Raw genomic sequence first — 938,079 nt, forward strand, 5'->3', positions numbered from 1 at the left:
CTTACTGCTAGAGGAAAATTTTGGGATTGGGGCGGGGGGGGGAGGGAGTCAGTCAAAGTTTGCAATAGGATAGTATCTCCTCACAAAATATAGGTTTCAGAGTAGCAGCCGTGTTAGTTTGTATCCTCAAAAAGAAAAGGAGGACTTGTGGCACCTTAGAGACTAACCAATTTATTTGAGCATAAGCTTCATCAGATGCATCTGATGAAGTGCGCTGTAGCTCACAAAAGCTTATGCTCAAATAAATTGGTTAGTCTCTAAGGTGCCACAAGTCCTCCTTTTCTTTTCACAAAATATAGTCACTATTTCAGATACTTATATGGCCCCATTACCACAGTATCTACACACCTTACGAACTTTAATGTATTTATCTTCACAACACCCCTGTGAGGTAGGACTGTATTAGTATCCCCATTTTACAGATGGAGAGCTGAGCCACTTAGTGTATACCTACATAACAAGCAGACGCCCATGACAGCAGGTGTCAGAGCCAGTTCAACAGTGCTAAAAATAGCTGTGTAGAGCATCAGGCTTGGGATAGAGCTCAGGATCTGAAGCCTACTCTCTTTCCTAGGCTTCAGACCCTGAGCTCCAGCCCAAGTCTGAATGTCTACACAGCTATTTTTAGAGCCATAGCCTGAGCCTGAGTAAATAGACCCAGGCTCATGAGGGGGAAGGGTCCCTGAGCCCAAATGTCTATACTGCAGTGTTACAGCCCTGCAGCCTGAGCCCAAGTCAGCTGACACAGGTCAGCTACTGGTGTTTTATTAGGTTGTGAAAATTGATCTACATCACACGTTCTCAAGATAGGGCTCACGACCAATTTCAGGGTAGTGTGCTCACCTTCCTTTTCTTTATGGCTAAATGTCAGGAAGCCTCCAAATTATTTACTTTTGTAACAGTAGGAGGAAGTCAAGACCCATTAGTTAACCCAAAACAGATAAACTCATCCATATTAACTGAGCAACAGAGTTCATACTTACTGGGAGTTTGGGGTAATTGGATTAAATGTGGACACAAACATGTCCATAATTACATCACATTAAAGCAAGTTTCTGTAGTACAGTAATGAAATCTTGACCACAAACACTGCAGTCAACCTAAATACCTTTGAGAATCTGGGCAAAAGTGACTCGCTAAAGGTCGCAGTGATGCAGGAATTCTATCACAGAGCAGGGGACTGAACCTGGGACACTCAAACCCCAGGCTAGCACCCTTACTATACGATAACCCATCCTCCCCATAACCAGGTCACAGTTTTTCTTGAAAGATGATTCATATTTCATAACTAGTTGCCAGCAAGTCTTAGACTCAGTTGACAATAAGTTATACAACAATGGAAAGACAAGGGGAACAGTTGAAAAAATAAAGTTTCACAAGTCTGTGGTATTTTACCTACGGCTATAACTTACTGAAAGAAACGTCTGGTTGTTGATTTTTGCTGCATTGCAATATGCTGACCAAGTCATAACCAAGAGGTCAAAACAATAACACCTACCTGAAAGCACCATAACTGCTTCATTGTACAAGATAGGGTTATCACATTGCGGATGTCTAAAGCTGCTTAACCCCAGTTCACTCAAAATGGCAGTGGTAGTATATAGGCATCATCCTTCTTGGAATGTTTTTACTTCTTCTTGAATGATTTCTCTCTCTCATAAGCAGTGATGGTCAAACCTCAAGCAGTCTCATAAACCTCCAGAGATTCTGGAGAAGCTGGAGCTAAAACTGAGTTTCTTTTACACCATTTGAATAATATAAAGTCATGTAGGTCACTGATTTGTTTTAAAAGAACAAGATGAAATGGTTTGTTTTTTAACTATGTGTTTGTTATACACTAAAGAAATTAGAACTATTTCAATATTTGGTATTTGCCCCTGATTTATTTAAAAGGCCAGTCTTGCAGTGATTGAGTCAATGGGAATTTTGTCTGTAAAATTCAATGTATTTGCAACACGTCTGTATTTGCCTTTTGTGATTATTAATATTGTTATATATTCATATGCAATTGTTTATGCAAATTTTTATTTAAAAAGAATTGCAAGTCTCTAGCCAAAAAAAAAATTGTTTTTAGATAAAAAACAAGAAGGTGGAAGTATTATATCAGCTGCCTATAGACCCAGAAATTACACATAGAACTACCTAACAGCAAGGGCACCATATGTACAAGGTGTCAGAGGCCCTGATCACTAAATCACCTTTAGGCTTCTAATTCTGCCTGTAGCTTTGTTTCTAGTGCTGGCCTGGTCCCTCTGTTACTTCATTGAACTTTTCTGGGCTAAATTTTATCCATGGATTTCACCTGACACTATGCGCAGATTTTTAAAGGCATCTAGGCACTTAAAGATGCAAATAGGCACCTACTGGGATTTTTAAAAGCTCCTAGGTGCTTAAAACCAATGGAAATCCCACTAAGGGCCTATCTTTTGGCACCTAGATACCTTTAAAAATCTGGCCATTAGGGTCAATGAGTCTATTAACGTCATTAGAAAGCCTCCCATTGACTTTAAGAGACTTTGCCTCAGGTTCTTAAATATCAAGGTGATAAACACCTTAGAAATAGAACTGGGTGAAATTTTTTGTCTGAAACTCTTCCCTCCCGCTCCCCCATCAGAAAAGAAATCAGGTTGACCTAACCATTTATAACTTTGTATAAAATTCACTGAAGTGTTTTGATCAAAAAAATTCTGAAAAATCTTGATTTGATTTTTCAGTTCAAAGCAACTTTTCTTTTCAAAATTTGCTTCAATGTAATTCAAAATACAAATACATTTTTAAAAGCTCAAAAGCAAAACAAAAAAAGTTTCATTTTGGATTGAACAAAACTTTTCTTTTCCTCCAAATTTTCTGAACGACCAGTACAGCAAAAAAATCTGTTATTCACACAGCTCTACTTATAAATACCTTTCATAGAGTGATTCATCTGGACATAACTTAATCACCTGTGTCTCAATTTTCCCATCTCTAAAATGAGGCTAACACATATTTACCCATCTCTATAGAAGAGATAATAATACTTAAAGCAATTGCTGTGATGATTAATTAGCTCATGTTTGAATGGTGCTTTGAAAATTTAAAGCACTGCATAACCGCTAAGTATTATTACTAAATTAAGCCAACTGTCACTAATGGCAGATAGTCTGGTCTTTGCTGCTTGTTGACATTAGCCCAATTATAAATAATGGGTTCCATAAAGTCTAGAATATGTCATCTATGGAGAAATTAAAGTATATTAAGAGGAATAAAGTAATGTATTATCATGCATTATTGAATCTTTTTATTGGATTCTTTGAATCTTAAATTAATGGCCTCTAAACAATTTCCCTTTCTACATTCATCCCATTGGAAAGCAAATAAGCAACATGTGCTCATTTCACTCACCCCTCCCTCCACCAGCCACTACAGTTAGCATATTTCATCCTTTTCATTCTGCCTGACTCCATAAGGTATTCAGTGAATCCACATTTCTATTACTTTGATCCTATAACCATATAATATAGGGTCAATAGCAACTGAAGCCACCCCTATGGACTTTGGGTTTGAATAATTAGCTTGTTCACTAAACAGTGGGGAAAACAGAGAGAGCCAGGTTGTGGCTGGTATTTGTGCAGGGTGCAGAGAGGATAAGGAACCTTCCTTTGCCCTTGAGTGGCTCAGGTAAGGCTCAGCATAATTACAGTCTGCTTCTTGGTGGGGCACAAGGACAGCAGCACACCCCAAAATGGGTGAGGAGGAATGGAGATGGGGTAGACAGGGCCCCAACCCCCTCTGCATTGGCCCACATAGCAGGACCAGCATCCTATGAAGGGGTGTACCAGCAGGCATGCTCCCCTGGCGTGGAGGAATTTTACCCAAGGCTTCTTTGCAATTTAATCCAAGGTAACTGGTCTGTAGGTGTCAAAATGCATGTGACTTGACATACTATGATGTAAACAATATACTGATTATTATTGCTTAGGTCTTTTAATGTAATCCTATTACCTATTAACGATAAAACACCCTGCAGTCATCAAGGTGCCAGCTATGGACAGTGTCCCACTGACTGTGCTATTGCTAAAGTAGTCTAGTACATTTAATGAGATTGTTTAGATATAATCAGGCTGGATTAAACTGATACCTTTCTGTTTAATATAGAGTGCTGGTAACCAGCTCTATCCTTATGCAAAATGAGCACTCCATACTCCATTTCAAAACCATAGTGCTATGCGCAGGCCTCTGTAATCACATACACAAATCATTACCCTGTGACATTCTCAGTAACTGTACATTTTTGTTCCTTTCCAACTATCTAAACAATCACCAGTACTTACTAGTTCTATTTTGACAGAACTGGTTTAACACATTATCAAAGAAATACACAGCTTAATCTTTTTGACCATTATACAAGTGTCATCAGCATACCACAAATATTACAGTATGTACTTGTATCACCACAAAGAAACATGATCCCTTAAATATTGAATCAACATGTTTGCTAAGCAGGAGTGTAAAGTCAAATCATCAGAAGCCCTACCTCTGAAGATATAATAGATCCTCAAAGTAAAACACCATGTACTCTTAAGACTCAATTCTTCCAGGTAAGATGACTTCACAGGCCAAATTCTACCCCAGTGTACACTCCATTCAATCCCACTGGTTGTCTGCAAAGCCCAGGGGCGGTTCTAATAGATGGCCAGGTCAGCAAATGCCAATTGGGCTGCTCACCAGCGAACATGAACGAAGAGCTGCATTCAAGGCTGCAACCCTCCCAACAAAACTTGCCTTTATTCTGGATTCTGCTCCTTCCCTTTCTTTCCCATTGTCAGGCCTGTTTCCAACCCCCTTCCCTCTGTTCTGGACAACTCAATTACACCACATTGGCTTTTCCACATGCCCACCTCTAACAGGCCTCTCGCTCCTTTGATTTGGGGGTACGGGAAGAAAATTGCTCCCTCAGAAGAAATTCCCTCCCCTGGTGGGGGAGGAAAAAAAAAAGACACTTCTTGATGGAAAATATGCCCTTCCCCCCCCACACACACACATTTCATGGGTGGGAGAGGGGAAAATCAGCAACTCCTACTTTTATGGGTCTTGTTCGCCTCTCTGGGAAGAAATTTGGCCAAACAATCAGTTCCCGCTACCTTCTCCATCACTCATCCCTTCCTAGGGAGGAAAGGAAAGGCAACTTGTAACGGGGAATGAAAATATTCAAAGAAACAAATATAGCTTGAGAGAAGGAAATTGTAATCCTGATCTCCTGGCTTGGAGGGTGGAGGGGAAGAGTCAAGGAAACTCAAAGAGAAAGTATGTGAGTGTGTGTACACACACACAAATTTGGTGTTTTACTGAATTAGGATAAAGTAATGGGAATAAGAATCCCTATATTGAAATAATTTCTTTTCTACCTACAATATTATTGTGTTTGAGCGATTATTGCCTTATAGTACATAGTTTATGGTTATTAGCTTAAAGATATTGGATGAAAATACACATGAAACATGATATATATATGCACACAAATAATATATGGTCTGATCTTGCCATCTTTTTGTGTATGTAACTCCCACAGATCTTTGTGTGCAATTGCACTCCAGGCCATAAATCTGATTTCTGTTTGAGAAAAGAGAATAACTGGAAGAACAAGATGCATCTTTGCGCTCTGAGGGCAGAATCTGTTACACTAAGTACTGCTGTTACCGCAGATATTTGTGGGTGGGTTTTAATATCAGTGTTTGTGCCAAATATGACCCAGGCTTTATTCAAGCCCCAGTGTACACAATCATCAGTATATTGGTGTTAATTGTTAATAAGTAGTATTACCAGTATTAATATTTTATTTTTATGTACGGCTTACACAGTGCCCAAATGTTCCTGGGCACAGTATAGTGGAAGTCAGAGCTCCAACCCCACAGAATCTGCCGTCTAACTTATAGTATTGCCATTTCCAAACATTCAAAATTCATGAGTCAGGCTGCAAAAAGATTGTGAGATTGCCTTAAAAATCATGAAATTTTTAAAACTAATAATTTGGTGATTCTTTTTATTTGCTTTCTAGTTTTTGAGCTTTTAGGTTACACGTGGGTCACATTTTCAAGCTTTGCTCCACAGCAATAGTGGCTAGAAATAGAGTTGGTAGGAAAACATAATTTTCATTATCTGATTTGATGTTATGATGTTCCAAAATTTGTTTTTGTTCCAAATCTGAAGAAGAAAAAAAAAGTCAAAATTTCCCACAAAATGAAAATTCCTAAAACTTCTGATTTAGCACTATTGAAACATTTTGTTTTGGTGATGCTGAAACTATACAGAATACTGGTTCTATATTGACTACTTCATGGGTGGACACCAGAGCGCACACAGAGCCCTGATGAAGTCAATGGGGCTCCAAATAGGCACAGAGGTCTGCCCACATGATTCTCAATGCAGGATCTGGACCTAAGTTTCAATCTATCATCTTCCTCACTTCACCTGTCCACTGTGGAATACTTGATGGGGTCACTTTACCCGTGTTCTACCTGAATTGGTTCATCCAACCACTCTCAAGTTTCCATTTTAAATTTGGGTGCAAACCCAAAATCTTATTGTGAGATTCAGTCAGTAGTTTTGACTGAGTTTTATCTGGTTCTACTATACCATACCAATCAGAAAACTTCACATAATTCTGAAGCAAAATCTCAAATAGCCCAAATCTCAATTATAACTAAAAATTATGAACAATATTTTTGTGTACATTAAACTGAGCCTGAGTTCATGCGAAGAATTTGTAAGTATGGACAAATCATATAATGAACATGGTGCAGTTCAAATCTATATTGAAACCTGACAAACTCTGACTGGTTTCCAGTTTTATTGTAAACATTTCTCACAACTCTGCTCCCCACTTGTTTTGTTACTGGACACAACACAGAGCAGTATACAGACTTACCTCTATGGGCTCAATTCAGCAGTTTACTTAAGCATGTGCACAAATTAATGGAAGTATTCATCTATAATCTACTTTAAATTATTCACCTTAGGTATCTTGCTGAACTGGGTTTATGTGAGAAATAATTAATATGCAGGTGAAACTGCTGAGTCAAAGTAACATATCTAAAATATGAATGAGCAAAACATATAGTGCATATAAAATTTCCCCCAATTTCTTATATCTTATCTGTGACTGCTGCAATCACAAATTATATACAGCCCAGAAATAATGCATTCTTGGCTAATGTATCTTGTAACATATTGCTGCTAGAGTTACATGATCTTGTGCCATGTTTCACACACCTCTCAGTGAAGTGAAAACTACAGCACAAATAGAACTGAATAAACAGTGAGGGGAAAGCTCTCTGTATAGTCATTCAAATTTGAAAGACAATCTCACTTTGAAAGTATTGGTGACCCTCTCTTGTTTAATTTCTATAGACATTTGATCACTTGAGTTTTATTAAGTGTTAAGATTTACTAGTGCAAATACAGTGCAAAAGATAAGTGTTCAGATTTAACGGTCAAATATATACGTTGGAAACAAATTTATAATTGTACATTTAGTTGGTAAATTTGAAATTTATAATATGTGTTGGGTTGATTTGTTTCATAAATCATCCAATCAGAAAAGAGAAACAATACTACAGGGCTTAAGTAACTAACCAAACACAGAGCAAATTGCTAATTACAAATATTAGCAACAAATTGTTTGCAAATAATCTGCTCTGCAGAGTTATTTTTGGAAGAAGTTTGTGAATAATAGGTAAATCTGAAAATGTGAATGTTCACAAACAATTTGCAAAGAGGGAGAGAAATTAGCTGAAGAAATTATTCATTGTTAAGCATTCACTTAGCTCTAACCACAGGTTAGCTTTCCATCTGCGATACTTGTTTAGCATTCTTCAGTGAAAAGCCAGAGTGATCTGGCTTTCAATACAATAAAGGCCTGCCACATATAAAATACTGTGATCTTCATTTATAAATTAAATAATTACCAGTCGTATTTATACCAAAAGCTAAATATCTCAGTGTAATGAAAAGATACAAGTAACACTGCAACCACATATAGAGTCAGTTAATTTGGCCCAAAATGCTCTGAAATATGAAAAACTGCTAGATTATGGGCTGGGTCCTCTGCGGACATAACTCAGCATAGTGCCAATGAAATTAATGAAGCTATGCAAGTCTACACCAGCTGATGCTCTGGTCTTATATACCTTTCTTGACCTCTAGGTGCAAAATTAATAGAAAGAGCTAACCAATTCATCACAACGAATCAAAAGTTTTAGCGTATAAATGAGGATATGCTTAATTTAAGTCTATTGGCAATGTTGAAATCCCCAGTACTGGCAATGCTGGCAGCTCGAGGTGGTCTAATCTAGTTAACACTTTGGTCACATCTTCAATGGAAAACAAATATAACCTCATTATTATTTATTAGGCAGGGCAACTAGAAGTGTACACCTTTTCCAGGACAATGCACTGGAGTCCTTCCATTTCATTCCATGGAAGGATCTTGCAAAACCATCCAATATTAATAACCTCCTGTGTGAGCCACACAGTAAAAAAAAAAAATGAAGAAATACTTCTGAGTGACAGTCAAACAAGGAAAGAGAAAAGGAAGCAAAGAACAGCAATTGATGCTTGAATGCTAGAATGCAACTCCGTTGACTAAAATGAGACTGAAAGCCAATCCTCCATGCCTTTCCCAAGCAGTTTCCATTAGCCACTCTGAATAATTGAACCTGGGTTTCAAATTTTAGACTCAATACTACAATAATGGTTTTGCTTTCCATAAAAAATGACCTTAAATAAACAGAGAAACTACATAAATTAAGTCCAAATTTTCAAGACTATCCAATAATCTGGGGTGACTCAATTTCCAGTTGGCCAACCTGAAGACGCCTGTGCTGCATATCTGCAGCCCCCAGTCATTTCCATTGAAGTTGTGGTGTTAGACGCAGGGATTTTCAGGTGGAACCCACTATTAAATGGGAACCTCTAATAGAGATTTCAGATCTTTCATTTTATTTTCTTCTTGTACATGGAACTTTGTTTCCTATCCTTCACTCAGGTCAAGTCACTCGTTCGTTTTCTTTTGAGTGCCACAGCTTTCAAAGGGCTTTCCTTCTTTTAGTACACGTCCACTTCTGCAGTTCCCTCATCACAGCATGAAATGGCATTTTTAAAAGAGATCCTCAAGGTTGACACCTGACATTATTTCTGTACGTGAAGATTCACAATGAATTGAGGAAAAAGCTTCCTGTAAGTGCTCTTAGGCAAAGTTGTTCGAGATCCACTAGATCGCCAACAAAAAGCTCACCAAAACATCCCAAAGAATCTCTTCTCATTTGTCTCAAAATTTTTTTGATTGTATTCCAATTTCTTGCAAATTAAGGACTGCATAAGGAGAACATGTTTATCATATCAAGTTAATCAAGCTGTAATCTGAGTATGAACATTTGAATAAAGACTGTATGTTTTAAATAGAAAATGAAGATTATGTCTACATAGTACTGTGATCCTGCCCTTTCAAACACTTGCACAGGTAAATACATTTATGTACAAGAGTAATTCTATTGATTTCAGTGGGTTTATTTGCGCAAAAAGGTATGCATGTGTAAGTGTTTGCAGGAGTAAGTGTTTGCAGGAAGGGGCATTACAGTGTCAGTCAGCTTGTACCCAGCAATTAAATACAGTCTACTCATAAATGCTCTTACTTAAAAGGTTACACTAGCAATTAACATAAAATACATGTATTCTGAAGCTCATGACTCAAGAAGACCTTGCATGTCTATACATCAACCCATTACTTTTATGAAATGTAAACTTTCACTTTGTGAAAAGGATTCACATACCATTAACACACAGGGATCCTTCTCAGACTTAATCAGAATCTGTAACAAATAATTACTAAGATACTTTATTTATTTCAGATTACTCATTTAGCTGTGTCTTTAATGATATGCTCATGTATTATTTCTCTGGCAAAACAGCATCATTCTACAGTTTTTCCATACACTTAAATATGACATGTTTATCTAAGATTACCTGCTTGAAGATTGAACAGTAATTAGTCATGACCCTGATCAACGAAGAACCAAATTTAGACTTTCCTGAAGTTTTGGAGGTTTCAATTCGAGGCCAATATAGTGAAAGTCCCAACTGCAAAGTTTGGTTCTGAATCTGAGGGTTTCCTAACATGATTAGATTAGAGCATCTGGTTGCGGTCCACCTGTAGTTGTAATCTGTACAGTAGGCAAATTGTGGGGGGAAGAGTACCACCATTCCTTCCCTCTAAGCTGTGCCCACAAAATAAACTACATCCATTTGAGTCACCAAAACGAGATATCTTACAGGGGAGCAGATATTCAAAACGCCATGGTATGTGCTCACTGAGCTACCTGGGCTCCTTGAGGTTTGGCTTTCCCTTGGGAGCCTTCAATATGCACATGGACTCTGCTAAATGTCGTGTGCTTGACTTCTTCTTGGCCAGGGAGAACAATGAAGTGGGGCTTTCTTCCAAACTCACTTATGGCACCAAAACAAGATATCACTCTGTGACCTTCCCGCTCCTTTCTCAAATGAGAACAAAATAGCTAACAGTGCTGACTTTTAAAGGGTATGTCTACACCACAATAAGAAATCCATGGTTGGCCCATGTCAATTGACTCTAGCTCCCAGGGATCAGGCTCTGGGGCTGAAAAATTGCTGTGTAGCTCTTCATGCTTCATGCTTGGACTGAAGCCAGAGCTCACAAATGAGTTTGATTCCCCATAGTTTAAATTCCAGGGTAGCACTAATTAAGAGGTCTCTTGGTTTTTGGTACTGTTTCTCTCCCTCTATGCGTGAAACTTGCAAGCTGCTAATTGCGTTAGTACGTTCTAAGACGGAGTCTGTTCTCAAAGCAATTCACAGAGAGAGAGACTCAAAGCAATACTCTGTAACAACAGAAACAGCACCCAGAGACTCCCCGCCCTTTTGTTGTATTAACAATTGTGATTAAAATAGAGATAGAGGATGTATGTGGATGGATGCTTGGTGTGGATAATAACTGAATGATCAGGGAGGTGCCAGCCTAAGAATCCAGTGTCCATCGGCTGAAGAAGGCGTCAAGTGGAAATAACCAGAGCACCCCCCCAGAGGGCAGACTGGAATCCACCCAACAGCCTCAAGAATGGGAGAACCAAAGAACAAGATAACATCTAGCAGCACGGAGCCGTCAGGAATGTGCTATCTGCTGATTGATTCAGCAACAGCATGATGAAGCAATTCCCATAGACTGGCAAAGGAAAAAACTCGTATAAAAATGGACTCTAGAAAGTGAGAACTTTGGGGGTCTGATTCTGCAAACCAACTTCCAGGAGCATCAGATGAGCATCTGACAAGGCCCTGCTCCCTCCTCATGTCCAGGCCACCTGGCCAGTGGCTTGGCATGAGCAACTCTAAGGCTGGTAACTATGATAACAACCTTGCAGAACCTGTGTGTGTGTGTGTGTGTGTGTGTGTGTGTGTATATGAATGAACATGTGAATAAATATGAAATTGAATGGAATGTTATAGCTATAACTAACTGCTTACTGACAGGTTTCAGAGTAACAGCCGTGTTAGTCTGTATTCGCAAAAAGAAAAGGAGTACTTGTGGCACCTTAGAGACTAACCAATTTATTAGAGCAGCAGGCTTTATTCTCTGTGTATATATAAAGCCTGCTGCAGTTTCCATGATATGCATCTGAGGAAGTGAGCTGTAGCTCACGAAAGCTTATGCTCTAATAAATTGGTTAGTCTCTAAGGTGCCACAAGTACTCCTTTTCTAACTGCTTACTATGATTCTTTCTGTATTCACAATAAATGTGGTATTTTGCCTTTTTCCCTTTAATAAGATCCTGCTGGTTTTTATTTTATTGGTATAACAGCTGTTGCAGTAACAACACTTTCATAGGATGTTAGTGTGAGATTGGGCTTGTCTACACTGCGGGACCTTGGGGCCCAGGAGTAGCAATGCACAGTAAAGTGCTGCGCTGTAACTCCCCGTGTGAACCAAAAGGTTCCTGGTTCGCATTAGTGAAATCCTCTTCAAACAGGATTACACTAATGAAAACTAGGCATCTTTTAATTTGTGTCCCCAGCGTAGCACTTTGGTGCAAACTGCTATTCACACCCCATAGTCCAAACTGCAGGACAGTGTAGTTGCTGCTGTAGCACTGGTGACAGATTTATACTAAAGGTAATATTGGGTGTGCCAGGTCACAGGACCGTAAATTGACTTTGATCTATGCGTAATTTTTACTTTCCAGTCTTGGGCTAACATGCAAGACTTTCTTTCTCCTTAGCAAAAGCATGATGTAAGGCATATGGCAGTTCTCGATATTTTGTATAAGCCAGCATTGCCAGAAAAGCTCTAGGCAGGTGTGGTAATAGTTATTTAATGATTCTTCAGAATTGCATGTATCTGTCTGAACATAAATATAGTCTGATCGTAATCTTTTTTCACTCTGTGCATCATCCTAGCAGCAGCATTTCTAGTCCTATCCCACAGCGATGTTTTCAAATACCTAGTTGGTTCTGGTATAGAACTCAAATGGATTGTATCATTCAGACCAGCCAGAAGCACTTTGTTGCCCTGTTGACTTGCAGCTGTGAAGAAGCCACTCTAGAGCAATAAAACTATTTGTTTTCTCCTCACAGGTGCTGTGAGTGATACAAATGCACCAGCTTCTGTAGGTTCAAATTCTGTGTGTTCGGTGCATTGATGACTCACATGAGTCTCCTCCCTTCCACATGTTTACATAATGAAAAACAAATATTGTGAAGTTCCTATGAGTAAAATTATCAGTAAAGAGAACATTAGCTACTTACTGGAGCTGTTCTACTACTTGCCCCTCCCCAGTAATCATATGACTCCTTTTTATTCAAAATAATTATCAGTGTTATTCATTAATAAAAATAATTGTGAGTGACTGACAGGACAGGACAGGTTTTTTTTTTTTTTTGGTTGGTTGGTTTTTTTGCAGAGGGCAATAGTTTTCATAATTAGTCACTTGCTTTGATATGGTACTGACTTCTACTGTTATAAAATTAGCAAGAATTTATCTACCTGCCTCATTTAATCCAGAACACACCCTTCATGCAAATCTAATATGACTAAAACCCAAGACTAGTGTTCAATTTCAAAATGTCCCCACTAGAAGGTTAATTATTAAAGCATGCAGCTACATACAAAAGTATATTGAGTCAATAGGCTTAGTAGCTAGAGCAGTGGTCTAGTAGTCTGGTAACCTGGGTTCTGTTCCTAACTTTGCCACTGACTTGCTGTGTAAACTTGGGCAAAATGCTTAACTGCTGTAAGCCTTCATTTCTCCATTTGCAAAATAGAGCTAGTGCCACCACCTTTGTAAAGTGCCTTGTGATTCGTAGAAGAAAGAGGCCACAAAAATGTGTAGTTAATTCATTTATTTGTATATATCAGAGATTCAAATTCAGCCACTCAATGCCTTGAAAACTCATCAAAAAACTTGAGGCCAGATTCTCAGAGGATATAAATCCATGTAACTTCATTGACTCCATCAGAGCTGTTCTGATTTACACCAGCTGAGGATCTGGCCCTCCAAGCTTATAGTGTATTTTTCTTTGTCACCTCAAAACAGTTCAAAGTCACTTGATTTCGGAAGCCAATGTAAGGATTTTACCAGCATGAGTTTGGGATGACCCCAGTACTCATAAGTGATGATGAAGCCACAAGGGATTTGTACAGGTTGCAAGTATCAGCATGGAAGAGTTTTTCAAAGTTACTGATGATGCTCCAGAGCTGGCCAGAAGGAGGGAGGATTAGAACCTGGAACTTTTCCTTTCTTTCTCTATCTCTTTGTGTTGGACAAATGACTTCTAGAGATCAAGGTTAAAATCTCTGAAAAAATGAAAACCGGATAGTGAGTGATGGAGACAGGGCAATAACGAACCAGGACGGAAGAAGGAGAAAGAAAAAGTGAAGAGGTGGATGGAATGGAGGGGACAGAGTAAAAGGGGAAGGAGTGGGAATGGTTGCACTATGTCTCCTTAGTTTTTCACATAACTTCTCCTCTCTGGCACTTTCAAAACTGTTCAGGCTCCAAGGTCTCCACCAGTTTGCTGGAAGTGTTCAAAGTGAGAACTGCCACGGTTTTTTAATCCTATGTGAAGAACAGGAACCTTTGACATTTGATGTTGCTCTATTGTGCAGACTAATGACATGCAATCTTTGTGCAGTACTGCCACCCCCTACTTGAGCTTCAGAAGCCCCCCACACGTCCTCCAGCACAGCTCTACTACAGAAATTTAATGGTGCAGAATCTTGAGAGGGCCCCATCAAAATAAGTTTCCTCCTGCATGTTTAGAATTGCAACCTAAATACTTCATTAGATTACCTTTTTATTTAAAAAAAAAGTCCTTATTTTGCTTCTTTTCAGAAGAAAGAATCAGTCAAAACATCTTAACTGATGTCAGTATTTACTTCCATATTTGCATAGCCCCTAACTTACGCAATTTTGGAATTCTACTGTGAAATAACAGTCCAAGACCACACCTGAGTAAGTACTGTATGATGCATTTGTTATTCCAGTCCCAAAAACAGTACTGTAACTAAATTTAGTGGAAATGTATGTCATATTATGCATGGTTTTGCAAATGCTTATAAATCCATTCTTTTATTTTCAAATTGGCTTAGAAAGTATTCCACTGAAAGGACTAGGGCCAGAAAAGTTCAGTAGCTTTTAGCTATACCTCTAAAACCCCTTCACATGGCTGTCCTTTTCTACTTGTCTGCTCTTCTTTTACGTTGGCCTGTCTGCTCTGCCAATTCATAGACTTTAAGGACAGAAGAGACCGTTACGACCACCTAGTCTGTCCTCCTTCACAGCGCAGTCCATAGAATTTCACCAAGTAGTTCCTGTGTCTCAAGCCCATAACTGCTGATTGAGTTAGAGCATTCAGAAAGACACCCCATCCAGTTTCATCCCCCCCTTTTGTCACTTTCCCACAAAAACCCCCTCTTTGCCTTCCACTCTGCATTGAAATCCCTCCTCAAACTAATCCATAAAACCACTACCTCTCTCCCCATTTGGATTTTACCTCTGTTATGGTAGTATAAGAAATCATCTAATTAGTTATATGGTAGGGCATATGTGGACAATTATTAACACATAACACTTTGCAAAAATGCTTTGAGTGTACCCGTCCTGAATCTTCATGTCACTTTTCTTAAGCACTGAGCCTGCAAGATGCTCCACATAAGCTAACCTCTATTTCTGCCTGGAGCCCCATTCAAGTCCATGAGGCTCAGCATAGTTAGAGTTGCAGGTTTGGGCCACTAGGCTGTAAATTCTTTGGGCACAGAAGTCAGCATCTTACGATTGGACAGTCCTTTGTCCAGCGGGCACCACTGCTGACTGAGGCCTCTGTTGTGTGGCCCCAGCAGCTAAAGCACTAGACTGGGATTCAGGAAACCTGGATTCCAGTCCCAGCTCTGCCAGTGGCCTGCTGGGTGTATTTAGGAAAGACACTGCAGCTCTGTGCCTCAGTTTCTCTAAAATATGAATAATACTGCCCTCATTTGTAAAGTCTTTCAAGCTCTACTACTGAAAAGTGCTGTGTAAAAACTATGTATTATTATTGGATCGTAAGGGTTTATTAATAAGGAAGTCTTTTATTTTTCCACAACAAGAAGATATTTTTACCACTCTGTCACAAACCAATACATGGGAGAAGAGATTTTGCTCTGACTTTTTTTTTTTTTTTAAATATATAAAGGGCATGGAAAGTTTCAGCCCAAGAGAAACTCTTAAGAAACATATTCATGTGTGAAAACAGGTTTGAAATGAAAGTCCTGGCTTTACATTCAGTTTTTGGTACCTGCCAAAGCCAAACTAAAAACACTTCCTAAATAGAATGGGTATTTTAATTATTTTATTATAGAAAGCATCTGAATCCCTAGACTTCATGGTGTGAGGATTCAGATAGACACGTATTCTATTCAGCTGATCAAATTCCTCTTCATTTCTTGATTCATTTGTACCAGTCTGGGTTTCTATAGTTTAGGCTCCAGATGGGTTTCCTTAACTATTAAAAAAATTATACTGCTATTTGCTAACTTTCAAGCCTCTCTGGTTCACTTGTATACACTAGTTGTGTCTTGTATTGTGGGCAGCTCATCCAAAGATAGCTCTTTGAACTGGTCCATTGTTACCAGTGTATTGTGTTCTCCGATTTCATCATTCTTGGCAAGTCACGGAACACTTGAAGCTGTAGTGGTGGGGGCGGGGGATCAAGTGCTCTATCCGGCTGAAGTGCTAAACATCTCATGTCTAGAAATAAGCCTCTCTACTGCCAACCAGAGAGGTCATCACTGACACCTATGATACCATCAACAGGTCTTCTCTGTTCTGGTTAACTTTGTCTAGTGAACTGCCTGGGCATAACAGAAAGGAACTGCAGCATAACTGATGGCAGCTCAACAAGACTGGAGCAGAAAGGGGAGGCAAGGGTATTTGTTCTCTTACCATTGTTTTGTTTTAAAGAGTGGCACACTTCTTTTGTAAATTGCATTCTGATGTGTACAACCAATGTGTAACTAGTGTGGAGACAGCATGACTGGATAAAAGAATAAATAGAAAATGGAACCATTAATTCTAATAGCAATATTTTTTTTAAAAATCCTATTTATGACTTAATCAGCCCACGGGGGAAATATAGGCTCTGATTCTTCCAAACTTACTCGCAATAAATATTACTTTACTCCTTACTGGCTTCAGAGTAATTAGAGTAAAGTAGTAGTATTCCACAAGAATGAAGGTAGAAGAATCAGGACCATGATTTGCAGATAGTATGTCACTTCTCCTCCCTTCTTTTTGTGTAGGTGCTGCTTTTGGGGATTTCAACCTGTCAAAATAAATAAAAATCTGATACTCTTAAGACCTAGAGCAATTTTCATTTTAGAAAAAAGTAATATTTGCTTCTTCATTTATATTTGCTTTACAGGAGGGATTTTTGTTTTGTTTTTTTAAACTTGCTCTAATATAGCACATCAAAGTGCTTTTGATGTGAGTTTATTTAATGGAATCTGCTTTTTTCCCTGATGATTGTATTCATCTTCATAAATCTAAAGGCAGTATCGTACCTTTTTAAACTATAGCAGGAAGAGACTTGTGGCACTGACCTATGCAGGTTACATGCTCTCTATGGTGAGTTATAATACTTAGTCATATATTTTCCTGTTCATGGAACATTGGTTGCTGCTTCAACAGCAGCACAAGAGAGTGGGCTTAGTTATGCTCTCATTTACACCAGAAACTCTGGATTTAAACCCTATCCTGCAAACACTTACACATGTGCATAACTTTACTCAGGTAAGTAGCCCCATACACTTCAATGGCACTCCCCCATTCCAATCAAGTTACACATGTGCTTAAGTGTTCACAGCATGGGGACTTGGACCCCATGTCAAAGCAGAATCAGATGCAGATCACACTATCAATGTACCTTGATAACTGTGGAAAATTTATATCAACCTCTGAGCTGAAACTCAAACTCAGGGAAAACTCCAGCTTTGCCATTCATTCCTAGTCTTGGAACATGGCCGTGAAAAAGCCTCTGTTTTGTCTGACATGCTCACCTACAGCATTTGAATGACTTTTAAGTTCTTTGAATAAGGATAAGAGACAATGTGTACATTTTCCACACAAATGGTGGAAAGGTAATAAAATAAACATCAAAAGGTAGTTTACCAAATCATGGCTTCTCCATTGCCATTTACAACAAAGGCAGGAAGAGGAAGAAACCTACCCTCACCATTTCATGTTAGAAAAATACAAGTTCTGGAAGCAATAGGAGCTTTTTTCCCCCCATACCCTTAGAACAAACATTGACATTTCACTTTTTTATTAAGTCAACTATTCATTAAAATTTTTCATCTCATGTTATTTGAAGGGGAAAAAAAACTGAAAAAACCCCAAAGGTGGCTTCCCTCTTATTTTTTGGACTTTTTAAATTAAAGACGGGCCAAGTGGTAACTTGAGGTGGAAGACACCCACCCCTTTTTAAAATGAGGTAAATACAACAGGAAAGTACAGATGAAAGAATGAAGAGTCCCTTCATTGTTCAATGTTTACTATTCAAAATGTGCAAAATTAAAAATTGGCAAGTTTTCTGAGGCTTTCTGCAGGTGCATGGGTGAAAGCAATCCCATCAAAAGAGAAAGTGATGCTATTTGTGTTTCTTTCAATGCACTTTTAAATCTGCATTCTTCCATATTTCTCTCCACCACTCCTCAGCTGCAAAAAAGATAAAGGGCAATGCAAACCTCAAGGATAAATGGACAGTGGTTTTAGCCGAGCATCTAAAATAGAATTATGATGTAACTTTATAAACCTTACGCACTATCAGCACTCAGTCCAAAAAGTCTAGGCACTCAGAATATGTTTCTTTTATTATTATTAAGCAATTTGTTCACCCACCTAACAAGCTATTCAGGTCTTAGAACACAGAATTCAGGTATATTATCTATAAAGATGGAACATAATCTTTGTCCTGGTTTCTGGAAAGATTATATCCTAGAAAGTCTTCCACATGCTGACAAATGAGGTCTAGTGCAGAATTGTAATAGGTTAGATCTTACTCCCATTTTAAGTCAACTGATTTTTTGTAAAGTCCAGTATAGAAAGCAATTTTCAGAGAAATCACAGGTTCCACTGGCTATCAGTCCATGTCCTTGTTCCCTTTAGTAAACAGTCCTATTGAATACAGGCTACACTGAAGTGAATTGGACTATTCACCTCAATGAAGACCAGACCATAGCAATTGTGAAATACATATTAAAAATATTCCATGTTAGATTTTTCTGGAAAGAAACAGGTAAAACAAATGAACTCTAAGTCCTAATTCATTATATAAATTTTGGTCCTGTATTTGAATTCTAGTGTTATGGGGCATGCAAAAAAACACTGAAGTAAAGCAGCTTTTTAATGTTCAAAAAGGTTTTATTTACAAAGTAACGATCTAATAGAGAGTTATACAGAGGGAGATACAAAGACAGGTTCTGAAAGAAGTCAGCTATATTGTTTTGTTCAGTGTCTCTGTTCATTAGATGTATACATAAAATCAAGGTCAGAGTTTTGTTGAAGTATTTCCATCAGAGCATGTAGAAGTGCCGACCCATTCACTTTTCATTCTGGACTGGGAGGATAAGGGTGAGGATTAAATGACTATCAAGCTACATAAGTCATGAGGAATTCACAACGAAGTTTATACAGCTTCTCAGTGAAGCACTGTATTATTTTTAATAGGGTGTTGAGCTGTCATATTACACGTTGTTACCAAACACAGTATTATGTAAAAATAATAAATGTGTAGCTGGTGTTGCTCTGCCACCTACAAGTCATCCTGAACTTTACACCTGGCAGGAGGAACCTGCTAAGCAAACCTACAAACACGCGCACACACTGTCCCTGCTGGCTTCCTTCATTCAAAACACTCAGGGATGGGAGGGAGAGAAGGGGTGGAACCTGGCAGAGGAAAACACAAAAACAAAACAAACATGTTGCATGAAATAAACTTTCCAACAAGATCTGAGATGACAGGGAGATCATTATGACTCTGATCTTGCTTATTAGTGGATCCCTACCTTTGCTACCTTGCTTCCCCGCCCATCATCCTTTCAGATCCTGGTTCTAACTCCGCCTCTCCTGGGCTGCCTAAGTATTATAATAGGCTGGTCTGAAAGTGGTGTAGAGACACAGAGCCAACGGGGGAGAGAGAGAGAGATAATGACTTGACAGTACTACTAATAACAATAATAACTTGGCTGCTGCCACTGCTTCAGCAAGAAGTCAGCTCAGAATCTCAAGACTGAAGAAACCAGGTCCCTTGACACAGGAGCACCAGCAACTACAGACAGAGAGGAGTAACTGCCCATCCCTAGAGATAATGTATTCCATTTGAATTGCTCTGTGGACAGTAACATGAGGAACCTCTCCCGAAAAAGGGACAAGATCAAACTTTGAGGGGCTGGAGAGAGGACCTGACTTTGCAGAACTACCCATCCGAGACCGACTGACTTGGGGTTAGTTGGTTTTCTTCCCACCTGGAGCAACCAAAGTCAAGGTAGCAGGGAAGGACTGGGTGCCTCTCCCTAAGAGAAGGGGATCACAGAGGGGTGGAAGAAATAGAGAGACCTCCCTGCCCCCAAGTAACCTACGCTCCAGGAGGCTAGGAGGAGGGCACCCTGTTCTCCAGGGACCTGTCCAAGTGGGAAGAGCCCTCCCCAACTTCCAACCAACCCCCCCTCCCCGCCCCTGGTCTTTGCTACTTGCCAAGGGTGAAGGGGAGGCAACCCCCAGCCTGCGCTGCTCGCCAAGGAGGAAACCTTTGCCGCTCTCCAGGGGGAGAAACAAGAGCCCCCCCCCCCCCACACACACACACACTGTTCCCGACAGGGAAGGAGACCCCCAGTCGGCCAGCCACCTCCCCAGCCCAGCTCCGGGGGCTGCCCTAGAGCCGCCCCCCGCCCCAGCCTGGCGGCCAGGGGAGAAGAGGCCGGGGCCCGGTGAGGCAGCAGCTGCGCCATGAAGCTGGAGGTCTTCGCCCCGCGCTACGAGGACAAGCTGGGCGGCAGCGACCAGGAGGGCAGCGGGGCCCCGTCCCCCGCGCCGGGCGACAGCGAGCTGGGCTCGGACGGGGACTGCGCCGCCCACAGCCCGGGCGGCCAGGGGGCGGCGGGCGCGGGGCCGGCGGGCGCGGAGGGCGGGAAAGGGAACAAGCCCTACACGCGGCGGCCCAAGCCGCCCTACTCCTACATCGCGCTCATCGCCATGGCCATCCGGGACTCGGCCGGCGGCCGCCTCACGCTGGCCGAGATCAACGACTACCTGATGGGCCGCTTCCCCTTCTTCCGCGGCGCCTACACGGGCTGGCGCAACTCGGTGCGGCACAACCTGTCGCTCAACGACTGCTTCCTCAAGGTGCTGCGCGACCCGGCCCGGCCCTGGGGCAAGGACAACTACTGGATGCTCAACCCCAGCAGCGAGTACACCTTCGCCGACGGGGTCTTCCGCCGCCGCCGCAAGCGCCTCAGCCGCGCTCCGCCGCCGCCGCCGGCCGCCCGCCCGGCAGCCCCCGCCGCCGCCGGCTGCTGCTGCTGCTGCGGCTCCGCCGCCCCCTGCAGCTGCGGCGGGGGCGCCGCCGAGGAAGGGCGGGCGGGCGCCGCTGCCGCCGCCGCGGCCAGGCCGGGCTCCAAGTTCTCCAGCTCCTTCGCCATCGAGAGCATCCTGAGCCGGCCCTTCCAGCGCGCCCCCGCCCCGAGCCGGGCGCTCTGGGCCGCGCCGCCCGGCCCCCAGCTGCTGCCCGCCCCCTACCCGCTGGGCTCCTACCCGCCCCCGCCGGCCTCGCTCTACGCCGGTGGCGGCCTCCTGCCGCTCTACGCCTACGGGCCCCCGCCGCTGGAGCGCGGGAGGGAGGCGCTGGCGGCCAGCAGCGCCCGCCGCCCGCCGGAGCCTCCCCAGCTCCTCCCCTCCCCTTCCGAGGCGCTGCTCGGCGCCCCGCTCTATGGCCCCCTCCGGCTGCCCGGCCCCTTGCACACGGCCCCGGGGCTCCCTGCCTCGTACTCGCCCTACCCCCTCGAGCGCCTCCTGACTTAATACAGACCCCCTCCTCCCCACGGCGGGGGAGGCGGGGAACACGTGGATGGGGGAGCAAGGGAGGAGGAGGAGGACGAGGCTCTGGCGTCTGCACTTTCTATCCAGAGACAAGTGACTGTGCCTTAGATCTGGGGGAGCGGGGTTTGAACCAAACCAAAGTGGGGGCGCTTTGTATTTGGACTTCGCAATGGGTCAAAGTGCTTCTCAGTCATTGTTGAAACCAGTTGGCTTAAGGCAGGTGCCTGATCTGCTCTCGCGCTGGTTTCTCGCTGCGCAAAGCCATGTGTCATTGATCAGGGAACCAGTTCCGTCAGGCTTTGTCCCGACTACGGGTTTGGGGGTGCGCTGTGCACCCAAGGGTGAGGGCTGGGCGAGTGAAAAGGTGCCAGAGGTTGCTGGGTCATTTTCTCTACTCCAAACCAATGCATCACTGTGCCAAAATAACCCCCCTCCCCCCCCAGTGCAGCACCTAGCATTTCGCGGAGAGGGGGTGGATTTATTTATACATTGTAAAGTAAAAAATGTTTTAACACGGCAGGTTGCAGCTTTTTTAAAAATATATATCGTTAGGTTGGGTTCAATGAAATGTCAGCCGTGGTCTCTTTCTGTGCTCGATCTGTTTTCCGAGTTGTGTTTTTGGAGATAAGACCACTGGCAAGCCAGGAGTGATTTTTTTTCCCCTCTGTATATTTGTGCGTGACTATTTTATGAAAAAAAAAAACCTCAGGCTTCATGGTTATTTTCCAATAAAAGAACTCCACAAGGAATAGCGTGATGTCTCTGTGTAAGACAGGGGGGCGGGGAGGGGGTTGATACCGACTTCATGGAAACCATGTAAAATAGTGCTAGAGAAAGAAGCTTTGTGGGCGGAAAGAAAGGGACCAGGTTGCAGAGGTAGGTAAGCCCTCACGTTGAAGGAGAGCACTGGGCTCAACTGCATTTTTTGGGAGAGAGGTTGTCAGCCCCCCTCCCTAGTGCCCATTCGCGTTTAGATGTGCGATGTGCAGAGATTCAATAGCATTCCTGTTGACTGAGACTTGGGTCAGTAGGATTTCTCTTCCTTTTGAAAGAAGTGTGCTCCCCAGCCCGGAGAAAACATCTAGCTACAAAGTTGACATAACTGTTTAATTCCTCGTGTCAAAGAGTGTTCGAGTACTGGTGTTCATTCCTTCAGAAGGACTGGCCCTTGGAAGATAATCTTTGGGAAATGAGGGCCAGCTAAACATTTGCTTTGTAAAAAAGGTTCTCTGCAGTACCTTTTTCAAAAGAGGACAGAGACGAAACGTAATCCTATTGTCTCATCTCCTTACACAAACGAAAGTTGTTTCAGGAAGGTTGTTAGTACAACTTGATTCTAACTGCTTTTGGTAGAACAAAAGTCCCCCCTTCCCCCTTACATCTTTCTCCTGATGTGTTTTCGGTTACTAATAAAACCACACAAGGGTACACACACACACACACACACTTTAAATACAAGGCTTGTCAGGAAAGCCCTAAGAAAAGAAAAGCAAGAGGTGCAATCTTTACGGGTTTGGGGTTTTTTTAAATTAATTATGATCTTAACAACGTTGCGAAACTCAGTTTAAAAGTTCTCATTTGAATGCCTTAACAACTAAAGGGTTGCACTACTGGAAACTGGTATTCCCCCCATCCCTTTTATAACCTCTTATATTTACGGGAGAGGAATAAACTGAAATCTGGTGTATTTTATTTATATTTTGACTCTCTGGATTTTCTTATCTCCCTCACTCCATTTACCATTCGATATTTTTTTCTTCAGAACAATTTGCAGAATAGTTAAAAATGCCTGCAGAAAAGGAAGTCTTCTATTTACTTGCCTTAAACAATCCCAAAGCGAAAGCCCTTACTTATTTCAATAAAGTCCATGCAGATTTCATGTGTTTTAGCTCAAACCGTAACATCCATAAGAGCACCGCGAGAGATCAGTGTCTAGTGTATATAGTAATCAACCATTAAAGGAATTGGTTTCCATAAAATTATTTGCACTTAAATACCATTTTATCCCCAAGGCCCCATACAAATACTAATTTGCCTTTCCATAATCTACCTTTTGCTATAGCTTGTGTTTTTTGTTTCTCTTTAAAAATGGAGAATTTAGTTGTCTCTAGACCACGGCTAACATCTTGTTAACATCCTTAGGGATGATTTCACAGTGTACTAATTGTACTTTGATATGACAATATAGTATTTTTTGTTTAAATTTAACCAAAGTATTTTTAAAAATCAAACCCGGTGCAACACTTTTTAAAATCCTGTTTTGTAAAAGATCACAATTCTTTTAAAAAGAATGAAATATAAAAGGATATAAATTTAAAGACTTACAAAAATGCTTTCAAATATTTCAATCTTTTACATGAATACCAACTTTTCAGATTTGCATCTTTGTGCATTTCAGGATTGTGGATAATGGTTATTATATTTGATAACTGTATCCTCATCAGTCCTGGCAGGTTTAGTTTACTTTTCCTCATCAAATGCTCACCTGTTCAGATTTTTTTCCAGCAATACTAGGGTTCTGTCAGGTGTCCCAGGTAATTTTAGCTACAAATCCAGGTGGCAATTTGCAAGTGCCAAATTAGAGTGCATGAACAGCATGGGAGACTCAAAAGAGAATATACAATATAGGATTACATTCTGATATTTACTAATTTAAGAAGTCTCTGGGCCTGATCCCGCTCCCTGATAACAGTGGAAGTTTTGCTTTGTAAGGACTGCAGGATCGGGCCCTTTTCAAAGCAATGTCTCTCCCCATATTTACTTTCTTTCATCTTTCTGCTTCAGAAATGGAAAAAGCCACCTAGGAATTTTAGTTAGTTTCAGTTAAGTGGAAATGTTTTTCCCCACAATACAGACTTCTTAAAGGTTGTGTGTGTGGCTTGAGTAACTGATTAGTTTAATTGCTTACTAGTTACTAGAAGAAAGTGATTTTACAAGAGGATTTAGTGGTCTCAAGCAAACTAAACTGGACCTCAGATGTAGTGAGCCAAATCCTGCTCCATTTATTCATTGAAGTAATCCCCATTAAACTCAATGGGACTAACAAAACTACTACTAATGTGACTAGAATTTGACAAGGACACTCCAATACCCAGAACAGGAGGAGTCTTGTGTCCTCAAGGAGGAGCCTGTAGATCTTTTAAGACCCCTTTCTATTTCAATCCTCTGTGCTAGAATCTCATCCAGGTAGTGTAGCTACTCTTCAATCAAGATGCAGCCTTTTCTGGCTGCAGTGCACTACTAACATACCCTGGCAGACACAGCATTGGGACCAGAGCTGAGAACGGAAATCTATGGTCTACAACTGTAAATCAAGCCTGTCGGCTGTGAAAGATGACTACTGAAACACAGCACCTGTCCAAACAGTTTCTAGAAGCAGGTAATCAGAGAACCGACACTTTACATTTTTGTGTGGAACAAGCAAATTAACGTTTTCTGAGCCCTTCCCAAAACAGCAGGGTTTTTTATGTCTGTTCACTGTCATTCTGATCTCCTAATAAATCAGGATGACAGAACTGAGACAAATGCATTTTCCTTTTGATATTTGAAACACCAGCAGTGAGCCAATACTTTCCCCCCTCCCCTTTCTGTTTTTAGCCCTATAGGACAATGTGAACTCTTACCAAGATATCGGAGTGGTTCTGTTGAGTGTGGGTGGAGTTCAGGGCTCTTAGAAACCAGTTGTGCTCCATGCTCAGAGGAAACTCCCAATGACTTCAGCGGCAATGAGAATTTTGCTCCAGCATGGAGCATGCACACAAAAATCCTACACACCTTCCCCTTGGCACACAATGACCTGCAGGAATCTTAAATGCCTCCTCAGGCCTTTAGGTTTAAACTATAGCTTTCCAGTTCCATTGATCAATACAGTTGCACATCCTGCTTCACAGATTATTCTTTTTTGTGAGTTATGACTCGTTGGCCATGACTCGTTGGGTTAAGGGGAAAGCTATTTCAGGTATTAGATCACGTCTCAATCATGAGGAGGAAACACATACTACAAGTCTCAGAAGTGTCCATGGATGTCAGCAGCATATTGGTTTCTAGAACCTGAACAATATTGAGAAACCTGAGCCCTAACAGGGTACAATACAACTAGACTAAATACTCCTATTTTAAGTGGAGACAAATCACTTTGCTCATAACCTTTGTAGGCGGATCTCATCAGGCTAGTTTCTTGATAGTTTTCAGAGTAGCAGCCTTGTTCGTCTGCATCTGCAAAAAGAAAAGGAGTACTTGTGGCACCTTAGAGACCAACAAATTTAGTCTGTACGGTGCCACAAGTCCTCCTTTTCTTTTTTCTTGATAGTGTTATTTTCATCTAGTTATTTGATCCCATTTTACACAAGACATTTATTGATGGCATGATAAATTAAGCTGGTGGAAATTTTTCTTCATTGCACCTTATGCTGAGCTAAATAATCTTTGTACATTCAGGACCCTAGTCCACACCCCTTCCTCACTGCAGTATCCCTGTTGAAAGCCCCACTGAAGTCAATCACCCTATTCAAGGGCAAGACTGAGCTCAATGCAGAGTTTCTAACAAGGTCCAATTCAGCACATAAGGGTCAGTTAACCCCTAAGGTAAAATCCAGTCTTCCAGTCAGCAGCAATAGCTGGATTTCACATAAATATACTGGAGGGGAGGTAATTCTCCACCAGGCTGCTGAGTCATTCCAATAATGTTACTTCAGCTCACCTTATCTGGAGTCCTAAAGAGATCCCCTCTCTTTCTCCCTCTGCCCTGTCATTCCTGCTACTTCTTCTCCGTGTGCTGGTCTGAAAAAGGGGTGGTGTGGACCAAAGCTCTACACCATACCGAGAATCTTCATTCCTTATGCACCCTTCAATCACCCCATCTCTGCCCCCAGAAAAATGGAGCTTCACCAGTTCTTCCTCCAAGGAACTCCAAGTGCAGCTGGACTCAGTCCTTAATAGGAAGCTTAAGTGGCCGTACAGCTTTGTGTAGGGCTTCTGCACCAGGAGAAGTTTCCCGCCAGTAAGGAGAGAGACAAATCATATGCAATTGAACTCAATGGGAGTAACACAACAGGATATATTTTAAGGGTCAACTTTGTCCATTGAAGGTAAGGGTGGATAGCATTGGTGAGATTGCTGTTAAAGCCACCTAAAGCCCTATCCTGTTCACACAGTGACCATAAAAACCATTGCAAAAAGGATAAACCTTCTTGCCAATTCCATCAGGTATTCACAGCTTTTAGTTTAACAGGGTCAATTATAGCCCTGCTGCAACTTCATTGATTTCAACAGTTATACCCTTTTAAACCAGGGCTGAATTTGGATCCATCTCTCTCATGTTCTGAAGAAAAAGGGCCATTTTGGATACTATTCTCCAGTGTCCCAAACCATGCATTCCAGGGGCACCTACCCATGATTACTTTATTACCCTGACAACCCGAGCTCAGGACTTGGGGCATGTCAGATTAGTCTGGCATTCAGCTCATGAGCTGCTGCTGTGACCCCTCCCAAAAGAACTTCAGGTTGTGCTTCATTATGGAGTTTGCAGGTCTGCTTACTCCACAACATAGGCACAGTTTACATGGCATTCTGTTCCATTTTTCATTAGGTATTATTATTGATTTTATGATGCTCCACTTTAGTGTATCTGGATGTGGTGGACCTTTATTCTTCTTCTTCTAAGATAAAGTATGCCTAAAAATGAGGTTCATGAAAATGCACAGAGTCATGACTTTTGCACTGCAGCACCAAGATCGTGGTTTCTTGTGTGACATATACTGACCTCTCCATGCTCAAGACGACAAAGCATGCCTGGCCCCTACCAATAGCTTTTTTGGCACTAATGAGGAGCAGCGGGCTCTGGCCTACTGTAATCTATACACTCTGCACTTTGAACCAGATTTGTAAAGATATTTAGACTGCAAAAGACACAGATAGGTGCTTTAGACAATCCCATTATGTTGTATCATATTAAAGAAGTTCTGTATTAAAATCACAAATGAGTTTGATTCCCCATAGTTTAAATTCCAGGGTATTACCAATTAAGAGGTCTCTTGGGTTTTGGTACTGTTTCTCTCCCTCTATGTGTGAAACTTGCAAGCTGCTAATTGTGTTAGTACATTCTAAGACAGAGTCTGTTCTCAAAGCAATTCTTTGTAACAACTACTCACACAGAGAGAGACTCAAAGCAATACTCTGTAACAACAGAAACAGTACCCAGAGACTCCCCGCCCTTTTGTTGTATTCATCTCGCTTTGTTAACAATTGTGATTAAAATAGAGATAGAGAATGTATGTGGATGGATGCTTGGTGTGGATAATAACTGAATGATCAGGGAGGTGCCAGCCTAAGAATCCAGTGTCCATCGGCTGAAGAAGGCGTCAAGTGGAAATAACCAGAGGACCCCCGGAGGGCAGACTGGAATCCACCCAACAGCCTCAAGGATGGGAGAACCAAAGAACAAGATTACATCTGGCAGCGCGGAGCCGTCAGAAATGTGACATCTGCTGATTGATTCCTATATAATGATGATTCCTATAATGATTAATTCCTATAAAAATGGACTCTAGAAAGTGAGAACTTTGGGGTCTGATTCTGCAAACCAACTTCCAGGAGCATCAGATGTGCATCTGACGAGGCCCTGCTCCCTCCTCATGTCCAGGCCACCTGGCCAGTGGCTTGGCATGAGCAACTCTAAGGCTGGTAACTATGATAACAACCTTGCAGAACCTGTGTGTGTGTGTTTGTATGAATGAATGTGTGAATAAATGTGAGATTGAATGGAATGTTATAGCTATAACTAACTGCTTACTATGATTCTTTCTGTATTCACAATAAATGTGGTATTTTGCCTTTTCCCCTTTAATAAGATCCTGCTGGTTTTTATTTTATTGGTATAACAGTTGGGGCCTAACTCTCATGAGTGTTCCATGCGGGAGGTCTTAGGAGCTTTGGTGGATCCCACTACTTACCAATCTTAATCTTTATGCACCTACAAACTTCATTTGGGGAACAAAGGGTCAGATTTTCACCTCCCTCAATATATTATATCACAACCATTAGCATCAATGGGATGCACACGCATCTAGAAAAGCGCAATCCCTCATTCCACCCCTGTGATCTTATAGCAATTAGGTGCCTTTGAAAAGTTTTACTTGCATCTTTATTTTCTTGCTGTAGTAGAGCCTTTTCATATATTGTTTTAAACTACTCTTGTGCATTTTCTGTCATACCAATTTCTTACTCACACTTAATATAAAGTGTACATTTGAGTAGTTCATGAAGGGTTAATAAATGTTTCTAATAAATGTTGATTGATTATTTTAGAGTCTAACAAGTTGCTTTCAACTCCTACTAATGTACTTAACTAGCTATAATACCTACTAAGGTATGTTATATCTTTCAGTCATTTATTAATCCTTTATAAATTAAGTATACCCTTAACATAAGATATGATCAACTTCTTCATTTTTGTTTTAGCATTAGCTATCATACCAAATCCAAATCATATTGTCAATACAGTGCTGGAGCTCAAATCCCATTAATCAATCCTAAACTACATCACTAGATAGAAAAGTCTTAGATGTTTTAATTAGACAAAATCCTGTTGTGTAAAATGGTTTATAGTTATCTGTTTAAAGAGCCTAAGTTTCAGCCAAACACTGATTAATACATTATAATTTCCTTTGTATTTGTATCAATGTATATTATGATCTGTAAGATGCCAGTTATTATAAAAGAGAGTTAGAGATTTTTAACATGTGTTGTTGGAAAGGTAGTTTCACCATGATTTTCAAAAAGGTCTCAGATGTAACCTATGGCCTCTTGGAACAGGCCTTTGACAGGGAACTGTTTACTTTAATTCCTTCTACAGTATTTGCCGCTGAAGGTTGTGGTATCTCATGAAAGTAATTGCCTCTAGATTTTCAATAAAAGTCAGAAATTAGAGACAGGAAAGGCCTACCGAATCATCTAATCCATCCTCCTTCCAGTGCAGGATAGTAAATGACTGTAGAAACTATGCAAGACAGTATCTAGCTTAGTTTAAATATTCCAAACTATAGTTACCACACTACAGCCTTACAGAGTTCCTTTTCAAGAAATATTGCTTGAGATTCACCCTAAAATAAAATTCCTTCTTAGTTTTAAACAGTTACTATCTTTCTAGGTATGTATATAGCCACCATCACCTTACTAACGTGCACTTACAATAAAGTTATACCCCATTGTACCATACTAAAAAATTCTTCTTCTCTCTCCTTGGCATATATACCCAACAAATATTTGTACATTATCATCAGATTCTCCATTAGTCACCTAGCAAAACTGTACACATATACAGTAGCTCTTCCTCTTAAGTCAGTCCAAGAAGTCATTAGTGTTCTTCTCTGAACTCTCTCCAGTTTATGTATAACTATCTGGTAATAAGGCACGATAGATGCTTGGCATCTTATGAATAACCCACATCATCATACCAGTGTGCCTCCCTCTCTTCCCTACCACAGAAGAAGAAATAGGTTAAATGAGAACAGAGACGGAGAGGTTATGATCTGACAACAGATCACACAGACTCATACCCCAAAGTGCTCAGCAACATACATCCCCAGAGTCCCTTCAGAACAACACGTTAATAAAAGTCTTGATCAAGTAGAAGAAATAGCTCCAGGTCCTACCTGCATTTTTCAGAGGCCCTTTTTAACAGAGGCAGGACTATAGCCTTTCTTGATAGTGTCCTCCCAAACACTATCTGAGAGGGAGAAAAGCCTGCATTATATAAGCCTGAGACTCCTCTCCCTTCCCAGCATGATTTACCAAGAAGAAGGTAAAGACCTCCTTTCTCCAGCTCTGTTAAGAGTGTCTCAGACAGCTTCAGATATTTCAGCCTCTGAAATATGAGATAACAAAGATGCAAAAACATATACACCAAAGGTCTTTTCAGTTATAATCCTTATTTTAGCTTGATTCACAATCTCATTGATATAAAAGTCACTATTAAGGCTATGATCAAGCCAAGGCAAATGTCTGCCTCCATGTCATTACAACAACCCATGAGAACAGAGACAATCTCCAAATCTTTTGCAGCCAGGTAAATGGATGGGAGAGAAATATGACAGATGCTCCCCAGGAATTGTTAGATTTGAATCCTGCCAATTCCTGGAGATTGGATTGGATCCTCTGGGTGGAGCTGATTATTTACCTTCTTCTTTGGGAGTGACAAGTTTCTCAGTTTTGTACTTTTCAATGGACTGCGGGCAAGGCTCCCTCCAATCATCCTTCAGAGGTTATCTGTGGGGACAGAAACAATGGATTCAGGTTTATTGGAATGATTCAGATCTAGTGACCTTACATTGCTGGTTAAAAAATAAAGGTCAGATTTTGATCTCACAACCATTTTTATACCAGGGTAACTCCTGCAACATCAACTGGGTTACTCCTGATTACCACTTATGTTTCCTTCTTGTCCAGCTGGAATACTTAAGTTATTGTTCCTCGAAGACCCTTGAATTATAGGCTTAAAGTGAGAAATTAGGGATATAAACTTTTATGGTTTAATTTAAACATGGGGGAAATGACTTTGCACTCATGTACACATTTGGGATTCTCCTAATAATTGGGCCTGATTCTCCAAATGGGAACAGCAGACTGAGCAATTTGTGGGTCGATTTGCTCAGGATTCACTTGGCGCTCGTCTGGTGCCGATAGACATTTGGTCTGACTGAATCATATTGACCTACAAGGGACAAGGTTTGGGCTGGGTAACCATTGAGCTAATGTTTGTTCTGTGCTAATTAATACAAGTTTCAGCCAGTTGTTTTAAATACAAGATCACATGATGGCTTCAGTACTAGTTGGCTACATTTTACATTTTCTCATAATATGCTAATTTAAAAGAACATAAGGTTGCAAAGTTAAGCACTCAAAAATTAGAAAATGCTAGAATCAAGGTTTCTGTGAAATCTTAATTCAGCCCCCTTGAGCATATATATTATGATACAGTCATTAATTACATGATCACATTCTTTTTCCAAGGGCCCCTGGGTCATTCAGTGCATAGGATGGACCTGCTCAGAAATGAATTGGGATTCTGTAGTTAATGACACTGTTGTCTGTTAGGACCCCTGCTTCATCTGTTACAGAAGTTGCAATGTTCACAGTGCATGAGGCAGGGAATTGCAAGAGAAAGGATGATTTAGACAGTTGAATGCCACCTTAGATAGCTGGATTCTAACCTGTCCTAATAGCAACACGATTTAATGTTTAAAGTGTCTCTTCAGCAAATACGTCAAGAACAAATTAATTCTGGGTATTTAATTTGAACCATGAGTTTTATTTGAAGTCCTTTTTTTTTTTTAATAAAGTAAAGTAAACTCCACTGGGAGCCCTGTTCATGAATGATTAGTTACCAATATCTGTTCTAATCTCATGAACACTGAAATGAAGATTGAATTGTGATATCAAGTTAACCCATCCTGGTACCTTTTCAGAAATGAGGTTTAGGAGATTTAAAACCTACCAAGGCTTGATTCTGGCCCACTGATAACATTCTGTGCATTGGGAGCCATCTCTTTGACAAACTTTGCTTTGTCATAATTCTGCCAGCCTTCCAAAAGTATATCAGGATAGATACACATCTAACATGCTAGTGCTCAAAGATTCCAAAAAATGAAGCATGGTTTGACCAAAAGTTTACCCGTATCCTCCCTTCCATTCATATTTAATTGTCTGAAAGAAGTATATTATATAACATTTCTTGAGTTCATCTTATTCCAGATCCTCGCATAAATAAACTAAACACATAGCTCCTCAGAGTCAAGGTCGGATTGGAGCACCTCACCGTAAGAGATTTTATATGTACTTCAGCTGAAATGAGAGGTTATGCAAAATACCACATTTGGGACAGCATATGAATTTATGACACTCCCAGGAGAACTTTATATGCATAAACCAATTAATAGAGTCATTTTCTCCATAGTCTGTTTAGTATTTAATTGATGACTAATAAAGTGGCACATACTGGCTGCAGTCCACACACACAATTTCCATTGGCATCAATTAGATCAGAGTGGTATATGGCCCACAAAAAGCTGGATAAGTAATCCAAGAACCATTCAATACAATTACTATATTTAAATTAGACCATGTTTATTGTATAACTGCATGTGTGAAAATAACTAAATGTGTGTTGCCCATATACTCTATGAAAAGTATATTGATGGATTCTTAGTTACAGATACTGAGGTGTAGGTATTTTATCTTTTACTGTAGGCACAGTGAATCCTTTGAGTGCAATAGGTGATGAGATCCCTGAGCAATGTACAGGAAATTACTTGTGCCCCGCAAAGTCAAACTGGCCGCAGTACAACACACAATTTAAAACATGCGTATCTTTGAGACCCTGATCCTGCAAAGACTTAAGCACATGTTTATCTTTATGCATCATGAGTAATTTCACTGAAGTCAATGGGACTATTCATAGTGTGTAAAGTTAGGAATGTGCATAAATCTTTGCAGGATCGGGGCAACTATTCACTTGCTTGAAGTTACATGTGTGTTTAACTTTTTTCTACTTTGGGGCCATACTGTCAAGATTTAAAATCTAATATTAATAAAAATATGTTCATCATTGTATTTTATTAAAAGAAAACCATTTTTAATTTGCTTTTAAACATTCCACTGTAGTACTTGCAACCAAAACTTTGTCTCATTGCAAGAGAGCAATGTGAAACTGACTAGAGGGTGAAAAGCAAACTGTTCTATTTTTGTTGCACAAAGATGAGTGAAACACAAAACAAACAAAAATAACAAAAAGTACATTCAATCTGAAAAACATTCAGATTTAAATAACACTTTGAAGTACTATAACACAGGCAAGACTTTTTTTAAAAATACGGTTTCAACTTCACAGTGTTCCTTTGCAACTGTGAGGAAACTAGAAGCTAGCTGTGGAAGTGCATAAATTCAAGGTCTTCAAACCTTTTTTTGTGAAAAGTTATTAGAAATGCACTAGGGACTTTTCTTTGCAGGAAAACCTTAATTAGCATTTGTCCTTTTTTAAAAACTGCCTCATACTGTTTTTTAAAAAGTGAACCCCCGTGTCTATCCCATGTACAGCAAGAATAAATAGCCAAGAAAAATATTCACTAGGACTTCTCTCAAGAACATAAGGGTCAAATGCTCCCATCAATCTCTGTAAAGAATTCCCTTAGATGTCAATAAAAGTTCCACACCAGAAATAAAGTGAAAATATGGCCCATACTTAGTAAATAGGAGCCTCTTCGGAAATCTTTCTATTGCTATATTAAACTGGATAACATCTTCCCGCTTCAAAGGGCTGAATACTATAAGAATCTCTGATGCTGAGTGGTTAAGTTCTGCTCCTTTTATACGAGACTAGCCCTTGTGGGATTGATTGTCCTCTGCTTTGCACCTTATGGAGACATTGCCACCTGTGCTAAATGTGTGTAAAATGCTACTGGTGCAATTTGGTAGCATATTACACCCACTTTGTACTCCCTTTGCACAGGTTTAAATAGCTGCACAAGGTGAAAGGCAGTGGAGAATCAGGCCCATAGGCCTGGTCTGCCAGGTAGGATTTGGTTTTTTGCAATAGCAGAGGCTTATCATTATCCTGCATCAGAGAGGAAAGTCATCCCTCTCCTGTATGACAAATAGGGGAGTCCAGTGAGCCTAGCCAACACCCAAGTGTGTTCTTCCCCCTCTGACTGAATATCCGTCTCCAGTGAAAAGATTTAAAAGGGTCCAACTTAAACATTCTCATCATTGCACAAAACTTTGAAAATATAGCCCTAGGGGTTCAATTTCAACCTTCAATGAATGCACATGTATCATTTCCACTTATCAGGTAAGTCCTGCTACTGATCAGATTACACAGATAGCTACAACATGGTGATGGTCATTGGAGGACAGAGCGTTATGCATATACATTAACCAAAGAAGGTTGATTGGTAACCCTGTTTAAGAAGCCTCCTGTTGTGATTACTGGACTTGGACTACAGTTTGTACATACAGGAGATATTGGATTATATTTAAATAGTTGATGCTTGCCCTCATTTGAAAGTGCTTCCTTAAAATGAATGTTCTCATGTAAAGAGTACAAAAGGTGGTCCTAATAACAAATACTATTTTTTCATCTTATTTTTATTTGATTGAACATCTGTAATAATTTGATTTTGTTCTGCCCACCTATACAAAATATCAAAATCAAGACTATTATACAGTGCCATTGAATTCTTTGTGTTTTTGCTCTTGCATCCAATGATCGGTTTCCACTGCCGTTTCTATCTTCTTCCTGAAAAATAATAAAACAAATTTTAGGGAAATAAATATTTTATAAAGGGCATCCCGGTAGAAGTATTGTTAAAAAACAGTTGCAGTCTTTGAGCTATTTCATCTAATTACAAGCAACTAGACCAATACATTTATATTATTTTAGTTGCAAATGAAAATCCTGTGGCTCTTGGCTGGCATGTCCATCATACAGCATGTGCCAAAAAGTCTGAACTTACACTTTTCTTGACTATGTAAGTAATAGATGTCTTCAATAAAAAAAATAAACCTACTGTGGTAAGAAACTTTATATTATGATAACAAGGAAATCTAGGTTACACTGTTAACATGTTTGAACTGCAAACACAAGGCCCAATCCTGCAAAGTCTTACTTGTACAAGTATTTTTATTAACAGAAGGAGTACCCTTAAAGTCTATTATATTTGAATGAGGGCTACTGCATGAGAAGAGTTTGAAGAGCTGGATTTCTGGTCTTAAAGCAAAGAAAGGCACCAGTGGTTTTAAAATGGCAGGAAGTACTGTATATTGAAATAAGAGACCAAGTGAGAGATTCTCCTAATTTTGCTTTCTTGAGCAGTGGTGGGTGTGCAGAGGGTGAAATTGGCCATGTAACCACTCTGAACAACATGCATCTGCCCCTCCGGTCTTTCAGTAACCATTTTCTTTAGCCCTGATTCAGCAAAGCACATAAGCATATTGTGATGTTGCACTCCATATGTCTTATGGAAATATGTTTATAAGTGTGAATATGATGTAACTGGAATATACTTTATGCAAAAGGTCTCTTGTAAGGTATCATCACAAAACTTATAATCTACTGAGTATGTTTTCTTATTTGCTTGCATGTGTTATTTCTTTGTCTGGAGTTAGGAGAATAAGATATAAACTTGTATTACTGATGTAAACATATTAAGTGGAAGCCATTAAGGATGCTTCAGAATCAATGACCTATAAATGGCTCTGTTTACTTGCAAAACTTCGATGAAGTGAGCTGTAGCTCACGAAAGCTCATGCTCAAATAAATTGGTTAGTCTCTAAGGTGCCACAAGTACTCCTTTTCTTTTTGCGAATACAGACTAACACGGCTGTTACTCTGAAACCTGATTCCTGGGTACGTGCAGGCCACCCCTGGAAGAGTGGAGGCTGTGGTCTCACAGGACATGTGATCATGTCACCTGATACTAGAATCCATCTTAAACCTGGTGCTTTTCCATTTAGAAGGAGGGGTGGGGACCCAGAGAGACAAAGGATTCCCACCTTGTGCCAAAGCTATAAAAGGGGGTCGAGCAGGACAAAGGTGAGACAAAGTCATGAGAAAGCCCTTGTTTGCCACCTAAGATGTCTGCTGGGATTAACAAGGACTGTACCGGGGAAAGGATTGGGCCCAGACTAGGAAGGAGTCTAGTCTGTGAAAGAAGCTTCTTGGAACATCTCTTAGGGTGAGATATTACCTGTAAACAGTTTCTTAAAGTATTGGGCTTAGACTTGCATGTTTTGTTTTATTTTGCTTGGTAACTTACTGTGTTCTGTCTGTTATTACTTGAAACCACTTAAATCCTACTTTTTATACTTAAGAAAATCACTTTTGTTTATTAATAAACCCAGAGTAAGTGATTAATACCTGGGGGAGCAAACAGCTGTGCATATCTCTCTATCAGTGTTATAGAGGGTGGACAATTTATGAATTTACTCTGTATAAGCTTTATACAGAGTAAAATGGATTTATTTGGGGTTTGGATCCCATTGGGATCTGGGTGCTGGAGATAGGTAACCTGCTGAGCTGTTTTCAGTTAAGTCTGCAGCTTTGGGGGCATGGACCAGACCCTGGGTCTATGTTAGAGCAGGCTACCGAGTCTGGCTCAACAAGATGGGGTTCTGGAGTCCCAAGCTGGCAGGAAACACGGGCTCAGAGGTAATTCCAGCATGTCAGGTGACAGCCCCAAGGGGGTCCCTGTGACTGAACCAGTCACACATATGCTTAACTTACAGCTCTGAGTCTGGTATGTACATTCTGGTTCACCAAAGAATGTCTGAGTTCTCAAATGAAAGCCAGTGCCATGCTGGATATTAATATCATTGTAAAATGTAGTTACAGATACTAAGTAAGGAGTTATATACACATACTGAAAATATGTTCTTAGAATCTGTATCAAAGTATTAGTCACCAACAAAGGTGAAAAACAGGTTTTCTGTCAGATGTTTATTCACCTCTCTTTGTGTCAGGATGTAAATTAACATTTGTAAACCAACACAATGGATGCCCATTTACATATTAAGTCAAATTTTACCAAAGAGATGTGAAGTCAACAGGGAAGCTGCAAACGGGAAAAACAAGCCATGGGTTGATTACTCAGTCTAGGAGTAAACACAGTAAATTTTGGGGATATATGTCGAAGAAAAAGACAACATTCATTATCCTGCAACTAGGAAGTAAACAAACAGTATGTTTACATGCACAAAAATGAAATCACAACCGGCCTTGGTTGAAAAAGCTGCTGAAGACTTTGGGTGAGATAAAACTTCTTTATACAGGAGGTTAACCTGTCAGGTAAGTTTGCTTTCTAGAAAAGGGAGTTATGGTTTTATTTTATATGTAACCATTTGTTTCCAATATTCTTAATCACTGTCACTTTAATCTTTGATAATAAACTTATTCTTGTTTTCACTATAAATATACTTAAGTGCTATGATATTAAACAAAGCGCTGATCCTGAATTGAATCATACAAGATGGCTTGGTAATTCTGTGAGGATTGGTAATATCTTGGTAATATATTGGCAATATCTGACTTGGTAATTCTGTGAGGAGCCAGCAACAGGGGCTAGATATCACAGGGGAATGCATCAAAGGGATTTGGGAAGTGGGGTTCACCTATTATTAAATTGCAAGGAAAAGAAAGGGCTGACATAGCCCACAGGATAGTGCTTGAGTAGCTAACACTTTGATGGTGCCAGGGAGCTAACACCCAGCTAAGCACAAGCAAGACTGCCCAGTGATGGAAGCAAGCAAGGGGTATTGAAGTGACTTACAGTCCTGGGTAACCTTAGAACCATCGCAATTAATCATGAATCATCTCAAACTTCCACCTCTGCTAGTCTCACCTAGCTGTGCCCCTGATTTAAGATCTTTGCTACGCATTTCAAAAGCCAGGTACACCTGGGCTTTCATAGGATACCTGGAAGCTGTATGTGGCCATTAGATCTGGGGCATCTTCCCATTGCCTTCAATTAGGCATGTGTTGGAGTTGTCAGAAGCACTCAACAGTGCCTGAACTCCAGTCTCATTGAAGGTAATGGGAATTTTAGTCTAACTCTGCTTCCATTAAAATCAAGGGTATGTCAGGGACCACGTCATGGGCAATCTGTCCTAATGCCTGGAATAACATTCATACCTGTTAGAGCTGAATCCAAGCAGGGGCTCCTGGAGCAAAGCCAAAAGATCAGAACCAGGAGTCAGAAGCCAAAGCCACAGTCAGAAGGCATAGCCAAGCATCAGAGCCAAGAGTCAGAAGCCAGGACAGAGCTGGGGGCTGGGTCAGGAACAGGTACAGGATAGAACAGGGGCAGGAACAAGCACAGCCACAGGCAAGGAGCACAGTGAGCAGCCACTAGGCTGCTGACTCCTGCAGCCACTCAGGTGGCTCAGTCAATCGGACAGCTGTTATCAGGCCAGTTGTGCTCATTAGGTTACCAGGAGATCCGCTCTACTGCAGGCTGTCCCCTGAGAGGCTAACATTGAGTCATTTTGAAAGTCTCATCCATAGAGCCTTCCATGTGCCTTATCTGGGCCATCTTGAGTTCTGAGCACAGCAGCCTCCTAGCCTCGCCCACCAGAAGTGCCATGCTTGGGCAGTACCTTGGCTGCTCTGGAGATATGCAGAAGGGTTTTTAAATTATCATCAAGTTGGAGCTCTGATTGAGATACGCTAGGGGAGACAACACAGCTTTGTTTGTCCAGTCCTGAAGAGAGGTAACAGGCCCTCAGGAGTCCAAATGAAATAACTGAAAGATGTGTCTAGTAATTGGGCCAGGCAGAGTAAGAGATTCTAAGGTGTAACAGGACAGAGCAGAGGCACCAGAAGCAAGCGCAGTTTTAGCCACACTGGTCTCTAGCACAGATATTCTCTGCCTAAACAATTAGGACATTTTGGAACAAGTGGGAATGAGCCTCACAGGCCTGGCTGACAGACCCAGGCTAGTGGGGCTAGCAGGGCTCATGTTAGTGCTCTACAAAGAGCAGTGTAGACAGCACTTTGAAGTTGTGGCTGATGCTGGAGCTCGAGCTTTGAAGTCTAGGGAAGGGGGTGGGCTTCTGACCTGTAGCTTCAAAGTGCCGTCTAGACAGCTATTTTTAGAGTGCTAATGCAAGCCCCACTAGTCCAAGTCTGTCAACCAGACCTGGGGGGCTTGCTCCTGCTCAGTCCAAAATGCTGTGTAGACGTACTTTTAGGGCCTGAACCATTGCTGTCAGTGACTGTCTTTCCACTAACTTAGATGGGCTTTGGCTCAGGCTCTTAATACAGAGTTTTAATCAGTCAAGACTGGCATTTGAAAGTTGCCTATCTATATGTATGAAAAGTTTCAGTCAGGTAAACTATCTTCCTCTGTTGCTTAAGCTGCCTTATTAAAAAAGCTGGGTCTTTCTGAATGATTTATCATTTGCTTCCTTAAGAGGCTTTGGAAGACCTTTGTTTCACATTAAGAACATAAGAGCATAAGAACGGCCATACTAGGTCAGACCAAAGGTCCATCTAGCCCAGTATCCTGTCTTCTGACAGTGGCCAATGCCAGGTGCCCCAGAGGGAATTAACAGAACTGGTAATCATCAAGTGATCCATCCCTTGTCTCCCATTCCCAGCTCTTGGCAAACAGAGGCTAGGGACACCATCCCTGCCCATCCTAGCTAATAGCCATTGATTGACTTATCCTCCATGAATTTATCTAGTTCATATATCAGTGAAAAAGAATCAGAGCAGGAAAATATTCCATCAGAAGAACATAACATCTACTGCATTCTTTCTGCAACCCAGTAATCTTTGTTACTGAAGTGAAAATTAAAGAAAAAAATATCCTTATTATTTACCAAACTACAAGATAGCTTAAATATTAACAAGCATGCAGAGCTACTGGGGCTAAGAGCCTGAAGCCCTGTAATAATAAAGCAGGGCTCAGCAAGATTCCATAATTATTTGTTATACAACCCAAGAAACCAGCCAAATGTTCCTAAAATTATACACCTCTAGTAGGCCTAGTATACGATGTCTAACTATGCCAAAAGTTGCATAAGGCTTTTCATAACATAATCATTACTCATTAAAGGGCAGAACAAAGCCATTATCACCATAGGTGGCAATCCAGAATTTTGTTTATTTAGGGTCTGATCCAAAGCCTACTGAAGTTAATGGAAAGATCTTTCCATTGATTTCAATAGCCTTTAGATAGGGCCTTCATTTTTCTAAGATGAAAAATTTCTTACCAGATTTTCATGGAACAAAAGGACTAGAACTGGGTGAATAGTGCAAAAGGAAATAAATAAATAACTGCATGGCCTGACTTCCAGAGGTGTTGAGAACCCACAATTCCTGCGTTGAAGATGCTCAGCACCTTCTGAAAATCAGATGCTTGAAAATTTAGATGCCCAAATATAGGCACGGGTACTTTTCAGCACCCTAGTTATAAAATCTTGGCCTATTTCACCAGCTCTAGGAGGACTTCCAGGTAACATCTCAAAGCACTCAAAGGGAAATGGTGTCACAAGTCCTGTTGAACATCCCCTCTTGGCCAATCACCAGATTGTTGTGAGAGGGACCCAGCTTCTGGATCCCAGGTATTTTAAGCCTTCAAAGTCTGAAGGGAGCCCAGGCACTGTCCCTGTCTTGGGCAAACTCTTGGGGTATAAATATTCTGTCTAGTACTCCCTCCTGAGAGCTGCCCAGCCCCTGAACCAGTGCTGACTTCTCAGACTCTCCCCATAGCTTAAACACACCCTATCCCAGAACTCCACTCAAAGGTGTGAGCCATCTGGTTTACTTCAAGGGGCATGTGGTAGGTGTGACACATGAAAAGCACAGCTATTTTGCACAGGATTATAACACTCTATTGCTCTTTACTTAAGCATGAGAAATACACAGAGTACAGATCATGCAGAAAACAACAAACTTCCAGAACACAACGTCCCTCCCTCTAACTCACCCTTCCCTTGGAAGCCATCTGTGTACAGAAAGGAAGGAGCTCACCCCTACCTCATTAGGCTCCTATAGTAGCTTCCCTCTTCTAGAGCTGGTAAAAATGGCTAAAGATCCCAAATAGATCAGCTGCTGCCCACATTTTCTGAGTCTCTCCCCTATGAGCCCTTTTATAACCTCCTGGTTTAGTCACCTGTATCTTCATCCTGCTTGGAGAATTTCCACTCCCCAGGCCCCCTGTTGAAGGGATTTGGAGAGAATTTTGGTTTCCCCTAGGAGGTAGATTTTTCTTTTGTTCTCCCTAGGTGAGGCCCATTCAGGTGCTTACAGTCCTTAACAAGCAGCTATTGTCAGCCCTGTGTCACTACACCTTGGAATCTGAGGCCACATCAACACTACAGGTGCTACAGCAGCATAGCTATGTGGTCCATTCCCATGGAAGACCTCACTCTAGTAACACTGTAATGTAGATGCTTCCTACAGTGACAGAAGAAGATTTTCTGTCATGGTAGGTAGTCTGCCTCCCGGAGCGGCAGTAGCTAGGATGACAGAAACATTCTTCCATTGACCTGGAGTTAGGTTGCCATAGCGACATCACTCATCCTGAGCAATTTAGCTATGTCAAGCTAAATTTTCAGTGTAGACCTGGCCTCAGCCCAAGATGGGGGAAAAGAAACCACAGAAAAGGTAACTAGCTCCTACATTTAAAATGGAGATTGCAGCTGAGTGAAGGTACATACAGAGAGTTCAGAATCTCACACAGAATTCATAAGTGGTACTGGCGGATTCTCCAAATCATGATCAAAAGGTGAAGACATGTGTCCGTTAAAAGACTGGTTTTTCAAAAAACAGTTATTTCCAAAATTTTAGTTCAAGGTGGTGAACTCTGACATATGCAAATACTAATATCCTAATATCTCTGTGAGCCTGATCATCTCCCATCAGAAAAAAAAACTCCAAATAGTGTGGAGAGAGTTAAATAAATGAATAAGTGGGACAAATTTTGTGTGGCAGTTGAGGGCAAGGAACTTAGACAGCAGCAGCATCCTCTGATTCTAAAGTGTCCTTCGCACGTTTGGGGCTCTGAAATATAGCTGGGCAAGGAGGATGGGGTGTGGTTGAGGAATTGCCAATCTATGTGGTATCATCACCCTGCAAGCCTGTGAGAAAATCCAGCATCCTTCTTCTTGTGTCTTTGCCAACATGTAATGCCTCATCATGACATTCAGCTCCCCTCCACCCCAATGGGTGTCTTTGTAGCCAGATAAAGACCGGGTGGAGTCACACTGTCATGGGAGATCAGGAGACTCAAGAAGCAGCTTCCCATTTCTTTCCTTGCTCACCAACCATAGCAGATGGGTGGGCTTGCCCCTGGCTCCGCAGGAGCACTCTGTGTTCCTGGTAGTGTTACAAAGGTCTTTTCTGGGCATGCTCCCTGTTCACTCCACAGGATGGGGAGATAGTGTCTGCCCTTTCCCTCCTTTCGTCCCCTCCCCACTCCAGCAGGATGCATAGAAAATCGTGTGGTCCATTCCCATGTAAGACCTCATTTGGCCTTCCATCTCTTTCCTCATAAAATGTGTAGCAGAAAACAGCACATAGGTTTCTGAAATATTATAATCATCTTCTGAGATAATAATGGCCAAAGATTTTGGCATCAGTTCCTTGAATATCCTTGCCAGAAGGCGGATCTCTTTCTGTTTAGAAACACATAATTTGGGAACATTGTGCACACTTCCCCCGACAATAGCTACAAACTGGTGCATCATTTTCCTCCATTCTCTTGAATCACACTGTGTAAGCAAGCTCTGGCTTCTTTGCTTCCATCCTCAATTCAGTAATTTTCTTTTCCCACATCTGCCTTTTACAGTCTCTATGAGTGGTGTCGTAGCTATGTCCTTCCCAGGATATTAGAGAGACCAGGCAGGTGAGGTAATATCTCTTATTGGACCAACTTCTGTTAGTGAAAGATACAAACTTTCAAGCTCTTCTTCTGGTCTTGGAAACTCACAGAGACTGCCTTTATTGTCTCTTTTATGATTCTGTGCTCAGCACACCCAGAAAAATCAAGTAGATATTTTCTATAGGTGTGTAGATAATCAAGGCAACACTGCAGCCTTCAGGTGCTTTTTAAGATAACAGCAATACACCTGGATATCCTTGGACAGCCTTTATCCTGCTCTCAACCTTTAATAAAACACAATGGAAGTCATACAGTCATTTGAATAACCTGATAGTGTGGACAATTTTATCTCAGAGAAATGGCTGGATTTGTTGCTATGCATAAAATATTATACCATTTTTAATAATGAAAACTAACTAACAATTATTTGTTTCAGAGTAGCAGCCGTGTTAGTCTGTATCCGCAAAAAGAAAAGGAGGACTTGTGGCACCTTAGAGACAAACAAATTTATTTGAGCATAAGCTTTTGTGAGCTGCAGCTGTAGCCCATGAAAGCTGATGCTCAAATAAATTTGTTAGTCTCTAAGGTGCCACAAGTACTCCTTTTCTTTAAACAATTATTTGTTTCATTTTAATTTAGTTTTTACAATTTTTTTTTAAAATGTTATGAGAGGAATTTTAGCAGCAATGACTCAAACAGGCAAGTAATGAAATTTAAGATTATGTCTCTATGAACATCTGTACATACAATTAAGAGAGTTGGCAAGAAAAAAGACTCTCAGAAAAAAAAAAAAAAGACAGTGCCCGTGACAATAAGAGTAAATGTGAAGAACTGATATCTCTAACGAGAAGGCAATATTCTCTGCAATTAATAAACCACATTGGTCTAAGAAGGACAAGCAAAAATGAACACTTCTGCTTGGAGTAACTGAAGACTCTGAGCCAGATTTTCATGTGCACTATTGCTCTTTATGCCACTGAGGCAGTGCAGAGGGGCCTTAACATGTATGTAAATTTATTTACAGTAAATATAATTTACTTCCACTTGAAGGTCCCTTTACATTGTCAAAGTAACATAAACAGGACTTAGTATAAACAAGGATCAGGTCCCATTATCTCAGTTATCAGACAGACCCTTTGGATCTAATACCTCATTACCATTAGAGAATCAATTCTTGTTCTTTTATCCATCTGTCTATCTATTGGAACTGGTAGAAGCATTCTTGAAGGAACAGTTTACATTAGATAATGCAGTTTCATCAATATCTAAACCAGGGGTTCTCAAACTGGGCAGGGCGGGACCCCTCGGGGTCACGAGGTTGTTACATGGGGGGTCATGAGCTGTCAGCCTCCACCACAAACCCCACTTTGTCTCCAGCATTAATAGTGCTGTTAAATATGTAAAAAAGTGTTTTTAATTTTGGGGGTGGGGGTCGCACACAGAGGCTTGCTATGTGAAAGGGGTCACCAGTACAAAAGTTTCAGAACCACTCATCTAAACATTCTGTGGGAATGCGTCTACTTCAATGTTTTGATCATGTTGAAACGTTTTTGTTTCAATAAAGTAAATACATTTCATTTTTACTTTATCATTTGAAATATTTCATTCTGACTTTCATATTATGTTGAACTATTAATTTTAATATTAATACTGAATATCAATATTTTAGTTATCTATTATAGTTGTTTTAGCTATTATATTGTGTAAACATTATCAAAACTGAATTATGTACACTATCAAAATAAAATGTTTAGTTTTTATTGTAGAAATTTTCCAAACTTTACATTCAGAAGGAAATGTTGACATTTTTCCCGATTCTGAATGAATATCCCATTTTTGCATGCAATGAAATTCCATTTTCTGACTAGCTCTATTAGCTAGCTAGCTACGTGCCTTCTTCCCTCTCCCCACAGCGGTTTTATATAGGGGGGAGGAATGGGAAGGGAGTTTTGTGTTCTGCTGGCTATTTAGTTGTATCTGGTTTTGTAGTTTATGGTAGGGGTTCCTAGAGCCATGGCTGGGAGCCACTTTTTAGTTCTGTATCTATATCTACCCAAAGTAATAGTGATGAAGGGAATATAGTCCCAGCACACACTGTTGTTTATCAGAGTTATGTGATGTGCAGATATAGCATGATACTGTTCTTATGGATAGAAGTGGGAGGATTGAATCCTGTTGCACCGTTATGCTTCAGGAAGAACCTGTTTTAGGATTGAGGGCATAAAGGAGCTACGCAAACATCTTTGTTCCCCTCCCCTATTTTGGGCCCCTTACTGTGCACACTTTGGCAAAGCTTGCCAACTGACGCCACACTCTGGCATGTATCTCTGTGATTTCTCCCACTAACACCCGCCCCCAAAATAACCACACTAAAAACAGCACCTCTCCTCAGGAAGGACAACAAAATATATTTGGTGTTGGCAGCCCAGTTGGCAGGAGAATGATTTTTACAGAAATAGGGAAGTACTCAAAAGACAACGACTAAGAACTTCTTAAACACCACGAGTCTGATTCTCCACTGCCCTGCCCTTACCTGGGCAAAGTGAGACCAAAATGGTGCCCCGTGAAAACAGCGGCATGTTACCCGGCACAGGTATAAATGACTATAAAAGGTGTCAAGCAGTGGAAAATCTTCCCTTTTTTGCCCCTCCCCCCCCAAGATAATTTTTTCTGGGAAATCTGGGAAGGGTTGTAGCATGTGAAATTTCAGGGGAACTGGTGGGAATTGCAGGGGGAGGGAGATGCAAATTAGTCATTTGAGGATCCCCAATGCTAGGGTCAGTTCTATAACAGCTGGTTGGAAAACTGGGGAGGGAGTGGTTTCTGTGGGATATTTTGACTTGTTATAAAAAATAAATTAATTAAAAAGTTAACTTGTAAACTGCCAAATATAATAAATAAATAAATAATTGTGGCTGCCAGAAATTAGAGGGGGAAAAATTAGTTTGGGGACAAAATATGTTGGTGTTCAGGTTTTCGGTGTCCTGATGGAAAATCAAAATTTTCAAGGAAAGCAGACATATTCCACAAACATTTTTAATCAATCAAAACCCCAATTTTCCTTCAAAAAAAAGTTTTCAGGGAAAACTTTTAACTAACACTAGTTATATGCTCCAAACTACCCCAGCTGACCATAACCATAACGGACATTAGACTAGTTGGGGATTGGTGGAGCTCAGCAACGCTCTGGCCTAGCCCTCATTTGACCACACCCACTATGTGTCCCAACTGTGGAGCAAGCCTATTACTCAGAAAGCATCCTCTACAGTCTCCCCTCTAATGCTGTGTTCCAAAGACAGATCACAATTTTCCAACAGTCCGGGTCACTGAGGTGTTCTGTCCTCTTCTGGGTGGCAAGCAAATGATGGTTCCTGACGGGGTCTTCCATTTTTATACAGATTGTATAATTTGGAGATGAAAGTATGCACCTTATCTGGTGCAAATTCCATTCTTCAGTATAGCTCTTCTGCACTCTTCATGAGGCAGTCTGATAGAAGAGATGTGATTGTTTTCCAATGTCCAAATTCCTTTTGCATTTGTAATGGCTAAGTCTTTCTGGGTTCTTCCTACTACTTAATGATCACCAGGTAGCCCCTGAATAATTTCCTGCGTAATGTTTGAGATCCACCAAAGGAGAAAGGCACTGTGACAGTTGGTAAAAAAGTCCAGTTGCACCCGTCCTGTCCCAGGATCTCCTCTCTCTGGTTTACAGAGCTCCTTTGTTCTGACACTGTGATGACCACACCTCCTTCCAGGGAACAACAGTTCCTCACCCAGAGAGGCACACCCTTTCTGCAGGTGCCCAAACTGTATTCCTTCTGTCAGTGTCAACCTTACCGGTCTTGCAGTCTATGCCCCTCATGACAAGGCTCCTTGCACACTGCCCTTCAGGGTCCAGCTTCCTCTAATACAGCTTTCTCAGCAAACCCGCTTCCCCTCCCCACCCCAGGCAGTCCCTTTTCACCTCCTTCCTCTCTAACCATCTTTCAACTACCCCCTTTGGGCAGATTCCAAGATATCTCCTCAGCTTCAGCTACCCTCTCATGGCCTGTCTCTCTCCCCAGGACAGCATTCTATGCTGCTGCATCACAGTTGTAGCAGGTGCTAGTGACAAATGTGTTAGATGATGTATGAACATATAGTGAGAGACAGTCCCTGTCCGGAAAAACTTACCATCTAAATAGACAAGACAGACAAACAGCAGGAGAAAGGAAGTGCTATCATCCGTGGGAAACTGAGGCCCAGAGAGACTAAGTGACTCACCCAAGGTCATATAAGAAGTCAGTGTCGGAGGATGTAAACACAGCTCTGAGTCTCAGTCTAATTCCTTCACCACAATACCATGCCATTTTAAAGGCCACTTACAAACACCTAAGGGTATGACTACACTACGAAATTAGGTCGATTTTTAGAATTCGATTTTATACAGTCAATTGCGTATGTCCACACTAAACGCATTAAGTCGTGGAGTGGGTCCTCACTACCTTCGCTAGCATCGACTTACGGAGCAGTGCACTGTGGCTAGCTATCCCACAGTTCCCGCAGTCTCCCCCGCCCATTGGAATTCTGGGTTAAGCTCCCAATGCCTGAAGGGGCAAAAACATTGTCGCGGGTGGTTTTGGGTACATGTCATCTGTCGCCCTTCCCTCCTTGAAAGCAAGGGCAGACAACCGGTTCACGCCTTTTTTCCTGGGTTACCCATGCAGACGCCATACCACGGCAAGCATGGAGCCCACTCAGCTCACTGTCACCGCTGCTGTTGTGGGCAAGTCTACTGTGGGGCTGCTGTGATCCAAGTAGGCAGTGCAAACATTGATGTTCTGTTATCAAGAGTAGTGACTCTGGGAAATGTGCGGGCCTTTTTAGATTTTAGGTGCATCACATTCCTGTCCTTTCTCGCTGGTGAAGAAGTCTTGCAGCCATACGTTCCAGTCCGGTCGGCGCTGTAACACCCCTGTAAGGAAGTGGACTCACTCCTGCAGCGCCTCCTGCTGGTCTTCATCAGGAATTAGCTCACCAGGCTCCGGAGCGCCCTCTGCAGGTCGGTGATCCACCTTACTGCTGGCCCCGCGTCCTTCCAGGACCCAGTGCCCCTTGTCTTTTGGATGGCTGCCCCCTGGCAATACACCCACTGTCTCTCAGGGTTCCCCCACCCAGGGGAACCCCAACCCACTATCCCCACCTTGCCTCAGTGTAAGGCTACTGCCAGTCACCAACTAGCCCCTTGTATCGGGGGCAGACTGCAATGTAAAAGCCACTCATCACTGGCAAGGAGGGGTTTGGACCTGCTGCCTCAGCCGACCCGTGGGCTGCCCCCTGCACAACCTCAGTACCTGCCTGGCCTTCTACGAGGCTGAAGCCTGGAATTTTGCAGGATGGAGCTCCCCAGTTCCCTTGGCCTTTCTCCAGCCCTGCTTCAATCTAGGTACTCTCTGCTCCCTGCAGCCAGGTCCCTCCCTTTCCAAAGGCTAGAGAGAGAGTGAGTCAGCTCCTGGCTCACTGCCTACTTATAAGGCCAGCTGAGCCCTAATTGTGGCATGGCCCCAGCTGAGCCTACTTCCCTACTCACTCTGGGCTGCTTGCCACAGCCCTCTCCTGGGCTGTTCTAAGCCCCTCAGGGCAGGAGCTGGTGTCTACCCCGCTACAACCCCCTAGCACTTCTGCGGTTGACAAATGTAACAACTCCAGGTCTCTTGCCCTTTTGCCTTGGCCGAGGTACCTTGCCCTACCAGGACCTCTATACATTTGACAGAGAAGCACGTGCAGCAGCTGGCATTGCTACACAGCAGCAGGTCCTGGGTGCCTTCACAGCAGACGGTGTAGTAGGACTGCTAGCCGTCCTCATCCATGGTGTATGGCTCCACCGCAGCTCTGCTCTCCTGCAACTCTGCAGCAGACGGTGCAGTAGGACTGGTAGCTGTCCTTGTCAGACATGTAGCTTGGCCGGGAGTTCTGGGAATGTCTTCCCTGCCCAGCTTCTAGCAACCTCCAGGGCATGGTGTACGGCTCCACCACTTCCACTGCAACTCTGCTCTCCTGCGAGCTGGAGGCTTCTGCCTCAGGCTGCTCTCCCAACCGGCAGCACCGCACGGTCGCACCTACTCCACCCTACCCCTTGCTCCCATGGCTCATGAAGCCTGGACAGTAGTAAGGAGCAGTTCAACTATAGGCTAAGCAAGTGCAGAATGGTGGTAGAATGTGCCTTTGGATGTTTAAAAGCTCGCTGGCGCTGTTGGTCAGACCTCAGTACAACCAACATTCCCACTGTTATTGCTGCTTGCTGTGTGCTCCATAATATCTGTGAGAGTAAGGGGGAGAGGTTTATGTTGGGGTGGGAGGTTGAGGCAAATCGTCTGATGTCCGATTTTGAGCAGCCAGACACCAAGGCAATGAGAAGAGCACAGCAAGGCACGCTGTGCATCAGAGAGGCTTTGAAAACTAGTTTCATGACTGGCCAGGCTTCGGTGTGACAGTTGTGTGTGTTTCTCCTTGATGCAAACCCGCCCCCTTTGTTGAGTTTAATTACCTGTAAGCCAACCACCCTTCCCCCCTTCGAAATAAAGTATCTATTGTTTTGAAACCATGCATTCTTTCTTTGTTAATTACAAAAGAATGAGATAATGGACAAGGTAGTCTGGGTGAGGTGGGGGAGGAGGGAAGGACAAGGCCACATTGCTTATTGTAGCCACATTAAAAATCAAATGGAATGACAGCCTTCTGTTGCTTGTGCCATCCTCTGGAGTGGAGTAGCAGGGTGCCCGGAGCCTCCCCCCGCGTTCTTGGGCATCTGGGTGAGGAGGCTATGGAACATGGGGAGGAGGGTAGGTGGTTATACAATGGATGCAGCGGGGGTCTGTGCTCTTGTTGGCTTTCCTGCAGCTCCAACAGATGCTTCGTCATGTCCATTTGCTCCCCCATTAGCCTCAGCATCAGGTCCTGCTTCTGCTCTTTGTGCTCACTTAATTCTTTCCTGGCCTCTGCCACAGAATGCCTCCATGCATTAAGCTGTGCCCTATCAGTGCGGGAGGACTGCATAAGCTTGGAAAACATGTCATTGCAAGTGTGGTTTTTTTGCCTTCTAATCTGCAGTTACCTCAGGGACGGAGATGATAGGGGGAGTGTAGAAACATTCTACAGTCTACGATTCTGGGGGGACTGCATGGTCACCTGTGCTGCTGAGTTCGCCACGCTGACCAAACAGGAAATGAAATTCAAAAGTTCCAGGGGCTTTTCCTGTGTACTTGGCTAGTGCATTGGAGTTCAAAGTGCTGTCCAGAGCAGTCACAATGGAGCCCTCTGGGATAGCTCCTGGAGGCCAATACCGTCGATTTTTTGTCCGCACTACCCCAAATTCGATCCAGCAAGGTCGATTTTAGTGCTACTCCCCTCGTCGGGGAGGAGTACAGAAGTCGATTTTAAGAGCCCTTTAGGCCAACGGAATGGGGTTGGTTGTGTGGACGCAAGTCATTTTTAAATCGACCTAACACGGCTAAATTCGACCTAACCCCATAGTGTAGACCAGGGCTTAGTCTTTGTTTTAAGATCTCTCATTCTGCACTGCATTTCTTTACTGCAAATCTCATAAGGATGTACTGAGGAATCTGTAGAACTATGAGTTTCTGAAGTTTGTCTTCTGTTTTTTAAGAATCTTAATGAACCCCACGTAGTTATGAAATACCTAGGTTGACTGGGAGGGCGGGAAGGGGAAACCAAAAGAGCAGTAGCATTGTGTTCAATTTTTAGTGTGCAGTCCAGGTTCACAGAGCAGTCTGTAAACAATCTTTTTAGCCACGTTTAGGGAGGGGCACAATTTTAGGAAATCCAAACAACCAGTTAGCCCACTGACCTCCTGATAACCTATTCAATAACAATGAAACTTACAATATGCTGAGGGGAAAAAAACAAGCTAATAAGATGCTTCTCTCCCATAGGAACTGGGCCAAACAAAACTCTCTTGTCACTTTTCCTGTTCACTTGATGAGTTCATAAAAGGAAAAGAAAATCAGTTCTGGCTAGAGAGACCATTTAGGGTAGCTAAGATTTTCTCAAAGAGTCACAACTGGGCTTTGCTGCATCATAGGAGTCGAGATGCTGTCGAAACTTGGATATTGGCTATGTTAGTCTTAAAATTCTCATCTACATATTATGGTGTTTAAAAAAAAACCAGACAAAATCTAATTGAAAAAGAATGTAGCTTCACATCTGTTTAACTTGATTAAAAAGACATGGGCATGGAGTTTGTAAATCTAGAGCATACACAGAACGTGTGATTTCAGTGTTTCAGAAATCCAGTAACACAGGGGCATAAATGAAAGGTCCTTGAAAACAGAGAGATAATGAAATAAAAATAGTGGAAGGGATTATTTGAGTAGCTCCCAATGAGTTCTCTATCTAGTATTCAGCTCTTCATAAAAATATCCAAAAAGCTTGGGGAGTCAGCAGAAATAACACAGTTAATACCAGCAAGCTCTCTTATTTTGGTGCATAGTAAGCACTGCAGTGTTATACTATATATCAAGTCTTTTAGTATAGGACAAAAGGACAGATCGCACTTAGACAGCATTTTCAACTAGACATAGGCCTCTTTTTAGGAAAACACTTAAACAGGTGCTTAACTTAACTAGTCAATGAGACTAAAGCAAATGCCTTCTGAATAATAAAATAATAATAATAATACTTGGCTCTTATACAGAGCTTTTCTTCAATAGCTAAGTGACTTATCCAGCAATCTTGAGTCTGGAATAAAACCCAGGCCTCCTTGTTTTCCTGAATTGGGGCTATTTCTTACTTCCATGAGCAGTGTTATTGAACAAAATGGGTCAACTTAAAAAAGTAAGTGCTACACCTAGTTGTAAGTGTCAGGCAGGGCCGAATTTACACCTTACGTGCCCCTAGGCACAGCATCTTCAGCGCCCCCCGAGCCTGCAGCTGACCTTCGTGTTTCACACTGTTTTGGAGAGGTAAGGTGCCCCTAGAATGCCAGCAATCCTAGGCACATGCCTACTGTGCCTAACTGGAAATCCGGCACTGGTGTCAGGGTGTAGGTTTTCTGTAAGGCACTGTGTGGAAAATATACATGCTAACATGAAAAAAAAAAGTTTTATATTTGCATTAGTTTTTATTGTGTTTTATATAAGAACCTAGAACATCACTGATGGATCGGCGAATAAGAATATAGACCAGGTAGGAGAAATAATTTCATTACAAAATAATTCCACGAAAAAGTATATAATTTTCCCCCTGCATTCTCTTTTTTTCTTTTTTAATCTTTTCTGTCCACTCTTTTTCCCCATGTAGTAACATATTTAAGTTCCATTACACTCACCATTTGGATAAATAAAGGCAAGACATATACATCTTAGATCATATAGGAATTACTGTGATCACCAGTGCAGTATTATGAGAGTAAAAAAATATTGGTTTTATTCTTTGCCACCCTCTTCCATTGGCCCTGTAAGTCTAACCATGAAAGCCACCTTGTAACAATAGTTAATATCCAATACGTCTGCAACAAAACATATTTTCTGTGTAATCTGACTGTATCCTATACTCTGCAGAAAGAATTACTTGGAACGGGAAGAAAGAAGGAACATGGAACACAAGGAAAACTCAAAGGAACATTTTATTGCAACATTTATAATAGAAATTGGGGGGTTTTGTTTAGCCTCAAGGTATACTTGCTAATAAAAGTTCTGGCTAACCTGCTGTGTGTAAGTGGCCTGGCCTATGATGTCAGAATTCATTATGCACACAGGGGCTATTTACAGCCTTGTAAAGTTGTAGACAAGGAAATTGTTGCTGAAATATAGTTTCAAAAGTTTAAGTGCAATCATTCTACTCTCGTATTCATGTCAGCTATTGAACAGATCTTTTAAAGGGTTCTGCGCAAACTGAAAAATCATATTGCATAAGTAAACATCTTCCCACATTGCTTGTTTTATGTGTCTGTGTGTGTGTAAGTGTAAGTAACAGTATCATGTTAAATGACACCATGTTGTACTATTGTGCTATTACTTGAGAAAACCAGGCAGCAGTGATGTGCTCCAGCTCCTGTTGAAGTTTTTGCCATTGTCTGCAATGAGAGCGGGATCAGGAGATAGGTCACCACACTATAGAGCTGATCAGTCAATGCCATATTTTTTCCATACATTTTTATCCATTTGCATTTAGTTGGAATTTTTAAAGTTTTTTGAGTAAAGCAAAAACTGGAAAAAAAATGCTTTTCACATTTTCCCCCATTTGTTCCCCAGAAAAAGGAAGGAAAGAAAAAACAAAACAAAAATGTTTTCAACCACTGAAAATGTTTCATTGAAAAATTCAGTTAGAGTTCATATTTTCCACACCAAAAAAATCATTTGGGCCAAAATGCCATTTTTCACTGAAAAAATGTCAACCGGCTCTACTTCACATACTCAGACAGGTGAGGCCCCTTCCTGCTTCCACTGAACTCAGTGGCATGACTGTTGATTGGGATGAGTCACAACCAGGCCTATCAGGCTTTTAAAGAAAATCACCATTACAGCCCACACAAAGGATGTTTACACCAAATTACAGAAAAATGTAATAAAATAGAGCGTGTGCTGTTTCATTCAATGACTGTGTGATGTTTTGTGCGTCAGTCTTGAGCATTATAAACTCAGTAACTGTTCCATCCTTCAGGCAAGCCAGGTGTTATTTGTCATTTGTACCGCAGAAGTTATTTCCAACTACATCACATAAACGTACTCTTTGCAAAGTTGTTGGTATAACTAACCAATACCGACATCTCCTTCTGAATCACTTTGAAAAATATTCCTCCTTGCAGCAAGTCAAATTATGTTCCTGTTCTAACTGAGCTCATGTGTCAAGCATTCCATTTGTATTTATTTTCACTAATGTAAAAATATCAGTGTATGTATGTGTGTATGATATGCACATCAGCTACTCCAGATCTATCCAAAATCCTAACAGCATAGCCAGTCAAACTCCATCCCATTGTGGTTTCTTAGGTAACCAACTCATGGCCACAGAAATGGACTGCGCCCAATGGCAAGGGACCAAAAACAACTGCAGCGTTTCCACGTTTTCAATGTTTTTGTGCATTGTTAAAACATTACAGATATCACTTCTGATTAATACTGTCGTAAACAATGTACAAAATGGATGAGAGTCAAATGGTACTTTGAAGGCCAATCCTGCTTCAACTGATGTCAACAGAAAACCTTCCCCTGACTTCAAGAAGTGGAATTCTCCTCTCACATATCCCAGGCTTACACTAGTGTAACCCCTTTGACTTTAACTGAGTTATTACTTGTTTATACCAGTGTATGTGAGAAGAAAACCAAGGCCAAGTCCCTTTATCCCTACTAGCAGGTTTGCTTTATGCTTTAGGGGATTAAATTCCTCCTATTGCATCATTTTTTATTTCCTTATTTCCTTACTTATTTTTTATTCCTTTTTATGTTATAGCCCCTTCCCCCACAGACAACCACCTCCATCACTCCATTCTCTCCACAACCTCTTCATTCTCTCCTGCCTTCCTTTCTATCTATATGCTTCCTCTCCAGTTCCCAAATCTGGACACAGTTAGCAGGTTACTCATCAAGTGTTCAGAGTACTTAGTGATGCACTCAGACAACAACTTATCCCACATGCAACTGTCAACAAGCCAGGGATTGTTTTTCAAATTTGGGTATACCACTATACTATCATTATGCATTTTACAAGTCCCAAAGGTGCACTCTGCCCATTGGTGAGATGAGTGACCGCACAACTCCATCAATCTCTTCAGTCCCTCTAACCTCACAAGTCTCTAAGTTCTCTGGTTCACCAGTGTGGATAAAATTAGCATACCACATCCATCCCTGATGTATATTCCGTATATAACACAGTATTCAAATAAATCCATTCCATACCCTGTTATTTCCACCACTTATAATATAAATATAGTTAGAGCAAACTTTCCCCACATGTAACCACCATTTTCAAAACAGATGAGCTGAGGTTTCATCTCACAGCTCTTAGCCTGCCAAGACCCAAATGGCCTACAAGATGCACAGAATGCAGTGCAACTCCCAGTGATGTCAAAGCAAAGCCTCCCATGGACTTCAGTTGGCATTGGATCAGACCTTAAATGAGGTACATCAGGAAAATAACAGGCCAGGAAATGTCATTGTATGTGGAATTAATTTAACAAGTGTCTAACTATCCAATTATTCTATTTTCTATGTAATCATTTTCATGTTTTCCCATGTAGGATATCAGTTAATTACAATGGGCCTGATCCTGTGAGGTACTCATGAGTTCAAAAGAGGAACTCAACTCCTCACAGGACTGGGTGCAGTATTTAGTGAAAAATAACATAAGCATATGGAATAGAGATATATTTGGATCAAAAGTGAAAGACATTAATTGGAACATATGCTCAATAATTTCTATGTACAATTATTATTATTACTATACCCAGCTATCCCAATAAGATCAAGACCCCAATATATTGTGGGCTCTACTAACATAGAGAAGAAGACATTTTGCCCACCTAAGATCATACATTCATACATTCTTCATTTACGACAAGACAGATTTGTGTGTGTAGATTAGGGCATGAATATGCTCCTCTGAGCCAGCTTTTCTCTTGGATCCACACTGCTGATCTCAGGAGTTGGAATGAGTTATCCATCTGGGAATAAATCAGTTATTTTCAGGATAGCTTTGGCAGCAAGTCTCCTTTCCCAAACAATTGCTCCACCAGCATTCTGCTATCCTTCAGAAATGGACACATCCTCTTGTCTTCTGCATTTGTGACAGTGGGTTTATAAAAGAAGACATGATGGGTGGAGGGAAGGAAGTTGTTTTCTGTTAAATACACAAGTTATTTCTCTGTAAATGTCCAAGGTGCCTATACTCTCTATTCATGTGACCAGGAATATGGGATGGTGGGAGGAAGCTTAACTAAAATCACAGCAGATTTGTGACAACTGTATTTCTGACATAGTAAGTAAGTCCTCCACCAGATGAAGCCAACAGGGCAGTGTAGACAGAAGATGTGGCCTGATCACATAGTCAAAGTTGGGAATCTCTAGGGAACCCTGTCTTTAGCCATGCAGATCCCCAGAAAGTGATGTAGAAGGACTCTCTCTCACTCTCCATGTTCCTCTTAGGTGACCAGTTTCTATAGTTTTGTTGTCCTCTGGGCACATAAGCCTGGAAAAGGCAAACCTGAGGTCTCTTGGTGCTAAAGGGAGTAATTTATGCAACAGCCCAGCATTGCCCATGAGCAGGGATTGAGGCTGGCACCATCAGCTCTAAACTACAATTCACTATCACTTGTGCTACAAGAAATATTCCATTCCTAAGTAGCAGTGGTAATCTTTTATCCTGTGTCAGCCAAGAAATGGAGATGTGACACTTATTTTTTCCAGTGTCTTACCAGAGAGCAGCATATGGCCCTTAGTGAGTCTCAACCACTATGTATTTTAGAAGAAATAAGCTAGGCAATTTGAGCATCCCCAGCTGTGCAGCTGTTAAGAAGCTGCCTGGTTATAGGAGTATTTTCACATATCAGAGCTCCAAATGCAAAAGTGTTTTCTGTACTGGAGTAGTGTCCAGAGATCTCAGCCAAGGAGCCAAGGCCTCATTGTGCTAGGTTCTGTATACATTCATGATAAAAAATAATCCCTCCCCCCCAAAAAGTAATCCTGCCCCTATGAAGTCAAGTGAATTTGTGAATGTCTCCAGAGAGCTTTGTGTCCAAAACTCAAGGAGTTAGGTTGTTCCCATGTGTAAGGGTAACTTTTTGAACCTGTGACAGCCGTTGGTAATAGCCTGAATCATACCTCATTGTCTTAGAGCACTATGTTGGGGAGAAAACTGGCTAATGAAAATGAAGGCTATAAGTGATCATTCATTGGTTCCATCGGCTAGGTGCAGAATTTTGTATCCTATTCCATTCTTTTCAGCTCTCTGCTTCTGACCCTTTCCTATTTGTATTAAGTAGTATTAGCGTTGTTTACCGGGTCCAAAAAGTGCCTATTTTCCTCTATAGACTCCATACCAATGATATTACCTTCCGGATCATACTTTACCTTGATGCAGCTATTTTCACGTCATTCCATCAGAAGAGCAAGTCCTCAGCTGCAATCATGCCCCAATAATAAGAAAAAGAAAGAAAACTGGAGAAAGGAGCATGCCATATGATAGTATTCAAAAAGAAACTTTCCATAAGACCTTGAGCTTACCTCCCTAACTGACATATACACGATGCAGATAAAAATCATTCAAAAGTACGTACTCACTGGGAACATTGGGAACCTACTTCCGAATTATTTTTATCTGCATCGTGTATATGTCAGTTGTAAAGGAGTCGTGTTCACAAACGAGAATCGGTAAGTAGGTTCCCAATGTTCACCATATGGGGGAAATCACGCTGTATATTGGCTGGGTACTGAGATCGCTAGATAGTTATCAGGAATCTGCGACGTTAAAAGGAATAGTATAACTGAAAAGATCAAATGAGCACGGAGTGAAAGGCATGTGATTACAGTGAGTACGACTTCAATGGGAGCAGGATCGGGTCCCAGGAATTCTTCTCGCAGCCTACCTCATAAGTCATAAGCAATAATTAGCGTTGCTATTTATAGCAATAAAGAATAAGAATATCCCAACTAATCAATCGAAAGCTCCATAGGAAATAATTTACAATCCTACACATATAATATCCAGCAGGCATAAAGCTAACACGACGTAATCAAGATTCAGAGAATTATTCTTTACACAGCCAAAAGAGAAAGAAAGAAAACTGAATATAATTTAAAATTAAATGTATCTATTTTAACTACTATTTGTGTTGCTGTGAAAAAGCAAGAAAATGCAGCCATTGCGGAGACTTAAGTATACTTGTCCCTAACATATGAACAGCTTTATTATTGTTAATTTAAATTACAGTATTAAATGAGTCTTGTTCACAAACGAGGAAATGTAAACCGCTTTCCAGGGCGTCTTGTTTTATAGCTTCTTTGCCTTACTTTCCTGATAGCGCTTGAAAACTCGGCGTCTCTTGCCACTTGCAGCATCTTATGCGAATAGCGCTATGATGTCTGGTGCCTTTGTAAGGATTTCTCTTAATTTCCACCAGACACCAAATATACTAACAGCTTCCCTCCGACCCACCCCCAAATAGAGTATTGCAAGTCTGGGGAAGTAACCTGGACCCCCGTCTTGCTGCCAGATAAAAAAGAAAAACAGTTCGAGTCTCCTAAGCTTAGTATTTTGATGTATTTATTTACCCATCTCTCAGTTAATGACTTTCCCTAGGTATGGCGGTAGATAACAACACTGCTACTCTTTGCCTTCATTTACATAGGATGTATTGGATGATTCAACAAGAATTAGCCACGCCACAGAATGAGTCCTTTGTTTTTGTTTTCTCTCAGTCCGCAGAAGGCCATTCAAAAAGATCACACACTCTTTTCTCCGTTTCCCAGCCTCTTTGGATGTAATCAAACCTGGATCAATCAATATCCTGGTCCTTGCTTTGTAAGAGACTCCTCCTCAGGAGCTAACAAAAGCAAGAAAAGACTCAAAATTCCATGCTCCTGCGTATTTCCTCCAGGGATGTCTGCCTTCGATTATTTGCACCGAGATTTTCCCTTTCGGTTTGGGCACAAGCAGCCCCCTCTCTCACACAGACCCTGTTCATGCCAAGCACCATAACAACGTGACCTAAATCGCTTAACAGATCTCACCCTTCCTTTCCCTGCAATCCAAACAATAAAACAATCCTCGAAGTTCTCTAATCGATGTGAACACATAGCCGAAGTGTGTCAACCTTCTGTTTAAAATGGTCAACCTTTTGTTTAAAATGGTCTTTCTTACATTGCCTTGGGACAAATGTGATGCGAGAGCATTAGGAACTGGATAGGTGATGGCTGTTTAAACTAACCTGCCTTAGGAATTCAGGTTCAGAAACGTCTATTGATTTTCCTAGTGCACTCAAATGCACTGACATATTGCTAACTCCTTGCCAGCCACCGTTGTATTTTATTGTTCAACATACACAATGTGTTTAGCATCATCAGATGAACTGTAATCGCTTGTAAATTACCATGTAGTTTCTCACAGCTCTAACACACGGAGGTAAGAACGGACAATTCTGCCTGAGAAAGTCTGAGGGGGAATTTATGTTCGTAGTAAGAAACAGGGGTGAATGTTGTTATCAGCAAACGTGACATAAAAGCCAAACAAATGGGTTCTTTGAAAATGTCCTTTCCCCCCTTCAGTGACATAACTCATCTGGGGAAAACTCTCTTTAAAATTGGCCAGATCCTCGACGCTGTAAGCTGTTTTAAGATGTGTGTACATTTCAGCCTAACGAAAAATAGTTAGAACAGTTTGAATAAAAGATATGAGTTTGTCACGTCAGTCAAAGTATATCGATGTGTAAATCTTAAACCATTCCCCCGCTCCTCAAATGTAAAGGAAACTGGATTGTAGAGCTGGATTGATGAATTATTTCGTATGAACTGGGAGTCTCGGAAACAGCTTTCTCAAAACGCTCGGTTAGGGGGGAAAAACATACAATATGCTTACCAGACCGAATGAGGAAATTAGGTAACTAAAGTACAGAGCTTTTAACTCGATTTAAGACACTTATCTACGCACAAAGGAACCAACGTGGGAAAGTGTATCATAAATAAGAGTCCGATTTAAAACCACAAAAGCAAAGAAACACCGAGTTTAGGAGAAAACGTGCTGACACTCCAATCCCTTCTTCTCCCTCCACCCCCACCCCTAGTCAATAGACTACACTGAGGCTAGCATGTTTTCTAACAGCCTCGGACCAATAACCCTGAGTTTAGAGAGTTTGTATTTCTATAGCTATCCGTCTTTACACGAACTCAGCAGAGTGAAAAATGTCAAGCAATTAGAAAAACACACGCAGGGCTAGAAGTCATCCTACAACAACCTGTGTTCCAGGCCCCACCGGATCTTGCAAAGATTCTTTGGGAGCGATTCACGGAGGTGATTCGGAGCCATTGTTGCCCTGGCAAGTAGGTAACATTCCGTGCTCACGGGCTATCTTTCGCGGGTGGAAATGCAGATTTGCAGTGACCCGCTTTAAAAACACACCGGTCTGCCGTGGTAGTGCGAACACCAGAGACAAACTTTTGTTTGGATCTCGAGTAAAACAAATAGCAAATAATCACTTAAGTCACAGGGCTGGGAATAAACCTGTCCAAATACTTTCAGCACGTTCGGCATCCCTAGGTCCTACCCTTTTAAAAAGAAATGTAACAACTATCAACTACCATTGATTTCGCCTTGAAGCCTGGCTGCCAAGCTGAGCACAGGGAGCGGGCACGTGGCTCTAACAACAGAGACAGGCATGGCCCTCCGCATAACGTGATCCCAGTATGTGCAAGTGGAGCAAGCTATTTCCTCGCTCGTCAGTTTCAGGGGCAGACGCCTGCTGCCCTGCAGCGCTGCTATTCTGTGCCCCCGATCGGTCAGTGGGGAGCCGTCGGCGCTCTCCGGAGAGCAGCGGGCTTCCCGGGACACGCTCGCCCGGCAGGTGGTGAAAGTGCTGGGACTGCCGCCTGAGCCCTCATTCGCAAGAGCCTAGCGCCACCCAGCGGAAAGGACAAACCAGGAGAAAGGGGCGGGGGGCTACTTCTGGGGAGCCGGGAGAAAGGACGGGGGCGTGGGCCCTTTGTCAGGGGAGATAGCCGAGTTAATGGAAGCGGCTGGGGGAGATTGGTGACAGCAGCAGCCACCCCAGGTATCAAACAACAGCTGGAGTCTGTCCCACCCATAGGTGCTGGAACTAGGGATGGTGGCTCCCCTCCCTCCCTTGCAGTGGTTTCCATCAGATACAGGGTTTGCTGTTTGGTTCAGTGGCCCTCAGCACCCCCACTATACAAACCCCCCTGGCCCTGCCCCTCCACATCTCTCTCCCTTCCAGAGCAGCAGTTCCTTCTGCCAAGGGCATGGTGTTCAGGGCTCCTTTTTCCTTCCTGGGGGTGGGAGGGAGAAAGAGATGGACTCGCCATGGCCCCGAAGCCTAATGAGCTTAGGAGAAGGGCGGGCGCTTTAAGTGCGCAGCCCGTGGCAGCGAAAGCCAAAGAGGAGGCCAAGTAAATCCTTCGGCGATTCTGCTGACTCTAGGTTTCCGAGAGGTCAGCGTACCCTTTTGACCACGCTCATGGAGCTGTTCTCGTTCCAGGTAGGCTCCCTCCCCTCCCGCTCTGGAGTGGGGTGGGAAAGGAGGAAACGTCTCCCTAAAACAGTGGATGGCGAATGGTTTAAACCCGTCAGAGACGTTTCGTGCCAGCGGAACCACCCCGCCGCAGGGAGAGGTGAGCTCCGGGGAGCCCTTCCAGCGCAGGCGCTCAGAGAAGGCCACCTGCGGTAGGAGAGCGCACAGGGGCGCCGGGAGGGTTTGTGCAGTGGGGGTGCTGAGAGCCACTGAACCAAACTGCAGACCCTGGATGTGACGGAAAGCACTGCAAGCCAGGGGGTGGGGCAGCGCCCCCGGCACCCCTAGTCCCAGCACCTATGGGAGGGCATCATTTCTTCTTCCCTTTGGTCCATCTATTTCCCTGGGAGACGCTCCAGCGGCGGAGCTGCAGGGCACAACGCACCTTCTGCCGACACACAGCCCATTAAATGATGTAAAACGGGGTTTCTTGTTTCCTGCCCTAGTCAGCGCCGGGGTCTCCCTGAATGTCCGAGGAGGTGCACCGGGGAGCGCAAAGCTCGCTCAGGAATTGGCAGCCTCGCTCGTAGGTGCTCCTTGGATTATTACTTTTTTCCAAACTATGTTCGTAAATCATTTAATAATCCGGCACTCAGTCACTCGGCCCTACCTTTGAGTGGATCGTTATATTTTATGGCCGTTACTACGAAATTAATGAAAACCTCTCACGAACTGGGGCATGAAACCTGCTCCTGATTAGCACGTTCCCCAGACGTCCAGCTGGCCTCTCCGCAAAGGATGGGAGACGCGTAATGTTCTTTTCCTCTGAGCTCATTCCATACACGCGGCCTGGGCAGAAACGAATCTTTGAATCTCCATCTTCCCAACGTAAACAGCGTAGGTCAGATTCATATTACACTGCGGGTTATGTCACATCAATCCACAGCACTTTTCCCCCTCCCAGTTAACATCGCAAGGCTAAGGCGAGCTGCTCTCTGCTTTCCACACCAAACCAGGCAACCTTTAAAAAAAAAAAAACAGATCGAGTCTTTTCTCTCCACGGGATCCAACAATTTCTCCTTTCACAGCCCAAATTAGAGATCACAGCCTTGATCCTGCATCAGTGAAGATAAAGGGAGTTTTACCCGGACGTCACTGGCACCAGGATTATGCCCCGTGTCTTTAATATTTAGCTACAGACCCCACTCCCCATTGCAAAGTGAAACCCAAACTCGTACGTGTTTCTTTACAGAATTGACCCACTCTGGGCCAAAGTCTGACACCCACCTTCATGTTTAACAGCACCCTACTCTGTCAGTAGCCCCACAAGTCACTGGAGTAAGGTTCCACTTAATATAAATAAGAGTGTCGGAATCGAGCAGCCTTCAGTGAGAAGAGTATTTTTAAAACAACTAGACTAGAAGCAGATCTGACACTTCCCCTCACTCACCTACAGTTACAAAAGGCGTGGAAAATAATGAAGGTCGAAGCCCTGTATGAAAATCATTGACGATGTAGAAAAGCTATTTGAGCAGAAATCTCATTTGATTGGAATGTAAACCTGAGAGAGTTAAAAGCAAAACAAAAGAAGGTATTGCGTGTTTAGATCTGCGGGCAAATCTTGCTGGCCTTATTCATTGCTGTCACTGGCGAATGGGGAGCAGGATTCGGATTTTTATTTTAAATAGAAGTACTATGAAGCCAAAATAACTTCCATGATAAGGCTGTTGTTCAAATGTGCACTGGACAAACGCACTGGAGATTGAGATTGCCCTTTACTACCAAGAACCGCATTTCTCCCGTTCGGACAGATCTCGCTTCGCATCCTATGCTGGAAGATTCTGCCAAAGCAGAGTTTGTCACTTACCAGCGTGCTATATCGGAATCACAACAGATCCCTGCCTAAAAGGCTCACCCCTTTCTAAGCCAAGTGTGCTGCATGCTACTCCACTGTCCTAGCCTGAACTGTGACGGAAAACCAGACTAAACGTAGAATTTGTATTTTCTCTGCTTTTTAAAAATACATTATTAATTATTATTATTATTATTATTGTACTCAGCGCCTGTCACGTTTTATTTACCCGTACAAAGGATGCCCGGAGACAAAAGATTTTTTTTTATTTTTATTTTTTTTGCGTCAGAGATGTTATATATTTTTGGAAGGGTCGTGTTTCCTTTAAAGAGGTGACCTGTATCCTGTCCGCAGTAGGGGGGTTATTTTGATACTCCGGGAAGTTCATATAGAATTGTGCAGATCACAGGCTTGGGGGGGAAGGGGCGGGGCGGAATTCCTATACATTGTGCTCTGGTGGAGGAAAAGCAAGATCTCCCTAATACTACAGGCAAAAAGACATGTTCTAAATTACCGTAGGATGGCACTTACGAAGTAGACAAAGGACAATACAGAGTGAGTATTTTACACAGATTCCTGTCAGTGGGTGTGTGTAATATGCATGGAGTTCCTATGATAAATGCCTGGAGGTCAGATGACATGTTCATTAAATACACACATATTACCTTAGTGCGAGCTATTGAAACTAGAGGCTCATTCTGAGGCAGTAGATACTGCTGAGTCTCTGCCCACGTGCAGTGTGATCTACCACAATAACGAAGTGAAGGCTTCTGTAGGATTTCAGTGTTTAGCTCGCCAGCGGACAGCAAACGGGAAAAGTATAGGACCGTGGCGAAAGGCGCCTTCGCAACACAGCAGTTTGGATCAGCAAAACAATTAGCCCTAGCTGCCTCGCATACCTGAGCCGGGCTGCTGGACAGGAGGCTGCCTTGCAAAAGTCTGCGTCAGTCTTTCTGCAGCGAGCCTGTAGCCTGCCTGAGAGTCTGAGGGTGGTGTCCGGCAGCGGTCTCACATCTGGGAGAGCTAAAGGGGTCATCAGCCCACTGTCTCCCCCCTCCTTTTCTGTTGCTGCTTCACAGATTATCTACCAGCTAGAAAACGCGCATTGCTGCCTTCTAAGAGGAGACTTTCCAGGGACTTTAGCCGTGGCGTTCACTGGAGCCCTCCTTTCTCAAGCCGTGAAGAGGAAGAGAGGGGTATTTTAGGCTCACCCCGTTCAAACAATGCATGATATAGGCAGACTCCTGAACAGCGGCAACAAACCTTAGGTTATAGAATGGCTTTCCGGAAAGCTGAAAAACCCATCTCAGCGCGCTGAATAGACCGGTGCCTGGGAAACAGAAAGACTACAAGAGAAAATAGCAAAAGGCTGCAAGATCCGAGCAACTAACTTTCACACTTTCCATTGCACTGGTGTTAGCTGGCCCTGTAGGACATTCCTGCGCGTTAGTTTGCACTTGAAGAATTCCAAGCACACAGGTCCTGCACTTCCCCCTCAAGCAAAAATCCCACGGAAATCAAGGGTAAACTGAAATCGATGGGAGTTTTGCTTGAGTGAGACATAATGATGGGGAACCCTGATACATTGTTTTCGGGTGTTTCTTTTCTCTTACTCCCCATTCCCCCTCTCCTCAACTGATTTCATGTTAAGAATACTTTGCTATTGTGCATATAGTTTTTGTGTCTCTCTACCTTTGTACATAACCAAGGGACTCCTTTTCTCTCCTCTTAATGTCTTCAACCCCACGGTATTCCATAACATCGCCACTGATGGGAGAAGTTTAAAACTTCTCAGGCCAAGGAAACTTTCCTGCAGCAGAGAATAACGTCAAAGGGCTCGGCCTCGATAACCCAAAAAGACATGGGAAAACATTCCGTCCTAAAATGGAAAATGTATTTACTCCTGTCTGCTGTTTATTTCTCTCCAAATCTTGCGTGATTCAGCACACTTTGGAAAACTGTAGCAATCGTGTCATTTAAAACATCCTATTCTTATTGCAATTTAGGGTTCTCAGCTGGATTCAAAACAATCTATTCAAGGTACACTGCCTTTAAAAGTTAGTTGCCTAAAGCGCTTTTTTTTTTTTTTTTTTTACTGCAAGTAAGGTAGGCCTTTAAGTTTTGTAGAGTATTTCCTTGTCTATTCTTTAGACACAGGCTGATCCGACGAGAGCACCGATTGATTTATGGATACACAGTCCCTATCAGAAAAGCAGTTAGATGGTTAATCTGTTACAAAGATTGTCAAATGTCAGAATGTTCCCCCGTAGCCAAAAGAGGCATCAAATCATTTAAAAAGGACATAGGGGAGTATGCAGTTCTGAGGAAGATGGCTATAAAAAGCGTCCTCTCTGTGACATGTGCGTTTGCAAAAAGGAAAATCCATCCAAATAAACAGTCGGATTCCAGGCCTGGTGCCAAAGGTCCAATAGAAGCCAAGAGGTCTGAGGGCTCAGGACAAAGAAAGGGCAACAGAGTCTGGGATTGGTACTAAATCCTTCCCCTCCCCCCCCCCATCCCAGCTCTTCCCCTCCTTCCTTGCTTTGAAGGGACTTGTCTTCTCTTTGGATTTTTCTTTAGGTTTTGCCGAGAGAGTCTATTGGATGATCGTTTTGGTTGATCAGCATTTTCAACTAGCGCAAAATGCAGTCATATTCCCAATGCTGAAATGTATCTGCCTATCTCAGCCTCAGCCTATCGAGATCTATGTAGATCTTGATAAATTCAGACACCCTGAAACTGACAGTGGAGGGAAAATCCTCCAGGGCTTAAGGAAACGTACTTTTAGAATACTGAAGGGATTTGTTTAAGTTTCAGTCTCGGATTTAATTGAAAAAATGCTTCTCATATGCCGGACCTCAGAACAAGAAGAGAGGGAGGGGGAGAGAGCCTGCAGTTAAGAAGGGAAGTTTCTGAGATAGCAGTAAACATTTATCTTTCATATTTGTCTTCCATTTTCTTAACTGGTTTAGTCTAAGCTATTTCATTTATCCCAAGAAGCAGAGGGGCACGGACGTGAAACTGAAACCGCAATAATGAAGAGATTTCCTAGAATAAAAAGGATGATTATAGAACACCATCTGACCAACCCGTATCTGCCAAAAGTATAATGTCCATATACTCTGGCAAAGCAGAACTCCAAAGCTGGGTTAAGCACAGAAATCGATACACCAACCAAAATAAACATCTTCACCAACCAGCATATGTACTTTTGTTTAATCGGGGGAACCTCAAGCTGATACTAACAGCAAAAAGTCATGGAAACGTTCAGTACCTTGTCTCGGACGCAGGATTTGTGTGGCTAAAAATAAAGAAGACAGTAAAACTCAGAAGCAGCGACCACCACCGGTGCCGCTAGTGCTCGACGATCATTTGAATTCATTGTAAATAGCACGCCTGGCTTCTTAATGATTTGTTTAAAGTAATCGTCTGCTAGGCAGAGTAAATTCCTGTCAGGTATGAGGAATCTGACGCAATTTGTTACCCTCTTTTCCCTATAAACGGGAGATTACGGCAGAATACTGATGTAAATAAGAGGTGCTTCTCTGCCCAATTGGGGCTATTTTGGTTTACTTGTGAACTTTCTTTCTCAGGTGGTTTGTAATAAAGAGATGATGCAATTGCATTTTTTTACACCCTGAGCAGAGATTTCTCCTGAAAGTTACTTTGAGAGAATTCCCCCTTCCGACGTAATATTGTTTAAACCTAATGATCTGGTTGGAGTTATTTCACATAAAGTTACCCTCCTTATATTTAATAGAGAGAACTTATAGGAGTGTATTGAAATGAGCGTGAAGATTTTACAGTGTTCTCTGGTGGTGGAACGATCTGGACATTTAAACAGATGTCACAGAGCTTAGGAGAAAAAGAATTGCTCTCACTGATCAGGCTCAGGGAAGGATTTTAAATGCAAAAAAAGAGGATTTTTTTATTCTCTGAGGAGGTAATTCCAACAAGCTCAGAAATTGCGCCTCCAAATACAGTATGGGAACAACTTATACCAAAGTCTTACGAAAGGTAAACAATTCATATTGACAAAGCGATTGAGGGGGCGGGGGTTCCTATTAAAATGTGTGGTAAATAGTGTGGAGCTTCGTAGTGGTTTCTTAGCTGATTCTCAGGTACAATCAAGCCATTTTCGGACACATTCCCATGTATGTAGCAGTGGTGAGCTGGAGGAAGCTGTCGACGCCTGTTCAGTTAATTTAGGTTTTCTTTGTCTAATTACTGTGGAGCTTAGGGAAAAGGAGCCGGGCTCAGGGCAGTAAACTGACACTTGGGCTCTGTGTGTGGTATCCAGGCAGAGTTTGATGGAAAAAGCCTGCTTCCACTCAACTGCAGGTCACTGTCTGAGACCAGCCCCAACCCCAACCCCAACCCCCTCCTTGCGTATACCCACTGCAAGGAGCTGCACTGGAGACACACAGATACACAGTGCTTCAGGCATATTGATATGGCGTCCTGCTCGGCCGCAAACCTTTCCTTTCTCTTTGCTCCAGCATCCCTTTCTCTTCCACTTCCCGTGCTGCTTCCATCCATCCTCCCCCCTCCCCACGGTTTTAGAGATCTTCCACCACCCCCAGCCTTTGTCTCTCTCTCTCTCTCCTCCCTTCTCCCCTTAGTTCCTGGATCAGACCCTGTTTCCAAGCACGTGTAACCCTATAACGGAACGGGGGGTTTCACTGGAAATGATTTCACCGGGGGCACATCGTTTTTTGGCAATGTCTCGTGAGCTGTTTCTCGATATAAAACCCTGGCAGGCTGTCAGCGGCAATATTGCTGTCTCGGGTTCCATGCAGAAACCCAATCACTCACACTCACTCACACACTCACACTCACTCACACACACACACTGTGAGATCGGAATCGTTCCGCTCCTTGCTCAACATTCGTTTTGTTGCCTGGTGCGGGAAGTCAACCTGGGGCGGGTGCCGTGGCAAAGTCCACGCACAGGTACGTTCAGATTCTCTCTCGGTTTCTAATGCTCCCCCCACCCCCTCAGCTCCCCTGCGGTCTCCACGCTCTCCCCTGAGCTGCTGCTCTGTAGGGAACTCCCTCCATCCCAAGGGGCGGGGGGGGGCATTCCTTCAAGCGACAAGAGAGCATGCAATTGCCATGCCAGGAAAGCGAGAGCTCGGCACGTTACCTTTGGAGTCTGGCACACTGGCGTGTGGCTGTGGGGATTGAAATGTCTAAGTGAGGTTGATGAATGGTGTAATTGCGTGTGTTAGGGAGGGCAGCGAGACCGATCTGGTGCGGCAGCGCCTCCTGCCCAGATGACGAGTGGACAGGGGCCAGCTGGAAAGGGGGTGGTCTCTCTCTCTCTCGCTCGCTCGCTCGCTCGCTCGCTCGCTGCTGCTGGGCTGAGCTCTCGGAGGGATTCAGGGGGGTCTGAAGAACAAGAGCAAGATTTAAGGAACTGATAGGTGGCCGGGTGTTGTCTGGCTGCTCAGCCTCGACGCCAGACTCGAGGGGCTCTCGTGCTTCCTCCTCTCAAAGGCTCAGGCAGCGAGGGATGGCCGCCAGGTGGGGGGGCCACGCTGGAATGTCAGAAGCCCTGAGCCGAGCCCTCCCCAAGGCAGTGCAGTGAGGGGGCAGGGGGCGAGCCGGAGCGCAGCCTAATCCGCCCTGCCAAGTGCCTCGCTCGCCGCGGCGCAAAGGAGGGGAGCCATTGCGCAAGGGGCCTGGCGGGCGCTGCTGGGGGAGTGATGCACAGGGCGCTGCCTGCAGTCCGCCGCCGCCGCCTCCAGCAGCAGCACTAGGAGGTGCCCCCGGGAGCAGCAGCTCGCCCCCTCCCCGCAAGCCCACCCGGGCACCCGCCCGCCGCACCCCGCTCCAGCCTCACCCCACCCCTCCATTCCCTCCCTCCGCCAGATGACCACCGAGAGCGGCCAGCAGCAGCTGGAGCCCCCGGCCCCTCTCCGCTCCTGCAGCCCGGCTCCCGGAGCTCTCCAGTCCGCCTTGATGAGCCAGCCGCCCCCCTCCGCCCTGGAGACCTCCTCCTCCTCCTCCTCCTCCTCCTCCAGCAAGAACAAGAAGGCGAGCTCGGGGCTGCGGCGGCCCGAGAAGCCCCCTTACTCCTACATCGCCCTCATCGTGATGGCCATCCAGAGCTCGCCCACCAAGCGGCTGACCCTGAGCGAGATCTACCAGTTCCTGCAGAGCCGCTTCCCCTTCTTCCGCGGCTCCTACCAGGGCTGGAAGAACTCGGTGCGCCACAACCTCTCGCTCAACGAGTGCTTCATCAAGCTGCCCAAGGGGCTGGGCCGCCCCGGCAAAGGCCACTACTGGACCATCGACCCGGCCAGCGAGTTCATGTTCGAGGAAGGCTCCTTCCGCCGCCGGCCCCGGGGCTTCCGCAGAAAGTGCCAGGCGCTCAAGCCCATGTACCGCATGATGAACAGCATCGGCTTCAGCGCCTCCATCCTGCCCCAGGGCTTTGACTTCCAGGCGCCCTCCGCCTCCCTGGCCTGCCACGCCAACGGCTACAACCTAGACATGATGACTAACTCCATGGCCGGCGGCTACGACGCGCTGAGCGGGGGGCATCACGCCCCTCACATGTCCCCCAACCCGGGCTCTACCTACATGGCCAGCTGCCCGGTGACTTCCAACGGGGACTACGGCCCCGACAGCAGCAGCAGCCCCGTGCCATCTTCACCCGCCCTGGCTAGTGCAATTGAATGCCATTCCCCCTACACGAGCCCGTCAGCTCACTGGACAGCATCGGGGGCATCTCCGTATATAAAGCAGCAGGCCCTTCCACCCAGTAACCCAGCCTCCACGGGCATCCACTCCAGCATGCCCAGCTACTCTTTGGAGCAAAGCTATCTGCACCAAAACGCCAGGGAAGACCTGTCAGGTAATACCCCTTCCACTTTCATTCCTTTACGGCTGGGGCTGGGCTCTTGCTAGGATTAGAGGAGGCTCTCCAATCGCTGCCTAGTTTGGGCAATCTGGTGGTTGACTCTGGTTTACTGAAGCTGTCAGATAAGAGCCCAGGAACAAGGGCGAGGCGGGGGCTGCGTTGTGTTTTCTCTGAAAACAGAGCTTGACAAGAGAAAACAAAACCTGGTCCGAGAAGGACAAATAGAGCTATTGTTCGTGAACACATTTGCTCTGTTTCTGGCTAAGTATGGGGAGAACAAAAATTGCCATCCACTACTGCCTTGCTGTGGGTTTGGATCTCAATATGAACATGTCCGTTAGTGTTGTTATTTCTAGTTTAGAGGTTAAAACCCAGATCCTTATCTTTATGGTATTGTCAGTTTCAACCCATCTGGTATGTTTGTTTGATTTCTTAGACAGAAATACTAGGAAAACCATAAAGAATTACAAATCCGACATTAAATACAAAAACCCAAGGAGATTTATAGCAAGAGTGACAGAAAAAGGTGTTTAATATTACCTCCAAAGTCTTGCAGGCTGCGGCGGAGGGGGGGGGGGGACGGAAAACCCGATAATCTTTAAAAATGCAGAAGAGATTAAAGCAGATCTAATCTATTTCTACAACCGGAGGGGGAAATGTGCCTGGATTTCTCCCCTCCCTGCCTGCTCTAGTGATTATAGAAAATGTAGTCTTAGAAAAACTGCAAAGGGGACATTAGCGGAGAAAACAAGGCACAACAATGGGTAAAAGATGTTAAGTTGTTAGGGGGGAATTTTCCAAATAGCCTTTTTAAATGTGGGTCTTGGAGGTTAACCAAACAAAGACAGTCTGGGCTGGACCACACCGAAGAGGATTTTAGCCTGACTTAACCCATATGAGAGCAGGGTCTTGTTCAATTTTATGGGAATTTCAACAAGTAACAAATACAGAAGACCCTCTTCATTGGGTTCCCCCTCCTACCCCCCGCTACTTGAAGGGCTGTCAATCATTCCTCTGTTCATCTCAAAGAATTGCACTGTACCTTTCGATCTAAAATACCCAGCCTTCACTTTGGAAAGCAATGTTAAACCTTTGTTGTCTGCTTCGCTCGCAGAGAAGTAACTTCTTAACAGTGCAAACGGTTCTGGATGTCCTTTAGGAAAGGAAGGTTTAAAGTTTGCATTGGCTAAATTTGTCTCAGCAGTGAAGCTGACCAAACAGAACCGCAGCGTTAAAACCTTGAAAATAATCTCAGAGGCTGATCTGTAAAGCAGCAGCAGCTACAGGAATTCAGTGCTTTACGGCAGCTCCTGGGAAATGGACCTTGGTCCAGAAAACAGTAAGCGAACCCTACCTCCACAAAGAGTTTCCATCTGCCCAGGCGGAATCTGCACTTTCGAAATGCCAGATTAGAGCCTCCTTTAATTGTAAATCCCGTTCTACAGATTAGATTAATTCTTCACTTTGGTTTTATGATCAGAACAATAATCTTCCTTATCCTTTTTCTGAACAGACACGCGCGTTCGCAATTGCATATTCTCGCCAACCCCTCGAGGAACACTTTCATAACCTTTGGACAGCTTTTAGAAATACTTTGAGGTTTACAAATAAAAAATGTATCCCAAAAATGCAGTAAGCAACTTCAGTGGGCATGGAATCAACAGGATCTTAGAAGTGACCTTTGTTATCAGAGTGCAACATTTTAATTTTGAAAGGGACGTGGAGACAATCCAAGTACAGGTTGTTTTTTTTGTTTGTTTTGTTTTCAAGGGATTTTGTTCTACCGTTAAAACTCAAATATTTCCAATAATGTGATTATTTAAATCCAGTTTCATCCTTTTAAAACGTAAGAGAAGTACAGATCCCATAGCTAGCTCGCTGCTATAAATATAGATCCAGCCAGCTAGCTAGCTAAGATCATTTGTGCCAAAGGGACAAATTAATATTTATTTCAGATGTGCTCGATCAGAGGGCAAATCGTGCAGTCAGTTTTTGAACGGAATTTCCAATTGATTTCAATAAATGTGTTCTGTTTAAAACTAATGCCATGATTTGGGCCCAGGCCTTTAGTGAAAGCAGCTCAGATCATCATACCCTAGGTAGCTAAAAAGGTTTTGTTTGTGAATATATACACTTATGTATATGCGGCACTATATGGTAAAAATTAGTTCCTGGGTTTGTAAGAATTTTTAATAGTAAATGAATAAGAACAATTATTTCTCATTAATCTACAACGTACAAGCAATAACAAGTGCACATAATGTTTCTGTAGCTGCTTTTTTATTAGTTTAATGCGATGCAGATTTGGTTCCAAAATGTGTTTTTATCGGTCAATAAACCTATATCAAATCACTAGCCTTTTAAGTTAGTGATGGTGTAGAGTTTAAGCCTTGGACTTGCATCTGACCCAAGAATAAGAAAAGAAAAGATTGGAAACAGAGACTTGTTCTCCTGGAGGCTTGAGGGAGACATTTTTTCGCACACTATTAAACCATGCTCACTGATTGAATCAGGGTTGTAATAAAAAGTGCAATGGTTTATTGTGAGCATACCAGCAGGGTTATTAGAAAGACCAAGGAAATCCAGCGAAATAATCACCTTTCCACAGTGAGCACTGTGGGGTGAGGAAAGGGACAATGACAGCAGCTCAGGAAGAGATAGGCATGCTGCAATGAATACTGTATGTGCCTCACTGTACAAGAGGGCTGCCTAGCCTCCGGGCACAGAAGCTGGAGACCTATTTGCCTTGGAATCTACAAAGTTTTATCCAGATTACAAATGCAGACGCTGATGTTCTGTGCTGTCGGAGATTTGCTCCAGTCTCTGCGGGACTCTGATAAGCTACTGAAGAACCTCGAATAAGCTTCTTTTCCAATAAGATTTGAAAAGGTCCAATAGGCCAGAGGAAAAATCTGAACCCACTGAACATCCCCTTTCAGATATGAACAGATTGCTCTGGGAAGGGGGGGGGGGGGAAACACACCTGGGTTAGATCCTGCAGTCCTTTCTCAAGCAAAGCTCCCACCGGGAGAATAAAGTCTGAATAAAGGACCTCAGGATCAGCCCCACAGTTGTATAGAATTGCTCCCAAAAGAATACAGCACATCCGGAACCGGGCACACTGGCGTGTGGCTGTGGGGTTTGAAATATCTGAGTGAGGCTGATACCTGATTTATATACTCGTGATACTGTATGGGGGAGGTATTGTACTTTTTGGTTTAAGTGTAGGGCATCATTCCTCTGTATCTTAAGTATATGAATACACATGTCTAACTATAGCCAGATACAGTACACACACACACTCACATTCTATAATTAATCAAATTAATTCTCATTGATCCTCTGCCCACTGAAGTCAATAACAAACCTCCCATTCATTTTGATAGGGCAGGATCAGGATCATTATCTGCACTGAATTCAGAAAAAAAAAAGTGCAGGTGTGTTCGCATAGTTGCCCGCACACACACACACACACACACGAGGGGGTACAGAGATGTGTGTGTGCACAACTCCAGCAAACATACCTGCACACACATACACACACAAACACCGTATACACATAACATGTATATGAGGTTGTGCGTGTTGTGGGTATATGGGTATAGATTGTATGTATCTATATAATCCATATTATCTATATAATCTAGATCTCTACACCCACACTGACAAGCATATTCTTTGTGTTTATAATATTACACACATACACACACACAAATACACACAAACTATTTAAGTATGTATGTGTGCACAATAATTTTACACTTTTCTTTTTTCTTTTTTGAGAAATGGGACAAGACTACTTATCTTGTAAATTTCAATAGCCTTCAGACTGTCTTTTGAAAGTGTCTTCAAGGAAATTAACATTTCGTGGAGGCCTTCTTAAATGCTCCAGAAGGCTACATCACATCTGTAACGTTTAATTTCCCCACATATCTGAATTTATATTCGCCATAACTACGATGTATGTCAGACAGAGAACCACTCTTTCAGACAGAGTCGAGCTAATTTCTGAGAAGCTCTTGTTATTTTCTTCTCTTGCAGTGGGATTGCCTCGCTACCAGCATCACTCTTCCCCAGTGTGTGACAGGAAAGATTTTGTTCTCAATTTTAATGGCATTTCTTCTTTTCACCCTTCTGCTAGTGGATCTTACTATCATCACCATCACCATCAAAGCGTCTGTCAAGATATCAAACCCTGTGTGATGTGAACTTAGCACTATCAAATAAAGACAGTCAGGTGGCTGTTTAACAGATTTGAGGTATAGACGGACTCACGCAGATAAAATGTAATGTGCACTCCTGATAGCATTGAATAGTACACAAGTCACTTAGCAAAATTACATAAGGCAGCACTGTTTACCATTTTGTCCCCTGCCACACCTTGAAAGACAGAAAAAGTTGATGTAATGCTCCAAAGCTTTTTTGAAAGATTTTCTTTTGTGGGTGTGTATGTGCTTGGAAGGGCGGGGGAAGGGTATCTTTTATAGGAAGTCTATCCAAGTTAATAATAAAATGCATTTCTGTGATCTCCATTGTCCTAAAAATTAGGGTCTGCAAAAGTGCTCAGTTCTATCTTTTTTTTTTTTTTTTTTTAAGTAGAAACAAGTTTCCTTTGACTGGGAAAAATCTGCCTCAACCCAACACCAGCGACAAATTCCCTTTCTAAGTGGTTCGAGCGTTAATTAAAGTTTACTTTTTTTCGAAACACTTTCTATGGACGCCAGCACCAATCAATATTATTAAAAGTATATTGTTTAGACGTTTCGTGTATAGAGTTTAAGAAAGTTCATTTTTTCCAGTATTGCAACAATACAATGTTTTGTTTTTATTTTTACAAAGTTGTTTTCTACCACAGTATTTTTAAAAAGAAATATTTTAAATACATCTTGTGTATACTCGCACACTTAACTGCTTTAAAAGGAGAATATATTTGCACTTATGTATACTTTTTACAGTTTGCCAAAAATATTTTGATGTACAAATTCTTTTTCAATAAAATGTGTATAAACGAACATGCACTGGCCAGGCATTTAGTTTCACTCTAACCCTTCTTGTAATTGTCCCTTTCAACCCAAGTGTAGTAAGTATAATAAGACACCCTAGACCCTGCAGGTACTATTGAAGGGAGGGTGAGAGTAATTGACCTGCAGAGGGATCTGTGTCCTGAGCTAGCCTTAGGTTTGGAGTGTCTGTCTATCTGTCTCTCTCGTTTTCCCCGGCTACTTATGGAGGATTTGCAATAGTATGGGGGAAAGCGTTAACATAAAAACAAATAATCAAAATGTTAGAAATCCAAACCGTCTTTATATCTAACGCCTCCATTGCACTGAACAATGTTTAGAGCATCCAATTGACCATGATTGTGATTTCTTCTTCAGAATTGTTCCTGTTTTTGCTCTTTCCCTGTATTAATGCTTTGGGTCGGAGTTGGCCCAAATTCTGCTGTCCTTGTCCTTATCGAAACAATGAACTCAACAGGAGTTTGGGGTGCGCTAGGAATGCAGGATAAAGCTATAGATAAATAGTGCCTTGTCACTTCTGATTGTGGGGAAGGCTTTTTGTAACTCAGAAAAGCATCCTACTGTTCGTTAAGTAAAATCGTGGCTTCTTAATTACTCGTTCAGGTAGTCATGTAGCAGTTTTGATGTCAAGATACTGAAAACACATGTCTGAGTGTCAGTGGGGCAGCCGCAAGGAACCCCAGGGATAGATCTAAAATTACATGGAGCTGAACATTTACTCAATCTCAGTTCATAAAGTCAGTTCATCCCTTAAATCATTGGAGTTCAGGAGCGATACACCTTTCTGCTTAAAGGAGTAAAGCAGTGAAGTCACGTTTATAAACTACAACCCTTTGATCACACTGTGGGACCCCTGTATGGAGCCTTAAAAGAGACTTCCACACAGGGGGATCAGATGCACTAATGTCTCTTGAAGCCACTTCTCCTTACTGTATTGGCTGGATTTCTTAAGGGACCACCTCAAGCTTGTCAAGTTTTCATGTGCATCCGTCAATGAAAGCAAAATGAATCTGTACGTGCAAGGATGGTTGCCTCAGAAATTCACTCCCGCCCCCCAGGATGTTATTCCGTAGCCCATGTGGCGAATTAAATATGAAGGATGTTGTTGGTCTGCTTCCTCGGTAGGTTAGATAGAATCGAGCTGATGTATGTCTTCCCTCACATCACACTTTCTTACGGGAAAGAAACTGTGGCACCGGCTTGGCCAATTCAGTGCTAAAAGATCTGTTCTCCCTTAGACCGCAAGTTTGCCCCCTGATCGCATGCAGTCATATCCTCAGGCATCATACAATTCAGTGCAGCTCCAGTCCATATTAAAAGGAAGGAAACAAACTCCTGTTTAAACTGCAGCATCCATGCCCCCTGGCGCCTTTAAACTCCTAAGTAGGGAGTGAATTTGATCAGAATGATTTTTTTTTTAAATCTCCATTTTTATATTTATACTCAAACATGCCCTTTTTCCCCCTGAGCTTCTCAGGGGCCTGCAATAAATTATAAAGTCAGCTTCAGAGTTTGCTCCGACCACAGTGCTGTGTTTACATTCTTTCCGAGGCAAGCCTGCCTGGTCGTGATTTATATCCTAAACACTTGAACGTAACTTGTTTATACAGAGAATGACAGGACCTCAAAGACAAAAAAACTGAATTTGCCTAACAGATTGAATAGACCATGGTTCTAGTGCCCCCTACTGGACCCACCGTGTCATTGACCATGAAGACCGAAATACCAACGGCATTTGTGGTGCTTCAAATGTTCCTATTCGATATATTTTTGTTCTTTCTATTTCTGGAAGTGATTCCATTCCGGCAATATTCTCTCTCTCTCTCTCACACACACACCTTCATAACAAGAATGCCATACTAGGAAATATTGCAGTTTTGAGCTTGCCTTTGCTTCTGTATTTCTGGACGGTAAATGTACGTTTTCTTTTCCACGTTTTTTAGACGGACAGAGAATGCTTCAGAAACAGAGCGATTTAACTATCAACAGGAGCCGGGGAATGGCAGTGAAATGGATTCCTAATCTTCACCCAATAATTCTTTCCAATTTAAGTGACTTGCAAAGCGGCGGGGGGAGGGGGGGGATACAATGAAATAAAACCACATTAGCCCCATTTTAATGTTAGCGTTTGCTACTGTCGGCACTCCGAGCTGCTCTAGCCTGCAAGACTCCAGGAACCTCCAGGGCTAGTGACGCCACAAGGGTTAAAAGCCGGAAAGCTCTGCCCCTGCAGAAGGGACTTTTAATCAAACAGTTGAAAGCGCCCTAAGGTTCGGTTTGCTTTGCTTTGGGTATCGTCAGTGGTTACCGAGCAGTCTGGAGAAAGGAGGCCTTCGTTAAAGATCCAACTTCTCCAGCGTTTTAATTCACGGGTTAACTTTCACAGTACCTATATCGGAAGCACCCAGGAGGCTCCAGCAAAACGAGAGAAGACTAGAGTTCACATCTCGATATTTCTGAAGTTTAAAAAATAGAATTGTATTTATTTATTCTGAAAAATCCCTTTCCGGGCTTCCACTTACATCCTAACCAAGCAGAAAGGGCACGACCCCAATTAGGAAGGGGAAAAAAAACCAAAACCCTTTGCGGGTCACCCTTTTGGGAACCCTACAGTTGAGTCATGAAACGGACATCAGCTGGTTGAAAATGCTGCCGGGCATGTATCTCAGTCAGCCACCAGCTCAATTAGTACCGTGATTAATTATCTGAATTTTCAATGACCATGCTCTATTTCCTCGCTCTGCTTCTTCTATCCCCTTTGCACCCATTGACATGCTTCGTTCTGCCTTAGTTTCTGTCTATATCTCCCCATAGTATCGAGGCTCTAGCTTCCTTCCTTGGACGGTGGTTTAACCCGTCATACAGCTCTACCGACTGGGTGTGAAAATATGATCTACGTCATAGGTTTTCAAGCTACGATTCACAAACAGATTTCAGGATGGTGTGGTCACCAACCCTTTCTTTAGATAGGTCTTTATACCTTCTTTTCCAATATGGGGGGCACAGGAGGAGGAAGTCGAGACCCACTGATCTACACAATCACAGGTAAACTCATCCCTGTTAGCAGAGCAATAGAGTTCGCACTTGCTGGGAGAGTTTGTGGTAATTGGATTAAAGGTGGACTAAACACTAACATGTCCATAATTACATCACATTAAAGCGAGGTTCTGTGTAGCACAGGAATGAAATCTTGACCACGAACACTGCAGTCGACCAAATTGGAATGTATCGTATCTAATCTAATCTACATTTTTCTCTCCATCTGCTGATTTCCTCACAGCCTGAAGCACCAACATGGGGATTTTCCTTGGTAGTGTTTACACTACACCAGAAAAACCTCAGCCACTCAAAAGACAGGAGAGTTCTGGCAAAGCCGTTTAACGTTTACAAAATTAGCCAAGTGCGGATCTATCTTGTGTGAGATGTTGAAGCTGGAGCAGCTATTTGGTTAACATATTCCGGAAAACATCCAGTGTATTTATTTAACAAAATTCACTCACAGATTATTCTATCAAAATTGTCAGCGGATTGATTTCGTATTGTATTTTAATCCCGATTGACAATGCACTTCATTTTCTTGTTCATTGTCTACAGAATCCAGAGAAATATTAGCCAACTTTCATGGCGAAGGAAGGTTAAAGATTTTTGTTCAGTCGGAGTAAATCTGATTTTATTGAACGCTGAAAGATATATCCCCGACACATGAGCTGAGATTTAAATAATTGTGCTCAATAAAGAGCTGGCATTGTCAGGCAGGCCCTGATTCATCTTTCCATTCCAATTTTAAGCCTGTGAGGAGTCCCGTTAAAATTGATGGGATTAAGCGCCTTTTTAAAATTAAGTGCTTCGCTGAATAGATTGGCTTGCTGAATCGGGATTTTAACGCCCCATATAGACAATGCTCAGATGTGATACTTATGAGCATTGTGAAACAACAGGCATAGAATAGGGTCTACCTGATTCATACACATCAAGGAAATTAATTCAAAACATACTCTAACTTTAAAGAGAAATACATTTTACTAAATCTGCGGCATTAATCTGCATGAAATACTGCCTTAGCTAATAAGAACACCCGGACTTTATTTATACATTTAGCCATTTGATAGATACAAATGAGGAAAGAGGTAAATAGAAGCCAACATATTCTTGAATAAGAGCCCAGAGGTTCTTTTAGAGTGCAATGATCCTTGTGTCTAGATTATAAAGAATTCAGAGCAGCCTTGTGTGATTTGCCAACTACTGAATAGAACTCCAAAACATCTGTAATATTAAACAACTTCAAGCCTCCTTTTTATGCTTGGTTTTTAATCCAAAGATGATTTATGGAAATATTTATTTCTCCATTGGTCATTTATAAAAGAAATATTTTGCGGGGAGAGGGTCCTACAATGCAAAGAGACTTTTCATCACTATCAAACAACAACTGGAACTAGAGGTATTTTAAGGTTAGATTTAGATTTAAATTTTAATTGCATTACTAGTCTTTTAAATATAATATTGGAAAGAATTGCGCTTCCTATTAATTGTATCAGTTTACTTGAACTTTTACAAGAGGAGTTTACAATACCCTACTGAACACAGTTGGATTTGCCCATCACTGCATGTTCTGCCAGTTTTAGAAAGTTAAAAATAGGGTTGAAATTTTTAGACTGTCATTTTCTGAGTAATTACCAAGCACAGTTTCCTAGGACCAGATCCTCAGTAGGCATAGTTATGTGTTGCTTCACTGACTAACTGAGGATCTGACTCAAATACATAAATATGAATACCAAAATCAGTACAGTACAATTTTTAAAAAACAAGAAATCATGATATTTTCAGTCTCTAAACTTCAGAGGAGTTTGATCTGATTAACCTAAATGTTTCCAATAAATGTTAACCTCTATCAAGAGGATAAACATGAACTATTTTATGCAGAAAGCAGCTTTTTTAGAAAGAACTTATTTATGCAAGAAAGCTGCACCAGTTTATAAGTTTTTATACAGTAATACAGTTTTTAAGCTGATTTAGCCGAAATGGTGACAACCCTTGTGTAGATACTCTTTTCTCACTTTCAGAGGGGTTTGTTTTGGAATGGTTTAAACCTGCTCCTAATCAACGTAATCTAAAGTCAAAATAAGTTTAAGGTGAAATGAGGGTATCCACAGTCTTTTGCTGCTGATTTAACCAATCGCTCCCAAAGGCTGGTCTACAGTCAAAGCTGTACTTCTATAACTAAAGGTGTGATTTTATACCAATTTCATTAAACCAATGCAACTCTTGTGTGTTTATCAGTTTAAGCCTGGCTTGTATAGGTTAAGGTAGTGTCTGTACATTTACAGATGCCAGCTAAACAATATAATCATTTCTAAATTGATATAAAAAAGAGTGTTCACCCACCGAAGCGCCACAGTTGAACTAAACCAATTTAACTTAAAACAATGCAACCTCTCTGTCGAAACAAGCCTTAAATTAAACGGATGCAACTTTCTCATGTAGAGAGCCCAAAGCAGACTTAGCGCCAACGTGTATTCATACTGGAAACTCTTTTACAACTTTAATTGAGGAATCAAGGCAGTGACTTGACAATTAACCCATGTACTTTTTTTTTCTCATTTGCTTTTGTATAAAACAGAGGTTTCCCCAGCTGTGGTTTGTTGACCACTGGTGGCCTGCAGAGTATTTGTTGGTGGCCCAGAGAAAGCTATCTGGTTACATGATGCTGGCTCTCCTTCTTTCCAGCTGAGAGAATGAGAACAGATGGCAGGGGGAGATTCAACAAAGATCAGAATAGACAGTGCCGTGAACTCTTTTCCAACAGAAATACAAAACTTATCATGCTAAAGGCAGTTAAGTAGGTGACTATTTCCAGCAATTGCTGGACTGCACTAGGGATGTTATGTTATTGTCAATGGGATGAAAGACGGTTTGCACAGTTATGAATGGGGGAAAAGGTCTCCCCCAGACAGTGCAGTGTGAAAACATTTGAGAACACCTGGTTTAATATGAAGTGACTTTTCAGTGTCTTAATAAAAATAGATGGGACAGAAGAGGTGTAGATGGTCTGTAGCTGTATCAGAGGGCAGTTATTAAACACAATTGCAGATAAAAGTCCTTAGGGCTTAGATCCACACTCAGAAATGCAGGTGTAACTCATTGAAGACAATGGAAGTTACATCATGTAGCTGAAAAGCAGAATTAGGCTCCTATCCATAGGATCCCAGTTCTATTTCAAACCTAATAGACTAAACCCTGCTTTCACTTACTACAGAGCAGCTCCACTTCCAGCACAGATGTAAGTAGGGCAGCACCAGTGTAAGTTATTAATACCGTATGTTGACCTAGTTATTGGGATACTTACTGTATAAATATATGTTTAGTTTAATAGCAGGCTGTAATGAAAAGCAAGCTGGAAGGAAACAATGGATCAACATAAGCCACCTCAAAGTAAACAACTGAGGGTTGTTACGGGACAATGGCAGAACCCTTAGTTCTGAGAAATCTAGCTTGACCTGCTGCTGAGGCTACCAACTGGTTTGGACAAGCAGGGTCAAGCCCTGGAAATGGACAAAAATGAAGGAACCTTGTTATAAAGGATTATAAAGGATTCTCTCTGAAGAGAGGAGGTAATTGTTAGGGTGCTATTCCAGGAAACCAGACTGACTCAGGCTCCTGCTGGGATTTCTAAAGAAGTTAGGCCTACCTAGTTTACCATCAAGGGACGTTAAGCCATTAGGTAAGATAGATCTTAAAATAATAGACATGCATGTAGACTTTTTCCCCCCTCTACATGCTCTATTCCTGCTATTAAATTTAAACAATACTTTGGTTTTAAGAAAGCTGTTTTGCCGATGAATACCATTGGTTACAGACCCCTGAAAGGCAGAACCACAGCTTCAGAACCTAATCAGATCTGCAGGGTTGATACAGAGGCTACTGTAGCCCCAGGCCTGGTCTAAGATTGGAAGAATTGTGGAATTCTGTTCCAGAAGAGGGAACAGTACAAGGCCTGACACCTGAGGGAGTGCACACAGAAAGACCAAGAAATTACTCAAAGGTACAGCTATCTCTGTAACCCTGACATATTGGTGGCAGCGTATTTCGGATGGTTGAATTTCCCATTAGTGACAACAGCAGTAAAAAATGAGTATTTGGAAGGAAAAAGCATGAGAAAGGTGTCCTATGTTCTTTTTGGGAAGAGCACAAAAAAAAAAATGCAGCTAGGAAAAGTTAGCTATGAATAATCAAGATCAGCTAGTGGAGCTGTGCAAAGAAAGAAAGAAAGCTAAACTTTAAAGAGCTTAAAAAGTCAGAGCTGGTGTCTTTGCTGTATGAAGATGATCAGAAGCAGAATGGGGTGCCAGCCCCAGACCAGGGGCTAGAGAAGGTCCCAGTTCTCTTGCAGGGTGCATGGGTGCCCCAGGAGACAGACTCTAGGACAAACCAACAGGAAGGGAAGGCTGCAAGGATGACAAATTCCCAGAAGGCAGCATGGAGAACGACATCAGAGGCGTATGCAGCTAGCCCTGTAACTGCGACAACGTCAGTGGGGCTATACTGGTATAATTGAGAGCAGAATTTGCCCAGTATAAATTTGAAATTCCACCAAATCTATATCAAGTCTTTTACACACTCCCAAATCCCTGTCATGAAGACACCTCTATCTCCTTTCCGTCATTACGCTCATGACAAAGTGGCAGTGGTGGACCTCTGATACTTCCAACCCTGCCTTTGCATCCTTCCCTGCCTCTTGATTGGCCAATATTTCTTCCTCAGCAAACTTAGTTTCCTTTGTACTCAAGGACATGGGACTCGCTCCTGGCCCAATGTAGTCAATGAGAGTTTTGTCACTGAAATCAGTGGGAGCTAGACAGAGCCTGTAATCATTTACTGTCCAGTACTGACCCTGAGCAAATACAACACACACTTAGCCATGTAGCCCCTACTACATTTCATCTGTACTTCCCCTCACATCAACTTCTTCCTTTTCTGAAGAAGAACAGTAACTGTCACCACAGCCCGGTAGTACAACCTTGTCAATATTTAAAGGTGTTTATTAATTACCAGGTACTTGCTTATGTTCAAACCTTGTATTGTGGAGAAAGAAAAGTCAAGTTTATTGATCCCTTTCCTCCTATTGCTGTTTGCCTGTCTTCTCTTTTCCCACCTGTAGAAGGGAAGATCAGGAAATCCCCAGCTGTGTTCCTGAGGGAATGGGTCAAAAGGAAGCGCCTCTGGACGAGGCAGGGGCAGGTTCACAGTAACATAGCAACTCAGGGCCATAGGGGCAACTGGAAAGAGGAAAGGAAGCATGGGCAGGAGATGGGACTAATAACTACAGCACATTGTGGTAGGGCAGGGTATTTGATGCCTAGCAGCACACCTGATCCAGCTCCTTCGTAACTCTTTCCTTACACTGCAGGGGCTTGGAGGTTGTTAAAACATGTTCATATTACACTGTGCAGGGGCTAGCACTAGGAGGGCTCCCATCTTAAGAGAGGCCACATCACCCCCAGACATAGTGAATACACCTTGATTAGAAAACCACCTTAATCAAGTAACCAGTTTTTGTCAGTCCTCTGAGCGGTCACTTAAATCAGTAAGTGCAACTCTTTTAAGCTTATATAGTTACCTCACTGCATGCTGGCAGCTTCTTGAAAGAAGGTCATTGAATGTTCTGAACAGGCATTACATGCTATGAGGAATTTTTGCCTGTCTGTAGTTAGCTGTTTTGCTATTCTGGATTGAGGTCACCTCGGGGATTTTGAGGTAGAACATAGCAGGAACAAAACTCAACCAAAAAACCTCCAAGGCTGGAAGGCAGAAAACAGATGTGGAAATCAAACAGACACTGCTCAGGGGCATCTCTGGAGAAAGGGAAATTTGGAGTTTCTGGGAATTATTCAGACTGTTCACTCCTGCAGATTTCTGGTTTCCTACCCTATACTGGGGTGCAACTACACTGGTGGCTAAATAGGGGCCAAATCCAGAGTATAGACAAGGTCTTAGTTACACAGAAAAAGATGCAACTCTGTGCTCCCATCATGAGCAAGAAGGACACTAATGTAGATCACATGGCCTCCACTTTTTGTGTGTGCTCTGTAGAAAAGGTTGACAAGGAGAGACGATACAGAAGCCAGAGGCTTATTCACGATTCTTCTCTCTGAAAGCAGAGTGAAAAAGGACTACTCTGCACATGGATCAATGAAGGTACTGATCTCAGAACGGAGTCATTGCTCCTTGGGGATCTCAGGTACATGCGGGATAGACTGAGGAGCAATACAATATAGGACTTACTGTTTAGATGGTATATGCACTGTGTCGGTCCAGGATATTAGAGTGACAAGGTAGGTGAGGTAATATCTTGTACTGGACCAACTACTGTCGCTGAGAGAGACAAGCATTTGAGCTTACACAGAATTCTTCTTCAGGTGTTTAGATGGTGTGCCATAGTGATAACATGCATAGAATGGAGTCTGCACACACTGACATGAGTGCTAACTGGTGTGCAGGTATCAGGGGTTGACAGTAAGTTCCTGTGTCCCTCTTACATGGCTGTGCAGGGGCCACTCTCAATGTTAGTTCCTGTGATCCCTAGTACCCAATGCTTGCTCCCCCCCAAAAAAGATGGGGATCTCTCCCCGTTCGGTTTTCATTAGCTAATGTAGTAGGGCTGGCACACCAGAAGGAGCAACCTGCTCCATCCCAATGGGTATTTTTCCTTTTCCTGGGGAAGAATTCCACAGCGGTGACACCCAGAGGACTCTGTAGATATTATTCACTGACTCATCTGATCAAATCCAAGATAGTGATGCAGTGAAATGAGAGAGAGCTGGACTCTCTGCTCAGTTCAGTCTTCGCAACCAGAATGTACCCAAATTTCAATTTCCAGCAAAGGTTAAAACGTCTGTATACTTGATATTTATCTGGAATTGGAATTTAGTATTTACCTCAGCATTGCACCTATTTCCAATTCTGTTTGCCTGATGGGTCAGTCTGTGCATGGGAATACAATATATAATTTAGGAACATAGGACTTGCTATACTTTATCATATTAGAGGTCCATCTAGCCCAGTGGCCCACACTAGATGCTTCAGAAGACAGTGCAAAAAAACAAACAAACAAACAAAAAAAAACGCCTACAGTAGGCAGATGTGCACTCATCATCATCCCTAATACTTGGAATTGGTTTAAACCCTGAAACATTGGGTTTATCTCCCTCCAGTATGCTTTCTGTTAGCATTTAACTCTAGATATTCTTACTATCCATATAAATGTCCAAGTCCTCTTTGAATCTTGCTAAGTTTTTGGCCTTAATGACATCCTTTGCCAACAAACTCCACATTCTAATTACATGCTGTGTGAAAAACTATTTCCTTTTGTCAGTTGTTTCTGTTAATATCATTGAATGTCCCCTTGCTCTTGTATTACAAGGTAGGGAAACCAGAATCTACCTTCTCTATACCATTCATTATTTTATATACAGTTATGTCCCCTCTTATTCATCTCCACCCAAAAGTGAACAATCCCGTTCTTTTCAATCTCACTTCATAGAACAATTTTTCCCGGCTCTTGATCATTCTCACCACTCTTCTCTGAATCTCCTCTGGTTCCACAATATACTTTATGAGAGAGGGAGACCAGTACTCCACACAGTATTCCACATGAGACCATACCATTGATTTATACAAAGGCATTATAATATTTTGGGTATCGCTCTCTCTCTCTCATTCCTTATGCGTGCTAACATAGTGTGTTTAATGACCACAGTTGCACATTGAGCAGAGGTCTTCATTGAGCTGTCTACAGAAACTACCAGGTCCTTTTCCTGTCTTGATACAATTGATTTAGAACCCTTTAAGGTATATAAGCAATTTATTTTTTCCCCTTCCAGTTCCATTATTTTTCATTTATCAGTGTTGAACTTCATCTGCCTGCCATCATGTTACCCATTCATCTAGATTGGTTAAGTCCCTCTGAGGTCCCTCAGCCTTCTCTAGGATTGACTAACCCAAGCAATTTTGTGTTATCTACCTCACTGCTCAGCTCCCTTTCCAGGCTGTTAATAACTATATTTATGGAACGTTGTGGCATCCCCCTGGTAACCTTCTGTTATGATGAAAATAGGCCATTTATTCCTATTCTTTGACTCCTACCTCTCAGCCAGTTTTTCCTCCAAGACAACACTTGCTGCTCACCCCATGACCATTTAGTTTTTTTAGTAGCCTCTTGCAAAGCAGCGGGATCTTGTTAAAGGCCTTTAGAGGTGGGGTGAATCTGAAAAGGTTGGATGCTTAAGTTCAAATGATTATTTCATGCTCTTTGGTACAGAAATAAGGCTAGAAAATTTTAAATTAGATTAGTTCCCATCACACACATGGTACTTTCCAAACATAAAAAGACAATGGGCCAAATTCTGCTCTTAGTTATTCCAGTGAAAACCTGGAGCAATTCCATTAGTTTAGGCTGAGTTATCATTATTTTAATTTGGTATAATGGAAAAAACAGAAAATGGTACACTTGTTTTGTGAAGCATACAATCTAATCAGATAACTATGGTATAACAACAACAATAGATGATCAGTGATAATGATTTTATTTATAAAGCACACTCCTCCACTAAATGAGCTGAGGGCACTGTACAATATGTATTTATATATAAACCATATCATCATCATTAAATGAACCTGTTAAAAATCATGCAGTGAACAAGAGGGTCCAATACAAAAAGAGAGAGAAAAAAGCCACAAGAAGGAAAAACAATATATATAGGGCCTGTGGAAATCATGGGAGATTTTTGTATTATTTATTTATTTATTAATTATTTATTAATTATTTATTATTTATTATTTCTGGGAATATTATATTCATCTCAGTTTACCTGCTAGATATTATTATGCATCAGGTAAAACAAAGGAGGTAGTTAGGGAAAAACCAACAGGAACCAAGACAATAATGGAGTTAAGATACTTCCAGAGAAAATACCAAGCATCCTCAACAGAACAAAGGGGAAGTTATTAATTGGGAATTACCCACCAAACTGGCTAGCCCAGAAAGGAAGAAGAGTGATTAGCAGTGAGAGGTGTCTATGACAAAAAGATACTGAGAGCATATTGTCTGTCTCTCCCAGTCCAGGAGCAGGGGTATCTTGGCTGAATGGAACTCACCCAAAACTTGCAAGGAAAGAATGAAGTTTAAATAAGATTCACGCATGAAGGCCTACTTTGTTATTTTAACCCATTTCTCTGATTACCATATTCCTGTTGACTATTAAATACTTTGTTTTGAAAAGGCAGAACTGTGTCACTGCAGATATTTTCTGGCTACAAAACTTCCAAGAAAGAAGACTCCTGCAGGGAGCCAAGCTAAATTGGCCCTGCTAAAAGAGCCATGTTGGGAAACAGGGCTGCTGAAGCCGAGGGACCCAGTCTGAGAGTGGCTGCGCCATAGGACTCCCCCTTGAGTGAAGTGGAGGCCCTGGGCCTATGACTGGGAAGGGCACACTCACGAGAGACCGTGGACAGGTACAAGGCATAGCATGCTCTGATCCAAGACAGGGCCAACAAGGGCCATTCTAAAAAACATACTTCAAGAATAAAAAGACTGTAGGTTCTTTTTGTAAATGAGGGGAAAGGACTGAGATGGATTTTCAGGAGGGAAATCCTGTTCCACACTTTACAGCCCACTAGAGCAAAAGGACAATTGTCTGATGACATAAAGCATGACATTCGGATCCTTAAGTAATTGGTGAGTTTTGAACGCAAATAACCACCAAGATGAGGCTCAAAGAGGCCTCAGTTATGGAATGTCTAGGATAGCAGGTCAAATGCAAGAGGGCAGGAAGAAATTGTCAGACAGAAGCCAACCTATGAAGGCTTCATGCAAAAGAAGTAGGGTTTACGGAGGAACCCAAAGAAGAAAATAGAAGATTTTTGGCATATGGTAAGCGGGAGGCTGTTCCATGCATAGGGACATGGCACAGAATCAGGTGGGAAGCCAAGCATGAGAATAAGGTAAAAGAAGCAGTTAGGAGAGATGGTTTGGATGACTCACAGGAGCAAGGGGGAGAGTCTGAAGAAAGAACTTTGGGTGGGGTGCACTTGCAGCAAGCAAGAAGGTAAGGAAGAGGAGACTGAACTTGATAAAGAAAAAGAGGATGCCAGTTAAGGGATTTGTTGAGGCGGGGGAAGGAGGAACCGGTATCATTGTAAGATATATAGTTCTTCCTGCCTGTTACTGGGTAGGTCAGAAATATCACGAGAACAAGTCTTTTCCTGAGGTATTTGGTATGACCCCTTCCAGTCCCAGCCAAAACCAGGAAGTGCATGAAAGTGTAAGGTTGGCAGGGAGTGGAAGAACTAAGAAAGCTGAGCCTCAAAAATTGTTTTACGTTCTCATCTGAGTTTATTATGACGATTCAAGCTATTTCTTAATTTATCCAAGGCACTTTCTTTGCTCTTTATCTACCTGGTGCAACTTTTATCCTCCTTTTATGACCTTTATGGTTTTTTTGGTAAGTTAACTAAAAGTTACAACATAGCTTTAGGATTTCTACTGAAACTAGCAGGCATTCTGTGCAGATCTGGAAAGGAGAATAGACTCCTGAGTGCAAATATCAGCGCCTATGTTCAATGTAGTTTTAAGCTGCCATGTGAATAAAAGTTAAACTTTTATTCATGTGAAACCTTTAAAATATTCCTGCAAACGTGAACTGTAGGTTACATGAAACTTAGCCATTCCTGGTGCTTCAGTGTGTCCTGTTTCCCTTATATCTGGAATCTGCCTGAAAAGAAAGGGTCATCCGGAAGGAATAAAGATTCCCTCCTCTACAAAATGTTGTTTCTTTCTTATCACTTAAATAAGCACATCCTGTGTTCTGAGGTTAAAAAAAAAAAAATCAAAGACCTCTGGAACCTCACAAGTGGACTGGGTGGCCAAATTATTATAAAATAGCTGAAGTAAACAAATAACACTGCATTGTTCAAATGCTCCTTAGAGCAGTACTATTCATTTCTTGGAAAGCTTTGCATCCAAGCTCTTTATCAAGTAAAGTAACATGAGTGGCTTCCTGGATTTTTAAAAAACAAAGGTCTCAGTTGACCACTTTGGAGTAAAAAAAGCACCAGGGAAAAAGATTGTCCAAAAATTACTTGAAATCAGGAAAATCAGCAGCATAAATTATTATCCTAACAAATCCCCATGCAGGTTTACAACATGACCAGCAACTATTGGATTTATGATGGTGGCTGTCCTATGTAAGACAGAGGCAATGTTTAGCTGAATGCTGTAAAAGCTCCTCACTCACAGACCTAGAGATTCAGCAGCCAGTAGATTGCCCACAGCAACAGGAAGTGACTCAGGTGTGAAACATCACTATTATATACAGTAGGGTGGTCACAGTAGCTGATGGTATCAGCAGAAGCAGGTAGTTAGTCAGCGCCAACCATTATTAATCTCCCATAATGGAGAATCTCAGCTTTCTTTTAAAAAATGAGGAAGCCTTTGTCACTGCAGACATAACCTAACAATGTCAACTGATGTGTGTTCAGGCAAAACAATCAGTACGGTTGGAAGTTTATCATTCATTTTGCCTAAAACTTGCAGGTTATTTATCATCAGACACCCAGGTCCAGAATAACTATAGCTAGAGCACTCTTGATTTTTACAGACCCTAGCTCAGTTTTGGCTGCCTGTGGCTGAGCCAACCCTTGTGCAGAATAGCCAGGATGGCTTCCGGCTACAAGGGCGGGAGACAGTTCAAAAGTGGGAGGAGCATGGTTTAGAAGACTAAGCCAGGGGCTAGTCTCAGCTCTGATGCTGACTCCCTATGTGGTCTTTATCAATTCATGTAGGCCAGTATTTTCAGACTTGGGTTCAACTCCCCAGCACAGGCTAGGGCAGCCCTTGGGCCAGTAGTTGCCATCACCCATATGGGGCTTGTAGCAGTGGGCAATTGTTGGGGTGTAACACCATTCTCTCTGCACAATTCTCCAATGCACAGTCCTCCTCTGGTCTGCCTGGACAGGCCTTATGCTTACCTAGGAGTGTCCCCTGCTCTGGGGGCTTCTGCGGAGGCAGTCATCTCCACAACAGTGCTGTTCATTGCAGTGAGGGAGGCAATGCAGAATCTGGTCCTCGGGATTTTCAGTGGTCTCAACAGAACATGAGCTGTCAAACAGTCCAAATTTATGACAGCCCAGTACGTTATTCTGTACACAGAATGTATCATGAAGGTCCCCATGGAACTCTGAGCTACTTGAGTATGTGTTGTTGCAAATATTTACAAATCCACCAATGTACAAAAAAAAAATAATACATGAAGATCAAAAAAATCTCCAGTAGTGCGATAGGAGCATGAAGTGAAAAATATTGTGTCATGTCGTGACACGGTCACTCATAATGTGAACGTGTGTAAATGTGTAAACGTTAACGGTTATTAATTAATTAAATCAGGAATCACGATTACTTGTGTGTACTGTGCCGCCCTATCGGCGCCATTCATGCCAATTTCCGTGTCATGTAGGTGCCAGTGGTTATAGGGTTAAAATGCCGGGACAAAAACAAAAACGACTTTCCGGTGCTGCCTACAGGCAGCAAAGAGAGAAATAGCAAAAAGAATTAGAAAACCTATCTTGTACTTCAAATAAGTATTTTTAAAAAGTTGACAATCAAGGCGAAAGCTCTAAGCAATGCATTGAAAGTGATTATTCATCAACTGTTGAAGACCAATCAAACCAAAAATTATCTTTATGAACTGATAAAGATGAACAATCCAACCAAAGATGATCTTCACTAACTGATAAAGATGAACAATCACAATGCATCCAAAGATTTACTTCTTCAGCTGAAGAGTCCAGAAATGAAGAACTGTTATCCAAATCTAAAACTGAAGAACAATTATTGGAAGGTGGAGAGACTGACATAGGATCAGATCCAAGTACATGGCCGACAATAATTACTGATGCAATGCTAATGATTATTGTGAAAAAAGGTCTTTCAAAACTAGATCCTACATTTGAATATCCATTTAATGAGTCAAATCATCAATTTATGCCATCCAGTATGAAGAAAAAAAATGAAAAATGGGGAACAAATTAATAGATCGTGGTTAGTGTATTCAGAACACAGATGTAGTTTTTTGGTTTTGTTGCAAACTGTTCTGTATCTCGGACATTCTTCTGGCAACTGCAGGTTTTAATGACTAGCGAAATTTGCATCAGCATTTGAAAGAACATGAAACATCAAAAAATCATTTACACTCATTGACAAACTGGATTGAGCTGTCAAACAGATTACGTTCTGGTACAACAGTCGATGCGGTACAGCAACGTCTACTAAATTCAGAAATTCTACATTGGCAAGGAGTGTTGGAAAATTTACCGGTAATCATTAATTTCCTAACTGAACAGTGCCTCGCATTCCGCAGATCCTCGGATATTTTATATGAGAACAACAATTGAAATTTCTTGAAATTGGTTGAGTTATTGGCAAAATTTGATAGTGTTATGGCTGAGCATGTATGAGGAGTGAAAGATGGAGAGATTCACACCCATTATTTGGGTAAAAATACACAAAATGTGATCATAAAATTTAATTACACACTCCATTAGAAATTAATTGTATCGGATTTGAAACATGCCAAATATTACTCAATTAGAATTAATTGTACTCAAGATCTGAGCAAAACCAAGCAAATGTCAATAATTTTACGGTTTGTGAAAACTGATGAAAATGCAGAAGAAGTGAAAATTTGTGAACACTTTCTAGAATTTATACCAGTGAATGAAACTACTGGGAAAGCCCTCACAGATGTAATTCTACAGAGATCAGGGCTGGCTCTAGGCACCAGCAAAGGGCAGCACTTTTCAAGGGGCAGCATCCTGCCTCCTCCCTCCTGCCCCCGCCCCCTTTTTTTTTTTTTTGCACGTGGGGCAGGAAAAAACCTAGAGCCGGCTCTGACCGAGATTGGAACACTATGGAATACCTTTAAAAAATATGCATGGCCAAAGGTTCGATAACGGCTCAAACATGCAAGGATGACATGTAGGTGTACAGCAAAGAATACTGAATTTAAATAATCAAGCTTTTTTCGTTCCTTGCCATGTGCATTCGCTCAATCTGGTTGTCAGTGGATGCTGCCAAATCATCTAAAGATGCCATTTCATATTTTACCACAGTGCAAGCAATTTACAACCTTTTTAGTGCTTCCACACACTGTTGGGCAGTCTTGAAGAAGCATCTTAAACAAAAACTCACACTTAAACTTCTAAGTCAAACTAGATGGGAAAGCAGGATAGACACTATTAGACCATTCCGATATTCATCGGGAGAGATTTACGATGCACTGTTCAAAATAAGCCAGGACTTGTCGTATGATCCTTCATTTCTACATGAAGCTGAAACATTGGCTCAGAAAATGATCCAGTTTCAATTTTCATGTTGCACAATTATTTGGCATAATATTCTAAATCAAATTAAATTTGACCAGCAAAGTTATGCAGAACATAACCAGAGACATATCCCAGGCAAAGATGATTTTGAATAAAACGCTGGAATATTTAAAAAAATACCATTCACATGAAGGATTTGAAGAAACTGTCAAAGAAGCAACAACAATAGCAGAGGATCTTGATTTTGAACCAACATTTGTACCTCAACAATTCATTCGTCCTCAGAAAAAAAACAGGACAGTTTTGTTATGAGGCTCATGATGATCCTATTCTTGATCCACAAGAAAGGTTTAAAGTTGAATGTTTCTATTGTATTTTGGATGTAGCTATAACTTCCATTGAAGAAAGATTTTTATCAGTTGCATGGTCATTGTGAAACTTTTGAATTTTTATAAGATACTGGAAATATTAAAAATATTAAAAAAGAAGACTTCACGAAGCACTGCCAAGACCTACATTTAGCGCTCAGTACTGATAACGCTGCTGTCGTTGATGCAGGAGAATTGTATGATGAATTAATAGCTTTATCTGAGCTAATAAGTCCTAAAACTTCTCCTCTAAAAGTATTAGAATTTATAGCAAAAAATTATTTTTTCACTCCAAACACTGCTATAGCATTACGCATTCTTTTAACATTACCAGTATCAGTGGCTTCAGGTGAGCGCAGTTTCTCAAAACTGAAATTACTAAAAAATTATTTGAGGTCCACCATGTCTTAAAATCTTTTGTCAGTACTTGAATTAATTTCAATTGAAAGTACCATTGCAAAAAATTTAGATTTCACTGAATTATTAAAAGACTATGCAAGTATAAAAACCAGAAAAATTGAGTTCATATAAATTCTTTTATGAGAAACTGGGCGCACTGGAAGACACTAACATTTTTCATTACAGTGTATAGTTGAACCCAAATTGTTTGTAATTGTGATTTTGTTAAAATTAAATGAGTACATGCGTAGGAAATTGTTTTATTTCACGAACTACAAATTCTCTGTTTTCATTTTTTTTATTTTAAACAGTCAAAAAAATTGCAAAGTGCAAACGTGTAAAAGCCAAAAAAAAGAAAAAAAAAGGGGGGGGGGCAAACATTTTTTTGTTTGGGTGGCAACAAACCTAGAGCCGGCCCTGGATCACATCCACACTCTGTCCTGTGTCTTTCCTGTTTTGTTACCTGCCACAACGCAGCACTCCACTGTGGTACAAGGGAGGTGAGCAGAAACATGGACACTGCTCTATAAGCTCAGTCAGCAACCATCTGCATAGGGCAGTGGTCGTGCAGATGAGCCATCAGCCGGTTTGGCACACACAGCAGGGCCCAGACTCTGACTCCTCCTGGATCTGATGCTGTGAGCTAGACTGTGTCTTTGAAACCACAACCCTGAGCGGAGGAGTTGCAGCCACTCTCCCCTGGAGGGATACTAGAGATACATTGCATAAGCAAGGCACATTCTATCTGGGGCTGTTCCTATTTCTCAGGGAGAATGCAGTTTGCTCCACTCAGTAACATGGCCACATCATGTCACTGACTTTGAAGCCAAACTCCTTATGGATTTCATTTTTCCAAGAGTAAATGTTTGCAGGCAATTAGCCCACAATACTCAGTCACCATTGAAGTTCATTCTCTGTCTTTTTAAAACTGTTTGGGTTTTTAAAATGTTACCTGTGCATCTAGATATATTAACGAGACCACCAGATAGTGCAGGGCACAACCTTACATTTATTTGGTTTAAAGATGCCTGGGACTAAAGGAAGCCGCAGTGAGGGCTAGAGACAAGAACAGGGCACTGTAAGGGACATGAGGTAGGGAACACCCTTTGGAAGGTTCTCATCGGGTTTGGATAGGAATCGTATGTCATTTGGCACCTATTGAAAAAGGTCTTGTTTGAAACACTCTACTAGCCATGTCAACAATTTGCTCATCAAACTTGTATGCTTCTAGGTCTCTGTTATTTAGGTGGGGAGGGGAATCGATTCACAGAACATTCCTATTATAAAGCAAACTCAGAAGTCTGATTTTAGGGAGAACTTGTTCCCTAAATTCTAAAAAAGGATCAAATCTCCCCACCTCCTTTAGAGGAGTTCTGGCAGATCTCATAGTGCATTCAGAAGATGTATTTCCTTAGAAACTGGTGCATCTTAAAAGAATGATGCTTTATTTTTAGGATGTTTCCAGTTTTGAAAGATCATGCCTTTAACATGAGACTCCCAGATAAGGAGGGGGTCTGATCTTAAGGTGACAGTTACATTTATTTTTTTCATTCTTCCTTTGTATTTCTGCCTAAAGCTACCCTGCCTATTTCTGCACTTCTTTTGATATTTCAAAACACAGAAAGAAACAGATAATGAGACCACAGGAAGAGAATCCTTCAGGATGTCTTGTTTGGTTTGGAGATATTTAAATGTCTGCTGTATTTCCTTTGAGTGCAAAACTGGAGTCTGTGCACATGCACAGCTCTTTGTGCGGAGTGAAATACCGTGTGTGTACACACACACACACACACGTGTGTCTAGTCTTTTTATGGTGGCTATCTTCCCTGGAATTATGGGGAATCCTTGTCTAGTTCAAGTCTTCCCAAATTGATGCTTAACTCAGGAAAGTCAGATGGAACTTGTCATTCTTTCTAACCAATATGCCAATTTAGCTTGATTATAGAAAATTCCTAACTCCCTCAATAATCATAAACACATTCTTAGCTATGGGAGTTAGACACATGTTTTTGATAGTTTTAAATGTTAGTGACCACGATGAATGAACATAGTTTTTTAGGATTAAGAGCATATAATTAAGACATAATCTCAATTGCTTTGTAGTATATGAAGCAGTAAATAGCTACTGAGACTGATCAAATGCCAAAGCTGAGGAATTTAATCAATCACCAAATCCATTTATTGCAAGGACACTACAAAGCAATCCTGGCTGTTCTTGTACCACAACATGAAAGACGACATCTCTTGCTTATTCCCACGACATCTGAAAGCGCTGCATTGCCTGTTTTTCACTGAAATATACTTTTGTGGCATGGCTAGAATGAATGAATGAATGATTAGGTGCAGAGGTAAATAACTCTGATAAGAAAGCAAGTATCAGAAGAAATACCCTCTGGGAGACACATTCACACATAAGAACAGCAATTTCCATCACAAATAAACAACATTTACATTTTGGACCACAACATTTGGATCTTTGTAAGATGTAAAAAAAGTCAAAGACACAGGAGCCATGATTTATGGGCCTGAGCCAAACCCCATTAAAATCATTAGAAAGACTTCCATCGACTTCAGGAAAATATCAGTATTATTTGCCCAGTTCAGCTGAAACGGCTCCAATATCATTTTTACAATTTTTGGTCCTGATCCAGAACCCACTGAATATTCATTTAAATTATTTAATTAATCTTCTTGCGGCTGTTCTTGCAGTCACTTTCTGTGACTATTCAAACAATGGAGTTTTCCTGGCAAAAATGTTTGTGGAAAGTAAACAAAGTTGCAAGCACAAACATGTAAAGAAACTGAATTTTAAATTTGCATATGCCAATATTCATGCCAGAAATGCTTGTGCCATTAGGAAACAAATAAAATACCAAAATTATCTGACCACTCATAATGAATCAGTACAGCTCAAATTTAGAATATCCATAATTGATGCACAAGAGTAAAATATTATGTATAAAATGAATAAATTAGAGGAAATTACACTAAAATATTTCACATGCAGGAAAAGGTGCTAAATACGTTGAATTATGTGTTGAAAGAGATATGCCCACCTCTCATTTTCAGAAGCAAGCTTGTTTCAAAGAACAGTGAGTTACAAATGCTATTTCAAGGAGAATAAGGGCAGGTCTACACTTAAAAATGCTGTAGTGCTTCAGCACAGATGCTACCTAAGCCAACAAGAGTGCTTCTCCCATTGGCACAGGTAATCACCCCCCATCCCACCGAGACGCGGTAGCTATGTCAACAGGAGAATTCTCCCATCAACTTAACACTGTCTACACTGAGGAGGGTTAGGTCAATTTAACTGCATCACTCGGGTCTGTGGATTGTTCACACCCCTGAGCAACCTAGTTATGCCAACCTAATTTCCTAGCGTAGACCTAGGTCCAATTCTGCACTCACACATACTGTATCGATACAGTCCAGATAACTTAGATGAGACTTGTGCATGTAGACCTGAGGGCATTTGGCCTTTAGGGCTTTGTATGCTGTTCTCGCCACTGCACAAAGCCATAACCAGGTTTTTTTATGCATGTCAAGGATTTTTCATATCTTCCTTTTTAACAGTCTTTTCCAAATAAATTGATAAAAGGACAAAATGCCCTAGGTGCTCCAATTTACCTTGAGTGATTACAGGGTAATGAGCAGTTTTTGAACTTCAGTTCACTATAGTAATAGCTGAACTATGCGCCCACTGTGCGATTAACTGGAGTCCTAGTAATACATGCAGTTTAGCAATGTCTTTCCAGATCCTAAACAGAATACAAAGAAATGCACTCTACAACAACAAAAATTGCATTCACATTAAAGAAAAAAATACCAAAATACCAAAAAAGCAATGCATCATCCCTTTGGTAGGTATGTTTTCTGGGCTTGCCATATGTGCAAAATACTTTTCAAACACTAACTTGCTAAGGCAGAGAGGATGGACATTGGATATGAGCACAATGAATGAAAACACTTGAGAAAAAGAAAAGAAAGGTAAATATTTATCAAATGGACATTTCAGTGTCAATCGAGCTCTATGTACTAATACGGTCCAAGTCTACAAGCCACAGTTCAAAAACAAATCAGCCTATGAATGTCTTCTGTCCCATCCACTTGACTGGCAAACAGTGAGGAATTCTGCAATTCAGCTAATTTTCTTGTGTTTAACCCTATAAATGCCATTACCTGCTTCTCTGTGAACAGCTCAGAAAGCAGCTCAGCAATCATGGGGATGCAGGTGGTATATGCCCAGTTTAGTTTAGATTAGATCCCTGTGGCAGGGAGTGAAAAATATGATCAGACTGAAAAACTCCTCAAACAGTACATACGGCTTCCAAAAACAAAAGTGAGAAGAAAATCTCTGAAAATGACAAAGAGTCTTATATTAAAATTGCCCCTTCCCGGTTCTGTAGTTACACAATGAGCTCGAAATAGGAAAATGAGTGATTATTGTTACAGCTGGCAGGCACTCTGCATTTTGGCTGCATTTAAGATGCACAACATTTTTCCAGAGAAATACATCAGATAATTTGTCTTGTGTATTTTAAGTCTTTTTCGCATCTTCCAAAAGATAAATCTATAAGCAATAATATACCTTAAGCAATGTAGTTGCTGTACAGAGGAGATAGCGTGGGCTGAGTATCTGCAGACCTTAGCTCTATTTCGGGATGTGCCACTGTCACGCTGTATGACCTTAGACAAGTCACTTAGGTCAATATTTTCAACCTTGGCAAAAATCTTTACTCATTGTAATGATCCACTCGCCAGAAAGAACACGGTTTGACCTTCAGTCCCAGGCTCAGCCTGAAAGCTAGCAGCTAGATAAACCCTTTTTATAGTTGTACTGTGAGCAAGTACAATATGGGGGGTTGGAGGGTCACTGAAAAGAAATAAACGTTAAACACTGTGATGCCTTTTTAATAGAGCCACTTTTCATATTTATTCTTTCAGTAGCATCTAGAGGCTCCAGATGTGTCCCATTGTGTCAGACACTGTATGACCATGGCCGGTCTCATCCTGTACTCATTGAAGACGGCACCACTACCATTGACTTCAGTAAAAGACCGTCCCTGCCTCAGAGATTCTAATCCAAATAGAGAAGATTAAAAAAAAGAGTAGAAGGGGAAGCAGAGTCACCGAAAGGGAAAGTGACTTGCTCAAGGTCGGATGGCGGGACAGTAGAGCCAGGAATAGATGTAGGGTTCTGGAGTCCCAGTGCCATACTCTACCCACTGGAAAACACTGCCTTTTCGGCATAGAGATACACTGTAAGGATATATTAAAATATAACTTCATATTATTTAAAGGTATTGGGTGAATCCTCAGCTGTACCAAGTCTGTGTGTGGGGAGGGCAAGATGGACTAAATCACCTTTCCACTTCTCTCAATTAAGGGGATTAACCCTGGCATATGTTTAATAAAATAAAATAAAATCAGACCCACTGAATTTTTCCAAACAAATGACATTATCTGTGTATTTTGAAATGTGAACTGATGGATTTGATCATTTCCTAGAAAGTGTTAATTTAATTATATTTTAACCAACTCAACTTAAGAAATTATGAAGCAAGAACGTCTCTTTTCCTTACCGGGTGCAAACCAGAAAGTGCGGGGGAGAGTTGAGCTTGAAAAACCTGTATTCTTCTCACATTCAAAGCTGCACTACTCCATACCAAAATCCAGTTTAAAAGTTGCACGTTTATATTTGTAAAAGCAAACAATTTCCAGATGCAAGCAAACAAAGACAGAATGTGCCAGCGTTTTAGCTCCTGATGAAAAGGAATAAAGAAAATTCAAGGCTAAGAGGATGAACCCTCTAGTCTTGTGATAATAACTCTATCCAGCCTCACTCAGGGCAAAACCAGAAACTGTTCCTCAATTTTTACTCAGTCCTTACACAGGTGAAGCATCCATTAACGTCAAGCGCAAGGTTTGCCTGTGAAAAGGTATGAATTAAAACTGAGGAAAGACTGAAGGATTTGTTCCAAAGGAGGAGTTCTAGGAAGCTTATTTTTATGGACTATTTTCACATGGATTTACTTTAGAAGAAATGTCAGTGTGTTTAGTGCTGGTGCTAAATAGGGTCAATTGTGTTGGCATAAATTGTAGTGTGCGCACCAGTCCAACGAGAACTGGAACGAGATTCTCAAGGGCAGCAATCTATTCCCAAAGGCCAATGAACAGCTTCTCAGATGGTGAGGGCTACTACAGTCTGGGCTGAACTCAAACTAGTGCCACAGAGACAGATGGAAGGCTCTGTGTTTGATCCGGTTTCCACCACCTCTTTCCTGGATTTCTATGTATGTTAAGCCCTTTCTTTAAACTAGTAGAGTTGCATTACAAGGGTGGCAACTTATGAATTTATGTTCCAGAAGATGTGTTTGTAGTCGCAGGGCCTCAGTCTTGCCAGGTGCCATGCTGAACACTCTCAACCCCAGTTGGCTAAAACATCAGTGCCTGGACAGCAGCACTCAATACCTTGCCAGAGTAGGCCCACACATATGTTATAGATTATAGGAGATGAAAGGATTATATTAGTGATAGTCCAATTGGACATTTTTAATTTATTGATCATATTCAACAGTCACAAATGCTAGCAAAATAAATGTATGCTGATGTATTAGGGGGTCAGATCCTCAGCTGGTGCAACTCCACTGGCTGCAATTAACACTAGCTGAGGGTCTGGCTGTACAACTGTAAATGAAATAAGAAATATCCCATTGCTGTGACATTACCATTTGGAATTTACAGTGCAGAATTTTAACAACAAAATAGTTTGGCAAAAATCTATAAAACCATGGAAAACATTGAAGAGCCCCAATCCAGTGATGGTCTCTCAACACCCGCAGAAATCTACAGGAAGACTTCCCAAGACCAGGCCCTAAATGAGGGAATTTTAAAAGAGAAATAACTGAGCTCTCTGAGGTGGCCTGGCATAAATAAGCTGAAGTCAGCATCTGAGGAAACAGCTGACTAGACATATATAAAAACAAAGGAGGAACAGAAGAGTTGTTATCCCCCAGTGGAGATGAGTGCTGAAATGCTGGGGGTTTATCGTTCAGTTGGTTTGCCCTGCTGCAACTCTTTCAATTATTTTCTTTAATAAATATTACATTAAGTGTAAGATTTCTATTATGTTTTTTAAAATGCAAGTGGACCACCTCTAAATAATACATTGTATATACTCACATATGTACCAACCAGCGTATGTCACCCTGTTGACTTCCCTATCTTCTAACTTAAAAAACTGCCCCACATTTAGACTAACATCTCTTGATCTCCCTGCACCCAGTTCTGATCTCACTCATACCAGGTTTACATCTTTGTAACTCCACTGACTTCAGTAAATCCTGATTTAAGCCACAGTGAGATAGAATCATGTGCTCTGTCTGTCAACTGGGGGGGATAAAGTGGGTGAGGTAATGTCTTTTATTGGACCAAATTCTGTTGGTGCAAGAGACTTATCCAAAGAAAGATATTACCTCACCCATCTGGTCTCTCTAATATACTGGGACCAACACAGCTACAGCTGCACTACATGTCAACTAGGAGGTCGTACAAAGGGAAACCATTCCTGGGAATGAAAATACGAAAACAAGAGCAGTTAGTCCTGGGTCAGACTGCAGGTTCCTAAACTTTTACCGGGTTTAGGAAGTGACAGGTGCCCTGAAAACATCTCTTATAAGAACCACCAGTAAGCTTTTTATAACAGGAGGATGGGCTACCACAGGCCAAACCAGAAGTCTCTCTCTTTTTCTTCCCCAATGGTATAGTCCTCAAGTAGGGATGACACCAGTTCCCATAATTGACTTGTATATAAGCAGACACCCTGCATACATTGCCTTTAGGTGAGTCTATATACTTGAATACGTTTGATAAAGATTATTTATTATTTGTATCTTGTACTACCTACAATGCAAAAGGAATCTGTCCAATATCAGAGTGCCTCACAGACATTAGCAGATTTTGTCTTCACACCTCCCCAGGAGACAGGAAGGTATTTGCCCCATTTTACAGAGGGAGCGGAGGTAAAACATAGCTCAAACGACTGGCTCTACGTCACCAGGAGGCCTGTGCCTGAGCTGGGAATTGAATGTAGGTCTCCTGAGTCACAAGCTATAAAGGCCACTAACATTATCTAATATAATTTTACTATTAACTATATATGTAGCCCACTGGTGGGGGCAGGGGGGTGAGGGGGGGTGTTACAGTTCTCCCCAGTTCCAATCCACAAAAGATAAGAGTCTGGTAACAGCCATAGCTGAACACCCTTGACTTTTTCGTTCAAGTTGTAACAGCTCCTGCTTTTTAGCTCTGGAGGTCCCTCATTCACACGCCAGAGCATCTGACTAAATGGCAGCCACTCCAGACACAAATTAGAGTTTTGCTTCATAAAGGCAAATTCAGAAGTAAAATTAAGTAACTATTTGGAATGTTATTTATTTGATAGATTTAGGGGGTGGGGGAACCTTATTCCATTAATGAAGTAGGCCCAGGAACTACACCTGATCATTAAGACCAATGTATTCCTCTGTAAGACTTATGTAGCAAGGTGTGTGTCACAGCAGCTATTCTATTACTACTAGATAACTAGGTGAAGTAAGAGGGGGAAAAAAATTTGAAACCAGTTTATGTTTTTTAAAAAACCAAAACCATTGTGTGATAATTAATCATCACACTTTTTTCCCCAGAATGTTCAGTGCAGCCCTGCTGGCATTTCTAGTTATACTGAAAAGACAAAAATGCCTCAGAGGAAAAAAATCAAAAAAGAATCCTGGGAAAAATAATGTATTTAATTTAAAGATTTCAAATCACTCTCCTGAGAGAATTATATATGTCAACACTGATCTATATAGCCTTGATCCTGCCCCACTAAAATCAACAGGGGTTTTGTCTTTGACTTCTGTGAGACCAGGATTGGACCCTATGTTCCCCTACGTTAAAATGCTTATGTCTAAATATGCAAAGCACATAAGAGAAACTAAAAGGAGTTATCACTTCATTTGAGAATATTTTATATCCTTTTAGGAAAAAATTCTCTTCACTTGTCCAGCTGTTTTATTTGCCCTATGACTCACTACTGCTTTATACACATTTTTAACAATCAAATTCCAAATCTATAATTTATTTTATTGCAATAACTGTAGTTTTCCACTTATATTGTAAATCTAACTATTATTTATAATTGTGGTTCATACCATACTCTGTCATGAACTGCACACTTACTTTTTATTTGAATGAATTTATTATACTTGTATGATATGAATAATCAAGCTGTTGGGAAATTGCAATGTAATTAATAAATAGTAGGCATGTTTTGGAAAGCAGGGAGTTTGGGGATAACTGTGATTTGGATAATCAAGGCTGTATTGTTTGTCTGTGTAATCTACCTAATCCATAATTGATATCTAAATAGAATTTATTAGGCATCAGAAAGGTAGGTAAATTGATTATACTTTGAATATACTATGAAACATTTTATGGAATCTACTCTTTAAAGAAATAAAACAGTAGCTTTCATTTTCATGTTTGATAGTCATTTCTCAATTAGGATTTCATGGTTGTACAGCATATAGCAGTGGGGCCCAGCCAATTGGCCTCTAGCTGCTAGTGCAATAGAAATGTTAAATAATACTCATCGTCATTTGTTCAATGAAAAGCCACTTTGCAACCAAAGCAAGTGATGAGAAAGTACTCAGTAATTCCTTTCATAGCACAAGAGCTCCATCTTATGGACATAGCTTGCATAAGACCATGGTAAACCTCAGAGTATTTTCACAATAATATGCAATGAAAATTTTTGCATTGCAGGCAAAACCCAGCATACTATTTCATCTGAAACAGTGTTTTAAAGTCTTCAGTATTTTGGATAGGAACCAGGTTAACAAATTAATATTTTTGAGGATAGACAAGGTTTGAACTAATTTTCTTTTAAAAAACATCATCAGTAGTTTAAAATAAACAGGGAACTAATTTCCTCTTTATGCACATGGGACTTGCACAAAGAATTTCCATTAGTACTCAACTAACTATCCATCCAGGTTGTTGGAGTGGCAGCCCTCGCATCATTACCTGACTGTTTGATAGAGAGGGTTTTTCCAAGTATAATCCCATCAAAGTGAAGCAGACTGCACGGACCGAGAAATTAACTGTTTGCTCCAACCCCAACCCTGCCCCCATCACACCTCACAGTCTCTTCACCTCAGCCTCACTTAACTCCTCTCCTTATGTCTTCGTCCCCTCTCTCATCTCACCTTCTCTGTACCCCATCACAGCTCCTCCTCTCCCTTGTCTTTCCACTTAGCTAATGCCCTCCTAACTAAAATTCCCTCAAAATCATGGAACTAATATGACGTTTGCTGCTATCACATTGTTCACTTTGCTTATCTTAGACCCCTCTCCCCACCTTGTGTCTGGTCTATTTAGACTGTAAGCTTTTCAAGGCAGGGCCTGTCTACTTCTATGTTTGTACAGTGAGACCCCATTCATGGTTGGTCTCTAGGCAATACTTTTATAAATAATATCATATTATAAATCATATACATAGACAAAGTAAAAAAATCCAGAAAGTACATGGGGAAAAAAAAATCTATGGAAAAATTAGATATGGTCTAGTGCCAAAAACTGGGGGCTGGATTTGGTATCCTGCTAATATTCATGGGTGTTCAAATCTGAGGTTTCTGGTTTGGATCCTTCTAGGGGGAAAAAAAGTATATTCCCAATTCAGTTTGACCAGATTTCCAAATTTTAAAATGACGATGATATGAAATTACAACTATGTTTTCCTGAAATCTTCTGCTGTTTATATGGAATTCATTGAGAGAACATTTCACCCTCTGCATGCATTTGTCCAAATCTGGCTTGAAGAAAATTAGGAAAATTGTTTCACATGGATAAGATCATGTGAAAGTCTGCTCAGATTCTAGGCCATCTTTCAACTTACCACTGAGTTTCCCTGCTGCTTTTCGTTTTCCTGTTTTCTTGTAAGCTGTCCCTGCTATGTGTTGGCGTGTTTGTGGGGGAGGGGGAGTATTTTATTTTGTTTTTAAGTGAACAATGATGCTTTAGGAATTGTACAAATGCAACTTTAAACCCACAGCGTCTGTTTAGGCTGCGCATGAGCAACTATGGCAGTGTCTAGGCTGGTGGCAAAACAAAAAAACAGCCAAGAAAAACCCAGATGCCTTGCTCAAGTGGATGGATTGGGAGAGTTAGTTTTGTATATTAAGGCAGAAATAAAGAAACAAGGAATTTGGCAAATACTAGTGCAAATTAATCTTCAAAACATGGAAGAAATATTTTACTTATGCCATAGGCATCAGCATTTGATTAGTATCAAGGGCATCCCCACTAAAATAAAAAAAGGCGATAAGACTATAAAACAGAGGTGGCCAAACTGTGGCTCATGAACTGCATGTGGCTCTTTTACAGTTGAAGTGTGGCTCATGGAGACCCGCAGCTCCCCACCCCCATTTTCCTCCTAGCAGACCAGCATTGGGGGACAGAGAGCTCAGGGCTTCTTCTCTGTGGTGGGGTAGTGGGGCTAGGGGCTTCAGCTAGGCACAACTGGTACCTGCTGAGGGAGGGGGCACAATTTAAAAGTTTGTCCCCCAACAGCTTGAGTCATTCCCTCCCAGGCACTCCCCCTCCTGCCCTCAGGGGTCCCTCCCTGCAGCTCCCGGGTGTTAGCTGTTTGCAGCCATCTTTTCATGCAGAGCTAGGAAGAGCAGGGAGGGCCCGCAACTTTAGCTCCACAGGGAGAGGCAGCAGCAAAAGTAGCTGCTCTCCCTACAGCTCCCAGCTGTTTGCTGCTTCCTCTCCCCAGGGCCACAGCTCCCAGGCTCCAGCAGCTGCCGTTCAGGGAGGAGGCCTGGTGGCACCATATGACTGAGTGGGGCCAGCAAACCCTGGCAAAAATCTGCGGGGGCATGTAACGCCATGTGCCCCCCACACATTGCCTCTGGCTTCTGCCCACTGGGGAGGCGGGGAGGGTGTCTCACGGCTTCAGCCCTGCAAGGCACACCTGCTGGGGCTTGGCACTTCAGCAGGAGCAGGGCTGAAGCCCTGAGCCCGGACAGGCACCTTCCCTGGGGCTGAAGGTACTGAGACCCCCCTTCCTACAGGACTGAAGCCCTGAGTACTGGCAGGTGCAACCCGGGTCTTGAACTTCTGAAGATTGTGGTATGTGGCTCAGAGGGTCAGTAAGTTTGGCCATCCTTGCTATAAAAGCGGCTCTTCTAAAGGCATTAAATACCTTTACTGCGTACATGGTTACTAAAGAGTTTTGCAGAATCATTCTAATACATGGCTAGCTTGTTGCATTCACTATTATACCATATGCATTATACTACGTAACCTCAAGCACATCGCTGCACATAACAGACCCTGTAATAGGGTCAACTTGGAAATCATCCATGGGGCTATGTTTTTTTAATTTTGGCAATTCGTGCGGTGATATTCAGTTAGGGCCTGATCTATGTCCCTGGGAATCTTTTCACTGAAGTTGGATCAGGCATACAATGTCTTTGTTTCTGTTCCATGTAATCAGCTGAAGCCACTTTATTGCTTTCAGCTGCTTCTACATTAGATTATTGCACCATTGCAATTTATACCAGTGTAAACTGCGATGCTGCATAGCATCTACACTAGGGATCATGTGTGGGTTCACACAGGATACGTTTAGAGGCGCCACCCTGGCTGACCCTGGTCAGCTGACTCAGGCTCGGGCTCCGCGGTTGAAAAATTGCTGTGTAGACATTCAGACTCAGGCTCCAGCCCCAGTTCTGGGACCATGCAAGTTCCCTCCATTACTCTTCTCCTACCTACTCCAACTGAGTCTCCAGAAGCTGCATCACACCTCATGGAGGACTGAGGAGACTGAGTGGGTACTGGGGCACTTTGCAGAGGTTAGTGACTTTACTAGAGGCATGGGCAGCAAGGGGAGGAATAGTCTTGCTCTGTATCAGTTAACTAATAACCTGCTCTCAGGAGTGAGGGGGGCACTGCTAAAACAACACCCACACACCCATGTCAACCTCCAGAGTAGTGTACTGTGGGGGAGGGAGAGCCTGCCTGTGCATCTGCTAACTAAGCATTGATGTGTTATTTCTGATTTTTAAGACAAGGGACAAAAAAGAGAGAGAGAAAAATAACCACAATAAAAATAGTTCGGAGTAGTATTTTCCATTATGTTTTTGTGACATGGGTCTGAGGTCAAGGTTGCAGGGCCAAGCAGAAGCAAAATCAGCTAAGTACCATCTCAGCTGCTCTTGGGCCTGCAAAGAAAGGAGGGATCCAACAGAGTAGGCCCACGGCAGAGGCCTGTGGGCAGCCATCTTGACAGATGACAGTTGCTGTACAAGCTGCCTACATGGCCACTGTACTGGTGGAGACTGACACAGTGATAGGAGAGGACATAATATTACCTTTGCTTAGAACAAGTGCAGTCCAAATTGCGCTGCGATGGCCCATGCGTAAGGCTACGAGTTGGTCGCTGAGTCCGTGATGTTTTGTGATGTCCATGACTTCAGCCCTGGGCCATGAGGCTCAGGCTTCCATGATTTATTGTTTATTGCCCATGTCCTCCCTGTGGTCTTTACTAAAAGCTGTGCATGACAAAATCTTAGCCCTACCCATGCGTTATTGAGAGTACCTTTGTGTGCGATATGTGGTGTATTACACGAGGTGAAGGAGTGTAAGTGGTGGTTAGCACATCAAAAATTAGCCAGTGTAAACAAGGCCTGAATGTGCCAAGGACTCAAAACCACAGGGGAGTGATAAATCAGACATACTGGCCAGATTCCTCTCTCAGATACACCAATACAAATCTAGAGCAATTTCACTAAGGATCAAATAAATTGTGCCTCTTCTTCTGACAGTCCCATGCAGACATCGAATGGCAGCAGAATTCTGAGTTATTAGTGGTTTTCAAGTGGAATAGAGAAATCAGTAATGTGGAGTCTAGGTATAGTCTAAGGCTACACTACTTGGAGCAGTGTAAATGTATGAGTAGCCCAAGCCACTTCCCCATCTATTTTTATTGAAATAGATCAAGCACAGATAGCACAGGTACATCTACATGAGCAGACAATCACATAGCCTGAGTATAACTTGTTTTATTTACAAATATGTACACCAGTCCCAGAACAGAAGGGGTCAAACACCATGCAGGTAATCTCTTCTTTCAGGAATCTGAGCACAACACCAATTTCTGGTTCCAATGGGCACAACTATGGTTCAAGGATTAATTCTAAGCCAAGACCAAGGCACATAGCATACTCTCTTGCTGCTCGCCCAGCTCACTCTGGACCACTGGCTCTACAAAGAATTGTTCAGAGCAAAAGCGACAACACCACAGTATATCTTGCTAAGACTGAATATTTGCTCACACATAAAGAAAAAGAACTAGGAATGCTGGGTGTAAGAAAGCCACCTGGAGATGCCTTCTAATAATAATATATTCTGAAACACTTTGGAATTGCCCAAAAAAGAGTAAGTATTCACAGTATGACTAGTTCTTAATGACTAAATTAAATACTAGCTGGCACACTCCCTCATCTAGTTCACTTGACAGAGCTCTGCTATTTGGACTAGAAAGATCCTGTCATCAAGTATATTTACTGGTATGACTTCAAATAACATGTGACAGCTTTGATGCTTTCTTTATACACAGCTGTTGGATTTTGAAAGCAGTTCTTTAAAAAAAAAAAAAATCCAAGGTGCTGCAGTTCAATTTAATCTAAGGACCACTGGCAAAAGGTGTCCCAAATGAGATTACATCAAAATAAAACACACAGAAGCATGCTCTCACACAGAGACTTTGTGGCATCAGACATGGAAGAGGCTGGTGCATAACAGGACCTAAGTAACATGACTGTTTGTTGAGAGTAGCAATGTCCGCTGAAAATTTCAACAGTAACAAAGGCATACCCGTTCCCATATAGGCTCCAGAATGATCAGATCCCAGGCATAGATACCATGGCCTGATATGCCACAGCTAAAAGGTCAGAGTGCAGCATATAAATTACTTTATTGAGTAATAATCCACATGACACAAAGGGTTGCAATCCCACCTGTAAAATACAATACTGCTGCTGTGCCAGTTCTGTGACTAAGTGATCAGTACCAGGAAACAGAAATGGGGAGAAATTCTTATTGCATACTTTGTTGGGACCATGGGGTTTTTTTCAGCTAACTTAAACACAGTGACCCTACAGGTCTATACTGTGTCCAGAAACTATCAAGAAACCTGCCCCAGACTTGACTAATGTAACGAGGCTTACGATAGACACAATAATGTATAACTACAGACACATGGAGATGTATGGGTTTAGAACAATGAGCCAGATTGCCAAAAAACAAAAAAAGATATAGGAGGAAAAACACATCCTCCCCCCACTACACACACCCACTCCCCCAGGTAGACCGCTCAGCACAGATCCACAGACTTCTAAAACAAAATGCAGGAAGATTTCCCTGCCAGGATCCAAACAGGGATGTGCTTATATTTCACACACATACAAGAATCTTCCAAAGAGCAAGATTTCAGTGGAGTGACATAAACATGGCATAGATTTTCACAGCAATGTTACATCCTGGCTACAGTATGCAGTCATGCCTTTATTATATTTGGGATGAAATCCCCTTGCTATAAAAGTAAAGCTGGTGTGGTGGCTCAGAGGCAAGCTGTACCTGTGATCTTACCATGGGTACTGCCTCCAAGTGGGAGGCCTGCACTCTTTTCAGAGTAGAACTCTGCGGTTCACCCCACTTTAGACTGCATCACCAGGCTACACCCTCCTTCCCATTTCTAGCCACCTGCCACACTTAAAGGGCAAGCAGTGCCTTAGCCCCTCTTGCAGTCCCTCACGTTTTGCTACTTTCTCCTCACACTGGGTCCTACCAGTCATAGACTGGATCCCAAAGTGAATCATATTAACACAACTGCACTTGGTACCTGCAAGATGCTCCACGTCATATATCTGATACCAGCAGCTGATTCATAACAGCTCTTTCCAAACAGATGCATCATCCATTCACCCAAAGGTGCACAGCAAGCAGGGAGAAATGGTGATCTGCACACCTGAGTCTTTCCTGCAGCTCATCACCTCTCTCAAAGCTTAAATGAATCCAGCTGTGTCTTGCACTGCCTGCAGAGCCCCTGCCTTAGTCCCATAGCCCTGCTGCATTCTGCCTATCTCAGTGTCTCTCCCCAAGAAGTGGTCGCCTGCTTCCCCCTTCTTTTCCTCTGTGCTGGGGGTTTTAACTGCTTCATGATCTTTTGATTTTAGTGTCTGGCCTTTTGGTGATAGGCAGGTAAGGATTTTCCAATGACTAGCTCACCCATTTTTTCTCTTAAGGACCCTTGGCATCCTTCCTAGACATACCTTATCTCTGTCATTGTTTCATTTCCTACTTGCTTTCCCTAACAGCCTTCTTTAATTTAACACCATGCAGTCAGCCAGAATAGTATCAAGCAGGTAAAGCAAGGCACATATAATACTCATACAAAATAAAATGGTATCTCCCTCATTCTCCACAGTTGTAATCTTAGAACGAGGGCCATGAAACACCCACTGGCTTTCGTTTGCATGGTTTGGGGTTCCTTGAGTTTCCCTTTGAGTTTCGAGTTCAGAGTGCTAGAAAGCCTCCTCACCTCCCTATTGCAGGATTGAGCCCACTGCGTTACAATGCCAGTCACAGAACAACTAGAAACTCTGAGACAACTTTATCCATCTATTATAGAGGTTCATCTTATTAGTCACCAAGAAGACATTAACACCTTACTCTCAGTCTTACCAAACCCATGTGATGGTCCCCTGGACTTGCTCCCACCTTCAAATGTTGCCTGTTCTTTCTCATTCCCCCTAGCCTTCTCTCTATTTATTATTATTATTAAATATAAGTATTCTGTAGTGTCTAGAGGCTCCAGTCAGGATCAGTGCCCCATTTTGCTAAGCACCATACTAACAAAACTTATGGTCCCTGCTCCAAAAAGAATATCTGTTTCTCCCACTCTGAGCATTTTAGATCCATTGATACCTCATCTGAGTCTCTGCTGGCCACTCCTCATCATCCTCAGCCTGCATCTGGACCACGTACAAATTGCAAAGTCCCCATGGGAACTGTGCACACTTTGCAAAGAGAGCATCACACTGTACACAATGCATAAATCAAACATATGTGTGTGTTATCAGCTAGACACATTTTATTTATAGACTTTTTATGATGAACCTCATTGAGGTACCTGAGCACCTCACAAACATTAATGAATTTATCCTCACAATACCAGACATTTTAAAATCACTTAAAAAGATAGAAGTGTGTTTGTTAAAACATATGTTTGCCAGAGGGTCACTAGATGGCACTATTATAAAGATTCTCACAGATACTGTTTTACTGAATCTGTAGGTAGTTAGATCTTGGAGAATTGCAGTAGTATTATCATTGTTGGGAGACAGCTCTATAGAAACTGTTGCTTGTTCCCAGTAAAGTTTATTCACTGCCTGATTCTCTCTGACTAGAATAGCTCCTTGAGTTAGGATGACCAGATGTCCCAGTTTTATAGGGACAGTCCTGATTTTTGGATCTTTTACTTATATAGGCTCCTATTACCCCCACTCCCTGTCCCAATTTTTCACATTTGCTGTCTGGTCACCCTACCTTGAGTGCAGAGCTACTGCTTAAAGTGAAACCCACACAACATTACAGTGTATACACAACACACTTTAAAAGAGAGTATAAAACACTCCTAAATCCGTCAATATGCAGATGCACACATCAGAATCAGGCAATCAGTTGTGGCTAACTCCCCATAGGTCTTTCAGCACCATCATTCACAAAGGTGTCATGAGAAGTGGTCTCACTGAGGCCATAAAAGTGAAAGCCCCAGAGAAGCCTTTCTGAAGTTGTACCTGTCTGTATTTGTGAGTCATTATAACCCTCCTTGGATAAACACCTTGTCCACTTACTCATGTAACTGTTCCCATTGAAGTCCATGAGACATGTCCTTACTTGTGCAGCGGTGCACCGCTCCCTGCTCTGATCAATTCTGAAACCAGCACTGGCAGACCAATAGTGAGCACAGAGAAACTGCTCAGTCACTCTGTTGTCAGATCTTGGGGAGACCCAGAAGGAGGCAGTGAGCAACAGCTCTCCCAAAGTGACCTGTGGGAGCAAGAAGAGGAGCCCTAGGAAAGGGAGCTCAATCAGAGTTCCCATATATAAAGTGGGGTGCAGTTGTGACTCAGAGGGAATCATTGCTTTCCCCCCTTGGGCTGTGGGTGAAGGGAATCTTCCAGTCCAGGCGCCACTTAGTCTTACTGAGATGTAGGGCTGATCAGCCCCCTCAACCTTTTCTTGGCTGAGTCAGCTGGGGCGGGCTGCCCTCGTGCAGGGATCTCAGGGAAGGCATGGTCTCTCCTCCCCGCTCACTCCTCAGTCACTATCTCCATGCCATGTATGTGCGTCTGTATGGGGAATCTGGCCACAAAGTCAGATACTCAGGAGGAAGAGCTATTACCAGAAGAACTGCAATGATGAAACGGCAAAGAAACAGGTCTGGTTCAAGAGACGTGTGACTTTTTAAAAAATATAATTACATGTCGACTTTAAACCTTTTTAATGAGGCTTAATGCAACTGGCATTCCATTTTCATGCACCTAATATGAGTGTTTTGCATTAAGTATTAATCATGATCCCTGAATATTTAGGCACAAAGAATTCATGTGTTTTCTGACACACATGTTGATATTGGATTTATAGTTAAAATAGTCTAAAGATTAAGTGCTCCCCTTAGTGTTAGTAATTTAGAAGGCACATAGCTATTTCCTCTCATTTAAATCTGTGATGATACAACGGCCAAAATAAATAGACCCAAATGCAGCTAAGTTGAAACGCACGTAATATCAACGAGACACAGCTTTAATATAGGTGAAATATTGCATATGAGGGCTTGGCTAGACTAGAGAGAAAAAATAAGAATAGATCCATCATACACTCGTAATCTACTGCATAGGAAAGGGGATAATTACAATTTAATTTGAGGAAATTTGCAAAGATATCTTGAAATTAAAATTAAACACATGCAATATAATTACACTCATAAAAAAGGTCCATGCAGAAAGCACTATTATGACTGGATTACTAGAGTTATTATTACTTGGGAAGTACCAAACCTGTACATGGTGCTTTGTGACAAGTAAAATATACTGAACAAATACAAAAGCCCTGTCTCACAATATTCAGTCTAGAGACCCATATTGATAGAGCCAGATATGCCTCCAATAAGGTTGTTTTTCACTGTTCCAGGGCTGCCCTAACTTGACACCTGGAAATTCCTGCACACCACAGGAAATACCCAATTAGCATGGAGCCTGTTTAGATAGCAATACACCACCATCTAGAAGGAGCCATGGCTAGAGTGGAGGAGGACAAGAATGTGGCCAGAGAGTGAAACATTCCAGCAATCCGCTTGCAGGTGTAATGGCTTACAGGAGACTTTTACAAGTCAACATAGGTGAGAACAGAGGCTGCTCTAACTTGCAACAAGGGCCAGTCTGGTTGTTGGCAGAATTAGGGAAGCCCGAAGGTAACTGAGAGCCATCTTTTGTCCCCACAATCCTCAACTATTCTGAGGCTATCTCTGGCACAGCTGAGAATCAGAGCCACAGACTTTGTTTCTAAAGAGCGTGCTATATACTGTGCTCAGGTATAAAAGGACTACACAAAGTGCCAAGGAAATGGCTAGAATTCCATCTTTTGCTTAGATTGGTTTTGCACTGGTTTTAACTCGACTGAGTATGTTGGAGGTCCTCCTGATTTACACTTTTGTAAAGGAGATCAGAATCAGGGCCAAAAAGTAGCATGGAGACATTATCCTTGGTAAGCTTTATGGACTAGGTAGACTGTCAAGAAGTGATTTGGAGAAGGAAATAGAGGGCACTGACACACATTAATCAGATGGTAGCATAGAGCAGTGGGTCTCAACCAGGGGTACGTGTACCCTTGGGGGTACGCAGAGGTCTTCCAGGGGGTACATCAACTCATCAAGATATTTATCTAGTTTGACAACAGGCTACATAAAAAGCACTAGCAAAGTAAGTACAAACTAAAATTTTATGTAGACAATAACTTGTTTATGCTGCTCTATATACTATAAACATTGTACTTACATGTCAGTGTATATTCTAATTGATTTATTTTATAATTATATGGTAAAAATGATCACCTTTGTATTTTTATGTCTGATTTTGTAAGCAAGTCATTTTTAAGTGAGGTGAAACTTGGGGGTACCCAAGACAAATCAGATTCCTGAAAGAGGGACAGTAGTCTGGAAAGGTTGAGAGCCACCGGCATAGAGGGAGGCACAAAACTGGGAGTGGGAAAAAGAGACATAAGGGGGCAGTCACGGCAGATTAGCAGGAGCAGGACATAATATAAGACAAATAAGGTCACTATAGTAGGCAGAGAATGAAATGTGGAGTGTTTTTGAAGGAAGAGATTGAACTGCAGGCAAAAGAAGAGGGCAAGCCAGCACAGTTTCAAGGAGAATGGTATGAATGGCAGAAGAAAATGAGCTTGGCAGCGGCATTTTGGACAGACTGAAAGTTAGAAAGGTGACATAGGGGAAGGCCAGAGACCAGGATGTTACAGTAGTTGAGGCAAGAAATTGCTAGATGATGGATTAGAGTTTTGGTAGTGGGGATAGTGAGGAAATTGTTAATTCTGGTGATATTATAGAAGGAAAATTGCCTGATTTAGTGCCAGCTCGGATGTAAGAGGGGAGAGGGAGGGAACATTCCTGCTGAATAATGGCACTTCTGACATTTAAAGATATCTGCAAAGCCTTAAGTAGAAGCTTTAAGGAGAGTGGCAAAAATGGGAAGTATTAATGTGCAGAATAAGAGGGGTGGAAATTAGCAGGATTAGAAGGAATTTAGCAAAGGACAGAGAAGAGCTGGGGGAAGAAAAGATACATGCAAAATGAGAAAGTCAGCACAGGAACCTTCTCAAAACCTGGTCTGGAGCAGAAGCTGTGTCTGATGAGATGGCCAAGTTTACCCAGGCACCCTGTTAAGGGCTGGAAAAGCAAAACCATCAGAAAGAACAAAAACAAAATGGATGCTATCACCTCCCGTTTGACTGAGGAATATGGGCCAATAACTGGGCTAAATCGGCATAGCTCCACTGATTGGCGCTAATTTGATTTGCACCAGCTGAGGAGCTGACTCTACACTTCCTGACTTTGAGGGGAACGGTGCATACTTGTTTTCTGTGAGAAGAATCAACAACCGAGAGCCACACAGAGAAACAAACCAAATGCTGCGTTAGCAAAATGCTTCCCTCCCCTCCCCCAACAACCCAGTAATATAAATTCTAATTAGAAAATGTTATTTAAAGTAACTACTGGATGTGAGACTCTCCTCACATGCTGTTGTGTCTCCTGTCCGTCTCGTCCCACCCCCTCCCCCCCAAACACACAGTTCTTCCTGTTCTCCCTCCTTGATCTAACAGTTACAATGTTTCATTTTTCATTTTCAATTTTCTAATTTCTAGCATATGTTTTAAAAGTAACATTTTTGGCATCCCCCTTCAGTGAGCTTTAATGGTCTGTTTACATTTTCATTTAAAATGTTTCTGTATCTTAAACGAACAAGATAAATAGCTCTATCATACAATGACTTTCATTTTATGGTGGTTGTGTGTCACTTTATATTGGTGGAAATGCAGACATGGTCTTTCTTCGAGCATTTGAAACCAAATAGCTAGTACACATCTGTTTAAATTTAATTTGCACATAAGGGTTCCAAACCAAAAGCAAAATGGAAAAACTATTTTTTTTGTGGTTTTTAAAGCAAGTAGAATAGCAAAATTCACTTCTATTTCTTAATCTCTTCTATAACCACTAAATCCCCATACTTTCATGAAGGTCTTTCTGAAATCCTTTACTTTTGTACTGGCATTTCAGTTTCTTTTATCTTTCACTATAGCCCCTTATATTACTATTAAGTATATATTCTCCCCCACTGTGTATGTGTACTAATCCCACTGTCAAATGATCACATGAAAATTTTAATCTTAAAAATCAAACCTCTTAGGTGGTCTACAAGTCTGTGATTTAACAAATAACTGGCATTTTTCAATTTCCAATTCAGCAACTTAAAACAGTTTAATAATACTTGGGCTTCATAACATCACATCCAGTTCCTGAGAACCCAACAGACAACTGTGATTAGAGGCCAAATTGTGGCTTGGGCTATACAGCAGCCTAATAGAACACAAGAAGCTTCCTTGTGCTCCTGCGCCAGCTACCCACATCCCAGGTGTGGATACAGGCTCTGGGCACAAGCAGATGAGAAAGAGTGTGGAATGGGTGGAGCCACAGCTCCCACCCCTAACGGTCCCAGTGAGGTAGCTGTGCTGGTGCATCAGGGAAGCACGTACTATGCACGAATAGACTTGTCACAGTATACCCCTTCCCTGAAGCAGCAAGGAGGCCAGGAGGTCTGATCTTGGATTAGCTATTCTATATGTCCAGGGTATATTTGCTTTCTCTCCCATAACACCAGCTCAATGAGTGAGAGCAATTAGCCTCCAAGTGTGACTTCAAGGCCCACTCCTAACACCCTTTTGGTTCAACTCTAGTTGGCTCTAAACTCCCAACTAAAAAGTGAGAGCAACCACATACTCTTCTAGTGCAATTTGCATTTTCCAAGGTTGAATTTTGAAAGTGATGGGCTGTCAATATTTTCCTAGTCAGATTAACACACATTGTTCAGACTGTGTTTCATGGGAGCAGGGCAGGTGAGCTCACGGATGACACAAAACCCCAAAAGGGCTCAACAAGTTACAGTGATGAGCTGAAGAGGGCTCTTGCAAGCCTTTTTTAACATAACCAGCCTTTGACCCCTCAGGGAGAAAGCTCAGCTTTTTCATTAAAAAAAAAAAAGAGAGAGGAGAAGAAGAAGAACAAGAAGAGTTTCTAGCGCTTCTGAGAGGTGCACAGCACTGGAAGGTGCTTAGCAATAACCCACCCCAGGGAAAGTTGAAAGCATCCAGCACCTGACAGGGTCATACAACCTGATCTAAGTCCAGATGAAGTCCCTGTGTTTTTTCCATTGATTTCAGTAGGCTTTGGATCAGGCTGTCACTAAGGAAATGGAATTCAGCAGCCCCTTAGACTGTGAAGGTATATTCTTTGAATGATGGCTCATTTCTCATTGAATCTGATATCCCACTACACTTTCAAGTGAATAATTAAAGGACAATTTGTTGTCGTTGGTAATGCCGAATAGCATTAGCTCATTTCAGTGTAATTCTATACAATTTGTCTGTATTTTGTCTTTTTCTGTACTAATTCTTTGATTCTGCCTCACATTAAATTTATTAGTTTGATAACAGCCCAAAAGGCACAGGGTTGACTTTTTGAAATGACCTATTTTCCTGAGGTCCCTGGCAAAACAAACAATTTGCTTTAAAAAATAGCAAAGTGTCCTGGCTTTCTGTCTCGTAATTTCCCCAGGAACAGGCTATTCTTTTATGCGTACTTTGATGTTGAAATAAAAGGGTATTTAAATATTATTTTTGCTACTGTAATGGGTATAAAAAATGCCGTAATTTCCTTGTTATTTGTCTTGTTGGAAATAAGTCAGACACACACACGAGCACAAACAATATTACATGCACAGAACTTCCTGAATCCGCCGGACCTTTACCCACAATGCTCCGTTCTTTTGAAGGGCTCCAGGTGTAGTGTCTTTGAACAAAACTCCATCCTTATTGTCTGAGTGTTGTTTTGGCTTGTTTTTTGTTTGTTTTTGTTGTTTTTTTACTGGAATTCTGAGTACAGATATATATATGCCTATGCGTTAACTTAGTCGTGTAATATAGCATGCCCTCACCATGGAAAGCATAAAACCAATCTTGATATTTTCAGAGACAATATCCTGGTATGCTATATATGAAGAAGAGGGCAATGGGTGCACATGTGAACAATTACCAAGTTTTGCATGAAATCTCACTCGAGTGGGATTTGCACCAACCCACACACCAGCATAAGTTTGGCCCACCATGTATCTCCCGAATCATTAACTCAGTCTATGAAAATATAGGTAACATAATTATAATTAAAAATATCTTTGATGCAAAACAGAAAACAATGGTCTGATCTCACTGACACTCATGTAACTGTGTTGACTTCAACTGAATTATTCCTGATTTACACTGGTGCAAGTAAGAGGAGAATCAGGCCTTCACTTTTTAATCTTGGTTTCAGGGTTTTAAAATGACACGTTTAAACTTGATCCACATATAACAGACAGCTCTAGAGCAAGTTGTCCAATTAGCTCTATTACACAGTTTCCAAAATGTAAAATGTGTTTATACATCCAATGTTGAAAGACAAATGTACATTCCCACTGAGCCATGAAGTGCATGGCACTGTAGGAAGAAAAATCAAACTCTGATAGTTCTAAAAACAAGTTCTTACAATTGGCTAGAGCAAGAAAGAATTCATTGATCAAGAAGAATGTAGGCTGCTGACTAAAGAGGAAGATAATATATGGTCTTTTATTTTTCCCACTACCCCCAAAAGCACACTTCTACTACCCTGCTATTATTTGTAATGAACCGGAGGTGGGTTAACAACTGAGGCACTTGTCTAGTGCCAATGCAGGTGTTTGTCCAAAACCTGCTGACTTGACAGTCTGCAAAACAAGGTGGCTAATGGGAAATCTGTTTACGAAACACATATATAAATTAGAGTTAAAGAGGGATATTAGTCATAGCAAAAAAATGCTTTTAGTTGTTAAAAAAAAATCCTGGCAAAGAATATTTTAATCAGTATTAGCTGCAATAGCAAATTATGACAAAGTCAAATAATTCTCCTTTATTTTACAGTTCAAATGGTTTTAAAATCATCTGGTAATATTTCAATAATCATATAAAACCATTTCAACATCTCATACTCTACTACACTGGATATACATAAAGCTGTGGCATAGATATTCACGCTCAGTAGCAGATTGACCAGAGTGACAAAGACTAACTTCCAAGGAAAATTCCCTTTAAGTCACAGGGGTTTGCCTTGGAAGTCATGGCCATGACAAAGATACAGCCTAGTGCATGAACTTGCAGGCCACAAGGGGCTCAGGAGTAAACCGATGTACTAATTAATAAGGGCAGAGAACCTTTTTGTTGTCTGCATTTGCAATCAGCAGACTTTAGGTCAGTGTATGAAATAAAGAAGGAATTTTCATTTAGGATTTTATTCTTCAGCAGTTGAAAGTGCTCAAATGCCTATGAATCTATGATTGACTGATAAACATTTAGCCATTTAACAGCTCAATGGCCACTTCAGAGTAATTCACCTTTATTTTAAGTTAAAATTATTTTAAACATCTTCATAATAATTAACAATAGTATAAAAAACTTTTTAAAATCTCCTTTTTCATACCATGTGTGCAGTATGCAAGATACAGGTTGATAGGGACCACTTCAATGTGGGAACTAAATTTGACCCTACATGTAACTAACCTACAAAACAATTAGCAACATATATAATAGAGAATAATGCTGCACGGCAGGTATTAGATGTAATAGCTATCTTAGGTAGTTATATGGCCCCATCAGTGAAGTAGCTGAGCGTTTCACAGCTTTTTAAATATATTTACCCCACATAGCAGCCTGTGAGATAGGGAAGCAACTAAGGCACAAAGTAACTAAGGCCCAGATCCTCAAAGATATTCAGGTGACTAACACCCACTGATTTCAGTTAGAGAGAACTGCCTAAATACGTTGGATGATTTGGGTCTAAGTGACTCGCCTGAGGACACACAGAAAGACTGTGGCAGGACATGGACACTCTAGAGTAGTGGTTCTCAAATTGTGGGTCAGAACCCCAAAGTAGGTTGCGACCCTGTTTTAATGGAGTTACCTGGGCTGGTATTACACCATGCAGGGCTGAAGCTGAAGCCCGAGGGCTACAGCCCTGGGCAGCAAGGCTCAGACTTTGGCTATGGGTGGCAGGGCTCAGGTTACAGGACCTCTGTCCGGACTAAAGCCCTTGAGCTTGGGCTTTGCCCTTCCCACCCGGGGCAGCGGGGCTTGGGCAGGCTCAGGCTTTGGTCCCCCCCTCCTGGGGTCATGTAGTAATTTTTATTGACAGAAGGGGGTTGCGGTGCAAGGAAGTTTGAGAACCCTTGCTCTAGAGTCCCAGGCTAGCATCCTAACCACTGAGCCATCCTTCCTCCCCTAGATATCCATGCCAGTACTCTCTGCCCTGAGATGGAATCTCAAATTTGAGAGCAAAGGCAACTTGGCTGATCTTCAGCAAAGGGAGATGGAGAATCAGGCCCTGTCTCACACCTTGGGCAGTCATTTACATCTGTGCTACCAAATCAGAATTCTCCACTAAGAAACACTGGCAGTAAGGTTTTGCACCTACCTTGCCCAGACTGCAAGGCAGCAGAGAACCAGCCCCTATGATCCCGTGAAAAATATTTGAAGTGTGGAGTTTGCATTTCTCTTCTGTTTTCATCATTTTCTTGTCATTGGGAAGAGATCAAGTGTTCTGACTATGAGCTGTCATCTGGAGATATTGTAGACATTACCATTAAGAACACAAATTTGTTTTTAATGATGCATGGCATTTGTTAAACTGCAGCTGGGGTTAGAACTAAAACTCTGTTAAGTTGTCTTCAATTTGGTCATAAATTTCTCATTTGCTGGTTTTCATCTCAGTATTTCACTTACTGTTTTCTACATCATAAATGTCTAAAAACCTATTTTATAGGTAGTATTAATGTAGAAATAAATTGTGGCTCCCATAAATGTTCCCTTGGCGTGCTTAACTTATCTCCTGGTACCACTGCAAGCACAGATGAATTCTTCCAAAACTTGTAAAGGTTTCCAGGTGTCATGGCCTGGTCCACAAAAGCAATATATTTCCACTGAGAGGGAAAAAAAAACACCTCTTTTGTTACAAGTATTCTAGATTTGTATGCTTTGTTTGTTTAACTTCTGCCTTAAGTATATAATAGAACACATTTTTTTGCAGTCAATGCATCATAATAACCCCTGCCATTCCTGGCCTTCTCCATTTCTGTGCTCAGAAGTCACTGTTTTGTCATCCAAAAGGATGTTTTCAATCGTGTGTGTGTTGGGAATCATCTTTTGAAGACTAGAGAGATAAATGCATTTAGTTACATGACAGTCTCTTTGTCTCCATTAATAGGCAGCTTCATTTCCTAGACGCAAGAAGCTAGATTTCATTTTCAAGGAAATAGAGCTCTGAACTCTATCCCTTATTTCTACAGAAGGGCCTGATTCTCCACTGTCTTGCAAACTGTGTAGTCCTTTACATTTGTGCAAAATAAGAACAGAGTGAGTGATAAAACTGTGCCATTCATGTTAGCATTTTATACACACCTTGCCAAGGTGTATAGAACTTCGCATGGCACAAGGCAGCGGAAAATGAGGACTGTGAAGAAGTCACCTCTGGACACACAGTTATGTCTGTGTCACAACTTTCTACTAACTATAACAGTAGTAAAAAAACAACATGTCAGCTATGGAATCTCACGCGATGCATGAGCACAAAAGACTCACAATGGCTTTTCTTCTGCAAAGGTGCACCTTTATTTATAGCATCTCTGTGTGTCTATGTATAATAAGAGACAAGCTTATGCTTACATAGAGAAATGTATATTCAGTAGGGGGAAAAAAATCATCATTCAGAATGTCCTTACATTACTGCCATGCTGGAATCAATTTCCTGTTCTTCATTTAACAAGCACAGCCTGTAGACCTATCTGTCTTAAGGCAGACATGATTATTCACTGGAAAAAATGAGGGTTTTGTGTGTGTGTGTGTGTGTGTGTGTGTGTGTGTGTGTGTGTGTGTGTGTGTGTGTGTGTGTGTGTGTGTGTGTGTGTGTGTAAAGCGAAAACTAATGAAGTAGGAAAGTGTATTGAGAGATTTTTGGCTCCATGTTTTCAGAGTCACAGTGTGACTTTCAAATGTCAGCTACTTTACTGGGTATTGCCTCACTGATGGATTGTGGCATTGATCTATTGACATGTCCAAACTAGAAATTACTGTAGCCTCAGGAGAGGATATCAACCGAGCTGTAAATTGGAACATATGTTTTGGGGTTTGTTCAGGAAGGGGTCGGGTTTTTTTGTGTTACAAAACTTCTGCCACTGACATCTACATTTTCCATTTAGCAGAAAGCCTCCATGTTGCACATTTCAGATGTTTGGACCATATAGTAATTTAGGACCAATGGAGCTAGGCCAATTTACACCAGCTGAGGATTTAGTCCACAAATTTCTTTTCACTATGCAACCTTAAAAAGAACAGTTGCCTTCCTTTCATATAGTTTCTCCACAATTAAAAATTACTTTAGGGAACAATATATCCATCTGCGAAGCAACACTGAGCTTTAACATGGCTAATACGGAGTAGTTCAAGAACCATTCTGAGGAATATATTTGTCATAGCTTATATCTGACTGGATTCCCCAGGGGCCCAGTCCTGAAGTCCACCTACTCCAAATGCCCAATGAAGCCAGTCAAAATTTTGCTTGCCTCACTTGTACTTCCACTTCAGTGGGAGTGTCATGTGAGTGAGCAAGAAGGCCTCAGCCCAACTGAAGTTATTCCAAATAAAGAAGACTGTGGGATTTAGCACCAAGTGAGTATATACCAGAGGTGCTGTAAGCAATTTGAGGCAGGGATCATGTCTAGCTTTATGTTGGCTGAGAACCTAGCACAATGGGGCCTTGATTTTGCAGGTTGCCTCTAGGCACTACTGTAACAGAATCGCAAATGCTAACAAGTATTATCATCCCAGAACTCTTACAAATAATCTGCTATTCAATTTTCTATGTAGGAATGATGTTTTGAAGTAGCAGAATGCTTAAGGATGACTAGTCATTACAGTTCAGTCTTTTTCTCATTATTCAAACAGCTAACTTTCAGCAGACGGTCTAATACAGCAATTCTGTCTGTACATCATGACCCTCACAGGGTCACCAGTGCTTGTCTGGAGGAATCCAGTCAGCCCGCTCCCCTGTCCCGAGTCCAATAGTTTGTTGAGGCAAATTTGTTCATTTTCAGTTGTTCCCATTCAGATGCCATAGCTAGAGGTGGCCAAACTGTGGCTCACAAGCCACGTGTGGCTCTTTTACCATTAAAGTGCTGCTTGTGGAGCCCCCCACCCCCAACCTCCACCTTCCATACTTGGGAGCGAGGAAGCTTGGGACCTCTGCCTTGCAGCAGGGTGGTGTGGTAGGGGCTTCTGCCCAGCAGGGAGGGGGGGCTTGGGGCTTCTGCCCAGTGGGGAAGGGGCATCTCAGGGCTTTAGCCCTGCAGCACGCTCCTGCCAGGCCTCGGGGTTTCTGCAGGAGCAGGGCTGAAGCCCTGTACCCCAGCAGGCACACCCTGGCTCTCAAACTTCTGAAGATTGTCATATATGGCTTGGAGGGTCAGTAAGTGTGGCCACCCCTGCCATAGCCAGAAACCAGTGTTCTCAGCACTACTTCAGATCACCAAGGGAACCAGTACCTCCTTAGAAGCGTGGAGGAAATCAATGCAAAGGATTCTGGGACACAACTGAGAAGAATAAGTTTCAAGTGGCTGCATGTGGGATCATGATGTAAAAGTGTTGATGAGGATATTAATTTAAATAATTGTAATAATAAATACCTCACATGTATACAGTGTTTTTTATCATAGCCTCTGGTCTAAGCAAGCGTGCCATTTTGTGATAGTTATACTCAGAAGTATATTTAGGACAAAACCCCCTTTAAGTTTCTTTTTTCCTGTCTAGTGGAAAAATCAAAATCAAATCCTAACAAATATATCGCCCTTATGGCTTTTCAAAAAGACCCTGCATCCAGATTGTTGTATTACCCCACCTCCACTTTCAGTTAGATTACTCTCATTTTCATGCTCTGTCGCACATGACTATAGTAGTAAGAAGTATTTTGAAAACATGCTGTATCTGGTGTCAGATTACCATTTTGTTTGCTATGGTAACGTGGGGAGATTTGCTACTTTTTCTTACAGATCTCAAGAGAAAGAAATGGAGAAGACATGACAGAGCTAGCTTTCAGATGCACTGAGTTTTGCACTTTTTGTTGCAATACATGAGAGATGTGCATCACTTGGTGCAGTTTTTTCCATTAACCTTCCATGTTTTCTATCCTTAGGAGAAAAATCTTGCTAGCCTTGTTTTTCTCTCCTTGCTACAGAGATTTATAATGCATATATTAATGGAGATTGCAACAGATTTTCAGGGCAGATGGAAAAAAAATCACATTCTTTTTCATTCAGCTTTTCAAATGCTTACAACAGTCTCCATGTTGTATATTTTTTGTACTTCCACTGGTTTGATAAATGACAGTACTGAGCAGTGACAAGCATTGAACACAAACACTTTTGCGTATTCAGGAACTCCTGGTGTGTGTTGCAATGGGACAAGAGGGAAAGGAAACTAACTGCCCAACCCTGATCTTTCCTTCTGGCAGCATGAGCGGAAGGGGGAGGAAACCCATCACCTCACCTGACCCTGGATCTCAATACAAGGCAGAGGAAAATCATTGCTTTGTTTGGGGGGCTTACAGATTATAGGTCCGTCCCTAGTACTGAGGACTAAATACTTTTCATGCTGGGGACTTCAGGTCAATAGCCTATTATTACTTTTAATGCAAAATTGACATGGATTATAAGAGACTTTAGGGAATGGATAGAGTGTATGGAAAGAGGCAGGGTGTGAAATGATGGCAGGGCACAGTGCCATGTAACCTCTATTATAATATATCCAGGGCTTGCTGGGTCAGTATATGGAATTCTCCAACCTGTTTCAATTTGGATCTCCCAGCTGTCAACACCATCCATTCTTGCTATTCCCTAACGTAGGCAATGATAACTCACAGGCACCGCGAGGGGCACTATATAAATCCTCGGAATATATTATTATTTATTAAGTAGATAGAAGACATAAGGACTTGAAGAGAAGCCTGTAGTGCTTATCCAGTCATCGCCAAAGAAGACGCCATTTTGGCCGTTCAGATGCCTATTATTTGGATAATAACAATTCTTTTAATTGGAACAAATACCAGTCAATAATAAGACCATCTTAGACGTTAGAGCACAGTTTTGGAGTCAGGAGGCTGCGGGTCTATTTCTGCCTCCACCACTGACTTGCTGCACAACTGACAGTCACTTAACTTCCCCAACCGTCAGGTTCCCCATTTGTATAGAGGGGGTAATAATATTTACCCCTCTACTAGGAGCACTAGGAGGATCAATGCATTAATGTTTGTAAAGTTCTTGGACATCTTGGATTAAGAGGTGCCAAGAGTTATTAAATATTCATTATTATAATCTCTTGCTTATTCTTAGAGTGAGACAGCCTGAAGCAATGCATCGGGTAACCCTAAAAACCAGGACATGCTAACAATTCACAAATGTTCATACACTTCCTTCTAATTTGTTAGTTTATTTTTAAACTTTTCGGAATGGATGAGGTACTCATGTATATGAAAAAAAGAAAGCACTCCCCTCAGGCATAGAAAAGCTGCTCTCTGATTAAAAGAGTGGGGTTTAAAGTGATTTATAAATGTTTTCTGTTGTTCTAAAGGGATCTCTTTGTCAGCTCTGCTTAAATTACACACACACACTTCAGCAGTGCAAGGCCCTTTACTGTTCCTCATGGCATAAATACGACAGCAGTACATTTATGTGCTTAGTCCTTGGCCTTTGCTGCTGAGCAGAGACTGCCAATTGTACCGAACTGTACTTAATTAAGTAGTAGTTTTATGAGGTGAACTGCAATACATAGGGGACTGACATGAGACCACCAGATTTATGGCATTTCAGCTTCAAGCTGACAGTGTGGCAGTACTCACACAACAAAGACCGTATGACAAAAATGTTAACCCCACAAGAAACGAGCTAGGAAATTCACAGTTAGGCATTAAAAACTCCAGGACCCAGCATGGCAACATCAAGGCGCTGTCCCACTGGGTCTGGCTTCTGGAGTTTTTAATCCTCAGCTGTGGATTAAAAAGCCTTACTTTTATGACTTTGGAGGTGTGAGGCTCTACTACCTGCATGTGGAAAGACAATCCCCTGGCCTTACATCAGAAAGGTACCCTGCCAGTGACCACAGACTTGTCATGCTCACCCCTTTGCTGACGCCAAATGGGTAGCCCCCCTTAAGGGGGAACTGTGGTGACTGGTTCCGATGCATTTGGTATCTAAATAAACAGCTATTGAATAGGAATGATTAAAAAATGGAATCTGCAAAACACTTTTAAGAAACACTTGTCTCTGTTTCACAAGTGAATGGGTCTCTTCTCTCCCTCAGTCAGAACCACCATTTTAATTATACTTTCCAACAAGGCCCCAGTTTGATTATGCAAAGTAGGACTGAAACAATCAACTTTGCCATTAGGAGCAGTTAGGAATCAGAGCTCTGGCACAGGGTCAGATGTACTCCTTATGCCTCAATAGGTCCAGGTTCGAGTGCGTCTAAACTTCACTCACTCCAGCATCTCTAGGTCTGTTAGAAGACATCCCACCCGTCACCCCCCCCCCATTTCTGATTCATACTGGGTATTAGAGGCTGCTCCCACCTCCAGTTGTGCCCAGCCCTGCGAGGAATGCTGCTGCAGAAACTAGTGACTAAATGCTGACAGAAACTAAGAGCCAGATTCTCCAGTCCAGCCTTTGTGAATCCAATGCCCCCCTGGTGCCAGAGATGTGACTTTGTGATGGCTGCCAGACAAGTCGTCTGGTGTAATACAGGACAGCCTGCTGCCCCCAGCCTCAAAGGACTGTTCTGGCAGCTCCTGCCATACTCCCTTTCTCCCAGAAACACCCTCTACGCCATATGACAGAAAGGGGGGACATATGTGGTACTAGAGTGACCTGATCCCTCCAAAGGATTCACCTATACATGGGCAATCTTCTTATGAAATTCTGAGCATGGTTGTGCCAACGGGGTACAAAGCAGCCACAGTGGGGCCAAGGATCTAGCCCAAAATTAAAAAGACACTGGTGGCATCAGGTAGGAGATGTGCAGCTATTTTCTTGACCACCCACATTTCTGATGAGCAGGTGCTTCAGGGGCTTAGTGTCTGACTGGGGTCCATCAGGAGCTGACTTCAGAAGACCAGACGTCATCCCTGGTCACAGGTTGCTTATAGCATCTTTGCAAAGTCACCAGATTTATGGGCTTTGACCAAGTAACTATACAGTATGCATCTGTGACATAGACTATTGCAAAAAATCTTGTAGTAAGAGCTCAGAGGCAGATTCCCCATTTGCAGCTCAGAAAGAGCACAGTAGCTTCATTATTATTGGGAGGAGAGCAAAGTGATTCTGTCTCCATACTCCTTCCCACTCTATGACGGTAGCACATGATGTAACGGAGGGCGGAATTTTCCCTTAATGCTAAAACTTCCTTTTGGAAAAGAACCTGCATGTAGTCACTCTTTTTTCCTCTGAACTCTCCCTCTGAATTTCCCAGCCAACACAAGTTTGAAAAAGTAATTAAGAAGCTTATGAAACTGGGATAAAGAAAACAATCAAACTTCAAACAGTTATTAAACAAATCAACTTTTAAAACAAGAGCTAGTAGAAGAGTTTGTCTTCTAACTTTCCAGCTGTAAAAGTTTTGATGCAGAATTTAAGAGGATTTCATTAATTTGGACAGCTAAAGTCTCAGCTTTCAAAACCCGTTCCAAAAGGAGAACTATGGAGTGTGCATTCTCCATCCTCTTAGCCATCACTGTCAATACATCTGATCCCGATCCCAATGAAGTCAGTGGGAGTTTTGCAATTAGGGTAAAATTCTCTCTGTGGCAGAGGATTCTACCATTCTGTTATTCCACTAAGAGGACAGCTCTCCCTCTGAGCACATAGGCCCCGTGTGCAGTCATGCAGTTACAACACATAACGGCATGATACCACAGAAACAGCGCTGTACAAAAGCCTCAGTGTGAGTTTGCAGGACTTTATGCAAACCCTTTTTTCAGTTGCAATGGGTGTAGATTTGCACCACCTGAGACAGCCAAAGCCACCAACTTCTGCGTTCAAAATGTCAGTCCAAGTTCATTCACAATTCAGGGTAGGGGCCAGATCCTTGGTGCTGCTCTGTGCCATTCTGCTTGTGCAAAGCACACACAGAGCTGCTTTAACCAAGCCCATGAGCATTTCCCCTATGCTGAGGAATCATTCTGTGCCACAGAGCTGCCATAAGGGTTCCTATACTAACCACTGACCCATGGCAAAAGAAAGCAGGTCCAGGGGAAGAGGACCTGGTTAGGACATCTCTACATCTCATCAATCCCTGACTGCCAGACAGTCCCTCTACTGGCAAAAATTAGAGTCCCTCAAAACTATGCTGGGGACCATTCTCCACACCATTCTGGTTTCGCACCAAGCACAGCTTAGTTAGACCAAGGGCTATGGCCTCAGGTTCTTAGAAAGGTTCATGAAACAAGGCAAAACTTTGTTTCATGCTACTGTAATGATGACAATACAGCAATCCTCCAGAAGTGTGGTGAATACTGTGAGGTCAGTGAGACAAAGCCTGCCCTCACTTACACCTGTGCAAGCTCCTTGGACACAGGCAGAGTTTATTCCACTAAGTTGCATGGTTGTATGCCAGCCACTTAAAAAAAAATTCCCCAAAAGGACTTTGAAGTTTGCCTTATGGAAAAAACAGGTTATAAACTTTGGTTTCTTCTTTTTAAAAAAATCCCAGACCCTTTTTTGAAAAAGTTGAGAGATCCAAAACCTTGACCTCTATTTTGTTTTAAGAGAAAATACCCGATTCCCAAAATTTGGATCTGGCTCTGAATCCAGATCTTGGACTCCTCAGCATTCAGGGTGTTTTCCTCTAGGGTTTTGTTTCAGCCAAGACATAAATAGGGACCAGCCATGAAATTCAAATCTAGCTCCAAATTCAAATTCCAAAGGGAGGAACCAGGAGACCCGGGTGGTCCAGGAGACCTGACTTCAAGTGGTTCAGACTGAAAGTAAAGTGACCTGGGTTTTATTCCTATTTCAGCCATTCATTCATTGTGGCTTGGATAAGTCACTTAGTCTCTCTGGGTTACATTTTCCCCCATCTGTAAAATGGGGATAATAATACTTAGTTACCATCATACAGTGTTGGAACAGTTAAAGTAGAATGCTGGTCATATGACTAAGGAGCTCTGGGTTTTTTTTCTAGTGCAGCCACAAATTTCCTTGGTAAGTCATCCAATTTCTGTGGGCGAAACCCTCATCCGCTAAAGTCAATAGGAGTTTTACTGTTGACTTCAAAGGGGCCAGGATTTCCCCCTCCATGTCCTTAGTTCTTTATCTCTAAAAATATCGAAACCAGTACCTCCTTTGTCTATCTTGCCTAGTTAAATGTTAAAGCATCCCTTCCCAAAAAGCTTCTTACTAAGTGTATGTTAAGAGCTTAGCAAAATGGACCTTGATGTTGGCTGGCACTTCCAGATGCTAGCATATCAGTAAGGATAAAGGGTTACATTCATTGGGAACCCTCTGCACAGGAGTGAATCTGACCCCAAAAAGAGCTGTGAAGTTGCTAAAAATATATCAATACCAGTCAAAAAAGTGGGGACTGTTTGGATCTGGGCTTTGGTTTAGGCCATCTGATTTATTTTTCACATATGCAACTCAAAAGGGATATTTTATTTTTCAAAATGCAAATTAATTCCCTTCCTTCAGACATTTTGTGAGCAAAGCTTCACAGCCCAGACCGAACATTTACAGCCAGCCTGCATTTACTGCCAGGTAGAAAAGCTGACTGCAAGAACCTTCTAGTCACACTAGGGGGCACCGCTATGATATGACCAGTTCTCTAGCTGCAATATCCATCATTCTCAGTGACATTAACCATGAGCTAAAAGTCACTTAAAACACTTTCTAACAGTGATTAAGCAAAAAATATTATTATTTTTAAAAAGAGAGATTTGATCAATTACCAGAAGAACATATGCCCAGTGGAGAGCATTCACTACAGTACTTCTATTAAAGGCCAAAGCGTGTGGTAGGCATCTTACAGAGCTTACTATTTGCAGCTCCCAGATAGCCTGAAGGAGTTATAGGCATGAGACACTAAAGAATGAACACAGGACCTTTTGGACTACTTCATCCTTTTAAACAGACAGGATAGTCTAACAGTTTATTGAGCAGAGATGTTGAAGTAAATGTTTATAGAACACTGATTAGACGTCAGGGATAAGGGAGGAGGGAAATATTTATATAAATAGAAATAAATGGCAAAAACATGCTGCTTCTTTTGCCAGTTTGTGCCTTTCTTAAGGAGTAGATTCTATATTTATGGCAGGTGCTAGCTTGGCTGCCCTGGAGACCAAAGCCCGGTGTTTATACAAAGTGGCAGTGTAACTCAGCACTGACATGGAGGACCAATCACCTTTAGACATGTCAGGATAGTTCAGTCTTTACAGACACTCCACTGAGACCACCAGCCAAGGTGCCATTACACTGTGTCACTGAGAACCAAACTGAAACCAGCCAGTCACTCTGCGCTGGCCAACAAAAAGTGGACAGTCACAAGTTTTGGTGGTACTACCAACCTGTCTGAGATCAAAGCCAACCTCTCTATAAAGCCACTACCACTTCTTTTCAGGGGTCACCTGAGCAGTCCAGTCTGATCTTTCCTTTGTGCTCACCAAGAATGCTGGAACCCAAAGAAGTTCTCTCTTTACTCACAAGCAGGTAAAAGGATTGTACTGGCAACTGCCGCTCTCACTCCCCTGCTGAGCCCTCAACCTACAGGGACCAAGAGCAAGTTTATGTGTTCAGTCCTAGGCCTTTGCTGAGCAGAGACTGCCAATTGTATTGAACTGTACTTAATTATGTAGTAGTTTTATGAGGTGGACTGCAATACACCAGGGACTGACGTGAGACCACCAGATTTATTGCACTTTAACTCTGAGCTGACAGTATAACGGGCTCTAAGAGGTAAGTACTCAGTGCTTTATTCACTGATCTCTTGCCCTTTGCCTGCATTTTCATGTATGGCTTCAGAGCCTGTCTGGGACTATGGGAAGAAGCTGGAACAATGAATAAGGGGATTAAAAAGAGAGCAAGAGAGACACAGATGGAGAGAGAGAGACAGACAGACAGAGAGCGCACTGGGGAGGGAGATAAAGAAGGAAGGAGTGTGAAAGTTCTGGGATAAATTCACAACCAGGTGCTTCAAATCCCAGGACTCTTATTTTTCCATGTCATTTTATTCAGCACAAAATGAAACTATAAACTAGACCCTTGTCAGCAGACAGTAATTCAGTTTCAGATGCTAATGACTGTACCATTGCCGGAACCTTAGCTTAGCGCAGGTTTTACAGTAACAAGGGCAGTGTTCATGTTTTAATGGGATAACAAAAGTAATTCATTTTTTCTTGGAAGCAGCCAGCCATCATCCTACTGAAAAGTGACCAAAGGAGTCATTCCAATAGGAGGCCTTCACCCACATCCTTTGACAACATGGGCTGGACTTAGCCACATGCTCTCAGAGTTTGAGAAAGAAATATTACATGGTTTTGGAACATGGCTGGCCATATGCACCAGCAAGATGGAAAAACCACCACACTTTTTTTTTTATCTGCACTTGTGCGGTATTTAAAATATTGCTTTGAATGTATACAGATTTTCAGTTATTGGACCTCTTGGATTTTTAAACCTCGCTGACTCTCAGCCAGATTGCCTCTGTCTGTATTGAATGGCTCCTTTCTTTCTCTCTTTTTTTTTTCTTTCCTTGAGTGAAACTGGAGCTTTTTCCTTCCCGTAACTTTCAGCTGACTGAGCCATTCCTCTATCTCTGCATTTTTCACTTTGCAGGCTGACCCCCAGGACTTCAGGAGACCCATAAGGAAAATTATGTGACACACTGGCTGCAGTGCAAAGTTACATAGAAGAAGGATTAGCACTACACAAACCAAAGAATCTAGTTACAGAAACAAAAAGCAGGGTTCAAATGTCCTGTGAGCAACTTTGTCTGCTCAAAACTAGCAGTAAAAGATCAAAAATATAGCCAAGTTGTATACTGAAAATGACAACAAAATATATACTACACGTCATTATGTCATATGTCATTTTTCCAGAAATGTACAAGTAATGACATTTCTACTGCTTCAGCTCTTTCTCAGGTACAATTATCAAGGGATAACCAAATTATTATTGAGTCAGCTGATCAGAGTAAAGCAATTGTAGTTTTGAAGTAACTTGAATTAACAGATATAAATTGTTACAGATAGTTTATTATGACCCCCACATTTCACTAGGAAAAGCAAATGCATAACATTATTGAAATAGGGTTAAAATGATTGATATAGAAACTAACAAATAATACAGGATCATCCATTTCATCCTGTTTTTCCTGCTACATAATATTCACATATCTCTAACTTCCTGGATATCCAGAAGTTTTTGGTATTGGTTCATTGACAGAAGCATTCTCAAAATATAAAGATTTTTATTCACAGTCATTGGTTTCTGCATTGCCATTGTGTAAAAGACAACAGAATTCATTTCTGAACTCAGAACTTTGCGTATTAAAGATTAAGCTGGATCTATGCTCCGTTGATGCAGGGGGCTTATGTACATCTATATCCTATGGTGTAAATGCTCTCAGATATTGTTTGAATATTACTGTATATGGGATTTGGTAAATTAGCTATATCATATTATATTAGAATTATTTATTTCAGACACTTATTTACAATTAAGAGCTATTGCTACAAATAAGGCTCCAGTGTATGCAAAACTATAAGTCTATTCATGGGTTTATTTGAAGAAGGATCAGTATATACATTAAAGGAGATTAAGAAGAGATATTTTTATGATTGCAATATGCTAATGAGATTTATTGATGTGATATTTAAACTGTAAACTATTTAATCTGTGAGGCTTTCCCTCACCGTATGTTTGTATAATGCCTAGCACAATAGGATGCTCATCTCAGTTGGGGCTGTTAGCCACTACCAATAATGAATAGTAATGATATTTATTTGATCTGGAAAGGGGTTTCTAATTCATGGGCAAATTTTATTACACACTTGAATATCTTACATTCTACCATCAAATTTGAAAGATTTAGGGTAAAAAAAACATTAATTTAAATTTACAAAATATAAACAAGGCAGATAAATTATTTGCATCACATTTATAAGAAACTGACAGATACCTGCACATGTGCAACAGCTTCCTTACAAAGGGTGCCAGTGCAAAGCACAGGTGCTACCCCAATAGCCACCTGTATCTCCACCAGGAGCATGCTTTGAAGAGCAGCAGCTCTCCAACTCCATTCTTTTCCCGAATAAGAAGGGCTATATTTTTAAAAACACTTAAGCAATACTTCAAAACTCACCTCAGCTGCAATGTGCACAAACCACTCAACAATCACTAGGCAGTTGGCATACTGCAACCACTGCTTATTACACTAAACCTAATTATCCCATTGTTATCTTGTGCGCCTCCAGCTGTTTGTTACATCTGCCTGTTGGCTCTCATCTTCTATTTGGACCATACACTCCTTGGAGCATTTGTAAGCTCCTTGGGTCCCAGTCTCCAGTTGGAACCCTTTAAGTACTTCCACAACAGAAATACATAAATGTGTCAGGCCCATTTATGTGTTGAATTGTGCATACACATACTGCAATTTTTTTTTAAATATTCAAGTCTATATCTGTGTATGACAGCTGAAATGTAGTACATTCTGCCTCCTCTTCCCCCCAGGTGTGCATGAAAAGAACTAAAAAGGAGCACCACCGTCTGAGGGATTTATTTTCAGAATTAGCACCAGAAAAATGGCATGTGCCACTCAAGAGGATATGTTTAGAAGCACATTGCCCAAGTCAACTTGTAATAAGCAGTAATGAACTGTGCTCTTGAAAGACTTCTGACTTTTTTAGCATGGGCACAGGAACATGAGCGACACCATTACATTTTTCAGCACCACTGGTAGTCTACGTGGTTCAAAACTAGAAAACATACAAACGTCTGCTGCCAGAAAGGTCACTTGAAGGAGAGAACCAGTGTTTGTACAGCACCTAGCACAATGGGGTCCTGGTCCATGACTAGGACTTCTAGGTACTATGACAATAAAAATAATAGTAATAAAAGGAATCGAAATGCAAAATTTAGATCTAGATCTCCAAAGTGCAAGGCTGTTCAGATCTGGGAGGTTGGTTCAGGCCAATCTCTAATAAATTCAACAATTTACAATTCAAACATAGGCTGCCAAATTGACAATCCTTTAAAAAAAAAAAAAAACCAACAACAGAGTCTCAGGACAATTCTTCATTGGCAAGGAGATGGAAATGAGAACTGATGGGCCAGGTCTGGGGACTGGGGATGCAAAAATCCAGGCTCACATGATGTGGACACCTAGTTTCAGTGACTGCATACATAAATTGGGTATTTGGGTTTAAAGATGGCCACTTTCTCATCTAACTGGCCACTTATACGTGGAAGTCTGCAATTTTTTGTGTAATCATTACAAAAATGGGCAAATTAGCTGTGCAATTGTGTACATGTAATTCTAAAAATCTGGCCACAAAAGTCTTCTCTTTCGCTAACTTCAATGATTTTATAATCACACTGAAAGGGAAGACTTATTAAATGTATTAAAGGCATCCAAAACTGGTAAATGAATATGAAAATTGTTTACAAAACAAATCCATGTGCTACACACAACTCAGATACTTACAGTAATAACCATACTGTGCATACATGCAACATGAAGCATTGAATTCAGGTTCTTCTGCTCCAAACACACAAACCCTTAGTGCTTCAGCTACAGGAGACTGTCTACTAATTATAACACCATTAGTTCACCAGCTAAAAAGGGAGATGCACTCACATATACCTTTGAGTAGCTCCGACACTTTGCCTAAAAGACAGTGGTGACCCATATATCCTAATCAAGACCATTCGTAAGAAACTGCTAGTTACTTCTGCAAAAGCTGATTATTCCAATACTTTTTGTTGAGTCTAATGCAGACAACACTACCTGCTTCAAAATGAGGGAACTCAGTCAAAGGACTTACGCAATGAGCCCACAGCTGTCAAGCATGGTCAACAAAACTCCTCACTAGGCATGCATTCAGAGACAATGGATCCACAATGTAATTATAATTATATAATTATTCCAGTAAATTTCTCTCTGTAGACAAGCCCTTAGATTCTCAAGACCATACACAGGCAAGTCTCTCAGAGAGAGAAAAAATTACTCCTGGAATAGCACAAGTAACAGATTTTTCTTTAATTTTTAAGAGAAGTTTTTGCTCAGGGAAAAGGTATGTTTCCTTTCAAGGTTACCCTCTGGAAGAACTGTTGCTACTCGCGTTTTTAGAAAATCAGAAACCACAATCACAAAATCCTTCCAGTGGTTCATGGGCCTAGTTAAAGCCTCAGACAACTGCCAATGTAAGCTGTTAAAGTCACAAGAGTATAACATACATTGCAGTGGTTCTAGATAAAAAATTTAGGTGGGACACTGTAGCTCACTTTACTGAGCCCATATTTCCTAAGGCCCAGTTCAGTGCCCTAATCCCAAAATGATTATGATTGCTATTGTATTGTAGCTGTCTACATTTTCTGTTTGTGCAGGGTTTCATCTTTGTACAGTATACAGTTGTACTCACCTATATAAAAATCTTTGGATTCCTACATTTATATTCTATTTGTCAACCCTTGCCTACCTCACAGCAGAGGAATTAGGCTTTTTTCTCCTGCATTGCCAATGTAATTCTCAGAGGACCTTTCTCTCTGATCTAATCTTCTCACATTATGGACACTTTAAATCTCACATATAAATTTCGTGCACTCCAGAGAATCTCTCCTCTGTAAGATGCATCTCTTCATATCATTCAATTTTGATATTTTAAAAATCAGATTCAATCCACTTGGTTCCTCCACCTGCCATCTGCTGGAAACTGAGTTTCCAGTGAGAGGACGTTGCTCTTTGATTTATTAAATGATTATAATATTAATACCTAGCTTTTATAGTGCTTTTTAACATCCCCAGGAGCAAAATTAATTTGACTGGACTATTTTTGCTTTAGTTCCTTTTCCAGCTGTCTGACCCCAGATTCAAACCCCAAGATATAAATGTTCTATAGAATTCATTGAGACAGGCCATTGTCTATTTAATGTTGTTCTAGAGCACTGGTTTTCAACCTGGGGTCCATGGACCCCTGGGGTCCGCAGACTATGTCTCAAGGGCCCATGAAAGGTTGTTACCATAAAAGAGTGGTTTTCACCCTGTGGTCCATGGACTCCCTGAGGGTCTGCAAACTATGTCCAAGATTTCCAAAGGGGTCTGCACCTCCGTTCAAAATGTTTTAGGGATCTGCAAATGAAAAAAAGGTTGAAAACCACTGTTCTAGAATTTCCTGTATTTTTTCTTTGAGAAATTGATTTCAGTAGGAGATAGCGCAATGAGGCCAGAAATCATCAATACTTGGACCACTTACTGGTATCTTCACCAAACCCTGGAGTATTGTTGGATCATATTAAAGAATTTCTGTATTAAAATCACAAATGAGTTTGATTCCCCAGAGTTTAAATTCCAGGGTATTACCAATTAAGAGGTCTCTTCGCTTTTGGTACTGTTTCTCTCCCTCTATGTGTGAAACTTGCAAGCTGCTAATTGTGTTAGTACATTCTAAGGCAGAGTCTGTTCTCAAAGCAATTCTTTGTAACATCAACTACTCACACAGAGAGAGTCTCAAAGCAATACTCTGTGACAATAGAAACAGCACCCAGAGACTCCCCGCCCTTTCGTTGTATTCATCTCACTTTGTTAACAATTGTGATTAAAATAGAGATAGAGGATGTATGTGGATGGATGTTTGGTGTGGATAATAACTGAATGATCAGGGAGGTGCCAGCCTAAGAATCCAGTGTCCATCGGCTGAAGAAGGCGTCAAGTGGAAATAACCAGAGGACCCCCAGAGGGCACCCTGGAATCCACCCAACAGCCTCAAGAATGGGAGAACCAAAGAACAAGATAACATCTTGGAGCCGTCAGGAATGTGCTATCTGCTGATTGATTCAGCAACAACATGATGAAGCAATTCCCATAGACTGACATAGGTAGAAATTCCTATAAAAATGGACTCTGGAAAGTGAGAACTTTGGGGTCTGATTCTGCAAACCAACTTCCAGGAGCATCAGATGTGCATCTGATGAGGCCCTGCTCCCTCCTCATGTCCAGGCCACCTGGCCAGTGGCTTGGCATGAGCAACTCTAAGGCTGGTAACTATGACAACAACCTTGCAGAACCTGTGTGTGTGTGTGTGTGTGTGTGTGTGTATGAATGAACATGTGAATAAATATGAGATTGAATGGAATGTTATAGCTATAACTAACTGCTTACTATGATTCTTTCTGTAGCCACAATAAATGTGGTATTTTGCCTTTTCCCCTTTAATAAGATCCTGCCGGTTTTTATTTTATTGGTATAACAGTATGCTTGCTCTCTCTCATATATATATATATACACACACACATAGGCTTGCTTAAGGTCATTGTGGAAAACCCCTGTTCTGCTACAGCACAATGAGAACAGTATTTTCCACCAAGAACTGAAAGACAGGTGACCTGATGGTTAAGAGCTTTGATGAACATGCATGTGCACTGTCAACTGTTGTGGATTTGATGGGATTCAAGTGTCATCTTAAAGGCAATACCAACCTGGGCACTCTCCTCCTCTTTTTTCAATACCTGGGTAAAGCGAAATGGCTGATTGTCAGTTTGTACAATGCCATAATGGGTGAGGGACCTTTTTTAGTCACTCGGCCACAATGAGGAGTTAAAGCACTTAAACCATGGTGAATAATGGGTGTGGTAGCCTTGTGGCTCTGACATCTGTACGTTCAATGGCAAATCCAAGCATATAGACATGGATTTTTCTGAAGCTTTGCCATAAAGACACAGAAATGCTTACCCTTTCAAATTTGACATCTTTAGGGATATATTTTTGGACACGAGTGCCAAGACATCCTTTGACTAATGGGAGTCCCACCATACCACTTTTGCAATGCTTCAGAAACACAAGAGATCTCCTTAAAAAGTGATAGTTCAATAACAGAACACAATGTGCTCAAAAATTTGCCTCTCGGTTTCCTCAAGAATATTCCTAACAAAGGCTACCTCATCCCCGACTTAGTTTCTGAAGTGTCCAAATGAGTGACAAACAAATGTTTTTTTCTCCCCGCCAATCACCACCTTCAACATAATGGCTTGACTAGCAAGTCAGTGTGCATAGTACATAACTCCCGAATAGCTCTCAGTTGCTTCCACACCAGCAGCAAAAAAACTGGAAATTGCCTTCATCTTTTGGAACTTAAATAACAAACATCAAGAATGTCTTTCCCACTAAACTCACTTTTGAAGACAGGGATTGTCTTTTTCTGGGATCCAAAATGACAAGCTCAAGGTTGTGGTTGACCCAGTGTTCCACACCAACATCAGGAGTGTCTTGTCTCAACTTGCCCTGCCCATCGTTTAAACAGCACATATTCGCTGCTGGACCTTCTAAATTCAAGGCAACCAGTTTTGATTTTGCTCTTCTGCCTTGATCCCCAAAACACCTCAATTTTATTTATTCCTTCTGTGATATCATCAGCAGTCCCAGATTCCAAGGCAAGTACAAATTTTCCCAGAGCTGTACAAATTTATAGATTTATAGATATTAAGGCCAGAAGGGACCACTGTGATCATCTACTCTGATGTCCTGTATAACACAAGCCACAGAACTTTCCTGAATTAATTCCCACTTCAAGCTGTAATTCAACTAGAGCATATTTTTCAGAACACCACCCAATCTTGATTTAGAAATTCCCTGTGATGGAGAATACACCATAACCCTTGGTAAGTGTTTCAATGATTAATTACCCTCATTGTTAAAAATGTGTGCCTAATTTCTAGTCCGAATTTGTCTCACTTCAAATTCCAGCTGTTGGGTCTTCTTATACCTTTGTCTGCTAGATTGAAGAGCCCTCAATTATCAAATTTCTGTTCCCCCTGTAGGTACTTATAGACTGTGATCAAGTCACCCCTTAACCTTCTCTTTGATAAACTGATTAGATTGAGCTCCGTGAATCTATCACTGTAAGGCATGCTTTCTAATCTTTAATCTTTGTCATAGCTCTTCTCTGAGCCCTCTCCAATTTTTCAGCATCATTCTTGAAGAAGCTGGCATATTCAAACTCACTCAACTACAGACCTATCTGTGGTTCCATCAACAAGCACAGTAATAAACCTAGCTTTTTGTATGCATTTTTGACAGTTTCTCAAGAAAGTTTGCAGCTGCCTTTATAAAAATCTCTCGCTCAGTGGATGTTAATATAGTCTGATCACGGCCAGTTTTGGCCTCCAAATTGTAGTGTATCTAAAAATCTTTAAAATTGAAATCATGTTTAATGACTATGTAAGTGCAGTTAAACAAGATGGCAAATGCTTGGATCTCCTCATGGGGAATGTTAAGGAAGCTATCCAGAAATAAGAGCATCCAGCAGACAAAGCGATACATTTGTTATTTCTATGCCTTTCAGACAGTTGTAATGCATACGCAAGTCGTCAGTTCTAAATGGCTTATACCCATTTATTAGAGGCCTGTTCCTCACAGAGAACATCTCATGATTTCTGCAAGCCATTTCATTTCCCTGACATGGAACCCATGCATATTTATCTTCCAGTTAATGCTGGAAAATGTATTGCGACTTATGTTTCTCAAGATTCCTTAACATACTCTGTCGTGTGCTTTCCCCTTCTGTATAATTGTTTATTGATTGAAGTGGTTGTTTCCTGGGGGGGGTGGGAGGACATTTAAACTCACCTCACCCTACCAAAAAACAACAAAACCCAGGGTAGTTGTGTGTGTAGTTCTGGACATTTTCCTTTCTTTTTATAAAAATCAATAGCATCTGTATCCATGTAGCTTTCATAGAAATATGTTCAAAATAGTTAGCATCTAATTAAACTGCTCGGCTCTGGAAGTAGCAGCTAAATCTGCAATTACAAAAGGCTGTAATACACTATTAGAGAGAGGCCATCACTCTTCTAACACTCAAAACAAATTGTGTTTGCAGCTGAAGCAAATAATCAAATTGCAGTTTATCTTAATAGAAAACCTACACTGGCTTCCTTAGCAAATTAAACTATCACTTGCCTGTCTAGCAAAAATAACTGCCTTTCAATGATTTAACTGCAGCCTAGAGTTTGCAGCTTTTGTCTCCCTCTCACTCTGAAATCAAATTGTCTTGCAGCAGCTGCAACTCTTGCTAATTTTGCAAGGCTCTAGAATTTGCTATTCTGGCTTGGCTTGAACATTACATTGTTGTTTGCCTTTTTAGCAATGATCGTTACTTTGAACTACATGACTGCAGCTGAAAAACCCAAATCCAGTCTCTTCCCATCCAAATTCTCACAAACCTCTGCTCAGAGCATTTATAAACCACACTTTCAAACAGAGGCTTACCCTCAGGCATGCTCAGCAGTGCTCTTCTGCCTCAATCCCCCCACCCCAAGGCATTACTTGTGTGGAGGACATCAATGAGACTCATTCCCCCTCTCTTCTGACTGGCAGGTTCCACTCACTTGCCCTGTTCAGCCCTACCCCGCCATACCTCCTCACTGCTGACTGACAACCTAGTCAATGCTCCACTCAGCCCCTCCTCCTGCTGCTCCTCCCTTTTGACAGGCGGTTGAGCTTTATTGTTCAGCTCCATGCTCTCTTGAAGGCAGCTGAAATCTCTTTGCTCCATGCCCATTCAACCCCTCTGGCTTCACTCTCATCTGACTGGGAGCTCAAGGGTGGTGTTACTCAGTCCACCCACAGCTTCCTTTATTGCCTTTGTCTGGCAGGTAGAAAGTCTAATACTTTTACTTGCTAAAATAGCACATTTGCTTTTGTCTCATGTTCTGAGCAACAGGATTTTTCCTAGCCCAGTATCAGCTCACCTCTGCTAAATCCCTCTTCTACACATTCATGCCCTATGTATAGACCATGGCAGTCTTTGGCCACTCTTACACTTTACCCCTGCCTCCTTCTGGCAAGGGCATATTTTTTCCGTTCATATTAAGAGCTCTTCGGTCTCCCTCACTATTATCCCTCCATCATCTCCTTGGTCAACCAGGAGATCAGCCATCATAATGTCTTTATTATTTAACCTCCGCAAATAGATTTTAACCTGGTGATTTGAATAAAACAACAGCTGTCAAGATCAAATTAAAATGTAATATCACCATATTTTGTTATGAACTCCAATAGTTTTTCAGTCTATACAGTGCTTAGATACCAAGGTGACAGGCTCCTTAGAACGGTCTCAGAATTAGCGGTAGGAGACAATGTTTCCCTATTATCGCAGCTCTTGGAAATATTGGGAACATGGAACCCAAAAAATAATAATAAAAAAGATACAATCTACTTGGAGCTAAGTAGCTTCAGTTATGTAACTCAAGATACAAATCTTGAGAAGCAGACATTTTATTTTGATGTCTATATGACATCCTTTCAAAGGGTACACGTTCACTAAAGCCCACTAACTAGTCTTAAATGTGAGGGGAGGGATTCTTCTATTGCCAGTGATGCTGGAACTAGGGATGCTAGGGGTGCTGCAGTACCCCTGGCTTGAAATAGTAATAACAAAAACCAAATACATAGTTTCCATCATCAGCATCCCCACCATAAAAATTGCTCCAACACCCCTGTCTCTTACTGCATTACTAATGTCTTACTGCATTAACAGCTTTTTGGACATGAGGAAAGCATAGTACAAATTTTAGACACTATCAAGTCTATTCCTGTATGGAATAATGGGTAAAATTAAAAAAAATACCTAAATCACTGTCTCCTAAGGGTATGTCTACAGTGCAAAAAAAAGGACCCACCGCAGTAGAGCCTAGGTCAGCTGACTCAGGCTTGCACTATAGGGCTAAAAATAGTGCTGTAGACAGTCACGCTCAGGCTGGAACCAAGCTGTTAGACCCACTCCTCTTGCTGGGTTTCAGAGCCAGGGCTCCAGCCCAAGCCCAAATGTCTACACTACTAGTCTTAGCTCCATAGCACAAGCCCCACAAGCATGAATCAATTGACCTAGGCTCTGAGACTCGCTGCCACAGCTCTTTTTTTTGCACTGGAGACATAGCCAATGTCATTCTACACTGCACACTAAGCCTGGGTCTGTGGTCTCAGTATTTCCAACCCCTCACTTGAACAGCCACACTGGGATTACAATTGTTGGACCTGGGTCTCACAGCCATGCTAACACAGCCACACTGCACTATGCAGACCTTCTGACTCGGGTCTTCAGCTTGATCTGCGTCCATCCTGCAAAATTACAGGCTGAGAGCTGAGTCACAGCAGGAGCTGGGCTCCTACCTAACCACAAGCAGCATCCAAGAACCTGAGTTCTTGCTGACCCAAGTCAGGCTGATTTGCATGTGGACAGAAGGGGGATTTGGGCTCAAACCTGAGTCATAGTCCAGGCTTAGTGTGCATTGTAGACATATGCTTAAGTGCTTTCTAAAACTTTAGCTAATAACATAACAAAACGTGCTTATGTTGTGAAATACTGGCAACCCTCAGAGACCTAATCCTCCAATCTTTGCTTACTAGTAGTCAACTGACTTTCAAGTGAAAGGCAGTATGATCTAGTGGCTAGAGCAGTAGATGGTGACATAAGAGACCTAGGTTCCATTCCTGAGCTGCTGGGTGACCTTGGGCAAGTCACTGTGGGGTTAGAAGGGGGTCATTTTAAATTGTTGAACACCAAGTAATTGTGTTTTAAAAATTACCAAAAAAATTTAGTTTAGAGAAACAAGAAATGGTTGGCCAGCTTTTCCTAACAGTTTATTTTACTGCCATTCAGTCCATTTACATATCTTAGGGGACACCATGATCAAGACTAAGCAAAATAGTCACAATTATTAGTTATAGTTATTTTATCATTAAGGACAGAAAAAGAAAATATCGACCAACACAAATGACCAAACGCACTGGTTACAAACTCTTCTGTAATGCCTTTCTGTGGAGAGCTTTTAGTAAAGATTAGAACCCTGAGAGTGAACACCTCTGAGGTGTGATTTCCTTTTGATAAGCTAAGACCAAAGTTTCCCAAAATTAGTGTGAATCCATTTTTTAGTATAGCTATAGATAACGAAGAATGTTTACAGAGGAGAAAAATAACTTTGTTTCAGGGCAGGTGGATTTGCTGGTTATTAATAAATAACCAGCCAATTTATAGTTGGTTAAGTAAGCAATCTTAACTACAGCCTATGAAAGTGAAGAAAATATTTAAAACTATTGCTTAGAAGAAGCCATTTACAGAGCTGTCTTGAGACAAGCAAATTAACCAATATTAAGAATCTTAAATCTAGTTAAATCTCTGTTTGCACAGTCCCAGATAGCCATAACTATTCAATTAACTGAGCAGTAGAGGAAAAAAAGTAATAAAACTACCAGCAGAAAGCATGGTCCTGCCTCTTCAATATACCAAGCTAAGTTCTAAAAGACAGAGCCCTGATTGTATGACTGAGCTAAACAAGATGACTGTTTCTAAAACTGTTCTACCTTATGGAAACCATTAACTCCAACCTGACTTCCTATTACAACACACCACTGTGAACACCGATTAACAGCTAATAGAATCATCCAGAAATGATCAGAACCCAAAAGAATAATTTTATTTTTTTAAAAATGTGGTTTTTTGTGCATATTATGTAATACAACAGGGGAATATGCAAATTAGAGTGCTTAGAGACCTATTATTCTACACAACTTTAAACATAAGTATAATTGTTTGACAAAGGGGAGTAGAGCCATATTGTATTCTTGGTATTACCCATGAGACATGATAGGAGAAACCAATAACAAACTAATAAGGTTCAGTGTCTCTCAAACTTTTTCCTGCTGAGAACCACTTAAGAGCCAAAAGAAATTTCTGAGACACCACCACCCAACAAAAACACCCCAGATCACAATTTTGTGCAGTTTCTATTCAAATTTTTGACAATGTGTTGTATTTTTCCATCATCATTTTTTATTTAAAGAAATAAAAACAATTAATGTTAAACACCATCATTGGATGTTTTACATTCCATTATGTTCTGAAGCCTTCAGTTTTATTTTATTTTTGGGTTTTTTTTAAATTAGGGCATATTTGTATTAATTTTTAAACCTAACAAAACAAAAGGGAGAAAAGCACTTCTGGAGCAGCATCATTGATAGCTGTGTATGCATCTATTACATCTACATGAGAAAGTTGCACTGGTTTAAACTTAAGATGAGATTTTAGATTGATTTAGTTAAACCAGTGCAAAAGACTATGCAGATGCCCATATTTCAGATGAAATCAGCATTGTTTCAGTTTAGCTTAAATCAGTTAGGCATCAAATGAAGCTAAAACAAACTACACCACCCTTAAACCAAAATAAAGGAGTCCAGGCAAAGGACTTAAGTAAATATAAATTAATAACTGAGTTAGGCTAAACAGTGCAGCATTCTTGTACACACAGGGCCACAGTTAGTCAAGATTGGGAAATGTCAGTTCTATCTGCCACAGTTTTTGGCATTAGCTGGGATTTTCTAGTGGGTGACGTGCAGGCCCGCCGACAGCAATTCCGGGCCCCAGGGCAGAACAGTCAATGGGCCGCTACGCACGCACAAGCTGCACCCACGTGGATGCAGCCTGCCTGACATTTGGGCAGTGCTGTGCCTGCACTGGCTGGTGCCCAGCAAGCTGCCAGCTGCGCTGCTGGGTGCGCTCTTCCGGCACGGCCAGGGCTTCCTCATGCCCGCGCAGTAGGGTTGCCAACTGTCTAATCTCACAAACCCAAAATCCCTGCCCCTGCCCCCTGCCCCGCCCCTTCCATGAGGCCATACCCCTGTACTGCCCCTTCTCGGAGGCCCCGCCCCAGCTCACTCCATTCCCCCTCCCTCCATCGCTCGCTCTCCCCCACCCTCACTCACTTTCACGAGGCTGGGGCGGGGGCTGGGGAGCAGGAGGTGTGTGGGGTACAGGCTCTGGGAGGGAGTTTGGATGCAGGAAGGGGTGTGGGCTCTGAGATGGAATTTGGGTGTGTGGTGTGGGCTCTGGGAGGGAGTTTGGATGTGTGAGGGAGTGTGGGGTGCAGGCTCTAGGAGGGAGTTTGGGTGTGGGCTCTGGGCTGGGGCAGGAGGCTGGGGTGCAGGAGGGGGTCAACAAGTTGGCGCTTACCTCGGGTAGCTCCCAAAAGCTACCAGAACATCTCTCTGGCAGCAGCTCCTAGGCAGGGGAGTCCAGGGGTCTCCGCACATCTCTGCCCGCAGGCACCGCCCCTGCAGCTCCCATTGGCCACAACTCCCAGCCAATGGGAGCTGCACAGTCAGCGCTTGGGGCGGGGGCAGTGCGCAGAGACCCTCTCCCCAGGGGCCACAGGGGCATGCCAGCCACTTCTGGGAGCAGCATGGGGTGAGGGCAGGCAGGAAGTCTGCCTTAGCCCCACTGTGCTGCCGGCGGTGGCTGGGGGTCCCCAGGCCCTTTTAAATCACCCGGGTCCCTGGGCAATTGCCTCATTTGCCCAGCCCTGTCAGCGGTCCTAGTGTAGTTCTCAAACTACAGCTGAAATAACTAAGGCCCAGATCCATGAAGGGACTTATGCATCGTGTCGCAGCACCTAACTTTTAGGTGCCTAGAAAAATCACAGGAACAACACTGCGATCCACAAAGCCGAGTGAGGCACTTCAGCTTCTATACAACGAATGGGGAGAGGTAGGCTCCTGAGCTTGCGATTTGCAAAGTCAGGGAGCTGCCTAAGCTAGCCAATAACCAGAGGTCTATGTGCTTGTGCTAAGCCATGCCCTTCTCACAGGGGGAGGCACGTAAGTCATTCTAACTCTTTCAGTAGCTCTTTCAGCTGCATAATCACTGATTCAATTATTTAATTAAAGTGAAACAAAGTCAAAAGGAGAGACTGAGGGAGCCTCACGTCAGAATATTCCAGACCCTAGTGGTTAAGGCACTCACCTGAGAGATGGCAGATCCTTTTTCAAATGCCTTCTTCCCCTCAAGTGGAGGGGGACTTGAACTGGGGCGGGTCTCTCACATCCCAGGTGACTACCCTAACCACTGGGATAAAACTTATAGCAGGTGTGGTTGTCATCCTCTCCCCACCTGTTTTGGGTGAACTCACCTGAGAGCAATAATTCCTGAGCCAATATTTACCTAAGACAGTGAAAGAACTCCCACTGACTCCAGTGTGCATCAGATTGGATCCATAAAACAAAAAAGTGAAATCATCATCCCAGTCAGTCCATATCATTGTTCTACACAGTTGTTTTCTATAGTGTAGTTAATTGGTGGGGGGAGGGGAGAATGTTTGTGCTGTGGGGCAACAATTGACACAATGAGCTGTTTGGATCAGGTAATCAGTGGTTTTCAATTGGTATTAAACAAGATAGTGTTAAAATAAATCGATATTAAACAGGCAGGTACTGAATTGGTGCAAAATGGTTTGGTGAATGGAAAACAGTGTGGTTGTCTCTTGGGCAAATTGATATTAAGTGGGATAGACTGTATTTGGGAAATGGGAAATCTTAGCCATAGTACTCATGTCTAAATCCTTTCCCACCGATACACATACACAACCTCACTGGCTTTCCTGGAAGGTGCATGCATGTTTCTGAAGGGAGCATTTTTCCTTACGTTATTATTTTTAAAAAGAGCAAACAGCAGTATACTTTTTCTAAGCTCTAATCTCTGTGATGGACTTCTCCAGGGTGCCAGGTATAAGGCAATAAAAACAGATTAGGCAGCTTCAAAAACATTACCGGTGTTCAACCTCCAAAATCTTCACCTGAGTTGCCCTCATTTCAGAGATTCTACATAGTGACACTTTATTCAAAAACTCATGACTTTCTGGAACAATGTTCAGTCGCTTATGTAATGTAATTACTAGAACATGTGTGTCACTGCTACCCCCCTATGGGTCAAAGCTGCTCATGTGCATGAGAGAGACTGTCTCCCTTGAGCAAATGAGTGGCCCATAGAGCATATACCCCTTCTACAATTACTACCATAAGCTATCAGACATTCTCCATTAGCTCAGGTAGCAGAGTTGTTTGGTTTTGGAGCAGAAGGTCATGATGAGTGCTGTTCCACAGGTTGCACATCTGCATGAGATAGCTGATGTCTGTGTTGTAAGCAGTAGATGAATTTTTTAAACGTACCACTATTTAGCTGCTGGGGACGGAGACAGCAGCAGCCAGTGAATCCATGACAAGAATGAACTGCCTGTCATTTTATCCTGGAAACCGTGTCATCAGTAGGAATGTCCCCTCCCCATCCCACTCTACACAAGCAGTTTCCATTTCTGCACTGAGTACAAAATAACTCCTGGATGAAGATGGGAGAGGGGGAGTAGCCAGTAGCTTGCAGGATTATTGCATTTTCATTGATACATCAGCCCTGGAAAGAAAGGAAATTAAAACTTTTTTAAAATCCTCAGCCATGACCCTCTAAACTGGCAGGTCATGACCCCCAGTTTGGGAAAAGCTGCACTTTCTCCTCCTCTTCCTCCCCAGCACATGCACATGCCATGAAAATGTTGCCCTATTGACCACGTATAAAAATGTCCCTTAAAGAATGCATAGAAAAATAGCATCTAGGTAAATGAAGTCAATAAGACAGAGCAGGGAGTGAGGGGGGGCTTTTAATAATCTCGGCTTCTCATATAGATGAATACTGAAAAGCCCCAAATGGTCTAATGATAAACTTTAACTAGGAGGACTAGATCAGTTTTAACTAGAGATTAGACTTGTTGAATGTAGGAGCCTACTGGACGGACTATACTGCCCCCTGTTTAATTGGTCCTCTCGTGGAGAATTGCGCTTCTTTCTTCTCTGGAACTTAATTCTTTTTAATTCTCTTTGGATTTATCCTTGCACTTTTCGTCCCTCTCTTTGTCTTTAGACGTAACGCTTTTCCTTCTCCTTTTCTTCATTTGTTTGACTTTCTTTCCCTAGCTTTCCACATTCCCTAAGGTTCCCCCTATGAGGCTAATTCACAATTAAGGTTTTTTTTAGCTGGATTGATCATCCTCTTCTACATTATCAGCTATCTCAGTGCTATTTCTACAGCTTTCATTACACTCTGGGGCTCAGACCAGGTGAGCCCTGAGCCTAAGGAAAGGAAGTTCCTTCTTCCTGCCTTCCACAAAAGCAGTCTGAAAGATCTCCAGTTGAACTTTTTTAAAACCAGAATGGGACCAGAAACTTTGCTGGGAAACTCCAGTTTGGATCCAGCCCATAAGCTAACTTTTCTTTCATCAAAGTTTCATGCTCTTCAGAGTGGTCAGATTTCTCACGTTTGCTCCTGAACCCACCGTTGAGCTTATGGTTATTCTCTTAAATGAGCTGCTCTGACCTGGGAGATTGTGAGAAAGGAGGCGGCCCTATAGCCTCAGCACTGCCACACTCAGAAACTGGCCGTTCCGTAAGCACGCCTAGTGCGGAGATCCATCTCGCTGGCTTCTTTCCCCATTCTCTTTCTGTATCACCTTCACCTTCTTTGAAGAGCTGCAAAACGTTACAACTTTATTTGATGTTAATATCGTCTAAAAGTCTCACTGTGACCACCTCCTCTGTCTTCATGGGCTAATCCTCACATTTAACAGCCTTATTCAAATCTTTTGGATCTATATAAAATTATGGGGTCTTATAACAGTGGCCATAGTCTTTGCCCACTCACTCTGAATTCACTCAATAATGTTTCATTTTACTATCCAATAGAGTTCAGCTTTTAATTTGTCTCTTGTTGCTAATGGGACAGCGTTCTAATTTTTCACGGTTCACTTGAATCTGTACCACTGTTCTCTCTTCCTGCTTTGGGGATGCCTTTCTTTCCCTGCTTGCTCTCACTTTTATTTGGGAAGCACAATTTTTGCTAGCCCTGCAAATACCCAATTTTTCTGTGCAAGGTCAAGTCCACACAGTGTGCAGTCCAGTGTCATAGAATCATAGAATATCAGGGTTGGAAGGGACCTCAGGAGGTCATCTAGTCCAACCCCCTGCTTAAAGCAGGACCAATCCCCAATTTTTGCCCCAGATCCCTAAATGGCCCCCTCAAGGATTGAACTCACAACCCTGGGTTTAGCAGGTGAATGTTCAAACCACTGAGCTATCCCTCCCTCCTGCCCCAGTGTCAGTGCACTACTGCACACGTTCCAGCAGAGACTATGTGTGGGTGCAAGTAAAGACAAGCCCTAGATTTGATCCTTTGCACTAAGTGGTATTAAATCTCAATATCCCTGCTTGCTCACTCATGGTAGGTATGTTTGAAGAGACGGGGGTTAAAGTGTGAGTGCTGATGGGGCATTTAGCTTAGTGTTCCCCTTTGAGCCTCCCACCACTAGGCAAGACTATGCCCAAGGCTCATTCAGCTGCACTCTCCTTCATGCAGGGTCAGGTTCCTTTGCCCTCCCTGTCCCACTCAGCACTTTTGTTAGAGGACAGGACAGAAAGGCAAAGAAATATATGTGGGATAAGGCAAGAGATTCCTATGCTTCCTCTTTCCTTAGAGTTGACCCTCCCTATCCAGCATCTGTCATCTAGTAGGTTTGATCTTCCCATACAGGGTCCCTCCCACCTTGAATAATGAGGAGTTAGTCGTGATAAGGTGAAAAACAAATGGAGTGTATTGAGGGATTGGTGTATAATGAATGGATCAAAGAAAAGGAGGGGGTAAACAGTAAAATTATGCAATACATAATTTTCCCAAAATAAACCCTATAAACAGGTAAGTAAACCCCTTAACAGAAACCTCCTTCTATAGATCAAGTGTCGATTGTTGCCTGGGACCTCAATCCTCCGGCTAGTTGAAAGCCATTAGAGAGGAGCTCCAGGGAGTCCCTTGATGTTCCTCTGGTTCTGTAGAAGAGTAGATGGTACATTGGGGGACAGCAGCTGAAGGTGGATGATGGTAAGTGGAATGTGGCTGTCTGTCTTTCTCTTCTCCTTGCAGGTGATGACAAAGTAGAAGCAGAGATGTGGAAGGAAAACCCTAGCCCCCCTCTACTGGTAGGATGGGTAGGTGAGTGCAAGTCTGACCCTTACTGTCATGGACAGCAGCTGAGTAGTGCTCGGGGCAGACTTATATAATCTGGCCTGGGAAACCCCGTAGGAGGAGGAGAAGACCCCTTCTGGGAAAAGGCGGTAAAAACCAGTTCTATTCAGAAGTTGTTTACCACTTCTGAGGAGAAATAAAAGGCGGGGAAACTGTGATCAGCTGGATCACATGGGCACAAACTCCATTTTGATCATCAATATGGGATCCTGAAATTATACAAAACATACAAAATGGACATAACCCAACACTTTTTACTTTATGCCTGCAATGCTCCATGTCAGTGCATTAAGCTTGAAGAGAACATGCATCAGCCATTATGCAGCTCCCCACAGCATACTTGCCAGATCTTTCTCATGAAAGGGTCTGATCCAAAACCTATGGAAGGCAGTGGGAGTATTTCCATAGGCTTTAAAGGGCTCTGTATCAGGCCCAAAACAAGGGACAACATAAGAGAAGAATCAAGGAACAAAGCAAAGGAGCAAAATAAGGGAATTTGTCTGAAGCAGCCTGGAGGGAGACAGACCCACACAGAGAAGGCACGTAAGGCCCAGAGCTGCAGCGCTTGCAGAGACAAAGTTTTTCTGGATGGATTTCATTGCCAAATGATCTGCACTCACTGCGACTCTCAGTCTCAGCAGTACATTTGAACGTGGAGGTGAAGACAGCATGTAGGCAGTGCTTTATTTTGTTTAATATATTTTATTATCCTAACTATTGTCCTTGTTATTCCTTTTATTATCCTTATTATTTTAAAGCAGTGGAAAATATGCCTGTGGAAGATGTTTGGAAAAGCAAAGGAGAAATAAACTCAAAAACCACATTCAATTTTTCACTCCCTTTCTTCTTGTAAATGTACCTAACAACCTAACAAAGATGACAATTTGACAAAATATTTTCTAGCCTAACACCAATAAATGGGTAATAGCAAGAGAGTCTCCACAATTTTCCAGTACCTAAGGCCTATTACCCAATAATTTGTAAATAGATTTTAGCATGAAATAAATCCTGTTGTCAATGCAAATTGTCCATGACTCTTTCCATTTCTCATATGTCTCTTAGCATAGCATAGCTGTATTTAATAGTCTGTCCAAGTTAGACCACAGTGTTTTCTACACCATTAACATTGGTTACAATGAATACAAATGTATTGTCTCCTCCTACAGATCCTTGTATCATCTCTGTAGGATACGTTTGAATGAAGTGTCTAGCAGGGTCCTACCAGAGTCCTGTTTAGTTGAACACTTTCAGAAGTTATCTGGAAGCAGAAATGAAAAAAGAGTAACAATTATATTCACAGTTGATACCAAGCTGGGGAGGGGCGGGGGAGCAGAGGAGGTAAAGGGAAAAAGGAAGCTCAAAGTGAAAATGCAAATAAATTTAGAGGGTTTTGAGAATTGGACTGGAATTAACCAAATGGGATTCAATACAGGAAAATGTAACATTTATATTTGTGGGAAAACCAAAGCACAGAATATAATGGGAAAGTAAGATGCTTACAAAACAATAATGCCAAGAAAGGTAGGTATGGCAGTAGATAGCACAACAAATAGGATTTTACACAATCTGATATGGTAGCCAAATAACCTTGGATTTTTCTATATAGAAAGATCAAAATATCATGGACCAGCGAGTTAATCATTCCGACTTTATACAGAATGGTGTGACCACATTTGAAACAGTTCATACGGTTGTGGACAGAGACATCCCCGTAGAAGAAAAGTATGGACAGCAAAGATGATTGAGAGCCTGAAGGAAACGATCAGGGATTAAAGGCTAAAAGGATGAACTGTATGTGTAGTTTAGCTAGAAGAATGAAGCGAACATAATTAATATGTCATGAATCATTCTTACCACATGCAGTGCTTTACATGTTCAAAGTAATGTGTGAAAATTAAGATTTGGTGTAACCAACCAGCTCCAAAGATCTGAAGGGCCCAAGCATTAAAGGAAGGAATATGATTAAGGGAACCTAAAAATAATAATGAGACAACGTAATGAAATGGAAGAATGAAAATTGAGGCTGGACATAAAAAAATCACTACATTAATCATTTGGATTAATAAAAAATGAAACGTTCTTCCAAGACCCTGGTGGAATCATAGAGCCCACATTTACCTAATCAGAGAGAGAGGGGCTGAAGTGAAAGGCATGTATACATACTTACACACTCTGTGACTTTTTCTTCGGTATATTAAATGACTCCTTTGGCATCAGGATTGCAGCTGATGTGTATGGGTCGCTGATTAGCCTACCCCTTCAGAGTGTTCACCGACAAATAACTATCAAGACTCACAGTTGTTTTTACAATGTGATTTGGCAAATTACTCTCAAAAGCCACTTCATCCTTATCACACTCTAGCGGGGCATATTTAGTATGCAAGTTTAGACTAATGTTTTGAGAACAAAAGAGTTCATCTCAATCTTCACACAGAAGGCTCCATACATTATAAAAATGTATGGCAGGTAAAAATAGAGGGCCTGAGTTTCCTCTTGTGACACAGAAGCCCACTGGTGCCAGCTTGCAAAGGGTTCACTACTACTCTGTGTCAGCAACTCCTGAGAGGCCTTGACAAACTCACTACACCCAACACATTGCTGTCATAGTATTTATCCATAAATAGTGTCTTGTAAGGTATCGAATGTAAGCCAGTGACACGCTGGTCATCATAAACATTGCAAGATGTGTGTAAGGAGTTATGTGTACCTACTAAAAATATGTTTTAAACTATGTCACCAGGCAGAGTTGACAAACAGGTTTTTCTTCCAAACAAAGCATGTCTAGTCACCTATACCTGTCTCTGATTTAAATTAAGCCATGGAAGCAGAGGCGCCGGCTTCCTCTGGGCCCTGGGGGTTCTCAATCCCCCACTCTGCCCCCTGCTGACCCCTTCCCACAAGTCCCCACTGCTGCCCCGCCTCTTCCTGCCCAGGTCCACCCCTCCCACAAGTGCATCATGTCCTCGCTCATCCCCCTCCTTCCCAGTGCCTCCTGCATGCTGCAGAACAGCTGATCATGAAGGGTGGGAGGCACTGGGAGGGAAGGAGAGGAGTTGATTGGCAGGGCCGCTGGCAGATGGGAGATGTTGAGGGGGTTGGAGGAAGCTGGTTGCCAGTGAGTGCTGAGCATCCTCTAATTTTTTTCCGTGGGTACTCCAGACCTGGAGCACCTTGGAGTCAGCGCCTATGCTTGGAAGCCAAACACAATGGGACCTACATTTGCATTGCACATGAAAACAGTGATGTCAACATGGGAAGACTAAACCACAGAGGGATGTCCTGTCTGGGGTGCAAAGACAGTGAACTTTGGGGTATAAGAGGAAAGCAAGAGGACCCCATTTTATCCTGCCCTTAAAGAGTAACTGGTCAGTGCAATTAAATTTATGAAAATGGGATCTCAACCAGGGTTTGATTGAAAGCACTGTAAAGAGCACCTAAGTAAAATACACTTCTTTAGAGAAGGGCTTTTGCCTGTTAAAGTTAAGTTTAGACTGTAAGAAGCACGTTTTACCTTTTGTTGTGTCACCTGTTCTTTTTACCCTTGCTCACTAGCTCTTAAATCTTAACCTTTCTTAATAAACATATTTGTTTTCAACATAATGAGATTACAGTGCTGTGTTGTTATATTAGAGCTTATATTCAGTTGAATCAAACAAGCATGTGCGTGTATTGTCTCTTTAAGGACAGCTTACCCAATAATTTCTGTGAATGCCCAGTGCTGTAGGGGAACTTGAGGACTGGGGTGCACCTAGTGTTAACCTGAAAGGCAAACTCAGGGCTGGCATAAGCTTGAGTGGCTGAAGGGCTGGTAGCATCAGGCAGAGGTGGTGCTAGCCCACTGCAGGCCTTAAGCAGGAATATGTATACACACAGAGTGAATAGGGGGCCTCCTTGACCTGGTCAGGGCCCTAAACAACTGCTTAGTCTGCTTATGCCTACCGCCCACCCAGCTATCACAACAAAGACTTCCTCTCACTGCAAGCGGGTGTATAATATGGTGACTCACAGTCCTGGGCACCCAGAGAAAGTGTCACACCCCTCACTCCATAGTAAATTAGGAGTAACTCCAGCTACATCAACAGAGTTACAGCAGCCTAAAACCAGTGTAAATAAGAGGCAAATCAGGCCCAGAATTGTGTCTGCCTTAAGTAGTTCTTCTACAGCTGCCTGCAGATCACTGGCTTATGGACTCACGTACTGAGCATGTAATAAAATGTTCATGCCTTGTTTCAATTGCCAACGTGAAAATATAAAGCTTGACATATCAAATTTCTTCTCTGCATGTAAATCTTCAGAGCAAATGCACATTGGTCTGTGTTGATGCCAGATAGCAGGCCTGGATGTAACATTAGTACTTGCTTTTTAATAGACAAAGATTAAGTGAAAAGGAGATAACATTTAAATGCTATAGTAATCACTGCAGTGGCAGCCTACTGCAGTTAAATTGTGTTTCCTGGTGTTGGAAAAAGAACTAGATATTTGAATGAGAGGCATAGCCGAAAAAGGCCTATATTTGAAAGCCATGCTGTGGATGATTAACATCATGTCACAGTCATTGAAGTTACGGATCAGGTTGAAAGGATTTGATTTGGGGTTTTTTTTGTTATTGTTGGCAAGTGGATTGGTAAATAAGCACGTTTCAAAGGGCCGCGTCCTGCATTGTCGACTCAGGCTGAAGTGCTTAAGTGACTAAGGAGCACAAGTCCCAATTAGAACTGGTGCTCCTAAGTCACTTGGGCACAATTGAAAGTCCTATGGGCTTCAAGGGGACGTGGAGCAAAAGGATCAGGTCCTACATTTTTCACCACAGAAGAGGCACACACAATCTCTCTTTAGCTGAAGGCCAAATTCCCATAGAACTCACACTTTTAAAACTTTATTCATCTCTCTTTAAAACCACCTGTTCCAAGTGTAACTTTAGCACCCTTGTGGCCAAGATGGAGTCTAGTCTGCAGGCTGCCCTGGCCAAGAGAAGGCACGCGCAGGAATGCAGCCAGGCAAGTCCCTTCCACCCCAGGAGCACCTGTTCTAAACCCCCCAGTGTGAACACACACACACACACACAGAGGAAAAGTACAATTAATATAGGAAAGGGAAATTTTTATTTACAGAGGAATGAGAGGAGAAAAATGAACAGGAGAAAATATAGGGGGAAATGGCAAAACAGGGTTGTATTCAACACAAGACCTCACCAGCCCAATGGTACCACAGTCTGAAAGGGCAGACACTGAGCAAAGTGTCTGCACACAGAGTACAGGAGCCCTAGAGGCAAAGTTCCAGTCCAGTGCTGAGTCTTGGGTGCTCCTTGTTGTCTTCAGCACGAGTAAACTTTCCCCAACAAACTCTCCGGTGCCCTCTTCTGCTGCTCTCTGCAAAGCCACACAGAGTGATCACCTCCCCAGTTAACTAGGTACAGCCTCCCTCCTTGTTTCCAATGCAAAGTCACCAGTCCCAGGACTCACAGCCCCATGCAGCTCTGGGCAGCAGTGATACTGGTTCCAGCTCCCATTTGTCCTTCTCAGGCGATTGCTCTCTGGCCCGGTGTTCCTCCTGGCTCCTGTCCTGGGGTGTCCCCAGTTGGCCACTCTGTCCCTCCAAGACTTCAGGAAGGTTCTTGGCTCCTTCACTCTGTGAGGGCCTGCTTGCTGCAGCCCTTCTGTCTTGAGCTCCAGGCACACACCCTGTTGCTCTTCCCTCTGTCTCTGCCCTCTTCCCCCAACAGCTAGGGTTGCCAAGCATCTTGTTTTTGACCAGAACACGCAGTTGAAAAGGGACCATGGCACCTCCGGTCAGCACTACTGACCAGGCCATTAAAAGTCCAGTCGGTGGTACAGCGGGGCTAAGGCAGGCTCCCAGAAGTGGCTGTTATGTCTCTGTGGCCCCTAGGTGCGCACTGTCCCCATCCCCAGCACCGACTCCGCAGCTCCCATTGGCCGGGAACCACAGCCAATGGGAGGTGTGGGGGTGGCACCTGCTGGTGCATAGCACACACCACACAGAGCCACCTGGCCATGCCTCCGCCTAGGGGCCAGATATGCCGTCTGCTTCCAGGAGCAGCGCAGAGCCAGGGCAGGGAGCCTGCCTTAGCCTCACTACGCCACTGACCAGGAGCAGCCTGAGGTAAGCACTGCCCCATTGGAGCCTGAACCCCCTTCTGCACCCCTACCCCACCCCTAAGCCCCCTCCCTCACCCAAACTCCCTCCCAGAGCCCTCACCCTACACCTTGGGCGCCAACTGCTCCTAGCACCAGTGGGCGCTTGCATTCCCGGTACTGCCCCGACTCCACCCCGCCGCACCCCCATTCCAACCCTTTCCCCAAAGTCCCCACCCTGACTCCGCCCCCTTCCTGCCCCTATTGGACTCCTTCCCCAAATTCTCCCCTCTGCCCTGCCTTGTCCCCACCTCCTCCCCTGAGCATGCCATGTTCCCACTCCTCCCCCTCCCTCCCACAGCTTGTTATGCCACAAAACAGCTGTTTTGTGGCAGCAAGCACTGGGAGGAGAAGCAGGGAAGGCATGCTCAGGGGAGGAGGCAGAGGTGAGTTGGGGCAATTTTTCCCTGTGGGTGCTCTGGGGCTGGAGCACCCACAGAGTTGGTGCTTATGCCCTACACCCCCTCCTGTACTCCCCCTACCCCAGCCCTGAGCCCCCCTCCTGCATCCCAAGCCCCTCATCCCTAGCCCCACCCCAGAGCCTACACCCAACCCCCTGCCCCATCCCAGAGCCCCCTCCTGCACCCTTAACCCCTCATTTCTGGCCCCACCCCAGAGCCTGCACTCCCAGCTGGAGCCCTCACCCCCTCCTGCACTCCAACCCCCTGCCCCATCCCAATGAAAGTAGTGAGGGTGGGGGAGAAGGAGCAACTGAGAGGGGGGCTGGAGTGGCCTCAGAGAAGAGGCAGGGCAGAGGTGGGGTAAGGGAGTTTAGTTTTGCACAGTTAGAAAGTTGGCAACCCTACCAACAGCACTCCCCCCCCGGAAAAAGATTTAAAGGGGCCATGCTCTCTAAACCCCAGAGGGGTTACACAAAGCTTTAGGGACTGATGGAGAAACTGAAGGTGTATATTTTCATCACACCACTGACTTCAGTGGGGCGATGATACCCCACCAGCTGAGGACCCGCCCTGTGACTCTCAAAGCACTAAAAATCCAAAATAAGTTCATCAGCCTATGCTAAAAAATGCAGCCCATGAGCTAGAAATTAACCCACCCAATAGCAAACTCTGTCATCTTGCCACTCCAACCCAACACCTCCAGCAAACGCACAAGAAAATACATGAGCTTTGCAATGTGCCCTGACGACACACAGTTTTGGACTCCCTCTCTCTAGTTATTTATAGGAGGTCACTAGAATCTGAGAAACTCACAAACATGAATGGACTTTATCCTCACATCATCCATGTGAGATAGGGAAGTAGTATCCCCATTTTACACATGGGGAACTGAGGCACAGACAGAGCGTGCGACTTGCCTAAGGACATGCAGGAAGTCTGTTGCAGAGCGAGGTAGAGAATCCAGATCTGCTGATTCCCATCCTTCCTCTGGACTCTTTTGGACTTGGATGTATTTGGGGGCGGAGATTGTATTCAGAGTACAGCATGAATCAAGGAAGATGTCCTGTACCCAGACTGCTTTGTCACAACGGATGAGATGTGGTTCCTCAGGTAGTCAAATCCCAAACAATTCAGAGCATCAAAGTCAAAAATAAAACCTTATTGCCTGCCCAGAAAGAGAGGCAGGCCCATTGGGTGAGAACCTCAGCTGTGTAGATCAGCATAGCTCCATTGACCTCATTGAAGCTGTGCTGACTTACACTGGGTCAGGTCCTCCATTAGCGTGTTTAAAAGAATGATTTACAATGGTTATAAAGTTAGGGGGGGAAATCATTCCATTAGGCTTTAAAGCGTGAAGTTCAAATTACTTTTCTTTTTGTCCCAATGCAGATTTGATACATATTCAAACTGGCAGTCAGGTTAACTGTGGGTTAGAACATAACAAAAGATAGAGCAAACAGTGAATATGTTCAGCCATAAAATCCAGTCTCAAGGGTTTACTTCATTTTGGAAAAACGTTGGGCTAGATCTTAAGCTCCGTTTAAGCCACCTTATACCTGCTACGTATCTGGCCCAGCAACGTAGAGGATAGATGTTAGCTAAACTCATGCTGCCAGCCTACTTGCTACATATTGCATCACCCCCTTTCTTCTCTGCCCCCGAGGAGGGCTGAGAAGAGAATAAAACTGTAGTCCAGAGGGAGCCTCAGAGGGCCACAAAATAATTTGGCCTGGCATTGAATTGTAATGCTAACATCACAGCATTGCATGAATACATGATGAAACTGTGGGCAACAAGACACAGATATCACAATGCCATGGCAGCCTGTTACAGTGGAGATTATTTTGCAGCTCTGTACCTTTTGTCTGTGATGTCCAACTCTGCCTGGAAGAGTATCAGGGATATTTAGAACCAGATCCTCAGCTGGTGTAAATTGGCTCCACTCACTTCCATGGAGCTATGCGGATTTACAGCAGTTGAAGCTTTGGCCCAATATGCACAATGCTCAAAGCCCAAAGCAGAACATTTTCCTTTTATTGGACACAAAAGAACAGTCTTGGGACATTTTGAAAGCTGCCCTGTGTGTTTGTTAGGAGTTAAATGATTCACAAGATTTTCTGTGGGAATGGCACACACACACTTTACATAGTGAGCCTCATCAAAAACCCAGACACAAAATAAGCTCTTTGGGATACACGAGGCTGAAGAAGAGACTTTTCTAAATCACTTCATTTTACTGGAAACTCGGCACAACTACTCCCACACTGTAATGCACTGTGCACGCCTCGGAACCAGCATTGTCTCAACTTGTGGTATTTTAATGAATGTTCTGGCCAAGCCAAAGACGCTTTAGACCCCTCACCTTTGTCAAGAGGAGTATCCTAGGTGAACTGAAGTACAGAGTGTGTCCTCAGCTGAAAACCAACTTGCAGGTAAGTTAAATGAGTTCCTATTAAAAAAGAGTCACTGCTCTTGTGCATTTCCTGGAGTATCACAGGCACAGATTGTTTTCTGGAGGGTGACAGAAAAGCCATACACAAAATCTTTTTCACTGTATGTATAGAAAAATAAGAAGGGACAAATACATGGCTCTTTTATTTTGTATGGACTTTAAAAGCAGATTCTTGGGCTTGGGCTGCATGGAAAGGAAGATTTGAGAAAAAAAATAATCCTGATTCATCTTCATTATTCAGTCACTCAGGCATCCTTGGAAAATTATTATGCCATTCGGAGCTGAATTCAGCAGAAAAATGTACATATAATAACTAAATAAAATCAAACTGCTCTCCTTTCTGCAGCCCTAAAAAGAGAGACAGCCAGACAAAAGCATGAAAAAATTGACTGTCTGGCCAAGAATGAAATTGCTGGCAAGTCTGGTTTCAACCCTGCTATTAGCTTTCCTGCAGCTGCTTCCACTACCTAAGCAGCATTGGGATAGTGCATTCTCTGAAATCATTTTACTAACTGGGTTTCATATTTATTCAGATATTAGCCTGACTCATTAATATTTCATCCCAAACAATTTACAAGTTAATGATCTGTCAACTTGAAAACAAAGAGGAAAAGAGACTAGAAACGTTACTGCTTTTAGGGATGAAACCTGGCCTTCTTCTGTGGGCAGAGGGCTTGCCAGACACAGCAGATCTGGTGCAGATCTGCTGTGCAAAAAGGCACAGGAGTTAGGCAGGCTGCCTTGGGGTGAGGGTGTGCTGCCAGATGGTGCATCGTGCAGGCTCCCTGCCATGCTGGAAGGGTCTGGATATGCAGCAGAGCGGAGGAAGAGGTTGGAAGTGAAACTGGTGAATATGCATCTATGTGGATTCCACCTATCTTTGGACCCATGCAGAAGCCACAGAACCTATAGCAGCAGAGTTATTATGGCAATTGTAGAACACGCTGTAGCCACTTTGGGGGGAGAAGGGGATACGGAGTGTAAGATGGCTCCTCCCTGTCCCAGGGAGATCATCAGTGACTATCAGTGGCTTGAGCTGGGAGACGCCATGCTCCAGGATCTGGGCAGTAAGGTTGTATTCAGATGTTCTGCAATGATAACTGGTTACATTTTGTTAGCCATCAGTCTTGCTTACCACACTGGGATGTTGTGAGGCTTCGTCCATTAATATTTGTAAAGCACTTTGAGACACTGAAACGGAAGGTGCAGTCTAGGGACAGAATAATTTATTATTTCATTAAAAAATAATGATCAATAATTTCACAAAAGAAACAAGCTTAAAATATCTGAAAAATCAGAGATCATCACCAACAATTGTGTGTGTAGGTGTGTGTGTTCTCTCTCTTTCATGTATTATTTAGCTTTCCCAACACGGTATGTTAGTTGATATCCTGAACAGACAGCTTGATCTGGCTGAGTCACACAGGTGAGGAGGAACAATGATCTGTGTGTTCCTCAGCTACAAATTATTCACTTTTCCCTATTAATAAAAAGACGTTTTATATAATTGCATTCAGGCAGCCAATCCTGAGGGTGTGGCTATTGTGAGATCATCACACCCCTGGGGAATCAGATCCACTTGGATGTGTGTCAGAGCTTCATAATACCTGAGGCAACCCACAGCATCTTAAACTTAACTTAAACACACCTCATGTGATGCCTGGCTGTTTAATCAGCCCAGAAGTGTCAGTCATTTCCATTCACTGAAGAATCACCTCAGTTGCTCTCATTCTGATCCTGTAGCAAGAATTTCACTTTTGAACTCAGAACTTCCCTTAATAGAAACCAGGGTTGTGTGCATAACTGCCTCCCCGCCCCCCCACAATTCCCATCCCCTTTTGGAAGATGTGCTGTTCCATGCAGCCTATCTGCAGCATCTGGTTGTTTAAAGGAGGCAGCATAACCTGGATATTCGAGTGGGAGACTTGGAGAGAGCAAAGCCAGGACCAGTCTCCCTTGAAATTAATGGGCTTTTTGCCATTGACTAAATGGGAACAGGATTTGCCCCGAGTTCTATTCCCAGCTCTGCCTCAGGCAGAGGGACATTTAGGCTTAATATTTTCAAGTGTCTGCTTAATTGCAGGTGCCTCAGTTTTGGGTGCCCAACTAGAGAGACTTTGGACCCGTTATTATTTATTATAGATATAACCGTAACACTGAGGGGCCTGAGTCATGGAGCAGAACAAAGACACAGTCCGGGCTCCCAGGAGCTTACAATCTAAATTTGCTTTGTGCCATTTTGAGTTGACAGTTCTTACCATCTCTGAAAACCAGGCCCCACATGTCTCAGACTGAGTACCAAACAACAGAGGTGCTCAGAATTAGAGGCTATTTATCACAATTGTGGGCCTCTCCCTCTCTGTCCCACTTTTCCCACCAGCAAATTAAGAATGAAAATACCCACATTTGTAAAATGCTTTGAGAACCTTGGATTCGAGGCATTTTATAATTGCCTAGTCTTCTCACATTCAAATATACTAATTTCTTCCAGCTTTTGTTGGTTTTTGACCTTTTTATTTTCAGGAGCACAACATTTTGTTCTTTTACAGCTTTATTTTGCTAGCCACAGTCACATTTGTATTCCCTTTTTGGGCTCTCAAGTTGTATAGAATAATACTAAACTAAGTCAATTGACAAATGGACTACAAGCCCAAAATACTTTACCACTGCCTATTAGAGCAGAATGTAACCATTCCACAAAATGTCTTTGTGCTTTTGTTGTGTGGCTTTCAGGTGGCTCCGATTTCCCCAGCTCCAGCAAGCTGTCTTACTACCCTCTTACCACTAGGTGGAACTAGTGCTCCATCTCAGTCTTTTCAAGGGCCAGATCAATTAGGGAGAGTGGCCTGGACTTGAACATTGTAAATTCTTTTCATTTGGAGCTGAAAAATGATGAACCAGAAGCTCCAGTCCTGTTTTACAAAGCAACGATTCAGGTCTAGTGAATACAGTGTCACAGGAAACGTCTATCAATATCAATTTATAATTAAATCATAACAAGCTTGTGACAATGAGGCACAAAATCTGGAACATGCCTTTCGAAGGAGAGACAGATGATTTTGCCAAGCATGCCATAACACCAGCCCTTTATGAATAATTAGACTTTTATAATTAACTTTCTCGGGGGTGGGGAGAAGCTGAAGCAATAACAGGTTTTCTTAGCTTATCTTTACAATAACAAATGCTTTTTTGTTCTGTTTACTCTGACTCTTAGGTTCCATATTCTGGCATTAGCCCATTTAGCATGAGGTAATTCTAGACCTTCTTCTGTTGTTGCCCAAATGAAGTCTCTCCTATAGCAGCTCTTCACAGAAGAGTTTGCCACAAGGCAAGCTCAAGTGGCAAAGTCCCTCTATAGTTTGCAAGTCCAGCACCTTTTGTCCCACAGGCTCACACAGAATTGGCCCAGTAGAACCAGATGAACTACTCACATACAGTCACTGCCCTTCCCTACCTTCTCCTCCTTCATCCCTACTCTGGGTCTGCATGAGCTACTCAGAGTTCATTCAGTCTAATTCCAGGGACCTCCATGCACCTCAGCCTGCCATGCCAACATGTAGAGCACAACGTGGGGGTAGTCCTGAAGAGAGAGAGAGAGACAAGAGAAAGGATAACATAGGAGGGTTAAAGCCAGGCTGAACCTAGCTAATCTCGTCTAAACTCTCACCCTCATGATTAGCATGCCTGATAAAAGACTATTCAAATAAGATCTAAATAATGTAGCAGACAAATAGATTTAAAATAATCTATGTGAAATAACAGCCAGGGCCCAATCCTCCTTTGCAGCAGGGCTGCTTTGCACCACTCCACCAGTACCAGTAACCCAAAAGCCAGGATAGCTGACCAAGGAAAGATCCCCTCTATTAGCTTACAACCAACATAGCAGCTCCTAACACCTGCTCCTCACTCCCTACGGCCAGGCTAAGGGGCTGACCTGGGCAAAGGGGGCATTGCTGGAACATCCCTGTGCCCAGTGATTCCCAACTGCCACAATGGCCGCTTGGCACTATCAGCCGCCACAGTAATTAGGGCAGCTTTTAGCCAATATATGCTGGGGATCTAGCCTGGCGTACTGACAGCCCAGCATCGGGGAGGAGCAAACATGGCTTAAAGCCCCTGTATTATAGATCTGAGTAGTCTTTTGTCTCCCCCGCCCCCCCCCCCCGACTCCACCTCCACGCACAGTTATCATAGAAAGCAGAGGTGGAAATGACCCATTGGCTAATCTAGCCACTTCCTCTGTCAGAGCAAATTATTAGCCTGTTTTCCTGCATTTTGTCCAACCTAGTTTTAAATGTCATAGGTGGTTTGGTTTCCACCACTTCCCTTGGGAGACTATTACACTGCCAAAACAGATCTCACTGGGGGAAGATTTCCCTGGTTTTCAGACTCAGGGTTCGTCTCCACTAGAAAGTTTTGCCACTTTAACTATAGTGGTATAGTTAAAGCAGAAGACAAACACACTTTATATGGGTATAACTGCATCCACACTGAAAATGCTTACATTGGTATAGTTTATTCTGGTTTGGGAAGTGGAGTACGCTACACTGATATAAATTGCCTTCATACAGATAACTGCGTCTTCATTAGGGCTTGTACCAATAACAATTTCAGTAAAAACATTGCACCCCAACCAACAGTTATAAAGGTAAAATACTGAAGTACAGAACAGACTTAAACATCTCTAGAGTGAGGTAACTTCACCTCTCTGAAGTTTCCCCTCTGCTTTATGCACTATGGGCCACTATATTTGATGGGCCTGATTTTTCGTAAAGAAGGGAGATGTCCCATTGAAATTAACCTGTAAGTTAGGACTGCATTGTCAGGGCTTTTTAGCCTCACCACTCCCTGCAAATCTATTCTTCCCGCACCGGTCATGCTGAACTATTCCAGTCAGGCCTTTGTAGCTGCTCTGTGCCTGTTTGAGCTAATCTCTTCCACCATTCTGAACGTATCCAGTCTTCCTTCCAGACTCTTGCCACTGCTTCTATACTGGTATAACTATGTCAGTTAGGGGAGTGGTTTTTAAACTCAGTTATACTGATCCAACCCCAAATGTTAATACAGTCATACCAATACAAAGGTGCCTTATACCAATATAGCTTATTCCCCTGCCACATGTGAATACCAGTTCAGTTAAAGTGGTACAACTTTTGTATGTAGGCCTCTCTCACACCTTCACTACCACTCAGCAATACACATACAATTTAATACAACACCCATAAGCTTGCAGACCCTTTATTCTTCTCAAGAAGCGACACATTTATTCAAGCTTCTTCAGCTCCTCCTTCTACCCCACTAGGGTGACCAGACAGCAAATGTGAAAAATCAGGACAGAGGGTGGAGGGTAAGAGGAGCCTATATAAGAAAAAGCCCCAAAAATCAGGACTATCCCTATAAAATCAGGACATCTGGTCACGCTATACCCAACTGATTCTCAGGGTAAATAAGACAGCCATGCATTTCACCTCTCTTTTCAAATCTTTGTTTGAGTCAAATGGTCTGACTCAGCACTAATAATTGGGTGACCAAGTTTTGTTCCCCAATCCATTTTGGTTTGGTTTTGCTTTCAGATTAGGGTGTATATTCCATTTCAGTTGGAAACAGAAACATTGACTCCGCAAACACTTGTCGTAGGCGATCAGAATTTTGGAAGCGTGAAGGGGCATAATGTGATGACAGGCAGAAATCAACCAAAGGAGACACTTGGGGTATGTCTGCCCTGCAACTAGAAACAAGCCTCCCAGCTCAGGGAGACAGACTCCTGCTAGCTCGGCTCCAACTAGCACGCTAAAGATGGCCGGCTGGATGTTCTGGCTGAGGCTCGAGCATGAGCTCTCAAGTTTACGGGCTCGTTCCCAGCTGCAGCATAGGCATACCCCATTCTTCCTTCACAAAAGCTGGTTGCTGTGTTTGACTGAACAATCATCAAAAAGAGTTGGGGGTGCATTAGAAAGAAAAGATAACAAATGACTTTATTAAGAGCAAAAGGTTAATTGATTGAGCTTAATTGGAACTGTATGAGCAAGAGGGAGGGTTCCAATTTTTTCTGGTCCCACAGACACTCCATCCCCACAACCTCTGCAGCAAGACATTGTGTTACCAGGCTTAAATGCTCCAAAGAAACTCCTATTGGCTTCTTCACCTGCAGGATGACCCAGAGGGCAGGGCACACTGCCTTTTAGAAATTAACCCTTCACAGGATTGCTAACCCCAAGCATTCAAAAAGCACCAGGAGATAGGCCCCCCAAAGAGTAAGATCAGCTTCAAAAATCACAAGATTTTTAAAATAATAAACTTCAAATTCTTATTTGCCTCCCAGTTACTGAGCCATTAGAGCACAGTCGGGTTCACATTTTCAGGCAGCTTTTCTCTGCAACTGTGAGGGCTAGAAATATTTGGGTTTTTTTTAACTGAAAGCTGAGATTCTTACCTATTCAATGGATTTCAGGAGGTGAGGTTTTAAGAAAAGAAAAAAAAGTATAGTAAGATTAACTCTTGCCAGATCACTGACTTTTATTGTGACTCTCAGATGCCTCACTGATCACATGATCAGAGACAACACCATCATACTCCCTTATTTTATGAAGCCACATTTTCCTCAAGCCCTACAAATAGGATAAGCAACAAAATGGCAGTGCAGACAGACTGGCCATGCTTACCTCCCACTAGGACCGACACAACCCTCGTCTCCAAAAAAACCCCACACACTTTACCCTAAACTAAAAGCAAAGCTAAAACTAGTTTGTTTAGAAAAAATAGTAACTATGTGCATTGATCTATATACTACATTCCTTTTTCTCACAAACAGCAGCAACTACAAATATTCACAGAGAACAGAGTGTTTATCTAGGAAACAGAGGTTGCAGTGATAGGGTCTGGGGTTTTCTTTTAATGAAATTGTGATATGTATAAGCCTCCTGAAGTTACCTAAGCAGTCTGGGTCAAATGTTCAATACATAACCTTCACTTGTCACGTGTTACTTTGCACATGGAAACACTAATACATGCAGCTTTGTACACTATCACTTCTGCATTCAGAGGATAGATTTCACATGCACACAATAACACTGTTTATAAGTGTAAAGAGCAAACAGGTTTATACATGTGCAGTTGGATGCATTAGTGATAAAGAGGAGAAAAAGAAAAAAAGAGCTACTTTCCATGTGTTTAAGTGTCCATTGTTTAAACAAATGGAGACAAAGATGAGGCCCTTTGAAAATTTGACCCTCCAGTAAAATCATACTTTAGAATCCTTTTTTCCCCAAATTTACCATGACAGATGCTCCCTTCTGCAGCTTGGATGGCCAAAGAAGCAGAAAGAATAGCTATGACCAAGACTTCACCAAAGCAGGGAAGAAGTGGCAATGCTGTGTGCTCCCGTTTTCCCCACGAGTCTTGTATCATGGGCAAGACGTTAAGACTCTGCAGAAAACCTTGCAGTCATGCTCAGCTAGAAAGGGGTTGGAACTGAAGAACAGCTACCAACCCATATCACCTATGTAACCCAGATGGAAAATCCACTCAGAATAACATCAACTTCGGTTCTATGCCTTTCAACAGCCTCCTAGGGGTCAAGAACCAGACAGCACGGCTAACAGACCACTAGCAGAAAAAGTAATGGGCCAAATATGCCAGCAGTGCTGAAATACCAGCTTGCAAATTATACAGAGAAGCAGGCACTCCATGTAGATCCCCCTAGATCTGCAGGATGTGGGGACTGGTGCAGGCAGAGGCCCACACTCCCTGTGCCCTTCATGCATGAGTGCATTGGAGCACTCTTACATGACTCTCTGCCTACACAGGGTGCCACATTACCCATTATGATGCATCAGAGTAGTTAGTGCTCATTAAGTGCTTTGAAGATTAAAAACATTGATACAAGTGCTCAGGATTGCAGTTATTATGAATATGTAATACTATTGCAAAGGAGTAAGGAGGAGTGGCTTTTCCATATATAAAAATAAATAGGAAAAGCAGGTCATTTGCAAGAGAAATGGGTGCTTGGTCCTTTCTGTGAGTGAATAAATGTGCCAAAACATGTGCTAAATCAACCGGTGAACCGGAATGAAGCTTTTACCAAGCTAGGTCCTTCCAGCTTTTGAGCTTATTCCTGCAAGATGCTGGTTGCCCTCCGCTCCTTCTGCCTTCAACAGGAGCTAAAGCGGCTCAGCATCTTACAAGGCTGATCCCTTCAATAATTTATTTTTCCCCTCTGTACATTAACACAAACAGCAAAAGATCAATATTACAGCACCAAATCCTGAAGTTCCTACTCAGATTTCACTCAGCCCCTACCGAAGGTCTTCAGTAAGAGGTTCTTCTTGAATAAGGACAAAGTAAAAACAAAGAGCCATATCTTTGGCACTGTTAAGGCTGCTTTGTGCTGTTCCAGAAGTACAAACCAGCCTTAAAATCAGGCTTACCCAGCTAATGCATTGCAGTGCTCTCAGGCTGCCATAGGAGACCTGATCCCAGTTCCCCAGCCTAAGGAGTGTGGCCAAGGTAAAGAACACAGGGCACGAGTGTCCCTGCATTCCCTCGATTCCAGCATAGGCAATTGAAAGTTGGTGGCAGCAGGATATACCTGTCCAACTCTGGAGGCTGCTGCTCAGATTATGCCAATGCCCAGCTGGCTTAAAGTCTGCTTTGCTCCCCAACTCAGCTGTGTTGAACTTTGGCCTTGATTGAGGACATAGCCCTGAGCAATCACTTCAGAATTTGATCCACAGCAAAGCATTTAAACTCACTTCAGTGTACCCCTGGGCACCAATAACAGAACTAGTTCTTAATCATGCAAAACTCCCTGACATGTATTGGGATGTTTCCCAAAGAAAGAACTGGTTAAAAATTGAGGCCTCCCCTGCATTCGCTTGCTCCACAGCAGGCAGGAGCCTCAAACCCCCAGGGGCTCTGTGGTCCCCATTCCACATATGTAGAGTGGATAGGGCAGGAGGTAGGCTGGACATAGTGTGTTACCTGTATGCTTATGGGACAGAGTAAGTTTCAGCCTGCTTCATAGTGTTGGAGACCCCTTTCCTCACCTTAAGGGTGCTTCCTGGAATAGCCGCCAATTGGGGTAGCCGTGGCGGCAGGGCTTTTGCAGGGACTGATGAGCAGATGATCCTTGCCTTGGAGGATCCCCAGGAGGCAGGATGGAGGCATGTGGCCTGTTAAGCGTTTATTTAAAGCCTGCCTCTCTCTCACACCCTTCCAGAAAAATGTACATTAGGAGGGCTGCTCCCTACGGAAACAAATCAAATATATAATTACAATGAAATGGGATTAAATCAAACCAAATAGCTTAATTTTTTGCTGTTTGATTTATCTCTTAAGATGCATAGACAGTTGTTATGACTATTGTGACAAAGTTCCTCCTCTGCCTTGGTGGGTCCTGCGCTTATTGGCAGATTTGCTTGCCTCAGAGATTCACGGCAGCCCTCAGTTTGGCCACTCTTGCTAGTGGCTCAAACCTGCCGTTCACTCAGCTTCAGCTAACCTCATCACTGGCCAGCATGGGGAAAGGGAGGAGAACAATCCCCGCAGTGTCTGCTGATCCACCATGTGGGGCAAGGAACAGCCAAGAGACCTTCCCCTCTGGTAGAACCCACAGTCCAGGTCAACTCCTCCTGTGTCGGATCAGGAGTTGGGAGGTTTCGGGGGGAACCGAGGCCAGCCCTCTACTCCAGGTTCCAGCCCAGGGCCCTGTGGAATGCAGCTGTCTAGAGTGCCTCCTGGAACAGCTGTGCGACAGCTACAACTCCCTGGGCTACTTCCCCATGGCCTCCTCCCATCACCTTCTTTATCCTCACCACAGGATCTTCCTCCTGGTGTCTGATAATGCTTGTACTCCTCAGTCCTCCAGTAGCAAGCCTTCTCACTCTCAGCAACTAGTGCCTCTTTCTCCCAGCTCCTCACACACACACCACAAACTAAAGAGAAGTCCTTTTTAAACCCAGGTGCCCTGATTAGCCAGCCTGCCCTAATTGATTCTAGCAGCTTCTTAATTGGCTCTAGGTGTCCTAATTAGCCTGCCTGCCTCACTTTGTTCCAGTAAGGTTTTTGTTTGTTTGTTTTTGGAACTGCCCCTGTTACCTTACCCAGGGAAAATGAACCTGCTTAATCTGGGACTAATATATCTTTTGCTTCAAAAAAAAAAAAAAAAACAACACTTACCTGGCAGGGAAGATACCATGATCACAAAGGTGGTTTTCCCAGGGTGAAGCTCATCCGCTCAGAGCTCCGGTACGAAACTGCAGAAAAACCTGAGTGTCTCTGGATTAAGTTTAGAAGTGTGAGCAACAGGAGTGATGTAGTGGTGGGAGTCTGCTATAGACCACCGGACCAGGGGGATGAGGTGGATGAGGCTTTCTTCCGGCAGCTTGCGGAAGCTACTAGATCGCATGCCCTGGTTCTCATGGGTGACTTAAATTTTCCTGATATCTGCTGGGAGAGCAATACAGCGGTGCATAGACAATCCAGGAAGTTTTTGGAAAGCGTAGGGGACAATTTCCTGGTGCAAGTACTAGAGGAGCCAACTAGGGGGGGAGCTTTTCTTGACCTGCTGCTCACAAACCGGGAAGAATTAGTGGGGGAAGCAAAAGTGGATGGGAATCTGGGAGGCAGTGACCATGAGTTGGTTGAGTTCAGGATCCTGACACAGGGAAGAAAGGTAAGCAGCAGGATAAGGACCCTGGACTTCAGGAAAGCAGACTTCGACTCCCTCAGGGAACGGATGGGTAGGATCCCCTGGGAGACTAACATGAAGGGGAAAGGAGTCCAGGAGAGCTGGCTGTATTTCAAGGAATCCCTGTTGAGGTTACAGGGACAAACCATCCCGATGTGTCGAAAGAATAGTAAATATGGCAGGCGACCAGCTTGGCTTAACTGTGAAATCCTAGCGGATCTTAAGCATAAAAAAGAAGCTTACAAGAAGTGGAAGGTTGGACATATGACCAGGGAAGAGTATAAAAATATTGCTCGGGCATGTAGGAATGAAATTAGGAGGGCCAAATCGCACCTGGAGCTGCAGCTAGCAAGAGATGTTAAGAGTAACAAGAAGGGTTTCTTCAGGTATGTTGGCAACAAGAAGAAAGCCAAGGAAAGTGTGGGCCCCTTACTGAATGAGGAAGGCAACCTAGTGACAGAGGATGTGGAAAAAGCTAATGTACTCAATGCTTTTTTTGCCTCTGTCTTCACGAACAAGGTCAGCTCCCAGACTGCTGCGCTGGGCATCACAACATGGGGAGTAGAGAGCCAGCCCTCTGTGGAGAAAGAGGTGGTTAGGGACTATTTAGAAAAGCTGGACGTGCACAAGTCCATGGGGGGCCGGACGAGTTGCATCCGAGAGTGCTAAAGGAACTGGCGGCTGTGATTGCAGAGCCATTGGCCTTTATCTTTGAAAACTCGTGGTGAACGGGGGAAGTCCTGGATGACTGGAAAAAGGCTAATGTAGTGCCAATCTTTAAAAAAGGGAAGAAGGAGGATCCTGGGAACTACAGGCCAGTCAGCCTCACTTCAGTCCCCGGAAAAATCATGGAGCAGGTCCTCAAGGAATCAATCCTGAAGCACTTACATGAGAGGAAAGTGATCAGGAACAGTCAGCATGGATTCACCAAGGGAAGGTCATGCCTGACTAATCTAATCGCCTTCTATGATGAGATTACTGGTTCTGTGGATGAAGGGAAAGCAGTGGATGTATCGTATCTTGACTTTAGCAAAGCTTTTGACACGGTCTCCCACAGTATTCTTGTCAGCAAGTTAAAGAAGTATGGGCTGGATGAATGCACTATAAGGTGGGTAGAAAGTTGGCTAGATTGTCGGGCTCAACGGGTAGTGATCAATGGCTCCATGTCTAGCTGGCAGCCGGTGTCAAGTGGAGTGCCCCAGGGGTCGGTCCTGGGGCCGGTTTTGTTCAATATCTTCATAAATGATCTGGAGGATGGTGTGGATTGCACTCTCAGCAAATTTGCGGATGATACTAAACTGGGAGGAGTGGTAAACATGCTGGAGGGCAGGGATAGGATACAGAGGGACCTAGACAAATTGGAGGATTGGGCCAAAAGAAATCTGATGAGGTTCAATAAGGATAAGTGCAGGGTCCTGCACTTAGGATGGAAGAACCCAATGCACAGCTACAGACTAGGGACCGAATGGCTAGGCAGCAGTTCTGCGGAAAAGGACCTAGGGGTGACAGTGGACGAGAAGCTGGATATGAGTCAGCAGTGTGCCGTTGTTGCCAAGAAGGCCAATGGCATTTTGGGATGTATAAGTAGGGGCATAGCGAGCAGATCGAGGGATGTGATCGTCCCCCTCTATTCGACATTGGTGAGGCCTCATCTGGAGTACTGTGTCCAGTTTTGGGCCCCACACTACAAGAAGGATGTGGATAAATTGGAAAGAGTCCAGCGAAGGGCAACAAAAATGATTAGGGGTCTGGAACACATGACTTATGAGGAGAGGCTGAGGGAACTGGGATTGTTTAGTCTGCAGAAGAGAAGAATGAGGGGGGATTTGATAGCTGCTTTCAACTACCTGAGAGGTGGTTCCAGAGAGGATGGTTCTAGACTATTCTCCGTGGTGGAAGAGGACAGGACAAGGAGTAATGGTCTCAAGTTGCAGTGGGGGAGGTTTAGGTTGGATATTAGGAAAAACTTTTTCACTAGGAGGGTGGTGAAACACTGGAATGCGTTACCTAGGGAGGTGGTGGAATCTCCTTCCTTAGAAGTTTTTAAGGTCAGGCTTGACAAAGGCCTGGCTGGGATGATTTAATTGGGGATGGGTCCTGCTTTTGAGCAGGGGGTTGGACTAGATGACCTCCTGAGGTCCCTTCCAACCCGGATGTTCTATGATTCATTGCACTGTGGGTGTGCTGACCCCTGCAATTTCCCCAAATGCAGGAAACTCGACTGCATAATTTGTCGTAGTGGGAGACAGTGTTTGCGCTCTCTCCTGGGAAAGAAAACACTCTCCTGTAGCCATCTGGCCTGACACGCTGTGTATTTCTATAGCAGTACAGCACTCTGCAACAGGTAAAGTGCACCGACCAAGTCTGATTAAGAAATGTGTCTGCAGCTCTCCTTGACTTCAGTGGGATTTGTGGGTACTCAGCACTTCTTTAGAAATCAAGCCATTCTTATCTTTCCTGCCCCCAAGAACTCACAGTCTAAGGGTCTGATCCAAAGCCCACTGACATCAATCACACTGGAATGAAAATCATTCCCATAGGCCAAATTTGGCTCAGTGGAGCAATTCAGAATGAACACGGATTGTCTTGTGGCATCAATCCTTCAGAGGAGAGGCAAGTTTTCAAGAGTTCTTATGAAGGAGGTGCCAGGCAGAGAGAGCCTGGAAAATGTTAATTAGGATGTTGTTCTAAGTGTGTGCAGTGGCACAGAAGAAGGCACGATGGTGGTATTGGGCGAAAGAGACACAGGGAGTGGCAGGAAAGAAGCTTGGGTGGAGTGTAAGAAGAGGGAAGTGGTGTAGGAGGAAATGTGGGAAAAGATGCCAAGAAGCTTATCAAATTGCAATGCAAACTGTAAATTTTGTCCCCAAGCAAAACACCTCCATACTCCTGCGAGGTCAAGCTAATAAAGACAACTTAGTATTCCCTCTCTCATAAAAAATGAATAAAAAGCTTCTGTACAACAATTAAGCTAATATATTGTAGTTTGCGTCATCACATATGGAGATTGCAGCTATTCCAATAAAATATGCCTTATATTTTACAGGGATAGCTTCTTCGAACCCAGCCTGGTACATACCGCACGGTACAATATTGCATGTGGTACTTGGCAGGAATTGGGGATGGACATGTGTCAGTAAGGACAGTGAGTGTATTCTGGGATCTTGCACACATTTCTAAAGTCTCAGTGAGACTACTCATGTGCATAATATTAAGCATGTGCGTAAGTGTTTGCCGGATCATGGTATAATTGCAATTTTCAGTAAAATGTAACCAACAGATTAGATACATATACACAGCAAATGCAAAAATTACTACAATACTGTCCTTTTGTCTCAGTCCTTAAGGGCACTGGAAAATTAGACTAACTCGGAGCTAGTCTGACAAAGCAGTTTTTTTACTGTTGAATAAATGTTAGCAATTTGGTTTTGCAATATTTATATCAACTCTAGAGACAGTCAAAGAATAATTGGCAAAGAATTTATTCAATGATTTTTCTTTTCCATTGATTGTCAGAGAAATTATTTGCAGATACGTGCTTTCAGTATTCAGCCCACCCTAGACTAAACACTTTCTACTCAACTTAGTTTTCAGCATCATGTTTCAGTTTATAGTTCGATTTTTCCCTGGGCAAAGTGAGTTAGTAGTTAGGCAGCACTCACAGATTCCTACTGAAAACACTTGATAAAATGTTTTAAAAAGTGGAAATGATAAAGGATAATGCTTCACACAGGCCAGATTCAGCTCTCATTAAAGAGTCAGTGGGAGTCTTTCCATTGACTTCAACAGCAGCTGAATTCAGCCCTAGGATATTAACAGGTTTAAAGGATTATTTAGTAAACTTCTGTCCTGCAAAAAGCTATGACTGGCCCCTATTTCATTTTGCAATTACTAAAGGATGGTCTTTACCCTGTCGGTAGAGAGAGGTCCGTTCCTAACCCTGTGGCTGGGCAGCAGCCAATTTTTCCCTGTGGTGCTCAAAGGCAGCGAGCTGCAAAATACATATGTGTAGTATGGCAGGGTTGCCCATATTGTAAGTATGTTAATGTATGAGTGTCTTGACACCTGCATGATTAATTGCTCAGCCTCAGCGCTGAACTGGAACAGGTGTTTACACTGTAATTTCCCTCAGCCAGCTGATGTCATTCAGTTTAGTGATTTGAGGATCTGGCCCCATTTTTTTAAGGAAAAGTGAAAAGCAAACGGGAAAATAAAAAAAATTAAACTAAATCACAAATCTCAGTGCTGATTTAACTGTGCACTTCCCTAGCTGTGATGTGTTAGCTAGAAGGGCATGCAATCTATGGGTCTCTGCAGTGAAATAGCCACACAAAGGACCCAGTAAGGATCAGGACTCCATTGTACAAGGCACAGTACACATATAGAATCAGATACAACCCCTACCTGTAGAAATTACAAGCTAAAAAGACATGATATACAAATAGACTTGGCAAATGTTGGAAGCCATGGGTGTGGTGAAGTGTTTTCTTCATTCAGCACATGGATGAAGTGCAAACTCAACTCTGGGAGGGAAGATTGTGAATGGACAGACAGACAAAGCACTACCAATTGCCAAAGAAAACCTCCTCCTCCAATTCAGCCTAGAAAATTCTCCGGACTAGAAGATATAATTGCAGATACAATTATGTAGACAGCAAAGAGGGCAAGGTGATTAGGTGATTTCTATTAAAGAGGGCAAGGTGATTAGGTTTAGTCCTAGACCCTTCTCCCCGTCTTTGCAAACTCTTTTGGCAAACTCAGCTCAGGGCCACTGCAACAAGCCTACTTAGAAGGCCTTCTCCATAGCACTGTTAGTATTCTGTTTCTGCTGAACCCAGGCTTTAGACTTCAAGCTTAAACATAAACAACTAGGTAAAGAAGGAGGCACTGATGTAAGAAGCTATGTGCCTAACTTTTCACCTAAACATATGGCACATTACATCTTACAGAAATCTTTGCATCTGAAAACATCTCTGAGGCCTCTAAAACTATACTTTAGGACAGGGATCAGCAACCTTTGGCATACAGCCCACCAGGGTAAGCCTCCTGGCAGGCTGGGCCAGTTTGTTTACCTGTCACGTCCACAGGTTCCGCCGATCCCGAATCCCACTGGCTGTGGTTTGCCACTCCAGGCCAATGGGGGCTGCGGGAAGCAGCACGGGCCGAGGGATGTGCTGGTCGCTGCTTCCTGCGGCCCCCATTGGCCTGGAACAACAAACCCCAGCCACGGGGAGCCGTGATCAGCCAAAACTGCAGATGTGGCAGGTAAACAAACCGGCCTGGCCCGCCAGGGGACTTACCCTGGTGGGCCACGTGCTATAGGTTGCTGATCCCTGCTTTAGGAGATCCAAAGCACAGCTTATTTTCAAAGCATCCAAAGCTCTAGACATTAAGCATGTGTAAATTAAGTGGAGTGAACTGTGTGTGTACATACACACACACACGTTTTTCAAAAGTGGCTAGTGATTTTGAGTACCCAGTTTTGGGGTGCCCAACTTGAGGCACCTGAAAATGGATGGATTTTCAAACAGTGCTGAATGATCCTCGCAGAAAATACCCCATCGATCTTTAAGGTTTCTCAGTTTGGGCACCCAAACCTCACTAGTCACTTTTGAAAAAAAGTAGTCATTTACATAAACAAACACACACATCAACACAGGCAGTTCACCCTACTTAGGGTTTAAACATGCCTAGTCAGGAAATTTACCTAACTGGAATATCTGAACTGACGATCAATGACACTAGCAATCACTTCATCTTGATGGGAATGGTAATTCCACTTAATTGGGATCTTTCTATGTGATTTAGTGGTTCTTAATACTGCTTGGGGGTTTTTTGTGTCTCAATCTCAAAATGGCTTTGTCTGTCTGCTGCTCTTGAAACATTATCCGTTCTTCCTTAGTAATGACACAGGCAAAACTGAGAAGAGCTCTGTATTAGCTCTAAAGCTTGTCTCTCTCACCAACAGAAACTGGTCCAATAAAAGCTATTACCTCACCCACCTTGCCTCTCTAACAGGCAGAACTGGCTGTTAGTAGGTGTTCAAGGAGCAAACTACCTGCCCCTTGGAGAGTAGCAACAGATTCATTCTCTATCCCAGTACATATGGTACTGCCTACTACCTCTGTGAGCCTGTCCAGTATGTCAGAAACTCACTGTGGCCTACCAGAAAGCTTTGTTAATACTGAAATGGTGTTTTCTATTAACAATTCTATTTAATTAGGGCAAAAAGACATGCACCAGGATGTCCCAATTTAGCAATTTCTCATGTGTAACTTATGGCCATAAAATTTACCAGAAAACATATTTATTCATCGACCCACAGATACATCCCACGCTCATATGTATAAAACCTGATTTCAAATGTATGCATTAGCTGAGATGCTAAGAGTCTACTTAAAGGCTACCAAACTAGACACTTAAAAATAACTACTTTAAAAAAAAAACCTATCAGATTTTTTCCATATGATTCAGTAAAAGACAAAACCTGTGTTTGCAATTACAAAATGAAATGTTTCCAAGTTGATAATCTGATTATTAGAATTAGGTTTGCAACCTCTTCCTCTGTGCAAAGCAACAGAAGTAAGGCAACTCAGGCTCAAGTGCCTTCTCACCTTACTTGTACCTAAAGATAAGGCACCTTCCCCTACCACAGCTGGGCAACCATTCTCAATAGGACTTGAACTTAGCAGGTATAAGTGGAACAACAAATCAACGCTCCTGTCAACTGCTGGGTGAAAAAAAAAAGGAGCTAAAATAATTTGCCAATGGTAAAGAGTCACAGCAACAGTCACTCTCTCCTAAGACGGAACAAAAAGATCAGTTAGAAACAAGAGAACAGCAATATCTCTAAAGCTTCTCTCCCTCTGCTTTAATGCAAAACTTCTGTCTAGAACCATCCGGCCTGACTTCCTGCTACAGATTTAAAGAACTAGTACACATATCCTTAAGGATGCAGGGAGAGGAGAGTTGGAAAAAGTGGGGAGAAAGTGGCAAAGTACTGTGGGAGATGGATGATACCTTCTTCTTACCTTAATTGTTAATATGTTTAGGGCCTAAAAGTAAGAATCCAGATAGCTCTATAATTTAATCTTAGCCTATCATAACTACAGATGCTAGTCTTATCCTCCAGCAGAATGTTCCTTGCATTAATTATATGTTGCGCTTTAAAAATCCTCATATTTTCTGTGCTTGTTGCCTTTTAATTCAGTGTCCTCTTGCTCCAGCTTTATGGGAAACGGTCAATAGGAAGGTTCAATCAACTTTTGCAATACCATTCATTATTTTAAATTCTTCTATCTTGTCTTACTCTTTTCCTTTACAGATTAAACAGTCTTAGTGTAGCTAGCCATTTTTCTCTGTATAGACACCTATATGTGGATTCGGTCTACTTATGTGCAAATATAGCTATTTGTGTTTCTGTGTAGCTATGTGTGGGCAAAAATCTGCATGAATCTATGTCTGCGCATAAATGTTATTAAATCTCTGTGCTGGAAAATACGTGTACGTGTCTAAAGTGTGTGTACGTGTACGTGTCTAAAGTACGTGTCTAAAGTATAAATACGTATACGTGTACGTGTCTAAATACATAAAGGGTATGTATAAATGCCTCCCTATATGTAAATGTATGTGTCACCATCCCCTGTAGTTGCCAGAAGAATTTAGCTCTTCATTAGTGCTCAGTTTTCTGAAGCCTTTTTTTCTTTTCTTTTCTTTTTTTTTTTTTTTGAGGTTCAGTGTTTAGTCATTGGGAAGAAAAGGGGGAGGTCAAAACACAGAAGTACATTTTCCTGGAAACTGGCACGTTTCCTTTGCAACTTTTATTGGCTAACCTGTCCACCAAAGCATTCCTTGGCATTGCCTAGAAAATAATGGCCTTGCCTTCCTGTAGTGTTCACTTTTAATAACTAGAGTTGTTTCAGGAAGTCTGTGCCTTTTGGCTAAAATTCAAGGTTCTCAACAAAAAAAGAGACTGGCCTAAGGATTTTTTTTTCCTCTTTGGGGTAGGGAGAAGGATGTGGGTGTCATCGATGGGTGGATGTTGGAGGGCAAGTGCTGTAATGAATTAATGAGTGGAGAGGCTGGGTTGTCTGCTGTTTGCTGGGTTTGGGTATGCCTGGAGGATGTTGAAGTGGGGGAGCAATTGGTTGATGGGGTATTTGGTTGGTGTAAGACAGTTGGTCTGGGGAATTCCTTGCCAGTGTTGGAGGATGATAAGTGTGCAAGAGAATTTGGACATGGGTAGGCAGGATGGTGTGTTTTGGTTGAGGAGGCGATATATATTTTGTGTCAATATAGTTATGTTGGCTGGTGTGTGTTTATGGGGGCAGTGTCCAGGCTGGGAAGGAAGTGTAGGCTAGTGTGGGGTGTTGGGATGTTGGCAGGAGGTGAGTGTGCCTATGTGTTTGTTGCAGGGAGCGCTGAGAATCAAATAAATTGGTTAGTCTCTAAGGTGCCACAAGTCCTCCTGTTCTTTTTGCGGATACAGACTAACATGGCTGCTACTCTGAAACTAGGGAAGAATGAGAGAGAAGGTGCAGGAAGTAACATAGTTTATCCAACCGTTGGTGAGCGAGGCAAGTGTGTTGGATTTACACAGAGCTCGTCTTCAGCTCTGTGGAGCTCAAAGCTTCTCTCTCTCACCAACAGCAGTTGGTCCAATACAAGATATTACTTATTACCTCACTCACTTTGTCTTCCCTCATATCCTGGCACCGGCCCCCCTGCAAAAGAGTAGGGAGGAATGGCCAGCTACGAGCGCAGGGGGAGGCCAGTCATACGGAGCCTGGAGGGGTTGGAGATCTCATAGCTCACCGAGGCGCCTGCTCAGCGACATTGCTTAAATCCTGACTTTACTGCCACTTGCTGCTCCTCCGGGAGCGAGGAATCGCCGGCAAACACGGGAATGGGGGGACAGCGGATCCTGTAGGTGGAGCTGGAGGGAAGACGGCCGTGCTCATGCGTCTAACCGGGCCCATCAGGGGGCGCTCCAGCCACAAGAAGCGCCTGAACCAACCGCACAGGTGGTCGCCAGCTGGGGAAAAAAGAGCAGAGCGAGCGCCCTGGAGACCCAGAGGCTCCCAGCCCGCTGGGCGGCTGCATAGGCAGCAAGTCCAGCCCCAAGCCACGTGCAGGAAACGGGACATCATCGCCCGAGGGAGGTAACCGTAGCGACAGGATGTGTGCCCTGGACGCCTCTGGTGAAAGGCATAAAGAGATGGGACTGTAATCAGTTCAGAAATGGGAACTGGACTCGTGTAAAAAAGCAGATGGATTTGTAGGAGCTGCTTGAAGTAGCCACAGGAAAGGAACACCCAGCGTAGAGCCTCAGTGTATCTTTCTGCCAGGCGATAACATCTGAACTTACTGCTTCCATCTCGGTTTACTTTCCGAGACGCTGGTCTCAATGACTAATCCCCTAGGAGGGGCACTTGGCAGCATCCCTTCCGCAGGTTGTGAATTTGCAAATGCTTGTGAGGAGCGTCCAACTTCCCCAACAAATAACTCTAAGAGGGACCTGCCTGCTTTGGCTTGACTCACTGAAGCAGGGGTGCTTTAAAACAAATCAGTCAGTATTAGCTTCCCAACGTGTGTGTGTGTGTGTGTGTGTGTGTGTGTGTGTGTGTGTGTGTGTGTAAACTCACTGACTATTATAATCAGAGACTGACTGCAAGCTTTCTTTGGTAGCCTACCACTGAACTGCCTGCCTGTTATCCACTGACTTGCTAAACACCTATCACTCCCAGACTTCACCAGCGAGGAACTGTCGCTTCAGTCTCACGTAAATAAATCACTGGAAACAAATAAGTCTCTCCCTTCCCCATCCCCTTCCCGCAATACGGGGAGGAGAGCAGCAGTGTCCGCGTGTGTGTTCAGCTACGGGATGCTGGAGATCCCAATGGATTCAGCCCCCCCTCCACCTTTTCTGCCTCTCCCTAGAGCTTCTGAGAGACAGAGAAAGGAAGTTAGCAAGGAAGGAAAGGGAATACAAAAGAGACAGGGGATGGACCTTGAAGAAAAATAGGAGATAAATTCAGACCTGGATATTTCTCATCTTTTTAGGAGATCTTCCCGCAGATATTAGCACTTTGCAGATGCCAGGGTTAGAAAACGCACTGGGTTATTATTTCCCCTAGGAAGTTGCATTTTTGAAGTTATTAGACTTGCATTTTAATAGCTAAATAAATAATTAAATAAAAATCCTGGAACCCATAGGCATTGTATGTGTTTTAATGATCTATTCATGTCATCATTCAGTCGCAAACTATTCTTCAAAGAACAATATTTTTATAGAAAACCAAGTAATATTTTGCCAAGACAATTCTTGTGGAAAGATGGGAAGCACCGTTTGCAAAACAATGTAGGGTCTCGATTTTTCTTTGTAGATTGTTAATTGTATATACTTTGTAGACTTAAAATGCAAGTTATTCCGTTTGTGAAATAAATCACCAATTACTGTCTATCAAGCTAAAATGAAAATTCACTTTTTCTTCAACTGGAATAGAAAGCCAAATGATGCAAGAGGTTTTTCATTATTATTTAATTCAGATGATAAACTACAAAGTTTTCCCTGGATTCAAAAACTATCGAGCTACACAGTTACAACAGGCAATAAAAATGAGCATATTATCTCATTAAATTTGATTACTTTGCCATCAAAACAAACTTTTTCTGGAGTTCTCTTGCGTTAATTTTTTGCGCAAAGGTCAGAAATAATGTATTTGTAATAATCACAATATAGATAGGAAATTACCTATTCTTAGCTGCAACATAGATCGATTTGAGCAGGTTTAATTGGGACAATAGGTTTTCAGCTGCTGAGCCAGGGTATATTTTCACCTGAAAGCATATAGTTCAGTTCACTCCAAATGACCTGCACTTCGGTTTGGGAAACATGGAAATCCTTATCCTGAGATTCAAGGAGCCGGGATTGGGTAGGGACATAGAGGTGTGAATTGCAGGGATACTGCAGTGATGTTAAAACCGAGAGAGAGAGAGGTGAAGCTCTGAGTAGGTATAAACATAAATAGCCTCAGTCTGAAAAACGTTTCACCTCTAGGTCTTTGAGCGGAGAGGAAACCCTTCAGCAAATTGTTTGGATCCACCTGTTGGCTTTACCCACTTTAAATGTTACTCCTTCACCGTGTTGCTATTGATATTATCTTTCCATCATCTAAATAAATAAGGTTAAGAGTAAATGCAACAAACGCCCCCACAATGGCTTGACTGCCTTTCCACAGCTTTAAAAAGGACGCTGAATAGTTAATTCCAAGAGGGATTTTGGTTCCACAATATACACGATTGTTAACCTTACTCAGCCGATTTCGTTTCTGTCCCACACCAAAAAGTTACTCTTTCATCTAGAGGCCATGGTGGGTACGACAATAAATAACAAACAAACAAGACATCTGAAATTCATTCCTGTCCCGCACTTAAGTATGTAAAACACAAACACAAATTACTTTTCCTGGATTGTATCCAAAATTAAACCGGTCAGAAAACTGATCTTTCTGCTTCTATAAAACTTTGTTTTTCCTAAAACTGTTTGCGCGTGCCAGTTACTAGTTTCACAATGGCAGTTTTTGTACCTAAAGTAGAGAACCACAGTGCTGCTGCTGCTTTCAGATGTGTAATTTAACACACATTAGTTATTGCATCACTGCACAGTAATGTAAGAGCGTAGCTATTGCAAAATATATTAGATGCAATACAACTGGGATTAAATAATCCCAATAAAATAATAAAGAATAATTAATAATCTAACTTCAGAATCATGAGCATTAAACCTACACAGTATCCCGTTATATTTATAAGTCACCGAAAGATAGGCTTTTTGAACAGAACAGTACAATGATTAGTGGGAATGAATGTGAAATACGTGGAAATCGTTTTAACTGCAGGTAAGATCGTGGGAAACGCTGGGTGACCTGGGTTCTATCGATATGCGTTAAAATGCTGTTCTTTCTAGCAAAGCAAGTGAGAGATTTTGAAGACACAAAATGTCGAAACTACATCGAAACTAATGCCTAGGTCAGTGCCACTGAGACGATTAATTCGTCAGTATTTGGGGGAAATGTAGAATTGGACAGGAGCAGGTGAAAGGATTCCAGAAGATCAAACGCAACAGGTAAAACTGAATAATATAGTCACCATTGAAGGACTTATTTTTATTACAAAACTAGAACAGTTACATCTGAGTAGGAAATGGAGGAAAGGTTAGAACATATCAACTTTCTCGCCGTTTTCCATCACTTGTTTTAAATTGATTAATTATTCGAGGGAAAAGGCTTGACTTGAAATACTACCAAGCAAATCACGTTCCCTTAACACCGTCACGTCTCTTCTACCTGTTGTGGTTTGGAGCGCAATCAATCACTGTATAAATTGAGGAAAGGGGGTTTGAAATCAGTGGAGCCAAAAGGGTCTTGTGACTCATCTTCAGCGTGAGAGTTTGTCACAAACCCAGGGGAGTGTGAAACTCATCTCCCACAAACCACATGTACTCAAGACCATTTTTCCTTCACAAGTTCCCAAACGTCTGCACTTCAGCTTGTTCTATCAACTGACCCACTGTTAACTGCAATGGGAGTGCAGGGGTAGAAAGCAGCAGGCTAAAAAAAGGGGGAGAAGGGCTGGATTTCAGTCCAATCAGCATCTTTAACCGCTGTCACTGTTCAACCCGCAGACACTAGTCATTTCCATTAACGATGTTCAAAAGTAAGAAAAATGACCCTCCTTGTTTCCCGCAGCTCAGCCTTAAATCCACTTTAAAATGTCAATCCAAACATTTCTTTACAGCACAAGTGTTCTTTCAGCCATTTAAAGAGAGTCGGTCTTAGCAGAAATTAAGTCCTGATAGTCAAACCGTTAAACAATTTTGAACACACCTATTTTTCTCTTGTCAACAACGCACCTGTTATGCCACTGATTCCGCGGGCTGCAATGGCTTTCGCACAAAAGTATGCTCGTTCGAGCTCTCTCTCTCTCTCTCAGCAAAAGGGGGGCTTAGCCCATCAGACCCCAGCAGGTTACCTGAACAAGCCGGTTAAAGGCACGTACAAAGACATCTGTCTGTGTTTATAAACAGCACAGGCAGCCGGCGCTTGCTTTGCAGCCTGACAGAGGAAAGCCCTTCGTGGCCGATTAATAAAAAGGAGCTTTGCAGGACTCGTCAAAAGCTTGTCGAATGGAATCCCCTCAGAAACGCGTGCTCAGGCAGCTGCCTGTAAGGAGGCTGGTGCTGGTGGGGAGTGGGTCTCTCTCGCTTCCCCTTTCTCCCTCCCCTTTCTCCCATTTACCCTGCCTGGTGGGAAGATGGGGGTGGGCGGGTGACACCGACCTTCCTTCGCCCCGGGGAGCAGAAAGTGAGCTCTGAGCACGTGCACACGCGTGGAAGTTGCCTGTCTACAGATAGATCTGAAGAAGGTGAATGTGCGCGAAGGCGAGGAAGGGTGTTGGAGAGGCGAGGAACACAGAGCGGTGTCTATCGGAGCAGAGGCGGGTGAGCGGGCGTGCAGCGGAATCGTCTGTATTTAGGTGTATGTGAAAAGCTGCGTCCTCCGAGAGAGCGCATCTGCGTAGAGGACTAGGCAAATGTGTTGACAGAAATATATAGGTATGAACGCACGGCCTGTAACAGGAACGTGTGTATGGGCAGGCCGGTGTACGTGGACAGCCGATCTCTGCTCTGCGCATGGGAGAGGGAGAAAGGCTGTGGCAGGCGTGGAGAGCGATAGGTACTTGCGTGTGGGGGAGAGCGTGGGCCAGTGTGTGTGGCCAGTCCCAGAGCTGGAACTCTCGGTCGGGGCTGCTGCTGCTGCGGCTCCAGGGTCCCCCCCGCGCTTCCCCCCGTTCAGAGCCCGGCTCTCCCTTCCCATTGGCCGCCCGGCCTAGGCAGGGCGGAGCTCCGCCGCCGGAGGAGGAAAAAAAACAGTAAGTGCGTAAAAAAGTCCTCGCCTTGGTGACGGATGCTCAAAAGTTCAGAAGTTTTTCCAATGCTTCCCAAAGCTGCCCGCGACCGAAAAAGAGACTGAAAAAAAAAAAAAAAAGAAAAGAAAGAACCACCCCCCAAAAGAGTTGACATCGGGAGACCGGGAAGGTGGATATTTGTAAATTCCCCTTAGAAAGAAACCACCACTTTTGTCCCCTCCTGGGCAGAGACAACGTGTTGCCGATCCCGGTGGAGCCAGGCGCTGGGCGTGTGGGAGCCGCTCGGCCCAGGGCGTTTATTTTGGCATTGGAAGTGGCTTTCTCCGCGGCAAGCACTGGTGTGGAGTGCGGGGCTTTTGCGGGTGCCTTTTACAGGCCGAAGAAGAGGCGGCTTCCCCCCCCCTCCGCTTGTGTGCGAGGCCGGGGGGTGACTGATCGCCGGCAGGACCTCGGTCTGGAGGGGCCGGGGGGGGGGAGGGAGGGAGGGAAAGTTGTTTGGTCCGGCGGGGAGGGTGCGGGAACCTGACGGGAGGACATGCAGGCTCGCTACTCGGTGTCCAGTCCCAACTCCCTGGGAGTCGTGCCTTACCTCGGCGGGGAGCAGAGCTATTACCGGGCCGCTGCGGGAGGGGGCTACACCGCCATGCCGGCCCCGATGAGCATGTATTCGCACCCGGCCCACGAGCAGTACCCGGCCGGCATGGCCAGAGCCTACGGACCCTACACCCCGCAGCCGCAGCCCAAGGATATGGTGAAGCCCCCCTACAGCTACATCGCCCTCATCACCATGGCCATCCAGAACGCGCCGGACAAGAAGATCACCCTGAACGGGATCTACCAGTTCATCATGGAGCGCTTCCCCTTCTACCGGGACAACAAGCAGGGCTGGCAGAACAGCATCCGCCACAACCTCTCGCTCAACGAGTGCTTCGTCAAGGTGCCCCGGGACGACAAGAAGCCCGGCAAGGGCAGCTACTGGACGCTGGACCCGGACTCCTACAACATGTTCGAGAACGGCAGCTTCCTGCGGCGGAGGCGGCGCTTCAAGAAGAAAGACGCCGTCAAGGACAAGGAGGAGAAGGACCGGCTGCACCTCAAGGAGCAGCCCCAGCCCCGGCAGCACCCGCAGGCCGAGCAGGAGAGCGGCGGGGCCGGGGGCGCGGCGGGGAGCGGGGCCGGCTCGCAGCCGCCGCCGCCGGTCCGCATCCAGGACATTAAGACCGAGAACGGCACCGCCTCTCCCCCGCAGGCCGTCTCGCCTCCCGGCGGGGGAGCGGCGGCCCTCACCAGCGCCGTGCCCAAGATCGAGAGCCCGGACAGCAGCAGCAGCCTGTCCAGCGGCAGCAGCCCCCACAGCAGCCTCCCCTCCAGCCGCTCGCTCAGCCTGGAGGCGCCCGACCCCCAGCACCAGCCGCCGCAGCCGCACCACAGCCAAGGCTTCAGCGTGGACAACATCATGACCTCCCTGCGGGGCTCGCCCCAGGGCGCCACCGAGCTCAGCTCCAGCCTCCTCGCCGCCTCCTCCGCCTCCTCCGCCTCGGCCGCCTCGTCCCGGACCGGCATCCCCCCCTCGGTGGCCCTCGGCAGCTACTCCCCGGGCCAGAGCTCCCTCTACAGCTCGCCCTGCAGCCAGGGCGCCAACCCGGGCAGCGGGGCCGCGGGCGGGGGGACCTACCACTGCAACATGCAAGCCATGAGCCTGTACGCCGCGGCCGCCGCCGCTGGGGGAGGCGAGCGGGCCGGCCACCTGGCCAGCAGCGGGGCCAGCCCGGTGGAGGACCCCCTGCCCGACTACGCCATGCCCAGCAACAGCAGCGCCTCCTCGCTGGGCCACGGCAGCTTGAGCACGGCGGCCGGCCACCAGGAGGGGCACCACGCGCACCCCGCCGCGCACCAAGGGCGCCTGGCCTCCTGGTACCTAAACCAAGCCACGGCGGCGGGAGACCTGGGCCACTTGGCCAGCGCCGCCGGCTACCCCGCCCCGCAGCAGAACTTCCACGCGGTGCGGGAGATGTTCGAGTCCCAGCGGCTGGGCTTGAACAACTCGCCGGTGAACGGGAATAGCAGCAGCTGTCAGATGGCCTTTCCCTCCGGCCAGTCTCTCTACCGCACCTCAGGGGCTTTCGTGTATGACTGCAGCAAGTTCTGACCAAAACCAGGCCCGGCGGACAGCCTCCCCCCCCCCGAACAATACAGAGAAAAGGCCAAACTTCAAGCAAGGACTAGATCTTTTCTTTAACAAACCAAGCCGCCTCCTGCAAGCAGCGAGCACCCCAGTGAACTCTCACATAGTTTGTACAGAGACAGCCAAAAAAAAAAAAAATAAATAAAAATAAGTCATGCCTTGGTTTGTTAAAAGGACAGTGTTACTCCAAATAACACGTAAGTTTTTTTATTGCTTTTGAGAAATACTCCCTCCCCTCCCACTCCCCCATCTCATAAGGTATTATTATTATGCCCTGTGTTTAAAAGAGAACAAAATATGCAGTATAGATTACAAGCTTCCCCCGCCCCCCAAGGACTTGTTTTAAAATGTAAATTGCGATATAGTAATTTATTTTTAATGTGTAGGTGGATGTTGTGGACCAAACGCCAGAAAGTGTTTTCCCCCCGAAAACGGACATTAAAAGTGCCTGAAACGTTGATTTTTTTTTCATTATATATAAAAAGGGAAACTGTATTAATCTTATTCTATCGATTTTTTTCCTGAAAATATTCTGAGGTATTGCATTGTTTGTTTATTAATAAATTACCATTCAATTGGAATACCTTACACGTCTGGATACTTTCATACATTTTTTTTTTAAATGAAAAGACTTCATGGCTAACATTGGCGATGGAACAACTCGTTCCCCTCCGCACAAATCCCAACGACCGCTTAGAAACTGCCAGGTCGGCCTTTTTCGCTCTCTTCTGCAATATGTTCCACTTAGTCAGCTTGCTTTATTCGCTAGGAAAAGAAAATACTTTCCCAGGGCAGCTGTAACTTGGCAAATAAACCAACACATTTTCTTAGCATTGATTAGACAGGACCTGGGATATATTTGACCATACACAATAGTATTACAACGTTCCATATTTAATATATGCTTATATTGCTTTTAGGGATATCTTAAATACTGTCTCCTATATATGAGAGGTTTCAGATAGCAGCCCTGTTAGTCTGTATTCGTAAAAAGAAAAGGAGGACTTGTGGCACCTTAGAGACTACCAAATTTATTTGAGCATAAGCTTTCGTGAGCTACAGCTCACTTCATCGGATGAATGAATGCAGCCGATGAAGTGAGCTGAAGCCCAGGAAAGCTTATGCTCAAATAAATTTGGTAGTCTCTAAGGTGCCACAAGTCCTCCTTTTCTTTCTCCTAGATATGCAATTTTCCCTCTGGGTTCTGTGTGTGTGTATATATATATATATATATATATATATATATATATATGTGTGTGTGTGTGTGTGTGTGTGTAATATGTCTGTATATATCACTCACGTATCTAATCGACATAGTACAGATTTTATATAGGAGACATTCTATAATATATCTCTAAATGTAATGAAAGCATATAAAAGATCTGTGCTCTATAGAATTAATAATTATATATACACACATATTAAGCAAGTTATGTAATATACATTTTAAAAGTACAGTTTTTAATCCTTTGTCTTATAAAATGAACCAGTTATTTAAAAAACACCAACAACTCTTCCCTTCCCTGCCAACCTCAGCCCAAAGCTGTGACTTTTTTTTTTTTTTTTTTTTTTAAGAACGTTGCTGCTTTGTTGGAAATAACTAACTGCTCTTCTGAATAAAATCATTTTAGGAGGACTTTGTATGGGAGAGTTGTTCTTACGTATTTTTTTCTTTCCCACCCCCCATTTCTTTCTTTCTTAATTCAGAAGAAAATACCAGGGTAGATGACTGTTCCAGAGAGTGATGCCTTGTCAGATAAAGAATTTCGCCTTCTGGTCAATTTACAATTAGTTCGTAGGGGCAATCAGGATCACCTTCTCTCTTTGTAAATAACTAAGAAAATGTAATAAATTCATTAGCTTAGAATGAGCCGCCCTGTCAGTCAGATTTTGGAAGTCAATTATTTGATTACAGATATTTAGGGCCTAAAGTTTGCTTTAGATAATACAGTTTCCTATCAGCCGTTCTTATCAAAAGGCAACACTTAGCAGTAATTGCTGTTGCATTGTTAAGGATTACACTGTAAATAAATGCAAGGTAATTTCAGTAAAATCTTATGTGGCTTCTGGGTCGCCTCTCCAAAGCAATCACCTAAAATTTAGAACATTTTATGTTCAGCTCGAATAAACGGTTCGATTTTTTTTTCACAGAACAGGGGTTTGGAATATATTTAATATAACTTCCTACACGCTTTCTCCCCCCTCCCCCGCTCTAAATAGCTATTGTGTATATATTTACGCAATATAGTTTGCCGATAAAGATGAAATTGAGATATCAAGGTTTTGTTTATTGTAAAGCACAGCAACAACCAAGTATTTTTCCCCTCAGAAGTGATACAAAATGTTGCATAGCAAAATTCCTAGGCTTGTTAACTTTATTACTGAGAAAGTTACGTTTACTAATTTTTAGATAGGAATAGCTTGATTTTTAAGCACCCCCAGGCTTTAAACAGGTGCCGATTATTTCGTGACATAAATGTTTTTATATTTGTAGCCTAGGCTGACCAGAATGAGATCATTCCCTGGAGGAAAAGATTCTTTGACTTACTTAGAAACGGAGGGATATTTCCACTCTAGCTTTTCAGCTCTTTCTGTTTTAAAGGCAGATCAGAAGCATGGCAGCAGCAAAACTGTGTTTACCATGGAGCTGTCTGTATGGTAATTTCTTTTACTTTTTCCATTTAATTAACTTAATTATAGGCTGTACTGAGATAATTGCCTGTGCCATTTGTCTGTTAGACTCTGTTGCTTGTGATTGTTTTAGTTGGTTAAAACTAGGTTGCAAAATCTTCAGTTGTTGTCTCAGCGGTCTGCAAAAATAAAAAGGGGGGGGGTATAAATAGCACAGCAAACCACTGTTAGCTTTGACTGTTTAATTACCCATTGGATTGCGAGCGGGGTTAGTCGGAGGGGCAGTTTGAACAAGCGTAGGATAATTACTCCTACTGTCAAAGCAGCCCAGGGGCTCTAACAGAGACGACCCGCATGCCCCGAGAGTGGCTAAGCACCAACGCCTGGTGAACAGGGCTATGCTCTTTCTCTCACTGTCTCTCTGAAAATTGGCGTTGCTGGCTTCTGTGAGCTGGTCCAGGCTGTTGTTGTTAATTATTTACTCATCAATTGCCGCCTTCTTTTGTTGTGAAGACACACGTGGGCTGAGGAACCCAGCCACAGGTGGAAGGATCAGAGACATTTCGTTCTTCACGCCTCACAGATAGTTGGACTTTGCTTCGTTGTGTTCCTAGCAGCCCTTCTTCGCTTAAACAGGAAAAAACCAGGAGCTGATGTTTCAGACGTTTATTCGGTGCTGCTCCTTTGGGGCTGCGTGACGTGACTGTGCATTAGATGGTAGCAAATGAAAACATCTCAATCAGGTATTTCCATTGATTTGTGTGTGCACGCGCGCAGTTGTAATAAATACAAGGCGCTGGCAGTGTTACTACAACGTTAAGGCAAATGGCTCGCTCTCATGCCGTTTAGGAAGGAAGAGGTGCCTTTGCTAGCCACACTATGTTTAAAGGCGGAAAATGAGAATGTAAATAATATTAGTGGGTGCTTAGAGTCTCCCTGGTAGACAGTGACTCAGGGCAACTTGGCGAAGGTTACCTGGATAGGCAGCTATGTAATATAATTAGGTGCTCTCCTACTGTTGATCAGCTGTTCTGATACAACTTTCAACCTAACGTTCAGAATAACGATGGGAAGGAGGCAGAGAAGAAAAAGTTGCTTTTTGGCCTGTGATACGTTGCTGCTAGTAAAAGCTAAAAGGCTCAGAGACGATTGGGAGTCTTTGTTAGGAAAGCTTTTGGACTCTGGCAAATGTTGACGGGTTCTTCTGTTCAGTTTGCTGCGTTTCCCTCCTTGTAGGCAAACGTTTTGCCTTTAGGACATAAACTTCCAGCAGTTCAGAGATGGAGCCCAGCTCAGAACAAGCGATCACCCTTGACGTTTATTCAACCAATAATAGATTATTTCTTCTTCCCCCCCCCTCCGCCGCCCGTGAGAAATAGGAAAAGCAAACCATACATTATTATACACGATAACCACCCAGTAGCGATCGGTCTGACACAAGCTCAAGTAGAGTATCAAACCCTGTAATGAATTTGCAAGGAACTGGAGCCAGTGAAGCAGATGAAAGATGCATCTGTGAACCCCTTGCATCTGTGGTGTTATCCTTCAAACAGAGTGGGCCACATTCTGCTCTGCCATACATCCCGGGTATCTGCCTTAACTTCAGTGGGGTTGAGTAGGTAAATGGTTAGCTCAACGTTTGTGTCAGTATTTTTAAGTTAAAACTAAATTGGAAAAACACTGTTAACTACTTGCTTTTCTCTCGGGAAAAAATTGTGCTTGTTTTTGACCCTAGATAATATTGTATTTTAGCTGATTGAATATGATTATTTCCTAATTCAGCAGTTAAACTAAGCCAAAATTAATTTTAAATTGCATTAAATAGAAAGGGAAAATGCTCCTTTCCTAGATAATTTCCCTCTTACCTTTTTTTAAAAAAGTTTGTATATTTTTCACATAGAGAAATGGCGCATTTAAATAATTTAAAAACCTTGTTGAACATATTTACATTTATTTATCCTCACATGCCAGGTAAGAATAAAACTGAAGTGGACGGTAGATTTTTGTTCAGAATGCAATATATTTGTTAACATGATCTCAAGGCTTTACTGATTACTCGCGAAGTTCAGAAAAAATACATTTCAAAGGAAGCTTGAGAATATTTTTTTCCATATGTGGACTTCAACATCCTAATCTTCGCATGTTATTAGTAACCCTTGTGCTTTACATCTTATTCAAATCCTTTTTAGTTCCAACAACAATCTCTCTTTTCCTTTGTTCTCTCTTCCCTCCCCCGAAACGCTAACGCTGAATTAAGCGAAGGTTGTTTATGGAAAGCCACCCCAAGGCTTCAATTATTTTGTGTTTCCAGTTACACGTTCTAACACTGGCCCATATTTTGGGGCAAAGATTTTTAACGTAACCAGGCACTTAGTATTAGGATATGGGAGGGGGGAGGGTAGTGTTCCGAACTGGTGACTTATCACGTACACCTGAAGGCTAGTTATGCATTGAATAGGAATCAATATATGTGTCACAGGTATGTGTGAGTGTGTACACAGAGAGAGCGCTTACATGACTTTTAGAAATACTTGCTCCAATGACAGTGTGTTGAGTCATAGCGTGCCCTCCAAGTTTATCCAGATTTCACTGAATTTTAGAAGGAGGAACTTCTCGTTTAAAATGTCCCCATTATTTTAGCTGGTTCATTTTTGTTCTCTTTACTATTCAGTCCAGTTCTCTCTTTTAAAAAAAATTCTTATTTTTAAGACGAGTTCATTAATAAAATAAGTGGGTCAAATACATTTTGCGATTCTTGGTAGGTGCTTGAAGCATATATTTAAGTGTATGTGTGTGAGAGGGATGGATGGATGGTAGCAAGATATGGCTTTATCAGGGCGGGCGCGAGAAAGCTGCTAAACAAGATCTAGCTATATATTCAAAAGCATAATGCGACCGCTCACCTTTTTCCTGGATGGAGTAACAGATGTAGTGGAATAGGACCATTTTCTGTGCTATCCGAGAATCTTCCTCGATCATTTTTATCTCTTCCAAATGTCCTCGCCCTCTTGCAGTTTACACCAGCTCTGTGTGTGTTTGCAGAGGCTCGAGCTCAGGAGCGTTTTAATGTGCGGGCAACTGTGCACAAAGATAGCGCGGTGGTGGGATGAATTTTGTCCCTCCAGGTTTAATTATGATCAGACTCATAAAGCCATTCTCCTCTTTCCAAAGTCATAAACAAACGTCGCGTTAGGTCGCGATTGATGGTGTCTCGTACCATAAAAGCCGGCCAGGTCAGGAAGGAATAAAATTCAATCAGAGTTTGCGGCATCATTTTTCAGGGGGACGGAAAGGCAGAAAAGGAGACGGAGGTCAAGGGAGAGGATGTCACCATTTCACAACACACCGGAGGTGGAGGAGGAGGAGGGAAGAGCTAATGAGCGATTGTTTTTATCGAGTGGAGTCTAATTTAATCAAACAATCGCTAGATGGGTGGGGGAGGGGTGGACGACTAGGCCTGGGAGTTTTAAATCCCAGCTCTTTGGGTTTCAGCGCCTCTGAGCCCGCTCTTACCCATCTTTACTCGGGTGATTCCTTTATTCCGTGGGGGCCAAAAGGGTGAGGAAGTGTAGGAGCTTGCAATTCTCTAGTACAAGAAAGTCTGGCTGTGTTAAAAGTGTACTAATCGCGTGGGAAAATAAGTCCGAATGATCCAAACCGTGACAATTTGTGGGGACAGAAAACTGGATTGGGGTTTACCAGTGATCGGTGAAGAAGAGTTCAGTGATTGATACAAAGGAGAAAAACAGTCTTATAATGTATTTTTTTAAAATGGCTCACTGGACAAAACAAAACCCTACACAAATCATTATGTGAGTGTTAAGCTCTCTTGGCTTGCTAGTGGAGACACTGCTCGGTTTTTGTTTTGTTTAAAAAAAAAATCCAACCCTCCACGCCCTCCCACCATTGTTTTCCTTTAATCATGAACATAATTTTGTATGAGCTGTCCTGGTGTTAACACGGGCCAGTTGTGCTGGGTTCCGATTTAATAGTTGTCTGATCCATTTGACAAAGGCCGCTTCAGCTGCTGGGCCGAGTTTTCCTTCAGTGTCATGCCGGTGTAAACGGAAAGCAGAATTCGGCCCAACCGATTAGAAATAATTGGGGTGGGGGCGCTAGTGGAGGGAGAGGTTTAAGGGGGTATATTATTGCACAGCCCCGCAGCATAGGCTCACCGAGTTCAGCACTCCCAGTCCACGAAAAATCAGTGGAGCTGACGGTCCAGTTATGGGGTGTTGTTTTTTTGTTTTGTTTTTTGTTAAAGAAAGATTGAAACGACAAACACTAGAAAAAGAGATTAGGAGTGTAAAATTGAAGAAAATGGACCATATCCGCCTTACTGAAAACAAAAAGCCGGGCACGAAGCATTCTTTCTTTTGTTACATTTATTTCCAGACATTCTATTAGTTGCTGGGAGGAGACCTTCTGTTTTGTATTATATATTATATATAATTTGTTTACTTGACGTTTTCCCTGACTGACTTTAAATTTGCTGGCATATTGAGCATATTATGGGAGACTGAGGGCAGCTGGAATTCTAACTGTATGTATAACGTGCTGGGGTGAGTGATGCACAGATGCCCATACACATATGTCCAGGCTCTGGGGAGGTGTCTCCCACAGCTTCATCCCAGCGTTTTGGGAGTGAGACACTGCTATTCCAACCCAGGGAGGCTAGTTCCAATTCCTGCTTTAGTCACTGTAACAATGACTACAAACGTTAGTTTGTCCCTGCCAGGAAGGCGAGATCTCCTCCAGCTCATTTTCCTCTGGACTCAAAGCGGGTTAACTATGCCGAACACACTTACTGCTGCTGAGAAAACGAGACCCGAGTTCCGTGGGCGGCCCGCACGCCAGTTTAAAGTTTCCTAGGGCTGCAGCTCGTCTGCAATGTTGCAGAGAAAAAGCAGTCCAGGCAGGGCCCAGGCACACGCTCAATGCGTGTCCCTTTCTTTCAGCTCCTGCGCATCGCTGCAGGGAGCTCCTTGTGCAGCAGCCCTCTCTGGATTTTCCTACGGACTGAGGAGAGTTTTTCCCGGAGAGTAGTGGGGAGAGCAAGAAGAAAATGTAGCGTGTTTACGCTCTGGTCTTCTTCCCAAATCAGACATGTAGGGGGCTCTTTATTTTGCAACTTGTCTTCTTTAGTTTTGTGCAAAAGAACAAATGCATGTCTCAGCCACTTCTGCCTGCAAAGGCCAGAGCTTGTAGGTCACCGGCTGGATGGGAATTGGGTGGTCGGCAATTTTTTTGCCCCCTAAATAAACACAGCTTGAATCGACTTGGGTGGGCAGAAGGGAACAATTTGTGAGCCAGGGAGCGAGCTCTGGGCAGGCAGTTGGCCCGAGACTTACCTGCTGGAGACTTTCACCTGACCTTTAGCTGTCAAGGGGCTGCTCAATATATTACCCTGAGTTCAGCTCAACTTTCTTTAGACTGATTTCAGCAACAAATTTAAAAAAGACAGCATCCCTTCCCCCTTTACCTCTGGGAAAAGAAAGCAGGAAAACCAACACATATAGAGCCATTAACTGAAAATAGCTGCATTTCCTGGAGTATAAAAGATACTCAAATTATTGCGCTCATGATTGTATTCAGGATATTATTACACGTATTATATATGAATAGACAGGGCATATCACTAAAAATACATGTCTGTAAAAAAACAAGCATTCGATTTAAAACAAATACCAATGCAATTCCTCCCCACCCCCAAGCTTCTTGGAATTTATTTAGTTGCCAGAACATCTCTGACTTTTTTTAATAAATAGTTGAAATAAGGAAAACATTCTTTTTCATAGCACGATAATGTAAAAATACTGATATCGTCCGAAGCAGAAGAGAATTGTTTAAATAATGTCAGTGCGTGCAAGATTTCCTAGTGTAAATACGTTCACACTGAGTTTAGGTTTTGATGTAAGTTCTGCTAGCGTTTTTTCTGAGTACGTGAAACAGGGCTGCAGCTGCAGGATAGAGCAGGGACATTTCCCCTCTCCCCCCCCTTCTTCTGAATAATGTTTCAGAATAACTTCTGAATAGTGTTAGTTTATGAAATGGAAAAACTAGTAATACAGGGACTGTAGTACAGGATAACAGCCACCAGGACAGAAAAAAAGCAAGCGCCCTATTATTTTTCAGTAGAGCACTGACCACAGTTTCCCTCCTAATATGTAATGATTAAAATATTCACCACCAACAATTCTAAAACATTGTCCCTGAAATGGAAATGCTATTTTTTTAAAAATTGCAAAAATACACAACTTTCTCCCCAGGGCTGCCTACCTCCCAAGAAACCAGTGGAGGGAAGTGACACAATTTCATTAGAAAGCTTGCAAGCAGATTTTGCTCTTTAGGCTGCCTCTGTCCACGCTAGCTTTCTCCCCCCCCCTCCCGCCCCCCAGTACTTGCGAGGTGGCTGTTGGTGTTTTTCTTACACCCGACAAAACGTTGGAGCGTTGCCTGCTGTAATGAGCCTTTCTGGGTTTGTTGTGTCTGGAGAGGATGCTCCGCCAATGAAATGTCAGAGGTGAAGGGGGGTCACAGGGAGGCAGTAGGCTCAGGCCTGGACCAAGCGGTCCAGTAGCTCTGATGCTGCTGAAGGGCAGGAGTAAAAGTGCCGAGGGCCAAGGACTGTTGGAGATCTTTCCTTCAGTGCCTTAAGTCTATGGCACCCAAGCCTTTCCTCTTTCCCAGAGTGGCTGGTGGGGACTCCCCCCTTTTCTAGGCCCTGCAGAAGAAGTGACAAGCCAAAAGGATGAGCCAGAATCTGCTCCTGTCTCCACCAGAAAAGAGTCTTCTTTATTTTCACAGGAACATGAGGGAACTCCATTCTCTAAGGTTGATTATTTTTTTTTTTTTTTAAATCTCACACTTTAAAAAATCGATCTGTCTCACCCTTCAGTCATGGCTGCCTTCAGCATCGTTTCTAATCACCTATTAGTTTCGGGGGTGGGAGTTGTGTGTGTGCGCCCACCGGAGTGTCACATATCCTTTAGCTGATAGGGTAAATCCTGGACTGCAATGCGGGGAAGTTTTTTTGGTTTGTTTGTTTTTTTTTTTTTTTTAAGGAAAGATCAGCAGATCTCCCCACCCCATGGCTTTGGCTCCTCTAACCTTATAACACTAACTGTTTTCTGAACAGTAGTAGTAAGAAAAGGAAAGTTGAGAGAAGCTTGTGTGTGTATATATATGATCACTGCTGGGCCCAGATTCTGATGTTACACCAAGAGCTGGCAATCCGAGATCGGAACTAGGCCCTGGCCCTGTCCTTTTCCAGAGGGGAAAGGGGCTTGAGCCCTTGTGCTGAGCGCTCATGCTTTATCAGGTGCAAATGTTTACAAATTGCCCCAAATGGTCCAGCTGGGCATTGTTATAGTCTCATTTTCCTCTCTCAGTTAGGTCTTATTAGCTACTGTCTGTACCTTGTGCGTCTGTCTGTCTGTGTAGTGGTAGGAATCGCCCACAGAATAACGCTCTCTGAAAGATTTTGTTTTTGAATAGTGATAAAGAGACACTTGGAAGGAGAGGAGCTCAGTGAGTAGAGAGGAGTCGCAGCAGCAACTTTGAAAATGCACTTTCGTCCTTCTGGACAGTGCAACGCAGGGAGCCGGGAGTGAGGCTCACTAATTAAGACACAAGCATTTTCCGGCGTTCAGCTCGGGTTGGGCTGTTGCTGCAGGACTTCAACCCTCATCCGCAATCTCCGTGCGCTGGCAATTTATTAAAAGAGACCTTAGCTGGTATAACTCGTGTTTTTATTCACTAGACTTTAACAAGTACAACCGTAAACAACAGGGGAAAAGTGTCAGAGCCTTGTTACAGCCAATGCTTTCATGGGGGGGGGGGGGACGCCAGGAAGAGTGAGGCTTTTCTGACCCAAAATCGGTAACTTTTTTTTTTAAATGGCAACCCCATATGTTTGTAACGTTGCGCCCAAGGCTACTGGGGAAACCTAGGAAGCCTTGGTAGCCTACAGTTTGGTGTAGCAATGTAGTCGTTTATTTCCACCAACACACGGGGCCGAAGTTATCATGGAGCGAGGCGCAGACGCCCTAAGCTTTTGATTGCGCGAGGCCTCTGCATCCCTGAAAAGGGGAACTGGGCGCAATTTGTCCTCCTAGCACAATCCTGCGCTGAGATTTCGACCGATTCGCGGATCTCTTCGAAACCGAGCGGCTGGTCCTGGTTTAGGTTCAGTTCTTGCACCGCCTATTCAGGCAAGCCGCCCGTAGGCTCCACAGGGCCGGGCGTTGTAGCGGGGAATGCAGGCTCGGGCCCGCAGGGTGGGAAGAGCTCCCTTGGCCCTGCTCATTGGCTCGCAAAGGACAGAGGCTGGGATGAGGGTTTGGAGTCGCTTCCTTTTCTAAACGCCGTTTGCGTTTTATTCCCGGTACTCGTGGACACCCACTAATCGACGCAAATGGCAGTCTTGGATGAGCACAGACTGCGCGGGCAGGTTCATAAGTGTGATGAATTAACCTCAGCAATTACCCTTGCCCTTTTTATTAGCGAGGATTTTTTTTTTAATTTAGATCTAAAACGCCAATGGGACAAAACCATGCAGCTATAAATATACACATATTCTTACAGGGAAAAGGGTGTTTATACATCTGTGTAGGTAAGATGTACTGCGTGTCAAATCAGCGTACAAAACTTCATTGTATAACTGGCACCTGGATATTAGCGAGCTCTCTTAAACAGCTCTACAAAATGAGTGAGTCAGTAATATCGGTTAGTGAGCAGTAGATTAACAGGAGGACAATGTAGTAAATTACAATCACAGGCCATGTCTTCTCAAATTAACAACAAATTGAACCCTTGCAAAATTAAAAAGCACGGTTATAGACGCCTAGGGCTAGTTCTGAAATACAGATGGCGTTTTGTCGATTCCCCTCCCCTCCCCACCCCCCCAAAAAAGTAAAGGACGGGAACACTTCGGTTTCTCGGTTCAAGTTGCTGAAGAAAAATGAAGATGGGGGAGGGGGAAACAAACCTTCGCAGCTTGTGCAAAATAGTCCAGTGCGTCTTTATAGGTACGTTAACCACTATTCAAACGCAGCGTTTCTTTAGATGTATATCAAAGCATACCAGCATTACAGATTTTTCCCCGGAGCAAATTGTCTTTTGTGATACAAAAGCGCCTTGTTTCAAGGAACGCTCCTTGGTTTCGTGCCTTTAGTTACATGTGCCACCAACGAGCTGCAAAACGTTTAGCGATGTGGGTCAGAGCTCTTTAAAAGGGGAAAAGCCGGCAGTGTAGCCCGGCAGCTAGACGCCTTTCCGCCACAACTCCCATCGAGCTCCATGCAGGACCGGTCTCTTAGCCAGCAGGAGCCGCTGAAATTGAAGAATTGTACCTGTGGCGATTGCCCCATCCATGAAATACTCATGTCGTTTTCACCGGCGCACGTGCCACCCATTCTGAAACCACACGTTTGAAAGTTACAGCTTTTCTCAGGAGGAGGAAAGCTCGGGGCGGCTCGCCTGTTCGTTGGAATTACAATGCAAAACCAGGGGCTTTCGTCTACTGTGTATTTCATCTTATTGGTGTGTGTGTTTTGTCTGCAATTGTTTGTGTGCAGAGGGACCCATGAGAGTATAGGTACACACACCTCCATTCGCGTGCTAATTACACACAGTAACAATTAACCAGTGTGACATACCCTAACAAGCATTTTTCAGCCATGTTTAGCCATTGGTGCATAGGCCCTACATAGTTTGTAGAGACTAACTCACAGAGATTGGAGTTTTAAACTTAAAAAATCCCAGGTAGGAACAGCCAGAGCTGTTTAACAGCATTATTCCCCTTACAAGGAAAATTTATGAAAAATAATGGGGGGGGGGGCATCCTCGGGGATAACTCAGGGCAGGGTTTGAGGCTCTGAAGGCAGGGAAATAAAGAGACCCATAAGCTCACCACTATCTAGAAGCAGCACAGAAAGGGACAAAAGTACTTGTCGGACACTTTTTTTTCCTTTAACATATGCTCTTCCATCTTAAGAGCGATTGTATTTTTAAAAAGCCATTTCAAAGTATACGTGTATTAAATCTCCGCTCCTTATTTCTGCCTGTCCTAGAGAAGCCTCGAGCAGACATTGCTACCACTCTGGGATTGTTTCCAATAGCCCAACGACGTTGCCTGTTTCTCACGTCTCGGAATGAAAGCGGGCAGCTTTGCAGCTGAAAAGGCCCGGACGCGATTGTCTTTGCAAAGAAAACACCCTCTCGCTTTCAGCGTCTGAAGATGAAGTGGGCGCTCTGCACCTGTAGGGAGTAATGCAAGCCGATGGGGTGTGTGTATACGGACATCTATTGTGCTTAGACTCCGTCCTGCAGGGTCAGCCTTAAAGGAAGCATCTGTTTCCAATTAGCAGGCTCCGAGCTCCTGCTCGAGACGAACACTGTTCCCGGGCAAGGAGGTGCCCTTTGAGCACCCGCTCCGCGAGGAACAGCCCGGCCCCAAGTTTGCTCCGTATCCCACTGAAACCACCTCCTCACGCACCACACGCTTTTTCCATTACACCTCTGGCAACTGCCTGCCTTTCACACAGGCACACAAAGAGCCTCTCTCTCCGGCAGCCCAGTTACTCCCAAACGGTGACAAGCTCGCTCAAGTCCCCACACATACACGCCCGTCATGAAATGGCTCTTGAATACGTTCAGGACCGTTTCTGGGGCTAATACACACACGATCGCGTTCAGACAGTGGTGCTCGAATCTCCTTGTGCCCCAACCTTTCCTTTTATAGGCTTAGACTGTCCCCCCTTCTAATCCTTATAGAACATTTACTTTTTAAACACACACACAGACAGGACAGGGAGAGAGAACATCAGCGTTCCAGTTATTTGCCAGTGTGTTCTGTAGTTGTCTAAAGGATCTAATTTTTATGTTTCTAAATGTGCTGCCTAAGACAGAAGTCTGGCAAATTTTCGAGACAGACAGTTAAGAAAAGAGTTAATTGCTGGGTGGTAGATCTTCAACCAAAGGGAAATGTATGGGCTCCACGACCTCTGGATAACCTGGGTACCTTGGCACGACATCTTTCAACAATATTTACTTACCTTGATGTTGCTATTTTATTTATTTCTCAAGGCATCTTTCGAGACGGTTGGAGCTCCTGGGTGAGCTCTAATTATAGTCAGCAGAAATGTGAATGGCTCAGTTCTATAGGAATTGGATCATAAAGGTGCTGAATAGGGAAGCTTATTGTATTTCTTCTCTCTCATGCACACAGGAACCGGCGTTTTCAAAAAAACAACCCCCTCTGACTAGTTTGAAAGATATTTGAGCAATTAGAAATTAATTTGCCATGGACCAAAGGCAATTTCACTGTTAAGTTATATCAGTTCAAACTTGGAAGAGTTTAAGTGGTGGAAATGGTACATTGGGGTGGAGGTAAGCAGCAGGAAATCAAAACAAGGAGTGTACAGAAAAGGAAGACTAGGGGAAAAGAGCTGGAGTAATGTTAGTGGCAAATTTTTTTTTGTTTGTTTGTTTTTGATTTTCTTTCATTTTAGTTGGGGAGAGCACTAAAATGCACTTCAGGTCCTTTGTAGAAAGATGATTTTTAATATCAAAAGGAAATTAACTGGAAAACCCATCTGTCAGATCCCAGCCAATATATTTCAGGTACATGATGAGGGGAAACAACCCTGGAGATAAACCTCAAATTTAAGAAAGTTAAACAGGAGCAGTAGTAAAGGTGTTTGAGATCTTCTCTTACTTGCAAATTAAAGGTCTGGAAATTAAATGTATATTTTAGACAAGTACATAAAATAAAATTAACTAAAGCCCCCCTAGCATTTTACACCGATTATGATTCTCCTCCAATCGATTATGTCCAACTAAGATGCAGACGGCAGCCTCCACCAACCGTCAGGAGTGATTTCTCTAGGGGAGATGAAGACCATTTGGTGGCAAAGAGCAGGCTCAGGCATTGGGGTTATTCTTCATGAGTTCCACATCAGCTTCCACCATCTCTTTCACCAACTCCTGCAAGAAGGAACAGCATGTGGTGGTTATTCTGGTCTTTTGGAAGACTCAAATGCCTGGTTTTTTTGTTTTTAAGTTTAATTGCCAATCCATTGTGCAATACTCAATGCACTAAAAACAAAACACCCCACCCCTCCAACCCCTCATTTTATGTATTTTTTCAATTATTATTTAACTTGTAGGCAAAAGTTAACTTTGATGTTAACAGCAGCAAACAGAAGTTCAGGACAGAAAATTCCAGGGGGCTGTCAAATACAGAGACAACTGAGCAGTAATTTAAAAAATACCACAATTTATGAGAAAAATGCCCTCCTGAAGGATCCAATATTAAAATAGCAGTGATACGAAATGTAAATGCTTTATTAATAGAAACCTTAGTTTGTTTTATTTGTGCATTTCCATGCTTTAAGTGAGTGCTGTGCTTCTTTTATACTGTTGTTTTTTTCTGCCATGGCTTGGCTTTTAAGGCTGGGACTCTAATTAAAGCTATTTTCCAAAATGTTCAGCACCACAATATTCAGTCCAATGATTTTACAGCATTCAATCCTTCAATATGAGCAGCTGGATTTTTAAATAGCCTTCATTTAATCATTATTGAAACTGTAATTTCTCTTTTTGTTCACCAGTTAAGAGCTTCCCTCTTTCCACAACGCAACACAAACAGGAATAAAACAATCCAGTAAGAGAACTTACATCAAAAGTGACTCTGGGCTTCCAATTCAGTTTTTGTTCTGCTTTGGTACGATCTCCTTGAAGAAAATCCTGGGAAAAGGAAAAGAAAAGAAACATTGTAGGACCTCTTTATGTGTTCCTTGTTGCAGTGTGTAAGGTTTGCCATTGCACTGCGTGCTCCTTATCTAAAGCATCTTGAGGCCCCCAGCAGCTGTAATTTGTCTTTAAAAGAATGAAGCTAGACTAAAAACCTTCAGGCTAACGAAACCATCGGCCTGACTCCCTTAACAGGTTGCAGTTGAGGTGGAAAGGTAAGGCAAGGGCCACACAACTGCTGACAGCTATTGTCTAGCACCACTTATACAAGAGACTCCTCTGTCCACACACATTTCCTTGCAAGTCCTGGGCTAGATCAGTGTCATTACAGGCCACACTTAGAAACTCTGACAAAAATCATTTATTTGTGATTGTGCAATTTCAGTTAAAGCTCAGATGCCTATAAATCACCAGGATGCACATTTAAGAAACCTTGCACAGGCCACTTAAAACGTAAGGAGTAATTCTTCTTTACATCAAACCTTATTGACTCTTTAATGGTAAACCCTTTACATTACATTGCCATATGGCCTGATCATACTACTAAGAGAGCTGTTTCAAATTATTGCATTTTTTCCCCCTTTTGGTTAAACAGAAGTAAATCACAAAGCAAACATGACAACTGAAATGTTCTCTTTCAAATAAAAAACATGTGATCATGGAAGGACTGTGCTGAATGGCTTTTAGAACCCATGTTACTGCATTGTTATAGGGCGGCGATAGCAGGTCCAGCAGATACGTGGAGAGTGAAAGCTTTTGGCACACTATTTTTTACAAGAAGTAACTTGAACATCCACATAGAAACTCCCCTGAAATAGTACATTACAGGAACCCAGACACTGTTAGGCTTGGATCATAAAGATGTGGTTGACTATTTAAAGTGCCACAAACACAAACATGCTGCATCTCTAATGAAACGGAAAGATATTTTGTTATTGTTTCTAGATTAAACATTAGTTATACAAATATCCCTTTGCTTGAATTTATGTACACAGCTCACCAAAAACACAATTCAAAGCTTTCTGTATGTGAAAGGATGGGGTATAATTCCACAGCTAATTGTCTTCTGCATCTTTGAGGTGGGGAGAAAAAGGTTTGGGATAAATTCTGCCCTCATGTTTGACTTCCGTGATGTAACACAGCAGGATTTGGTGTCTCTAAAATTGGGAAAATGTGGGGTTTTCCCCTCCTTCCTCCATCCTTTCTGACCAGTGGTGGAGCCAATGAGCACTTTGTGGCATTAGCTCTCCAAAAGAAGTACCGCTGCACACAGATACCATCTTCTTGCGTGTCTGTGATCATGCTAACTTCCAAAAATAGCCTCGCCCTGTGCCAAAGGTAGGAAATTCTTCTTCATAAGTGTGCTACGTAAAACTAGAGTTCCCTTCCAGGAGTAGAGGGAAAATCACCTCAGGTACTGTACTGCAGACGAGGCTGCGGGACAAACAGGTCTGCTGAGAATGTTCCAGGCAGCATTTTTAATAATTCAGTCTGTATGCTAAAAATAACATTGGCTTCCTCCAGAAAAGACTAAACAGCCAGATCCAAAACAAAATAAAATGACAAGCAAAATCATTTTCTTTTCCTAAGTTATCCTAAACATTTCCTATTGCAATTCTATCATGGCGTTTGGAAATTGCAGTAGACCTTTGGGCCCAAATTCGGTAAAACCCTTACCAATTTGAGTAACCCCATTGGAGTAATCAGATTATTCCTCCAAGTAAGGAATGCCCAAGTGAGCATAGCATTGCAAAATCTGGCCCTGAAATAGGAAAAAAAGAAAAGGAGGACTTGTGGCACCTTAGAGACTAACCAATTTATCTGAGCATAAGCTTTCGTGAGCTTATGCTCAAATAAATTGGTTAGTCTCTAAGGTGCCACAAGTCCTCCTTTTCTTTTTGCGAATACAGACTAACACGGCTGTTACTCTGAAACGCGAAATAGGAAAGACTCCCATTGTCTCTGATGGACTTTGGATCAGGTTCTAAATCCAAATGGAAGTATTAAAATGTATGCCCTCTCTCTCGTTTTAGTTTAACATGCATTACATATGTCTAGAAGAAAGAAAAACCCTCTTAAAATACAAATTTCTGTACAAAACCAGTTTCCTTTCAATCAATACTAATGCAAGCTGTTTTAAACATTTAAACCATTAGCTAGTAACTTAGTATTTTTAATATAATCTAATTTTAAAAGTCATAATAAAAGGTATATAATAAAACCAGAGTTTCATTTTTATAAAACACTGTATAAAGTAATAATTTTACATCCACAATCTTTATTTCAAAAACAGATTCTTTCAAAACCCTGCCAAATCTAGGGTATTGATTTTTATTTTTTTTTTACTCATTGTGGAAAAAGGTCAAGAGACAAGGTATGTCATTGTCTCATTGCACAGCAAATAAGTTTACAGGAAAACTACATATATGCTGCTTTTAAAAGGTTTGGGAGCAGTCTTTAAACTTCCTAACACAAATGTTCTCCTTTAAAACCATTCATTTCCAAAACGTTTTTTTGTTTTCAATTCAAACCCTCCATTCACAAACATAAGCACTCAATTGCTGATAAGCAAAAAATAAGATTTGTTTTTCAAGTCAATAAAAGTTCTGAAGTTGCAGTGAGTACAGCTGGATGGTATACAAGATAACACAGAAGCTAGTATATGAAATCAACATAAGAATATAAGATAAAAAACAAACGAGAAACCTTAAAGTTCACATACTTTTAACAATAAAATAGTAAAAGTACTCTGGTGCTTAGTTTGTAAAAAGATTTACTATATACAATAATACAATTTTCCCCATTTGACTCAGGTTAAAACATTTTAAATGACTTTCCTAGAGAAGTTTATATACTTTCTTGAAACCCTATTTTACAATAAGATTTAATTACAAACAACATTATATAATCAGAATTTCTTTCTGTGGATGTTTTAAGCTGTTCAGCTATAAAAGTTAGTAGATAGAAGATAACATGGATACGAAAAACAGTATTATAGTTTAAACCAATCATCATAACATTACACCTAAATTTGAGGATTGAATGTATTGTTAGTGAAAGCTTGAAACACAGAATGGAAATGTTCTTAATGATGCCTGGAAAAAGCTATTACTGACTAAAGGATTGTATTGCAGTCACGTTTGCTGTATTTTTCTACAAGTAGCGCATAATATGAAAACAAAGTAATTACAATTAAATAAGAGTATTTGAAAAAAAACTCTTGGAACTGAATCACTGCTTGTTTATGTAATTAAAGTCTTTCATTGAAACTAGAGCTGCACCTATTTAACTTTCAGATTTAGTCCGGTAAAGCCCTACTTTACCACTCCAGGGGCTTACAGCTTTTCAGTCCCAGGGCTTTACTTTCTGGAGGCACAACCAGACCAAAAACGTTTATGAAGGAAGAGGATGAGGTGAGTCCCACAAGGGGAAATGGATCTTTGTCGTTCTTGAAAGACAGCTGCTGCTGAATACAGACCAGCCAATATTCCTGTTTCTGATACCATAGCTGGTAAAGTATAGTCACATAGTATTTCTACAGGATTTTTTTTATCGTTGTGTTTTACACACACAATGTATAAAAAGAAAGTTCCTTGACTTCATGTAGAATTCAAGGGAATAGATAGGCAAGTAAGAAGTTTTTTGTTTTGTTTTTACCAAAGCTGAAAATGATGTTAATTGTTTTGTGTTATTTTACAGTACTTGGACTTTGCAAATAAAGTAACAGTGAAATGTTTAAGTATCCATTTTAGGAGGAAGTGCCATCCGACTCTTATTTTCCATGAAAAAGAAAATGAAGCATACAAATGGCACGTTTTACATGTGAGTTACAACTTGTTCTTGAATATGGAAAGCTGAGCAGTCGGTGAAGTAGCTAAAGGGGTAAAAGGCAACAGCCAAATTGTCTGTTGCCATTTAACACTATTGTAGAAATCTCTGACAGATTTAACTTCACTTAGCTGTGATATGATCTTCTCTCTAGGCCAGGGAAAAGAATGCATCTATCTGATATGATCTTTTCTGTTTGTCTAGCCCTCTCCCACTCTGTTTATAATTATAGCTTAAAGCCTAAATGTGCAAAAAACCAAAAACCACACCCCCAAAACCACCTCTAAATTTTATTAAACCTGATTTTATGGAGATTCGGTTTTATAGTCCAAACCAAGCTAAAACAAACAAACAAAAAGGTACACACATGAGTACAGAGAAACTTGTTGTGTAGTGTGGCCTGGTATTTTTTAAAGAGTTATAAAACCCAGATAAAAAAATGTAAAATATTTCTGTGTAAAGATCACATTTCCTCAGCTCTGGTTCTGAGTGTCATCACTACTTTTATTTTGACTCATTAGGTGAATGATCTGGTTTCACTGTGCAATTTATTACTAATTCAATTAAATTTAACTGAAAATTTGAAAAGCCTCAAGACAACATGAGGGGAAAAAAAGGCATACAGATTGCTTAAAAGTACTGTAAGTTTTCTCCTAATACTACACTTGATCTGATAACATTTAGATTAATTCATTTAACTCAGCATCTAGGGTCAGATTCTGCCCCCAGTTACACCAGTGTAAATCCAGAGCAAATCTAATGAGATTATAGGTGCTATAAAAAACCTAGGAAGTCAATGGCAAAAACTCCCATTGACTTCAATGAAGATAGGATTTCATCCCTAAAATAGACAGAGTTGACCTAAATTGTAATAGTGCTGCAGTCAGAAAGTTGTGGTGGTCACATTCACAAGATGATGCGTAAGGCTTTCTCGAAGCTGACTTTTTATGTCACAGATCTTTTATAAACTGATAAAGGGGTTAGCCGAAGCTCTGAAAAGTCACCAAAGGAAGTGCCTGTCTTTGCCTGAGAAAGGTTGTCAGAATTGGGCTTCTAGGTCAGAAAGTTTTCAAGAATGTAGTAATTTGAATACAAGGTTTCCTTAAACCCCATTTTTCTCCTCTATCCTATGTATTTCCTCTTGAGACAGCCCTCTCATCTTTGACTCATGCTATGAAAAAAACAACCATTTAAGAAGTCTGCAATAGTGTACAATTTCTCCATTTCTGTAATTTTGGGGGGCACATGCGGAGGCCATTTGAGCTTCCCCTATAAGTATTTTATTACACAGAATATTATTCTCTCTTCAGGTACTTTTTGGAGCAGTTTTCATATGTATTTGTACTGAGAGACCATGTAACGCAGCTCATTGACAGGTCAGCCCCATAGCATGTTTGGGTGTCTGCTACACGTCACTGTTAAAACATAGCAGACTTTGTTAAATAGTTTCCTGAAATCAGTTAGTTAGGGAGGAGATTGATCAACCAGACAACCCATGATACTCAAGATGGATGCATCACTAACTGCATCAATTGCTGTCGCCCTTATCTTCTATTCCCCTAACACTCCCATTACTTGTCACCAGGCTGTGTTATACTGTGTGTCTTAACTAAGGCCCTGTTCCTGAAAAGACTTAAGCATGTGAACAGTCCCCTTGACTTAAATGGAAATACTCACTGTGTAAAGTTAATCATGTGTGTAAATCTGCAAGATTGGAGCCAAAGAGCCTCAAAGCACATATTACTAGGTATAGTACTACTGGGAATAGTACCACTGAGCTCAAATGAAGACCTACATGGAACTAATCACAATAGTTTGGCAGTAGGTGCTTGCAGCCCTTATACTTATGATTTTCAAGGCAAGGGACGCTGTCCTTAATTTGTCTGTAAAGTGCCATACACACTTATCATGCCATGGAAATAATAATATATAATAAAACAACTGGTTTCAGAATAACAGCTGTGTTAGTCTGTATCTGCAAAAAGAACAGGAGTACTTGTGGCACCTTAGAGACTATTCCTGTAAGCACTGTAAATAAGAAGGGAGTGTTAAGATGAAGTGTGTCAATGAGGAAAGCCCAAAATCTACACACACACACACAGAGAAAATATCTTGAATTTAAGAAGGGCAGTTATGGAGTGGCATTCAGTTTTCATTTTCCACCACTATTCTTAGAAAAGCAAAGTTGTGGAACAGTTAACGTATCAAGGGAATAAAAGAATGCCAGTGAATTTGGTTCCCTATCTAAATTTGTTTTAAAGTGGCATGAGCAGGCTAGCTTTCACTGTTGCGTCAGTGATTCCTCCCCCCCGAAATATAGTACTTTTCACAAAGAGCCCTAGAGAAAGACAAGGGCAAATGCCTATATGGTGGAAACCGCTCAGACTGACCTTGGATATTGTGAAACTCCATTTGCAATGAAATCCTGACCTTTTTCCTAAGTGTATTTTAATATGCAGAAATTGTTTGCTTAGGAAACTTCACGTATAATCCAACAGTTCTGTGGAATAGACGGACTTTAGCATGGGGCTGATTTTGAGAGGTGCTGAGCACTTGCATTTGTGATTGACTTTGGTGGGCTAGGGGTGCTCACTACCTTCAGGATAAGGCCCAATCAAAGAGTTCCATTGTATGAACTAATATAAACTAAACATAAATCGAATGAGATCAGCCTTTCCTCTTGTACCACAAACCAGACACATTACAGCAGTGTCTTTAATTGATCTGTTTGATAATCTTCAATTTGATCAGCCTCAAAAGAGGCAGGCATGAGAACTCACAGCAGTAATAAACAGAAGGGTGATAATTAGTCATGAATATTCTCTCTCCTCTCTTCCTCCCCTCCCCCACCACTTTCCCACTTCATTGCTGCGTATCAGCACAAATTGAAGCTGAAGCCAGACCTCTCTTTTAATGACAGGGGTGATAAGAGACACGAAGAAAACAGCAAACTGTCTGGTCTGCTCAGGAAGTTGGGAATCAGTGGCATTGTCCATCAGGGAGGCCAACAGAATGCCGTCAGTGCTAAAACAATGCTTCAGCTCAACTTCAGGGAAATTGAGTCAGTCAGCACTGGCTTGGACAAGCACACTGACATTGGAGATAAAATGGCAAATGGAGCAAAAGAGAGGGAGCTGACCCTCTGCGTGGTATGAGTCTCGTTGCCAGGGCTTTATCACTTTGATGGAGGCAGTGCACAAGTTAATCAACACGAGAGCATAATGCATATGTACCTCTTAGGAGAGCATATGCAGACGTTAGGTTACTACACTTATTATCTTTGTGCAAAAGTCAACTGAGTTACATGCCTAATATGGTCAAGTATTAGTCACTCTTTTAATTTCCCAGATGAAGCCTGAGAAAATGTCTTGGCAAAAATTAGTCTTTGGTCCAGATAAAATTCCTCCTGAGTTTGGGCTGGATGAGAAGACCACTGACTTTAAAGGGCTTTGAATCAGGCTTTCAGTTGCTCAACACAAGTGTTCTTTACTGGAGATTTTTATAGGCCAGCTACTGTTACAGTGTATCCAGTTTGAGCCCAGATACTCTTCAGGAACATGAGATTCATGTATGGACAGTGACGTATGTAAACATGTGGAATAGTCTCACAAGGAGAGTACAAGAAGCCGTACAACTCAGGACTTTTGAAAACTAGACTGGACACTAGAGATGGAATCCTGGCCCCACTGAAGGCAATGCAAAACTATAATTGACATCAGTGGGGCCAGGATTTCACCCTAGAAATGTACCATAGGGCACAATCCTGCATTTGCATGGAGATAAACTGGGTGAGCCAACTCCAGCTTCTATGATTCTATAAACACAATGATAATCCCAGTTTGGGACTCTGCAGACACCAATGAAGGCTTCCACTTAATGAGATCTTTTGAAGTGTAACAGGTGCCGATGATAAGAACGATGAGAATTCTAGGGAAGATGAATAAAATTAAATCAACTACACTTGCACGTACCATTTATTATGTAAATCCTGAGTATGGTGAAAAAAAGAAACTTAAAACATGGGACAATATACTATTTTGTAAAAAGAAAAAGAGTACTTGTGGCATCTTAAAGACTAACAAATTTATTTGAGCATGTGCATATATACAAATTTAAAACACACACACACACACATTGGTTAAATAAGTGGCCACATTGCAGCTGAAGGCTGAAATCTTAATTACAATGCATTGATTTTTGCTTCCCCCCACTGCAACATAGAAAACTTATTCAAGCAGGCTTTGTCTATATTAGAAAGTTGTACTGCTTTAACTACACTGGTCTAGTTAAAGTGATATAACTCCCCCGGTGTGGATGCAGTTATAGTGGTATAAAGATACTTTATACCGTATTCCCATATGGAAGGGGAATAATTACAAATCACCTTTATATCAATATACATTCATCCACACTAAAGCTTTCACCACTAATGAATTCAGTCCAAAAAAAAAAAAAAAATCACACGCCTAACTGAAATAGTTATACCAGTAAAACTTCTAATGGTAGACCAGACCTTAAAGATGCACATGTAAATACACATTCTTTCTCTCTGATATTGTGTATCCAGCCAGCCAGCTCCACACATGTGCACAGAAAAAAACCTTTGGGTTAACTTGCAAAAAAATCTGAAAAGTAAATAACTTGAAACCACATTTTATGACAAACAAAACTGAGTTGTTCAAATCTTCTAGAGAAATTTAGTGAGCTTTACTGATAGTGGGATCCTTTTAGAAGGCAGCAGAGAGGCAAAATGAGAAGAGGTCATTTCCAATTGTGACATAACAGAAGAATACCATTCTAGCTATCAGCCCATCTTTTCATTAATAAATCCATTTTTTTGTTGTTAATTACTGAACTGTATTATGTTGTAGCTTGTGTTCCATTATGCCCTGATCTTTTGAAAACTCTTGTGGAAGTGAATGGGACTTTTACTTGCGTAAGGAATAAAGAATTGGGTAAACACATTCTGATCCTACAAGCACTTGTTACCAGGCAGAGAGCTTATTATTGCGGGTGAGAGGCTCTTTAAATGTAATTGCCATAGATAATTTTTAATTATGTCTGAAGATTATTTTCCTCATCATTTCCTCTTCCTGTCATGTTTTTCATGTGTTTTTACTATATTGTTAAAGTTGTTTGATTTCACGGGGATTAATTATGTAGTAAGAAATGTGAACGAAGGTGGTGGAATCAGGTATTCAATGCTTATAAGGCAAGCTGCTGATGCATGCTTAAAAACCTTTGACACATTCACTGATCTGCTCAGCAAGGTGAAAATGAAAACTGGCCTACTGCTATATTGCTAAATTTTAACTCTGCCACAGAAATACAGTGCATCACTTTTAAAAACCATTTATTCATTTAAGAAGTGTTAGTAGGTTTGCCAGTCATTGCTACGTAAGTATCAGAAACGAAAATGATAATCACAACAGTGAGCTTGTTATTTACCATTGTGGACCGCATCCAATACTACCTTTATGACCCTGAGGATGTCATATGGGCCACAGCTGTGTGTTGATTGGGTCGCAAGTGGCCCACGGGCCACAGGTTGAGAACCACTGGTTTAGAGAAATGTTGTAAAGTAATAGAATAATCAAATCTCTATTTAACAGGGTATTACCATATTACAGAGTTAACCTCTTTACAACATCCAAGCCATGTGATTAATGGGGATTTCATTAATTTGAGTGAAACTACTGTCTCTACTCATATTTAGCAAGCCAGGCATTTCTATCAAAAATTATTTAAAAAAATTGGACAGGTGTGCTCTCTCCCCCCCATCCCCCCCGGGGGTGGATGCACAGTGTTAGATATTTGGTTACCATTTAATCAAAATTCAAAGAATCTATCTGTCCTCTGTCTATTTTTCTGGGTACATTATTGATGTATTAATTTTTCCATAACAACCTCCTAAATTTTTGGGAACCATTTCTCTAGTTCTGGGCTATTTTTCTTATTCCAATTAGAGGTTATCAGTAGGCTAGTGGCTGCTAACACATGAAAGATTAACTCTCATTTCTTTGAGCATGACCATTTCTGCTAAGAAATCTCCAGAGATTATTTTGATACAGACCTAGGGTTGAAGCATTTCACAGAAAAAGAATCCTCCTGTCCTCCACAATGGATAATAAAATCTGAGTTTCATTTTGTCTTTGGACATGTCACCTCCAATATTTCCCTTTACGGACTCACACTTATATCATGACTGCTTGACAAAAATACCCAAACTAGTATATTTTAATTCTATAATATGGATGTCTAAAGGTACATCCCTATCACTCTTCTACCATCACTACTTTGTGATGATGTAAATGTAATATCTGATGAAGGAGAATGTAATTCACTTTTTATTCAACAAAAACCTCTTTTTTTTAAATAAAAACATTCTCCCTCCCCCCAAATTTGAGTTTAATCAAAAAGCCATTTTCTGTCTAAAAACATTTTGATGGACACATTCCAACAGCTGTGATCATCATATATTATCTCCCTTTCTTGGATATATGTTTAGTTAATAACCTCAAACAGTTAAAGGCTAAGTTGTGACTTGGACTACAGGCCTGGGCTGAAAAGTAAAAACCCCTTTTACACTGCTACCGTGGCTCTTCGGACCTTGGATTCACTTACTTTCTACCCAGAAGCAGGTGGGCAGGAAGCCGGAGGAGAGGGAAGAGGTGGGGAATGAGTGGGTTCTTGTATCCACCCACTCATGTGGCGTCAGCATGAGAGGGGGGGTTAATAATTTGCTGTGTTACAGGCCAATATATATCCCGGAGCCACAATTCCTTTCCTTGCACAAAACAACTATATGCTGCCCCTTGTTATTGGTTGTGTCCTAGAGACACAATCTAGCCCTAAATGTCGTCATTACCAATCATACTTGATTAATTGTCTATAAGCACTCTTTCTATCTGCATCTCAATCAGTCACTGACAATTGTCAGAATCAGATATCAGTAGACGATAACTGGAGATAATGTAGGATTTTAATGTTTAAAAGAGACGCTCAAGAGTTATGTTTATCTTACGTGCCAAACAGCCACAAAAATTACCTGTATTTAAAGAAAGCCATTTAAATGTGCAAAGAGAAAAACAACCGGGGGGCGGGGGGGGAAAGGGGCGCTATGGGCCCCTCCATGAAGCTGGCACATAGGTTGCTTTATTTTCCCTCAAACACTTCTCATTACAAAACAAATGATCCATGAAAGGGTTAAAGTAAAGCACGGTAGGATAATTTTACATTCTGAACATGTCCTGAACGTATTCTTCAGCATGCTCGATAGAGAAGGAAATCCAAGCAGTGGCCTTTCACATGACATCATAAAAGCCTAATTTATCACCAGCCACCAAACATCTAGAAAATCATAACATCCTTTCAGGAAAACCATGTGCAAAATAATCAGATTTACTTTGATGAAAGCTTTAGAATACAAGTCCAAGTAGGACGCTACAAATAGTAACCCTTTGCAGGTACTTGCCACAGCTAACACCTCAGACTCATGTTTTGCCCAATAGGAGGCTGCTGTATTTCCTGCTCATAAATAAATTTATTTTTATATTGTATATGTATGCCACCAAATCAGACTGTTGAAGACAAAGGGTCAGATCCTGGCCAACGTGAAGTCTGCTGTGCACCACTCTGGTGACAGAAAGCAGCTTTAAGAATGGCCTAAGTGGCCAACTGAGGACCTCCTTTGCATAGGAAGATCCCTCCAGCAGTGCAGAGATGATTTAGATGGTCTTATGCTCCCCTAACCCTCACAGTCCTGGGGCAGGTGCCTCAGGGCTGTAGTCTGAGCACTGCTTTTATGATCCTTAGCTACTGGAATGGCCACTGGAGTGGAAATTTGGTATAAAGACACCATTGCCTCCCTCCCCTTTTGGTTTCTGAGCTGAGCATGCTCAAATAGCTCCAAGAGCTGGGCTCACAATTTAATCTAGGGATCTCAAACTCAAATCACCACAAGGGCCACATGAGGACTAGTTCATTGGCCCGAGGGCCACATCACTGACACCTTTTCATATAAAGATACAAAAGCCCCCCATGTCTTCCGCTTGCCCTGCCCCCACTCCACTCCTTCCATGAGGCCCCACCCCTTCCTTGCCCCCATTCCAACCCCTTCCCCAAAGTACCCACCCCAACTCCACCCCTCCCCGCTCCTATTCCAACCCCTTCCGCAAATCCCTGCCCCTTCTCCGCCGCCTCCCCTGAGCACGCGGCTCCCCGCTCCTCCCCCCTCCCTCCTGGAGAGCGCTAAGCGCCTGGAGGTAGGCAGACGAGCGGGGATGCGGGGCGCTGGGGGGTAGGGAGGGAGGCCAAGTGAGGGGAGCTTGGTGGCAGCAGGAAATAACTCTGGGAGGGGGCAGGGAGCTTGGTGGGCTGCAGCAAATAACTCCACCCGCTGTTTGAGACCCCTGATCTAATTCATCAAAAAAGGCTCACTTATACATTACATGGCCTGATTTTCAGCGCCAAGCACCTGCAGCTTGTTGAGTTCAGTCGGAGATGTGGGTGCTCAACACCTCTGAAAATCAGGCTGCACAGTCACATCAGCCTGTAGTTGGAGTACGAGGGAATATCTCTGAGTTAGTTGTGGATCATCCTCAAGGTTGGCTGAAGTGTTCTACCAACATCATTTGTTAAATGCAATGACAAAAATTTGAATCCTAATCTGGGCACAAGGAAGCCCTCCACACACCATTACCTACACACTGCATGTAAGTTGTACATTTCATCCGAGGATCCAAAAATACTTTACAAAGATGAGAGATAGTTCTGTCTGTCTATCCAGCACTCAAGGCATTCAGTGTATTCTAAATGGGTGGTTTTTTTGGCTCAGTGAAAATACACATGGACTTATCATAATGTTATTCTAAATCTCCAGTTAACATTAATTCAAGAAGTGAAACATGACTGCAAAATCAAATGATCTTGCATTTACAAAATAAAACAAATGAGTGCATTTCTTTGATTTAAAAATTAGGTATTCTAGAACATAAAATATGTGCATTGTCATATATTAAGTAAACAACATATTTAAAACTCTCATTGGCCTTTGAGCGAACTGGCCAGCATTTATGTAACATTCTTGGACTGTAACAGTAAATTCAGATAACTGAGCAAAGTGCCTTCGAATCTGGCCTTAGAACTCTTACTTACTGGTCAAAGCCCAAGTCTTGCTGATGTGACATGAAAAAATAAACTTACTTATTGTTTTATGTTTTCAGAGATTTGTAATAAAAGCAAATTCTTATGTTACTAGTCAACTTTTGAGAATGAAAACAGGAATACTATGCACAAAGGATGCTGGATCCAGGGAAGGACACAAGCTCCCTATGCAGGAAAGGTTAGGGAAATTTTTCAGAACACTTTTTTTCTTTCTCTCTCTCTCTCTCTTCTTTAAAAGGAACAAACAAAGACAACAACACAACAAATCACCATAAACCACAAATTCAATAAAGCTAATAAAATTATCTTTCGGTAAAATAAGACAAACATTTCTTCCATCTTCTCCTTTTTCTATTCCTCTTTCGCAACTTCATTTTCAGGCATTCTTTCTTCAGCGTTTGTACTTTCCCACAGACTACCTGGGCCAAATTAAGCATGGGGTAAGAGGTTTCATTCTCCACAGACTTCTGGGGAGTTGCACTTGCTTACATCAAGTCTGAATTTGGCCCATTTTCTCTATTTTTTTTCACTCTTCGGAAATGTTTTAGGTTTTTCCCACTTGTTAAACCTAGTTTCTCTCTTTTTCAAGACATTTTTTCATTTCTGATTTGATGTTTCTCTCCCTTTCTCTCTAACTCAATCTCTCTCACATTTCTCTGTTGAGCACTATTTCCTTCCCACATTTCCCATACCTTAGTTTCCCTCCATGCTCTCCAGTCACCTCGTAGTGAGATGCCCCTACTGGTCCTTTCCCCTCTTTTCTTCAACACTGATTTTTCATACTTCGTTCTCATGTTATTTTTCTCCATAGGTATTTTCCACCTCCAACTTCTTCTGCTCTGGTCTTCTCTCCCTATTCCCCGAACCTCATTTCCTTTTTACTTGTCCTCCCAGGGACTCTTGTGGTTCAATGATGTGTGGTAACTGCAAACCAAATTCCATCAGCCTCTGAATTTTGATGAATATTTTGCAGAGGGTGAGAGAAATTGCAGTGCCATCCACACAATGCAGATGAGCTGATACGGCTAAAACTACTATAGCATCTGGAAGCAAATGAAAAAAAAAGCACGCAAGATTCACTGAAGTCTAAGGGGCATCTTCTCACCTACAGTAACAAAAACAGACATTTACTACTATTACTGTTCACAGAAGTTGCCTACGAGTGAGGCTTCCATAAATTTGTCAATGCACTCATCATATATACATTAAACATATGCATAATATACTCCACTCCTTTTCACAGCATTGCTAAATGCAAAAAGCGCTTCTTTAAATTTGTTCTCTCTATGACCTTCTTCGCATAACTACCTTCAGTTAAATCAAGAAAGGACTTTTTGATCTGCTACCAAAAAAACCTTGATTATTTCACTCTGTAGCAGTCGAATAAGACAAGGCATTACAAAAAGGGGAAAATTAACATTTTCTAGTGATCCTTCCTTAATTACCAAACCTCTTTTAAGTCCAAGAGAAAAAGAAGTCCAGAGCAATTTTCTGTGGAGCTCTATATGCAACAGTGGGCATTGAGTTGGAATCTCCCTAAGGCATCACCTGTGTGATATTTGAAATGCAAGATGCATCCATTACTTAATTATCCTGTGATTAAACTGTCCCTTAGACATTCAAACAGTAACCTACTGCCAAGTTTCAGGCTGAATTATTCTTCAATCAGGCTATAGATGGCCTCATCCTCCCCTGATATTCAATTGTCCCCCCCATTCTTATTAGTTTTCATTTACATGGTGGTAGCACACAGAGGCCAGGCAGATGTTCCATTCTACATTTCCAATACATGTAATAAATGACAGTCCCTACTTCAAAAAGCTGTCAGAATCAAATGTACTCCTGAAAAATGCAAGCAGAATACTTCTAAATCTCATTTCTTCTCTCCTGGGTAGGTCACTTATAATTCCTACCATTCGGCTTATTTGATTTTATCTATTTCCAAAGTCAGGGGGCAATATTACCCAACACAGAGAACAAGGACTGACAGAACTGTCATGTATCTGTGGAGAAACTAAAAAGCAGCTGAAATAATGGGCTAGATAAATATCTCGGTAGTTTTATTCTGCTAGTAATGTGAGCAAGGCTCAAAGTAGAACTATTGCTGATAAATCAAAGTAGTTCTGGATTAAAATAGCAATCTAATGTGACTATAAGAGACCCCCAGAGAAGGAGGACATGTGAGACTAGGACAATGTACCTTAGGATCATATTTTGCTCTTTCTGTTAAATAGATTTGCACTCTAGGCGATGGGATTTCCAGATCCTCACTTCTACTAAATATGGTCAATGTTTAAATAAATACAGTCAATACAGAAATATCTGCTTTCCGATCTTTGCGTCTACTTATGTGTTTTGCTCTGTCTGACTAATCTGAGAATGACTTCTAACTCACCTCTCTGTTGGACATAATGTAAAACAGAATAGCAACAGTGATTGATATCTTGGGACAGATTTTCATAACAGTGTGTATGCATTGCTGACCTATTTGCTGGCCAACTGCATATTAAAATGACCAGTTAGATAACTAACTGGCCATTTGCACATGCAATTACTATTGTGTGTGATCTGTATGATCAATCATGGTTACTTGCATGCAAAAATTAGGCACATAGGTCCTGATTCTCCATTACCCTGTATCTTAGATAGTCGTTTATACTCCTGCATAAAGTTGGTATGAGATGCTACAAACCTGATTAAGTAAGTGTTTTACACTCATTTTGCACATGCTTTGCATAGGCGCGGACTAGACAAGGTACAATGCAGTGAAGATACATGTTCATAAATGCATGCACAGAATTAAGAAAATCTAGTCCCCTATTATGAGTATATGTTCATCAGAAATGACAATGTACAACATATTCAATAAACGTATGACAAGACAAAGCAGCATATATAAGGATTATCCAATTCACATAGACTAACATTTGAAAATTTGGGTGCCTAAAGCTAGGCACCAACATTCATATTTAGACACCTAATGAAAAGTTCAGGTATCTTCAGAGGTCTGCAGGAACTGTAGTTTTCAGCACCTTTGAAAATAAATCCCCTTTGCCCAGATGCCGAAATATAGATTTAGGCACCTAATTTTACATACCTAACGTTGAAAGTTTTGACCATATTGCGTACTCGTAACTGTTAGAATCACAAACTAAGTAAACCCCAGCAGTTCAATAAAACTCTCCAATATGTCTAGCAGCATATTGTGTATAAATAATTTCCATTCTTTTGTGTTCTCATATATATGACCACATCCTGATTTACTATGCAGGCAAACTCCCACCGAAATAAACAGGAATGTGGCCAAGTAAGAATAATAGAATCATAGAATATCAGGGTTGGAAGGGACCTCAGGAGGTCATCTAGTCCAACCCCCTGCTCAAAGCAGGACCGATCCCCAATTAAATCATCCCAGCCAGGGCTTTGTCAAGCCTGACCTTAAAAACTTCTAAGGAAGGAGATTCCACCACCTCTCTATGTAATGCATTCCAGTGTTTCACCACCCTCCTAGTGAAAAAGTTTTTCGTAATATCCAACCTAAATCTCCCCCACTGCAACTTGAGACCATTACTCAAGGACTGAGTAAACAAATGGCTAAGGACATAGCAGCTTTTGGATATTAAATAAACAGGAGCTTTTTAATATTCGTCCTTAACATTGTCCATTATTGTTAGCATCTCATCAGGCTAAACTCCTGAAATGTTACAACATAAATAAAGTATATATTTTTACCCTGTGCCTGTCTCATTTCCTGCTCTTTCTATTGCCTTTATTTATTCTTCCTTTATCTGAGCTTGATGCAAAGCTCATTCAAGTACATGGGAATTTTTTGACTGTCTTCAGTGGACTCTGGATGAGAGGTCCTCTTTTGTGGGTATCAACAGTTGACAAGAAGCTTCTTCCCAACCTTTTCCCCTCTTTACATTGGCTGCTCTTGTCCATTCCCCAAGGTATTCTGTTCATGACTTTCCTTCTTTCTACTGGTGATCCCTCGTGATCATTCTTTGTTGCATTTTTCCCTGAGTCCCAGAAGGATTTTGCTCCTCTCCTACTGCTACCTGACCTTCAATTTCCCAATCTATTCCAGTTTCTGATCCTACTTTTTCATGAATCCCTGAACATCTGCTAACCACGACACACTCAAATATCAATCCTGAATCCTTGGTCATTTATCTGTATGTGCAGCAGGTGTATAATTAACTTGGCCTCTTCTATTAATTAGCTTGCTAGTGGGAATAGCTCCTCACTTGCAAGGATTGGGGTAAATTATATTTGGATTTATTATTTAAGATTAGTAACTATTAAAATGAAGGCTACTGTATCTGCCACAGATGAAAAATCTATGTATATTATATTTATCAGTGTGAACCATACATTGTTTGATGGTTCCAAGTCCTTCTGGGAGTGTCACAAATCCACAAGATGTCTCTAAGTACTAGATTTTGCATTTGGATTTCTGATTTAGCTGAAGGATGTGTAAAAACACATGCAGCCAGACAGTTCCTTGGCTATACATCTGAGAAAGCTCTAGAGCAGAAGTTATTGCTTCCAAAGTCAATTGTAACTTATGCTCACTAAATTGGCTCCAGATCTGCCCTTTTCAGACAGTAGCAGAGGAATAATTTATTCTTTTTGTGAAAATCACCCATGTTTAGCTTAAACAGCCCCCCTTCCGATTCACTATCATTAATACCAAAGACATGTAGACCCAAAGATCCACAACCTTTGAAGGACAGTGGAAGAATGGTGAATCAAACATTATGGGTAGTGGTGTCTGTCAGCACTGCAAACTGTGCAACCTATTCCAAATACAAGAGATCTGCAGTGTGAATCTGAAAGCAGAATTTGTACTTTTGCTCCAATCATCAGGTTTCATGTTTAATTTCCTTTCCTATTTGCACCAAAGCAATTTATACCAAAAATCTTAAAGCTCATGAATGAGCGGTTCCAGTTTATAGTAACTTTGTGTTTTGATCCTAACACAACATGCATAGAGTTTTCTCACATGAAGGAAACTTGTATATAAATAGAATGCTATGAGTTCAGCTCAAACTGAGACACTTGCAGCTTGACAGGGGATCCTTTGATGGCACCAGCCACCTTATTCTATTTGATCCACCGTGGATGATACTTGGTGGACTTAACTCCCTGAAGAGAAACTGCTTCACGGAATACTGACAGAAATAATATCCTACCCCACTATTTTATAGAGACTTCTTCATGGGCAATCTTCAGCAGCACCAGCTACCCAGTGGGGACCTCTGATAACAGTTGCCTGAGGAAGGTAGGCTCCATTAAAACACTTGTTGCCAAAATGTGTAATGAATGGAGGGAGGGGAAGCAGAAGGGGAACTCACTCCTTCAACAGTGTTTATTAGTAGAATGAGCAACCGAGGCAGTGCTCAGTCTGGTGCTGAAATTAGATAGGGAGGTTTTATGATGGGAAATTTATTCTTTATATGACAGCTACACTTCTCATCATGGATCATAAAAATCAGATGATCCACCAGATTACTGCTCAATTGTAACTTGCGTCCACAATAAAAATGTTAATTTTCTCTATTGTTTTATGACACTGGCTGAGTTTGGAATGCTTTCAAGCAGGATACTGATGTTAGTTGTGGGTATAAACAGACCTGGAGTATTTATAAATAGTTATTTATGCAATAATTATTATTAGCAGTGGTAAGTGTGAGGAATGATACCAGGATCACTGATTCAATACTATCACCAGTCAGATTACTAAAAGATCACCACTGTAATGTAAACAAATAGTTCTATTTGTAATTGACATAAAAGGTATATGATAACCACTACATTTCTGACTCATTACCCTTTCCCCTTCAGACAAACATACTATCCTATTTCCTTTTATGATACAAAGCTCCTCCACAGCAATCAATTCAAGAATATAAAATTACAAGTTCTAACAATAAATAATAATATTAATAGTATAATTCCTTGCATTTACATAGTACCTTTTATCAGATAATTTCAAAGCAGCACAGACACAGAGAAAGGTCAATTGACTCTTCCGAATATGTATAGTAAGCCAGCGTCAGACCAGGGAGTAAAACTCAAGGTCTAGCCACTAGACTATGCAGCAGAAATAAGAGTTTTACAGCAGTGCAACATCACTGGAAGACATGCTACTGAAAGCAATTATTATAATAGATTCTCCTCAAAGGTTATCCTACATTTTGTTAAAACACTAATGTGGCAAAAATTCTGCGACACAGAAAGAAACCCCAACAGTGGAGACTAGAGGTAACAAATGTACCCAGCTTTGCCAGCAGAGCTTGTAATTTCTTTCACCTAACAAGTGTGTTCCTAACTAGGGGGATGATTAAAAGCCCGCTGAAATCAACAGACTCCCATTCCCATCAGTTGTGCACAGAGGTGCAGTGTTTGTGTGTTACAGTGAGCTGGGACCGAAGGCTATTTCTTTTTTTGTGTGATGAATTTCTTATTTATTTTAATAAAGAAACAGCCAGTGAAAAGTACACAACGGTAGCTAACTTACATCTTGTATATGTTTCCAAATACTGCACGTTTCACAGGATCATCAACAGAGTTATGCAACTGCGCAATTTTACAACTTGTCAAAGCTGCAAGACAAGTACTTACACAGACATAACATGTTTGGGTGGGGGTAACAGTAACGTAATAGGAGAAGACATACAAGAGCAGGCAAAAGAGGGGACAGTGGGGGGAGAGAGAGAGAAAAAGCGGAAAAGGTCAGGTGGAATGGAGGTCTGGCATTATTTGAGCCATCTCAACATTTTTTATCCAAATGTATCTAGAAACAGGGTCCAAATTTCTTCAAATTCATACAATTGCTCTCTACAGTGATAAGCTGCTAACTTAGACCTGCCCGCATACCACCGCTCCATTCTGGACATAAGCCTACTCTTCTATTTTTGTAAAATCATGCGCTCAGTGATCATTGTAGCCCAAAGTCTTCATGGAGGAGTTAAACCCAGCTCAGCAGGGATATCACCTAGGATATAATTTTTGGCTGAGGTTTGGTTGCTCAAGTCAAGCTCTATTTTCACCTCTTTCCACAGCTGCCTGACTGTGGGGCAGTCCCACAGCATATGCATTAGGGTTCCTTTTTCTTTGGAACTGCACCAACAAATATCTGAGGATACGGTCTTTAGCCTGTGAAACCTTGGTGGCATCCAATACATTTTCAATAAAATCTTTTCTATCAAGTGCAGCCTGAGATCAACAGAAGCATTTTTAACATTCCGTAATATGCTCTGCCACTGGGATTCTTTTAAGGGCTGTGATAAATCCCTTTCCCACGCTTTCACAAAGAACTCCAGAACAATGGAGTTTCTCTTCATTTGTAAAGTGTACACAGTGGACATGTTCATAGGCGTCGACTCCGTGAGTGCTCTGGGGCTGAAGCACACACAGAAAAAAGAAAATAAAAAAGGGGCGCTCAGCACCCACTGGCGGCCCCATGGATCAGCTCCTCCCCTCCCCCCAGCATCTCCTGCCTGCCTGTAGCCCCACTGATCAGCTCCTCGCCCTCCCTCCCAACGCCTCCCACCTGTCACAGATCAGCTGTTCTATGGCGTGCAGGAGGTGCTGGGAGGAGGGGGTGGAGTGAGAGTGGGGAGCGCCTCGGGGAGGGCAAGGGAAGAGGCTGGGGGGAAAAGGCAGGGCAGGGGCAGAAAGGGGGTTGGAAGAGGCAGGGTGGGAGACAGGGCAGGGTAGGGCCTTGGGGGAAGGGGTGGAGTGGGGGCGGGGCCTGGGGCAGAGCAGGGATCAAGCACCCCCGGGGAAATGAGGAAGCCGGCACCTAAGGACATTGGCCTGGGGAGTTCATGAAGCATTTCTAAGGTTCCCAATAGTTCTGGGGCTTCTGGCAGTCCTAGAGCATCTGGCCCAAACTGATAAATTAGCAGGTGTCTTAGTTGTAAGTACTGCCACTCCACTGCAGATGGCAGGTCATAATGTTCCTTTAGTATTAGAAAAGGGACAAAGTCCTCATGATGGACTAATTGAGAAATCCAGGATACCAGGCTCAGCCAGTTCCTCCAAATTATAGATTTGTTCTCAATTTGCAAATCTGCATTGTCCCAGATAAGGCTATTTCTACTACCCATGATCAAAATGTTCAAATGGTTCAAAACCAATTCCCCCTCCCCTCAAAACAAACCAAAGCCAGGCTTCAGTGAAGACTTATGTCCATACCAAGTTCCAAACTGTAGCCACTTTTTCCGGTATGCCCGAACTATTTTAAAATGGAAAAAAAGTCAACAACGGAAGGGATTCTGCTTCACCTTGGTAATCACATTTGTGTTTGGACAGAGACCAAGCACAGACAATTTCATCCCAAAAGACAAGTGTTACAGAAACTCCCAAGTGTGCAGATGTGCAAGATTTGGAGGGCGAAGGATGTAAATAAAACGGTTTTGCAGACTCAAATTCAGCAGGTGCTATCAAGCTCCCACAATGTCAGAACAGAGTAAGAACAGACTCCCAGTCTCTCAGTTTACAATGCAGTCCTCCACTACTGTCTACATGGATGCTTTGATGAACTCTTCACCCCAAACCTCACCCTTCCCCTAAGTGGCATCAGAGATGTGTTGTGCAACCTGTATCTCTAATCCTTTTTTCAAGGATGATGGGGTAATCCACGTTCTTTACATACAATGTCTTTCCATCATTCTAGTGAGCTAGTACACACCTTCTCAGCTGAATGCCAAACTCCCCAATGTTATATCATTATAATTAATTAAAAAAATGCCTCCAGAACACCTATGCCTGGTTGCCGGGGTGACTCCAACCCAGCATATACCCCTCTGAACTACAACTGTCTTCATTTACCTGGTAAAACATGGACTATTGAAGTACCGTACTGAGTGCCAAGGTACATTTGCACAAATACCAGATTTTGGCCACTGTGAGCCTTCTGAGAAGGTGGCCAAAAATGTAACCAAGTGACTGACCCAATCTTGTCCTCACCTTGTCTTTTAACGGGCCAGAAATCTCAGGGAGAAACCGAGAGGGAAAGAAACTGGAGAGGAGAAGAAGTGGACTGTACCTATGAAATGTAGAGTCGCTGTCTAAGCCACTGGACTGCCATAGTCATGGAAGATCCTATAGGCTTTAAAGCATTATAACTGTGATGTAGGGAGCTCTACCAGCCATGGTGACTGTGTACAGATGCATCACCTTTAAGATCTGGAACATTCTGGGTGTAATAGAGTTACTTGTCACTTGGAAGCCAGTATGGCCAGGGTTGAGGCTAGAGAATGAATTGAAGAATTAAATGGGGCTGGATATAGTTAATAAACATGACACCCTCTTCCTTCACTTATTATGTTACTTCAATTTTTTGACTGAACTAAAGTTGTTACAATTAAGTTAAAAGGCATAACTGGGAGATAGCAACAACAACTCATTCCCTAATTGTGTCCACAGAAAAAAGTAAAAATGTGTGCCTGTGCTGATACTCCATCCTTACAGTCCCCAGATTGCCTGCATTATTTTTATTTTATTATCTAGCTGTGGCACTGCTGTTTCCAGCCTGAAGAATTATTTAATTTCAAATTTCATATGCTGAACTGTATCAGAGGGGTAGCCGTGTCAGTCTGGATCTGTAAAAGCGGCAGAGTGTCCTCTGGCACCTTGTAGACTAACAGACGTATTGGAGCATGAGCTTTCGTGGGTGAATACCCACTTCGTCGGATGCATGTAGTGGAAATTTCCAGAGGCAGGTATAAATAAGCAAGCAAGAATCAGGCTAGGGATAACAAGGTTAGTTTAACCAGGGAGGAGGAGGCCCTCTTCTAGCAGTTGAGGTGTGAATACCAAGGGAGGAGAAACTGCTTTTGTAGTTGGCTGGCCATTCACAGTCTTTGTTTAATCCTGAGCTGATGGTGTCAAGTTTGCAAATGAACTGAAGCTCAGCAGTTTCTCTTTGAAGTCTGGTCCTGAAATTTTTTTGCTGTGGGATGGCTACCTTTAAATCTGCTATTGTGTGTCCAGTGAGGTTGAAGTGTTCTTCTATAGGTTTTTGTATATTGCCATTCCTAATATCTGATTTGTGTCCATTTATCCTTTTACGTAGTCCAGTTTGGCCGATGTACATGGCAGAGGGGCATTGCTGGCACATGATGGCGTATATTACATTGGTGGACGTGCAGGTGAATGAACCGGTAATGGTATGGCTGATCGTGAGGTCTACTTCCTAGACAACACGGTGCAAATAAGTGACGGTCAAGTTAACACCACCCTATACCAAAAACCCACCGACCGCTATGCCTACCTTCATGCCTCCAGCTTCCATCCTGGACACACCACACGATCCATTGTCTACAGCCAAGCGCTGAGGTACAACCACATTTGCTCCAACCCCTCAGACAGAGACCAACACCTACAAGATCTTCACCAAGTATTCTCAAAACTATGATACCCACATGAGGAAATAAGGAAACAGTTCAACAGAGCCAGACGTGTACCCAGAAGCCTCCTGCTGCAAGACAAGCCCAAGAAAGAAACCAACAGAACTCCACTGGCCATCACATACAGTCCTCAGCTAAAATCTCTCCAATTCATCCTCAGTGATCTACAACACATCCTGGACAATGATCCCTCACTTTCACAGGCCTTGGGAGGCAGGCCAGTCCTCGCCCACACACAACCTGAAGCATATTCTCACCAGCAACGACACACCGCACCATAGTAACTCTAACTCAGGAACCAATCCATGCAACAAACCTCGATGCCAACTCTGCCCACATATCTACACCAGGGACACCATCACAGGACTCTTTGCTGCATATGCTGAACTGTTATTTTTAACTTTAATCTATGAAAGCAGGCATATATTTACAAGAACAAGGAAAGAAAAACGTCCACTGGCTAATGATTTCAGATGTCTGACACTGAAGAATCAACCTTCAGTGAAACGATTTCCAGACAACTTAATTTTTCTTCACTATCATCATTATTCCAATAGCGCCCACAATATGGCTAGGCACTGTCCTTACAAACAGGAAGGTAGAGTCCTTGGCTCTGGAGAGCTTACAAACATGAGAACCTCTTATGCAAAGCCCTATCATGCTTTAAGAACATTTTAATTGGTATTTGGATGCCAAGTCTACAGCACACACAAGAATTCTTTGATAACCTCTTCCCCCGCCCCTTTGATCTGCTTATATCTTCAAGTGCAGTGATGGCAAAAGCTTCAGCAACAATCTGTTGTACCCCAAGAAAATTGTATATACAATGACACAAATCTGTATCTTGTTTTAATCAAGGCACTTCATGTTTTTACTTGTGTATGGGCAAATGGGGAGAGTTGCACCCCACTCTCTCCACACAGCACCTCCTGCTCCCACCCAGTGTCCAAAACTTTCTCCCTACCTTTGATTTACATTTTTAATTTAAATAACACAATAAACTAGCTATTGCACTTAGCTTGCTCCTACACCTTCCCCCTGGAGGCCTCTCTTCTTACCCAGAGAAGCCTCTGCCCAAACAAGCCCAATGTTCTCCTTATATCCTGCTTGGAGCTAACTGGACTCATCTGCCAGTATGACTCAGCAGTTACCCTGAATCTTAGAATCAATCCATTCCTATGGGTGGGAGGGTGGGGGTGGGGTCTTAGGCTACATCTGCAGTTTCTACACTACACACCAGTGGTTGTGGTTTGTAGAGTTTGTGTAGCTACACGCCACTGTGAAAAGCCTGCTGTGTCCACACTGTAGTGTGTAGCTACACGTGCCAGTGAAAGGCTCTGGCAGGGGGAAAGACAGCGGGGAAAAAAGCTTCAGCAGCTCCTTGATGAGGGAGCCTTTCATTGTGGTGAAGAAAGGCCGCAGGAGCAGGCGGGAGGCAGTGGGGAAAGGCTCTCCCGCCCAGCCTTTCCCTGCAAGGGGAGTCTTTTCCTTTGGAGGAGAAAGGCTCCAATAGGAGGGAGGCAGCTGGACATTGCACTGCTAAAAACAGCAGTATAGATGGGGAAGCACGGCTTGGGCAAGTAGAGAGCGTGTAGGGTACATACTCACACCCTTCAGGTGTGTCTTTACTTGCCTTAGCCGTGCCTCATTGGCTACACTGCTGTTTATATGGTTGGTCTCAACAGCTAGTTGGTCTCAACCGCATGTAGAGTACAGATCCACTTAAAGAAGTGTGCAGTGTAAATGTACCTTTAAGATTTCAACACGGTTATAGTTTAATTCTCTTTGTTGCTAAAAACTCATTTTATATAGATATAAAATATATTGTAATTTAGACTTCTACATAGTCATAAAAACATAGTGACATGACTGGTGACAGCTATGAAAGAGAGTTTGAAATTTTCCATAAATTCACTGCACATACTCATGCACTTGTTCTAGGCAGTGGTATCAGTAACTCCCAGTGTTTCAGAGGTCAGTCGGTCATTGCCATTGTTCATGATGCTAAAACACCAATACATATTTTGACAATTTAGCTAAACATCTTTTTAGGCCTTGACCTAAAAAATGTTTTTGGTGATATTGAGTCGGTTGTTGCCACTAATTACTGAGATGTTAGCATTCACAAATTTCTGTCAGCTGATATTCAAGGTGCTTAAAACACTTTCAGTGGTTCAAAAGAGAGATTTAAGGGAGTTAGGTAATTATGGCATTTCTCCACTTCTCATCGCTGCCAGCTCAAAAGATGGCAAAATCTGAAATGTGTGTGTGTGTGTGTGTGGGGCGGGGGGATTCAGAAAAAAATTCAAAAAAACTGGAGCATATCATCACTTTTTGTTGGTAATTGTGGGATCATCCTGTCACTCCCCCCTGCCCCTCCAATTTGACATGGCACAGCTACCAAATTGTATTATACCTTTAACTGCTATTCTAACTCTGCATATGTTATAGTTAATGGGAGAACTATAAATTAAGAACATAATAAAGGATCATACACACAGAGCAGTCCTTGAAAAAACAGAACATTACTCTCCAAATAACACAGAATAAAGACTCTTAAACAGGACTGGCAACTAGTGGAAATAATGAAATCACAGACATGTAGAGCTGGAAGGAACCTTGAGAGGTCATCTAATCTGTCCTCCCACACTCAGGCAGGACCAAATACAGTGGAGTCGCATCTTACGTGGGGGTTGGGTTCTAAAGTCAGCACTTAAAGCAAAGATCACATATAGTCAAAATTACCCTTGAAAATCCCTTAAATCGCCCATAAAGTACAGTATACTGTACATGGTTTTGTGTATACTGTACAACCCTGTACAGTAACATGTATACATGTATAATGTATACAGTAATGTACAGTATATAATAAAGCATACATATACAAAATATAATTTTACAGTACTGTATTTTTAATTACAGGGGGTAATTACAGGGGGTCGTCAATGCTTGATGTCGATCCAGGAGATGGAGGTGACAGAGAGCGAGTCATAGACAAAGTGGTTGGCTCTGGTTCAGCTTGTGAAGTTGATTGCGTAGGCTCATCTGCTGCTGGATGTCTTTCCTTGAAAAACATGGTGATTGGCAACTGTCGCTGTTGTCTCTTGAGCTGCTCAAACATTTCATGATACGATCTCAAATCGTCCATAATACTACGTGTGATTTTGAGGCTTTGTTCCATAGAGGGATCGTATTCAGAAATTAAATCATTCAAGTGTTTTGCTGCTTGGAACACTTCAGAAAATTTATGAAGATTCCAACTTGCTGGCTCTTCCTGTTCGTCGTCATCATCTTCATCTTTTGTAGACGATTTTATCAGTTCCTCTAAATCTTCATTAGTCAATGTTTCTCTATGGCTGTCAATTAATTCTTCAATTTCTTCCTCAAGGATGTCGACGAAGCCATCACCACCCACTTGCCTGGCCACCTGAACAATGTGTTTCACTTCTTTGTCAATGGTCGGGAAACCCTTAAAATCATTCAGACATTCTTTCCATAGGTTTCACCAGCTGCATTGACTGTTTAATATAAGTGACGCAATCAGCAATGTTGAAGGACTTCCAGCACTCCATCACCTGTATACCTACACCATCGCAGACAGGTGTTTGTCTAACCTGTTCTTAAAAATCTCCAATGATAGGGATTTCACAACCTCCCTTGGTAACCTATTCCAGAACTTAATTACCCCTATAATTACCAAGCTTTTCCTCATATCTAACCTAAATCTCCCATCCTGAAGGTTAAGTCGATTACTTCTTGTTCTGCTGACAGTGGACATGGAAAAAAAATTGATCACAAACCTTTATTATAGCCCTTAACATAGCTGAAGATTGTTCACAGCCCCACACCCCCACCTCCCTGGGTCTTCTTTTCTGAAGACTAAACGTATCCAGTTTTTTTAACCTTTCCTATAAAGTCAAGTTTCCTGAATCTTTTATAATTTTTATTGCTCTCCTCTGGACTCTCTCCAATTTGTCCACATCTTTTCTGTCTCGAAACTGGACACAGTATTGTAGCTGCGGCCTCACCAGTGCCAAGTGGCGCAGAACAATCACCGCTCATGTCTTACATACAACACTCCTATTAGTACACCCCAGAATATCAGCCTTTTTCACAATCACATCATATTGCTGATTCATGTTCAATTTGTGATCCCCTATAACACCCACATTCTTTTCAACAACACTACTGCCTAGCCCATTTTGTAGTTGTGGGTTTGATTTTTCCTACCGCATTTGTTGTTATTGAATTCCATCTTGTTGATTTCAGACCAATTCTCCAATTTAGCAAGGTCTTTTTGAATTCTAATCCAGTCCTCCAAAGTGCTTGCAACTCCTCCCATATTGGTGTCATCCCAAATTTTATAAGTGTACTCCTCACCCTCTTATCCAAGTCATTAATGAAAATACTGAATAGTTCTGGGCCCAGGACTGAGCCCTGTGGAACCCCACTACATACATCCTCCCAGTTTGGCAGCGAACCACTGATAACTACTCTTTGAGTATGTTCTTTCAACTAGTTGTGAACCCACCTTATAGTAAATCTCACCTAGACCACACTTCTCTAGTTTGCTTATGAGAATATCACATGGGACTGTGTTAAAAGCCTTACTAAGATCAAGATATATGACTTCTACTGCTTCCTCCTATCTATTATGCTAGTAAACTCCCTCCTTGTGACTTGAAGTGGTGCTGCAGGCATTCTCCACCTGAATTTCCCCAAGTGGAGCAGCAATAGATTCACTTTAACCACCCAGGGCAAGGAGAAGCTAGCATGCATTAGCTAAATAGCATGTCCCCTTTCAATAAGGTTTCAGGACAGGAATCATAAGACCATTTATCAGGACCTTGGTAAGAGCTCCCCAAAAGTCCACAAACTCAAGTCTGAGAGTCAGGTTAGGCTTGTCTCCTGGTGCCTGAGAGAGAAACCATACACCACTGCAGCCTGCCTGGTTTCTAACTCCCCTCAGCTGCCTCTTCCTTTGTTTAAATAGCTCAGACAGGGGCAGGGTCTCCTGGATTATCCCCAGGCTGTAGGCTCCAGCCTGGCCCTTAAAGGAGTACACTTTTCCCCCAATCTATTCTTTCACTCCCTGTGAAAGAAGAAAATGAGTTTGGTTTGGCAGGATTTCTTCTCAGCCAACCCACACTGGTCATTACTTATCTTATGATCATCCAGGTGCTTACAAATAGATTGTTTAATAACTTGTTCCCGTGTCTTTCCTGGTATCAAAGTTAGACTGACTGGTTTATAATTTCTTAGGTGCTCTTTGTTCCCCTTTTAAAGACGGGTATCATGTTTGTCCTTCTCCAGTCCTCTGAGACCTCACCCATCCTCCACGAGTTCCTGAAGATCTTTGCTAATGGTTCCAATATTGCTTCAGCTAGTTCCTTAAGTACCCTAGAGTGAATTTTGTCAGGCCCTGCCAACTTGAGCACATCCAACTTATCTAAATATCCTTAAACCTGTTCTGATCCTTCCTCCTTGTTGTTAATATCAATTGTGTTAAGCATCTGCTCACATTTAACCTTTTTAGTGAAGACTAGTGCATAACAGGCATTGAACACCTCAGCCTTCTTGGCGTTGTCTGTTATTAGCTCTCCTTCCCTGCTAAGTAGTTATGTCAAATAAGAAGACAGAAGTAATCAGATCTATCTTCCTACTTTGAGTGTTACCAACAGGAGGGGCCTGATTCTGGTTTGATGCAGGTATAATTCCATTTGCATCCCTGTTGGCATCCGTGTAAAGTCAGGATTATTCCCAATGTGTGCAGTTATGCCATTCTTCCTAAAACTTAGTTTGAACAAGGATTAATTTGAAGATATACAAATTATCTGAGGGAAATCAGGTCACAACATATTAACTTTCTTTTCTAAACACTTGTGAAATGTCAGTATATGTTGTTATATGGCTGCTGTGTTCCACCCCTGAGGTGTGATGAATTTCAGTGTGATGAATAAAGGATTTTTGGTTCCATTGGGATGTAAAGCTCTGTGTTATTCAGTTTAGCCCTAGCAATCTTTATTCTTATGTCTCAAAAGACTGACATGCATTGCCAAAGCATGATGCACATCTCAAAATATTTAAGCAATAAGGAACAGTAATATATGATGATACCACAAGATAGTGTTGCATGTAGGGCATGTTGCTGGCCTTGAAATAACCTCTCACAGTATAATCACACCTTAGGGTGTCTAATACCATTGCATCATTATAATACTGAACTGAACAAACAAAACAAAAACCCTCTAAAGAAACCTATTTTTAATGAGGAGTAAAGAGTGAGTCAGATGAACTGAAGTTGGTGGAGGGAGGTGTACATTAAGCCTCCCTATGCCAGCAAAGCCCTTTCAGGTATTCAACCTAAGGAAGGGCAGATGGTGTTAGCACTGTCACCTGACCTCAGAGTTCCTGCTGGGTGTGTGTATGGGAAAGCAGCTTCAATTCCCCAAAGAGATGCATGGGAGTTCTGAGGGCGGAAGCTTTTGAGGGAAGGCCAGAGCTAAATCTGTGCACTTCCCAGTCACTCGGGTGACGGTCATTTCCCCTTCCTAGTCAGCACTGCTCACTTATGGGCTATGTAGGAATTACACAGTCCCCCCCCCCCCCCCCGGATCCCCCACTCTTGCAAGGGAGATTGTGGCCACTTTCTTGTGCTGCAACTTCTTTCTCTGACAGATTTTCTGTAGCTATTACCCTTCGCCAGTATTTGCATCCTCTGAAACTGGCATAAACTGAGGGGTGAATCTAGCCAAGTATTTTAAATATCATGAGTCCGCTGAGCTAATGTTTTCAGATCTCATCCTAACTCAGAGTTTTCCATATCCAATTCCAAATGCTTCCCCGTCTCCAAACTTTTTAATAAATGGTTAAATTTGGCCATCTGCAGAATCAAGCCAATGGGCTTCAATCAACGTGGAATTTGGCCTACCAATTTAGAAACATATTTTACTTGCAAAGGTACCTATCAGTCAGTAGGTTGAGTTGAAATCCACAGGGTAGCCTGGGTTTGAACTTGAGCTGCTAACCTGAGCTAAAAGCTGAATTGCCATCTTCACTGCCAGTCTTCACTGCCATTTTAACCTGAGTTAGCCAATGTGGGTTAGCGAACCCAAGTTAAGAAAACACCTTTTTTGTTGTTGTTGCAGTGTGGATGTATCCTATGATGCCAATTGGCAGTAGTATACCTTCAATTGTTTTAGACAACTATAGCTAAAATACTATCAGATATATGTCTAAAATATAAGTTAAATTTGAAAGACAGCTATGGTATATCACTTAAATACAATTGCATTTATCTACTATCAAAATGTGGTTATATTCTGGTGCAAAAAGAATATACCGTCAGTTTGCCAGATTCATCTTACAGAGAACTACTACTGTAGTATGAATTATTATATATGAACAAGAAAATAAACATTTCCTTTTAAATTTTGGCAATTTTATTGTGTTAAACCCCAAATACTTTGAATGGCATGGTAATCTGACCCAGCAAGGTGTGACACAAGTCATTATGATATGGAATACATGTTTCATTTCATCACACACTGTAAGTACCCTAATAAAAATAACTGCTTGTATATTTGCTAAGGCAAGTTTTTTAAAATTGATTCGTTAAGAATGTAAGGACTTAATTTAGTTTACTAACATTTCTAACTTCCAAGTTAAAACAAATATGAAAGGCAGCAGGGGCTGGTCAGTGAGTTGAAATCTTTGTCCAATGAAAAGGGTGAATATGAATTTAGTGAATTTTGCCTTATCAGTGGATGTTTGTCACAATTACCAAACCATCCCACTATCGGGCATGTCTGACATCCTATGTTAAATTAAAGAATCAGAGTGAAGAAGTATGGTTTGATTAAAAGACACTGACTGAATTTTACAGAGAAGCATACAAGGGATAAGACTTCAAGATACCTTGATATATAGTAGCCAGTCTTATTAGTTCCATTGTTTCATAAGCTCTAAAAGCCACCCTTCTGTATCCTCTTCCCCCCAAAAAGTCATCTTAAAATTATATTGAAAGACGATTTGTGGAAAAGTTTGATTTTCATAAAGTTCTCTGTAAAAAGCAATGCTTACACTTATTCCATTATTGTTGTATTTAGAAAAGTTTACTGTAGCTTTTGTACTTCCACTGGAAAGAAAAATTCTAACCCGCCAACTGCATGTTCTACATTAAGAAGAAGAGTGAAGGCAAATTACATCCTCTGTTACGAGGGTACAATCATACCAATAAATGTAATCAAGGCAGTAAAATGATACAAGCATGTTTTAACATATTTCTATTTCACTTTTCAGGTTGGCTGAACATAAGCTGCGCATATAATGAAAATGAATAGCCTGTACTCAATATTCATTAGCTCGTGAATTATGCTGAAGTGATTTAAAGTACTTGTAAGTGTTAGATGTATATCCTTCTCACGGTATCAACAATTCAAAAGCCTTAGTATTACAATACTAAAAGATCTCAGGGAATATTTACACACAGTAATTTATACCAAGAGGAGATTCACGTTCGTGAGCTGAAATTCCAATAGTTGAGAACTACAAATACTGCTTTTTACAAGTAGCTCTATACAGAGTTGAAACATCATCTATGTATGATCAGCAGAGTGAAAAACAAGTGTATATGAAACAAAGACAATTTTCTCAAGAGTCATTCTTTTAAATTTGATTTCTTGAATACATCATAAATCAAACCTTGAAAATACAGCTGTACATACATATGCACAACTATCTGCTCATAAGGACAAACAGCTATATGCATGCATTTGTGTACACACACACACACACAACTAAATAACAGCGTCAAATTACTTGCTCATTTGGTACATGAAAAAGGATGCTATGAGTTTTTAACGTCTGTTTAATGATGATGGGTAGCAATTTCAACATCGTAGCACATAAAATAATCCCTAGAGGTCAATACCCTGCTGTGACAGTCATTTCCCCCTTTTATTTGCTATGCTAAATATCAGTGACGGAACTGGCCTAGAGCAGACAACTATGAAAGGAGAGTGACAATGAGAGGCTTCTCCTTTTGAACTGGTGTGAGATGAAAGTTAACTCTATTGGCTGCACATTTTTTGGAAGTCCTTGTTTCGTGGAGTACAACAGCAGTAGGCTTGCAGTCAGTCACATCTTTAACAGGGAGGTGCGGACTGCGAAGATTACACAGGTCCCGACCTCTCTGTTTGGATTAAACTAGATCACTGCATGTTGGCACCTGTAGTTTCTATGGGGCACACCTTTGTACTAAGAAGGAAGGGGGCTGCAATGTGTTCCATTTAATGCAAATTAGGTGCAGTTGCCCTTAGGCTCCTGTTAAGCTGTCAAAGCAATCCTCAACTCCCTTATTAAGATACTACGACAACAACAGTCTACAGTAATCACCCAAAATACTGCAGTTTCCCTAACGTAAGTTTCAGTGTTCTAAAGGACCACTGGTGTTTTTTTTATAATAAGGATTGAACAAATTTGGGGTGCTCCTGGCTCACGACATCAACATCTTTCCACAAGTATAAATAAATAATAAAAATAAAACGCAGTCTGGGGTTCAGCTTTTAGCATTTTGCATGACTGGTTAGAGAGACAGCTTCCACCATTGATAAATGGGCCCAACCCTGAAAAGAGGTATTGCTCAGTATTGGATTTCTTGCACTGAACTAGCCGGAGCACTTGTCTGATCTGGTGTGGCAATTCCTAGGTTCTTAAAAGTTCATCTCCTGTTGCTTATTTTACATGCCAAGTCATAACCCTCTGTGACATCACAACTAGTTGGCATGGAAATTAGTATGCTGCTAAATTGGTGTGATAAACAGCAGAATGGCCAGCAGAGGGGATCTGGCACATTGAGAAGCGTTCCCAGAACTCTCCTGCATTCCACCTGCCAACATGGCCCCTTGAGGCCCTTGGAAGCTGTAAATAAGTTACAGCAGCCTTCAGACACATAGCTCTCTCAGAGTCAGGGGAATGTAAAGATGGTTTAAATTCATCTTTGCACTCCTCCCTGCCATTTGTGGGGTACATTCCCACTCACAGCAGAGGATTTTGGCCATATAGGTCAATATAAGCTAGAATCCATACGGTAAACATCAAATTAAACCAGAACAAGTTATCTTCCATCTCTCATATGGTCTCCTATAGCCATCCCCCAAGTTGAGCCAGGTCTCCCAAACTCCATTTTGTTCTTTAGAATGATGCCCCCTAATTTACTGTATAAAAGCAAACATGCTGTGTGGCTTTTTTTTTTTTTTTTTTTTTAACATTTGATTACATTCCACTCCAGTACCAAACTTTTCACTAAACCCCACAAAATACTAAAACCTTAATTACTACTCCTTTCTTTTCTTAAGGCCTGATCTCTCCTTATCTTCATTCAGATTTTTTCTTTCCTTCTTTGCATACCTGGCGCTTTTCCTTCTGCCCCTTCCCCATCTAAATCTCTCCCTCTTGCCTTTTTTCCTACCTCTCTCCCTCTTTCCCACCCCTGGTGTTTGCTCTATTCACAATCTCTTGCTTCTCTATTCTCTTCCTCCCACTAGGGTGCACTGACTTTCTTTTCCCTTCAGAGTCACCTCCCTTTTTCATTCACTGGGGTGTTTTCCACCCTCCCTCTCACCTTGGAATTTCCCTTATTGTCATCTGCTATATGGTTTCTTTCCCTCCCCACTAGGACACCCTCTTCCCTCTAGGAGTCTCGTCACACCACCTCTACATACGAGGATCCAGTCAGGTTGACTACCTTCCCCCAACATACCAAAGTATTAAAGTCATGAGAATGGGGCAAAATATTGTTGGTGGCAGATCAGGTATGGAGGCTGTCTCCTCTTCTTGTTCCAATGTATGGCAAGAGACACTCAGAGTGCAGAGAGTAGTAAAGGAGCTAGCAGGGAGACCAGAGGACTAGGTTCTCATCTACAGAGTGCCAGCAGCCTGATGCACATTGTAAACTGTCTGCCACAAAGCAGCTAGCAACTCTGGCTGAGCAGTGCAGGTGAATGAAGAGCCAATAACATCCTTTGGTGATAGGTCTTTTCATATCTATCATGTCTAGTATGAATGGGTGGTGGCAGTGGGAGTTCCACTGAGTAAGTCACTCATTAAAATAAGCTCCCTACTCTTAAAGGCCGAGCCCCCCCCCCCAATTAATCTATGTTTTAAAGGTAAGGCGCACCTATTACCAGGAACACACTATCAGCCTACTTTAAAAAATATTTTTGTAATTACATTTAGAATTTTTAAGCCTTCTATTGTTGGTGATAATCTTACAAAAAGAAATGAAAATTATGTAATTTCTGACAATATCAGTGTGGCAACCAGCCACACTGGGAGATACTGTAAACCATTTCCCATTCTGCTTTAACACAGGCCTCGGAATTAAAAGGAAAACTTTAATGTTTAATGCTTAAACCAAATGTTTAATTTTGAACATCCCCACAGAGTTGCACTGTAGTGCAGAGGTTGCACTTAAGAGTCCAGGTTCCTTTATCTTGCCGACATCCAATCTACAGTATAACAAAAACATTTAGAAACTAATGTTAAAATAGTTCTAACTAGGGTATTAACATAATTTACTTCAGCAGTATTCATCGGGATCATTTATATCTTACACATGTGGTGTATAAATATACGCCCTCCATCTACATATACAGTTGGATTTTCATATATATATAAAACACTCCTGTGCAGAGTATGATTCATTGAATTAACAGTTGGTAGTTTAGCTTTTGCTAATATGTTCAAAGGCAGTTTATACTTCTAGCAGTATGATGTATACTCATTATTGCTTTAAAAGGGTTCCATCCCATCTGCAAGAGAAGGAACATAAATGGGCTAATCTCGGCACTGAAAAACAATTGAGGCAATCCAAAAGAAGTGGAAAAAATGTGAGCCAACCCTTGGCTGACTATTTACAGTGCAATTAGTAAGTATTTTATTAGAAGACCTGTAATTACAAACATAAACCCCATATATTTCAAGCTTACAAAAATAGCAGAGGTGGAAATCCTATCCCAGATCATGAATTATAGCTAGTCTTACACTAGGATGTAAATCACAAACAAGAAGTGGGGGAGAGTAGCCTAATGATTGGAGCACAGGAATAGGAGTCTGCTTCTACCACTGACTTGCATGTGACCGTGGGCAAGTTTCCGAACTTCTCTGACCCTTGCTTTTCCCTTCTGGAAAACAGTGATATAACTATACTGACATAACAGACATATTGTGAAGTTTACTTAATGAATGTTTGAAAAGCACACAGAGATCCTCAGATGAAAAGTCCCCAAAATTTGACTATTTTCATAGACAACTCCCCCGCCCACTCCATATATGCTGATTAATAAAATTGAAGTGGAAACATCCCATACTTAGCATCCTCAAACAAATATGAGAACAATCCACATGCAAAAGCTACCAGACAGACAGACAGAGGGCAAGACACACACAAATACACATACAAGGGTAAACCTTGTGTCACATAAGATTTCAAGAGCATCAAGGTTGAATGAAGGCAACTCAGTGCCCTAAGTATGTTCAATATGTGGCTACTTTCAGTTCCACCTCCTAATGTCCTTACCCACCTACACACACTTCGAGGGGTGATGTTCAGAGCCCTCATTTTAGATGATGGCAGTATGCGGCAGTGACAGCTGTGAGCCAGGATCCCTTCCTCCCTTTGGCCTGCAGGAACAACAGGAGTGGCACTGGGTCTGGGATGGTGCTCAGATCTCGGCTGTGGTGGGCAGGTGGTGCCAGTCCGATTCAGTAGCCCCTTGAGAACCAGACTGCCTCATTGGAGGCAATATATTTCTTGTGCTTTCTAGGCCCAAGGTGCATCTGACCCTAGAACCAGGAGTCCTAAACACTGACCTATTGTATCTAGTGGTTCATCCAGCCACAAAGAACAGCATGTCTTACCATCTACAGGAAGTTTGTGAAAATGGTTATAGAAGAGTAAATCCATACTTATCCCTGGAATCTCCTGATCATTTTTAAAAAGAGTTTAACAACACAATCCCAGTATAATATGTTAATGCTGACTTGATTTTAAATTTTAAAGTGAAAGAAACAAAAGTGTTCTGTAAGTGTTCTTTAAAATAGTCACATATGCAGCATATTAGATTTAAAAGACTTTTTATGGCCAGAAGGGACCATTATGATCCTATAGAGTAGACTGACCTCCAGCATAGACACTAGTTTCTAGTCCAGATTTCTCTCCACCCTCTCCAGTCCCACAGTTTCACCAAATTCCTTGTCCCAATCTATTCCTTTCACTCTCCCCAAGTGGCTGGATAAGAAATTGTCACCTACCTTATCACTACCCATATTTCAATGAAAATATACCAGTCAGCTAAAAATGCCTGTTTTATAGTCACCTTGGATGTTCAAGGTATAACCTGGAAGAGCCCTGAAATAAGCAGTTTCTTTTTTAGAATATATGATAAAGAGGAAACCCATATGCCCTGGACACTGTTACGCACAGAAAAGGATCTTAGATGGTAGATACAGATCTCTTTAACAGCCAAAACAAGCCCCTTCAATTTGTGGCAAAAATCTGTTGTATGTGAGAGAGTTGCACACACAGACTAAGGGGAGCATATGAATCTCCCCTTAGTGCTGAACTATGACTGAGAAGTTCAGAAAGACACTGCGCCTACATGTCAGTTTGTACCATCTTGAAAAGTGTGTGTGTACTACTCTTAACCACCCCCAAAACAAACCACTCGTATTTAAAAGAACATTAAGATTGCAAAGTCAAGTACTCACATGAGAGGAAATGTCAGAATTAAGTTTGCCTGAGTGACCTTAATAATATTCTTTTAAAGTAATTTTTTGGTATGTAATTTTCTATATTAAAAAAAGGACACTGAAAACAGAAATGCTATGATGTGTCGTCATACTGACACCCCAGTGCGTCAGTGGAAAGGCTGAAACCTTTAATCCACTGCAAAGTTCTCTGCCACTTGAATTAATGGAATAACTGATAGCAGTAATAGGCTGTCATCTCCTATGTGGAACATCATTAAAGAGAGGTGAGATTTGTTGATGGCAGAGGAATGGTGAGACTCAGGAATCTTGGGTTTCATTCCACGCTATGGAGGGGCGTGTTCTCTAGTGGACAGAGACTCTTCTGCCTGCTTCCCTGAAGCCTGACCCTTTCTGCCTCATTCCTAACATCCCATCCAGTCCCAGTCCTATTTTCTCCCCAACTCTGGCTCCTGGTCCCAGTACCATTCTCCTTTTCAACCCAGACCCAGTCTCCACTTCTCAGGTTTCTCATCCCAGTCCCAGTCTCCTTGCCCAGCCAGTCCTAGACTCATTGCCTGAGTCCCAATCATCCATCAGCTCCCAGACTCTTTCCTTTCCCACACCCAGTCTCCTTGCCCAGCCAGTCCCAGTTTTCTCCTCCAAGCACCTCATTTGATCTTTCCTTCTCTTCCTCCATCCCCTGGTTCCTAGCCCTAGTCTCTCTCCCTGGACTCCTCATCCAATCTCAGTCTCTTCCCACGCTCTCCCTGGCTTCTTGCCTCAGTCCTCCTGACCTGGCTCCTTGTCCCATGCTCTTTGCCCAGCTAGTTCCAGTTCTGCCCACACACCCAGCTCTTTGTCAGATCTGTGTCCCCTCTCCCTTCACCCTCATTTCTACCATGTTAGTTCCTAATCCCAGTCTTCTTATCCAGCCAGTCCCAGTTTCTCTGCACCCTCTCCAGTCCCACAGTTTCACCAAATTCCTTTTCCCAGTCTATTCCTTTCACTCTCCCCAATCCATTTTTGTCCTCAGATGGGGGTCATTGATAGCGCAGGAGCGACAGGCCCCCTGCTCTGAGTTCCAGTGTCTGACTCCATCCCAGCCTGCAGCATTAATTATAGGGAAAATCCAGCTTCATCCCTTTAGCTCTGGGCTAAAACACACTGAGGTCTTCTCTGGGGATGAGGCATGCACGCTCCACTCACAAGGAGGCACTGTGAGGGGATGGATCATGCTCAGTTGCTCTGTGGGGGTGGTGCATGAGCAATCTCTGTCCTGGGGTGTGCTGAAGAAAGGCTCTTTATCAAATGAATTGATAGCACGACCGAGATTTTGATCAAAGTCTGTCAGTCCTAGTTTATCTATCTGGAATCATAATTCAGCAATGAAGCTGCCCCTAAATTTGCTCCTCCCCACCATTAAATTACATTCAATCACAGCACACAAAATGCAGCCCATGCGCTAGCAGCCAGATGTTATCATTACAGGCCTTTACTTATAAACTGATGCTGAAACCTGAGTGGTTGATGAGACTAGCTAAGCAGTTGTACCTTTGACCTGATTGCATTAAACTTGCCCTATCAATTTAAGCTTAGTATAAACACCATTTCCTAGAGTCCCTCATGAGTTCAGTGGTGAGAAGAAGCTGACTAAGCCTAAACATTTTTTAACAGCAATCTTGTCTTACAACACCAAGGGGATTTGCCATGTATCTGGGGCTTTATAAAACCATATGAACATGCTGAAAGAATTAAAGTCCTTTAAAACAGAAAAATTGATGGTGACAGTCCTTTCTGAAAATCAGGTTGTAGAATGTCAGCACAAGAAGAGCTGGGAACTAGGCTAAAATAGTTTTTTTTTTTTTTTTAAATGTGACAGATTTGTGTTCATCTCAAATTGTTGCTCCTAAAGACTGATTGATTGAACACCCCCCCCCAAAAACAATAAAAAGTAATTTTTTTAAAAAACCAAAGCTATATATCCTAGATTAACCTGTATTCCCTCTAGAAACTCTATAGTCTCTTTATCATTCCAGTTTAGAGTAAGGGTAAGTTCTAATAAATCCTGAGCTCTTTCACCTTCAGGATATCTTGATTAACCCTAGCAAATGTTTCTCCATAGCAGCACGTGTACCCTACCACGTGGTTAACTATAAGAGATGCTAAACTGAACCCTCCACCCCCCATTATGCACTTATTCACAATAGTTCCAAAGAAGTAGGGAATGATCATGAAATAAACACAATCCAAGGACAGAATCGTAGAAACATCAGGCTGGAAGGGACCTCGTTACGTCATCTAGTCTAGTCCCCTGCACTGAGGCAGGACTAAGTATTATCTAGACCATCTAGATTTATTATCTTCTGTCCTTATGTACAGAATGATAAAATACCATTTCTGCACTGCGTAGACTGACAAAATACCAGTAATGAATGAGACAGGTGAACAGGATTTGGGTCTCAATCCTGCCAGCTGCTCAGTACTCTGGCCCCGATCCAGCAAAGTAAGTAAGTGAATAGTCCCAACGATTTTAGTGGGAGTGCTTTGCAGGAGCAAACCCTTGGTCTTTAATTAGAAAACACAGGAAAGAATAAATAAATAATAAAGAATAATAACAAGAATAAAGAACAACAATCAAACCTCCATTCTACTAATGGCCAGGCATTTTGAAGTGGAAGAATTGTGTTGTCTTTGGTTAATATATTATAGCAAATGAGTCATTCAAAACTACTGCCAGGATTGCAGCGAGGAAGTGAATTAAACAAGACTGAACAACTTCAGTTCACTGATATTTATGCAAACCATGTCTTAGTTCACTACATAAATTAAAAAGCTAACTTGCTTCACGCTTTACAAATCTGAAGCAGCAAGGAGATGCATGTACGTAACTGTATAAAACTAACCAACAACCAGAAACCTCCCACCAGTATTAAGTAATTAAAGAAAGAGAATATTGTGTAAGAGTTAAATTACCTGACACATTACCTCAGTTACTTCTAGCAGCAATGTCATCTGATTTTCATTAAACTAAACAAATGCGAGTATACCATGGCGGGAAGAAAATGTCAGGAAAGAAATATCTGGTGCATAACTGCACATAATCCAGAAGAAATGTGTACGCTAGGATTTGAAACTGAGTAGTGTTGTGATTCAAATCAAAGTGGAGTCATTTATGCTGGTTAGTGAAATACACATTAAAACGATGAAAACTAAAACCAACATTTAAAGAAGACTTGGTCAAATAGCCTGCCTGATTGAAAGCATCTCTGTTCGTTTTTCCCTACAGGAATGGGAGAGACAGAACAGACCCTTAGTCTATAAATATCTGTTCAGGGAAAGAAGGCTTTGGTGAGCTCTTTCTCAACCAATTTTTTGTGTGAGTTGAGTGATGCTCAATTGTACCATCCCCTGTTGCCCTCCGCCCCTCCACAGATAGCTAAGCATTAAGTCTCCCCATTTCACTTTGCTCTTACTGCCATTTATTAAGCAATCTATTGGAAGCTTAAGTCTGACAAGAGACACTGTCATTTTCTTTGTTAACGTGTCCTAGATTTAGATCTCAATGGTTTGTTCCTAATACTCCTCCCCTTTCCACCCTACCTCACTCAGCTCATTGTAATATACAGACAGTTTTCAGCATTATTTGAACTTTTAGGGCCTGATCCACAGACCACTGAAGTCAAAGAGAGTCTTTCTATTTGGATCGGGCCCTCTAAGATGTAGACTCAGGATAAAATTAAAAACATTACAGTTGCTTCTTGTGTGTGTTTTCTGTTTGCATTGATAGGAGTTGCATAAATACATCTTAAGCAGAACAGAATATATCCCTCTATGTCTATGAACACTATGGCAATAGGATCAGCGTTAGCATCTGGTAATGCTGCTGTTCTTAATGATACAATATCTTAAATTTATAGGGTTTTCATGCAGCAAATTCCAAATCACTTAAAAAAAAACTTAACTAGATATACTATGAAGAGATGGTTTCAACCAGTACAGAAATACAAATCCTCAGGTGAAAGGGAGCAGCTTTTTAAAGTGTAGTTATGCTCAAACTATAAAGAAATGTTTTCAAAGGGGAGAAGCAAAATTTGAGGAGAGACGTTTTAAGTGTTAAAAAATAAAGCCTCTGTATTTTCTAATTCTCTCTCATTTCCACGCAGTAGCTTTGATGTCATGGGAGGATCAAGGTGCAGCCGTTACAGTAGACTGTCCAATACAATCTGCTCCCTGTTGTTGCAACTGCTGCCCATAAAAGAAAATTTGGTGTGTGTGTGGAGGAATCTGTTAGCAACCTCTTGTTTAAGGGGCCCTCCTAACCCCAAGTGTGGCAGATCCAGACATGGGGACTCACTAGGATCAGATCACATGGGTCTCCCTAAGCCATCGTTCCTGTAGAGGTTCTTGGATATGGACAGTTGGGGACTCAACTTTCAACAAGATTTACTCCCTAAATGATACCACACCAAATATACAGGAGGCACGGGAAGTCTGGAGGCCATTCACATCTTAATTCAAGGGAATAGCTTGTGCAGAGGAAGGATTCATGAAGGGTAGCCACTCCATTGCCCCCGATAATGTTCATATTAGTAAAGGCAGATCACTGTTAAATTAAATCACACCTCAATTATAACAAGGAGTCCAGTGGCACCTTAAAGACTAACAGATTTATTTGGGCATAAGCTTTCGTGGGTAAAAAAAAAACTTCTTCAGATGCATGCAGTGAAAGTTACAGATGCAGGCATTATTATACTGACACATGAAGAGAAGGGAGTTACCTCACAAGTGGAGAACCCGTGTTGACAGGGCCAATTGGATCAGGGTGGATGTAGTCCACTCCCAATAAATAGATGAGGAGGTGTGAATTCCAGGAGAGGCAAAGCTGCTTTTGTAATGAGCCAGCCACTCCCAGTCCCTATTCAGGCCCAAATTAATGGTGTTAAATTTGCAAATGAATTTTAGTTCTGCTGTTTCTCTTTGAAGTCTGGTTCTGAAGTTTTTTTGTTCAAGTATAGCTACTTTTAAATCTGTTATAGAATGTCCAGGAAAGTTGAAGTGTTCTCCCCCTGGCTTTTGTATGTTACCATTCCTGATATCCAATTTGTGTCCATTTATTCTTTTACATAGGGACTGTCCGGTTTGGCCAATGTACATGACAGAGGGACATTGCCTGGAAAACGATCCCTCATTCTTACAGACCTTGGGAGGCAGGCCAATCCTCACTTACAGACAGCCCCCCAACCTGAAGCAAATACTCACCAGCAACTACACATCATACCACAGAAACACTAACCCAGGAACCAATCCCTGTAGCAAACCTCGTTGCCTACTCTGTCCCCATATCTACTCTAGTGACTCCATCAGAGGCCCCAACCACATCAGCCACACCATCAGAGGCTCGTTCACCTGCATGTCTACTAATATGATATATGCCATCATGTGCCAGCAATGTCCCTCTGCCATGTACATTGGCCAAACCGGACAGTCCCTACGTAAAAGAATAAATGGACACAAATCGGACATCAGGAATGGTAACATACAAAAGCCAGTAGGAGAACACGTCAATCTTCCTGGACATTCTATAACAGATTTAAAAGTAGCTATACTTGAACAAAAAAACGTCAGAACCAGACTGCAAAGAGAAACAGCAGAACTAAAATTCATTTGCAAATTTAACACCATTAATTTAGGCCTGAATAGGGACTGGGAGTGGCTGGCTCATTACAAAAGCAGCTTTGCCTCTCCTGGAATTAACACCTCCTCATCTATTATTGGGTGTGGACTATATCCACCCTGATCCAATTGGCCCTGTCAGCACGGGTTCTCCACTTGTGAGGTAACTCCCTTCTCTTCATGCGTCAGTATAATAATGCCTGCATCTGTATTTTCACTCCATGTATCTGAAGAAGTGGTTTTTTTACCTATGAAAGCTTATGCCCAAATAAATCTGTTAGTCTTTAAGGTGCCACCAGACTCCTTGTTGTTTTTGTGGATACAGATTAACACGGCTACCCCCTGATACTTGACACCTCAATTATGGTTCCTTACAGCTATAAAGCAACCATGAGGATTAGGAGGCTAAAAAGAAAGAGGTGGTTGCTATTACTCTCATTTAAAACAATGGGCTAATTAAGAATATCAGCTGATCTATGAAATTAGGAACATCAACTATATTTAATTATTATATGAAGAAAACATTTTTTGTATCAGAAAATTATGAAAAGTAACTCAGTGAAAATTGGCCCTGAGCTAAAACTCTGCTATACAAACTAGTATAAGCAGATCACATGGTGAAATCCTGGCCCCAGTAAAGGTAAGGAGAGTTTTGCCATTGACTTGAATGGGGCCAGGATGCCACCCATAGCACATTTGGACAGTCCAGTGATCACTAGTCTTTTCTTTTATTCATAGAGTTTAAGGCCAGACGAACCATTAGTTCACCAGGTCTGACTCCTGTTTATCACTGGCCCATAAAATCCACCCAGTTATCCCTACATTGAGTCCAGTAACTTGTGTTTAACTAAAGCATAACTTCATTTGTCTAAAGGATAAAGGCCAGAGAGGCATCCAGTTTTGACCTGAAGACCTCAAGAGATGGTCTCTTGGGTGTTTGTTCCAACTATTAATCACGATTCAAAAATTGTGCCTTAGTTCCAATTTGAATTTGTCTGGCTTTAGCTTCCAGCTGTTTGCACTTGCTATGTCTTTCTCCCCGAGAGTGAAGACCCCTTTAGCACCCAGTATTTTCTCCCTGGGATGGTATTTATACACTGCAATAAAAGTCACCTCTCAATCTTCTTTTTGATAAGCTAAACAGATTGAGCTCTTTAAGTCAATCAATGTAAGGTATTTCCCCCAACCTCAGATCATTTTTGTGGCTCTTTTCTGCACTCTCTCCAAATTTTCAACATCCATTTTTAAATTAGGACACTAGAACTGGACACAGTATTTTGCATTGGTCTCACCTGTATACAAGTAAAATCGCCATCCTATTTCTACCCACTACTCCCCTGTTTATAAAGTCAAGAATGGCATTATCCCTTCTTGCTACAGCATTGCACTGGGAGATCCTGTTGAGTTGTTTGTCTGCTATAATCCATAAAGCCTTTTAAGAGTCACTGCTTTCCAGGACACAGTCCCCCATGCTGTAGGTATGCCCTGCATTCCTGGTTCCTAGATGTACAAGTTTGAATTTGGCTGTACTAAAATGTATTTTGGGTGACTGGGCCCAGTTTACCAAATGATCCAGATCACTGTGACTGTCCTGTTTTCATCATTATTTACCACTCCACCAGTATTTGTTCATCTGCAACTTTAATCAGCATTACATTTACTTCCAGATCACTGATGAAAATGTTGAATAGTGTTGAGCCTAGTACCCATCTCTGCATAACCCCACCAGAAACACCCACTTTCAATGATGATTCCCGATTGATGAATACTTTTTGAGATGTCAGTAAGCCAGTTTTTAAACCATTTAACATGTGCCTTATTGATATTCATAGTGCTGATTTTTTAATCAAATGTCATGTAGTACTAAACCAAATGCCTTACAACATCCTAAGTGTATTACATCCATGCAGCTATCTTTATCAACCAAATGTATAATCTCCTCAGTGAATGAAATCAGGTTTGTTTGACAAGTCTAGCCATGTTGATTAACATTAATTAGATTCCTATTGCTATTAATGACTATAATTAATTATATTCCTATCCTTACATTCTTTTTTAATCGAATCCCATATTAGTTTTTCTTTTCTTTTGCTCAGGAGCTGTCAGGCTAACTGGCCTATGGTTACATGGTTCATCCCACTTGTCCTTTTTGAATACTGGCACAACAATAGAGCTCTTCAGTCTCCTGGAATTTCCATGGTATTCCAAGATTAACCACTAAAAATTAACATCAGCCGTCCAAATATCTCCACATCCAGTTCTTTTAGGATTCTTGTATGTAAGTTATCCAGGTCTGCTGATTTAAAAATGTTTTTCTGCAGTACATGTTGTTTAACATCCTCCTCAATCACTAATGGACTAGAAAGGTTTCATCATCCTCATGTGATACAAGCACATCATCCTGCTTCTTTCCAGATATAGAAAAAACGTATTTATTGAATACTTCTGCCTTTTCTGCATGATTAACAGTTTTATTGACACCATCTAATAATGGGTTTATACCATTGGGAGGATTTGTTTTGTTCCTAATTTACTTAAAAAAAACCCCCTCCTTATTGTCTTGCCTGTCATGAATTTTTTCTTGATTTCTTTAGCTTCCCTTATCAATTTTCTACACTTCACAACTTCTAATTTATATTGATTGCTAACTATAACCCCCTTTTCTATTTATTTTATTTATTTTTATTATATACTTTTTCTAATTGTGGGATATCTGAGCAGGGTTGTATAGCCTGGGACTCCAATTCTCTTATAATTAAAAAAGGGTCCTAGTTCTTTCCCACAAACTGTCTTTCCATCCCTCCAGTACGATGGATCATACCTGCTCGGTTTGAAGCCAAACTCATACCTAAGTTGGAACACCTTGTCAGCTCAGTGTCAGACTTGTTTTAGTAGTTGCTTCAGTGACTTAACCAAGTTTGCTAAAAATGATTTGCAAATTACAGAGATAACGACCAGTTATAATCAGCTTGCCAACATTCAGATGTACTCAGATCTCATATTTTGGCTTGAGCCCTTCTCTAGTTCTCTTTACTTGTCAGGGAAAAGGACAAGAATGAGATAAAATCTTTTCCTGTAAGGTAACATCATTAAGACAATTATCCATGCTGGGGACTCACTGCACTAGCAAGAGTTCCAGAAGGCACTCCATTAAACCGAGGGAAAGATGCATCACCCAGAAATGATGTTCTTGATCTGAGGTTGTACATACTCAGTGGATGTATTTTCATCTGGAGCACCTTCCTTTTCCAGGTGCAATTTTCACCCAGAACATTTGTGCACCTTCAATTGATTTGTGGCTAACTGGGCAACTGAAAAATTAACTACCCGATTTCAAGTTCAAATACTCAGAGGTGCAGATACCCAGATTTATTCCTGAAATTAATATCTGTAGGAGAAAATATGAGGGTGCAAATTGCAGCTGCAAAAGCAACTCCAGGGGTTGTGAATGTCAAGTGTATACCACTGAAACTGAAAGCCCAATCATATAGAACAATGGAGTGCCCCACAATGTTTTCCGGTGCAGAAACATGGGTGATAAAGAGCCGACAGTTTCAATGGCCTCAGGTGTTTGAGATGAGATGTTTTCACACTATAAGAGGAGTTACAAGAAGAAAAATATTTCAGAATGAAAGTATTAGGATGAAAGTCCAAGTCCAGGATGTGTCTGACAAAATTCAAGAAACATGGCTTTGCTGATTTGGACAGATGCAGATGGCGAATGAAGGGGATCTGGTGAAAATAGCATGGCAGGAGATGGTGGTAGGAAAGGGACCCCAAGGAAACGGGAGGAAGCGATGGATGGATTGCATCAAAGAAGATGGTAAGCAGAAGGACCTTAGTGCCATTTCAGACAGACACAGATGGCTGAGGTTTGCACAAGGACCCGACCCCAGTTGATTGTATAAGAGAAAAAAGAAGACGAAAAGCATCTCCCCTGAAAAACATGCCTCTAAATTATTACCATTATTAATATTTGTATTAGTAGTAGCCACCAGGCCCCATTAGGATCAGGGTCCTCTGTGCTGGGCGCTGTACAAACAAACAGTGAAAAGACAGTTTCTGCCCTGAAGAGCTTACAATCTAAATACACATGTTCACTATATATAAACATACTGGCATGGTGCTTCTAGACTGATTAGAAAAAAAGAAAGCCAACATCATATAAAAGTATCGAGACCTTTGTTTAAAATAAGCCAATATTTAGAGACAACAGACGTCCCCCTAAAAGATGGTTAAAGTAGTCAAAGATGATCATTTTACGATGTCTTTTTTCCCCTACTGCTACATTTCTTTGCTTTATTCTGCATTCCACCGTTGCAAAGGCAAAAGTCATCTGCAGGTCACGCTATGGCCGGAGGTGTTCCCTAAATTTTTTTTTTGAAAAAAAATGTGTTTTCACACTAACTATGCACAACCTAGGCAGGATGGATTTCCATGAATAGCCTTTATCTGAACTACGGCCCCCCCCTCCCCTGCCCCCACTTCCTGCTTCTCTTCTCTCCCACTCACCAAAATTGACTTTTGCTCAGAGCTTGACTGTCATTGCACAGCTGTAGGGCTTTTGGAAATTCTAGACAAGGAGGCTCATTTCCACATAGCTCACTCCCAACAAACATGCAGCCCTCAAAATGATTTCAGTCCACTGGTTCAGTCTGGGTAACTGACAACAGCTTCCTTGCAATACAAACCCCCACTTTCATGAGTCAATCAGCAGACCACAGCTTATCCTTCTAAACAACCTCTGACCTCTAGAAGTGTCAGCCTTTTCAGCTTGGTGGCAGGCTTATCTTCTTTTATAAATGTACAGACAAGACAGGCTCAGGGGTAAAAAATAAAGCAAGTGCCATCCTCCTCTTCCCCGCAAAATGAACTGCACAATATTAGTATATCACACAACTTTTCTCCTATATAAACAAATTCAATGTTACGAGTTATACTGTGCAGGGTGAACCCTTTTAAAAAAGTGTTTCTCCTTGGCCTGTGGGAGGCATTGTGCCTGACTGAGGCACAATAAGCCAGATTCATTCCTGTGTGGATGCAGTTTCTGGGACAGGGGGTGCTGGGGTCTCATTCAGCCTTCAGTGAACATCCAAAGGCTGTCCTAAGTAGTGCTCCTGTTGCAGTAGCCCCTACGGGTGTTGCAGGGATGAAGAATTGCCCAGGTCTAAGAATGCCACAGCCATGCCCTCTTCTGCTCCTTCCTTCCTCTGACCTGGAGAATGCTCTGTGGGGGCCTTATGCCTACCCGATGGCTCCTTTGTACCAGTCTAGTTGGCACCAAGGAATCATAAGGCATCAAAGAACGTGGCCCAATTCTTCCAAGAGCTCCCACTGGGACCATGTTTCTTCACACTCTCTTGCTGGCAGCCAGTGGCTGAAAAGAGAAGAATCTGGCACTAGCTTATTGAAAACTGCTGAATTTAGTGATGGAGGAGACATTTTTCTAACAGTAGGGCCTTCTTCTGAGAGGACCAGAGCTCTTGCTCTAAGGTATTGACTGTCCTCAATCGCTAGTGAAGTCAGTGGGGATTGAGGGCACTCAGCACCTCACAGAACTAGGTCTAGTGGTAGTACTGCAAATTTTCAAGCACAGCTACTACTCATGCAGAAGCAGGATTTTCATCATGGAAGTTTCATCATGGCTGTACCATGTACACAGCAAATGGAATGACCCTTTCACCAGACCATAAAGTAATACAAGTGTGTGCTTTTCTCTATATTGGAGACATATATACAGTAAATATAGGACAGTGTATATTCTGATATAGTTTATCTTTTGTCATCTTTCAATAACAGAATTTCTATTTATTCTCATTTTACATTAAAAAAATCCAAGTGCAAAGATTAAGTAGCAGCCAGTTTACTATATCTTGATTTTAGTAAGGCTTTCAACACAGTCCCACATGGTCTAGTGGTCTAGATGAAAGTACTCTAAGGTAGGTGCACAACTGGTCGCTGTCAAAATGCTTACCTAGTGGGGTCCTGTAGGGGTCAGTCTTGCTTCTGGTACTATCAAATATTTTCATTAATGTCTTGGATAATGGAGTGGAGAGTAGGCTTATAAAATTTGTGGATGACACCAAGCGGGGAGGGGTTGCAAGCACTTTGGACAACAGGATAAGAATTCAAAATGATCTTGACAAATTGGAGAACTGGTCTGAATTCAACAAGATGAAATTCCATAATGACAAGTGCAAAGTGCTTCAGTTAGGAAGGAAAAATCAAATGCACAACAACAAAATGGAGACTAACTGGTTAGGTAGTGGTACTGCTGAAAAGGATGTGAATATGAGTCAATGATGTGATGTATCTGAGAAAAAGGTAAGTATCATTCTGGGGTGTTTTAACAGGAGTGTCATATGCAAGACATGGAAAGTAATTGCCCCTCTCTACTCAGCACTGCTGAGGCCTCAGTTGGAGTAGTATTCAGTTCTGGGTACCACACTTCAGGAACGATGAGGACAAACTGGAGAGAGTGTCCAAAGGAGAGCAACAAAAATAACAAAAGGTTTAGAAAACGTGACCTGTGAAGAAAAGTTAAAAAAACCTGGACATGTTTATTCTTGAGAAAATGCGTACAGGGAGGAGGGAGAAGAGGACCTGATAACAGTCTTCAAATACATTAAAGGCTGTTATAAAGAGGACCGTGATCACCTATTCTCCATGTTCACTGAGGGTAGGACAAGAAGTAATTGACCTAATCTGCAGCAAGGGATATTTAGGTTAGATACTAGGAAAAACTTTCGAACTATAAGGGTAGTTAAGCTCCAAAATAGGCTTCCAAGGGAAGCTGTGGAATCCCCAGCATAGGAAGTTTTTAAAAACAGATTGGACAAACACCTCTCAGGGATGGTCTAGGTGTGTTTGGTCTTGCTGCAGTCCAGAGGGCTGAACTTGATGACTTCTCAAGATCCTTTCCAGTCCTGTGTTTCTATGATTCTAATTTAATTTGTCTATACATAATAAAGCTGACACATTGAGGTTGCAGCAGGAAGGTAGGGAACCTGTGATTTTTCCTAGGGAGGAGTCATAAGCAGAAAAGGAGGAGGAGAGTGTAAAAAATCAGGTTAAAATTCCTTTAAAATTTTAATTTTACAATTAAAAAAGATAATACAAAATCTCTAAGAAGCACTTTCTGAGGCAGATGTATATTGCTTAGAAATTTAATTTTTAAATTAAAAAGCAAAACAAAAATACATTTTGGTCCTAATTCTAAACAGGCTTTATGTGGTGTCACTCCATTGACTTCAATGGAATCACTTTCCAGTTAGAGGTTTGTTAACATGGATGTTACTGCTGGACTGGGGCCTTATGGTGGTGTAAAGAGGATGAGAATCAGGCCCATGGCATTCATTGAATGTAAAACATGGCAGATTGTGTGGTAATTTGTTAGAAGATGCTCTGCTTTGCCTTCTGCCTAAGTGTTAATTAGCACTACCACAAAGTCTGTCATCTCCTAATGCAAAACAAATGTATAATAGTAATAATAATAATAATTGTTATTACTGCACCCATTCATGAATGGTGGTTAAATAAAATAACTTTCATGTTAAAACAAGAATTTACCAAAAAAGAGTGAAAAATACAGAACTCCTGTTTGAGTTGGCGGTCCTTATGCCAAATGCAGATAGTGGTTATCAAATATTTTTGAGCTGGTGCACAAAGGTAGGGTTACATCTCAAAAAAGCAATAATAATCTTTTCTGAAGCTTAATTTTGGCCCTAGGTCAAAATTTATGTAAACAATCCAACACCCATCTTACATGCGGCATATTGATTGTTATAGCCAAGGGGAGTGGATGAAACAGTTTTTATATTTTGTTTTTACATACACAGAAAAGGACAATAATTAAATACACAGGCAATAAAGGTTTCAGAGTAGCAGCCATGTTAGTCTGCATCTGCAAAAAGAAAAGGAGGACTTGTGGCACCTTAGAGACTAACAAATTTATTTGAGCATAAGCTTTCGTGAGCTCACTTCATCGGTTGCATGCAATGGAAAATACAGTGGGGAGATTTATATACACAGAGAACATGAAACAGTGGGTGTTACCATACACACTGTAATGAGAGTGATCAGGTAAGGCGAGCTATTACCAGCAGGAGAGCCGGGGGCTGGGGGGACCTTTTGTAGTGATAATCAGGGTGGGCCATTTCCAGCAGTTGACAAGAACGTCTGAGGAAAAGCGGGGGGTGGGGGAGGGGGATAAACATGGGGAAATAGTTTTACTTTGTATAATGACCCATCCACTCCCAGTCTTTATTCAAGAGTAGGGAAGGAAATAGACTTCTAGGATGGAGGCTGGCACAACTGATTAAGAGAGCTTTAAATTAGGAATTTGGGGGAGATGGTTGGGAGATGTCCAGGTAATCTCCACGCCAGAATTTAGCATAGAGTGGAAAGAAAATGAAGTAAGAGTGGATACAGCTGTAGGTAGGAGGAAGGGCAGTGTAGATACAAGTCTAATAGGTTATACTGGTAGTAAAATAACCGTGCCTAATAGGGTACAGAATGTGAGTGAGGCCAAACAGCAAAAATTAAGATGTTTGTACACTAATGCAAGGAGCCTAGGTAACAAAATGGAGGAACTAGAGTTACTGGTGCAGGAAGTGAAACCAGATATTATAGGTATAACAGAGACCTGGTGGAATAGTAGTCATGACTGGGCTACAGGTATTGAAGGGTATGTGCTGTTTAGGAAAGACCGAAATAAAGGTAAAGGTGGTGGAGTAGCACTGTATATCAATGATGAGATAGAATGTAAAGAAATAAGAAGCGATGAAATGGATATGACTGAGTCTGTCTGGGCAATAATTAAATTGGGGAAGAAAACTATTAGAGCCTCCCCTGGGATAGTGCTTGGGGTGTGCTATAGACCGCCGGGATCTAATTTGGATATGGATAGAGCCCTTTTTAATGTTTTTAATAAAGTAAATACTAATGGAAACTGTGTGATCATGGGAGACTTTAACTTCCCAGATATAGACTGGAGGATGAGTGCTAGTAATAATAATAGGGCTCAGATTTTCCTAGATGCGATAGCTGATGGATTCCTTCAACAAGTAGTTGCTGAACCGACTAGAGGGGATGCCATTTTAGATTTGGTCTTGGCGAGTAATGAGGATCTCATAGAGGAAATGGTTGTAGGGGATAATCTTGGCTCAAGTGATCATGAGCTAATTCAGTTCAAACTGAATGGAAGGATTAACAAAAATAAATCTGCAACTAGGGTTTTTGATTTCAAAAGGGCTGACTTTCAAAAATTAAGGAAATTAGTTAGGGAAGTGGATTGGACTGAAGAATTTATGGGTTTAAAGGTAGAGGAGGCCTGGGATTATTTTAAATTAAAGCTGCAGAAGCTATCGGAAGCCTGCATCCCAAGAAAGGGGAAAAAATTCATAGGCAGGAGTTATAGACCAAGCTGGATGAGCAAGCATCTTAGAGAGGTAATTAAGAAAAAGCAGAAAGCATATAGGGAGTGGAAGAAGGGAGGGATCAGTAAGGAAAGCTACCTTATTGAGGTCAGAATATGTAGGGATAAAGTGAGACAGGCTAAAAGTCAAGTAGAGTTGGACCTTGCAAAGGGAATTAAAACCAATAGTAAAAGGTTCTATAGTCATATAAATAGGAAGAAAACAAAGAAAGAAGAAGTGGGACCGCTAAAAACTGAGGATGGAGTGGAGGTCAAGGATAATCTAGGCATGGCCCAATATCTAAACAAATACTTTGCCTCAGTCTTTAATAAGACTAAAGAGGATCTTAGGGATAATGGTAGCATGATAAATGGGAATGAGGATATGGAGGTAGACATCACCATATCTGAGGTAGAAGCGAAACTCAAACAGCTTAATGGGGCTAAATCGGGGGGCCCAGATAATCTTCATCCAAGAATATTAAAAGAATTGGCACAAGAAATTGCAAGCCCATTAGCAAGAATTTTTAATGAATCTGTAAATTCAGGGGTTGTACCATATGATTGGAGAATTGCTAACATAGTTCCTATTTTTAAGAAAGGGAAAAAAAGTGATCCAAGTAATTATAGGCCTGTTAGTTTGACATCTGTAGTATGCAAGGTCTTGGAAAAAATTTTGAAGGAGAAGGTAGTTAAGGACATTGAAGTCAATGGTAAATGGGACAAAATACAACATGGTTTTACAAAAGGTAGATCGTGCCAAACCAACCTGATTTCCTTCTTTGAGAGAGTAACAGATTTTTTAGATAAAGGAAACGCAGTGGATCTAATTTATTTAGATTTTAGTAAGGCGTTTGATACTGTGCCACATGGGGAATTATTAGTTAAATTGGATAAGATGGGTATCAATAGGAAAATTGAAAGGTGGATAGGGAATTGGTTAAAGGGGAGACTACAACGGGTCCTACTGAAAGGTGAACTGTCAAGTTGGAGGGAGGTTACCAGTGGAGTTCCTCAAGGATCAGTTTTGGGACCAATCTTATTTAATCTTTTTATTACTGACCTGGGCACAAAAAGTGGGAGTGTGCTAATAAAGTTTGCAGATGATACAAAGCTGGGAGGTATTGCTAATTTAGAGAAGGACAGGGATACCCTACAGGAGGATCTGGATGACCTTGTAAACTGGAGTAATAGGAATAGGATGAAATTTAATAGTGAGAAGTGTAAGGTCATGCATTTAGGGATTAATAACAAGAATTTTAGTTATAAGCTAGGGACGCATCAACTAGAAGTAACGGAGGAGGAAAAGGACCTTGGAGTATTGGTTGATCATAGGTTGACTATGAGCTGCCAATGTGATATGGCTGTGAAAAAAGCTAATGTCGTCTTGGGATGCATCAGGAGAGGTATTTCCAGTAGGGATAAGGAGGTTTTAGTACCGTTATATAAGGCACTGGTGAGACCTCACCTGGAATACTGTGTGCAGTTCTGGTCTCCCATGTTTAAGAAGGATGAATTCAAACTGGAACAGGTACAGAGAAGGGCTACTAGGATGATCCGAGGAATGGAAAACTTGTCTTATGAAAGGAGACTCAGGGAGCTTGGCTTGTTTAGCCTAACTAAAAGAAGGTTGAGGGGAGATATGATTGCTCTCTATAAATATATCAGAGGGATAAATACCAGAGAGGGAGAGGAATTATTTAAACTCAATACCAATGTGGACACAAGAACAAATGGATATAAACTGGCCACTAGGAAATTTAGATTAGAAATTAGACGAAGGTTTCTAACCATCAGAGGAGTGAAGTTTTGGAATAGCCTTCCGAGGGAAGTAGTGGGGGCAAAAGATCTATCTTGCTTTAAGATTAAACTCGATAAGTTTATGGAGGAGATGGTATGATGGGATAACATGGTTTTGGTAATTAAATATTCATGGTAAATAGGCCCAATGGCCTGTGATGGGTTTTTAGATGGGGTAAGATCCAAGTTACCCGGGAAAGAATTTTCTGTAGTATCTGGCTGATGAATCTTGCCCATATGCTCAGGGTTTAGCTGATCGCCATATTTGGGGTCGGGAAGGAATTTTCCTCCAGGGCAGATTGGAAGGCCCTGGAGGTTTTTCGCCTTCCTCTGTAGCATGGGGCACGGGTCACTTGCTGGAGGATTCTCTGCTCCTTGAGGTCTTCAAACTACAATTTGAGGACTTCAATAGCACAGATATAGGTGTGAGGTCTTTTTTAGGAGTGGTGGGTGAAATTCTGTGGCCTGCATTGTGCAGGAGGTCAGACTAGATGATCATAATGGTCCCTTCTGACCTAAATATCTATGAATCTATGAATAAGCCTAAGTTAATTATATCCAGTTTGCAAATTAATTCCAATTCAGCAGTCTCTCGTTGGAGTCTGTTTTTGAAGTTTTTTTTGTTGAAGAATTGCCACTTTTAGGTCTGTAATCGAGTGACCAAAGAGATTGAAGTGTTCTCCGACTGGTTTTTGAACGTTATAATTCTTGAGGTCTGATTTGTGTCCATTTATTCTTTTACGTAGAGACTGTCCAGTTTGGCCAATGTACATGGCAGAGGGGCATTGCTGGCACATGATGGCATATATCACATTGGTAGATGTGCAGGTGAACGAGCCTCTGATAGTGTGGCTGATGTGATTAGGCCCTATGATGGTGTCCGCTGAATAGATACGTGGACACAGTTGGCAATGGGCTTTGTTGCAAGGATAGGTTCCTGGGTTAGTGGTTCTGTTGTGTGGTGTGTGGTTGTTGGTGAGTATTTGCTTCAGGTTGGGGGCTGTCTGTAAGCAAGGACTGGCCTGTCTCTCAAGATCTGTGAGAGTGATGCGTGGTCCTTCAGGATAGGTTGTAGATCCTTGATGATGCATTGGAGAGGTTTTAGTTGGGGGCTGAAGGTGATGGCTAGTGGCATTCTGTTATTTTCTTTGTTGGGCCTGTCCTGTAGTAGGTAACTTCTGTTCCTCAGACGTTCTTGTCAACTGCTGGAAATTGCCCACCTTGATTATCACTACAAAAGGTTTTTTCCCCCTGCTTTCCTGCTGGTAATAGCTCACCTTACCTGATCACTCTCATTACAGTGTGTATGGTAACACCCATTGTTTCATGTTCTCTGTGTATATAAATCTCCCCACTGTATTTTCCACTGAATGCATCCGATGAAGTGAGCTGTAGCTCACGAAAGCTTATGCTCAAATAAATTTGTTAGTCTCTAAGGTGCCACAAGTACTCCTTTTCTTTTTACAGGCAATAAACTTTGTTTATAATTTAGGTCAGTTAATTTATATGGTCATTTACCGGTGGCAGAAGAGCTAGATCTTTTTTAAAACTAACATACTGGTTAGTTTAATTGAAATCAAATCAGGGATGTCACTACTGCTGGTCTCCTCTAACTTGCTAAGAGACTAGATCTTACCTGGAGTAAGGGGCAGCATGGAGTCACACCACCTCAGAAGAACCACTGGCAGGCAGAATAACTCCCGAAGTTTCCTGACATGCAGGGGTGACTTCCCAATTGCTAATCTCCTTCACAGGGATCCTCTTGCAGCCCCTGATCCATGAACTATGGTGGAGGACATGGGCCAGGACATGACACCAGTCTCTTTTGAGGCTCTATAAGCACCTGAGCAGTAGGGATGGAGTAGTCTCTGTGCCTGCTTCAGGACAGGGCTGCAAATCTGCCTGGTCCTTAGATGGGCCAGGCATGGGGCAAGACAGGTAATTACCTTTGCACCCACCCTCACACTGTAATTTCAGAATCTGACCCTAAATTGGTATTCAAACTTAGTTGTTTTCTCCATCCCTGCCCTCCGTGGCCCCATATATTTTGTAACACACAGCAAATAAGCCATATATACATGCAGGTGCAGTATAGACTGCACACTGGCTAAGACCAAATACAGTATCAGAGTAATGTCTGATTTGTCCTTGACCTAAGAACTATATTGTGCATGTAAAACGTGGGAGATGGATTTATAGGAAATATTTCCCATCTCTAGTTACTATGATCCTGTGTACATGTACACTTCATACCTGCAGAATAGTGTTTCTGGGGGTGCGGGGGGGTCCTCAGTTTGAAAGTGGCTACAGTTCAGCAAAGAACATAGGACTTAATCCTGCAATTCCTTACTCATATGGGTAATCTTTACACGCTGTGTGGCCTCCTTGACGCCAACAGGACAACTCCTGTGTTTGAACCTATGGGCTTGATTCACCACTGCATTGTTCCAGCTTTATGCCAGAGTAATTGAATCAATGGAATTACCTCAGTATAAAATTGGAGTTATGCAGTGGTGAATTAGGACCCATATTCTGACAATGTAAAAGGAGTGTTTTACAGTAGTCAGATGAGAGCCTGAGATCCCCTTATGGTAAAGCATAGCAGATTCGAAGGAATTTCAGCTTATTTTGGAATTGCCATAACAAAACAAACGTAAATTCTATTGTTAGCCAGACCATAATTGGGTAGAGAGTACATCAACGCAAACATTCTTAAAATACCCTTCAGATTTTACCTTTGAAGAATCAATTGGTCTTATAGGGGAAAAAAAAAGATTGACAATGGACTGTATTGTTCTTTGATGTTGCACAATGGACAAATCACAGTTGGTATTACGTAAATACCTGCCAAACTGATAATTAGTTTAAATTAGGATTTAATTTCACACATTGCATTGGGTGTAGTAAATTCAAAATTTATTTGGTGCTGACTGTAGATTTGTACCCTTTTATTAGAACTGAGGAGGAGGAAATTCTACTGTCTCAGAGTGAAAGTCACCCAGTGTGCAGAAGGTCAGCCCCAGGCCTTCTTATCAATTTTGAGAGCTTCAGTGGGATTTAAGCAGTCAGCAGGCCTTGTGCTGCTCCTGTGTACATCGGTGAATTTTACCCCTGGTGTGTTCAGGGCTGCATGATAGTCATCAGATTCTTCCTTATATAAAGAAAGATGTGTTCCCAATGCATAGATGGAACCATGGCAAATCTGAACTTCTGAAACATCCAGAAGTTATATTAAATCATGGCTATATTTAATCATGTTTTGTTCACTGGGGATACCTGGTTTTGGCTTTGAGACAGAGAACAGATCCCCAAAACACCTTACCTGAAAGTATACTGCTTATCTCTTAACAGAGCTAGGAATAACAAAAATCTGTCACAAGAATTAATCCAAAAAATCATTTTACACTGGATTATCCTGGACATTTTGTAAAAATATCAGATACCACAAATCGGCCAAAGATCAGGTAACTTCTAGCCTGGACACTCCACCAAGTCACTATTACTGCCATGAAGAAAAGAGATGGGGTTATAATATTTAGTGGCATGTAGCTAGCACAAGAGTAAAGTAAAAAGCATGCCACATATTTGTTTGTCATTTGCAGCATGCCATTTAGGCCATGCCATACTGCTTCTAGTGCTACAGTGCATGGCTTTCATTTAGTACCAGGCATATCACATACACTGCAATCTTTCCTACATTCTCTATCAACAAATTACATTCTATTCTACCCTCTCACACCTGGCACCAAAATAGGACATCAATTTAATTTTCACTGAAACATGAGAAAGCTGGTTGGAAGAAAATGCTTGCACAATTTGTCTTTAGTCATGAAACACGCAGAAACAGAATTCTACCCCATGCTAGATAACAAAATAATATTTTTAAATTAACTGAAATCCCACAGTGCATATTTCAAATCTAAACAATGTTCTTGCGTGTTAAAGTTTACAGTGGTACCTGTAAATCAGAACATATACTGTATGAACAGTAATTTCAAAAGCACCCCATGTTTCCATAATTCTGCTCCTATTGAAGTCAATTATAAAGCTCCCAATGACTTCAATGGGAGAAGACAGTTAGGCCAATGCTGAGCACTCTTGAATGTCCCATACAAACATATGCACCGATCTAATAATTTCACATCTAAGAGTTTGCTGCATGTCACTTATTGCATCTAGAATGACTTTATATCTTTGCTGCTTCCTAATGCTCTTGCTGATGGATTCCTACAGTCATTATGTATCTGGATTTCATCTTGATAAATGAGAAAAATGATGGGACATGGCTCTCCCAACTTAAATGATATGGTATAATTGGTAAGATACCTAGATTTTTGGATACATAAATGGAGTAAAATGTAAAGTCATGTGTGAACAAGAACACCACAGCGATTCACAATATGGCACTAGTGCTTTCACTTATACAGAAAGACCAAATCTGGTTACATTACGTGAGTAGTCCTTTTGACTGCAATGAACTTCTTGTGTGAGGAAGGTGAACAGGATTCAGCTGCAAAGTTGTCTCTAGACAGCTTTAACTTATGGTGTAGATAACCCTAGGAGTCACTGTCCTTGCGAACATCATGTAACTAATACCATGTCAAGGTTGAGCTTTTTCATGAATAATTGTTCCATCGTTATCAGGTACAGTTACTCTTTCCTTCAGCATCAGAAAATGTTATTTATTTATGTCACGTATCTTATATTATCTTAGAATCAATCTTTTAAAGAAAAGATTGTGAAAATGTAAGGAAAATCATTATCTTCATTTATGTTTCTACTTGCCATGCCTGGCTTTACTGCCACCTGTAAAAGAGGAAATGTGTTTACTGATTTTTCTGAAGCAGTAGTAGTTCCATATTTTGATATTGAAACAAAGTTTCCACCTTTTAACACTTGAAGCTCTGGAACAACTTTTCCAATTAACAAAAGATGATGTCTATACCTCTTTGAGGTCTGTGCCATACTGTGAAGCCACCCACATTTTGTATATTCACACAAGCACTGGAATAAGCTGCATCTTTGTTGCTTAATATTTTTATAAACTGTTCAAAGTTGGTGTTATGACTTGTCTGGTTCAAGAAGGGGGGAATCCTGCCAAATATCTATCCTGAAGCATGCAGGCACCAAACCACACCCAGATGGAAGTGCCTGTTTGCATATTTCAGGTGATCTTTTTATTGCCAACACCAGTAAACACATCCTGATATGCAGAAGAGCAATGTGAGGATGGGACAGAGAATCAGTGCATAATTATAAAAGCTCAGAAGAAGGGATTTAAACCGTAATTGTCAAGTCTTACAGTCTTTACTCAGGTGAAAATCCCATTAATATCAATGGTGAAGCCATGGAAATTTGCCTGAGAACAAGAAGATTATGCTCTAATTAATTCTTAAGGGCCCAGTTCTGCTCTTATTGAAGTTAATGGCAAAAGCATCATTAAGTCAAATAAGAGCAGGGCTTTATATTGTACTACTGGAACTTCTACTTTTCTCCTTCCATATCTTCATTTTTTTCTTCCTATACTCCATAGATTTTTTGCATTTCAACCTGTATAGGTTTCAAACTCCATACAGCAATCTCTTTCTCTATCCTATCTGCATCTTGTAACACTTTGGATGTTATGTGTTGATAAATTGTATAAGAACATAAGAATGGCCATACTGGGTCAGACCAAAGGTCCATCTAGTCCAGTATCCTGTCTTCTGACATTGGCCAATGCCAGGTACCCCAGAGGAAATGAACAGAATAGGTAATCATCAAGTGATCCATCCCATTGCCCATTCCCAGCTTTTGGCAAACCGTGGCTAGGGAAACCATCCCTGGCCATCCGGGCTCATAGCCATTGATAGACCTATCCTCCATGAACTTTTATCTAGTTCTTTTTTGAACCCTGTTACAGTCTTGGCCTTCACAACATCCTCTGGCAAAGAGTTCCACAGGTTGACTGTGAGTTGTGTGAAAAAATACTTCCTATTGTTTGTTTTAAACCTGCTGCCTATTAATTTCATTTGGTGACCCCTAGTTCTTGTGTTCTGAAAAGGAATAAACAACACTTCCTTATTTACTTTCTCCACATCAATCACGATTTTATAGACCTCTATCATATCCCTTTCAGTCGTCTCTTTTCCAAGCTGAAAAGTCCTAGTCTTATTAATCACTCCTCATATGCAAGCTGTTGCATACACCTAATCATTTTTATTGCCCTTTTCTGAACCTTTTCAATTCCAATATCTTTTTTGAGATGGGGCGACCACATCTTCATGCAGTATTCAAGATGCGGGCCTACCATGGATTTATATCAAGGCAATCTGATATTTTCTGTCTTATTATCTATCCCTTTCTTAATGATTCCCAACATTCTGTTCACTTTTTTGACTGCTGCTGCACATTGAGTGGATGTTTTCAGAGAACTATCCACAATGACTCCAAGAGCTCTTTCTTGAGTAGTAACAGCTAATTTAGACCCCATTAGTTTATATGTATAGTTGGGATTATGTTTTCCAATGTGCATTACTTTGCATTTATCAACATTGAATTTCATCTGCCATTTTGTTGCCCAGTCACCCAGTTTTGAGAGATCCTTTTGTAGTTCTTCAGTCTGCTTGGGACTTAACTATCTTGAGTAGTTTTGTATCATCTGCAAATTTTGCCACCTCACTGTTTACCCCTTTTTCCGGATCATTTATGAATATGTTGAATAGGACTGGTCCCAGTACCGACCCGAATGTAGCAACTTGATTATTTTATAGTTCTCTCTCTGTGACGTCGCTTGACAAACTCTTCTCCCCATTCCTGACTGCTTACAGCAACTCCAATCAAACTCATGGATTCCATTAGAGCTGTATATATTGTCCCAAACTTCTGCATACAGCCATAAAGCCGTAAATTGAGGATGACTACTGTTAGGTAGTCAGTGAATTCTTTTTATTAGACATATTGTTTGGAAATGACCAGCCTTCACTTTGATTCTTTTCTGTTTCTTCAACAACTGCAGCTAATGATGAATTATTACATTATTAGCAACGAATGCTAGTAATATGTATGCATTTTAGTGCTAAGCACTTAATTGTACCATCAACTGACTTCACACTTTTTGTGTGTTATAAAAAGAAACTTAAAAGAAACAAAATCTTAACAATACTATGTTATGGCCTCCTCTTTTAATTTTTAAATCCACTAATAATTATTCTTGAACACCTTCATTGGATGCCACCAGTTCAACCTATCACCTATGCTGTGGTTTTGCATACATCTCCAACATATTTCCAGAGCTAATAACTTTTTACTTGTTATTATTTCGGAGGAATGTGATACATAAATTTAAACATGTCAGATACAGTGTTCAACACTTCTAATGATGTATTATCCTCATATTATTGAAGTCCCTGAGGAAGTTTGGCAGACATCATTCAGTCGTCAAGGTATCATTACCATGCTTTTAACTTTAATCGTAAGTGCCTAAGAGCTTTGTGCTTCTTAATTCACATTCTATCATTCTTGGAGGGTGGAGATGGGGGAATAACTGGCTCACCTTAATTGGCTTATAGTTTATCATGTTTGGGTGGTCAATTTTTGTTTTCCAAGCTAGACTGCTTGTTTCTGTGATAGCATTTCTGTTTAGATAAACTTATACATATCTTACATCTTAAGTCCTAGTAATATCTCAATTAATGTATATACGGCTAGGCTATATAAAAAATTCTTCATAAACCAGGAAGTGTTAATTTGATTCTTCCCAAAACATGTGAAAGGCTAAGCAGCTTGTGAACATATGAATTGTACAAGTCTGCATGCCCATCACCAAATCATGAATATCTCTTCACATCCTCTGAATCAGATACAGGAATAGAACATCAGTTAAGTAACACTGTGGCATTAAGATCATCTTACTAATAGGATAAAATTGTATATGGATTTTATGAAATTCACCTCTATGCAAAGGGCTGGAACAATGCCTGTGAGCCAATTAAGTCCTGCTTAAGCCTTCAAATCACTCTTTTCAGCTTCTCACAAAACCCAATCCCTTTCTTTTCTTTTAAAAGACTAAAATACCATCTTAATATGACTGTGGAAGCTTTCATTAAGTTACTTCAGCAGAGCTGATTAACAATAGCACATACCCATGATTGTGGGCATGTAACATTCAAAAGTAACTCTTTGCCCTTGCTGGGAATCTTGTCTTCACCATCCAGACACAGCTGTTTAGGACCCAATTTAAAAATGGTATTTATGCATGTAGCAATGCAGATAGGAGCCTAGTGGGATTTTCAAAAGCCCCTAAGCAGGGTAGGTGCCTAACTCCCATTAATTTTAATAAGAGTTAGGTGCCTAATTTTTTCAGGCACTTTTGAAAAATCCCACTAGGCATCTCTCTGCATCTTTACATGCCTAAACATCTTTGGAAATCTGATCATTACAAACTATGTGATGGTCTATTGCAGGAGTGGCCAGCCTGAGCCTGAGAAGGAGCCAGAATTTACCAACATACATTGCCAAAGAGCCACAGTAATAAGTCAGCAGCCCCAACATCCGTTCCCCGCCCCCCACTCCCAGTGCCTCTGACCCACTGTAGCCCTGCCAATCAGTGCCCCCCCCTCCCTCCCTGCACCTCCTGATCAGCTGTTTCGTGGCATGCAGGAGGCAGGGGTGGGGGGAAAGGAGCGAGGGCATGGCAGGCTCAGGGAAGGGGGTGGAGTGGGGGCAGGGCCTGTGGCAGAGCCAGGGGTTGAGCAGTGAATGTCCCCTGACCTATTGGAAAGTTGGCACCTGCAGCTCCAGCCCCAGAGTCGGTGCCTGTACAAGGAGCCGCGTGTTCACTTCTGAAGAGCCGCATGTGGCTCCGGAGCCCCAGGCTGGCCACCCCAAGTCTATTGTCTGCCTTTGCTCATGTCAACATGTTTGCCTGACAGTGTGCTTCTTCATAAATAAGTCATAGATGCAAAGCAGTAGCTCAGATGGACAGCTTTCGTAATTTGGCGGATTCTGTTCCATTTAATTGCAAGCTCCTTGGGGCAGGAACATGTCTTATCTTTGTTTGGAAAGTGCAATGGAAATATACAGCACTACCTATATGTTTCAGCTCATAGATGGATTTTATGACAATATAATGTCTTCGGCAAACCTTCCCCCAACATTAAGCCTTACCTAGTCACAAATGAGCTATAACGCCAACTATTCAACCACAAGCTAGCTAATGGCAAAAAGACATATTTATTTATTCTGAATGGGGAACATTCCTATGCATGATGCAGGCAAAGTTAAGAATGATACAAAAGATAGAGCCAGCTGGCTCTTTCTGTCCCATAGATAGAAACAACTGACATCTGGGTGTGCCCATTGGGAGGCTTAACCTGCAATTGGCTGCTGGTCAAGTTTTAGCAGGCAAAAGCACCAGACATGCTTGTTCTTCTGAGAGAGGAATACAATGAGATTGTGTCTTGTAGAGCCTTTCTTAGCCCACCTCCTCCTCCACTTGGCAAACTTACTGCACTCTCATCACAGGTACAGTGAAACAGGTTAGGGTTAAATCTATTCTTCAGCAAGCAAACCATGCTCAAAAATAAAAATACCCATTCAATCAGGGCCTGATTCAATGGCCAATGAAGGCAATGGAAGGACTGCACGGACTTCAGTGGACATTTCATTTTGACTTCTAAACTCAACTCCAGGTTGAAAAATAAAACTGGCTGCTCCTAGAGGGGAGGTCTAACTCCACTTGCACCAATTTAAAAGATTAAGTTGGAAGAGACGGGGGGTAGGGGGGAAGCAAAATTCAAACTTATACTGTTGGCTCACTGCGAGCTGTGGGGACCTCAGGGACCTATGGTTTCCAGTGGTTTTTAAATTCATTTTAAATAAATGAAAATGAAAATCAATGAAGGCTTGTCATTCGATTGAAATCTAATAAGTGGGAAGGAAACCAACAACCCAAGAGCGGAACTTTTTTGTTGTTTGTGAGGACATGAGACAGAGTTCTCAAGGGTCTCCTTTCCATACTCCTGAGACAAGGTGGGTGAAGTAATATCTTTTGTTGGTGATATCTTCTGTTGGTGAAAGAGACAAGCTTTCTAGCTACACAGAGTTTTCTGACCTCTGAGTCCTCATCCTCAAAGAAAACCTGCACAATGCATTCAAAAGACAAGCCTGGGAGCTTAAATTCATAACTTTGCTAGCCACTAAAAATCATGGACTCAATAGAGGCACTGGATCTATGTCTTATTATTAAGGCTACATTTTAGTCATGGATATTTTTAGTAAAAGTCATGGACAGGTCACTGGGAATAAACAAAAATTCATGGCCCATGACCAGTCCCTGACTTTTACTATATACCCCTGACTAAAACCTGGGTGGGGGGCTGTGGGTGCTCTGGGGGATTGGTCCGGGGGCACCATGGGTGCTGGGGTGTGTGTGGCCGGGACCCTGCTGGTGCTGGGGGGAAAGGGATAGGCGGGCGGCATGTGGCCCAGGACCCCCGCTGGCGCTGGTGGGGGGAGGGTTGGCGGGGCTGGCAGGATCCCTACCTGGCTCTGCATGTCCCTGCAGCTCCTAGGCGGAAGGGTGGTCAGGGGCTCTCTGCGTGCTTCTCCCACCACAAGCGCTGGCTCCGCAGCCGCCACTGGTCGGGAATAGCAGCCAATGGCAGCTGTGGGGGCAGGGCCTGTAGGCGCAGGTAGCACACAGAGCCCCCTGGCCCCTCCACCTAGGAGCTGGGGAGCCCCCCACACAGAGGTAAGCACCGTCCTGCACCCCAACCCCATCCCAGCCCTGAGCCCCCTCCCACGCACCCAAACTGCTGCTGGAGGTCACGGAAAGTCACAGAATCCATGACTTCTGTGACTTTTATGACAGGCATGCAGCCTTACTTAATACAACAATCTATAGCCCACTAAAACTACTCCTCCTCCCTCAGCTGACTTCCCCCCCTTCCTTTTCCTCCTATGACTGGAGGGGTGCTAATGGGCCACCTTGAATGGTCCCATGAAATACCTGTTAATTTCTTTTGTTAAACAATCTGTTCCATCTTGTACTTAGCTGTGACACTCTGATACCTGAAGAAGAGCATTGTGTAAACTCAAAAGCTTGGCTCTCTCACGGATAGAAGTTGGTTTAATAAAAGACATTACCTCACCCACCTTGTGTCTCTGAAATCCTGGGACTGAGACAGCTACAACAACATTCCATACTCCTGACACCTCGCTCCATTCCAAGGCATTTTCTCTCCTTCAATATTGATTATGTATGTAAAAATAATTAGAATATATCATTACATTTGATTATTAAAATCTATTCTGAAGTTTATCCACCGGCCAAAGAGAATTTATTCATATAAGGTGTCATTTTACAATGAAGGGGAATAGTTTACGTTTGAATTGAGTACCTCCTCTAGATCTTTCAATGTGTCTTACCTTCTGTGTGTCTGTCTTTTATATCACAAGCACTATAGGATAAGGACAATTATTATTTGAGTCTGGTCAATGCTTATCCCTGGCCAGGACTTAAATAAACAGTGGTAATAAATCATAATCAACATGCAATTTCAAACTAACAATTTATGATTGATTTAGAGAAGCCAATTTTTCTGGTCCTATCTATGGTGGCCAGGGATACTGTGTTAGCACCTTCCATGTGTGTTAAAACAATTGTTGTTAGGAAGCACTCATGCGGGGCCTGATTCTAATTTCACTTACACTAGTGTAACTACACTGACATCAGTGGAGTCATTCCTGATCTATGACCTGATCCAACTCTCAGTGGCCCTTTCACTGGTATAAGAGCAGATTCAGATTCACTATTTTCCTGGTCAGTGTGAACAGAGCTTACATGATGTTTAATAAAGAATGTTCTCGCCATAGCAGATCCTACAAGATTTTGTGGCTATTTTCCAAACACAGGTTTCCCTGTTTTACTTGTACCCTGGAGGAATTGCCACTTTTTCATTAATCCACTTTGCACCCACAGCATTGATGGTTCAGCTGTTTTTGCCTCCAAAATATTTCATTTTAGCAGTCAGTGGAATCATCACCTTTCCAAACCCTTTTCATCAAGAAATCCGTAAGGTGGATCTATGCTGATTTATGCCTGCTGAGGATCTTCTCCATAACTTCCCTCCCTCCTTGGATTTTGAACACGACAGATATGTACAGTGCAGTGGGAACACTGCAGCTACAGACAGACAATATCAGTGGGTGGAGAATCTACAAGAACTCAGAAAAATTCTCCTATTCAAGCCACAGAAACAGGAATCTATGTGCTGCAGGGTCATGGGGCTCTAAGTGAAGATTAGATGTACTAAAAGCAGAAAAAAAAATACAGACATGCAAAGCATGAGGCTTTTTGTTGCATCAACTTTTGTTTTTAAGTTGTTGTTTTGTTTTTTGTTTTTTAACTCCTTGCATGGGAGAAAAAAGCATTCTGAAACATGGCAAGTTACCTTGCTGCATGACATTGCATTGCTTGCTGTTCCACAAAATGACAGAGGCTCTGAAGAGGCTACACACTCTTAAGAAAACTTCTTTTGGAGTCAGTTGCACACATGACATCATTCAAGGCCACATGTGAATTTTATTTATGTATGTATTTGGGGAAAAAAAAGGGAGTAGACAAAGAGATTCCTCCCACACCCTGCACGCCAGAATCTAGTTTCCTATCCTCAGCTGGTGCTCAAGAGTCTGACTCCAGTAAAAACAGTCTCCCACTGAGATTAAAGCATTGGCAAACACAGCTTATCTTGGGTAATGTATACTTTACTTTTGTGTGTATTATACATATATATATTTACATATATAAGCACACACATATATATATATATTTATAAATGTATCCACAGATATACACTGTGTTTATATATATGATATGTAAAGAAATATTCTTGGAGAAGAAGCTGTCCCTGGGTGGGAAAATCCTAGTTAGTTGGAGTCTATCTAGATTTTAAGTTTGACTTTGCACTAACTGCCCACCACTCCTCTATGGCAAGTTGTATGCAAGAAGTACATGTCTGAGAAATCTCCAGCATTCTCAGTCTGGCTATAACCCAACTCCTAACTGACTGCTCCTGACCATTCCTGATGGTTCAGTGGCTTCTTCTGCCTCATATCAGAAAGGAGATTACCAGAACTTTACCCAGGTTGGCCATAGTCCCAAAGCCAGGGAGTCAAAGTAACAGACCAATAGAATAGTGGGATCCAATGTACTCAATAGGATGGTCAGCATCAGCTGGATGGAGTGTGGTAGGCATGACAGACTATAAAGGTGTCCTTACCTAGCAATTGTTTTGTTCAGTATTTCTTCAGTCCTATGAAGTCTACAATGCTTGGGCTACATGTACAATTTTACCTTGTGGGATGGTCAAGCTGGTTGAATATGGATCACTCTAAAATGATCCACCTTTCAATTTTCTTTATTTTAGAAGTATGAATTTTAAACACATCACACAGGAATGGGAAATATTTTGCAGATTATACAACAAATATTTTTATGGTATGTGATCAACTGGATTTGCATTTACGGGGCCACAATAACCACTGTGTAAATTCAGAGTAGCCCTATTGATAGAAAGGAATACAATGTGCCAATTGATTAACATTGGCAAAGGAAACCTTATTAGGATGAAGACTGTATGTACTGTGCATATTTTTTATGTAGTTAAAAACTATAACTCACAATCACATAGTGACAAAAAGGACAACACTTCAGGTCTTTAATGTCCCAACAATAAACATAATTTCACCTTTAACTGCAAATAGGTTTTGTGGTGTTTACAGTATGTGTGTCTGTGCCTACAATATACTGTTTTAGAAACAAAACAACATCCAAAACCTGTCACACAGTGAAAAGCTAAAATCGTCAGTACTTACTATTCCAGATTCAGTTTTTGACAACAAAAAGACATAGAAGGCTGCATGCATGTAAGTGCTGTTAAAATCTAGAGGTACATAAATAAGTACATTTATGTAGCTCTAGATTTTGTACAAATAAAAATATAGCAATGAATGGGAAGGACTGAAGTGAAAGGAACAGAGAGAAGCAGACAACACAAGCCTTGCCATGGGCACGTATGGGGATGGAAACATGGAGGGAGGAACCACAGAGAACCCTGATTTTGAGAATTGGAAATAAAATAGCAGAGAAGTTTCCTGAGGAGGCAGGGCCAGGAGATAGCAGTGCTGAAAGTGGACCTTTATGGGATAGGATGAAGGGATTAACATGAAATGCTATGATACAATGGTGACGGGCATGGTGTAAGGACTAAACAGAATATAGAGAGAGGAAACCCTATACTGGACTCAGCTGTAGAAAAGATAGGGAAGGACACAAATGGGAAATACTGTGGAATGGAGCGGATAGGTAGGTGTGATGTCATATTAACCTGAGCTATTTCTACAGTCCTACATTGTTTGTTATGTCCTTCACACTTACGGCTTGAACCTTCTGCCCTCTCTGACGTAAGCAGATCCACTGAACTCAGTGAGACTACTCACCTGATCCAGGGTTACTCACTTGAAGAAGAGCTACAGGATTAGGCCTGTAGGCTTTAGCCAGCCTTGAAATTATCTCAGAGGAAAAGTTCTCATTGAATGAGCAACCTGAAGATTTTTAGGCCCCCAAGTCATTCAAATGACAAAGCAAGGTGAGAGGCTGCATCGGAGGGATACTGTATCATATTTAAAATTCCTACAAAAGACAGGAGAGATGAATTGCAGACATTAATAAGCCATTGACCGGCAAAAACAGCACTCAGAGGAGGAGGATGACCTGGGGCAAGTGTGTGCTTGTTGAGTACATGGAGGCCTTGTACTTCACACGGTGCACATTTAAGACAACCTGCCAGAAGAATGAACTGCCTAAATCAAATCCTAACTTATCAGCACATCATTGCACTAATACATACTTTATTTTCTCTGCAAATAGTAACTCAGGTACAAATTGTCCATTAGGAAGCACTTCCCTGCAATCTACTAATATGGGTATCCCCCAAGTAGCACCAATTCCCATAAACTGCTCCAGCTGACGTACTCTATTTGAGTCTCAGTACTGGGCATCCAAGAGTATTACTGGATTTAGGGACTTCTCTGGAAAAGGGCAGCATGGAATTAAAGAACCGGAGTGGGAATAATTTATCTTTTTCATAAATCTTGGTAACAATGCAGAAAACTTGAAAGGCAGTTTAGGTTGTCCTCTTAGTGTGTGCAACAAAAGAATCTGAAAGACAACTTTCTGTTTTAAAATGAGCTCTGTTCCCCCACAGATAGCAGGGAGAGAGTGGGAGCAAGGAATAGAGATTAGCTACACTAATGACTTGGGCTACCAGTTCTTTTTGGCTGAGAAAAATGGACAGTGCCTTGTGTGAACCCTTTAAAACCTTAACAAAGAAGAAAAAGAGAAGTCAATGGAGCTACACCAATTTACACCCAGGATCTGGCCCAGTTCTCTTCAAAACATTGCATTCACTTTTCAGGTATACCTGTTAACAAGCTGCCATTTAGTTATTGCTGTTCAATTTAATATCAATGGCTGACACGTAACAGCAGCCAACTCGATTTTTGAGACATCTGAAAAGAAAACCACACTGAAAAAAGACTAAAAGCCAATTCTGAAAACAACATTTTGCCTCTCAACAGCAGACACGATTTATAAATGTAAGCTTTCCAAGATTTGCGGGGTGTGAGGGATTCCTTAAAACTGACGCATCCCTTCCCTTGGGTATTGTAAGATCCTGAACTGGACTGGAAAACCAATACTGCTCCCTCCTAAACCAGATATCAAAAGGCAGAAGATTCTGCTAAAACCATCAATAAGTGACTTTGCCAAGAAAACCTGTTTTCTCAGCAAGAAATGACACTTTCAATTAGCTTTTGTCCAGATTAATAAGCAATTTTTACCTTGTACATGTTTTGTTTTGGATACATACTATCAATTAGAGATTTTTCTGCAGTAAGGGGACCTCTAACTTGAGGTGAGCTTGCAGTCTCAGTGAAATTGGTAGTAAAATACTGTGATAGACCCAGGCCAGTTGGGTACAGCAGAGTAGCAGAAGGCAGATATACTGGCCACTAGATTAACAGTTTTCTGTTCCCTGACTGAACAGAGCAGGGGCTGCTCCAGGCTAATGAGAACACCTGACTCCAATTAACCTGCAAAGAGGCAGGTGAGGCCATTAAGCTAACACCTGACTCTAATTAAGGCCCCTCTGATAATAGAGAAGGGCTCACTCTAGTCAGGCAGAGAGGAGCGGAAGTGCAGCTGAAGGGCTGGTTAATGAAGACACCCTCGAGTCATTGGTAAGGGAGTCCTAAGGTAAGGGTGAAGAAGGGAGAAGCAGGAGAGCTGTGGGGAAGTGGCCTAGGGAAATGTAGCAACTCTCGCAGTGAAAGGTTGGCTGCCAACAGCTGCTACCATTAGGGTCCCTGGGCCGGAACCCGGAGTAGAGGGTGGGCCTGGGTTCCCCCCAACCCACCACTACAGAAACACCTCTGGGAGGGGAAAACAGGCCTGTCAGATCAGGAGGCTAAACTGTTTTGGCATGAGGCTGCAGGAGCAACAGAGACTGTGGGCATTCTCTCATCAGCCTCCATTGCTCGCTTATGATGAAAAGAGCTCAGCAGACTGTATCCCTGGCCCTAGAGAGGGAAGGGCTACATGGAAGGTTGCAGTGAGCCTCTGAAAGTGGGATCGTGATTGTTCACAGAGTGGCGGAACAAAGAGGTTTAAAAAAAAAGTGCACTAGGTTTTTTGGTGTTGGGTTTTTGTTTGTACCACAATGGAGGAAGTGGTGAGGGTGGTGGTGCAAGCCACGGCAGCCAGCAGGAGGCAACCTGGGCTCAGGAGATGGCACAACGGGAGTGCATGAGGCTACAGCAGGAAACCAACCAATTAGTAATGAGCCAGGTGATCCAAGATCGAGCCCTCCTGCTCGGGGTAATGGACCACTGAAGATCCTCACCACCCAGGCCCGGGGGCCCGATGGGATCTGAATCATGAGGTCCTCTGGTTGTCTGCCAAAAATGACAGCAGAGGATGATGTAGAGGCATATCTCCTCTCATTTGAAAGGTCTGCTCAGCGTGAGGCATGGCCCCAGGAGCAGTGGGCCAGCATTCTCGTCCCTTTTTTGTGCGGAGAGGCCCAGAAGGCCTACTTTGATCTGCCCACCGAGGACGCCGCTGACTATTCCCGGATGAGGGAAGAGATCCTAGCACGATTGGGGTGATGGCAGCGGTACGGGCCCAGAGGTTCCAGGAGTGGAAATACAGGGAGAATAAACCTCTGAGGTCCCAACTATTCAACCTCCAACACTTCGCTCGGAAGTGGCTACAGCTCGAGGCATGCAGAGGAGATTTTGGAGACTTTGGTAATGGACCATTACATGCGGGGACTACCGACAGATCTCCGCAAATGGGTATGCCAGAATGATCCCTCCACCTACAATGAAATGATCACATTGGTGGAAAGATGGATGACAGACAGGGAATTGACCCAACTCCCCAAGGAAGGCTCCTCACAAAGCAAACACTCAACCCTGACCCTGGAGGGTTGGGCGGCCAAATCCGCAGGGCGTCCTAGATGGAAGAAGAGGGGAACTGAAAACCAGCAGGGAACCCAAAAGGAAGGAAAAGGCCTGAGTGGGGGGGACCCTGGGACTAAACCCCCTAACCCACGTGATAGGGGAGTGACTAGAAGTTATTATAAGTGTTATGGGTGCGGGGAGTTGGGGCACATAGCGGCCCAATGTCCCAATGTCGTAGAGCCCATGCAGTGTAACCTGGGGGACAGGGCAGACCCATGCAGCCTACTCAATATTGTAGGGGTTGCAGTCACCTCACATAAATATACAAGGCAGGTAAAGTTGAATGGGGTAGAAACCATGGCACTCGTAGACTTGGGGAGTGCTATCACCCTAATTTCGGGTAAATTAGTGAAGCGTAGCCAGTAAATGCAGGCTAAGCGTACGGGGGTAACCTGTGTCCATGGGACTGTTAGTTACTACCCCATCATACCAGTGAAAATTGAAATTCAGGGAAACGTCACCAGGGTGAAAGCAGGGGTAGTCCCAAACCTACCATACCCCGTGCTCATAGGTAGAGATTTCCCTGGGTTTGGAAACTTGCTCCCACCAGAGGAATTGGAGGGAGAGGAGCTCCCCGAACTTCAGGAGGCTTCTGCGGCAGAATGTCATCTCCCATTTTTCATGGAAATGTCCCAGGAGCTATTCCCTGTCCTGGGGAAAGGCAGGAAGACCAAGAGAGAAAGAAGGGTGGCCAAGGCCTTGGGTACCCGAATCCTGATACAAGGACAAAGGGCCGCCTGTGTAGGCAGACATACACGGGCAACTGAAGGGGAGAGCCCCGAGATGGAGGAGGGGTCAGAGACTGCTTCCATTCGAGCGGATCGCCATGGATCTTGTGGGGCCACTAGAGAAAAGGTCCCGAGGCCACCAGTATGTACTTGTCATCCTAGACTATGCAACCAGGTAGCCAGAAGCTGTTCCCTTACGAAACACAGCTTCCAAGAGCATTGCCAAAGAATTAGTGGCAATCTTTGCCCAGGTAGGGCTACCAAAAGAAATCCTCACAGACCAGGGAACACCATTCATGTCCAAGTTGATGAAGGACCTGTATTCCCTTCTCCATGTCCAGAACCTGCGGACCTTGGTTTACCATCCACAAACCGATGGTCTGGTGGAAAGATTTAACCGGACCCTCAAGGCCATGATAAGAAAGGTGGTAAGCAAGGATGGGAAAGATTGGGACAACCTCCTACTGTACCTCATGTTCGCCATCCGTTAGGTCCCCCAAGCTTCCACTGGATTCTCCCCCTTTGAGCTGTTGTATGGATGTAACCCCCAAGGCATCCTGGACATAGCCAAGGAAATTTGGGAGGAGGAACCCAGTGAGGGGAAGAATGTAATAGATAATGTGCTATGGATGAGGGACTGGATAGCCCGGGTCACTCCCATAGTGAGGGAGCACCTAGAGGAGGCCCAGAGAACCTACTACAACCGTCAAGCCAAGGTTAGTCAGTTTCAACCCGGTGACTGAGTAATGGTACTGGTACCCATAGCCGAAAGTAAGCTGTTGGCCCAGTGGCAAGGGCCCTACGAAACAGTCGAACCTGTAGGGGAACTAAATTACAAGGTGCGACAACTGGAATTTCAAAAACTAGAGCAGATATACCATGTCAACCTTCTGAAACCCTGGCATGCACGAGAGGCATGCATAGTGGTTTGAGAAGAGCTGCACCCAGGGAACAAAAATCCTGAACAGGTGAGGGTGTCTCCTGATCTAACGACAGCCCAGAAGAAAGAGGGAACTGAGATGATCGCCCAATATCAAGACGTATTCTTGACAAAGCTGGGTTGCACAACCAGGACATATCACCCCATCATCACGAACCCTGGGGCCAGAGTAACTGTGAGGCCCTACTGGGTGCCAGCAGCCAAAAGGGAGGAAATAAAAGCAGAAGTCAGGAAAATGCTGGAGATGGGGATCATTGAAGAATCCCACAGTCAGTGGCCCAGCCCAATAGTGTTGGTGCCCAAACCTGATGGCACCATGAGATTCTGCAATGACTTCCGTCGACTAAACGAGATATCCCAGTTTGACGCCAACCCTATACCCCGCATAGATGAACCAGTGGACCATCTGGGCAATGCCTGGTACTTGACAACCCTAGACTTGACAAAGGGGTACTGGCAGATTCCCCTAACCGAAGATGCAAAGGAAAAGATGGTGTTTTCTACACCAGAGGGTCTCTTCCAATATACAGTCCTCCCTTTTGGACTACGTGGACTACCTTTCAGCACCTCATGGACAAGTTGTTATGCCCCCATGCCAGTTGTGCTGCGGCCTACTTGGATGACGTGGTGATTCATACCCCAGACTAGGAGACCCACTTGGAAAAAGAGCGGGCGGTCCTTGATACCTTCAGGCGAACTGGCTTTATCGTGAACCCTGTTAAGTGCGCCGTAGGGTTCACGGAGGCCAAATATCTTGGCTACGTGGTAGGAAAAGGTCTGGTAAAACCCCAACTGAATAAGTTAGAGGCCATCCAAAATTGGCCACGGCCGAGTCGAAAGAAGCAGGTCCGACCATTCCTAGCGGTGGTGGGGTATTACTGGCGTTTCATGCCCTATTTTGCCACAAGGGCAAGTCCCCTAACGGACTTAGTGAAGGCCCATGGTCCTGATCCAGTCAGATGGTCCGATGCAGCAGAGAGGGCATTCACAGACCTATGGCCTGCCCTCTGCAGTAACCCCATATTTATAGCCCCGAATTTCACGAAGGAATTCATTCTACAGACAGATGCATCCGAGGTGGGGTTACGGGCCGTCCTGTCGCAGATGGTTGGGGAAGAGGAACACCCAATCTCTACCTCAGTAGGAAACTCCTTCCAAGGGAACGAAAATATGCAGTGGTAGAGAGAGAGTGCCTGGCCGTAAAACGGGCCACAGAAATGTCGCGTTATTACCTGCTGGGGCGCAGATTTATCCTTGTGACCGACCATGCCCTTCTTCAGTGGATGCAACGGAACAAGGAAAAGAACACAAGGCTAACCAGGTGGTTCTTATCCCTCCAACCTTTCCAGTTCCGCACAGAGCAGGGAGTCGCCATGGCAATGCTGATGGCTTACCGCACATACACCGTCTGGCGTCCCAAGCTGCTCAAACCCTTGGTATTGAGCAGGGGGGAGGGATATGTGATAGACCCAGGCCAGTTGGGTACAACAGAAGGCAGATATACTGGCCACTAGATTAACAGTTTTCTGTTCCCTGACTGAACAGAGCAGGGGCTGCTCCAGGCTAATGAACACCTGACTCCAATTAACCTGCAAAGAGTCAGGTGAGGCCATTAAGCTAACACCTGACTCTAATTAAGGCCCCTCTGATAATAGAGAAGAGCTCACTCTAGTCAGGCAGAGAGGAGCGGAAGTGCAGCTGAAGGGCTGGTTAATGAAGACACCCTCGAGTTATTGGTAAGGGAGTCCTAAGGTAAGGGTGAAGAAGGGAGAAGCAGGAGAGCTGTGGGGAAGTGGCCTAGGGAAATGTAGCAACTCTCGCAGTGAAAGATTGGCTGCCAACAGCTGCTACCATTAGGGTCCCTGGGCCGGAACCCGGAGTAGAGGGCGGGCCCGGGTTCCCCCCAACCCACCACTACAGAAACACCTCCTGAGAGGGGAAAACAAGTCACTGTCAGGTCAGGAGGCTAAACTGTTTTGGCATGAGGCTGCAGGAGCAACAGAGACTGTGGGCATTCTCTCACCAACCTCCATTTCTCGCTTATGATGAAAAGGGCTCAGTAGACTGTATCCCTGGCCCCAGAGAGAGAAGAGCTATGTGGAGGGTTGCAGTGAGCCTCTGAAGCTAGCATAAACCGCCTGGAAGCGCAGGACCCACGGGACAAGGTCGGAGCTCTGCCACAATACCCTCAAGGTGAAGAGGGAATTCCGTATGACATACTGAACAGTTGTTTTTTCCAACACCAAGTTACCTGGATTAAGGTTTGTAAATGATTTCTCTCCTACACAATCAACAAGTCTAAAAACAGTTCCCTGTTCTACTTTGCTCAGGGAGAGACACAGAGGGAAATCAAAGCTATTTGCTTCACAGAAATGGGAAAAAAAGGTAGCAAGAGGGGAAAAATGCTTTTGTTTGCAAGTCTAAACTAGTACTGTCTGGTGGCAAATGTGGTCGGTTGATAGACTAATGTTTCTGGATGTATGATTCTGCATGTGTTAAGGCTGACAGCACTAAAGCTGAACTCCTTTTTGAACAAGTAAAGTAGATTGCATATAACTGCATAGCCATGCTGCCCCACCAATGACCTTAACCTTGATCTGGAAGGAACCACCCTCTCAGTGAAAGACAGTTAATTTAGTCTCCATCATAATTTAGCCCCAAGACTGCTGTAACTAGAGACTATCAGTTGTGTTGAATTATGACTTTTGGTTTTTGTGTCCCAGCTTACTAGCCACTGAGGCTTTCCTAATGTTATTGGATTCTAGCCTATATATGCAAAAGACAGTTTGAAGTGTTAAATGAGATGCGTGTGCTGAATTGTAGCTCTTTCTATGTCCAGTACACATTTCCACTGAGGGAACCAACTCCTTTCTTAACTGGAGACACACTCATTGTATGTGTTTACTTTATCAACAGTATTTACATGCACACAGAGAGATCTGTGAAATCACAAATTTAAAGTAAGAATTAAAGCTTATGCTGCTGTAAAATGCACTGTAATGTAAAAAATAAACCTGTTTAAAAAGCAAAGCATAATATATATGGTACAGTATAAGTTCTGGTGCCACTGCTTTAAGTTTAGCAGCACTGCACACAGTTTTACTTTCTTTGATTTTGTGTCCGTTCATCCTGTAATAACAAACTCAGACCAGATCAGTGTCCAGATTGTTGCCGAACATTTGTGTGGTTTGGTGGTTGTACCTTTCCATCTTGAGGATGTAAGAATTGTTAGTCTCAGCTCACAGCCACTATCAGTAAAATTCCACTGTTTTACCAAAAAGAAGGAAACTGACTGAGGAACTCAACAGAACCCCCTACTTGGACGCCACATATGTTTGTGCTAAAGACATTCATGCTTATGCAACATTGCTTGTGGTAAACAAGCAGCCTTTCCATAAAATCTGTCTATGATGCCAGTTCGTTACCATTCAACTGATTTAATATGTGTAGATTATGAGCTTGTAACTGGGACATGGCACAACTGGACTGGTTCAGGAAGAAGGTTGTTTCCCAAAAGAGAATCAGAAGGATAAGATTTTGGAGTTAGACTGAACCTTTGCTCAATGCCTCTGCTCTTCCCTTGCTTTGGGTGAGGGGAGTAATTTGTTACAGCCCTTTTCCCCATTGACTCAGATCTGCTGGGGGGGGGGGGAGGAAGGGGGTGTGTGTCAAACCCAAGGCTCCAGGATTGTTTCCCTTGCCCACCTGCTCAAGGGGAGTGTGCAGCTACTACGTCGCCTCTTGCATCAGGACCCAACGTCCAGGAGCAGCTCTAATGCAGCTGTGAAGGTCTTACTCTGCTGAGTGGTGGCATCAGGTTCAGGCACAATCTGGTCTAATATTAGCATGATTATTAGACATTAGAGCATGACTGAGCTTTTTGGGGCTAAAATAGTTTTAGACGGTATGGAGCAGCACCTCTGAAAGCTGGCCTCAAATGTGGCTGAGGCGATTAGTAAAGTCACCGTAACGGCATCAGAGATTTGTTGCAACATTATGAACAATATTCTAGCCAAAAGGGGGGGAAGTTCTGTAAACTCATTCTTTAAATCACCTCTTCAGAGCAGCCAGTACCAGCTGTACATTAGTCCTTATAGGGATGTGTTGGACTTGTTCTGAAAGTAACATGCAAACATGATGCACTGCAGTTCCATTTCTCCACCCAGAGATGATGTGCTGCATTTCGATTCCTCTCCCTCACCCCTAACTCCACCCAACTGTATGTGGTCTATTAAGAGACCTTAATAATGATTAATGCTTATTACTGTGGGGAGTCCTTATCAGTGCTATCTAGTCCACTTCAATGGAAGTAAACACAAAGAAAGAGTGAAATATCCTGTCTTCCTAGAAGTCAATGGCAAAACTTCCATTTGAACTCAGTGGGGCCAAGATTTTACTCTATAACTGGTATTACTTGTTTGTAGGACTTGGCTCTTAGATTGCAAGATATTCTGGTCAGGAATATATGTCTATAAAGTATATCTCACATTTTGGGTGCTATGTAAACAATAATTACAATAATAAATACACCAATCTAAAGAACATGACTGCACAGATACATTTATTTTGTGCTATATACTCCAAGTATTAGCAGTTCTGTTTTACAAGTCCCAACCTACAACTAAATCAATTCAATATAATCTCCCAAAATGATGATTTATGCTATAAATAACTCCACACTTTCTCATGCTCATAACTGTTTGAGAGATTCCACCTTGATCAGCTTTTAACATGTGGACCTGACAAATGGCTACAAGCAGAAATGTGAAGTACAGGGATGTATTGAATTCCTGGAGGCTGAAGTCCAAAACATTCTCATATTCAGGTAGTAACTTGTAGTGTCATAAAACTCTTCCTATATCTGTACTACTACAAATCAGAGCAGCTACTTTGATACATTAGGTAAGTACACCAACTAAAGCATAACAAATAGGAACCACTGTCAGCCATAATAACAACAAAATACACACATGCAGTCATAATTTTAATAACAGGTTATCATTTACCATTTGTTTTGCTTAGGTTGTTGCTGTTTGGATCAGTAAGTAGAATATTTGACATTTGGTTAAAATATAGTCCTATAAAGAATGGTACTTAATGTTTTAAGAGTACTCACTATTAATATTAGAATTGAAAAGGGTAACAGAAATGATCAAGGGGATGGGACATCTTCCATATGAGGAGAGATTAAAAAGACTGGGACTTCTCAGCTTGGAAAAGAGAGGATTAAGGGGGGATATGAAAGAGGTCTATAAAATTATGACTGGTGCTGAGAAAGTGAATAAGGAAGTGTTCTTTACTTCTTCACATAACACAAGAACCAGGAGTCACCCAATGAAATTAATAGGCAGCAGGTTTAAACCAAACAAAAGGAAGTACTACTTCATGCAACACAGTCAATCTGTGGAACTTGTTGCCAGGGGATGTTGTGAAGGCCAAAACTGTAACTGGGTCCAAAAAAGAATTAGGTAAGTAAGTTCCTGGATAGGTCCATCAATGGCTATTAGCCGAGATGATCAGGGATGCAACCCCATGCTCTGGGTGTCCCTAGCCCCTGACTGTCAAAAGCTGGGAATGGACAACAGGGGATGGATTACTTGATGATTGCCCTTTTCTGTTCATACCCTCTGAAGCACCTGGAATTGGCCACTGTTGGAAGGCGGGATTCTGGCCTAGATGGACCATTGGTCTGACCCAGTATGACTGTTCTTCTGTTCTAAATCTCTAAATTTCCTTATTAAATTGTAGAGTATTCTATAGTAGTAGTCTCAAATATTTTGCTTTACAGTAGTGTTACCACAGTGCTTTGGGAAATTACTCTGTAGCATTGCAGTATAGGGGTTATTAAAGTATAGCTCAAACAATCTAACTGTAAATATACCTTAGCATATTACCTATTTTAATAAAATGAAGTACACATTTGATTAAAATAATTGTGCATGTGAAGATAAATTTCTGCAAATAAGCCCAAGGCAGGTAACTAAAGACCTATAAGCATGATCCTAGCAGTGGGAAAATTCCTGGAATCAGATGTAGACAGCTGTATAAAAATATTCACACTGTTGGTGTTCCTAGCAGAAAGAAAAAAAATCATGTTTATTCTAGTTTCACAAAAAAGTAAAAGACTTGTTACTTTCACCCACATTTTTGGTGTTTTTCTCCCCTATAGAGCAAAAGGCAGGTTTTTGCAGGTGCCTTAAATTTAATTTGAAGTTGTGTGAAATTCCTTGTCAAACTGAAATTGAAATAGGAACGGATGTGACGTTTCTGCCTTTTTCCACACCATAATACTATCCCTGGCTAAGTGTAGAAACTGCACCAGACAAAAACTTTGTAGGCCTCATAGGCTGTAAGAAAAATATTTTTCAGAAATCATTGCCTGGTTCTACTGAACTTTGTTTCCCTCATATAGCTCCTATCTCATCTCTTTTATGAGTCTCTAACTCCTTGACTGGTTGCAAAGTATTCTGAAGGTCTGTCTTGCTACCTGGTGGCTAGCCCATGATAGAATTGTGTATGGATTACAAGTTTCAACAGCCACCAGTATTGTTTAAAAAAGAGGAGCGAGCGAGTAGGCGAGAGAACAAGAGAGAGAAGTAGCAAGAGGAAGATTAATACTGAGTAAACTTCCATTCCCTTTAGTGATAATAGTAAATAAGATATTTAGTGATAATAGAAAACTGTGGGGAAGAAGGAGGGAAATAAAATTCAGAATATCTGAGGGAGTGAAGGAACACAGGTTATTAGCTGACTCACACAATTCATCTAAGCTCAAATCAAACAAAAGAAAATTTATCTCCGTAGTTAGATACAGTGACTCAGTGTACAAACACTCAATGAATAGGAAATGAATAGAAACTAGGAACAAGTAGCGGTCAATTAGGACCCACTCCTTCAAAAACTTATACACCTGCTTAATTTTACACACAAGAGTAGTCATGTTAAGTTTGTGCCTAAGTCTTTGTGAATTCCTTAAACTCTAAAGAGGTTGATTTTCATTTAAACTAAGGCCATTTTACATTGTGCGAGCAGCAGAAAGTAGCCTTCAAGTAAGTGTAAATATAATTTACTCCCATTTAAAAACCCCTTTAAAATACACACATCTTTCTGATGTTAAAATGATAAAATTAATCAAAAATGGTACTGTCAGGAAAATTTTTACAAGACTTGTTTGAAATTTGTTCTTTTCTTCTTACTGTTTGAAATGCTCCCTTAGAAGCCAATGATTTTTTTTCTTCTACCAATGTTTTCTTTTTTCACTTAGCAAACTTAATTGTTCCCTGTGTTTTAAATAGAGCTGGAATTAAATGGAGCTGCATTTAACAACTTCAGCCTTTCTCTTCTTTTCTAAGCAAACACAGTTGTGCACTACCAGATTAGTCTTGAATATCAACATTGTGATGGAAACAATGTTTGTTAGTCAGCTGATGCTAAGCAAGTCACTGAGTTGTTGTAGAGTCTACAAAACAAGTGGCATTTTGTTACTTTTAATTTCCTAGCGTGGTAGATTAAAAAAAAACCCACCTTCCTAAAATAAATAAAAAATAATACTTAGCACTTATGACACTTTACAAATTCAAACTGGAGTGAAGATATTATTTCTCACTACATCCCTGTGAAGCAGGTCTGATAAGTATTCTTATCCTAGCACAATTTCACGTGATTACAGATGGGGACATGGTCAGAAAGATGAAGTAACATGCCTAGGGTCACACAGTAAATCTGTGACAGCCACAGGATTAGAACTCACAACTGCCCAATTGTTAACCCTGTGCTCATTTTCCCAGAAGCCACTACCTCTCATAAGGCAAGATAATCAAAATCTAGAAGGTCTTTCCTTTCCTACTGTATAGTAGACCACATTGTGAGCCTATTACATAAGGACAGGATCCTTTTGAAACAGCTTGTACTATATTTCCCCAGCTTTTCTAAGTAAGGAATAAGATGAGACCACATTTACATCTTAAAATTCTTTGATTTCTATTTCTATAATATACATCCTTCAAAAATTATGCCAGCAGGAAGGTTTGTGAAGGTTCCTCACAGTTGTTAAAAATGTGTTGATTTCACATTTACACAAACACAGTATCTATCTAACACCTGTGTATTACAGTAACAACCCATTGTGTTGTAACATTGGCACTTCTTTTCTCCCTGTACATTAGAATAATGAAGTTTGGTTACTGAATTGTTAGCAGTGCTCACGGTCACATTGCAGATCTCCTCACTGCATGTGGATATTCCACCCTACTTTAGCTGCACAGATACATGAGTGGTTTATATGTTAAATATATATCAGTCACAGAGGATGTAAGTTTACAGTTTCGGACCATTAATTTGAAGCTTACACACCCTACTCATGCAAAGAAAGAAGGGTTTGGCTTTCAGAACAGGCTTCCTATTGATCCACGTAAGGCTGGAAACTATGTATAGAAATACAGTCAAACCTTTTAAAATGACATACAAAGTTTCCAGTAAGAGGATGAGATCCTTGAGACTGAAGGCACTGAAAAGCAGTCTTGTTGCCTAGCCAGTGAACTCAGGCTCCTATATTCCCTTTGATTTTGCATACAGATGGGAGCTTGCACTCATGGGTCAGGGTTTTTAAGAGATAAAGCCAACAGGGTTCCATAAAAGTTACTGTAAAAATCTACAGTTTTTAAGAGACAGTGATTTCCTTTCTATAGGTTTTTCTATCAATCCTACATAATTTTATATCCTTGCTACAGAATTCTAAGGTTAGAAAAACCCATAGAAAAGAAATCACTCCTTGCAATTTAATACGACTTTCTCAACGTGTGTTTGGATAGCCAGGACTCAAGGTCCCTTGGTGAGAGGTGTCTCCTGGAAGTCCAACATTTGGTTTTGGGTGGAGGTGCCTTTTAAACTTCTAGGACTTGGGTATGGGGTGTTATCTAGGGACCAAAGTCTGATGATTGGGGTGACAGGTCTAGATATCTAGGACAAGGGACTAGGATGAGGTTTGATACTAAAATAACAAAGAGTGGAGTGTGGAAGGAGGAATGCTGCCCAAGCAGCTAGGTCTGAGTTACTGGGTGAGGGAGATACCTGAATATTCGGGACTCTGATTTGGAGGAACAGGACCTAATTTTACTTATTTATTTTTATGCAGCATCAATGACCCCTAATGAGCCTTACAGAAAAAGTAGAAAAGCAAGGCTCCTGCCCTGAAGAGTTATTTGAAATGCAATATTTTCAGTCCAAGTTTATATGAGGTCCACCAGACTCAGGCCGTGTGTGTGTGTGTGTGTATTTTTCAAGCAGGCTAGACTTGCAGCTGAAACCTACTCAGTTTAACTGAAAACATAAATTTGGAACAATGTATCCAAAACTGAATACTAGCCTCTTCACAGCACTCGGCTTAACTGTACAAGTGTTTCTGGAAATGTTTAATAGAAAAAAAAATTATTAAGAAACACTACAGGCCCAGTTATGTACATATCTTTTCTTCTTCTTTTTTGATAATCACTTTTATATTGCCTAAATCCCTAAAATCAGTGTCTGGACTCTAGCTGGAGGCTTCCCAAGAATTACTGCTTGTCAGCACCCTTTCCACAGAAATGAGGTTATTTACCTCCACTGACGTAATGTTAACTCATCTTTGTCCACTCACACACTGGAACCCTCTTTACGGGAAAGGCAAAACCTCAGTTTTCCCTCTCTAACACACACATATATAATCCAGATTTAAAATAAACAATCTGTGTCAGTAAAATGGGTTACTGGCTGCCTTGAAACAGGCCTGAGATACAACCTATAGCTTCTCAATGTATAAACCTGTAGAGTTCACTTTAAATACCTGGATATGATAAATTGGGATGGCTGAGGTTACTAGTCGTTGACATCTTTTACACCTTGGTCACCAGTTCAAACCTCAGACATATTGTTAGTGATGAGCAAACCTGAATTTCTATTAATTTCGGATCTTTACTTAGTTTAACAAACTTTCTGAATTTTTCCCTGCTCTCTACCTTTGTTGTGTGAGAATGATAACAGTTTTCTTTCCTCTGCCTCAGTGATCCTCTTGTGGGTCTCTGGGTCTGGGAAGTATTAAAGGGAAGTAAGGGAAGTAAGTAAGACATTTCCCCCAGGCTCTCCACATCATCACATCAGGCTGTGGTACTGGGGTCTGCTGATGTCCTCTCTGAATAAGGTGTTTCTGAGGCTTCCTTGACAGAAATACTGTAAACTACACAGCGTTCCTCAGAAACCTTCAGTTCACTCAAGATTTGGGTCTTTTATGGAAGTGCTGTGCCCACTGAGGCTTCATCAGCAGGAAAGCCCAGACAGCAGCAGGCTGAATTTCGGTCATCTAACCATAAGATAGGAGGCATTTCTGGTGAACCCACCTTTCCCAAGATTCAGCAAAAGTTGGAGAGAAGTTGGTTGGAGAGAAGCAGGAAATTCTAGTGGACAGGGATGGGATGGATTGATTTTTAATTACATTAGTTTGTCCATCCCTAATAGTAACTAGTATTTGGTAGCCTACGTGAAATGAGTTGTTGATCACATTGCTTTGACTAGCAGACAGGTACCCACATAAAAAAACCCTATCACTGGTACATTTGTTGGCAGTCTCTGCAGAGACCTAGCTGATTTTCTTTCACCTCAAGGTGATCCCTCCAGATCATGATTGTGGTCAGCTGGTAAAATAGTGTGCAGAAACTTGCATCAGTACCAGCACTGTAGATAAACAGAGGATCTCAGTCAATGGGACACTTCAAAAACTCTACATTGGCCTACAAAAACCCATTCAGTTAAATTTGGCGTATGCATATCTTGGTAATTGTTCTACAATAACTATAGCACATGTGATGACAATCCTCTCCACTTTCTAGAAAAACTGCTACTCTCTTTCAGACACAAACTTCACCATAGTCAGCCATGCCTTTGTGACCTCTTGGTTAGACTATTATAATGTGCTGCCTAATTGGGCATACTCTGAAACTGATCATTGACTGAGGCAGTTGTAGGAGACAGCTGCTTGCTTCTTAAAATAGGGACAGGTTACTTGTAACTGTCACCAGCTACACTGTTACCAGGATGTCAAAGAATATAGTTCAAGGTGTTAGTATTAAATATGAACTCCTTCACAATATAGGATTTAGCTACCTGAGTGAGTGATCACATCTTGCTTTTTGAATCTGCCCAGCAACAACAGTCAGGACAGGGTAGATCTGCTTTTGGTCCTTAACACTGGAAGAAAAATGTAGGGCTTTTTCTGCCAAGTGTCTGAGGAGTGAAACTCCGTTCAGACCCATTTGTCACAAACCCCTACTGGCTGCATTTCGAAATGCATAAATCTTCTATGTTGGGATTAACCCTTCCCTGACCATTTTGCAGATTCCCTCCCTTGTTTGTTTCTTTTTGCTGTTGTGTTCATCTTTCCCCCCATCCTTTGCACTATGTGAATACTGACCTCTTTGTAGGTAGGTTGTTTACCTCTAGGGCTATTTGGTTTCCTCCTTTGCCTAATTCCTGAGTTCTGTCTCACTATATACAGTATATGAGCTAGTTGGTTCTTTTCGATTGATTGTAACACTCTGGGTTTTGACTTTTGTTGTTGTGCTCTTGCAATAGGCACCCGACAAAGATGTTACATACAAAGATAATAGCCATAAACCATTTCTTGGGGTGGGGGGAAGAGTGGAGTGGGGAGGGAGCCTGAATACAATTTAGGAAACTCTTCTGCAGCCTCTTTAACTATGTCCAGGATAAAAGGCTGTGTTAACCTTATGGGATTAGTAGTACAGAAGAACTGTTTGGAGTGAGGAGTAAATGTCACAACACACAGTCAGTGGTGACACAAAGTGATATAAAAAGAGGGTTTGCTAGGCTTTGTTGCTTAGTTACCAATACAGCACACAGAGCAAACCTGGTCATCTCGCTAACCTGAGCTTTTCCTAATACCTCACATTTCCTCTGTTTACAATTCCATCATCATAACCAACTTTCTAATCCCCCCAATGCATTGAAATAGAGCCTAGGATCAAGAGGGAAACTGTGCCAGAGATTAGAGGTATGGGGATTTACAACTGGTATCTAATGAGAAACTATAGTAGGAGCCAATCACTTTGGTCAGAGGACAGTCCTTGTTGTTTTAAAAAAGATTTTTTATATATATAGATATTTGCTTAAGGATCAGAATGTGGAAAATGTGTTTTGTGAGTTAATCAGATGAAACAAAACAAAAACAATTCCTTTTCCACTCACCCCACCCGGAAATCTGTTAAACTAAGCTCTGGAAAGCACTGACTCAGTAACAGATGTAGTGAATTACAAACATATATTTGTCACAGATTACTGTACAAGAAAATAGGCAGCTGTCCCACTTCAAAATACATTTTTTTGCTTTCATTATTATTAATCCATCTTTTCTGCATGTAGCTATTCAACATTAAGCATGACTGAAATGCAGTACAGTTCAGCACTCTGGCAAAAAGAGAGCCTGCAAAAAATACAAAAAGGTTGCAAAAAGGATACCTGATTTAAAAGATATTTTTGGTAGGCAATCAGATGGTTTGCTTTGAATTTCAATGACTGTCGACAGAACTGTAGTTTAAGTGTTACTGCATTTGCAGAAGGGCTGATGAGGAGTTTTAGTTTACTGCACTCTTAACCATAATACAATAGATAAAATTCTAAGTCACTACATCTGAGAGCTCTACCAAAGCTATAAAAATATACTGGCAAGGCTGGAAAGAAGACATTTAAATGAGGCCAGGCTAGGTGTTTCCAAGAGGTGAGTGACCCTGTTTTATGTTATGCCAGACAATGTTAACATCTTAAACACTATCTCTGTCAAGTGACAGATGTATTATTGTCTGTGAATTATTAAAACAACTTCACCTTGTCAGCCTTAATCCTTTCTCAATTGAAAAAAAAATCTGTCGAGGCAGGCATTCACTTTTAATCTATTACTAAATCTTTTTGACGCTTGGTAATATTTTTCATATAGTCTGCTTTGGTCAGCTTGTCAGATACTATGCCTGAACATTGGCCGTGACCACCAGCTAATCACAAGCATAATGCTCTTTGTTTGTTTGTGAGTTCCCCCTGCCTTGCTGAGAGCTACCGTGTCCCCTTTCACCTACCCAGTTGGGAGACCAGACAACTTGGGGACCATCCAAAACTGGCATTAAGATCCATTCCCTGGTTCAGGGAGAGTACTGTAGCTATTACAGCACACAAATCATTTCTGCGGATTTTAATCAATAAAAAATGTTTGGACAGCTAGATCTCTCATGCTTGCCTGCACACACATGTAAATACTCCTTGAACACTAGCAAACACTGGGAATGTGGCATGAGGCTAAAATCAATTAGCAATGTTGTTCAAAATTGCTCACGTTTTGTTACAGGCAGCCTCACTGTCACAGGCTATCCTGGTGTCATGCAGAGATGGGAAATAATGTGATCCAAAGATAACATCCATCCAGTGTATTGCTCAAGGAGCAATCTCTACTGTATCTGGGCAGCGCCATTGGAAACATGCCCTACATCCTCATGTCTCCCTCCCAATGTTGCCAGTTTGGTAAAGATGACAAAAAGGGGTGGATTTGTAAGTTTTTAAAACAAACATTTCAAATCCTCCACCCCCACCAACCATTTGCCCAAAGTGAAGCAAGAGAGACAAGTTAAAGGATGGAGATGCTGGGGGTAAAACAGAATGATCAAAAATTTTCTGTGGAAAATTCTAACAGAAAATTGGGGTTTTGACCAAGCAAAAGCTGTCATGAAAATGTCTGTTTTCCCCCAAAATTATTAATTTTTGTTAGAAAACTGAATATCTGGGGGGTCTTTTTTGGGTCAAATGTATTTCAGCGCTTGGTTTTTCCAATGAAAAGTCAACAGGAAAAAAAAAACACTCAGGTTATGATCAGCTCTAGGAAGAATAAACTTCCTCAGAACTGGATGCCCCTTTATGGATGTCTTTCAGGATGGACTGATTTAAATCAAAATTAATTTAAATCACCATTTTTAATCATTTGAAATCAGCAAGGAGGAAACTCTGATTTAAATTGATTTTAATCATGTTTTGCATTTATACCTTTTAGTTGTTTTACTACAGAAAGGTTGATTCTTATTGATTGTTAACCATTAAAGCATATTGATTTGCAACTAAATATAGCCTTTACACTAAATTTGGTGCTTCTTTTTGCTAACCAGGAGTATACACTATACCTATACACATTTAGTTAAGCAGTTATACAGCTAAACTTTTACTCTTATCCATATTCTTAATTTTTATTCTTTTATGTTAGAAAATGGTGAATGATGCATTTTTATTTACTAGATTGTTATTTGCAATTCAAATTCAACTGAAAATTCACAAAAATAGGAATTTATTTTTTATTATTAAATAAAACTCTTAAATGTGTTTCATGCAGAAGAAAAAAGTTTATCAAAACAATTTTTGCATTTAAAGATAAATGAATTATTAAAACAGTTTACCTATCTATCTAAACTATTTATCTGTAGTTAGTGAACTGAACTAATTGATTCTGGGCACTATGTCCTTCAAGATTTTAGAACTAGGAAAGCTAATCCTCTCACACCTAGTTTTTATTCATAGATTGGAAGAGGAACACAAGCCTTCCTGATTTTTCAGCTTCCAGTTGGTTTCTCAACTCTGAATGAAATAGTTATTGAACTAAACTAGTTGAATAAACTGAAATGATGAAAATTCTCTCTCTGTACCTGCCAAAGAGGTTACTGCTATCAAATGTTGGTTTAGCACTTTTCAGCAAACTCTGGGTCCCGGTGCTTAGTCAGTGGTTTGACTTTCTTTATAACCTGGCAGCACATATGTACTCTTATGTGTCTTTTTTTGGTATTTAATTTAAATTATTTGACTAGTTTATAAGTAGTTTAGGTCCCAACATAAGCTGTTAATTTCAAATTTAATTTTAAATATGTTTCTTTTTAAAAATATACCTGTATTTAATTTTAATTAAAAATTCAATGTATGTAAAATTCTATTTTTTAAATTAGATATCATTGAATTTTATGCACCCAGGTTTCTTTACAACTTTATCTACCTCTATGGTCTTCATAGCAGTAACCTATGCAAGGTACCTTGCAAACATTAATGAATTTACTCTCACTCTGAGGAAGAGCAGTATCCTCACTGTACAGATTTTACAAAACAAGACACAAGAGATCAAGATCCTGATTCAGCAAAGCACTTTAGTACCCCGCTTAAAAATAAGCATATGCTTAAGAGTTTTGCTGTGTCTTGGCCAAACAGATCTGCCCACACCACAAAGGGAGATAGTGGCAGACCCAGGAATCTCAGATCTTCTGAGTCCTAGACTAGCATTTTAACCACTCGAGTATCCTTTCTCGAACTTGTATATATATAAGCAAGTTAAATGTTTGTCTTACATTGGTCTTTGACCTATTTTCTTTCTTTGAGCTATTCCTTTGGTAACCAAATCTGGCATTTTCTTCTCTCCTTCATACCCTTCACATTAGTGGTCTGATTTTCAGAGATTTAAACAGGAATTGCAAGTGTCAAAATCAGTACGATTTAGTTGTCAGTTACATAGAGAAGAACCTTAGGCTAAACTGTGGCTTTTCCACAAGCCCCATGTTTATTATTGCAATGCTAGTTTCCCCTTGTTTTGAAACAGGTGCAGCTCTATACCTGGTACATCCCTCAGAGCATTAGCATAACTGCACTGTCTGGTGCATTGGGGGGCTCATTTGCCACCCACCAAAAGGGAAGGGGAGTAGCAGCTCTGCTGAGGCTGCTTTCCCCACTGTGATGTTATTTGCAATGTGGGCAGCCGGTACAGGGGGCTAAAAGATGTCTTGGGGACACTTGCTTGCCTGGGCAGGAGTGCCAGACAGGCCACAATCTGGCACTTACCCAACTTGTCTGACTATGTTCACCCTTTCAGGAAGTATGTTGCTATTGTAGGGTATCAGACTGCTGCATGCACCTGAGAGGATTGTTATGTGCACTTCAGAAAGCAGACACCTTCTGAGTCCATTATCAGAATAAAAAAGAATGGCTACCTTTATACGGCTCTTTAAAAAAGGCTGACAGGAAAGAAACAGAACAAAAAATCTTGGTAATTAAAAGGTCAAGTTATCTTCCTGATAGGGTGGACACAAACTGGTATTTCCCTAATATCACTGTAAAAGGTGATTGTTTGGAAACCAAGAGTACAGTCATCTGTCAGGAGTCCGAGCTGGCACACCAGCTTCTCTGCATGGTATCTCCACCCTTGAAAACTCTCCAAATCCACATCCTGTTGCAGAAACATTCACTGTTTTACTGGAAATCAATGTCTCGCTTTTATAGAGACTTGCTTTTTTATTTATTTTCAAATGTGTAATTTGTCAGATTTTTTTTACTGACTGAACGGGTAAACCAGAGAGATCAGGGGAAGCGATGAGAGAGATGGGGTTCTACATAAAAATGAATAATGTTCCTAAAACATGAAAAAACTGTGTGCTGTGGCATATACAGTTGAATAGCCCTGTTTGGAAGACTTAAATACTAAGTAGGCTAATTTTCAATGCAAATTTAGCAGAAGGTATTTTTAACATCAATATTACAGCATGAAGCTTCACACATCACATTCTAGTATTTTGTAATTGTCATTTCCCTCTCTACACCCACACACATGCAACAGAAGTAGACAGAGGAAAGTAGATGAAGTGCTAGCACTCCAGCGTTTTATTCCAGGATTGATGGAGGAAACCTGACCCCATACTCTTTCTCTCCCCTGAATCCAAAGCCCAGAAGAGGCGTTTTTCTTTTCCACTCAGTTCATGCCCTTAATGCATTCTAAATGCACAAAACACCCTGGGAGAATGCCATCTGGGTTGTGAGCAATGGGGGTAAATGTATACCTGAAAAATGTAGGGCTACAGTTGCGGAAAAATGGTGACTTTTTTTTTTATTATTTGCCCATTTTTCATAAAAAATTTTTTTTCTAACCTTTTTTGACAAGCTTCTACAAAGGGCCCTGATTTTCAAAAAGAGCTCAGCTCCCATTTAGGAACCAAACTGAGTGGCCAGACTTTTAAAAGAACCCAACAAACCAGATGCTGAGCTCTTCTGAAAATATGATAGTGTTACAATGGGTGCTGCTGGATGCTCAGCACTTGAAAATTTGGCCCTGGTCTCTTTTGAAAATCTCATCCCATGTGGGTGAATGGAAAAGGGACCGGGCTGCTGGGCAATACTCAGGCAGAAAAAGATCAGTGGGCAACAAACTAGATAGGTGGCAAGGATGCATTAGGGCTGGAGCTGTCTGAAGCAAGAGCTCTTATGTATTTTATATCCTCCAGTCTCTCCCCCTTCTCAGTTCCTTCTCTGGTGAGACTGTGCTTCTTCCAACACAGCTGGAGCCTGCGTATAGGCAGAGATAAGAAAACAAAAGCATGGGGGAAGAGGGTGAGAAAATAGATAGAGATCATGAAGGAGGGAAGAGAGTCAAAATGGGTGGGGGGAGAGCTGAGGGAAAGAGGAGACAAGGGGATAACTGGGGAACTAAGAAGAGATGTAAAATATAAATAAATACGTAGATGGGGGGAAAACCCAAAGAGGAGGCACAAAATCAAAAGAGAAGAAAGCAGGAGAGGAGTGATTGAAATATGCTAGCCTGATGGGGACAGCACTTCTTGTCAATCAGAGACAGGAAGCACAGCCTGGGGAACAGTTGATTAAAAATAAAAAGCTATGTAAACTTAATCCGATCCCTTCAGGTCTGCAAACCTGTGCTGGGAATCTGGGGAGAGCAGGCTGTCTTGGGATACTTCAGCCTGTCCACTCCTGAATAGAGAGGTATGGGGACATGGGGGGAAAAAAAAATCAATTGAAATATTTTGAATCTCCACAAATATTTGGATTGATTGGGTCAGTTCTTATTTGAGATGAAGGGCTTCACTTCATCTGAAGGTTTTGCACTTAAGAACATGCTTAACTTTAGGTGTGTGAGACATCCCATCAATGACTCACGTGAATAAAGTTAGGCACATGCTTAAATGCTTTGCAGGGTTGGGGCCTAATTAGGAAGCTAAATAACCTTTGATTCTCATTCTCCTCTCCCTCAGTTCCAATCCTCCATTCTCTCAGGCTTGATTTAAAACTGTTTCCAAGAGTTGGGTGTAGATCTCCTGCAATTCTGTAATTACCACTTGTCAGCCTCATTTAGAGGAATGATCAAATGGGGAAGGGTAGGGAGCAGCGGCCATTTGCCTGGGTGACAGCTCCGTCTCCAAACTAATCTTTCAAAGGATTTGACATCTCTTCACCCAGCCACAGCAGAAAATTTTTACCTAAAGTCAATTTTCTTCAGCCACTTTCACCCTTTGAAAAAAAAAAAAAAAAAGGCCATGAATCTTATAACAAGTACAGTGCAACATTCAGAGCGCAAAACAGTTGTAACTTAGATCAGAGGAGTTAAGGGAACACTTTCCTTTTGTTAAGGGTTGTCAGTTAGTTGCAGTACTAAGAGATCAAATGGCAGAATTAGAGAGATGTTCTCAGGAAGATCAATGAATACAGGAAGTTCACAGATGACACACAGCTCATTTTAAACCTCAGGAATGACAACAGGGCAGGAGGAGGAGCAGGGCCAGCTGTGAAAGTTGCCAGAGGAGTACATTGGAGGCACAGCAGAGGAGAAACGGATGACATAAAGGGCAGCAACTGGTTAACTGAGAAGCATAGCATGGGATGACTATAATGGTAGCATCCAGCAGGATTCCAGCATTGAATGTCACTGAGGTGGATTTAAAAGATGGGACTGTCAAGTATGATGTAATGAGCAAATTGTGAAACAACAACAAGCAGAAGAGTATCTGAAGCATGCATTGTGGATAGTGGCTCTATACAAAGGGATGAATGCCAGGGTAGTAGTTAGTCTTACAGCAGAAGGAAAGGACAAGGGTATTTATTAAGAGGATTAATAAGACAGCGAGCAGAATTTTGCATGAACTTGCTGAAGATAGGCAGGGTGGAAGATACCTTGCAAAAAGACAATCTAATAACAAAAATGATCTTCACATACTTCACCGAGGAACGCAGTGATATTCAAGGTAAAAAAAGAATTTAAAGGAATATAGGAGAAAGAAAAGCAAAGGAGGGATAAGAAAAGAAAGCAAAAACAACTTTGTATATACATAGACATATACATATGGAATGAGAGCAGGCTCTCTTGGAGTATTTCGGCATGTCTAGTCCTGACTAGAGAGGTGCATGGAAATGAAAAAAACAAACAAACAAAAAAAAAACAATTGACTTTTTTTTGAATCTCCACAAATATTTGGATCAATTGGATAAGTTGCCAGAAGCTGGGAATGGGCGATGGCTCACTTGACTATTACCTGTTCTGTTCATTCTCTCTGGGGCATCTGGCATTGGCCACTGTCAGAAGACAGGATACTGAGCTAGATGGACCTTTGGTCTGACCCAGTATGGCCGTTCTTCTGTTCTTAATTGGGTCAATTCTTATTTGAGCTGCACTGCTTCACTTCATATGAAGGTTTGGCAAAGCACTTAAGCACATGGTTAGAGCACATTGCAATTCAGGTCTATTCCTGGCATTACCACTGACTCATGACCATAGGCAAGTTGCTTAGCTTTTTTTGTCCTTCAATTTACTCACTAGTGAAACAGGGAGGCAGCAGCACCTCTGATCTATTTCACACGCTTGAGATGCTTAATTATTCAATGTTTGTCAAGGGCTGAGTTCCTTATGAAAGGCACAACAAAGGGACACATTATTATCCTTCTATAGCTAAATCAGAAATGTAAGTTTTCAATGGTAACTCTGAAGTATCTGACATAAGAGACACCTGTACTGAAATAGAAAAATGTCTGCAGGGTTTTAATACCAGAAGACAGAGTTTACCAGACAGAAAGGCAAAATGAAAAAGAGGGGTGGGTGGCAATGGAACTGACGGATAATACTGAGTCTGAGCTAAGTAAAGAAAATATATTGGCTGACACAGCAGCAGAGTCAGTTTGGAGAAGAGTTAAGGACAAGTAAGGTAATCGTATACTAAGGTATTATCGGATGAGACACAGACTTCCAGGACAAGAAAAGAAAGCAGATCAAGATTTTCTTTTAAAATAGATGAGAGGTCTGTTGTTCTTCCTTCAAAGCTAGCATCTAACTCTCATAATTGGTAATGCAAATTACATATGCATAATTACAAATTACTGGTGACAAAACAGACTCTTAAGGAAGGGAAGCATGGGTTTCCCTTATACAGACAATTCAACAGTGTACAGGGTCAGAGACAATTCTGGACCTGACAGTAGGAATTGGTCCAGTAGCACGTCTCATTCTGTGTTCAGTTTCATTAGATTTTAAATACTCTTTAGGGCAAGAACACAAAGCAGCATCGCCAACGTTTTTTAACTCTAGAAGAGCTGAATTTGGGGGAACGTGATATGCCCCAAGGAATTTTTACTGGAATGCTAGGAAGTATGGGAAACACAGAGCTGAATATTTGAAAAACATTTAAAGAGAGTGAAATTTAAAGCTATCCTGGTTAAGCAGGGATGTAAAGATTAGGGTAAGCAATAAGTAGAAGACTTTAAATATATATAGATATATAAACAAACAATCCTTTCACAATATAAACAAGTTGGTAAGGAGGACTGAGACATCTATTAAAAACAAGCAAGAACAGGTTAAACAGATAATTACAGGAAGACAAAGAATTACTGGACATTCTGCTGTCAAGACCATTCAAGCTAACAATTTTTGTCAAGTATAGCTACACTAGAAAGGCAAAAGAAAAAGAAATGGTCCTCCCCTAAATTGTTAAGAATTGGAAGTAGGGGATATAACAAAAGGAACAGGTTAGTGTGCCATTGTTCTTTACGGAAGAGGATGCACAACTGCTTCAAGGCCAATAGTGTGTCTTCTGGTAAGAGAGAAGTGTTAGGGTGTCTCTACATTAGGGAAATTTGCATTAAGGTAAGCAGTAGTTACAGCAGTGTAAACCCCTAATGTAGACACAGTGTATCAATGCAACTTAATCCAGAGTGTAAATTTTCCCATCTTAGACAAACCTTCAGATGCCAATGGAAAAGTGTGGAAAAAAGGATCCCACTTATGATATACAAAGTGCTAGATTTAGATTACATATAATGTTTCCACAAGGTGAAAGAGATTCTTTCCTTTCCTTGAAGAAATGAAGACTGAAATTAGTGAAATCCTAACTGGTATTTTTTTAAGTTCTCTGATGACAGATCAGATTCCTGAGGTCTGGGAAGTGTTAAACATCATTGTTGCAACAGAGGGCCATGGAAGGGAGGGAGCAATTATAGAACAGTTATCTTAACATCACTTGTGGAAAAATATTAGAAGCAGTTTTGCTAAATCACCTCAAGAAGCATAATTTGATTATAAGCAACCATTGTGTTAGTCTTGGAGGGAGGTCTCTGCTTAGAGCTAGCTTACTGAATTTCTTCAGATATTACTAGGACGTCTTTTAGTTTTGGGCCATTCCTTGCTTCTAATATATGTAAATTAGGCGCATGAGAAGATAGCAAATTAATGATAAACCACATTTGCTGAAAGATCAAAACATGGGAGATACTGCCAAATTTTTTTTAATGGGCACTGAAAGTTAGGTGGCTAAATTTGTATTTAAGTACCTCAATAAAAGGCATGTTTTTTCAGACATGTTGTGCTCTAGGTAACTCTATCCCTAATTTTGGTGCCTAAAAATGGATTAAAGCTGCCCTATTTCAAGTATACACATTTAAACATTTTGCCCATAGTAAAGAGTAAGAGCTAATGAGACCAAAATCACAGGGATTTGAATTCTGTAGGTAAATGAAACAGTAAGGGGAGGTTATTACTATATTGTCCAAGCTTTAGTTTTAGACATGCACCTCTTAGCAAAGGAGCCATGTGCTTAAAAAGCCCGCACACTGTTTGAAAACATAATCACAGAACACAAAAGGCAACAAACCCATAGAGAGTGTATTTGGGACTGTAACACAGCACTCATGAAACCTATTGACTGTGAGAAGGGTATAAAGGTTCTTGTAGCCATTAGCCTATACTGTCTATACATTTTTAAAAAATGTCAGACTGGATACAGAGAGGGATAGAATACAAATAGAAAGAAATGGTATTGTTAGGTCTGTGATCAGCAAGGGGAGGGAGAGGCAGGGGGAAGGGGAGGGTCAGAAGGGGAAAATTCCCAAGGCCACTGAGTACCAGGGGGCCCCAAAGCAGTCAAAGGTTTCAATATCCAAAGACAGCCAATAGATTTAGAGGCAAGGCATTCACAAAGTTTACTTAGTTCAACCAGAAGATAGTCTCACATTTCAAGGTTTCTTCTTCAGTGCTGGGTAGATGCTTAAAGCTGCTAAGCTTTTCAATTCAGTACTGAAGCAGAGGGAGAGCTAACTGACCGGAATAAATACATTTAAAAAATGAACTCATCCATGCAGTCAGAACTGTATGTAGTATGAGTGTCCATTTGTTTGTACATTTCAGAATATTATATTAACCTTAAAAAAGAAAAAGCTTCAGCAGCACAAGTTATACCACTTTTATTAAAATGCTGGAATTAAACCACTGTTCCGTGTCCACACTATGCTCCCTGTGATGCTGGAGTATATCCACATTAGCAGCTCTTGCAACGGCAAAGACAGCAGTCCATTGTGGTCGCTATCCCACTGCGCAACTGGCTGCAGGGTGCTTTGGGAAGGGTTTGCAATGCCTCATGGGGCAGGCACAGCATCACATGATGCAGGTTTCCCAATCCTATTGTTCCTTGGGCATCCTACTACATTGCCAGCTGCTTTTCAACTGAAGTGTGTATGTGTGTGGGGGGGGAGGGGAAGTGTGTGTAACAGGTAGTGTGTGTGTGTGGGAGTGGGGAAGAGAAAAAAAGTGTGGTTTTGGGGACAGAGTGTGTGTCAGCATGCTGTCTTGTAAGTTCAAACAGCGGCAGGAAGCAACCAGTCCTGAGGCAGGGGGAAACCCCGACCTCAGCCCTCCCCTCCCTGCACAGCAATCTCTCTCTCTCTCACACACACACACACACTCTCTCTCTCTCTCTCACACACACACACACCTGCCTCTGTGTTCAACAGCACAAGCATTCCACATTAATGGTTTGCTTTGTGTCCCAGAGCGATCAGCACAGCACGCAATGGCTGTCAGAAACCATGCTTTGAAAGGGGAGGAGAGCATGTCTCCAGGGCAGCGAGTTCAAAACAATGAGCAAAGCGGTCACTTGAGGCATTATGGGACAGCTCTGGAGGCCAATTACAGTGCAGAAAGCAATCAAGTGACTGCAACTGAGGAGTTTCTGCGCACAAAGTGGCTTGGCAGTGTGTACACGTCTGCAGTTTGAGCGCAGAAAGCTGCTTTACTGTGCAGAAACTTAGATTTTCGAAGTCAGCAGTGGGATGTAGTCACACAATTCCCATTAATTTCAATGGGAGCAGTGTGGCTAAATCCCCTAGCTGGCTTTCAAAATTTCAAGCTGGGGCTTTCTGCCCTTGAATGGAGATGGAGTGAAATAACTCCTTTTATTTTCCCGATTACATTTCCTTGCTTTTTGGCTTTGGATCAGATTTTGGTTTCACACCTTGTATACTACGTGTAATTCTGGGTGCTGCATCTCAAAAAGGATGGAGTAGAATTGGCACAGGGAAGGACAATAACAATGATTGGGGTATGGAACAGCTTCTATATGAGGAGAAATAAAAAGACTGGGGCTGTTCAGCTTAGAAGAGAGATGACTAAGGGGAGGTGTGATTGGTGTGGAGAGAGTGAATAAGGAAATGTTATTTACCCCATCATATAACAGAAAAGTCCGGGGTCACCCAATGAAATTACTAACCAGCAGGTTTAAAACAAATGTAAGGAAGTATTTTTTCACACAACGCACAGTCAACCTGTGGAACTCATTGCCAGGAGAGGTTGTGAAGGCCAAAAGTATAACTAGGTTTGGAAACTAATTAGTAAATTCATGGAGGATAGGTCCATCAATGACTATTAGTCAAGATGGTCAGGGACACAACCCCATGCTCTGGGTGTCCCTAAACCTCTGATTGCCAGAAGCTGGGGTTCTGGGACTGGACAACAGGGGATGGATCACTCAATAATTGCCCTGTTCTGTTCATTCCCTCTGAAGAACCTGGCACCAGCCACTATCAGAGACAGACACTGGGCTAGATGGACCATGGATCTGACCCTGCATGGCCATTCTGATGTTCTTACATACTGCTTTTACGTGGATGTGGTTCCACTGATTTAAATGGATTTACTTTTGATTTTCACTGGTGTGAGAGCAGGATTGAGCCCATTGGCCAAGATTTTCAAAAGTAAATAGCGATCCTGGTGTTCAATTTAAGGGACTTTAAAGGGGCTTGATATTCAGATGGTGGATGTTTAGCAAGTTGGGCACCCAAAATCACTCATCACTTTTGAAAGTCATGGTCAGTGTCACTGGTGTACATATATAAATGGAATCAAAGGATATTGAGATCAGAGAGCCAGTCTGAGAGGCTCTGAGAAATGCTGTGCATTTAAAGTTGTACTGACCCATGATTTTACAAATCACCCTGCAGAAGCCCTAAATGTTTTGCTGACTGCTCTGAATATTGTAAATATGGATGGATTAACTTGATTTGGGAGTAAAACAACAGCCAGCCAGCCACAAACCTCTGTCCTTTCCCAGGTTTGGATAAATCCTCTCCAGTCCCCTTACAACCTGCATCCACCATCAGGCCCATCGTGAAATTTAACAGCTTCTGCCACTTCACTATTAGGCTTAGGATTTAATGAAGAGTCATTCTGAGGTTTCCTTGGGACAGAGGTGCCTCAAAACACATGCCTCTGACCCAGAAAAGTCCTGGAGTGCTCCAGATCTTAATAGAGCAGCTCTGCAGCCCTCCTGGATCTTTTAATGGCAATATGAAAATAGGAAGCCTGCGTAGAAATGAGGTTGATGGAAGGAGAGAATGGAAACTAGAGAAGGGGAGAAGCAAAGAAATAAAAAGTTTCGGAGAAGTTCCAGTAACCTTCAGAACTTTTCAGGGCTTATGCACAATGAAACTTTTTTTTTTTTTTTGAGGTTCATCCACTGATATTTATTTTTGTACCATACCCTTGTGAGAGCTCCTCTGCAACAGTGAATTCTGTTCCAGTTTCATTAGTAAGGATACAGTGACCTCAGAGATACTATAGCTGTGGCAGTTCGGTGGGTTCCAAAATTCAAATTATTTACTGTTCTCAGGAAACACTAAAGATTTATTTTATTCTCATGGTTCAAGAGAAATCTTTATGTTAGCTAAATAGGACTGTATTTTCAAAAGTCTGCATCTGATGAAGTTGGTTCTAACTCACGAAAGCTTATGCCCAAATAAATTTGTTACTCTCTCAGGTGCCACAAGGACCCCACATTATTTTTCCTGATCCAGACTAACACGGCTACCATTGTGAAACCAACACCAAAGTGCACTTGCAAGCCTTTATTTGTAAGCACATATACCCATGCAGGTGCACAAATCAGTGGTTGCATGAGTAGTCCCAAGAAGAATCAATGCTTACCTGTTAGAGCAATAACACAGCCATAGAACAATCTATTCACAGTGCAGATGGTTTTGAAATCCAGAAATCGTGCTCTAAAAAAGGGGGACGGGTAAGGCAAAGAGGGGAGATCCTGGACAGAACTATTTCAAGCAGAAAGCAGCAAACAGATGGAGTAAAGTAGAACTAGAGTAAGGTCACTGAAGCAGATACCTAATTCCAATGAGTTAGGGGGAGTGAATATGCATTTGCAAGGTAAGAGAAAAGTATTGGGGGTATGATGACAAAGCAGGAAAGTGGTGTCTTATACAGCACAGACTTGTTGGGTGAAGTGTCCTTTTCCTGTTCAGCAAGTCCTTTTGTCTTTATGTCCCTCTTATCACTCCGACACCTTGCCCAAGTAAAGAATGACAGGCAATTCTTAACGACTTCTTAGCTTCTGAAATGGTTCTGGTATAAGAGTCCAGCCATTTTGAATAGTTATTAACAACAAAGTTTCTATTGCTCTTTAAATTTTCAGTTTGGAACGGTTGGTCACTCATAAACATGCCTCCCCTCCCACTCCCGCAATCTGTGTCAAGACAAACGTGCTCTTGTAGCACCTCACTCTTATCAGGAAGTTAATGCCAGCACTTCTGAATGGACCCATGGCCAGCTGATGCTGTGTCAGCAGCCAGCAGGGCTGTCGTGTCCTCCCCAGGAGACAGAACACATCCTTTCTCGGGCACATCCACTCTCCATTAACACAGTCAACAATTGCTCTCTGGGTGTAAAAACCTGGGCGGCGCTCCATGCCAGCACCATGTATTGTCATGACCCCACCTGGCTGCATACTAATCGTTCACTAATTTTTTGTCACGAGTTCTCTATTCAATTAGAACACACACATTATTGGCCCCATCTAGCAGACCACGCTTATGGTATCCTTGTCAACTTCAATGGGGTACTCATGTGAATAAAAGTTTGAGAGTATTATGAGAGGAAGAGTTTGCTAAGTGGGACCCTATAAACATTTTAAAAAAAAAAGAGTATTTCATAACTACTATGCTACCAAAGTTCACAAAAATGGAATTTTTACCCAGGCTATTCAATGGAGGGAGTTTATCGATTATGCTACAAACTATTTTTTATTTTATATATTGAGGAAATATTTTAAAATGCAAAATTTATCAATGCACCTCTCTTCATTTTTTCCTAACAGGAGGGAGATGATCAAATACCGCATTTTAAAGAGAGAACATTTTGATTTGACTTTTGTTTGTTTCCTGCATGGTGAAGTTTCATACATGCTCTTTCTGTCCTGTGTAAGGACAATAGTTTAAACACCGCAGCTGTGTCAATTATTGCCTTGCAAATGTGGCCCTCCAGATTTTTTCCAGAAACTGTTGTTTGTTTTTGGAGAACTTGTTACGGGCGGGGGGCGCTGATGAGGAACCTAATTTAGAGCATTTGAAAGCTGGCAGCAGGAGTGCAATTAGAACCATTTCCACAGACAGCTGGTCAAATGCAGCAATTTATTGGCTGAATGATTGGATTATTCATTTGCAAAGCTGAGAGAACGCATTTGCTTACCACTTCAGTTGGCCTGTAGTATTTGTGATCGACGGTCACATGAATCTTGCCAGTCTCCTTGCATCGGCCTACCTCATTTTCATTCTTTCCCTCCCACCTGTAAAGAAGATAAACATTTAATCAACCCATAATTACTTTAGTGCACTGATCTTAGTAGCATTTGGTTTGTTTTCATTTATTTGAGGCTGGTGTCAATTCTCTCTGCAGGACTGTATAAACTCATTAGCTCTAGGAACAAAGGCAGCACTTTGACAAGAATGGAGCAACAATGGCTTTTGAAGTCCATGGGCTTTGTAAGTCCTAAAACATGGGACTTCCAAGTCAAACACACACGGCTGAAAAAAAATTAAAATAAAATAAAATGAGCACCTTACTGGTATTTCCAATGTCGTCTTATCTTCTAAAGGATATGCCCACATGCTTTTTATTCATTGCTTAGTATGAAGTCGATAAAAATGTTATTTTAAAAAATATTTTTTGTTTTTACAGCTAAGGCAAAACTCACAGGAAAATTTATCTGCCTCTTAATTTACCAAAGCTGAGCTCTGTTCGAGAGCACTATTATTCCATCCCGCCATATTCTAATTCACGCTCAGTTTAAGGCCAGGTCTACACTAAAAGTTTAAATTGACCCATCTACGTTGCTCAGGGGTTTGAAAAATCCACACCCTGGAGCGATGTAGGGAAGCCAACCTAACCACTGGTGCAGACAGCGCTAGGTCAATAAAAGAATTCTCTGTCGATCTAGCTACAGCCTTCCAGGAAGGTGGATTAACTACGACAAGAGAATTCCTCTCATGGCTATAGTGAGTGGATACACGGAAGTGCTACAACAGTGCAGCTGCAGCACCGCAACTGTGCCACATTAGCTTTTTAAGTGTAGACATAGGCCAAGAAAAGGCTCTTCAGTTTTAAGCCCCAATTCATCCAGGTAATTAAGCACATGCCCAATGTGAATGGGACTACCCACATGCTTAAAAGTAGGCACATGTCTAACTGAACTGGGGCCGAAATTAGTTTCCTTCCTGCTTTGATACTCTAATATTAATGTAATTTGTAGGAGCTTGTTGGGTGTACCGAAACATTTTGTATCTGTGCTTCCCACTTTATCCTTCCAACATGATTTTCACATTCCAAACTGGCAAGATCTGAAGAATAATACAAATGGCTTGCTGGACCACTAGAGCCAACGTGTCCTTAACTTTGGGGAGTTTGAAAGTCCAGATCTGAAGTTTGCGGATTTGGCCTGTTTCAAAATAAATTATCAAAAAATATTAAGGTCTGACTCATGAAACCTACAAAATTCTGAGTTAAGACTGAAACTATCTTTATTCCTTTAAGCTTGTGCGTAAGCATGGGAGCTTTGAACAGTGGATGTGTTGCAATACTTCGGCACTAAAGGGTGGTGGTGGTCAAATTCCATGCTTTTGTGGGTTTCAGAGTAGCAGTCGTGTTAGTCTGTATCCGCAAAAAGAAAAGGAGTACGAAAGCTTATGCTCAAATAAATTTGTTAGTCTCTAAGGTGCCACAAGTACTCCTTTTCTTTATGCTTTTGTGGGGTTAAGCTAAAAAATCTCTGAAAAGCAGCACTTGTGATTTAGATTTAGATTATTCAGTTTCAATCATCTGCAACAGGAGAGAAGTGTCCTTTATCTGCCTTTACCAGTCGTTCCCTTTACCTGAAATATATTCAGTGTTGCTAACTCTTGTGATTTTATCATACAATATATGATATTTTTCCTGAAGCTTCAGCTCCTGGAAGCATTTAATTTCATAAGAATCTCAGCTTTCATTAACAAACAAAGAAGTAAATTTCTAGTCTACATGGTTCTGGAGAAAACCTGCAAATGTGACTTAAGTGCACTCTATAGGTTCAGAAACCATCAGGCAGATAAAAAAAATTTTTTTTTTAAATCTCATGATTTTTAAGCCAATCACATGATTTTTGTTTGCAGGGGGGGAGGGCGGACTCAAGGCTTTTGCATGTTTAGGGCTGAAAACACTTAATTTTTGTATACTGTAGACATTAACTGCACTAATGTTTGCGGCAGTGCTGTACTGCATTCAACATTGTAAAGAGTAACATTGGGATGCTAAATATGATTTGTGATTTAACTTTTGTTTTGGGTTTTTTTGCAGCTGTTCTGCTTGAAGCCTGGAAGAAACATTTTCATTCAGAAGCCAAAACTAACCTTAGCCCCTCCCTTTAAAGGGCAAAGGCTAAAACTAAGTAGGACTCAAATGAGCTTAATAGAAAACCAACGGTCACCAGGAAAACTACAGGAAGTGCTCGGACCAGGAGACGTCAGTTGCTGTTGGAGGTCACTGAGACCCATTTAATACCCAACAGTCTACAAAAGGATCTTCAGAGCCAACAGAAACTCACTCACTATTACCATCATCAAAGTTTTACAACAATAGAAATAACTTAAGGGAAAACTCCACCCACTTTGCTCAGTAATGTGAAAAGTTCATAAGGAAAGTTCATTTCTCAGTATGAACAAAGGGGAAATGCAACTGCAAACAGAATTTTTAATTATAATTGGCATCACTGACACTCGCATTACACCAGTAGAGACCACCTTGCTGAAAAGGGACATTACATCTGATACAGACTAGATATGAAGAGCACGTTAATCTAACCTGCTACATACATTTTTAAAATCACAAGAAAAATCTCTTTTAATACACAGTGATGTTCTGTTCAGAACAGTTAATAATCTAGAAAAGGTAAAGCCAAGTTAACCCAAGGTCTTGGGGTCAGAGAAAAGAGACATCAGAAACCTTCATACCACTGTGGTTTTAGATAGCTAAGTGCTTCAGTCCTAGTGAATCACAGAATCATAGAATATCAGGGTTGGAAGGGACCTCAAGAGGTCATCTAGTCCAACCCCCTGCTCAAAGCAGGACCGATCCCCGACTAAATCATCCCAGCCAGGGCTTTGTCAAGCCTGACCTTAAAAACTGCTAGGGAAGGAGATTCCACCACCTCCCTAGGTAACGCATTCCAGTGTTTCACCACCCTCCTAGTGAAAAAGTTTTTCCTAATATAGTGATCCCCTTCCTTAGTCGTGATCCCCTAAGGTTTTGCTTCACAAGGCTGAAGCCTGACAATGCAATAAAATGTACTCATGGAATTTGGGGAAGACTCTAGGTTAACCCAGAGTTTCATTTAATGAAAGTTGGGTTAAACAGGGTTTGCCTAAATTAAAGCAGGCTGGAAACTGAGCTCCCACAATGCTAGAGTCGAAACCATGACCTTACACTCTCTGGCCCTATGTGTTCATGACACACTTAGAGGCAGACACACACGTACACGCTTAGAGACCGTGACTATACCACCACAATGATTTGATCACCACATCCTCCAAACCAAGAGAAGGGTGTTTGGGGAAGGATCTGTGATGGTGGTTTGTCCTTCATAATAGATAATAGTTTTAGCTGTATTCCAGAACTCTACGCACCTCGAAAGAAGGATGTGGGATGATGATCTTTTTTCTGCACTTACTGATAACCTGGATTTGACAGCCCTTACTTCCAGGCTATCCCTACATGGCACCTAGTCACCTGTGGTGCGTGTCTTATAATACTTATATTACATGAAGTCACTTTTAAGCACAGTGGACACTACCTACAAAGAGGCCTCAGAAATTTCCATGTAAATAAAAAAAATTGATCAAGTTTCAAATGTGGGTTCAGAGTGTAAAAGGAGTCTCACCTCATGAACATTCATACTGTTGGACTCAGTAGAAGAGGTAAAAGTTTATTTTAAAAGGTTACTATTATTTTTGTTAGGATTATGCATATTACTGATTGTAAAACATTATTTTTCCTCTTTCGTCCTGAAGATTAGGATTTCCCCTGCATTTTTTTAACCACCATCCTAATCAGCAGCAAGATAATATGCAAATAAAACCATACAACCTTCCTTCTCTCCAAAACATGGAGTGCTAGTTCATCCCACATACAAGCCACGACATTGAAATGTACTGTGATTGCAATGGTACATGTGTTTTCTCCATTTATTTCTGGGGTGCCTGAGAAGTTGATTAAAAATAAAACCTCTCACAAGAACCTGGAAAAAACAAAACTTCAGGAAAATTCCACTCATCACTCACAGCTGTCAGGAGATATAACTTGCACGGACTTTTCAGATTATTGAGTTTACCACCAATATTCCTTTAGATTGCCCACTGATTTGGATCTGGTCTGGTGTATTATAAAACATAACCCAGTATGTGTAACACAGAATATTAATGCATGTCTGTGATAGAGTGCTGGGAAACAGCAGCTGGTGCAGCAATCCGGTCACTGCAACTACAAGTAGTGTGCCAGAGTAGCCCTGACTAGGAAGAGCTGTGCCTAATTGGTGAATTGGGATGGGTTGAGCAGAGCCCAAAGGCTAATTAGCCCATTATCCAAGAGGTAGGAAAGGCAAAAGGAGGGAGAGAGAGATCCATAGGCTATTCACAGTCAGAGCCAGGAGAGATCTTTCAGGGAGAAGAAACCTTCTGTCTCCCTACTCCACGGCTGATCAAACTAAGGACTGTATGACATTATAAATACAGAGCTGCATGAGTTTGCACAGGTGGTGGTGGGAACACGGCGAATTAACCCATGAGGTGGTTTGACCAGAAGATGGTCTCTGAGTGATTTGTTGCTTGAAAAGAGACAGGAGTGGGACCCCACCCTGTCATGTCACAAAATTATTGCATGTGATCAGATTTTAAATTTGACTCTACAAGCCCTAATTCAACTCAATCTAAATTGTTTAATTTAAATTGGGATGAACTTCAGTACATGCTTAAGTATTTTGTTGAACAGGGATGAACTTAAGCATGTATTCAAGTGGTTTGATTAACTGGACCCCCATATCTATAATTTGACTGACCACACTAGAGTAATGGAGTTGTACATTCCCAATATTGCCAACTGCAAGTGTTCAGAAATCATGAGATAGGTCCAAAAACTCATGGAATTGTCTTAAAAATGAGACTGTTAAATAATATATTTTTGGTAGCTTTTTATTTGCCTTCTGATTTTTCAACCTCTAGGGTTCACCTGCTCAAGCTTTTGTGAGGGCTAGAAATTTACTTAAAAAAATGAAACCTGAGATTCTCAAAAAAACCACCTGACAACAAGAGCTGGGGCTTTAAGAAAACAACCAATTATCATGAGACTCAGGATAAAATTGCAAGAGTTGGCAGGTCTGCATCCTATTAGGAACACTTGTGCTCAGGAGCAAATGTTTTCATTTAACAATTGTGAATCTCAAAAGGTCTGAAGGTTTAGATCAGATGATCACCCAAAATGTTTGGATGAATGACAGGGAGAATGGACATTGCCTGGTCACTGGTGAAAACACTTAACTTCAGCTCAGCTTTCCCTTCCATGAGCATCTGTACAATGGGAGGAGGAGAAAATCAACTGAAATTAACTCTTTGTTCATCAAGGATCAGATGGGGCTACTGCACCCTGCCAAAGTATGCTTCTCCCTGTTGACCAAGTTAAACAGATTTCTTGCAAGATTTCCAACCCCAAATTTTGCATCAGGTTCTGTTGAAAGTTCTTTCAGTACTTCCTGTTTCTGGCCAGGCTAGAAATATCACGTGAGTAGCCGCTCATAGTATTTCAGCACTTTTGGCATATGAAAATGAATAAATGTTAATAAAGTTTTCAAAACAGAATCAGTCTGAGGCAGATTGGGGCAGTTATTTCACCTGCCAGTTCCTAAAACTCATGTAATCAGAGAGTTCAGGGGAGGCAGAAATGCCTGTCGAGTTTATAAGGTGGAGACTTGAATGCCTGGCATGAAGTGTTTAAAGTGATATTACAATACCTAATGTAAAGAAAAAGCAACAAGAAAGAAATCAAAAGGAGGAAACAGTATGTATGAATTTATCTAAACAAATGCATTTTGCCCGGATGTTTTCGATCCTTCACTCTCACATTTTCTTCAGTTTGTGTGTGCTTCAGTTCCTTTCTTCCTGATCTGAAAGCTTCTGATTTTCTCATACTGCTAATTACAACACACAGTCACTGGCCAGACGGCCAGACAGCAAGACCTTGTGGTCAAAAGCCAGATGTGAAACCAGTGACTCTTCATGAAGTCTTTGGACGGCTCCCTTTCCCCTTCCCCACATCACTATCATTGTACCATCTGCTTGCATTCCTTCAGTAGTCCTTCCAATTTCTCACATGTTCCTACATCCTAATCCTAACCTTCCATTTTAAAATAAAAAAGCCCCCCTCTCTCAGTTCCACCTCCCATTTGCTGTTCCACATCACCGAGAGAGAAACACTCCTTGGTTTCCAGAGGCTCACCTCATCAGATCTTCTTCTTATTATAGGGAATCCCATTTGTGGGGTGATCATTACAGACTAGGTGGCAAGTTAACTATCACAAAGAATAAAACATGGAGCCACCATGAATGTGGTAAAATGTTCATCTTCCTGCATTAATTCTGGCCCTTGAAGCAATGCATATTTCTGTTGCAAATGTACATGCAGCTTTATATTAACAACATAAAAAAAAACACAATAAATCTTTCCATTCTCTGAATAGATTTTTTTTTTTTTTTTTGCCATTTGCAGACAGTAGTCTGCAAAGAATTCTAAGTGCTGTAGTGGTTTCAGGCTATCTTGCAATCCTGTTCTAATTTAATAAGATTAATGACAGAAAATTAGTCAAGACAAGCGTTTGCCTGTTTGGTTTAACCCTGCTGTAGTTCAAATTATAGGAGGGAAGTGTTTTCCCCTAGTATTACTTAATTAGTAATAAGTAGAAGGGAAAGTAAAAAGAAAAAAAAGTGTAATGCTTACAGGGGGAAAATATTTGTAGCTCGGAGGCTTTCCTGTCAGTGCAAAGGCTGAATTAGAATGAGTGTGAGCCATTCTATAAATATCATTTCAAATTTCTTTCTGGTAAAAAAAAGTGTTAAGAGAAAAATCCAAACAAACCAAACCTGTAAAAATAAATCTCTGTGTTCATTTTATACTACATTTCAGAGAAATAATATGCTAGTCTTGTTGCAGCTATATATCTAATTGTTTACATGATGTACTAACATTTTCCTTTTTTCATGTTTTAGACTAGATAATATGGTAAAATATAATGTTGTAATCTTTGACTAGGAGAGTATGATGTAACTTTATTGAAAGGTTTATTAGTCTGTACTGTATGTTTAACTGCACAAATTAATATGTACTAGAAAGAAAAATAACTGTACAAATGATGAGAGAAGTTTAAATGTGGTGATGGAGCATTCAAAACTGTTTTCCTGGATACCATATACTGCAATCTCAAGCAACCAAAAATATGATGGCTGTGTCTGCACTGGAGGACAGACACTTGTTACTACACTGACAAACACAAATTAGCCCAGCTGAAGGGGTTGAAGAACCATTGCAGGCTTGCCCTTTCATGAATTGTTTCAAGGCATTGCATTCTGGATACTTATCCTACAGTTTCAGGGCACAGCTTACAGAAGCTGTGGATTTCGAAAGACCACTGGTGCACTGTGGGGCAGTAGTGGGAAGATTTGCTGTCATTTTAAAAATGTAAAAGGCAGCCAGGAGCTTATTCCCAAGAGTGCCATTTGAGATCCTGAAATTTCATAACTCCTATGAAAAACTGATCTTGCAAGGAGGGAGAATGGGAGGAAGGAATCAGCTTTTCTTGTAGGAGTTGATTTAATGATCATAGTGCATTCTGGAGCATCACGTCTTTGGTGCGTCATTAATTTTAAAGTGGCAGATCAATATGACCTACTAGAGTGGAGAAGGGGACTGCATGGTTAATTCCCAAAGACAATACCCCACCTCTTCCAATTTCAAGATAACGGCCATCAGGGGTTCAGCAAAGAGGTGAAAGATTGCCAGCCATCCAGCCAAGAAGACAGTAGTTAGTAAGGAGAGAGAGAGAGAGAGAGAGAGAGAGAGAGTGTATGTTTTGGGAAGCCATACAGGCCACGTTGGGACCTAGAAAATCAGGGAGGTTCCAAAAAAAAAATCTTTCCCAAACCTCAAAAAAGTTTTAGATTTAGTTCAGTTTGAGAGATGAGCAATGGTTTTGGGATGGGGAGTAGGTGGGATTTTACATTAAACTAAGCAAGTTTGTCTATCCCTATTATCAACACCATTTAGCTGAGATTATTTGGGGAAACTACATTAAAATTATCACAACTGCGCTATTCTCAAAGCAAAAGTCATTAGCACCTAAATAATATACGTAGTTTTTAATGCACCCAAACAGCAAAAACTATATTAACACATTACCTTACTTGATCCATAAGTGAATATGTTTCAGAGTAACAGCCGTGTTAGTCTGTATTTGCAAAAAGAAAAGGAGTACTTGTGGCACCTTAGAGACTAACCAATTTATTTGAGCTACAGCTCACTTCATCGGATGCATACTGTGGAAAGTGTAGAAGATCTTTTTATACACACAAAGCATGAAAAAATATCTCCCCCCACCCCACTCTCCTGCTGGTAATAGCTTATCTAAAGTGACCACTCTCCTTACAATGTGTATGATAATCAAGGTGGGCCATTTCCAGCACAAATCCAGGGTTTAACAAGAATATATAACAAAAAAATACTCCGCCCCCCCCTTTAGACGTTCTTGTTAAACCCTGGATCTGTGCTGGAAATGGCCCACCTTGATTATCATACACATTGTAAGGAGAGTGGTCACTTTAGATAAGCTATTACCAACAGGAGAGTGGGTTGGGGGGGGGGGGGGGGAAGAGAAAACTTGGATTTGTGCTGGAAATGGCGCAACTTGATTATCATACACATTGTAAGGAGAGTGATCACTTTAGATAAGCTATTACCAGCAGGAGAGTGGGGTGGGGGGAGCATTTTTTCATGCGTTGTGTGTATAAAAAGATCTTCTACACTTTCCACAGTATGCATCCGATGAAGTGAGCTGTAGCTCACGAAAGCTTATGCTCAAATAAATTGGTTAGTCTCTAAGGTGCCAAAAGTACTCCTTTTCTATAAATGAATATATTAGTATTGCCAGATATTGCTTATGGGAGTAGTTGGTAAATTCTATGTAAAAGGGCAAAAATGTCAAAAGTGCCTAAGTGATTTAGGAGCCTAAAATCCCTACATCTCATTGACACTCAATGGAAGGTAGAGGCCTTAGTGACTAAGTGACTTTTGAAAATGGGGTTTTCCTCATTATTTATAATAGGAGCTATTTGCAAAATTCTTTCCCTTTTGCTCTCCACACAATCACCATTCCTTTCCTTTGCGGGGCAGATGAGTTCAGAGTTTATTTTTTCTTTTGCTTACAAGAATATATACATTTAGCTCTTGATCCTGGAAGTGCCGAGTACACCAGACCCGTCCAGCAAAACTCTAAAGTAGGGTGTTTAATTTTAAATAAGTGAGTAGACTTGAAGTAAGTGGGTGCCCAGCACTTCTAAACATGAATTTTGGTGCCTGACTTTAGAGATCCACGTTTAAAAATTTTGGCCACCAAGTCGCCTTCTTCTTAATGCAGAGCAACATACAGCAGGAGACAGAAGAAAGGGTTCTGGATATCATAAGATTATGCATCTGTACAGAACAACAATTTCCACAGTACACACTGCTTTCAATTTAAAAGAATGTTTACCAGTGAAAGTCAGTCATAAAAAAAGAAACTTAATAAAGACAGAAAAAAAAAAAAAAGAGAGGAAACATTTCCTAGTGGCCTTGAAAAATGTCACTGTTGTTAAAGTTCACACTGTTAACTGTGTAGTGGTAGAGAAGGTGGGTAAGCAAATCAAAAAAGATGATAAATATTTGAAGAAAAATATCCTAAAATCAAGGTTTCAGAGTAGCAGCCGTGTTAGTCTGTCTTCGCAAAAAGAAAAGGAGGACTTGTGGCACCTTAGAGACGAACCAATTTATTTGGGCTGGAAATTCATACCTATACTGCCCCTCTGAATTTTTCTGAAAGTAAATGCCAAAAATTGAAACCAGGCTAACACTCATTAAGGGAAAATGTTATTATCTATCCAACCACCCACTGACTGTTCAAATAATATTGTATATATCTGTGCACTTCTGCATATTTATTGAATGTGTCAAGTTTTTGCTCCCAAGTAAAACTTACTGGCCCTGTCAAAAGTTCACCAGCTGCACCAGTGTCTTTGATGGCCTGAGGAAGAGCCCTGGTGCTAGCGTCATGGAAGAGCCTGTGGCTTTCCTCTCCCTCTTCCAGCTGAGATTGGTATGTTGATGCATGGGGCCCAGAGAAGATAAAGAAGGAGGGAAATTGAAAAAATAACAAACAATAAAAATATAAATTACAGAAAGCATTCACAAAACCAGCCTGATTTCATTATCTGGCCTTGAGAAGGAATTTTGTATTTTCAGTCAAACTATGTAGAATATGCATTGTAAACATTCTGCACCCGCAGCTCAACATTTTTATGGCTCAGTAGGACAAGAACTAAGAAGAATGCAGAGCGATGGTGCTATATAGTCCCAGCAGCGAGGCCGACGTGCTGCCACACGGAAAGGAACCGCGTTTACAGGTGTCACATCTTAAACGGGCGGAGTCCGGGAAGGCAGGTTTTGTTTCGGGGCTGGTGATGAGGACAAAAGTGCACCAACAATAAAATGTGTCTCAAGCATCCCTTCTCTACGAGCCAGTACAGAATAGTATAGCACTGTAATCTCAGCCGCAGTGGTCAGCCCTCCCAGACTATGGAGGGCAACGGTGCTGGGGAGCTGAGGGCAGGGAGATGGGATTTACAATGGAAAACAATCAGCCTATAAGAATGCCGAGGTGAGATATCTACAACCTACCCCACCTGGAGTGGATGAAATTTTGCTAGATTTGTTTTTGGTGGAGGGGCGGGTGATGGAGCAATATCCTGCGGTTGGAGAGGGTGAGCGAGAGTCAGTGGTTCACATCCAGAGGCCTTATGTTACAAACACAGAAAGTGAAAAAGAATACAAAAGAAATATTACGATGTAATGGCAAAATGAAAGCCACATGTCAGTAGCTGATAGGGTTCTGAAACCCATTGCTGCTAGCTCCCATTCATACTTACACAATGGTTTTCCCAATGTGTTTAAATGACTTCTCCACAAATTCACGAACACTGTGGACCTCCCCAGTAGCTATGACAAAGTCCTCTGGCTCATCCGTTTGCAACATCAGCCACATAGCCTGCAGAAAGATAAACAAATCCAGATTAAGTGCACCTGTAAGTGGGCCCTTTTGTACATGATATTATATTACCACATTTTGATTTGCAGATAATCAGATATATGTATGGATGCAACTAGGGAAATTAGAACTTTTTAACACAAGGCTGTTAACTAGATCAGCGCAACTCTTACGAGTGACTAATTGGAATTATTTCACATTACAGAAAATTGCCTGTAATATACCTGATTTTCTCTTTGTTTCACACCAGGGATTTCTGTGGGGGATATTGTAAATCAAGACTCAGTGTTCAAAAGTAGACAGTACTGCTTAGGAGAAAGAACCCATTTATTATAAACCTTACATTTATTCACATGTAATGGAAAGCAAAATATTATATACCCCGCTCCAATTTAAGGAATGTTGTCAGTAGGGCAAAAATGTAGAACTACCTAACTGTGGTCAAATACACAGTTGACTATTTTAAACTAGATTTAACCCAAATAAATACAGGACAGAGAGGACTACAAAAAAATCAAGGACCAATATTTTCATAGTGCATTATTTCAAATTCAGCTATTCCTCCTGCACACACCTGGAGATGCATTTGAAGATACAGCAAGCAAGATTCCCTTTTTCAATGTATGGAAATACTAATTGTTAAGTGTTTGCCTAACTTCTCCTTCTCTTTCAAAGAGCGTAGGCTGTGCAAAGATCAGAATGGTGACCAAAATCAGAATTGTTTCTAAATCACAACTTCACAGATTTCTACTATTGTTATTTGTGTTACATTTGTGCCTACTGGCCCCAGAGGAGATTTTGTGGCTTTATTGTACTTAGCACTGTTCAAACACATAATGAGAGAGAACGCCTGCCCCGAACAGTTTCCAGTCTAAATAGAAAAGTCAGACATGGGGGGGGGGGAGGGGAAACAGAAGCACACTGAGGTAAAATAATTTGCCTAAAGGCACACAGTCAATCAATGTCAGTAATAGAAGCCAGGTCTTCTTACACCCAATCCAGTGCTCTATCCATGAGACCACACTGCCACCCAGAAACTATAGATGGAAAAAATAAAACTATCACTCTACGTCAAAGTGATGGAAACACTTTATTTCCTTAAGTTAGAAACAGGGAGCAATCTATACACATCACAGCCTTCTTTTAATAAATAATCAGTTCACAAAAGCAAAATAATTCATCTCTTTCTCCATATGGTAAAAGGAATTGTCATCTTCTTATAGTGTAATCCAAAATACTATTTGCATTGACCTCTTCACATCAGATTTAAAGAAAACTTTAGTAGGTCCCCAGATGCTAGCGGATACTCTGCAAATCAGATTAATAAAAGCTTTGGGACAGCTCCGTTTCTCTCAGTAAATACCACCTGAAAAGTTCAATTCTTCTCTCCCCCCACTCCCACTTTTAGTACATCAGTGTCAGGCAAAGCAAGAAGATATACTCCCTTGCAAGTATTCTATTTGCAAGTCATTTTGCTTCCTGTTGTTTTTTTGAATCTTTAATATTTTTGAGAGATTTTAGTAACATGCTCCTTTTGCCTCTTAAATGTGCACGGAAGGCGGGATTTTGGGAAACTCTTGTGTATGTCCTTGACATTAATTGTGCTTTAGGGATGTGGCATGCTGGGTGGGACAATGGCAGCAGCTTTATTTTTCCTCCCCAGGGTTGAGCTCTCTAGCCAATGACGCAGCAATATACGATTGACGGATGAAATTCCTTCTGCTGGCAAGAGAGGTCTTAATTGCTATCTTTAATACTATCTTTCTTGGAACATTTGGGTTTTTGTTTTATTCACAAGGTTACAGTAAATCACGGACACCCTTTCTTTCACATCTGACTAGACTTGTAGGGTTCACAGGCATATCAAGCTTCAACAGAGCAAAAATGAATACTTCAAACATGGGGCTAATCCTGAAGTCCTAACTCAATCCCTGATCCCACAAACCTTTAGTTACCTAAGTAGACCACCTGCAACCAATAGGATTGCTCAAAGGAGTAGGCACTATCTGAGTGAATAAGGGACTGTAGGATCAGACTCTCAGTCCTTATTCAATCTGTCAAAATTCATACAGACTCTCCTATTGCCATCAATGGGACTTTTACAGGAGTAATTAAATCAGGATACCACCTATGGTATTTGGAGATTTTAAAGCAATTTTCTATGATTTAATAACACAAATATTTTAATTGTTGCACATATTTAGCGTGATAGAGTATTCATGTTGCCAAATTAAAAACCAAAAAACCCAGTCAATATAGCATCAGGTATTTATGTAGTCACTGTTATTTTTGTGTGATGCTTAAACACATTTTAGCTTCACAGAGAGCTACAGAAATATATATATTTCACACACAAAAAAACCAGTAACCACATAAATATCTGATGCTACATTGACTGGGTTTTTTGGTTTTTAATTTGGCAACATGAATTCTCTCTCTCTCTCTCTCTCTCTATATATATATATTTTAAAACTTTCTACCAGCTTTTTTGGATTGGCCTTGTCATGCTTTTCTACCATTTCAAAGAGCAAGCAAATCTTGGAGCATACATTGTGATACATTTCTACAGGATCAGGCTTGTAATGATCAAACAACACAGATGCTGTTAAACTAAAAGTAACTTCTCCCTGAGTTTCTGCTAGGAAAAGTGGTGCTTGGAATAATGATTACTTGAAAATTTATCACGGTTTGTCCTTTTATTTTTCTTTTGGCATTCAGTCCATCTTATAATTAGCCCAGTCAAACCAGCGAAAAGTAACATTCTAATAATTATGAAAAAATCATTGACTGTTTTAACAAGGAGGTAAAGAGTTGTTCATTTGAACATGTGTGCATGCAGTTTTTGTAAAATAAAGACAAAGGCAAGTCAGTGGGCAGAAAATACTTCAACAAACTCAGCATTAAAAATGTTCATTTCTGCTGTTACATATTATGTAGCCAATCAGAAATCTATGTATAAGTAGTAGCTACACACTTTCCCTACAGAATGTGCCAGGAATGTGCTCTTTTTTCATCATACTATCAGAGGTCCTTGATCTATCAATTTCTAGACATTTCCCGTAAGAGATCATATTGTACTACACTCCAGGCTGAGAACAAGAATAAGGAGGGAGAGGGGATACACAGCTCCAGATTTAATTGTCATTACTGAATGGTTTACTGGTTTTAACAGAGAGGAACAGCTTTGTTTAAATTTCCACTGAGCATAATTAATGGTTATTGACTGGTAAATGAAGAACAGGTGACACTCTGAATTAGAAGATAAATGATCTTGTGTTCTAGCGTGATAATGGCTTCGTAATTGCTACAAAGCCGCAGCCTAGCGCACCCCATCATAATGCTAGATCATGTCCAGAACACAAAGGCCTCTGTGTGAAAAGTATTCAGCTGTTCACCTCCTTATACAGCTGCTCAGTGATTTGGTCCATTTATTCTCTGATGGACTGCACAACTGAGGCAAAAGTTCACCAATTCTCACCTTCCTGTTCACATGCTGAACCACATGACCCATGACATGGCTGGGCTGCAATCTGTGATAAAATCATTGCCCAGCTCTGGCTCTTGGCTATCTTTTAACCATCATGAGGTCACATATTTTAGGAATTTTTGTGAAGTGGAAAGAGGGGCATGGGTTTTCCTAATTTTCTCTGTAGTGTTTTTTTTTGTTTTTTTGTTTTGTTTTTGATATCCTTGATGGGCTGACAGAAAGCCACTTATCACAATACATATCTATAACTCTTTCCTTACTCTTTACATGGATTTAGTTACCAAAATGTGGTTAAGGCTGCATAGGAGGAGAAAACTATTACAGAAACTATCCAGGCTCTAGCTCTCTTCAAATTGCATTGTTCCTTTAATGGCAAATGTACAAAACATATTTTTCATATTTGAACTCATTTTGTCTCTGCTCCAGTGACTCACAAAGTCGAAAGGCAGTACTATGCCATTTACGTTTAAAGACAGAAAACTCCCAGTAGAAGAACAGATAGCACGTGTAACATCGGATGCACTTTTGTGATTACGTGAGCTGGATATCTGTTCTGCAAGTTTTAACTACAACTGCTGCTAAAAATTTTTTTTTTCTCTGAAGACAATAAAAAAAAATGTCCCTTCAAGTGAGGAACTCTAATTTCAGTCAACATTTCTAAACCTGAACCAGTTTTCTTCCAGGCCAACACCCATTCAGAAGTCTCTTGCTCACAGTGTTGTTCATGTTCACACCTGGATCAGTGAAGGGGAAAACCTGAACTGGACAAGCACAGCCAATACATACTAATTCCGTACATGCCTCTCAGTGCGATTGTGATGTGTGTGTTTGTCTTGAGAATCTGCAGTCTGTTGCACTTGTGCCTCACCACTAAATTCCAGTCCAGCATCCCAGCCAGAAAACACTTATTAACTGTGCTGTCATCCATGAATAACAAGTCTTGTTAATCAAAGTTATGTTTAACTATATTTATTTGATTCCTTTCTTTAAATCATCCACTCCTCTACTGGTGGCAGTGAACACAATATGTTGTTAGAAATCAGCTTAATTAGGGACCTGTCTATTTAAGAAGAAAAAACAAAGCTAAACCTCAAAGAGTGCCTATGATTTAAATGACAAATGATGATTTCTACTGCAGAAATAAAATGCTAATTGCTGATTTGTCCACAAAATGAACCAAACCTTTTTTGTGTCTCATGCGATGGCAAGTCCTAAATTCTAACAAGATGTTTAAACACAGTCAGACAGATAGATGTGTGTTACTTAGAAAATATAGCTACCAGCGATTCTGATAGATTTAATTTTTGTACTCCACCACTACAGAACATCTGCATCACATGAAGTCACATTTCTATGTACCATATACAGTCCTGCAACAAAATGAAAAACATGTTCCAACCACAAATCAAATGTACTTACTACAGGAGCCTTAACAGTTTAGCATGGGTCTGATGCAGAACGCATCACCCTAACGGTACAGAGACAGACACACTGACTGGTGGCTGTCTAGTTCTATTTATTTTTTGTGCATGGAGGGCACAGGTTACCTCAAGTCTGCCAAAAATTAGAGAGTAATTTGTGACTCAGGCAAAAAACATCACCAGTTAGAGAGATTCAAGAGTACACTGGTGTTATTTATAGGAATTCTGTTTTTATAATCTTTCAGACCTCCACTGTCTAGAAGTGGATAGAGGAATTCAGTGGGTTGAACAAGGCACTATCTGGTGATTCAAAGTCTAGCTACTTTGCTGGGGTCATCACTGAGCAGCATAACTGAACATTTTGGCCTCAAGTGTGAGAAGACGTTACAGAGGTCATATGGTGGGATGGGAAGTCAAATATCCTGTTTCCCCAATGAGGCCAGCCAAGGGTCTGGCACAATTACAGTTCCTGCACTCATAGTGAGGGACAATTTATTTTGTGCCACAATTGATCCACCTCCCTCTGTAGTCTGTACTGTCCCATGGAGCAGGTCAGGTGCCTTGGGGGGGAATAGCAGGCTTCCCTATCCCCTGCACCCTGGCTGCTTGGGAAGGTATTATGCCCTCCTCTGATTCAATCCCTGTCTGAGCTACCCATAATGTGAAGTAGCTCCTTACCACTGTCTTCTAAATCCAGTGCTAAATGGCATAATTGGGCCTTTTATGATGTAACCCACACTAGCTTTTATGAAGTAACCCACACAGAAACTTTGTGGTTTCTGAAACCTACTAGATAAATAGATATCAATGATTGCTTATTAGAAGGAAACTTAAAATGAGAAATTGGAAATGATGGCTAATATTTGCTTCTTGGGTTCTCTGACAGCTTCAGTTTTGGACCTAAATTGAAACAATAGCATCCCTTTAATTTATTTACTTCAAAGTGGGTAAAAGGAGGTATTACTGGTCTGAGTCACAGAAATTTGATTGACTGCTTACACCACACTGTGAAAAGTATAGGTATGTACTAAGTATACAAACAGTATGGATGAAAGCACACTGGATAAAGAAAGGCAGTGATACATACACAATCTGTATGCCACAGCGAATAGCTTAATATGCAGATACTGTACACAATACATACAGCCACACAAGGCTGAAAAACATTAATAAAGCTCAATTACAATAGAACATGCCTTCTGAGTCATATAAGCTGATTCCATCCTAATGCCAATATAAAATCACTGCAGTCCTTACCACAATGCGAGTTCTTACTAAGTAAGGATAGTAGCACTCGGCCTACTATTAATTCTGGTCACTGACAATGTTATATGGACAAGACTTATACAGCAGCAAGACCCCAAACTACAAGTGTATTCTGCCTACTATGTCTTATAAAAGAAAACAGCAGTGATGTATTGGCAGTATTTTGACAAGGGGCTCCGGCAAAAAAAAAAAAAAGTTCCCTGCTTTTTAGGCTGTGATATCAGGGCCATTTGAGTATGTGTAACTGATCTAGTCATTTGTTTTCCCATTGAAACAAAAATAGTTTTGTGTAATCATAATCAAAAAGGAAGGCAACACACCTAAATTAACCCGCAGTTTCCTAGAAATACTGATCGTTTGTTCTTGAAGGACATACTAACTATGCTTGAAGTACAGAACAATGTTCAATCTGTATAACACCAAAGGGGAGATACTCTACATCAGGACCAATGTATTTTGGATCCCTAACATGAGGCAACTAATTTTCAGAAATTAAGAACACTCTGAAGATCAAGTCCCTCTATGGTAGCTCAACCTGAGCACATAAAATCACCAGCAATTCCTGAAAATTTAGGCTATTCTGTAGACAAAGCAGTTCCCAGCTCTGTTAATGCAGCACTTTTCATGAGCACTAAATTCTCTATAAGTTTTCGTGAATTTTATTTAAGTCTCTACCAAACGTAAATAGTTGAAATATATTTAGCCCAGTCCGAACTATTGCTGTCTGTGTTTCTTTCCCACTAATTTAATGCTGAACATAAAGATACCCATGTTTGAATACAAGTTGCCCCCTTTTCACTGCATATTGTATTCAGTGGTTACCATTTAGTCCTTGTTAGTCTAGTCACAGTTACTTTCATTGCGCACAACAGTGATGTTACAAACAATGGACTGTGGTACCACTAACCAGAGACTTTTTTTAAAAAAGGAAACAGATTCAAGATAAGAAAAATTTCTTTGGAGAAAACACACAGTACTTGATAGAATAATGGACAATGAAATACAAAATAGCATCTAACATAATTTGAATAGGTTCTGACCAGATATTTAAGTCCCTCAGAGTGTACAAAGGAAGCTCTCTGTCACCTCTTGCCTTACAAGCTTTTTCAGAGGCTTACAATGTTACAACCAACAAATTGTCACAGAAGTAATTTAAAACATTTTTCAGTGCTGTACCCGAGCCATAAAGTTGGAATCCAGATGTGAACTTTCTCAAAGTTCAATGATGTTCAGATACACAATTTTGGTTCAGGCCCTTTTCTATTTTTTCAAAAGTTTCAAGAAGATAGGTGAGATATTTAGAGACAATAATCCAACAATTCTAAAGTCGCTAAAATAATAAAATATCTGATAATCTTTGTGGAACACCTTAAATGAAAACAATATCAATGTCTAATGAAACAAAAGCCCTCACACCAGTAGGAAATACTAGGAACACTGTATAACTCTTCTCTTGTAAGCAGATAGTCCAATTGTTTTACAATTCTCAGTAAAGACTCATGAGACATTAATATGGCAGCATTATTAATAAAAACCACAAGCAGCATAATCCAGATCAACTTTAAAGGTCAAGTTCTGAGTAACCTTCCTCGTCAGTGGAACACAACACTTTTCACGTTCATTTTAGATGAAGGCACAATGCTCTTATTGTGTTGTCAAGCACTAAATTAGCATGGTTGATTGGTGTTTGATTTTGTGTTGGATTTTTTTTTTGCTTGTGTCAATGAGTGTCAAAATATTGTTCTTTTAATACATAAAACTATTTGTATAAAGCTTTATTACTGATCTTTATATGACAGCCAGAGCCAAAATAAAGCAGTGAAGTTGCTTGTTGGGAAATGTCACTGACAATGAAAATTAAGAAACCATTTAATGTATTTAATTTTTTTCTGCCAAAAAAAATTGAACAGATTTTTTTGTAAAGTCCATAATCAATTATTTACCTTTCAAGTGGTGAAACTGAAAGTAATGTGTGTGACATGGAAAGTAATATCAATGAAAATGTACAGAGAAGATGCAAATAAGTTCAGTTTCTTTCATTTTTCTTTCTGAGATCATGAACATTAATTTAAAAGTGTTTTAAATCCTAGTATCTTTAAAAACTAAAATCCAAACTACCATACAGAAATTTCACGGAGTCCTGAGGCAGATGAGGGACCATCTATAGCGGATAAGCCCAAAGGTAATATTCCTTATTAAATTATTCCTTCATGCACCAATTACAGAAAGCATTCAATTATTTTCCATCACTCATGTTTATCTTAGCTATACAAAAACAAAGCACGTCTAAGTTTCCCAGGCTCCACCTAGAAGATAGTTCTAAAAGAAGGTATTTGACAGTTTCCCTTTTTTTCTTTCAGAATTAATTTTCCCTGCTATTTTTACATGAAAGACAAAATACCATTTCATAAAGAAGCAGACTCCATTTGACAGGATTACTCACCATAAAAGTAAAGGGTTGCACCTAGGTTGCGGTCAGGGTAGAGCAGTCTTAGGGATCAATGCCAAGAAAGGGCTAGTCAAGGCCATGATCTTACCACAAGAAACTAGACTAGACTTTCAAGTCAAGTGTTGGCTTGTTTCTATAACAACTTGATCAGCTCCAAAATAATAATCACAATGCAGGTATTGATTGCAAAAAGTTTATAATGCAACATTTGGCTGGAAAAAGATTCTGGTTTCCGTTTATAATGCTTCTGTGTTTCTGAAGTCAATGGGACTACTCACATGCTTAAAATTTATCACATGCTCTACTCAGGGCCAGAGAGGCAGCACAGTCCATGGGTCAAAATACCTAGGTTCTATTCACGGCTCTGCTACTGATCTGCTGCATGACCGTGGGCAAATCTCTTTTTCTTTCTGCATCTCTGTTTCCCTTCCCACCCTTTGTAATTGGGATTGTAACTCCCTCAAGCTAGGGACTGCCTCTTATTATGTGTTTTGTACAGTGCCCATCACAAAGGAGCCCTGATCTCAGATTGAGCCTCTATAAAGTAATAACACCACCACAGTGCTCAGCACCTTGCAAGATCAGGCTGTTAGAGCTCTAAGCACATACACATTGGTTAAGAGATAAGTAACTGAAGGAGGTGATAAAAGTTGACAGTATTTGAAGGGCATTCGTATCAAGGAGGGAGAAGAATTGCTATAGTAGGAGTAATGGGATAAAATTAAGAATGGGAAAATTTAGACTGAATATCAGGAACAACTTGGGGAAAGTGAGATCTATTAGGCTGTTGAGTAATCTAGGTCAAAGGCATTGGAGGATGTCAAAATACTTGGGCCATTTAAAACCATAAAGGACAAACTCCTAGAATGTAATGTACAAAACAATTTTGCACTGTCAGGGAGACAGAATGAATGAGCTAATAACTCTAAAACAGAATATCTGACTTCTGCATTTAAATTCACTTTTCCCTCAAGTACTAAAAATTCTCCCACTTCTAGCTTCGGTACACTGTATAACTTTCAGTTATTTTCAAAAGTGTTAAAGGCTTTCAATAATCTAATCAGCTGACAGAAAATGTTAATTTACTCATCCCGAGGAAGAGGTTTACTATGAGTTCCATTCTTACAAAAATAAACTGGTATGCATAATTAAGCTGTCTAAACCACAGTGTGCTCCATTTGACAATATCAGTGAAACTTTACCTTCTAATTTATTCCAGTTTTCAGTTCTCTGCATATAAAGATCAAAAGAGAAAAGGTATGTTTCCATCTCTTAGTCACTGGCTGTGAAGCACTGGGAACAAACACAGATCTAGCAGTGTTTTCAAACCAACAGCTAGAATTCAACAAAATTCACTTCCTTAGTTGGCAAGATGCAAAAGCAGCCTTATCTTCGGATCAGTGGAATTTTTAGTTTTTGTATACAAGATCATTTCAGGAGATAGGTTTGAAAAATAATTCCAAAATGTTATTTGCTGGGGAGCAGCCTGGATGGCTCTGGGAATTGGTAACGGGATACAGCATCTTTACCTTATGTCACAAATTCAAATCCAGGTCAACATAAACCAAAGTTGACATCATCTGATTCAGTGGCCTATGTAAAAGGGGTTTGGTGGTCTTAGTCCAGCTGCTAGGAGACAAGTGTCCACCTCACAAACTCACTGGTATTAAATGACACAACTGCTGCCAGTCTCAGAAGAGTAAAATTCAGCTCAGTGGAGAATACCAGCACAAAACCTATGGACTACTTAAGCCCTTAAAAAAGAGCTTGACACAGAGGTGAATTTCAGCCAGCAAAGGTCAAGCATTAAGTGATCATAGAAACGAAATTATGTATGTTAGCCTACAGAGTTCAAACATAAATGGATAACAGCTTATCAACAAACTAATATGCAGTTCTCTCCAGGCCATGTTTAACATGCCCTATCTAGGTTGCCCAAGGAAGCCTGCATTGCCACTCCTCTTGCTGTACTTATTCTGTGCATTCAATCTCTGTGGCGGTCACTCAGACATTTTTCAAAAACATTGAATGTACTTACAACTCTATTAGCATTAATAACAACAACTATTAATTACACCAGAGTCCGAAGCAGAGCTTTCGAATTGTGTCAATAAACTGGAGATACAGCTACTTTTCATCAGCTGCAGGCACAGTGGAATATAAAGTTTTATTCAGTTTGTTCCCAGCAATAAATACAGTACTGGCATTTCTGATAAACCCTTTATGAAACAGCATGTATTCTTTTATACACTATGGAAGCATTTCTATTTAAAGCTATGGACTTGTGGGTGTGAGATTGTAAACACATCCACTTACCCAAAACAAAATTAAAATGTGTATTCTATTAGAGTCAGGAGAGCTGCTACTAAAAATGCAAACCATATGAAGTTTAAGTGTATTCATTTTTGGTATCTATCTCTGTATAACACATACAATATATTTTCACATGCCTAGATGAAGTGGTGACAAGCGTTTTACCACGTTATCACAGAATAACCCAGAAACATTACCACACTACAACTTAACACTTGTAATAAATCTGCGTGCTGCATACACATGGAGAAGAATCATCAGCTCTACCACACAGACATCATCAGGGATAGAACTCTGAATTTCAGCACCTCAGACACAGGCCCTTACCACTCGATCTAAATGAGAAACTTTAGTAGCTATACAGGCAAATATTAAAGCTGGTCTCTTATGTAGGCCAGCCACTAGAGAGCGACATTCCCACATACATGCTTGGCTAGGTCTGACATTTTACCCGCTAGAGAACAATGGAGGCACGCCCAGGAATCATAAAAGGCCACAAGAGATTCATCACTACTGTGTAATTATCATCCTTTCAGTTATACGACTGCCCTCATTTCTGTAATGTCAATCCTCCAGAGTTTTATAACTCAATTGTTTACATATATTTGAGGCTGGAATTCAATTATAATATCTTAGCTCTGACATGAATATTGTCATCAATTTCATCTTCAACCAGACTCTGATTGTTGGGTTTTTATTAGCTTACTGATTCATTTCAGCTTGGTCTAAGCAAATGATGAAGAGCCAGAATCTCCAGGGTTCTAATTTCAGCTGTGACAATGACTCTCACTGTGGCCTTGAGCAAGACATTTATCCTCAGTTCTCCTGCTCCTCCATCTGTAAAATGGGAACTATGATATTTACATGACTGGAGTGTTGTCAGAATTTTAATGTCTGTAAAGGCATTTCAAGATGAAATGAACGATGTGAGATTTAAGTGTTATTAGGTGCTTTGATCTACACTCTTACAATGAAAAAAAATAGGTATTTTTAAAATTGGTATTATTCCATAATATTGACTAGGTTCTTTGGTATAATTAAACAAAATAAATAAAATAGCAAAGAAATCTAATCTTTAAAAAAAAGAATATAGCAGAACCTCAGAGTTATGAGCACCAGTCAACCACACACCTCATTTTGAACTGGAAGTACACAATCAGCAGCAGCAGACACACACACACAGAAAGTAAATACAATACAGTACTGTGTTCAAAATAAACTACTAAAAAAATAAAGGGAATTTTTCTTCTGAATAGTATAGTTTCAAAGCTGTATTAAGTCAAAGTTCAGTTGTAAACTTTTGAAAGAACAGCCATAACATTTTGTTCAGAGTTACAAACATTTCAGAGTTATTAAAAACATGCATTCCTGCGGTGTTTGTAACTCTGAGGCTCTATCGCACTGCACTTGCCCAATAACTATTTTTCAAAGGCATTTCCTAAAGGCTGTTGAATTACACATTTACCAGACATCGGATGTCTCACATGATGATCTGTGAGGCAGTGTTTGTGATCACATAGCTAGCTCCTCATCCCCCAAAAATATTAAAAAAAAAAATCAGAATATGGATGGTCTCTCTGTTACATACACATACATAGACTAAGGAAATTCCAGTTCTGCCTTTTGCTCAGAAATGTGGAGAGAAATCCAGAAAATGATTCCCAAAATCTGTTTTTTTAAAATGTATAAATAAAGAACTTCATCCTGCAGACAGGCATGGGGTCTGACTCTGACCTTGCTGAAATCAGTATAACTCCATTGACTTCAACTGCCTTACTCTAGGTTTACACTGGTGTAAGTGAGGAGAGCATAAGGCCCATAATGCGTACTACTATGAGTAGCTCCAATGAAGTCAGCATGGGGCCATTCAAGGTAGTAAGTGTTTGCAGGATCAGGCCCCATAATCATGCTTTTAAAGGCATTTGCGATAGAAGCCCAGTTACAACCAAAAATGTACATAAAATGGTCATACTGTTACTGAAAATATTGAAACTACATATTCAGTACCTCTAACAGAAAGTGGGCTTTTTCCCTCAGAAGAAGGCATTAGAGTGAGATTAGACATATGATTTTTTTTCTCCTGCTTTTTTTATTTATCTGTGTATCCCACAGAAACCTATGAAAGCTGAAAATAGAGTCAGACCTCCCTTGAATTCTGCTCTTTCGAGCTGCCACCTCTTCCCAGTCCCCACGCTGACCCCCTGAATCAAGCCAGATGGGATTGGTGGAGAGATGTCAAGGATGTGCTGAAAAGGTGACTTGGGTCTCTGGCAGCTAGTCTGGAGCTAGTTTCTATGCAAAATCTCTGGGGGCTGCTGCTTTGCAATTTCTCAGGAATGTTTAATTCTCCTCATCCCTTTGCTGAGTCTCTCTGGAGGGGTCATGGAGGCATGTGACATCCCTGGAGGGCACTGCCTAACTAAATTAGCATGAGATAACTTTGGACTCTCTTCCAAACAAGAAAATACAGGGGAGAGAATTTCATTAAAAGCAGAAGACTAGGTGATCCAAGTTAATCCCAGCCCTGAGCTGCTGCAGAAATGCTCTGTGTTTATATTTTGACTTTACTCTCTGTTACAGAGTTCACTGACTATAATGGAAGCTGTGTTAAGTGCACAACTTGACCTCAGTTGACCAAATCTTAGTTTCATAATAAAGACAAAAAGTGGGTTTGGCGGCTTTAAAGGATTTGATTAGTAGCTGCTCAGCCTGTTTATGTGTTACTATGTGGAGCACAGAGATCCAATAGCAAAAGATAAACACTGAAGTACTTCAGTCTTTATATGAGCTCTTTAATCAGGAAACATGAACTCTAATATGCAGGAATATTACACTTCATACATATACATGCACAGATTGAGTATTCATTAGGAACGCAAACACTGTAAACCTCCAAACACACACACACACAGAGTTTATACTAATGTATGCACACGTTTATGTCCTATCAATCAGTGGAGAATAAATCACATCTCATAACCTAGGAAAGAGAGCACTGATATCCATCTCAGCCCACTGTAATGGCGCAATTCTAAGAAGTCACATGTCCAGCGTGAGATGCAGTTTTATTCAAACAAGGATGTCTAAACAAAAGCCACTTATGCCCACACTTCAGTCTTCCACTAATGAGAAAATCATAACCGAAAATATTATGCTGACCACTTTCCAATACATGTTCTCTCTACATATAAACAGGATTAAAAATTAAGTAAAAACTTTTCACTGTGACAGAAGCTATGATTCCTTCAAGAGAAACAGAAGTGGCCTGAAAATGTATCCTTGAAGCCCTAGCTAATTCTTTTGCCCCGGTGGCAGAGCTGAGTTTTAAGACCCAGAAATTCACAGTTCAAGAGGTCCCAAATTTTTCCAGTAGTTGTAAATTTGGACTCCGTAGTATACTGTAATTTGAAGGCATTGAAACATGTACTAGCTTTGCTGATTGCTGTGGTCAAACTATATTATTTTAAACAAAATGATGTTTGTGGGCTCCTGAATGCATAATGTGGATGTAATGCCCCCTTTGGTATTATGGGACAAATGATTCCCTTCTGTGAAAAAGCATGTAGACAAGAAAATGTAAGTACAAAAGTTCATGCAGTTCACCACAGGGACAACCCAATACATTCGCTCCTCAGGAGAGAAGCATTAGTATGGCCTCCTAACTGCACAGAGGGTAAGCTTGGTTCCAAGACCACAGATCTAAGGGCATGGTATGCCACATGGTATGCCAGCCCCTCTGCATGTTGATGTAGACCCCCACCACCACACAGACGGCTGTTGTTGTCTTTGGCCCCATAGGGTTTGATCCTGCACAACTGAAGTCACTGGGAATTTTGACATGGACTTCAATAGGAGAAGGATCAGCTTCCTTGTATGAGATTTCCTACTCCATCCTATTTTGGAAGGGGACAGAGACAGCATATTATTGTGACATGGAGCAGTATTACATTTGCAGCAGCAGGGGGCAATGCATGGAAAACAACATATAGAGCTTCTGCACAGTGAGTGCTCACCAGTTCTCCCCTCTCCCTTAAACTGGCCTCAAACCCTGAAATCACACACAGCCTCAGACATCTGGGATGAAATCCTGGCCCCACTGAAGACAGTGGAAGCTCTGCTATTGACTTCACTGGGGAGAGAATTCCACCTACAGTGTCCATAAAGGGTGGCAGGTTTGTATAATTTTTGGTGGTGCCCAGAACGGGTCCAAGTCCTGCCCCCTCCACCCCGCCCCGCTGCCTTGTAAGCTGATATATATTTTTTAAAATAATGTAAAAATGTGACAGGGCTGGGGTGGGGCTGGGGATGAGGGGTTTGGAGTGTGGGAGGGGCTTGAGCATAGGGTTTGGATATGAGGGTGAGGGCTGCGGGGTGGGGCTGGGGATGCGGGGTTCACTGTACAGGAGGGGGCTCAGGGCTGGGACAGAGACTTGGAGCGTGGGGGGTGAGGGCTCTGGCCGGGGGTGCGGCCTCTGGGGTGTGGTGGGGCCTGGGATGAGGAGTTTGGGGTGCAGGCAGGCTGTCCCTGGCTAGGGCCAGACAGCAGGACTCCCCACAGTCCTCTCCCCACTGGCAACAGTGAGCTCCAGGGGAGGGGCCCCCATCTTTCCACCCGGCAGCACACTCACCTTGCTCCACTGTCACTGCACATGCTCCTAGGGCCTCTCTCAGGTCCAGGAAGCTCCCTTGCCTCCCCTATGGTGGGTGCCGGTTGGGGGGGTTGCCATCATGTGTGCACCTCCTTCCCTGCTGCTGCCCCTCACTGGGATGGGGCTGCCCCTTTCCCAGCGTGGGGCAGGAGAGGCAACTGTGGGTGGGGGACCCCCTGTGTTGGTGGAGGGTCCCATCTGTCCAAGGTGGAAGGGCAGGGTCAGGGTCAGGCTGGGTCAACCTGCCCTGGCACTAGTAGTTGGGGGGCTGTAGGACCCTGTGGCGGCAGTTGATGCTGGGAGCCAGCAGAGCGGAGTGCAGCACGGAGCTTGCGGGGGCAGCTGCCCGCTGCCCAGGGCGCAGCAGGGACGCTCGGGGGAGATGCGCGGGGGTGGCATGCGGGGCCGCAGGAGAGTCCTGGCCCTGAACACTGGTGAAGCTGGGCCCCTGTGCCTTGAATATTGCTGGAGCATGGCCCATATAACTTGCTGCTCCTGCATATGTAGGAGATGTCAGTGGTAAGGGGAGCTTTCCACATAGGCCCTGCTTCCTTACTCCCAGGACCCTGGGATAAACCGATATAATTAGCTCCCGGTGGAAGGGAGCATTTGGCACCGGGTGTGAGTTTGTATACTTTTGAAAACAGGAGGAAATTTAAAATATGAGTTTGTTACATTTAAAGTCAGGCATTTGAAAGAAAACAGTTCAGAGTTACTGTAATTTAGTAACTGAATGATTGGCATTAAAAAATAGTTTAAATGCCCAATAGACTAGCAGATATTACTGACTCAGACATTTCTATGCAAGGTTTCTTTCCTGTTTTTAATGCTAATACAGAAGAAAACAATACATATACTTTTAAAGCCAATGTAATTTTAAAGGTCTGAATTACAACAGCAAGCAAGAAAATCCAAAGTTATGCCTGAAGGCTTTGCCTTTAATTTATCTTAGTGTGCTGCTCTACCTAGGTACAGCAAAAGGAGAAGAAGATGGAATTTTAGCCTAGAGTTTTCAGCCTGAACACTGAATTTCCCTGGCTTTTTGTTTTTGATCTTAAGTCAGATCGTTAATGTTACTTTACATTCTGCCTACTTATAATTCCCCCTGTAATTACAAATGGACATAGTGGGCTGCACTTCCTGCCCTAAACTGTTCTGTAGCATTGCTTTGAAGCCAATGCTGTGTTTCATTCACTCATGCAAAAGCAGCGTTTCATGGTGAAGATATTCCTCTACATGCACTATTACTTACAGGGAGAAAAAGATATATGCACATGTCCATCTTTATATATCACACACACACGTATCTGTAAATCAGTTTATAATGTACTTTAGGCCATTTCTGGATAAAGGTGCAATATAAATGTAAATCATTCTGATCATTACCAGAACTTTTGTACCTTAACTATAACCAGAATAGACATACATAGTGAGTAAGGTTTTTGTTGCAGAACAAGAAAGGGAGGTGCCTTATTTCCAGCTCCTCCAGCAATTCAACGCCTGCAGGAGCAACAGGAAAGAAACTATGGTGACCTCTCTGAACCTACAGCAGCAGCTGCCAACTCAGCAGGAGGAACGTTACCGATGAATTGCAGTGTCTACCCTTGGAAGAAGCCCCTAAGACAGTTTTCTCCATCCTTTTCTTTCGACACCCTCTGCCCCAAAATTATACGCATGGAAGAGCAAGAGGGGCCTTTAAAAATATCAAAACTCAGTCTGACATTACAATGGATAGAAAACACCAGGCTAGTGTTTCCAATAATCCATATGAAAAGCCATATGAATAGTTGCTCTATCAAGCAAGTAAGGGCTGATCTGTGTATTATGTCAACCTGTAGAAATACTTATCCTTTTGGTATATTTATATTACTAGGTCTTTTAGACTTGTTTTGCAGTTTAATCGGCTTTAGTTTTGTTTCACGTTTGCTACGTTCAACAATAAAAACAAAAGTAAAATGTAGATTTTCTAATAACATTTCCACAGTAAATATAACAACAGACACCTTTGAAAGGTAGCAAGCCATGCAGCTCAGTGAAGTTCAATAATGGCTCATTCCATCTCTTTTTGGGAGAAGACAGGTATACAAAAAACAACAAAAAGCTGATCTCTTTTTTTCTCTCTTTCTTTTGGTAAGATCAAGGCTATGTGAATGTCAAGAAAAACAGAATAATTGATAACGCTCTGATCCTGCAAGCACTTACAGACGGATTTTACTTTAGGTACGAAAGTAGTCTCATACCTGTGCATAAAATTAATCATGAGTTTAAGTGTATGTGGGATCTGGGCCTAAGACTGAGTGGATCAAAGATAGATGCCTCAATTTGCTTTCTTACTCCTGGAAATCCATGATGCCAGGAGGGTCCCCCATAGTTCCAAAGACAGGCCCTGATTCTGCAAATACTTGCACACACAGTAGATAGCAGGTAGTCCAACCCACATTTAAAACTGTGTTTAATTTACTTACACAAGAAAACAAAACAACCCCCTCCCCCTTGGGGAATCCCCAGAACAAGACATTTGGTTTCAAAAAGCAATTGTTCGAGTGAAAACAATGTTGTTACCTACCCCATCATTTATAAAACCAAAGCATTTAGAAGCATGGAAACTAATAGTTAAGGCCACCATCAATCTAATGCCACTTATATAATATAATAAACACACATATTGGATCAAATTCTGCTCAATTACACTGTCAGCAACTGATGTCAATTATTTTACTCCAGGTTTACACTAGTGTAACAGACCAGAATCAGGACCATCATTCTTAGCAATGATAAGGAAACACAGCAAAACTCTGAACCATAATACATTCTTTTATCAGTAAAAGAAAATATAAATTTAACTCCAAACTCTTTTGAAAAAGTAACTTAAAAATTATGTACATACATATTAATGACACACATTGTTGTGTATAGATTTGCTTTGCTGCTGAACAGTTTTATAATAAGTCAATTTTATAATTCTTATTAAATTACATGTACAATATAAATCTCAACTGTTATAAATACTTTTTACCAAATGTTCTATTGCCAATTGGTAAATACACTAACAGACAGCATTTCTTAAAAACAAATACCGGATATAGCTACTGAAAACAATAAAAACATCACCTACCCTCCAAAACCAAACCAAAAACAATTCATGGGTCAGAGTTAAGGCTGCAATGGTAAAAACAATTTATTTAGTATTTGGTAAAAGTAATGTGTTTGTTTATTATGGGCAGCATAAGATTTATTAATTCTTTATTCATTTCATTACTTTTAAACATTTCAGTTTTCGAAGTGACAGGTAACTACAACGTATCTATGTACTCTGTTGTGAACTTTTTTTTAAAATGAGGTTTTTGGAATATTTTCACACGATGATTCTACTCCTTAGTCAAGTAATTCTTCAGTGGAAGATTGTTTTTCTCAAATTTCATGTGCATAATGGAAACATCTTACCAGATCTGGTCTTCATAAATTCTCACACTCCATAGCGAGACAGAGTGATATGATACATTGGGATTTTTAAGCATTGTTGGCACTTTAACTATTGGCTTGTAATAATTACAAAAGGATGAGATTGAGGCTCAGCCTACATGTCTGGGCAACCTTCCTGTGTGGGCTACCTATCTTAGGGAGCTGCTGCTTCTCCTCCCATATAGCTGGTTAGGGCCTAGACAGGCAAGGACAGGAAGTGGGGAGAGTCTTCAGCTTGCTACTTCCAGCACTGTCAGCCAGCACAGCTGACCCCAAAAAGGAAGCTGATCTGCTTACCCTGGAAGTCTCTACCAGTAGCAGACTACCTCTTCCTCGGAGCAAGGGAGAAATGAGGGAACCAACTTTGATTTCTTTTTTTAAAGTCAGTTTACTTCCTATTCCTCTCATGAGGAAGAGTGGCTGCATACTGCCTCTCACTCAAGGGAGATTGCAAACTTATATTTTGCATTAAATTGTAACTAAAATTAGTTTGATAATATTCACAAGAAAATGAAAAGCACAAATGTAGCCAATTTAATTGTTTTGCATTACTTTGTGCATTACCTATAGAACTCCATCTCTCTTCCATCCCTTTCCCTGTTTCCAAATGGAGTAGGTTCGGAGGAACAATGCTTCCTAGTTCATTCCCCATCTGGAGACAGCAAGAAGCCCTTGGTGACAAATAACATATTCTAGAGGTTCAAATTATGGCTCTGACTTCTACTATGTGGAGGGATAAAAAAAGTGTATCAAATTCTTCAGCAACTAGAAGAACATAAAAATCTGCCGAAGTCTTGAATACATTGTCATCAAAAGCTCATCTTTTGTCGGCTCTCATCTCACCAGCAGGCATCGCTATATGACTGGAATTCATATTAATTCTTTCTAGTACATATTCCAAGCTATGTAATCTCTTTGTTGAAGTAATAATGTTCGCATATGTAGGTCTCCTAGAGAAAGCATTCTTTCCCAAGTGTAATGTTAACATTCTCCTTCATAAATTCTTCTTCAGTCATGATGTGACATCGAAGAAGAAAGACAAAGCACAACAGACGTCCTTGCTTATCTAGTTAGATCACTATTGGCTACACTGCCAGAAATTATGGTACAGAAACATTTGATGATGTTTCCAGTGTCCTGGGGTGTGCTGTGAAGTTCAAATATCTTGCAAGCACCTTCATTGTGATTTGTCATACACCTTTACAATATCTCTAAAGCTGGCTATTGTAGTCTGTTCTACCATTCAATGCATACTACAGAAGGTCTCTGTGTGTAGCTGTATAGAAAAATAGATACAGTGGAATACTTGATAACTTTTCTATTTGATGAACAAATCAATATAAATTATATTGAGCCAATAAAAATATTACACCCTCATCCTTACATAGACACAGAACAGACTCTTCCAAAGTGTACAGCCTTCTTTGCCTCTTATTAAAAGTGTTTTTGTGTTTGTTCCATTTCTTATTTTAGTGAGTGGTGTAATAAAAACAAAACAATTAAGAAATACTTCTTACTGTATGAATTTTCAATACTAGGTAGGACTCTGCATCAGAGACTCAATTCAGCAAAGTACTCAGGCAAATGCTTAACTGTAAACACATGCTTACCTCCATGCCAATTCAGTAAAGCACTGACGCACATGTTTATCTTTAAGAAGAGTGCTTAAATATTATTGACTTTAATTGGATTTAAGCATATACTTAAGTGCTTCACTGATACAATTATTTGAAATAAGAGATTTAATGTGTGTTAAATCTCAATGGAATGAATGCCAAGGATTAATATTATTATAATAAACAAGAATACTTTCTATTTTCAAAGTGCTCTGCATACCTTAGCTATTTCATCCTCACAATACTGGTGTGAAGAAGAAAGTGGGTAAATGTTTCCCCATTTTACGTACAGGGAAACAGACAAATAAGTGAAGTCACTTGCTCAAGGTAGCACAGGCAGCAAATAGCAAAAACAGAATGAGAACTCAGAGCAGTTTCTGGCCCCCAATCCTGTTCATAATCCTGAATATTCCCTCTGACATCACCTCTGAGGGAAAAATAAAACACACAAACAATGGTTACTAGATTTTGTATTAAACTGATCTATAGCACCATGTCCACGTTCTAATCCTAAAGCCAAATATTATTCTTGAAGTGCTTAAATTATGCTGAAAGTCATCATTAGCTTCTTGTGGAGGTCTAACCTCTGGAGATTACTTGGAATGAACTGCTCCAACTTAATCCAAGCACTATTCTATGGTGGGTCCTTTAGTCTGCATGGGACACACCTCTATATTCAAGATGACAGAGACTGCAATCCAAGGCACATCGTGAAAATTAGGGGTGGCTCCTGGATTCCCAGCAAGATGCCCTTTCAGCTATATATTGTGGATCACTTGAACAACATACTGTACAGTTTTTACAGGCATACACAAATACCATAGATGTTTTATTGCTAGCTTTTCTTGTACACTGATAAATAATACCTATCATCTGTCTAAAGTTATTCTTTCAGTGATCTTAATTTCCTTTACTATTATATGAGAGAATGGCAATTACAAACGCTGATGAACTGATGAAATCACTCAATCAAGAAACTAAACCAAACAACAAAAATTAAGTAGCCTAAATATTGCTGAGTAGGAATGTGGCATCATCATTTATTGAAAGAAGACTTCAGTACCATAAAATAAATTGACTGAGTTTTCAGGTAGTACAAAAGATGTTAGTGGAGAATGAAAACAGACTCAACACAGTTTATTTTCCCCTAGCTTCTAACTTCATTTAGATTTTGTAGTTGGCAGTGTGTCAGGATCAACAGGCTTCCGGCAGGAGGTCATTATTTTAAAACATTAACTCCTGTGTTAATGTTTGATTTGCAAATGTTTAAATTGGGATATATTTCTGAGCAGGATGATGCAAGGGGAAAAAGAGATCACACATACCGCTTTCAGTCTTCACTATTAAAAGTAACCGGCCGGTTCAAAGAATGAAAAAAAATCTCATTTCTTCCTCTCTTTATGAGAGATGATATCTGCTCTAAATTAATTGCTGACATCACACCAAATGACACTATTAAAGCATACTTCTAAGATAAATTTGTATAAGTAGGCAATAGACAAAGTACAAGGCCTATAGGTAATTAATGAATCCAAAGTGCATGAAAAACATTGAAAATCTAAAGAATGAAATTACAAAGGGAAAAATATTGCATCAGCCGTAACACCTTTTGTAGTGATGTGCTGGTAGTTTTCCTGGAGACAGCTATTTGGATGGGAGACATGAAACATGGATGTTCCATGTAACATCTACTATTGGCACTTCAGGAAGTTGATTGGCGATTTACAGGTGACATTTGTCATCAACAGTCAGTATTGAAACCATGTCTTTTTAGGGATGCAGTGTTTTGGATGTGGCCTATACCTGATTATTTGTAGCCATCAAAGATCCCATGACACTTTTGACAAGAATAAGTACGTTAACTGTGTCCTGGTCAAGTTCCTCTTTGGGTAACATATTAGCATGATGACAGTGTAGGGTGCAAAGATTATGACTGAAGACTTATTGTACAAATAGAAATTCTCTGTTGTGCTTCTTCCTCACATTGAGCTCCATACGAATTTTTTGCTATAAACCGGGGATGTATCAGTTGGAAGCAACAGAGGAGGAGAAAGACCTGGGTATAGTGGCTAATCACAGGATGACTATGAGCTGCCAATGTGATGTGGCCGTGAAGAAGGCTAATGCCGTCCTGAGATACATCAGGCGAGGTATTTCCAGTAGAGACATGGAAGTGTTAGTACCATTATACAAGGCACTGGTGAGACCTCATCTGGAATACTGTGTGCAGTTCTGGTTTCCCATGTTTAAGAAAAATGAATTTAAATGGGAAGAGGTGCAGAGAAGGACTACTAGGATGATCTGAGAAATGGAAAACTTACCTTATGAAAGGAGACTCAAAGAGCATAGCTTGTTTAGCCTAACCAAAAGGAGGCTATGGGGAGATATGATAGCTCTCTATTAATACATCAGAGGGATAAATACCAGCAAGGGAGAGGAGTTTTTCAAGTAAGTGCCAATGTGGACACAAGAACAAATGGATATAAACTGGCCGTCAACAAATTTAGGCTTGAAATTAGATGAAGGTTTCTAATGATCAGAGTGAAATTCAGGAGCAGCCTTCCAAGGGGAGCGGTGGGGGCAAAAATCCTAACTGGCTTCAAGACTGCCCTTGATAAGTTTATGGAGAGGGTGGTTTGATGAGAATTCTTTTCCAGGGTCTGGTTGTTGGGTCTTGCTGACATGCTCAGGATCTAACTGATCACCATATTTGGTGTCAGGAAGGAATTTCCCCCCCAGGTCAGGCTGGCAGAGACCCAGGAAGTTTTTCACCTTCCTCTGCAACATAGGGCATGGGTCACTTGCAGGTTTAAACTAGTGCAAATGGTGGATTCTCTGTAACTTGAAGTCTTTAAATCATGATTTGAGGACTTCAGAAACTCAGCCAGAGGTTAGGGTCCATTACAGGAGAAGACGGGTGAAGTTCTGTGGCCTGAGATGTGCAGGAAGTCAGACTAGATGATCTTGATGGTTTCTTCTGGCCTTAAAGTCTATGAGTCTATAAGATAAGCTTTAGTCTGAACAAATGAAGGGGTGGAAAAGCTAAGCAGCAAACTAATGGGTACAACAATAATTGGTTATATAATCAAATGGAAGTGGAATCCCCAAAATACCGTTGTCTGTATTTTGTGATAAATTGAAGGATAACATTCTACAGCTGTCTGCTGGCTTCAGCTAGTAGAACTGCCCTGGTAGCTTGATTGCAAAGCATGCTTGGGGGGAGACTGTTCCCAGCAATCGGTTTTCCCCATACAATGATTTCAGCCATTGAAGTTGTGCTGCCATTGGGAAAACAGTGAAAACCTCCAGGCATCTATCTACAAAGAAAAATAAATTACTGTTGCTGCGCTCTTCCTTTAGCTCCCAGTTTATCTGTATAGCTCCAAGTCTGTTTGAAAGTGCTGACTGTCCCCCTTCTAACCAAATTGCAGAAGATGGTGTAGCAGTTACGGGGCTAGCTTGGGACTCAGGGACACCTCAGTTTAATGCCCTATTCCTCTACAAACTTCCTGTGTAAGTTTGGGCCTCTGTGTTCCCCATCTGTAAAATGGGAATAATCTCTACTTCAAAAGGGGATTGTGAAACCAAACACAAAGACTGTAAGGTACCCAGGTACTATGGTTATGGGGGCCATATAAATACAACAGATAGTTTTACCATTTGCACCTTTTTGTACACAACTCACATTCACAATTTATCAGTTTCTATGCACTTACTTCTGCAAGATGGGAATCATATTAATATGTATAAGAATAATTTTGTGTGTGTATCTGCAGGAATTATCCACATGAGTTGGTTAAATTTAAAAAAATTAATAATGTGGCATTTAGTGGCCACAAGTGGAGGGGGGAAGAGTGTGAAACAAGCTTAATCTGAATATTTTGGGATGAAATTCCCATTTGCAGAATGCTTTTTGAATGCAAAACTGTTTTTGCCTTTTATAAAACACAAACTCTGTTCACTCACCATGAATAATGAACTGGGGAATTAAAAGCTTTACCCCTGCTAAAGAAGTAATATTAACTTAGGTATAAATATAGCTGAAAAAATCTAGACAGTTTTATGACCTTACACTCCCAAATGAAGGTGAAATGCAGAATTCTTTCTCTAGAAATAGTGGTAAACACAGCTAACAGATGGAAGAGCTGAATGGAAATTTCAATAAAGTAGGCTACAAAGAAACATTTGTAAGCACAGGGGTGCTCACTTTAAAAAAAAAAAGGCTAAAAATGGGACTTTGTTTTATTTTGATAGAGTGCCAAAACAGTACTGCATTCCTTAAAGAGCTGAATAAAGGATCGAGTTAGACTGGCCTTCTCAACACCTCAGCAAAAGCCCCCATGGGTCTCATTTTGCTAGGATGACTATTTATATGACAGGTAAGGGAATAATTTTGTTGGATTCAGTTACACTAGGCCTCCATGACCTCTGGGTCAAAAGAGCAAATGCAAAAGTGACAATGTGGATAATTGCCTGTTTAGGATAATGGAATACTGATTGAGGGTCAATTATTATAACACCTGAAAGATAAATGAGCTGATGTGAAAGGTTCAGCAGAGATAGCAAATAAGGACAACTGTCTGTATGTACTGTGCCAGAGTGAATAATGCACAGTACAGACTGCTGCATTTGAGAGCAAAGAAGCGTATTTCCTGAGCTGAATTACTAAAGCCTAGAGGTTTCCAAGATTTAAAATACTTTAGTTTGTAAAACATGCCATAAAACAGAAATTCAGCTCAACTGCCCAAAGCTGCAGGATTAAAGTAATATTATTTAACATGCTACCCAATTAATTTCCATTATAGCCCAGGTCTGTGCCTCATGTCCCAGACTCATTCTTCTGTCTCTTGAGTGAAATTTCCTGCTTTACTACATGCAAAAAAGAAAGCACCATTGATGTTCACATTTCAAAACCCAGCCAGATTGCTTGGATCCACATTGAACCCCCTACACTTACAGCATATGTGCCCCATGATTGCTGGGAATTTACAAATCAGCTATTATTTTTCATTCTCTTTGTTAGCCCAGCTGTAACTGTCATCTTCCTTGGTGTGGTCACTAGCCTGGGAGAGAGATCTCTGAAATGCCTTTCCCTGTCACTGATTTGTGTTGGTTTTCTTCCCATGTCTTGTGCCCAGAAGGCACCCTCAACAGAGAGTCTCCTGCACCATGTGGGAGGTGTGGGAAAAAGAAAATGGTATTTTAAAGAGAAACACAGAACTGACCTCCCCTTATGTTTACAATCAGGCCAGGGATAGGTCGCCAGTCTCCGCATTCCTTTCTATGTAGGAAAACCTTCTCTTTGTGCTCTTTGCTAGGAGGACACACATTAATATCCACTAGTCCTTAAAAGAGCCACACACCTGGAGATTGTTTTCCCTCGAAGAGTATTACAGTACACAGCCAGCTAATATCCAGACGCTTGAGAAAATCAGCTCTTTAATGCAGAGCTTTCTCAAATACCATTTCAAAGATCTACTCTTCTTGTGGGGTCAAAGAACCAAAGGACACCAACCTTGAAACACAGCAGCATACTTCCTCTCAAGGTGGGCATTCTTGGGATGAATACTGACACTCATGAATGAATGTGCTGCAGTGTTATGGAGCAGAAAGCAGCAAGGGTTTGATTTGCAAAATCGTGCCCTGTGTTGTGCGGGTGCACCAGGGTGTGATGATGCGGATGCTGGGAGCCTTTTCCCACCCTAACGCAGATGATGCAGCTGCACAGGAATCTATGCCAGTGCTCTCTTGCAGAGTAACGTGCCTGCTGGTGTTCTACAGCCCCTAGGGAACATGGCGATTTTATTTATCCCGTCTACAGGTTACAGTATACTGTACCTACATTAAATCACCCAACATATATATTTAAATAGGGTTCCCCTCCATGTGACTTCTAACGCTGACTATTTTGGTCACTAGGGACATTGGACCATAATATCAATTTACCTAACACCTCCAACTCACAAGTCAGGCAAAGTCAATTTTGTGGTTTAACCCAGTAAAATTGCTAAATAGGCAGGTTGAAGGAACACCCTAAAATTCTCCCAGTGTAACACTTCTAAATAGAATACTTCAAAACTGTGAGTTTTTGGCCTACACAGAGCTATCATCACTCACAGATGTTATACAGACTCTCACAGATAGTTCCTGGTAGTTGGAAGTCTGCTGGCAGAATGTTGTGGTAGATCAGAAAGCCCACAACCTCCCCACTCAACGAGGGAATCGATAGGTACCACAAATGGGCAGGACTGCCAGGCTAGGAGGCATGCTCAAGGCAACCACGAGATCCAACTGTATTTTTGTGCAGTCCTCGCCACCAGAGATCATATCAAGCTTACAACAAAAATGAAAGCTGCCTTAGGACAAGTCTACACTTAAATTGCTGCAGCAGTTCAACTGCGCTACCATAGCGCTTCAGTGAAGATACTATGTACGCTGACGGGAGAGCTTCTTCCGCTAGTGTAGTTAATCCACCTCCAGGAGAGCCAGTAGCTGTGTCAACGAGAGAAGCCCTCCCACCAACAAAGCGCTGTCTACACCGGGGGCTAGGTCGGTATAACTGTGTTGCTCAGGGGATGGATTGTTCACACCTCTGAGCGACACAGTTATACCAATGTACGTTTATTATGTAGACTTAGCCTCCATACTGGCTGAACCTGGAGGCGGATGATGGTAGGTGAAAGGTGCTTGCAGGGGTGAATTTGGCCCATAGCTCACTGTAGTCAGATTGCTATCCCACTCCCCCAGAGATGTATTTTCCCCTCAGTGAAAATATGAATGTATGAAACTACAGTACCATTAATTCTTCATTAGTCAGTCATGACCATTGGAGGAACATACACCCAATACACTTTTCATATACTCTATCACACTCGCGCAGGCTCATCTGCCCATAATGCAATTTTCCACAGCAACACAAAGTTACAGAACTTTTTCAGAGCAAACAAATAGGACCACTCACCAGGGACAAAGCGACATGTGACACTCCAACCCTTATAAATGAATAATCAATATGGTATTTAACTTAGCTATTCCCTATAATTTTTTCATTGATACATCACAGCATTTCAGTTCCTTTTTATACCATATGGCTTGGGAAAAGAGATCTAATTAATGTCTTAATGGCTAGACCCAGTTCAGATGCTTTGGGTTGGTTTTCCTCTCTAGCTACTACAGTAGGAATGTAGCCCTGCTGTTCTGTGATATCAGTAGCCATATGAAAAGCCACTCTGGTACAGATCAGGAGTTTCAAATCCATAATGAGACCCACTTTAAGAGTAGAGATACAAGTTAACATTTTTTTTTAAAAAAAGAGAGACAGTCTGTCCCATCAGAAACAACAGCGGTCAGAACAGTAAGGGAGGAGAGTGAGTCACGACTTGCGTAAGAAAACAAAATGGAAATAACCTGGGGTACTGGTTGGACACTATCTCACAGTGACTCATTGCTGACTAGAACCCTACTGCTTTGGTTTTTCCTTTCTCTCAAACAAGATGAATCACTATGCAAACCAAGAAAAAGAGGGCTTCCTTTTCCTCACCTTCCCCCTCTTGGCTGCCAAAGCCCTCTTGATATTCGTGTGTGACAAGAATCCATCCTGCAAAGATGAGAGATTTCTAAAATTCACTTCAGTCTTTGATGCTTAAGGAATTTTCAGGTTTTCCTCCAGTTAAATAGCTCTTATTCAAAATGACAGGTATTTTCTCTGCTACTGCATCCAGTATCTGAGACATTTGAAAGACATGCTCCTTCACATTTCAAGAAGTATCTCTCATTTTAGTACCAGAGCTAATGATATTCCATATAAATTTGATGTTACCACACTTTTATTGTTAAAAATTACTTATACTGGAAACAAAGAATTGTTAGTCGGGTTATAAAGTTGTTTAATCTGAAGGCATCAATCCTGCAGCATTTTAAATTCTGCAATTTTTTTCCCCATCACTTGTGTTTGTCACGCACTGTGTCCCATATTTGGGCGTTGGCGGCTGGGAAGTATGTGTGAGAGAAAGCTTATTTAGGTATGCCACATATCAGATATTTCAATGTGAACATACTGTGCTAACAGTTTAATATTGGGGTAAATTCTTGTAAATGATAGGAATCAGTTAACACCATAAAACAGTGCAAGTTCTCAGGAAAGCACCACTTAGCTGAGTTCTACAGAACCATGTAAAATCTCATTAAGCGTTCTTGTTCTTAGGTTGATGGCACCATATAAATATGTATACAAGAACAACTCTTTTTTTTAAATGACTATTGGATAAAGCCAAATCTTAGAACATGGAGGAGTTATAATTAGTATTAGATGTGTACATTTAAATAAATGCCATGAGTAAACAAATATACAACACCGTGGAACTGATACACCACTGTAGATGCAAAGGATGCAAACTGGAGCTCTCTCCACAAATGAAGGCAGCTCCATTTGCCCCCAGAGGAGAACACCATTGGTGTCTCCACCCCAGGGATTTCTTCAAGGAGAGAAATTTTAAACTCCAGCAGAGGCTGCTTGGTGATGCTCTCAATCAATGCACCAAGAGAATGTGCTGATCACAACCCCTTCCCAACTGGTCCTATCCACCTTGTGGTCTCTTCTGAAAAGACCACTGCCTTGAAGAAATGAGGTTTGTGGGTGGCTTGAGAACCTGGGGGTGGGGAGAGACTCAGGGACAAGAGTAGCACCTGATACTACTTTTAACTCCCCTGAATTTGGCATTTTTATAAGTTTGGTGTCTAACTTTTTTCCTTTTTCAGGACTGCGGTGGACCCTAACCCTGGTTATGGTAGGTGCAGATAGTGTGAACTCTACACAAGCCAGCTGAACAACAGGAGGGATGGCTTGTTCCTTCTTGATTCTGGAACTGCTGGAGTCTGGCTTAGCTCCCAGTGCTGAGGTGAGGTGAGGGGACTACTGAGTGCGCCCTCTGTACTGAGGGCTTCTGCAAAAAGGGTGTCAGGGCCAGTTCCGAGCTCTGAGAGAGGCCCCATGTGGGAGGTATTCACTGCAAGGGCCGTAGGCCTGCTTTATGGTTCCTTTATGCCAGCAAAGATGATGTATGGGGGGAATAGAGTAATGCTGGGCCTCTTTGCCTGCCTGCTGATGACAGACCTATAAAAGAGTTGCCCCTCACCAATCTCAGGGACCCCTCAGCACATGGGTGAGAGGCTCTCCTTGGATCTCATGCACAGCAAAAAGCTTGATAGCTAAAAATGTCTGCAAATGATTTATTATTAAAATTACATAAGAAGAAAAAGTTTTGAAAGGAAAGTTTTGCAGATTGTGTGGCAAAGGCCCATGAGAGCATGGAAAGTAAATGGGAGATGATGGAGAACCAGGTGGAGACTAGAAACTAAGTTTTGCGGCACATGGATGGGTAAAGAAGCACTGATATCTTGGGGTTTTTATGGAGAAATATCTGCTATCAATTAGGGATAAAAGAGGAATCTGTTACATATAGAATAATATCAGAAAATTCCTCTCACGAGAGTGACTTGGGAAAGAGTCAAAGCAGGAGCCTCATCTGTGGTAATGGCCAGTATAACTGAGAAAGAGAAAGTGCTGAAAGCCAGCAGGAAAAAAAAATGAGACATTGTGCATAGCGGAAATAAATTGTTAATTTCCCCCCCCCCCACTTCAGCTCACTTAATGCAGCACAGGAGGAAGGAAATACATCAAATCAAACAGATCTTTATCCGTGAAGAAGTTGATGCTGCCACTCTGTACCTGGCAGAATTCTGAAGAACACTTGTAAGGAAGAAGCCCATTTAAGTTTCAACCTGAAATAGACCTTCCAGGCATACTGTAAAAGGGAAGGCTGAAGGTATGCTTCCCAGAATGAAGAAAGGGTGGAAAGGAGCTTTTTAGTCACTGGCAGACTCCCTTTACAATTATTTTAATGCTGCTGGGATTTAGTTAAACTCTTAATTATGATTCAGGGCACCTAGAGCTTTAGGCATCTTTTTATTATTAAATCTAAATAAATAAAAATAAAACGTAAAAATAGTTTGGGACACTAAGAGCCTGATTCTGAAAAGTACTTCATGCACCTGGAAAACTCAGAGTGAATTTACTGGAAGAAGTAAGAACAGGAGGAGGTAGGAACTGGTCAAAAGCTATAGAAACTGAGGGAAATAGATTAGTGAAAAATACAAGCATTTTTAGTAGAATTTGTTTTTAACTGATTTTCTCCTTAACAACATAACTTTCTAGTACTTGGTAGAATTATTGAGAAAGCCGCTGAAGCGCCACACCTTACATGGTTTGAAGGATATCTGCAGAAGACTGGGTTCTCAAAAACTTACAACCCAAATTCTAAAAAATCCCCAGATATTAGATTTGTTAAAAATGCAAAAGTGGTGAAGCAAAAATGTCATTCTGAGTGATTTTTGGGCATGTGGTCAGTGTTCTGAGATTTTTTTTTTTGTTCCTTTGTGATTTTTCGCCTGCAAAATATAATATTTTTAACAAAAAATAATGAACATAACCTTTGTAAAACCACAGAGAAAGATGCATAACTCAAAGGGCTAGCCAAGTCACACAAAAACACAATCAGCTTTATGCTGGGCTGGGGCCAAGCTCAAGAATGCTTGGACACTGTTTAATAGACAGTGTAAGATCTTAGATAGATAGCTCAAAGTTAACTTCTTGAGAAAAATATAAATGGCTGAAAAGAGGGGGTTAAAATGCCAACCCTATTTCCAACGAAACATTAACACTGCAGCTTACCATACCATTACAGGGCAGGCCCCTGACTTGTCTGATATGACACGTTCATCATCCCATTCAGCTCCTCGACCATGTTTTCCCACATCTATGTAGCCATTAAGCCTCTCCCACAATCTTTACCTTCTTGGCTATGACCCTACATGAACCAAGAATCTGGAGTGGATAAGAGTGGATAGGAAGGGAAAGGCTGAATTGTGAAGGGTCTTAAAGGTGAGGACAAGAAGCTTTCATGTGATGTGCCAGAGCAGGGAAGGCCTACAGTAAGAGAGATTTGTTAGTTTGTGCGTGTTTTAGGGGTTTGGGGGTTTTGTTTGTTTGTTTGGGAGAGGATGGGAAGAGGGAAGGGAAGGTTTAAGATATTAAGAGTAAAAATGAACTAAATCAGAAACTCCAACTATAGTCTGTCAAAGGGAGGCTTGGATGCAGAAACATTCATTTTCTCAGGACTTCACATATTATTAAAGTAAGCACTGGAGATGTAAAGCCTTTTAAATTCAGGTTATAATGAAGTCATCTTTCCCATATGAGAGCCTGCTTGAGCTATTCTCCATAAGTTTAGAATTTGTAACTGGATAAAAAGTAGTGACTGTTCTACTTCTTACAAACTAGGTAAGATGTGGAAAAAGAATCTAGGATTTGAAACAAATTAGCAGAATTTCAAGAGCACTAAGAGCAACAGAAAAGATTTCTGAAATGTGCACTTGGATTTTCAGGGAGAAACACTAACAGCTGTTGTTTTTTTACATCAGTAACAATAATGCTTTCTGAAATAAATAAAAGACGGTGGCACAAGAAGTAGTGGATATTGCCTGGTCCCTGCTGAAAAATCTGAAATAGACAGGAAATTTGAAAACAGAAGGTACAAGTTACTCGACAATGCAGCATACCATATTGATGACCCAGGCACATCAAGGCAGAACAAACCAGTGGTAGTTAGTGACATACTAACTCTTAAGAATTTGTGCAAAATGTAGTCTGCCAGACAACAAACTGATGTTCAATGGTTTTTCCCCTGAGGAAAATCTGACAGATTAATTTTCTTAGGAAAGAAAAAAAAATATTTTAACAATACTCATTTATTTCAGCAGGTCAATACGGATTTCTTTCCTTATTTACAAAGGAAATTTGTATTAAAAATTGCTATTTAGATAACATTCTCTTTGGGGGCAGGCTTTGCTTATCGTTGCTGCCTGCTGGTGACTTAGTCTAGGAAATAAAAAACACATTTGTACAAACCGGAAGGGCTAAAAATAAATAAATAAAAAATAATGCAGAGAACAACTTTTGTTTCTGAATTCTTCTCTCCCCTCTCTGCATCTGAGTCGGTGGAGACCTTGCCTAATCTCACATGAGCTGAATTAAAAAAGAGGGAGAGAAAAGACTATGAGGCTATCAATTGTCTTCTCTACAGTAAAATCTAGGCAGTGTGTAGAGCATCCTGTCTAGGAATTCATTAACCTTCTACTACAGTATGATATACATTTACAATGGACTTTTAATCAATTCCTGCACTAGTGTGTGTGTGCACGAGAATCTTACACTCAGATAAAACCAACCAAAACATAAAAATAAGGAACTAATATTTTCTGCTTTTATTCCTGCCAAATTTGTCATAAGCTCAGCGATAACCTATTTTTCCGCACTTCACGAGCTTCATCATGAGTAGTCCCACTGAATATATAAGCAGGTGAATCAGCTTTACTCAAATGCTTATGTATTTCCAAGTAGGTAAAACAAAAGCTGTTTTTCTTATTCATTCTTCTTAGCACATCTTCCCACTCTACCCACAGTCACAAATCTGTCCTGATGAGCTATTTATGGTATTGCATGTGTCTGCTAATTAGTGGTAACAAGAAAAATGTGGCAGATTGGCCTAGTGGTAGTGCCTTGCACTGCAATCAGGAAAGTAAATGTGTGGTAGGTAAGTTCCACACAAGCAAATGACATTATATGGACTCTTTATATGCTCATGTGACTTTTGATTCCATGCTGTTAAAATGTTAACTCTACCAACCAGTTTATTAACAATTGAGAGTTGGCCCTGAGAAATGAGCCTTGTGGTGTCACATCAGCAGGGCCGGATTAACTTTTTGTGGGCCTGGCGCCAAACATATTTGTGGGCCCCCATAAGGCAAGATGGTCAGTCTCCAGAGTGAAGGGCGGGTTGGGGGCAAGCAGCATGACAGGAGTAGCCCCGCTCTGCACAGCCCAGCAGGAGGGCAGTGTTTATGAACCTGCAGCTGCCAGCGCACACTGGCCTGCCCAGCCCTGTGCTGCCAGCAGACCCACACCACACCGCCCCGCTGCCCAGTGCCCCACCCTTATGCCAAGCGCCCCCTCGCCCAGAGACCTCCACCACAAATCTCTAAGCCCAGCCCCCACCCCTCCCCGAGACCTCCCTTCACAGCACAACTGCACAGCACCCTGCACACCACACCACTCGCCCAGCGTCCCCCGCCCATAGACCTCCCCACCACCTTCCTCACAGTCCCACCATCACAGCTGCACAGCACCCCATACTCCTGAGGCCCTGGGGCCCTGCCCCCGTGTGCCCCCCTGTGTGGGTGAGCAGGCCCGGCAGCAGGATCCAAGTGCAGAGGAACTTAGTATGTGGGGATTGAGGTGGGGGTAAGAGAGCTCTCTGTGGACAATCTGGACTGGGGTCTAGGTGCAGGTGGTTCGGGCTCAGTGGGGAGGGCTTATGGGGGCTCATCAGGGTAGTACAGATGCAGGGGAGGTGGGGCTTGTCACAGTGAGGGTTCGATGGGCCTGCTTAACAGGGGAGCCCCAGCTTCTGCCAAGGGGATGCCGCATGCTGGGCTCCAGCTTTCCCCCTGCCCCCTCTTCCCCCATCCCCTTCTCTTCCTTATCCCATGCCCCTTCCCCACCTCACACCCTTTGTCCCCACTGCCTCTTCCCCCCTGCCCCTGCTTCCCCTGGTCCCCAGTTCCCCTACCCATCCCATGCCCCTTCCCCACTGCTCTGTCTCTGCCGCACCCCACCCTCTTCGTCCCCACTGGCTCTTCCTCCCAACCCCTGCTTCCCCTGCCCCCCTCTCTTCCCCATCCCATGCCCCTTTCCCACTGCTGCATCTCCTCCCCAGGCTTGGGGGCCAGGAGGGAAACCGTCCCTCAGCACAAGCCAGCAGGGCGGAGTGGGTTGGGGCCGGGTCGCTCCACTTCCTGCCGCCTGGTGATTGCAGAGCGGGCCCGATCTTGCACTCACGGTGTGGCGGGAAGTGGAGTGACCCACCCCCAGCCCACTCTGCTCTGCTCCCTTGGCTCCTGGACTTGGGGAGCAAGGGGGAGCCGCCCCCAACACACACTGGTGGTGCGGAGTGGGCTGGAACCAGATCACTCCACTTCCCGCCACCCGATGAGTGCAGGGCGGGCCCGACCCCTGATGCAGTCCCTGGGATGTAGCTCAGGAGAAGGGGCTGAGTGGGAGAGGGGCTGGGGCGGAGCAGGGGTGGGAAGGGGCAGGGCAAGGGAGGAGCAGGGGCAGAGGCTTCGGGGAAGGGGTGGGGGCAGAGCAGTGGGCAGAGGCAGCTTTCCTGGCCGGCTCAACTGGCTGGGGATCGGGCTAGCCAGGCCCTTTCTGATTGTGGGCCCGGTGCCATGGTAAACACAGTACTGCACCTCAGTTCCCTCTGGAGCTATGTCCAGATCACAAAAAACACCTCTACAATTGGCACTCTTGTTAGGAGACCAGAAGAGAAGCTGACCATGTTGAAGCATTGGCAGGACAGTGTGGAAAAGCTTGCAGTACCACTGCCCATGCTGTACCTGTTCTCTGGACAAACCCAACTAAATCAAAGATGTCAATCCGGCATCTTTAAGACAAACTACACTTACAAAGACATTTTTTAAAAGACTGAAAATAAATCACGAATTTCTGTCTGAGATGTCTGGATTTAAAAATCCAGTGGCCGTGCAGCAAGATCCACTGCAACAAGGTTACTCAGTGTGCAACGTAAGCTATTCTATGGCGCTCTGTCCCCTACTTCTCTGTTGTGACAACAGCATAGACTTTGCACCTCCTCTTCAAGGCTAATAGAGCATATAAAATATCAAAATTACCATTACCAAGGGATACATTAATAATCTGTGGGTTTCTCCATTACCTATGCAGCAGCTCAGTGCACTGTGGTCCACTGCTCTCAAAATTATAATCTCTCCACCAAATGAGACACCATTAAAATAATATAATATTCAAAAGGAGTTAATGTTCCCATATGTTGAACTGTTCTTCAAATGTTGTAATTTACCAACTATATATATGGTGGGATTGTTGGAATAAAATACCCAGTGCTACTACGTAAGTACTGTATTGTTTCCCCACACACTCCTATTCTTCATAATTATTCCAGATGTTCCACCCACCATCTTGTGAATTTCTTTCAGCCAAAAAAGTTCACAACTTACTAAAATAAGAGCAAATGTTAAAGACATTTACATTTATTGCATGCACTCTGGTTATGTCTATCTTCTCTTTACTAACTTGTAATCATATAAATCAAACCCTACATTATCATGATCCTAAATTGTAATAAAAATAATAATAAAATTACTGAGGTCAAAAACTGTCAAGCACAAGCAAGACAAAATACAGAGATGCAAAAAGGAGTTGAAAAGGCCAAGTGCTTTTGGAAAAATTCAGGTACTGTACTTTCAAGTATATTGCAGCAGGAGGTGGCTGGCTACTGCTGTTTTATTTAATAAGACTCCACATAAATTCCAGCTGCTAACCATGTGATAAGTCCATCTCAGAAAACAAGGGCTTCTATTCTCCTGCCAGAACATGACCCTAATTTTCATTTACCTTACTGGGAATTATGTCGACATTGAGGGAAGAACAGACCCCAAGGTGCTTTTCCCTGTTTGTAGGTTTGATTCTGCATGTAAACTGCATGGCTAAGTCAGCATTAGGTTTAAAAAAAATCATTAGGAATCTGCAAGCAAACATATGATTAAGAGGTATACTGGACAGGGCTGGATTTACACCTTACATGCCCCTAGGCACAGCATCTTCAGGCCCCACCCCCCCGCCTCCTACAGCTGACCTTCGTGTTTCACACAGTTTTGGAGAGGTAAGGTGCCCCTAGAACTCCGGCACCCCTAAGCACGTGCCTACTGCACCTAATTGGAAATCCGGCCCTGATACTGGATCTTGACTACACAACAATCTTTAAGCTCAGATTTTAAATATGAAAAGATTAAATTCTCTGATTATCCTTCTCCTCTCTTCCTCTTCCCCCCATTTCTGGCTTTCCACAGGAGGAAAAAAGGGAGGAGGGAGTTAAAGAATATGAAGGCAAGTGGGATATTTCCCTACCATTTTGCCATGAAGATTTTTGGAAAAAAAAATATAAATTCTTTGTTCAAAAATGATGTTTCATTTAAAAAATTTCATTTAATTGAAAAATATTGATGAAAATGACCTTTTTGTGAAAAGTCTTCTTTTGGTCATAAGACCATTTTTTGACAAAAAATATCATGCAGATCTATATAGTATTTTTAAATCAGAAGAATGGCATAGAATAAAAAAACCTCACTTTGAGGAGAGATACAGATATGCAAACAGCATTGCATATTAAAGTGCTAAAATGTGTTTTTTCACTTTAAGATTTTTAATCGCTTTACAATGTCTCTCTTACACGAAAACTTAAATTTCTACTCTCATAGCTTATAATCTGTTCTCTGGAGACCTACAGACACACAAGTAGAAACTACACTCAACATCACCGTGCCAAAAATCACTCTCTAAAAAGCAAAAAGAAAAGGAGTACTTGTGGCACCTTAGAGACTGACCAATTTATTTGAGCATAAGCTTTCGTGAGCTACAGCTCACTTCATCGGATGCATACTGTGGAAAATACAGATGTTATTATACACACAGACCATGAAAAAATGGGTGTTTATCACTACAAAAGGTTTTCTTTCCCCCCCACCCCACTCTCCTACTGGTAATAGCTTATCTAAAGTGATCACTCTCCTTACAACATCCTTATCATACACATTGTAAGGAGAGTGATCACTTTAGATAAGCTATTACCAACAGAACAGTGGGTTTGTTTTTGGGGGTGGGGGGGAGAAAACCTGGATTTGTGCTGGAAATGGCCCACCTTGATTATCATACACATTGTAAGGAGAGTGATCACTTTAGATAAGCTATTACCAGCAGGAGAGTAGGGTGGGGGGAGAGAAAACCTTTTGTAGTGATAAACACCCATTTTTTCATGGTTTGTGTGTATAAAAACATCTTCTGTATTTTCCACAGTATGCATCTGATGAAGTGAGCTGTAGCTCACGAAAGCTTATGCTCAAATAAATTGGTTAGTCTCTAAGATGCCACAAGTACTCCTTTTCTTTTTGCGAATACAGATTAACACGGCTGTTACTCTGAAACCTCTCCTTACAACATTTATGATGATAGCTTATCTAAAGTGATCACTCTCTTTACAATGACAGGTTTCAGAGTAACAGCCGTGTTAGTCTGTATTCGCAAAAAGAAAAGGAGGACTTGTGGCACCTTAGAGACTAACCAATTTATTAGAGCATAAGCTTTCGTGAGCTACAGCTCACTTCCTCAGATGCATCTGAGGAAGTGAGCTGTAGCTCACGAAAGCTTATGCTCTAATAAATTGGTTAGTCTCTAAGGTGCCACAAGTCCTCCTTTTCTTCTCTTTACAATGTGTATGATAATCAAGGTGGGCCATTTCCAGCACAAATCCAGGGTTTAACAAGAACGTCTGAGGAACAGTGGGCGGGAGGGAGGGGGGGAGGAATAAACAAGGGGAAATAGGTTACTTTTTATAATGAATCAACCATTCCCAGTCTCTATTCAAGCCGAAGTTAACTGTATCCAATTTGCAAATTACTTCCAATTCAGCAGTCTCTCATGGGAGTCTGTTTTCGAAATTTTTTTGTTGAAGGATAGTCACTTTGAGATCAGAAATCGAGTGACCAGAGAGATTGAAGTGTTCTTCGCCTGGTTTATGAATGTTATAATTCTTGACATCTGATTTGTGTCCATTTATTCTTTTACGTAGAGACTGTCCAGTTTGCCCAATGTACATGGCAGAGGGGCATTGCTGGCACATGATGGCATGTATCACATTGGTAAATGTGCAGGTGAACGAGCCTCTGATAGTGTGGAAAGCAAAATCTTTAAAATCATTACAGTGTAAATGTTTAAAAATACGAATACAAATGGCAGACATTTCAAATGATAGGCCATTTTATATGTAACTAGTCAGGAGGGAATGGGGGAACTTGGTACAGTGGGTTGATACAATGGCCTTTCATCTCTGGAGACCTGCATTATGGTCACAAATGAAAATTTATCTGGTGGATTTATCATGACCCAAGCTGGCTACTGATATAATCGAAGAGGAAAGGGTGAAGCAATCAGTCAAAATAATGAGCCTTGGTCTTTTGTACAAGTCTGAACAAAAAATGGACACCACTCCGAGTTCACATTTCTCTAGATAAATCTGAACTACACCACCACTGCCCATCCATCTTGCCCTCAATTTCAATCCCCAATCCTTCTCTTCCTCCAAGGCCCCAGTACAGAACTGACTGCAGATCTGCTAGCTATCTGGATCTTGGCTGTTACTAGCATCCCTGATTACTTAGCGAGCTAGCAAATCAGCAATCAGTGCTGTACTGGGGCCTTGGAAAAAGACCACCAGAGCTTTAGGATCCGACAAAGGCACAGAAGAGGGAGCAGTATGGCATGTTGGATTGGGGATTGAAACGGAGGACAAGATGGGAGGGCAGGGCAGTGGTGGTGAAATTCAGATTTTATCTAGAGATCTATGAACTTGGAGGGGTGTCCAGTTTTTGTTCAGAGTTGCAGAAAAAGACCAAGAAGCCCTGGGAGCATGTGAGATTGCAGGTTTTGGAACTTTCCCCGCAGAGGGTGGAAACCAGGGCACTATAACAGGGATGAGCCAAAGACCTAGCAAATGTACAGTGAGTAAAGCACTGGGACACAGTAGGGATGCTAAAGTATGTCTATGCAGCTAGTGGCAGTGATTCCCAGCGTGGGTAGACAGACTCACACTAGCTCAGCTTGAGTTAGCATGCCAAAACGAGCAGTGTGGATGTTGCAGCATGGGTGGTGGTTTGGGCATAGCTGCCTGAGTCCAAGCCTACCCAACCCCCTGTATGCAAGCTCAGGCGGCTAGCCCAAGTCGCCACCAGTGCTGCACCGTCCACACTGTTATTTTCAGCATGCTAGCTCGGGCTGAGCTAGTGCAAGTCCGTTCACCCGCACTGGGAATCACAACTCCCAGACATATTCTTAGGCCCCCTGCTTGAAAAGTTTGGAATGAAGAAAATATAAGAATAAAGAAAGACTGAGAAAAAGGAAGAGGGTCCACTCAGTGAGTGACTCGGGGGTTAGGTGAAAATACCACATAGGTCTGGTAGGAGGAAGAGAGGTCATATAGGCTTAGTCGAAGATTGGAGAGACCACTATAGGTTTGCTGAGGTTTAAGCAAGCACCTGACATTCTGGATGCTTATCCAAACTGAGTTGAACTTTTTGAAATTTTCCCTTTGCTAATGACAAAACCCAAGGTCATGTGCTAGAATTCCTATAAAATACTCTGCTTTTCTTTTCCGCACAAAAAATGCATCACCATACCACAGTAATGAAGCCAAACTGAAGAAACATAACTAATAATCTATAGCATATTGAAAAATTATTATTTTGCAGTACCATATAGCACTTCTGGGACTTCTGAGACAAAATTCAATATTGACAATACAGGTTCAAATTTAGCTCGGGAACAACTCTAATAAATTCAAACCTTTCAAGGTAATAAGACAGTCCAAACCCTGATCGTGTTACTTCTGCAAATAATTCCATTATTATTATTTAAGCAACAGTATGCTAATATCTTACTAAATAATTATAAGAAATTAACTGTCTGTGTGTGTGTGTGATTATGATGAGCATGATTTGGCCTTCAGTGCAAAATTTATCACAGTAAGATGACAGTGTTGCAAGTCCTGAGTATTTCTTATTTATGCGTGGATAAGAGTTGCAGAATCAGGAGGGATGTTGTGTTATGAGTGGCAAACAGAAAACTATGAGAGACAGCAACTGTAAAATTTGGCTTATTCCACATATGTGATAAAAGGCTAGAGCATAGCAATATCACGGTATGCAATCTACATAAAACATTTTGAGGTAAAGTGTGTATTTTGTTTTAATGGATACTAATGTAAATAGATACGCTTATCATGACATTAGTTCACTCACATCAGCTTCAATAAAATATTTTTATTGCAAACACTGAGCCACATTCTGTTCTCACTTAAACTGATGTAAATCCAAAAAAACTCAATAGAAGTAAGTGGTTTACACTGGTGTAAATTTTAGGTTACTTTGGATTTTCACCAGTATGAGAGGAGAATCTGCCCCATGAACCTAAATAGCACTTTGATTTAAACATAACTTGAGCGGACTGTAATATGACCCTAAAGAATCTCTCTGCATAACAAAGAGTGTGGTAATAATTTAAACTCCTAAATAACAGAGAATCCTATTATTTAGGATAATAGTTTTTCATAGGTCAGCCTGATTCACCAACAAATATCTAAGAAAAAAACCTGCACATTATCTCAATATCAACCTGTAGCTTTTTGTTTCTTTTATTTATATTACCCTTGAAAATACATGATTGCCACAATCTCATTTGTCCTCCTCCACATTTTATAATAATTAAAATTTTGAGAATTTTCACCCCAAAGTGTTTTATAAACTGAAATACCTAGGAACCAACCCACACACTACAGAAATACAGCCACTTCTGGGGACAAAATGCAGCAAGAGTTTAATAGCACACCCCAGTACTGCACTACAGTTTATGGTAGGAACTGAAAAATGACAGATCCTTTGAAATTGCAGGAGAAATTTAGTTAGGTAGACAAAAAGAAAAGGAGGACTTGTGGCACCTTAGAGACTAACAAATTTATTTGAGCATAAGCTTTCGTGAGCTACAGCTCACTTCATCGGTAGACAGTGCATTGAAATCTGGTCAGGATACCCAGCCCAATACCCCAGACACTTAAAACATGCCAGGAGATCATGAGTGCTTCAGAAATGAGATTTAACATATTATCCAAACAATGGCACCTCTCAGAGCACTGTGCTCCCAACATAATGCTGGGTCTCTGATTTAGTACTGACTTAGGAAAAAAACAGTGCCACCTGCTTAACCATCAACACTACTTACTGCAGCATCCACTTATTCCATGGAGGTTTCCAACTACAGTCCCTGCCTACAGCAGCTAAACTTGAAAGATCTGGTGGGAGCACAGCACTAAGTGGTATGTTTCAGAGTATGGTAATACCATTTAAAAACCTAATTTTCTCCCTACCCCATCTCTCTCAACTTTTCTCCTTGCTTTGATGTCAAGCAAACCCAGAGTGTATGTTTTCCCCTTCATCATTTCCTTTGTGCCCTCCTCCAAACCCTCTCCCTCTCCTTCTGCTGTAGAGCTCAACCATTACCTAGAATTTATTGGTGGTGGTGGTGCGGGGGGGAGGTGTTAAGGTGAAAAGGCAATTAGATGCCCAATACGCACTGAATTTTAACGGGAGGTAGGTGTCTAACTGCCATTTGTGCTTTCGAAAATCTCCCCCTACTGGCTTAGAAAGCGTCTGTGCATAAGAGGCGAAACAGCAGAGCAATGCAGCTGGCACCTGCTGAAGCTAACATGCCTATACAGATGCAAGAAACTTTCGCAATGAAACCTAGAAGATTCACCTGATTTAAGCTTCACTACGTCGTCACCAAAAAGGCTCACTGAGGTTTGTGAACCTTTTTGCAAACCTAGGCCAAATTATGATGTCAGTTGAAAACCAGGAAAAACGTAATTGTTTCTTCTTGAAACAAGCAAACCTGGGCAGCTTTGGCATCAAACTCAAAAGGCCAACACAAAATGCATGACACAGCCAGAGAAACAGAAAAGAGGGATTCCTATGAACCTCTGTAGATCAAGACTGCAGAGCTTTGCATATTGCTACATGCCTATACTATTGAGTTGGAAGGCAGGGATATTAATGAACTACACAAATCACTCACTATGACAGTAAGCCAGAGTGCAAATATACCCCTTTACCAATTAATTTTTGAATCATTCTTACTTTCCATGTGTATAAGAACCAAATAGGGTCTTGCACAAATGCCTGCACAAACTGTGGAATGGGATCTGTTATACCGACTAAGGAAGAAATAAATGGAGTTACCTTGGTGTAAACTGGGAGCAGAATCTGGCCCTAGGTGCATAACCACACCTCATTCTTGATATAAATGAGACATGAACACAATCATTTCTAGCCATACATTTTAAAAAGTTTCACAACCCTAACAAAACAATTTAATGTGATTGAAAAGTTAACTCCCACCAGCCTCCCTCCAGTTTATTGTAGGGAGGTTCATTCCTAAAGGCTGCTGACATCAAATTTCAAATTGAAGAAACTGGATTGGATTCCAGCTCTTCTTCCCTCCTCCCTTTGAAGACAATAAAAGAACTTGGATAAACTTAGCGTCTGTTGCAAATCCTTCAAACAATGCTATGTTAGTGGCTTTGGAACTATGTCTGGGTTTTTCCCTATGGTTGGGCAGCTACTCTGCATCTTGTCGAGGTACCTGGATTCTCAGGTTCAGCACAAGGATTTACCATTCTGCCACAGTCAGGAATCCCTAACAGCCACAGAGAAAAAAAAAAATCACTCCACTCACCTGTCAACATGTGATGAATATGAGGGTTTTCCAAACAAATGTCGCCAGAGCCCACATGGGACAAACCACAGTAAGTCCTATTTTTAAAGTGTCTGCAGTTTTTCTTGCTTTTTCTATACAATCCAACCAGATACTTGCCTTTGGAACTACATATTGTCACAAACATGGAGATAGTTTGTTAGTTCTTTTGACACTTACTCTGATGGCATGAGTTACTGACTGTATTAACCAGAATATTACAATAGTGGCTAGACAAGCACATACTATATTTAGTATGATACCTAAATGTAGTTTATCACATGGCCACTTAACTCACTAAATTACTAACTATTGAACATAAGTGGTACAACTGCCAGATCAGAGGTCCTAAATTTTTTTCTTTTCTTCTCCACTATCACTCTCCTGGGTGTTAAGCAGGACACTGATGGCTGGTCTTCACTACGGAGCTAAATTGACGCTGCTGCAATCGATGAAGTAGCATTGATTTAGCGGGTCTAGTGAAGACATACTTAATTGATGGGGGAGCGCTCTCCCGTCGATTTCTGTACTCTACCTCAACGTGGGCGGAAGCAATGTGGGAGGGCGTCTCCCGTCGACCCCATGGTAAGCACATCTAAGCTACGTCGACTTGAGTTACTCTACTAATGTAACTCAAATTGTGTAGCTTAAATCGACCAGCAGCTGTAGTGTAGACAAGCCCTGAGATTTTTGCCAGGGATGCCTGTGAAATGGAGTATCCTCTTTCATATGGAGATCAGGGTCTAAGTCCCTAAGCACAACTCAGTTTCATTATTTTGAAGGTATGCTGAGAACTAAATTTGATCTTTATTTTTAAACTTACATAAACACAGTTTTCGCCACATTGCAAGAGTTTACTTGCAATATCAAGTGAAAAAACAGACTTTGTATAGAGTGTGCTTTAATAAAAAACCAAAACTTTCTAGAAATACACTTTACACTACCATAGTTCAGCCTACTTTTCCTGCTTAGAGTCAGCCACGAGTTCAGGCATTAAACTAGTTTTCTGTGACTCTTGTTTTAAAGATACTCTCGTTGTTTACATTTTTGAAGTATGCTCCTCCACCACATCAAGAGATCATTAAGGCACCCTCATAACACCAAGACTCTTTAACGAGATCATTTGTTTTCAGCCCCGATTTTATGTATAACTTTTGGATAGTCCAATTGCAAAAACACACAACCGGTGGTTCTAAAATTTCTAAATAAAAAAGGCTGGATCAGAAGCTGTAGAACACAAACTCCATAGATTACATGGATCAGTTGGTATACGTGTACATTATATAGAAATAAACAAGAGACATATACTATTGAGCCATATGAAAGTTTCCTGCCCCCACCCTCAAGTATTATAAAAATGAAAAATCATACACTCTCATGCTATCATGAAATAGAGTGTGCCTTTGTTATTCTTTCCCCATGGTTCACAAATAACTCAGATGCTTTGCTTTTCTACTATATTTGGTTAATACTTCCAGAATTTCTGGGATCAACTAGGAAGTACAGTATTGCATTCTAGCCACATTTGAAGTTGTATTCTACTTTGCTATTGTTCCGCTTCCTCCATGCTCACCGTGTGTATTAAAGAATTACAAAGTGCTCAGAATTACCATTTTCTTTACAAGATGGACAGGTTTCCCTCCCCCCCACACACACATCAAAAAGGTTTCCAAGGAGTGAGAGATCAACAATAGACCAAGAATCTCAGAGGACATAAAGACAGATATGAAACTTTGTGTATCAGCTTAAGTGCACATGCATTTATTGAAGTGAATGATCCCTCATTTTGGTTTCAGGGAATTTGAGTAGCATACTTAATTTACATTATTCCTCCACATCATGACCCGATTAGATGGACTAGGATTTTGGATGAGAAAGAGAATCGTTATACAAATCAGAAGGCACTATCCCACAGAAGCAAACTGATATGTAGAAATACACATAGTAAATTCATTGTGTTTCAATTTACAACAGATGAGGGTCCACCCAGGCTTTGCCTTCCACCACTTCAGTTTCCTCAGCATGGTTCCTGTGTGTGTTTTACTCTTTGTATCTTCAAAATAGCCCTTTCCTCATAGGTACCATATATCTAAAAGTTGTTCTTCCGTGAAGCCCAAAAAAGAACTACTGTATTTCTATGTATCCATTTGCCTCTATGGGATATTGCCTCCTAATCTGCGTAATAGTTCTCTTTCTAATTCAAAGCCCTGAGGGCATTTTAGAAGGTAAAAGAGTGATTAGAGACATTCCTGCTGTAATTTATACACTTTGTAAAGCCTAACTGTTCTGAGTCAAAGTTTTCATTTTTCTGAAGTGCCAAGTTTAGCAAGCTTGAAGGCTCACTGGAAGATGTATCGGATTGGTCAGACTGTTTAATGAACTACAGACCATTTTAGTGGTGTATACCACTAAAATGGTCTGTAGTTCATTAAACAGTCTGACCAATCAGATACATCTTTTTGTTTTAAAATAAAAGTGGAGGTTCCCAGCTGGATACAAAGCACTCACTTCTGGCCCTGGAAGGTCCCAAGACTATGGAAAAAGAGGTATGGAAAAGTGGTTTAAGTAGTTTTGATTTTTGTTGATATTTTTCTTCAAGTTTTTGGGGTTTCAGCCAAAAAAATGAAAATCATTTTTCAGCTGAATGTTTTTGGTCGCTGAAAACTGAAACAAACCAAACCAAACAGCTTTTCTAATGAAATACTGACAAATTTAATAAAAAAACAGACTTCTTCCACAGAAATTTTCATTTCAGTGAAAAAACTTTGAACACTCTACCAGTTCCAATTTTAAGTCATTTTTCAAGGTCTTTATAGCTCTCTCCAAGTTCTGAAACATTGGACCCATGGAATGAAAGCACCTGTTTCTACTGATGGATGGGTACAAATATAGTCTCAATAATTTGTTTTTAAAATCTTTAAAATATTTGAGAAATATTTTTTTCTGTAACACATGTGGCATACATAGAATACATGGAATCAGAAATGTAGGGCTGGAAGGGACCTCAAGAAGTCATCAAGTCCATTCCCCTGCACTGACACAGGATCAAGTAAACCTAGACCATCCCCAGTAGGTGTCTGTCTAATCTGTTCTTGAAAACCTCCAATGATGGGGATTTCACAAGCTCCCTTGCAATCCTATTCCAGAACTCACTTTTATTCTTATAGTTAGAAAGGTTTTCCTAATATCTAACTTAAATACCCATTGCTGCAAATTAAGCCCATGATTACGTACAGTGTGGTATAAAAGTTTTATCAGTACTTGCTTGGAATGACCTGCATAACTCTTACATGAATTTGCCACTCATAAGTAATGTGGCCATCTTAAATTCATGCCAATAAGAATCATATTACATCATGAGGTATTTAACATATATACACACACACACACACCCCAACCCACACAACGAAAGGGAAAACTTTGCAACCTCTCAGGTACTGCCAGTTTCCATAAAGCAAGCAGAAACTTGTCTGAATGAAAAAAATATTTACATTATATATGTATAAATACACAGAGAGAGGCAGGCATATCTCAAACTAACATGCAGGAAGTATATATATTTCATGTTTTTGCTTTAGGTATAATATATTTTTCTTTCTAACTATAGAACAGCTGAAATCTTGTATCCTTAGCCCAACATAATTTCATGCCTAATTTATGGAAAGAGAATACCAAAAGACCTTCTGGGGGTGGGGGCGGAAGGTAGCATAACATTAGCACAGGAACCTGCTACTCTGTTGTTTGGCAAGGAGAGCAGCCTGTGCAATTTCTACCCTACAGTGCATCACAGTGAGATTCCAGCAAAAACATGTGTTGGGGGGAGGGGGAGGGGAACGAGGGAGGAGAGGAGGGATGGGTGTTCAACTGAATGAACTTACTGTTACCTTTTTTTTTTGCTAACATAAGTCTTCTTTTTCCTGATACTGTCTGAATTTGAAACATCTAATTTAATCCATTGAAGGGCCCAGTCTTCCTTTTATTTCCTGTCTGTACTGGAGCAGTCGCCTGTTTCAATTATGACTTTCTCCAGCTCCTACATTTTTCGTGCTCCAGCTGGCTCAAAGAGCACTTCCTTGGAAGGTAAAATGCACTAACTGTGCTGATCGGAGACTGATAGCTGGAAAGCCACAATATTTAATAGCCAAGCTGATAGGAGGGGTTAAAAAAATCCCAACACTACTTTTGAGCCTAAACAAAAGGATATTATATAGCTGAGTGTTCAATTAAGGCCCCATTAAAATAATACATAGAACTGCAGACTGCTTACATACATTCATGGTAAATTTCATCTACTTCTATGTATGTTAAATGCTTCTTTCCTGCTTTTCAGTCAGTTACTGCTGATTTGGGACTAGCTCAGTGCAATTATCTCAAAGAACAGGATTGTGGGATTGATATGGCACTATTGCAAAACCCTGGCCTGCTAAAAATAAGACTGTTTTGTAGTCAAGACGGCAAAAAAGTCTTTGGGAGGTAAACACCAGTCAATGTGTTTTTTTTCTGCTTTATGAAAACCACAAATCTTTTTTTTTTCCCCTTCCTCCTTACTCACAGGGCAGTTTAATTACAGTTTAATCTCTTTCAGTAAGCACCCCTTGAGACCTTATTGTCCAAGCACTGTATTATCAAGGCTACAGCTACAATTTACTACAGTAGGCCGGGGCTCTCTTAAGGAAGGCCAGAAGGTACCCCCCCCACAAATGTTCAGTTGCTTTATTACCAACAGTGCAAAGCTTTACTAGACCCCAGAGATACCAGTTCAATAATTAGAGAAACACTACAGAGGTGTTGATCAACACTTGCCCTGTCTAACTCTGCTACGTCAGGAAATCTGAATGAAAATGTTAAGTTAACAAGGTTGCTCAGTACTCCAGTTGCAGCTAGTATTTGGTTATACTTTAGGGGAACTGGGGGTGGGGAGGAAGTTAATGAAGAAACAAACCAACCTGGTGCACAGGAAAAAAACCACCCTATAGATGCTCTGCATTGCAAGTCTGCACAAAAGATCTACATGTGCCAATACTTCAATCAAAGAAACACAAAAGGTTTGTAGCGTTTTTAAACCAATTTTAAAACGTTTCCCTGAGATGTATGGATAACTAAGGTGGTAGAGTATGAATTTGATTACTTCTGAACAACAACATGTAGGGTGTATATTAGATGGACTAAAATTCTTTCATTTACATTGGGGCAACTGCTCTAAAATCAATGGAACAGAGAGGAGAATGTGGCCCTAAATCTGAAATGACTCAAGCTACTGAAAAAACATGGCTACCTGATCTTTCAGGTATGGGTTTAACAATGTGTTTGTACAGATGATTAAATTATGTCCCAGATGTATTGTAGACAAAGTATAGTGAAATCTAAGTCATGTGTTACTAATATCCAGATACGATATTTTCCCAATTGTTTTAAGTTAAAAAAAACTCACCCCAAACCGAAATCCCCATCTGCTCATTCACAACTGTTTACTGAATGTTAATAAGAAGTTGTTGCCAACTGCACAGATATGATGTGGTATGCAGCCATTGACTTAACAGGAATATTTATGTCTTTGCTGCATAGTAGGTTATGGTTATGGCTATCAAACTGTTTTATTTACTGATTTATTTACCCAGAAGGATAGATATAATATTTTTCTAAATCTGTTTTCTATTAACCTTTTTCCCCCCATGGCCACCTCCTTTAGATTCTTAGAATGGATGGAGTCTCTTCTTTTCTTAGCTACAAACTAAAGGATACTGTACATTAAAAAAAACAAAAACAAAACAGTCCCTCATCCTCAAGGCAATGACCAAGGCACAGGATATCCTGGTTAATGCTAATGGGGAAAGGAGGTTTGCTGATTTTCACAAACATTTCATTCTACTGGTGCCATTTGAACTAATTTAAGACACAGCTTCCTTTTTCTCTGCAGCCAGAAAAAAATTAAAGAAGTCCTCTTGAGAGCAAAGCAATCAAACAGGGAGAATGCAACTAAAAGATGTACTCTCAACAATGAACTGTGCCGTGTCTATAACACACAGAGATCTGTAGGGGCTCAAGATAGACTGATGTTCTGAAATCTTAGTTTCCAAAATCCAGGTCTCTTCGATGGTCCCAGAGACTGTAGATTAAGCTAACTTCCAAGTGCCTGCTGAAGGAAATATGCTTGTAACTATTAAACCAATAAGACTAAGATTTTTAAAAGCACCTTGTGATTTTGGGTGCCGAAGATGAGACATCTTAAAGGGGTGTGATTGCAGAAGCTATTGACCACCCACCCTCTGAAAGTCAGATCTTTCTAAGGTGTCTTAAAATCAGGCACCGCAAAATTAAGGCATCCAAAGTAACTATCACGTCTGAAAATCTTGGCCTAAATCAGTACAGAATTTCTTTTAATTAAAAAAAAAAAATTAATTAAAAAACTGGTGACTACTCTCCTATATCATTTACAGTTCCTAAATATAGTATTAAAAAAACCCAAAAACCAAAACCATAACCTTTCCTCTACAAAACACAGGACAATTTCTAATAAATAAAAAACTAATGATACACTTTGGGTTGGTTTTGTATCTGCATATATTTAAATGCAGTGTTACATTTTTAACCCAGTTATTCTGAGTTCGCAATGATCTAATTCCACTCATTTTTGTTAAATTACTCTGGATTTACGCAGCTCTGAGATCAGATTTTGGCCCACTACATTCCCTCCCCCGCAAAAAACCCCTTTGTATTTCTTGCATATCACTATGTCCATTGATTGGCTGCAAGACCTAATACATAAATGGCAAGATTAAATCAGTGACAAACACAAGTGAGCTGGAAAACCGATTGGACAATCTTTGGTCTTTTCCAATGATGATCCTGTGGGCCTGGTTCTCCTCTTGTGTACAACTGTTTTACATTGGTATAATTCCACTGGTCTCACTAGTTTAAATGAGAAAATAATCACAGATTACAATTGTAAAAAAAATAAAATTTAAATTTAAAATATTTTTTCCTTAAGACAAATTCCTGTGGAAGAAGACGACACACATTTACATTTATACACACTTATACAATGACATCACATTCCTTCTCTTCGGTGTTCTAAGGCAAACCCTTCTAATAATGCATTCCATTAATTTAACACCACAAATGAGAAAGACAAAAAAAAATTAAAAATAAATGACTAGTTCAAGAATAAGATTTGATTCATGACATCTAATGTCAGGAAAACTGCACCTAGAGTAATTTTTTTGCCCTTTCCTTACCTTCTTCTATTTTATCGAGACTTTTTTTTTTTACCTGTGTAAGCCATTAACTTTTCTGCCATTTTCTCCACTGCCTAGCTTACTATATGCCATGCCTCATAAAACAAAGATTTAAATCTTCTCAGAATAAATGCATTTTATTTCTCTCGCTGCTCCACCCCCACCTAAGGTTTTCACTATAAATGGCTGGTTACAACCCAATCAAGAGCATAAAAGCAATTGAATAAATAAAACTATGAAGTAAGTGTAAAATATTAGTGTCCAGACATGCAAGATGTATGCAGTTACTATGAAACTTCCACAGCTGCATGGGCCTGGAACTCATGTGGTGCCCCAGGTTTAACAGGACCCATTACCAATAAGAGTTTTATTTGCTTAATAAATTACATTCAAAAGCACAATAGTCCGGGCTCTTAGCTGTAAAATTGCCAAACATTGTCAATGACCGCTCTCTGGTTATAAATAGTAAAATAATGTACAACTCATTAGATTTTTGATTCCCTGTGCAATTCTTTCTAGCCATTACTCAGAAACATAAAAAGTGACTCTACATGACATTTTATAGAGGTTATAAATTGCTATAAGGAGATGACATGGGATAAATTTGTAGGCAGGGTGAGGGGACCCAGCCAAGGCAAATGTGTAAATTAAGAGTTAGGGCAAAGTGTGGGACTATGTGAAACAATACTGAAATCATAAAGATATACAGATAAGGATTAACTGCAGCAAAAAGAGGTTTATAGTGATGGAAAAACCACTAATAGAAGTCTCTATTGAAGATAGATAAGTTAACGGTCACTTGTGGTACATTAAAATAACTGAAATTCTAATCCATTTCAACGGACTTTAATGTCTAAAAGTAAGATTGATTAACCCTGAAGAGCATTTTACAATATTCAACTCATTTGGATGAGCCAAAATCAAATGATTTTTTATTTACTTTTCTAGATGACTTCTGGCAACTCTACAGTGATTTTATTGGAGCACAGGGAAGAAAAGTTTCATTAGACAATGTTCCCAGAAAATTAAACAATTCTTTTCTTTTTTTAAAAAATGAAACCAAATAATTGTATAAATACATATGAATGCTTTATACCATAGGTTTAAATGCTAAATTAACATATAATACAGCACTGTATAAATGCCAAATACAAATGCAATACTAACTAATTGCAGTCCCATCCCCGAGCATGAGGAAATTAAAGAGAGGCGATATTTTTCCTTATCTGTATATTTAGTTCTCCTAGACGCACATCCCTGAATCAAAAAAAAAATACTCAGCTATATTCCACCACATAACAGAGGGCTTGGCCCTGCTAGATGCTACGTGCTTCATGGGAGCAGCAAAGAAACTTTAAATAAAAAGGGTGATATCATGACCCCATTAAACTCAATGGGAGTTTAGCCATTGACTTTAATGGGGCAAGGATTGCACCCCAATAGTGGAGGAGCTCAGATCCTTGCAAAAGCTGCTCAGCCACTTGCAGTAGAGAGCCAAACCTGCATTTGGTTCTCATTGGCCATTTCACAGTTTACCTAATGAATTGCAAGGCTCCCCATGATAGCAGTTAAATTGACTTCCCATGCCTCTCTTAAAAAGAAAGACTTTGTCTGCTCTACCGAGACAGTAACGAACACTCTTTGCTAGTGTTAAGGCTTGCCCTAGGGTGCCTCTAGCCATATACTTCCTCTTTCTCAACACTGTGCAATGTGCTTTGCAGTAATTGTCCACCTGAGCCACCCTCCACCCCATAAATAAGGTACCTACATTTCGTTGCAGAGGTGATATCTGGATGCATATAGCTAGTAAGAAATTTGCTGAATCAGTGAGACAAAAAGCACAGTATATAACTGTAAGATGTTTTCATACATATCATTCACAATGAGGTCTCAGTCTCCTCTGGGTCCTCGATGCTCAACCATAACGCTAATTATACAGTAAAAGCAAGATAAAGTCTCCTAAAAGATGATATCAGATATTAAACTGACTGTACAATAGGTCTTAGCTATTTCAAGATTCAAAAATAAGCTTTACAAAGGCATTTAGAATTAGGGTAGGATTCTGTTCCCCCACCCCATCCCAAAACCATGGAAGTGGTCAGTGTGTGTGAAATTTGCTTCTCAGGCTGATCAGTTTTGCTTCATTATTACCCTGCGCTCTCCCGTGGACTGTTGTATCCATCTTTTGCCTTGTCTTATACTTGATTTTAAGTTCCCCAGGGCAAAGACTATCATTTTATTATGTATTTGTACAGCACATAGCACAGGGGAGTCCTAATTTATGATTGGGGACCTCACACACAGCCACAATTTGAAAAAACTCAAAAAACAAACAAACAAAGCAGACATTGCCCTAAGAAATGAGAAGTATGTGGAATGGGAACTAAATTACCTATTTTCATCTGGAGTCATGCCCCTAGAGCAGAAATCTTAATTCTTAAAGAGCTAGTATAATTGGTCATCTTCTATATCCGGATACAAAGAAAAATGTCTTAACTAGTTGATGTAGGATCCAACAGACAATTTGCAGCATGAGATTTGTTCCACGAAAAGAAAAACAAAAAATTCCAAATGTCTTTGTACAACCTGGGCCATTTTTCTACCCTCACATACATGCCAGGATTCCGCTGAAATCCAAGGGAGAAGCATATGTGTGTTTGAGGACAACATCTGACTCCTATACATGCAGAATCTTTCCGAGATTTTAAAAGACTATTGATAAAATTCTGGTAGTATCTAGCAGATTGAAGATTTAACCATCTATTTTTTTCACATCTGGATAAATAAGCAGGGGTCTGTCACAATGAGTCCTGGAATATCGGTACCTTCTAGAGTTTGCTGATTGAAATCTCCTTCATTTGTGAAAAGCATGGTCTGTGGGGCCAGTAAGTAGCTATAAATATGATTTTTAACCTGTCTCTTTTTAATATTCCTGGCTCCTGGCCACCTGGATTTGAATAAATCAGTCACCGGAAGATTCCACATTTGCTATTTGACTAAACATCTGTTGGTTAAGTTTCCATTCTCCCGGTAGTAAGGTCTAGGTGCTCAACCAATCAATTTGGTGGAATGGATTCCCTTGTTTGCAAATGCAAATTGCATTTATTAGCTTGTTTCTCTCTCCCTAGCCGTGGTAGAATCCACCCTGCTCCCTGACATAAGTTGGAATGCTAGCTGTCCCTTTATTGCTGCATAACTGAAGTCATGTTACTCTCCAAGAGCATTGCTGGTTTACTGGGTCTACCAATGTCTTCCTGACAATTGTTTCTTCATCATCAAGTACTGTCTGCAGAGCTTTTGGTGGTAATCTCAGGAGAAAGTTTAGGCCAGAGACATAAGACTCATTCTGTGGACAAGACCATTCCATTTTTAATTACGTTGGTCAGAGTATAAGCTTACGACCATCTACCACTCTCAGTAAGCCTTTATGACCACTGCTGTGTCTACTCTTCCCCACTCTTCTTTCCCCATCTTCTTCCCCCACCACTTACTCCGTCCCATTTCTGTATCTCTCCTCTTTTCATCCTCTGCATTTCCCTCCTGCAGCAGTTCACAGTTTTTCTTCTCCCCTAGTCTGTACTTTTACCTTCCTCCCATCCCACTTGTTAAAAACAGTCAATAATGAAATAGTTAATATTGACATTTAATTTTTTGTTGTTAGACCTTGAGTTAACACAGCAAAAAAAGAGAAAACTGGGGCAGTGAGGAATTCACACAGTTTATTTCAGGCTGTCTGCAGACTCAGGAAGGCAGTGCGTTATTGGTTACACGTCATTCACATGTGAATCACAATACATCATATGCGTGTTTGACACCACTGGTCCAGACTTCCGTCATAACAATCTAGTTATCAAAAAGTGAAGTTATCCCCTGGCAGAATGCACTACACGGCCTATATACACCTCTAAAGTCTCACTTAAACCCTGTATTGAGGACATCAGATTTGCTGGCCCTCTGAGAAAAGCTTTAAGGGCCAGAATTGGCAAATTTGCTATTATACTCTTAGGAATGATATGGTCATACCTAGAGTCTGTACCTTGTGCCAAGTTGGCTGTCATGTAACTTGTAATATGTTTGCCAGTTTGAGAACTCTCTTGTGATGTACAGAAATAGGACTAAACCTTTGGATGTGAGAAATTCTTTTGCTGCAGACAGTGAAATCTCCTGATATCCTGGGACTCTTTTCCAGATTTATAATGATGCTGCAGTACTCATGTATCTGAACTGCCTTGGAAGTAACCAGAATGCCTTCTTAAATAAGTCTGCTTTGACTAGGACAATGTCTAAATAATGAAATGTGTGATTTTCCTCTCAAACAAGGCAATATTGATCATTGTAAGCTTGAAGAAAAACTTGTTTTATTCCTCCTTTTATGAGAAGCTTCTGTTAAAAAAAAAATTAACTAAGGGCCCAACCTTGCAATCGCATCTCCATGGGTGGAGTCCTCACAATGAGATTCTACATGAGCACAGGTGTCTGCCTGCATGGATGAAATTTCAGGATTTGGGCCAAAAGTCTACTATACAGAATTTGTGCCATCTATTTATTGAAACAATGAACTCTGATCTGAGCCTGAGGGGATAGAAGAGCACAAATCAACAAGTTGAAATTCAGTAAAGACAAGGGCCAAGTACTGCACTTAGGAAGGAAAAATCAAACACACAACTACAAAACAGAGAACAACTAGCTAGGTAGTACAATTGCTGAAAAGGATCTGGGGGTTATATGGCATCAAACGGAATATGAGTCAACAATATGATGCAATTGTGAAAAAGGGGTGTATTAACAGGAATGCTGTACATAAAGAACAGGAGGGAACTGTCCTGTTCTACTTGGCACTGGTGAGGCCTCAGCTGGAGTACTGTGTCCAGTTCTGAGTGCCACAGTTTAAGAAAGATGTGGACAAACTGGAGAGAGTCCAGAAGAGATCATTTAACAAAATGATAAAAGATGTAGAAAACCTGACCTTTGAGGAAAGGTTAGAAAAACTGGGCATGTTTAGTCTTAAGAAAAGAAGACCTGGGGGGGAGGGGGGAAGAGGAGAAACCCGAAAATAGACTTCATATATGTTAAGGGCTGTTATAAAGCGGACAGTGATCAATTGTTCTCCATATCCACTGAAGATAGGACAAGAAAGAGTTGGCTTAATCTGCAGCAAGGGAGATTCAGATTACGTATTAGGAAAAACTTTCTAATATAGGGATGCAGTAGAACCTTAGAGATACGAACACCAGAGTTACGGATTGACCGGTCTACCAGACACCCTGTGGAACTGTATGTAACCAATCTGGCAGCAGCGGAGACAAAAATAAGCAAATACTGTACTGTGCCCGTATTGCATCTTAAAGGTAGCCAGCTTTGGGCTGCCTTTCCGCACCTCTACCTCCACCCCTACCCACCCATGCACCAGGCACCCACTTATAGCTAGAAAGTGAAGATGCTGAGATTCGCAGGCAAAGCTGTGAGCCCCCGCTGCCAGCTCAAAGCAGCTGGAGCAGGAGCAGCACTGGGGTCTGCGCTGCTTTCCCGTAAGCCATGGATGCTGTTTTCACCCCTCCTTCCCCAGCCGGGGGGGGGGGGGGCAGGGACGGGGGACACTGTTTCTCTCTCACACACACACACACACACACCCCCCGCCAGGAGGGGGACACTCTGTTTTTATCCTCACTACCCCCCATACCCACCTTGTCCAGAAGGGGGAGAAGTTTGCCCAGGAAAGAAGCTGCCTCTGGAACCTGGCCTGGAGTGTCAACTGCTGGAGCTGCATTTTGTTCAGAGTTACGAACATTTCAAAGTTATGGACAACCTCCATTCCTGAGGTCTCTGTAACTATTGTAGTTAGGCACAGGAATAGGTTTTCAAGTGAGGTTGTGGAATCCTTGTCATTGGAGGGTTTTAAGAACAGATTCGACAGACATTTGTCATGGATGATATAGGGATACTTGGTCCTGCCGTAGCGCAAGATGCTGGACTAGATGACCTCTCGAGATCTTGTCCAACCTTACATTTCTCTGATTTTACCTCTTCTGAAGAAGAGCTATCATATTTTCATTTATATTTAAATGAATTTCTTCTTCTGTGATAAAGGAGGGACCGAGAACAAGCTACTCCTGTGTGTTCAGTCTCCCTCATTCCTTTTATAGTTAAAAATTTACTTTCTGGAGTTCCTGGGAGCAAGATCTGTATCTGAAAATATCTGCAAGAGTCAAATCAGAAGTTCACATTTCATTTTGATATTTGAATACATCTGGTCTGAGAAAGCAAGTAGTAGCCTGAAAAAAATGGGTAAGTGCATCTGTATGAAGATTGAAGCAAGCCCCTAAGGGACATTTGTGGCCTGTGGTTGAGAGGGATTCGTCTCCATCTGAGGTTCTTCAGATTCATGGCCTAATGTGCTTGTCTGCAGGAAGAGAGCTGGATCCAGCTTCAGCTAATGGCTGCTTGTCACAGTTTCAGAGATGCAGCCAACAACTTTGGCTTTCTAGATGGGCCACACATTTCCTGTCCTGCACATTAATTTTCTTTCTGGCAATTTCTGTTATGATAGAGAAAAGAACAGTTCAATAACCAGACAATTATCTGAATTGCGAAAGTGACTAACCAGACCAAAGCGAAATTAGAACGCCTTACCACCAGCAATGAATTTTGCAAGCCAAATTCTTCTTTAAGCACTATGGCCACATGGGCTAAACTGTAACTAAGGCTTACTGCCAGCTGGCCTTGTCATCACTTTCACTTAATGAGCCAGGGCCTGTGCAGTAGAGAAACAGACAGCTGATAAATAACAAAAAGAACGAGGGGACCTATTATTCCAGCAAATGAATTTTTTCAGACCAAAGAAATGGACATTTTTCCTCTGTGAAAGAAGCACCAGAGCACGTCTGCTTCAGGCGAGGGGACCGAGTAAATGGGGGAAATATCACAATGCAACTAAGTTTATCAGATGTGAAGAGCAGAGCCAAACAGTCAAACACCGCTGTCTCTGTGACGTGGCGTGATGCTGCCATAGATATCTTGAGGAAATCTTTTCTGACCATATACTAGCTCTTCAAATTAGCTCTACTTTAAACAAGGCCAGGAGGCTGGATGAGTTAAATAGGTTTAAAGATAGTAAACTGTGTGGCAAATTCTAACCTCATTTAGAGTCAGAGCCAGCCAAACACATGAGTAGGCCTGTTGCAGTCAACAGGTCTACTCATACATTCAAGCGCTTTGCTGGATCAAAGCTGGAGTCCTCAGCACTCTGCATGATGGATCCCTTACAGTGACGCCAGGTGTAACTGTACCGTGGCATACCGACACCATCATAAGACACATAAAAAGCAGTAAAGGAATTAGAAGGTCGGATTATGGTTTGGGAAGATGGTTAACTGTTTAATTGGTCACTGCCCTGTGCACAGCTATCAGACCTCTGTGTCCTTGTCCCGACTTCTTTCTCAAAAATGCTTTGACATGAGAGTTCACAGCATGGGAAGAAATAAAGAAGAAACCAAGCCGACTTCTACACCTAAAATCTTAAAAAGCGTGCTATGAAATGAAACTTTGACTCCAAAGTAGCCCTGTTCACTAGTTTTTCTACTTTCCTACAGCTTGAAGCAATGATGTGGGAATGTGTAGTGTTGTTCAAGCTGTTTGGATGTACATTTAGTGGAACATTAATATTCATCATTCATTAGAAATGGGGCCGCTGAGGAAATGTTTTAAAAGATGGATTGAACTAGAATCTGCTTTTATGTATTTAGCATTATTTAAAATGTGCTTGTTCACTGTGTACACACAGCAAGAAAATGAAGGGACAGGTGCAAAGTGGCCAGAGATAGCTAGTGGAGAATTCCTTGCTGGCAGAGGCATCTCTGGCTACTGCCCAATCATCCCCAGTGTGAGGGAAGGGTGCGGACCCGGTACACAGAGCTCCACTGTTGCCAGTGGTGAAAGTTGGGGAGGGTGCGTTGCTGCACTAACTTGTGGGGGAAGGCTGGGCAGCTGAGGATCAGAGAGTTGCAGAGAGGAGCCCCATCATTCTCACTCAAAGTGGAAAAATCAGAGCAAAAAACATAGACTCTTACTAAATTAAGGACCTGCTCATGCTCCCATCTAAGTATGATGAGAGTTTTGTGACTGACTTCAGCAGAAGCAGGATCAGGTACTCAGTCATAATTGTCCATTCAAAATTAAGAGAAGTCACCTCATAATTCCACTCATTCAATGGGCTGAATGTAGAATTGAGACATTAAAATGATATAATACCAGATTCCGATACTCTTACTCATGGTGATAGTACTTTACCGCACTGAACTCAGTGGGACCACTTATGGAGTAAGGTGCAACTCAGTATGAATAAGCTTATATCAGAATCCGTTGCTGGTATCTTTTTATAAACAGAGAAATTAAAAAGAAGAAATCATTGGTAGAATCATCAGATGTGGCTGCTTTTCATTACCTTTGATTCAAGTTTCCCCTTGAATCACAAAGATTTTCTCTGTTACAAGTTGATCATCCCTTGAATAATCAGTAAAATGGTTCAATACTTCAAACACATTACACTACTTTTGTAAGCGAGTAATTTTTCAAATGTGTATAATGTCATTCATTATGCAGGAGTCATCATACCTTCTGAACTCCATGTATAAAGGATCAGAGCCCCAAAGTGTCCTTTAATTGAACAGTTGTCATATTTACATTACTTACGTAAAATAATTTACCATCAGAATTCTTTTTTCTGTGGTTTATAAATTGAGTAGAAATAATAACTCTTATTAAATGTGGCATATTAGGTCTTAACTTAGAGTGGATTTTTATGTTTGAAAACATGGTTTTTCATTTCTTATTTGTATGGATAAAAGCTTGCCACAAATATTGCTAATTTTGAACACATAGCTTTTATTTTGCAATAGTGCAACTTGACTCAATACCCATGTATCAACAAAAACAATTTTTTTTAAAAGTAAAATTGGGCAAGCATTTAACTCCTAATGCGTTATAAGTCCTTTTGGCATTTCTGAAGGGAAAATGTTTAAATGATTATGATACAAAATGATGGAAACCTACCGCTGTGTAAGCTCAGTAACAAGTATTTTATTTATTTTTGTAATGGAAGAGTACACTTAAATAGAAAGTGGTGTGACAAACTGGAACAAAAATAAGTCTGTCTAGCCCAATGGGTAGATTATTTGCAATGAATTATGTCTGAGTAATATAATTCTGTTCAAATTTGGAATTGCTCTCTGCATTTCGAAAGCCTGATTCTGCAGCATTTACTCATGTGAGTAGCTCCCTTGACTTCAGTGCATTAGTGGGCATTTGAACTCAACCTCAATAGGACTACTGCTGAGAAAGTCCTCCCACATGACTATTTAAGGCTCTGACTCAGGAAAGCACTTAAGCACGTGTTTAAAGTTAAGTGCTTTCCTGAACAGAGATGCTTTCTGAATGGGAGCCTAAGCAGTTGGCCAGGTTTGAGTAGGTCAGATGAATGAGTTGATCCATAGACCATCATCAGAACTTAAAGGTTTATAAGTATGGTGCAATGGGTATAGATTGTATACTCTCTATAGTCCAAACAATTACTGCAGACATCACTTGCAAGAATTATTCTTGTTTTCCATGGGTCATGGGGTGCTCCACTCACTGCCGCCTTCTGTGATCACTCTGGAGATTAGCTCTTGAGGCCAACACCCCTGTCCGGGGTTTGCACACTGTCGCTCTAACTCCGGTCTGCAGCTCCTCTTGCTCCAGGACCCACAGCATCCTCTTCGTGACTTAGCCCCTCAGCCAGGTCACTCAGTGTTCCCCCTTCTGGGGTTTAATCCATCAACAGTCCTAGGCAGTCTTCCCATTCACAGCTCCGGAGCCACTCCCTCAGTGGCTGGTAGGGGAACTCAGGGCCGTCCTCTTCTCCTGGTTCCAGTCCAGGGACCCTCAGCAAAACAGTTCTTGATTTTCTTCTCTGCGCCCCCACTACTCCTTCCCTGGACTGCTTCCTACCACTCTGGTTCCCCTTCTCTCTCTCTGAGTGTACCAGCTCCAAGAACCCTCCTCCTCCCTCTTCCCAGGGAGTGATTCCTGCCTGCCTTCCTGCAGCCTTGCTCAGCTGCCCCAGTCTGTAGCCTGCTACCTGGCTTTTAGGTCCCACCTGATCCTGCACAGGTAGGCCTGCTTGCAATCACTTAGTTCTCTGCTCCCTGGCTCCTCCTCCTCTCCCTGGTCAGTCCTGTGTAGGCTGGACACCCCATCACATCATGTAACAATTATGATGTTCTCTTTAGGAAGACACGGCTTATGTGTCAGTACCCATTAGGAGTGTGAACATTCTCCTTTAATGTGTCCTTGACAAGAATTAACAGATGTAAATAAGTAAGCAACAGGGCATGGCACAGTCTGCTTCATGGATGATTGGGCTCAATAAATTTTTCTGCTCAATACAAATAGGTCCAAATTTATTTGGAGTTGACGGAGGTTCAAAACCAGATTCTTCATAATGTGTAATGTCTTGAACCAAAATAGCCTCTTAATGATTTGTTTTCTCCCATTTTACCACAAAATGCAACACAACTGACAAAAGAACTACTCTTCTCCCAACTATAATAACATGTTATTCAACAGTCATGTAAGCAGGGCAGCAAATGGACTTGCCAGAGATGGAAAAAAATGAATTCCTCAGTAAAATGTCCATGAAGCAATCATTTTTCTTGTTGCATTTCCAAGTAGCGAAATATTTCAAGAGGCCCAGAGTTTTGCCAGCCTCACTACAGTAACATGCCTATGAAAGGAGTTATGGTTTACTCTAACACGGGTAATTGAAAACATTATCCAGAAAAACATATGAAAATTACAAACGGAAGTTCACTGCAGGGCATTCACTTTTTAGCAGAACAAACAATTTAACGTTCTCTGCCCATTTGAGGATACATTCCTCATGATCCAATGCTTGTAAGTGGCACCAATGGCCCTGCTGGTAAATTCACTGAACATTAATATTCAGCTGTGTCTGTCAGCTTTGGGTTCTGAAGGGCATTACATTATAGTTCAGTGGATGACTTCAATCTTATATAACAGAATCGGGGCTGGATTCTGGCACAGAGTTATAACTAGACAACTGTATTACAACCATACACTGAAAGTATGTTATGATGAACACACTGGGAGGAAGACACATTAGCTTCTTATAGATGTATATGTAAGAAGGAAAAAAAAAAGTTTGAGGTGAGCCTGAAAGAAAACCAGAGATACCAACTCCCCCAGTCTTTCAGGAAGTACGCATCAGAATAAATTCCTAACTTTATGCTGGCTACTATTTCTATAATTGGCTGAATCAAAACCCTGGAACTGAACACTCCCCATCTTTGGCAAAGTTAATATCCAAGCTTTGTGATTCAAACCCAAATCTAATTTTTGTGTGGGAAGTTCTGGGAAAAAACAAAAAACCAATCTTATGGGCAACTCCACTTCTTTTCAAAGCCAAATTAGAGAGTTTTCAACAAAAAGAAATACAGGTACTAACTTGCTAGTAAAGTTCAATGATAAATCACAGCCACTCCCTGAAGAGGTAAGTGACAGCACATTTGCAAACAGCATAAATATTGTATCTAGATGGAACATTTTTGAATGCTTTCCATGCCAGCAAAGTGTTCTTTGTTCAGGGACTGTAACACAGGTTTGGTTATGTACTCTTCACTCATTTGAGTAAGGGTTTTTGGATAAGATCCCTATTTTGTAAGCAAACAAACAGTTGTGAAACAAGTTTTTGTTTTTAATGCTAACCACCACCGTTTGATTAAGCAACCACTTCTAGTCTCTCTCATTCCTCATCACAGCACAATGTAAAGCTGAACAAGGTGGCGATTTCATAGGGGAAGAGATTGAATTAACAGATATGTGAAAACAGCAGAACATGCTTCCATGGACTTTGGATCAGTCTCAAGAGGGACTCAACATTACAAGACACCTGTCGATTAACACCTATTATACCGCTTTGGACATTCATTTATGGGATACAAGTTTATTTTGGATAGCATGTACACTCTGTATCCAAGATGCTTTGCAGAATTAAATGCAGAACTAAATGGGACAGAAATTAAAATGCATCTCATCTATAAAATTAGCCTTTTAAAAAGGTCACTGGTAGAGCAGATTTTTCAAGCCCTGGTAATGCATGTGTGCAAGGTGTTAAAGTTGCATATTCAGCCTTAAATTTTAGATCTCTTGGCTTGTGAAAGCAACATTAACACTCCATTAATATAAATGTTTGCATTTAATTTCCTTTTTTTGTTTTAAAGACAAAGAGGGAGAATCAAAAAATATTTATTTGTATTTATCTGAACCTCATACTTTTATTCATTTAGGGTCACCTCCTCCCATCAGATCTTTTTGATGGGAGAGAGTAATGAAATTTCATTGGGCCAAAATTTGTCAGAAGAAAATAACCTTTGCTCAAAGCCCTAGAAAACCACCCATGAGACTGGAATTTCATGGCTGCTGGGGTAGTTGTTCTTGTTGTCATAAAGGAGACATAGATAAGAAAAGGGATGTGATGACAGTCCAGAAATACTTTCCAAAGCATCACTCACTGGAGTTTCCCTGAATAAATTAATGGTGATGCTACCACTCCCTCTTTGAAACTTCAAGGCCACTCTAAATGGAATGAACTTGGTTCAGGCATGAAGGGGAAGACTGCTGCAGGATGACTCGTGAGGGAGCCATTTATCTGTGGGTAACTGGAGAACATTTATCTGTGGATATTGCAAAGGATCTGAAATCCTTTGGGGATACTCCAGCCCTTCAAAATGCCCCAGGACATACTCATGGATCTTGCAACAGTATCACTACTAACTTACCTAAGAAACTACCACAGGGTACTTGTGTCTGTCAATGCCACAGAGGTGCCTATTCTCACCAGACCTGCCCACTGTCTCCCCTGAACTGCACAGACCCCTTAGAAGGGCTTAAATGAGGCGTTGGGGAATGCTACTGCAGAGGTGGCAGTCCCCATTCCCGTTTCCAGGGTTGGAATCTCCAGGATCACCACACCCTCTGTTTGCAGAAGCAGCAGGTATCCAATGTTGTAATATTAAATTATATTTAAAGCTCAACGAAGCATGATTGTCTCTTCAGACACAACTCATGTGTCTTCACGTGCATAGGTGCTCACAGTTTTGGGTCTCAGGTGAGAAGTTTGAAAGTACAGTCCCTTTTTGAGTTATCCCCAAAGGACAAAGAAAAAAAAAGTGGACAATTCTGTACAGTAGAAAAGTCACTGATTCACCCCCCTTTTAGAAATATTAAAAAACAGCAGCAGAGCTGTTTGTGTTAAAGTTGATTTTTTTTTTAATTTAACCCTAGGGAGAGCTGAAACATTGAACATATCAACCCTTTAAAAAATGTTACAAGCATGCAGAAAAAAATGGGAAAAAAGCTATTCCTCTTCTCGTAACTGTTGTCCTTTGAGGCATTACACATGTCCATTATATGGTAGGAGAGTGTGCATTCTGTGCACTGGTGCCAGAGCATTTTCCCTAGCGGTACCAGTTGGGGCGGCCCTGCCAGGGCAGCTCCTTGTGCTTTGAAACAAGGGTATAAAGGATAGAGAGTCACCCTGATCCTCCTTCAGTTCCTTCACCTTGCATTGGAGTCTACCACTGGCTTCCATCAGTGAAGGAGGATGGGTCTCGAAGAGCAACAATTATGAAAAGTTGAGTAACTTTTTCTTTTTTGAGCACTTGCATATGTCCATTATATTGTAGGTGACTCCCAGTGGAGGGTTTCAGGGTCTCACTGGAGGAGAAATTAGGACTGTTTTGTCTACATTTGCACCTTTCCTCAATGCAGCAGCGAGTGCATAATGTCTGGTGAATATATGAATGGAGGACATGTCACTGTCCTGCAGATGTCCACAGCTGAGATGTGTGAGACAAATGCTGCTGAGGTCGAATGTACTCTGGTTGAGTGGGCTGTGCATTTCTCAGGAGGTGCTACCCCTCTGGAAGCATAACACATTGTAATGCAGAATAATTCATTTTTAGAGTCTCCGAGTTGTGACTCGTTGACTTCTCATATGCTTTGCAAAGAGCTGTAAAGAAACATGAAGGGGGGCTTTGTCCTATCCAGGTATAAACCCAATACTTAAATGTTGAGGGTTTGGAGTCTTCACTTGTCCTTGTAAATATGCAGCTTTTGGAAGAAAACTGGCAGGTACATAGACTGATTTAGGTAGAAGTCAGACACCACCTTTGAGAGAAACTTAAGATGTGGTCTATGCTGAAACTTGTTCTTGTTGAAAACTGTGTAAGGTGGATCAATGACCAGTTCTCCCACCCTCCTAGCAAAGGTGATGGCCACTACGAAACCTACCTTCACTGACAGGTAGGGAATTGAGCACAAAGCTAAAGGCTTGAAAGGACAGTCTATAAGAGAAGACAAAACAAAATTCAAATCCCAAGAAGGTCCTTGATAGGTGGAAACAATCTATTAAGACCTCTCAGGAAAGTGATCATGATAGGGTGAGTGAAAACCGTTTTATTTTTTATGCAAGGGTGAAATGCCAAGGTGTCAGCCAGATTAGCCTTAATGGTGATGAGGGTTAGATCTGACTTCTTAAGGTGCAAGAGATAGTCCAGAATTGTTTGCATCTTAGTCTGAGTCAAGGACACATTATGGAAGGCCATCCAGATGGAGAAACACTTCCACTCAGGTAAGGTGCTCTTGTGGAAGGTTTCCTGCTGTTAAGGACAACATTCTCGACTGCCGCTGAGAAATGTTCCTCTTCTGCATTCAGCCACTGATGATCCATGCTGTGAGGTGCAGCACATAAGGATGTGGGTGCAGCACCAACCATGGCTCTGCTTTACAAGGCCTCTGGTTATCGTAATGACAAAGGTTCCTAAGTGGACAGTGTGTGGTCGTCTGAATATTGAGTCTGTCTTGGCCAGGCTGGAGCTATAAGGATTATTCTTCCATGATCTTGCTTGAGCTTGAAAATGACCCTGGGCATCAGGGGTACTGATAGGTATGCACAGAGCAGGTTCTTGTTCCACGAAAACAGGAAAGCATCTGATATTGATCCAGGGCTGTGATCGGCCCTGGAATAGACTCGTGGACCCTTTCTGTTCTGCCTACTCATGAACAGATCCACGGATGCAAAACTTCCTATGTGGCACACTCAAGAGAGAATGTTTTTACCGACAGACCATTCATGGTCTAAGCTGAAGGATCTGCCAAGACATTTTGAATCTCTGGTAAATAAGATGCATTGATAGTGACTGAGCTTCGAATGCACCAATTCCACAACTTGACTGTCTCCCTACAGAATTGTCTGACCTGGCTTGCTTGTTCACATAAAACACTGTACTGGTGTTGTCAGTGAGTATCTGGACAGTCTTGCCCTGAATGTGAGACAGACTGATGACATGCATAAAATATCATGCACAATTGAAGTATGTTTATGACACCTGGCCTCATGAGCAGTCCACAACTCTGAGCCTTAAGATCACCAAGAGGCACTCCCTACCCCATGGCTGAGGTGCCCAAGATGAGAGAGGGAGAAAAGGAAACTCCCCTGCCCACATTGTCCTGACTCATCCATCAGTCCAGCAAGGATGACAGGCTGTCTAGGAGGCATACCAGCTTGTCTAGATGGTGAAACTGAGGACAATAGACTGATCTGAGCCATGCTCACAGTGCTCTGAGGTGCAGCCTGACATGAGGGGTCACTATTGTGATGTTGACTCCCACCTCATATTGGCCCATGATGCCAACTTTCATTGCCCACTCGTGGCATTTTCAAACAAGTAATTTTGTGCTTTCCCCCAGGCTGCTCCTCATGCTTGCAAGTAGCTCCATATAAATATCTACAAAGCTACCTCCTTCATATCCATCTTTAAAACCCTCCTTTGCCATGATGCCTATGAAAAAAACTTAACAGTTAGGTAGCTGGCCTAACCGCTTTTCATGCTGACCAACATTGTCTCATTGTTTCCTTGTGCTCCCTGTCTGCCTGTATTCACTTGTTGCCTCTTGCCTTATACAGCAGAACCTCAGAATTACAAACACCTTGGGAATTGTTCGTAACTCTGAACAAAAGGTTATGGTTGTTCTTTCAAAAGTTTACAACTGAATATTGACTTAATACAGCTTTGAAACTTTAAAAGCAGCATTTTTCTTCTGCATAGTAACCATCTTAATTTAAATGAAACAAGCACAGAAACAGTTTCCTTACCTTGTCAAATCTTTTTAAAGCTCTTTTTTTATATTTTATCATCGTTCATAATAAGTTATTTCTCTGTTCCCTGAAAACATGGCTTAGACCTCATCAGTGTTTTACAAACTGTAACGACTCTCTAGGGTGCACAAGAGGAATCCATATTAAATACTTAGAAGCCTAAAAAGCTTTGCTCATTCCTTTCCAAACTGCACTCTAAGTGGGAGGGTCCATTCTGCACACAGCCCTACCTTTTAACAATGCACATTGTGAATAGACCACCAGTATTACATGGTCATTGGCATGGCCAAGCCTTCTATGTACTGTGACCTCAGAACCCCAGCAGGTCGGGGGGTGGGGTGGGGAAATGAAAGAGAATGTGGTGATGGGGCATGGGGAGGGGAGCATGAAGCGATGGAGAAGAGGCAGCACGGAGAGAACTACATACTTTTGGTAACACAAAAGCAGTTTATATAAACTATAGGAGACTTTGTGAGAAAGTAAAAGAGGTAATTGTTCACATTCCAAACATTTTGATATATAAACTGTGCAACCATCACCCATGAATAGCCCAGCTGTTAACAATTTTTTTTTCAAGATAATAATCAAGCTTCATGCCAAGTAATGTTTTTCTAAGCAAATGATATTTTGAAACGCTGGTCAAAACATAGCTGTGACATAATAAATTTTTAAAAAAGAGAGAGAGACTCCGTAAAGCTCAGAGTCTGATTTGAAAGAAGACCCAGTTTATACCCCAATTAGGAAGAAAGCTCTTTCAGGCTTTCACTGCTGCGGAATTCTCAGAGAGACTCCCAAAAAAGCCAGTTCAGCATGCACATCTGTTTCCAGTGTGGTGTTGGTATGCAAACTATTGTCTATTGGAAGTGTGTTGTGGTAACGTTTGCCAGGGTTAAAGACTGGGTCAATTTGATCAAGAAGCTAAAATTAGCTTCTGTGTGTTTTCCTGAAAAGAAAAAAAAAATACTGTAAAGCTCTTTGTTTTCTTTCAAGTTCTGTTCTCAGATTTCTGTTTCTGCTGTGTAAACTACCATGAAATACACAGCTCTGAAAACCTGCCGCTTGCTCACTCATTCTTCTTAATGAAGTGATACAGTAAGCAATGGGCATTAGACCTATGGAAAACCAAATATTCTAACTTAAAAGCCACATTATATTTATCAGAGAAGTATTTATTATCAGTGTAAAACGCCTTAAATCATTCATTTAAAATTCCCAGAGCAAGGAAGCTTTACAAGAGGATGGCTTGTGGAAACTGAAACAAAAACTAATTCTATCTTTATATTTATGGCAACCTTGAAATTGCCAAGGTTTGTGGAAGTGTTTCATAACCATGTGCACCTTTAACTATCAATAATTTATATTAGCATACAGGTATATATTCCTTTTGTACTTATTTTCGTAACTGATAAGAGTTTAAAGTTATTCTTTGAACTTTACTATTTTAAAGTTCATAAAGAGGAACATTTCAAAAATTAACTAAGGGAACATCTGATAACACTGCACTTACGTGATATTATGACATTTAAATTATTGGAAGACAGAAGTAAAATGTTAAAAATGAACAAAATCTTCAACTGGTGTAAACTGACATAGATCCATTGGCTTCAATTTACAAATAACATTGATTTACACAGGCTGAGAATTCAGCCCAATATGTGGAATTTGAAAAAAATACAGCACCAAATGAAAACACAAAGAACAAAAATCTTCACAGATTTTGCTTATACAAATCCTCTAAAGGAAACCTCTGCTATGAAAATAAAATACATTTTAAACACACTAATAGCAAAAATAAGTTTATAGGACAAAGATCCAATATAGAAGAGAACATTAAGACTGCACTGAATGTAAGCCTAGGCCCTGATCCTGCAAGCACTTATGTACATAAAGAACTTCCTGTGTATGAGTAGTCCCATCGACTTCAATGGGACTATTTACATAAGTGTTTGCAGGTTCAGGGCCTCAATGCACAGAGCATAAAAAGTACAGAAGTAAGTACTGTAGATGCTTATTTCCTTTGGTGGAAATTCTATAATTTACAGACAAAAACTTTATTCATCAAAATATGCAGTTCTAAAAATAATTGCTCATTAAACTGAATTTAATTTTGGTGATGCTGATGGCCACAAAGGCACAGTATAATCAGCCTTACATCATCAGAATCATTAACTCAGCTGGAAAATAAAGAAATATCTGGAAATGTCTTTCACTTTAGCTGCACTGATATAGAGCAGCCTCACCTCAGGTCTATTTCTCTTACATGGATTTTCTTCTATCCACAGAAGTCTTGCTCTTCTACCAATTGTTGTCTACTTTTTTTTTGTTTTTTAAATATTACAAATCAACAGGTTTTCATAGGACATTTTGAAATGATACATTTATTCTTGAACAAGCAACTATTTAAAAAAAACCCACCCTTTCTTTGTTTGAATTTACAAGCTTGACAACTAATACCTGCCAAGTATGGAGAAACTATCAGGGGATTTTGCCCAACATTCAATGCAAGCTATGGGACCCATTGTGTGTAATGGATGTTTTGTCATATATTTCAATTAAAGCAGGACTAGACTCATGAAGCAGAACAGAGGTCTTTTTGATTTCCAAAGTATGGATTCATCAGATTTTTGTCTGCCATTGTTTTTACACTAAATGTACATGTTGCCTAGGGTTTTCATTGGTATAAATGCAGACCTGTCGACACAAAAGATCTTTGCTAACGTACAATGTTTACACGACCCATGAAAATGTGTAGGAACCTTGTTTGAACATGTCATAGGAGGATAAAGAAAATTTATTAGCTGAGAAAGTCACATCTACATCTTCTAGCTTTTCAGACTGATACCTTACCAAGGTGTAAATCATGTCAAGGGGGGACATTTACCAGTTAGGTTACCTGCATCAGTCTTGGACAGATATACATGTAATATAGATTAGACATCTTTAAAAAAAAAGATTCACTAAGGACTCAGTTCTGCTCCTATTGAAGACAATGGAAAACTCTTAATGACAGCAATGAGGGCAGGACTAGACCCTAATACTGTTCCTCTTATTATTCAGGAAGAGCAAATTCTTTTTTATTTTAATAAACACACTTTTTATTCAGTTAAACTAGTTTTCCTAGAAACATTATTTCCTATCTAGAAAGGCAAGAAGAAACATAATAAATAGCAGCAGTGAATATTTTATAGCATAATTTCTTTTATTCCTTAAACAATTGTTACTCTTTGGGCCTGACAATGCAAACTGTTACTTACACAAGTAGTCACAGTGAAATTAAAAGGACTATTTGCTTGCTTAAGGGTTGCAGGATCTGGTTCTAAATAAATCACTTCTTCTATGCATGGATCTCTCTCTGACAACCTGCACCAGGGATTATAGATAGGACACGTATGTTCTTGGGAATCAGAAATACAGGGCAATTCTTTGCGTCCCTTGGAATATTCAGCATAATCATCATGTTTTAAAACAAGCACACAACATCTAGAAACATTTGGGGAATTCTGAACTTTATTTAAGTACTGAACCGAACATACCCATGAACGGTTTCAGAGTAACAGCCGTGTTAGTCTGTATTCGCAAAAAGAAAAGGAGTACTTGTGGCACCTTAGAGACTAACCAATTTATTTGAGCATGAGCTCAAATAAATTGGTTAGTCTCTAAGGTGCCACAAGTACTCCTTTTCTTTATACCCATGAACGAATATCTGGGAAAGCAGGAATACATTTCAACTAGGTCCTTCAATCAAGGTGTGTTTTAAGCAGTAACTGATCCTTATTTTGCCTTTCCATTCCTATCATCTAGGGGTCTGGATCCAGGGGAGAAAAAAAAAACATATTGGTAACCTCTGAAGCTGGATACTCCAGAGAAGTCCAATTTTATATAGGTAAGAGAAGGGTGCCACATGGATGGAAAACAGAAAATCTAGAGCTGTTCATCCAAAACAAGTTATGGAGTAACTCAGGAGTTTGGGGTAGTCATCTCATGAACTTTAAAGCTTTATGTGGTGACGGCACTGGGTGAAATCACACATGGGGAAGTAGGCAATAGATACCAGGTACTGACAGGGCACTTAGCGTGGGCATTCTGTGGCTGCTAGCAAGGTAGTAAATTTCCCCAGGATACATAACAATGTCTACAACTGTGCAGTCAAAGGAACTCAAGGAGTTTCCATGGGCCTAAAGTCAAGGAGTCAGCTTTCAAGTGCCTGCTGATTGTATGATATACCGCATATCTATATGAAGGAATATGCTGAGTCACACTTCATTCCAAAATTAATTAGCAATGATTTTTATTGTGGCTCTCTAAGGGCCAGATTTCCAGCACCAACCTTTAGACTTTCACCCACAAATCAGGTAGTTGGATATCCAAGGGTTACCATTTGCAACTGTAATTTTTGTACCAATAGAAATGGAAACTGGGGTGGGTGCCCCTAAGATGCACTTGTGTTATAACAACAAGCACTCTCCCCGCCCCTTCCGACGTTTTCAGCACATACCTGTGTCACTCAAACATTGGCCAGTTATTCCTATCCAGCTGCATGTGTAGATCATGGCACCATAATATGTTATTTTTACATTACCCAGTTATGAAAGTAACTTTAATAAACAATCTGCAAAAGTATCAAGTTAATGCACCTCTTTAAGACACCTAATCCTTATGGAAAATATTATGTCACTATTACTCAGATTTACTAGTACCTTATTCCAGAAACAGTCCCACTGAAATTAAGGAATTATTCATTGCAAGTAAGATTACCAGATTTTGGTCCTAAAATGATCAGATTATTAACGGTAGCATTTTAATGGTATTTATTGCCTCATGTGTATAGTAGTATGAGAAATTTTGTGTGTGTGCTAAGTTAGGTCTCTGTACTTAGGAAAACCCAAACACTTAAGGCCCTAAAGGCAAAGGTTAATGTTAGATTTACTAAGTGAGCTGCCTCTGCAATATATCTACTTGACAGGCCTCAGAGAAAAACTTTTATATTAAGAAAATATTACAGGTTAAAAAGAAAAAAAAGTTTTATCACTTTTAATCTTGATTGATACAATCCTACACATGGTGATCCAGTAACATGCTACAGCCAAACAAGGAAGGTTGTCTTCGGCTACTGAAGATCGTTAGTAGCCATGAGTGAGGCCAGTGTCTGCTCCTCTGGACTAGTCTCTCTGCATACTTGGTACAAAGGAAGGAAAATTGCCGGCGCCACTGGGCCTCTTCCCAGGTCATCCTACAGTTGAACATATGAAACATTATGGCATGAGAACGAACACATTGAAAGAAGGCATAGGGTGGCTTGAACCTACACATACATTAATCACCAGGGCAAGAGGACGAATGCAGCCTCATGCTGGATTTCACGGCCAATGCTGCTCGTGAGGTTGACTCCTCTGAGAAGGGGAGGTGTCAGAACAACATTGGAAGCATCAAATGTCCTCCCTTCCTCGGGTATGGAAAGCTCATCTAGGAGGTGTCAGGATAAAACATGAGAACTGCAGTTGTACTTAGAGACAACAAGGAGTGATTCACTATTTCATGGCACAAGTGGAGGAGGAGGCTGCAATAAAAACTTTTACAAGGTGAGATCTAAACCCTGAATGCAGCACAAGGTTACAAAGCCTTTTTTTGTCTTTTCTCCTTTTTTCTCCTGAGGGAGCAGAGCACGTTGTAATTAAACTGTAAATTACTTTAAAATAAAGAGAGACATATGCTTGTGTTCATGAAAAATAAAACACTTTATGAAACACACACACACTTTTGTTGACCTGTTTTCTTCAGCAAAGGTCTAAGACTAAAAAATGAAACGTGCTCCAAAAATATTACAGACACACAGACATTAAACATCTTAATTATTAAGGAACATACACATTTGTGGGAAGGAGATGAACTTATTACTAAAGTGAAGAAACGAAATATATTAAATAAGTAAATCAATGTGCTATCATCTGCTGGATATTTCCTGGAAAAATCTCTCTAAAATATGTTTTCCCATAAAAAATGTTTTATTAATTCCTAATACAACTAGGCTAATTTATTAACGCTTTAAAAATAAAATCTTTTAAAAAATCAATTTCACTGTATGATCTGGTGAAAAGTTTTGGAAGATAATGGTGAATGATGAAAAGATTCTTTACTCAAAGAATCACACAGAATTGAATTGATAAGAGCAGAAATATATGAAGGCTAATAATGTTTGATGAACCAATAACGATATTAAAGATTTAAATGACATCAGTAAATTGTAATTTCTCCAATAGAACTCTTGAATTGCTTTAGGAATAGTCTACCAGTTCTTTTCCTCCCCAATATTTCAAAGCTTTCACAGTCACAAAATAAAAGAAGTTACATTATTTAAGTCTTTTAATTCCATTCTGCAGGACAGAAACAGACACAGAGTGTAATATTCCCTTAGTAACTATGCTGAGAATTCCAGAGGGGAATGGCAGGGATAATATTTAATGTCAGAGGCACTATGATAGTCTCTTCAAATTGGGATCCCTCCCCCCACTTTAAAAAAAGTGTGTGACAAATACAGAGAGTGTCTTTAAATTACTGTCCTCTATTAATAAAGCTACCATGGTAACATTTCTAGTGATTCAGAAATTAAATAATGATCAATAATCAGTACAAAATGTCCAATTGTAAATATCATAAAACCACACACCACTTCAAGTGATAAAGTAAAACAGTTAATTTCTGCCCTCAGATAAACACAGGAAACAGAGAGAGTTAAAAAGTCTGTTGTAGCAGATGAGCTTGTCCACTCTTCTCTTTTCTAATGCAGGATTGTTCCCTATATTGTCCAGTGTAGTCTTGTGGTGGGATTTTCAAATGAGTCTGAGTGACTGTGCATCTAACTTGCTTATGAAAATCACAAGCTTAAAATGTTCCACGATTCTCTTTGGAAACCCTGTGGCAGCTAGAAACATCTCACTGACAGGAAGACTGTTCTGATTTTAAACCTGTTTTCTCCTAATTTCTCCTAACTATTCAGAAAAGCATCTAAATAGTCTCTCTTTTTCTTGGGGCAAAATTCTACCTTCCCAATTATAAGGCATACTGGAGGGAGCCGTGGTGGGAGGGTAGGGTGGAGTTGAGACATCATACTGTAGGATGAGACAGAATGGTTCAAGAGGGTGAGAAGTTAACATGTTCTACAGCAGTGTTTCTCAACCTTTTTGATACCAGGGACTGGCTTGCTGCCTTCCTAAATTGTGTCAGGGACTGGTCGTTGAGAGTCACTGTTTTACAGTGTTGTCTATGCCTCCAGGAAAATGTTCCACATCTCCTTAGGCTCATAGGCACATTAGCCAGACCCCCCTCAGAGCACTCAAAGGGTTAGTTACCATATCTGTTTTCTGCTCTACTGTTGTATGGGTGTAATAGATAACCCTCACACACTTTTCCCCCCAATCGCACATTCACATAAAAAAGGCAGAATCTTGCCTTCTGGGTTTGTGCTCTTCAGACATACCTCCTCTTTATCAATGCTTAACCAAGCTATAAATATTTAGGCCAAAATTTTCAGGTGTCTGAGTTAGGCATCTAAATCCATATTGGTACTAAAAAAAAAAAGTACTGATATTTGGGGGGCTCATCACCTCTATTTCTTTTTTTTTCCAAGCTAACGTTTAGCTCTTTAATACTAATTATTCTCATCTTTTTCAGGCAAGCTCCAAAATTCTGTTTATGCATCAGGATAACTTGCTTCTTCTTTATTTTTGGTAGGTTTCTTGCCTTCTGATCACTGGTCTCCTTGGGCTCCTCTACCCTGAACAGGGAAGAACAACTTTTGTGGGTTTTAAGGTTGAATGACTAGCTACACGTTTCCCTTCTACTCTTCCTACAGCTTCTACTTCTCCTTGATGTCACATTTCTCTTTCTTCATTTAACTCCTCTATCCCAGCTGAAATCTCAACCTATCATATGACCTGTCTCATGACCATTCCTTTGATATCTATTTAGTTTGGCTTCTTTTGTGGCCTTCACAGACAATTACTGTTCATGTCTCTATACTGTTTCGTGTGGAACACGACGCAGTTTGCACTGTGTACATTTGTGGCCCTTATGATCTTCACTCAAGTATGGGAATAGTACACATGTTCCCATAGAACTGCCTCAGTAACCATCTCTGAAAATGATAGTTGTTTCTTGTTCATTCCTCCCATTCAGATCAAACTTTGTTTAAATTAAATTTTTGTTCTCTTACCCCATTGCCAGCTCCATTCTCAGTTTCCCTCTCAGAGCTTGTTAGCTGCTGGCACAATTCAATGCTTTTAGTAAGAGCATTCTTACCTTTTCAAATTGACATTTTATGTGACCCTTGACCCAGTAGGGGAAGCAGGGTAAAATGTAAAGATTTGGCTTTTGATTTCAGGCTTATAAGTCTTAACAGTCTTGATTCAGCGGAGAATTCTGTACTTTCGGTAGTTTTGCCTCTGTTGTCTTAGAGCCCAAAATTGGTTGGGATGAGTTCCATACACCTGGATGCAACTCCTAGAGTCTTTACTCTATTTTTATTCAGGTCATTTTCAGGAAAACATTCTCACTGAAGCTAATGGGAGTTATGTTTGAGGAAGGCCTGAATTGAAACTAAATAAAGACTTCAAGATTTGGCTCCAATTGGCAGAAGGCAGTAGACAGTTTTATAACTATTTTTTAAATATATAAAACAAAACGTTCTTTTAAAAAACGTACAGTATATCTTCTTGATTCAGATTGTTCTTTTCTAACGTTCAGGATATTGTTCCTAAAGAAACTTAATAAAGATCTGAGAAGCACTCTCTAGCACAAGCCTGGGGTTTAAATGGCAGAACATTTTAAGTAGAGGGCTTTCACCTAATAACCCTTTTCTTTACAAAGTTTACTACAGCTTGAGTTTGGCAGCCACCAGTGGATAGTATACGGCACATCTGTTTAGACGAACCTTCGAATTTTAAAATGGTAGTGCAGAATGAACTCAGTTAGTGATCATCTGGCTTCTGTAAGATGATGATATCATGTATTTTAAGTTTATGAGCCTGGAAGTCAACACAGCAATGAAACAGCCCTGCAGTCAGAGTCCCACGAGCCTGCGTCGGCTGGCATTGCACCAGCCATGGGTATGTTCTTCGTTGTGTAGACATAACCCTAGAGGCTAAGTTATATCATGAGAGATGAGCAAAGGAGTGGCAATCTGACCATTCTGACATGTCCCCAAAAGTCTTTTGCACAGATCCACATCCTAAAGAGATACTGCAATGAGGTATGCAGAGTAGCAACTCTTTGTGGAAATTCTCTTCAAAGAAAAACAAACAAAGGAGAAACACCAAGAACAGTTTTCACTCGGCGTCCCTGATCTGCAAACAGAGCTGTAGGAAAACAGAAGGAAGTTTGAAGAGGTTCCTCTACAGATATATCCTTCCATTTAAAATGTTACTCTTTTTCCCATCTTTATAGATTATTGATCACCAACACTGTTTTCTGGCCAGTGGGTGCTCAACTGAGTCCATTTATTCTGTCAATGCCACTCCAAGAACTGGCAGGGGGTCACCAGAAAGTGCAATGCAAAGCAATGCCTCCTCCCTCAGGACCTATGCACAGTGGTTCCATAGTATTCGCATGCCTTGTATGGAAGCGGCAAAGGACAAGGCCCAAGACACTAACTTGATCCCTGTATGGTACAGTGCTGTACTAGTAAAGGACAGCTTAGCCACCTCTGAATTTGAATTACTATTTAAATATGAAAGAGATTTTTAAATAAACATCTAAAGTTAGAAATTAACCACTTATGCTAATCAGTTTATAAAGTAACAAACAAAAGAGAGTCCCTTTTCATTCTATCAGGAACAGATCTACTGGAGAGTTTAGATGCATACAGAAACTATAAACAAATTTGCCACCAAACCCCTTTTACCTTTTAAACACAAACAAAATACCTCACCCTGGTATTACATGACATGCCCATGAAGGAATATACACTTGGGGAAGAGGGAGACTTGATGAGGCAATCATTAAACTAGAGTTGTATAAACTCATGTTTTTTCACTGATCTTTGTAAATTTTACCTTTTTCTCTTATAAATTTCTATTGGCTCCACTTGTAAACCACTCATTCCCACTGCAGCCATGCATTAATTCAGAATGGAAGACACCTGAATTACATAAATCTCCAACACAAAGTAACATTTTCTGTGCAAAGTAAAAGCTGTCATGAACAAGGTAATGAAGAAGAATAGCTCACACAGAGGGCTCTAATGATATCCAGCTGCTACTATATGTTACTTGCTGATAAGACTTTGTTTTAACTTTACAATAGAGAAAGTTTGGGAAAGGTTAAAAATCCAAATACAGGAAGTAAAACTCTTTATACTTCATCTGTTATATTTCCTCTTGAATAGCATTTATTTTGTTACGTAATTGAGATTTTCTAAAAGAATGCTTATTTATGTATATTCTTTAAAAAACAAAAGGAGAGAACACTTTAAATTGTGTTTTTTAAAGAAGAGTTTTACGAAGACTTTTTTTACTGGGAGATTTAAAGGAAAGTATTATGGAAAATGAAGTAGCATTAGGACTCCATGAGAATTAAGAAATATTCATAGTACATGTCACATTCATAGTTGGATGATCTCAAAGAGCATATAAGCACTGAGCCTGAATCTGCAAGCCTTACTCATAAAACACTCATTTAATTCCTTGCGAGTCAGAATGACAGAACTGTGTAAATTAACTGTTGTTTATTATGATTATTATTTTTAACTCTTAATGAAACAGCCACTTAGAGTACATAGGCAATGACAATTTAAAATTATGCCACAGTAGATCCCAGTGGTTATGTAACTATAACATAATATTGTGTGTGTGTTTGTTGTAAACAGATCTGGGAAATGAGGCAGAGAAAGTTTAAAAGAGGACAAACCTTGCCCAGAATTTAGGTTTTAGCAGATTAAACATTTCTCTGCAATTTTTGCAGTGCAAACATGGCAACAGGGTCTCAGTGCCTAATAACTAATGTGATATTGATTAGAAACTGACCAGAAACAAAAGCGAAACTTACTCAACCACTTTCATTTCCAAGTGGAGAGAAGTTAAAAAAAAAAATGAACACAACAAACAGTGAAACTCCTTTAAAAAGGAATTTTGCTTTAATATTCCAGTGTCGTATTTTTGTTTGTAGCACAGATAATTAGTTTTTTCTAAGGTATATATACGCACATGTATATACATATTTTTAACCTGATACTGTTCCTTTCAGTACTTTGCCAAAATTTACAATGGTAAATAAACAGCACCAAAAAACATATAGTGGTAATTTCTTACTGAAGAAATGCAGGCCATAGAAGTATCTAGATAATGGGTTGTATGTCAGAAAAGATATGAGCTGATAGGTACTAAAATAACACAGCAAGAGTATTTCTTCTTCCCTTACCATGCACACATAATTTCTCATTAGGAGTTAACTAGGTACACTGAGGGGAGAGCAGACCCCAAAGGAACAAAAACAAGCCACAGTCTGAAGAAATTAAGCTTTATCCAGGATACAAACTACTTGATACATTGTGACCATTTACCAATAAGCCAAACTCTAACTTGCTGACACTAGTCTCTAAAGCATTTGTTAATGTTGATGATAGTCAGACATGTTCCAGATATTGAAGTCCACATCAATAATGCCTGAATCAGGCCCTATTAACTTCTCCCTAAGGGGTAGTGGGAAACCACAGTTATAAAAATTCTCAAAGGCAAAATTCTGTCTGTGATTGTGTCAAGAAAAAAACCCTGCATTTTGGAAAGGTAGACTGTTCAAGTGGCTTAGTGCTGTAGGAGCCAAAGAGTTAAAGCCAAGCAGCTAAGTTCTGCAGACTGCTGAAACCTTCCTGTCGGGAATTCCTTTCAGAGTGAGTGGGAAAGGAACAGTATTAATAGCTATTGCTTTGCTGCACTTTCCCACAGGTCTGGACAGGATCTCCCGATCAACTTTTGCCTCTTTGAAAGGAAGACCTGAATCTACTGCAGACACTGGAAACTACGGGCCTCAGGAGAAGGAAACAGGAGGACCTGGGAGACAAACCCAAAGCTGTGCCACACATTAGGAGTGCCCAGAGTGAGCTCTATAAGCCTTTATGGTGAGCAGGGAAGGAGGTAGCTAGAGCTACGCTGAGGTCAACAACTTGATGCTATTCATACAAAACTTCCCTCGTCCTTAATCTAAGGGAATGTTCTGTTCCAGCAGGAAGCCTACAGGTACAGGAAAGGAATAATAAATAAACAAACACAAATATATGATAATGATAATAAATAATAATAAGAAACAACCAGAAACTTCCCTCATGTATTTATGCACCATCTCATCTTACATATTTGAACCAAAGGAATTATTCTATGAGAGCTGTGCCTCAATTTATCTGTAAGTGAGAACCTGAAAATATAAGCCATCGCATTGAACACTCCAACCCATTATTACACCGTGTACAATATTTTAATAAACATTACAGCGATCTGTACCAAAGGAGGGTTTTGATCAAACACTGTAACCAGTACAATAGGCTTGTCTTCACTGCAAAATTAGCTCAAGTTAACTCCTCTCAAGTTAGTGCAGTCACAAACCAAAGCTCTTGAGCTGCACAGTGTCTGGATTAGCAGCACAGAGGAACGGCCTCTCTACTGCCTTACTAGCTTAAGCATCAACCACTCTCATCCCTGACAGCCCGGGCCTCCTAGCTTGCACTTCAGGTATCACTTAACTCTAGCTGGAAATTTTTGTGCATGGATGGGAGTTGGGTTAGGGGCAACACGCACGTCACACCTCCAGCTAATACTGCAGTGAAGACTAGCACAATGACAACTGTTGATGGCTTAGTCAATCAACTTCAGTGCCTCCCAAAACCAGAGTTTATTGTGGTAAGCTTTTGGTAAATGTAAGCTTAGGTATTCCATACAGAATGCCTTCCTACAATTATCATTATCTCATGTAAAGAAGCTTATTTCTGAAAAATCTTCAATGAACTAAAATACCACCTGAACTGAAGTCAGCTGGGCTTTGCAAGTGCAGAGGTCCAAAGTACTAAGCTCCCTGTATGGCTGGGCTGGAGCCTTAACATATGGCAGGTAGTTTGCTTTGATGACTGGGTGGCCCCCAGCTTTTTTGGGCTGGTGTACTACCAGACTAGCCTACGATCTTGCTTGTATCAGCCAGTGGCCAACACTGCCCATTTAGCTATGTATGTTCTAACTCAGTGGCTTTCAGCCTTCCAGACTATTGTACCCCTTTTCAGGAGTCTGATCTATCTTGCATACCCCCAAGTTTCCTCTCACTTAAAAACTACTTGCTTACAAAATCAGACATAAAAATAAAAGGTGTCACAGCACACTTTTATTTAAAAATAACTTTTTTTCATTGTTACCATGTAATTATAAAATAAATCAATTGAAATATAAATATTGTACTTACATTTCAGTGTATAGTATATAGAGCAGTATAAATAAGTCATTGTCTGTATGAACTTTTAGTTTGTACTGCCTTTGCCAGTGCTTTTTATGTAGCCTGCTGTAAAAGTAGGCAAATATCTGGATGAATTGATGTGCCCCCTGGAAGACCTCTGGTTGAGAATCACTGTTCTAATCTACATAATTTAAATGAGTCTGAGTTGGTAACTAACGTATCAAGGAGCTCAAAGGTGTCAAATGTATAAATTAAAGTAGTCCACACCTTGCCTTAACTTGCACCTTATTTCAGATATGCAGCATGTAAATGATATTAACTCAGATTACCTTACATATCAGTAAAGAAGGCATAAGTAGGGTAAGGAAGTCTCACCTGGACTAAGGAAGTCAACAGTTTGAGGGGGTGTAACTTACATAACCTACGAAGTCGGTATTCACCCATGAATGCTTATGCTCCAATACATCTTTTAGTCTATAAGGTGCCACAGGACTCTCTGCCACTTCAACTCTGAATTTGACCCCAGAGTCTGATTTTCAGAGTTGCTGAGTGCCCACAACTGCAAATGAAGCTAATGGGAGCTGCAAGTGCTCAGCACCTCTGGAGGGGCAGGGACAGCGCGAATCAGTCCCTTGGTGTCCAGAGTTGAGTACTGAAAATTGAGGCTCCCAAAATAAGAGGTCACAATTCTTTTTTGTTAATTTGGCTGTAAGATACTCAGTACTTTATTTTCTAGTCTGTAAAACAATGGTGATAATTCTGACTCATCTTTTGAAACACAGATTTTTAACTGAAATGTGCTCTATGAATGTATGTTATTAGCAGTATTCCAAGGGAAGCTTATTCAGTAACGCACTATACATTTGTAAAAGTCTCAGTATCACGTAAAAACAGCCACTAAAAAACTAGAAAATTTAGCAAAAGTCACTGGATATGGTAATATTCCTGTAACATATTTTATTGTTTCTATACATGACAAAAATAACAGTAGTACAAAGCCATTTTCATATCCTGACCTTAAAATTTTGTAACTGCAGTTTGTTGACATAGTCCTGAATCTTATTAAGCGTATTTCACAGTTGGTCATAATAGTGATAGTTATTAATCACAGTGAAAATAGTTAGCTCACAAAAAAAGTTGGACAATATCTCATGATTACATTTACTTAGGCGATTCAAGTAAGTACAGCCTACGGACGTTTATTTTAAACAGTAAAATGCTGAAAGATCTAAAATATATACATTGTGGCAATCAGTGTTCTGATGATTTTCCTTCTCTCTTTCTTTTCAACACACAGAATTTTTTTTTTTTGGGGGGGTAATTGTGATCTCTATGAGTGAGTAATCATTCTACCTATTACTATTATGTTAACAACTGTAAACCACCTACAATTACTAGCATGATCCCTAACCTCTGAAAGGTGGTAATCCAGTATTGGTTGTTAGCTGTCAAATTTATTTCCCTTTGGTGAAATATACCCTGGATTTAATTACCAGTCATTCTTGATACTTTATGGAGTTGAGCCCAAGTACTGTGGCTTTGACATTTAACCCCTGACCTTTAAATATTTACCAGCTTTTAAACTGGTTGTGTACAATTATCCCTTCAAGTATATCTCAGATCCATCATTCCACCCATGAGTTACTAGCCAGTCATTCCAAATCAGCCACATCCTTCCCTCCCCAATGAAATTACGCTTAATTTCCATTTTAAAAATAAAAAAAGCAAGTTTACTTAATTATGTGATATAGCAAGCATCTGTTAACAGCAACTGAAGCATGTTAGAAGATAACTTGTATCAAATGGATAATAAACGGGGTTGCGAGTAGTATTTATTAACAAGAGTACCAAATGAGATTTCTGTTACTGATTATGGGCCCAATGTTCCTCTCTAATAAGAAGCGTGAGAGAAGGGTGAGGAAGAACTCCTCTCTGGCAAGCTCAGCTCATGACATTGAGCCCACACAAGCCCCTCCATGAGGTCAGGTTTCCACTGGCAAGGAGTGGACAGAACCAGGAAGCTGCCACTTTTCAAAGTACATCAATAACGTCAAGGAAGTTAATGCTTCGCTATGCCGCATTAAACACCTTCAGAGTCCCCTTTGCAGCACGTAGGGAGGAGGCAGACAACGGCATCCCAGCTCCTTAGCAAACATCTTACAAAGTGAGGGAGTGTGAAGGGATTATGCAGATCATGCTAGAGAGGCAGGTTCCCCTTGCAGACACTGAGTTTGGGACCAGAGTTCCTAGCAGGTACCTAGAATTCTTCCATGGCCACAAATACTTGTCCACTGTTAAAGAGGAGCATGAGAAAAGCACTCCCTGGAGTAAATCTTGTGGAATTTCCTGGGCCTTCTGTCCTCCTTCCATGAGTTTTTCCATGGGAAAATGAAAGTCAGCAGAGCCTAATGAAATTCAGCCTAGCATGCTTACGGAACTAACTGAAGCAATCTCTGAACCATTACCAATTTCTCTTTGAGAATTTATGGAGGATGTGTGAGGTCCCAGAGGACTGGAGAAGGGCCAACATACTACCTATCTTTAAAAGGAGATAAAGAGGACCCTGGAAATTTTCAACCAGTCAGCCTAACTTCGATACCTGGAAAGAACAAATTATTAAACAATCAATTTGTAATCACCTAGAGGATAATGGTTGATAAATAATAGGCAGCATGGATTAATCAAGAACAAATCATTCCAAACCAACCTAATTTCCTTCTTTTATGGGATTACTGGCCTAGTGGATGAGGAAAGCAGTGGATGATATATATGTTGATATTAGTACAGCTTTTGATACAGTTCTACACAACATTCACATAAGCAAACAAGGAAAATGCGGAGTAGATGGAATTACTGTAAGATGGGTGCAACAACTGGCTGAATGACCTTACTCAGAGTGGTTATCAGTGGTTCATTGTCAAACTGGGTAGATATATCTAGCGGGTCCCACAGGGTTCTGTCTTTTATCCAGTACTATTCGATATTATCATTAACGAGTTGGATAATGGAGTGGAGTGTATGCTTATAACATTTGTGGATGACACCAAGGTGGGAGAGGTTGCAAGTATTTGGAGGACAGGATTAGAATTCAAAAAGACCTTGACAAATTGGAGAATTGCTCTGAAATCAACAAGATGGATTTCAATAACCACAAATGCAAAGTACCACACTTATGTAGGAAAAAATCAAATGCACAAGTACAGCTGAAAGGATCTGGGGAGTGACAGTGAATCACAAACTGAGTCAACAATGTAATGCAGCCACCAAAAAGAGTATTATTCTTGGTGTATTAACAGGTGTATCATATACGAGACATGGGAGGTAACTGTTCTTTTCTACCCAGCACGGGTGGAGGCCTCAGCTGGCTTATTATGTCCACTTTAAAGAAGACATGGACCATATGAAGACAGTCCAAAGGAGAATAACAAAAATGACAAAAGGTTTACAAAGTCTTACCTATGTGGAAAGGTTAAATAAACTGGGCATGTTTAGTTCTGAGAAAAGAATATTGAGGGAGGACCTGATAATCTTCAAATATGTTAAGGGCTGCTAGAAAGAGGACTGCGATCAATTGTTCTCCATGTCAACTGAAGGTAGGACAAGTAATTGGCTTAATCTACAGGAAGAGAGCTTGAAGAAAAAATCTTCTAATTATAAGAATAGTTGAGTACTGGAATAGGTTACCATAATTGGTTTTTAAAATGTATCAGTTTCAATTTTTGTCTTTCACAGAGTTCCAGTTGGAGGGGAAACCTCCCATAGACTTCACTGAGCCAGGATTTCCCTCTTGGTAATCATGGCACCTTACTTTATTCCCATTTGCATTTTTAAAAAACTTTCTAAAATGCAATTACTGGGGACTGGAGTGGTGCCTTCTGTGGAATATGTTGCACATCCATAGTAGGTGGCAGTGACGTGTGCACTAGTATTTTACCAGAGCTCATTTAGGATGACCTGAGTAGCTCACGCATGGTTTTGCTATTCATGCAAAATAAAGGATTTAATCAGGATTGTAGTTTGCTTCTTAGTAACAAACTGAGGCTTGTCTAAGAATTGAAATTTCCTTTTCAGTATAGAAAAATGGTTATATTTATTAATTTTAGTTATGCTTCTCAGTTCTCATGCTTCTTCTGCGGTAATCTCTATTACATTCATAGCTGGAAGCAATTCTGACATATAGTCTCTAGTATAAGCCTTTTTTTCCTTATCTTTTCCAAGGCTTTATAATTTGGCAATAAACATTTGATATGTATTGAAAACTGGCACACCCAATCTCAGCATGAATTGTTTTTAAAAATTTTTCTAGCTCATGCTAAAAATATATGTATATATAGGTCATGTTCTTGGTTTGAGTCACAGGAGTGTAAAAGGGAAATAAGTTTGCTGATCTTAGCTCACAATTAAATTTATTTAAGATGAAATATAAAAATAATTTCCTCAAATATATACAGTGACGTTCCCATATTGTGACTTTTCATACAGTGAAACTTTAGTGAAGTAGACTGAAAATAAATTAAAAAAAAAGGGCCAGTGTGTTCCAAAGAGCACAGTGCAGTTTTAGTTATTAGTAACCTTGTTTTACAACGAAGTTCTTCTGTGTTGGGGGTGGGTTCAGGTGGGAAAATGCCTTCACTCAAGGAAGGCTGCACTGCTTTAGCAGACCTCTGAAGTCAATGGGATTCTTTCCATTGATGTCAATAGGCTTTGGAGCAAATCATACACTCTTTGGATATAAAAAAAATTATAGTAGTCATTGTTTCACATTTTCTCACTCTACATGTACACCAACTTTCTCTCATTACTGTATTTACTAATGCTATGAATTAACAGATTTTTAGGGCTGAAGAGATCATTATCATCATCTAATCTGATCTTCTGCATAAAAGAGGCAACAATTTCACCCAGTAATTCACATCAAATCCAGCAACATCTGGTTGAACTAAAGGAATTATCTGAGGAATTTTAAAATATAGTAATTTTCTCAACCTTTGCAAGGGCTTGTCTAGGAATTGATCCTGGGCTCTCTTGTTCTCAAAATGAGACTCATTCTAGCATTTATATTAAGTCTGTGGGATAAATATAGGAATGGATCCTCTGAACACTTATGCATGTTCTTAACTTTATATATGAGCTCAATGGTGCATGTTTACTTAACTGTAAGTAAGTGTTTGCAGGATCAGGGTCCAACATGATACTTCAGGGTTGGCCAACCTGGGGCTCCGGAGCCACATGCGGCTCTTCAGAAGTGAACATGCGGCTCCTTGTTTTGGCACTGACCCCAGGGCTGGAGCTACAGGCGCCAACTTTCCAATGTGCTGGGGGGTGCTCACAGCTCAACCCCTGGCTCTGCCACAGGCCCTGCCCCTACTTCAGCCCTTTCCCCCAGGCCCCCCTCCTTCCTGCCCCCTTCCCTGAGCCTGCCACGCCGTCGCTCCTTCCCCTCCTCCCAGATGTAAATAGGTAATATCTGGCTCCTTCTCAGGCGCAGGTTGGCCACCCGTGATCCTTCATAACACCCTTGAAAGGATCCACATGCTGGTATAGTTTAACAGTGCAGAGTGCCAATGTCTCTGTTTTGTATGTGAAAACATGGTGTGGATTGAAGCTGGAGCTGACTGAAAACTGAAGAGGGCGGATGAGCTATTAAATCAGCATATCAATAATCTTGTTTTACAAACTGTATATATTATCTTTAAAAGGTACAATAGCCTAAGGGAAGAAAGAACAGTCATCCCTAATGCTGAATCTCCGGGATTTTGTCATTTTGCGTGCATCTTCAAATTATGTGAACTTAATTTGGTTTTCTTTGTGTGCTTACATATGAAAACTGTGGAACGTATTATTTACTGAATATCTTGATGAGTGTCATACATTTTAGGAGACAGATCAACAATGGAATAAAATGCTTTTGTAGTTAGTTTGCACATATCACTTTTTGAAATGTAATATCGAAACCATGTTATCTTTTTTTCAGTGCAGTATATCAAGTGATTGAGTCACTTCTGTGTTAATTACTTGCTGATTTCTATTCATGAAGTTGTCTAATTTAGATGCTTCATTCATGTATGCTTTGGGGGTTGTGGCTTGTTCTTGTTTTCTTGTTTTTTGATAACTTTTGTTAATTATATTCTATTTTGAGCCATCTTGTTGATTTAACAGCAATACTGAAGAATTGTTCTGAGGCTAATGTCTCTGCCAAATATGTATACGTAATCTTGTGTGTATGCCTATGGCTGTGATCCTGCTTCTAAATCTGATGCATGTGCTTAATTTATGCACTATGAGCACTTCCCTGAAGCGAAAAGTCAAGCATGAGTCTTTGCATCATGAAGTATTGTGTGTGCAGATACTCACAAACATGCACACGTGCAACATTTTTGAAATATCTGTTTACCATTGAGCAGCAGTTACATTTACTGTGGCATTTGCTGTCTTCCCTAAATGTAGAATGGGAAATACTTCATATTCTGTTGCATTCTGCTCTGCTGACTTTTAATTTATCTAACTAGTCTTTCACCTGTTCTTTCCCTATTCTGGCTGGCGTTCTTTCTCCCTAGTGTTAAGCATCTGGTCACAATTAACTTTTTTAGTGAAGACTAAATCAAAACAGACATTAAATATTTCAGCCTTCTTGGTGTTTTCTGTTGTTAGCTCTCCTTTCCCGCTAGGTAGTGGACCTATACTTTTCTTTGTCTCTCTCTTCCTCCTAATGTATTTATAGAAACCCCTCTCATGGGCTTTATTGTCCTTTTCTAGATCTAACTCATTTTGTGCCTTTCTGATTTTGTCCTTATACGTTCGAGCTATTCTTCTGTACCAATTCGTCAAGACTTCCACTTTTTGTAGGAGTTCTTTCTGAGAATCAGATAATTAAAGAGCTCCTGATGGAACCATATTGGCCTCCTTCTGTTCTTCCTATTTTTCCACTGCATTGTGATAGTTTGTTATTGTGCCTTAAATACGGTCTCTTTCAGAAACTTCCAGATCTTTTTCTATTAGAGGTTCTTCCCATGGGACCTTACCGACTAGTTCTCTGCATTTGTCAAAGTCTGCTTTTATAAAGGCCATTGTCCTTTTTTGCTGCTCTCACTCCTTCCTTTTCTTAGCATCTTAAATCCTATAATTTCATGACCACTTTTACCCAAGTTGCCCTCCTTGTCCTATTTACTTCTCTTCCTGCTACTACATGCTTTCATTATTTATTTGTGCTCTTGAATGCATGTCTGCTATAAGAATTTTCTGACTAGGTCTGTATTTCACACTTAAAAAGGAAAGTTTAAACTTTCATGATGGTTTTTGGAATTCTAAGAGGTGCTTCAGACAGTGGGTTCTGAAATATGGCTTCCAATGATTCATGGTCTATTTCTACCTCAATAGAGTCTTGCCCATAAACATATCACAATCAGAAACAATTTCCAGCACAACATGGTTTTGTCTGGTATTCTGCAAGTATAAGCCACTGATAATCATCTTGCTGAAGGGAAAGGTCCCAGCCCATTTGAACTTCCATTGACTGAGATGATAGGCTCTTTGTTAATCTTCAAAAATTTCAGTACTAGTGCTTCTGTGACTGTTTTATTCACAAAACCTTCTGCCTTGGTGCCATTCTGTATTGTCCTTAAGCTGCTATCTGAGAAGAGCATGTAAGTCTTGCAGATACTATGGATTTGTCCTGAATTCAGCCAACAGTGACCAGCCACTGGTGGAGCTACACCAGTGCAAACCCCTACACCAGGGGCGGGGAACCTACAGCCCGCTGCTTCATTTCATCCGGCTTGTGGCAAGTCTCTGCGCCATGGGCTGGAAGCCCTGAGCCTTAGCGCCCCCCTTGACCCACGGGGCTGGGGCTGGAGCTGCGAGTGCGGCTCACCGGGTTGCCAGAAGTCCGGTCGGCTCCGTGCAGCTCCTTTAAGTGACCAGCATGTCCCTGCAACCCCTAGGAGCAGGGGCAATCAGGGAAACTCCACGTGCTACCCTCACACCTAGCACTGGCTTCGCAGCTCCCATTGACCGGGAACCATGGACAATGGGAGCTGCAAGGGTGACGCCTGCGGGCGCAGACAGCACGCACCGCACAGAGCCCCCTCGTCCTCCGCCTAAGGGCTGTACATGGCAATTGCTTCTGGGAGCAGCAGGGAGCCTCTCTTAGCCCAGTTGTACCACCAACCAAGAGCTGCCTGAGGTAAGCACCATCCCGCTGCAACCTGGACCCAAACCCCTAGGTCGGAACCCCCTCCTGAACCCAAACTCCCTCCCAGAGTCTGCACCCCGAACCTCCTCCTGCACCAGCCCTGAGCCTGCTCCCGCACTCCAAACCCCTTGGTCTCAGCCCAGAGCCCCCTCCTGTACCCCAAAGCTCTAATCCCCAGCCCCACCCTCTCCCATATCCCAACCCCCTGCCCCAGCCTGAAGCCCACTCCTGCACCCTGAACTCCTCATTTCTGGCCCCACCCAGAGCCTAGGGGAAGCCCCAAGCCTCCGCCACCCTCCTCCTCCCCCCCCCCCGGGGCTGTGTGTGACCTGCAACTGATTCTTTCTGTGGGTCAGTGGCACCTGATAGAAAAAAGGTTCCCCACCCCTGCCCTACACTATAGGCAAGTCGCAAACTGCTAATGATTTGAACTGGTTCAGTCTACCCCAGTGTAAAACAGTGGTAAAATTCCCCAGTGCAACAAATCACTTTGCCTTTCTACAGTATGGGTTTTTACTAATGCAGCTGGCCACAGATAGATGTAAAAAAAGGGGGCAAATCCTCAGGGTAAATAAAAGCTTTTAATTTTGACAAATTAGGAGTCCATTTGCTCAGACACGTCAACATACCCATGAATTTCTGTAAGCAATATGCTCACACCCCCTGAGCTGCCACTGCCTGCTCCAAAATATAAGTTGTCATAAAAAAAAAAAAAATAAAGGCAGCAAACTAAGTCTCATGCTTGCAAAATTGTGAACCAATTTTAACCATAACAGCAATGTCTGAGTCTGGAGAGACCCTGAAACAATAACTCTGCAACTGAAACTGCTCATAGTTATTTTAGTGATGTTTGTGAATCAGATACCCCATTATGATAATTAGATACTTCATATTGTTCAAACACAACAAGGTGAGGGAATATCATGTGCGTGACAGTTCACTTCGACGCCTCGGATAGTGGTGATTGGAAGATACTGACACCTCCCCTTCCACCCCCCGAAAAAGTCAACCTTAAGGAGTCCAACAGAGTCCTGGCATCTCAGTCCCAGCAAAGGGAAGCCCTTGCTCAGTAATTCAGTAAAACTCACGGTTTATCCAAACCTCATTAAGAGGAACCCAAGACCTAGGAACCCAGTGAAACATGTATGAGCATATTTTGAACATCTGCAGACTACAGTGAGTGACATCTGAAGTTGGCAAAGTTAGGAGCATGGAGCCATCCTGCTCCCTACCTTGCCAATTTGAACCTGCCTGTGAAGGCACATTAGTTTGGGATCTTTCCATTTATGCAAATGCCTGCAGTCAAACTCCTTTGTCACTGAGAACGTAAACCTACATAACCAATCTCAACACACCCAAGCATTTCTTCCTGTTCAATTTAAGGTCCTCCCTTTTGGCATGTCGCAGAACATTACACAATCTCTCATTATATTACTGATCATTTTTACTCCCAAATCAACACATCAGCAGCAATTATTTCCATCCTACCCAAATCCACTGGCACCCTCAAGGTGCTGAGGCAATTCTGAAGGTAGGTCATTTAAGCCTCTGACCAAGTGACATTCTTCTAAGAATTAAAATACTTCTGAAAATTCCAAAAGACTTTCTAGCAGTTTTCAGCCCCCTTCAGGCTTCTAATGGAACATACTGTATATCTCCTATGCCCATGGGCCTGCCACACACAGGAGTGTGAGGGATTTCACCTGTTTTATTTCTCTTAAATATCACTTGCTTGTAGAAAAATTAGTGCTGAAGCCAACTCTTTCAGTTCTGTCCCAGGCTCCCTTTCAGACTGAGGGATGCAGGTGGCTTCATTTGCTTCATTTTTGTCAAAAATTTAGTTTACTTCTGACATCATGTATTAACAGTGCATCACTCGGGAGAGTGGAAAAGAGTCTTTTGCCTGACCCAAGTCACCTGATCTATGTCAGGGTTAAAAAAGGCAGGGGTCAGTATTGACTTATTCCAGTGGCTATTAAGACACAAAGCTGCTCACAAGTTTGGAATTGTGAACGACATCCTGGAGGAGATGGATTTGTGGCCAGAGTGCAGGCAAGGGGATTAAAGGTGTATATTAAATAAATTGCTGAACCATGTGATCAATTGTATCTAATGGCTATCATTACCATCCCACTACCCTCATACACAGCATGAGGCATCATTCTGATTTCTTCATGCTTTATTCCATTTTGCACAGGTGTAAATAACTACACAAGGTGTAAGGGAGTGGAGAATCATGCCTGTAGGCCATATCTTCAGCCAGTATAATCGGTGTAACTTCACTGAAGTCACTAGAATTACACTGATTTACACGTGTTGAATACCAGACAGTCAGACAGACATATGATCCTTACTCAATATGTGGTTTAAAAAAAAAGACAGATCTCTCTCCCTATCTATCAAAGATTTAACAGCACATGATATAGAGAGGCTACATATTATCAAGACTTAATACAATAAAGTTACGAAAGTATAGTTTAAAAACATCAAACTACACTACAATAGCCAAATAAATGAATTAAGTATGTCTGTGGGTTGCATTATCCGTTTCGTTTTTAGTTGCTCATTTATCTGTAACTTGCAAAATTCACTAAGTCTCAATGGGTCCTCCAACTAATTGTGTAAATCACACGGCGTTCCTCTCTGAATCCCTCCATTGGCTCCCCCAGATTCACCACATCAAGATCAAAGATTCTTGTTCTGTTCTTCAAGGCCCCTAACAATTAATTTGGTCTCATTCTGTTGACTCCCCACTTCCTGCATTCCTCCAGTGATGCTCACCCATTTATCAGCTTATGCAGTAACCACCCCTGCACCTTCTCTTCCTTTCAGACACAACATCCACCCTCAATTAATCTGTACAATCACTATTCTGTCTTCTTTCAAATCCTTCCTTCTAGGCCAACCTCTGCTATGATGCCCGCAAAAAAATAATCATCAGCCATTCAATACTGATTCAGTTGCATGTCTGAGATGGCCGATAATTATTTTTTTAAACATTAAATATAAAGATATCATCAGGAATCAACAAGTTGGGTATTAGCTACCTACATAATTGGATGATTTTGTTTTTATTTCCCTAATGTTTCCTACTCCCTTCTCTATGTTTGTCAAATTGTTTGATTGTTACATCTTGTCTCAAATTAAACTATAAACTCTTTGGGGTATTGACTGCCTCTCGCTATGTGTTCGCAGTGTTCCCAGCGCTTCAATCCTTATTGGGACCTTTAAGTGCGAGTGTAGTGTAAAGAAAAAATAATGCATGTGATTCTACCGTGGGTGAGTATTTCATACTGCTTTCTATACAGGCAAATTATTATTAAAACCCAGAGCATTGCAATGGTCTCAGATATGACTCAACACTCTGTTTTTCTTGACCAGTATGGATGACTTCTACACAGCTGCACATTGGGAAAAAATATTAGAAGAGGGTCAGGTTGCAGCAGTAAGGCGAAAACGTAGAGCATCTTCAGATGGACAGGCCTAATATTCCAAGTCTATGCCTCAGGCTGTCAATAATTCCCATACCTCATAAATGCACACACACTCACCAGTAGGACTGTGTGTGTGTGTGAGAGAGTCCCTTGATACTATCTACTGCCAAAAAACTAATTAAAATAAAGGGGGAGGGGTAGAAAACTATTGGACTGGTAGCACAATTAAACATTAACCACGTTGTACTCTATTGCCAGGATCAGCTTTTGAGAGACAACCTAAGGAAACACCAGTGTTCTTGATTTTTGTAATAAATGGCATATTTGCAAAAATAACCCAAACAAACAAACCAGGAATTATTTCCAGTTCTCTCCTGAATTTGATCATCTAGATTTTATTCTAATGTTATTATTCTTCAGAATTCTACTATAATAACAAAGCTATTATGCAAGGGGACTCAATAGCTCATCTTGAAGTTTCATGACATTTTATAAAACAGAATATCAGATACTGTGAAAGAGGAGTGATTGCAAAACTTCTAACAAAGAACTTTTCAAAGCAATTTTTTCCCTTAGTACTAGAAGTGCTTAGAAGGAGAGTCTGTTTTCAAAATATGAGGTTCAATTTTCACAACGAGGAAGTTGAATCTTAAAGGCTTTTTGTACCTGTTATGTTGTCCTTGCATATAAAACAGCATTTTCTGAAGTCTGCAAGTAAATGATCCCTGAATGTCCTAATACAGAATACGATAATATGTTTCTTCTTAGCCCTTCCTCCCTTTCCATACTCAAAACTCTTGCTAATTACTTCCAAATAAAAACCATGAATCACCAGCAAGTATACCTCAACATGCTGAATATTTTTATTAAGTTCAATGCAGTATTAAAGATATTACCATTTCTTTAGTAGTCCCCATTTTAAATATAGGGAATATCTCTAAAATTTTAATTATCTCTAACACTTGAATGTTCTTTAAGTGCCCCACTGTATCAAGCTAACACCAGCTCCAAATGCCACAAAATACACTAAATGCTATGTCTTTTTAATGTTTCCACTTCCATCAAGCCTGAAAACTGTTCATTACTGCTTTCCATCTGGCCAGAGGTGATAAGATTCATCCATACTGCAACGCACCTTCCTGTGCCCACATACTGTAAAAACCATACTTAAGCGTTAAATAAAGCCTTTATTTGTCAGTTTTCAATTAATATACAATACCGTTTTGTTTATCTAAACTGGAGCTGGGCCAAGCCCTCAGTGCATTTGATGAGTCTGACAATAACCCTGAATGCACCTGTTAATTTTGCCTCTGGGTAAACAGTTGAAAACTCCTCAGCTATTTCCTCAAGTTGGGTGGAAACAAAGAAACGTGAGATTAAAAAAATGTCTAGATTAGGGAATTGGAGATGCATTAATTTAAGAAAGGAACAGGGTCAAACTAGGGGCTAGGAGGCTAATAAGTACAGAGCATACAGCAAAAAAGCTCACAGCAGGGTAAGAGTTCACTTAATTTATCCAAGCGATCTATTCCAGACGCAGTAAATGATACATTATTGGATCCAGACCTGCAACTGCTTATAAGACCCACCTCACTTAAGTGTCATTACCCTCCCCTTTAGAAATATTGCTATTACCCAAACCTGTTCACAGTGAGGGCTTTACTCAGCTGGCAATCCACTAACTTTTGTTCTTTATGATGCTCCTCCTAATTTCCCCTCTCTGCTGTGGGAATTAGGCATAACAACCACCATACTAACCACAGAACACCCAAGTTGATCTGACTCTATGAGATTTTTAGTACTTTATTACACAGAAAACCAATCCCATGGATAGCAGACTATAAACAACAGCAAATGCTATATCCAGCAAGCAGTAAGTGGTTAAGGACTTTGAGAGATTTACTAGGGGTTTTCACTCAATCAAATCTCATTCTTACAAATTAGAGAATCTAAAAAAAAGATAACAGAAACACACTATGGAACACATATTAGAAAACTTTAAGCTTTGTGTGTTTTCTTTGCACAAAAGAAAAAAAGGTCAGATAGTTTGCTGTATTTAATTCTGTCTTCTTACCATTTAATTTAATTATGATTGATGTATTTATAATGCAAGATAATAAGGGAACATTTATGACAGCAAATCTTTTTCAGTGGGTGGCTGTTGACAGCATGAAATATTTCATCTTACGTAGTGATCAAGGTATGCAAGGCTTCAGAAATGTACTACAATGGTGCTGTATGGAGAGAGAAACACTAAAACTTTGAAATACGTGGAATATGTGGAATGCTGGGTATTAGGCGTCAGCAAACCATTTTTCTTTAGAAAGATTTTTGAAAAAGTAAATGAAGTTACAGATTAATAATGGCTTCTGCTTTTCCCTATCTTGTGTTCCTAAAAAGACAATAAATGCCTCTAACCCAGGAGTGGCCAAAGCAGCTCTTGGGCCAAGTGTGAGTTCTACAATGTGATCATACAATCCAGGCTCCCCTTTTCCCCCCATCTTTTATATGGAAATGCGGTCCATGAAGAGTTCATCTCAGAATATGATCCTCCATAGGATCACTGGGATCAAAACAGAGATGTGTGACATGGAGTCTCTATAAAGGTACCACACCATGTTAAAAGATGAGACGGGTTGCAATCTACTCCATTTTGTGTGAATTAGGTGTGGCCTATGATAACTTTTCACAACACAGTGTGGCGCTCAGCTGGACTCCTGGTTTAATCAATGCGTTCAACATCACCCATGTAGTAAAAAAAGTATGTTTTAATGCAGATATAAAAAGATGGGCTAATCAGTCATGAAAAGGCAACTGTTTCAAATGTTGGAAAGTTCCCTCTGACCTCCACTTCCCCAAAACTAAGTAACACAAAGTTTGACACTGAAAACAGAGCAGCTGGAAGATGGGAGAACTACTGAAGGTAGCTTGAAAAAGTTAATTGACTGAAACTTGTACATTCAACCATTTGCTTCACATGTTTGTTAGTTTCCCACAGTTAATAGCTTTTGCAGCCTTTGCATTTCTCACTAAGAGCAATCATCTCTTTATCTCCGGAAATTAGCACCTCCAAGAAGAAAAAATAGTGACAGGCTTCTCAAGAGTAGCCTTTAATATAGAGTTCAGAGTAGCAGCCGTGTTAGTCTGTATTCGCAAAAAGAAAAGGAGTACTTGTGGCACCTTAGAGACTAACCAATTGTCCTCCAAAGTACTCCTTTTCTTTTTGTTAATATAGAGTGTTACATATCTCTGAATCAGCACATTTGGTCTTCATTTATACAACAGATTGCAGTATTAATTACTGTTACTTTATCTACAGCAGAGGAGCACAGTGCTGTTTTGCAGGTCTTCCAATTACACAGTTTTTTTTTTAAACAAAGCCAAACAAGAGTAACCACCTAAAACTGTTTGAGATTTTAGAGTTTGCACTGAAATGTTATTGGTTAACCAACCAAAAAGTTTGGCTCAAGATCTGAAGTTCCCTAAAGATTCAGCAGTGTTCTGATCTGGGCTTTTGCGCTGGCCCATTTAGACAAGAAGCAACAAATCCTGATAAGGATACAGATCTGGATATGAACTTCTAAGTTCAACAGTGTCTGGCTCTGGGACTTTGATTTGGATATATCTCTAAGAAATACTATTATAATTACAGCATTGACGGCAATATGAATTCCAAACACATATTCAAGCTGATTATATTCTCAGTACTATCAACCCTAAACATTTAAAAATCATGAGTAGACAGTCATGAGATTGGCTTAAAAATGAGATTTTAAAAATAATGAATGTTGAGTTCTTTTTATTTGCCTTCTGTTTTTTGAGCACTTGGCGTTCACATTTTCAAGCTTTTCTCTGCAACCACAAGGGTGAGAAAGAGACAAAATCCTAATAATCTAACTCCAGGAGTTTGGAATTTATGAAAATGCCAGATATTATGAGAGTTGGGACCAACGTGATGGTTTGATTTCTCTGTACTCTGAGAACTGGGGGAAATAAAAATTATTAATAATAATTAATAAAAGGATTTGATTACCCAGCTGAAGATTTACAAAATGTGAGGAGGTTTACAATGCGTATAATATACGCAGTAAATACATTTATCAGTTTAATTTCTCTGTATTTTACAGAAAGGTCTAGAGTTTTGCGCACATAGATCCAAACTAAATGCATTCATTTTAAAATCCCCTGAGGTTATGTGACTCATGTAAACTGAATTTTTAATTTTAAGTTGTTTTTCCCCTCTGATATCAGTGCCGACTCTCTCCGACCCTTTAGAACTATTAGTAGCACCACTGTTTCCACAGCATGGACATAAGCAGAGAACAAGTAATATAATGATGCTGTTCGTGGCTCTGTAGTTAAAGGTTATGTCAGCATTTCCATTATAAAACCCTATTTCAGAGGTCAATAACTCTGCTACAAAAAAACCACTCCCGTCTGAAACTTGGCACACAGTTCCAGCCATGGGACACATTCTTTTAGCAAACCGTTTAAAAAATTATATGTATGCACACACATATATATGATGTGCATATATTTATTGTAGGTACCTATTGGCTGCACCATAATTAAGGTTGCAACATGTTTTCAGTTGAAAGTTGAATGTTGCTCCCTCTCTAAAATCCACATACATAGACTGGTTTGAAAATCAGTATATCCGATCAGAGGATGGAGCACTTTGTGGTGCTAATGTAAGCTCATTTGATCAAGGCGTTCCCATTATACACCGTCCCCTCTACCCCTACCACTTATTTTTGAAATCTCAACATTTTTATGCTACTTTTTCATGCACATATGGGGAAACAGCAGTGGGCCAGATTAAATGGAATTTACGTCACTGAAATACCCCGGTAAGAGCTAGTGTCCAGCATCAAGAACCTGTTCCAAAACCTATCAGACAATGAGGCCAAAAGTGCATTGGAGGGGGTTCATGGGTGTCTCGTCCCACAAGGGACAGGTATAAAAATATTATTCTGACTTTTCCTGATCATGCTCTATTGCTACATGCGGTGGAGCACATACTACATCATGCTGATGGAGAACTGTGATGGTCATTCTACCCCTTTATTAATTTAGAACCCTGGCTAGAGCACATCACAGAGTAACAGTAAATGTCCATCCATTATTCCATCTCCATCCATCCAAATGCATACACCAGCCCTGGACACCTTAGCTATTGCCTCCTCCAAAAACCTGAATTCACCTCTGCAGCTGGCAATAGTACATGAGTTTGAGGCAGAAGGTAGCAAAACTACACACCATATATGGGCTTTGCAGCTGTGGGCGAGATATACAGTCAAATGGCTTCATAAGGGGCCACAGATCTGTGTGAAGCAGCTCTGGGTACAGTTGCTGTTCAGACAACATTTTTTGGCGTGGATGGTCAATACAGTGCTCCTTGACGTTAGATAGTAAAGGATACAGTTATGTTGGTCATCCTCACTTTGCCCACCTCTTAAACCAGGGAGAAATTTATGAGTACCGTTTCACATAGCCCCCCGCAGAAGTTGGATTTTCTCACACCAGAGATGGTGGAAGCCTAGCTTGTCTTGACACTAAAAACTAAAACAAAGTCCCAGATTCAAAGACCCTTGTGACAAATCCACTGCCTTACTTACAATAAGGCTTGAAATTCAAATTTATTTGCTTACCAGATTCTTTAATTTCCTCTTTCACATGTGCCCACTGCTTTATTATTATAGGATTCCAATCAATTCTGGATTGCTGCCATTGTGTTTTTTTGTTTTGTAATATAAAGTACCCTGAATCATTTGATTGTGGTTTTGTCCCACCTCACTATTTGAAAATTTAGATGAAATTACAGAGTTTGGAAATTATAGAGTTTCTGCAAACACTTATACACATGCTTAATTTTTACTACCATGAGTAGCCTCAATTATTTCAGTGAAAGTACTCACAATAGTAAAATTGTACATATGCTGTATGAGCATATTAAAATGTGGGTATTTAGTAGTGTACTTTTCATTTACAGGAAATTAAAATACCCCACAAGAAACAGCACACTTTTTTGATGTTTTATATAATTCAAAAATAATTGTTATTTGAAAATAAGTTATTTGTTTTTTCAAAATGGATATGATAAATCCATATTGTGGGCAGCATCATAAGGTATTCTGGGGATAAGTGAAGCTATTATTTGTTGTGCGTGTCAGGCTATAGGAGTACACATTGAAAACAAATGATAAGCCATACCAAGACATCTCAAGCCTGCTCCTATACTCACTGATGTCAGTGGCAAAGATTCCATTGTCTTTACCTATCAGGTACATGCAGTAGTTTATTAAACCAATCCTGTGGAATGATATTTTTGGCATATGTATTTTTTTTTTATTTATTCTTTATTTGTTGTCATCTTTGAGAAAAGCTGCTACCCCAATCACTGGGTACTTGTAAGAGCTATTGAAAAAAGGCCAAACAGTCCTTAGTTTTGTATCAACTACCCATTCAAACCAACCCCAACTTGTGAAAGTGCCACAACAAAATATATTCATTCGATCACTCAATAACTGCCATCCGACCCCTTGGAGTATGCCGTTATAGTCCACAAAATCAGACTGTGTTAGACCAAGTGGGGGATAGGAAGTGAATTTCAAACTGCAAGGCCACCTCAAGCAGACCTGTCTCCTAATTAATCAAGTTGGCTGTTAAGTCTGCCAGGATCAAGTCATTTAGGGGTTTAGAAGTCAAAACCTACACTAAACTCCCCATGGAAGCTAACTGGAAGCCAGTGCAAGCTACAGCTTTTAGAATGAACTAATTTCCAAATATTCTAAAAGTTCTGCTACATATACTGAGCAAGAAATGAAAAGTTTGGACAGGGGTCTCTCAAGACCCTGTCCCATTGCTTGAAAGTGTTGAGGAGGCCTTTGAAGTGAGCTTTGGCAGTAGCAAAAACTAGGTCAGTGACTTTGCAAACTGTACAGATACACGGGGTGGAAACTATACTACTATATGGAGGTATAGTAGGCCATGATTGCTACTACAAGCATGGACAATAGCAACAGCTGTGGCATGCCCTAAACTGTACCTCTAGGTGGGTGTTTATTTCATAGAATCATAGAATATCAGGGTTGGAAGGGACCCCAGAAGGTCATCTAGTCCAACCCCCTGCTCAAAGCAGGACCAATTCCCAGTTAAATCATCCCAGCCAGGGCTTTGTCAAGCCTGACCTTAAAAACCTCTAAGGAAGGAGATTCTACCACCTCCCTAGGTAATGCATTCCAGTGTTTCACCACCCTCTTAGTGAAAAAGTTTTTCCTAATATCCAATCTAAACCTCCCCCACTGCAACTTTCCTTCCAACCTCCACATTGGTGCCCTGTGCAAAACCAATTTCGTTAGGCTTTACACAGGGATGTGAATTTCACCTTTAGTGCGTATGCACGGAAACTGCTCTAATCCAATACACAAGCAAAGGTTTTACAGAAGTAGTGTGGACAACAGAATCAAGGTCTTTTAGACCTTCTTTAGTAAAAAGTCATGACAATCACTGATTGACGCCACATAGTCTTTAACACAGAATGTTATATAAAGGGTTTCCAAAACCCTAGTCTAGTCCAAAATCCTTACAATCTACTGGGACAAGAGCTTGTATTTTAAGCAGTCCCTAAATATAAACTAGCGACCTCATTCTCATGTCACTTTCATCTAAAGGAGGAGTCAAATTCATGGAAGAAGAGAAAGGAATTAATGTGAGTTCCAAACAGTTTTTCCAGTTTGTTTGTTAAAACTGAGACTAGAGGAAAACAAAAACATGTTAGACAAAAGAGCAATGCACTCTGTATATGCCACTGCACACCAGTAACGGGGTGAAGGGACTAGCATTGTTTACTGAGCACGGTGCTGACATTCTAAACACAGTATAGTATTAGGGAAGGTGTACACTTAAAAGGGTGCAGCTGCGCCCTGTAGCATTTTAGTGAAGATGCTACTACACTGATGGAAGAGCTTCTGCCGTCAATGTTGTTAATCCAGCTCTGTGAGAGGCGGTATCTACTTTCATGAGAGAAGTTCTCCTGTCGACATAGCGCCGTCTACACCGGAGGTTAGGTCAATATAACTGTCGCTCAGGGGTGTGGATTTTTTCACACCCCTGAGCAATGTAGTTATGTTCATGTAAGTTTGTAGTGTGACCTGGCCTTAGGGCCAAATCTGCCCTTGCACAGCGTTGCCAATTTCTGCAACTTGATCACAAATCTTGAAATATTATATATATTTCCGCAAAGCCCAGCTCCAGAAGTCAAATGATGACATGAGAACTACAGTTTTCATGAATAAACAAACAAACTTTTAGGTCTGACGGTTGCAGAGCTTGAAAATGTGAACCCTAAAGGCACAACAACCAGAAAGGAAATAAGAACCCATAATGTATTATTTGGTACAATCTCCTGATTTTTGACCTTGTGTGCAATACTGCTTGCATGATCATATTTTTGCAGTCACATGTGCATCTGACATTAGAATCTCTTCTTTAGAGACAATCCAATATAGAGGGCTGTGCCCTTACATACCAAACCTTATACTACTTTCTGGTAAGATAGTTCAGTCTGACTGACTGTGTGGCATTGTTAACCTCCTGGAGACCACAGACATATTTTGAATATCCTCCTATGTATTAATCTGGATTCCAGGTTGAAATACCAGTGTCTTAAAAGAAGAGTAGTTTTTGTTGCCCCCCCCTTTTTTTAAATCTAGTATACTATAATCAGTTAAGATTAAAAAAAAATCAGTGATTTTGTTAGTACTATCTGAGATATATGCAACTGCCATTTTATCATATGTCTTTATTTTTCCTATAATTATCTATTTCACACTATATATATAAAAATCCAATATAGGGACTGCCATCCTCATTTAGACCATGGGTCCGAATATTTCTGCAAGTTGAGTGCAAAATGCAAAAACAGACAAAATGCAGCTATAAAGCAATGGGAAGCCCTTAAGCAATAACAAAACATAAAGAAAAGTACTTGAGACGTTACCCCTCATTTCTTGCAAAGTAAGCTCATATTTAAGTTCAGATGGACCGGGTTAACAATCACTATTTTTAATGTTAAAATGCCCTGGGGAAGTTATAAACTCACCAAATATGCTGTTAAACTTACTTTATATTGTGTGCAGCTGTATGGCTTCATACCAGTGACCAAACTTCCTCAATGGGCCAGCAAAGCAGAAGAGGCTTCCCTCCCCACTTGCAACAACAATGCTTTGCTTGTCACAAGAATTTAATTTAATTTTTCTAGTATGTTAAACTAGTATTCAGTTCTGTGTTTCCTTACTCCTCTTACTCTGTGTGTGTGTGGTAAGACTAGGACTGAGAAACAGGTAAGAGAGGAAAAAGCAATATTTAATGTGAATGATTCTCTCTGCCTAAAATGAGTCACTGCTATAATTAATCAAAGGCAATTCTGAATTAAGCTACACCAAAAATTCACTCAATGTTTTCTATGTTTATGTTAGACGCCTCTTACTATATTTACCAATATCTGTATTCAGCATCATCTGATCCACTGAACAAGTTACCTGGAAATCTTCCAATTAAATAAAATTACTTTTAAAAATATGTCTTGTATGCCAAACCCTGCACTTTTTCTTTTACGGGTTGAATCTAGAAGCCTGCAAAATTTCAAATGCTTTTTGCCATAGAGATGACTAAAAGAAAGCCATAGTTACTAAGGTCAATATTGGAGGTCTGAAAGGAGGAGATCTGGCCTGTTGATTTGGATTTTGTAAACTTAACAAGGAGGCCAGTATGAAATGGAGCTTTGGCATGCTATGGCTCATTGGCAGTGATTAATTGACCAACAAACTTGCACATGATCCATTTTGACATCCAGACACAGCACTCACCTAGGAGATTGCAAGAGTATATTGATACTGCATCACAAAAAATGTAATTGCTCCAATTCTTTAAGGTTATTTTAAGATCTGCTTCCAGAAATGGCTTCTCCAGAAACCCCAATGAGGGAAAATGACTATTTATTAAGTAAATACTTAAATGTTTCAAGCTTGAAGATAAATAATAAAACAAAGGTGGAGCACTGAGGCAAAGTTGTGTCAGGCTGAAACGTCTTTACAGAAATCAGGTTCTTCATAAAAGCAGTAGCTACATTAAATACAAATTAGCACAACGACTGCTATCAGAAGTGTAGCAAATGGAAAATATCTTCCCAGTATGGTAAGAAAACCTTAATAATTATTTTCCAGGAACAAAATACAAGTATTATATATTTGTTTTTGTTTGCATAAAATTCAAGGGATACATTTCTGAATCTCTCAATACATCTTTAAACCACAAAGATAAACACATTCATCCAGCTTCTATTTAAACTCAAAAAGGTATTTATGAGATCATTGTTCAATTTCTGTATTTCCAGCTAAAGCACAGAACAAATAGTTTATTTTGCTATACTGTAGCTGTTTCACTGTAGAGAAATAGATGCCTTTTTCCAAGAAGAACCTTGATGAAAACCAGATGTCTTTTTTTTTTTAAAAAAAAGGCTAGTTTAAATATATTAGTGTTTTAACTTGATTGGATTGGAAGTCTATAAAATCGTCCTATAATACATACATATTTGTTTCAGAAGTAATTCCCCAGATCTTTGCTATGAGGTCAATAATATGTCCTATTCCTTTGCAGATCAAATATTTTCCAGCGTACTGCTAGCATTGGAGTGAATGCGCTGGTCATGTCAAATCACTCAGAGCAGCCCATCGACTAAGCAACAATTTTATACCATGACATTTGAAGAAAGGAAGGAATAATAATAATAAAAAAATTAAAACTATTTCAAGCTCACCTACATGAAAACAAACATTAGGAAGAGCTACTGCGAAGCTAAGAGGTAGAGCAACAGATTAGTATTAGAAGCCAATGGGGCCTGACTCTCCTCATGTTGGTATGTATCAGGAGTCATTTCTCTGAAGTCAATAGAGTTACACCAGTGAAAGTGAAAGATGACGATCAAGCCCATTATCTCGGCTTCTCGTACAGAAAATATTTGTGCCAGTCTAGCTATATGGGCCTCCAGTCAATTGTTCATGCTAACGTTGAATGCTGACTGAAGAATGAGCACTTTATCAGTTTCAGAGTAACAACCATGTTAGTCTGTATTTGCAAAAAGAAAAGGAGAACTTGTGGCACCTTAGAGACTAACCAATTTATTTGAGCATGAGCTTTCGTGAGCTACAGCTCACTTGCTGTAACTCACGAAAGCTCATGCTCAAATAAATTGGTTAGTCTCTAAGGTGCCACAAGTCCTCCTTTTCTTTTCACTTTATCAGTGCTCTGCAAACAAATGATATTTTATTAACATCAGTATCAAACACGTATCTGAGCTAAATAAAAAATGGTGGCTAGAACAGACACTGCCTATGTAATGCAATATTTTGAGACCTTTGAGCTTCTTACAGCAGGGACTGTATTTTTTTTGTTTGGTTTTTAAATGTGTGCGCGGGTATCCAATATAACATTAAGTGTACCACTGGCACTAGATCACATTGAACCTCTGAAAATTACGCCTTTTATGCCCATTTACGGAGCTACTTAAAACTATAGGAAAAATACAATTTATTTTCGAAGACAAGAGAGCTTTGTCCATTTGCAGCCTTTATTTTTTTTAAAGTAATGTACGGCTACGGTTAGAGATGGCTGAAAATTAGCCAATGAAGCTTTTCTCTGTTGAAAAATGCTGTTTCACTGAAACCAAAATGTTTTGCAGAAATGAATTGGTTTCAATGAAAGGGGTGTGTGAGTGTGTGTGTGTGTGTGTGAGAGAGAGAGAGAGAGATTTGCATCAGTCTGAAAACAGATTTTGAAACCTCACGAAACAAAATTGTTGATTTCCAGCCAGCGGTAGCTATCATGTAGTTAAGATGGGATAATTACACCCTTGGAAAACTAAGAGCACAGGGCCTTGTACATTAATTTAGATTTAGGATAACCATTTAAAAAAATTGTATCTCAAGTTCTAGGCACCTTTTCCATGAATTAAAAATATACTTCCATAAAAAACAAAAAACTAGTAGCTTCTCATCATACCAACCTAGAAACCAACAGTCAAATATTAAAGCAGACCCAAACAAAACCTCTCCTCAACCAACGACCACATGTATCTTATTCCCCCCCCCCCTTAAAAACCTGAATAAATAGAGAGTTCTTGAAGCCAATGGGTGTACAAAGAGCGAAGGATTATGTTCCAAAGACAAAGCCGAGTATGTACAATGCTCAACTGGGGACAACCATATCATTGACAATAGATCTTCTGATATTCCACTGCTGCTGTATAACGGGCGTGAACAAAAAAACAAAATCTATATTGTATGTGATGGAAAGAGATTAAACTAGTATGTAAGAAAGCAAAATAAATGTTTAACCTAAGTTTCAAGATTCAAATATGCAAATGTAACCTGTTCAGATTCAGCCTGTCTGTGGTACATACCTCCTCAGACAAAATGTATGCCACCTGTTTCATAGAAGTTGGGATTTACAACCATCAGAAATCAAAGTGAAATCAGAAGTTACTGGCAGACATTTATGCAAGAACTGCACTGGTTTCCTCTGAAGAGCATACAATCTTTTATCGGCTTTATTTGAAATTAGGCCACCAGGAGGAAACACTGCCCTTATCTAAGGGAGGTACACAAGAGAGGGAGCACAACAACTGTCGGCAGTTTTAGGGTAAGATTGCAAATGACAGGCACACTTTGCTGTTTATCCCCTGATGCTTCAGCTAGCCCACCTAGTGTACTCTTGAGCAACAGGGAGAGAAGCCACCCGGTTGATTTCAGTAAGAAGGGATCTGGTTCTTTAAACCATTTTCCCTGCCCACCTGCTTTGTGAATTTTCCCCACACAGTGTTAAATTTTAGTTGCATTTGTAAGCATTACAGTATTCAACCTATTAGACTTAAGGCATGATCCAGCTGCAACTAAATGCAGCAGAAAAATCTCTGACTTCAGCACCTTACAAAATAACTGAACAGGAAAAGGACAATGATGATGAGGCAGCACAGTGGTATTTTGCACAATAACTATTCATTCTCTATAAATCAAGAGTACTGAAAATAATATTCCATTTGACAATTGAAAGTACATTAATTCATTTAACAGACTGTGGGTGATCCAATAGCATTTGAGATTGTTGAAATAAAGTGATTTTGTTTTGCATACTACACTATAACAGTTTCCTCTCTACATAAATTCATCTTCAACAAAAGGCAATGGGAAAAGATTAGATAAACCATTAAATATACTTTCCAGATGCACATGGTGCTTTTTAAAGGGCTGAAACCCCTAAATCAATTCACCAATGAAGTCAATGGGACTTTTGTCTCTGACTACGATGGGAGCAGGATTAGGCCCTAACACCATTCTGTCTGTATTTACCTTAGTAAAACAACATACCAGGAGCATTTACAACAGGACCCAGGTATTTTCATTACCAGTAAGTAAATCCTTTCAAAAAATCAGCTAGAGAAAAAGTGATATCACTTTGCCAGGAAGCCTTTCTAATTGGAACAGGATTTCTATTTTAACATACCTAACTTTCATCCTCAGTGACTCTTCATACATGTAGCATATTTTATGATTAACAAATTTCACTAATTACCTACCTGTATAACAATAGCCCCTGTCAAATAAATAAGGAGATAGGAATCTGCCACAATTCCTTCAGACATAAATGTTTCAAAATGAAAGGTATGATTAAATTAGGTTTTGTTCAGATGACATTTGCCTGTGAGTGAAACACAGTGGCTTTAATGGTTTTTCAGATATGTTTTACACTACTCCCAACTTGAATGCTCTTGGGCTGAAAGAAGACATTCCAGAAAGCCAAGAGAAACACAACATTCAAAATGAGATCTAAAATATCACCAACACATTTATAATGAAGAGATCCAGGAACAATTCTGCAAAATAGAAGAGGCATGAGTATTCAGTATCTATATTAAAAATAATGAGAGAAAATACTCTAAAATTAGCTCAGTTTATTAAAAGGAATAACTCTTCTCTGAAAAAGACAAGTCCCAGCACAGTATTAATTCTGCACCATGAATCTGCTTTACATAGTAAAAAGAAAAATGAGGAAATTCTGATTTTAGACACTAAATTTAACAGCTTCTGCTTCTTATCTTTGTCTTGATAACCTTTGTTACCCTATGGCTTTCAACTAAGTACACCTAGGACCTGGGAAATGGATTAGGCAGGTCGATTAGTCATGTTTTGTCTCTGAATGATAAATTACACTTTTGTTAATTCTAACCTTCACAAGAAAGCTCGCCCCAAGAAATGTATAGTGTAATGTTTTACTTGAACAGGGAAAATGAAAACCTGACAAGATAAAATTCATTGTTTCAGACATTTGCTTTGGTAACTTACATTTCACCTATTTCATAGGGGAGGATGGAGTGGGAGGGAAATAAATCTAGTGTGAATTTTAACATTGACTTAAAATATGGATAGTCCCTCTCAAAAAATAAAACCTTCTTTATCTATAAATGAGAAATTAATATGGAGACAACTATTAATTTAATGAGTCATCTATATTTTTAGTTACAGTAATTGAGTGACCTGAAGACTCCCGTTGGGTAAAAATTATTTGCAATCTCAGAAATTAAGAATACATAACCTAAATTTAAGACAACATTTTTCTCAAGACACAAATATGTGGGTACTTTGGAATGTTTAAAAAACAAGAGGTTAAAAACATTAATTTGAATTGTTCTAGTTATCTCAAGTCACAAGATGCCTAACTAAAATATAATCTCACAGATTGTGACCTGGACGAACATTTTGCCTCACTAGTTCACTGAACCATATGATGTTAATCAACAAAACCCATTAAAATAATTAAAAAAAATACACTGTCATAAAAATACACCTCTATAGTTACTTATCATTTTACATCTGTGGAGAGTGTCAGGGAAATTACCCACTCTAAAATATTAAGTAATTCCCCCCATCTTCTATATGCTTATCAGTAGAAAACATAATTTGCTAAATGTAAATAATGAATAAATATTAATGTCCTGCAATTACATAGTCGTATTTATCACCTCCAGGAGGTACTGGAATCTCATCTTCTGGAAGGTGTTAATCACCTTGAACTCCTATTTACATCCTTATTATGACATTTTATTTACCACAGCCTGATTCTTTGAACAATCTGGAGGGCTTCTTTCCCCAATCATTTAATAAATAAATTATTGCTTGCTTACCCAATCAGTTTTTTAAAAATCACATCACATTATGTTACATTTTTAAGATGATAATATGCTAGTTTAACACCACAGAAAGGTCAAACCCTATTGTCATAATAGAGCACCTCTTCCTGTCTGTCACATAGCAGGCATTAGCCAAATGATACTGTCAAAAAGAAATAATATTTAGATTTTTGAATGAAAAAAGATCAAGTTTGACGGGTCCTCACTGGAAGCTATTTTAACTCTTTAAATAAAATTCCCTTGAGACAAGCCAAACGTTTTAGGATGTTTAAGGAACTCAAGAAACAGTGATGAATGATGTTGCAATATCATCTTGAATATTTTACATTTTCCCCAATATTATTACAAAAGAATCAATTAAAAATGAGAGCAATATATTCACGGTTTATACAATAGCACTCATAGCATCTTTCACAATGTTGTAAAATCAAGAAAAAAAATCATGTAACAAATACTAAGTGGTAAGAGTTTTTTTTTTTTTTTTAAACACACATTTAAAGGACCACATTCTGCCCCTCACAAGCACACAAAGAAACTGCCACTGAAATGGCGGGGGGGAGGGGAGGAGGAACTCATGTGTATGCGAGGGCAAAATTTGACCCTTGCATTGACCCTTTGTATTGTTCAGAGAGCACATAAAAGATTACATGATGGAACAGCAAAACCAAATCTGGTACAATGTTTAAATGTTTTTTATTACTTTTATTTTGCAATTTGAATAAATAATCTACATTTATAGGGCCAGATCCGGCAAATCCTTATTTGTGATTAAGTCATATTTACACATGCATAATGGGACTGCTCATATGCAAAAGAATTACTCATGTAAATGAAAGTTGAAGTATTGCACCCTTATAGTATTAAATACATTTGATTACTGGTTTAATATTAAGAGCAGTTTACCCTCCTCAGCTTGATATTTTTATAACAGCAATTTCTTGAATCTTTCTAAAACTCCACTTTGCAATGTAAATATAGCGAAAATATATAAGGTGTGTGTGTGTGTGTGGGGGGGGGGGGGGCAGAAAAAACCTCAGAACCAAACCAGCCTCTAGACATTTGATCACATTTTTGAAAAAAGCAATACAAACTGAACACTAACAAAAGAGTTAAAGACTAATACAAAAACTGGCAACGACCTTATTATAAAAAAAAGGAAAAAAATGTGAACCTTGACCTTTTTAGCACCACCTTTCAAATGAAAACCAGACTTATCAACCCAATACCCCCTGTACCCGCTAATCTAACAAATTGGAAACTTGATCTCTACCTTGGCCTCCCTAAATATGTCTGCAGAGTAAACGATAAGCTTGTCAAGACCTGAGTGGTGAATCTCCTGTTGTCTTTTCCAGCATGATGTTTTTGGCTAGACAAAGAGCACTGTGATATTCTATACACTGTAAAGTGAGGTTATCATTTTACTTTTTTTTTTTTTTTTTTTAAAAAGTTCTTTTGGCTTAAAATGTTCAGGGTGATCTAAATCTTTTATACAAGATAATATTTTGAGATCTTATTTCAAAGACATTTGTATTGATTTTGTATTATGAAGTAGCTGGAAAGATAGATTTGAAATAAGAAAAAAAGAAGACATTTTAAAAATTGTGCTGAGGGTTGGAATCAATAGTCAAACTTTTTGTGTGACTATAATTCTACACAGCTTTTTCAGAAAATTCTTTACTGTCGTGATTGTTATGTGAAGAGTTCCAAACTGGATTTGGTTTTAAAATAACAAAACAAAACCAACCATATTTTGTCAACACTTACTAATGATCGTATTTAATAAAGTTGTAGAAATATCTATTTGCTGCAGTTTTGTGCTGCTCCTCACTTCTCCACCTCAGATCTCCCCTCTTTCTTTGTACACTTGCATACAGCTCCTCTGTTAATTTCACACCAAACAGATAATGAAAGAATGAGTCTGTTGTGAATCATGCCTCAAAACACCTGGTTGAGGTTTATTTTATGCAATCAATCAAAAATGCTAAAAAATACCTGTCAAACTGTTTTTGGGGTTTTTTTTAATCAAAAAGCCAGAAGCTTGAAATATAGCTGAGCAACAAACTGGATGTAAATTTACAAAAAACCCTAAGAAATGGTGATAAAAACCAATTTTGGAAAAGGAAAAAAAAAAGTGAAGATTAAATGACATTAAAAAATATCCAAGTCTTCATTTGATTATCTTTAATCTAATTATAAAAAGGAGCTGCTTAGTTCCCTGCAAAACAAGGAGACCTTAGATGGTTTAAGTAGAAAAAACAGAGGTTAGAGAAGCAAAAATAGTGCTAAATTAAAGCACTTGGAGGCCAAGAGCTTTGAACCTGGGTTTAACCAGTCATTCCAACCTTCTGAGGCAGGGGCTGCATAAGTTTGGGCTTCTGGTAACAGAGCTCTCATTGTTTTCAAAGGCAGTTTAGAAAAATGCTGCTTTATATCTCCTCACACCACAGGCCCAGTGCCTCAGACCTAGGAGGAGAAGTAGGCCGAGGGTGTACTATCCATTGAAAAATCAATTTTCCGCTATAAACTACCCAAAACTCCAGTCCTGGCTCACAAACTGCGGTAAAGGATGTTATGATGGTGCATAATTTATAACTGGGTTATAACGGGAAATTTCTGATTTATGTGGGATTTGGGGCATTTTTCTGCCCTGCTCCCCCCCAAACCTTGGGCATGGCAAGGTGAAACCCTTCAAACCTCAGAGCCAGCATATCCACTGAATTAGTAGATAAACACTGCATTTTTGAAAGTGAAGTTATTCTACACCTGTTTAAAATGTTTATACAGTAATTAAAGATTAATGCTTATTCCAGACCAAATAAATATATACTGTACACACACACTTACACAAACACTATAAGGAACAAAGATTTTACTATATCAGCCAGCTTACAGCTCTGAAACTCACATGTTATAAAGGTCTAAACTATGTTATAATTAAATTACATTATAGGCATATTTTAAAAAAATGTTAGTAGCAGGTCATTAGGAAGAATTACTGAATTTAGGATAACAGCAGGTCACTATTTATTTGTATGACCCATAATTCTGGTTGGTTGTGGAACTGGTTCATCACTAGTTTGCAACAAATTCAACAGTCACCATGTGTGCCGAAGTTCATATGATTAAGAGTTGTTAAGCCTGTAATAAAAGGTATCGGGTGCGAGTAGTCCCATTGTCCTTCATATTTCAAAAGTTTTCAGAAAGCAAACATATACTACTCCTGAGGGTATTCTGCGCCAAAAAAATAAAAATTCCGTGCACAAAATTTAAAAATTCTGCAAAATTCTACAAGTTTTATTTTTCAATAAATATGCAGAGGCTCCAGCATGGCAGAGGGGAGCACAGGCCACTGGCTGAACGAAAGTAGTAGATCACCCTGCAGCACCCCCACCCCTGGGAAACAGTCTCAGCAGTGAGGCTGCACCCTACTCTGACACAGCACAAGGCCTGGCCCTGGCCCAGGCCCAGAAACATCCTGGGGCCCTGCCCCTCTGTGCCTGACAGGCAGGCTCAACCAAGTAGGCTCCAAGTGTGAAGGGGCTCAGTGTGGGGGGACCCAGGTGTGGGGTGGGAGGTTTCTGTGTGGGACAATCTGGATGTAGGCAGCTGAGTGGGGGTCTAGGTATGGGGGTATCTGGATGCACAGAGGCTTGTTGGGGGGAAGTGGGGGAGTTCCAGGTGCAGGGGCAATGGGACTCTTCAGGAGCTTCCAGGTGAAGGTCGGTGGGCTCAGTGGAGGGGTCTGTGTGTGGGGATCTCAGTGGGAAAGTCTAGATGCTGGTGGAATGGGGCTTGGTGGGGTGGGGGTTTGGATGTGGGGGCTCAGGGTGGTGTGTGGGGGGGTGGGACTCAGGGTAGGGGTTTGAGTGCAGGGAGCTCAGTAGGGGGTGGTCTGGGTGCAGGGGGCGGTCTGGGTGCAGGGGGCATCTGGAGGCAGGGAGGCTCCAGATGCAGGGGCTGAAGTGGGGTGGGGTTTGGGTATGGAGGGGTAGGGGGGCTCTGAGTGTACGGGGTGAGGCTTGGCAGGGGTGTCTGGGTATGCGAGGTCCAGATGCATGGGGGTTGAGCAGCTGGGGGAGCAGCTCCCCATACAGTGACCCCTCTCCCGTAGCTGATGCGTGATGGGGGCAGGAAGCAGGGGAGGATGCGTAGCTTCCTGCAGGTGGGAGAAGTTTCTAGGGGTGGGTCTTACGTACCCCAGCCACTCCTAGCAGTGGAAGAGGAAGTCCTGTCCTCTCCTGCCTCCAGCCCAGCAGGAACTAGCAGCTGATCCCAGCTTAGGGTAGGAGCCACTGACTGGGGTGTCCCAGCCCCGTGGTGATTTACCTCTCTGTTGGCTGCTCCGGGTTCCTGAAATGATGTACCTGTGCTGATAGGGAGTGGTGCATTACTGTTCTTGCAGCTTCCCTTTGCTTCCCTGTCAGAAAGTCATTTTTCTGCAGGGAAACAAAGAAATCTGTGGGGGACATGCAGTGGTGCAGAATTACCCCATGAGTAATAATATATGTAATTGAAATGCCATACACAATTACGTGATATACATCACAATACACAGCAAAACAACATCTCTGAAAATCTTGTTTCCCTGCCTCTCAAAAAATTGGTTCCCCTTCTTACTTGTGTACCACCCTGGACAAATGTAAAAGCAAACAAATTATCTACAAATAGACTGTTTGCTTTTAGCTGTGTCCTGGGTAGCATATCTAGATAGACAAATATTTTCATGGTGAGAGTGGCACATGTTTACCTTAAATATCCAGTTTAATATACCCTGTTTATCCATGAGGCTACAATGATAACTACTTTAAGAACCTGAGCTAGAATTTTCAAAAAAGCCTAAGGAAATTATGTTTGCAAATTCCATTGACTTTCAAGGGAAGTTGTGCACCTAACTATCCTTTCATTTAATAAATGCCATGTTTCAGTGTTTCTGAACCAAACGTTTTCAGAATCCCCAATTCATGGAACATTTTGAAAAATCTGGGTTGGGGCTGAATCGGATCAAAAGCAAATTCAGAAATGGAAAATCCCATGCAACTTGGAAATTCCAGATTTCAGACAGCTTACAACTCCTCCTTCCAAGCAGATGTATTGTCCATTCACCCAGAAGTACACAAGGGAAAGGGTTAAACCCAAAATAGGCCTAAACAAGCCTGCAAACCTGGGGCTTGTCAGCTCTGTCAATGGCTAGGTGAAGTCCCCTGCCTTAGTTCTATAGCACTACTACTTCCTCTGCCTAGATCAGTCTCTCTCCCGAAGAAGCAATTGCCCATTCCCCTTCCTTCTCCTTTAGGCTGAGGGGTTTTATGGCTTAGTGATCTTTTGATCTTAGGCTCTGGCCTTGGAAAAATAGGCCCATTATCCTCCTGGTCTCCAGAGAGCTTTCGGGAAGTCATGTGAAAACCAACCTTGCGACACAATGCCAGTGCCAGCAACAGCACTCCACCCTTGTGATATGCAACTCCGAGGAAAGCAATGGTTGTATGAAGAACATGGGTGAGAGCACAGTCGCGATGTTCCTCAGGATGTTCTGCAATTTTAGCCATGATATCATCATTATCAAATAGAAATAAGCAGATCACAGCAGTGATGAAAAATGCAGCACCTCTTATCTTTCCTGATCCTCCTCCTGAACTTGTGAACAATACACTAAGCAGTGACACAAGAACATCACTGTGCTCAAACAGTAGCAATGTCCCGAGAGTTCCACAAAGAGTGAGGCCAAAAAACCACAAAAGTGAAATGATACAGCCAACAGCAGCATGTTTAATTATTTTGATCCACTGGTGCTTGGTCACATTTTTTCCAAAAGAAAATGGTTTTTGAAACAAAACCATAAAAAAGGCAGACCCCACTTATACTCTAAAGATAAACTGGACAAGGTGGACCACTTTCAAGAGATCATAGGATTCAAAAAGTCCCAGAGCTTTTTATAACTTGGTGAAACACAGCAGCACAATGTATCTAGTCAGCCAGGTGCTGGGCACATCCATGGGCCCCAGCCCCTTGCCTCCGACAGGCAGGTAAGATTTCCTAATGATTAGCTCACCCATTGCTTCTCTTAAGGACCCTTGGTATTCTCCCTAGACATTATTGTCTCTCTTTCACTGTTTTGTTTCTGCTTACTCTCCACAACTGCCTGCTTGGATTTAACTCTATGCAGTCAGAATATATCAAGCAGGTAAACTGACGCACATATAATATTAATACAAAATAATACAGGTGTCTCCCTCATTCCCCACAGTTCAGTGACAGCAAGACCCTACTGGTGAAATCTTGGCCCTATTGAAATCAATCAATGAGAGCTTTGCCATCGACTTCAATGAGGTTAGCATCTCATCCTCGGGTGATTTGTACACCTCTATTGGCAACAGTTCAAGGTATTCATAACTAAAAGAGTAGGTATTCTAAAAAGTATACTATAACAACAAGTGAACAAATATAACCATAATGGATGTTTTAACCAATACACGCTTGTAAACTAAGATTTCTGTTTCTCTGAATATAGCTTGATCCAGCCCTCTCACTTCACAGAATTTTATACGATCCCTATTGTAACATTTCAGTGTCAGAATATATATTTTAACCAAACGTCAGCACTGCCAACTCATGATTTTATCACAGGTCTCACACAATTTGGTGGTGGTGTTTTCTTAAAGCCCCAGCTCCTGGAGTCAATTAATTTCATGAGAATCTTAGCTGTCACTTTCAAAAATAAAAATAAAAAAGTTTCTACACCTCATGTTTATGGAGAGAAGCTTGAAAACAAACCCCTACGGCTCAAAAAAATAGAAGGCAAATAAAAACAACCTCAAATCTATTTTTTTTTAATCATGATCTTTCAGTGCCTGGGTCATAGTTTTTTCATGCATAATCTTGGCAATACCAAACTTTCCATTAGACTTTAAATCAGAAAATTATCCTATTTACGAAACTTGTTTTTAGAGCTTTTTGGTTTGTTAGCAAATGAATGACGTATGTCTCCCAATTTCTATGTGGCCCCCATTTTTTCCTCTTTCAATTTAACATATCTCTTGGGTTGCATATTATCACTGCGACAACTGACAATATAAGTGACAGAAAGTCTAAGCTAAGAGGTACAAACAGCTACCGCTGAATGTTATAGACTTGTTTGTGGTAATTTTATTTGTTTTTGTTTTTTTACCTGAAGACCGTGGCTTAGCTCACAACAGTTTACACGTTTATATCAGATACATGAATGTTCAAATAACCTTTTTGGTGTGGAGAAAGTACTCTCCCTGTTTAAACCTTACAATACCATCTAATCAGAGGTTGGCCTCGGATGCAGCAAGAGGATGAAACATTTGCCTGGGGTTGAGAAGAGGAATGTACCTATTAATCCACAGAACTGTATTTGCTTTAATTTGTGCTGTCATATTTGTTAGCTCAGTGTAGCTAGGTTAGCCCTTTCCTGCCCTCTGTGACCTGACTATTGCTTTTGCTTGTGTCATTTAGCGTGGGATTGATTTTTTAAATGTCCTTTTATGCTATGATTCATTGTTTCATCCTTTATTATTAAAGATTGTTATTTTATCCTATAGGCAAAGGATTCTTGAGGCATTTGATTAAAGCTGAATAGATAACTCTTCTGCTTTGAACCGCATGTTCCATTAAAGAGCTTTCTGCACTTAAAGATGGCTTACTGACTCCGTGAATAAACTGGCTGGCTACAAGCCATGTACCCTGTGTTAAGACATAATGAATGTGGGCTTGACACATGCCTCTTTGTACACTCTACTAACTGAATACTCAAACTACATACAGCTGAAGATAAGATCTGGACATTAGACGGGAAGCAAGTCATTAAAATTAGAAAAGAGCCTGATTTGGGAAGTTTCAATTGGGATCTGCAGCCAAATTGTCCCTTAAGTTCAGGGGCTACAGTGGGACGAGGGGTCACATCTGTTTTTGCTGTTTGGGCCCATTTTTAATCCAAATACAGTAATATTGGAATGACTGAATTATTTGCCATTACTATATCTATGTTTTGCCTCTTCCATCTTGTTACTGCATGCATAGGGTAAAATACAATTTCCCTGAATTTTCTGGTAGGTGGCAAAAGTTTTGTCACAAGGATGATAATGGCTACATAGAAGAATTGTTGAGGAGGAACAAAACTGCACGTTGATTTCTTTTTAGTAGTTCAATAGGATTGAACCATCCTGATTTCACACATGAAGTAATGTGCTGTCTAGGAGCTAAATTCGTGCCCTATTCCAGTTTCTATGAAAATGGGCGCATGTTTAACCCTGGAAAAAAAAGCAGTATTCTGAGCCTGTAAAATGGTCGCACATGGCTCCATGCAATATATCACTGCCTGGCGTAGAAGTGTGAAACTTAAGACAGCTGGATCAAGTAGTGTATGCATGAAGGCCCAGATCCTTAAAGATATGTAGAGGCCTAATTTCTATTAATTACAACGAGAATTAGTCCCCTAGATACCTTTGAGGATTTGGGTCTAACACATTGACATGAGACCCTGCTTTGACACAGCTTTTCTGTGCCATAGTTGCTCAGACTCTGTAATGTGAATTCCATGGGTTTTTTAGAAGTCAGGAATTAGACACAAGAGTCATGCCTTGTGATTTCCCTCTCATATGCCTCTTTCTCTACTTACTCCTTTGTAGAGCAGGTGCCTGAATCTGGACAGATAGGTGAAACGTATTTTTAAAAATAAAAATATTTAGTCCTGGTTTTAAGGTTTAACTGTGTAACCTTGATTTCAGTCCTTACATTTAATTTTTGTGACCCTCACAAGTGTTTTCATAGTTACAGAAATACACACACCTTGATACAAATGAACACTTACTACAGATACTGCCAGCACTAACCTTAGTGGAAGTGCCTGGCAGCAACAGTTGCAGGTTGTAACAGTAGAAAGTAGGGCTCACTTACTTTGGGAAACCATAAGGGTCCAGAGCAGTAGGCAGTGCTGGCTGGGAAGGAGGCAAGACCAAAGTGGTTAGGATGTGTGGTGATTTAGTCCTGTTCAGCTATTCCTACTGGTAGAGTTCCCATAGACACCAGCATAAATTAAAACTGCCCCTTCCCCCATCACCAAACAGAAACGAAGCAGTGGTACTAACGCCTGGCCTCCATGGCATGATTCCCCCATGGTATTCAAGAGGATTAGCTGGCACAGAGAGATGAAACGTACCCCTCTATTCATCATCTTTCCTGAATTTGGCCTGCATTGTCTCAGCCTCATGCAGAGCCGCATACCGCTGGTGAACTCTTACCATTTTATTATTTTCACATTTTCTTGATCAAAAAATCTCAAATAAATCTATATTCATGAAGAAAATTCGCTTTTAAACTGGTCCTTTATTTGATATGTTTAATCTTAGATCTTTAAATTGCCATTTGAAAAGTGCTAGCCAACCAGGGCAGTACATGTGCTTTTTCCTTGATGCATTATTGCCGCAAACAGTACTAGTTCAATTGAACTAACTACTTGAATTGACTACTAGTTTCTCATGGAGATAACCTTGCTCTGAGTTCTATTTACTTTCAGCAGTTATTCCCCCCCCCCCCAATGCATTTCTCCCCAGAAATTTGTAATGAATGTACAGAAATGAATCAATTCTTGACAAGCAGCATAGGGAACAATATCTTCCCTTCTAGTTTCCTGGTCTTTTGAGGTTATCCCTATAACCATTCTCTGACCCTTCCCCTAGGATGCCTGCCTAACAGGAACATTTGGGGGTGGGTGGGATTAAGTCATCTACTAGGGTGTTCAAATTGTCAATTCTTTAAAGGCTGTTGTTTCTGTGGTTATTCAAAATACTGTATATAGAGTATCTTCACTGTGATTTACTGCAGTTCATTCAGCTGCATCCAAATAAATATAATCAAAGAATAAGATTAAAAGACTTCTGCTGCATGTGGGTGGCACTGAACACTTGCCTGTTCTAGCATATTATGAACATGCTGAGGGCACATCATTGGAATTTCACTGCAGGTTGTTCCTTAAACATATAGAGCTTGATCCTGCACCATTCAAGTCCATGGAAGTTTTTCTATTGACTTGAATGGGAGCAGCATCAACTCATCTTAGGGTGGGATTTTCAAAAGAGCTCATCTTTGACCTAACTCTGCTCCCATTAAAGTGCACTGGGAGTTTTACCAATGACTCCAATAGGAGCTAAAATAAGCCAAAAACGAGGCCCAGATCCTTAGAGGGTATTTAGGCACCTAACTCCCATTGAAATCAATGAGCTAAGGCACCTAAATATCTGTGAGAAGCTGGGCCTGAGTGCTTTTGAAAATCCCACTTATAGGCCCCAATTCAGTCAAGCATGTGAGCACATGCTTAAATCCAACCATATACAAAAAAGCACTGACTGTATGCTTAACTTGAAGCCCTGATTAAATACCATAAACTTTTTAAGCACAGTCTTAGGTACTTTTCTGAACCGGGGCCATAAGGAATAAAGCCTGTTTAAACATATAGTAAGAGAATGTCCTTTCTTGGCAGCAGTTTTGTAAATCACCATCTAGCAGACTTATTAATTTACCAGCTTTATTGATTGACCTGAGCTAAACAACACCACATATTAACATTAAAGAATATCACCAATATTTGTTTAAGTCTGACTGCCATGTTTGTTGCAAAGCTATGAGTTGGAAGAAGCAGCGTTAATTATTTTGAATGATATTTTATTTCAAAAATATATTGACTTATTGCAATCAATTCAGCGTGTTTGCATCAAATAGCAGTGGTCCTGCCACTCCTGTTTATCTTATACTACTCACTAGTGGACATGACACTGTACACCAGGGCCATTCACTACTATACAGCTGGAATTTTTAAAGGGGCTTCAGATCCGCAGTAGCTAAGTGAAACTGATATGATTCATGTCTCTTTCATGGCTGCCCACCAATGAATAGCAGTGGTGAAGCTGACCCTAGCTGAGATTCACGGAAAAATTGTCAAACCCAAAGTGGTTTCACAAAACACTTCAGGTTTGGCAAATGGGCAATTTCATCAGAAAATTTCCTACCAGCTCTAGCTGTGAGTCTCTTTAATCAGCCACTGGTACCAGGCATTCAAAGAGGAGAGTCTTGCAGGTACCAACTGCTGTTGGGTCTATCATGTTAATACAGTCAGAAGTGTGAGTGTGGGTGTGAGTGTGAGTGATCACAGGAGCAGCTCAGTCTTAAGCCACCACAAAAACCAAATAGGAATGTTGCCATTTGCATAACTGAAAAAACAATTGGGACTCTTCTCCCATTTAATTGTAGAAGCTGTAAACATATAACTGGAATGTTATATCATTGTTTTATCCATTCTTTCAAAAGCAGCCTTTAATTTCACATGCACAAAATTGCTTGAACCTACAATCACCAGGTTGTTTTTGTACATCAGGTACTTGAGCTTCCAACTAGCTCGTATTTGAGAGTGTCAGCTGTACTCCCAAATACTTGCATGCACAGAATTAGAAGTCAGACTGAGTCAGACAGAAAGTTTGCCCCACGTCTTGATAAAATGTGAAAAAGTGATCAGTTTCTCATTAACATATTTTAAAAACTATTCATAGGATTTTTCAACAACCAGTTTTTCTAGTCAGTGACTGCAACTATGTAACTTAAAAGAAAGAGGTTCTTTTTGCTCTACTATTGTGTGTGTTCCTAATAACCATTATAAAAGGATCCAACTATATAATGCTTTATTGCAAACTTAATTTCTTCTTAAACACCCTTTTTGGTTATAGTTTTTTTTCTTACCTGCTGCTCTGTCAGGCCTTATTATTTTCACAAGTTTCTAACAATCCTAAGGTCAAAATGAACTTATTTGTTAGCTGTGTGTGACAACATCCAAAAGGGGCACTATATATCACAAAAACAGCTCACAAATGGGCTAGTCACATTATTTATTATGAGCCACACATGTGACAAATTATCTAACTCAGTGACTCCTAATAAGTCAAAGAGCAAGCAATTAGCTAACTCAGTATGAGGGCTGTTTGTGGCAATTTATAGATGCTCTCAAGCTGTCACAGCACTTCAAAGCACCATTAGGGGAAACCTTTTAATGACTCACTTGAGATGACAAGTATTACACAGCACACATGGCAGCGATGAATTTGGCAGCCTATTCTGTTACACAACACCCCCCCCCCCAACAGCTGTTTACGTGTTTGCAGTTTGTGTTTCTCCCTTACAAGTTACAAGCTGCTGTAAATGATGAAACCTATGTAGTACATTACCTTGAAACTGGACAAGTAGAGTTCAAGTCTGTATCATGAATGAGCTTTTATGAACATTTGATATTACTGGAATTTTGTAAGTTTGCATGGATTGTGAAGTAGGAGAAGAGAAATATTAGAGCTAAAGAGGGGCCTGAACAGAAATCCTGAATCAGAAAATTTCTGAAACTTATGAAAGTTGGGATCCAGTACTGGCACCATTCTTAATAATGAGCCAAACAAATGCATGAATCTGAACAGGCTCAAGCTTTGGGAAAGTCTGGATGTGAATCCAGTGGCTCAGTCCAATTTTTAATTAAGAAATATTACAGTTTAGAATATGATCTTCCACAATTAATTATGGAAATCAGAGGCTATTTTGTGTTTCTCCACCTCCTCTGAGGCTGCCATGAGTGGCTAGTGCACAACGTGGATGCTTCAGCCCAGTCTAGTAAAAACAGTGTCGTCATACTTTGCTCTCAACCATTCTAATGCATCATGAGAGCTCAACATCTTGAATGGAGAATGACTATTATATGACCCAAAGCCAGTATATCTAGAAGTAACTAGCTTGCATGCTTACCTACAACGACCACCTCACCACAGTAGCTCAGATAATTAATAGCAGAAATGGCTTCCTAAATAAGGGAAGCAAATGAGCAAATCCTGTGCATCTTGGTGCTAGCTCTCTACTACTCAGTGGAAGAATGCTGTGCACCTCTGTGGTTAGACTGTTCCCACACAAAGCTAACTGATGTACAAATGAATCAAATGATGAGAACAACAACAGGGGCTCTGAGATCAACGAACACTGAGTGGCTACCAGTCCTCTCTAACATCATACCTCCTACCATCATGCATTATATTGCAGCTAAGAACCTCTGACAGAATCCAGAAGATACCACAACTGCCACTTTTCAAAGATATATGGAAAGCACCTCGCCCCTGACTCATCAGAAGACCAACCTGGACTATGTTACCGACCATCTCCAGAGCAGATGCTTTTACATCATGGTGAGCAGCATGGGAATGAAATGTTCCCATTAAGAAACTCCTTCCTCATCACTCAACCTGATGAAACACTGCCTGGCTTTGACCTGCCACATTCTCTCTGGTGCACACTCAACTGTTTCAGACACAGGGAGGTGAGGTGTGCGGTAAATGACCACACCTGGGGACTCAGGGACAACCCTCTGTTTAACTGTGATGCAGTTGAGGATGTTGCACACTTACTGAATAGCTGCTTCTCTTGTGCTGGTCTTTCAGGAGAACTTTCCAAACTCCATGCTGTTGACCCCGAGGCTATCGAATGACTAGAATGTGTGATACCTACCCTAAGCCTTTTGACATTTTAAAAACTTTTTTTCTTTTTTCATTTGTACGTCTGTTTCATCTTCCTCCTTTATATTTTGAACTATTTTTCCATCTTCATTATATCATTTGTGCTTTTGTCAATAATACACAGTTTTCCCTTCCCCCTGTATCTCACTATTGGCAACTAAGGAAGTGTTTACTTGGATTGCAAAGTTAACCGTTTTCGATCCTCATCCTCCCTACCACACCCTATGGTGCTCAGCCAAAGCACCTCCTGCATTGTTAAACAGAAGCGAGTGATCTGTGCAGCAATGGTGGGTCAAGCCTCATCTCTGTGGAGGAAAGCCTGCCCAAGGGCTACCAATGTAATTGGAAAAGAGGCAAATAGAAACCATAGAAATTAAGAGAAGCCTGATGACAAGACGTGCAAATCCAGTGATATTAAGCAGGTGCTCAAGGTGGGAGAGTGTGAAGGAGAGGGAAGGAGGAGGAGCAGGGGAGGCAATGCAAAGAAGAGATAAAATAATCATTGTCTAGAAACGCCAACAGATAAAAACAGGGTAAGAAGACAGCTGATGAAGCTTCCAGTTTACTAAACTACTGCAGCTTCTTTCACAAGCCACAAAGAGCTTGACTATATTGTCTGTGGTTATAGAAACAGCACATAGCTATGCTTGGTGAAAGACAAGATTAATCAATGGGAATGAGCTGGTGACAGCAAGAAAACACAACACCCTGACTCATTTGGCTATGACCACACTATTGCGGGGGGGGAGGGGAGGGGGCGGGGGAGGAGTAGGGGGTCAGGGAAGGCAGGTGTCAGGCTCATGTTCACAATGATCAGTCCAAGCCATTTACCCACACCCTCCTCCGTGCTACAGACATGTAGCAGAACTAATTAAAGTTCTCTTTACACAACACACACATTTTATTAAAATGAAACAATCCATTGATTGTGCTTCTGCATTCCACAACAGCTGCAGCTGTATTACAGAAACTCTGTGATTCCAGACAGCTTGAGGGAAAAGTACCTGCATGGAGGAATGTTTAACAACTATCATTTATTGCACAGTGATTTCACCCAAGAGATTTAACTTGTCCGTTTGTTAGAGCATCAGTTTTTCAATGAAAATAAGAACAACTCAGTTTCATACCTTGTGTTTGCTAAAATTAAAGCAGGGGAAAAATTTCAATTCTTTTCAGTACAAAATATATAAATTTTTGTTACAGGGAGGATGTAAGAGTCAAAAATGAGATAACCTTTTCAGATGGAACAAATATTTCCACACATTGGATACTGTGACTACTTTAAGATAGTGGGTCCAAATGGTAGAAATAGCTTTTAAATAGTTACACATCTCCATGCATTCTCCAAAATTGTTTTATGGAGACTTTCTAGTTATTTGGGTGGGAGAAAAGCTACATACAGAGATCAGAGGCCTGTGATAATCTGTAAATTCTAGAGGTCTCTTGCTAAACATTATAGAAACTTAACTACATCACAATATTTCATCAGTCTTCTTACATCTTGTCCTTCACCCCTTTTCTTTTGGCATCACTACATCTTTGTCAAGTCTTGCCTTTGTTCCCATGCATTACGACAATGCTGCTGAGCTCAGAAGTTACAAAGTACAGCTATCTGAACACTGTACCAGAGGTCATTTTACTACATTAATGTAATAATCCATCTATCACATTTTGTATATCCGTGAATGACTTGTGCTGTTACTCTAGCTTATGAAAAAACTTCATACTCTGAAGAAAAAATATTTCTAGAGAAGCCACATTTTGGAGGGTGGGGTGAGGAGAAGGGTGATGGAGAGGGACCTGGCTCCAGTATCCATTCTGCGGGGGGGAGGGGTTGGAGGAAATAAGGAGAAGAAGGAAAAAGGGAGAGTTTCTCTAAAAGAGAAACAATGAAGCAAGCTAATTACCAGTTCAACCGTCTGACACACAGTCATGAGTGGCAGAGTACAAATTTCAGTGGCAGAGCTGTAGCTCACAAAAGCTCATGCTCAAATAAATTGGTTGGTCTCTAAGGTGCCACAAGTACTCCTTTTCTTTTTGTGAATACAGACTAACACGGCTGTTACCCTGAAACATATTTTCCTTGGGATCAGATCACACAATGATCAGAAAAAAAAGTCTCATTTTGCAATCCTTTCCCAGTAGTTTACCTGAGAAAAAGGATGATGGATAAAATGCCCGTTCAATAAAAATGAGAGTGTCTTAAAATTTTCGTTGCAGACATCCAGCCTACTCTCCTTTGAGCTCTGAGCCTCATTTCTAACAAATAGCCATACTTCTGTCAAATGTACTACAAACTAGGATTGGCTATATTCTCAGACTCTTTTCTGTGACACTATTTGTAGGGGGTAGGGCCTAATTACTGGGTACTAGAGGGTACCTCCCTCCACCAGAACATTCGATGCCCTGCACAGGGAATGGAGACAGGCAGTTGGGTGACCTGCCCCCTCTAAAAGGGGACATAGAAGTGTCTGTAGTAGAGGTGGTTGAAAAATTGGGGATTTTTTCCACATAAAAATTGTCCCATTTTTAATTGAAACATTTCAAAAGTTTTCGACTAGCTCTAGTCTGGAAGCATACTGTGTGTTACCAAGAAGACTAAAATTTTATTCACAAGTTAAAATGTATTATTTGATAGGACTGTCGCCAAAATATCTTAACCCAGATCTTGGGAGCTGGTATTTAACAGCAACTGTAGCCAATTAAAAACACACGAAAATACCACTGGAGTGTGGCCTTGTCTACACAACGTGTTAGTCCACACCAGCCGGGGAGTGGATTTGAGAACACACTAACTGTCTGTGTAGACCTTGCTGGCACACTCTAAAAGTTCCTTAGTGTGTGCATTGTTGTAGCCCTGTTTCAAACAGTATTACATTAATGAACACTAGGAAACACACATGGATATTTAGTGCACAACACGCTGGCATGCATGAGAATTTAGTGCGGACTAACACACAGTTTAGACAAGTCCTGTGGCGTTGTTTCAATCTTACCACTGACAGTTACTTGTTATGATTCCAAACATATGTCCCAAATATTATGATGTCACAATTCACTGTCTCCTCTACTAACTGAAGTGGACAAGAATGGAATAAGGCTCCAATCCTGCAAAGGGATCCACCCACTCACACCATTATCTCCCTGTAGAGTATCAATTAATATACTCAATGGGACAGTATGTGGATATAAGTGTCTATCCAGTAGCTCCTTTTGCAAGGAGCAGCTCATCGTGAGTCACATACTTTTCTATCACTTCTTTCCCTTATATTATTAATTAGTATTGTTATTTGAAGGTAGTTCGATTTAACTTCCTATGTCTTGTTGCATCTCTATTTATTTATTGTTGGCTGACCAAACTTTTTAAAAAAATAAATAATTTGCTTGTGAGATTTTTCTTTTTTGTTTCCCTTTATCCCATTACTTTTGTACATGCCTCCCCCGAGCCCCTCCCCTCATAAATGTTAGCAACAGTAATTACACATATCCCTTCTCCAGCCCAATTACTTGTTATTCTGATCAAATGAAGTCTTCATCATTTGGTAAAACCTATAGCTGTTTCCCACTCCACCCTCTCCTGAAATGTGACAACTTTATGTAGTGCTTATTAATGTCTCTTCCACGCTAAGCCATTTCTTAGCCTTTGTATGTACATCTCACATTACCAGACTGACATGTGCAGTCCCTTGAGTGGGTATCTGTGACACGCTAGGATGTTAAGCGCACAGGATATAGTAATGCACCCTTAAAGAAGGGAAGGGAGAAGGGCAAGAGGCAAGATGTGAAGAACATTGCTAAAAGTTGTTAAATACCCATAGCATTAATTAAAATAATGTTGAAGGAGTTCTTAGAACACAGTGATCCTTCTATAGCTGTGACTAACCAAGAGTTTCAGCCAATCAGTGGGACAATGTTTGCACCAGTTAGCCAGTTTGTATAACATGCAAAGCTGAAAGTGTTGAAACCAGACAGAGTCTCTGGTGCATCGACTAGTTCATGTTTGTTAGGCCAGATAGCCTCTAGGCCTGCTCATAAAATGCTGGTTTCCTTTCTCTCCCTCAGTAAATATTGCTGCTCCATTGCATCCTTCTAATTGCCTCACCCTTCTGCACAACCCTGGGCATCATCAAAGACTTGATGAACAAATGCATGGAGGTTTTGAACACTGCTATGAGATAGCAGATGGGATGGGAATCAAAGTCAGGCATTCTAGCTAGAACAATGAAAGTCTGAAGAAGTCATAACACACTAAATTACTAACAGAAACTATTTTTGTAAGCCACACACAAAACCTCAGTGTTGTTCTTTTTATAGTTCTGTGTAATGCTATGAGTGCTATAGACTATCTTCTCATAAATCCTGCCAGGTCAAACTGAAATCTGAAGATTCAGATTACACTATGATCAAGAGCATCTGCTTTCATCTCAGACACAGCAGGGATGAGGCAAGAGTCATCATTAAAGATTTAACAAATGAATCAGCATCCAGTGTGGCACAGCCAGCATTCTAGTGAGAAAGTAGACAGAGTGGAATCAGCAAGTTTTGTTTTGCTTAAAAAAGAAAAAAACAAAAACAAAACAACCCCCAAAGAGCATCTGCATTATGTGTGTGTATATAAACAGATTATATCTCATCCCTCAACATTCCAGGGAGAGACTAAAAATCAAACTAGAGGGGGCTGGATAGTAATTCAGGAATATTATATATATATATACACACATACACAGGAGTCAGTTTATAGTAAATATTAACATAGTGAAGCTCAAATTCATACAGAGCCTTGCAATGTGCAAAAAATTGAAAATCCAGTTATAATGAAACTGTTTATGTGAAACTGCTCTGTGAAAATTATGACTTCATTGTAAAAGGATTCCAGCATGTAAGTGCACACATTATGTATGTGTATATACAGAGTGCCCAATCTCTAATCACACCAACCTCGGGCATAATCTTGAGTTCTTTACTCAATTTTTACTCAAGCTAATTTCCACACATTTCAAAGGGAGTTTGCCTGATTAAGAACTCTAGAACGGGACAAATTTAAAAAGAATAAAAAAGTAACATCTAAATACAGAAACCAGGATTTAGTCCACTGACTAGTTCCGGGGCAATAGCAGTAAAAAAGCAGTTACAAATACTGAACTGTGTAGTCTGAACATGGATGGCATCCTTCAGCTTTCTATGTGTGCAATCAAAGGAATCACTCTGTCCAAGGGCAATCTCTTCTCTCTCGACATATTTGTACGGCTATTGCACTGGGACCCTGGAGATTGTTAGTATTTGTTTAATACATTTATTTGAATTCTTGCCTCAGCGCTTACTATCCGGGGGAAGTTCAGTGGTATTCTGTCTATCTGACAGCACTATTCTTTGGGGAGGTGGAGGGGGGGGGGGAAGAGGCTATGGGGCGCAGGGGTAATCTTTAGGGCAGGACAACTACTCTCCTCTGACACAAAATGGAACACTCTACAATAAAGATAAAGTTCATCTGTGCGGGAGACAGAAGTTTCTTGGGGGCCGTCCTACACTGTGGATAGGAACTAAGGATCAACACAAACCTCACCATTTTCCATTCCAAGTGCAAGGTTCATTTCTGTGATATTGCTTTCTCTGATAGAAATATATACAAAGCAAATGTATATTTAAAATATAATAAACCCAAGACACTCCACTACACATGCGTCTGCCTGTGGGGACAGGATGAGAGAACAAACATGTGACAGTTTGGTAGTTGTGTTGCTCATTGCACTACTGTAAGACATTCAGGTACCTCTCCCCTGCTCAACAAACTCTTCTGGTGTGCACCCCAACCTCCCTCCACATTGGAAAGTTATCGAGGGAGCTAGAGAGCACCAGTATTAGACGTATCGGGAGCTCTAGTACAGACAAACCTACAGTGCCCAGAGCTATTTTCAATACCTTATCAGTTAAGCTTGCTACAAGCAGGTTCAATTGATATAGTGGTAAAAGCAGCTCCAGTCATAGGAGTTGCGTCTACCGCAGGGTTCTAAACATTGCTAGCATCTGTGCAATCAAACTTGTACACATTTAACTTTAGAAAGAGGAAGCCTATTTTGAACATCTGATACCTACAGCAGTTAGAATCCTGGATGAGCTCTCACTTATGTGATGACCACTATGTTGGCTGACCCCAGAGACTGAACCAGGGATTTCCATACCTACAATAAAGGTTTCTATAGCTTGAGATAAATGCACAAAAAGGTTTTCTCCCCCCCCCCCACAAACCCACTCTCCTGTGGGGAGAAAACCTGGATTTGTGCTGGAAATGGCCCAACTTGATTATCATACACATTGTAAGGAGAGTGATCACTTTAGATAAGCTATTACCAGCAGGAGAGTGGGGTGAGGGGGGAAAGAAAACCTTTGAAGTGGTAAGCACCCATTTTTTCATGGTTTGTGTGTATAAAAACATCTTCTGTACTTTCCACAGTATGCATCCGATGAAGTGAGCTGTAGCTCACGAAAGCTTATGATCAAATAAATTGGTTAGTCTCTAAGGTGCCACAAGTACTCCTAACCAGTTCAGTTATCCTTCTGGGCCACTTGATCAGTGGCTGGTAGGGGGGATCTGGGCACACCCTCTACTCCGGGTCCCAGACCAGTGACCCTAAAGATAGCAGCCATCCACCGTGTCCCTTTAACTAAGCTGTATTGCTGCTATGATTCCATGGACCATTTCCCTGTGGCCTCACCACATTCTTCACCCTTACCTTAGGGCCTTGTCCTGGTTGTCCAGGCCACCAGCCTGGAGCTCCTTCTTGCTTCCGCTGGTCTCTGCCAGAACTGCTCTGTCCGAGGTCCTGTAGCTCCCTCAGCCAGTCAGGCACACCATCCACTCTCCTCCAGTTCCAGCAAGGAACTGAATTCTGCTCTACACTGCAGCTCCTTTTATATAGGTCTGCTGGGCTGGGATTGGCTGCTCCCTTTAGCGCCTCTCTGATTGGCAGCATCCTAGGCCACTGCTCAAGGCAGCTTGCAGAACTCTCTCCACTGCCCTTTCCTGGGGCATGGTGTGGCAGGGTCGTGAGGCCTCCGGGGTGTGTGTGTGTGTGTGAGATAGTGGTGGTTCAGGGCCTAGTGCACCATTTCACAATACAAATCAAGTTTTTCTAATTTTTAAAATAACCAAACTTCCTTTTATCTATCACAATAACATCATTTAAACCTAGATCTTTTAAATTTAATTATCTGTCTATGGTTCATGTTTAAATAAACAACAGATAATTTTTCTTAGCGATTGCCAATAGCTTTAAGTAGATTGGATTTAAAAAAACCACAGACAATTATAAAAAATAATCCACAGAAGTTTGGAAAGGATATGAAACTCTGATATTCCAGGGCATAATCCAACCTCTAATTGAGGAAAGTACAAAGAAATTTCTACAACTTCCCATTTAGGATTTCTTGCTCCTTCTTCTGAATTACCTGTTATAGGCCACTGTCAGAGATAGGATATTGGACTAGATGGGCAACTGGTGTGGTTTATTATGGGAGTGCCTAGATTCCTAAATTTAAATATATAAGAATTCATTTTGTGCCATTCCAATGCCTTGGTCAGACCTGCTGAAACAACTCAGCACATATTCAGCAAGGCCTGGCAACTTGTTTTTAAAAAAATTACTTGTGTACACGTACGCAGGTCAGAAGGATCGGTACAACTTTCTATAAATTTGCCAAGCAGATTAACTACATTTGTTTAATTGCTGAAGAGATTTGAAGATGAAAACATTAAATCAGAAAAGTATATCATAGGTGGGGGAGATTTCTGCTAACCCCAGATGAACATATTTAGTTAAAAAAAATAAATAAAACCAAACCAAACCAAACCGGAGTCCCAATAAAGCAAGATGATAGCGCTTTAAATAAGGATAGCTTACAAGTAAAGATTGTGGTTGAAATTATGTCTTCACCAAAATGGCATTTTTGCCAAGGAGACTCTTGGCAGCCTTCATGGCTTTATACTAGCACAATTTACCAAATATGGTTGGGTATTTGCAAACATCAAAGATATTAGCATTTGTTCTTGAGTCTAACATAACACAGTCCACAGTCTTGCCATCAGAGCCTATAACTATTAAGTGATAACTTAAGCACTGGAATGCAAATAATCCATTGGTTCACATCGGCGTCGTGTCCATTTGTCAATGTTCCCAGTCACCTACAGCCCTGACAGTACCTTATTTGACTTCTGAAAGGAGTAGACTATGGGAAATGTATAAAAAAATTAAATTATGAGAGTAGAAGTCAGCAATGATTTACTCGTAAAAAAGTAATATATTAAGCTACACTGTCCAGAGTTACTTGACCTCAAAGCTGATTGCTACTAAATTGCTTGAATTGAAGTTAGTCATTTACCTACTGGCAGCTACTCAAGATTTATTTATTCAGGCTACAAAGTTTTATCATTTATCTATAAACTCCCTACTACATGTTAACTTTCAAAACACTGATTTAACTGCAAAGCCTGGGGAAACTACATTGAAACAAATGAAAAATTAATATAACTGCTTGATAAAACATAAAACTTGAACAATTTGACATCTCTCCTTTGAAAAGTTAAAAGGATGCGTTGAATAGTTTATGGATAAAATGGAATGCAATAAAATTTAAAGAGACCAAGATCAGAGACCTCAAGTCATTTGACCTATATATTGGGCATTTATGTCATGAAAATAATATGGATCTGTAGTTTATTAAATGAAAACTAAATAGTGATGGAGATAGTTCTGTGCTGAAGAGATAAGTGCAATTACTTCACATTTTAAAGCCAAATAGAGAAGTTACTGAGGGACAACTGGACTTCTCCCTCACTTCTAACTGCATGTTTACCTAGCATATTTACTTTTAATACATTTGCAAATCCTAGTGAAGAGCTAAAACTTATTTTGAACCTGTATTCAATCAGATTTAAGGAGAGGGAAGATTAGAAAATTACCTGGATTTTGCAAAACTCTGATTCTGTCAGCATTATTAGGAAGTTGTGAAAAAGACAATGAATGAATTAAAAATGGATATAGCCTTACATAAAACCTACCTCATTTTTAGAGATCTTTTTTTACTAGGCCACACAGATGTCAGAACACTCCTAAAGGTTGCTGAAATTTTGATCTGGATAGGGACAGGTGGCTATGCTACTGAGGCCACTACTGTCTACCACCCTTCTACATTTGCAACTGACTTTATTTTACTCCTTTATCCAGTCATCACTAATGCTACTTCATCAGTCTGCTGCACACAGGGCATTCACACAACTGTCCAATCAGTAGCTTACTTCCTGAAGACCCAGTTGTATCACTGCAACGACACACTAGGTGGCCCGCAGTCTGGAGACCAGGAGTTCGAAGGTTTATTCAGAACCCACATAGCACACAATATGCTGTTTCTACCTTGGCTTCATTAATCTACTATTAGTTTTGATAACTGAGTGCCACTGGCAATGGAATGAAATCATTATACTAATATAGTACCCCAGAAATGGGTTACAAGCTTCCTTGTCTAAAATATATAAAACCTTCTGAGAGCCTCAGATGAAAGATAAACTAGAAGCTCCTTCCCCCTTCAGGAGTTTTGATAGGCAGAGCATCTTAGGCTCCGATTCAGGATAGCATCCGTGTTCAGAAGAGCACTCAAGCATGTGCTTACATTGAAGCATGGGATTTTCATTTATTCAGGAGATCACTTAGTGTATGCTAAAGACCAAGGCTGGATTAAGGCACTCCAGTACCCTAGGCTTACCATGATAGAATGCCTCCTGCAGCTCCATCTTCCAGGTGCACCCCCCACTTTTAGTGGCAGTGGTCTAGGGACTCCACCCTTCCTTGAGGCAGCAGCACAGGTTCCTCATCTCCTGCCATGCCATGAGCAGCAGAAGGGACATCTTCCCTCTTGGAAACAGCAAGGTCCCCACTCTCAACCTGAAGCGGCACAGGGCAGCAAAGGGGCCTCCTAATACATCCTCAAGCAGTCAGAGTTGTGATGTTTTGGGGTTCAGTGAAGACCAGAAAGAGGTTGCGTCTTCACCTCCCCCTTAACACTGGATGTCTTAAATGCTCCACTGCTGAGGCTCACAGACCAGACTCACTCAGCCAGCAGACAAACATACAGTTCCCTGACTGTCCATGTGCAATGAAGTTCAGCACTCTGACCACAACAGCTTGCCAACAACACAACCACCCCACCAAGGTCTCCACCAGCCTTGGTTACTACTTACAGGGTGACCCCAACACATCCTCAGTCCTGAATTTCCATTTCCCCAATACCATGTGCCCTGATGTGTCTAGCCCTTTTCTGGAACACTTAATGATGTAATAAGGTTTGTTGCTCCTTTGCAGAGACAAACGCACACCTGATTACTTAAACTGGAGCTAACAATCACTTCAATTTAAACACAGCATGAGGCTGGTTTTGATTAAAAGTAAAAACAAGTTTATTTAATCAAAAAGAGAATCAAAAAGGTTTTAAGTAAGTTCAAGTACAAGGAATAAAGATGAAAATGGTTACAAGCAAATAAAAGTAAAAACTTTTAAGTTTTTAAACTTAAAAAGTAAGTGACTCAGACCCAACTTAACAAGCTGCACTCTTTGTTCAAGGTAGATTTCTTACCAATCTTTCTTCCCTGCAGTCACATGCATCACCCCTCCTTCCAGAATTTGCTTCATCTGATACAGTTGACTAACTGAGCCCATATTGAAACCCTGAAAGAGTTGGAGGAACAGTCTTCTCAATAGCAGGTCTAAGGTGAAACATTCTCACAAATCAGGAAAGCCCAATTCTGCCAGCTTCAGATCATGCTGCAAGTCTCATTTCTTCAATAAGGCATTTCCCAAAGCACCAGAACAGAAGAAAACCCAGGAGTGCATTCCAAAGCCAACAATTAAGCTAATGAAGTAGGACTGTCCCTTTAAAGAGATTCAGTTGTTTTCTAAAAAGCATGTTCATGGCTCTGATAGTGGGCTTTAGATATTACTATAGATAGATTTTAAAAAAACATAATTTGGCCTACATTTTCAAAAGTGACTAGTGACTCTGGACACCTTGATTTTTTGGTGCCCAGTTTGAAACACTTTTTTAAACGGGCCTCTTGAAAATCAAATTTTGGAAAGATGCGTCAAGTTGGATGCCAAAAACAGAGGCACCCAGAATCACTAGTCACTTTTAACAATCTAGGCGATAAAATACCAATATCAGTATTACATGTCAATAACAGTTACCAAACACATTCCAACTATCAACCTCTTTATTACATTAGAAAGTCAACAATTGCCAACCATTTCCAAAGATATCTCCTATTCCAAACAGGGGAAAAGTGAGGCAACCTGTAATAAGTGTGTGTCAGTAGCTGGCACATGACAACATTTTAATAGCTACAGTTGTATTTGGATTTTAAAAGGAAAATGAAACTCTTTATGACTACATTTTGCTATTTGTCGGAGATGTGAGATGGAAACCCCTTGGATCTTGTCTCTGCACTGCATGGAAACCCCTTGGATGTTATCTTTCTGAATCTGTAAAATTGAGAACTTTGATTTAAGTATCTGTTCAATGAAAAAATGGACACGAGCTGTGAACAGAAGTTATATGTTCTGGGCCCATTACTGCACTCTTCACTCAGGCAAAATTTTAGTTGACTTCAATGTGCATTTTGCCTGAGTAAGGAGTGCAGGATCAAGACCTTTAATCTAATAAATCAGATAATACCTTCAGATGGTACTATCTACATGGAATAATGACTGTAGGTGCAGACATAAATAACTTTTGCCATGGGAAGTTCAGCAATTTCAAGAGAGCAGTTATGGAAAAAAAAAGATTTATTTTTAAAAGGCAACTCTAACGCTCACTCACACTTCACAAATAAAGTCTTAAGAAAGAAAATGAAAGTTCAGAAACAGATGCTCCCTGGAGCACTAGATTTACATCAAAGTATCTTCAATTTAGGTCTAGAGTTTCTGGGATCTAACAAAACTTTCCCCCACTCCCTTATCTACCTCTGTTTAATTAATCACAGTGTGTTTAATCAAAGTCCACTCCTGTGCCGCCCCCCCAACCCTCCCCCAGTATTTATTTTAGTACTGCTATCAACATCAGTAACTGAAGAAGTATGGAACAGAATTCTTATATAAAAGGTAATACTGTCTGGTTACTGTAATGAGAGATTAGACTTGAATGCCTAAAAAGTCTAAGTAAACTTAATTATGGCAGCCTAAACCAGACTTTAATTGTAATAAATGATTATTTGCACAACATCCCTATCTCTCCAGTAAATTATTATAACTTCTGGCATAAAACTGAGCATATTATCAGATTCCCATAAATTATGCCTGCACTCCTTTTGTCACTGCTGTCTGCCTAATCTACATATGCAACTACATGGTTTATTTAGCTCATAGGAAATTAAATCAAACTACTGTATACATTTTATATATAGATTAGTGTCTTGCATTTATAGTTTTTTCTTGATTTCAAGACGGTATCCAAAACATTTCTGGTGTAAATGCAACTATGTTTCTCAGGGGTTGTTTATTTATGTAAGGCAAATAAGAGTGAGTGAGTGAAAGAAGAGAAATCGATACAAATGTAGAGAGCTGTTTTAATGTCAGTTTAAGATACAAAGGAAAGTATGCTTGCTACTAAGGTGTAGGCCAACTAGAGCACTTCACTATCTTATACACACTTCCCATTCATTCATCACAACTGAAGTAACAAAATGTGTGTTCTGGGGAGGGAAGACAGATGTGATCCCTAACTGGAACATTAAATTCAAAATCCCTTGAACTCTTTGGGGACGTTTAGATCTGGATCCAAAGTTTGCAGCTCAAGTCCAACCCTCAAAAAAGCAAAACAAAATCCCACGTAGAAATTCTGAAGTACACACATAGTCAGAGCCCTTTCTCACTGGCAGTTACTTATAGGATATGATAGTAATCAAAGCTATATGGGCATTGTTATTAGTGATATTTATTCACAGAATTAAAATAGCATTGAAAGAGAATCAAGGCTGTGGCAAAACTATATAAAGCAAGGAAGCTAATGTTTAAAAATAAATCATATACTAATAAATCAGACATATTGTAACACCTGTGTTCAGGGACAACTCCTCAGAAATCAGTAAGGAGTCATCCTGTTGTTGCTAGATTTTTTAAAAGCTTAGTATGTTTGCATTTAACAATGAGTCTTCTAGTTAATTTTTTCTGTGACACTGACTGTGACGCTCTTAAGGTGTTTTTTATAGAATATCTTTCCTTCAAGCCCTCCTGCCCCAACAGCTTATTTCTAGTTTCTGGACTCAAATGTAACCAGCAGCTAATGAAATGGCACTCAATGGCCCCTAGACCCAGAAGCGTACTAGGAAAACCCCACTCTGGGACATCAGGGCTGATGTGGCTCTACCGTTACCCCAGCCACAGGAGTTTAGGGAAGACAGACAAACTCAGCTGGCAGAAGCAGTGACAAGCAGCTGCAACAGGGACCTTGGGACAAATGATGACATCATCAGCATCCAACTCATTTTTGTACCTCTAACTATGGCCATTCTCTCCCCTGTGCAGATTGGCTGCTTCCTCCAACCTTTCCTGCCTCCTCTCTCAGTCTCTCCACCTCAGCTTCACTCCGCATAGTTTCCAAGCTTCCCTTCTTCCCTCCGCTTCTTTTTCCTTACCCCCTCCTGAAAACGTCTCCTCCCCGTCCCTTTCTCTCTATGTTTAGCTAATCTCCACAGGGGATGAGGGGGAGAGGGGAAGGAAGAGAGAGAGAGAGACATAGAACTTAACAAGCAAACCATCACATCACATTGTTTTCTCTGCCTGTGTGTTATTTCCCTTACCCTGTTCCTGTTTATTGAGATTGTAAACTCTTTGGGGCAGCTAATTCACATATTCTGTGTTTGTACAATGTCAAGTGCAATGGGGCTCCAATTTTGGTTGGGGTCTGTCATAAATATAAAGGGAAGGCTAACCACCTTTAAATCCCTCCTGGCCAGATGAAAAACCCTTTCACCTGTAAAGGGTTAAGAAGCTAAAGATAACCTCGCTGGCGCCTGACCAAAATGACCAATGAGGAGACATTCAAAGCTGGGGGGGGGGGAGGGAAGGGGGAACAAAGGGTTCTCTCTGTCTGTGTGTCTTTTGCCAGGACCAGAACAGGAATGCAGGTCAGAACTCCTGTAAAGGGTTAATAAGCAATCTAGTTAGATATGCGTTAGATTCTGTTTTGTTTAAATGGCTGATAAAATAAGTTGTGCTGAATGGAATGTATATTCCTGTTTTTGTGTCTTTTTGTACCTTAAGGTTTTGCCTAGAAGGATTCTCTGTGTTTTGAATCTGATTACCCTATAAGGTATTTACCATCCTGATTTTACAGGGGTGGTTCTTTTACTTTTTCTTCAATTAGAATACTTCTTTTAAGAACCTGATTGCTTTCTCCTTGTTCTTAAGATCCAAGGGTTTGGGTCTGTGTTCACCTATGCAAATTGGTGAGGATTTTTATCAAGACTTCCCCAGGAAAGGGGGTGTAGGGCTTGGGGAGATTTTTTGGGGAAAGACGTTTCCAAGTGGGCTCTTTCCCGGTTATATTTTGTTAGACGCTTGGTGGTGGCAGCAATAAAGTCCACGGACAAAAGGAAAAATAGTTTGTACCTTGGGGAAGTGTTAACCTAAGCTGGTAAAAATAAGCTTAGGGGGTTTTCATGCAGGTCCCCACATCTGTACCCTACAGTTCAGAGTGGGGAAGGAAACTTGACAGGGTCCATAGGCACTACTGTAATATAACAAATAATAATATCTAATTCATGCTCTAAAAGGCTGAGAAGAGGTATGAAATGTTTTCGCAATCAGTAATTGCTTCCTGAATGCAGTCAGTCACTTAAAAAAAATTCCTTTTACACAGTTCTTTTCAGAATATGGATTCACACATATTAAATGGCTTGACCAATGGGCTTCACAATTTGTTTAGTATTTAAAAAACAACCACTACCACTCTGATCTATGTTGTACAGCTTCAAAAAAAAAAAACCCTTAACAATTAGGGATGCTATTTTCAAAAGAGCTCAACTTCCATATAGACATTTAAATCAAGCAGCCAGATTTTCAGAAGTGCTTAGAACCAAATGGCTCCGATTGAGAATCCATTGGGAACTGCTGGGTCATATACTCTTTGGAACAAACCCCTAGTTTGGGTGATGAACACTTTTGAAAACATGTCCTCAGAACTTTCCCCTCCTACTCTCCCCAGTGCAGATTATCTTCAAATATTTTTAAATAAATCTATTCCTACTGTGTCACTTTACAGGTCAACTTTTCAGGCGAGGTATCTAAATTGTCAACAGAAATGGACAATTGAAAACCTAAGTTTGCATATACCTCTTTAAACCCTGATCTTCCAAAGTGCTGGGTCCCTCTGGAGTCTAAGTCACACACATCTCCTGCATCTTCCGGTATTAGGCACTGAGCATGCTGAGATTAAGGGTGAAATTTAGGTGCCTATATCCGAAAATTTTAACTAGCATGACATGCATCGTTCCAGAATATAAAATCTCTGAACTCAATTTTTAAAGAAATCCAGACAGGTGCACTCTAGTGAAAGCACTACCAATATAAACATAACAAAACACAAGACTCTAGCTGGTAGGGGCAGAAGAAGCCAAAGCAAGGCCCACTGAACATTCAGAGAACTTCCTACAGTTTCGACTGGACTTTCTCTGCCCAGCGCTGATTGGCTGTTTGCCTCAATCTTCTCCCTTCCCTTCCCCTCCCCTGCACGGTCTTCACCTCAACTTAACTCCACACCTACCTCCTTCCTCTCTTTCTCTTTGCCCTGTTCCCTCTCCTTTCCCTTTTCTTTCAGGTTAGCTGATCCCTTCCTAAGTGAACCCACAAATAAGTAAATAATAGTGGAACTAACATGATGTTTGCTCCCATTGCATTGTTCACTCTGCTTGTGCGTTAGAACCTTTCCCTCACCCCATGTCTGTTTACTTAATTGTAAGTTCTTCAGGGCATGGACCATCTATTACCCTGTGTTTGTATAGCAGGGTCCCATTCTTGACTGGCCTTTAGGCACTACTGAAATAAACATGATTAACATCATCAACATCAAAAGATAATAAATATATGAATTGTAAAGACCGTCTTATTTTGAAAGCATGCTGTGGAGTCCTAAATTACTTTGTGTAAAGCAATTAAAAACCCACTTCTCCCATGGTCCAATATACATAACTGGAGCCACATCAGTAAAACTGCAGGTTTCTCCCCAGTAGTGGACTGCCCAGGGTTACAAAGACCATGATATTATGACTTACTTACAAAAAGGCAAAAAATAATCATTTCTACAATGAAAGTCATGGCCATGACAAATATGGAGCCTTAAGTACTTGCTGAGTCAGGGCCTAAGTACATGCCTAACTTTAAACACATGAGTTGCCCCATTAACTTTAATGGGCCTACTCATGTTCTTAAAGTTAGTAAATACTTAATTATGTCACTGCATTAGGACCATAAATAGCAACATAATACACAGATAACTATTTTTTTGTGCTGCTATGTTATTGTCATGACATTTTACCTACTTAGGTTTGTGCTGTCAGGGCCTGCTACATACATAATGCCCTATCTTTGGGTGTGCACGTAAGAGACAGAGGGAGGGATGTGGGGCTAGGACATATTACATATAGACTTATAAATACCAGAATGTTGGTTAAATCATTGGTGTCAGATGCAAGAATTTTGTCCATCTTGCCCATCCTTTGGAAACCAGATGACACTCATCTAGAAAGTTCACTGGACCAAATTCTACTCTCAGATATTTGCATTCAACTTCTACCAGTGTCATCAACTGCAATGTACATATTTGTAAAATCTAATATGCAAAAACTGTGCTTCTTTCTTCCGATCACAGTTTTTGAAGTCTGTTAGGAAGAAAAATACATGACTTAAGTGAACGCTGAGATAAACAATTATAATCAAATGAGAGAATTTCTATAATTAATTGTAATTCTTTAAATGTTAAAACTTATTATCCTATTATTCAGGTCTATGGATAAAATTCAGGCCTATGGATACATTTACAAAAACAATTGCTTCCGATTATAAAAACAACTTTGCTGGAAACTGAAATTCTGCTTATTTTGTCAATAATTTTTTCCTATTTTTAATGTGCTATTATAGTCAGAAAAGTGGCTATGGAAAATTATGTTCTTAGTCAATAGATCTGCTCACTATGTGTTTTCAGAGTCAAATCTACTTATTTGACTGACAAAAATACATTTTTATTCCTTTTTTATGCCCACAATAAGGCAAGCACAACTATGAGAAAGTGAGCAAAGTGCTATTCTGTAACATAACATCCGTAAAACTGTCAGCTAAATTCTAATAGCAGAACCTTTATTCTAGTGTTGATGCTTGTGTCAGAATGGCCGGATTTTTAGATCCCTGGTTGAGTTTGCTGGCCTGTTAGAAGAGCCATTTTTTAATTTGTATAAAGCGGACATATTTGATCAGAAAATCATTGAGAAATAATAAACATAGAAGATCATTTTCACAGAGAGTCTCTCTTCAAAGCAGGATCACATTTTGGAATCATCTTAGATTAGTTCCACTGTGAAAATGCCAGCTGAGTTTTTAGCCTCTAAAGTTCTTCTTTTCCTGTGTACAGATTAGGTATAAGCACACCTGTTGGGAAACCCAAGTTTTTCAAGGTTGACCAAAGATTTCTACAACATGAAGGACAGAAAACTTTAATGGTGATATTTGTGGGATAGAGCTCTACATACAAAGTCTATTGGAATTTCAGCAATTTTTAGATATAACAAGATGATCTATTGAATGGGCATTTTTCATCATCATGGAGGTTTTTTGCAAAAGTGGTGCTGCTGATTGTATAGAAAAATACCTATACAGAGAAAACCAGGAACTACAGTATCAGTAATGTATGCTGTTCAGCAAGAGTTAAAAGTAAAATTTTTATGTATATATATTTGGAGACAGATTTCAATCACACTCACTCTCTCTTTAACTAGACCAGCAGTTCTCAGACTGTGGGTTGGGACCCCAAAGTGTGTCGCCAGGGCTGGCTTATACTTGCAGGGGCTCAGGGCTGAAGCCGAAGCCCAAGGGATTCAGCCCTGGGTGGTGGGGCTCAGGTTACAGGCCCCCTGGCTGGGGCTGAAGCCTTTGGGCTTTTGACCCTTCCCTGCCCAGGGCAGTGGGATTCAGGCTTTGGCTCTGGCTCCCCGACACGGGGCAGTGGGACTTGGGCGGGCTCAGGCTTCAGTCCCCACTCTTTGGGTTGTGTAGTAATTTTTGTTCTCAGAAGCGGGTCACGGCGCAATGAAGTTTGAGAACCCCTGAACTAGACAAACAGACAAATATTTATAGGGTTATAACAGTGCTCTTCACTCTGGCAATTTAAAATAATTAAATGAACCAGTAACAAAACATAAATAATTTTAAAAAGTCTAAGTAACAAAATTTTAAAAATAACCCCACTTGTGAACAAGAAGAAATGATCCTTATCCCTAAGGTATTAAAATGGTATTAAAATGGTCCATGGTACAAGCAAAGGATTAACAAATAAGTCTTGCAACCTTCTCTCTGATTACTGCAATTTATATAGAGAATAATCACAGTGTATTTATATAGTCACACAGTATATGCATATTTTTTCACATAGCCACAAGATCAGACTATTTGACTGTTGCCTATTTTGGAATTCTAGGTTTGCCAACGGGCTTTCATTAACATGTCTGTCTCTATAAACTTCAAGACACACTGAGGTTTTCTATAAAAGTGCAACAATAAACCCATGCTTAATCAACCCTTTGTTGAGCTGCACACACATGGACACTGTAAAATACAACTGAGATCCAATGGCTGGACCCTCTGTATAAAGTGAAGCAGCTTCAAGTTCAATAGTGTTTGAGACATGGAAGTGTTACTATTTTTTACCCGTGGTCATGTAAATATGAACATTTAATGCTGGGGACTTCTTTGATTAGACATGCATTCTCACCACACAGCTGCAAACCTTTTTTCCTTTCTACTATTGCTCCCAGATAAAACCATGCTATTTTGCCTCAGTGCTAAACTCGATCCTGGTCTTTGCTGCCAGTTCACCTCCAGCTGCCTGTACAGAGTTTCACACTAAACCCCTTGTTTATGTCAGTGCTGCAATTAAGCCCAGGCCCAGAAGAGAAGTCCCTCAGAGGGTGGCAAAAGTGCAAGACCTAAGAATTGATTTTCATCTTCTCCTGCTCTATAATCTATCCACACACCCCTTCCCAAGAACAAAAAATTAAAGCACTCACCTCTCCCCCAGCCAATTTTTTGTTTGTTTGTTTGTTTTGTTTTCAGTGGGCATTTTGGGGCATTTTCACAAATTGAATCCCCTTTCCAAATTGGCCACTGAAAAGTTTTAGCCATGCTGAAATCATTTCCAGTGCTAAATTGGGAAACCTGAGGCAGCTGGGCAATCTTACAGCTGGCTGAACTGCAGCTTGCAATAAAAAGCAGTGTGAATAAGGTATATTGAAGCTAAATTGGATTCATTTATTTTGTAGGGGGGGGTTGGGGGAGAGGAATTAATGAACAGAAATTAAATTAGCTCAACCAACCCTTTAAAAATATACTAAAAAATACCTGACCTGCTATGAACCTTTGGGCTAACAGGACCAATTTAACTTCAGTTTCATTCACTGCCAAAGGCACAGGTTCTGGAGGGTGAATACTACCAAACTTGATAAAAAATCAGATTTAATGTGAATGAGGCAAATTTTGTTTCTGTTAACTGAAGTCAGCCCTGCACAAAGTCACTGTTATGGCAAATCCAGTGTAAGACAATATGCAGCCCAAATACAGAGGTCACATTGACTGATGAAAATATTTAATTAACTAATCAGCAGATACCTAAAGAAAAAATAAACATGCCTTTTTATCCCTGCTGCCAAAACTCTCTCCCCTGAAATCAAAAGAAATCATGGCCTATCCTGTTTTGGAAAGATTATTGATTAACTTTAAAAACTCTAATACCATAATTCATTACAATAATATTTTATTCACACACTCCCTAATCTGATCGTAGTGTTGCTCTATGGTTACACGTAGCACCTTTGAATGGCTGATTGTGGAATTGGAGGCAATATAGATATCTGTTTCCCCATAGCACAGCTAAATAGTCAACCTCATAATCCAGAAAGACTGGAGCCAGCTCATTATGATAGTTAATCTACTCAGATCAGAGGCAACCTGGTTGTGAGAGGTTTTCCCTGTATCTCACAACCAGTATATGTTCTAATTTTATATCTATGTACAATAAAGGTAAACTCTTCTATTCATATTCTATAGATAGCTATGTTTAATCCTATGTTTAATCCTATGTTTAATTCTATAGATAGATATGTTTAATATCATGTGACTCATGATATTAGGAACTTGGTGATGAGAGAAATCAGATTTTCCACCACTCCACCTCAACTTCAGCCCCAGGAGACTCACTTCCTCCAAAGCCAGGCAGCATGGAGGTACATAAAGTAAGAGCACTCTCTGTGTCATTCTGCTAGTGTCTTCTACTATGTACACTGTTGCTGGAACATATACAGTGTATGGGTGAGTCTGTTCTGGTTACTGAAACCAACAGAGACAAGGAAACGCAAATTTGTTCCCTTAAGGGTCTGATCTGGAGCAACATAGTGTATCTGTAACTCCCAAAGAACTGACTTCTCTCAGCATCAGAGTCTAACTCTGATATCTTCCAAAAGAATATAACCCATCATACATTATCCATGAACACACCCATTTAGCCGACTGTTTGTGGGAATTTGACCTGCCCTGAGTTCAAATGAAGAGTCTACAAAGAGGCACGGAAAGTTTATAGCTGTTGCAAGGTGAAGAGATGATTGTTCAGTAGTGTAAACTTCACATTTTACCATTCATTTACATTATCCTCTCAGATAGAGTGGACTCTGCAGACATCATGGAGGAAAACCCCCCAAAATGAATAAAAAAGATAATATAAATCAAAGATTGAAATATTCAAATAAAACAATATAACCAACATGTCTCCACCTTGATTAATATTCATGCACAAAGTTTTAACTGGGACTTTACAAGGCCTCCACTTGTGCACATCTGTATTGGGCATTCTAATAATTTGTGAGCAGGTTTAGAATTTGCACCCACAAAACAAACGAGGAGAACTAGGTATTCTAACACTTTTATGTGAATTTCAGAATTATTAATGTACACGTGCAGATTTTTCACATGCAGGTGCATGTATATGCATGCATAATTGTGCGTGTCCAAGTGGAGGCCAATGGCTGGAAATCAGACCCTAAAATATTTACATAAACAAATACTGAATCTATAAATAGTTACCTAAACTGAAATTGAATCATTATCTAATTAAACAAAGTGACTTGTAATAAATACATAAAGAACATTTCAAACCATGATTGTGAAAGCTTAAAGACAAACTTCATTATCAATTTCCTTGCTTCCCTGGGAGCATGTCAGAGCCCTAAGTGCTAAGTCTTATTAAAAAAAGAGAAAAAAAAGGTGTTAAAAATGGACTTGAAAGGGACTTTACTGTAATCTGCAGGTCAGTCACACAGCAGTCTACTCAAACAATACTTTCTTCACTTTAAAAGTCTTGAAGACTCATGAGGTCCTGTGATATCTTGCATAATACATCCTGCAAAGTCATGAATAATCATTTGGGCCACCATCTTGCACTTACTCCATTGAAGAGAAAATCTCCTGTGGCTACTTATAGTTACTAAATTAATTAATTAGTTAGGCCCATCTGGAAACAAATCTCACTAAATGTCTTCTTTATTTCTTTTTCTTTTTCTTTTTCTTTTTTTTGCCAGAATTCAGTTAACTAAACCTTCAGACAAACTTTTAAAACAATGAATACTTTCCAACAAGCAATGGTGTCTTTACTGTGGCCTCTAGAATAAACTCTTCCTAATTTATTATTAATTCCACATCACCTAGGAGAGCAAAAGAGAATAAGTGAGTTTTGCAGTGTCCTGAAGGTCACAAATTTGGACTCTGGTGAAGTGAGACAGAAAACAAATTCCAGAGCCTTGATGGGTCACTGTATCAGCCCATTCCTGATTCAGCCACATGTGAAGCTTTGAAAGTTTTGGTTGAGATTTAAAATGCCTCCTTGAACACAGCTTAAATCAGCTACAGAAGGAAATTCACCCTAGTGCAGAGTGCTTGCACAAGACCTTATGCCTCTCTAAGTCCCTTATAAGCCCTTAATAGGGGTCTTAAATGGTGTGCAGCCTTGAGCAAGTTCATTGTACAAGGACCCTTAGGCCCAACTCTCAAAGGGATCCTTCTCAGGCAGCTGCTCATAGCTGTGCAACTGAAATCAATGAACTCTGCTGAGACTGACCCTTTGCAGGACTGGGGCCTAAATCAGCACCAAGTGTTTTAAATTCTTGGTTGAACTGAGCACAGTTCAAATTTTTAAATATTTTCACCTTGAGCATTTTAAATTCCCTCCTTTGAGTATAGCTTACTGCTCAACAAGGCATCTTAAAGGCAGAAGAACTCCAGAATTGTGACTATAACATAGCAGGCCATATAACACATTGCAGAAACTTTCAACTTTGTTTGCGTGTTGTTTTTTTGGAAAGATCTGCAACACTTTTTAAATGAGAACAATTTGGTCTATTACCATAAAGTTTGCTGATAAGGAAAATGATTATCTGACAATATATTGACATTACTGACTGTCAGATTTATTGTGCCAGTACCAGATAGAGTATTTTGCATTAAATATCCTATCAGTTTATAGTAATTAGTTACTGCACAATAACAAATACATAAGGCCAAGTCCTGGTCCTTGCTATGGCAGTTTAAACCAGCCAGAAATGCTGGCTTTAATTGACCAGGGCAATATTTCCCCCCAGTGTGAGGGAATCTCCAGGTGGCATAGAGCTGTCTGAGCAGCACCTATGCCACCCCCCATGTCTCCTGATAGAAGGGCCAGAGTATCTCTCTACATTCTCCAGCTATCGGAATGACCCATTAAAGCAGTAGGCAATGGGGTATAAGATACAGCAGCCCTGAGGCTGAGGCAAAGTCCTCAGCCTGCTCCCTCAAGTCATTTTTGCTCTCTCCCCTTACTGAGCTGCACTGACCACAGCATGGACACAGCCCCGGATCATAGCCAAAAGCTTTAAATGTTGTTAAGTTCCCTTAAAATAGTAATCCTCAATGCAGCCTGCAAAATTTCTTGATTTTCCTTTTTTAAATTTTATTGTAGGATTTAATTTTTAACTCCAATGTTTAACAAGCAAAGTTACTTTTGAACCAGACAAAGATTTAAAGAAAAGGTTATTTTCTCAGACAAGTCTTCTACCTTATTTTTTGCCATATGGCACTCCTAGAACTTAATTACTAACAATAAAAATTTACATACGGTGTGCCCGTTTATCCTCAAAAATCCCAGAGCGCCTTACAAACTGTATATAACAAATCAGCTTAAATTCAATTTAGTATAAAAATTTTTCTCAGACCTTGTATGTCATACTGAAGCCCAGGGCAATTTTTATTTATTTATTTATTTAACAGCTGGGTTATAAACCCAAGAAAATAGACACTTGTAATGGAAATACTCAGAGACCCTTAATTATATTGACACGAACAGGCAGCACTGTGTTAAAATTTCTAAAACACATTTTGAAAACCAGGTTACTAAATCTATATGAAGTTAGCACATCTACTTGTGTATTTTGTTAATCCATACATGTTTCATTATTTCATCCTGATACATTTCATTATTTATTCAATGTATTGAATAAGATCTCAGTTTCTATGAAAATTACAATTGAATAAAGTGCATGAAAGCATTCCTCTTTTTTCTTTCCCATTTAACTTACCTTCCTCATACTGTTGCAAGACTTCTATTTGCAAAAACATTATGAAAAGGAAGGGACTCCTCACCACCCACTCAGCCCCCCCGAAGCCAAGAGAACAGACTTAAAGGTATTGTTTTTGTAGTTTGGCCCTAAAAATGTGTTCTAAACGTGGCCCTATAAAAGCTCTTTGGCTCTAAAAATGTGTTCTAAGTCGAGTGCACATTTTAAAGGGATTTGTAAAGAATTAGCTTAAACAATGCCAAGAACTAACTTCAAGCTTATAGTAACTTTTGAAACTATGATATATAGAACTAAAATAATTTACTGACTACATTTTTTTTTACTCTTTTTCTAATAATTTCCCATGACTATTTAATGCTCTGTAATTCATTCACGCTGAAGATGATCGGAATTCAGCAAACACTAGTCAGCGATCTTATGAAAAGGAAGATTTGATTTGCAGAACACATTTTAAGGGATTCAGCAGATAATGCATGTTTATGAGCACTGGAAGGGAAAGTTGATGGCAGAAGAACGCAAAGCAGATAAAGAAGATCTTGGATGGATGATGTGGTATCCTGCATGGATCAAAAGTACTGTTCATCCACAAAAAGAGATTAACAGAGAATTGTATAGAATGGACTAGCATGGTTGAAAACCTCCAGTAATGGAGATCTCATGTAACAAGAATTCATCCAATGCAGTTCTGTTTCGGGACTGTTGTGTGTTCTCACTTTTAATACTATAGACAATATCATCCATATGTTAACACTGTGATATTATAGATATAAGCAATCAACCAAAAGATCCTAGAAAATTTGGTCTACAGCTGGAATGCTTTCCCCCTCCTTATGAATTATTATATAAATAATATATATACCAATTTCAAAGAAAAGTCTTGTTCAAAAATTCAGGCATTCAGAAATTAAGTTCTAAAAGATCTGATCTTTTGCTTTCACACAAAAAACACCACCTACATGAATGAAGTACTGTGGTAAGTGGTGATATATCAATGGATCATTTAGTGTGTGTGTAAGGAACCATGAACATTTTTTAAAGGATGAAGGAGAGGATGGCAACAGCAGAGCCAACATTTTCCAACTATTTTCTCTTTTCAAATATTTCCATCCCATAAAAATATTAGTAGGATCCTTGTGCTTGTATATAACTAATACTCTGCTAAAATTAAAACCTTAAATATATTTAAGTTAACAGGTGTCTTCCTCTGAGTCTTCCTTCCCCAGTATAAAACATTTAAAAATACTTAATAAAGAGAGAACTAAAGATCTGAAGGTTATGGGTAGGTAATATTCAGGGTTTTGTTCTGGCCCCTTAATAGAGATAGGTCTGATCCAGATTTGAAGTGCTTCTAGGTTTGGCGCTGTTCAGATGCAGGGCTTTTGTGTTGACACAACTCCAACAGAAAGATAAGTAACTTGAGTCTGAAAATAAAGTGTAATCTTCTACTTGGTTGAAGAGATGAAAAACAAAACTGTAAAAACAAACAACCTTTTGTTGTGTCAATTTTTATATTAATGAAATATATATATTATTTGTTACTTCAGTTTGTATCCAGTTATGTAAAACTATAGGACCAGATTTCAGCAAAAATGTACATTAGACTGACACATTTAAAAAAAAATCAAATCAGAAATATGTTGGAATTGGCCCTTGCAGTGCAGCGAAACAAAGGTTCACAAACATAGCTCCCTTCCAAGTCAGGCTGTAAACCAGGAACACATGGGGAGAAGAAAGACTGCTTGTATCGTTCCAGGAAACTGGACTGAGGATTATTCCATAATTATATTAAACAAATACAGTATAAAGTGTTACATGGTGAAAAGTTCAGAGGCATCATAGGCTAAGTGATTGTTTGATCACAATACACTGAAGTCCTTTCAAGGCATTAATTCCTTAATTACTAAAGTTATGAAAACTCTGTGAGGTACACCTAATATCACTATATTCTATGGTAAGCCATTTTACTTTGGTAAGCAAATGCTGGGTTATACTGTTTCCACAGACTTTCAATTTAAGTCCAACTTCTTTAAATATTAATATTTTTTTCTAAAGCACATCCCAACCCTGCTATGACATGCTGGAGATGTATACAACAACATTTTGAAACACTGTAAAACATAATAAAAATACCCTCTTAAAACTGCAAACAAATCAAGGGGCTTAAGTTTGAAGATGTTTCAAAGCAAGGATGGGCTAAGATAAGGATGAAGTTCCATACCGTAGGAATCAACTAGGATCTTAAAAAATCACTACAAGGAGGAAGTTACTCACCTTGTGCAGTAACAATGGTTCTTCGAGATGTGTCCCCTTATGGGTGGTCCACTTTAGGTGTCTGTGTGCCCCGGAGATTTTTGGTAGCAGTGTCCCGTTGAGCCCACACATGTGCTCTCCCTCCCCCGTGGTCTGCCTCGAGGCTATCTAGCACTGCACAGGCGAACCCCCTTCACTTCCTTCTCTACCACAGAGCCCTATAGAGAACTCCGAAGTAGAGGGGAGGAGGGCGGGTTGTGGAGCTCCCATAGGGACACACATCTCGAAGAACCATCTTTACTGCACAAGGTGAGTAATTTCCTCTTCTTCTTCGATAGTGTCCCTATGGGTGCTCCACTTTAGGTGACTCCGGAGCAGTACCCACCATTGGAGGCTGGGACTTCGGAGCGGAGTCTTTTACTACAGAGATTACTGCGGAGTCGAAGATGGTGTCAGCAGCCAAATCTTCAGTAATCGCATAATGTTCTGCAAAAGTATGGACAGAGGGGGAGATAGGGGTATCCCTCTGGAATGTGATTGAGGTAGGAACTGATCTCATGGAGTGTGTATGGACGGAAGCAAGTTGCGCCCTTGAAAAGAAATACTAGCCTGAGTACTTTTAAGGAGAACAAATGTAACAAAACAAACACTACTTATGCTAATGACACAGATAAGGAAGGGATGCTTGTTCTGTCAGAGGCCAAAGGCAGTAGAGAAGGAAGTGAGGGGAGTTCGCTCATGCAGTGCTAAATAGCCTCGAGGCAGACCATGAGGGAGGGAGAGCACATGCGCGGGCTTAACGGGACACTGCTACCAAAAATCTCTAATTAGAGGTGCAGGGGCACACAGACACCTAAAGTGGACCCATAAGGACACTACTCGAAGAAGCAGCAGACCATTATTATTGTGTTCATTTTATTGATGGGAAACTGAAACAAGGGGGGTGGATTGTATCCTGAAATACATGAAGTCAATGGGAACTGCAAGCATGCACCTTGCTGGGCAATATGTGGTCAAGACAAAGGACTGGGACTGAGGAGATGTAGCTTCTGTTTCCAACTTTGTTAAAGATTTCCCGTGAAACTCTGGACGTTTCACTTACCCATATCATGACAGACCAAAGCCTGCAGTGTACAATGTGTCTTCAGAAAGTACAGTCTATATTTAAATGTTTTATTGATATAACTATTTTGGTTTAAAGTGGTGGTGGTGGTTTTTTTTAACTGGAATAGTTATACAGGAGAACCTGAGAGTTATGGACACCTCGGGAATGGAGGTTGTTTGTAACTCTGAAATGTTTGGTTTCAGAGTAACAGCTGTGTTAGTCTGTATTCGCAAAAAGAAAAGGAGTACTTGTGGCACCTTAGAGACTAACCAATTTATTTGAGCATGAGCTTTCGTGAGCTACAGCTCACTTCATCGGATGCATACCGTGGAAACTGCAGCAGACTTTATATACACACAGAGAATATGAAACAATACCTCCTCCCACCCCACTGTCCTGCTGGTAATAGCTTATCTGAAGTGATCATCAGGTTGGGCCATTTCCAGCACAAATCCAGGTTTTCTCACCCTCCACCCCCCCACACAAATTCACTCTCCTGCTGGTGATAGCCCATCCAAAGTGACAACTCTTTACACAATGTGCATGATAATCAAGTTGGGCCATTTCCTGCACAAATCCAGGTTCTCTCACCCCCTCACCCCCCTCCCAAAAACCACACACACAAACTCACTATCCTGCTGGTAATAGCTCATCCAAAGTGACCATTCTCCCTACAATGTGCATGATAATCAAGGTGGGCCATTTCCAGCACAAATCCAGGTTTTCTCACACACACCCCCTACCCCCATACACACACAAACTCACTCTCCTGCTGGTAATAGCTCATCCAAACTGACCACTCTCCAAGTTTAAATCCAAGTTAAACCAGAACATCTGGGGGGGGGGGGGTAGGAAAAAACAAGAGGAAATAGGCTACCTTGCATAGTGACTTAGCCACTCCCAGTCTCTATTTAAGCCTAAATTAATAGTATCCAATTTGCAAATGAATTCCAATTCAGCAGTTTCTTGCTGGAGTCTGGATTTGAAGTTTTTTTGTTTTAAGATAGCGACCTTCATGTCTGTGATTGCGTGACCAGAGAGATTGAAGTGTTCTCCGACTGGTTTATGAATGTTATAATTCTTGACATCTGATTTGTGTCCATTTATTCTTTTACGTAGAGACTGTCCAGTTTGACCAATGTACATGGCAGAGGGGCATTGCTGGCACATGATGGCATATATCACATTGGTGGATGTGCAGGTGAACGAGCCTCTGATTGTGTGGCTGATGTTATTAGGCCCTGTGATGGTGTCCCCTGAATAGATACGTGGGCACAATTGGCAACGGGCTTTGTTGCAAGGATAAGTTCCTGGGTTAGTGGTTCTGTTGTGTGGTATGTGGTTGTTGGTGAGTATTTGCTTCAGGTTGCGGGGCTGTCTGTAGGCAAGGACTGGCCTGTCTCCCAAGATTTGTGAGAGTGTTGGGTCATCCTTTAGGATAGGTTGTAGATCCTTAATAATGCGTTGGAGGGGTTTTAGTTGTGGGCTGAAGGTGACGGCTAGTGGCATTCTGTTATTTTCTTTGTTAGGCCTGTCCTGTAGTAGGTAACTTCTGGGAACTCTTCTGGCTCTATCAATCTGTTTCTTTACTTCTGCAGGTGGGTATTGTAGTTGTAAGAAAGCTTGATAGAGATCTTGTAGGTGTTTGTCTCTGTCTGAGGGGTTGGAGCAAATGCGGTTGTATCGCAGAGCTTGGCTGTAGACGATGGATCGTGTGGTCAGGGTGAAAGCTAGAGGCATGCAGGTAGGAATAGCGGTCAGTAGGTTTCCGGTATAGGGTGGTGTTTATGTGACCATTGTTTATTAGCACTGTAGTGTCCAGGAAGTGGATCTCTTGTGTGGACTGGACCAGGCTGAGGTTGGTGGTGGGATGGAAATTGTTGAAATCATGGTGGAATTCCTCAAGGGCTTCTTTTCCATGGGTCCAGATGATGAAGATGTCATCAATATAGCGCAAGTAGAGTAGGGGCTTTAGGGGACGAGAGCTGAGGAAGCGTTGTTCTAAATCAGCCATAAAAATGTTGGCATACTGTGGGGCCATGCGGGTACCCATAGCAGTGCCGCTGATCTGAAGGTATACATTGTCCCCAAATGTGAAATAGTTATGGGTAAGGACAAAGTCACAAAGTTCAGCCACCAGGTTAGCCGTGACATTATCGGGGATAGTGTTCCTGACGGCTTGTAGTCCGTTTGTAACTCTGAACAAAACGTTATGGCCGTTCTTTCAAAAGTTTACAACTGAACATTGACTTAATACATCTTTGAAACTTTACTATGCAGAAGAAAAATGCTGCTTTAGTTCATTTATATTATTATGGTTAAAGCAAAGAAACAATTTCCTTAACTTGCCAAATTTTTTTTAAACTCCCCCCCCCCTTTTTTTTTAGTGGTTTATGTTTAACGCAGTACTATACTGTATTTGCTTTTTTTGGTCTCTGCTGCTGCCTGATTGCATACTTCCAGTTCCAAATGAGATCTGTGGTTGACCAGTCAGTTCGTAACTCTGAGGTTCTACTGTATGTGGAAAAGCTCAAGTGTGGACACAATTATACCAACATAAAGGTGCCTTTTACCAGTACAGTTATTTCCCCTTCCCATTCAGGAATAGCTATTCTGGTATAAAGCACCATTCTACGAATAACTGCTTCCACACTAAGGGGACTGCACCGCTTTAACTATACCGGTATGGTTAGAGAAGTACAACTTTCTAGTGTAGACAAGGCCTAAGTCAAAGTTCCCATTGATTTCAAAGAGCCACCATCAATATGAGCCTACTGTACTGTGTATATACTTCTCTCTCTCTCTCACGCACATACACTTGCCAAAACAAGCATCATAAAACCCCCAAATGACACCCACAAAAAGCTCATCCATAAATATAACAAACATGGGCCCATATAACTAAACCATACCCTGGGCAATTCCTCAGTTGGCATAAATCAGCATAACTCCCTTCTTCTAGATCTAGCCCTCTATGAAGGAGGGAGCGAACTGTTTCCAATGCTACCTAGGAGTTCTCTGACAGTAATATCCAGACAACTATCCCATTGTCACCTTCCCCACAACCACCACCTACATGGGAGAAAGACGTAGAATGACCTGTCTTAGCTGGACAATATCTTATCCATAAGGCAGGTTCAAGGACAAATGGTTAGGGAAGCATCTTATAGACCTTTTCATACCCAAATAGACAGGGCATCTTTATTGTGCCCAGCCTTGGGAAATTCAAGACTCAGCATTGTTACCTACCCTAAATTTCTCCTCATATCTTCTGTATAACCCACCCCTCCTTGGTTCTATGCACACACAATAAAGAGCATCATTGCCTCACTCCAAAAGGAGTCTTCGCCTGTCTTCTTCAGCAGGAAGGATGATGGCTGTGAAGGGAGGGCCTCCAAACAGGGGGAGTACAGATAGAGAAAATGGGGGAGGTGGAATGTTGGGAAAACCAACAGGGATGCTGAGGACCACCCAGGAGAAAAAGAAAACATTGGGGGTTGTCGGCGGGGGGGGGGGGGGGGGAGGGGGTTGAGAAGGGAAGCTCCTGAGCATGTACAGTAGCTAATTGTCAAATTTTAACCACTTAACTGTTTTATACCTATTTCTCCACCTCCACATCCCCACACACATTGAGGACTTGGCTGCAAAAGCTTTTAGAACTAGAGAAGGCTTTTAACTTTTGCACAAAACCACCCCTGTGTTTTGAAATCCTGACTTAAAGACTGAACTTGGTGAAAAATTGTTAAAAACCAAAGCTTTAAAATGCTCCCAGGCTTTGATGTCCATTGCTAAATTTAAAGCCACAGTGAAACGGTATGGCTAAGTTATAGACTGAATATGATATAATAGTAGAGAGGGACCCCTAGCCATAATGGTGCTACTGCACGTTGCTATGTTATGGAACTCAGACGTATCACATAAAATAACAATACAGCAGGTGTTATACGTTACACTGGTCAGTTACTGTTCAGACAGTACATAAAGATTCTCTGCTGTAATCCTCACTTTTCTAGGCTTTTCCTCAGACATTGTTCACCTATCACCACCTAAAAATAGGAGGTGAGGCAAAACACTGCTGCAATGCCAGCTACCTCAAAGCCACCCATTGTTCTAAGAGGTGAGTTAAGTTGCTGTGATGCAAGGCTGCTATAATTCTGTTTCTCCAGAGAGAAAGCATGCATGGGAGTGACTCTCCATTGCCCAATATTCTGGGACACAGAACCGTTGTAACTTGGTGTTAATTAATGTAAATCCCTCCCTTGAATTAAACCACAGGGGTTTTTTGGTAATTAAATTTTATTATTATTTTGCTAAAGAAAACAAACTTGGGGACTAGTTCCTTCCCTTCACTGCACAGGAGCTTCTCTGCCTCCCACATTCACAAGCAACAAGGCATGAATTCTCCTTGGGGCTCGTCAGAGGGTTAGAAGGCAATCCCAAGCTAATGTTCCCACTTGCTCACTGCAGCCTCTTAATCCTCTTCCACCACCATTAAAAAGGGGTTGTAATAATAACAATCAACTATATATTTCTACAGCACTTTACAAACACACGGTAGCCATCCTTCCTGCCCCCAAAGGGCTTACCATCTGAGAGAGACAGGTAAAACATGCACACAAAGAGTGGAACAATAGTTTCCTGGGAGAATGGGGAGAGATTATTGGAGAGGAAGAGAAAAGAAAAGTTACAGGAAGAAGTGGGGTTTAAGGAGGAGAGTGAGGGGGAATTTGGGGAAGAAGAGGGATAACATTCCCAAAGTAACATAAGACTGAGAGAAAGACAGAGGAAGCAGTACGGTTTTATGGCAAGAGGATAGGGATGAGATCAGCAAGAGGATGGTTGGATGGAGATGGAGGAATGCGCTACAGTCAGCAGCGTGCACTAGCCATGATGATGTAAATTGCTCCTTTTTAAGACACAGAAATGTGCATCTTGCCACATGCTGCCCAAGACTGATCTAGCAGGTAGGATTTCTGGAATAGAGGATACATCTGTCACAATCACTGGCTTCACCTTCACTGTACTGTCCAGAAAAGGATTTTGCCCTTTGTACATACCAATTTCTCTCCAACCATGTGACACACTTTACATTTAGGATCAGTTATATAACGTCTCACGAAAAAGGAACAGGGACACACTTATCAAACATATGACATAGAAACAAAACAAATATAGCAGGATTCTGAAGTCTGCCATTGAATTTAACCATTCACACCCAGGCTTGTAGCAAGCCCTGTTGTTTTGTCCTTAATAAAGAATTGCTATACCCTTGACTCTCATTTTGTAGATACATGGATTTAAGCCCGCTATGCCTCCAGCTCTATTCTGAGTGACAGCATTCATTTATCCATTGGTGGAGAGAGATAAGAAGGGTTGGCCATCTCTCAATGGCGATCTCACACAGAACTGCTGACAACTGTGATATGATCATACTAACAAAACAGCCACAGCCACGAACAACTGGAATGCACAGACCAACAACACAGATTTCAATGGTGCAGTACAGTACCGTTCAGTTTCTCATATCATGGCCATCACCATGGTATCTATTCAGTCCTACTGAGCATTTTTCACATCACATTTCATTAAATGAGCATTCATCATTCAGGAACGTCAAGCTTGAAGCATTAAGACAATGGAGCTTTTGGGATAATCATATTCACACAAGCTGTTTGAAGCACTCAGTTTGCAAGCAATACCCTTTTAACATTATTTTTTATTATGCTCACTAGTACTTTATTCACTTCAGGAATGCTTCAGGTCCCAGTGACCAGGAAATAAAGTGAGTACAGCCATACATTATACATCAAGACAAAGCATTCTTTTCAATGTGGTTCATTTTAAGAGCTGAAATGGTGTCTCTTTCATGCACACTGTTCAGTTGGATAGTCGTTTATCTGGAACTAAAGTTAGAATCCTCTGAGGATCACATTGAAAGCGGTCAGCATTTAATTCAATTTTTTTTCATATCCATCCCTATCAGAGTCTCAGGAATCTTCAGCTAAATTATTTTAGTCACAATGACTTTCAGGAATTTAATGCAAAACAGGCACCAAACAAATTCAATCACTGGCCCTGGTTGGTTTTTTTTTTTTAAAATATCATATAAGTGCAAAAGTTGATTTACTCTGTTAGTTTTCTCTCACCCCCTGATTAATGTAGAAAATTTTAACAATTATGTTCACTGCTGCTATTAGAATTATTATATAAGCCTTTGTTATTTTTTCCAAAGGTGCTATAACATAAAGCTGTCTTGTTTTCCACCAGGCTAGATGTTGTAAAATCACAGAGAACATGCTTGATTCAGTTTACTCCTTCCCTCCCTCCCAGCCTTATCCTCCTCCATGTTCTTGGGTGGGCAGATTCATGGGGAGACTTGGTTTTTAGTATAGTCACCACCAGGCATTTTGCTACTCTCCTGAAGCACATCTGGGCTTTATATCAGGCCTTTAATTAATCCTCAGTGAAAGCCAAGCTATGACATTTTGACTGGGCAGGCTCCAGTTTTGGACAGGTCTTGATTTATTGCGACTGAGTCTCAACCAACTTTGATTTATTTCAGCTTTGGGGAGGAGGGCAAGCATTGAACAGAAAAAGCACTGTTGGATGCAGAACATGTGATTCAAGTAAAGAACGTCCAGATTTCTGTGGCCCAAATGACAACGGGTTCAAACAGTTTGCAACAACAACAAAAAGTAATGTGAAGGCTTTGGTAAAAGAAAAAAATGGTTTAGCAAACTAAGACTGTACTACTTGGCTGACAGTGCCAACGAAGGAAGCCCACGTCTTATCTCTAAGCAAACAATAAATCCCCAGTCACTCATTAGAGTTAATCATAGCTCTCATCTGCATTCAGCTAACTACAGAGAAACTGGCTGGTGCTTTCCTGATGAGCTGCTTTCTGTGAAAAGGATGTTCTCCTATTGTCTGCCAATCCATCTTGGGTGAATGTCCTCTAACAGGTCTTCCCACTTTGACGATACTGTGAAAGGCATGCTATGTGCCAAGTCTTCTGTGCACAGAAAGCAAGGCAACAAGAACCAAACTATTAATCTAAATAAAGCAACAAACAATAATCTGAGCCACTAAACAATAAATCCAATCTGCTGAAATATAAAGGCTTTTTGTTTCTTACTCTTTTACTTCTTACTGTTGTTTTATTGCTTACTCTCTTCAAACACTGTCAGTGTGTCCTTTTTTACTTTTGTTTTGTTTCATTCAAATATGCTCTTGAACAGATAACTTAGCAATTTTTCCTGTATGCCACTTTAGGTCAGTTTTCTCTGATCAGCTACAGTTGTATGCACAGTTGAACAAACCTCTAGTGTTCAAATTACAAAGGGGAAAAATAGATTTCTGTTCTCTTGTGCTTGAAATGTCCCATAGATAGATAATATATAATCTATTCCACCACCAACCCTTCCCTCCACCTCCCTCCACACACTTCTTAATATCTGAAATTCAGGTCTTGTCTAGCCAGAAAGATACAGGGAAACTGGACTATTAGTGGCAATATGATCTCACTACAGAAAAGAGGGAAAGTGAGGCAATTGAAAAGGCAAAGGATTTTTAATATGAACAATTTGGCACTTTTTATTTGTTGACATCTATTAAACTCCAGTGCCTAGAGTGAACAATTGACAGAACAGATATTTTTGTTAAACATTCAACATCCTTTTCTATTAAGGTCTCAATAACTTCTTTGGAGCTACCCCAGCAACACAAGGGGACATCATATTTCACATTCCTGATATTTCTAAAGTGTAAAAAAAGAAAAACAAAAAACCCAAAACCAAACAAACAAGAAGCCCATGCCCAAAGCCCGCCATGGGGGAAAGAACCCCATACAAATAAAACAAAACAAAAACCCCAACTATAAGACCTTTTATATCAATCATAAACGAAACGCAGACAAAAAGCACGAACCTGGCTTTAAAAGAAATCTTTTATGGGTGACCTTTAAAAAACAAAACGAGGCAGCGGGTAGCTAAGGGGACTGGTAATGCAATACTGAGACTTTCACTTCTATGTTCTTGTTTCAAATCTGTTTTAGAATGACAGCCATTGGAAATTGTTACCATCCTTAGTGGCTTGTATGTATTTCGGCAAGAAGGGACACGGAGACTGAACTATTTTATTATTATCCCAGAGGAATTCCTTCTAATTCAGTATTCGTAAATAATATAAGGAAGCTTTCATGGACACAACCTGTGCTGTCCCTTGTCTCTGGTTACATGGAGGACTTCGTGACCCACGGCTGGCTGTCCCTGAGCAGCGATTTTAGAGGAGTGCAAAAATTAAAATAGTTTAACTGCAATATATTCATATGCTAATAAATGCACTGCAAGGGAACTGGACCACTTTAGTTTTAGTAGTAGAAGCCACATTGTTTGCATTTTAAAGGGATTCTCTTAGGCAAGATGTTTTATTAAGCAAATTAAGAACCAGCATCTTTACTATTTATGCTGCTTGTTTACATTTCAAACTCCTTTGCGTTTGGATGATTTGGCCTAGCCCCACTGCAGGTTTGAATGAAGCAGCAGGAAGGGAGACAGGTGGGTCACTTTGTCCCAGGGTAATGTGGGAATAGAGGATAGGGCCACAGCATCATCCTCTTGACAACGGCGAGGAGACTGGAGGATGCCACAGCCTTGCTTCCTCTGATTAGGAGTCACTCCTTGATGTGAGTAAAAATAAGGAGGAGTCCTTGTGACACCTTAGAGACTAACACATTTATTTGGGCATAAGCTTTCATGGGTTAGAACCCACTTCATCAGATGCATGGAGTGAAAATACAGGAGCAGGTATAAATACATGAAAGGATGGCGGGGGGGTTGCTTTACCAAGTGTGAGGTCAGTCTAATGAGATAAATCAATTAACAGCAGGATACCAAGGGAGGAAAAATAACTTTTGAAGTGGTAAGAGTGTGTCCCATTACAGACAGTTGGCAAGAAGGTGTAAGTAACAGTAGGGAGAAATTAGTATTGGGGAAATTAAGTTTACTTTTTCTAATGACTCAACCACTCAGAGTTTCTATTCAGGCCTAATCTGATGGTATTCAGTTTGCAAATTAATTCCAGTTCTGCAGCTTCATGTTGGAGTCTGTTTTTGACGTTTTTTTTGTTGATGAATTGCCACTTTTAGGTCTGTTATTGAGTGACCAGAGAGACTGAAGTGTTCTCCGACTGATTTTTGAGTGTTATGATTCCTGATGTCAGATTTGTGTCCATTTATTGGCTGATCCATTTCCACAGCTGCCCTAAGGGCTGGGGCTGGGCAAGATTCCAGAGTCTAACTTCTGCCTTGACACTGGAATTTTACTTTTGTTTTTAGTCCATTTCATTTTGCAGGTTTCATACTGTAATTAGCACACTGCTGTGCACTCTGCTATAAACATTGCAGACAAATGTTTAACTTGAAATCAAAAACAGTTTTTGCTGAAATCTATGAAAATTCATAAAACCATTTCTATTAATATTAGGCTACATAAAACCTGTAGATTGGCAGAAGGGGTACAACACAGTTCTAACAGTGTCTCTTTAAGGGACCTATCTGACAGCATATTTTGTTTTCCCCTTTATAAAAATGAACTAGTACATTATTCTAGCATCTAGAGGGTTTTAATTTCATTTTGGATGTACCTTACCTATAACATACAATGTAATTAGAACACCTCTAGTGAAAAATAAAATGTATTTGTTCCCTTTAAGAAAGTGTAGTGATACTATAAGCTGTAGCAATACTTTCTAATATCAACACAGATTGGCATTTTGAGAGACCAAAATTGAGAGACCAAAATGGCAAATTGAGAGACCAATTAGTTGCTTACATTTGGAAAAGGTTTTTTAAATGAACCAACATAGCTCTAAAGAATCATCTTCAAAAAGGAAATTCTTCTATATGCTAATTATAAACCTATCAACTTAGATAAAAGTTTGCTATTTTACAAGTAATTATAGTACATTATAAGGGAGCTATATTTACTCAAAATTGAAAAACTAAAAATCAGAAATTGTAAAAATGTAACTTTTTCCCATTGAAATATTTATGGACTATTGTACACATAAATGATTAATATTCTACAAATCAATATAAAATTGCATACAATCAATGAATAATTTCCTTGTATAGTTTATTGAAAAACTAATATAAAAATATACACACAATTTGGGCATTTAAATACCAATATCTTAAGTAAATGCTTAAAGCTGCAATTATTCTAGACTATTTATTCTAGTCACTGCATTAATTTTGATGCAATGAGTGATTGATTTATTTTGGTTTTGGACAGACTTACTACAATTTGTTCTTCTGCCAGTTACAGTTTTACATATGTGCCTGTTGGTTTTGTGCTCGCCTTTCTTAGATGTTATGATAATCAGTACAAAAACCTTCCTTGAGAAAAGTATAAATTTACTTAATTACAAGGAGAGATCAGTCACACATCAATTTCATCATTCTGTCACGCATGCTGCTGAAAGTTGACAGAGACTGGGTCAGGTGAAGCCTCTTTATTCCAGTTCTATTTTCAAAATGGATATTGTGCCAAATGGAAACAGGTCTTTTAGCTTCTAACTGCTTCTTTCAATGGCACATTTAGGGCCAAACTTTTAGCTTCTAACTGCTTCTTTCAATGGCACGTTTAGGGCTCTATTGCAGGTGTGTGAGTAAGCTGTGTGTGCAAAGAGCCGCTTTCTCTCCTGCCCACCCTGCATCCTCCCTTTGTAAGGGCAAGATACAATGGGTGAAATCCTGGCCCCATTAAGGCCAAGAGTCCTAATAACTTCAATAGAGGCAGGATTTCACCCAAGATCAGCTCTTGTGATACAGAGTGGGTTTGCAGTGTGCTCACTCTCCAAGCATGGTAGGAAGCTTTGGGAGGGACTGTGCTTCCTTCAGTTAACCCCCTCCTGGAACTTATCCTCTAGGGCAGTGCTTCTCAAGCTATCTGATGTGGGGGACCGGCAATTTTTTTTCCAATGTGCACACAGACCGGCAGCCGATTGTTCGCGAACCGGCACCGGTTCGCGGACCACCACTTTGAGTAGCACTGCTCTAGGGCAGTGGTTCACAAACTTGTTCCGACGCTTGTGCAGGGAAGGCCCCTGGCAGGCTGGGCCGGTTTGTTTACCTGTCGCGTCCACAGGTTCAGCCGATCGTAGCTCCCACTGGCCACGGTTCACTGCTCCAGGCCAATGGGAGCTGCTGGAAGCGGCGGCCAGTACGTTCCTCGGCCTGCGCCGCTTCCAGCAACTCCCATTGGCCTGAAGCAGCGAACCGTGGCCACTGGGAGCTGCGATTGGCCAAACCTGCGGATGAGGCAGGTAAACAAACTGGCCCGGCCCGCCAGGGGCTTCCCTGCACAAGCAGCGGAACAAGTTTGGGAACCACTGCTCAAGGGTAATGTAGCTCTGCAACAGCAGGCAAGTCCTTTAAAACAAAAATCAATATCTAGCCTTTAATTGGTAAAGTTTGGGTAAAATAACGTAGTCTGTACTTAAAGACAATACATTAGAAATGGAATATCTGTGCTTGGGTTATTTGCCCCTGAACAGGACAAAAGAAAGGATGTTTTATTACTTGGGGTTTTTTTTTTTAAATAGTGTAATGTATCTTCACTTTTTTCCTGAATTATATTTTCAAGTGGCAATATATTCTCCTTAAGAAGAAAATATGTACAAGCATGGACCTTCAAATACTGCTTAGACTGTAATCTCTTTTGGACAGAGACTTTTTGTTCTGTGTTTGTACAGCGCTTAGTGCTATGCAGTTCTGGACAATGACTGGCCTGACTGGTGCTACTGCAATACGAATAAATAATAATCATTGTAACCAAAGGCAGAAAGCGAAATTTCAGTAGTGAGTGAAATGAATGTAGAGTATAAGTAATTTGTAAGGTTTATGAAACATTGTGTGTGCTGTGCAACTCCATAGATACAGTATGAATCTTTAAGGCACTGAATGACTTGTGAAAGGTGCTGAGACCCCTCAACTCTTAATGAAGAAATTAGGGGTAATCTGAATCAATGCGATATCTGCCCTATCCAGAAATATCTCATTACATCTATTTCACTTCTTTATGTAGTTATAAAGCTGCATCCTCTTCCAAAGCTAGATATGCATATGGACCGCAGATGCAAGAGTGCAACATTTACAGACATAGACCAACACTTTCACACTTTGCCATGCAGCAGAGACAAAAGCTAGGACATGTGTAGAATGTATTACATTGTCATTAGTAGTCAGTGATGTGAAAAATTTCTGAAGTGGCAATATGTTTACTATATATCAGTACAGGATGGCAATAAAGCTTTTAGCAATAAAACAAACAGGGAATTTTTACTTTTTCCCCGCCAATCATTTTCCTCCTTAAAATCAACAGGCTATACTTCATGAGATTTTTTTAAACAAGTCAAAGTAAGGGAGATGCTGCCAATGGGGTAAACACTGTTACTCCAAAACTATTTTCTGTTTATAGACATGTGGAGAAAAATAAATGAGCAATAACAAAAAGATGCCTGCCTTGTAAAAGAGAAAATGTTTTGTATTCTCTTTTAGCAATGCAAAACAACATAGAAATAATTTTACGCTATACCATGTGTAATAAGGAAGTATAGTTTTTAAACAGGTGTTCGTTATATCAAAAGTAACAAGTGTGTCAAGTGATATATAGTAGTGGTTGCCACGATAAACAATTGTGGTTAAAGTATACTTGCAGAGTAACATCCCACATGTAAAAGGTCAAGACACAAATTTGAGCTAATGCTCCACTAATACAATTCACCATATTGGAAAGAAATCTGTGTAGGTGCAGTTTGCAGAAAGAAAATCTTATTTGATTCCACAAATATCAAGCCTATTTTTAGATGAAAAAAATCCGAGGCACAATCACATTTATGCTAGGAATATTAATTTACAGAATGTATAAAACCTTTTATGAAATTCAAACCTGGAGAGTGAACTTTGTAATCTTCGGTTTCAGAGTAACAGCCGTGTTAGTCTGTATTCGCAACTGTACCTGTTCTTTTTATAGGAACATTTACTAAATATAACACACTAGTTAAAAACTGCTGAATTTGGTTTACCAGTTTTAATAATTGTGTGGACACAACAAAAAGAAGCAACATGTTGATTTAGGACAGGGGTTTTTAACGTGGGTGGTTGGAGGGAGGGTGAGGGGGTCATGACCCACAGGGGATCGTGATCACCCCACTACTTTCATGTTGCTAACTGGGAGGGGGCAGGTACATAGTAAAGTTGTCCCAGTGTGGAGACGGTTGAGAATCGCTGATTTAGGAAAAACTTCCTAGATTGTCTGCAATGTTATTAAAAAATAACAACTAATCCCTGAAAGCAGATACTTCAGGAACATTCATTTTTAGGGATTAGGGGTTGTCATAATCTCCTCTCCCCTAATCCAACATGAAAGATTCCTAAATCCACTATGTTTCACCAGACATAGATACCATAGAGACCAACTGCCTAAGTGTACACATCAAAATCTTGGTTCCCGAGGCATAGTTCCCATTAACTTCATTGGGACCAGGATTTGGGTTCGTAAGTGTAAACAGCCTCCTGACAGGCTGGCCTTTGGGTCTTCATGGCATTGGTAAATGTGGGGGTGTGTGGAGGTGGAGTTGTAGTTGTAGGGAGAGTCTGAAAGCAGTAGAATCAATATCACAGCCTTATTCAGCCCATTCCCTGCCCCCACAAGCTGGGGGATACATGATGTCTCCAGGGTCTCTTTCCTTCCTCCACCCCAGGACATTTAACAGCTGCAGATCTGAGCCCAGTGGAAAAGATTTTAAAGTTGCCGGTCTACAATCCTGAGGAAACAAACAATTGTTTTTGTTATAAAAAGAAAATGTGTTTTTTAGGAGGGGAAAAAGAGAGGACAATACTGCAGTGAAGTGCCTGACACCAATAAGCATTCTCCACATATTTAACCTGGTAACCAGACCTAGCTATCCCAAGAGATAGTTAAATGTCAACCAAAGAAGGCCAACTGGAAAGTTCAGATGCTCTATCTTTGGACCATTAATATTGGTTGTTGGGTCAGGCTACATCCAAAAACACCTACAACTGAAAACTGAAGTATTTCTTCTACAATTGAAAGTGGCAAATTAAGTACACCCTGTGGATTTGGGGAATGTTCCCCACTACAAAAATAAATAAATAACTAAAAAAATCAAATCAAACCACATTTTTTTCCATGTGCAGACAACAAAGAACATACTTCAATGAGAACTGATTTTCTCCATAATAATATACACAATAACAACAGCTACAGTACAATACAAAAAGGCCCTGACACTTTAAACTTACCCCCTGAAATATTTGTTTTCTCAGTGGAATGCACTGAAATCATTGGAGAACTGAAAACCTAAATTCTGGGAATGAACTGCCCACAATGTTTTACTGACTTCTTTTCAAATGAAAAGAGTTATAGTACTATGAGGATGTTACCACACAGACATAATAATACCATTCACTGTTTTACCGTTCACTGATGTAAATTGAACCATTCTGGTTTGTTGGCTTTTTTAAAAGGTCCTCATTAAATTTAAATGATCTGTTTTAAGATATTTTTTCCCTGTTAAAATTAAAAATGAGTATGCTATACAGCCTTCACAGAGCATGGTGCATTATTCTAAGATTCAAGAAAATCTGCAAATAGAGTTTAGATTATAAAGGGAAAATGACTAAATTATTTTAGATGAGGCTGGTAGCACCACCTATTATTAAGGTTGCCTGACACTTCCCATTCTAAGATGTAGTTTTCAGTTGCTTATAAACTTTCCAAACTTTAGATGTTGCGACTGAAATTTTCCATACATGGTGTCTGCTGCAGCCTTTTTTATTTTGCTTTTTGAATTTCAGCTAAAATGGTTTGGCTGTTTTCGAGAATGAGGCTAGCGCAAACTACGTTGTTTTACCCATGTTAAAAAATTCTGGTGAGCTCTTATTAGAAAATCTGTAGCGTGTCCATGCTCAGGAACAGGTACTTGAAATTTGGGGGCTCCAGGGTAGCCTCTGGGTCAGTTATGTTGCCATGAAAATTTCCAAATTAGGCCATGTTATAAACCTTTGAACGTTTGCAGTTTGTACATGTTCCGTAGACACTGGCCAATGCTTCACAGCATAATTCCCAGAAGATTCTGTTCTCACTGAGCATGCTCCAATCTAGGGCTGAGAAAGCCTTTCACTTCAATTGAAGCTCTGGGCTGATTTGGACTGTGCTGCCCAGCCAGTCCCAGTTCCCTCCTGGCTCATCAGCCAGTCTGTTTCTGTCCTCCATTCCATGTCCCATTTGGCTCCCAGTCCCAATATCCCTCCCTGGGCTTCTTGTCCAATATCAACACCTCCCTAAACCTCCAGTAAAGGGGGGCACTTGTTTGGAGAATCCAGAAGCAATACAAAGCTCTGGGAACTTGACCAAAGCTCACGTTAAGAAGTCTGGCTTGTTTTCACCCCTGTGAAATATTATCTATTGCTAATGAGTAAATATAGCCCTACAGCACATATTCAATCTGTATTGAAAAGGACAAAGCACTGAAGATGACTAAATTGTCATATTATCCGTCATATATTTTACAAAATACTCTGTTCTGATTTCTCTCATATTTTCTCCTGTCTCTTGTAGTGAGCATATGAATAATTTCTAAGCAGGGACCCAAAATTACATTTTTATTTGTTCCATTCCAAATCTTTGAGCACTGCTGAAAAATCAAACATGTTAAAAGACTACTGTATTCACATTTTAAAAGATATTGCATTCTAGTTAATAATGAAATAATAGGTTGGTCTCAAAAATATGACAGTTTCTCAAACTTGAAACTTTATACTTGAAAGAAGCCTTTAGTCTAACCTCTCCATCATTCCAGCTGAATTTTAAGACCACCGGTGTAACAAGACCACTTAGAAAACCACAGGGGTGGCCTTGATAATAATACACATATAGTTGTTGAAGCACAGGAAACTAAACCAGATGGTTTTGCTGAGGAAAGCACTTTTGTTGCTTTATAAAACAAAAAAAACCTAATAGGTTAAACACAAAAATGCAGATATGGTGAAACGGAAAGCTAAATGGGAGATTTATGTAAATAAGAAATAAACTTGTTTTCTGTATTATATTCCCATCCACATTAAAAAAAATGGCTGTAGGAAAACAAAGGAAGGAGAGAATGGTACCGTAGTTATGAAATAGATCAGTATCGTTTTCTTAAAGAAAAATATTAGCAACACTTACAGTAGGCACTGCTGCAGAGCTTTGAAAATTAATGCCATATGATTTGTATTAGACAGAGCACCTACATAATATCATTAAAACCCTTTTCTTGCCTCATTTATGTGCTTTAAAATTCAGAGCCTATTCATGTCTAAAGTAACTATGGCCTACGCTCTTCCTTCTTCCACTTCTTATTACCAATCAATCATCCCAGCCCCCTGCCCCCCCCCCCAATGTAAGAAAGCAGCTAATAGAAGCAACTTTAGGTTCTTCTCCTTGCCAGGAAAAAATTCTGAACCCATAGCTTCTTAATTCCTTTTGTATTCCACACTTCAGAAGTTGCCTACAATCACATCTTTTAAAAACATTTTCCTCATTACAGGGGGCTTATTGCCAAAAACCATGCAATTTTTTTCAGTAACTGAGTGTGCCATACTCGAGTTAAATCCAGAAGACAGCATGTCACTGTGTTGGGGGCCATGGTCATTTGCATGGTGGAAGGATTTAGGGCTCTGATTCAGCCAGCATGCCATCCCGGTACCCCATAGAGAACCTATTTCATTTCTTATTCTCCATAATCTGAGCTGCTTGTTTTTTCTTTTAAAGTAAGGCCCAGATTCTCAAAGGTATTCAGGTACTTAAATCTCTAATTATTAAGAAATGGCCTGAACAACTTGTATTGAAGATAAGTGATGTGTTGCCTGTCTTTGCAGAATCTGAAATAAGAACTCTGGATACGTGAACTCCCCATTCATCTCTGAGTGTCCTAACTCAGATACCCAATGATAACAATGCTGACATTTCTCTGCTCCATTAAAGCATGTAAGAAAGGAGAAGGATCATACTGTGCAGATCCAAAGAATCTACCGGGAGTGAGAGCTCACTTTGGCCCCACGAGTGAGCAGACTTGGCCCCAATTTTTTCACCATGCCCCAGCCAGCCAAGAAGTGGCCAAACCCAAGTAGCCTAGCAGAACCTAATCGCGCATCTAAGCCCTCCGCCCCTTCCAAAGCTCAAGACGACAAGTAGAACATAGAAGCCTCACCCAGAGGAAGCTATGCATGAGCAGGCCAGCAAAGCCCATATATGTATCTGGGATAATCATTAAGGAAGCCAAGCCAAAAAAAAATCAAGAGAACATTTGTGATCATATTCTAAAAATCTGTGCAACCTACTGTGATTGGCACCCCATGGGGGTGGAGCTTATTTTGCAGGTGGAGTTTAGAAGAGTACCCACCACCATTTTTCCCTCCCTAATCTGTCCCAGAGTACAGTGGAAGCCAGGTATTTTATAACGTGCTAGGTATTATGACCTTGAGGATCTTGTATCAGTGTGATCTGGGTGTAACTGAATAAAATGCTTATAGCTGTACAAGTATTTAATAAGGCCTTAGCATCGGTCCACAGGGAGAGACTCGGCACCAGCAGAAGCCACTTTCAGCAGCACAGGGTGGTCTCCCTACTCTCCATGCTGCTAGTGTAGCGAGGATTTTGGGGCAAGTATGGCCTCCCCTCCAAGCAGTGGAGTGGACCAATGCCCTTTACAACCTCAGAAGCCCAAATGTCACTAGGTCCAGCCTAACTGTTGTATGGGGGTAGGAGATTGATAGTTAAGTGGGGAAGGTGTCAAAAAGGGGTTAAATAATGGGAATAGAACTTCAGCCCTAGTTCACAGGGACACTAGACCATATGCTCCACAACTGATCAATGGACTTTGATACCTGCAGGGACTTATCCCTTCCCTGGACAGCAGTAGAGAGAGCAGAACACTTTGGCCCCAGTATCTTTCCAGTCTCACAAGCATGTGGCAGATACACCATGGGGAGACTGTCTCATGTAGAAGGAGACAGACAGATACACATTGTTAGTCTATGTAAATGTGCGATCTTATTACTGTTGCCTTGGTCCGTCCTCTCCCCTTCTCTCTTCTGCTTATGCTCAACTGCTGCGGTCTTTAATTAGATTGTACACTCTGTTGGACAGGGTATGCGTTTTTACAAAACCCAGCACAATGGGGCCTTGATCCTGACTTGGAACTTTTGGCACTACTGCAGTACAAATACTAATTAATAATAACAAAATCAATAACCAATTTATAAGGCGGCTAATCTCTGTCAAACTAGAGCTGGTAAGGAATTTTCCAACTTAAATCTCAAAATTTTTTGTTATATGAGAAACTGTTTCCTGCCCACAACTATGCAAAATCTATTCAGCAAGGTAAAACAGACGGTCACTTAATGAGTTTATTATACATAGCATATTAGGACAATCAAACATTTAAAAAATTGGTTTAATTAATTAGGAGGATAAATTGATCATCACAAGGTTTTACACCAGAACTGGATTATCCAATATAACTGAAAGGGCAACACTTGTCAGTCCAGTTTTTAACATACTGTATTAAAAACAGTCTCTCTAAGCAAAGCTTCGGGATTGAGCTTCAGAAAGACTGCAGCAGCTAACTCAAACCTGGAGCAGTATACTCCTGATCCAGGGTCTTCCTAAACTAAATAATAAATGCCACATTCTGTCCTTAGATGAATGCACAGCTCCTATTGATTGAAATGGAGCTGTGAACATGATTCTGAGGACAGACCCTTAAGAGAGGTTTCTCTTCCCGGCCCCACCAAATTTGGTTTGGTTTCTCTTCCCGGCCCCAACTAGGGCTACATAATTTCTCAAACTAACCAAACATTATAATATTATATTATAGTATATGTTAAAATAATGAAAACAGGTGTACCCAGAATGTCAACAAAACCCAACTTATGTTTTCAGAAAGGGAGCGGGATGGGATGAAAGCAAAACATTTGACTTTTTGCTCAATTTACAGCAAGCAAGTAGAGCAGTTAGAAGTGCACTCAGACACAGAAGTCCAGCTATAGCTATAGTGAAAGCAGGCACAATTCCTATGGACATAAATAGGGAGTTGCACCTACCTATGTTCCAGAACTGAATATAGTCCAAAGAGAGGGTTTGGGAAGGACACATTGGTGACACTGCGACATGCCCCATAATCCTAAATGTAGGATTAGATTTCTCCAAACTCTTAATGTGCTTCATACTATTGAAGTAACCAAGCAATTTCAGATGGTGGATGTACTGACGTATCGCGCTCTCCTGGTTGAAATACAGGTTTCACTGTTATCCAGTTTGGGGATCAGAAGAGGGAGCTGGAAAGGGCAGCCTTTTAATTAAGAAATTAACAACAATATGTTAAGAGGAGAAATTAAATTTAAATATAACGGGAAAACAAATAAACAAGTACATTGTTTCTTCTGTTACTAAAGTTGAGGACATGTCTTCTTAAAACACATTTGGATTTTACTGTATTATTGGGCCTCCATGTATGTTTTCTTCTAACCAAACATTTCTTGTTTTTCCTTTCCTTTTTTTTTGTTTTTAATGGGATTGGATTTTTAATTATGGGAGTTACCCACCATTATTTAAAAAAAAAGATGAAAGATTTGGAAATTAGTTTTTCTTTTCTCACCTTTAAAAAGAAACCAAAACAGAAGACATCACTGATGGGGGGAAGATCTACTTTCCATGTGGCGGGCAGCAGACGTGCATATGTGTATCTGAGCTTTCGACTGGCAATTAACATGCGAGATGGCAAACTAACCTTCTGAAACAAGAACAAACTGGGCTCTACACAGCTAGCCAACTGTTTATTTGCATGGCTCAAAAATGCAATGGAAACAAATGTGGTGGCGAATGATGATGTCAAGATTAGAAGAGTGAGAATTCTGTATGGAGAACTTTTCTCAGTTGCTTTTCCTTTCAAGTGTATCTCTAATTATCAGGAGTTAAAGTGGATAGTCCATTCAAGTGATTCTCAAATGTCAGTGAACCACTTCTTAAGACACTAACCTCTTCCAACCCTGATTCCACACCTTCCCTGCAACTATAGTGCTAGCTCACAAGAAAAAGGAGGATTAAGGTGGCAAGATGGAAAACACTTTGTAATGTGATGGGATGTGATTTCTTAGTTACATCCCCCCCATCTCTACTGTTCATTTCTGCTCCCTAGCTGTGCAGCTTTGTTAGAGATTGTTAGACTCAAATCTCTCCTCATTGTTCTTATTTTTCTGAGTCACTTTGCAATTTGGTTCTGTCTTCTACGCATCCTGTCCCTCCAATTTCGATGTCGTTAGTATTATTTGATCATGTCTAAACTAATGTCCCCACAATAAAAAAACCCAAAGCTACAAATCATGAAACAAAAGCACAGGATAGTGTGGTGTGTTTGATTTTTTGGAGCTCAGTTGGCTGAAAAAAGCCTCTACAAAGTCTAAGAGTATTCTGGACAGGATTACTATGGTCACAAAGAATTACTGCTTTAAATTGGACTGATGCTTCCTCACTGTGTCGGAAAAGTCTCGGAAGAACACCTCCTTAGATAATAGTTTGAGATCAATCAATCTATCTAGGTTATTATAACACTGTCCATCATTGTTGTATCTGAGCACCTCCCAGGAGTTAATAACCAAAAATCACAATAAGCCTACAGTCTATTTCTCCACTGCTCTATTCTGTTCTATACGTGCTTCTGCATTCATGCAGGTGGGCCAAATAGTAAATGAAAATGGAAGCAGTAATCGCCAAACTAAAAAGAAATGTGAAAGTTAAGTGTTTCCTAAAACAATGCGTTATTCACTTGAGTTCAAGCATCCAATCTTCTTATTTACAGATCTTGTTTGCGCTGTACATATTTGTATATAATCTATAGGTAATAGAGAAATAAATATTTTAAATATAATTTCTTAAAAGTAATTGTCCTGCTCTACTCAGCACTGATGAGGCCTCAGCTGAAGTAGGAGCTCCAATTCTGGGCACCATGCTTTAAAGAAAGATGTGGATAAACTGGAGAGAGTCCAAAAGAGAGCTACAAAAATGATAAAAGGTTTAGAAAACCTGACCTCGGAGGAAATGTTTTAAAAATTGGGCACATTCAGTCTTGAGAAAAGAAGACTGAGGGGGGCTTCCTAACAGTCTTCAAATATATAACGGCTGTTATAAAGAGGGTGGTGATCATAAGAACGGCCACACTTGGTCAGACCAAAAGCCCATCCAGCCCAGGATCCTGTCTGCCGACAGTGGCCAATGCCAGGTGCCCCAGAGGGAGTGAACCTAACAGGTAATGCTCAAGTGATCTCTCTCCTGCCATCCATCTCCATCCTCTGACAAACAGAGGCTAGGGATCAATTTCTACATGTCTACTGAAGGTAAGACAAAAGGTAAGAGGCTTAATTTGCAGGAAGGGAGATTCAGGTTAGATATAAGGAAAACTTTCTAACTATGAACAGGCTTCCAAGAGAGGCTGTGGAATCCGTCGTTAAAGGTTTTTAAGAACAGGTTGGATAAAAGCCTGTCACGGATAGTCTAGGTATTTTGGTCCTGCCTCTGTGTTGGGGTCTGAATTAGGTGTCTTGAGGTCCCTTCCAGCACTAAATTTCTATGATTGTTTAAGTGGCACTCTTCAGTCAACACACACACACAGGAGGTCACTTAGTTCAGATGAAATGTAAAACCAAGCTCTTGACCACTTGTCCCACACTGATGTGTCAACAGAAGGGCTTTTAGAACAAATTGACAAATTAAACAGTATGAAGTCACCAGGGCCAGAGAGTACTCACCCAAGAGTGCTGAAGGAATTCAAATATGAAACTGCAGAATTACTAACTGTAGTATGTAACCTATTGCTAAAACAAGCCTCTGTACCAGATAACTGGAAGGTAGCTAATGTAATGACGATTTTTAAAAAGGGCTCCAGCGATGATCCTGCCTATTACAGGTAGCTTAGCTTAACTTCACTACCAGGCAAACTGGTTGAAACTACAGTAAAGTACAGAATTATCAGACACAGATGAAAATATGTTGGGGAAGAGTCAACAAGGCTTTTGTAAAGGGAAATCATGCCTCACAAATCTATTAGAATTCTTTGAGGGTGTCAACAAGCAGGTAGGTCAGGGTGATCCAGTCAATTTTGCGTACTTGGATTTTCAGAAAGCCTTCGAAGGTCCTCACCAAAGGCTCTTAAGGAAACTAAGTCATGGGATAAGAGGTAACATCCCCTCAAGGATAGTAATTGGTTAAAAGACAGAAAACCAAGGGTAGAATAAATGGTCAGTTTTCATAATGGAGAGAAGTAAATAGCATGGTCCCCTAAGGATCGGTACTGGGTCCATGATGGTCAACATATTCATTAATGATCTGGAAAAGGGAGTGAACAGTGAAGTAGCAAAGTTTACAGAGGATACAAAATTATTCAAGAAAGTTAAGTTCAAAGCTGACTGCAAAGAGTTACAGGGGGATCACAAAACTGGGTGACTGGGCAACAAACTGGCAGATGAATTCAACATTAATAAGTGCAAAAGTAATGCACATTGAAAAAAATAATTCCAACTACACATATATGACGATGGATTCTAAATTAGCTGTTACTATGCAAGAAAGATTTTGGAGTCACAGTGGATAGTCCTCTGAAAAGTTCACCTCAGTATGCAGCAGTGGTCAAAAAGGCTAACAGTGTTAGAAACTATTAGGAAAGGAACTGAAAATAAGACAGAAAACATAACACCATTATATTAATTCATGGGTAGGCCACACCTTGAATAGTATGTTGAGTTCGGGTCGCCCCATCTCAAAAAGGATATAGTGAAACTGGCAAACATTCAGAGGAGGACACCAGAGATCATCAAGGATATGGAACAGCTTGCATACGAGGAGAGACTATAAAGACTGGGACTGTTCATCTTAGACAAGAGATGATTAAGTGGGGATGTGATAAAATCATGAATGGTGTGAAACCAGGGGTTACCCAATGAAATTAATAGGCATCAGGTTTAATAGAAACAAGAAGAAATACTTTTCACACAATGCAATTAACCTGTAAGAGTGATTACCATGGGATGTTGTGATAGCCAAAAGTATAACTGGGTTCAAAAAAGGATTAGGTCCATTAATGGCTAATAGCCAAGATAGTCAGGGACATAATCCCATGCTCAGGGCAACCCTAAACCTCTGACTATTAGAAGCCAGGAGGGGAAGACAGGTGTACCTCTCCAAAACTGCCCTGTTCTTAATGTTCCCCTTAAAGCTCTGGTATTGGCCATTATCGGAGATAGGATATTGGGCTAGACTGACCTTAGGTCTGACTCAGCATGGCAGGTCTTGTGATCATTACAGCGATCTCGCAACATTTAAAGTGAAATGGCATTAACTCAGGTGTCCAAGCTGTGTAACTGCTTTCCATCGACCTATTTTTCTATATACATTTAACTGTAGAAGGCATTCTTCTTCAATTTTTCTTCAAACTGTTGTACAATGAAGCTGTTGCACAGCTGAAAAGAAGCTACATTTCTGCCAAGAGGTGGCTGCATTTGAGTAGAGGGTGAGTAATCTCAGTTTCAACGGATAGAGCACTTTGGGATTTACAGTTTCTTTAATATGGTAACTATTATTACTACCATGTCACTTTAGTCATAATTTGGATTGTTATATTTTATTCAGCATGTGAATAAACACTATCTGAAAGGGCATATATTAATTCCTTTTTCTTGGATGCAACGTATCTTTGTTTGTTCCAAGTTATTTAAAATATGTGAACTAGGGAACAAAAGGATATTCTAGCATAAATAAACATGTATTTTCTTTGGAAATTGTTGTTTTTTAAAATAAAAATGCTTCAAGGTGAGACTCACATCCACATTTTACTGAGGCCAACAGGTCTTTAAACTGTTAGAAACTAAGTCAAAAGGGGTATGGCCACTAGTACACGCACATGTAAAAAAGATACTTCTCCAGCAAGTAAGCATCAAGAATTTTATGAATGTGCAGTATCCGTTTCAGACAAAAGACCACAATCTATCAAACCTTTCTCCTGAAGGTTCATGCAAGCCCTAGTCTCACAATTACTGCACCTAGAAGGCAATGATAAGATAATCACTGCACTGGATCACCACATCAATCAGGGCAGATAGGATCTGATTTAAAGATCAAATGTACTTAATTAAGCAATCAATTATCCTGGCTCAAGAGAGCTGACAGAAAAAAAAGTTACAGCTTCATATATATAAATACTCTTGAATACTTGGAAGGGTCAACAATATTTATCCTCCTGCTCAACAAATAAAAATTCCAACACCTGGAAATTATGACTGGCCCTTTAACTTATTTCCATAACATTTGTTTAAAGTGATCTCACTATGAGAGGAAAGCAAGAATTTAACTAAGAGTGTAGAAGTGAAAAGAATCATTTAAAATTGGGGCAAACAACAGAAGACGGTAGAATACCCCTTCATGAGAGAGGATGTGTGTCAGCTGGCGAGGGATCTCATATATCATATTCTATAGATAGTTACAGATAAGTAATAAAAGGAATGTCAATTATATCTAAGGGACAATTCCTGTAGTCCTTTCTTTGGGGTGAAACACGCACTGACTTTTGCTGTGCCCAAGTAAGGACTGCAGGATTTGTCACAAAAAAGAATGCAGAGAAAAGCAGATTGTGGCAAAACGTACCAGAGAAGACAACTCGGATTATTAACATTCCTTGAAAGCAACATTGCAGAATCAGAGGCGTCTTGGCCGACAGTTTGGTTGGATGAAAGTTCAATTTTACTGTATTACTTCCTGCAGTGAAAGTAATGCTAGGGAGTCTTTTACAAGACAGTACTGTGCACAAAATACAAGAAAAACTAAAAATACGATATTTCTATATTGTTTAAATATATACATAAACATATAGGAAGAAGGGGAGAGATTCCCCTTCACAACAGTACTAGGAGGCAGCTGTCTACACTAAGAATACATTCTAGTGGATAGAATGGCATATAGAGGAACCATGCACAAAAGTCCAGTTAACACCAATGGGAGTTATAAATCTAACATTGCTGTGAAAAAAAGACACCTCAGTATGAATACCTAGATTTTGCTATGTTAAAATACTTAAAATGGACTAAAGAAGTAACTTTGATAAATGGCCAAGTGCATTTCCCTGTTGACTTTAAATCACAAACATGATCAATATCACATTACTACGCTATGATGGTTCTATTTAAATGGTTTCTTCGTATGTCTGATGGTACTGTGGACCAGCTATAATCTATTCTATTGCATGAAGTATTCTGGTTTTGTTTTACTTTTTCTATTGGTTTTACTAAAATCAATACAAAAATGTGGCAACCAGCTTCCAGCATAAAGCTGGCCCCAATTCAGAAAGCACTTAAGCTCCTGCTCAGCTACAAGCATCTGAATAGTCTCATACCTAAATGTTTTGTTGACAGTATCCAATATTCCCTGCCCCCAAACACCAACAGATTTACACAGAAGGCAAAGAAGAATGTTTCTTCAACTTTGTAGACACTGTAGAAAAATCTAAACAGGTTGTAAATTACAGGTCATTAAAACTTTACCCTGGTTTGAAATTTGACTTTTGTCTAATACCTATTTATTTCTAGGCTTTCTATTGCGATCACCTGTGAAGAGGTGAATTGTAAGCCGTCGAGGGGATTCTGGGGAAAACATTTGAGTGCTAAGGAGGCATAGCACTAATTTCAGATCCTAGGCAATTGGACTGTGGAGTCCCCATTGCCAAAACGAGCATCAGATATGAGGGCTACATCTAGAGTACATGCCTAGAGACCCAAAGCCAGGAACCATGCCTAAACTCTGCCCAGACCCAGGAAGTAAAGGGTATGTGAGATTCAGTATTTGGATCCATTCATAGAAGTCTAGAGAGTGTCCAACTGGGGGAGCTCAACTAGGTCAGTAACACTGAGGTTGGGTAGTTAGCTTATTGGAGTGTTTTTCTTCTCTGCACCTCTCCTGCCTGCACAACATTTAACTTTGCGCTGCACTGCCCAGCCCCAGAACACTATGCCAAAGGGGTTATAAGAGAGGAGGAGAAAGCTCCATTGTAGAACTTCTTGGAAAAGGCAAACTCACTTTCTCTCTAGGGCAGCTTTACAGAGGTTGTGTTCTATTTGCAGGATATCCTATTGCAACTTTACAAATAAACATGTCTCTCACTTCCCATACAATGAGACTTCTTTAAGGTTTCACTTGCATAGATCCCTTCATGATTTTAGTGTTAACGGTATTTGGCGGCTGGGAAATAAAGAGTTAGCAATGGATTGATGGGTACTTTCTCAGTGCTCTAAGTTAAATGTTTGTGAGAACCTGTATTGATTTGAAATAAGACTCTCTTGGGGTGGTTGTGAGAGGAAATTTGTATGATGCCTTGTGTTTTTCACATGGTATAGGAATGAGTCATAGACTGTTAAGTGCTTACTATTGTACTAGTGTTTGAAAATATCTAGCAGATGGTTTATTGTAACATTCTGCATAAAATAAAAGGTATAAATTAACCTCACAAAACAAAACAGCACACAGAAGATTCATACATCAACAGTGTTGACATATTACTTCCCCTCCTTCCCCCACTTAGTGGTATTGATTGCTATTCATAATATAATCAAACTCCTCCCACCAATTTACATTCAGACAAATATTAACTTCATTGTAATTAAGATTACAAGTTAAACATCAGATGTTTTAAAAACATTCTGTATCTATCACTAATATTTTAGTTGAAAACTGACATTTAAAAAAAATCACATTTACTTTTCACTATTTGCTTACTTGTGTTTTGCTCTGCTTGGACAATAAAACTAGATGAAGGAGTTATACTCTTCTTTTGAGCAAATGACATTTTCAGGTTTTCATCCATAGCACAATGCTCCAATATCTGATTTTCAATTTCTTCAGGTGGAAGTTTAAGTACCAACCAATACTGGTGAAATTATAAACAAACAAAAATATTTTCCCCCTAACATTAGGTTTTTTAAACTTTTTTTTAAAAACATCTACAAGTTAAGCTCTGATGCAACAAGGTATTTCACCATGTGCCTAATTTTTAAGCATGTGAGTAGTCCCACCTCAATGGGACAGCTACATGTTTCCATTTAGACATGTGCTTAAGTACTTTACTGAATTAGGAAGTAACTTACACAAGATCATAATGTAAGAACAGTAGCGTACCTGAAATTAGAACCCAAGAGTCCTGACTTCTAGTCCTAGTCTCTGATCACTAGAAAACACTTCATACCAATACCTACCCCAGTAAATATAGGATGAAATCTGTCCCAATTGAAGTCAGTAAGAGTTTTGCTATTGACTGTAATGGGACCAGGATTTAACCCATAATATTTTATAAAACAAGTACGACTGTATTTATTGTTTTATTATTATTCCTAATCAGGAAGTAAAAGAGAAAGAAAAGACAGCATGGGGTCTACCCTACAGGCATATGTTACTCATCTTTGCATCAATGGAATTTAAAATTAAATATAGAGAGGATACTATTGATCCGAATGTATTCAATCGTACATTTAAGAAATCTCATAAAATCTTATAAATGTGATCATGCTTTCTAATATTATACAGCATACTTATTCTAATGATGTTAAATATCTAAGTCCAACCTAGTCCATTAAAGCCTGGAATAGTTTATTTTCTATTTGAAAGTTATTCTCTTTTTTAGCCATTATAAGAATGGAAGAAACCACATTTTAAATATATTTAGAGAAGAACTAATAAGTCTCCCATTAGGCAAAGGGAACCACTAATGAGATACTTAAGATGAACTCTATCCTAGTGAGAAATTCTTTCCAGAAGATTTTGGGACAGTCCCAAAAACATATGAATGAAAGATCTGGAATGCTGCTTACATTACCACCATGTGTCCTTGATGGAGACTCCGTCTGAGAACTTTCTATCTGGTGGTTTTGCTGAATAAGATGAAGGGTGTTTTTTGTTTTGTTTTTTTAAGGTTTGCACACAGGTCATCCCAGGTAGAATCTGATGAATGTAGACCAAACTGTGCCCTTAGTGAAACCACTGAGTCACTGCATCCAACCGTGCTCCATTAACAAAGAGTCTTGCTATTGATTTCAGCAGGACCAGGATTTGAATTTATACCAGCATAGAAGACAGCGGAATTCAGTCCTGAATATTCATATTGAAACTCAATTTATATATTTTCTTTGGATATTTTACTTTAATAACTATTTTAATGTTCTGATATTAATTTCTGTTTTATTCCATTTTAATTTTTAAAAATGAAAAGCTTGTTTATTGTGGAAGGTTATGTTTTACTTAAAAATAACTGAACTGAGATCCTTTGTACCACAGATTTTGTTCATAATTTTCTATCTGTTATAAAATGTTGTGTATAAAATTATTTGTAATTATACCTAATTATATATATATATTTAATTCTATCTGGAAGATTTCCTGGGTTAATTAACCATGCTAAGGTCCCAAACAGAAAATGATATCCAAGCAGGTGGACCCTTACTTCCATGAAATATCATACCAACATCTAGGACTCCTAACAGTTATATGTATTGCAGAACTGGGGCTCAACTTTACAGCCCAGTTGGCCAAATTCTACTTCTCCACTCACCTGAGGTAACAGCTTCGATGCATATGTAACGTTCCCATTTCCCATTTTTATCGTCATCAAGAGGTAAGTTACCATGATTACCTCACAAGACCATATTTAAATTATAATATATTTTCGCCTTACTAGTGGCCTCTTTTAATTGCTTAAGCCAAGGTCAAAGAGCTCAAAAATTAATTAAAAACCAAAGAATTAACCAGGAACGAGATACCAAAAACCTGATTTTTCCTACCAAATGAAGCACTTGCTATTTTGGTATTAACTTTGTAATTTCAGAAACACAAACAATGATCTTTTTGAATCACACCCATGAATATGGACGCCAGATCTGGTTTCCCATAGATAAATTATTAAAAGCCAGAAATAGCCCAATTACCACAGGAAATCTTTGAGGTGAAAAATGGGGACAATGTTCTCCTGGGAAAACAATAATATTTCTGGTGTGGTTATTCATGTCTCTCTTAATACAATGCAGATTTTTTTTAAACAAAAGTATATGCATAGAATAGAATTAAACAAATTTTGACTAACAAAAACATCTGAAATAAAGTAAATAGCTATAGACACATAGGTGACACAGTACTTGACATCATAATATTAATGTGAAGCTTCATTCTGAAGCAGAACCAACCAAACCTTTGATTGTCAGCATTAATGGTGTTTTTGCCCCATCACAGTAAAAGGCCGCCAACCTGCAGAGAGGTCTTTAAAGTCAGGTTTCACTGCATCTTGCTATGATCTTAATGTTGGACATAAAAGTTCGCAGAAACAATCAGAGAAAAAAACTCTTTAAAATAGTTCCAGTTTATAGACCCCTCCCAGAGGAATTCAGTAAAGGAATGTAAACCTAAAGATTTATTTTTCTGTTCAGGTCATGGCTGGGCTAGTCCACTAAGTTACTGAACTCCCTAGTCTGAAACTGAGAGCAACGCTAAGTTAACAGGCCTCTGTAGGTAAAAATTCATGAGATACCCCTCTGTAGGTCATGCATTTTCACTGAAGTTATTGCATTAAATAGATCAACGGCATTGTTTCAAAAAGGGCACATGGCCAATAACCTACCTCAATGTAGTCTTTGGCATGGCCCCAGTCTCTTTTAGCATCCAGATTGCCCAAACTGAAATATTCCATCTGTCCGAGGTGAATCTTAGCTACTGATCGGCTAATTTTTCGAGTTACAAAGTTAGCCCCTGAAACAGAGATAAAAGATATCATCAGCATAGTCACATGATGGATAACTGTCTGCTAGTAGAATCCCAAAGCTCAGCTCACAGCAACTTCTTTCAGTTTTTAACCCCCACACACCACCCAAACCATGCCATCATTTATCATTTGAGTAAGCTAAGAAGCTCGAAATATAAGTGTCACATTATCTCCACTTTCACAGCAAACCGTCTTTGTTTGTGGGACTTCTGAAGCATTCCGAATTTGCTGCCTCAATATTCAACCTAGGCAGAAGGCCAATGAAAATCAATTGGAATGTCAGTTTCTAAACACAAAATGCAAAAGGTTACATAAAGAAAGGAAGACAGGCATCTAAGACTATCCTCACTTAAAAAAAAACAACCCACATACAAATATATACTTTTTGTCTCTTAGTAAAGCTGATGGTGAGACCATCCAAAATTGAAACTTCCTTCAAAAGGTTTTACTGGTTAACTAGAAAAGAAGAATAAATTCATTAATTAATTTGGGATTCTCTATCTCCACATTTGAGTAAGACATTGACACAGTGATGATAACCTCTACCATTTGGGAATTGCACACAGATATACCATACCACAAGTAGCCTGGTTCTACATATTTGATTGCGAAATTCACATGCCTGTTGCCTTCTCCTTGTAGAGTTGTTTCAAATTACATTTGGCTTTTCATATCTTTTCATCACAACATAGTTCTTTAGATACCTTATTACTAAGACCATGACTTCTATACTAATAAGAAACAAACGATCAACTGTTTGCTCCAAAAAAGAAAGTTAACAGAACTGGGGACTGACAGTCAGGCTAAACAAGCTCAATGATATTAGCACCCTAATGCACTACTAGAATTAAAATGACATGGCATTTACTGGGCCAAAGAATATGACTAACTAGTGACATGGGCTACTTTATCCAAAGAGAAACAGTAGCATTAATAGTATGGAGCATAATTATTTCTCTTTCTAAAATGATTATTGGTTTGTTGTTTCAGTTTGAATAAAGGATTGCTCATAACTAAAAGATAGGAAGGAAATCAGTGTGTCTACAACTAGACACATTCATGATACAAAACAGCTCTCATGAGCTCTACCTGTACATTTTCTATAGTTTGTCTTACAAATGGTCTTTCTTTGGACTTACTGCATGATATATATTGCATATTCCAGACCAAAACCTTCTGTCACACAAAATAAGAAAACCATAGATACTGCTTGTGTGCTGTTTGACTGTCCCACAAAGTAAAAAACGGGATTATTTCTTTTGCACCATGAGCATCATAAGCATTGAAAAAATTAAAGTCCCTCAGATCAGATTTATCAAAAGGATTCAGAAATATTTTTCTTTTGTTTGTCAAATGTTAAAGACTAAATGACATTCTGATTTACTGGTTATTTTAAAATTTTAGGGAATCTTCTGTGATTACAGTTTTTATATTCGCTGGAAAAGTGACTCATATATGTAGTAGACCACAGCACAGTTTGACACTGAGAGTCAGATTTTCAAAAGAATGTGCACACAGAATGTGTGCCCCTGCCCTGTTGTGTGCAAACTCTGATGTGTGAACACAAACATGCCTACGTGCATATGCAAATGAGTGTGGGCATGCATGCTCACGGGGAGGTTTGGACGATGAACCTAAGTGCAAATGCACTTATGAAAAATCTAGTCCTGAAGTGATATTTTTTAATACATATATTTTAAAAGTCAATGGGATGACTGATGTGGGTGTGCTGCCTTCTTGCTTATTACTTCCTGTTCATGCTCTTTTCAGGCTCCCTGAACTCAGAGTTTCAGTTTGTGCGCATGTGTGTACACACACACACAGCGATGGGTGTGTGCAGTTACTCAGCGCCTGCCATACGGACTGTTATGTTTTGTTCACATTGTTGCTGACTAACTGGTTCATGGTTATTATATGTTTTGATGACATGGGTATCTTGCTTCAATTTCCTTGAGTTTTACGATTGCTGTTCTGGGTGCATCAGAGTTCAACAATCAGTAATAATCAATGGAACAATTCACTATAATTACAATTTGTTAATAAATTGAAATGTTACATATTAGCTGAAATTAAAAATTCAGAAACTAAACAAACAATCTAAGCATATGGCCTGGAATTATAGAAAACGAAACTTCCTTCCTTTTGATGGCAATGTGGGATAATGGAAGAGACTGTGGTCTAGAAAATAAAGCAAGGAATCCTGATTAGGACACTTTGGATCTAATTCTGCTCTTAGGCCCAATACAGTTATGAACTCCATGCAGACAAACACCTACATGTAGCTCATTGCAGGAACAGGTCCTTAGCTAATCCCCTCTGATAAGTTTGGAATATTATTGCAATCTTGAAAAAGCTATGTACTGTAACTCCTCTGTGCATTGGCTTGTTATTTGCAAAATGAGTATGAATGATGCACTTCACTAATGTCGGTGGCAAAACTCCCACCAACATTGATGGGGCCAAGATTTTACCCAGCATATTCTGCATCTTATTTAAAGTTAGTAAAGTGCTTTGAGATCTTCACTTGTATTCTTATTATTTGTAAAAGTGGAATTTATATCATGATATTTTAACTATTAGCCAAAACTATTAAGCACTACTCTGAGGTTTAACATTTTGTATTGGAAGTAGGTTATACTTTCTCCATGAACACAAGAGGCACTTTCAGCACTAAAGTCTTTTTTACAAGGATAGAGTTAAAGTATCTGGTCTTAGGTTTCAGACTGCAAGGGAGTAAAACTAGCAGCTTTCATCACCACATTCCCATTCCCTGTATTAGCAGTGAGAGTAATAATCATCATCTGTATTGCAGCAAGCTTTACTGTGTTGAACTACTAGGCTAAAGAATGACAGCTTCAATTTTGGAATTATCTCCTGAGGGAACATAAAAAACAAATGTTCTGGGGAAAAATGGTTCTGACCAATCAAGTTAACATAGTATTCAAATACAATCAATACTACATGGGAAATGGGAGAGGTATCACTGGCAACCACTAAAATCAATCATTAGTGGTTAGGTGCAACATTACAAAAACATTACATTTACTTTTCTTGTTATAGAAAGAATTATGTTCAAAAATTTCTTCTAAACACAGAGTATACCCCCAAAGGCAGAAATGAAAGATTAGAGAGGATCAGGATAAAAAAAATCGGAAACATTATTTTACTGGAATATTCTGCTGAATGTTCAGCAGAAACATTTCAGTTCTCTTACTCTAAATACCACATAAAGCAGTTAATGAAACCTAAGCTACTGTTCATTTTGAGAAACGTGGTCAGGAATTTTTTCATGTGACTCTGTACCAAGGACTGAATGGCATTTCAGAGGCGTTAAAATGATGTGGTTCATAGATAATGTTTAAATACCAATTCTCTTCAAACATAATATCTTAAAATATCCTATTACACTTCATGACTGATCTCATGCCATTAAACGCACATCAAAACTAGAACTTAAACTGACGCCCACTACAGCCATACACAGTAGTTAAAGTTATGACAGCAATTCCACTATAAAGCCCTATTTCTAGGGTTTATAATTTGGCTATATAAATTTGCTTTGGCCTGAAACTTGGCAGACATTATGTCTTGCTGCTTAGGAGTGATTCTATCTATAGATTTACATGTAGCTCTGTGGACATCTTTATATGGCTAAAAATAAAATAAGGGCTGTGGCACAGAAACGGTTAGCTTCTTTCTTCCTTAAGAGGTCTTCAGGACCCTCGCAGGTTGTATCTGCACTAGTCCTTCCCCCCTAAAATTTCTCACCATTGCTATTACCAGAGCTGCCTCACTGGTAACAGTAGGAGCATAAGTATAGACAGAGCACAAGGTGGCTGGTGGGGGGAACCACTCCACCATCCAGACTGGTTCTGAGATATGTCAATGATGGAGTAGCTAAAATGCCATTGGCTGACAATCTTTTCTACACTAATGCTTCTGCCATTATCGTCAACAGTGGAGCTGCTTTGATGGTAGCGCTGGTGAGAAATTTTAAGGAAAAAAAGTTCCTCCCATTTACCTCCCGCCCTTAATCTTGGATGCTCCTTATGGCACCCTTCATCTTTTACAACAGGGCAGAAATGAACTTCCTGTAGAGTTCAAATGCTTGCTATTAATCAGCCAAAGGTGTGGCTCTTGACTAAATGATTTATTTGTTATAGTTGCAAAAAAGGCTAATACCATTCTGGGGTAGGTTAACAAAAGTGTGATATGCAAGACCTGGGAGGTAACTGTTCTGCTCTACTCAGCACTGGTTCTGCTCTACTCCGATGGAGTACCTTGTCTAATTCTGGGTGCCACACCCTCAGGAAGATGTGGGCAAACTGGAGGGAGTCCAGAGGTAAGCTACAAAAATGATAAAAGGATCAGAAAACCTGACCTATATGGAAATGTTAAAAAAACTGGGCATGTGTAGTCTTGAGAAAGGATAACTGAAGTGAAACCTGATAAGTGTCTTCAAATACGACAAGGGCTGTTACAAAGAGAAAGGAGAACAATTGCTCTCTTCTATATTCACTGAAGGTAGAATTAAAAGTAATCAGCTTAATCTGCAGCAAGAGAGATTTAGATTAGATATCACTTTTTAACTATAGGGTAATTAAGCTCTAGAACAGGTTAACAAAGGAGGCTACAGAATTCTTACCATCGGAGGTTTTTAAGAACAGGTTGGACAAACACCTGTCAGGGATGATCTAGGTATACTTGGTCCTGCTGCAGTATGGAGGGCTGGACTAGATGACCTGTCGAGGTCCCTCAACATTTCTATGATTGCATGATTTAGAACACTTTTTAACTTCTGTAATTCAGATAGTTGTTTTGTCAAGATCTGTAGCCCACAAGTGTGTAATCACAGATGTACCAGAACACACTGAATAGCCTTTTAGGTAGTTGAAGAAAAAAAGATATCTGCTTTGCAGACTTTTTGTGCTCGTGCAATGAACGGAATAACACAAAGGGCCAAATTCTGCTCTCATGCTGCCACTGACTTCAGTGCAGTTACTCCAGATTTACTCTACTGTCAGAGCAGAATTTGGCCCAGTTGCTCTAAATGAGCCTTTATGGTTTGCTGTCTGAATAACCTACAATTTTAACTCTCCTCAAGTAATCTTTTGACTGATTGAAGGAGACATTGTCAAAACCAGTTTTAAAAGAGGCCTTAAATACGAATTTACCTGAGATTTCTCTCTTCTGGGAATTACAGGCATTATTTTACAGACAGATAGGTTAAGGTCCAGATCCTCAAAGATATTTAGGCCCCTAATTCTCATTGATTTCCATAGGAGTCAGGTGCTTAAATACTTTGGAGGATCTGAGCCTAAGTGAGTTAATCAAGGCCTGAGAAGGAACAAGTATCAGAACCATGAACAGAACACCTGGATTCATGGCTCTCAGTCATGTGGTTAAATAACCAAATCACATTTAAAAATTGAATGAGCCTAAACACTTGGAGCATTTTGAAGGCTGAGACAGACTGAAGATGGTATAAAATGGAGACTGAGGTGGCATAGTTTGTGGTTTCCACGACTGGAGAGTGTGGTAAGGGCGGAACTCAGGTGTCATGTGAGGATGAGTACTAAGAGTGCACAGAGTTGGGAGTGAAGGAAAGTGGGTAGAAAGATAATGGGAAATTTACATAGATGGGAGGCTAGGAGAAAGCACTTTAAAAGAGAAATCTGTAGGTTGGAGTCAGAGATATTAGGGTCTGGCCACTTAGGGAATGCAGTGAAAGGATGAGAGCCCGACAGGGTGCCTGTCAGCAGGCAACTGCATGGATAAGTATATTCTTTGGTAGTTTAGTTCAGTTCACAACGGACATGGATATTTGCCTCAGTGTTCTAAGAGTTAAACTGTATTTAAAGCCTGTTTTGCATTCAAAATGACCAAAGGATCTAACTCCAAGTAAAACAATGACAGAATATTTTCTATCCCTACCAAATAGCAGCACTGTGTAAATCACTGTGAAAAGTTACATCTAATTAGCGAACAGTCTGAAGGACTGTTTGTAATAAATACAAAACTATTATATTTTCCAAAGAGAGGATTTACAGTATTCTGTGGTGGGCACAAAAGTTGAATCCTAGCATGCAGGTTTATTAAAAGGACACACAAACACACCAATAATCATCACTGGCAACAAAAATGTTATTTCAGTACATTTAATTAAAATATTTTTTTTCTCTCGGGAAATATGTCCTGGATAAATTCTTTTAGAGGAAAAAAATTGAACATTGTTTTCATCATTAAAATGTAAACGTGTTATTTCTGTTCCAAGTTTATCGTGTGCTGTTAACAGCACTTAAGTGTTTCTCTTACTGTATGCTCACCCTTTTCCACCAAACTACTGATTTTTTAAAACAAACTTCATTTCATGTTCTATAGGTGATTTTCTCAAACACTTTTTTAAACCCTAATTTTTCTTTAAAATTATACTATTGATATTGAAGCAAACAGCTAAGTTAGGCCATGACCCAACAAAACACTCTCATACTTAACTGTAAGCATATGGCAAATAGTCTCATACATTGTTTAAGCACACTTAAACTACTAAAGTTAAGCACATGCTTTGCTGAATCCAGTCCTTGAGGCAACAAAAGTTCAGAACTACAGTCAGTTACAAACACCAGAGTTACGAACTGACCAGTCAACTGCACACCTCATTTGGAACTGGAAGTGCACAATCAAGCAGCAGCAGCAAACAAAACAAAACCCCCGCAAATACAGTACAGTATGGTGTTAAACGTAACCTACTAAAAAAAATAAAGGGAAAGATGATTTGACATCAGTTTCTGTGGGATCAGGATTTAGTGTAATGACACTAGCCTGTGTTGATACAGTGCAAGCAGATTTTGTACGAATTTCCCATACCTCTCTGCCTGTGCAATTCAATGTCAACTGTCAGTACTTGGATCGCCTTACATATGCATGACTTACTTAAAACATATCAGGGGGAAAAGAAAGGTTTTAATTCACTAATCATAGAAAATAGTGGTATAAAATTAGCTTTAACAACAATCACACTGATACGTATTTCACCAATTTAAGACTTCCTCATTAAAAAAAAGTGAGAGATGAATCAACTGGTTTGAGGAGGATAATCTGCTTGCAACTTTGCCCATCCCTTTACTCTGATGCAGACTTTTAGGAGGTCATAGGCAGGTTTGATTAAAGTCACCCACTTGCTTTCCTGAGCTTTGTTATTTGGACCTTTTTTTGTTAGGATCCAATAGTGCTATCTATAGAGTTCCTTGGTAGAGGTGTCCCTGAACTCACAACTTGCCTGGGAAGCCTTAAAGCTCAGTATTATAGTTTGGTACCTGCATTGTAGTTTTCATGGACTACCCTCTCTCTTTATGGGGTTCTTGGAGAAGCTGCAGTCAAGAGAGGCCCTGGCAGGATGGTTTCATAAGAATGGCACTGTCACAGGGTAGGAGAGGGATAGTGGAGGATCCAGGACCAGTGCAGAAGAACAACATACCATCCCTTTTGAGATTCTGAGGAAGAACCACACCGGTGTACACTCTCCCATCTAAAGGGCTGTCATTTAGGCACTGTCCTGCATTGAGGGTGGTATGAAGCTGCCATTAGCTGAACAAGTACAGATTGTCCCTTCTGAGCTCCCAGCATCCAGGCTGAACAAGTAGGCTAGACTGTCCTTTTGGTTCTGCGGACTGCTGTGGAGTAGAAACATGATCCCACCTCCTTCTTAACAGAGCAATGTGGGGGAGAAATGCACCATGACTGTCCCTGGCACTTGTGAAGGGCATTGAAACAGCACTGGGTGAGACGCCCTGCAAATCTATTCCCACCTGGTACATACACTGTCAATTAATAATCACTTAAGTTACTGGACTAAAAGATATGTGCAAAGCAACATTGTCAGTGCGAAGAATTTAGTGCATGTGTTTTAAATTGTTTAGGACAATCACATTCTCTATACAAGTTGTCCCGCAAATCAAATTCAATGAATCAGATTTTTCAGTGGCAGAGCTGTTAAAAATGTGTGTGCTGGTTTCCAGCATTTTTGTCAGGCTCTAGCTAAAAATGGTTTAACCATTTAGAACCTTAATTCTCAGTATCAGTTGGTAACTATAGCTATTTTCTTCATTTTAAAACAGAAAATGCACGGACACTGTGTGTAACCTATCCTTGTTCCTTAGAACAGTGATTTTCAAACTGTGTTCTGTGGACCCTTGGGAGATGCAGACTATGTCTAAGATTTCCAAAGGGCTCTGTACGTCCACTCGAAATTTTTTCGGGTTCCACAATGAAAAAAGATTGAAAACCACTGACTTAGAAAAATGTTTTAACACAGATTAAAATGGTAGCATTTTATTGAAAAGTACTTTTTTTTTCCAGTGGGAGTTTCTACAAGTACTGTAAAATTTCCTCTGAAATTGTATCAGGTTCAAATGACCAGTTGAACTACTATGAGGTAACCGGAAACATGTCTTGCTGCACTTACTGTATATGAGCTTGTGCATGAATGTCCTTTTAAATGTGACTTGATAAATGTACAGGACCCAGTTCGCTGCAGACATAAATTGGAGCCACTGATATCAATGTCGCTGTACAATTTTTACCAGCGAAGAATCTGGCCCATAAAATCCAAAGTGATTGAGTTACACAACTGATACAAAAAAGTTCCATTGCCATTATAACTTTGAATAAGAAAGAGTGAGAAAGAATACAAATCAGCTGCACAAAAATACAAAGAATTTGATTAAATGCCAAAGGAAAAGCATCTGAGGGAAATTTCCATTTGGTCCATAATTCAAACTGTTGTGCCTAACTACTGCTATAGTCAGTGTTCTTCAGAATGCTTCTTTCCTTGTGGACTCCTGATCTACAACATTATCCTGTTTTTATGATGTTTCCCATTTAAGTCAGGCTACTTATCCTGTACAGACAAAAGAGGCAGTGAAGATCACCCACTGTTTTGAGACCACTACAAAACTTAAGCACAATAGGGTGAATTAAGGACAGAAAGTTAGCCAAATTATGCATTTCCTGGCTTTGTCCTAGTAAGTCAGATCTTGAAGTATTTTTTAAATTGTGTGTGTGCAATAATTACAAAATGCCGGAATGAAGGTTGTCTGTGCAACCTTAATCCAGCCCATTTGTGTATATGTATTATGATATAGTTTTACAATACATCCACACAGCGGGTCCAGTCTTTAATTACAAACTATTTTTTCCCACAGGACCCATGTCTCATCAGTGCACAGGATGGACCTGCTTTGTAGATGAATCAGGGTCGTGTAGTGAAAGAGGCTATTGTCTGCAGGACCCTTGATTCATTTGTTTAAGAAGCTGGAAGGTGCATAGTGAAGGAGGCAGGAGACTGCAGAAAGAGAAAGGAGAATTTGGTTAAAATTGTTAGAACCCAGATCTCCAGAGCACCATTTATCTCTGCCTCTGCCACAGAGTTCCTATGTGATGCTGGGTAAGTCACAAACAAAATGTTCACTATTTGTGTGTTCCTCCTTTTCTGGGTGCCGGACTTCAGACCCTGGAATCTGATCTGCAGCAGTGCTGAGCACTCACAGCTCCAACTGAAGTCAATGAGAGCAGTGCTTTGAGCGTATAAAGTGCTATATAATGCTTAGTACACTGAAAAATCAGGTCCTAGGTACCTTAAATTGGGCATCCAAAATTAGTGCACATTTTTTAATTTATTCTCTGGGCGTCAGTTCCCCATCTGTAAAATGGAGATAATATCCCCTCATCTTACAGAGGTGTTGTGAAAATAAATTCATTAATATCTATGATGCACTCAGATACTACAGTGATGCACAGTACGGAAGAAGTCGATGAAGAAAGTAATAATGCTGTTTTCAGAGCAGGGTTTGAATACTGTGCAGTAAATAAGGCCTGGGGCCACACAAGAAGGATAAAAAAAAATATTGAAAAGCTGCTCACTAAGTGAGCATCATCCATCCTGTGCACTAAATGAGGGAGGGGTCCCGTCGAAAAACAGCATATTATTGTGTAATTAAAGATCATATCATAATACATACACACAAGTGGGCTGAACTCAGGTTGCTCAGGCAACCTTAATTTCCTAACTTCTGAGTGCTTGACTTTGCCCCCTTAAATGTTCTTTTCATGTATTTTACATTTACATTCTCTTATACACACTGTGGAACCAGGACTAAAGAGAAAGCAACAACTTTTGTGCTCACTGAGCATATAAACTTCTTATTCCAGTTCTGATCTAGAACCCACTCCACGCCGTAAAACCAGACTCCTGCATTTTACAGGGCTTCCAACTTGCAGTAAAGAGTCAAATGTTCTGGAGGGGGAGAAAAATCATTCAAATTTAACCCTGAACCCCACATGAACCCAACCCTTGGAGGCTGCATACTTTCCACTCTCCTGCCATCTGCTGCTCCACTGCACGTGGTAATCTTTGGCAACCCCACTGAGAGCTGCCTGGGCTATGGCTCTGTTCAGACAGGGTGTAGAAAGAAAAGACACTGAGAATGTCATGGCTGACTGACCAGACTACTAAGATCAGAGAGATTATGCCTCATTTGCTCACCAAGCCTTGCCAAAAGCAACACTAGTTAACTGCAGGTACTCAAAACCCAACAGGCAAGTTTAAAGGAATTTTAGGCTTAAAAGAGGACCATTCATAATGTGCATTTGTTGGGGATACTGTAGCTACCACCTTTTGGCAATTATTCATCAGTGAGTCTTAAAAAAAAGTTGCCACCATTTAATACATTTTCTTTCAGATCGTATTCACAGTTGCACCTGATTTGGAGCTAAAGGACAGACAAGTCCAGAGAAGACCCAGGGTTTATCAAAGAATAAACAAAAAGGACTTAATAGTCATCCCACTGAATGGAGATAAACAGAGAAAATCCATAGTTGTTATTGTAAAACAGCTAGACTGTTTGTCTCCAGGCTCTGAAATGTTGCACAGTATGGAAGCATGAAGGCTTGGAACCTACATGCATAACCCTTATATATCATTTCATGACAAGGGACCTCCCTCGTGTCAGAGTCAAATCTACCTCTCTTCACGGGCACCTCCAATTCTAAATAAAATGGTCAGAGAATCTGCTCCCAGAAATTCTGATTCAGGAAAGATCATTTTAAAGTCCCTACAGTATCATTTTCCTTCTGTCCCTCTGTTTTGAGTTTGTGACCCACACTTTGTCCCATACTCCGTTCTTAACACTTTCAGGGGTACTGCGCAGCACGCTTCCATACAGCATTGTCCATTCCAAACAGATGAATGTAAAAACTTAGGACTATTTAAGAACTGAGTTAGGACTGGAAAAGCAAATCATATTATGCATCTTCCTAAACGTAATGATATGCCATTACATCCCCACCCTCATCTTCATTTACTTCAACCAGCAGCAGTAGGAAGTTAAGGTACAGCTGTCTGTAATATAGGCTCTTCCCCTACCCCAGCAGTCATGCACTGATTATGAAAACAGCTGAGACTCTCCCTTATCTCTGTTCTGGGGAACAGTCAAACACGCTACAGTGGGACATGCTGCCACAGGAGCTTCTGAGCTGTGGTTGGCGAGTGTTTGGTGTGACTATGTGCTGTTCCAATCACTAAAGATCACTGGGAGTGCTGCTGCTCTTAACAGGCAGCTGCTGCCGCTCATTCCCCTTCCCTGTTGCTCCAATCTGTCTGCCTGGCTGGGAGTTAGGAAGGAAGACAGGAAAAAGCCACATGTGAGAAGAGGAGCTCCCCCACAACCCCAGCAGCTTTGGAGCCAACAGGCCTTGTTGTTTTGATGATTCCTGGCCCCATTTAGTCTTATTTCCTCTCTGCCTGCCAGAAGCACAAGGTGAAGGTGAGAATATTGCAAGGCCTTCAGCATCACATGGGGACTTCTAAAATCCTTAGACCTTTCCCTCCTGGAAATCACTTCTCTTTACTAGAATTAGAAACAATAGCCCTGATTCTGATCTCAAGTATGTGGGTTTTACACCTGTGTGTCCCATCAACTACCATGGAGTCACTCCTGGTTTATACCAGTGTAAACAAAAGGAGAGACCAGCCCATTTGTTAAAATAATTAAGTAAAAAAATATATAAATCCCACATTCCGCAGTATTTTATTTTCAGTATAGACATGCATCCTTACAAGAACAGGTTTGAAATACAAAGGTGGCTGTTAATGTTCTTTTTGACAGCTTTCATAGTTAAGCTTCTTTGAATAGGACCTTCTCCAACAGCCCCCTTTTTTGACTCATAACCTTAGTGACAGTCAAGCAGCCAGGCAGAGCCACTTCATATAATTTATTATGCGAAGCAGCTTTTAATAAAAAATGCACTGGCAGGTAGCCATGTTAAAGCAGGAAAGGCCCAGTAAGAACCTCCTACAATATAAAAGTCTCTGTTGTTCTCATTACTGTGAAGCAGGAAAACCTTTTAAAGGCTTTTGATCCAAACTGTCATTCGACAGAGACTGTGGACAAGACAAATGGCTGTAAAACAAGGCAATTGGATTTCCTACCACTACAATATCTTACTTGGCTCCCATGACACAATTTCTCTGTTATTCTCTCTTGCCGTGGTAAAGTAAACTTACGGGCTACCCAGAAAACAGATGAGTGTAATCAGGCCTTTATAAATGATATCTTTTCACCCAAGGAAAGCAAATAACTTTGCTTCCCCTATAATAACTGTTTCTAATACTTCATTTATTCTTTAAATTGTTTATAAAACACTTCAAGAGAGGTCAAGCAAAGAGGTCAATAATAATTAAAGATTAAGGAGAGCATCTAAGTATTTTGTGCCTGTGAGTAAACACTGTGGCAATTGTTATGATATGGAAAACATCTATTAAGAGTTTGGCTCTGTATTTATTTATGAGTTTCTTGATTCATATGTTGCTTGCATCCCACACAGATTCTTCACCTTTCTTACACCTATTTTAAATTCACATTTAAGCAGCTGCAGTGTTTCATGCAAAGCTATCAAGAAAAATAATCATGGCCTTCATCACTCCCTTCTTTGGAAAATCCTCTTGAAATTTTCCCCAAATCCCTCCAGGAGGCATCGGTTCTCCCCCACATAATGAGCTGTAGGTTCCAGTCCACAGGAGGAAAGGCCCCTGTTAGCTTAGGGGACAATGGCAGTCCTTTGGTCTCTGGCAATTTGGTTCTATTGGAACTCAGATACCAGGGTACCGCTGCTTGAGGAACCATCCTTGGGTGGGAAGAGGGGGCAGAGAAAAGGTAATATAGCTCAGTTCTGTGTTATCTTTTTGCATGGAAACTCCATGGCTAGTCGTGAGTTTATGTCCCTCCAGCTGCTCCCAGCCTGCTGAGTCCTTGCTGCTTCCACATGGGTGCAATCCTCCTAGCACGGAGAAGTTCGTCTATTCCCCACTTTCTCCTCACGGGTCAGGGCTATTAGGCAAGTGAGCGCTACGATATTACACAGGAAGCAGTAGTGGACAACTGAACCCAGTTCCTCACTCTACGGAGCCACATGAGCACTGGGAACTTCCCTCCTCCCAAAAGGGAACTTCAAAATGTCTCTACCCTCTCAAAAAGGGGTGATGCTGCTGCCAAAACATGGATTTCCAAGGTTTAAATAAAGGGAGATATAGTTAAAATAAGGCAAGGAAGAAAATATACCCATAGCAATTTTTTTTTAAACATAAATGTATGCATGCATGCACGCGCACACACACACACTCACTCACTCTCCTGGCTTATAGGCAGGGTAAAATGCAAATTTAAAAACAAAAAAAGGATATAAATAAAAAAGACTAGGATTAAAAATATTTGTAAACAATGGAGCAGGCAGAGTTAAACAGAAAGAGACTGTAGCAGCATGCCTATTTTTGTCATGTTTGCTTAGTTTGTACATTGTATCGCACCTCCCACATCACCTGTTCTCTGATTTGTCTTTATAACATAAATCCTGCAACTGGACCTGCTAGTGTAGACATCTTCATCCCAATGAAGTTAATGGGCTTATGCATGGGCAATGCAGTCTGTGCTAGCTGGTTTCATTGCAGGATTGAGGTTTTAGGGTTTATTCTTATTAATTTATTCTTAACTTTAAACACATGAACAAGCTCATTAATTTCAATGGGACTGCTCCTGTGCTTAAACTTAAAAATATGTTTAAATACTTTACTGGGTTCAGGCCTGAGTGCTTTAACACCTTGTAGGACGAAGCCAATGGGTAATCTCAATGAAATCAGTGAAATACCTGTGTAATTCTTCACAGGATCAAAGCCTAAGCCTGTGTCTACACCAAGGAGACTGTACCCACAAAGCTCTGTCAGTGTAGCTTTGCTGGCATAATCCTATAGTGTAGACGCAGCCTACATCAACAGGGTTTTTTCATTGGCATACGAACATCACCTCCTAGAACAGAGTTGCCAGTGTTGACGGAAGCATTCTTCCATCAGCATAACTGTGTCTCATGGGGGCTGGGTCAGCAGAGCTAACTCAGTCAGGGGAGTAGTGTTTTCACACCTCTGACTGACATAGCTATATCCACCTAGCTTTTAAACATAGGACAAGCCTTAGTTTGGAAGCTTTTAGGGGAAGCAACCTTTTAGTCTGATGTGTTTGTTCAGCACAGTGGAGATACGAGCGACTTGAGATACATTTGGGCGCAGTTGCAATGCAATGCCCCGAGCCTGTTAGGTGTTTCACAGCATTGGACCCTTGCCTGTGTGAAGCCCCAGTGAATTCATTTTACAATTTACAGAACAGGATAAGACAGACAGAAACCCTAACATTTTGCAAATATATGTGGAGCAAAGAATATAGATTCTAATTAGGCTTGAATAAGAAATTACTTTTCACTAAAGGTACATTTTAGACTGTTGCACAAACCAGCTCCCATAACATCTCACCTTCCAATTCATAAATGAGGTGTTGGGGGAGGGAGGTAAGAATATGGCAGCAAACTTACTTACAAATCATATACCAAAGCACAGACGATAAATTTGCGGAGGGATTTGAAGACAGTCAGTAGTATAGGCATATATGTACCAAGCAAAAGCAAAACGGTGATTCTCAGGAGTTCCGTTACCTACTTATATCCGTGAGCACATTCATTGGATGTTATTAGAGTCATTAAATAGTATATTATTCATGATATAAAATGCTGTATTTGCCCGGTTCCTATGATAAGTAGGTAATACAAACAAATATTGGTGCAACAATCTGATTTCATATTTTGAGGGGTGTTTTGCAGGGATTTTGTTTGTTTGTTTTTTACTGACCATATTTCCCCAATCAAATTGAAACTGTCATGTTGATTTTGGCCCAAATTTATGTTTTGTCCAAGCATGTTTAACAAAATGTCAGATCAACAGAAATAATTCCATTGATGTATTTTAGTTTCCGTGAAAACAGCTTTTTGCTTCGATCAAAATATTCCAACATTATTTGCCACACCAACACTGTAGGATTGTATTCATGCATGAGAGCCAAAAAGTGAAACAGACTATGTACAAAAGTAAAGTTGACTCATCCAAGCAAAAAGTAAGTGTAAAATGTAAACAGAAAGCATTAACGGTGAAAAGTCCATTAGTTTTTTCAAATATTTCAAGTACTGAAATCCATGGTGTTATTCATAACCACTATTACGTTTAAGCTGTGCGCGCGCACACAGATCCTAAACCCATGCACACGGCGAAACACCGCACACAAAAATTTGCACAGAAGCACCACAATTTGCACAGAAGAAATTTTTTGTGCACACGGCCTGTCAAAAATTAAAGGGAACATTGCTCATAACACAGGATTTTTTTTCAAATGAATGACTTAACTAAACTATGTCCTTTCCCAATAAATAAGTATTGTGGAGTAAAAGAATAAGGCAGCTAAATCCATACTTTCTATTTATTTGAACCTGGTCACATTAGAGATGCGATGAATTCTGCTTTAAGAAGTAAGGAATCACAGGATTATGAATTCTTGGAGACGGTTTCTTAACCTTATACTCTTACTGTGTTCTGTTTATCTAAAGAATTCTGTAATGCATCAATCAGCATGGCATTTAGGCACAGAGATATTCACAGTGCTTTGAAAATGAGTACTATGTTAGTGATGCTATTAATATTAAATAGCAAATGTAGAAATTACCAATGTGACCTCCTAACTGAACTATCATTTACCTCTCACTGATGACCAGAAAAGTTTTGAATTAACGCATACGTACCAAGTTAGGCCTAGATCCTACAAACATTGAATTCAATGGGACCACTCATGTGTCTAACAGTTTGTAGAATTAGGATTTTATTTCCTAACCTCCGCCCTCCCTCATGGTGTTCATAAAAGAGAAGAGCTCAGATTATATACTCTATGTAGAAAATAAAGCTTCCCAATCAGCAGAGAAGTATTTAAAAAACCCTGAAGGGTTCAAGAAAAACTCTTTGCAGCTGGTGGCTGCATAAACATTCCTTTTGGATGCTTTGTAGAACAACAAATGGCATTTAACCTCAGAGGAGGCCATTTGCCTCATCCCCTTCAGACAGAGGATGAGAACAATATTCATGGCCCTATCGAAAAGGAGGGAGGATAGGAGGACGTGGGTGGATATGGTGGTCTCATGAAAGAGTGATGGATTCTCAGGATCCTGTCTGAACCACTGTGGTTGCCAAGTGTGCCAAAGGAGAAAGACTGGATTCTAACGGTGGAGAGAGGCAAGTGTACCAGCAAAAATGTGCACACTGTATATATGTGACTTTGCTTCTAGTTAAAAATAATCCAAGTTAAAACAAACTAAATAACACATCTTAAAAGCCTAGTTTGTATGTGAAACGAAACAAAACAAAACAACCCCCCCCCCGGGGTGAATTTAGATATTAAAGATCCGGTTCTCTGGATAAGTCAGCAGATGTTCATGATTTTTTTTTTTTGCTGGAAAAAAGTATATAGCAGGAAACCTCATGGAAATGAGAACAAAACAACATAAATGTGATCTACAACTGTAAATCCAGCATCTGCTGTTAAACAACATATGTCTGAGAACAATTTCCATATTAATGGTCCAGATATGAAAAAGACATACAATAAAATCCAGTGAAACCAGATTACTAAAATTGCCATTGCACATGATCTTAAATAATTCCACAATAAGTGTGCACTCTGATTAGGAAAAAGAAAATAAGAGTATTATTTTAGAAAATAGTGAAATTGTTAAGTGTGTAGAATAAGTAAATAATATCCTTGATAAGTGTGTGAAATGATGTTGAAAAGGTTTTTGTTGTTGCTTTTTGGGTTTTTTTTTTTTTTAGTATTTCACCAAGTGTTACGTTTAGATGGATTTCTTCATCAATATCATTGCTTGTTACATGTTATAACCAGATTTATATTACCTGTCTGTCTAGTGAGGAGCATTTCTTTTAAACAGATTTTGTTCATATTTAGATACTGAACGGGACCTTTTCTCCCAGTCTTCTCCTTTTTTTAAAGCAACAGAGAAAATATTAAGATGAAAACTGTGTCAGACAACAGGATCAACAAACATGACAAAAGCCACATTTAAATAACACCCCAAATTTTCAGAGCCAAAATTATTTTGTGTCTCTGCACCAACAAGCAAGTTAAATAAATAATATCCAGCTGGATATTAATGCAATTAAGTTCCCCCCACAGGAATCTAAAGGAAAAGTGTATTTAAAAGTATGATAAGGAAGTCTTTCGGGGCCTTTTGCAATACTGGGACTTTTTGAGTAAAGACTAATGTGTACCCCTCATAAAAATATAAAAACAAAGAACCCTGACTTCAACTTATAAGGTGGATAGCAAGTTTTAATGAACCTTGAAATACATGACCGACTTTAGAACAATAAATCAATCAATCTTGATTCATTCAATATTTACAGCAACTTTCACTGAACTTACAAGCTCCTTTTACAGCTTATCAAATAAGAGCAATTACACCCAGACACTCACTGTCTCCCTCTCCCCCCCCCCCACCCGCAGCCCCGCTCTCTATTTTAAAGAGTGAATAACTGGGCCACACTACTTTGTGGTGTTCCATCATGGAGAGTTATCATAGTCTACAAATGTGATGGTAAACCAGATGATGTCACCGTAATACCAAACCCAGAAAGGGATCTAAATCCTGACTGCTCCAAAGTGACAGGCAGACACTGCACATACTTGCAAGTAAAATGTTGTTGTGCAATACCTGCAGCACACTAATGAACTCAACCCCAGAATTACTTCATCCCATAGTTTCACAACATACAGTTTAATTTTCCTTTAAGTGCAACTGTGATGTTCTTCTTGAAACGACGAGACATCACTATAAGAGATAGAAGGCTAAATAAAATAATGAGCTGTTACTTATTGGTTTGCTAGTTTCTTGACACTCTTTTGGCTGCATTACTTGGATTCACTAGCAAGATCAAAACTGTTGCCAGTTCTTTAGTAACATTGGCAAGGCCACTAACTGGATTGGAAAGGAAAGTAGCATCTGCCCACTGTTACCAAGAGCTGAAATCAAGCTTTCTATTTCACAGTTTTGCAAGTTACGATTACACCAATCTAGTTCTAAATGTTTTTATTAAAAATTGCCTGGCCTGTGGGGAGAATCTTGCCACTATGCTGGCTAACACTAAGATGAACTGTAACACTATATGCTGCAATTTTTTAACATGAAACTTTAACAGTTTAAAGAAAAAAATATATATTATTTGTATTGTCAACTTATTTCCCAGCTGACGAGCGTGTTCAAGAGCATCGTTTTATGAACAAGTCAACTAATTAACTGCTTCTTTTTTTCCTAAACATGCATGAAAAAAAGAACACAAGATGAAGACACTAAAATTATCTCAGAAAAAATGCATTACAGGAACACCAAAGGTACTGTTATGCAACTCATGAATTAGACTGTAGTAAGACCAATGAAGCAGGCATGTGTCCAGTGAAATTACATTTTTTAAAGTTGGGATGCTGGCATTTCACTGAGGCCATGCCAGGTACAAAGGGCAGCAATGGAGTCATTTTTTCGTCTCATATGCACAATGGCTAAGATTTTCATTGGAAGTCGCTGGGACTTTGTAAAAGATCTGCTCTAGGAATTATTTTGGGGAAGTTCTCTGACCTGTGTAAATACAGGAGGTAAGACTAGATGATCACAGTGGTCCCTCTTCTGGCCTTGATAGTTCTAAAAAAATCTGCTTTAGGCCCTTTTGAAAATCCCACCCAATATGTTCAGAGTTCTGAAGAAGATAAAGGAAAAGGAAGGAAAAGATGCCTTTAGTTTCATTTAAGATAATAAAACCCTGTCCTTGCTTACCTGAGCCATGGTGGGAGAGAGATAGAATGATGCCAGCCTCCACACTCAGGTACCCAGAGCCCTCCAACAAGGGCAGGATAAAATTGCTAGGGCAAACAGCCACACTATGAGACAGTGCATCTTACTGCCGCTGTGAAAAGCAATAGCATGTGCTTCCTCCTGCCTGTTCATTCCACACTGCACTGGGGACTTTACAATCCCCCCTAAATGGCTGACCATGCCCACTTGAGGCTAGGGTGCACCAAACATGCAGGGTCCCCTGGTACCATGAATCCTTCCTGCTCTCCGGCCTGTTGGTGGAAGGGGAGTCTCTGTACTCTTACTCCCCTTCAGCATCCCAGAACTCCCAGAGATTTAACACAGAGAAGGGGGTGGAGGTGGAAATCGTGGTCTTGATGAATACACACTACTCAAGTTACATATAGCAATTGGCCTGGCTCTCAATGGTGGGTGCATGTAATTGTGCACATATAATTTGTGTACACAAATACCATGATTACAAAGAAAAACAGGTATCTGTACGTACAAATGGTTAATTAGATGAATAGCTGACCGTGGTCCTGATTCAGCAAAACACTGAAGTATGTGCTTAAAATTAAGCATGTGAGTAGTCCCTTCTTTACTGAAACTACTTAAGCACATTCATTCTTCAAAATGGGTGTTTTTCACCTATTCAGGCAAGACTAACATAGGATAAATACAGTGAGTTTAACTTCTTTAGAAGTGTAATACTTGCCCTTGCTTTTCCTCACTTATGTATTCAGATTGTTAAAATGCACCTTCCTATGTTCTAAGTATAAACACAGGAAAATAAGTTCAAATGTAATCCCCTCCCACCCACAAAAATAATTCAAGCAAATAATAAAGAGTAGATTCTACTTTAATCTGGTAATAATTTAACCCAACAAGATTATCAATATCACCTGGATTAAGTACACTTGCTCCTAAAGAAAGCCTACCTTTCTGAACCTCTCTCGTCTCAAAAGCCTGGAAAGAGATGCATTGCACGCACTGGCTCTATTCGTCCAAGGTTAGAATCTAATTCCAGATTCAAATGCTGAATAATGAATATAAACTTCAAGTAGCTCCTTCACATCTAAACCAGTAACCTGTCAAGTACTGATCTTCAGACATATCTGAAGATCACAAGAGTCTAATTTTTATTTCACTGGGTTGTAATTTTAAACTTCTGTGTATTTTGTCATGTTGTGGACATCACTATCAGCAGCCAGTCAGAACCTAAGAATGCAAGAGAACATTTAATTGCATTTCAGTCCTCTGTAAGCATCCATGAAATATGATTGGTGAGGCAGAAACATTTTTACTACAGTTGGCAATGTATTCACAGGTGGCAGTGTGGGAAAAATAGGTTTAATGTACAGTATGTACTTTAAAATAAAATATGTTGTGGTAACAAAGAGGTTACAAAATGCTTAAAATACACCCATAATTAAGAGTACGAGACTGCCACAAATGGACAGTCTGTCCCATTGTTTAGATTTTAAAACATTTCAAGATGGCATAGGGTTTTTGCCTAAATATAGTCTTTTCACCAAAAAATTACATGCATCAGTCTATATACAGAAAGAACCACACATTTAAGGGTCACAACCATCTGATTTTAGACTAGAATTGCGTTTTCTTACTACAGCCTGCTGGGAATGTTTAATGATTTAGCTCAACACAAGATAGAAAATTTTCCATTTCCAAACATCAAGCAGAGGCTCTGCCCCCTGGGTTTTCTTTCCAGCTCTGGCCTGACTGGTTGTATGACCTCGGACAAGTCATTTCGCTCCTGTGCGTCTCTCTTTTCCTCCCAACCGTTGTTTTTTCTTGTTTATTTAGACTGAAAGCAGGTTGTGACAGGCACTGTGTCTTACTATGTGTTTGTATGATGCCTAGCAAAATGGGGCACTAATCCTGACTGAGACTATCGGCACTACATATAATCAAAAATGAATAAAGGAGATATAGGTGCCAGCTGCAGAGTTTGGAACTTCCCCAAAATTTGGAGATGCTAGGATCTGGGGTTTTACTTCGAGCCCAACTGTGTTTTCAATGAGATACTTAAAATTTCCTTCAGGTAAACGTGATATGCTGAGGGCAGCACTTGACTAGGCTCTTGCAAAATCTGACCATATGCTATTCAGCATGTTCAGAAGTGACATTTGATTTCTTCAAACTTCTCAATTTTTTAAATTAATCCTTCAACCTCAAACGAGAGATTATTTTTCATGAGGAACAGTTTCATGCTCTGTTTGAAGTTTTCTTCTACAGCTGTTTTCAAGAAAACAGTGAATCAAAAAGCCTTTTTTTTTTCAGTCTCCCATAATTCAAATGGTTGAATGCATTTTCTTTCAGCCTCTCTCTCTCTCTCATGCATTCACATTCAAATCACTTCTGGGCTGAGACCAAGCATAGAAAATTTCAGTTCCAATAGAGAGTTAGTTATTTCAGAAAGATAGGAGTGAGAGAATAGAATTACAATGGAACTTTGTAGCATATTTAACCTTAGCTATTTTTTTTTAAACAGAAACAGTTGACATTTGTCAATATTTAACACATAATGGTACCAGAGATACCATAATTCCCTTTAGATTTAGAATATGTGATACCTGGAGTGGACTGTATAATAGCTCTTGGTAAATGCTGAGTATTTAATAATAACTACTATGTAATGTTTGCAGACAAGAAAGCTGTAATATGAACACTGAGGTAACTGATTTGCATTGTAGTGCATTGCCAAATAGGTATTTCCATTTTATTTATTTTTTATTTCTTTCTTTTTTTTTAAAATTTGCTAGTCTACCCAGCTTTGTGATTATTTAAAATAGGTATTTGTGGAGATTGCGATAAACTTTGGGAGGATTAGTCTTCCTGTTTTAGAGAGTATGGCAGAGTGAAATTATTTGGGAGGTTAATGGGATAACAGGATGACCTGTTGTTGGTGGCTGGGGATGTGGTAGGTCACTATGCTGTTGCAGATGAAATCCCTTTTATTGGGTATCTGGCCACAGTAGCTGCGGCCCTTTGATGGCCACGTTAAGATGACTGAAAGGGCATAGGAACAAAGTTGTGCCCTAGGAATAGGATGGCTATGGGGGAATTCAGTTGCTCACTCCTTGGGCTGATGAGAGGTGGAGACAAGGCTGGAAGGTGTTAAATTCCAGAAATGTCTGAGGGTCCTATCTGTGAAATCCCAACTCCCGCAATACTGCCAGAGTTGCCAGAAGTTCTTTAGGCCCTGGTAAAAGGAGAATAGCTGTGCTGCAATGCACTCCAGCCTGGTCCCCATGCCAGGGACTGTGAGTAGAGGCTTGTGTAGAGACTTTATATCAGCTTTACAATGGCCAAGGATGCTCCCCGCACAGGGGATACCCTGGGCGGGGGGGCTTTCCACTCACTTTAAGGTACCTTTATGCTTCCAGAACAGTGCAAAAAAAAAAATGTAGCATAACTGAGAATCAAGCCCACAAAATGTTGTGCTCCTGTACTTCAGTCACAATTAGTATCATGAAGGTGAAATGTACTATGCAATTACTAATTGTTATTATTTCATATTCCCAGAACTGAATTGACATAAGAACATAAGAGCGTCCATACTGGATCAGACAAAAGGTCCATCTAGCCCAGTATCCTGTCTTCTGACAGGGGGCAATGCTAGGTGTCCCAGAGGGAATGAACAGAACAGGCTATCAAGTGATCCATCCCCTGTTGGCAAACAGAGGCTAGGGACACCATCCCTGCCCATCCTGGCTAATAGCCATTGATGGACCTATCCTCCATGAATTTATCTACTTCTTTTATGAACCCTGTTATAGTCTTGGCCTTCACAACATTCTCTAGCAAAGAGTTCCACAGGTTGACTGTGCGTTGTGTGAAAAAATACTTCCTTTTGTTTGTTTTAAACCTGCTGCTTATTAATTTCATTTGATGACCCCTGGTCCTTGTGTTATGAGAAGGATGTCAAGTGGATAAAACAAAACATTCTACCACTTATAACAGTTCCATTGGGGGGGGGGGGGGCTTGGACCAGGGTGGACCGACAGCCCCCCTATCAGCACCCCGCTCCCCAGCAGGTTATCAATTGCCGGGCAGTTCAGCTGTCCCTCCCTTCACTGCCATGTGCTGCTCCTGCCCTCTGCCTTGGAGCTGCTCTCCAGAGCCTCCTGCTTGCTGTGCGGGGGAGGCGCTAATGTCAGGGTGTCCCCCTCCCCCCTGCTCCTGCACCCTACTTACCTCATCTTCCATAGAGCAGGGTGGGGACATGACAGGGCTCAGGACAGAGGGAGCTTCCTGGCAGCAGCTGCCATCTCAGCTTACCGATTAACTTAAAAAGGCAGTGTACTTAAAAGTGGGGTCAGCGTACTTAAAGGAGAAATGTGCATCTCTCTCTCACACACAGGGTGTGTGTCTGTCTGCCATGCTGTCTCCCCTCCCTCCATTCTGCTGCCTTGTAGAGTGCGAGGCTACATTAACAACAGTGTGTTAAACCTCAAGGGCTCAGCCAAAAGCTAGTTCATCATTTAGCAGTAAGGCATTCCCTGGGAAATATCCCACCCTCTAACTTCCCCACCTCAACCAAGCTTCACAATCATCATTGCTGTGTACAGTATTCAATTGTTTGTTTAAAAAGTATACTGTGTGTATATATTAGTTTTTTGTCTGGTGAAAAAAAATCCCTGGAACCTAACCCCCACTATTTACATTAATTCTTATGGGGAAATTGGATTTGCTTAACATCGTTTTGCTTAAAGTCGCATTTTTCAGGAACGTAACTTCAACATTAAGTGAGGAGTTACTGTTCACATGTTCCTAACTTTGAATATGTGAGTAGTTCCACTGAAATCAATGGGAATACTCACATGCGTAAACTTAAGCACACGTAAGTGTTTGCAGGATCAGGCCTTTAGTTTGGAAGTTTCAGGTTACTGTAGTTACTTGTAAAGTTTTTTCTTCCCTAATGAAACCAACTCATACTTAGGAAGGATTGTGTATATGTGACGGGTTGGACCCCTTGGGAAGTCACCTGATGTCCTGAGATACCACTGAGTCTACCCGTTCTGCCAGCATGGGCCTGCTTTTACCTGTCTTGCTGAGCCAGGCTCTTAAAATCTCCTCTAACATACACACAGGCAGGGCCACACCCAGCTGCTGATCGGCTCTGGGAAGACTCAGCTTGAGGGACTTGCTCCAACACTCAGATGTCCACCTCCCTTGGAGTACAGACCTAAAGATATAATATATTTGCCAATTCCCTCAATGTGGAAGAGGGTATGCACAATTTCTTGACCCCCCCAAGTTAGAAATCACATCAACTGGGTTGCATTATACACCAGAAATAAATTTATGAACTGTAACAGGTGTATTTTAAGTAGTTAAGGAGATAGCAGACAGAACAAGGCAGATTACTAAGAAAATAAAATGGAGCACTAAATACTTTAATACACTAAAGAAACTGGTTACATGCAAGTTCTCACCCTAAATGTGGTTCTAATAATCTTCTTCACAGGCCAGATGCCCTTCCAGCCTGGGACCAGTTCTTTCCCCCTGTTCAGTCTTACTCATTTCCAGCCATCATCTTGGGAGGGGGCGCAGGGGAGAAATGACTACCTGGATTATCTCACTCCCCACCCTTGGATAGGATTTGCATAAGGTGGGAGTCCTTTGTTTCCTATTTTGACCCCCTTCCCTCACAGTGGAAAGTTACAAGAAGTCCCAGGTAATGTTTTAATATCAGGTGACAAGACCACCTGACTCTGTAGGGCCCTTGTAGCCATTCTTCACAGGCTGACCCACACATTCACAGGAAGATTAAGCTCTTTTATAGTCCACTGTCCTTGTTGATGGGCCATCCACACGATCTGGCTTTTAAATTGTTGTACCTGAAGCGTTGGCAGTGGGCATAGTAGCACAGTTGAAATAGATACATAGTCAATATTTCTAATTTCAGATACAGAAATGATACATGCATACAAATAGGATAATCGCATTCAGTAAATCATAACCTTTCCAATGATATGAGCCATCTTGAATAAAGTATATCCCAGTTATGTCATTCATATCATAAGCATATTTTCATAAAGAATATGGAATGATACATCACAGTATTCTTGTCCAGTAGAGGCCCAGTACTAGAAAAGCAAAGATGATAAAAGTCAAGATTAAAATGAACAGTTAGCAACATGACAGAAAAGCACAATGACAAGGACGTGGGCAGCGGTCAGGGCTAGTGGTCAGAGCAGGGGGTCAAAACCAAAGACTGCATCAGGTACCCAGGCAAAGGACAGAATCAGAAAAGGAGTCAGGTGCCAAGCCAGGGGTCAGGAGTTGGGGAGAACGTCATGTACTTGGCCAGGAGTCAGAGACCACATCAGGGACCTGGAGGAGGGCAGGATGGCATGAACTGGGAGTAGACGGGGGTCTGGGATAGGAAGACAGGAACCAGAAGCAGCCAGGAAAGCAGCAACCAAGAGCATTAGCAATGCAGGGCTCAGGAGTCAGGTAAGCAGAAAGGGTCTGTAGTCGCAGCTAAGGATTTTGCTAGATGCTCGGACAACTTCCTGTTGTTACTTCCTGGTTCATATAGAACTTCTTAGCCAATCAGGGGGATGGATGTTTCCAGAATCGGGAGCTTTGGGGGTAGAGCCCTCTGCAAGTTAGCCCTTCCCTGGACCCTTCCCTAGTTCCGAAGGTGAGCTGCTGGATGGCAGTCGTAGCCTGAGCGCTGCCTGGGGCCTGGGTTTGAGGCCTGTGATCCCTCACAAGAAGCTGGACAGCACCTGTGCATATTATGCTTTGTCCTAGCCAGTATCAGCTTCTTGAGCAGTAAGACTAACCAGATTCATGTTTTTTAAAAATATTTGATTCAGATACTACCTTGTTAGGGCTCATATATGAACCTAGACAGGTAGGTAGATAGACAGCGTCTGATAATCTTCCATTAATATAGTCACTGTTCCTACAAAGCAGTCTGTGCAGTCAGACCCTTATGCTCACATTTAGTTTTATTGAAGTTTGACTCTCTGCTGTTGTAAGAATGCACCTCCACAGATGACTTCTCAGGATCAGGCCCATAATAAGGAGCATGAGCCAATAAGAATTTATGTCTTTAGGCCACTGTATGCTCTCGCTGTTGAAATATGCAAACTAAAAATACATGAAGTCATCTTGGCTGCTCCATGACACAAACCTGTCTGAAGCAACTGCTTTTACACTGGCTGTAGTGCCTCGCTGTTCAATACGGCTAGGTGGATGATATTTACTATTATGACCCAACTCGCCTTCTCCTCCCTGTGCACCAAGAAGCCATTTAGAAATGAGTAACAAAACTACTTCATTGATGTTTACTACCCATAGGCTTGAAAGAACACCTCTCACTGGCCTACCTTCGTTGAAACATATTTGTTACACACTGAAACTTAGCTAAAGCAAACACTCATGGGGCAGATAAAAACTGACGGCTTACTAAAACCAAATAGTGAATACATTTGTAGATTTTATATTTATATAAGATGAAAACTTCTGCACATAAACTGATCAGCTCAGTGTATAAAAACAGCACTGGACAGCAGGTTCTCTAATAAGTTCTGTCCAAGTCAAGCTGATCAGCTGTCCAGCTGAAGCTCTTGTCTTTTTGGTAGGGTTGAGCTCACTGGCTCCACTTATGCAGAAGACATGAGGGAATCTGCCAGTTTGTCTTCCCAGTTAGAGAAACAAATGGAAAAGTGAAATGTTAGAGAAAATGGCCAGCTCTTCTTATGGGAGCTTCAGTAGAGGCAGCTGGCATGTTGTAGGGCTTCCTATTAGATATCAGCATACTACAACTGCCCTCTTAGGATATGCAGGCGAAACAGGCATGGAGAAGGTAATAAAAACAACCAGTACAAAGACACCCAAAGTAAGCATTACAGTAAGTCAAATACATGAAACAAATCACAAATAAAATAAATAAAAGTGAATATAATGGCTAAGACTACCACCACTCTTTTCAATTCTATGATTTCTTTTCTTTTCCTCTTTTTTTTCCCCTTTTAATCTGACAACAAGTACTTTGACAAAAGCAGCCTGCAATCTAACACCGAGCAGTTTCCTTCATGGCTGAGAGATGTCACAGAAAAGAGCAGTTGTATCCTTTCCCTCTGGCTATACAACAATTGTGTGATGACAACTGCTTCACCTGGACTGATGTCAGAGAAACATGTTTTCCTACTGAATGATCTAGAAAATGATGCACTAGATGGAGTAGTAATAATTATATAATATTTATAATTTAACTGTTTAATAATTCACTTAGTTTTTAAAGGCAAAACATGTTTTGATAAACATGTTTTCTTAGTTATACAGAACACTTAAGGTAGTTTTACTTAATAGAAAAAATTCCTATCTTTGTGAATCTTTAATTGAATTTGAATTTTCATACAAATAGAGCTTGGAAATAAAAATGAACCATCTAGTATATAATAAATGTATAATTTGACATTTTTAATATAATAAAAAAAGTAAAAATTAAGGATCTGAATAAATGTAAATTAAACTACATAACTGCTTAAATAAATAAATAAATATTTATTTATTTAATAAAGATATAGTGTATTCTCCTGGTTAGCAAAAAGTAGTACCAAGTTTAGTGTACAGACTATATTTAGTTGCAAATTAACGCTGTTACCAACCAATAAGAATCAACCTTTCTTTCATAAAATAACTAACGTACAAATGCAATACACAATTAAAATTGATGTTTTAAATCTCTGATTTAAAATCAATCCACCTGATTAACTGAGTATTTTTTAACAAAAATTTCCCCTCACACTACACACTAGTTAAAGCAAATCTAGTTTTGTCTTAGGCTCAGATTCAGCAATGACCTTTGGGGATTTTTAGTATATTTAATGTACAATAGTTCTGAATTGATATCAGTGGGAAGTTTTCTGTGCAGCATAAACAAAAGCAGTGTAAACAACGCTAAAAGATTATGTACCTCAGCTCCCAACGAACCAGGTCTATGGGCGTCACGTTATTGACTTGAACTCGGACCATACAGAACATGGTTGCAACCAAGGTCCTGTAGTGGCACCAAATCTTGTATAAAGGAGGTTGTCAAGGTTCCTTCCCCACTCTGAACTCCAGGGTACAGATGTGGGGACCTGCATGAAAGACCCCCTAAGCTTATTCTTACCAGCTTGGGTTAAAAACTTCCCCAAGGTACAAACTTTGCCTTGTCCTTGAACCGTATGCTGCCACCACCAAGTGTGTTAAACAAAGAATAGGGAAAGAGCGCACTTGGAGACGTCTTCCCCCCAAATATCTCCTCAAGCCCTATGCCCCCTTTCCTGGGAAAGGCTTGATAAAAATTCTCACCAATTTGTACAGGTGAACACAGACCCAAACCCTTGGATCTTAAGAACAAGGAAAAAGCAATCAGGTTCTTAAAAGAAGACTTTTAATTAAAGAAAAGGTAGAAGAATCACCTCTGTAAAATCAGGATGGTAAATACCTTACAGGGTAATCAGATTCAAAACAGAGAATCCCTCTAGGCAAAACCTTAACTTACAGAAAGACACAAAACAGGAATATACATTCCATTCAGCACAGCGTATTTTATCAGCCATTAAACAAAAGGAAATCTAACGCACTTCTAGCTAGATTACTTACTAACTTTAGAGACGTTCTGAGTCTGCATTCCTGATCTATTCCCGGCAAAAGCATCACACAGACAGACAAACCCTTTGTTTCCCCCCACCTCCAGCTTTGAAAGTATCTTGTCTCCTCATTGGTCATTTTGGTCAGGTGCCAGTGAGGTTACCTTCGCTTCTTAACCCTTTACAAGTGAAAGGGTTTTGCCTTTGGTCAGGAGGGATTTTATAGCACTGTATACAGAAAGGTAGTTACCCTTCCCTTTATTTTTATGACAGGGGTCAAATAAGGTGTCTCAGACAAGGTTATGGTTTGCTGGTTATGATTATGCTGTCTATATGTGTGTATCATTTTTGTAGTTAAAGTTATGAATATTGGCTCTATACTGTCTGTATTTCAAACTTATCCGATGCTTCTGGGTGATGCCTCAGACAAGTTGGGGTCAACTCTGCCTAGCCTGCTTCATGGCCCATTAAGGACCATCAGCTATACAATTGACCCATTGAGAGAAGGCAGACACGCCTTGGGGCTCAGCAAGGCATGCAGGGACATGTCTAAGGACAGAATTCTGAGGTTTTTCCATGCCATGTGATGGACAGCTTGTCTTTGAAACAAAGAAAATAGAGACTACATGGCAAAAGACTATAAAAAGCTGCACCTCCTCCATCTGGTCTTCAATCCTGCTTCTTACCTCTGGAGGAATTTTGTTACACTGAAGCTTTGAACCAAGGACTGATGACCCATCCCAGCTGTGGATGTATTCCAGAGACTTGATGTGAACCTGCAGTTTATTCTATCACTGCTGCAAGCCTGAACCAAGAACTTTACCATTACTGTATGTAATTGATTTCATTTAACCACTTCTAGCTCTCATTCTCAAAAACTCATAGAATCTAGAAGGGCCCCAATGAACTCGATTCTTTGAGTTGGTACTAGAGTCGATTGTCCCTTGTTTAGGATGAGGGTCAGACAATCTAAGAGACTTAGACATGCATTGGACAGGATAGAGGACTCCTTTGGACTTACCTCTCACTAACCAGTCATCCAGGTACGAGAAGATATGAATTCCCCTCTTCCTGAGGTATGCTGTCACCAGGGTCATGCACTTGGTAAAATTGTGGGGAGCCAAGAACAGAACAAAGGAAAACACGGTGTCCTGATGGCGCTGACCTGCCACAACAAACCTCAGAAACCTCCTGTGGATTGTGAGAATCACCACATGAAAATCCAGGGTAGCAAACCAGTTGTTGTGATTAAATGCAGGGAGAGCAATTGCTAGGGTGACGATCCAGAATTTCACGTTTGATGAGGTTGTGGAGAACAGAGAATAGAATCCCCTTCCCTGTTGCTGCAGAGGGACCTCCTATACAGCTCCCACTGCAAGTAGAATCTGGACCTGGCGAAGGAACAGTGACTTATGGGAGACAGGTCCCTGAAGGGAGATAGGGTAGGAGGGTGGAGGGGAGGGATGTTCAGGAATTGAATGGTAAAGCTCAGTCTCAGTGCCTAGGACCCATGTGTCCATGATTGCTGAATCCGAAGTATCATAAAAGCAAGACAACTTATCCCCAAAACCAAGGGCATAGGGGTAGGGAGGTCACAACTGGAGTGCTACCTGGGACCTGAAAGTCAAAATGGCTGCTTGCTCTGTGCTGGTGGATGATGAGCTGAGTGACTAAAATTAGAGCCAGAAGACGTTCCTCTCTGGGACATGAGACTTCCTGGGGAAGTCCTGCTTTCTCAGGGAAGGAGGGCAGTCGGAAGAAACGCTGTGAGTGATATTGCTGCTGACTGCCTTAGTGACTGCCTTAGTGGCACCTCTTTGTAGCCAGGATATAAACTCCCAACGAACATAAAGCCTGGGAGTCTTTAAACAAATGCAGGGTCTCGTCAGTTTTGTCTAAGAACAAAAACCAACCACAAAAAAGTAAGTCCTCTGTAGTTTGCTGCACATCCAGAGCTATATCAGAATTCTGCCATCATGAAGCCCTCCTCAGGAACATAGCTGAAGCCATAACTCTGTCCAAAGCATCTGCCATGTCCAAAGTTGACGGCAACGAAGTTTTGGCCACAACACAACCCTCCAAAATGAACACCTTAAACTCTTCCCTGGAGGTTTCTGGCAGCTTATCCATGAATTTGGATACAGTGTCCCATTTGACAAAGGTCATATATGCATAGCAGTACCTACTTGCTCATGATGCGCATCTGTAAAGATGAAGTGTTATGAGTTTTTCGCCCTATCAAATCTAGCCTCTTTGATTTGTTGTCCTTAGATGTGGACATATACCTCCCCTGCTGTGATCTGTCATTTTTTGCGGTTACCACGAGACAGTTAGAAGCTGAGTTGGAATAGAAGCACACAAAGCCTCCGATGGGAACATAACGTTTCTCAGAACGATTCGCAGTGGCAGGCAATGAAGCTGGAGTGTTCCATAGGGACTTCACAGGCTCCAAGAGATCTTCATTTATCGGGAGAGCCACCTCCCTGGAGCTGATGACAGCAGAATATCCAAAACTTACACGTGTGCTCCTGTACAAACTCAGTGGGGATGCTCAAGGCGGAAGCCATAAACTTCAGGAGGTCTTGATATGCCTTAAAATCTTCAGGCACAGGAGAAGCAGAGTCCCGTACTCCGGTGATGAAGAAGCAGCAGGATATGGTACTAATGGAGGCTCTTACAGGGGAACTAGCTCTTATACAAGAGGATCAGGCTGAACCAGCTCAGGAGGGACGACATCAGCCTCTGAAATGGAGGCAACTAGGACCAGTGAACTTATCCTGGACTGTGTTGAAGAGCGGGATCTCATGGACTGAAGGATGTCCCAAGAGTTTCAAGGAAGCCACTGGGTACTGAGCTAGCCGCTACTTTCCCTACTATGGGAGCAGTGCCCGTCGGGTACCAATAGTGATCCAGGAACGGTCTAAAATGCTTTCAAAAGCAGTGCTTAGAGGGGGAGGGGGTGGAGAAAGATGCCCCTAAATCAGATCCCAAGGAGCCCTGGAAGTCCTCATATGACAGTTATTGCTGACACCGATGTCACTGCTACTAGACTCAACGGATGTCCGACAGCCAGTACCAGAGTTGATAGTACAGACACCCACTGGTCAAGATGCAGTACTGAGGAGCAGTTAGATGGATCAGCTGCATCCCACATGTCAGAACCACCATGGTGCCATCAGCAATCCTCTTAAATCCTGGAATGGGTTCTCAGAGGACCTGGGAAAGGCAAATGAACCTTCCTCCTCTTAGAGGAGGCACCAGTCCTCGAACGCACAGCAACGTCACTTGACAACACCAAAGGGGAGCCAATCAATCAGCGGAGTCCCTCAGTGCTGAAGTGAGCTTAGTGGCCTGCTCCAAGAGGTGCTGCTTTCAGGCACAAGCCCCTCACCGCCCGCATTCTTCTCTTGAATGACTTGCAGAGGAAGCACCCTTCTCCCAGAGACAGAAAATACCTCTGGTGGGAGTCAATGTTGGGAAGAGCCACCCCACACATTGAACAATGCTTAAACCTTGGCGAGGGCACCACTCAGGAGAGCAAACTACCTACTAAAAACTAAAACTAAACAAAAAGGTACTATTTAACCACACTAACAAACTGACAACTGTATACAACTAGAAATCTCAGAAGACAGACTGAAAGCATGAGGTAAAACACCACTCAGAACAAACTAACCCTAGCCATAGATGATAAGAAGGACCTGTAGGGGGCAGAGGGTTGTCCAGAGTGAAGCCACCTTTAGATAGCCAGGGGCTAGGGCTACAGGCACTGTGGATGCTGCTAGGCAAAGTTCTCCAGCTTTAGTGCGCTGGGCGCACACACACAAGTGAAATACTCGTCTGAAACCACTGAAAGAATAATTTGAATTTACTTTTCATTATAAACAGGCTGCAAAAAAAGGTTTCTGAAGCAAGAAGCTACTTTCATGTGTTAATTCAGCTTTCATTTACAGTGCATAGTTAAAGCTCTACTAGATTACGATTAGTGGAAATTCATCAGTATAAAATGAGAGGGAACTAAACTAACTGATTTATAACTCACACTTAAGACAAATATTAATTGTTTATGATGCACTGGAAAGGGTTTATTAAATGGAACATAAGATCATTTGTATTCTATTCCCAGGCATTGCTATCAAGGACTAACTGGAATCAAATGGAAAGGCATTTTAAAGCTATGTGTAAGGACCTTCACAGAAAATATTGCAGCTGGTTTACAATCCATATATTGCCACGCACACCAGCATAAATATATCTTATGAATTTAGAAATACTACTATTCCTATCCCCTTATAGTATTTGAGTGCAAATGCAATGCCCAAGTGCCTGAAACTGTGTCTGTTAAGTGCAATTGCCTACCCTAAAGAAAACCTTCCCCTTAAAATGTCTGATTTAGGCTTTAGAGTTTCCATACCCATCAAGATGAATAATGAAGTTTACAGATGTTGTTTCAATCTGCGTAGGACACTGTTACATTGGTTCATATGAAGAGGACTACCTCCTAAACCAAAAGGACTAGAAATGGATATTTAAGTTTGCAAATGAAAACTTGCACTATGCAGACTAAATCTGTCACGGGGCCAACTAAACACATCAAGCAGGCAAAGAGTTTGACATCCCTGCTTCAGAACACTGGTAAATGTAAATTAAACCTGTGGATATACTGCTCCATTTTTCCTGTTCAGACGTACAACAGGGCGGCAATAGAGTTTTTCAAAGATTTTCTCACCTCTCCTGGGACTCTCATGATTGAAGAGGATGCCATTCACAGCGAAGAGATTGTAGGCCTCCCTGAAGTTCACCACAATCCAGTAGGCATACAGTTTGGCTGCTCCTACAAAAATAATTTAAATATTACATAATACAACCACACCCAGACCCACTCTAAAAGAAATGCACTTCTTTATAGAAAGATGAACTAGGGTTTGATTAATTCTCTCAGTGTGCCATAGTTCACCATAAAAAAAGCCAGCCCAATAAACAGCAACTGAATGAGAAAACACTCCTTTCTGCAGAGCCATAGTCCTGGCTAGGAAGTGTTAAGAAGGCACCTTTCACTTGTTTTCCTATGCACACTCAAGCATAGCACTTTTTCTTTTACAATATAATTAACACAGTTAGAGCGTGTGAAATACGCCATGGTGGTGACCTCTGCTAATAAAAAAAATTACGTTGGGGGAATAAAAGAAAATCTGGTGCCTTAACACTTAAATTGATTTGAAACTTTATCACTGTAGTATTCTAAGCACATTGCTTTAATAAGTGTTTCAACTTAGTTCATGAGAGAAGTGAGCTCTTGGGAAATATTCATTCAGGCAACAAAAATTATGAAACCTTATCACTTCAGTGCTATCTTACACTTCTTCACTAAGAAGGAATCACCCCTCCCTCTCACCCGTTTAAAGAGGTCTCCGCTCCAGATCTGAATGAACAAGGTTTTGTGAAGTGAGATGGTAATTTCCAACCCTCAGGCAATGGCAGCAAATACTTTTTATTTAGTAATTCATAAAGGTATGCTTCTCAACATGTCTAGTCACTTTTGTTCTATCTTTACTTTAATCTCATACCCAAATGACGTCAGCCCTGAGACATGAGGAACAGAGTGTGCACAGATGCACACACTCGAAAACTCACCATACGGAGATCTGGGATAAAAAGGTGTAGTCTCCTTCTGTGGTATTTCTTGCACTTTCCCATAAAGTTCACTGGTTGAGGCTTGGTAGAACTTCACAGAGTTGATAAGGCCACAGGTCTTAACAGCATCTAGAAGCCGTAAAGTGCCAACTCCATCAACATCAGCAGTATATTCTGCTAGGTCAAAAGAAATCTTGGCGAGGGAGAGAGGAAGTAAAACCACGACAGAGATTTACTAAAGGCAACCACAAATGCAACAAGTATACACAACAGATTCACATTTATGCCTTGCTAGCAATAGAACCAACTATATATGTTCAGGCTGATTTCAATTTTTAATTTACAAAAATATCCAAAATGATTTTTAAAAACAGATTTCTGCAATTTGACTACAAAATGAAAAAGCAAAAAGAAGCAAAAAAGTCTAGGAGACTGGTAATCTGCTCACAAAGGGCATTCCCATCCCTAGATTATTCCCACCAGATGGTGCAGATTTATGATCCTTCCTTCTCCTGTAGTCCACATTTTGACAACAGTGAAATAGTTAACATTGATGACATTTAAATTACTATTATTGGGTATCTGAACTATTATCCCATTGACAAACAAGGTAGTTTACATTTTTCAGATATATTGTTTCAGGTTCTCTGCAGATTCAGGCAGAAAAAATTTCATTCATGTCACACTTAATTGTTATTTTTTCTTGCAATCATAAGAACTAGAGATTTAGGGCTTGTCTGCATAGCAACTGGATAACATACATAGCAAGTAACCAAGTCAAATGTAATGCAACACCTCTATTATTTTGGTACAATCCTGATTTTTAACAACATAAATTATATGAAAATAAGGTACTGTTATTCCAAAATAAGAGGGTCCTCACATAAACTTCCATTGAAATAACTGAAGATATTAATTAAAAAGCAATATAACTACTTCAGTTCCAGTCTACTGTGTAGACAAGCTCTTACTTTAAAAAAAAAATGAAACCTGACATTCTGGAGAACAAAATGGAAGTCTAAAAAATAAAAGTGAGTCTGCTGATCTGGTGTGAACCAGCATAATTCAAGCCCTGATTTGGTGGAGAGAGGGAATAAACAATTTTGTGACAGATTGATTTTAAAACATAGCTGCTGCTTGAAACTTTTCAGGGCTTTGAAAGGTCAAAGAATGTGATAAGTAGCATGAATAAATATATTTATCACATCTCTCCAATTTATCATATGGATGCCACCTCCAACTATTTGAGGTGTGTGTATATATGAAATAAATTACAAAACTCCCATCGACTGCAATGGGGCCAGAATTTCCTGCATAGTATATATTATTTCTACTGTATTCCCAGATGATAATCCTTGCTCATATGCAAGTCGTAGCAGACTACCATACATGTAAATTGTAAATGTACCTCAGGTGAGCTCAGATGAGAACAAATATTTTCTAAAAAATCCCAAATTACAAATTCTCTATCCAAAGTGAACACTGAGCCTATAATAGCAATACTAGAAACTGATCTCACTGGTTTATGCACAGACCAAATGCACAATGCAAGCTTTTCCCTATTCCTTGAGAATGACCTCAATCTTCACCTGGAAAAAATCACTCTTGAGGGTGTGAGGTAATTCTGCCTCCATGTTTGCCCAGTCCTGAGTGTCTCTTGAGCAGAAACTGACAGCTTTGTGTGCGTTTGGTGTTTTTGTAATGTGGGCTATTGTTCACTAGGGACTAGGCTCAAACCACTAAATTCATTTCAATTAGGACTGCAGGTTAGACTAAAATGGCAGCCATGAAAGTGAAAAATGTGTACTTTATCAGCTAAACATTCCAACTCCAATAATGTATTCTAAGACACTTTACACAGTACAGGGGCAGTAATGTCTTGCATGTAAATAACTGGATACCTTCTTAACATGGGACATTTTTTGTGACTTCATTCTGGCACTATAGAAGACAGAGCTTTATAAAACAGAAATTCCTTACGTAGATTATATAGACAGATTTGTAAATGAATCGGACCACAGAAAATTCAGGATTTGTCCAATATCAAATGATCTACCTTTCCTCTATACATACTGGTTCTATGAAGCCAATCAAAGATAAAAAAAATCTAAGCCCTCTCCAAGTAAGAGCTCTTAAAGAAAAAAATCTATAGTGACTGGTCAACATTTAAAGTGCATCTAGATTGGAGGGTCTTAGCCCTGGTCTACACTATGAGTTTAGGTCAAATTTAGCAGCGTTAGATCGATTTAACCCTGCACCCATCCACACAACGAAGCCATTTTTGTCAACTTAAAGGGCTCTTAAAATCGATTTCTGTGCTCCTCCCCAACGAGGGGATTAGCGCTGAAATCGACATCGTCAGGTTGAATTTGGGGTAGTGTGGATGCAATTCAATGGTATTGGCCTCCAGGAGCTATCCCAAAGTGCTCCATTGTGACTGCTCTGGACAGCACTTTGAACTCAAATGCACTAGCGATCCTGACCGAGCCAGGTCACTGTGTCACATGCACTCTGTGCTGTGTCAGCCTTGGGTGGGGGCCTGACTGCTTTGTGAGCAGGAAGGCCACAGATCTAGACATCGCATTAGGTAGCTTCTGTAGCTAGAGAAAACATTCCTGTGCATTAGGCAAAGTCTGTAGCAAAAAAAGAGAAGCCCTGTGACACACCAAACTGTTAATAATACACAACCACACACTACATAAAGTATAATAACGACCACGCGAAGGATATGTTCAAGTTGGGTTTTTGTAATGTAGTGGTTATCATGTTCACCTAACACGCAAAAGGTCACCGGTTCGAAACCGGGCAGAAACAGGTCACTGTTCCTTTTTCTGACTCCCCTCCTGCATTTTTAGTCTTAGAACAGACTGCGCTGTGAAATTTTACTTTGAATTATATCAATTATGAGTTAAATAATATGGAAGCTCTCTCTAAGTTATAGTCCCAGGTTCCTTACCCTTTCAGCTGATCTGATAAATTAACATTTTTGTTAGGGGCGGGGGAAAATTTTCAAGCTGAGCAGTATCTTATTCCTGAAGCAGACTCTGATTTCATGAGTAAGGTATTTCCCACTATGAATAAATGTGGAGGAATCAGACGAAAACGTGATTTGTACAGCAAGGGAACAAGGAATTTGAATAATAGAGGCCCATTTCTGCTACCCACACTCAGAGTGACTAGACCTCACTGGCACAAGAAGTCCCATTAAGGTCAATGTGACACTTAACATGAGTACAAGTTTCAGAGTCGTAGCCGTTTTAGTCTGTATCAGCAACAATGAGGCATCCTTGTGGCACCTTAGAGACTAACATTTATTTGGGCATAAAATTGGATTTTAGCCCACAAAAGCTTATGCCCAAATAAATCTGTCTATCTCTAAGGTGCCAGAAGGATTCCTCGTTGTTTTAAAAAGAGTAAGGGCTGCAGACTATAAGTGAAATCCTGACCCCACAGAAGTCAATGGGAGTTTTGCCACTGACTTCAGAAGTGTCAGGATTTCACCCTCAGGCCCTACTGAGAAGATCACAGTCTAAGCTATCTGCTGTTTGGTGATCTTAAGTGCAAAGTACAATTACTACTCTATAAAAATAAAAACCTATTACATACTACTATAAACATTACTTTAGGGCTCAGTTCACCCCTATGTGAGAAGCGGCAGTACAACTAATCCGGAAAGGCTTTCACTATTCATCTGAGGAGGTACTTAAATTTAACCATATTAATTTTTATTTAAAAAAAACACAAGTGCAAATGAGTGGGTAAACTGAGTTTAGTTGATTTATGGCTTCCTATCTCCAACCATATGCTGATCAGGCTGCCACTCACTGTTGCAGAAAACAAGGTGTTTTATAGCAGAAATGCATTTCTTAATTTGAAGAAAATGACAAACAGGAAAAAATAGGCATCCAAACTTTTTTACAGTGCCAGTCTCTTCACGAATGCAAAGAAGCTGGAGTCTGATGCCACGGAGAAGACTGAAGTTAATCTGGAAATGCTTGTCTCTGTAAAGTGCATTTGTAGACATGTATACAATTTTGCACACACTTTTGCTGTAATAACATATCACCCAAGTTGTTTCAGTATGATCCCTTCCCTTGAAACTACTAGAGACAGCTGTTGAAGACCAAACCTGAGCAGAGCAAATAGGGGAAGGAGAGAGAGACAGAGAAGGGGCCATCATCTGCTTTAGGAAGCAAAACTGTTGCTCCACCTTCTTCTGCCATATGCAGTGAACAAAACCGGAATCAAACTAAAGTTTGTGGCTAAACCAACTCCCCTCCATCCTCATCCTCCAAATACACAAGCAGTATTAGGGCTCTACATCAGTTTTTTTTTTGTTTGTTCTTCTCGGACAAATTTAACTTTTATCCACCCTCAACTTCTCAGGGTTAATCTGCCAGTGGCAAAAAACTGGGAGGGGTTGTTTTTATTTAAAAAAAAAAAAAAAGAGGTGTCATTTCCTAGTAGAATTTTTTTCCTAAGAATATCTGAATCATGCAAAAAGAACAGGAGGACTTGTGGCACCTTAGAGACTAACATTTATTTGAGCATAAGCTTTCGTGAGCTACAGGCCAATGGGGGCTTTGGGAAGCGGCGCGGGTCAAGGGCTGTGCTGGCCGCCACTTCCCACAGCCCCCATCGGCCTGGAGCTGCAAACCACTGCTAGTGGGAGCCGTGATCGGTCAAACCTGCGGACATGGCAGGTAAACAAACCGGCTGGCCAGGGGGCTTACCCTGGTGGGCCATGTGCCAAAGGTTGCTGATTCCTACCCCAGTTATCTCAACATCCTTCCAGTAGTGCATTAAGCAATGTGACCAATATTGGTTACACATAGTTTGTTCTCTCTCTCTCATCCTCTCCCCAGAAAACTGTATGTGTAGCAGAACATTTTGTTGATTAGAGGTGGTGAGCACGCGTGGCATGTGGATGTTAGAGATGGCAAGGTCAAAGAAACATGTCTGGCACTCGTAGTGGAAGGTGCTGAGGTTTGTGATGGTCCTTAGTTCCAGTGGGAATTAATTCTATAGTCTCAGATCAGCCCCAGAGAAATCCATCTTCCACACAAGTGAGCTTTACCCCGATGGTAGAAAGTTCCATTGTCCCATAGGAGCAAAACTGTTGACTAAGATCTTCATCCCAGAGCTTCAGTCGATTTTTTTATATACGATGGATCCAGTCCATTGAGCACCTTGACAATAAGGCCCATGTGTTTCAGTATTCTATGGAAGCCAGTATAGGGAGTGGAGGACAGAACTGATGTGCTTGCGGTACCCCAGGTTACAGATGAGATGTGTTGCAGGGCCCTGTCTGAACTGCAGTACCCTAAGCGCTGAAGGTTTTATGTCCAAGTGTATTGCATTGCTGTAGTACAGATGAAAAGTGATGAAGGTGTGGTGGCTCTAAGACACCTTTCTACACTCAGTAATTTGGTTGGCTGGTAATTAAAATAGTCTCTGACATAATTTAGAGCAGCCTAAGGTGGCTTTTGGAGTTAAAGTGTCTGTGGCATGCTCAGTGCAGCTGAAATGTTCAGAGATTTTTAGCAGTAAGACATGCTCCTCTGTATATGTTCAAATGGTGATTTTTTTCATGGTTTATAACTTGGCCAATCTAGCCAAATTTTCATGGGGACAGTACAAGGCATCTCTCTGACTCCAAGACTATCCCCTTGACAAATTTCAAGATCTTGCTCCAAACCTCTGAGGTGACAGAGGTCTTCAAAGAAACAGCAAGAAAAACGGGTTAGCATTGTTAAAACTACCTATTTTCCCCTTGCCTCTTTATTAAAAATGACCACACTCTTTTTGTTTCAGAGTAGCAGCCATGTTAGTCTGTATTCGCAAAAAGAAAAGGAGTACTTGGGGCACCTTAGAGACTAACCAATATACATCTTTAGCAAAGAAAAATTCAACCTGAAGCAGAGTAAGCATGGAAAAATTTAGCCTGAGAAGTTAAAGTTTGACAGTTACAAAAGCAAACTGAAAACATGGGATTATAACTGGACGTGTCAGGCAACTTTAATAATAGAGAAGGAGTACTTGTGGCACCTTAGAGACTAACCAATTTATTTGAGCATGAGCTTTCGTGAGCTACAGCTCAAATAAATTGGTTAGTCTCTAAGGTGCCACAAGTACTCCTTTTCTTTTTGCGAATACAGACTAACACGGCTGTTACTCTGAAACCTTTAATAATAGAGGTTCTCTAAGAGAGCCCCCTGCATTACTGCAGGTGTATTTAGGTGCCTGGTTCACCAGTAAGTGCCCCCCCCACATACACACCCAATTTTCACCTGTGTCTTTGAAGCAATCTATTGGCAGACATCTGACAGCTGAAAAATGTGCTGTCTAGAAAAGCCACTGACTGTTAGTTATTTTCAAGTTTCAACATCACTCTCCTTCACTAGAGTATTAGCTGCCTCTCAGAATTATTTTAAACAAGACAAAGGCTTCATTGGCTGTATAAAATATTTGAGTCATCTCAGAATTTTTTTTTATTTTTTTTAAGAAAAGCAGTAAGTTGTGACTGTCATCTTTTTATAGTATTTAAGTTTAAATAAGTAGTATTATTTGAATAGGAAATAGTAGATACTAGTCACTGAGATTGCAAGCTAAGGCCTGATCCTGTGAGCTAATTGTCACAGAGGGAGTTGAGAGATGCTCAGCACCAATTTGGAGGCACACATCTTTTTGCAGGATCAGGCCCTACGTACCTTTGTCATTCATCATCTCTCCTCCTCAGAAGAGCTTCATATAATGGAATGTTCAGATCTGATAGCAATAAAATGCTGAAGAGGAGGAGGAGAGATCTCATAGAACATGAGATTCAGAATGACCATAAACCTTTGTCACAAAAATGTAACCTTCCCATTAGTTTTGCTTATCTTCTCATCCATTCATTATTAATTTGATGGAATTGGGGAGTCGTCAGGATTATGTGATGCAAGGAATTTATCTTGTAGAACAATCTCCAACCAAGTGTTCAAAGAAGCTTGAGTTTCAAATTACAGAAAGGTTTTTTTTTTAAACTTAGGGGAAAAACGTGTTTTGGGGGGGAGTTTTTAAATCATTTTCTAACTGGATATTTAGAGCATATCTATGTTTACCTTACACTGCTAAAGCACAATAAGCATGTAGCAAAGCCAGGAAGAGTTTTGAAATGTCGTAACTTCAATGATTAGTGACACTATAATACTCTGAAAGTTTTCTTACATAGTGAAATCCAGCTGTGCCAGAAGCTTTAAACACTATTCGAAAAAGGCTAAAGGGGTGACTTGCAGAGTCACTGGAGAACATTAGAAAGGAAGATGTAAAAAGATAGCCAATTCATTTTACTTTATATGTGCCAGGGGAATAAAGGACCATGAATAAAATGCGAGAGGGAAAGAGTCACTTTGAAATTTTCCTTCAATGTTTTTTTTTAAAAAAAACAACACACATCTCCATGGATAAATAAATGGATTTAAAAACGCTCATTAAAGTTAGAACCAGGCATTATTATTATAATGTATTTTTCTACCGCATACGGTATGACATTCTTCCACAATTTCCTCCTGTGACCCTGGATGCTTTCAAAACATGAAGCAAGAATGTTTTTAAATACATGAAATCATGAAAACTCCACCAAAATGCAGAAAACAAAAAACAAAAAAGTTTATTACACCATTTTTTGGAGTCCTGCTACTGAAGGCAAGTTGGATTGTTGATTTTAATTCAACTGCAGGCCACAATTCCATTCCTCTCTAAACAATCATCCGTTTAATCCATCTATTATGAAATAACCTAACAAAAATGCTTCCCAAGTGCTTGACTCAGTTTATTCGTAAACTTCAAAAAGAGGTTAATCTCTTCTGTTTACTGGGAGACTAAAACCCATAACATCTCTTCAAGAATATTTTTACACTGTAATCAGCTGATTAGTCTATTGTGATAATAGTTCAATAACGGTCCAAAATTTAGAATAGGGAGTTTAATATAGTGGCAAACATAGTAAAGCAGATTACCGATTGTATTTTCTGTAAGTTACTCAAGCAGAACAGTTTCCTTGCTGTCCTATTTTAATGTATATGGAAGACGTTTTCAGTCTTTCAGCTGCATTGCAATGGATAGGCAGGATCATCTACTGATTCAGCCTGTTAGCAGCATTGAAATTATATTTGGAAATACTGATTGATGCCAGAGTTGTAGCTTGCCAGTCCACACCCCAGATCTAAAGGAGGTGAGCGTGGCTCACTGGGCTGGGGGAACAAGGGACAGAGAATGTGAAGTGAAATGAAATGTAGCTCTCTTTACTTAAATACTCCTATGGCAGTGTTTGTCCATAAATGCTCCAAATAAGAGGTTAGATTCTGAAAGTGCCAGAAGAAATCCCCATTCCCTCTGTGCTCCTGCACAGGAGCTGGCCAGAGTCCCAGTTGGAAGTGTAGTTCCTGCTCGCTCAAGATTCCCCCATGAACAACAACTGTCTGAAAGGGGACAAGGAGGAGACTGGTGAAGACAAGCATATGAATCATCCCTACCTCCCTCCTTCTCTCCAACAAAATGGCCAGACTTGGAGTATATGCTGTATCCTCTTAAAGGACAGTGCAACAGCTATGCTGTCTGGAAGCTAAAATTTTCTCCAGAGAATGCAGTTACTGCATGGCCCCTCCATACATCCTCTGCACACACACCTCGTCTTGGCCAAGTTTGGAGGTACTGCCAGAAGTTCTTTTTTAATCAGTGTTCTACTTAAAGCAAAACTACATATTTTTTTGTCATTGATCACTTAAGAAAATTACCTTTTGGGCTGCAATTTCTCGTGCTTATTTTCAGCCCCAAACGACCTTGTTTTGGAAAGCTCAATAAAGAGTCTATTCGGCTGTGTCTCAGTTACACAAGAAATGTGAAAAAAAGTATTTCCTCTAGTGAAAAATGGCTTTAAAAACAAATAATATTCCATATTTTGCTTGTATGTAGCCTTGAATATGGACTATTGCCCTTGCTGTGTATGAAGACACTTGGTTCAGAAATAGATAAAATGTACTGAACAGGTGCAGAGTTTCTAGATCAGGTCATTTCTCAAATAGAAATCAACGAACACCTCAAATACTGGCATTTACAAATTAATAGAACTTGATGAAAACTGGAAACCATTTTTAAACAAAACTTTTTGTGTGATTTTTCCTCTTCATTTTTGGGTGAAATTCCATTGACTAAAATTTTCTGATTCTCTCTCCAAATGACCTATTATTTTGTCCTTGTCTTTTTTTTTTCCTTTCTTTTTTTTTAACAAATAGATCTGTACAGCTGTTGAGATTCTAAAAAAAATGACAGATATTAAAACTGGAAAATAACCTGCAATCAGTGTCTCCTCCCCCTAAATTTCAATGCACCCTCAATTTTGTAAACCTACACTGAAGTGTGAAACTTTCCAGATGTTTTCTATTGAATGAACAGAGATGAGAGGAGGGTGAATTGGACAAATTTTGAAATGGGGAGTCCTTTTATGTGCCCTGAAGTAAAGTTACCCTTTGCACCCGTCACTGTGCATGAGCCATTACAATTTCACAACAAAAACAAATGTCTCCTACAAGAATTAATCCTTCTGTGCCTCGCTTCTCTGTCTCTAAAATGGGGATGATAGTGCTTCCCTACCTCACAGGGGTGTTGTGAGGATAAATACATTAAAGATCGTAAGGTGTTCATATACTATAGAAATGGGGGCCACATAAGTAGCTTTGATAGACAGTCAGACCCTAAATACACTTGAGCCAATCATTAAATTTTAAAAATTAAGAATGGCTGGGCCTTGAGAGACCTCCCAGAGGAAAGAAAAGGAAAGGAGTTTCTAGAAATTATGCATCTGTTTTTACCAGGTTGTTGCTTACACTCAGAAAACTACGAACAAAAAGCAGAGCCTCTATTAATTCAATCTTACAATAGCAGGGTAGATGAGGGTGGGGGCATTGCTTGGCATGGAGAGAGCTGTCTAGGACACATACTGTACGGGTATGTCTACATTGGTGTAAAAAACTCACGGTTGGCCCAGGTCAGCTGACTCAGGTTTGTGGGGCTCGGGCGCCAGGGCTGAAAAACTGATGTAGATATTCGGTCTCAGGCTCAGAGCTCAAACTCTGGGACCCTGAGAGGGTGAAGGGCCCTAGAGCTCAGGATCCAGCCTGAGCCTTGTCTGCACTGCAATTTTTAGCCCCGCAGTCCAAGCCCCACAAGCCCGAGTCAACTGACCTGGGCCAGCCACGGCCATGCTGCAGGTCTTTTATCCCTGTGTAGATGTACCCTTAAGAGTCAGACATGTTTATGCACCTAAGCAATGCCTCTCCATCTACACTGGTATTTATACCCATGCTAGGGGGGGCATACACTGTAGCATTATATAGCATTTTGTATATTCAAGCACAGCTCCCATTGACTTCATGTGCACCTGTGAATGTTCGCACTTCTGTAAATCAGACCCCAGGATCTCAAGTCAGGCACCGAGAAAATGAGGAGCACAGAATTAGTTACCACCTCTAAGAAGTTTGGTTTAAGTGACTTGCCCAGAAACTCTGACAGAAGCAAGGCTAGAATCCAGTTCTCCAGGGCACCGTGAGACCATCCCTTCCTTTCCTGGCATTCCCTGCCGCATTCACTACACACCTCCCAACATCTGAAATGGATGAGGCAGGAGTCCTACAGAAAACATTCTCCTTCACTACAGAGCAATTCCTCCTCAGAGCAGACCCATCCTGTGCATGGAATGAGGCAATCTTAATTCTGACATTTCCTAACTTTTGAGTGCTAGACTTTGCAATATAAATATTGTCCTTTTGATGTTTAAAAAAAATGTCCAAGGTTTTTCAAAAAGCAAACTGAAAAAACAGAAAACCCATAATGTGGCACCATATTGGCATGTGGGCCCCCAGAAGGTTTGGAACCTTTAAATCTACCACACAGATCTCTGCTACTTGAGTTAATGGAGTAAATGTCAGCAATACAGGTTGGGTGAGAGAGAAGCTTTTGAGCCACACAGAGTCCTTCTTCTCTCACCAACAGAAGTTGGGCCAATAAAAGATATTGCCTCACCCACCTTATCTCTTCAATATCCTGGGACCAACACAACTACACTGTATACAACAGTACAGGTTGAAATTCTTGAGGTGGAACAGTAGCAGTGGGGGTTTCACAGCCGAGCAATGGTGAGACTGGAATCTTGGATTCCATTCCATGCTCTGGAGGGAAGCGTGCTCTAGTGGGCACAGACTCTGCCCACTTCCTCAAGCTTGACCTCTTCTGCTCCTTCCCCTCCAACCTATCCCTTTCCCAGGTTTGCTGCTGTCCCATCCCCGACTCCTCATCCCAGTCACCGTCTCCTCACCTAGCGAGTCCCAGTCACCACTCTCCAGGCCTCTCATCCCAGGCACAGCCTCCTTGCCCAACCAGTCCTAGCCTGCCCTTCTGGACATTTCATCATTACCTCAGTTTCCTCACACACTCCCAGTGCGAATCTCTTTGCCCAGCCACTCATTTCCTTCATCCCAGCTCCCCATCCAATCAGTCCCTCCCTCCCATCCCCATCTTCCAATCACAACTACACCTTCACCAACCCCACTGGCTCCCAGTCCCAGGCTTTTCATTCGTTGTGTCACCCCACAACATGACTCCTTGACCAATCTTTTTGAACAGCTAGTCCAAATTCCCCTCCTCCCCACTACATAATGGCTCCTTTTCAGATCTTCTTCCCCTGCTCCACTAATTTGCAAATGAAGGCCACCTCACTGTCCAATTTCAGATCCCTGTTCCAATACACGGGAGTGCTAGAGCATTCCAGGGAAAAGGTCACCAGAGTTTATTAATATGGGCAAAAACATGTCTCTTCATTCCCCCCTCCTCCCCTCCCCACCCCCGATGTTGTTCTCAGAAATAGCTGAACTATTTTGGCTGAAATTTTTCCAAAAAATTTAGCTTGAGACAGACGCCAGGCATAGAAGTTTCACCCTGAGCTGTTAAAATGTGGCAAAGCAACTGAAAACATGATCTTGTAAGTGCTGGGCAACTTTAACAACATGCAGCTCTACCAGTCCCACCTATAATACACACAGACAGACACAGTATTCTTATATTTGACAGGTTAATGACTAATTTTAAGCTTAAAATATTTTTAGCATCCTTTAATATAGCAACTGCTTTGTTGGAGTGGAATAGTAAGCCTACAAGAGGCTTTCAGTGTTTTAGCAAAGGAAACAAACTTACTTAATGTCTCTGTGACTTGGTTTCCACATCTGTAAAATGGGGATAATAATCATGACATGCCTTAAAGGGAAAGGCTTCATTCATTACTGCATGTAGGATGCTACAGAAGTTATTTGATATGGAAGACATTAACAAAGTGCACTGCACTCTTACCATCACCATTGCTGTCGCTGCAGTTTCAATGTGGTTATGCATAAATGCAAAATCCTTACATTTTCTCCAGCTGTGTATTTTCTGGAAGATGACTGCTGTTCTTTCTATGTGAAAGCAAGCACCTCTGTGAACTCAATAGCAACCCCTGCACAAAATTCTCCATTTAATGAAATTATCTGACTCAGAGGGATGTGGGTCAGTAACCAGAAATCTGTGGGATGAACCAGATAATCCATGTGGGCTTGACAGGTATGAGGGCGAGGGAGGACGACGGTTTTCAGGGACAAGACCCATTTGTTAAACCCTTCTGTTTAATTATTATTATTATTATTATACTGAACAAGGAGGACACCATCTCATAAATCAAAAAATGTCAGATCCGCAGCTGGTATCTGATTTGCCTTTAATGGGAATTTTAAAAATTATTATTTTGAAAATTTAAGTGGCTCCACCACAATTCACACATAAGAACAGATTGGCACTCATCTAAAAAGCTGGGTTTCAACTCTGACACTTGTGAGGTGAATCCTGAAATCATAGAAAAACATTACAAGGGATTTGTGCACTGCAACCAGTTTCATCCCCCAGGTCCCTTTTTCATCCATCACCATGTTCTAACAAACATTAAGCAAATAGGAATAATAGCGACCTTTCATTTGAACATTAAGATACAGAATTCGGGAAACAGTTGGAGGTAGAAATGGTATGCAACTTATGTAGCTTTCAGTATAGTAACATAAGACCATAACGTTTTGGGGGTTATTTCCCTCTAGTTTCATGGATTCAAGAGATGAAAGAATTACTGTATTGTTGAGTTGGGAGATAAAAAAAACAATTACTGGGTTACACAAAACTCCACTTTATATCCATGCCATGTTTCTATACTTCTTTAAAAATTTTATAAATCTGTCAAGATTGAACTCTAGAGAATTGGCTGACTCTGAGGAGGTACAGCCTTCCACCTCCCGGTCATTGGCTGAGGATGACAGTGAGAAAAGACTTTATTGACAGCGTATGAAAAATTAGGTCATATTCTTAGCAGATAAGGTGGTACACAGCATAAAATACAAACATAATGGCATTAATTGCCCCATTAGCTCCTTTCCTTTCCCCCATCCCCACTGACGGGAGTTGCAGCACACTTCACTAAAGACATAGTGGACTGGACATAGAAGACTATCCTATCTCCTCTTGAGTTGGGCCCTGTAAATTAGGAATGAGACAGGGTGGGTGGGGCTTTGTAGTTAAGCCTGAATTGCCAGTGTGGTGTATGAATTCATTCTCCATGACAATCAGCAGGGATGGCATCTTTCACAAGCAAGACACACACACTTTGAAATTCTGTATAAAAAGATCTTTAAAAGACTGCATAGCTTGGGCTCATACTATCCTGTTTCTACTGCATACAAGTATTTTATTTTAAATTAGTACTTCTTTTCAATCATGCCAGTGTGAGCCACCCTCCAGATGCAGGAATGTGGAGAGAAGTGAATTTTGCTCTGAATTAGTAGGGAGAAGAGGTGAAGTTGCCAAAGCTTGGGGTTTGGTTTTGCAGTGCCTGTTATCTTTTGATCCTGTATCAGAGGTAGGTTTCGCAGGAACCGAACTGCAGAAGCTTCAGACAAAGAGTTCAAAATGTAAAGATGGAATTTTAACGAAGAGTACAATAAATGACTATATTATAAAATATCAGTGTCCCACAAACTCAGTAAGTAACTGTTTCAAGTTCCATTTCTATGGATTTCAGCATCAATGATGTACTAAGAATGGCCTCAGCTTATACAGATTTAAACTAAATGTACATTATACCTGCCATTGCAAACACAATATTTGTTATGTTTAGGACAGTAATCACTTTCCCAAAACTGAAAGGATTTAAAAATTTCATAGTGGCAAAGTATGCTAAGGAACCATCCAGCATTTTCTCCGAAGTACAAAGAGTACTCTGGGGGTGAGAGGTTTTATGGTAATGTACACTTTCTGCATTAAAATACCAAATGTGCCATTATATAATTGCCAATTTGTCTTGCCAATTTTTCTTTTTAAAGGAGGAAGAGAAAGAAAGGGAGGAAGTTGAATGGAAGAGTACTGCTTGTACTCTTGGGAATATTAGGGAAATAGTAAATAACCCCTTAGCACACGGACTGATTTAAGCAATAAAGTAAGATCTGTGGGGTGGATCCATGGTGTGAAAAAAACTCATCCCTGAACACATAATTATGAAATTAATCAGAAGATCTCAGATCCCTCAGGGATGCAATTTTCTAATGATAACCACACCCTTTAGAGCTCCCACTTTGCTATCTGGTTGAATATAAGAGATGTATTTCTGACTGTAAGAAAAACGTGAGATTGATAGTTTACATTACTGAACTGTAAAAAGAAAACGAGTACTTGTGGCACCTTAAAGACTAACAAATTTATTAGAGCATAAACTTTCGTGAGCTACAGCTCACTTCATCGGAAAGCTTATGCTCTAATAAATTTGTTAGTCTCTAAGGTGCCACAGGTACTCCTTTTCTTTTTACGGATACAGACTAACACGGCTGCTACTCTGAAACCTGTCATTAGTGAACTGTGTATGTTTCCTCCTGTTAACTCAACCAAATAAGGTTCTCTGTCTTTTAGCCTGGAACATGTCTTATTTCAAATGGTTAGATTGCTCTTTTTATTTCTAACAAGTTATATAAACTAGAAGCAAATCAAGAATCTCGTCAGTATGATAAAGAAATAATTAAAGATAAATAGCATCCAGTGACACAGATCAGTCAAAAAGTAAACCATTTAAATACCTAAGAAATCAAGTTTTCCAGTAAGGGATTAATAGGGATTAACAGAAAGTAACATTAAATTCCACTAAAAATCACCTGGTTAAGGCTACTCTGCACACAGCAACTTCAGGTGAATTGTGTTATCCTCGAAGGCTGTCATGCCCCAATTCCCTGTCTCACATTGCCTCCCATCTTTCACAGAAAGTGTTCTTGAGAGCCCTGTAGTTTTTTGGCATTTTACTTAAAACCCGCTGTACTCCTTTTTAAATGTGTTTGCTCCTCCTAAAAGTTAAGTGGATAGCACTAAAAACTGATTAAATAGTGATAAGATTCTGATACATACCAGCTGTTCATCCAGCTGTTATCCATGCACAATTCTCATTTGCATGCATATGAGCTTAGCTGCATAAATCCCATTCATGTTAATGGTGAGTGCACAAAATTATACCCCAGCAGACAAGCGCAGATACCCCATTTTCCTGCATGCTAAATACTTGTAAGGTTTATATACAAAACATTGACGGCACATATAAAAGTATATAATATATATCAGTCTAACAACATGCTACACATCCACCTACCATACATATATGGCACCTTTCATCCTGAAGGATACCAAAACACTTTATAAATTATCTCTTAGTTACACAGATTTTTTATTAATATTATATATATATATATATAAAATCACTTATTTCACAACACTGTGGGAAAACATTTCAGCTCTTTACAAGCACATGACAATATTATACAATGTTTTAGGACCAGAAGTGAATGATGATATATCCAGCCATAAGATCTAATAAGATAATAGGCCAAAATGATACAGCAACCATAGCTCAAACTTCTTGTTTTTCTCCAAAAATAATCCAAGCCACTGGTTCACATCAACAAGTTGTAATATCGTTGTTTAAAAATTACAGCTTTTTACAAAGTTATGAGTACTAGAAACATTTTTAATAATAATATATTTATATACCATTCAGCACTTTAATGGTTGCCATCTTCCAAAAAAGTATAGCAAAATATCCTAAGAGGCAACATGCCCACCCATCCCCACCCCCAAAAGTCAGGAGACATTATTTTATTTTTATCAGTTAAGAATCTTTTTTTTTAAGGGTGTGATGTTAAGCATAACAGAATCCTGAATCAAATCTTGGAAGATACAAAGAGGAAGAACTGATTTTTAAACACCTGCCTTTTGTTAAAAACAGCAGTGAAGTATTTGTAACTTGTCAGTTTATCTGTGTACATTCTACTTCTGATATTGAATGTTAAATATATTAGCTAAATCAAGTTTAAAAAAATTGCAGAAATGTATGTTTGTTCAATTTGTTTAAGGAAATTTTATTGACTGCATAGTAAAAGAGGTAAAAATCTAGACCTCCTGTGACCACAAGTTGATCCTTTTAAGGAAAACTGTTCTCCACAAAAGCATAAAACTAATGTTTTTATTTTTTTATCCTGCTCTCTTAATGTCTCTGCTTCCATATAATGAACCATTTAAATTTATTTTAAATTTAGGAGTCTAGTTTTTCTCCCCCTATACAAAGGACCAAGTTCTGCCAGCTTTATCAGAGGGACTACACACAGTAAAATATTACTCAGTATGAGTAAGCATGGCAGAATCTGGCCCAATTTTTTAATGCAAATAGCTTCATTGACAGAAGACCAGATTTTTTTTTAACCTATTGTGTCAAGATTGACCCACTAAAGATCAAGGTTAATATTGTTCAGATTTTTCATTCTATTTAGATCCTTTCCTATACTGATGCACTGAGAGTTACATGCATGAATGGCCCACTGAGACGAGAATACATTTTCTGGTTTTATAATTAACTTTTCTAAACAAGTTTTATTAATCACAGCACATTGTCAACGAGTCTCACTCTGTTTAGCACATCACACAGATTTAAAGCACACTTTTACTCTACAGAATGACATAACGAGGTACCATGTTCAACGACTGCAGATCAGATATACTTAGTGTATCCAATATTCCAGTCTTGCAGACTCAACCAGGGATCTAAAAATCAAACTGTGTGCTTTCCTTCTTCCACATCCCCAGTAAGAGAGGTTCTGCAAGCCAAATTAAGCCCTCTATTATACCTGTGCAAACTCACTGTTTTAAAAGTGACCTCACTGACACCTTTGCAACCACAATGTTTTCAATGGAGTTGCACAGGAGTAATTAACTGGATTGTCATAAATATAAAGGGAAGGGTAAACCCCTTTAAAATCCCTCCTGGCTAGAGGAAAAATCCTCTCACCTGTAAAGGGTTAAGAAGCTAAAGGTAACCTCGCTGGCACCTGACCAAAATGACCAATGAGGAGACAAGATACTTTCAAAAGTTGGGAGGAGGGAGAGAAACAAAGGGTCTGTGTTGGTCTATATGCTGCTTTTGCTGGGGATAGACCAGGAATGGAGTCTTAGAACTTTAGTAAGTAATCTAGCTAGGTATGTGTTAGATTATGATTTCTTTAAATGGCTGAGAAAAGAATTGTGCTGAATAGAATGACTATTTCTGTCTGTGTGTCTTTTTTGTAACTTAAGGTTTTGCCTAGAGGGATTCTCTATGTTTTGAATCTAATTACTCTGTAAGGTATTTACCATCCTGATTTTACAGGGGTGATTCCTTTACTTTTATCTACTTCTATTTCTATTAAAAGTCTTCTTGTAAGAAAACTGAATGCTTTTTCATTGTTCTCAGATCCAAGGGCTTGGGTCTGTGATCACCTATGCAAATTGGTGAGGATTTTTACCAAACCTTTCCCAGGAAGTGGGGTGCAAGGGTCGGGAGGATTTTGGGGGGAAAGACGTGTCCAAACTACGTTTCCCAGTAAACCCAGTTAGAGTTTGGTGGTGGCAGTGGTTATTCCAAGGACAAAGGATAAAATTAATTTGTACCTTGGGGAAGTTTTAACCTAAGCTGGTAAAAGTAAGCTTAGGAGGTTTTCATGCAGGTCCCCACATCTGTATCCTAGAGTTCAGAGTGGGGGAGGAACCGTGACATATTATACCTGTGCAAACTCACTGTTTTAAAAGTGACCTCACTGACACCTTTGCACCCACAATGTTTTCAATGGAGTTGCACAGGAGTAATTAACTGGATATAGTAAAATAATTCCATTGATGAGCCATAAGAAGAAATCCACTTCAGCTCCCTCTCTTTGAGCTCTGCAGGGCTAACAGAAATAAACATTTTTATTTTGTGTCACTGAAGTCAGCAGATGCATCTTTAAAAAAACACACAGGAAGCATATATGTTGAATAAGAAACTGTGTTTTTACAGTGCCACTGTTCACAATACAAACCCACTTCAAACATCAACATTTACCACAATATGGTATATAAAATAAATCCTAGCTACTCGGTGTGGTTAGGATAATAAATGATTGAGGTATCTCTGTTAATGTGCTTTGTTAACAACTGACCTTTTTAAAAAGCAGTGCAGCTCACTAAATGTTTAGAAACAAATTAGCAACATGTTCTTTAATTTTGATCTGAACTTTACAAGCATAAATTTTCTTAACTAATCCACCATGCTGCAAGTTGCTTCTCACAGTTGGATTTCTGCACCTGTGCAGAGCCCCACTAAAGGACCGCAGCCTAAATTTGTAGGATTTAATTATTTTTAAAGAGAACCAAGGAATGTATTTTGAAAATAGCAATTAAAAACCAGTGACATGGTAATAGGAAAGGGTACTAGTATAAGTGTGAGATAGTTTATATGTTTATGTAACTTCTTAAAAAATAGTAGAAGTTAGGTGAATTTGGATCTAAAGCCTGGAGCCATTAAGCCACATCTGGCAGATACTATTGTTGCATTGCTGGTTAGGCACAAAACCAGTACTATGTATAGACAAAAAACTACCAACAAATTCTCAAAAATGCTGCATTCAGTGCTTCTATGAAAAACAAGAAAAACCTATATACATCAAGTAAATGCGTTGTTGAAACAACATTAAACTACAAACAGCGAGACTTTATTCTGAAATGTATGCAACTACAGTGTTTCAGTTCATGTACTGAGGAAGCTTAATTACATTCTTGATGAATAAACTAATAACACTCCAACACAAAGTCTAGGACAGGAGCCAACTGCTCAAAATTACAGCATACACTGCAAAAATTTGATAATAAAACACTAAGAAAAAGGTAATGGATAGACATAAAAGGGGAAGCTGCATAATGATTTAACCCGTCCCCAATTCAAATAGTCACTGTTCATATTGCTTCATACAGTACCTACAAAAATATAACTATTGTTTCACACTAGTCTGTCTGGGCAGCCTATTGCATTTTGGCTGTAGAAATGTCTGCTTTCAAATTTTAAACCCTCCAGGCAATTATCCTACTCTCAGACTAAACCTTCAGTGTATATTTCAAAAGATCTTACATCTAAACAGAGAATTCAACAATGATCAATGTGCAACAGGCCTCAGTGGCAATAAACTATTTACTACCTTAACCTTTTAAGTATGCAGAATTGAAGTGCTCTAGAGCTGTGATGAATTAACTGAAGAGTGTTTGGCTGACTGGAGCAGGCGCTGGTTCAGATCATCTATCCAACAACATGCCTGCCTTATAGTCCTCACAAACAGTCTCAGCCTGATAAATCTGGTGCTGAAATATTCTCTTCTCAATTTTTTCGTCTCATTGAACTGTCAGATATTTGCCCCCAACCTTTACTTTCATTCATTAACTCCTCTAACATAATCTCAAAAAGGGAACCAAGAGTGTGGAGAGGTAGCAATCTGTCTCCCTAGAAAAGATAGTGACTATATTCTATCTAACCTAAGTAAGGTATCTGCTAGGTTCTCTTGTTGTAGCCATTGCTATAGTAGCTGATTTAAGTCCATATCCCTTGTCACCAAAGCTTGCCAAAACAAGAAACAAACAAAAATTCAACACTGGTTTAGAAGTATAGTCCTTGCCAAAGATTTCCCCCCAGGAAAATAGGGGGATGAAAGGAAGTAATCAGGAGTGCAAATATGGGCGGGGGAGAGGGGGAGACACACCTACAAAGGTTTTGCAAAACGTGCCGATGTTTTTGGGAACACCATATCTTTAAAACAGTTGGTCCTAAAAAGTTCAGATCCGGTTAATTATATTGTGCACAATAGGGACTGGGAATCTGACTCTTTTGGAAAGTTTGTTAGGTGGTCTGGTAAGTTTGGTTTGATAATTGTGGAGTTAAAAAATATTTAAAAACCTATGTGACCCATGCGGCATTTTAAATTCTGTAACACAGGTAACAGAATCTCTAATTCCCTATAAACAGTAAAAATACAGTGCTAGATCATCGCTCTTGTTCCATAGTCTGTATGTTGTCTTTTAAGATTGAAAGCATTTTGAGCTATGGGTCCCTTACTCTGTATTGGTGTGAGTGAGTGAGTGAATTTGTATAGCATGACACACCAGGGCATTATATAAGTAACAAACACCACTGATAAACTGATTAGACTTGAAATTTAGGTTTTGTAAACAACTGGTTTTATGAAACACAGAATGAATAGAAATTTCCCAAAGAAGAGAGGTTTTTAATTTAAACATTACACTTCAGTGTTTGCATCCTAAATGTTGCACCACTGAGCTAGTGCATGAGTCAGAAAGTGAAACTTGCTAAAAACGGACCATAAAGAAAAAGTGTCAATGAAATAATGAGCGATATACAGAAAGTATGTAATTGGCATTAAAGGTGAAAAACAAATAAAGGAGCTGATGTAAACTGTCAGAGAACCACTGACTTCTATGGGCCAATGGCAGTTTAGCCCACTCAACAAGTAGTTAAAATTCTTTCAGTTTGGATAAAGTGTTATCATAGGTTGTTGTATCCAAATACTACTAACAAATATATTCCACTAATCACTCTTGAAATGGTGTACTGTATATGAGATGGGACACTGGTTGGCCCAGCAGAGGGGTAGACTTCATACAAAGCCCTTCATAAAAAAACGATTAAAGGAGTGAGACAAGCATCTAACTAGAAGCATGAATGCACAGGTATTTAACTGTGTGAATGTTAGAAGACAAAATTAAAATTGAAACCCAGCCAGTAAATCTTAATGTAGCTTGTTTTTTTCCCCCCCTCTGAATGATGTCTTGTGCAAGGTCTGCGCTCACCAGAAAGGAAAAGATTTGACTGAATTCTGAAGTTTCCTAGTTCCTGTTTCCTTTCCAAGAGATCTGTAGTCTAATGGTGGCTTCAAACCTTGTCTTGATTGCAAGAGTTATGCTCATCCAATCACAGAAGAGACATTAGCATGTGGTCAAACTGCAATTAATGTAGACATATAATCAAATATTTAATTCATATACTGAACTGCTTGTGTTTAGTCCACAGAGTCAGTTTCAGCACTCAGATGAGAAAAAAAAATTTCAAGTGCTTTTGAATGACATATAAATCAGGAAAGCACAATCTGCTCAGACATTGCCAGGAGAGAAGACAAAATTCTGAATTCAGAGTAAATTTGTTGAAGTTATTAGTAACAGAGCCATGGATTATTTTTCCCTTCTATAATATATATATAAAAATGAAACAATATCACGTAACCCAGGCCTCAACATTTTCACTCAGTGATTTCTGTATCAGGATCAGTAACTTGTGGTTCCTCTACATCCCATGCAAAGTCATTCCAATATTTAAATTACCCTCACATTAAAAATTCACCCCTTCCAGTTTCAATTTATTTAGCCTCATTATTTAGCACTGGATCTCAGTATTACTGCCTATCAAATATCTTTTCCCACTGTAGGTACTTCTAGATCATCATCATGTCCTCTTCAATAAACTAAAGAGATTAATCTTCTTAAGTCTCTCTCTGCACAGCAGGTTTCCCAGACCTTAAATCATTCTTGTACCTCTTCTACCTACCCTCTCCAATTTTTCAGCATGGACGTCAGTACAGATGCTGTATCCCAGTAATGGTTTTACCAGTGCTACTTACAGAGCTAATATTACCCCTTATTTCTACAAAATACTCCCGTTTATACACCCAAGGAGTGTGTTAATCCTTTTTTTGCCACAGCATCAAACCGATAGCTTATGTTCAGTTCATTATTTGCCATGACACTTTCTTTCCAGGACACAGGCCTCCATCTATGATTCTATCCTGAAGAAATGGCCTCCATTCCTTATTTCTAGATGTACGTCCTTACATTTGGCTCGACTAAAATGCACATTGTTTGACTGGCCTCATATTACCAAGTGACCCAGATAGCTCTTCCATCAATTGGTGTGTTATCTGAAAACTTCATAAGGAGTGATTTTATACTTTCTTCCACACCATTGATAAAAGCATAGGATAACACTGGGGCAAAAACAGACCCCTCTGGAACTCCACTAGTAGCATCTGTACTCATTGATGATTCTCCATTAGCAACTACATTGTGAGATCTTAATCAGTCAGCTTTTAGTCCTTTTAACAGGCTCCATGTTGATTCTGTATAGTACTAATTTTTTTTGGAAGTAGGATGTCATGCAGTACTAAGTTAAATGCCTTACAGAAGTTTAAGTACTATATATTAAATCAACACCTTTATGACCCAAATTCTAAATCTGGTCAAAAAAGGATATTAAGTTTATTTGACAAGACCTATAAAACCACAAAACTATGCAGATTGTGATTAAGTTTATTTTCATCCTTTAATTCTTTGCTGATTGAGTCAGAAGCTGCAATCAGGCAAGATGGTCTGACAAAGATTCCAGCCAGGTAAGTAGGAAAGTAGAGCCTGACAGTTGTGAAAGATATACATACACATAAAGGCCAAATAATTTACTTTAAAAATGTAAAATGTGTCATCACTTAGTATTGAGAAGAATTAGACAGTGAGGAAACAATCAACACCCTATGAAAATTCCAGCTCATTTAAGGCACAAGATATTTACTCCAAATTTTCTGAAACCTCCTGAAGAGAAATAGTGTTGTTCTGATGGCACAAAGAGGCTATAACCACTCAGATTCCCCAGGATTATTCAGCCTTTTGTCTTTATTATTTTTTAACAAAACAAACAAAAATTAATGTGGTTTCTTTGGAGAATGATTGGCTTGCTGGAAAACTTATTTTCTTGTGGGATTTTTACATTGGTTGGCATGCTGGAAAACATGTCTTAAATTTACATACAGAGCTGATTTATAGAATTTATTGTTCCAACATGGTAACTGTATAATACCAAAAGACAAGTTTTGCACTAGCCCCTAGTTCATCCCTGGAACCAGACCCAAGACCTGGGTAAACACAACGTAGAAGCACCACCTTCCACAGTTGCAGACGAGAAGCCCAAGAGGTAGTGACCACTTTTGTGGAATGGGAACGAGCAGAAAGCAAAAAGGCTCATGACCAGAGGCAGTGCAAGCTTCCTTAATACTGTGAGCCTTGACATACCAACGCCTTAAGCTGCTAAGCCTTTTGTCTTTTTTTCCCCAAAAAGAAACTTGACCAGCACTGCAACTCCAGAAAAGATGGCACTTTATTCAACACCAGAGTAACCTTCCTTTCTGATTTTACTGGCACTAATCAATCATCTGTGTACAGGCAGATGAAAAGCTTCTTGCTCTGCAGAGCAGTGGTCAAATTCATCTGCCTTCATGAAGGTACACCCAGGCTGTAACTATGGCAGCAGCTATATGGAACAGTAGGCTCTTGAACAACTAATACTACTGTAATCCAAAATGAAAAACAGAATAAATCTCTTACGGGCTGTGCAAATGGAGCAGATAAGTATCCCTCAGCTTCACGGCACATAGATCATGGATCACGTAATGAAAGGTCTGCATCCAGAAAAAATGCACTCGGAGGACAGAGTTTGAATTCTTTAAATCCATGAAACGGTGAAACTCATCACGTGCCTTCGGAACCACAAAATATCACAAGTGTGCCTTTGAGCCTCCTTCATGGAGATGAGAACTGTGCTGTTCCAGGTCTGTTCAATCGGGATGACCGTAATCCCATTAACAGAGCAGTTTCTGACAACAAGAGGAGTCTGGATACACTACTATCAGGGTGAACCCTCTCCATGGAGTGCTCAAGCAAATGTCAGTTGAAAAAATAATCATCGTTACTAGAAAAACACCTTAATAGAAAACTAACTAAAATCCGTATAAGAAAGAAATATTTGGGGAATATTCCCAAATAAAAAGGACCTGACTGGCCTTTCACTACACTCATTTTATTTCAGTGAGCCTCTGTTGACTTCATTGACAGCACTCCTGATATATTCCAGTATAAATAAGAAAATCAGACCCCAGCTCTAGCCAGTAAATTAGCCAAAAGAGTTAGCCTCTGCTTGCTGAGGAAAGGAAAACAAGTAATAAGGACCAGTTAGCCTTCCCCTTTGGGACCAGCTTGTACAGAAGGACCAAAACCACAAGAGTTTTGCTTTCTTCTTGTATTGGTCCTCTTGTAGGGGACTTATCTCTCTGGCATAGGCAGACCTGGAGAATGCAAACGAAATAAAAATGTCACTGTACACGATGAAATGTTTGAAGCATGCTCCGAAGATGAATGAATGAAAGTTGATCACTTCTATAGATATCGTGTATGCACATGAAAGGCCTGATACTGATCCACTGAAAACAATGGCATTTTAAAAAAAATTTCTATGGAGCAACAGCAAGCCCAAAATGGGTATACGTTTAACAGCAACTATGTATTCTGACCTTTTGACCCTTTTTAAAATCAATTTTAAAAAAATTTACAAATTCTAGGTGCTACAAATAATAATGATGTATTGTATTTATTAAAATGTAATTTTTTTTCTGAAATCAAAGTTGATAAAAAGTTCTCCCTCAAAGCCTCCATCTCCTAAGCTAAATAGGAAACTATTTTTAATGAAAACAATTTAACTAGTAGCAGCTACGCAGCGACCATATTCAATGTACAATATGCATTATACACAGTAAAAATGTCTTTCAGAATCATAGAAACAAGGTGGGAGAGATAAAATATCTTTTACTGGACCAATTTTTGTTGGTGATAGAGACAAGCTTTCGAGCTACACAGAGCTCTTCTTTAGTCTCTCTCTCGCCAATAGAAGTTGGTCCAATAAAAGATATTATTTCACCCACCTTGTCTCTCTAATATGGTGGGACCAAACAAGGCTACAACAACACTGCATACTTTCAGAACCATCTAAGCTGAGTCAGTTAATGGAAAACTGTAACATGCTTATTCAAAAGTATAACAGATATTTCCATTCAAATAAAAAAAAGGCAATGAACTCTCTGACATTTAGAACATTTTTTTTCTGTTTTGCAGTAATAAAATACAAATGAGCATACTTGCCATATGAGTTTCCACAAGTAGTCTCAATACCAAACATCTGCTCTGGGCTTTAAATACAGGCACACCTCAGAATACATAATCACTGTGTGCTCCAAAATAGCAGCAGGCAAGTTCCATTAAGTCATAGACAATTAGTGCATCTCTTGATATTTTCAAACACCTTTTCTGGCACAACGAGACAGGAAAAACACATTAAGCGATGAGTGGGAGTTTATTGCTCTGCTGTTTTAACTTAATCTAACAAACTTGTCACATTGTTGTATAGACAATGCACAATAATTTATAAATGGTTTCCAATGCTATACTAAGCAAATACATTATCAATCAATAAGAGTCCTAGACTATATAGTAGAAAAGGAGGAAAGTAACTTGTTTAAAAGGCGCTAACAGTCATAGTAACAGAATGAGACTTGCTAATCACAGAAGCATGAATGTTCTATAAAGTAATGTTGTTTGCTCACAAAGGGCCTGATCTTGCTCCCATTAGAAGTAAATATCAAAACTCCTACTGATTTCAACAGTACAGGATTGAGTCATAACAAATATGTGAGCTGAAATGTCTGCTTTACAAGTTTCCTACAGAACCTGAAGTGAATAACTTTCCTGAATCCCAAAGTGAGCCACAAGAGGAGCAGAAATACCTGACATTTCATATTTACAGAGCAAGTTTATATTAAAGTGTCCTTTCCTTTCAATGAGCATATATTATTTTGGCTTTTCAACAGTTACAAGTAAAAGCCCCTTTGCTGGTTAAAAAGACATTCTGTTTTTGTCGACATAGACTAAAATCTTAAATACACATTTTTGGAGGCCATAATATTTTGGCTCTCTCTCTTCTCATCAGGGTGGATAATTTTTTTTTTATTTAAATTGCATTTTTTTGATAAAATGCTTTTTGAGGGAAAAACCTACCTAAAGATAGTTTTAATTGAGATACATTATAGGTCAAAGATCATCATAGAACAGGGATTATAAATTCTATTTCTATAGTATGAGACAATATATTTATGTAATGTTTAAGAAAAGTCCAATAGTTTATGGATTAGGGACCCAATTTTATGGGTTTCAGGGCTTCTGTATAGATTATTTAGGTTAATCTTTCTATCTACCCAATGGGACTCAGTGATCAGCCAAGAAGACACCATCACAGATGCTTAGTTTTTCAGTTCTCAAACTGTGGATATGTGTCTCCAGAGATAACATGCTTATTAACAGCAAAAATGTTTTTAAATAAATAAATAAATAAAATATAGAGGTGAAAAATAACAGACCTCAACCCTATTGTCCCTCTGCAAACTTGTGTACACAGAGTCAATCCTGTCCCTCTCTCTAAAAGTGCAAAGTTTCAAAAAGTTCAATGAATAGAAGATTGTTGGGGGGTGGAATAGATCTGGACAAGGAGAAGAAGTCTGGAGATAAATGTGAAAAGGGAGGGACAGGCAGTAGAAACAAAAGTGAAACTGTTTGAGCAGCATATCCCGAAGTCTTGAGGTCTTTCTGAGTATAGCCTTCATTGATTTGAGATCTACCATATCATTCTCTCACTAGAAGGGAAAACCTATAATGGCAGCAGGCCGTAAAAGAGACCCAGTCTGGGAATATTTTAATGAAGTTTCTCTACCTGGGGGTAAGACAGGCATGTGTGCAAAATGCAAACAGTGCAACAAAGAAGTGCAAGGCCTGGTTGCTTGAATGAAACTACCATCATGAGAAGTGTTCCTTCTCAGGAGGAAGCTGCGTTGAAAATGATGAAAGGAACATGCAGGATCTTCAGGCTGGTAAACTTTATTATTTCATACTTCATTCTTAAGGACTGCCTGTCTTCCTTCTGGACTATTCTTGAATTCTCATGTTTGAGCAAAAAATATAGTTGTTACCCTGTGGTACTATCATTTTAGATGCAGTTGTGATAAAAAAATAAACAGCTGAAATAGGCAGATCTTCCTTTTACAATTTCACCTTTAAAGTAGTACTGAGTGTCAGTGAATGCAATGAGTAATACTAAATGAGCAGTAGGGTAATAACTAAATAACTGCACTGACTTATTTTGTTTAGGAGAATCCATCCTCAACATACAGGATTCTGAAGTCTATCCACCTTCAAGATCACCATCATTTTCTATAATTTCAGAGTTATCTGCCAATGATAGTGTTTCAGTCACATCATGTATGTCACACAGCCACAGTATATCTCCTATAGCAAAAAGGAAAATTCCATCATCCAGAAACAACCATAGATACATTTGTGATAAGAACCAGCAGATTACAAAAAGAGGTAACTGATGAAAAAATTGCCCCGTTTGTTTATGCAACAAACTGTCCTTTCTGTATGATTGAGAACCCACACTTCATTAACATGGTTCCGTCATTAAGACCAGGATACAGTCCACCCAACAGAGCAGATGTCGCAGGCAAATTGCTGGATAAAGTGTATGAAAGAAAAATTGAGCAGTGTGCAAAAGGTCTAGAGGGTGAAATTGTTAACCTGAGTCTTGAAGGGTGGAGAAAGGTTCACAATGATCCTGTTGTATGTGCTCTTGTGACAACAGAAGAAGGGAAATTGATACATCAGGAAATGCACACACAGCAGAATACATACAAGAAGTAGCAGTAAAAGCTATAACAAACCGTGGAAAAAAAATTCAAATGTCTAGTGCAAAGCTTGGTCACGGACAATGCTGCAAATGTATCCAAGATGAAAAAAAATTATTTAGAAGACAGTGAAGAGAGTCCCAAGCTAATAATGTATGGTTGCACTGCTCATTTGATGCACCTTCTAGCCAAAGACTTCAGTGTTCCAGAAATAATGGTTAATGTTGTTGAATTTGCAAAATACTTCCATAACAACCACTCTGCAGCAGCTGCTCTGAAAAAAGTGGGAGGAACCAAACTAACTCTCCCACAAGACGTGCGATGGAACTCAGTAGTGGACTGTTTTGAGCACTGTATCAAGAACTGGCCTAATCTGATGACAGTTTGTGAACAAAATCGTGAAAAAATAGATGGCACTGTCACAGCCAAAGTTCTCAACATTGGGCTTAAGAGAAATGCTGAACACATGCTGAGTACCCCGAAGCCTATTTCTATAGCCTTGAACAAAATGCAGGGAAATAACTGTTTTATTGCTGCCGCTGTTGAAATTTGGAAGGAACTGAGTGAGATCTTAAAAAGAGAAATAATGCAATGACAGAGTTACATTACAAGCATTAAAAAAAAACCAAACAGGCAAGTACTATCTTCAGCTCATTTTCTTGCAGATATTCTCAATACTCAGTACCAGGGTCAAACCTTAACTGCTGAAGAAGAGGAGTTGGCTATGACATGGACATCTAGCAATCATCCCTCCACAATGCCAACTATAATAAACTTCAGAGCTAACGGTGAACCATTCAAGAAATATATGTTTGCTGATGATGTTCTAGGAAAGTCACACCAGTGAACTGGAGGAAGTCAGTTAAGCACTTGGATTCAGAGACTGTTGAAGTGATCGTCTCACTTTTAACAGCAGTAGCTTCGTCTGCCAGTGTAGAAAGAATATTTTCTTCCTTTGGACTAATTCATTCCAAATTGAGAAACTGTTTGGGACCTGAAAAAGCAGGAAAGCTTGTCTTTCTTTTCCAGATTGTGAACAAACAGGAAAATGAACGTGAAGACAACTGAATTAACTGCCGAAGCCAATATTTTAAGTTTCTCATGTTGACCTGGCTGACATAGTCTATTTAATTTTTATTTTTTTTTAAATATTTCATTTAACTATTTTAGTTAAAAACAATTTGAACACAAACCTGATTTTAAAAAACTTGAACGTTTAACTAAATTCAAAAATTCATATGCTTGTTTTGTTAAAATATTATGTGTTTGCTGTTGCAGAAAAAAATCCAGAATACATACCATTGTTTTAGTTTAAAAAGAAAACAATTTAAATGTCTGTCTGGTGATGTTCTCCTCCTAATGCAGCATGGCAAGAAAATCCTCCAAATATTAATGATTAACCTGTTGAATTGGAGATAGTTCACCTCCCAATGACTTCATAAATATCTGCTTCAATTATCTTTGGTCAATGAAATAACCAATCATTCATTTTCTGATCTAGCTATAAATCTAATCTGAAAAGTTTTCAAAATAAATCACTTCAAAAATTTATAGTGTGTACCTTCTAAAAATGAAACATCTATCTCTGAGTTCTGAAGAATATGTATTAAGGTTATAACAACCAACAAGAATGCACTTTTATGTAGAAATCCATGATTAAATTGAGTCTTCCTGACTAGTGATTTAAATCAATTTGATTTAAATCAAATCCACCCTGCTTCTCATGGTGCAAACTGAAATTAGTATTGCTCCCAAAACTATTATGGCCAGTGCACTGGTAACAATGAGGCTCATGAAAGGGCAGTTTCATGGAACAAGGAAGTTCACAGAAATACCAGCGACAGATGGATAGATGAAAAGAAAAGAGGATACACCCTGAAATGAGGAGATAGGGATGGGTCATCTTTTTCACCTTCAGTTGAGAGGGAAGAGAGAACAGCATATAGATGGTTTAGTCCCACTGGTCTTTATTGCAAGAAAAAGGGTTGAGGGAAAATTAAAAGAGTAGTTTCCATTTGAAAACAAAGCTTGCCTGAGGATGGAACTCATCATCCCCTTTTCAGAAACACCACAGTAAGAGTATTTACTCTGCTCTTCCAGCAGAGTTTACAGAGAGAGATGAGCTGTGTGGTAACAGTGCTGAGTACTACAATCACGGGCCTGATCCAAAGCTCACTGAAGTCAACGGAGTATTTCTACTGGCTTCAACCATCATTTGATCAGAGTCGTGAAAGGCAGAGGACATGCAACAACAGCTTGTGTTGACACTAGGAGCACAGAGGAAGCTGCACATGTACTAAAGAGCATTATGATGCCAGTGCTGAGAGCCGGCATCATGGGAATAGCCACATTAGAAGCCACTTCCTACTATGGTTTTGTTTTAAGGTCTTAAGAGAACTTTGATGCCACAATAATGAACATATTTTAAACAGCAAAACAAACTATTACTAGATCTACAGTATATTCTGCAAGGTTCTTTTTGTGCTCCATTTTGTTCTATGGGATTCTTAAAACACATTTTGGAATCAGTTTATGAAAAGAATTATCATACACTTACTCTGATTTTAGGGCATTCACATACTTTTTTGACTTTAAGACTTATGTGTGTAGCGTTTCTAGACGCACAGATAAAACACTAACAAAGATTTTGAATTTGGGTGCATTGCCACTTTGTAAAAAAATAACAAACAAGTTTACATAATTTCTTGAAGTCCCTTCCACCCTTACATTTCTCTATTTCAATTCAAGGAATTGTGGCAGGGTACAGCAGTGAAAACTCCCACAAAGATCCAGATGGAAAATACATCTCAGTCTGCTTTCTATTCTTGTATAGTTTTTAACTTGTTAACTGTGGGTGGGCAGAACTCTGAGAATTTGGCACCTGCATGATCACAGTGTGTAAAGTTAGAAATCTGGCTAAACTATGCTGACCAGGAATGTCCTAAAATACTGTGACAAAAATTATTGTTTCTAGACTATATACACATGTAGCTGCTTCTTAGGTTCTGCACATTGCACGTGGTTTCTAACGGGTCCAAAATACCAGAGGAAATAAGTGCTTATCTGTCAAAGAGTCAGGAAAACAAAACAACAAAGGTAGAGGGGATTTTTTTTTTTAAAAAAACATTCTTTTGCTGTGCTACCCCCAACTGAGAAGAGCTTGGCGCTTCCTCTTATTCCCAGCTGTTTCTAGTGCATTTGGCTTTAATCAGGTGCAGAGCAGGAACTCAACATCCTGTTGCCTTGTTCTGATTAGGAGGAGTCAAATTCTACAAATTGGCAGATTTCTTTTAGTGTTCTTTATTTGATGAATCATTTGCTTTAAACTATCTGAAAAGACTGTTAGAGAAGCAGCAAGTCCAGCTTGTTGCCATTTTCAAGTCTATTTTTAACTACCACTCTGAAGACCAGAATGCAGATCCTCTTCATCTTCAGGACCTACAAGTTAACAGTCTTGTTAAAATAATGGCATAAAGCAACTACACGGTGAAAAATCTTTAATCACCTATTAAAAGAGAACAAAAACCTAAGCAAAAGGTGCCATCTTAGGATACCATATTTGTTTCCTCTGTAACCTCCATTTCAAATTATTTATGTTTAAAACGTCAAAACATGGACTTTTTTAAAAAAAAAAATACCACCCTTGCAAACTCCACTTGGGATCCAAAAGTCGTGCTTTTACATCCTTCACATCTACACCACAAGGACACCAAGGAAAAGGGTACACAAGTTTACCTGTGTACCACAGGTGGTAGGTAAAAACAACCATACTTTTACTTTACTTACTATCAGCCCTTTATACTGGAGGATCTCAAAAAAACCTGTCAAAAACTAAGTATTATCTCCATTTTACACAGGGAGAAACTGAGGCACGGGCGGGGTTTTTTTTTTTTTTTTAATATTGTTAATGACTTGCATAAAGGTACCCAGAAAATCAGTTGCAAGAGATGGAAACACAAGCCCAGGTCTTCCGACTCTCAGTGCTTTAACTATTAGACCATGCTGATGGCCAGTATGTGGGGATGAGAAACCTGACATTACAAGAGGTGAGTGTAAAATAAATCATGAGAAAAACAAAGATAATCAATGGCTCATGATAGAAATCCAAAACATAATAACTACTTTAAAAAAAAGAATATTTTGCAACTTTACCATCATTGATTGCTGGGTTTATAAACTTGTAATGATCTCTCTGCAAGTACATCACAAATCTAATGTTGCTACAGGGACTAGTCATGATTACCAGGGTAAAAAAACAAGCTCCTACCCCAAAAACTCCAATTTGAGACACCTGTACAAAAAAATTTCTGCATACATTGAAAATGGGCAATTTCAAAGAATTTTAGGGACCAATAGTTTTCTACTGTAATATCATTAGTTTATTTTTCATTGCTTAGGTGAGAAAAATCCATATATAGGAGAATTTCATTTTCATAATAGACTGAACTGTGTAGTCCTGGGTTAGGCAAAAGTCCCACTGACGTCAATCCCAAGAGAGGCTTACAATATTTAGCCCAATTAAAAGATGTAATGAATAAATACTGAATTAACTTTGAATTTCCTTGTTTTGTTTGTTTGTTTATGCTACAGTATTGACATTAAAGTTAGATTTATTTATCTCACATTAACCTTATTTTTCATTAATTTTTAAAGAGTAACATTTACTCTTTTCTTTCAAAGAGTACACTTCATTTTCAGTGAATTGGCAAACAAAATATATCTTAAATGTAAAATGCTCTTAATTTGAAAAATTCCTCTTGACCTGTCATATATATATCAAAAACCAAGAATAATTACATCACTGTTCAATTTCAAAATGTGTCAGGTATGCTTGGTAGGGTGTGCTGGTGTTTTGGCATTTTTACAAAAATCTACACAAGTATAGAATGAAATGGATTCTTAGTTGAAAGTGAAAAGATTTTCTTTCCTAACATTTTCACAGAGGTTGAAATATAAAAGAAGATTTTGTTAATTTGCATTTCTTTTTACCATTTTAACACGACAATGCAGCACGTGATTAAAATGGAATCTTAATATTTTGATTGAACTTGATTTTACTACTTTTACTAAAACTTTAATTCTTGTTTATAATTCTTTTTTCTCTGTGAATGTTCTTTGCTTGCTTAAAAAGAAAAAAAAAGAGTATGTTGTGCCAGATTTTTTAATAGATGGATAATTTATCCAACAGATCAGATAAGTATTCCTTTAGCCCCTTCCCCCACCCCACATGATTAAGTACACTATTAAAATATGCACCAACGGGTAGCAGAATGAATGTAATTTCCAGGGTCAGCACAAGATACTTGCTAACTTATACATTTCTCTCTTAATATACCAAGTATTTAAAAAAATTGGTTTCTATGAGCCCAGCCAGCAGTCTGTATCCTTATATCCCAGAGCATCAAGCTAATAGTTCATAATGATTCTTAAGGCATTTTTTAAAAAAAGTAGGAAAACTCATTTTTATAACCATGCTCAAATTCAAACCTGGTACTGTACATGGCTGACAGAAATCAGGACCTTAACTCAGTCAGTCTCTGGGAAACTTAATGGTCCTTTAAAATAATAGCACAGAGCAACTACGCTGCAAAAAAATCTTTTAATAGCAGATAGGTGGTTACGGAACACAAGAACTTAAGCTAAAGGTGCCATTGTGGGTACCATTTTATTTCCTTTCAGCCTAATGAGCACAGCTGTAGTAGTTTGCCTGCTTGGCTATGGCACCAGATTGGTCAGAAAAGTAGGCAGATTGCTCTTAAAACCAGCAGCCGGGATACAACTGTGCATGTCCTGGTCTCAGACACATACATGAAACACCACTAATGTCAAATAAGTTTATACCATATCTGAACTAGATCCAAAAACCTAATTTTAAAAACATTTTAAAAATCTGCTCTAAATTAGAAACAAAAGGTTCTTATGTTTTCTGATATAAAATGTACCAAGCAACATATTTTCTGGTTGCATATATAAGCTGCTAAAAACTGAGGTTTATTCTATAAGTGCTGATATAGCCATCACTATACAATCCCAATTGACCTCAATGCTGCGAACACTTAGCTGCATGCTTATCTTTAAGGTCATGAATAGTCTCATTGAAGCCAATGGAACCATGCACACAGTGGAACTACGGCTATGCACATACACTAGTGTTTGCAGCATTATTGCCTTAATAATGCTTTCATACATGTACAAAACAGCAGATCCAAATACTAAATAAATTCACACACCCAGTTTATACCATACTGCAGAAATTGCCCAGTAGTAGACAACACATGGAGACAGATTAGATGGTCTTTATTCATATAATTTGCAGTTGATCTGGCTTTTTCCTTCTTCGTACCACAAAAAAAGAAATGAAAACCCTTTTATACCTTCAGTAAATGTTTAAGGTGAAAATATTCATACACAGCTGCAGAAGGAAACCATTGCAACTTGTTTAATTAAAAATATAAATATTCTTATTTTTCTAATAAGAGTTGTAGACATACAGGATCTTCTGGAATGTGTTCTCATGTCCATTTGCTTAAGAGACTGAACACCCAAGCAGTGAGAATTTCTTGCCCTCCCCCTTTTCCTCCTTCCTCCCACTCTACTAGAGCAGAGCATTCCAAGAGTGTTAAGGTCATTAACCAGTTGGATTTTGTGTACACACACACACACACACGAGCAAGATCTAATGTAGCTGCCTGAACAGTATCTTATTTTGAGAGAAGAGAATGGGGGAGGAGAAATCAGTCTCCTTTACTGCCAGTACCTTAATTTTAACCACTCACATTTCATAAAGACACACCCACACTGAAGTTAATAGCACAAAATCATTCACTGACTTCAATAGGGTCAGGATTTCACTCACAATTTATAAAGCTAGGTCACAATATGTCTTTGGAACTTGAGCAAGCAGGAGATAGCCATTCTTTATGGCTGGGCAGTAAGAGCAACTTTAGTGAATACTTTACTTCAGACTATCACCTATGCAAGTATGATGTATTTGCACATGACACAGAAACCTGATATACTGAACTTTCAAATCCTCAAACCTGCACTGGAGGTGCAACAGGTATACTGAAAGTTCTTAAAAAGAAAAGGAGTACTTGTGGCGCCTTAGAGACTAACAAATTTATTTGAGCATCAGCTCAAATCAGCGGCACTGCTATGGGTACCCGCATAGCCCCACAGTATGCCAACATTCTTATGGCTGACTTAGAACAACACTTCCTCAGCTCTCGTCCCCTAACGCCTCTACTCTACTTGTGCTACATTGATGACATCTTCATCATCTGGAACCATGGAAAAGAAGCCCTTGAGGAATTCCACCATGATTTCAACAGTTTCCATCCCACCATCAACTTCAGCCTGGACCAGTCCACACAAAAGATCCACTTCCTGGACACTACGGTGCTAATAAATGATGGTCACATAAACACCACCCTATACTGGAAACCTACTGACCGCTATTCCTACCTACATGCCTCCAGCTTTCATCCAGACCACACCTCACGATGCATTGTCTACATCCAAGCTCTACAATACAACCGCATTTGCTCCAACCCCTCAGACAGAGACATACACCTACAAGATCTCTATCAAGCATTCTTACAACTACAATACCCACCTGCTGAAGTGAAGAAACAGATTGACAGAGCCAGAAGAGTACCCAGAAGTCACCTACTACAGGACAGGCCCAACAAAGAAAATAACAGAACGCCACTAGCCATCAGCTTCAGCCCCCAACTAAAACCCCTCCAATGCATCATCAAGGATCTACAACCTATCCTGAAGGACGACCCATCGCTCTCACAGATCTTGGGAGACAGGCCAGTCCTTGCTTACAGACAGCCCCCAAACCTGAAGCGAATACTCACCAGCAACCACACACCCCACAACAGAACCACTAACCCAGGAACCTATCCTTGCAACAAAGCCTGTTGCCAACTGTGTCCACATATCTATTCAGGGGACACCATCTTAGGGCCTAATCACATCAGCCACACTATCAGAGGCTCATTCACCTGCACATCTACCAATGGGATATATGCCATCATGTGCCAGCAGTGCCCCTCTGCCATGCACATTGGCCAAACTGGACAGTCTCTACGTAAAAGAATAAATGGACACAAATCAGACCTCAAGAATTATAACATTCAAAAACCAGTCGGAGAACACTTCAATCTCTTTGGTCACTCGATTAGAGACCTAAAAATGGCAATTCTTCAACAAAAAAACTTCAGAAACAGACTCCAACGAGAGACTGCTGAATTGGAATTAATTTGCAAACTGGATACAATTAACTTAGGCTTGAATAGAGACTGGGAGTGGATGGGTCATTACACAAAGTAAAACTATTTCCCCTTGTTTATACCCCTCCATCCCCCACTGTTCCTCAGATGTTCTTGTCAGCTGCTGGAAATGGCCCACCTTGATTATCACTACAAAAGGTTCCCTCCCCACTCTCCCCTGCTGGTAATAGCTCACCTTAAGTGATCACTCGCATTACAGTGTGTATGGTAACACCCATTGTTTCAGGTTCTCTATGTATATAAATCTCCCCATTGTATTTTCCACTGAATGCATCCGACGTAGTGAGCTGTAGCTCATGAAAGCTTATGCTCAAATAAATTTGTTAGTCTCTAAGGTGCCACAAGTACTCCTTTTCTTTTTGCGAATACAGACTAACATGGCTGCTACTCTGAAACCTGAAAGTTCTTAATGTGTTCAGCTTGGGGAGTTTTTAAAGAATTCATACATTAAGCTGGGGTTAGGACTTAGGGAACTGAATTCAGTTCCCAGCTCTGCCACAGACTTCCTGTGTGACCTCGGGCAATTCATTTTGGGAGATATCTTGACCCCCCTGAACTCAGAGGCAAAAATTCCACTGAGTTCAGTGGGTGCAGGATTTCACCTTAATCTCTGTGACAGAGAGGTCACAAGGGAGCATTCTGGGATAGCTCCCAGAGGCCAATAATGTCAAATTGCATCCACGGTACCTGTAACCCGGAACTGTGATCTCGATTTTAGCGCTACTCCACTTGGCGAGGTGGAGTATAGAAATCGGATTAAAGAGCCATTTAAATCGAAAAAACCGGTTTGGTCATGTGGACGGAATCAGTTTTATTTCGAATTAACTCGGCTAATTCCAAAATAACCGTGTACTGTAGACCAGGCCTCAGTTGTCCATCTGTAACATGGGGACAGTATTTCCTTTTTTCCACCCTTTGTTCATCATTTCTCTTTAGCACACAAAGTATCTCTTACTATATATACTACATTGACTTGCATGATGGGTCCCAAACAGGACTGGGACCCTACTATAATAAAAATATATAATAAAACAGCTAACATTTAAATTTTTGTGTACAAAATTTATACAGTTTTATTCATGATACACATATTACTTGGTTTTAAACAAAACTGAAGAGACCTGTCAGATCAATTTACAGTAAGGCTTTGTCTACACTGGAACCTGAATGACAAAACTTTTGTCGTTCAGAGGTGTGAAAAAATTACACCCATCCTGAATGACAAAAATTTTGCGGACAAAAAGTGCTAGTGTTAACAATGCTTTGTCTGCAGGAGAGCTCTCCTGCCAACAAAGCTACCTCCACTTGTTGGGGGTGGAAGATTTTTGTTGGCGGGAGAGCTCTCTCCTGCCGACCAACAGCGGCTACACTGCATGCCTTTAAGTGGCATGCCTTTAACAGCATGGCTGTAGCGGCACAGCTGTGTCGCTAAAAGATGCGTAGCCAAATTGACAGCACAAATTAAAGCTGTCCCTCAAAGACTGAGCTATCAGTCGCTAACGAAGGTAAAAGAGCAACCACGTGACGTGATCTGTCCTACAGACTTCTTTGTGTGAATGGACACATAGCTCCTCCATCACTTCTGCTACATCTGCCCATGCACACCAAGAGGTCTGAGGTTAATGCCTTTTGTTTCCAAACTCCGCTAACAGTCAGGAGGCTGTAATTGCCACTTTTTTCTTTCTCAGACCGCTGGTATCACTTTCCCAGCCATCTTTAGCACAGTAAATATGACAAGTTGCTTTTACAAGAGAGACACTGTGGATTTAATGAACTGAAGGCTAAAGATTTTCAGTAATCACTCAAATTCAAAGTCATGCAAAGACCTGTTCTGCAGTGCAACTTGAGTCAAACAATTCTAAACTCAGAATAAATGGCAAGTTTTAATTTTCCATCAAGTCATTCATTTACAATTGTATTTTAGTTGGACAGACACATTTACTTGGAGAAACAATATAACACAGTTTATAAGATATCAGTCTATTTGGAAAGTCTTTTATTATTGTTGTTTTTTCTCTGATCAAGCCATAAATTGACCCCAGATCATATATACATGAACTGGAGCCTTGGGGTAGTTGACAGGTTTCAGAGTAACAGCCATGTTAGTCTGTATTCGCAAAAAGAAAAGGAGTACTTGTGGAACCTTAGAGACTAACCAATTTATCTGAGCATAATCTTTCGTGAGCTACAGCTCACATCATCGGATGCATCCGATGAAGTGAACTGTAGCTCACGAAAGCTTATGCTCAAATAAATTGGTTAGTCTCTAAGGTGCCACAAGTACTCCTTTTCTTTTTGGGGTAATTGACTATTGCTTATGATTTGAATTACTGTAGTGCTTGAAGGCAAGACTAGAGCCTCACTGTATTGTGCCATACTCTAAACACAGTAAGTGCTATGCTTACAATCTACATAGACAAGGTAATAGCCAAGACAGACAAAAAGAGGGAGAAAGGGTATTATCATATCCCTTCTACAGATGGAGAACCGAGGCATGAGAGATTAAGTGGCTTGCCCAAGACTAAGTTCTTTGGGGGCAGAGACTGTCAATTATGATATGCATGTACAATGACTAGGACAATGGAGCTCCAACCTGCTTGAGGCCACTAGGTTCTCTCTCAATATCAATAAATAATGCAAATCATACAGGAAGCCTTTGGCTGAGCTAGGAACTGAACCCAGATCTCTGGAGTCTCAGTCCAGTGCCTTCACCACAAGATCATCCCTTTCATTGTGTCCTGTTGCAAGTGGCCTTCTGTGGACTCACTGGGTTTACTGTTTCACAAGCTATAAATAGCCATATTTTTCTACTGATTACTCTGGATGGTCCTAAATAAATGGTACTGTAATATGTGTTATTATACACCCTACACAGGCACCTCTGTTTCACAATAAAATACTTTTTTGCAAATATTGACAGGTTTCAGAGTAACAGCCATGTTAGTCTGTATTCGCAAAAAGAAAAGGAGTACTTGTGGCACCTTAGAGACTAACCAATTTATTTGAGCATAAGCTTTCGTGAGCTACAGCTCACTTCATCGGATGCATACTGTGGAAACTGCAGAAGACATTATATACACAGAGACCATGAAACAATACCTCCTCCCACCCCACTCTCCTGCTGGTAATAGCTTATCTGAAGTGATCACTCTCCTTACAATGTGTATGATAATCAAGTTGGGCCATTTCCAGCACAAATCCAGGTTCTCTCACCCTCCGCCCCCCCCCCACGCAAACTCACTCTCCTGCTGGTAATAGCCCATCCAAAGTGACCACTCTCTTTACAATGTGTATGATAATCGAAATGGCCCAACTTGATTATCATACACATTGTAAGGAGAGTGACCACTTTAGATAAGCTATTACCAGCAGAAGAGTGGGGTGGGAGGAGGTATTGTTTCATGGTCTCTGTGTATATAATGTCTTCTGCAGTTTCCACAGTATGCATCCGATGAAGTGAGCTGTAGCTCACGAAAGCTTATGCTCAAATAAATTGGTTAGTCTCTAAGGAGCCACAAGTACTCCTTTTCTTTTTTTGCAAATAAGTTTCTGAACCTGCAATGACTTATGCACGTGGGGAGTCCCATAGAAGTTGGGATCACTTGCAGTATGTAAAGATACGCACTGGGTAAACTGTTGAATTAGGATCCCCTGTGCAGGCCATTCATCCATCCTAGTTAAGTCAATGGAACCCACGAGAGTGGGGAGGTCTGCATTAGCAGATCCCCAATTCAGGCTAGGACCTTTAAACAAGATTCACAAATTGTTTAAAAATAAACTATATAGTAGTAATAAAAAGATTAAAAACAGAGTTTCTGCCATGGATGGCTAATTCTTGAAAAGGATTGAAAGACATTATACCTGTTGATGAAAATAGGTCTGGAGTGTTCAAGTACCAATAATCAAGTTTCTCTGAAGCACATAACTGTTAATTTCAAAACAAGACAGTCTATGAATTGCCCACAGTTCCAAATGAAAAGTATTGTTGTAACTGACTTTTTCTGGTTATTTACTGGGAAAAAAAATAAATCTGTTCTTGAGACAAAGGAGTTCATCTGAAGTACCTCAGAGATGGGTTAGCATTCCCCTCTGAATTACCTGGTGCCAGGATAAAAATAGAAAAAAATTAAATAACCCATTATGCAGTTACAGCTTACACAAGTATCTAATTGCAGTATTTGGCTCCAAGACTTTGTCAAAGCCTCATGAACTTTTTCTGTATTTCCTTTTCCTTCACTGCCAACTACTAAGATACAGTAAATAGGAAATACATCCTTTATAATCACCTACCTTCTCCTGTTTGATTCATTCAATAATGCCACAGCAATGAAGTGTGAATTCAACTGTTTGTGGCATTGCTAAGTAAATCAAGCAAGAGGAGTTTTTAACATAAAGGGTAAAAAAGTTCTCTTTAAACACAGCTCTTTAATCAGTGAAAAATCAAAAGATACTAAAAGGAACAGTATGGGTACACTACAGGATCCATTTTTTTCATCTAGCCTCTGAAGAGAGATGTAGAGACTGAGATACAGATCAGGGTGTTGTCAGGCTAATGGTATTTGATTATGTATTGCTGCTGCCCGATAGGAGGCACATGTTGACTGTATTGCATTTTGTTTATTATTTTGCATAACTGGCAGCGGGTGCTCAGAGCCTGTGTTTGGGTGCCTTTTATTAATTCTAAATCAAGAGAAGATAAAGGAGTAAAATATTGTATTTGCATGATGGATTTTAAAAGATTTAGAGAAAATTTTGTGGGTATTTTTAATTTTGCCTGAGCAGAGATGGTCTGAGACTCAACAAGAACCTTGTTAAATACATTATTCCTTGGAACTCATTTCATCCAGTACAATACAAAAAGGAACCAGGCATTCTACTGAGCTTTCATTTATGCTTTATAATAGGAAAATGTGACATGTTTCCAAATTTAATTACCAAAAAACTTTTTCTTTTCTTAAGACATCTCATGTAACTATAATGAACACAGAGTCGTCGACTAAACAATGCAACTTAGTAGGACAGGACAAAAGGTCATTTGGAAGGGATGTGCCTTTAAGAACTTACAAAGGCTTGGTCCTCACTCCTGTATTAAAAGAGGAAGCATATCTCAGTAACGGAAGGATGCCCACTTTAAATAAGGAAATGAGTTTGCAGGATGTACACATGCTGCTTTCTATTAATGATAAGCTAAGTCTACAGAAAAGAGCGATAGAATGCTGTAGCTTTGGCAAATGAAGCCTTCTTGTGGACTACCTGTGAAGAACTTCTAAAATAAACAGACTGCAAATAAACGTCCTCTACCATTTTTCTCGACTGATTTATGTTTGCATAATGGAGGTTAGCAAATACTGATTACTATATTTCACAGACAAGAGCTATAATTACTGACTAATGATCTTATATGAAGGCCAAAGAATGACAAAGAATGACAGGTAGTGGTTCGGGGTGGCAAAGTGGTTGGTTAAAATGCTTCAAGTCTTCTTGAGCAAGCTAGATTCCTTATTCAGAACTACTAGATTGTATGTAAGGTCATCTGAGAATGTAACACTAATCTCTTCAAGCTTGACAAACTCACTAAACGATTGATTTATTGTTATTCGCTGTTAAATTCTTTGGACTTTGTTCATTGCTGTAGTAAAAAACGATTCTGCAATGCACCATGGAAGGGTGCATTTCATTAATATCAGATAGTAAATGTTAAATACAAATAAACACCACTGACTGCTTTGTCATAGTCTCATTTTATTCCTACATTTACATTTAACCACGGGGGAGACGGAAATTAGGCTGAGGTTAATGTGTATATATACATTAGATATAATCCCAGTCAAATAACTTTGTTAAGAGAGAGGACAACCCTCACAAGAAGCCCAAACACCTGAAAGAATGAAAATTCACTGTTTAAGTTACCCAAAAACTAGTTCAACGTTGCCCTTTTGCAATCCCAAAATCCAGCCTTCCCTTCTATGTATAGCTACTTATAAAATGTGTTGATTTTGGATCAAGTGACTTTTCTAGGAACTTTAAGGAGACCACAGTATCAGGTTTCAAATTTTGAACTCTTGTATGGCACTAGCTTAATCACTGATTTTATGTCTAAATTCTAGACTTGCTAACTCAGTGTCAAATGACGCATGCATTACTGGTTGTATGTAGGATTGGGCCCTACGATTCTGTGACTGACTGAGCAGTTTTGAGAGGTACTGAGCAGAGCACAGTAAGCACTCTAACAACTGCTGAGCCTACTAAAAGAAGGTATGTCAGCAGACCTTGTATACAGAGTGAAATTCACCTCTTTGCCACAGGCCAGAACAAGGGCTATATTCCTCTTATGTCACAATTTAAACCCTATTTTGAGGCCTTCAGTGAGACTTCATTGGACCTTCTGTTGGTCCTGTAAACAGGCATGAATTTTTACCCACCACAAAGAGCCATCATTAAAGCGCAGGTCAAATCATTGTGGCATGGATCTGGAAGGACCTGGTGCATCAAAGCAGCTGTAATCTTTACATGTTCCCCTCCACAATGATAGAGCACAAAACAGGAGGATACAATGTATATTGTTCAGAGTTGCTGCACTTCCACCACTGGTAACAATGTCCATGTCCTTTTCTTTTTTTTGGCTCATGGTTGTGGGAAATTTTGTTGCTGGTGCCAAGTGTTAATACCACTGGTGACAACACCTTTTTAGCCTAGTCTAGACTGACTCAAATGTCATGTGAAAGGTTTTTTGGTTTTTAAAAAGTTATTTGACTAAAATTATATAAACATCTAATTCCGAAATACAAAAGTGTTGTTATAGCAAAACTACTTGCACCACTAAAGTTATGGATGTGTCTACATCTATATTATGAACTCCTGTTTTATAATTCAGCTGTAAAACTTTGCTTTTATTTGAAATTTGGCATACAAATCTCACTGTAAAAACTTTTTTTAAATTCTCTGAAAAGTTAGACAGTGTGTTAAGTTACATATGCCTTTAAAAAAGTCGCTGGGATGAAACTCTTTTGGGGGTAGAGGGAGAGAGAAATTAAAACTGACCAAGCAATTTCATTTACAAACAGAGCTTAACACATTTTTTTCAGCCAAACATTTAAAAATATTTTCAGCAACCAGACTTTATGCACATGCATGACTACCAAATGAATATGAATAGACCACAACAGCTCCCAAGAGTTGTTACTGTCTATCGGGTCAATAATAATAATAACTGAGAAGGATTTACAAGCAGGACCATAATGGCCCCATTACTTTCTGATGGGTAAATAACACATGTTTTCTAAATCACAACACATGCCAAAATCTGTGTTTACCTTACAGGCTGTAACGGACCCAAATAAACCAATAGGATTTATCAGGCAAATAATTCATTTGCGGAAGCAAAACAGAGGTTTGACTAAGCAAATAATGCACTTAAAAATCAACTGAAAGATTAACTAAGAAGATGACTCGCAACACAGCACATATTTACAGGTATCTCCAAAACTGACAAGGTGCATTTGTAACGAGGAAACGAAGTTTTCAAGTAACTAAAAACAAAACCGAGAAATTTTAGGATAATGGTTCTTTTAATGGCCACTTTTTAGAAAACTACCTGAAATGTCAACTCCCTTTCAATCCTTATGCTCTTGTAGTCAAATCTGCAAATTGTGGATACAAAAAGCAACTACATATGTTACAACCCTTCAGGGTTCTAAATGCTGTCACATTCTTCAAGGGTACTACATTTCATGGGACATCCTGTTTTAAGGCATTTTCCTGACCATGTCCCAGCATGCTTCTGAACTTTGCTAATTGTTGATCTTGTGCTGTCTGATCTCCTCTAATACTATCACTTTCCTCCCTGCTTTGCCTGAAGCATGTGAGCAAATCTAGAAGGGAAGCATTCACTGAAAAGAAAAGAATCAACTTACTGACAGAAAAATCATGAATAGTGCTCCCATGCTGATGGTGGGTGGAAGAGAGATAAGACACAAAGGCCTGGTCTACACTATGTCGTTAGATCGACATTCCCTGCATTAGGTTGAATTTATAATGTTTGTCCATGCCTGTACTCCACCTCAACGAGAGGAGTAGCGCTAGATTCAACCTTCCTGGGTCAAATTAGGGGTAGTGTAGACACAGCACAGTGTATTTCGACTTGTTTGGCCTCCGGGAGCTATCCCAGAGTGCTCCAATGTGTCCGCTCTGTACAGCACTTTCAACTCCACTGCACTGCAGCCAGGTAAACAGGAAAAGCCCCAGGAACTTTTGAATTTCATTTCCTATTTGATCAGCATGGAGAGCTCACCACCACAGCTGACCATGGCTACTTGAGGTACGCAAACATGCTCCAGCATGGAGCATACAGGAGACACTCAATCTGATTGCTGTGTGGGGAGAAGAATCTGTGCAGGCAGAGCTACGAACCAGCAGAAAAAATGTTGACATCTATGCAAAAATCGCACAGGGCATGGGAGGGAAAAAGGCTATACCAGGCACACAGTGCCACGTGAAAATAAAGGAGCTCAGGCAAGTGTACCAGAAGACAACTGGGGGTGGGGGGAAGAATAGTCACTCTGGTTCAGATCCACAGACATGCTGGTTCTATGAGTGGCTGCATGCGATTCTAAGTGGGGACCCCACCAGTACCCCAACATTCTCTGTGGATACCTCCCAAGGGACCCATGCGGCCATGGGCAACAACAAGGAGGACACTGTTGATGAGGAAGAGGAGAATGAGCAGCAGGCAAGCGGAGGGTCCATTCTCCCCAACAGCGAGGACCTTTTCCTAACTCTGGAGCCAATCCCCTCCCAGGACACAATGCTGCGGGACCTTGGTGGTGGGGAAGGCACCTCTGGTGAGGGCACACTTGTAATAACACTACAGGGGTTAAATGCAATGGTCATTAAATGTTTCATTTGAAGTAAACAATTGGCATACAGTAGCGGGCAGTGCAGCCACGCAAAGGGTGCTCCCCGGAAAAGCCTGTTCATGTGCCAACAGTTTCCACACTAAAAAATGTCCCTGGGTGGGCCCTGACACCGCGTACCCTTTCGTGTGTGCTTACCACGGATGCCTGCAAACCGAAATCTGATGCCCAGAGCTCTGCCATGTGTTTAACCTTACTTCTTTTAAAACCCAAAATTTGGCTGAGAACCTCAGGGAATGTATTTACTACTGTGAATTGTTTCATTCATTGCAACAGTTAATCTTTTGTTTTCAACAATGTATGCTTTTCCTTGCAGCTGCAACATTTTCTCTGGGTGCTTCCTCCACTCCAGCACAAATGCTGTCCCAGATTAGAAGGCGAAAAAGGCGGACAAGGGAAGACATGTTTGTGATTTGATGCATTCCTCCGAGGGCCCAGCTGAGTGCATGGAGGCTCACACCGTCAGAGAGCATGCACGTCGACCAAGAGGGCAGGAAAGCAAGCAGGGAACAAGAGCGTAACATGCAAGAGGAGATGTTGCAGTTTATGGGGGAGCAAACAGACATGTTGAGGCGTCTGGTTGAGGTGCAGGAAAGGCAGCTAGACCTTAGAGTCCCGCTGCACCCAATGATGAGCCAGCTGTCCTCCTCACGAAGTTCCATATCCTCCTCTCCCAGAGGCCCTAGAATGGAGAGGGTGGAGGGGCGGAAGGTGGGGGGAGTTCTGTTATCCCTTGAACTCAACTCTAGGGGACAGTTCATGGAGCAGAAGGCTCTCATTCCCATAGCTTTGATTGCTAGACAGTGTAATTGTAATAAGCTGCGTATCCTTGCCCCTTCCCCCTGTGTTATCAGGCCCTTAGACCAGGCCCTTATCTTTGCTATTCATTGCTGTCTCTGTTCAGTGTTTGTTAGCATAATAAAAATGCATGAATTAAGTACAAGAGGCTCTTTATTCACTGTGCACACAGTTTACAGGGCAGTACATGCGAGAAAGTAGGCAGGTTGGTAAGGAACACTACACAGAACTGTCACATCAGAGTTGGATCATTCATTTAACTTGTTTTCAAAGCCTCTTGGAGACGCAGTGCGCCTCGATGTGCTCTTCTTATTGCCTGGTCTCTGGCTGCTCATATTTGGCAGCCAGGCGATCTGCCTCAACCCCCCACTCTGCCAGAAACTTTTCCCCCTTACTTTCACAGATATTATGTAGACCACAGCAAGCAGCAACAACAGTAGGAATATTGCTTTCGCTGAGGTCTAACCTAGTGAGTAAACTGCACCAGTAGCCCTTTAGACATCCAAAACCACATTTAGCACCATTCTGCACTTGCTCAGCCTATGGTTGAACTGCTCCTTACTTCTGTCCAGGCTGCCTGTGTACAGCTTCATGAGCAAGGGGTAGGCTAGGTCTCCAAGGTTAACTACTGGCATTTCAACATCACCAATAGTAATTTTATGGTCTGGGAAGAAAATACCTTCCTGCAGCTTTCTGAAGAGATTGGAGTTCCTAAAGATGTGAGCGTCATGTACCTTTCCCAACCATCCCACTTTGATGTTGGTGAAACGGCCCCTGTGATCCACTAGTGCTTTCAACACCATTGAGAAGTAGCACTTCTGGTTTATGTACTCTTTGACAAGTTGGTCTGGTGCCAAGATAGACGGAACGTGTATCCCTATCGCCCCACCACAGTTAGGGAATCCCATTGCAGCAAAGCCATTCACTATGTCCTGCACGTTTCCCAGAGTCACTATCCTTCTTAGCAGAAGTTAATTGATTTCCCTGGCTACTTGGATCACAGCAGCCCCCATGGCAGATTTACCCACTCCAAACTGATTCCCAACTGACATGTAGGTGTTGCAAGCTTCCACAGGGCTATCGCCACTTGCTTCTCAACTGTCAGAGCAGGTCTCATTTTGGTATTTCTGCGCTTCAAGGCCGGTGAAAGCAATTCACAAAGTTCCATGAAAGTGGCCTTATGCATTCAAAAGGATCCACGGCTCCTCATCCCATACCTGCATCACGATGTGGTCTCAGCAGTCTGTGCTTGTTTCTCTGGCCCAGAAGCAGCATTTCACTGCATGAACAAGCCCAGCTGCCGCTGCCAGTATGTGCAAATTGCTCTGTTCCATGGCTTCCAGCACGGCTATTTGTGTGGCATCACATTCTTCTGTGCGGCTGCTCGTGGCTAGACTCTGCAAATACCGCAGGATGATGCACGAGGTGTTTGTGATGCTCACAACAACAGCGTACTATTGAGTGGGGTCCATGCTTCCGGTGCTATGGACTCTGCACGAGTAACCCAGGCTTTTAGATGTGAAAATGATTGTTTGCCGTTGCTTTCAGGGAGAGAGGAGCCAAGTACATCATGGGAGACTGACGATATGTACCCAAAACACCTCATGAAAATGTTTTTGTTCCATGAGGCATTGGGAGCCTACCCCAGAATTCCAATTGGGAGTAGGAACTGTGGGATAGCTGCCCACAGTGCATCACTCCATGAGTTGATGCTACCCATGGTAGTGGGGATGCACTCCACTGACAGAATGTGCACTGTAGGGACATACACTATCGATTCTGTAAAACTGGAGACTACAGGTCGACTTTAATAAATTCAAATTAATTTCGTAGTGTAGACAAGCCCAAAGATGGGCAGGAAAGTAGCACAAAAAGTACCATGAGGATGAAGGAACAAAATACTGAAGGGAAAGGAAGCAATGGCAAGACAGAAGTGAACGAATGAAGGGAGAGATGAAAAAGACAAGGGCCACTAAAAGGAAAACAGGCAAGAGATAAAAAGTCCAACATGTCAGGAATCAAGGTCCTATGTTGGGTGGATCTTTGCTGTGCTGGGACATTGTGAGGCATGGTATCAATAGAGTGACCAGATGTCCCAATTTTATAGGGACAGTCCTGATTTTTGTATATAGGCTCCTATTACCCTCCACCCCCGTTCCAGTTTTTCACATTTGCTGTCTGGTCACCCTAGGTATCAATACCTAACTGAAAAACTAAAAATGTATATTAAAATCTAACTAAAATGTTTTTAGTAGCCCAACTATATATTATATTTATTTTGGTTTTAAATGTCAGGGGTTTTCTATTTAATGTATATTTATTAATTCATTTCTGTTATTTACAAAACAGCGGAGGTGGACTTCAGAGGATTTTTTTGTTTTTTTCTCCCCATAGGCATGATACATTCTAGGTATATCATGAAAGATACACATTCTAAATAAAATCTGACAAGGCTACAGAATGCTTTTTGTCAACCCCAGAACTAGCAACAGTCAGCAGTTAAATTTAAGAAGATAATTGAACAAACAATAATGACCACAAGGAAAAACGTGAAAAAGCCCTACAAGGGAAGGCTACAGGAAAAGGCTACACATGATAAAGTCCCAGAGCTCAACTTAAAAGGGGGCAACTGCAAGACTAATCAACGTAAGGCAGTTAAAGAAAAAACAAATCAAAAAACAAACCTATAGCAGTTGGCAGTGGATTCTTTGTTATTTTTGTCCTGTGGCCCAGGTAAATCTTTACAGTCTTTCTTGAAAAAAAGATTTACACTAAAGCGGGCCAAACATTTGAACGAGACCTTTACTTAGTCAGAGCTGCAAAATGTTGTTTCCCTTAGACTGTTTGGAGAGCACTTCCTAAAGGGAAGGTGGCAAGGTCTGCATCATTAGAATGCATTTATTTTGAAAAGGAGTTCCTGTTGAATAAATAATTTCTTTCATATTTTGCAAGGATGACAAAGTGCACACGATTCTTCAACAGGTACATAGCTACCCTTGGTCTGCAAGTTAATGATAATTACTGAAACAATATGACCTAATAAATCTTCACTTGTTCATTCCTTCAGATGCAAAGGAAATTCTATATTCAATCCTGACTTCCTGACACAAAATTGAAACCTAATCTGCCATTCAATAATCTATTTACCACAACAAATAAAAATGATCAGAGTTTCTTTATAAGGGGAAGCAGTGTTTTCTCGCCTAATATCTCTCACACTTTCAGTATATTTTAAATCAATTATACTTTGGGAATTGTCACTGGTCTCCAAAGGATTGTGCTGCTAAGAGAAAGATGATACTGTTTTATTTCAGTGAGCTTTTAACAACACATTTTAATTTAACAGATGCAGTTTTATGCTTGAGGAAAATCAACTTAAGCCCAGCCCCCCAGATGTAGCCAATGAAAGAAATCAGCAAGACTCAATTAAGTGATAAAATAAAGCTGTTTTCTGAAGGATATATGATCCTTCTGTGGAGAGTCTTGAAGATACCAAAGTGTTAATAAAATCAGTATTTCCTAGATAAATATCTACACTGAATTTGTCTATGTAATACCAAGAATGCCTTTCAAAAGCAGTCATCCAGCAGTACATCAGTTTTACAAAATATCCATTATTATAGACAATCATTTCAATGGACATTAATTTGATATTAGAAATAATTCAGAGAAAGATATCTTAAAATGTTTGTTCAACAGATGATCTATGAAGCTAAGTATGATTACCATACAGAAATGTAGGGATTCAGCAATGAATTTCCAGGTTTAGAACAAGACACCTAGACTACAAAATAGCCAGTATTTTAAAAGTGGCCCTCAAATCTAATCTTTATGGATTATCTTCCTTTACATGGTTCCCTTTCAAAGTTCAGGACATATTCTTCAATGTAATGGAAATCTTCATTTAATGGAAATGCCATATGTCTATATTTATTTTTGGTGAAGATCACTAATCTTCTAGATCCAAGTGCTACCTGTATGACCACCTGACAAACTAATCAATTATACTGATCCCTGAAAAGTATAACTGTATATGGTAATGTTCAACAGTGCAGCGGTCATAAAGAAACACTATATACAATAAGAAAAGGAGTACTTGTGGCACCTTAGAGACTAACCAATTTATTTGAGCATGAGCTTTCGTGAGCTACAGCTCACTTCATCGGATGCATACTGTGGAAACTGCAGAAGACATTATATACACAGAGACCATGAAACAATACCTCCTACCAGCAGGAGAGTGGGGTGGGAGGAGGTATTGTTTCATGGTCTCTGTGTATATAATGTCTTCTGCAGTTTCCACAGTATGCATCCGATGAAGTGAGCTGTAGCTCACGAAAGCTCATGCTCAAATAAATTGGTTAGTCTCTAAGGTGCCACAAGTACTCCTTTTCTTTTTGCGAATAGAGACTAACACGGCTGTTTCTCTGAAACTATATACAATAGAGACATAACCACACTGGCTAAGGTTAAAAGGCACACAACTGGAAAGTGAAAGAATCTTTGTTCTAACCATCAGACCATTGAAAAATTTTGTTGAAACTGTAGATATTTACCTCTCATTGAGATGTCATCAATAAATGTTTGCAAAGTGATATGAAATTTTCAGAGGGAAAGTACTACAGAAATCCAGTCTGATTACCATACCAATACTGGCTCTCTACCCAATCTGTCTGCAAAATGATGGAAACTGCAGACATTCCTTCATGGGCAGTGATTTCTGCTCCTTACAGAAAAGTCCCATACAGTTTAAAGGGAGTTAAACTAAAGGATTCTATAAGAAGTGGCCGCCGGTACCGGCCCATACACATCCCACATTAAAGCGCTGCCCTGGCAGCGCTTTAAGGTCGCTGCCCCTTTTGCCCACACCCCACCACGGCCACCAACAGGGGAGGAGGAAGGGGCAGCTGCCCCGGGACCATGATTTAAAAGGGCCTGGGGCTCCCAGCTGCCACCACTGCTACCACGGCAGTTGCTGGAGCTCTGGATCCTTTAAATCACTGCCAGAGCCCTGGGCAGTACAGGCCGGGCAGCGTGGAAGGGCTGGCTGGGGGAGGCTGACCTCCCAGCCCCGCCCCTTCCACCCGAGGCCCCTTCCCTTCTGGGGGCTCGGAGCTGGGACCCCATACTGGTAAGTATTTTATCTTACTTTCACCCCTGAATCTAGCCCTGTGAATAGCTCAGTTGCCTGCCTAAAAATGTTGCTCACAGCTTTCCTGAGCAACCTCACAACAAAACTAGCATAACTGTTAGCTTCATAGTTACCCACATGATTCTGAATAGTAGCAGTGAAACTGATCATGTCTATTTCGCTGCTGCTTCACTGAAGACAGCACTACATCAGCTTATCTTTACAGTCATGAGGATTAGACATTTTTATTAAACATGTCTAAACTGTAGAAATTGGGGCATGGGGCCTCCACATTTGTCAGTGAACTTTTCCCTCCATACTTGCCATTGGAATTTTTAAGCCCTGACTACACCAGGGAGTACCTACCTATAATGGGCATTTATGTCCTTTACATTTCATGGAACTCATAAAGGAGCGGCTAGCTTCCCTGTAGAATGAAATGAAAAACGCTGGAGGAGAAAAAATGGGCAATCCAGAGAACACTGAGGTTTCACCCAGAATTCCTCTCCTAAATTGATTATTCTGCTTGTCAGCCCAGGGCACTTTTGACCAGACCCACTGATCAGGACCAGCAGGATACTATCTTTAAGCTGTAATAAAAATAATGCAAAACAGTTTGATAATGTCATTATGATGCAGTGTGAGGCACATGACTGAAGTATTAGATAACAATATAAAATAGATTCCATTAAGGCGACAGCCTCTTTAGTTGGTAAGGATTCTAAGCTGCGTAGCTGTAATGATCACTGAAGCCTGCCAGTCAGACATACTATGAATGAAATTCGTGATTTACATTGATGGGCACTTCATTATTCGTAGGCTCAGTAAATAGTACAGTAGGCATTCTCTCTCTCTCTTCAAAAGTATGAGCTGTATGATATAGGTGATGGTGAAAGCACTCCCCAAAAATAAAAAGCTTCTAGTTGTGCTTAGATTCCTTTCCCTTGAAGGTTAAAGGAAAGGAACACCAAATTTGAACAAGCCCCATAATACAATGCTGTTCTTGTCGGGGGCTCTGAATCAGCTCTGCAGTGCATAGTGTGCATATTGAAAAACAGCTGTTTGGTGACAGACTGCTAGCTGGGAAGTTAAAGCTGAGTGAAGTGGTTAACCCACATCCCTTCCCTACTGATAAAGTGCTTTGATAAGCAGGCCATAGTGGTGAAAACTAGCAATAGAGCCAGGACTGAGCCTCTTCGGAATGAATGTATGACTTGTTTGGTAGAAGCAGCCTGAACCTTTTGCATAGTGTTCCCCAGTTGTTATTTTACCCCCTTATTCATTTTTGGTGTATGATCGTTTTCTGTCTGCTTGCAGGAAAACTAATTCTTTGATATGTCAAAGCAATATCCTGTGCATATGGGAAATAAAGATATAAAACTCTGCTAAAAATTTTCCCTTAGTATAACCTTTTATAAAAAGGTATTTTCCTCATCCAAAATGTTACCAGCAAGGTAGAGTTTAAAAAACAGTCTCTCCACTGAAATATGCTTGTCTGGCTCAACCAAAAGCCAGCAACAGATGGGCATAAATTTTTGTCTGTTTTTATTCTGAATTACTTTTTGTTAATAAAGATTCTTTGTGATTAATTTCTGAGAATCAACAGAGCAGCTTTGGAAATAAACTCATTAATTAAGTGCACGTCATTTAGACATTTCCAAAAAAAGCTATTAATATTTTAACAAATTGAAACTGTAAGAGTAGGTCCCCAAGTTATATAATTTTTAAAATCCACTAGTATAAAAATGTGTGTGTCTTAACATGCCATCTATTTAAATCATTTGAAAAGCAGAATATAAATAAAGATTACCATTCCATAAATGCAATGGGGTGAAATTTCAATACAGGGCAATTGGTAGAAGGTGTTGGAAATATTTCCTTCACAGTAGGCTGAAAGTTTATCTCACTAGGAAAATATGCTAATATTTTATTGATAATAAAGTCTTCATCCTGCAGTTGTTCTGGCTCTGGCACTTCTATTGCAGCCAACAGGAATTGGATGTGGAAGAATTAAAGTGTCCGGGTGGCTGTTACTTGCCCAGATAATTCTGAAGAACAGTATACAATAATGTAGGTGGTTTTATGTCCATACACACATAAGTTTCACAAAGGAGTCAGGCATGTTGGGTACAGTATCTAGATAGAAGACTTCAAAGCTTCAAAGTTTTAGTCAATACAATCTTTTTTTAAGTTAAATTTTCCTGTTAAACGTTGACCATTCTACAAAAGAAGTAATGTTTTAATGTGAAGTCAGCTAGAAAGTTTTAGAAACAATTTACAGTTTTCTCAAAATTCTCATAAAAGTACAAGATGTTTGTTTCCCGTACTTCAGTGCACTATTCCACTGTTAACTTCAACAGATATGTGCTGCTTCTGTTTGCATTTAACCAAACTAAGAAATCAATACACAACTACCGTATTTAGGTCCGTCAGAAGTAATTACTTAATCTTTCTACCAATTTGAAAATACCACCAATTGGGGAATACTGGTAGAAGCAGCAAAACTTTTCAAACTGCTAAGAACTGAGTGCACCTACTGTTCATGTGGTTTTAATTTAACTATTTAGGAACTGTTCAAATGCAAAACACAGCTGAGAGCTATTGTGACACTTCCCAGAGGTACCCAGGGCTGTGAGGTACCTCGCTACCACCTGCCCTTAGCATGATACCTGTCAGGGGAATGCTCTGGACAATCACAGTATTCACAGATTCACTGTTCCCAAAGCAGCTGTACACCACAGCTTACCCATTTCCTTTCTGATCACTTACTCCATTTGACACACAGCACTTAGATATGTTTATAGTGAAAACAAGTATAGGAGGTACAAGTAGAAGCAAACCAAAGTATTGGAAACAAAAATGTTACACGTAAAATAAAACAACATGCTTTCTAAGGCCTAGACTTAATTTCTAAGATACTTTCCTGTCTAATGAAGTTTAGCTCACTCAAAGTCTTTGCAGTGTTTCATAGCCAGGTTGGCTGTGGTCCTCCTTTCATAAGACAGAACACACTAACAGTCTGAAAGCCTTAAACATCAATAAATTACTCAGAACATGATATGAAGTACAATGATCCCACTTATGATATTTTTTTGTTCCATTTCAAAGATACTATCCATTTGAGAGATACTGGGTGCTAAAGAAGCACTGAGTGTAACAGAAAGCCCGTCAAGACTATGTCACAAGAGCTGCAGCCCACCCCACCTCTGTCCCCAGCATGCCCCCTACCTAGGATTTGAAAGGGGTTCCTCAACTGTCTCTGCAATATATGTATGCGCGGGGGGGAGGAAGATTCTCCCCCAGCCAAATCTCAGGGTTTTAGGCCCCTTCTCACTGTTTCCTTTTATGTGCCATAAAGGGGCTCAAGTGGGGGGTGAGACACACATTTTTTCTCTACTTAAAATGTGGATACTACTACTGAATCTGATAGTCTCTCTCAAACCAGTAGAAAAACGTTAAATGCAACAAGGCTGGGATTTGGAAATGTGTTTTCAGGGAGTCTAGGTATTTCTGGGTAGTCCCGGGCAAATCAGTTATTCTCTCAGTACTGCAGTTTACCCATCTAATATGTGGCACAACTGATCCTTTCTGTGCCTGCCTTACAGAACATTAGAACATTACCACCATTTCAATTCTGACACCTAGGTTATTCAGCCATCCTTTCTAGCTTCTTGCCATGCATTGTTGGTCACTTGTTTCAAATCCAATTGTAAGCTGTGAGCCAAGGACTGTGTCTTACTGTGTCTTTGTATAGTGTTTCTTACAAAGCAACCTCAGTAATGAGGGGTCTTCTGGGCATTACCACAATACATACATACATGCAAACAAAGGTCACACTGACAGCACTACAGGCCATCATAAGGGGATCGGATGGTTGCGCTGCTCCTAGACAAGGGTGAGCAGGAGGCTCTGCCTCAGGTAATAAACAATCACCCTCATAGTTTCCCTGCTGCTCTGAAGAGGGAGTAAACTGCAATAAATCTATACCTGCTATAGAGTATGCTTCCCAACATGCCAGCATAACTATGCTTCTGGGCTTGTGGGAGGTGTGTGTGTGTGTGTGTTTAAAAGTCACAAAATTACAACTTTCAGTAATCGAATATGAGACTTACAGCAAGAGTACCGTACAATAAAGTAAAGTAAAGTAAAAGTGGAATGAAATCATTTTCATTTATTTCTTCTATGCACACATGCAATACGTTGACTTATTACTAGTTCTTATCTGCATTATGCTAGTGCCAAGAGCCAAAATCACGACTGGGGCCCCATTCTGGTAGGTGCTACCTAAACATGTACAAGGACACATTTCTTGCATTGAGCAGATTACAGCATAAGGCCCCACTCCTACAAAGACTTAGGCATGTACTTAGTCTCATCTGTTAGTCACAGTACACCAAGTTAAGCACCTGTGGAATAAGGGCCAGACTTTTAAAAGTACTTAGATGTCTAATAAGCGACTAGTGTGATTTTCAGAAGTGCCTAGGCATCTAACTCCCATTGATAATGTTTTTGAAAATCCTACCAGGTGCTCTTGAAAATTCTGCTAACCGCCTAAATACCTTTAAAAATCTGTGTCCAAGTTACTATTTTATGTGCCAGATTCTGCCACACTTATCCATGCTGAGCAGGATTTTATTTCATGAGTACTTGCATGGATTTAAAAGGGCATAATTGCAGTGTGAACAAGAGTGGTAACATCTGGCCCACAGATTGCTAGACTCCTCTATACATTCTGTTTTCTAGGCAACTTTCTTGCAGAGCCAGGCTGGGTATATCAGTACACAACTGATTCAACTGGGCTTAAAAAGGAGGCTGGCTTGGGTGAGATACGCATGCTCTCCACTGAACAAATACAAATGCTTAAACTAAAGTTCAAACCATGGAACAGGAATAACAGCACCGGAAGAATTTATCTGGAAGATGATTTATCTCTTGCTAAGTGATGCTGCTGCAACAAAGCAGAAACAAACAAAAAAAATTGCACATCTTAGATACATTAAGAAGAGGTTATGTATGTGGCTAACTCCCCGAAACATGAATGGAAATTACAAGGGGTCATATTAAGAGGAAAACAGCTCTGAAAGAACTAAAAAAAAATCTCTCCAAATATTGAATAACCCCTGGGAAAAAATCCTTCAGACATTTAAGAGTAAGAACATACTTCTGATAAAATCTGTTTCCATAGATTCCTCAGTCTACTTTGTATTACAGAAATGCAAGGGATACATGCATTGAAAGGTTCATGTTGCTCTATTTGATTCTGACATTTCAAAGTGTACATCTTTCAGCTGCCAGTTTTCAAGCTTACAACAAAGGTTTCATGGATGACAGTATTATGCTTGGACCTGAAAAGTGCACTTTAGGCTTCAGTTTGCAAAATATTGGACTTCTTTCGTTGCACAATACTATATTATGGTTTATACATATCCATAAGGGGATTCAGAGACCCATTCTCTAGAGACACTGCACACGTGGAGTACACAAACATAAGACCTATATAAGATCCTCCCACACTGAGCTACTTTCAACGTACTCCAGGTGATTTATTTAAGCCTAACAATTATCAAGACCTTCTGCAAGACGCCAGAGTTAATTGTTGAAGAAAGCTGTTAAACAGTCTGAATGGACATCCAAAAAAATTAGAGAAATCCTGATGCATGTAAAAATATTTATATATAATTGCATATGGCATGAAATTTCAAAAAAGTGAAACCATTGTGAAGTAAATGGGAATCATAGATGCTCTATACCCATCAGGATCAGGCTTATATTTCAGATCATAAATTCTAAGATATCTTTTTTAAAGCTTTTTCTCACAAAGTAATTGCTGTGTACCCCTTGTATATTTGGAAGCTCTCCTGATCTTAGTCCATAAACGCAAGATAAAAATATACTTAAATGTAAATATCTGTGTCTTACTGTCTGCTAAGTTGCAGATGTATTGTCTATGTTGTACATGACAACTACAGAAGTGTCACTACTATACATAATCTAATATCTTTACACTAATTATTATTCCTTACCTCAAAACTACTTCTGACCAAATTTTAAGTACTGATACACTTTCATACTAAATATCCTATTTTTGGATAAATTTTTAAATATATTGTCATGTTTCTGTCTTGCAGATATCAAAAGGAACCTAGGCCTCCTAACTCCAAGTTTATCTTATTATTCATCTTAGCACTTTATTTTGAGTGGGCCTATGGCTTGTATCCATCACTATTTCTTATTGTAATTTTAATACCATGGGATAAACTCCACCCTGTGTTATGCTCATTTATATTTCATGTACACTAATATGTATATAAAAACTCAGTGCATCAGTATCTGCTTATTTCTGTCTTTCAGACCAATTATTGCAAAAGTTTCATAAGTCATTACAAAAAAAAAGATTACAAATTTTGAAGGGTCCCATATAAGAGAAACACATTACTGATTTTTCTTTCAGTTACATCAGATCCACCCCAATGTGGTCAATACCAACTGTGTAGTTTGATGAACATCAAGTTTTTTGTCCCGTGTCACAGGCCAGTAAATATTTTAGTACTGTCATTCTTTTAATACACTGAAGCTGTGGGCCTGATTATCCAGCACCTTGCATCTTCGGTTGTACAAAGCAAGTACAAAGTGGGCAAAGAATGCTATAAAATCAGAACGGTAGTGTTTTGCACCCACTTTGCACAGGTGTAATTGACTGCACAAGGCATAAGAATGGAGAATCAGGCTTCTCCATATAAGTTTGTTATCCATCATGAGGCGACAGTGAAAAATAACAAATAATCCCTTCATTTACGCCGGGAAAACTCCTGAAGTGCACTATGCAAGTAAGCAACTCTCTAGGTGAAAGTCCGAGCCCAGTGAAAGTGAGTGACAATGGGGGAGAGCAAGTCACTGAGGGGGAAATGTAGTGAGTGGGGGGCGGGGCCTCAAGGGAAAGGGGTGGAGGTAGGGTGTTCAGTTTTGTGCAATTAGAAAGTTGGCAACTCTAAGATGGCAGGGTGGGCCATGAGCATTATCATGGGTGTTTCCACTTTATTTCATTTTTCTAAATTTGTTTTATTTTATGTTATTTCACATTTGCAAAAACAGGGAAGCATTTCCTAGGCTTACTTGACTTTGCGACATTAATGTTTTACTGTTGTCTTGTTTTGTATGTAATATGCATATAAAATTCCAACAATATACAAGTTTACACTGAATGGAAGCCAAGAAAAATTTTTTGGCTCAAAGAGAACATTTTTCACAAAGTAATGAATGACTGAAGACAGGTTCTAGAATGAAAAGGCAAATTAAAAACATACGTTAATTAAAATCCATCATAATTACCTGGGTAATCATCTGGGCTGCTTGATGGGAACAGTATGCAAATGGGTAAGACCCAACTTCAAAGTTTAATTTTCAGCCCTGCAGAGAAAGTATCTTGCTACACATAATAATGATAAACTGACACTCTATATTGCCCCCCTAATCTGTGGCCAATTCAGGGACCTAAACGGTAGTAAACCAATAGTAACTGAAGGGATGTGGATTTTTTCAGGAAATATTGGCATGGATCCTCAGGATGTCACCCACTCCTCTTCCTGGGGGAAACCCCCACTCTCACCAAACCCATTTTAAGGAGGAAATTAGACTTTTACCAGTCTTTTTATTCAAATACAGGAGTTATTGGCAACACATGCTGCATATAGTATTAATTACTTGTTTTTATTATGTTTGGACAAATTCCAAGTACTTTAAAAAAATGAGAAGCAGTCTGAATATGTAACAAAACTGATACCCAAGTCATTTATGCAATTGACATTGGCTGGAATCCATTTAAAAAAACACACACACACCTTCCAGCATCATTCTTTAAAATTCACTTTATTCATTCCAAATACTAACTTTTTGTTTGGTAACCAGAGCAATCCTCTTCATGCTAGAGTGGGAATGTGTCTTTGTGAAGTCAAAGCATATCTTCACAGTCATTCTTCCACAAGTATAAATTTATTTCAAGTCTGCTTAAATACTAGTAAAATGTACTCATTTTCTTTATATTTTTAATATACCTTTCCATCCTTTGCAGCAACAAGCAATACCAGATTTCTGCCAGTGACATTATGATTCAGCTTTTATATCACACCTACTATTCATAGTTTTTGATTGTATTTTTTTAATGAGAGATTTGGATCACAAATCTTTCTAGTTAAACCTATGACAGTAAAACAGCAGAGCCAGTTCTTCTATAGCCTATGCATGTGCTCACCTATTATATTCTTCAAATTTAAGAGCTAACTATTTCCAAAAACAGAAGTTCACAAGGGGAGAGGTTTGCAAGATGTCAGTCCTGTTGCTTTAAATATAGTTCTGCAACATGATAAGAAAGAAAGAATTGCCAACAATGTGTTCGGTCTATCATATGAATTACCCTCTTGTATTTCAGTTTATATGATTTATGGAAAATTTTACACAAGATGTTTCTCTTCTGTGAACAGTAGCACATATAGCTAGAAACCATTAATTCAGACTAGTCTGTGCATCTATTGTTTTCAAAACCTCTCTTTATGTTACACTGAAAAAATAAAGACAACTAGAACAAGAAAACAACATGACTTGTTAGACATAGTGTGCATCAAGGGCAGAATTTAATAATAATCCCATAATTTTATCAATCTTCCTCCCCCCCCCCAAAAAAAACCCCTAAAATGTGAGCTATTCCTTTTATTGGAAATAAAATTTTCCTCATGTGTGGCTCCTTGGACCAAAACAGGCTTTGTAAGCTTCCATAGGGAACCTAAACGTAATTTAAGAGCCCAACATTTTGAATAAGTAACCCCTGCAGGTTTGAATGGCACATGGGGGAATTCCTTAGAGATCTTCTCACCACTCCTTTAGTGTGGAGAAGATCAGAGAGAGAGAGGCCAGCATAGGAGACTTGAACATGTGTTACAGACACAGGACTTGTGATATTTATGGTTTTACCCAGCTCATAAAAAAAGCAGCCATGGCAGTCGGCTGGTAAAACATTTAAAGAGACAAATGCCAAATGCAGGTCAAAACAAATAAACAAGGAGATCAGGGATATAAAGACATCAATTGATGGGGAATTTTCCCCTTGGCAGGAGTCCAGCTATATTTTTACAACACAAACAAACAAACAAAGACACTTGGAGTATCAGACATGTATCAGATTTCTCAGCCACAAAGGAGAGTAACTTCTGTATAAAGTGGGAATAATTCTGAGCCACAAACCTGAATTTAAAAATATCTCCAGAATATAAAGTCCAGGTAAAATTAAGAGGACAGTGACCTGATTAAACATCCACAGTGCCATGCCCAATGGCTCAATGAAACTTAAAAAAAAAAAAAACAAACAAACGTGGAACAGTGCAAAAATTTAAAAAAGTTTTTTCTGCTGGTGAATTTAAATCAGGGATGGGCTTGTTTTATTTGAAGTTACGTTTGTTTGACATATTCAGCAACTTTACATAGCCTTCCATGTTGAAGCAGCATTTAATATTTTTTTTGAAAATGCAGTAAAGATATAATTTATTAGATAAATTCTAGTTGATTTATTTAATCAGATTGGAAAATGTTAGTTGAGAATTTACACCCAGTTTTTCCCAACCCTTAATGTTCTGTAGTGAAAAAGAAAAATCCTTTGCACAAAACATTTTTAGGTGCACATGGACAAGAAATGGACATGGACAAGGAATATTTCAAGTGCTTTTAATGACATGTTTAGGAAAGAGTATCCATCATGACATTTGAAAACAGTTACATCAGTGTAATCCCAGAGTCAATCAACTTAAGTTAGATAACTCTGGAGTTATACTGGTGTAAATTGAGATCCGAATCTGGCCTACATATGCACGCACACAGAGAGAGAGAGAGACACACACACACACAGAACACCTAGCCTGACCCAAAGTACTAAATTTATTCTCACAAGTTAGCCATGGCCTTTGTGACAGAGCCCAAGTGATGTTATATAATATTATGAAGGCCATAACAATTGAACAAACACAAAGACTAACTTTCATTTAGGTCATAAAATATCTTATTCATGCAATCTTAATTATTAAATGTAGATTCTATTTGAATGTGTACTTAACCCTTGATTTTTTCTCCTCCGTTATTTATGCTAAAAACATTTTCAGAATTATTAAACACCCCATTTTAAACCATTTAATTGACAGTTACGTTGTGAATACTGAAGAATCATTCTTGATACTGTTGCTTCTACATCGTGTAACACCCTACTAGAGTTTGGATACATTTAACAATTAATTCAGTCAAAAGGGTATTATACAACTTCTGTACACATGTACTGTATAGCTGGGGCATATGTACGTGTGTGGTTTAAATGGAATAAACTCATACTTTTCACAAGTGACTTCAAACTATATTTTAACATGATAGTATACAGTTTAAATATATTTGTTGTATAACAGCCAAATTAAAGTCTTGAAGAAAAAAACAAATAATCCACAGTTGCACACCAAATAATTTTGGGAAAAAATAAAAAACAAACAGATAGAAGGCAGTGCGTTTAATTGTGTTATATTCCCAATATCCTGAGTAGCATTAACATCCAGTAATTGATAGCTGACACACAAATCTGAACAGAATTAACAGAATAGCAGACACAGTTTTTATAAAAAGATTTCTCTAACTCAAACCTATGAAGCCTATTTTCAAACACAGATTGCACATTTGTCAGAGAATGGAATCCAGTGTACAGGCTTTAGGTGTCACAACATGAAAAACTACGATTTCACTTTTAGTCAGAAAGCTGAAATAAGGAGATCAGAAGGAGTAAACAGTTCACATACAGTGCTGAAGAGACTGAAATGAGAGTAATGAACCTCCATTCTGGCATGTTGACAAACAGAAATTTCACAGCACTTGTGGCGTAATAACCTATAATCTCTAGCACATAATGTAGCCTTTATGTGTGCCTCTTTCACAAGGAATGTTTGTAGGTTTTAAGTGTAAGCAGTCCATTTCTCAATTTCTCAGTTTATAACAATTACCTTATTGTCACTTAGTTCACTGTGCATTGTGTGTCTGATTTCATGTAACAATCTTGCTGCATGCTGTCATGTCTGGGTATATGCAAAAAGAAAAGGAGGACTTGTGGCACCTTAGAGACTAACCAATTTATTGGTTAGTCTCTAAGGTGCCACAAGTCCTCCTTTTCTTTTTGCAAATACAGACTAACACGGCTGCTACTCTGAAACATGTCTGGGTATAATGACTCTGGTATTTGTACTGTTCAAAAGCCTACCTCAAGGATGAGAGTTTTTTTCTTCTCCTCCTTCCCCCCTCCCTCTGTTTTTCTCTATGGCAGAACATTTTAAGCCCTGCATCGTCATAACAGAGTGATGATGTCATGTCTTTTAGTATACTCCCTGTCAGAGATGTACAGCCAGGCCAGTTGCTTAAGCTGTTGAAAGGTATCTTTGGCTCATTTCAGTACAGGTGTTTCAGTATTGATCTTCCAAGTTACAAGACCAGCCTTACTGACTAGCAGACGACTTCAAATACATAAAATGTGTTTCCAGTCAATTTCTGTAATGTTTTCCTCAGTTTCTACTGTGAATAATTTGCAGGGTACATTTATCCCCAGGAGCAATAGAGCACTATTTGATTTTAATTTTTTGGTTAGCTTGTCTTATGTTCAGGCTTTCCTAAGAAAAGAAATACTTTTATTTCTCCAAATGTTTAATCTCAAAAGTAACAATTTAACGTCAAGGGCATGTCAGCTAGAAAAGAATAAATCAAAGGGTAAAGAATTATTTCAGAAAACATTTTAAAACAGATGCATGGGGAATGATTATCATTTAAGGACTACATTTAATTATAAAACAAAATATGAAATTTCCTAGAATAATTTGATATTCCATTTAATACTACTGCTGTACTATCAAATGAAATACAATAGAAATTGAAAATTTGACAATATATGCAAGAAAGATGCAGGAAAACGCAAGCAAATGTGATGACCTGATGCTTTTGGCACGGATTCATCACTGTGACTTTAGCAGAGTCACAAGCTAAAGATTGGAGAACCACAAAGGTTAATCAGACACAATATGTACAATAGGAAAAGTCAGAATCTTTACACAATTTCCGAATTATAGTGAATGTAAAGAGTTTTAAAGCACATTTCATACATATTTTGTAAGACCCTCTTCTACGTCTTAGGTCTTGGTCAGCTTGAAGACTTACTAACATCAGTGAAAGTTGGATAGGACCACTAAAGCGAGATTCATCTATTTACTTTTTCCCAAAGCCCTACAAACTGTAAACACATGGATAATAGTAAGGTGTTGCCTCTGTCTACTAGAACTATGTGTATTCTACGGAAAAAAATCATTTGAAAAACCAATACAAAGAAATTCAAATGATACAGCAGGTATTTGGCACAACAGCCCTGTTTCCTGCCTTTTATCCCCTCCCCAAATCCAAACAAAAACAAAACCCACAGGTCAAGGAATTTATCTTGTAAATTACTGCATTGTGTCCATTCAACAACATTTGTTGAACTTGGTTTTCTGTCACCAAATTGATCAAATGTATAAAATAGAATAATAGGACTGTTGTTCATCCATGTAAATAAAAAAAATCTTCAGGCTGAGAGTAAAATTATGGCATTTTGAACTCAGCTTATTTATAAATAGTTGCTAATAGGCTTAAATTCTCTCAACACTGAAAGAATGGCCAAATATAAAGTCTCTGCCCACACTGAGGAATTTAAGATCCATCTAACATGGGGGCATAAATGATGTTATATATTGGATTATGTCTATGTGGCGCCTCTGTCCCAGAATGGACATCAGCCAGACCCACTGTCATAGGCTGTACCTCTAGGGCACCCCCTTGGGGTGAGGTTGGGTGCTACTCTTGTCCCAGATGTCTCTTTCTGGCTGGCTGTGTCACTGTAGCACAAGTGTGGAGCACAGGGTGTGACCTTCTGGCTGTCGGTTTCTGGGCACGACCGGCCACAAAACAAAGGAAAATGCAAACAAAATCCTGCAGCCAACAAAATAGTTCTGGCTGACCCTGCTGTTCCTCACCAGTTAAAAGGCAAACAGTCTCTCTGCAGGGAGTTGGGACCCTAATCCCCTGAATGTCTGAGAGGCCCTGGGGTCTCATGAGAAGCAAAGCAAAGCAGGTCCATCTACCTCTCCAGCAGAGGCTCTTCAGCAGCTGTCTGAGTAAGCAGCCCCTGCTTTGTGGGGCTAAGAAGCTCAGTTCTGTAGCTCTGCTTCCCACTGAATGCCACCCTCTACTGGGCTTGAATCCTCACTTCTAAGAAGCCACTCCTCTTCCAGGTGCAACAGGCCTCACAGGTGGGCTGGATTGGAGCTGACTGTGCCCAGAGGAGCTCTTTAAACCTTTCCTGCCCAGGATGGGGCTCTGTCTCACTACATCCACCAAACTCAGTTATAGAGAGAGAGATATTAACAGCTGGTCTAAGCTCATCCTATAAAACAGAAGTGGTGGATGAAAGCGTGAAAGCTGGATACCCATGGGAGTAGGATGAAAATGAGTATCCACAACACTCATAAGCGGCACACTATGAAGGGTCCTGATCATGCAACAATGCAAGCATCTCTAAGTGTTTGCAGGATCACGGCCTAATTTTAGAAGTCCCTATATCCCCAATGTAGCAATTCTATTTAACAACCGTTGGGCAGTTTTCTGCTGGTTGTCTAACTATAAGATTGGGAGAATTTCATGGGAAATTCAAAAGATAATTTAATTTATGTTTTGTACTGTATAGATGTTAATTCTTTGCTGCATGCAGTTATCTGAGTTTAAGTGAATGTGTCACTAAACTGGTTAAAGCAGACATACTGGATGAAATCCTGACCCCATTAAAGTTAGTAACAGCTTTGCCATTGTCTTTAGTGGGACCAGGAATTCAGCCATTTATTGTGCTGAACTACTCACACAGTCAGTCTCATTGCCACAATGGATTTTACAGAATAGTAACTGCTAACAGCAACACCATATGTAGAGCACATCACAGTTCAGAAGAGGAACAGCAAAACAAATATGATTATTAGGATGCCAAAAATACAAGTCAGCCCTTTTATTTTAAAGACTTCTCTCAAAACGGAGTTAATAAAGTATCATTTCTTTATCAGTTATGTTAGTATTCAAAAGAAAAAGTCAAGAAAGGTGGGGGCAAAGGATGTGTATCTAAAGGTAGGTCTACATCGCAGCTGTCGGTATGAATGGCAGCTTATGTGTCTGTACTCTAACAATATAAGTGAGGACACTGTGCCATGGGTTTCAGAGCCAACTGAACAACTAAGTATGGGGGGACAAGGTGGCCTTGTGCAGCCCAGGCAGTGGCATCCTCACTTCTATTTTTCTTCAGCCATGGAATTGGACACAGAATGCAATTCTTGCTACCGAGTTCTGCCCCAGAATGTCCGTTCTCATTAGAAACAAAACAAAAAAGAAATATAGCTGTCATAGCTGGGAAGGTAACTTTAAAAACATGAACTGAGTATAAATTGTTTTGATGAGTAATAACTAGTGCATCCTGACTCTTCAGACACCCTGAAACTATAGCCCTGAGAGTAATAAACTGTCCCATTCGTCTCAATATGTTACTAAATAAACCTAGATGACAATGTATGAACATTGAACTATTTCATAAAGAATCATTTTAACAGCAACAGCCAACTAATTTTCTTATCCCACCATCCCAAATAGTCTCTCCTACCTCCAAAGTGCCCCAAAGGTCCACAACTTACTCAGCAGCCAAAACTCTCAGCTTGCCCTTAACAACCACCACCATGCATTTATGCCTTATCAATACCAAGAAGACATCACATCACAACACATTTAGAAGACACACACTTAAAAGCCAGTCAAGAGTTATACACTCCTTCCCATAATTACCTGCAACTCATGAAGGGCTAGCACTGCAACCTTATGGACATTTACCCAGGCCTTAATTATTATACCTGCTGAATGCTGCACAGCAGCATAGGGCTCCAGTCGTCACAGGGACAAGCTGGACTCAACGATCAAATCTGTCCTTCATATCATCACTGGTGCAACCAAGATAACACCAGTCTCCAACCTTCCGGCATTGCGCCATCGGTGATGAGGCATGAGGGTAGGGCCCTAACTGCACTACTGAGTGCAGCCAATTATCCAGACACCTTTCTTCACAATTTCATCTCAAAGCCCCATCAAAAATGCTGGTTAAAGTCAAGACGTCCCTTTTCTGAAACAGTTGTGCCTCTGAGGCAGTACCTCAGACACAACCTTTCTAAGGAACAGCAGCACAGGTGGTTCGGAACAATATTTTGGATCGATGGCACATGTCTTGGCAGGTAGACAACTCAGCTCTGTATCACCCTAATCTCAGATCAGCTCTCACATGCTCCTCAGAAGAACCATACGAATCGAAAGCTCCTTTTTCATTACATCAGAATTTGTGGGAGTCACGGGTGGTTTAACTCACATCTTTACTACTAGGGCTTCTTGACAGTTCTGAATAGACTGTCAATATAAACAAGGGACTCCATTGTTTGTAGATTTTATACATTATAAACTTCAGTTTTATTTAAATGAAGCTGTTGCAGAATTTCTGGTCCACCTCACCATAGTGTCATGGAGTCCAGGGACTTCAGCACAGAATTTAGGTCCAGCTTACTGTAAAGTATATTAAACCCGGACCACAGTTCAGGTGGGGTGGGGGGAGGAGATTACCCCACATATACCTACATTGGGCTCTCGTACCTTCCTCTGAAGCATATCATGCTAGCCATTGTCAGAGACAGGACACTGGACTAAATGGATCTTGGTTCTGATTCTGAATAGCAATTCCTATGCTCCTCCACTCAGTGGAAGACAGTCCTTCCAATGAAAGTTGGAGGTGATTAAAGAAAGTAGGTCTGAGTATTTATCTTCTTAGCTGTATGCCTCTTAACTGAAAATACAACCTGTGTCTTTATGTTCCGTAATCTGTAAAGTTTCACGTTAGTGGACTACGATAGGGAAACAGTGATTCCATCACCCAGCGAAGGAGGAGATCAACTCGAGACCACCCCTGGTATTTTGTTTTTCAGTTTCACAGAACTCCTTTCCTGTTGATGCATTGTACTGCCTTTGATATTTCTTTTCAATCATATACCCCTGAGAATCAGACATAAAATCAACAATACAAAGAAACTCTGAAAAAACCCAATACATGAAAATAAAAACAGAATTTGCCTGAACTGCTGCAAGACAGAGCTACATTCCAGCAGTGCCTGTTGTAACCATGATATCACAGCATGGTGCCTGATGGGATGTCTTAGCAGACAGACAGTGAGTGTAGAATTTGCAGGACTAATTTTAAAAAGGTAAGTTGTGTATGTGCTGCATGCTTCTCTCACCCTTGAGCATAAATGGAACTTCTAATTTTATAAATGTTGCTTAAGTAAATGGAATTTAGATGTTTATTAGCAGTTTACCTGTGAGATATTTATTTATGTCCATAAAAGCAAGTACATCTAAATACAATGGGTAATTCACAAGTGGAAAAATATGCAAAAGAATAACTACTGTGGTACAATTTGTTTCAGAAACATGTTAATATAGGAAAAACTCTATGCCATTTATAAGGCTAATCCTTGCAGGCATGTTCCAAGTCCAATAAAGGAGGTTAATACCACAATGGCAGTCAGAAATACGCAAGTCAAAACACAATCTAGGAGGAACAAAGCACCCATACAACCCAAATTTCAGAAGCACTAAATAATATCCCACCTGTCATTATGTCAAACAGCTTGGCATATTTCCATTACAAGACAAAAGTCACTTTTGTTTGTGTATCAAATGCGCTCTGAGCAAAAGAGGGGGAAAAAGCTTTTGGAGAGTAAAGAGAGTTCTAAGAGGTTAAAAAAAACCAATAAATAACAATCATTCTTGCCACCTTTGTTTATGCTCAAAAATAGGATTTTAGTTAAACAGATGGTACAAATATAGTTACAAACACACAATTAGTGTCTAAATTTAGATATCAAGGCTACATAATAGATGACATGAAGTACGGAACATATTGCACAACTTAAAAATGATCTACAATTTATAAAGTGGACCCAGAAATAAATGTTTGAAAGTTAATATCTCATATTTTCCATCTCACTGAAATTCACAATGCATCACATTATATTTTGCCTATAAACAGAGAGGAGGGGAATGTAACTTTCATAACTATTTCACACTATTTCATTTCTTGGTTTGCATAATATGAAGTCCTAAAATAAACTGAAAGATTTGAAAAAAAAATCAGTTCTATTCCCACATGCTGGGACTGGGGATAGATCACTCAATAATTGCCCTGTTCTGGTCACTCCCTCCGAAGCATGTGGCATTGGCCACTGTCGGAAAACTGGATAGTGGGCGAGATGGATCATTGGTCTGACCCAGTATGGCCATTCTTATTCTTTATTTTAAATATAAATGTAGAACTTCTCTTGGCTGAGCACTCACATAACAATTTATATGGTCTCAATGTAAGATGAGGTGCTTAAATAAGGAAATAGGTAATCTGTCTTTGTTTGGTTTAAAAATTTCTGCCACAACTAGTCCAGCTACAGTCCACAGTACATATATTAATCACTGTATTCCAGTACATCACAACTATACTTGTTTTGGGGGGAGAAGGAAAACCTGAAGTAAAATGTAGGAATGTGTAGACAGATGGTAATACTTTACATTTTCATCCATGTATCTCAAAGCCCCTTTACTGATGTTAATTTTAAGCCTCAGCACAAAATTAAGGCAAGCAACACTTAATGTTTGCTGTTTGTCATGGTAAAATATAAGAGCCATCATTTTAGTTTACAACAAATATTAAGTGGTTTGTCATAGGAAAATGAGAAAAATCACAAATATACTTTAATTTACAATAAAATATTTTAAAGTGTTTAATATTTTAACTAATCGTTTAATTCTGAAAACAAAGAATGAGCTTCTTGCCCTTCCTTTGGCTCCTTTACCTCAAGTACAGGGACTGAAAGGGCCTACAAGGCGCTCTTAGGGTCTACACTGCAGCTGGGGGCAAGGCAAGGCCCCCAGCACCCCTTAGACAGATGTGCACTAGCAGGTCTCAAGGTAGCACACTAAAAGTAGCAGCGCAGGGATTGCAGCTCAGGCGGTAGCTCCCTCGGGTCCAAGCCCAGGTCTCTGCTAGAGCCACAACATCCACACCACTATTTTTTGCATGCTAGTTCAAGCCTCGCTCATGCAAGTCTACCTGCACTAGGAGGCTCACTTGAAGTCCCAGTTCCAGCTGGGGGGAGGATTCCCTGCCACAGTGACTGTGTAGGATGGCAGCAAGGCTGATTTTCAAGGTTGCCCTTCCTAAACCTGGCATTGGTGTTGAGGAAGGCTTCCTGGAGGTGGGGCCACAGCATGCAGCACTTCGTAGTTTTCAGGCAGCACTGTGGCCAATAGGACCACCATAATCTAGAAAGGTCATCTGGGGCGTCCAAAAATTATATCAGGTCTCTCTCCAAACCCTGGAGCTGCCACTTTAACCTCTCATATGCCCAGTCTGCAAGAGGCACAGCACTCACCCACAGAGCACTAAATATGCAGATATTCATGGAGTCCATGTGGCAGGCTAGCTAGGATAATACAGTAATGACCTTTAATGAAAAAATCCCATGGAAGTCATGGCCATGAGAGAGAGACATCCTTAGTACTTTTATAGAGACATTCACACAGGAGTAAAGTAAGGCTAAGTAAAATTTAGTTGGTGTTGGTCCTGCTTTGAGCAGGGGATTGGACTAGATAACCTCCTGAGGTCTCTTCCAACCCTAATATTATATGATTCTAAGGCACAGAGAGGAGACTTGTGATTTGTACGAGGTCACATGACAAACCAGCATCAGACTGGAACAGAACCCATGAATCCAGATTGCTAGAAGAACATTTTCCCTCCATGCAGAATTGCTAAAAGGATCCCAGGACAGTGTTTGTTACTACTGCTGCACCCACCTTTGGGTGGCTTTTAATACGGGGAGCCAGATTCAAAGGCAACTACAAGATTCGCTTTTCAGATTTGTGGAACTCCAAGAGTGTGCAAAAACACCTAGTTAAATCAGCTTTGAACATTTTCATTGTGCAGGACAGAAAGCTGAAAACTAATCAATATCAAGCAACATTAAGAATTAATTCACTCTCCCATGTTAGGTGGGTTAGGACGAAGAAAAATAATGCAGTTACAGACAGATCTCTAAACAAGAGGAGAGACTAGTAAGGAAGTACTTCAACATTTACCTGCCTAAAGTTAACAAGGCAAATCAATATACAACATGACGGGGTGAAATTTAGACCGATTGTCAAAGAAGATACAACAAAGGTGAACAGCATAAAAGACCATTCATAATACTATGATGGATACATAATGCATTAGAGAAGAGTGGCCCCAGTAACACTGCTATGCAACTAAATAAATCCTTTAAAATTTTTTTTTATGTTTTGCCTAGAATATTTTCAAAATGTGAGAAGCTGAAGGAATGTCTCTAGAAACAACCACGCAACAAACACCTGAGTAAATTACAACTTCTCCTGTGAAAAGGATGCATGTCAGAACTGCAACATCCAGAGACAGGAACAAAACAGCTATTCAAGCCGCTTTCAGCTACCATTTCAGTCCTGTCCGTCCCCCCCCCCCCCCCCCATGAATTAGTACAGAACTTTGTCACTAAAGCAATAAAAATCCTTAGATCCTACAATATCAACAACTCAGCAGTAGACATTTTTGTGTTAAAAATAATAATAAAAAAGGTCAGTGGCAAGAAAGTGATATCACTAAATTAGAAGAAAGGTGTTGGGAATGAATGAGATCATCATTCCCCTTGCTGGGAAGGTCACAGCACTTACTTCATGAAAGAAGAAAACTGAAAAGATTTAGAAGACTGTGACACACAATAGTACAGAAACACATTCATATCCAGGGGTAGGGTACCCCTCACAGAATTCATTTGTGGCATGGGTGAGTTCACCCTAAAGTAAAGTTGATCAGTGCTGGCACCCATACGTGAAGTGAAAAGAAACTCCTATCATAAGACATATCCACCTGGGGTTAAAGTATCTTTTAATTAATTATAAAACCATATTAAGTTTATTTGTGCCCTCATTCTTGCCACTCACAAACACACACTACAACTAGAAGCACAAGAAGCCTTTACTATAATAGAATAGAAATCCTCGGTGTTGTGAAAGCTGGACAAGATGCTCTGTTAAAATACGTCTGAGTGTTTCAGAACTTTGAATAATCCAGGAGGCAGATAGAAAGATACCTTCTTATCAGCCTAAACCAAACTATCTGCATGGGAGACATATTACTGTTTGAATGTGTTTATCTAGGGTTTTTAGTCCCCTGTGTATGCAAAATGACAAGAGGTACAGAGCGAAATCCTGACCCCACTGAAGTCAAGAGGAGTTTTATCATGGACTTCAGTGGGGTCAGGATTTCACCCATAGTTCTTTAACAGAAAAAACAGGAGGGGGTAAGGCAGGCTCACAGAACATAAGATTTAAGAATGATACTGGAAAACATCCAATATCAATCTTCATTCGATTTCATAATTTTTGGGACAAGCAGCAGGTCCTTCACGCTGCATGGAGTAAGATCATTAAAAGCCAAGAACAACAGGCATAATTCTTTCAAGATCATACCATCAGGATTTTGCAAATGAAAACAGATTGAAGTATCTGTAAAAGTTGCTGAAAAAGCAGAATATTCACTTTGCTCTTCTCTTGCCACCAATTTGAACCTTCCCCCCAAATGAAAGATTACTTTCTCAAAAAAGTAAATAAATAAGAAAACGTGCCTGGATACCTCAAGCTAAATGAGTATTTGAACTGTCCCTTACTTTTGTTTATAATATTCTGTATCAGCCCTTCTCAAAATCTTCTTGGCTCTTTTTTCATTCTTATGACTATCAAAGGCTCACTGATCCTCTTACCTTTAAGTATTAACTAAGGGTTTTGATTTCTGCAATGGAATGTTTAGATTAGCGAGTCAGTGCACAGAGAAAATTAATATAACTTCCACCTTCAGACACTCAAGTTAATTTATGCACATGCCACATGCATGCTGGATTCACAAGAGCACCTCTGGAATGGCTCTGGATTTTTCAGGAGGCCTCTTTTCAAACATATTTAATTACATTTGGTCTCTGTGGTTTCTTGGTTGGGCAGACCAGTATAGTGCCAATATATACTTTAACTATGTACACATTGGAAATACGTGAACAGAATAAACTCAGGACATAAAAAGGATACATTTTTCTGTGAGTTTACTCTTGACAAGTGTTTGATAACAGGACCTCTCCCCTGATTTATGATTATTTGATTCCAGTTTCTTTGTTGTCAATTCTCATAATTTTATCCTGAATTCCATATTATTTGGCCTTTTTCTTAAAATTCCAGCTCCTGGAGTCATGTGATTATGTGACAAACTCAGCCTTCCTTTTTTTAAAGACATTTCTAGCCCTCACGGTTGCAAAGTTTGAAAATTTGACCTGAGTTTAGCTGCCCCTGCAGAGATATATGAGAGGGAGCACAGGGCCCCTTCCATCACAGACACTGTTACATTTAGACAGCTAGGTCAGGTCTACACTACAGAATTATTTCAGTATCACTATGTTGCTCAGGGGTGTGAAAAATCCACCACCAACGTAACTACCACCTCTCTCAGAGGTGGATTAACTACGCCGATGGGAGAGCTCTCTATTGTCAGTGTATTTTCATTAAAGTGCTGCAGCTGCGCCAATGCAGCATTTAAAGCGTAGACCTGCCCCTAGAATGCTGGTGTCTACACTATCTGAGCACAAGTGTGTTGTGGGTGGGGCAGCTTAGCACAGCCAGAGGTGCTGTGCACTAGAAAGGGGCTTCACGTGCACGTAGTGAAAACTGGCTAAATACCCATCCACCATACACACTGGCTGGAAGTCTGAGACCAGTTCCAGGGTAATAGATGCTGTACCTCTCAAAGGAAGAAAGCCACTTCAAAGTGCATTTGAACCCTGTACCTCCAGAAGCAATCTGCTTGCCTCAGCATTATGTAGGCAGAATGCCTTCTGTAACTGATGGTTATGCAGAAACACCTCTATATCCTTACCACATGGCTGTCGAAACCATCACAAGAGAGCCCCCAAGTTTCTCTGCTACCGCCTTCATGTGTTACTTTCACAGATGCTCTACTGTAGTCTTAACCAAGCATTGAAATGTCTTCATTCAGCTGCAGACGTCAAGATGTGAACTTACTCTTCCCCTATGCTACTTCTTCACGAGGGAAATAGTGAACTCCTTTATACATATGCTCATTCATCTCAAAGAGATCGGAACTTCTGGCTAGGACCATTTAAATGTTATGTTGAATGTGCAGTTTCCCTTTGTGTTTGTGTGTGCGCGTGCGCCTCTTTTCCTTTTTTACTGAAATCCAAACAAATTAAAAGGCAAAATCTTTACATTACTGTAATGTGCCACAAAATCACAAAAGAGACAGGAAATGTAAAAAACTGACTCACTCACACTGCACACATTATATTTTGAAGTATAAGGTTAGGACATTAAATTGATGTAAAGTATTTATATGTTTTTGTATACCGAAAAGCTCACTAGCAGCATTGAGAAGCAACAATATGACAGAGTTAATGTTACTATATTACCAATGTTACTACATATCCCTTTTGCAGTGCCTCTTGTGTTTAAATATATAACCATAACTTTGCACAATGAACAAGTAAAGGCATTTCAATACAATGTTCCATCCTGCAGGCATTACAGTAAAAGGCAGATCTCTCTAAAGAGAGCAATGAGACTCAAAGACTCTAAGGCCAAAAAGGAACATTGTGATCATCTAGTCTGACCTCCTGCACACTGCAGACCACTGAACCTCACCTATCCATTCATGTAATAGAAGCATAATTACTGAAATCCTCAAACCATGACTTAAAATACTTCAAGTTACAAAGAATCCACCATTTACACTAGTTTAAACCTAAAAAAAGAACAGGAATACTTGTGGCACCTTAGAGACTAACAAATTTATTAAGAGCATAAGCTTTCGTAGGCTACAGCCTACTTCATTGGATGCATAGAATGGAACATATAGTAAGAAGATATATGTATACACACACACACACACACACAGAGAAGGTGGAAGTTGCCATACAAACTGTAAGAGGCTAATTAATTAAGATGACCTTTTATCAGCAGGAGAAAAAAACTTGTGTAGTAATAATCAAGACATTTAGACAGTTGCCAAGAAGGTGTGAGGATACTTAACAAAGGGGAATAGATTCAATATGGGTAATGACCCAGCCATTCCCAGTCTCTATTCAAACTGAAGTTAATGGTATCTGGTTTGCATATTAATTCAAGCTCAGCAGTTTCTCACTGGAGTCTGTTTTTGAAGCTTTTCTGTTGCAAAATTGCCACCCTTAAATCTTTTACTGAGTGGCCAGAGAGGTTGAAGTGTTCTCCTACCGGTTTTTGAATGTTAGGATTCCTGATGTCAGATTTGTATCCATTTATTCTTTTGTGTAGAGACTGTCTGGTTTGGCCAATGTACATGGCAGAGGGCATTGCTGGCACATATCACAGTGGTAGATGTGCAGGTGAACGAGCCCCTCATGGCGTGGCTAATGTGATTAGGTCTTATGATGGTGTCAGTTGAACAAATATGTGGACAGAGTTGGCATTGGGCTTTGTTGCAAGGATAGGTTCCTGGGTTAGTGTTTTTGTTGTGTGGTGTGTGGTTGCTGGAGAGTATTTGCTTCAGGTTGGGGGGCTGTCTGTAAGTGAGGACTGGTCTGTCTCCCAAGATCTGTAAGAGTGAGGGATCATTTTTCAGGATAGGCTGTAAATCTTTGATGATGCGCTGGAGAGGTTTTAGGTGGGGGCTGAAGGTGACAACTAGTGGCACTCTGTTATTTTCTTTGTTTAAACCTGCAAGTGACCCATGCACCATGCTGCAGAGGAAGGGAAAAAAACCCATAGTGTCTGACATTCTGACTCAGAGGAAAATTCCCTCCCAACCCCAAATACTTTGGTCAGTTAGACCCCGAAAATTTCAGCAAAACCTAACAGCCAGGCACCTGGGACTTTTCTGTAGTAACTCAGAGCCCTCCCCATCTAGCGTCCCATCACTAGCCCTTGGGAATATTTGCTGCTAACAGTTACAGATCAGCCACAGCCTGTTGTAGGCAGTCCAATCATACTATCCCCTCCATAAACTTAGCAAGCTCAGTATTAAAGCCAGTTAGGTTTTTTGCCCCCATTGCTCTCCTTCGAAGGCTGTTCCAGAACTTCACTCCTCTGAAGAGTCCTTGTGGCACTTAAAGAGACTAACATTTATTTGGGCATAAGCTTCTGTGGCCTATAACCCACTTCATCAGATGCATGGAGTGAAAAATACAGTAAACAGGTATAAATATACAGCACATGAAAAGAAGGGAGTTGCCTTACCAGTGTGGGATCAGTGCTAATGAGGCTAAGTCAGGTAGATGTAGCCCATTCCCAACAGTTGACAAGAAGGGGTGAGTATTAACAGAGGGAAAATTATTTTTTGTAGTGACCGAGCCACTCCCAATCTTTATTCAAGCCTGAGTCACTACAAAAAATAATTTTCCCCCCTGTTGATACTCACCCCTTCTTGTCAACTGTTGGGAATAGGTCACATCCACCATGATTGAATTGGCCTCATTAGCACTACAAAAAGTAATTTTCCCTCTGTGATATTCACCCCTTCTCATCAACTGTTGGGAATCGGCCACATCCACCCTAATTGAATTTGCTCTGTGTGTGTGTAAAAAAAATAAACGAAGGTACCAGTACATTTCAGGGTGTGTTTTTATATTCGCACTCCCACCCACCCACCCTCATAGGTGTGGTTTTTTATTATGTTAGCTTTTTATTAAGGCAATGCTACAATGAAATGTTAACATACTACACTGCACGTAACACTAATTACTAAGCAGGATCAAGTTAATATTCAAGGAACCTGGCTAAAGATTTTGGCTTGTTTTGTTTTAAACTCTTCCCTCGCTTTCTCATTCTCCCCCTACCACACACAAGGGTATTCTTTACTCCCTTCTCCCATATATGGATTTTATTCCCCCAATCCCGTTTTATGAACCAATCCAGTTTAAAAAAAAAAACATTGTTGAGCAGATGAGTAGTATGACAGTTTAACACTCACATGTTGAGAGAAAAATGTATATCCCATAATTGCATGGGTGAAAAATGCAGAAGTGTTGCAAAAATTAATGTTGATACAAACTCCTCTTACGTGTACAAGAAAATATACATCTTAGTTTATTCCTTACCCTTTTTTGTCAGATAACTGCATCTACAATAGGACATACACAGGTATAAAAATGTCAAAAAAATTAAACCCTTAACAGTCTATACCAACAAAAGTTTGCAAGTGTAGACCTAGCCTACGACTAAGTTATTGCGATGCATAGTTACAGTTGATCAAAAACAAAAAACTTCAAAACAGAAAAATTTTCTCTAAAGTTTTTCATTTTTTCCCTCAGAAAAATGTTTCCGTAGAAGTGTTTAAACCAACTCTCTGCATATTTTATAGTTTGATATGTTATGCTACACGTGCTCCAGAAATTAAGTACTGCCAGGCTGGATCGGACAGCTCTGAAAAGTGGCTGTGCCTTCAAGAAATGATGCTTGGGACAGGAGTAGACGATGCTGTTTGCTCTCAGTCTGTACTAAATCAATGCCTTAGCATGGTGCCAGAGGGCACAGTGTACACAGAAATGTAGTCTCTCACATGAACTGTAAAAAAACTGACATCCTAAGCATTTATGAAGGTTAAATACCAAACCTCCTTTAGGAAAAATACCTTGGTGTGACACTTAGCACAGTATTATGCGTGTTCTTATGTTCTACAGAAGATAAAAAGCTAGATACATGTGATACTGCCAAATTCGTTTCTGTACATTTCCAATTTAATAGCGGACTTCATTGGAACAAGCCTGAGTTGTATAAAAAGTAGTGCTGTTCACTATTAGCCATTAGACTTTCCTTGGGAAAAAATTTTAGTATAGGACTAATGAGACCCAGCCATAACTGGCCAGTGCACTTCCTTTGCTGGCTGTGTACTAGCTAAACCAAATGTAACTATATTTGCTCACAGTACAGTAGATTCTGCTCATTAGCAGCTCCTCAGTTGCCAGGAAAAAGTTGCCATTATCCAGCAGTTGCCAATAAGCGGAAGACAGGTTTGTGAGGCTGCCATCAGGGAACAAAGCACTGGGATGGGCTGTCTCTGGCTGCAGCCCCACAAAAGCAGAGGGGAGGAGGGCTGCCACCTGGATGCTGGGGCTTTCTACAGGGAGAGGGGGCACTGGAAGCCCAAGGAGCTGAATGGTGCCTCTCACTGTGCTCTCCAGGGGTTAGGGCTCAGAATGTCCCAGTGCTTCTTTCCCTGGCCACAGCCCCACAACAGGGCACAGACTACAGAGCACAGGGAGAGGTACCATGCAGCTCCAGAACCCAGGCTGCAGTCCCCTCTTCCCATTACCACCCAGCCCACAGCCTCCCCTACCAGCCCTCATCTCCCATGGAGTCCCTATGCGCTGGCAGGTTTGTGGGGTTGCAGCCACAAAAGGCACATCCCAGCACTTCCTTTCCTGGCTACAGCCCCAGAAACCTGCCTGCAACTAGGGCTTTTCTTCCAAAAAGCGTCCTTAATAAGCAGTACACCCTTGACAATATCCAATGCCATTAACATTAAAGGCAAAGGGACGGGATCAGTTCCTGGCAAACTGTTGCTATTAACCAGACGTTAATATCTGCATTATTATTAATAGGAACCACGTCTCAACATCATGCAACTCAAGTCTGCCAATCCATCATAGAACTGCCAGATACCAGCTGATCGCTCTGTCAGCAGAGATCCTGGGCAAAATTTTCAAAGGCCCTCTGTTTTGTGTGTACACACAATACTAGAGTTGGGGCACAGCTGAAGTTCTGAATTTGTTGACCTCCTGCCCACATAGGCATCTGGAGAAGGGGGTATAATGACAGCCATTAAGGTAGCAAGCAGTAGTTTAGCTTTGACTTTTGTCATCTAGGTAGTAACTACTGGTTTTGGGAGTAAGAAGAGTCTGCTGATTTTGTTTCAAAATTATTCCAGAAAGAGGCTTTGAACTCCGGCGTGAACATTTAATACTGTGTGTAAATCAGAATAAACAGAAATAAAACAAAATATTACAATGAGCTTTGAAATGAGCTGGTCCCTAAACTAAAAATAGTATTTGAAATAAAAAAAGATAAGATTTCTTGAGGCTGATCATGCTTTAATGGAGCACAAAGAGGTGAAATATTGAAGCCCCTCAGTTTTCTTCTGTATTTCTTGTTCTTTTATGGGAAACGGCAGGAAGTCACCGATGGAGATTTTTTTCTCTGAGCATAAATCAACTTTATTTTATTCCCCTATTGCATCTTCAATGGCAGAGATTAACAAAAAGAAGAGGTGGTTTCCTGCATTTTCAACCCTTTATGGTCAGAATTATGGAAAGGGATGTGATGGGGGAAGACTGATGCAGACTGTCTAGACTAATTATATTTTTCTTTTTTAGCGTGTTATTGTTGCCATGTGTTTGCTGTTGTTTAGAGAGGGGGAAAAAGTCAGTGTACTGAAATAAGTCTGTTCCCTTATAAAAATCCTGAATTTCCATAAAATAAATGGCTTGGAAAATCCTATAACGTTCCATATAAATTATTAACATTATTGAATGATGCCTCTAAAGACTGAATTACCACATCTATGATTTATAAGGATCAGAGTGGCATAATCTCTCTTAGAGGCTTTTCTACTTCAACTAAGACACCGGTGTCAGGTTGTTCATCCAAAGCGATGTTACCAAGGAACATGAATTGCTTATAGGGATTCAGAGAAAATTTTGACAGGGTGATTACAGTCACAAGAGTGAAGTATTGTAAAGATTCAGTTTAAATAAAAATGCACTAGACTGGGCTGATACTCGGAGTCAATTTAAAAGGATCTACTTACAATACACAAAGGCTTGGAAGGCTTCGATTTTTATTGGTAAATGTCCGTAAACGTCAATTTCACTATACACACAAACCAACAAGCTTATTTCCATCAATAATCATGAAAAATTACAGATAGTCAAAATAAGAAAACTGTTGCTTGAGAGCTTATTAGAGTTTGATTTAAGGATATTTACTTTGTATACTTGGACATGTGACATTGACAATTTACATTTTAATTCTTACAAAGCTTTAACTTTTTGAATCTCAAAGTCTGTGATCATTAAATAGTTGTCTAACCACCCATTGTCTGACTCTCCCATTTCCAGCAACTGTGAACATTTAAAATCCATAGTAAAAAAATGAATACACATTGAAAATTATATTAAAAAAATCTAATTCTGCCAAGCCTAAATGTACAATAATTCTGTAGTACAAAAAAATCCTGCCGCACACCCCCTCCCTCCCCAGCTCCATTTTTTCCGGTGGAAGAACACCTAGCCACTTGCAGCCAACAGATACAACCAACTTCTACAGAACCAGTAACCCAGGTTAGAATCCCTTCCTTAAATAGTCAGGATTGGCTTGGGGAGCAGGGTGTGACACCAACATCTCAAATGATGAAATGCAGTTAAACTTTTTTCACTTCCTAGAACATGGTCCTCGTGGAGGCAAGTGTCTTAGTTTCAAAGCGGCACTCCAGTAAAATATGCTTTTTCCTTGCCATCTGATGACTGGCAAATAGTGCGATGTTAGCAGACACCTGATAGGTACTGCTCTTGGACATATAAATTAGATGCTACCACTTATGAGTTAAAAACAGCCATATACTGACAAAAAATTGCACTAGGAAAAAAATAATCAAGTCAATACAAATACACAGCAAATGTTTGGTAGCTTCAACACAAGTTTCACAGATAGGGTTATATATTCTAACCTGTAAGTACTTTATATACACTGGGGGTGGGAGGGAGGAAATCAGATGGCCATGATCTAGACCAGGGGTTCTCAACCTTTTTCTTTCTGAGGCCCACCCCCCCACATCCTATAAAAACTCCACATCCCATCTCTGCCCCAATTGGTTTTCTGTATATGAAAGCCAGGGCCAGCGTTAGCGGGTAGCAAGCAGGGCAACTGCCTGGGGCCCCATGCCATAGGGGCCCCCATGAAGCTAAATTGTTCAGATTTCGGCTTCAGCCCCAGGTGGCAGGGCTCAGAGCCCCAGGCTTCAGCCCCATGCAGTGGTGCTTCGGCTTTCTGCCCTAGGCCCCAGCAAGTCTAATGCTGACCATGCTTGGAGAACCAATCCCCTGAAACCTGCTCACAGCCCGCCAGGGGGCCCCAGAACCTGGTTGAGAACCACCAACCTAGACTTTATGAGAGAGTTACACTGGATTAATTTTAAACCAATTTAGTTAGGGTAAAAAGAAATATCTTTTCACCAGTTTAATTTGCAATCAGTTTAAAAGAAACTGAAGACAGACACAGTGTCCACACAGGTGTTTGCACTACATAAATTGTTTTCAAACTCATTTAGTCGAAGAAAAAGTTGCACTGATTTATGTACACAAGACCCATGTTCTCCTCTCCCTGTTCTGCAGACCCACCTAATTTCTCTGATATATTCCTAGGAGTCTTTATATTTGGACCACTTTTTCCAGACACTGAGTGTGTCAGTTTAATAAAGAAAACAAGGGTTGCCATTCTGAACTTTGAACAAACTCATTCAAAAGAATTCTATATCTAGGAAAATCTCAAATGGATTGAAATCCCCCTGTTCTTGTGAACATCAGGAAATATAATCCCTCTCCTTAACAACACTGACGTGCAACTTCTGTTGCTCTCAATTTAAAAAGTTGCCGTCTTCCTTCAGTGCTGTTTTGTGGGAGAAATTCCTGAAAACCACAGACTACAGAGCATGGTTGGGACAGCATGGCATCCAATTGAATAGAATAACCTCTTTGAATAAATTTTGGAAACCTATTTGTCCAATGCAGTTCCATTCCTTGCCATGCAAAAAAAAGAACACATGTCCCCAAAAGGGTTTAGACAAAGAATACGTTTCAGTTTGAAACTCCCATGAATTATGTTTTGCTGAAGATCCTGAGCTTGATATCACAGTCAGGTAAGACCCATTTGTGGAACTTGAAGTTCCCTGTTCTCAGCTAAAGAGAGAGTTTGACATCTGAACCTCTAGCAGTCTGTGTGCTGACAAAATTGTCACTGGTTTAACCAGTAAAAAGGCAGCTCATTTCCTTGACGATGGTTGATACAAACTCAAAACAGAGTGGATCTGGAAGCCTTGAATTTTAGAAAATTTTTTTAGTTTTTTTCCTGCCCAAAAAGAGTGACCTCAAAAGGCAGATCATCAACTTTGAGATCTTTAGTCATGCAGCCCATATCTGAGGCATCATAAGAAGCCTTGAGGGAATTCTTAATTAAAATCTGCCTTTCTACACGGACATCTTGGGTTTCTTTCTTAAATTTCGAGATAATCATCCATTGGGGTTACCAACTTGTCCTGCTGGATATAACCATCACACCAAGACAGCCTGATAATCAGCCATTCACTTGCAGCAAATCACTGAAGAATGAGCCCTACTGTTAGAGTTGCAATTTGTTTGTTTCATTTTGTTTGTTGCAATTTGTTTGTTTCATTATAAAAAGGAGCACATTAATGTGTACGGTCTACCCAAGCTTTACCACCTGCAGCTACTACCAAAGAATTCACAGCAGAATGCTGGCAGAAATATCTGAATCCAGGCATTCAAGCATGACAGTTTTTCAGCTTTCTGGAAGTTGCTGGAATACATACCAGAGTCAACCAAAAGTCCTTGGCTAGCTCAATTGGTTCCTCATCGATTGGTACAACAATTCTGCCTGGTAATTGTACAATAACTCCCCACTTAAAGTTCTCTCACTTAACGTTGTTTTGATCTTACATCCCTGCTCCATTACAGAACGTGCTCCATTTAAAGTTGTACAATGCTTCACTATGTCGTTTGGCTGCCTGCTTTGTCCACAGCTGGCAGCTCCCCCCCCGCCCCCACACACAGCACCTCCCACTCGCCGGCAGACCCCTGCAGATCAGAGCCTTCCCCCTCTTCCCCCCACTTCCTGCCCGTGGCAATCAGCTGGCTTGCAGCATTCAGGAGGGAGAGGGGAGGAATGAGGACTCGGCAAGCAGGCTCCCAGCTGATTGCCGCGGGCAGGAGGCAGGGGAGGGAGGGGGAGGTTGCGCGCAGAGTCCTCGCTCCTCCCCCCTCTGCTGAACATCACAAGCCAGCTGATTGCCATGGGCAGGAGGGAGGGGGGAAGAGCAAGGACACAGTGCTCCTCTCCCCTCCCTCCCCCGCCTCCTGCCTGGGGCAATCAGCTGGTTTGTGGTATTCAAGAGGCAGGGGAGGGAGGGGGAGCCTGCACGCTGTGTCCTTGCTCCCTGTCCCTCCCTCCTGAAAGCCACAAGCCAGCTGATTGCCGCAGGCAGGAGACAATGAAGGAGTGGGGAGGAGCGAGGATGCAGCATGCGGACTAAAGGGGGAGGAGGGGGGGGAGAAGAGGCGGGTTAAGGGTGGGGGCTTAGGGGAAGGGGTAGAGTGAGCGGGCAGAGGGTTGAGCCCCCACCCATGGTGCTTGCAGAGTAGGGGAAACTGCCGCTGCTGCTGCAAAACTTGCTTCTCCTAGCCTACAGCACCTTCAGCTCCTTGCCTGCCTCATTGTCTCCAGTGCCAGTGGGCTGTGCCTCTGTGAGGTAAGGCAGGGGCACCTCCCAAGTATAGTACTGTACGGCAAAAAAAAGTTTCTTTGGAACCTAACCCCCCATTTACATTCATTCTTATGGGGAAATTGGATTCGCTTACCATCGTTTCACTTAAAGTCACATTTTTCAGGAACATAACTACAACGTTAAGTGAGGAGTTACTGGAGTTCTGAGGTTTTCACCTTGGACAGTCATTCATTCTAAACCTAAGGCTGTAGCCATGTGGGTTAGCAAATTTGGAAAGTTCTCAAGATCCTAAAAACTGGTGATAAAAGTAGCAGCGGTAGAGAATATATTCTCAGGAGAGAATGGGGACTGACTTCCAGATGGACTCTAAGGGATGGGCTCTTCATCCAAGTCCTCTTCTATGAATTTTAAACATTAAAACAGAAAGGCAAATTACAGTTTGTCATTTTTTACAAGAGGCAAGAGACTTCTCCCAGCTTCCTACCCCCAGAGGACCTTTTACTATCTCTTCTTATGCTGGAAGTGGGGGGTTCTGGTGCAGAGGAAGCAGCACAGCTGTCTCTGCCGGAAATTCCTCCTACACAAGTGGAATTCTCCATGGGCAACCTCCAGAAACTTTAGATTCACTTGATGCTGCTTATACAACACAAACTGAACTTGTAGGACCAGAAAATCCAGCCCTTATTTTTTAATTTTCAATTAAGATTAGATTCTGGAGCATAAAATGGCTCTTAGGTATGCCCCCAATTCCAGTTCTATGATATTCAGTCTTTCCCACCATGCCCAGAATCTGTTTACAATTCTCTGGATCTTTCTATGTTTCCTTCTACCTGTTTTTATGTATCCTGACTACACAATGGTATTGCTCATTTTTGTTCTCTGCTGATAATTGGCTTATCTTCAACATTCTTTAAGGTTTTGTATACATCTTGAGCACTTCTGCTTTGATCGACAGAGACATTTAGTCAAGACCAACATAATATATGGTGTCTAACAGACTCAAGCCGTCTGTACTTGTTCCATTAAATGCTTTATTTGCAATTTTGCCAATAGATTATGGGCTACTGTAACAAAATCACGACTGGGAAGAAAAAAGGAGAAAATCAGAAGTTTCCCTAAAACAGTTCAAAATGAAAACGGAAACCATTAAAACAAATCAATATTGGTATTGGTGGTGTAGCTGTATAAGCTTTCTAAATAGACCACCAGTGACAGCTACATGCACAGTACATTTAAAGGAAATGAAAGAGCCAATTTTAAATAGTTTCCAGTGAATGTGTTTATATGCCAAGACCTGTAGTTATCCTTCCATTTCATGCATGCTTTATTATTGTGAAGTCTATGTGTTGTTTCAATGATACTCTGCTTTTTCTCAGTTAAGTCAACCGTGTAAAAGAATATAAATATCAATTTCCATACCATCTCTACGCCAAACAATTTTTCAAAAATAATTAAGTACTACACCACTTTGAGGTATGATTACCCCCTAATTAGCCTGAGAAAATGAGTGAATAAATGACTTGCCAAGGGTTGATCTCCCAACTCCTAGTCCTCTATCCCAACTTCTAGATCATGTACCAGCCCATCAAACATTTTTGTTCTTTTCTTGTATTTTTCAGTGGCATCAATTACTGCAAAAATACTATCAACAGTACTATAATGTTACTAAGAATCAAACCAGGATTTCGTTTAAGACTGAATTATCAGGCATACCAAGAGTAGAGAAAGACGCAAATGACCACGCATTTTTGTCCATGTAATTCAACCATAATGCACTGCTATAATAAATATTTTAAGATTCTGGGACTTCATAAAGAAGAAGTGTTTAATGTACCATGTCAGTGCTTCTTCCCTTTACGGTGTAAAATGTGGACTGCCTCTGTATGGGGAAATATATTTTATTTCACTTTCATATTGCATGCCATTAGATGGCAATCAGCTTTCATTGAGATCTTCAGCTAACCTAAAACTCTTTAGTAATGCAGCCCATATCGGAGGAATCATAAGAAGCCTTGAGGGAATTCTTAACTAAAATCTGCCATTCTACAAGAACATCTTGGGCTAGTGTTGCCATTAAATAGTTTCCTAGTTTACTGCGGAAAAGTCCAAGAAAATGTTTAGCTGCTATTGCTTACTTTTCATGTCCACTGATGGAATAACCCAAAGTCCAAAATATTCCCAGAAGTTTGATACTGGCAGATTATCAAGGCATCTTGCTATCCAAAAGCAATGAATTTATTATAGGTTAGGAGTTTTATGCATGCCTAATATCTAAAAACTACATAAATCATACAAAAATGCTTAAAATTCCCATAGTAAAAACTCAACATTTTTGTTTTTTATTGGTACATACTCTACTGATTTTAAGAGTATCACTGTCATTTTAAACATCACTCTTCTGTCTGCATTTTTAACCTACTGTTATTAAAAGTAATACCCAAGGTTACTTGAACTGGAAGAAAATATTCTATTCACTTTGTGTTTGATAATTCTCTATATTGTCGCATCCTTATTGTTTATATATGTCTACCACACAGAGGAAAAATGTTTGTGTTTTTTAAAAAACAAAAAAACAGGATAACCCTGTGATTATGAAAAACCAAAAATTAGATGGAATATTGGAAATTACTTTTCAGACAGTTTTTAGCCTGACTAGATTTCAACATATAAATCATTTCCCTAAAATACAGTAAATAAATCATTTCCCATGTTTCTTCTAAATTCATGCTTTGAACATGTTCTACAAGATAGAAGCCACGGTTCAAATCCAGCTCCTTGATTCACATGAATCAACGGCTCTACTTGCATGAATAAGTTGGGCAGGACTTGGCTTTAATAGCCAAGGATCACAATTAGACACATAAAAAGTGAGTCACCTAATTTATATACGGACAGGGTTACCATCTAGACTAAAACTTCCATTGCGGACTGTAGAATACATCCATAAATTTCTCCAAGAAAAAAAGTTGTTTTTATGAACTGTTATAATAAAAAGGTTAAGCTGCAGTGTAGCTCATTAGATTACTTTTGAAGGTGTCATAAAATTGTCTCATGTTAATGATCAAACAGCTGGCCTTATTGATTGGCTATATTCTCTGAAATAACTCAGTGGGCATCAAATTTTGCCTTCTATCAGAATCATCATCTTGCACCAGAATAATGTAAAACTATAAAGAGCCTAGTGGGATTTTCCTATAACAATCCCCAAAAGATCAGTTTTTCCTCACTGGATTTCATTGAGATAGAGTTGGATGTACCTATTCCTTCTTGACATGTGAAAAATTATTATTTTTAACTACAACTATAATTAAACATTGGGGGTTTTGTTTGTTTTTGTTTTGTTTGATTGGCTTTCAGTTTGGTCTTTTTTTTTTTAATATAATACTCTTTCCTGTCACCAGTTGGACTGTGCTGAAGAGGCTGAAACCAATACTATTTGGTGATAAGTTCTGTTTTTTAAATGTTCTCTGCCTCTGAACAGAAGTCAGTAAGACAGCCAATATGCCCTGAATTTCTATTCGTGTTACTGATAAAAAGCCTGCTTACAGTGTTGTTGCACAGTAACAATGAACTAGAAAACATCAGCCGCAGCACTGAAAGGTTTAGGCTGATGCATTTATAAATCGCTAAATTTTATGTAAAGAGCTACTAGTTCACAACACTGGTTTACTTAATAGCACATTAGTCAGTATACTATTTCAAGGTACAACAAATATATTAGCTGGCACTGTGTTAGAGGTAAGTAGGCCTGTGATTACTCTATATGATTAACATTCCCACGTCCAGTATACAGTTGGATTTGAATTTGATTTGATTATGAATTTGGATTTGAGATTTAAAACTTCTGATCATGATATATCCAGTGTATCTTTACTCTGAGTTAATAGTTACCATCCACATACAAAGCAGCACAATAGTATTGAGTCTTTTCCACTCAGTTCACTTACATCAATACCCTTGAAATTCCTTTACATCCTTCTCTGAAGCATCTGGCCCTGACCACTGTTGAATACCAAACTAAAGGGACCACTGATCTAATATGTCAAATAGTTATCATTTTGAAATTACAAGAAAAGCCAAAGAACATTTTTCTGGGCAGTTTTTCAAAAGTATAATATGAGATCGTGACTAATATAGTGATTCAAGTACCTTTTTTTTAGTTGAATGCAATGTGTTCATTTGGCTTTGTACAAATTGATGGTGATCAGAGGAGCTGAATTTCAGGCCTGCTCAGTACCCAGCCTGTACTTTCAGAATTCACTCTCTACATGAATAATCTTAAACATATACTTGAATCTCTTTTGTCCAACATTTTCCTCCAGATTCAGTGATGGCTTAATCTGTACACACACACTCTTGCTGGAATACAGGTACAGTCAGCAACTGTGCACCTGCACTGGTTCTAGCAAATGTGTACATGCTAATGGAGACAGGATTCAGATATATCGCCATTTCATGAAGTCTGATCAGAGTAAGTTTGAAGGATGCTGGGGTAAAACATGCCCAAACCCTGCCTACATCAGCACTTACTGCCAGGACAACTGCATCATTGCTGGAATACAGGTAAACGTTTTTCTAGTGCAAGGGCACCCGACAAAGTCCTGAGCTCATGTTTGGGCCCTTTAGGAACTACTCTGTTCGGTCTCAAAACGGGAGGCCATAAGGGAGCATGTTTTGTTCCTTTTATTTGGAATGTTAATGAACCCAGCATAACCCTTGTAAAATGCACTTAGGGGTTCTGATAATAAAACAGGAGACATGGTCCCTGCTACAAGGAGCTTACAGTCCACAAAAAATACAATTTAGACACAGGAAGCACTGGATGATCAGACGATAAAACATATCACAGAGTAGCTCAGAGTATTTAACTTCTCTGTTTTTTAATAAGGAAATAAAACTCTCCTACTGCAGCAGATTAATGCTGATAGGCTTCCCAAGATGTGAGTGTAAGGAGAAGACAAATTCTGTTCTACCAAGATAGGGTATGTGTTCCAGTCACAAAGAGCAGCACAAATTAAGTCACACAGACAAGAGGGAGAAAGATACAAAAAAAGCACTAGTCATCCAGTTTCAGCTTCTTTGTATGCTGGCCCATGGTTGTTTAGTGATAGGCTAAATTATAAAAATAATTTAGCTTATCTATATAAAAGGAAATAAAACAATATATCATTAATCTGCCACAGTAGGAAACAGTTTTATTTCCTTATTAAAAAGCAAGAGATGTTAAACTGCTGTGATACGTTTTATCTCCTGGCCATTCATTGCTTTGTGGGTCTCAACTGTGTTTTTTATATTGACTAAGCTCCTTGTGGCAGGGACTATGCTTCCTATTTTATTGCATTCATTACAAATACACCCCTTGCTATGTATGTGTACAAACACACATACCCACACCCACCCATCCTGCACACCATTTACCCAGCATACTAAGAGGCTGAAACTGGATGCTTAGCTCCCTTTGTAACCTTCTCCCATTCTCATCTTTGTGCCTTAATCCATACTCCTATATACAGAAATTATATAGTAATATGAGGAAAAAAGCCATAAAGGCAAACAATCTGCAGCCAGCTGCATTTTTACTTTTGTGAAGAACCAAGGCATTATGATCAAGACCTTGCATATTTTACACTTTTTGCCTTCAATTATGTAGCAAGGGTTGCCAAGTTATATAGCAAAGTGGCACTAAATAAAGTGGCAATTTGGAAAATATACAGCAAAGTTTACCAACTACAAAATCACTTGAGGACTTAATTTTATTAACATACCAAAAAAGCACCATAAAATGAGAATATATAACCAAGGCCTGTTACTCATTCAGAGAGTAGTAAAATTCTATTCCTGCACTGCTCCACAGGAGGAAATCATCTTTGCTCTCTGTGGGCAGCTGAGAGAGCAGGGATAGGCAGTGCCATAAAGAGAAGTGGGGACGAAGCAAAGAAGGGCTTATAGTAGAGGAAACGGCTATCTGGGGCTCCACTCCTGGGGGACTTAACCTCTGCACAATCGACACCTGCCCCTGCTGAGCAACTCCTATGTAGCACAACTCCTATCTAAATAAATAGGTCCATCTGCTCACCTTTAAAGCTGACAAAGGTAGCACCTATCTAGGGCTCACGTCTACACTACAAGCAAAATCAGCACTGCTGAGATCGATGCAGAGGCGTCAAATTAGTGGGGTCTGGTGAAAACACATTAAGTTGATGGGACAGTGCTCTCCCATCAATGTCTGTTCTCCACTTCCCCAAGACGCGGAAGCTAAGTCGACGGGACAGCGTCTCCCGTCAGCATAGTGCAGTGTAGACACCGCTTTAAGTCAACCTAAATTATGTTTATTTCAGTTACATAATGTACGTAACTGAACTAGTGCAACTTAGATCAACTTATAGTGTTAGTTTAGACGAGCCCTAAGTACTCACATGGCCTTCACTATCATAATACCTGAGCATACCACAAGCACAATGGGATCCTGGTCTATGAGTAAGGTTCCTACATCTGATGGTAATGTCTCTCTCTCTCACACAGTCACACACACACACACCCCCAGGGGAAGAAAGAGCTAGATTAGTTTGCAGGTTTTTGTTTACAAGACAGCATTTATGTAAAGAAATGAGCTTTGCATTTAGTTCTGAAAGTGGCGAGATCAATAGTTTATTCCTCTTCCTGGAGTGAGTATCCAAGTCTACATCCAGTTCTGTTTCTCACACTTAAACCTCTCCATCACTGTTCAATAGTTCAAATGGAAAACAGTTGTTGTGGGGGCATTCTTGGGGGGGGGGGTGGTCATGGAAGGAGATGATTTCATAAGTACCTAGAGCAGAGGTGGGCAAACTACGGCCAAGGGGCCGCAGCTGGCCTGCAGGACGCTCCTGCCCGGCCTCTGAGCTCCTGGCCCAGGAGGCTAGCCCCCAGCCCCGCCCCTGCTGTTCCCCCTCCCCCACAGCCTCTGGGCAGCGCGGCTGTAGCACCACCAGCCACCAGCGCTCCAGGCAGTGTGGTAAGGGGGCAGAGAGCAGCAGGGGGGTTGGATAGAGAGCAGGGGAGTTCGGGGTGGTGGTCGGGGGCGGGGATGTGGATGGGGTCAGGACAGTCAGAGGGCGGGGAACAGGAGGGTTGAATATGGGCAGGGTCCCGGGGGGCAGTCAAGAATGAGAGGAGGGGTTGGATGGGGCGGTGGGGGGCAGTCAGGGACAGTGGGTCCGGGGGTGGTCGGGGGGGTTGGATAGGGCAGGAGTCCTGGGGGGCCGTCGGGGTGAGAAGCAGGGGGGGTTAAATAGGGGGTGGGGGGCGGGCCACGCCTGGCTGTTTGGGGAGGCACAGCCTCCCATAACAGGCCCTCCATACAATTTCGGAAACCCGATGTGGCCTCAGGCCAAAAAGTTTGCCCACCTCTGACCTAGAGCAAATCCCACAGAGGCTTTTGATTATCAGGGCAAACCTTGAACTGGACTCTGTCATTAAATGGGGAGCCAGTACAGAAAAAGAAGGTACCAGGGTGAAGTCTTCATGCTGACCTGTGGCATTTTCTACCAGCTGTAGCTTTGACAGGGTTGTGTGGCTTCCTAGATCCAGTGAATTGCAATAATCAAGCCTGGAGGTTACAAATCCATAGATCCCTGTGGCCAAGTCTGTGTCTGACAGAATGAGGCACATTTTTCTGGCCAGTCACAGATGGGAGTGGGTATTTTTTTGATAGCTACCTGGGCATCCAATAGCATTGTAAAGTCCAAAAGAAATCCAAGGTGCAGACTAAATCTAAACCCCCTTGATGAAATGTATAAAGTAACTTAATATCACCTCTTTGTCCTCAACATACATACATTCCTGCTTTGATGAGGTGAGCCTACCACCAATACTCAAGTATGCAATAGGCCAATGCTAAAAACTAGGGTTGTCAAGTGATTACAAAAATTAATCGCGATGAATTGTGCTGTTAAATAATAATAGAACATTTAAATATTTTTGGATGTTTTCTACATTTTCAAATATATTGATTTCAATTACAACACAGAATACAAAGTATATAGTGCTCACTTTATATTTTAATACAAATACTTGCACTGTAAAAAACAAAAGAAATAATATTTTTCAATTCACCTAATACAAGTACTGGAGTGCAATCTCCTTATTATGAAAGTTGAACTGACAAATGTAGAATTATGTACAAAAAATAATTACATTCAAAAATAAAACAGTGTATAACTTGACAGCCTACAAGTCCACTCAGTTCTACTTCTTATTCAGTCAATTGCTAAGACAAACAAGTTTGGTTACAATTTGCAGAAGACATTGTAAACAAGAAGCGGGCAACATTGTCACCTGAAAGTGAGAACAGGTGTTCCCATGACACTGCTGCAGCTGGCATCGCAAGACATTTACGTGCCAGATATGCTAAAGATTCATATGTTCCTTCATGCTTCAACTACCATTCCAGAGGACATGTATCCATGCTGATGATAGGTTCTGCTTGATAACTATCCAAAGCAGAGAGGACCGATGCATGTTCATTGTGTTGTAATTGAAATCAATATCAATATATTTGAAAATGTAGAAAACATCCAAAAAATATTTAAATAAATGTTATTCTATTATTGTTTAACAGCACAATTCATCACTATTAATTTTTGTAATCACTTGACAGCCCTAGTTTTTAGCATTGGCCTATTGCATACTTCAGTATCGGTGGTAGGCTCACCTCATGAAAGCAGGAATGTGTGTATGTTGAGGACAAACAGGTGATATTAAGTTATTTTATACATTTCATCGTACTGGTATCATGGTATCCCAACATGCAGATAAAGAGGGTGTGGTTGGGTGTGTTTTAAGTTTGTGAATCCTAGAAGTTTGATTGATTGCTTTTGGATACATTTACAAACATTTCTTCCTTTAAAATAAATCAATGAGCAGGCTATAGCAGATCACTGAAATTTTGTTATCTATAGATGTTGCAGTTTTACTTTTTATTATTGTTCTAACTAGTTGTATCCACTAGCCCCCTGGGATAAGGTTTGGCCTATTTTTCGAGAGCAGCTTGAAGATTAGGAGGTGGGAACAGATGGTTCTAGTCAAATTCCTTTAAATCCGTTCCAAAGTGTAACATTTTCACATATTCCCCATGCTTACCACCCATCTAACAAAACAAAACAAAGCAAAAAAAAGTTTAAATCAAAAGGTGACAGGAGGGGGGAAGAAAAAAAAGATGAAAAACTATTCAGTCTGGCTTTTGTACTTTTCTTCAGGAGTTTCAGTGTTTCATTACTATTAAATCTACTACAGTATTGTACTGTTATTACATTTACCAGTGCGACATGACCAATACTTGAAGCCTTTAGCATTATTAATAAGCAGGAAAAGCTTGATGGGATTCTAAGTAATTCATCCATGCCATACAAAACAATTGAATGTATTCTAAGATCATTCTACATGCATATGGTGTAATAACTAAGAGGAAAAAAGAATTTAGTAAATAGTTGAGCACTTTTTACTACTATAAGTAGTATAAAATTTCATATGCCTTCTGTATAATAGCCTTCCTTACACTTCTAGAAAAAACAGAAAGCAACCCAACTGTAAAAGTTACAGACAACATATTACTATGAAACTAGCATTGAAATAAGGATCTAAGTTTCACTGTATGGTAACTTCTCTCCTTATTGTAAGAAAAAACTCTTAAAAAACACAAGATTAAAATGTCAGTTATGTTTAGAGATTATGGAAAATATTATTAGAACCCTGTAGGAAAACTTCTATATTACAATAAATGACCTATCATAAAATTATAGTCAGTGGCATAAAAAAAGGTATATTGTTATCCCTTCTTGAATCACATAGGACATAGCAATTTGAGACTGTCTGTGCAGCATGATAAGTTACATATGGACTTTATTCTGCATGACTTTAGCAAATGTAAAACAAAAGCTTTATACAGTGTCTTCAGAGATTTTTATTTTAAATATTAAATTTACAGACAGTTGCATTTACTAATACTGTTTCCATTACTAACCTATTCAGTGTGGCTGTATCAGGCTAGTCTGTTACCGGAATAAAATCTGATCTAAATGAACCATTGCAAATGAATGTATTTATTTATAGTATACTATAGTCATCTTATCAGTATTTCATTTCAGAATGCATCCAGCTGGATTTACATGGACAATCATTAAATGCTCTTACAAAAATGAATTTCTTAACTACAGTTTTACAGCATAGTAATGAAACATGAAATCTTAATAATGAATTATGCAGTTAACAGTCAAATAGAGAACTGAAAGTGTATCCACTCTGATTTCTATTTGAGAATCTTTAAACGGATTTGTACAACAATGTCATTATTAGGTTGAAAAAGTTAAAGTATAAAGATCAAGGATCAACAGCAACAATACTCTATTGTTCAGAATGAAAAAGTTTATAGTTCAATAAGAAGCCTTTTGAAAAGGTTAGCCTTAGTCATTAGTTAGTATTCCAGAATGAGAGACTTACATTACTGTTTGTGTTGCAACAAATATAAGTTGCATCATTAAAACATTTATATTAAGTATACATTCCCACTTACAATTTGTTTCAGCTATATTTTGTATCTTAACAGCATATTACTGCAGTTATGACTAGAGGTCATAATCATGACTTCTGTGCCTGACCATAGTGCCAGGCCCTCCACAGAAATATATGAAGACATGATCCAGTCCCAGAAGAGTTTACAATCTATTCCTACTCTATTGTAAATATAATATATTAAGTTTAAATTAATTATTAATAATAATCAGTTTGATAACATCTACATAAAGATCTGCTGTCAACAAATCATCCTTTTGGGATAGTCTCTTTTTACGTTTTTAGGACATTTAAAAAAAGCCACTTCAAAACTTAGGAAACACTTTGTAAGCGTAATTAAATATTCCTGTATTATACTTAAAATATGAAATAATTAGCTCCTCTTATAAAAGATAACCAAAACACATAAAAATGCATACCTTTTCTATTTTATGTGGGCTGTGAAAGGATTAACCTGTGAGATCTTTGTTGTTTTTTTAAATATCAAACAACAAGCCATAAACCAAAAATTAAGGCTACGTTTCAATTAAGGAGCAACTGTTTGTATTAAAAAGTAAGCTTATTTTCTGTATATTTTTACCACTACCTTTAAGACTTCAGAGCTGTTTTCACTTGCTGGTGTTGGAAAGTCATGTTTCATTGTGTTAACGCAATTTGTGAATGTGTTAACATCTTACAGTAAATATCCACATGTAACATGTCATTAAGAAAGATACCTCTCCTATAAAAAAAATGTTAGCATTTGCTTACAGAAGCAGAATCAACTTTAATCTACACTTGTTGACAGAAAGCATAATGTGTAGCAGATAATCTTGTTTTATCCCCGCTGCATATTCTAGGACTAAGTTTTATTGAAAACCATGACCTACGAGAATTAGTGAAAAGGCTGCCCTTTTGAACAATGGGTAGGTTTTCACATTAGATGCCATTACATTTACTTTCAAGCATTAAATTGAAATAATGTTGCCAATCTTAGATTACTAAGACTATACTGACAGTATCATAAATTTGTATTGATCAGTTCAATATCACCATCATGAAGTTCTGAGTCCAGCATTACAGGGTTCTAAATATCAGATTTCCCATGATTTACTTTACACTGAAACACTGACGAGAAAGTGCAAGACATTTGCTTTGATTTATTTAGTATAAATAAGAATACCCTCTATGAATATTTATAAGGGAATTTTACCTTAATATTCTGACCACTAATGTAAGGCAATGAATTACAAGCAATAAAATACTTACACCATTTAAATAGAGAGTTTAAAAGTATGTGTTCCTTTGGAATGCTAAAACTCCTTTAGCTGACCTATCTCATGGTCTTTTAAATCTTAATTAGGATCCAATATTTAGAATTCAGCTTTTAAAGCATATATCCCATTAACATAAGGTATTTTTAAAACCTTTAATAATAAAAAAATTACTCAACTAAATACAGAGGAAGCAGTCAATGGAACTTGTAATATTACTGACTATAGATTGTGAAACACAGAACTGTGCATCTGAGTGTGTTATCAGCATAAAAGTGCATGTTATCCAGAAACAAAGAAATGTTCATGACATCTCATCTTAAATTTAATTTAACATAGTATTATAAACACTAAAGACCTGGTCCAAAGTAATTTTTAGTGACTTCAATGGGCTTTGGATCTGACCCTTATACAAGAAAGTCAGTCATTATCTCTCATTAGAATTACTACAACCAGACTTAGGAAAACCAAGTATTTTTCAAAAAGAAAGGAGGATATTTACAGTATATCTAAATAGAATACTTTTTATCTGCTATTTCCAGACGATATAGTTCCTAACTAAATTAAGTTATAGCTTTTGAAATCCACAGACAATTTTATATTGTTCTAACTCAGACAAAATGTATGTGATGACCACTACCATAAATCACATTTAAAATATGGAAAGTAAGATTTAAAGCAGATAGAAGAATAAATCATAATTTTCCTGATTTGTGCCACTAAAACTTTTTTAAAATGGATTAGAATTTAAGGTAGTTGAACAGTGACACAAATTACAGATATTCTTTTACTAGCATCACTCTCAGGTAGGTTGAAAATACGAAATATTTTCAGGAACGCTTATTAGGGCTCTCCAATTAAAGTTTACTACCTAGTTAAGCGAATAATTATGTATGTTAATTATGAGGCATAGGCAATGTAATTACTTACAGGGGATTCAATTTGCCACAGTGAACTTTTAGAGGTACACATCAACAAAATATTGCACCAAAATATAAAATTGGGAAAGCCCCTCAAACTCATTTGTCCCATACAAAAAACAGCTTTGTTTAATATTAAGTATTAAATCTTGGAAGCAATAGTTTGAATTTTTAGCATCCTTTAATTTATTTTTATAACATGTTTTCTGGTTTATTTGTTTTGATATTTTGCCAGTTAAATTGCATCACCAAGAGACAACATCATGCAAGAATGCCTGTCTAAAATGAAAATGCCACTACTTAATGTCACACAGTTGCAAGAAAAATGCAGCTCAGCAAACACATTTGCAGTGAAAATATTCACTCCAATACAACCATTAAATACTTAATTAAAATATATGGAAACAGGAGAATGCTGTCAGTCATTCTTACTGATAAAAATAGGGGCCAGGAAGAAAATATAATAGTGGTCCAATCCTGAAGTCTTTACTCTGGCTAAACTCTCTCTGAAATCAATGGATATGGTTAGAGATATTTGATACAACTCCTCTTCTATGTCACAAGGATGTGAAATATTAGAAGGACAAAATGCAGGGAGATTAGGGGAGCATGCAGTTTCTCAGACAACAGCTGATTCAGCTGCATTACATGTAACATGTTCAAATCAAAGAGTATACCACAGTACACACACTGACAGATATTTTTCCCTTTCCAAGCCTAATTCGTCAATGGGAGCTGATGGCACTCAGTTGCTCATGGGATCTAATCCCTTACCATTTCATAAAGTATTTGACAATACTTCTATTTATTCCTTATTTCTTCCTGTGTGCTGAATTTCATAGTGGTACAGTATACCATCACTGAAAACAATTATAAATTGTTTCTTTTTAGATCTTAGGGAGTTTTATAGTCAAATGATCTACTGATTCTTCATTTGGACAGTTTTATTGATAAACATTACTCAAAAGTTAAACTGTTTATGGACTGAAATAATTTGTAACGTTAATTTACATTTCAAACTTGTAAATATGGTTAAAAACAATGTTCTATAAGTATCAATTCAAGATCACTGCTATAGAATAAAGAAGACAGACTGAAGTTCAAAGATAGTGAAGGAAGGAATGATTATATTTGTCTCATTTCTAAATGGTTTTTAACAATATGGGTAAGTTGCACAGCCTATGTCTACCCTTAATGTTTAAAAAAATGTGATGAAACTATAAAAATCACCATTGCAATGTACCATTATAAGTTTGCAATTTCTGATATAAAAATGCCATATTTTAATTTTCACTTTCTAAAATATTATTGGAAAAGAAAAAAATATGGAACTATTGCCTGTTCACTATTACAACAATGTCATTACCCCCTCAAAATATTTGTGCTCTGACTACTGAACCTATGGCATTTCATAATTACAGGTTCCATAGTCTTGAATGTGTCCCATAGTGTGATAGTCTGGACTACAAAAATGGATTTTTTTCAGTAACCTTATTGTTATCTCGTAGTATTACAAATCTGCAAAACCCTTTTTAGTACGTAAAATTTTATTTCAACTATTCCACATGCATTAAAAATCTACAGACTCATTTAAAAAAGTTATACTGTAATTCTTCCATTGATCATGAAAATAAAAGGGGTGAATATATATGATTCAAAGAGGTACATAAGCCATACATATCTGACCATACTAAGAACACAGAAAATGAACCTAGTATTAATCAGCACAAGGGGGAGGGGGGTGCAGTATTGTAAGGAGAAAAAAATATGCTGGTACTTAAAAAAAAAAAAGATATAGAAGTATTTCAGATTTTAGAAAATTAAATCATGCTTTTCAAGATAAATTCCTTGTTCAGAAAAATAGCACTAACCTCAATGGGATTTTGCCCAAGCAGGGCCCTGCAGCATTTTACTCTGACGATACAAAAGGTTGTCAGGTGAAATACATTTAGAAAATGCTTTCTGAAGGGATCTTAAAATGTTCTTATTTTTTGTTCTATTAAGTGAACTGTGTGTTCAGTGCATGCTTTTGCTTACTTAGGTTCCCTTTTAGAGTGATTAGAACAGCATTGTTATGCTTTTTAGCATAAAAGTCATTAAAACAAACATGGTATGTTTCTAAACACTATTGTTAATTTGGAATATCCTTAGAAGTGTATTTGAAAGCAAAACAGAAGATTTCTTTGTAAAACATGGCATGCTTAATGAAACTGATACTAAACACAGAAAGTTAAAAGAAAGGAATAGAATACTATCATTTTATTGCATAAAATACTGTATGTATGTAGTCCATATACCGTCCATGTTTTAGCAATGTTGACATAACATGAATTACATACAGTACATATGATACTGTAGCAGTTTTATTAAAACTGTCAAAACACCTCATTTTATAAAAGCATTTTAAAAGAATCACACAGGCCCACTCATACTGTGTCACTAACAGCAGTTTAATCAAAGCTGAAACATCAGCAGCCAGGGTTATTAATTTTTGCACTGTTACATTACACAGTTGGAAACTATACTCCCTTCTAGTCTCACTTAGTTGTAATAGTGAGAGTGAGTTGCAACACACTTCAGAGTGAAAATGCCTTTATTAGCTATGAGAAATTAAATTAAATTGGGAAGGGGAGGAAGGGTTAACTTGTCGAATAGGGGTAGGGATTCTTAGGATATCAGATTTAGGAAGGAAAAAACATGTGAGAAATAACTTTCTGTCACAACAAAGACTTGCCAAATATTGCCTTTACTCAGTTGTTATATACACTTCTGAAAACAAATTTTGTAACAATGAACTCTGTTTATGGAAACTAAACTATGTAGGGTACAGCAGGAAAATAAATGGTGTGGCATATGTTTACCCTGAACAGTAGTAGTAATACAGTGTTATCGGAAATAAAGTCCTTTCTAGGTTTGGTAGCACTAAGGTTGACCTGGGTTGATTTTTTCCAAACCTTGAAGTACAATGAAGCCACAATAATCTTGAAACTAAACACTCATATCTCGGATTGTTTCTTTACTTTTACAATTATATCATAAGACAACAATTTTGGGCTGAAATTGACTGATAGGCTCCAAAATTTCTTCACTGTAGGTGAAAAATCCTGGCCCCATTGAAGTTCATTGCAAAACTACCGTTGGTCTCAACGTAGCCAGGATTTCATCCTCTGTTTTGAAGGTAATCCTACTAAAAGCTCCAGATACAGACAAAATATTGAGTACATCAAATATAATATTTGATTACTACACCCCTTGTACAACCCATTATTAATTTTGCAACTAGTGAATGCTAATTAAAACATTGCACCACTTTAATTAACCACTTATCCTGAAGACGCATTTAATACTTGAACCCTTTTAATGGCAAATCTAATTTTGGGATTGGGGCATAACAGACTGCAGATCTGTTTCTAAAAAATGCTGACATTTGAGCAAACGTTCCCAAAGAATGCTTGCCTGATTTGAGGACTGACATTTCCTCTCTTTAACTTGCTTAACTAAAAAATAGGCATGCAGGCCAAGTTCTAGAGTACCCCAAGGCAGCAGTTCATTACTTTCAGTTGCAACTTGTGAATACTTTCTATTTCTGTCATTTTAATTTGACATGCATATTATTTTAGCTGATTTCAGTCATGTTGCATGAGAGGACGACATACCTTAAAAGATTAAGTTTTCCCACCTGGGACTATTCCAGAATTCAGAACTTTATAGCATCTCATACCCTTCTTCATCCTCTATGCTCCTGCATTATCAGTGGTAGCTTTCTTTCTTATTTTGTGTTTAACTACAAGTTATACCAGGCTGCAGTTGATAAAAGTCAGCTTGCAATGTCACCATTCTTTCACTACAACTACAGGACTGGACTGCTCCATTGTCTATAACACTCTGCTGCCATCTATTTGACAGAAGAAATATGCCAGAAACACCGTAACTATTTTCCTTCTCTTTCCATCCGAACCAGCTGTCCTAAGGAAAAGTACTACGGGGCATTTGCTTACTTCCCAAGAAATACAGAAACGTTTACAGAACTTGCATTTTTCCTCCCTCTAAATTTAAATGAATTTAAAAACAGAATTTGGGCTACTTAAAATAAAACAAATGTACATAATAAAAATCTTTATTTTTAAAGGCACTCCCAATTTAACTACCTTTTCCAATTGAGAACTTAGAGAATGTATACATAATTCATTTTCAATTTTTAATATGTACATGGTAATGCTGTCAAAATGTGGGTTATTTTAATTATGCTAGAATATCCATCAGCAATTACATAGATTTAATAAGGGCTCAGATTTTGGATTTCAGTCACACTCATGAAAACCTGCTTCAGTGCCACTGCAGTCAATGTAAATTCTACTGCATCAGTTGTTACTCTACATTTACAACAACATAACTGAGTTCAGAATCCATCCCAGAATGTTAAAATACCAATAACGCACAAAGCAGGAGATTAAGAACATAGTTGATCAGTCATCAAGATCATAAAGATAAGGACCACTTCATCCATCAAAGTATGTAGTCCTCTTTATATACTGTATTGCACAAGAGGGGAATTAAAGAAAAAAATCCTTTACTTGCATTTATAAAATATCTTGCAAAAAATAAAACTGTTGAATTTACAAATAACCAACCGACAATGTAGTCTATAATTTTTTCGGTTAGCTGATCACAATATTTACACTCTTTGCTATTTAACAATCCAATCACATGGAAAAGTTTTGCTTCAGGGCTTTGTCTCGTCTTTTTCACACCCTTGATAAGTATTCAATACATTATCAGGCTTCATTTTTCCCTGGATTGCTTTCCTGATACTTTAAAATAAAATTTATTGGTGGTAATCTTCTTAGTGCTGATCACAAGTGACACATGAAAAACAACAACATCAGAGACTGAAAAAGCAAAAACCTAACAAATTATAAATATGTGCAATACAAAGGAAATCAGTATGACCCCAAAAGCATATAATCTCTAGCATTTTTTTCCATTCCAGGAAAAATTGCTACAGTGAGGTGTTGGGAGAGAGGATTTGATTTGGGTGTTTTAGGTGGGAGAAGGCACAAAGAGGTAATTTTACAGGTTTTTGCAGCACTAAAACATGTCCATTTGTTTTCATAAAAATACTGCCTCAATTTGGCTCCCAGTGTGCTTGGCCTGAAAAGTACTTGTTTCAGATCACAAAGTGAAGAATTTGGTAACACTGTACTTGCTAAAGAACCAAATCAATATATTATTCTTAGTACATACTACTGCAATCATATAATCCCATTATTCATTTGCATGCATTTATAATATTAGCAGACACGGTATGTATACTTATCTAACAATTACACTAATCTGTTGAAGCCATGTGACAATTACATTTAGTTACTAAAAATATTTTTGGTTTTAGATTTAGTTTAGGCTAGCCAATGCACGCAGCTATTATGACTGGACTGATGATGTAAAATGCCAACAAACATATCTTTGTGTGGTCTACTAATAAGAGAAATTCCAACCACCACCACCTATTATCAAAATGACAGTTCCTCCCAGATTTTATAAAAGAAAATCTGTTTGAACAGGTATAATACGATTTTCATAGTGTTCCTCAACCCTACCCCCATGTAAAATAATATGTGCGTATAACGGAATTTTTAAATTGCTTTACATTTGAATTACATTGCTCAGAAATGCAATGAGAGAGTTTTAAAGCTAGACATAGGCAAAATGACACACAAACTTTAAAAAGGGAACACAAAGAACCTTACGCTTCCCTCAGCCACACTGAGGCTCTGACCTTCAAGACCCCAACACTCTGGCCCCAATCCAGCAAAGTACTTAAGCAAGTGCTTAATTTTAAGCACCTGAGTAATCCCACCAATTTCAAGTTAAGCACATGCTTAAGTGCTTTGCTGGATCAGCACTTCAAGGATTAAGCCACTCGCTGGTGCAGGTGAGGTTGATAAGGTAATGCAAGCATCTTCTTCCTCTAGTGAAGCAGCAGTGCAGGATCCTTCCTCAGAGCACACAAGTGTTAAGAGATGGTCCTGAATAATGAAATGGCTCACACACCACTTCCTCAAGAGGTTATGGTCTGGAAACGAGAAGCACAAACTGCTGCGAGAAGCCAATGCTAGGCTAGCTAACAGATGGTAGCTGAGCACAGTGGTTTGGCAAAGAGATGCAGCAAAGTATGCACCATGCCATGGTGCCCTAGCCAATTCTATGGAATCCTATCCTGGTGAGCAGGATCCCTACAGCAAAGCAGTCTGCATTCAGGTTCCTACTGATGCAAAAACCAGGAGTGGGCTCTACTTCTTAGCTAATCAAATGAACTCCCACACACTTTCAATTAAAGATAATTTGATACCAGCTTGTGATACAGTAAAATATTCTATAAAACCTAACTGTGAAGTTCTTAAATTCTATAAAGTTGAGATTTATTGAATTATTCTTGTTTATACAGTGTACACTGCATCCTTACCCTTAGCACAGCCATTATTCTTGTCCATTAACTGAACTAGATTTTGGTACAATGAGTGTTTCACTCTTCAATGGTTAAACTGCTACCCACTTAGGCCTTTTTCAATGCTTATAGCTAAATATATGGAAACTTAATATAATACAACAACAAAGCACAAAAAACATGCAAACTGAATGATCAGAAACATTTTACTTCTGCATACCGGATAAAACTATGTGGATTTATATGTTATAAGTAGTGTATAGTTCTGATTATTTTTGATACTGCAGAAGGACTGGGAACACTTTAGAATTTCCTAACAAAGGTTTTAGCCTGCAATTCTTACTCAAACAAAACTGAACTCAAGTCAATGAGAGTTACCTAAGTAAGGATTCCAGAATCAGGGCCAAAACTGAATGGATACAAATTATATAAATGTCACTGATAAGTCTCTCAATTCCAATCTTCCAAACCTACAATCATTTTGCCCACATTTAATTTTAAATACATGAGTAACTGCATTAACGTTGTTGATTAATGTTTGTTTGGAAAAAATCCAGACACTACCAAGATAAAATACGGCCTTTTAAATTTACACCGTAAGAGTAATACATATCCCCAATATAGAGATGGTATTTTTAAAACTGGTTTGTTTTAAGAAAACAGATAGGTATTAGAACCAGTCGTATCGTATAAATTCTATTACTTCAATGGGATTTCTCACATGCTTAAAACTAAGCCCCTGAGTAAGTGTTTGCAGGATCAGGGCCTTAACCAGAAGATCAGTTAAAAAGGACTACGTTAATCCACCTGATTACTGAACTATACAAATACCAACCCTTCTACTATCATCAGTAGAACTTACAAAACCTTATTCTAGTACCTATGTGTTTTAGGAAAATAAACCAGTTTGCAAATACTTCCTATGTATTGTAGATCTAGAGCTCTCTGATACTGTAAATTTAAAGGGAAGTTTTTAACTTGGTAGCATGTTGTTTTTTTTTTTCCAAACAAACATGGACCAATGTTATTTTATTGCCAGATATTCTGAATTTACATCTTGAATTATCATGTTTCACTGTTAGTGAATATTAAAAATTACTCAGGTGGTGCTAATTCCAATATTGACATAGATAGTTAAACATCAGCACAAGCCTACGAACCAAGTATACATTTCCACTCATAGAAACTAATATAGGTGTTCAGGCACCCAAGCATTAAAAGTTAATCCAATTTACATGAAAAGAAAATCAAAGCATACACATACTTCTGCATTACTCTGCAGAATTGCAGAGTATTTAAAACAATGCTGTGGTAAATTCCGTGTGAAAAATTCTGCCAACTACAAAAAAGTACCGTATATTAACAATCAGCATTTTAGAACTACATAAGCAGAAATAAACCCACTGAAATTTTATGCTAAAGTAAAAAACTTAAAGCAATGGGCCTGATTCTGTTCTTATTTACACAAGCTTTACACCAATGTAACTTAAATTGATTTCAGCAGTTACTCTAGAATCTGGCCCATAATGTTGAAATTCCGCAATGTACTGTGAATTCTTTTTCTACTGCATAAAATATCCCAGCTAACCAACATTTTGGGGGTACCTTTATATCCTGATTAGAAGCAAACACTGGCCCTGTGTCAAAATATTCAAAACTAGCAATGTATTAGTAAATCAGACAAAAATCGAGATGCTGCTGCTGCTGCAGATGGAATAGAATCTGCTAACAGAGGACAACTGGTTGTTTGAAGTATTCCTCTTGTTTAGTCACATATTGACTCTTCCCAGCTTACAACATTTGGGAGGCAATGAGGTTCAATGGACAGAGAGGCAGACCAAAGAGTCGGAAAACTGGGATTCTACACATACAGGAAGCTGTTTAACCTTTCCTAGCATCTCAGTTTCCCCATTGCAAAATGGGGACAAGGCTCCTAAATTACTTTGAGCTCTCTAAATGAAAAGTGCTTTATGAGTGATGCATATTATTATTTGATTGATATTTTGGTATCATAGCAGTAGAGTGTCAATGTCCAAGCACAGTGCCAAATGCAGACCACGTAGCAATAAAATGTAGCCCTGATCCACCCTTTCTCAGCAACTGCAGTTTAAAAAAAAACCTGATCACCTTCAGGGTTTCATCATTGTTGAACAAAAACAATCAACTATTTGTATTTATCTTGCAAGGTAGAAACAAGTATCAGCAAACAGTGGTTAAGGGCATGTATTTCGGATTTTTTAAAAAGTTAGTTTATATGCAAATAAGGTCTAATGCTAGGGCCACTGGCACATGGCCAATGTGTCTGTGTTGCAAACATTAGGCACCCTGGTTGCAATACATCAGCCCATTTTTTTCACGTCATATATTTTATGACAACAGTTTTGGCAAGAGACACTAATAATTACTGCCAACAGCCCATAATAGGTCATCTCCTACTGATTACAGCAAGTGCACTAAAAGGGCCACATTCAGACTCAGAGTAACTAGGCAAAACTAACTCCATTATAAACAAAGCAGTTGCATCCCTTTGTACCACATCTGAATTTAACTTTAAGCTGTTTAATATAAGACAGAATTCTCTATATCAGTGTTCTGTTGCCCTTTGCTTTCAACATTTCTATCAGCTGAGTATATACCTGCTTGATTAATTTAAGATGGCAACAGTAAAATACCTACAGTTAATACTGTACTGTGGTTTCCTAGTGCAATTAATACTGTTCATAATTATGTTTGCCTAAAATAGATATAAGATGTTGTGCACTGTTCTATACACACACACACACAAATATGCAATACCCCCCTCAATTGGCCAAATGGTGTGTGGAAATGGCATTAAACAAATTCAGTCAAACTAGGGTTTGGATATTTGAAGGAATTTTGAATATAGTTAATAAATTTTAAAGTACATGCGTCTATGGCCATGTCTACACTAGAGACCTTATAGTGGTACAGCTGTAAGAGCTCTCATGTAGCTGCTTTATGCTGAAGTGAGGGCTTTCCCATCAACATAATTAAGCCACCTCCAATGATCAGAGGTAGCTATGTCAACAGGAGACACTCTCCCGCCGACATAGTACTGTGCACACTACCTCTTATACCGGCAAAACTTATGCCAGCGAAACCCCTGAGCTACATAAGTTTTGCTGACGTAAGTGGTAGTGTAGACATGACATATGTCAGGGACTCTAGCAGGGAGTTTTGAACAACTGGTTTCAGTTAATCAAGCATGTACACAAAACAGCCTATTCTGTGCTTGGGTTTTGGAGTCAATGCACAGTAACCAATTACCTCCATCAATTCTACCCAAATGAAAAAAAAACACATTTGCATGGTTAGTAGTGACGATTCATGATACAGCAGTGTCTAAAGAACAGAATTTAAGATTAAACTACTAGCGTAACAGCTCTGAAGTGAATGTGCTACTGTTACTGAACACCCTCTGTAGAAGTTATAAACCCCATTCCTCATGAAAACAGGCAGGGTTACACACTGGATAATTTGTTCCTACTCTGATGATATCATGTTAAGTTTACAGTTTCCAAAAACTAGCAAATTCAGTCTTCATCTCTCACTTTCTCCAGCATAAGATCAAATCAGCCTCTCAATGACCTACTCATGAGTCATAATCCTCACTGTTTACGATTTAGAAAAATGGTCTTCTCTGTCAGTATTTCCCAGACTGCTGTGGGTTCATTCCAAGAACCAATTTCATCTTCATTGGTTTCCTACAGGAAACCAGACCAACTTCCTATTATTTTATTTTCCTTACTTTCAGCATGGCTCACATAAAATTAACTGGAAGTGAGAGTGATAGAAAACTTTATTCTACATAAACACAAGCCAACATAAACACCACCAAAAAACACTGCAGACGTCATTGATTCCAAGTGACCAGAATGTAAAGTAAGCTAAGATTAGAACTTTTTCTCTGAAAGCACCACACACAAAAAAGTAGTTAATTTACATAGGCTATGATTAAAGCAAGCTTTGCTTAAATCATGTGCTGATGAGGATGTTCACCAGTTTGCAAAATCTTATTATGAAGGAACAGGTACTTTCCCAACTCCGCAAAAAGAAAAGGAGGACTTGTGGCACCTTAGAGACTAACAAATTTATTTGAGCATAAGCTTTCGTGAGCTACAGCTCACTTCATTGGATGCATTCAGTGGAAAATACGGTGGGAAGATTTATATATAGAACATGAAACAATGGGTGTTACCATACACACTAATGAGAGTGATCAGGTAAGGTGAGCTATTACCAGCAAGGGGTGTGTGTGGATGGGGGACCTTTTGTAGTGATAATCAAGGTCTGCCATTTCCAGCAGTTGACAAGAATGTCTGAGGAACAATGGAGGGGGGGGGCGGGGGGAGACAAACATGGGGAAATAGTTTTACTTTGTGTAATGACCCATCCACCCGTCTTTATTCAAGCTTAAGTTAATTGCATCCAGTTTGCAAATTAATTCCAATTCAGCAGTCTCTCGTTGGAGTCTGTTTTTGAAGTTTTTTTGTTGAAGAATTGCCACTTTTAGGTCTGTAATCGAGTGACCAAAGAGACTGAAGTGTTCTCCGACTGGTTTTGAATGTTATAATTCTTGACATCTGATTTGTCAAGACTTTCCCAACTCCATTAGTGTCAGCAGCAGTCTTAGAACATTTGGCATTGCTGAACCGTTCTAAATCATCTTGATAATACCAAAGTATTATTTTTAAAACTTAAAAAGTTTCCATTTAATTTTTATATCTATGATCAGACCAGTCATTAGTTGCTGTCTTTAGGCATGATTTGCTTTTGCTGACTTAGACACGAGTTTGAAAGCAATTATGTACCCACTCCTGGCCTTAGAAGAGGAAGGAGTCAGAAGGTGCATGTGGCTGATTTACCATTGTTTTCTAATCACGATTTGCTACCAAGTAGTTAAGAGTAGTCTATGGATCCTAATTTGTAAGAGAGAACTAAAGAAGCAAATGCAAATGATGATTCCCCATGGTAAATGAAACTACATGTGTTTAAAGAGAATTCTGTGATTACAATAAGGTGCCGTTTTTATTTTTATCTTTTTTTATGTAAAGTTACATGCACATTAGGCAGCTGCCCATCCCATTAACAGAAAATTCACCTTGTTACTCACATCACTTTCCTGAACTCACAGCAAATTGGTATTTCAAGGTAAAATTACTGATTTGTCTCTAGCTGCAAGTTCAACCCTTTGACAGTTTTAAAATTTTCCATTTCCCCTTCAGAAGGAGTATATGGCACTCTCTCCATTTACATGTCACATTCTTTCAAAGGACACTGTCTACCTCAAAACTGGCACAGGCAGAACCTTTCACTGGTAGTGATACATTCTTGGGGAAGTGGAGATGTTACTTTTCATGAACAAATACACAAGTTGCAAATGAAGGAAGATCAATAAGACTGGGTACAAAACTAATTTGAAGCATTCGCTGTTAAGTAGGATGCCAGAAGCTCAAATTATTTCTACGTCAAGAATAAACCGATTTTAACAAAAGAGGCTGTGAAAATGGTGGCTATTGTATTGTGGTTCTGTTACAGCCAGTGTTCTGTCAATTAACACCGGAAGATCAGTAGTGTATCCAGAATAAAAGAAAGGAAAAGAAAAGGAAGTGCATCAAAATCAAGGAGAGAAAAGGTTAAATTCTTCTTTGGAGAAAAATCACCAGGGACAGCAATGACCTTGAAATGCTCATTTCTGGGTAATCTTTTCCATATTAGTAAAGGATTAAACAAGGTTAGTCTCTTTCACTCAGAAAAAGACTTTCTGTAGGTACTATACAGGACACTGTAAATGTTTCATTATGGCACCCACTAGACATTTAACAGACTAGTAGCAACAACAGATGCAACTCACACACTAAAACAGTGGTTTTCAAACTTTCTTTTGTGTCCCCTTTCACACAGCAAGCTTCAGAGTGTGACACCCCTTATAAATTAAAAATGGGGGAGAGGTAATTTAATTTAATGGGGACTCAGGGCTGTCAGCCCCACAGAGCTAACAGTTTGTGACCCCCACATAACCACCTTGGGACCCTTGAGAGGTCACAACCCCCAGTTTGAGAATCCCTGCACTAAAAAGTTGCAAATACCTCATAAATAAAAATATATAAAAATAAAATAACGATAGGCTACTCCAAAGCATTCCAAGACAGACACCAGCAGGATCAAAGGGGAGACTGCTGGTGGACAGAAAAGGAGGAACAAGTCAAAGACTGCTAGTTAGAGGCTTTGGGTGAGGAATAGTATGGAACTAAATGTTTCACCCCAAAGGCTTCTGACCAGAATTGAGAACAGCACTCAGCTATTTGGAATTTTTTAATCAGGTTCATACACATCATCAAATATATCAGCTAAAAATAAAATATTACTTTAAAACAATGTTTTGGTTCAGACACAAACCAACTGTGCTAGTCTTCTATTAGGGTTTCTTTTCAGGACATTTTGAAACCAATGTTATTTCAAATGGTGGACACACTAAGCCTCAAAAATTGGGGATAGTGTTGGCAATGCCAATTTAACCTCGTACTGCCACTTAAGGTTTAATTTTTCATTCAGTACGGAAACTGGTACAGTATTCAGCACCAAGTTAGTAGTATTTGCTATGATTTAAAGCAGTGCTCATATGTTATAACTAGTAATTGTTGAAATGCTGTAGGGGCTCTGGACTAAAATTATGAATAGAGATATAGTGCACACAATCACTAACCATTCAGAATTCTCAGTGATAAAAAGTTACTTACTTTGACATGGCTCTGAGCTCCCAAGTTGTAGATTTCAGTGGGTTTCACTTCATTAATTATCTTCACCAGGCAAGTACTGTCTGTGAGATCACCATAGTGCAGCTTCATGTCTTCAGATTTCAAGAAAATACAGTTAGACTAATGAAAGTTATATACTCAATTCTCAAAACAATATGGTGTCCTTAGTCAAGGTCCTATTTAAAAATATATACACTATTCAGGTAAGAAATTAAAAGAAAATTATCTAGATAATACATCATTTTTAAAAATATGATCTTCCTTACCAGAGTTGTAACCACCACCTTAGATTAAATTGGCAACATTTACATTACTTGCTTAATCTGTTGCACTTCATTCAACAAGGATATTTAAACCTCATCTGAGAAGCTTCACTTATTCTCACCCATTAGCACAAAACTGTTTAGTCTGGGTTTCCAACACTTACAGGGAACATTTAACAATACCTTTTACCGATTATTTTTGTTTTTAAATCAACATTGTCAAATTCAGATTTTAGCCACCACCATTAAAATGGCAGTGACTAAGATTTTCTAATGCAACTAGTAAATTTGGATCCTTGTTTTGAAAGACCAGCTCCTGACATCTTTGAGGGGCCTGTTCTTCGTGGAGAGCATACTTAGAGCTTTGTGAAAAATCAGGCCTCTATTACCGACAGCCAATTTAAATCAGTAATAACTTTTGAAAATCTTGGCTAGAATTTGTCTTCTGTTAACAAACCTAAGTAACTAAATGTTTTCCCCATATTTATAGCAGGAAATAAGTGCAGTATCTCACATACCACTGTCTGATAACTATTGGTGACTATCTTTTTTAATGCTGACTGCTATAGATTTTCAACAAAGTCTAAATTTGAAGGCTAAACTACTTGACCCTATCCCTTGAAAAGATTTACATTTTTATGCCTTCTTTCCAAAGTATCTTCTTCTCACAACTTTTGCAGTTACCAAATGTTTGTATAGAGATCTGCACCTTCAAAATATTTGTACAAAAAGTTAACTAAATTAATTCATTTCCTCACACTTCCCACCACGAAGATGGGGAAACTGGGGCTGAGAAATTAAGTGATTTCACCAAGACCATAAAGCCAAAGTCAAGCTATGATTAGAATTCAAGGGTTTATGTTCCAACTACTCAGCTCAGGCCACTAGAGCACACCATTTTCTTGGCTATTTATGACAATTATTTTTTCACCTATCCCCAGACATTTCATATACAACCCAGCATTATGTTGTACATCTGCAATTTTATAATCACAATGCCTTCTTGGAATACAATTAGAGATGAGTACCATTGACCTCTACTGAGGTCTATCCTTCACTCAGCATGGGTACTCGTAACAATGTCTTGTGCCAGGATAAGAAAAGAACAAAACATACTAACTTTGTCACCCCTTACTAATTTGTATCAAGGATGTAGGTCATAAATAATATTCTGCTAAGTTCTGTTCATGGCCAGCTACAAGAAAGCCAGTCAAAGCCATCCATAAGTGACAGCTCTTTATTTGATACTTTTTCAAGGCTTTACTTCTACTATTCTTCTTTGAAAACATAATACATAAAATATTCTAATGTTCAGTGGTAGCTATGGCCAATTTCCTCTCTACAGTATATGTCACAGTGACAACTAGCATTAAATATACAATTGAGTCACACAGAGAAAGTGTTCTGGTTTGTTTTTACCGAACAAAACTATGTCGTACAAGATTTTGTGATCAAGTCAGTTTGCTTTCTTGTGTATTAAGCAGCTAAAGATGATTCTCAAACACCTGCAAAGAAGAAATGCTCACATCACTAAACTTTTCATAGGCTGAAAGTGTAGGTGATAATACAGTCAGACTCAGCACTGCTGACCTGAAAGCTTTAGGTTCTAAAAATGAAGCAACACTAAGGAAAGAGTAATTAAAAACAAAAAAACCCCACCACACCACAACAGGCAATGCACCATGTTTCATGACATTACTGACAAAAGTCTCATTTGTGGTCAGATATACTGGTCATGCAGCTGTATTTAGTCTTTCCTGATTTGGTTAGTTTCTAACAGATATGTGAAAAAGGAGGTATCAGCATGAGCCAACTCCTGTCAAAACAAAGAAACCATATAAAACTTATCAACTTTGTCCTTGTCCTCAAACTACAACCTGTAGAGAACTTCTCAAAATACAGTTTATTCATCATGGTAAATAGGTTTTAACATTTCTAGTACCAAAAATAGTGTACATGAATAGCTATTTTGTTAAAAATCAATCATGGACGGAGACTTTGTTTTTAATCTGCTAAAGCAAGACCCTGGACATTGAATTAACATAGATTATTTGCTGATGTTTTTGGTCTCCAGAGTTTGTTAAAGGGAACTGGAAACTGAATGGCTCCATTCCTTTGCTTCTGAGAGACCCCACAAGAGAACAGTGGGAGATTATTCATCTTGCCTGAAGGATCTCTCATGTTAGGTCCTACAGGGAACTAATTTTGTCATTCCTCCTCTTCAATGTGAATACGAGACTGCTAGGGGAGATAGTGAGATGGTATGGCATGCAGGGTCTTCAGTACGTGGACAACATTCAAGCTGCGTGTCTGTCTCATTAGAATCAACCAGTCAGATAAGAGACTCAGCATCTAGCCAAGGGTTCTCTAAATGAGAACTAGTTGGCTGAGACTCAGGCAGACAAGAAGGAGGTAATGCTTTTGGATTCAGAGCAGCAACCAGAAGAAATTACTCCTGGGGAAATTCTGCACCACTGTGTACACACAGAATTCATGCCCCCGCAGATTTTACACTTCCCGGGAGAAAAATTACTGGCGGGGAAGCAAAGGGAGAGGCCACATGCCCCTCCTCAGCAGCGCAGCCGCATTGTTTCAAGCACCCGGAGCAGCCGGTGGAGAGGTAGATCACTTTGATGGGGTGGGGTGGGGTGGGGTGGGGCGGGGCTGGGGACACCCTGGCTGGTGGCTCCAATCTGCACCGGGCTGAGCTGGGCTGGGAGCACACTCCCTCTTCCCCTACACAGGGCGGTCAGAGCCGGGTGAGATCCGCCCTCAGAAACCTCCCGTGGTCCTGCACCCCACTCTTTTCCTGTCCCCTTCATTCCTCAGCTGCAGTAGGAGGGATTGCTGTATGTGCAGCTGCAGCTGAGGAGTGACCAAAGCCCCATTCATCCAGACACCAACCCCCCAGGCCCTCCCTGCTGAGCCTCACCCCCCATACTCAAATTCCCCACCCTGCTTAGCCCCACCCCCCTACACCTGGACCATCCCAATGAGTCCCCTGCAGCCACATCCTCCCCCCTACACCCACTGAGCCCCAAGCACCATCTCCTGGACCCTCCAGCAGAGACCCCTTGCCCCACAGCCAGAACCCTCCCCAACGAGCCCTTGCATTCCCCCCACCGACACGCAGACTGCTCCACACAAACCTCTTACCCCGGTAACCCCCCCACACACACTTCGATCCTGCCAGGCTAAGCCTGTCTACCCAAAACTGGTGTGTCTGGCATGTTTCTGGGTCAGACTCAGCCCTTGCACTGTGTCAGGGTTGGGTGCAGCCTCACCGCGGAGTCTGTGTCCCGGACAGGATGGGGTGCAGGGTGATCTCCCACCTCTGTGTAGCCAGTGGCCTGTGCTCCCCATTGCCAGGCTGGAGCCTCCATATTTATTTATTGGCAAATAGAATTTGCAGAATTTTAAAATATTGTGCACAATTTTTTTTGGTCACAGAATTCCCTCAGGAGTAAGAAATGCAGAGATTATATGAGTTTCTTCCATGAAAGTTGGGAGACCACTGTTTATTAATCAGGTTTGCAAGTGAGGTGGGTGTGAGGAGGGAGCATAATGTTTGATCAGTAGCTGCCCCTGAGGTTCCAGATAGAGATGGTTAAGGTTGCACTTCTCTCTTTTTTTGCAGTTGGCAAAAAGGTTTTTTCCATACGCAGACCTTACTACACTTATCCATGGCTTGGGTCACCTGCATCACTGTAATACATTCTACATAAGCTATGCCTGAAGACTACTCAGAAATTTCAGCTATTAGAGAGAAAGCAGTGGTCTGCATACTGAGTGGAATTCCATGCAGGAAATGTAAATCTCACAGTAGTTTGGGTCCAGACTCCCATCTTGACCACCTCATTCCTCTTTACAATAGAGCAGCAATGTATACAGCTATGGTGAATGGACTGTTCGGGATAAAAATAGGAACTTTTTATCTGTGAAAAGGAGAAGTTTTATATATAATAGTTTAAAAGGAGAGACTTTATTTGGGACAGGGTTTATTTGTTCTGTATGCAGTTTTACAAAATATGCGAAGTGCATAGAACTTTCAACACAGTAATTTAAAATTTCTTTGTGTCTGACTTAGAAGTCTCCTTTAGAAAGCAATATGGAATCTATTTTTGGCATAGAGTCACAATCCAGCTTGGTTTATAAAATGTCACTACTTGCTTCTTGAGACACACACCCCTTGCAGTGTGCTTTTATTCAAACTGAAATCAGTTGTTCCTCTGAAGAATGCACAGGGAATACACAGCTTTTAGAAGTTGATGAGACTAGAGCTACTTGATTGCTTCTTTATTTCCTCCAGTACTGCCTGGAGACCTGTTTCAAAATAGTTGCCATGGAACAGACTTTCCTGAGATTCCAAGCCTAATTCTTCCACATCAGATTCAGATAGTTATCATTCCTCTATTAGAGAAAAATGATCGAGAAAGAATGTCAACATTAGTATTTGCTTTCTTTCTGGTGTTCTATACTTTTTTCAGTTTCCTTTCACGAGCTCAGGAGAGGTACCCAAAAAAGAATACTGTAGCTATTTATTTATTTTCTTGTGCTTCAGTTTACCATGTTAGCCATGATGTTTTAAACTGTAGTAGACCAAGTTCTAATACGGTCTTCGCTGGAAAAACTGGGAATAGCATTCCTCATAAAAATATACTAATTTATTTTATTGCTCTTCAGATGATCTTTTGCTATAGCAGCTAGACGATTATTTTCAAGTTTAAAATACAAAAGACAAGCCTTCCATAATGGGTAGCTTTGACCACCACTCGTCTTTTTTCAAATTGTGTAAGATAAAAACAAGCAAAAGTCAAACCAAATAAAAATACATCTTACATTATGTTCTGAGGCTTGATAGACTTGGGCTCTGTTAAACCATCCAAGCGAGCAAATTTCAAAGACAAAGGCCCTCAAATGAAAAAGTTCTCCTGTCAGATGTGATGATCTGATTGTTAAATGCCTAACAGAAAGGTGGGGAAGTTTGTTGCGAGGTCTACGTTAGAGAGAAATGGTTTCAGCTTTCTCACCAAACATAGGTGATAAAGAATACCATTAGCAATCTGAGAATCCAGGAGCAATGACAGAGGTAGCACCCTTCCAAGACCGAAGCACTGTGGCAAAAAACGGTGATACAACTTCAATAAAAGCAGTGACACATAAGTAGGTCCACACATTTATTTCTCTAAATGCTCAGCAAGAATTGCCATTGCCAGTGTCAGCAAGTACTGGTTCTGTCTTTGTGATGATTTGCGGAATCTGTCTTCATACAGCTTAAGAACTCTGTATGATTTTGGGAGTTCTTCATGTGCATCTGTATTAGACTGAATGTGGGGCTTGCTGACTTCTCTGGTGTCCTTCTACCACCATGTTAGACAAATTCCATGGGATGGCAACACAGGGCAAATAGGGGGTCACTATACCCAGATGGTGCTCTATTCAAATAGAAGCATCCTTGGACAGAGTTGGCTGCTACCAAGAAGAACCAGTTTGCCCAGAGGAGCTGGTAATTAAGGTCTGATCTACGCTTAAAACATAGGTCAACATAGCTATGACACTCAGTGGTGTGAAAAATCCACACCCCTGAGCACCGTATCTATGTGACCTAACCCATATTGTAGACACAACTAGGTCAACAGAAGAATGCTTCCATCTACCCATCTACCATCATTTGGGGAAATGGAGTTCCTGCACTGATCAAAAACCCTTCCGTCGCTGTAGCCTGCATCTACATTACGGGGTACCATAGCTATGCTGCTGTAGCACCTGCAGTGTAGACATACAATGGATCACTTGACAAAAGGGACTGGAGGTCATAAAAGAGAAGGTCTCAGTCACCATTTTGAGAAAAGAGCAGAAGTAGAGGAAACTGGGCAAAAGAGCAGAAGGGCACTGACAGCAAAGGTCAAAGGGGTAAGAGCATCCATGATTATGAAGAGAAGTCATGTACAGGAGGGGGAACCTAGACTGCTTCAAGGACTCTCTAAGCCAAATGAACTTTCTAAAGTGGTGATGAAAAGGAGACAGGAGAATGCAAGGCTGCACGTGTTATTTATGTGTGTGATAACATTCATGTTGAGTCACAGATAACCAGCTTTCATCCAGACCCCATATTTTGCCATGAGACAATGGAATCCAGATTTGAGCCTCACTAATGTATGGATAATACATCTTAAAACATCTCACTCTTCCTTAACAGCTTCAAATAGTCATTAAAAAGGAGGATCGAAAAAAGTGAAAAAGCAAAATCCACATGCAGCACACTTTTTTTGGACCAGACCTGTGCCGAGTCTCATAGGTCAAAAGAATCTACCCCAGTGCACCAACTGCAATTCTCTTGCTCCATTGAACCTTGATCTACTGTGTAGCTTGGAAGAACTCTTCATATTTTACTATATTTATCTGCTACTATCCTGCAAGCTACGGTGTGGCTGGGGCTTGCTGCAAGCTACGGTGTGGCTGGGGCTTGCTGCAAGCTACGGTGTGGCTGGGGCTTGCTGCAAGCTACGGTGTGGCTGGGGCTTGCTGCAAGCTACGGTGTGGCTGGGGCTTGCTGCAAGCTACGGTGTGGCTGGGGCTTGCTGCAAGCTACGGTGTGGCTGGGGCTTGCTGCAAGCTACGGTGTGGCTGGGGCTTGCTGCAAGCTACGGTGTGGCTGGGGCTTGCTGCAAGCTACGGTGTGGCTGGGGCTTGCTGCAAGCTACGGTGTGGCTGGGGCTTGCTGCAAGCTACGGTGTGGCTGGGGCTTGCTGCAAGCTACGGTGTGGCTGGGGCTTGCTGGCTTGCTTTTTAAAAAAAAGCCCTAAAGGCAATGAGAAAGTAAAACTATTTCAGTGCTAGAGCGATATTCCATACAGAGTTGCATATAAGATGATCCTCCATTTTATTATGTAACTAAAAAGATAATTACCCTCAAAACTTGTTTTACTCCAGTGATGCTTCACATTGCCAGCCTCCTAAAGCTCTCTCAACCTCACGCAGCTTTTTGCATGTCTAGCCATTCACTTCTCTTTTTATTGATCTTGGTGTAAGAAAACTGCAACATCAAAATTTGTACTGAGTACAAGATGCCTCCCCACCCTCTCTCAATGAATTACTTTAAATATTTTTGTATATTCTTTCCAGCCAATTCATAAGTATAAAATTTTGCATCAAATTGAATCTGAAAACTGCTTTCATTTCTTACTGAGATAGAGCTTCTGATAGGAAGACAGACAAGAAGAATGGCTGGCTGATGAACAACAAATTTTACAACAGATCCCAAATCTCCACTGGGAAGAGACAACTTTATAGTGATTACAGGCTGGTATGCTTTAAATAAAGAGGATTTGTACATCGATAGGAGAAGATATACTATAAAACAAAATTTACTGCATGAAGAAATGTAGAATGAGAAACAACTATACAGACAACACCTTACTTCCTTCAACGTGAGCCTGCGGATTCTTGTAGAGATGCTCAATCCGGCCAGTGTTGAAAGAACTAGATCGGCGAACAATTCCATGCACCTGTAGTTTAAATGGGAATAGAAGGATACAAAAAGAAATGGGGCTTCTGTCATACCTTGATATATAATTTAAAACAGCTCTTAGAACTTTTTTCCACAACAAATGCTGCAATTAACCCACACATCTGGTAAAATGTTCGGATACCATCAGTGAACTTTGATTTGGATTTTTTTGCATAAATAATTGGCTAAGAAAAATTGTTAGATAGCTCTAGTTCTGTCCACCATTCACCCCATCCCTATCCAAAACACACAAGTGTATCAGGTACCATTGACAGGCAACTCTCTTCATTCCTGAATCGAAGACAGAAAGCACGTAGCAGCATAAATTTGTCAGTGACTTAGCACAGAGTACTTTATGTTCAGCTCTTTGGTGCTGCCTTCTTTAGTACGATATCCTAAATGTTTTATATCCTCTCCTGTTAATTCCAGTGCACAATTGCATTGTGCAGATATTTGATAAACACTTTCAATTACTCAGGAGTTGTGTGTGTTGAAAGTGCAAAAATAGACAGACAGAACAGGACCTAATTCCAAACTCTTGACTCAGTGTTCTGAGGTAGGAGAGGAGAACACGAGGGAGCTTAGACTTAAATGGAGAAAGGTAACTTCCCTGAACTGACCATGATAAATGTCTAAAAAAAAATGATTAGCTGGAACAAGAATACATGCCTGGCTGACAAAGCCTGTTTGTGTCTAACACACTAGAGAAATTGTTCAAAAACTGATCCCATTTCCTCTTTCTGTAAAGCTAGCCTCCTCATTGCTGCCAAGGTTTGTGTCAGTTTAGGTCACCAAGTGCTCCTCGCGCAAGTGGAAGCTTCAACTTTAAACACCTGACTTTTTCCAGATATTTCTGAAGTTTTCCCGTCATAATTTGATGCAACTCGCTTGCTTGGGTTGGGCCATCTCTTCTCCTATCATCACAGCCCCCTTCCCCCCGATTAATTTGTGGCCAACAGCCTTGAACAACCTGGACAACTTCTGGATGGCGACCGCTGGTTATACATGCAAAAGTCTCATTTTGTTTTGTCTAAAGCATACAAAAATTGACTAAACTATACACCTGAAGAACTGAACTGTATAACCTAGCCATACAGCTTTCAGAGTTTTAAAATGTTTTAATCTAACTAAATTCACAAGCTAATTTTTGAAAGCAGACCCTAACATCGTAGCCATATATTGTTACATTTGAAGTTTTTTCATGCCCAAAGACACTGATCTGAGTGTGCAAACTACATTTGCCATCCATCTTACCTAATTTGTCTACACGATGTAATTTGTGCTCAATTTTTTTTATTATTATTATTATTAAAAATCTGATATGGAAATATGGTGCGTACTGTTTTAAATGCCAAGTTGAAGGCCTCTGAAAATTTGAGCCTTGAGGTTTATTGTTTCCATTAGACCACACATTTCTGTAGTACTGTGAAGAAAATGTTCCACACTAAAAATCCACATTCTGCTGTGTTCTTTGTAGAACTTGTTTAAGAAGTTATTTTTGTAAGAATACAATTTTAGTAAAATGCGTAAAAAAATACATAGGCATAAAGACATTAAGATTTTGTTTTTATGAGGTTGCACAAAATGCTGGAAACTTTGTATTTACTAACTCAAAATGTTTTGTTTACAGGCACATCAACCACCTTTCCATTCTACCAGCAAAAAACTTTTCAAATTTTCTTTAAAGTAAATTGAAGTACTCTACGATTTCTAAAAAGAAAATATTCTGACTTCAAGTCCTGATTGATGAGGATATATCTTGATTATCTGAATTAAGCTATTCTGAAGTTCAAGTTTACATAAACCATAAAGCACTGCCAGCTCAAAGCTTGACGAAAGACTATTTGCCAAAGTTTTAGTGGCAGCTGAATGGCTATGACACCAACAGCTAACCACTGAAATGTGTTACGTGCAAATATCACAGAACTTGATGAAGTTCCAACAGATAAACAGATCAAGAGTGTCTTGCATCCAGCGATAAATGCAAACCTCATTTTTATCTTTTTCCCCTCCTCTCCCCCCCTTTTTTTTCCTGTGTGTACATACAAGAGAAAGAAAACCTCCCAAATGCTTAATCCATGACAGCTAATATTAGTGTAAGAACTGATGAAAGGTGTTCTGTCTGCTTGTGAGACAGGTGAAATGCAAACTTTGTGACAATGCCAAAATGTGTGCAAACTGGATTATCTAGTTATGAGTGAAGTTTAATGGATCTCTCTCAATAGGGACTGTTTTTTTTAAATTTGAGCTTATTTAAAAAAATAAGTGTTGTGGCTGATTTTACTGTTAGACTGAAAGAGACTTTTATAAACAAAGCTGAGTAAATTGTTAAGATTTCATGTGTTTTGAAAAAAGTACATTCACTTTCCATTTTACTGAAAAGGAATATATTTTTTCCTGAAAGAAGTTGGTTCTACAGAAATCCCCAAGAAGAAAGTACTATAAAATGCACAGGTAAATTGGTTGAAGTAACCTTTGAAAACAATTTTAAAATACCTAGTTGAACTTGATATGATACACACTAGTGTGATTTCTGTAAAGGAAAATGTATTTAATTTGAATTCTTTGAATATTTCAACAAATTAAAGAGGAATGGGCTTGTGTGTGTTATTTGAACTTTCAAGAAGTCTTCAGCAAAGTCCCTCACATTAAGGAAATTAAGTAGTCACAGGGCAAGAGGTGATGTTATGGATTAGAAACTAGCTAATGGACAAAAAAATAAAAAACATAAAAGTGGGAATAAGTGGTCACCTTCCAAATCATGTCAAAAAGTATTGTGACCTAATATTCTTCACTAGGACTGGGGGTATTAAATCAATTCTCTGGTAAAAGAAAGGAGCAGCGATGTGAAAATGTTTGCCGATAATGCAAAATTACAGAAGACTGAGGAATTTCTGAGGGACCTAACAAAGGTAGGTGAATGGGCATCAAAGCAGAAGAATTATGTGCTGAGAAATGCAAGGTGTAACACACTGGAAGGAATACTCTGACCCATACTTGTCCATTACTGGAATTACTGGATACTTAGTTAACTGCAATCATCATAGAAGAGAGCTGACAATCATTGCTGAAAGCTCAATTAAAACTATTTCTCAAAGTATAGCAACAAACAAAATGCATATGGAATAACTCCCAGTATTACTTCCCGACTAGTATAATTCTGTTATATAAATCAATATTGAACAATCACCTGGGATATTGCATTCAGTTCTGGTTACTATCTCAAAAACGATATACCATAAATAGAAAGGGCTCAGAGACAAAAACAATTAGAATATTGAAAAGTCTGAAAAGTCTGAAAGAATGAAGCTAGTTGGTTGAGAGGGAATGCTACAGATCACTAATCTGAGCTGAACCTTATGTTCCTAATTATAATGGATAACAATATTTAGATTGTAAAGAGCCTTGGGACAGGAACTGTGTCATTTATATTTTGTACAATATTGTGTATATTAATAGTTCTTACAAAATAATTATTAGTCTCTAATGATGAGGGAGAGTACAGAGGCTAAATCTATATATGAAAACAAAATGACTAAAAAACAAAGCAACAATTTGTAACAAAACACCACACCCCCCCCGGAACTGAAATTCCTAATTACCAGTACAGACTAGTGATTTCATACAAGACAATACTAAGATTCCCTACTTGGAAGCCTAGCACCATTTCTTATACCGGGATTTGATGAAGTTACATTAAATGAACATGGACAGAACTCACGTCTTGCTCACGTCCATTCCACGTCAGGTGACTCACAAACAGTTCCTCTGGAGGTGGGCAGAAGTTCATGGTCGTGTCTATTTTAACACTGCTCTGGCAAAGCCAGCAGCATCTCGGGCCTCATCTAGGCGATGACAGAGGGTCACGAAGGTATGGACAGACGCCCACGTTGCAGCCCTGTAGAGGTCCTGGATCAGAACATCGGTGAGAAAGAACGATGCCTGCGCTGTTATTGAGTGAGCTGTCACTAACTGTTGAGGTGTAGCCTTTGCCTGCTCGTAGCAGGAACAGATGCAGGAGGTGATCCAGAATAAAATTCTCTAAGATGATGACACCAGGAGACCCTTCATTCTGTCAGCCACTGCAATGAAAACTTGAGAAGACTTGTGGACGGACTTGGTTCACTCAAGGTAGAAAGCCAGGGCACGTCTGACATCCAAAGCATGCAGACGCCGCTCCTCGTTGGAATTGTGCAGCTTCGAGAATACAACTGGCAGGAAGATGTCCTGATTGACATGGAATTGTGATGCCAGCTTTGGCAGGAAGGCTGGGTGAGGGCACAGCTGGACCTTGTCCTTGTAGAAAACTATAGTGGGGTTCGGCGGTTAGAGCCTTAATCTCGCCAAAGAGATGGCTACAAGGACGACGATCTTCCATGACAGGTGCAGGAGAGAGCAGAATGCCAGGGGCTCGAAGGGAGGACCAGTGAGCGTAGACAGAACTAGGTTGAGGTCCCACTGGGGAACCGGATCATGGACCTGCGGGAAGAGCCTTTCCAGGCCCTTAAGAAGTCTGATCATCATTACATGTGAGAAGACTTATCTGGATGGGAGGATGGAAGGCCAAAATAGCTACCAGGTGCACCTTGATCGATGAGAATGCCAGCCCTTGGTGCTTTAGATGTATTCCAGGACGGATTGTAAAGATGACTGAGAAACAACCACTAGTATAACCACTTGCCAATGCAAGAGGATGTTCCAGCACCGTCAATGGTGGTAAGGAGGAACTGAAGGGGGCAGTGGCAGCACCCCTTATATCGACGCATAGGTGCGCTACTCCAGAGGGTGCTAGAACCAGCCCCCTTTGGATTCCACTGGGGGAAAAACTTCCAGCACCAGTGCATGTGGCAATCACACACACCTGACATAGAACGACCATGAGCAAGTACTCAAAGAAGAATTACATTAATCTGAATGGAGAGAATCTGGTACAACGCTAGAAACACTGAAGCAAGAAAGCACCACTCCAAAAACAAGCATGCATAAAAAAATGGCATGCTTAAATCACAGTTGAGAACATTAGACTTGTAAAAGTTAGAATTGTCTAAGATCAGCTATATGTGAGACCCCTATCTGTATTTTCGAAAAGCACTGGTACAATGCTAAAGCATTATCTACCAGCATCTCCCATAGAAACACACATTTGGTTTTATTTTCTATGTACTGAAGCAAAGGGCATTCCCCCATGCATTGCTGTCCTATCCTTGAAGCCCTGCATCTCAGCTAATATCCCCTTCACAGACAATAACTGGATGGAACCCCCTATACACCCTATCTATGCCTATTTCTTAATTGGCCAGAGTGATTACAGTTGAGAGATTCTAGGTAATTCCTGCCCTAAAGGAGCAGCGAGCACAAGCTTGCACAGCATTCTAAGTCTTTAACAATAAACTGGCACCAGGAATCATACCCAAGTATCCCACATGGCCATATATGGCACTGCCATTAAGGCCAAGATCCAATAAAGCACTTCAGCACTTGCAAAAGTTTAAGTACACAAGTAATCAAGCCCATTGACGTCAATGTCACTATTCATGTGTTGAAAGGTATGCACGTGCAAGTGCTTATTAGGTCCTGAATCAGTAACAAATATGTTTTTAAAGGACTTTATACTGTAATTAAGAATGCTACCATCCTTAATTTCAGCTCATGCCATTGTACTTCTCCCCACCCTTCCACTTTCAACATCATGAACGAAGATTGGAACATCAAAGTAAATTTCCTTATTCATGTGCTTGAAGGGAACCCATTTCCATTACAACCAAATATCAGCTTATCTGTCTGAATGTGTATGAGGTGACATTGTTTTTGACACAATAGGTCAGGTGACAGCAACTATTATCCAAATAGTTATAATAAATATTAGAAAGTTTAAAACTATAGATATAGCATACCAAATTTTAGCCAATGATAGAATATTAACAATTGCCATTTACATGACATGTTTCAGTTTCAAATCCCCTTATAAATAGTAAGTTAATTTTCCTGACACATTAAAAAATTAGTTTGGCCAATTTGGCCAACGTTACTGAGGGCCAGAAAGAAAATATGCATTTTCACCAGGTTTTTTTTTTTTTTTTAAGACCTACAGGACGATAAAGACTTCAGTCCTACCAGAAGAGATTTCTTCTTCATATGGCATCTCCAATTCTGTTTATGCACGATGGGATTAAAAACAAAAAAAAACCCCAAAGACAGCAATAACATCTTTCAATGGGTGTTTAATACTAGTGTATTTATTAAATTGTGTTGGAAATTAGTTTGCCTTTGTAATCACACTGCAGAATACAGAAAGAGCCATGCCCACAATAGGATGATCAGAAATATGCCACCTACAAGCTTTAGTTTAACAGTTTCTGTATGGTTAGAGATGTTTTCATCCAAAAATGGTGTCAGAATACTATACTATGAACCACTTAGGTAGGACAGTTTTCAGCACAGATAATTTAGCACTCAGATACTGTGATGAAGTACCTATGCAGATAAGAAGGATATTTACTCTCAATGGAAGTTCTTTGAGATGCATGGCCCCTATCTGTATTCCACATGCTGGTACACATCAGTGCCACATGCCCGAGCCCAGAAATTCTCACAAGCAGTACCTGTTGGCTCACACATGTGCACCCATGCACACCCTGACCACAGATCCAACAGGATCTGAAGCAGAGGGGATGGAGGGCAGGAAGTGGAAGATAGGGACCACACATCTTGAAGAATTTCCAGTCACAGTAAGCAACCTCCATTTCTTCAAGTGCTGGTCTCTATCTGTATTCCACACATGGGTGATTGACAAGCAAGGCCTTAGACTACAAGTGGGTGCAAGGAAGCCAGCAACAAAAATGCATGAACTAAGCAGAATAAAACTATTTACAATTATATTGACAGGTTCTAGAAAGAAGCTGAAGGAAGAGAGGACACAGGATTCCGACTAGACCATGCAGCAGTAAGAAGGAACTGGAGAACCGTCAACCAGCACTGGTTCTTATACCCTCACTCAGGAGCATAAGGAGACCTATTGCACATATGCAGGCTAACGGGCACTGTTTGTGAGAATTTCTGTACTCGGGCACATAGTGCACATGCATACCCACGTGTGGAATACACATGGGGCCAGCACTCAAAAAAGAAGTTAGAATGGGGGTCTCAAAAAAAAAAAACCAAAAAAACCCCACTTTCTACACTACTCAGAGAAGTGTGCTAAAAACCTGGTGGAAACAATCATGTTTAAATGTGGTTATAGCCTGCACAGTTCTGGTACCAGTGTGAACAGGGCCAGACTGCACAATTTTATCTGTAAGAAATGTAGGAGGGAATGCCGAAGCTGCCTACACTAAAAAAGTGTAGAGTTCTTTTCCGTTTGGGAAAGGGAAGCAAACAGAGAAAACTATTAACTGCCAACATACACAACAGTGAAAATCACTGTTGTAGAAACTACACAGGTCTCCTTGTCCCAGAATTTGAATTATTCCTAGCAGATGTTGCTCCAAAAAAGAAGGGACAGAAAGAACAGAGTACTATGAAAGAATGTAAAAGATGCATAAACACTCAGGACAGGTGAAGAACCACCAAGTTGGTAGAGATGGTAGAATTAACTAGGAGTGACAAGATGAAATGAAGAAAAAAAATTTAGGATGCATATATCAAGAAAAAAGTTTTCTTATGGGGAGTTCTATTAAGCTGTGCAATAATTCCCAAAGGAAAGTAGTGGAAGCCCAGTCTCCCTAGACACTTAACATTACACTGAATTAAAAAAAAAAAAAGAGAAAATAAAACAATACTGCATTACTAGGGAATGGGCCACAAGTTAATAAGCGTTCTTTTTCTCTCTTTGTTGTATGATTAAGACTATGGGACAGCCTTTCACTACTGAGCGGGCATACACCTGTGTATCGTAGGATACGGTAACTGTGTGACCTTTGCATTGCTGACATCAAAAAGAACATTACTGCTGTATAATCCCTGGGATAGGCATGTGACAAAAAAAAAAAAGATATTTATTTTCCTTGTACTTAAGCCTATCAAAGTCCAAGTCACTTCACAGCTTACATTAGAGTCCAAACTCAAGGACAAAAGATGCAAAATGACAAGTCTCACGCATTTGGTTGCATCAAGGTTAGTAAACAAGGCTCAGATTCTTAGCACAGAAGTCATAAATCTGAGAAAGTTAAAAAACCAACCCTGCACAATACTACACTCCAGTCTAAACCTCCATAAAGAACCCAGAATGCCTATTAGAAAGCAACCTCCGGATTTAAATTTTCAGTATGAGCCTGCCATGGATTAGCAAGGTTTTTATTGCTTAGTGCAATTTCAAAATTAAAAGTTATTTCACTGGGAGTAGTTTTTTTTTTGTTGTTTTTTAAATGTGGTGCATTACATCATAAATTATTCCCTAATTCTTTTGGCTTTCACAAGTTGCCGCTTATCTAAGTTAGCGGGAAGCATGCAAAGCAGATATACCCAGAGGAGGAGAGAGAATCCACCAGTGGACACTAGATGATAAATAGTACAATAAGCTGGCAAGATTACAGGCTAGGCTGCACATTCTTTACTAGAGTTTTGATTTGTTATCTAGGGCTGAGTGGAAAACATACGCAAAGGAGGACAGCAGCAAAGGAAGCTAGAGGTTGCTGTATCCAAGTGTTTCCATCAGCCTGCAGTCGGTCATTGAGTCACTCACCTCATAGCCCTTTTCCAGCAGGAACTCAGCCAAGTACGAGCCATCCTGGGAAAAGAAAGAGATAGGAAAAAGTTAGAAACAGTGACTGGGCATGGAAGATTTAGATTCACTATGGTCTTTAAAATATTTTGAATCTGAATCTACTGGATCAAAGCATATATTTCATTTAAAACAACAACTAAAGGGCACCCAATTTTTAAGTTTAACTAGCAGTATGGTTTAAGATAACCCATCAGCAGTAACTTAGAAACTTCTGTCCCTCCTCTCCTTAAGCCTTACACCGAACTCCAATTTAATGCCTTGAGGAGAAGGAGGTGTTTCGCTGTGTACATCAGAATTGGACTATTTCAGAGATCAGGAGGAGGAAGAAAAAAATAAAAAAATCGGTGGGGCCATCAGAGAGAATACTGACCGCAGACACTGCATGTTCTTTTACCAATTGACTTCTGTCTTAAGCACCACTGATCATTCCATATAATATTAATGCTTCCATGTCTGTGACAGAACATGGACTAGGCCTTTTATTTTAATTCTATTTACTTCATTTGTTTGGTTTCTCAAAATGCCTTTATCAAGACCTATATTCCAATGTACAAACATGACTGTAAAAACTATATTTGTGGTGTGCATGTTGCTGGGTTTCCTGATTTTGCCTTTTTTTTGGGGGGGGGGGGGGGGAGGGTTAATTTCATCTTGTTCATCACCACTGATAGGATTACCACTAATTATAAATCATTGTATTACACTTATCAATGTATTAAATCTGGCATTATTGCAATGATAGAAAAATGTCTCTATAAACAATATAAAAGCCACATAGAAAATTAACTGGGCATCCATTCCCTGCAAATTTCCCTTCTTCCTATTGTTATTCTCACATTCATTATTTGTTTAAGACGACAATGAATCACACCCCAATCATGCAAAAATGTATGTGGGTATTGAACTTTACATATACAAATTGTTCTACTGAAGTCAATTAACCTGCTGTAGTGATTCCTTAAAGGAAATGGGACTACTCACACACAAAGTTTACAATGTGCATACGTCTTTGCAGGGTAAGGCCAAAGACACTATCTACAGTAAAGTGAACACATACATTCATTTAGTCCCATTTTTAAAGACATTTTCAGTCCAGCAAATTGTGCTACTTGATCTTTCATTTAATGACAGCCTGGAGGAGGGTGAAAAATAGTAAGTAAACCTTGTTGCTGAATTTGGAACTTGAGATGCACTAGGAGGCTCTAAAATGACAGGGTTGCCAGTAGAGAGTGTTTACTATATTGATGCTGAAGTTGTGCATAAATCCATGCAAAATGACAGGGTGTGGTATACAAGGGACACATTTTGTGGTTTATTTAGAACTCCAGCAGCTTTTCTTATGACTCTGTGACCTAAATATTCTGTTTTATAGGCTTTTATAGACCAGTGTGGAGAGAGAGGAAAAAATAAAAAGACTCTTGGCATATACATAATTTCTCCTACTATATACATGATATACATGCATTCAGCTTTTAAATGCTCAGAGTCAGACAAAAATCAGATTATGATGCTGGTTAATTTGGAACATGACAAGCCAGATCTGCCATGCCACCAACGGAAATGTTGGAATAATCTGTGGTTCCATAAATCAAAGGACAAAGAGTAAGACTCAACAGAAAAAGCATTCACAATATAAAATTTACAGTAGAAAAGTCCTGGGAAGTATGAGAGGTTTTTTAGAAGCAAGCAGACCTGTAATTTACACATTTTTTAATTCCCCTAAGATGAAAAAATAAAAAAAGTGCTCAATGTTCTGCCTTGGCTGCATAACCTGTTAAAAAAGGCAGAGGTGAGAGTGCCAGAGACCCAGAGAGAGAGCGTGAGCCTAGGGGCTTGGAGGGAGGGTAGGGGGAGAAAGGGAGTGCTGTGATTTAGAAAGTTGATGTGAAACAGACCTAACCAGGATTGAACCCTGTCAGTAAGGTCTTGTTCTTCTCACCCGGGCTGTTTCTCAAACTTTCCAACCACACTGGAACATTCTGAACCAGCAGTGGCATTCACTTCCTTTGCACTTCCTTTCCAGGTCTATCAAGTGATAGGGCATGGTTTTACAATGAGTGGGAAACAGGGAGCAAGTGCAAATGCTACTGGTTTCTGGCTTTAACACAGCACAGCTGATTTACTGTCTGGTAATCTCACACAATGCAGATTGATGTGGTCCTGCTCTGAGATATAGTATCACAGTTAGTCCTAGAGTTTCTCATTACCCTCCCCCCGCTACCCACCCCCTTTTTATTTCAGTGTGGTAGCTGTCAATGAATGCTGTAATCAGAACAGTGATTAAACTGACATAAGTTTACAACTTCTAGGTACAGTAAAGTTTCAATCTTTCTTAATGAGATTGAGGAGCAAAGGATATTAAATGGCTGAACAAAAGCGGATACCTTCCACTCCACAAACAATTACTAAAAATTTGGGAGCTCTATTTACTGAAAAAAATGAAGGGAATATTTAAGGAAATGTATAACTATACTAGATTGGTTTTTCAGTCTGTTTTCAGCTTTTGCTTTCTTTGAGTCACATGCCCCCCAGCCATTCCATTCCATCCATTCTTAACACGCATTAGTCTAGAAGTGGTGTGGAACAATACGAAGATGACGACTCATGCAAGAAACTAAGTAAGGCCTGGGGTTTTCTTCCCCCAACTTAAACTATTTATAGGGCAATCCTGATCCTAATTCTTAATACTCAAATGTGGGGACTAGCCACTTCTGGTAAGTGGAAATCAGATACAGAGCGTTTAGTCTAGATCTGTTCAAACCAAAATCCAGGTGAAGATTAAACAAAAGTTATTGATGTCCGTCTTTGCTGTCAGATCACTGCACTTTTGTCCTAGTGAACTTCTGGCCATCTTGTAACTGACACCAGATTTAAGTATTTTAAGCCAAAAAGCCCCAAGACCATACTCATAAAGGAGGGCATTAAAGTTCAGAAGAGGATACACAGTGTCAAGTGTTGGAAAGCTTGTTTTGCCAATGTCTCTTGCAGATAAAGGACTTTCATTTCCAGTGTGAATCTTTCTGTAGCAATATGCATGAGCACTTATCGCACTTAAAAGCCACCTGCAAAAAACAGCTTCACTTTACTTGGAAACTATCCCAAATGTGAAAAAAAAAATGTTTTATTGGTGATGTGCTCTTTTCTTTGTTTTAGAGACACTTAAGTTCTCTGGTTTAATTACTGTATTTTTAAATGTAAAGCACACTAATGAAGTATGATGCATTTTGATATTTTGTTGAACAATATCAAGACTGGAAGTATGATGCCCCATGTCCATGAACAGAGCAACCATTTTAATAGCACAGGCTGGGTTGAAGAAATTGCTTTTAATAAGGTTATAACAAGGTTTGGCCCTGGACAAACAAGCCAGATCAAGATTAGCTTTAGCCCGATGTGGTCAAAACCAAGTTTAACTGCTTTGGCTTAGTAGGTGATGCCTTATCTGCATACTGTAATATATTGGGCTTGGTTTCAGAGTGGCAGCCGTGTTACTCTATCAACAAAAAGAACAAGTACTACTTGTGGCACCTTAGAGACTAACAAATTTATCTGGCCATAAGCTTTTGTGGGCTAAAGCCCACTTCATCAAATGCATGCAGTGGAAAATACAGTAGGAAGACACACACACAGAATGAAAAAATGGGTGTTGCCATACCAACTCTAACGAGACTAATCAATTCAGGTGGTCTATTATCAGCAGGAGAGAAAAAAACTTCTGTAGTGATAATCAGGATGGCCCATTTAGACAGTTGACAAGAAGGTGAGTAACAGCAGGGGGAAAATTAGCATGGGGAAATAGTTTTTACTTTGTGTAATGATCCATCCACTCCCACAAGCCCTCTACACCTGTTGGGTGTCTGTCTACTATATTTTCCACTGCATGCATCTGATGAAGTGGGCTTTAGCCCACGAAAGCTTATGCCCAAATAAATTTGTTTGTCTCTTCTTACTCTGTTCTTTTTTCTGAAACCAGTCCTGAATTTCCTGCAAGGAAAATACAATAGGAAGATATATAATTAGTGCTCATATAGTTACATATAGCTGCAAGTTACCAAAATAACCCTCTTTCAAAAAAGTCTGAAAGTAATACAGTAAAATGTTATTTCTGCTGAAAAATACATACTTCCAATAATTTCTGATGACTTATGGAGGAAACAGGTATTTTTTGTAGCTACTATAAACAGAACAGTGCTGCACTTTGTCTACAGTCCTCAAGGCCATATTTGAGGGAAAACTTTAAAATGTTCAAAAAAGGACTTCATACGGGGGGGAAAAAAAAAGACTTGTGAACTCTAAGTATTTACCTGATGTGTTAAAGCTCCCACTCTCCAAGTACAGTAGTTGTTTTATTATGACAATTTGTATTCTAGCCAAGTCAGACTAGGAAAACAAGTGTCCTTTTGTCTATACAGACCAAAAAAATGAAGGCAATGAACTTACATAAATGTAAACCAATGTCATATTCAAAAAAGGTCCCTCACTTTCTTGCAAGTTTCTGTAACAGGTTAACTGCAGTATTATGTAAGTATTATCAGGAGGGAAAATTATAAACTGCCAAAAAAAATTTTAATTCTACTTCAGATCTTGCTCTTTTGCAAATCAAGTATCTGTATGAAAAACAAAATTACCATGGCATTTTCTAATCTGTGCAACATTAGAATGTACAACTGTTCTGCTGCTAAACTATAGTGTTAGACATTTAAGCAGTAAAGTGAATTAAGTTTTTTCTCCTTTGCTTTTGCCCCTAAAGGTGGTCCTTCTCTCTCCCTCACCTTCATATATCTTTATGCATAATATCACTATTATCTATATATTAGAGATTTTCAAGCTTTAGACTGAAGTATTCAATTATTTACAATTAAACAACTCCAAGTCATAGGCACAATTTCTACGAGAAACTACCATACCATCCTAACGGTACTGATGTAAACAGAGTAAGCAATCCAATTTTATGTCAAAAACCCATGTTTATGCACATAAATCAGGTAGCTAGATACAGTTAGCTGAACTGCAGGTACAAATGCCATTTTTTAACTCCTAAGTGAAATCTCAGAGACCGGGGACAGGTGTTTGGCCCATAACAGTTCAGCCTTCATGCAGCTCAGTCTACATCCCAATAAACTATCCGTCTTCCCTCTTGTACTTTAATACAGAAATAGGTGCTTCAGATTTCATTCATCTATTATCCTCATGTACTCTAGGGTGTTAGTACTTGTGCAATGTTACCATGCAGCTGCGAATAAAAGCCTGGAGGAATAGAAGACTGGAATAGCAGCCTCAGCTCTGACATTTCGTGTTTTGTGGGTTTAACTTAAACAACAATACAGCATTTTAGTGCAATGTTCTTCTATTTATTTTTTAAACATCTTCCCTTTGATCATACCGAATTCATTAATATCAGTTGAAGCCTTCCAGCTGAACTGTTGCTCTGACTAGGAGAACTAATAGTTCTGCAATTTTTTCAGTGGGACGTGCCATATTCTTTTCATTACACTTTGGCATATTATTTCATTTGCCAGGATCTTTCCCATACTTAATTTACACGTTGTTCCTAACATTTCCATTTATATGGACCTGACTGTGCACCAATTTTTACTTTGCAACTAAGTCCCAGTAAAATAAATGGAATACTGTATAGTAAAGCTGTAAACCTCTCAAAACAGATATAAACCCCTTGAACAGTAGAAACTTAAAATCTGAGGTTCTCCCCCATACCACTGATCTCATTGAAATCAACAAGCAATAAATGTTAAGACCTACATTTTCAAAAACCATTTGCTGATTTTGAGTGCCAAAAATCCAGTATGTGATTTCCAAGCATGATGAGCACATGTGCTTAAATTGTAGCTGGGGAGAGGGGTTTAGATTGGACATTAGGAAAAGCTTCCTAACTGTCAAGGTGAGTAAGCACTGGAATAAATTGCCTAGGGAGGTTTTGGAATATCTATCATTGGAGAGCTTTAAGAGCAGGTTAGACAAACACCGGTCAGGGATGGTCTAAATCAGTGCTACTCAGAGTGGTGGTCTGTGGACCGGTGTCTGTCTGCGAACCATTGGCTGCCGGTCTGTGTGCACATTGGAAAAAAAATGGTCAGTCCCCCACATCAGATAGCTTGAGAAGCACTGGTCGAGAGGATACTTGCTCCTACCTTGAATGCAGGGGACTGGACTAGATAATCTCTCGAGGTCCCTTCTATGATTCTATGTTCCTCCTACTAAAGTCAAATGGAGTTACTGGTGCTCAATAGCTTGGAAAAGAAAGAAGGCCCCCAAGTTAAGTTGTGCACTCAAAAATGTAGGCAGACAATAGCAGAGGACACATTTGAAAATTTAAGTCCAGTGAAAAGAAATATTAAGGAAAAGTTTCTTAGCAAAAATGAGGACTCTGAAGACAAATGGTTTTTAAAAGGTTCTCAGATTTTTATCAGACCAACACCAAATACAAGATTTCTTCTGGGTTGAGAATTTGTTCAAGGTCAATCAACACAAATTATAAACTCTTCACAGCTGGGGTTTATGCCATGACTTAACAGTAATTTCCTCTGCCATGCAGGAGACCAGTGGTTATTTTCTACCCATAGCGGTCTCTCTCCATGGGAGAAACAGGGGTTGGGAGCACCAACAAAGCTGATGGCGGGAGAGCTTCATGCTCCTTGGTAGCAGCCTATGTTAATCAATTAGCAGCAATGAATGATGGGTCTACACTCATTTTCAACCCTCCCTAGCTAAAATAATAATGACAACCACAAAATGGGGGCATTGAAAATGGTTGGGAAGGGAAAGGAGGTAAAACATTTAGAATGCTTTTCTGGATGTGAAGGCATTCACACAAAAAGACATGTACACAGAAAAATCCCACACACAGAAAAATTAAGAAAAAACTCATCTTGGTACTTGTAATAGGAATACAATGAGATCCTTACTATAGCAGCATAATTGTTTTGTTCAACTCAAAAACTTATCTCCTGTTTTCAGAGACAAGTGCCCATTGTTAACTACCAAACAGATTACACAACTCATGCCAAATATACAATACTAACCAAAAGCAAGAAAACCGGGCCCATTTCAAATAAAGATAGAATTAGCGTTGTGCAAGGTGCTGGAGTGATAGTAAAAGAAAGTGAAGTCTTCTATTCACCCACACAGTAAGTACAGCATGGACAACAGCTATATACACTCATATATACATAAAATAGCATGAGCTGTGGTTTTTAGCATGTGGCCGCCTACAAGTATATGGGCTAATACCAGCAAGTAATTTTGAACATCCCCCTGCTAACAGCAATATACCAGATCATACCATTTTCAGTGACTACAAAACTGGGTCACAGATATGAATCAGAAAAAGATGCGACAGGTCTGTAGCCCAACAACAAAATATTCACCCTACTGAGTATCTTCCAATATTTAAATGAACAAATAAGCTATCACCATTATTAGCAGTTGACTCCTCTTTTGTTTTTGTCTTGTTTTAAATTTGTATTTAGAAATGGAAACCTCAAAAAGAAACAGGAACACCTCCGTGAAATATTAGAAAATCAGCCAGACTGAGACACATTTCAATTTTTGTTTTGGACACCAGCCACAGTTTGAAAGAAAATTTACCTTGGATGGAGAACACCACAAACCCTACATAGAGACAAGACAGACTTCAGTGACTCCTCCTTTGGAATAACAATGGGAAATAAACCATAAGAAAACAATGTTTGTCATGTGATTTTTAACAGGTAAAGGATTCACCAATCCTGGGGCAGGGAGGTATAGAGAATATCTGCCTGCAGCAGCCTTCCCTCTTACATCCCACAGAAATTTACCCAGAGGAGAGGAAAGCAGGAACATTGCTCCCGCAGGTGCCTAGCATAGAGGAGAGATTATAGCCACTTTCAACACTGCAGTTTCCTCCCCAGAATTAAGTGAGCTTTCCAACACTGACGCTCAGTTCCTAGTATATGCCACTTTCTAAATCTGGTCCAAAACATTTATATTTTCCAAGCTGACTGTCAGGGCAATTATTCACACCATGCCAACAAAAGATCACTGTTCTCGTAACTGAATTTGCACAGGACCAAAAGTCGACGGGGGAGATCTGAGGTGTGACATGGGAAAGATCAAGTATTTCAACTTCATTGTTTTGTTTTTTCATAGAGACCTAATTGCTCTAAAATAACATACAGAAAATCATTTGAAAGGTGCCTTATTTATGGAGAAATTTATAGCCAAAATGTAGGAAAATTCTTGTTCTGTTTGTGTTGGAGAAGCAAAACTGTAAATTTACTCTAATTTTTATGTTTTGTATGCATGGAAATTTTGGTATAAAATAAGGAATGCACTTGGTTTGAACTTTATAGCCCTTCTATATTTCAATTTTATATTCTATAGAATTTGCTAAAGAGTACTGGGACAGGGATGCTGCCATTAATGACACCCTCTGCTGCCAATGGAGTGCACTGTCACCCTCTGTCCCTAGCACTTCAAGCTCTGAGATAGGTCTTCACTGACAATCCCTCCTCTCAACTAATTTCTGATGGTCAGAACATCCGAAACAAAAAGTCTTTAATATGCCTATGATGGACTCAAGAATCAACAACCAAGAAAGAACAGGGCACAGATAGTTAAGAAGACTGTTCTGCTGTGTCACTCCCTTTTCTTAATAGGGCCACTTCAAGATGCTTACTTTGTGACAGGACTGAATGATATGTTTTTCAAAAAAATCACCACTCACCATAATTCCATGTATGCAATGCATTTTTATTGTGCCTGCAAGTACCTTCGTATTTTATCAGATTTTTTTTTTTGAGCAACAGTGTAAATATCCTTCAAAACCATTTTTAAAAAGAGTCCAGAAACTTTAAAGTATCTGCTGTATAGTGCAATCCAAAATAAATGAAATACCTGGACTGGACTATCTGAGGTAAATCCTGATTTGACGTGTCAAAACCTCCAGGTAATAAAAGTATTCAGCAATTCAGACAGTACATACACAAGAAAAAAAGGACAACAAACAATGACATTTACGAACGAAGAAGCTTAACTCTCTATAGAAAATCTGTGTTTAAGATATTTTATTAGATTAAATATAGCTTGGTTAACATTAGCTCTTAAACTTGATATTCCTATGGCACAGACACCTCTTTTGTAAACATCAAATGTTTAGATTGCACATGTACTGACATTCCCACTGGCAAGAAGCCAAGCAGGATGGGGCGGGGGGGAAATCTAGGATATAGACTGCAAATGGATTAAATGTTTTTTCAGAGAAGGTTGAAGAATGTCTCTTATAATTTGCAGATACCACACAATACCTTGTGTAACAAACTTGGTGGTTATCCTTTGGCAGTTTAGAAAAATCAGTTTCATTAACTGCCAAGGTTCTTGTCCAAATGCTGATCAGACAAAGTGAGCAATGAAGTCTGCTTGTTTATCATATCTGTCAGAAACACGCTTAGGGACAGGCAACCCTGCTAGAAAGTCACTGGGATATCTGGATAGCTTCCTTTTATTCAGAATACAGTGAAAATCCTATTTATGAATTGAGTTATAACACCACACAGACAAGGCACAGGCACAGCAGTTATTTTAGTGCACAAATTCAGGTTGCCTTATGATCCTAACAAAGTTCCTCATAAGAAAGTAAGTTGTTGAAGGTGACCGTGTTGTTGAAGCAAATACAATATTATAGCTTAAAATATTCCTACGCCAGTTCTCTTTAAATGCAGTGTTATTTTATAATCTTACATCTATGAAAACAGAAGAACTACTATTTAAAGTCCTTTCACAAAGACGACTAAAGGTATGTCTACACTACGAAATTAGGTCGAATTTATAGAAGTCGGTTTTTTTTAAATCGGTTTTATATATTCGAGTGTGTGTGTCCCCACAGAAAATGCTCTAAGTGCATTAAGTGCATTAACTCGGCGGAGCGCTTCCACAGTACCGAGGCAAGCGTCGACTTCCGGAGCATTGCACTGTGGGTAGCTATCCCACAGTTCCCGCAGTCTCCGCTGCCCATTGGAATTCTGGATTGATATCCCAATGCCTGATGGGGCTAAAACATTGTCGCGGGTGGTTCTGGGTACATATCGTCAGGCCCCCGTTCCCACCCTCCCTCCCCCCGTGAAAGCAAGGGCAGACAATCATTTCGCGCCTTTTTTCCTGAGTTACCTGTGCAGACGCCATACCACGGCAAGCATGGAGACCGCTCAGGTAACCGTCACCCTATGTCTCCTGGATGCTGGCAGACGCTGTACGGCATTGCTACACAGTAGCAGCAACCCCTTGCCTTGTGGCAGCAGACGGTACAGTACGACTGGTAGCCGTCATCGTCATGTCTGAGGTGCTCCTGGTCGCCTCTGTGAGGTCGATCAGGAGCGCCTGGGCAGACATGGGCGCAGGGACTAAATTTGGAGTGACTTGAGCAGGTCACTCTCTTTAGTCCTGCAGTCAGTCCTATTGAACCGTCTTATGGTGAGCGGGCAGGCGATACGGACTGCTAGCAGTCGTACTGTACCATCTTCTGCCGAGCAGCCATGAGATGTGGATGGCATGCAGTCCTTCTGCACTGTCTGCTGCCAGCCAAAGATGTAAAAGATAGATGGAGTGGGTCAGAACAAGAAATAGACCAGATTTGTTTTGTACTCATTTTCCTCCTCCCCTGTCTAGATCACACTGCAGTCAGTCACAGAGAAGGCGCAGCGAGGTTAATCTAGCCATGTATCAATCAGAGGCCAGGCTAACCTCCTTGTTCCAAGAACAACGATAACTTTGGTGCACCATTTCTTATTGGAACCCTCCGTGCAGTCCTGCCTGAAATACTCCTTGATGTACAGGCACACCCTTTGTTGACGTTAGCTCCCTGAAGCCAACCCTGTAAGCTGTGTCGTCAGTCGCCCCTCCCTCCGTCAGAGCAACGGCAGACAATCGTTCCGCGCCTTTTTTCTGTGCGGACGCCATACCAAGGCAAGCATGGAGGCCGCTGAGCTCATTTTGGCAATTAGGAGCACATCAACCACCACACGCATTATCCAGCAGTATATGCAGCACCAGAACATGGCAACGCGATACCGGGCGAGGAGGCGACATCAGCGCGGTCCCGTGAGTGATCAGGACATGGACACAGATTTCTCTGAAAGCATGGGCCCTGCCAATGCATGCATCATGGTGCTAATGGGGCAGGTTCATGCTGTGGAACGCCGATTCTGGGCTCGGGAAACAAGCACAGACTGGTGGGACCGCATAGTGTTGCAGGTCTGGGACGATTCCCAGTGGCTGCGAAACTTTCGCATGCGTAAGGGCACTTTCATGGAACTTTGTGACTTGCTTTCCCCTGCCCTGAAGCGCATGAATACCAGGATGAGAGCAGCCCTCACAGTTGAGAAGCGAGTGGCGATAGCCCTGTGGAAGCTTGCAACGCCAGACAGCTACCGGTCAGTTGGGAATCAATTTGGAGTGGGCAAATCTACTGTGGGGGCTGCTGTTATGCAAGTAGCTCACGCAATCAAAGATCTGCTGATATCAAGGGTAGTGACCCTGGGAAATGTGCAGGTCATAGTGGATGGCTTTGCTGCAATGGGATTCCCTAACTGTGGTGGGGCTATAGACGGAACCCATATCCCTATCTTGGCACTGGAGCACCAAGCCGCCGAGTACATAAACCGCAAGGGGTACTTTTCGATAGTGCTGCAAGCTCTGGTGGATCACAAGGGACGTTTCACCAACATCAACGTGGGATGGCCGGGAAAGGTGCATGACGCTCGCATCTTCAGGAACTCTGGTCTGTTTCAAAAGCTGCAGGAAGGGACTTTATTCCCAGACCAGAAAATAACTGTTGGGGATGTTGAAATGCCTATATGTATCCTTGGGGACCCAGCCTACCCCTTAATGCCATGGCTCATGAAGCCGTACACAGGCAGCCTGGACAGTAGTCAGGAGCTGTTCAACTACAGGCTGAGCAAGTGCAGAATGGTGGTAGAATGTGCATTTGGACGTTTAAAGGCGCGCTGGCGCAGTTTACTGACTCGCTTAGACCTCAGCGAAACCAATATTCCCACTGTTATTACTGCTTGCTGTGTGCTCCACAATATCTGTGAGAGTAAGGGGGAGACGTTTATGGCGGGGTGGGAGGCTGAGGCAAATCGCCTAGCTGCTGGTTACGCGCAGCCAGACACCAGGGCGGTTAGAAGAGCACAGGAGGGCGCGGTACGCATCAGAGAAGCTTTGAAAACCAGTTTCATGACTGGCCAGGCTACGCTGTGAAAGTTCTGTTTGTTTCTCCTTGATGAAACCCCCCACCCCTTGGTTCACTCTACTTCCCTGTAAGCTAACCACCCTCTCCTCCTCCCTTTAATCACCGCTTGCAGAGGCAATAAAGTCATTGCTGCTTCACAGTCATGCACTCGTTATTCATTCATCACACAAATAGGGAGATGACTACCAAGGTATCCCAGGAGGGGTGGTGGAGGAGGGAAGGAAAATGCCACACAGCACTTTAAGCACAGCACTTTAAAAGTTTACAACTTTAAAATTTATTGAATGACAGCCTTCTTTTTTTTGGGCAATCCTCTGTGGTGGAGTGGCTGGTTGGCCGGAGGCCCCCCCACCGCGTTCTTGGGCGTCTGGGTGTGGAGGCTATGGAACTTGGGGAGGAGGGCGGTTGGTTACAGAGGGGCAGCAGTGGCAGTCTGTGCTCCAGCTGCCTTTGCTGCAGCTCAACCATACACTGGAGCGTTCTGGTTTGGTCCTGCAGCAGCCTCAGCATTGAATCCTGCCTCCTCTCATCACACTGCCGCCACATTTGAGTTTCAGCCCTGTCTTCAGCCCGCCACTTACTCTCTTCAGCCCGCCACTTACTCCTCCCGGTCATTTTGTGCTTTCCTGCACTCTGACATTATTTGCCTCCACGCATTCGTCTGTGCTCTGTCAGTGTGGGAGGACAGCATGAGCTCGGAGAACATTTCATCGCGAGTGCATTTTTTTTTCTTTCTAAGCTTCACTAGCCTCTGGGAAGGAGAAGATCCTGTGATCATTGAAACACATGCAGCTGGTGGAGAAAAAAAAGGGACAGCGGTATTTAAAAAGACACATTTTATAAAACAGTCGCTACACTCTTTCAGGGTAAACCTTGCTGTTAACATTACATACATAGCACATGTGCTTTCGTTACAAGGTCGCATTTTGCCTCCTCCCACCGCGTGACTACCCCCTCAACCTTCCCCCCTCCCTGTGGCTAACAGCAGCGAACATTTCTGTTCAGCCACAGGCAAACAGCACAGCAGGAACGGGCACCTTTGAGTGTCCCTGAAGAAAAGCACTCTATTTCAACCAGGTGACCATGAATTATATCTCACTCTCCTGAGGATAACACAGAGATAAAGAACGGATTTTGGTTGAATGCCAGCAAACATACACTGCAATGCTTTGTTCTACAGTGATTCCTGAGTACGTGTTACTGGCCTGGAGTGGTAAAGTGTCCTACCATGAAGGACGCAATAAGGCTGCCCTCCCCAGAAACCTTTTGCAAAGGCTTTAGGACTACATCTAGGAGAACCGCAAATGCCAGGGCAAAGTAATCCTTTCACATGCTTGCTTTTAAACCATGTATAGCATTTTAAAAGGTACACTCACCAGAGGTCCTTTCTCCGCCTGCTGGGTCCAGGAGGCAGCCTTGGGTGGGTTCGGGGGCTACTGGCTCCAGGTCTAGGGTGAGAAACAGTTCCTGGCTGTCGGGAAAACCCGTTTCTCCGCTTGCTTGCTGTGAGCTATCTACAACTTCCTCCTCCTCATCATCTTCTTCGTCCCCAAAACCTGCTTCCGTATTGCCTCCATCTCCATTGAAGGAGTCAAACAACACGGCTGGGGTAGTGGTGGCTGAACCCCCTAAAATGGCATGCAGCTCATCATAGAAGTGGCATGTTTGGGGCTCTGACCCAGAGCGGCTGTTCGCCTCTCTGGTTTTCTGGTAGGCTTGCCTCAGCTCCTTCAGTTTCACGCGGCACTGCTTCGGGTCCCTATTATGGCCTCTGTCCTTCATGCCCTGGGAGATTTTCACAAAGGTTTTGGCATTTCGAAAACTGGAACGGAGTTCTGATAGCACGGATTCCTCTCCCCAAACAGCGATCAGATCCCGTACCTCCCGTTCGGTCCATGCTGGAGCTCTTTTGCGATTCTGGGACTCCATCATGGTCACCTGTGCTGATGAGCTCTGCATGGTCACCTGCAGCTTGCCACGCTGGCCAAACAGGAAATGAGATTCAAAAGTTCGCGGTTCTTTTCCTGTCTACCTGGCCAGTGCATCTGAGTTGAGAGTGCTGTCCAGAGCGGTCAGAATGGAGCACTCTGGGATAGCTCCCGGAGGCCAATACCATCGAATTGTGTCCACAGTACCCCAAATTCGAGCCGGGAACGTCGATTTAAGCGCTAATCCACTTGTCAGGGGTGGAGTAAGGAAATCGATTTTAAGAGCCCTTTAAGTCGAAATAAAGGGCTTCACTGTGTGGACGGGTGCAGGTTTAAATCGATTTAACGTTGCTAAATTCGACCTAAAGTCCTAGTGTAGACCAGGGCTAAGAAATGTCAACACAAATTACTTTAGAGAGTTTTTCACAAACATCTCTTGCTTTAAACTTTTCTTATTTGCTGTTCCATAGGACCTGAAATTGTCTAAATTTAACTGACTTTACAAGCTGTGGTGAGATTGAGTACATAGGGCAAATTTTAGCCATTTTTGTCTGTATTCACAGTAATTTCCTCAAATCGCAGGGTTTTTTAGCAGTTATTTTGAATTGCCTTGCATCCCGGAAACTGCAGGAAATACTAAGGAAACCTCCCTGTCTAATTTACTTCACAGGCTGCTCTCTAAAATTTATTTCTGATTAGGTTGACAAAGTACTGAAGCCAAACACCACAATATTATTGGTTTAAACAAATACTTTAGATTTTCAAGGAAAAAAATCCTTAATCCAAAGAGCACAGTAGTTTGTTAAAGTTAAACATATAGGAAATGTTTACTATTGTTTTTTGCAAAACACCACTTAATCACTTTAACAAGATAAATAAGACTCTTTTGGCTAACATTGCTATGCTGTTACAGTGAACGTCCATAACATTTAGGAACAAAACCTTTCATTAAATTGTAAATATTATGACAACAGCGAAGTACAGTAGGGCCTGATTTTTAGAGGTGCAAGAACATTAACAATGGCAATTGACTTAGAAATTTTGGCGCTCAACACGTCTGGAAACCAAGCACATTAGTGTAAGAAGTTCGTAAACCAAGAAAATGTGTATGTGTGCTTTTTTTTTTAGGCTGCAACCTTGATGAAACCATAAAACGAATGTCTGGAATGACTAGTACCAAATTTTTAAACAATGCTTCTACTTCATTTAAATACAATAGGCCAAAGCACACACAATTCCCCCTGAAGTAATATCTGCTTATTAGTTCAATCTTGGCATATCTCCAATACACAAGAGCAATATATAGTTTAAAAACAGAATTGTCACACCTTGCCTCTTAAACATTCAAACATTTACACATGCATATTGATGTAAACTAAGAGAACAGAAAGAAGACAGCTTTATTTTCAATATCATTGCAAAAAATAAATAAACCAGCACTGTATAATAATGTGAAAACTACATTTTGAACAACCACTCACACGGCCGTCATCACCAATGCAGCTGAACCCCTCATGATCATGAATGGATTTTATCCTCACAACACCCATGTGAGGTAGAGAAGTATTCTATTTTACAGATGTGGAGGGGAGAAGATTAAATTACTTGCTTAAATTCACACAGGAAGTCCGTGACTGACACGGGAATTGGACCTACGTCTCCCGTCTCAGTCAAATTCCCGCAGTCCCTAAGCCAACCTTCCCAGTCTAACAATACTAAACAGGACTATTCAGATAAGTGAAACTACTCTTGTGCATACGTGTTTCCTGGAGTAGCTCTTAGTCACATGTTTTGTAAATCTGAAAATACATTTGTGTTGTTGCAAGTTAAATATGATTGGAATGAACTCAAAGTACATGGAAGTATTTCAGCAAAGGTAAGGGTATCATCACAACCCCATTCTCTTCCCTGCCACCAAATTGTTATCTGATGGAAAAAAAATTCACTGATACTAATTTGTGGGGTTTGGGTTTTTCCCCCCCCAAACAGGAAGCTGCTTATATAGCATTATCTAGAGAAGAGCTCTGTAGTGGTGACCTACTTTCACATATGGGTAAAAGTACTCCTTATATCCTAAGACATCACGATCCACCCATTGGTCATTGCATACTATATTTTCCAGGTCATTCATTCGGATTACTAAACAAAATATGAAGCATGTTCATAAATGTAGGCAATTCTCTAAACTACAGACTACTCCTACTTCCAAATACCCATAAATAAATCTGAAACTACAATATAATTTTTTTTCGTCTGTCACTTATTTCTTTAAGAATGGTTTATTAGAAATGCTATCTTAACAGCATTAGGGAATGCAAAGGTGTTTTAATGGTTATTTTCAGTATAATTATATAATATTAATAAAGTTGTTCGCATCTTACACTTCAGTCAGTCTTGGGTGTTTATTTGGTCATTCCAAGGCGATGGCCAGTGCTCAATCTCCAATATTCTCATTTAGAAAGCATCTCTCTTTCCAAAGAAGAAAGCAATCCCAGACCACTAGTGAGAATTTTCTCACAAGTTTCTAAATTCCAGGGCAAATTTTGGTTAACATATGGGAATACAGCTTGATGCAGGAGTGTTACTGTTTTCATTGATTTGTATACAGCCATACATATATACCTTAGTGTTTAAGTTCTGATCTGAGATATGCACAGATTGGTCTTACTGTATGCATACACACTTCTTCAGCTTAATGGTGCTGTCAAGTATGTGTTTACTTATCAGATGATCTTAAGGGGGACGCAGACCCTGCAACCTGGCTGCAGTGACTGGAGATGGAGAAATTCTTCAGTACTTCTAATGTTGCCATCAGGTTTGTGTGGGCATAAATACTTCTGTGAGATCACTATGGTTGGGCTGGTAATTGACAAGTTTCTCATTCTACCCTCAAATGCACAAGAGCAGAGCCAAAATGGCCATCTTGCATCAAGCTTACTAAAGGCAACTGTAATTACATGCTAAGCACTTATAGAATGCCCTACAACTTCCATTGCAACAAGAGACAGAATCACTTTACTGAAAAACAAAATAATTCTTGCTCTATTTAGGTGCTACATGCACATCTTCACTTCCTAATTTGTACAACATTCTCACTAATTAGGACACTTCTATTCTGAAGTAGGCACCCAATTTACCTATTAATATACAATAGGTATACATTATGCTGAAAGATGATTTTGTGCACTTACTCGCTGATACACAAGCAACGCCCATAGGCAACACCAGTTAGCTCCAAGAGGAGTCAATCCTGTATGTCCATCATGCACAGGAGCCAAAAATCCTTGCACTCTTACTCAACGGTCACTCAATTCTTACTCGGGCAAACTCCCATTCAAGCTAATGGCAATCTTCTTGAATAAGGACCAAGTATCAATGCTACTGACACTGTATTTTATATATGTATTAAAGGCTATTAATTCTATGACAATAATGCACTAAATTTCAGTAAAATTAATGTTTTATAGAAACTTAATTTTTTTTAATTTCTTAACTAGAACATTTTAAAATGGCTTCACAGAAAACTAGAATCAACACATTGGATGAAATTTAACATTTCACAACCCAGTGATCATAATGACCTTTGTGAGATGTGGTCAAAAACAGGAAAGAAATAGTGATTAGCTGAGCCATATGTCAAATACAAATCTGTGTGTCTTGTATGTTTGTTCCACAGTAACGTCCAGCCTCTCAAAGCATTCATATTCTCACTAGAAAGAATAGTACAAAGTCAATCGCCACAAAAAATTCTAACAAAGCTCAAATATTAAGATGGTAACTAAATTGTTCCATGCAATAGCTGTGACTATTTTCAGAGATTGGGCCATGTAACTACAGTACAACTGTTCAAACTACAAGAGGCTACCAGATTTAATTTTGTTTTAATATACAAAGCCCTTTTTATGTATTATGCATAAAAATTATGTATTATGCATATTATGGCTCTGATACCTTATTCCAACACTTCCATACTGAGGAGTTCTGGAGATGCTTACATGTGTGCCATAGTGCCAATTCTCAGAGTTTAACTCTTAAAACAATTAAAGAATTTGGATTAGACACCATGCCCTGCTCCACCTGAGTCTTAGCTCTTAAGAACAAAGAATAGTTATAGCCTATTTCTCCCCAGTAGGTTTCTCAGCACAAAACAGGCAGAGGAAGGAGAGTCTTATCTGGGCTCAGTTATTTGACTGCCACCGATTTCCTGTTTGACCCTGGGAATGACACCTCAGTGGTGTGGTGAGCAACTTTATTAATATGTGGAGGCATGCAGATACGACAATACTGTTTACCACATAAGAATTTAGGCCTTCCCTGATCCTGCAAATGCTTAACTTTAGGCACATGAGAAGTGCCATTTAAATCAATGAGCTCATGAGCAAATGAAGGCGTTTGCTGGAAACAGGTCTGCAGGTAAATTCATCTTGCTCTCTGGACCAGCTGGTTCAGCAAGACCCATTTCAACTCCCAATCTATTGAACTTGTGTGGACCAATAACCGCCAGCCAACTGCAAATGTGTCCGAGTCTTCTCTCAGTGAAGGATCATTAATGTAAAGTCGCAAAGTTTGGGCAAAGCACTCCAAATAATAATCTTTAACTACCATCATTACCTCAGAGCCATGTGAAAACTCTGTCTATGTGCCATTTATCAATTTATTCTCAGAAAGGCAGTTGATTTTATGGTTTCTATGCTCTTAATATCTGGAGTCTCACTATAAAAAAAATGACTGATATTTGTATAAATTTAGTGATGCATTGGATTACAATTCCAAAACAGATACTTCAGTAGAATCACTACTGCCAAACCACTGCTGTGAATGAACAGCTCCTTACTGCCTTTTAGACCAGCATTTCTCTTGCAGCCAGAACCACTCAGCTATATCATGCATGATATTTTAAAAATAAGATGCAGTAAGGGAGGTACTACTGAGGCTCTAAACAGTTTCACTGGCTGTCCAAAATAACCAGTCCAAAAAAACCTCACTAGTCTAAAGCAAGTAGAAACTTTGCCCAGGCAAGGCGACTAAATTGGGCTGGGGAGCAAGTGGCTCCTTCGTTGCCCATTAAGAAGGAAGAAAGCAGCAAGCACCCCAAATACCACTACTCCTTTAACAGACAGGAAAGGAAGGTTAGGCAGGAAGTATAGTGGAAAGAACCACTGCTCTTTTGCAGAAGGGGAAGACAGAAGCAGGTAAACAGAGCAGCACAGATGCCATTTCTCCAATCAAAGAAGAGAGAAGCTGGACCCTGCTACTTTCCCCTGAGAGGAGGGGGAGAGGAAGGAACAGAGTGACCCATGTAAACAGCTTTCTGCCGCACATGCAAGAGCAAATTAAAGTAAGGGGCCCAGAATTAATGTATTTAGTGAAGAAAGGAGCCCAGAATTTCGTGACTTGGTGTGGGGGTAAGACAGAATTTATTAAGTGTGGAGGAATCAACATTTGGGAAACCCAAAATTGGTTTTATTTGGAGAAAGAACTAGTTAATTGGTGTTAGAAAGATGTACTCATGTAATTTTAATTAGTACTGCCTTTTTGGAATAAGGGAGAGGGCTTGGCAACACAGTCTCTTTTTTTATATGGAAGTAAGGTCTCGAGGATGCTTTTCAACCCATACAGTTAACAACTGCCATTATTTTTATTATGGTAATATGAAACTTACCAGCCTCCAGAGATTCCTCCCTGGCCTGCTGTGGGATATTAAGAGAGATGATTGGCCCTTAAGAACATTAAATAGAAGCTTCTTTAGGAATTCACAGAATTACCACATAGCTTTACAATCACTAAATACCTTTGCAGGTAGTGTCTGAAAACAAAAGGCAGGTAATTGGGTAATCTAGTCAGGGAGCAGAGATAATCAACTGAGGACCAGCAGGAATTTTCTCCACCTCTGTCCACCATCGACCAGGTGATGCATTGTAGAACAGTTGACAAGAAACATTACAGGTCTCCTCACTACTCCCTGCCCCACATGAATTTAATTAGCAGAGAGCAATTATTCCCAGAAGGTTAAACAAAGGTCTATACAGCACTTTGGAAGGAGTAGGAGCGAGCCTCCCAGCCCAAGTCAGACTTGGGCTAGCAGGGCTCATGCTAGTGATCTAGAAATAACTGTAGACAAAAGCACCATCTACTTATCTATATTGAGAGCACTAGCACAAGTGCTGCTATCCCAAATCTGTCAACCTGAGCTGGGAGGCTCGTTTCCACTCACTCCAAAAAGTTGTGCAGACATACCCGAAAAGTCTAAGAACCTGCTTAATCTGCCCTTCTTACCCCAGTAAAACTCAGTGTTGTAAAGAATTGAATCCCAGATAAATTATACAATCTGAGATGGCAATTCCTATGCCCATAGATTTTTCATCAGAACATTTTTAGTTAGGTGCTTTCATACTCATTAAGACTCTTCCGTTTCCAAAATCACACGGTGTTAAAAATAAAAGTTACACAGGTTTTAAACACGCAGTACAGTGCAGCTAATCATGGTTACATCTTTTAAGATACATTAACCGTTACATAGCTCCATTATGTACACTAATGGGATAATAAGACTTAACTCCTTTGTAAAGCACTTTCAGATCTATTGATAGGAAGTACTACAAAGGCTAGATATTACTATTATATATGGCATTGAATGTTAGGTTCCTTCAATTGAATGAGTAAGTCTCATCCCCGAAGAATTTACAGTATAAAGGCTCAGTACAGTATGGTCAAAAACAAAATTGTCAAACTGTTGACAAATTAAGTGATATGCAATATGGAATGTGTGCAGTTTTATGAGTTTTTGCAGAAGTTGGAGATAGCTTGGCTGCCTATCCAACAAGTATATGGTATGGTGTACATAGATCTTTCATAGAATATCAGGGTTGGAACGGACCTCAGGAAGTCATCTAGTCCAACCCCCTGCTCAAAGCAGGACCACTCCCCAACTAAATCATCCCAGCCAGGGCTTTGTCAAGCCTGACCTTGAAAATTTCTAAGGAAGTTGTCATAAATATAAAGGGAAGGGTAAACACCTTTAAAATCCCTCCTGGCTAGAGGAAAAACCCTTTCACCTGTAAAGGGTTAAGAAGCTGGGATAACCTCATTGGCACCTGACCAAAATGACCAATGAGGAGACAAGGTACTTTCAAAGCTGGGGGGCGGGAGAAACAAAGTCTGTCTGTGTGATGCTTTTGCCAGAGACAGAACAAGAATGGAGTCTTAGAATTTAGTAAGTAATCTAGCTAGATATGCATTAGATTATGATTTCTTTAAATGGCTGAGAAAATACGCTGTGCTGAATGGAATGGATATTCCTGTTTTTGTGTCTTTTCGTAACTTAAGGTTTTGCCTAGAGGGATTCGCTATGTTTTGAATCTAATTAGCCTGTAAGGCATTTACCATCCTGATTTTACAGAGGTGATTCTTTTTACTTTTTCTTCTATTAAAATTCTTTTAAGAAACTGAATGCTTTTTCATTGTTCTTAAGATCCGAGGGTTTGGGTCTGTGGTCACCTATGCAAATTGGTGAGGATTTTTACCAAACCTTCCTCAGGAAAGAGGGGGTAACATTTGGGAGGATTCTGGGGGGGAAGACGTTTCCAAACAAACTCTCTCTCAGTAACCGGTGTTAGACGTTTGGTGGTGGCAGCGAAAGTCCAAGGGCAAAAGGTAAAATAGTTTGTACCTTGGGGAAGTTTTAACCTAAGCTCGTAAAAGTAAGTTTAGGAGGTTTTCATGCAGGTCCCCACATCTGTACCCTAGATTTCAGAGTGGGCAAGGAACCTTGAAAGAAGGAGATTCCACCACCTCCCTAGGTAGGGCATTCCAGCGCTTCACCACCTTCCTAGTGAAAAAGTTTTTCCTAATATCCAACCTAAACCTCCCCCACTGCAACTTGAGACCATTACTCCTTGTTCTGTCATCTGCTTCCACTGAGAACAGTCTAGATCCATCCTCTTTGGAACCCCCTTTCAGGTAGTTGAAAGCAGCTATCAAATCCCCCCTCATTCTTCTCTTCCGCAGACTAAACAATCCCAGTTACCTCAGCCTCTCCTCATAAGACATGTGTTCCAATCCCCTAATCATTTTTGTTGCCCTCCGCTGGACGTTTTCCAACTTTTCCACATCCTTCTTGTTGTGCGCGGCTCAAAACTGGACACAGTACTCCAGATGAGGCCTCACCAACGTGAAATAGAGGGGAACAATCACGTCCCTTGATCTGCTGACAATGCCCCTACTTATACATCCCAAAATGCCATTGGCTTTCTTGGCAACAACGACACACTGTTGACTCATATCCAGCTTCTCGTTCACTGTAACCCCTAGGTCCTTTTCCGCAGAACTGCTGCCTACCCATTTGGTCCCTAGTCTGTAGCGGTGCATGGGATTCTTCCATCCTAAGTGCAGGACTCTGCACTTGTCCTTGTTGAACCTAATCAGATTTCTTTTGGCCCAATCCTCTAATTTGTCTAGGTCCCACGGTATCCTATGCCTACCCTCCAGTGTATCTACCTCTCCTCCCAGTTTAAGTGTCATCTGCAAACTTGCTGAAAGTGCAATCCACACCATCCTCCAGATCATTTATGAAGACATTGAACAAAACCAGCCCCAGGACTGACCCGTGGGGCACTCCACTTGATACTGGCTGCCAACTAGACATGGAGCCATTGATCACTACTCGTTGAGTCCGACAATCTAGCCAACTTTCTATCACCTTATAGTCCATTCATCCAGTCCATACTTCTTTAACTTGCTGGCAAGAATACTGTGGGAGACCGTGTCAAAAGCTTTGCTAACGTCAAGGAACAACACGTCCACTGCTTTCCCCTCATCCACAGAGCCAGTTATCTCGTCGTAGAAGGCAATTAGATTAGTCAGGCATGACTTGCCCTTGGTGAATCCATGCTGAATGTTCCTGATCACTTTCCTCTCCTCTAAGTACTTCAGAATTGATTCCTTGAGGACCTGCTCCATGATTTTTCCAGGGACTGAGATGAGGCCGACTGGCCTGTAGTTCCCAGGATCCTCCTCCTTCCTTTTTTTTTTTTTTTTTTTTTAAAAAAGATGGGCACTACCTTAGCTTTTTTCCAGTCGTCTGGGACTTCCCCCAGTCACCATGAGTTTTCAAAGATAATGGCCAATGGCTCTGCAATCATATCCGCCAACTCCTTTAGCACTCACTGATGCAGCGTATCCGGCCCCATGGACTTGTGCTCGGCTAGCCAAAACAGTTTAGATTTATTCATCTACATGAGCAGGGAAACCAGACAGTATATACTAGAGAGTATAGGAAAGACATTTATGTTCTATTGTAATAATGAATTTATTAGAAATATCCCAGTTTGTTTATTCTCTAATTTCTGATTGAGAGAAGAAAATGTGGAACTACAAAAAGTTCCAAAATACCCTAATAATGTATCAAAGAGGAAAGAAACTTCATTTGAGTATAAATTATTCCATCAGCAATGTGACTTGTACATGCAGTTTAGCAGATAATCAGATAATCACATAAATCTGCTCAGACATCAACTAAAGACATAGGAATCATGCAAATACAACCCCAAACAATTCAATCACATGCAAAGGAAATAGCTGTCAAGTCAACTCATGACTTGCCATAATGAAAAAATATGTAAATTCTAATAGTTGATTAGAATCACTTGGGAGTCAGCTGGAGCTAATTAACTTTCAGGCTATAGCTTACATCTTACAGACTTTACACGTGGAGGACTTTCAGAAGCATGAGTAATGCTGCATGCTTTCTCCTCTATTAACTCACTATTTCATCACAAATGCATTGAAACAGCTTTATAGAAAATGCTCTTCCCTCCCTCTCAAATTCAGAGAATTAGCTATTATAACTTCAAGTGAGAAGTGAAGATCTATAATCTACAGATATGGGTGAAAGTTTTCTACTGAGATCAAGGGAAGAATACATCATTAATATTTGAAAATGAATGGTGCAACACTATTTCAATTAAATTATCTGTATAACAATTCTATTATCTTTTTGATACAGTATCACAGAACAAAATATGTTCTTACTGTGTTTTGTTTAAATTCCACATATGAGAGAGATGTGGGTGATGGGGAAGAAGGAATGGGATACAGTCCCCACCCCGACCCCCACATCCTGTTAATAATTACATCATCAAAACCTTACTCTAAATGTGTGTACCACTTTAAGATAAGATTAGACATTTTGTTCTGAAGATAAATAGTAAAGAAAGTCCCTGAATCTTCCAAGAGGATAAACATTGAAACTCTAGCTAGACTATAGAACTTATTCTTTGTAAATTCTCAGATCCAGAAGTGTTTTGTTAATACATTCAAGTCCTGGATCCTATCAAAGACAGACCCATTATGGTCATTCTTCTAGTGAGTATCTTATTCAGATCATCATTTTGCTCAGAGACAAAAGATAGAAATCTGCAGACAAAAGACAATAATTATGTTCACATTCTGGAGTCCCCTATGGATGCTCCATGTATGATCTTTTCCATAATGACTGCGCACAGGATAAGACTTGGGGAGCCCATGACTAATGGCTATACAGACTGACTGAACACAGCTAGAATGCTGCAATGAAAGACCTGCAGTAAGACCATGGCTGGCCCAGACTCATAGGCTTAAAAACTGCAGTGTAGTGTTTGTGCTCAGGCTGGAGCGCAGGCTCTGAGACCCCACAAGAGGGGAAGGTCTCAGAGCCCAGGCTCCAGCCCAAGCCCCAGTTTCTACAGTGCAATTTTTAGTCCCACAGCCTGAGCCCCATGAGCCCAAGTCAACTGACTCAGACTTGATGCCATGGGTGGTTGTTTATTTTTATTGCAATATAGACATATCTAGGAAGATTACCGATGTCAGACGATCTCTATTAGCCTCAGTAAAGAATCCCTTTTATGTTCATTACAACAAAGTCCAGGCTCCTTCTACATTCCCCATCAGAGTATTGGAATTTAGGGGGCTGCATGGCAAGAAAGTTCAGAGTCTTCAAACCCACAGAGGCCTGGAATACGTGAGGAACTATGCCCCTTTTCTGTGCTGTTCCCTAGTTTCTCTGACCTTCTGATTCTATACCCTGCCCAACTCTTTCAGACCTGTCCTAACATTGGGTACCATAGCAGCTGTGGAAGCAATCCAGCAGCAATCAGTGCTGGCTTTTTTATCCAGCTCTAATTCCCGTTCAGCTATCCAGAGGAGCCAGAAGAGATCATGCCATAGAGCCACTATTCCCCAGCTCCACCCATTTCTAGACAGATGGCCAATCCAAGATTTCCAGAAACCAGACTCCACAGAACTTTTTGCAGGAACTAAGGAGGAGCATGTTGTGGAGCTGACTCTCCCCACTGTACATCTGTTTCCCTTCCCAAGAAAATGGAGCCAGGCAAGGTTTAATTATGCATCCTAAGAATATCAATTACTGAAGTGTAAAGGATTCCAGAGTTATAATTTTACACTCCTAGATGAGTGTCTGATGTATTAGTATCACTCCTGCTACAGAGAAGTTCCTTATTTGAGCACAATAACTATCCCAGGCATATTTATTTTGTAATTTTCCTCAGAAATATGTGGATTTGGTTTTAGACAAAGAATGGTTTCATGAAGCTGGCTGGTTCTATGGCCTTGCTTTTCCAGCGGGCGTCTTACATTATTTTCAGCAATCTGAAAATGTAGCTTTTAAATTACTGTCAGATAGGTAATTTTCGGCATAAATCTGGGAAAGAATTTCTCCCCTTTCCCAAATTTCAGAAAGCCCCCAGGCTCAGAGTAGACAATATTCTACATATTCATATTCACTATGGGCACGAAATCCCTAAAAATACTCTCATAAAAGAGTCTTTCATTCCCAAGCACTATAAGCTAATTACTAGCTACACAGGAATAACCATAGAAACGCACTGTGAACACCAGCATCTGTTTAATCATCTATAGCAACATTAAATAATATCAGGTTTCAGAGTAACAGCCGTGTTAGTCTGTATTCGCAAAAAGAAAAGGAGTACTTGTGGCACCTTAGTTTAGAGACTAACCAATTTATTTCAGCATAAGCTTTCATGAGCTACAGCTCACTTCATCGGATGCATACTGTGGAAAGTACAGAAGATCTTTTTATACACACAAACCATGAAAAAATGGGTGTTTACTACTACAAAAGGTTTTCTCTCCCCCCACTCCACTCTCCTGCTGGTAATAGCTTATCTAAAGTGATCACTCTCCTTACAATGTGTATGATAATCAAGGTGGGCCATTTCCAGCACAAATCCAGGGTTTAACAAGAACATCTGGGGGGCAAGGGGGGAGAAAAAACAGGGGGAAATAGCCTCTCCCAGTCTCTGTTCAAGCCTAAGTCATTATGCAAGGTAACCTAAGTTAATTGTATCCAATTTGCAAATGAATTCCAATTCAACAGTCTCTCACTGGAGTCTGGTTTTGAAGTTTTTCTGTTGTAATATCGCAACTTTCATGTCTGTAATCGCGTGACCAGAGAGATTGAAGTGTTCTCTGACTGGTTTATGAATGTTATAGTGTTCACTTCCTGGACACTACAGTGCTAATAAACGATGGTCACATAACCACCACCCTATACTGGAAACCTACTGACTGCTATTCCTACCTACATGCCTCCAGCTTTCACCCTGACCACACCACACGATCCATTGTCTACAGCCAAGCTCTGCGATACAACCGCATTTGCTCCAACCCCTCAAACAGAGACAAACGCCTACAAGATCTCTATCAAGCATTCTTACAACTACAACACCCACCTGCGGAAGTGAAGAAACAGATTGATAGAGCCAGAAGACTTCCCAGAAGTCACCGAACAAAGAAAATAACAGAACGCCACTAGCCGTCACCTTCAGCCCACAACTAAAACCCCTCCAACGCATTATTAAGGATCTACAACTTATCCTGAAGGATGACCCAACACTCTCACAAATCTTGGGAGACAGGCCAGTCCTTGCTGACAGACAGCCCCCAAACCTGAAGCCAATACTCACCAGCAACCACATACCACACAACAGAACCACTAACCCAGGAACCTATCCTTGCAATAAAGCCCGTTGCCAGCTGTGCCCACGTATCTATTCAGGGGACACCATCACAGGGCCTAATCACATCAGCCACACTATCAGAGGCTCGTGATATATGCCATCATGTGCCAGCAATGCCCCTCTGCCATGTACATTGGTCAAACTGGACAGTCTCTACGTAAAAGAATAAATGGACATAAATCAGATGTCAAGAATTATAACATGCATAAACCAGTCAGAGAACACTTCAATCTCTCTGGTCACGCGATTACAGACATGAAAGTTGCGATATTACAACAGAAAAACTTCAGAACCAGACTCCAGCAAGAGACTGATGAATTGGAATTCATTTGCAAATTGGATACAATTAACTTAGGCTTGAATAGAGACTGGGAGGGGCTAAGTCATTATGCAAGGTAACTTATTTCCCCTTGTTTTTTCCACCCCCCCAGACGTTTTTGTTAAACCCTGGATTTGTGCTGGAAATGGCCCACCTTGATCATCATACACATTGTAAGGAGAGTGATCACTTTAGATAAGCTATTACCAGCAGGAGAATGGGGTGGGGGGGGAGAGAAAACCTTTTGTAGTGGTAAACACCCATTTTTTCATGGTTTGTGTGTATAAAAAGATCTTCTGTACTTCCCACAGTATGCATCCAATGAAGTGAGCTGTAGCTCATGAAAGCTTATGCTCAAATAAATTGGTTAGTCTCTAAGGTGCCACAAGTACTCATTAAATAATATGAATACAGAACTTTGCCCTTTTAGAGAACAGTCCAACTAAACATATCCAAACAGTGCATATATCAGTTTCAAGACAAAGTTAATTTCCCCCATTCCAGTTGTCTGAGTATATTACAGAAAATACTGACCTAGATAAACTCTGCTTAGATTTTCAGAATTATATATAGATCACAATACAAAGGTTATGGCCTATATAACACCTATATTAGGATCCTGTTTCAAAAAGTTTAAGAAGAATCTTCAGTGGTTCATCTTCTCTCAAATCTACTCATGTTTTGGACAGAGGACAGTGAATTAATTCACTTCCACGTAATCCATGTGGTTTGCAATAAGATACGCTCTAGGGAGATCTGGCATTGGCTCCACTGACAAACGAACACCAAAACTTATCTTCAGATAACACTAACTTTTGCTAGCTAAATGCTCTCTCATTTAGTAAAAAGATGTGTCTTAAGGCAGTGCTGTTCCATTCTGAAGTCACAGAGACTTCCCTAGAGCCCTGACTTACCCCAAGTCATCTACAGACTGTTCTACATTTGGCATTTTCAACCTTTTAATTTGTTTAATCACAAGTGGTTTTGTATTTTTTTTAAACTGTTTTGTTTCATCTGTGGTAGAGCAAAGACTGGAAAATACATTACACTATGAGAGACAGCAACCATTTCTTGATGTGTTCATTGAGCAGAAAAAACCTGGCAACTACTTGATGTTACACTTGATGTTACAGTTTTAGAGCTATATAACACTTTCTCAATAATTGTTTGAACATAACAGAGAATCAATACGTAAGTCCAAACTTAGTTGTAAGCTTTTGCTCACTTTATTAAAAAACACATTTAAAAATAATCACACCAGCCAAGCTACTTTTTTGTAGCTTCTCACATTTGCAAATATAAAATACACAACAGCTATTCCAAAAAGGTGACTATGGAGGTTATTTTTTTTTTTATTTAAAATGCTAAATTTATACAGCAAAAGTTACATGCACTTACTCCACTGAAGGATAATGATTCTTTCACGCAGGCACGTAAAACTGAACATTTATTTTGAGAAACACAATATCCACCTACACATTACAAAACTTGTTCTCTCTTATCATGCATTTGTGAAAAGTCTTTGCTGTTTCCCTCTGATTACATTAAGGGACAGGAAGACTGAAGGAGCTGAGGAATTGTAGTTTAGTGAAAAGGTTTGCACTAATTTGGCAATTGATAAAGGAGCCTAAAATATTGGATAGGTTCCAAAAGAGAGCTGAACTTCCACAATTTGTAGTTGAAAGTAATTAAAAGTTGGGTGGATGTCCTGTGTTACAAAACCTCATGACCAGCAGACTACAACTCATGTTGGACACCCCTCATAAACAACTCCCTCACCATTTAAAAGGAAGCATCTTATTTCCTCAATTCCAATGAATGACTGTTTGACTTTCAATTTACCTGCATCCAGACAGCAGAAGATTGGTGTGTCCCACATAGCAGAAAGCGATAGTATGCAGTTTGTTACTACAAACCCCACTACAATTCTACTCGTTTTTCAACTAATGCAAGATCTATGGAACAATCCAAACTTGAAAAATATTAGGGGTTAATGAATTGTGTGTCATAACAGTGCTTCTTCTAACCTTGAAAGAGCTAAATTATTTTTAGCATTGATAACTACATAAGTCCCCAATAGTATGATTTTTATAAAACCTTTAATAATCAAATTGTTTGCATAAAAGTAATCAAGCACACTTGCATCAAAACTTCTATTTTTCCTCCCTCTTAAATAAAATATATAGCCTTAGGCAGGGTTCAAACAACTATTCCCCTTCCACAACACAAAGTATAGAAGGAAAAAAAGATTTGCTCAAGTCGTCATTGGCATTTACTAGCAGAATGCGTTTTCAAAAGCTCTCAAAAGTTTTCAATCCAAGATTTAATAAAAAGAGTCCACAGTAGACAAAAAAATTTAAACTAAATTAATTTAGATAATCCCAAGTTTCAGATTACCTAAATAACTGGTGTTGTCCTTCTCTGCCACCAGGACCTAAATCATTTTGCATGCCACAGTCCTCTGGTTCGGATCTTTAAATTTCTGATTGAGGACTAAAAATAAATAAGTAAAAAGACAAGAGATTAAAGCTTTCAACTCCATCTAATTTGTGATTCAAACTTAATATACAAAAATTCATCAGAAATAAAGGCACCAGTGAGAAATCTATTATGTTGCAAATTAAATGGCAAATACTTGGTTAATTAACCAAGATAAGTTAGGTTAGAGTTAAGGTTGCTTAGTGATAGCTCTTGCCCTTCCAGAAGTGGCGTTCAGCAAAACTCCAACTTCTGCAAACCAGGAAATACAGAACAACCATGCAACTCTAATTCTGCCCACCTCCACCCCCATCCTTGAGCTGGCAATAGCTACTGGGAATCATCTGCATGCACCCCAGCTCCTCACTGTGTTAGGTGTAGCTATATTGAATGATGGAGGAATAAGAGCGGCTTGGAAGAACTGTGATTGAGATCTGGGGATTAGTTTGAGAAATGTCACTGAGCTATGACTGCGATATGAGGAGCCCTGGGACTTAGTCCCGTGGTGTGTGTTATCAAAGAAAAGGAGGTGCCTGTTTATCTTGAGGTTCCAGGCTGAATGGTGCAAGTTGCATCAGTAGCAGGGCGTTGGGATCTTTTCTTGGGTATTCTCAGTAGTGAGGTGAGATGTGAGAGCAATCTGTGAATTTAATGATAGGGGGAAGCACAGGTTTAGGTGGCATCCTGTGCGCAAGTGTTAAAGTGTTCTAAAAGGGTATGAAGAGGATGTTAAATTTTATAAGTGTGATATTCTGTCATGGGAGTAAGCTCAGTGTTTGAGCACCTGTCCATTACATTGAAGAGGCAGACTGGAAGAGTGAGTGTGCATGCATGCGTGAGAGAGAGACAGAGAAAGTATTGGGATATCATTCAAAAGAGAGCAGAGTCAAGGTTATGTGAGCATTTAACAACTCTATTTCCGGATTTTAAGAAATTTGAGTTTTGCTGAACTCAGCATTCTGGAAGGGCACAAGCTCATCAGGAAACCTTAGTCCCGTGTTAACCAAGTCTTTTGCCATTTAATTCCCTAGGGTTTTTCTTTTTAAATTAGAAAGAAACATTTGTTGACAGAAGTTAGTTATTTAGAGAGTTGTAGTTCTCACCCAAGTTTGCAACTGATATGCTATTGTGGCTCGATAACAGTCAAAAGACCTAGCTTTTATATAGTTTGTTTCATCGGTAAATGTCAAAGAACATTATATCATTATTCTCATTTTACAGATCGGAAACTGAGGCACAAAGAGGTTATGTGACTTGCCCAACATCATCCAGCAGGCCAGTGGCAGAGCTAGGAATACTCCTAGACAAGTAGTCTTTCCACTAAGCCACACAGTTTTCCTCCCCACTCCTGTATATTTTGTTATAGTAGAATAGGGATAACAGTCATGTTTTGAAATGTTTGCAACATATAGCTGCTAACAGGGCTGGTGAGTAATCTCATCCATGGTCTATGTACCAAAACTTTGACAGTTTTATTACATGGTTGTTACAGTGACTAAGCATGTGAAAGACTGATGTATATTGTATGAAATTAGAGGGAGAATGGAAGGAAGAGGCAGCACTGAAGACTCAAAGAGGTGTTCAGTTTCCCATTCATCTCATAAGATGTTCTCAACTGAAAGAATACCCATGAACATAGCCCGAATCACTAGCACGGAGACAAATGAACTGCTCCATTCAGATAAGTGGGTGTACCCTTATCTCCTTCCCAATGCTGGAGAGTTTCTGATGGGTCATCTAAGCATCCTGACTCACATGGGGGGCAGGGTAGGGAGATGGGCTCAGACCTCCTTATATGACCCCAGATCATATAAGGGGGGTAATGCAGAAGGGCTCAGACACAACCTACCCAGAACCTGGCTCCCATGAGGGATGGGGGGGGTCCAGACCACCACAGATGGGCAGGGGCCTCCCAGAGCTTGGCACACACAGGGGGCAAGGAGTGTTCAGACACCCCAGGGAGCCAGGACCCCATTTCCCAGCTCACACAGGGAAAGGGGCTCAGATGCCCCCTCCTCCTCAGATAAGGAAGCCTCCTTGGAACCTGACTCACATGAAGGGAGGCAGAGAACAAAGGAGTACAACCCTATAGGTGGGTTGGGGGCCCCTGGATTGTGTTCCCTCCCATGTGTGCATGTGGGTCTCACAGGCACCTCTGCCCCTATTCTCCCCCAGTCACCCTGTCACTCCCCCTGTATCCCCTCCCCAGTGTCCCACCCCCCCCCCCAGTCACCATCCCTTCTTATCACCTGATCTCTTAACCCCTTTTCCCCCTAATTTCCCACCTACCCTTCCACCCCTTATCACCCTCTCCCCTCCAGCAAGCATTTGCTTGTGTAGTTTATTTTCTTTACAAGGAACAGTTTCAGTGCCTTCTGAATGTTCTGCTGTACTCAGATTAATTTCCCCCAAAAATAAAAATTTTCCTTTGATGCTTACTTTCTTTACTTCAGATTTCTACACTAGCTGGATTTGAGCTGACAGAGCCTGATGTTCAGATTCAATGACCATAAGACGCCCTTAGAGCTACCCAGGTGAGGTAGAGGTAGTTTTCCTCTCTCTGAACATGCTCAGTATAATCTAGTCGGCACATGAGCTTTAGGATCCCTAATTGGAGAAGCAAAGTCTTTCAAATCATGTTTTAATGTTATTTCCCGCAAAGGGCTCATGGGTTTCATGCATTCTTTTGGGGAAACCCTTGCATGTTTGAGATCCTGGTGTGATAATCTAAGCCGGTTTGGGCAAACTACAGCCCGGAGGCTGCATCCAGTCCTCAAGCTCCAGCCAGGGAGCGGGGTCAGGGGCTTGCCCTACTCTGCGTGGCTCTGAGAAGCAGTGGCATGTCCCCGTCTGGCTCCTATGCGTAGTGGCAGCCAAGATGCTCTGCACGCTGACCCTGCCCCAAGCACCGCCCCCACAGCTCCCATTGGCCAGGAACCGTGGCCAATGGGAGCAGCAGGTACAGCACCTGCGGACAGGGCAGAGCCGCGTGGCTGTGCCTCCTCATAGGAGGCGGGGGGGGCATGGCATGGTTTCTCAGAGCTGCTTGAGGTAAGCGCCGCCCGGAACCTGCACCCCGACCCGCTCCTGGACCCCAAACCCCTGCCCCAGCCCTGATCCCCCTCCCATCCTCTGAACCTCTCAGTCCCAGCCCGGAGCACCCTCCTGCACCTCCAATCCCTCATTCCCCAGCCCCACCCCAGAGCCTGCATCCCCAGCCGGAGCTCTCATCCCCCCCCAGCCCAGAGCCCCCTTCCACACCCTGAACTCCTCATTTCTGGCCCCACCCCAGAGCTCACACCCCCAGGTGGAGCCCTCACTCCCTCCCACACCCCAACCCTCAATTTTGTGAGCATTCATGTCCTGTCAGACAGTTTCCATACCCAAATGTGGCCCTTGGGCCAAAAAGTTTGCCCACCTCTGATCTAAGCCTTGGTATGGTCTCTGTCAGCAAATAAGCCATTCCCAGAATGTGTCAGTTTTAAGAAAAGCTGTTTTTCCAGGAGCTGTATATGCACTTGGTCAAATGGCCCGAAATTTGGATTACTGGCTGCACCCATGCCCACATGAGGCACATCAAATTTCAAAGCAAATGATTAACTGTATGGATTTTAGAGTACTTACAACAGTTAAGTTTTAAACAGAAAGCTGATCTTAAAGCTTAATGATAGAACAGCTGTCATTCTGGCATAATTAAAGGATAAATTCTTAAAGAGAAACACCTTTAATTTTGGTTAAAACATCCTATTCATGTATTTACTTTAACAAATTACTGAGAAGATGGCATCAGAATTTCACACTATGATTTGGCCTAGTTCTTTCAGCTGGGTAGGGCGGTCAATTTGAGGCAGTAGGCCCATGTACTGTAATTTAACTAAATTTGCTTATCTAGCCATTTCTGCTGCATCCATCATCATATATGAGCACCTGTTCACCAGAACAACTTATCTGCTTACTGTATACAATTGGTGATGGGTAGACTAAACCAACTCTTCATCCATTTTTCACAGCTGCCAGGACTTCAGTCAGTGTATATCTACTGAATAAAACTTTATCCTTTTCCTGCTATTTTCAGCTTTAGCAATTACCAAGTGTATATGCACAAAGACTCAACACTTACTGAGCTCTCATCTCAAACATGCTGTGTGTTATGTTTAAAAAATAATTACTGAAACACCTAAGTAATGTACAAGTACTGGCCCTGACAAAATCTTCGAACAGCCAAGTTCGGGGGAGGGGACTGTTTCGCATGTATGAACTAAGGGACCATGAAATGGACTAGAGTGCATCCATCTTGTAGATTACACCAGTGGTAGGAGGAAACATCCTGAAAAAGCTCCACTGACCAAATTAAACATATTTCTTACTAAATTACAATGTAAAGAGAAGCTGTAGTCCAGTTTAGAGTTACTGTTGATCGAGTTAGACCCATAGGAATATTTATGACTAAATATCTAAAGTTTAAGAGTATAAACTAAAATTAAGTCACATCTACCCTTTCTTTTTAAACTCTGCCAGGTAAACAATCTAAATTTTTTTTGAAATATTCAAAATGTATAAATTAAAAAAAAGATACACTGCTTCATAAAACAATCCTAGGGTTTTACAATGTATATCAAAAATACCATGACAAAGGATATGAGAGCTAGATATAAGGCAAACTTCCAGAAAAAAATCAGACAAATTCAGAATCATCCCGTAAGATCTCTTTTATAAAGCTCTCTCACCATACCCATACAGCAAACAGCTCTTCCCTTCAAGCCCTCAGAGTGGGCTTCCCATTCACAGAGATGGAAACAGAGCCAAAGATTTCATGAACTCTACTAGGAACTTCACTCTTCCAGTCTTACATGGAAGCAACATATCGATGATGGATCCTATACCAAACCATAAGATAGATTGTAAGCCTATTACCAGTTACTACCTTTTCAGATTTCACACTGCCAGGAGTTAGGAAAACCTCAGCCAACTTGCCACTGAGTAAAATGAACAAAAAAAAATATTAATGCAAATTGCAGAAATTCTGTACAGTATTTAAAAATTATATAAAGACAAACTTGAAGAAAAAAGCTTAGGTTTTGGGCAAAGTTCAAGAGGTCAGTTTACCATCTGATAATATCCTATGATGAGAAAAAAAGGGAGTACTTGTGGCACCTTAGAAACTAACCAATTTATTTGAGCATAAGCTTTTGTGAGCTACAGCTTACCCTGCACTTTTAGAAGGGCTATATAGACTTGATCTAGTAAGTCTTTTCCATCTCTAACTACTATAATCCTCATGGCATGGCACCATTGTGGTGGGCAAAAGACATGAACTCAATGGATACCAAAAAAATGATGCATGTTTTCCCTGATCCTTATCTTCCATTTATCAACTCTGCATACTTACCAACTGTACTTACAACTCTTCTCCGAAAGAAGAGACACAAAGGAAGATTTAGAATTTGGGAATACCAGTCTTTAAAACCTTATCTCATAGAACGCAATAAAAGTCTGTTTCGTTTCTCTTTGAGTAAATATAATATTGGCATATCAGATATACATAGAACAATCTAAATATTTACAACAAATATGTTTTGCTTTTCTTTATACTCACGAAGGTATATTCATTTTTAGTGTGATTTGTTGGATTTTTATTTAAAAAGCAGCCAGCAAAGAGTATAGGGAAAGAATGAAGATGACACTGGATATTTTCTCAGAGAACACAATACTAGTGTGTTATTTTGTGTTGATTAACAGGGGACATAACAGGGAAATGAAAGCTAGCTTGACGACTTTGGTGGATAGTACCTGAATCACTTCCAGTTTGAGAGTGGTGGTTTTTTTGTTTTGTTTTTAAGAGAAATGTGTACCTATTAGCTAACAAAAGCTACATTTAGTGACAGTGTTGCAGCAGGACACACCCCGTCCACCCGAAACCTGACGAACATGGAAATAAGTAGATAAGGCAAAAGACTTGTGCATTCCTTTTTACCTTCATGTAGCCTACACACACTTTCAACACACTACTCCAATACTGCTTTTGGGTATCTGTCACATAGCTCCAACCCACACCCTTACATAAAACTTTTACAGTGATTTCACATGCTTATATATCAATTACATTAACAGATGTAATCTGGAATGTAATTTTGTCTTAACACTGCTAAAATCACTATTAAAGTTTACAAAAGACCACCAACATCAATGGAGATAGTCCCTTTGATTTCAAGCGACTTTGGATCAGGCTCTTAGAATGGGTAAAGAACAGAATATGGGACACTTGCAACACTTTCACTATTTCTTTATGTAGATAATGTTTCAAGAAAGCACAGATCACAGGAGAAAAATCCATTTTAACATCTGTTGCCTCATACACTTATGTTCTTCAACTCTTGAGTGACAGTTGAGACAGTTCCACAGGGCTTTCCCATCCTACAACAGTAAATTAAGAAACATAACAAACACAGCCTATTTCGGAGACTTTCCCAATGTATCTAAAAGAAACATTTGTGTGTGCCCATGTTAAAACCTGCCTGCCTCAATTCAGCTGTTTTTCACTATTGTATCAAGATAGTAAATACAGCAAAACCAACCGTGGCCCCAAAACCACATCATTATCCTCTTTACTCATGAAGGCTCTAACCTTTTATGTTCTACTCCCACAGTAGGTTTTCCACTGCTCTCCTTGCACAGATTCTCAACTGTTTTTTTCATAGTAGTACCAAAAAAAGACAAAAAAGATTTAGCCTAAGGGATACGTAGTCATGAAAACTATGTCCAACCCCCACACACCATTTGTCATCAAGAGGGAACACACAAATAATAAGTATTTATATGGTGACTTACAAATACACAAACCTACACAGTGTACAAATGACACACTTCTAATTTGAGGCTCTCTCCTGAGATGGGGCGGGGAGGGGGGAGAGAGAAAGAACGAACTCTGAAGAGCAGGAGCAAAGACTCTGCGGGGAGATGGAAGGGCAGGAGGGTGTTAAACTTGTGTAGGACCAGAGTTTGAAAAAGGCTTGTTGACTTTGGTAAATAGTATCTGAATCCCTTTCAACTTGAAAAGTTTTAAGAAAGTTGTAAACACTATCAAACAAGAACTACATTGCTCCTAGCCCATACACTATAGTGAAGTTGAACGGGGCCCAATCAGCAAAGCCCAGGAGCAAAATCCTACTGAGAAGTTTACTGGGCTCTTCCCATGACAGACCCAGCAACTGGTATTTCTGCTAAGGTGATATCCATAAACCCTGGTCACTGGAGTCCATCTTTAATCAATAGCCTGCAGGTGTTAAGTGTCTGATAAATCTAAAGGCCAGCTTGATAGATCTCACAAGCTCGGGAAAAACAAAACTTTATTCCTCTTTCCCCTTCACCCAGAGGGAGAAGGGGTTTTTTGATACGCTAACTGTCCCCAGGCTGCTGCAAAAAAGAAACAGGATTCCCAAACTCCATGTGTTCCCCCTTTGTGGGGTCCTCCTCCCCAGATGAATAGCTTCACAACAGCAAAATTTATATTATTCTTGTCAGTGTCAGCACCACACAGGGGGTTCTAAATGCCTGCCATGAAACTTACTGGCTTTGTCAGTTTCAGGTAGCTTTGGAAAGGTAATTCAAAGTAGCAGAGACACTAAAGCTCTTGGTTTGTAGTCCTAGGAAGAACAAAACATTTACATTTTGGAAGGTTACCATCACAGCCATAAGAATTAGAAACACTACATTTTAAACTTTTATTTGTAAAAATAGTAATTGATGGTTTAGGCTCCCACGCTCAGTGGAAGTTTCCTACTCACCAATGGTGACTAGGCAAATGGATTTTTCAAACCCTCTTTATGGATTTGAAATATTGTAGCACTTTAAGTGCATTGTGGAGTATGTTTTTTCATCCAAGAGGTAATCATTTGGAATTCTCTGGGAATTATCCCAGGATAACTGATAAAATTCAAATTACTGGGACACCAGTAGTATCTTAAGGTAGAAATGTAGTTGGGTGTTAACATGCAAATGGTTAAATTGATCGCCAATAGTGTCAGAAAAGAATATTTCCCTAAGGCACACTGACGTTTGGGTGGAGGGATTCGGAGGATGCCAGATTGTGTCTATGACGCATATAACAGGGATTATTGATTAGGCTCATGTAAACGTAGCGCGATGTAGTAAGTTTCCTGCAACTGCATGAAGCAGCCATTTTTGGACGTTGGTCCTTGCTGTATTATCTTTAGCAGTGGACTCTGTCCTAGAAATGCTGTAATTTATATTTAGTATTTCATAAGTGAGCATTAGTTTCTTCAAAGACAAAGAAATTCTCAAAGGGGGCAGGGCAGGGCGGGAAGTTTTAGCATTACTATGATGTACCAGAATCCTAAAAATACATGTTGCAATAAAAATATGTTAATAAAGGAGAGGAAAAAGCACACTGATTTAATGTCAAGTTGCATGAATAGCAGCAATCACTGGATGGAAAAAAGAATGAATGGAGCTCATGGAGAAAACTACATTATGAATAAACTTTAATGCAAGCATTCTAGAGTTCATGCCAAACTGAATTTATTTAATCCGAGATATTAGCATATTATTAGCAAATAAAAGACTACTGTAGGATTGATTGTGAAAGCACGGTGTTTTGTTATAAATAGGCAAACTAAAGATTCAGTTAAAATATATACTCAAGTTTTCAACAGTTGGGCAATTTTGTTAGTGTGATTTCTAAAAATGAACAATCCATTTACTGCACTATATAATCCAAACAGTGATAGAGTACACACAAGGTTCTGGTGTAGCAATTACTCTTAACACATTACACAAATCCTCCTGATGATTAAACCAGTAATATCATTTACAAATCTGCCCTTGGCTAGCTTTAATATTACGTTGAAAAACAAGATTTAGCAAACTGCAAATGAACAACAAACTACTTAGCTATGTAAGGAGTTGATTGTAAGAGATACTTTAAAAATTCTAAAAACATTGGCAATTGCTTAACCTGTTCAAGCAGATAAGAAGCCATTAAAATAAGCAAGTAAAAACGTATTAATGTCAACAGAAGAAACATTCAGACTTAATCATAACTGCCCCAAAGCGGTTTTGGCTACAGCTATCTTTACTCTGAAACTGGACATCTCCTTTTTCTTTCTGTCCTTAGAGTGTAGGTCTGCAGTTTTTCCAACACACACTAATGCTTCTAGGACTAAAGCAAATTAAATTACTTAGGTGAAATATGTTTCAACAGGCTTGATCCTGCTCCCGCTGAAGTCAATGGTAAAGCTCCTATTTACTTAAATGGGGCAGAACCAGGCACAATGTGCTTTGGCGATCTCATCTGCTTGGCTGATTTAAATTTATGGAAACAAAAGCAAAAAATTTATTTATTTAAAAACCAGCAAGTGGATCAAATTCAACTCTGGTTTCACATTGCTGTAGTCAATGGAGTGAAACTGGAATGAAACTGGGTCAGTACATAGTTGTACTTGAACTACGACATTGTCAAGACTTTGTCTTAATACTCAAAGATCCTGCATTTTCACAGCACTTCGTTTCTGCAGTATATTGTAAGAAAGAGATCATGTTTACCTTTATGCTATACCATGACACATTAATAATAAAAAAAATCCTAACTATACCAGAGAAAATTTAAATGGGCAATACAATTAAAGGATCATCATCAAGATTTTTAGAGTTCATAAATTTAAATATTGTTTTTAAATATATTATGTATTTAAATATGGTTAAATATAACAAAAAGGGGAAGTCTGACATTGTAAGTAATAAGAACATTTAGGAGAAAAAATCAGATGCACAGATAAGAGGTAGACATTCACTTCTGAGAAGCAAGTGCTCCTGCAGTTTGAGGGCAGTTTCTAGCCTGTTTTCTAAAATAATAAATAATAAATAATAATAATAATGAATTTACATGACAAAATATATTTCCAGAAGGGTCAGTGATGTTTGTAATCTTTGGTATCAAAAGATCAAATAAAGATCAGAAAAGCAACTTTTATAAATTAAACAGGCCACAGAAGAATGCTTACTCCACTACTAGCCTCCTTTCTTCTGTGCCCCCTAACCGGTGGCGAACCAGCACCAAGGACATATCCACACAGCAGCTGGGAGGTGCGATTCCCAATTTGCACAGACATGCACATGCTAGCTCTGCTCAAGATAGTATGCTAAAAATGGCAGCTTGGCTGCAGAACCACAGGGGGCACCATCCAAGTATGTACACAGAGGATCAAGCGGTACAGTACTCAGGCAGCTTACCCTGAGCCACCATCCATGCTGCGGTCAAACTGCCCTTTTTAGCATGCTAGCTCAAAGTTCAGCTACTGCGTGTATGTCTACACAAACATGAAATCACAACTTCCAGCTGCTGACAGTGTACTTACCCCAAGAGCACACACAGACCTTTTGTGCCTGAAAATTTGTAACTTCAGGCCTCTTACTGAATGAGAAATCAGATTCCATTAGGTAAGACAGCCTGAACAAAAAGATTTTGAGCAGAGGGTGAAAAAGCATGAGACATTTGCCAAAAGGAGATGAGGCAGTGCAAGAACTGAAAGCTTTACAAAAGGCCATGTTAGAAATATTTAGTGCACTAAAAGAAGACCGGAAATTGTAGAGGCTAAGTTGAAAGCCAAGAACATAAGTTCTCATCTTTCCTGACAGACTACAAGGTGAGGACACAGTTACCTTTATGACTAACATTGTTGCATCAGCTCTCAAATACTTTTTTTGTCAAGAGATGCTAGAAAATCCCCAATGATAAGACAGTAAAAAAGGGTGGCACCCTAATAATCGTGCATCAAGAGGTTAATAATCTGGACAGGCTTTGAAATTAGCCAGAGAGCAACGTAAATTGTTATTTCAGAGATACAAGTTTTTATTCTCTGATCTGAACTTAGTTACCGAGGTCGACGAGAAAAAATTTGCCCTAGTACAAAAGTTGTTTGGGCTGCATTTCATGCGACACTTATTACTTAATGAAACACGAATCAAAGATGACAAGGGCATTGTGGAGAAGCTAAAATTAATTCCTTGCATCGGTCTACACTGCAGAGGATGCGAGGGAGATTCCCACACTGAGCCATTCTTTTAGATAACAAATCTGAGGAACTGTTCCAGATTAAGGTGTCAGACAGTTTTGAAACAAACTGGTAAATTAAACAGTAATAAGTCACCAGGGTATTCGCCCAAGAGATCTGAAGGAATTCAAATATGAAATTGCAGAACTAGTAACAGGTATGTAACTCACCACTTAAAATCAGCCTCCGTACCAGCTGACTGGAGGATAATTAACAAACACATTTTGAAAAAGGACTCAAGAAGATCCTGACTATTAAAGGCCAGTAAGCCTAAATTCAGTACTAGGCAAATTGGTTGAAACTATAGTAAAGAACAGAATTATCAAACATTAGATGAACATGATACATTGGGAAAGAATCACAGTTTTTGTAAAAAGAAATCAGGCTTCACCAAACTATTAAAATTCTTTGAGGGTGTCAAACAAACGTGGAGATGGCTGATCTAGTGGTTACAGTGTACTTAGACTTTCAGAAAGCCTTTGCTTAAGAACATTTAATTAAGGACCTTGTCAAAGTAAAAAGTTACGGGATAAGAGAAAGTCCTCATGGATCAACAACTAGTTAAAACACAGAAAATAAAGGGTCAGAATAAATGCCCAGTTGTCACAATGGAGAACAGTAAATAGTGGGTTCCCCCAAGGATCTGTAGTGGGACCAGTGCTGTTCAACATATTCATAAGTGATCTGAGAAAAAATGGGTAAACTGTGAGGTGGCAAAGTTTGTAGATGATACAAAATTACTCAAGATAGTTAAGTCCAAAGCTGACTGCTAAGAGCTACAAAGCAATCTCACTAAACTGGGTGACTGGGGGGGGGAAAAGGCCGATGAAATTCAATGTTGATAAATGCAAAGTAATGCACACTGGGAAACAATCCCAACTACACATACAAAATGACAGCATCTAAAAGAAAGATCTTGGAATCACTGTGGATAATTCTCTGAAAACATCTGCTCAGTGTGCAGAGGCAGTCAAAGAATGCTAGCAGAATGTTAGGAATCATTAGGAAAGGGATAGATAATAAGACAGAAAATATCATAATGCCACTAAATAAATCTATGGCATGCCCACACCTTGAAGGCTGGCTGCAATTCTGTTCAGCCCATCTCAAAAACAAAATACTAGAATTGGAAAAAGTACATAGACCGGCAACAAAAATGATTAGGGGTATGGAACAGCTTCCATATGAAGAAAGATTAAAAAGACTGGGACTGTTCAACTTTGAAGAGAGATTGCTAAGGGGGATATGACAGAGGTCTATAAAATCATGAATCATGTGGAGAGAGTTATTTACTGCTTTACATACAGGGTGACCAGAGACGTTCCGACATTATTGGGACCATACCGATATTAGGGGCTTTGTCTTATATACACAGCTATATCCCCCACCCACCCGCCGAGGGGTTTGGGGGGAGGGGGAGAGAAAGAGGGAGAAGTGTCCTGATTTTTCACGCTTGCTATCTGGTTACTCTATTCACATAAGACAAGAACCAGGGGTCAAACAAACATAAGGAAGCACTTCTTCACACAACACACAGTAAACTTGTGGAATTTATTGCCAGGAGATGTTGTGAAGGCCAAAAGTATTACTGGGTTCAGAAAGAATTTAATAAATTCCCAGAGAATAGGTCCATCAATGGCTATTAGTCAAGATGGTCAGTGATGCAACCTCATGTGCCAGGTGTCCCTAAACCCCTGACTGCCAGAAGCTGGAGTGGATCAACAAGGGATAGATTACTCCATAAAGTGCTCTTTGAAGCATCTGGCACTGACCACTGTCAGAAGGCAGGATACTGAGTTGGATGGACCATTGGTCAGATCCAGGATGGCCATTCTTACATTAAGAGCGCATAAAGCAAACTTTTAATGTTTATAGTATTAAGAGTAGCAGACAGTTCTATGCCATATTAAACCACATATAAAAAGAAGATTCTTGATGAACATGTGGAGGTGTGATTAAGTGTTCTTGACTTGAAATTCTTACTCAGTTATGAGTCTTGAATTTGTTTAGGCAAAAGTAATCTTTTCTTTTTTAAAAAAACACCAATAATTGAAGAGACTATTCAAACAATGCACAAAACTTCAAAACCTTGTGTGCGCGCTACTTGTTCTAAATGAAATATTTCAGCATTTGATTTGATTTTAATACTACATTCTGAAGCCTGAGACTGGTATTTAGAGCTTTATTAAAATCCAACAACAAAAGTAAAGTAAAATCTGCTCTTCCGTGTCAGAGGAAGTGTGTAGGGAAAAAAACAAAGCACAAAACTAAGTCAGTCACATTTAACTACTATTCTGGATACACTACTACGATGGTTTTGCTCCCTCTTCTAATTCAACAGCTGCAGATAAACAAGAATTTAAATCTAATGAATATTATCTTCAGACAGTAGTTATCAGTGGTTCACAGTCAAACCGGAAGAGCATATCAAGTGGGGTCCCACAGGGATCAGTTCTGGGTCCGGTTCTGTTCAATATCTTCATTAATAATTTAGATAATGGCATAGAGAGTACACTTAAAGTTTGTGAATGATACCAAGCTGAGAGGGATTGCAAGTACTTTGGAGGGTAGGCTTAAAATTCAAAATGACTTGGACAAACTGGAGAAATGGTCTGAAGTAAACAGAATGAAATTCAATAAGGACAAATGCAAAGTACTCCACTTAGGAAGAAACAATCAGTTGCACACATAGAAAATAGGAAATGACTGCCTAGGAAGGAGTACTGCAGAAAGGGATCTGTGGGTCATAGTGGATCACAAGCTAAATATGAGAGAACAGCTTAACACAGATGCAAAAAAAAGCAAACATCATTCTGGGCTGTATTAGCATGAGTGCAGTAACCAAAACACAAAGAAAAAATTCTTCTGCTCTACTCTGTGCTGATCAGGCCACAACTGGAGTATTATGTCCATTTCTGGGAGCCACATTTCAGGAAAAATGTGGAAAAACTGGAGAAAATCCAGTTAAGAGCAACAAAAGCGATTAAAGGTCTAGAAAAGAAGACCTATGCAGGAAGAATGAAAAAACTGGGTTTGTTTAGTCTGGAGAAGAGAAGATAGCGGGGACATAATTTTCAAGTACACCAAAGGTTGTTACAACGAGGAGGGAGAGAAATTGTTCTGGTTAACCTCTGAGGTTAGGACAAGAAGCAATACAGTTAAATTGCAGCAAGGGGAGTTTAGGTTGGACATTAGGAAAAACTTCCTGTCAGGGTGGTTAAGCACTGGAATAAATTGCCTACGTAGGTTGTGGAATCTCCGTTATTGAAGATGTTTAAGAGCAAGTTAGACAAGTTACGATTCTATTATTCAGTTACACCTTAAAGGAAAATTGTAATATTTACCAAACAGGGCAATTTAGTAGTGTTTCACCAGATTATGCCCTAACATAATACTTACAACCATGAATACCACCATTTTATAACCAGAAGTCACAGCCTGATAAGAGTAAATCCTGCAATGTCTTATGAAAAAGGAGGAAAACCAAAACTACAGCTTTTCATTAAAGAGGCTGTCCAATGGAAAGCAAAATAATTGTATGGAGTAATTTATAAGTCTCCTGACTCCCAGTTAACCTTGAAAAATCCTTCAATCCCACTTACTGGTTTTTTGTTTGTTTTTTTTTTAAAAAAAACCTTAATAGGTTGTGGTTGTTCAAACAATGTCACCTCCAAATATATTAAAAATTGTTAATTTTACCCATCAGGTATGGTAAACATTGAACTGGTACCTACTTGGAATTAACTATACTATGCCCCAGCAATCAAGACCCCAGAGAAAAAGGTGATACTATATTTATTTATAGTTTCAGTGTATCAAACTTCAAAGACAGAAAATTTAAATAACCTCGCTTATCTTAACTTCATTTACAATTCCTTTTGTCATTAAGTTAATTACATTTTGGTCACTCGTTTAACCAGCAAGAAAAAAGATCAAAGAAAAATTAGTGAATCAAAAGTAGCTGAAAATTTGTTTTGAGTAATAATCTAAAAGAGAACTGAAGAGCTAACATTCTAAGAGACAGCTTTCTTTTGCTTCAAATTGTTGACAGAGCAGCAGGGGGGAAATCTCTATTTTTCTAGTACAAAAACATGTTTATTTGCCTCACCTTGTTTAAGTTGTGCTGGCCTAATTACAGATTCAAAGTCTGCCTAGGACACCACATTCTGAATTTTCTCAGACTTGTTCCTTCTTGTATCCTCTCAGGAGCTTTGTGGTAGAATCTCTGAGCCAGATTGTGGCTAGCCCTGAGTGGATGCACAAGGCAGTGTGAGGAGAGGACATAGGGACCATTCCCTTGGTAGGGCTAAGGGTCATGTGCTTCTTTTTTCCTGAGGCATAGTTCTATTTTCCACTAGAAAGAAAGATAGATTTTATTGGCCCAGCATACAGATCTGGATAAGAGAAGAAAACGCATTTGTTCTCTGCTGAATCAGGTCTAGCCATTAAGTAGGCAGCATAAATTTTGAAAGGCATCTATTTTTGTAACTGTCTCTTCAAGTAGGCTATAGAGGGGGTATTTGGTGGGGGAGGGAAGAGGGCAGCCTTTGGGTGAACTGTGCAGCTACTGGAGCTGAATGACTCTCACTATATGGCTGGTGAGGCAGAAGTTTGATGTGTGGAAAACTGCCTGATTTTCTGGGTGGTTTTGTATAGGGGACATCTAACTGAGATTTTCTTGGTCCTAGAAAGTAACAAGATATGGTAAGAAATCGAACTGCTTCTAATGCACAATTTACTAGCAATAAAATTTTAAGATAGGCCCCCAAGGTGCCAGGAGCTCCAAAGTTATGAATATCTGTTATTGATTTCTTACCCCTAATTTTAATTTTTTTTTTTTTACTTTGTAGTCTCTTTCAAAACCTTAATTAGCAAAGCAAAGAGATGTTGCCATTTAATAAATCCTTACTCTATATAAAACTTTGAATTATTACTTCCCTCTAACTGAAGGGAAGAAATTTTCTGTTCCAAGAAGTTTGCTATTGCATTCTCTCTTATAATTACTGGAAGTAATTTGCAAGCTTATGTTCTTAAAATTAGACATTGCAGCAAAATGTTCCCTTCATATTACGAAGCCCACATTCCCACTGGAACCAGTAGAAAAAGAGGGAAAATGAAGACAGTAACCATTGTTTGTATAGAGGAAACTGACACTTGCGTAATTTTTAACCTCTTGAGCTCTTGGTTTATCTTGTTACAATTTAACAGAACTCACAATGCTTTGAAGATGTGCATTGGGAAAATACAAATTATAGTCTGCACAGAACACACTCACGTACGTGTCTTCCAACAGACTGAGTACAAGTCCTTGATACAAACACAGCAACAGAGGATAAGTCATATATAAGCACGCAAGGAATTCTATCCACACAAGCAGTAGAAGAGAGCTATTAGGTCACTATAATAAGTAAACAAAAAATTACCACTTAAACATGTAACTTTTGTGATTTACACATAGAACAAAAAGGCAAGTTCTGCAAGGAAGAAAAAAACATCCGACCACCGATCACAAAGTTTGATGAATGCCCAAGATAAACACCACCCGTTAAATTCTCACTTAATTGGAGATACTACAGATCAGAAGGCACGCCCATCTAATCAAGCAAAATAAAAAAGGTTCCAGTTTAATAGCATAATCTTTAGGGGACAATATTATGAACTATTGTTCCAACACTTTACATTACATCAATACTCTCTCTAATAGCACTTTTGGGTGTACAAAAATTGACTATACCATATGTAGCAGCCAAAAAGAAAGACTGTCAGTAATCCGTAACAGATATAAGAACAGCCATACTGGGTCACCAAAAGTCCATCTAGCCCAGTAACCTGTCTTCCAACATTGGCCAATAACAGGTGCCCCAGAGGGAAAGATCAGGTAATCATCAAGAAATCTGCATTAGTAGGAGCATTGCCAGCAGATCAAGGGAAGTGATTATTCCCCTCTATTCGGCACTGGTGAGGCCACATCTGGAGTATTGTGTCCAGTTTTGGGCCCCTCACTACAGAAGGGATATGGACAAATTGGAGAAGTCCAGCGGAGGGCAATGAAAATAATTAGGGGGTTGGGGCACATGACTTATGAGTTGAGGCTGAGGGAACTGGGCTTAGTCAGGCTGCAGAAGAGAAGAGTGAGGGGGAATTTGATAGCAGCCTTCAACTACCTGAAGTAGGGTTCCAAAGAGGATGGAGCTAGGCTGTTCTCAGTGGTGGCAGATGACAGAACAAGGAGAAATGGTCTCAAGGTGCAGTGGGAGAGGTCTAGGTTGGATGTTAGGGAAAACTATTTCACTTGGAGGGTGGTGAAGCACTGGAATGGGTTACCTAGGGAGGTGGTGGAATCTCCATCCTTAGAGGTTTTTAAGGCCCAGCTTGACAAAGCCCTGACTTGGATGATTTAGTTGGGGTTGGTCCTGCTTTGAGCAGGGAGTTGGACTAGATGACCTCCTGGGGTCTCTTCCAACCGTAATCTATGATTCTATGATCCCTGTCACTCATTCCCAGCTTCTGGCAAGTTTGACCAGGTTTAGGCTTAATTACAGAATTTACAGGCACCAAAGTTCGGTACAAAGAGAGAGAGCCTGTTTTTCAGTGGTTACTAGCCACAACACTATTAAGTTGTATAACTTCTCACAGATTCTAAGAAATAGTAATATACAAAATATTTATAGGAAACTTGATAGCTCAGGAGATTGTGTAATGGAATATTAGCTATACTAAGCTTCAGCCAATAAGTCTAGTCTAGATTGATAGTAACGGAAAGTTATTACCATATAAAAACAATTCCATGATCTCTGTGAAATGAGCTGTCAGTTTCTGTCCAGTAAACAGCTTAACATCCACATCACAAAAAATTATTAAGATATCCAGTGGACTGATAGATAATTTTTTGTAATACTCACAATAGCCTTTGGCTAAATACTTTACTCATATAGCTAGTCCTTCCATATCAAGGGCAAGTTAAAACAGCACCGCAAGTGTAACAGAATGCTGTTCCTCAGGGACGCACACCATACATCCCCAAGCCCTGCAAGATTTGGGGTGCTGAATTAATGGAGCACAAGAGAAGGGTCACATGACTGCAGGCTGCAAGCAGTACCTGATGTAAACATATGCACCTTACCCTCAGTAGAAAGAAACCCAGGATCAGGGAACGACCTTAGACTGTACTTGCCACTCGCTCAAATGCAAGGACTCCAAGGGAGACCTGAAAGTAGGAGCCAGTAAGGGGAAACCTCAGCTGGGGAAGCCTCAATTGCAAAGCCCTGAAAGAAGGGTTGTAAAGGACTGTGAACCCCTGGAATGAAGGCCTAAAACACCCTGAAGGATGGTGAAAAGTGTTTGGAGTTGCTATGTTTTGAATCTTGGTTTCAAAATAAACTAAGAACTGCCCTGAGTAAAACAAACTCCTGGAACTGTGCTGCTACTTAGAGTATGATTTCACCTTCCCTGGCTACTAGCAGATCACTCCACTAGCTTACAGCAGGAAGCTTGTAATGCTGCTGGCTGTGTTATACTATTCTCCTGATAAGGCGTTTAAGTCTATAGTAGTATAGGTCTGACATTTACATGACCACTAATATTAATTAATTTTTAATTAATTGATTTAATTAATATGCAGTAGTGAAAGTACAAGCAGTCCATAGCTATGTCACAGTTAAGGGGTACGGATATTATCAGGCTAGCCTTGTTCCCATTGACTTTGGGACAGATTTTGATAATTCTGATATTTCTCTCACCGAAAAATTTTGTTAAGGGCAGGCCACATAAGTGAATTTAGTATTATTATTATTATTGATGTAAACAATACATCCTAAACTTAGATTTTTATCCAATACATAAAAACCACACATTTAGGATACATCTGTTTCTCAAACAATCAGAAACTTCCTTGAACAGCGGGCTAGGCAATAAAGTTCTCATATTTTCCATTTTTAACTTAACTTATTTGCAAAAAAGACTTCTGAAGTTGCATCCTCTATCTACTTTAATTCCTATTAACTCTAACAAGACCACCACTTTTTAAAGTTGCCACTTATGTAGCTAGTATGAACTGTCACTTCAACAGAAATAATCAGTGTTGTATAAAAAATTGTGTGTAATAAATAAAAACTCTTGCTGTATAATAAAAACATAGAAGTACTTTTAAAAAGTAGTAAACAATGTAGGTAGTTATTTGTTCTTCCTCCCAGTTGCCTGTAAGCATTTTTAATGAAGTACACGGAGAGCTCAAAAAAAAAAGAACCAAAGGCCTCTCAACCACCTATAAAGTTTCAGCAAAAACAACGAACTTTCACTTATCAAGATCTGACTAATCAGAGATCAGGATTTAAATTAAACCACAAAGAGTACTTATTAATTCTCACAATGTGTTGTCATATTAAATTAGCACTTTGAACAAGCTATTTTACTTAAGCCTTTAAGGGCTGCCACCATACATACTACACCATTATGAAAACAGTGTATTTTTCTGAAATGCATAAGGTAATTTCCCACAATACCCAGAACGTTTCGAGTAGAAATATCAAAATGAACATCTGATATCTGAAACCTTTTCATGTTGGCAAAAGGCCATCCCAATATAAAAGCTAGATGAAAAATTTTAAAGTAAAAAGATGTGTAAAACCAACCATAGCAACTTATTAGGAAACTTGATAAAATGGTATGAGAGGTCAAAGAATGTCACTTTCAAAGATATCTGCAGTTTGGGCTGATTGGATCAAGCCCTTTACAAGGAAATGACAGACTAACCAATTTATTTGAGCATAAGCTTTCGTGAGCTACAGCTCACTTCATCGGATGCATACTGATGCATGATGCTCACTTCATCAGTATGCATCCGATGAAGTGAGCTGTAGCTCACGAAAGCTTATGCTCATATAAATTGGTTAGTCTCTAAGGTGCCACAAGTACTCCTTTTCTTTTTGCGAATACAGACTAACATGGCTGTTACTCTGAAAGGAAATGAGAGGTTGTTTATTTTGAAGACTTCATTGAAATGTATCTTTATGTTAACTGTTCCACAGAATCTGGTTACTCACATTTGGCACAGAAAACTGTATTTAAATATAATTTACCATACACCTTTAAAATATAATCTTTCCCTCATACTTAGGAACAATGAAACCCCTCTGACAGCAAGTTAATGTATATCTATTACCACCACGAGCCAGAAAGACATGTAATTACCTGTAAAGACAAAAGCAAAATGGAAAGGTATTAAAAACCTACCAACTTTATTTTAATGTAGGCCCTGATCCTGAAAACATGTGCTTACCTTTTTTCATGTCCATTGGCTACAGTGGGACTACCTACATGAGTGAAGCCAAGTATGTTCCTAGAACTGTTTGCAATACTGGGGCCTAATTAGAAATTCAACTAGTGGTTTAGCTATGAACTGTATATAAATAGACTAATCTCAGTTATTCAAAGAAATAATTCATAAATCAATAGATTTCAAAATATTTTAATCCCAATATTAGAAACAAAAAGTTCTCTAGGCACAGAGTTCACACTGCAAGTGACATTACACTGCGACTTATTTTTGCTTTTTGGGAACCCTCTTCTCCTCACCCCTCTTTAAAGAAAAAAAGGTAACCTACCATGTTACATATTAGTCTACACTAGCCTAAAGTTAGACATTTGAAAATCAGCAGGTCTAGATAATTTGCATTTAGGATTTTTAAAAGCTTGCTAAGGAGCTCACTGGACTGTTAATGTTGATTTTAAGTAAGTCTGGAGTACTGAGGAAGTTTCAGAAGGCTGGAAGAAAGCCAATGTTGTGCCTATTTTTAAAAAAAGGTAAAAATGGGATGACCCAGGTAATTATAAATCTGTTGCCTGACATCAACCCCAAGCAAGAGAACAGAGTGTCTGATATGGGACTCAAAGAATGGTAATATAGTTAATGCAAATCAACGCAGGTTTATGGAAGAGAGACCCTGTCAAATTAATATTTTTTTAAAATCAGACGACAAGATTGGTTGTTAAAGGTAATAGTGTTGATGTAATATACTTAGCCTTACAGAAGTATATTATATTTGACTTAATACCACACATTTTGATTAAAAATTAGAATGACATAAAATTAACATAGCACATGTTACATGCATTAAAAACTAGCTAATTCATAGGTCTCAAAATGTAACTGAAAATGGGGAATTGTCATCAAGCAGGTCTGTTTCCAGTATGATTCCACAGGGACAAATTCTTGGCCGTATGCTATTTAACATCTTTTTCGGTGACTTGGAAGAAAACAAAATCACGACCAACAAACTTTGCAGATGACAGAAATTGGATGAGTGGTAAATAACGAAGAGGTCACTGATTCAGAGTGATCTAGAGCAGTGCTTTGCAAGCTATCTGATGTGGGGGACAAGCAATTTTTTTTTCCGATGTGCGCGCAGACTGGCAGCCGATGGCTCGGTCCGCGGACCACCACTTTGAGTAGCACTGATTTAGATCACTCAATAAATTGAGTGCAAGCAAACTGTGTTTTAATACAGCTAAATGTAAATCCGGAAACAAAGTCTTACTAACAGAAGGTGGGGGAAGCAGGGACTCTGACAAAGATTGGGGTCTTGGTGGATAATCAGCTGAACATGAGCTCCCAGTGCAATGCTGTGGCTAAAAAAGCTAATGAGATCCTGGGAGGCATAAACAGGGCAACCTTGAGTAGAGGTCATTTTCTCTCTGTACTTGGCACTGGTGCAACCACTGCTGGATTCTCATGTCCAGTTCTACTGCCCACAGTTCAGAAGAATGTTGATAAATTGGAGAGAGTTCGGAGAAGAGCCACAAGAATCAGAAAACACTGATAGAGCCAAAGAACTCAGTCTAGTTAGCTTACTGAAGAGAAGGTTAAAGGGGAGTAAAGTACCTTCACATTGGGAACAAATATTTAATAACTGGCTCTTCAATTTAGCAGAGAAAGGTGTAACATGATCCCAGGGCCGGAAGTTGAAGCTAGACAAATTCAGATCAGAAATAAGGTGTACATTTTTAACTAGAGTAATTAACCGTTGGAACAATTACAAAGGCTGTGGTGGATTCTCCACTACAAACTAATTTCAAATAAAGACTGGATATTTTTCAAAGAGATCAGCTGTAGGAATTATTTTGGGGACGTTCTAGAGCCCGTGTTCTACAAGAGATCAGACTATATGTTCACAGTGGTTTCTTCTGGCCTTCTATTAATCTACAAATTCACAACTGATTACGTGAAGTAGTACCACACAATAGATGGAACTTACTTCTGATGTGTTTGTCCTTCAAAATTATACTATCCTAATTTTTTAGTGTACCTGCTCCTCCAGCATGTAGCATGGCCAAAAAGCCCCACACATTTTTAGTAGTAAGCAGTAAAGATTTTCCTTGAAAAATCCTCCCATCCTGTTTTCTTACGATTTCCTTTCTATTCTCATAACCCTAATATAGTCTTACTTTTAGGCTCCAGCTACACATCACTGGTGGTGGGGTTGTGTTAGGTACATAGAGCTACACACTGCAGCAGAAAAGCAGACCATCTATATTGCAGCATGTAGCTACACGTGTCAATGAAAGGCTCTGGCAGAGAAGCAAGCTTCAGCCTTACTGAAGCCTTCTCCCCACCCCCCCACCCCCCCCGCCAGAAAGCAGCAGGGAACTGGCAAAGCTTTTCTCCACAGCCAGAGCCTTCCTTGTGGCAGAGAAGGGCTCCAGCAGCAGGGAGCTGGCAAAGCCTTTCCCTGATGGGGAAGTCTTTTCCTGAGGTGGGCAAAGGCTCCAGAAGCAGAGAGGCAGCAAGACACTACATAGATCAGGAAGCATGGTGTGGGCAAGTACATAGCATGTAGGGTGTGTACTCACGACTGTACTCTACTTGCCTAAGACATGCCTCACCAGCTATGCAGCTATTTGTACCTGTACTAGGAGGGCTATGTGGAGATGTACACTAACCTCTATAGAAAGAAGCATGCAGTGGAGACATACTCCTAGATGTTGGCTTTCATTTTGTTCTCTAAGCCACAACAGTTCCTAACTTTGATCCTTTGACGCAGAGTAGACAGGATAATATATATGCTGTCCAACTCTACCCACTAAATCACACAGATTGCACCATGCCACAGTTATTTCAGCTCTGAACATGTCAAATCTGTTTTGTGACCATGGAAAACATTTATCAAATAAACATAAGCAGAGTAAGCTAAAATTATGGTAATCAGCAGCAAAAATCAGTTCAGTTTAGGTCCTGTAAGTTTAGGCGATAAATAGTGGGAAAGAATTGGCAGGAAGATAGGGTTTGTAGATCTCCCCCTAACCCCCTCTTTTCTCAGTCTTAGACTTAAGAAACATCGCACGAAATTCCCAAACTATGGAAGGCAAAAAAAATGCTATGACTGGTGGCAAGAGATTTTGGTGTTCATGACAAGGTAAGAAAACATTATCCTGCTGTGTACATGGGGGGGGGGGGGTGGAGGGATGTCTTTTTTAAAAAAAACAACCTTTCAAGCAAAAGACAAATTACTCCATTGTAACATGGAATAGATGCATGAGGCTCCGTGGTTAAGAAAAAGCTGGAATCATTTTAAAATAACTTTGCCAGAAGACTTCAAACATTTCCTCTCTAGTTTCAGGAGCTTGCATACAAGCTGAGCAAAATTTATAAACAAGACCACCACTCTGGCCCATAAGAAGATTTTTAATTTTTAGTTTTAAACAATTAAATTAAAAACTAAATCAACAGAAATAGAGAGAGGAGCATATATATCCACAAACACAAAACTATATACAATAATGCTCTATAAAAAGTAGATATCTTGTTTTAAAATTAGATTTCAATAGTATGTTTACACTTGCATTAAAACACAATACACTAAATACAAATGTTAATAAATAACTGGCACCAAAAGGAGAGGTCCTGGATCAGCGAGTACAGGATTTCTCTCTCCATAATTGGTATGAAAACCCTTTTCTTCTCCTGCAAGCCACCCTCCCTCCCCTTCCCCTACCTACACTTCTTAAATCTGTTTTATAGATTATTATTTGCTTTCTGTTCAAAAACGCAAATGAAGAAGTGCTTCTGTCAAATTGCAATTCTAGGACATTCATCTGCAATACGTGAAGGAGGTTGTTGTGTACACCCAGTAAGGAAAAACAGCATTGTCCTTTGCCTTAAGAGCATTGATACCCTGCAGCATAATATTTCGGTTTGTCTAAAATGTAGGCACCTTAGTAAAAACTATTTGTTGTTCCGACTCTTCAGTTTTGATTGTTTCACCTTTTCTCAGAAAGCAAAGCAAAAAAAGGACAGTCCTTTCTGAATCCAAAGTCTCGCAACGATGGAGAGATACTGAAGTATTTTAAAACTGTGAATTAACAGAAAAATGGGTGATATACTTACGCCGCCAATGTTTTCATTTAATATTGCACTCAGTTTCAAGTAATCATAGCTGTAGTTTGTTCAAAGGTCGTGCACACTAAGGCCACAGCAGCTTTTCGCCAAGCTAAAAAGTTTAACATTTTATTTCAATTTGTATGGAATAAAAGCACATTTAAATTGCTGTCTTATGTGTTTTATTATTACGGAGAAAGAACACTACAATTTGTGGCTTCCTTAGATGCTTAACTATAGACATTGTCCAGTAATACTAAGCTGAAGAGGGACTTACACTTGGAAGTTTTCCCCAGAGTGAATCAGACAAACTTAAATCCATTTACCTTTCACATGTTTTACTTGCGTTTTCATGAGAAATTCTTAAATACATTTATGTTGAAGTAGTAAATGGTGAGGGGGGCCACAATCTATATTCTGCTTCTACTTGAGCATGTAATGCAGGGTCCAATTATCTCTGGGACAGATGTGTGAGTATGAGGGAGTGGAGCTCAGCTTCCCTTTGCCCGCCTTTGGAGTGATCACCTTGAAAGGCCTTCCACTAAGTCTTTCCCACCATGCCCTCCAATGGCTGGAAAGCTGGAGCTAGTCAAGTTCTGCAGGAAATAAGGCATACATTTTTAAACAGTGAGGTTAAGTAATCACTGGAACAGTGATTCTCCATCACTAACCATTTTTAAATGAAGATCTTCTAAAAGACACGCACTAGGGTATATTTTGGGAAAATTCCATGGCCTGTGTTATACAGGAAGTCACAATAGACCCTTCTGGCCTTGGGATATATGAATGTACACAGTGAAGAAGCTGCTAAGAACTATCCAAACTGGAGGAGGAAGAGCTGTGGTTTAGTCTCGACATGACATTTCCTCTTCCCTAGTATTTGGTGCTGACTGCAGCAGAAATGTTTAGCACCAGGTCTAAGTCTGACAGGGAGAGGAGATGCTACAGTACAGGGGTGTAGTGAGAAAGGGACAGTAGCCATGGAGCATGGAATCTGTGCAGATTGAAACTTGCTAAAAACTACTTTCTGAAATTCTGGCTGGGCTTAAAGAGTTGCAACTAGACACCAGAGATCCAGGTCCTACATAGAGGCTATTTAGGCCCATATTGATAAGCATTGTTGATGTCTGTACTGTTAAGGGCTCTGCATAAACAAGCAGTGGTTTCTTCCTCCAAAAACGCTGTATATTAAACAAATTCACCAATTATTAGGCTGTCATGAATTTCCAGTTGTAGGAAGTGGTATCCCGCTTTAGGTTCCTGTTGGACCCATCATTGCTTCTTGGCTTCTGGATATCATTGACAACAGTACTTTTCACAGTCCATGACTAGCAAAAAGTACTAGATGGACACCAAGTATCAGCAGTTAAAACTAACTAGGAAGCATTTGGTGTTGCAACCTATGTTTGAACATGCCGCCTCTGGTAGCAAGGCTTTAACTGAAATTTGGCAGCCTATCAAAGCACAAGTCGAGCATTTTCCAAGGCATCAATGCAAGATGCATTTGTTTTATTTATCTTGTTTCCCCTTTCATGATCTTTTTTTCAGTTAGTAAGGTAACAGTAATACTACACAATCTGATAATTTTGCCTCACTGCAGAAAGCAAAGTGGAAGTTCTGATTATTCTATCTTACTAATCACAAAGAGTAAGCAGACAGATGCAAGCCAAAATGCTTCAAGCTTTCAGGGGTAATAGCGTGACCTCAATCATTTTTAGCACAGCTTATTCTGGCCTGTGTTTCAGCTCCAAAGAAATTGACAGTTTGTTACATGTTTTGGCCATCACAGTTATCTGCTTATGGGACCACTCATTCCTTGAACAGGTAACTGTATAAAATATCAGATCGCAGAATTTTCCCCCAAAGAGACACTGATCAAGACAGGATCTAGAAGATGTGCATCTTGTTACTGTACATGTCTACTTCCCTTGTGCCTTCCTTAGTGACAAAACCGAATCTTACTACTGGCAGCACTGCAATGTACTGTGGCTCTGTCACCATTAGCAGATTTGCCAATTGAATTCTGCTTTTAAAACTTATTGAGCACATCCAAGACAGAATGAAAATTAAAATACGTGTGTTCTGATACCAGGCTAATTTGGAGAGGGAGAATCTTGTTTTTAATTGGAAACTGAAAAAGCCTGATGAAGAACAGAGTGATTGCTTTTCAGTCACTTTTTTGGTCCTCAGCATATTTGCATGAAACCCTAATATCACGTTTCAATGAATCAGCTGCACAGACCTCAGTTTTATTTTTGACTTTTTTCGGAAGATTTCCTAGACTGCCCAATATCCTAAAAATTATAGTACTCCCATCTTTTGTCTTCCCCCAACCAGATAGGGCAAGAAATCCTCGGTTTAAAAGACCTAAATCAAAATTGTCATAGGCTCCATAAGTACTTCTGAAAGTGTTACCACTGGTCAGTTAAATATTATTTTCATACCTCCACCTCTTTCAAAAGCTATAGTAAAGATAAGTTTAAAAGAAATACCACACAGTAAATTAGTTGAGAGAACATGTTATCCCCACCATCCAAGGAATGTAAAATGCACATAATGCATTCAAGAAAATATTTTTCTCCAAACTCAGGATAGTAAGAGAGACAGCATGTTACACAGCACAGGTGCTTTGATACAATATTAGTGCTAAAGTGTAATGCATTGCTATGATGTAATGTAAGCCATATATAGCTTTAAAAATGTCTTAGGAGGTAGATTCTTGAGCCACCTAGTGGCATGTTTGCTTTATTGCAGTGCTAAACACCAGTATTCTGTATACATCTTTGAACAGACCACCACATAGTGCTCTGCTTTACCTGTTCCATGCACTTCTAGGTGCCAAAACGCAACAGAATTCACACATACTAATATTTACCAATAATGTGGTCATAAAGCAACATTTAACTTAGTAAGAAAAACCTACTGCTGTTGAATATGGGTTGCACCACAGAAAGATACTATCAAAAGCTACAGGGTCAACCTAAGACTCCTTTGTATTAAGCGTTTGAGTCCATTCACTGTTTATGTGACAGTTCTAAACCAACTAATACAGCATAAACCTGCTAGATTCTCCAGTCTGTACAGATAGGGTCTCTTTAGGTAAAAAAGATTTGTGTTGACTCGCTCTAGAAATGTCACCTAAACAGAAAAATAGGCAAAGAAATTCTTACCTAAAATTACAACCCATGCAAAAAAGTAATTCTGAATTTCTCTGGTGATTTCTGAATATGTAGGGTTGGTTTAAAAAAAAGGGAGTCATGGACTTTCAGGCATCATCTTTAAAAACCATACATATTGGTCCTAAAGATTGTTCTGAAATGGTATATTTCCGAGCTTTAAGTTCCCCTTTTTCAAAAAATGGTTTTATTACTTGCAAAGCAGGTTGACTGTACTGGAGCCTGAAGTCAGTTTCCACAGTATAGATGCAGTGTGGACAGTGACATCATAAACTTCCCCTCACCAATTCCTCTCAATCATGACCTAAATAGATCAACTCTGGTACAAGTTGAGTTTTGCCCCTTGCCCCTCCAATAGTTGGGCCCCTCTTGCCAGGAAAGTTGGGAGTTATGAAGGCTACTAAAAGCTTTCTTAGAGGTTTTCTAGATATTTGCTTAGCATTACACGAGATACATCCCACATTATGTATGTATGAGTACATATGCACATGCTCTTTGCTTTCTGATTTCTCTCGTCAGTATGTAGTACTCAACTCTTAGACAAAGTGAAAAAAAACAACTGGATAAGCGAGCAACATAAAGAAGCAGAAGCAGCACTTGCAAAGGAACAGGTCAGATTTAGACTGGAACCAATATTGGAGAAGCACACAGAACACAACTGAAGTTGTTACAACAGCTTTATAGACTTCAAACAAGCTTTTGAGAGCATTTGGCAGAAAGGATTATGGAAAGTGATGGGAAAGTATAGCATCCCTGAAAAATTGATTGGTCTGAAAGAAAACATCTACAGTGAGTGTGGAGAGTAGACCAGAAGCTAACAATATGGGTCAGGATGATAGGAGTGAGACAAGGATTGCATACTATCACCAGATTTGCTCAATTTGGTACCGGAAGCAGTAATGGCTGTAGCACTGAGTGATGAAAGAGGAGGAGTCATGTTAACTGGTAGAATAGTGCATAACCTTACATTTGCAGATTATATTGACATAGCATTGACCAAGGAAGATTTACAGAGAATAACTGAAAAGGTAGACCAGGAAAGCAGAAAATTCAGATTGAAGATTAGCACAGAGAAGACAAAAAATATGGCAATTGGAAGACAGGAGAGAGAGGCAAACATCAAACTTAGTCAACGAACTAGAACAAGTGGAAACATTTGTGTACCTTTGGAGGACTAGCATGAAAGAATGGGAATTGTGAAGAGGACATAAAAGCAAGAAACAGACTAACTGCTACTGTATTTAGAAAAATCTGCAAGATCTGGAAGGCTAAGCACATTACTACAAAATCAGCACATATGAGAACTGTCATGCTGATCCTGCTGTATGAGTCAGAACACTGGAGTATAGGGAAAGCCAGTGAATGAAAAATTTTGACTGAAGAAGTGAACCAGGTTGATGGAAACACAGAGTGTTTCAAGACTGAAGAAAAATTTAAAAAAGTACCCAGCATGGAGTAATGTAAGGGTATAGACACTGCATTACCATTATCTTTGTCATTCACACATTCAGTGACTGATGTAGTCCTTGGTTTACATGCCACTATGTATTCATCCTTCCTTTCAATAAGAGCCATCAAATCCACACAGTTGTGATTAAAAATAAGATATATTTAAACAGAAACTTCATTATCTTTACTATGTCAAGCATAAGCAGTCATACTGTATGTAAACTAAGCAGAAGGCAGCTTGACAAATCAGAAGCGTGTTACAACAGTAAATGTAACAGTAAAATGTCCTGTAGGAACTTGATCGTGAATGATTTGCACCCTAAGAACAAATTTATCAAAGTCACGGTGGAATGGGTGGTGGGTGAGGAATTTATCAAAGTCACGGACAGATGGGGTGGTGGGTGAGGAACACCACAACTGACAAGTATATGACTTCTTTAGAGACTGCTCAAAATGAAAGGCACTATGGAGATTTAAAACATGAAAAACAATAAAGAATAATAAATTGTAACAATCATCTTGGATTGCTGCTGCATTCTATTGCAATGTCACTAAGAATGTATAGGGGCTTCTGGGTAAAGGCTATAGTTAAACTTGAAATGACTGCAATAAAATTAAATTAAAAAATTAAATAAGAATCTATGTCAGTGATCCTAGATCAAAGCATACTTTAAAGCAACAAACTAATTACATATTTATTTTTTAAGTTTTAAATGGTTTCAACTTTCACGCTTTGCAAAGTTGCAATGTAACCATATACAACCTTATGATATTGCAGTTCATTGCCTACCTCACCAGTTTTCAAGGAGTCTAAATTAAACCTAAATCTGCTAAGTTATTTTTAAAAGATATGTAGGACGCTTGCATTTATGAAGCAACTTGGCATCAACCTATCATATAAACCAAAATCCAAGGAACCAAACTTGAAGTGTACTTTTGAAGATGTGATAATCTATTGAAAATACTTGCAGTATTACAACATAATAGAAAGGGGTAGATCTCGCACTCGTTCCAAACCCAGAACTCAATGGATACCGATTGGAATTTTAGGTGTACTAAGAAATGTAGCACTAGAACTCTGGAACATAAAACTCTTGGTTACTTCCTAGCCTCAGAAAATGATTATGCCCTTCATCTAATTTATGGAACCGTTAATATGAAATCACTTAATGAGTGGGGTAAGGAGAGGCAGGGAACACAAGAAGGATAACGGATGTACTAAAAAACCCACCAAAATAACCCTGAAACGCTGGTCGATTCCCAAAACTGAACTCTAGCAGTCAGGTTTCAAACTCCATAGCTGGTTTTGCCCACCCATATACACATGCAACTTCTAATAATACAATTAGGGTTATGTGGCATTCTGTAAAACGTGTTAAAGCAATAATCCTTTTCAGAAGCAAAACACTTATCCACATGCATTATGAAGGCTGCATTAAGACAAAAGCAAAAGACTCACTTTGACTCAGCAGTCCAGAGAGCATTGCAAGACAGGGGGGAAAAAAAAAAGTCTTATGCAGATAGGGTACCTTCATTTAAATGGCTAGGCTGCTCATCAGCTCCCAGTAACTTTTCTAAAGTAATTGCAGCTGATCAGCATCCAGTCCACCTGAAAAATTCCTAATCTAGTTTTAAAGAAAAAACAGCTCTTAGTACTAAAAGGCAATGCATCTCTCCTGTCTAGACATTCAATTTAAAAAAGAGCAATTCTTTTTCACTTTCTATTAAATAATACATAGGCCAGAAATTTTTATCTAACATTTTGAAAACTCATACAGCAGCTTTATTCATGAAAATGAACACATAAATGAGACCCAACTATTTATTTTCCCCTCAACTGCGACAGTATAGTAAATTTAATGATCTGTTTCATATAAAATAGTGCATAATCCTATGCTGTAGGCTTCTTGGTGTTCGTGGTTATACAAATATTTACTCGGTCCAATTTACTGTGTGTGGTTAACTTTCTTGTATGTGCCTAAATAATTATGGCACAAAAGTAATAAAGATTTTCCTAGAACATGTTTAACAGAAAGTTACAATTTTCTGAAAAGCAGAGATTTAGGTAATGTCTCTATTTGCTTACAACAGAAGTCCAGTACATTAACCCACTTGTGCTAGAAGTAGGGATTTCCCCAAGACTGAAGTGCTCATGCAGTTGGATAGGGGAAATCCCAACTCCCAATACCCAAGGGTTAATAGAAAAAAGTCAATACAGCACTAAAACAAACTAGAAAGATTGAGTTTCAGAGTAGCAGCCGAGTTAGTCTGTATCCGCAAAAAGAAAAAGGAGTACCGTGGCACTTTAATTTATTTGAGCATAAGCTTTCGTGAGCTACAGCTCACTTCATCGGTTGCAACCGATGAAGTGAGCTGTAGCTCACGAAAGCTTATGCTCAAATAAATTAGTCTCTAGTCTAAGGTGCCACAAGCACTCCTTTTTCTTTTTTAGAAAGATTGAGAGAATGCAACCATATGAGTCTATCATGACTTCATGGTATCTTTTAAAAGGAACTGAAGAGACAAGGATTAACACACAAAAGCTGTTAACCTTATAAGGAGAATTTACAAATTTGACTTCTTAAAAAAAGGAAATCTGACATGATTTCAGACTGAATACAGAGCACAGTCCAACTGTTCTTAACTACATCCTCCAAACTAATTAAAGCAAAATTGATGATTTAGTCCTTCAGAGTTCAGCAACCTGACCAAGACCACGATCAAGCCTCTAAGAAATGTGCATGTGAAAAAATGTTAACACACATGGATGTGTGAAAATGACCGCACCGCAATCTTTAAGCAGGGGTGCTGCTGTCCAAGGGAAAGGGAACACTGCTTTATAGATGGAGGAGGAGGGTGAAGAGAGGTCAGAAGCTGCTGCAAAGAGAGGAATGGGCCAGCATGGCGAGGCTGACTCAGAGGGTTGCCTGAGTCCCTCCCAGACTGGCTGGGAGTCTACCAGAATTCAACACTGATCTCCCAGTGACTACTGAAAGCAATCCAGTAGATTTTAATATGCCACTAAAAAGTCCAGTCAGCGGGACTAAGGCAGGCTCCCTACCTGCCCTGGCTCTGTGAGACTCCCAGAAGTGGCCGACACATCCCTGTAGCACCTAGGTGTAGGGGCAGCCAAGGGATATCTGCGCATTGCCCCCATCCCGAGCGCAGACTCCGCAGCTCCCATTGGCTAGGAACAGTGGACAACGGGAGCTGCAGGGGCAGTGCCTGGGGGGAGGAGAGGCACACAGAGCCACGTGGCCGCCCCAAAGCCTAGGAGCCAGAGAGACATTGGCACCTCTGGGGAACCACCTGAGGTAAGCACCACCCAGCCAGAGCCCACATCCTGAACCCCCCTCCTGCACACCAACCCCCGCCCCAGCCCTCACCCCCTCCCATATGCTGAAACCCTCAGCCCCAGCCTGGAGCCCCTTCCTGTACCCCAAAACCCTCATCCCTAGCCCCACCCCAGAGCCCACACGCCCCCTCAACCCCCTATCCCAGCCCGGAGCCCCCTCCCACACTCCAAACCTCTCAGCCCCATCCCCAGATCAGAGCCCACATCCCCTCCTACACCCCAACCCCTTGCCCCAGCCCTGAGCCACCTTCCGTACTCCAAACCCGTTGGCCCCTGTCCAGAGCCCCCTCCTATACCCCAAGCCCCTCATCCCAGCCTCACTCCAGAGCCTACACCCCCATCCGGAGCCCTCACCCTCTCCCACACCCCAACTCCCTGCCCCAGCCCGATGAAAGTGAGTGAGGGTGGGGGAAGAGCAAACAATGGAGGGAGGGGGATGGAGTGAGCTGGGGTGGGGCCTCAGAAAAAGGGCGGGGTAAGGGTTGCAATTAGAAAGTTGGCAACCCTACTCATCCCCTGGGACCGGAAGAGTGGAAGTGCTGAAAAGGAGCAAGCCTAGGTGGGAAAAGCCCTCTTCCACGAAGCAGGTGAGGTAGCACCCACCCCTCCTCCCCTTTAGGTGGCAAAATACCAGGTTTGATAGGACCCACTGTGGGTAATGGCAGACAGATAAAAAGTGACAAGTTTTTAAAGTGCTTATATACGAATGCTAGAAGTCTAAATAATAAGATGGGTGAGCTAGGCTGCCTTGCATTAAATGGGGATATTGATATAATAGGCATCACAGAAACTTGGAGGAATGAGTATAATTAATGGGACACAATATATCGGAAATACAGAACCAATGAACCAAACTGTACCATAAAATCTCTATGGATAGTAATTCCATGCTCTAGTAATCAGAATATAGCACTAGGGATATATATTACCAACCACCTGACCAGGATGAGGATAGTGACTGTGAAATGCCCAGGGAGATTAGAGATACTATTAAAATAAAAACTCAATAATAATCCCCACATTGACTGGGTACATGTCACTTCAGGACAGGATGCAGAGATAAAGTTTCTTGACACCTTAAATGACTGCTTCTTGGAGCAGCTAGTCCTGTTTTAAGTGGAGCACAGGATCTGCTCCAAGAGGTGAATATAGCTGGACCGATTGGTAATAGTGATCATAATATAATTATATTTAACATCCCTGTGACGGGGAAACCACCACTGCGGCCCAACACTGTAGCATTTAATTTCAGAAAAGGGGACTACACAAAAATAAGGAAGTTAAACAGAAATTAAAAGCTGCAGTGCCAAAAGTGAAATCCCTGCAAGCTGCATGGAAACTTTTTAAAGACACCAGCTCTGTCCTGAAGCTACGCAGGGCAGTGGAGCCGGTGGCTTTGGCTTGTGGCCGCGATTAGAAAGGGCTAGGACGACTGGTGCAGGATCCCATGCTGTGCAACTAGTGTCAGAGCCTGCAGGGGACTTTTCTCTTACACCTGCAGAGCTTGGTGGGGTTGGCTCCCTCTCTCTCCCTGCTGCATTTCCTTTGAGTCTGGTTTGTACCTAGATTCTCGCCTCCTTCACCCTATGCTGTCTTCTTTCTATGGGGACTCCCTTAAATTGGAAGACAGGAGAAAAAGTGACAGAAAGTTCAGGCTTTTACTTCAATATTAAAGTTTTATTATAGAGTATTGGTAGTAGTAGCTTTAATTTCTGTATCAAAGTCATGCAAAGGGATCCATGAAGTTAAGTGCGTAGGAGTGGAAGTTAATTGCGATACGACCATATCAGTAAGAAATTTAAGTTACTTTCACCGCTGGTGACTGGGCAACAAAATGGCAGATGAAATTAATTATTGATAAATGCAAAATAATGCACAATGGACAACAATCCCAACTATACATATAAAATGATGGTGTCTAAATTAGCTGTTACCACTCAAGATAGATCTTGGCGTCATTGTGGATAGGTCTCTGAAAACATCCACTCAATGTGCAGCGGCAGTCAAAAAAGCAAACAGAATGTTGGGAATCATTAAAAAAAGGGATAGATGAGACAGAAAATATATTGCCTCTATATAAATTCATGGTACGCCCACATCTTTAATACTGAGTGCAGATGTGGTCAGCCCATCTCAAGGAAGATGCATTGGAATTGGAAAAGATTCCGAAAAGGCAACAAAAATTATTAGGGGTATGGAACGGCTTCCATATGAGGAGAGATCAATCAGACTGGGGCTTTTCAGCTTGGAAAAGAGGCAACTAACGTGGAATAAGATCGAGGTACATAAAATCATGACTGGTGTGGAAAAAGTAGATAAGGGAGGGTTATTTACTCTTTCTCAAAAGAACTAGGCAGTCACCAAATGAAATTAATAGGCAGCAGTTTAAAAACAAACAAAAAGTTAAATTTTTTCACACAATATACAGGCAACTTGTGGAACTCCCTGCCAGAGGATGTTGTGAAGGCCAAGACTGTAACAGGGTTCAAAAAAGAACTAGATAAGTTCATGGAGGATAGGTCCATCAATGGTTATTAGCCAGGATAGGCAGGGATGGCGTCCCGAGCCTCTGTTTGTCAGAAGCTGGGAATGGGCAACAGGGATGGATCACTTGATTATTACCTGTTCTGTTCATTCCCTCTGGGGCACCTAGCATTGGCCACTGTCTGAAGACAGGATACTCAGCTACATGGACCTTTGGTCTGACCCAGTATGGCTGTTCTTAGGTTAAAACTGCCCAATGTTCTATAATCACTTAAAATACTAATGGAAAAAAGGGACAAACCCTGTTACATTCCTCTTCTCAACTTTAAACATAGAGGATACTAGTTTGTTTTTGCAATATCAATTGTTGGCATCACATAGAGGGCTGTGATCTATTTTATAAAATCTGACCCAAAACTTAATTTGTGTCACATGCAGCAAAAATCCCACTCTATGGCCCCAATTTTGCAAAGAGAACTCCAGGGGCAGAGTTTATTTCCTTCATATTCAATATAGCTTCCATAAAAATCCCTCAAATTCTATTATAATTTTATAATTATAATTTAAAACTAAATGAATTTGTAGCTCAGTTAATCTTTCACTAGTTTAAAACTCATTTTTACAATTCTATTATTTCTGACGATGTCATGACTGTCCAACTCATTCGGATGACTTGTAGAATTGTTTAGATATGCTGTTGGGGTTCCCTCCCTCATACTTTTAACTAATTTAGCCAACAGGTTTCACAGGTCACTTCCCTACTCAGATTTTTGTATTAAAACTATTTTTGTTTCTTGATGAGCATACAAAGGTTCAATGAGGTGTAAAACTTCCTAGGTTTGCCCACTTTTACTTAGGCTATCATTTAGAGAAACATTTCAGCTGTTTTCTGCAAGTCATTTTGTTGTAATGATCTTTTCTTTTTGCTATGTACTAGATATGAAATTGTATACCCCTCAGGACTCATTTCATTGCCTCCCAAAGCAATGTACAGGAGCGTGAAATTCTTTAATTTCCAAATATAAATTTAGTTTTTCAGCATAGGTGGGGCAGGTAGTTAAGGTTTCCTGCCACCTTCCATTATAAAGACCCTGTTTTCAGTTGCTTAGAACTTTGACAAAATTTAACCACTAAATCTGAGATTTTCTACATTACATTTGACTTGGGATGGATTTTGGGGGAGGAGGGAAAATGGGGGAGGTAAGGAGAAGGGGATTTCAGTAAAAGTGGTTCAGCTGTTTCCAAGAATGAAGTTATGAGAAAATAAGGTTTTTTTTACCATGTTAAAAAAATTCCTTTACAGCAGTTTTGTTGAGACGCTCTAGCGCCTTCACAGACCTTCGGGTATAAATCAGGGCTGTGAAATGAATAAGGCTGTTGTCTCAGGGTATGCCCTAACTGGAGGTAGGAGCCCAGAAACACAGACTTGCTAGTGGGGCTTGAGCTAGCCCACTAAAAAGAGCAGCGTAGATGGACACTGTGGCTAAGGCTGGCAGGCATGCATTTCCAAACACTATCAAATCAGGCAAGTAGTTTGCCACAGTGGACGTTTGCTACATTTATTTTGATTTGACAGATGCTAACTTTGTATAATGTATCTCACCCCCCCCCCCCGCCCAATCTACAAAGGATGGAAATATGCAATAGCTCAAGCTGAACGGAGAGACTGTGGAGAAGGAGTCACTCAGACTTCTAAATCTAGAGGTTCCCAGTTTAGTCCCCACGGTATCACCCAAGGTGGGGGCCATCACACGTGTCCATACCTAGTAGTATTGCCAACCCCAAACATTTTTTTTAAATCTTGAATTTAAGCTTAAAATTGTTATAAAAATACACATGGATTCTAACTTGACCTTTAGGGTACACATGCTTCACATTTTCAAGCTAGTTTTCTTTCATGATTGGTAACAAAAACCTTTTTTTTAAAAAAAATAAAATAAAATCTGAGATGCTCATGTATTCCATTGATTTCAGCAGCAGGGACTAATATCATGAGTTTGCAACACCAAGCTAGTCTGTGTAACCAGACATTACTCTTATCCTCTCAATTTCTCAATTGCTACACTCAGTTGTGTTGCCTTAGTTAAGATAAGAGGTCTCTGTTTGGCAATCAGAAGAAAACCACGTTCTGCCTGAGCTTAATAGCCCATCTACATAGATTTGATTTCAGGACCAGAGCCTTGGATTGTAAGCTCTTAAAAGAAGGGGTCTGTACCCTACTATATGGCACAATGAAGCACCAATCCTAGGCTCTACTGTAATACAAGCAAAGAGTAATCAGTAAGTAATTTGATCCAGTGCTCCAAGAATGAAATCAAGTTATTAAACTGAGTCAACGATCCTTAGAATTATATATATTTAGTTATAATTTTCAAGTCTACACATGGGCCTGCTAATGATTTGGGATTGCTTTTTAAAGTTAAAAACAGAGAGTGGTCCATTTTTAATCTGTAAATAATGTACTGCAAACATACGAAATAACCAAGGTATTTCTCCTAAAAAAAGTGAGGAAGGATTATTTTTTTTTAGTAATTGAGAGGTGCTCTTATACTGTACGAGTGCCCCATAAAAATATGGAGACAAAGATCCAGATAAAATTAAAGGAAATGCACAGCATATTCACATTTCTATTATGAAGTGTGCATACATGTCCAGAGCCACTTTTGTATGATAGTAGCAACTCCATCCCTCCACAGCTGTAAATTGTTCTCATATGGAGTAGCTTTTTAGGAAAGCATATTGGAATATATTAGCTCACTTAGGAGAAGCTCCGGTTCTATGAACGTCAAATGAAGTATTCAGAAAAAATAAGTTGAAAGAAAAATACAGTAAGTCTCCCCTCTTCCGCAATGAGAAAAATAGCGGCCAATGCAGCATCAGTGGTGACTTACAGCAGCTATTCAAACAGGAAAGTTTTCAAGTAAAATACTTCCAGCTTCATCTTAAAAATAGGTTTTACCCCTTTAATGAATAATTTTTTAAAAAGTGCCTATAAAGCCATCTGTGACATTTCATTTCTTTTCACAAGATTTTGCAGCCGAACTGAGCACTTTTAATATGCTTTGAATTATAGATTTGTAAAATGTTATTGTGAAATACTGGCATATTGTACATCGAGACCAAAACCAATCATCATTCAATTGGCATACAAAAAAGACCCACGTTTATAAAGAAATGAGTTTGTGTTCATAACATTCACAAATGTGTTCCTCTATGTTACTAAGATACTGCTAAAAGTTACATGCATTTTGTTAAGCTCAGCCATTTTCCTAATTACCTACAGAACAAACTTAAGAATTTGCGGGGAAAAACACAAAGTCAGTCAGTCTTGAAATAGAAAACAAAAATCACAGTCTAAAAATACCAAAACAGCATTCACACAAGATTCACACAGAGGGCCTACTATACTATGTCTAGAACAACTTGGCATTTTCCTTTAGAGTAAGCCAATAACAGGAACTCAATCATAAATGCCCTGGTTTCCGGCTAGTACAGTAGTCTCAACTGCTCAACCTCATAAGGCAGGGGCACACAAGTTTAAACAGCTGGCAGAAAAGTCCACCAGGGAAGGGCAGTAACTTTTTTTTTAAAGCAGAACTGTTTAATTGTTCCTACACATGCCTTCCAATATTCAGTTATATTAAATACAGTTCTTTAGCCAGTCATCCTAGTATTCAGTCTTTCTAGTGTTTAGTGCACTAACAGTCTGGTGTAAGTTACTGTACTAACATGAAACAGTTTGGCCGTTTGACAGATTAGACATTTTTAATAAAACAGTAATATTAAATGCACCAGAACAGAGACTTTTCATAAATCCTTAAACAAGTAATCTCTTCAATACTTCAAGCCCCCAACTGCCCAATTTCTGACAGTCAGTTTCTAAAGCCTCAACTGCACTTACATCAGTTTCTTACTCTCTGGAAAGGAAAAGCACAAAAGTATTTAAAAAATACTGTTACCATTGTCTACATGACCATATAGCTCCATATCTAGCGGGGTGGGGGGGGCGGGGGGGAGGAGAGAGGGAAGGAGAAGAGAGGCTTACAATATACAAAAGATTTACTTTAATACTTCCAAATGAAAACTACCTGAAAATCTTACTAGTGGTGCAACTATTTGAAATCATTGCTCCTGTCTATTAAGATGACGTGCAATGATGAACAAACAGAATCTTGGTTTTACTTAGATGTCAATCTTGCATTGTGATCAAAAGAGAAACCTGTAATATAAAAAGGCCTCTATCTCTGTATTACGCTGGAATTCTTCAGTGAACTAACCCTTAATCTTGAATTTTAAATAATTAAAATTCAGTTTGAGGTCTCTTCTTACAGCTATACCTAAACAGTACTCCTATTTAGCACACTGATTTAACATTACAAACTAAAAGAACTGAACAATTGCAAAAATAAGCAAATATCCAAACCCACAATTTGTCTTTACATCAAAAGTGAAGGCTCAATCCTGTCCTCCTAATTCCAACAATAATCCCAACAAATGCTCTCACTTAAATCAATGGGAACTTTAAAATAGCACAATGCCACCGTAGTGATTTCACGGTGTAGGTTTCACATTTCTGCTTACTTGCAATTCTCACACAATGGCCCAAATTCCAGTCTCCTCTTACACACAAATCAGTGTCTAATCAGGAGCCATCTATGCAGAATTTGGCACAGTATTCGCAGGTGGGGGGTACTTGTTTTTATTACTTGGATCAAAAGTTGTTCACTATTACATGGGAAGGAGAGTAATGTCTTAGAATTCAAGTTAGGGTTGGGCATTTGACCAATCCCATAATAATTGGTCAACTGATCAGTCAAATATCGTCAACTTTTTCAAAGCACTAATTTATTAGAACAGTAACAAAAAACTGAGTAAAACTTTAGGGTCTCCAGTAGGCTTAGCCTTAGATGCATATGTATGCCTAATTACAAAAAAACAAGTTACTTTAAGCAGCAGCAGGAGGGAAATGTAAGGTCAACTCTCCCTCATTAGCATAGATCCTGTCATTATCAGAAGGGTTTAGCCAGGGAAGTAGAGGACTAGATTATTAAGGGACTTTTGTTGAGGGGGCAAAGTGGAGGGTATTATTTATATGGGCACTTAGTTGGTTGTTTGATTTGTTGAGGGTGGGAGAGGTGGAGAGGGAGTTAATAGCTGTGATACCTTTTATTTGTTAAGGGAGAAGCAAAATGGCTGAGCACCTGTTTTATTTGGTTAATGACTGAACCCTCCTCCTCTTCCTCCACTCACTTTTTGGATGTTTGTCTAGTCAACTTAGATTTCTAGACCTTTGGGGCAGGGCCAACACACTAACTTGTTTAATGTGCTTCGTAAACTGCTATGTACACCCATGGCCTGGCATACAAATAAAGATATACATACAGTGTTTGTTCTAGAAGATTCCAGCCAATCAAGCTGCTCAACTTTTAATTAGTTCACCTTTGCCCTGCCCCTCCCAACACATAGTATTAGCATGTAGTGAGTGATGAAGACATTTAAGTAGGCTTGCTAACAGACGGTTCCATGGTGCAATCAAAAAGGTAGGCCACCTATCTCAGGGCATTCTTCCTAGAATAGCCGACTGTGGTCAACAGACATTTAACCGGTCAACTGAACGGCTTGACAAGCCTTCAAATTCCTGCTACTGGGACAAACAAGGCATTTGAACAAATTTTGCTAACAATGATGCCAAATACTTGTTCATATTACCATAACATTTCAGGGCTGTTTGAGTCATACTCTCAAGAGTTTGCCTTTTTACCATTATCTTCCACTAGTCCAATATAAGGAATAACCTATAATTCATGTGTTTTAGAAGTTGTCTGCAGTTTGTCTACTTTATGCAGTAATTACTTCAGTGTTACCTGAGGCTGAAATACAGTTTTATAAAAAGTTTCCCTTTGTTCATGTATTTACTTTTTAAAATTGATGTCAGAATAACCAAAAGTTTCTGGCATTTGCCAAGTGTTGTCTCCAGATGAAAAAGCTTCAGTGCAATTACATATACAGCATTTCAATTTGTCATCCACTGGATGGTTTTTAAACACCTAGTAAACATTTTATATGGTTTACATGAATGAGATTTAATAGCTCTAGCTAACATTTTAAAACCACGAACAATGCAATCTACAGAGACACACAACAACAGTGAAAGGATTCTATCATAAAAAAGTAAGATGATTATGTTGAGTGATGTAGTGGTGGGAGTCTGCTATAGACCACTGGACCAGGGGGATGAGGTGGATGAGGCTTTCTTCCGGCAGCTTGCAGAAGCCACTAGATCACACGCCCTGGTTCTCATGGGTGACTTTAATTTTCCTGATATCTGCTGGGAGGGCAATACAGCAGTGCATAGACAATCCAGGAAGTTTTTGGAAAGCGTAGGGGACAATTTCCTGGTGCAAGTGCTAGAGGAGCCAACTAGGGGGGGAGCTTTTCTTGACCTGCTGCTCACAAACCGGGAAGAATTAGTGGGGGAAGCAAAAGTGGATGGGAATCTGGGAGGCAGTGACCATGAGTTGGTTGAGTTCAGGATCCTGACACAGGGAAGAAAGGTAAGCAGCAGGATACGGACCCTGGACTTCAGGAAAGCAGACTTCGACTCCCTCAGGGAACGGATGGGTAGGATCCCCTGGGGGACTAACATGAAGGGGAAAGGAGTCCAGGAGAGCTGGCTGTATTTTAAGGAATCCCTGTTGAGGTTACAGGGACAAACCATCCCTATGTGTTGAAAGAATAGTAAATATGGCAGGCGACCAGCTTGCCTTAACGGTGAAATCCTAGCGGATCTTAAACATAAAGAAGCTTACAAGAAGTGGAAGGTTGGACATATGACCAGGGAAGAGTATAAAAATATTGCTCGGGCATGTAGGAATGAAATCAGGAGGGCCAAATCGCACCTGGAACTGCAGCTAGCGAGAGATGTCAAGAGTAACAAGAAGGGTTTCTTCAGGTATGTTGGCAACAAGAAGAAAGCCAAGGAAAGTGTGGGCCCCTTACTGAATGAGGGAGGCAACCTAGTGACAGAGGATGTGGAAAAAGCTAATGTACTCAATGCTTTTTTTTGCTTCTGTCTTCACTAACAAGGTCAGCTCCCAGACTGCTGCGCTGGGCATCACAACATGGGGAATAGATGGCCAGCCCTCTGTGGAGAAAGAGGTGGTTAGGGACTATTTAGAAAAGCTGGACGTGCACAAGTCCATGGGACCGGACGAGTTGCATCCGAGAGTGCTAAAGGAATTGGCGGCTGTGATTGCAGAGCCATTGGCCATTATCTTTGAAAACTCGTGGCGAACCGGGGAAGTCCCGGATGACTGGAAAAAGGCTAATGTAGTGCCAATCTTTAAAAAAGGGAAGGAGAATCCTGGGAATTACAGGCCAGTCAGCCTCACCTCAGTCCCCGGGAAAATCATGGAGCAGGTCCTTAAAGAATCAATCCTGAAGCACTTACATGAGAGGAAAGTGATCAGGAACAGTCAGCATGGATTCACCAAGGGAAGGTCATGCCTGACTAATCTAATCGCCTTCTATGATGAGATTACTGGTTCTGTGGATGAAGGGAAAGCAGTGGATGTATTGTTTCTTGACTTTAGCAAAGCTTTTGACATGGTCTCCCACAGTATTCTTGTCAGCAAGTTAAAGAAGTATGGGCTGGATGAATGCACTATAAGGTGGGTAGAAAGCTGGCTAGATTGTCGGGCTCAACGGGTAGTGATCAATGGCTCCATGTCTAGTTGGCAGCCGGTATCAAGTGGAGTGCCCCAGGGGTCGGTCCTGGGGCCAGTTTTGTTCAGTATCTTCATAAATGATCTGGAGGATGGTGTGGATTGCACTCTCAGCAAATTTGCGGATGATACTAAACTGGGAGGAGTGGTAGATACACTGGAGGGCAGGGATAGGATACAGAGGGACCGAGACAAATTGGAGGATTGGGCCAAAAGAAATCTGATGAGGTTCAATAAGGATAAGTGCAGGGTCCTGCACTTAGGACGGAAGAACCCAATGCACAGCTACAGACTAGGGACCGAATGGCTAGGCAGCAGTTCTGCGGAAAAGGACCTAGGGGTGACAGTGGACGAGAAGCTGGCTATGAGTCAGCAGTGTGCCCTTGTTGCCAAGAAGGCCAATGGCATTTTGGGATGTATAAGTAGGGGCATAGCGAGCAGATCGAGGGACGTGATCGTCCCCCTCTATTCGACATTGGTGAGGCCTCATCTGGAGTACTGTGTCCAGTTTTGGGCCCCACACTACAAGAAGAATGTGGATAAATTGGAGAGAGTCCAGCGAAGGGCAACAAAATGATTAGGGCTCTGGAACACATGACTTATGAGGAGAGGCTGAGGGAACTGGGATTGTTTAGTCTGCAGAAGAGAAGAATGAGGGGGATTTTGATAGCTGCTTTCAGCTACCTGAGAGGTGGTTCCAGAGAGGCTGGTTCTAGACTATTCTCAGTGGTAAAAGAGGACAGGACAAGGAGTAATGGTCTCAAGTTGCAGTGGGGGAGGTTTAGGATGGATATTAGGAAAAACTTTTTCACTAGGAGGGTGGTGAAACACTGGAATGTGTTACCTAGGGAGGTGGTAGAATCTCCTTCCTTAGAAGTTTTTAAGGTCAGGCTTGACAAAGCCCTGGCTGGGATGATTTAATTGGGGATTGGTCCTGCTTTGAGCAGGGGGTTGGACTAGATGACCTCCTGAGGTCCCTTCCAACCCTGATATTCTATGATTCTATGTAGAGGTTTGACAAAATTTGGTTTATTTCAACAGATATCAATTTTTTTTAAACAGATTCAAAAAAATCTATTTCATTTTTCACAGTTTTTCCACAATTGGGGACGGTCACAATTAATGATAGTACACCTTGGGATTCAAAATGATAAACCTTTAAAACCATAACACATTGTCAACATCACATGTCAAGATATACAAAGTAATATCCTTAAATCAAACTAAGTTCTCAAGCAATCTTCTTCTCTTTACCTATCTGTAAAGACCAATTTTCATTGATGGAAATATTTTCTCATCATTTGTGTGTGTATACGGTGAAGTTGACTTTTACCAAAATTTACTAATACAAATCTAATTCTTCCAAGCCTAGCTATCATTATACTGAAGTAGCAGCACTGTATTTGATTTAATAGGCTATAATTTAAGCACTGTACATTGCAGGAAGCAGTGATTTTGGAACACACATTGGGGTCACTTTAATTATGTAAGAAACAACATCTTTGTTTCATTTCTCAGTGGCAGTTTATGAAACTGAAACAATGTCCTTAACTCATTTATTTTATTTTTAAAACAGATTAGCCATTAAACTTTCCACAAGCTATTGTCAGGCAATCAACAAATCACAGAATGCTAGGTTAACCTGATGGGCTCTAGCAGAGGAGTCTGATTTATAGAAGTACTGAGCATGCACAGCTGCAACTGGAACTGTGCTTTGAACATATGAAGTGCTATCTAATGCCATGTACATCTAAAATAGTCAGGTCCTAGGTTTCCCACACTTGGCACCCAAAATTAGTGGTAACTTTTGACTTTAATGTCTGTCTCAACTCCCCATTTAGGAAGTGGAGATAATACACTTCTCTTGGGATGTTGACAATAAATTCATTAATATTTGTGAAGTACCCTGATACTATAGTGATGAGCAACACAACATGCAAAAGCCCATGAGGAAAACAGTAATTCTGTCTTCAGATCAGGGTTTGAGTAAGACACGACATGGGGTCAAAGACTGAACAATAAGAAAAATTCAATGAGCTCCTTCTATTATGAGCACTAATGAGATAGCATGTTGAGAAAGACCATATGGGATCATGTGATTGAAGATCATAATGCATCAGGACCTAATTGAGGTTAACCTCAATTCCTGCAGTTCCTAACTTCTGAGTGCTTGACTTTGCAAGCTTAATGATGTTCTTTTAATGTAGTGTGTGTAATTTTAGGTTTTTGAAAAAGCAAAATGACAAAAAAACCTAAGAAATTACACACACACACACTAAAAGAGCATCATTAAGCTTGCCAAGTCAAGCACACAGAAGTTAAGAACTGCAAAAATTGAGGTTGCCTGTATAACCTTAATTATGTCCCAGACTTCTGCCACATAATGGACTAACTGATAATAGTAGGTTGCCATCCTCTAGCAGTAGAAGAGAATGACACACAAATTTTGCCGGTGGGTTTCACATATATTTGCTGACAGCAAAGGAATGGTGAGACTCAGGAATGTAGGGTTGCATTCTAAGATCTGGAGAGGAGTGGTCTCTACAGACCACAAGCCCTTGTGCCCAAGCTTGACCCATCTCTGGACAAATCCTGTCTCTTAACCACATTCAAATACCAGGATTTTGGTCCATATCAGAAACCACCATGCAATCATAGAATATCAGGGTTGGAAGGGTCCTCAGGAGATCTAGTCCAACCCCCTGCTCAAAGCAGGGCCAATCCCCAGTTTTTGCCCAGATCCCTAAATGGCCCCCTCAAGGATTGAACTCACAACCCTGGGTTTAGCAGGCCAATGCTCAAACCACGGAGCTAACCCACCCCACTCCCAATCTGGCCCATTCAGCACAATTGGAAGGCTCTACTCAGAGACCCAGCATAGAAGAGCAGCAATTTAGGATTATTGCAGCTATAGATTAAGGTGCATTGGCAGGAATCCAGGCAGGGGGAGGGAAGTTTACACAAATATGCCTGGGCTCTCTAGTCCCTTCTCCACAAGCATCAAATCCATCCACTTTTTAAAAAGAAAAAGAACTCAACTGTGCAACCGAGAGTAACATGGGTGTGAGGAAGGACTGCAGAATGGGGGTGAGGAAGGGAAGGTTGACACTTAAGCAGAGCAACAAACTCCTGAAGGTATTTTTGCAATGTAAAATATTAACTAACTTACTCAAGGGGCTAATGCAAAAAGTACTACACTGAAAACGCTCAAGGGAATTTTTAGAAATTACTCTAAGGAGATCAAAAGAAAAGTATTACTTTCTGGTCAGTTCCAGCACCTCCTAAAATTATTCTTTAATGCAATAATTCCTCAATACAAAAAGGTATTACGTATGTAAATCTCTGCACATTTAGACAAGACTAAATCTTTAAACAGTAAAAAAATATTATGTTGGCCAACTCAGTGGCTTTTTTTAAGCATGAGAAAAGCTTGACTTTGGGAATAAACTGGCAACTCTTCCAATTCCCAGGGTAAGATAGATAAAACAGTACTTCAGGATACATCTATTATCTAGCTACCTCACAATGGAGCAGTCCACCTGTGACGCAGTGAGACAGTGTTTAGAAAGACGTGTAACCCTTCTGCCTGTCAGAATTGGCAGCAACAAGGGCCGGCTTCAGTATCTAGGGGTTCCATTCCAATAATACAATGCAAAACCGGCTCGAGCCCCCACCCAGTGACCTGGGACAAATATATACCACCCCTGCTGGGTGCCTCCAAGAGGCAACACTTCCCCTCTTGCAAGCACAGAGTCTGAGTGTAGCAAAAGCCTTTTAATAACAAAAAATATGGCATTGGGGAAACACCACCAACAGAATTCATAAACACAACCCATGAGCAAAAACCCACCCCAAGCAAATTGGGGCGTGTCCTTCCCCTTTGGTTCTTGAGTCCAGCAACCCAAAATCACCCAAAGTCCCAAAAGTCCACCAACCCAAAAGTCTCTGCCCCTGGTCAGTGCAGCCCCAGAGTTTGAAAGTTTATCTGCAGAGTTTTACCTCCCAACCTGGGTGGAGATGGGGGGGAGGTTAAGGAGCACCTTACATGGTCCAAAGCCAATCGCCCCACCTCTCCATGGGGATCCACTCCACCAGCCATCCCACAAATCACTCCGCTCTGCCAGCCGCCCCTATGAGCTGTTCCAGGCATCCCACAAACTGCTCCGCTCCAAGAGCCGCTCTGCTTGCCGTCCCGCAAACTACTCCGCACTATCTTCGGGCTCCCCCACTACTTAACACAACACTCAGTGATTTCAGTTCTTAGTAAGTTTAGCTCTTGTGTGATTTCACCTTGTAGTAGGGGAGCCTCAGTGCTGGTGCACCATTGGCCCAATGTGAATTCAGCTCAGCAGCCTGTAATTAGACTCCTAATGGAATCAAAATTAGTTCTGATACTCCACAGTGGAGAGAGGAAGAAGTGCAATAAGCATGTAAGGCCCTCACCAGGGGACCAAGACCACCAGGTATCAATACCTGTCCCCAGCCTCTCTCCATTCACTGGGTTTTGGAACCCATGACCCTTGCCTAGCGAGTGCTGCTTAGTTGATGGTGAGTTCCTCCATCATAACAAAAAGCCAAGGACAGTTCCACTGTCCCTGATTCACATAATCAGGATAACAGTTTATTCCTGCCCCAATAACAGAGAAACTGGGGCTCCTATAGCAGCCAAAGTGACCACCTAGGTGGGGTGGGTGTGTCTATGCAAATGAGATCAGTCCCTGAAGTTCTTTTCCACAACCCACCATGACTCGCCACAAGATGTCAGGGTAGAACTCATCCTGACTCTGCTTACAGACGCATACTTCATAATTCCATATGGACATCTGGACAACTGCTCACTGAAAAGTTTTTTCCCTTCCCACTCAAATTGAGAAATTAAAAAACTGATGTCAGCTCTAAAGTTAGCCATCAGCCTAGCCTCAAAGCTGGTAACAAGCAGCAGCTGACAACAATGACTACTGACAAGATTTTTCTTGACAAAAATCAGTGGCTGGGATTCTCGCCAGGTATCCAGAGGAAGTGGATGGCACAGAAATGAACTGCTATACTGTAACTGAACACAAGAATATAGAACACTTGGTAAAAGAATAGGACTAAAAGAGATGGCTTAAGATCTGATAATTAACTTTACTGGGCACACAAAGCCTTTTATGGCTGCATTATCTTGTACGCATATAGCACTTACCACCAGTAATAATAAATTGGTAACAATATTGTTAATCAAGGTTTCAGTCTTATTAATTTCCTTCTCAGAGTATAAGCTGTGGGTGTTCAAATGCATTCAGGAAAAAAAGTGCTTCATAATATATTGTTGTAAGCCAAAGTAATGTGGGCAACAGCTATTTTAGAAAGTTTATTCATCTAAAGTAGTCTATTTTCAAATTAGAGTGTGCACACACCTGGAAGTGATATTACACAGGCTAATTCACTTTTTATTTTTAAGCCTACAGGGAGATGGAGAATTTTCACAATATACATATTATTGTGAGCAAAGAGAGCCCAAAACTGATGTATTAGGACACTGTTCTGAAAGAGGAAATAGCACTGATGTACCAAATAAAAGCTATGTAATGAAAGCCTCTGGCTACAAATTTCTTCCATAAGAAAAACAGACTTCATTTAATACCATTTTCCTTTGTATGAAGTGTGTATGCCTTTTATATTAATTCTGTCCTGTAAATGGCACCATTTGACTTTTACCTCTAGGTGGACAGCTTTACTATAGCAGAATGGTACTATTAAGCAGCCCAACCAGGAAAACCAAGGTAGGACCTACCCCTCCATTGAATGAGTAGCGCCTCAGGATAACGAGCAGTTTCAGAAGCAAATTGCAATTTTTTTAATTTTCAGAAATGAAAAAGTTATAAAAAGATGAAGGAAAACCCTGATATTAAGGGAAGAAGGATTTACTGAAGTGTTGTCTTTACACAATCACAGAATTATAATTTGTGAATAAGCAATAAAGGTGAAAGTTACATATACCTACATACATATATAAAAATAATTTTAAAAGAATCAAGAACTTGATGCTACATTCAAGCGATAATGAAATATCCCTAAATAAGTAAATCAAACTGATGGTTAATTAATGGCATGCACCCAATTCCTCAGAAGACTAACAATACTAATACCAAAATTTATCCATAATTACTGCCACATCTATACCGAACAGATCTCAGTTTAAATTGTGTAGTAAGCTTTCTCCAGAAGAATTATACTATTTCTGGGTGAAATTCATTTCTGTGTAGAGAGCCCACGTAAGGCACTATACCCAACTTAAACTCTTAACAAGGGTCTTTCACGTGACCCCTGTACAGAACTGAATTTTAATCCTGTCTGCTACAGTATGCAACATGCTGGCATTTCAAACCACTATATTTTGCCAAAAGAGAAAACTACATGAATGAGCTTTACTTCAATAATTTTATCTATGGGGTCACAATTGCAGAGGTAAAGGGTAGGCAGGCCTAGAGGTCACAAGGAATATTCGGATTGTGGTGAAGCAGACAATCTACTACTTCATACCAGAAGTTTGACAATATTAGGCAACCTCAAAAACACATGAATTAAAAGCAGCAGAAGTATATTAGGGTAAATTATTGCTTTACAGACAGGTTACAGTTATCCTGCAAAGTAAGTTAAAATCTAATCATCTAGTGTTAAATAAATTAGAGGACAGGGCTTTAATAGGCATTCTTCTGGAAGCCAAATATTATTTTCCTGAGATTAAAGTATAATTTTTAAACTGGCTTTGAACATTAATCCCCCAGGCACACCAGCATTCAAAACAGAGTATGGGGGTGCTGTGTTTTAGCTAGTCTTTACAATACAGTTTTTCCTGTAGCAAGGATGGAGGCCCATTGGAATTAGTTGGGCTAGATAACAGTAACATTGGGTGAAGCTGAAGCTTCTGGTCCTAATTCCTGTTTTTCCATCTCCTGTATCATTGTCAAGGGGATTAAGCATTTCTAAATACATATAAATAGAAAAGGGATCAACTGTTTCAAAATACATTAACCATACCCAAATAAAGTACTTCTTGTACAATAAATTGTAATGTACAGATATAAAGATACACACAAGTGCATACTACATTGATATACCCTAAAAATCTATAGGAGTAATACTGTAATGAGTCTCCCTCATACACACACATTTTCGGAACAGCAGCAAGTATCAGGTGTAAAAAACCAAATACTTTTTGAATAAATTCTGGACTACCTCTGTTTCCGCAATCATATTTCAACAGTCCATAAGAGTTTTCAATCTGAGCCAAGATAAAAGTTTCTTTTCCTTCCTGTTTTCAATTTTAAAAGCCATTCCTAAAAGTAGGGCTATGGAATCTGTCAACCCTGAATTCCAGTTGCTCTCAAATTAATTTCTCTAGTAGGCAGTATAGCTCTATGCACTGGAGCGTTAATCCTATTGTACGCCAGAGAAGCAATGTATCAATCTCCAACTACTTTAATAAGGTTAAAAATAGTAACCACAGAAGTGAATACCGAGTTTTTGGTTCTCACTATAACAGAAGAGGGTGGGTCACTCCTCAGAGAGCTTAGAGAAACATTAACTAAATTACTCCAGACCTGACACTATGCACCAAATTGTTTAATTGATTTCCTAATGCAGGTGCCTAAATTGGGACTCTGCGGAAGCAAAGGGCAGAATAATTCAATCAAATGCTGGTTTTATAGGCTTTAACAGAACAGATGATAGGCGTAGCTATACAATATCAACATGAATTTACATGTATTCCAGGAAATTCCTGTAGCTGGGCATGTTCAAAGTTCACGTTGATGTTGCAGGTGAGGAACAGGAAAGGTAACCGTCTCCACTTCAAACACCCCTTCAAGCATTTACTTAAGATGGTACCACCACTGCTGCCACCTGGGAAATCCTGGCAGCTGAATGCACAGGGTGAAAAACTGCAATAAAGGAGAGAAATACCTATTTTCAAGGAGACTAAATTTAAACAGACTAGGTCCAGGTCATAATAGAAAGCTAGTTTCTTCTTCTACCTTTCTCTCACCACAGCCCCCCCATTTGCCTTGATAATTAAAAGCAATGATATTTCAGAAATATGGAATTTTGGTTAATGTCTAAAGACCCTACAAGAAGAGAGTCATCTTTGTGGTTTATAACCTATTTATTGTTCGCAGACCCCTGGGGGGTCCACAGAATATGTTTAAGACTTCTAAAAGGGTCTGCACCTCCATTTGAAATTTCTTTAGGGGTCCACAAATGAAAAAAGATTGAAAACCACTGGTCTAGCTGAAGGTTATGAGAATTTATATGACGGTTTAGAAACTTACAAGGGTTGTCTTGACGATTTATTTTGAACAAACACCTGTAAGACACCATTTATTAACAGTACAAGTGAAATGGTCATTCACTAATATAGAAGTGCTGGTTTTAGCACTATATTAATGCTATATTCACAGTTCTGTTCTATTTTCAGGAAAGAAACACCCATCTGTAAAAACGGCTTTCAGTTAGAACCAGGTAAATTAGGGCTATAACCATAGGGAGCACTTTTCTGTTTTACCCAATAACAAAAAAGTCTACTATATTTGATATAAATTTATGAATGGAAAATACAATCCACTCTTTGGCTATGACTCAATACGTCAAACAAGAGACTTTACTCATTTTTTAAAAGCAGAAAGGGGGCTCAACAGGCCACAGGTATTGTGGGAACAAATTACATATCACTATATTTTATTCTAAAATGTATTGTTTAAGAAAGTAATGGATCCGTATGTGAAGACCATGTTAGCTTTAGGATTTGAGAATGCTGTTGATATGCAGTCAAATGCTTTAGATCTTCTGAACTTGGCTACTGTGTGCTCAAACACCAAATCAGTGGATTTGAAGACATTTTCCCTAATGAATACTTGATGTCTCCTGAAATTCTTCAATTAAGCAGATGTACTCTTCTATACAATGTAATCCAATAGCAATGACTAACTAGCCACAAGTATATATATATATAATAGACTCAGCACTCTTTAAACTGATCTTGGGGCAGTGATTATCCCAGAAAAAGGGGAGAAATTCAACACTTAAATGAATCAAACACATGTCAGGAATATACTGTTGGAGCCGTGTTCCCTCTAATTTTTCTCACCCAGGTGAAGAATGGATTTTGTTATGTGCACCAATATGGAGGTGATGTGTGATACATCACCTTTGTATTCGTGCATAACACAAAATTCATGTGGCGGGCATGGAGCCAAGGAGTTCAGAGTATGGGAGGGGGTTCAGGGCTATGGGGCGGGAGAGGGTGAGGGTGGGTGAGGGCTCCGGCTGGGAGTATAGGCTCTGGGGTGGGGCCAAGGATGAGAGAGTCAGGGCTGGGGCAGACGGTTAGGGTGCAGTGGGGTGAGGGCTCTGGGGTGGGGCTGGGAATGAGGGGCTTGGGGTGCAGGGAGGGAGAACTCCCCAGGGCTATAGCAGGGAGAGAGAACTCCCCCAGCTTTCTCTCCCTGCAGCAGCACCTGGGCTGGGCAGGAGAGGCACCTCTCCCCGGCCGCAGCAGGTCCGGGCCAGGGCTGCGTTGGGCCTTGGGGAGAGGGCCACGGCAGGTCCAAGGGAGAAACATCTCTCCCCACTGCAGTCCTGAGCGCCTGCACTGCGCTTAATAGGCTGCTGCGTGGCCACACATCTTAGATTGAACTTAGGTTGGGAGATCCTGTAATATAAAGTACATTTTTTTAAAATGACAAAGCCATACTACCAAGGGCATGTAACTGGAATGCAGAATAGCTTTCTCCTAATGTGTATAATATATTAGACATTGCACCAATTTAAAATATCCCCCCTTTTAACAATAGCGATCTTAATACTGATGGTTTATGATAACTATCATACACTAGAGACAAGGGTGAACAGATCACGACGAAAAAATTACAGTAGGCTAGTAATTAAACTGAAAAACAAGCTTACATTTAAAGACATGTATCTCAATGAATCTGGATTGTGAATATATTACCTTTGAAAGCATTCATCTGAGGATAATTTGTTGAGTTTGGCAATGTACTGATGTAATTTAAATGTGGGTGGGGTGTGTGTTTTTTTTTTAAATGGGTATATGTTTGGGAATTGTGCCTCTGACATTGCACTCCATATGATTTAATAAGAATATGCTAATGAGTGTGAATATAATGTAACTGGAATATGCATTTCATGCAAAAGGTCTCTTGTAAGGTATCATTACAAAGCTTTTAATCTACTGAGTGTGGTCATCCTATTCATATAAAGGTATCATTCTTGTATCTGAAACTAGAAATAAAATATAACTCTGAGGTCCTATTGTAATTATCCAAAGTGGTAGTAATGGTGGTTTGGAATCTTGATGGCTTTCATTAAGGACACTTCCCCTAGGACAATTGGTGGTAAATGGCTCTGTTTACTTGCAAGCCTTCCTGCGAGTCAGGCCAGGAAGAATGAAGGCCTGGGGTCTCACAGGACATGTGACCATGTCATCTGGTACTGGAATCCATCTTAAACCTGGTGCTTTTCCATTTAGGAGGAGGGGTGGGGACCCAGAGAGAAAAGATTCCTGCCTTGTGCCAAAGCTGTACATGGGGGTGGAAAAAACAAAGGAGGTTCCAGTCATGAGAAATCCCCTAGTTACTATCTGAGCTGGAGCTAACAAGGGGGAAAGAATTGGGCCCAGACTAGGAAGGAGTCTAGTCTGCGAAAGCAGCTTATTGGAACATCTCTGAGGGCAAGATTTACAGCAGACCCTCGCTAGAGCGTGTGTTGCTAGAGCATGGATTCTCATATAGCACAGTCGCGGCGATGGATCCCACATTTAAATTGGGATCCATGGTAACATAGCCCCCACGTTAACACGATACTGCGCATGGAGTCTGAACCCCGCGTTCTAGGGAGGGTCCGGTGTACCTGTATTCAGGTTCCTACTGTATTAGACTTAGACTTGCGTGTTTTGTTTTATTTTGCTTGGTAACTTACTTTGTTCTGTCTTATTACTTGGAACTACTTACAGCCTACTTTTTATATTTAAAAAAATCACTTTTGTTTATTAACCAGAGTAATTCACACCTGGGGGAGCAAACAGCTGTGCATCTCTCTCTATCAGCGTTATAGGGGATGGACAATTTATGTGTTTACCCTGTATAAGCTTTAGGCAGAGTAAAAGATTTATTTGGGGTTTGGATCCCATTGGGAGCTGGGTGTCTGGGTGCTAGAGACAGGAGCACTTGCTAAGCTGTTTTCAGTTAAGCCTGCAGCTTTGGGGATCCAAAAAGCTGCGGGACCAGCTTTGGTGGGTCAGACCCTGGATTTGTGTTGCAGCAGGCTAGCATGTCTGCTCAACAAGGCAGGGTTCTAAAGTCCCAAGCCGACAGGGAAAACGAGCTCAGAGGTAGTCTCACCACATCAGGTGGCAGTCCAAAGGAGGTCTCTGTGACCAAACCCGTCACAGTGCCTATTCTGGATTTTTTTGCCCCCCCCCCATGTGAGTAAAGTCATGACATGGATGCAAGCTACTACAGCACACTTGTATGTATTAGAACAGTTTGACACTCTGCTGCCCCCTGCCATTGTTCCCATCTCTGGATCCACAATGAAAGTAAAAATAAATGCATTAAGATACTAGAGATTTTAAGGTTGAATGTGTACCTCTAAGTCAAGTATTTTCAGGCAAGGCTCCTCATCTCTAGCTTGCCTGAGAGACTGTCGATAAATAACATAGGCTTATCTTTAAGAAAGTGAATTACACACACAAACTATGTACTGTTAAATGCACAAATAGAGCTGAAGAACTCCCAAGTACAGGAATCTTTACGGCTTCTTGTAAAAATAGATAAATTCAGACTAGAGCAGTTGGAGTTCCTTTAAATACAAACTGCTTCTTAGCATGAATCAGATAGAAACAATTAAAAACCCCAAGACTGCGATTCTTTAAAATTGTGGTCAGAACTGAATTCGATACACTGTGGTTTGCTAGCGCATTGCACCTCTCAAGACTTCAAACCTTCATTAAAAGTGTGGGTTTGCATTTGTGTCACCAGAACATTCTCGTTACTTATTTTTTGGCCACCCACTCCCTTTTCCAGTCATCTGCGGCTACAATCTGGCCTCCATCCTGCCCTTCACACATGAACAGGCCATATACAATGAAGTCAACATTTGAAAGTAATTATAGCGACATTTTATGAGAGAAATATGGACAATCTTCAACTCCCACTGAAATGCCATAGCCTCCCTGAGCCAACAGAGGAAACAGTGTGAGTTTTCGAGAGAGATTTTCAAGGGACTGAAAAGGTTTAAGTTCTTGCCGTAAAAGTACTGGGCTATTTTACTCCTCACAATATGGCACTTTTACATGGAATTAGCCCAGTCAGAAATGCAGAATTCAGACCCCTTATTTTCCTGAGCAGTATCCACAACCTTTCATGAAAACCTTAACATTCCTATTGAAAGGGAAAAATGAAGGCCACCTAGCTGTTCATCTAGAAGTTAATTCTGAAAGTTCATGTGGCGCCAAGTACAGTGGGATGAAACAAATGGTTCACGAAGAACATGAATGTAGAGCACGTCAGGCACCAGCATGGAAACGGTAAACTAAAGAGCACACCTAAGTGGGAGAATGAGAACCAACAACGTCTTGGAAAACTCAAAAGAGAAATGAGAATGTTTAATGTCCAAGGTGTAGCGCCCGCAGCATCAGAGCATTGTGATGCACATTCTAGTGGGGTAGGTGAGATGGAAGCCCAACACATCAGACAGTCAAGGAGAGTGGAACTGAACTTCTCGCTCCTCTAACGCAAGAGCAACTTAGTGAAAAAGGAAACATTTGGTTTTTGAGTCAGAAATAAAGTAAGGGACAATTTTTTGTTCCTACTATTATGAGCTGGACTAAATCTAGTCCTTTTCCACTACTTGTCAAGCAGAAGTCAATATTCTTTCGCTGATATTTAACATATCAGCATCCCACAGGAAAAAAAAGGAGTAGTGGATTGTTTTTCCTCTTTGCCAACATACAATAATGGGAGGCCTCATGGCAAGGTGGTGTGGAAAGGGGTGCTTGTTTTCACAATCCAACTGGCAGCCACAACCAAAAACTAGATAGAAAACCCATAAGGAATTTCCTATTACATTTAAGTTAAAGGCAATTCAAAAAACAGTTTAAAATATGTTGTCAGTGTCCTTTTAAATAAGGATTAAGCACTACTAATGTAAGAAAGCATTACCTCAATTGTATTTAGGAATTATGGATTTTTAAAACATTCTGATTTTGTTTGTTCACTGCCTCTATAGAATTTTCAAGCCTATGTTAGGCAGAGTAGAGGGTAATCCAGGCTCTGTTTGTTTTATAGCTACTCACCTATGTATATACTGCATTATACAGGATTACCTGTAATTTACTGTCCCTTGTTGTGTACAATAGAAGACCAATACAAATGAAGATAATAAATATTTAATTTTACTATCTGGAAAGAAGAAATGGATGTGGATCCTAAATCAACAGCTTGCCACAGACTTCAGTGGTACAAGATTCGGGGGAGGAGGGAAGAGATCACATTTCCAGTTGCTGCTGTATGGGCCTATTTAATATAGTACAGCACACCACAATAAATATAGTAGTCTCAGGAAAATAATCTTTATAAAAGCAGTTAGCAACTGTTGGGTTATATTTTAATATAAATATGGAATAGAGAAGAATTCTCACTGTATTACATAGTAATGTTTCCTGAATCACCATGTTGTTGATACATATGCAAATTTTAATCAGTAATTCTAAAGCAAGCCCTATAAAATATGACTCCGTACCCTCGACAAAACTAAATTTAACTGCAGACATATGTACTTTCCCTAGTATAACCATCATTATTACACTGATAGCGAAGAAAGATAGGAAATGTAATAATTCCAATAGGCTATACAATATAGAGGAATCAAGAATTTCATGTAATAAAAGTACCAGTCAGATTCGGTCACTTACTGGTTCTCCATGAGTAGCTAGATTGATTTTATAGGGACTATTTGTAGAGTTGTACTCAACCTAAGCAAAGGTGACAAAATCTATCCCAAGGATGAGGGTCTGAGCGTTTTGCTAGCAGACTCTGAAATTCCTTGAACTCTTATCATAAATAGAGAATCTGCAGGCTTTGTCTGGATAAATCAATTTTAAATGAAATTGGTATGTGACGTGATAGCAAGTGCCAACAGCAATGTAAATGATTGAGCACACAGGCATTCCAAATATACAGCTTCCCTATCACATTTCCCAGTTTAAACAATTAAATATTAACTAAAACTTCTATAAATTGGTAATAATTTAAACCACCCCTTCTGAACTATAGCTAATTCAATTATGCAAGTACAGCATTATTGTTTAGGGAATTTTAATGGTTATTTTCCATTTGCAGAGCCTGTGTTACATTTCACTGTAATTTAATTGATTAAAAAGCCAACTAGATGTGATGGTATGCGATGTGATAAAGGTAAGTAATATAACACATGATTTTGTGTGGCACATCTGGATTGTTTTATTTTTAAAAGTCTCTACTAACTCCTTAACTGACTGAAATGTTCATTTCTGATTTGAAAAGGTGGGTTTCAAAAATATCCCTCCAAACTAATTTGGAAAAGAATCAAACAAATTAAATAATTTGGAATTCCACCTGCATTTCACAATTTTAAAATATATATAACACTACTTTTACTGGTAATCTTACTGGATATTGGACTATAGAATATGAAGAGAGACGAGATGGGTAATATACCTTTTATTGCACCAACTTCTGTTGGTGAGCCACAAGTTTTCAAGCTTACACAGAGCTCTTCGTCATAGCATGACGCACTACTAATGCTAGAGCACAAAAGTTTTACTTGCACACATGGTATTATAGACAGGGGTATATTAGATACACAGTTAACGTTAAGATGGTTATTCCATTCTTAAACTCTTATCAGTAACTTGTGAATTTCTTCAAAGTTTACCTTTAACTTCTGATTCTTCATCTAAACTCAAACTATTTTAGCTCTGCAAAATTTGAAAGAAGTAGTTGCATTGTGCAGTGGAATAAAAGTGGTTGCAATAATATTAAAATTGCATGAAAACTGCAGCTTAATGGCAATCACTGTATGTTAGTGATTAAAAAGAGCAATCATTTATGAACAGATACCATGCTGTGATCATAAAGTCTCCAAGGGAAAAGTATGAAGCTTTTCTTAAAGGCTCATAGTGTCAGATTCCAAGGCCAGAAGAGACAACTCAGTCTGACTTCCTATATAACAGAGGCAGTAAAACTGCCCCAATTCCTAGAGGATTTCTTTTGGAAAAAACATTCACATTTAAATTCACTAAAAATTGTCAGTAACAAAGAATACACCACAACCCCAGTAAATTCTTCCAATGGTTAATTATTCTCACTGTTAAAAAGTGTATGCCTTATTTCCAGTCTGAATTTGTTAAGCTTCAACTTCCAAACATTGGATCATGTTCTAGCTAGACTGAGGAGCCCATTATTAACTATTTGGTCCCATATGGGTGTTTTTAAGATGTAATCAAGTCACCCCTTAATATTCTATGTTAAGCTAGATATAGTGGATAGACTGAAGGAGCTCAATCTAAGGCAGGTTTTCAAACCATTTAATCATTCTCATGGCGCTTCTCTGAGCCCTCATTAGGTTCATCACCATCACACCAGGTTTCAGTAATACCTGGACCACCAAATTTATGAACAGGAAGTCCCTTCTGGCTTCAGGCTGGAAAAACATGGCACATCTGTTGCAGGTCACGACTACTGTTCCACCTTTGGCCATCTTGAAATTGCACGTAGACCTGAACGACACACTACCTCTCTCAACTCACTGAAACATTTTGGTTAGCTGTCTTTTGTTCACAACTCTGGAGGTCAACTAGCAAGTTACCTTGTACACCAAGTCTCCCCGATTATCTCAGCTCCTCACCACCAGAGAGCAATTACTCAGAGAGCTGAAAGAACAGGAGCTTATCAAGACTCCAAGAGTTGATTACAGCCTCTTGGCCTTTACCAAGCCACCAACAAACAGAATGGTCTCAGCTGCTTATTCAGTTTGTGGGGGGCCCAAGCCCCTAATGTCGAGAGAATTAAGCTCACATTTATGTAAGAGATTTTAGTATTTGCAGCTGTGAAATATAACCTTAGAACTGTGAATCAAGTGCAAACAAATGGAAGAAACATTCTCCTTATGAGTCTGCATAGCCACAGCTCCAGTGCCTTTCCTGCTACTTAGAAGTTACCCAAACAATAGTCCAAAATTAACAATACTTTCTGTTCAATTTCACTGCACATACTGAAGAATCCTACAGGAATGAAACTTTCAACCTTTAATGACCAGGTAATTAAAAAGAAAAAGTCATTGATAATCCTTAGTCAGAGTAGATCTAGACAAGCATAGTAAAGACAACCAACCCTGTCTACGTAAGTGTTCCAACCAGTGGTCACACAAATAGCAGGACACATCCAAAAAATGGTTAGTACAGACCATGCCCATATGAGCAAAGTGTAATAGGATGTAATATTTTGTAAATACCTCTAAAGTAAAATGTATCTTTTCCATACGGGCATGACACATGGCACCCACACCTAGAGCACTCTCCACCTGCAGGCCCCAGCAAGATATGCACCCCGCCTCAGTTTCCCTCCTACTAAGTCCCCAGAAATAGTCCAAAGAGTCTTTCCATGTGCAAACAGCCCTTGTGGTCTTAATTTATTGCAAAATAAAGCCCAGTGCATATAATGATTCCCAACACTGCAATCCACCAAATACAGCCCTGGCATCCCTCACCACAACCAGACTCTCCAGCACTGCCCTGTCTGGCCCCCTGGCTTCAGCACTCTGGTTCCGAGAGCCATCAGGCATCACCCTCCACTGGTCTTAGACGTCAGCCCTGTCCATCCTTCTATGGTGTTGGCGCTCTCTGGCTCAGGAAGAACAGCTGGCTGGCCCCTCCACTGCTTCCTGTTCATTCCCCTCTCTTCCCAGGGAGAGCCTGTAGAGCTTTCTGCTCTCTGCAGCTTTCCCCAGACACCTCCTCCCGACTAACTCTCACCAAAGCTCCCCCCCTGCCAGATTCCTGCTCCTTTTTAGCTCCCAGGTGCTGGACTTTGCTCTTCACTGGCCAAAGTAGAAGACGTGTTCAGGCACAGGGGAGCTAGACCTAATTCATTCGCAGAGGCCAGACGCCCTGAGACAGTATGGCATTCTGTACTTTCGCACACATAGGTTAGGTATGAACATACTGAAAGACAACAGTATTGCATATATAAGTATCCTGACTTTCATACAATTAAAATCCCAGGGCTAATATTGTATTATCAAATGCTTGCTGCATTTGATATAACTAAGTAAATAATGCAAGTCTGATACAGCCTTTGGAGAAAAAGAATCTGTTTAGTGCTGACAAGGTGCTCAGTGCTGTATAAGACATTAAGGGAAAGACTGTGCCAGCCCCATTAGTACTATAAATTCCTCTCTGAAATGCAAAAAACATTACAAATACAGCTTTTGTATTAGTGGGGCATGAAGGAAAAGAATGGTTAGGCTTCCCTGTAACACACCAAATGCAAGAAGGCAATTCTGCATCAATTCTTCTGATAGGGAGCACTGAGGGAAGTAACAGCAGGAAAAAACCCATGCATTCCGTCACCCGCACCACTGACAAATATCCCTTAGCAATCTAATAAAAATACCAAAAAGATATTCAGAATCATATGCAAGACAAATGGAAGTTTAATTTGGTAGCACCACAGAACCACTGCAGTGTGACTACTGATAGATTAACCTTCAAATGTGGAGGCTCAAGACTAGCGTTGCAGGAGTCATGCAGTTCTGGTTTCCGTGTTGGATCATATTAAAGAAGTTCTGTATTAAAATCACAAATGAGTTTGATTCCCCAGAGTTTAAATTCCAGGGTATTACTAATTAAGAGGTCTCTTGGTTTTTGGTACTGTTTCTCTCCCTCTATGTATGAAACTTGCAAGCTGCTAATTGTGTTAGTACATTCTAAGACAGAGTCTGTTCTCAAAGCAATTCACAGAGAGAGAGACTCAAAGCAATACTCTAACAACAGAAACAGCACCCAGAGACTCCCCACCCTTTTGTTGTATTAACCATTGTGATTAAAATAGAGATAGAGGATGTATGTGGATGGATGCTTGGTGTGGATAATAACTGAATGATCAGGGAGGTGCCAGCCTAAGAATCCAGTGTCCATCGGCTGAAGAAGGCATCAAGTGGAAATAACCAGAGGACCCCACCCGGAGGGCAGACTGGAATCCACCCAACAGCCTCAAGAATGGGAGAACCAAAGAACAAGATAACATCTTGGAGCCGTCAGGAATGTGCTATCTGCTGATTGATTCAGCAACAGCATGATGAAGCAATTCCCATAGACTGGCATAGGAAGAAATTCCTATAAAAATAGACTCTAAAAAGTGAGAATTTTGGGGTCTGATTCTGCAAACCAACTTCCAGGAGCATCAGATGAGCATCTGACAAGGCCCTGCTCCCTCCTCATGTCCAGGCCACCTGGCCAGTGGCTTGGCATGAGCAACTCTAAGGCTGGTAACTATGATAACAACCTTGCAGAACGTGTGTGTGTGGGTGTGTATGTGTGTGTATTTGTATGAATGAATGTGTGAATAAATATGAGATTGAATGGAATGTTATAGCTATAACTAACTGCTTACTATGATTCTTTCTGTATTCACAATAAATGTGGTATTTTGCCTTTTTCCCTTTAATAAGATCCTGCTGGTTTTTATTTTATTGGTACAACATCCGTACTGGCAAGAGCACGTGAATGTGAGACAAGGAAGAAAGAACAGCTGGTAGAGAGTCCAGGGAGCATGTATTTGCTAGCAGCAGAAGAGCCTCCAAAGTAGAAAGCAAGTATCTGAAAGAACTGGAAGGAGTATGCACAGATATTCCTTGCATTATTTGGCACTTCCTTTCCTTCTATGCATACCAGTCTTACATTTCCATGTCCCTAGAGAGGTTCACTCATTTCATGAAGCAGAACATGAAAAAAAAAAGTGGTGAAGCATTACTAGTAATGACAGACTCAGTCATTACAATTTAGGGACTGATGCACAGGATTTCCTTCAACTTTTAACTTATTCTTATTTATGTAGTGTCATAGATGGACACAGTGCTTCAAAAATGAAGTGACTAACGCTCATGAGAAGTGCCAGAACAGGTAGAGAACTGAAACTGACAGCACACCATCTGTTAATCATGTGCCTCAACCCTATTCTGGCAGAACCAACTCATTAGAAAGAGAGAGTAGTGCATACCCACCCAGGACAGTGGAATGCGTGAAGACAAGCCATCTCTTCAAGATAGAGAGGAAATACCAGAAGACAACAAAGCTGAATACTTATTATCCAGAGGGGAGGGAGGTGAAGTACATGAAGTAGTTAGAGCCACAATTTTTTCCCCATTGACTCTCTCCATAGCATTAGCTTGTATCTGGGCACTTTTAGGGACAGAGGAGCTACTGAGAAAGAGCTCTTTCCTCTAAGCTAGATTTCACTGCAGCCAGTGAAAACTGTTACGTGGCATTTCAAGGGAAACAGATGAGTAGGCCAGATCATAAGTGCAAAACTTGCAAAAAAAATCTGCACTATTTTCCATTACTTACTGTGTACAGTAACGACAAAGGTTTATTTCCCCTCCCAACCCACTGTTCAAATATACTACAGCCACCACACTTTTACCTGACAAACAAGTTTATCTACACTCAACTACTTTAGTAACCTCACTAGGAAAAAAGCCAAGACCTGCAGCATCCTTTGCCCAAAGGAAGTACATTCCTGTAGCTGACAAACCAGCTAAATCAGAGAATTTGCTTATCGTGTACCTGTTATATTTGTTGTCCATACACTGTGTCAGTCTCTTTAATATCGATGTTCCAATTAAATTATGCAACTAATCCAGACCTACAAGTTATACCATTATTCTAAAACAACCTTAAATCCAGTTAAGAATAAAAGGCTAACTACTGCTCAAAGCAACCTAGAACTAAACTAGACCCTGATCTCAGAAAATCAACCAACTTGTCTTATTTTTGATTTATGATTTTATGTTTTTTTTGGTTTATGACATACTGTATATTTTCCATTTTTCTTTGTTTTAATTTAAGACTTTAGCACCAGCAAAAGATGCCAGGTGGGCACTCCCAGAAAAGGAAGTCCTCCATCTACAGAGCAGGTGCAGCAAATACAAGTTCTAGCATGCACATATAAATAGCTGCAATAATTAATCTGCATGGGAGGAAATGTGCCTGCTCAACAATGCATGTAGAAAGCAGGAGTGGCAAAAGAAATCAAATAGATTTTAATAGAGTTGCAGCAATCTGCCTAGTAATTTTAACAAAGGATCTTAACCTATGGTAAACAAAGCTTTTGTAAGGACTATGCTTATGTCCCCTGTTCCACCTCCCCCAACCTCACATGCAACTACAGGCTACAGTGACTTTTCAGAAATAAGGCAAGAAGGACGCAGGCTCCGATACCACTACTTTCTCCTTTACCTCCAACATCTTTGCCTAATTGTTTGAAGGCCTAGACCAGGCAGAAATAAGAGCATCTCAACTAGTATATAGGAGTCCAGTATAAGGAGGAGCCAGAAAGTTGCCGGGAAAAATAATCAGCTGTGTGACAAAGTGGGAGAACTGGATTAATGAAGACAAATCTTCAATTTTTGATTTGGCTAAGGAGTAACGAGAGAAAGAGACCCCGACTCAGATAGCATATGTATATTACCCTGTGTATGTTCCCAATTCAGATTAGACCTATACTACCTGGAAAATTTAGAGCTACAATAGCTGGGATGTTTGAGTACTTTTACAAAGAGGGGCTCTAAATAATACCTGCTCTAACCCATTTTATTTGAAAAAAAAATAAAAATTAAAAAAATATCCCCCCTCCCCCCACTGCCAACACCCTACTAGTCTCTCCACAGCCACTTCACTCTGTCCTGAGAGAGAGAGAAAAAGTGAGAAAGAGAGCTGATGTGAAACATAAAACTCAAATTTTACCTTGCAGCACACAGCATACACAGCACAAAAGGAAGCCTACCTAACAGTTTTGCAGAGGGACACATTCATGTCTGTTGCAGAGTGCAAGGAATTTTGGTCTTACCACTAAGTTGCATTTGTGGAAGGGGAACAATCTGGACACTGGACTGCTGATCCTGTTTCATGCTGCCGCTGTCCTTTAGGCCCAGGGAACTGCAACCTTCTGAAGTAAACCTGAGTTTGACTAAGAGGAAGAAAATCTCATCTATCCTGGGCTCAAAAGGTGCCTGAAGATGATACAGGTTTTTGTTTGGTTGGGGGAGGGGGGCGTAGGGACGGGGAAAGAGTGGAAAAGGGTTCCTAGCTCCATTACCGTGATTCTTGTGAGACTGAGTCTCACACAGAGGTATGGAATTCCCACGATGGGGTAGGTGAGGCTAATAGAACACTGATCCTGGGAGGAAGAAGGGCCTGGGCAACAGGAGGGGCACATAGGATAACTTCAATCCTGTGACTGCTCCAAACACCTCTTTTGAGGAGTTGCTAGTTAGAAGTTTCCCTGTGAAACTCAATCAGCCAGACTGATAAGCACTTAGTGCCAAGATCTGCTTGGCATCAACTGGTTTGAGCCACCTAATTATGCAGAAGGATAGGGAAGCTACCCAGTTTCTAAATCCCAGAAGCAAAAAGCTTGAAGGACTGGAGAGGCTTGGGAGAGACACCCAGAGAGGAAGAAGATCAAACACAAAGGAACAGCGCAACAGGCCAGAGGAAATAAGAAGGATTTTCCCCTCTTTGGGGGGTTGGATGCAAGGAGAAAGGGAAGAGGCGGCTGCTGCTCCTCCATGCAGTTTCAGAAATACTAGAAATATCTAGGTATATTTTGGGGTTGTGTGCTTTGGCAGGCATTCACCTTCCCAAATCATCCCCCCCTAGTGTTAAACATGACAAGCCCTGGGCAAGTCCTTTATTCTCTTTGTTCTTCACAAGGTTACCTGACACCTTATAAATCTCTGGCAATCCACTGTTTCCAATTTGTGTCCTCTACATTTGTGTCCTGTTTACAAGGATGACAAGAATGTACTCACAAAGAAGTGGAAATGTTAACTGCATCATGTGTCACTGATTGTCCCCTACTGGAAATTAACAGTTTGTTGGGTTTGGGGGCAATTATTTAAACTGAGGAAAAGCATTTAGGGTAAAGGAAAGAGTTTCCTGTAAATACCAGGTTGGATTACCCAAGCACTGCTACCTAACATGTATATTTATTAGCCCACCTTTATGGCGACAATGTTGCCAGATGCAAGCTTATGAAAGTGAGATATATGGGCAAGGTCATGCTATTTAGACTGTCAAGACCAGCATTTGTTCTTATTTTTGAGCTCTTAGAGAAGCTGCAAGCCTCATGTCTCTCTCAATGGGTGTTTCTTACACTACTACATACACAGCAGACTGGAACAGAAGGGTAGTTTGGAAGCATGTCTCCCAAAGGAGCCTGCCAGAAAGTTATCATGATGCCAGGTGAATTTACCTATTCTGCAACAATTCCAAAAAGGAGGCCAAGGCACAGTGAAGAGGAATTCTGCAACATTTTTGTTCTGTCCAGCTCTACTCTTGGAATAGGGCTCACACTTTCTGGTATAAGGATTGCTATAACCAAAGACTCAGACACACCTATTTGTATTAAAAGACTCCTAAGGATTATAGCTTTTGCTGCAACTCTGCAAACTTCCTTCTACAAGGCAGCAATATCTAGTGCACAGAACAAGGGACTATGTATTAGGGTTTTATTGCCAACTCTATCATTAGCCTGTTATACGGGTTTGGATAAGCCACCTAAGCCAGTTTTTGCAAAATCTCCCACTAGTTTTGGTGTTCAACTGGAGATGGACATTCCAAAATGCTGAGAACTCTCAGCTCCCAATATTTCAACTGGAGTCACAGGCATTCAACATCTCTGGCAGGGAAAATCTAGCTCTAGGCACCTCAATTTAGATCCAATAATTAGCAGCCATAAAGGAGCTCTGTATCAAGTTTCAACTGTAAGGAAGTTTGTTTCAATGGGGAAAGTGATAACATTTTACCTGCAAAGCTACACCTGGCCACCAAGTTAAGACAATGTTCCCTCATTCTTACATGGAAAAGCAATCCTTTGCCCGTCAAGGCAAAAACTTTATTCCTATTGCAGCAGCCTTTGATATTTCTCTCCATTCATCTCTCAAGTGTACACCAACTCACACTCTGCAGGTGTATAACAAGTTCTCCTCACCAGCCCATGAAAATGCTTCAAGAATTCAGAGATAAGGGAAAGGGAGGAGGAGAAGGAGAAGTGCTGCTCTGAAGGCTTCCTGACTTATAAAAGCAAGCTGGTGACGTTAAAAGGAGCGAACACCCAAAGAGAAGTGGTTGTTTCTTGCACCAATATTTGATTAACCACTTAAATTTTTCTCAATAAACTTGCAAAATGTTAGGCTTTTAAATTTTCTGATGTTGTCCCTTTGCTTGTCTTTATAAAAGTTTCTTTCCAACCATTCTAATCAAAAACTATATTTCATTCTTATTAACTTACACTCATTTTTGCAAACATCTGCTACAGCAAAGTAAAGGGGATCTGAAGTGGGCATAAATCAAGTTCATAATGTTTTTTCCTAAATGAAACAAAGCACCATGCTCATCACTCACAAGCAATCCTGACACAAACCAGTGCTCATGTGGTTAAAAGAAAAAAATTAGCAATCCAACTGCAGCAATTGCCTCCTTTCGATGTTCACTTCATGGTGACCAAAAAGGGTGAGCAGCACTGAAATGAGCTGGGTGTATAGCATTTGGCATATACAATGGTTGTAAAGATTTGAGCCTCTCTTTTGCTGTAGTGGTGCAAGAGTGGAAATAAGGAATATCGAGACCTTGGAATCAGACTACAGCACTCTGCAGTGCCACTAGCTGTTTCAGAGGTTCTCTTTTCAGGGGTGCGTGGTGTAGGCTAACAGTGATCCTACTCTTCACTTTGTGTTATTAAATGCAAAGTTAGCAGGTACAAGTCAGTACTGTGATTTGACTAAGAACAAGGCACATATCTGGCTGTATGACACCCTACTTGAGCTCAGATAATTCCTCTCTATAGGGGCCTTTCCACCATTTGGTTTAAGTATCAAAGATGGCCTCAATATCCACACCATCAACTTCTCCTGCCGGTTCGCTCAGGGTTGTATGGTCACTACGACCCTTTCCCAAGTAGTTACTGGCTCCACCTCACAGAGCCTTCTACTTGCTACATCTTATTTTTGGGAATGGAGGTAAGTCATTGAAAGCTGGGCCTTTTGACAGTAAGGCTCAGGCCTTCACTCTCAGCTAGGCAGAAGAATAGGTTCTGATGGTCCATCCTCTGGAATCTAATGAGTTCCACTGACTAAGGCCTATAAAAGATCTAGCTGTGCTACATCAAAGGAATGCATTTTGGATAAAAGGTGTGTCATTAGAAGGTAACGCCACTCTTCAAGTATATTCTCACTAAAGCCCAATCTTTCCTCAATAACAGTGTTCTGCAGGCAAATTCCACCTTTGGTCAATTGTCACTATTTGTGTTTTTTCCCCTTTTGTATTTCTCACAGCTTAGACAATAAATGTCAGTTTCACCATTCAGTTCCTGTTGTTGCACTGGGTTGCAAACACTGGAACATCCAGCTTCAGTTACGTTATTAGCTCATGTGTATTGACTTTTGTAAAAAGCTTGCTTTTTCCCCCAAATATGATAAAAACTTGATCCAAAATTTTAAAGTTTTAACCACTAATATGAGAATTAAACATACGATTAAGAATTGTGTCTTGTATGGGAGTGGATGGGTCATTACACAAAGAAACTATTTCCCCATGTTTATTCCCCACCCCCACCGTTCCTCAGAAGTTCTTGTCAACTGCTGGAAATGGCCCACCTTGATTATCACTACAAAAAGGTTCCTTCCGCCCGCCCCCCCCCCCGCTCTCCTGCTTGTAATAGCTCACCTTAAGTGATCACTCTCGTTACAGTGTGTATGGTAACACCCATTGTTTCATGTTCTCTATGTATATAAATCTCCCCACTGTATTTTCCACTGAATGCATCCGATGAAGTGAGCTGTAGCTCACGAAAGCTTATGCTCAAATAAATTTGTTAGTCTCTAAGGTGCCACAAGTACTCCTTTTCTTTTTGTGAACACAGACTAACACAGCTGCTACTCTGAAACATCAGATAAACTGTATATTAAGAGCCAAGTGACCTCACTTTTGCATGTAAATAGCACAGGATGTGCTGTACTTAAATTTGTAAAACTATAGAAAACGGGAGATGAGACACTATTCTTACATAGGTTTCAGAGTAGCAGCCGTGTCAGTCTGCATTCGCAAAAAGAAAAAGAGTACTTGTGGTACCTTAGAGACTAACACATACCAGTTGCAAATATTTCTTTCCTCTCTTCAGCCAATATCAGTTAAGGATGAAGTTGGGCCAAAAACGGTTTGGTAAGTAATAGCAGTCCTTATTTCAAGTGGGGTATCAATGCAATATATACTGATGCACAACACGGAGCTGATACACACGGATCAGTGTGGCATTACACAGTTTACTGAAGTTAGCTAACAAACAAGGAGATACGTGTAGAGAGAGGCAACCCACATGGGTCACTAACCCCTGGCCTTACCTAACGACTGGGGTATAAGAAAGAAGCAATTACATTTGTACTCTTCGCCCCCCGCCCCCAAACTTACTTGGCCAGTGATGCCCGTGATGAGAGCCACCTTCCTGGGATTCATGTCTGCACAGTCCTCTACAGCGAGTGCAGAGCTGGGGCAGGCGTCCTGTGCCATAAACCTGGAGGGGAGGGACCCGGTTGCCGGTACTGCGGTTTAGGAGGAGTGGGGAGGAGACCGTGACCAAGGTGCAAGAGGTGGAGCAGGGAGTAAAGAGGATAAGGGAAGGACCTGCGAGGCTGCCGCTCGTGGGAGGAGCAGGGCAGTGGGCTGCTGGTGCTAAACGGGGAGCGGGGCTGGCAGGGGCAGTGGCTGCAAGGTGCTGCCTAGACCAAGGATGAAGAGTTGGAAACAGGGCTACTGCAAGGGAGCGGGGTCCGCCCAGGCTGCTGCCGGGCGCTGGTGCATTTCCGCGTCCCCTGAGCGGCTCCTCCCTTAAGGTGCAGCCACCCAGGTAAAGCCCCGCGCTCCGCTCCCGGCAAACAGCCCCCGGCTCGCGCTCGCTCCCAAGCACGCGCGCGCTCCCTCGCTCCCCTGCTTGAAAAGCAGCCACGGCGGCCTTAGCCAACCAATGAGGAACGGCGTCGTTTCCTTAAAGAGACAGCAGCCCCGGCACGGAAGCCGGCAGCGTCGGGTTAGGAGGAGGGGGGTGGGGCCGCTGATTGGATGATGGGGTAAGGTGGGGGCGGGGACTGCGTCAAGTCTCAGGCCGGCTCCGGCCGCGGCAGCTGCCGCCAAAAGCGAGACCCCAACTTCCTGATGCAGCATCGAGGAGGCGGCGAGTGCAAGGAGCGACATCAGCTCAGCCGAACGGCTGCGCCTGAAGCCCGCAGCGCCCCCTGCAGCGTGGAGGCGCGAACTGCTGCCGCAAGCCCCTGCTGGGAGCAGCAGCCGCCGCCGCTCAGGGGAGGCGCCACTCACCCCTCTGATTAGCGTGCGCAGGGGCGCAGCCCCTGTTCCCCGAGCAGGCGCCGGTGCGGGCCCGTGCCACCGGCGGGAACTAGCAGAGGCAAAGAGAGGAACAAGGGCAGGAGAAGGCGGGAATATTGCTGAGCGTCCCGTTGCAGTCAGCTCTGAGCGGACAGCGCCACTGCCCGGGAGAGGGATTTGGGGACCCTGGACAAGGGCAAAGCCACTTATGCTTCTGGTGCTCTGGGATCCCCTCAGGGAGGCGGCTGGAGAAAGGCAGAGCTCAGCCCTCTTGCTGCATGTTCAAAACTCATGAGTCCATCCATCAAGACTGGTCGTTTTACAAGAAAGATGCTCAGACTCTTCTTTTATTTACCTTTAAAATGCACTGGGTTCGCATTTTCAAGCTTTTTGCTACAACCACAAGACGTGTGACCCTAAGAGCCCCTCCCTGCTCACTGACACGGGGCCCACTCTCGTCTAACTCATAGCACACAATGCCACACTCATTACTATCCCAAACACCCTGTGGCAGCCTGGCTACGATTTAGTCACAGGGGTAATGGATTCCCTGACTTCTAAGGCTTCAGGAGGCGGAGGGGGGACTGTGCACCCCTGCACTGCAATTGGGGCTGGAACCAGGAGGACGCTGCAGCCCCTGCCTGGCAGCTTCTGCCAGGGGCTGCAGCCGGGGCCATGCGCCCCAGTCACGTGGCGTCCCAAGCTTGGTGGGGTGCAGGGCTGAAGCAGGAGCTGTGTGCCCCAGTCTTGGGGACCTGGGCTTGGTGGGGGCTGCAGCTGGGGCCGCCTTCTGTCAGGGGCTGCAGCCGGGGCAGTGCAACCCAGGCTCGCAGGCTTGGGGGCTGCAGGCGGGGCTGTGTGCCTTAGCCCCACATTGTCCAGGGCTTGTCAGGGTCTGCCAGCAGCGCTGCCTTCCACCAGGGGCTACAGCTGGGCTGTGCAACCCAGCCCCGCAGCATCCCAGGCTTGCGGGTGTAGCGCTGTACCAGTGCCTGTTAGGGGGCTTATTCCTTCACCCACTCACTTCCCTGGTCCTTCTCGCATGAACAGAGAGCAACAATACCCGAAGTCCGAAGGTGCAAACAATTCGATGTTTATTGGGGTGAACTTCCAGCAAGCTTAAATACAAGTTCCTTTTTTCCTTATTTTCGAATCCCAACTTACTTCCTGTTTGCCCCTAATTTATATAGTAATATTCTTAGCTATACCTTAACCAATCATTCTACTAAAATTTAACTAACCAATCCTAACATGGATTAGCTAACCAATTATATCCCACCACCTTAATTAGTTTACACCCAGCAAAATTAATTATACAGCAGACAGAAGCAATCACAGAACCAGACAGAGACCATGCCAATAAACAATAGCAAAGTGGGAACTATAATGACAAAACAATACAGAAGTGAGGATTTCACAACTACATCTGTAAAGACATAAGAGTTTCCCAGCTGTGTCTATTGATAAGTGAGTTCTTACCAGACAGAAAACTATCAACCTCAATTTCCTTTTACAGCTTCTAGGCACTTCCCTTTCTCTGGAGGTGATAGGCACTATAAGGACAGGATTAAATTCCTAACAGCCCAATAGCACCTTATTTCAATGTGACTAGTTTGGAATGTGAGGATGTGACCATTCACTTCCCAGCTTATGGCTGCCTCTGTCGCTTAGCCAAAGGCCTTAGCCTAAGAACAGGGCCTCAGACTGTCACAGTAAGAGAAGGCCCTTACACCAGCAGACAGTGATTTTGATTCTCTCTTTTATACCTCTAACTAGCCAAGTGATAGGAATACACCTAAATTCTTAGAGTATAGGCCTTTACAGACAGGCCTGAATATCTATATCCTAACAGTGCCCATGCACCCCAGTCCTGGGCTTGGCAGGGGCTGTGCACCCTCCTCGTTCCCAGGGCCGTTCGCTTCTCGTCCAGGGCCTGGCAGGGGCTACGCACCCATCTTGCAGCTGCCACCAGATCTGGAGAGGGGCTGTGCACCCAAGGGGGTAGAGGGCGGGGGCTGCTGCTGCTGGAGGCAGGGCTGTACACCCCTGCCATAAAGGGGGACTTGGTCTTTCAGTCCCTCCCCCTTTACTAAAAATAAGCAGGAAGCAGGGCTAGGTAAGTCATGGACGGGCCGGCCTCCATGATTTTTTGTTTATTGCCCATGACCTGTCTGTGACTTTTACTAAAAATAACCATAACAAAATCTTAACCTTAGTCATAATATGTTTCCAGAAGGTATTTTGTAAAAGGTATCAAATGTAAACTAATGACACATAGGGCAGCAATAGCATTGTGTCATGCATGTACACATTATGTATAAAGAATTGTGTATGTGTGCTAGAACTATGTTCTTAAAATGTATTGCGGAAGCAACACATAAATCAAGTCTGTCCTAGACGTATGAATGGTAATTTGCCTGTCTGCCTGGCTTGATTTACAGGCAGAGGACAATGAAAGTACATTTTACATACAAGATAAACAAAGCATTGAAGCTAAGTAGTAGCAGAGGAAACAGGAGGAAACGGCTTAGCGAGCACACCAGAGGACAGTCTGCACCCCCCAGGAAGTGGGAGCAAAAGATAAATTCAAACTGGAACAGGTGCAGAGAAGGGCTACTAAGATGAGCAGAGGAATCAAAAAGCTATGTTATGAGAAGAAACTCAAGCAGCTTTGCCTGTTTAGCCTAATCAAACAAAGACTCAGGGGAGATATGATTGCTGTCTATAAATACATCAGAGATAAATAACTCCCTTCCCTTCCTGGTATTTAAGTTAAGCACCAATGTGAACATAACAATAAATGGATATAAACTGACATCAACAAGTTTAGGCTTGAAATTAGGCAAAGATTTTTGACCATCGGAGAAGTGAAGTTCTGGAACAGCCTTCCAAGGGGAGCAATAAGAGCAAAAAGACCTAACTGGCTTCAAGACTGAGCTTGATAAGTTTATGGAGGGGATGCTCTGATGAGACTGTCTACAATGACATGTGGCCCATGTGCAACTGCTAGCAGCATATATCCTGCATGGTTGGAGATGGGGCACTAGCTGGGAAGGATTCTGAGTTACTACAGCAAACTCTTCCACAAGTGTCTGGCTGGTAAGTCTTGCCCACATGCTCAGGGTGATGGCCCTATTTGGAGTCAGGAAGGAAATTTCCTTCAGGTCAGATTGGCAGAAAGCCTGGGGGTATTTCGCCTTCTTCTGCAGCACGGGGCACTTACTGGTTTAAAGAAAAATAAATGGTGGATTCCCTTGAAGTCTTTAAATCATGATTTGAGGACTTCAGTAAGTCAGCCAGAGGTCCTGGGTCTATGCCAGAAGGGGGTAGGCAAGAATCTGTGGCCTGCAATGTGCAGTAAGTCAGACTAGATGATCACGATGCTCCTTTCTCATCTTAAAGTCTATGTCTTCCTGGCTCCTAAGATAAAGACAATAGCCTTTGAAAAATATAAGGGGAAGCAAAAAAGTCATTCTAGTTGTCTGTCACTTAAGAAACAAAAGGAGACAGGGTTCTCTGATTCCTGTGAAAGTTGGATCCTAGGGCAAGGAGGGCTAGAGTTGCTAGTAACTGGATGTAAGTGAGAAAACTGCTTAGGCAATGATTATACCTTGCTAAACTTAAATTTTTGGCACTAGAAAGTATGTTTTGTTTAGTTTGTAACCATACTTGTCTCTTGATTAATATCACTTAAATAGCCACTCTTTATTAATAATAAAGTTATTTTTATGGTAAACTACCTCAGTGCTGTTAGACTGACGTAAAGTGTGAGTCTTCAGCTAAACTAATAGGCTGATGCGTTGTCCATCTCTTTGGAGACAGCAAACTTAATTTCTATGAGCATACAGTGAGAGGGACTGGACACTACACTGATGGTTACCTGCAAATCAAGATTAAGACTGGCAGAGGTTTGAGGAGTTTGCTGGTGAAATTGACAGATTGGTGTGGCAGGAAAGCAGAAGCACAGCCTAATCTTCTGCAAAGCTCACTCTTGCTAAGGCTGAGGGGTAACACAGGGGCTTAGAGGTGTGGAAGGCCCTGAGGAGAGAGTCACATTCAAGGTTGCTGTTTTTTTATTTGCCTTTAAGGTACACTTGGTTCACATTTTCAAGCTTTTCACTACAACCACAGGAGTTAGAAATTTCCTTTTGTGTTATTATTTAAAAAGATCAATCATACAGTATCATAAGGGTTTTAAGGCCTTTTATATCACTGTTACACAGTTTCCATAAGTCTTGTACAGAATATGTCATGTAAGGTATCAATGGAAAAGTTATGATTTGCTAAGTATGATTAACCTGATTAAATCTGTGTATCATCTTTGTATCTAAAGGTATGAATATTGTTTATATACTTGTATCTAAAACATGGGTCACATTCCTCAGTAATACCCCCTCAGATAGATTTGCATCAGGGCTAAACAGCTACGTGATGATGGCCCATTGAGGACACTCCATTCTAACAATGCGCCATTGAAGAAATTCATCCCCTCCAGATGGTTCCTTGCTATCTGAGGCATCCTCAGGAAGAACTAATGGCCAACCCCTGTGATTCAGCAAAACATTTAAGGGCATGTAATATGCTCTTGTGACCCTGGACTCCATCTTGGGCCAGTAACTTTATACATATGGGGTCTGTGTTTGGTACAGTACATTTCTATGCACACAGCAGAGGGTATAAATGACCTCTGAGATACCCCCATTTTGCCTCTTGCCTGCTCTAATTCCCTGGACTGTGGATTTACAATAATAAGGAGCATCTTTAACTATGGACTGAGGACCGTCCAATCTTTTGAAAACTACCAGAGAGACTTTACAAGCTAGCAGTCTAGTCCAACACTGCTTCAAACCTGATATAAAGGACTTTGTAATCATTTGTCTGTATATGATCTATTAGTTTTATTGATAAAAGAGCTATAAATGGCTAAACTAAGTTTACTAAGGATTGGCTGACTGTGTGATATTCAGATTGACCTGGAGGTATGTGTCTGATCCTTTGGGATTAGAAAGATCCTCACGTATGATGAAATGGGTTTTCAATAATCTCTCACTATATTAGATTGGGGTGCCTAGATGAGAGGCAAAGGCTGGAATGCCTAAAAGGGACATGTCTGGCTTTGGCGAATCTAAATTATAGAATAAACCACCATGGGGTGGGGGGCAGAAGAGAAGAGGAGAATTGTCTGCCCTGACTGTGGCATTCTCAGTGTGGCCCATCCCAGGCCCTTGGTCACAGTCTTCGCCTAGTCCAGGAGCAGGGGCTTTAAAAGACACCAGATACTCACAACTTCCAATAAAACAGCATGAGTTAGCCACACTGGATTGTAAAGGTATGAAAGGGCTATTATGTTTGTTTGGAATCTAAGGACACAGAAGAAAGTTCTGGAACTGAGAGGGGGCAAGAAATCAAAACTGCAACAATTTTATTCTCCTCTCCCACTCCACATCTGCCACTCTTATGTACCAAAACATTTGGGCAGTGGTAAGGGACTGAATGTATGTTGTAATAATAATTGGCATTTTCCATTTAAGTTCTATGATTCTACTGTTCTGTTCCTCATTTACTTCACCACAATGTAACTATAATTTCTCTCTCATTCCCATCCCATTCTATTTTGGAATTTCAGCTTAAATCAATTAATAGTTTTTATAATACTTGTCACCCAAGGATCTCAGATATTAATAAATTCTCTCATGAGGTCTTGTCAAGTAGGGAAATAGCTCTATTTCAATCAAATAAATCCATTTATTTACATCTGAATATTGGTGACATTATTACAGAATTTTTGGCAGCCTTCACTGTTAGGGGGCTTATTCCTTCACCCACTTACTTCCCTGGTCCTTCTCTCATGAACAGAGAGCAACAATACCCGAAGTCCAAAGGTGCAAACAATTCGATGTTTATTGGGGTGAACTTCCAGCAAGCGTGATTCCAGTTTCCTTCCTTAGTATCCCCCTTCCCAGCTCTGACACCACAGAGCCTTATACCTGTGTCACTGTTCCCATTCCTGCCCTTAGCCAAACATGATTCCAATTTCCCCACCCCCATTCCCTGTTTCCATCCCCCCTCCACCTACCCACCCACTCCCTGATTGACTGCAGACTATATAGTAAAACTTGAGTTCTGCTTAGCTATACCTTAACCAATCATTTTCCTGAAATTTAACTAACCAATCCTAACATATTGTAACATGATTATGTAACCAATTATATCCCACCACCTTAATTAGTTTACACCCAGCAAAATTAATTATGCAGCAGACAGGAACAATCACAGAACCAGACAGAGATTATACAGACAAAAACAATAGCAAAGTGGGAACTATAATGACAAAACAATACAGAAGTGAGGATTTCACATCCCAGCTATTGATAAGTGAGTTCTTGCCAGACAGCATGCTATCAAACTAAGTTTCCTTTTACATCTTCTAGGCACTTCCCTTTCTCTGGAGGTGATAGGCATTATCAGGACAGGATTGTATTCCTAACAGCCCAATAGCACCTTATTTCAATGTGACTAGTTTGGAATGTGAGGAGGTGACCGGTAACTTCCCAGTTTATGGCTGCCTCAGTTGCTTAGCCAAAGGCCTTAGCCTAAGATCAGGGCCTCAGACTGTCACAGTAAGAGAAGGACCTTACATTGGCAAACAGTGATTTTCATTCTTTCTTTTATACCTCTAACTAACCAAATGATAAGAATACACCTAAATTCTTAGAGTATAGGCCTTTACAGAGAGGCCTGAATATCTATATCCTAACATTCACAATCTACCACTAACTTTGAGGACTCAGTAACTGACCTTCCAGTGATCTTCTCCCCAGTCATCCTCTCTACGATGATCCTCCCCCATTCCCTCCATACTAACTAAACTGTCTCAAGGTTATTTCTATGTCCACAATTAATGAGAGCAGAAGTACCTAAGTTTGCATCCATTGACTTCCAACATCAGGATCTGGTTCTCTCCAACAGTATTTCCATCTTTTTTTTATGTCCAAGAGATATGCATGAGTCTCTGCCAGTCCCACATTTGAAAAAGCTTCAATTTTCCTCATGTCAGCAGCATTAGTTTTACAGGATTCACATCCATAAACTGTTATGGAAAAATAGGCTTTTCACCAGTCACACCTTCATACACTGAGATACCATGGGTTTTTTCACACTTTAAGGGAGGCCACAACTGTGCAAGTCATCCCTAGTCTTCTAATTTCTTGGGAACAGCCTCCTTGAGTTGACTATATATGATCCCACATAATTAACTTCATCTACTGCCTTTCCAGATTGCATCTGGTTTGTGTGTCAATATACATGCATTTTGTTTTTGTCACATGCAGGAATAGTCCACAATCCTCAACAACTCTTTGTTTGTTTACATTTGTTGCATTGCATTGGTGTTTGCAGGAAAGAGCTTCATGTCATCAGCATATCTGAGGTCAGTTAAAAGTCCACCAATGGAAATCCCATCTCCTTCCACTTCATCAAAGCCTTCCAAGGTTTGTCTCATAATAAATTCTGTGTATGTTAAAGAGGCTTGGGAACAAAATGTACCCTTGTCTCACACCCTGCCCAGTGGAAATCCATTCACTGACATCTGTTGTTTGCACCATGATCTCTTGTTGATCATAGAGATTTGTAAGTTCAATGAGATGCTTTGGAATTCCCATGTCTACCAGTATCCTCCAAAGACAGTCATGTCAGATAGTATCAAACACTTTTGAGTAGTCAATGAAGCTTATAATTGTCAAGCTACCTAGAGTGGTTCATGATAGAGAATGCCAACCTCAGGGCAGGCTTAAACAGGGCACAAACCCCAGACTGGTTGTGTGTTCTATACTTTGTTGGTGAAATGTAACTCCTCAAGCACTATGACAGGTTTAATATGGAGTTACAGACAGTCCCCTGAGGTAGTTGGTCAATCTTGCCACGTAGGCAAACTTGCCTTTGCAATAGATGTTTCCCTACACCAAATTAATCATCATTACTCAGGTTACTCCCAATCCCAAAGTACCAGTGAGTCTCTTACCCCAGGTCAATTGTACCTTAGATCTCTCATCGGACAACACTTGTAGGCAATATTATAATAAACTAAAGATTTATTAATTAAAGGAAATGAGAGGGTTCTTTATAAGGTTAAAGCAGGTAAACATATGCACACAAATGAGTTACAGTCTTAGGTTTAAAAAAATAATAGAAATTGCTGTGATGTGCAAGCCTTCTATGTCCTTTAGAGCTAACCCAAGCTCAGGAGTTTAGGGATCCCTTGTCTATGCTTAGAATATTGCCCTCTCCAAATTCCAAACAGCACAGTGATGCAGTTCCTTCTGGTCAAAGATTTTTATTCCCTTCCCCCGGCTTTCAAAGTGATGGAACAAGTATTGGTGCCGGTCTCCTGTTCATGGGTATGGGGAAGGCAATCAAAGTCTTTGTCCTTGATGTTTCACAATGGCTCATTTGATTTCTAAAGGTCTTCTTGTGGGCAGGACCAGCACTTTATAGTAATTAGTGCTTCTTTCCTGTTTGTGCGTTACACATTTACAGAGATTTGCAATGCAAAGACTCAATATAAACTTTATACCATGGGCTACAAATGTTATAAGTGAGATCAATATATGCAGCAGCCTACAAGCATTTCATTAAGTCTAAATGCTAAACATATATTTATCAACTTAACATCTATTTTAACAATGTTAATACACAGGGGAACCAAATTGGTTTCCAGCTATGCATTTGCCAGTGTTCAGTGAGGCCTACGGGCATTGGTATGAGCTGGCATCTGGTCTGATAGCATCACAATGATCAATGGTTAACTGTACTCTCTGGGATTTTCAGTGATGTGACAGATGTTCACAATTTGGTCACACATGCCTTGGACTTCTCTGAAACCAGCTTGCTGTGGTAGTGATTGCTTCTATCCCTTATTTCATGCTATCCTAGGTTCCGTAGAGCAGAACTTTGCTCACATGAGGTATAAGGGAGATGGTACAATAGTAACTACACTGCGTTAGGTCTCCCTTCTTCAGTAAGGAAAGAAAAATTCCCTTCATCCAGTCTTCTGGCTAATTTCTAGTCATCAATACATCATTACAAATTTTTGACACAAGATCAGTACCATATTTGCCATTTGCTATTAACATTTACAGGCAAGTTATCTATCCCTGTGCTTTTCCAGGCTTCATTTTCACAATAGTATGCACCACTTCTTCTCACAGAATTGATGGCTCCAGCTCTGTACTTTCTTTCCTGTGATCATGTATTACAAGTGGCTTTGATGAGGCATACAGATTAGCATAGTAATCTCTCCACCCATGTTTAATATTAATCACCCTCAGTGAGGGGTCCACCATCATGATCTTCTATTATGTTTGATCACAGGGAAAACCTTTTGGTAAGTCTGACCACTGTGAACATACCTTTTGTATTATTGTCTTCACAATGCTGGAGTTCCATATATTTTGCCGTTATATAGTCACTCATCTGGTCTAGTCTGCTTTTGAATCAGTCTGTTCAGTTCCTTATATTCTCCATCTCCAAGCTAATCTCTTTCACTCAGTGTCATTTTTGTGCCAGCTCAAACACTTTCTCAGTTAACCATGGTGTGGTCCGACACTGACTTTTTGGAATATACACTTTGGCAGTTCTAAGCATAATAGTTTTTCTGTTATTCCAAAGTTCATTGGGGTTATTCTCTTTCACCTGTGCCAATGCCTCAAACCCATTCTGGACAAAATGTATTTAATTTTTTGTTGATTCTGGACAAGTCCAAATGCAGTGGATCTGTCAAACATCTTTTTCAGTTTTAATTTTATGGCTAATGGACAAAGACTGAGTGCAGACTGTGTGTCAGACCATCAGCTGTTAGCCTTAAACAGAAAATTTCATCATGAGTCTCATAACAAGCTGTGCATGTTTTTAAGCCCCAGTTGGTGGAATCAAGAAATGGCAGGAGAACTGCAGTTGTTTGTGTTTAAATTTCTAGTCCTCATGGCTATGGAAAAAAGTTTTAACTCACAACCTAAAGGTTCAGAAACCAAAAGGCAAATAAAAATAACCCCAGTTTGAGAAACACTCATCTAGATGAGTTGACATCCCCCCCCGCCCCCGGGAAGACCTCTCTGTGTACCCCCAGGAGTACACAGACCCCTGGTTGAGAACCACTGGTTTAGAGGCATCCGTGAAAGAGTGGGTACTGTAATAAACCATTTCCCCAGCATGATATTGGGGCATTTTGGTGGCACCCCCAGCAACAAATCAAAAATACACATACGATCCTGCCTACTTCTGGTCAATAGTGATTCTGTGATACTTTACCACTGTAAGGTTTTGTCTGAATTAGAATTTAAAGTACTTTTGACAGTGCTTGTTAAGCATGTGGGTCTCCCACTGACCCAGACAACTGGGTAGTTGACAAGGGAAGAACTATTATTACTGTTGAGTGTTATGTTGAATACGCAGTATACTCATAGGCGGTGGTTAGAATCCCATAATATGTTAAGGGGCAGATCTGCAAGAGTACCTAATGAATTTAAGAGCCCACTGCCTTTCAGTAGGACTTGTGCTCTAAAATCCCATAGCTGATGGTTGGCTGATGTTTTAGGGGAAGATTTGCAAAAGTGCTTAGTCATCCTCTCTCTCCCCCTGTAGTTTTCCATTGGATACAATGTTCTTCTCCCCTTTCCATTGTGGGCTACTGTGTACCATTGCTATAAACTCTCACTCAATTGCCACACACCATCCCAATGCTAGGAACTGTTGTGACTATCCTCATTGTGACCTCAACTGTCAGGAGTGAGTGAAAGTTCATAAAGTGCCACAATAACCTATAACAATCAATGTTGATGGGAAAAGGTGCAGAAGGAAGACAGATGGAATTTGTCCAAACAAAACAAAAAGGCTGTAACTCAAGGACTGTGTTACCATCATGCCTGGTGAACAAGAAAAATGTAGGACTGGAAATCAATTAACCAAAGGTTTCAGAGTAACAGCCGTGTTAGTCTGTATTCGCAAAAAGAAAAGGAGTACTTGTGGCACCTTAGAGACTAACCAATTTATTTGAGCATGAGCTTTCGTGAGCTACAGCTCACTTCATCGGATGCATGCCGTGGAAACTGCAGCAGACTTTAATTATACACAGAGAATATGAAAAAATACCTCCTCCCACCCCACTGTCCTGCTGGTAATAGCTTATCTAAAGTGATCATCAGGTGGGCCATTTCCAGCACAAATCCAGGTTTTCTCACCCTCCACCCCCCCACACAAATTCACTCTCCTGCTGGTGATAGCCCATCCAAAGTGACAACTCTTTACACAATGTGCATGATAATAAAGTTGGGCCATTTGTGTCTGTCATAAAGTCTGCTGCAGTTTCCACGGCATGCATCCGATGAAGTGAGCTGTAGCTCACGAAAGCTCATGCTCAAATAAAATGGTTAGTCTCTAAGGTGCCACAAGTACTCCTTTTCTTTTTGCAATTAACCAAAGTTAGTGTGTTGGAAGTTAGACTTAATTGGTGAACAAAATAATGAGGGGATCAGCTATTTCACCTTTCACTCCCATTTGAGGTTCAAGGTAAAATACATTTAGAAGCAAATTAGCAGAAGAAGCAGCTATCTTCCAACCACCGCTGCATTGAGCTTTACCATCATGGCTGCCACCCTCACCATCTCCTGGGACTGCGGGATCTACCCTAACAGTATTGGGCCTTCAGTGTCCTGGTCCTGGGAGATGTTCTGACCAGACCAGGCCAAGAGAACGATCCAGATGATGTCTCCACCTCCGTCAGCTCTGGCTGAATCCCCAACACCACCAGGTATGTGAAACTGTCTAACACTCACCCCATGTGTCCATTTCCTATGCCTTTCCTTTTGCCTTCTATCTAATAAGAGTCTGGCTTAGCCAGCCAAGGCTATGTATTTTGCAGCACTGCTCTAAGCCTGTGACCAAAGAAGCAACTAAAAGCAATGCCCTAAACCACCCAACACTGGTGAAAAGTTTTTCAGATCTCGTAGTGTCTGATATGACAGTGTACTATGCATGTGTTTTTTCAGCAGTGAGATATCTAGTGAAAGTCAATACCAGAAATAGAAGCTGCATTTTCTATCTTCACTTTTCTTTTCTCTCCCCTCTGTCTGGTTTGTCTTTTAGAAAAATGGGATCAGACTTCAACAACAACTCCAGCCCATCTCAACTAACTTTTTCTCTTTCATAGATTCACACATTTTAACCCCAAAAGGACAGTTATTTCCATAAGAGATGGTCAAATAAAGGGCTTTTCAATCTTTAAAAAGAAAAACCCCAACTCTCTACCCATGTTCCCTCTAATTTTTTATGTCCATGTGTGGAATGAATTTTGTTATGTGCACCAGTATGGAGGTGTGACATATCTTCATATTGGTGCATGTAACAAAATTTGTGTGGTGGGGGTGGGGCTGAGGAGTTTGGAGCATGGGAGAGGGCTGTGGCAGAGGGTTGGGGTGTGGGGGCGGGGATGAGGGTTCTGACTGGGGGTGCAGGCTCTGGAGTGAGGCTGGGGATGACGGGTTCAGGAGGGGGGTCAGGACTGGGGCAGAGGGTTGGGGTGTGCGGCTTCTAGCTGTGGGGGCAGGATCTGGATGAGGGATTCAGGGTGCAGGAGGGGGCTCAGGGCTGGGGTGCAGTGGGGATGTGAAAGCCTTATTTAATATGTTACATTTCAAATGTTGTAACTTTTTCTCTTTTCTGTATGTTTAATAAAAGGTTTAAAAGATTTTTAATGGTGCATTTGCCATGGTGTAAAGCAGGCTGAGGTCTCTGTATACCAAACCCTCAAACTTGTTTAACACTGTTTAATGTTGGATAGTGAAAGGGTCACATTAACTCCTTTGACTCGTTGGGCCCTTATAGTCCATCTAAATTAATACAACAGTGCACACAATTCCTGTATCCGGCTTGTAAAGCATTTGGAGACGAAGCATTGAAAATATTTTAATTGAATATACTTCCTCAATCCCAGTGCATCCTTCCATTAGCAATCAGTTCTGAGAATTAGCACACAAAGTTATGCTCAAATTAGCTATTCTTACCTCCTCTAGTGAGTTTGTGCAGCACCATTGAAGTTTACAGAATACATCAAAGTCTTCATTTTGGCCAGCTGAAATCACAATCTATATTAAATCAACCAGAACTCCATCTTTGAAGAGAGTTTAATTGCTCTCCATTTGATACTGAGTGAATAGTCAATCAATTGCACCTCTAGCAAAGATTGTGGCACGTATATCTAACATTTTGGGGCACACCTGTGGTTTTATTACCCCTTTCCCAATATAGCTAATTCCTGTCCATCATAAACATACCACTATGCACAGGGCCATCTTGAGGATTGAGGGCTTGTCTACACTGGCACTTTACAGTGCTGCAACTTTCTTGCTCAGGGGTGTGAAAAAACAGCCCCCTGAGCGCAGCAAGTTTCAGCGCTGTAAAGCACCCGTGTAGACAGTGCACCACCGCTGGTAGGTACGCCCCTCATGGAGGTGGGTTTTTTTAAGAGCGCTGGGAGAGCTGTCTCCCAGCACTCTGCTGCAACTACACAAGCCAGGTTAAAGCGCTGCCACAGCAGCGCTTTAACATTACCAGTGTAGACTAGCCCTAATACAATGATTCATTGGGATACACCTCAGATTTAAGACTACTTTTACATAAGTGAGAGCGGGTGAATGTGAAGGGTTAAATTAGGAGATTTTTAGGTGTCTTCTCTGCCTTTCTTTTGAGGGGAGGGGAGCAATTGTTATCGCCATCACAGCATATAGCAGTGAGACATATAGCAGAGCAAATTACCAAGAAAGATGTGCAAAAGCTGGATGCATTTCATCACAAAAGTCTGAGAAGAATATTGGGAACAACATATAGAGGTAGGAAGACAAATCTAGAGGTCAGATTAAGAGGCCAGAAAAATGATGACAAGGTACCCTCTCACAAATAATCTACAAAAGAAGAGACCAATGGCTAGGACGTCTGCTGAGAATGGAAAAATAATGCATACCAAATGCTGACCTTGAATGGAAGCCAGAAAAATGCAAAAAGAAAGAGAGGAAGACCATGAATAACATGGAAATGAACAATTCTGAATGACATCAAGCACCTCAACATGAAATGGGAAGATTTGGAGAGAAGGGCAGTTAACAGACAAGGGTGGCAAATGTGGGTAGCCCAATGTGCAGCAAAGCATTGGATGGACTAAGGTCTCTGCCCCCCAGGTCTTCTGTGGCAGACTTGGAGCCCAGCTGCATGTGTGGGGGCATTGGCCCAGATTCACAAAGGGACTTTGGCACCTACATCCCAGACAGGGGCGGCAGGTTTGTAGAAATTTTGGTGATGCCCAGAATGCCCAGAGCCCGCCCACCAAACTCCACCCCCCACCTGCCTAAGGCTCTGGGAGGGAGTTGGATGCAGAAGGGGTGAGAGATTCGGCTCTGGGAGGGAGTTTGGGTGCTGGCTACAGGCTGGGATTGGGGGATACAGGAGGGGGTGAGGGCTGCAGACTCTGGGACAGTTTGGGTGCAGGCTCTGGGCTGGGGTGGGGATGCAGGATCTGGGAGGGAGTTTGGGGGGCAGGAAGGTGTGTGTGGGAAAGGGGTGTGGGTGTGTGGTGCTTACCTGGGGCTCCTAGGTAGGGCGGGCCAGGGGCCTCCACACACTGCTACTCCTAGGCACTGTCTCCGCAGCTTCCTATTGGCCACAGCGGCACTTTGGGTGGGATCAGCGCACGTGGACACAGACCCAACCCACCCATCCTAGGGGCCACAGGGAGGGGCTGGCTGTCACGTGGAATGAGCAGGCAGGAAGCTGCTCAGCTCCGCTGCCGGTGGTGAGTGTGGGCCCTGGGCTGTTTTAAAATGCTCGGGGGGCGCGCAGGGGCAGAAGACGGGGCCGGGGGAGAGACCCAGCCTCAAACAGTGCTGGAGCTGGGCCCTGGTCCAGAAATATTCCTGATGCCCAGGCACCACAGGCCCACAGAACTCGCCGCCCATGATTCCAGGCCCCCATAGTGCTACTGCAGAACCTCTTCACTGGGCCAGAGAGAGACCAGTTCGGTAGCCTGGTGGTTAGGGCACCTACCTGGGAGGTGGGAGACCCAGAGTCCTGTCCCCTCACCCCATGACTCTTTATTTATATACAGAGCAACAATGTCAACAGAAGAAACTGAGAATATCAGAATATCACGTCAGAATATCCCATTGCTCAGTGGTTATAGCACCCTTCTGAGAGGTGGGAGAACCCCCCCCCATGCAAATACTCTCGCTCAGGCAGAGCGGGGAACTTAACCTTGGTCCCTCACATCCCTAAGCAGTGGACTAAAAGTTCTAAGGTGGGCCCCACAGCCACCTCCATCCTCCATTGTGCGTGGAGCTAGGTGCTCTAGGTGTCTAACTCATTCTCACGAGCAGCAGCTTAGGAGTCTAAATCATCTGACTCCAGGAGAGCAGTTTCTGTTTGTGAGACACTAGCAGAGACAGGTGCCTCCCTACAGCCTGGATTTAGGAGCCTCTCTCTGTGAGAGGGCTTAGGATACTCCCCACTCATCAGCATCTCCCACTGACTAACCTAGGTGGCTCCCTGTGTAGCATGCTGGCTTTTTGTGACTCTCAGTCTGACTAAGAACCATTGGTGTCAACTGGCAAAAGGGTTCACTGTCCTCTCTAAGCAACTCCTGTGTCAGGCCTGATGAACTCACTACACCAAATGTCTTGCAGGGTATTTTTCCATAAGGGGTATGTAAGGTATTTACAAGAAGCTCTTAACTTATCAAGACTCAGTCGTTGTGAGACATATTACAGGTAATATATAAGGAATAATGTAACTATATTGAAGGCACGCTTTATGGAGTTATAGTAAAAGTTAGTTACCAGGGGATAATATGTCCCAGTGATGGTCCATTGAAGTGGCAGGGAGTTGTCACCCCACCCTGGTGAGTCAGTGATGCAATGCTAGGTTCAGTTGTCTAGCTTTGCTCCATCCCAAGGCTATCAATAGAAAACCATCAGACACAACAACTGCAAAACAATCAAAAACACTGGGAGGTCAAAAAGAAATAGAACAAACAGGGGAGCATCCTATGTATGAACAAAGACAAGAGACTATTTCAGTATAACAGAGTCGGGAGAGACACACTGTATCCATTCACTCAGGAATCATCTTGTAGAGCTCCAGGAGGGGGGGAATTCATGAAAATTTGGATCCTGGTTTCTGTTGCAGAGTTGGCTGGCTTCACAGACAGAACTTCGGTGTGCAGCGGAATCGGGGAGGAACCTATGTTATTAATAGGTTTCAGAGTAGCAGCCGTGTTAGTCTGTATTCACAAAAAGAAAAGGAGGACTTTTTATGCGAGTGATGCATCCGATGAAGTGAGCTGTAGCTCATGAAAGCTTATGCTCAAATAAATTGGTTAGTCTCTAAGGTGCCACAAATACTCCTTTTCTTTTTATGTTATTAATAGTTACCTTTCCGATCTAATAAGTATAGCCCCTAATTCATCTTTTATGATTTTGTTTTGTATTGTAGTCATTTGTTCTCTGCCCTGGTTTCTAGCTGAATCTCTGTTTTCTTAAATAAGCTGACTTTTGTTTTATTACATGCACTCACAAGTGCTGTGTGCTATACAAGAGCAGTCATTTAAGATAAAACTAATGAACTGCTCCTTTGGAGGCAGAGGATCCGGGATTAATCAGTGTCACTGGCTAGATATCACAAGGGAACATTTCCAAGTGACTCAGGGTGTGGGATGCACCTATTGTTAGCCTGCAAAGCAAAGACAGGGATGGTATAGCCAAGGAGATAGTTCTTGAATGACTGAAAGGCTGGTGGTGTTGGACTCCCAGCAACCACAGGGCAAGACTCCCTCATGCTAGAGGCCAGGTGTATCAAGAGGACTGAGTCCTGGGTACTGCGAGAACCATCACACACAGTCTAAGGTGCCTTTCTCTCCCCCACCATGTATTATACAGGGCACCTAGATCAGCTTTGTGATTAACAGTGTGTTCCTGTAATTTTTCTAGACACCTAAAAGTTAGGCGTTGCAGCACTGGGTGTCACAAATCCTAGTACCTTTGTGAATCCAAATCCTAGTACCTGTATAGGCCCTTGTGCCTAGTTACTAGCTGAGAAGCTTTTGCAAGGAACAAATAAGCAGCTAGGCCCCTGTGTACTGGAGGGTTGTGAGCACATGCTGGTGAAGTTTCTCACCAGTATAGTGCTTCAAAAAAATGTTAGTGTGTCTTTACAACCCCTCCTGTGTGATGAGTGTATTATCCCTATTTTTGGCAAATGCGGGAGGGGAAACCACACCACCCACACACCAAAACCCTTGAGGCAGAAAGTTTAAGTGAATTTACTAAGGCCACAAAGGGCATCTGTAACAGAGTGAGATTATAGCCTCCCCTGCCTAGCCCAGTAGACCACATTGTTTCCATGCTATTGAGCTGGTACCAAGAGGTCACAATGACTTTAATGGAGGAGTTGTCTCAGCTACATGCAGCCAGTTAGAAGTGAGTTTACAGGACATCTTCTACCACTGGCAGCATTACCAAGTGCCCCTGTGACCTAATGTAAGTCCACTAAAAAGTCCTGGGCTCACGGTTTCCAATGAAGTGAGCTGTAGCTCATGAAAGCTTATGCTCAAATAAATTTGTTAGTCTCTAAGGTGCCACAAGTACTCCTGTTCTTTTTTTAAAGTCAATCCTGTCCAGCAAGCTTTTCTTCTGATCTTTAGAAGACCTTTCAACCATAAAGCTCTTTTTAGGTTTTCAAGGCTGTTCTCAGGGAATTATGCTAAAAATATGCTTTCATTTAAAGCAAAATTTTTTTAACATGAGACATTTATAGAATCCCTTTTTCCCACCCAGATCAAAAACTCAGGATTCATGGGGCCTCCAGTCTTTGTATGGGGAGAGAAGTTAGTCATTTCTAGCCTGTGGCTGTCAAATGTACTCCCAATCTTACTTTCCTCCTGAGATATAACTCAGGCAAGTCATAGGAGGAACCAACAATGGAGGACATGCAGCTGGGAAAGAGCAAGAGATCCCAAAGGCAGGGTTTCTAAATGAACGTTAAAAAGGCATTGTGTCATCAGCATGTCCACAAATAACTCAAAAGAGTTTCTCCTGCCCACAGTTTCCTCAAGTCAGTCAAAAGAGCCATTTTCAACTATAGCTCCTTCCTTAGCTGCACTAGAGGTACGGTTTTAAGGAGCTCTGTCCAAGGTGAGAAACAGCCTACCACTCACTCCTTTTATAATCTCTTGGGTTTAGCTGAGCCTAGTCATAGTGACCTCAGACTTGTGGTCCAGACTGAGGCTAGGCAACTGTGATGCTTTCTGCTCAGCCAGAACCCTTTCCTGCTGATCAATGTAGTGGGATCCATTCCACTACAGACTGTTTTACTTCTGTTAGAGACTATTTTAGAATCAAAGACAATGACATCTGCACCACTTTTAGAGGGTGAGCTTCCAAACCAGATTTTGCTGCTGATCTTAGAAAAGATACTCTAAAAAGACTTTTGTCCACCAAAGATAGAAGCTGGCCTGAGAATATGGCGCTTGCATTAGTAGAGTCTCCCAAGAGCAGGCAGGCAGAGCCAGAAAGAATGTAGTCTGTCTACAGCAGGTTTCAATGGATAGCAGCAAAAATACAGCTGCCTGCACTGACCTCTTTTTAAATTTAATCCTATCCTGCTAGGAAGTTTGGAACAGGGAATTGGATATGTTTTATTTACCCGAGATTGAATACAAATCGTGTGCATGCACAACACAGACCTTTCTGCTTGTTTAATATTTTTACAGAGAAACCCAGGAGGTCTTTTGATAAAGAAAATAAATGTAAACTTATCACCATCATTTATTTAAGCCCCAACAGTGTGCTCAGTTCTTTACAAGACACAAAAGATGACACTGGACCAGATCCTGCTCCATTCCCTTTGCATAACACCGGCAGAGCAATAGGGACAAAAACTGGCCCCATCCTCCCTACTGGACTTTCCCCCAGTATGGTATGGTCCACAGGAGGCACAGAACTAGCACAACCAGCTTCTACACCATGCCCCCATAGGCCCCAGCAAAAGGGTATACAGTGAATGGGGTGCGGGGGAGCAGGGGCATGCTGATTCTCTGCAGCTAGCTGATGGCTCTTTGGGAATGGTTACCAGGTGGTGGAGTTTACACTAGTTTCTTGACTGCTCTAAATTCACTGGGGATAGGGAGCCAGCAGAAAATGGATACAGCATGAGATCTGAGCCAGTCTCTATCTTGAGGAGCTACTCATCTACATGGAATAGGAAATCAAAAGGCATGGACAGGTGCAGAGAAAAGTTAGGTCCCAGTGTTATTCTCTCTCCCTTTTTCCATTTGCTTTTTAATGTAATAGGATGGAAGGGGAGGCAAAAGGGTGAAAAATGTATGGAGGGTATTCAGGAATTGAGGACAGCATGGAAGAAGGCTCAGAGATGAGACTGAGGCTATGTCTGCACTCTGCACCTTTTAGCGACACAGTGTGCTGCTACAGCTGTGCCGCTAAAAGACGTACAGTGTAGCCACTGTGTCAGCCGGAGAGAACTCTCCCGCTGACAAAAAAAACCTTCCACCCGCAACATGCAGCAGCAACTTTGTCAGCAGGAGAGCTCTTCTGCCGACAAAGCGCTGTTCACACCGGTGCTTTTCGTCAGCAAAACATTTGTCGTTCAGGGGTGCGTGTTTTCCCCGCACAAAGAAGTCCCACCCAAAAAAGTTTCATTGTTCAGGTTCCAGTGTAGACAAAGCCTGAGAGGAGATGATAGCAAGGGCGGTGAGGCAGGATTCACTGGTGGAATGACGAGAAGAAATGGGCAAAACAATCATTTTAGCCACTGCATTCTGAATGGATGGCAGAAGAATGAGAGCAGACGTGGGAAGGCCTTTGTCACATTCATTTTTCTAAGTGGTGAAAGTGAGAATCCCCTATTTTGCTGTAATCTGCTGCTGGCTGAGGAATGGCGTGGGGACTTGGGGATTCATTCTGGATGAGGAGACTCATGGCCAGGGCCTCTTGCCTCCCAGATGATTCTCACACTTCTGATTATTGGAAAAGGTCTTACACATTAGCATTTTGGGGTTTCCACTAGCCGATGCAGAGACATCAGAAGTCTGGAGGTGGGCACCTCACCTTAATACTTACAAAGGAAAACATGATACTGTTGTCTACCACATGGAGCTGTGTGTTAGTTCCACACTCCCGATCTGTACACAGTACAGAAAGTTCTTCCATGTGCCTTTCCTTCCCAGCAACCACTTTCTTCCTTATATGGGATAGCGGTTGGGAATACATGGACTGTTTATTCACTCTCAGTCAAACCCACATGCTTTGACAGGCTGAGACCCAGTTCCTATTACATTATTATTTACACGGTGCCATAGATGTGCATGGTGCATTACAGACAACTACAGGGCACAGAGCCTCTTTTTTTTCCCTCATATATACCAGTGAGAATCAGCAGTAATTCAGTAGAAGTCAATAAGGTTACACTGAACTAAAACTAGTGTAAACGAGGAGAATCCAGCTCCATGTCTTCGTCAGAAGGAGCTTACAGTCTAAGGAGAGCAGGAGCAAGCCATTAAAATGAATGGGAACTCTACCGTTGACTTAAACGGGATCAGGATTAGACACAAGGCCCCCATTCTCTCATTCTCTGTACTTGGAACTGGAATAGAGTCAGTGTACATGGGTGGGAGGGAGGGCAAAGTTAGCTTTAAGCAACTTCTGTACTCCTGGCTGGTGTGGAGCTGTTTTGCTAGCTTTACAGTGGCCAGGGAGTCCTCCGATATGCAGCAATACCCAGGAATTGAGCCACTGCCTTTGAGGGCTCTTTACAACACCCGAGTAGAAAAGCCTTATAAGGGATGCAAGATACTTGCTATATTTTAAAGAAAATATAACTATGAACAGAGCAAGGGGGTGGAATTAATGAGCCGAGATTTGTATATTAGAGGACAATCAATCATTACAATATCGGTCCAAGGTTTAACCTAGGAAACCAAGTAATCTGAAAAGAGCATCTTTCAAGCCACCAAGTCATTCCACTTTATCTGAAATCCAGGGGAGAAAGAGATCAGTTTTTAGCCATTACATTACACTCCATCTTGGCTCCTATGGTGTTTAATAATTCAGTCTGAGCACAAATTCATTTCTTATTACAAAGGCTCCTTGGATCTTCTTTGATATCTGAAATGACATGTTATTTCATAAATCTGATGAGACCCAGAATATCTTCATCTGCTGGCACCCAACTATTTCCAGATTCCTGCCTCTAATTTCATTTCCTAATCTCTCAAATTGCTTGTGCATTAGACAAATTATTGCTCCTACTTCAAGCCAGAAAAAGTTTAGTCCTAACACGTGCAAGATGCTGATCCACCTCTTCTAATTCACCCACCTCAGCTGGCAAGATAGTCTACAACTATTGCATGGGAAGTCTGAATCTAAGTCACATCTAAAAGGGAGATCTTTTTAAAGGTGTCTGTTACTTGCTTATTTATTAAATATTAATGTTGCACAGGAGATAAGTTTGTTCTGGGTCAACAACTTGTTACTTTTGCTGAGTATGATGCCTAAATTCAGTGTTGCATGTTCAGTTTTCTATATGGCTATAGCCACATGCAGAAATGATGGAGCTAAATTCAGTCATTGCATGGTACGGCCCAGAAGACTGAAAAGCTGGTAAAGAAGAAAGCAACATTATTAACTAGCCCACATTAGGTAAATAGAGTTTGAAAGGTTCAACAGTTTTATTTACAACAAGCAAGGTTCTCCATCTTCTGTAGAGCTGCTGTGACTCTCCTTAATTTTTCAGCCATACCTCAGACCAGAGCCAATAAAGAAAAGTTTCAAAGGGGCTTCCTGAGTCAGATAAACGTGAACAGAATGGAAAATGAGACAAAAAGAGGAGAAGAGAAAGGATTTTGTAACTATGAGAACCCTAGCTTAGTCAGGAAAGCCCTCTACCAAAATGTGTGTTTCTAGGTCTTCCATAAACCTAAACACTGCCAAAAGCACAAGGAGTTTGTCCAAACTCCTCCTTTTCCTGGATCATCGAGATAACATACAGTTGACATTATTAGTAGTAAGTCAAAGGACAAAATCTAGAGGAAGAACCAACCACCAAGATAAATATATCTGTAAAAACCTGATCAATATAAGAAACAATTGAGAATAAAAGACAGAAAATACTGAATTCTATAGCTCAGGGCATATTTAATGTCATGCAAAAGACATTTTGATGTCATGTATAGCTAGACTTGGAAGGATCAGAAATAATCAAATTTCACTGTACACACAGAAAAATATTTCCACTAATCTAAAAGTGTTAAAAGAACTCCTTAGTTGATTTAAGGATATTTTCTTTGCATATTTTGACACATGATGTCAACAATGTCTGTCTTAATGACTATAAAGCTTTAGCTCTTTGAATCTCAGTATCTCATTCATTAAATAATTATTGTCTGACCTCCCCTCGTTTGACCCCCCATTAAGTTTCCCATAACTGTGAAAGTTTAAATAGATAAGTAAAAAATGCTTTAAATAATGATTATCCATCAAAATGACAAATTCTGCAAAACCTATTTATTCCATGTATGATAATGGTTACATGCATGTGAAATAACATTTGGCAAAGAATAGGGACCACATCTGTTGAAAACAAAATAAATATTGATCTGTGCTATAGTCATACTACATAATTAATACAAACACAAAGCAATATAAGGGTCCCTCTTAGGGTGGGGTTCCCTTAGATTCCCTACAACACACAATCCTCACACAGAACTTGTGACAAATTCAACACTCAGTACTTTATTTACAGCATGATTATAACAGACCACATTCCCTACTGCTCAAAGTTTTTACATTCTCCCTAGGCACAGGGGAAAAATGCTCATCTACCTGAAATCCCAGGCATCGCTAGCCCACCCTTCCTTCCAGCTACCCCTTTATCCTCTTCCTGTCTCTCTTTTTGCTGGCTTCAGCTGATGAGTTGAGCCACCCTGTTAATTGGTTAATCATTTAGTCCTTAACCAATTATCTCCCTAATTTGTCCCAGGTGGGGACAGCTTACCCAGTGTCCAGAGTGGTGAATCAGTTTAAGGCCTGATACCAAGCCTGCTGAAATCAATGGAACTCCTATTGACTTCAGTGGACTTTGGATCAGTCCCTAGTTAAAAGAGAAGATATACTGCGGTCAGCATGGGGGATTTTTGTTGTTTTATTGGATGTAAAGAACGGGTGTTGTCATTTTTTATAAAATAAAGGACTTGACTCTCCCCTGCCTGGCAGCTAATGTTGCACTCATAGGTTTGCAAAGGGAAGGCAAATAGTTACCAACTCAGAGGAGTGGAGTTTTTACTTACACTTTGCACAGGGTAAAATACACACAAAGTGCAAGGCAATACAGAATCAAGCCCAAATTATCTATAATGAATACAATATAGGGCTACATATGGAATATATGTAGTTTAGTGATATATTGTAATCTACTGCACAAGAGAAAACTACAGAAGTTTTTCTTTTAAATACTCTAGCTGTGCTCCTGCAGTTCTTTCTAGTTAGCCCAGAACTGCTGGAATCCTTTGTATATCTTCATACAGCTTATGCTAAAATAAATTGGTTAGTCTCTAAGGTGCCACAAGTCCCCCTTTTCTTTTTGCGAATACAGACTAACACGGCTGCTACTCTGAAACTGTTCATACAGAATATACATTACAACACCTTAAAATTGCAAAACCACTTTTAAAACATCAAATGCACCTAGAAAGCTGAAGAACCAACATGTCAATGCCAAGCTCTGACCCAGCTTACTAGAAAAGTATTTTTTCATTTCATTTCATTTCAACAGGTGTGTGCCTGTTATTTTGACATTCTAATACTTTTTTTTTTTCACTTTCCAGGTGAAACAATGTCAGAAATATATTGGCAACTGATTCTCATTCACAGCAAGGCCTCTTCGTGCTGCTTGAAGTGAATAGACATTAATTCATTATTGTTGTTATTTATTAGTATTGTAGTAGCACCTAGGCATACCAGGCTTGAACATTATGCTAGGTGCTGTACAAACAGAAAAAAAATGCCCCTTCACTCCAAAAATGGTGTAAAGGGACTTTGTGTAAAATGAGAATCAGGCCCTCTAATGTGTTAGGACACATACAGCTTGATTCTTCTTAACGCCATTATAAATCAGGAGTAATTCCACTGGAGTCAAAGGAGTTACACTGGTGTAAAAATGGGGCAAGTGACAGAAGGGAGGTCCTTAGCTTCTAAGACAGGGGTGAGGAACCTTGTTGGCCTGAGGGCCACATTGGGGTTCCAAAACTGTATGGAGGGCCGGGTAGGGAAGGCTGCGCCTCCCCTAACCCTATCTACCCCCTCCCACTTCCCACCCTCTGACTGCCCCCCTCAGAACCCCTGACCCAGCCAACCCCCCCTACTCCTTGTCCCCTAACACCTCCCCCGGGACCCCACCTCCTATCCAACCCCCCCTGCCCCCTGACAGGCCCCCCGGAACCCATCCCTGATCCAACACCTCCTCTAAAGCCCCTTTCAGAATGTGGCCCTGCGAACATGGGCGGAGGCCTCAGGAGGAGCAGGGGCAGCCGCGCAGCCAGAGAGAGGAGGCGGTTTCCCCTTCAAAGTGCCACTTCTCTCCAGCCAGCTGTGCGGCCACCTGGTGCTCCTCCTGAGTCCTTCACCCTCCGCCTGCTCCCCTGTGGCTGCAGGTGAGCCTTCCTCCCTGCTCTCCCCTGCCCCCGCAGTGCAGCCCCCTCCTGTGCTGGTGGCGCGGTGCGCTGAGGCTGTGGGGGAGTGGGGGATAGCGGGGGCGGGTTCAAGTCTCTCAGGCTAGGAGCTCAGGGGCCAGGCAGGACAGTCCCATGGGCTGGATGTGACCTGCGGGCCTTAGTTTGCCAACCTCTGTTCTAAGAGAATGATTTTTGAAAACAGGAATTTGGGGTGATTTCTCTGTACAGAACTGACTGTCAGTTAATGTTTCTATTCTCGTTACAATATGTGTTCAGAATCACGGTGCTTCTTCAGGCAGTTTATTAAAAGGAAACCCAAATGTGAGAGTTTGGAAAACTACATAAACATAATATTGAAATTGTTTAGTAGCACTGATGCAGATTATAGATGGGACCAAGGTGTAAAATTAGAATCTGGGGCCAAACATCCTCAGAGTTCAGGGTGCTTGGATCTAAAGTTTGGTTTGGGCCCAGTTCTAGCATAAATATGATGCTACAAAGATATATATCACTAGACAAAGGCTTATAAAATTCAATTAATAAAATCTAACAATAAAAATCACAGGACTTGGTTGGAACCTAGTTATGCAGATATGAAAAAGTGTATGGCTAAAGGAAAGGATACAAGAGAGTTCCAGGAAAGGATATTAGAGAGTCAGCATAAAAGTGCTGTGTGACAAGCTTTGCCACTCAATTTAAGGAAGGAAAAGGCAGAGTTACTATAGAAAAGTCAATTTTTTCATAAAAAATATGATTTACACTCCCTTATATGTAAACAAATACACTTGTATAATTCTGTGTATGGCCCTGAAATATAGTACAGTAATCTTGTATGTCAAGACAACACATTTTGTTGACATTTTCTTTATGAACCAGTTGATAGAGAAACTTTGTTGCACTTTCTCTGAAGCTCTTAGGAAGAAGGAAATAAGAAATATATAGGAGAAAAAGATAAAAAAACAATAGTACAATGCCTGAGGCATATCATGCTCCTAAGTATGAACTGGGTAGACTTGGAAAACTCTATTTACCATGTTTCATACCTATAGTTTTAATCTTCTGGTAAGTAGTTGTGTTGTTTTTCCAAAATTAAAATTGCCTCTCAAACCGTCTGAAATGTAGTTGTACATATTCATCTCTGATGCTACTCCACTGATTTCAGTTGAGCTTACATCAGGGACATAACTAGTCCATTTATTAATGAGAATGAGAATATCAGCGGATGCTTCTCTAGTTAGCTATTGAAATATAGCACGTAAGCTGTTTTATCCTTTTCTCTTCCAGATTTAGCCTTACAAAATATTGTACAGTATGCTGCACATCAGGAAAAGTTCACACAGTAAAAAAAGGCCAGGTAGCAAAAAGAACAATTCAGCTATATAAAGATGTGATGTCTGTAAAAAATAAACAAACAAATAAAAAAATCCACATTAGGAAAGGGTTCGCTCATCTGTTCAAATGAGACATTGAACAAAACATAACTAGGGCTAATATGTTCCTCATGACGCAATTCAGAGCTCACTTGTGTGGGTTTATGAATGCAAAGAGGAGGGAATGAAGCTGGTTCTTATCATTTCAATGGAGGATGGCTAACCCACTTTGAATATTGCTGATATTGTGTCTTTGTAGTACTACATATGCAGTATTCAGTGTAAGTGGGGTTGCATACTACTTTCAGCATGCTATTTATATATTGATTTAAGATTATATGTAGCTAAATAGTATAATCTATTATATCATTTTGTATACCTTTACACTTTTTTTTTTTTTTTGTAAGGGTCTCTCACAATCTTGTGTGTCTGGGACAAAACAAACTGTGACTAATAGCGGTCAAAACAAAATGGATGAGTCAATAAATAAGAAATAATAATTTGTATTCCTCATTATTTGTATTACAATAGCACTACAGGCTGCCAGATGCTATTAACTCACACAGGAAGACACAGTCACTGCCCTAAACAGCCCATCTTTTGGTTTGGATATAAAACAGTAGGGCAGAAATCTTGGCCCCTTTAAAGTCAATGGCAAAACTCCCTTTGCCTTCAATAAGGCCAGGATTTCAGCCTAGATTCTCTAATGCTAGTCAGGGAGTTATAAATTACACCTCCCCGCATAAGTAAAACCTCCTGCAGCCTGGGGTGGAATCTATACTCCAATGGCAGGTGGTGGTACCACTACTTCCCTTCCCAGGGTTTCTCTAAAGCCAGAAAGGGCAGCAGCAGCAAAGCCAGAATTAGAATATAGGAGACTCGTGCTCTCATTTCCATGCTAAACCCCTTAGCTGATGCTGCCTCTCATTGTATTCACCTACCTCTTCCTTATGGCCATAGGCTGCATTGGCTTTTCAGCAAAGGAACTAGTTAATTTATAGGCAGCTGACTGACAGCTGGGAGGATGCATGTGACAGTCATATGGCAAGCAGCTGCAGCCTAAGTGTCATAGCCTCCAAGAAGCAAATTCATCAGCATTCCCCTAACTTAAGAGATCTGTAATGTGGGTTTCAGGTTTCCCAAAGGATTGCCTGGCTTAACTGTAAGAGGAAGCATGAATAATTCATATTCTTCAGGAAAAATCAACTGTGACACACTTTCAACTCTAGTGATTGATCTTATCAATTCACATTTTCAGGTCCATCCCCATAAGGAAATGGTTTAAAAGATTGCTTAATAAAAGAGCTCAGATTAGTGTTGCCTTTTCTTGTTGTCTAAATCCAGCGGGGCTGAGCAAAGGTCTTTGCAGGCTCTTAAGGCCAGCTCTGCTAGCCACATCCCCTTTCCTGGCCAGAATCTCCTATATTTTGGGTTGCACTGCCTGGCTATATCCTATCCTGCTGTATTGAGATTGTTTCCATTTTGCACTGCTGCAGTCTCCTGCCCTGAAAGACTAGGCCCATCAATGAATCTGGTGTTTTGTTGTCTCCGTTGATATACCATTCATCCCTACCCACCTCCCTATAAACTACTTTTTTCTCCATTTATTGCAAGGGGAAGGTTTCTCCTGCATCTTTCCTGACATCATGCTGAAGCGTTTGGCCAGAATGTTGGTGGTAGACTTGGCCCATATGTGCTAGGAATAGAATCATAGCAGTGTAGGACTGGAAGGGACCTCAAGATGTCATCTAGTCCAGCCTCTTGCACTCAAGCAGGACTAAGTAATAACTAGACCATTCCTGACAAGTGTCTGTCTAACCTGTTCTTAAAAACCTATGATGGAGATTCTACAACCTCCCTTGGCAATTTGTTCCAGTATTTAACTACCCTGATAGTTAGGAAGTTTTTCCTAATGTCCAACCTAAACCTTCCTTGCTGCAATTTAAGCCCATTATGTCTTGTCCTAGCCTTGTCCTAGAGGTTAAGGAAAATAATTTTTCACCTGCCTCCTTGTAACAACCTTTTATGTACTTGAAAACTGTTATCATATCCCTCCTTAGTTGTCTCTTCTTGTAACTGGGGCCCTCCCCCCTGCCATCCTCTTCCCTGCAGAAACTGCACAGACTCCATCAGGTTTGCTTTCAGTGACACTTTATTTCTATTTTCCTTCACCAATAACATCACAGTCCCTTGTGCTCACAACTATTTACAATCTTTGCCAAGCTTTACTCCCTCTCAGCAGGACCTGAGGGGAAATGAGATCTCCCTACGTTGAGGCCTCTGTATGACTAGACTCTGCTAGCCCTGTTCTTGTTCTCCCTCTCCCTACACTTCCTTCCTTCCTGTGCCTCTTTTTATCAGCCCTGGGCTGATGGGGCCTATTGAATGTTTACCCCATCCAGGCCAGTAGCCTGATTGGATCATTACACCAGTCAGCTTCTCCTGGGGAACCAATTAGCCTCCAAGTGATCAGAGTGCAGGCTCACCTACCCACTCCCTGCACTCTGTCACACTTCCCCAGACTAAACAAACCCATTTTTTTTCAATCTTTCCTGATAGGTCATATTTTCTAGACCTTTAATGATTTTTGTTGCTTGACTCTGGACTTCCTCCAATTTGTCAACATCACAGGAAGTGATAGCATTAGCTAAATCCACTGATTTTACAGAAGAGTCTGGCAGTTCCAGAGACTATAATTACTGATCGTCTTTGTAAGATACTTTCACTGGCTGAATGGCTTTAAGAATCAGGTAGTTTCTACCACTTGTGGAACAGATTATCCTCCCAGTCCAAGCCAGATTGCTAACAGAAGCATCCTTTTAATTCTGGTGGTTAATCCCTTTTGGAATTCCACCCAATCCATATTAAAGTCTGTTCTCCTTTACTTTGGTAATTGCTTCAAAGTGCTTTCTCCCCTGACCATGTTAGCGGCAAGCATGATTTTGTACATGAATCCTTGAGAGTCAAGTTGAGTTTATACTTTTTAATCATAGCCTTCCTTTTAAACTAGAATACTGGTCTCATTGAGTCAAACTGAAAGGTTTCCTGTAAATACACACACACACACACACACACAAATTCCTACCCCAGTTTTGGAACGATCACTCTTTCGGTCACTGGGAAAACAAAAATTAAAAAGAGCAGGCGAAAGAGATCAAATAGACATTTGCTGTTCAAACCTCTCATTTATATGTCAGACACAATGGGATCCCATTTAAAATGATTCTGGTACATAGGCTGAACATCAGTCCACTTAAGTATTTAGCTGTGTAAGATCAGATGCTGGCTTTGTATAAAATCAAGCAGGAGGGGGTCCCAGTACAGAGACTCTGGAACTGACCTGGCTTCTTGGGATGAAGTTTGCCATTTTCCATTCCCAGCATCACCTCCTCTGAATACCTGGGGGTGTTTCTGGATCCCTGCTGGCAAAAAATGCTGGAAAGAAATTTGTTAAATTAGCACTTATTGCTGCCAAGAAACTGTTTAACTGTAAGGTGGAAATGTGAGAAACCTCCCACTCTGCAACAGGGAGCTAACGTATTGGGCTGCTATGCTCCACTGGAAAAAATTTGCTGTAATTTTAAACAGAAACCACAAAGGTTTTAAAAGTCTGCAGGAGACTTGTGGAATTTTTAAACAACATGGGAAAGATTGTTATTCTTCTGAGTTGTCTGAGGTATATTATCAATACACATTATTCTTCTAGTAAGGCCCTCATCCTGAACTCTATACACAGCCAGAACAACCTACCAATTTCACTGGGATTTCTGGGGGTGGAAAGTATGCAGGAGTGGTTCTGTATATAAAAAGATACCTAGGTTTCATGGGTCTCCACTTTTGTGAGCAGAATTTTGCACTCACAAGTCATTCATGTTTTTTCCTGGCAGGTGCAAAATTCTGTCCATGGAGTTTGAAAACCAGTTTGAAAATCAGGGGCTAAATTGCTAGCTACATACAGAGTATGTGTATTCTGTGTTCTTTTATGTAGGGGGTTAATACTGACATCTTTTCTTAATGTTCAAAATTTAAAGTTCTTAAAATTTAATCTCTAGACACAAAAAAGCCCAATCCTGCAAGCCTTATTCACATGATCAGTCTTTACATTGGGTTATCAGCATGTGTAAGGACTACTCATTTGAGAAAGGGTTACAGGGTTGAATCCTGTATCATCCGATATAACAAACCTGATGGGCCTGATCTAATGCTGAACTGAAGTCCGTTAACTTCAGCAGGCATCAGATCCGGCCCTCTGTCAAAAACTACACTAAGCAAAATGAATAATCTGCCATGCTGAAAGGGGACAAATAAATAACATGTTTAGCTAACTTCATCAACCAGATTTTCAAGACACTCACTTAAACAATGAACCCATCAATAGTTATATTAATAGAGAGTCTGAGGCAAAGCCTTTTGAAGTCAATGGAAAGACTACCATTAATTTCCATAGCTTTGGATCAGGACTACATTGCACAGAGATATTAAAAAATTCCTCTAGGAGTGCTGGAAACTATTTTAGTCCACCCAAGATGGCGGGAAGGAGACTAGAATATAGTATCTGGACAGATCAGCAAAGGAAAGGTAAAAGTGGAGTTTTAAAGACAGTGTAAGGTAAAACTATGTTGTATAGAGTATAAGTATGATCAGGACTCTTAACTGCAGCCCTAAGACTGCTCCGCGGTGATTAATCTGCAATACTTTTCCACATCTTGCATGTAGATATGCTATATTGTATATTAGTAAGATTTCAAAAACAAAATAAAATCCAATATTACTCCTCACATGCCAGTGGCAAGGTGATATTAAAAATAATTACAGCTGGGAATTTCAAAGGAGCCTTAAGGAGGTAGGCACCAAGCTCTGAATGAAATGATCAATTGCACTGAATGAAAGTGAAAAGTACATAGTGTACATTGTGCCTATATAGGCACAGCTGCTATTTATTTGAAACTCAATCAGGAATCAATGCATGCTTGGTTTTATGGCAAACCAAGATTGCATAATGTATGTAAATGATTCAGGCTTTCAATTTGTTAATTTTATACCTTACATTAACACTAGTCACATCTTTACTGGCTGAGAGGGCAGTGATTTATATAGGTATGTAAATTACATGGGCCTTTCAACTATGGTTCGGAAAACATTTCACATCCGAAGCATTTGTGTGAATTGGGGAATTAATAGGGAGAGCGGATTTTTTCAATGAAAAACTTGAACACTGAATGTGTGTCAATGATGAAGCAGAACTGGTGCATACGTTGTAGTCCCTTCCATCCCTTCTGCCAGCAAATCGCCCACTCTTCCTCTCATCCCCAGCCAGCCACCTCTGTTATTGCAGGATGGACAAAACTGGGATATGTCAGAATAAAGCTCTCTCTCTCTCTCTCTCCCTTATTATCTTGTGCAGGCTCATAGTGGAAGTCACAGTCTAGTCTTTGGATACTTTAAAATAACATACATGTATAAAACACATGCATTAAACTATATAAGCAAAAATAAGGCAGATTTTGCTTTTTAATCATAGACTCTAAGTCCTCTACATTTTTCTTCATTAGAAGACTGGTAAGACTGGAGAGACCTTTTTGGCTTAAGCCTTGGTTTTTGGTTTTGGTTAGGCATAAGTTTGCCCTCCAACATTGTATTTGGCTTTGATTTCAGAGAGGTTGTATATTTGGTCCAAATTAGGGCTGTCAAGGAATTAAAAAAATTAATCGCAATTAATCTTACTGTTAAACAATAATAGAATACCATTTATTTAAATATTTTGGATGTTTTCTACATTTTCAAATATATTGATTTCAATTACAACACAGAATACAAAGTATACAGTGCTCACTTTATATTTTTTATTACAAATATTTGCACTGTAAAAAACAAAAGAAATAATATATTAAATTTAAAACTTTACAGCCTACAAGTCCATTCAGTCCTACATCTTCTTCAGCCATTTTCTCATACAAACACGCTTGTTTACATTTGCAGGAGATAATGCTGCCTTCTTCTTGTTTACAATGTCACCTGAAAGTGAGAACAGATGTTCGCATGGCACTGTTGTAGCTGGTGTTGCAAGGTATTTATATGCCAGATGTATTAAAGATTCATATGTCCCTTCATCTTCAACCACCATTCTAGATGACATGCGCCCATGCTGATGACAGGTTCTGCTCGATAAAAATCCAAAGCAGTGCAGACTGACTCATGTTCGTTTTCATAATCTGAGTCAGATGCCACCAGCAGAGGTGGATTTTCTTTCTTGATGGTTCAGGTTCTGTAGTTTCTGCATTGGAGTGTTGCTCTTTTAAGACATCTAAAAGCATGCGCAGCATGCTCCACATCTCATCCCTCTCAAATTCTGGAAGGCGCTTCTGATTCTTAAACCTTGGGTTGAGTGCAGTAGCTATTTTTAGAAATCTTACATTGGTACCTTCTTTACATTTTGTCAGATCTGCAGTGAGAGTGTTCTTAAAACGAACAACATGTGCTGGGTCATCATCCAAGACCGCTATAAAATGAAATACACGACAGAATGCAGGTAAAACAGAGCAGGAGACATACTATTCTCACCCAAGGAGTTCAGTAAAAATTTAATTAACACATTATTTTTGTAACGAGCGTCATCAACATGGAAGCATGTCCTCTGGAATGGTGGCTGAAGCATGAAGGGGCATACGAATGTTTAGCATATCTGGCACGTAAATACCTTGCAATGCCAGCTACAAAAGTGCCATGCGAACACCTGTTCTCACTTTCAGGTGACATTGTAAATAAGAACCTGGAAGCATTATGTCCCGTAAATGTAAACAAACTTGTTTGTCTTAGCCATTGGCTGAATAAGAAGTAGGACTGAATGGACTTGTAGGCTTTAAAGTTTTACATTGTTTTGTTTTTGAGTGCAGTTATGTAACAAAAAAAATCTACATTTGTAAGTTGCACTTTCATGATAAAAAGATTGCGTTATGGTACTTGTATGAGGTGAATTGAAAAAATACTAATTATTTTATCATTTTACAGTGCAAATATTTGTAATAAAAATAATAATATAAAGTGAGCATGGTACATTTTGTATTCATAGATTATTCTGTGCTATAATAGAAATCAATATACTTGAAAATGTAGAAAAACATCCAAAAATAGTTAATACATTTCAATTGGTACTCTATTGTTTTACAGTGCGATTAAAACCGCAATTAATCATAATCAATTTTTTTGAGCTAATCGTGAGAGTTAACTGCGATTAATCGGCAGTCCTAGTTCAAATACAAACTGGGCCCAGAATTAGGTTCTACTTTTAGTACTGCTGCACTGCAGGAAAAAAAACACACCTGGTAGTCAATTTATACAACTCCTGGATCTGCTGTGATGCCACTTGCCAAAGAACGTGCACAGTACTTAAGAAGACTTGAGGTTGCATCCAAAAATTCTTTTGAATGTTACTCTGACCCAGTAACTCCAGTCAGGATAGTTAATAGTTATTTTCAAGTAACTGATTGTCTCCAGTTTGCTCTGATTTTGTTTCATTGCTTATTTGCAGCTTGTAAAATTCACTCTCTTACTCAGCAGTAAGATCTGAGAAACATTTCAAAGAAGACTGCCACAGAGTGGAGCATGACATCTGACCAAAGTGCATGCTGAAATACACACACCATTAGGTCAGTCTTCAGAACATAGATCCCAGGTTAGATTGACCCCAGAGAAACTCCGATGGTATTGAGTTTGGCTTCTTAATTAGCCATCTTTGGCATCAAAGCTCAGCTTCTTACTGAAGTTTAGTCACCTCTTAATGTCTTATTTCCAAATACATTGTTCAATGCTATAACATAACTTTTCTATTCAACACTTACTATCCATGCTTAGCCTGGGTCAAAGCAGAATTGTTTATAATGGGCTTGATGCAAAATCCAGTGGAAATCCATGAGCGTCTTCTCATTGACTTCTGTGGGCTTTGGAGTAGGCTCCAACCAACAGCAAATGTGGCACAGCAGTTAATTTATTTCAGTTCCACATAATTAGCCAACACATAAGTAACCAAATGAGTCATTCAACTTGCTATATTTTCCCCTATACAATATTCCTATCAATGCGATATTGATAGCTGCACCATATTACTAGGGGTATGTCTACACTACGAAATTAGGTCGAATTTATAGAAGTCGGTTTTTTAGAAATCGGTTTTATATATTCGAGTGTATGTGTCCCCACAGAAAATGCTCTAAGTGCATTAAGTGCATTAACTCGGCGGAGCGCTTCCACAGTACCGAGGCAAGCGTCGACTTCCAGAGCGTTGCACTGTGGGTAGCTATCCCACAGTTCCCGCAGTCTCCGCTGCCCATTGGAATTCTGGGTTGAGATCCCAATGCCTGATGGGGCTAAAACATTGTCGCGGGTGGTTCTGGGTACATATCGTCAGGCCCCCGTTCCCTCCCTCCCCCCGTGAAAGCAAGGGCAGACAATCATTTCGCGCCTTTTTTCCTGAGTTACCTGTGCAGACGCCATACCACGGCAAGCATGGAGCCCGCTCAGGTAACCGTCACCCTATGTCTCCTGGGTGCTGGCAGACGCGGTACGGCATTGCTACACAGTAGCAGCAACCCCTTGCCTTGTGGCAGCAGACGGTACAGTACGACTGGTAGCCGTCATCGTCATGTCTGAGGTGCTCCTGGTCGCCTCTGTGAGGTCGATCAGGAGCGCCTGGGCAGACATGGGCGCTGGGACTAAATTTGGAGTGACTTGAGCAGGTTATTCTCTTTAGTCCTGCAGTCAGTCCTATTGAACCGTCTTATGGTGAGCGGGCAGGCAATACGGACTGCTAGCAGTCGTACTGTACCATCTTCTGCTGAGCAGCCATGAGATGTGGATGGCATGCAGTCCTTCTGCACCGTCTGCTGCCAGCCAAAGATGTAAAAGATAGATGGAGTGGATCAAAACAAGAAATAGACCAGATTTGTTTTGTAGTCATTTGCTTCCCCCCCTCCCCTGTCTAGGGGACTCATTCTTCTAGATCACACTGCAGTCACTTACAGAGAAGGTGCAGCGAGGTAAATCTAGCCATGTATCAATCAGAGGCCAGGCTAACCTTCTTGTTCCAATAAGGACAATAACTTAGGTGCACCATTTCTTATTGGAACCCTCCGTGAAGTCCTGCCTGAAATACTCCTTGATGTAAAGCCACCCCCTTTGTTGATTTTAGCTCCCTGAAGCCAACCCTGTAAGCGCCCCTCCCAGCGTCAGAGCAATGGCAAACAATTGGGCATCTGAGAGTGCTGTCCAGAGCACTCACAATGGAGCACTCTGATGGGGCTAAAATATTGTCGCGGGTGGTTCTGGGTACGTGTCGTCAGGCCCCCGTTCCCTCCCTCCCTCCGTGAAAGCAAGGGCAGACAATCATTTCGCGCCTTTTTTCATGAGTTACCTGTGCAGACGCCATACCACGGCAAGCATGGAGCCAGCTCAGGTAACCGTCACCCTATGTCTCCTGGGTGCTGGCAGACGTGGTACGGCTTTGCTGCACAGTAGCAGCAACCCATTGCCTTCTGGCAGCAGACGGTGCAATACGATTGGTAGTCGTCCTCGTTGTGTCCGAGGTGCTCCTGGCCACGTCGGCTGGGAGCGCCTGGGCAGACATGGGCGCAGGGACTAAATTTGGAGTGACTTGACCAGGTCATTCTCTTTAGTCCTGCAGTCCTATTGAACCGTCTTATGGTGAGCAGGCAGGCGATACGGACTGCTAGCAGTCGTACTGTACCATCTTCTGCCAGGCAGGCAAGAGATGAGGATTGCTAGCAGTCGTATTGTACCATCTTATGCCAGGCAGGCAAGAGATGAAGATGGCTAGCAGTCGTACTGTACCATCTTCTGCCGAGCAGCCATGAGATGTGGATGGCATGCAGTCCTTCTGCACCGTCTGCTGCCAGCCAAAGATGCAAAAGATAGATGGAGTTGGTCAGAACAAGAAATAGACCAGATTTGTTTTGTACTCATTTGCCTCCTCCCCTGTCTAGATCACACTGCAGTCACTCACAGAGAAGGTGCAGCGAGGTAAATCTAGCCATGTATCAATCAGAGGCCAGGCTAACCTCCTTGTTCCAATAACAACGATAACTTAGGTGCACCATTTCTTATTGGAACCCTCCGTGCAGTCCTGCCTGAAATACTCCTTGATGTACAGGCACACCCTTTGTTGATTTTAGCTCCCTGAAGCCAACCCTGTAAGCCGTGTCGTCAGTCGCCCCTCCCTCCGTCAGAGCAACGGCAGACAATCGTTCCGCGCCTTTTTTCTGTGCGGACGCCATACCAAGGCAAGCATGGAGGCCGCTGAGCTCATTTTGGCAATTAGGAGCACATTAACCACCACACGCATTATCCAGCAGTATATGCAGCACCAGAACATGGCAACGCGATACCGGGCGAGGAGGCGACGTCAGCGCGGTCCCGTGAGTGATCAGGACATGGACACAGATTTCTCTGAAAGCATGGGCCCTGCCAATGCATGCATCATGGTGCTAATGGGGCAGGTTCATGCTGTGGAATGCCGATTCTGGGCTCGGGAAACAAGCACAGACTGGTGGGACCGCATAGTGTTGCAGGTCTGGGACGATTCCCAGTGGCTGCGAAACTTTCGCATGCGTAAGGGCACTTTCATGGAACTTTGTGACTTGCTTTCCCCTGCCCTGAAGCGCATGAATACCAAGATGAGAGCAGCCCTCACAGTCGAGAAGCGAGTGGAAGCTTGCAACGCCAGACAGCTACCGGTCAGTTGGGAATCAATTTGGAGTGGGCAAATCTACTGTGGGGGCTGCTGTGATGCAAGTAGCTCACGCAATCAAAGATCTGCTGATATCAAGGGTAGTGACCCTGGGAAATATGCAGGTCATAGTGGATGGCTTTGCTGCAATGGGATTCCCTAACTGTGGTGGGGCTATAGACGGAACCCATATCCCTATCTTGGCACTGGAGCACCAAGCCGCTGAGTACATAAACCGCAAGGGGTACTTTTCGATAGTGCTGCAAGCTCTGGTGGATCACAAGGGACGTTTCACCAACATCAACGTGGGATGGCCGGGAAAGGTGCATGATGCTCGCATCTTCAGGAACTCTGGTCTGTTTCAAAAGCTGCAGGAAGGGACTTTATTCCCAGACCAGAAAATAACTGTTGGGGATGTTGAAATGCCTATATGTATCCTTGGGGACCCAGCCTACCCCTTAATGCCATGGCTCATGAAGCCGTACACAGGCAGCCTGGACAGTAGTCAGGAGCTGTTCAACTACAGGCTGAGCAAGTGCAGAATGGTGGTAGAATGTGCATTTGGACGTTTAAAGGCGCGCTGGCGCAGTTTACTGACTCGCTTAGACCTCAGCGAAACCAATATTCCCACTGTTATTACTGCTTGCTGTGTGCTCCACAATATCTGTGAGAGTAAGGGGGAGACGTTTATGGCGGGGTGGGAGGCTGAGGCAAATCGTCTAGCTGCTGGTTACGCGCAGCCAGACACCAGGGCGGTTAGAAGAGCACAGGAGGGCGCGGTACGCATCAGAGAAGCTTTGAAAACCAGTTTCATGACTGGCCAGGCTACGGTGTGAAAGTTCTGTTTGTTTCTCCTTGATGAAACCCCCCGCCCCTTGGTTCACTCTACTTCCCTGTAAGCTAACCACCCTCCCCTCCTCCCTTTAATCATTGCTTGCAGAGGCAATAAAGTCATTGCTGCTTCACAGTCATGCATTCGTTATTCATTCATCACACAAATAGGGAGATGACTACCAAGGTATCCCAGGAGGGGTGGTGGAGGAGGGAAGGAAAATGCCACACAGCACTTTAAGCACAGCACTTTAAAAGTTTACAACTTTAAAATTTATTGAATGACAGCCTTCTTTTTTTTGGGCAATCCTCTGTGGTGGAGTGGCTGGTTGGCCGGAGGCCCCCCCACCGCGTTCTTGGGCGTCTGGGTGTGGAGGCTATGGAACTTGGGGAGGAGGGCGGTTGGTTACAGAGGGGCAGCAGTGGCAGTCTGTGCTCCAGCTGCCTTTGCTGCAGCTCAACCATACACTGGAGCATACTGGTTTGGTCCTGCAGCAGCCTCAGCATTGAATCCTGCCTCCTCTCATCACGCTGCCGCCACATTTGAGCTTCAGCCCTGTCTTCAGCCCGCCACTTACTCTCTTCAGCTCGCCACTTACTCTCTTTAGCCCTCCACCTCTCCTCCCGGTCATTTTGTGCTTTCCTGCACTCTGACATTATTTGCCTCCACGCATTCGTCTGTGCTCTGTCAGTGTGGGAGGACAGCATGAGCTTGGAGAACATTTCATCGCGAGTGCGTTTTTTTTTCTTTCTAAGCTTCACTAGCCTCTGGGAAGGAGAAGATCCTGTGATCATTGAAACACATGCAGCTGGTGGAGAAAAAAAAAGGGACAGCGGTATTTAAAAAGACACATTTTATAAAACAGTCGCTACACTCTTTCAGGATAAACCTTGCTGTTAACATTACATACATAGCACATGTGCTTTCGTTACAAGGTCACATTTTGCCTCCTCCCACCGCGTGACTACCCCATCATCCTTCCCCCCTCCCTGTGGCAAACAGCAGGGAACATTTCTGTTTAGCCACAGGCAAACAGCCCAGCAGGAACGGGCTCCTCTGAGTGTCCCCTGAAGAAAAGCACTCTATTTCAACCAGGTGACCATGAATTATATCTCACTCTCCTGAGGATAACACAGAGAGATAAAGAACGGATTTTGGTTGAATGCCAGCAAACATACACTGCAATGCTTTGTTCTACAGTGATTCCCGAGTACGTGTTACTGGCCTGGAGTGGTAAAGTGTCCTACCATGAAGGACGAAATAAGGCTGCCCTCCCCAGAAACCTTTTGCAAAGGCTTTAGGACTACATCTAGGAGAACCGCAAATGCCAGGGCAAAGTAATCCTTTCACATGCTTGCTTTTAAACCATGTATAGCATTTTAAAAGGTACTCTCACCAGAGGTCCCTTCTCCGCCTGCTGGGTCCAGGAGGCAGCCTTGGGTGGGTTCGGGGGGTACTGGCTCCAGGTCTAGGGTGAGAAACAGTTCCTGGCTGTCGGGAAAACCGGTTTCTCCGCTTGCTTGCTGTGAGCTATCTACAACCTCCTCCTCATCATCATCTTCTTCGTCCCCAAAACCTACTTCCGTATTGCCTCCATCTCCATTGAAGGAGTCAAACAACACGGCTGGGGTAGTGGTGGCTGAACCCCCTAAAATGGCATGCAGCTCATCATAGAAGCGGCATGTTTGGGGCTCTGACCCAGAGTGGCTGTTCGCCTCTCTGGTTTTCTGGTAGGCTTGCCTCAGCTCCTTCAGTTTCACGCGGCACTGCTTCGGGTCCCTGTTATGGCCTCTGTCCTTCATGCCCTGGGAGATTTTCACAAAGGTTTTGGCATTTCGAAAACTGGAACGGAGTTCTGATAGCACGGATTCCTCTCCCCAAACAGCGATCAGATCCCGTACCTCCCGTTCGGTCCATGCTGGAGCTCTTTTGCGATTCTGGGACTCCATCATGGTCACCTGTGCTGATGAGCTCTGCATGGTCACCTGCAGCTTGCCACGCTGGCCAAACAGGAAATGAGATTCAAAAGTTCGCGGTTCTTTTCCTGTCTACCTGGCCAGTGCATCTGAGTTGAGAGTGCTGTCCAGAGCGGTCAGAATGGAGCACTCTGGGATAGCTCCCGGAGGCCAATACCATCGAATTGTGTCCACAGTACCCCAAATTCGAGCCGGCAACGTCGATTTAAGCGCTAATCCACTTGTCAGGGGTGGAGTAAGGAAATCGATTTTAAGAGCCCTTTAAGTCGAAATAAAGGGCTTCATTGTGTGGACGGGTGCAGGTTTAAATCGATTTAACACTGCTAAATTCGACCTAAAGTCCTAGTGTAGACCAGGGCTAGAAATCACACTGAGAACAGTTCATTTGCTGTGGGCTACATGCTGAAATCTATTCTCAAGTATTTAGGGAAAAAAATAGAACTTACTTACTAGAACTTACAAGAGTGGGTCCTGTGAATCTAACAGTAAACCCAGTATCTACTGTTTGCTTCTTTTCTCTTGGATGCATGAATTAGGGAAAAACATACAAAAGCTGTAAGAGAGGCCGTACTTATGACACAACCTTATTAGACAGTTTTGAGGGAATCATGGAAAGCATCTCCAAACCTTCTGAGTACCATTCTGCTCCACCGTCAGTAGGACTTCACCTGCATTAGGATACTGATATTTGGTGGTCACATTGGTGGTTAAGACAGGCGTTCCTGTACTGTTATTGAAGAAGAGGTGCCTGTTCCTAAACTGGGGAAACTGTCAAGATAGGCAGGGCTGGCTCTACGTTTTTTGCCGCCCCAAGCAGCAAAAAAACAAAACAAAAACCTGCTGAATACTCTGCTACCGGAGAGAACAGGAACATCGGAGGGAGCTGCTGCCGAATTGCCGCCGCGGGAAACAACGGAGAGGAATTGCTGCTGCCAGAGAGCCGCCCCTTCAGCAGCACTGCCCCAAGCACCAGATTGCTTAGCTGGTGCCTAGAGCCAGCCCTGAAGATAGGGCAACCTTTAAAGGAGAATTGCAAAGAATAATGGGAATATGTTTGGTACCTAAGCAAATATAGCATTTGTTACATATGGCAGCATGAATATTAAAATCTGAATGTTCAAAATGAGCTTGTAGACATACCCGGTCTTGTTACAGTATCTCTCTGAATTGAGCTGGTGTCTCTAATTGAGGGCAGCTATTTAATTGGTAAATTCCAGCAAAAAGTCCAGTATGACGATAGAAACTGCAAAACTGGAAAATGGATAAGAAGGCACATGATTTTCAAAGGTGCTACACTGTAAAACAAATTCTATTACCACGCATTTTCTAATCCACTAAGACACTGATCCAAAGACCTTTGAAGTCAGTGGGAATCCTTGCATTACTTTACATCGGCTTTGGACTCCGCCCAGAGTTGGCAAAAGAACTCTGTAAATTTCAATTTGCAGATTTTCCTCCTTATTATGTCATTAATGATTGAAGAAGGGCGTTCCTCATTATGGAATGGACAGGACAGCTGGTTAGGTTCCTTCCCAGAAACCAGTGCATGACCAAGGATCCATCTAAAGCTCAGGACAAGTGCAGTCCCCTGCCTCCTGATTGCAGCCTCCTCTGTAATTATGCAAAGCATAGTGTGGGCTCATTGGATGGTGATGTTTCTTAGAGCAGCATTGACTCCTAATCAGATTTTAGTGGAGACCGCAGGTGAGCATGCTGCAGCCTGTAGCTTCTCCCTGCTCTGTCCACTCCTGGCCTCATCATCATCAGACTTCTATAGTCTTGGGCACCCAGATGAGGCACTCCCCAGGGGGAGGGGATGCAGGAGCATGTAAAGGAGCCAGTGATTACCCTTCTATTGACCTTTCCTCCCCTGTAGGTTCCACCAGGTTTGGCTCTCTTCTGCTCACAGAATCAGAAAGGAGAACCTGGACTATTCTTGGTTAGAGAGACAAGGTGGGTGACCCACCTCATCTCTCCAATATCCTGTGACTCACACAGCTACAACACCACTGCATACATTTTCTTGGTTAGAACAGTTTCAGATTTTTTTTTTCTGTGTGAGCGCATAGATAACCTCAAAATGTCTCCCTGTGAAAGAGCAACACATGGAATTCAAGGTGTTGGTTTTAATCTTCATAGTGCTAAAAGGCTCACCTGATTACCTGCAAGATCACCTTTCTGGACATGCCACACTGCCTTAGTTGCAATCAGTGGAGGTACAGAAGCTGGAGCTCCCAGGTGGTAAACAGGAGGAAGACACTAGCATCCTTTGTGAAGGATCTTCTCCTCTGGAGCTTGCTTGTCCCATTTCTCTACAAGAGCCTGGATCTGCTAGTCTTCCAGACACATTGTAAGGCTCATCTTTTCTCCCAGGCACACAGGGGCCTTATTTAAAGCCCAGTAGAATAAATTAGGGACTTTCACTAATTTAAATGGGTTTTGGTCAAGGCCTTGGGGAGTTTGAGAGGGTAGTTTATTTATTGTTAGGAGAACTGAGGCATGTTGGCTGCTCATCTATGGCTGGAATGAGCAGTCTATCCCTTGTCACGTTGGATAATGGTAGGATAAAAAGTGTTGATGTAATTTATAAGGGTAGTCTGAGTTCAGGACAGACACCTGCTAAATGGGGCAACACCTTTCATAAATTGAAATTATATGTAAATAGTCTTGTTTTAAAAACTCACACTTGCCCTGAACTCAATCCTTAATAAAGAGTAGGGGGGAGTGTCAGAAGGGTGCTAGGAGTTAGGTGCCCAAATACCTTTGTGAATCCCTCCATAGTGCTCTGGGCATGTTGAAAGAAATTTGGATTTAAAATGCTGTTACAGACTGCTAAAATAGCCACTGATGCATACACAGTGTTATATCCTTAAGTTCAAAAACACATGCCAGTGTGCAATGCACCAACTGCTCACACTTGTGAATATACCCAAGAGGAAAGATTCTAGCTGAATCAGAATTTGATGAGGCAATTTTTATAAGCATCATGCGCCAAGCTTTAAGAAACTCTAAGTATCCATAATTTTTCCCATTTATCATTTACAACCAGTTTGTAAAACTCTAAGTATCCATAATTTTTCCCATTTATCATTTACAACCAGTTTGTAAAAGCATGGAGGTGAATGGTACAACAAACTCATATAATGATATTACAGATGTAGTAGCGAATCTTGGGATTAATAATTTTTTAGGAGTCACAGAAAGTCGCGGGGGAAGGAGCAGTTGATAGACGCATAAAACAGATGGCTCATCGGCTATGAATAGGTGACCTTCATCTGGAGAATCTAGGGACCTCACTTTGCTAATCTAATTAAGTAGGAGGTACTCAAATACTAGGGTGATGGACACTACTACAAATCCCCACCGAGGGTAGAAAGATCTTGGTAAAATTTTCAAAAGTACGCAAGCGACTTAGCAGTCTAAATCCCATTTTCAAAAGTGATTTAGGGCTTGTATAGATGAACAGTTAGTACATGGCAAGCTGGGGTGTAAATCTACCACTCTCTAGTCTGCTGCGCCCTAACTGTCCATATGGACTCTGCTATCACACACTAAAAGTTCCATAGTGTGCTTCAATCACCTCCATTTTAAAAAAGGAGTAGGTCAATGTGCCCTAGAAAACAGCAGCAGGGTCTATATAGATAATAACAACAAGGAGTCTGGTGGCACCTTAAAGACTAACGGATTTATTTGAGCATAAGCTTTCGTGGGTAAAAACCCCACTTCTTCAGATGCATGGAGTGAAAATTAGTCTTTAAGGTGCCACTGGACTCCTTGTTGTTGTTTTTTGTGGATACAGACTAACACGGCTATCCCCTGATATATAGATAATGTGCAGCATACTAGTGTGCTGTAGATTTCCACCCCAGTTTGCTGTACACTAACTGTTCATCTACAAAAAGAAAAGGAGTACTTGTGGCACCTTAGAGACTAACCAATTTATTTGAGCATAAGCTTTCGTGAGCTACAGCTCACTTCATCGGATGCATACCGTGGAAACTGCAGCAGACTTTATATATACACTCTGCAGTTTCCACGGTATGCATCCGATGAAGTGAGCTGTAGCTCACGAAAGCTTATGCTCAAATAAATTGGTTAGTCGCTAAGGTGCCACAAGTACTCCTTTTCTTTTTGCGAATACAGACTAACACGGCTGTTACTCTGAAACCTGTTCATCTACACAAGCCCTTAGTTTCTTAGTAGCTTAAGACTCATTGAAAGTCAACAGGAATTAGGACATGTGGCTGGTGAAATTAAGGCAGATGGGAGATAAGGGAGTTCACCAGTGGAGGAAGGCAGGGAGGTAGGGTTTTTTCCCCTTAATTTGCAAGTACTCTACAAGGAAAACCCACAATGGGAAGAAAATGGCGTGTTGACAACAGTGCTACTAGCTCTTTCTTTGCCTGCACCTGTTGGGACCCCTGCCAGACAGGCATTCTGACCTTGGAGGTTTCCATCCAAGCCCTGGATTTGACTCGCTGACCTCCCTAGGTCCCTTCCAGCCCTACAATTCTATCATTTGTTGAACAAACATCTATCAGGGATGGTTTCGGTTTACTTAGGTTTACTCAGTCAAGAGGCTAGACTTGATGGGCCTAGGATTCCTTCCAGCCCTACATGTCTATGATTCTAAAGTATGTAAGTCACTTTTGAAAATAAGACTTATGCTTCTAAGTGTTTTAGGTGCTTTTGAAAATTTACCCCATGTCTTATTTTAAGAGCTAAGCAGATTTGGGCCTGGTTATACAGTGGGAAGAGTAGTTGGGAGAAAATCTGGTTTGTTGTTTTTGTGCAATAGCAATAGCTTCTCTTAATGATTTTATCATTATATTTTTATTGTCAAGGTTTAATATGGTGTATTTGTTGTTTTATCCAGTGGCCAATGGTACAGCTCTGCAGTATTCTGCAAAAGATTTGGGTTTGAATTCTGACCCTGTTACCTCACTCTCCAGTGTTTTAGTGAGTATGGCTGAGATCTTCAAAGGGGTTTGAAGATGTTAGGCACTCAACTCCCTTTGAATTTCAATAGGAATTGCACACCTGTTTCTCTTAGACTCCTTTGTAAATCACAGCCTACAACAGTAAGGAATTGTTAACCTAATGGCCATATTCTGCAGGTTCATGTGGTGTTAGAGCTCCTAAAATAAACTGGATTGTCCCTAGTTAGCATTTGGATGGGAGACTTCCAGGGAGAAAAAGAGTCCACTGAAGATCCCTATCTTTTGCATACATGGCCGTAACCGTGAGTCCATCGTTTCTGGAACTCATTCAAACAGTTCTCTTTGTACTCCTCCATTTTCCACCTATGAACTTTCATATTTATTTATATTTCTATTTATTTTTCATACCTTTACTTTTTTTTAAAAAGGAAATTTCATGCAGTAAATTTACATTCGTACAATGTCAAGGACGAGACTTTAGTTGCAGAAAAGGCAGGACATTCACCTTTCTCCTCTTGGACCCCACATTCCTCTGATCTTTTCCCTCTACAATCCATACAACACGCTTCAGCCAAATTAATCTTCCTTCCACCATTCTGATCATGTTCTTCCCTTGTTTGAATCTGTCCCCTGGCACTGGCCCCTTTCACATTCTTCATCTTCACTTTCAAAGCTTATCATATTGCTTCTCTTGCCTACATCTCTGCAGATATTGTATCAACCAGCCAAAACGATAGAAAGTAAAACCCTGTGTGAGACACTGGGCAAGTGTATCTTTGTCCCACTCAAATGCTGAACCACATAAAGAGGTCTATGAGTCTGTGACTATCTCCAAGCTAAAGGCTAGGTCCTTCATTTGGAGGAAGTCACAGACTCGTAAACACCTTTACATGGCCCAGCCACTAGAATGGGTTACACCTTCCTACTGAAAAGACTGCCTCGCTCCTTGTACTGCACTGCCACAGTTTGTTGGTATAAAAGCGAGGGGCTGGCAGTTTGGGACCCTCCTCGCGGGACCCTCAACTCTGCAACAAGCTTTCCAGTCTGAAACATCCCATGTCTGTTGAACTTCAGAGCATACTGCCAGATGCATCTCTTTGTGCAGGCTGGGTTTGATGGGTGTTAGGCCTGTATGTGGGAAAGGGTGTGTGTTTTGCTGGGGGCTGAGTTCTGCTGGCTGGCAGAGGGTAAGCTGCTGTTTTATTTTATTTTTGTTCTTATAACTTGTGGTAGAGACTCTGAGAGCCTTGGATAGGTGCCCTTTTTATTACAGTATACAATAAAATGAATAATAAACACAAACTTAGAACACCTAAATTTGGTCATGAAGTTACTCCATAAGTGCAGGTATGTAGTGCTGATACTTTGACAGTTTAAAAATTATTTTTTAAATTATGTTTTGTTCAATCCATATACTGTTGTGATGATTTGTTTTTATCAGATATATTTTACCATCACCTGGAATTTGGGCTGTTTGTGTATGACAGGCTAGACTATTCCTAGTCCTCCAAGTTTTCCCCTTTTGAAGAGACTACATACAATCTTGGGCTCTGTGTTCTGCTCCCAGGGCCAAATTCGGCTTTTATTTACTGAGAGAGAATCTGAGAACTGAGAGAGAATCTGGCCTTAGTGGCACAATGATTGGGTATTTCAATGCTGATTGCACCAGAAGAGCAGGAAGCAAACAGGTGAAAGCTGGGCCACAATCTCTTTTTGGCACCAGCCTGCCAAGCTGACCTGGCCCACAGGGTTAAAGGACCTACCGGCAGCTGCTGGTATGTACACTGCTCCTGTGCTTTGGCTGGCATTATGCCTGACATGGACACAATACCTCCTGGAGCCGCCATAGGCAAAACAAAGCAAGACCATGTTGGTGGTCCACTGGCAGGTATGGTTTCTGTTGAGTTGCTGAACCCTAGCCTGAGCATAGTGTTAGGGGGAATCTGTGCTTCTGGAGGTGCTCTCTTCTTCCTGAGATATAAAACGGAGGTTCTTGTGGGCATGACATTTTTTGTGGCAGGAGTATAATGGCCATATTCCAGCACATGTAATTACAATGGGCCAGATTCAACTTTCACAGAGCACCATTAAAGTTAAGGAAGCAGCAGGTGCTCATCACCTCTGAAAATCAGGTCACAGGTGTCTGAGGTTGGGCACCCGAAAATGGAGATACTCAACATCAGTGGTCCCTTTTGAAAATCTGGCACTAAGTGGCTGACTTGCCCAAAGTCATACTGTGACTCAGCTGCAGAGCTGGGAACAGAATCCATAGCAGGCTACTGGCTCCCTCAGTCCTGCTCTCTCTTCTGAATGACATGCCTTTCATTCCGCCTCATCCCTCCATTTAAGTACCCCATTTTAAATGTAGACAAGGTTTTCTAAAATTTCTCTCTCTGTTTTGAAAGTAAGTATGGGAGTGTTACTTTAAAGTTGTTCGGATGCTTTTTCCTGTGCTCTCTGCATAAACATGGGTCATGTTTTTTCTTGCAACCCCTCAGATTTCCTCTAAAAATCACGTATTCAACAGGATGAACAGTAATCCCCTGCCACCTATGGGACTGATAAGCAAGTATCTGAGTTGGATTAATTTAAACCTGACAAATCAGAGATTTCTCCTTTATCTCTTGAATAAGACATGGCGCCAAAAGCAATAGATGGACAATGCCGTACTTCTGAGAAAGGGTTCATATCGGTATTTGATATGAAGGATGATATCTTTGAAAGTCTCAAAACACAGATAAGATTAATTTGCTCATTTCTTGGGAATTACCCTTTTATAGCAATGAAAAGTTCATGTTAGGGTTTGTGAAGGTTCTGGGATAAAGTCAACACTCCCATCTACTGGTCTCATTTAGAAAAGCTTTTTTTTAGACTGCATTTTCTATTTTCCAGGATAGGTTCCATAAAATTCTGCATCGCAAACAACTCCTCCCCCACCAATAAACATAAAATTTGAAAATGCACAGTTTCAAAATAAGTACATAATTTTCGGACACTAATGAAGTATATTACACTTGACTTGGTGCACTTGAAATATACTAAAAGGAATGGTTTCAGAGTAGCAGATGTGTTAGTCTGTATTCGCAAAAAGAAAAGGAGTACTTGTGGCACCGTAGAGACTAACCAATTTATTTGAGCATAAGCTTTCGTGAAGTGAGCTGTAGCTCACGAAAGCTTATGCTCAAATAAATTGGTTAGTCTCTACGGTGCCACAAGTACTCCTTTTCTTTTTACTAAAACGAATGTAAGTTCACGGAAATGTGCTACTTTTTCACTGACTGGTATTACTGTTCTTTGGCACATATCTGCCTTGCATGATGGGTTCAACATACTATTAATCCATTAATAGTATGTCCAAATCTTCTCCTGCTTTCTCATTACTTCACAGTATGTTCAGTATGGTAAGTCACAAACCTACCAGAGTTTACCAAGATCATTGTAAATGACAGACATCCTCCATTATAAAAGGCTTATTGCTCCTTTCTTTATTAATGTGGGAGGCTTAGGAAGAGATCCCATGAGGTACTGTAAAAAGTATATGCACAGGTGAATTTCACTGTTCAGCACTGACTTGTTGAAGGCGCTCTTTGCTATTGAACTACTGAGGTAACTGCACAATAGAGGCTGTGAGTGGAGCTGTGCACCTCCCCCACATCAGGGAGTTGAGCTCTATGCTCGCTGCATAGGGTTGCTGGGAGTGGGCGGGGGAAACTGATCCACATGGAAAGGAGCCCTTATAGTCAGGCGCCCAGGAACCAGTGCCTGAGACCTCTCCAAGCAGAGGATGTGGAAGACTAGTGGATGCTGATTAGCAGCTGCAGAGAGGATGCTCTGCTGCCCTGAGACCTAGCCTAGCGTTGGGGTGTTGATTCCATTTTCACTTCAGCCACCACTTCATTCCCTGCACATTGCCCATTTAATTGGACTATTGGGTAGGGGGAGGTGAATTTTACACATCCAATACCTACTTACAAAACCATTGACGTCACAAGACTACTAACCTATTCAAAATAATCCAATCATTTCTGGCTCTTTTTGTCAAAATTAAACTGTAATAAGAACAATCCTGTTTTAACATTCACTGCAAACAAGGTAAGGGATCTCATTGTTGTAATCAGATATGCTAAAAGCAGGAAAGACATTCCTTTTCTGTTCTTCTTCTTCTTTGTGATCTTTGGAATAAAGGGTTTAGTATTAGCCCTTGACCAGATGAGATATGTACTCATATGAGGTAAACATTAATTTGATTTTGTATTATTGCTATGTTGTTGGGAGATTTATAAAATGTAGTGGGAAGCTGTTTCTCACACTCCCAAGCAAGAGGTAACCCAGTGTAACCTGCAGTAAACATATTACAAAAATCATGTAAAAATTACATTGCAGTATTGTTCTTGCTGTGGGGTAGAAAAGAACATTTAAGGGTTTACTCACTGAGGGCAAGATTCTGCCACTCTTGAGCAGTACCTTATTTCAGAAGCAGGCCCATTCATTCCAAAGGCAAAGTGAAGCACTACACAGCCTGAGTAAAGGTGATAGACTTTCTCTAGCCCTCATGTAGTCTCATTTACTTCAGTTCACTCAGATGAGTAGTCCCACTGACTTCATTTTTGCTCATAAGCAAACACTTCTCATGAGAGTGTGGGTTGCAAAGAGTGTAAGGAAAGATTTGCTCATATTACATCAGGGTAGCTCATTAAGTGCACTTGTACATTTATAGTAGAACTAATAGCACCAACTGTAAAGGAGTGTGTAACCCTTACAGAGAAGCTCAGTTTAGCAGAAATCTTGTCATGTAATCACCATGTATGCATAATACCTCCCACATTTCTTCTTATGCTCTGTTCTTGTTTTTGCGTACAGTAATGCTTATGTTTGGATTCACTTCCCTTGTGGTATGAAAGCCAAGAAAAATATTGAGCTACTTCTTTCATAAGGTAATGATAACATTTTAACTCAAACATGAAAATAGATAAAGTAGTTTGTAGCTCTTGTGAGATTATTAATTATTTTCAGAAATTAAAATAAGACAAATTCTATTTTAACAGCCTCTTAATAACCTGCTTATTATTTAATTTAATAGTAAATTTAAATGATTCTCTATTAGTTTTCACATTACAGTAGCACTGAAAGGCTCCAACCAAGAAGCACAGAGGTGAAATGCATTGCCCAAGATCACACAGCAATCAGCAACCAAACCAGGGATTGAACCCAACACTTTTGGTGCCCAGTCTGGTGCCCTATCCATTAGATCTTACAGTGAAGAAGCAAACCTTCATATTTATCATAGGCTTTAATATTGGGTGGTTGAAACCAACCATTATTTTAGTCACACCCCCGTAGACTGCACTGCAGCACAGTATAGGCATGGCATTGATCTAGCGCTTTTTAGAATGCCTGGTCTGTTTTCTCACATGCCCTCTGGCCTTCTGCTGCTGAGATCTTAAACATTGTGTTGTTCGCACTGATGATCACTTTGTTTTTTATGTATCAATAATATTTGTTGATTCTTTTCCCTTTTTGATTGAACTAATAGACAGCAAACATGTCGCAGGGTTTATTTTTTATGGGCTGAATCCTACAAGGTGTTGAACTCCACTTCCTTGGTATTTAGTACCTTTACCTCCCCAGGGCTGGCCTTACGTGTGGCTGACTGCCTAGGACACTGTGGTCAAGAAGCCGCAGAAGGGCCGTGCCCACCCAGGAGGCAGGGAGAGGGGACAAAGGGGACTGCAGGGCAGAAGCAAAGTGCTCACGTGCATCCCCTCTCCACCCTGCCAGCAGCATGACTGCTGCAATGCTGCTGCGACTCCACCCGCTGCTGCTCGCCTTCTGAGCGGCTGCCCGCTGGACGGGGAGCAGTACTCAAAGAAAGTTCGCCCAGGGTGCCATTTTCACTAAGGCTGGCCCTGCACCTCCCACTGACTGACACGGCAACTGAGGCCACTGCCATCTTGAGGGGATGCTTAGCACCTCAGAGGATTAAGCCCAACATGCCAAAATCCTAAATATATTTTCTGTCGCAGTTATAATGATTTTACTCCTGATTTTCACTGATACAGGCAAGGAGACTCAGGCTCCCTCTTCCTATAGTGATCTTATGGCATGTTCTTTCTAAAGCAAGTATTCCTTGTTTAAGATGGTACCATATGTGACCTTTATTACCTTTGCTTACTGCCTTTGAATGATTATTTGGATGGAATTATTTTCAAGACCCCAGTAAGAATACTCATTAACACTACTGCCGTCACCACAAACCGTAACACCATCTGATCCATGTGAACATTAAAGATCTCATTCCATTTCATTAGGAGTTTTTAGCCATCTTCTTGGTCAAAATTTCCCTCACCCATACTGTGTTCTAGTGGGTGACTGCATTTCAAAGGTTGGTGGCTGTATATATTTTGGCTTTGACCCTGCAGCCCCACAAAGCACTTTCTATTGACTCCAATGATAGTTCCAGGAGCAGAGAGGTTGCAGAATCAGCATATTGTTTGCAATGCTTCAGGATGAAAGGTACCTTGTCTTAAAGGTAAGATGTTATTTTGTTAGCCAGTTGTCCAGCTGTATTAATAAAATACTGTTTGGAAATGTTTATACATACAAGATTTATCAGAATAAGATTGATTCCAAACTTAGATTTATTTCCCAGGCAAATGATGAAGAATCAGTCATGTTGTCAATATAATTCATTTGCTAGCACTTTCACTTCTGAACCAGAAAGTCCCCATGGGTTTGAATGTCTTAACCAGAACTTGCCTTCGTTCCCTGTACAGACACTACAGTATGGCTTATTTTGTCAGTCTAACCTTTGGGTGCTACATTAAGCTCTGATACCTTTGGCTTGTCTTTTGTGGTGGGTCAGGTGAAAGTGAATCCATGGCACTTTGGGAGGGAAGGAGAAGCGGGCAGAAACTTCCTGGCCAATATTCTTGTATTCAAGAAAACTGGCCAACACTGTGGGTGAAGTATTGCTGCATGCTGAGAGGTGGTTGTGTTTTCCTACCCAGTCACAAGCTTTCAACTCAGTACTTTGAAAAAAGGCATTTACTGTAAATTAAATATATTTCCAGACAAAAATTACTTTAAAAATTACAGAGATATTATCCCTCAAAACAGCTTTATAAACCCAGGCCAATGAGAGTAAAAAGAAATCCAAGCATTAAGGTCTGGAAATACATAGTAAAGTAACAGTCAATGACTCTATGCAATAACCATACAGTCATTGATTGTACTTATGGTCTCTGGTTAGATGACCAGAATTTTAAAAGACATTCGATTTTTTTCATATTCTTCATGGTATCACTGAATCTGACTCACTGTCTTGCTACCTATGGATTCTAGAAATAAACCTTAGGAAAATTTTGGGAATAACTTGCCTTGGAAGTGTGAAGGGTGAAGACAATTTGAAAAAGAAAAAAAATCAAGTTTAAAATTATTTCTTTTTAATTAGTCCAAAGGTAAAGGAGAGCAGCTTGGATTTCCTACAGTATTTTACAGAGTCTAAATGAAATAAAAGGAATTAGCCGTTAGTCACTGGAACTCAGGCATATGAAATTGTTTAGTCTTTGAATCCGACAAGGATATCCATCAGTTTTCAAACAAACAAACATGGAGGAATTATTTTTAGACAGGATGTGTTAAGTTTTATGCTCACAGGTGTCGGCCAGGCCTCATTTGTCAAACTGGTCAAGGTGTAAAAGGCTTTAATGATCTCCTAAATCTTCAGATCCTAAATCCTGACTGTCATGGTGGGCTGCCTTCCAAGGCCAGTCACCCAAATAAGCAGGTTCACTTGTATTGTAAACAGTCATAGATCAGACTGAATGATAAAGCCCGGTGGACCCCTGGAGCACAGAGAGCTATATATATCTCTCACAACACTTTTTTGACAGGGCAGTACAGGTCATCTGTGTTTGTTCATGGACATATTAGACTCTGGTTTTCCTGAGTCTCACTGCATCCTTTACAGTGGTCTTGTTTTCCCATTGTATTTGCTGTCTGGACAGGATGTTCTACCAGGGGAAGTGCTTCTTGTGGAAAAGGCCTCAATTAGTTATCCAACTGACCCTCCAGATACTAACTACCTGGCAGACATGAGACTGATGTGTTTAGATATGACCATAGATTTGTTGTATTGCATTGCTTTATAGTCGTCTTACCAAGACAGGCAACAATGCATATTTCCAGTTGGCACAGAATAATAATATCTATTGTTTTCAAATGGTAAAAAACTTTAAAAGGACACGGCTGGTCATTGAAGGTTAATTAATTACTACTTTGGCAGACAGCTTTATTGTAGGAGGCCAGGAAGCTGTAATCATCTGAGATTTTCAAGCATCATGATTGTGGTGAGGAAACAGGTCATTGATAAGCAGAGGAATTAAAGGACCTGATGAAAGAGGTTGTCTTACAAAATATACATCTTTATTGTAAATAAAAATCAGGGATGTGATCCATTAACATCCATGCATGTTTTGGGTTCTGTTTCCACACAGAATGGAATAATTTATTCTATGGTACACGAAAGCAAACAGAATATCACAGGCAGTTTTTAAAAGATCTTTCAGTCCCTGGGCAGAGTTCTGGCAAGTGAGGGGAAGCTCTGCTTGATCAAACAGCATGTGTTATGAACTGCATTTGATTTTATAGTTTTCCAAAAAGCCATCCAAAGTTTTTTTCTCCCTCCCTCATTCTTTCTGCAGAGAGATCTCAGCCTATGTTTTTCCTCACCCAGTTGACCCGGGCCAAGGACATGTATGCCAAAAGGGCCTGCAGTTCCCAAAGGCAGTGACTGCAGTGCAAAGCTAGCTGGTCCAGCTTGGAGTCCTTGGGCTTTTGCTCACTCCTTTCTTCTAGGCTTCTAATTTTTCCTGCCTAAATCTCTCTTCCAGCCTCCTTCATCTCTTTGTCACAGCAGCAGCTGTGATTGCCATAATTATCATGCTGCTGTCAATGCAAAGCAGCATCTCTGAGACTGCTGCTCTAGAAACACCCAGCTATTTGAGAAAGGGGCGGTAAGTGGCACCATTATGAACACTGCACCAACTAACCTGCGAAGCAAAAATCCTTTTTAGAGTAACCAGGATAAAAAACCAATCGAATCAGGATCTCTCACCTACTGGCATAGTGCGTAGGTGTTCAGAAACAGGGGTGGCAGGTTTGTATAATTTTTGCTGGTGCCCAGAACAGGTCCAAGTCCCGCTTCGCCCACCACCACCTGCCTTGTAAGGCGATATATATTTTTTAAAATAATGTAAAATGAACTGGAAACAGTAAGCGTTTTACAGTTTCCCTATATTGCACAATGTTACTATCATAAGAAAAATTTATTAAACTAAGAATATCAGCTTTATTAATAGTCTTTTGAATACGGAAACAACCAAGCACTCTTGGATCAATAACCCTCAAGAGCAAATACTTTCTAAAATTAAAACAAAATGTAGCCCCTTCTTTTGTGATGTTTTTCAACCAATTATATTCTTTAAAGAGTATAAAAAATCAACTATTGTGCAATACACGATCATACCCCAAACTGACCGCTGAATTTAAGTTGCATGTTTTTTCCCTCAGGCATGCATACGGTATACGGCAGTGTTCCCTCTAATTTTTCCCACTCATGTGCGGAATGAATCTTGTTATGTGCACCAATATGGAAGTGATGTGTGACAAATCACCTCCACATTGGTGCACATAACAAAATTAATGGGGTGGGGCTGAGGGGTTTAGAGTGTGGGAGGGGGCTCAGGGATGGGGCAGAGGGTTGGGGTGCAGGGAGGGTGAGGGCTCTGGCTGGGGATGAGGGGTGTGGGAGGGGGCTCAGGGATGGGGCAGAGGGTTGGGGTGAGGACTTTGGGGTGGGGCCTGGGATGAGGGGTTCACGGTGCAAGAGGGGGCTCAGGGCTGGGGCAGAGGGTTGGGGTGCGGGGGGGTGAGGGCTCTGGCTGGGGGTGTGGGTTCTGGGGTGGGGCAGTGCTGGGGATGAGGAGTTTGGGGTTCAGTAAGGCTGCCCCGGGGCTGGGGCCAGAGAGAAGGACTCCATAGTCCCTCCAGTCCTCTCCCCCCGGCAGCACATTCACCCGGCACAGTCACTATACATGCTCCTAGGGGCTGGGCCCCTCTCAGGTCCAGGAAGCCCCCTCCCCTCCCCTGTGGTGGGCGCTGGAGTGGGGAGGGCTGCCATCATGTGTGCGCCTTCTCCCCTCCTCCCTCCACTGTTCTGCCTGCAGCTGGCGATGCTCCCTTTTGTAGCTGGCAGCAGCAACAGCTGCCCACTGCCCAGGCTGCAGGCAGGGACACTCCATGGGAGGTCCGCGTGGGCGTCAGGCAGGGCTGGGGAACGCTCCGGGGGGAAGTGCGTGGGGTGGCAGGTGGAGCTGGGGAATGCTTCGGGGGAGGTGCGTGAGGCAGCAGGCAGGGCCTGGGGAGAGAACTCTGCATGGCACAAAACTGCTGAGAACTTTCTGTTCCTACTAGCAGGGCAATGGAGTGTCTGTAACTTTATAAATACTCAGGCAATATACTCAACAAAGTTTCTGCAACAAAACTTAGGGGAGGGCCTTGATGCTCCAGGCAATTTTGAAGGATTATGGTGTTTACCCAGTTCTGCTCTATTTATTAAAGTTACTTTGGTTAAAAAGTTGGAACTAAAGGGAACTTCCCACACAGCTACACTTTCACAAACAAATAAACAAGGTGCCAGATAAGGTGGAACATAACTGTTCCTTTTGGCCACAAAATGACATCTCCATCTGCACACAGTGTCAAATCACTTTATTATCGTATAATGGTATGGATGTGCTGTTTATCACTTTAGTATTGTTTCATTTCCTCTCAAGCCCTTTTCACACCATATATGGTTTCTTTGAATTCTGGTGTATTCCAAAGAAGAGTTTGGATTTTCCTGAAGTCTAAATGAAAGTAAGCTGCATTTATTCAATCTCTGTTATTATACCACCACATGCATTCATCTTTCGACTGCATCATGTAATGATGTGAATCCATTAACTATTACAATTTGCTTCCAAAAGTTCTCCTACAGCTTTTTCTTTAAGACTATTTCATTCTGTGAGTTTGCTCCTATTTAAAATGTATTTGGTTTAAATGTTCAAAAGTGAGTTGTGACTGTGCCTCAAACGTGACCCCTTAAAGGGGCTTGGTTTTTAGAAAATCCAGTTTTTGAAAATCCTAAATACTCACTTTGGTGTGTTGAAGTGGGGACCCAAACTCACTAGTCATATACATCTACAGAGTATATGGATATTACAGAATTTACCTGAAGACATTAAAGTAAGCCTTGAGATTATCAGTGTTCTTCTTTGGGATCCTTTCTATATTTATGTAGAGATAGGCTTTCTACTAAGGGAGTGAAAAATAAGCCTCTGTACACATTAACATAAAGAAAATTCATATTTAAAAAATATAAAAGCCAGGATGTGACATTTACTTGCTCAGAATGGACTGGATCCTCTTGCCATGGAAGTCAATGTGAAAAATGCTTATTGACTGCAGTGGTGTAGGGCCAAGCCCCAAATGCCTGTTCAGAGCCATCTGAAAGAACTCACTTGAGCTGATAAGAATGACACCATTTTTCATAAATGACACCATTTATCATAAAATTACAAGGCTGCTTCCCAAAAACTGACAAAACTGACAGCTGGACTGGAGAATGGGAGTCAAGTGTAAATCCAGTTCCACCAGAGAAATTCCTCTCAGCTCTGAGCATTAGAACACCTATAAAGAAGATCAGGATGGGAGGAAAAATATCACAGGCTCCTGCTTCAACTAGTTGTGCAGCTCCAATGAACCTCCTGACTGAACCTTTGGGCTATCATTCCCCTTTTTTAGCCTTCAGTCAGCTCTGGCAGACGGAACCAAAAAACAAAGCTCTGGTCTCTCTCTTCTGTGACCGTCAATCTTGTTCACTAATATTTTCTCAGTTGTCTTACCTTGATATAAAGTTCTTTACATTGCTGTGACTGAACTGGAAGAACATACTTTTCCCACCCACCCTGTCCCCAGATATTTTGAAAAGTGAAAAAGCAGACATTTCATCCAGAGGCTGCCAAGTTCCCTTTTGGTTGCTGAGCTATTTAATAAAGGGACAATGCTCTAAAAATACAAATTCTCATAACAAGAAATAGAAGACACCCTCCCACTCTGTCTGTCTCTTTCTCCAGCACGATCATACACATGCGTGTAACCCTCTGGGGCAGAATGTGATCTCCAGGGTGTTGCGCTTTTGTGAAAGCCAACACTGCACACTCCTGCAGGAGCATATAGAGTACATACACTGCATGCCCACCTAGCACAGGTATAAAGAGCAGAGTAGATGATGAGGCACGGCTTAGGTGAGTAAACATGCCAGAACCTTAGGCTATATACTCTATATAGCTGTCTACATGCCCAAGCAGTGCCTCCCCCATCTATGCTGCTATTTTCAGCTGCATAATCACTTGCTGCCTCCCTGCTGTTGGAGCATTTCCCTGCTACAGGGAAAGGCTCTGTCAGCAGAGAAAAGCTCTGGCAATGGGGAGACAACAGGGAAGAGTTCCAGCTGCTCCTCACTGCTGGAGCCGTTCCTCACTGCTTGAATCTTTCCCTGCAGTGGGGAGAGGCTCCAGCTACTCTGTGCCACTGGAGCCTTTCTTCCCTGCCGGAGCCTTACACTGTTGTGTGTAGCTACACACTACAGTGTGGAAGCAGCCAGATTTTCACGGAGGCATGTAGCTATGCATGCTTATGCCAGTGGTGTGCAGTGTAGTCATATATCCTCCACCTACTGACACAGAGCAAAGATTATATGGAACATAAAAGAGTCTGAATCCCTGTATATACCTTTGTTCACATTTACACCAGTGCAAAGTGAGTGTATAATGCTACCCATTCTAATCTGGTCACTTTTTCCACTCGAGTAATACATGGCAAGACAAGGTACAAGTGCAATGAGGAATCATGCCCAGAGAGTGGGGGTGTGTGTGAAAGTTGCATTAATTGGGAGAAACAACGAAACTACATTAAAGTGTCTAGTTGTATGGTCCCATGTCCTCTCAGGATTGTTTCCCACCGAAACAGTGGCTTGTAGAAATATGTCCCATTGCAAGATGCTGGGAGGAAAAAATTACATGGCCCCCCAAGATGCCAGAAAAAAAGAAGCTATATCATCATGGCACCAGTGTATACCTGGTGGATATTTTTAAAATTTGAAAATTTCTCTCTTCTTCCTTCTTTCATAAAATGTTTGTTTTTCAGGTTTCATATGTCTTCAGTATTAAACATCACAAGTTATTAGAATGGATTTGGTTTTGGAAGACAGAAAAAAGAAGAAAACCCAAGGCTATCCAATCTTCACAGATGACCGCAGACTTGTGAACTGGGTGATGTTGCAGTATTTTTAGCACACAGTTACAGGAAGCATTATTGCCTGTCAAGAGTTGGGTAGGTCCTTCCAGTCTTTCCTTCCAATCCTCACTTGTTTGTAGGCCATAGCAATTATGGACACATGGGAAAAAAATCACTCTAATGAATAGTCAATTGAGATTTTCCTTCCCATCATTGGTTAGTATATTTAAAGAATTACTACAGTAATTATATTTTATGAGCATGAGTCATTTTTCTGTTTTTAAAGAAGTATTTCACTGTACCCATCTCTTTTAGTATGTTTCCATTTGTGTGGTTTGGCTGCATGGAGCAACGTGGCAACTGGTTACTTGAAAATATTTAAGAAAAAGGCAAATTCCTCAGCTCTGGCATACCTGTGGACCACATATATGGACATAATTGCAAACATCTGTCCACCCACCCATATAACAGTTAAGGAGTCATTAAAAAAAAGTTAAAATAGTAAACTTGGAAGCAAGTGACTACAGGACTGTCCATTTGTATGTTTGTTTATTCATAATATCTTACCAACTAAACCTCAGAGACAAATAACTCAGCTATTTTCACAAGGGGGCACTGACAGAAAACGACAACCAATAGGTATTCACAAAACCATGCAATCATGTGCTGTAGCAAAACAATGCAAATATAAATTGGCAAACAAAGAAATATCTGAAAGGACAATTTTTTAGCCAAGAAAGGGATATTTCTCTCTCTCTCTCTGTGTTGGGGAATGTACATGAATTTGTTATATGAAAAAGATTTTCATCTTAGATTTCATGAACCAATGATATTCACTTATTGGTCTAATCTGAGAGCCCAGATTTCTACTCTCCCCGCTAATTAATGGTGTAGACTCAGTAACATTCTCGGTTAGTCTTAATTTGAGAAAGAGGGGCTTGAACCATATCTCTGGGCCATTGACCCTCTCTCTGCAGGATCCAGATAACTCCCACTGACCTCAGTGTTGGATAATCAGATTCTGCAGGGCGAGAGTTGTCCACTGTTCAAACAAACGGAGGTGGTGTTTGCAATCCAAATCCAGATCTCATTCTGAAAATGGATTTTACAGCATCCTGATAATGAGCTGAATCCAAATGCCAGTCCAACCCCCCCCCCCTCAACCCCTCCCCCAAAGCATTGGCATATTCACAATTCAAAACTGGACTTGAAATTTGCAGTGGAAGCTCATCTCAGTCTATTCCCACTGGGCTCCCTGCCCCTTCCTCTGGTTGCCCTAAAAGGGCAATTGAGGATTCTCCCGATCCAGGGAATTCACAGCTTGAGCAGAGTGGGCAAAGCTAGTTTTGCCGCCCATCCTCACCCCTATCTGAATGGGACATTTTTGGCTTGGAGAATTCTGAGGAGGAGGCATACTCAGGTAGGAGCTTGTAGAGGGTGGAGTTCCCAGCAGTCTGCCAGATCTTTGATTGGGGCAGCATCTGGTTGCAGTTTGGGTAGTTTAGAGCAGCACTTGAGGCTGCTCCAAGTCGTGGGGCTTTAATGCTGCTAATAACTCCTGGGGTGAAATAGTCCTTGGCCAGCCTGCTATTGTGGGAGCAGAAAGGTGGTGTCCCTGCCTCACTCTCCTTAGTTGCACCAGGTGTAGACTTGGCACAACTGAGGATTTAGCCCAGTATTTCTCTCTACAGGTTAACTAAAACACTTCCTGTCATTAGACCTTAAGTTCTATTGGAAGCAAAGAGATACCTGCCAAAAAAGTTCACCATGGGTAGAAAAGAGATTGAGTATATGGCTTTCACTGCTGTGTCTCAAGGCTCGCCAAACCCCATGCAGATGAAAACAGATCTGTCAGTCCATTACAAAAAGCAGAATACAGGCTCACAGCGTGAACAAAAATTAAATTGAGGATGTGGTATAGTACTTATCTCATCTGATAATCTCAGAATGGTTCTGAATATTTTGCATGTGCTTCATTCAATACTTGGATGTGCCTCTCAGTTATTTACAACTGATAATGATACTCTGATGTCGTTATTTGCTGTATGGGCTATAAAGGAGCAGAACACATAAAACCTGCATTATGTTAAAAGGAGAGTTGGAAAATCAGCTCCTACAAGTATTTATATTGTAGTATGAATTCTGTCTTTTCCTCCTGCAATTTCCCAATGCCAGAATGCTGTCTCCTATCATATATTACACAAATACAGTATAATGAGAACAAGGTGTCAGTTGGAGGTTTGCAAGCCCTGTCTAGCTCTTAAAGTTTTTCCTTCTATTTCTTGACACATAACACTATAGCAGTGCTAAGGTCCATTAGTCTGACTGAAATTTTAATTTTTAGACAAATGCAATAGGATTTAAATCTAGATGCCTCCATTGGTATTACACTGTCATGCACAGAGGTATAAAACTAGTAAAAAGAGTATTGAAGCCTGATATAAATGATCACCGATCATTTTTACACCCGTGATCCTTGCAAGTGTTCCCCCCCCCTTCTTTTGCAGAAAGAGAATACGGACTTCTAATATTCTATGAATATTGTCATATGAAATGGCTTGAAAAAACATGACCAGTGTCACTTTCTAGCAGGTAAACTGTTATAATACTATAGCAGCTTGGAAACTGGAAAACACTGGCGGTGTTGCTAGAGTGATGGGTAGGTGGGAGCCTAAAAAAGAGATCAAGTTCAGTATGTAGGCTAGGCCACAGATTTGGCTTGTTCTGATTCTCTTTCCCTCCCCTCCCCCACCCTTTGAACTGTTTAGCTATCCCCAACACCCACAATTAAAGAAGCAGTAAAATGACTGGCTCATATTAAGATGTCAGTCATAACTAAGCAATCATTTGGGTGAGGGACAGATAGAGAACTGAATCTGTAGTAATGAATTTTAAACTTTAAACCAAACTGCAGATTCTCTGACAAAGAAAATAAATGGGCTTGCAAAATTTGGTAGCTGGTTAAGTAACTCATAGTGGTTGAGTTGCACATGTTTTATCTTCAACACTCAATTTTAACTTAAAAATACTTTAATACGTGTACATTAAGACAGCTCTGCCATGCAGCATTGTAAAATAGAAATAAATAGACTGTTGAAAAGCATTTCCTCTGGAGATGAAGGAGGATCCAGTGGCCAGGGTGCTAGCATAGGACCCAGGAAACCTGGCTTCAATTCCCTGCTCCCCCCGAAGACAACCTGTATGACCTTGGGCTGGTCACTGTGCAGTGCCCTATCTATAAAATGGAGAACACAGCACAGTCTGCGCCTCCTAGGTGTGTTGCACTGAATGTGAGGTGCACAGATACTTTGGTAACAGGGGCCATTAGAAGTATGTAAGGTCAGATCTGTACAGATAAGAAAAATATCTCATGAGCATTTTAGGTACAAGAACAATAAAATGATGGTAACTGGTTCCAGAACTTCCATTAATATCTAGTGGACCAGATCCTCAGCTGGTGTACATCAGAGTAAATCCATTTACTTTCCTTTACACCAGGTTCTGGCTCAATATATTTATTTAGATTGCAAATGTAGATGGTAAAAATATATTTAAATCAACTTTTTGTTCTGTGTTTGTACATTGTCTAGCACAGTGGGGCCATGACTGGGACGCTTAGGTAATAGCACAATACAAATTAATAAAATAGTATTATGATTACATATTGAACATAAATGGCATCTTAATCCAAGAATCTGAAAGTGCGCTAGTAAATTTAATTAAGCAAGCCTCACTAAGCCGGACACAGGTGTGTGACTTAGTAAACCATTCTGTTGATGACACAGGAGAAGTACCGGTAACAGAATCCAGCTCACTCTCAACTGTGTTAGCTATGCAGGGCAGCCCCTGAATACACTTGGGGAGCAGGTTGTTGAATACAAAAGTGAACTCACTCTTCACAATAGAACAGTTCTTTAAAAATACATATGATAAATTTATCCAAGGATGCAGTGTGTCGCCAAACTCTCAGTCTCCTGTCCTTAACTCCAGCTTACACTGACTCTCAGAAGTAAGTGAGATGACATTTTCATCAGACAAGATGTCATTCAGAAATATAGCTGCATAAATCATTACTTTTAACTTAGTTAACCACACTAGGGCAATGGAAAGGAATTGTTTTATTCAGAAAGGATTAGTATAAGACTATCATTCAGAATGTTTGGAACATAACACAAGTTATGCCAACCTAGGAGTATTTTAAGTAGAAAGGGTCTGAAGTAAAATGTTTTACTTTCTTTTGTTCATTGTGATGCAGGGCTCAAATTCATCGGGCCCTTGTGCCAATACACAGTTGGGGAAAGCAATAAGGAGACATCATCATACGCAGGCCATGTTAAGGCTGGAGAGATCTGCAGTTTCTGTGCACAAGAGAGTATATCGGTTGCATCCTAATTACTTCCCCTGAGCTGCATGAGACGTCAAAGGTGGCGCAGAGCAGAGAGAGGCATAGAGGAAATTACTATAAGGTAGGTGCACAACTGGTTGAAAAAATAATACTAACAGAGTAATTATCAATGGTTTGCTGTTAGACTGGGAGGACATATCAAGTGGGGTCCCCAGGGGTCTGTCTTGGGTCCAGTTCTATTCAATATTTTCATTAACAATTTGGATGATGGAATAGAGAGTACATCTATCAAATATGTGGATAACACTAAGGTAGAAGGGCTTGCAAACACTTTGGAGGAGAGGATTAGAATTCAGAAGGACTTTTGATAAATGGAAGTATGGGTCTGAAATCAATAAGATGAAGTTCAATAAAGACAAGTGCAAAGTACTACACTTGGGAAGGAAAAATCAAATGCACAGATACAAAATAGGAAATAACTGGCTAGGCAGCACTACTGCAGAAAAGGATCTGGAGGGTTATAGTGGGTCACAAATTAAGTATGAGTCAACAATATGATGTTGTGGCAGAAAAGGGATGTATTTATAGGACAGTCATAAGAAAGACAAGAGGTAACTGTTCTGCTCTGCACAGCAATGATGAGGCCTCAGCTGGAGTACTGTGTTCAGTTTTGGGGACCACACTAAGATATGGATAGATTGAAGAGAATCCAGAGGAGAGCAGCAAAAATAATAGGAGGTTTAGAAAATATGACCTGTGAGGAAATGTTAAAACGACTGGGCATGTTTAGTCTAGAGACAAGAAGGCAGAGATTCATATATTCCAAGGCCAGAATGGACCATTGTGATAATCTAATCTGATCTCCTGTACAATACAGGACTATGATGGGATGAATAATACAGGACTGTGATGGGTGATGAAGGAGTTAAAGAACTGCTGTGGGCAAAGCTGGCTGTACCCTGTGCTGTGACTAGGGTGACCAAACGTCCTGATATGTTGCTTCAGTGGCACTCCAGCTTTTTTTTCCCTTTTTGCTTTGGCGGCACTCTGGCTTTTTTTTTTTTTTTTTTGCTTGGGGCAGCTAAAAACCTAGAGCCGGCCCTGGTTGGGGGGAAGTGGGGTGAGGGGAGGGTTGAGCCTGTGGCTGCCCTGCCATGTGTCCCAATATTTTGTTCTTAACTTCTGGTCACCCTAGCTGTGAATCATGTTAAGAGTGGAATAAGGGCTTAAAAAGAGGAATTTCCCAGTAGTGGCAGGGCAGCTCTGAGAGAGACCAGATAGTGGCTCTACAACTCCCAAAGGCAACACCTGGAATCTGATCTCCAGGAAACTGATCTCAGGAAGGCCATTTACCAGGCCCCTGTTCCATGCTTACAAGGAGACAGCAACTTTGGGTTATTGGCTGGATAAGACAGGTTTGGCAAGTCCTAAGGCAAGCCAGTTAGGCAGTTGGTGCCACTCCTTTCAGGATTAGAGAATCTGAGAATGGACAAAGGAGACTTGCCGAGTGGGAGCCAAGAGCCCCATTCCCATCAATCCAAAGACTGCCAATAACAATTTGTGTCCAAGGGACTCCTACTTAGGCAGGTGGGAGCACCCTAAGGATTTTTCAGTGCCTGTCCAGTAGAAGGCACCCATCAGCAGTCTGAGAACTGTGACAAATAGTGGAGAACACAGGCATCCGATCACCCCTGATGTAAGGGGAACTGGGCTGAGGTGGGGAGGAGAAGGAGTCATTTATTCCCGTGGGCTGTCTAAGAAAGATGGATTTGGACAGGTTGCTGAAATGGCTGACAGAGCCAACAGCAACTAGCCATGCAGCAGCAGCAGCACTGCTACAACAATCAGCAATAACACACCCTCTCCAAACCCTCCTCCGTCTCTGTTCATGGTTCTCTAGTTTCTGCCTAGCCCGTGACTTTTTGTACCAGGTTTCCCTGCTTAGCAGCTCAGCATCACCTCTCACCACCAGGGAGTGATTAATTATTCATAGACTTCAAACAGCAAGGCTGATCAAAGCTCCAGGGAGCAGAGCCTTATGGTCCTTACCAAGACACCTACAAATAGACCTGTCTCAGCTGCTCATTCAGGGGGACACAGGCCAGCCACACCGCCTGTGCACAAAGAACTAACTAACAAACAGTCAAACAACCTACATATGGACCAAACACATCACTCTCCAAATCCCGCTACCTCCAAGCATAGAGTCCATAGCTACATCCTCCAAAACTCTCCTGTTAGCTGCCTTCGAGGGGGGACATAACAGTTTTCATATATGTAAAAAGGTTACTATAAAGTGATCCATTGTTCTTTATATCTGTAGAGGCTAGGAGAAAAAGTAATTGCTTAATTTGTGGCACAGGAGATGTAAGTTAGATATTAGGAAAAACTTTCTAACTGTAAGGATAGTTAAGCACCAGAACAGATTATTGAGGGAGCCAGTGGAATTCCCATCACTGGAGGATTTTAAGAATAGCTGAGACAAATAGCTGCCAGGGATGGTCTAGGTATACTTGATCAGACTTCAGCATAGGGGCAGGGAGAGGTACTGGATGACCTCTTGAGCCTTACATTTTTGTGTGTAAAGTGGTGATCTCACCACTGGAGCACCTCCTCACGGTGATGCATGGCTTAGTGGCTCTCTCCCCATTTGGCACCCCATGTGGAGAGCTGCTTTAGTCCTCCAAAGATCTGCCTCTTCCTGTGACTCAGTCCTCTGGCCAGGTTGCTAAGTCCACCCATTCTGGGGTAACAGAAAGGCCAACAAACCAAAGTCCAAGTCCTTGTATCAGGACTTTGGCACCAACTGTGGGATTCCTCTTCTCAGGGCTCTCTGTCACTGTTGTCCCCTTCTCCACCCACATGCCACCACACCAGTTGGCCACTGCAGTCAGCTCCACTCCCTGTGGTTGCTTAGCCTCTCCCTTAGTTTCCTGCCACCTTTCTCCACTGAGGAGAGGATCCCAAAGCCAACTCTCTTCCCTGGGCTTTCTGCTTGACCCTCCTGTTGCTCCTCTCTGTAGTCCCAGAAAGTGATGGCAGACTCTCTCCTTGCAGCCCCCTTTTGCTCTCAACTTCCTGTTTTATAGTCCTTTCCCAGTCCCTTTCCACCTGGGCTTCATCCTCATGTAAGCCTGGCTCTCCCTCCAGGTGCAGCCTGGTACATGAACTCCATTACCTTCAGATTCTTTATTTTTGCCTCCCTGCCATGTCCACTGCTCTGCTGAGCTGTCTTGCTTCTCAGGAGGATGTATGCTGCACCCTTTAAATGGGTATAATAGCGTGCATGTTCCAGAGAACTGATTCAGTGTTTCCCTTGGGGTGGGGTGGATGTGCCTAAACTCAGCAATCTAGCTTAAGATGAGTACCAGTGGCTAAATAGTACATTCTCTGTAAATCATTTCCCTTCATCGTGCATCACGTATTTGGGAAGGCTAGCATGAGTCACCAAATTAGGAGAAATTTGGACATTCCAAACTTATGACAATGAAACTGTATAATATTCCATCACATCCAGTGTATTTTATAAAGATCATCCTCAGTTATCCAAGTCATTCTCTTATCTGAAAGGATATAGAATGTGCTCTTTTAAAAATGGACATCTACCACACCTCAGTATTTATAGACTCATAATCTTTAAGGCCAGATGGGATCATCATGATCATCCAGTCTGACCTCCTCCGCATTGCAAGCCACAGAATCTTATCCACTCCCTCCTCTAATAGACCCATAATCTCTGGCTAAATTACTGAAGTCTCAAATCATGATTTAAAAGACTTCAGTGTTACAGAGAATCCACCATTTACTCTAGTTCAAACCAGCAAGTGACACATGCCCCATGCTGCAGAGGAAGGCAAAAACCCCCCAGGGTCTGTGACAAATCTGACTTGAGGGAAAACTCCTTCCTGACCCCAAATATGGCAACAAGTTGAACCCTGAACATGTTGGCAAGACCTACCAGCCAGACACCTAGGAAAGAATCCTCTGCAGTAACTCAGAGCCCTCCCCCATCTAGTATCGCATCTCTGGCCATATGGGATATTTGCTACTAGCAGTTGCAGATGGACCACATGCTATTGTAGACAATCTCATCATAACACCCCCTCCTTCTCTGTTGCTTCCAACTGATATGTCCCCAGCTTTGAGCTAAAATTATTGTTGTTAGTCCCTAAATGCATGACCTAGCACTTTGCACTATTAAATTTCATCCCATTGTTGGGGACACTGGGCATGGCCACTAGGTAACTCGAGGGGATGGAAGACCATGAGTGTCGATGAAGCCCCCTCACACTAGGCCCAAGTGTCCTTGCCACTCCCCCCCACCTGGAGGCACTCGCAGCAATATGTTGCAGAGTCAGACTGCCTGAAACTAAACAAGGCCAAACAGGGAAGATATGGAAGAACAATGCTGAATAAAGCAGCTTTATGTATGGTTTAACAGATGGTACAGAGAACAAGGGAACTAGCTGGTAACTGGATTGGCTGGCTATATGGATACTTAGGGCAGCTTGCTATTGGATAAGTATGCTGAAGAAAGGATGTATAAAAGCCTGTGTAACTTCCTGCTCTGTGTGCAGGATTTGAGATTCTATTCTCCCTATACCTTGTTTGCAGCTGCAAATAAACTTTTCTGCTTCTCCACCCCGTTGTGATTATTGGGTGATGCCTACTGGGTAACGAACCCCTGCTGTTGTTCGCCTCTGGCACTGGGTGCCGGCAACAGCATTTCTATTACTCCAGTTTTCAAGGTCCTCTAGATCTTTTTGTATGATATTCTGTTCCTCCTCTGTATTGGAAATACCTCCCAACTTTGTGTCATCCACAAATTTTATTAGCACACTCTCACTGTTTGTGCCAAGGTCATGGATGAAAATGTTAAATAAGATCAGTCCCAAGACCTATCCCTGAAGAACTCCACTAGTAACTTCCTTTCACCTTTCAGTATGACCCATTGTAGTCTCCCCTTTAACCAGTTTCTTATCCAAATTTAATTTTCATATTACTCCCCATCTTCTCCAATTTAACTAATAATTTCCCATGTCGAACTGTATCAAATGCCTTATTGAAATCCAGGTAGATTAGATCTAGAGAATTTTCTTTATCAGACTTCTCAAAGAGATTAGTCTGCCATGATCTACCTTTTGTAAAACCATGTTGTATTTTATCCCAATTACCATTCACCTCTATAGCCTTAACTACTTTTTCTTTTAAAATATGTTCAAGACCTTGCATGCAACTGAGGTCAAACTAACAGGCCTGTAGTTTCCCAGATCACTTTTTTCTTCCCTTTCTTAAAAATAGGTACTGTATTAGCAATTCTCCAGTCAGAGTATGACCCCCGAGTTTACGGATTCATTACAAATCTTTGTTATTGGGCTTTCAATTTCATGTGACAGTTCCTTTAATATTCTTGGATGGAGATTATCCAGGCTGCCCAATTTGGTCCCATTAAGTTGTTTGAGTTTGATTTCCACATTGGATGTCTACTTCTATATCCTGATTTCCATTAGCCAACCTGCTGTTACTCCTAAGATCCTCATTATCCTTATTAAAAACAGAGGCACAACATTTGTTTAGGTGTTGGGCCATTCCTAGATTATCTTTAATCTCCACCCCATCCTAGTGCTTAGTGGTACCACTTCTTCTTTCCTTGTTTTCTTTTCATTTATATGGCTATAGAACCTTTTTCTTTTGGTTTTTATCCCCTTTGCAAGGTCCAACGCTACTTGGCTTTTGGCAGTTCTCACTTTATCTCTACACCTTCTGATGTCCAAGACGTACCTTTCCTTGCTGATCCATCCCATCTTCCATTCCTTGTAGGTTTTCTACTCTTCTTAAAAACCTGCCTGAGATACTCTCTCATGGAGTTTGATCTGCAACCCTTCCCTATGATTTTTTTCCCCTTGCTTGGGATGCAGGCTTCAGATAGCTTCTGCAACTTTGACTGAAAGTAATTCCAAACCTCCTCCACATTCAGATCCTTGAGTTCTTCAGTCCTGTCCACTTCCCTAACTAATGCCCTTAATTTTTTAAAGTTAACACCTTTGAAATCAAGGACCCTAGTTGCAGATCTATTTTTGTTTATCCTTCCATTTAGTTTAAACTGTATTCGCTCGTGATCACTCGAACCAAGGGTGTCCTCTACAACCAGTTCTTCTATGAAGTACTTACTACTTATCAATACTAAATCTAAAATGGCATCACCTTTTGTTGGTCTGATGACTATTTAGTGAAGAAATCTGTCAGCTATCAAATTCCAGGAATATCTGGGCCCTATCATTTTTAGTAGCATTTGCTCTCTGATCTGTATCTGGTAAATTAAAAAGTCTTCCATAATCTCACAATTCCGAGTAGCATTTATTTAATTAAAAACATTAGAGAGCTCTCTATCCATATCCAAATCAGATCTTGGGGGGTCTGTAGCAGACCCCAAACACTGTCCCAGTGGTGCCTCTATTATCTTTCGTCCCCAAGGTGATTTTCATCCAAACAGACTCTGTCTTATCCATCCCATCACTTCTAATTCCTTTACAATGTACCTCATCATTAATATACAAGGTTACTCCCACCACCTTTACCTTTTTTCTGTCTTTTCTGAACAGCCCATACCCTTCAATACTTGTACTCCAGTCATGACTACCGTTCCACCATGTTTGTTATCCCTATGATATCGGGTTTCACTTCCTGTGTCAGTAGTTCTAGTTCCTTCATTTTGCTACCCAGGCTTCTTGCATTGGTGTACAAACGTCTTGGTTGTTTCTGTTTGGCTTCACCCAGATTCCTTCCCCGATTAGGTACAGTCATTCTACTGCCAGTATCACCTAGCTGACTGTTAGAGTCATTAGTATTGGCACTATCTTTCCTCTTAATGCCCATTTGCATACCCTCTGTTGTTCCTTTCCCCACTGCTGTATTCTCTCTTACTTGAGTTTCCTCCCAGTCACTACTAGAATCAGGTGTGGAGATTACATGAGCATCTCCCAATCATCTCCCCCAAATTCCTAGTTTACAGCTCTTTTAATCAATTGTGCCAACTTCCATCCCAGAAATCTATTTCCCTTCTTATTTAGGAGGAGTCCATCCCATGAGAACAGTTCTCAGTCCATGAAGGCCACCTATTGGTCCCAAAGCCCTCCTTATAGCACCACTGCCTAAGCCACCTGTTGGTCATCATAATTTTGTTTTACCTTCATGCTCCTCCTTTAGAGATAGGTAGAATCCCAATGAAGATCACCTGAGCCTCTATTTCTTTATGCATCTTCCCTAGCCTGGCATAGTCTCCCTTGATGCATTCCAGTGCGAATCTAGCTGTATCATTTGTTCCCATATGAAGGACAATCATTGGATTCTTTCCGGCTCCCATTAGGATCCTCTTCAGCCTCAGATCCACATCCTGTATCTTAGCTCCTGGCATACAGCACACTCTTCTGTTCCCTGGATCAACTCTGGCAACAGGCCCATCTGTTCTTCTTAGTAGGGAGTCCCCAATGACATAGACCTCTCTCTTTCTGGTCTTGGTGGTGCGTTTCTCCAACCTTCCCTCTTCTGTTGTTTCTGGCTGCAAGTTCTCTTGCCTTTTGTTCTCACTTGCAATCTTCTAGGAATCATCCTCCATCTTCCTGGGGCTTTGAACTCTGGCTCCCTCTTTTTGTAGGACTAGGTGCTCTCCATTTCTTCCTTGCCCTCCCACCTTCTGTTACTGCCTGCTGTGCCCCTTTTGCATTTTCCAACTCAGCAAACCTGTTCCTGAGCTCCGTTTATCCTTCATTAGCCAGTCTTTTCCTCTGCCTGGTTTTCCTAGTCACATGCTTCCACCGGCCACTTTCCTCATCCAGCCATCTACCCTTACAGTTCTCCAGTATAGCTTGCATCTGCGAGTCTTGAGTTTTCCCTTCAGATTCTTCCAACCTTCCCTCCATCATCTGCTTGAATCCCCTTCAAAACTCAACCATAGTTTCTACCTGCATCTCCAAGCCGCCCATTTCCTCTTTCATCAGCTTTAACAGGCAGCACTTCATACAAATGAAGCACTTTTCCAGTATCCGTTCCAGGATAACACACAAGTCAGAGCTTCTGCAGCCGGTTATCTTCATTCTCTCTTCCATTCCTTGGGTCACTACCACAGCTGTCTCTGTAACTATCACAGCCTTTCTGCCTATACTCCTGCTAAGGAGAAAAAAAAAGAGACCACTACACCTCCCTCTTCCACAGGCTCCCACTCAGACTCCCGCATTTCCAGCTCTGTTGGCTGGCTCCTGTGCCACTGGCTGCCTGCTTGGCTACCTTTATAGGCCCCCTAATCGGGGAAGCCCCATCCCTAATCAGGGTTCTGCTGTGATCAAAGGTTCTGCTTCTCTTACAGCATGCTGCCTCCAACCAGCCCTGCCAACTAAAAAAGCCCCAAAACATCATACCCAGCAAGCAAGCAAGCAAGGAAACACTCAAGAACTCATGCACTGTTCCTAGGAACAGTGGCTTGCCTCCTTCCTTCTCCTCCAACAGACCTCCACTCAGACTCCCCTGTTTCCAGCCTCCTGTGCCCCTCCAGGAGATTTTCTAAAGCCCATGGGAATTTGGCATGTAACTGCCATTTGTACTTTTGAAAGTCTTCCCCTTTTCACTCTTACTGGGAAATTTGCATATTCTATCTACTCTATACAGAAAACAATGCAGATAGTCCAGTATGCTATACCACATACATAAGAAACATCCAGTTTTTAGGAGCACCTACAATGTGCAAAAATGACTTTTACAGCTGTGATGTCAGGGGGCTACATTACGGGGTTGCAGTGACATAGCCTTTTTAAAGCAGAAGATAAGACAGCATTGCATTGTAACATGACAATAGGAATCTCACTCCTTAATGACATGTTGCTACTTGGATCTTCCCGTTCACCTACCCTCTATGGAGAGGACACATTAGGGTCCCAATTCACAAAGCACGTAAGCTTAACTTTAATCACTGCCTAAATCCCATTAATTTAAATGGGACTAGCTCACACACTTATGCTTCAGCATATGCTTAAGTTCTTTGCTGAACAGGGATGGACTTAAGTACATGTTTAAAGTTAATCATGTGCTTACGTACTTTGTTGAATTGTGATTTAGGGCTATAGCCTCTACTGCAGCAACTCCATAGCGTGGGGGCAAGATTCATTGTTGCAGTATCCACCTGCCATGGCACTCACTGCACTACTTTGGCTAAGGATTTGGGTGGAAAAGTTGGTTTCAAAATCAAGAAAGGCAACAGAATCTGTATAATTCTTGAACACTTTGCATACGTTCAGCAAAATTACTTGCATATCACACACCTACTTTCTGGCTGTGGTGAGACAATTCTGATCTGGCAGATGGTGGCACTCAGAGTAAAAAAGCAGTTGTCTGATATGTCTGTCATTTAATTGTTACAACTCCAGCAGATCACAAAGGGCTGATGACCTTCTCACATTGTGGGCGAACAGTTTCCTGCATATGTTTGTTAGGATATGGATATTCAAGCCTGCCTGTAAAGGCCTATACTTTAAGGATGTAGGTCTATGTTTATCATTTAGCTAGTAATAGAGGTATACAAGAAAGAATCTGTGTAAGGGCCTTCGCTCACTGTGACAGTCTGTGGCCCTGTTCTTAGGCCAATGCCTTTGGCTAAGCAGCAGAGGCAGCCATACCCTGGGAAGCGAACGGTCACATCCTCACATTCCAAACTAGTCAATCTGCGGCTGTTAGGAAGGTGATCCGATCTATCACCTCCAGAGAAAGGGAAGAGCCTAGAAGATGTAAAAGGAAATTTAGTTTGATAGTTTTCTGTCTGGCAAGACTCACTTATCAATCAACACAGCTGGGAAACCCTTATGTCTTTATAGATGTAGTTGTGAAATCCTCACTTCTGTATTGTTTTGTCATTATAGTTCCCACTTTGTTATTGTTTATTTGCATGGTCTCTGTCTGGTTCTGTGATTGTTTCTGTCTGCTGTATAATTAATTTTGCTGGGTATAAACTAATTAAGGTGGTGGAATATAATTGGTTAGCTAATCATGTACAATATGTTAGGATTGGTTAGGTAAATTTCAGTAGAAATTAGGTTAAGGTATAGCTAAGAATATTACTGTATAAATTAGGGGCAAACAGGAAGTAAGTTGGGATTTGAAAATAGGGGAAAAGGAACTTGGATTTAAGCTTGCTGGAAGCTCACCCCAATAAACATCGCATTGTTTGCACCTTCGGACTTCGGGTATTGTTGCTCTCTGTTCATGCAAGAAGGACCAGGGAAGTGGGAGAGTGAATGAATAAGCTCTCTAACAGTGTTCCCAAAGGGTATTCAAAAGCAGTGAAAAGAAACCTGGTCATCCTATATATTATTTATCTATGTTTTTTACTCTGTTCCTGACAAGAAGCATCTCTAATCTTTTGAGTTCAGACCTGGGCTAAGGAAGCCTAAATTCCCTTCATATTTCATGAAATGTGGGAGCAAAGTGATAACAGCCAAACAATTTTTAATTGATAAAGGATTGTCCTAAATCCACGCTGTGAGCTGGAATGCAAATATTTTTATTCAGAACTTTACACTGGCAAACCTGGAGTATGTGGAAGATACATAGCACAAACTGTATGTCCATTCCTCTCCCGAGTGGCTCCAGAGTTCAAGAGGATGTTGAGGATAATTTTTCCACCTAAGGGGTGGAGTAACTTTTGCATCTCATATGGCTTTAATTTCAGCCAGTGTTAGGACAATAGAATCTAAAGTAGTGTAGGGGTGATTTGGCTAGAAACACCCTTTTAGTGGCCAAAACACTGCCCTTTTGGAGATCAGTTTGCCCCAATGGGGACATAGCGTGCAGCTGATGCAAAACCTTATTTGAAGTCTGGAAACATCCAGCCCTTTTGTACTGCTGCCAAAATAAGCCTTCATTTCTGCCACTGAGATGAGATCCACCCTGTAGAACTGTTGCAAGGATTTAGCCCAAAACGTGTAACAAGTTTAAGTAGGTCAAGTTTTGCTCTCAGGGACACTAGTAGAGTCAATAGAGTTGAACAGGTGCAACTCAGAGGAGAATTTAATCCTGTGCTTCAAAGCCAGCATTTTTCAGTTTCTTTTTAACCCTCAGGGCCCCAGCTTGCAGGGTGATGTGTCTCTTCTGTGAAGTGCTGAGTGACTCCCATTAGATTCAATGGGAGCTGATGTGCTCAGCATTTCATAGAATCCTCACTTAGGATCTGGCAGAATCAGAGCCATGTTTTAAAAAGAGCTCATGGCCTGGTTTTTCAAGTGCTTAGTATCCAGAATAGGTGCCATATTTTCAAAAATTTTTGCAGCACTCATTGGGCCACTTGTGGCTAGATTTTCAAATGAGCTCAGTATCCACCATGCTGAATGCTTTTTGAAAATCTGATCGCTTATTTAGGTGCCTGAATAAGAGCTGAGCTCCTCTGAAAGTGTGGCCCTAAACATCCTATGCTGTCAGAGTTATCCTGTCATAAAGCTTCTTATGGGCTTTCCCCAGCCAACTGGTAGCCAATTATTAGTTTAGAAAAACTATTGATCATTCAAGAGTGTCAAATTAGTTACTTCACATGACATGTGAAGAGGACTGTGTCTTCCAGCCAAGGACATAAACACTACCTCACCCACTAATTTTAGTACTGACTAAAATAAAGCCACATGATCTTTCTGTTGACAATATGCTGGCAATGTAACATGTTCCCTGCACTTTTATTCACACATGCAAAAAGACTAATGAAGAAATGGTGATTGTTATTGTCAAGCAATGACTGGAAAAAGATGCTTTCAGAACAGTTGTTTCAAGTTATTGCCCTCCATTATATAACACAGACAGCGTTCACAGTGTCCCTCCTACTGTATGTGTTAAACTGTAGATTTCCTGAGCCTGATTCAATGTCCACTGAAGTCAATGAATATGTTCCTATTGATTTCAACGGGTTTCAGATCATACTATGTATATGTTTTTGACAATTGATAATATTGCTGTAAACAACTAATATAACCGCAGTTATTCAATAATAACTATGTAATTCAATAATACTAGATATTGCCCAAGGGACAGATGTATTACTTAAAATGATAATATCCAGCTTTGGGAATTATTTCACGATTAAGGCTCTCTCTCTCCAGAGGACAACAATTTCTAGCTCTTTAAAACTATGTATCTTACTATTCTTATATATATATTGTGCGAATAATAGTGGTAAGAATATGTGAATTCTGGGTATACTGCCAGATTTTTTTTCTTTTAAATAAGCTAGAGTGATTTTCCAGCCAAAAGAACAAAACAAAAAAACCCACAAGTTAGTTATTAAATGTTGTTTCAACCAATCAGAATTGTGACTAAAATACAGAAATATCATGAATATAAAATAAATAATGACACTTGGTACTTTTATAGCACCTATCATCTAGGGATCTTGAAGTGTTTTAAAAAACCTGAGTTAATATATCCTCAAAATATCTCATTTATACCCCCATTTCAAAAAGGAAAACTGAGATACATATAAAATTTAGGTGGCTTTCCAAGCAAGACTGCCATACAGCCAGGAATCAAATCTGCGAGGACTTTATCCTGCATGGTACTAACTAACTTCCAACAAAAGTCAGTAGAGCTGCTTGGTGTGTTGCATAGGTCAGGCTACTAGCCAATACTTCATCCTATGTTTGTATCCATTATAGTTAAAAACAGCTGAATGTGCATAACACTCAAAATTAAAACAATTAGAAGAAGCAACTATTTACGTGCAGCAACCCAAAGTCTGAAGCCAAGAATGAGAAACTGTAATGAATCAATGTACTGCAAAACAGCAGACAAGAAATTACAAAGTTTACAGACACAAATGTGAAATGGAGACCGGAACTCTTGTGAACTTATCAGCTCCAAAAACAGACTTCTACCACTTGAACTAAAGGAGACCTCTTGCAATTGTTAGATCTCATATCCTCTCTGTGGGATAGCCACTAGAAAGCAACATCACTTACCAATAAATGGGAAACTAGTGCACTAAGAGATATAGGACAGAATCTTACTCTAAGAGGCGCAGCAAAGAACTTGAAGTTCATGAGGGAGGGATCTACATATGCCAGATTCATGGACTGAAGCAGTTCCTGGTGTAACTTGGAGAGCCATGGGGGCCTAAGTTACAGCATCCCCTCCACCCCAGGGGGCACAGCATTGCCTCTTTCCATCGATCTCCTGCTGCACACCCAACACACATCCTATACACCAGATCTTTTGAGGGGGCTTTTACAACCATCTTCCACAGTGCCTGCACCAGGGGAATTTTCTCCTAGCCAGAACTAGGACTTTTATAGCCCTCTGTCATAAATATAAAGGGAAGGGTAAACCCCTCCTGCCAGAGGAAAAACCCTTTCACCTGTAAAGGGTTAAGAAGCTAGGATAACCTCATTGGCACCTGACCAAAATGACCAATGAGGAGACAAGATACTTTCAAAGCGGGGGGGGGGGGAGAAATAAAGGCTCTCTCCGTCTGTGTGTTGCTTTTGCTGGGACCAGAGCAGGAATGCAGGTTAGAACTCCTGTAAAGGGCTAATAAGCAATCTAGTTAGAGATGCGTTAGATTCTGTTTTGTTTAAATGGCTGATAAAATAAGTTGTGCTGAATGGAATGTATATTCCTGTTTTTGTGTCTTTTTTGTAACTTAAGGTTTTGCCTAGAGGGAATCTCTATGTTTTGAATCCGATTACCCTGTAAGGTATTTACCATCCTGATTTTACAGAGGTGATTCTTTTACTTTTTCTTCAATTAAAATTCTTCTTTTAAGAACCTGATTGCTTTTTCATTTTCTTAAGATCCCATGGTTTGGGTCTGTGTTTACCTATGCAAATTGGTGAGGATTTTTATCAAGCCTTCCCCAGGAAAGGGGGTGTAGGGTTTGGGAGGATTTTGGGGGGAAAACGTTTCCAAGCGGGCTTTTTCCCTGTTATATATTTGTTAGATGCTTGGTGGTGGCAGCAATAAAGTCCAAGGGCAAAAAGTAAAATAGTTTGTACCTTGGGGAAGTTTTAACTTAAGCTGGTAAAAATAAGCTAAGGGGGGTTTTCATGTAGGTCCCCACATCTGTACCCTAGAGTTCAGAGTCGGGAAGAAACCTTGACACCCTCTTTACGCCACTCCATCCCTTTTGCTCAGCATAAAGGGGCCAGAGCAGCAGTGAAGACCTCACCCTAAATACTTACTTACCTCCCCACCAAGTTAGACAAAGCTAATCCTGAGCTTCTGAAGTTCACCAGGCTTCTAGTCTCAGCTCCCTGTGTATCTTTCTGTGAAATATTCACAGGAGTTCAAAGCTAGTGTTGATGACTACGAATCCATGGTCTATAGAAATTGTTTTCAGTCCATAGATTCTTTACTGATGGCATTTAAACATAGGATGTGTAGTCCTGTGAAGCTAGCATGCTAGCTGAGCTTTGTCTAACCAGGGGAAGTATACAGTTTACTAGCTTTGTATGTATGAGAGATTCAGTGATGTCGCCCCTCTATGTACGGTTACCACCTGGCCAGTATTTGACCAGCCTGGTCAGGGTTTTTTTTATGGATTTGCCAGTTGCTAGAAAAATAATCTGGATTGTTTTTTTACATGGGTTGAAAGATTTGCATTATCACCACAATACACTGAGATATCTAATGTTAAACATTTCTGTGTCCAGCTAAAGATGCAGCTGCAGCATTCCCACTTCTGCAGTAAAAGTGATAACAGAGCAAAACTGTTGAAAACAGCAGCTGTCTGCCTACCAACACGCAAGTGTGCCGTGTGTGTGTGCAAGAGAAGGTTTGAGTCATGTGAGAGTAAGGAGACGTGCAAGACCTATTAAATAATGGAAAATAAGGGTGATGGTGAAGTGATCCTACTACCCCTGGGAGAAAAGCTTGCGTCAGAAGCTGCACATTTAATGACAGCTGACTAAACAAAACAGACTACATCTCACTAGATACTATAAGTGGCTGTTGCAGGTACGGGTGTGGAGTTGCCTTGTGGTTGGGGGTTGGGTAACGGTTGCAGCAAGTTTGCCTTATTCGGGAGACAGGGAGTTGCTGGGTTTTTTTGCATTTCAAAGGTGGTAACCCTACCTCTATGGCTAGGTCACAAAGGATAAGAGATCTGCTACCGCTACTACTACCTGGGTTTTTATCATTTGAATTAAAGGAAGTCTTGTGTGTTTTAGTGCTCAAGGACAGAAGTTCTAATCCCAGCTCCATTTTACTCGTGTGTCTGTGCCTGCATTTGATTCATAAAATAATTGTGGCTTCTGTCTGCAGCACATAGATTTTCCTGTCCATTTGCAGGCAGTCATATACTAGAGATTTTTTTTTACCCACTGCTGCATATTATCTCCGAGGGTACCTGTATGTATCAGTTGTGCATACTAACTTCTCAGATGTCTCCACCCTCCACTGAAAATGAGAAACATGGTGCCCCAGCATGAATGAGAAAGCCATTGAACATACAGTTTTAAAATACGTCTGGAGGCAAACAGGAAGATATTCAAGATCTTTACAGAATTTATGGACTGTAAAATCAAATGAATCTGGACACTTTCTGGGGAAGCCGATGTGAGACAGATGATATGATTGCTTATTGAAAAGAAACTAGCAGCTCGTGTCTTCATCCCCAATACAATAATCAGTAATGTGATTGCAAACCAAACCAATCCTACAATGTTTTCATTTTAATTTTTTTAAAATAAAGTATTCATTTTTCAGAGCCTGATGTTTTGGCCAGAGATACAATTATACTTGAAGTGAGGTAATAAAACAGGATTAGTTATTTCACAGTACACCGGTAGTCTCAAACAGATTTAATTTCTAATTACAAAATACCAGAGTTTATAACCAAGTATGGTGGGGGTGATTACTTCATCAAACACAAATTAACGTATGTACCAGAAACAACCAGTGGTTAAATATTTTTGCAATAATACTTGAGCTGGAAGCCTCTGCCTATTTCCCTCTCTCTCTCTCTCTCTCATGTCACTCCATCAACAGGATTGCTTTATGCCAACAGGGTCAAATTTTAATTATCCGCTGGTTAACTCAGTGGAAATAAACCCTGTCTTGACCAGTCTGCAATATGTGAAAAATCAAAAGTTTGCTTTTGGCTCTTTCAGTTTTGGACACTGAACAAAAACTCTATTTTTCCCCTCATAATGAACTACCTTAATTTTTTTTTCAGCAGTAAGGAATGAAAGATGAAAGAAACGGGATACACTTTATAAAACTATTTTCCACAGGCGTGCCTTGTATGACAGACTGTGCCCCTGGAACACCTTGGCTTAAATCTAGAAGCTGTGGGTGTGGTGACATTTCCTGGCACTAGGAAGGATTTCAGGAAAGCAGTGGCTCTGCCTCCTCCACCCAGGCAGGGTTCTTGACCCCTACTTACAAGTGACAGAACCCTCGTGTGTTGTGTATAACTTGTACAGGATCATTAGGGCAAAACCACTCACTGTATTTTTATTGTGTGACCATTATCCCTAAAATACAGATGTATGCATAGCATGCCTGAGGGGATCCAGGTTTGAATTACAGGCTGCCTCATGAGCAGTTGTGGCATCTGGTTTGAAGATACTTTTTTCTCCCCTTATTTTAAATTCAGGTTTTCAAGACAGAGCTTATTACTGAAAATATTCTGATGGGTTCATGGTAATGCTGATTAGTAATAGCTTTGGAAAGGAGATTAAAAGTAAAAATAATTGGGGCAGTCAGTTTGTATATCCATTTTACAGATTCTTTTGACTGAAACATATTTGTGAGAGTGAGAGTGAAAGAGAACTTACTGCCCTTCCAAGCTGCTAGATTGATAGCCTTGGAGAATAAAGTCCTCTCTCCACTGACCAGGTGAAGAGCATGGACAATGCCATTCTGCCCTATCAGTGTGCCTAAACCCTACCCTGAAGAAACCCTTGGATACCGAGATGATGAGGACTACATAAGAACCTAGATAGATAAGTTAGTTCTGTCTCCATTCTCAGTCGTTGGCCTTTCCAGGGAGATTGCCAACAAGAGTGCAAAGTCAGTGATATTTGAAATAATGATAAACACAGCCTTTAGGATAGTGAGATGATTTTTGTGATTTGGCAATTGTGCACTAGGAACTGGAGTGGGACCAGGAATTCTTTTCAGATCATGGATTTTTTCCCCCCCTGGAGTGAGAAAGCACAGCAACAGATTTAACAGAACTGGTCAGCTGTGGATAACAAAATATCAGACCTGACTAATAAGTGCTTAGATAATCCTCTTTGTTTGTAGAAAAAGACATATGTTTTCCTACTGCAATTTTTTTTTTTTGGTCTTAGAGCTTGCTAAACTTATCCATGTTTTTGTCACCTCAAGACTAAACTGTTTACAGGTTTAACCATCACCTTTCATAATTTTAAGATAACTGTAAGAGAGAGTGAAGCATGTCACCACCCAAAACAGGGATATATGAGTCTGCTCAGGAATTCAGACTATGTAGGCAGGGACTCCTCTGCGCGTTGTGTGTGTGTGAGAGAATGAGAGAGCTTGTGTGCATGTGAGAGAGAGTAGCAGGACAGAGGTAGAAGCACTCAGAAAGCCAAGCAGACAGTAACAGAAGTGTTGGTAATGTGGTCCTGAGAGAAAGATTTTTGGGCACAGAGCACTGTCTGGCAAGGTAGGCTTAGAACAGTGAGCAGAGGAATTGATTCCTATTGCTTGATTCCTACTGTGTTCTGGGAAACTGGACTTGATGTATAATCTTTGTAAATAAAACAAAACTGCATAAAAAATACCTGTTTCTGTCATCAGTTTCTCCTCCTTACTGGAACAACTCACAACAGAATTTGACTAACTTGGGACAAAAGGAGTGACACCACGATCATGCAGACTACACCCTGGAACTGTTTGGAAGCTGAAACTAGAACACAGCTGCCTTCCTTCTGAAGTGGTGCTTCACACAGACAGTACATTACACCAGTGCTTGGTCATCTGCACTGGCTGCCCATTAGCCTTAAGGTGGGGTTTGCAGTGTCAGTGGCCTTTCCACAATTACAATGACACTCCCAACACTGACACCCCTCCTTTTACCCAAGAAACACCTACCAACCAAAAAGTGAAAAAAATAATAAAATCTAAAATATTAGCCAAGCCACTACTCCAAGCAGACTAGTGAAAAGGGAGCAGTGTCAGACTCCAGGAAGTCCACTAGGGATTTCACTATTGCTATGATTTCACATTGAGGACACTTTGATGCTAGGAGGAAGGGCAGGGGTATAACATTCTGAGAGGTAAGAGTTTATTTAAGCAGCCTTAAATGGTTTGGCACCTGTTTATCTACGGTCTCTATCATTTGCAGCGTTGTAGCTGTGTTGGTCCCAGGATAAGACACACTGGTTTCCTTCTACAAACCCAAAGAGCTCTGTGTAGCTTGAAAGCTTGTAGTTTTCATCAGCAAAGATTGGTCCAATAAAATATATTATCTCATCTATCGTCTCCCACTCTGGTTACCCTAAACAAAGTCCCTGTCTGTGCTCTGCTACAGCTGTGATTAGCAGAGACACCTGAGCAAGCAGTCCCCTGGTTTAAAAGAGGATGGGCCTGCTGGTTGGGCATTTTCACTCCTACCTTGTTTTAAACACACCCAAGCTCTGGTAGACTAGCGTCCAGGAACTCTGCAAAGCATATTATTTTTCTCAAGCATTTGGGATAGGTTGAGAGCTAGAGGTTAGTCACAGGTGGGATCATTATTATGGTGGATAAACACAGTAGAGTTTGGAAAGTTGCCTAAAGAAATGGCCAGATGCTGTAAAAAATTACCTTGAAATTATCTATCAATGCAGCCACCCATATGCCTCCAGACACCCCAACTCAGCAGTGCACTTAAGCATGTGAGTAGTTCTATTGACTTCAGTGGAACCACACATGTGCTTACATTTAAAGTGCTTAAATGATTTAGGTGGGATTTTCAAAGGGGCCTAAGGGAGCTAGGCTCCCAAATCCCATTAAAAAAAAAAACCACAATGGAAATTGGGCACCTAACTCCTGTAACTCCCTTTGAAAATCCCAGCCTTGCTGGATTGGGGCCTAAGATACAGTGTTTAATTATGTGACCATATACTATTACTTATGCAGGATCCCTACCTTCTGCAATGTTCAGTCTGGATGGTATTAAGTGAACAAGACAGGTGTGAAATATTTATTTGCAACAACATATTAGAACAGAAGAGGAAATCTGCACATAGTACTTTCAGCATTAACTTATTGATATTCAATCTGTTCAGTGAACAGATCTCTGTCCCATTCAGTGCACACGGTCTAATTTACACCTGACTTACATTTACTGCTCTTCTCATTACACTACTTTATTATGAACAACATTCACTCAACATTTGTTATTAGAAGTTATTTGACATTTATATAAGCCACTTATTTCATCCTTATTGCTATCAAATTATTCATGATGAATTACAAAGCACTGATTGCTATTTATATTGTGTGATTGGTTACCTAAGTCATAGAATCATAGAATCATAGAATATCAGGGTTGGAAGGGACCCCAGAAGGTCATCTAGTCCAACCCCCTGCTCGAAGCAGGACCAATTCCCAGTTAAATCATCCCAGCCAGGGCTTTGTCAAGCCTGACCTTAAAAACCTCTAAGGAAGGAGATTCTACCACCTCCCTAGGTAACGCATTCCAGTGTTTCACCACCCTCTTAGTGAAAAAGTTTTTCCTAATATCCAATCTAAACCTCCCCCACTGCAACTTGAGACCATTACTCCTCGTTCTGTCATCTGCTACCATTGAGAACAGTCTAGAGCCATCCTCTTTGGAACCCCCTTTCAGGTAGTTGAAAGCAGCTATCAAATCCCCCCTCATTCTTCTCTTCTGCAGGCTAAACAATCCCAGCTCCCTCAGCCTCTCCTCATAACTCATGTGTTCCAGACCCCTAATCATTTTTGTTGCCCTTCGCTGGACTCTCTCCAATTTATCCACATCCTTCTTGTAGTGTGGGGCCCAAAACTGGACACAGTACTCCAGATGAGGCCTCACCAATGTCGAATAGAGGGGAACGATCACGTCCCTCGATCTGCTCGCTATGCCCCTACTTATACATCCCAAAATGCCATTGGCCTTCTTGGCAACAAGGGCACACTGCTGACTCATAGCCAGCTTCTCGTCCACTGTCACCCCTAGGTCCTTTTCCGCAGAACTGCTGCCTAGCCATTCGGTCCCTAGTCTGTAGCTGTGCATTGGGTTCTTCCGTCCTAAGTGCAGGACCCTGCACTTATCCTTATTGAATCTCATCAGATTTCTTTTGGTCCAATCCTCCAATTTGTCTAGGTCCTTCTGTATCCTATCCCTCCCCTCCAGCGTATCTACCACTCCTCCCAGTTTTGTATCATCCGCAAATTTGCTGAGAGTGCAATCCACACCATCCTCCAGATCATTTATGAAGATATTGAACAAAACCGGCCCCAGGACCGACCCTTGGGGCACTCCACTTGATACCGGCTGCCAACTAGACATGGAGCCATTGATCACTACCCGTTTAGCCCGACAATCTAGCCAGCTTTCTACCCACCTTATAGTGCATTCATCCAGCCCATACTTCCTTAACTTGCTGACAAGAATACTGTGGGAGACCGTGTCAAAAGCTTTGCTAAAGTCAAGAAACAATACATCCACTGCTTTCCCTTCATCCATAGAACCAGTAATCTCATCATAAAAGGCGATTAGATTAGTCAGGCATGACCTTCCTTTGGTGAATCCATGCTGGCTGTTCCTGATCACTTTCCTCTCATGCAAGTGCTTCAGGATTGATTCTTTAAGGACCTGCTCCATGATTTTTCCAGGGACTGAGGTGAGGCTGACTGGCCTGTAGTTCCCAGGATCCTCCTTCTTCCCTTTTTTAAAGATTGGCACTACATTAGCCTTTTTCCAGTCATCCGGGACTTCCCCGGTTCGCCACGAGTTTTCAAAGATAATGGCCAATGGCTCTGCAATCACAGCCGCCAATTCCTTCAGCACTCTCGGATGCAACTCGTCCGGCCCCATGGACTTGTGGACGTCCAGCTTTTCTAAATAGTCCCTAACCACCTCTATCTCCACAGAGGGCTGGCCATCTCTTCCCCATTTTGTGATGCCCAGCGCAGCAGTCTGGGAGCTGACCTTGTTAGTGAAGACAGAGGCAAAAAAAGCATTGAGTACATTAGCTTTTTCCACATCCTCTGTCACTAGGTTGCCTCCCTCATTCAGTAAGGGGCCCACACATTCCTTGGCTTTCTTCTTGTTGCCAACATACCTGAAGAAACCCTTCTTGTTACTCTTGACATCTCTGGCTAGCTGCAGCTCCAGGTGCGATTTGGCCCTCCTGATAACATTCCTACATGCCTGAGCAATATTTTTATACTCTTCCCTGGTCATATGTCCAACCTTCCACTTCTTGTAAGCTTCTTTTTTATGTTTAAGATCCGCTAGGATTTCACCATTAAGCCAAGCTGGTCGCCTGCCATATTTACTATTCTTTCGACTCATCGGGATGGTTTGTCCCTGTAACCTCATGGTATCACTTCTCAAAAAGAAAAGGAGGACTTGTGGCACCTTAGAGACTAACCAATTTATTTGAGCATGAGCTTTCGTGAGCTACAGCTCACTTCTGCAGTTTCCACAGTATGCATCCGATGAAGACATTACTTCTGTCCCCATTGATTGACTGACTCCTGCAGAAAGCTGTGTGAACAACGTATTTTGCAGTATAGTGCCAATTCTGAAGATAATACTCATAAAAAATTGCTTTAGGTCACACCAAAAACAAGTTTTGTGGGAATGAGAAAGTTATTAACACTTTAATTTTGAGTGGAACGGAAGATTTCATTTGACTCAAAACAAAATATTTAATTTCTATGCTGAGTATTTAATGACTTTGAATTTTTAAAAACAAAATTAAAGGAAATTTCAGAACAAGATGAACTAAAAAAATCAAAATCATGTAAAAACCTTGAGAATTTTTGGAGGTGGGGAGGGGACACGAACAATTTGATAAAACGGACTCAAATTTGCAAATCATTTCTTTGCTGCCAAAAATGCGTATTTTTTGGATGAAAAAAGTTTTGGATGAAAACTTTGCCCAGCTCTACTCCTAAATTTATGCAGATTTTGCAAGATGTGCACACGAACACCTCTGATGTGTATATTCCTGTAAATACATATTCACATAGGTATTGGAGAGACTCTCTTTCTGCTAATTTTCTTCTGAAAGAAATATATATTCCACAAATGTTTGGGAAAGGCAAGTAAAAAGGCGGGGGAGGGGGCAACACTGATCATTACATCAAATGCCTGGTTTTTATTTGCATGGATGTTCATGAATATTATTTGCAGTATTTGCCCAGCGCTAGTAGTGCTGCTTAACTCTCCAAACGTCAGTATGAATAATCCTTTCAAAATGAAAAAGACTTTAGGGCTAATAATGGAGAGAAGTGTCTGAACTTTGGGTTCTGCTCTAGCTATATCAGTTCCTGCATATAGACTAAAGTGTAACTGGAAGGTGAAGTATTGCACATATTTGTTGTGTTCTGACCAGTTCTCTCTCTCTGTTTTCTAACACCAGGGTAGAGGAAAGACGAGCTCATCTCTGATCTCATTAACCGATATTTCCCTTTTACATTATCCTCCATTTTTAAGTTTATATAAAAACAGAAATAAAAGAATGAAACTAAAATAAAAACTTTGTTTTAAAATATGTTTTGAAGCTGATGGATATGGTATAATTATGCTATTTAATTATGATGAAATAATAATGCCTAAAAATTACTGAAGCAAAAAAAAAAGGGTGTCATTTACATACTATAACATTCCCCCCCCCCAATAATTAATTTATATGATTTTCATTTTGCTGAGTGATTCCCACCCTCTCCCCCCATGTTTGGAATGGGATATCCCTTTCCTGTCTTGCCCCATAGGGTACCAACTACCCTGCAAAAACAGCCTCAGAGCCTGCATCAGTGAATCTCAGAACCCAGGTCTACATATTCAGGCTCCTGATAGGTCACTAAAAATAACCATGTGGACATTCCCACTTGGGCTCTGAAACAAAAAACACAAATGGCACTAAAAACTTGTGGAAACGATCCCCAATCCTGCAATCAATTCTGCGTGGGCGGATCCCTATATCTATATGGAGCAATTGACTTCATTAGGATTCATTGAAGGTTTAGGCATTTGCCTGCATAGAGCAGCTTGCAGCATGGGGCCTTAGTCATCAATAAACACTGTCTACTTGCAGTTACACTCCAAGTACCCACAATGTGGAATCCTCATATAATTCTAGGGGAGCACATTTTAAAATAATAGTAGTTGTGACCTGGGGTGACTGGTGCAGCCCTCACTGGTAATGCCAAGGTCAGGGCAGTCTGCAAAGGGAGAACGGATACTCCCAAGACTGGTGGGTAACACTGAAGTTAAACCTCCCAACCAGTCACAAACTACGCTTCTGATCCCCCACACTGGTTATCAAGAAGCAAAACAAAAAACAAAAAAAATCACACAACCCCCTTTATTGCATTCCAGTCTCTGCTTCCCAATCAGCACCTAGGTCCTGTAAATGAAAATTTTAAACTCTGCTCACATATATAAAATGTTCTTCTGACCCCAAAGGGTCAGCCACATTACCAGGTCAATATAGATTTGGAGCTTACCCAAAATACCATGCTGCCAGCCAATCCTTTAGTGTCTAAAACTAAAGGTTTATTATAAAGAAAAAAGAAAGAACAAGAAGAGAGCTGTTAAATGGCAAAGTAGTCACATACATACAAAGACTTCAAAGTCCCTATATCAGGTTCCTAGCAGTATTGGTGAGTTTGCTGGCTTGAAAGTCCCTCTCGAATACATCCACAACTTGGATGGGCCATTCAGTTCTTTGTTCAGAGCTTCCATTTGTAGCAAAGTTCCTCCAGAGGTAAGAAGCAGGATTGAAGACAAAATGGAGAAAATGCAGCTGCCTTTTATAGTCTTTTGCCATACGGCTTGTGCTTCCTTTGTTTCAAACACAAACTGCCCAGCACATGGCTTGGAAGCCTTTTCTGTCCATAGGCATGCCCATGAAGTATTGTTTCAGTCCTATAGAAGTAATAGCTTACTTCTAACCTGTTTTCATGAGATATTGTGCAATATTGGAAAAGTCCACCTGAAGATCACATAGTCCTTACAGGGCATCTCTTTTGTTCCCAGGGTGACAGTCTCCCTGGGAACATGGACAACTTTTGATGTCATCCATGCCATCCTTGTTTTGATAAATAGTTGAATTTTGGGCTGCCATTAATGAGAGCAGGCCTGATTCTAAACTTACAGTGGTTTTACACTGGTCTAACTCCATTGACTTCAATGGAGCTACTCTTGATTTGCACAGGTGTGAGATCAGAATCAGGTGCATATTACTGGTATTGTCAACAGCCTAAAACAACAACAACTGACCTGCCAGGAACATTTTAAAGTAATTGAATCAGAGGCCAAAATGGCAGAGTCACGGGTCTGGTAAATTATCAGCACTCGCACATGACCAAGGGGGTGGACTAAAAACTCTGGCAGTTGCTGAGTGTTCATTTGCTTCAATAACTTTAATTGACAGAGAGTTACTAACTGGCATAAGGGTCCAATTAATAGCTTTCATGTTTGGGCTGATTTTCCAGCTCTAGTCATATGGCTTTTTATACAGATTTCAGGAAACTTTTCACCATTGTAGATTAATTTCCTCTGAAATCGAGATGAGTGTTTCTATTAATTACTTAATTCTTCAAGAATTAGCTGAAATTGCAATTCACAGCTAGAAGATGTGAACACTAGCCCTTGGGTTAGTCAAATTCTCTGAAGAAGGAGGAGATTAAACCAATAGAGTAGCAGGAAAATGTTAAGGCTGGAAATATGTGGCTGTACAGAAAAGATTAAGCCGCGCCCCCAAAAAAAGTTAGCAAATTTCAGCCTGGTGATCTAATTTAGCATGGAGGAATGAGAATAAAGGTCTGTTAATCGTTGTGCTTGCTAGCATGTAGTGGTGAATCTGGGGGATAATAAACATGTATGCTGAGATTTTCCAAACTGTTTAAGAAATATGAATGCCCAATTCTGATTAATTTTTTAAGTGGCTTTGCAAATCTCAGCTTCAGTATTGACCTTCTTAGCCAGTCACAGCCTGTCTGGGTATACTGCATATACTCAGATAGCAAGTAATCACAGTATCACACAGTCATAAACAGCAATTTGTTTTTCTTGCCACTTTTGATGGACTGTTATTTAAGATACTAGATTTAATTTAAAAAAAAAAGCCAAAACAGCAAGTAAACATAAAACCATTCCTATCCCCACCTCAGAAAACACAAATGCTAGACAGTCCAGCCATATAGTTAAAGCCATACTAGAGCTGTGATAATCAAATGCATAATGTGGAAATATGGCATATACTGTATTACTATTTTTCCTCCAATTGTTTCATATTCCATTGTTTCTCTTCTTGCTATTTATCAGATGGACTGACATCTTTGTCAGAACACCACTTTAGTATACTTGTTTTGATCTGATGATTAAAGCTAACATGCTACTTTAGACTTCTGGACAGAGTGAAAAAAATCAAGGTGTTTGTGTGTCATTGGTTTCAAAAAGGCATGCACCTAATTTTCCTCTAATAAAATACACGATGGAGAGAGCAGAAGTTTTTGGCATGAATACGCCTCATTCCTGTTAAGCAGTAAGATTGCTCATGTGTACAATTGTCCTACTGCTCCAACCCTTTGTCCAGACTGGAAACTGTAATTATATTTGCTTGTTAATCACTCCTTTATGTATACACTATATAGGTTAATTGGCAGTGTGCACACACACAATCCAGTCAAAGGAAGATACTACTGACCCTTGGGAATGAATGTCAAACTGTCCTTTACTCTATTAACTGAGATCACACAAAGGCCCAGTCCGATAAAATGTCATTTTTCTTCTGAAAGGTACAGCTCATCGGGGGCTCGTTGCTTTCCTGTTGGCTTTTTTGCATTTATGAAACACAAATATAGACCAAGTTAGCATGTAATTCTGTTAGATCCATTACTAAACTTGGGATCCCTTCCAAGGCAAGCACTAGAGCTTTATTTCAGATTACTGTCAATCATGATTGACCATCTTTGCCTCCTGACTGATGGGATATGCTCCTGGAGATGACCTTTGATTGGATATGGTCAGATTTCATCTTTGCTGTTGTTGGCTCTGCCTGTATTATGAACCAGCACTGCTACTGGTTTCTGAAGAAGGCTCTTTCAGCAGGGAACTAACAGGTTTTGGATTACAGCCAGTGGGCAAGAGAAAAGATACATTAAAGGCGTTCTTGTCTAAAATGGTGCAGGTGAAACAGGAGAGTTCAAAGCTGGGACCTCCCAAATTAAAAAGAAAGCTAGATCAACATTTTCAAACATCCATTCTTTTGGGTGTCTTTGGTTCTGGGTGCCCAATTTGAGGACCTGAATTGCAAGGTGCTGAGACCCTGCAACTTTCATTGATTTCATTTAGAATTGAGGTGCTCAGCACCTCTTAAAATACAGACCTGAGTGTTTGCTGTTCTCACGTGGGACTAGATTCTGATCTCAGTAAAACAGTTTAAATCCAGAATAACTCTTTGAAGACAATGGAATTACCCCCAATGGAATTGAGAGCAGAGTTTGTGATCAGACTCAAGATGTTTAATCAGGATCAGAGTACCTGGCTGACCATTAGACACAATTTCAAAGTCTTGTAAAACAGGGTTTGATGAGTTATGAGATTCAGTATCAAGGAGGGTTCCCACTCTAGGTAGACATATTCCTGGAGGTTGCATTAGGTGTTAGCAACTCTACCTGGTACTGGGTTGACAGGTCAGAGCCCCTGACTCTAGAAATGCTTTTATGTATGAATGTAATTAGTAAACTCAGTATGGTCAAGGAGTTCAGGCTGAGCAAATTATGGGTTATGATACGATTTGGTTAGATATTTCTGGTGTCATACTGGTTGACTGGGAGCATTGTAACTAATAGTAAGACCCAAGTTTTCTTTTTTAATGAGTCATGTGACCTTAGCCACAGGACTTGTTTATGTCTAAATGTTCATGTCTTTAGTGTTTAACTCAACAGGAGAAAGATGATTTGTATTTAATCACAAGCCATCCTTTGATTTTTTTTTTTTACCCCACATTTCCCTGAGACACACACCTCAGAGCGTGAGGTTAGCATGAGTGTTTGGCAGCCACTGATTCCCATTTTATTTCATACTGAAGAGTCTGACAATGTTTGGATGTTCCACGCAAGCAGAAATTTACAAAAGCAAATATCAAAAAAGGGTAAATAAAATGTATACCCTTAATTTTAACACTTTTTCGAAAAGGAACTGTGGATAGAGACTGTGAGCATGTTTAGGGACTATCTGTGAGGTTATTTTATCATATAGAGGCCAACTAATATCCTTGGAGGTGACTCATTCCCAATTCACTTCTTTCCTTCTGAGCAAAGCAGTGTGGCCTAATGGATAGAGCATGGGACTGGGACTCAGGAGACCTACATTCTATTCCTCGCTGTGCCACTAGCTTGCTGTGTGACCTTGGGTGAGTCACTTCACCTCTCTGTCTCACAGCTTTGAGAGCTACTGATGAAAGGTGCTAAGAACTAGGTATTCATACCAACATGGACGTCAGGGAAATGAATTGTCAAGATGCATACTGTGATCTGCATGAGCCGCAGCTGTGTTGTAGAGGAGGATGCTCCTACTGTGATCTGCAGCTGCCCTCTTCCTGAGGTGTGAGGTTCCTTATGTCTCTAGGAAGAAATGTGCATTTTTCTTTTACAGTTATTGGGACAATTGCGCACGGTCTGCACCACTTGAAAAGTAACACAGATTTCAGTGAAGACCCACTGTTTTCTATGGTGTGGAGTAGACAGTGCAAATAAACACAAAGCCAGTAGCCTCACTCAGCCACTAAGGTGCCACAATGCCAAAAGGAGGAAAAGGGCCGGGAGCAAACAGATCTATTAGTCCAAAAAATTGGAGTTACTTGTAAAGCCAATCTATAATTTTCACATCAGCAAATTGTCCCCACTTGTTCAGTCTGCATTCCACTTGTGGTCATTACAGGCTCCCATGGCACTTCTCACAAATGGATGAGTAGGTAGATATCTTAAGTAATTACTGTGCACTCTTTCTACCTAAATTCCTTGGCTTAATTATTCTTCACTTCCCCAGCTAAAAACAGTTACTGACAACTGATTTTCCACCCAAGAACGGTCCACATTATAATGGCAGGTGCATATCCAGCGTCAAATGCAGCCATAGCATAGGGCATTCATTCTGCCGTTGATGGATTTATGCCTGCTTGCCCCATGGCTGCAGTAGTCCCATATACCTATGGAATGAAAACTATCGTTAATGTAACTACAGTAGATAGGGGTGTGATAAAAACTATTCAAAGGTCTTAGACTAAGTCTTGTAAAGTACTACATACATTTATGGAGCTATTTGAATATTTTAAAAGAAATGATCTACCTTTCTTTCATCCCAATTACTGTTTTAATTTTTTTAGTAAAAAAAAACAAAAAAATAAATAAAAACCCGCTTTCCTCTAAAGCTACAGAAAAAGTTCAACTAGTGTCTGTGGAATACATACTCCAGAAATAAGTATAGATAAATTCATTTGGTAGCAGTTTCATGACGTTTGGGACAGTGTGTGTAAATCATCACAGCTCTGTGAGCATCACTGGAGCTACACGGATATACAGCAGCTGACAGTCTGGCCTAGAAAATGTATAAAAAAAGTTGAAAAAGGGCAGCCCTACATGTAAATAACTATTTGTCTCCTACATTCTTGAACACAGCCCCATTATCTTATCGTTCATTAGCAGACTATTGAATTCACATAATCAGTAATAGTTTCTGGAAGCCATTTGGCAAGCAGATATGGAAATTACTAACTCACAGCTGGGTAAGAAAAATGGCAAGTACAAACATTGATCTTTCTCTATTCCCCCACCCCCTCGCTCTCTTCCTTGGACACTGCAGATTTATTGCCTCACAGTACTCACAGATGATGTTTTCATAGTCACTAATGAGGTCCCAGCAGTTTTTAACAATAACAGGACATTACTGCTTCTGAGATATATTATGTGTTTTCCCCCCCCATCTTTCTCCATTTTGGTTGAATACTCAGAAGTGTGTTAGCATAAAACCCCCCCTTTTTTATTATGATGATAGATTGTCCAGTCACCTAATAAGAATAACTGCTAAGCTGGAACTTTAAAATTGTTAAGTTGTATACAACCTTTAAAATAATCTTTTAATGTGCTGTACATGGCTTTGTACATAAAAACGCCAGACAACACTTTGTTTCTACACACAAAAAGGCAATATAGCAGAGATCACATTTCAAATGCTGTTGCTTTCTAATTCCCCTCTTCTTCATCTCCCCCAAGATCTTGGCTCTACCCAGTAATTGTGGGCACCTGTGCACAAAGTCCCCACAGAACAGTCACTGCTAATAGTTAAAAATAATGCTCTTATAGGCCTAGCTCTCTCCTGCTCATTCAGTAACACTGGTTCATTTTAACCCTGATTCAGAAAAGCACCTAAAATTAAGCAAGCATTTAAGCATGTGCTTAAGTCCCATTGAATTCAAGATAAATGTGTGTTTAAGTGCTTTCTTTTTTCCTGAAGGCAAAACTATTTTGCAATGAAAAACAAACTTCTTATCTTAGCTGTTGGCACACTCCTCATCTTTCTGTAGTCAGATTTGGATTCAGATCTAGAGGTGATTTTCCACTAAAGGTCATACAGTTGAGAAGTTAAACAATAGAAGTCATTCTATTTAATAGTCAAAGGTATAATACAATCTAATTCACTTATTTTACTAAAACACAATTTAGAAATCAGAATCAAATCTAGTTTATTTAGGTTTCTGAAGTTGTGGTTTTCTCTTTGACTAGGACTTGCAGCTTACATTCTGAAGACTGATGCTAAGGAAGTATCCTACAAGGATACTTGCAATGAGCAATATTGAGTAGCTGGTAATCCGTTACGAGATTGCAACAATAATACTTAAGATGTGTTAAACGTTCGTAGTGAAAAAGATTAGTTAATTCACATCAGGGCAGACACAGAGGCGAAGGCCCATCCTTTCTTTGGGTTTATATACATTGCAAAAAACCCCCCAAAAACAAAACACCATAGCGGCAGCGAATCTCGGAGCTCAGCTCAACTGACTTGGGCTTGCACTACAGGGTTAAACACAGCGGTGTAGACATTCCCATTTGGATTGAAGCCTGGGCTCCAAACAGGGGCAGCTCTACCAATGCTGCCGCCCCAAGCAGTCGCCGCCGAACTGCTGCCACCAAATTGCCACCACGGGACACGGACTGCTACACCTTTCTGAACGCCGCCCCAAGCATCTGCCTGGAGCCGGCCCTGGCTCCAAGGCCCAGTCAGGGTGGAGGGTCTTGGAGCCTGGGCTCCAGCCCAAAGGGGGAATGTCTACACAGTTATTTTTTACCCCATAGTGCAAGCCCAAGTCAGTTGGCCTGGACTCAGACTCAGTGCTGTGGGTTTCTTTTTTTGTTTTGTGGCTGTGCAGCTATACCCTATGTGTTCTTTTCTTTTTCATCCCTTTCCTCAAATTCTTATCAGTCTCTGCCAGAAGCAGAGCAATAACAGGATTAGGCTCACTGTATCTGAACGCCTTTACCTCCACCAGCTTATTCAGTTGCTTTTACTGATGTTTTAAAACAGACAGAATTATGTTCTCTCCAAAACCCGCCCACAGAATCTGCTCTTGGCTTCAAAATGAGTTCTTATTCTGTGAGACTTATCATCAGCCATAAGTGCTGTCTCACAAGGCCTAAGTAATATCTGAGTTTAAGTCAGGCAGCCTACATACAAAGGCGAGTTCTCATGAACACTCTAAATACACAGCACCAGAGGCACTGTATCCAGTCCTGCAACTGGATGAAGGAAGGATGTGGCCCATGTTTCACAGATGGAAGGCAGTAGTGTCAACTCTCATGATTTTTTCACGAGTGATGATGGGAGGGCAGGGGTGGCTGACGTCAGTCTCTCAGTAATACAAGAAGCTCCAGAGCTTCAGTGAATTTGAGCCCTATCCTGGGGGTGAGGTGGGGAGGCATGCCCTCTGACCGGCACACTGCCACACTTGCCTGCCTGCCGGGGAAGAGCAGCCAGTCAAAGCTGCTGTGGTAAGAGCTCTCTTCTCTGCTTCCCCTCCCCTCAGCAACTGGAAGCCATTCTCACAGGTGGGGAGTAGGGAGCAGGAAGAACCCAGGGTGGTTTTGCTCCCTCCTCCTGAGAGCAATACAGATAGGGTAGTACCTCTGCCCTTCCCTGCTACACTCCCTGTGGCACCCAACCAGGCCTAGGAAAGAGAGAGTGATGAGCCCCAGGAGGAGCAGAGATGATGCTGAACGGACGTGAGGACTGGGGTGCAAAATTAATTTTGGTGCAAGAGGCAGGCAGATGTAGGAGTGAGCTCCTACCATAGGAGCCAAAAATCACTTTACCCAACACTGATTGCCTCTCACATACTGGGAGTGGAGAGGGAGATTTAAAAAAATATCAAAAGACAGTTCAAAATATAATTTCTTAAAAGTCTCCTTTTTGGACCCATCTCATGATCTTTTGGGGTCTGACTCATGATCTCTTTTCTCTCTTGAGGAGGACAGCACCGAAGAGGCAAAAGGGTGTTAAAAATAATTTTAAACCCCACACAAAAATTTCTCACTTTTCACACTCCAAACACTAGGTAGACATTGGAGTTGAATCATCTTCTGCTGATGTACTCTGTGGTGTTAGAGGGCACTCATAATGCCAGATGAAGCCAGTCATGACAGGCCTGAAAGTGAACAGTGCTGACTAGGGCATTCAATGTATCCCTTGGGCAACCCCACAGGTTAAGGCTACCTCCCTCTGACTGAACCTCTGGGAGAGCTCAGGGATATAAATAACGTCTGTTGTCCTTACAGGCAAATTCTTCACTGGGGTAGGAGGCCGCAATGTGCAGGCCCCTGTTCCAGGAGAAGTTAACAGAACCCACTATCTCATCCACACAACACCCCAGAGGGGTGGATAACTATTAATATCCCCATTTCCCAGATGTGGAAATTGAGACAGAAAGGATATGGCCAAATATTCACACACGGTGCCTAAAGCTAAGCACTTAAATAAGTTGCCTGATTTTGAAAGGTGCCGAGTACCCACAGCTCCCATTGACCTCAATGGAAGTTATCAGTCCTCTAATCAACTGACCACTAATTTAAGGGTCTAAATATAGATTTAGGAACTTAACTTTAGGCAACCAAGATTGAAAATGTTGGCCATGCAATGCTATTATGCCTCTGGCAACTTTCTCTTAGAAGGGAGAATATACTGTAGGAGACGTGCTTGCTATTAGCTCATATTGCTAGTTTTTGGCTTTTCAGGAGATTTCTCTTTAGTCATTAAGATGTCTACCTTATATTTTATGCAGTAACATATCACCTCTAACATAAAAGCACTAGATCAGCGTCACCGTGCCACCTCTATACATACAGGGAAAAGGAAGACAAAATGCTGTAATAATACCACCTTTTAAAGTTGAAAAGGGAAGGGGAAAAAAAAAGTTTCCTTAAAATGCCATTTTCCTCTTCAAAGGTCAATACCATTGTGAAGACTACATTAATTTCAGAGCTATATCAGGGACCTAGCAATACCTTATATTAAAAGGTTCATCACACTAAACTTTTTCTAGTAGGATGCAACAGGATCATAAAGTTCTTGTTTTCAATTTAAATCAAAGGTTAAATAATTAAAAACAGGAGAAATTTTTCACATTCTGTTTTGTATGTGCTCATTAATTTATTAAAACGAGGAAGAATGCGGCACATACAAAACAACTTGCTCAAAATCTGTGTGGACGTAGTGTCCGTAATATACACAAGGTGAAATCGTTTGTCAGCTGTTCAGAATTCCTTTCTAACTATATCCAATTTATAAGAAAAAGCAAGAATGACTCATATCAGTTAGAAAGACTGAACATGGACTAACAAATTACAATTCTGGAGAAAAAAGCCACATAAAACCCCATAAATACCAGGATAATATGATAAAAATATCCATGGATCATTTGAAATTCCAGACAATTTACTACTAGTGTATTTCTGGTAGGGGGGCTTTCTTTCCCTCAAATGATTCAATATGTGCTGTAACCTAAAATAAAAATCAACTTTATACAAAGCTGCTGAAAGTTTTATGTGGTTTTAGAACACACCACACCTAAACTCAGTGGAACATTGTTTCCTTGGTATAAGAGATATTGCAAGGAGTTCCAAATACTTCAGTTGCCCAATGTATATTTAATGGATTAACAATGTTAACAAATGATCTCTTATTTCTGGCTCCTTCTGGTGAAATACAATACTTTCACAAGCATACTAGATATTCCAGTTTAGTGACCTTGCCTCCTTTCGTAGAACGTGTGCACACAAACACACACATCTCTGCACAATTTGCTGCTACCAGTCCACATTTTCCAAAACTCATCTGGAGATAAAACAGACACTGCACTAACTATATTATAGGTTCTGTTCAAGTTTTTATTCTTCATTGAGATGAATATGACAACTGTAGAACAGAACAAAAAAAATCCATTAAGATGCCAGGACACCTTCCAAAAACAAATAACCTCTGTGACAAAGTTCCTCTTCTGCCTTAGTGGGTCCTGCGCTTATTGGCGGATTTACTTGCCTCAGAGATTCACGGCAGCCCTCAGTTTGGCCACTTTTACTAGTGGCTCAAACCAGCTGTTCACTCAGCTAACCTCATCACTGGCCAGCATAGGGAAAGGGAGGAGAACAATCCCCACAGTTTTTCCTGACTCACCGAGTCAGTCGGGGATAGGTCAGGGACCTTTCCCTCTGGTGGGACCCACAGTTCAGGTCACCTCCTCTTATCTCAAATAGGGAGTTGAAGGGAATGGGGAGAATCCAGGCCCGCCCTCTACTCCAGGTTCCAGCCCAAGGCCTTGTGGATTACAACTGTCCACAGTGTCTCTTGTAACAGCTGTGCGACAGCTACAACTCCCTAGGCTACTTCTCTATGGTTTCCTCCCAACACCTTCTTTACCCTCACTGCAGGATCTTCCTCCTGAAGCCTGATCATGCTTGTATACCTCAGTCCTCCAGCAGCACACCCTCCCCTAACTGATGGGAAATCCTTTATAAGCCAGGTGTCCTGATTAGTCTGCCTGCCATAACTGATTCTAGTATGTCCTTAATTGGCTCCAGGTGACTTAATTAGCTTGCCTGTCTTAATTGGTTCTAGCAGGTTCTTGATTGTTCTAGTACAGCCCCTGCTCTGGTCACCCAGGGAACAGAAAACTGTTCATCCAGTGGCCAGCATATTTGCCTTCGCCCAGACTCCTGTACCCCACTGGTCTGGGTCTGTCACACCTCCTTAAGGATTATAACTCATTTCATAATGACATGAGTTTAAATCGTGCATTTATTTTCTTGTTTTCCGATGTCAAATGCCTCTGGTGTCTGTGGGTTATACCCACCACTTCATCCTTATTTTAGGGGGATCATTTTATCCATGATTTTTTAAAATCTGTCCTCCTTCCATCAAACTGTTTGCTCTAGCTAGACATCCCTACTTCTGTTTGAAAGGGTGGGGCAGATGATTTCCTCTCCCTCCCCGCTGTTGTGTTGAATACTCTGCTGTTAGAAGGGGGAAAAGGGTTGTTTTGAAAGTCAGGGTTTGAAAAGAAACTCAAATATTTTGCATGATTCATGTGTCAGGTGGATGTACAAGAAAAAATTGCATGAGGGGCTAAAGATTTCGATGGAAGTTTGAGGCACAGATGTAGAAGCAAAATGTTATTGTTTTATAATGAAAACTGTCATGTGTTTCTACACATATAGAACAATCATACTTTCAGCCTGACTTACTTTTAGAGTAAGGAAAAAGCAACAAAATGTGAAGGAACAAATGGAATGGCCCTGGGACAGTACTCTGTGTGTGTGCACGCACGCATCAACTCTTCCTGCCAAAATGGCAACTTGCCTGCAGCAGCAGACTTCTAGGACACAAGTGACTCTGGTAACCCTAGATTCAATGCAAGTGCAGAGATTTTACACCAAGATGCCACATGACCTTGTGCTAAAATGTTTATTTTGAAATGGGAGAAGTGGTAAGGTAGTGCCTCACAATCTGTAATGTATTTATCTTCACAACACCTTGTGAGATTGAGAAGTGCTATTATCCCTATTTTACAGATGGGGAAACCGAGGCTGAGAGAAACTAAGTGACTTCTGAATGGTCAAACAGGAAGTCTATGGCTAAGGAAGAAACTGAACCAAAGTCTCTCAAATCCCAGGCTGGCACCCTAACTACTGGAGCATCCTTCCTCTCCCAGGAAATGGTGAGTCTCTACCACCAGCTGTTGGGAACTGGGAGGGTTACCCTTAACTTTGGGTCCTCTGCATGGCAGCCCCTGTACACTCTGAAGCACTGCCACTCTGCCACCAAGTTGTTCCTGGTACCACTTTTATGTTCTAGTAGTAATACACCGTGGATCCTTGTTATCGAGACAACTGGGAATTGTCCATTCAAATTATATGGAGTATTTCTGGAAACTTTCTTCAGGACAGTTAGTGAAAAATTGCCTATCAACCACACTTGGCATAATTTTTCTCACATTTTTAATTCTCTCTCCCCCCTCCCCCCCCCGGCCCCTTTATTTCAAGGACAGGAGATTGTGACTAATTATTTAAATAATCTCTTCTGGAAAGGGCCTGCGTAGCACTCCTGCTGCTATCACAATAAAAAACACAAAATAAAGTTACAGTGGGAGTCTTACTGATGTACATGCCACCCTGCAGCTCCACAGAAATCACAGGCTTCCATGGGGCCTGGTCTGGGAGTGGCCAAGACTAGTAATCTTGGGAGATTTCAGCGTGTATACAGATGAGGGGCTTGATTCACCCCTGCTAGTGCAAGGATTGCAGTTTGCAGCCAGTGCTGCATTGTGAAAGAATTAATCTCTGGGGGAGGCAGCGTAAACCCAATGGATTTCAGCTGTCTGGGAAAATACGCTGAATAAAGCACATCTCTTGAGTGTAATGGCTATACTGACTTGACCAGCCCACACCGCCCAATTTTAGTACAGTGCTTCCTCACTTTGACCCTTCAAGCAGAAAAGAGATCACAAAATTTCCACCCCCAGAGGCATTACATTAGTACACCCATCTGCATTACATTAGCAGTAGTCATCATATGCTCTAGGATAAACCAACCCTAATCACTCTAGTTCATTGGCTTTCTCTGCTAGATAGAAGAGCAGAGATATATTAAAAATATTTGTTCCCTACATCAGTACTTAAAGACTGATGAAGTCACCCCTTAACCTTTATTAAGCTAAATAGATTGAGCTCCTTGAATCTATCACTATAAAGCAGGTTTTCTAATCCTTTAATCATTCTCCTGGCTCTTCTCTGAACTCTCTCCAATTTATCAACATCCTTCTTGAAGTGTGGACACCCGAAATGGACACAGTATTGCAGCAGCAGTCACACCCGTGTTAAAGAACCTCTCTACTCCTACTCAAGATTCTTCTGTTTATGCATTCCAGGATCTCATTTGACCACAGAGGCAGCTCGTAGGAGCTCACATTCAGCTGACTATCCACCACAACCCCCAAATCTTTTTCAGAGTCACTGCTTCCCAGGATATAATCCTCCATCCTGTAAGTATGGCCTATATTCTTTGTTCCTAGATGTATACATTTGCCTGTATTAAAAATGCAATAAGTGTTTGCTTGCACCCACTTTACCAGCAAGCCATATCACTGAGTCAGTGACTGTACTCTTCATTATTTATCACTCCATTTACCCCATTTTGTGTCATTTGCAAACTTTATGTTTTCTTGCAGGCCACGGATTTAAAAAAAAAAAGTTAAATGGCATAGGGCCAAGAACCAATCCCTGTGGGACCCCACTGGAAACACCACCCGTTCAATGATAATTCTCCTTTTACAGTTACATTTTGAGACCTGTCAGACAACCATCTTTTAATCCATATACTGCATGCCATATTAATTTTATATCATTCTACCTTTTTTTTTTTTAAATCAAAATGTCATTGGGTACCAAGTCTAAGCATATTAGATCAATTCTATTATCTCTAGCAACCAGACTTGTGGTCTCAGCAAAAAAAAGATATCAAGTTAGTTTGACAGAATCTATTTTCCATAAACTCATTTGATTTGTACTAGTTATATTACACTCCTTTATTTCTTTATTAATTGAGTCCTGTATCAGCCCCTCTATAATTTTGCTTAGGACCAATGTCAGGCAATTACCCAGATCATTTCATTTACCCTTTTAAAATATTGGCACATTAGCTTTCTTTCAGTCTCCTGGAACTTCCCCAGTGCGCCAGGATTTATTGAAAGTTAGAACTGATGGTCCTGCAAGATCCTTAGCCAGTTTTTAGAATTCTTGGATGCAAGTTATTTGGATCTGCTGATTTTAAAAAAAGTCTAACTGAAATAGTTTTTGTTTAAGGTCCTCCAGAGATATTAGTGGAATGGAAGGAGTGTTATCACTTAAGTTCCCTCTAAGCTGTGCGGCTGCGCAGCAGCCTATTAAGTGCTGCGCAGGTGCTCAGGGCTACAACGGGGAGAGATATCGCTCTCCCAGACCTGCCGTAGCGGGGAGAGGCACCCCTACCCTGGCCCAGACCTGCCGTAGCGGGGAGAGGCACCCCTACCCTGGCCCAGACCTGCTACAGTTGGGGGAGAGGTGTCCAACCTGTGGCCCCAGCCCCGGAGTTGCTGCGGCCGGGGAAGAGGCATATCTCCCCCCCCCCCCCGCCCAGCCCATGTGCTGCTGTAGAAAGAGTGAGCTGCAGGAGTCCTCTCTCCCCATCATAGCCCTGGGGCAGCTTTTACCCCAAACTTCTTATCCTCAGCCCCACCCCAGAGCCCGAACCCTAGCCAGAGCCCTCAGCCCCCCCCCGCAACCCCCTACCCCAGCCCTGAGCCCCCTCTCACATCTCTCCTCGGCCCCACCCCAGCCACATAATTTTGTTATGTGCACCAATGTGGAGGTGACGTGTGACATCACCTCCATATTGGTGCACATAAAATTCATTCCCCACATACATGGGAAAAATTAGAGGGAACACTGGTCATCATCATATGAGATTATCTCATTTGTTTTTCCTCCAAATACAGAACATTTATTGAACACATCTGTCTTTTCTGCATTATTATTGTTAGTTCTACCATTTCCAACTAGAATGGACCATTGCCATTCTTTTTATTCCTAATATACTTTAAAACTCCTCCATATTGTCCTTAACTCTGCTGGATATAGATTTCTCCTTGTGTCCCTTTGCTTCCCTTATTAATTTTCTACAATTCCTACCTTCGGATTTATATTCATTACTATCAACTTCCCCTTTCTTCCACCTGTTTTATATATATAATTTTTTCAGCTTGCCCTTTAAACCAAGTCAGTTTTTAACCAGTATGGCCCTCTTCCTCAGTTGTGGCTTTTTGGGGCATCTAGTAAGGTGTTCTTAAATGATTCTTAATTATCATTACCATTTTTCTGCTTAAATTATTCCTCCCAACTGATATGTCTAATAATTGTCTTCAGCTTTGTGGAATTGGTCCTATTAAAGCACCAAGTATATATATATATATATATATATATTACTGGTATGGACTTTATTGTGCTTGCACATTATTAATCTGATCCAGTCATGATCACTTGTAACTTACCATTAATTTACTCTGCAAAATTCTTAATGATCAAATACTTTTGTAACATTTAAAATGTTCTAAGTGCTTGAAGAACATTCATGGAGATTAACTAATTATCTATCATCTAGAGTCACCTCTCCTCCCAGAGAATGCGGGTGTCATAGCAAACAACAGGTACACTACAGCTATAAGTTCCCCTCTCATGGATGTTAGTGGTAGGGCATTCCAAGTGGTGGGCCCCAGCTTTAGAATTTGCTCTCACAGGAAACCCTGCAGAGCTTGGCCTCTTCTAAAGCATGAGGAAAAATGCACTTTTGTTCAGACTTTTTACTAAGTGTAGAAGTGTGAAGCCCCTTGATAGTTTGCCTCTCAGATGGAAATTCCCTTGAGAGATGCAGCAAGTGGTTCAAGCTGTAGTGCATGGGGGTGCAAAGTTTATACGTCCTCTTTGGGGAAAGTTAAGTATTCTCTTGTTCTAAGTTATAGGATAGGTGCCCAGATGCTATGGTCATAGTTACCTCATTAATATGTGTAATAATATAGACCAACACAACAGTTTTCCAACAACACAAAAAGCCCACAGTTTAGGAAAGTGGAGGATCAGAAAGTACACAACTGCAGGTGTATGGAGATCTGGGAAAAGCGTCTTTCCAGTGGAAAGAGTGTGTGTTTGTGGAGGTTGGACAGGGGACAGGGACAGCAGGGTGGTGTAGGAGGCCGGCAGTGGGGCTAGCAAACTGGGAGGATGTAAAAAGAGCAAAGAACATTTGTGAGCTCTATGGCAGATGCTTGAGCAGGTGGAATGCAGCGTGTTTACACAGTTCATATTTCAATATACTAAGAAAACAGAGTTTCAGGCTTTAAGCTGTTATTAAGCTCCCCTCGACTCCTGCCCCAACCACTTCTTTAACATCTACCTTCAGATCTTGTATGAAGCTGTTCTCTGCTGGACTGATGGTGCTGGGGCAGTGCACTGTGCCACCAGCTGAGAAAACAAATTTGAGAAAGAGCGTGCGCTCAGGTTAACAAGCCTTGGGCAAGCAAACCTCTTTTCCCCACCCCCCCCATTCCCCTGTTCTCACCTCTTATTCCCCAAAGCCCCAGGAATAGTGCACTGTGGTAGTTGATGCCGTTAGGCAAGGAATGGAAGACTGGCTACAGAACAGCACATAAAAAAGGAGAGAGATTTACAATGGTCCATTTTTTTACTTTTTGCATAATGAAAACCAGAGGCCTAATACAGTGACACTGTGGAAGGGGTGGACAAGGAAAAACAAACTTCTAAGATAAAGTATATGTACGTCTGTCAGTAATGAATATACCTAGGTTTATAATCTATAGACATATATAAACAGGCTCCTTTACTAATTCGAATTAAGAGTAAATGAAATTAAACTGAGTAAAGGACAGGTAGGAACATTTCCCATAAGCAGAATTAATGCTCAGCAAACTAGATGAGAGGAACTTTGTTTATAAAACTGCCTTGCTGATCCACAGGTGTTCTCATATCTGATCTATGCTTCATCCACTAAATTCAAGTCATGGGCATTAAAAGAAGGGACTGGCTTAAAAAATAATAATAAAAAAAAAAAGACTGTTCAAATTCTCAGTTCATGCAGGACTGGGTGAAAAAAACCACCACATTAGAACATTTTGCTTTTTGGGGAGAACTTTTTTCTTTGTTGAGCAGTGACTGAGAAAGCAACAAATACATTTCTAAGACTAAATATGCTCATTTAGAGGCTGGGAGATGAAAACTACATCTGATGTTAATACCTAACATTGGTAATACAGTGCTTTGCTCCTTTAAAGCACTGTTAAGGGCCAGGTTGTGCCATTAAGGAAGAGAGAGGGGCTCGCACACAGACACTACCCAAGTGGCTTGGTCTCCCAGAGCTCCTGGGCACTGCTGTCACTGCAAGATGCAGAAATAACCCTCCTTGGCTATCCAGCTCTGGAGGATATGGGAGGAGGGAGTGGGCCCATAGCTCTGCCTCCTTTCTTCCCTTTTGGAAAGGATAAGTTCTGAGTTTTATTCATTGCTCAGCCACTATCACACTGTGTGATCAGGGGCAAATCCTTTAACCTCTTTGCTCTTCAATTTCTTCATCTGTGAAACAGATGAGTAATATACTTACACCTCTAGCAGTGAAACTGAATTAACCTTTTTACATGGGATCCTTGTATGAAAGGCACTACTGAAGGACAAAATAATTAGTGCCATTGTTCAGGCTAATTGCACTGCAGCGAGGCTTCAAGTAAAGTTATTTTTGTTAGCTGTATTCCACTGCTTTTTTTTTTTTTTAAAGAAATGTGCATAATTTCACCACACAGAATATTTGGTATGTATTCCTTTAGTTCTTGGCCTTTTGGCTAGGGTCAAGTGTAGTAGGGTCCTCATGGTAGAAGTCATGGTACTTATTCTCTACTCTAATGCTGACTTGGACTCTTAATACATTCCATGGGTGGTGTACCCGAGCCCATTTATCCACTGATGCCTTAAAAACTCCCACACCCCAATCTGGATCTATGCTGGTTATGTGATATGTACCTCGTGAACCTTGTAACCAATACTTACAATCCCGCATAACCCAACCCCAGATGTACAGTGCCTTCCCTCTTAACTTGTATAAATTTGATTTTAAACATTAACTTTAATAACATTTTTAAATCTGTCCTCATGGTGGACATCATGGTGCCATTCAAAAACAGGTCCCCGACCTTCCATGAGACCCGAGCTATACTGGCCAACACCCGCTGACCAACACCCTGAGAGCCCCGGGCTACGAGGTCCAGATCCATGCTCCGGTCATGGGAGCCCTGGGCGTGTGGGACCCCCACAAGCTGGTGCTGAGAGCGTGCGGAGTCTGTTGGTGCTAAGCCCGGCTCATGAGACAGCTCATGGTGTCCGACACCATCAGGTGGTCCAGAGACATCTACACAGAGCACATCACAGGACAGCATCAGTACTAGGACAAGCGAACGAGACCGCCGGTCAGGGAAATAACCCACTTCCTTCCTTCCCTGACGAACCAAGGGATGCAACCCACTCAGGTACCTATTCGCTACCCCAATACTGACTTGGACTCTAAATACTTTCTATGGGTGGTGTACCCAAGATCACTTATTCACGGACTCTTTAAAAACTCCTGCACCCCAATCTGGGTCTATGCTGGTTATGTGCTATGTATGTATCTTGTAAACCTTGTAACCGATACTTGTAATCTCTCATAACTCAAGCCTGACCCCAGATGTACAGTACCTTCCTTCTTAACCTGTGTAAAAACTTGATTTTAAACATTAGCTTTAATAAAATTTTTAAATCTGATCTAATCAATTTACTATCTGATATATTCCATATTCATAGACTATGGTTTGCTTGGAAGGATTAGATTTTCCTCAGTAAATGTCAATCAACTTCGATTTCACCAAGCACATACAAACAGGCGAAAAATATTTCCAGTGATAACCACCAAAATTTACAGATAGGCAAAGTAAGAAATGCTGCTTGAGAATGTATTGGAGAATTTAAGGGTATTTACTCTATGTATTTTAACATGTGATGTTGACAATTTGTGCGTTAAAGGTTATAAAGCTTTAATATTTTGAATCTCAACATCTACGGTCATTAAATAATTATAGCCTGATACCATCCCCCGTTGTTTGACCCACCCATAATTTCACACAACTGTCAAAATTTAAAGATAATGTTGGTTTATTTTTAACCATTTTTTCCTATCAAAATTAGTTTTAAAGAAGTGATTTTAGTCAAGCCTAACTGTGTTACGAACTTGTAGTTTGAAAATTGGGCCTATGGTACATGTACATGAATACTTAACTCATCTGCTCAGCACCTCGAAGGAGAAGCCCAGCACCCTACATGACAGCCTATATTCTGTGAAAGTAGTAAAGGCTCAGTATATTGACAAATTTTAGGGCAGGAGTTAAAAATCAATTCCCCTGCACCCCCCGCAATCCAGACATTCACATCAACATATCATTGACTCACCCAGTCTTACAACTAGCTGATTTAAAGACGGAGCATCTTGATCTGATCATTATTTCCATAGCTGCAGTCTGTGTGCTCACAATTTATGAGATGCGTGGAGAGAATAGAAGTATTAGCCCAGAAGCATGCCTGTTTTTTGTAAACATCAAATGCAACAGCACCCTCCACTGTCCATTAAAGGGAAAAGACATTTGCTTTGATAATTTCTTCCAGCAGGATGACGAAGTCCAGCAGCAGGAGATCATACTAATAACAACAGATTACCCAGCTGTTTGAAGAAAATGTATTAATATAAATGAACATAAGTAAGTGACTGGCATTTGGCCATTTATTTGAAAAATAATGATAATGGCATAAGTTTCAGCTAACTTGGAGTATAATTAAAGATGAAATTGTAATTAGTCTACTGTGTGTATTTTATTATGATGTCATTGCAAAGAATGTAAAACCCTTTATGATTAAGATTTCCCCCCAAACTGCTATCTGAATAGCTTCTGACAGAGCCAAGAAAATAAAAATCATATGCACTTTCTCACACAGTATGCATCTCAGAGGTCTTAATAGTAGCTGGACTTGTTTGTTGCCATAGGGCTATATATATATGGGAATTGCAGCCCCTTTCAGATCTGAGTGGTAGAATGATATACATGACTGTTCCAGTCTCCTGTGTAGCCAATGATTTGAGTTTAATATCCATTTTTTGTGTGATAGGATTAATCAATAGGTTATACCATATATATTCATTGTATGTTAACCAGAGGTAAAGTATAAGATTGATCAGTATTTAGAGGAACCATGTAGTAGACATAAGTGAGAAAAGCTGAAACTCAAGAAACTGTGGGCTGAGGCCTGCAAGATTTTAGCTTAGCTACTTTAGGCCTGGGAGACAAGAAATGATGGCATAAGTCAGTGACCAAGAAGTAACCCCGAAAGAGAGGTTATGAGAAAAGAGGTACCAACTGGTAATATTGTGAAAGTATAGCCGGGAAGATTAACTTTAATTATAAATGCTGTAACAACACATTGTCTCTAACATGTGCCTTAATTGCAAGATAAAGGCGGTACGTCAATGTTAATGGGAGCCCACACGGCCTATAGAATGCGGGGTCCCTTGTGTTTCTATGGGACACAGGCCACTAAGAAAGAGAGGACTGACACTTTCATATACATGTGAAGAATGTAGGTATAGACAGAATCACAGTATAAAAAAGGGTGCCTAGAGCAGGAAAATTGAGCTTCCTACGGGAAACTCCCACAGGAACCACTCCTGTATGGATGCTCAATCCACGAGAGGGCCAACAGGAGGAGGATGTGAGCATGTCTGTAGGTATAACTGATACATGATACTTATCTTTAGGAATTGTTTATGTTGTGACATTTATAACTTTGTTGGTAGCTTTAAGAAAACTGCTAAAAGATAGGCTAATGACACATACAGTTACAAGAGCATCTGCGGTTTCATGTATTCCTATGGACTCTAGATCCAGAACAAACAGAGATAACTGTGTTGAACTTGAGACTGTAGCTGCCAGAGCTGAACCCACTGGAGTAGAATTTACATTAATTAGAATAAAAGGCTATATACCTGCCTTGATCCCCCATGGAACGGTGGAAAACACACAACATGTTAAGATACATATGAAAATAAAATAGAGTATTCACACGGTTTCCCCTCACCTTTGTTTCCATTCCTTCTTTTCTCTTTTTGATAATTTTGTTTAAGGTTTAAAATGACATATTTGATATTGCTGTCTGTCACTGGAAAAAAACTTTTCTTCTTCTCACAATCCCTCACCAATATACGGGGGGTGTGCGTGCGCGCACAATATAAAAACACCTGTATTAAGCTTTCATAGCCCTTAAACATCAATTAATCCTCACCGGCACTGTGAGCTAGGTAGATACTATCTCTAGTTTACAAAGGTGTGACCTACATCAGAAAGGTGAGGTTAAGTAATCAGCCCCCAGTCACACTAAGTGCAGGCCGATTGAGTTCCCAGCTCTAACCATAGAAATACTTCTACATCTAAACTGAATAGTTTTAATTTGCAAGTAACCCACAGCTACAGAGGCTGGGTTTGGCCCAGAGGTGCCAACTCCATAAGTTCTCTGGGGCTCAAGCACCCACTGAAAAAAATAGGGGGTACTCAGCACCCATAGGGCTGGATTAATCTTTTGTGGCCTTGACCTGTACTTTGGACTGTGGCCCCATTCCCCCACTCGGCCTCTTTCCCCTGAGGCCCCACCTGGCCTCTTCCCAACAAGGCCCTGCAAAAACAAAAGTCAGCACCTGTGCTTTGGCCAATGTAAACCAAGGGGCAGGGCTATCAGTGGCAGAAAGTCCACAAGAAAGGGTGGAATGGAAGAAGATTGCAGATGCTTTTTGTCCCTGCAACTCTTTTGTCAGGAGAGGTGCAAAGAGCCCGTGCAGTCAAAAAAAAAACCAAAAAAAAAACAAGTGGTGTAGCCCGGGCTCCTGAGGGGTGAACTGACTGAGCAAATCTCTACCTTCAGCTTCTGCTGACAGGGGTCCTATGGAGCCGACTTTATAATTGCTTTCATTATGGGTATTTGCATTTATATTACAGTAGTGTCTAGAGGCCCAGCCATGATCATGGTCCCAACTGTGCCAGGCACTATATAATCATATAGTAAGGGACAGATTCGGTCTTGAAGAACTCACAATCTAAACAGACAGAAAGACAAAGGGTGGAAGTATAGACTGTGGGATGAAGTGACCTGCCCACAGGTTTATTTGCAGGTCAGTGGTAGAACCAGGAGTAGAACCTAGGTTTCTTGACTTCCAGTGCAGAGCAGTGTCCACTGGATCATCTGTTGCAGAACCTGTGAAGGAGCGAAGCAAGCAATGAGAGTCTTGCTTTTTTACAGCTCTTTGATGGCAGAGCAGTAAAAATCAATAGCATGTGTAACTACCAAGTGGAAAGATTTCTGACATAAGCAGATTTCCAATTGCCTATAATTGCAGAATTTCTCACAGATTAAAATAAAAGGTGAAATAACAACCTAACATCAATATAAAGCTGGGCTTTTCAAAGGGGCCCAATTCCCATTAAAAGCAGATGAGAGTTTGGCATATAACCCTCCTAGGCATTTTGAAAAGTCTCAGCCTAAAAGAAAAAAGGCACCAATCTCAGGCTGCAGGTGCCTCTTATAAAAATTTACAGAACAGCAAATATACACATTCAGTGCTTATCCCCCTGCACTGCCAGAGTAAAATAAGCAACCAAAACACCACCACCACCACCACCACCTCCTAAATTTTAAGAAGCGTCTGGTGGTTTGGAGTGTCTATTTTTGGTTGCCCAAGTTGAGACCCTCTAAAAGGGCCTTATTTTCAGAAATTGCAGAGCACTTCCTCAACTTGGGCCCCTACCAATATCAACTCCATTCTGCCTGAGCATACCCACCCTCAGCCACCTCCCTGCTACCTGAAAGCCTAAGAGAATAGATGACCCTTTCAGATTACCCTAAAGAGCAACAAATTCAGGCTATCTTGGGCTGTTGGGGAGGAGGATTTCCAAATTTTCCTCTTGAAGAATGCTTTAGCAGCAGCATCCTGTCTTTTAAAATCCAGTTCAAGCACACCCTCTGAGCAGCATCAAAACAGGAGAGAAGCAGTCTCTTGGGGTACATCTCCACAGCTGATGGCAGTGAGCCTCCTAGCCCAGGTGGCTAAAAACAACTGCGATGACAGCGCATTGAGACTCAGATTTTAAGGCCAGAAGGGGACCATCATGATCGTCTAGTCTGACCTCCTGCATGTTGCAGACTACAGAACCTCACCCATCCATTCCTGTAATAGACCCATAACCCATTTAAGTTGTGGCTTGGGCTGGAGCTCATGCCCTGAAGCCCACCTTCCTCCCTAGCTTCAGAGCCCAAGCCACAATGTCTACTCAACTATTTTTAGCACTGTCGCACATGCCCCATGAGCCAGAGTCTGTTGAGCCTGGCTCAGAGGCCCACTGCTGGCACAGCGGTTTAAGAAGTAAGCTGCCTTATTTTCCCACCATTGCAGTAATTTAATTTTGAGGTGACAAAAGGCATGGATCATGGGGACGAGGCCTATGTCTGAAAAAAGATTAGAGTTGGTCAAAGCATTTTCAAGGGAACAGTTTTCCATTGGAAAACGCAGTTTTATTAAATTGTTTCATGGGAACATGTCAGCTTTGATGAAATATGATGGGAAATCTAAATGAATCTGTATGTTTTTCTAGTTTTGTTAACTAATGTTGAAAAGTTTCATTGAGCTAAAGTGAAAAATTGCATTTTGACTTCTCACTTAGTTTTGTTTTTATTATAACAATTTTAAAATGCATATTCATACATATTATATTTCAACATCATCAAGAAATCTTAAGACAGAGACAATTCAATGTTTCCAAAATGACTTTTCTAAAAATTTTCATTCCTCAAGAAATGTTGACTTTTTTTGTTCTGGTTTGTAATTAAAACAATTTTCAGAAGATCAGAACTTTCTGCAAAACTCTATTTTCCAGCCAGCTCTAAGACAGGTATAGCTTGCAGGCCATGAAGTCTTGGGAGTGCTGCACTGGCTTGTCCAGCAGCAGCTAACAATCTAACCTCAAATCTTGAATTCAAGTGACAAATGTTGGGCAATCAATAGGCAGATATAATCTTCACCATATATTCCACTGTTTTCTCTAACTCATCAATATCACTTCCCTCTACTCCCATTGATCCTCAGCCAAACAAACCTCATTGATTCAGGTTTAAAACATGCATAAGGAAGTACTATTTCACACAATGCACAGTTAACCTGGGGAATTCATTCAATGGAATGTTCTGAAGGCCAAAAGCATAACTGGGTTAAAAAAAATTAGATAAATTCCTGGAGGATAGGTTCATCAGTGGCTATTAGCAAAGATGGTTAGGGATGCAACCCCATGTTCCAAGGGTCCCTAAACCTCTGACTGACAGAAAGCTGGGACTGGACAACAGGAGGTGGATCACTCAAAATTGCTGTGTTGTGTTTCTTCTCTCGGAAGCATCTGAAACTGGCCACTGTCAGAGAAAGGATACTGGGCTACATGAACCATTGGTCTGACCCAGTAGAGCCATTCTTATGTTCTTATGACTCAGTCTCAACCAGACCTTAAGGTATTTAATAGGATTAATCTTGGGAATAAAGGGGACTGGAGGTGGAGGCCATAAGGAGCCTTCTTCCCTTGCAATCCCTGCCCAAATGGAGTTGTAGTCCTGTGCTCTTCTTGGGTGCAAATCACCTAAAATGGGGAACGGAGACACACGGAGAAGATGGGTCCATGGTCAAAAGGCATATGGTACACCTTCTAAAGGGGTGTAGCAGTGGGTATATTCCCTCTGCATTCAGGGAGTTCTGGGAGGAAGTGAGATCCCTGATGCATAGTTAGTCCTGAAGCTCTTCCTCCCAACCTCTTCAAACAATTTAGCTTTGCACCACTGCTTATGAGCATCTGCGTCTATCAAGCCCAAACTGTGAATAATGTAATGCTGTCTACTGGTATATTGCAGGCTTATTTGAGGAAGCTGATGGGGTCATTCAGCTAGTGCAGGCAACAAGAGATATTACAGTTAAGACATTTTATTACCCTACCATTAGTAAGCACTATAGTCAGCCTGGTTTACTTATCTGGTCTCCTAATTTTGGCACAGCTTTCTACTCCCAGCAAGTCCCTTATTGTACATCATTTTATAGGTCTTCCTCTGAACAATTCTCGAGGTTCAAACTGATGAGATTCTTGTCTCTGCTGCTTCTGGCCATACCTGGGAGCTTTAAATGGGATCAGCAACAACTAGACAGAGTGGGAGGATGACCTAGCCATGAGGCACATTTTGAAAGCACAGAATCCATGCCAGAACCAAACCATCCTGAGTGGTTAAAAAACATGCAGCAGAATACGTAGACGGCATCTGACAGTGTATATTATGGTGATGCCATAAGTGCCTAAACTGATAGATAAATTGGAGACATAATATGTGGCCACCATCACTTCCTCTATTTTATAACCCAGTTAAAGTCTGGGATGAAAGCCAACAAAACGAGAGAAGGGAAATGCAAGAAGTCTCTACTGAGTTCATAGTATATTGATCTAATTACAGTATAAAACCAAAGCAACATATAGTAGCTTGCTAAAAAGAAGGCATTAATACATCAGTTGATCGTAATTCTAATCCCAGCATCAGGGACAGTGTGCTACAGTAAAACACATGCTATACGTTTTAAATTGAGAATCTTCTCAATTTGTGCCCAATTCAAAGCTTAGCAACAATTGCACAAACCAATCAAAAAAAGCAATGATAAGGTACACTGTGAAGTCAGAGGATCCTTCTTTCAGATTGCTTGTATGGCCTTGGCACTCCTAAGGTAGTTCCAAAGCAGTGAGGTGGATCAGAGACGCTACATTCAGAAATACAGTAGTTATACCAGTTTTAGATATGAGTGGAAGAAAGCTAACATAGAACCAGAAATTGCTAAGTAAAAGGCAGGTAAAAAGTAAGAGAAACAAAAATTGTGAAAAAAGTAGAGAGATAGGAAGGAGCTTCTTCACCTGCAAAAAGCACCCAGAAGGTATTAAGAGCTGCCAGGGAAGCTATTTGCAATGCACAATACCATGTTTTATTGGCCTTACAGAACCCAAGAACTATGCTGCATGTTCCTGAGCACCATTTGCTGGCATCTTAGCTATTTACATATACATAGACATACAGCACTCCTGTAACATCTCTCTCCTGATCATGGAAACTTGCACTCGAAGTCCCTTCCTTCACAAGCCCCCAGGATAGCTGTGTGCTTCTGGATTTTCTGAAGTTACCTGACAACTCCAAAGAGTCAACAGAAAATGCACGTCTCTCACAATCATCTCTAGTCTCCCCTGAAGCTCTCAGCCGCGTGGAGAGAGGGACTTGCCTGGCTCATCTCAAGGGTAATCTTCCCTGGCTCTCAATCAGAACCAGTTCATTGCTGCTCTTAACCAGTATCATCAGCACCCTTTTTAAACGTTCATTAGTGTTTTTAGTTGCCTGTATTCCCTAATCCTGATACCCAAGCTCATATGTGAAATGGGTAGATACGCACTTCGATAAATATCAATGCTATGGAAGAAGCAGTTTAGAGGGGCCAGTAATCTAGTACTCCAGGACCTTGTGCTTCCTACCAAGTTGACCCCTTTAATACAGAAACTGAAATTCAGTGAAAGAATGTCTTGGTAGCTGAAGCTGAGTTCTAATATAGACAAAGGGTGTGAGCTTTGAAATCAGCTTTTACCATGTGTTAGATTAATGGATTTTGTAGTAAAAACACAGCAGCGAAACAAAATTTAAACACTTGAGAGTCCTGATTACAATTGCTGGGGCAGAAATATTTCTTGCTAGAATAAACCCTACTGAACATCGTTAAGTGCAAAATATTGTATTCATCACAAGAACCAAGAAACCACAGGGACAATAAAACTTATTTTTCCCCCAGAGATTCCAATAATGAAACATTTACAAGGTCCGGAATCTTTGATTGCACATTCCAGCTGGCGCCCAGTGTTGTGTCAATTTAGGTGACATTAGTCACCTTATTATATTAAAGCGCTCTTCAAATCCACAGAGAAAGTTCACGCAATGTGAGCATTCAACTGTAATCCGGTCACAGCATTAATTCAGTAAAGTAGCTATGGAATATCAACTAACAGAATGTAACAATATGGTAACTATAAGGCACCGCAGACTTTTGATGAATCATGAGGCCCTGCATTATACCGTTAAAAAAGCCACATTTTTATCCTGTTATAGACCACGTTTGTTGAATAAGAACTCACCAAAAGTCACACATGTTCATTTTCAATTATCGTTTTGCAGCAGCAAATGACCAGTTTGGAATAAAGTAAAAAGGATGAATTCCAAAAAGTAAAAGTTTCCAGATGGGTCATGGGACACATCACATTTTAGGCCTCCTTTGATATTGTCTGTTTTGAATTTGGATTGTGACCCATTCTAAAATTGGACTAGGGACCAAGGGATGAGTGGAGAAATATTAGTGTGCCCTGTTTATTTGTTGTACTTTGTAAATTTAGTTTATGCAATAAAAAAGTGAATAGCCACAAAGTGTTGTTTATATAGCTTGTCCCCATTATGACTTGTTTTCTGTGCCGTGCACCTTCAAGTGGAGAGAAGTCCCTCTCCCCACTGCAGAAGCAGTTGCCATATGGGGTTCAGATGCATTCTGCTTCTGAGGAAATACAGACTGAGCCTGATTTTCAGTCTGCTTGGGGCAGGAGAGAAGGGGAATTAAACCTCCTGGTATTCTGAACCTCATTCAGCCTCAGTGCTGCTCTAATTTACACTTGTTCCCTGTGGCCCCCTTTCGGCTCCAGGAAGCAGAGAATTGTCAGTTATGTATACTCTGGCGTGCCCCCACAACATGACCCAACTCTGGGGGCTGAGAGCGAGAGTGGAGCTCTTCTGCCAGCACTATACCAACCGGGGAACCCTGTATACAGGGGGCACTCTCATATTCCACCCATTGTTAGCTAGGTCTGTAACGCATTGGGGATTGAGTCTCCCAGCCCACAGACACAGACCTACCCATGCTAGTGAGGTTCAAAGTGGCACACTGAAAATAGCGCTGAAGTCATCCTGGCTCAGGCTGGAGTTCAGGTTCTCAAGCCATTTAACTCCTAGACTTCAGAGCCTGAGCTGGAATAGCCACATTGCTATTTTAAGAGCACTAACTTGAGCTCTGCTAGCATGAGTCAGTCTACCCAGGCTGGGATACTTGCTCCCAGCTGCAGTGTAGACATATGAAGGCTACTTTACACTGCCAGAGAAGGCAAAAGAGGGCCTTATAGCATAACTGACCATCAGGCCCACAGTACAAGGTCTGCTCTTTCATGGAAACCTTACATTTATTCTCTTTATTCTATTAATATCTTAATATAAAATAAAGGTGATTTGGAGTGGAAGCATATGGTGTTTTCTGTGTATGGAAAATGTAACAAAGTACCAGCATAAAGTACATTATGAAAATATGAAAAAACCCCATGTGATTGTCTGGAAGCTAGCCATCCTCCCATCAAAATGTTCCCAATGCCTCCCTCCCTATGTCCCCATTTAAAACACCGATTCTATACGGATTACAATTCTTGGAAGAGGTGAGCTGCCAAAACAGAACATTCTGAGCACGAAAACCCCCCAAGGGTTTGTCTGGAATGTTGCATTTCTAAAGTAGAATGATGATTCTGATCTTTCCAAAAGGGAGAAGTGTTGTCAAGCCTCTCTTGTGCCCATAGAAAGATTAGCAATAAAGTCACAGCTAAAGTTAGTACACAGTAAATGACTTGGGTCCTTTTTTTGTTTTACCTCCCACCCACAACAGAACTGCAATAAATCCTAATTTGAATATGTTTCTTGGAAACAACAAAAAACTTACTGCTATGTTCCATACATTCACTTGGGGAAAAAATGTAATCTAAGAAAAGTAAAATTAGCCTACAGGGACAATACTGGATTCATCCCATAACAAAGTAACACTAACATTTTATTTGTGAAGGGCTCAATTTTGCCCTCAGACGCACATATGTAATGTTCATGAAAGTTCATGATATCATCTTGCAAATTAGTGTGCATATCAAAAGGAAGAATTAGCCCTATATCTCTGGAATAATCTAGTTTGTTTTGTGTGGCTATTTGTGGCTTAATCAAAAGGAAGGCCCAGCAAGGACAAAGCAAGGCAATTCATGTCCCCCATGGGGCCCCATAGCCCCGTCCCCATACTGTAATTTCTGCTGCCACACCATGGTCTTGCCAGCAGGTTCCAGAGCTAACATAAAGGGACAACCAGGAGTTGTGGTTTCAGGCTGTATGCAGACTAGGGTCAAATAGGTGTACTTGGCTCATGTTTTCCTACATCTTTGCATCCATGAAGGCTGGAAATGTCATTTTCTTTACAATGAAAGATAATATTCTGATCTCATCCTAGGACTTCAAGAGCCTCAGGCACTAGCTCTAATCTAGCGTTTCTCAAGCTTTTTAATACCAGGGACCTGTTTACAGCCTTCCTAAACTGTGCCAGAGAGATCTCAGGAACTGGCACTGGTCCACAGACCAGTCATTGAGAAACACTGCTCTAATCCAGCCACGAGCATAGACGAGAACTGCCACACGGAATAGGCACCCACAACCCCCAGAATCCAATGATGCTTGAATGCACAATTAAGTCTGCATCACCAAATGCAACGGGCCACCTTCATTTGCTTTAAAAAGATAGGTTAATTCCACAGGCCAGATGCTCAGCAGATGAGAACTGGTGAAACTATCAGTGCTGTGCTGATTTACCCCCACTGAAGAAGTGGCTCCCCTTTTCTTTCTGTTCCAGCCAGTTCTTTCTGCTTTTCCGGCTTACTTTTCTCCCTGATGGACTGCTAAAATATGTATTGGCTGGCTGTGTGAAGAGGTGGGAAGCAGCTTCAAAATGGTCTTAAAATTGGAACTAAAATGGAGCATATTTTAACATAAGGTAAAAAGAAGTGGAACTAATAGTCAGGGGACCAAATTCAGAACTTGTATAGGTGAGTGAAACTGCACTACTGTTTTAGAATTTCACCCATCTTCTGATCTTGGCTCAGATTCTTTTTGATTTAGGATCTTTAACACAGAGCATAATGTTGGTTATGAAACTGTTCAGATATAACGGTATCTCAAAACAAAGCTTGTATCATATTGTAGTGATAAAAATCAATCTTTGTCTAAATTACTTCACTTGTTTGACAGCTGATTTCCATTAAAGCTTTGTATGGGTCATACCAGTAATCTTGATAAGCCTCTGATAAGGTGTCCAGATGTTCTAGTTTTACCAGTTTCTAATTAATGATCCTGGGGTCCTGTCAGATTAAGTTGGTGTTTGCTGCCCTGGGCCATAGAGTGGGAAGTTCCCCACATCTGATGTCAATTCTTCAAAGAAGGACCCCCTCCCCGCCATTGGATATTACGTCCCAGTTGGAGAGACTGCAAATCTGACCAGTGCAAAAAAAAACCCCAAAAACAAAAACTTAAAAAAAAACAAAACAGGCAAGCCTGGAAACAATATTCCTATGCACATGTCCTGAGAAAGAGCTGAGGTTCTTCCTCTTCACTGCCTGGATGCATATGCACAGACACAAATCCCTTCCTTGAGGAAGTCCTTGTTTTAATTTTGCACTAGCCAATTTTGCAATAGACACATCCCCTCAGACATGGAGTTCAGATAGGAGAAGGTTGTGATAAGCTTTGTGTAAATGGGTCTCCTTGGTAAATGGATCATCTCAATGGAAGAGGCATGATCCTTCAGATAGGATACAAAAAGCTGTTTTTTACCCTGTCTGACTACAAATACCACTTATTTGTACCAACCAGCTAGAAGCAGAAGTAGCTATAACCCTGCCTATGAATACCTCTTGGTGGTTAAGACTCTTTAATTTAAGGGACAAGACTAACCAGGCTCTGGTTTAAAACCAGACCAAAAAGAGAACGGATCAGACTCCTCATTTCAGGTAGGAAAAAAAAAATCTAATTACTATGACATTTCTGATAGCACTTGGTTTTGGTTTGTTTTTTTAAAATCCCCTAGACTCTTCTGCAAATCCCATCCTTCCTTCCAGAGTGCCAAAGAGGGTAATGTTTCACAATCAAGGTATTTAGGACATTACCAAAGGGATGACTAGTGCCTGGCATACAGAAACTTGATCCTGTGGTAGTTAATTTTAACAAGAGAGAATTACTGTGGTGTCTGCAATCAGACAGGTAGAAAGCAATTCAGAGATAAAAGGTTGTGCATTTTGGCTAAGTTTAACACCTCAGCTTTAATGTCATAGTTTGCATTTACTTTAATGCCTTTTGTGTTGCATTAAAGGCATTAAAGTAAATGCCCTGCAACAAAGTATCTACTAAAGTTCCAAGTTTCTATACCTATAAACAGTCATTAAAAAGAAAAAAAATGAATATATTTTCTCAGAGGGGTACACAGTAGTAAAAGAATCACCAGACACTTGATTTTCATTTATAGTCAGGAGGATATTATTGGACTAACAGGACCAATGTGGTCTCCATACCACATACAGACTTAAGAGTCAAGAGCATCTAAAGACTCCAGATATCGCCAAAGCTGCTTCACCTCCACCTGCTGAATAGTCTTCCCCATTATGTCCCACCAGCAAAGGGAGAGAGAGAGATTAGAAACAGGACAATAACTGCTGAGATTCTCAATGTCAATCAATAGAAAGTTTCCTGAGCAAGCCCCTAACATGGGTATTGTATTTTTATTGTTACGGGTATAACCAGACACTGTGAATGACTGGAGGGCCTCAAAGAGCAGACATAGTGACTTTTTCTTCTGCTTTGTAAACAAGAAAGTCATGGTGGCATAATGGAATCACAGAAGCACAGAAACTGTGATAGATCCAGGCACAGCCTACTCAGCACTTTGGAAACTCTTTTGCAAACTATGGGTGTCTCTTAGTGTCAGTATAAATAAAGACAGCTGATTCCACTGGAGAGAACCTTAAACAGGAGACCACAGCTGCCATGAATGTTAGCTGGTTATGTGAAATCTCAGAAGAAAATGAGGAGCCCCACTTGTTAGACTTATAAACTGATAAAATTGGCCCTCAGCCTTCCAAATAATAATAAATAATAAAATACAGCTCTTTAAGGAAGAGTCAAATTAGAAAATAAATTGACAAAAAATTCTGAATGCTTCCCCCACCACTGAGCTGTATCAAATGGATTGACATCTAAAGCAGAAGCTCTGCTACACAGAGATTCAGTTTTTCACTCACGGCCCATTAGATTTTAATACATTTTGCATATACACTTGATTTAGTTAAGGCTCCAGGCCAGGGAGTTTCCATTTACTCCATAGTTGCCCAGTGCCATATTTGCCATAGGCTTAGCTTCTTCAATTTTTTCTTAAAAAAAAAAAAGAGTTAATTGCTGGTAGATTGGACCCCCAGAGGCTATTGTTGGATGTGCCAGAAGAAAAGGATTTATAAGCTGTGCTTATTTCCCCCCCGTCAAGAGCTAAATGCTAACCCCAAATTACAGCAAGGATTCTTAAGGTTCAGTAATTAAAAACAAAAGTTCGTCTCAATGGTAAGTAGTAGTGAGGTCTGTGAGATATCCTTCAAATTGAAACCGACTGTGTAATTACTAAATATTATGAATACAAATTCGTTACATTTGATCATTGGCTCTTGCTTCTCCGAAGTATGTTCTTTTTTGTGGCTTTTACAGACATTTTGTTTAGAGCACCCACACTCCGTTTGCAGGAGAGCAGTAAAGAATGGGAAGGTGGTGATGCTATATTGATATTTCAGCTTATGTTCAATAGTATAACATCTTCTGTGATCAGATGTGTTATTTGTTTTGCAACAGCACCCCTGAGCCGTAGTCATGGACCAGGACTCTCCTGTGGTGGGTGCTGTACAGACACAGAACTGATACTTTCCTCTGACAGCGTCATATAAATAAATAACTTGTCACAAAACAAAAACCACTAACATCTATCAAATGTATACAACACATTATGGAAAGTAATAAAGTGTTGCAACTACTAGTGATGAACCTCAAAAATTCATTAGTTCAGTGTTGGATAAGCATTAAAAGGCTAGAATACCTAGCCAAATCTTATTTGAATGATCCAGCTCTTTTTGATCCAGAAACCAGGCTCTACATCAAGTCAGAGTAGACTTTCAGGCAAGATTTCTGACACTTTCTGATACCAATTAGGTGAGAAATATAGAAAGATGTTACCAGTCTTATCTGATGACATGATTCGTGTTTTTAAAAAAAGGTTAAAGGGCACCTAGAGCCTGGGATAGGCTCTTTTTATACTGCCTTATAAATCAATATCCGTAAGTAAAAAGAATAGTTGCTCTCATGGCATGTTTGTACTGCTGCCTCTGACCCTTCCTGGAACTAGGCAGTGGAGAGGCACAAGAAAATGAAACAAAAGTCAAACAGACTTTTCTGAACCTCAAAAGAGTTTCACTTTGGATTCGAGTCAATTTATGAGTGAAGGTTCTTGTTGATTTTTATTTTATCTGAACCCATTTCTAGTGCCTACAGTCTGCAATGTGGTGCAGTACATGTATTATGATAGTCAAAGTCTTGGCAGAGATTTTTCACCTCTGGAGACCCAAGTTCAAATCCAGGCTTTGGTCAAGAGGAAAAATGAGAGGGGTGGTCTAGACCTACTCCCTAGCGGGAATCTGTCTGCATCACAAAAAATTACCACACAGTTTGGCATATTTGGAAGTCAGTGCTTAGGAGAGTCCCAGAGCTGGAATAACAGGGTTGTTGCAGGTCAGGGCTGAGTTGCATTAGCAGAGCTGTGTGTGGGAGGCTGGCACTGTCCCTGCTGACGCTGCCTGGCTTCAGCCAGTGCAGAGTCCTTCATTTTCATTAGTATTACTTTCAAGCAAAAGATTCCAATATAAAGATGGTGTCTTGGTAACACGCTACAAAACATCCAAGATCTTTTTAAGATGGAGAGGGAACCATGAGCATGGGGCTCCTCCTCTGCTATAAAGTGAGGTGGATAGTAGCTATTGGACAGTGAAAACCTACATTAATAAATAGTTGTGAGAAAACAACATTTATTTCCAAGTGATCTTTTCCAGGGAAACACACTTAACAATTCCTTGTCTATTAAAGATAATAGAAACACCGCTTATTTGAAAGGCCAACAGTATTCGACTAATAAAAGTCCCAGACATAGTTCCTGCAGGGGCACATGCTGAGATTGTTAGAATCCAGCTAAATAACTGGGAGGAATAAGGGGTGGAGGTGCTTTCATTGTGTATGACTTCCCATCATATCAGATACTGGCTCTTTCTTAAAAAAGAATGGCTTTCTTTAGTCTGCCTTTCTATCATGAAAGTCCTGTTAGCGGTCATGAACTATGGGGACTCAGACTTAGCATATTCCAGCACTATAGACTTAAGAAAAATGTCCTATTCGGCAACTTTGACTCGATCACAAATGTCTCCACAGAGTGGGTCATAAGGCAAAGCCCACAACATGTAATATCTGTACTGCTGTCTAACCCTAGAGGGAAATTGGCAGGGGGAAAGAACCAGAGAAGTAGAACTAGTTAAGAAAACTTGAAGTATCTCCAACCCTAGGGCTCCTCAATAAAAAAAAGGTAACAGTGATTAGGAGGAGGAGAGATCCATCTAACAACATCCAGACAGGTTCTTACTCCACTTCTACACCTACTACAATGCTTACCCATTATAAGAAATGCACCTTACAGAACTTTGTTCTCTTTTTCGGTTTCATAGGCTCTTAGGCACAGATGCTCACCTGGTTAAATACAAAGCTGCTAGTAAAACAACCCAAATATGAAACAAATGCACAAGTATACCTTTGAGAAAAACATCTGTGAACCTAACAACATTCCTCTCACAATCCTCTTTTCCACTAGCTCTTGTGTTGTACACATTTGTAATGTGTGTGTATGGTGTTGTACTACTTTGTAACTAGAGATTGGGTTTTATTTCAGGCCTAACTCATATTCAAATGTTACAACTCAGTTCCATTTCTGTCTGCGATGTGTCCATGTGGTACATGCGTTACCTATACTGTTTGAATCAGATGTTATATTTACCCTTTTATCTGGCTTTTGAGTTTAAATTTATAGTTTAGCTCTGCTTACCCACTTTCCAATGTCATCAGCTTCTAGTCTCTCATTTTCCAGTCTTGGAATGTAGAGTTGGGATCATCTGGCTAAGAGATTGATGTACTCTTGGCCTCAGTGCACAGGGATATCGTCATGGTTTCCTTTCCACTTCCAAATATGGGGTGAAATCTTGCCCCTCTGAAGTCAATGAGAGTTCTGCCATTGATTTCAATGGAACCAGGACATCACACTTAATTTTCAGGGCTGGACCACCACATCATACAGATAATTTAACTTCTGTTTCCGTGAAATATACAGATCATAAAGGGAAATTCTTTGCCCCATGGAAAGCCATTCTCTTTTCAATATGCAGATATACAGGGTTTAACATCAGACTGCATTTATCCCTTCCCCACCCCTCAAAAGTCTCAGCTGACATATAGTACTCTATTATAGATTTAAAGCATGAGAATGAGCAGCAACCTTCCTTGACTATGTAGCACTTCAAGGATTACACATAACGTTTCCCCTTCCTATATAAAAAAAGAACAGATCATACTAATTCTTTTAATGCAGAACTAAAAGCAACACCTCTAATACAGGCTGTGAGTTAAAATAGTCATTTTAAATTAAATCATTTAGAATGATCCTACTAGAAAAGGGACTGGAAGGGAAAACCATTTAAACCAATCTTTTAGTGATTAGGACAAGTACATCGCACTGAAAATGTTTGCTCAGACAGGAAGGGATCAAGAGACTGACCAATTTGAATGGAGAGTCATCAGGCATGTGTGAACTTTACCAGTGCCCTGGGATTATCATTGCTTCTGGTTTGTAAAAAGTAATGCTAAATGCTGAGGATTAACCAAAGACTTTAATTAATACAATTAAAGTGGTATTGACTTCCTAGAACCTGAAAGAAAAGACCACCTACCATGCTATCATCCTCCACCTACATCCATCTCCAATGCTAACTTCTCAAGTAGTATTATTCCTTGAAGGTGGCAGAGTAAGTTCATTTTGGACAGAGATTCTACTGCCAACATGAACAGAAGTGAAGAAAGGTAAAGTTCTATTGGGTGGTTCTCTCTTTCTTCAACCAAAATCTGTTAGTTCACCAAGAACAACGCTTTTGTAAATAGGGAATTTTCTCTCACTTCATTTTCATTTGGTATCGTACTGGCCTAGGATTTTCTAAGCCATTCAACATTGTCAAAAAAAACCTGTTTACGATACACATAAAGAGACCACCAAGCCTGGAGAGTCTTTACACACAAATTCCATAATGCTTAAGAAGCACGTGACATGATTCATACAGTGACGGCCTGCAACAAATTAAAGTGCAGACAAGTGCCCAGGATGTCAGCCTGGAGCTTTACGTCTATATTTAATGATGACAGCAAGGTACATGCTGTAACATCTGAGGTCTTCTTTGGATTCTCAGATCAGTGCTGTGCATGTTGTATTAGACAACAATGAGAACAGAGAATTTAAGTCTGAAGATTGTTAAGACTACTTCTCCCCAATTGATCATTTTCTGGTATGATTTCTGATATGTTAAATAGTATATAATGGCCCATATAAAAAAAGTCTCTCTCTCCTTTCCTGAGTCTTTATTGCCAAAATAACAGCTGGTATGATTTGTCCCCTGGCAAAAAATCTTCAGGAATATGCTATTTTAGCCACCTTGTGAATGCAGGCAATACTTGACACTATCTATAGCTGCTTAGGTCAAACTGGAGTTTCAGTAAGATCTGACTGTGCAGGTGAATCTTATGTAATGGATGGATGGTTCATTAGTATGTGGCATTGAATGGTATAGTGAGATATGAGGCTTATATGGGAAATTTAGAAGAAGAGGTAAATATAATGTCTTAGGGGCATAGATGAAAAGGAGGTTTGGGAAATAGCATGGGGTGGACTAGAGGCAAAGGTTCTACAAACAAATTGACTTTCACATGTTTAGGTGTTTTTAGTTTTTTTTTAAATAACTCCAGGAACATTAGTTCTCCAAAGTTGGTGTGGGAGGTGGGTTCAGAAGTTTGGATCCTGATTTGAATGTCACAGCTCAAGTTTTTATAAGTCTTCTTTTGTAATGGACCAGGACCCCACATCCTACCAACTCCCAGTTGTGGAAGAGTTTGGGATTCAAATCTAGATCCAACCTCCATACCTTAGACACTATTCTAACAACCCTGCATTTTATTTCTTAATGGTGCCGAGACATGCTGGCCGGAGCAGAAAAGGATCCTGCCCAGAGAGGTGGAGTTTGAACACCTTTGTGTGTGTTTTATTGTAAAAACACAAGAGTAACTAAAGAAAGGCATGGCTCTTTAATGGTCAAAAACAAATGCCCGCTGGCAACCTATGGAAGAATCCCATGCACCTCTACAGGCTGGGGACTGACTGGCTAAGCAGCAGTTCTGCAGAAAAGGACCTGGGGATTACAGTGGAAGAGAAGCTGGATATGAATCAGCAGTTGCCAAGAAGGCCAATGGCATATTGGACTTTATTAGTAGGAGCATAGCCAGCAGATCGAGGGAACTGATTATTTCCCTCTATTTGGCACTGGTAAGGCCACACCTGGAGTATTGCATCCAGTTTTGGGTCCCCCACTACAGAAGGGATGTGGACAAATTCGAGAGAGTCCAGCAGAGGGCAACGAAAATGATTAGGGGGCTGGGGCACATGACTTACGAGGAGAGGCTGAGGGAACTGGGGTTATTTAGTCTGAAGAAGAGAAGAGTAAGGGGGGGATTTGATAGCAGCCTTCCACTACCTGAACATGGGTTCCAAAGAGGATGGAGCTAGGCTGTTCTCACTGGTGGCAGATGACAGAACAAGAAGCAATGGTCTCAAGTTGCAGTGGGGGAGATCTAGGTTGGATATTAGGAAACGCTATTTCACTAGGAGGGTGGTGAAGCACTGGAACGGTTACCTAGGGAGGTGGTGGAATCTCCATCATTAGAGATTTTTAAGGCCCGGCTTGACAGAGCCTTGGCTGGGATGATTTAGTTGGTGCTGGTCTTGCTTTGAGCAGGAGATTGGACTAGATGACCTCCAGAGGTATCTTCCAACCCTAATATTCTATGATTCTAACACCTGTTGTATGTCTTCATTACAGAGGTTATGTCTACACTACGTACCTTTTAGCAACACAGCTGTTGCTGTGCTGCTAAAAGGTGTGCAGTGTAGCCACTCTGTTGGCAGGAGAGAGCTCTCCTGCTGACAAAATAAATCCATCCCTAATGAGAGGCTGTAGCTTTGTTGGCGGGAGAGCTCTCCCGCCGACAAAGCGCTGTCCACATTGGCTCTTTTTGTCAGTAAAACTTTTGTCATTCACAGGTGTGTGTTTTTTTCACACCATGCCTGAATGACAAAAGTTTTACTAACAAAAGTACAGTGTAGACAAAGCCTGAGACTATACCAACATACCTATGTCAACATAGCAAGGTTGGCATAACCCCATAGTGCAGATAAAGCCTACACTAATGGAAGGGGTTTTTCCATTGCTGTAGGAACACCACTTCCCCAAGAACAGTAGCTATGTCGATAGAAACAAGCATTCTTCCATCAAAACAGCTGCATCAACATTTAAAAATTTAGATAAAATGTGAACAGTAACATAACTGCCCCACCCCATGGCTTGCTTCTCATCACCACTCATTTCCCTAGCGACACCCTTCTTCTCTGATTTACTGACCAACTCAGTCTTCGGTTCTCCACAGCATGTCCCTTTTATAGTATGCTGGTGGAAAGTAATTCCCCACAGCTGTCTAATCTTGGGCATATCCCCATTCTCAGGACCATTGACTCTAGCTAGAAGGATTGTATTAACTCCTTCCTGGTCAATCTCTGAACTGGATCAGGACACCCCATTGCAAGTGGTGTTTCTGCAGCAGTATTCCAGGCATTTCACAAGAAAACAATGCAGCTAAAACAACCTGGCACAAGAAATACAGAATATTAAGACACATCAGGATGTTCTACAAGAATTAGAAAAGTCTTAATGCCCTCTATTAAAGTGACTAATTCTGTAGCATTTATTGTGATTATTGTCATTTAACACGTATATTGCAGTAGCACCTAGAGAATGCAACTAGGTTGGCTCTCATTGTTCAAAGGCATTGTACAAAAATGTAGTATGTGACAACCCCTGTTTCAAAGACATAAAAGACATGGGGAATAGGCTGTATCATCCGAAGGGACAGTACACGTGCTCACTCTCTCTCTGCACACCACTTTTCCCTCTGCGTCATTCCAACGTGAGCCAGGTTGTAAGTGACATAGCCTAGCCCACTCTGAAGGGAGAATTTCAGGCTGCCTGTGAGCTTTGATTTGGGTCCAGAGAAGTTGAGTGAAGTTATCATCATTGACAGCATTTACTGAAAGTGCAGTATGACAAGAATATCTTTACAACATCAAATCACTGGGGTTTCCTCAACTGGCTAGATTCTCACAGATTGGTAATTAAACATTGTGTTAAGGAGACCTGGCAGAAATAATTAACTTAAGTCTACAAAAAGCTTTGGATAAGCTGCTCTCCCAGGCCCATACAGCCCCTGCTTGCCCAGGGAGAGACACTGGGACAGGAGCAGCAGGCCAGCACTGAGTCAGGGATCATGATGAATAGACAACATATGCAATCCAGTGGCACAATAAGTCATCCTATGAAATATAATGGCTGCATTTAGGAAAGGACTAGCCACTTTTATGACCATTTGGAATACCAGTATGCATGCTGAGATGATGATAGATGTGGTAAAACCTCATTCCTCAAGAAGTAAGCTAGTCTCCTGTGGGTCTCAGAAAAGAGTCTTTCCCTCTTGTGTACAGGGCTGCACAACTGGCATGGTATTTTTTTTTTAAATCTGTATTTTGTCCTCCCACGAAGTCAGGTAATTGTCCACTTCCAGAGGCTGGGTATAGCATTATAGATGGACTTGTCTGATCTGATATGCTATCCTCTGAGTTCCCGTTAGCTCCTCACTTCCATGAGGATCATAGGCACCCACAGAATGTTCTGATATCCAATATCCAATCAACTTATTATCTCAATCCCGTTGCTACCCAGTTTTTAAATCATAACTCCCTGGCTATTTGTTCAGTGGTGGATCAAGAATAAAAGAAATCATGATTCTTCATGTCAACAAAGGAATTAAAGGCCATAAACTATCTACTATTTCAGCATATTAGCTAATATAAACCCATTTCAGTGACCCATGTAATAGTCATGCTGATGTTTTATGGTTGGTTTCCCCATCACAGATGAAGATGATTAAAAACTACAAAGGACCTTTTTGTACAGGTCTATTAATAGTTGAGATTTAAAAAAAAAATTTAGGGCAACTTATTTTGAGCTTCAAGTGCTGTGTGCATAACAGCGGCTGGCGTCAGAAGCCACTGTAATATACATTCCAGATTCCCCTCAGCCAGCCACAGAAAGAAAATTGATGGCCTGTTCTTCAGGGCTCATGTATTCCTCCTCGGCTGCTGTCTCCCACACTGCTGTTGTACTACCCTGTTTTCACTGGAAAAGAATGCACGACATTCGAGCTATTCCAAGCAGCATCCTTGATGTCTGGACTTCATGGGAATGTTTCACACCGCAGTTATTACTAACTGTTAACTTTCATACATTGGACTGTTTTTCTTGGCAGCTTCTTCTATTTTGCTAGTTGGACAGACGCAGGTCAAGACAGCCTTTGCTGCAAACATGAGACGCGTCACCATCTATCATGCCGTTGCCAGCAGGAAGACCCAGCTGATGGCACCACGCTGTGTGAAAAGACTAAAAAGCCCATCTCCTCTCTGATCTCCAGAGGAGACTCAGGCAGCTTTAAACAGTCTCCGGGATCATCTTGGAAGTCTAGGATCTCAATGAAGTTAACGGACATTCAGTCAACAGTGTGTGTTGGTGGAGAGGGGAGTGAGGAGACATTGGCTGGATCTGAAGAAACTCTAGCCCCCCCCAGTTCTGGTGTCCCATGTTATGGATAAGCTTTCCAAATGATTCACAATACAAGGAATGACCGTGTGAGAGGCTACATTTCTTCCCCACTTGTACATCTGTTGTGCCACCACCAATGTGTTCCATCAGGAAGTAATGAGCATAAGCTTTGGTTAACCATACTGACAATTAGCAGTAGGAGCCCAGGGCCTGTTTCTGTTGAACGGAAAGGTAAAAATCCCCTTGGCTTCAGTGGGAAGATGTGGTCTCTCCATTGTTAGATAAATTTAGCAGACAGGACTCTCCTAAGATTAAATTTATTGTTTATTTAAAAGGTTTTCTATCCTGTTCATTTCCATGCTCTCTGAATGCCTTAATTAATGAATTAACTCTCACAAATCTCCTGTGGAGGGCAGCAAGCCATATTAGCTCCATTTTATTGACTGTGACTTCAGGCACAGAAGGATTAACGACTTGTTGAAAGCAGTGATGAGCTGCCAAAATCTTAACAACCAGTTCCCTCCTCATCCCATGAGGGGGGTCGTGGCCCACCCCCGCCACCCGGGGACTCCTGCCCCATCCAACCCCCTGCGTTCCTTGACACGCCCCCGCCAGACCCCTGCCCCATTCACCACCCTCCCCTGTCCCTTGACTGCCTCCAGAAGCATGCGGCAGGTCCCTCTGGCTCCTAGGGGCGGGGGAGCGGCCGCTCCCCCAACTGATCACATCAAAAGTGGCTCCTTAGGCGCTGACTCTGTGGGAGCTCCGGGGCTGGAGCACCCACAGGGAAAATTTGATGGGTGCAGAGCACCCACCGGCAGCTCCCCGGCCCCAGCTCACCTCACCTCCGCTCTGCCTCTGCCTTCTCCCCTGAACACGCTGCCCCGCTCTGCTTCTCTGCCCCGCCCCCCCGGTTTCCTGCGAATCAGCTGTTTGCGCGGGAAGCCTGAGAGGGCTGAGAAGCAGGCGGTGGCTTCGCGCTCCGGCCCAGGGAGGTGGAGGTGAGCTGGGGCAGGGAGAGGTTCCCCTGCACACCCCCTGGGTTACCTGCTGCGGCACGGGTGGCCCTCCTCACGCCCCCCCCGCCCCAGCTCACCTCCGCTCCGCCTCCCTGGGCCTGAGCGTGAAGCTGCTGCCTGCTTCTCAGCCCCCCGGCTTCCCACGCGAACAGCTGATTTGCAGGAAGCTGGGGGAGGGGGGATGGAGAAGCAGAGCAGGGCGGTGCATTCAGGGGAGGAGGCGGAGGCGGAGCGGAGGTGAGCTGGGGCCGGGTGCGGGGTGGGGCGGGGAGCTGCCAGAGGGTGCTCTGCACCCATCAAATTTTCCCCCTGGGTGCTCCAGCCCCAGAGCACCCACAGAGTTGGCACCTAAGGCACCACTTTTGGCTGGTTGTTAAATTTAGAAGCCTTTTTTGAACCGGTTCTCCCTCGCGGGACAACCGGTTCTAAAAGGGCTTCTAAATTTAACAACCAGTTCTAGCGAACCGGCTCCAGCTCACCACTGGTTGAAAGCCATACTGGAAGTATCTGGCAGAGCTGGAAACAGAACCCATTATCTCCAGAATCTCCGTTCAAGTCCTTAACCAACAGACCATCCTCCCTCTCATAATTGTCTGTATTGGGAAGAGAATTAGAGCAATTCTGAACCCACTGAGCCAATAAATTAAATTACCATGACAAGCAAAACCATTGCTTGGCACTGGCATACTTTGCTGCTTGTGATTGCCTTACTAGTGATCACTATGGGTACATGTACATTGAAAAAAAAACCAAACCCACAGCAGTGAGTCTTGGAGCCCAAGTCAACAGACTCAGGCTTGTGGGGCTCACACTACAGGGCTCAAGATAGCTGGGTAGACGTTCCCCGCTTGGGCTGGGGGGCGCTTTGGAACCCAGAGAGGGGGAGGGGTCTCAGAGTCCAAGTCCAAGTGGGAACACCTACACTATTATTTTTAATCCCATAGCACAAGCCTGAATCAGTTGACCTGGGATCTGAGATCTGCTGCTGTGGGTGTGGGTTGGTGGGGGCTTTTTTTGTTGGGGGGGAGAGAATAGACAAGAATAGACAATAGAATAGACAAGTTATTTCAAGCCCAGTACATAATTTGACTAGGATAATAAGAGGTTTGGCTATTTCTCTAGACCTATAAATGAGCTTGGTGGCCGATGAGCATTGGCCCTTCATTATAAAAATATTGCAATCCGTTTAGCAGAGGCTCAAGACTGGAACAGCAAAGGATGCTGTAGATCAGGATGGATGGATAAGGCTGACTGGGAAAAGCTTGCATGCCATCTGCTTAACGATACTTGGGTCTAACTAGAGATATTTCTTCACAGGTTGGATCCTAAGTTCACGGAGAGAGAGGGAGACAAAAAATTATCTTGTAAGAATTAATAAAGTAAACCACAAGGATATGGAAAATAGTTTTCCATTAATTCATGCTTAACTCATCTGACAGCACGATGAAGTGTTGAAATCTAGCTTTTGTTGGTTTGTGTCACACACCTGCACACACTTAGCATTCTTTAAAACACTGCCTTTTGCGTAACCCGTACGAAAAGTAAGTAAAGAACCTAGTGCTTAAACCCAATGTTTAAGAATTGTAAATTCTTAAACAGACGCTATCAAATATCATGGTGTAAGATTACCAAAGCATGAAACCAAGCAAAGAGAACCAATATGCTATACATTTAAACCAATGATACAGAAGACAGAACTCATCTTTCTTGACTCCAGTTGTTTGAGCGCTGGAGCTTTGGGAATTCTCATCATGAGAAATAGCAGAAATGCATCAATTAAAATTGTTCCATCATTCAAATGCAGTAGATAGAAGGAATGGTGGGAGAGAAAGAACAGAATGATTCATTATTATGAGCAAGAGAAACAACACTACTTAATCAGGGTGATCTATCTTTCTTTTGCAGGGAGAAGCATGCATGGCTGTCTGTTCTCTTCTGACAGGAAAAAAAAATTCCTGTGGAAAAATAACAATGCTGATTGAATGACTAATAGATTGCAGTGGTAAAAAGGGGTAACTCCAGATTTTCTGTTTCCCCCCCTGTAGAGGTCCTCACAAGACGGACTATACCACGGTTATGTGGAGACAAACAGGCAACATGTCTTTGGGAAGGCAAGGTTTTATGCTTAGAGTCATAAGACCATATTGAACTTCAAGGGCTGGATTATTTGGTCCATCATGTTTGCTTTGGACCTATGACAGATGTCCTCAGCTCATGTGAGGGGGAGGAGTGGGTATTCCAGAGGAGGGAGGAGGCACAGTGGAGCAGAGTTATGAAGTTATGCTGGCATTAGCACTGAGAAAGAGTTGGTGACAGTGGTAGAAGTTTGAAGTTAGAGCAGTAGGAGGATCAGTAGGGCCAGGTAGACAAGGATCAAGGAGCTGAAAGTGCATTCAAGAGCAGCTCAGAAGTAGTGGAGAATCAGGGCCCAAGATAGGTAGTTTTAGGTTTACTCCCTTTTGCTTCAGTTTCTTGTTATAAATGCTGGTTCTTAAAGGAAAGACCTTGTTGACTGTAACTGTCAGACTTTACTGCCAAGTCATCCCACAGGTTATGCAGTTTATGGCAAAATTAATAATGAAAAGAAAACAAACCTTTCAACTGCTTCAGAGTTCAAGATGACGTAGGTGAAGAGTTTGATAACATAGGATCAAATCCTGCCCCTGTAGTATCCACTGTTCTGAGCCCACCCAGAACTGTACTGTGCTATGAGACTCTGTACTGTGACTAGCCTGTGCCCAGGCCAACACATCCAGAGAATCCTCTCACACACATGGACAGTAAGCACCGCATAAAGCTTCCAGGATCACCCACTTCCCCCCCGCCCCCCAGACCCAGATGCAGCTATCTTCTGTTATGGATTGCATCAAGTAATCCTTGCCAAGACTATGCATCAGCTGGGGTGCATGGTACTCACTCTGGCTGATACAGGGGAAGCTTAAAGTAGAAAAGCATGAACATAATCTGGAATGGCAGGTCTGAAGCTGTTTTCAGGGGGAAGAGGTTGGTCAGAGAGCCTTCCCCTTTCCACGCATGACCTCCCACTTTCTACTAAAAGGTGTATTTTGTTGGGTTAGTTACAGCATAGGACACGTTGCTCTAGATTCCAACTTTCTCCCTACATGGCATCTTCAGAGGTTATGGCTGCTCCAGGGCTTGAGTAATCTGACAGTTGTTTTTGGGCCTAGAAAAAGACCAGGATCTATAGATAGTCCATCAGAGGAGTGGAAATCTCATCTGTGTGATCTCCCTGTCCCTTCTTCCCATAATAAAAAGAACCAAAACAAAACTATTTGGGTCTAGACAGGAGATTAGGCATCAAAGCATGTGTGTGCCTACCTCCATATTTAAATTAGCCAACTTCAGGATCAAACAAGTCAGCCTGAAGCTGGCTTCGGAAAGGGTTTCCATGCTCCTTACTGCCACTTAGCCCTGGTCTACACTAGGACTTTAGGTCGAATTTAGCAACGTTAAATCGATTTAAACCTGCACCCGTCCACACAGTGAAGCCCTTTATTTCGACTTAAAGGGCTCTTAAAATCGATTTCCTTACTCCACCCCTGACAAGTGGATTAGCGCTTAAATCGACGTTCCCAGCTCGAATTTGGGGTACTGTGGACACAATTCGATGGTATTGGCCTCCGGGAGCTATCCCAGAGTGCTCCATTCTGACCGCTCTGGACAGCACTCTCAACTCAGATGCACTGGCCAGGTAGACAGGAAAAGAACCGCGAACTTTTGAATCTCATTTCCTGTTTGGCCAGCGTGGCAAGCTGCAGGTGACCATGCAGAGCTCATCAGCACAGGTGACCATGATGGAGTCCCAGAATCGCAAAAGAGCTCCAGCATGGACCGAACGGGAGGTACGGGATCTGATCGCTGTTTGGGGAGAGGAATCCGTGCTATCAGAACTCCGTTCCAGTTTTCGAAATGCCAAAACCTTTGTGAAAATCTCCCAGGGCATGAAGGACAGAGGCCATAACAGGGACCCGAAGCAGTGCCGCGTGAAACTGAAGGAGCTGAGGCAAGCCTACCAGAAAACCAGAGAGGCGAACAGCCGCTCTGGGTCAGAGCCCCAAACATGCCGCTTCTATGATGAGCTGCATGCCATTTTAGGGGGTTCAGCCACCACTACCCCAGCCGTGTTGTTTGACTCCTTCAATGGAGATGGAGGCAATACGGAAGTAGGTTTTGGGGACGAAGAAGATGATGATGAGGAGGAGGTTGTAGATAGCGCACAGCAAGCAAGCGGAGAAACCGGTTTTCCCGACAGCCAGGAACTGTTTCTCACCCTAGACCTGGAGCCAGTACCCCCCGAACCCATCCAAGGCTGCCTCCTGGACCCAGCAGGCAGAGAAGGGACCTCTGGTGAGAGTACCTTTTAAAATGCTATACATGGTTTAAAAGCAAGCATGTGAAAGGATTACTTTGCCCTGGCATTTGCGGTTCTCCTAGATGTAGTCCTAAAGCCTTTGCAAAAGGTTTCTGGGGAGGGCAGCCTTATTTCGTCCTTCATGGTAGGACACTTTATCACTCCAGGCCAGTAACACATACTCGGGAATCACTGTAGAACAAAGCATTGCAGTGTATGTTTGCTGGCATTCAACCAAAATCCGTTCTTTCTCTCTCTGTGTTATCCTCAGGAGAGTGAGATATAATTCATGGTCACCTGGTTGAAATAGGGTGCTTTTCTTCAGGGACACTCAGTATAGCCCATTCCTGCTGGGCTGTTTGCCTGTGGCTGAACAGAAATGTTCCCCGCTGTTAGCCACAGGGAGGGGGGAAGGTTGAGGGGGTAGTCACGCGGTGGGAGGAGGCAAAATGCGACCTTGTAACGAAAGCACATGTGCTATGTATGTAATGTTAACAGCAAGGTTTACCCTGAAAGAGTGTAGCGACTGTTTTATAAAATGTGTCTTTTTAAATACCGCTGTCCCTTTTTTTTTCTCCACCAGCTGCATGTGTTTCAATGATCACAGGATCTTCTCCTTCCCAGAGGCTAGTGAAGCTTAGAAAGAAAAAAAAACGCACTCGCGATGAAATGTTCTCCGAGCTCATGCTGTCCTCCCACACTGACAGAGCACAGACGAATGCGTGGAGGCAAATAATGTCAGAGTGCAGGAAAGCACAAAATGACCGGGAGGAGAGGTGGAAGGCTGAAGAGAGTAAGTGGCAGGCTGAAGAGAGTAAGTGGCGGGCTGAAGAGAGGGCTGAAGCTCAAATGTGGGGGCAGCGTGATGAGAGGAGGCAGGATTCAATGCTGAGGCTGCTGCAGGACCAAACCAGAATGCTCCAGTGTATGGTTGAGCTGCAGCAAAGGCAGCTGGAGCACAGACTGCCACTGCTGCCACTCTGTAACCAACCGCCCTCCTCCCCAAGTTCCATAGCCTCCACACCCAGACGCCCAAGAACGCGGTGGGGGGGCCTCCGGCCAACCAGCCACTCCACAACAGAGGATTGCCCAAAAAAAAGAAGGCTGTCATTCAATAAATTTTAAAGTTGTAAACTTTTAAAGTGCTGTGCTTAAAGTGCTGTGTGGCATTTTCCTTCCCTCCTCCACCACCCCTCCTGGGATACCTTGGTAGTCATCTCCCTATTTGTGTGATGAATGAATAACGAATGCATGACTGTGAAGCAGCAATGACTTTATTGCCTCTGCAAGCGGTGATTAAAGGGAGGAGGGGAGGGTGGTTAGCTTACAGGGAAGTAGAGTGAACCAAGGGGCGGGGGGTTTCATCAAGGAGAAACAAACAGAACTTTCACACTGTAGCCTGGCCAGTCATGAAACTGGTTTTCAAAGCTTCTCTGATGCGTACCGCGCCCTCCTGAGCTCTTCTAACCGCCCTGGTGTCTGGCTGCGCGTAACCAGCAGCTAGGCGATTTGCCTCAGCCTCCCACCCCGCCATAAACGTCTCCCCCTTACTCTCACAGATATTGTGGAGCACACAGCAAGCAGTAATAACAGTGGGAATATTGGTTTCGCTGAGGTCTAAGCGAGTCAGTAAACTGCGCCAGCGCGCCTTTAAACGTCCAAATGCACATTCTACCACCATTCTGCACTTGCTCAGCCTGTAGTTGAACAGCTCCTGACCACTGTCCAGGCTGCCTGTGTACGGCTTCATGAGCCATGGCATTAAGGGGTAGGCTGGGTCCCCAAGGATACATATAGGCATTTCAACATCCCCAACAGTTATTTTCTGGTCTGGGAAGAAAGTCCCTTCCTGCAGCTTTTGAAACAGACCAGAGTTCCTGAAGATGCGAGCATCATGCACCTTTCCCGGCCATCCCACGTTGATGTTGGTGAAACGTCCCTTGTGATCCACCAGAGCTTGCAGCACTATCGAAAAGTACCCCTTGCGGTTTATGTACTCGCCGGCTTGGTGCTCTGGTGCCAAGATAGGGATATGGGTTCCGTCTATAGCCCCACACAGTTAGGGAATCCCATTGCAGCAAAGCCATCCACTATGACCTGCACATTTCCCAGGGTCACTACCCTTGATATCAGCAGATCTTTGATTGCGTGAGCTACTTGCATCACAGCAGCCCCCACAGTAGATTTGCCCACTCCAAATTGATTCCCAACTGACCGGTAGCTGTCTGGCGTTGCAAGCTTCCACAGGGCTATCGCCACTCGCTTCTCAACTGTGAGGGCTGCTCTCATCCTGGTATTCATGCGCTTCAGGGCAGGGGAAAGCAAGTCACAAAGTTCCATGAAAGTGCCCTTACGCATGCGAAAGTTTCGCAGCCACTGGGAATCGTCCCAGACCTGCAACACTATGCGGTCCCACCAGTCTGTGCTTGTTTCCCGAGCCCAGAATCGGCGTTCCACAGCATGAACCTGCCCCATTAGCACCATGATGCATGCATTGGCAGGGCCCATGCTTTCAGAGAAATCTGTGTCCATGTCCTGATCACTCACGGGACCGCGCTGATGTCGCCTCCTCGCCCGGTATCGCGTTGCCATGTTCTGGTGCTGCATATACTGCTGGATAATGCGTGTGGTGGTTGATGTGCTCCTAATTGCCAAAATGAGCTCAGCGGCCTCCATGCTTGCCTTGGTATGGCGTCCGCACAGAAAAAAGGCGCGGAACGATTGTCTGCCGTTGCTCTGACGGAGGGAGGGACGACTGACGACACAGCTTACAGGGTTGGCTTCAGGGAGCTAAAATCAACAAAGGGTGTGCCTGTACATCAAGGAGTATTTCAGGCAGGACTGCATGGAGGGTTCCAATAAGAAATGGTGCACCAAAGTTATCGTTGTTATTGGAACAAGGAGGTTAGCCTGGCCTCTGATTGATACATGGCTAGATTAACCTCGCTGCGCCTTCTCTGTGACTGACTGCAGTGTGATCTAGACAGGGGAGGAGGAAAATGAGTACAAAACAAATCTGGTCTATTTCTTGTTCTGACCCACTCCATCTATCCTTTACATCTTTGGCTGGCAGCAGACAAAAAAGGCGCGAAATGATTGTCTGCCCTTGCTTTCACGGGGGGAGGGAGGGTGGGAACGGGGTCCTGACGATATGTACCCAGAACCACCCGCGACAATGTTTTAGCCCCATCAGGCATTGGGATATCAACCCAGAATTCCAATGGGCAGCGGAGACTGCGGGAACTGTGGGATAGCTACCCACAGTGCAACGCTCCGGAAGTCGACGCTTGCCTCGGTACTGTGGAAGCGCTCCGCCGAGTTAATGCACTTAATGCACTTAGAGCATTTTCTGTGGGGACACACACACTCGAATATATAAAACCGATTTAAAAAAAACCGACTTCTATAAATTCGACCTAATTTCGTAGTGTAGACATACCCTTAGAAAGGACCTAGGATTTGCCCCACAAATAGCAGTCACGCTTAGAGATTGGACTATACACAATCTACAACCTTGTTACATGCCCAAAGTTAGGAGTCTATATAAATAGTTAGGAACTTTGATAAGAAGCCGGACATTCCTTGGGGCTGAGCACCTGCATGGACATAAGTGGGAGTTTTGGGAGCTCAGCATCTATAGCAATCAGGCCTCTTATTAAGGTACCTAATTATAGATTTAGAGGCACCAAGTTTGAAAGTTTTGGCTTCTATGATTCTATGTTTAGATATTTGTTGGGTGAGACAGAACAAGCATCTTTCCCGTCATCTCTAGTGGCTGTTCAAATGGAAGTCAAGGATTGTATGGCACTTTCTGAAAACAGTATAGAATATAAATCTATGTCCTGGTCAGAATTCCCTCTTTTAGTAAAAATACATTTGCATGTCTGAGGTTATGTGAGAGATCTGGCTGAGTGCATGATGCCTGCAGCCTTTACCCATATAGTTACTGCATTACTTGTAACTAAATTCTGTATCTTGAAGCACTTTGGGATGCTTTGAATATTAAAAAGGTGTCATATAAAACGGAACATGAGGCACAATGTCATGCTTTGCACAGCTTAAAAGGCTCACCTTTCTTGCAGAGCCTGGAAATTGGCATCTGAGCTTTATAACGCATGAAATTGTGTCCCTAGTCTTCCCTTCCACGTCTGTTCTCATGTCTGCTTCCATGCCAGCATCTGAAGCTGCTGAGTGTTAGAGAATGATTTGCCCAGATATAGCGATTATTTGCTAAACATTCTGATTATATTCAGGTTTGTTAAAATTGTGTCTGGCAGCTACTTTCTTTAACTCTCCTAATGCCAATGGAAAACAAATCAGCGTGCCAAATCCAGCTCAGTAAATGTGCACTAATAAACTTTGAACTATTATGGCATTTATGTTCAAGGTGCTTTTGTTAGCCAAAGAATATTTTATTTGGCTTCTGAACAACTTTATATTTCTTTTTATGCAAATGAAGTAACTCCAACAACCTCCATCAATAGAGACATTTGACAAAATCTTGGATGGCCAACCAAGTAACCCTTTCAGAGCTTTGTCTCATGCAGGAGGGAGAGGAGTGTGAATTTGGAGTGGATATTCCCAAATACAAAATGAAGGGGCAGATCCTCAGTTGGTGTAAATCAACATAGCTCCATTAACTTCAATGGCATTTCAGTTGGTGTGCACAGAGACTGTTGCCCAAAGCTGGGTTTAGTTTACCAGTTTTGTTTGAGGGCTTCAAGGCTGTTCATTACTGTAGCATTTGCTCTGTCTTTGAGAGGGGAAATATGATGGGGAGCAGTAGTTTTCAATTTTTGCATACCCTGAGCCCTTTTCCATGCCAGGACCATCCATGGATCCCTTCCTATCTAGTTATCATGCCCCTCTAATTAACAACATAGGAAGGGCTACACAATGCCCTGACACCTGTTCATGGCCCCATGTTAAAAACTTCTCATGTGGAAGATAAGGCATTAGAGCACATTCAGTTGACCCAAGTTTTATTCTGAGACCCTGCCACTGACTAATTATATGACCTTGGGCAAGTCATTTAACTTCTTTGTGCTTTAGTTTTCCCATCTGTAAATGGACAAACAGGTTTGTCTGAATTAGTCATTGCAAATATAAATTACTAGATTAATGAAACAATCCTGATTTTTTGCAAATACATTTGTCATTGGTAGGTACCACCAAACAGTTTGGACCAACAATTTTTTGCCCTCTGGGTTGGTCACAAAAGGATTACTTTGATTATTTGCTATTCACTGTTCATGATGCGTGATTTGTCACTTAAACAATATCATGTGACCTCTCTTCCCAACTGGATGACTGAACATTTTTAAACATGAGAATAATGAAAAACAATGAACAGATAGCAAATATTGAAGACAAAATATTCTTCTTTGCACACTAACACTGTTTGCAGGTGAATACAGATATTCACGAGACCCACAGCCATTCCCCAAATATTTGTGCAAATAAAACCCTTTCACACAAACTTTTGTGATTAGCAAATAAAATGGGCACAAACATTGTTGGATGGGACAACCCTTCAGAACACAAACAACTGTTTGAACACAGTTTGCTGTTTTTAACAAAGTCTGGTCTTAAACCTCTTCTATTTAAAGGCAAGACACTCAGCTTGAGGAAATTATAAATATTCCTGGGCAGCGGGAGAGAAGAAAATCATTACCTTTCTCCTGTGTAATTTTCTCTCCCATTGGGCTCTGAGACAACTCTAGTTATGGTGATTGAAAGGTACACTTAAGGAAGGTATTGCTCAGGTCTAGTTTCACTATAAAATATCCCTGGTGTAAGGCTAGCTATAAGTCTTTCAAACTATCAATTTTGAATGATTCTGTCATTAGGAAAGAATTTATTGGCCTTACATTTAATATAAGGTAATAGTTTCAAAGGATTTTGGAGCAGCAAATAAGAAGTTTAAGCAGACTCAGGAGAAGTCTAAATGAAGTACAACCTCCAAAGCACCTCAGACAGTATGTCTTTTACCACTACATTTAAAGCATTTATTACTTATTTTAATGTAAGCCACACTTGTCTGAACTGGTTCCTTATATGTATATAGAAACAATTATTCCAATACTACCTCCATCACTGCCCTCGAGCCCTAGCTTACAGAAATCCTGCCTGTGGGACATCTTCAGAGATCTAGAAATGATAAAAGAATATAGTGGACTTTCTTTGTAGATGTAAGAGGGGCATTTGTGAAAGACAGCTGTGGACTGCGGCATTCTTTAAAGCAGCATCTCTTTGGTAGATACTTAACCAGCCCTATGGCTAGCATGGTGAACAGAGATCTCTGTCAAAGGAATTTGGCCTCATATCTTCAGATGGTATAAATCAGTGTAACTCTATGCATCAGCAATTTACACCAGCTGAGAATCTGAGGCCATAGTTTCTTAGGTCACAAGAAAATTCTCTTGCTACTCTTTGGCATGGAATGGAAGCACCCTGGAAGCACCCTGGAAGCACCCTGTCCCCATAGTTTTATTACATATGGTGTTTTAGTATGCTAAGATAGAAGGATCACATACTGCTCTGCATCTGTGCATATAACTCTCATTGAATCTATGGGAGTCACATGTAGATGAAGGTCAATATGCTCTATGGGTGAAATCCTGAGCCCATTGAAATCAGCGTGAATGTTGCCATTGATTTTATTGGGGCCACGATTTCACCCAATGCCTCTAAATATTTAGATAAGATCACCCTATAGTGAACTTCTGCTAATAGTGATTCCCATCCTTTAAACACAGGCCAGAAATCTGAAGTGGTCAAGTTCTGTTTTCAGTTATACTCACATTTGGTTCCAACGGGGTTGAAATGGAGAACAGAATTTGGCATGGGGCGAAATCTTAGTCCCTTTGAAATTAATGGCAAGATTCCCATTGACTAGAATATGGGCAGAATTTCACTTGCATGTGTTTTGGTCCAAAAGCAGGAAACACTGATGAACCCTTTCCAAAAAAAACCACCAAAAAACACAAAAAAACAAACAAAAAGCCCCCCACACACACTGTCTGTGCCAGCATGACACGGATTCCTGGATTTACCATGGATTCCTCTTAGCATATATAACCCAAACGATACAGTGGCTCCCATGGTCCTTCCCTCCCATCATGCTGATTAATATACCCCAGGGGACTACAAGATTATGTCAGCATTCTTTTCATCCATGGTTTACTTAATAAAATTTAAAACAAAAAAATAATTTTACGAAGTAATGATCATTGCCAAATTACCTAAGAAGTCTTTAAAGAGAACTGAAAGTGTTTATCACCTTCTGAGACAGTACATGCGCTCCAAAGTAAATACTACTGCTCTTCTGAAGATAGCTGTTTCATCTACTAGGGTCCCTGCTAAGCCATGTTAGTACAGCGGAACAAAAAGTATTCTAAGTATTCTAGTGAACATATAGAGTGAGGGAGCATTGCCACTAATGGCAACATCTATCTCTGCGTTATCTGAAAAGAATGCTTTTAGCAAATGGAACAGAGCCTAGCAGAGAAGGAAAAAGAATGGAAGCAATGGATAGCTGTGCCCTGCAGGGTGCTTTTGCCAGTGATGCTGTGTCGATAATGTCTCTTCTTCCTAGCCAGTGACAACTCAGGTGATTTAAAATAGTCCTGGAAGCCAAGAACGAATATATTGTACTAGTGATAACAGTTACAATTGAGCAAGCAACTGTGAGCTTGGGACAATCCTAATACTTAAATCTTTGAGTTGGAGTTTCTTTTACTTAGGTTTGAAACCCAAAGGGAAGTTTTGGGAGATAGTTTACTAGAATTCCATTTGGCCCTTTATGAATTATCTGATAATGACATTTTCATTTTTAGCTTTCCATTCCAAGTGAGTCTAGTTCTAAAACTTCCAGCTTGCCAAGCACTTAGACTGTTACTCAGAAAAGCACGGAAGCACAAGCTGTAGTTCAGCTGAAGTCAATGGAAGCTGCTTAAAGTTATGCACCTGCATATGTGCTTTCCTGACCTTGGGTTTTAGAGAACGACCCTTAACTTTCAGTCCTGACAATGATCTGGCATTTGAAAGGAGAAGGGTTTGAAAATTAAAGTTACAAATATTAGGGGGAAAAAAATCACATGTTGTTGTGCATGTACAGGACATTTTAAATATACTAGTAAAAGATGTACCAAGGCGTGTGGCTCTGGATAGATAAGCCTGCACTTATCTGAAATTCCTACCGATGTAGGTCTGCATACATCTCCATACATACACAACCACAAATAGCTGTATTTACTTCAGTAATTACATCTGTCTATTTAAATACGACCACAAAAACTGTGGGTATGTTTACCTGAAAGTGTGCCGAGTCCTGTGTCTTGAACCTTAGGGGCTTGATTCAGATTTGGTAGCATTTTACACCCAGGATGCACTCTCTTTGCACAGTGGTAAATGACAAAACCACACACAGGACGGTGAAGAATCAGGCCCAAAGTCTCATTCATTACTTGCCTGAGCCTGCAGTCTGTGCTCAGACAAAACTCCAGAAGATTTCTAGAGCCGATTACATAACATGGAGAATGCTTAACTTTTTAAATTCCCTATATGGTTGGTGGAGAACGATGAGGGTCATCTGATTCCACTACTCGCCATCCACTCCCCATGAATGGATCCCTGGGATCACAACAGGTCCAGGAGGACTGATGGCCCCCACTTCTAGGGTGACCAGATGTCCTGATTTTATAGGGACAGACCTAATATTTGGGGCTTTGTCTTATAGAGGCTCCTATTACTCCCCAACCCCGTCCTGATTTTTCACACTTGATGTCTGGTCACCCTACCCACTTCTCTTCTACCAAGAAAGAAAATTGTATGGGATTTCCTGTCTGAACTCTGATATTAGGCATTCTGCCCCACAGATGAAACCCATCTTGAGGACAGATGGGTGCACCCCAAATATTTTGATGCGTTTTCTGTGGTACTATCTTTATGGCACATCTTCACTTTAAGAACCCTCCCAGTATTGCTACCATTGAAAAGAGATTCAAGACTTTAGGCCCTAATATAGCACACCCTTTTGACAACAGGGTGCTTCCACCATAAAGCAGCCTCCATTATGTGCTGTAGCTATGGGAGTTGCAGCAATGTATTTGTAATTATTTTTCGGTAAGAAAAGTTTTGCTGGATGAAGGTTATCTAAGATACAGAGATAGGGCAAAAGCTGCAATGCAAGCAAACTATCTTATTTCAAATGATGCCTCATGGTTTCATTCCCATTTTAAGGCACATGAAACAATACTAAATACTGAACAAAAACACTAATCTTTACACAGATCATTTTATTAAACAAAATATTTTTTTCTTTATTAAACTTCAGATGTCTGGGTCTTTGCCAGTTCTTATAGATTTGTGTTTATAGTGAAATTCATATGACATAAAATGAAATAAAAAATTGGAGAATTTTGAAGAAATCTATAACTATATCTTGGGTTCTCCTGACATCATAAATCACCTGATCTCCTAAGTGAATTTGTAGCGATCATTCCAAAGTGCCTCCCAGTTATTCAGTATGGTATTTTAATGCACCCTCTCTGGATGAATGAAAATAAAGTAAGTCCTCACTTTCAAATGGCAGCACTTAAATCATGTCTGAAAGTACAATTGATTCTATTACCTAGTACTTTTATTATTAGTGCAAGAGGGGAGTCCAACATTTTCTACAGAACAAATACACATGAACAAGGTTTCAGAACATTCTCTGCTGTCCCAGCCACCATACTAAGAACTGGCCAAGAGGAATTTTCATGGAACAGGAAGAATGCAGACTGCAGTGTACTTAAGACAAGACTGCTCTACATTTCATGTTAATTATTTGTATTATGGTAGCACTTCGGAGCCCCGGTAAAAAGCCAGGATCCCATTGTGTTAGGTGCTGTGTGTGTGTGTGTGTGTGTGTGTGTGTGTGGGCGTGCGTGCAAACACACATGCCCCCTACCCAAAAGACCTTACTATCTAAGTTAGTGACAACACAACTTCCCTCAGTAGTAGTAAAAATGAGGAGAAATCCCCTTTCGAATATTTTATTTCTCTCAGAATAGAAGCTCGACCCAGAGAGGGAGATCCTCTCCCAGTGTCCATTGAGCTATGACAATTTGCCCCAGCTGGGGCTCTGACCCAGAGTTCATTTCAGTATTTAAGGGGCTTTAATTGCAATAATTGGAATTTGTACTCTGAATGCTACAAAAATCAGACAGAAAATTGAAATAGGTCAGCCCAAGAAGGCCCCTGATGGCAATTGCAGAATAAAGTGTTTTAATTGCCAAGAGAGTTTCTTGGCCAAATTCTTGTCTTTATGGAGATTGTCAGAAGTGTTGAGTTTCCAGCCAAAAAGCTGCCAGACTGAAGCCCAATCACTAGTGACAGCAAGATTAGAAACACCCAGATTGGCTGTCTGAACAACAGTGTATAATGGGACAAAAATGTTGTGGAATCTAAGTGCAGTTGATCCCTGGCAAATTTTTAATAGGACATTGATTTTGATATCAAATACCCACCACTTCACACTGTGGCATTTCTTGACTGTATGGGGAAACGTCAGGCTCCAGAATAGGGAAAAATATGATACCTTATTAACATATGTTTCTCTGTCTTCTCTGATAATGGAATAGTTAATAAAATAAAATTAATGAAAATGGGTGCATGTGAATTCATGCCTTTTAAGAAATGGTGGGCGTGATTCTCATTTACACCAATGCCACTTTGTACTGCAAATCACTTTACAGATATACTCACTTTAGGGCTCCTTTACAATGCCAAAGTGGCACAAAGGTGCTCTAGTGAGACTCAGAATCAAGTCCACCAAGTTTTCTAATACATGTAGAAAGGATGTCGATATTGGTGTCAGTCTGGGAGTGGCATACAAGAGGAACTGAAATACTCAGCTATGATATCAACTTGTTCTATCTAACACTTAAGAGTTAATTTCAACTTTAAGGCTCTTGCTGGAAGGTTGCAACATACATAACTTTATTTCTTAGAATTCAGAACGATAAGACAGAGATCCCAAAAACAGACACACAAAGCAAGCTGCTCTCTAAAACAGAGAGACAGCTCACCCCACCTTACTCTAGAATGGCTATGCTGACTGCTTGTGATCACATTCTTCCTTGTAGAGCCCCCTAGCCCACAAGTAGGACCAATAACTCCTCTACCCCCTTCCATACACACACTTTGGGCTTGTCTACACAGTGTAGCAGTGCACCCTAAAGGGGTGTGATTTCTAGTGCACATATGCTCTAACTGGCATATGTAGACCCTACTGGTGTGAACTAAAAACTCCCCAGTTTGCATGAGCATAACGTTGTGCGCTACGTTCGAGCACATTAGGGAACTTTTAGTTCACACCAGCAGGGTTTACATATGCCAGTTAGAGCACAACTGTTTATGCTCTTTAGAAATCACTCCCTTCTAATGTGCGTTGCCACGCTGTATAGACAGGTTCTTAAAGCAGCAGCTTGCAATTCCAACACAATCCTCAATACACCACTGTGGTGATTCGATTTTCTGCACCTTTAAAATGTAGGCAGGACTCTGCCTGTATGGGCAGTGCATGTAAAGCAGCTTCATATGGAGAGTTGTTAGTTCAGGAGGGAGAATGTTACAGGAATCACGCTTCATTGTCTCTTATGGAGACTTTAAGACTGCGATTTTCAAAGGACTCCTCTGAACCTCTCAACATGAATGTGTTTCTCATTTAGGGTCTGATTCTACACCCATTGACATCAACAGGAATTCTGAACTGTGAATATTTCTGAAAAATCAGAGCCCTGGCACCTTGTTTCTTATGCACTCATTTTACATTTGTGCACAGCGAGTGCAAAGCAGCTGTAGAATGCCGCTCTGCCTAGAACTGGAGAAGTCTGATTGATAGCATTTTACACTTTATTCCCATTTACTTTTACAAGTGGAGGTGACTGCACAAAGTCATGGAGAAAGAAGCTGTAGGTGTCTCAAAATGGACAGTAAAAACGGAGGCACCAAAGTTAGTGGCACCTTTGCAAATTTGTACCCAAGAGAATTGCCTAAGGCCACATAAAAGCTAGAATGATCTCACTCATAGCAGTGTCACTCAGGAGTAACTAGAACAAACTAAATGAAGATAGTGGCTTAAAGCTGGTGTGAAAGAGACAAGCATGCTCAAAAGCTTGAAGAAAAAAAAATCGGTATCCTATTAACAACATTACTACATTGCTATATTTGGCAAGATTTCTCCGATTATGACCCATCTATGACATATCCAAGTTAGCAGAAAAGAAATAAATAGCTATTACCTGCAAAGATCAAAACACAAAGACAGACATACGAGGGTAAATACTTTAGGTCAAAGTATATATTCATCCCTTCTCCAAGTAGATCACAGACAGAGGAAACAGGAGAGAAACCTAAAGCCCCCATACTTTCACTGGTAATTTTTTGGAACTTGATAATAGTCAATTAAGAAAAATGATTTCAGAAACTGTAGAAATAGAGAGACATATTCAGCTATAGAGATATAGCTTTGACATCCTCCTTGCCTTCAGTGTATCCATAAGTAAAAACTGGAAACACCATTTGGAAGAACCCAGGACCTATTTTGCAAGAGAAATGCTAAAATGAAGAACCACTGAGCAGGAATTAATCAAAAGTATATTTGAATTTAATTACATCAGAACTAAGAAAGGAGAATATGTTCTCTTTTGAATTAAATAAGTCAGCATAAAAAGGTGGCAAGCTTTTAACATATACATTAAAAAATGGAGAGCAGGAATATCATCCATCTAGCCCAAGACAGCAAAGGTAAGATAGCCACTAAATCCAAGGTCATCAGTAAAGAATTCTGTGTTTTACAAAAGGCTTGATTCCTCAGAAGCTGATTTTTAAGGAAGCAACACTGATGAGTTTGAGGAATATCACAGCCCCACGTTAACAGAAATATCCTTTGAGGAGAAATCTCCTGTAAAGGAGAATCCCAGCTTTCATGTAAATTTAAAAAGTAAGGGTAAAGTCCTGGCCCCATTCAAGTCAATGGGAGTTAACTCAGGGCAAATGGGGTAATTCATTATACTCTAAGAATGTGCCCCCAGGACATATGTTCTCCATAATTGTTCATTATGAAACATTTATAATGCAGTAGGATCTAGAGGCCTCAAACATGGCAGAGCCCCATTGTGTTAGGCCCTGTACAAACAATAGCAAATGACAATCGCTGTCCCCAAAGCGTTTATAGTCTGAAAGATAAATTAGCGTTCAGAACCTGAATCTGAACCCCATCTTAGTTCACACCACCCATAGTGACTACTTGATTTACAGGCTGGTTTCTAAACGTATCTGCATTTACAGATACCTACATGGAGCCAATCCTGTGTGGCCCACGCCTAATTGAAAGAGTTGGCCCCTAAGATTTTAAATATACTAGAAAATAAGGATGAAAATATGTATTTACTGGAGGCGAGCAGTCTGGTTTCCAGAACAATTCACAGATGGATCTTAAGTTTAGGGTCTCTCAGACCTAAATAAGCAGGAAAAAATAAATTAGTCTTTTCAGTGTTTCAAATTAAAGCTCTGTTTGTCTTAAAGCTTATTTGGGGTTTAACCTAACAGACAATTTTATTGTGTGTTTATTTGCAACTATGTTGACTGCCTTTTCCTCCCAAACACTCCTTTTAAAATGTGAGAACACAGTGCATTTTTTTTAAATCAACATTATTTGAAGTTTAAAGAAATTAAATAAATGAAAACACACACCTCATTGCATTTAGACACACTATATGTGAAACTTCTTCAGTGAAAAGCACCTTTGCAACTCATTTGATATAAACTGGGCTCTAAAACTAAATATTTAATATGGGGGATTCTTCTCTTCACTCTTCCTCTTCTACCATGTATTACCTTAATAGGAGCAAGTGGGTTGTTCTCCCCATGTCTCCAATACAAGCCCAGCTTAATAAAGATCTTAGCTGAAATAAAGTAGATGTTGGGTCCTGGGCTTCTGCTTCCTATACAGTCTGTCTATTACTTTTTCAGTATCATTTGACCAACCCTCATGCACCTCATTGTCCAGTCGTCCTACCTGACAATTAGTCACTCCCTTGACAATAGTCATCTGGCTGTTATTCCCTCTTCTGCCATCCAGTCAGGATAGCAGTTGTTGGGGGTTGCCGGATATATAACTTATGTTTCTTACTTTGGGGAAAACCTTTTTAAAAATCTCAATTACATAAAGTGATGTTGCTAGGTCCCTCAAGTATGAGTAATGTTTGGTTACAGAACAGGGACCCAGGCTGCTCTGCAAAGGTGAAGTACTTTCAACTCTAACTCTCTAAAGATACTGCAATGGGGAAATGAAAATTATCATGGGAGAATATTACTGCTAGTCTGCATTTACCATACATCTCAACTATCCAGTTTTTTCATAGTAATATCTCCTCCTTCCATGTGCTGGTGTTCCCTTCTCAAGAGATTGGAGGAGAAAACAAAACCAGACAGCCACCACTGAACTCTCTTTTTAAAATACTTATAAAACTGCCAACCTGTAAATGGAAGCATCTGTATTTATTTTCCATACTGTTTGCCCAAAGTTGGTAGGGTTATACCTTGGTTTGTAACAATTTGGAAGGCACTGAGGCCCTGACTTAGGAATGCATTTGAGCACCTACTTAACTTTAAGTCCCATTAGATAATCTATGCGTAAAACTATTAGCTGCTTAACTGCCCCCATCTTACCCCTCATTAATTGGTTGATTTTGGTCATTCAACTATTAAGCAGCTCTGAACACTTTTGAAAGTTCTATCTTTTTATAGGATGTCTAAAGTACCTCTTAAAATATTTATATAGAAGTGAAAACCCACTTGCTGTGACTGATGGGTAATATCACCCCATGTTCTTAAAGTGAAATCCTCACTTCATTGAAATCAATGGGAGTTTTGCCCTTGACTTCCATGAAGCTGTGATTTCACACTTTCTCTGTAAGGGTACATCTATACAGAATGACAGCAAGTCTCAGAGGCCAGGTCAACAGGCTTGGCTCATGGGGATTGCGCTATGATGTTAAAAATAGCTGTGTAGATGTTGCGGCTCAGGCTGGAGTTTGGGGTGTGAAGCCTAGAGAGCAGGGTGGGCTTCAGAGCTCAAGTTCCAGCCTGAACCTCAACGGATTAGCCACTGGGCCAACGGGACCTGTGCCCAGGGGCCCTGGCCAATTGGAGGCCCCCTGGAAAAATGGGCACCCCGCATCCCAACCTGCTCCGCCCGCCCAGCACTCCTGCTGGGGAGCAGAGGAAGCCGCAATGCACCAATCCCACTCCCCAGCAGGAGGACTGGGCAGGGAGGGGGACTGCAGGCAGAAGGGGTGGGGAGGGTCCCCCACTTTCTCTGGCCCAGGGCCCCACAAACCCTTAGTCTGCCTCTGCCTGAACCACGATATCTACACAGCTATTTTTAGTTTGTAGTGCAAGCCCTGCACACACAAGTCTGTTGACCTGGCCCTAGAGTCCCTGCTGTGGACTGCTGCTCGCTGCGTAGATGAACCCATAGGAGCCAAGATTAGAAATAAGAGTGCTAATCTCGTGTTCCTCACACCAAGGGACAGTGAAGGTAGTAAACTGAGTCTCAGCCTGCAGTTGCTCAGAACATCAACATCAAAGAATGAGGCGGATTTACTTCTGGGCGTAGTCCTCTAGTTTTTTACTTCATTGGGTTTTTTCATTGTGAAAGTAGAAGATGGCATCCTATGTGGTAAAATATTACCACAAGTGACATAGCCAGGGCCAGATCCTAAGGTGGTGTAAACAAATATAGTTCCACTAAAGTCAGAATTGTGTTGATCTACCAGCTGACTCTGGATATTTTACTTAGGGTTAATATTTGAAGTTTCTGATGTTCCTTTGCTTAACAATTTTCCTTGATATAAGTTTGATCTTTGCAGTTGCAAATTCTTGATAGAAAACAGAAACAATTAACATTAAAAAAACCAAAACACTATTTTTCACATCTTGTTCAATTCCCATATCTGTTGGTTCCCAGTCTGTAGTATGATTCATGTTTTCCATATTTGACAGATTAATGACACTGGATGGAAAGATACACCATTGTTTCATTTTTCTGCATGGGGTCCTCCTCAGTCTATGGGAACTGGATAGTTATAATTGTCTTAGCTGGCTATCATTACAAACATAGCCATTCCTTAGCTAGGGAAAGATTTAAAGCAAACTTCCAGAGTATTCATAATAGGCACTGGAAATAACAATGAATAATTTAATTAGCATGTTGTTTATAGAACTAATATTAACTATAGGACCCATTCTAAAACCTTCAAACAAGATATCCTTATACTATCAATGCTGATTCTTACAGGACTGAGCCCTTCATTAGGGTTCCGTAGTTGTTTGTATATTTTTCTTCTAATGAAGCATTTTAAAATAATTAAACTAACATGCTGAGCATTGCAAGAACCACCACCTTGTGTCCATCATGGAAACTAAAATATTCTTTAACTATTTAAACAGTTTTCATAGAGTTTGTTTGAGCTTGTTAGTCCAAAGCAGAAAGAGCTTAACCATCATATTCATAGCAGGGCACTCTTTCTGTAAGTCTGGTTATCACAGGAATACTTTTGTTTGGCTTTTTTTATTTAAATGGGAATCAGATGAGGGGGAATTCAGACTTTAAACAGGGAAGAGGCAGCCATTGTTACTACCACGTACTTTCCTTGTCCAGGAGAGTAAGGAAGAACAGTAGAGATAGGATATAGTTTTAGTGTGTTTGGGTCTGTGGATTTGAGATGGACCCACATCTAAAAACTTATCCCCACATCTTCCCACTATTTCATTGAACATTGTGGGAGTTTTTCTTAACCCCTGGCCTCTTCTCTTAACTGGGATGAGGATACACCAGTGGACAGTGGTACACCAGTGGACAGACTAAGTAAAAGGATTGTCCTTTGCCATGATCTGATTTAGGCTTAGATCTAGTAACTGGATCTACTAGATCCAAGGTCTAGTGGATCACAGATCCTTGTATCTCAGTAGAGACCCAATGAATATGCATACACTAGCTAGTATTTCTGTATTTTTTTCGATCTCCTACCAGCATAGTTCACTGATTGACAAGTTTTTACCCGCTAGTCCTCCAGAGTTACTACAGCTGAGAAAGAACAAGCCATATCCTATTCCACTTTATTTATTTTCTTTAATTAAATGTGAATGAAACCTCTAGAATGCTAGACACATCACATAAATTGCAGTGACACTAAGATAAAGTCACCCTCTTACACTATTAAAATGGCATTTCAATAGTGTCACAACCCCACAAATAATTGTCCCTTTCTCCTCATATATCCCAGCTCATGAACACACTACCTCCCCAGATTCCTGGAAAACAATACATTTTCAGCAGGCCCAAAAAGTTAACAATCCAGGGTCTAGCTAATCAGGGGGAGCAAATTCCAGAACCAATAATACAATGCTATCAGCTCCCTCCCATTTAATGAGGGAGCTCCAGTTAAAGTCTTCTTCTGCTCTCAATTGCAGCAATGTTGCCAGACATGAGAAGTAATTTTTCAGATAACTAGATAAACTTCAGATAAACTTCAGATAATTTTTCAGATTCCCAAAACATCTGAACTCCACCCAGAAACCATTGGCAGTCAATGAAGAGCACAGAACACTGGTGTAACAGGCTCCCAGTATTGTGTACTTCTTAGGAAGTGCTCAGGCACATTCTGTGCTAACTTCAGTTTCCAAGTGGTCTCACTTTGTACCCTGTCCAATAATCCAATTTAAACGTCACAGAATCATGGAGATAATTATAGCCAAGTCAGTATCTGTAAGATTCTACCTAGATGAATATCGGGTTGCCTATCACCATAGTATCTGAGCACAGATAGCATGGCAACCACTTGAAGTAAGGATCCATTTGAACATCAAAGTCACATTCAAGTCAATGGGACTACTCATGTGAGGAAGTGCAGTGGAGCACAACCCAGGTGCAGAAGCTTGGACTGAATGGTTGTTATCATTGTAATGTAAGGTGAGTCAAATGAATATGTTGCAATAGTGAGTTCTCAGAAATAAGTCATATAATCATAGAAGATTAGGGTTGGAAGGCATCTAGTCCAACGCCCTGCTCAAAGCAGGAACAATCCCCAACTAAATCATCCTAGCCAGGGCTTTGTCTGTGAAGACCGAGGCAGATTTTTCCACATTATCTGTCACTATGTTGCCTCCCCCATTCAGTAAGGGTCCCACACTTTCCCTGACCACCTTCTTGTTGCTAACCTACCTGTAGAAACCCTTCACATCCCTTGCTGGCTGCAACTCCAACTGTGCTTTGGTCTTCCTGATTACACCCCTGCATGCTCAAGCAATATTTTTATACCCCTCTCTAATAATCTGTCCAAATTTCCACTTCTTGTAAGCTTCCTTTTTGTGTTTAAGCCCACCGAAGATTTCTCTGTTAAGCTAAGTTGGTTGCCTGCCATATTTGCTATTCTTTCTACACGTCGGGATGGTTCGTTCCTCCGCCCTCAATAAGTCTTCTTTAAAATGAAGCTAGCTCTCCTGGACTCCTTTCCCCTCATATTAGCCTCCCAGGGGATCCTGCCCATCAGTTCCCTGAAGGGGTCAATGTCTGCTTTTCTGAAGTCCAGGGTCTGTATTCTGCTAATCTCCTTTCTTCCTTTAGTCAGGATCCTGAACTTGACCATCTCATGATCACCGCTGCCCAGGTTGCCATCCACTTTTACTTCCCCTTCCAATTCTTCCCTGTTTGTGAGCAGCAGGTCAAAAGGAGCACAGCCCCTAGTTGGTTCCTCCAGCACTTGCACCAGGAAGTTGTCCCCAACACTCCAAAAACTTCCTGGATTGTCTGTGCACTGCTGTATTGCTCTCCCAGAAGATGTCAGGGTGATTGAAGTCCCCCATGAGAACCAGGGCCTGTGATCTGGAAATTTCTGTTAGTTGTCTGAAGAAAACCTCATCTACCTCATCCTCCTGGTCTGGTGGTCTATAGCAGATGCCCACCATGATATCACCCTTTTTGCTCTCGCCTCTAAACTTAACCCAAAGACTCTCAACAGACTTTTCTCCAGTTTCTGACTGGGGCTCTGAGCAATGCACGTGCTCATGGGTCTGATGTGCTCACAAAATTTACACAGTGTATTTGACTTAGCTGGCAAATGTAAGGGCCTGTGATTATTCTAATGATACAGATTGGAAAGTGGTTAGCAACAGGTTTGAAACAAACGGGACAGTATTTTATTTCTTTTGGTGCAACATATGGGTACCTTGCTTGCTTCATCATGCCTCATATTATGTCATGAAATAAGGACTTAGTTGAATTTTTTGGATTAAATGGTTTCGTAGCATAATATGCCCTTATTAGATGGAAAACATTTTTGTATATACAAGCCATATTTTTTAATTTCTGCTTTCAGTCTCTGAACAAAGAATAGTTATTCTGTAGTATAATAAGAATTAATTCCTGGAATTGAAACTGCAGAGTTACTATAAATTTTACAGCATTCAGAATCTAATATAATTTTTAGCCCATTATAATTTATTGCAGTAATCATAGTTACCACTGTCTCACTTTATGTTTTTTTGTTTTGTTTTGTTTTTTTAATAGGGCAGTTTGGTGAAAAGCAGACTGGAATACATGTATGTTGCTATTTAAATTGCAGTTTAATATTTCAGCAATAAGCTAGTGGCTAAATGCAACTTACATTTGATTGGCAGTTTAATTCTCAGTTTCTTTTTTATGCTGTTCTTTAATTTGATTTCTCTTCCCGCCTTCTATTTTCCAGCACTTCCCCCACCCTCCTCTTTGCACTGGTGCACATAAAACCCACTGCTAAAGTTAAGAATACCAATGCCATATCGTGACCAGAAAGCCTTTACTCTTTCCATTTTCTCATCTTCTATCCATTTGAAAATAATCATAGGTCTTGGCTTTGCAGACAACTATGCAGGTTCAGGAGTCTACCTTTATGGTTTTTCTCAGCAAAGGACAATGACCAGAGTTTGTAAAAAGTTTCCTCTATTTCTGGATATAGAGGAACACAGATACACACTATCCTGCCTTCTAAGCATATTATTTTCTTGTTAAGAGAGAAATGAGAAGATGCAAAAAGTTCACAGCTCAGGGAGGCTTTGGTGTTATTTGTTCTCAATACTGAGGATTTTTGGTTTTTTTTTAACTTATTTGTTTTGGGTCTCAAAGTTTCTTGGTTTTTGACTCGCCTCTGTTTAGCCAACATGCTCATGATTAATGATGGGCCTGATCAGCAAAATTCAGATATAGATTTAGAATTCACTAAATTTGAAGGTGTTCAAATCTGGCTTTTTGATTCAGTTCAAAGGAAAGAAAACTGCATCAAACTACAAAATTTGTATCTGCTCTGAGTCCTCTATATCTCCCCAAAAAACATTCTTTGGGGTGTTTGATTGGCAGGAGAGGTGGTTGGTTTAGACCAACCTTATTGTTAATCTCTGTTTTTCTTCACTTTGATCAAGGATATTCCTATAGTTCTAAGGGAAGCACTATGAATCTCCCCACATCCCAATTACTTTCTCTAGCAGTTAGTAATTGATTGGTTTACCCAAATTATATCTGATTTTCTTGATTTTATCTCACCTGATTTTCTCAGGGTATATGCACACGTGAATGGATCTTATTTGGGTTTTCAAAAACTTTTGTCCAGTCTCTTAAATCCCTAAATTTTGGTAGCATATATAAAGATTATGTTTGATTATTGTGTTGCAAATCAGGAAGATAACAAATTAACCTTAAATCTTATACTGTAAAACGTAAAGATCTCTTGATGATGCTTGATTTTTTCCACCTCCTAACCTCTTGGCCAGTATTCTATATTTTCTTGAAAGCTATTTTCCTTTCCTTGGCCAGTCATCCTAAATTTAGTAAAAGCCAGGATGCTGATGACTTCTACTTCTATTTATCCACAATTAGGTAATTCCACAATCTGTCTCGGGGCTCTTTCATCAGGCCATTTGTCTTTGTGTCACCACCTAATATTCTTAGAATAAACTGCTGCTTGTTTGGCTATCCAGCTCTTATTTGGAAGAGCATGCCCATCAGACCTTTCCACATCAATATTATTCAATCCTGAGTCAGACAAATTGGCCACTAGGAACAAGATCTTACTGGATGAGAGTGGCATTCATTATCAAACGCCCCCTTTTTTGCAATTTATGGATCAGAATGCAGAATTTGGCTCCTTGGTATTCATCCAAGGACAAAAAGATTTCTCTGGGCATATTGCCAGGCCAACCAATCACAGTGTCACAGCCCAAGATTTTAATGTCCCACTACAATTATCAGGAATGTAAAGCTGAAATTAGGAATGAGTATGTCTGGTTTTTATAATGGTTAATGAATATGGGCTGCTTATTATTTCACTCATTTCTTCCCACAAGTTAGGTAAGTGACTGTCACCTTAATTCCTCTTCTTTCTATTTCTTGGACTTGTGGGAAAGATTTCTTTAAGGACGACATCATCTTCATTTCTTCCTTGCGATTAGCCTGGGTTCTGAGCCCATGCAATTTTTTCGCTACGGAAGCAAAGCTTTAGCCATCTCTAAAGAACAATCGGGGCAGAAAAAAAACCCTATTGTTTCAAATGCACACCCCTGCCCTGAACTGGATTCATAAGCAACACTAGTGCTCACCTTAATACAGTCTTTTGCTAAACTTTCTGAGCTAAGCAGCCCTCTTTGAATTACAATTTTTGATTGCACCCCCCCAACCCAGACAAAAATAGACACATGCAAAAGTATGCTTGATAGCCTACTCCTAAACCTAACAGAGATCTTAACATGACTTTAATTAAATTAGCTGCACCTGTAAGTTTTAAATACACAGACACTTACCAGTGGCACAGACAAGGCTTCCTCAGCAGCGGGCTGCTTCTACCTTGCAGCCAGGCTTCACTGCTAGGGCAGGGCCAATACCTGCCCCTGCCCCATCGGGTTTTCGGGGTGGGGGAAGGTGCTTGCGACAGTCTCTGGGGGCAGAGCCAGTGCTGGGCATGGAGGCTGCTGGAAGTGGAAATTGGTGCAGCTGCAGCAAATATTGACACTGACCCACAGGCTGGGTGGCCCACTGAGGTGAGTCGGGGGGGTGGAGATGGCACTCCTGCCCCACCCCCAATGGGGAGCTTGCCTGGACCCCGCCATGTGGGGCTGGCATAAGCTGCCTGGCATTGCTGCTTACCCTCCCCCCCCAAATGTTCTTCCACACCCCCCCTAGAGAGGCATGCCTCACAGTTTGAAAACTTCTGCCCAATACAGGTATAGTTTTCCCCATAACCATTAACTCTCTATAACATCTGTTGCCATACTAACAATTCTAACATCCTTTTCCATTATACGTTCTATAAGGTGGAGGCAAAGTTACCTCTTCAATGTCCCTTGCCCCCTCCCCTTCAATAGCAGGTATTAGCTAAGAAAGCCCTGGCAGAAGATTTGTCAGGGAGTACAGAAGAACCACATGCAGATGGCCTAGGCCATTCACAGATCTCAGGGAATCCTCAGGGTCTGGTGGGCAGACTCATTGCTTTATCGAGATAGAAACTCTGCTCCGCCTTGAGGAAACACTGAAGGGGAAATCTAATGGAGTGTTCCTCCCATGGGCTCCCTCCAGCAAGTTCTACCCACAGAGAACATGACCTAGCGCAAAATTTCCACCAGCTTCAATGGGATCTTGTCAGAGAAAACTTTGAGGGAGGACTTCAGGAGTCAGCCCTATGATTTTGACAAATTAACAAACTGTTACAACACACACAGAGATTATGTTGCAGAATATACTTTTTTATTATTATAGGATAACATTAGAGATGGCATCAGTTAATAAGGTACAAAGGGCCATAATAATCAATACAATCCAGATTTTTTTGCACTGGGTGGCAACACAAAGCAGCTGGATTGTACTGCTCAATACAGCCTTTAGTTCCCACACCCACCAAGAAATTTTCTGTTAAGTTCTTTAGACCAGATCTTATTGGAAAAAGAGCAGAAAGCCAGAAAATTGTGGAGAGTTTTAAGTTCCCACCACACCTCTAATTTCTACACTGTTATCACCAAGCAAAATATATCAAAATGTCACATCAGGCAAAAAATATAAATTGCTCATATAAATAGGAGTTGCAATCAACCATCAACTAATTCTGATGCCTACAAAGACTGGAAAAAGTTAATAGGAAATGACTTAATCTTATTCTGCAGGGGACATACAGAGGAGAGCCACATTAGTTATTACAATTTTTTAAAAAATGGAGAAGTACTCTTATGTTTATTTCAATGATATTTTAAATAAAGTTACTGTGCTGGCTGGCTGAGATGTGATATTTGAATACTCAATCCTCCACCTTTGGGGAAAATGTCAGGCTCAAGATGCAATTCTACTTCTCTCCCCAGAATAATGCCAAAGTTTAATCTTTATTCAGCCTACTGGACACATAGGAGCTCCTTAATCCTCCCTAGTTCTTCTAGAACCTATTCCAAAGCCCTTTAATGTCTGTAGGAACATTTCAGTTGGCTTCAATGGACTTTGTATCAGGGCCTTTTTCTCTAGTTGAAAACGCAGCCTTTAAAAAAACCTATTGTTCCCACATAGCATCTCCATAAATCCCATAGTGGTCTAAGCAGTTATAATTCTATCTTACTGCTAATGAAAACTTCTGAAAGATTATGGATCAGTTAATGCTCAGTGATAACAGAGAGGCCATTTCAGAAAGAGTAGAAGAAACGGATTTCAGCTGCTTACAGTGAGCAGTAAACTGGCAGAACTTAAAGTGCAGGTCTAACTGCAAAAAATAACTGTGTGTGTGTGTATGTATATATATATAGGGTACCTTATTTCTCAACACATCTTCTCCAAGTGTGTATTCAGACTCCCATCTCCTGACTTCAGGGACAAAATAGTTTTACCTCATTTTTTCCCTCCTTTTAGCCTTGCAGAAGCCAACATAGCTGAGAGAAAGAGAGGATTCTATTCCTTCCTGTGCATCATTAGCAAAGTTGTTTACTAAGTTCCAGTCAATTGCACCTGTGCAAACCAAGCCAACACAATCAGTGCACAGGTGTCACTGAAGGTATAATTTGAAGGCTATGGATTTCACAAGTGTCACTAAAGGGCTAATTGGGCCTACAAGAATTTTTATTACATGGGACAATGTACAACAAGAAAAGAACCCACACTGACTTTCTGATCCCAGGCTGAGTATACAGAGCTGATTGTTTGTTAGAGGAAAAAAAAAACACTTCACTTTTAAAATGAGCATAGTGGAGAGGGAAATTTTTGAAAAATAGAAACAGTTGGCACAGGATGCATTCTGTGTGGCTTTGCAGAGCTGAACTCCACTTTAAGGGGATTAATAACTTTATCGGCACCCTGTCCCTAAATTTGAAAACTAAAGTCTGCAGAATTACACAAAAGTCAGTGTGAAATTAAAAAATATGGCAAACGATTTGCATCGCAAACATTGTTACACAAGGCCTTGTGTGCCACTTACATCCAATTTAAAGGCTTTCATAGTACTTTGTACTAATTTCATTACAAAAATTAACTTTATATTGTCATTCACACAATCTATCTAAGGTATTTAAGTGACTGCTGTTACTGTAGTATCACAGCCGCATAATCTTTAACGGAAAAAAATGTTCTTCCTAATGAAATGTACTTTCCACAATTCCCCTGTGAGGTAGGAAAAGTTTATTATCCCCATTTTACAGATGGGGAACTGAGACACAGGATATATTTGTGGCATACTATACCTTGGGGGTGCATCTTGTAACCCCCATATTCCTCATTTTTATAAAATCATGATCTTAAATAAAACACATGCTTTGTAAGGTATCGGGGGAAAACTTACGATCTGCTGAAAGTCATTCCTCTAAATATATATATATATATATATATATATATATATATATATATATATATATATATTATTAATGCATCTGAAGATATGAGAATTGTGTTGTATGGTGGTCACTAGAACATGCTGTAAATTGGCGAATCAGCCAGTTATTAGCTCCCCAGAGGCAACAGCAAGGAAAGTAACCAATGGGTTTCATGGCGGGCTTTCAAACAACTTATCAACAACCATTGTTCAGCAAGGGAGCTACAATTCAATGACTCACCTGTATGAGGCCACACTGGGGGAATTGCTCAACCTTTCCTGGAGACTCAGCAATGTCCCCAGACATGCCTGGACTTGTGCTCCCCAAGCACATAGGACTGAGGGTATAAAACAGACACAGTGGCCACATCCTTGGCTTTTCTCCTTTACCGACCTATGCTGCAAGCAATAAGGACACTCTGAAGACTCCAACTGAGCGGCCTGGCCCAGATTTCAAAGGTAAAATCTGTATACTATGGACTGCAATATCCAGTGGGGTGAGAAAACCTGCTTAGTCTAGATGTTGCCCAGTCTAATAGGGTTGAGAGTTTAGACTGCGTGCTTATATTTTATTTCTTTTGCTAACTAACTCTGACTTTTTGCCTATCATTTAATATCACTTAAAATCCATCTTTTGTAGTCAATAAATTTGTTTAACTGTTTATCTTTATCAGTGAGTTAGTCTGAAGTGTGGGGCAAATCTGCTCAGGTTCTGGAAAGGCTGGTATATATCCACTTTCCATTGATGGAGTGGTGAACCAATTCATAAATTTGCACTGCTTATCTTGAGCAGTGCAAGACGGTATATTCCTGAGGTACAGTGCTGGAAGCTGGGGGGATTTGGCTGGTACCTTTCCCTGTGTGACTCATGAATGCTCTGGGAGCATTAATGCAATCTAGCTGGGTGTGGGGCTCCACATGCAGTTGTGCTGAGTGATCACAGCACCTGGAGGGGGTTTCTGCTTGTCACTAGCAAGGCATTGTGAGAGACAACCCAGGCTGGAGAGAGTTCAGGGAGCATAGCGGTCCCACAGTCCTAGGCTGCACCCCGGGGATCCCGTCTCAATGTCTACACTGCAATTAGACACCCACAGCTGGCCTATGTCAGCTCATTCGGGCTCACAGGGCTTAGGCTCATAGGGCAGTTCAGTGTGGGGTAGACATTTGGGCTCCCCCAGGTGGGAGGGTCCCAGAGCTCAGGCTGCAGCCAGAGCCCAAATATCTCTGCTGCAATTAAATAGCCCCTTAGCCCATGCCAGCTAGCACAAGCCAGATGCAGGTGTTTAATTGCAGTGTAGACACATAGAGGCCTGCATCCACAAAGGGACTTAAGTGTTGCAACACCTCATTTTTAGGCACCTAGAAAATCACTGAAACAAAAACCTGAGTTAGGTGCTTAGGGCATGGCTACACTTGCAGATGTAGAGTGCTTTGAGTTAAACCAGCCCTCGGAGAGCACAGTAGGGAAAGCGCTGCAGTCTGTCCACACTGACAGCAACAAGCGCACTGGCATGGCCACATTTGTGGCATTGGGAGCGGTGCATTATGGGAAGCTATCCCAGAGAGCTCCTCTTCCCATTCAGGTGCTGTGGCTTGTGTGAAGGGGGTGGGAGGTGCAGGGCATTCTGGGTCCTTTCCCAACACCCCATGATGTATCAGTTCGCATCCCAGCAATCCCTGTGCTTCCGTCTACACTTGGTGCCATCTTTCAACATTTTTTGTATTGCGCGCTCTGTCTTCCCTTTTGGTCTGTGGGAATGGAGCCCGAACTGCTGAGGAATATGCTGACAAGTCTCGCCAGCATGTCACATTTGGCAGTCGAGTTACTCCTTAAGATTCAAACTGACAATGAGGACTCTGACGATGATATCGACTCGAGTAACACATACGACACGAGATTTCTCGTGGCATGCACAGACATGCTCACCACCGTGGAATGCCACTTTTGGGCTCAGGAAACAAGCACCGAATGGTGGGATCACATCGTCATGCAAGTCTGGGATGACGAGCAGTGGCTGCAGAACTTTCGGATGAGGAAAACCATTTCCATGGGACTGTGTGATGAGCTTACCCCCACCCTGCGATGCAAGGACACGGGACTGAGAGCTGCCCTGACGGTGGAGAAGCGGGTGGCTATTGCAATCTGGAAGCTGGCAACTCAAGACAGCTACCGATCGGCCACTAACCAGTTTGGAGTGGGAAAATCGACTGTTGGAATCGTGTTGATGCAAGTTTGTAGGGCTATTAATTGCATCCTGCTCTGAAGAACCAAGACTCTGGGTAACGTGCATGACATTGTGGCCGGATTTGCACAAATGGGTTTCCCTAACTGCGGAGGGGTGATAGATGGGATGCATATTCCAATTCTTGCACCAGCCCACCTAGCCTCCGAGAATGTTAATCGGAAGGGGTATTTCTCTATGGGTCTCCAGGCGCTTGTGGATCACCGTGGGCTTTTAATGGATCTTAATGCAGGCTGGCCTGGAAAGGTCCATGACACATGTATCTTTCGGAACACTGGCCTGTTCAGGAAGCTGCAAACAGGGACTTTTTTCCCAGACCAGAAGATCACCATAGGGGAAGTTGAAATGCCCCTTGTGATCCTTGGAGACCCCACTTACCCTTTAATGCAGTGGCTCATGAAACCCTACACAGGGAGCCTTGAAAGCAGCAAGGAGTGGTTCAACAACAGGCTGAGCCGGTGCAGAATGACTGTGGAGTGTGCTTTTGGCCATTTAAAGAGCCGCTGGCGCTCTCTGTATGGGAAGCTGGACCTGGCCGATAACAGCATCTCCGTGGTTATATCCGTGTGCTGTACCCTCCATAACATTTGTGAAGGGAAGGGTGAAAGATTCACTCAGGTATGGAACTTGGAGATTCAACACCTGGAGGCTGAATTTGAACAGCCAGAGAGCAGGGCTATTAGAGGGGTCCAGTGCAGGGCTGTAAGGATTAGGGATGCCTTGAGGGAGAAATTTGAGGCTGAAAGCCTCTAGTAATGTCTGGTGCCCTGCACGGGAGTGAAGTGCAGTGGTTCCAATGTTAGTAGGAATCTGTGTTTGCTACAGTGACTTGCAGTGCCTCTTGCTTTTCTGGGCTAAGGTATCTTTTGCTTTACGCAATAAATAATAAAGAATGTTTTCAAAGCCAAAAAATCCATTTATTGAAAAGAAACACAACTGCTTGGGAAACAGAAAGGCCAAGGGGGGTGGGATGGGGAACGGTTCAATCACAGATTTGCGTATGTCCTCTTATCATACTCTGCCTTCCTGTCTGGAGTGCTGTGCAATGAGTGCTGCACTTCAGGATGGCTATAATGCACAGTGATGGGGGTTGAGTGCAGAGGGTAAGGGTGGTAGTTTTCAGGGCTGGGTGGTAAGCTACAGGTGTTGGAGGCAGCTGGTGGCGATAAGAACCCGGATGTTGGGGATAGTGGGGTGGAGGTGACATGGGGGCACAAGGGAAAGTGTTTTGGGACAAGGGCTGGCGGGGGGCGGGGGGGAGCAGGCACAGTAGTGCTCTGCCTGCATGGCTACGAGCACCTGGATCAAGTCTGCTTGGTGCTCCATGATGCTTATCAACCACTCCGTGCTTTGCTGCCAGAGCTCTGCGCTTTTGTGCCCGCGCTCCTCATTCTGCTGGCAGATCCTCCTTTCACTCTCACTTCACTCCTGCACTTTTAGATTCTCGTTAAGGGACTGCTACATGACTTCATGCAGCATGTCTTCTTTGCTTTTATGTGGCCTTTTCCTAATTCATTGAAGTTTTTCAGCCAGTGATAACACGGATGGCTGAGATCTCAAGGTTGCATCTGTAAAGGCAAAATGCAACACTTAACAGAGACAGCATTGTTCACACCAGACAGAGCAATGATTCCCCCATACTTAAGGGCAAGCACAGTCTACAAAATAGCATAATTTGCCCACCTCAAAGCAAGCACACATAACCCACGGGAGCCCCAAAATGGTGAGTAAGCACTAGGTCAAGGTGGACTGATTGTTTCACAGCCATACTGTCCTCCAGGTTTCTGTGCCTTGGGGAGAGCCAACAGCTGCAGGGGGCCCCTATACTGAACATTCTCCCTACATTTTCCACAGGAGATCGTCCTGGAAGATATCTGAGGTGTGGGTGACCTGGGAAACAAGGGAAGGTCTTTTAATACGATGTGGCTTCCGTCCTGGCCCGTATGCAGCTTGCCTGTGTGCAGCAATGGTTCCGGCCACAATGTGCAAATCCGCCCCTCATGGCACAGTGGCACAGATGTTAGCCTGACTGGGACAAAGACCACAGTGGCTCTCCCAAGAAACCTGAGCAAATGCATTGCCCAGCTTCTGGATGAGACCTTTGAAGAGATCACTGAGGCCAATTACCATGATGTGAGAGAGCACATCAAAACCCTATTCCACATCTAGGCATGCATGCAGCCCTAACCCTCCTCACCCCAAGAGCCCGCACCGAATAACTTAATTCCCAAAATAAAAGCCACTTACCGGGAACCTCCTCTGGAGTTTGTCCTTCCCCAAGCACTGGCCGCTGCGACTGGCTACCTTCCTCCTGGCTTGAGAACAGCTCCTGGCTGCATGCATCTAGGGATGCCGGGGTGTCTCCCTCCTCTTCAGCACCCTCACTCCCGCTTTCCTCCTCCTGCCTTGTTGAACTGGGCTTTGAAGTGTCCATGATGGTACTTGGAATGGTGGTGGGTCATCCCCACAGTACTGAGTCCAGCTCTTTGTAGAAACGGCAGGTCGAGGGGGCAGCATCAGAGCTGGCTTTGCGGTAGCAGGATTTGCAGTAGTGGGTTTTGCGGTAGGCATTCCGCAGCTCCTTCACTTTAACCCTGTACTGCAGAGCATCCCGGTCATGGCCCCTTTCCATCATGTCCCTTAATATCTGCCCAAAGATATTGTAATTCCTATGGCCAGAGCGCAGCTGGGACTGGACAGCTTCCTCCCCCCCAAACACTGATGAGGTCCAGCACCTTGCAATTGCTCCATACTGGGGATCACCCGGCACATGGAGGCATGGTCACCTGGAAAGATTCACTGAGAGCACTCCACGCCTGGCTGAGCAAACAGGAAGGGGATTTTCAAAATTTCCAGAGAATTTAAAGGGCGGGTCTGATGGTTGGTCACCTGAGGGCAGGGCAGTAGAGTTCAAAGGGATGACCAGAGTGGTTAGAACAGGCATTGTGGTACACTTCTGGAGGCTGATCAGAGCGCATTAACAGGCCAGGGCATCCACACTGGCGCTGCGGTGCTCCAGCGGGGGAGCAAAACCATTATTCCACTCACTGAGGTGGAGTACCAGGAGTGCTCTAGCTGCGGAGTCTGGGCGCTCTACGTGCTTTACCAGTGTGGACACGTCATGAGGTAGGGCGCCCAGGGATGCTTTAATGCGCTCTAACTCGCACGTGTAGTCAAATCCTGAGACTCTAGATACAATGAATGGGAAGAGCTATGGGCCTAAGAACGTGATCCACAAAAGCCAGTATGCTAGGTAGGAAGATGCCTAACCTGGCCAATGGGAGCTGCTGGGGAGAGAGGGATGTCCTAAGTCCTACCCCTCTCACAGCAATAGGCACCTAAGTCTGGGCTGCAGGGAGGCACCTATTTCTGCTTGTGATCCACAGCCAGGAACCGTCTTGAGGAGTCAGGTGGCTTAGGTATTTTAGGAGGACGTGGGGCAGTGCTTCCCTTGTAGCCCAGTGGTTAGCACACGTACCTGAGTTGTGGGAGATGTAGATTCAATTCTCCCCTCAGCCTGGTGGGGCGGAAAGAATTTGAACAGGAGAGTGAGCTAACCACTGAGCAATGATATAGTCTGATGTAGGGGGTCTCATGTTGAAGCTGTTCAGCTATGTATAAATAACTGAAGAGTCAGTGGGCTGGCCAGAGCGAGTGAGAATAACTCTATAGCACAGGGAAGACCCAGGGCCCAGTCCCACTGCTCCAATGACTATTTAATTATTTATACCCTGTGGAGTTGCTTCAACCTGAGAGACTGAATGAGCCCCCCATCAGAATATCCAATAGCTGAGTTGCTAGAAAACTCTCCTGAAAGGTAGGACACCCCAGTTCAAATCCTTTCTCCATGTCAGGCAGAGGGGAGAACTGAACCTGTCTCCTGCATCCTGGATGAGTGCTCTAACCCCTGGGTCAAAAAGTCACAAGGGCAGAACCACCAGCTGATCCTACTGCCAGATTCTGAATGAGGCCTGCTTTGGTAAGCATGCTTCGCCTGCCTACCAGATTGGGCCCAGTAGGTGAGACGGGTGGGGAATGTTTTACTCACTCTGGAACTGAGGTATGAGATAAATGTCTGGATGCCTAGAGCCCAGGGGAGGCAGCAGTGGGGATGCGTAGAGTCAGAAAGAGAGTTGCCCAGAGACTTCTACAGTGAAAATTTGAGAAGTAGCCAAGTAGGGTTTTATGGATTGCCCTTATGCCTAACTCTGGGACAGAAGGACCTAAGTTCCTTTAAGGGCCCGGGCCAGAGAGACTAAGTGGCTTGCCCAAGGTCACATAGGAAATCTGTGATGGAACACAGAGTTGAAATCACATTTCCCATGTTAGCACCCTTGGCCACTGGCCCATCTTTCCTCTGCAGCATCCTGTTTCTAAGAGTTATACTCCTCCAATCAGGAAACTGACGCAGCCCACGTAATATAAGTGACTAATTACATCACAGATTTTGAACAATGAATGGTTGCACCAAACTGCCAGCAAGAGAGTGGCAGAGGAATAATTATTCATAAAATGGGAACTGACCCAAACTGATAGATGCCTTAGAAAACAGAAGGTGTCATTATGTGTAGCCTCTAGTTTCAGATATTCCATTAAGTGCTGGTCTCTACCTAGACAGAGAGGTTCCCCAAATGCACAAAACTTTTAACCTAAGCAGAGAGGTTCCCCAAATGCACAAAACTTTTAACCTAAGCAGCTGCTTCAAAACATTTTAAAACCCTAAATATTCCAGACCTTCCACTGGCTTCATCCCCAGATCTTCACCCTTGTCTTCAGCCTCATCTAGTCCAGCAATTCGGGATGACTTTATAAAGTGTATTATCAGCCTAAGACCAGATTCTGCCACCCTTACTCACAATATGGTAATACCTTCCTTCAAGAGTAGTTTCCTTGGAGTCAATAGGGCTACTTGCAGACGATTATGGTACTATTTAGCCTGAGTACCAGAGGCACAATGTGGCCCTTGCAAGAGATATAGGATTGATCTGGAAAATGTAGATCCATATCTGGATGGCAAAACCTGCATAGTTCAGGGGTGCTCAGATCTTTGGGTTTGGTTCAGCTAACTACAGAAGAACAAGAAAAATTCATCAGTCTAGGTAAGAAGAAAAGGATTGCAAAGTGGGGGTAGTTGGATATGGGGTTTTGGTTTCAGACCCATCTCTAATCAATAGCAAAACAGAGAGGTGGGACCCATTATCTGAGCATATTCCTACATGAAGAATCAATCAGGTGGAAAAGAAATTGACAAAGGAAATGTAAGCACAAAGTAAGTTTCCACTTACATTCGCCATTGGGCCAACTGTCATAGCATCCTCTCCTCGGAAGAGACAGTTTGAGAATGTGACATCCATTACTGCAAGGGATGGGTGAGAGAAAGCAGAGGCTGGGTGTGATTCCAAGTGTCACTAGCACATTTAAGAAAATTACCATCAATGCGATGACTTTCTGTAGCATGGATTAAGGGGATGTGGAATTCCTACTGAGCCTCCATTTTGTTCACTTAACTCTTCTCACCTCCACAGGGGACATAATTCCCTCCGCAACTGCTTAGGAAGGCAAAAGAAAAATGTTGACTAGTGCTTAGAAGAGGAAGTGGCTTATTTACCATGATTCTAATCATGGGAACTTCACTCCCTGTCTCCAGTAACCACAGCAATACTGTCCAAGTAGCTGGTTAAAGAGATTGCTGAATCACAGCAGTCCCATACTGCTTGCTTAATTTCCCTTACACAAGCATGTAGCAACCTTTCTTGACAGACTGGTATCTTTGTGTTTCTCCCAGAGACCCACTAGCCAAGGCATTATAGCAAAGCTGACTGGGCCATAATCTGCTCTCAGTTATACCCTTACGACCATATGGACAGTGAGAGGTTGGCATAGTAACTGAGAGCAGAATCTGGCCTGCACTATCTAAAGACTCCCAGAGGCCATCATTAGTGGTGAAATGTGATGGACACGTTTATCATTTCTTGGGATTTATTGTCAGGAATCTTATTTTGTCTATATACAATCATGAGAAAATAGGTTTATGAAACTAAACAAAAATATGTTAATTCCAATTCAGCATCACACATGCCAGGAGTGATAATTATGTAACCTTATCAAATGACATTTTATATTTCTAGTGCAATGACTGGTACTATCAAATGCTTGAATTAGCTATTCCTAATTAGCAGTTGAAATCAATGTGCTTCTCAGTTAATCCCTTCCTTTGCTTGGGGTAGGAGTGTGTGTGGGGAGGGGGGGGAGGGAAGGGCTGGGGCTTTTCAGGGCCCTGTTTGGTTCCCAGTGTAAGTCAGAGCAGCTTCAGGGCCACTGTAACTCACACTGTATTTCCCATGGTTCCTGTTGGGCCTTGGGAAGCACAGAATTTCGGTAATGTGGTGCACTTCAGACACACCCCATGCTGCCCCAATGTGCCCCATGTACCAATAGCTGGTAGAGAGCCTGTAGAGAGCCTTTATGCTAACTCTGTGCTCACCAGGGAGGCCCAGTGTGCAGGAAGGTCATTTCCACTCCCTTTCAAGCTCTTTTATGCTGCCAGAGCTTGAAAGGGAGTGGAATCAGACCAAATGGATCTCAAGTCAGAAATGGGCCACATGAAAGATACTGGATTTCCCACTCTAACACAGCATCACTAGTACCCGACAAGAGTTCAATATGGGCTCTTTCTTCTTCTGTTTAAGCAAAGATTAAATAAAAGGAAGGGTTTAGAAACAGGGCAACTTGCTGGGTGTGCTGTGTTCATAACAGTTTTGAAAAACAAAACCTCTGAGGAGTAGATTTTTAGTTTTGTTTTGGATAGAGATCACATTTGAAGATTATTAGACACTACGTAGCCTAATGCTTTTGTTTGGCTGTTGCAGAAAGAAGAGAATGATTAAAAGGTAATGGGAGAATAGCCGACTACAGTGTTGAAATGGACACCCTCTGTTTGGGGGCACCAAATAAAATTAGCCTGAAAAATAACCAAATAAACCTTCTCCCCCCCAATTTTTTTTCTCTTTAGCCAAGGGCAGAGAAGAATATTTTAGAGATTTAAGGCATCATTTGTCTATTCGGTCATATTTTAATGTGCAAGAAGCTACTGTTATGCGGCCCTAGTTTTCAAATGTTCCCCTACCTTGCTGTTTATAAGAAGTAAAGCCTAAATTCATAATATGCCCTGGCTGTTCCAAAGGGACAGGAGGGAAAGGGCTGGTGAGAGAGGGAAAAGGACAGAGAGAAAGGTCAGCTCCCTTTTTTAAGAGTTTCTGAATTTGCTGGAATCTTTCAGAGTGTGGGTGGTAGGTATATCAGCTGACACAGGGAAGTGTAAGCGTGAAGCCGGCCACCCAAGGCCTCTGGTCATTGCTGACACGCCAGATCTCAGAACTTGGGAAGGCACCTGCTCTCTTGCCAAAACAAACCATCTCCTGCTATGGGCATATTTTAAAAGACCTGCCTTTGTAAGCCTGGGGAAAGTGGGATCGGGGAGGTGGGGGGAATTAGCGGGATATGTGGAGGCTTTTGGTTTTACTTAAACAGTCTCAAATAACCAGTTTACAATGCAGTGATGTTCTGAAGAATTTATTAAAGAAAAAAAAATAGAAGAGGCCTGACTCCAGATCTGGTGAGCATTAATATGCATCATGCTAGAATTTCATGAGCCAAGCGAGTTTTGTAGCCCTTGCTCTGGTGGTCCTCTGCTGACAGGATCTCAAGCCGCTATTTGTTATCTTTAGGCCTGATAAGTACATCTGGTTTTGATTCAGGTGGCCGCGAGCTTGTCTCAGAGTTGAAAAGGGTGCTTTGCTCAAATTGAATTTTCTCACAAATTTCAAACTGGGATGAGAACCAGGAGAAGCCAGGTCCTGTCACACAAAACTCGTTTTGCTCGCTTGGCCCTTGGGCTCGTAAAAACCTGGCACAAATCACTTTCACCTGTTTGGCTAAGTGAGTACATGTTAAAAGTAATAAAAGCTATTAGTGCAATCAGATATTTCTCTGCATGTGTTCTGATGTAAACGAGGGGTGAACTCTTATCGACCCCGCCTGTCCCATATCTTCCTGTGTCCCTGTAAATTAGTTACAGAGGGGCTGCCGGTTCTCAGCTCCCTTATTCATGGGCATGGCAGGCAGGCAAGGGGATGCTGTTGGTGTGGGAGAGATGTGTTAGTATCCATAAGGCAGTTTAGGAAAGGACAGCGTGAGATACTATTTAAGGTGAAAAGATCAGGGGAAGCACGGAATCTTGTTGTGCAAGGGCATGCCATCATTTCTATATCTGTGTACACCAATAATAAAAATGGCCGCCATCTCTCATCATAGCCATAACAGGGTTATAGAGACTGGGGCTCTCGTCCTGCAATCAGATTTGCACATGGCTCTGCCCACACCAAGCTCCATTGATTTCAGCAGGGGTTGGTTTAGGCACAAGATTCTGCCTCTGGGGATCCATTTGGTGGTTAACTCTTTAGATACCATAATGTCTGAAATATCACATTATTATAAACAATTATATCACATTGTTATAAACAATTTCAGACGCTATTTCCTGTTGTAATATATTGTCACCTGCTCACAACTGTTTTTTCCTTTGCAACTTACATGTAAACCTAGCTTGGGCTGAAGCTTAGAAGAGGAAGGATTTAACAGGCTTCTGACACCAAACAAAGTTCAGCGACGTCTCTAATCAACTTCATTCTGGCCATACTGTTTATTTCCCATAAAATGCCAGCATTTCAGTGGTGATTTCTGTGCATATGAAGCCTATAAAGTGCTTTTGGATTCTTTCAGACAGAAGGCAGCATAAAAATATACTATATGATTATTTTTCTATCATTTATTTACTCTCAGGTTTGGCAACTTTCAGGGTGGAATGCAAGATATTTTAATTTGATTTAGCATTTGGTTGTTTTTTTCTTTCTTTTTTGTTGGTTTATTTTGTATTTGTCCTTGCAGTGTCTTGGTTTATGCTTCCCATTGTAGGTAGCTAAATCAATGTATTAAATTAATGGATTAACTGTATTTGATGTATATTTTGTGCCAATTACCATCTCTAGTCTGGGTGCACATACAATACAAAAATTAACACAGAGCAGAATAATCATCCAATTAACATAATACTTTAAAAATTACATTAAAAGCAGTCTCTAACCTAGAACTGGTCGAAAAAATAACGGGGAAAATCTTTTCTTGAAAATTTCTTTGAATTCCCTGACCTTTTTTTCAAAATTAAAAAGTTTGAAAAATTTGAAGCAGTTATAGTGTTGATTGGAAAAACAAGGGGAAATTTTGGGAAATTTTCACTATTTCCCCTGGATTTTTTTTTCAAAATTTGAAATATTTCTGATTAAATTTTAAAACTTGAAAAAAAAATTGATCAGCTGTACTAATTTCCTCTACTTAATTCACTCTCCCTGCAAAAGCATAAGAAATAGATTGAGTCTGGGTGCTTTGCTGGCTGGTAAACACAGAGAAGAGGGCACAGGTGGCCACCCTGCCCCGGGCAGCAGCTAAACAAATGGGTGCTTTTTGGAGGTAGGTGCATCTCTAAAAAAGGGTATCAGTGAGCACACTCCACCAGAGTACCAGAGTTCTGAGGGGGAATTCTGCTCCCTTTTAGCAAGATTACTATTATTTATTATTGCCCACATTTTGCTAGGCGCTGTACAAATGCAAATGAAGGCACGTTCCCTGCCCTGGTAAGTTCCTCCTGAATTCCTGTAGGATATATGGCTCTGTGCCCCACACAGTGTGTGTCAGTGTCTAAATGCATGACTGAGCTTTGTATGAACAGAGGCTGCGAGCGTGTCCTGGGTTGAACCAAGAGGAGAAATGAATTCCACCATCCAGGATTCTCCACTGAACATGCCCTATCCAGTTTAAATCTAAGGACGGTTACATGAATATTCCAGCTGATCTCACCCTTTGCAGCAGCACCCAGGGGAGCACCCAAAAGAGGAGCCACAAAAGAGCCATTTGCAAGTTCCTGATTCTAGGCCACTTTACTACTTTAGAGTATCTGGTAGTGGCTCGTGAAAGGTCTTTGGGGAATTGCCAGACCACAGTGTGCTCTGACCATGCCCCCTCCTCCATGCCCATAATATGCCTCCTCCACCATGAGCTACAGGGAAGAGGGTATGCAGTAGCTGGCTGTGCCAGCTTTATGCCTTCTGGAGAGTCTCTCACACTGGGGAAATCTTCAACTAGGGAAATGTAATATTGCAAGATGTCTTGTTTAAATTTTTTGGCATGTATGGAGACTAATATTTTGATTATTCCAGTGCCATTGACAGGGCTGCTGATGCTGTTCATTTAGAATCATACAATAAAGGCTTTCTGATGGAGTTTTGTTAATTTCTGCTGGGCGTACCGTTCATTCAAAATGAACAAAAACAGAAGTTAACTATGCACTCATTTCCCTCATCAACGCTGTAGTCATGCATCTGCAGCCAGACAGATCGAACCCAGGGCATTAAAATGGTGTGAATCCTCCCTCCCCCCCCCCGCCATTTTAACTTAGAAACTTAGTTAGCAGGGACAACGAGTCTCCCTCTCTGAAATACAGACCAAATCCACATGAATGTGGGGAATACTCATTTAGGGCCCAATTCAAGCACCTTTATTCATGTTCGTAGCCCATTTGGAGTAAGGCTCTGCTCACCATGAATAAAGTGTCAGAATCACACCCTTCAGGACTGGGTTGCAGAAATCTGAATGGCTAGGTGATCCTATCACAGATTTCTGCTGTTGGCCTCCTGAGCACTCATGCCCAACCTGATTACCAAATCTGTACTTTCCAAATCCTGAATTCATCATGTTCCTTCTCTGCCTTAGCCAGTTTTGACCCTCCGTGCACACTTTGCAGGTGCACTCTCGCATCCTCCTGGTTCCAGCTCTAGGCTGTGCCTTATAGAAAAGAATAGCAAGAGCTGAAAAACAAACTCTATTTAATTTCTACCATGGGGATGCTGCCCCCTGCTGGCCTTTCTCAGCCAATCCAGCTGTGGCTCTGTCTTGAGTCTGCCCTCTGCCCTGCACATAACATTTCCCCTTAGCAAAATGACAGGAAGGGCTACAAAGTTCACAAAGTGGTTTCAAGGGCAGTACATCAAAGAGACAAGCAGCTCACCACAATTTCACCATAAAATTACTCTCAACATTGCTGCTGTCTCTTCCCCTCCCCCCCAGCTCCCCCGATGAGCTTTACAAAATGGATGGAATAAGGGATTGCTAAAGAGATTTAGAGACTTCTCCCTCTAGGTCAATGTCTCAAATACAGCCAAGGTTAATAGAGACAAAAAGTTACTATCTGAATAGCAGTTGGTAAATTTATGTCAATTGGGGTGGAGGTCACAGTCAAGCTCCCAGTGGCAGGAGTTCACAACACAACAGCTACAAGTATATCTGATGCTAATCCCCACACTTCTCAGCACTCTCTGCTGAGGGGACAAGGAAAGAATAAGCCATGGAAACTAAACTACCCTCTCACCCTGTACAGTATATTAGGCAATATGCACTTTGGCAGAACTGGGTGTGTACCTGCTTCTGTACCTGATCTGCAGCTAAAGATACAATTTCAGCATGGCTGTCAGGGGCACTTCTCAAAAGCACTAAAATTCACACAAACACACACACAAAATTCAAAGAAAACAAAATAGGCAGGCAGTGTTAACTAGTAGATAATAGAGCACACTAGAACAGGTCCCAGGAGACCTAAATTCTATTTCCAGTTCATTCACTAGTCTACTGGGTGACCTTTGGGAAAGTTACCCACCAATCTGTGCCTCAGTTTCCCTATATGTAAAATGGGGATAATGATACTTACCTCTCCATTGTAAAGTGGTGTATAAGAGCTAGATATTATTACTTTAATGCTAAGTTCTTTCTATTGGCTCTATTTAATACTAAAAATCAGAATCCATTTTAAAGGCACAATCCCCATAATAAAAACTTTGCTTCTTCAGTAACATATCTTCTCATGCTGAGTAATTTTCTTAATACCTCTTTCTTAGCTTTCTTTCCCTCAAATATGTTTAGCCCAGCCACAGTCTAACAATATAATCAAAATATTCAAGGTATCAAGACAAAAATCAGATTAAAAATTGGAGTTGGCCATAAGGGCTCACAGCCACAGAAATCCTACAGAAGCAGCAACTTTGTAAAAACTTTAAAAGAAAAACATTTCAAAAAGTGTCAAACAAAATAGCTGGTGATTGATAAAGTCATGTAATTGTGAAAAGATAATTAGAGATGTTTATCTCTTAACCTAGCTTTTTTTGTTCTGTACAGAATCTGGTATTATTGACTCCTGTCATTTCAAAGGATAATTATCTGAAATTCTAACTAAATAATTACTGATATAATGTAAGGCTTACCAAACTAAATAAAAATTAATAAATAAACAACAAGTATCTTCTTTCAAACCACAGAAAGGAGCTGAAAATGGCAGGCAACAGGAAAGAAGGTCAGAGTGGGGCAAACATGTTTTTTATTATCCATCAGATACATACCAACAAGAGCCATACAGGTAGTAGTATAATATTAAATATAAAAAATGGCCCTGATTCTGGAAATCATCCCTATTCAGGAAAGCACTTAGGCATGTGCCTAGCTTTAATGTCAGTGGATTATTTTTCCATATGCTTTCAATGTATCTTTTCTCTGTTTTAAATGTATCTTTAATGTTAAGCAAATGCTTAAGTGCTTTCTTGACTAGGGACCTGTGCCACATATAAAGGTGAAATGTGAATTCAAAGAACATTCGTGTATTTCAGGAACAAAGTACCTAGAGGCAAAATGCTAGAAATTCATATCCTGAACATGAAATTTGTCTTTTTTTATTCACCCTAACTCTGTCTCTGTAGCTAAGGGGTAAAAGGGTAATTTAATATTTCCAAGTGAAAAAACCAACTTCAAACGAAAATATCTCCACGGGAAAAATTCCATGGCAAGGTCAACCATCTGAAGACACCAGAAGGGAAAGAAAAAGAGAAGGTAGAAAGTCAGAAGAACAGCTTTCTTTTTCTGCACACTAAATTGTTAATTGTTCGGACTCTTCTCTTCTTTACAAGTCTATCTATGCATGGTGGGCCTGATTCAAATCCCATTAAAGTCAATGGGAGTCTTTCCATTAAGTTAATGAGCTGTGGATCAGGCCTAACAGGAGCTGTTTTTCTCTGTCTATAGGTGGGACCACACAAAATATATCCATATACCGTTCACAGTACTTTACACTGTTGCACCCCCCAATCCCCCCATCTCAACATGCTTTAGACAGTAATAAATTAAGCCTCACAAGTTAGACTTCTGTGAGTTAATTATTCCCATTTGAGAGGTTAAGTGACTTGCCTAGAGTAACATAAAAAGTCTCTTGCCCAAGTTGGAATAGAGCCCAGCGGTCCTGACCCCACATGCGTGTTCTGTCCACAAAGCCAGCCTTTCACTTCAAGGTGGACTTGTATCAGGCTAAACTCTCAAAATGGAATTTGCTCAAGGGATGGGTGAATTGGGTTGATTAAAATAAGAATTAGTCCTTGAACCTTCACCCCAAACTTGAACCCAGCCTTCTTTGTGGCTTGAAAGTGTATGATTGAGGTTTAAAAAAAAAAAAAAAAGATAACTATTCCTTTCTGTGCATCTCTTCACTTTCAGCTTCCAGGCTGTCTCTGGGGCTATAAGCAGAAGCACCACACACAGAGTTTTCCTTGTAGCCTGCTTTCAATTACATGGTACAGGATAACTAGTGAGAAAGCTTTTCTTCACATACCCAAGGGGTTTGGATATTTCAGAGACACTCTGAAGGAACATCCAGACATTTACATGCCTATCCAAACAATGGCCTTGTCTACACTGCACAGTTGAACCAATATAGATTAATAGATTTTAAGGCTTCAAGGGATCATTGAGACCATCTACTCTGACCTTCTGCATATCACAGACCATAGGACTCCTCATATGGAAGTTCTTATTTGGGTATGAGAGTGACTTTTTTAGTTTAACCCCCTTCCCCAGGGACATATCAGAAGAAGATTATTCACATGAAGGGTAACACTGGGATAACTATATTAGTTTAATTTCTTATCTCAGCATATAATAGGAAAAAAATTCTTGTCTCGATGAGGCCAAAAAAGTGACAAAGCCCTGGAGCTTCATCGACTCCTAATTTTTGCCAGAAGTAAATGCTGCTACTTTATAAAGCATTCAAAATTGTCACAAAGAGACTGAATTCAGTGATACCTTCTGGATTGTCTTGGCCTATCATTAGTATCCGCTGAAGGCCCTGAAAAGTATCCATTAGCCAGGTTGAATCAGCCCACCGGGTTGAAGACTCCTCTGACCTTCCTCTCTCACTGCAGGGCAGCCAGGAACTGCACAGGCCTGTAACTTGAAGCTTTGTGAGGCCATAACTGACTAGTGCAATGGTTCTCAATCTTCCCAGACTACTGTTCCCCTTTCAGGAGTCGGATATGTCTTGCATACCCCCAAGTTTCACCTCACTTAAAAACTACTTGCTTACAAAATCAGACATAAAAATACAAATGTCTCACAGCACACTGTTACTGAAAAATTGCCTACATTCTCATTTTTACCATATAATTATAAAATAAATCAATTGGAATAGAAATATTGTACTTACATTTCAGCATATAGTACATAGAGCTGTATAAACAGCCCATTGTCTGTATGAAATTTTAGTCTGTACTGACTTCTCTAGTGCTTTTTATGTAGCCTCTTGTAAAACTAGGCAAACGTCTAGATGAGTTGATGTAGCCCCTGGAAGACCTCTGTGTACCCCCAAGGCTATGTGTACCCCTGGCTGAGAACCACTGGACTAGTGGCTACCAAGCGACTTTTGGAAAACACATTGTGTTGTATGCCAGTGCTTTGCTCCATGTTGTAAAATACCTTATAAAGCCAGAGGAAACAGCAAATCTTTTGAATGGTGTTTTGAAAATGCATATTGCTGTAGTAAGATTGAGTGAAAGAATCAAAGAATGTGAAAATCCAGTGATACAGGCACTTCCCTTCCCTTGGCTGAAACCGGAGGCATACTTAGCCACTGATCCCACAAAGCACATAAATACATGCTTAACTTTAATCAAGTGAACAGTCCCATTTGACTTCAATAGGTAAAGTTAAGCACATGCGTTAAGTACTGGTGTGATCGGGGCCCGCAGCTCACAGGATATAGCAATAGGCGTTCCAGGGCTGATACCTCTCCTCTCAGTCGATCCGTGCTGAAAATGAAAATGTTTTCTGATCCTCTGTATGAAAGCAAAGTGCTCTTGTTTTTTTGGAGAAGCCAATATTCCATAATGCAATATGCAGTGAAATAGCAGTAAAGTGTTACAAAAACCCAGAAGAAACAAAACTGCACCCAGAAAAGTGCTGTGGGGTAGATTTGTTTAAATACATAAATTAATTAAATATAAAATTTGTGACAAGAGAGCACAACTGTGCACAGGGGGGTGATGTACAAGGGGTTACGGTTGAAAAGTTGAATCCTAATGAAGTCTGGAAGATTTTAAATCCAAACCAGATCCAACCCGATACCTAGTTACCAGCTCGTTTAAGGTGGTGTACAAGAACATACTTATCTACTGGGGACTGGAAGAGAAAGTGGAATAGTATAACTTGTACTTTATAAACCTGTCTGGATATTTTGGGCATTATTATTAAATTAAAGTTATACTAAAATGAAACACTTTGCTATTTTGCTTTCTGCCTAACTGGCAGCTCTTGCTACATAAATCTAGTTGGAGAAAACTGGCCCATTTGAATTGTATGTGACATTTCTGCACCATCAAGAAAATGGCTGCACATTTTAAAAAATTGTTTCCCTTGCATATCATTTTTAAACAGCCTTACAAAAATGTTTTCCTTGTTTCACTCCCGACTGAATCAAAAATGCATGTTAATAGTTGCCAATTGGCATATGCTGTAGTCATTCCAGCAGACAGTAATGGGAATGTATGAAGTGGTTTTTGGAAGACCTGCCCTTCCTTGCAGTATGCACTAGACTTTGCATACTTTGAAAGAGATGCCTTTTATTCCCCACAGACCAGTTTCCTCAGTGCAAGAACAGAAAGAGTTTCCTAACTCGGGGAACGCAAAGATTTAACATAAACACTCTCACACATGCAATGGGCATTGTAAAATGAGTGTAAGTGGGTAGATAACTTTTGCCATTACACTGAAACTTAAGTGACTTACATTTCCCAAAGATCTTGTCTGTGAATAAAAAGTAAAAGTTTCTTGTTGCTGTAGGCATGTATGGTATTTGTTGTATCTTGTGGCTGTAGGAATGTCAGGATCTCTCTCTCTCTCTCTCACACACACACACAGATTATGGTACAGTTTGTTGATTCTTGGTTATGATTTTAAAAGTCATTTATTTCACTTTTTGCTACTGTCACTCAATTATTGCAATCTAAAACTCCTCTTCCCCCCAAAATTAGTGGTACTGAAAGACAAAAATTGAATTTGAGGCCCCCTGAAAGTAAAGACAGCCAACTGTTCAGTTCTGCAGAGCCACAGGCAAAAACGATGCAAAAACAGCAGGCCTGCTGCAGTTTCATAGCTAGTAGAGGGAACATGAGTAAACTAATAAATGCCATTCCACCAGACCTGTGCTGACCTTTGACATTTTTATGCTGCTGGAAGGAAACAAACAAGGAAGTAGATTTAAAAAAAGAAAAAGAAAAGCCAGGTCAATTTTAAGAAACAAAGGGTCGGGAGAAATTAATGTTTGCCAGATGGAAAAAGAATAAAACAAATAGGGAAAACCAAGGTAGGATGGTTAAGTGACTTGACCAAAGCCTCAGAGAACATTAGAGTCAGATTAGGACTAGAATGCAGGAGTGCCTTGTTTTCAGTCCAATGTTAAGTACACTAGCCTCTCACACTATTGGGCGGACCCTTTCTTGTGGATGCTGGCTACAGCAGCTGCTCAACAGAGAGCTTATTCAATTTCAGGCATTGGTCAAGAGGGAGCCTGTAGCAATCCATTGGCAGAAGCCTGAGTAGCAACCCCCAATCTCAAATTGGCCTAGAGACCTACTGCTGTGGGTTTCACTGGTTCCTAAATCCAAGCCCTGGGCAACTGTAGGGGAGCTGTGAATAACCCTTGATTTTCAGCAAAAATCACCACAACAAACTTTCCATCCCTCATTTACATTTTCAAGGCCATCTCTCTGGTAAAAGGGCTAGAGATTTACTTTTCCTTTAATACTGATATTAGCCTTGACAATTTTAAGATCCCAGAATTAAAGTTTGTATGAGCAGCAGTGGCATGCTATAGGATTCGCGAGCAACAAAGTCTGGCCTCTGCTGGGATTAAGGGGCGACACCTTGAGTATAGCAACACCTCTCAAATGTGGATGAGCAGCCCTGGCTTGAGAGTATTACGAGTAGGCTAGTGACAATCCCTAATTAATCCTGAGACCCCAATGTGTAGTCTAAAGGCAGCTTTTCCAGTCTCATTATCCCTGGCCTAGCAGGGAAGAAGCAATAAAGTAAGGAAGTCATTTAGCAGTTTTAAAAATAAACCCCTCCATGTTCCCCTCCAATTCCACAGCTAGAGAGGAGCTACACTGAACAGATGTGGGGTGAGAGACACACAGAGGGTGATTTGCAGCTCACATAGATGTACCTGTGCCGCACAGCTTCACCACCAACTGCACAAGCTAGGATGTACCCAGGGAGGTCAGAGAGGCTTGTGCAACCCGTGCGGAAGCATTCATCCTAGCAGCCTCACTGCTATCTTTAGTGAGCCAGCTACATTACAACTAGCACCAGGGTGTTTACCTAAGCTACAAATGGGTGCAGTGTACATGCAGCCTAAGGTAATATTGACAGAGTCAACTTTAACTTATGCTTTTTCCCCTTTCAGTGTGATTAGCTTCCCTGCCCCCAAGAGAGGTTCAGGACAATGGCTGATGGAGGGGGAGCAGGGCTGATTAAGGAGGAAATAAGGGGGCCCCCATGAGCTGTGTGGGATATTGGCCAGCTTCACAAAATCCCTGCCCCTCTATGGGTACGTCTACACTGCACAATATAAACCCTACCCCTCTTCCTGGGTTTCAGAGCCCAAGTAGGAATGTCTACACGGCTATTTTTAGTCCTGTAAGGCGAACCCTGCAAGCCCAACTGTAGTCCTGGGCCCCGAGACTCACTGCTGCAGGTGGTTTTTTGCAATGTAGATACACTGGATATGAGCCTGATGCAAGGTGCACTGAAGTGAGTGGGAGCCTTTCTGCTGACCTCAATGAACTTTGGATCGGGCCTTGTAGGGTTTATTTTCAGAAGTGTGGAGCATCCCTGGCTCCCGTTGACTGTGAGTGGGGTCGTGGGTGCTCAACACTTTTAAACATCATTTCCTGAGTGCTGGAAGATCCACAGGAGCCACAGTCACAGGCCTGGAGGGCCAAGCCCCCGCATTTGCCCTAGGAATAGAAAAACAATCTCACCCCAACCTCTGCACAGGACTAGATATGATCTGGTGATTATATTATACGAAGTTTCTTTTTCTGCATCCTATTCAGACCTCCTTACTCTCTTTGCATAGGCCAAGCTCACCACTGACTCTTGTTGAAGTCAATTAGAGCTCTGTCCATCGAGGAAATAAGGACTGCTGAGTAGGGCCCTTTGTGCCTGTGTTAATTTTTATTTTCCAAAACATACAATAGCACTACATGGGCACATGACAGCGCTCCTTTATAAATGTATGTTCAGGCTTTCTGGTGCCTATGAATCTTTTCCAGAATGAAAGTTGCATTTGAAAAAATAGAATGTGAGTTAAAATATAAGTAAATTAAATTATTCTGTTATTACTGAGAGAGGCCAAAATGGGTTATTTATTCTAAAAATATAGGTTGGGTTTAAAAGTTATTATTTAGCTGTAATAGAACAGTTTATCAGGCAATTCTAAAAGTTTCTACATGTTGTACTGTAGTTTGGATAACTCACAAGCCCAGCAATCCTAAGGCATATTCTTTAAAATACAAAGACTGATGATAATCTTTTTATCTGTCTCACTGCACAATGTTGGTAATTCGGTTTCCCTAAAGTCAATTTATTCTAGAATAAAGTGTATCCAGTTGTTGCTATCTTCCCATCACCTGCAACCATGCAAGCCCCCTTTCCACACAGCCCCCCGTCCACATACAACCCTCTCATATCTACCTCACACACAGATGAACAGTACCATATAGCAGTTCTAAACAGTCTGTTCTCTAACGGGATAATGAAACAAGTTTTTAAAATCTTACTAAAGAGGAAAAAAATCTCTTTTTTTGATAAACATGATCCATTTATTTATTTTACTTTAATGCAAACTTTATTTTGCCACCGGTATTAACTGATACTACTATTATTTTCTAGAATATGTTTTTGAGAAACTAGTTCATTCACAGTAGAACATTTCAATGGTTAGATCAAATGTTTTGTTTTTGATTTTTGGCTGAGAGCAAAAATAATTCTCTCCAGAAAATCTGTGTGAGGTTCTTTTATCATTCAGCTTGACAATATTATTGATCCTATTGGTTGTACAGTATTTCTGGGCTATACTTTTCAAATCAGTTGCCATGAACATATGGGTAAAGATTTCAGATTTGAAAGGCTAGTACTGTGTGCTGGACCTCAGATTTCATAGGTCTAGCTTGAGCTTGCTTCTTGTTGCATGTTACCATTTAAAGATAATGGGTCAAATTCACCCCTGGTTTGATTCTTCGGAATAACATCAGGGAAGATTTTTGCCCTAATAGGTCTAGCCCTTGAATGCGTTGGGATCTGTACTAGATGCCTTAAAGGGGCAGGAAGGCCTCTGAAACTCTTTTTAAATGTTTTTAAAAGAAGTTGGGAGGTTTGTCCTTGAGAATTCCGTGTGCCTGAACATAAGTAAACAGCTTTTAGGGTAAAGTTTCAGACTTCAGCTAACTTTAGGACATGGAATATGTTACTCTAATAATTTCTAAGAGAAAGCATTCCTCATACAAACTTGCAAAATACAGCAATTTTTTTGTGAAGCTTTGCTTCCATATGCCTGCATTTCCCTCAGTGTGGATTAATTACTTGTTTCTTTAGCTTCTCAGTCAAATGTTTGATTATGACTGTTATTGCTGAGTTCTTGTTTTTTTTCTGCAATTTCTTGCCTGAACCTAACCATATCTTTTCTGTTTAATTTTTGGGATTTTTTAAAATAGATTGCCTGTTTCTTATATGCTTTGTACTCACAGCACCAGCAGAATAGACACTACAGTCATATATCAGACCTATGCCCACAGAAGACATGAATAGCTATAGTAGGATTCCAATAAGGAACGTTCAATGTGTAAGATGTCTCAACTGTTAATATAGTGGGTACCTATTGTACAATTTCCTCTTTATATCAGTCCTTGTCAAAGTTATTCAATTTATCTTTGCAACATAACAAATTTGTATTTTTCACCCAGCTATATAAGAAATCTCAGCACTGAATATGACCTCCCGTTTGAATAGAGAACCCTGCTATAAGGGCCTAAGCAGCCACAGCCCCCTGAATTCTTTCCATTGACTTCAGTGGGTTTTGGATCTGGCCCGTATCATGTATGGCACAAGTATTCTGACTGCTCTTTGTGAACGTGACCACATTTAAATGGAGTTTCTTGCCAACTTCCAGTATCCCAAACTGACTTACCTGTATTGCATACATATGTGCACTGCAGGAAGAATGAGCCTTCCACATTTGCACCTATCTCCCAACCCCAAAGAAATTTGTTAACAAATATGAACACATCAGACCAACTCCAACTGCTATTTCAAAGGATGATCAAAGGAAATTTCATTTCAGATAGAATTTAATACAATTTTAAGTGTTTTCATTTTGCCTCTGATTCAACTATCATTGTGCCAAATTTAAAATCTAAACCAAAGCCAAACCAAATTCAAATTCTACACCCAGTTACACCTGTTGCTATTCTACACCTTTCTCCTGTGAACACTTGCATGCTTCTGTAACTTTATACACTGAATCAAATTAAGAGCAGACTGAATCAAATTAAGTGCATGAAGTTCAACCCGTCCATAAATGTTGGCATGATGAGATCCCTAGTGGTGTAAATTTGAGAGGAATTTAGCACTAAATCTTTAATAAACACACTCATGCCAGTTATATAACTTGATGATTGAAAAACATTTTTGAATTTGTGAATACTTTTCTGAATGTGAAATTGCTAAATTTAGATTGAATCTGAATTTGTTATTTGAAATGAGACTTAATTCTATGTATTATATACAAACAATTTATCTATTTTCATCAAGTAATTCATCTGTTTTGATATAAGCCGTTCATCTGTGACTGGCCTGAAAGTCATGGAAAGAGATTCACATGAAAATTGAAAGAAAAGGTTTCCTTGCTTCCTCCTCTTGACTGAGATTTAGCTCAGATACCCCATCCTGGTGTCAATTTATCCTTGCAGAAAGAAGCCTGGATAACTTTTGTTGTTGAACTGACCTGTATTGTAAATAGAACTGAGTGAATAAATTGCAGTAAATTATCTGATGAATTTAACCTTATTTTCTGCTCTTTGAACATGGATGTAGTTTGTTCCAATGTATTATTTGTCTGAAAGTATACTATGAATTTTTTTGAAAATATTTTTAATTCTATGTATACTGATCATGAGCTGTTCTCTGTGAGTATTTCATATTTGTTATTCAGGTTGCGTTGTTAGCTGTAATTGTCAGATAAGCCGTGCATACAGATTTTGTTCCCTGATTGTGTCAGCGTATAAACCAGGAGAATGCATTTAAAACTTACTTTTTGGTAAATACTTGCATATGCATGCTTGAAATTCTCTTTCTGCAAATATTTGTGCCAGAAAATAATAGTTGTATGAAATACCACAGACTACGAACGTGGCCAAAGAAAATTCATTTAAAAAAATGAGTGAACATTTAAAGAAAATGTTTTATAGTATTCACTCAGCTCTAATTCTGAATGTATGTGATTTAAGGGAGTAGGATCTGATGGAAAGGCCAGTAGAATTTAAATCTGACAGGGATGAAACCAACAGAGTTCTATAGAAATATGGGAAGTTCTACATAAATTTATCTAAAACCCAGTAGAATGTAAAAGAGCATGAGATCCGTTTTGTGGGTTTTTTAAAAATGAGGGATATAATTAAATAGACTCCTATAGCAGGGATATAATTTTCTATTAACTCAGTTCTATAGGAGGGTACAGAAAACCCATAGAAAGATTTCCATTCTCTGTTAAACTCATGCAGGGTTGGGGAAGAAGAGGTAGTGAAATGGAGAACGGAAGGTATGAAGAAGAATAAAGCAGGCTCTGTGATCTGAAACCATAACATTCATCTTCAGTGTAACTAATCGGGTAACCTGTCTTGTGGTGAGAGAGAAATGAAAAGAAAAATAAAAAGGGGGTTACCACTACGGTAAATTCTGTTATCTTTTTACTGAATATAGTGTGAAATAGTGCTGGAATGATGGTGGCCTCACCTCACTGGCTGACCTCCCCCTGACTCTGAGCATGAAGAAACAGAAAGATTTTGTGTTCTAGCAGAGCTGGGCCTTCCTGTGACCTGCGTGAAACTCTCCAGCCTCTTTCCCACAACGCTGCACTAAAGCCGCGCTACAGATCTTGGTTTATTTTTTCAGGTGAGTAAACTCTGTATCAAATACTGGTTTCTCAGTTGCTTTTAATTAGGCTTCTGGAATCCACTCTTTCATCTCGGGTGAAATCTGCGTCACTTCGCTCCAGCTATTTTTGGTTCTAAAGCCATGGGTTTGCTTTTATGCAGCTAATTGAAGGCACACAGGAAAGGAGAAAAGGGCTAATCCCAATGATTTGAGATATTTTACGGTTAGGATAAAACCACACATTTTTTAGAACCACTTTCTAAATGTTAACTTCACAACTGCTTCCCTGAGGGGAAAGAGGGCATAAGGGAGAAACCAGCTGTAATGACACATAATCTTCTTAGGGGTCTTATAATCCCTGCAGGGAAGATAAAGCAGGTGATGAAGACCTGATATGACAAAATAGATTCATTTTTCATAACTCCTATTTGGTCACCTCCTCCACATTCCGCCTATAGTAGGCTAAGGAGGAGGATGGTAGCGCTCAGAGAATTATAGAGCACTTTTTCAAAGCACCACAGCCCTGTAACTCCCATTCACATCAGTGGGCATCTCACAATTAGATTCATAATTTTGGGTATGAAAATGAAAGGATGAGAGACATTCTACCAGCTCTATCAAAGAGATGCCACTTCCAAGATACTTTTTAGTTTTCAATTTTAATAAATACACTGCATTTGGATATAGTTTTCTTCTTCATTTCCTACCCAGATCATTGTGTAATATTGCTTTGCAGAGCAATAGAGGTGGCTACATTTTGGTGGGTATATATGTGTAACATTTTACACGCACACACGCACACACACACACACACACACTCTTCAAGCACTTTCAGACTCTTCTGTTTCAAAAGTGCTACAAGCAGTTAGGGCTAAATGGTAATTATTAACCCAATTTCTTAATTGTTCTGTATATATTTTTAAATATTTAAATGAAGAATTCTAGCAATATTTATGGAATTGTGGAATTTCCATATTTATAGAAAATAGACACACTAGAGAGAGTTTGGCTAAAGTAGGCACTATTCCACTGAAGTGGGCATAGTGGGCACCAGTTTATACCAGGGATTAATTTAGCTGAATTCACAATTTGATCTGTTTGAAGAGATTCCCCATAAATAAAACCATTTAAGACCAGATTCTGCCACCCTATATTGTTGTACTTTATTTCATGAATAGTCCCACTGAAATCAATTGCATTATTTTGCAGAGTAAGGTACTATTCTGTTCAAGCAAGGGTAACAGAACCTGGAATTTCCAACTGGAATCATTTGTTCAAGTTTGAGGTTAATAATCAGTAGGAATAACCATGTGTCAATTTAAAATATATATGTGGAAAAATAAATATCTATCACCTTTTGTCATCTTTTTTGCCCAGTTTCATGAGCCCTTTATGGCATTTGCCTTTAGAAAGGTTGGACAATTTGATTCAATATTGGATATAATCTCTCACTCTTTCTCACCTTACCACATACAAGTTAACCTGTGTATTGTGGACAGAAAGATTCCTAAGCAAGTGGCAAGTCCCACTGAGGTAGTGCATGGTACTAGAACTATTAGTGGCATTAGCAAGACTCTACAGCCATGTGACGGGTCTCTTGACAGGGCACAGCCAGCGCCCATTTCAGGTTAGAAAAGTCTTTAAATGGTCAAATCAAATAAGATACAAGTGTGGGCAATTTTCCTTCCTATTCCACTCAAGGTTCATAAACCCATAGGAGCTCAGATTTCGGAGAAGAGAACCAAATTTGTGCTTGCTGCATCTTGTTTAACTTGTCCATTGAAACTGCTACCTTTTTTCTACTGTAGATTTTTTCCTTCCTTAGGTATCACAGGATAAATCTCCTCTCAGTGACATGGGTGCCACCTCCGTGACTTGAATGGAGCCACACTGCAGTAACTGAGAGGAGAATTTGCCCCAGTTTTGTTGTTATTAGTGTCATTCCTTAGTGTGTGGGAGCACCCACAAAGTGGTAGGTGCTTTCCAGGTAAAAAATGACATAGTCCATGACCCCAAAACCTTACAGTAAAGACCAAAATGGATGAAAGGTGTGGAAAGGGAATGCAACATACAGGCAGAGTGGTCAGGTGAGTTGTTGGTACATATATAGGTAGTTCCAAAGCCTGATGGTGGGGGAGGTTTGAATGTGGGGGAGGTTGCATAAACTATCCTTAACAGTCCTCCTATTTAATTATTAGCTGGCTAATTTCTTGTAGGTTTCACAGCAAAAATGACTCCTGAGAAGAGATTTGAACAAAAGAAGTGCCTAGTTTGCATATGAAGCCATTACTCCAACGAATAGATCATCGTCAAGAGAAGCCATTTAAAATGGTCTGTCAGCCTAAATCCTGAGCTGAAAAGAATTGTTAAAATATGTATAAAATGCTCCAAAAGACACAAAAGAAGTTGGTGTTCTGCATTACAAAAAATGCAAGATAAAGCAGTTCCAGGCACAGTGACTGGGTAGGCTGGCCCCCTCCCCCACAAGCACAAGCTCAACGTAGAATCCCACACACACAATTTACCCTTTTTTTACCACCCAAAATATAATGTCTAATCCATGTCACTGTTCCTTTACCCACCCTAGTCTCTTATGTATCATCTTAACCCTTACTCTATCCACTCCAAAATCCCTGATGGTGGATTTGTTCCTTGCCTCACCACCCCTCCTAACTCATATGCTCTGCCTCCTCCCTCCTCACTAGTGGCTCATCTCCTCTACTTACCCTTTTGTCCTGTGTACATGCCCACTCGTGCCATGATGGCTGGCAAAACAGGCCACAGCCACTGTCTGCTACTCCCTTGGGATGTGGCTGCTTTCTCACAGGCTGGCCCCTGTGACATCTGCTTCAGGAGTTGGTGTAAGAGCTGGGTTGGGGGACTAGCAGGAGGAGAGATGGGTGAGCTAATTTCAGAGACTTTGCCAGTTGCTAATCCTGTCCCCTGGTAACAGTGAGGTTGAGGACTTGGCAGCTCAGCCCAATTTCTGTCTCTACACCCACACTCTGTTCCCCTCCCTTCAGCTCCTCCAAGGCATAAATAAAAACATTCTGATGCCTGGCTGACTGAGCAATGTTTGTCTCCATTTGCACCACCACAGATTTTCAAACATAAAAGATTTATGCCATTGTAGTCCTATATGGCATCTTTGTCTAACTTGGCTTTCTACACATTCAGAAAGCTGCAATGTTCTCATTAGGGAATTTTTCTGAAGAAAGTGATAGGTTTTTCCCACCCTTAACTCCAGGTAAACTAAGTACATCTGTCGAAAACACAAAGGACCTGATTCTTATTTACACTAAGACTCCTTTACACATAAGGTGGATGTAAATTTCATTTAGTTCCACTTTAAAGCTCTGTTACAATACCATAGAACTGTGAGGGGACCTTAGTGTAAAGAAGAAACAGGCCCCAGAAGCCTGAGGAATTTACTCAGTGTTACTCAGTCCTTATACAATCCTTTACTTAGGCACAGCCTTCCATTGATTTCAATGGGAACTTACTGTAATAACAACTGGGTAAACACTAAGGGCTAATTTTTGTAACCCTTACTCACATATTTTTGCCCCCAGGGGAAAACACAGACACAGTCCCCCACTACCACAAATTATGCAGTTGAGTTTCCTGCATTTGAGGGAAATTGCAGGGGTCAGCACACCCGGAGTGCAATGGATGAGCCTCACCCTGGGAAAACCACCATGGTGATAATGGTATCTCCTGAGCCCTTACTCACACGATCAGCCTCGCAGAGACTGAGTCCCAATCCGACCCTAAATGAAAGCTGACAAAGGCTCTCAGGCTTTCACGCAAAAAGAATAACATTTCCATACTTGGTACAGTTAGGTTGTCCCCATCCAGTTCAGGCCTTTGTAGACAGTCATGGCAGAGCTCCATTTATAAGTTTGCTTGAGTCTGGCTCTGAAAGTCACTATGCCACAGCAATGGCGGCAGCATTATCATACGACTCATCGATTCGACTCTGCTGTTTTTTTGCATGTTAACCCTGTTCTCTGAAGAGTTGCAAACCAGTAGATGTTAAATAAATATTCCTTTTCAGCTCCTCACTTGCACCACAGCCTGTCAGACCCCAAAACAGACGACGCAGCGCAGTCACCAAACTCCCTGGAAAGCGACACGCTCAGTACTTAGGTTTTGTTCCTGACGGGCTTCTGGCAGTGGGAGGCTCCTTTTCTCCAGCTTGGTGGAAAAACATCCCTTCAAGTTTTAGAGCTGTTCCCTGCCACGTACTTGCATGTGCTCACCATCTCATCAACACATTAGATAGTTATCTATCATTTTTATATCATGACTTTTACTGGAGTCAGGGCCAAAGTAAGGCAATTCAGGGGCCTAGGCATACTGTGATATGTGGCCCGCTGCAGCCTCACCCCTCATTTGGGGTGATGGAGGCAGGGCAGCCCTTTCCCCTTCCATGAAGGCAGGGGCAGTGGCATAAGGTGTGCTCTCCCAAGAAATGACAGAGGGCCTCCTTTCCCTTGGGAGTAGCAAGAGCAGCAGTAGGGGGTCTCCTCTCCCCTACCAGGGAGGCACCAGTGGCAACACAGACCCATCTGGCATACTTAACCAGGACTCAGGGTGTATCTGCTTGGGTAAGTAAATGGGTTTGTCCCATTGCACTTTCTCCTCAGACCACAACACAGAGCCTACTGCTGGAATAATGTTATTGGGGGCTCCCCAGTGCAGCAGGCTTTGGAGTTAACACACTGCTAAGATGAATGGCACAGTGCACACCTCTCAGAATTATTGTTTCAGGCTCTCTGCAAACTCAAACAGACATCATTGCATCAGGTACAAGCTGAGCCCCATTTTCAATGTTTTCACCACCATTATCATGGCTCAACATTTTTTAAACGAAAGCTCATATGCTGCATAGTCATATGACTTGGAAAGTTGGGGCCTATAGCACCTGCATGCAATCCTAGCTAGGTGCTGTGCTGCACAAAAGTCCAGAAGCACAAGGAACCTCTCTGTTTCCTCTCTCTTCGTTCAGTCTGACTCACTATGCACATCTGTTAATATAGCAGAAGAGCGAACTAACCCACTGCTGCCCTGATGTATAACCTGCCAGGCAAAGTGCTAGGAAAGATTCACACTTTACTGCATCACATAATTGAGCTAGATTCCCTTTGAAATGCCAAATGCCATGGCTCTTGCAGCAGGGATGGAGTTCACTTCTCCAAAGGTTTCATTTCTGAAGGAATCCTGAGAGAAAAAATTTAGTTTTCAGCCAATACCAGCATGGGGGCTGATGAGATGTGGGGAACAGAGGCTGCACATTGGCATCAGCCCTGAGAGGGATGATGCGTGAGGTAGGCCCAATGCCTATGGGTATGCTTGGGCAGCAAGGCCTGGAGAGTGTAGTGTGCCCTAAGGCACCCCAGTTCTACTGTACAGTGCAGAGAAAGGGCCGAGCTATGCCCCATCTCATCTCTCCCACCTATGTCCTCTTCTTTTGTGAGTCTGGTGCCCCAAAAAACTTCTTTGGTTCTTGACTACCAGGAACTCAAGATAGCACATCCCTTTGTACACAAGCCCAGCAGGGTGGGTGTGGAGGGGGACAGAGAGGATCTTTCACTCACCCCTCCTGAACTGCCAACTATATAGCTACAATTTAGCCCCAAACATACTGTTGACTAGTATGAGAACTTTGCAAAAGTACAGTTATAGAGTCATCCAGCTGAGAGGTGTGGAAAGAACACCTGAATCAAGCCTTGTGTCCAATAATGAGGATTATTTTGATTTTTGTATTTCTGCCTGTGTGTAAATATTTTGTCTCCCTGCAAATGGAGGTTTCCCCACTGTGCAGTATGTGCATCATGAGACATCTCAGCACTGAAGGAACTGTGGTAGGGGACACGTCAGTTTTCATTTTCTGAGGGTGGTTGAAGCATGGATTTCAATCTCCCTAGAATTTAAATTTTAGGGTTGTTTTTTTTTTTATATATCACATCATTTCATGGCTTAATGCAGAATGATAGCTGTGTCCCAAGGTGGGGAAAAGGCAAAAAAGTGTGGATTTCTCAAAACTGCAAGCAGTTTTCTTGATTTCTCAAAACTGCAAGCACTCATCTTTTCACAACAAATACTGCTCCTAATGAGCCATTCTACGCATTCACTCCATATGGTATCTTTACACATACCGGGGGGCGGGAGAGGGGGGTTATGGCGCCCCTAGGCTAATGATCCTTTGGGGGCCATAGTCTGATCATTTCACTCGGAGCCTAATGCTCCTCTTCATTCCACCCTAATAGCTCCACTGACTTTAATGTAGTTACAGATTATAAATGAGAAGAGATTCAGGACCTCAGTTTTTACTCAGCTGTTATTCAGTCCCTGCTAGGCAAACTTCAAAAGGATTGACTTTTCCCCAAGTCCCATTGGAGCACAGCTCCAGAGACTGACCTCAATGACCAAGGACTGGGCACACACTGAAGAATGGCCTCTGGATTTGACCCTTGAGTAGCAAGAAATAGTTTTTTCTACTAGGAAATTTTCTCCAGATGGTATTAGCTCTTCCACAGGGTTTTGCACAGGTGCAAAAGAGGAGGGCAAAGCACAAGGAACCTAGCCCTCTTATGGGGCCAGAGCTGAAAGGAGGCATGGTTATATCCTCCTCCTAGCCTCCATATGGACAAGAAGAAGCTGCTAGTCACAGAGGGTAGCACACACTCCACCCTTTTAAGGGGTGTAGTATGGGCATGCTCCCCTCAGGTAGCTGGAGTTTGGGATGCACACTTCCTCCCAGAGAGCTCTAGGAAGGTGCTTTCCCCCAACCCTTCACACACACACACACAAACACACACACGCCTGATTCATAAAAGAACAATTGATCCTGTTTTTTGGTTATAAACCACCTGACCCATGTACCTTGGAAAGTGAAGGGCTAGTTGCTTTCTATAAAGGGGGTAAGTTTAGAATGGGAGGATAGCTGGCCAGTGGATAATGGTGAAAACTGACCTGTCTGAAAGGAAGAAAAAGAGCAAAAGAGGCCATCAGCCCTTCGCTGTGATTCTTAAGGTGAAAGCTGGTGTCCATCATGTACAAAATATCATCCCACTTCTTAGTATTGCCAGGGCAGTTCCGCTGATTTCCTGTCAAGTTAGGCTCTGTAGGGATAATAACGGTAATGCTCTTTTTATAACTTGGCTTAAAGTGTGATTCTACTTTGACGCAGAGTAAAATGGGCATGTTACATTAGAAAGAGACCAAAAAAAAAAAAAAGCTGTTCCTATTTTTTACTCCTGTTAGCACTGCAAAGATAACACAGCCCTGGAAGAATGAGCCGGATTCTATTCTGCGTCA

The 938,079-nt window shown here is 40.9% G+C and overlaps 5 protein-coding genes and 1 long non-coding RNA gene across 8 annotated transcripts; 4 read left to right on the forward strand and 2 right to left on the reverse strand.

The window, feature by feature from the left end:
• Positions 1–19,001: 19,001 nt before the first annotated feature.
• On the forward strand, positions 19,002–21,611 carry FOXQ1 (forkhead box Q1; the record flags this gene model as incomplete). Its single annotated transcript, XM_084621089.1, is given in 3 exon segments — positions 19,002–21,074; positions 21,076–21,145; positions 21,148–21,611. Coding segments are annotated over 3 exon segments (1,068 nt in total). The 5' UTR covers positions 19,002–20,540.
• A 47,257-nt stretch (positions 21,612–68,868) lies between these two features.
• FOXF2 (forkhead box F2) lies at positions 68,869–74,734 on the forward strand. Its single transcript, XM_084621397.1, has 2 exons — positions 68,869–69,889; positions 73,937–74,734. Exons 1-2 carry the CDS (start codon positions 68,902–68,904, stop codon positions 74,101–74,103), a joined length of 1,155 nt encoding a protein of 384 aa, XP_084477523.1. The 5' UTR covers positions 68,869–68,901; the 3' UTR covers positions 74,104–74,734.
• Positions 74,735–183,341: 108,607 nt separating this feature from the next.
• FOXC1 (forkhead box C1) lies at positions 183,342–195,368 on the forward strand. 2 transcript variants are annotated; one of them, XR_014710243.1, is made up of 2 exons: positions 183,342–185,214; positions 195,146–195,368. XR_014710243.1 is itself a non-coding variant. In XM_084619254.1 (1 exon), the coding sequence occupies exon 1, from the start codon at positions 183,368–183,370 to the stop codon at positions 184,979–184,981; it is 1,614 nt and encodes a 537-aa protein (XP_084475380.1). In that variant the 5' UTR covers positions 183,342–183,367; the 3' UTR covers positions 184,982–185,600. The 2 variants fall into 2 exon arrangements, 1 of the variants encoding a protein (XP_084475380.1); XM_084619254.1 differs by lacking the exon at positions 195,146–195,368 and having other exon boundaries at positions 183,342–185,600.
• A 3,825-nt stretch (positions 195,369–199,193) lies between these two features.
• Positions 199,194–748,545, reverse strand: GMDS (GDP-mannose 4,6-dehydratase). 2 transcript variants are annotated; one of them, XM_084619255.1, is made up of 11 exons: positions 747,939–748,545; positions 649,479–649,523; positions 640,709–640,796; positions 633,008–633,117; positions 524,144–524,336; positions 523,239–523,343; positions 489,471–489,598; positions 311,873–311,991; positions 300,819–300,915; positions 200,330–200,398; positions 199,194–199,636 (listed from the first exon to the last, which is right to left on the reverse strand). In XM_084619255.1, exons 1-11 carry the CDS (start codon positions 748,035–748,037, stop codon positions 199,574–199,576), a joined length of 1,116 nt encoding a protein of 371 aa, XP_084475381.1. In that variant the 5' UTR covers positions 748,038–748,545; the 3' UTR covers positions 199,194–199,573. The 2 variants fall into 2 exon arrangements, with proteins under 2 accessions (XP_084475381.1, XP_084475382.1); XM_084619256.1 differs by lacking the exon at positions 747,939–748,545 and adding an exon at positions 738,962–739,131.
• LOC311516968 lies at positions 354,992–390,834 on the forward strand. The gene is made up of 3 exons (XR_014710544.1): positions 354,992–355,216; positions 382,414–382,495; positions 390,546–390,834. It is a non-coding gene; the product is annotated as an uncharacterized lncRNA (long non-coding RNA).
• A 33,738-nt stretch (positions 748,546–782,283) lies between the features above and the next one.
• LOC311516748 (uncharacterized protein) lies at positions 782,284–788,872 on the reverse strand (the record flags this gene model as incomplete). Its single annotated transcript, XM_084621090.1, has 3 exons — positions 787,965–788,872; positions 787,047–787,376; positions 782,284–782,297 (listed from the first exon to the last, which is right to left on the reverse strand). The coding sequence occupies exons 1-3, from the start codon at positions 788,545–788,547 to the stop codon at positions 782,284–782,286; spliced, it is 927 nt and encodes a 308-aa protein (XP_084477216.1). The 5' UTR covers positions 788,548–788,872.
• Positions 788,873–938,079: the final 149,207 nt, after the last annotated feature.

The sequence above is a fragment of the Lepidochelys olivacea genome (genome assembly GCF_965140295.1).
Source record: "Lepidochelys olivacea isolate rLepOli2 genome assembly, chromosome: 2".
NCBI lineage: Eukaryota > Metazoa > Chordata > Testudines > Cheloniidae > Lepidochelys > Lepidochelys olivacea.

Bases quoted from the DNA above. Each gene is read 5' to 3' on its own strand.
- FOXF2 (XM_084621397.1), top strand. From the start codon at position 68,902: ATGACCACCGAGAGCGGCCAGCAGCAGCTGGAGCCCCCGGCCCCTCTC. The intron at 69,890-73,936 runs GTAATACCCCTT...CTTCTCTTGCAG, and splicing joins CGCCAGGGAAGACCTGTCAG to TGGGATTGCCTCGCTACCAG.
- FOXC1 (XM_084619254.1), top strand. From the start codon at position 183,368: ATGCAGGCTCGCTACTCGGTGTCCAGTCCCAACTCCCTGGGAGTCGTG.
- GMDS (XM_084619255.1), bottom strand. From the start codon at position 748,037: ATGGCACAGGACGCCTGCCCCAGCTCTGCACTCGCTGTAGAGGACTGT. The intron at 489,599-523,238 runs GTGAGAAAATCT...TCTCTGTTTCAG, and splicing joins TCATGAGAGTCCCAGGAGAG to GGGCTAACTTTGTAACTCGA. The intron at 300,916-311,872 runs GTAAGTATGAAT...TCTTCTTTACAG, and splicing joins CACATTGGGAAAACCATTGT to GTGGGAGGGAAAGAATGAAA.